At 38.1% G+C, this 949,551-nt stretch overlaps 33 protein-coding genes and 5 long non-coding RNA genes across 112 annotated transcripts in view; 21 read left to right on the forward strand and 17 right to left on the reverse strand.

The window, feature by feature from the left end:
- Nucleotides 1-22,750, reverse strand: part of cysu (peroxidase homolog) — a 52,131-nt gene extending 29,381 nt beyond the window's left edge. The window contains exon 1 of the mRNA XM_087350387.1: nucleotides 22,411-22,750. Coding sequence (XP_087206513.1) covers nucleotides 22,411-22,421 — 11 coding nt within the window. The 5' untranslated portion in view covers nucleotides 22,422-22,750. The remainder of the gene's footprint in view (nucleotides 1-22,410) is intronic.
- Nucleotides 1-102,403, forward strand: part of Mcm3 (minichromosome maintenance 3) — a 134,953-nt gene extending 32,550 nt beyond the window's left edge. For 2 of the 5 annotated variants that reach the window (XM_087350386.1, XM_087350384.1), the window contains exons 2-19: nucleotides 76,937-77,036; nucleotides 77,694-81,626; nucleotides 81,988-82,100; nucleotides 82,812-83,020; nucleotides 83,944-84,074; nucleotides 84,961-85,060; nucleotides 85,565-85,703; nucleotides 85,882-86,121; nucleotides 86,493-86,657; nucleotides 87,235-87,433; nucleotides 89,074-89,222; nucleotides 91,043-91,198; nucleotides 92,895-93,045; nucleotides 93,962-94,102; nucleotides 94,350-94,460; nucleotides 94,827-95,047; nucleotides 95,411-95,514; nucleotides 100,711-102,403. In XM_087350386.1, the coding sequence (XP_087206512.1) occupies nucleotides 81,555-81,626; nucleotides 81,988-82,100; nucleotides 82,812-83,020; nucleotides 83,944-84,074; nucleotides 84,961-85,060; nucleotides 85,565-85,703; nucleotides 85,882-86,121; nucleotides 86,493-86,657; nucleotides 87,235-87,433; nucleotides 89,074-89,222; nucleotides 91,043-91,198; nucleotides 92,895-93,045; nucleotides 93,962-94,102; nucleotides 94,350-94,460; nucleotides 94,827-95,047; nucleotides 95,411-95,514; nucleotides 100,711-100,895 (2,586 nt within the window). In that variant the 5' untranslated portion in view covers nucleotides 76,937-77,036; nucleotides 77,694-81,554 and the 3' untranslated portion in view covers nucleotides 100,896-102,403. Of the gene's footprint in view, nucleotides 1-76,936; nucleotides 81,627-81,987; nucleotides 82,101-82,811; nucleotides 83,021-83,943; nucleotides 84,075-84,960; nucleotides 85,061-85,564; nucleotides 85,704-85,881; nucleotides 86,122-86,492; nucleotides 86,658-87,234; nucleotides 87,434-89,073; nucleotides 89,223-91,042; nucleotides 91,199-92,894; nucleotides 93,046-93,961; nucleotides 94,103-94,349; nucleotides 94,461-94,826; nucleotides 95,048-95,410; nucleotides 96,580-100,710 lie in introns of those variants that run through there. The other 3 variants (XM_087350385.1, XM_022072634.2, XM_022072635.2) reach the window with 3 other exon arrangements.
- On the reverse strand, nucleotides 97,465-107,384 carry mats (MOB kinase activator-like 1). Of its 2 annotated transcripts, XM_022072636.2 has the most exons (6): nucleotides 107,173-107,384; nucleotides 106,180-106,346; nucleotides 104,728-104,955; nucleotides 104,295-104,458; nucleotides 102,900-102,967; nucleotides 97,465-102,400 (listed from the first exon to the last, which is right to left on the reverse strand). In XM_022072636.2, the coding sequence occupies exons 1-6, from the start codon at nucleotides 107,184-107,186 to the stop codon at nucleotides 102,370-102,372; spliced, it is 672 nt and encodes a 223-aa protein (XP_021928328.1). In that variant the 5' UTR covers nucleotides 107,187-107,384; the 3' UTR covers nucleotides 97,465-102,369. The 2 variants fall into 2 exon arrangements, with proteins under 2 accessions (XP_021928328.1, XP_021928329.1); XM_022072637.2 differs by lacking the exon at nucleotides 102,900-102,967 and having other exon boundaries at nucleotides 107,173-107,383.
- A 2,427-nt stretch (nucleotides 107,385-109,811) lies between these two features.
- On the forward strand, nucleotides 109,812-124,463 carry glo (heterogeneous nuclear ribonucleoprotein glorund). 2 transcript variants are annotated; one of them, XM_022072690.2, is made up of 11 exons: nucleotides 109,812-109,970; nucleotides 110,908-111,053; nucleotides 111,328-111,486; nucleotides 112,062-112,205; nucleotides 114,785-114,923; nucleotides 120,263-120,438; nucleotides 120,966-121,273; nucleotides 121,868-121,987; nucleotides 122,478-122,634; nucleotides 122,818-122,872; nucleotides 124,125-124,463. In XM_022072690.2, exons 2-11 carry the CDS (start codon nucleotides 110,957-110,959, stop codon nucleotides 124,129-124,131), a joined length of 1,362 nt encoding a protein of 453 aa, XP_021928382.1. In that variant the 5' UTR covers nucleotides 109,812-109,970; nucleotides 110,908-110,956; the 3' UTR covers nucleotides 124,132-124,463. The 2 variants fall into 2 exon arrangements, with proteins under 2 accessions (XP_021928382.1, XP_021928381.1); XM_022072689.2 differs by having other exon boundaries at nucleotides 122,818-124,463.
- Nucleotides 124,464-125,886: 1,423 nt separating this feature from the next.
- On the forward strand, nucleotides 125,887-156,448 carry na (sodium leak channel non-selective protein na). Of its 3 annotated transcripts, none has more exons than XM_087350375.1 (32): nucleotides 125,887-126,036; nucleotides 126,747-126,862; nucleotides 127,626-127,737; nucleotides 129,017-129,202; nucleotides 129,698-129,921; nucleotides 130,668-130,796; nucleotides 131,698-131,843; nucleotides 132,537-132,784; nucleotides 133,185-133,406; nucleotides 134,674-134,841; nucleotides 135,458-135,649; nucleotides 136,481-136,618; nucleotides 137,103-137,309; nucleotides 137,986-138,182; nucleotides 138,617-138,739; nucleotides 139,453-139,626; nucleotides 140,669-140,848; nucleotides 141,667-141,919; nucleotides 143,188-143,355; nucleotides 143,447-143,655; nucleotides 144,767-144,887; nucleotides 145,705-145,838; nucleotides 146,181-146,346; nucleotides 147,039-147,233; nucleotides 148,424-148,641; nucleotides 149,245-149,468; nucleotides 149,598-149,734; nucleotides 150,134-150,270; nucleotides 153,658-153,814; nucleotides 153,931-154,053; nucleotides 154,917-155,088; nucleotides 155,327-156,448. In XM_087350375.1, the coding sequence occupies exons 3-32, from the start codon at nucleotides 127,633-127,635 to the stop codon at nucleotides 155,506-155,508; spliced, it is 5,235 nt and encodes a 1,744-aa protein (XP_087206501.1). In that variant the 5' UTR covers nucleotides 125,887-126,036; nucleotides 126,747-126,862; nucleotides 127,626-127,632; the 3' UTR covers nucleotides 155,509-156,448. The 3 variants fall into 3 exon arrangements, with proteins under 3 accessions (XP_087206501.1, XP_087206500.1, XP_087206502.1); XM_087350374.1 differs by having other exon boundaries at nucleotides 125,977-126,150; XM_087350376.1 differs by lacking the exon at nucleotides 125,887-126,036 and adding an exon at nucleotides 126,320-126,537.
- A 938-nt stretch (nucleotides 156,449-157,386) lies between these two features.
- On the forward strand, nucleotides 157,387-170,003 carry Mtl (Rac family small GTPase Mtl). 2 transcript variants are annotated; one of them, XM_022072700.2, is made up of 6 exons: nucleotides 157,387-157,674; nucleotides 158,014-158,163; nucleotides 159,364-159,478; nucleotides 160,739-160,856; nucleotides 161,297-161,457; nucleotides 162,681-170,003. In XM_022072700.2, the coding sequence occupies exons 2-6, from the start codon at nucleotides 158,048-158,050 to the stop codon at nucleotides 162,756-162,758; spliced, it is 588 nt and encodes a 195-aa protein (XP_021928392.1). In that variant the 5' UTR covers nucleotides 157,387-157,674; nucleotides 158,014-158,047; the 3' UTR covers nucleotides 162,759-170,003. The 2 variants fall into 2 exon arrangements, with proteins under 2 accessions (XP_021928392.1, XP_021928391.1); XM_022072699.2 differs by having other exon boundaries at nucleotides 157,399-157,600.
- A 387-nt stretch (nucleotides 170,004-170,390) lies between these two features.
- Nucleotides 170,391-198,435, forward strand: AP-1sigma (AP-1 complex subunit sigma-2). Of its 4 annotated transcripts, none has more exons than XM_022072702.2 (5): nucleotides 170,392-170,568; nucleotides 171,844-172,022; nucleotides 172,821-172,929; nucleotides 173,704-173,841; nucleotides 195,483-198,435. In XM_022072702.2, the coding sequence occupies exons 2-5, from the start codon at nucleotides 171,844-171,846 to the stop codon at nucleotides 195,525-195,527; spliced, it is 471 nt and encodes a 156-aa protein (XP_021928394.1). In that variant the 5' UTR covers nucleotides 170,392-170,568; the 3' UTR covers nucleotides 195,528-198,435. The 4 variants fall into 4 exon arrangements, with proteins under 4 accessions (XP_087206522.1, XP_021928394.1, XP_021928393.1 ...); XM_022072701.2 differs by lacking the exon at nucleotides 195,483-198,435 and adding an exon at nucleotides 188,117-191,446; XM_022072703.2 differs by lacking the exons at nucleotides 170,392-170,568; nucleotides 195,483-198,435 and adding exons at nucleotides 170,823-170,962; nucleotides 188,117-191,446.
- Nucleotides 196,461-199,600, reverse strand: LOC147873659 (uncharacterized). The gene is made up of 2 exons (XR_015535493.1): nucleotides 199,447-199,600; nucleotides 196,461-196,946 (listed from the first exon to the last, which is right to left on the reverse strand). It is a non-coding gene; the product is annotated as an uncharacterized LOC147873659 (long non-coding RNA).
- LOC110834000 (uncharacterized) lies at nucleotides 197,736-212,255 on the forward strand. 2 transcript variants are annotated; one of them, XM_087350388.1, is made up of 10 exons: nucleotides 197,736-197,810; nucleotides 199,840-200,000; nucleotides 200,912-201,046; nucleotides 201,712-201,787; nucleotides 208,304-208,456; nucleotides 208,614-208,720; nucleotides 209,008-209,174; nucleotides 209,886-210,044; nucleotides 210,126-210,269; nucleotides 210,638-212,255. In XM_087350388.1, exons 2-10 carry the CDS (start codon nucleotides 199,850-199,852, stop codon nucleotides 211,466-211,468), a joined length of 1,923 nt encoding a protein of 640 aa, XP_087206514.1. In that variant the 5' UTR covers nucleotides 197,736-197,810; nucleotides 199,840-199,849; the 3' UTR covers nucleotides 211,469-212,255. The 2 variants fall into 2 exon arrangements, with proteins under 2 accessions (XP_087206514.1, XP_021928378.1); XM_022072686.2 differs by lacking the exon at nucleotides 197,736-197,810 and adding an exon at nucleotides 199,595-199,734.
- Nucleotides 212,256-215,310: 3,055 nt separating this feature from the next.
- On the forward strand, nucleotides 215,311-218,327 carry IntS11 (integrator complex subunit 11). Of its 2 annotated transcripts, none has more exons than XM_022072687.2 (2): nucleotides 215,311-215,441; nucleotides 216,190-218,327. In XM_022072687.2, the coding sequence occupies exon 2, from the start codon at nucleotides 216,406-216,408 to the stop codon at nucleotides 218,191-218,193; it is 1,788 nt and encodes a 595-aa protein (XP_021928379.1). In that variant the 5' UTR covers nucleotides 215,311-215,441; nucleotides 216,190-216,405; the 3' UTR covers nucleotides 218,194-218,327. The 2 variants fall into 2 exon arrangements, with proteins under 2 accessions (XP_021928379.1, XP_021928380.1); XM_022072688.1 differs by lacking the exon at nucleotides 215,311-215,441 and adding an exon at nucleotides 215,907-215,924.
- Nucleotides 218,328-219,224: 897 nt separating this feature from the next.
- LOC110833999 (ATP-binding cassette sub-family C member 5) lies at nucleotides 219,225-258,447 on the forward strand. 12 transcript variants are annotated; one of them, XM_087350377.1, is made up of 31 exons: nucleotides 219,236-219,720; nucleotides 220,925-221,071; nucleotides 221,576-221,734; nucleotides 222,350-222,497; nucleotides 223,262-223,404; nucleotides 224,557-224,647; nucleotides 225,447-225,620; nucleotides 226,153-226,300; nucleotides 227,128-227,276; nucleotides 233,533-233,640; nucleotides 235,117-235,227; nucleotides 238,032-238,142; nucleotides 239,308-239,453; nucleotides 239,912-240,038; nucleotides 240,980-241,176; nucleotides 242,102-242,251; nucleotides 243,083-243,209; nucleotides 243,745-243,887; nucleotides 244,188-244,327; nucleotides 245,390-245,580; nucleotides 246,505-246,651; nucleotides 247,147-247,276; nucleotides 247,362-247,515; nucleotides 248,229-248,357; nucleotides 249,843-249,934; nucleotides 250,920-251,104; nucleotides 253,463-253,625; nucleotides 254,418-254,601; nucleotides 255,297-255,489; nucleotides 255,950-256,114; nucleotides 256,487-258,447. In XM_087350377.1, exons 1-31 carry the CDS (start codon nucleotides 219,614-219,616, stop codon nucleotides 256,592-256,594), a joined length of 4,467 nt encoding a protein of 1,488 aa, XP_087206503.1. In that variant the 5' UTR covers nucleotides 219,236-219,613; the 3' UTR covers nucleotides 256,595-258,447. The 12 variants fall into 12 exon arrangements, 11 of the variants coding, with proteins under 11 accessions (XP_087206509.1, XP_087206508.1, XP_087206503.1 ...); XM_022072679.2 differs by lacking the exon at nucleotides 238,032-238,142 and having other exon boundaries at nucleotides 219,237-219,720; XM_087350379.1 differs by lacking the exon at nucleotides 235,117-235,227 and having other exon boundaries at nucleotides 219,237-219,720.
- On the reverse strand, nucleotides 257,601-263,505 carry Mpi (mannose phosphate isomerase). 4 transcript variants are annotated; one of them, XM_022072691.2, is made up of 8 exons: nucleotides 262,910-262,995; nucleotides 262,729-262,782; nucleotides 262,176-262,502; nucleotides 261,183-261,324; nucleotides 260,932-261,105; nucleotides 259,689-259,853; nucleotides 258,927-259,129; nucleotides 257,601-257,943 (listed from the first exon to the last, which is right to left on the reverse strand). In XM_022072691.2, the coding sequence occupies exons 3-8, from the start codon at nucleotides 262,491-262,493 to the stop codon at nucleotides 257,740-257,742; spliced, it is 1,206 nt and encodes a 401-aa protein (XP_021928383.1). In that variant the 5' UTR covers nucleotides 262,494-262,502; nucleotides 262,729-262,782; nucleotides 262,910-262,995; the 3' UTR covers nucleotides 257,601-257,739. The 4 variants fall into 4 exon arrangements, with proteins under 4 accessions (XP_021928383.1, XP_021928387.1, XP_021928386.1 ...); XM_022072695.2 differs by lacking the exons at nucleotides 262,729-262,782; nucleotides 262,910-262,995 and adding an exon at nucleotides 263,363-263,505; XM_022072694.2 differs by lacking the exons at nucleotides 262,729-262,782; nucleotides 262,910-262,995 and adding an exon at nucleotides 263,347-263,505.
- Nucleotides 263,012-271,442, forward strand: LOC110834007 (uncharacterized). 6 transcript variants are annotated; one of them, XM_087350394.1, is made up of 7 exons: nucleotides 263,012-263,290; nucleotides 265,433-265,578; nucleotides 266,786-266,929; nucleotides 267,686-267,866; nucleotides 268,210-268,346; nucleotides 269,501-269,656; nucleotides 270,165-271,442. In XM_087350394.1, exons 2-7 carry the CDS (start codon nucleotides 265,480-265,482, stop codon nucleotides 270,345-270,347), a joined length of 900 nt encoding a protein of 299 aa, XP_087206520.1. In that variant the 5' UTR covers nucleotides 263,012-263,290; nucleotides 265,433-265,479; the 3' UTR covers nucleotides 270,348-271,442. The 6 variants fall into 6 exon arrangements, with proteins under 6 accessions (XP_087206520.1, XP_087206518.1, XP_087206521.1 ...); XM_087350392.1 differs by lacking the exon at nucleotides 263,012-263,290 and adding an exon at nucleotides 263,574-263,730; XM_087350391.1 differs by lacking the exon at nucleotides 263,012-263,290 and adding an exon at nucleotides 263,781-263,971 and having other exon boundaries at nucleotides 269,504-269,656.
- Nucleotides 269,681-277,911, reverse strand: LOC110834004 (uncharacterized). 2 transcript variants are annotated; one of them, XR_015535492.1, is made up of 3 exons: nucleotides 277,766-277,911; nucleotides 276,345-276,906; nucleotides 269,681-273,690 (listed from the first exon to the last, which is right to left on the reverse strand). XR_015535492.1 is itself a non-coding variant. In XM_022072696.2 (3 exons), the coding sequence occupies exons 1-3, from the start codon at nucleotides 274,473-274,475 to the stop codon at nucleotides 272,769-272,771; spliced, it is 882 nt and encodes a 293-aa protein (XP_021928388.1). In that variant the 5' UTR covers nucleotides 274,476-276,333; the 3' UTR covers nucleotides 269,681-272,768. The 2 variants fall into 2 exon arrangements, 1 of the variants encoding a protein (XP_021928388.1); XM_022072696.2 differs by lacking the exons at nucleotides 276,345-276,906; nucleotides 277,766-277,911 and adding an exon at nucleotides 274,412-276,333 and having other exon boundaries at nucleotides 269,681-273,450; nucleotides 273,555-273,690.
- LOC147873660 (uncharacterized) lies at nucleotides 275,164-279,121 on the forward strand. The gene is made up of 3 exons (XR_015535494.1): nucleotides 275,164-275,205; nucleotides 276,618-276,815; nucleotides 278,516-279,121. It is a non-coding gene; the product is annotated as an uncharacterized LOC147873660 (long non-coding RNA).
- A 394-nt stretch (nucleotides 279,122-279,515) lies between these two features.
- LOC110833994 (Y+L amino acid transporter 2) lies at nucleotides 279,516-310,235 on the forward strand. Of its 3 annotated transcripts, none has more exons than XM_022072673.2 (12): nucleotides 279,516-280,024; nucleotides 280,975-281,221; nucleotides 294,074-294,199; nucleotides 296,565-296,658; nucleotides 297,519-297,687; nucleotides 297,834-297,937; nucleotides 298,602-298,698; nucleotides 299,075-299,149; nucleotides 299,839-299,998; nucleotides 300,972-301,064; nucleotides 302,203-302,258; nucleotides 304,413-310,235. In XM_022072673.2, the coding sequence occupies exons 1-12, from the start codon at nucleotides 279,770-279,772 to the stop codon at nucleotides 304,416-304,418; spliced, it is 1,482 nt and encodes a 493-aa protein (XP_021928365.1). In that variant the 5' UTR covers nucleotides 279,516-279,769; the 3' UTR covers nucleotides 304,419-310,235. The 3 variants fall into 3 exon arrangements, with proteins under 3 accessions (XP_021928365.1, XP_087206525.1, XP_021928366.1); XM_022072674.2 differs by having other exon boundaries at nucleotides 279,517-280,024; nucleotides 304,410-310,235; XM_087350399.1 differs by lacking the exon at nucleotides 302,203-302,258 and having other exon boundaries at nucleotides 304,410-310,235.
- A 1,432-nt stretch (nucleotides 310,236-311,667) lies between these two features.
- Nucleotides 311,668-681,745, forward strand: LOC110834027 (cysteine-rich motor neuron 1 protein). Of its 7 annotated transcripts, XR_002544451.2 has the most exons (14): nucleotides 311,668-312,634; nucleotides 412,102-412,296; nucleotides 666,026-666,265; nucleotides 666,931-667,167; nucleotides 668,177-668,371; nucleotides 669,231-669,443; nucleotides 670,613-670,729; nucleotides 671,567-671,815; nucleotides 672,690-672,761; nucleotides 672,849-673,007; nucleotides 673,535-673,954; nucleotides 674,392-674,577; nucleotides 675,286-675,868; nucleotides 675,964-681,745. XR_002544451.2 is itself a non-coding variant. In XM_022072762.2 (13 exons), exons 1-13 carry the CDS (start codon nucleotides 312,334-312,336, stop codon nucleotides 675,612-675,614), a joined length of 2,913 nt encoding a protein of 970 aa, XP_021928454.1. In that variant the 5' UTR covers nucleotides 311,668-312,333; the 3' UTR covers nucleotides 675,615-681,745. The 7 variants fall into 7 exon arrangements, 6 of the variants coding, with proteins under 6 accessions (XP_021928454.1, XP_021928455.1, XP_021928459.1 ...); XM_022072762.2 differs by having other exon boundaries at nucleotides 675,286-681,745; XM_022072763.2 differs by lacking the exon at nucleotides 311,668-312,634 and adding an exon at nucleotides 386,712-386,918 and having other exon boundaries at nucleotides 675,286-681,745.
- LOC110834031 (uncharacterized) lies at nucleotides 489,825-506,185 on the reverse strand. Its single transcript, XM_087350701.1, has 6 exons — nucleotides 506,099-506,185; nucleotides 504,504-505,448; nucleotides 495,696-495,797; nucleotides 493,928-494,185; nucleotides 491,571-491,840; nucleotides 489,825-490,010 (listed from the first exon to the last, which is right to left on the reverse strand). The coding sequence occupies exons 1-5, from the start codon at nucleotides 506,108-506,110 to the stop codon at nucleotides 491,619-491,621; spliced, it is 1,539 nt and encodes a 512-aa protein (XP_087206827.1). The 5' UTR covers nucleotides 506,111-506,185; the 3' UTR covers nucleotides 489,825-490,010; nucleotides 491,571-491,618.
- On the reverse strand, nucleotides 510,544-513,502 carry LOC110834032 (uncharacterized). Its single transcript, XM_022072779.2, has 2 exons — nucleotides 513,389-513,502; nucleotides 510,544-512,633 (listed from the first exon to the last, which is right to left on the reverse strand). Exons 1-2 carry the CDS (start codon nucleotides 513,398-513,400, stop codon nucleotides 512,139-512,141), a joined length of 507 nt encoding a protein of 168 aa, XP_021928471.1. The 5' UTR covers nucleotides 513,401-513,502; the 3' UTR covers nucleotides 510,544-512,138.
- Nucleotides 532,326-544,791, reverse strand: LOC110834030 (uncharacterized). Its single transcript, XM_022072776.2, has 8 exons — nucleotides 544,450-544,791; nucleotides 543,765-543,879; nucleotides 542,598-542,767; nucleotides 541,000-541,190; nucleotides 539,835-540,081; nucleotides 539,033-539,305; nucleotides 537,112-537,334; nucleotides 532,326-534,753 (listed from the first exon to the last, which is right to left on the reverse strand). The coding sequence occupies exons 2-8, from the start codon at nucleotides 543,871-543,873 to the stop codon at nucleotides 534,473-534,475; spliced, it is 1,494 nt and encodes a 497-aa protein (XP_021928468.1). The 5' UTR covers nucleotides 543,874-543,879; nucleotides 544,450-544,791; the 3' UTR covers nucleotides 532,326-534,472.
- LOC147873661 (uncharacterized) lies at nucleotides 678,783-682,383 on the reverse strand. The gene is made up of 2 exons (XR_015535503.1): nucleotides 682,102-682,383; nucleotides 678,783-679,715 (listed from the first exon to the last, which is right to left on the reverse strand). It is a non-coding gene; the product is annotated as an uncharacterized LOC147873661 (long non-coding RNA).
- A 546-nt stretch (nucleotides 682,384-682,929) lies between these two features.
- On the forward strand, nucleotides 682,930-703,939 carry Atg9 (autophagy-related protein 9). Of its 2 annotated transcripts, XM_022072774.2 has the most exons (15): nucleotides 682,930-683,073; nucleotides 684,173-684,358; nucleotides 686,037-686,214; nucleotides 686,997-687,213; nucleotides 688,406-688,530; nucleotides 689,195-689,322; nucleotides 690,476-690,660; nucleotides 690,896-691,074; nucleotides 693,172-693,303; nucleotides 694,991-695,144; nucleotides 695,452-695,715; nucleotides 696,761-696,967; nucleotides 697,816-698,066; nucleotides 699,335-699,482; nucleotides 700,283-703,939. In XM_022072774.2, exons 2-15 carry the CDS (start codon nucleotides 684,235-684,237, stop codon nucleotides 700,451-700,453), a joined length of 2,463 nt encoding a protein of 820 aa, XP_021928466.1. In that variant the 5' UTR covers nucleotides 682,930-683,073; nucleotides 684,173-684,234; the 3' UTR covers nucleotides 700,454-703,939. The 2 variants fall into 2 exon arrangements, with proteins under 2 accessions (XP_021928466.1, XP_021928467.1); XM_022072775.2 differs by lacking the exon at nucleotides 682,930-683,073 and having other exon boundaries at nucleotides 686,997-687,204.
- A 143-nt stretch (nucleotides 703,940-704,082) lies between these two features.
- On the forward strand, nucleotides 704,083-735,449 carry LOC110834028 (uncharacterized). 5 transcript variants are annotated; one of them, XR_015535497.1, is made up of 22 exons: nucleotides 704,083-707,739; nucleotides 708,031-708,112; nucleotides 709,187-709,372; nucleotides 711,782-711,881; nucleotides 711,984-712,166; nucleotides 713,052-713,246; nucleotides 714,647-714,735; nucleotides 715,601-715,786; nucleotides 716,764-716,973; nucleotides 717,865-718,030; nucleotides 718,832-718,953; nucleotides 719,067-719,168; nucleotides 719,929-720,125; nucleotides 720,871-721,045; nucleotides 721,282-721,447; nucleotides 721,870-721,910; nucleotides 722,346-722,468; nucleotides 723,660-723,803; nucleotides 724,238-724,487; nucleotides 725,113-725,468; nucleotides 729,760-729,976; nucleotides 735,313-735,449. XR_015535497.1 is itself a non-coding variant. In XM_022072770.2 (19 exons), exons 2-19 carry the CDS (start codon nucleotides 709,271-709,273, stop codon nucleotides 725,433-725,435), a joined length of 2,874 nt encoding a protein of 957 aa, XP_021928462.1. In that variant the 5' UTR covers nucleotides 704,083-707,739; nucleotides 709,187-709,270; the 3' UTR covers nucleotides 725,436-725,602. The 5 variants fall into 5 exon arrangements, 1 of the variants encoding a protein (XP_021928462.1); XR_015535496.1 differs by lacking the exon at nucleotides 708,031-708,112; XR_015535499.1 differs by lacking the exon at nucleotides 708,031-708,112 and having other exon boundaries at nucleotides 722,349-722,468.
- Nucleotides 731,155-737,905, reverse strand: LOC110834035 (ionotropic receptor 75a). Its single transcript, XM_022072788.2, has 9 exons — nucleotides 737,778-737,905; nucleotides 737,310-737,618; nucleotides 736,683-736,798; nucleotides 735,641-735,811; nucleotides 735,323-735,531; nucleotides 734,881-735,089; nucleotides 734,469-734,731; nucleotides 733,473-733,664; nucleotides 731,155-733,080 (listed from the first exon to the last, which is right to left on the reverse strand). Exons 1-9 carry the CDS (start codon nucleotides 737,811-737,813, stop codon nucleotides 732,915-732,917), a joined length of 1,671 nt encoding a protein of 556 aa, XP_021928480.1. The 5' UTR covers nucleotides 737,814-737,905; the 3' UTR covers nucleotides 731,155-732,914.
- Nucleotides 737,906-738,895: 990 nt separating this feature from the next.
- LOC110833983 (ionotropic receptor 75a) lies at nucleotides 738,896-746,857 on the reverse strand. The gene is made up of 10 exons (XM_087350408.1): nucleotides 746,715-746,857; nucleotides 745,875-746,041; nucleotides 745,432-745,734; nucleotides 745,002-745,117; nucleotides 743,819-743,986; nucleotides 742,933-743,135; nucleotides 742,461-742,669; nucleotides 741,583-741,860; nucleotides 741,228-741,414; nucleotides 738,896-740,200 (listed from the first exon to the last, which is right to left on the reverse strand). The coding sequence occupies exons 1-10, from the start codon at nucleotides 746,800-746,802 to the stop codon at nucleotides 740,168-740,170; spliced, it is 1,752 nt and encodes a 583-aa protein (XP_087206534.1). The 5' UTR covers nucleotides 746,803-746,857; the 3' UTR covers nucleotides 738,896-740,167.
- A 5,770-nt stretch (nucleotides 746,858-752,627) lies between these two features.
- LOC110834036 (sodium-coupled monocarboxylate transporter 1) lies at nucleotides 752,628-772,628 on the forward strand. Of its 6 annotated transcripts, none has more exons than XM_087350405.1 (16): nucleotides 752,628-752,763; nucleotides 755,182-755,411; nucleotides 755,978-756,137; nucleotides 756,727-756,792; nucleotides 757,479-757,530; nucleotides 757,611-757,678; nucleotides 757,883-758,037; nucleotides 759,471-759,611; nucleotides 760,400-760,540; nucleotides 761,216-761,324; nucleotides 762,039-762,148; nucleotides 763,400-763,583; nucleotides 763,667-763,753; nucleotides 764,802-764,986; nucleotides 766,251-766,467; nucleotides 772,494-772,628. In XM_087350405.1, exons 2-16 carry the CDS (start codon nucleotides 755,200-755,202, stop codon nucleotides 772,500-772,502), a joined length of 1,896 nt encoding a protein of 631 aa, XP_087206531.1. In that variant the 5' UTR covers nucleotides 752,628-752,763; nucleotides 755,182-755,199; the 3' UTR covers nucleotides 772,503-772,628. The 6 variants fall into 6 exon arrangements, with proteins under 6 accessions (XP_087206531.1, XP_087206530.1, XP_087206529.1 ...); XM_087350404.1 differs by lacking the exon at nucleotides 752,628-752,763 and adding an exon at nucleotides 753,219-753,532; XM_087350403.1 differs by lacking the exon at nucleotides 752,628-752,763 and adding an exon at nucleotides 753,696-753,814.
- LOC147873662 (uncharacterized) lies at nucleotides 768,259-771,909 on the reverse strand. The gene is made up of 2 exons (XR_015535505.1): nucleotides 769,530-771,909; nucleotides 768,259-768,937 (listed from the first exon to the last, which is right to left on the reverse strand). It is a non-coding gene; the product is annotated as an uncharacterized LOC147873662 (long non-coding RNA).
- LOC110834034 (sodium/hydrogen exchanger 3) lies at nucleotides 772,600-854,824 on the forward strand. Of its 4 annotated transcripts, none has more exons than XM_022072781.2 (17): nucleotides 772,600-773,179; nucleotides 827,589-827,852; nucleotides 829,483-829,679; nucleotides 831,381-831,637; nucleotides 834,480-834,697; nucleotides 836,467-836,669; nucleotides 837,408-837,497; nucleotides 837,600-837,670; nucleotides 839,973-840,209; nucleotides 840,744-840,891; nucleotides 841,451-841,594; nucleotides 843,146-843,215; nucleotides 843,660-843,767; nucleotides 845,961-846,128; nucleotides 849,032-849,094; nucleotides 849,534-849,722; nucleotides 850,169-854,824. In XM_022072781.2, exons 1-17 carry the CDS (start codon nucleotides 772,600-772,602, stop codon nucleotides 850,657-850,659), a joined length of 3,498 nt encoding a protein of 1,165 aa, XP_021928473.1. In that variant the 3' UTR covers nucleotides 850,660-854,824. The 4 variants fall into 4 exon arrangements, with proteins under 4 accessions (XP_021928473.1, XP_021928474.1, XP_021928476.1 ...); XM_022072782.2 differs by having other exon boundaries at nucleotides 840,744-840,882; XM_022072785.2 differs by lacking the exon at nucleotides 772,600-773,179 and adding an exon at nucleotides 806,264-806,310.
- LOC147873663 (uncharacterized) lies at nucleotides 850,007-851,992 on the reverse strand. The gene is made up of 2 exons (XR_015535504.1): nucleotides 851,880-851,992; nucleotides 850,007-850,621 (listed from the first exon to the last, which is right to left on the reverse strand). It is a non-coding gene; the product is annotated as an uncharacterized LOC147873663 (long non-coding RNA).
- Nucleotides 854,825-858,536: 3,712 nt separating the features above from the next.
- LOC110833982 (uncharacterized) lies at nucleotides 858,537-873,164 on the forward strand. Its single transcript, XM_087350401.1, has 11 exons — nucleotides 858,537-858,684; nucleotides 858,859-859,036; nucleotides 860,166-860,311; nucleotides 862,148-862,336; nucleotides 863,847-864,026; nucleotides 864,795-865,075; nucleotides 866,993-867,136; nucleotides 867,301-867,552; nucleotides 868,815-868,923; nucleotides 869,512-869,860; nucleotides 870,753-873,164. The coding sequence occupies exons 2-11, from the start codon at nucleotides 858,865-858,867 to the stop codon at nucleotides 871,085-871,087; spliced, it is 2,157 nt and encodes a 718-aa protein (XP_087206527.1). The 5' UTR covers nucleotides 858,537-858,684; nucleotides 858,859-858,864; the 3' UTR covers nucleotides 871,088-873,164.
- Nucleotides 873,165-873,768: 604 nt separating this feature from the next.
- On the reverse strand, nucleotides 873,769-879,582 carry LOC110834024 (galactoside 2-alpha-L-fucosyltransferase SEC1). Of its 4 annotated transcripts, XM_087350413.1 has the most exons (3): nucleotides 879,303-879,582; nucleotides 876,252-876,308; nucleotides 873,769-874,977 (listed from the first exon to the last, which is right to left on the reverse strand). In XM_087350413.1, exon 3 carries the CDS (start codon nucleotides 874,863-874,865, stop codon nucleotides 873,888-873,890), a length of 978 nt encoding a protein of 325 aa, XP_087206539.1. In that variant the 5' UTR covers nucleotides 874,866-874,977; nucleotides 876,252-876,308; nucleotides 879,303-879,582; the 3' UTR covers nucleotides 873,769-873,887. The 4 variants fall into 4 exon arrangements, with proteins under 4 accessions (XP_087206539.1, XP_021928444.2, XP_087206537.1 ...); XM_022072752.2 differs by lacking the exon at nucleotides 876,252-876,308; XM_087350411.1 differs by lacking the exon at nucleotides 876,252-876,308 and having other exon boundaries at nucleotides 879,213-879,582.
- Nucleotides 875,459-889,661, forward strand: BHD (folliculin). 8 transcript variants are annotated; one of them, XM_022072746.2, is made up of 11 exons: nucleotides 875,459-875,810; nucleotides 879,629-879,696; nucleotides 880,644-880,848; nucleotides 881,753-881,896; nucleotides 882,579-882,800; nucleotides 883,851-883,993; nucleotides 884,323-884,435; nucleotides 884,820-885,064; nucleotides 886,647-886,869; nucleotides 888,054-888,156; nucleotides 889,340-889,661. In XM_022072746.2, exons 3-11 carry the CDS (start codon nucleotides 880,663-880,665, stop codon nucleotides 889,473-889,475), a joined length of 1,515 nt encoding a protein of 504 aa, XP_021928438.2. In that variant the 5' UTR covers nucleotides 875,459-875,810; nucleotides 879,629-879,696; nucleotides 880,644-880,662; the 3' UTR covers nucleotides 889,476-889,661. The 8 variants fall into 8 exon arrangements, with proteins under 8 accessions (XP_021928438.2, XP_021928439.2, XP_021928437.2 ...); XM_022072743.2 differs by having other exon boundaries at nucleotides 875,461-875,810; nucleotides 879,629-879,716; XM_022072744.2 differs by having other exon boundaries at nucleotides 875,461-875,760; nucleotides 879,629-879,716.
- Nucleotides 889,662-890,531: 870 nt separating this feature from the next.
- RpL18 (ribosomal protein L18) lies at nucleotides 890,532-892,206 on the reverse strand. The gene is made up of 5 exons (XM_022072755.2): nucleotides 892,050-892,206; nucleotides 891,844-891,930; nucleotides 891,413-891,619; nucleotides 890,940-891,063; nucleotides 890,532-890,755 (listed from the first exon to the last, which is right to left on the reverse strand). The coding sequence occupies exons 1-5, from the start codon at nucleotides 892,050-892,052 to the stop codon at nucleotides 890,610-890,612; spliced, it is 567 nt and encodes a 188-aa protein (XP_021928447.1). The 5' UTR covers nucleotides 892,053-892,206; the 3' UTR covers nucleotides 890,532-890,609.
- A 228-nt stretch (nucleotides 892,207-892,434) lies between these two features.
- LOC110833981 (sphingosine kinase 1) lies at nucleotides 892,435-917,057 on the forward strand. The gene is made up of 8 exons (XM_087350402.1): nucleotides 892,435-893,069; nucleotides 905,044-905,395; nucleotides 907,027-907,126; nucleotides 909,278-909,398; nucleotides 910,355-910,572; nucleotides 911,482-911,806; nucleotides 912,322-912,461; nucleotides 912,725-917,057. The coding sequence occupies exons 1-8, from the start codon at nucleotides 892,547-892,549 to the stop codon at nucleotides 912,908-912,910; spliced, it is 1,965 nt and encodes a 654-aa protein (XP_087206528.1). The 5' UTR covers nucleotides 892,435-892,546; the 3' UTR covers nucleotides 912,911-917,057.
- A 1,811-nt stretch (nucleotides 917,058-918,868) lies between these two features.
- LOC110834023 (ankyrin repeat domain-containing protein 54) lies at nucleotides 918,869-922,787 on the reverse strand. Its single transcript, XM_022072751.2, has 6 exons — nucleotides 922,461-922,787; nucleotides 922,262-922,382; nucleotides 922,084-922,173; nucleotides 921,210-921,360; nucleotides 920,145-920,260; nucleotides 918,869-919,982 (listed from the first exon to the last, which is right to left on the reverse strand). The coding sequence occupies exons 1-6, from the start codon at nucleotides 922,707-922,709 to the stop codon at nucleotides 919,654-919,656; spliced, it is 1,056 nt and encodes a 351-aa protein (XP_021928443.1). The 5' UTR covers nucleotides 922,710-922,787; the 3' UTR covers nucleotides 918,869-919,653.
- Nucleotides 922,788-922,800: 13 nt separating this feature from the next.
- Dpm3 (Dolichyl-phosphate mannosyltransferase subunit 3) lies at nucleotides 922,801-928,847 on the forward strand. Of its 5 annotated transcripts, none has more exons than XM_022072759.2 (4): nucleotides 922,801-922,888; nucleotides 923,936-924,127; nucleotides 925,801-925,878; nucleotides 927,198-928,847. In XM_022072759.2, exons 2-4 carry the CDS (start codon nucleotides 923,978-923,980, stop codon nucleotides 927,258-927,260), a joined length of 291 nt encoding a protein of 96 aa, XP_021928451.1. In that variant the 5' UTR covers nucleotides 922,801-922,888; nucleotides 923,936-923,977; the 3' UTR covers nucleotides 927,261-928,847. The 5 variants fall into 5 exon arrangements, with proteins under 5 accessions (XP_021928451.1, XP_021928448.1, XP_021928449.1 ...); XM_022072756.2 differs by lacking the exon at nucleotides 922,801-922,888 and adding an exon at nucleotides 922,895-923,069; XM_022072757.2 differs by lacking the exon at nucleotides 922,801-922,888 and adding an exon at nucleotides 922,895-923,034.
- A 182-nt stretch (nucleotides 928,848-929,029) lies between these two features.
- Nucleotides 929,030-945,060, forward strand: LOC110834015 (A-kinase anchor protein 7). Of its 6 annotated transcripts, none has more exons than XM_087350410.1 (9): nucleotides 929,030-930,494; nucleotides 931,360-931,544; nucleotides 931,951-932,079; nucleotides 932,737-932,873; nucleotides 934,099-934,198; nucleotides 935,098-935,265; nucleotides 935,534-935,681; nucleotides 935,887-936,187; nucleotides 939,740-945,060. In XM_087350410.1, the coding sequence occupies exons 2-8, from the start codon at nucleotides 931,524-931,526 to the stop codon at nucleotides 936,177-936,179; spliced, it is 996 nt and encodes a 331-aa protein (XP_087206536.1). In that variant the 5' UTR covers nucleotides 929,030-930,494; nucleotides 931,360-931,523; the 3' UTR covers nucleotides 936,180-936,187; nucleotides 939,740-945,060. The 6 variants fall into 6 exon arrangements, with proteins under 6 accessions (XP_087206536.1, XP_087206535.1, XP_021928416.1 ...); XM_087350409.1 differs by lacking the exon at nucleotides 939,740-945,060 and adding an exon at nucleotides 937,929-938,083; XM_022072724.2 differs by lacking the exon at nucleotides 939,740-945,060 and having other exon boundaries at nucleotides 935,887-936,402.
- Nucleotides 933,832-941,816, reverse strand: LOC110833979 (transient receptor potential cation channel protein painless). The gene has a single exon (XM_087350400.1). It carries the CDS (start codon nucleotides 941,814-941,816, stop codon nucleotides 939,018-939,020), a length of 2,799 nt encoding a protein of 932 aa, XP_087206526.1. The 3' UTR covers nucleotides 933,832-939,017.
- Nucleotides 945,061-949,551: the final 4,491 nt, after the last annotated feature.

Below are 949,551 nucleotides of genomic sequence, written 5' to 3' on the forward strand. Positions count from 1 at the left end.
TCAAGAAGGGTGGGGATACAACCAAGGACGCCCACAAACTGGAACATTGAGACATGGTGGTTCTCTGTGTTCTTGAGCCGTGGATTATTTGGATTGTGTACGAGCAGCGGCCGAAGTTACTTCAGTCCTAAACATGGAGTCATCATGTTCCTCCGAAATGTTCGCTCGCGTCCAGTGAAAAAGCTACCAGGTTCAACAATGTAGAATGTTTCTGCCTTCATATCGTGATGATCTCAGATCCTGAACTTTAACCCTGAGGGTGGAGGAAATATGTTCCTAATACGTAAAACAATTTTTTCGGCCTCGTCCGTCGTCTGAATTATAAAACGATAAAATGACAACGTTTCGAAAGCAGCATTTTGTTTCCGTTTTCAGGTTAACTGTGGGGGGTTGGGTGGAAGAGACCTCGTCTTAGGCTAGCTCAACCGGGCACCCAATAGATGACTTTTCTTTGTGTCCTCTTCCCCTTTTCTTATCTGATGACTGCGTCAACACAGTTTAGCTTAATAATACCTATGGTCCACTCGTAGTCATTAGGGTAGGCCAAGTCTTTGTCAGCACGTTTTTGTAGAAATCTGACCCCATTAGTTACCACCACTTGCGTCTTGTAATTAATCTGCAATGTCCTTGAGTAACTCTCTAGACAAGCCAACTGACCGACTGACCAGAGAGCGAAGAGTGCGACTCAGTAACTAACTAGCAGCTGCTTGTTCTTCAGCAATACTGCAGCATGCTTTGATTCATTATTGATTCTGGAATGTTTTTTAAGTAGCTCGGAGGGGAGAGATGAGAATTCAGACGTTTTAGTCGAAAATTGCACTGAAAGACAACTCTGAAGACCTAGGAGTAGGTGGGAGAATTATAATAAAATAATCTTAAGAAAGTATGGACTGTATTCAACTTGCTGAGTTTTAGGTACAGTGACGGAATATTATGGAACTTCTGATTCCATAAAAGGCATTTTTCAAGGAGGAATCTACTCCATGCAAGTAATTAGTGTCAGAATGTACAAATTTGGCAATACTCCTTGAACAGGGTTTGGCCCATCGCAGGGCCTGTACCTGTACGGGACAGCACAGTACAGAAAAGAATCTTGAGCACACACCCATGCCTTGTATGTCAGCTTCTGTATTTGTGACGGTCAACGGAGCTCGGAGATACCTTGCGATAAGAACCACACCGTGAAGGCGTATGGGCGACATGGAGGCGTACTAGACCTCGCCACTAATGATCCATTTATCTTAGGACAAGGAGTCACGTAACCGATGGCGAGGAGAATCTGTGTCCCTACCGGGCATCGTAACCTCGTAAAGTAGTTAAAATTGATTGGGCTATTCCAGTTCATAATTTAGTAGCTAAATAATCAAGTACCGAGAATTGAGGTTGTTGGTTGTTGATTTTCTGTTGCTGATTAACTGATTACCTAACGTATGTAAAATAGAAGTTCTCGGCTTACGTCCCGTCGATGTGTCTTGTGGCCCGTGCAAGCTCATGACACTAGCAAAAAATCAGACCTCAACACTAATAGATTGCTGAAGAGAAATCCATGCCAATTGCCTCAGTAATAACCGATTTTATAAGAAAGGAGCAATACATGAACCTGTTCGCGGTAGTGGGCCTGATTTTGTAGCATTTTTGACAAAACTGGCGTTATGACCTCGCTGCCTGCGAGTCGATAAGAAGAGGTTTGCATCCACATGAAAAGCAAGGGATTACATTTGACGGTTTCATACCTAAATTAAATCTACCCGTTAAATGTATTTTAGTTTAAATTGTCCTATGCTAAAATTAATACGAAGTTGTTTAGTGATTATGGGTGTGAAGCAAACGGATGTACAAACCCGTGGAAATTTTCTGTCTCTTGCCCGTCACGCTTCAATTCCGCGAGCAACGTGTTTCAATGCCGGTTTAACCGTAGGTGCATTGACGGAAAGACGTCGATTGTTTGTCGTACGTTTGACCTTGTTCGTATAGTATGAGTTCCGGTTGTTGAACTTCCCTGGACGTGGTCCAGCGGAACCTGTAGTATCGCGCATGCGTATCATTGATCGCTCGTTGTTCGTTGGTCTTACGTACGTAGTTCGAGTCAGTAGGCACAAACAGCAAGATATGCTGGTTACGAGCATGGTCGAAAGACTATGGTTACGAGATAAGTCGTTTTTGTGTTGTCGTAATTTAAGGAAGGGGCCTAAATTGACGTGAAAAAGAAGTAGGATAAATATTTAAATGAGATGTTAACAAGTGAACAATGTAGCAGGTTGCATAACGAGGAATTGTTCGGATAGTGAAATTTATGTCACGATGGCCAGAATATGCAAATGTTTGTTAGGTTTCCTCGAAAACAAGCCACTTAGAAGACCAGAGAGAGGACATGGGTTGTGGAGATGTGGAGGTGGTTGGTATTTGCCCAGGATGGTGTCCATTGGCGCGGGCTTTTATATTAGCGATGTTGCACCTTTGGGTGTTGTTACCAGTGCGGTATATCGTTATGATCTGATTGCTTGTATGTGTTTTTGTTTATTTAATGGTGATGTATCAACTGGAGATGTTTAGCGTCAAATGAGGAAAGAAGAAGAATATTGTCTTATATTTTAGTTTGCAGTAGCCTGGTTCATATTCGACCAGAATGAGAGACTGGTTACCGTTAAACATATGGATATATGCTGCTCTGTGATCGTGACGCGTTTGCATATCTTGGGCACAAGTGGAGTGAACTCGTGCGCATGTCTGATGTAACTTTTCGCTTTTGTTTTCATTTTACAAAGTGTACTGTAATTTGTAGTTTGTAATTTTAAATTGTTTTCAGGTCGCCGCTTTGAGGGTTGTGGTGTTGCATTTCTGATTAATAGCTGTGATGGCGATGGCTTAGTTAAAGAATATTATCATTCGTTGTTCTCCCGTTTCCTCTGCATCGCTCAGTCTCTCAGGGCGAATTCCAGGACACTGTTTTCAAACATGCAACGACCACCACCTTCGAAATAATTTTCTATTCATGATTCTTGACTACCCGTCTCACTCCACGTTATAGACTACTTGTATAAACTTCAGTTGATACAGCGTCGTGATCGCAAAGTTACAAAACCCTTTCTTGACGCGTTTTGTCAGAAAGTAGATTAAACTGAATCCAGAAAAAAAGAAAAAAATTATATTGAGTGCTGGAAGTGTCCACCGCGTTCAGTGATGCATGCATTCACTTTCTTCCTCTAGTTTGATGCAACCCGGTGAAGAGTCCCTGTGTGACAGAAACGGTTCGCCAGACGAGAAAATGTCCATTTGTTTGGCACAAAAGTATTGGGAAATATGTCATTGTACTTATTCTGGCAAATTAACTAAGAACGACATGCCAGGTAGCTTTGGACAATGAACACTTATTACGCCTATGAAAAAGACACCCTTGCACTTCGACTGTTGAAAGACGACTGACGGAATGGCGCAATCCGGTTATAACATGACGTGATCTGCATGGGCTTAGTCACAGCGATTTTGTGTGTTTATTATATCCAATCTAACTGATTTTTCGACAGTCCTGTATTTTGATGTCGAATCTCCCAGATATCTGAACCTGAACTTGTTAGGAATATTAATAAGATACATTTCAAACTAAAAGAGTGACTGGTACGAGCAACCTGGACTACTATTATGGTCTTCTAGCTATTATGCAGTGTAGTATACTATTTTGGTTGTATACCAAAGTTTCGAACGAGCATATTACCTTCATCTTTAGGTCTTACATACTAAATGACTGTCTCAAAGAAGTTGGATGTATAATGACTAAGGGGCTCTTAATGTTACTTATACGATATTTTTATTGGAAAGTGATAACGTGGCCAGACTCAATATCTGGCCACGTGCCGAATGTTTGTTGCGACCTGTTACCTTTGTTCAGTGGTTATTAAACAACAATGTTAGGTCTAAGCGTCCGCGCGGTGTTCATGAATGACGCTGCACAAATGATGATTTTGTTCTAGCCTACTTTTCAACCGGCAGGCTTCCTTGACCGAGTTTCGAGTCTCGCCGTGTTAATGGTTATTTTAATGCATACCGCGTATTAAAGAGAACGTTTGCTTAGATGCATCGTCACATGCAGCTGAATTATATAGAAACGCCGCTCACTGTCTAATCAAGATGTTATGATATAAACTCATTACTGGTGTTTACTTTAAATGCTGTGACCTGCGCAGAGAACAAGACAAATGACGTGTTGTGTAGCAGCAAGGTGCTGACATACAACAAAGACATAATACAATTTATTTCTTTATATGCAACAAGCTTATATATCGCATTGTAGTTATAGGTAAACCGCCAGTTACTTTGGGCATGACGTTCGGAATTCGCCTACACAGCTGCAATGTGTGAGACAGGGCATTTTCAGTTTCTGCGCACTCAAGGTCAAGTTTTCTTACGGGGATTCAATTCTGTTAAACGGCACTGTGGGAGTCGTAAGAAATTAGAGAATGTGTAGGTTATGTGTTGTTGAAGATTTGGTGCCCAGGCTCGGGTAATAGGTCTGAACCTGTCGAATAAAAGAAAAATGCTCTGTGGCGTACGCTTAAAACCCAGACGCGCTGATTCAACTTAAAATATTATCCAGCCTCAAATTAAATTGCAGTCATGAATGGTACATTTGTCAGGGATTTATGTCACGCGGTCGAAATTTATTTTAAGCTACTGTCTTGGTATTGTTCTGGATAGACAGGGGAATGGAACAGAATTGCGCAGTTCTGAGGATAGAAGGAGGTGGTTCGGATTTTATGATTTTAACCGTGTACAAGTGTAGAGTGTAAGCGCTGCAATAACCTGCTCTTTGAAAATTACACTGCCTGAACCATCCCATGTAACAAGTGCTCTTTAGTTCGGAATGTGATTGCCTTGCCGCCGGGAATGTTCCGAGTAGCTTTTTGAGAGTCGAGTATTTGTGCTGCTTGCAGCCACTTTGCGTTAACACTTTCATGAGGACAGGCTGGATGAACGCAGATTGCAGGCGCTTGAAACAAGCTTCTGGAGAGAATGTCTTGAGAGTGGAAGTAAAAGGAAGATGGAGAAAACTGCTCCTCACAATTTACGCTTCGTACGACGTAATACTCCATCAAATTCTGACGCTCTGTGTAACACTTCGGAACATGATGGTTATACGGTGGGGATTTTTAGTCCCTCGCCCTACTGGCAAGTTGGAAGACTACCCTTCATGAGCTATCTACGTCTGCGTATTCAATGTATAGCGCAGTTACCCTTAATATCTGCAGGCCTTCTCCATCAATAAGCTGAGGACACGCCGTGCCGTGGTGACAGTGGACTCAAATATTATTAGGGTGAGCAAATCATGAGGAATGAGACCGGTTAGACACGTAACACGTATGGGGAGATAAAACAGGTGTACAGTATTTTAATCGGGAAACCTGAAATGAAGAGACAATACGGAGATTTAGGGTTAGATGGTAGGATGTTAATAGAATTGATCTTGAAGAAATTGTATCTCATGTGCAGGCTGGATTCACCTTGTCCGATGGACCGTGTGAATTGCGGTAATAAACTATCGGGCTCCAAAGAGACTGCGAATTTCTTGACCAGCTGAGAAACTGCCTTCTCAAGTATAACTGTGCTCCGTGAATATAACCATTACATGCAAAAATTAGAAGTCATGCTTAAAACAAAATCGAGTGAGATTTTAGGGTTCTGACGGCTGCGAATATTTAATATGGCTGTCTTCTGGGTTGTTGAGCTGAATAGTCTAAGTTTACCGACGTTTCAGAGATGTTTACTTCATCATCAAGACAATGAGTCTTGATGACGAAGGGAGCAAACACCTCTGAAACGTCGGTAATCACCAGGGTACACGGCGCAACAACACGAAAGATGTCCGTCAACGTAACATTAGTCCAAAGCCTGTTGCTTCGCCTACTGAGCCGTTTCGGAGATGTAGGCTTATTGAGAAATATGCAAACAAATATTTCCGTGATCTGCATGTCATGCGGTAGCGAACGTCACTGGTTTTCACTTTCCAACACGCACCGTCGCTAAGTGATCTTCATTGTCGTCATCAGTTGACCCGTTACCCGCGCGTCTCTGTCGCTTCCTGTACAGATCAGGAAAGAAAAGTAACCGGGTTACAAATTGCGCATCCTTAAGTTGTACCGTTACGAAATAAGAACATAACTCTCAACAACTTTGCAAATTACAGGTAATTGTGTGTGCTATGTCCTTTGACGTAGCAACTCTCAATTTCACCCACACACTTGTGCTTTGTATTCGGGACGCCCAGGTTTAAATCTCGTCCCAGAGACCGGTTATTCTAACCTAGTTTTTTCGCGCCTTTCCTCAGTACCTCCAGGCAAATACCGGGATAGTAAATTTCATTAGGCCACGTTCTTTCCAATTCATTTTTTCTATCGTCCTTTCATTTGACGTTATATGGTCTGAGCTATAGAAACGTCGTTAAATAAACAAAACATATGAAAATAAGTGTATAATGTATTCCATTCGGTTTTGAAAATACGCAGCGATTGTTTGTATAAAATTAACTGTCTGATATATGTAACGGAGGTGAATTGTTTTTCCTGCGAGGTGGAAACCGACGTTTCAGATATTACGCTTGTTTAGATTAGCTTCGCAGTATCAGGATAGTTTAGGACAACGTATCTTACAAATAGTATGCATCCCCTTTCCCTGTAGTAGTGTGTGTTAATACGTTCTGATTTCAGGTTTTATTTCTGACTCACAGAAGTATACTATATTTCAGGTTTTATTTCTGACTCACAGAAGTGTACTATATTTTCATACAAATTTCCATACAGTTTCGTAAAATTGTAGTCTTATCTTTAGATTAGCCGATATTAGAACGATAATTAAAGTTTTGTTCTTAAAGATCAATTTTCTGAAAGTGCTCGGTATAAATTTGTTGTTCGCTGAGGGCATTGCTCATCCCAAGTTACTGACACACGATCTCGCGCCCGTAAAGAACGCCTCCCAGTGTTCTCAAGTCATTGTTTCGCAAACTTTCACTCTCGTCACGATGGAACGGTTACTGCTAGCTACCTGCATTAACTTTCCAACTCTTGCATAAAATGCAGCGAAGACAGGATTCGGCCAGCGGTGACACCGACTGCAGCAGGATAGCAAAAACAAGAGTCGAGATGTGTTTTCCAAATCCAGACACACGTATTATAACTAACTCGCAGAACACTTCTTGAGAAGCTTATGACCGCTCAAGCTGGTCCAGAAATTCCCTGCCTTTTGTGGAAGCCCAAGGTTCATAAACTTGTTAACGAAAGCTTTCCGCTGGAACGTATCCAAAACCAGACGAAACCAGTTTAAACAATTCTGCACTTTGTTTTTTTTAAAGATTAATTTTATAATTATCCTCCTACTACCTATTCATACGTCTCCCAAATGACCTCTTACTTTCAGATGTTCCAACTAACGTAATGTAGGCCTAAGCATTTTTTATATTTGCCATGTGTGCTACAAGTCCCATCTATTTTATCTTCCATAATTCTAATAGTCTTTACTCAAAGTTGTGTTCAGTTAGTGGATGTCTTATTAACACGACTACTGAAAGGCAGGAGAGGAGAAACCGTTTGTAGCCAAAGGCAAGCAAATAGTTTGAGGTGGACCATTATCACCTGTGCTATTGCAAAACATTTATGTAGGACAAGTTTCTGCTGTAACAGGTGCCGACCCGTATGTTACCGGATGTTGTGTCAATTGGCGGACCACAGGCTGCATCTGGTTCAGTATGACCTTTGGCTCAAAACCTGCATGAATTAGTGGATACTAAATTCAGCTAAACAATGTTACTGATTCCAATGGGTATGCAATTATAATGCGTTATTGCTGCAAGTGACATATGTAGATGTTTTGGGAAAAACATATCTCCTTTAAGGATGCCTTCTCGACACGAAAGTGTTAGTTTAATTTTCACTTTGTTATTGTTTTCTGTACCTTATATCTATTTTACCTTGTTGTACTGACTCCGTAGCTGTTGAGTCACCACATTAAAATAAAGAATTTAATTAAATTATAAGCCTGTATATATCAGTATTTATCATGTAATGACGCTTACATATTAATTAAATAACTCCATAGAGTAGAGTTCTTAAGTAGCTGATATTCGCTAATTTGGTCAAAACGTTCATGACCCTTTATGGAACCCGAAGATCTATTAATGTATTCATAACAGCCCACCATTGGACTCTATCTTGAGCCAGGTAAATCCACTCCGTATCCTCACACCTCATTTTGTAAATATTTAGTACGCTATAATACAGCAAGTAATCTTTCCTTCAAGTGTTCTACTGAATTGTTCGCGTACTTACTATCTACTTAAAAAATGCTACGTTTTCTGCCTATCTCATGTCATAATATCATTAATTCATTTGATTTCTTTATACAGAAGTCTGTCCGTCTAACACCGGGTTTTTGCGGAGCATGGCTCTAATGTAATTGTGTCTAATGGCGTAATTACTTTGTTACACAGGCTTTATTCTTGTTCTCTTCCCTTCACTATTCTCACTTATAACCCCCCCCCCCCCGATTTGATGACCTTTATAATAACGTAACGAAGTTCCTAATTTGTACGATTTGAGCTTTTCACAACAGTGAGTATGAAGATTACTGTCTTCTGGGTTGTTGCGCTGTGTAGTCTGGTCGATGCTAACCAACGTTTCGGAGGTCATACGTCCTTCGTCATCAGGGCGATTCTTAGTATGAAGATTTCTGTCTTCTGGGTTGTTGCGCTGTGTAGTCTGGTCGATGTTTACCAACGTTTCAGAGGTCATACTGCCTCCGTCATCAGGGCGATTCATCGACCATACTACACAGCGCAACAAACCAGAGGACAGAAATCTTCACGTTCCTAATTATTCGTGTGTTTTTTTCTTTCACCTATTATTTCCTCTTTTGTTGGTCAGCACCTCGCCCTCAAACACCTTCAATCTGTGTTCTTCCTGGTGTGAGACATCTCTGTTCAGCAAGCTGTAGAAAGGCTACATGTATTTAGAATCAGAATTTACGACACCACCACCATTAACTCCTCCTACTTCTACTACCACCGCAGCCATTGCCATTTGCTGCACTTCAGTTCGTGGCACAGTACGAGAAATGCATCGTTTCGAAAACTCGAAGTCTAACGTTATGGTGGCCTCTCATGTGCATATATACGTTTCTTTCATTCTGGTTTGTTACAAATTTAAAATAAAGCAGTTGCCTACATTCCACAACATTCCTGTTCGGAGTTTCCTTCATTCCACGTCTGAGGCAAGCATTAGCTTATCTTTACTGTGTTCGTTACATCGAAATGATAAAGACTGGCCTGTTATTAAATGGGCCTACGATTTGTAAGTGGTCGTCATGAGTTTTTGAGATTCCTGGAAGTACGGTTCATAAAAGTAAATTGCTTGCTAAACAGGCTTTTTTTTTCCTCGTGCCCCAGCATGAATCAGCCTGATCTGATTCGCCAGGGTGTGTCCCGCACTGTGTTGCAAGTGCAAGTCACTGCCAAGTCATGTTGATTCTAGTAACTATGGAATTAGCAACACTGCTGTAGCATATTGTATGATATTTGAGGTCCTCATGGCGGTAAAGATGTTGATGTTGGTCTTCTGAGCTGCAACGCCTTGTGGACTTGGAGGTACATACCAGCGTTTCGAGACAGTATGTTCCTCCATTACATTGGTGTCTATCTAAAAGTCCACAAGGCATTACAGTCCATAAGGTCAACATCAACAGTACTGCAGTAGCTGTGTTAGTTGATACATAACATTTTAACAGTACGAATATCTATAAATGAAGGTTTCTTAAAGTTAATCTGTTGTAAACAGACGCATAGATACATGCTACTTGAATGATAACTAGGTCGATTAACTTAAGTGTATTTATTTCACATGCTCTGCATATTTTGCACTTTTCAGGCTATCCTCAGGTGTTCGTTTAAAAATCTGCACAAAACAGAAGTGCAACCGAACGTCTAGCGGCTAGCATTGCTACTTTGTGTTTGGGAGGTCGCGTGTTCAACCTCGGCCCGGAAACCGGCTATCCTGACTGAGGTTCTTCATGATTTTCCTCAGTTCCTCCAAACAAGTGCCGCGACAGTAAATTAAATTAGGCCACGACCGCTTCCTTTCACATTCTTTCTAATTTATTATTCACTATCATCTTCTCATTCGGCGTTGTATAGTCAGATGCTGAAACAGCATTGTTAAAGAAGCTATGACTAAATAAATCAAATTTAATGCTAATTGAAATGCAATTTATGAGTTCTTTGCATTTTTGAATGTGGTTATAGCAATATTTCTGATATGTTGTACAACCGCCTTCTTTGCCTAGTTAAAAATGAAAATAGAAATCAGATAATGCTGTAAGTTTTATGCACGAATTTATTTAATTTATTGTAGTGACTCAAATATTGAAATAACTAGCCGTGTGTGACTGACGTACTTGTTATTTAAATTAGACACACAGCCTTTTAAGATAAACGATACTTGCATACAGCGTAGGCCTGCCGAAGAAGGATATTGTTTCCTTCAAACTGGCTGGTACGATTGAGTAAAAACGTCGGATGCATACGAATTGTGTAATGGAGGTCCTCTTACTCTCTTTTTCGGTACTAGACAAAGTTCAGCTTTACACTATAGCAAGATTTAAAACTTTATATCATATGGGCAGTTTGGTTGTATTCCACCACCTATTTTTGTGTTCAGTAACTCTTCATTTCGTACAAAGTGGATTTGTGTGTTTCTGTTCTCACAGAAAACAGAAATCGCTTTTCTACACTTTAACCGATTAATCTTCTAAACGGAGATGTGGTAGCGTGCGTGTACTGGAAGGTAGGAACGGAGTTGTAAAAAATTATTCAGATGAGTTTTCGGTTTTAAATTATTAACTCGCGTGCCCATTAGACTTGCGTAAAACATGCAGTTAAGAAAGCGCCGTTAAGTAGGTCAATTTATGTACATGTACCGGTCATAAAAGCAGCAATTAATGGCCCTCCAAAATTGGTTCCTGTATTTCTGCTCTGGTCAGTAGAGTGCAGAACTCGTTTCAGGAATTTAAATTTTCCTTCGCCAGAAACGTATTTTGTTCTTCACGGTTGGTTGTCTCGCTTGTAGAAACTCCTGTTTCTTAATGCCGGTAGAGCCTTCTATGTAAAGCTCTTGAGGTTAGTTCAGCGGTCATCATACAGTTTTACAGAAGGAGGCATGCTAGATGTAATAGCACTCAGCATAGACTCAGTCCCATTTGCTGTAAGATCAACATTATAGCATCATTCCGTTCAGTTCGTGGTTTTGGAAATAGTTTCTTCCGTTTGGCTTTTCCGACAAAAATATCGTACGGTTATCTTATTTCTCCCATTTTTGTAATGTTCTTCTAACATCGCTATCCTTAGCTCAGATTAATGGGCTTATATAGCGTCGAGTTAGAAAGGGTGTAGAAAGAAGCGGTCTTGGTCCAATTTAAGGTAATGTCCCTCCATTTGTTTAGAGGGATTGGGGAAAACCACAGTTGTTAGGCAGGATAGTCAGTTTCTGCGCCGAGATCTGAACCTGGCGCCTCCCGAATACGAAACTGGAATGTTCACTGCCATGCCGGGACTCTCCGTTCTTACTCGCGTTCCGTGTCCTTCTGCCCTTGAGTTAGTAACCCTAATTATTTTAGGTTAGGGGCTCTAATTATGAAACTCGCCATGCGATGTTCTTCATTCCTTTGTTTTATATCCCTGTCGGACATTATACACGAGCCGGTCATCAGAATGTCTTAAGTCTGAAACCACATGCATTGTAGTGTTGACATCGCTGTCACAAAACATGTCCACGAAAAAAAGTAATTTTAAGTTGACTGCGACTTCTACACGCTCGTTTTTACTCAGTGCGATTATTCATAACTGCGACAGAGAGAAGACATTCCCTTTGGTTCCACACTTAACAGGGCAGCCTGTAGTTTCATCTGTGTACTATAGTCTAGATAAAATCTACGTAATTAAAATTAATTTAATCGCTACATGATTAACGTATGATTGTTGGGCTGTGTAGTCTGGTCGATGTTTACCAACGTTTCAGAGGTCATACTGCCTCCGTCATCAGGGCAATTCAGCAGACAGAAATCTTCTTACATGATTAAGGTTTGCGTTTGCTTTGAAGGCATGAGATGTTTCAGTTTCTAATGCAAGTTACACTGGACACATATTTGTTCTATTGTTTTTAGGTTAATTGTGAAACGTCTGTTGTAAGTAGTTAAGACATTTTCAAAACGGAGAATAACGATGTGTCGTGGAGGAGACTCGGAGTCCGGATTTTTCGGAATACTTTTCAAAACTGTAATAGCAATGTGGGGTCCGCAGTGGCCGCGCGGTCTGAGGTGTGGGTCTTGTGTCGCTTGGTCACTGGGACCGTGGGTTCGAATCCCACTCAAGCCATGGATGTCTGTCCGTGTTTTTTCTGTGTACAGGTAGAGGCCTTGCGATGGGCCGATCCCTCGTCCAAGGAGTCCTACCGAATGTTTATAGATCAAGCCAACGAAAAGTTGGGACCCGCAGTGTTCAGGCACTTGAAGAACGGGTCGTTCCCAGTATCCAGTAATAGCCATGTGTGGCTAATCTGTAAATTGAACATCTGGTCGAAGTTTTATGCTGCTGCTTTGTAAGAAAGGTTAATATTCCATTTGTAGGTCAAAGTATGCTTATTAAATGAGTAGACTACTCTCAACTTCTAAAACAGTTTCCTGTTCATTGACTTTCGCGGAAATGGTTAGCAATAATTGGCAGGAAATTATATGCAAAGTAAGTCTTGACTTGTTCATCGATTATTTGTTTCGTTTAAAGTACTTATGTTCTGGATTTATCATAATATCTGTTCACACAGCACAATGCAAATTTTTCCGTACACATGTGAGAACAATTTTCTTGGAATATTTTGAGGAAAGGGAGAGTTGAGTTGTGGAAAATCCATGAGACGGATAATTCCAACAGAATCGCAATGTTATGTTGTAGGAAAATATGATGTTGAGAGAAAGTGGACGCGATCGTTAGGTCATGGCTGCGTAATATTGCCTGTACTGTAGAGTCCGGATTATCTGACCTAAACGGCACCTAAGGAGGGTCGGATAATTGAAAATGTAGGATAATGTGAAAGACTAATGATAAAGACCAGGGTAAATATCAACTCGCTTTACGATATAATTAAATTGCGAAGAAAATAAAACACGCAAAAGGAACTGAGTACATGAAGTATAGGTGCGCGGTGGTGGAATGTGATTCATTCCGGTAAATACTGAGTTACTGTTGATAAAATGGAGCGTTCCGACATGGCACGTCGGATAAAACGGAATGTCAGATAAACGAAGGTCAGATAATTGAAGCTGTGCTGTAATAGTGATTTTTCTTTATCAGGATAAGCGGTTCATTCGTAATAGATGGCGAAGAGTTGCAGATGAGCTTGGAACCGTCAGAATGTTTTTGAAAGGCTTCGCATGTAAGCAGTGGGAACATTTCTTACCTAAGGACCAGTTTTAAAGACTGAAAATCACAACCGGTCGTATAACCAAATAATAAAATGTAATGTACATTTCTCGAAGGTATCACCACCTTGTCGAAGGCAATCTGCCGGGTGAGGAGGCTTGCGTGCTCAAATGACCCTTAGGGCTATGCCGGCCTGAGCTTCGGCTCATGGTAGGGTCACCCAAGCCGGACAGGTCTAAGGAGATGCGCTAGACTAAGAGTGATACCCTGGTCCTCCAGGTTGGGGGTTGGGTGTAGGGCTAACAACCTTTCACCTTTAAAAAAAAATATGTGTTACGAAAAAATCAACCAAGCCTCGGATCAGGACGGACTCTTTGGCACGACCACGGCAATTGAAAAAGGACATGAGATTTGGTACCTGGAACATTAGGAGCCTCTATAGGGCTGGGGCACTGAAATCAGTGTGTAGGGAATTAGGGAATTATAAGTTAGACTTAGTGGCAGTGCAGGAAGTGCGATGGGAGGGGGAGGGCACGATCCCAGTGGACAATTTTACATTTTTCTATGGAAAGGGGAATGACAATCATCAGCTAGGGACGGGTTTTTTTGTTCATAGCAGAATTAGGGCAGCAGTTAAGAGAGTAGAATTTGTTAGTGACAGGTTGTCTTACGTAATTTTGGAAGGACGTTGGTGCGACATCATTGTCCTTAATGTTCATGCCCCAACTGAAGACAAAAGCGATGATATCAAGGATAGCTTTTATGAAGAATTGGAATCAGTATTTGATACATTTGGCAAGTATCACATGAAAATTCTGCTAGGAGATTTCAATGCAAAAATTGGGAGGGAGGATGTCTTCAAACCCACAATAGGCAGCGAGAGTCTCCATGCACTTAGTAATGATAATGGCGTCAGAGCAGTGACCTTCGCTACGTCAAAAGATTTAATTGTAAAAAGTACAAAATTTCCACACCGTGATGTTCATAAATACACTTGGACTTCCCCAGATGGCAGAACACACAATCAAATAGATCATGTTTTAGTAGATAAGAGAAGGCAGACAAATGTAATTGATGTGAGATCATTCAGAGGAGCAGATTGCGACACTGATCATTATCTGGTGGTAGCAAAAGTGAGGGAGCGGCTTTCAGTAAGTAGACGAACTAAACAAAATTTTGACACAGAAAGATTTGATTTGAAAAAATTAAGTGAGGGAGAGGCAAAGGAACAATATCAAGTTGAAATTTCGAATAGGTTTCAAATTTTAGAGACAAATGAGGATAATGAAAGTGTGGACATCAACAGGGAGTGGGAAAATGTCAGAAACTGCATCAAAATTTCAGCAAAAGAGAAACTAGGATACTACAGGAGAAAGCAAAATAAACCGTGGTTTGATGAAGAATGTTCAAAATTAATAGATCGAAGGAAGCAAACAAAATTTCAATGGTTGCAGAACCCAAACAAAACAAATGCGGATAATCTATGTAACGTGAGACGTGAGGCTAGTAGAACCTTTAGGACTAAGAAAAGGGAATACCTGAAGGGCAAAATTGCTGAACTTGAGACAAATAATAAGGAAAAAAACATCAGAGACCTGTACAGAGGCATTAATAACTTTAAGAAAGGATATCAACCCCAGACTAATTTGGTAAAGGATGATAGTGGCAATTTGCTTGCAGATCCAATAAAAATTGTGAATAGGTGGAAAAATTTCTTTAGCGAGCTCTTAAATGTTCATAATACTGGTGATATTAGACAGATTAAAATGCATACAGCTGAACTGTTGGTGCCAGAACCTAGCTTAGATGAAGTGGAACTAGCCATTGGGAAGTTGAAAAGTTATAAATCTCCAGGAATTGATCAGATTCCGGCCGAATTAATTAAAGCAGGTGGCAAAGGGTTGCATATGAGGATCCATAAGCTTATTCAGTTAATTTGGGATAAGGAAGAGATGCCACATCAATGGAAGGAATCCATAATTATTCCTATTTATAAGAAGGGGGACAAGACTGAGTGTGGTAATTACCGAGGAATATCGCTGCTATCAACCTCATACAAAATTCTATCCAACATTCTTTTGGCAAGATTAACCCCATATGCGAATGAAACTATTGGGGATCATCAGTGTGGGTTCAGACGAAACAGATCAACGATTGATCAGATCTTTTGCATTCGTCAGATACTAGAGAAAAAATGGGAGTTCGGTGGGACTGTACATCAGTTATTTATAGATTTCAAAAAAGCCTATGACTCTGTGAAGAGAGAAGTGCTATATAATATTCTTATTGAATTTGGTATACCAAAGAAGCTAGTGGGTCTAATAAAAATGTGCTTAAATGAAACCTGCAGCAAAATTCGAGTAGGTAAATATGTATCTGAGACATTCCTCATCAAGAACGGTCTAAAACAAGGAGATGCTTTGTCTCCCTTGCTCTTTAACTTTGCGCTAGAATACGCCATCAGGAAGGTCCAAGGTAGGCAGGAGGGTTTGCAATTGAACGGGACACATCAGCTATTGGCATATGCTGATGATGTTAATTTATTGGGGGACGATATAAATACAATAAAGAGGAACGCAGAAGTTTTACTAGAGGCTGGTAGACAAGTGGGGCTGGAAGTAAATTCAGAAAAAACTAAGTACATGTTAGTATCTCGTCATCAGAAGACAGGCGGGCAAAATTATCTTAGGGTAGCTAATAAATCCTTTGAAAGGGTTACAAAGTTCAAATATTTGGGAACAACAATAACAAATCAAAATGATACTTGTGAGGAAGTTAGGAGGAGACTAAATTCCGGAAATGCTTGCTACTTCTCAGTCCAAAATATTTTGTCTTCCCGTCTGATTTCTAAGAACCTGAAAATTAAAGTATACAAAACAATAATCTTGCCTGTTGTTTTGTATGGGTGCGAAACATGGTCTCTCACTCAGAGGGAGGAACACAGATTGCAGGTGTTTGAGAATCGGGTGTTGAGGAGGATATTTGGGCCTAAGAGGGAAGACGATGGGGCGTGGAGAAAACTGCACAATGACGAGCTTAAAAATCTGTACTGCTCCCCCAGTATTGTGAGGGTGATTAAGTCGAGAAGAGTGAGATGGGCGGGACATGTAGCGCGCATGGATGGGACAAGAGGTGTGCACCGGGTACTGGTTGGGAAACCTGAAGGGAAGAGACCGCTGGGGAGACCTAGACGTAGATGGGAGGATAATCTCAGGCGGGATCTATGGGAGATAGGAGTTGAAGGAAACTGGATTTTGTTGGCCCAGGACAGGGTCCGGTGGAGGGCTTTGGTTAATTCGGTGATGAACCTTCGGGTTCGGTAAGCCATCTAGTTAGTTAGTTAATGTACATTTTAATTAACAAGTTTTTGTGTTTTCTTATAAAAAAAATGTCTAACATTAATCTAAACGAAAAATGTATATTTTTCCAGCTAACATACTTGACGTTTAAGAATGGATGAATCTCGGTGAGAAATTCTGCATTAATTATTATGTCTTACAATATTATTACTTATTTATACTCGGCTCAGTTCAGAATACTTCATATTTAATTTTACCTGTGTTTTGTACGGGCATTAATCTTGGTCTCTCTCACTCAGGGAGTTACATTGATTGCGAGTGATACAGAATGTAAGAAACACAAAATTTTGGTCTGAACTCTGAAAGTAAGATTCAAATTTGGAGACGCAAAATATATGAGAGTGTATTAATTCAGACATGTCTTAAGGAAAGGATGTGTAGTCTAAATCCAGCTGTCTCAGGATAGATTATCACGTCATGAAAACTCCTATTTCACAGGAGAAAGGAAGGTCTATGCTGAGTAGTACCTAGCTGTTCGAGGAACTCTTGTAGTCTAAAACTGAGTTAGAGCGTTAGTTTCCTTCACGAAATGAACCCTGCGAGCAGCTAATTGCATCACGTTGGTGTGTATAGATCGTAAAAATTTATTTTGAACAAAACAAACTGTTTTTTCATGACATATTTGAAGAAGATTCGTCAACTGCTTACGTTATCTATTGCCAAATTATAAATTATAGCATTTTATAACATCTAAGGGGAAGATAATTACATTTAATTTATTTTCTATTATTTAAATAAATTATGAAAGGAGAAACTGTTTTTCTTGACATGTATGTAAAACTTAATCAAAATTCTACCAGTTTAAAAATATTTATATCCTTATATGTAGTAACTGATATAATTACTAAAGTCATCAGCCGAGCCATGGAAATCGTGTCAGATGTCATTAATCTAAAATATTGCCATCTAACCACGTTCTGCCGAGATGCAATGTTACAGCAGGAATTAACAAGTTCTTGTCAAGCAATAACGGTTATGTAATGAATATCACACAACTGTAATACTGAATATTAATATTGCACGGGATTGGGGGGGAGGGTGAGTGCAGTGAAGGATATAAGAAATTTGTATAAATTAGATTTAGTTTACTGACCGGCCTTGATACGTGCAGTACTGGCTCATTCCGCAGTGCAATATTCAGGTGTTAGAACAAGAGCTAGTTTATACGCATTCTACTTATATATGCATACATGTAGGGTGTTCAAAATCAAACGACGAAATACAGGATATAATTCGGTTTTCCTCACATTGCTGTTTAATTTACGACGTACCGAAGTGGTCTGAGTCCCCATCTGATGTGTCCCATCGCATTAGACAGACAGACAAACTTGGAAGGGGCTTATAAGGTGGTGTTTTCTCTCTCTCATCTCTCTTTAAAGCTTGAAGAACAGCTAAAAAGAGCCACAGGAAATCTGAATTAACAGACGAGACTTATGTTCAGTCCGGAATGCAGCGCTAAGGAAGTAAATTACTTTAGTATGTGTTTTATATACAGATAGAATAATCTGAACATAAGTAAATGGGCTGAGTAGATTTCATAGAACAGCCACATTAAACTTGACCTTTCTTACGCGTGCTGTAACTGCGTTATAACTACAGTGAAGGGAATATCAGACGAAAACCCTTCTTTATTTTAACAGGAATTGGGGCGATTTCTCCGAGGCGATGATGATATTAAAGTGCTTTAGAGTGAAAGGTTCCAGTGGGGCAGTGGTGGGGTTAAGCGAGCTGAACTAATGGCGTAATTGAAGCAAGTTTCATACAAAGCGCAGTACGACTGCAGCAAGAGGAAGGTGTACTCCAGGGCAGTTTCGCAAACTTTTTTCACCCGCGGCAGATCCTGATTTGTCAGAAACACATGATGACACACTACAAAATTTCGCCTCACGAAAAGGGGTGGGGTGGGGAGTACGAAACTATACATGGCCATAAATATGTAACAACATATGCAGCCTTGCCCCATAAGAATGCAGGAATTTGAAAACAGAACATTGCACATGTTGGTTAAAAGTATCGATAATAAAGTACTATATGTGTATATTACAAAATTCTAATTATGAGAAAGGTATTACCTTTTTCGAACTATAATGTGCAAATATATAATTTCAAGAACTTTTGCAAATTAATCTTGTTCATTGATGGCTGAAATTAATCTCATAAGTTACATATCCCTTACAATTCCTATTAAAACTTTTGTTTGTCTCTGCTAAACAAACACACCAAACCATAACCAAAGAAAAAAACACTCCAATATCTATAATGCTAGCTCAAATTTTGAACGAAAATATGTAAGCAATTTTAGGTTCTGCTGGCTTGTGATGGAAATACGCAAAAGAAAGTAGGCGTCGCATGTTCTTCCGAGAACTGGTCTGGATGAGTGAAACTTGTTGGGATACAGGTCTGCCACGAGTCACTGGAACTTCGATACCAACTGTATGTAGGTCGTCGATGGCAAATTGTTTCATCACTGAACCGCTTAGTGGCGGACCACAGTGCATGGGACGTTATTATTAAGAAATCAGATAATTGTTCCATTAATTGACTAAGTAACCAGCGAGTAATTGTCAAGTTACCTACTTAACAAACTATGGAAATATATAATTGTTTCGTTAGTTATCTAAGTAACTAGCCAATCACTGTCGAGGTACCTACCTAACAAACTCTGTAACTAGGCGATTGACAATAATCTGAGTAACCAAATAGCGGATTGATTTTTTTCTGGGGTCTTCCCCTTTTGCAGGTCGGTGCAGAGATATATGTAAATTGAGTTATAACAAGATCCCTCACAATCTCTTGGCGATTAAAATTGAATTAATGCGTTAAACTTAACATTTTAAAGAAATGCTTATTTAACACTGATGGTCCTTTAACGAACTGCATTGATCGTGGTCGTTCTTGAAAAGTTAATAGTCGCTCAAATAGTCACGAAATTTTATGGTAGCAAAAGGTGTATTGCAATGTTTTCAGGAGCCTGCAGTTAGACTTTGACCGAGACTAAAATTTCGCATAAATTTCTCATCACTCCGATGCGTACTACGTGCCCTGCGTATTTCATTTTAATATTTAATGAAGAGGTTTATTTTGTAGTTTATATGTTCATATAACTTCCTCTCTTTAATGTCCAAATATTTGTCTTTATCATGCTCCCAAATACCCTCATTATATGTTCATCGCTTGCTTAGAGAAATTGGCTCAGAGAATTACTTTTGGTATATATCGTGTAACACTTCAAGATATTTTTTTTCCTTATGTTAGACGGGATTTTACTTCAGTTGAATATATCTTGTAAACACGAGGGAATACATTACCCACTTAGCGTTGTGACATAAATCCACGCAAATTTCCTTCTTCAGAATGAAATGCAAGCAAACCTTGCCAAGAATATCGGTGACTTTCTCGAGACGTTTCGTTCGTGTTTGTCTCTTGAGCAAGTCAACGATTTAAAATTACTTCAGATGTCGATTAATGACCGACATATTACGTTTGAATATTGTGGTAAGAAATCCTGGGAATATCTAACCGTTCGTCATGATCTGCATTCATATTGCATAATACGGACACGCGCGACAATCCAATCCAGTCCTGCCCTCCCCACACCCCGCAGTCTGAGCGTGCATCTAAACATGTCACAATAGGATCGAAGTCGAAACTACTCGTGGCTGTTCTCCAGCAAACACTTTCTTAACACATTAAAGAGGAGTGGCAGTTATGTGTACCACCTGCTTTTACGTTACAACGATTAACGTTAACTGACTGATCTTTCTAACGGAGATGCGCTGTGTTTCCGGGTGATAGTAACAGTTAAATGATTAATTAATTGATCTTCTCGCTGTAAAGGGATAAACAGTTTTTATTACGTTAAACGTACTTTAGCATCTACGCCCTAATTATTAGGTTTGTACCCACAGCTGAAATTCGAACGACTGACGTGTTAGTATGGTTAATGACAGTGGATTTTGATGTCCGAAAATGTTACTAATTAAATTGGCGTGATGTTCATAACAAGTTTTACGAATAATTATTACTAAATATTCCTCTAATTGGGACAACGTATGCTCGTGTCCGAACCAGGGGACACATACACACACACCGTTTGCTGATTGGATTTCTCATTTAATTTAGCACCTTCCGTGATTTATTTTTTTATTTACTTCTGTTACTGTTACATGCCTACCAGCCTAAGTGCTTGTGAGTGTACAGACCGACAGAACAGTGTTGTTGCAAATGCCTGTTTTGTACAAGTAGCGATCTTGCACTATCTTGAATCCAGAGCGTGGTGATTCTGTTCAATCCCTTCAGCAAATGTGAGCCTTACGAAATATTGTCAGAGTGCAGGTTGTGTTAAATTGCGGAGTGATGTGTGCCTGCCGTACGAGAAAGGTTAGCATCACAGTTGCTCTGTGATTTATTGCATCACATCCATATTTATGTTTTCTGCAAGCAAATCCGATGTTTTTGTTAGTAGCTTTTAGGACGGAAAGACTCTGTTTCTGTTAACGCAATTATTTCTGTTAACCTACTACACCTAGTAATTTGTAAACGTCTGCTGAAGTTAATTTATTTTACTTCAGATGAACTTCGTATCGTAAACGGAGTTTGTGACATCTCGAAAAATGAGCATCGTGCTAACAATATGCACGTAACACAAAATATTAACTAAATTTTTGTGTGCCAGTCATTTGAGGGACCTTTGACCCTTGGTCTAAATACTGCCCAGAGCGGAGAACAATAAAATTGGACATTCAAAGTCCTATGCACCGCATACAAACAGACGTCCTTGGATTGAAGCGCTTGTGAGTCGAGTTTATACCTCGCAGAAGAGTAGTGTCCCCTTTGCTAGGCCTTCCGGTGTTTCTCCAGTTGCTGGCTGATGAGAATATTTATTGCGCTGCCTATCGGGATCTTTCAGACATCTGTGTAAGATTTATTTCCATCCCGAGAAATACGCATGTAACAGCTTTTTAGCTGTTAATTAGATGGTTTCTGTAAGAAGGGGTCGGGGAATAGAAATGTATGCCCGTTTGGCCAGACATTTCGCCTTCTCGTCTGGTTTAAAAGTAGGTTTAAATATTATTAAACATTTAATTTTGAAATGGTTATGTCAAAACATGAGGTAGGCTTACAAACACACTTGCACTGCGAAAAATTTTGTCATGACCCTTGCCGAGGTAGGGCACAAAGGGTGAGTACACTTAAAAGGTCCAAAATTTACGTATCACGAGTCAGTCAAGTTCATCTTCTTACAAACTCCTTTTTAATCCACGTTTTGTACAGCTCGTATAGCGTCGTTTACATTAGATCACCTAAATTGTCCTTTGCTTTTGAGCATATTGACAGAACCTTTTATGTAGTCCTTAAAATCGCTTCAAGAGTATTAGATAAAATGTGTGCTTTATGAAATACCTCTTTATGAAATATTCAGTGTTTTGCTGTTATTCTTACTGCCTTAATGTTAGTGTTTGCCTGTCATAGGCTCTTTGCTGTTGGCAAACACTCTAATAATGGAATTGAATTGAATTGAATTAAGTCTATGTGTTGTTTCTATCAAACCTCTGCCTCGATGACTGTGCATTACGGACGAAATTCTAAATGATTTATTCGTACCTTGGTAGCATCGCAAAGCTGGTGAACAGTAATCTCCAAACTAGGTACAGATTTATTCTTCAGTAAATAATCCAAAATGTTTATCACTGTTCCACACGCTAAATCTCGGGATAACTTAGTCACTGTCACACAATGTAGCGGTACCACAGAAGGAAATCCAGGGCAGTAGGCGAACACCTTTTCAAGGTAGCTGGAGCGCACCACACTACAGTACTGCAGTACACTGGCTATGTATTACTGTTACTTCTGCTCATAACATTCAAGAGTGGTGAAGAGGATGTGGGAGGGAGAGACACCAAGAGAAATCTTGGTGGGGATTTCTTGCGTCGCCGTCGACGACACGGCGTCCACCACTACTGGCCGGTTAGCAACAGCTTTCATTTCTCAATTCCATGTAACCTGAATTTCCAAACAAGTTCCTGCCTCGGGCTAACCCAGAACGGAACTCACGTGCTTCAGCAACACGTCATTCATCGGCCTAATATTACATGTGTGTGATTGGTAACCCTTGTCATGTGCTTCCTAGGAAGTTTTGAAGAAACGGAATGCAGAAAGACAGGTCTTCAGTGTCCTTGAGCAAGTGGATGGCAACAAATTTTATAGCAAAAGGTGATAACTCCCCTTCTTGAAGGCCGTGCTTTTTCAAGAATGGCAGAAGAACTTTAGAAACCTTTATTCTGATCTATTGGGGCCTAGATTTTCGACGTATTCTTTATCGTTCTGTAGACCAACTGGAGAGGTTTTGCGATGACTGATTCTCCATCGAAGGAATATTACCGTTTGTCTTAGTAAGGATTTAGAAGACCACTACGACAGAGGATACCAAGTCCTAATGAATCTGTAGCACGATGGACAAAAGTAATTAACTAATGAAGACTTTGGAGAGGCTTTGCAATGGTTTGGTTTTCTGTTCGAGGAATATTACCTCATGTCTTGGTAAGGATTTAGAAAACTTGTACAGTACAAGAAAGAAAGATTTGGATAACGCTGTAGTACCCTTAGCTACAACCATAATGGCTTATAAAGCAGGGAGGATGGCGTATTGTGTAAGTTTTAACGATTGGTCAGTTTGTCGAATTGTTTATGCGTGTGGAGTCGATTCGGCCGGATATTTATAAGACTATCAACACGTCGGTAAGATGGATGAAGAAATTGCGTTTGCTTAATGTAAAAGGTAGTCTCAAGTATTCAGACGTGTAATTACAGACGTTTCGGAGACAATCTTTGCCTCCATCATAAGGGATACTTGTGTAGTATCCTTCCATACGTTCGTGGCAGACTATAAAACAACATGGCGACAGTGTGAATGTTTTAATTTAGCTTTTAACTTGACGCCATTAATTGACGAATCATTTGAATGTGACAGTTTACATAAAGATATGTTATAAAAACATGCATACACATGACTATGAAGTATTGTTTATGCGTTAACAGTTACAAACGTGGCGATGATGCGAACCTTTAAAATTAGGATCTTATGCTGCCAACTTATTACGTAGTTCATCCAAAGAAAGTAATGATAACGATAATATTCTGTAACGTTTTTATTGCGAGTAGTAAAGAAAGAACTGACTGGTGTTGGATTCGATCATATGGCCAACTTCTTACAAAATTAGCAAACTAATTTCTAAGCTAAATTGCATTTCGTGATTAGGTTATAAACTTACGTTACGTAAATATAGCATTAAAAACGCAAGGTTTGTACGACTGGAAGTGTGTACGATGAGAATGGGAATTTTATGTTAAACATTTAGTTTCTTTAGAATGTAACAGTCGCTCACCTGGTAAAGGAATTTACCACTGTTCATGGAACACGAAGTTAGTTACCGTGTTAACATAATCCTGCCACTGGCACCTACTCTGAACTATTTGAACCCAGCGTTACTTGAAAACACATTGAAGTGTTTATTTATTGAGATTTTTTACCCATTATGTTTTGAGTCGCCGGGTCATCATCAAGGGTATACAAATATTACTACAAAGTGTACCGCTGCTTAAGGAATTTAATAATATTCTTATGGTAAAGATGCTTAAAACATAAACTTGAAGGCAAACATGAACAATAACAAGTAATTATCTAATCATTGCAATTAAAATGTTGGCAATTAAAAGTTCTACGTTTAAATATATTAATTTGTTACTATGCGTGCTTCATGTCCTGCCAATCACATGCCCCATGATTTGGCAAAGCAAATAATTTGGTGATGACAGATTTTGAAATTGCTTTTGTAATTTTGGCCACATGTGGGAAATAGTCTTTTCAAAGTTGGTATATCCTATATCTTTTCTCTATCTGTTATTTGTATGCATTATTGACACCGTACATTTTCTCGTGAAGTAGGTTGCATAAGCGTCAAGTGTCCAACGTGTGAATATGTGGTCTGCATACAAGCAACATCTATCACCTGCAGGGTCTCTTCTGTTAGTACATCTTTCACATTGCTCATTGCTTTCAGACTTTGATATCTGTATAAATGGCAACGTAGCTAAGGAAAAGCGTATGAAAATTATTTTGGGTCTTAGCAAGTAAGTAGTTTTATTTACAAAGCCGAAATGGACTGTCCATAATTTTATTTCATTGACAGCAAAAATTACAATGGCTGTATTGAAGTAAGTCCCTGCTTTAGAGTCCTTCTTGAATAATTGATAATCGCGTAGATAATTAAGAAATTCCTCGCCTTTTATAAAATCCAAAAGATTAAATTCCGTTTTCACAGTGTACTGCCACCGATCTTTATTCTGAGCTAAATGAATCTAGTCCAGGCTTCCCACAATATTTCCTAAGGGCTCTTTTAATATTATCCTTCTGTCTACATTTAAGCTTACTCAGCGCTGTGAGCTTGGTTGATAGCAGCGTTCGCTTAATCTGTTGTATTCTTTGACCCGGATGATGGACAGAAAAACAGGCCGCAATGCAGCACACCTGTCTCGCACGCGCGCGTCCACACGCGCCCGTCTTAGCCAGTCAGCATGATTACTGTCGCCCATCGCCTAGTCTGCCACTGTCTGTGGCTGTAATTGGAATGGCAAACGGAATTGCAGTGCGCCGAAGGGAGTAGTTTCTAAATAAGCTCTTCACTGCATGGGTAGAAATGGTTCCTTCCTCCGTTTTTAAAAATATTCATCATTTGTAAATAAGCTTAAATTAAGAGCTCTGTTTGTTATTTACAGTAGTGTATTTTATCAAGTTCTTTTTTTTTTAATATCATCGATTATGTTAGTTTTGCATGTCATGTAAATTTGGTGTTATGATTGAATATGATTTCTCTGGATGACCTTTAATTAATATGAATCCCGCAGATGCTGACTGATACACAAATATTTTACTGACACTATACCACATGTTTTGGTTATTCAGTTACCGTGGGCTCAGCGGTCTTCGAGGTTCTTGTTCGTAATTAATATCGTATATAAAGAACAACAAAATTTGTTAAAATGGTGTCCTGTCCTCTTTCAACCCCATCCATGTCTTATGTCTACTAGATTGAGTGTCGTAGACTAAAGTAGCGGACGGGATTCGATTCCCAGTAGAGGCAGGGATTCTCTTCTTCGTCATAATTGTGTCCATACTATAGTCGGCGCAGTAGTTTTTGGCCGGTGGAGAAGCTGACGGACGGGCCTAGTCTGTGTACCTGACGTGGCACAGTCAGCGTATTTCTTTTGTTTGGGCGTTCAGTCCGTTAAGCTCCTCCGTGCAGTCAGCATTATACCATCGCACAAGTGACTCGCTCCTAGCCTTCCCCTTGAAAATTCCACCCGCCAAAAACTACTGCGCCGACTACACCTCTAAAGCCAACCTAGCCTCCTATCTAGTGTTTGTCAGGGACTCTTTCCCGGGGGTAAAGGCGACCATAGCACGAATCTAATCATTTATCTGCAGAGGTATGTGTTATACGCGGATGACTTCTCCTTACATGCTGTGACTTTTAATTGTGCGAATTCGTGTCAGGAGGTGAATGCAGTTTATCGGAACAGGCTAATTCAGAGACGACAGTGTTGTGTTTTATGCACTTCAGATTGAACGTTATGTTCGCACGTAGTAATTAATTTCAAATTGAGTACTAGGAGAAGGGAATTTCTACGATCCCCGGGCTCTGTGTGAACTTCAAAGGTTTTCATCTAAAAAGCTGGCGCTTTTCAGAAGTAGAGAGAGTGTGAAGTAAGGAAGATAATCCGCGTCGTCCAGAAACGAGAAGAAAGCAATGCTAGGGTACAGCCGTGAAGGGCACACGTTAACTGGGGCATCTTTTCTTTCTTTTCAAGTATTCGAGAAAGAACATTATTAGACCGTGTTTGTCTCTGCAAACAAACCCATCTGATTTATTCACAGAATGATCCTAACTTTACAAACTAGTAACTGTTGCAGAATAGTTTTTGGCTAATAGTAATAATAGAAACTTTTACTGCGAATATTTGCAAGGAAAAAAAAAATTGAATTGTACTGATTGAGATTAGCTCATTCTAATGGGCCCCAGAGGGTAGGCGCCCCCTTCACTACACCTGTGGCGTTTGTTTCTATATTATCATTTTTGAAACAAACAACTTTGGTTCTTGGTCGTGCTTAGTATCCGAGCTACAGGAAACGCCCTCAGCGGAAATTGAGCTCAGGAAGTCCCCCCCCCCTCCTCCCCAGAGTTTTTACCCTCTTATGATCTCCTTCTGGTCTCAAGAAATAAACATTCCACATTTGGTTTAAATCGGTATATCCTTTCTCTAGTTATAAGCGAATAAACACACAAACCCACAATTTCAACTTTGTATGCGAAATTGTTTATGCGAGCTTCGGCTTTCAAGGATTAGATTGGTATTGGCGGGGTAAAGTGTGAGGATGTGAAGTGGACTTACACAGCTGTTTGAACACGACTGTGAATTCTTCGGCTTCACGAGAGAAAAATGAATTCTTTAAGATTAGTTACTTGGTTCCGTAAGTATCAGTTGCTGGAGGAAGGCTCTCTGCCATGGAGTTATAGCATTTCTTCGTTACTCTTTCCAAATACTGGATCTCATCATGCATGCACCTTCTAGACAGACGGCTTTGTTCCTCATACCTTTCCAATTACCTTGAAGTAAACGCACTCTCTTGATGGCAGCATGTGGAAGAAATGCCGATGTTGTGTCTCCTATATATAGGGCTTACCTTCCCTAGAGCAACTAAGCTGCTATTAATCTTTCTTTAAAAAGTTTGATTTAGCCTTGAAGACACTTCTTCCACTCAGTACTCTGTTGGTCAATCTCTCTGAGGTTATCAGAACAGTAGCTGGGTCTGTACGTGAATATCCAGACACTTCACAGCGAGAACTGGTTGAGAGAATTTGCCTTCGGAGCGAAAGTGACATAAGTGCCAGATCATTGAGCAGTAATTTTGATATTATTATTAGTGTCCCATGTTAACGCCTTTCCCCCTGTGAGATGTAAAACTATTTACAAGAGACGGGAAGAAGTATATTAGATAAAGGAAAGAGAATTCAAGACCTGTAGTTTTAAATGTGGCTCGAGGGAAATTGAACTGTATGACCATATGAGCAGCGGCGAAGACCCTAACTCATTAGCTACGTTTCGTGCGTACGTACGTACGCACTTACATATGTACATACTTTTTTTACAATATCTCTTAAGTTTGCGTACGCCACAAATTTCGTTTCCTGCTCTGGTAGTATCAGATGGTACAGACGTTCTTGAGAAGGTTTTAATTGTTCAGCTGATAAAAAATTCTTAACCCTTCTTTAAAACTTGGATGTTCGCTGATGAGTTTACGGGACCCAATTATTGGACCCTATCCTAAGCCAGTAAAAACCAGTCCGCATCCTCGCCATATTAATTTAAGATTCATCGTAATATTACTCATCTATTAAGCCTTGGCCTCTAGTGTTAACATTTCTTTTCAGCTTTTTCGGTTGAAGTTCTGTATATTGTTTTATAGATATAAATATTTTCTGAATTTTTATTCATTTATGTTCTAAAACAGGGGAATGTTTTGTCTAAGTTTCTTAACAGAACGTTGCTGTAGATTGCGTCATTAGAAAGGTACAAGAAAACTATGAAGAACTGAAAATTATGACTGGGATACATCAGCTTCTGGTCCATCCCAGTGATGTTTGTTTATTGAATGAGAACATAAATATCATAACGAGAAACAAAGAAGCTGTTAGATAGTGGTAAGGAAATTACATTAGAAGTAACGCAGAGAAAACTAAGTAGGTCATATGCTCACGTCTCGTAATACATTGCAATACAAAACCATCACATAAAGGTAGCTAATCAATTCTAAGAAAATATGACATTTCATACATCTGGTAACGTGGGTAAAAATTAAAATTGCGTTAACGAAGATATTAAGAACAGATTGTTTGGAGAATGCTTGCTGCCATATAGTTCAGAGCCTTTTTCTAGAAGCGTGAATGCTAAAATATAAAAATTGTAATTTTAATCGTTCTTTTGTGTGAGCGTGAAACGTGGCCTGTTACATATCACAGGTATGGCTGTAAAAATTCAGTATCGCTATACGTTTCGTCGTTTTATGCGCCCATTTGAAGGCGTCCAAGTCTTGTTATCGTTACGTCTTAATTGGAACGTTCTGTATTTGTTACTGATATTTCAACTTGTAAGATTTGAGGTTTTCACAGCGGTGAGTATGAAGATTTCTGTCTTCTGGGTTGTTGCGCTGTGTAGTCTGGTAGTTGTTTACCAAAGTTTCTGAGGTCATACTGCCTCCGTCATCAGCGCAGCAACCCAGAAGACAGAAATCTTCATATTTCAACTTGTTCTCATTATTGTTCTTCAGCTTTTATTTATTACGCTTCGGATTAATTTTGAAACTTTAACTTCTTAGACATCTGGATGTGATATAGGTCCTTCTGAAGGATTTTTAATTACGCAACGCAAAGAAACGCGGATGTGCGTCCATCCCCGAAGTAGGGTTGAAAGCCGCGACATCGTACGTGCCATAGACCGCGCAGACATTGCGACCGGCCGTTAGTTAGTTAGACAAACGTGTTTGACATACTTTAACGCAATGATAAATTGGCCGATTTTAAGAAGTTTTATTTGAGACTATAGGAACTTCCTTATAATTTACTGTTGTAAATATAGACACTTCTTGAATTGTGGATAAGGAGATTGAACAGCACTTTTACTTTGAAGAGGAAAATATTTACATTCATCTGTGACGATAAAAGAGAAAGTTTCGACCTTGTGTACCCGAGTACTATTGTGGAAACACTCAATTAACCTAAATGGAAGCAGCCAACCGGGATCGAGTCCAAGCGCAGCATGCCAAAAAAATAAAATTTTAATACAGACAGTGACTATGTAGGGACTTCGGTAAGCTCAGTGCATGGGTTGAGGATTCGTATCCTGGTTGGGGAATTAATCTCTGTCCATGTTTTCGTGTGTTGTCTTGTAGATAGACGGTCTCATCCTTCGTTCCGCTAATTCTTCCCCTTGTTAGGAAACTGCAATAGGAGAGATCAGTGCCCGAATCGGGCTGTACCACTGAGAAGAAACTGTCGCCCTAGTGGTAGGTACAAACCGTGCATTTCTGCAGTTACTACTGTTGCTACCTTCTCAAATCGTTTTCAACTCCCTGGAAGAGGGGCCTCCATTTAATGCAGGGTAGCACAATAGAGAATTATCGAACACACGCCCAAGTCTCGATTGAGAATCGACTGCACGATATCGTTTTACCGGCAAAGACCCACCCACACGTTACACCCCGCGGTCACTGTAATCAGTTCATGTATAATGTTGTTTTATATGAGTGTTAAACTTTATCTCGAGTATTAATTGAAGAAAGCAGATTCACGATGCTTGGGAATAGGATTGCAATGAGAATGTATTTGGATGTCAATACAACGCAACCTAATCTAAAGTAACTTATGTCGGTCAAACATAAACGAATACAAAATAACCTACCCGCACTGGATCAAACTCACCGCCGCTTAAGGACTTTCACATAACCTTCCAGGACGTCTCCAGCACTTCTCCAGGATTTCTTCAGCACTTCTCCATTACAAACTAAATTCCTCATATCCCATCCAGGACTTCTCCGACACTACTCTAGGACTTATCAAGAAAATCTCCCGGACTTTTCCAGGAATTCTCCAGCACTTCTCCAGGACATCCCCACGATCACCCAATGAACACGCTAAAATTCTCCAGGACAATCTAACCATCGCAAAACAAGACAACATTATCTAGCTTAACCTAAAGATCCTAACCTTACCTTTTCTAACCTAACCCAAAAAGCAACCTATTCCATTGTAACTAATCCAAATCAAACTTAAACGAATCCAAAATAACCGACCAGCAAAGGATCAAACCTACCACCGCTTAAGGGCTTCCACATAACCTTCCAGCACTTCTCCATGACCGAAGAACTTCCGCATAATCTCTCCAGGACTTCTCCCGCACTACTCTAGGACTTATCCAGGATTTCTCCAGTACTTCTCCATGACATCCCCACGACCACCCGATGAATACGCTAGTAATTGTCCAGGACACAACCTAACCCATCGCAAAACGTTCTGCTTCGCACTCCTCGCCCGTGGAATTACTATCAGTTCAGCCGATTAGTGAATAATGACAACGTAAGGGGCAATATTAAAATAATGATATAGAGGAGGTAAAGTGCTACAAATTTTATAAACACAAAAATTATTTTTTGAAAAATGATAGTGGGTATTGCAGCTCTGAAGCTCTGGTTGTAAGTTGAAGAAGAGTGCTTTCAGCTCTCCTTTTTTTTTCTTTTCTTTCTTTCTTTCTTTCTTTCTTTCTTTCTTTTTGGGATTGGTGCAGTGAAGTGATAGGGGTGTCCGCATTGCTGCAGGTGATGAATTGGATATTAATCCTGACTCTGAGATGGGTGGCAATGGGTGCAAGGAACATAATACCACCGTTTTTGAGTTGAATGAAATTAAGGAGGTGACCTGGTTTAATGTCTGACCTGGATAGAGCATCGCATGACCAGTTCAATGCTCAAGTTGTGGTGATACTGGTGGTGACTGGTGTAAGTCCAGTGGAACTTCTTTTGGCAAGAACTATATTAGAAAGTGGTGCTGGAAGAGGCTGATCACTTCATCTCACATTAGAATGAGGGATTTCCCATGCAAGACCACCAGTTTATTTGCCAATCATTTAAAGAAATTTTGTTTTTATCTCGTAGTTCAGATTCGTATTTGAGATAGCTAGGGCTTGAATGTCGGGTCAGTGACTGTTTTCCTTGGTTTCTCCGAGCAATATCTGTAGCATTTTTTACAATGCGTCACGACGGATTCCTTCCCATGTCCCTTCCTATCAAGCGTAGTGAATGGCAGTATTAGTTCTCTTCCCGGTTTCTAGCAGGGGGCAGGGTCGCTTGCTTCGTATCAGCTCTGGAGCCACCAAACTTCTTTTTTCCAGTGGCCACCGGAAGATTTTTTCTGCGCTAGATCGAGAGATGACGTCTATAATGCGTGAAGATTTAAATTCACGTTGTTATCGACAGAGGTAGACGAGTATATTTGTTCTTACATTTACCACTTTTGTTCTTTGATCCTAAAATTTAGACTGCACTGACTGTAGTATACTATGTAAGTACGTATGTGGCGAATTGGTAAGTTTACCTGCATGAATACCACAGTCGCGTGTAATTCAACATTGTTTCAAGGATTGCTACTAATTCGTCTTTCCTGTTCCTTTCTAAATGTATTGCTATGATAATCGACCTTGTTATGAGGAATGATTTCCGGAGATGAAGGCCCACCGCACCCTCTCAGTTCAGTGGGCGTCCTTTGCCAGTCACTCAGCCACTGCAGTCATCGCCGGCCACTGAAGGGCATAAGGGAGCATTGTTGCGTCTTTTTTGTCATTCACGAAAGACATAATCAGATAGGTGTTATATTAATAAGTGATTCCGTGAGAGGGAAAGAGGTGGGTAATTTTGCCATTAGAGCTGACGTGTCTGATTGGGAGTTAATATTTCGCAAGACTTGTTCAAGCCCACCGTCCGGTTTTAATTTTTTAATTTATAAAAGGGGATCTTTGATTTGTGTAGGTTGTCTGTACAAACCTCCATTACTGGAACAGGTTCCTCTACAGGATTGACAGGTTTGATTCTGACATGAGTAGGAATTGACATTCTCACGGCGGCTACTGTGAAGATGGCTGTCTTCTGGATTGTAGCTACAACCCAGAAGATACCCATCATTTTCTGAGTAGTTTGCGAACTCTTTAGCCAGATATATTGAAGGGCTTTTTTCGAGGTCCACCAATGGTGAGCCAGAAGTTAAAAAAATTTGACCATTTCAAAAATGTGTAAACAAAGACCCTGGAGGGAGGGTTGAATAATTTGTGTTACATTGAAACTGTTCTGGCATTGGCCGTAGTGAGCTCATACAAGTTGACATTTAACAGTTCCATTCCTTCCTTGCAAGACAAACTCAGCATCTCCATTACTAAAGAGAAAATTTTGCTCTTTGTTGAGAACAAAACAGAACACATAAATACACTGTGGGAGAAATAAGAAGGCACATACAAGGCTCCTGAAAATTCATATCATATTAACAAAAAAACATGTTTTAAATAATGTAGAAAAGTCTGGTGTGTAGAGAACTTGTCATCCCACAACATAACACGTCACAATGAATAAAGCAGTTGTCGATCACACCTCACAAGTTGGCGCTACTGCCACGTTTGAGTTATTGAAGACAAGGAATTAAAGTACCAAGGTGGGTAAGTCTCAGGTGGCATGAGAAGTTTCATAAGAATTGTCAGTTAATATCTGCAGTGTTGACGTTTGTAAATTATTGAGAGGGCCGACAGACGTGCAGACAGACACATCGCTCGTTAGGTGCAGAGAAATTGACAATTTAACCACAGGAGGTGGGCTTGAAGCGCACACTGGATACGTTAGAGGCTCTGAAGTAGCCGTTTATATTTTTTACATTGTCTAAACCTGGACCACACCTTCTACTAATGAGATATGCAAATCGAACCTCAGTAGCAAATTCTTATTATCATGTGCATTGGTCTACATCGCCAGTAGCTTCCATACGAATTTGAATGTGCAATTCGTGAATCTTCATGACTACAGTAGTGACAGGTGCCGTTAATCAGAGAGCATATGTGATGCAAATAAAATACAGTTTTATACACAGCATATAACCCACTGATTTGCCGTAGCTAATAAAAATGCAGGTTGTTAATTGTTCCCTCAGACCATGAAATATGAACTGGTCCCCATGGTTGGTTCTTGGGCACTGGTTGTGCACGACTGTAAACGAATAAAACCTTCACACGATACGGAACATTTACAACACCATGTCTCGGTCCTCGAATCCTCGTTAATGGTAACGGGATGGACTACGTGAGATGAGGTTAACATTAAACTAGCAGAGACATTGCATATTCGTTTGGTGTTGTATGAAAAGACGTCATAAACATATCCCCCCACATATTTGAATGAAACATTTGTTTTTGTAAAAAATTACAAACACGGCGATGGGACGAATTTTGGAGACTACGTTGACGGCTTCCACGTAAAGAGAATTTTCTCATGAACAAATAAGTGTATATAAATTAATCATATTTTAATGGTAGTAACGTATATTAATAGCGGCCAAGGTTGTAATTTGGTCTTGTTCAATTAAGATAGGTCTGTGTTAATGTTAGTTTTTTGTGTATTAATGTCGTAGGTAGATAACACGTTTCGACAGGGCCAGCGCAAGGGTATTTAGCGCCCTAGGCGGACCTTCAGCCTTGCCCCCCCCCCCCCCACCTTCAGTAGTCACATTGTAGTTTTCATTGCACACACATTATCCAGTAGAATATCAATTATTGTTGGCGGCGTATTACAAAGCCGTGAACACACACGAATTCTTGATCTTTTTTTTATTTTAGACGCTTATTATATTCTATTACATTACTAACTTTTATGCATTTAGTTTTTGTCCTTCCCCCCCCCCCCCCCCATTTTGCCGCTGTGGATGACTGCGTAGTTTGCTTAGTGGTTAAACCGACAGTGTGTCCTGCACAAACAATTGCATACTAATGGGACCAGATTTCTTGCGAGTTCCTTGCATTGCGCGCGCATAACCGCAAATCTTCTGTTCCTTTCAAAACCATAGCCTGAAGTAAGTTTATCGACGTTTCAGAGGTGTTTGCTGTATCCATTATCAGGGCACTCGCCTGACTGGCGGCATCAGTTTTTATAATATCTGGACGTTCTGTGCACTGATTAGACCGTGTCGAGTGCGCTTAGGGAAATCAGCTACCAAATACGTTCTCTAAAAATGTCTTCTACAAGTCCACGTAGCGTTACTTCCCACAAGACCAACATCGACATCTTTAATGCCGTGAGAACCTCAGATCTCACATCTATGTTTGCTTATAAAGTGGAAATGGTTTGTGGTGTGGTGTCGTTACATTCTGGTTCTGTTCTGAATTCTGATGCCGAGACATGTTCATATGCTTTGTATTTTCTGTATTTGTTTCTATACCATCATCCCTCCTTGCCCTAAAGAGTATTTCAGTGTTAGATTTTATAGTATTTATATTATCGCCCAAGAGATTAATGTCATCATCATAGATCAAAAGGTGATGTGTCCCATTCAATTCCAAACTGCCCTGATTTTCCTGATGGCATATTCCAAGGCAAAATTGAAAAGCAGCGGCGATAGAGCATAGAATGTTGATGAACAGGAATGTGTACGTAAGATCGTAGTGATAAATAAGTTAATTTGTTCAGCAGAATTTATTATAAGAATGAACCAAATGGAGGTAGGGGCACTTTCGCTTTCAATCGACTAAAACTAAGGACAGTGACGTAATAATGCAAAAACGTGCTACTTGGGCATTTTACGAAGCTTGGTCAGCTTCTTTTAATGCAAATCGGATAGGTATATGATGAATGCTATTTGTTAGGTAGAAACTGTTATAATTAACGCAGATTCGATATAAATTGAAATTCACTGTAAAGAAAGTTGCGGAAAGAATACCGAGTTGTGTTTAGAACAAAATGCGATCAAGGGCTCTCACATTCTGTATGTGTGGAACGTGTTTTGTTGGCGTCATGACGTCCTTGTCGATGTCATCACACCTTGTGGAAGTCCTCAGGTAACTGACTTTGCATCACGACTTCGTTGTAGTGCTTTGTTATTTATCTATACGGAAATCAAGTAGCTTCTTCCATGTTTGCTTATGATATATTATTCAACGAGCCAGAAATCATGATTTCTGTGGATCCTTGTTGGTTGATGGTCACTAGAGCACTGAGACGTGGCAGAATATGAATATTAATGTTATCCAGGTTTGCATAAAAACGAAAAAGATCATCTACTCGGGCGATCAACCATGTAAAAATGGAGTTAATATCCAACGTTTCGGCGACTCACTGTTTATATAGGCTGTACAGTCCGTGCCATTCAAAATATAAGCCCCGATGCCAAAAGCAGAGAATTCTCCGAACACTGTATATTAAGTTAATTCTTTACTGTAATGCTAATAATTAAGATAAAGGCCAGGAGGTTTTATGATTATCTGGTGTTCTTCACGCTGTACCGTCAGCGCAGAACACGTTAAGGGCCCGTCCATGTATGTCTAGAGCGTTTTTTGCAACGATAGAACGGGGGCGGGGGGGGGGGGGTACTCTTTTGGAACATTATTGCGCATCAGTGGGATACAAGAGTTCCCATTGTTGCAACAAATTGACTCCGGATCGCAGTAGCGCAAGAACGACCTAAGGCCATTTTGGTTATCATTGTTATTCAACAATGACCTCGGATCACAGTGTGAAAATTGTCGAAAACGCAAGTATGACCTCTGATCACTATACTGTGACAACGAACGACGTGATATGATATAGGGAACACCATTGGAATGTCAGTGTACACAATTCCAATCTCTTTCAATTAACGTAACCTAACCCTACGCTTGCCATCGTGATTGGTATGAATGCTGTGTATTTTTAATTTTTAAATTTTTCGAAATTTTTTAATTTTATGAGATTTTTAGCCAATTGTGGAAATTTTAGTAATTTTAAAAATGTTCATTTTTTTCAATTTTCGGAAATTTTTAAAATTTGTGATTCTTAAAGATAGTTTGCCAATTGTAACAATTTTTATAACGTTTCTAAAGTTTGAACAATTTTGAAATTTTTTCCGAAAAATTTTAGTTTAACGAAATTTTTAGCTAGTTTTTGAAATTTGTGTGATTTTTCAAAATTTTGAAAATTGTTAATCCAACCCAACGTAACCTCACACAACCCAAGATGGCTGAATCCTTCAAGCAAAAGGAGTCGCGTGGTGTCAGAGATATATTTAGCTGACTGTCGCAAGGTGTCGTGCGTTGTAATAGCAGTCATTGTCCTTGTTGGACTCACGACAGTGTGTTTGTTCGCGTACTCCATATCTTGCCTCCATCTGTGAAACAAGGTTACTAAAATGTTGCATGCATTTCAGCATCACCATCAAAAATATCATTGGCTTTGTGAACAAGAAAACTGGCCTCAACTTCTTCCTTGAAAAGTTTAAATAAATTGCATTCCATAGACTTTGTATTAGTTTCCGTAAAATAGAGCTATGTTTATTAAAGCAAAATTTATACATCTTATTCTAACAATATTTTTTATATATCGTGTGTCAAAATGTAGTTTCTTTAATATTCTACTGCTGATCCAGATATATAATTGACTGGTACCAACTAACTCAGTGGAGCAGTGTCCTTTTTGATAAGTTAATTGTGTCTCAGCTTGTCAATAAATTTCCCGCCTTTCATGCAATCTGAAGGTTCATTATCATGTCCAATAAGAGCCTTCGATAGAATACTGTATTGAACCAAGAGAATTTAATCCACAGTCTCCAGAATTTTCAATTAAAAATTTGTAAGCATTTTTCGACTCTCCTTGATTAACCTCCCATTTAATGGTTGATAAAGTGTGGGGAATAATTAGGTTTATCGTGTTGTAAATATCTCCATCGCCCTTTCCTTCATAAATCTGTGTGTCGACCATTTTTCGGGTACAGCAGTAAACAGTTGAATCTCTGCCATGCGTATGTGTGGCTTCGTGAGGAGAATGCAAGAAACCTGTGTGACGTCACCGTCAGTAACTTAACCCCCACCTCCAAGACAGCGTTTCGTCTTTTATTCTTTCATGCGAGTCAGACATTATAAAAAAATGGAGAGCTCCATTTCGTTTATCTTCGTCCTTTCTCTCTCTTTCTCATCCTTTCTTTCTCTCTCATTCCCTTTTGTTTTTCTCTCCGATTTTGAAACTGTACATCGAATATGAGAATGGTTGCATTTGGCCGAAACATGTAGTTCCACACAAAGAACGAACTTGTAATTGGTGGACATCTACAAAACAACGCTGGGATGCTGCACTAAAGAATTTCCTTTCTCTTTGTTTCCTTTCATTCTTCCTTTCTTTCTGTGTTTATTTTTTATTCCTTTCGTAAATTACTTGTGGAACAACAGCTCAAACTATATTTCACCAGCTTTCACCTCTTGCAATAAATATTCAGTCCACATGCGTTTCGTCCAAATTTGATAATATTTCCTGTTGCACCATCGCGTCCATTAGAAATCAGGGCTGAGATCAGTTCAGTTGCCGAATGATGGTTAAATGACAATGCGTTTTATTCACAATTTGAACGCATAATGGGTCTATCATAATTTTTTATCTTCTGAACGTCTTAACGGATTCTTACGAAATTTGGTTCGATGAATCTGTTCTTGAATTTGTCAGGTCAATTTTATTAATGCTGTTCTTTCCAATTCATACTTAAAATGTAGGTCAGATATAACTGAGTATGTAATATGTATAATAAATGCTTGTAACTTTATTCAGTATGTTATGTATGAGGAAATAAAAGGGAAAACTAATGCTTCGTATGGGTTGTAGAGCAGGGATTCTCAACCTTTTGAACATCTGAGACCATGTTCATCTTTTCTTGTTGACCAAGGCTCAACTGATTTTAAATTACGACAGCTGATTGAAACTTAATTCAAAATTGTTAAAATTTCTGCTAACTTGGCTATTACAAACAGGTTTCTAATAATACTCGACCGCTTTCTTTAAGACATCTTTTGATTTCTTAAAATTATCGACTTAAGTATTTAATTTAGGCGGGTAAACATTTTTATTAATTTTACAGAGTGATACAGTGTTAACTCATCTGTGATCAGATCGCACAAAACGCATCTTCGGGCTAAAGATTGAAAACCCTTGCTTAGAGTCAAAGGATCTGCACATATAATAAATGAACTACAAAATCAGAAAGGGGCGCTATTGTAAGCCCCAAATTGATGTGATCAACGCCAGTTTAGTCCTTCGAACTAGCTGAAAATAATTTGCTGTATTCGGGACAATGGAAGCGTTCAGAAGACTTGTGACCGAAGAATAGTTGCAAGTACTTTCGCTATATCACTTGCATTTCTGTTCGGGAGAAGAAAGTGGCTCCGACTACGAATTGTGTACTGCGTCCACGTATCCTGACTGCATAATTGAATTCGTGATGAACAAGCTGCATACTTACAGGCGAAAGCATGAAACGCGCAGTGCACAAGGCATGTCTAGGCGCACACAGCGCGCTAAATCATTATTATTATCATGTGAAATATTTGGAGAGAAGCGAGCTTTAGTCACAGAACTGAAATTCCGTTGGTTGGTTCTTCTTATTTCTGGGGGACGACGGACATTTATGAAAACAAATTGGTCATCTGTTTAAAATTGAATACAAATGCTCGGTATTGCGTAAGTTAGTCACTTACCATGTACATGGTGGTAAAACAATGAAGGGATTTCGTCACTGAACAGCAGATTGAACTTACTGCAATTATTCCAAAGCCACCTGAGATTGCAACTGAATTTGAATTGACAACGCTTCTTCATGCAAGACAGCTAATCTGTTCACAATAATTGTCAATATCATGGAAGTTTTGTTGAACATTGTCGGTATCACACACTGATAAGTTAGACGCAAGTGATTACGGTGACTTAATTTAACCTATTATACGTTATCGATCAGAAATCATGATCCATTTTCAATGGAAACTTGATGTTCTTAGGTGTACAGACAGTATAATGTTTGGGCACCTTTTCTTTTATACTGATTTCATTTAAATTAAATACAGTCAGCAGGTAAAAGAATTATCGAAGTAGTTACGCATATTTGGTTACTCAGTTATCAGTGACTTACTCCGGCAGTCAATCGGTTGGTTTGTTGATTAGTTTGTTAGCCAGTCAGTCTGTTACTTAGGTTTAGTTTGTTAGACGGTGAGTTATTTAGTTGGTCTGTCGGTAATTAGTAAGCGTATAGGTTTATTATCAGGTAGTGAGTAAATTATTTTAATGACGTAAGTAATTGGTTAAGGAGTCAGCAAATGAGTTTGTATCCACTCAGTGAATGAATGAATGAGCAAATTTTGTTAGTTTCTCTTTAACATCCCTAATTATTTACAATGTGTCCTACATGGACATTCAGTAAATCTTCTGATATTGTCTAATGACGTGCGGAATACATGTCCAGTGAAAATCTTCCTTAAAAATTAACATAACAGTACGTTACTTATGGCTTGAGTGGAATTCGAACCCACCACGGTCAAATTTCGTTAGTTAGTTACTTTTTGGTTGTTTAGTTTATGAACCAGCAATTTGTGTACATTTGTTTTAGTTAGGCAGAAAGTTTTTTTCTCTCTCTGAGCTGGTTATTTATTCGGTTTGTCATTTAATCATTCAGTGAGGGGGAGTATAGCTTCGTGCGCTCTTGGCATCAGTTGATTTAATTTAATTAAAGAGCGCAATGGGTTCTGTTTCGTTCCCGAGCCGATCACCGTGGCTTCTGGTTACACATTCACATCCAACGGATACGAAAAGCTTTCTTTCACTTTGTAATTTTCTCACCAGACCTTTCCATCACGCCATAGAAAGCTGCCGTTTTTCTTATTTCGAACCCTAAGTCCCACTCGCCTGATTTCTGCAACGAAATCTCATAAAAATTGAGCTTTTCCTTTAACATGGCATGACGAAGTGTTTAAAAACGCATTGGGCTTGCAGTTGGTGCTACGGTTTAGGTCAGTGCTGCTTGGTGATGTGACTAGGTAAGACTATTTTGAAGGTCGGTTATTTTGCTTTCTGTTTTCACAGTAATCAGGTATTGTTTTTCTAAACATTTACAGACTGGGCTCTGTGATGGAGATGGGTTGGAGCCTAACTTAAATATCCTACGATTTAGTTGTGTTTCGCTACAATCAGTACTTTTCAAACCGTGGTACGCACTCACTTACTGAACTAACGCACATGCCCAGTACAAGACGTGGGTGCGTTGAATTTATCATCGAATAGGACCTATTTTTCCTTATTTCTCATGGTAAAAGTAAGGTTAAAGGTAATTATCTGACATACAATTTGAGGTCCTTACCGATGTGTGTCTGAATCTCGGCAACGCTGCAGATAGCACTGTAATAATAAAGTAAGGCAAACTTCTGAACTGATGGTGAAGACCTTGAAATGGTATGGTCTCCCGTCCAAGGAATCCTACGGCTTGTTTTCCTGGTGTTTTAGAAAAAATCTGTGGTAGAGAAGACCAAGGTTAGAAACGGGCAGTAGCGTGGCGAATAACAATGGACGGATATATTCGGGTAAGGCACAAGGTTGGGCAGTTCCGAAATAACAATCCAATAGATCAGGTTTATACTGCGTATCTAGTTGCAGCTACTGGGTCATTGCAAATACCTCTTTTTCGCTACTGAACCGCTTGTACTGGTAAGGTGAAACTGGGATAGAGCCTACACACAGAAACCAGTTCTAGTCTTACAGTGAATCTCATGCAATGCACTAGATTCCTTTTTTATTTTTGTGATGGGGTGAGAATGTGTCTGTGTGGAACTAGGCCACTGCTGGTCCTATGTCTGTTCCCCAGATGACACATGGAGAAAATATGGAGTGTCGATGGAATGATACTTACAGAGGAGAAACGACGTTTTCGCCACAAGTCCCACATTGACTGTCCTTGGCGCGAACCCTGGTGCCTGCAATGAGAACAGGCGACTGACGGGCGGCTATACTTTGCAAATGGGAGCCGCTGGCAGTTTAACGGAGACTGAATGTAACTACTACTAGATATGATGCAGCATCCAATGAAATGTGGTAGGTTAGTAATTAATGTTGAATTAGGGAGATTTGTGAATATCGTGTAACCTATATTTTACATTACTAATCCCAGCCTTTACGTGGTTGACCTGAGGAAAACCACGTTAACCCTTAGCCTATTCGTATCAGGCCAATGAGTTGTTATTGTTGAGGTTGTGGTGGGCGGGAGAAATAGCTGGCATGGGGAGGTGACAAATGCATACAGAATTTTAGTCGGAGGCCCTCATGGAAAAATATCTCCTGTGTTTCCTAAGTGAAGATTTGAGGGCGGCAATAATAACCTGGATGCCAATGAAGTAGAATGTGAAGGTTTCTACTGATGCTTCTGTTTCAGGGTAGAATACATGGCTGGCCCCTGTGAACGTAGTAGTTAACTTTCGGTCTCCATAAAAGGCGGGGAATTTTTCGATTAGTTGAGCGACTACTAGCTTCCTAAGAAGGCATATGCTGCGTTGAGTGAGAGTATATTATTATTACTATATTGGATTTGTCCCTGTGACGGTGTCGAAGTAAAGAGAGAGAATTTCGTGTGCTTGTAACCTAGTCAGTGAATGAAGTTGAATGGTCAGCTTCATGCTCCGTCTGCTTCAAACACCGACAGAATAGTACCTGGTGCTCTTTATATGGGAAAATTGACTTCAGAGCTATTCTGGACACGCCGGTGGCCAAAACAGTTACCAGCGCAGGGAATCAGACACTTTCGTCCACTTCGAAGTCTGTTAGTTTTTTGATTAATTACGAGGCATACTTTCAGTACCGAGTGGTCATGGCGGTTCCATCGCCGTCACAGCTCAATGACGTGATTTGTTACGGGCAGGTTCGATTCCTTGAAGGGCCGTTAAAATGTTCTCTTTGCCACCTCGGTCCGGTTCTTTATTTTATTTTTTTCCGTCCTCCTTCGTATTCTTTACCGGGGAGCTTTATCCGGTGGTAAGAGCAGCCGGAACATATAACTGGCTAACGTTCTATGCAATTCCAGCCACATACAGCCATCCATATAGGCCTCTATACTTTTTAAATAGTGTGTCGTGTGTAAGAGACACGTATTGCGTAGAGAAATTAAATTAAGTTAATTTCAGTTTATTTGAGTTGTGTTTGTTTACAAGTATAAATTATTTTGAGACAAAATGCCGTTTAACTCCTGTTTATTTTTTACCGTGTTCTGTCTCTTCCATAAACTCACGATTTTTTCATATATATTTAGTAAGAGCTGAATATTATCTATTGAAATTTTCTCGCCCTACTTCCGCATTTATATTTAACTTAATCTAAATATATTTCTAAATTGATTACGTATATGCGCTTTATTTGTGTAACTTATTATTTTCTTGTGGACTGTTCTTCGTTTACTCATAAACATTTCTTACTCATAAATTACATTCTCTATTTAAATTTAATTGTTTCTTTGCATTTCATTAAACAGAGAAATTAAAGAATTAATATGGCTGTCTTTTGAGATGCTGCTGTGTATGTTCTGGTAGATATTTACCGACGTTTCAGAGGTACTTATTGCAGGTGCAATCAGATCGATGAGTCGCCTTGAGAACTTGGAATCTATAGTTAAAAAACTTTTTAGATAGAAATTGTAGTGGACAATGAACAAGTGATGAACCACGTTACTCGCCATTGTCATCGTCTGTTGGCTGAACGAACAGGATACGATTCCCAATAGGGGGCAGAGGTTTCTCTCTAACGAGGGAGTTCTTAACCACTTGGCTGCGACATCGTGCCAGAGCATGAAGCTGGCGAATTATTTTTATCTAGCGAAGTGATTAAAATGCATGAAGGTTTATCTCCTCTCCATATGCTGTAATGGCTTCGAGTTCAAACGTAAGGGAAAGCTTAGCTTATGTACTAAATTAAATTTTCGTCACAGATTCATTATATACATCCGTTACGAAACGTGATACTGACAGGCTTATACGTGCATTATGCGGTAACTTTTTTATTGATTGTAAAGATTTGAATTCGCGTTTATGGCCCTTGATATTCAAGTAATTACACACACTGTTATATCCCGGATGCCGCGGCCAAACTACGGTAATTGCTAGTGGTAGCTGCAGACTGAATGCTCACTTGCCTTGATGTCTTATCCTAATGAGAAGAAATGTCGATCTAATTTGTAATCATTTTTAACTGGCTGTCCTGGCCACGCCGGTGTTAATGAAATGCTCATGGCTTCATCATCATCATCATCATCATCACGGGTTCTACAGCCTATTACAGGCCTTGACCGCCCCATTTTTGGGGGGATTCTCAACAGGATTACTCCTTTCCAGGGTGTAGTTGTCACCCCCACGTCCAACCCCCTACATGGAGTGCCAGGTCCCCGAATTTATATCCCCCGGAAACAGGGTGGCCCAACTATACCCCCAGGCATTGGGTAGCTCAGGTACCTCGTGAGCGCCGCTTCACGTACCCATAGCTTAGTGAAATAAAAACAGCTTGTATTCATGTTTATAAGACTTCAATAGTAATTAATTTTCCTTGACATTAGGTAAAATTTAGTCGTTCCATTTGGAGCTTCCAAATTTTTTCGATACATTCCTTACGATTTTCATGCTTCATTGAACGTGTTCATTTGTTGCATACATTGTTGACATAATGACACTAGGAAGATGGCTATCTTGTTGGATGTAGCACCTTGTAGTCTAGTAAAATCTTACTAACGTTTCAGGGGTCCTTGCTGCTTCGCCCTGATAATGGAAGCAGGAAAATCCTCTGAAACGTTTGTAAACTTGTTCCAGACGACACGGTGCGACAATCCAGAAGTTAGCCATCTTCGGACTCACCGAAATGAGAACCTCAAATCCTACATAATCATATTCCTTTTTTTTTTTTTTTGGGGGGGGGGGGGGTACTTAAATACCACGTCGTGATGATGGAGGAAAAAACAAATCTGAGACGTAGTTCATTTTCTACGAGGCTGCATGGCTCAACATTCCAGAAGATAGTAATTTTCAACTGTTCGAGTAATTTCATGTGTATCTATCGCGATGAACCAGATATACCTGTGCGAACTTGTGTGTTGTTTAGTTGGTAATAGTTTTTCGCTGTAAGAAAAATTGGAGGAACTTTTTATTCTAATTCGAGGGATAAGTAAGGCATGAATATCCAATACACTATAATGAAAACTTCTAGACCAATATATCACAAGAGGTTGCATCTGAAAGCGCCATATTTTATTGATCCATGTCATGTTGAATCCTTTTATAGTAAACGTCCCTCATGTTTCTTCCTTTCGATAACACGTGAAAGGCAAACGGCTGACGTGTAGAACGTTTTGATGCATGAATTCCTTTTTCCTTGAGCTAATAATGAAATCATGATTTCATCGTCTTCATGTATTTGAGAATGGAAATACCGAACGTCACGGTTCAGTGTTGTTACTCCTGCTTCGTCTTCTGGAGGTCCCCGGGTTCAAATTTTGGCCCGGATACCGACTATTCTGACCGAGGTGCCTAGTGGTTTCCTCCCCCCAGGCATATGTCATTATAGTACTTCAGATTAGGCCGCGTCCTTTCTAGTCCACTGTTCACTTTATCATCGTCAATCTATTCTGTTTGCCTATAATCTGAATAAATGAACCCGTCTTTAATATGCTAAGAATAAATGCTTTTGTTTGGGATTGTGGTGCCATGATTCGTCAGTAGATGGCAGAGCAGGGCTGTAATACTGGACGCCGTGGTATAGTGACCAAATGCTTTTGTTTCGAGAGGTAGGAAGTTTTGAATCTCGGCCAGGACAATGTCCTAACTACTGCTCTTGTGTTTTGTCCCTTCAGGCATGGTTTTAGCCATCCTACCGTCTGCCCGTTTGACATAGGAAATAGTAAATAATCCACATTTCAGATGGAAGCACTCATTGGGTGTGATTTATGTTTTGTTCGCAGTGTTAGGATCGTAGTTAAAATTATATGGCCGGTACACAGGGTATTTTGTTTAATGTGGGATCCGAACCACGTTATTTCCATTGTAGGATGTGAGGAAAGAGGAGGTTGTGTTGTCCTATCCTTCGTAGTGTTCTTGTTTGTCCTCCTCCTTCGTAGTCATGCCCTTTTATCCGTCTTGTCATTCTCATCGTCACCCCCAACCGATTAAAGCATTTGTCTCCTCCAGCCCCTCTCAAATATCAAAAGTTAAACCTTTGTGGAATTTTAACAATAAAAATTATAGCATACATTACCCTGGAAATGACCGTCTTCTTACCAACAAGTCCTCGCGACGTTTTCGAAAAACCTAGCCTCAACAAGATTTCTTTACTGAAATCCGTCCTTGAACAATGTTTTGGAAAATGACCGCACGACCGCGCAATGGCGGAAACTGATTACGCATTTTAGCGGTAATTTGAATTTTGCGGCGGTTTGAACACGCTTCTTGACTGGACAAGATACATTCTAGATCACAACAATATGAGGAAACAGTGAGCTGGAAGCTCCGGCATATTTACTCTGCGGAAAGTGTTGTTACCCTTTGGTTGGGAGGTTTATGTTAGATCTGGTGTAAGTAAATAGAAAACGTTCTCTCTGAAATTAACCGACACTGTAGCAATACATGCAGACTATGTAAGTGAAAACAAATCTTTCTGTGTAGGCGTTTTTCGGGTGGGCACGCCCCGTTGGTTACCTTCACCTTCAACCTCTGTCGACACGCACGAACCGATCTAAATCCCTACGCCATGATTTGTGAAAGCCGCGAAGCTGCGGTTCAGAAATTACACAAAGCAGAGACGTCGCTGTTATGTAACTGGTGCTGTTATGACAGAAGGAAACTATGTGTGATAAAATACTCCTGGCCTGTCAGCGACGTCAGTTCGAAGCAAGAGTCCAAAAAGTCTGAGAGACTTTTTCTCTCTTCAACATCACGCACCTGCCTAATCATTTCCTGATTAGGCAGGTGCAGAGAAGGTCTCTGAAACGCTGTTTCTGAGCTCCTAATTGACCCGATAGGATTTTATCACTTTAAGTCGCCGTTAAAGTTTTAATAATAATCATAATAATACGTGGTGTAACAGCCCTCTGAGAGCCAAAGCCGACTAGCTTGACTGCTGGCCTCACGTTCACATGCCTAAGCAGAGGTGAACGATCATCCAACCAGATATAGAACTAAATTTATATGCATGCGTTTGGTGGATAACCCTCTAAGAATGTGTAATGGTTTTTATTAAAACAACTTGAGGGGTTGTGAGGATGGGAGTTGGATAGAACTGGCTTAGGATCCATATACGAGAGCTTTGGTGTTGGTGTTAGAGTTCTGCTGTCAGACAGCTGGTTAGTTATTTCTTTCCAGTTGTTTATTTAGTTCGTTAGTTAGACAGTTGGTAAGCCACGTGATTAATTAGTCGCTTAGTTGCTTAGTTCGTCGGTCACTCAGTCTGTCATTCAGCTGTTTATTGGTCAGTCAGGTAGCCACTTACAGCTTTCCATGCCTCACAGCAACGTAACTTTTCTCCGCCGCGTATCTGTGCTGGGCCGATGGCTTGTTTGATGGATAGACTTGTGCAACTGAGAACACACCGCATTTCATCATTCAACTGTTCGACCTGCCATCGCAGTTTTCTATTGTGCTAATGAATGAACTGTTCAGTGTCGTGGCGTGACGCTATTACGTTATAGTAGTGGAAGTGGGTTGGGGCTGTATTCAATGAATTAGTATGTTATGCGTGTAGAATACATACGTGGCAGGTCTAGGTTCGAATATCATTGATGTTTTCATATTTGGGTTTGAAAGACCTAGGCGTAGATGAAACATAATATGACAATGTAACTTAAAAGTTAAGTATGTAGGTGTGAACATGATTTACTTGGCTATGATAGGTTCCAATGAGCGACTCTTGTGAACACGAAGATGACAGTCCATTGCGCATTGTTGTCTTGTAGTGGTTGACCGACGTTTTAGTCGTGCGTACTGCGTCCTTCATCAGGGAGACCAGTATTTATCCCTCTGATGATGGAGGCAGTACGGACCTCTGAAAAGTTGGCCATCTACTACGAGACTATACGTCACAGTATCCTAGAAGGCCGCCATATTCATACTCTTCGCCGTGAGAACCTAGAATCTCACTCCTGTGAAGACATTACTGAAGCTTCGTGTCCCATTAAAGGGCGAGGTGTTTCTTTACCAACTGAGAAGGATACTGTTGTCTTAGAGTTGGTATGGTTTAGGAAACCACGGCTAACATTTTAGTGTAACAGTGATGTGAAGTCATTCAACATACAGGATCCGCGAACATAATACTGACAATAATTTGTGCCTGTTGTTATTAAGACTTCCATCTTCCTTCGACAAGCAACCAGCCCAATGATGCAGTGTCTTCGTTGAGAATTTTGTTTTTTTTGTTCAAAAGGCTCGTTATTTTACAAAAAATAGGAGATAAGTTACCTTGTTCACAAAAGCCCATGCTTTGACCTACCCAGAGACAGTTCTGTCCTGATCACATCTTCACACTCTTGTTTTTCTAAGATCCATTTTAATATTATTGTTCTCAAATCCTTTCTTGCAACCGCAATGTTGTGTCTGTTATTACCCCATGCTTACTACATGTCGTATGTCGTTTATCCTTCTCATGTTGCCATTGATTTCGTGTCAGCTTCAGATACTGATCACTTTCTCGGGTAGCAATGTAGCAATGCTATCTCACAGATCAATTATTGCTCTGACTTTGTATAGTAGCTACCCGTGCATACTTATTACACCTGGTCCAAATTACGTGAAGCTGGAATCGAGGTCAAAGTTATGTCATTATTGTGCGTGGAACACGATGTAGGCAAGACGGGCTTCATTTAAATTAAGGGCTTGCATTCAGTCCATTGTTATAAATCTAATTTCCACCGATTGCATTCTTAAATTACTGGTTTTAAATTACTATATTTATCAATTAACAAATCGCCATATAAAGCTGGAAATTTTGTTTTGTAGGTCACAATGAAAGGTATATTACAGCGTATTTCAGTATCTGTTCAGATTATTTTTTGAACTCTATAATTTGTACTGTTTGCAAAATATTATTGTAACAAAGACTGAGATATATCACTTCTTGAGAGACAAAAAAAGCGAACATTTTGTTCTGTAAACCTGAGATTTGAGGGAGGGGCATGTAGCAGTTGTTAGTGAGGTAATAAATACATACAAAGTTTTGGTCGGGAAACCTGATGGGAAGAGACCGCTTGAAGACGTAGTCGAAACAGGCTCTGTGTCCTGTTCGGATTCAGAATTAATCTTTAAATTATGAAACGTCAGACATTTGGCATGACTCGTTGTACGCGGGGTGAACCCCTCGCAAGGCATCAGTGCAGTACCGCGAACACACATTCACCACGAGCGGAATTCGAACTTACGTTTCTGAGCATTTACTTCCAGATTAATCTCCGTACCAGCGTCTATTATTCTGTGTGATTCTTTGTGGTGGGCTCTGGAAACAGCGGTGTACTCTTTCGATTGCAAGTGATCGATCCAGTTGCAGTTCTTTGATCCGAGAGGAAGCAATTCTTTTGTAGGTGTTACCACCCACTCGACACGCCCCAGATTATTTAACCTGGATTCCTTTTCTGAGGCATCGAAGCTAAACCGACTGCATTCAGCTCGTATAGAAAACAAAAAAGCAGCTTGTCAAAGCTGTTCTCTACCCTAGTGTTCAGCATGCGTATAGGAGATCGGAAACGTATTCTATACAAATGATGACAAAATAACTTGAAGGACTAAGATGATAACGGAGACCTAAAGCGTGATGGGACGTGAAGATAAAATTTCCTTTTTGTTTCTTATTCAGTTGCTTGCCTTCTATTTATTCACTTTAATTTATTCATTTTGTGTGTAAATATTTGTATATTTTGTTGTTTAAGCTGCTTATTTCTATGTGTATTTATTCTGTTTGTTTATTTTTATGTCTTTGCGTAGTTGTTAGTATTCTTTGAATTCTCCTTTGTTTTTGTGTTTTTGGTCTGTTTATTTAGATATTACTTGTGCATTTCATTTATGTCTATTAACTTCTCTCTGTGTCGAATAAAAATATAAGGATGAAGGAAGGAATTAAGGATAACGATAACTAAGGGAGAGTGAGATTACAAGAAAATAATAGGGTAGCGTGTTTTGTGCCCCAAAGAATCGCAAGTGAACGTCTATCCGCGAAGCTGACAAGTGTGACTGATGAATACTCAAACCCGCATTTGAAACCACGAAAGCGAAAGTGACACAAGAATATAAGTAGGCTACTCGAGGATATAAACTGTTCGTAAAAGTGAACACGTTGTGTGCGTTCTGTGGCTCAGTCACCGCCAGATGGAGAGGTGTTTGCCTTGCCTCAGCCTCAAAACTGATTAAATGATCGGCCCGACCACCCGACTGATTAATTGACCCGACTACGTAAGTAGTTAAGTAACTGACTACCTAAGTGACTGATCTACTACGTAAATAACTAAACAGCAAGTGACTAAGTAGTCAGCCTGTCTGTATAAGTAACTGTTTCATCTGAGTGACTAAGTAATTCACTAATCGACTCCGCGAGACGACACTCTTGAGCAGTTGTATGAAACTTGAAGGTACGTCACCGTGCTCATAAAAACCTGTTTGTCCTGTCGTACAGAGTCGGTCCGACCCGGAAATATCCGGTTGTTGCTGGTGTGTGTTTAGAAGTCCAGAATACTAGGCTTCAATAGAAGATAGCTGTCTTCTGGGTTATTGCGCCGTGTTGGACCTGCTGCGGTACCTCCGAAACGTCGGTAAACTTCTGCCAGACTGCACGGCGCAACGACCCAAATGGCAGCCATCTTCATACTCCTCGTCGTTTGAACATGAAATCTCACTTTCCTCGGTAGTCAGGCTCATCTCCTTACAAACAAGATTGCTTACGAGTATGTCCGTAATCGTTCTCTGTCAGGGCTCACAAGGATAAAATTGTGTCCTTACTCCCCACGTATCTTCACGCTCACGCTGGTATGTTGTGGACGTACCAGAACTTAGATTACTTACTTTTTCCATTGCCCTATTCACAACGAAGACTGTGTATTAAATTAATAGCAGAGCCGGGCCCAGAAGTCTTTGCGCGGTGAACCATCTTCTCATACTGATTGATAACTGTGTGTTGTCTTCACTGAACTGTCGGGGTTGTGATACGGTAGATTCCATTCTGTGTCATGTGAAGTCGTCTCTGACCGTCAGGTCAGTGGATTCCGGGGTGTTTCGAGATGTAGTAAGTTGATAAGGGAATCATCTGAATGGTACGTGTTGATGGATTACCAGACCAGTTCAGATGTTCATTCAGGGCTGAGTGGCGGCAGAGTGCAAGTAAACTTGCTGCTGTTTTCCGAAAAGTTGGTAGCCGTACGTCTGTTTTGACGAGTATTCATGGAACGTCTTTTGCTTTAGAAACTCCATTTGAATTGGAACTGCGTTTCTGAGGGAACAGACTGACATAACACAGCTCAGTAACAGGCTTCCGAAGAAAAAATTGACGCGGGATGCACCAGTATTTTACGAGATAGGCCTATAGTTCAGAAATTACTATAGGCCTGCACACGTAATTGTTTGATGTAGGCGATAAGAATAGAACGAATATTTCTTCTCTTTGTATTGCAACAAAAGACAGGCAGAGCACCAGACAATACAGTTTGTATACACTAATAAAAGCTCTTTCAAGAAACTGAGGATATAATATTGTTGTTTACTGTTCTTAAAATTAGATTGGTCCGTACAGCTTGTCTGTCCTTAGTGGTTGCTCATTTTTCTGAATCATGAAATGGAGAACTGGACTTCTCAACAAGCTGTCACAAAAGACCATTTATCTCTTTATTTGGGAGACATGCGACACGACTCTGGTGCAATACCAAATACAAAAGACTTCCGCTGAAGGGAAAAATTTATTTTTACTTCAGGTTTAGGTTTTCACGGCAGCGGCGATGATGATATGGGTTTTGGTGCCCTGTGGACTAGTCAGTAGATCCCAACGTTTCGGACAGACATACTGTTTACAGCTTCAGGGCTCAAGTGATGATGTTTTGGGAATCGGAGGGTTTATATAGTGACAGGAATGGGCCATTCAGGACGGAATGAGACAGATTGAGCCGGGGTTGTGAGTTCTATCGACCCGTCCTCACGGCACCAAACCCAAAAGATCATCAATATGTTTACTCGTCATCATTGTCAAAGTTATTTAGCCAGGCTGTTGGTTGTGTACGTATCAATTATATGTATTAATATATTACATAATTGATAGGTTGGTGAGGTTTTGATTGAGTACTGAACTGGTTATTTAATTTTGGTTGGTTACTTATTAGTTTTGTGCGCTGTTTCGTGTCTTGTTTAGTTTGTTCGTTACTTGATCGGTTAGCAAGTTAATTAGTCGGTTGTATAGTTACTTAACACTTCAAATCCAGTAGTAACTATATATGTACCACCTGCTTTTAATAGTTACTAACTGTACATTTTATATGTATGGGTTACGTATGACTCTCAGAATTAGCAGCGTTAACTAATTTATTTTTTTAAATTGTCGCGTTTTCTGTTTGTGGTAGGAACTGGACTTTTAAATATTATTTATACTGCTCCATAGGTCTAATTCGATAGTTTAGTTGACTGGATACTTACTTGGTTATTTGATTGTGTAATGTGTTTATTAGCTAGTTAATTATTTATTTCAGGATGCTAGGGAGAATATTTATTTGTAAGAGGGAAAGAGTACAGGTGGATGGAGAAAATTGCGTAGTTTTATAATGTGCTCTGTTAAGTGAATACTTGTAAGATGATCATGTCAAAGGATGAGACAAAATTTTAGGCGATCAGTATGAAATTAACTTCAGAGATCTAGGCGTTAGTGAGAGGGAATGTACGCATGGAACCTTGCCCGGAATTTGAACTGTGATGTTTGAGAATATTTTCAGTGGTGTCAGATTTATGTGAGTTCACATAGGGTTTCATTCTAACGAAAACAAAATTAGTAATGTGGCGACAAATTCTTAGAAAACTTCCAAGTATAATATTTCATAAAAACAAGTTAATCGGTTCTCCATTTACATGTATACGTATGGAATTTGTCTGGAGGGACTGGCTAAAACACGAATTGGGTATAACGGATTTCCGGGCCGAGATTTGAACCCGGGGCGTCCCGAATACGAAGCAGGAGTGCTAACATCTACGCCTCGACGTTCGTATGCCATGTGGAAAAAGGGTATTTAGAATTATGAATGCATTAAGAGTCAGCATGACATAACGCGCAAGTGGAAAGTAATATGTCCTTGACCAGCCATGTCTACTAGAACACGCCGTAACTTGTATTTCTTACAAATAATTTACTCACTCCATGCTACAGTGTCTTACTTTAGCAATTGGCAGCTATTCGACCGCTTGTATGAGAACTAAATACTTATTATCCTGTTCACGCAAGTCTACTCATTAGTGGATTCTTTCGTGAGCCAGTTAAATCCGTTCTACACCGTCACGCCTTATTTGTGTAAGATCCATCTCTAATATTGTACTCTTCACCTCTCTTTATGACTCCCAAATGATCTCTTCCACAGTTATCCGACGAAAAGTCTGTATACATTTCCTATGTTCCAATTTGTATTAGCTACACATGCTTCCCATTTCACTGTTTTATTTAATATATTTAATTATTTTTTTGTTTTTGAGAAGGGTACAGATTACATCGTTCTTCATTATGTAACTTTCTCCAGTCTGTTACTCTTTCATAGGTACAAGTAGGTCTGATCTCAGTACCTTGGTCTCGAACTTCTGAATCTGCTCTCTTTCTTCAGGGAGAAAGATCAGGTTCACACTCATAAAGCATTTAAAATTATATTTTTGTACAGACTTATCTGTCTTTAGGCTTTTAGAAGGTAGGAAGAAATCCATACGTAGTGTTAATCGGAATACGTGAAAGGAAGAGACCTTTTGGAAGACATAAGCGTAGGTGGAAAGGTAATTTAAAATTAATTTGAAAATAAACAAGGTGTAAGTGTCTGAACAGGATTATTAATTTGGTTCAGGGTAGGGTCCATGTGTTAGATGTTGTGGGGACAGCAATAAACCTTCGAGGAATTTTTTGGCTGTCTGAGCGATTGATCACTTCTCAAGAATGATGATGGATGTCGAAGACCACATGTCTTCTGGGTTGTAACGCTTTGTAGCTAGCCTTGTGATTGTTATTGTTTCGGAGGAATGCCTTCACCTTCTGGGTAGAAGGATACTAGGCAAAGATATCCCAGAAGATCGCAGTCTGCTTCTCCACCGCTGCAAGAACCTCAGATCTCATGGAGTTAGCTGATTAGTAAGTTAGGAGGAGCGGCGGATCCTGCGTGCTGAACGTGTTAAGAATCAGAATTGGCTGCGGCCCAAGATGTTAACAGCGCCAAGATGCTCACATGGCTTTCCATTTGTGATGAACCAACAGCAGGCTTGCCAGCTGCATAAATGTGTCAGTCGGCTAGTTATTTAGTTGCTTTATTAATCAGCAAATCGTTTTGTTATTTAATAGTCAGACATTTGGTTTATTAGTTGACTTGTGTAAATTATTTTATAAATTCTTCACGGATATTCTTATTTTAGTTAACCAGTCATTAATTTATGTGTCATTTCTTCATACACTGAGACAGTGAAATTAAAAGGAAAGCTGGCCAAGTTCTCAAGCTAAACAATATGAAGGCTTGTGGGGGACATCGAATATTTTGGACCTCTACACTGAATGGCGATACGTGGCCAGCTTCAGGCTCCGACCACTGTATCTTTGGGAAGGAAGCCCCCGGTTTCCGTATTATATCAGACAGGGTGGCCGTAGAGCCAGTCTGGATTAACTCGTCAGTGGTATATGGTTGTCCGTAACGTCCTGGACTCTGGGTGTGTTACCATGGCAACCCGTTTGCTTTGATTACAAAATTTTGGTGTCTCATTCTTCATTATCTTGGCATACTTTCTCTTCAGACTGAAGACAGGGTAGCACAGCGGTTAGTGACCCTATGTTCACGCCCTCTACCGTTCCTGTATTTTATATTGCGTTCACTTCGAAAAATAACAAACGAGATTGAAATGAGTGAATGACGGTGTGCCTTGAAGCCACTAGCAGATCTGTGGAGGGGGATCAGAAAACAGAAACTAGATTTGTTTTATTATATAAATTCAAAAATGGCCGACGGTCTATAGGGTTTTAATTGCCTCCATTATCTGGCTTAATAATGGAGCTAGTAAGCATCTCTGAAACATCGATAAACTTCTACCAGACTACACGACGCAACATGGCAGAAAACAGCCATATTTGTACTCACTGTCTTGGTAACCTAAAATCTCTCCAGTTTACAGATTGACTGATAACTAACATTTTCTTTGATCCACTTTATCGGTACGCGAATGCATTATGTTAAGTGGCTCTCAGTTTGTGGGCATACTGCAGGATTGGAGGTAAACATCCAGGCATTCTAAATATCAGCACAGTGTTGAGGTTGCACGATATATTAAGACCGACCTGTCCATTAACTCCCCTGCTTCGCATTCGGAAGATCTCGTGCTCGAATCTCGGCAGGTATACCGGCTAACGTGATAGGGTTTTCATGGATTTCCGATGTCCGTTCAGGTAAAATGGAAATGCTTTACGCATTCGCCGATATGTAGCATAATGATTTATGGCAGAGGACTTACTTTTATGTAAGGAGGAGAATGTTAGAGCAGGGGGAAATGTAAGAACACGCCACAGAAAGCATTAGCACTAATTGCTTATTCATTTAAATAAAGCGATAACAAGTGAAAGCATTTTGTGAGCTGAAACACTGACGGCGTCATTACCATAAACTGCGCACAGAATTTTGATGGGGAAACCTGTTGGAAGGTGTCCACTTTAAATAACAGTAAATACTTCGGAGGATAATATTAAAATAAGTATTGGAGAAACGGTTTGTGAGCTGAGTTGCGAACAGGAATTCTGTGTTAATAGTGTCGAAGGCTCAAATTCTGTTAACTACGGTTAATTTGCAAGTGTGTCTCATTGTTTTCTCGACGATTTCTCGTACCTGCTTGCCTCGTATATTTCCTGTTAGTCTGGTTAATTTGTCTACCAGATTGCAGGCTCGTTATTAACCTGTTCAGTTAACTAATTATAAGGAAAGTTCAGAAAATTCCATAAGCCTGTCACTTTCCTACTCCCCCACTCTGATTGCAGATAACATCTTAAAACCTAGCGAGCTGCTGAAGCCAATAAACTCGGTGTGAGAGCAATAAAGGCTATTGAAAGTTGCCCAGTTTGCAGTGTGAAATTAACATAAATTTCCTGTTGCACCTTACGAAAAACGAGCAAACAGTCGCCTTCTTCTAGATGATTCTCATTGCATAATATTGGAGCAAAACTGCTCAAACTTTTTGGGCTTGACCCTTTTTAAAAGTACGTTATATAACTTCCCAAGTTTGATCTGAAGCTGTGCCTCGAGAAGAAATTGCTTGTCTTTCTGTCCGCCATTAATGAATCAGTTTTGTAACGAACATCATGTCATTGGAGACCTATTAATTTTTGTGCTGTTAACGTCATCAGCAAGACTTACTCGCGAACTCGGGTGACTTGTTAACAAGTTGGTTCTTATGGTGTGTGATGTTGCTATTTTAAACACAGAGCTGAATGAAATGGAAGGTGATGCATAAATAATGATTCAGAAGGTATATTTGGACGTAATATCCCCAAATTCCAAAATTAATAACTTAAATAATTATAACTGATAACCCCAGTCGAGATTCGAAGTGGGTACCTCCAAAATACAAATTTGTATCATGGCTCGATTAGGAAAGCTGTTCGGAAGCTACCATTTGGGATGTCGAGAACGATATATGTTTGGATAGTATTAAAATTAATCTTAAATAAATTTCGAGGTTGGGAGGTAAACGAAGGTGACTCAGGATCGTGTATAATGGCGAGATTTTGTAGCTATTAGCAGTTCTGAAAACGTGGTTAACTAGTTAATGGTATGCTAAATGTAAACTTGGAGAAACTTTAAACAAAGAATTCAGCACTGAGTAAAACAGTTTCAAGATAGAACAAAAATATGAAGGCACTATGTTTCTCTCAAATATTGTATCTGTGTACAAGTCCGTAGGGTATTAAACCCAGAAAACCAACATCGACTTCACTGCAATGAGAACGTCGTATTTCATAAAAGTGTACGTCATAGTGACCGTTGACTTATGTGAATGGCGCCATTGACAAAGTTTAGTAATACTCACCAGTACAAAATCTCATCAAAATCAATTCAATAGTTCTCGAGTTGTTAAATGGGGAAAGAAGATATGGCAAAACTAATAGGCTCATTTTTGCAACTATTACTTGCGAACGAACCAAAATGTGAGTTCTCATACTACGAACCCAGTGTGTCAGGAAAACCCTTAAATAATACAACTTGTCAGTTTTAAAGAAAGTTTGTTTACAATACGAAACTACATCAAGAACTTTCTTCTGCTTATTCCAGAACGGTTCGCACGTAAATCGAATCCATAAACATCTCTAGGTAAGGCCGATGGAATGCGTACTTGGCTGGCAGAGCTGCAATGTGCTAGTAAATGCTTGTTCAACCGGTCAAGAATTTCACTGACTATGGAATTTATAGTGCAGTGTCTTCCTCGATCAGTTGAAGGAAAATTCCTAGCTTTTAAGGAACCCATACTCTTACCAACTCAAACACAAAAACCAGGCACTTCGGTCCAGTTACCATCTTAGCAATGAATTTCCAAGAGCCATTTTATCCTGCGTCTGTGTCCCAATCGGTCTCTTCCCTTAAGATTTTAATTCCAAAATGAAGACTGCTTATCTGATATTTTACTCGTCCGTGCTGCTAGTACCGTTCAGCCTTCTTGATGAGATCGTCCTGAGAGAGTGTCTAATTTACGACCCGGTGTGACTGACTGACGGTTTTTCACTCTCCCTCTGTTACTTGTTGCTTCATCCCATACAAACGCTCTTAAGTATTGCAACGGTATGCAAATTTGATGCACCGTAGTCCGTGAATATCTTACTTACGAATCTCGTAATGTGTTCATACTGATTTTCTTTTTATCTTCACTAACAAAATAATTTCATGAAACAGATTCCTTAGACTCTTGTAGTCGCTCATTTGGTTAAAGATTCCTTACATTTTATGGAATCCCAAGGTCCCTACTCGGAGACACTTTAGTTCATCACACACCCTCATGCCCCAATTTTGTAAGATCAGATGGACGTCTTCTGGGTTGTAGGGCCTTGTAGTCTGATAGAAATTTACAAGCGTTTTTTAAAGGTGCTTCTTGCATCCATCATTAGGGCATCCATCATTAGGGCATCAATCAGTTATGAAACAATGGTAAACGTCTGCCAAATTGCATTGCGCTACAACCCAGAAGACGTCCATCTTCTTACTCACAGCCGTCAGAATCTCACGTCCTACTCTCTAAGATTCACTTTAGCAAGCTGTTACCCTTCCATCTAATCTTAGATTTCCAAAGTATTCTCTTCCTTTCAAGTACTTTGACAGAAATTTCATATACAATTCTCATTTCCCCGTTTACGCTGCATGTCCTGCCCATAAGCAAACTCTTCGCTGTACAATTTTTGCATCATCTTATTTCTTTCTTCATACTGTCAAGGCCGCCATGCTGTGAATTTGGACTGACTCCATATCTCCGTTGACATCTGAGATACCAGGTTCTCAGTGGTGAAGATGTCGATATGGTCTTATGGGTTTTAACGTCGTGCAATCTTATAGGTGGTTACCGACTTTTCGGAAGAACGTATCTCTTCCATCTTCAGGGTGAAGATGGAAGCGACGCGGAAAACTATTTATAGTAGTTTATAAATGTATAGGAAAGAATCACTGTTTATTCTTTGTGTGAAATGCTGAATTATTGAATGTAGTTGTTCTGTATTTTGGCGAAGTATATACTCGTATGTAGTATCTCCATCTTCAGGGCTGATGGCTCCAAAACCTACAGCACCACAATCATCATCCTCGTGAAAACCTAGAATCTCACATTATGAATCCAGAACTTATGGCGCACATACTATTGCGCTGTAGAGTTAAGCTTGTGTTTTTCCCTTCTTTTTGTCTCATAAAAATAAATTAGCACTAAAGAGTGTTAGTACGTGCCACGGGTACTAGATTGCTGTTGTGGTTGATTGTTGAACGCTAAAGTCTCCATCTAAAATGTGGATCACGCCTTTGGTTGCCAGTTGAGAACGAACAGTGCCCAGGAGCAATGACTGGCCGACTGGGATGAACGAGTGAAGAAACTTTTATGTAACCAAAACAATAACTAGTGGGCAGGAATGGAAATTGCATAACGGAACGATAGAAAACTGTATCAAGTCATGCCGCATGCGTCAGGAATGCTGTCGGACGAAATTGTGAAAGATTAATACTGCCTCTGATCCACAGAAAAAGCAAGAGTAGAAAGGTACATATTTTCTGACAGGTTCTTCGCTGTTTCGTATAGGCTTAATTTGTTGGTCTTGATGTTCATTAACTACAGATTTCGGTCCAATGTGGTCATCATCATGTTCAACTCCCTGCTTTTATGTCATTGGACATTTATATATCAAGGTTAAGTACATTTTTAGGGAGAGACGATTATTAATTTGTAATTTTTTTTCTTATTTTTTTTCTTCACTCTTTGGTACAGTGATGTGGCGGAAGCAAGCTCTGTTAGTCTCCTTGAGTGGTTAATTTTTCTCTTATAGTTCTTCAAATTTTTACGATATCAAAAACTGTTTCGACGAAATTTGTCGACCGTAGTGAGATTTGTCATTATTTAATATACTAATATGTTGTACAATAGACGGTCTTTTAGGAAACTGAAAAAAAAATAAAATTGGGCGTAATATAGGATAGGGATTATATTGTACCGTTACAGACCAGAATTAAATTAATTCCACAACTTACAGCATGAACGCCAAGACAAAACCCGCGGAAATCCATTCAACAGTATTGGTTCTGAACTTTCTCACTGGCAGACAAGTCCTCATACGAACGTTCAACGTGCAGAGTAGTACATCTTACCTCCACGTACAGTGAAATCTGTTTCCAAGGCAACTGGACCACAACTTTCCACGTGCCCTTAGTGACCTGGTGCTAAGGAATGTTGTTGGGACATCGGACAGCTGGTTCATAACATCATCATGGCCGCTCACTCACTAAACCAACTCAATTGAGCAGGGCTTTTTTCCTCGCAAACTTGGTGGTTACACCGCTGGGGTTGTTGTTCACCTAATATTTCTTAACTATAGGATTTGAGACTTTCGCGGCTAGTACAATCAATAAAATCTTCTCGGGCAATCAGCCGCGTTAACTGGTTACCGTAGTAAACCGACGTTTCGGGAACAAACTCTGTCCCCATCTTCAGAGTTCTGATGTGACTTGATCCTCGAGTTTGTTCCCGAAACGTCGGTTTACTACGGTAACCAGTTAACGCAGTTGATTGCCCGAGAAGATTTTATTCATTTCTGAACTAATTTAATGCCCATAGTGCTGTCGAGCTTCATGTGAAGATAAAATCGAAAGGAATTAATTTTTTCAGAAACGTCTCATCATAACACATTTTGTGTATAATAATGATGTTTCTTTAGTTCTGATTTTGTCACCGTGTAGACTCGTACTTAGATGACAACATTTCGGAAAATATACTGTCTCCAGAAGATGGACATCTACCTACAAGTCTGCATGGCGCCAGAACCCAGAACATCATCATCGTGAAAACCTCAGATTTCGCATTTTGTGTATTACGCAATATATTTATCTCATTTAGGTGTTGGCATATATAACTCTTATTTGACACTTCTTTCGACATGCAAAATGCGTGACGAGAACAATGTATGTGTCTCTGCAGTTCAATATATGTAGGTTACAGTTGATTATCTCTGTCAAAATGGATGTTGGACGTCGGAATCGATACAATATGCAGAACCAGTAAGAAGCCTGTTACAGAATCGATTACAGGTGTTAGTTGTGGGCTCGTTATAAGACGATTTTACCGACGTTGAGAGTTGCAGCCCTGATTTGTAGCCCATACCACTGCTTTCGTGAAGCCATACGTCTTTCCAGTTTGCGTGAAGTGACGTCATTTGCATATTTATTCAGATCGTATGACTGGAAGCGGAAGGTGAAGCTTTTGTTGCCGTGGGCCTGTGTCCTCTGAATACGAGCCTGCACGCACTTTACGTGTTGATATCTGATACCCATTAGGCTTCTTTGACACTCTGTATGCTTTAGTGAGTTTTGACTATCACTTCCTGTCTTTAGCCCTTCTGTTTCTCATTCATTGTATATTTTCCGCTCATTCTTTCGTTCTTTACTTTTTTCGTCTTTATCCTTAGTTTTCTTTACATCTGTCTTTTTATTCCTGTCTTCGCTTTGTGTAACATTTATAGGCTGCTGAACGATCTGTTGGAGGTGAAAGCCCATTCCATTCTTATTACTTAAGTGACACATGATAATAAATCCAGTACCAACTTAATGGCTTGCAACATCGGCGATAATTTCATAAATACGTAACTTCTTGTACGTCACGCGCTTCGGCCGGTTTCTGGGAACATTTTATCACGTAAGTCAAATTGAGACGTGATTAATGGGAGCATGGTTACGCGTTGTCTGTGAATTTCACTTTGTCACGTATCTTATGATCCTTGAGACTCAGTGGACTCCATTTGTTGTGGAACTTACTGACGTATTGACTGACTGAATTGTTGATTGATTGATTGATTGATTGACTGATTCTCAAGTGTGTTAACTTTCATTATTATTTACACCAAACTAAATAATGTTAGAGGTAGGTCACTTACAGACATGTTTGCAGAAATTAAGTACGACTTTTTTTGCATCAAATGCCGAGAAAGGCGTCGGCACAACGAATTAGTATCATGGTCGTGGTTACAGTGTGTAAATGAGGTTTTTCCTAAAGCACAGGAGACATTTTGCGCGTTAATAAGAGATTGTTTGTGATTGTCATGTTGTTGTTTTACATTACATAAAGAGTTGCTTGAGCATATTGCCCATAATTTGAGTGCCTTCACACTGAATCCACGTTCTTCAGCTGCTACTACCTCAAATGTTCACACAGATGCCATGTTATTGTTGTGAATTATACCTTATGGAACTGCAATGTATGGTTTTGGGTCGGCAATGCCAGGAGGGTGGTATGAAAGGGACAAGGGGGAGAAAGTCTCCTTTTACACTATCGCTTCCCGTACGACGGCTGGCCGGCCGCCAACCTGGTCAACGAAGCTCCGAGATGTGACAAGTACACAACAGTTCTTCGTGGTCTGACTGCGAACAATGAACACATCGCTCCCAATCTCGAAGACAGGTGAAGGTGGGTGGACCACTTGCTGCGCGGATCGGGTTACAAGTGAAAGTGCTTGGTGTGGGTGGGGCCTTACTGAGGGCCCCCCACCTCCAACACCCGAGTATCACTGATTAATCGTCCCTACATCTGGTTCAGTGTGGAGCACTTTGCCCCACATTCGAAAGCAGGACTGTGGTATCAAGCCTGTCATCTACGAGTATGTAAACAATGTTAGCTTCTGGATAGCGCACCCCGTTCTGGTTCTACACTGTCAAAGCCCGTCCATTCGTAACATTTACCGAAGGCTCATTTCGACGCGGCTGTGTACCCACAAGACTGTGCAGTAAATAGGACCGCGACGAAAACCTAAATATATGAGCCACCTATTAAATCTATTTGAACAACCGGATAATTTGCACTCCTAATTCTTATTCGGGAGATACAGAGTTTCAGCCTCCAGTTTCGTGGTTTTCCTTAGTCTGCTCAGAGCCTTAAAATAGGCTCCGTCCACTGTTTCGATATTCCATCCCCGACAAAGGCAAAGGAATTTTTTTAACATGTGCGTGGGTCCTACACAGCCTCCTGTCCAATGGGTACCGGGGTGCTTTCCTTCCGGGTAAACGGGTCAAAGCACCGAGCGGAGCCTGACGTTGTCCACTCACTCCCATCTAATCCAGAGGTCAAGAATGAGTACTAATTGTACCCTCCTCCCCAAAATCAGCTGGAGGGTGAATCGTACCATTCGTGAGTGGAGCTTTACTTTCGGAAGTCATAGTATCTCGCATGTTAAAATTAAAATGACTGGCTAATGGGTTCGATGACACAACTCCGATTCCCCGTAGGGACTGGTATTTATTTCTTCACATCACTGTGTCCAAACCGGCTCTAGGGTCCACCCAGTCTTCTACCGAATGAGTTCCGGGAACTCATTTCTCTGAGGTAAAACGACTTGATCATGAAGTTGACCACTTACCTGTATATTTCTAGTACTCAAGAATGCAAGGAGCTTTGTCTTCACTTCTCCTCACTTCACGATGTGGTGTTTGGACTAGCGATGCTTTACTTTTACCGATCAGTGCTAAAGTTTGTGTGAAAGGAATTAATAACCAATTGGACCGTAAAGTTTAGCGGCCCAGTCGATAATGGACACCATGACTGCCTAATACCATGAAAGGAAAGAGGTTAATAGAAACTCCTGAGACTCAGTAAACTGTGTTGTAATGGTGACAGTGATTATGTTGTCTGACTGATGGCCAAGCGGAACAGCCAACACAAAGTGGCTGCGATGCCCACAGTCTTTTTCACTTCAATACGAAGTTCCATATGAAAAAATACTGCTGTTTTATAGGCATTTAAGCTGCTTCTATTAGGATTTACGTACGTTTTTATTGTACAGTCCTGGCTTCTGTAGCTGTTGAGTTAACATGTTGAAAAAAGAATTGAATTCAGTTGGAAGATGGCTGCCTTATGGGTTGGGTAGTCTGGTAAAAGTTTGTCAAAGTTTCAGATCCTTGCTGCCTTCATGGATGCCGATTTTATTGGTCTATCAGTACTACGTGACCTGCACAAACGTTTCCCATCTCGATCTCCGTTCTTCTTAGGTCCTCTGAACTGTTTCTAGACACGTTCATGTGCGTATTCTTTCCTCAGAAGGCAGACAGGCCGACGATGTAAGTTGGCGCGGTGTTTGTTTCTCATTCGTGAAATTAGTCCTCGTGGCAGTTTTGGAAATACAACGGACCTCGGGTTGCACACCACTGATTTATCACAAGTAAAGTAAGAATGAGAAGAATGCGTGGACTGGAGGCCAATGTAGTTTTACGGGATGAAAGAGCCAACGATTGCTATCAGTTTATGTAATTATGTGTATCGTACAGTCCGGTCTGTAGGCCTGTAACATAGATTGAACAAGATATTAATTAGAGTTGGATACCATTATTACGTATTCAGAATTGTGAAACAAACGGCAGCCGTAAGTCACATCAAGCAACTTCAGTGCAATGGAGAAATAGTTTACGTCATACGTTGCGGGGGAAAGGAACATCAGTAGATAATTTGCAAAGACCAGTTTAAAATCTGCATTGACCGATGGGCTTGTTACAATTACGGAAGCAGGACGGATACAAAAGCTTTCTTTCTGTCGTCCTTCCTTTGTCCGTGTTTGTATTTCTCTTTCTTTCTTTATTTCTTTCCAACTTCTTTCTATTTATGATTTGAGGTTTTCACAGCGGTGAGTATGAAGATTTCTGTCTTCTTGGCTGTTGCGCTGTGTAGTCTGGTCGATGTTTATCAACGTTTCAGAGGTAATACTGCCTCCGTCATCAGGGCGATTCTTAGTATGAAGATTTCTGTCTTCTGGGTTGTTGCGCTGTGTAGTCTGGTCAATTCGTCGCCCTGCTGACGGAGGCAGTATGACCTCTGAAACGTTGGTAAACATCGACCAGACTACACAGCGCAACAAACCAGAAGACAGAAATCTTCATACTCATCGCCCTGATGACGGAGGCAGTACGACCTCTGAAACGTTGGTAAACATCGACCAGACTACACAGCGCAACAACCCAGAAGACAGAAATCTTCATACTCATCGCCCTGATGACGGAGGCAGTACGACCTCTGAAACGTTGGTAAACATCGACCAGACTACACAGCTCAACAACCCAGAAGACAGAAATCTCCTTCTTTCCTATTTTTTCTCTAATTTTGTTTTTCTTTGTACCTTTCTTTTTAGCTTTGTCGTTGTTTTTATATATATTTCCTTACATATTCATTCTCCTTTTCTCTCTTTACTTTCCTATAAGTTTTAAGCTATCTTATGACGCTGGGTTCCTGCCTGATTAGGGCAGCAAATGGGCTTGTGTCGGCTGCCAGTCGTTGGGTGTGAGTGAATTGTGTGAAGGTCATTAACAGAGCCATGGACACTGAGAGAACCTCGACTGGCGATTCATGTGTCACCTCGAGGGTTTGTTCAACACGCCCCGGTCCGGCATGTTATAGACAATCAGTGTCACTGTTATTACGCACGTGTTTCCCTCAAAATGAACACTTTTGTCCTTCGGTCCCTCAAATGGACTTGAACCAAAGCTGAAATTACAGAGACCCAGATATTGATGTGGCAGCCTGTCTATTTATTGTTAGTGGCTCAGGCTGCATAAAGTCGAATATGATGGTTAATGTAAACTGTGAAAGATATGGAAGGGAAGTAGCGATCATACCTTATTTTGAAGAACTGTTTCGTATTTTCACATTAAGTGCCGAAGCGCTGTCACTTTTTGCATACTTGTGAAATGTGTATTTTCAATGTTAGACTGCATGTTTCGATCAATAAGTAAGCACCATATCTGTCTTATCCCAAATTTACTATATGTTTCGAAGAAATATAAATGTTTTTCTCATTAAAATAATTTTTTGTATGTGAATATAATTTTATTTTTGGATGATATGTAATTCCATGCCAATGGGTTATTCATTGTTTCAATGTTTTTTTCTGCAGTCCTTAGATGTGTCTTTAATTTGTTTTTATTTTGTGTGATATAATAGTATTGGTTATGTTTTGTTCCAACTTAATGTGTATAGTGTATCTTACCTGTGATAACCACTCGGCCACGGCGTTTGGTGAAGTGGCTTAGTGATTCTTAAATTGCTAACTAACTTTCGTGTTAATGAAACGTTGAATGGGAGGGGTCGGTGAATACGGTTTGTAGACAGAGGCCGTGCCTTATTTCAATAATCTAAGCACTCATCTGGACGACCTGAGAAAAGTCACGCAGAGTCTGTTCCACCTCGCAGTCTAACCCAAGATCTCGCGATAACGAAGAATGAGTGCAAAATAATAAACCAATCCCGAGCGGAATTCGACGGGGTTTGAACTGATAGAACCACCTCGTCGCATGGTCTTGTGGCGCTGCTGTATGGTTTATTACACGGCGCAGTGCGCGCGTTAATGCAGTGAGTCATAGTTTGAACTCTGTAATTGCGCTACCGTAAGCTTATTGCCTGAATGCATAAGAATTACTCAACTCACCACAACTAGGGCGATCGAAAGACCCCCAATGAAACACTCCTTTCAGATCACTGCTGCGCTGCTCTGCAATAAATACCACAAGTAAAGGAAGTGACTGTGGATTTCTTTATAACAGTTAAAATTGTGAAGCACTTTTAAAACCTTCATCACTTTTTCGTCTGTTGAAGGCGTTGTTGGGATGCATTTACTCTTTCTTGTCGACTGGCGGGCCACTTTGTTATAAACTGTGCCACTTCATGGCAATTATTTAAGTTACATTAACTTGCTCAGTTATTTTAATAAAAGCAGGAATTTGTGAGGTATTTAACATTGATTTTTCTTGAGTTGTCTTTCAGTTTTTTTTAACGATTTGCATGCATTCATTTGTAAGACGAGGCCTAGTTACTGATCTAGGTTCTTCGTTAACCCGAACAGTTGCCCGCAGCGATATGTAAGTCCGCCGCCTCATACGTTATTAACAAAGTCTTTTTATGATATCAATTAACTATTTTTCATCACAAAGGTAACATGGCATATTATAAAAATGTATGCAGCCGATATGAATTGGTCTGCACGCTCTCATGAGATAAATTTAAATTGGCTATTATCCCCATCTACATATAGGTCTTGCAAGTGATCTTTCCCATTCAGGTTTTCCGACCAAAATTGTGTGTGCGCTCGCGTATTTATGTGTGCATACACACACACACATACATCATATTGTGCCCCGTCCATCTCATCATTCTTAATTTCATCAGTCGTACACAGTTTCCACCAGATAGGTCTATAGACTTTCGTCATCTGAAAGTTGTCGGACACAAGGTCCGAGTTTCGTGCGATAGCCATTCCTATAAACTGATGCCGCAACTAGGAGACACCACGTATCAGCAGTGCTTAGGCATTCTCTGGCGACTTGTTTAATGGTGTTGCTCAGAAGCCAGAATAATGTTTGGATATGATTGTGTTGAGTGTTCGTTTTATATCAGACATGATGGAAAGGATACATCACGGTAATATGTAACATACCAGGTGCATTCGTTTAGTGATCGGTAGGAGGCGAAGTGAAAATGAGCAGTTTCGGAACACTTCTTTGAAATTCTATGGGCTACCATTACAGAGACCTCGCTGTGTGTTTATAAACGGTGACAAATAGCACAGATATTACATTGCATAGACGCTTATTTCTTTTTATTATTGTATTTTTATTCGTATCGAAAATTATCCACGTTGTGCCATTTCTTTAACGCTGAGCTGCTTGTTCAGAAGTTTCACGAAACTTCCCTGTTCTGCCACCTGTCGTGAAAATGAATTTTTTTTTACCGATTCCTTTTTGCGGGAAAACTGTTAATAATGAAGAGAAAGAATGTAGACGAAAACAGTCGTGATCTGTCTAGCCGCCATTTAACTGGAGAGACTGAGGAAAACCACGTCCCAATGTCTGTTTCGAGGTTGTACTGCAAAGAATGCAGAACATTGCCCTGAACAGCAACGAGCAAGCTATTAGCAGACGCGGTTGGGCAACGCGCTGCTAGATTGAAATTCACGCTGGGTGGCGGTGGCTGCTGTGACCACAAGGAAACGTGATTAGGGGTCAGCTTAAAGCCGGACCTGCTGTCTTGAATGTGTTTCGCTGTGAGCAAACGACTTCGCGCGTGAGCGACTGTGACGGGCGGCTCGTAATGCTTGCGGTAGAAGTCCTGGCCACGCCTTGCTGAAACATTTATGTCGGGTTTCAGTTCTGAACAGCGGTTCAAGTCATGCAGTTGAGTCCACAGTCAAATGCGTTTTCAGTTTAGTAGAATCGCTGTAAATTTTATAGGATTATTGCCGATTGCAATAATTATATGAATAGAGGGAAAGAATAATTAGTACAAAGAAGGAAGGGGGGAAACAAAGATGAAATAAACAGCGGAATGGAGAGGGTAAGAAATTAATAAAAAAGGAAGGATTGAAACAAACTAAGTAGGGTGCAGGTAAACAACGAAACAAGAATGTGCGAAACAAGATTTGAGAATGAATGAAACGGATACAGGAGAGACGATACAAAAGGGCAGGATATATGCAATAAAGGCAAGAAGAATGAAGGAAGAGAAGATGAAAGTAAGAAACACGGAGAAAGAAATAAAATAGATAGGTTTTTGGTAGCAGCAGCAGCAGTGGTGGTGGTGGTGGTAGTGGTAGTAATAGTAGTAGTAGTTAATAGAAATAGCAGTGGCAGAAGTGCCCTTGAACATTTCCGTGTCGACTTTAAGATAGATCGATATGTCCAAGGAGCATACTATCCTGTATGCAGTATATTCCTCCGAAACGCATCTACCAACAATTCCACGCTGCTCATGATGTACTCTTTTCTGCTTTGCAGTAATATTGTGGTCATCCTTTTAAAGCGAGTCCTGACTTCGTGTGCTTCTTCGGTCTCCTTTGCTTATGTCACAGACTGTACATTTTCAAAGCAAACAAACGTATCCAGGAGATATCGCTGCAATTCGAATGGAAAACATAGCGCGGTGTTGCTGCATATGTATGTCTTCCAATTCTGTGCCGAAATAGCTTTTGCATTGAATGCAAGTACAGAATGGTCCAAAGTGTATGTAAAAACTTTGACACCTGACTTTACCTGGAGCACTCTCCTGACCTTGTGACCTTTTCTGGGCTTTCAGATGGTAGAACGAGCCCTTAGATGATCAATATCCGTTGCTTGGTACTGTGCAAAATCGAACGAAGATACATGATAAAAATGGCTTGAGTGCTACAGTGTGTCAGCAAAGTTTGTTTAAATTGTATTTGCTTGTTGCGGAGTAAATTGAGTTTGAATCTGGTAGGTACATTTCCGACCACTTAAATGTGTTCATGGCTTGGTGTCTGGAAGACACAGCGCTCGGAGAAATGTCGGCAACTCTCTATGCACTGTGGCTACAGACGTCAGTGAATCTGTCCGTGTGTTTCATTTCTAAAGGAACGAATATTGGGAAACAAAAATAATCTGTTATTTACCAGGTGAGTTTGTCGGCCTGTACCAGTCCACTATAGTTCCCACTTTGATTTTAGATCGAACGTTCTCAAAAACAGCTCGTCGTGAAATAAATTTGTTTCTGACAAATTGAGTTTTGGTAAATATCCAGATTCGACACCAAAAAGTAGGTGCATAAGATGTGGTTCGTTGTGATGGTCTGACGGTTGGTTAATGAGAATGAAGAAAGCTTCCTTTAATCTACGGACCTCAGCATTGGGCGTGGCCCTGATACTAGGCCAGTAACATAATCTATTTCAGATGCCAATAAACGGAAACTTCCGTGATATAATGAAGTCCATGTGGTGTGTGTTAAAATCCTGAACATGACCTTCGCGCACTGATCGAAATACCAGACATCCTTGTTACCACGCGTGTCTCAAGGTTGTTATTTCCCAGCCATTGTGTGTAAAGTGGAAAATTCATGTATCTGTGTAATATTTCAGAACGCTCCAGTTCTGGTTGTGTTATGATTCACGTCGACTATTAAATTGTTCAGCGATAGTGATTAGACTGCAAACTTTAGCGTCGAATGATGTTGAAAGATGGCTGTTAATTGTGTGTTAAAAGGTAAGGATTCCGAAGGAATCGGTCACGGCCTGTTTAAAGAATAGCCTGTCAGATACGTTACCAGCAGCTCACTAAAGTTCTCAGGCATACTTAACGGAGTGAAGCGAATGACACAGAACCAGGCATGTTTGTTCATCCGTACTTGTTTGATACGTCCTCTCTTTGAATAGAATTTTGTGGAAATTATTTGTAAAATAAGTAATTCCAGTTGCAGAATTTAAAAGTTGACCAATAATACAAAAACTCATCACCGGACAAGGTCCTCAGCCAATTCCATCCGTCTATCATTCTTACAGTCTCCTTTATTTAAAAAAAACCATTATCCTCTGTCTTCTTGGTCTTCCACGTTTTCCGAGAGGGTTCCTTGCCATAAAACATAAATGCGTGTCTTTGTCCCATGCTTTGTAAAACAGATTGTGTGGTCGTATTCATTCTCTGATATCTTCAGCATTCTTAAACTAGCTTATGGCTTGAGCAGTTGTTAGTTATTCAGCTCGTTAAGGAAGTTCCTAATTTCGTGGCATTCATCAAGCTGGAGTACACCTTCCTACTCTCATTGACAGTGATTGATTACCAAATTATATTGATCTTGTTAGGCCTTGGGGAAACTGAGATACGGATTTTGAAGTCCAAGGAAACCAACTTTTTGTGTTGTTGATTTGCATTATGAATTTAATATCGGAATCACGAATTTGTTGCATGTCAAACCAGAAATTCGCGTGCTTTCCCAGAAAGTGGGCGCTGAAGAGCTAAAATCACCAATCTGGGAAACAGGTTCGGTGCATTACAGAAACACGTTCTAGCGACTGTGAGCGTCTTGTAAATTGCTGATCTGGACTGGATCGTGACGTCATCTCAGTTCATTTTTCCAGTTTGTTAGGTATAGTGTCTGCGGAGGAACGTGTAAACTTCAGAAAACCAATCGATTTATGTCTGTCTGTCTAAAGTAATGCACCATATATATATATATATATATATATATATATATATATATACCCTTTTATTCTAACGTGGAAACATGCGCGATTTGCCCCGCAGCGGCAGGCCACAGTCAGCGCGGATGGACGCCAATGTTGAGAGGGTGAACAACATGATCATGACGGACAGACGCATAACTGTGAAACAATTGTAACTCCGACTGGACATTGCAGAAGCCAGTGTGTGCAGGATATTGGAACAGTTGGGATTTTCGAAGGTCTGTGCGAGGTGGGTCGTGCGGCAACTGACAGACGCACACAAAGACATTCAGAAAACTGAGGTGGGTAGTGTTGCCACACCCACCATACAGTTCTGATCTGGCACCGTCATATTATCACCTGTTCGGCAATCTGAAAGACAGCATTCGTGGGACAAAGTCTGAGGACGATGACTCCCTTGCGGCATCTGTGAAAAAGTGGCTCAAAAGCTCTGATCCTGGGTTTTACCTTGCAGGCATACATGCCCTTGTTCCGAGGTGGCGTAAGGCAGTTGAAAGAGAAGGAGACTACGTTGAAAAGTAGCATTTTGTTCCTAAAGGCTGTACCTATCCACCGTGTGAATGGCAAAGTTGTAAAATAAGAATTGAATTTAAAATATGATGCATTACTTTTGGAGTGACCCTCGTATAATAATATTGTTCACAGTTTCAGGTTCTCGCGGCAGTAAGTATGAAAATGGCTGTCTTATGGGTTGATGTTGCAGTTGATTCTGTTCTTTTATTCTACACGAGGCCCAAAGCGAACACTGATAATTTTATGGAATATCTTACGCCAGTTTATACAGCTGACTACGGGAAGTGTTGTCTTTATAAAATTAAATGGAACGCCAGTCTCCAGTCTTGTAATGGTGTCGGTTAGCCTTGATGAAGTGTTAAGTTTGGTGTTGGTTTCATTTCTAGGGACGAACGTTCACGAAGTAACCAAAAAACAAAATTATTGAACACAATAATAAATTTATCTGAACTTGATATACGTGAAAACAGCGAATAAATGTTTCGTCTTTAAATAGTTAAGAAATTGGAGAAAAATATTCCAGATACCACCTAGGCCAAGATTAGACATTTATGGCAGTCACGTTACCACTCATCGCGTAAGTAAATACACTTCTACTTTGGATATCATTATGAACGAGAACGGTTTGTGCCCGTTGGCTTACGAGCGTGATATAATTTTTAACCCCGAAAACTGGAATATTTGAACTGTATATTTCAACATGCTTAATTTATTCTAGAGGGGGTGAATTGGAATGTAACGTTACTAGTTGCAGGTGTTGTAATACCGAAGTAAATTAGCAATCTCGGTCTCTGGATCACACAATATGGTAGGCTTCCGGCATTTTGTAACCGTTCACAAAATGAAGGATGGTATTATGGCAGGGACCATACTTTCTAAATGGCATTTCTTATATAAGATTACTGTAGTGCTAAAATTAAGATTCCATCGAACAAAGTGCATATTATATTTACAAATAAAAGTAAATAGAAACAAAGACAGTTTCATAAGATACTGTGCGTTTTAATTGGCGTACTGTATAAAGAAATCTGTATTTCTTTGTTTCTATTTGCAAAAGTAATATCCATGTGGTAACACTTCGCAAGAACGTAATGAGACAAGCAGTCTATGGAACTACAATTTTAGGCCATACTAATTTGTACGTCGTCCAGGTGCATGGATCTTAAAACAAACATGTGTTCGTGAAAGGTACCCTAATAAGCTCCCGATTGTACACAAAAAAAACCTGGTGAAACATCGAAATGAAATACTTTAAGGTGGCTGGTAAGTTATTAACCCATTTGCTAGTCTTTGGAGATTGTCTTATGACTCAGTATGAGACTCATTGGACTTGTATTGTTCCGTATTTGTACTTCAGCTCATTGTTATAGGGGTCTACTTGCTGTTGTTCGTACGTGGCGTTCATGTTTAATTGTGTGGTCATTTGATTTAAAAATGCTCGTTCCATTTCTTCTATTGATGTTGTGAAATTTTTGCCAGCAACGTCAAATAGAAGTTTTACAAAATTTTAAGAACAAATATTGTCTTAATAGAAGTTCTGTTAATGGATTGGACTACCCTTATATGTTCATTTGTGTATGTACAGAATGACCCAAAATGTACTACCAAGCTTATTGTTTTATTTCGCCTGAACGATGAGGTATAAAAATCTCATTCAAATCGTCATCTCAAGCCATTTATATTACGATGTGTTCAATTTAAATATTGTGTGCAATCGTCCAAAACTGATCCGGTCTTGAAATTGTGTGACTGTCCCATCCAACTTCGACGCCGGACGTTACTTGGGACGCCCTTCTGACCTTTTCTGGGATTTTAGATGACAGAACGTACCCTTCGATGATAAATATCCGCTGCTCGGTACTGTACAAAATCAAACAGAAGCAAGTGGTTCGAGTACTGCAATGTATCAACAGAGTGTCTTCAAATTATAATCACTCGTTGCGGAGAAAATTAAATTTAAACTTGGTTGATACATTTTGAGCCAGCCTGTACGTTAGTGCTTAGTCAAGCATCAATGTCTTTGACTGTTTCTTTGTGGCTGTCAGTAGCTTCATAAATGTTTCTGGAATATTCTTGGTAACAGGAATTGTGTTACAGGAAGTTCTAAAGTCACTCTTAGTTGTGTCTGCATGAACAAAGAGAAACCTTCCGATGAAAGGGTTCCGGAGTGTTAGAACATAAGTATTACTTCGTTAAGCCGTAGGGAGAGATTCTGGTTTGGTTAGGTTCGGTATAAGTAACATAATATTTCAGTCGACTAAATTAGGAATCTTTACGTGGAAAATTATTTAATTTTAAGGACACAATATCCATCTTCGGACTCACCACCTGAAAACTTCAGATCAAATATCCATTCTTCGAGCTGGACTTTAAGCGGCTTCAGGGATTGCCGAAATCATAACTAAAACCGCGGTTCTGTCTCACGTTTTTTTTTAATCTTTAGTTGTGTGTTTAGCCGTGTCTTTTATGTAATCCTTTGTATTTCGTTACAAAACAAAATAAAACAGTCAGTGGCAGTAGGTGTTGGTTTTACGGGTTGCACTCTGCTAACGGGTTCAGCTGTTATGTAAGACGAGCAGTTCAAAATGCAGGCTTGGCCTTTTTTCGTAGAGACCGGTTCTTGGATTTATATTCGTTTGCTTTATTTACAAGCAGGACGTATGAAGGAGTGATTGTAGGCTGCCCGCATTCTTCCGTATTCGAAAAAAATTGGCCGGGTTTTGATGTCGGCCTAATTTGACATGGGGGGAGGGGGAATTGGGAAATTTTGAAGATTGTTGTCTTCTGGGTTGTTGTGCTTGTAGTTTGGTAGATGTTTACCTGCGCTTTTAGAGGGGCTTGCTGCCCGGGTGAGATGCAGTAAGCACTTCTGACAAAAACAACCCAGAAGACAAGTGCCATTGGAGGCTGTAGATAACCGGTGTAGCTGACAAATCCGTAACATAAACATGAATAATTACTTCTAGTTGACGCAGTGCTTTATATCTGTTAGGTTTTGCTGCTTTGTCAACAATATAATTCATACGTATGTAGTGTAGACCTGGTATCTGCGGTGTTGAATAGCTCCTGTGAACAGTTTGTATCACGGACACAGTTAAGGGGAGGAGGTGCTTGTCCCAGGCATCTCTCCCCCTGGGCTGGATTTTAAATAAGTTGAAAGAAAATATTCCAAATATGTTTTCTATAAAACGTACGTAGGTATTTATTGACTGGTTTTAGTCGACTCCAGAACCTTCTAGGTCAGGTCGTATACGAATGGAATATCTATAATAGATCTTCTGACGCCATTTTTTTGCCAATATAAAGACTCGCGACTCTAAGACGGTATCTTCGGAATAAGCAGTTTTAACGTGTAAGCAATTGTTTTGGTTTCCCGCAATCTTGAAAAAAAAGTCCAGGCTGCACTCATGTTTTCTGCAAATATATAAACAACAAGGCCGATGAAGGCTGCAGAATCTCAAAGAATGCCTTGGGAAAATTTGCAGGCCTTCTATAGGTTGAACCATTGGGTCATCTCGGACTAAAGATTAAGAACATGTATTATAGACTATGTACAGTGCATGTAAAGTAAAAGATACGTTGCAATTTGTGTGTGGCATTGCGTCTTAAACCAGAAGATCGAAGGCGAACTGGTGATTGAATCATGCAACAGATAGTGACGTGTTTGCTTTTTGTTCTCGGCTTCCTGTTGTTGACATTCGCTGTCTGAAGTCCCACGTGTGTTGTGTACACCAAGTACCGCAATAGTGTATGCTCTTACCTTTTCTGGCCCTCGTCCAAATTACAGCTCCCATTAACCTAATAGATTCCCGTTAGAATTAGTCGTGGTTATTTTTCTCTCTAAATCCTAATCAGTTGTCTATACCACAGACGGCCTTGGTCCATATTTCCTCTGCTGTTCGTAAAAAAAGAGGAAAGTGAAATCTAGACATAACATTTGGCACACGAACTGCAGTGAGACGTAGCTGTCAGATTTATTAGGTTGTTGGCTGAAAATACGGGGTTTGGTCCTTCATTGTAATCAAGAGCTCTTTGTAATTTAAAGCTGTGTTTGGAATTAACAAAATCAAGAAAGTTCATATGACGAAACTTAGTAAGAAAACAAATGAAGCATAACATTCCTTTCTGCTCTTGCCCAATCCACTGAACCGGATTTCACGAAAAACATTCATAGCCTTCGTTGGAAGATTCTAAGTTGATCTTGACATAAATTTCAGCTCTGAGATTAGTCCGAAAGATCGTGTTCATACTGAATGAAGTATGTGAGGTTGCATTCCTTCATGCGTAAGTACTGTGAAAAGCTTCCAGTGAACGCATTAACGTAGAAATAAACGTACGCCATATAGAACAAAAGAATTCTTTACGTTTCGTGCTTCGTCGGTTTTGATGTTTGCTACTTGCAGGTACAGTTGTATACGGTAAATTTCGTATGACAATTTCTGTTGGCGAAGTTAGTCTCTGGAGGAAAAAGCTGAGAAGATTCAAGACTGTTGTATAAAAAATGTTCTTTCTTTATTTTTGGTGCATTCGCAGTGAAATATTACAAAAACACGGCGATAAGTTTCGCCATGCTTGCCTTTCCGACCATCTTTCCACCACGGAACAACTCGAGAAAGGCAGAGTGGATTTTCATGACATTTTGTATTGGGAAACTTTAATGAAATTCTGTGTCGTATTCAAATTTTGGTTAAAATATTACGGCAATACCGGACACAGCGCATGAGTGTCTGTGCCCCTAGCGAACGTAAATCTAAGTATTTATCGGAGCGAGCGAGTAAAAGTCATAGAGAAAATTGTCCTTAGATGCTTTTCCGCAAGTCTTGCACTTCTCGAGATGTTTAAACATTTTTTTGCCATGTTATCTCCACTCGAGAACGCTTGGATCGATTATGATACTTTTTTTATTGTAGGTCATTGTTCTTCCTCCCGCCTGTTTCTCGACGTTTTTCTGGTATGGTGCATTTTTTCCAGCAGGCCTATACAGAAAACAAGCGATGTGGGACTGTATTTTAACGTACCTTGTCAACAATATAAAGATGTTTCAACAATTTCTTGCACATTTGAATAGAGAATATTCATGTTTTCATGATGGAACTTAATGTAATTCGCCTCTATCGTGTGGCGTGCATTTAACATATGGTTTTAGTCGCGGTTATGAACTGTAATACTTTACCTTGTCCATGATTCAGAGCGTAATACTAAATGACGGAGGTTCGCACGACTTTCGAACAACGCAAATTAATTTCGAAATAGCAATGGAAATGCAAGAATATGTGTAAAATACAAAGACGGTGGAGACATTGATTTGCAACTGAGCACCCTCACATTACCATGATGATGTCACGGTCTGTCCCCATAATAATTGATCATAACAGTGGATTGGATAGCCCTAGTTTGAAGGGTCAAGGCCTTCTGCCACGACATATTTCTATTAGCGTTAAGCCATACCTGTTATAGTTTTAAGACACTGTTTAACATTTACTTGCGTTTCAGAGGTCCTTGCTACCTCCATTATTATGGCGATGATGGAGGCAGCAAGGACCACTGAAATATTGGTACACTTCTATTAAAAGGTTACGTGGGGCCACAACCCATAAGACAGCCATCTTTAATTTAGAGACATTCTGTATTTGCAGCTGTATTAAATGAACACTGAAACGTAGGAGCAACGTAGGACTGCGAAGAATGCGTTTCGGAAATTTTTGCTCTCTTGTTAATATTACACTGAGTTTGTTTAGTCAAAAGCGTCCATTTTGTGCAATAAATCCGTTGCTTTCCAACTACTACCTCAGCGTCGTACAAAAAACTCCAGCTGCGTGGTTTGATAACTGAAATCTGTAAGTTCAGGGTTTTGCGCTGGGTGTGGCAGATGCAGTAGTGTGACGTAATTGAGATGGCACTCCGATACAGGTTTTGCATGTGGATGAGTGTCAGTCGCTACCTAATCAGCATTTTATCCGGGTGAAGGAGTTGGATGAATAAATGAGAGGAATAGGGCCTACCTTTTGTTTTCATTTCTCCTTTTAATGTTGTATTTATTGCTTCTTTTGTTTCTTCCTACAGTTTTCTACTTACAATGAGGTCAGCGTAGCCGTATCGCAGCTTACTATTTCGGAAGAACGATGTTCGAGTCCCGGTCGAAGAAGCAGCAATTCTAATACAGGTTTTTTGCAGTTTTTCTCACTTCCTACAGTAGAATGTAGGGAAATATCATTCAAATACCGTACGACCACATTTTATTGAAAATTCGTGGTAAGTTTCCTGTCTCATTCGACCTTTGCATTTGGTGAATTAGCGTTTTTGTGTGACAGTTTTCAAACAATTTTGATTTCATGACCATTGTTAATTTTATGAAACTTTAGTTACAAATAACAGTAATTTTCATATTGTTTTGTTAAATTTTACATGATTTGAGCAACGTTACAACGTAGGCTTACTGTTCAATAACGCTATTTTAATGTTATATAGGCCTACACCTACAAAAAAAAATTGTAATTGTTTTCCCTTACGCTGAGATAATCCAAACTCATATAACAGTCATAAAAAGGGGTTGCGAGTGCCTTATCCTGTCATTGGAGTACACGCTCGTAGTTGAGTAGCCTTTCTGTATCTTGTTATTTATACTGTGATTAGTGCCATTCCACAAACTGAGTGTTAGATCTTCCAGATCGAATTATTGTGATTATTTGGCTCGCCAGCGTCGAACTGGGCACGAGCTCAGTGCAACGCCGGTAAATTATGACTCTTAGAGCCAATTACCGTCCGCCACACCGAAACAGCTTTCATGATTGCGTGAATGTACTGCACTGATTTCTCGCAGCTGCTTCATTCCTGTCCGGCGTTCCGGCTGATTTACCGTTTCTTCTGCAGCACAAATCAGTGCCTTCTCAAGAAAGAAGGAACTTAAGCCTCTAAGTGCAAAATGGAGAGATTTCAGGTTCTCACGGCAGGAAGTACGAAGATGACAGTCGTCTGGGTTATAGTGCCGTGCACCCTGGTTGAAGTTTACCGACGTTTCAGAGGTGCCTGTTGCCTTCATCTTCACAGCTGTTTGTCGATGTTGTTCGAACTTTTTTTAACCATTGTTATACAGCACAGTGCAGCTTCCGTAACATTGGTGTTTGTGTGCACGAAATAAATAAAATTATTCAAACTAACTCTCTCATAGCAGAACCCGCATATTCAACACTGACAACACGAAAGTCCGCCACCGGACACGATCCTGCGCCAACTCCACCCATTTTCCATCCACACAGCCCACCTCCCTAAGATCCGTCGTGATATTATCCTCCCATCGCCTTTCTGGTCTGCCCACTGGTTATTTTTCAGAAGGATTTCAGTCCAAAATTCTGCATGCACCTTCCCCCTCCCATGTACCTCATGTCCAGACCATCGGAGCAGCCAAAATTTCACTATCCTCATTATGCTAGGTGACCCGTACAATTCACGCTGCTTCTCATTATGAAATATTCTAAATTCCCCACTTATTTCAGTCTGCCTGCTTGCTTTATCCCAAATACTATTGGACTTACTCTGATTAAATTTGTTGCTGGATATCGGTTGAGCGAGAGTTTCATTTTACATCTCATATTGTCGAATTTATTAGAAGACGATTGTCGTACGAAAATGGATGTAAAATACTTTTTCGTCGTATTAAGACTTACGAAATTAATTTTAAAAAGTTACAGTATAGTGATTTCATCATGACCATTATCTAGCAGTGAAGGATTCGTTCTGGTCTTAGTAGTTTATGCGGTTTGTACTTCTGTAACAATTTGGGAAGTCTCTCTCATTGTATTTGGTCAAGGTGTTGAATCCAATTGCTTTTATATTTAAAATTTCTGACTAATATAGTTTCTTTATTTGGTCCTTTTAGTGTGGTTTCGTTTCTTTTATAGCCCATCCAAATTTGTTCCCCCTTTCATAAATTTAGTTTTGTCTGCTGTAATTCCGGTTGTTTTCTTATTATCGTGATTTATTACTGTACCTACACTACACATTAGTATTTTAATAGTCGATTCTCTTTCTGGTTTTCTGTAAGAATTTCACGATCCTATCGGACAATTAGGGATGCCAAGTAACAATTGTATAAAATTGTGTGCTGTCAGAAGAATAATCTCGGATGGGACCTAATGTATGAAATATGAAATAAAATGTGATGACATGAAGTTGGAAGAGGTTTTTAGCCCAAAGTTTGGTGGATGGAGGGATTGGTTAATTAATTAGTGGTTGGATTGATGGAAGGATTGGTGATACGATTGATGGGAAGGTGGATGCATAAAAAGATGAGCAGCTGGATAGCAGATTGGTGAAAGTATGAACGGATGGTGATTGTGAGACTTGCTTCGTATTAATTTTAAATTTATTTCATATGATGAGGAAATTTACAGCTCTAGCTTAGCGAAGAAACCAATTGCTTTGAAATATGCATGATATCAACCAATTTGCATTGTGCTCTGTCGTTGAAAAAGTAAGGACAGATATGCGTTTGGAGCTTCAAGGCCCTAGGTCTGGTGGTAGTCGAAGATATTACGCCTCTTTGTTAAGAACCTTTCAGGATTGAAAAGAAAGGTTAGACAGTTGTTGACATTCTGTTAAAATTCTGAAGTTCATTGCCAACTGGATTTAGAACTTCCTTTTCCCAGAATAATGACACAGAAGGCCGCATTCCTAAGCGTTCAAAGATGTGACAACATGATCACACGTTCAAACCTTGGAGACGAATTAGAAGGAAGTGAAAGGAACGTGTCATGTTAGCATCAGTGCTATTTAAAATAAAATACTCATGTGACGAAACGTTTTTATAACATGCCGCCTATTATTAAATGTTTACATAATTTCCATGCAAGGTCTAAGAACTCCATCTCTTGATTGCATAAAATTTATATAAAATATGAGGATGTATATTTGAATGATTATTTTTTTATGGGAGTGTGTCTTACATGTCTTCTCGCTTTAGTTTCGCCATTAAATTTGGAAAAGAAGCAAGCTAATTGCAGCCCTTTTTGTGAAACTGCGAAACAATTGTATATACTCTTAAACATGATTAAAATCTAAACGCGAACGAACTATGGCACGGGGTTTTCCTCTGGTAGCTGATAGCCATTCACTTGAAGTACAGGCTGTCCCATAAGTCCAGCATCATAGGAAAAATACTTTAAAAATGCAAAATAAAAGCTTTTATTCGCAGAACTTGCTCAATATGTCCACCTTTGTTCTCAGTAAACAAATTTAGACGTGATAACCAGTCAGCAAACACATGGTAATTGAGTTACATCCCTCAATAATGTGCTGCCGCCAATGTTCAACACTCCTAATTTTCATCAGTGGATCTCCTTGAAGGTCCACTGCGTGGTTTATCTTCTATGGATCCGGTTTCCTTAAACTTTGCAACAGGTCTGCTAACACGACTCTGTGTTATTGACTCGCAGTCTGGATGCAGTCTGTTATATTCATCAGATTTCCTTGCTCAGAGACATTATGGCCTGCAGAAATAGAAAAATATGAATTTTCCTGTGATGCTGGACCCAGTATAATTCTCTGGTGTTATATAGCCAGAAGTTTCGTCACCGTGTTCACAAATTCCTTTCGTCTGCTCAACCATGTCAGCTCACAACACATTTTTCTAAAATCAGAATTTGCATTATGCTCACATCTACGCTTAATAGACCCACAGGTTCTTGAACGTTTACGAGGGAAAATGTGAAATATATCAAAAAGTTGTGCGCTTTAATATAATTAGATGTATTGCATTCATGCTTCTTTTCATTTATATTTTTCAGTTACAGGCTCTTGTTTGAAGCCTAAATTAACTTTTTTTTGCCTTCCTAAATGTTCACCGCAATGGAAACAATTTGGACAAGTTTAAGAGTCACGAGGTCTTGTATACTGCATTTCAGCATAAGATTAACTTCTTTTACAAATACAAAGGAAATTGTTGAACCCGAAGGTTCATCACCGAATTAACCAAAGCCCTCCACTGGACCCTGTCCTGGGCCAACAAAATCCAGTCTCCTTCATCTCCTATCTCCCATAGATCCCGCCTGACATTATCCTCCCATCTACGTCTAGGTCTCCCCAGCGGTCTCTTCCCCTCAGGCTTCCCAACCAATACCCGGTGCACACCTCTTGTCCCATCCATGCGCGCTACATGCCCCGCCCATCTCATTCTTCTCGACTTAATCACCCTGACAATATTGGGAGAGGAGTATAAATTTTTAAGTTCGTCATTATGTTATGTCAACAGGTTAATTGAACAATGATGATGGCGCCTGTAGTAAGAATTGATACCATACACACATTACGCGGTGCTACTACAAAACTTTCTTTGCAACTGAACCGCGCTCCACACGACGAGAGTTACGTCCTGGGAGAAGAACGGAGGGTTTAGCATAATTCCAACGCCTCTACCGGAAGTTGAAAGCATCCTGACATAATTTAATGAACACGTGTCTAGATGGCAGCACCAGTAACATGTTATTCTGACATCCAATGAGACAACTTTGAACTATTGGAATATATTTGTAGTTGGTTATCCTGTATGTGACGTTGTCACACTTGCATTAGTTTCGCGCCATTTATGTATTGTGCCAATGTTCTATAGAAACGAACATATATTTTTTGCAGTTATCGCAATAATTTAGCGTATTATTGTATATTTATACTACACTGTGTTGTAAGAATGGGTGAAGTGGAAATTGATCAGCGTTTAAGGGATTTACAGCGCGAATATTTGGATTTCTTAGATGATGAGGTACCGAGAAGTTTGTCTAATGGAATTTTTGTCATGAAACTACGGTTTGAGTGAATTTTGAGATTATAGTGATAAGTAACTGATATTTCGCAGTGCTTGGCAAGTCCTTGCATTTTAAAGCAGCTTAGTGGCCAGAACAAATTTCTGGCCCACCATTTTTAATAGTATTTTCCCGAAACGAATAACAAAGGTTCTTTATAAGTAAGTAGTAATAAGTATTGTACTTTGCTTGGTCCCCGTAATTTGCTAAGGAGTTCACATTTTATTTGACATTTTAGGAATAGTTTGAGAATGACTGGTTTGGAGGTAGGGAGGAGTAGGCTCCTATGTCAGAGGAAATGTACTGTTTTCTGTATTACAGGAAAATGAAGGTACTTACTCTCAACTTGTGAAGGACTTGGTGGCAGATAAAAGCAAGAGACTGCTGGTCAACATAAATGATTTACGTCGCAAGAATCTTGTGAGAGCCACAAGGTTTGGTTGTTGTTTTAAATAGTGTTTTGTGATAAGTGAGTCTTCTGTCTTTATTGCAAAATTTTAAAAGTACATATTTTCTCTCTGTATAAAATTTGTGTCATTGTTCCACTGGAATCTGATACTTATCATAGCGAAATGAGGATTTAGTACCTCTGGTTGAGGTACTTATGCTTGATTTTAACATTATGTGTGAAACTTTGATAGACCTGATGAGCATTGCGTTAAATTTACAGATTCCATTGTTCTAAAATAATGGCAGTCATTAACATTCACTGGTAGTGTGAATGTGGAACAGTGGATGTGTCCCTCATTCACAACATTTCTGACTCTTTTAAGCCAGGCATTGGGTTATTGAATAGAATATGGTGCTATAACCACAAAGTTCAGTATCACAAATACAAAATATCATCATTGAATTTCATTATAAAGCAACCGAATCCATTGAATGGTCATTAGTAGGCACATAATTTTATAAAGGCTCAACACTGACATGACTGACTTGCATGTATGAGGTGAAGTCATGTTTCTTCTCAGTCCCTCCAGGTAAATTCTAGAATAATGCCTTCAATCAGACCATGTTTCCCTCCTTTAAAATTCTTCTCTACTCTTCATTCATGATCATCTTTTTGTCACATTTGATGCACATTATGTAGATGAAACAGAGTTATTGAATAACCTAAGAATCGGCATGTTTTATTTATGCTTCAGCTTGCTGAACAATGCTTTTGAAGAACAACTGGCGTTCCAGCGAGCACTGAAAGAGTATGTAGGTAGTTTGGATCCTACGTATGCTAAAGACACTGAGGAGCTGTTTGTAGCTTTTGAAGGGAGTTTTGGCAACAAACATGTAACACCCCGTACTCTGATGTCCAAGTTTCTTGGAAATCTTGTTTGTGTTGAAGGAATCGTAACCAAATGTAAGTGGCTTGTATTACATGGTAGTTAAGCCTGTTGGATGTATCTGCAGTTTGTTACTACACATTTTTAATGCATGTAGCAACATGAAAAATTTGATAAATCATGTTACTTTAAATGGCTATGTGCCCAGCTCTTGAACAAGACATTCCTGCACTATGGTACGTAAGTCTTGTGCAAGTGTGAATGTACCATTCAGTGAAAGATGTCAAGACATGCTCATTGTATGAGAATTGAGGATGCAATAGAGTACAGATCCATGAAAACCTAGTAAATCAGAAACATTGAAAATATCCAATTTTATAGTAATTAATTTTAAAAATACTGAACATCTATTGTGAATCAACTGTTAAATTAAGTTGACTTTGCATGGGATTCTGGGAACTAAAATTAAATTCTGCATTGGTGTGGAATTGGAAACAGAAAATACTGCCATCATATATTAACAGACTGCTTAAGGTGCTAGTAGCTGGATAAAGACTGTGAAGTCACAAAGGATGGCTTAAATTTGAATACTAGAACCTGCCTAAGTGAGGATTGAAAATTAAAATGTTACAGGACCCAAATATGGTCAGGCAAATCAACCGATGTAAGTCATTTATGTTGCCTAAGCCATGTGTTGGAGCATGAACATTTGGAGGCAATAACTTTTCTATTTGTCTTTATGGTATGGTGCTTGATCATATGAAATTTCATTAGCATGGTCGTGTAATTTAGATAGATGCATAGTATATGAGGAATTTTGATCACTGTGACCAGAGAGTTTTCCTTCTTTGATATTTTTCATATGATACTGAACATCTGTTTAAGATGCTGTTTGGTTTTTGGTAATTTCATGAACTCCACTCTATCAAGATTTTTTTGTATTACTGTGTGGAACAACCCATTGTGGCTAATTACATTGTAATTAACATTTAACTTACAGGTTCCCTTGTTCGCCCTAAAGTAGTACGCAGTGTCCACTATTGTCCTGCAACAAAGAAGGTGCTAGAGCGTCGGTACACTGACTTGACATCGTTCAGTGCATTTCCTTCCAGTTCTGTCTATCCAACAAAGGTATGTTTATAAAGTCCTCATCTGTTCTTGTTCCATGTAGTAAAAAATGAATAAATTGAGAAATCTTTGAGAATCAATGCTCAGCAGGTTGGTTTAGCAGTAATTAAGATGTGCAGTACTGCAGTACCATTTCAAATCTCAATTTTGCTAATGGCTGTACTGAACTTTATCTGTGGCGCAGTGGTTAGCATTCGTGCTTCATATTCAGGGGGTCCCAGGTTTGAATCTTTACACTCAAAGAAGTGTTGTTGAACATACCAGAATCAACTGGCTGTTTTGTTTGAAAGTATACTGAGCAAACTAGAATCAACTAGCTATCTTGACTGAGGTTACACTTAGTCTACGAATGCCTGAGCATTTCTTGAAATTGGCCACAAACACCACTTTCCAAATCTTTCCCATTTTATTTGATGTTGTATAATGTGTAGTTGAAACAGCATTAAGTAGCTTAAAAGTCAATCCATTATGAAATTTAGATTTATTCTCTCTTTCACACTTCTTAATTCTGTTCTGTACCAAAATAGTGGACATGAAATCTTTTGAGGTGGGAGCAACATGATTGCCATTTAGCCTTTGTCATTTAGAAATTGGGATTTAAACCCCTGTATTACCCAGCTGTTGGCCTGACTGCGACTTTGGAGTCAACACTTTGGCACTATACTGTGCAGTACATGGCTGGGGAAGGTTAATGTAAGATTCTGAGGTATTATGTTCAAAAGTTTGATGTAGTCAGTCATGCAGCTGCTTCCAAAGTAACATTATTTACAGCGCTAGAAAAAGTCTAAGAAAGCAGCACATAAAAATTAAACTCATTAGTACTACAAAATGATAACCAAATATTAAATTAGTTAGGTAGTATATAATTAAGAGTGAGTATTAATTTCAGGATGAAGATGGCAATAACCTTGAGACTGAATACGGGTTGTCAGTGTACAAAGATCATCAGACAATTTCTATACAAGAAATGCCTGAAAAGGCACCTGCAGGTAATTAAGTTAGATATTTGCTTGATTGAAAATGTTATAGTCAGTTCTTGCGTTACTTTTCTGGAAATCACTTTATTTAGCAAAACAGCTTTTGTTTCAGAAAACAAGGTCAGAGAACTTGGAAAAGTTTTAACCTATGTATTTTAGCAATAAACAAATGCCAATTCCACCCAGCCGCCTGTGCGATGGGAACTGGGAATTCTTTCCATAGGGTAAAGCAGAGCACAGAACATTACTTTCATGCCCTTTTAAATGCCTCCATATCATAATGCTTAGGCACAACTTTCATGTTTGATAAAGCATATTGTCACCTCTTCATGAAAATAGCCTGTTACTTTATTATGCTTTTTGCACAAAGTGCGTAGCAAGAATCCATTGTGGGTTGGTCATATCTGTTTGTCCATCTGTCTGTTGAACCGATTCAACTTGGTCAGGATTTTGTGTGTATTCTGGTACAAGCTTGTTATTTCTTGTTATTAACAGATATTCTGTTTGTGACTATAGGTCAGTTGCCGCGCTCAGTCGATGTGATATGTGATAATGATTTGGTGGACAAGTGTAAACCAGGGGACCGAGTGCAGATTGTGGGTAACTACAGGTGTTTACCAGGCAAACAGGGTAGCTTTACTTCAGGAACATTCAGGTATACTGGCAGTTTTGGTTAGATCGAGTGATTTGTGTTGCAAGGTCTTAATTTAGTGGCTGATGGTGGTTCAGCTTGTCAAGAAACTTCCTATTTTTTTTTTGGAATCTACAATAGTTTGTTGGTTTGTATGCAATTCTACACTGAAGTTCTTGGTGCATTTCGTTTGTTTCTGCAGAACAATTTTAATTGCCAACAACATATCGCAACTCAGCAAGGAGTCAACACTGCTGATCACTCGAGAGGACATCCAGAAGTGCAAAAAATTAGCCCGTAACAAGAACGTCGACATCTTTGAGTTGCTTAGTAAATCTCTGGCTCCTTCGATTCACGGACATGATTACATAAAGAAGGCCATCCTATGCATGTTGCTGGGTGGAGTGGAGAAAGTGCTACCTAACGGAACAAGGCTTCGAGGGTAAGTGGGAGTTCTACTTCCAAGCCTTATGCTATAGAGTATATATCAGTTACAAAACTGTTGATTACTGTCTTCTGAGATATGTGCTGTGTAGTCTGGTAGAAGTGTACCGATGTTTTAGAGGTGCTTGCTGCCTCCATCATCAGTTGATCATAGCCCTAGTGGTGATGGGAAATTATCACTGTTAATTCTGAGAATCAAATAAAACCCATAAATAATCCTTGTTGGCTAAGTGCAGAGTTACTGATTGGTAAAGCACTTACTACTGTTTTGAAAAGGGTTAAATTTTGTGGTCTAATTGTATCAGAATTCAATGGATTTAAATGGTACATCACCATGTATAGTTCATATTTACTTTACTTCACTTCCAGGGATATCAATGTTCTTCTGATAGGGGACCCAAGTGTTGCAAAGTCACAATTGCTACGGTATGTGCTATGCACTGCTCCACGAGCCATTCCCACTACTGGTCGTGGGTCCTCAGGTGTTGGTCTTACAGCTGCAGTGACCACTGATCAAGAAACTGGTGAGAGGAGGTATGTTCTACATTTCAGAAGAAATGCCAGTATAACTACAGGTGCATTATTGCAAAAGTTCAATCACAAATAGGGTTCTAGACTTATAACTTAAATCTACCTGCCAATACTCTCATAGAGTGCTTCAGGCAGTAATTTTTATACTCACCACTTTTCTTTGTAGTTTGTGTTTCTGGAGCCCTGATCACAACTTCACTCCTTGCCTTTTGTTCCACAGATTTTGCAGGCTGGCATAGCCAGCAGCATTTCATTTCTCACTAAATCTGACAGGGTAGATTGAAAATTACATGTATTTGGAAACAAGATGTTCAAGAAAATATTTGTATCTAAGTAAATGGGAAACTTGCATTAATAAGGAATTTTGTGACTTGTGCAAGTCATATTAGATTAATCTTAGGACTGTATAAAAGTGAAATCTTTTTCTTCTTCTTCTTGTAGCGTTATAACCCTATGTGGGTCTTAGCTTGTTCGACGAGTTTTCTCCATTCTGTCCTATCATTCACAATTCTTCTCACTCCCATCATCCTCACATCCTCCTCCACGTCATATAAAAGTGAAATACCTTGTTTATTTTCAGGCTTGAAGCTGGTGCCATGGTTCTGGCTGACAGAGGTGTCGTTTGCATTGATGAATTTGACAAAATGTCGGACATGGACAGAACTGCTATTCATGAAGTGATGGAACAAGGAAGAGTTACAATAGCTAAGGCTGGCATCCACGCTCATTTGAATGCCAGATGCTCTGTGCTAGCTGCTGCGAACCCGGTGTATGGTAGAGTAAGTTGCCCCATTACTGCTATCACATGAGATATGGTACAGTAAATGACATTCAGGCTTGGAACCAGGTTTCTTGACTAATATTTTTTGTGTTATTCCTCAGTCACTCTGATAGTACCTTAAATTAGGCCATGACCATATCTTTCCACATTCTTTCCAATTCAGTATTCACTAATCCTATGATTCAACATCCATTGAAGTACAAATAAAATAGCATGAAATATAAAGTATATATGAACAACTAATAAAATATTTTAGTTAAAAAGAAATGAAGTCAGAGATTTGTATATCAGATTACACGAAGTTCCACAACAGTGGACACAATAATTCATTTCTTCTTCTTTTCTCCTTTCCGTATTCGGTCCATGGCCTCCTCAATTCTCCTCTTCCATTCGGTCCTCTGTTAGGTCCGTCTGTCCGAGGCTTTGATTGAGGTTTTGAAACATCTTCCTTTTTATGGTGCAAGGTTGTTAGCCTTGCGACCAACCTCCAACCTGGAGGACCAGGGTACTTGTCTTAGTCTGACCTCTCCCCCTCGACCAATCTGGCTAGGGAGGCCCTACCAGTAGCTATGAGGTCACTGAGGTACTCAAGCCCCACCACCACGACAAGGTGCAGGTACCATTAAGTGGGGCAATAATTAATTTGCTGTGGGAGAATTTTCATTGTGCATTACCCGTTGTTTGGTTCAAGAAGACTACCATTTTTGAGGCTGATGTTCTCTACTTGAGGGAATGCTAGTTGTTGTCACTAGACTACATTCAGCTTTACCTGACAAGTCCACAGAGTGAGTACCTTTCCTTACCTGAACACAAAATCAGTCTATAAAATTTCATACTTCCTTCTTTATCTAAAGAATATACTTTTGTGACAGTACTGAACAAACTATTGCTATACATTTAGAACCACAACTATTTATATTTATGTCTTCTAATTTCCATATTGATTCCCATCTTATTATTTTAATTATAAGACTAATGAGAATCTTTGATAGTCTGTTGAAATTTATTTGCTGTGTCTTATATTTAAGTTGTGTGGTCTGAATTTATATTTTATTGATTGTCCATAAATGTGTAGCAAAGAACTCTGCATTTCTTAACTGAAATATTCATAAAACATATTTTTGTAGCACTGAAACTAGTTTCCATGGCTTTAAACATGGAGTTAAGTTTAGAATGAATTTTCATTTATAAAACTGAATGTTTATTATTTTTTATTCTTATTTTGTCATTCACTTTACTTCTTCTGAGGAAAGCTAAGGTGATTTGGTTTGAGACCTTAGAAATTGAACTCTAAATAGGGATAAGGTCTTTAAATTTCAAAACAGTATATGGAAATTCTGCTTACAGGCAGCTCAATCCTTAAGTGACTGCCTATAGGATTCAGTTCCTAGCAAGGGCAGGGATTTAAGTCCTCAGATCACTGTCTAGAACCTACCCAGACTCTTATCCAGTAGGTACTGGGTTAAAGTGGCTGGAGCATGTGGCTGATTATTTACCTCTGTTATATTGAATGCATCAAGAAACCTTCATAGCATAATGCTTAGGTATAGGGACAACTTTATTTGTGTGTAGATTAGTATGACATTTTTAGTTCATTTCATATGGTCACATGTTCATCAGTTTTGTGGTGTCTTTCAGTATGATCAGTACAAAACTCCAATGGAGAATATTGGTCTGCAAGATTCCTTGCTATCCCGTTTTGACTTGCTGTTTGTGATGTTGGATTTGGTTGATGGGGAATATGATCGCATGATTTCGGACCATGTTGTACGGATGCATAGATACAGGTGAGACTAAAACCAGTGTTCCGAATAAAAAACTTGCCATTTATTACAATACTTTTATTTTCCGTCGTTTCACAAGCTTATTGTTAAAATTACATAAAATTTCACATAAAATTGTTACATTTTTAAAATTGACGACATGTTTCGATATACAATTCTATCATCGTCAGGTCTATCAAAATTAAAATTAAAATCTGGTGTATCTGTTGCTCTGCTTATATTGATTTTGTTTTTACCCGTTTTTGATTTTATTACATCTCCAGGCTTCTTCCATTTAATTTTGGAGACTGCGCCTGGGTGCCTATATCGGGTTGTGTGTGATGTGCGTGTCCGTTGTTATTGAATGGCAGACAGCAACTCAATAACAACGGACACGCACATCACACACAACCCGATATAGGCACCCAGGCGCAGTCTCCAAAATTAAATGGAAGAAGCCTGGAGATGTAATAAAATCAAAAACGGGTAAAAACAAAATCAATATAAGCAGAGCAACAGATACACCAGATTTTAATTTTAATTTTGATAGACCTGACGATGATAGAATTGTATATCGAAACATGTCGTCAATTTTAAAAATGTAACAATTTTATGTGAAATTTTATGTAATTTTAACAATAAGCTTGTGAAACGACGGAAAATAAAAGTATTGTATTGAGGAACACAAGCAGGATGCAATTAAGATATAAGTTGCCATTTATTATTCCATATTTTATATTAAATTTGAGAAGTGCATACTATTACTCACGCCTACATTCCCAACCAGTATGAGAAACTGAAGGTTATAATTTTACCAGATGTTCATTCAGGTGCAAAAAATTGGTCATTCTCTTTGATGGAAGAACATAAATTGAGGGTGGCTGAGAACAAAATACTATGGAGACTAGTTTGACTTTGAGGGAGGACATGCCAGGAGGATGCAAAAAATTAATAATGGGGATGTTAATAATATTCTTCTAGTTACAAAAAAATTGTTAGAATGTTTAATTCAAGATTTGTAAAATGGGACAAGTAGTATACTTGGAAAAGATGAGAGAAATATATACAAAATTTGTCAGGCAACCTGAAGGAAAGGGAAAGCTTGGAATACCTGAGCGTAAAAGACAAAGTAATGTTGAAAAGGTCTTAAAGAAAGAATGTGTGAAGATGTGGACTAGATTCAGTTGGCTTTGGATGAGGTCTAGTGGAAGATTTTTATGAATATAGTGATGAACCTTTCAGTTCCATAAAAGTAGTCATTATCAATTTCAAGGCAAACCTTTCACCATGGAATTAGTAGTCTATATATTTGTAATAACTGTATCTGCTTATTGTCAAAGCATGCTTTTGTTGTTATTTTACATAATAAATGTGGAATTGGTAATATTGACTAACAGCGGACATTTTTATTTCCATTGTTAGTTTCACATCTTTCCCATAAGCCTGGGGATACATTGCAGATAACCATTGTAAAACACTGTCCATTAGTATTTCAGAACTTTAAGCTAAATCTGAATGTTTTTGACAGAAGTGCATTGCAATAAACATTACTTATTATGGACATTATCCATCATCTTGGTTCTTCTCAAACTGTGATTCAGAAACTGGGCTTATTTCAAAGTAAAAGGGGAGGAAAGATTCCTGTGTGGTTGTGCCCCCTAGAACAAGGTAAGGGGCAGTGGACTGGCTCATTCTAAGTAGGAGTCTTCCCCTCACATTTCACCTTGTTACAGAAACATCCCGTTTCTGAAGCATTGTGTTTGAGAAGAACTAAGGTGATGGATAATGTCCATAGTCATGTTTATTTCAAAACTTTGTTAAGTCATTGTATATTTATTTTTCAGAAATCCCAGAGAACAAGATGGTGAAACCCTTCCCATGGGCTCATCTGTAGAAATGTTGAGCACTCAGAATCCAGATTTGGCTGAGGGAGACAATCTGAATACGCCTGTTTATGAAAAATATGATGCTCTTCTTCATGGCGGCACACGAACTCGCAAGTAAAAACAGTAAAATTGTGTTGTTATGGGAATTCACAATATTGGGAGGGGGGAGTTAATTGAATACTTATTTTAGGCACTTAAACATTTGGAAAGATAAAATTGCCCCCAGAAAAAGGCAGAAAATAATTAATTCATTTCATAATATTTATATTGAAATTTTTATTAAGATTGTGTGTTCTGTAGTATTAAAATGGCATATTTATCTCACTAACACAGACTGGGAATTTGTGCTTCATATGTGTTAGGGTGAACCAGATAACAAACATCTGATATACATAGTGTGTAATTAGATCACATGGTAATGTGGCTTGTCTAGTTGAGGTTGTGACAACTTGCATATCAGGATATTTTTATTGATTACACTGGCCGTTACATTGCTGGATGGTAGCCATAACATGCACTGCATTGTTTATTGATGGTATTTTGCAGTTTTCTCTATGAATATAATAATATTGAAACATTTTACATCAAACCTAGAAGGTTATATTAATTACCAAATTGCAACCTGTCTTGGTGGTTTATACTACAGTGAAACCTCTATCCATCGTTCCCCAAACTATCGTTTTCCCGGATGCATCGTCCGTTTTGTTCGGTCCCGGATACATACCATATAAAATAATGTTACATTTTCCCGCTTCTATCGTCCCTCGAACTATCGTTTTATCGCATCGATCGTTCAAAAATCTTAGTCCCGGCCCACAATTTTCCCGCAATGATCGTTTCTGAGAAATTAAAATGCTGGGTTTTGAGATAAATTAATACCGAAAGACGCACAATGTTTTTGGAATATGCAGTAGTGGTAACCTGTTATGTCGCCCAACCAGCACAGATTCTTTTGGAATGAGGGGTCAGCGGTGCAGGGGTGATAGTTGGAGTGAATGGCGGTGCTCATTGTCAGAAATTTTACGAGTTTAATTAGGGTGCACTCATATTTCGTTCCAGCGATGCCAGATGGCATGTGCAGTGTGAATTTCTTCACAAATGCTTTTTTTATAAGTACAAAGGAAAGGCGGGCGACACTTTTCATTCTTCTGGTTCATCTCGTTTCCAGTGGTTCAGTGTCTTCTACAGCTATGTTTTGTTGAGATCGGCAGTAATAGTATTTCCATTCTTCCTGTTATTGCGAGCCCGAAGCTGTGCCGAGTTTTGCCAAAGCGCATTGGCAAAAGTGAAGTCGTTCTTTTATGCACATACGTGACCAGGAAAACATTTTGAACGTGGAAAGGGCTCTGTTTGGCCAAAAACGTAAGTTTCGACAAACCAGTTGTCCATTAAAGGCTTTTTTGGTAAAAAGAAGTAACTTTGAAAGAGAAACATTCAGTTTTTTTTAAAAAATTAATGCTTTCCCGCAACTATCGTTTTCCCGTATTCATCGTTTTTATTTCCCACCCCCGCCAAAAACGATGCATCGAGGTTTCACTGTATATAAAGAAAAATTGCTAGGTGTTCTATCCTGTCCAAACTGTTTAATGATTTGTGACTCATTACTATTAATATATCCTTGTATATAGGTGTGTCTTTATCTGCTACTTGGTTAACTGTGAATAATTGATATTTTCAGACTTAATCCCAGACTTCAAGACCTTCTTCTGATTCTGATGATACATTCTCTTCATCCAGTCAAATACCACGTTGAAAAGTATTTCTTATAAACAGATCTGTGGTGTATATGTTTGTTTTTGTTTTTTAACAGGGACAAGATTGTCAGTGTAATGTTCATGAAGAAGTATATCCACATTGCAAAGTGTATGAAACCAACTTTAACTGAAGAAGCATCTGAAGCCATTGCTGAAGAATATTCACGACTTCGTTCACAAGACACGATGGACACTGACATAGCCAGGGTATGCATAAATTTGCTGGATGAGATTCATGCAAATTGCAGTGCAAGGGTGTGATCTTAATGGATAAAAGAATCTAAATGTAGTTAGCTCTAGGAACAATAACCCATTTGTTTTCAGAAGAAGCTGGTGGTGCAACTCTTGATTTTCAATCAGTTGGTATTTTGAGTTGTGTTTTCTGAGGTCATGGTCATAACACACATCTCTGTTTCTGTGGTTGAAGCATCTTTCCGTGTTACAGCGTAGCTGGTTGTTGGGATTAAAAAATTTCAATTGCCTCCTGTTGCACATATCAGAGATATACTTACAGCAGTAAATGTCAGCATCTTTTTGGAAACATTTTAAAACACCAATACGAATCTTTTCTCAGCTGAAAACATTTATATTCTCAAAGAAAACATCACATTGTCCAGATGGGTTTGTGTTTTTGCTGTTCTGTGTTTTTAAGAATGTCACAATCTGCTGTTTTTATATGAACCTGTAATAATTTTGTAGTTAGCACATGCAGACATGTAGAAGTATTGTTAAGTTTCTATCAACTCTTGATGTTGAATTTTTTAATACAATGCAAACATTAGCTATGAAGGAAACTTTGCTGTGAATTGGTCATTGTGACTTGTGGACCTTTCCATTTGTTTTCCTCAGTAAGAAAGGCACTGCTGTGGAGATGGACATGTATAGCCTATGAATGGGTTTGCTAGCCTGAATTTTACCAGTCCAGTATAGTATACTACATAAATGTTCCCCATTGATTATAGCAAATAATGTTCATCATGTGTTGTGTTGTACCAAATGTACATGGGTCTCATTTCATTGCATCTTTTTTATATAGTGCTGTGAAACTGAGCTTACAAAGAGAAATTATTAAACAAAGTATCAACTAGTGTATATGTATATAAAAACTGATTGCCAATTACAGACGCAACCTGTGACAGCTCGAACCTTGGAGACACTTATTCGGCTGGCAACAGCACATGCAAAAGCCAGATTGTCCCGCACTGTTGATATTGAAGATGCCCAAACTGCTATTGAACTAGTGCAGTATGCTATTTTCAAAAGGGTAATTCTCATTTAATATAAAATTGTTTTTGACATTGTGATCAGACAGCTAGTCTCTGGAATGGAGTGTCCATAGAAAATACTCTCTTAATAGATGACAGGGTGCATGCATGTCTTATTATTTTTTTGTGCCAAGTGTATTAATGTAACAGAACTGCTTCTTTGTGGCAAAGTGAATAATGACAAGACTCATAAGCATTTTGTAATATATTTCAAGATAAAATATAGTATTTCTGTAATTTGTTCAGGTGTTAGAAAAAGAGAGAAAGCGGCGTCGTGGTGATGGAGAAACAAATGAAATGTCAGAAGATGAGAGTGAAACTGAAGGACACCAGAGAAAGAAATCTAGAAGAGATAAGGTACTTTAAAATTTTATTTGGTTAACAGGAAGCTAGTTTTCAGGCTATGCATGAAAGTCAAGATTAATTTTGCAATTGTAGAGCCTTGACATCCATAAAAAACACTTTTTATCACATGCAAGCTAGTTTAAGCAGTTGGAAGAAATGAAAGATCGTGCAGAATTCTTATCATAGCCCATTTCTTGTATGAGACTATAATTATTCTCATATTTAGATAAATATGGTAATAAGCAGTTTAAAATGAGAAATTGTTAAGTACAGTGTACTGTGCCATTGTGAAGTCCACCAAAGAGAAATGAGGAAAAGGATAATAATCATTTGAAGAGGCAAGTAAAATCGGAATGAGGTTTCATTATTGTTCTACAGTCAAAAAGGACACCAGGTGATGATAGTTACGATCCTTATGACTGGGATTCTGAAGAGGAAGCAGAAGAGGGGACTGAGAGGCGCAAGACACGAAGTTCTACAAAGTCTGTATCAAAACCCACATCTGCCACTGAAATGGAGACTGACAGATCTGGTCATGATGACGCAGTTGCAGGGCCATCTGCAGAACCAGCGACACCAGCTGTCATCGCTGATGACAGGTAAATCACATTTTTTAAATTGGCAGGGAAGTCGACTTGTGTGTATGAATTGTACTTCATGTGCCATAGTATTATGTGTAGAATATATAAAAATGAATTTTAAATGAGTTCTTGTGGCCTGTTTATAAAAACAAGCTGAAGTCCATGCATTTTTCCACTAGTCTTGTCACTGACCTCAGACATAGGTACAGCTATGTAAATATGAGGAGTGTCTATATAATAAAATCTGCACCACAGGAAAGCAAGTAAAACTAGAAAAACTTTTGTTAAGAGGATTAATAAAATGTTTATAACTTGAACAAGTACACTGTAATTGCCCAAGACAGTTTTCTGAAGTGCACTGACATTATGACTGTCCCACAGGTTCAAATCCTTCAAGGCCAGCTTAGTGAAGGTTTTTCGTGAAGAGCGGGCACAGTCTCTCACGCTGGAACGAGTCGTGGAATTTGCAAATTCAGAACAGAGTGGTGAGTCATTCAGCCAGATTGAAGTGTCAGCAGCAGTAATGCAGATGACAGATGCAAACCAAATTATGGTTGCTGATGGCATGGTCTTCCTTATATAAATTATACAGCACAAGCCACCAGATGAGGTCAGATATGTGGATTCATTTGTTTTCAATATATTTATTTTTTGCATATTCTAATATAGAAATATAAGAACCCCTTCCCCCATATTTGATTAAAAATTACAGAAAATATTCTGTATCTTATTAGGTATTGCTAACCACAGGAAAAATTGTGTATCAAAGGCTAAAAGCCCCCAGAACATTTCAGAATAATTCAGACATTAATAGGCTTTTAAAATAAACACATTAAAAAGTAGGAAAGTCAAGAGGTCCCACAGGAAATCAAGAATTAGAAGGTAAGTGGGAAAGGCCCACTGGGATGATTGCAATTTTAATAGGTGGGTGAATTGAGGAACATTGGGTCTTTTTATTTGGAAATGTGTCAGGACAGGTCAGAAATTTATACACCAGTCAGCCCATGTAATATGGATGGAATTTCATTCTCTCCATGTCACTTATCTGTCTGTGGTGTGCCATATCAATATGGAGATTGCCAGAGCCAAAGAACTCAGTGGGATCTATAGTATTTTGGTTTTGGCCCATAGATGTCAGGGAGTGTCAGATAATGGATGGTGACAGTCTGCATTTGATTGGTAGGCATCATTCTGTTATGTTAGTAGAGGAAAGAAGAATAATGTTCACAAATGTCACCGCCTGTTAATAGTTGTAAACATAGCATGTTGCACAAGATGTCTTTATCAAAAACAATAATGCTATGTATTTTTTGTACCTTTTAAATGACTGATATTTGGTGAAAATTAAAAGAGTTCAGTAATATAAAATAATAAAAAAATATAATGAATGTTAGACACAAGGGCTTGATAAATACATTATTGTTTTATATCATCAATTTTACATTAAAGGAAAGCTATTTTACAGTAACCTTGGATGACCACAAAAGGTTAATGTGTTTGAAAAATAAATGTTACCAGTGTTGGAACTGCAGAAACCAACTTCTTGGCAATGTGGCTATCTTTCACTTACATATAATGGATCCTGTTTGATTGTTAATCATGAAAAATCCACACCTGCCCCTTATCATCCTTCCCTCCTATTTGCTGCAGTGTCTGCCTGAAGGAGTTCATAATCACTAAAGCTAGTTATAGAACCAAAATGTTAATCTCTGCATCGACATAACCCCACCAGTGAACTCTGTCAGTGCCAACACAATCCAGTTCATCATCACTACTTCTGTGGAATTAATTTTAATATTAACATAGCAAGTAGTCTAATGTAGCTGCAACATTTTTGACTTCTCTTTGGGATGTCTGAATTTTTGTTTATCCCTCCTTGAAGTTTTCTTCACAACTTTCTGCACATTCCAGACAAATGCCAGTATAATAATCTCAACTACACCATGACTGCCTCCTCCCAGCTCCTCACACACTCCCTGTTTGTGATATCAATCTCATAACCTACACAGGTGAAACTGCTGTTAAATAGTGTTAGAATTGGTTGCCTAGTTTATTTTATTCTCACTACACCCAAGGTGACTGTTTCACTTGAGGGTTTCCAATAAAGATATATATTAAATTATACTTCCAGTCAGGACATATGTTGTATTTCTTGTTTTCTTCATGCATGCTTTGGGTTCTACCCATTCTCAGTCTTCTTTATTTTATTTTGTTAAGAATGTTGATAAGTACAAATTATGATACTGTTTATTTTGTAATTTTCTCCATTCCCAATACATAATTTCCTAAGCTCAAAAATTATCCTCACCATTAATATAAAAAAAACTAATCTCACAGCTATGTTCCTGGTAAATAGATGTACTAGTCAACTGTTCCTAAATGCTCGCCTTATTGCTAATTGAGTTGGATCAGGATGGAAAGTCAAAATGTAATACTGAAAGTCACAGTGTTTATACCACTAAAATATTTATACAGGTTTTTAAGTTTACATTACTAGCATACATAAATAATTATGATAAAAAAAGTTGTGCTTGTGTTGATAAATTACATACACCTTTTTTCACATAAACATGCATTTTAAAATACTTCAGTACATTGTAATTATTATTATTATTATTGTTACTGTTATTACTGTGTAATTCACAATATACTTTGGCAAATCTTTCTGTTAGAAAACAGGTATTAAATTCCTACACAACCGCTGTGTACTGGAACAATTTCAGGAAATATCACATTAGTTTTAAGGCCGTAGAAGTATGTTAAATGCTCGTGCTCCGCTAACAATAATTTTATTTAAATTCCATCTGGATTAAAAATATCAAAGAAACTAAAACTATTAAAGATTTTGTACAAGTACTTCACCTTACACAAAAGAAATGTCATTAAATAAATAAGCTCTCGATTTCCAAGATAGTACAGTTGACCCTTGCTGAACACGGGTTATATTCCTGGTATGCACTGCATTCAAAAAATTTAAGGGTCTACAAGAAAGTAATGTTTTGGAATTTAAAAGAAGTTATAAACAGAAGTAGCTTGCTTTATATAAGTAACATACAAATTGGTTACAAGCAACAATATATCTGGGAAAGGCAACTGACCACAACAGACGTGAAAAATGGTTGGAGTTGCTAGAGAACTTTAAGGAGTAGAAGTGGGCTTCAAAGAAGATATCGTGTGTTGGTCACTTTGAGGCTACTCAGTCTGATGTTAACATGAAGTGCATACAAGGGAATTTCTTCAATGCATTCAGGAAACACAGATCATGAAGAGTGATAAAATATACATGGAAACTGTCAAACACATTCAGCAAGGACTCACTGTATTGGCTAATGTAGGCACCACAGTTTAAGATAACCTGTTAACTATATCTGAAGCAAAATAACTGCACAGTATTGGGACTTCACACTCCAATATACACTTGAATCTAATGAGATTAAGAAATTTGATGCCTCAACATTCAGTTCATATCACACAATGCACATCACTTTTTCTTCAGTTTGTGTAAGTAATACAAAAAATCACATGACTGCAGATTTTGTTATGAATACAAATCTAAAAAGTAACGGTCAAGTCATTTACAATTTGACTAATCCTTTCAAGCCACAACTTTTCAAGAGTGTATAAAGCATAGATTTGTACTGCCTGATCAGTGTTCTATCTTAAGACATTTCTTTGGTGATAAATATTTTCAGTTTCAGGAAAGCAAAATGACAGACGTACAAGTTTTACTAAGCCTTATTAGCTCAACACACTGACTGTTACTCAGAAAATGCCAGGATGTTCAAATTTTGGTTGATCCAATGGTTGTCATAAGGCATTTTATCATAGTTCTTCTCACCCTTTCCTGATATGCTGGTATTATAATAAATAATTACTGCATGACTATGTCTTCCAAAAACCCTATTTACTCTCTCTACTTCATTCTGTGCTATATAACCACTGTTGTTTAAACAGTATGTGAACTTTCCTTGTTTCATTTCTAGTTGTCTGATTTGCAAATACACAGAATCAAAAAATGCAGAGCACATTGTTCTGTTTCTGTCATGTTCCATGCATTTTTTATTCTTGTGGCTTGTAATTTTGTTGTGGAGTTCCACAATAATTTTCGTGCCAAAAGACAAAGTGTGGGAGACACTGCAATGTAATAGCTGCTGCCTTATGTGGTGTACCCTTCTATTATTTACATTAACTAAAAGAGCGCAAGCATGATTCATTACAACCTGTGCAAAGCCAATATATCAAAATAAAATTCTACTCTAATTACACTTGTCCCATTCATCATGTAACATCTGATGGTACTTCCAGTTTTATTCTTTTACACTGTAATCCACATGTTGACTATCCTGACCTATGCTGAATTCTTTTAAGAAAAACTATACCTCTTCTATTTGGGTTTTCATGGTAATGTAAAGCCTCTATTGCTGAACAGTAACAACCAGTTATTTTGTGTGGTAATTTCAAATTACAGTACAGGTTTCTTTTCATGGGTATTTAATAATAAATACATTTAGAACAAGCATGAATAATTTCTCTAAATGAGATATCTTGTTTTAGCATTGAAAGAGGACTAATACCTTATTTAAGAGTTAGTGATATGCTAAAACTGTGATACACCAAACACTGAATGTTATCGCTACATCAATTTCCTTCAACTACAAAGAAAATGTTGCGTCAGTTTTTACTATTGTAGGTGAAAGATGAAATATAGACATTTTTTGATGCAGCTGTGAAATTTGTCTCGTTGTAATGTTGACATTGTTTCATTAGATAACAAAGATAGAGCCTGAAAAATTCATTTCACTGTAAAGATATACTTCCGTCCTTAAGATAGTAACTAATTCAATATACTATAAACTAGTATATAATTTTGTCAAATTCCATGTGCATTATCATTTCAAAATTTCTGTAAAGACCTTGGAACTACATAAAAATAATATTTAAAGCACAAAATCTATACAATATTAATATTTAAGTGAGATCCAACATATTTAACAAAACATGGGAGTATCCCTCCCCTCCTATTCCTTGAAGTTTTTTGTACATGGCTGTACAAACTATGAGATCTTTTGTTAATTTTCCCTGTGCACAAAATGAGTTTATTCATTTGATCAATTGAAGTTTAAGTGCTGTTCCTAGATAATGAAAGCCAGTAATTACTCTTCGTTCTACATTTTTTCATCCATTTTAGTAAGTGGTGAATTTTCTCACATGAAAGTGACTTGAAAAATATGTGCAGAAATTACATGACTATCTGTACCTCTTTATACTGTGGTTTCCAGACTGCAATTTAAGAATTCTATGAGGGTAGGTAGAATATTTCAGAGTGTAAAAATATGTAATGGTGAACTTAATGTGAAAGAGAAATATTTGAAATTCATATTTAATTCAGGACAGACCAATTAAGAAACTTACACACAGATGACAGGATGTTACTAAAGGCATAAATGGCATGATATTAAAATAATAATGACTGATTATGTGGATTTAACTGGCTTAAAATAAATCCTAATGGGCTTATGTGAATATGGTAATGGGTGATCAAGTTCCATAAGAGCATGTGATTTCCTGGTCAGTTAAATAATGTCTTTCAAGAAAAACCATGCACCAATGAGATAATTTCTTACAGTTGTACCATATACATAGTTGACATGTTTAATTATGTTGCTGCCTTTTCTTTTCAGATGGGCAATGGTTTTCAAAACACTATATAAGCTGCATGGGGATAGTCTGGAGTAAATGGATGAGAAGTGGAAGGAGTGAAGTAGACATAAGAGAGAAATTACCAGTACACACTTTTCCTTTCGCATGTTCTGATTCTTCAAGGAGTATGCAGATGTCTGGGAACCACTGCACATTTGGTGCCTAAATTTGTATTAGTGATATATTTTAATTGGCGGTTCAGATAAAGTAGATTACCTGGTGCAATACAAGATTTGAACACCTTACTTTCTGATGAAATAATTTAACCACAAAGAGAAGCAGAGAGCAGAATTAAACAGACTGTGATATCATTACTACCCATTTGACTCTAAATTTAAAACTTAAGTCCACTGTTGTAAAAAACTGCTTAATTCATCAATCACTATTCACCTATGAATTCAAATTTAGATACACTTGAACCTTGAATTCAGATATAAATGTAGGTATCTGTTCTTTATTCAGTCCATTCCCTATTAAAATATAAATACATTTACTCTGAACATGAAACATTTTCATATTTTCCATACTCTGCTCAACTGTGAATATAACTCTAGTAGCTGAACCTGACTTAATTTAGATTTACATTTGTTGATTTTGAAGATGGTCAGTAAAACTATACACACAACTTCACAGGTTATTTAGAACTAAATTATTACATATGACAAAAATGATGGGAAGGAAGTGGTTCTTTTTACTTTTGTATGAACTGTTTAGTTCATAGGTGTTTTGGTGAATTATTAGAAAACCAAATTCTGGTCCTCTTGATGCAATGCCACTGTTTACAGCAGTTTGGTCTCTGGCTGCTTACGCTTACACTATTAAGGATGACAAACATGTTCTTGGTCATACCCCCTTTCATAATGATGAAATTTGGGATGTATCACCCTGACTTAATCACTACAATCATCATATCCTCCTCAAGAATATACCATTCCAATTGCAGTTACAGGAATGACCAAACATCACATTACAGAAGTGTGAAGTGTGAAGTGTGAACTGAGAATCTTGTTAATTTTATTTTCCATTTACATGGATAAGGTTGATACTAATGATGGCAGAGATGTGGAAGTGGACATGACCAATTTCAAGATAAGATCCTGGTATTCACCTGGAGAGTCTGAGGAAAATGCTAAAACATCAAAATAACATCCTTTTCTTCTCTATGAACCTGGTATCTTGTGAATATGCATGTGGTGTTTTCATTGTTCTAACTAGTTTGGTGCATCAGAACTTTATTCCTCATCAAATTATATATTTTGGAGTGCTTTTGGTACTCACTTTGCTTCCAGTCTTTGATAGTGGTACATTGTACAGACTGCTACAAGGTTAAGCACAGGAGAATACAATGATCTTCGCTACTACTGTAACTCTGAAGAATGTGCTTTTATCTCACAGGGGTCCAGAGGCCTGATTTGAAAACATTTTATACCAGGTAAGTATACCACTATTCAAGGCATTCATAGGAAAGCTCTCTTGTTCATTTGTTTAGATAACTAACAGAAACATTGTGCAACAAAGCTACAGTAGTTTGCACCAAAATCTGTTAAATAATGCAAGATGTTCTTTGGGTACAAAATAAATGGAAGGTTTTCATCGGCACTCCTTAGCAGTCAGTTTTTCAATCAGTTCTTGAAGAGGAGCTAATTCCCTTCGGTCAATAAGATTGAATTCCTGTAACAACAAAAAATTCTTTCACAGTAAGTTAAGCTTGAAATATTCTCCTTGTGTACCACTAAATCTGTGGGAGTTAAAAAAGTGATTTATATAAAGTATGCTTCTGTGTGTCAGCACCTCCCATGAAGGCTTCTAGGGAATGTGCACATAAAAAATTACACATTTGGAAAGACGCTGGGTGAGCACAGGACTTTAAAATAGAAAAATCCCTACTCAGAAATCAAATCACACATCATCCAGCCCATTAACTGAGCTATTCTAGCTAATTTAATTTCCTACATATTATTAACCACCATCTTCATCCATTAGATGCAGATGGCCATGCATGTCACTAGTATACTACTATACAATTAACCCTGGAACTTAAGTCCAGCTGGCAGGCCTATAACATGGAGATTTAAAGCCCCCGAACAACTGTACCAGCATGAATTCTGGTCATGGTCAAAGCCAAAGGACTATACCAAAGTTGTACTCTGTCCATTTTCAGATAACTTACTCATTTGGCTGTGTAAATGTAATTCCAATGCCATGTGGTGGGCCTTTCAAAGTATACTGTGGGTTAAGCTAAAATAAGAAATGGAAATGGATTTCAGTAACTCTCACATTTCCTCTTGACTTAATTTTTAACAATTAAAGCTGCATGTCAGCTATCTCCACATTATCCATTTTTTCAGCATCCCATTCTCAGTGGAATAACTTTGCATTACAGTGACTACGTACTGAAGCCTCTTCACCATACACAGAAGGTGAACTGCCAAACTTCTAAAAGACTTCACATTTCATTTATAAGGAACTGTCACCTTGAATCCTCACTTGCAGTGGATCTACATCCAGAAGCCTTTCCAGAAAGGAAGGATCTACCGGTAGCTATGCTACTATTGGCAGCTTGCAGTTTCACAATAAAAAGATTCCAGAACCAAAACAAATTTATAGCGCCAATTTTAATCTTGAGTCTTGTCTTTGTGTTGCCAGTTGAGTCTTTTGGTCAGCCACTTGCCTATTTCTAAAATGCCCTGAATTAATTCTCTATAGCTTTAGATTCCAAATGTATCCTTTCAATAAAAAAATACAATCTTTTTCAATAAGACCTTTTTCTAAGCAAGTTGTTAACCATTTATTAATTATACGATCACAGTGCTGGTTTCATGTATATACAATGAAATCCCAGTTATCTTAAGACAGTGTTTCTGAGACTTTGTCTATAGCCTTAAAAAATACTGATACATCCCCAACTACAGATAAAAAGGCAAAGAGAAGGACAAGTGGGAATTTCTGTAGTGTACTTCTGATAAAAATTTTCTGAATACTGAGAGTAACACTTAGAAGGCTGGATTTTCATGATACATGAACTCATATTCCTTCTATTTTTTGGGATGTGTATTACAAAAATCTAACTTCATACATACATGTATGATGCAGTATGCACACATTTTAACCAAGTAATTCTTGAAGAAACTTGCACTAGAAATTAATTAAGGAAGTTCAACAAATAATTGGTTCAATGTAGAGTCAAAAGTGATGCCTGTAAAAATTCACTACAACCTTGGAAATAATACACTACTCATGTCAGTGAGTACCAACATAATTAAAAAACAAAACACCAGTCACTTAGTTGTTAGATATAAGAAAGTCTTCTCATTCTCCAACATCATATATGTTATAAATGTATCAAAATGAATTCTAAATTCCTGCTCTTTATGCTTGTGTATCATAACTTCTAAATTAAGCAACCTGTGTACATGAAGATGTGTAATTATAGCAGAGAATTACATTTGATATTATCATTCATAATGAAATCAACCGTTAAATGTACCCATGGAAGTCCACTGTTTTCTTCAGCATATTTTGTGAATCACTGTCTTGGTGAATTAGTCTAGCTCTCATTTCATACCTGAACAAAGAAGATGAAATGTTTAAAGGAAGTGTTGAGATGTGCCTCTTCACCTAACTGTACCACCTCGGAGAAATGTTGGTGGTAGATGTGAGCGTAAACTCGAAATAGTCGCTTGAGGATAGTTTTTGCTATTGACAGGAAATTTTTGGGGAAAGGAACACCTGGAACAAAATACAAAAGACAGTTTACATATATACTACAAGTTGAAGATTTCTGTATTCTGGGTTGTTGCGCTGTGTAGTCTGGTCGATGTCCAACATTTCAGAGGTCACACTGCCTCTGAAACATTGGTAAACATCGACCAGACTACATGGTGCAACAACCCAGAAGACAAAAATCTTCATACTCACCGCTGTGAAAACCTCAGATCTTGCATACTACAAGTTGCTTTGCCTCCAACTGAACATCACACTACATGATTTTTTGTTACCTATTTTGGAAGGGAAGAGTGTCTCATCATCAAGTTGATCTTGCACCCAAGTCATGAGGTAGTCAATGTACTTAGGCGCAGAACATTTAATGGGCTTCTTGACTGTGAGGCCATCGGCCCAGTGGTATTCATATTTTGGCCCTGCAGACATGATTGGACAGCTTTCTTCTGTGCAGAATTCAGTGATGGTGCCATACAGCATGTTTATTTGGTTAAAAAAATCCACAGCTGGAACAAAGCAATATTCCAACTGAGAACAAGAATTTTAAAAAGTTGAAGTTTGTCACAGATGTGACTTTGAACCAAATGTTTCATTTTGCGCGTTAAATCCGAGAATTATTCTTGCTACATTACAAATCAAGTTAGCCTCAAGTCATGTCAAGAAATAACAAACAAAAATAAATTTTCATGAATTTAAAGGCAATAATTCGAGTTATGGTGATGAGACAAAACACTCAAACAGTGGATCAAGTCAAAATAGAGGGCAGATAGTTTATGATTAAAAATAGGAAATGTCAAGAATACAGTACAGAACAAGCAACAAGGTACAAAGATGGTGATTGGCTGTGCAAGGAATAGTGAGTAGGGAAGACATATCTACAGCTTGGTGTACCACAACTTTAAAAAGAAAAGAAATTGTTAAAAACATTAAATCATAATGTTCATAAGATATTTAGCCAATACTGATATATTTTCTGTCAGTAACATTGAGACTTCCTGTACCCTAAGTTTTGTTCTATCTATTCCAAATGGCCAGCAGTTGGAGGCTTAGAATATACTGCATGCTGCTACTACTATTACTATTTCAATTAATTAGAGCTTGTGGGTTACTCTTATTTATACATCTCTCTTAACTTGGTCTATCATGTGCATGGTCTGCCCCTGAATCTTCTTCCAAATATACATTATATATTGTAATATCACATTTTCTTTCTATATATTTATTCCATAATAAACTATTAACTAAATGATAAAATTCTGAAGTCTTTTGAGTTTACTTAGTTATACTACTGACAGACTACTCATTTAAAATTATATGTAAATGGGAGAACAAAGTCAAGAATTTATAGTTGGAATTAGAGAGGAGGGAACAGAATGATACTTATAAGAAAGTGTGTGTGTATATATTTATGTATACATATATTAAGAGAATGGGATCATTAGTTACTATTATTTACAGCTGTGGACTGCAAAAAAGTCAGTTTTAAGTGGGTACAGAGATTTCAAATAAATAGAATATTATTCATTTATATGTAGTCATAAATTATAGTACACAGGAAGCATGACTTTACCCAGGTTGGCCATCACTGCCCTAAACTTGATAATCAGTTTTTTCAGTACTTTCCTTAAATGGACCCCAGACAATTAGGAAAGAAGCAATATGTCTAACGACAGGATGCAAAGGGAACAGAAGGCCAGGTTCAGTGCAATCCAATGAACTGCCATATTTACTGTTCACAGCAACCCATTCATTTAAGTCTTCTCCTTCAGGTAACATAACAGCAAGTCTGAGGTTTCCAGAACCCAGTGTAGCTGCCGCATGTTTCATTAAGTCATACTGATGTGTTCCTTCAGGAATGTTCTTTTTTGGTTTGAATGTTTTTGAAGAGCGGCTTCCACTATAAAAAAGCCAATGTTACAACAAATTTAAAACACAAGCGAAAAATCTGATTGGAACTAAAAGCAAATGCTTTTAACATAGTCAATCTTATCACAGCAAACATGATTTTATGAAGAAATTAGATGATTTTTTTAAGTCTGTCATGAGCTGCACAATTACTTGGGGTAATGGAATGACTGGCTTTCAGTGTGACAGAGAAATACTGCAAAAAGAAAAGTTGAAACCACCCATAACTGAGTTATGGCAAGCATTAAACACAGATCCTCAAGTAACAGCTACTCCATGGTTTAAACAATGGAACTGACAACTGTCAGTACACCTTCACATCTATAACAGACTATGTAGTAATGACATTAACACATGTAACTTCACACTTCAAATATTACTGTTCTAGTAAACAACCACTCTTATTTACATCTGGCATTCTAAAAATAATTTTAAAAAACTTTCAAAACAATGTATTTTTACTATAGGGTTTACTGAAGTTCAATATACATTATAGTAATGACAGCAAATGCATTAAGGTGCCAAATAAACGACACTTTGAAAATATAATCTACTCTCTGGGAGCTCCAGAAATGATGTTGGCTGTCATTATTTACGACCTGTAAAAATCGATCGCATTGCGAGTTAATGACTGAAAGATTTAACATTTCATCGCTACCGTTCATTAAATATGAATCCGTCATGAATTTACATATTTCTTTGCAGATGACAGTCGGTCTTAGCGGAAGGCATTACTTCCTGCACTCGCGTTCCTTTATATTTTGGATACATTTTCCCATCAAAACGTACAAACACACCAAGTGAAATTGAAAACTTACAATAGGAAGCTCATTATGCGATTCCAAATCCTTGCCTTGTCTAAAATTCAAGGCAATTAGTTACACAATATTACACTCTACTGCTTAATATTTTTGCTTGCTCTAATGTCAATCCTTTTAAATTATATGGTATATATTTATTATGTCCATTTGTCACTCAGCAAGAAAAACCACAGCTGAATTCCCAGCAAATATGGCCGACAACACGTAATTTCCGTCTCTGTACAGCAGTTACTTGGGTGTGTGTGTGTGTGTGTGTGTTTTTGCGGGTTATTTAATTGATGAACAATTCTAATTATGAAACTACGCGATTTATTCCAGGGATTTGTTATTGGGAAAGGCTTTGCAACTATATTGTAATTGCATTTACATTTTCTGTATGTAATGTTCTCTGTCTGTCCTGCACTCTGCTTCTTAGGTTCTATGGTGCGATTCTATACCTATTCATCTCGTCAATGTTCTATCTGTCCATCTATCTATCTAAATGTCTCTTCGTCTGAATTTATCCATCCACCACCCGACGAATAAATTACTATCACCTCCTTTACTAGCAGGGATTACTTAACATATCGTATTTATAACTTAACCAGATGTCAAAGACGTTAAATTTTTATTGAAGTTCCACTGAAATTTCATCAAGTCCAAGTATGGATAAGATCGCCCATCCAGTGAGCGCTATATAGAATAGAATATAATTTATTTATACTCCATAGATTCTTCGTAGACATAAGCCAAGGATGTAGAACATATCAGCAAAAATACAATTCTTTTTTCTAATAAAAATATAAATTGCATAGTTATGATAGTAATTTACATTCAACTACAGTATTGCCGCAAAAATAATTACACACGAAAGCATAACCACCCTTGCTTACTTGTATTTATAATAGCTGAGAATTTCTGGTTCACATAAATTTCTCTATGGTGTAGGAGTGAGATAGGAGCTACTGTTTTAGCCCTGGCTTAAATTTCTTTATATCGTGATTCAGACTTTTATAATGCGAAGAATAATATTGAATAGCTTAATTTTAGTATAGTAAACTATTTTTTGAATGTTTGGCACATGAAGGTTATAGGTCTTCTACTTATGTTGTAGGTATTTGAGTTTGAAATGTTTCTATGTTGTAACTACAAATGATGATAATGAGAGCAAGAATTCACTGGCTAGTGGAAGAATATTAAATTTCTTAAATAATTCGCTACATGAGGCTTTCCTTTTAGTGCCTGCCATTATTCTAATGATTTTCTTTTTAATGTAAAATTCTTTTTTGTTGTCTGTTGAGTTTCCCCAGAAAACAATCCCAGATGACATGGTTGACTGGAAGCAAGCAAAGCAGACTAATTTCAAAGTTTATTTTTCATGAGTTTTTATGAGTGATGTGACAGTCCTCATAGCAAAGCATGCTGGGCTTAGTTTAGGATAAGGTGTTGAACATATGTTTTCCAATTTAAGTTGTTTCTACTTCTTCAACTTTTTATCCACATACCCTGCACCTACTTACCGAACGTCATGATCGAGTGGTTAAATCTCCTGCTTCGTAATCGAAAGGTCCCGGGGTAAAATCTCGGCCTGGAGAACGGGTATCATGACTGGATTTTTTTATTCACTCCAGGCAAATTCCGGGATAGTGCCTTAAATTAAGTCATGACCGCTTCCTTCCACATCCTTTCCAATTCATAATCACCCTCTCATTCGACGCGATATAGTCTGAGCTACCGAAAAAGCGTCGTTAAATAAATATATCTAGTTTAACACAATTTTTGTTGATAGTACAAAATTTCGTTAAATTTGTTTTGTCAAAATGTAATGTGAGTTTATTGACTTCAATCCATTTGTTCAAGGTAGCAAATTTGAAAATAGCCAGATTCTATATGTGAAATAATAATATGAGTATCATCCGCAAAAATAAGGGTTTAGACTGAGAATTTATGGTTAGGGATAAATCAATGATATGTATGAAGATAAGCAGAGGACTAAGTATTGAACCTTGACTTTTTATTGACAAAACGATCAAGAGAACTTTGTAGCGTATTAACTACAAAAACATGTTTCTGAGACCCATTTTTAAAGGTATAGGAAGGACATAATTACCAGCATTTAATATGCCATGTGCTGGCTTCAAGCTGTAAGGATTTGTTGTCAGGTAATGTAAGATGATAAGATTTGCACAGAGTAAAAACAAATAACCCATCAAGAGTCAACCAATGATATCATTTCATTGCAATGTGTCTAGAATGCTGAAGATTTTTTGGTTAGATTTCACATCATAGATAACCTGCATATAATTTCTGCTTGCCAATGCACCCCATAAGTACTAGAGCGTTTTCCCTGCTCTCACACATATTTTAATAACATGCCAATATACTTCCAGTTCTTCCTTTGTGCTAAATACTTTGCAATATTCATATTAGGAAAGCCTAAACCAAAGATATCATGGCGGCGATTACACAACGCAACAACCCGGAAGACAGGACCACAAGGCTTGTCTATTATAATTTTGTAAATGTTTTAAAGAAATCAGGGATATTGTACTTGCCAAATTTACTCGAATAAAATCAATTACGTATTTTTTTTAAATGGTCCACGATAACTTATTAACAATGTAGCAATGCGTACGAGTACATTGATTTTCATGAATGTTGTGAAAGCGGCCAAAGTCTGGTTCTTTGTGGTTGTATTCTTTGGTGACTGAAGTTCGTCATGACGCTGTTCAAAACTGGTATTCACTAACGACGCCATTTTGGGCTGGTAAAGGAAGGGAGATATTCCTTGTTACATTAGATTAATTTAGATAGTGGTAAGTAATTAAAATTAAAAGTGCATGCGATCATTACTGTGTCGTCATTGTGTCTGTAGTTAACGTGTATGTTGCGGGATATGATTAAGTTGAATCATTCGGTTTATGTTGCATGGTAGTAGTTCCGTTCGTGGTAATAGATATCACAGCCCAGAATTGGGCATTTGAAAGTTTTATATTCATATTGTCATGTAATAGGCCTAATGTACAAGTGTTGGGATATACATGTTCCCGATTTTCAAGTCTGTAACTTTGGTTAAAAGTGGCTGACTTCATTCGGCGCTAATGGTTTATAGGTTTTTGTTCATGTTGATTGTTCATTCATTTTTGGTTATTAGTAATGTCTTCAAACATGTAACTAGTTTAGGTTTGCCTTTTGTGAAATTTTGTTATGGTGCCGTATTGTAAACATTTGACATACCTTTGTAATATGATGATCCGGGTTGCTTAGTCAGTAGACAACTATGGGCCGGTAGACGGATTTAATTCTCGGAAGGTGCAAACTTTTCTCTTTGCTGTTGCGTCCATACCATATGTGGGGTACACATAGCCTTTATCCCATGGGTACCAGGAGCCCTTTTCCCAAAGATAAAGCAACCAGGATGTGAAGCCAACTACTAACTTATGGTTCCAAGGTTAAGAAATAATGGAGCTATACCTCCATTGCTCCATACATATTCATGGCGTTGTGCTTGATAAGTACCTGAGACAACTTAATTTTGCCCTACAGTGCAATGACTTGTTATATTATTTTGTGTTACTGTGAGTAACCTTGTGGGTAAAAATGGATGTCTGATTTCATCTACACAAAGAGCACAAAATTAATTGTTTTCTTTTACACCATGTATTTTTATTTCATATTTATGGCTAGTGTCATTTGGATTTGAGCCAGAAGTTTTCTTTGTTCTATTGTGTTTGTGATTATGACTGGTTTCAGAAACGCTGTGTTCATTTGCTGCATTTGTATAGCACATTGTAAGGAGACAATGTCTGGATCTGGTGATCATGATGATGAGAGCTATGTTGTGAAGCTTCGAGGTTTGCCATGGTCAACCACAGTAGATGAGATTCTTAAGTTTTTCAGTGAGTATGAGAATCTTTTCTTGTGACTGGTGAAGGTTTTGGTGGGTGAATGTTTTGCTGCATGCCGGAAAACAATTTTTTCGTTCTTCTAAATCAATTTACTTTCAATGAAACAAATTATTTAGGAACTGCCAGTGAATAAAAATAAGAGCTGGGCAAGGTGTTTGTATAATGACTTTAACAATTCTTCTAGGGATTGTTGTCTTTTCAGAACTTTGTGTTTTTCAGCATGTTCTTTAGAAAATTTAGTAGTAAACGTGTATTATACACACAGGTGACTGCAGTATAAAAGATGGGAAGCTTGGTATTCATATGACCATGTCCAGAGAAGGACGACCAAGTGGTGAGGCATATGTGGAAATGGAAACAGATGAAGATATTGAAAAAGCTTGCAAGAAAGACAGGGATCACATGGGACATAGGTATATCGAAGGTGCGTGACTTTGTAGTTATATCTTGTAATTTTAGTTATATTGTCATTTTTCTTGATCTCTTACATTCTTGTTGATATTGCCTTTGTGTTCTTTTTGGAGAGAGAGGTAGGTGTAAAATGTATGTTCTTGGGTAAAGTACATATTTTGTGTTTAGTGGATATGTATAAACAGAATTTTTAACTTGTAAATTATTATAAGTGTAGAGTTTGAGTTATGTTGAAGTTCACTCTTCAAAGTATCCAAATACTAAGGGGAAGTGTGGTGACCATGTTGACCATTGAGAGCTTAAACTTTGCTTGAAGGCAAGAATTAACTTTTGGAGTAGACCATGTTCTGTGCTTAGAAGGCATCCAGTTGTGGCTGTTGTGAACATGTAATGAACCTTCAGGATCCAGAAACGTTAGGGAATTTCTCTCGCTGGACAGAAGCTGGCCTTTGTTGGATGTGGTGAAGTCGAGTGAATGTGTTGGATTTAATCGTGTGAGAGAAGAAAGTTTCTTTGACTCACATGCACACTTGGTTGGGGAATCATAGTGTAACCATGACCCATATGTAATGGGTTCCCTTGTTTCAGTGTTCAAGGCCAAACGATCTGAAATGGAATGGGTTGTGAAACGTAGTGGCTTGAACTTGGAAAATGCAATGGATGATGGTTGTGTGAGACTCCGAGGACTACCATTTGGTTGCTCGAAAGAAGAGATAGCACAGTTCTTTTCAGGTATGTTAGCTTCATACTTTTTTTTTCTCTAATGACAAAATATCACTTTTTAATTGTCACTAATAAGTAGATGAACGCCTTTGTACAGAATATTCTAGATAAATTTACAAAAAAATTCTCAAAAGTCTGTTACTGATGGTAATACAATAAGGGATGAGTCATGGTTAAATTGGTAGAGCATTGTTGACTTATTCTGGATAGTATACAGATTTTCATTTTAAAATGCAGATATCAAATCAATTGTGAATGTACCTTTTTTATAGTGTTAGGATGGAAGTTATGTCTAATGATTATGATTGAGAAATAGTGTGATGGTGATAATTGTCTTAGGAAAATTTACAGTCTTAGTCACTTGAAAGTAAGTATACAGACAGTCCTCAACTTACACAAGGGTTGTCTGTAGACCCTTTTAAGTGGAAGTTTATTTATATTGATAATTATGTTCAATATGTAAACTTGTCATATATTTCAGTGGTACTCTGCAGGGATCAAAAGTACCTAACATGCGTTAATTTGTAGTAGTACTATGTTTAAAGAAATTGATGCATTTTGTGATTAATTTTACTTACAAGATCATGGCATAAATAGTTCAGAATAACTTATTTTTACATAAACTTGATATTTGTTTAACATGGGGAGGGTCTGTATAAGACATTCATGCATTATTTTTTTACACTTTGTGCATTATTTAGATCATTTGTGAGCAGTTTAAATTCTGCACATGCTTCTTGGGCTAATTTCACTGGAAAACTAAAAAGCAATTTTTGAATAGGTGTTATTCCATCTGTAAAATTAAAAATGTTAGTTGCGACACTTCATTATAATATTTTTTCTTTTTCTAAGAATTTTTTTTATTGCAGACACTTTAGTTCAGTCAAATATAATTTTGTTGCCTTGTGCAGCAAAGATTGCTCACTGTTGCTTTTGTTGGTTTGTAATTTTTATTTTATCAAAAATAACTTATTCCTTTATTATTTCTTAATATGGAATTTGATGGCATCAGTTTTTTTAATATTTATTTGTTGCATTAAATTCAGTTAGAGTCCACCTTACGTTTTTCTGTTGCTTCCGTGGGTGGACATAATTCATAATGTGAAATAAGTGAAACATAAGACATTCAGTTTTTCGTGGATCTTGGTTGTCTATGAATTATCACCATCAACCTATTTTTTTTATACATCCTTAGTCTTCATGAATATGACAGTTTTAATTTTGGTAATGCTGAGGGTGTATTGCAAAGGCTTCGCTGTTGACTAGCAGTACAAGCAAGGAAGTTGCAGTGATCGGCAGTTATTTCACTTTTAGAATAGCAGTTCCAGTAATATTGAAATTTTCCTAATAGTATTTTCTGAAGTGAAGTTGAAAATCAGTGACATTTAACGTGATAAAACTTAAGGTACAGGACTGATAATGTATGTTTTATGAAGATCTGTAATTTTGTATTTGGTGTGATTAAAACAGAATGTTAGAAAATGCTTGTGTCCTGTACTAAAAGTATACTTTTTTTACTAGTCTGAACAAAACAAAGGATGACTAATGGCTTGTTGCAGACTTTGTTAGTTTGTTTTGGGGTCATTCTGGAAGACCCGGATCTCATAACCAGTTAGCCCCCCCCCCACCCAAAAAAGTGGGCTGCTTCCAGCAGTATTTCTGAAAGGTTTGGTGAAGTTTCATTTTCCATTTTTGTATGTGTCTGAGTATTTCACTACCATTTTGGCATACTTTTCATGTTCAGATCTTTGGTCTTAATTAGTCTGCTTTTCTTGTTCAGTGCTTGTCATCTTCCAGTCATTTATTTATAATTTCTTCCCTGTTCACGTTTTCAACATTTGGATCAATTTGTTTAAGCTGGCCGAATCTTTACATTTTCTGTAATATCTTCCCTTCCATCTGGAAATTGCTTGACCCACACAGAAGCACGTTCTACTCATTGATCAGTATTTATAAATGCCACTGGTATTTTGTCCCATGGTCGCAAAAAATGTATTGTTTTTATTCTAATAGTTGTCACCCAAGAGACACTTCAGTTATAAAACTGACTGAATAATTATTTGACATAACGTTGCTGAATCATGTGCTTACGTGATTAACAAGAAGGAACTTGACCAGTGTTGCCAGTTATTACATAAAAATCAGTGTAGTTATTTTGTTTCAGACCTTGTAAATGTTTTGTTACTTGTGACCACAAGAAGCCCTTCAGTGGTTGCGTACATAAAGTATCTCATTTCTACAAATCTTGTTTTTGTTTTTAATCTAAGGTTCTACAAAATGAGAGAGTGTGTTGGTGTGGTACTGATTTTGTATTATAGGAGTTTCTTGAATTGGATCTTGAAGGACTTAAACATAGGCTTTGCTATGAGTGTGCTACTCTTTTTGTTTAAAATGAACACATTTTTCCTTTTTCAAATTAGACAGTGAACCTATTGTGTTGTACAAGTATAAAGTATAAACAGTAGCAAAACTTTGCAATACACTCTGAGCACTTCATCTGCTCATTGGAACTGAAATACTTATTGAAGTTTGTATCAATCTGATTTTGTTGTGTGTTGATTGTGGGCATATGTTTATTGGTTGGGTAGGGTTGGAGATAGTACCCAACGGGATTTCCCTACCGACTGACTACACGGGAAGGAGTACGGGGGAGGCTTACGTTCAGTTTGTAAACAAAGAAGTGGCAGAGAAAGCTCTGCAGAAACACAAGGATAAAATAGGACACAGGTGGGGAAGGCTGATATGGAAGGGAGGGACCGGGTGGGCTGAAAACCCAAACCTCCTATTCTACTACGGTATACCTCACTCTGTCTGTCTCATAACACATCAGCCCAAGTTGTGGCTGGGTGTACATTGTAGAGTAAATTCATATTCTGCCAAGGGCATGGGGTACTGACAAGGTAGGTGGTTGCTCTTCATAATATGTATTAATTTTTATGCTGTCAACATCAGGTAAGATGGGATTTTTAATAAAAATAATATGTATTTAGTCAACTACTTCATTTTGCTATTTTCACATGTAATTGTTGGTTTTGAAGACTTGGAATTTGTTCTACTATTTTCCTTGTTTTTACATTAAACACAGGTAATGTTGATTGCAGTTGTATATGAAAACATGAATTAAATATGGCCATCTTGATGTTTTTACATAGCAGACTCTTTCTGATATGTAGTGGTCAAGTAGCAAACTATGTATAAAAGCCAGATATTCTACTTTCCTGTCAAACCTCAGTGGTGCTTCCCTGCCTTCAAATTGGAGATGCACTTGTGATTAAATTGCAGCATAGCTTGTGGTTACAACTGAATGTACCCTTTATCTTTCATAAGTAATGATAAAGTTTGTTTACTGTAATGCTGAAATGACTTTCTAAGGATGTAGCAAAGGCATTGAAAAGACGTTTTGTATTTGTAACTTTGAATAATATATTATTGTTATTAAAATGGAGTCTAGTTTACTTGTAAGGATAACACTGTAAGAGGCAGGTCACTGAACTGATGCAGTTCATACATTGTGAATGATTGCAAGTACTGTGTGATGAAATGCATGTAAGGCTCTGGTTTAATGCAGAGTTTCAGACTGACTTCTTAAAAAACGTCTTTACAATAATAAACTCATTATATTGACATTTAATAAGATAAGTATAAAATGTTATTGTCGAACTTGACATGTTTTTGGACTCCAGGTATGAAGAAATTAATGATCCCTGTTTTAGAGCAAGGAAAATTTGGGACACTATTTTAAACACCAACAGACTTATGTGTTTGGCTTATATGGAGTTTAATAATACTGTATCAAATGTAGAGGTTATGGAGCATTACATTAGATGTGATGATGATTGAAAATAGGGAGCTTTTGACATGCACGTGAACTGTTATGGCATTAATTTGGAGGTACTGAGAAAATCTGAAAGCTTCTGAGATTACAGTCCTGTGTTTGAGATTTAATCAAGGGCATTTTGCAGATTATTATTATTACACATTCTCTACATGTATATTAGGAAGTGATGTCATGTTTGAAGAAGGAATGTTAATGTCATCTGTAGTTAACTCTTGTTTATAAAAGTATTTGTTTTGATCCTCCTAAATAATTGATCATATTACTGTTATCTCCATATTGTGGTGCTTCTTTGTAGTAAGAGGAAGTATGTTATCCTAAATGTACTTAACCTGCAAATAAAAATAAACCGAGCTATAAATAAGGCACTCTTAAAATATAGTTTTAATATTCAAAGAGCTGTGTTCATTGTTGAATAAGGATACAAATTTAAATTTGAAAATTTTTAATTTAAATTGCAATTTAAAAAATGAAATATTGAAAGAGGAAAATATATAACCTGCTGCAGGACAAGTTCACCATTCTGTCATTGTGTTCTGTTAATAAGTATTTGTAGATACATCTGAGTTCTTGAAACCTCTAGATTGGACTCCTTATTGTTGTGGTAGGTGACAAGTGGAACTAAAAGCAAATTATTAGAAGGAATTTATTATTAAAGTGAGGAAAATAGAATAGAAGTGATTGCTGTTGATGAAGTACAAGAACAGATAACTTTCACCCTGTTATACTGACCTTAGATATTTAATTCTGTGTATGTAAACTGGGAACCATTTTAATTAATTTAAACTACCTTTCTTCCACTTCATCTCGCAGGTGACGGTAATGATAGAACTATAACAAGTCTGGCTTAATTCACCATCCCTCTTGGCATGTCAGCCATAACATTCATTCTCTCATTAACAGAACTTCAGCAGTTGATACAGTGTCATTCTGTATATTTTGGTGGGAAAGGGAAATTATGGGAAAGCAATTTCATCATGCCATCTAGAATAGTCTTCCTTTGCTTCAAGAATGAAATTTGAGCAGGGACAGTTTAAAAGTTGAGTGTGTTAAAGACCACTCTGTACTATACAACTCTGGTTCTTTTGCTTGATGGGCGCCAATGGATCAGAATCTACCGCAAATTAAAAATATGCCTGTATGTAACTGTTGATAGCTCTACAGTGTAAATATCTTTGACACTTAGTTTTAGTGTTTAAGGCATTTGCAATCGAGTTTGATTGAAGCTTCTTTTATGATCTATTCACAGGACAAATGTTGTTTTGAAAGATTGATATTTGTGATTGAACTTTGATAACAGTCACCAGGGCTTGAGAAATGTTATGTTGGTAGTTGAAGTCTCATTAACCTTCTAAACATGGGAAGTAGAATAAAATGTTAATATGCCAACTTTTTGTCCAGATGTAAATGATTCAGTGTTCTGTTTCCACATGATTTTATCTTGAGAAGCTGTGAACCAAAAGACTGTTGAGTGCTCGCTCTCTCTCTCTCTCTCTCTCTCTGAATTATTGTTCTCACCAAGTTCTTTGGTACCATCCATTGCATGCACTAAGTTTATTGATTACATGTGTAGATGGAATGGTTTAGCAGTTAATAATTGAGCTCCTTAAGTCTATAACTTCTGTTTCTTAATTTTCATAAAATAACATAGTAAAAGTACCTAGGACACTTTTTATAAAAGAATTATATTTAACTCTAAAAGTACATTGGTCAGAATATCAAACACTGCACACTGGTGGGTAATGATTTAATTCTAAGCATGTGGCAGTCCTTTCAACTTGTCAGCATGAAGTACCATATAGTGCAAGTTACACTGTCACCATCCACAGCTGTGGAGTAAGTTTCATTGTCCGCAGAGAACCCCTGTTTTGTGTTTCTATCTTGCAAATAGTATTTGAACTACATGAATTAATGTGTGTGTAGCCTTCAGGACAAAAGTCCAGGCTCTAATTTGGCAAGTGTATTGACAGGATCTATAATTTTGTTGTTGAACAAATGGCAGGCATAGATATTTGTCAGTTTTGAATGGTGTGCACTACCAATGAAAATTCCTCTTGCACCAGGTTAGGGCCTGGGTTTTAAATTCCCCCACATAGAAGGATAAACAGCCACTTACTGTCTTGTTTGAAACCTAAAATAGTTGCCTTGAGAGTTTAGTAATCCTGTGTTTAAAAGGTTAATGAATGGTCCATTGGTTTTGATATGATGTCTGAGAATGGATATATTTATCAGTTTCATTGAATCATTGGCTTTGAAATGCTTCCAGCCTAGATTCAAATTAAGGTGTGGTATTATACTAAGACTTCAAAACGTTTTTACACTAGCAGCAGGTGTTCAATAACTAATAACAATTATGCTTAGTGAATGCTGTATTCTTTTGATACAAAAGTGTCTGCACTACTGATGCCATTTCAGCACATTAATGCAAAACATGAATTGGAGGTATTTGTAGACAGTTGGATAAGGAGATAAGACTGGGTTTCTGTGTTTTAGTCACATGAATTGCTCAAGACATTACACAGTAGATATTTTCTGGTAGTTTGTAATAGAAACAATAGGCTTGAAATTTATTACTAGTTCCTTGAATTGCTGAAGGTGTTTTAGGCTTTGAAATATCAATAAATTTAAAGTGTTTGTCTCTTATTCTATTACATAGTAACTAAGGATAATTTTCAATATTTTAATTATATTGGTAATTGAGACCAGTGTTGTCCAACTTGGAACTTACATACAAGAATGTTACATTATGTGAGTCATTGCATTCTATTTGCAATGGTTTTAGCTGAAGAATGAAAAATTGTGGCTCAATATTTGCAGTTGTATATAGAGTCAGGATAGTTCAGTCATTGACTAGCTATGAACTAGGTGGTGGCTTCATTTCCTGGCAGGGACAGGTATTTTCCTTTTGCACCGCTGTGTCCAGAGTGGCTCTGGGACCTACCCTGCCTCCTCTTCACTAGGTTCTGGTCATGTGAATAAGAATAAATGATGAGTCTGCAATAGGCATAGTGTATGAAGGTATATCATAATAATAAAGCCTGAAGATACTGCATGCATGTAAGAAGGCAGTGTCAGGTTTAAAATCACCATGTCAGAAATGGTGTAGTGACATAACTAGTTGCAGTATGTTCTTAATGTAATGAAATGTAGAAGACCTGGACAAACACCTTTAAAGGGGAGAAAAGAAAATTACATAATTTTGATGGGGTGTTAGTGGTGAATGCTGTGTTCTGGCTAGTAATGTGCAGCTAGACCACTAAAATTGGAGGAATATTAAAGAAATGTTTATTATTGTTGTTAAATGCCTTAGCATTGGGGTATGATTGCTGCTGGGGATTTAATAATAACACATTTCTGCACAGCCTGGCTTCTAAACCAGGATTCATCACTGTGGTCGAGAAACTCTCATAATGCAAAGATGGTTGTCTTCTGGATGATAATGGAGGCAGCAAGGAACTGTGAAACATTGGTAAACTCCTACCAGACTACATGATGCCACAACCCTGAAGACAGCCATCTTCTTACTCAAGCGCTTGAAAACCTCAAATTCTGCTCTCATGATGCAGTTTCTTTTAAGACTGAAAATGGTATATCACCATATTAAAAGCTTTTGTTTACCTTTGTGAATTTCTTAAAATTCAGGTGATTGTCTTATTTGTTCTTGTGATCTGATTTGAAGGATTGGTTTTTTAATGTCTCAGATTTGTAATTCTCACTGTTTAAAGGTCTTGATTTGCTGGTTAGTGATGCTGTGTGGTATTGTATGTGGTTACATATGTCCTCTGTTTTGAGGTTTGATGAAGATAGAACGTTACCCAAAATTTGACATCCATCTGTTAACTACATTGTTACAACCCAGAAGTCTACAATTGACTTTGAAAATGATTTATGCACACACATTATTGTGAATATTTTAACCAGGCAGCTGTGTACATACATTTTATATTTTAAACTGCATAATCTCTAACTCTGATATTTTATAGATTCACATAAATGTGATTATTTGGATGGATATGATGCAGCACTTTTTGGAAACCATGTTGTTATTTATATTGCTGCTGTTTTCTTGATGGCTGGGCTATATTATTAAAGAGAACTGAGTTGGACAGCACTGAGAATTAGATGTTTTTTGTTTAAATTAGCTTAAATCTAATTTTGCAGAGGATTTAGATCATTTTGATATTTCATGATTTTATAATGTCATAATTACATTACTCTTTGCCTGATTCAGGTACATCGAAATATTCCGTAGCAGTTTATCAGAAGTTCGAGCTGCTATTGGACCAAAGATGCGTCCTATGGGTCCAGGAGGCTTCAATCAAAGACCTGCCCCATATGACAGAGGTGATAGATTTGGTGGAATGAATCGTTACAACAATATAGGCAGAGGATCTCGGAGCTTTAAGGGTGAGTTTGTATGTGTGAAGGATAGTTTGTGGTTGGATTGGCCATATTGGTATAGTTGAAGGTGAGTGACCCTAACACTTTTGTAGGTCTGTGCCCAATGTCATTGTCATTGAAGGCAGGTTCATGCTGTACCTAACTTATAGTAGTGCTGATATCAAATTACTAGTATAGTATAACGTGAATGTTGTGAATTTGTTGCTACCAGAGATACAGCCATCAGAATTTCAAATGTTTCCATGTTGCATGAATGGCAAACTCATACAGTTACACATAATGGACATTGGCTACATGCCATATGTTAAAATTTGTGTCTCTGGATTCTCTGTAATTTCCTTTTGAGTTTTTCCATTAGATAAAATTTTACTATTAGAATAAGAAAAGGTCCCAGCCTTTTTATTGTTACATGAAGGTAGTTGTTCTGTTACAGTAGTCAGTATCAGCTGTGCAATATTTCTATTATCATTTATGTGATCCAGGTTATCTCTGCACGTAATTGCAAAGCACAGTATTGTTTTGTGACTTTTCAGGTTTTGGAGATTTTGATGATGGACCAAGTCCTTGGGGATTCAACTCATCTTGGGGCAGTGGCGGTGGTGGTCCTGGTCTACGTGGCAACCTAGGTGGCCGTGGAGGTGGTCTAAATATGAACATGAATATGAACTCTGGTGGATTTGGTGGACTAGGAATGGGTCGTGGCGGTCGTGCTGGTGGAGGTGCAGGTGGAGGAAACTGGAGCAGCAATGGAACTGGGCTGGGGGGAGGTGGCGGAGGTGGTGGGCATTGCATCCACATGAGAGGACTGCCATTCAGAGCAACACAGGCAGATATTGCTGATGTAAGGCCAGATCATCTTTGTAACAAACACACACATTATGATTTCTTCTTGGGCTACTAGCCATGTCAAGTGGTTGAATGGTAAAATGTGAAAAGACATGGCTTGTAGCCCAAGAAGAATTAATTATTCTTGGTTGTCATGAAAGTTTCAGATCCTACTTGGATTGTCTGTGAGATTTCTGCCATGTTACAGTATCTTGTGTGTGTTTTTTCTTTCTTCTTCCTCTTCCCCCTTCCCCTCACCAGTAGCTTTTGAATCACGTGATGAATATTCTTGAAGCATTTTTTGAAAATTATGCTACTATGGGCTCCTCCCACCTTTGTAGTTTTTATACTTGAAAACATGGTGGCCATACAGATGTGTAAGGAGGGAGCTACATGTTGACTGCTGTAATGTAGGGTCTTGAGATTTTGTGTGGTAATGGATTTTAAAAATATGAATGCCTTGACTACTTCAATAATGATGATTTTATGCTTAAAATTTTACTTAGAGCTAAAGATGAGTGCATATGTAGTTGGTCCTCTAAGTTTAAATTTTCTTAAAATGTGGTTATAAAATAATTTTGTATTGTGTAATAACTTTTGTAATTTTCAGTTCTTTAGGCCAGCTGTGCCAATAAACATTCGTCTCCTGTATGATAACAGTGGTCGTGCATCTGGAGAAGCAGATGTAGAGTTTGCAACTCATGAAGAGGCAGTGAAAGGCATGTCCAAAGTAAGTAAATTGCTATTAAAAGAGTACAAGGTGTTAGAAACCTGTGTAGAATCAGGCTCCTTATCTGAGCATGTTGTATTCTTGTGTGGTTTGAGGTTCTCATGGCTTTGAAAATGTCACTGTCAATGTCATGTGGACTTGTTTGTTGATTCCAGTGTTTCAAAATGTCGGTAACTACCTAGTGAGAGTTTACATGAATTTAGAAATGACAATGGAGTGAGATTGGTGAACTTCGCCACATCCAAAAATCTGATTGTTGAAAGCACAACATTCCCACATCTTGATATCCATGATCACACTTGGACTTCCCCTAATGGGATGACCCATAATCAAATTGATCATGTTCTAGTCGATCAGAGGAGACAATCAAACATCGTCTCCCAACTTACAAGTACTGGGGACTCTTTCCGTAGGGTAAATAACTGCTTTGGCTGTGTCTAGTGATTTAGCAATTTTTAACTGAGAATTAAAGTACTTGCTTTCATTTTAGGATAAAGGACATATGCAACATCGTTACATAGAGCTGTTCTTGAATTCCACGCCCGGTAACTCTGGAGGAGGTGGTGGTGGTTTGGGAAGTGGCAACTTCGGAAGTATGGGTGGTGGTGGATTTGGGGGTGGTACTGGAGGTGGAGGCTTTGGAGGCGGTAAGTAAATAATCTGATGATTTATTTTGTTTGTGCTGCCAGGTAGATGAGTATGCTGTGGCCACACACTAGGTCATAGAGTGAATACGCAGTTTGGTAGACATACTTCTGGTATGTTAATATTAAACAGCCTGTATGTGTTCTGAGGCTTCATGGTGTCTTCTGTTTCTGTCTTGCTTTCAGGTTTGGGGAGCAGTTTCCAGCGAGGATATTCAGGCAGCTTGGGGAGTGGAATGGGGTACAGTAGCCAGATGGGCGGTAGTAATTACAGTTCATTTTAAAATTACAAATGCACTTCTTGCATGTAATATTGCAGAGTTATGTGAGAGGGAATCATGTGAATAGACTCTGACTTTGATGAACATTTTACTGGGCTCTTCTTTCTCATACTCCCGGTGGGTTTGTCTCTTCATAGAATGTACAGAGGTGATACATCATTCACACCACCATATGCTGAGATTGCAGTGAGAGATTTCTTGTCCTCTAATTGTGATGTGAAATAACAAGAAGTGGCAGTGTCATGTTCATTGTGTGTACATTACACACTTACAAGGTCTTTGAGAAAATTAACCTGCCACTTAATGTTACATTGACAGTTCTTTAAATTCACAGATATTCAACAGAGCCCCTCACTTGCCATTATGTTCATATCATTGGCCTTTTAATCTGTTTGTTTGATTAAAGTAATGGCCTATGTATATGTGTTTTGTCATTTATATTTTGCTCTCAGACTAAAATTTTAGGTTTTTTTCTTTGGCTTGAGTTGTCTTGAAGTTATCCTTAATGTAATTTAGACAAGCAGAACACTGAAGAATGTATTAAAAAGTCATAACTCTATAGATGTTTATATTTGTTATTGCCATTAATACAAAAGGTACAAACATTTACTGCTAAGACATTTTCTTTGTTGATTGTTCAATTGATTTAAAGACAACTGTCAGTGGTGGTTGTTCCAAGCAAATAGGCTTGTGAAGAAGTACTTTGCTTGCATTCAGAATTTTTGTTGTAATCCACATGTGTGAATGAAATCCATGTAGTTTTCATATATTAAAAACATCTTACATCTTTGGTAATTTATAGAAATTATTTTTAATAATGGAGAGTGTAGATTCATGTACTGAATTCTGTCCAGCGTATGCCATATAAACATTTATTTTGTGAAGTTGAAAGTTTGTTCATTCAGAACTTCTTAGTATGTGGTTAGTCTTTTGGAATTTTTGTAACATAAATCTAGGTTCGGAAGGACATACTTATTTCACGTTTAAAGTGTGACGGAGATGTATGTAATTGCACAGAATGTCATTGCACTGTGTCTGAAAAGGAAGTAATTTTAAGTGCAGTTTAGGTATATAACATGTTGGGGATAATGAACTGTGTGTTATGCACAGTAAACAGCCGTATAAAATAAATCTTGTGAGAAAACGACAAATTCCACATAATGTCATGTTATAATATTATACAAGTATATGAATCTTATGTATTTGTTTCAGCATCTAAATGGTGATCTGCATTTGCTTAAGGATGACTTCTGTCGGAATTATAGCACGTTCACAGTTCAGAGATTTATTTGGAAGGACAAAGTTGTGCGCTCTTAAGTGCCCAGGACAATCACAAAGTATTTTCTTCCATAGCTGTGTTTTAGTATGTAACACTCAGGTGTAGTATTTTCTGTTAATTGTATGGAAAAAAATGTAATGGCATGAAAAATCCATGATGTTCAAAGGCATACTTGTTTTTATTTAATTTGTCCTTACAGAAACATGTTGTGAATGTGACTGTGTAATTCTGCAGTATGACTTTAATCTAAATTAAATGTTATGTAATTTTTATATATTGGTATTTTCATTTCATGAGGTATGAGGTAATGCAGGAGTTACAGATACTGGACTGTTGAGAGTGTGCAAATAAGTGTGTTATACTTTCTAATTCAATTTGCATTTTTTATCAGTAGATGCATAAGGTGCCTGCTATAAATTATAAGCTCTTCCTAGCTGCCCATCACATAAAGAACATTCCTACCAATTTCATTAATGACTTTCTGGGCACTTCTTATCACTGCTCATTAAAGTTTCTGAAGCTGTACAGTTTCACTTAAAGGATGAAAGGTTATCTGTAAAATCTTTGTTTAACCTTCCTCCCCACCTGGTGAATATCACTTCTCATATACTTACAATCTTCAAAACCTGCCTTCCCAGACCCTCCACACTGTATAGGATATTCAAAGAAACCACTGAAGTTACCTAAATAATTTCAAGTAAACAAGCCGCAGAGATGACATACATGGTTTGTTCAATTCCTTTCAACATTGGGAATTAACAGTGATTGAGCAAACTGCCAACATGACTGAGCCAAAGACTGCAGATTCAGCTGATACCAAAGAAAAGTTTTTGCAACCATGGCAGGTTTGCCCATCACTTCAAATGGGACTGATTAATTGATATCTTGTTTAAAGTGCACATGTATATGCCACTAATGATTGCAAATGGTGATACAAAAATGCTATAGTGCTCTACCATTATTTGTCTAGCAGGACTGAGGAAAATGATATATGTCAATCTGAACAGCCAGTCTGAGTTGAAATTCAAACCTTACAATCCCTCAAATATGATGCACAAGTGCTTAGCTGTACACTACTACGTTCTGTTAGAAATGTCAAGTTAAAATTTTTGAATGGCATAAAATCCTGGATGTAGCATTTTGCTGGGCTTATAATGTGCAAGGCTGGTTCTATTCTGGAAGTTTCTGCTTAACAGGTTCAGTGTGATTGAAACCATTTGGACTGTGGAGTTTAGATGGTATTAAATTTTGGGAGTTTTATAGAGCTAGAGCAGCCAAAACAATTTGAACTGAAGTTAGTTGCAGACATTCAACATAAGCCACAATGACAACTTAGGTGTTTTAAATGGCTCATTCCACCAGTACATTTTGCAGCATTGACTTTGCAAACCTTATGTTTATGCGTCTTCCCTTGTGGGCATGATGATGGAAACATTAAAGACCTCTTAATAGTCGATAAACTACCAGATTACAAGGCACAACCTAACAAAACATTACACCAATATTAGATTTTATAACACTTCCTCCTCCCACAAAAAAACCCTGAAAAGATCGTGTACACTGAATGATTTCAGGCAGGATACCAAACATGATTTTAAGATACTACCAAACGAAAGAGATGTTTGGGCCGACTCCTCTAAAAGATGGAAGGATTCTGTTATGTAATGTCTATAACGGGTCATTGGGCTTATACGGGAAAAGAAAAAGAAAATCAGTGATCCTTGCTGCCTCCACGGCGCTACAACCCAGAATACAGACATCTAAGGAATATTTTACTCCGTGTGGTTATTGCAGTGCTCATCACACTTTGAACAACATGGCGGAAATGTGTTTCGATTTTGACAGGTATATGGTCCCTTAAACATTACTTCATAATCATGTTCGAATTTATTTCGATTTAAGAACTTTTGCAGTATCTGAATTTTAATCCCAGCAAAAGCTAAACCATATCATGTGAAGGTAAGTTGGACCGAAACCCAAAGTCACTGAGTGACAGGTTAGTGAATTGGCTTTCATAGTTCGGGATTGTTAGAAGAGTATTGGTAAGGTTAGTAATTATTGTAAATAAAGATTGAATACAGAAAAAATTATGTTCAGTTTGTTTCAAATACGTTCTGTGCAATACTGAATTGTGACAAGTTACGTGATTGTTGGCGTAGCTCCGTCAGTATAGTGACTGGCTAGGGACTGGACGAACGGGGTTCGATCCCCGACGGGGGCAAAGGATATTTCCTCTAGCCTCTGCGTCCAGACCGGTTCTGGGGCCCACCCAGCCTCCTATCTAATTGGTAAAGGGGGTAAAGCGCGGTCGGGCTGTGATGCTGACTGCTCACCTCCCATCTAATGGTAAGGTCACTAGTATTTTTCAGACACAGTATTTCGTCTATTAATCTATTCATTGGGTTTTTTTGAATTTATGTGTAGTAGGTTAGCAACAATGAATGTATTTCAGCAGTGAGTGATTATAAGAAAATGATGTGTAAAAATTGCAAAGAACACATTTTTAAATTATGTACTTCTCACTGAACATTTTTGTTCTCACCTATGCGTTACAGGGCGGAGAAATAAAATTAGATATGAAGGATACCCTGACATTTTCTTGTGATTTTGGAGACTGCAACATACAATCCTGAAGTAATTGTCCTCTGTGCTGCAGCTTTATTGTGTTCAGGTTTGTGAATAAGATTGGTGTTTTAATCAAGTGGGTAAACAGTCATTTTAAATTATGTATTCAGTTTTTAACACATTTTTTGTTACTATGGTTTTAAATGGTTTGTCATCTCTGACACATTAAATAATTGGTGAATGACATTTTGCAAAGGGCCTGTATAGAAAATCATAAACATTTCCTGGGCCACATGCCAAATTCTGTTAATAAAATCCATTAACAGATTTCTATGTTATGTTAAATTAAAATTAACTACAAAATGTTTAGCATTATTACAAGATAGAATATGTTGAGGGCAACATGCCAGAAGGGCCTATCAAAAAATTGGTTGATTCACATAAAAAAAATCTTACATTTATTTGGTTTGACAGGCATGCATTATTTTCATTCATACACCCAAATGAAACTATATTTCTGTATAGAGCAACATCAGCATTATACCCTTCTGCCATGACATACATCATAATATGATATGTTGTCAGATAGATATCTCTGACTATGTTTTATATCCTCTTCTGGCATGATTCTTTTGGTGATATGACATATTCTTATTGATTATGTTTTTAAATTTGTGGATGTAAAAATGTCATTTATTTTGCCTGTAATATACCAATATATGTATTAATATGTTTTTAGTTTTTTGCAGGCCAGATTGGTCATTCAGCAGGTTATGTTCAGCTTGGTGGTTGTTCGTCACTATGTTATTTGTTAATGATAAACTTAGAATTGTAGTGGCCAAGGAGCTGATCTGTTCTTTCTGTATTAGGAGCACCATGATGCTTGGAAGGAAGCAGAGTCTAAAGGGTGAACCTGTGCTTGCAGACTATGGACCAGAAGAAGCTTTGAATGAGAGTGCAGATATTGAATGGGTGAACATGGTAATTCTGCTTTTGTGTTTTAACAAGTGCCTTAGTTGATCTGTCATGCTTACGCTACTTTACTTTGATCTCAGCCAAGTGCTGAGTGAACTGAGGACAGAGGTTGAAGTAACATGTTGTTTGATTGGGCATATTGCACAGTCTGAACTGTTGACAGCACTGTTAAATAAAACAAACATCTGGCAGTGGTAGATGAGTGTGGAGCTTTGGTGGAATGATGATTGATGCAGAATGAACTGAAGTACTCTGAGAAAAACCTGCTGTATTACCATTTTTTCTGCCATAAATCTTATGTTCACTGCCCTTAGATTGATCTCAGGTCTCTGTGGTGAGAGTGTATAGTGTCCAGCCACCTGAAGCATGGCATGGTACTAGTCGAATAAAATATACAAGCTTGGTGGTTTATGATGAGTGCCACAATTCCTAAGTACATTAAACAAGTGGTTCTTAGTTAAAGTCCTGTTAACATGAGTCCCATTTGGAAGTGTTATGGAGTCATCATAGTTTGAAAATAAGATAAAGACATACCAGAAGTAAGAAACTGTAATGTCAAATTTTACAGTAACTTAGTAGGATCCTGATGATGGAGGCAGCAAGGACCTCTGAAATGTTGTTAACTTCTACCATACTACATCTGAAGATAGTTGTCTATAGTAACTTTATTGTTAAACGAAAATAAGTTTTGGTTTTAACATAATGTCTGTTTGATATTGTAAAAATTTTTAACCTAAATAACATCATTAATAGGCCTGTATACATTATTTATGTATCATAATTAGTCTTTCCTCCATAGTTTGACTGGTTTCAAGCCATGTAGATTATGATGTAATTTTCTGACACTCTTGAGAGGTGTAATTTGAATTGTATACCAGAATAATAAATGTTATTCAGGTATAATTTTTTTAATAAGAAGTTGCATTTGTTAAAAATTAAATATACGTATGTCATTTATCATTTTTGTCATGTAAATCATCATATACTTATATTGCAAAACAAAAACAAATATCACGTTTTCACTGTGAAAAGGGTCTTCCTTTATTACTGTTTTTTAAAGGTATGTTTAAGCATTAGACTGTAACTCTTTGTGCATTTATATTCTAAATATGACCATAGTTTACATTTGATTCTTTTTATTATGAATTTGTATTTTAATATTAAGTTCCTGGTGTTATCTATTGTACTATTAATCTAATGGAGTTCTTTATTGACAATTTTATTATTTTCTATATATAGTCTATTTTATTTGTCATTACAAATGGGATCTGTTATGATATTACAGCTTTGGGTGCGCCGCCTCATGAGATTCTGTGCATTGGTAAGCCTGCTATCAGTCAGTTTGAACACACCAAAGACTTTTGAGAAGCACCCACCTCTGCAGTATGTGACATTCTGTTGTGATCTTATTGTTACATTTCTTTTCACTGCTGAAATGATAGCAAAGATGCACATTCGAGGGATACTGAAGGTAAATAACAAGAATACTTTTTTTATATAATATATTCTTTGGACTAAGGGAATAAAATGCATTATTGGGGGGTTGAGTCTGTCTGTCCTCCCTTATTTGATCAGTGAAACCACTTGCAAACCTCAATGACATTTTATGTTAGGGGTTTGTACTAATAGTTATCATGTGGATTTTATTTTTTTATAATATAAACTCTGTTTTAAAGCTGAAATTTAACTTCATCAATTTTCTTAACAAAGCTGCTCATTGTACAACTATGGACAAACTACTTGGTGTGTGAATGACCATTATGAGTGACTTTTAATATTCATGGTGGAAGTCTTTGCCATGCCATGCTGAAAATATTTCTTCCAGGTTTCAGTTCTGGACTGCAATTAAAATTATGCAGTTGAGTCCATAGGTGAATAACTTCTGGATTGTCTGACATCAAATATCAGTATAGCTGAATTTGATTAAGTGAATACCAGGAGCAGCAGAACTTTGCTTTGTTTGTAGGGAGAAGTACCATATCTGAAGGACCACTGGTGCCAGTTTGATGCCAGCATGGTATTCTTCTTGTGGGTGTCTGTGATTCTTCAAATGTTTGAAATGTTGGGCGTTGTACCGAGGTTCAGTTATCTCTCCATCTTGAGAGCTCCTAGGCCACTTATCATGATCAGGTTCATTAGGGTCTTCCTTAAATTCTCAATGCCAAAATCAAGAATTAATCAAATATTCAAGTAAGTAAATTCCTTATTTACAAGTGTAATGTATTATTGTTGACATTCATTGCAATTTTATGTGCTTTTGAGCCAGTCACTTTTATAAATTTGTGTGTTTAAAAAATGTATTCTGAAACAATTTAAAGACATGTAGTCATTATTTTGAAGGCAGGAGTCAGCTGATAAAATATAACAAGTTTCAGTCTTACTGTTCTTTGTTATGTAAAAGTTTGGTGTTTGGACAAAACTTTATTTTCATGCAAGAAGTAAGTGACTGAAAAAGGACAAACTTGTGCTGATTGAGGGTTAATATTGTCATTGTCCCCTTGACAGTTATAGTGGAGCTTCCTGGTATGTTTCTGATGTTACAGTGAATTTTAATAAACCTCCTATGACTATCATAAAGTACATATCTGAATTAATGCCATGTATTTTACATCTTATGACCACTTAACAAATTACACTGATATATTCCCCCCACCAGAACATCTTGATTTGCTGTTGGAATTATATTAATCTGATTAAATTGTGAGATTTTTGTGCTGCAATGAGTCAGAAATGCCATACTAAGATGTAAATAATTGCATCATGAATGCTATTTAAGTTATACTGATTGTTTGATATGCTGTAGTACACATTCTTTAGACTGGGCTGTTGAGGGAAAAACCTGATTGTCATTTGGTTAAATTGAGCATGAGAAGTGTATTTATTAGTAATTAAAATATACAGAGTGCTTGTTTTAATAATGTATTTCTGTTTGTTAGGCGTTCAAGTCAACAGATATACAATGTCACATTATTTTTCTTATTCTTTATGTCCTTATATGGACTGTTGGGAGTGCAATTTTTTGGTGAACTGAAGAACCATTGTGTTTTGAACAATACAGATCCCAAGTAAGTGCACCATATGTGTATTTTTTATCATCATAGTCCACAAGAATTAATTGCTGTTCACAAGAAGTGGCTTCTATCATTGTATATTATGTCCTTTGGTTAGTGAACAGGAACTGAAAATTTTTCTGCAATTGTGCTTCATGTTGTTTAAGTTTAGAACTGTTTAACTCTGTATATCTCAATGATAAAGAAGTGTTTAGACTTGAATATGAAGCTTGAAGTAATATGTCTCTCTGAGGTCAGTGGTTTGTAACAGTTAAAATGGAACATAGTATGAATATATTTTAGCATTGTTCACCATTTTGAAGAAAAGAGACAAAATATAGTCTGCTGTTCTATGTGTTGGAATAAGCTGTCATTTACAAGCACTGGAGAGAAAATGTTTAGCTTCTTGGTTCAGATAATGCTAAATGTATCAATAATGTTGAATTGTTGCAGTTATTTTCATATCTCCATGATATTCACTTGAAAAAAGAATAAATACTACCCTTTCTTAATTAGAATTTAGGAGAATGACTTGAAGATATGTATTTAGATCAATTTTGGATAATTTGGGTACCCACTGGAAAGATCATTTTTCCTCATTTGTTTTAAAACATTTGTGTTATAATAAGGTTGTGGTGTACATAACTATTACCCTGTGGTTAACATTCATTAATTTAAAGTTTTCCTTTGTATTATGTTGAACTTTTGTGGTTTGAGCTCCATTGTCTGAATTTTAAATTATCTGTGTTATGATATTTTAGTTTTAAATATCTGGTGCCCCTTTACACACATCAAATGGTGATTTCACTGTACTTTTCTGTTGAAGTAGATTACCTCATTTGGTTTAATTTTTCAGTTGTTCAGTTTTACATTATTTTTTGGCATAACTGTGACTTTGTTTCTTGTTATGTTCCAGCTACATAACTATAAACAGCCTAGCTATCCCAGATACATTCTGCTCTGTTGATCCAGATTCTGGTTATCAATGTCCTGAAGGAATGAAGTGTTTGAAATTGGAGCTGTCTCGGTATATTATGGGATTCAATGGATTTGATGAATTTGGTAGCTATCAAATCTAAAATGAAGAATTAGCATATAATGTGTAACTTGGTTTATAATTGAAGAACACATAGTTTTGGTTTGAACTTAGGCTGACTGTGGGCTGTTATATTGGCATTGTTCTGAGAAGCTTCTGCTGTAGGAAACTGTAGTCATATGCTGTTATGTAAACAGAAGGTAGCCTTTGGTACTAGACTGGAATTTCTTTGGTTTTTGGTCGAATGACTTTTGTTTCAGAGGCTGAACTGCATCATAATATCTTCATGAGTCATATGAAAAGGAATTTAATGCCAGTGATCAATATTGCGAACATCATCTGTTAAGATAATGAATAAATATGGCCACTGATCAAAATAAAAATAAATGTAGTATATTCATGTACTCTTCAAGCAAGTAATGAAGGAATATGTATCACTAACCAGCTTGATAAATGAATGAACAGTTTTAATGCAAAACTGTAATGCAGTTTTAAATTATAAAGAAAGCAAATGCAAAGTTTTAATTTTATGCTTGCATAATAAAGGATTCTGTTCTTTTTGTTTGTTGGTCTTGTAAACAGAATTTTATGTACAGTTTTTAGAAGAATCACTTGTTTGTATTTGTCTTATCTTCTTATAGTCATATATACAAACTTAATTCGGGAAATGCAGAAACTCATATTGCCTCTCTTTTGGTGCACTTTGTTTTACATTACAGCAACCAGCATTTTTACAGTGTATCAGGCAGCCTCACAGGAAGGTTGGGTGTTTATCATGTATCGTGCCATTGACAGCCTTCCCGGCTGGAGAGCAGCATTTTACTTCAGCACCATGATATTCTTCCTTGCATGGCTTGTTAAGAATGTCTTCATTGCTGTCATCACTGAGACTTTCAATGAAATCCGTGTTCAGTTCCAGCAGATGTGGGGTGTGAGAGGGCACATCACAAATAGTTCAGCATCACAGGTATCAGTGAAATTGTGTAACTAAAGCTGAAATAAGGCATAGCAAAGCAGGGTACTTATCAGCTGAAAGGTCAAAGTCACACAAAGACTAAGTAGTAGTAGTAGTATTTTTTTCTCAAAGTGCTAATATGAATGTATAACGAGGTAGTTGTACCTGTCCATCTGAGTGTGAGTTTATCTGTGAAACTATTTGCCAACAGAATCTAGAAATTAATAAATGTAGAAATTGGTGTTTTATTTATGTGCCCGAAAGTCCAGTAGTACTTTTACTTTCTGATAGTTGTCAGACAACTTCACAGTGTCACATGATCACTGTGTTTGGAATTTGTAGCATATAAAATAAGATTCTGATGTTTATGTGACAGAAGAGTTCATGTGTCTCTTTGGAATCTACTTTTAAGGTACTAACAGGAAATGACATGGGCTGGAAATTAGTAACATTGGATGAAAACAAACATGGAAGAAATGCTCCAAAATTCTGTCATGTGATATTACGCTCAGCTTCCTTTCGCCTCCTTGTAATGGGAGTTATTCTGGCCAATGGGGTTGTTACTGCGACTATGAATTTCAAACATGATGGAAGACCAAGAAATGTTTTTTATGAAAAGTATTATTATATTGAGGTAAGTAGAATATTTACTTCTCTGGTTTTTGTGCCTCTTTATTGTCATATCTTATTGTTGTTCTGATCAATGTGATCCAGGCTGGAGATCGAAAGGTTAAAATCTATTATGTTTTACAAGGAGTTCTGGAAGTAACATAACACATATAGATGCTAACAAGAGTTATGGATTAATAATTATACAGTTCACTGATGTATTTACATGCAAATTTTCCACTGCTGTAGGGAAGGTTGTCAGAATTTTGCATCATGATCATCTTTATAGTTTTAAGAAACAAAAAATGCATGATGCAAAATTAATTATATATCAAATTTCACTTCACTATTTGTGAATTGTTGATAATTTAATACCAGACTGAAAGGTAATTATAGACTTTACTTGGCAGCCATGTTACATTCTGCAAGAAAATTATGTTTGGTGGGATTCATACCAAAGCTTCAAGCGGCAAGTGATTGGTGATACATGATAACATTTACACTGCTAGTTTGTGAAGTTACTGGTGAATGAAGTGATCATTGTGTATTGCATATTCTATAATTTGCATGAAAGTATTTTGTTATTCTTCAGTAGTCTTATTATTGTATACTATGATGCACTGTGTATAAGAAGCAATATGTGATATGCTTCACTCTGCAATATAGCAGAAAGAAATTGTATAAATTGTGTCCCTTCCGTGTGATAATGGTTTACTAAATCATGTTACTATTAAAAAATAAAGTTATTTCCCATCAACTTTATGGATCATACTGTGCTGGTTTTATGATATTTGTCTTCTTTTAAATGAATGACTGTCATTGACTTTTCTATTGTTTTTATTTGTGGTTCATTTGAAGATGCTGTCAATAGCTCAGACAATATAGTGTCAAAATATAGTGTTTAATGAATAAAAATTGGAAAGGGTTCAAAACAAAGTGTTTATAGCCTAATTTAATAAATAATCTCATTTACCTGGAGGGACTAAGGAAAGCCGCTCGTCTTTGGGTTGTGATTTGAACCTGAGCCCCCCTCCTGAATATGAAGTAGAAGTAGACCACTCAGCCACAGTATTTAGTGATTTCCTGTTGTTGAATACTTAAATTTGTTGTTATTATTATATCATCACAATCACCACCACCACCATGTGTATTGGTGTTATTGTTATTAATATTATTTGTAAGTTGTAATCTTTCAGCACCCAGAAGTGTGTGTTGTATGTGTGTGTGAGTAACATTCATTAGGAATAATTGTTCCTTTAATAAAAGCAGTTGGGTCATTTTTTCCATTTCAGGTAGCATTTACAGTGTTCTTGGACTTGGAAACTTTGTTTAAGATATGGTGTTTGGGTTTTCGTGGCTACTACAAACATTCTATACATAAATTTGAATTGCTGTTGGCCATTGGGACAACACTTCACATAATTCCAACCCTATACTTATCAGGACTCACCTATTTCCAGGTATTAATGTTTCCATGTAACTCATGGTATGTACCAAACCAATGTCCTTTCATATTTACAGTTTTATCAAATACATTGTTATCATTTCAGCATTTATTTTGTAAAGAGCTCCCATACTATGTTATATTGATCCCAATCCAGAATTTATGATCATCTAGAAGTTTAGATGCCACTATAGGAAATGGGCCACTTTGTAAATCCATGGAGAAAGACTTATGTCACAGTTTTGTTCACTGTATGTAGTATGTAGTTTGACTTGTAACCAACATTGCTGAATATTATGTACTGTAAGACTGTATATGTTTCATGTATAAAATTCAGTGTGAGCACAGTTAATTTCTACATAGAAGTAATGTTTCTTATTTTCTGTAAACTTTCGTGTAATTAATTTTAGTCATGAGTATCCTCCACTGATATTTTTATTGTGGTAGATTATCCTCTGACAAAGCTTTCTTAATGTTTCTTTACATATATACATACATATATGTTTAGTCTTTCACTGTCCTCTTTTGTATATGTTCTCTCACTTATTCCACTTGTTGGCAATTTATTTGCTTGCCTTGGCTTGTTTCTGATGTGTTGGATTTTTTCATAAATATCTGTGTTACAATTTCAGGTTTTACGAGTAGTGCGACTCATCAAAGCTTCACCAATGCTGGAAGATTTTGTGTACAAGATTTTTGGTCCAGGAAAGAAGCTTGGCAGTTTGATTATATTCACCATGTGCCTGCTTATCATCTCATCCAGTATCTCAATGCAGTTGTTCTGTTTTCTTTGTGATTTCACGAAGTTTGAGAGCTTCCCAGAGGTGAATATAAATTTCTTAATGTTTAGGTGTTGTCAGTCTGTGCTAGTGAAAATGAGAGACCTGTTTAAGCTTTATATTGCAGATATTTACTTTTGTGACAGTTGTAAAGTTTATTTATTTATATACCCAGTAAGGTAAGTAATGTAAATATATAAATTTTATACTTTTCAACTACATCTGTGTTAGTGAAACCCAAAGGTTCAACACTGTTAGTACCATAGTGTCATTTCACATGACCTGAATCAGTTCCATCCATTTCCCATTCTCAAAACCAATTTCTTAAGCTTGCATTTCAGTATTTTCACTCATTCTCCCCCTTAGTGTTTCATGTGACTATATTCCATCAGAATTCTGTATGGATGTCTTTTTTCCTTATCCTAGCTATGTGCTCAGCCAATTGTAAATTTCTTAATTTTGCTGTCCAGTCAGTAATAGCTGACTTATTAAATCATGAAGTTCTCCATTAAGACCTATCCTGATTCCCCATTTTCTTCATCCTTCTTAGATCCATATTTTCCTGGGAGCCTAAACATTCTGTAACTTATTGTTTCCTCAAGGTTAGTCATATTTCAAAAATATATAAATCAGTGGTTGGATGTTTTATGTGTTTCTTAATTGATATTGTTTAAAACTAATAACACAGTAACAGTTTTTTGATTGAATAAGTAGTTGCAGAATATTTCTTTTTCTTAATTCTAGAATGAACCATATTTTTGGTTGCAGATACTTTTTGAATTTGCATCATTGATGGTATTCCCATGATTTCTTCTACTGTAAGTATGACATAATGAAATAAAGGACTGATGTTTCCTTTGATTTTTTATCTTGTAGGCATTTATGTCTATGTTCCAAATCCTGACACAGGAGGCCTGGGTGGAAGTAATGGATGAGACCATGCTGCGGACACGAGAGACGTTAGCACCTCTTGTGGCAGTTTACTTTATTCTGTATCATCTGTTTGTTACATTGGTGAGAATTATGAAAATGTTAATGATTGAAGAAAATTTGTTAATAGCATTATTAAAACTTTATTAAATTCATTCATATCCAGGACAGGTTGGCATATGCCTGCACCAGCCAGCTACTTTGCAGTACTACACATGGGAATGTGCATTTTTCAAACTAATATAGCATACAGACTATCTTGCAGATTTTATTCATATTTCAGTGTTCGTGTTGTGACCTGTCTAGTAGTGTCTGAGAGAGTTGTATCTTGTGAAACACTCTCCATTGTTTTTGTCCAACTTATTGAAGTAGTTTTTTATTTGTCAAGAAACCTACTGGTAACATGAAAGTTTTAATAGAGTAATGAACTACATGATTTGAAATCTGGCATGTTGTTTAAAACAGTTCCCACACTTCCACTTGGTGTTGTGAGAGATGCAGTAGCAGGAAGCCATATTCTTACCTTCATTATGTTAAGCCATTGAAATTCACTCAAATGTGTTTGCAGATTGTGTTAAGCTTGTTTGTGGCTGTCATTCTTGACAACTTGGAGCTGGATGAGGATATCAAGAAATTGAAGCAACTCAAGTTCCGTGAACAGAGTGCAGAAATAAAAGAAACATTACCTTTTCGATTGCGCATCTTTGAGAAATTTCCTGATAGTCCTCAGATGACATGCCTGCATAAAGTACCATCTGATTTTAACTTGCCAAAGGTAATATGTTCACAGCACAGGGACTTAATTGTTTCTTGTAATTAAACTTTTACTTTGTATAATCCACCTTGTAAGAATTTTATACATTAACTTGTTTAATGATTCTTTCTCAAGTATATAAGTTACATAGTATTGAAAGTGTGATTGTGAATGATGAATTTGGAAGGAAGTAGTTATGGTTATAGAAGCTGTTGCTAGTAGATAGTTCAGACCTTGCAGAGAAAACTAAATATATGTTAATGTCTTGTAACCAGATTGCAGGACATAATTGTAATATTCACTTGGCTAATAAATTCTTTGAAAATGTGGCAGAGTTAAAATTCTTGGGACCGACAGCGACAAATCAGATTACTTTGACTGTGAAGTTAAGGGGAGATTAAATTTGCTTGCTGCAATTCAGGTAAGAATTTTTTATCGTGGGTATCTGACAATAGGATGTGTAGGATAATATATGAGATCTGCTGTTAACTTCTTTGTGTATGTATTTTGTAGTAACTTTCAGCAACTAAATGCCAGTTGAAAGCAGACTGTTAAGTCCTGTAATGAATTTAGACTGATCCATTATTACATTTCTTGAAAATCAGTATCATTTTGTAAATCTTGGGACAGTAGACACTTGTTTCAATTTCACTCAGTTTTATATTTTACTGTCAGAAATACATTGTAATTTTTATAGGTTCGAGAAAGCTTTATGCGTCAGTTTGTTTATGAAGTGGAAGATGATGAAACTGAAGGTGTGAAGAAAGTGAATGAAGTGTTTGATTCCAAGATTGTATATCGCAAGCAGAAACCAGTAAAAATATTGACTAATCCACCAAAAGTACGAAATATCAGCACAAATCTGAGAAAAGCTGCTATTCAGTACATAATCAAGTAAGGAGCAGGCATAGAATTTGTGAATTGTGTTGGGATCAATGTTTGTAGATGTAAGTGCACATGTAACAGGAATATGGATAAAGGAGCTTGAGTTTATGATACTTGTGTGCCATATGTACTTTAGTTAAGTTGTTTGTTTTGTTAGGAAGGTAGTTGGCTAGCTGTCAGTGACAAAGTGACCAAGTGGGTTATTCCATCATCCAGTTATTTAGTTGACCAGTAATTTTTTTTGATGTTGAAATAACCTTTTTCAACATTTTATTTTGGTATGTTTGGATTGGAAAGAGTATTCATCAGTGTGAATAGTCATGAAAATTTAAAGAATTTGTCTGTACTCATTCTTTCCATCATAAATTATAAATTAAGACTGGTTTAATATTTCCCTATACTATTTACATACAGTTCTGTCAATTGATATTTATATTTGATAGTGATTCTAATAATCAGCGCCTGATGCTGGGAGATTCTGCAATGATACCAGTACCAGGGAAGGGTCCACTGAAGCCCCAGGGAACCATCAGTAGTGCAAAACAACTGCGAATTGATCAGAAGAAGTAAGTTTTTGTAATTGAAATATCAAGATATTACCATATGTTGGTGCTGCAAAACTAGTATGCTGTCAGAAGGTATGCTATGAATTTTTATAAGAAAATATATTTATCCATTGTAGGTAGATAAAGGTGATAACTTGTCTCTCATAATTAGAATTTGTAAAAGCACACACAATTTCATTATCATTGGTTTTATATAATGTGTTATGTTTTGTTTTTATATGCCTGTATTCTTAAAGGGCAAGGATTTGTATGTAGATATGTATTTATGGCCATGTATAGTTTCATAACCCCTTTTTGTGAGGCAAAATTATGGTGTGCTGTCATGTGTCTTTGACAAATTAAAATGCGCCATAGGTGAACAAATGTTGCGAGACACTGCCGTATGTATTGTGTATGTTTTACTCTGATGCAGGAAAAATATTGGCACAGAGAAAGAAGAAATTGTTCCCATTTATTTAAATACAGATTTAATAATTTAAACACTTTGATAATGTAGAATATTTAATATGAACTTTATTGTGCACACAGGATAAGTAAGGATAGTAAGAGGAAGAACAAGGAGACCCTGTGAAGAGAATGTTGAGGATAGTACAGATATTATTGTGTAATCAGTGAGTTTACGGGAGTAATTCTTCCACATCAAGAAAAGAACACTTCCGCAAGGATAAATAATACTGTTTTAGGTATACAAACCATGCAGCTTGTTATTACAGGTCTATTCGACGTAGTGTGCGGAGCGGTTCAATCAAGTTAAAACAGACATATGAGCATTTGATGGAAAATGGAGACATTGGTGCAATGAACAGAGTGAGTTCATCCCGAAGTAGGCCCCAGGATCTTGATATCAAACTACTGCAAGCTAAGAGACAACAAGCGGAAATGCGAAGGTAGTATTAAATGTAGATAAGGTTTTCATGAATTTGAGTAACTGACTCCATGGAGAAAAGTCTTGGGGAGTTGATGGTGTGCTCAGCTAGTCACAAATGTATGTTTTACTGAATAATTATGTTTTTGCTACATTCTGCCAGTTATTGTAAGCTTTTATTTTGTATTTCAGTCATTGCTGTTTCATTATCTCTACAAGAAGTCTGTAGAATTAAATTCTTTAGGAAATATGAGGAATAACTTGTACTGTCAATCATATATAAAAGTGACTGAAACTCTTAATACCCAGAGTTTGTAAGGTTGTTTCTTCACTATATAACTTTTACATTTTGATGCTAGAAAGTGAGGTTTTATGCAGAATGTATACAGATGATGAAAATGGAGACAAACAAATTGTGTTTTATAGTGACTTGTGTTTGGTAGGTTTAAATGTAATTTCAGTTTTAATCCTTTGCCATTTTGTTTAAAGCACTTGTGCATGGGTGCTTTTATCCCAGGTTTTCTTCCAGGTTTTAAAATTGTAAATGTGATTTTACCACATTTTAGTATGTTAGAAGAAAAGTTGTCTGTGGTACAGAAAGCTTGGTCAAAGGGTAGTTTCTTATTTAAGCTTTATCTTATGGATATTTAAATTCCCTATACATCACAGATGAAGTGGCCTTTAAATGCTTGAAAGTTCAGAGAATTATAAAATAAAATAGTATTTACCAATTTTCTTAAGCTATGAAGAATATAAACTAATAGTTTCCTAAGTATAAATCCATTTGACTAATTATGTAAATGACTGCATTGAAAAAGGGACAGTGGCCTAACCTGTATAGATCCATACATGGGTTTGTGCGATTCTGGTTCTGAAAGCCTTATTTCAAGCCACAAAAATGCGAGACCACATGATACTATTTTTAATTTTAGAATGCATTACACAGGTGCCAGGTTTGGTGGATAAAAGTAAGTGAAGTTTTTAACATATGAGATAAAGTTTCAGATCTACCATAGTCCTATTCAGATCTGCCTGTAGTGAAAAAGTTAATTTACTGTCTTTAGGAATCAGAGAGAAGAAGATCTGAGAGAGAATCACCCCTTCTTTGATACTCCTCTATTTGCTGTACCACGCGAAAGCAAGTTTCGTAAAGTCTGTCAGCTGATTGTGTATGCTCGCTATGATGCCAGACTTAAGGACCCTCTGACAGGCAAAGAAAGAAAAGTGCAATACAAAAGAATGCAGTAAGTAGTTAAGTAGAACAAAGTTTTCTTTGAGGACTAGCCACTTTTAAGAAAGAAAGCTTTTCATAAGAAAATAGCTCCTAAACTAATCCTAATACCTGTATAATTTATAGCCTGGATTCTAGAGACATGTCCAGGAAAAATTTAATACCATTTACATCAATATTATTACCAATTTTTCTCATCATTGCTGAAGTATAGTCTCATTTTCTTTTAATCAGACAGTTATTTTTGTGAAGACTGGAATCACTGTCTACATGCACTTTTTCATTTTCTGTGAAATAAAATATCAGTCATTCCACATTTCAGTGTCTTAGTATATTTACACTTCAGTTTTTATATTTATGCTCTTACAAACCATCTAGGAGAATACTAGTATTGCTGAAATACTTGAAATATCTGTGATATCTCATTGATAAAACAAGGCTTATTCATTAATGGTAGAAACATGATGCACATTATGATGCATTTTTACTTCAAAGTTCTGTAAACAGAGTCTGTGTTTACTGTTATGCACTTCTACTATTATTTGGTTGGTTTTAGGATATGTGTCAAATGTTGGTATTTGTTGTTCTTTGGAGAAATTTTAGATGCTATAGTGTCTGCATTTTTCTAATTATGAAGTGAAAGAGCCAGCACAAAGGCAATGTAGAAATTTAATAACAGAAAAGTTACAAGAAATGTTTATGAATTTGAAGTCTTGTGTTGAAGAAATTTATTATATTTAATGTTTATGTTTATTGAAAATATAACAGTATATTGAATCTTCATTCTTTAGGGTTCAGAGCCTTACAAATGAAAGGTTTAATTTCTTCCAGCAACTTCCTTGGTCTTGTGACATATTTGGACTGGGTCATGATCTGTGTGACCACACTGTCTTGCATCTCTATGATGTTTGAGACGCCAAGCTATCGAGTGATGGAGACTCCAGCCCTGCAAATAGCCGAGTATGGTTTTGTTATCTTCATGAGTCTTGAACTGGCATTGAAGATTCTTGCAGATGGCCTGTTCTTCACTCCTAAAGCCTACATTAAAGATGTAGCATCAGTTTTGGATGTATTTATTTATGTGGTAAATTTATTTATAAGTAACTGGATGAAACTGATAAAATGAAACCTACATAGACTTTCACTCTAAACCAAGTACCTTAGAATGGATATTTTGGGGAGAGAGATGGTATAGCCCAAACTCATTCTTAACCTTTGCATTAGGTAGGTGTGAGTGGAAAGTGTCATGCCCTGGCCATGCTTTACCTCAGGGAAAGGACCCTGGTACCCATTGGACAGGAGGCTGGGTGAAGTTTGGCTACCAGAGTAATTCTTAATTCTCAGCCATGTTCTTTCAGAAGTGATTTTATTTGTTGTTGTCCTGGCTAGGTTACAGTATAAATAATTATTCTTCGGTGAAATTATGTCAAGTAGATAGAGGTTCTTTCTCAGGATGATAATATGGGTATGTTATTAAAATGAACTTGCAAGAGGAGATGTGAAATAGTTTGAGCAGCTGTATGAAGTTATATGCCAGTTTCTACATTCTTTATGTGTTGATGTTGATTTATTGAAAAGTGGGAATATCATGAACATGAGAAGCCACCATTACATTTCTAAACAGCCAGAAGTTCTTCACCCAACAGTCATGTATCATATACCCATACCTTGACTTACAAATATAATTTATTTGATGAAAACTGTTCACAAGATGTAAATTTATAAATCAAAAATTAAATTACCTTTAATTATAATGTAAAGAATTGTGACTGTAAGAAAAGTAGCCCAATATTTTCCCTGCACATTAGAATACTATATAGTTATAAACATAAGAACAATATTACTTGTTTGTGATAGTTATTATCTGTTTAATCCTGTAGATTACTACTGAAGTGTTAGATGAAATATTTACATTGTACAGATTTTACTGTGTTTGCAATATAAACATCAGAACTTACATAAACAAAGAATAACCAGTTGTTTATATTAAAACCTTTATTGATGCATATATAATAATCATAAAAAACCATTTATAAGAAATTAATTTAATCTTTGTTGTTGTGAAAATAATGCTTTTAAATTGAAAAATAGGTATGAATTTACGTGTTTTGTTGCAGCAAAAATTTTTAAATCAGAACTTCAAAGATTGAGGAATAGGTGTACTTTCATATATTGCCTAATGTTCTGGTTCTTATTTGTTTGTTAATACTCTTTAGTGAATTAATTTATGTATATTGTAATCTGCTCACACCTTTTTTAGTCTGTGCTCACGTCCCTGCTTCGAAAATTGGCAAGTAATGTGTTTTATTACACAACTTTAAATCAGACATGATGCTGAGATTGTACTTACAGGTCAGCCTTGTATTTCTTTGCTGGATGCCAAGAAATGTACCTCCAAACTCTGGAGCTCAGCTACTGATGATTCTGCGCTGTGTGAGACCTCTAAGGATCTTCACATTAGTGCCTCATATGAGGAAAGTGGTTTATGAGCTGTGCCGAGGATTTAAAGAGATTCTGTTGGTCAGTTTAATATAATTTTAAGGTAATGTGATCAGTTACTTTAATTTTCAAGATTATTTGAAATTTATAAATAATTATTTTTCTTTTATAGGTGTCTATACTCTTGATAGTTCTGATGTTTGTATTTGCAAGTTATGGTGTTCAGTTGTTTGGTGGTCGGTTAGCGAGGTGTAATGATCCTACAATCTTGAGGCGTGAGGACTGTGTAGGTGTCTTCATGAGACGAGTATTTGTGACTAAAATGAAGCTTCAGCCTGGGACCAATGAATCTTATCCTTCCATGTTGGTGCCTCGTGTCTGGTAAGTAATGTTGCAGTTGGAAACATGTTTGCCTCAGTTTGCCATATATGTCTGTCTGTCTGTCTCTCTCTCCTTCCCCCCCCCCCCCCCCCCCCCACGCCATCCTTCTCTGTTATGCATGCTTGCTCACACAAACACATGACCACATGAGTTCAGATGGCATTGATGATGAAATCAGTGGAGAACAGTGTATAAGTGTATTTTTATTTTCATCTCACGTCTTTATGCTTGATATTGGAATATAGCATCTGAATGGTGAGACATTAATATGATAACAAATAAGCAAAGAACATCACTCATGGTAGTGCAATGGGTTGTGAAACCATGTTTACTTATAGGTGGGTACCATTGTTTTGGAGGAACACACTGCTTCCACTTGCAAGTCAGCATGGCATCATAACTCAGAAGGCCGCCATGGACATCTTCACTGCTGTGAGAACTTAAAATCTCAGAAGATTTCATGACACTATGTATCATGTACACTTTATACTTGACATGAATGTTGTACTACTACAGTGAATTCACATAAACTTCCTGTGTGATTTATTCAGGGGCATGGAGTGGTCTAGAAATATGGTAATACTGGGCAAGCTATATAAATCGTGAAGTTTCTCACTGTCTAAACATCTTCCATTCCCCAATTTCATCATCCACCATAGGTCCTAATGTTTGTTTTTAAACACTTGTATTATTGCATTATAGATATTATTCTCCCTTCATGTATCTTTATTCCTCCTTTTTTATGTGTGTACATTTTTTAACTCACCATTTTCACTTCCTCATCTCAATTTCATCCTCTTTTTCCAATTTTCATTCTTAAGGCTTCTAGCCTCATTGCGTTTCCTATACCAGTGGCCTATTTTGTCAAGATGTTACCTATCTGTAGGAGTCCATTTTTACATTTTATTCAGCCATAATATTTTGGGCAGTTTTCAGAGAAGTATCCATACCACATTAACCTTTCTGTTTCAGTTACATTGATTATATCTGTGTTTATTGTCATCTGTAATTTGTATTTGTTCTTACATATATTTTACTCATATAGAAGCAACAGTTTTTGATTTTCAGATACATATAGAAAAATCCTTAATAATGATTTATTCTCTGTTAGGGCAAACCCTCGTCGATTCAACTATGATAACATAGGTGATGCAATGTTGGCATTATTTGAGGTGCTGTCTTTTAAGGGATGGCTAGATGTTCGAGATGTTCTCATAAAAGTTTTAGGACCAGTAAGTTAAAATCAGTTGAAAATGCTTTTACATGTTTGTCCTGGCTTTTTGAATAATCTTGAATGTATATGAGATCCTGCATGTAATGATCAGTTTGAGTTTTAACCTAGTTAATGTGCAGATAACATAACCTTAATAAGGACCATAAATGTTCAAATACTGGCTGTTGTTACTGTTTACAATTTTGATGCAGTGTCATATTACTGATTGAGCCTAAGCATTATTTACAATTTCTGGTCTAATACCTGTCTGCTATTTGAGACCTGGCCAGTACTTAGAGGTACCTGACCACTGTCTGAGACTGGGCTAGCAAGTCTGTAAACCAGCATGATGTTTAGTGAGTAGTGTCAATCCCAGTGTATGTGCATTTTAAGGACGTATTTGGTCATAAACCACCAATCCATTGGGATTGCAGATCCAAATCCTGCTTGGAGCATGGATGTTTGCTCATATTTTTCTCTGTTGCTCTGTGTTGTAGTAGTAGATTCCTTGCTGTGGGCTGATCCCCCATCCAAGGAGTGTAACAAGAGATGCATTGCCTCAGAATTACTTTTGAGGGTCAATGATGATTAAACAAGAACAGATTTTAGGTTTATAACTCTTGTAGAATATTAGTTGTAGACTGGTGATAACACTGAAGTCTGTGGAACTCGTGGGATCTCCTGACAGAACACTGACATCCTGTGGTACACAGGTTGGAAATTACAGCACCAGGACATTTCTGTGAACTTTGTCTGTTGTTATTTGTGCTGTTGAAATTGAGAATGAAATTGCTCTAAAGGCTTATACAATAATAATCTATGCATTACTGTTCCAGGTCCATGCCATTTACATTCATATTTACATATTTCTGGGCTGTATGATTGGTCTTACACTCTTTGTTGGAGTTGTGATTGCCAATTACTCAGAAAACAAAGGAACTGCACTTCTCACTGTGGACCAGAGAAGATGGTAAAATATATAAATACTTATTTAAAATAACTTCCTATAAAGAGAAAGTCATGAATATAACAGTTGCTTTGCATTTAAGTGGTCATTGTTGTTTAGTGCTTCCTCTTTGTGAAATAATTTTTTGTAACTTATTGTCATGATTAAAATGGATAATGCATGTAAATCATGATAGTATTTGATCTGTTCAAAAATCAGGTCTCATACCACTACTTTCGTATGATTGTTTAATGATTTGAGTATTTAATCTGTTTGAAATTCGGGTTCTGCACCACTGATTCTTTTTTCCTGTTAAATAATATATACTGTATTATAATATCACAATCCCTCATGTTTTGTTTTAAGGTGTGATTTGAAGAAACGTCTAAAAATTGCCCAACCTTTGCACTTACCACCAAGACCAGATGGAAAAAAGTTTCGTGCCTTTATATATGATATTACACAGAACATTTACTTCAAGCGATTTATTGCTGGTATGGTTCTAATCAACAGCAGCCTACTGTGTGTGTCTGTGAGTTGAACTTTGTTTCTAATAGATTGCTTCATTAAATTTTCTCATTAAATCACTTTGTTAAAATTCCTAATAAAATGACTCTATTGAAGTTTATATTTAAATTTAAATTACTCACTTAAAATATAAAATGGATGTTGTTCTCTGTAAAAATTAATAATTATACCTCAGTCAGTATAGTGACTGGCTACGGACTGGGCGACCAGGGTTTGATCCCTGACGGAGGCAGAGGATTTTTCCTCTAGCCTCTGCATCCAGACCGGCTCTGGGGCCCACCCAGCCTCTTATCCAATGGGTACCGGGGTCCTTTCCCAGGGGTAAAGCACGGCTGGGGCGTGATGCTGACCACTCACCCCAATCTAGTGCCGAGGTCAAGAATGAGTAGGAGCTATACCTTCTCTCCCCCCAAGCGCCTTCATGGCGTATAGTGGAACAGCTTTACTTTACTTCCTTGTATTTAATTTTTAATGTTTAGTTCCAAATATTTTTCTGAGAACTTTCAAGCACTTGAATTATCTGCATTGACTTTACTCTGCTCTACTGAACACAACTAATAGTTGACTGTGTATTGCAAGGTGACACAAACAAATGCAATCACAGCATGAGAGATGTCCTGTCATGTTTAATTTTTTCACTGAATATTATTTGGCCCTCGCAATTTAAATGATGATGTTATTACTTTGTTTTCTTAGTGGCGTGAAGAGGAATCACACACGGATCCGCTGGCAACTTTCAGTACCATTTTGACACTAGTGTTTGTGGTTGAAGTTGTTATGAAAAACATTGCTTTCACTCCACGGGGTTATTGGCAGTCAAGACGAAATCGTTACGATCTCTTGGTCACTGTTCTGGGTGTGATATGGATTTTCATCAATGCTTCTCTCAGAGTAAGTGAAGTAAAGTTATGCACAATCACAGACTTGATCAAACTGGAAAAAGTAGTGTTAGGGGAATATGGAATAGATGTGTGACTGGTTTTTGCAATCAGTTGTGGCATGTATTAACATGTTCACTGCCTAAATCAAGATAAATTGATTTTTGGAGAATCTTTAGTACTGCCAGTATTGATATTTGATGTAATGTGACCTGTCCTTATAACTTAAAACAGAACACAAAAGATTGCATCACCAATGAATACATATTTCTTGAAGGGTTATTTAGATAACTAGGTATTACCATTTTTTTATATTACTTGAATTTTTCTTCTCTTTCCTCTTAAAATATTTGTGAAACTTTCCTTCAGTCTACATGATAACTGGCAGCCAACATCTGAGATTTGGTAGTTATATGCTGCCTTTGTATGACTTCAGAGCTGATCTCACCTTCATTATTGCCTTTGTGAGTGTTTTTTGTGTCCACCAAAATACAGTGTTGGAGGTGAAAAAATTAGGAACACCAATAGAAGAAGAAATTGTAGGAGTTTCAATGACAGTAATTCTACTATTTATTTTGTACCTGAGTGAAGTCCATCAGATTCATCATTAGAAACCAATGAAGAAAATATTTCAGAATCATAAGACTGCTCAGGTCAGCCAGGATTGCAAAATATCAGTACCGCATGAAACCAGCTTGAGTGCTAGTAGGTACTGAGAGATCTTTCTGTACTAAAATGGCCAGAGCATGAAGTTGCTCACCTTCAGCTACTGTCTGTTAATCAGGAGAAGAACTGTGGTTTGTCTAATTGCATTCCTAATAGTTAGTGGCTGAAGGGGAAATTTAAAGACCTAGTCATAAACATAGGACATTGGACTTGCCTCAAAATGGTGCTTTACCTAACAGAATGATTTAGCAGAATGTCCTTTGAACTGGAGTAAATCAGACTATTTCTAATTACTTTATCAGTAAGGAGTTATTTTCTGGCTCACCCACGGACAGTGATCAAGGATAGAACTCCTCTATTCAGTAACATTCAGTGCAGTAGTGCTGAGGCTTAGAATATATGAACTTCTACCTCCAGGCCCATATATACCTTTAGCTTAGGCATAGAAGAATCTTTACCTTCTAATTCTAAATGTAAGTTGTGTTGCTTTCTCATCCCATTCACTTGCATTGTAATAAAGCTATTCATTTGTTTCAGAATGATCTGTCTTACTCAGTTGGTTTCATGGTGGTGATTTTGCGCTTCTTCACCATCACTGGGAAGCATGCCACACTGAAAATGCTGATGCTGACAGTTGGTGTTTCAGTTTGCAAGAGTTTCTTCATTATCTTTGGCATGTTTCTACTGGTGTTCTTTTATGCACTTGCTGGAACAATCCTTTTTGGTACTGTCAAATATGGGGAGGGAATAGGAAGGTAAGTTTTATTTGAATTCGTTGTTTTGTTTGTGGAACCCTTTAAGTTTCAAAAACTACTGAGGGAATCCCATATAAAAGCTGTTTATGATGAAAATAAAGCTTTCAAATACTGACAAGTTAATTTTAACTTGCATGTGTGAAAGCTACTGGAAGGACCACATACATCTTGATACTAGAGTCTTTTGATATGAAGTCCTTTTCAGTGTTTGGGAAAGTTATTTTATGGAAAAAATATTTCATACCAGTGTGAAACATGGTCTGTTACTTTGAAGAAGGAGCATAAATTATGGGTGTTAAAAACTGAGGTTAAAATAGGACAATGACAGATATTATGATGGGTTTGCTATACAGCTAGAATGTTGCTGAGGAGAAACACGCACATAATAATGAATCGTCTTGGAAAACAGTAACTTTGAAGACCTGGAAATAGGTGGAAGGATACCATTAACGTTTAGCATACTTGCAGAAACGAATTCCTGGTGATAATAATTACCATCAGATGGGACCAATAATTGCTTAAGTACATATATTTATCTGAATTTGTTGCAAATACATTTTCATATTACACCACAGTTGTGAGATCTGAGATAATGTATTTCAGGCGAGCAAACTTTGAGTCCCCTGTAACTGGGGTTGCCATGCTGTTCCGAATTGTAACGGGAGAAGACTGGAACAAGATCATGCATGACTGCATGGTCCAGCCCCCATACTGCACACCAGCAAATAACTATTGGGAAACAGACTGTGGCAACTTCACAGCTTCTCTTATATACTTCTGCTCCTTTTATGTCATCATTACATATATTGTCCTGAATCTCTTAGTTGGTGAGTTTCTTTAAATCTGTTAAATATAGTTGCTTTTCCTGGTAAACATCTGCGTTATGGTCTTATAAATCTTCATGGCTCTGCAATATATCTTGTGATTACATTAATATTGTTTCATCTGTTTGTTAGCCATCATTATGGAAAACTTTTCGTTGTTTTACTCCAATGAAGAAGATGCTTTGCTTTCATATGCTGACATTCGAAATTTCCAAAACACATGGAATGTTGTGGATATCCATCAGCGTGGTGTCATTCCTGTTCGAAGGGTAAGTACTGAGCAGATTACTTCCAGTCAAAGAGAATGATATTTGTCATATTTACAAGTATGTTAGACAAACATATATTTAATAAGCTACTATATTTCAATTCTGGTTGGAGTGAAAGATTTTTGTCACACTGGGGGCTGTATCCACTAGCCCTGCAGAAAAACAATGTTGAATGATCATTTGAAAATCAAGAAGTCCAGTTCAATATATAGCAGCTGGTTGCCACAGCAGTAATATACCACATTCTCGAGGTATCCACTTTGATTCCTAATTAGGAACTTGTCCTAAGTTGTCATGGTTTTCCTGAAACTATAAATTGATTGTTATGATCCTTTATTAATGTAAGATTTTATTTGGAATAAGTACAGGCTCAGGAACACTGAAATGTGTTTCTTCCAGGTTAAATTTATCCTTCGTCTCCTGAAGGGAAGACTTGAAGTTGATCCTCAGAAGGACAGACTTCTTTTCAAGCACATGTGTTATGAACTAGATCGTTTGCACAATGGAGAAGATGTTACATTTCATGATGTCCTCAAGTGAGTATAATGTATTGTCATATTTTAACAGAGTAGCTATTATAAAGTGCCCATCAAGATTCAGTATTTTGATAATCTATTCAGCATTGCACTTTGGCGAGTTAAAAATAAATCTGTTGGGTTTATTTTATTATTTATAGCAGTTGATTTGCTTTGTTAATTTGAATAATTTAACATTAGGAGCCTCTATAGGGCTGGGGCACTGAAATCAGTGTGTAGGGAATTAGGGAATTATAAGTTAGACTTAGTGGCAGTGCAGGAAGTGCGATGGGAGGGGGAGGGCACGATCCCAGTGGACAATTTTACATTTTTCTATGGAAAGGGGAATGACAATCATCAGCTAGGGACGGGTTTTTTTGTTCATAGCAGAATTAGGGCAGCAGTTAAGAGAGTAGAATTTGTTAGTGACAGGTTGTCTTACGTAATTTTGGAAGGACGTTGGTGCGACATCATTGTCCTTAATGTTCATGCCCCAACTGAAGACAAAAGCGATGATATCAAGGATAGCTTTTATGAAGAATTGGAATCAGTATTTGATACATTTGGCAAGTATCACATGAAAATTCTGCTAGGAGATTTCAATGCAAAAATTGGGAGGGAGGATGTCTTCAAACCCACAATAGGCAGCGAGAGTCTCCATGCACTTAGTAATGATAATGGCGTCAGAGCAGTGACCTTCGCTACGTCAAAAGATTTAATTGTAAAAAGTACAAAATTTCCACACCGTGATGTTCATAAATACACTTGGACTTCCCCAGATGGCAGAACACACAATCAAATAGATCATGTTTTAGTAGATAAGAGAAGGCAGACAAATGTAATTGATGTGAGATCATTCAGAGGAGCAGATTGCGACACTGATCATTATCTGGTGGTAGCAAAAGTGAGGGAGCGGCTTTCAGTAAGTAGACGAACTAAACAAAATTTTGACACAGAAAGATTTGATTTGAAAAAATTAAGTGAGGGAGAGGCAAAGGAACAATATCAAGTTGAAATTTCGAATAGGTTTCAAATTTTAGAGACAAATGAGGATAATGAAAGTGTGGACATCAACAGGGAGTGGGAAAATGTCAGAAACTGCATCAAAATTTCAGCAAAAGAGAAACTAGGATACTACAGGAGAAAGCAAAATAAACCGTGGTTTGATGAAGAATGTTCAAAATTAATAGATCGAAGGAAGCAAACAAAATTTCAATGGTTGCAGAACCCAAACAAAACAAATGCGGATAATCTATGTAACGTGAGACGTGAGGCTAGTAGAACCTTTAGGACTAAGAAAAGGGAATACCTGAAGGGCAAAATTGCTGAACTTGAGACAAATAATAAGGAAAAAAACATCAGAGACCTGTACAGAGGCATTAATAACTTTAAGAAAGGATATCAACCCCAGACTAATTTGGTAAAGGATGATAGTGGCAATTTGCTTGCAGATCCAATAAAAATTGTGAATAGGTGGAAAAATTTCTTTAGCGAGCTCTTAAATGTTCATAATACTGGTGATATTAGACAGATTAAAATGCATACAGCTGAACTGTTGGTGCCAGAACCTAGCTTAGATGAAGTGGAACTAGCCATTGGGAAGTTGAAAAGTTATAAATCTCCAGGAATTGATCAGATTCCGGCCGAATTAATTAAAGCAGGTGGCAAAGGGTTGCATATGAGGATCCATAAGCTTATTCAGTTAATTTGGGATAAGGAAGAGATGCCACATCAATGGAAGGAATCCATAATTATTCCTATTTATAAGAAGGGGGACAAGACTGAGTGTGGTAATTACCGAGGAATATCGCTGCTATCAACCTCATACAAAATTCTATCCAACATTCTTTTGGCAAGATTAACCCCATATGCGAATGAAACTATTGGGGATCATCAGTGTGGGTTCAGACGAAACAGATCAACGATTGATCAGATCTTTTGCATTCGTCAGATACTAGAGAAAAAATGGGAGTTCGGTGGGACTGTACATCAGTTATTTATAGATTTCAAAAAAGCCTATGACTCTGTGAAGAGAGAAGTGCTATATAATATTCTTATTGAATTTGGTATACCAAAGAAGCTAGTGGGTCTAATAAAAATGTGCTTAAATGAAACCTGCAGCAAAATTCGAGTAGGTAAATATGTATCTGAGACATTCCTCATCAAGAACGGTCTAAAACAAGGAGATGCTTTGTCTCCCTTGCTCTTTAACTTTGCGCTAGAATACGCCATCAGGAAGGTCCAAGGTAGGCAGGAGGGTTTGCAATTGAACGGGACACATCAGCTATTGGCATATGCTGATGATGTTAATTTATTGGGGGACGATATAAATACAATAAAGAGGAACGCAGAAGTTTTACTAGAGGCTGGTAGACAAGTGGGGCTGGAAGTAAATTCAGAAAAAACTAAGTACATGTTAGTATCTCGTCATCAGAAGACAGGCGGGCAAAATTATCTTAGGGTAGCTAATAAATCCTTTGAAAGGGTTACAAAGTTCAAATATTTGGGAACAACAATAACAAATCAAAATGATACTTGTGAGGAAGTTAGGAGGAGACTAAATTCCGGAAATGCTTGCTACTTCTCAGTCCAAAATATTTTGTCTTCCCGTCTGATTTCTAAGAACCTGAAAATTAAAGTATACAAAACAATAATCTTGCCTGTTGTTTTGTATGGGTGCGAAACATGGTCTCTCACTCAGAGGGAGGAACACAGATTGCAGGTGTTTGAGAATCGGGTGTTGAGGAGGATATTTGGGCCTAAGAGGGAAGACGATGGGGCGTGGAGAAAACTGCACAATGACGAGCTTAAAAATCTGTACTGCTCCCCCAGTATTGTGAGGGTGATTAAGTCGAGAAGAGTGAGATGGGCGGGACATGTAGCGCGCATGGATGGGACAAGAGGTGTGCACCGGGTACTGGTTGGGAAACCTGAAGGGAAGAGACCGCTGGGGAGACCTAGACGTAGATGGGAGGATAATCTCAGGCGGGATCTATGGGAGATAGGAGTTGAAGGAAACTGGATTTTGTTGGCCCAGGACAGGGTCCGGTGGAGGGCTTTGGTTAATTCGGTGATGAACCTTCGGGTTCGGTAAGCCATCTAGTTAGTTAGTTAGTTAATTCCATATTTAAATATCTTTGATTTATTTTTTATTTAGTAGTGGGGGCAGTTCTGTTCATCTGGTTTTTACAACTCTCTCTGCTATACTTCTGCACTGTGCCATGATGGCAGGAACATAATCATGTACATAATGGCCTGAGTACATGCCTGGCTATCACAATGCAGACAGTGCAGGCAACCAAATACATATTTGGTTGTCTTTGAAATGGTTAAAATAATTGTTTATTATGTATAAATATTTTTACTGGGGATCATCAGATCTTTAAATTTCATCTTGTGTGATTCTAGCATGTTGTCATATCGATCAGTAGACATACGTAAAGCTCTTCAGCTGGAAGAATTATTAGCTCGAGAAGAATTTGAATATATCATTGAGGAGGAGGTAGCAAAGCAAACAATCAGGACTTGGCTGGAAGGCTGTTTGAAAAAGATACGGGCAACTAGTGTAAGTATAACTGTAGGCTGGTTTAAGCTAAACTAAGTACATTCAAACTACAGCTACAATAAAATATTTGGATGTCAAATTATATGTATATGAGGCCTGTTTCATGTGCATTTCAGAAGCAGCAGAACAGTCTTATTGCAGGACTGAGGGCGACCAATGAATTGCTGACTATACAGGATCATCCTGAAGATAAACTCAAAGACAACAGCATTGACAGGGAGAGTGAGGGAGAACCTAAGGTAAGTTATTAGTAGTAACTCATATTACAATGAAATTCTACTGAAAACATGTTCACATCTGGGCAGCTTGGTGCCTACTGTAACACAGCACTTTATTTTACTTAAATTAACATGCAATCCATGTGGCAGATGATTGTAATTTTACTTCTCACTTTTCTGCATGTCTTGTAATGTTTGAGAATCTGAAATTTGCTGCCTTAATAAAGCAGTCCTTTGTCAACCATGGTGTTTGGGTTTGTGTTTCTGCATTTCTTGATTATGAATTCGTCCAAGAGATCCACATTTATTGGGAGCAACGTGCTAATGATATCTGGAACCAGCTTTATAGCTTCATGATCACCATTGTAGTGTGTCTTTTTGTGACACTTTTTTAATATTATTTTTAAACATGTTAGGTATTGATGAGTGTTAATGGTGACCAGATATCCCCAGCACCCAATTTCCCATAAGGCCTTGGTTTCACCAATCTCGTTGCTTTTCTGGAATGTAACCTTTGCAGCTGGGGGGAAATTGCTGTACTCAGAAAGGCGAAGCAGTGTTTATCTCCTCTGAATTTCCTTTTAACATTTGTTTCTGTTTAATATGTTGTGGTAGTTTTGTTTGTTATGATGCCTAACATTGTTGTATCTAACAATAAGCTACTGATATTTATGAACATAAAAATGAACTACAAGCTTATATGCCACAAAAATAATTTTCTTGTGCTGCTGCTGGCTATTATGATACGCAAACAAGCAGACCACTGTCTTCCCACTATCAATGTTAAAAGAAAAGGTCTTACTGTGTGTGTCATCCACTGTGTTCTCTTACCACAAGGAAGATTGCTGTATATTATCAATAAAGTCAATTGTTTATGTTCTTAGGATGCTGAAGGTGTGCGAATGCGTTCAAATATTAAAGGTGTAGTGATTCCTCGTTCTGACAGTGTGGGTAGTGGGTCTGGAAGGAAGTATCTAGCCCCTACACTGTCTGATCCAGCAGTTCGAACAGACAAGGAGCGAGCTGGTGTCAAAAAGAGGAACAACAGACCACAAAGTCAGTATACATACACATTTCACTTGTAGTGAATACTTTGGCATACAAGTTTCAAAATTCAGCTAATTGATGTGTAAATTCTTCTAGGACCTTGTTGTTTAAGATTAATAACTCTTCACATCTGCAGAATTTTCTGATAATGTTTTCTTGAACCTGTTCCTCCTATTGAGTGCTTGAATGTTTGTTAGGAAATATGTATGATTATGATTTATAATAACTTCACTGGTTTTTATTGCAGCTGGTAGCAAGAATAACTTGCCCCACTTGACAGAAGGACCTGAAAGTAGTCGTCTGATGCGAGACATTTCTGCTAACAAGACAGCAATGCCTAAAGTTTCAAATGTTTTGCTGGAGGTCAGAGAGTGGTGGCATGAGCAGCTTGGGTACAATACACAGTCAAGTGATGAAGACAACTTCTGATGAGACAGTTTTATGCATTTTTCCTGATTTTCAGATAGTCATTCTTGCTCTTGTTTTAACCCTCAAAGTAACAGGTAAATCTGTGAAGTTGCAGATGAAAGAAATTTGTCTTTTTCAGGAAATAAAATTCAAATTTCTGTACACACTATGCATTTAAGAGAAGAGCAATAAAGATGAAGTTTCTGTGGTGTTTGAAAAATGAACATCTGAATGTAGACACACCACAAGAAAAGTTAGTAAAATTTCAGATAGAGTTGAATGGACATGTTATATATGATTGCCAGCAGTGTTCCTGTAGCAACATCAAAATTTTAGGATACAGAATAAACAATCAACAGGGAAACTGAGGACAAGATGGACAGACCAACTGATGGAAAATATATAAATGAAAGTAGGAAAAGCTTGGACATACAAAAGAGTGCTTATGGGATGGCAGAGAAACATGGAGAAGGCTTTGTCATAGTACAAACCGACCCTTACGGAAATGTCACTGGAGAAGGATGATGATGCCATGAACTGGTCAGGTCTTAAGTTCTGACTTTGCTGAAGTTGACCTGACAAAGGAACCATCATTGTTGTTTTGTTGTAACATCATCTGATGTTTTGATGTAAATATGTCTTTACGGAAGGGTCATTCGGCAAAAAAGTAAAAGTAAAATGTGTAAGATCCATATCAAAAATGTGTAAATATGGACCGACAACAATGGTCAGCTTGCGTGCATTGTTATGTTACCTAAGAAACGTCATCTGTTTACTCAGCATTGTTGTGTTACATTACTGCCGTCAACAGTCCGCTTTCGTTATTGCGGAAAGAGCTGTGAATCGGTTGTAGAAGAAGTGTGTCGTAGACTAGATAATTTTGTGCTGTTAAAAACGTTTTAGAATATCACAAGTACTTATATTATATAAGAATTATTACATTACATTTCATTACATTACAGAGACGTATTTACATCAGATTCCCGGAACCGTGGTCCCACTGTCAACTTTTTTGCTCATTTATAGATAGTTCCATGCAGCATTTTACCTGTCAATTACAGGTATCATAAAAGAATACCCATGTTTGAATCTCTGTAAGTGGTGTACTGTGAAACTATAATCATTGTGGCTAATGTGGAGAGAGTCGAGGATTAGAGGAGGACTCGTGTGTGCAGGTCAAATGGAGCTGCACAGGAAGGTTGCTGTTCAGTTGTTCAATGAGGCTGCCCTATCAACTAATGGGGCAAATTAATATCGTGCAGGACTCTTGATATCTGCTGACATAGAATAAGAACCTATGATCATACCTCTTCTTCTATGGCTCTCCAGTCCATATTCGGTCCATGGCCTCCGCAATTCTTTTCTACCATTCGGTCCAATTGTTAGGTCCATCCTGTCTAAGGCCTTGATTGAGGTTTCAAAACATCTTTCTTTTTACGGTGCAAGGTTGTTAGCCTTGCGAACAACCCCCAAACTGGAGGACCAGGGTACCTGTCTTAGTCTGACCTCTCCCTCTCAACCTATCTGGCTAGGGAGGCCCTACCATTAGCTATGCTACTGCCCACATAGCTCTTGGGGTCACTGAGGTACTCGAGCCCCACCACCACGACAAGGTGCAGGTACCATTAAGTGGGGATGACCATACTTGGTAACTCGTAAAAACATAATTATGCATTAAGAATTATTCTCATCTGCCATGTAAGTTACCAACACGCCAAAGACAGATAAAAGCACCTTAACTACAAATATAAAATCATAGCTGCCAATATGCTGAGCGAGTTTGCATTTTATGAAGAAACTTACGAATCTAAAAATTAGTTTTAAGGTGTAAATGTTTAAAGTGGGTTGATGATAAAACTATAAATAATAATAATACTCTTTCTAAAAGCATTCTACACATTATTATTACAACTGGATGATTAAGCTGAATACTCTGTGCATTATTATGTCGTTCAACCCAGAGCACATTGTGTTCAAAGACAATACCGATCGTTCGTAATCTCTGACCAAGTGATTCCGTCTCGATGTTGGTATTAATCTATGTACAGTCTTCTCTACAAAAGCAGTCATATTGAAGATGGTGGTGTGAGGCGAGGTGAAAGGAGAAATTGATGTAGGTTGTGTACGATTCACAATTAAAATTACTCATTCAGGAATTTTTAACTTATAGGTGTATAACAGTTTAGTGTAAGTAAAGTTAATGTGTGTAAAAAACAGGTACATATGATTATTTGCCTCAGATTACTTTCATAGCGTCTTGCGTTTTATGTCGGTGTTTTTAAAAATATTTATTTAAACGGATATGCTAACACTTCCGTGAAATTTGTCGAAGTTAATAATTCAGACAGAAAACATGTGTAAAAAGGAAAATTTGTGAGGGAACAGCTGACGTATCTTGGGAAGCTTGATTCCTATTCTTGTGACATTCTTAACTTGCCGCCAACATGTTTTCCATATCCCGATTACGAGAAAGAGGTACGAAATTTGTAGTCTACTTCTATAAGACGAAGTTTTTTTCTATTCTAGGTTTCTTCTTGGCATTTGCACCATTGATTACAGCATGTCATCAGGTCGACCTATAAAGTGTGTTGTTGTTGGAGATGGAACAGTAGGAAAGACTTGTATGCTGATCTCATATACAACAGACAGTTTTCCAGGAGAGTATGTCCCTACTGTGTAAGTATGATTTTGACGTCATTATGTGACTGAACGAAACTACATTTACTCTGGGACCAGCTGAGAGCCAAGCTGAAGCTCATAACTTTGGACTGCACCCATGTCTCTGTGCCCCCTCCCCCCCCCCAAAAAAAAAAAAAAATAATCAAGAACCATATTATATTCCAGTGTATAAAATTCTTTGGTTAATTGTTTAAGATTTTTTAAAACTTGTTATACTTATCATTGACAAATTTAAGGATTAGTCTTAGTAGACTATTTCAGCTCTAAGATTCAACTCAGAATTTGTCCTTGCATTATTTTTATGCTTTACTTCTTTGTCTTTTACCTCTAGGTATATACTTGTGAACTCTTTTAGCGAATCTTCTCTCATCCATTCTTTCCAAGTGATAGTTTGAATTCCTTTGGTATTCAGCTATTTAATCTAGGAGGTTAAATATGTTCATGCTTTGTTTCTGACATGGTCTGTTCGCCAGTAACTAGCAGCAAACCTTAGGAGGCTTGTTTTAACTGTTTCAGTTAAATTTGGTTTTTGTTTAGCACTTTGATCTATGTAACTATGTTCTTCCTTTGCCACCTAAGATTCTTATTTTTTTTTTGGTTGTGCCATATGTATATTGAAAATGACTTATTAAAGCCGTTGAAGATGTTTTTATATTCCCAAGTGTTTAAATGTACTTGTTTGATTGGTTTGTTAACAGTCTTGTCTGTTACTGGTGACTTGGTTACCTTGGAATACCAGAATCATTGTCTTTGTAGTTGTGATTTTCATATTATATTCTCCCATGATCTTGACCCATCATTTCTCATAGTATTTTAATACACTGTATTTAGCTTGTTACATTCTTGTCATGACACAGCTTAAAACTAATGTTGGAACATTGGATATGTTTACAAATGTATGATTATTAGTCCTCGTTAATAAATCACTTAATTATGGTCTTTCCTAGGAAACCTATTTGTTATGAGTTTAGAAGTTGAAACATTTTTTGCTTCAACTATAAGTGATTTACAAGTGGCCTATTTGAATATATGTTGTCTTTTGAACCATCTCATAAGCTGGTGGTGTACCACCTATCCAACTGTTATATTAAAAAGTTTATGTATGTGTGCACCTTGATATAGGCAGAGACTGACTATTGAAACTACAGTCTGATTCAGTATACTATTTTCATTACTGAATTATTCTAATGATTTCAGATTTGATAACTATTCAGCTCCTATGGTCGTGGATGGTATTCCGGTAAGTCTCGGCCTTTGGGATACAGCAGGACAGGAAGACTATGACAGATTGCGTCCTCTTTCTTATCCTCAGGTAACCTGTATTCTTAAATTTTGCATACTGGGCAATATATTGTTATATACAATCATACATACATACAAAACTGTTTACACTTTGAAAATATACTTAGTGCCAGTATTGTTCAAGAAACATCATAGTAGGAAAGTAAAAAAATTAAAGGAATAGTCTTTTATTGATATAATTGAGAACCTTACAGAACAGAAAGAAAAATACTTTTTTCAGACTTTCGTAGTACAACTACAGTCATTTGTCAGTAAATGTAATGACATGAAAACAATATGCAGGTAAAGAACACATACATGCTTGTCACCATATTGTTAAGATGTTATTTAAGTATCATCCGTTGACAATTCTGCCAAGGTAGGTTGGCCAATGACAAAGCCTTACAAGGTTATTTCTGTCGTTCCATAAGCACTGCTGCATGTGTCTCCTCTTTTCTCTTACGACAGAGCATTCTCCATTTTTCTGGCCTCCCACATGCCCTCTTGTTCTATACCTGCCTGTTCTTTGTCTGCTTTGCTTTATTTTGTAAATCTTTCACTTGGCCTCCAGTCCCTTCAATTGGTTTTTATTGTCCTCATTTTCTGTGCCTCCAGAGGAAGTATATTGTCCTAGAATAAAATGTGTCATACCAAATTATGAATTATGGTAACATTAGAATATATATATATATATAAGTTCAGTTTGTTGGTTCCTTAGTTTTCATTGCTTGCAGAACCAGTGGTCAGTCCACACAATATTGAATGGGTTGGAGTAATAATAACAGTTCCTACTTGTTTTTGGGTGGTACTTAGTTTGAATCTTGGCTATCGTACAACTATCTTGAGATTTTTAATGATTTCTATCATTTCCTTCAGTTGATTTAGGCTAGTATCTTGAAATTGGTGATGTTCATTTCCTTCCAAACTCTTACCTTATTTATTTTATTTATGTGGGGATAGGAGATTTAAATCTACATAGAGTGTGTTCACTGATGAAGTTGAATGCAGCTGTCACTTCCTATCTTCTGGTTGGAATTCCATGACTCATTGCCAAGCTGCTGAAAGGTTTTGCAGTGAGTCAAGTATTGCTCTATAAAAATAATAAAATGAATTTAGCTTTGTTATTGTAGTTCCTGCTTGGAGTCGAGAATTGAACAGAATGAGTTCCTCTCTCTCTTTAAACATTTTTCTGGTATAACAAGAATTTAATATCAGTTTTGTAATGTGAGATTGTAACAAGTTTGTGCACAAAGGTTCACAGTCTCTTATATGCAGTGTGTAACATTTCCAGACGGACGTGTTTTTGATCTGCTTCAGTGTGACTAGTCCATCATCTTTTGAAAATGTTACATCGAAATGGTATCCTGAAATCAAACACCATTGCCCAGATGCCCCCATGATATTAGTAGGTAAGGAAACAGTTGTCCCTCATCCTCCATATTTCTTGTTGCTTTAGTAAATTGCAAAGAAACCATAGGAATAAAACTGGTCTAAACTTATGTGCAGAAACATGTGATGTTACTTATGTTGATATAGTTTCTGATTTAATCAGTTCTGTTTCTAATAACCCAAATGTAACCTGTGTGTGAATGACTTTCTTTTACTGTCATCATTTAACAATTCTTTGTTATTAACACCACAATCGAAGCAGTAATGTAAGGTCCTGAAGTGGTAAATAACAGAAAGATTTTGGAAAATATGACTCTAAGTAACTGATGAAAAATCAGAAAATGCCCTTTTGGAACAGTCTGCAGTAGAACAATTATCAGTTGTTGCTTCTGAGGTTAAAATTGATGTTTAAATAAAATTTTGTTTATTACTAATGGTGCATTATTTTGTTTAATTGCAGGAACGAAGATAGATCTGCGTGATGACCGAGAGACGTTGACAACTCTTGCTGAGCAAGGCCTCTCGCCAATAAAACGGGAACAGGGTCAGAAGTTAGCAAACAAAGTAAGAGCAGTAAAGTACATGGAGTGTTCTGCCCTCACACAAAGAGGACTGAAGCAGGTAAGGTCATGCAGTGGTGACACATGACTTCCATTTATAAGGTTCCCAGTTTGAACCTCGCTCTGGAAATGGATATCCCGAGATTTTTATGCGTTTTTCACTCACTCAAGGTGAATGTTGGGATATTAATTGAGAACAGACCAAGTCTTTTTCCAGCCATATCTTGAGTCACCATTCACAGTCATTACATAAAATTGCCAATTTATAAATTATAGAACCAGATTAATGGTTAGCACTCTTACTGTGTATTCAAAATGTACCAGTCAGATCTTGCCCCAGAGACTGTCTGTTTGATTGCAATTTTTCTTTGTTTTCCTCAGTTTCTCCAGTCACCCCATTTGCTTAACACATCAGTTATGAGCAATACACTGGCATCTGTAAAGGAATAAATGAACTAAGATGTTTAAACCTTGCACAATATGAATTTATATTTGTTGTCTTAGGTTCATCACCAGAGCTGCCATATTTTATTAATTTTCTGTAGTAAAATGTTGCAACTGTACAAAATTTGAAATGTGTATATGAAATTGTAAACAGGCTTAATTTTTTTACAATGTATTGTTACTCATTACTGATGTTAATACGTGTTTCTTTAATATGTATTTTAGTAGCAATATATCTGACCTGATCCTTAGATGTTGTATTAAATTGTACAAGAGTAAAAGATTGGAAATACTAAATAGTGTATCATTTGCTGTGAAGAATTATAAAACCTGGCTCATAGAATATGTAGCATTTTTGTCCAGTATACTATTACAGGCTGCACACTTGTGATGTATTAATTGAGATGAAGGTTGTCAGTTTATGGAAAAGTACAATGTCTTGTTTAGTTTAATTTGTTATCTAACATATATTTTATTGTGATGTTTCGTGAAATTGTTTGTTGTCAGTTCTAGCATATCACAGCATGTTGTGCTGATATCTTTCCTTTTCACATCATAGTTATAATTTAATGAAAATATTTGGGTTTTTTTTTTTTAGCATTTTCTCTGATCTGCAGTGTGGTTGGTTCATCAACAAATAAAATACAATTTCTTGTATATCTGTTTGAGCAAAGACTGCAGGCACCAGACATATAATTCTTAAAATATGACATGCACACTGATTTTCAAAACACATTTTTCTTAAAAATATGCACATGACATTCAGGTAATTATGGGATTTGCTAGCTCCATTTTTGCAACTTGCCCTCTTAAAACCAAAATCTTTCTTTTGTTTGGCAGGTATTTGATGAAGCTGTGCGTGCAGTTTTACGGCCTGAGCCCCAAAAGAGACGCCAGAGGAAGTGTTCCATGCTTTAGAATACTCAAGTTCCATACTTTGGACACAGGAAGAAAGAACAACAGTCTGAGGTTCAGCTGGGCCTTCCTTAAGTATCTTGTATTGCTAACCATTTATAAGACATTTCATTGTGGAATGCTAATGATCTACCAGCAGTGGTAGATGTTATTTCTTGGTGTATGCTACCTTTATCAGGGACAGAAGCCAGGCATAGGTCATAGTTTTAACAGGTTCTGTTTTTCTGTGCCATATGTATTTCACATTACAGTGAATCCTACTAGAAATCTGTCAACTTGTAAGGAATCATCCCTTAGTTACCAGATGACATTATTCTTCCTGATTGAAGGAACTGATTCCTTCTTCCTTGCTCTCTTTGTTGTTAGAACCTAATTCGGGTATTTTTCTACATAATTAAAGCAGTCCATCATTAACCTTATTCAATATGTTGGCTCCTTTGACAGACAGCAGAAGTGGCTAACTTTTGGTGAAAGTGAAAGGAACATCCTCTGTAGTTTTAGTAGGAAGATTTGTGTACGTCAGTTTTGCATATTGAAATGTAGAAAACACTGTCAGCTTGTCAGAATACAGTATAACATAGACGTTTTTCAAAGTAAGTACCTATACCTACAGGTTGGCCAGCTTACAAAGGATTAATAATGAAAAACACTTTCTTGATGGCTGACTAAAGAAGTGCCCAACTTTGGCAATTGATAGACTTTCAGGAGTGGCCAGTTTCATTGTCTTTTGCATTGAACGTGTTTGAGAATGTTGGAAGGTTTAAATATTGATTTACTTTACAGATAGACGTTTTGTCTGTTGTTACAAGTTTTAAGCCCAGCTTTATAAAACTGTGAATGAAAAGTGAAAGCTTTGTAGTAACTGGCTTCTGCTTGTAAATGTGTCATGTATAATTTATCACCGTAATTATTATGTGCAAACAGTTGTTGGAACAATAACAGAACTTTTGTGGAAAGCTGTGAGATACAGGTTATAATTGTGCTTAAATTTTTTTATAATATTTGTTTTTAAAAGTTCTAATGTGTTTATTTTATATTTGCAGTGTCTAGATAGGATGTTTGTAATTTTTGTCTTTATCGCAACATTAAAAACAGTTCTAAAAACTACCTAGCCTTGTTTTAAAGGGGTACAAGGAACTGTTTCCCAAAGTATAAAGCATTTGGACCATGAAGCTGGCCACTTGTGTGTGCATATTTATTGTGTTGTTAGCTATACCTTAATCGCTAAAATGTGTAATGCATTTGTTTTGTGTAAAACATTAGATACCAACTCAGAAATATAAGTGGTCAAGGTTTTCTAACTTGGTCCTATAGTCATTCTATCCAGATAAAGTTGGTACTGTTGAAGCAGTTGCTTTTTTTTCTCTCTCTCTCTCTCTCATTAGCCCAATGTTATAGAATGAAACATCACCTCATGAGGGACACATTTCACATTGCACTGCTCTGAATGAACTGACTTCTATTAATTCTGTCATTTTAAGTCTGTGGAAAATGTATTTGATTTATGTACAAATTGAACCACATGGTGTATCATGTTCTATGTGGGAATGATTGCTATTGGTTAGAACATCACCATTTTGCTATTTCAAACAACAATTTGATTGTAGAACCCAGATGTTCTACTCTGCTTGTATCAAGGGCTGCCTTTCGGCTTGATCAGCAGCAAATTCCATCCATCTCATGTCCTCACAACCTCTCTCCTTAAGATTTGCCTTTTAGGTCTTCCAAGTGACCACGTTCATCTGCAGTTGTCAGAACTCATTGTTTAAGATGAAAAAGAAAGACTTGACTGGAAAAGTTGTTTTAAAAACTTTTTCTGTGGCTTTTTCTTAAAAATGACTGAATGGTGGAACTGCAGTCTTTCAGATATTGTCCATTTCTGTTAATCAAGTGATTAGTATAGTATGTGACAGTTCAACTCTTTAATATGCTCATTTGAATAATATTTAAAATTTCAGTTCCTCTCCTTGGAAAGCAGGAATAAGAGTTACAAAAACAGTTGGTTAATGTTTAGAGAAAAAAATGGAATACATAAATTCACTGCCTGGTCATAATGTCAAAGCAGGTTGATTATTAACCATTCTGGTTAAATGTATATAATGTAAATTACTTTAAATTCATGATAAAAGTATAAAAAAAGTTTTCAAGCAGTAGATGTCCTGTGATATTCATGCCTCTTCAAAAAACAGATGAAATTCTGTACTTAACTCACTATAAAGGAAAGTGGTTGGTGTGTTGCAATTGCTAAGTCCCATAGAGAAAGTAGAAATGCCTGCAGTGTTGAATTCAAATACCATATTTAAATATTTGACAAAATTCATCATAAGAATTTATTTGAATATGTAATGCTGTTATTGCAGTAAATCTTGCATTGCAGAAGATTGATTTTTGAATGCATAATTAGGCAGTGAATTTGGTATATGTATGAGAACATTTTCTCTGTAGTGGAAGTTCTTATTCACTGTCACTACATATTTGGTTACCATATAAACCAGAATGTCTATTTTATTTTGTGTCTCATAAACCAAGTGAAAACAAAGACAAAACGTGGTGTCAAATAGTTTTGAGCATGCTTATTACACTTGGTTTCATAAGAAATACCTCTGTGGAAGTTACAGCGTCATAGCATATTTTGTCCTTTAGTCATCATTTATTTATATTTAAAGTAAGAATTTGCTACTACAGTAAGGAGAATGATGGAATTGCACTTGGTGCAGAATACTTATTTAAATGTTTGTAAATTCATATCCAGTGATGTGTGTAAATTGATCAGTAAATTCTGTGGTACTATTATTCTGCAGGAGAATTTCATGCCAGCAAATACACATTACTGATTTTTTTATGTAAGTAATTGAGTGGTGCAATATGCTGTTATGAATTGATTAACAGTTTATTATTGCCAATAGATTTGGCAACTGATCATGACAATGCAATTTTGCAAGACAGAAGTGGGCTCACTTTTTAATAGCTTCAATTATATACTGATGTGATGTTTTATACTTATTTATATATGTAAAATAATTTTATGGGTGTGCATGTGCTTCTAAAATATTTAAGAAATTGTAAAGACTGTGTAGTTTCCTGATGGTGTACAATGTCAGCCAGTATGTCCTGAGCATTTGCAGATTTTAAGATGCTTTCAAGTGGTGGTGGTGGTATTATACCACAGTTGAATTTGTGAGGCTATTCTGTCTTTTAACATAAAGAACACCTGTGCAGACACTATACATGTGGTTGTTTAACTTGATATGTGGACAGTGACTGTGGAGGGAGGAGGGGAAGAAATAATTCCTGGTACGTGCAGAAAGTAGAATAATGTTCTAAAAACAGATAATTAACAATGTTCAGAGTGGTGTGTTTTTAATTTCTTAGGTTTATGTTGTTTCAAACACTCAAATAGAAACAAATCATTTGACTTATAAACTTTTGAATTTAATCTCGTAAATGTCATCATATAACATGAAGATTTTGAGTTAGACTATCCAGGTATTAAGTGTATGAATTTTAGTTTGAGGGAGAAGACAAAACTGTTGGATGACAGATATTTGGAGCTGTAACTCATTGACTTATGCTCTCATGGAGATATGCCAAAAGGCATGTAATTAATCAGAATGCATATCAGTCTAAATTAAATTTGGACTTTTGAAATGCAGATACTCAGATTTGTGGATCTGATTGTGGGCCATTAATTTGAATAATCTTAATCCAAATATATTTTTTTCATAGTATTCTGTTTAAAATGAGGTATGATATTTATGGCCTATCAAAGTACACCAGTAGGAAATAACATATGGATACATGTATTTTTATTTTCTGTAGATGTAATTGTAGTGGTTATCTGATGACTCACAAAACATGATATTCTCTTAATGATATGCTTTTAGTGTTTTTGTTTTCCAATTTTGTATGATAGCTGGAACTAGAAATTAGTTTATATATTCATAGAACGTTAATGTTGTGTTATTGTAATGTGAGTGTATTTTAATATGCATATTTACAATTAACATACACACAAAGTAAGAATTCTATCACATTTCAAAATATCTTAACTGGCACAGCTAGTGTACTTCTTCTTTGTTTCTGTACATTGTATGCTCTCATTTTTTGATGTGTACCATATTCCTGTTTTACATTCACTTAGCAACATCAAGCTGTTACTTACCATTATAATATTTGTTGACAGTGCATCATTATATGAGTTTCTTTGAAAAAGTAATTTTGATGCTCTGTTGTGTAATGTTGCTAGTTGACATGTTGCTGATAAAAATTAGTGAATCTGCATACAGGCCTGGAGCACTCTCTTATGTACAGCTTGATTCTGCCACATAATAATATGGTCTTTTTTGAGTTCATGGTGTCTTTAAAGTTTACAATCTAAATTGTCTCAACCATGTGTATTTGTGGCTTCTAATTTATGCTGTTCACAGTTTCTGTTACATTTAATTTAATAAATCTTGGTTCATGCACTATACAGATGTGAAATTGGGCATAATCTCATGATGTAAAAGATGCCTCTTGTATTTTGTAGTACAGTAAAATTATTGTCTAAAATATTTCAGAGCTAATTTTGTATTGCAATATTCTGATAGCAGGAGTGATGTGTCATGGAAGTTTAGGAATTTGTTTTCAATTTATAAAGTTCTATTTGTACCATAAAAGGTATGAATGCTATAGTCTTTATCAGATGATTGAGTAAAGGAATGAATCACGTCTAAATATTTTAAAGAAATATAACTTAAAATGAAATGCACACTTTGAGAACCAAATGGATACTCATCTTTAGTATATTTTGGGTTACGTGTTGACACATTTTTCTTTTAAATTAATTTTTTTATGATTGTAAGAGCTGGAATAGCCTAATCAGTAGACATGCTACATATAGGTTAAATTTTGTTTTCTAGTTGTGGCAGTACATTTCTTTTCACCACCATGTCTGAGACAAATTTGGGGCTCAGCCAACTTTCTACCTAGTGGGTAGCTGTTTCTCTTTGCCGACTAATGTGGCCAGAGCATGAAAGCAAACTGTCTGGCGTCATTGTCAAGAAAGTCTGATGCTTTAATTTTATGCCATGTATACTCATTTCTTGTATTTGGTTAGGTTGGTCTGTACACAGGTGCTTTTTTTTCTACCATCTCCCTCATCTGTTAGGAAATGCAGCCAGAGAGGGCTGCATGGACCTTCCCTCACTCATAACCATATGTTTCTTTGCTATAGTGATAATCATCACTGACTGACTTGTGTAATTGGAGAAACAACATTGTGCTGTAAAAAAATAATTCTGGATTACTTATACTTTCTCTCCTATCCAGTAGCCTGGATAATGGATAATTTTGTGTTTTTATCAGCAAAAAACACAAAATGGGGGAAATACATGGCAACATATGTCTGCAATATGATTTACAGGGACATGTAATATGCCCAGTTGTCTTATTTTAGTGGGTAGTAATGTAGAAGCTAACGTTTTCTTTTCCTTTATTTTGTCAGTGACAATATTGTGCTTCACCAGACTAACATGTTCTTCTATTGATGTAAGATTTGGGGTTTTCATGGCAATGTGAATGTCGATGATCTTGTTGTGGGTTGTTGTGCCATGTAGTGTTTTGGCTGTATGCCAGTATTTCTTTCAGTAAGATTGACAAAATCAAACCTTCAGAAAGACATATTTAAAAGTTTTTGAATTGGTTAATTTTATTATCTCATGATGGGAAAATGCATTGAATTTTTGTTTATTGGAACCATATTTATTCAAATACAGTCTTAATCATTATCTTCCCTTTTCAGACCCAAATACTCAGTTATGTAGGTCAGGACAATTTTTTTGTATCTGTTTATGTGTGTGTGTGCCGTATTGTGGTGCATCTGGCTAGCTGTCAGAATTAGGGCATTTTTATGCCTCCCATATAGCAGATATGAAAGAAATAACTGTTTTGGCTACATTTGAAAACTACTGTTTAAAAATCAATAGGTGCTACCAATTGTTTTCTGTAGAAAAATTGTGTGATGTGCAGCAGGAGTTGTCTTTTATAATTATGAAAAATTATGATTTGTAGTGTCATAATGTGAGGACCACCTTACCAAGACACTGTTTGCAAGAGTGTAAGACATACTGTTATGAAAAAACCTGACATGGGAGAACAAGGTGAAAGTCATGGCATGTGTCTGTTTTCTTGAGATCATAAAGAATTTGCTTGCTACATAGTGTTTATGGTCTGAATATATTTTGAGAAAATATGGACATTAAAAATTACCATGTATAGGTTTGTAATTGTCATAAATGAATGCATACAAATTTTCTATTGTTTCACCATCACCGACTGCAAACTGTTTTTGAGTGGATTATTACACTGGACACTGACATACAGGCTGCAGGTAATAATGATACACATAATGGTTGACATTGTCTAGTCCAGAGACCGAGTATTGTCTTGTGGCTACTAGTGGCAATTAAAGTTTTGAATCTCAAGAATATTGCATGTTTGTAGGCTTGACAGATGTTAAGACTGATGATTCTTTAAGGATAAATCAGTGGTGTGTGTGTGTGTGTGTGTGTGTGTGTGTGTGTGTGCATGCATGTTCAAGGCACAATTTTATTACTTTCGGAGCTATGCAACCAAAGTTTAATCATTATGACTGACCTGTAGTAATTTTGTTTAATTCTAGTCATAATATTTCATTTTATTTTAGGATGGCTGCAAGAGTCAGATCTGTATGAAAGTTGTTTTTTGTTTTCTATGTGGTTGCATTTTCATGCCAGACTGGGGTCAACTCAGACAAATTTTGTACATAATTTGCTAAATTTATGAAAGTACAGTCATGCCATATAATGAATTTAAGAGGATGAACTTGCTGATTTTGTAACTTAGTTAAATAGAACTGATACTTTCGGCTTGCTTTTCCTACAGTCCATATTTTCAGTATGATGGTCTGAAATGGCCTCATTTAACAGGCCATTTTGTTATTGACAATATAATTGGTATGGTTTGATTTATTATCATTACATTGTATTGTATAAATAAAATAATTTGCAAGGAACATTTATGTATCCCTAAGGTGATGCATTCTCCGTTTTGATGTTTGTCCTGTTAAAGTTACAATGGTGATAATTTGCAGGACACACCCAGCATCACTTTGTAATGAAATGCAAAATGTATTAAATTTGAGAGTTCTGCAGTATGACCTAGAATATTGTTTTTTATAAATTCAGTGTCTGTATGGAAATGTATGTGAATAACTTAGCATGAAACTTAGTTTTTTTTATTGTATTTTCTCTCTGTTGACTACCCTGTCATTTAACAGTACATAGGGCACAGCAACCCACCTCTTGGTCATTTCATAACTACATGGGACTAAGGGTCCCAGCCATTGGTCACATCTAAAGAGTCATTGTAGTGTCTATGCTGTCATACTAATTAGCCCAAAGACAAATATTCTAATTTCTGATGTTCTAACATGTACTCCAGGTGCAACATTTTAGAGTTCAAGTTAGTATGGCTCAATTAAATTTTTCCTAAGTTTTGATGATTACACGCACAATGTGGAATATCATCTTAGGAATTAATTAGTTGTAAAAAGTAGTTTTTATGAGGTATCTGTGAATAAGGCTTTCAATAGATAATAATCTGTGGAATGGAAAGTTATTCTGTGGAGCCTCTGGAACTTGGCTCTTGTAAGTGGCTTTGTGACGATGTTGGATGTCGTGATCGGTTTTGTAGCTAGGTTGAGGGTGGTGAATATATGAAGTTAACAGCATATTAGTGCCAGTGGAAGGATTCTGTTGACTTTAAGATTGAGATTTTATTCCAGGAGGTGAAGGTAAGATCCTGAACAATTAAACGTTTTCTTTTGTGATGAATTGGATATTGTGGCGTTTCTCAACGTCGCGGTGTAGTGGTTTCTAAGCTTGAAGATGAGCCTTTTCGATGTTTTTGTGGGTTTCCTCAGTCCGCCCAGCAAAGTGCACGAATAATACTATGAAGTTGAAAGATGGCTGTCTTCTGGGTTTTTGTTCCGTGTGGTCTGGTAGAAATTTACCGACGTTTCAGAGGTTCTTGCTGCCTCCATCGTCAGGCCCAGGAGCAACAACCCAGAAGACAGCCATCTTCAAACTGACCGCCGTGAAAACCTCAAATCCTACTTACCATGAAGTTAGTCGCCACCATCTGATTCCACACTCTTGGAGTTGACAAGGTGTCATTAAATAAACCAGGTGAGATGAAGCTGTGTTGTAAAAACAGTATGATGTTTGCTTCGTACCGTCATTAAGGTATAAATAGTAAACAAACCACAGTACTTACTATTGTTTTAAATTTAGAGCAACAAATTTGGATGTTGGAGAACACGTTACTTTAACAGTACATTTCTCTTATTCCATTTTTAATGTCATTCTTGTTGCTTTTTAATCTTTGTCTTTAACATTATGAGAAGAAATCATTTATGGTGTTTGAGAATGAGGTGCTTGTGGCGAGTAGAACATTTGATCCAAGAGGGAGGTATTAACAGGAGGCTGTAGAAAATTACATAATGAGGAGCATTATAATTTGCTCTACTAAATATTAAAGTGATTATAAGTAATGTAGGGTGAAGTGGGCAGGTCATATGGGAGAGCCAACATTGTGACCTTGCATTTCTGTCTCTAAATTCAGTTTATACAATATTCGGATCAGTTTATTCTCCGCACAACTTTCCAGTATGGTGGTAATTGATCATGTTCTTAAGTCTGTTTAGCACTTACCCATTTGTCACCTACTGCCAAACTTGTCACAGAATTTTTTTTTATTATTTATGCTTACTAGTGAAGGAATTTAAATTTAATGTACCTGACTTGCCACTGAATTTATTATTATTTATTTATTTATTTACTGCAATTGGGTTTGCACCCGGTGGCAGATTTACTGCAGAAGTACAAAAATATGGGTATTCAAATATCCTATATTTGTTGTAAGTTCTGTAGTGCATTTAATAGAGTCTATCTGTTGGTCTGACTGAGAGACTGTCTGTCAGTTAGTCATTTTGCAAACAAAATAGGCATAAGAGATTGGTTCCTCTCAGTTCATCTTATTTCTGAAGGACTTCATACTTGCTTTTCAGATGCAGTTTATGTTGCTGTTTAGCCGACAAGGCAAGTTACGTCTTCAGAAGTGGTATGTGGCCCATCCAGACAAGCTTAAGAAGAAAATCACAAGAGAGTTAATTACCACAATTTTGGCAAGGAAACCAAAAATGAGCAGTTTCCTTGAATGGAAAGATCTGAAAGTGGTTTATAAAAGGTACATATATTTTCATAAATCTAGAATTTCTTGGATTATTTATTTGTACTTTATCATTGCACAGAAATGTTATATCCTCTTATTGAAGTCCAATCCTTAACTGAGATGGTGTGGGTCAGGAATTTTCCATGATTAAGTCTCAGCTGTTCCACTTATTAAGATATATATATATTCCTTGTACAGTTAACATTTCGCATATCCAGTGCTTTCTACTTTGCCATATTATAACATTCTACAGGTAAAGTGTGGTATGTTCCATTAATATGTCATCTGGCATAGTCATGGAGCATAAATCTGACCACTTACCTCTGTACATTGCATAGGTTAAGAATTCTTGGAGCTGTACCTCCACTTCTCCATATATCTTCCTCTATGCTTATTAGGTTGACAGTCCTTCTACACAAAAAGTTTTGTGATTAATCTCAGTGCTTATTGTTCCTTGAACCTCATTTTGAAATGTCTGCCTGTGTGCCCTATATAATGTTTTTGACAGTCCTTACATGTTAGCCAGTAAAATCCACTTTTGTTATATTTGTCTGTTTTAAGTGTCTATATATACTATTAGACATTCTGAAACTTATATTGATTGCTGTATTTTTGAAGAGGTTTATAATGTTTTTGGTCTGCTGTCTCTAAATTTAGTCCACTTTTTAGATATTATGTATGGTGGAGGGTGATCCATTATTGTGAAGAACAGGATGCATTCCTTAAAACTTCCTATGTGCAGCTTAGGCATAGGAACAAACTTCTTTTATTTAAGTGTGTCTCCCATTAATATCATGTTTTCTTGTTTTCCAGATATGCTAGTCTCTATTTCTGTTGTGCTATTGAACAAAAGGATAATGAACTGTTGACCCTTGAAATTATTCATCGTTATGTTGAGCTTCTAGACAAATACTTTGGTAGTGTAAGTATCATTAAATCTGCATTGGAAAGTATGTTTACAAAAGTGAGTGCAAGATAAGAAATAAGTATTTCTTACTCAACATCTATATAAATATTATTCCTACATTCCATTGTTTCACTAGTCTTTAATTTTGTAGGATAAGCAGTTATTGTTACTTTCCATGGTTTCATTCTCCTGTGACCCCATAGGATTAAGTTATTGTAAACAATGTTGAATGACACAGTCAAGTAAAGCATATAAGTTGACTGATTACTGTTCACCAGTTTCTTTTTTTGATTTCTCATTAATGCTTTTAGTATGGGTCTTAGGCTTAAACAGTATCTAAGGCTCCAGAAATATGAATTTGTTACTATTCCTTTAGATTTTTTGCAATAATTTTGAGTTTTTATGTACTCTCCAAAATTGACTTTATTCCTTCCTGTTGTTTTATAGTGTAAATATAATTTTTATATGTAAATTGTAACTATATAAACATTTTTGAAAATATGTTTTTTTTGTAAGTTTATGTTCTTCCCTGTGCCTGGAAACTTTGTAATTTTGGACTCTCTTGGATTTGGATCTCTCTACATTGGCTACAAATATAAAAGTCCATATGGATGTACTTGTAAAAGAGAAGTGACTGTTGTAGGCCCTGTTTCCCAAGATGCTTAGCTTTTAAATCAAGTGTCATGAAATGTCTGTATTTTGAGGTGTTAGACATAAATAAAGATAAGATATGTAACTACCCAAGCCAAATAGCAGTTTGAATGATATTTTTTCATGATCTTCCTCTAGGTTTGTGAGTTGGATATAATCTTCAACTTTGAGAAAGCATACTTTATCCTGGATGAACTGTTACTTGGTGGAGAGATCCAGGAAACCAGCAAAAAGAACGTCTTGAAGGCAATTGCTGCCCAGGATTTGTTACAAGAGGTTAGTTACGGTGATACTAGCATTGAACTGTAGAATATTTGAGACTTGTGATTTGAATTTTAGGTGCTATTGTTGTTACTGTAGGTTGTGGTTGGGTTGGGAAGGTGGTGAAGACTGTAACATATTTATATGATTTTATGACTAGAAGTACAACGAAATGTGAAACTAATAATATAGTGTAAGTTTTGTGTGGATATTCAACTTTGTGCCTATTTAAAACACTTTTAGCAGTTCCTTTACATCAGCAAATGATGATTTTTCTCAGTACCATCTTCATTGATAAAGATTTAACTTCTTAGTTATGAACATATTTTGCAGCTATAACAGTTGATTGCAAAAAGACTGAAGAGATGCTCATATTATTGGCAATGCAAGCTAGCATCCTAGTGCTTGTACAGCGCTTTTTCAGAAAGACAATAGACGATAATCTTTTGTTAAAAAAGATGAATGACCTTAAAGGATAATGCCACTCAAGATTTAGGTATCATTTATTGAATCCCACATAAAATGTCTTTGTCCAAGTTTGTTAAAATATATGTTTCATTAAAAAATGATACAATTTATTTCAGATTGTATTGCCATAACAGAATTTGACAAAGGTCTTTAGCATTTACTCTGTCGCGTATTGTGAAATTTGCTAGGAACATAATATAATTTATATATGCCAGTCAATTTTGACTTATTGCCATTTTTGGTTGTGAAAATAATGCTTAGTCTGCACATTATTACATTAAGCACAGCAGGAGATATTTTATTTAAATTTTATTATATTCTTAAGTGAAGAACCGGACATGTTGTCCAGTGACAGCTGCACTGTAGCAGTGATTGTCATGTGAGAGTTAAACCAATTAGTAGCAGTCAGGTATGCTTCCTCTTGCAAATACAGTAATTTGAGGTATGTGTTGTTGGACTTAGGACAGTGAAGTATATTATTCGTAAGTAGAAACTGGATTGGAATAAATGCATGATAATAAAAATTAGGTAATGGTAATAAATATGTTTATTGATAGTTGAATACTATCATTTGCACGATATTCCTAGCATTACAGTGCATGAGGAACTGGAATGAACACAGTTTTAGAGTGTTACAGTGTTGTAGCTCTGTCTGTCTTTCTGCACAACTTCCAACTTTTGGGATAGGAAGGAGTTTAGGAAAGTCATTGATCATGGAGTGAGTGTAATTTGAATGCATGTGCATGATTTTAAGCAGCAGAAGTAATATAAATGTGCAATATAAACAAGGGGTTCTGGGCAGAACTCAGTAAACCTACTTTCCTACTGCTCATCTTTATAGTCATACAAATTGTTGATGTGTTTAGATATTTCAAGTTTGTTATCTAACAGTACCATGTAATTTTTAGCTTATGAGTTAAAATGCTGGACTTGTGCGCACATCGTCATATAGGCAAATCCTACTTGGGTCCCATTCATCATTCGTTGCAATCATAAAGAAGTATTTTATATCTGGTAATAACTTCTTACTGAAATACAGATTCGATTTACATTAAATTATTTCGGAATATCCTCTAAACTTTTCCACCTTATTTATATTGGTAATAATGGACTTATATAGCTTATGCTTAATTTGTGGGCATGTTTGTGATCTTCTTTATACCAGATCTTACATTTATAGATTTGATAAAATAAAAACTGCAGTTTTTTTAAGCTCTGTTGCCATACGTCATTCAGTATCTTGCATTAAGTGGTTCTTGTGTTGCTCTCACCTCACAGATTTGTTGATTTTACTGGTTGTAGGAAATTAAGAATTGGGACATAAATCTTTATTTCCTTTTGAATGGAAAGTAGACTAACAACTTAGGTGTTGTTCATTAATTTACATATCGTGAACACAGCAATAGGTCTAGAGAAATTAGAGGTACCACTATGTCCCAAGTTCTGAAGATATTATGGTACATAATTTATCATAATTCATGTGTACAGCTGTACTTGTTTTAATCGTTTAGCCCATGATTCTCAACTTCGTCATAATCTAAATAAAATCCTGCGTAGGATTATAAAGAATTGTCAGAGGAGTTTATAGTTCTCAGGTTACAGATGGAGGAAATGGTCTCCAGTCTTGGAGGCTAGCTGCAAATGTAGTTAATAGGTATTTGCAGACAATAAACAAGGGGTAGTCCTCTAGTTTTGTGTTTGGGTATTGGTCTTGTAACACCTCAGCATAAAAGAAAGTTAAGCTTGGAACACATTCTTAGCACATTCTAGGCAATGGAGAACAGCCCTGCGATCTCTTTTATCTTATTTATGTCTATGTCTTGTCACTAGAATGCAGGACAGAATCATAATACGAAGGTACTATGGCAAAATTAAAATATTTGGAAATTACATTAAAAAATCAAATTACAAATAGAAGAATTTAAGGGTATATTAAATTCAGGGATTGTCTGCTGCAAACAAGTTAAGTTCTTTAATCTACCTGTCTCCTGTCTGAAAGCTTAAAGATTAAAATAGAAAACCTATTATTTAATAATAAAATACAATATAAATATAATAAAAATATTAATAAAAGACTTGATCATTCAGTTAGTCGTACTGGACCCCTCTTCTTTCTTTGAAGGAGTGGAATCCATATTATACATTTCTCTCAGACCCTGTCCTTGGAACTAGAATTTGTTGGGGCACTATTTGACCCTTACAGTAAAATCCCCTCACTTATATGACTTTTGGTGAGGTTAAGTGTAAGAAACTAAGCATAAAGGATATCAGTCCCCAGTAGATATCAGAAGTTTATAGTCCTCAGCAAAACAAATTTGGAAAATGCACAGGTATGTTTATACTTCACTCAGCACTGCGACACTGAACATACTGGTATGTTCATACTTGTCAGTATTTTACATATACAGGTAGCCCTCGATTTACGCCCGGGATGCGTTCTTGGACGAACCGGGTTAAACGAAATCGGCGTAAATTGAAACTCTTTTTATAATGTAAATCAATGGGAAGTCAATGACATGCATTCCCAGCACCCAAACATTGACGAGTAATATAATGGCATTACATTTAAAGCTCTGAAAAATGTAAATAAAATAAAGGGAATTTAAAAAACATATTTTATACACTTACAATCGGCAATTCGTTGGTCCCCGTGATTGACTGCGATTCTTTCATGTGATTGAAGTGTACAGTCATCTCTGCTGTTATGCGATAGTTGCATTCATGTAAGACGCCGACCTATAGAAAATTGCTTAGTAAAAATAACCCCGGGATCTCCGCAGAGATTAAATTAGTCCTTTGAAAGTTTAAAGCGCCAGGAATGAAATTGCATAAGAGAAAACTCGCATATGCAAACGTTTGCATTTCACAAACAGATTTTACCAATTCATCGATCTCATTGGAGCAAATTCGCGTTAATGAAACATACATAATTGCAGAGATGACTTTATTTATAATTTTTATTCAAAATCAGCGATGTAAGAATTACTTTTTATTATAAGAATCAGTACGAGATACATTATAAAATGTTATAAATAATAGTAAAATAAATTTTTACACTTTTTGACTTGGTGGTTTCAAAATCGGCGTTATTCTGAATCGGCACAAATCGAGGGTTACCGTACATGCATAAGGATAATAGTGTAAGTTTGAGAATTAGTGTTTTTAAATGTTCTGAAGTAAATTATATTTGAGGGTATCACAGTGGCGTAGTTGTTCTTCTGGATAGTAACACTGTTTGGACATTCAGGTAGATAGATACCTATATTTTGGAGGAACAGCTGTGAATAGGGGCATAATGTTTCTCTGAAACATTGGTATGTACCTACAAGTCTACATGGTGTTACTACCCAGAACACTGACATCAACAAACTCATTTTTGTGCATGAAGATACTAATAGATAGTAAAGCACATTATCATTTGCACATTTACGGTGTATTTGTATATTTGGCATGCTGTCTTGAGCATTACTCTTTTCTGTCAGTTAAATGAGTAAAAGTAGGCAGGGAATGGTAGATCTTGAACTTATTTGTAGTTAATGATTGACATTGTGTTACTTTCACATTTGGAAGTTAAGTAGTACATTATTGTGTGGTGTATATGAACATTTATAATTATTTTGAGTAGGATATTGATTGAAATGTATGATAATGCTTTCTACTTGGAATGAATTAGGTACATTTGTATGTCTTTTGAATTAAATGCAGTTTCTTGTTATTGCACTGCATAAAGAGAAGTGAAATTTTTATCTTGAGAAATTAATCAGTGTTGATAACATATTAAATGTGAACATTGAAGGAATTCTAATACAGTGAAACCTCGATGCATCGTTTTCGGCGGGGGTGGGAAATAAAAACGATGAATGCGGGAAAGCATTAAAAATTTAAAAAAAACAATGTTTCTCTTTCAAAGTTACTTCTTTTTACCAAAAAAGTCTTTAATGGACAACTGATTTGTTGAAACTTTACGTTTTAGACCAAACAGAGCACTTTCCACGTTCAAAATGTTTTCCTCGTCACGTTCACTAATATTAAGCGCATAAAAGAACGACTTCACTTTCGCCAATGCAGCGTGTGCTTCGGCAAAACTCGGCAAAGCTTCGGGCTCGCATTCGTCGTCTTCCTCTTCCTCACCGCTCCAATCCCCTTTGCGGACAATAACAGGAAGAATGGAAATACTATTACTGCCGAACTCAACGAAACGTAGCTGTAGAAGACCCTGAACCGCTGGAAACAAGATGAACCAGAAGAATGAAAAGTGCCGCCAGCCTTTCCTTTGTACTTGTAATAAAAGCATTTGTGAAGAAATTCACACTGCACATGCCATCTGGCATCGCTGGAACGAAATATGAGTGCACCCTAATTAAAATCGTAAAATTTCTGACAATGCGCGCCGCCATTCTCTCCAACTATCACCCCTGCACCGCTGACCCTCATTCCAAAAGAATGTGCTGGTTGGGCGACATAACAGGTTACCGCTACTGTGTATTCCAAAAACATTATGCGTCTTTCGGTATTAATTTATCTCTAAACCCAGCATTTTAAATTCTCAGAAACGATCATTGCGGGAAAATTGTGGGCCGGGACTAAGATTTTTGAACGATCGATGCGATAAAACGATAGTTCGAGGAACGATAGAAGCGGGAAAATGTAACATTATTTTATATGGGATGTATTCGGGACCGAACAAAACGGACGATGCATCCGGGAAAACGATAGTTCCGGGAACAATGGATAGAGGTTTCACTGTATGAACAATTTGCATGATCCTGTAGAGTAAATTATTGTTTGCAAATGTCTTCCACACCTGATGACCTTATTTCTTTGCAAGCTTTGTTTTATAACAGGACAATAACAACATTTGAATTTCCATTTGATGTTTTTATATGGAAACCAGATGGTAAACATTGTTGTAAATAATTAGAATATACTGAAAAGAAGCTTGAAAAGGAATTGAAATTTCTCAGGTGAAAGCTGAGAGACTATGAAATTTTTATTTTGATATTCGTGCTGGGTTGATTTACATGAGGTTCTGTTCTGTTGATTAAGAGTGTTATGAAAATTTGTTGGTACTTATCCGTTTACCAGTACTCTTTGTCTTAGCATAATAGTTTTATCTCTGCTTGATATTGCAAATGAGTTTACCTTATATAACAGTTATGACAGTAATACTTGAAATTAAGTAATGTAATGTTTCAAAGTAAGGTTATAACCCTCTTGGATGATTTATCATATTTCTGGAAATGAGAGTGAGAAATGATTTTCTTTATATAAATTATGTAAACATATATATCCTCCAAAGTTGTATGTCATATGAGACTAGAAATGGCAGTTGGCTGGTGATTTGGCCGGCATACTGGAGAAAGTGCTGAAGTGTTAAAGATTACAGAAACCAATGTATTCATCTACTATGCAGAATTATTTTAATTACATTACATTATTTTGGTGGTGAATCTCTGAGATGACAATATTTAGTCAGTAAATTACAACATTCTGCGTGTGTTAAGTCTGGTACATTTAACTTTGAACAAGAAAAGAAAATGTGATGATTCAGGATGTGCACATAACATGGATTACATTTTATTTTAATATTTTTTGTAGCATGTGAATTGGATATATAGTCACTATTCTCATACCCAAAAAAGATTGATCTGGAGTAATGTCCTTGTCTCTTTAATGTTTACAACAAAAATACTTGCATTATAGTACAGTGTTCCTTATAGTGTGTATGGTTTGCTGTTTATCAGTCTGGATTAAAATATTTCCTACATATTTTTTATAGAAAAGTAAAAGAGAGTGGTGGACTCAAACATCTTTTGTCTAGACTTTATAAACTAATTGGTTTAAAGTCTTACTATGCAGATAGTATTTATCTTTGTTGCATTTATCAGTTAATCTGAATTTATTAACTGAATCATTGTAGGTCTGAAGCAGTATTGAGATCATTTTCTCTTACAGTGGTAGCACAAATATTTGCATCATAATACATTGCTTCTCATGGCTATGTTTCAAGTATTTGTCACTTATTCGAAAGATAAATACAACAATAGATTTTGGCATCTTATGGCTCCTTTTTAAACTGCTAGTATGGATTTGTGTGGACTTAAATAAGGACCAGCAGAACATAAAAATTTATTCTGTTACTGGTCAACGTGTTGAACACTTGCTGAGTTGCCACTGACAACAAATAAAATATGTGTGAACTGGTGTGTAGGGCATTGAAAGCAAAGTGTGTGAAGTGTTGTTTTTTAAACAAACTTTATCTACTGTCTTTCTTTCTGTTTCTTGGTCTTTGGCCATCTTTATAATGGTAACTGTCCTAATAACCGTGCAGAAACTTTAACAAACTCTTGGCCCATTTCAGCACGATACTATTGAGCATGTAACATACATGTTCATATCATAGATCTGTTTTCCATACGTCCGAGTTCAGTTTTTCAGAAGGTAGATCTGATGGGTATTTCATGGTCTTATTTACTTTCTGTGCAGAGGTGGAACTTGGAAATAAATCCTCCACCTTCTGTTTTGTGTATTTTTGTTTTAGATTAAAGTTTGTGAATTTCTGGAATAGATTAGTGAGTGTGTTTAGTGCCAAACTGTGGGGCTGGATGTCTGACATTGATTCCCAGCAAGGGCAGGAATTTCTTTCCATGTCACTAATGTGTCCAGACAGCCCATCCAACCTCCTATCCATTGGGTGTCAATGGCAAAGCATAAGCATAAAGCTGACCATTCACTTCCACCTCTTCTTCTTCCTTAAGACATTTCCACACGTGTGGATTGACTTTTCCTCAGTCTTTGTCTGCTCATTCTTGCATCACATCTACTGTTCTCCAATCTTATCTTCTTCTCTCAGCATATCTCTTAACTTGGTCTGTACCAGGGACACATTGATATTAACTTTGTTAGCTGTGGTAGCCCGGCTGTCACAGTTAACATGAATGCTCTGCCCCTGGTCTACCCATTCTGTGTATGCTCTGCCATTCATTTTCATTAACAACAATTGTTTTTGGTATTCTATGCTTGTCTGTTCTTTTATCATGTCCAAGCCATCTCATTCTACTGCTCTGAATTTGGTTTTATATTTACTCTGTCTTGAGCTTTCCTCTGGTGTGTGTTTCTAGTTCTCTCTCCTAATGTTTCTTGCCATTTCCCTCACAAATTCACTTCCATTTAGTGCCAAGATTAAGAATGTATGGAGCAACACTGTCAGAAGTGTTATTTTCACTTACAATATCAAAAATAGCTGAAATATGCTATGCCCACTTTTCTGACATAACATTCACAGTTATTCCAACTCTGTATTACCTACATAGTATAGAAAAAAATTTAAATAAACTAAACACCAACTCATATCATATTTAGAGCCAGTCCTTTATTCAAGTTATGTCAACATGGCCCATGTCTTTTATGCTACTGGATTTATTGTGTTCACATTTCCCATGTTTAAATTTAAGTAAATGTTAAAAATAACAGAGCCCATTAATAGTAGAGCCTAATAAAGTATTGGGTTATTTTTTTTTAAACTGAATAGGGTATGCTCATTCAAAATTTTGTTGAACGATGTTGATTTGGTTTAGTTTACTTTAAAGGTATAAAATATTCTTTTGGTTCCTTTGACATATTTAACGAAATTTTAAATATAGCACTTACATGATAATTGTGATGTATAACTTCATTTGCTTTAATTCATTTTAAGAGTATTTTTCTTAAGGACCTAAATAATCTTACATGCATTTCTTTTGATCCCTTTAGTTTATGAAACTCAAGATACAACACTTTTATGGTATCTGTATTACTGTGTGTTAGTTTAATTCACTTTAATACCTGAGACAGTAAACATATCTTGGATGTAAATGAAACATAATCCTGTTAAACACCCGCCACCGCCGCCGCAGGTTTACTCAGAATGCACAAGTACATCTCTTCTTGAACTTGGCATCAAACTGCACTGACAATTTAAAGGCAGTGTTTAGTTTTTTGAAATCCTGTAAAGTTTTTCTAATTAGTACAACAAAATTTCTGTTACCAAAAGTGAAGTGCTAATTATCAGCATACTTTTAATTTGTTTTAGATGTACCAGATTTTAATATAACACAGTGTCAATAAACTAACAATTAACCTATGTTTGACATCAGAGGTTTTGTGTTTAAAGAAAGAACATTAGTGTTATTACATGTTATGTGTTGTAAATCTGTCAGTGAAGGGAGAATATGAAATGTAATTATATTATTTTCTTTTGTAAGGAATGCAGATCCACCACTGCAGACCCTCTTTGAATTGTTATAATTACTAACGAAACAAAAACTACAATTGGCCTAACCTACTGTGTCAATTCTTTCATACTATTGAAATTGAGCGGAGACAACCACTGTTCTTGGCTGTTCTCTGACTTCAGGCAGCTTGCATGTAAGGTGTTGTGTATGATGTGTCTCTCCTTTATCTCTTTGTAATGTATTAACATGTGTTTACAGTAGTATGGATAGTATTTATTTGTCATAATTCAGAAATTTGTAATTGTGTTGATACAGTGGAAAATAAAAAAGCGTAAAAGAAATAATATATAATAATTTAGAAATGAAAGACAGAAAAATGTTGAAGAGAGTGGTGAATACAAAAGTTGTTTTTATGGTTTAGCATGACATGAAAGTGTTTGTTGGTGGTTTCGAAATAATTGGAAAACCTAGCAACCATAGTGGGGCTGTCACTTCGGGTTAAATGTAAACATGAACAGAGCAGGACACGACAGAATAAGAGGTAGCACGTAGGTAACACTTCTGATTCAAATCTCAGCTGGGACACTTACTGTACTGAGAATTTTCATGGTTTCTGTCAGTCTGTCCAGGTGAATGGAGGGATAATACCTGAAATAGACCATGGTGATCCCTCCCTAGTCCTTTCAGGTTCACTGAGCATGATCGTCCTCTTATATTATTTGGTGTTAAATAGCTTTTGCTGTTGATCCCATCTTTTGGTGACCTGTATTTCACCGTAGACTGAATGATTTGCTCTGTCTTGTGCATGCATTATTAGCAAAATATTGCAGAAACATGTGGAAGTTTTTCCCAACTGAAAAGCTGTAAATATATTTCAGGATATGTAAGTGTTGAATGCCTTTCATCTGCTTTCAGAATTATTCTTTTTAATTTAACGTGACTGCTTAACATGGCTTCTCAACATTTATCACTTTTTTGGTACTTTAAACAGCTGTGCTTGCAATTTGAAATGTTTTTTACTGGTAAGAAATTTGTTCTTTATTTATTCTTTTATTTGCCTTTTACATTTAAAATTTTGGTTTGAAATAAATTAAATTTTCTTAACATCAGTAATGAGAACTGTGGCATGTCTTACTGATATACTTCTGGGAATGGCTTTCTTTATCTGTTGCAGTAAATAATCTTGTTTAATTGTGGTAGGACTTCTTCACTGGAAATTATATGACTGTCTAGTTCAGTCTGTAGTCTGTCACACTAAGATCATTGGTTGTAATGTTAGGCCAATACATGATCTGTTTCAATGTTTAATATCTGCCATTTGTACATAGCTCTGCATGATCTGTCAGACTGATTCACTAAGTGTGTGGTTCACTAACATTTGCAAACATGTAATTATTAAAAACAGATTAGAAACTAACACAGGTTTGAATGTAACAGTAATGTTTGGTGCTACAGTGATGTCACTTCTACTGTTCCCACAACTTGAAAACGAAATTGTACACTTCCAGCATTATTTATTCACATAAAACAAAAATTCATAGAACATAAACTATAATTGATGAGAGGTAGTTTCATAGATGAATTACATTGTTTTGTTGGACATTTGATATGTGTAATATTTTGGGAGTTGGATCTACTCCTGTCTTGTGGTAATTTATTTTATTTTAACCGGTTGCTGAGTCAGGTTAACATTTTTTTAATGTTGAGTCCTTTATTTTATATACATAACTTGCAAATGCCAGTCTGCCAAACTGTCAAGGTATGCACTGTAACTGACTATTACATTCTGATTGCTAGTGCTCCTACTTATTCATGACATCTCAAGTTCAAATCTCTGCACAAAGTTTAATGATAAGATATTGCAAAACTAATGTTACTGTGGTGGTATTGGGGGAGGGTGTTTTTCCCCCTCCTATCAGGCAAATGTTGAGGCAGTAACTTATATTAAGCCATGACTGCTATCTCTGCATCCTTTCCAATTTATTATTTATTGATTATACTGTCATTTAACACTATTATTTAGCTGGCATTAAATAAACTGAGAATAAATACAATAAAATATTCTCGGGCAATTAGCCGTGTCAGTTAGTTACGTGAAAAGACTCTTTGTGTAACCAGTTCAATCACCACGAATGCTTCACATCATGTATAAGAATAAATAAATACATACATGCTATATCTTCTGTTCATTTTACTGCCAGGTTGGGCAGGCTTTCTTATAAGAACAAAGATGTCTGTGCTCTAGATATGGATTAGAGAGTGTTTTAAACTAGTTTTGCCATATCCTAACATGTATGAATTGCAGGCAATAAAATAATTAGCCTCTGTGCATTAACCACATCAGATCATGGTAGGTGTAGAAAAACCTGAATTTGTAACTCCATTGGTTTGTTGGTTTGGTAAGAGTCGACAGGGTGAATTACATATTCTGAATAAAGAAAAGTGTTTTTGATCCATGTGTTTCAGAACTGAACACACAGCCATGACCATATTTTGTTAACATGGATTGGTTAATGGAAATAAAATTTATGGAATTATTGGAAGTTCGTACTGTATTTATACATTGTTTGTACAAGTGCATGATATTAATGCATAATGAGAAAGTCCTGTCTGTATGCATTGTTTTTTCTTCAGAACTGTTGAACGTACTGTGATGAACTTCATTAGTCTCTACTAGAAATTAGCTGAATGTAATTGTTCTTTTATGTGAAACTTGAGTCACACTTTATTAATTTTTTTAAAAATTACTCATTGCTCGAAAATTGGTACATGACAGAAGATCTTATTAATATCCACAACTTCAATCTGAAACTTTTTAATGTGAATATTTAATGAAGTGCATAGACATATTTTGTCTATGCAGTGTGCAGCTTATATGAATTACACAATAAGTATGAAAAAAGTAGATTTATTGCTCACAAGATCCCTCCACCGGACCCTGTCCTGAGCTAGTGGAATCCAGTCCACACCCTCATGCCTTATTACTGTAATATCTGTAATAGTATATTTTTCATGTGTTTTAGATCTCTAAAGTGGTCTCTTCCATATAAATTTTCCAATCAAAATTTTAATCATTGCATTTTCCACCCGTCTCATCACCCTTGATTTTAGATACCTTTGCTTAGTCATACCAAAGAAAATAAAAGTTTGGGATCCTGAGTGACATTTTTTAACATGCTACTTAGTGTGGTGAGATGTAGTTGGGTCCAACTTGTACATGTGCTGGACGACCATGACTTTCTAACTTTCTGCACGTACTCTTCAACATATTTACGGCTACCATCCATATTTGGAGACCGTCTCCTCCATCTGCAACCTGAGGATGTGCCATGCTATGATGACAGGGCACAAAGCTATATTGTAGGACAAATGCAGTAGTTTTATGCAGAATTTAGTGAAACAGCTGATGGGTTACTTAAAAAAAATACAAGTGTTTAGGAATGAAAGTGGTTGTTTTAATATGTGTTATGTGCTCTCAGATGAAGGAACTGTCACAAATAGGGAGGAGTGTACATGAATACTTATTGCTCAGCTACATTGGATTTTCATTTGATTACCATCATAAAAGCATTGTCAGTTGCAATATTGAGATCAAGATGATGGGTGAGTAGTATCATCACAGAATTGACACATTGTTTTATTAATATTTGACTCGGGGAAACAATGGCATCACATGAACATCCACATAAGTGGCTCTTTTATTTTGAGACCAAAGTATTCTGTTAGCACTAATGGGTGAGATGAGAAAAGCATACAAAATTATTTTAGTAGAAAACTTGAAGAGAAGAAGATACCACTTGTCACCAAGGCATTGATGGAAGAATAATGTAAAAACAGATTTTAATTTTTGTCATATGGGCACAGGGGACTTGAATTCCAATATTATTGGGCTTTAACCAGATTTTGAATCCAGGGTTCATGGCTTGGAGGTATACTGCTGCTAAGCACAGCCAATTGGACCACTCAAGTTGTGGCTAATAGATCTTTTAGAAATTGGATGTGGTTTGGATTCATTTAGCTCATAGCAGAGCTCAGTGGCAAGCTGTTCTGAATATGATAATGAACTTTTGGGTTTAATTACAATGGAATATTATGACAGTTGAGTGACTGTTTAACTTTTCAAAATGAACTGCTCCATGGATTTAGTAATAAGGAGTGTTTTATGGTGTTTTTTCAGTCACTCCTTGCATATTTATTGTAAGGATACTTTTAATCTCTTTAGATATATTCTTTAGTTGCACATATCCAGTCTGAGAGTTTTTCTGAAAAAGACTTGCTCATGTTGTAAACGGGTGAGTCTAACAGACAAAAATGGTAACCAAATGTGGTTCTGTCATATGCATGTTACCTAAAAGTGTTTTTGGAAAAAAAATACACAAATTTTGTAAGTATGTCATGGCATATGTCCCTCCTGAACCATTTTCACTTCTCTTATTTTAAGCTGCATTACCTAAACAGTTAATGCAGTAAGATGGCAGTCTTCTGGAATGTAACACTGTGTAATCTGGTAGAAGTTTACCATTGTTTCAGAGGTCCTTGTTGCCTCCATCAGGGCAATGAATGCCAAGATGATGGAGGTTACGAGGACCTCAAAATGGTGCACTTCAATCAGACTACACAGCTCTACAGCCCAGAAGACAGCCATCTTTGTACTCATCGCCATGAGAACCTTAAATTTGACTTACAGAATTATATATCAAGTTTCTGGTTTCCCTATTTTGGAGTGGTGGATACTAAATATGAATTGATAATTATTTCCTATATATACAAGCATTATTTTCATTTACTTTTAATTTTTTAAATGTTATATACTGTAGTGTAGTAACATTAATCACAGGGCTCAGAGTGAGTTTTTTCTTGTAATCAAGTTGCTATTACTTTGTGTGTGCTTAGCTTGTTGATGGGTACCAGTGGTAGTGTCAGAAATTTGTGCAGTTGAGCTTTGATAAATATAGAGGTTAAATTTCTCTGTTTCAAAACCATGTTCAGGATTCTTAGGAACTTGTGGGGAAAATATTTTTCAGGGAACTGTATCTTTTCATACCAAAAGCAGTTTAATTCATGTAATTAATGTATAATTCAAGAAAGTATTATACATGGAAAAATTCTGTTACAATAAGAGGTTCTGGCTTTTGGAGAAGTGGGAATGGGGTTAATGAAAGATGAAGATGGATGTCTTCTGGGTTACTGCACCGTGCAGTCTGATAGAAGTTTACCGACGTTTCAGAGGCCCTTGCTGCCTCCATCATCAGGGCGGTAAACTTCTACCACACTACATGGCACAGCAACCCAGAAGACATCCATCTTCAGACTGACCGATGTGAACACCTCAGATCCTACTTAGTGAAAGATGGTTGCACTATTGGTTTGAGTGAATTGGACCAGATTGTGTGGCACTAGCAGAAACAATATTTGTAAGAGAAGTAGTGCAACATACAGTTAAAACTGTGTTTTTTAAATATACTTGCAGAATGATCTACTATATTTCATAAGATCATAACTTTTCAGGTGTTAATTCATATATCGCATGGTTTTGAATTACTTTAAGTCCTGCAATAGATTTTGGTCAGTAGAGTCTTGCAACAGTTGATTTTCTTTCCCCTGTGAAGGATGAAGCAGTGGAAGGGGCTCTGAGGGAGATAGGGCTTCTGTAGTTCCAACTCAACTCAAGATTGTTCAAAACTTCAAGCAACTGGCCAACAAACATCTTGTGAAGTCTTCTTTAACTCATCATGACATCAGAACACTGCAAAAAATTGAAATTTCTACCAGTTCTGTTTTGATTTGTTCATTGTCCTTCAGTCTTCTGCTTTTCGTCTCTTTGTTTGGCTCTCATAAATTGAATAACCATGAAGTTAGCTTTATTTCTAAACATTTTAGTGCACATATTTTTAAAGAGAATTTTTTTAAACTGATGTACAGCATTTAAGGAGACTGACAACATGAACTTGGCCTGCAGGTCAGTGAAAGCTAATTTATCTACCTATGCTTTTGAAATGGAAGAGTTTTGAAATCTGCAGCAATAGAATTCATAATATGAAACTTTTCTAACAAAAATAACGTGTCCATATCTTTTAAATTAGCAATAATAATAATAATAAAGAATTAAGGAAAGTAATAAATTTAATGCCAGCCCATTATTAAATTTAAGGCAGTTTAAAGGAATTGGGGAAATTGTTGTTGTTTTTGGTTTTGTAACTGGACAGCAGTGGAAGTATTTGTGTATTAGAACAAGAGAGCATTGGATGTTACATGATGCAACCATAATTACATAAATTAATTTCATTTATTAGTAATGTATATCATTTGTACTTTTATTTCTTACCAGCACAGTTTAGCACTAGAGTCTTTATCATATGGTGTTCTTGCCTTATTTCTGCTGTGTATTTCCTCATTACAGAGGAGCAGAACAGCATATATATCATCACAATATTAAAATAAATCACTGGTCATACCATCAAGGAACTTAACACATTCCATTGCACCAGTTTTATTGTAGTAAGAATCAGGTAACCATTTTGATTTTGTGCCACCCCGCTTAAAAACAAGAATAGATGATGGCATACTCCAGTTTGGAGTGCACATATTTTCCAAATGCTTTCTTTGTTATTTATGCATACTTCATTATCCTTAATGTTTATTTACTGCATATAAAAGTATGTTGCATATAGATGCACTTTATTTTTTTCTTGAATTTTGTTTAATTTGTACCACATCAAAAGGGATTTTGAGTATGAGTTCTGGATCATAACAAAATCTGTATAGTATGCTGGTAGAATTTTATATCTGATTGCTTATTTTTGAGAAAAATAGTGAAGTTTAATTTCAGCTTCATGTTAGACTGATACAGACCAATTTATATTTAGCTAATAGCTTTTAGTTTAGACTTCCAATACCAAATTTAATCTATGTTAGTCATGTAGTTTCAGAGATGAAGTACATGGATGGGCAGGCACTGCCTCCCCATTATGCATTCATTTTTTGCAGTTCTTTCAAAGACTGCATAATTATTTAAAATTATCTTGTCTGTGAAATAACAATGATCCAATGCCTGTTACAGTCTCCACTGCTGGACAGTTAGATGACCTGTATTCAAGTCCTGTTAGCTATAAATTTTATAAAGTAGTGTATTTATTCATTTTGGTCTTAGTGTTGTAGGAAACTGTTCAGTGTATTTTGTGGACTACTTTTTACTGCAAAAGGGGTATTTTATTCTTAGACATTTACTGTGACTTTAATGACTGCCTGCTCTCTTCATTCCTTAAGTAATTTGTGTAACTCATAACTTTGTTTCTTTTTCAACAAATTCAAAGGATGCTGTTTCTTTTTATAGTAAAAATTGTTTATTAACCATATATGTAACACAAGAATTTCTCTGAATATAAAATATTTAAAGGATATGTAATAAACTTACATTGTGAACAAAAGAGTAAGCTAGGACCATGGGAATCTGTTGCTATTTTGCTGTTATTCACATGAAGTTTAAAGTAAGTAATGGAAGAAAGAACACACTCTAGTTAAGTTTTCAGGCAGGTCAATGTTTGAAAATTAATGTATGTTAAATACTTATTTTACTATGTTATCTTATTTCTAATATAATACAGTCACAGTTACAGCCCTATGAAAAATTTTCTGTCTTATATTACTTTGTGAAATTGTTTTTAAACTTTGTATTTTGAAGATTCTATGCACATGGTCAGTAATTGCTGTTCACATAAACACTGACATCTGCACAACTCCATATTTTATTGAGATTTACTGCTGTTATGGAGCTAACCCTTCAACTTTTGTAACCCCTTGATTACATAAAACCAAAAATCCTTTAGAACTTCTCTGTGTCAAAAAGCACAATGGATTTATTCCACATGAGGCCCATAAAGTTTCCTATTTAAATGTTTATAATAACTCTTGTCCCTCTAGCATCGTCGCAAAGCATGATATTTTTGCTGAAAGCTTGTCAGCAGACATTAATTTAAAAATTGAACAAATGTCTTGATCATATCTGATAGGTCTACTGTTCATATGATAGTTTATTTAAATTATTGTCTATTAAGTTATAATAACTTAAATTTTAATTTTCTAAACCATTTTGTTAAAGAAATGTAAACCTTGTTACATTGGATTAAATGAGACAGGAAAGTAAACCTAACATCACGAGAACCTCACAGAATTGTTGGATATCTCTTACTTGTACAGTCACAGATTGTTTAAAAAAATTAGGTTGTAAACAGATTGTCTATATTTCTGGTTCATGTGGATCCAACCCTGGCAGCTTCCTCACCTCATGTAACTGTACAAGTCATTGAGGATGTATTGATTTTGCACATATGAGAACAGGACTTTCTTGTATCTTCTTGTTTTCAGAATCAGTGACGAATAATGTCTTGTCTTATTCATGGTCAGGAAGGTTTAATGTCAGAGTGCTTTTGTCCCTTTTTTGTTTGAGGCTTCACCTAAATAAGGTCAGACAAAGACTGTTTTGACTTTTCAAATTTTGCATTTGTACCCTACTATGACAGCTTGTAGATAGTTATTGTAATTTAACAGAATTGATAGAAGATTGTGACATTTGTTTTCAGTTAAAGTTGATAGCAGCCTATATTTTTTTCTTCGTTAAAGTATACAGTGCCAAACTGCTCTCTACTAGCACACAAGGAAATGTAGACCTTTGTTAGATTTCAGCTTTCCACAGTAATAAAAGCATTTTCTTGTAAAGTTTTTGTGCAATACTTTTTAAAAATTTAAGCATAAAATATGTGAAAATGTTTCTACACATTGTTTTTCAGTTATATCAAACATAGGAAGTGTAATGTAAAATAAATTAATTTTTCCAGAAATCTGCTTATAAATGTGATGTTTATGTGTGTGTTTCAATTTAAAATATTCATATTGCTGGTAAAATGTTGATGTTGATTTAATAAAGCCCATTTTCTTGTTGACTTTTGGGTGATCATTCACTCTCATTGCAGAATTCTTCCTTGTGCCCATAATTTCCTAATAGACTATAGTCTAGGAAAGGGGATGAGAGAGGGAATTACAGGATAAAATGTTTTGTTGAACTAGGATTTGTTTCATAAGAGTGTAGATGTAATACATCATCATTCTCATTGCACTGAAATTGTGCTGGACATTGTGTGTTGTCTACAGTATATAGAGAAATTTGCCTAATGAGGAGCTTCATAATTTGTGCTCCTCAGCAAATGCCATGGTAATGAAATCAAGATCATGAAGGATGAGCTTTGTGGGGCATGGGAAAAATTAGAAGTGTGTTTATTATTTTAGTTGGAAAACGTGGAAAGAAGAGACCATTTGTGAAATATAAATGTAGAGAGGATAATATTAAGTGGATTGTAAAGAAATATATTGTGGATTTAACTGTCTTGGGATAGGGTACAGTGGTGGGTTATGAATACAGTGTTAAATTTTCAGGCTTCATAAAAGGGTGGAGATTTCTTGGCCAACTGAGTGACCATCAATTTTCCAATAAAGACTGCTCCATGGAAATAAATTATTATTTTCATGAAATGTGGATGCATAAGACATAGTGATATGCACATGTTTAGTGGCACCAAAATTCTTGTCAGTGCATGAGTGTAATAATATGAACAGTAAAATTATTAGCATGTACTGGTAATGCTTTGTAACTATTGCTGTAGTTTTGAAGGAAGATAGTAGCAGTGCCTTTAAGGCATATGGAGGCTTATTTAATTTGCATGGATAGGTGGATATAGAAAGTATTTATAAAATGGACCTTTACTAAATATTCAATAAAGCATATGAAATGGACTTTTATTAAATGTAATGATACATGTCTGTTGTGGATTGTGTTCTGGATTATGAAGCCTTATAGACTTGTACGTGGTTACTAATGTTTGATGGGAACACAATGCTTCAATCTTTGGGGTATAAAGTTGAAGGTGATATGTTCCTCCAAAACCACTTATAAGGCTACACAGTATTGTAAGCCATATAACCACAGACCACATGTTTATCACTCTGAAAACCTCAAATTTTATATGCATTGCTCTTGAATATATTCATAAATTGCTTTATATCCTTTCATACCATGTAGTTTAACATGGGAACTAATTCAGTACACCATCATACTTATTGCATATTTGTTGCCAAAATAGGCGGTGAGATGTGTTTTGGTGAAATAGTCCTCATATGTTCTTTGTATCATCATGCATTCTACCAGTCACTTGTGCATTGATTTCAGTTGGTTGCCCATTTAAAAAAAATATGAAGTACCCTGCATACAACGTTTTTGCCTATATCCCTTATTTTATAGTAATAAGTGAAGATGTAAACAAGTTAGTTTTAAAATACAAATTAATATTTGTTAGATATTGTCTATTGTGACTCCTGGAGCCTGTATATGTGAATCACATGGTGTAGTGTTTAAAGTTTCTTTACATTTAAACAGTTTTCAGGTGACATAAGTAAGTTGTGTTTATTAGTAAAGAGTAATGACAAGAAATTTTGTGACAAGTTCCAAATCTTGTGTTGTTTATATAATATAATACTTTGTAAACAGTTATGGTTTATAGTTATTTAGGATGGTTACACTTGTTCCTGTCTAAATATAGCATTGTGTTTGTACCTGTAGCATTATTCAATTAGATTTTTCATGTCTAACTGATACTACCGTATAGATTTAAGACAGTTCAGTTACTGGTGTACCAATTTTTTCCTCACTTCTCCTGTGTGAATCAGTTGAATACATTACATTTATTGTATACTTCATTCTACTATTTGGTATGTAAGTGTTCAGTGTGGTGGATTAGTATAGTTTTGTTGGTTGCTGTTGCTTGTGGTGGTTGTGTCATGTACATCTGAATGAGCTGGATTTCTTTTGAACTTGTAGTCCTTTACATTCCAGTTTTAACATCTTAATATTCCTGATCAATTTAATATATACCAAGCATGTGGAAAGAAAATATTTGGTAAACATAAGTATTTGTTTGCTCACTTTCACAGTGAAATAGAATTTCTGACAGTACCTTGTTTCCTTCAATGAATTTTTCAGTAAATACACCATTCCCAGGAAAGACCTGTCTGCCCTGTAGAGAGTCAAAGAAATGTGGAACCTCTGCTAGTTTTTACTTTTCATTCATAATGTAAAAATAGAGATTTGGATGGAAATTGCGTGAAATCTGGGATCCTAGTACATGCACTGTATTTATTATTTTTGTTTACTATACTTCCTGGGTATAGAAAGCTTGAGTGGAGTCCACTGTAAATTTGGTTCACTGCATGTTTTAATGCCTTGAGAACATTTAGGATTGCATCCATGTTGCTTGTTATTAATGCTAATCTTAGGTTGTGTTTAATCAGCACAAGTAACTAATACAAAATATTTCTCATGTGGCTTGTCTGACAGTCAGTATTAAAAGGCTCCATCTAACTAACTCCATAAAGCACAGTAATGTTTGAGAAGGTAATAGTACACTCGACTAGTCAGGAAGTCCCTGTATTTTATGAAACCTGATGGTTCATTACCACAGGAATGTTACATACAAGTTATTTTACTTATTTTAATCTTTAGTGTTTTGGGCATAAACTGGGTCACACAGTGCTTCTGAAAAATTTAGTTTGAAAGGGAAGATTTGGTGGTCAAGGAAATACCTCTATCACAATTAACTTGTAGGTCTGTAATTGTAATTGTTTTATTCAAAATATAAAACAAAATGAAATCCTAGATATGGTATTGCTACATAATTTCAGTATTTTAAGTGAATAAGAACTAGAATGCCCTTAATTTATTCTTCATATTTCATAATGGACGTCATCTTTATCATCATTCGCAGTTATTTAAATTTAAAAAAAAAAAAATTGAACTATTTTTTACTAATGGATATGCTATGATTTTGTCTGAAATTATGTTTACTCATTTGCATTTGCACCTATTTGCTAACTAAATTTTTAACTACTTGCAAAAGTAATGTGTGAAAAAATTTAATATTATAACCATTTTATGGCCAGCCGTACTGACTGTTGAGAAATTTTGCTGTTATCAACTACATACAAAATTTTGTTTAACATTTTTCTGTCAAGGTTAACTCCATATGCAGACAAAATTATTGGGTATCATCATTGTGAATTTCAGCATACTTATCTACTGATCAACTGTTCTGCATTTCTCAGATATTGGAGAAGAATGGTAGATTAGTACATCATATTTCAAGAAAGCCTGTGGATGTGGAAGTGAAACACAAAATTGTTAAAATGGATCTTATAGAAATAGGGCATTAAGGTGTGGACAAGGTTCAACTGGCTAAGGTGTAAGGGTACAGTGGCAGCCTCTTGTGAGCATGGCAATCAATCTTTGGGTTCTGTAGGAAGCAGGACATTTCTTGGCTAGCTGAGCAAGTACCAGATTCTCAAGGACTCTTCTCCATGGAGTTAGAAATATTATTCATTTGTTAGACTGATGTGTAAGAATTAGTGAATGTACTGTTAAATGTCAAGGTATTTCACATCACACTTGAATTAATTTATACACACACACAGGATTACTTACAGTATAATATTCAAAACACCTAATAAACAAACATATCATTAAGTCCTGTGATTCAAATAATATTGTCCTATATTATAAATTTTCTAGTGGAGATTACTAACATTTAATTAATTCTTCTTGGTTTACCAGCCGTGTCAGGTGGTTTAATGGAGAAAACACCAGCATTTCAAGAATCATCTTTGTCCTCAAGGTGCTGAAGTACTGAACTTCATTACCCTGAGGATGAGTAAGAATTTTAGTACCCTGAGGACGAGGATGAAGATGGTTCTTGAAACGTTGGTGTTTTCTCCATTAAACCACCCAACACGGCTGGTAGCCAGAGAAGGATTCATTATACTTAGTCAGTGTGAAAGCTTCAGATCATACAAAAATATAAATTAAAAGTATAATTAAATTGAGCTATTTTTATGTGTTAGGATTATGAGTCTATAAGAGTCTTCTCTTCATTATAGGAAGAAACACCTCAAGGGTTTTTTGAAGACCATGGGCTTGGTTAAACCTGATGGTGTGCAAACAGAATCCAGCTTTCTTCATCTGCTTCATGACAAAGGGCTTTGAATGAATATTCTGTGATGTACTCTGTAAGACAGCTCTTTGTATTTCTTTTAGAATTGTCTGTTTTGTTTTCAGCTTTCATTTGGGTGGGTGTGAACCTTATTGTAAACTCAGGTTTTCTGTACTTAACATAGAAGAAATACTGTCATGGAAACATTTAAATATATTTTCCATTTAGGAGACTGCTTTTAAACTCTTCATTCCTGGAAAGTATTAAAAGGAATAATTGTTATTAGAAATGCCATTTCTTTTACATATATTTAAAGTTTCAAATATTCCAAAATTAATAATCCACATTTTCTATACAATTAATGTGTGAAGATGGCTGTCTTCTGGGTTGTTGCACCATGTAGTATGGTAGATGTCCACCAACGTTTCAGAGGTCATACTGCCTCCGTCATCAGGGCGATGAATGAGCCATTAGAGCGGAAAGCACTGTAAACCTAGCACTTTCCGCTCGATCGGCTCATTCATTGCCCTGATGACAGAGGCAGTATGACCTCTGAAACGTTGGTGGACATCTACCATACTACATGGTGCAACAACATAGAAGACAGCAATCTTCATACTCACTGCTGTGAAAACCTCAAATCCTACAATTAATGTGTTTGAAGAGGCGTATCTGGGTTATGTAAATATACAATGACAGTTATGTATAGAGAAGTTTCTCTTTGTTGTTTATTGTTATACAGTAACTTAAGTAAACCTCACTAAAAAAGTTTACTCAGAATTCAAAAAGTATATATGTTTGGGATTTGGAAAGAATAAACAAGATGGAATTTTGGAGGGGTGGACACCTTGGTTATTGGAGTTTCCACTCTTGTGAACATGTTTCAAATATAGTGTAGAAACATTTCAGTATTTTATAAAATACGAAAATATGTTGCAGGAAAAGGCATTCCTCAATTTGTGCATTAATGAGCCTTAGGTTTGATATTAAAGAATCTTTCTTGTTATTGTTAAGTTTTATAGTGACAGTTTTTGTACATTGAAAAATAGGAAAGTTAATTTTGTCAACAAAGGTTAACAGCAACTTTTGATAATTTCTAAGGTATGATATTAATACATGTACAAGTAATACATCTTTATGAAATGTAGTTATCCACTTTGTGTTTTGACATGACTGTCATCGTCAAGCGAAGCCTTTATTTATCCAATCCAACATTGTCATCCATAATATGTAATCTTCTGTCTTTATCACAAAGTTGCTTGGCTTGTAACATTGTAAATCTGTATTGTTACGATGTCTGTGTCAATGTATGGACGTCCACTATAGTGGTCCACTCTTAAACTGATCTTCTTTTATGACAATGGGAGGCTTGTTTATAGAGCTGCTCTGCTTAACAATAAAGTCATCATGCCTGCAAATAAGAGATGTTAATGAGGAGACTATATTTATTGACAAAACTTTTGGATTGGATAAGTAAATCTTTTACTACAAGATGAGACTTTATGAAATGTGCAGTAAACAGTTGCATTCATTAAGTTAGTTATTGGACTGTATATGAATAGTGTTACTTTCTATAAAAATATTTTCTGATTCATGTTATAAATGGGGTGTGAACAGTTTTCACCAACTTTGTCAGCACCAGAACATTTTTCCATATGCCTTTTTCTTTCTTACAGTATTGTAATGTAAAAGTAAATATGAAGACTGATGACAAGATTAAGTAATATTTTTGCTTTGCAACCCTGAAAATAACATGGGAATTGTTAATTTTATTCTCTCTCTTCTTGACCCTTCTTTCACCTTACAGACATGTTGATACAATTATAAGTCTCTCCATAAACATTATTTTAATATATTTCAGCAACAGTAATGTGTTTATTTTGTATCTGCTGTAATGAATCTTGCTTTGATTTGAGTGGCTTCACATTTTTGACACTTACCATGATACCTAATACTCTAACTTCCTAATGGATTAAGTGTATTTCTTTAATGAACATTTGAAGATAAATTAACACTTTTGACGTAAATACATCTATATGGAAGGGTCAGTGTCATTCCGCAAAAAAGTGTAACGAAAAAGTGTAAGAAAAAAGTGTAAGATGGTTACCTAGGAAATATCAACAATTTGTAAATATGGACTGACAACAATGTTCAGCTTGCATGCATTGTTATGTTACCTAGGAAATGTCATCTGTTTACTCGGCATTGTTGTGTAAAAGATTACAATTCCCGTTAGTTGAAGCTGGTGCTCTAACGGTTCATAAGTCGCAGGATGGTACGTTTCAACAAATTGTATTCAACTACAACAAGAGTCTAGATCATCAGTTGGTGTACGTTGCCCTGTCTCGCGTAACATCGTTGGACGGTTTGTACATCACAAGCAGAAACAACGACTTCGTGTTTTATCATGCCAAGGGTACAAACAACCCAAAGGTAGAGGACTTGCGCACTGAGTTCAGGCAGTGAGAGCATTCATAAGGACTGCTGGTATTCGTGATCTAAAAATGACTACTCTAAACATACAGAGTTTAAAAACTCATGTGCAAGACATAGCAAAACTCCTTACTGTATAGACGTATTTACGTCAAATTCTCCGGAACCATGGTTCCACTGTAACTTTTTATTTGTCAGAGTATATTATCAGCTGTCTGAAATCTTTAATATTCATAACATGGGTTGTGAGTGTGTATATATAATGACATTTGTATGGGCATGTACTCGGTACTGCTGTAGCTTAGTATGTTTTGTTAAAGTATGAATATATGATGCCCTCAGTTCATTTCTGGAGGTGGCACATGGTTCTGTGACAAGTAATAAAGGAATGAAACTTGGGATAGACCATCAAATAACATCACACATTGTACAAATTTTGTGTATAATTAAAGTAACTGAGTAACTCACTCATTCACTCTATGGTGCAGGATATTCTTTGAAAAGTCACTTGTATACTTGGCTTGTCAAAGAATAGCCCACTATCTGTATGGAACCTGAAGATTCATCACCGTGTTCATAAAAGCCCACCACCAGACTCTGTTCTCAGCTGCATCTAGTTCGCTCCATCAATTCTTAAAAGTAACTGAGTAAGTGAAATTAAATTACAACAGAATGGTCTATGCAGTTTTCTGAACTGGACACAGTTTCATATTGTATGTATTTTGTCTTGCAGAATGATTTTGAAATGATCCCTTCTAAAGTAATTTTACTCCAGTGTAACAGATAATACTGTGAAACATTAAGAAGTCACAATTACGATTCTGTTTTCAGAATCAACAAATTGTGTTTGAGAAAATTCTATGGCTCTCTCCGCCATATTTGAATAAATTTTAAAAATTTGCAAAATTCAAGTTTTAGAAGATATGCATTTCTGTTGTATGACTGCTTAGATAGATTGAGAGTTAAGTGATGTTTTAGCCTGTGTCATGAGGCTGCGATGTGCAAATTACAAAGGTGAGGTAAACATTTACAGATAAGGTAAAATTGTCCCTAGTATGTATTAAGTACCACACCAAAATAACATGGGTGTATGGCAGTGTAGCTCCACTTTTTCTGAAGCTCAGCATAAAATGGAGGTGAGTTCTTATAACCTACCACTAAATTCATGAACTTATCACTGTGTGCTATCAGAGAAACCAAGCAGTGAAGCAGGAAACTAGTTTTGCCCATTGTTTTTGTGTGGGTGTAAAATTTATTCTCACTCTAAAGAGAGATGATTGTGAGGGGAATCAGTGTTGAGAAGAATGTTGCCAGAAAACCAGATGGGAAAAGATCTGGTTCAATAGAAGGACTATTTAAGAAAATATTAACAACTTTAGAAGCTGAAGACTTCACTTTGTGGAATTAGATGACACTTTATGCTATCCATGTATGGAAGTTTAAATAAAACACGTGCTACGCCTCATATTTAAACTTACACCCATCCTCATGAATCGTACAGATTCATGAATCATCGACATATTCGGTTTATATAGTTGGTATTAACTTCAGTAGTCTGTTCCACAGCATGCCGACACGGGCACAGACGCAGATTATTCCCAGCATTGCCATAGTTTACCCTGCTTTGCTATAGTCACGGAGTACGTGGTACCCGATATATCTATATACCATGGACGTGATCACAGATTGTATTGACATCTGCCGCGAAGCCGTGTAAAGTTTGTGGGAAGGTCGCCATTTTATGTGCTTTGAGAGAAGAAAGTGAGGTAAAATTGTTTGTATATATTACTTTAAATGCATTATTATATATTTGACCATATTTCATTTCAAACGTTGTTTAAAATTTTGTCCCATATCTATATTTTTTACAGCTTATCAAATATGAGTTCTAATGGATCTAACGATGCACAAGTAGCAAGAATAGATTCGTTGTTTGGATCGCAAGGAAACACGAGAAATTTTACTTCATTGCTGAATCCTAGCTACTTGCAGGCGTCCAATGGTAAAGAATCACATAAGAGGGAGACCGATGGTAAGTGTTTCTATATGGTTATTAAGCGGCGTGATGAAGTTTTGTTGAGGGGTTCAATTAGTATAGAAATTCAGTTTGTGGCCAGAAATCGTAGTTTAATGTTGAATATTTGGTCCAAAGTATTTTTTTTAAAAAAAGGTATTATTGGTTGTGCTTTACGTCCTGTTTGCGAAGTTAGGATATATAGGGAGAATATTTGCTGTGCTAGGGCACACTGCAATACTTAACACATTTTCAGCTGTCTTCCCAAAGCAGTAAGCAGCTGTGATTGTGAGAGTGCAGAAACATCGTCCAGTGAAGTTTTTTTTACCTACATTGGTTTTAGGATTTATCTTACTGCTATTTTACATTCATCTGTCATTGGCCTAATTGTATAAGAGACATAAGGTTGATCAGGTGATTCTGAAAATGTTCCCCATTAGCTGACATGCATTTCCCACTCTTAAACAGAATCTGAGTCACACATTGTAGTTGTTTTCTGGATGTATAGAACACTACAAAGGGATCAGTTTCCCAGAGTTGCCCTTCCTTCTGCGGATTGATTCAGTAGACTTTGGTTTTTAAATATTCTCACTGACTGAAGATATAAGTTACTGAAATTGAAGATGCCAGTTACAGAAATTTAACGTAGCTATTGAATCATGGTTTCATTGAGTGATTTTGTGATGCCATACTTAATGTTAATTTTGTATTGTTTTGTGCAAAGTATTTAAGAGACTTATCAGTTGAATGTTCGAGTTGAGTTCAATGTGGTTGTGATTGCTGGATAGTGAAATTGTGAAAAACTTTTGGCTATATTTTATTGATCAATAAACTCCCCCACAATTTTTTTTTACTCTTTTCCCATCCCTGGTGTTTTCCTAATCACCAACTGTTTCTCATGAAATTCCATCATTCCAACATAATTTCAGCTGAAAGGGAGGAGAGAAAGGCCAAGAGAAGAAGATCACGATGGGGTGGTGATGAAAAAGAAAAAACATTTATTCCTGGTATGCCCACTGTCTTGCCAACTAACCTGAGTAAAGAACAAGAAGAAGCATACTTAGGTAAGGCTGATATATTTATTTATTTTTGTTAGTAATTTATTGTACACTTGTTTTCACGTTGGAGCAGGCTGTTGTGTATTTCATGTTCATATGTATGGCATAATCCAGAGTATACAGTCTTTCTTTCAGTGATTCATGTCTAGTTTTGTTCAAGTTCAGTTAATATTTTTTTTAGAAACATTGAAGTAATTATGTATTTTGAAGTGTATAACTGTATTAATGTTGCCAGAATATTATAGGTTGGAGTGTGTGGTGTAGTCACTAAGATAGGTTTTTTATTGCCATTTCAGCGTATGCATGTGACAGTATTTATATCTTCGATTATTGTAATTTTATGTGTGTTTTGTTAATTATGTTTTGCTGCCAGGACTGGCCAATAATCTGTTGCTGTTTTGAAATTATTGTGATATGAGACCTTGAAGTCTTGCCTGAATTTGACCACTCCTGGCTTTATTTTCTGTTTTAAGATATATTAATATATTCATGGAGATTTCAGGATTTTGTGACAATGATGAAGTTGTTTTGTTTGCTTCTGAAGGTCTGTTATGTTTCCTGTGTAAAGTGAGCTTATGTACATCATTTTTATAACAAAACGCATCTCGTGTTTCCATGATTGGTATCTAATTGTTGGGCTTTGTGCCCCTTTCTAACCCATTATATTTCAGTTCAGCTGCAGATAGAAGAGATCAGCAGAAAGCTGCGCACTGGTGAATTAGGGATTCCACTTAATCCAGAAGAAAGGTGTGCTTCAATGCCAAACAAAACCAATAACCACTTGTGTTCAGCTTAGCAACATCCATCCAGCCCCTCCTTCACAAGGATTGGGTCTTCACTTCATGGTTACATTCTCTCATGGGCTTTGTATTGGTTTGGAAAGTTTACTAAATCATTTCTTTTAGTAAGAGATGAATTCCAGGTTGGGTGACTTCAGGTTGAAACAGCTGATTAATATTTTTATTTCATGGCATTAAAAATGTAATCAGATCCTTTGACACCTGAAGTTTTATGTGGTTTGAATTGCAGGACAATTATAATGCAACAAACATAGAACATTTTACATCATTTTCTGAAAGCATTTTGATGGTGATGAATGTAATCATTCACTTGTGACTTTCCATGTGTAGTTTGATTCATATATGGTAAACCCTTGATTTAACAACCTAATAGGAAGGAAGGGTTGTCCATTGATACCAATTGTCTGTTAAATTGCAGTTTTTACAATGTCAGTAATGTATCCTTTGACTGTAATTTTTATTAGGAACACCATTAAACAGATTAGTAATATGAACTGGGCATTTAAAATGTCATGGGGTTTATTAAAAAATTACAGTGTAAAGAGGATTATTTGCAAAAAATCCAGTAGTCATTGGCAGACATTTTCGGATTTAATGAACATTTCGTTTAAACCAGAAAATGTCCACTAATTCCTTGTGTAATAAAAGGCAGGACCAGATGGTATCTATTATTCTGAAAGCCATTAAATCTGTTAAATAGAGGGTTTACTGTCTTACCGTATGATCTTGGATGCAAGAACTCGCTTGTGTCAGGCATTGAGCATGGGGCTCTATTAGCATTCTCTGCTTATATAAATTGTTTGCACCTGTTTCTTTTTCTGCGTAATTTTTTGTTTTTTAATGCACTGCTTTTTCCTTCCTTTAAAATTGTGTTTGATATAATGGGATGGATCTGTGTGATGGCCAAATAAAGATGCGTTTTATTCACGTTTTCTTAACGTGTTGGTTGGGTGCTTTCTACATATATATCTAAGAAAGTGATGTGGCAATAATAATTGCATTTGGAAACTTCTATCTGTAATATGCCTGTGATCTCATTTTTCGTAATAGTTTGTAAATTAATCAAATCCCTTGGATAATGCTTCCATATCTTTGTTGTGATAATACAGTGTCCATATTCCTTACAAAACTTTGTGTGGTGGCTTTGAACTTTAAAATTTATAATTTTTCATGACTACTTCTTTGGTTTACTGCAAATATGAATGTTTTCATCATTGACTATGGCAGTTCTATTTTGGTTTTTGCAAAGTCAGTGTAAAATGTCTTGTCTTGTTTTTTTTTTGTTTTTTTTTTTACCAAATATTTCATCTGTTGGGGCTGGCACTGATGCAGTTAATAATAGGTGCTTTAAAAAATGCATGCCACAATTGCATCTGATATACTTTGTCACCCCCCCAAAATTTGTTGTGGTTATGGAAATATCTAAGAAGTTGGTGTTTCATACACTGTCGTCTTTATTTCAGTCCAGATAAAAACGTTTTTGTTTAAGTGACCTCTACTTTTCTGTGAAATTCTAAGTGTATGTTTTTTGTGTTTGCATATCTTGGTAGATTTTACAGTTTTATAAAGTACTGCCTGTTTTGTTTGGGTCTGAAATAGTTTTTGATAGGAAGAAATTTTTCCCAAGTCCTGCAGTTCAGACTACTTACGAAATATAAACAATTTGAACATAAAACACAGTTTCATTATCACGTGTATTTCTTATTCTTCAGTTCCTGAAAATCTTAAATATTGAACTCTTTGTTAGAAGCTTCCAATATGTCATCTTTATGTATTACATCAGTTGTCATAAAAATATTACCATTTTATCACCTGGAGCATCATCACCATGTACATGAAATATTAAAGCATTCAAAGTTAATTTTAATTTGGTGTGGGACAATTCTCTTACAGCTTTCAAAACTAATATTATTAAAAAAACTTATGTTCCAGGTATATAACAAACTTTTATTCTTAAACATTTTTATTCCTTTAGCAGATATTACTATTATGAATGGTCATCTAAATTGTTTTAATTAAATCTTCTTCCCTTTACACTAAAATACAGGACTTTAGTATGGGCACCAGAAACTTCATCAGCATAATTAATTTGTAACAGCTGCAGGTTTTGCAGTGCTAACATTTAGTCTGCTTTCAAAATGCATGCTGTTTACACATGCAGAACCAGTGTAGGATGTAAGTCGTGATTATGATTCATTAGATGCTTTCTGAAATAATTCTTTGTTTGATGTCTATCATGGCATTGTAGTTCTTTTTTGTGTGTAAGTTGGCATTTTGAGTTTAAAGGAACTTGGAATCAAATCTCAAATCTTATGCAGTGTAATTGAAAAAAATGCATTGTGAGGTATCATGGTTGATTAAGATGAAATATCAGACATGACACAACTCTGGAAAAAACGTGTTTGGGCACTTAAAAAAAGGGCCTTTAGAAACATGCTGGATTATTTCTGCAACAGGAGGTTGTAGAGTATTTCTGTCTGTCATTACTTAATTCTGGTAAGTGTAGTAGCCTTTCCCAGAACTTGATATTGACTAACTTTGCCAAATCTTTTATCCTCTCAGTAAAGTACCTTTATTAAACATGTTTACTTTATATTATCAGAATTGTTGTTTTTTAATGCCACAGATACCTTTTGTATTTTCTTAACACTGTGTGTCATGTTTCTAATGTTTATGCTAAGTATTGTGGTCTTCTGATGCCATGTAGTCTTTCAAGTGGTTACAATTGTTGCAGAGATACATATATTGCCCCCATTTTCAGGGGGGAGAAGTTGGTTGTAGTACCTCCCTCTAAAACTTTGATATGTGCCTACAAACTACAAGGCATCACTCCCCATAACACCATACAGGCAACTCTCGGTTTACAAACATTCGCTATAACGAATGTCACAATTCATTCAGAAATGTTTAAAGTTGCCAATAGATAGAGTTCCTTATAAAATGAAATGCCAAACGTATAGTAAAGATTTAAATAAATAAAATTTTAAAAAGTGTATTTATTACAATAATTATCAGAAAATTATTGTATGATAATTATACTGAAATGTTCTTGGTTAATAAACCTAATATAGCCAGTAAAAAAAACATGCCACGCCACGTGGAATGTTTTCTCGCATAATGCACACATACATCATAACAAAACGTATTGTATAGACCATTCGATGTTTAGTACATGGTTTAAATGCTTTAAAATGACTGCTGATGTGTACGATACGTATTGTAGAAGCTCAGGAATGCAAGATACACACGAACAAAAACGTATAACGAACGTCTTGGAACGGAACTCGTTCGTAAACCGAGAATTGCCCGTATTACACATTTTTACTGCTGTGCAAAACTAAAATGTTTTATTGCTTGTAGTTCTCATGCCAGTTTCCTATAAATGTAGAAATTTACACTTTCCTCATTTCATACAATAGACATTTATAATGAGACTTCACAGCATTTTATATAACAGACATTCATGCAGTTAAACATCTGGATAATAGGTAAAAATTGCCCCCAGACAGCAAATAATTAAGTTTGTTTTATGTTACTGTCTATACTGCAGGAATTTTAATTAAATGTATTCAGTAATACTGAAGCAGCATATTTATCTTACAATTTACACTGTATTATAAAAAATACATTTATTTTAGTTTCAAAACTGCAGGAATTGAACATGGCATCTACATAGTGTGTGTGGCTTTTTGGAGCAACACAGTGACTGTGTAGTGTGGCAATAATTTAATATTTGTAATTCAGGTCATGACAACATATTTAGGTTTATTAATTGCAGTTATAGGTGATGGCTTGGTTATGTCTTTGGATTGCATAGTTGTGACGTGTTGTTTATCTAGAATTTTGCTTTTTTTCATGGGTGTAAGGTCTTTAAAACTTCTTATTAAACCAAAGAGGTATTTTATATTAACTGCCAAATCATAACTTGTTACACAATGTACAATGCCTGTCTTGACAGCACATGCCACATGAAAAGAAGAATGCCAGGTATCTCCAATTCTCATTTTCCCACAGGTGACCATTTAGTAAAGGAATGGAAATTGAAGTCTTTGTCAAATATCACTTTGTTGTGTAGAATGGCAATCATTAATTTGATAAAACTAACAGATTTAAAAGCTGAAAATGAAAATAATTTATTGAGAATGATTGGTCAAAGATGAGATCAAGGAATTAAAAAAAATATTTTAGATTAACTTCAGTTGTCAATAATCCATGTTGCAATTCACGCCAAACAACTTTATTGGTAGACAGATTTCTGTGTTACTCTTTCACTTCTGCATGTCCGGTCACTGCAGAAGTGTGTGACATTTTAGTTCTGTGTAGACACATTTATCCCTATCACTCCCACATGGCAGGTTGCTAATGGAAATGTGTGAACACTTCATTTCACTTTCCTTCATTTTGCTCAGTCACATCAGAAACTGCATGGAATATAAATACTCTTAGACGATCAAATGAAACAGTAGTTGGCAGCTGTTGAATAATTGGATACTTTACATTTGATAGTGGTCAACAGTGGTAATACTGTGTTGCCAGTGGGGTGAAGCTGACTCAAAAGTAGCAGTTTGTAAAAATAATTAACGACTAGCCACATTGTCGAACATATATTGATAGGCCTGTGGAGAGTGATCAGAAGTGCTTATTATATTGAAAATAACAAAGAGCGCCTATTGTTACAAACCTAAATATTCCTTGTTTTAACAACATTACATTGACAGTGCCTAAGAAATGTGTTTATAAAGGTGCGCTTCTCTTTCTAGGCTGTACTTGTACTGCACTTCTGGTCTCCCCTTTACGGAAGAGGTGTAGGATTGTTGCATGTTTTTGGTGGTATTACATGCTGAGATTTTTTTATGCAGCTTTAGTTTCATTGTGTTGCCCAGTGACATTCATCTGTTTGTTTTGTTCATTGAAGTCTGTAGACATTCGTAATCAGTGTGGCATCAGTTTTGGTTAAAAACCAACTTATTTTGACAGTTACCATCACCAAACACTTCAAATTATTTGTAGGTTCTGTTGATGTTTTCCTTATTTCATACACTGCATTTTCATTGCTTCCATTTGAATTTTTGCCTTGTAATGTTTTATATGATGATTACTATTGTTACCCAAAATCTTACATGTAAGGATTGAGTCTTACTGCAGTTTCATAAGTAACATTGGCATTTAGTTGCTGGGAGTTTTATACTGTACGTTTTAAATAATCATTCTTTATTCTAGAACTACAGCTGATACTACATGAGTTCGAGTATATTATATTTTTCTTTTACAGTACTTTAAAATAAATCAGTAAGTGTATTAGAAAACTGCATTGCCTTTTTTGGCAGGCATTTTATTGTACCTATGGATGTGTTACTTATGAAATTAACTAGATTAGACAATGAGTTAAGAAGAGTGAAAGGTATTTTATATAAACATTTCTTTCCATACCTGTAATCATGTCTGTTCAGTATTAGTAACAGCATTAAGAACATAATGGGATGCTGGATGTGTAAACTTTGACAAATTCACAATATAAAACAGTTTTGTTCTTCCACATACTAGAAGTTTATATAAATGTTTAAACAGTTTTAATAAGATTAAAAGAGTTACTCCAGTTCAGAATATCCACAATTTTGAAGTTCATTCTGTGCACTTTTGCAGTCGTCACTGGCGTTTATTTCAGATACGGATCTGTTGTTGATAGAGCCATGATTTCTTCATGAACACTTTGTTTCATATATTTCATTATTTTGCATAATTGCACAAGACACTGATTTGCAGTTTCAACCTTACAGCCCTTTCATTTTTAAATGTTGTGCTATGTAAATGGCATGATACAGTGTATGGAACATAATGTCTCGTTTTATGACAAATTGTTCTGGATTGCTTCACTATTTTCAACAAAATTTGGGGCTTAAAATAATCACCTGCTTTCCTGAAGCAAATCACTTTTGTGAGCTGGTGAGGAGAAATTCAGACTTCTCGTTTTCATAAACATATTTGTTTCAGTTTTTTTTATCGATGTTAGTATGTTGGCAGTAATATTCAACCATTCTCTTAATGTCATCTGTAGTGTGTTGCTGTATAAAGGAAAGTAAGGGTCTTACATTGTTTGTTTAGAGATAAATGAGCAGATTCCAGTACTTTTAAAAGAAGTTGCTGGATTTATAATGCTGTATTTATATTGATTGTTTTCATATGGAGAGAACTTCTCAGATGTCCCAACAAAAATATATAAGAACATGTGAATTTCTTTCATTGTTGAGACAGTAAAGAGTTAATAATGTTGCCATTTTGTTTTTCAAAGGCTTTGGGTCTGGAATGAGATTTTAGTTTGGCAAGTAGGGCTTTGCATAATTTTTCAAGGAGCTATAATTGCGTCTACAATTTTATTTCTGCATAACACAAACTGAAGCATTTATAATTAGAACAACATTCTTACATGTTGTGTCTTCTAATTAAATGATGGCATGTATCTCAGGTCTCCATCTCCAGAGCCAATCTACAGCAGTGATGGGAAGCGTTTGAACACCCGTGAGTATCGTACTCGGAAACGTCTCGAGGAGGAACGTCATCATCTTATCCAGCAGATGCTTAGTCTGAACCCAGACTTCAAGCCTCCTGCAGACTACAAGTATGTTTGTTTATATCACTACAGCCGGCTAACCATGTACAGGTATGCCTGAACAGACGTGCCTCTCAGGTATACCTGTACGTGTGTAGCTGGCTTTATATAGGCTTGAGGTTTTCATTTTGCTTCACAGAATTTACTAACATTTGATTGTTTGCAGGCCACCCATCATTCGAGTCAGTGATAAAGTAATGATTCCTCAGGATGACCATCCCGATATCAATTTTGTTGGTTTGTTGATTGGACCTCGTGGAAATACACTAAAATGTAAGTTTCCTTCATTATCATGCATTACAGAAATGTGATGGTAGAGATGTCTTTTGTCCTATCAGTGTTAATTAACACAACTGTGTGTCCACCAGCATTAACGCAATAAGTGCAGTAGTTCATCTTATAACATAGAAATCTTCTAAACCCACTTCTCTAATTTGGAATGTAGGGGTATTTCATGTATGTTGTCACACAACATGTAGTAACACAAGACTTTTAGTAATGGTTAAATTGTTGCAGTAGGTCTTTTTAGACAGTTTGCATTGTTGACATGTTGATTTCAGCAATGGAGAGAGATACTGGAGCTAAAATAATTATTCGTGGGAAAGGATCAGTGAAGGAGGGGAAAGTTGGACGCAAGGATGGTCAACCACTTCCTGGAGAAGATGAGCCTTTACATGCATATGTGACTGCCAATAATCCTGAAGCTGTCAAGAAAGCAGTTGATAGAGTAAGAAATGAAAATTCTGTATTGTGTATTATGCACCCTTTGTGCAAAATGGATGAAATAAATGCTTGGGTGTATATGTCCATATATTTCACCTTCTGAATGTTATATTGTGATGACATTTGGTATAAGGGGGCTGTCGGTACCAAACGGTTAGCTTCTTCTTGGACAAGCTTATTTTACATTGAACTTGATTTTCTTAGAAATAGCTTGATTCATGAAAGATTCATGATATAAACTATGAGTTACACAAGATTACAGCTTCAAACATTTATTTCCGATAACTGCTGATATTTTCGAAACAGGCATGTGAAATTTGGTGTAAAGGTACATCATAAACACGTGCATAAATTCTTTGATATGTTTGAAGATGGCAGTCTTCTGGGTTGTAGGGCTGTGTAGTCTGGTAGAACTACATCCCAGAAGATGGACATCTTTATACTCTGCTGTGAGAACCTGAAATCCTGCTTTGATATGGTGTTTGCATGTTAACAATTACAAATATTGTGACAGTGTGAAACCTTTAGGTTTTATTTCACAAATTTATTATAATTGAATTGTCTCGTAGTCAGAATTATAGAATTATACACAGAATTATGATGTAGTATGATCTTTAATTTATAAGTTTTGTTTGTCTTGTAAAAGGGATTGAAAATTTTGAAGAAAGGTGGGCATCCCAGATCACTTTGTTTAAAACAAGTTATGTTCTTTCAGATCAAAGAGATTATTCGCCAAGGCGTTGAGGTTCCTGAAGGCCAGAATGATTTACGTCGGATGCAACTAAGGGAATTAGCACTATTGAATGGAACTTTGAGAGAAAATGAAGGACCTCGGTGTTCAAATTGTGGAGCGTCTGACCATAAATCCTGGATGGTATGCTATTACACGTGTTTACTTCTGTACTTACAAGGTAATGTATTGTTTGATCTTAATAAAACCATTTGACTGTTTCAGTGCCCTGACAAGCCAAATGTGACAAACAACATTGTATGTTCAAGCTGTGGGGGAGCTGGGCATATTGCCAGGGATTGTCGACAGAAAAGACCAGGTGCAGGGGGGCCTAATGCTGCTGGTGACAAGAACAAAATTGATGAAGAGGTATTATGAATTAATTGGTGTTTTAGTGTTGGTCCTGCTAATACCGTGCAACCTCAGTTTAATGAGAATTTATCAAATTCAAACAATTTCGTTCTAATAGTTACTTATAATGTCCAAAAACAGTTGAAATTCATAATATTTTCACTCCACAGTTTCTTTGCATACAACAAAGATGTTACTTTCAATAGCAGTACTGAGCAGGCCTTGTCAACTAACGTCATCTTCCTTCCATTGACAATGTAAATAACATACTATCGAGGTCTGAGTTCAGTAACATTATGTAAAATCATTAGATAAAACAGATTTCATTGTCCTTGTATTTGCCATTGGTCAGATTTTAATTTGGCATTATCTGTTTGTTTTTCTAGTACCTGTCTCTTATGGCAGAACTGGGTGAGGGTCCTCCTCCCAACAGAGACAATGATCGTGATTCTGGGCAGAACAGGTTTGGACGTCGCTCAGGTTCAAGTGGAAACATGGGCTTGTTTGATCGTCAGATGGCTCCACGTGCCATCATGGCTCCTCCACCAAGACTCGAGCATAACATGATGCCTACCCCACCACAGTTGATCCCAAATACTTTGCCACCTCCTCCATGGAGTCCTGTGATGCCTCCAGCAAACAAACCTCCAGGATCAGACATGATTCCAAACATGAATCATCCCCCTCCACCTTCAGCTCCTTCATTAGCTATGCCCCCACCATGGCAGACACCAAGTATTCCTCCTCCTAATTTGCTACAAGCACCACCTCCACCACCACCAACCAGCCAGCCACCACCTGTGACAACTTCACAAGCAGCAATCCCACCACTGTTGCCATGGCTGCAGACGCAGACCCAACCACCGCCACCTGGATCACAACCAACTCCCCAGCAACCACAGCAGCCGCAACCAGCACAGCAGCAACAGCAGGGGCAGCAGCAAACCCCACATGCAACTCTTCCACCCCCGGGTCTGCCACCATGGCAGCAGCCTCCACCCCCCTTATCAGCCACGGCACCAGGCCCAGTACCACCACCCAATAGGGCCCCTCCACCCAATATGTTCCCTTGGCATCAGAACTTCATAGGAGTGCCTCCTCCACAGCCAGTCCAGCCTCCACCACCCCCTGGGCACAATGGACAGGGTGTTGATATCAATGCGTTGGCAGGGTTGCCAAGTCTACTTGCAGCTCCACCCCCACCCCCACCCAGTTAATCCCTGACATATTGTAACTTTTCATTTTTATGATTCACAAATATTGTCTGTGTAGATAGTTTAAATCGTGTGGTTATAAATTTTAGGACATAAATAAATTCTGGTCCCATTGCAGCCATTTTCAGTCAGGTATTCTTGTATTGAATTGTCATGCAGTAAGTAGATAAATATAGTGTAATTTGCAGTTAACAGATACTGCATTGATCTTATGAACTGTATTCTCAGAATCATATAAAAATTAAGTTAATTTTCTAGGGTTCAGGTGTGGGGATTCTTTTATAGATATATAAATGTGCTGTAGTAACACGGTTTTGGGTTTGAAATTTCTGTAAAGGAATTCTTGATGGTGTGTTTCATGATCTTATCTGCAGTAGTTCATGTAAGAATAGAATGAGCATAGATGTTGCTGTATTTGCACACTATTGTCCCTCTTAGATAATGGTTACACCCCAATTTTATGGCACAGTAGTACCATTGTGTAGAGTATGCCATTTGGATTGATGCAGAATGGACGGAGCTGTTTGTGACGAGACATGGCATATGTATGCAGTAGTTCATATAACCAATGAATGGAAGCTTCCACTGTTTGTCATGTTCAGAAGTGTTAAAGAACGAGAAAATCTTACATAATTTTGGTGACAAAACCCATTGGAGAGCAGGTATTTGGAATATGAAGGAAATGAAAAGTAATATATTTATCCAAAAAAACATTCCTGCCCCCAATATATGTGCAAAATTTTTAAGCAAGTAAACTTATATTATCTGAATTAAACATGCTAAATCTGAACATTATAATGTTTTTTTTTCAAAACCCACCCTAGAAGTCTACCCAAGTATGTGAATGATGTTGCCAGTTCTACTGCAGCATCTCGTATATTCACACGGTACATTTTGCTGCCCAAATCAAAGGCTTAAATATGCTGCACATCCAGTTTTCTGATGCAGAAGTGTTTGAAAGAAAATGTGGGTAGTGTTTGGTTAAGTATGGTATTACAAAGAATCTGTGGAGTTGGGCTCTGAGGATGAGGTGTGGATAGAGCTGGTTCTAGATTATGCCTACCTTTGGTATTAGCCGTGTTGAACCTTCAGGTTCTACTACCAGAGTTGTAGGAGTTTAGTTATATCAGTAGTTAACTTTATCATTTATGCTAATTAAATCTAAACTGCTTGGGCTATAATAGACTAGTCAGCAGCAAAACTAACTGGATGTTGTAAATTCAGTTTCTGGTAGGAACAGTGTTTTTCTTTGCCACTTGGTCCCAGATGGTTATTGCCCCCCACCACCACCATCATCATCATGGGTACTGTGTAAAGATGAAGCATGAAACTGCTCACTTACCTTCATCTGTTGTTTAGGCCATGCTTTGAGTTTTACCTGAACATACTTTATGTCTTCATGATATGGTGCTTAAGCACAGGGGAAGCTGGTTGTAAAGTATAGAGCAGCAGTTTTTGTTCTGTCCTACCATGCTGCTTCTGCAAATGTTTGTCAGTAAGTGCATATGTAAATTATTGAACTGGTTCCACACTGCTGTTGTGTAATATATTTTCAAAATTATGTTAAAAATTTATTTAACAGGATGCAAATTGCTATAATTGTTTTCACATTGCCTGGGTGTCATGAACAATAGATATCAAAGTTAGTTTAATGTATGCTGAAAATAAATACATATTTAGATTCTTATAAACTGTCCTCTGTTATCAGTAAAGATTAGTTGTTTTTTGGTAGCATCTGTTAGAGAATTGGAAGTACAGTATGTCCCAAACAGAAGTATATACTTAATACTGAATATTAACCTTGAGTGAAGGTGTGTGTTGCAGTGACTAGCTATGATGCCACAAATCATTGGCAGTAAATGTGTTTGATTAAACTTTAAGGAATAAAGAAGGATAATATTAAAATGGATGTTCAGGGTGTGAAGGTTTGGATTGGAATTAAATTGTATAAGATAGGATCCAGTTGTGGTCTTATTATAACACTGACGAGGTCAGTAAAAGCAGGTAATTTCTAGACTATCAGTCTTCCAATAGAGACTCTTGTATTGAATGTACAATTTGTTCAATACCACTGTCAGCAGCGCAGATACAGTGTTGAATGGTAGGGTGATAACCTTTATTGTCCATGCATCTGAATCATCAGTGTCATGATATTAGACCTACAGGCAGGCTGAGGTTGTAACCACTGATCTGTTGCTGGCTTTGTCCCCAGGGTGGATGGGGGTGTCTAATCAAAGAGACAACCTTGGTACATATTACTTTAATTCCATTACATATAGCTTTAACTGGAATTATGCAGTGCACACGTGTTTGACCAACCTATCTCACCCATTGCAAAATGTAGGCCTACTGTAAATGCCCATCTAGCATGTACAGTGCTAAAATTAAAACCAAGAAAACCTCTCCCCTGATGGTGCCAGTTATACCACCCCAAACTTAATTTTGCTAGTTGCACATTGTACGTGAGCCGTACACTGGGGTGAGTTATCATATCCACTTAGCCTGGCTACCTGTAGAAAGGAAATTTACATGGGGTCTGAAAATACATCACAAGTTCTAAGCTACCATGCATACCACTAAGCAAGGAATCCTGGATTTGAAGTTGGGCCTGCAGCTCCATAGTATGGAAATTTTAATCTCATATTCCCCTGCAACAATGTTAATGAACACTGAATTGAAAAAAATATGGAAGGAAGCAGTTCTGCCCTAGTTTAAAGTACTTGTGAACAGGAGTGGTGCCAGCTGCTCTCGGCATTTGGCCCACGTATCATGCCATGCTGCCTTTTCAGGGACATGATGGGATCTACAATGATGCACCATAGCACATACAACTTGGAGAAGATGCACTAGGACTCATCAGGCTGGCTAAAAACATTTTTGATAATCTTTTTTTCCATTTTGACTTTTAACTGTATTAAATAAATTAAAATAGTTAAATATTGTTATGTCTGGACATCTGGAAGGAAAAGCATAGTGCAATGATACAGAAGCAGGAAATTGGAACTGATGAAAGCTATGTTGGTCTGAAACATGTTGAAGTCGTCATCAGTCTGGCTTTTAATGTTGAAGTAAATGGACTGAAAAGTGGCATACAGGAAAATCCAAGATCAGTATAACACTGGGATGCTACACTGCAGACTAGTGCTCATTTCCTTAGCCAAAAGGTTCTAATATTAAGGAGGCGAAGACTAACCCTTGCCCTTCCCTCGTAGTTAACAATTTCTGCACAGTCCAGGGGTCATGATGTAAATGCAACAATATAATTTGTTGGTAGAGCTGTCAAAATGGTTTTTGCACATTTGTTTGCATGCATAGTGATATCTTACTGCATCCCCAGAACCTCTACCAGACTTTGATTACAGAGGTTCAATGTCAACATGTGATTAAGGATAAATAAGAACAAGGGATACTTATGAAAGTGACCATGTGGGCTACTCTTTGAATGTACTAACACAATACTTTAAAGTAACTACAGAAAAATCATGAATGAAGATTACTCTCCTGGAAGCTGTGCCATGTAGATCAGTAGAAGTTTACTGTTTTTTCAGAAGTTCTTACTGTCTCCATCATTAGGGTGATGGTTAAGCCATGCACCAAGCAAGGAATAAGCTTATGGAGCTGATTACAAATATGAGAACCAGTTGTTCAGACCAGTAGGAATGTGATGAGGACAAAGACAGCAAAGGTTCAAACTGGTGAAGCAAGTAAGGTAGAGATAACCATGGCAGTAGACTGGGGAATACAATATGAAAGGATACAAAAGAGAAAAATTAAGGAAATGCAGTGGAGGGACTAAATAAAACTATATAGTAATTTGTAGTGCCACGTAGTAGCAGTAGAGTAGTCTGTGGCAATGCAGAGGATTGTGTGTACGAATAACTCAGCAGGGATGGACCCGTGTTTTGTTAAAGAAAATAGTGTAGCCATTCGTACCCAGCCCACGCCTAGCAGACTTCTTGCGGAGCGGGTACAGTAGGTATGGAATTTATTCAGTAGCATTAGTAGTTGATACCATATTTCTGAGTAGGGAAATTTCTTCTCCTTCACTGCATTTCACATATCAATAATCATGGGATGAGGATTTAATTGTTTCTGGTGTAATCCATTTTCAACGATCCTTGTGCTATTTATGTTCTGTGATGTACTGTGGTCGTAAAAATTAAACTGATGTGACATTGGGTAACTCTACACTCCATGTGTAGAGGCGGGGAATAATTATTCCATATGAGTGACACTGTAGAGTGTATAAGTAACGAAATTGAAAATAATAGTAACAGATAAATTGTCTGAAATACCTCATTCGTAACATCTATAATTCCTAATCGCCCTTCAATCGCGTTCGTTTTATATGAATATGAAACACTTTGTTTACAATCATGCATACAAACAAAACTGTTTACACTGAAAAACACTTAGTGTCAAACGGGTTTCGACCTTTGGCACAGTGTTTTTCCAAAGTGTAAACAGTTTTATTTATATGCATGATTTTATATATTTCACATGAATATTCAACACTGCACGGCTTTAAGACTATGTTTACAAATTATGATATATTTTTCTATGCAATACATGCCATTTTATTGTTTTTTATGTAAACTATAAATAACTGACTCTAGACGCTTTGAAGTCGTCTGAAGAAATAACGCACAATCGATCCGTTGTAGTTGGTAACTGTGTTAAGTCGGGAATCGTTTACAAATGTCTGATTTCAGTTTGGTTCGCAGGTCGTGTTTGTTACGAAGGGAGCATGGGTTGATATGACACGAGCAAGAGTAATAAGATATTTTCACACACATCTCATCTCAGCACATTATAGAAAAAGAAAGTGACTTTTAAGCGACAGACGTACTGAGCATGAAGATAATCTCATGTGAATCATAGGAACAGTGTGATTACCTATTTCTACATAAAGAACGCTGGCCTTAAATTACCAACTTAATATGCCAGAAATAAAGATTACACCATTGGGTGCTGGACAGGATGTTGGAAGGAGTTGCATTTTATTGTCAATGGGTGGTAAGAATATAATGCTTGACTGTGGCATGCATATGGGATTTAATGATGAGCGGAGGTTTCCAGACTTCACTTACATAGCTCCAGATGGACCTTTGACAAGTTACATTGACTGTGTAATAATTTCTCATTTTCATTTGGATCACTGTGGTGCTTTGCCGTATTTCACTGAAATGGTTGGTTATACAGGTCCAATCTACATGACACATCCAACAAAAGCCATTGCTCCTATTCTCTTGGAAGATATGCGTAAAGTAGCTGTTGAGCGAAAAGGGGAGAGTAATTTCTTCACATCGCAGAACATTAAGGACTGCATGAAGAAAGTAGTGGCTGTAACTTTACATCAATCAGTAATGGTGGATGGGCATTTGGAGATAAAGGCTTATTATGCAGGCCATGTGTTAGGAGCTGCTATGTTTTGGATACGTGTTGGTTCTCAGTCAGTTGTATACACAGGGGACTACAACATGACACCAGATCGCCATCTTGGAGCTGCTTGGATTGACAAGTGCCGCCCAGACCTCCTTATAAGTGAATCTACATATGCAACCACAATCAGAGATTCCAAACGTTGTAGAGAACGTGATTTCCTGAAGAAAATACATGAATGTGTGGATCGTGGTGGCAAAGTTTTGATTCCTGTGTTTGCCCTTGGAAGAGCACAAGAATTGTGCATCCTACTTGAAACATATTGGGAGCGAATGAACCTGAAAGTACCTGTTTATTTTGCTGTTGGTCTTACTGAAAAAGCGAATAACTATTACAAAATGTTTATTACATGGACAAATCAGAAAATACGTAAAACATTTGTCCAGAGAAATATGTTTGATTTCAAGCATATTAAACCATTTGACAAAGCCTACATTGATAACCCAGGGGCTATGGTTGTATTTGCCACACCAGGCATGCTTCATGCTGGCTTGTCACTACAGATTTTCAAGAAGTGGGCACCCAATGAAAACAACATGGTGATAATGCCTGGTTTCTGTGTTGTTGGTACTGTTGGCCACAAAGTCCTTAATGGTGCAAAAAAAATAGAATTTGAAAATAGACAAACAGTAGAAGTGAAGATGTCAGTACAGTACATGTCATTTTCAGCACATGCTGATGCCAAAGGAATCATGCAGCTGATTCAGTATTGTCAGCCCAAGAATGTTATGCTTGTTCATGGAGAAGCTGCAAAGATGGAGTTTCTGAAAGAGAAGATCAAGAAAGAGTTTGATTTAGAATGTTATATGCCAGCCAATGGTGAAACATGTGTTGTGAGCACATCTATGACAATCCCACTGGACGTTTCACTGAAACTTCTGAAGACTGAAGCCCAGAAACATAATTCACTACCTCCTGATCCCAAGCGACCACGTGTGATGCATGGTGTATTAGTTATGAAAGATAGTTCAATGTGTTTAATGGATGTTGATGATGCTTGCAAAGAAGCTGGAATCAACAGGCATCTTGTTAGGTTTACGTCAACATTAAGAATGGAAGACCCTGGACCAGCAAGTAAAACTGCTGAGAAGTTACTGCATCTTATTAAGACCAGACTTAAAGATTGGCATGTTCAACTTACAGAAGGATCAATTTCAGTGGAATCTGTATTAGTGAAAGTTGAAGGCAGTGAGGAGGAACAGAAGAATGTGTATGTGTCTTGGGACAATCAAGATGAAGAACTTGGTAGTTATATACTGGGTCTACTGAAAACTATGGGACATTAAAATTTTATTAGAATGTGTTTATGATTATTGAGTTTGTAATTCCTTCCATCAATAATAATAGTGAATTGGGTAATTCATCTATGCTGGATATTTCCCCCCAAAATAAAATAAAGATATCTTGTGCCAGTTTCCTACATGGTCTGTTTATCAATTTTTCATGAGTCCAGATCTTATATGGTGGTATAACAGCCAGCCTACATAGTAGAGCAAGACAAGCCGCTTGTTTGCTGCCCCCTTTTCTTGTATAGTATGATCTCCCTTAGTTCAAAGTAGTCTTTGAGTGTTGACCTTCTTCTTCTGTGTAGGTCTTGCATCTTGAAAGAATGTTTCTAGACACACAACAGAGTTTTCTCTTGGAATAATGGAAATTTATTGCTAAATATTTTCTTTCAGTTTATGTATTGGATGAGTATTATTTACACATACTTTACCTTTTAGTGTGTTCAATTCTTAGAAATCACAAGAATTTAGATTGTGTGAGTAGTTGGTCCATTTATTCATGAAATTTCAGGTAATGCATTTGTAAAATTATTACCTATGTGGGCTGTAGCATCCTGTATGGAATGCCTGCATATTTTGTTATATTCAATCAGTTGATCATAGAAGGGTGTCAAAATTAAAACTAATCTTTAATAAAATTTAGAATTTATTATTTCCTAAAAATAATTTGCCATTCTTCGATCACTAATTATACACCACACTCTTGACATTCACTTTGTGTACACTTCATGAACAGCTTTTATGGACCAGTATCTACTGTTTTGACTGTTTACATACCTGCTAAATGTAAACCACACTTAATGAGAATAAAATATGTTCTGGGTCAAGAAGACCATTAAATAAAATTCCTGAAACCACCTAATGTTTATGCTTATTGGTATTTCATTTATAAAGTAACTTGACACAATGAGAAGCTTACTCTTACTAATGGATACAAGTCAAACATGAGACTGGATTGTGCCAGTTAACATGCGCCTTAGACATAGTAAAGGTTTCAACGTGCCCATTGGTATATCAGCAGTCTTTGTTTAATTAGAAGAGGGACAAAGGAATTGTTAACGTTGGCCATAACGATAACCCTCATAGGCGTTCTTCATACATTAATTCAAAGATGGCAGAACAATGTTGTTTTGCCAACCACTATCATTGAATTGCGGATTTTGTAAAATTGGCCAAAATCTACGTACTGTTTTAATATAGTCAGGCAGACGTGCTATTTCACAAGTCCTTGTTTCAGTGTCTCCACAAGTTATCTATGTACACACAGATTAGAGATGACGTACAATATGTGTGATATCTATGAATTCGGGCGTGGTCGGTGTCTATTCACTTTGCAGTGTAATGTTTCATGTAATTGAGTGCTTAAGACTGCTTAAACCACTTGTATTTTTTTTAGTTAACTACGTTAGAAATATTTATTATGAATAACGGGGACAACTCGAAGGGAAGCAAGTCCCAAGAAGGTAGTGATGTTAAGGCATACCCTCTTTCAGAGGATGAACACATTCGAGAGACTCCGGGACCCAGGTATGGAAATACTGTGTCGTTTACAAAAATGATAAGGCCAGTTATTTTTCTGATATAAAATAAAAGGTGACTGTGAAAGGTAAAGAGGTTAAAGTTCAAAATACATTAGACCCAACAATGCAATGTTTCAGGACAGTTTCTCTTATCCTGTGTTTGGTTTTATTAATGGAACAAACGTTATTTACCTTAGGGCAACTCATATGTTGTACACATATACCATTTCTGACTTCTGAGTCAGTGTTTTATTTCAGAAACTTATGAGGAAGTGCAAGGGGCTTATCGGAATTGGCTGCAACTACCTTAGAACACATTTATAATATGAACACATGTATATCTATCACTGAGTTTTATTTGAAGGTGCTAGAAATATCACCTAATTCTAACTTGTCACTGCATTATGGAGATACAGCCCCAGCCTCTAGAAGTTCTGCTCATAAAGACACTTATGTGAAAAGTTTTGTATAAGGAAGAAAGAACTAGAACAAAGCCTAATCTTTTGTTGTTCCTAGTTTGTTTGTAATCAGAAGAAAGAAATAGCATGTTTGGAGAATATGCGGGAGGTCCGTTTTGAAGCAGAAAATATATGTATTGCATGGAATTTCAGAAGGTTGTTATCCTATCTTCAAATTACATATGCACTGTGGAATGAACTTCCAGGTCTTGGTCTTTGGCTGATTTTAGACTTGGTATATTATATGTAATTGTTTCATAGATTTTATGCATTTATAAGACTACCAGGTGCTTTGTTATATTCATCAGTTTTATAAGTTAGTCTCCTAAATTATGACATCTGAAAGGTATCACAGTGTCATGTTAGATGTTTATGGAAGTACTTTATTCTCAGTTTGATTTTTTTTTCCATGGGTTGCCAGTCTCTCTGATAAGACAACAGAATGGTTCTGAATATGGGAGAGAAGAGAGATTACATACCCAAATACTTCTCAGTGATCCACATAGGCGCAAATTTAATTATAACAACCTGCCATTATAAGTGGAGATCAACATGTTTTGAACAGTTCTTCTGGAATAGTGATAAGAAACATTTTGCAGATTGATGGATACTTATGCAAACCCATGGTTCTGTGAAACTGTGGTTGAAAAATACTGCTATTATGGTCTTTCTGTGGAATTTTTAAGTTTATCTTGAAAATTCTGTTTTTATATATGTTTTGATTGTATGACAATGAACCTTGCTTTACTGCAGTTACAGCATTCCAACTGCAGAAGGCAGTATTAGACATGGTCCATATCGAGCATATGTTCGTACGTCTCCACAGTATATTCCTGGTCATGGTGTCAGAAAGTACAAGACTGCACTTAAGAACCTGATTCCTGTTCGCAAGAAAGCCAAGTTTGTATAATTATGTAATTTTAATGAGCTACTTTTGTATCGTTCTTTTAGAGAAGGGATTCTCAAATCATTTTGTACATGAAACCTTTCAGCCTTAGAAAATTACTAGCAGAAACCAAACACATCATAAATCATAATGAAGTTTATACAAAATCACATTTGCATTATTATTGTTTCTCAACTCAGTTTAATAGACTATATTTTTATACACACAAGAATTTTAGTATATGGCTGAAGTGAGCAGTTGTCTTTAATTTTGCCAGAAAGGTTGCATTTAAATGTTTACTATTCAAAAGAGTGCATAAACTTTATTTTGTTCTTTCATTAGAGTTTTTACAAGGGCTTTTGATAGCTATTGTAAAATTAAATTAATTGGCTAAGAAATCATACTGGTGAAGGTAAGTATGTTTCTATTGTTCCACTTCCTTGCTGAATTGAATCTGCTTCAGTAGCATTCTGCAAGTGTGGAAATTGTAATGGTCTGTATGTGTACTTCTATTACAGGCAAAGGGATGTGATATCTGTTGACAGTGCTGGGTTAATTTCTTTCATCTCATTTTCATGGATGTCTCAATACATGTATAAAGCCTCCAAGAAGGGTCTCACTGCAGAGGATATTCCTGAAGGTTCACCTTTAGATTCTTGTGATCTTAATGGTCAAAGGTATATGAAAGTTTCACATATTTGTGAATGTATTAATAATTATTTATTTATGCTGTAAATAATTAATTGTTGAATCTTAAGCTACTGTCTCCATGGTAGCCAGTAAAGGCTGCTTATATTGTTCAATATAGTGGATGTCAACATCCGAAATTCATCTTACTCTAGCTTACCATGGTAACCAGTAGAGGCTGCAGATATTATACAAAAGTGGCAGAAGTTTGTCTCTAAATTGGAACTTGTGTGTTGCAGTGGCGATCAGTTACATGCTATTAAAAAGTTGTGGAATTGAATCTTACAGGATTTAAATTAGAGATGTGTTTCATATCGAGTTTGATTATGAAAGCCCGAATTTTCCAATTTGTAACATCACTAAAAATTTAAAGCCAGAAGCTTGACTATTTTGCTATGAATGTTGTATTCTCTGATCAGCTTGTTTTTTCGTGGTTGTTCTAACAAATTCTTTTCCAAAAGAGTCGACCCATTATTTTACTCCATATTGTATGAAAATTTGTTAGCTGCAAAATTAATATACAGTCTAGTACCAGTTGTTGCTTCTGTTAATAATTTGTGCATTGGAATGCTCCAAAACTGAATAACGCTTTTGTTTTGATGTAGGCTCGAACTGCTATGGCAAGAGGAAGTAAGTTGCAAAGGACCAAGGAGAGCTTCATTTGGCTCCGTGGTGTGGAGATTCATGAGAACTCGCATCATCATGTCCAGCTTTGTGTTCTCATGTAGTGTTGCCATGGGGTTTATTAGTCCAGTATGTGGACTGAACATTTTATATGCCAATCACTAATTTAAAAAGTTATTGATTTATGCTGCTATATGTGAGGGAGTTCATTATAAACCTGCTGGACAGAGAGAATGAGAGAGGTCTGTGTATTCCAGTCACTCAGTGCTGAGTCAACAAGTGCAGGATGCCTTTCTAATAGGTAGTTTATTGGTGAAACCAGCCAATCACACACAACCAGCTAGGCTGGAATTATCATCTATTAAGTGCCTTCTTCATAGGTCAAAAGATGTGAAAGTTCCACAAGTCGGGGAAATTATAAATTGTGATCCAGTACCTAGCTTCCTGGATTGCAGATGTTCCCACTTCATGCTGGATTTCTTTAGCTCTGGTTTATAGATGTGAATTCAGGTTTTGGTACTAGCCAACCATTGGCAGGGTTTCTATTGAAATTGTTGATATCTGGTAATTGTCCTGTGACCGGTTTCTATTTACCTCCCTAATACATAAGAAATGTTATACTGAAAATTGATACAGTTTTGCATGCACTGAGTTAGTTAAATATTTCATCCCTGAATAATACAATTTTTTTTGTCTTTATTATTGTTAATGCCATTATCATTCCCCATTCTTAGTTTGACAGTGGTAATTACAACTGGCAGGCTCAGGTGAAGCTAGTTGTAAAAAATATTGTAGTTATAGACTGTTAAGGAATCTATGGACTGTTGCAGTTGCATGTATTGTGACTGGCTCATCATTATCCTAATAACATTAAATTATGTTTTGGTCTGTAGACAGTCTTTATGCGGAAGCTTTTACAGTACGCAGAGGATGAGAATGGAGATATGATGGAGGGTGTGACTTGGGCAGTGTGTCTCACACTTTCTGAATTTCTGCGAACCATCTTCTTTTCTTGGAGTTGGGCACTTAACTACAGGTAACAGGATGTATGAGAATGGATTTATTCAACTCTAGAAAGAAATGGATATTCCCTGAAATGGCAAAGATCAGAAACAAACAGTACATTACAATATTGCATTCTTCTGTTGACAAATCATGTGCAGGGTGGATTCTGACATTCTAGCATTTGTAAAAACATTTACTGTCAAAAGTTGATTTTGCTCAGTTTACAAGTCAGAACTAATTCTTTGGCAATTGAGTATGAAGGTCAGGTGAAATTGCTGCATTTTTCAGACTGCCTTTTTCATTGAAAAAGGAATTGCATTGCTCCTGAATCCAACCTTCTTCCCCAACTCAGATTTCTCTGACTTCTGGTTGTTCACAAATATTAACTTAAGGGGTTTAGTATCAATAAGTGAAGAACTTTGGTGCAGCCAGTAATGTACTATTGGAGAAATATATATTTACAGACTTGGACATATTTTTGGCAGGTATGTACAGAGAGAGAGAGACAATTGAAAAATGTTTTCAGTAATACATTTTTAACATTTAAGTGATGGTTCTGGAATTTACGTCCTGTAGTTTGCACTCTGTTAACAGCATTGAGAACAAAATTTTGATAAGATTTGAAGTTGTCACAGTAGTGAAAATGTGGATTGATATAGTTTGAGTTATGATGCCATGTATTCTTGTTTGTCAGTACCAAATTTCTGTAAAATGTTAGTAACAACCTACTAGATTTCCTTGAAACACTGGTAACCACCCACAAAACTACATGATGTTGACAGTCAGAAGACCGCAGTCCACACAGTACAGTACAACACAACCCATCTATAATGTGGTTCGCTATACCGTGGTTCCGGATATAACGCGGGTTTACCCCTGTCCCCCGCGACCCACGTTACATCGGGGTTGTACTGTATTCTGATACTCTTCAAGTGGCTGGGAATTCTGATTATTAGACATGAAGGAAGCTGACATTTTAAAATGGGAAATCAATGCAGAATTTTGTAATTTATTGTATAACTTACTTGTTACAAGTACAGTTTAGTGGTTGTCATGGTTCAGAATTTGGCTTACAGTATTTTAATTTTTATTATCATGTTGATGGTGGTAGAGTACGTTTGTCTTTGTACCTATGTTTGCCACAGCATTAGTGGTGGTAATTAGTGTTCTTTTGGATATGTAGGACTGCGATAAGATTGCGCTCAGCTTGCCTTGCCATATTGTACAGGAAGGTGATTCGCCTTAATAGCCTTGGTGGAAAGTCTGTCGGAGAAGTAAGTATACTAATTATTTATATAATTAATCCTTTTGAAGTAGAACCTAAAGGTTCAGAATCACTGATAATGAAACCTTATCATCATCATCATCATCATCATAGTTATCCTGAGGCATTTCTGTCCACTTTCAGTGTTTCTGCTACCTGTTTCCTTTATGACCAACTTAATGTTATCCTCCAGTCACCTCTTGTCTTTCTTAGAGAATTCCCCACTGAAATTGTTTTCTTTCCCTGTCAGAACTATGTGTCCAGCCCGTCATACCCTAATTCCATTTTCTGACAATAGTAGGCGATATGTGTAAATCACAGAGTTCCTTATTATGTAATATCGTACATTTCAGGATTATTACCCAGTTCACAAGAACCTACCAGTAGACCCTATCCTAAGCCAGATGAATTCAGTCCATACCCTCAAACCCTATTTCTTTAAGATCAGTTTTAATGGTTTTCTCTCGCTATTATCCTAAAATCCATTGACTCTTACTTCAAACGAGACAAACAAAATACCACTGAGTAAGTAATATTCTCTGTCCTATTTCTTGTCACTTAAATAATATTCTCAGCAGCTATTTGTTCTACCGCTTCTGAAGAATTGGAAATGTAGGAAAACTAGCTGTGGATATATATCGTATAGCAGTTCTTTCAACATTGTTGTAGACCCCCCCCCCCCCCCCCTTTTGTGTTCCCAGTTCATTATGCTGAACAGCTTTTCATGTGCACAATTTTGGCAATCCTGATAATTTCCTTTATTTAAGTCTCTCTCTGCTAATTTTATTAATTTTTATATTCTGTTTCAGTTGATTAATTTGTTTTCAAATGATGGACAGCGTATCTTTGATATGGTTCTTTTTGGACCAATGATCATTGGAGGCCCTATTGTTACTGTCTGTGGAATGCTCTATATACTTTGGCTACTTGGGCCATGGGCCCTTCTTGGAATGGCAACTTTTCTTCTATTTTATCCAACTCAAGTAAGAACAAATTTAAATATATGCTTGGTTTGACCCTTTCACTGCTAGCAGTCTGTGTGTTAGAATTTGGAGATTGATGTGCTGTTTCATCCTTAAATACACACGCACACCTGTAAATTTATACCTTCAAATGTCAATTTGTATCTAAGACAAATGTAAGATTTGAGGTTTTCACAGCGGTGAGTATGAAGATTTCTATCTTCTGGGTTGTTGCGCTGTGTAGACTGGTTGATGTTAACATCGACCAGTCTACACAGCGCAACAACCCAGAAGACAGAAATCTTTAAGACAAAAATGTTTTACATTTATGTTTTATGAGATGTTGATATTGTCGTGCTCTGTAATGAGTGGAGCCATTCTATTTGAGATGTTTAGATTGGTTAACTCTAGCATTCAAATACTGGTAAGGTTCAACTCATATTTTCTGCACTGTCTGTCGTTGCCTTTGTACAAGTATTAACTGTATAGCTTATATAATATTTGTAGTGGGAAACCCAAAATGTCGGTTGTTTAAATTTTGTCTTGTTTGCAGTATGGTATATCACGAATGATGGGTTACTTGAGGAGCAAAACAGTGATTGTGTCTGACCAGCGAGTGCGACTGATGACCGAGATTCTCAGTTACATTCGATTTATTAAAATCTATGCATGGGAAAAATGCTTCATCAGAGACTTATTAAGTAAGTCTTTAACCTTTACTATTTTCTCAGCTCAGACTTGTCTTTGAATTGCACAAAGAGGGATAGCTTTATGGAACATTACATGCTTCCTGTTTCTGCTTTGTATCATTGCATTTGGATTTTTTCTGTATTTGTTTCTTCTGTGTTTGTGAATGCCAGTAGACGTGTAACGTCATTGAAAGGCATTTTAAGCCCCAACTGTTATTTTACCTTTATGATTCCAACATGGTGACCATGCAGATGTTTGAGCCAGGAACAGTGGTGTTGTTATTTAGTCTTACAACTTGTAATACCATATTTATGCAAATATAAGCTGCGCTTGTTTTTCCTAAGTTGGCTTATGATTGGAATATTTTTTAATGGCAAGATTGTTGGTCTATATTATGGTTGATAAGGAAGTATTGTATTATGGGTTTTGACATGGAGAAACAATGCAGATATTTCAGTCATAGTAACTGTATAAACAGTTCTTTCACAAACAGATGGATGAATGAAACTCACTCAAAAACAGAGCTGAATCTCATGACTTGCATTGCAGCTTATGGTCATATTGGGACTTGCACTGGGAATAGAAGAAAATAGAGGTAGTGTTTTATACTCTTGTGAACTTGTGGCAAGAAAACTTTTGTAACAGTGAATGGGATGTTCTATAGGAGCATCTCATTTGGTCTTGTTAAGATTATTGTTTATATTTGTTTGCTAAAAATGTGATGCTGAATGCATAATAAATAGAGAGTAATGCTATTAATGTCGTGTTGTTGAAGGAATATAACACAAGAAAATGTTTGTTTATATTAATATTAAATTTTATTTGCCGTCTCAATCAGGAATTAGGAGCAAGGAATGTAATTTCCTGCAGAAGACAGCATATTGCCACAGTTTAAGTATTTCTATGGCACCGACTGTTCCAGTTATCTCGGCTATTATCACGTTTTTGGCTCACATTAGCGCTGGCAACAACCTTACAGCGGCTCAGGTATTGCACATTACTTACATAAATTGTTATCTTATTATTTATGCTGTGTATTAGTATGTAATATGTCAGTTTGTCATTTTTATTGCTATATACATGGTGATAAAAAAGTTACACAACCCATTCCTGGCACATATTCTGTCAAAAAATAATTTACATTAGTGTTAGAAAAAAAAATAGTTATGTGTTGGAAATGTTTGCTATGTTGAGCAGTGCAAGCATTTACATTTTCCTCGTGTTTGATACAACCTGGTAAAGAGTTTTTGCAGTGACCAAAATGGTTTACCAAACGAGATATTATCAGTTTGTTTGGCACAGAAGAATTGGGAAGTAAATCCCTGAAATTATTCTGGCAAGTTAAGTAAGAAGAGGTGTCAGTAGTATTTGACAACAAGCATACATTACAATGTGAAAAAGACACATTTGCACTTCAACTGTTGAAAGGCACCTCATGGACTGGCATATATTAGCGACGTGACCTTCATGGGCTCTTGTATAGTTACAGCAGTATTGTGTGCTTTTAGTAATCCAATCAAATTGTATTGAATTGAAACCATCAATAAATAATTTTAATGTGGGTTGCGTGACTTTTCAGTCACTCTGTACAAGAAAATATGAGTTGGTTATGTGAAGAAGAGTTTATAGTCTGTACTGTCTATAGTGTTGGGCAGTGTGATACTATGGGCACTTCAACAGAATATTGCAATATATTGTACGGCAGTGGTTTCAAACTTTATTAGTCATGTTAAAAACTCTGGAGTGCCTTTTAAAATTGTTTTATCTGTCCATCCTTATGTCGGTTACCATGTAATAATTCAAGAATGGCTGCTTGGATATTTTTAATAAAAGTTTATGTTGGAAGTTCTACATAAAATTGTTGAGCCATCAGACAATTTATCAACCGCTTTGCATAATATAATTTTTTGATCCCCCCCCCATTAAGAGCATTGACCAATTGATTTTTTGTAATATTGATGACTTGTGTTTTATTTGAGGTAGGAACTGATTCTTCTGGTTTTCAAGTTAGCATTCACATACTAAGGCATAGTAAATATGCAAGAGTTGTTATACTATGTGTACATTTCCAAACTTATTTCTTTTCTTACCCATTGATTTTATGGTAAAAGCTGATCAAGACTGCTAGGAATTGGTTCTGAGTGTTTTTTATTTTCAATGTTTACTGAGTCATAGAATTCTGGCTCTATACATAAATACTGTGAAAGCTTACAGGAACTCTAATCGCCAGTGAGGACAAGCTCTGACAATACTACTGTTTGTAAACTGTGGTCCAGTGGTCTGATTTTGAATTTATTTGGAATAATTAATATCAACTGGAATCACAGTGACACTTAGTCTTTTCCCATTTCTTTATTTGTCAAATAAAATGCAGACTTTATGTAGTCATCATTCAATTTCCTGTTTGTCACACGTCTTTGTTTACATTTTACTGCTGTTGTTACAAACGAAGATGTTGCACTGTGTTCTCTGTTTATAACTTTTTTCACTGGTATCGTCATGCTTATCATGAGTATAGTTTTATCATGTTTCCTTTTCTCATCTGTAATAACATATTGATCCATTATTTATCCCTTTGTAAAACTGTAAAATGAAATGCTGGTAGGGATCCATTGGTTATACACTGAGTACTCTTAAAATGGGTTAATGGGCAAATATTGTGGTAATAGAGATATTTTATGTGTGTGTGTTTCCGTGATATTGCGTAATGACACTTTTAGTTTACCAAATTCTTATTTACTCTGTATTTAGTGGTTTTCAGATAAGGAGAGTCTGTTATTAAACATGTATTTAGTATTTAATTATATGTACTATGGTATTTCAAATTTGATCTAGAATTTCTATCATATCATGCCACTATGTTGTTTTACCTGTTTTATATTAGTCAGTTTTATCCAGGTGCTCTGTTTCTACATGTATGTATTTGTCATACCTGTACAAGGCAAAAAATTTTAGGGTGGGTCCACAGTCGACGAGTCATTGAGAAAATTCCATTCTAATTTGAACTGTGCATATAAGTTACGACATGAATTGTGCACAGAAAATATATGCTGTTGTCCTCCCTGGTGTCTTGGGCTGCATTTGGGAATCATTTCTGTACCGTAATATCCCTGCTTAACTCATTCATATTGCAGATGGACACTGTTCTTGTAACATATTTTGTTGTTAAATAAGATTTCATTTCAGTTTTACACTTAAGTTTTTTTGTTAAAACCCCTTATTTCTAGTATGTATTTATCTTTCTTTTGAACTATCATGATTCTTTAAAATTTCAAAATTGGACCCATGTTAATGTGACTTTTTTTACTCAGTCACTTGATTAATGTATGGCCAGGGTTGCTCAGTCAGTATAAGTGTCTGACTACAGAATGGACAGTTGGGGTTTAATCCTTGGCTTGGGCAAAGGATTATTATTTTTTAGCGTCAGCATCCAGACCAGTTCTGGGGCCCACCCATCCTATCCAGTATGTACCGGGAAGTAAAGTGAGGTTGGGGCATGACGCTGAGCACTTTCCCCATCTAATATCGGGGTCAAGAATGAGTAGGAGCTATGTCTCCTCTCCCTCCAAGCATCTGCATTGTGTATGGTGGGACAGCGTTACTTTCTTGATTAATATACCTGTTATGTTTGGCAGATAAATTATTGATTCATTATCAAGTTTAGCTCCAGTGTAGTGTAGTGTAGTGTAGCACTTCTAAATACAAAATAAATTTTCTTTATAACTTATGTTACTAAATTATTGGTTTACAGTTAAATTATTATTATTATCACTAATTGAGTTATCAGATGAAAGATTTACAACTTAATTATGTTTTCAAAATTACCTTTGTTTCCTGGAATACATGCCGCTAGGCATTGCTTTACAACATTTTCATGCATTTGTTATTGTAGCAGCAGTTTCATTTATGCGCTGTAATAACTGTTGCCTTGTTTCCAGCTTCCCAGTACATGGTACACCTCAGACATCTTACAACTCCATCAAACAAAGTTCAACAGAGTCAAGTCTGTTGGTCCATTTCTTCCTGTCCACGTTCCTTGATAATTTTCATAAATATACATGGATCTTTTTACAAGTAATTGCAATTACAATACATGTAACAATGAAAATTGAACAGAAGCTTTAGAACAATTGTTAAGCTAACAAAAGAATAATGTATTTAATGAATAGTTATGCAGTCCTGTAAGTCAGGGTTCAGTTATTGCTACACTCTTCCACTCTGTCTGCACCATAGCTGTTTGGAGTCTACTTACTTCCTGTCATTAGATTGAAAGTTGATGCAGTCAAGTAGTGATTTGCTACACAAGTGACATCTGTGCACTGTGATTTACTTCTTTTGAAATCCATCAGTATGTTTCTCTTCCTTTCAGAGCTTATTTGGATATGGAATTGTGCATCATCATGCTTTTAAAATATTATATTCCTAACAGATACTTGATATTTACCTGCATTGAATAAAAATGTTGAGGTGAGCTGTTATTTGACTCCTATAACATATTCTGCATGTTTTTCATCATCACAATTTTAGTTTGTTTGTCTTTGGTTCTGTAGTCATAAGATAGAACTGACTGAGCATATTCTTGCATGGATTATGCATGATTACTCTAGATCAAGCCTGTAAATCTCACATGTGCATCCATAAAAATGTTGTAATTGATCTTTTGACCTAGGTTGCCTTGTTAGAGAAAGGAAATATGGATTTGATACAATGACTTGCTAAGTATTGTTTTACATATCATTTGATATATGTTTATGTTGTAATTCTTTTATGTAGAGGTTGTTACTTTTCTTTCATATTTAGTATGTTCATTGCATTGAAATTGTTTATCCAAAGATTATAAAAAAAATTCTCTAAATTTTATGCAGGTTTTTTACATTTTGATTTTCCCAAAGTGATATATTTTCCTACATAAATAATGGCCAGACAGGCCTGCTGTAAACCAAGCATGTTTCTAACTACTGTATGTTTTCATTTATTTTTAAAATACTCAAGCTCCGAATGAATTTTGTTGCTGTTTTTGTGAATGATTTAATATTTCATGTTTTTGTTAATCCCTTCTCTTGCTAATTTAGTAGAACAGAGTAAAATCAGACTTGCTCTGCTGTGCTTAATATTCTGAAACATAGTGTGTAAATAACATTTAGATTAAGTGGTTTGATAGTGTAAGGTAGTGGTAGTCAGTCAATGTATTGACACAGAAATAATTATTTTTGGGTGTGTTAATGAGGGTTGAGAGGTCATTTTGGCAAACAAGAAAAATAATCATGTTGGAGTGAGCCTGACTGCCATATAATGCTTCCCAGCATTGGGCTGCCATAACACTGTAGTAGTAATCGGAGAATATTTTTGTTAGTACAAAGGGCTTAAAAAGTATGTAACTGACAAACAGTTTGGTAAGGATGGGAGAGAATGGATGCTGAACAAAGATGTGTGCGACCAGACATAATTTTTTTTGTAAGAACATCGGCTGTTAATCCCTAAGTGAGATTTGAGCTTTATATTGCAGTGAAGATTGTTATCTTCTGGATTATGATATTGTGTGGTCTTGTAGGTGTTTCAGACATTTGGCAGAACCATCACTTCCATTTTCAGGATAGAAATTAATATTCCTGATCACCTACAAGGCTATACAGCATCATGACCTAGAAGATGACAACCCAGTCCTTAAGCGGTTGTTCCATTTGTTTAGCAGCAAGCATGTCTTAGAATATAATACTTATGCATAACAAGTATTGTAGAGAAACTGAATAAGCATGTTTGAATGATTTTAAACAAATGTGTGTTTTTGTGTCATGTTTTAGTAATTAACAGTTTGTTATGTTGTATTAAGCTTTGTGTCTTGTTTTGTTAAGTAACATTTCGTGTTTTAATTGCAGATGAACATAAGGACCAGATGCATGCTAGCTTACAATATTTAACTCTTATTTTGCAACATTTTTCAACCATTACATTTTTATAATAGTGTTTTAGGTGTTACATGAGAACATTTAGTGGGAGCAAGCGGCCCACCTTTTCAGCTCATATTGTTTAAAATTTCTGCAATAAACTGAAATATTTACAAAGCATATAGTATGAATAGATTCAGAATTTGTATTAAAAACAGAGTTGAATGGACAAAAATTGATATGTACTAGATGAATTCCAAAACTGAGTTACACATGCTTCTCAAATTTTGTGTTTCTGTGATTTCTCCCTCTAACATAATGGTTGAAGTGCTCCATCACCAACTTTAACCCATCTGACTTACGCCTCTTTTCTGTACATAAATGATTTGAGTTCAAAGAATTGATTATCAATCAGTGATGAACTGCATTGTGGACAGCAATATACTAAGCACTAAAGAAGAGGTATTAAAGTGTTCCTTTAGTTCAAAGATACATATATAGAGAGGGAGGAAAAGACTGTTGAAAACTGAACATGATTTGCTTATGCTGTGTTCACTATTGCAGTGTTGCAGCAAGTCAGAACTTACTTTTGGAATGTGCCTTGTATTTTGGGTTGGCATGTCATGTGCCATTTCTAGGCAGTGGGTATGTTTAGAGTTGGATTTAAAGGTTTAGTGAACAAGTAAAATTTTTCTAAAATGTTGTTTTTGTTAAACTTTATTGGAGTGTTTGTACAGTTTTTAGATATAATGGAAAAGATAAGTCATTTCTAGATATTTGTATGCAGTTCTGTAGATGTATATTCTGCTGATGGCATGTTTGTGACGCCTCATTGCATGTAAAAGAACAGATGCACAAGACGGCTGATCTGAAAATTATTTTGTTTTATGTGAATTCGGTATTAAACAAGGTTCAATAATATTTAACTTAGGAATTCTATATTGGTAACCTTCTAGGATGTGTAATTTATCATTCTCAAGTTTCTGCAGTAAAAATTTAAAAAAAAAGTACGGTAGAAAGGTAATTCTTGGACTAATGTAATATTATGGCCCAGAAGTAAACACAATGGGTTCATAAAGATGTTGGTAACTTACTCAGAAGGTTGTGTATATCTATGACTAGACTTTATAGAAATTTGAATGCCTGTTAATTTGTTACACACAAACTGCCTGATTGAGATAACTTTTTTTACACATTTTAATAATTTTTTTATAGTGTGTTGAATATCTCAGCCATCAGATGTTTATAAAATGCAGTGTGATGTTCAACAGCAATTTGTGAAGTTAGTTAAGAATTTTAATAATGGTTTCTGTTTATTGTGAGATTTCAGAGTAGGTAACTGAAATTCCTTTTTTCAGGCATTCTCGTTGATTTGTCTGATGCAACAAATGCAGATGCTTCTCAGTCACAGCAGTGAATTCAGCTCAAAGATTTATACAGGCTGTAAAGCAGTGCTTAGCTTACAGGTTTTTTAAAATTATTCCATTTGCATGTGCATTTGTTTTGTTAATATTCTCATGGGAAATAGCATATTTGGTCTTCTTCTTAGTTTCTTTCATTATTTGTGGTTTAGAATTTCTTCACCATCTGTAGCATTATTCAGCATGAGCAATGTTTTTAATGCACGCAATACATTTTCACTTTGTCTTCTTGTACGTGTGCATGTGCTGCTACAGGAGTATAGCCTGTATGCATTGTATTTTTTATTATCTTTATGATAGTCTTGGTTTTTGTGTATTTCATAATATTATACACATTACTCTTGATTATCGATACTGTTGGAGGGAAGAGAGAGCATGGATTATAAAAGAAGAAGTCCATAAATGTATTTGAATTTTAAAAGAGCTGTATAACACTTGCTGTGTGTATGAGTAAGGCTGTCCCATGATTTTGTAGACAATAATTGACTTTTTTCTGTGAAACCTGTCCTTGTATCTGTCATTAACAATACTAACATAAAGATAGCTGTCTTCTGGGTCGCTGCGCCATGTAGTCTGGTGGAAGTTTACCACTGTTTCAGAGGTACTTGCTGCCTCTGTCATCAGGACAAGAATAATTTATTTTTTGGCCTTGTAATCCTGGGATCTCGGGTTCGATTCCCGGCGGTGCCCGAATTTATAACTTGTGTTGGGCAAGGCTGTGGTCTAGGCAACACGGAGTTTTCCTCCGGGGGCTTCCCCGGTTTCTCCGTGGCGTCCCAACAATTACTCCATTCACACACAGAAGAAGACAATGGCAAACCACTTCTGGATCATCTGCCAAGAATGTATATGAACAGGTCCCAGTCCGAGAAAAGGATAGAAGGATCCTGTTCATATGGACCTGTCGTCAGACTGAACACTTTTTTTTTAAAAAAAAAAAGTGATGACAGTAACCTTCATTTTCTGTCACCTGAAAACCAAGGTAGAGTCATCTGAAATTACATGAATATTGTACATGCCTTCAATAATGGGAAATGACTGAACATTATAGTTCAGTTGTTAGCACTCCTAGATTGTATTTGGAAGATCTAAGTTTTTATTATTTGCCCAGAATCCAAGTTCCAGTATCAAAATGCTGGGATAGTACCTAAAAACAGGCAATGACTCTTTCTTTTCAGACCGCAATCAATCATTCATGTCAGCCTACCATTTGACTCTGTATAGCATGTAGTTGAAAAAATGTTTTTAAGTAAACTGAATTAACGGTGTCAAACCTTGAGGGAATCAGGATATGAGAGTGTTAAGTCCTGAAATGTAATGTCTCGATCACTTTTATTTGGCACCGTTTATGTGTTGAATGATTAGTTTAAGTGTAATAATGTTGGTATATCATGCTGTTCCTGCAAGTCCAAAGTTGAAGCAAGATGACTTTATTTTGTTCTTTTTGAGTCTTTCTTGCAGTGTAGTTACTTGCTATTGTATTACTTTAGAACATAGAGCTTTCATGGTTTTGTTTTACAGGCATTTTCCTTGGTACCCTTTCTTAGCAATCAAATGAAAGATGCATTGAGCAGAATACGGCAGAGTACCAGATCAGTATGTGATGCCCTAGTATCACTTTCAAGAATTAAGGTGCTTTCTGTTTAGTCTTTCTTATAAATTTCAATTTTATTCTTTGCACACTCATAAAGCAAAGTAGATGATACTGAAGTAACTAATGCTGTGACCCAGTAATGCGCTTTTCTATATGTGGTGACATTCTTGTGGATTTGCTTGTCGTATTGGTGTTTTCGTATATAATTCTGATTATAACTGTTGGGAAAAGCTAAACTTTAGTAAAAAATCAAATAATAGTGTCATTTTATACATGGTGGGTTGCCATGAACTACTGTAAGTAGTTTATTTTACATTTCAGTGTTTGGATTCAAGTATTATACCCTTATTGTTATTTGTTAGCATGTTTCACTTGCAGCATGTGGTTATTGAGGACTTATGCTAAGTTCAGAAACTGTGAAGATTATTGGCATGTGTCTGTATACTTACATAAATTTGAGTAACAGTTGGTATTGCATAATTTCATATCATTTGAACTTCTTACAGTGACGAGTATGAAGATAGCTGTCTTCTGGGTTGTAACACCATGTGATCTGGTAGAAGTTATGAGTGTTTCAGAGGTACTTGCTGCATCCATTATTACCCTGATGATGGAGAAAGCACGTGCCTCTGGAAAGCTTGTAAACTAATATCAGACTACATGTGCTACAACCCTAAAGATAGTCATCTGCATGATTTTGGCTGATTTGAAGTGTAAGTTATTGTAATGGTAGTCTTTAACATTAACATATTAATCCTGTGAGAGGCAGCTAATGTCTTTGGACATATGAGAGAAGCTAATAATCACTCGGCTAGTCAGAAAATTTTCTGCATTTCATGGAACCCGAAGGTTCATTACCATGTTTAGAAGTTCATGCTTGTGGATCAAATCTTGAGCCAGAATGGCAAACAGTTTTTAATTTTAATCTTCATTTATGTCATTTACATTTATGTATTTCTGTGTTCATATTTTGACATTTTACAGTATTATAATATTAGCAACTTGGGTGATATCACAGGCTGTAACAAATATTTGTTACATGTAGGAAACAAAATGTATTAATAGCATCAAAATAGGCTATAAGTAGTTCTCTCTGATGATGAGCAGTATTGTCCAAAATATGTCATAAGAAAATACTGACATGAAATAAATAACAGAAAAGTTGTTTAACTGTTGTGTGTAGACTGAGAATAGTATAGAAGTTTAATTGAGTCAGAAGAATATAGTCTGCACTCTTTTACCCTATTTACTGTAGATACATTTTAATAATACCTTCCTGCCCACATGTGGGCATTCAATTTATGATACATAAACGGTTTCCTAAATTGGTTTTTTTCTGTCATTTCAAATTTTTTATTTTTTCCGTATGTTCTGTTGTTCAGGAGAATATATGAATTGAAGGAGGAAGTAAGATGTTTCAGTAAATGATACGATGAAGTTCTTGATACTTCACATTGCATTGTAAAGGGTATTGATTAACTGAAATGTGTTGTGATGCGCAGTGCATGGACAAAATGAAATATAAATAAGTTTAATTGGAAAGAGACCAGTATGTAAGTAGGACAGCACAATTTACATGGATTTTAAGAAAGGTGTGAACTAGATTAATTTTGGCTTTGGCATTGTCCGTTGGCAGATAGAATAATCACAAATTTTTTTGAATAGTTGAGTGATTATTGACTGTTGAGTAAGGACCTATATGGTGCAATCATTGTGGGTAAGTCTGAAACTACATAAATTTTTCTGGAACATTAACATGTGATTGTGTAGTGGTTACTTCTTGTTTCATAGTTGGAGATTCTGCTTTTGAATTTCAGCCTAACCACTGACTATTCTGATATTATCTTTCAGGATTTTCTTTAGTTCCTATGAATATGTGCTGGGATAGTTTCTTAAAATAAGCCACAACCACTTCCTTCTGTACAAATGCATTCATAGTGTACTGTGAAATGAAGAAATTTAATATATTTTGATTATTAATATACTTTATTAGCTGTTATAAACAATTTTGTTTAAAATTATATTCTTTTTGTTTTGAAATTTTTGTGTGAGAGAAATTAAATCATATTGGTTAGCAATATTTTTATAGAGGAGTATTATTAGCTTCTTAAGAGGCCTGTTCTTTTATTATTATTTGTGTATTTATGGTTTATTTAATTATGCTGTCAGTATGTCAGGTTGTATGGTGTCAAATGGGATGATTAATGAATGATGAATTAGAAAGATGTGGAAGGAAGCAGTTGCCGCCTCATTTAAGGCTCTATCCTTATATTTTTGTAGTGTGACTAGGGATAGCCACAAATACTTTGTCAGGATGTATGATTTCCAGGCCACTATTTAAATCTGTAATCTCCCAAGTACTTATCCAGGGTATTCATGAAGTTATCCCCTCTGGTAATCTTTATGTAACAGAGTATATGATGTTAGTGTGTGTGTCCATATGTCAGTATGTCAGTGTATTGCATGAAATGTTGCTCTGTTGTGTATATGTGTCGATATAGCTGCTTCAGTAATGTGACAGTACAGGATGGATGATCATGCTCTGATTCATCACATGTTTATAGATTTATCTCATCGCCACATCCAAATTTACCCAGAGGATGCTGGAAGCTTCTCCCCCATAGATAATACAATTCACCAAGAAGCTGATCACTCACCTCCATTCAGTGCTGTGGTCTAGAATATGTGCGTCTTTACTTCCGTGTTTCTACATGCCTTCATATGTGGAACTTTGGCACAGATACAACTTTGCATATAATACCGTGTGTTTGTATAAATCACCTTAGTTTTAATTTTATTATAAATATTTTTGGTATCATTTTACTCATGAAAACTATTTCAGGCATTCCCCATGGTATCTCTTCTCAACACTCAGATACGGAACTCTTTCAACATTTTGCAAATTGGAGTACAAAATATATATGAAGGAATTGTGTCATTCAGCAGGATAAAGGTAGCTTAAAACAGTAATTGTAAGTTGTGTGATAAAAAATATACTCCTCAAAAATATTGTTTTATTGCTTAAAAGTGCAACTTGATTTTTATTTAAAAACTGTTTGTTACAGATTGTTGGTCTGTGAACTGTTCCGTGTGTTTTTAGTGATTCGTACAAAGTTACTACATTAAGTTGTGAAAATCTAATTAATTTTGCTGTTTTATAAGGTTGGGAAATGGATGCTTTTTCATTTCCATTATGGTGAAATTTGACTAGAATCAGTTCTCTTTAGCTGGTGGTACACAGTGGTATGTTATATTGCATCTTTATTCATAGAACAAAAATTAAAAAAATTGCTAACATATTATTATATGCATTTATCTGTATCTGTTGTTTTGTCTAAGACCCAGGTGGCCTGGGTTTGAGTTCAGTAAATTTGCCTCTGTTACTACCACCTCTTTCAGAGTGTTAGGTATGCCAGAGTGAGTGCGACATATCTAGAATACCTAGGGTTAAAGTTCAGGCTTGTGAAGTGTCTACATGAGAATTGAGATGTCATAGAAGACCTGCCTCCACATAGTGCTGATATCCAGGGCATACATCTTTGCATCCATGCCCCAGCACTCTTTGAGGGAGTGGTGCTTTGTGCTTACTCAAATCTCTGTCATTCTGTGATTTTCAGAATCAGTTATTTTATTTTATTTATGTGTTATATAAGAGGGTTACTGGCATTACATAGCATTGTATACCACCAGAAAAAGAGCTGTAATCTTTTCAATTGTTGAACTTGGTATGGTCTGTTTTCGTTGCTTGGAAATAACACTTCTGGTGTTGGGTATGAGTGCTTTATATTTTGCTTAGGGCAGCTTCCATAATATTTATTGCAATCTTTGCTTTTGGGGTGCTGTCATTTAAATTGTCTTTCTAGAGTTGTGCTTTGAAATTTAATTATACAACTTAAGTTTTATTAACACTTTTTATTTTGTTATTTATATGATTTTATATTCAGAATTTATATTAATAACTTGATTGTCTGAAAATAAAATTAATTGAATTTATATAACAATTAATACAAGTAATTATTTGTTGACATAGACTTGAATATCAAGTTGACAGTAGGCTGAAAGTAATTATATCATTTGTGTGAGATACAGTCAAGTAATGTAACTTCTGTTATTGGTAGAGCATCTTACTGCTGGAAGACATTAGTCCGTATATCACGCGTCCTATCGACAAAACTCAGGCCGTTTGTATTAGCAGGGGCACATTATCATGGGACTCTGTCACCCTCCACAAGTCCAGTACTGATGCAGAAAAGAACAATTTAAGGTATGTTTTTACACTCACTATATATAAAAATAAATATTCATGTAAGTTTTGTTCTTATTCTATTTCATTTCTAAACTGTGATTGCCCTATACAGAAACTTCACTGTATAAAAGCCAAAACAAAAACCATCAAGCTACCAGCTATTTTGCTTTATATTTTCTGTGTATCCAGGTAAATAAATACTGCCAAAGCCCCATCTGCCTACTTCCATATCTTTGCATACCCACTGTTCACAATTTACCATCTAATTAAACACTAAGAGTCACATTTAACTTCTGAATTCATCTGTGAACCTCTTAACTAGTCATACTGTTCTTGTTCCATACACCATTTTTGAAATGTAAGCCACTGGGCTTAAGATGTGGAAGACTAGTGATGATCATTCAGAAATATGAAGTTTGTGAAGTAATATATTCCCTTGGGATAGTAATTTATTTATTTATTTTTTCTGCATGCAGTCCACTTGGTGTCTTACAAAAGCAGAACCATGCAACAGATCAGGAGAAGGAGAAACTAAATCCGTGTGAAAACACGGAGTGTCCCAATGTGAACGCCTTGCGTGACATAAATTTTCAGGTTGCTAAGGTAAGTCTTATGACATGGGAACCTTTGTTTTCATTTTGTATTTAAAATCCTAATGTGTTTTATTCTTATTATTTACAACTTTTGTTAAGGTGGCTGGTGACTTTGTATATGTGCTTTTGCATGTCCACAGTTTTGTTTCAGTGTTACGAGGAGCATCGATATCTGTCTCCAAATTTGAAAGCCTATTACCTATGTTGAACCTTCTCCAGGGTTTTTCAGGGTTTGTGATGCAGATTATAAATTTAGCATCAGTGTATTCTGGTGCCAGTTAATATCAAAATGGTAGTTCATATACATTTACTGTTTTATCTATTTTTGTTATATGTATCAATTTACAGGGGTGTAACCCATTGTAGAATGAGTCACCTTTTTGGTGGCAGTAACTAAGGAGTTAGGAATATTAATTTTTATGTTTTGACAGGTAATAAGTGTACCTACAAATTTTGTGTGACGCTTTCTTTGTATATTAAAAATTACATACGTCAGAATGAAACAAAGTTTTTATATTATATCTAGCAACAGTGACATAAAGAGAATTTGCATTAGTGAAAACAGATCACTGTATTATATAATTAGTTATTTATTTGTGCTAATATCTGTGTAGATGGAATTGTTTAAAGGAATGTAGGCTTCGTAATTTGTTTTCAAGCCCATACCTGCTTATTCATTTGTTAGCCTTTGTTGATTGTATTAACACTGATATATATTGTTTAGAAACAATGGTCTTCTGGCCTGAATTTGTTGTATGTAAAGGCAAAAGCCATCTGCAAATGTTAAAGTTATCTATGGGTTTTGATCAGTAGAAAATAATTGTTATGGTAGAAATGTAGTAACAGAAGACAATCAAAATAGAAATTTGTGTCAATTGTGTTTGTTTCAGTTATTTCAACCAGACTGTTGTTAACATCACAGTTATATGTAATTATTTATACATTTTGTAGGGCCACCTGATCGGTGTCTGTGGTCATGTTGGATCTGGCAAGACAGCATTGCTTCTAGCTGCCTTGGGGCAACTGCGGCTTGTGTCAGGTCAAGTTACGAGAGATGGCTCTTGTGCATACGTCAGTCAGGAGCCGTGGATACTTAATGCAACTTTGAGGGATAACATTCTTTTTGGGGAAAATTTTGACTCAAAGAGGTGAAGTGTAGTAGCTGTGGGTTGTGAGTAGTCTTAGCAGTCCTGTTCATATTATTTTGTTTCGCTTACCAAGTTTTAACAATTGGTGGATGGATCAGTGAATGGATGATTGGTGGAAAATTGATTAAATGGGTGGAATGATTGGATGAATAGTTGAGATGAGATATGATTTATTCAGGACATACCATTTAAAATGCAACCCAACAACAACTACAACAACAATGTTCTACAGTACAAAAATTAAATCAGAAGCAGGTCCACTCACATGTAATATACTCTTCCAACCTCCCCCATAACAATTGAGCCAAGGTCTCGGGATAATAGGTTTCTGCTTGTTCCAGTTACGAAAAAGCTACTGGTATGTTTACAAGCAAAATGTGTATTGATTGTTGAACAATGCTTTGCATTAAAATCATTTGCTGCTGTTCATGAAGCATTTAGTATTGTGTATCCTGATAAGGATGTACCACTAAGACAGCATTATGATTGGTAACATTTTGGGATTCAGGAAGTGTTTGTCAAAGGAAATGTCTGTCATATGCTGTTCTGTTAGTGACTCCTAAGAAATGAAAACAAAGAAATTCATTGAACTAGTTATTTTGATGTTACCAAAGCTTACAAATACTGTTGTAATTAGGGTTGTGTTTTACATGGAACACTCTGTATTTAACAAAGAAAGTTTTTCCAAATGCTCTGCAATATCTGTACTTTAGATATGATTCTGAAGTAAATGAACATCCAATACATTAAGGAGGTACAGCAGAAACCTGCTTGGTAGCACTTGCTGGAGGTCTGTATGATGACATTACATAAGGTTACTAAAAATATTGAAACATACTTTTCATTAAGTCATCAATTACTAGGTATCTGTATTCTCCGCACACAGAGCCTGATGGTCTTCATTGTCCATTGGTTTTTGTTTCAGGTACTATGAAGCTATATACAGCTGTTCACTGACTCAGGACATAAACATGCTGCCTGGTGGTGACCAAACAGAGATAGGTGAAAGAGGGATAAACTTGTCAGGGGGTCAGAAACAACGTCTGGCACTGGCAAGAGCTCTGTATGCGAACAGGTCAGTGGGTATTTGTATTCTCAGAATGTTTGTTTTCCCATAATTTATATTATCTTTTTTCACTCGCATTAACATTTCTACTGTTTCAATGGTTTCTGTTCCAGCAGTATAGTGAAGTTTGACTTGAATTTCTCAGGTTTTGTACCAGTTCATGGGATTTGTCAACTTTTCTTTCCCGCAGTTGGTTACTCTGATAAGTTTGTCACCATGTTGCAAGCAAAATTTTAGCTTCCAATTTGTGATTGCTTTCATGTTAACTGCTATTTAAAAATTTGTTAGGTAATTTTGCTGATCTCTGGGAATTATGTTTTGTGAAAATGTTCATATGTTGCTTAGTAATTTACTTATATTTTTTACTGAGCATTTTAATAGTTACTGCGAAGGTAAATACTGAGTTTATGATTTTTGCATTTCCTGCAATTTACACAATTTTTCATCATTCACACTATTCCTATACCGGACAGGATCAAATAACTGAACAGGGATAAACAGAAATATTGACATAATCCCCTTTCACCCATACTTCACAATCTGACATTGTAGGATTAATCACACTAATCATATAATCAATCCTATCAACCTTATCTCTAAAAGAACCAAGAAATGTAAATACTGGGATCCACTGTATTTTGTTTTATGATACTTCATATAGTCAGCTGTTTTCTCTTCTTTCATAATAAAAAGGCTATAAATAATAGAAATAGTTTAGAGATTTTGGAACATTTGAGAAGACTGGACAGTGGGAGACAAAATTGTATCCTGTAGCATATGAAAAAGATATGACTGCTCCTTGCATGTTCTTATAAAATGTTGCTTTCTGTTTATTTACAGGGACATCTATTTGCTTGATGATCCACTCAGTGCTGTTGATGCTTATGTTGGTACTCACATTTTCAACACATGCATCCTTCACGCTCTGAAACACAAGACTGTTATACTTGTTACCCATCAGGAACAGGTACAATATTCCATGTAAAACATTTTGGCTCTCATGCATTTTGTATGCCAGTTTTCAGGAAGAATTAAGTTTCCTCCCATTCTTTGTGATATATTTTTCCTGTCTTCTCTTTGAACATTAGTTATTGTTTAAGTATATGAAAACCCCTTTTTCCTCACTAATAAAAAAGAATTTTAATATAATTTTAAAGGTACTGGTACAGTGGCTGGGAGCAAACAAGTGTGTTTTACATATGTCACTATCTTGCAGGTAGGAGGAAAACACACACATGTACTATGTAAACTAAAAACATTACTGAAGTAGAGACTAAGATGGCAAGCTATATGTTATTGCCACTAGAAAATAATGTACTGTGAAATAGGCTGTGACCTCTTCCTTCCCATCAGTTTTGTTCATAGCATTTTTAAGTGATGAAGGTTAAATTATGTATAAAACAGCCAAGCAATTTGCAACAAGCCTTACTGTGCATGAGGACCCATGTGGATTTTGATATATTGGAAACAGAATTACATGCAATTTTTATTTTGTTTTGCAGTATCTGAACCAGTGCAACATGGTGTACATGATGAAAGATGGCTGTATTTTTGCTCATGGAACACATGATGAGCTGATGGCTAAGGAACAGGATTATGCTATGTTGGTTAAGACCCACTATTCCAAAAGAGGGGAACAGGAACAGTGAGTCATTTTCCTATTACTGGCCAAATAAGTCTGTCATCTGAGTATATTATATAATGTGTTTTGTGGGTTGGACTCTCAACCTAGTATTGTTGAGGTTACCAAACAAGAAGGTTTGATGAATTAGAGTTAAAAGGATACACAAATTAAATCTTGCAAAGAAATGTCACCATGAACAGGTCACTTTGAAAACCAGAAAATAGTATTGAAATGGCATTCTGTCATCATATTACCCAGTGCATGTCAAAATTTCTGTCTTGAAAGTATTTGACTCCAGTTCGTTGCATATTTTTATAACAGATGTGTGATTGGAGAAGAAAGTCCAGTTTGTGCTGCTGAGGTTTTGAACTCAGACTATTTGGCACCAAACTCTCAGAACAGACCTGTAAGTTCCAGTTCTCAAGTTAGTGTTGAAGATACTGAGAAATTGGATTCCAAAGGTAAGTATTGTATTCTTTGTTATTACAGTGAAACCTCTATCCATCGTTCCCCGAACTATCGTTTTCCTGGATGCATCGTCCGTTTTGTTCGGTCCCGGATACATCCCATATAAAATAATGTTACATTTTCCCGTTTCTATCGTTCCTCGAACTATCGTTTTATCGCATCGATCGTTCAAAAATCTTAGTCCTGGCCCACAATTTTCCCGCAATGATCGTTTCTGAGAAATTATAACAAAATTTACGCGATGTTTTTAGAATTTAAAATCCTGGGTTTTGAGATAAATTAATACCGAAAGACGCACAATGTTTTTGGAATACACAGTAGCGGTAACCTGTTATGTCGCCCAACCAGTACATTCTTTTGGAATGAGGGGTCAGCCGTGCAGGGGTGATAGTTGGAGTGAATGGCGGTGCGCATTGTCAGAAATTTTATGAGTTTAATTAGGGTGCACTCATATTTCGTTCCAGCGATGCCAGATGGCATGTGCAGTGTGAATTTCTTCACAAATGCTTTTACGTATTATAAGTACAAAGAAAAGGCGGGCGACACTTTTCATTCTTCTGGTTCATCTCGTTTCCAGTGGTTCAGTGTCTTCTACAGCAACGTTTCGTTGAGTTCGGCAGTAATAGTATTTACATCCATCCTGTTATTGTTTGCGAAGGGGGTGGGAGTGGTGAGGAAGAGGAAGACGACGAATGTGAGCCCAAAGCTGTGCCAAGTTTTGCCGAAGCACATGCTGCATTGGCAAAAGTGAAGTCGTTTTTTTATGCGCATAATATTAGTGAACGTGACAAGGAAAACATTTTGAACGTGGAAAGGGCTCTGTTTGGCCTAAAACGTAAAGTTTCGACAAACCAGTTGAACTTTGAAAGAGAAACATTTAGTTTTTTTAAAATTTTTAATGCTTTCCCGCAACTATCGTTTTCCCGTATTCATCGTTTTTATTTCCCACCCCCGCCAAAAACGATGCATCGAGGTTTCACTGTATACCCTTGTTCAGGTAGTGAAGTTAAAATTTCAGTTATAAAGAGCACAAAGTTTCTTTTTTCTTTTTCCAGAAGGTGAACAGCTAACAACACCTGAGTTTGTCCAGAAGGGGAACATTCGATTCCACACATACCAGAACTACATCTCTGCTGCAGGTGGATACTTCATTATACTGCTCATGTGCCTCAGTTGTCTGCTGAATGTTGGTAGTACTGCATTCAGTTCATGGTGGCTTGCCTTGTGGATCAAAGCAGGTGGAGGTGTAAGTGACATGTAACACTTGTGTATTTATTATTGTAATGATTCCTTGATGTGAAAAGTATTCTAATTGTTAGTAATTTAATGTCATCAACACTTATTTCTTGATTGTATAAAATGCATTTTGAACACTATCTTGACATTGTCAGGTAGAATATTTGATATCTCCTGTTGATGGGGGGCAGAGAAGGTATGTGAAACATTGGATTTCTGTTCTGAATTGATGTCTGATTGTTCAAAATGGTTTTATAAACTAGTTACCATAAAGATTTGAATTGTATTTTCTCGCCCTTCATAAACATGTACAACTATTTTATAATAGTCTGCAGTGGACATAACACAATTAAAGCAGACAATAATAAATATTCCAGTGGAAGATAACACAAAAGCATTTAAATGTACTGCTAACGATTGAAGAGCACGTATGAGAGCATTAAGTAACCACATACGTTTCGCTTTTGACCAGTGGCTGATGTCTCCTTCATTTTCTCTTCTGTCTGGATTATACTGAAGCCTCTTCTGACTTCAGCCACTTTTAAATTTTTTTCTGTGCCTGTATGTCATTTTGTTTTGGAAACTTGTTGTTAACTTTTCTGTTAAACTGTGTTAATAATTTTTCTTTATATTCTCCCCTTATATATATTGAATGAATCTTTAATTCTTGCCATGTCTCTTGAGTTAAGTTTTGTCTAATGTAGTACATTCTATGACACTTATTAAAATTTAATATATACTGTTTTAATTTTACAAACTGTCCATCCCCAAAATTTTACTTCCTTATAAATATATGTAGGATCATCCATTACTTTCATAAAAAACTTTTGTGGGTATAATACAGAATTGATGATGTAACACTGTATTATGTATGATCTGAAGCTATCTTTGAACTCTGTATTATAATGCATAGAATTTTTCTTCCACATTGCAGAATGCCACAGTATTTGTTAACAACCAAACTGAGCCTAGTCATAACATCAGTGACAACCCAGACTTCCCTATGTACCAGATGGTTTATGCTGTCATGATTGCTGTCATCCTAGGAACAAGCTTACTGAGAGGGTTGGCATTTACAAAGGTACAGAGAAATATTAATATAACTTTATTACCCACATCAGAGTAACATTGAAGCCCTGTTCATCATGGGCTCAGAGAACATAACCTAAAGTTATTCTGAGCTGCTTGTTACTTCATTTGGAGAGAGTAAAAAAAGGAATTTCATGTAGGATTTGAGGTTTTCACAGCATTGAGTATGAAGATGGCTGTCTTCTGGGTTGTAGTGCCATGTAGTTTGGTAGAAGTTTACCATCATTTCAGAAGTCCTTGCTTCCTCTCATTAGGGGCGTGATGATGGAGACTGGTAAACTTCTGCCAGACTACATGGCACTACAATCCAGAAGACAGCCATCTAGGAGCTTCATGATTTATGTAGGTCACATATAGTATTGCTAGGTTATTGAAATCAACACCTTTAACTCGGTTAGATCGCTATCAAGTTTCACTGAGATTGTGTACTACATACACCTTGATGATGTGGTGAACTCTCATTTTGTTTAAATTTGTTTTCTTGTAGGTAACACTTAGAGCATCCAGTTATCTTCATAATCAGTTATTTATGAAACTAATGCATAGTCCATTGCACTTCTTTGAAACTACACCTGCAGGAAGAATACAGAATCTCTTTTCTCGAGATATGGATGAAGGTAATAAGTTCTTGTGCATTTAATTTTTGTGTTTGAGTGCAATATTTTTACCATAAGCACTCAAGATATGTTTTATTCTTTACAGTCGACGTCCGGTTACCCACCACTATCGAGTCTTTTTTACAAAACGTGTGGATTGTTCTGTTTGCCATTCTTTTTGTTTGCTTGGTATTTCCTTGGTTCATCATCCCATTAGTTATTCTTGCAGTCATCTATTATTTCATCAGTAAGATATTTAGGTAAGCACTAACTGTAGTATTCTTTACACTGAACCTTTTTGTGTAGACAAGATGTTGCTGAAATTTTTTTAAAAAGGAGACATTTTCTGTGAGCTTGCTGCTATTAAGTTAAGAATATTTTATCTTTCTCGTTCATATGTAAAAGCTTTAAAGATTAAATATGTGGTGTACTAAGCTACAATGTTACCTATTGCATTGGTGAAACAAGGTCTGTCATTCTTAGAGAAGAGTGCAAATTGAGGCTGTTTTGGAACAGGTGCTAAAGGAAATATTTGGAATTAACATATAGGAAGGGGAGGACAGAGACAATGTATGATGTGCTCTACAGTTGATCTCATTTCTAGGGGATTAAGTGAAGGAGAATGTAATGAGTAAACATAAAGCACGCATGGGAATGATGAGAAATTTATAGCGTATATTGGTATGAAATGCTGAAGGACACAAATCATTTGGAAAGCGAAGAATAGATTGGGGACTAATATTAAAATGTATCCTACATTTGGTATGAGGATATGGATTGGAATCAGATGACTTGGAATGGGATCCAGTGTTAGACTCTTGTGAGCATAATTCATTATGTTTCATGAAAGACGGAGAATTTCTTGACCATGACTATCAGCCTCTCATAAGGGACTGTATTTCATGGTGTTAATAATGAGCTGATAATACACAACTCTATAGTGTTCTCTCTGAATGATATTTTGTTTTTCTAGAGTGGCAATTCGTGACTTGAAACGATTGGAGAATGTGTCTCGATCGCCTATCTTTAGCTGGGTTGGGACGACGGTTCAAGGACTAAGTACAGTTCATGCTTTTGGAAAAGAAAGTGATTTCTTAATGAGGTAAGGAAGATGAGAAATTGTTTGCCTGAAAGAAGACTACGAGTAGTGAGAAGTACTTCGGAAGCTACCTTCTGTTTGTACACACAGGCTAAAAAATAAGCATAAATAATTGTACAAATTAGTGATCTACAGTGAAACCTCTATCCATCGTTCCCGGAACTATCGTTTTCCCGGATGCATCGTCCGTTTTGTTCGGTCCCGAATACATCCCATATAAAATAATGTTACATTTTCCCGCTTCTATCGTTCCTCGAACTATCGTTTTATCGCATCGATCGTTCAAAAATCTTAGTCCCGGCCCACAATTTTCCCGCAATGATCGTTTCTGAGAATTCAAAATGCTGGGTTTAGAGATAAATTAATACCGAAAGACGCATAATGTTTTTGGAATACACAGTAGCGGTAACCTGTTATGTCGCCCAACCAGCACATTCTTTTGGAATGAGGGTCAGCGGTGCAGGGGTGATAGTTGGAGTGAATGGCGGTGCTCATTGTCAGAAATTTTACGATTTTAATTAGGGTGCACTCATATTTCGTTCCAGCGATGCCAGATGGCATGTGCAGTGTGAATTTCTTCACAAATGCTTTTATTACAAGTACAAAGGAAAGGCTGGCGGCACTTTTCATTCTTCTGGTTTATCTCGTTTCCAGCGGTTCAGGGTCTTCTACAGTTACGTTTCGTTGAGTTCGGCAGTAATAGTATTTCCATTCTTCCTGTTATTGTCCGCAAAGGGGGTTGGAGCGGTGAGGAAGAGGAAGACGACGAATGCGAGCCCGAAGCTTTGCCGAGTTTTGCCGAAGCACACGCTGCATTGGCGAAAGTGAAGTCGTTCTTTTATGCGCTTAATATTAGTGAACGTGACGAAGAAAACATTTTGAACGTGGAAAGTGCTCTGTTTGGTCTAAAACGTAAAGTTTCAACAAACCAGTTGTCCATTAAAGACTTTTTTGGTAAAAAGAAGTAACTTTGAAAGAGAAACATTGTTTTTTTTTTAAATTTTTAATGCTTTCCCGCATCTATCGTTTTCCCGCATTCATCGTTTTTATTTCCCACCCCCGCCAAAAACGATGCATCGAGGTTTCACTGTATTTATGTACATAAATATCACTAGTATGATTATGTCATAGTTATCAGATAAAACTTCATAATTTGGTATGATAGTTTTAATTTTAACACATAAAACTTTTTTATACAAAATTTGTAGGTTCATTTATGATTACTTGCTTACAGAATTTTCTTGCCAAACGTAAATGGCAGCACTGCCTTTCTGCCAAATATGGTGTGCAGTTTTAGGTAGAGATGTGTGTCACCTTATAAAGACAGGTTTCAGAGGTTGTTTACTGTTCTTTTGAATTGTGATGAGAAAGGTTTAAGGACAAGTTGATAAGGCAGAGGCATGCTATTGGGCTGTGTATTTTAATTTTGTTGATTGTTAGAAAGACAGAGAATTCATGGGTCTTAGTTTGTGTGTTTTGTATGTGCAGGTTTACAAAGATGTTTGATGAAAACACAACATGTTTGTACTTGTGTAGCATAGCTATGCGATGGCTGGCTGTAAGAATTGACACTTTAGCAGGTAATGTCACAGAAATATGTTTACTTTCCAGCGTGTAAAGTAAAGAGATCAGTCCTTACAGTGTCACTGTCAGATCTGTGCTGTGTGTCTTGCACACCTGCGTGTAGCAGGACTGAAAGCAAAGACATGTATTTTGTTCAGTCAGCTAATTTAAGGTGTCTAAAAGAATAAAGTGTATTTTTTAATATTTTCATCAGTCTTGTTTGCTTTATAAATACTAACAGTTTATTATTTAACAGTAGAAAAATATTTAATTTTCGCTTAATGACCACATAAAATTGCTTCAGAGTTGGAACTACATACACATACTTATCAATGAAACAGTTAATCTTTCTGCAAACATACCAGCACCAGAAGGCTTTAGCAGATGGCTGACAGTAACTGAAAACAAAAGTGATGTAAATGTGGTTGCTTATAATACCACAACACTGTCAAAAGCATGGGATATTTTATTTGCTTTAAACATATGCATTTGCTGATGTTGACTGAAATTTTACATAACTGCAGCAAGGTTTCATCAGTGATGCTTACTCCAACAGCTGTGAATTCTTTCATTCTTCAACCACATGTGGATTATTTCTGAAGACATCATCCTTCATGTATCCCCATAAGAAATAATTAAAAGGATTCAAATCTGGGGAGTATGGTAGTCAAAACCATCTAATTTAAATCATTCAGGACATCAATTAGAGATGACCATATATGGAATTTTTGGTACATGGTCATGCACCATCTTGTTGAAAAACTATTTCTTTTAATTTAACTCCCATCCTTCAAAGATTTGGAACAAAATGGTCTTGACGGTGCTGCTTACAGAAGTTTCTGCTAGTGGGTATCACTGACCAATAATAAACTTATATATGTATTAAACTCCCAGCTGTTACATTTTCTGTGACACCATATGGGCAGTTAATACTAATTACATCTTTTATGAACCTGTATATTTTTTAAAATTAAGAAATGTGCAATTGGTATATGTTCTCAGTAACTACAATATGCATCACAGCCTTCCTGACTATTTTTCTTCATGGGCAGGTGCCCCCAGCTCTTGCGGGGCTGGCCTTGTCATATGCGGCTCACATCAGTGGTGTCTTTCAGTATACACTAAGGCTTGTGTCCGAGATAGAAATCCGTTTCATTTCTGTGGAGAGAATCTCTTTATACATCAAAGTGAGTATTACTAATATGTCTGCTGCAATAATAACACTTTTAGGTTTCCAAAAGTGCAACATTTATTCTTTAAAACCCTATTTTTGGACTGTGTGTCTTTCCATCTGTCCCCTTATTCAACTACAGACATTAGTATTTAGACACTAATTAAATTATTAATATATTTATTTTGTAGAGTCTATACACAAACGTTTGAAGTTTATTGGTGTTGTAAAAATTATATAATATTAAAACATTTTGTTGTGTAAAATATTATATTAGCGCTCTTAATCGTAAATACGATTTTACATTATATTTTTAGCGCTTTTTATTAAAACGACATGTTTCGACGGGTAATACCGTCGTCTTCAGGTTTTTATCAATTTAAAATATTTTAAACACTATTAGATATTTAATGCAATATATTATAATGATCCGTAGTTTCGTTTGTAGCTTTCCATTTTCATGGTAAGTTGCTTATTGTAGTCAGACGTTATATTTATCAAGAGGTGTTGTGTAGAGTAACGTGTGCCTGACGGCTGGTGAAGAGAATAAGCAACTTACCATGAAAATGGAAAGCTACAAACGAAACTACGGATCATTATAATATATTGCATTAAATATCTAATAGTTTTTAAAATATTTTAAATTGATAAAAACCTGAAGACGACGGTATTACCCGTCGAAACATGTCGTTTTAATAAAAAGCGCTAAAAATATAATGTAAAATCGTATTTACGATTAAGAGCGCTAATATAATATTTTACACAACAAAATGTTTTAATATTATATAATTTTTACAACACCAATAAACTTCAAACGTTTGTGTATAGACTGTACAAAATAAATATATTTAACCAAACACAAACATGACGCATATAAGATACAAATTAAATTATTAATGTTTTTCAAACTTTATACAAACTTCATGCCATTAGAGTCTTTCCTATCTTGATACTTTAGCATCAGTATCAACATGGGGACTGTGTGAACTTTTGTGTGAGAATAGCATATCGTTAAGTGTAGGGTATTTAAATTTTATATGGTGATAAATCAGTGAAAAATAAGCAGCTTTCATTATGGCAATGATGGTCGTCTGGGTAGTACTGCAATATGGATGTGGTGGTAAATACGACTGAAAAATATACTGCCTCAGTCTTCAGGGCTGAAAAGGAAGCATCTTGCTCCTCTGAAATGTTGGTATGTACATTACAGATCACTGTCATTACTACCTAGAAGACCAAAATTGACATCGTTACTGCCATGAGAACCCCATAGTTCACTATGGCAGTGTTTTAGTAAGATTGAAAATACCAACATTGTCATTGTAACTTGACTTGAGAAATTTGTGTAGTGACATCATACAAGCATAGTCATGTTAAAACGTACAATATATAATATTTGGCAATCAAACTGCATCATTCCAACAGCAAGAGTGTCTAATACTTGTTTTTAGATGTGTTCACAAATAAAAGTTGCCATGTCTGTGTGTCCATCCATCTGTTGAATGTAACAGGATTGTAAATTCATACTCTTTGGGATACACTCATATTCCTAAGGTGTTCTTCATTGTTGCACTGTTGTGGTATGATGGCATTGTTGAATTTTAGGCCATTCTTGTACCAATGTGATCCAAGGTCCTAGTGTTGTGCACGAATGGAAACACTTGAATCACATTGCTACAAAAAAGCAGAACATAGTGAGACATAGACAGATGAATCTAATGTTCAGACAAGATTTTTATGAAATTTAGTGCTGGGGAGAAAATTTGTTTATGATTATGGTTAAAATAAGATTATGGTAACAGGCACTTACATGAAGACCTACATATTTCACATGGAGGTAGTCTTTCAGAATTCCCAGCCAAATGCCTGACTCTTGCAACCACATTGGGAATCTTCTTGTGTTTCATCATCCAGCCAAATGGGCACCAGACACTTTGCGCACACAATGTCTATTGTTCACACACAACTTATGACATGCAGTAACATAGTGAATGCACATGAATTGTTATGCTGTATGTACATATCTTAATTTATTTGAGTGTAACATACTTCTTTATATCCTCAAAGTGTCATTATGTTTCTTGGGAATCGGTAGGTTTTAATTTTCTGTAGACACTGGCTTTCGCTAACCATAAAATGAAAAAGGTAAACTAGGCTCTGTGCATAAGTTATATGTATTTTAACCGTGGCACCTTTGTCAAATGCAGGTTAACCTTTATTTTACAGGAATAGGAGGTTTAATTCCTTGAGCCAGCCAGATATTAGCTCTGGGGTTAATGGTTGGATCATGCATAAGCTGTGTTGCACAGGTAATTAAGGTTAAGTCATGGACAAGATGAGGGATTACTGTAATTTAATATCTACTTGTTTGTAGAGCCTGGAATGTGAGGGGAAGCAAGGCATTACATTGAAACCACCATCAGACTGGCCAAGCAAAGGCAACATAAAGTTTCAGAATGTCACTCTTCAGTACAGGAAAGGACTCCCAGATGCGTTGAATAATGTATCATTCAGTGTACAGTCTGGAGAGACACTAGGTATAACAACTGTTTATCACATGTTAGTCATATTTACAGATTTTAGAGTGAGGTTTAAAGGTATATAATATAGAATATTGATAGTTTCATTATGGGTTATTTATGAAGTGCATTATGTGGAAGTTGTGTCTGTCTGCATGTTTACTCTCCAAAACTATTGATACGATTTTGATAAATTTTATATTGGGGATGTACACACTGTCAGGTGAACTAGGTTTTGGTTTCTGTCTTATATAAAGCTCATGCAATCTTTGAGTAACATATAATATACATTTGGTCAGGATCTATAGCTTTTTAATTTTTTTTTAATGTTATGTTTAAGCAGCTTTGCAACACTGTTTGTATATGCAGTGTTCTGGAATTAATTGTTGATGGTCATCTGTTTTTCTTTCCATTGTTGGAGTAAATGCATAGTGACATATTCATATAGACTTGATAATGATATTGGGTTGAACGGAATAATTTAACTGAGTTTTTTCATGAAGGTGAATGTGACATTCATTTAAGATTTAAATGAATGGTGTTGGTATATAACAACCATGTGGCAAATAAAGAAGTTCATTAAAGTAAAAACATTCAACCTCTTTCATAGGGACACCTTATATAAGATTCAAATTACTCATTTGATGCTGTGCAGAAGAAATGAGATTTTCATCAACAATAAATAAACATCAAGACCAGTGAGTTACATAAAAAATGCATTTGTAATACATTTACTCTAGATTAGAGTATAGCATTCCTCTCTTTTTTCATAGACACTGCATACTAGTTTATATTTTGGATTTCTTGCAGGGATAGTGGGACGAACTGGATCTGGTAAGAGCTCACTCATTGCAGCACTTCTTCGCTTAGTGGAGGTGTCTTCAGGTAAAATCAAGATAGATGGCTTGGACATAGCAGATATAAACTTGGAACAACTCCGTACCCAGCTGTCTGTTATACCTCAAGATCCTGTGCTGTTTGATAGCACAATCAGGTTAGTACATTATCTCAAATGTGATAACTGACTCTCAGATCCAAAAGTTCAGTATCAGAACTGTCATAACCTGCCATTAGTTTCAGGCCAGTTCCTTCCAGCATATTTTTGTAAGGGATAAATGTAAAGTTGTGAGCATTTTTAAACTCAGCAGCACATGGAGAAGTGCTGATGTAGACACTGTAATGATGAAGAGATATGTCCCTGTCCCTCTCAAGAATCAAACCTCAGATATCCAGCTCATAGCAAGTCTCATCAATGACTGAGCTAACCTGGATCTTAAGATCTGGCTTCAGTTACTTATTGGTCTTCCAGGGTGACCTTACGGTCTAACCTTATGGTCTAGAGATGAGGCTTTGGTTTTGACTGATATTCTGTGTGCAGTTTTCTGCATGCTGTAACTTCTGACAAAGGTAAAATGTGAATGGAAATTATGAGGTCCTCATCATAGTTTAGAGCTTACGTTATGCAGTAGGTTACCTCTGCCAGCCATCATACTAACTAAAATCTGACATCAGAAATAGGCTTTTTCATGCTAGCTGAGGCAGGCAGACACAATGAAATGTAGATGGTAACTGGAGGCACTGACTATAAGTCAAGATGCAGGGGCCTTATGTTATGTCAATATCTTACGCACTTGTGTGGAAAGGTGACTATTGCTACAGAAATGAAAATATTCATACATGTTATTCTAGGTTCAACTTGGATCCATTTGAATCCTGTACAGATGATGTCATATGGGAAGTTCTAGAAAAGACCAAGCTACGTGACAGAATATCAAACATTGGTGGACAGCTCCAGGCTTGTGTTGGACAGGGCAGAGAAAGCTTGTCTGTCGGAGAGCGTCAACTCCTGTGTCTGGCAAGAGCATTGCTTAGGAACGCTAAGGTGAGATACTAATGTCACTGTCATTGTCGAATTCCACGGAGCAGAGTTAGCTTATGTTATGAAGATGTATAGGTGGAGTGTATTCTTAACATGGGGATTAACCCGGAGGTATGGAGGTAAGTGGTCAGCGTCATACTCTGGTCACTTTCCTCTTGGGGAAAAAGTTCCCAGAATTCATAGGATAGAATGAATAGGAAGCAGGGTGAGCCCAAGAGCTGGTCTGTATATGGTAATTGTGATGGTGCCACTGCCAGTAATTTAATTTCAGGTCAATTCTCTACCTAGTTACTTAATGACAGAGGTATCTAAGCCCATAACCCCAAAATTTTGAAATTGGATTGTAGAAAAAAGAATGCTGCTCTACCACACTGTGAACTGTTTTACAGTTTGCGGAGTTGCATCCTTGTTTCTTTTCTTTTTCAGTAAACATATTGGCCCTTCATTTTTTCATTTCTCACAGATTCTTGTTCTGGATGAAGCAACAGCATCAATTGATCCTGAGACTGAAGCAGCTGTTCAGAGTACAGTCCAGAATGAATTCAAGCATTGCACAGTTCTGACAATTGCACACAGACTTTCGACTGTTACCAGCTGTGACAAAATACTAGTCATGGATAAGGGTCAGGTATGATTTTGTTCATACTTCTTAACCATTATACAGCAAGGGTTCAAGATGCATGCTTAGTTTACCAGTAAATCACTATATTTTTTCAAAGATAATTTAAACAATTTTCAAATCATATTTATAGCTATGTTTACAGTGCAGAATTCTATACAGGTGAAGCTATGCTAGGAGACGGTGTAAAAGCCCATAAACTGTGTTTAATCCTTCAGCCAAGTCTTGTTGGTTGTTTGCAGTGGTTCTTACTGTATGTCACAATTAAGTGGTTGGTAATGCTTAATATTTGAGGTCCTGTGATAAATTCTGAAGCCCAAAGACTGGCTTTTCTGGAATTTTTGTTGTTCTCCTCATTATCTCTAGTTCTTCTTGTTTCAGGTGTTTGAATTTGGCACTCCTGCCAACCTCATGTCTAATCCAAATTCAAAATTCTCTAAGATGTTATCAGTAGCTGATGCTGTGACTGAAGGACAGAGCTATACATGAGAACATGACTCAACAGATGGATGCTTTTTAAGTTATCTTACTATATTATTGGACTTAATCCATGTTTTTATTTTAGTATTGCATGGTCATTGCTCTTCTGTAATGACCAGGGCACTACTGGATGAAAAATTATGGTTAAGAATTGGATTTTGATTGTAAGCATAAAATATCTAGGCTTAATAAGGATTCTTTCTTGTGCTCCACAGTTTCTGCCCACATTTCTACCCTCACCACACACATTGTTATATGAGATAATTTTGCTTCTTAAAATCGCTCCTTCTTTTAGCCATTGGCCTTCACTGGATGTCTTGTGGTATGTTTTCCAATCACATCTGCTGGAACCTTTGCAGAAGCACATGTTCAGTCCCTCCACATCATTTTCATTACAAATTGTTGCATCTTTTTATGACATCAATTACTGGGTGACATTGACAGCAATTTGAGACACTGAGCCATGTGTATAACTAACTAACTAGATGGCTTACCGAACCCGAAGGTTCATCACCGAATTAACCAAAGCCGTCCACCAGACCCTGTCCTGGGCCAACAAAATCCAGTCTCCTTCAACTCCTATCTCCCATAGATCCTGCCTGACATTATCCTCCTATCTACATCTAGGTCTCCCCAGCGGTCTCTTCCCCTCAGCCTTCCCAACCAATACCCGGTGCACACCTCTTGTCTTATCCATGCGCGCTACATGAGCCATGTCTATACATAACATTATCTAATTTCTATCTGTGGCATGAATAATTTTAACCTCAGAGTTAATTTGATTTTTTCATCTCTGTGGCTGCATTTTTATAAAATTTAACATGTTGGTAAATCCTAAAGTCAAGTTATAGGTAAAACCATAAAATATGTATTTTGAATATGTTAACCTTAAATAGTGTTTGTGTGGCATATCTGTCAGAAAAGACTTTGTGCCCCGAAACCTTATTTTACAGCAGACACATGGGAATTAGGCAAGAATATGTAGTTTCATGCTCAGTATAACAGAACAGATAAATACATCAGTAGAACCCACTTTTTTATTATATTCAGCATGCTTACATTGTTTTTCAAAATGCATTTTCAATGCAAAGTGAGAGATATGAAAATATAGAAATAAAATAGCATTTTGTTTATATAATCATGCACCTGTCATACTATACATTACACATTGCTTGGAACATAAGTAATGCTTCTGCTCTGTCACCACATTGTATATCAAGCACTTGGTTTGATGGAAGGAAAATGACGGTCCCACGTTCTAACACAATGTCACCAGCAGTTGCTTGTCCACTGATCACAATGAGAATAGAAGCACTGTCCCGTGGAATGAGGGCATATTCTGTAATGCCAGAAGGTACCTGAAACATGAGAACACTGCAGCATTTTCTGTGTGAAGTCATTCAGGGTTTCTAATTAACTAAAGCTGTTTCCAGTACCCCAAATATTTTTTCCAGAAGCACATGAACAAAACATGTAATAGTCTATCTGTCCATCTATCCTCATGCAGTGTCTACATATTATTGGTAAAATGTTATATCAGAGACCTATACTAAATTTGTTGAGTGAATATCATTTTCATCCATATTATTCCAGTCTTTTACAAAATTAGGTATGAACATCATGCTACTGGAGTCTGTCCCACCCTAGTACATTTAGTCCCCACCAACAATAATACCAATATGGTGGTTGTATGGACTTACCAGGTTGGAGCAGCAAAACATGCACTTAATATAAGGCCTTGAAATTTTGTGTGCTATAAGATATTGCTAAATAGTTAACTTTTGTGGTATGTAATACAGTGCAGTACTAACCTGAAATCTGTATTTGACTTATGTTAAGAATTATAAATATGGTGATGATGAGGTTAAATCTTAAACATTTTCAAAGGTAGTCAAAATATATATATATATATGCAGTAGATTCCGGTTAATTGGGGCAGCCACTTATTTGGGACAGTCTTAAAGAACAAACCTTTTTAACTCTTTACGTGGTACTTCACATAATTGGGGCAGCCACTTACTTGGGTCAAAGTGTTCTAGTACTGATGTGTCCCAATTAACCAGAATCCACTGTATTTGGAAATATTTCTTCATTATTACATGCACAGCCCTCTAAATTATATAGAAAATCCTACATTATGCACTTTATGAAATTTCATGGCAGAGGGTATGAAGATGGCTGTCTTCTGGGTTGTGCTATGTTGATGACATGCTGATGATGGAGGCAGCAAACATCTCTGAAACATCTGTAACCTTTTACTAGACTACATAATGCATCATCCCAGGAGACAGCCATCTTCATCACACACTTTGCAGCAATAATGGACATGCTACATGCTCACATTAATTTTAGCCACAGAAAAGTCTGGAACTGGTGGGCAAAATCTCAGTGTGTACATGTCTTCTTGGATGCCTTGGAAACGTTTTTCATTTGAAGGCTCACAACTGTATGTGAGCATAATGCACAGTGTGTCCACATCTTTATATTTTGGCGTGAGGCCTGCACGAACAACATTGTCGGAGCACGCCATGCACTCTATACAGTCTGTAAGTACACACAAGAATGGTTATGTGATGTTTGGTAAGTAATGGATACGAAGATGTAACACCACTAATACTAAAGGCCCATCACTGAACATGGTCATAAGTCAGTTCCATTTACCTCCCATCCTCATAACCTGTTCCTGTAAGAACTAATTCTTTAATAGCAGCCTGCAGCCTGAAAGCTCATAATTGCTAATGCTAAAGCCTGCCGTTGGACATAATCCTCATCTAATTCCATCCACCACCTATCTCCAAGTCTTCCAAGGTGTTTCAGAAGGACATTCCTGTAAGCACATCCTGCCCCTCATCTGAACTATGAATATGGTTCAAGGTTGACATGTACTTTCTTTTACAAAATATGGCTGCACCAGAATGATGAAATACCCTTCGTGGCAGATGGTGGCAACACTGCTGTCATTCACACACATACACACAGCCATGCCCTTTCAGTCTGTGTACTTCCTGAATGCATGAGGTTATATTAATTGCAAAACCACCCTCTTTCACATCAAAAATGCATGAAAATAAAATATAATAATCATATTCCATATTTGAATTACCTCCATACAAATACGCATGTGGCTCATTAGGGCCAAGGTACAAAGCTTCACCAGGTTGCAGAGTAAGAAGATTCAGGAAGTAAACACTGAAACAACCAACATCTCCTGGGTAAGTCTGATGCAGCTTCAGGAGTGTAGCATCGTGGTCAGCCAGAGAACTCTCATCTGAACAATAAATATAGACAGACAATATTGATGCAGGAATGGTAGTTTATACATGCTATTGGATCAGAATGTGTGTACAGTTACTCTCTGAGAAGAACACAGACTGAGAGCATATTTGAGGTTCACATGGTAGTGAAAATATGGAATGTGGTCTTCTTGGTTCTGGTTTTGTATAGTTTTGCAGACAGTTACCAGTGCTAAAATCTTTGAAGTTGAAGACTTCTACTCTGGTAACCACAATACTGCATGTGTTGCAACCCAGAAGACTCATAGTCCATAAGTTGAGAGTACCTGAGAACACGTGCCGAGGATTAATATTTGTATGTAAGAGAGATTATGAAACTGAAGGATGGTTAAAAATATTTAATGAGGAACATAATAGTTTTTACATGTCACCAAACATTGTTAGGATAATGAGTTCAAGAAAGATGAGTTTGGTGGAACATGAACACAAACAGGAAATGAGAAGTCTAGAGCATCTTTTATATGGCAGCTAGTCTTGTCTCTTTGTAAGAGCAAAGTTTAATCCAGTAATTTCATCTGACCATGAACAAAAATATTCATGAACAAAAATATTCATGAACAATAATTTATAGTTTATGCCTTAAAGGATCTATCTCTTTTTGGTCCAAATGATCAGCACTGTACATTTTTAAGGCATCCAGTTCCTGATTAATAAAAATTTAGAAATTACATAAAAATATTAAATGCATTGTTTGGTTCCTTATCCACCTTGTGGTATATTCATGTGACATAATTGAAAACTAAAAATTGCTAATGTAAATAGAAACTTGTATGTTGCATACAGTACAGAATTTTGATGCTTGTGTTACACTGTGACCAGAAATAATTAATTACAAGAACACTGCTGGATACTGCCCATTGTCTGAAGCATATTTGATGTACATGAAGATTTAGAAGTTGGCTTTATTCCCATCTTAAGGTGATAATATCCAACATAGTATTCATATAATGAATCAACAATTGTCACACTTCTTTGGAGAATCATCAGAAATGAATATCCACACATGAGGGTAAAAGAGAATAAAATGTGAAAAATATCTTAATTTTCCCATACCTAGGGATGCCAGTCTTCTCAATAGTATTTGTAGCTGGGTCTTTATTGTTTCTCTGGGGCATGTCATCAGGGAGTGAAAGCAGTTCTTTAGGGCATGATGTATTCCAGCTTCATCACTCGTAAGCAGCTTACTAACCACTTCCTGTCCAACAGCTGTTCTCAGTTCTGGCACCACTACAACAGCAAACACCTTTTCATATGTGTCTTATGAAGCATTGATCATTAGAATGTCATCTGACAAACTGCATTACCTTTTAAAAACTTCTTTATTTCTTCAGTAGGTCTGAAGCCACACAAAGCTTCAAAAGGAGTAAGTGCAATGGCAAGTTCTGGCTTGTGGTTTGGATCCTTGTAAATATCTGGATGCTCACAATGAAGTTTCTCAGCAAGTATCTGATAACAAATTTTTATGATTTTGTGATGGCATGAAAATACAGTATCAGTATTCTTGTCAGATTTGGGAATAACTTTGAATTTCTGCAGTGAATAGCATGTGAACTAAGGTATGGAGGGCAGCTTCACTATCTGCTTAGTTTTGAAAAGAATGTATACATTGAGTGAATGGATGAAAGGCCCAAGACCTGTAAACAGTTTATACAACCTATAAGCACAACTGTTATTTTCATATTCAGAAGGTCCTAGGTGCAAATCTCAGCTCAGAAACTAGCGATCTTGACTGAGGTTTCTCATGGTTTTCTTAGTTGCTCCATGCAACTGTCAGGATAGAACCTTAAAATAGTCCATGACCACTTCCTTCCATGTCCTTTCTATTTATTCATTAACTTTTATCATACAGGAATAGAGGATTTAAATCCCCATACTGTGGGGCCACCAGAGAAACTTCAAATCTGGGGTTAATGGTTTAGCAGTATCCTAGGACGATACACTGTCAGAAATATGATGCATAGTTCTTTACAGTTAAGCATTCCCATGATATATGTCATCCACCTGTTTTTAAAGAAAATAACTTTGCTTTGAGGGATCCAATATCAAGAACTCTGCAGAGAGCAGTGGGTAAACCCAGCATCACAGAAGAGTTGCTAAAATGTCACCAAAGTCAAATATGTATAGTGAGGCAGTTGAAGTGGGAACAAGGTATGTGCTGATTTCAGAAAAAAGGATACGAAATTTGAATTAATTTCCATTATTCACCTCATTAGAGGCATAAATGCTGTGCATGAGAGGTTTTATGTAATTTTCACTATTAGCACAAAGTGTTTCTGCTAGCTGGTGTGATGAAATACCTTGTCTGGGTGAGCCTGAATTGATAATGCTTGACTGATGGACAGTACTTTGAACAGAAATGGAAGCTGCGCTCCAAATTTCTTTGTGACTTTGGCTCCAAGACTTTCAGGATGGGCTTTTATCCAGTCATCAAGTTTCTGGCTGGAATTTTTCAAAATTGAGGGTCCATTTGGATGAGTTCCCATCCACAGTTCTGCATATGGCATGGCATCATCAATCATGAAGTCTGGATCTCCACCACAGTTCAGCAGAGCCACTTCACTATTCCGCCCACGTTTTCCCCATGCATATTTCTGTATGGCGCATCTGAGCTCCATGACAGCAATCTGCATATGTAATAAACAACTTTGTGAAGACTATTTTCAAAAACAAAGTTTTGGACATTTCAGCTCTCACCATGGCTGCAAAAGAGTACACTTATTTCCAAACGTTTTTTGCAGTTCTATATATCTCATCAGTTTCAATAACATAGTTATTGTATTGCATACATAAATTTAATGCTCAAAGATAATCATTACAACACATAGTATATATTCATATATTTTTCCTTACATGTAAATAAATATACACTACAGTAAAGGGCACTTCTAGTAAAAGTTGTAAGACCTGCAATTTACAAAACCAAATTTTATACACACAGAATTATTATTGCTCATTTATGCTATATAATGCGCAATATGAACAGGTTCAACTAAATTAACTGGAAAAAGTCTGCATTAGCTTTGCTAACAACCTGCAGTTAATTGAATATACTACAGCAACTCGTGGTATTCCTTCTATGTTGGTATCAGAGATAGAACCAACAGTTGGTATTTGCTGAGAATGTTTTATCTTCACAGGTTATACCTTTGATAATCGGTACGAAGGACGTAAGTCATATGCAGTTTTTATTAACGTAAACCGGTCTTACTGATCACCAGAAAAACGCGATGAACGAATTATTATACGGCTAGGCTGTGGATTACAAAACAGTGACAAATTTGGGCGTATACGTTCCATAGACGGTTGTGTATATAAACATGAACAATCTAATTCATGCGGCAAGTCTAGCAAAGAATTTAAAAAATATGTGTAAATAACGTTTTTTTTACAAAGTTGAGTTAATGACGGTGAGGTAAGTTATGTAATAACACTCAAAACAATTGGAATAAGCATTTGTTCTTTGATTACCTCTCCCTTCTCTTACATTTTGGTTCTGCCATTAATTTACGCCGCCTACAATGCGGTGTGCACATAACGTGTTAACAGTTTACTCCTTGCTGTGCTATAGATACTTCATAGGCCGCAGCCAGGATGCAGAAAAATTCCATAGCACATATATAGTACTGGTTTATAATACATATATAAATTACAGAGTTAAGACACTAATTTACGGTAACCTAGAGTATTACTACAAAAATTACACAAGAATATGTTATTATTTGTGTCTTCTTCCACCATCATACTAAATAATAAGATTGTCAGAATCATGACCATGGCGTGGCTGGGTTCTGCGAAGTAATAATAAGCAACAATGTATACCGGAAACATAATTAGCAATGTTTTCATGCAGAGGTAAATAAGAATATTACTGAACTGGGTTGCTTCGAAAAACAATTGCTGCCGACATACATGTTCAATTGTTTACGTCAGGGGAGGGAGTTTGTGATGTAACAATAAGCTACATCATATCAAGAATCTCACTGTTATAAAATCGTATGTTGCTGGGAAACAGTTGGTAAACAGTGTGTGAACAGAATTTTATGAGGAATGGCGTTTTCGAAGTCCAGGGTTTCTAGGTTTCAGCCAGATACTAGTAAGTAATTAATCCATTTATTATATTGCTAAATGTTTTAATTTCGCGAAGATGGCAGAAGAAACTTGAAATTTCACGTAACCCAATTCATATACAGAACACTCTAACACAGACAGCTTCAGAAAACGAAATACAACTGCAGTATTTTTTGTATTTATTTTGTTTCATGATGTCATATTCTGAAGCACCAAATATCAAGAAGTCGTGTTCTTTGTGTGGATGTGAAACGTGTTATAATACTATGACGGAGTAACATTTATTACAGTTTTTCAACAGAAATTGTATAAAATATTTAAAATTAAACCGAATGACGCTAATTAGATATAATGTGGAAGAGGATATCAAGTATTTTTAGGACAGTGAAATACAGACGGCTGAACTTGTAGCTAAGATTGGGGAAACAAGGGATGCATACAGAATTTTGGTATGAATGCATCTTGAAAAGCAGATATATGGAAGACCAAAAAGGATAAGTGAGAATAGCAGTAAGATGGATCTCAAGTGAGCTGGTTTATGAGGATTGGAGATTGATGCAGCTGGCTCGGGATTGTGTTGAATGGCAGACTTTGGTATTAGCAGTGTTTGAACCTTAGGGGTGTGCTCCCTGTTTATCTGCATGTTTTGTTGCCTAATCTAAGTATGTAATCAAATTTTAGAAATACATATAGCATGAATATAAATTGTACATCCTTTATTATTATATCGTGACTGGTTCTGTGACATGCCAGTTATGTATAAGAGTGATAAACTCTGTGCACAGTGATGGGTATGTGGAAGCAGCATACATTATTTTCTCACTTCCATGTATATCAATATAACATTGACTAGTTAAATAGTACAATATAAAATGGTAACATATTTGGGCATCTGCATGCCATTAGACCATTGGCTATGTATGTACATACATGTGAAATCTGCTTCATGTATCACCTCAAGGAATTAAGTAAAAGAAAATTTTACTCGTCACATGGTAGGAAAATTGATTGGTGAATTAGAAAGAAGATATGAGGAATGCATGCACATTCTGTTTTATATCCCTTTTAAGAGATTGCTTCCTGCTTTTTGTTTCCCACTAATTAATATTGTGATAGCATTGGACGTGATTGTGTGTCAGTTTATCCATCTCCCATTCTCGCAATCTGTGTCCCAAAAAGCAAATATCACTACCGGAATTTGATATGCTGTTGTGCACCCATGCCAGCTACATGGTGGGACTATTGTAGGGCCTATGATTCTTTTGCCATGAAATCTGTGACACCAGTAGTTGGCCACATATTAATCACAAAGTTCGTTGTGTAATAACCAAAGTCACTTGCTTATTTCATGCTTCTTAGGTTCAGATATTTTGAGACACGTATGATTTGTTTTCCTCCTCAGAGAGATGATTTTTTTGTAGCCATACAAAGACTGTATTGCTCTTTTTTAAACACATCTGTAATGCATTCTGTGGTTCTTCTTTAGGCTGTGCTCCTCCTCCAACGAGGTATGCACCAAAGAGTAACATTAAAATGAAAGGAAATACCTTATTTAACAAGCAGAAGCAGGTAACCACCCAGATTGGTTCAGGTCCATGCCCCAGCCAAAAGGAAGTTAGAAGAATGTCCAAGGTAACTATTCTTGTGTAAACAACTACAAAGACCAAGATCCTTCCTTAAAAGAAGGTAGGCACTCAGCTGATAAAGAGCCATAAAGTTCATTACTGTGTTCACAAGAGCACGCAACTTGACCTTATTCATAGAGAGATAAATCCAGTTTACTTTGTCTGAACCCATTTGAATCTTACCCGCCCATCTATGCCTGTCTCTCCCAAGTGGTCACATCCCCCCAAGTTTTCCCCATGCACACTCTACATGCATGCTGCCATCTTACCTCCCTTGATTCAGTCACATTTTCTGAATCCACTTGTGAGTGTTCTGCTTTCTTCACACATTGTGCACAAGATGGGAATGTACATGGCTATTCTGTCTGTCTGTCTGTCTACTTGCATATTTTACCAAAGAACTGCTGGAGATGTTTTTATGGTGTTTGGAGTAGAAGTTATGCCATTGTAGAATACATCCTTTTCAGGCTACTGCAGTTGATAATAACATTACACATTTGTGGGATGGGAGTAACATTAAAAACAAACACTAATAAAAAATGTAATTTGGTAATGATCAAATGTTCTGGAGTGAATTTATTGAAGTGTATCAAAACTTGGGTGAACACTATGTAAAATGCTGCCTTGTCCATGGTACAATAACTGTTGAAATCATGGGGCTTATTATACTCTATATATTTTGATAAAATTTATGTGACTCTTTTTCGCTGTCCAGTAACCAGCGTTTCTTCTGAACTATTCTTCTTTCTTTTTTCCTTTATTTCTTTCTTCTTCTTCCGCATACTACATTACTACAACACCTGCATTGTTTCAGACTTGGGTTGTGGGGCCTTGTACTCTTGTAGGTGGTTACCATCATTTCAGAGAAATGTATCTCCACCATTTTCTGGGCACAGGCGTAAAGATTGAGGTGGTAATTTTTCTCTGAAATGATGGTAACTAACTGCAAGTCTGTGAAAATAATTTATCAGTTTGACAAGCCTGGATTAAACCATGGTGATTTGAGAAATCACACTGATAAGGGTAGTGAATGATGCTTTCCCAAGAGGTAATGGGGACAGAATGTGAAGTCGACCAATCGTCTCTGCCCACTGCTAGTGTGAAGAATGCTTGGAGCTTTAGCTTTGTTCTTATATAGGTCTTCATGGCTTGCTTAATTACAGGGACTTTGGTAACTGGGTTCTTCTATATCCTGTACATTTTATTTCTTTCAGTTAAACAGTATGCCTAGCCTGAAATCAGGTAGAGGTAACAGTGAAATGCAGAGAGAAGTGAAATTAGGTGGTACCACATCTTTTAAGCATGAGCCACCAAGAAGCAGCAAGCCTGTAATGAACAAGGAATTGCCCAAAGAACAGGTGAGAATTTCCATGTCAGTGCCAACTTTCCATGTTATGTGCAATGCATAAAATTATAGAACTGTGAATAATCATAGTGTGCATACTTACTACATGTTTCATATTGAAATTATTTTGATTAAATTTCGTATTTGAGGTGAATGCACTAAAGGTGTTAGGCAAATTTCTTTATCTGTCTATGTCACATTAACCTTAAATCAAAATTTATCTGTTTCCCACATATTAGCTCATGAGCCGGGATAGCTCAGTCAGTATAGTGGCTAGCTACGGGCTGGACGGCCGGGGTTCGATCCCCGACGGGGTCAGAGGATTTTTCCTCTAGCCTCTGCGTCCAGACCGGCTCTGGGGCCCACCTAGCCTCCTCTACAATGGGTACAGGGGTCCCTTTCCCGGGGGTAAAGCCAACCGGGGCGTGATGCCGACCACTCACCCCCATCTAGTGCCGAGGTCAAGAAAGAGAGGAGCTATACCTCCACTCACTCCAAGCGCCTATATGGCACAAACTTTTACATATTAGCTCACCATACACAAAAGTGGTGCGTGAAATGTAATACGCATATATCACTGTAATTAAAATCTGCGTCGTTTATTTCAAACACTTTTTAATGTGACTATATAAGAAAACAAAAACAAGGAAGAACTATTTGTGTATGTAGTAATGTGCAATAAATGTACAATACAACCCCTGGGGGTACATAAACTTGCAAAGAATGTAAACTGTGCTAAAGTGAAGGACCATGCATGTTTTTACCTCAGGGAAGTGTCGTGGAACAGCAGTCGAGCATCGGTAATCAGTGTGACCAAGCATTGAACTCAAGCGGTGAAGATGTGGACTCAGTGAAGGGGAGTGATGTAATTGATTTAAGGAGAATAAATGGTCCCATAAGTACCAAAGGAGCAGTTGAAACAAAACCAGATGCCAGTGACACATTTACAGGTAAGCTGAAGTATTCATGAAATTACAAAACCATATGCAGTGTGTTACTGACTTAAAAGGAGAGAATCGCTGTATCTTCAACACCAGTAGGCTTCCTAGCATACGCAATGTTGAATGCAAATGTGTGTCGATAATGAAGGTAACCAGAGAAATTGGTTTGAACACATTGTGAGTTATGTGACTTCAATTAATTCCACAACATTTACATTTATGTCAGTGTCATGTTCCTTTGTAATTAAAACGTTTCCTTACTGAACAACTGCTCTTCTGTGTTATACCTTCTGCACCATCTGATCACAAATTTGTCCGTCCCTGAACTTATTCTATCCGTGTTTATCTGCAGAATCAAAACACAATGGGCAAGAAGCTGAGCTCAGGACCGAACTGCCGGCTTCTCAGGCACAGCTAGGATCGGCTGAGCACCGCATGAAGGAGGCGCAGAACAAAGTTAAATCCCTGGAGAAAGACATCAGAGCAGGTGTAAGTAATAAGTGCAATTTCAAGGATTTGTGTAATTTTATGTCTTGAGTAGAATTCCCTGTAATTGCAACGCTTGTCACTTAAATGTAAGAGTTAAAACAAATGTGAATTTGTTGTCTCGGTGGCTAAGCACCAAACCATGAAGACAGATAAATTTCTACATATTCTTAGTTATTACTGGTTCATTCCACACCGTTGAAAGGTTAAGTAACCATTTATAGTCTTGGTTCCTTTGAATCATATTTTTTTCTTTGATTTAGCTTCAAAACACTTTTTCTTCACTGCTTTCTGTATCGATCAGAGGTACTCTTATCTGCTTTCCCATATGTTTCCCCACCATTACCGAGTATGAATTTTATAGTCTTCTACCATAAGTACAGTGCCCTCTAACCACCTTAATTTGAGTACTGTAAACCTAGGGGGGGACATATATAATATAAACCACATGAAGTTGTTTATCGTGTTATATATTGTTCCCTACTTACTTTATCCCTCATCGCTCCAAGTATTTTACTGGATACCTTCCCATCACTTGTAATATGTCTTCTTTCAAAATAATAGGCCGCATCTTACAGTCACACAGAACAGCAGGCAAAATTACCAGTAGGCCTGTACATTGCACGTATCTGTTTGCTTAAAGCAGTGGTCCCCAATGCGGTGCCCGTGGTTGCCATGGCGCCTGCCAAGGCTTTTTTTGGGTGCCCGCGTTGTTACGGAAAAAGTTATAATGAATAATGAAGGCCGTGAACATTATAAAATCAAAGCACAGATCTTGACTTACTCATGCCCATCTTGACGATTGTTTGCGAGCAGCAACATCATCCTACACTCCCAAATTTGAAAAACTGGCCGATGAAATGCAGTGCCAAACATCACACTAACTTCCCACTTGAGTAATAATAATTGTACTTATGAAACTATGTATTTTTGATTGCGTGGTTTCTTGTATCATTAAACGTCATGTTGTTTTGTGTATTATTTGGTGTCCATATCTTATTTGTCCAGAGAAAAGAAAATTTGGCTTTGTTAATTGGTTGGTGCCCGCCACGATCTCATAAGCTCTCAAATGTGCCCGTAGGCACAAAAAGGTTGGGGACCACTGGCTTAAAGGTTTGGCAACACTGCCAAAAGAATTTGTCTCATTTTTTGTGTAGCAGGATGAGATGCTCATCATCCAGGCATCAATAACAGACGCCCGTAATAAAAATGAACAGCTGCGAGAGCTGTTAATCCAGCAACAGTTGGTGATTGAACAGACAGATAGTGTGATATGTCAGGAATGCAAGCTTTTGAAAGGACAGGCAAAGCAGGTATTGAAGCAAAATGACATGACATTATGTATTAGGAAGTATATTTATATATATGGACTATTAACAAATTCTTAAAAGTTTAATGATGCTGTTTAGTATGAAAATTATGTTAAATGATGTGTTAAGAAGATCATGAATGGTGGGTAGTTAAACATTTGATAGAAGGTGTCGGAGCTTATTTCAAGGTCTAAGCTGGCATTTGTCTGGAAAGACAAAATAAAACCACAAAAATGTCAATCAGGACTTTTAAATTTAGTTTTTAAGCTTTGGTTTATTCTGTTAAATGCACTGACAGTACTGATTAATCACAGCAGTTTAGTCAGTCTCGTAAACTTTATGCAACGTCTTTTAAATCTACTGTAGCGTGGCATTATGGGATTGGTTAATTGAAACACTATCAATATATGAAGTTTTAGTACATTCAGCGAAGCAGGTAACATTTAATGCATTAAGTGGTGCAAAATGCAAAATATACAGATCATTTATATAAATGCTTTTCAATTTCAAGGTGAACAAGGAGATTTCAGCACAAGCAGATGAAGTGAAAAAATTGTTCTTGAACATAGATAAAAAAACTACTGAATTGGCCCAGATAAAAAAAAGATTGCAAGAACTGCAAGAGGATAAAAATATATTCGAAGCACAACACGCACTTAACAAAGACTTGGAGCGTGCCCTTCAGGAGAGATAAGATTATCAGTCCATCAAACCAACACATAAATGAAAACGTGGATTTATCAGTTGTGAAATTCTGTGAAATTGGATGGTGCTACTGAAAAACTTTCCTTCTTCTGTCTAAAAGTGTATTTAGTTATAAAAAATTCAATTTTTATTACTATCTTCAGGGATATTTATTTATATTTGTCTGAGGCTTCAAAATGCTTGCTGCCTCCATCGTCAGAGCAGTGGGCCATCCAGACCAATTGGGGAACAGGATGAAATTGTAGAATACAAAACTGTTCCTTGCTCCTTGACCTGGTTTCAATGAATTTGCAGGGCATGCTGTTGTTGGAAAAGACCCACAGACTCGCTGTTGTGAATGAACAGCAGGCTGCTGATGCAGTTGAATGTGGTGCTGACAGAGGGAAGGAAAATGATGGAGACGGGTTTCTCTAGTGGATTGAGAACCTGTTGAATCTGATGCTGGCTGCAGCCATTCTGTCTGAAAGTGGCCCCAAGAAACTCCACATCGTCATGTAGGGGTTCCCACAAGATCACAAATTCTACTGTAAACCGCCACAGAGTAATCCCTATCTCAGTTCCAACTCCCACTATCTTTCCAAAAAATAGATTGTACTTTCCACATTGGTGCACATTGTGACCGGGATAACCTGCATGAGGAGCCGTACATTCTCAGGGCCACTTTCAGGCAGATTGGTTACGGTGACTAGTTGATCTGATGGGCTCTCGGCCAGTCGGAGAGGGTTGGCATAGCCCCAGCTCTGGAGAAACCTGTTTCTGTTGCCTTCCTTCCCTTTATCAGCATGACCTTCAGCCAAATCAGCAGGCTTCTGTCCAGGCATATCAAGTCTTGGTCCTTCCCCAAGGAAGATTCCCATTTCCTTTATCCTTTGAAGGACAACTTAGGATTCATCCTCTGTCATATTCAATCTCACTGCAGTAACAACCTGAAATATCACAAATGTTCACTTTAAATTACATTTTATGAATCTCGGTAAGCATCAGTGTAGTAAAGATAACATTAATATCAGTTCCAAGTGTAAAATAAATTGTCCAAATTTAATTGTTTCAACATGGTGATTAAACTGTGGGTTCTTGGTAATGACATCTGATTTATTGTATTCACTGTTAGAAATAATTATTTCTTAGATTAATGTTCTGTTGGATTACAAAGCACATTCCTTATTATAGGCGCTGGGAGTTCACACCAGGTGCAACTGCTCTGTTGTTGCGACTCCGCTGTCTTTGTCCCAGTTGGTAATTGTCCACTACACTGGCATCATAGAGAACGGCTCACTTTCACATGACTCAATCTAAGCGGACAGTGACATCAGTCACTCGACTGGAACAGAATTGTCCTAAATTCCACTTGTCCCTTTGTATATTTATAGAGTGAAATATCTCCCAAATTCTGGATCCTTCTGATCTCACAGAATAACACCAAGGCAAGCTGAGAAGCTTTCAGAAAATGTTGTAAGAAGGGTTTATGTGCGTGTGCACATGTCTGACATCACTTGAACCAGGCTAGGTGCCATGATTCATGTCACATTGTGCTTGGTAGGAGTGGTCCCATGGCTGTAGTTGCAAGTGCTTCTGTCAGTATCACGCATTTTAAGGGTTAGCTGTACACAGGTTTTGGAATGTAAGAAATGTGTTCACGGCATTCAAATAGGTACTTTTATTCTATTGGCTGTTGCGAACAGAATAATGAACCTTCGGGTGATATAAATGGAAGGCAGTTTCTGGATCAGCTGAGGGACTTTCAACTTTGCTACTATTATATGGAGTTGGAGGTTAGCGGTGTTAAAATGTTTGTTTGGCTTCTTGCAATTTCATTAGTCCCAGTTAAGAATAAAATTTCTTCAAGTAAATTGCTCAGACTTTATAGGTATGTGTGTGTACATTCACACACATGCACATATGTATATAGCGTGAGTTAGAGTTGCACACGTCCAAATATTCTGATATGACAAGCATGAAGTTTATTCTTCTTCAATGCTCAATTTTGAGTGAGAAATTGTTTCTTATTTGTATGATGAGGTTTTCACAGCAGTGAGTATGAAGATCATTCATCGCCCTGATGACGGAGGCAGAATGACCTCTGAAACGTTCGTAAACATCTACCAGACTACACAGTGCAACAACCCGGAAAACAGAAATCTTCTGTTTCTTATTTATTTATTTTATGAAAAAGGCTGTTGATGCACTGAGTACAAAGACATTTCTGTTTATCTGCAGAGGTGTATAGAACCAGAAGCTTCAGTGCCATTAATGTTGAAACATTGTACAATTCCTTCTGACCTCCATCCTCAAATTGTTTTCCAAAGATCCATCATAATGTTATCCTCCAGTTTGTTTATTTTTCTTGAAACACATCCCGAAGCAGGAATAAAGGTGACGAGATTGTGAGTCACAAATTTTGTCTATATTTTTAAATTAATTCATATTTGTCCGTATCAATCCAGTCCCAAAACTTCTTCTCTATGAATTTCCTTATACAAAGAGCCATCTGGTTCCTGTTAACGAGTTCTGTCACTCGCTCACTCCATTTCCAGACATTGTAGACGACGTACAGTAGTCTTCCAAGTCGAGGTGCTAAATCCACTACGGCTGTAAGACATTCACGAACAACTTGATACATAATTCCGTCTAGCAACTCTTCGTTCTTTCCAGTTGGGTATTCATCATATTTTTTAAAATTATTCACATCGCTGTCTGCTGCAGATTCATTGGTTATTTTTGAAATTTTAATTAGCTGGTTTTTCATTTGTGAACTGTCATACGACTTGTTAGCGAGATGACTGCCGTTATTGGCTGGTGCTCTGATTCGTTGATGACCCTGCTGCTGGAACAAGTTGTGTATCTGGACATTGAAGTGTCTCGTTACACATGTAATCAGCTGTATCTCAGGCTTATATTTGTAATATATAGATAGTATTCTTTTAACTATATGCTTTATTGGTTTGATAAATGTTACGCCATTAAAGGAACGTCTCTTCCTGATCTTGTGAAGTGTTTCTTGGTATGTTATGTCGGACAGTTCGTCAAGAAGTGATGTAGGTTGATGTGAAGCATATTTTTTTACCAGAGTGTAATTTGAATTGCTTGACCACCTGCAAATCACAAAATTATATGATGTCACATTTTATATGGAGTATATTTTATATTGAGATTTACGTTTTGATAACTTTAGCTGATTTAGGTCTGTGTTACTTGCATTTTATAATTGGTGGGTGCAACTGTTCCATTACTTCTTGAAGTTTGCTTCAAGGTATAAAATTTAGTTGTGAACGCGTATGGTTTCGTAAGAAACATTAAACTGAATGCAACTGTTAGTAGTTCCAGTTTGTTTCCTGAAACAGAAAGTAGCAAAATTGTAATGTTTATATTTTAACGTTTGCCGCTGTTATGTGTAACATTTTGTATGAATGTATTTAAATTAAAGAAATCTTGAGCACAAAAACAGAATGTGACCCACCGAAAGTTTTGTACTTGTTGAACCACTATTAATGATGAACTTAGCCACTCTCTGTCATATTAGAAATGTTTAATTCAGAATTAATCTCCATATAAATAGTGAAAGATTTTACAGTATAAAAGAGTAGATAATAATTTTATTTTACTACCCTCATGTTTTCAAAATTATGATCTCAACAAAATTAGTAAAATAAATTTAGAAAATGCTTGCTAGTATTCATTTCAAAAAATTACTGTCTGCGTGCTGAACATTATGGTGCAGACTGTACACTGAAGGATAAATATTTTATTTATGGAATTTGGAAAATGTTTTGGGTATATTGTTACGTAGGATTTGAGAAATAACGTAAGAGGACAATTTGTTGTTTGTACTTCTTTCTCATGTGCGACTTTTCAAAGAATTTCCTGCACCAGAATGTGAGTGAGTTAGTGTTCATAGGATAGTTACTAGTCAAATTTCTTTATGTTTACGGAACATGAGACTCCATGTTTGCAGGAATCGGCCATATACTGTTATAACAATTATTTATTACCGTGTGTTTTCTTAAGTTAAAACAAAAGCGAAGATTACGAAATCCGAAGCAGTGTGCAACTCACCCATTCGAATCGCTATCTGGCTTACTGTTTCTCTGTAAACTGTCCATTGCTTGCTGTAACACATTGTGGAAGTACTCTTCCGTTCCCGTTAAAAGTCTTTGCCCGTAGCTATGTACTAGAAATAGCACCACAGTGAAGGACTTGAGGGGCTGCCATGGAAATGAACGTAGTGCTTCGTTTTCGAGGGGCCCCGGGTTCAATTCTAGGCCCTAAGGTCGGCTATTCTGATAGTGGTTCGATTGAGTCCTTCCCAGCAAATCCTTGATAGTATCCTGTATTTGTCAGGCCTACACGTTGTCGCCATTATGTTATTTTTAACTTTCCTAAAGACTGCATTGTGTAAGCTGTGTCAAAACTGCCATAAACATTATATAGGACAAACGGGCAGAAATTTCAAAATTGGGTTCAAGGAACATATCAGTGATATTCAAACTAATAAACCTAACACAGGATTTTTCTAAAATATTAATAAAAAGTATGGACCCTCATATGGCACCTTAGAAGATACAATGTAAATGATCGAAGAAGCAAAAAAGGATAGTTACATCAGCGTACTAGAAAAATTCCACATATACAGTAACGTTAAAAAGCGTTCATTTAAACGAAACATATCCAGAGAGCAACAACTCCATTTTTTAATTCCTGATAAACGTAAACAGTACCTAAACAATGTTCTCTCCACCCCTCCCTCCGCCATCCGCCCCTATGCGCCCACGAACATCAACCAACCCCTTCAGTTTAACTACAGCTTTCCACCGGTAAGTACGTCTACATAGTCCGCTCCACCAGAATAGGTAAGCTGCTTAAGACGCAGTCAATTACGTGGTGAAGTCAACAACAGAAAATATATGTATAAATTAGCAACCATGTCTACTAGTTTCTAACACTTATAGAGAACCACCTGAAGATGACCAATTAAGAACGAAAATTCAGACTAATAAAAAAATGTTGTGTAGACGGTCTGTCAACGTAACGAAGTGTAGTTGGAGTAAGAGTATATAAATATAAGTGTATTTCATATAACAGCTACCGAGATGGCATTCACGTTTATGTTTGCCACGAATGTTCACGTTGTACAACATATTAAAATATTACTATGGAACACAAATTTTTGGGCATATACTATCATTTCACTTTAGGAAATCCACTGTTTACTTTCATTATTAATTTGCCAAGTTAATGTTTACGTCTTTCACGAACGTTCTGAGCTCTCCTGCAGAAACTAAACGTAGGCATGAGTCCTTGCCGGCCTTCTTGACTTCTCTAACCTCAAAACTTCACAACGATAGGGGATACTGTGATTTAAACATCCCTTTATAAATTTAAGAAGAAAAGTTATCTCCACCCTCAGGGGCGGAGCGTTTGTTAACCCTGTTAGCTTCATTAGCCCGGCTAACATTTTGAAGAAAAAAACATTCTACCTTAGTTTCGTGGTTCAGAGGGTACTCAGTACACTGAAACAGCAGAACCGATCAGATAAAACGTATAGTTAGCCAGTTCCAATCAGCCAGGCGCTGTTAGCGTTGTTACGCTCGCCGCGAGCGTAAGCCACACCTAGATGGCGGAGACATGCCAGCAAGACAGACAGAAATTACGCAGAATTGCCCATGTTTCTTTGTCCTACATCTTATTTCCACATCGTCATACACATCAAGGGTAGGAAATTAACATCGCAAATATAATAACTATGTGCAAGAATGACAGCAATTACTTTAGAAGAGGTTTACAAGAGTAGCTAGTTGAGTTTGGCATGTAGACTTCTGAGGTCGCTGGAATAATGAAACACCCCCTTAACTTGAAACATGGATGATACAGACAGGTTGGCTTTCTCTCTTTTTTCCTTCAAGTATTCTAGTCAACTTCCTTCCCCCATTGAACGCCTATTGAACATCACCTTTGCAGGCGGATAAAACTTGTGCAAATTTGGTCTCACCATTTGGCTTTCACTCCTTTCATCTCACTTCTCTTTAGACCACATTTCTCTTTCGTTTCTTCCTTTATCCTACCGTCTCAGTTTGTCACGTGGTCGCTCACCATTGGACAGCAGCCCCGCTCTGTTAGCACATACCAGAACCAGTAGATCTGTAAATTAGTACAAAAATACATCCTAGCATGCCATGCCTCTAATTCGTTTCGCAATACGATCAATAACGTATTCAAACGAACTTCATTTTGAGTTGTTGACTTCATACATTTGCATCCCCAGATAAGAAATGTGGAAGAACCAAGACTCCAGTCCAGCGGCCACTGATTACGTCACCACTACGCCATCGGTCACGGTCCACCAAGATGTCGCATCCTTCGGAACCCTTCACCCAGAACAAAAAAAAGGCAGAACACGTGACATTGTTCAAAGGTTCTGGTGTCATTGCCGGACTGGGTTCGATGCTGGTCAGAGAAATAGGTATGTGTCTGTTCGCGGTCAGCACTGTATCCACGCGTTCTGAAGCTTGTTAAACTTCTGTCATCGGGTGGAAAATATCAGCTTGATCCATCTGAAAAATCCAGGAATTGACATTAGCTTTTCCAATGGACAATTGATTAGGTTGAAACGGAAGCAGGACCAACTTCCGAAAAGTTATATATTTAAAAAAATAGACGAGGAAAAAAATCGAAGAATATGCATTAATTTAATGACACAACTTTGTTAAAAATCTTCATAATATTTATATTTTTTTGTTATGTAAGTTAGCGTTTTTATATATTTATGGATAATTCATTTAACGACGCTTTCAATAATTCATATTGAATGATAATGTTAGTGAGGAATCGGTTTGCCTTCTATAAAAAGGTTACCAGATTTGAAACGGTCGGAGCGTCAAGGTGACTACTAAGCTTACTCAGTCTTGTGTCTACGTCATAAGTTTTCTCCGAAGAAGCAGATCTGGTCTGAAGAGTTGCACCCCGAAGTGAATGGACCAGTCGCGTAATCAATATCAAAGCCAACCAATCCCACGCGCGTCAGTTCCATATTTTAAATTTGCTTCTTTTGACATCATACTGAGTCTAGCAAGTCACTTTGTGGTGGAATGTGCAGTACAAAGAAATATTATTCCAAATTATTGTCAGAGTCTCCTTCACATGGCACACAAACAGAAACTGGCAACAAGTGATGTCGGTAAAACCCACAACAACTTGGGAGAACTATGTACCAGTCGGTCTCTTAGAGCAGAATTCAAATAATCAAGTTCGCCATCGAACACGGAGCCGAGGTAGTGCCATCCAACTTCTGCCCTCACAACCTCTTTCCTGAAACGTGTCCCAATTTAATCATCCACAATATTTGTTTCAGTTTTTACACATTTTCCAGCCGATTCCTCACCAAAATTCCACATGAATGCCTTATTTTCCTACCTGCCTACACACCGCCTTCATAACCCCAAATCTTAGATGTACGTATTTTAAGTCTTCCGTGCTGTAGATACATTTAACAAAAGACAAGCGAGCGCGCGAAGACATGCTGTGACTGGACTGACCACGCATCTGTCTGTCCCCATCCTCCAGAGGCAGAACTGGCCTGTGACCAGTGACGCGTCTAATGACAGTACAGTCTTGTGTATATCATACTCACGATTTATTTAACGACGCTTTCAAGATTATATAGCGTCGAATACTGGGCGATTAGTTGATAATAAATTGGATGGGATATAAAAGAAGCGGTTTCGGCCTAATTTAAGGTACCGCGCCTGCTGTTATTAACGGAAACTATAGAAAACGATATATTAGCTCTAGAATACGAACCAAGAATGCTTACCACTCTACTACCATGTTTGGTTCCAAACTATCATATGGACCAAATTCTTGAAAACCGTTCTGCATTTATCGGCATTGTGCTTGGGACAAGAACCCAGGGACTGGTGGAAGGCTTTGGTTAATTCGGTGATGAACCTTCGGGTACCCTAAGCCATCTAGTTAGATGCTCGTTATGGCACTACGCAGTACCACCTGTGAAATGTTCTGGGGTCCATCAAATAACTGGTTAAGCTGTAGAACATGAACCATTTGTCGCGCACCATCTGTTGAGTAAATAAGGAACTTACTGCAGGAGATGGCTGTCTGGGTTGTTACGCCTTGTGCTGGTAAAAGTTTTACCATACGTTTCAGAGCGATGACCTGATGATGGAGGCAGCAAGGACCTCTGAAACGTCGGTAAACTTCTTCCAGACTACACAGCCGTGAAAACCTCAAATCCTACAAACTTACTGCAGCACGTGAGGACAGTGAATGTTACATAAGCGGGGGACAATTAACGTGAGTTTGATTATATGACAGAAAATTATTGTGGTCAGTGATATTCAAGCCGATTGATAAGGAAAAATTCACCCGTATCAGCTGATGTCAAGTGGTGGGTATTTGAAACTTCACCCAAGGACAAACGGAAGCGAAACCCTTGTATGAAACAGAATGCTGTGCATTTATCACCCGTCTCCTTATCGTAAGAATGCAGACCTATTTCTTTTAGACGTGACCAGTGTCAACTACGAAGATAAATTATAATGTGTCAACGAAGCCTATAATAAAATCCGTGGCAGATTTTAAATATTCGGCAACGACAAAAAAAAAATAAAAAAGCATCCACTAACAAATTAAGACCAGATTAAATTTCCCAGCTTCTCAAAAAAGACTCGAGATGTCTGGCCGGTGGCAACTGATGGAGCTGTGTTTGGGGGTAGAAAATAAGGGCTGTCTCCTACGGCGTGGAGCTGAAGAGGCGCCAAACCTGTTTCGGTATTTCGGGAAACATTATTAACACGTTTTTTTTAACTAATCTAAACAAAATGTGACCGAGCGACAGACCCTGTGTGTTTTTTGTGTGTTTCATTTTATGGTCTTTGTTGCATACAATATCTTAACAACCATGTATAAAGCACGAAGCTTTCGTCTCTTCGGCAATGCACATTAAGTTGTGAGATCACAGTGTTTAAATTATACAAACTCATTCTTTATTGTTGTTTTGCAACAAATAGCGATTTGTTTGTTTCATGTCATAACTGCAACTGCAGTAATGTATTTCTTTTCGTGCGAGGGCCAAGGTATAATAGGTGTGGATGTAGATGAATGTGCGCACTGGCATCTCCTGGAGATAGACCGAACTAATCCATTGAACGCGCGGAAACGCAAGGGGTGATGGAGTTGTATGGCCGGTATCATCAGGGGGAGGATTTTGTGTTCGTGCAGTTTCTTTCCAACGTTCTTCCAGTGCAGTCAGGATTGTGGTCGTGTGGTTTGGCGTTTAGTTTGTGGAGTGACGCGTTTCGTATCGACCACAAAGAGTTGTTTTTGTGTGCGTGTGAAACATCGGATAATGGACCATTTTTCTAGCTGAATCGAATTGTTTTGAAACACTTCGCCTGCAAGATGCCTTCCTCTGAACGTGACAGACAGAAATATTCGGAGGTACCTGAGAAAGATGGGGCTGGACAGAACGTCGTTAAATCTGGCGACGATGAGATCTGCCTTAAGGCGAAGATGAGTCTTTTGAACGGTATCACCGTGATTGTTGGCAGTATTATTGGGTCAGGAATATTCGTGTCGCCAACCGGTGTTCTGCTGAATACGGGCTCCGTGAATCTGTCCCTCATCGTCTGGGTCGTCTCGGGCGTGTTTTCCATGGTAAAGCAAATAACCATCCACACTTTTTTTTTTACAGTTTTTCCTAAATTAAATTATAACCTTAAATTCGTGGAACATTCTCATACGATATTTCATTACCGTTGCTTTAAATCATGATCTGTATCACCACTTTACACGTAGAATATATTAGACTATTTATTATTATAAGTTTCATGACTTTAAAAACTACATTGTTTAATGTCTGTCCTGTTTATTTTAAACCCCCCACTTTCTTTAATGTTTTAATATTATTACTAATATTTGACTGTATAAGCATTTTATTGATTTGTACTTCTGACACCATTACTTTATGAACTGCAAATAATTGACTATTCCATGGTGCAAGGACTTCGTTCAACAGCTGATGGTTGTTCAGTCGGTGAAGACATTTCTTGCATTGATGTAGTCTAATCGGAAGTTTCATTACCGCCACTGTATCGTATCCTGAGCCAGCTGAATCCAGATCACATCATGTTTATTTAAGATCCATTTTAATGTTATCCACCCTTCTACGTCTAGGATTCTGAAGTAATTTATTTCAGATTTTTCAACGAAAATTTTGTTTATGTTTCTCACTTCTCATTTTCCTTGATTTTAGTACGAATTTGAAGTTACGTCCTCTCTCTTTGGTTCAAGTATTGTACTTCGCCTTTTTCCTTTCTTTCACAGAGACTAGATTTGGGTTTGCAAATGGCTCAAGACACTAGTGACGATAAAGCATTTGTTTATTCACGTTTTTTTTTGCAAATTATCAAATTTATCTGATTCGTCATGATAATTTGGCTTTTGAGGTCCTGTCACCTGGAGTCAGAAGACGACGGGGTTGGATAAAGGATTCTAGAGTCAGGATGTAATTAAAGACCATTACCGACACATTAACTAATTGACTGACACCGCCCTTCCTGAGAGCCCTGAAGCCCCATTTTATTAAGCCTGGTTCACTGCCGCAGGTGGGCGCTTATTGCTATGCTGAGTTGGGCTGCATGATCTCCAAGAGCGGCGCTGACTACGCCTACATCATGGAGACGTTCGGCCCGTTCATGGCGTTCATTCGGCTGTGGATCGAATGCATGATCGTTCGACCGTGCTCGCAGGCCATTGTGGCCCTCACTTTCAGTGTGTACGTTCTTAAGCCGTTCTTCCCCGAATGTCAGCCTCCGGAGGAGCCAGTTCGCCTTCTAGCAGTCTGCTGCATCAGTGAGTACGGGCCGCTGTTTGTAAATCATTATTCTGAATATTTAATCACGCGTGTTTGCAGTCCATCGGGAATTCCGTTTCTTTGTTAAACACGCTTCTAGGACGAAACTTTCGCAATTACATTCCCTTTTTTGCCCCACTGAAAGGCAAAATATTTCTGTTTCGCCAGAATCACGTCATGCGAAATGTGTTTCTTGGAACAGTGTTCATTCCATATTCCTTGTGTTTCAGGGGCACAGAGCAACATGATAGTCCTTGAGACTTGCATTCAAAATATAAACGCGTTTTTAAAATTTTTAATCCTTTGAAGGCCTTTCACGTTTTGCCAAGTAAAACTATTTATTTGGCATCTTCGAATGTATTAAGTTTGCATCTGGTGGTAAACAATATTAATTTTAATGCATAGAACCATCGTTGTCTACAAAGCTGGCATTTTTACAGTTAAAACAATGCAAAGAGGCACGCATTCATTTTCGTTCTACCTTGCTGAGTAATGGTTGAAGTACGTTTTTTGTCAGTGAGATTTATATTTTGTGGCACATGCCAATTTATTTTTACAGCGAACAGTTATTAAGAAGACCGCTAAGTTATGTTTTATCTTGCTGTGAAATGGAAGGTAATTTGAACTGAAACTAACGACTTTCAACTGCTAGAGAACAGGACTTTGTGCTTTGTAAGTTTATGGTGTACAGAAAGAAAGAAGGTGCCATGATGTTCTGTTTTACCCGTACTTTGAGCTGATAATGGGAAACGTTACACTTTGTTTTCATAGCAAGAACACAGCGTATCAAACTGCTTTTATGGGTGTTGTTCATTGCTTCGGTAAATGTAGTTCCAATTAGAAAGGAAGAATAAAACTACCTCAAAATTGTTTGATCTTGACTGGGAGGTTGGACGCAGGGCGTTACCTCCGTGCATTCTGTCAGGATTCTCGCCTTTGAGGTAACGTTTAACTCGTCATTTAATCGAGAACTTTATTCTCGAAATTGTAGTGACCGACTAGCTTGCTAGTTGGATGACAGAGCTAAAGTTCTCTGTAAGGGAAGGCATTTTATTTGCCTCTACGCCACCAATACGTCCAGAAGCATCTTGTTGATACCAGGGGAATGTGGCCTGGTTTTGGAACTGATCACTCAAGTCAATTTAGTGCCTAGTTTATGCCTGGAGCTGTACGTCTGCACTTAGAGGTGATGAGTTCGTTAAATATTGTTAGTTATTTAGTTCCGATATTTTTCTTCCTGGTTAACCTAACGACATTTTAACAGCTAACTACACAGTCTATGGGAATGAAGTGGCATATCTGTGTGAGTGATCAGCTGGTGGAGCGACCAGAGTGACGTTAAGATTTTAGGAAATGACCGAATCTCAGATAATGCTGTTGTATTCGTTGCGAGCAAAATAATCCCGATGATAAAGTCACAATATTTGTCGTAATAGAGGTCATCACAGAAAACGAATAACAGTAAATAATATGAGACGCCTCCTGCGTCACCGATGACGCGACTTGGGTCCTGCAAGAGGGGACATTCTGCCGTATTTGGTGAGATAGGGCACACTGATTCTCTTTGCTGCCTTTCTGCCCTGACCAGTCATGTTAAATCATGTATCCTGTTCCTCTGCGCTTAATGGTGTAGTGGTTGGCTTTTGTATTTTGTAACCGAGAGGTTTCCTCTTCGAATCTGGACGCAGTAGAGTCAATATAGGCATTTAAGATTGCTGTCTTCTGGGTTGTTACGCCGTGTAGTATGGTAGATGTCCACCAACGTTTCAGAGGTCATATCAGGGCGATGACATCGCCCTGATGACGGAGGCAGTATGACCTCTGAAACGTTGATGGACATCTACCATACTACACGACGTAACAACCCAGAAGACAGAAATCTTCATATTCATCGCTGTGAAAACCTGAAATTCTACAATATAGGCATTCATTACCAAAAATCTAATCCCTTAGGGCAAATAACGAAGTTGTACCTTGGAATAGGCCACCACCACTTCCTCTGACATACCTCAGCTTTCCAATTTGTAATAGATAAAACATACTCCTCGTCCGAGACAGTCACGGATCAGCGGGCTAGAGAAAGTGCCGACTGCAGAAACAGTATTTTTAAATAAAAAAACGCAGCCATTTCCTGCAATGTAACGGGTTTCTGTTTTGAACGCGTTTCAAGCTCCTTGATTTCATTATTACTTCAGTATGTCATGATGATTTTGTGCCAGCTACTTTTCAGTTCATCCGACATATTTAACTACTGTATCTGTCCTTTGGTCTCTGCTGGTACTGTGAGGAAATCCCCAGTGTCGGCTGATCGAGGAAGTGGTGTTTGAGAAATAAGTTCTGGGAATGTTGATCCCACATCTGTATAAACAGGCTGACGTAAATTATAAATGAAAAATTATACAAATGGGTTAAGGGTCTCGCTGATAATTGTCAGATATGACTTCGAAGATTCGCACTGTCGCAATGTTTGTAATTTTTTAAAATTTAAGAAAACTTAACTCAAGTATTGATGACATAGAATTAAGAATTTTAAAGGCAGGCTAGACTCAGTGTGGCTTAACGTTTTTACTAAGTTCGTATAAAATTTGGTGAAAATCCGTCAGTGGATCATCGGGTATTAGCGACACGCACACTTTTCCTTAGAGAAGTGCCAACAGTTTGAGCCAGATGTGTGTCTGTGTAATTTACTCTGGCTCCAAAACACATTTGTCATATGTAAGCAGCTGTGGTGTGCAATTAGGCTAGACAAACAGACAATACCGGAGTGACGTCACGATTTGTGTGGAATTTTACCGCATTTGGCGGAACTAATTGCAATGCTGTTTCAACTACTCAGATTTTATTTCTTTATTAGGTTATTATTGTTAGTATTATTCCCGTCCCTTATGCGAAAGCCCAAAGATTATGATATAGAAATACGTAATTTTATCTATTGTTTTGTATGGCCATGAAACTTGGTCTCGCTCCCAAAGAGAAGAGCATAGATTGACGGTGTTTGAAAGCAAAGTGCTGAGGTGAATGCAACAGTAGGTCGGAGAAAATCACGCATCGAGGAGCTCTTAATCAACTATTATGAGGGTGATTAAATCAGGAAGGTTGGGATGAGCAGTCCATGTAGCACGCATGGAAGCGACGAGAAATGCGTATAAACGTTTAACTATAATATCTTAATACCAACGACCATTTAGGAATTCTGACTATACGTGGGAGGATAATATTAAAACGGAGCTTAGTGACGGGCTTGTGTGAACACAGTAACGAATCATCGGTTCCGTAAAAAGACGGGAAAGTCTTGTCTGTGTGGCAGTCATTTTCTGCAGGACTCTGCGGTTTAGTGTTTTTATAATTTGTTGAGTCAATATAATTCTTTATAGTTTTTACATAGAACTATTTTGCATGCGTTGTAATTCTGAGGTGATCGTAAATATGTTTATTGTCATTATTAAAACAGAAGGATAAAGACATCCGTGAGTAGTCGCACGGAAAATGGTAGGAGGCGGGAATACGTGCAATGAAAGTAAATTAAATAATTGCACGTCTCATTCTTGCTTGTTACTGGATCGATGTTGCAGCTCTCTGCACTTGCTGTCTACGGATACGGGAGAAATTCCCTGTTTTTACTGAATCCAAAGTTTCTTTGCTGTCATAGCAGAGATATGCCATTTAACCCCTTTTAAGTTTAAATCCAGTCCACACTTTGACAGTCTACTGCCTTAATATATATATTTTAATATCCTCCTATATGTATCTGTCTTCCAAGTAATATATTTTTACTGAACTGTGTCTCGTTCATTTCTTTACTACACTATTGTTAGGCAAAGAGTACAGTTTGGACACTCCTGAGCCACTTTAATATTATCCTCTCATCTGATGGTATTTGTCACATTCTAATTATCTGGACGCAGCACTGTGTGACCTCAGTGTTATCTTTGTGCAAAGGATCAATGGTTTTGTCGCGACAGTCCGAAACACGTGTTCCATCCGCGACTTCTTCTGCACAAAGTTTGTGAAATGAACTCACATTGGTGACGTGGTATCTGTATAAGCCCACACTTATTAGACCCAATGTATTTGGGGGTCTGCAATAAATTATCGACCTAATTTTATTTCAGTTTGCGTCCCTCAAGTCGAACTGATATTGGTTTTATCAGAAAACGTATCCAGGCAATACGTAAACTTTAGTTACTGGCTGTTGTTGGGCACTGAAACCAATTTGCTCTCTGACAGGCGATGTTCTTGCTAACGAAGGTTTATGGAAGTTGTGTAATTTAACCTCCAGCTTTTCTATCTCGATGCAGTTTAAGTAGCCGTAACCAAGTTTTAAACTCAAATCAACGTGTTGCAGTAGAGAATGTTAGAAATATGTTGTCCAATGGTGGGTTTTGGTCTTAGATATGTTGAAGCTTCGAGTTCTGAAACTCATGTGTCAGCTACGAACTAATGTCATGTTGGTTGCAGCTATTGCAGGTAGCTGTATCAGTTACAAGCGTCGTGGTACAAACTAGTCGTGTATGGACCGCAGTCTTAATACGTCATTAATTGTTTCATTATTACTATTTTCCTCACCTAGTTCTATTGATTAATCAAATCGAGAGGAAGAAGATGGGTGGGCCATGAAGAATGCACGGGAGAGACGAGAAATGCTTGAAAAAATTTTGGTCGGAGAAAATGGAAGGACCTAATCGCGAGACGGATACTATTAAAATTAAACTTTTTAAAATTAAGCGTGGAATGGATTTATTTTGCTCAGGACAGGGTTCGTTGGTGTGGTCTTGTGAACATGGCAGTGAAATTCTCAGTTTCATAAAATACGAATCTTTTTTTTTGCCAGATGAGGGACTAACAGCTTCTCTAGAAGGACTGTGTGCTACATGGAGTTTGTATTGTCATTGTCATCATAATCCTCTATTGTCACTACCACCAACACGCGTAGGGCTGTCTGTGTGTTCTTGGTGTAAATGTTGAAAAGATATTCACTAAATTGAAGGATCAAGGTTCTGGTGTGTAGGTAGGAACGAAAGTCTTTTACACGACCGGACTCTTGCGTCACTTGTCTGCCCACTGACATTTCCACTCGCTTACCAGGGGCAATGCCTTTGGCAGGTCGTGCAGACCAATGCCACCCGCACGTCGCGACGATTAATCGCGTTTTGCAGTGGCGCCAAATATTTTGTGCGTACCCATATTCTTATTCTTCGCTTTTGAAAATTTCATATTTTGCGAAACACTATCGCCAAATGAATTGTGTAACATGGTGAATAATGTTTACACCTCACAAAGCCAGTATTTTGGTGTTGCTGATTAACACCAGGTCTTCAGTGGCACGATGTTCATACAGAATCTTTAAAACCTGCCATCATATTCACGTGTGTGGACGGAAATACAGACAGACAAGTTTTACTTAGCGTCGAGGTACGCGTAGGTCCTCAACCCGAGTGTATCGATCCCACGTGTGACGTCACGGGAATGAGTTCCCAGCCTCCAGGAACTCAAATCATGCCCTGCCAAGTACATATTGATTTCTGCATCACGCAGTGTTTCTAGGCGACGCAAGCAAATACGTCAAAGCCGCCAGTTGGCGTCAAGAGACAGGAGATATCTTCTGTTGTTCTGTTCGGTCCATTGAATGTGTACACAGAAGATGTCTTTGCTCTTCACACATCAAACTGCAAGAGCAGTGGACGGGAACCTCTATTACGTACGCTCTTCACCAGATATTAACACAAATCGCGAGTCTCCTCGTTATGTAATATGAATGTCGAAAGGTTCAAATATCTTTGTAGGCACGCTCTTCTGTGTCGACAAGGACCGGGCCTGTGAGACCCATTCCGAGACTTAAAGATGATCTGACTATCTCTGTTCTGATCTTTCGACACCTCTTCTCCCTTTAGGCCTATAATGATACGCTCTCTTTATGCTCGTATTATCCATTCTCAGCTGATGGTCTCTCTCTCTATTAAATTTTATCTCTTCAGTGTCTTCCACGATGCCAATTTCCGAGAGTTGAGTTCTTATAGGTCTATTACTAATATTCTAATGTGATTTTTTCTTGAAAATCCCACCAGATGTCTAATAAATTAAATGTTCTCTGCATCCAATGTCCTCAGTATTGTGAATTTTGCTGTAATTGTATGAAGTATAAGGTTGCTTTTGGACACATTCTTTCGAAAATGTCTTCACCTGATTCCATTTATTTTATAAAAATTACCAATTTTATTATACCTTTTACCATCATAGTCTGACTATGCTGAACACTGGCCCTCACCCACCCAGGAGTAAGTGAAGCGCAATACAGATGCTAGGCATCCAAGAGCCTCTCCTTGCTCAAGACCGTCTGTGCGTGGTGAAGAGCCACATCCGACTAGAGGTGACCCTGTTATATAACAGAACACGGCGGATCTAGAGGAGTAAATCTCGATAAATAATCCCTTAGTTCAAAGTGTGGACAACCGTGCAGCTACTACCGAAGAATGGAAAGACAAAGATCTGAAGTACAGGTCGCCTAGGTACTCCAAGGGCTGAGGTTGGTTACGGCAACGAGGCAACTCAACGCAGGCCAACCATGGACACGCACAGCCAACAAGCCCAAGACTCACAAGAAAATCACTCAAGAAAAACAAGAGTGGCTTGGACAAGAGAAGAAATGAAGGAAGTAGTGTGGTGTCACATGTATTGTAAAATATTTTATAATACATGTGGCACTTGCTAAAAACAATATGGATCCCGGAAATAGCTCCTGCCCTATGTACCTTAGGGACAAGGTCTGTCTCAGGGTACATGGAAGTACATACCCCATAAAGTGGTGAATAGATGGGATATAATAATTATTATTATTTAACATCTAGTGGGTATCGGGGTGTGATGCTAACCACTCACCCCCATCTAGTGCCAAGACCAAGAATGTGAAGGAGCTATATCTCCACTCCCCCCAAACGACCAACACGGTTATTTAATAACTCCTTCCCTAACATTGGCATAGGTTTCCTGTCGGAAGTCGAGATCGTCACACCATAAATTCACCCGATTTTAAAAGGACTGTTTCCTGTGTGCTGTAGATCGTTATGTATCATTTAAGAACACTTGATCTTCAGCATACGACAGAGTCGAAACATCTATAATTCTTCCCTCAGACTAAGAGACGTGTTACTAGTAAAATTGTTAGTTAATCGAGATACAAACCATGAGACCTAACGGGTAATGGAAGTAAAGCTTCATGTATTTTTTTATCTCGCCACTATATGGTGGTGAATGGTCGGCTGCTCGTTCCGGCCGCTGTACCTCGTAGAAAAGAGGATGGGAATCTAGGTGGGTCCCAGATCTGGATTTTATTCAGTGGTGCAGTAACAGGCCCTGTCCCTGAAGCCCGTCATTGCCACCCAGAAGCGTTGCGCTGTTGCATTCTAACTGACCGTAATGTTTGATAAGCGTTGTGTGCCCGTCTGACCTACTTGCGGTATCAAACGACCTTGAATGTGATCTGCCCATTATTCTGTGGCTACTCTGATTTTGAAATATTCGAGTAATTTCGACAGTAAAATGGAACCTCCCGGTTTCATAAACGGCGAGAATTTACTGACTAGCTGAAGGACAAGGACTTTGCTCTTCGGAGGTTGATTGCCATTCGTTTCTAACGTCGGATATGGATCAAAGTGGTCATGGCTGACTTTAAAGCACTGCTCTGTAATATGTTTATTTCTGAAGAAAGGTCACACCAGTCTTGATAGTGTTGAGTGCAGAATCACTGGAATGCGAAGCGGGAATTCTAATCACTACACCGGAATTTTCTATAAACTTTATACTTTCTATGAAAGAGTTTGAAATAACGTGATATTCATGTGATCTCTTGCTCTGTGACTAATGCAGAGTTGGATGTCCCAGTAACATCACTCTTTCTTTATCGCTCCTTTATTGTTCATTTGTACGTTTAATCTCTGAAAGTATTGGATGATTTCAATGAAATTTGAAACTAGGTTTTGGTCAAACGTTATACGAATTTATAGTCCCCAGCGTTACAAATGTTATTATAAATTACTCCTTATGTGACGTATTTAAGTACACACGTCATTACGATCGACGTGATGTAGCTTTAACGAAATATGTGGATAATAGTCCGACTTTGCAAATTATAAGCACCAACGGATTCAATAAATGTCAATATCATTTGAAAATAACATAAGTATGTAACAAGTGTAATGCATGTGCAGTCTACTTGCATTGTTAACAGAATTCACGAGGGAAGGGGATATTTGAAGCTCCATAAAATAATCCAAGAATCAGTCATTAGACTATAATTTTTCCATCTGAAGTTATCCGCCTCCCAGTGTCTGCAAACTGTCTACTGCAAAGGGACCCAGAGTTGTATCAGTTCGTGCAGAGAATGTCTGAGCCGACTACGTAAGCCTACGTAGACTTAGCCCGGTGGTTACTATATGTACCATCTGATAACTTTTCTCTCGACTCACAGAGTACTGATATGTACTGTGTAAGCCGTTACACGATCACCAGCAACGCTGCTCGGTATCACAACTCAGAATACCACTAATGACATCTGATCGCCGTCGAAACCTGTCCTTTGCGCGCCACTCATAAAGTGGTACATGCTCTTTCTTCATGTGCTCTTCAGATAAGACTGGGTGCTGGCGAATCAACTTGATCTGACCTTTTCCGATTCGTAACTAAATTGTAATATTATGAACATTTGGTAAGAATCCGCTAATGGAGAATCATATCAAGACAAGAGTTCAGGACAACACAACACAGCGCCTGGGGTTTCCCGTTCGTCGGGCCCCTGCGACCAGCTGGCTTTAATAACACACGACAAGGACGAGGTTGACGTGGAGGAACGCCGACAGTTCTACCGAACGTTACCATCGGTTGTCCGACTGTCAGTCCACTCTGGACGGCGATGAAGAAAACTGTTTCTTTGCCTTGACATAATCCTGTTTCGCCGTTTCAGTTTTTGATCGGATGCAGACCAGACTTTACGCTGCATTGGTCTGTGTCCGCTTAACTGCAGAGATGTCGGAGCCAGAAGGTTATCGCAGCGCGTGGCTCGGTCGTCAAACCATTTCTTACTAATTGATACACCAGTAGTGCAAGTCACTTGTCATGCCAGAGAAATAAATTACTCTCGAGTCATTATGACCACAGAGGTTAGCCGAAAAAAAAATAACGAAAAACGAAGTCTTCTGTCTTATTTCTGTGGTCCAGTGGTACTGCATGCACTGGAATAGAACTGAACCGAAAAGATAAAATGAAAAATAAACAAACTTTAGCAATCCTGGCGAGCGTAAGCCTCAAATCGCTGGCTAACAGCATCTACCAGGCTGCGGCTGGCTAACGATGCGTGTTATCTGATCGGTTCTGCTGTGCTCCAGTGTATGGAGTACCACGGAGCCACAGAAATAAGACAGAAGACTTTGTTTTTCGTTTTTAAAGGCGTTATTCGGAATAACACGATTAACATGAACGTTCCACCTCTCAAAGTAGAGGAGTGGGAATTACGTATTTCTCGGAAAAGTGAACACTCGTTCGAATTCCGTTTCTTTTTCTCGTCTTGTGATGCTACAGTTGTGGGCTGATCCCCCACGCAAGGGTTTGGAAAATAAAGAGTTGGAGGAGTCAAGATGGATGTAGAAACATGATAACGCCAGGAAGAAGAAAATGACGAATGGGTACTACATGGAAAAGAGGAAAGAACAGGACACAAAAAAGAGTAAGACGATTCGTGGTTCTCTCTTATCAGGACCTGCCTTGTAAGCATATATTTTGTTTTAACATCTCTTGACTTTGCTTTGCTTCCCGCGACCTTCACGTAGTAAAGTGACGTCATCACCTAAAGCTCTCTCGCGCGCGCGCGCGCACACACACTTTCCCACCTCTCTCTCTCTCTCTCTCTCTCTCTCTCTCTCTCTCTCTCTCTTCCGCCACTTTATGTAAGTAAGCTCAAGAGGTCACGCGTTTGTTACTTTTTGTGTGTTACTTGCACGAAATGTTCAAGTGAACCAGCAATTGAGAGAGAGAGGTTCTGTCTGTTTCCTCACTCACCCAAGTGTTTTATCTCAGAAATGACTCTACTGATTTCGATGAAATTTAGTCATAGGGCAAAGCTATGCTAGGGGTTATCCGTCGAATCCCATTTCTGTTCATATCTGTTCACACTCTGCATGAAACTCAGTTCTCTCTTCACGCCACCAGGCAAACCTGGAGCCACTGACTACTGACCTCCGTTTTGAATGGATGGATCTATACCTTTTCGCCCTCTACACTTGTGGTGTTAGGTTCTCGTAAAATACCTCAAAATCGAATTATGACAGTTTTCACGAATACAGAATTTTGGTCTGTCAGCCCAATGGAAAATGACTACTTGGAAGTTAGCGAAAGAAGTGGAAGATGGTTCACGTAGAAATAGATTTTGAAGATGAAACGTGGCCCAGGATCGTGTCCAGTGGCGAATTTTGATGTTAGCAGTGTTGAACCTTCGTGTTCTGAAAAGTCCAGTAACTTCGTGGCCAGCTGAGTGACTGTCAGCATCTGAAGAAGACTGCACCACGAATCCTGTGTTTTTTGTTGGTTCGTGCGTCCTTCGCTGTAAGTCTCGCTTCTGGTGTTATTTGCTTCTCTGATGTTCGTGATGATAATTGACTAACATAGAATGAATGTATAAATGAATTGATGAATGGTAGTGGAATCGGCCGCTTGTGCCGAAGTCTGTTAGATTTGACGCAGAGAATTACAAGAGTCAATAAAGAAACGGATTAGAATCCCTCTTGGATTGCGGTTTTCCACCAGTAGATCCTTGTAAATAACCCAACTCCACAGAACACGTTTATTGATAATCTAATTAGCACTCAACTCGACAAGATATTTACGGCCTTTTATAACCCGGACGTTCATTACTGTGTTCACAAGACCCCGTCATTTGACTGCCCCAGGTTAATCCAGCCCATATGGCGACATCGTCCTTGATTTGAACACACTAATATTTTTTTATGAAAAGTACAAACTGTGAACTCTGATAAAATAAATGCTAATAAACGATTTAGAGAGAAATAGGTCTGCTATGAGCAGAATTATTTATTACATTCTGCATTGCTCTATGGAATTACCGAATGCGTTGAAACGTGGAGTGAGAAGGTCAGCAAGTTTTTTTTAACAATTCCGATATTCATTCGCGGAAAAATGTTATCAAGATTCAAGGTCATGTGAACAAGGAAATTACGCGGGCTACCGGGAGTTTTGTAGTATTCTGAAGACGTATTTATTTATGTTGAATATTATATCGTCTGTTCCTTTGTTTAGGAAATAAATGAAAATGTAGAGAAAAATAGGAAGAAAGACAAAAAGGGAGAGACAAGCAAAGAAAGAAAAATAACGAGAGAGAAAATACACAAAAATGAAGATATAAGTCGAAATAAATAAAACAGAAAGTAAGAGGAAAATATCAGTTGCATTTAATTTCAATGCGTGCAGAAGAGGTAATACAATAATGCAAATATCACTAGATGTCGGTAACTTACGCACTAAAGTAATCCCAGTTTCGCATTAAGGAGGCCTACGATTCACCTGACCACAACGTTTCGTGGTTTACCCTGTCTATCTGTAGTCAAAATAGTTAGTTAGGCTGCTTCTTTCTAAGCCCTCAGCTGTAACTGTTGTAGTCTAGGTGCGCGTACGGCCTGGGATCGAACACAGCCCCTGCAGTACTCTGCTGCAAGTTTAAGTAATGAGGTGACGTCATTCAATATATTCGATTAAAAAGTAGGAAAGCACGAAAGTTCTGCAGACAGACTGTTGGCCTTCAGGCTCAACGTTCGAAACTCGATATAATTAACTGCAACTTTTAATGTTGAATCTGTTACGTTGTTAACCGTAGCATTAACACGTGTCGGAGTAACATAAGCAGTTGGACAGTTTCCTTTAATCGTTCAGGTACGCTCATAAAGGTTTTGTGTTGATTTCACTTGAAAGTGACAATTTCAAGAAACAAACTCTGTAATAAGCACCACATTCCATTAAATTCAGTATCTGGGCGGGTGGAAGCGTCTGCAGAGGACGATATGGCCCTCTTTCATGTCCACAATGGTCCTATTACAGCCTTCATTATGTGGAACTCTATTATCCATTTCCGGCTATGGACATCTTTAGGGGTTTCAATTAGTTTCTTCGCCATCTAAAAGAGACAGACCCGACTTCTTTGACCGGTTGGCTTTCTAACGAACGGGTACAGGCAGTAAAAATGGCCTAAGCATGAATTCAGGATGTTTTAAATTAACCGTTTCAGACCGAAGCTCTCTTAATAGGTTAATATTTAAAATTCAGTCCGTACCTTAAAGAAAACGCACTGTAACGCTTATGAAAATGAAATGGTTGATGCAGTTTAAAGAAATAATAGCTGTTTACTCTGAGAATCATATCAAACCGATTAATACAGAATTGTTGGCTGTTAAAGCATGTGGTATATATATATATATATATATAGTTAACACTGGGTTGTAAAGTGTTAAACCGACAGTGATGATGTCAACATTTCGATGACTGCTGCTGGGGACGAAGCCAGTCTCATCTCACTGAGGCAAAGTTCTAGCATCTCTAGAAATGTGATTTGTAGTTATCACAGCGGTGAAGATGTTATTGTTGGTTTTCTGGTACCAGCGTTTCAGAGGATCATGCTGTCTCCCATCTTCAGGACTGAAGGTAGAGGCAGTATGTCCCAAAATTCTGGTATCTGCCTAGAAGCCCACGTGGTGTTATTACCCAGAAGACCAACATAGACATTTTCGGAAGCGGAGCGTGAGGACGGAGAGGCATTTTGAATTCTCTCAATGCAGAAGAAATTGTGTGTGTTACAGTGGTCCTGACGTTTGTCAACTGTTGGGACGTCAAATGGGCTACTAGAGTACAGGACGTATTCACGTACGCCAAACTGCTTGCGCTGTTCATCATTATCATCACCGGCTTGGTGCAGCTCTTCAATGGTGAGTTTGGTGATTCTATAAATTGAAGTCTTGTTATTTACATCACACCCATGCGTCTATCTACCCAGACGTTAATTTTATAGACTAATTGACCTAATTTAGTAAAAATCTATAAGATTATCATGTAGTCTTAATAATTTTCATCTCACAATTAAGAAATACTAACATGGCTTTCCATGGGAACTTCTGAGGTGTAAACAATACTGTAGCTATTGCATGCATAGCCTTGGAATTGTGTATTGGAACACAGAAACAGTTCTTTATGTCATTTTCCGGTGTCCCTTCAAAGTTTTTATGCAGATATATTTGTCTTGATCGAGCTAAATTCTTCCCCATATGTGACTTAAACGTTCCTTTTAGGATTAATTGAAGGGACTGCAGTGCCAAACGACGAAAATTAAGTTATCGTTTATTTATTTTCACTTCTTCGTTAAAAGATTTCGTTTAACAGATGCCATATTTAATTGTTTTTTGCGCTTTAGTCTCGGGAACAGACGTTTCTGACAAACCCCAGCTCTGTTTTTGAACATGAGTGTGAGGTTTGCTTGTGGCTTCCTGCGTAAATTTGCGTGTCACTTTTTCATAGTTTGTGTTTCCGGATATCCAGCGGTTGGAACCTCCGGCTGCAACACGAGTAATCTCATTGCGTAGTAAGTAACCTTTGCGGTCGGGAAGTACCCAGTGCAGTGGCTAACTGTCTCCTGGAGAGTCGCGCGTCTCGAATAGCCACAATTACCTGATCCATTTCCATAACGTTATACCCGCATCTTTTCTTCGTTCCTTCAAGTGATCGCTTTCCAGGAAGTTTCCTCGCCAACATTCTGTTTCAGTATTTGGTGTCTGCTGTTCTCATTGGCGTTGTTCAGCTGCATATGTAAACGTCTGTACTTTGTACGTGATTTGTTCTTTTTGCCAAACATTACAATGTAGAAATTAAGGAAGACGAAATAGGCAGGACACGCATTGGCTATTACTATTACATTTCTTTTTTAACTTTAGTGTATAATTTCAGCGCCGTTATATGTCTTGTGCCATCACGCGATATCCTATTATAAGATCAGCTCTCATTTCATTGCCGATAGAACATAATGGGCTTACAAGCCGTTGGGATGAAGATCCGATTTCTGTCGTTTCTCAGAACTGCGATAATAAACTGAAACAGAGAGCTAGAAAGGAAATAGGTGGTAACTTATTAACTAACAGAGTAGTCATATCAAGGAGACGCAAAGAGTCAGAAATGATTTTTTCTTGTATTTGTTAAATATACATAACAAGCAAATTGTTTCAAATAAAATATGCTAATCGTAATGAAATCTATATTTTGTCACGTGTCAGCTTTTGTTCGAGCAGCAATTTTAGAAAAAAATGTTAGAGCTGTGTTTTAAAAATTAGGTTATAGTGGACAAGTAAAGACTGATTTTTATTCATCATCTATTCGTGACCTACGGTTCATTACAAATCGAGCCGAAATGAACTATGGCAATGAAACTGCAGGAGATTGATGGACGGAAGTGGTCGTGGCCTGTTTTAAGGTAGTGTTCTAATATTTTTCTGCAAGGGACTCACCAGAAACTCCTAAGAATTTACGTTATTCGGCATCAGAGCAGAAATCCGAACACGCTGTCCGCTAACCACCTGACAGACATGTTACTGCTTTGCTAATCCGTTAGGTGAAGAAAGAATATTGCAGGCAATATATTATAGTGAAACGCCTACGTGCCTGGCAACCCACCTTACAGATGCGTTGGAAGGGCTGCCGCATCACTAGGATTCACGCGCAAGTCAGATTCCAAGTTTTTTGAATAACAACGCGTTAAGTGTCGGTATGAAAATTTAGTTACTACAGCTCAAAGGAGTGGAAGGGTCAGGAAAGGAGGCGGAAGAATAATGAGAAAGTAGAGTTGTCTGTTGCTTTAATTAATTCCATGGAGCAGAGTCTTACATTATTGAGAATCTGATAGTACTTTAGCTGGTCAAAAAATTGGTGTCTTCCTTTGATATATTCTGATAACAATTTTGCATGGTTTGAACATGTTGCAGTTATTACCTAAAATTGTTTCGCACCATTGCTATGTTATAATTTCAGATTTAATCAGCGCACTATATGATTCCAAAGGAAACGTTCGTTCTCCAGATTGAAGCCCTAATTCTGCCCTATTTATCGACGCTTCATCAAGTATAAAATTATATAGTTTCAAATATCAGGATGATTGTTGTCTGCTGATATTAAAAATATAACTGTTGTTTATAACATTTACGTAGCAGACAAAATGCATCTTCGTAATGCCACTGTAAGAGTGTTTTAACATTCTTCCAGACACTCCACACTATGTTGATAGGTGACTTCCATGTCTTTGTGTTTTAGGACACACGGAATATTTCACGTTCGAAAATACAAATGCGGATGTGACGAAGATCGCCCTGTCTTTCTACTCTGGTTTGTTTGCATACAATGGCTGGTAAGAAACTTATTTAATTTTAAACTAGCAGTCAGGGTTGAAAGTATCGCAGGCATTTTTGAAAGGTTTTCTGGCATCCTAACTTTCTACATTATACTTTTTTTAGGTTTGTTCACGATATCATGAATTTGTCAGTTTGTTATTAATTTTTGTTTCATACAGGTGATTTCCGATTGTGGTAACTTGTGTTACTTAATTTAATTTGAGATAAATTTAGGTAACTTAAAATAAACCATTTATTCCTCATTATTTTTCATTTGTGTGCATTTCTTACATGAAGTATGTAACATGAATATGGGGAACTCATGTCTGTCAGTAAATTATATTTGTAAAAAACATGTAATATATTCATGTACTTACATCATCACTTATGCTATAAGTTACTGTTATTGAAGAGGCTGAATATAAAAATATTGGACATTTTTTGCCTCTTTATAAAAAGTTGCATAACTGTATTGGAAGAGACAGCGTTATTAGCACAAGTTAATGTAAAGTTCTGAACTTCGATAGTTTTATTGTTGTTACATGCTGGTGGAGTACATGGTAAAGCTGTTAGGCACATTTTATAATCATTTAGTTGTGAGTGTACCTGAAAATTTTCTTTCTGTACAAAATATTGATATGTAATGTAAAAAATATCTCTCATTAATAATTAATTTTTTTTCTGATTCTTAATGTATTTTATGGGTAGCAAAATAAAAGGAAAATTGTTGTCTAATTTCTGTGTGATATCTGTGCCATCTGTTTAACAGCAGTAGATTTATTTATATAGAATGAGTTAACATCAAAGCCAGTCGTGCATTTTGACAATGTGCACCTTGCACCTTTCCACTCTTGTTTCATTATGTCACACGTTGCAGGAACTACCTCAATTTCATCATTGAAGAGCTGAAAGACCCAATCAGGAATCTGCCCCGTGCTATTGCCATCTCTTGCACTCTGGTAACTGTTGTGTATGTCATGACGAATGTGGCATTCTACACGACACTGTCCGTCAACGAGGTCTTGGGTTCAGAGGCGGTTGCTGTGGTAAGGAATGATGAGTACTTTATTCCTACAAGTGACTTTGGTGTTGAGAATGATCTTGTACCATTTTATACATGATAACACTAACCGGAGCTGCATCTTCGCTGTCACTGTCAAGAGTAAAATAAGCTGTCTTTGTTATTTCACAGACGTTTGCTAACCGTTTGTATGGCTACATGGCTTGGATCATACCTGTGTTTGTGGCACTGTCAACATTTGGAGCTGTCAATGGAATACTTCTAACCTCATCAAGGTAAGCACCAAAATGAAGTGAGCTGTATGCCAATACAAAAAATGGAGTCACTGATGAACTAGAAAGAAGAGGAAACCAATAGTTACAATAAAAACATTGTCAAAATAACTTTACTGAAGCCAAAATTTGGGTAAAAATGAACGTAGATTTGTTTTGTGAATGTCCTGATCTGGTTGGTTTATGCAGAACATTTGAAGTAAAATGATACATCTATGTAAATCTAACAATTTTATATTATGTATTCTGCTTACATAAATAATTTAAAACCTTGGTTTAGAACTAACAACAGGAACAGTAGTAACAAATTTTATAATGCTCGTGCATGCATGTCTGGGTATGGTGTGTGTCACTGCTGAGACACGATCAGGAGACTCCTTGCTTCTTTTACTGAAATGAAGATAAGGGGAGAATACATTTTAATAGAAAAAGATGTTGGGTCTATTTGCAGGAATAACGAACAGAATCTGTTAAATAGTCAGAGTTCCTGTGCAGCAAATCCAATGCTGTTACTGCAATGTTTATTCAGAAAATGGTTTTCAAGAGACATATATTCCAGGTTGCATATTTTGAGAAATATGACATTTGGTACATATAAGAGCTGCATATCATCTTTGACCTGACCTGACCTGTTATGCACTACACGTGGGTATGTCTTTGTTTTCAGACTATTCTATGCTGGGGCATGTGAAGGGCAGATGCCAGAGATTCTAACAATGATCCAGATTAAGAAACTTACTCCAACTCCAGCTGTTCTCTGTATGGTGTGTGTTGTTTCTCTCAAATATAATACTGTTAAACTGTTACAACTTTGCTTTAGAATTAGAAAATATGGAATGAAGAAGTGAAATTTCATGTTATCATAAGAATAGAAATGCAACCATTTTAGTGTAATTCAATATATATTTTCTTTTAGATGAGTATGGTGACAGGTATCATTGTTAGAAATGGTTATAATTTTCAAAATATAAAAGAACTATGAATAACTATGCAGTTTCTGTCTAGGGCTGTAGGTAATGATATTGTGACACTCATTTTCATGGTCCATATTCTAAAGGAGATGTAATGTAATGACTGTCAGTATGGCAAGAACATATATATATATATATATATATATATTGGTGGTTGTTCATTTTACAGGCTCTACTGTCTCTGTTGTATCTCTCCGTTTCCGACATTTTTGCCCTCATTAACTACGTGGGATTTGCCACATGGGTAAGATATTTGTTGTAGAGTTTATGTATGTATTTATAGTCATTAAAAGGTTGCATGTTTTCAGAATAAACAATAACAAGGGAAGTTCTAGGCAAACATGATCAGGCCAACTGCAGTACTAGCATTCTCATAAGAGTATCAATACAAACACCTTGGTAAAGCCACAGTATCACATATAATACCCATTTTAAAACTTAATCACAATCAAGGGTAGGTTGCATATTGAAGTATTGAAGTGTGCCTGCAACACAGGTTACATGCCCATCCCATCATACTAATACAAAATGAATGGCAAAACTATTTTTTATGTTCTGAACTCTAGTGTTTTGAAAGTTTATAGAATGGTAACAGGTTTTGAACTGAACAATAAGAAGCATCCAGAATTTAGGAATATCTGAAATTGAATAACTTTTATGTCATATAAATGATCATCTGTAGGAATGGAAAATATAAATGTGAATATAAGAATATATTTGTTACACAAAGCAGTCTTTTTTATTTTCTGACTTTACTTTCATCAAGGCGTTTCTGAAGAGAAATACCTTAATATCCCACAACCTATTGGAGTTACATATGTTTCTTCCTAAAGATGACGGTAATGACAGCACAGAAATTCTGGAGCTTCAAGAGCCTAACAGATTTTTTTTCTTGCTAGGATGTGGTTACTGCCAACATGCTTTATATTTCAGCTGAGCATCGGAGTGGCTGTACTTTGTCTTCCTTGGCTGCGGTGGGCACAACCCAATCTGCCCAGACCAATTAAAGTGAATCTTGTCTTCCCCATTGTCTACATCATTGCCAGTCTGTTTGTGACGATTGTGCCCATGATAGCAAGCCCTAAAGAGACAGGTAAATTATTCACAGTTTGCTGATACAATGATTTATGTCTTGTATAGGTTATGTAATAGATGATGTGATGATTTTTAGGAATGGATGTAGAAGAAAGCAGTTGAATCTATTTTAATGCATTATCATGAGTTTGATAGAAACAACAGAAAGCCTCAGTCAGGATTGCCAGCTTCTGGGCCAAGATTTCAACCCAAGACCTCCGATATATAAAACAGGAGAGCTAATGAACTATAATGTTTACTAAATGACCATTAAAGTGATAGGAAGTTCCACACTTCGTATGTTCACAAGAATTTAAAGTTATTAGCAACTTTATTGCTTGATGTTCTTACAGCATACACATTTTGCATTTTGAGTTTACTTAAAAATAAACTCACAAATTAATTATTCTATAAAGATAATTATTACATCATATCTTGTCACATTGTGAGTCAGCACATGCTCAGGAAATTCTGTGGGGCAGTTTCAGCACAAGTCTAATTACAAACATGACTCACAGGATGCACATCATTAGTAAAAAATCGAGTATTTGCCTTTTACTACAGATGCCCAGGTCAGTGTAAATATGCTCTATTTATTACATTTGTATTAAAAGATCATATGTTTTCCTGTACTTTGGAGATCTAGGTATAGATGGATGGGCATTGTAAAAGAGATAGTGTTTAAATGTGTGAACTGGATTCAACTGATGCCTGAGGCATGCTTTTGTAAATGCAGTAATGAACCTTCAGGTTCCATAAAAATGGAAAATACCTTAACTATCTGAGCTTCTTGTTCAGCTTCTCATGAAGGGCTGCTGCATGGAGTGAGTTAGTTAATGTCATCCTTATACTTACCTTGATGGATGATAGGCAAGTCTTGAATTGCAACAACAAATGTATCGTGTGAGGGGTAAATACATTGCACATTACCAAACCTTGGATCGTGCATGTATGCATCAAGTGTGCAACTGCTGTAATTACTTTTATTCCAGGATATGGCTGCCTCATGATCTTCTCCAGTGTTCCAGTGTACCTGATTTTCATCTCTTGGAGGAAGAAACCCAAACCCATTCAACGTGCACTTGGTAAAAACTCACATACTATTTAGTGCAAGAGAGAGGACATTTGTCACTCTTAGATCTGTGTGTAGTGTTTTACAGTCTGTTTTTAATACAAGGCTGATTCAGAGAGTATCCACAATATTGGAATGTTTTCATTTTATAGTTGTTAACGCTGCTGAGGCCTGGTCATGCTGTAGTTTAATGTCATATGGTGGTGTGCTATAGTGCTTTTATTGTGGTTTGAAGGATTGGAAGAGGCAAAACTCTAATAACAATTGACTGCCCAGTATGGACAATTGTTTGCCATAACAAAGCATATGGATGTCCTGACCTATCTGCATCAACAAATGAAATGCACAAAACACATTGCTCATCCTTGGTACAAACCTGTAGTGTAGTTGCCATTTTTACACTATGCTCACTCAGCAAAAGTGTACAACTGAAGCACACTTGCAGCATGTCAGTATCTGACCTTGAACTACAGTTATGGTGAGGTCTCAATATTGTTTCCAATCATATAAAAAATATTCCATTATTGCACATACAATTTGAATCTCCCTGGTATAAACGTAGAAATAAAATGTTACTGTTAAGCTTGTAATTTACATTTTTCAGTAATTAAACCCCTTTCTTTCTGCTGCCAGTGTCACATCCACTAAAGGGCCACTTGGTTGAAATCACCCAAATTCCTCTTTGTCTCAATTTTTTCTCTACTTTCTTAGTTCATACTTACCTCTATCACTCAGTTGGGTAACATAACTCAATCTGGGTCATTTTTGATCTTAAATTTTATATATGTAATTCCAAAGTCCCTCTAAGTATGCTGTTATATCCTTTCTATAAGTGTTTTCTTACCTATATAACCTTTTCAAACTTAATTTAGTTATGAATTTATTTACTCCACTTTAATTCATGATTAAATTATTCATAATTGTGTCACATTTATATTTTTTAATGACTTTCTGGTTTCAGTTTTATGTCTTGTACTGTCAATAACAATTATTTTGCATGATGAAAATGTACAGTTCAGTTTGTATATTAACTTTTATTACTGTGTTTCTTATTTATTATAAGTATTGAATCAATTTAATAAGATTTATTTAAATTAATTTCAATTATATTATGATTTTCTATGGATATTGTGATCTTGTTCTCATTACAGGTGTGGCCACGCACAGCCTGCAAAAGTTAATGATGGTTGTACGACCCCAAACAAAGGTTTTGTTTATTTTTTTAAGCCTGTTTTACTTCTTTATTACTAGAATGTTGTAAATCTTAAGGCAGTGGTGGCTTCTTTCTGATGTTAATATTATCTGAATCTTTGTGGCAATTTTATATACTGAAAAACACCTTAGATATGTTGTTATGAAAGAACTACTTGTTCAAAATTCTGTTAGGGAGCTTTTCGTGCCCATAATTTCTCTGTTCAGTGTCGTATGTAAGACTGTAGATACTGACTGATCAATTGTGAATATAATTGTCAGTGTAATTTCATTGGAAAATTCCACAATTTGCTAGTTTATAAATTTCTGTCATGAACAGTAATAACATTATAATGATGTAAACATGTGTGATAGGAGTGAAACTATTGGCAGTTGAGTAGGCTGTTATGCAATGACAAGTTTTTAATAATTAGTTTTTAAGTAGCCATCTTCAGAAAATGTAAATTAATATGGTAACCACGTAAATTATCGTGGTGTGATAACCAATGATTCACTGCAACTTGACCTGTGAAATTTATTTGTTGACATGTACAAACGCATCTGTTAATAGTCTTAAACTTGTAAGATTTGAGGTTTTCACAGCAGTGAATATGAAGATTTCTGTCTTCTGGGTTGTTGCGCTATGTAGTCTGGTCGATGTTAACATCGACCAGACTACACAGCGCAACAACCCAGAAGACAGAAATCTTCAGTCGTAAACTTCATTGCCCTAAAATGTATCATATTAGTGAAGAATCTGACAGATTAAGCTGAATAGGTTTGATACACAGGTATATGTGAGCAGCCACCACTGTCTGATTTCCACTGCTTCTCTCAGATTAGACAAGAAGAATTAAAATCAAATGAAGGAAAGTGCATTAATCAGATGGCCAGTCGGAAGTTACGGAAACTGTGATTGCCTTAGCAAGCACCTTTCTCCTCTGCCTGTACTTGACTATCGCTTGGTTAATGAATTACCTCAAAGTAGTTGTTTTCTATAAATTCATTTTCAGTAATTAATTTTAGAAGTATGACTCAGACTTAAAATTATTGAGTTTGTACACGCATGATTAATTCTCATGCCACAAGTCGTAATAGATGTTTATCGTATTTCATTCAAATTAATCATAGCTTGACATTGCAAATTAATTTAGAAGTATATGTGCTTGTATGTCATGCAGCAATATAACAAATGGACAGGCATAGTTTTTCATAAGACGAGAGAGTTGAAATTCATTGCAATATGTGCTGCAAGAATTTGGTGTCACAGTTTCCCACTTGACTTGCTTTGTTATTCTAGTTAAGTATTTTGCACTTGTACTGTGTTTGCACACCTTGCTTTCACAGTGCTTTAAAACTGCTTAAGCTTTTGTCTTTGCTCTTTTTATCTCATTCTCTCAGCTTGAAGTCAGTCACACTTGTTTGTCAATGATACTGAACTTGACTTTAACTTACTGGTATCTAATTGTTTTATGTTGTCTATTATCAATATATGTATAGTCATTGCTTTAGAGGCACAACAAACTGTCTGAATATCTGTGTTGAATCAGTAGAGTAATTTTTAACATTTTCAAACTTAAAGGCAAATTCTTTGCTTCTGCTGAAATGTGACTAATATATTATAATGTTACATATAACGTTTTGCAACCTGAAAAGAAATCATTCAAGATAATTTTGGTCACCAGTTTACCGATTGATATTCAAATACCCATAAAAATTCATCCACAATTGTCTGTGGGCTACAAGGACATTAATCCAGCCCCGGATAAGTCTTGAAGTTCAAGAATAAATAAATGATCCAGAGAGTTAATGTTGTGTACAAAAGTGGCATAAAATGCAGGGTTGAATGGAACAACTGTATGTGCTGGGTACAAACAATTCTAAAATAAATTTGAATATGGATTTTCTGAAATTGTTACTTAAATATATAAAAATAAAGTAAAATGGTGTTATACGAGAATATGGAATATAATTTAGCAACATACAGTAAATCGTTAAGCTATTTTATGAACTTAATACAGTATTATTTAAAGGCAAGGACAAAATAAACAATACTGAATATTTTATAGACTAAAAACTTATAAATGTGACAAATCTTATCTCCCAGAACATTATTTTGATACATGATGAGCCATTCACAGCTGACAATATGTTTCTGTTCTTGCAGTAGCAGTAACCCGCTGTCTGCAGAAGATCATGATGGTGGTTGGTAAGGAGAAACCTGCCCAGGTGTAAGGAACTTACTCGAAGAGACATCACACACAGTTATTAATTTATTGGAATCAGCGTAATATGTTGCAAACTGTTAAATTGTTTGCTGTATAAGGGACCTGGTTATTTTGGCTTCTTTTATTTACATCTGGCCAATGATTTAATTATCTGTTTAGGATACCAACAGTCATTACATCATGGACACACCACTGACTTTGAGAACAGTACCATGTAAAGTGGTATATATTATATTTTTTATAAAAGTGCCAAGAAACGTGCACTACCATTAAAATTATCTCTATGTTTCATCACAAAGACTCTCACTTATAAAACACTATGTAATTGTTTTATTTTGTTTTATTTTATTTCTACCAATTTATTGCATTGAATTAGTACTGATTTAGCCTGGACATATGACTTATGTCAGACCAATGATATTATTAATATATCATACAACATACATTTCTTCAGATGTGAAGTTCCATGTAACCTAATAATATACTCTCATTAATAAGTAAGAAATGTGATAAAGTAGAAACAAACTATGTTGATGTTTCAGTAGGATACACATGTATAGCTGTATGAGCAAAGAAAATAATAATGTCTGTATCATGGCTGTTCACTTGTTCTAAGGAACAGTAATTTTGACCCAAAACATTCCCTGTTTTGGAGTATGTCTTCGTGCTGAAGAATTCTTCCAAGAAATATGAGAATTATTAGAATTGTTACCCACATTTTGTACATATAATATCATTTGATTGTAAACTGCCAATTTATTTTTATAAGTTGAAATGTATGGGGCTGTTTAGTTGAGTTGGTCTTTTAGTTGGGATTGCTGTGTTAACGTAGTTATGAGCATGATTGAAGTAATTTAAGGAAACCTAGAATTAAATATTTTATAAAATTACTGTAAGTGATTATGTAGTACGTTATGAATTGACTATTCTATCATTAGTAGCAAGGAGTTATCTTATAATTGAAGCACTTTTATTTATCTCCCAATATTAAATTATATTATTTGTAAGAAACTGGTAAAATTTTAATTTACGCTTGCTTCATTTTATTCTATAAAATAAACATTTTGTTTCTATGCTTGCATTCACTAAATGGGTGAATGTAGCATTATGCTTCCTGCAGACATGATGATGCTTCGACTGCATACAGTTATAGAACATCATATGATAAGGTTTATTTAATTTTATTAAGTAGATTTAGAAATATTTATAATTTAGTATTATAATTTAATCTTCATGCTAGTTATAATTATAATAAAGCTCAATGACTTTCTGGTTGTGTAGAAAGACTTGTATTTTTATATTTCTCAGTTTAAAAATCTACAACATGCCAAATAGTCCTTAAAATCCATTTAATATTAATATCCTTACAAGAGACACCTTGAACTCTGATTCAGAAGTCAAAAGAGTATACTTTGTGCATTATGTTACTCTCTTGCAACTATTCTGCTTACAATCCATGGTTGCAGATGATAAGAAACATATTCAATCTAGTTGAAAAGTCATCTCTGTAAGCCTGTAAACAAAACAAGGCATCATACACATGTTGATGACCATGCTACAAGCTGGACATCCACCCGTTTCTGTCTGTAGAACCAAACGTTTCCATTACTTTTACTCTTTCTGTCTCTTGATAAATCACTGCCTTTCTGTCACAGAACCATTTTGCCAGTCTGCCAGAATCCATTGCAAGAATTATCATATGTGATGTTTGTTAATGTCCATATATTCTTACCCTGGGTGCTGGATGAATTTGCTCTAATAAAAAATGTGGTGGTTGTGGTGGTCATGGTGATGATGATAACCATGAGATTTACATTACTGAATTCAGGATGAAGTATTACAAACAAGGAATTTATTAGAATCCCAAATGGAAAAGAGAAATCATTTTCACATCAAAGTTTCAGTCTCATATCTAAATTATATACCATGGCTGATAATCAGATATAACCTACTTCATTTAGACAATATATAATGTACTTATGACTTACACCATGGGCTGCAAGAGAATAAGATCTGCAAATTCAAGGAAATGAACTTGATGGAACCCACTCTAACACACTTTACTGGAATCATCCACAGATAAAACTGTATCTAACTAAGGTTGGAAGGAAGGGACTTTGTTTGGTGAAATTGATTTGTATTAACTATACTGTACAAGCGTACTTACATTAAGCAACATAATGCACATACCTCCATTATACACGAGCGCCCTGTATAGAAATATCATATAAGATAATTTTAATAAGGACAGGAGCATTAGAACGCCAGAAAGAGGAATTTCAGATATTTTAGTAATACCATATCATGAAAATAATTTGTTTCATGTCTATTAAATTAAGTATTCCTTGTTGCAAGAACTGGTTACCTGATGTAAAGATTTGAAAATGTTTGATTTAAATTATGCTACACTACTGAGAGTCTTAAACAGTATTGCCTGAAACCACGATGACCAGATTATGAATGTCTCATCAGTTTGAATGTGTTTTATTTTGTAACACTGTCAATAACTCATACTGTATATTGTCAAATGAGAGGATGATTAATTAATGATAAACTGGTAAGAATGTAGAAGGAAGCAAGTTATGGCCTAATTTGAGGTATTACCTCATTATTTATCTGGAGGGATTGAGTAAAACCATGAAAAATCAGGTAGGATAGCCATTGTCTGGGCCAAGATATGAACCTAGAAACTCCCAAATGTGAAGCAGGAATGCTAACCACTCAGCTGTGATGTTCAGTATCAGTGTGAATGGAATGTGAAGATGTTTATACTAGTTCATATAGTCTAGTGAATTCAACAGCAACTGTAAACAGTGGCTGGGAAATATGCAGCTATTATGCATTATAATTTCTTTGGTTGTGCTTGCTAAGATAATGAAGTTAGTTATAAAGTGTCAGAAAAAAGGAAATTGTGCTTATGTGCAAGTATAAAAATTCAAGATGTTATTTTAGTTACAACCTTGCTGTTTCTGTCAGCATACTTATTAAAGTTTCCTGAATATACTATAAAACAATGTGCAATCATGTAGTAGGGTTATGTAAACAACTGTATTAGATGTTCAAAAACCTGTGTGTAATATTACTTTATTCAGTGGGAGACTGCGACAAACAAAGGGGCCACTAGTATGATTAACTAGAGACAGTTCATTTAATGTTTGGATACTTTTACAAAGTACACATTTATATAAAGAGAATTCATATGATTATAAACATATACTTCATTGAATAGATTTTTTGGAATTCATAGTTGAGATTTCATGTTTAAAGTTTTATTGTCACTGACATTTGTCATTCTTACAATTCTACATAACTGTCTCAGGAACTAATGTGTACTTTATGGAATGTTTCCAAATTCTTTACAAATTGGTCTTAACATAAATTTACCGCAGTTACAAATCTGTTGTTGCAAAGATAACTGACTATATGGAAACCACATTGTATAGAACTTTGAATTCTTTTGGTGAGAAAATTGCACAACATTAAGATAAATCTTAAAGATATAGGTTATGAATATGTGAACTGGATGGAATTAGCTTAGGATCGTGTCCAATGGTAGGCTTTTTTATTAGCAGTGTTAAATCTATTGCTAGAGATTTAGTTAATTAGTACATAGCAAAGATGGGACACTTAACAGAAGTAAGTTGTTTTTCACTCTATTTCTTTAATGAATACACATTACACTATAAAGCGGTTCACATTAAAAGTGGTATAGTTCATTGAGATCAATATTTTATACAGTGTACCAGTTGTTGATACTGTGAACTATTTTTAAGAAAACTGGCAAACACCATTTGGGTTTTATGTAATGTTTGTATTGGACCAATGTGGGCCAAAATTAAATTCATTCAAGAGCTTTTAATGTAGATCCCCAATATCAAATTTAATCAATATCTGTTAAGTTCTTTTTAAAATGAAACATGTGAATGCCTGGAAGAATGTGTGTTCATTTTTATACGTTACGAAAGAATTCAGGAAAGAAAATCATCTGTAATGCATATCATGACAGAGTAATTATTTCATTTGCTGGAATGAAGTGAAAATATATCAATTTATTCTTTTTAAATATGAAGTTAATTAAATGTACATTTAGCTTCACAATTATGATTTGTTCTGCAGAATTAACCTTTGACTTTTGCTACTGACCATGGAATTCTCCAAGTGGGTATTTCCAATTCAGTACTTCTATGTGCAAAAAAGCATGCAAGATATCCATGTAAAGTGCCTGTTATTGTCCAATTTTAACCAAATTTGCAATGCACTAGCAACAAATTTTAGGAAAGCTTCCATTCATTTGTTCTCATGGTGTTACATTCAGAGAGATGGACAGATAGATATCGTAGAGCTGATAGGCAAATTTATGCAAAATATTCTTATGAATGTGTCTAAAAAGGAGATATGTACTCAGCTTTACATATTTTCAGGTATTGTTCAGTATCAAGGTGACTGTTATAAGTTTTGCCAATTTTATCAGCTGTTTAGAAATGAAATTTTTCAGAAAGTTAGTAATGTGTGTATTTATAGTTTAGATGCGTCATGTTTGTGTTCAAAATTCAAATATGTATTTATTATTCAAGTCTATACACAAACTTTTAAATTGTTGATGTTAAAATTTAAAATTCACCATTAATATTCTGCGCCATTCATCGTTATCTCGATGTTACAATATTGCGCTATATATTACTACATGTTTCAATGTCATAGCATCATCTTCAGGTTTTTATCTTTAAAACTATTCTATATTTATTAATGCACGCTTTTCATTGATTGTAGATTGTAGATTACTGTTGTGGGTGTTCCTTTGATCTTCTTATTATTTTGCATATTATGTTGCATATATATGACATTCACCTGATCAGACGGGGACACACTGCACATCAAACTCTTGAATAATGAACAAATAACATAATACGCAACATAATATGCAAAATAATAAGAAGATCAAAGGAACACCCACAACAGTAATCTACAATCTACAATCAATGAAAAGCGTGCATTAATAAATATAGAATAGTTTTAAAGATAAAAACCTGAAGATGATGCTATGACATTGAAACATGTAGTAATATATAGCGCAATATTGTAACATCGAGATAACGATGAATGGCGCAGAATATTAATGGTGAATTTTAAATTTTAACATCAACAATTTAAAAGTTTGTGTATAGACTTGAATAATAAATATATATTTGAATGTGTGTATTGTAAAAATCAAAAAGATGTGTTGTGTTACGTACTGGCACATTATTCCATGATCATTTCGTACAATTGACAGTTTTCATACAGGCCAGGAACTGAATCCATAATCTTCTACTTAAGATAGCATATCATTACAAGTTATGTAAGAGAAAGGCAGAAGCTTGTACATAAATTGCTCACATAATAATGAGATATTTCTTTACTTCATTGAATGATACTGAATATATTTAACTACACATTATGCCATTACTGAATGAAGACAATAACCTTTGGCTTATGAATATGACACTGTTGTATGTTTGAGACTTCACTGTTGAATAATGTGTGCACTGAGTTGATATTCTGTGTACATAACCTATAAAATTGCAAGTTAATGCATTTTAAATAAATATGTACTGTTAAAAGGCTGGGAAATATACCATGTTATAATCATGAGAAAGGAGAATTATGATAACAAATTGCAGATGTTTACTCAACTTATGATATCACCCTGTCTGTATGTGCTTATATATATTTGTTCTTCCTAATCATTTAAAATGAACTAATACATTTACTGTTCTTGAAACTAATATGACTGTCATGCCAGTGGAGTCCATTCTACCTCCCTACTTCTTAATTCCCAAACATAAGTATTAGCAACATTTCAAAGGTATGAGCTTCTCATTTCAAAGTGATGTTAGTGCCGTTTCATGTCAGAGTTTCAATAAATACAGTGCTGATAAGCTAGTTTATTCACAGAATGTTCTGCAACAGCATGGCAGGAATGCAAAGCTATCTGATAGCAGTAACTAATCAAATCTTCCTGCTAGAAACATAACATGAAATTTGGTACAGATGCAGATTGTACATGTATATACATTTCATGCATAAAACTCTTTTTATAACGTTACAACTTGCAAACATAGCAGGGATGCAGAATTTTCCTGCAACTTTTGGATAATTGACCATTTCATCTTTCCAAATAATAGTTGGTGAAAAGTACAAATCATGAAGCTCCTCATGCAGTTTCTTTCCAGTCTTTTGTTCCTTCCTGTCCTTTAGGTTAAAATATTCTCCGAAGTTTTCCCCTTATGGTGAAAGTCTAAGTTTCACATCCATACAAAACAACAGGTAAAAATGTTTTTTGTATATTTTAATATTTATGTATTTTGTGAGAGACTAGAAGACTGAACTGAAAAGAAGCAACCATTCTCTAAATATGGTTTTAACCTCTTGTCAACTATGGGGAATAGTAGGTATCACAATGGTTTTGATCTCATATGAAATTATCTAATTTTGAGACCAGCCAGGTTAAGTATGTATTTTTCTGTATCTTCTTATTGATTTAACGCCAGCAAAGTTTTAACTTTGATTTGTGAGCAATAGCAGATATTACATATTAAAGGTTTGGACACCATGCTAAACTGTACGTCCTCTTTTCCAGCCATCATCACCTTCAATTTTATCGTATTGGGGACAAAATTGAAATTCCCTTCACTCAATGTCCCATCAAAATATGGAATCCTACATTTACCCCTCAACATGTAGGCACAGACCATACATCAGCCACAACAACAATCCAGATTATGGAACTACTAAAAGTGGACAAATTGCATGAATTTGTAACAGATGACCGTCGTCATTATCAACATTACATGCGTACATTTACATTAAAGTCCCAATTCAACCAGCTTCTGGAGAGAAAATTATCACTGTCAGTCAGGCACTTTTATTTGTGTCTTGAAAGCATCCAATCGTTTGTATACCAGACTTCTGGCTTTGCTGTCTTAATCAGTATTTCTTTGCAAAAGAAGACTATTAAAAGCAGTGGTTGTGACGTAAAATTTTGTCAGTTATTCGGAGTAATGAAGCGCATTTCCGCGCTACTTCCTTCATAAATGTTAATTCAGTGAAAATTTTTGTTCCCAAGTAGCATGGTTACTAGGTAATTTATCGAGAACCTATTGGCAGCGCTGCAGTGTTTGGCCATGTGACGGGAAGACGCTGGGTTGCATTGGCAGTCGGCGCGGTGCCAGCGACGCTGTGGTTGTGTAGGTGGCGCTTTGTTAAACTGGTGGCTATGCATGCTACGTGGTGAGACTGAGAAGAATGACATTAGATGTCACTATGCTAGATTACGAAGTCAGTATTTTTGCTGCAGTATCAGTGTGCTTTATTCTTTAATTACGCCGTTTTGTGTTACAGAAAGTATGGTTATTTGAACCTGTGTTTTGTGAATTGTCACCATAAAGCCATAGAACATTTCTCATAAAGAAATTACAAGGAAGATTTTTATCGTAACTTTCATATATGTATTGTTTTATTCTACCAAGCCAGTGTACTATTTAACTGACGGCTTGAGTTTCGGTGGCCTTTGAGTCACTACAAAATAAGATAGCAGACAACTGCAGCAGAAACAGAACAACTTCCTTGGCTTTTCGGGTGAAGATTCATTCTGCTTCAGAGAACACGTGTTTCAGTATGGAGCATCATGACCTAAAGCGTGATCGTGTGTTTTTGTGCGTGTATTTTTAGATTATTTATCTGTATTGTTACAGTCATGTGAAAATCAGATTAATATGCAATAAAAGGCCGAGGACCCTGGACTGAAACTCATACATAAAACTACTTTGTGGGGAGAGAGCGTGTGGTCAAATATGGACGAGCTGTATTAGATATTCTGCAGCAATGCGTGGGGCTGAAGTGTTGGTTACTGCCCTCTTGTTTTTTTCTGTGCGTTTCGTGTTGGGATTTAGTTGCGTCTGCAGTCCTTTGGAGTGCGAGGAATTGAGTGACAGCGATTGCCCCGGTGGGGGTACCGTCTGGGACCCATGCGGATGCTGCCGGGTTTGTGCCCGGGTGGAGAATGAACCGTGTGGCGGACCTTATGGTTTCTACGGCTCCTGTGCTGAGGGGTTGGAGTGCGTCGTGGGTGCTCATGCTACAGGCAAAGCGGTACTGGCTGCCAACTCCGAAGGCATCTGCACACGTGAGTATGACAATATTACCAGTAACTCATCATGATGTATTTGCTTGTGTTTCATTAACTTTAATTTGTTTTATAGCCTGCTTCCAATACATAATATTTTGGGACGTATCTCGGTACATATGTAATTAGCCCATATTTTTTACGTAATACATAATACAATATTTTAATAAATCCAATTTAGTTCGCAAAAATAACCTTTGTAATAACAGTGTCGGTTAAGCATGCACCATCAAAAGCGTTGCCGGATCTGAAGATAAGGTCATGTCCACTGTGCCGACTGTATGCACCTAAACAGAAAAAAACACTCTAAGGACTCATTCGCTCGTTGTTTTTTTTAGTGTAGACTCGACATACACTTTGCGCTAGAATAGGAAAGTCCAAGACAGGCAGGAGGGTTTTCAATTGAATGGGACACATCAGCTATTGGCATATGCTGATGATGTTAATTTATTGGGTGACGATATAAATACAATAAAGAGGAACACAGAAGTTTTGCCAGAGGCTAGTCCCTCTTTATTGTCAGGGTGATTAAGTTGAGAAGAATGAGATGGGCTGGGCATGTAGCGCGCATGAATGGGACAAGAGGTGTGCACCGGGTATTGGTTGGGAAGCCTGAGGGGAAGAGACCGCTGGGGAGACCTAGACATAGATGGGAGGATAATGTCAGGCGGGATCTATGGGAGATAGGAGTTGAAGGAAACTGGATTTTGTTGGCCCAGGACAGGGTCCGGTGGAGGGCTTTGGTTAATTTGGTGATGAACCTTCTGGTTCCGTAAGCCATCTAGTCAGTTAGTTAGACTCATCATACCAACTGTAATCGGAATCCGTCGAATAATTTCGAACATACAGAGACGAACGACGTGGGGTTTCATTTGACTTGTCTCTCGTAGACCTATTTTAGAAGAAAGCGGGTTTGTGCGTGTGAGGGAATGAGGGCGTAGCCGGTTAGGGGGCCTGTGAACTGCAGACTGCTGTAGTAGGGGTGAATCAGTACGCTCGAGATCCGTTAGAAGTAGTGGGGTGGAGGGTAGCAAATAAGGAGAATTATTTCCCATTGACATTAGATTGTAGATCGCTGCTCCATTTCCTTAGTCGGTAATGTCTTTGGTTAACATAGTATATGATTTTATTTTCCTAGCGACGAAGGCAAATATTCGCCCTGACCATAATAGAAGAATTTAAATTTGGTATACAAATTCCCTTTTTCATGAGACAGACTTGTGTTTTCATTCCTGGAATGTCTTGGAATCGTTACACTACAACGAAATTATGCATGATTAGTCGGCTGTTTAATGACGCAGTATCAGCTACCGATTTTGTGCAATGTAGAATTAGAAATGGTGATATGACGTATCGAGAACGGCGCGGACAGAAGTGGTCGTGGTCTATTTTAAGGCACTGGTCAGCAGTCCGTGTGAGAGAAGATATACAAGTCAGTCAGGATAGCCGAAGTCTGAAGGAAGGTTAGAAAGACTTCAGTGTCCATGATACTCCCTAGATTAGATGATGCAAAAGATGAAAATGATGGACGATGAATCCGAACCCCTTTGCGGTCGTAGTCGTTTGGCAGGTGTTGACAGAAGGACGGGATTCTGTCGGCCTTGAACTGGAGACCGGTGCTACTTCCCAGCATCTGGACTGTGTACATTTACACCCATTTGGTGCAATTTTCCCAGAGCTGAGTTTCATGTACATGACCAGAGTAATCTAATCACGAAGTTAGTCGTGAAGTCGTAGAACATGAACATCGAGAGTACCACTAGTTTTGATCCACGTGTTGTCACTACACTAGACGTGGTAACCGGCAAACATTTGGTAGCCCAAGATCTGTGCTGTGCCACGTTTTATGTATAAACTGCATTTACCGTACAAGTGAATTCTGTAATTTTATCTTAAAACAGAGGAGGAGCTAATACGAAGATGGGGAAAATCTAATGGCGAGGAACGTCTTAATATGCGCTCTTCACAAAACTTCGTGTATCAGATAAACAGCAAATAAAGATGGGTGGGACACGTGGTACTTTTGGGTGATGTGAGAAATGCATATGTAATTTTAGTCAGAAACTCTCCACTTACATATGTGAAATCTGAGGGGCTTAAATTGTAGCCGTGCGTACAGATTTTATTCGAAAGTTATTTTGCATAAACTGTTAAAGTCAAGTTCTACTAACCCGCCGACTTTGAGCCATGACAAAGGACACGTGTAAATATTTTATTAAACATATAACTGGTACGATGGTTTCGGGCTATAAAGAAGAGAAAGGTGGAAGTGTGTAAGCAATAAATGAATATAACTTGTGGGTGGAAAATCCCAGGGAAAGAATCTCTTGGGAAACATGGGTGTAGACAGGGTAATGAGTTAATATAAAATCATGTCTTGGAGAAATAGGTTGTGAAGTTGTAAACTGGATTAAGCTGGCTTAGAATGGTATCCAATGGCGGGCTGTCCTTAACTGCTGGGTTCTATAAACGCGGGGAATTTCTTGGCTGATTGAATTTGTACGGGGAAAATGGGTTCGTTACAAAGGCAAGGTGTACTTTGTGTGTTTACAGGCTTCGCCTTAATGAGTCTTAGTAAAGATCCTGTCTTATTAATTACCAGCCAGAATGGTTGATTGTTCCTTAGCGAGGCTTGCCTCTTGAAGGTAAATGAATGGCGTAAACTTCTCTTAACAGAAGTAATTGGAGCAAGGGCTGAGTGGTCGGAGTTCGGTGACGGGATTTTTTCTTCATTATCACTGGGACCCATCCAGCCACCTATCCTTGTGTATCAAGAGCAAAGCGGTTGAAGCTATTCACTCACGTTTACTAGAGCAGAGGAAAAAAAATCCATGGAGCTTTATATCCTCGACCTCTACGCCACATGATGGCGGGGTGGTTGGTCACGTTTGGTATCGTCCTGATAATAATATCGAAAGCGTAGTGGTTGTTTGCTTTTAATTAACTTGAAATCGTACTGCGCATGAGCAATGTGTCTGATTAGTTGTTGCATGAGGTCTCTCCAATTTCTTCTTGTACTCTCCAGGATAGTAATTACGTAATGAGGATCTTCATTGCGTGTAATGCACATATGATACTGTGAAGTTGATTAGATAAAGAAGCGTAAGGTGGGCGGGACATGTAACATGCATGGGAAATATGAGAAATGCATGGTCTTGCTTCAAATATGTAGCTCATAAGCAAGCCTATAGAGAAAATTAACATTGAAGATTTCTGTCTTCTGGGTTCTTGTGCAGTGTAGTCTGGTCGATGTTTACCAACGTTTCGGAGGTCATACTGCCTCCGTCATCAGGACGATGAATTCATCAACAACCCAGAAGACAGCAATCTTCAGTCTCACCGCTGTGAAAACTTTAAATCCAACAAAATGAACGTTTTGCCACTAACAACTAAAAGTAATTTCGAAATTTTGATTTTTAAGGAGTTCTTTACAGAGAGTTCATGGGATTTTAAAGACCTACAGTCGAATACTTCGGAATCCAAAATCTACTAACAAAATTTTAGTAGCGAAACTTGTTGGGAAACGGCCAATTGAATTAGCGAAAGGGAGATGAGATGACAGTATTAAGACTGGTTTTCGGAAAGTGAAACTAGCTTCAAATTAGCGGTGTCGAACCTTCGTATCTCTTGTGATTGTATTGGTTATTTTTAAAATCAGAAAGTTACGTGCCTGGGGTAATCATTGATGGGCTGCAGAAGTTATCTGCCTGATGCGTTTCCAATGCAGAACTACTTAAAACAAGGGAATGCTTTTATCTCCAGGGCTGTGATACGCGATCAGGAGAAAGGACATTTAACTTCTGGCACGTTTTCTCGTTGTTAATTTAAGAGGGCAAACAGAAAGTCCTGAAGTTTTGTCATATTTGCCTTATCCAACTGGAAAAACTTTTGAAGAGAGCCGAAACTCGACATGACCACACGTCTCACTTTCTACGACGCCGTGATGTTAGGCAACTACTCTTGCCCTTGTGTGTGGACACAAACACGAACAAGTGTTCGCAGGCGTTACGTGCAGCACTGGCGAGTTCTGGAAACCATTCATCATCCGTCTTTATCGTATTTCTATCTTTCTGTAGTGTAAACTAGCGTAGCAATACCAGCTGTATGAAGATAACTTGAATGTTGCTTTTCACATTCAGTAGTCTCGTTGTTTGCTTTCATTAATTTTCAATTTTATTTATTTATTTTTGTTTAATAACGCTGTCAGTAGCTCACACTATGTAGCGTCGAATAATGGGATGATTAATTAATTTGAAATTATGTGGAAGGAAGTGGTTGTAGCCCAGTTGAAGATACTATCCCATTATTTGCCTGGAGTACTGAGAAAAACCTGTCGTGGTAGCCGTTTCCGAGCTTATTAACTTTTCAACTATTTACATGTTTGAGAGATCTGTGGTCAGGAGATCGTAACCAGGCATAGTGTGCAAAGTGAGACATTTGGTCCAATTTTCATCACCACTTTTGAGAATAGTTTCACCATCCAATTTCGATTTCAGTTCGTGTACTTGGTTATTACACCGAGAGGTCTGGTCGTGAGGGACAAAGAACTCACGTAACCCAGATATAATTTTCCTTTACTGTTCATAGCAGAAACCAATCGGATCTTTCTTTCAGCGGCTTCATTACTGGGGTATGCTTAGTGATTTGGCGGACTGTTAAAATTCATAGCTTTAGAAAATTTCATGCAGATTTTAAAGCAACTATGAAGATGGTTGTCTTCTGGGTTGTTGTGCCGTGTATGTAGTCTGGTAGAAGATTACCAGTGTCTCAAAGGTCCTTGCTGCCTTCATTATCAGGGTGATGAGTATATTACTCATCGCTTGTAAACGATGGTTAACTTATAACAGTCTGCATGCCGCTACAACCCAGAAGACAGCCGTCTCCCGTCGTGGAATATTTGGAGGTGGCCTGATATCCCAGCATTTGCACAGATAGTTCGTCGTTTAAGACGGAATAGAAGGCAAACTGACACAGATTTTAAATTTAGAAGTCTGCGCTAGAGTCCTTGGTGTGCCCAGGGTTGATCTGCTGTGAATATCAAGTCCAGTGATTGATGCAGGATCTCTCACATTAATATCCCCTGGGACTGTGTTTCGGGTCGGCTCATATAGGTCGATATGCTTTCTCTCTCAGGTAGCTAGATATCTGCCGTTTAGACGGATCTTTTGAAGCTGCACACGTCGCTATCAGTCGTACTTTCAATCTAGAAGACGACTGGTTTTTCACCCGTTATATTGCTTCTGTTGCTCAAACGTAAAGCTTCTGTTCTGGGAAGAGGAGTATATGTGATGGGCCACTGTATGGTAATAAGCCGGCTCAAATCATCAGCCTATGAAAGAACGCCATCGGCAACCTTCGATCTCTGGCCTCATTTTGTTTAGAGATGGTATTATATACAGTGCAAGTCCAGTCACCGATAACTCTCAATAATAAAGAAGTCTGCATTGCTTATCAGTCTATTGAATATGCTGAGTGTTATACTAGTATTTGTTGCCTAGCAACCGAGTGAAGACTTTATAATATTCAACTAGTTTTTTGGTTGTGGAGCAAACGAATGTAGACTTCAAAATATCACATTAGTTTTGGTTATCCAGCAACGTAGCGAAGGTTTCAAAATATTTAACTAGTTTCTCTTGCATGGAATTATTTAAGAAATTTAATTTTCTATGGGTAGACAGTGAATTATTATTTTCATTATCGTAATTTGTAGTGGACAACATGGAAAAGTTCAAAATAAATTCAAATGTACACAATATAAATACAAGATGCAAACATAACCTTCATGTGCCAAAAGCCAACCTCAGAAAAAATGAAAAATAATTTTACTACACTGGAATTAAATTATTTAGTAATCTTCCTCCTACCAAAAAAGTTTAAATCATGACATAAAAGTATTTAAGTCAGCACTAAAAGAGTATTTATCTCACTCCTGCAGAGTATAAGAATTGACTGAAAACAATAATTCTCAGTTATTCTAAATACATACAATAATGATGATGATTCCTGGATGTAATTACTTTGTTGTAATACTGTATTATGTCAAATATCTCTGTAAATAGCTGTTAAAAACTTAGTATTTAGTAACATTTTAATTCAATTCAATTCAATTCTTAATGATGATGTAATTAACAAAGTTACTAAATGGACTAGGCAATCTACCTTCGAGAAGCAGGTTGCCATCTTCGTGACCATGACAGAGTTCTACATATAAGTATATCACGTGTCGAATAAAGCTATAGACTGTGAACCTGTGTGTGTATGTATTAATAGAGATAATTTCTTTTTCTAAATTTGACGTAGGAACATAAATTTTTTTTGTAAGGATTTGCGGCACGCCTGGAACCTTTGGCGGCACACCGGTTGCTGAACACTAAATTTGACAGAAATAATTTGGTTTTTATATGATGGAGTCACCACCGAGGTTTAAACCCGGACAGTCACTGCTCCCAGTTCATCGAAATGAAGTTTAATTTATCGTGGACAAGGGGTCAGTATCTGCGAGAGAGACTCTTTTAGTTTTACGAATGCATGTCACATATTTCACGATTTGGTTCCGTTGTATATCTTTCCTTGCTTTCTTGTATCATGCTTATATGTATTTTGCATTGTATTCACGTATTAGACTTGTCGCTTGTTTTACCGGCCTCGAAAGTCTGTTGATATTTTTCTTCGTAATTCCGTTCCGGCGCGTTGTGGCAGAAAATAAGATTGCGAAGGTCACAAATAACTAGAATCTTTGCACTTCAACATCTTACTCAGTTACATTTTCTTTGCTGTATCCTGTCGCTATGTGAATGAAGCGTACATAAATATATATTTTTTCCCAAAATACTTTTTTGTTCTTTTCAATAAAAGTTAAGTTACCAAAATTACTTACTATGAGTATTTAAATATGTAACGACACCTCAAAATAAGTTTTGCGAACGTATTCATATTTCTCGAAGCCACAAATCAGTTTTTATTGCATTTCGTTATATATTCACCACATTAAACAATGTTGAAAACAATAATAGTAGACCTCAGTCGTATATATTATATTTTATGCAAAATTTGCAATTACTTTTGGAGATGAAATATGAGAACAGACATCACCTTCTTCCCCATTATGCCTTTTGTTTTATGAACTTCGTGTAAATACACGTCATGTGTCTTTGGATTATTGAAGTTATTTGCGTTGATTGTAGACTGTTACGCATTATTAAAATATCCGAAAGGATGGTTGTCTCATGACAATCTGCTTGTTGTGCAGTAAACGTCTGACATCATCTAAGACACGCTTCCTATTAATCAAGTGGACTTTGTGTGAGTGACTGCCTCAGGTTCATGGGTGCAAGATGTTCCAGCAGTGTCATGCATTAACAACATAGTGAGAATTGCAATTAGCGGCGTGGGTTGTTGTGTGGGGGTCCGTCCAAAGCGGGGACTACACTAAACAATTCACATTTTTACGCTAGAGTGAATTCTGGTGCCTTCGTCAAAATTTTACCTGCGCACAGTTTTTAGGAGTCTGTGATCTTTGCGTTGGGCGGGGTATCTGGCGCTGATCTGCGTGGGTCATGACGTCACGACGAACGATCCATCGGTGTCACCAAGGCGGTTTCGTGACCGGCTGGGGATTCCCCACCCGAGGGTTCCTAACCCAGTAATATCAGCACTCCAGAGACACATGTACGTCTTCATGTGAAGACTCAGTTATTTTTGCTCATATTTAAGGTAGTGCAGTGTGTCAATAGATGTGAGTAAAACATCCTTATTAAATACAATAAAAATCCGTTCGTCTGCTGTCGAGTTACAGAAGGACGCGACGAAGCAGTTTTTAGTTGTGAACGCGCCACGCCACCAACTTAACAGTTTGCACATTTTTCTCTCTTTCCAGGCGAGTGCTGAGGCGATACCTTATAATAACATGCCATGACAATTACCTTCAAATCCTTGCCGTTCATAAACGGCATGCTCTGAAATCATTGGACGCGGCCAGTCTGCTGCCTTCACTACATTCCTTGTAAAGCCTCAACGAAGTGCGCATTAACTCATTGCTTTGTTTTGTTCAGTCACTTATTCTTACCTCTATTGGTTTCAAAAGGGAATTACTAGAACTGCTGGCCAGGGTTGCTTTGCGGATAATTGGATCCTGTTATATGATGCGGGTGCGTCTCTTCAGGTCTGGAGAGTAAATTGAAATTTGTAATCCGAAGCGTTGTCAGCCTCGGGGCTTAGCGAGGCTTATAACAGCTGCTGTATACAAATTTCAAAGAGCCATTGTCTGAAAGCAGGGTGCGGGCTAGCTACCGCGTTCTTTGTATAAAGTGTACAAAATGAACTCATGGTCTTGTCTGTCCGTATGTTCGAAATGATTAAACGGGTTTATATTTGGGCCTGTTATGAAATTATTAGGCGACGTTAATTATAATCCATGTTTAAAACATGATGTTATTCATTGTTAAAATAATTGATTTGTGATGTACTATATTTAGCTACTTCATTATTTAATTAATCTATTTGTTACGGTGATACAGTATACCATAATCCTTTTGCAGACTTTAGCGACGAAAGGTCTTTAATATTTAGTGTATGGGGTGGTAGAAGTGGGTTGAGGGTGGTGGTTGGAAACTGTGGGGCGGAGTAAGGATTTGAGTAAGCGGTGGACGACCTCTGTGTAGACGGGAAGAGGCTTTTTTACGTATTGTATGAAAACGAGGAAGGAGAGAGAATATTTTTTGCAGGAGTATTGAGTAAGAATTGGTATGTTATAAACGACGAAGTAATTTGTGAGAGAATGCTGAACTGTACTAATTAGGATTTGACGTTCTGTCGGTGGTGAGTGAGAAGATATCTGTCTAATGGGTTGTAGTACCACGTAGTCTGCTAGACGCTAATCGATGTTTCAGAGGTTCTTGCTACCTCCATCAATCGCCCTGATGATGGAGGCAGCACGCATGTATCCGGACAGGGTGTAGCGAGCAGCAGCCTCCGAAGCGGGGCAGGGCGGAGTGTGGCATTGCAATCTTGCACTTTATATTTTTAAAATGCGTTTTACGCAGTTTTGTGTACTGCATTGTACTTGTTCATTTATTGCAGACACAAATCTATTACTGCGAAGCTGATCATCTGTAAATATCACGCTGCAGCGTTATAAGTTGTATTTCGCTGTGTATAGGTAGGCACACACCATATCGAGAAGTGTTTAAAATTGGCGTATTTGTTATAAATATTAATTACATGTAATTTTGTGTTCTGGGACATTTTCTTGCACGCTGAACCAATTTTCGAGACAACATCAAGTTCATTTTGCGTTTCATACAACGTAGGTAATATTGGCTGCCCAAGACCACTTGTAACCAGGTCCGCGAAATTATTTATTAATTTAACACTAGTTACTACAAGCTCATTAATTTTGTCAACGGGTGTGTTCAGGGTCTGATAACTTCTCAGCTTCTTCTCGATATCGACATGATGACGGAAAGGAGATCAATTCTGGGTTGTTACAATTTATAGGTTGGTAGCCATGAGAGACTATCGACCATTCCCTTCAAACACACCAGAAGTAAGCAGCTTTTAAAATACATATCAAGTTTTTGACCAGCTCATCTGGCTTTATTTACGAGATATGCGTACACAATTTTAGTCGGAAAACCAGAGGGAAAGAAACTTCATAAAGAAAGCCTAGGTGTTGATGGGAAAATAATATTAAAATGGATTTATCGGCGCAGGGTGTGAGTGTTGAATTTATCTGGCCCAGTATACGGTCCAGTTCGATAGAAGGCCGGAGATTTCTGTACTAGTTAAGTTGCTATCAGGTTCCCGAGAAGGAGCTCCAAAGTTCTAGTCCATCGGTTTCTCTGCTTTATAGGTAATTTGCAGTCCACGATGTATTGAGATGACCAGCTTTACACTCTCATCACGTCCAGCATGTCTGCGACTTTGATTTCATATCTTTACTGCAGTGGACCTGTATAGAGTTCATGCACTGGGGCGCAGATGCTACGAGCGGGTTTGGTGCATATCGCACTTCTATTATATTCTCTAGGCTCGGTTTATTGTTCAACATGACATTTATGTTTTACCACCATATTAAATAAGCCCACCAGTTTAGACGCCTGTTTCTCGTTCTGGTTGTCTTAAAATAGCCTACACTGAAGTACGTACTGTAAATTGCTCACTTATCGTGACAATATTAATGTAACGTTCCGGTAAACAAGATATTTAATTACTACACTTACCGTGGTGGAAGAAGATGTCATGACATGGAGAATGGATTCAACTGAGTATGACGTAATCTTTGGTCATAGCAATAAAATCTAATTAATTATTAATATAGTGAATTTTTATGGACGTAAACCGAGTTCCATTTACGTAACTTATTTTTCGTATTTATCCAACTAAGGTAACAAACATCAGTTATACATTTTTTTTGGTAGTGTCTGAGACGAGATTTATGCTTGTATGTAAAATGTTTTTTCATATTTTGGATCTACATTAAAATGTTTCTAATATTTCCTAAAATTATCCAATGTTAAACGTAGTTAGAATCGGGTTCATCGTTGCGTACGGTGCAAGATGATTAAGATGATCACGTTTGCGTCACGTCAGGTGCTCGTGAACTCACCACGACTATATACTGTGACAGTTTCATGCATTAAACGGTTGTCAAGCAGCGAAACAGCATTCGATATTGATAGGTTTTTGCCCTGCTCTGTGTTGGAACCACGTGTAGGGCTACATAGTTCATGTGTCACCGATCACCAGGATTTGTGCACTGTGCTCATCTTATCTGTGTTCGAGAATGCTAATGGCAGACCGATAGTGATGGTCCATTTGTTGTGGTGCTCAGCCATCTGATGGAATATGGGACAGAAGATCAGTTTACTTGGTTCAAGGAACTTATGTAAATTTCAGTTCCAGGGGACGAGCGACTATTGGAGAACCGTGAGGAACACGCGCGATTTTGGGGTCATGTAGACTCATCGGTAGTTGCCAACGTTTCATAGAAGCATGCTGTGTCCATCTTCAGGGCTGAAGTTTCTTTCACGAGTATCGCATGCACAGATTGCATTGTTTTGCATGAAAGTGGTTGTGGACGATGAAATTGGAATTGGTCGTGGTTTGTCGTAAGGAACTCAGGTTAAGAGACGAGAGACCTAAACTGACGTTCTCTTAGCCTATATTCGAGCCGAGGATAATATGAATACGTGTTGGGGTTTGTACTCGGCCATCCTGCCTTGGGATTTCAGGTTCTCGCGGCGGTGAGAATGAAGATGGCTGTCTTCTGAGTAGAAGTTTACCGTCGTTTCAGTTTCTAATCGTTTGATGATAAAGACAGCAAGCATCTCGACCAGACTGCACTGCGCAACGTCCCAGAAATTCGTCTACATTGTCTTGCTACGTTTCCAAAAGTTCAGACACTTGCAGAACGGTCCCATGCCACGAAATGTGTCAGTAATTAGTCTAGCTGGCTGACTGACTCACTGAGTGATTGCGTCACGAACTCACCAACTGTCCGTATAACTAAGACCCCAGGCCGTGATCTCCGAAAGCGGTTCCATTGCATTGCCGGGGTTGGCGACCAGATGAATCCATGTGGGATTTGTGGTAGACAAATTGAACTGGGGCAGATTTTTCTCCGAGTCACTCAGTTTTCCCCTGTCATTTCCACCGTTGCTCTGTATTTACTCATCATCTGGGGGATGGACAAAGGGGACACTAAGGTCTCAGTCCCACAGGGGCATAGTTTGACTTTATCGAAACAGTAACCGGTTCCAAATTTGCCCGGGCAACATTCATGAACTGATACGATCTTTAAATGAGTAAGTTTTTGCAGCCCTGTAAGTTATGCAGACCAAACTACGGACGGGTATCGATTTTCACTGTATTATTGTGTGCGGTCGCTTCCTGCATATTGCATACCCATTGCGGTTTCTTTACTCCAATATTATACCCATGAAATATGTTTTCTATTTTTATCTTTACTCCCGTATTGGTTATTCGGCCGTTTCACAACGCCGTCTCAGCTGCTAAGGTTATGCATAGCAGGTCGTTGAGGGAATGAGTAAAACTATGAACATGTTAGGAAATGAAGACAGAAATCTTCACACTCACCGCTGTGAAAACCTCAAATCATACAAGATAGGAAATGTGGACATACCTTTAGCAGTTCTGGATTTGTAATATATATACAGACGGACGGACGGACGGAATGAGAAACTATGTTGGCAGCCGCTCCTCAGGGATGCGAACGTATCTAAAAGATAACAATAACCGGGCTTCTTCCGAGATTCGAACCGGAAGTTCTGGATACGAGTGAGTCGCCTTGCTTTGTAAAATTTCTTTCAGGCGTTTTATTGTCCAATCATCCGACACAGGAATTACCGTATACAGGCTTTTATATGCTGTGGAGGTTCATGTAAAAAAATGTAAAAGAAATCTGTGACGTCGAACAGAGCTCCTGCTGTTTACACCTGTTACAAAAATTAAATAAATTAAAACATGTATTGGAGCGTGAACAGTTTTAGGCAGCAGAATCAAGACAAATTCTCTGACTGCCCTATTATAAATAATGCGGAAAATTTTTAGTCACTCTGTGGACAGTGTTAAATGTTCATGTGTTTTTGAACATTCTGATAAATTGTAAACGTGTTTATTCTCGTGAGATTTGAGGTTCTTGAGACGGTGAAGGTGTCAATGTTGTAGGTTGTGATGCCATTTCAACTCGTAGGTAGATAGCAACGTTTTGGATAAACACAATCTCTCCTCTCAATATTTTCTAGATCTGTTAGACTCGATGTTCAGATAATGATTAACTCTGCCAGATATTCTGCAACATATATTGGAAAATGTTATAAATTAACTATTTTTACGTGTTTCCTTCGTATAGAATACTTTTCTCTTTCATTTTCAATTCAATTTACTATTTACAAGACCCGATATGTGGAACTAGACGTAGATGGGAGGATAATCTCAGGCGGGATCTATGGGAGATAGGAGTTGAAGGAAACTGGATTTTGTTGGCCCAGGACAGGGTCCGGTGGAGGGCTTTGGTTAATTCGGTGATGAACCTTCGGGTTCGGTAAGCCATCTAGTTAGTTAGTTAGTTAGATATGTGGAACACTAACAAAGAAATTGCTACGGCTTTGGAATCCATGCCCTTATTCCGTTCTGTGCATCTTGTGCCCTGTTACATGTAGGATACTTAATTTTGGGCCTCATTCTCGTCTGCAAGTTCCTTAAAACGGCGTCACGGAAGGACTGTTTTATAAAAGCAGAATAATAGTGCTCCCAGGGGGCTGTGACCCCCAAGTACCTGACGATCTTCACTCTGTAATTAGCTTTCAGCTTACTCAGCGCTCAACTTTGTAATTAAGTTACGCCCCGCCGATAATGAGAGAGTCCCTAGGGCCACAGGACCTTGTGTCGATTGCTCCAGAATATAATTGTAAAGTGATTACGCGTACTGAAAACTGACATAGTGAGTACACTTTGTAATTTTAAGAACTGTGCGTAGAAAGTTTTAGTTGGAAAATTTAAAGAGAAACAATCGTGTGAAGATGTGTTGATAATATTAAAACTGAATTTACAAAACTAGTCTTGTTCTAGTGGAATTCAGCCAACTGAATCAGAATACCGGAAAGGAATTCCTCGAACAACCGAATTAGTTGCCGTGTACCACGTGACTTGGATTTGGTCGCAGAGCGAAAGAATTCGGTAAATGTTAAAATAATTTACAAAGAGTGCAAGAAATTCGTGTTTCTTATAACTGTTTTTACGATTGATTGTATTAGAGAATTTGCGTAGAAACGTTTTGTAAAGGTTTCAGTCACAACACACGTTCGAGGATCGAAGTCAATGCTTCGTGCTCTGAAGCCGGAGTTGTACATTATTGTAAGGGGACTGAATGCTGTAATGCTGTAATGCTGTAATGCTGTTTGCTGAGGTTTCCAACTTGACCGTCACTAAACTGTGATAAAACCTTGCGTAGAAAACAGGTTAGCTGTGATGCCGAAGTTCGAAACAATGGCTGAAGCACTTTCACCCTGCTTAACGTAGGCTATACTTAGCACAAACAGCAGTTTTCTGCGTGAATCCTCTTTGTACTAGATCGCATGTATTCTGAAGTACAGTCATATGCAATAGTTTGTTCATTGCCCCTCTCATGTATTGAGTAAAAATTCGTGGGAGGCTGGTAGAAACTGTTGTGGCATATTTTAAGATGTTGGCTGACGAAACTATATGATAATCAGTATCCGGGCCCAGATTTTAACCCAGAACCTTGAGCACGAAGCAGGGTGTAGTCAAAGTAAATTTCAACATGAGGACCTCACGACAACGTTAAGCTTCGACAGAAGATGGCTGTCTTCTGAATTGTAGCGCTGTGTGGGCTGGTTGAAGTTTAGCGACATTTCAGAGGTCATTGCTGCCTCATTGCCCTGATAATAAGGCAGCAAGGACCTCTGAAACGTCAGCAAACTTCTACCAGACTACACGGCGCAACAACCCAGAAGACAGCCATCTTTGGACTCACCGCCATGAAAACCTCAAATCCTACTTAAGCTCCGACAGATTTATCTCCCGGTGCTGACTGGGTATAAGGCTTGGTCTCCGCAGCAGCAGAAGACAGAAAGCTTGCTCTTGCCTGGAATCGAAGTCACAACCAGCTCGTCGCCAGTCTCTGAAAACTGCTGCTGAAATTAGTTTTAAATGTGAACCAGTGCTTGTAACGAAACAGAAGCTGTAGTGAAACTTGTATGTTTCATTGCCTGTCAACGTTAAAAGGTCTTATGCAGGCAGTGCCTTAATCATAGTACACAAATAATTTAAATTAACAAGCGAGACCGTGTGTTAAAAGACAGGTACACGACGTTTTGATAATTATTTTTTCTCGTTTAGTTGTCCCCACAGATAGGCGTCTAGACGTAATTTTTCTTAAACATTAGGCTTTCAGTTTCGCTTTGTCACTTAAAGATCTACGACTAACAAGACAACGCCGAGAAACTAAGAGTTAACATTTAGTGTTTCAAATGTAGCGAGTTCGTCTTCAGAACAGTGTTAGAGATATATGTCTTTGTATGTCCGTCTGTTTCGTGAACCAAGAACGAATGTGGATAACATAGAATCTATCTATGACAAAATTGAATAAACATCGAGGATGGTTGTTTTATGGGGCTATAGCGCTGTTTAGTCTGTTAGAAGTTTACCAACGTTTCAGAGGTTCCTGCTGCCTCCTTGCCCTATCGATGAGGCAGAAAAGACTTCTGAAATGCTGGTGAACTTCTACCTGACTACACCTTGCTACAACCCAGAAAATAACCATTATCGTATTCACTGCTGTGATAACCTCCAATCCTCTTGAATAAGCCTCGGTGGACATGTGAAAAGCATGTTTGACCTTGCTACTATTTAACTACTTGTCTAAAAAAATCAGTATGGCGGCCGTCTGAAAATAGTGGCTCCATTAATTATTCAAATTTTTTATCTTGGTCAATGTTTGAAAAACGTGCAACGTTTTTGGTAAACGTAACATTAACAGGTCTGTCCCGCGAAAACTTTCTGCGTGGTCACATGTTATCTTCGGTATTATTAATATTAAAATTCACACGGTATGATTCTTGGAGGTAGTAAAGTGTAGGCGAACAGTTCTTATGGGTACAGCATTTTGGACCAGTCTGCACGAAAAGTCAGTTAAGCTGGATTATATTTATGACCATAAAGTGGATTAGAAACATGGACCACGGATCGATTTCATAATTAGCATTTGTTTAATAACGTGGTATACAAATACAAACGTTTCCGACGAGTATACGTAGCCGAGCAGGTAAACTCAGCGGTAACAGGGAGATACCAGTTCGTACCTCATTGGGATCAGACTTACACCTTCTGTGATCTTTCTTATTACCTCAATGCAAATGCACGTAACAGAATTACCGTGTAGGCTATGTTATATTGGATGTATCTTATTAAAATAACCAACTATGTATGTAACACAGGAAAGTCGATTTCACTACACTACTCCATTAGAAAATTAACACTGCAGAGAGTATTAGATTGAAGATTTCTGTCTTCTGGGTTATTGCGCTGTGTAGTCTGGTCGATGTTAACCAACGTTTCAGAGGTCATACTGCCTCCGTCATCAGGGCGATGAAGTCTTACACAGTATTAGATTGTTTCATCTTCTTCACAACTCTTCGGTCCTATTCCAATACTTCGACTCCTCACAGACTATCGCTTTCTGACGTCACTCGATTCATCACTCTGCTGATGTCCACACCATTATTTTCAATTATATGTATTTACCTCCAAGAGAGGTAAAAACGCAGACCATGCAAATGAGGGACAAATGCGAATGAAAAAATATATATATTAATGACAAAGCGTACATAGGCGTGAACTCCTTTGAAAGCGTGACGAGAGGACACCTTAAGTGTTAAAACATCACCAAGATTTTAAAAGCGTGAGTGCGCGTGACGTACTGTAACAGCGTGACAGTGTGACCAGGCGTGATCTGCATTGACGTCGTGACAAGGGATCACCATATGTGTCGATACGTATTGAAGATATACAAAGCGTTACCAAGCGTGACGAAGCGTGATGAGGCGTGACCTGCTATAAAGGCATTACGAGAGGTCACGACAAGTGTTAAAATACGACGAGGATTCGGAAAGGGTGTCTAAGCGTGACCAAGCGTGACAAAGCGTGACGGCGTGACGAGATGTGCCCATAAGTGTCAAAACGTAAAAAAAAAATTCAAAACGGTACCTAACATAGCAATATCCACTATACAAACTTAACCTAATCGAACCTAACCTAACCTAATCTATCCTAACATAACCCAACCCAACCCAACCTAACTTAACGTAACCTAACCTAACCTAACCTAACCCAACCCATCCTAACCTAACCTAAGCGAACATTTCCAACTTAACCCTGCATGCCGAAACTTAATCTAACGTATTGCAAAGTAGCCAAAATTAACCAAGCCTTACGTATCATAACTCAAGCGTGCCGAAGCGTGACTTAGTGATCACGCGTGCCCAAGCGTGACAAAGCGTGATCTGTTTTGACGTCGTGACAAGGGATCACCATATGTTTCGAAACGTGGTGAAGATTTACAAAGATTGACCAAGCGTGACAAAGCGTGACTAGGCGTTACCAGGCGTGACCTGCTATAAAGGCATTACGTGAGGTCACCATAAGTGTTAAAATACGACGAAGATTCGAAAAGTGTGTCTGAGCGTGACCAAGCGTGCTCTAGCGTGACCAAGCGTGACTAGTCGTCAAGTATTGTAACTGCGTGACGAGATGTTTCCTTAAGTGTCTAAACGTGACTAATATTTACTAAGCGTGACCCTTCATTGAGTGGTCCGCATACTGGGCACTCCCTATAACGTCATCGGCCATAATCGGTGGATCCAGTTCTACTACTCTGTGCGACAATTACACTGCCGGGTTTTTCTTAAGATAAGATGACCTGAAATAGTGAAACTGCTTATCTATTTTAAAAATCTTATGGACATTTCCGCAACTAAGTAGTAGTGGACAGATCTGACACGGCAGCGAGTGTGAAGTTTTTACCATGTAGTCTTGAAGAAATATGTAGTAGACTACACAGTGCAACATTCGAGAAGGCTGCCATCTTTATGTCTCTACCACGAAGAATTATCTGCTGACAAAGTCAGTGGTTTTGTTTCCTGACTGCGACACTTCAGCAACTGAACATTCCAGTCAGGTATTGAACTGAAGTTGCTTTTGGATCACCTAGTTTTCCAATACACAAAGTTCAAACACACGAAATGCTGCAGTGGCAGTGGTGTTCAGTTGAAATTTTTATGATTAGAAATGTACGACCTAAACCATGATGAGACATTAAATATGCAAGAATTTTCGAGAGGGAAGCAGTCCCCGATACCATTTGATAGGATGCTGATTGGACACCATCGAGGACAAAGGTACTTTCTATAGTCGGGGATTCGAAATCTGTCCGTCCATTCAAATTGCCGACCACTTAAAAATTTGAGCAGCGGATAAAATTACGGTAAAATAACTGCTCTCAACTTTATGTTGGTTAAACGATATACGAATTTTGAGGAAAGGCATTCTTTATTATTTCCCATGACTTACAAGTGTGGATATTTATTTATTGCATCTTTGAAACCTCTGTGCACAATCGGGTACCATTTTCTTTATACTTCTTTAATAAACACTGTATTAAAAAATAATTCACATTAAAGTTGTAGATTGTGTTTTATATTAGCCTGCGTCACATTTTTTGTATAATGAGTCATTTTTGAGAAAAACACATACAGTTCAATTACGGCGGACGAAATTGGCTCAGAGCCTGTAATGCATATACCACACCTGTTTCACAATACCAAGGTTCGTATAAATTTGTTGAGTTTGATATTCTTACTGATTAATTGGTGATATTTCAGGTTTCACGGCAGCGAGTATGAAGATGGCCGTCTTCCGGGAAGTTGCGCCGTGTAGCTTGGTAGAAGTTTACCGACATTTCAAAGTCAGTAAACACCTCTGAAACGTAGGTAAAATTCTACCGAGCTACACTACGCAACGTCCCAGAAGACAGTCGTCTTTGGATTGTTACTACTTTCCTTTCATGCGTTCGTATTTTTGCAGTTTGTGCAAAATACGTATAATATTAAATGCTATTTTAGTCATGTCAAGGCAGCATAAAACATTTCTATTCTTAAGAGACAAGCCTAGACTAGTGAAACTGACAACTCTTGGTGGGATTACCTGTAGTAGCGCTATCTGGCGGAAGGATTTCAAAGACGTGGCTTGTACGACAACGACGAGACTGAACATGCAGTACTTACGGCTGAGCAAGAAATAATTGTTCTTCACCTCCACTCCGACTTTATTGAGCTCGAAATTTTATTACTGTGTTCACAAGAGCCAGTTCCCCTGTTTCTTTAAGATCCATTTTAATATTATCGTCCCATCTAGGCGTAGGTCTTCCGAATAGTCTCTACACTTCAGGATTTAAAACCAAAATTCTGTACGTATTTCTTCATGCGTGCTACATTAAAGTCTTTCTTAACCAAGGCACTAAATGGGGCGCATGGTTAGTGTCGCGCTCCATCTACTTTACCTCCGGGAAAGAAATTCCTCTGCTCTTTGGTTAGAAGTTTGGCTGCGTCCCAGCGCTGATCTGCGTACAGTAGCGTAAAATAAAAATTTTTCTCCCGCCTGAAATTGCTGGTCGTTTAATCTGTACCCAGGTACTTTAATAACTGAGCTGTTCCAATTCATGCTAGAACAGTACACGATGGAACAATGTTAATTGCGCGTGATTGGTTGAGTTGAGATCTGTCACAGAATTTACATTTGTCCTGTCTGTCCCATAGAAGCGACGCGTTTTACACAGTGAAAATAAGTTAACCTGACTGTTTCGTTTCGTACATTCAACGTAGACTACAACTTCATAACCTTCGTGAAGCGGATGTAACCGCTATCAAGTTCGGGCCATGTTTATAGATGCAGCAGTCTGGTGGTGGACACTTGACGTTAAAATGGGCTCCTCACTAGGTAGTATGGGTTCGGTTCCAGCACAGTCCATGTGTGCGTTTTTTTTCTGGGACTTGTCCTGCCAGAAGTTAGGTTTGTCACCTACCAATCATTATTCTTATTTAACTCTATACTCACTTGCCCGCACGTTTTCACAAGGTCTGTCTTCAGTTGGGCTACACCTTAGGCTCTAAACTTCTCTGGGCTCAGAGTAGAGAAGCTGAGTAACTCCTCTGTTCAGACTTGATCAATTTCAAGAACATGAAAATATATTTGTCGCATTTGATAGTCCATGCTCCTCTAACGCATCAAAATAAGGAGGAAACTTTCGGAACACCAATATAGTTTTTGATAGAAAAACTGTATGGGAACAGATTTGTGATACTTAAGTTGAAGGGTGATATTTAAAGGATTTTAGAGAAATGTATTGTTAAGATATGTAGATATACTGGATTAAACTGACTTGGAATAGGCGTATGGCCCATGTAATACTTTAGTGACGAGATGATGAACTTTGTTTATTTTCAAACAGAGAATTGCCAGTATAGGTGGGTCGTTAGGCATTCTTCAACTGTCCCGAGATTGATTCGCGGTCGATAAAACCCCGTGGAGAATGGCGTGCAGTGATTGCACAAAACGGTATTTCGTCATTAATCAGGGACGGACCTTTGAATTAAACACAGGGTTGTCACCACGTTGACAGGGACAGACTGAGCAAGGTGGCACTCCTGACTTGTGTTCTAGACGTACTCGGCTCAAATCTCTGTACTGAGTTTTATAAAGCATATAAATGGGTCCTTGATATATGTTAAAATAAGCCATTTCATTGCCTTGTATTGTTTGAGTGTAAGTAATGTCAAATTGCAGGTGAACGAGCTGTAACAAGTACATAGAAATGACAAAAAGAGCTTACATAGTCAGAGATTTTCTTGAGAGTAACAGAAAATAATCTTCACGGCTGTGGCAGTCCCAAGCAGAACATAGTATTCTAGTGGCCAGTAGTTTCCATTTTTCTTCAGAACCTGCGTGCGTAGAGGGTCAGGATCCAAGCGACAGCTCCACATCAGAGTGGTAATATCATTACAATTTCTGATGGCACAGTGGCCCAAGCAAAGTAATTGCATTAGTGTTAATGTGACGAATCTGTTAGTTGTCAACCAGCCAAGAGTTTTAACCTCCAAATCCTTTAAGCTGTTTGGACATGATTAAATTCCCCCTGGCCACGGCTTACCAACTGCAGTAGTCTGCAGGTTGAGTTAGCTGATTTTACTTAAACGTAAAGCAAGTTGTAGTTTGAAGTTTTGAAGTTTGTATACCGACACTGTATCAGATGCATTGGTTTTGAAGATTTCTGTGAACTGTTGTTGATTTTTCAAGGTACTATCCGAACATTCTGAAATGAGTGAAATAAATCCAGTCAGGATAATCGATCGGAATTCGAACCAGGTACCTTCTGGTTGAACTGGGACATCCTGGAGTATCCTGTAATGTGGATGTGTCTGATCTCTCAGAAGAGACGGTGTCGTTCAGATAGGTTGTGTGACCTCTTCTCCAGACACAATTGTCATACCAGCAAATGGGTCGTTGGTAGCCTATGTCTTCTGAGTTTACCAAGTTTGAATAAGTAATAAAAAAGAATAGGGTCCAGTGCGGAGGTTCTGTGTTCAACTTTTATATTCGAAACAGACGATTACGCCTGTCAGTGAAAGTTGAAAGGATAAAGGTCGGCGATTAAATGGCGTGAATCGTATAAACTTAACGCTTCGTAGGGTAGTTACAGAAGCCTCTGACAAAACGTAACACTGCTTGGGTTTGTGGTGAATAACGTATTTCGGTTTATTTCGTGGTAATGACGACTCTGTATCGACTAAAAGTCGTAAGACTTGATGGATTGACCGTGACCTGTAAGGACTAAGACGATTAACGATAACATGGTATGTACTGGATTCGAACCCGGCAACTCCCTCAGTGCTACCCATTACGCATTGACAACTTGCTATAGCCGATCTGAGTTTGTTTGTTTATTTGTGCGATATCCGTCTCTCCAGCTTCATGTTTTATGACGAAGTATTTAATTGATTGTGATTTGGTATCGGTGGTCTACAGTAAATATATTGGGTCGGATTTAATTTGGGGCCGTATCGGTACAGAAAACGACTCAGTGCTCTTCATTACGCTGGAATAAGACCGACCCACGCTACAAAACGAAACGTCATACTACGTTTTAATTTATAACGTATTTCATTGTGATGTAATTTATCGTTTATAAAGAAATATAAATGACAGTAATTTACATATGTAAGAAGTGTAATATCTGTGGTTTTTATTATTTTTGTCATCAATGTAATTTAAAATTACATGAGATTTGTAGGCCTGATAATACTTTTGATTTGTTCTACCAGTAGATTTAAATCTGCTTCAAGACGAATGAAGTAAGCAAACATTTAAATAATGCTTTTAAAAATATTCGTTGCTCCCAACTTACCACGAATAGTCTATATATTTCTATTGTTGTTCCACTACATTAGGCAAATTATAACAAGGAGCAAATTGATGAGATTTCAGGTTCTCACGACTATGAATATGAAGATGTCTATCATGTGGGATGTTGCGAAGTGTAGTCTGGTAGAAATTGACGACGTTTAAGAGGGCTTACTGTCCCTGTTATCGGTTTCATCTTAAAGGGGCCATATTATTTATCGTTGTGATCCAGTCAAGAAGTTGGGCCCAGCTTCTCATTCACTTGGTCCACTCATCATCCAAGAGGGAGTTCGTCTGGTCTCGATTGTCTTTCTGTTGGGTGGTATTTTAAATTTGTTTTGGATGTTGATGGTCTGCTGATCTTCGACGTGTTTGAGTGCTGCTTCTGTTTCCTAACCTTGTTCTATATCCGGTGTCATTACATATTACAGTTCTTGTTTTTTTTTTAAGAAGGACGTATTCTGTGCAGCGATAACGATTTGGAGATTAATATTTAATATTATTTATCACATAAATAGCGTCATATGTTACTGATATTGATGCTGCTTGAGTTCTGTACAAACGATTTGGTTTGTACGCGTATTTATTGTAACAGGGCTTTAGCAACTTCGCGGACTACCCATGAGGAAAACATTTTTTGTTGTGACTTGTGGCAGTAACTTTTGTCAGGAAGTCACAGTCATCAAGTATGTTTATTTGTGAGTGTTGGCAAGAATTGTCGGTATGTCTATAGAATATAGTAGGTAGACAGCATTCCAGTAACAGAGAAAGTATTAGCGATAACAGTACATGTTTTCAGGACTGACAGTAACATTTCTAACATGTGTTTCAAAAGGAGAGGATTTGTTTTGACCGCTTATCATCAGCTGGGATAAGAGACTTTACCATTCATTCACACGTTTCAGTTGTATGTAGCCTATAGTCTGTTCGTGGTGTCAGTCGTGAGGTCCAGAGTTCCAGCTGAACAGATCTTATTGATATCAGCACCACTGCTGCAGAAATGGGTTTAAATCTTGTTGGGCTGACGAGACAAACCTTTGAGAGGAAGTTAAAACAGTACTCAAGGAAATTAGAAAATCGAGAGAGAGACATGGAGGAGAATGAAATGGATTTTAACTATGGAAAGAGTTCAGTTATTTCCGGGAAATGTCAGCTTACACGTTTCGCTCTAGACTGTCATGTCTTGCTGAAATATGAAACGGGTTGCAGCAGTAAACTTTGAGATGTCCTGGTGGAGGCCTGAGACGTGCACCTCGTTTGTTCTTGTCTCGTCCTCCGAATCTGCAGTCTAATGACAGGTTCCATGGAGTAGAATCGTTCTTGAGAACTTGACAGTCTCTCAGTTGATATAGAAATTCCCTGCCTTTTATGGAATCTTAACGGTTAAATACCGAGTTTACAAAATTCCACTTACGAAACTGGCTCGAAACAGCCTCATTTTGGCACTGAATTTTTTAAAAGATCCAATTAGTGGATTTTCTTCAGGTTTTCCGCCCCAAATTTTATGTGTTTGCCTTGTAAATGTCGCGCGTGTTTTCGTCATTATTCATTAGATCATCCTAATAATGCCAGGTAAATATATAAAATTATTAAACTCATAATTTTGTAATGTTCTCCATTCTTTCTGTAAAATGTGACGTGTGTATTGACTTAAGTAATATTGAGTTGGCGATCTTCAGGGTTGTTGTGCCATGTAGTCTGGAAGAAGTTTACCGACGTTTCAGAGGTCCTTGCTGCCTCATTTTTTTTTAGCACTTCAGGTTCCTAGCCTGTGTCGGCATAAGTAAAACCGATACTGAGTGGGTAGAACATACATTTTTATTGGACGAGACTTGAACCTGTAACCCTAGCATTTCCCCTCGTGTGTGGAGTGTGTGCTGGGGCCATCCATAGATGTGTTTATCGCTGAGTTAACATCATGCATTGTCACGGAATGTCCAACAGGCAGAGAGCAAAATTTGGGCGTTCACCGGTCAATACGTGACGCCAAAGCCAAGTATCTTGCACGCAACCCGACACACAAACACTTGTTTGTTCAACATGTTACATGTAATATGAGCGGGTTGCATAACACTAGTTTGCAGATACACAGATTAAATTTGCGTTGTACAGGAACGGACTCAGCACGTTTCACCAAGCACCGAATGGTGTTTTTTTTTCACGAGGCAGAGCTCATGGAACTGAAATACCACGATTCGAATGTCGACTTTGGGCCCACCTATTCTGAGTGAGGTTTTTATCTCGGTTCGTCGAAGCAAATGCTGTGGTAGTAATTTTGAAATAGACATCGGCCGCTTTGATCAAAATTCTTCACGAGTCAGCAGTTTTTAAGCTGCGGCAGTGTTTATCGCCTGGGGTCCTCAAGTTGTGTCTTAGTGGTCCGCGAGTTGAGTAGATTTTAGGCTTTTATTTTTTTATGCGGTAGTGCTCCAAGTTTTAAGCTCTTTTCATCACATTTTTTACTTTCGCTTTGGAGTAAAAACATGACGAAAAATTATACTTTCTATTTATATTTTAGTTAGTATAAATTATATTAATCAAAATGTATGAGATAACTTTGGGAAGGGGGATCGCGGTGCGGGTAAAGTTGAACTCTGAGCTTTGATACCTGAATTACTGTACTTGAAAAAAGTTGATTCAAATTTCAAATCTCAGTGTTAGCTATAACAACATTTGCTTTGTTGGTCTTATCCCTCGGGTGAAAAAAAATTAGAATAAGTTTTGCTGCGTTATCCATGTTACAAGTTCCAACGAATGAAAAAAATACAGGCAGTGTTAATTTGCGTGCGTTGTCGATTGTACGTCACTGCGTGTTTTCATGCTTAATGTCAAACAGATGATCTATATAATGCCTAAACGTAGCTAAAGCGTGGAGAAAGTTGTTTATTTTGTTTCATGTTTCAAAGTGAATGACAGTGCTTAGAGTAGGACGTTATTTTCACGTGTTTTATTAAATATATTCCTACAATTTATCGGTAAATACTTCAAAGTTAGACGTCTTCATGTGATACAGAGAAGTGTCATTCCTCCATCCGTGGCCCTTACTATGGGCCTCTTTATAGCGCAAGACGCCGGCCGTCGGGGCAGACAGCTGACTAGTCACCATTCCAACTTATATTTATTTCCGAAGAAAGATTTCCCGACATGCATTGGATAGGGGGCTGAGTAGACCCGAAAGCCGATCTGGACACAATTGATATATTGAGAAAAATCCACACACAAGTACTAAATTACGCTGAAATATGGAACTGAAGGTTTGTCTATTCTGATTTGTAATGTTCCCAACAAAGCAGTGTGGAAATGTGGCTTTTCAGTTCAGTGGTTAATGTGTGATTTGCATACAAAAAGGGGAGGAGGTTTGGATTGCCCGAAGGAACAAATCATACTCATAAACATGAAAGTAGAATTGAATCGTGTGTATGTTCACAGTATAGTTATGAAACAAGTTGTACACAAGTCTTTGGACGAAGGTTCCCAACAAACACCATTGTTAGGATTACATATTGACTTCATGTTTGTATGCTGTAGGTATTTGTAAAGGAAACAATGGAAATTACGTATTAACTTTCATTTGTATGCTTATGATTTCAACTGTGTAAATTGTTAAACTGATTACTCATTAGCAAGCAAATAATAGATGGAAGTAAATATTCTGTGGTGGAATTTAAAACAAGTGGATAAAAGACAGCCATGTGTTCCGCCAGTTGCTGAGGCTAAAATCAAAGAATATTGGAACTGTGGAACTAAGATGTTGCTTGTAAATAAACTATATGTAGTAGAGGTGTCAGTTCTAAGCATTCCTTACCACGTCACTAGCTTCGAGCTCCAGTCGCCTCGCCGCAGTACCCATGGAGCTGGAGGATGGATGTACTTTGTATCCATGCTTGGAATTGTCATAGGTACACCAATAAGGTAACTTTATATCGGCACAAAAAATATATAAATACTAATTTTGCACAAACGTTTGAAAATGATTTTTATACGAAAGGCTTCTGAATGTAGGACACAATCATGATATGAACATATATTATAACATATTTAGAAACGACATTGATCTATCAACTTTGCTTTCACGTAAAAATGAACAGAACTACATTCGGGAATGCCTGATGTGTGATTCATAGTCTTTCACATTTCCATCTGCTATGTAAAAGCGTGAAGGGTAACATAAGAACATGTAATTTTACTTGTTTTTTATGCCTGTGAAACGTGTATAGGAACGGGGTACTGTGGACAATGTTAGGAACTAAGGACGAGGAAGTGACAAGAGACTGGAGAAAATTTTATATTGAGGCTGTTCGTAATTGGTATGTTCACAAAATTTTATTACAATGACAGTCAAGGAGGATGAGACACGCGGAACATGTGTTACGAATGGGAGAGATGAGAAATGTATACAAAATTTTGGTCGGAATATGTGAAAGGAAGACACCGCTTGGACGACTAGGTGTAGTCTGGAGGATAAGGTGAGATTGTGTGGTCTGGATTCATCTAGCTAAGGGCAAGGACCAGTGTCGGGCTCCTGTGAAGAGGGTTTCATTAAGGACAGAAATTTCTTATCTTGCTGAGCGACTGTTCGCTTCTGAGGAAGGACTTTGCTCTATACTCAGACTTTAGAATTATGATGTTGTAAAATCACGCAACAAGCTGAAGAGATGCACATAAAAATTAGATTTATGATGTAATCATATCTTATCTATTGAGCCAATTTTCGATCAATGTTATAGTCCATAAAATTTAGGATGGGTCTCGTATAAAGTGGTTATGTCATACCTACAGTTTTACTGCGCACCTCCAAATTCGGATTTAGTACACAAGTGCTTATACTCTCGAATATGAAGCTAGCAGAGGGACACGACGGCTTCTGCCATTATGAGTTCATTTGCATCTTCAACTGGTGGTGGCAAACGAAGATAAATGGTCGTTGAAGGGGCGAAGATGAGACAACGAATTTAAATGCTGTAAACGTTGAACACTTGCACAATGTGTTGTTATGTTCGTCAGTGAATGCGGACATTTGTTAGTTTATTTTGACAGAATTGTAGTGACAGAGGTCTGTTCTGACCTCTCCAGTCCTGGGATGCTGTCAATAGCTTAGAATATATTACAATGAATAATCGGATGATTAATGAATATTGTTGGAAAAGAAATGGAAGGAAGCGGTTGTGGCCTAATTTAAGGTTTTCCTGCAAGTGCTGAGGAAGAACACGAAATATGTGTATTAGGATAGCATGTCTTCGGGCCTAGATTTGAACCCGGGTCTTCGGAATGCATGGGTGCTGACCACTGAGACGTAACGTTCTTTTCGTAGCAATCGAAGTTTGTGTAAAAATGTGTGTTGGTATTCCAGTGGTATATAGTAATGCTCAGAGTAAGCTGCCGGGGGTTGAGTCGATATTGGATGAAAGAAAATGGCCACAGAGGGCTATGCTCTTTGTTTCTGTTTAAGCTAGACTGTAATAGTCTCCCAGGGACTCTTGCAGCCCTCAGGTACCACTGTTTACTGCCCATTGCGACATCCCGATAACTGGTCACGTTCTAAATGGATAACATTAAGATGGATCTTAAAGTAAATGGGTTTTGAGGATTGAAAATGGAGGAACTGGATTAGGATAGAGTTCAATGACGAGCTTTCGTTTCACAGGCGTTGAAAATTCGAATTAATCTACCAGAGTTTGTTATTTAAATTTTTTGCCAAATTATAATTCCAGTGTATAAAATATTTATTCGAGTAATATATTAGACAAGCATTCTTATACAGACATGCCAATAACCCTCAGAGTCTTAGCGAGAACTATATACACCACCTGCTTTAATAATCTGTTTTCTTTGCTTTTCGTGTTTTGGGAATTGTGTGATTATTTCCCTAAACAGCATTAACCAATTTATCTATTTAATGATAAAGTGTTGTGTTTTCTTTCCGATACAGACTGAATTCTTGTTATTTAGACGAGCTTTGGCTTCAAAGGGTTTCAGTAAGAGGTAATGTTCTGTGAATAAAGATCTGAAACTGTCAACGGCTCTGAGGAAGGAGTTGAACTTCAGTCCTCTAGAGTGTTTCTCGTTGCCTAGCGACGGAACGTATCGTGTTGATTTATGAATCCATTATGAAAAGCCTTTTTTTCGGGTTCCGAAAGAATGTGTTTTTGCTTCAGAACCAGACGAATCGGCCCGTCCATCTGCTCGCTAGCCCAACCACAGGCATGAATTGAAACATGGCGTGAATGACCAAGCCCTGTCATTGTCATGGCTGAGGTTTAACTGGCCCCAGTGATTGATGCCAGCAACTTTGATAAGGCAATGTTTAGGGAAATTACACTTTGGCTGCCTAACGATTTAATGCCGTGTGATAGCTAACGAAATATTTGTCATAGTATTAAACACACTTTCTAGTAGCGGGAAATGTCAGATCATCCGGAACTTTAAAGTGCACCGCGCGGAATGGAAAGTTTTAAAACTTAAATACAGCAGTACAAGCAGACGGACATACTTCACCAATAATTTTCTTCTAGACTAGTTCGATTTAAGTCGGAAAAATATTACCTTATTATCATCGCTGGTGTAACCCATAAAATGTCAACAGTAACTAAAAATGACGCATTTTGGACGAAAAAGCTTTCAGTTGTATTTATGTGCCTATGGATAGAGATCGTTAAAGTTCTGCGTTAAATACGATAATGAACCTTCGTGTTTCGTAAAAGATGGATAATTTATTGACAAGCTGAGTGACTATAAGATTCTCAAGGACTCTGCTCCGTGGAGTTGGGTGTAGATGGTGCAGATAAGAGGATAGAATGAAAATTGATCTCAGAAGAAGTTGCAAGTTGTCTGAGGGTGTGGAATGGATAGAGTCTGATGTTAGACGCCGTAAGAACGACTAAGCTAATTTGTTGCACTTCGCTGTGATTGAAAGCTCGATCCGTCGCGTGGCGCCACAGACATTAGCGGTCGCTGCGATATCGCAGGGAACCTGAAAACGCTTCGTTTTTCGAAAGCGTGGCGTTGTTTTACTCTAGTGCAATAGCTGCCATTTGTAATCCTATCGGCCGTAAATGTGTGCGTAAGGCCGGCAGACGGAGACTATCCTCACGGACAAAGCTGAAAAAAAAACACGACGTGCTTAACCAGCTGTTATCTGTAACTTCATGAAAGTGACAGCTGTACATGTGATAGAAAATTACCTGCCTTTTGTGATTCGTTTCAGTGTTTACAAGAGCTCGCCACTGGACTTACCTTGCGCCAGTTCAGTTCCAATTTATATTTTTATAACATTTATTTTTGATGTGATAAATTTTAATATCACTGTATCATCTACGCTTTATGTTTCAGATAAAATTTTGTATATATTTCTTATTTTTCCGTGTGTGCTACATATCAGCCCAAAAAATAACCCTTATCTGAAAAATTCAAAGTCGCAGGTAGCTTACATACAATGTTAAGTTTGTGAATGCGGTTATGGGGGAGCAGTTGCCTCAGGAAAGCCACGAGAAACCTCATATAGTCTAATTATCTGTCTAGCGGATTGGCGACTTGCTATGTACGCGCATGCAGTGCATATGTATGTTCCACTAATGGCATTCTGAACTTTTCCGTTCTGAAATTTGTGACCTTGCAAGTCAGTCTGTAAGTCCCCTGATCGGATTTGACCTCTTGGCATCAATGTGATTTATATTTGTTCGGTCACGGTAAGAGGCATCTGACCTTCTTACGTGGTGCACATAAACTCGTTTCCCTTTAAAATGAACCTCCGTGTCGTACTTGGATGTCAACTAGAAGGTGAAGTACTTATACCATGCATTCCCTTTCTGAGTCGGGCCTCATAAAAGTTCGAAGAGGGCAGCGACTTTTACATGGCATGTGTAGAGTGCAGAACGTACTGTTTTTTTACGTTGGTTTAACGCTGCTGGCTGGACACCCGGGGTTTGTATTCTAGGCAGAAGCAGCCAGCTTGTTGTGACGTGGATACCGAACGTAAACCATATCACTTACCTTTATCTAGTGCAAGTGAATAGAATTTCTGCAACCTTCCTTCCATGCTTGCAGATGGGTGTCCTCTGGGTTATTGAGCAGTGTAGACTGGTAGAAGTTTACCGATGATTGCCGCCCAAACGATGGAGGCAGCAAGCACTTCTGAAACGTCGGTTATCTTCTACCAGCATACAAGGCGCAATAATGCAGAATACAGTCGTCTTCAAACATTTTTGCTAGTTTTAAATTTAAAACACGGGACAGGACTGGTATGACCAATGTCCTTAGCAAATTGTTCTGTTACCTGGCGCACAGCTAAATGTAAAACTGTCCTATTGTTCCTTTACTAAACGGAACACCGGTTGTCTCTTCATTAAACCGCGGTCGTAAATTTGAAACCTTTTTAACCATTCTGTATAACGTAACAGGGCTTCACTTTTTCGCTTCTTTCAAATTCACAGCTTGAACGGGAATCGCTTTGGAAATAGAAATTGTTGGCATAACAAATGGACGGCGGAGCAATTTATCTTAATGGGCCTAGCGTTGGAGAATGGATCTCTCCTCTGTACAGCAGAGCCAAACTCTTTTGATGGCGTGAAAGGAATAAAATAGTTTACATGCTGACTTAATATGTCAGTGTCCTAATGAATAGATTAATAGTCTGTTCCACGGTTTTTGTATTCAGTATTCTAAGGATCGCTAAGCTTTTCTGGGTGACGGGCAACTGGTACAAGCTTATAATAATTTATGGCGTGCACCGTGTGAATCTACCTATAAAAGAGATGGCGAATTGTATTAAGCGCATTGTGAGTAAATTTAAATAAAAAGTATACCTGAAGACGGAGATAGAATCCAATTTCCGAAACGTCGTTCTTTTATTATTTTATTAGACGATGGATAACATCCAAGAAACTTTTTATTTAAATTTGCTCACCATCGTCACAAAAGTTTAGATTTGAGGCATTGTGAGTAGCTTTGCGTTTTGTGTTCTCTCATGAAGACATTTTCCATAACATTATTTTAGCATGTTCTGTCCAACAGTAATATTTAATGACAAGGAGAAAGAATTATTGGAATTTGTTACTTAAGAATATTTTAAAATTCTTGCCTGTGGACATGTAGTTTGCGATCCCTGTACTGTTCGCACTGGCAGAAAGTAAGAAACGGGTCTCGGTAGCAGATTTAAGTGTAGCTCACGTTTGGATTCCGTAAAAAGAGCAACTTATTTTATTTCACATCTCAGACTTAATTAGCTTGTCACGTACTGAAATACAGAGTGTAACAGAATAAGGTATACAACTTTGTCCCAACTCTGTAGCGTAACATGCAATTGCGTTGTTCTTATTCTGAAACAGAGTGACTTTGTCTTGCTAGACGTGGCTACAGCAAATGATGAACTAACATATCAATACGAGCTTTGTATAACTACTCGTACATATCTGTCCAAAAAGAAAGCAGGCTTTATGAATTTTATGTACGATTTGAGGTTCTCAAGGCGACTAGTTTGAAGTTGGCTGTCTTCTGGGATGGTCGACTGTGTAATCTGATAGATATTGACCGACATTTTAGAGGATCTTGCTGCCTCCATTATCAGTGTGATTAATGTTAATCACCCTGATGATAGAGGCAGCAAATTTATCTGAAGTTTTCTAAGTATTGACCAGTCTACACGGTGCACCATCCCAGATGACAACCATCTTTATATTTGTTTGGAATTCCTTGTTCTCTGAGAAGGAATCACAAATCAAGCATCCACAGACATCTGGTCATGTGGTATATAACGACACTGTATCAGACCAGGAGGAAATGCATGTTATTTTAGAACTTGAGCACAGAGACCAGCAGCAGTAGCCAGCAATCCCGAGCAGGTCGTGTACAGGAGGAACCCGATTCGAATCTGAGTATGCAAAGTGGAAGACCTCACTCGGTCTTTCCATGTGAATCAAACATAACGGGTCACCACATTCTCGTTCATGGCCTGCATTGATACGTCGTCGTCAGACAACCCAGCGACTGTCCATCCTTGAGAATGCGGTTATGAGGCTGGACAGAAACGTAATTTTAATGTGATTGGGATTCAAACCTAGGACTACTAGCCTGATAGCAAGACGGAGTGTTGCTGGAAATTGAATAAAGAGAGTGTTGAGTGCAGTACGGTGTTGCCACGTCTCGACCAATTATCAGCGTCACAGTAATGGCATACCTTTTGTTCTAAATGCCTCCCTGCTGTTAACTTCAAAACGTTTCCACAAATTCTGCTGTGCAGAGACTTCCTCCAGCATTTGGTACTTGTTCACCTGGTCAGTTATTCCATGCTTTTCGTAAAACCCAAAAACGCTGTCTCGCGGGTTGCTGCACCGTATAGTATGATAGACGTTTACCGACGTTGTAGAGGTGCTTTCTGCCTCCATAATCAGTGTGATGAGTAAGCCGCGATCGGCTCACTCATCGTAGGTCTAAAATTTCTCTCAGCTCCATAGAGCAAAATCCCTGGGAAACTAGTAATCGCGGAGCTGGTCAAGTAATCTCCTCCCTTTATGGAGCCCGAAGGTTTTCACAAGATCCCGCCACCAGACTGTGTCCTGACCGTAGAAAATCTATTCCCATTTTCACACCCTCTTTTGAAAGAAATATTTTGTGTGCTTTCACACCCATTGCCTGTCAGGCAACATGTTCAAATTATTGTTCCTAATATATTATAATGTTTAAGTTTTGAAACGTGTTATTTTACGGTAATTATTACGACGTTAGCCTTGATAGCTCGGTGAGTAAGGTGACTGGGAAGGCCCCCGGTGGTAAGGATTATTTTCCTCATTACCTGATCCAGACCGGCTCTGTGTTCTGCCCAGTCTCCTTTTCTTCAGCATCGGAGATTTTCCTCGGGTGAAGCGGTCGGAGCTTGAAAGTAGCCACTCACCTCTCTTTGGTGTCCAGCCTGATAATACATGACTTTTCCATCACTGAACCCACGCAAATTCCTGTCATGGTTGCTTGAAGCAGAGGAATAACTTTGCTCCACTTTAGCTGTCCACTGATCCCATGTGTTGTTTTGTATCAGAATATCTGAAATCCGGTGCAGGAGTTATCACAGAGACTGGTTTTACGGTAAACTTCCTTGCACTATGCCTGTTTCGGTATAACAAGCCTGGTCCTATGTCATGTGGGTGTTTCGAGCGGTGTCAATGGACCTGTCGTCAGACAGAACACTGAATAATAATGTGTACCATGGAAAAATAACAGTAATAATAGTAATAGTAAAATAACATAAGACCAGAAGACCGATAAATACATTCCATTAAATTACTAGACCGTACAAAATGTTAGCAGTATTTCTCCATAGCAGATATAATAATTACACCACCATGACTCGGTTTACAGACCCTCGTTTGTGATAACGTGTTGAGCCACGTGAAGGTGAGGTTGACGTTAATGTGGGAAATGCTCCCTGTTGCTCGTCTGACTTAGTATTCTCCAAATCACATGTTTGTATTTGGAGTAGGCCTGCCTTTCTGATTATACGCCAGAAGAAGAAGAAGAAGAAGAGCTGTTTGAAACCTGTCACTGTAAGGGCATGTTCGAGGTTTAGACCACGCTTGATGCCACCCGGGTTGCATAACTCAGCACTAGCGCGATCAAACTGAGGGAGTCAGACCTTCACATTGACAGGGTCAAGTACATGGGATATCAGGAGATAAATCTGACTCAAAGGCGCAAGTTTTATATGAATATAAACATAAAGCTCAGAAAGAGTTCTCTTTCACGAAATCCAAGCTTTCAACACAAAGCCTTCCATTACACTCTCCTTAGCCAGTTGAATCCAGTTAGCATTGGTATTCATTTTAATATATCCACCCATCTACATGTAGGTCTAGGGCTTTCAAAAGATCTCTTTAGACAAGGATTTTTTTATAGAAATGTTGACTTGTTTTCTGTTCTGCCCATTTGTGCTACTTACACAGCCGAAATTAACATAATTCGTCTCTGAAACTACTTACTGAATCTAGTTCTTTCCGTGTCAGTGTAGATCTGACCTAGATATGGCTTAAGTTGAACCTCTGTTAATAGCCGTGGATACGTGATGCCAGTTATAAATCCGGATCTAGAAATTTTATTTGAAACGTTTTTCGATATGTTATGTATTAAAATGAAATAAAATAATAGTAATTGAAATGTCTGTAGTGTTTGTCACTCCCGAAGAAATTAAGAGGAGGTTAAATTCTTGCTACCACGCCCTTCCGGAAGTCCGTGTCTTCTCTTCTGTTGTGTAAATAGGAAAAAATTGAAATTAAAATTACGATATTACCTGTAGTTTTGTATAGGTGTGTAACTTGATCTTACACAGTAAGGAAAGGTTTTAGATTGAGGATATTTGAAACCTCATAAGCTAGACAAGCAATTCATGATGAAAGTAGTTTATGTACATTTTTTTGAAGTTTTAAGATCTGTAAGAAGAACACATTGCTCTTTCTTGAAGTATCGTTATGGGATTTTTAATCATCACGTAAAGGTACAAAATAAAGCAAAGGCTGTTGAGGGAACATGATCTGTAGGCATCGTTGCGGTGACAAAAGGATGGTGGGCAAAGCAGAGGGAAGGAAAAGAATGAGGAGAGGAGGGTAAGAATAATTTAGGTAAGGAGGAGGAGAATAGGGCAAGTGTAGGAATGAAAGTGAAGTGATGACAATCCCTATCTGAACAAAGCTTCATTTTGCCCTCGTGAAATTTTTAGGAGGATGCTTTCAGAATGTTCTGAAATCAACAAACCGAACGAAGCTTCCGCCGTGTTGTAGAAATCGCGGAGCTGATGCCTCATTTTCTGCAATGCGAGCAGAGAGAGACTGAGGAACTGGAACACAAAGCGCTTGCTTCCTGCTGCCAGGAACAGCCAGCCGCAGCTTGAAGATGTCCAGGACAGTCGGTCGGTTGGGTCGCTGCGCTGGTGTCACAGAGCGTGCACTCTGCAGCAGTTGTTGCAGACGCAAAAGACCTACACAGAAGACCATCAGTGCCTTATTGTAACTGGACGTATGGGGGTCACGTGTAAACAACCGTTTCAAAGAAAGTACTGTACGGAGAGCCAACAACGACGTGTTAGAAATTCCTTGTTCTAAATGCCAATGTTGTTCACTCAGCAGGAATAGGCAGAAGGGGTTACGCATGATCACAACGTCACTTTTCTGCCAACGCCCTTACTTCACAAGTACCTATTTAACTCTCGTGCCTAGTGAATTGGCTACATTTCGAACTTCTCCATGGTATCAGATTACATACGAAATTTTTGATATTGCCCTTGAAGTTAACATTAGCTGTTTGGCAATTTACTGATCGGTAATCTGGCTCTCTGCATTATCTGCAGTCACCTTTCCTGCTATATTAGCATTAAAGATTGCATATTCCAGCAGAATCCGATCGATCCACGCTTATCGCTTTACGCTTATTCTGCAAGTTGTCATGGATGCTTAATTCAGATCGTTCATCTCAAACTGGAGCTGGACCCCATATGAGAGTTGTCTCCAGGCTGTTGATTAGTGCATTGTTACGGGCTAGTGCGATGCTGTCGCTCCATTACGTGGACACTTGTTTATTGGTCTTCATGATAATTTATTGGGTATACAAGTATGTTGTTCAAAGGTAATTACAACACACCCAAGTCTACTGTACACATTCTACAGGGACAACGTGTATTTTCCGCCCTGTTGAGGAAGATGTTCGCAGTACCACATTGAAACATGAATCACGTCAGAGAAGTAAATCTTAAAGAGACCCGTATTTCGTGTTACGTACCATACGTAGAAAAATTAAGTTCGATTTGAGCTCGTTGTGATGCAGTGACTGGTTTTAAAGTTCCCAAACAACTTGCTATTTTTCCAGCCCTTCCCACCAGAACGAAATATTGTAAAAATTTGTTGAGTTTCTTCCTAGATGATACTCCGGACAGATGTATATATTTAGATACATCCTCCCGATTACGTCTTAATTTGCTAATGCTTTCAAATAGTTCAGTTTGCGATATTCAACGTCTATCGCGTCACTGTGTTACCCTGACAACCTTAGAAACATCTGTAGCAGGAACAATTTAGGGTCTCCTACTGGCAGCTCTTCAAATTTAATGAAAGTTGAATTTTTTGACACGATGAGCGAGTGTCAGCGTCTCAAGATGAACTGTGATTATTTTTCCTTTATTCTCTAACTGCGACTTATCCCGACAGTCAATAATTGGGTTTGCGTGCACTAAATGCACTGGATATTAGCATCAGGCCAGATCGTAACTTGGAAACTGAACTTGGTATAGCCTACTATTTAATGTTTCGTGCGTCTACACTATAGTATGAATGTAAGGCTTAATAGTTATATAGACTTGACTCAGCCACAAGAGATTTGTTCGTGAGAATAAGTTGTAGACCCTGAATATTCAATATGGGGATTAGTATTAACCCTTTTTGTGTTAATCGCGAGAAATATCGTTTAAAAACAATGCTTTTTCGATCTACATGTGTTTGATGTCTCAGATAAGGGAAATAAACGTTAATCACTACACAACTAAGGCTTAGTGTTTGTGGTTATACTGCAATAGAAATTATACATTACCTTGGAAATAAAAACAAGAAAATTTGAGTCTTACGGCAGTGAAAATGACTATGTTGTTGGTCTAGATTATATCGCCATGTAGATTTATATGCAGATACCAACATTTTGGAGAAATTTACTCTCCCTGACAGAGTAAATTTCTCCAATTTCTACATTTTCATCCGGGAAGTTGGTATCTGCCGACGAGTTTACACGGCGTCATAATCCAGGATGTTGTCATAAACAGAAAAAAGGTTTTCAATATTTAAAGGCAGCACCGAAAAGGTTAAAGAAAAAGATACCTAGGCGCGTCGTACCTCTACCACACAACATTTCCTCCGTAGGATCTAACCCCTTCCCTTTTATTTAGGATGTGTCCCATGAATTACACGCATTTAGCTTACATCCCTCTCATGACGCTCTTTTTGAGCAATATCAACACTAAGTAAAAAATAAAGTCTTTGCTAATTCCAGTTTCCTACCTTCAAACATCAAAGAACTTGTGTTCCATAAACGAATTTCTTTTGAACGAAGCAGCTCATCAAGTCCTGCCATTTTTATAATATTCATTGCTTTGTAAACCCTTAATTAGGTAAATGCCCGGTACAGAATGTTTCTCAGCTGCTTTGATGTAGATATACAACCCGACGCCCCATAACCTTGTACACAGCCGAACCTCACGTCTTCCGGTCCAATCCTGATCATTTAATTTATCCAAAACCTTGAAATTTACCATCTACCTCTCATTTTCGTAAGCCTCTTTTGAGAAATATTTGGTATTTTTACTTATTTATTCAACATATACTCATAGTAACATATTCCATTGATTTTCCGCATCAAAACCAAGCAATTATTAAAAGTGACTGTTTTCTGAGATGTTACACCGTTTAGGCAGGTAGAATTTTACTGACGTTTCAGAGGTGCTTGGAGTCTCCATTATCAGTTTGATCGCTCTGAAGCAACCCCCTGTGAAACGTCGGTAAACTTCTGCGACCCAGCAGACCGTCATCTTCATATTCGCCGTCGTGAGAACCTGAAATATCCTTATGAGAGGCTTGTTGCCATGCGCTTTGCCGAGGTCACCGATGTGTTTGTCGTCATTTGATCTACACCAAATTTTGTCGTGCAAATTTAATTACTGTGGTATCCGGCCCACTATATTTTTTATTATATGTAAGTTTAGTGTCTATTTTAAGTTTCTTTAAGCACTTGTTGGATTGTAATGAATTCTGTTCCGACCAGTATGTACGGTGTGTAGTCTTTGGGACTGACAGGTCGTCTTTAAATGAACGAAATATAAAACCTTGCAGATAGTTAACAAAAGCTCTTTTGTTGGTTCCGTTGATTGTTTATTAATATTTAAAGAATTCTGTGTACTATTTTAATGCCGCGGCTCTTAACGGAAACCTCATACGGATTTCTCAGCGAATCCTTTAATGAGCTTATTATTATTTACAGTAATGCGTGTCAGTTTTTGGTTTGAGCGCCTTTGTGTACAGATCCGCTATGGGTACCATCCTATTCGGATGCTTAAGGCTTTTTCCGAGGCGATAGATTTTTCACGTTCTTAGTTGTGAGAATAACACTATTCTGTCTCCGGAAGCTTATAGGCGGTGTAAAACACGCTGTCTTTTTATGGAACTCGAAGGTTCATTTGTGTGTTTACAAGTGTCCCACTGGATCATCAGCTGTATTTGGTATTGTTACTTATAGTTTTTTTTTAAGAATTTCCATATGATTTGTTTAATAAGGCTGAAGGATGTGTCAGTTAAGTCCAGTCGACAAAGTAACACTCTATTTCTTGAGTATCCACCTTAATATCATCCGTATATGTCTGGCAAGAGGTCTCTCTTCCGTTTAGGTTTTCTGCTAACATTTTGTATGCATTTGTCGTCTATCTATATGTGATAAATTCTGTCTCATCCTTGTTTTTGCCTTTAAAAATATTACATTCTGACTGAAGCCTCGCTTTATGAAGGCTGGTGTTCAGGAATAGTATGAACGAATGAAGCCGTTCCTCCAGGCACACGATGTAAAAGCAACATAAAACTGGTTGCTGTTGCATGGCGACACTAGAGCAACCCGTTGTCCATGAAGTCTCTGTGTCGCAAGGCTGAGCTGAATTCAGAAGCGACACGTCGCAAACCAGAAACTCAATTTCCTTTTTTACCTCACACACACAGAATACGTTCCGAACTGTCAAGACAGTCTCAAAATAATTATGTTCGTCTTAATCTCATTCCCAAAGTAAGGCCGTGTGAACGAAGTTCATTTGAGTCATGTTAAAAATTTGGTTTATACCTTCCAGACAAAATTATAAATATCAGTCATTTAATGTTTATTGAAACACTCGCTGTTTATTGTAAGTACTGAACGAAACATGCAAATGCTTTCGTGGGAGACACGAGTTCTGTGTGAGATTTCAGGTTCTCACGGCGGTGAGTATGAAGATGACTGGCTTCATGAAGAGTTCCGGATGACAACGCAGGTGATAGGGCCTAGATAGGCCTGTGTAATTACTAAAGACAATTTGACTATGATGGTGATCAATCGACGTATTAAAACTGCAATAAATTTTAGAAAATTTAATACATTTCGAAATTATTTTCAGTATTTTGAATATTGGGAATCTTGCGGACACACGCGATGTCATTCTCGGCAATACTGAAACTTATACGCAGAATTAACGTTTACGTAGTAAAATGCATTTAAGCAGTGACAAGGTACAAAGCATATTTACAGTTTTAGCTTATTCTGTCAGATAATTAGACCTCGTTGAGGTTTATGTTAATTTATTGCATATACAAATCTATTGTAGCAAACCCAATCACACTACATGTTTCCCAGCAGGAATTAACCCGTTGAATTCGACTAATGAACAGCTCTGTTAGGAATTTCCAATCCTAGTTTGGAATATTGTTATCACACGGATTAGATCGTCCGACTTGCGTTGGGAAGACCCCGGTGTCCAATTCTGGTCTGGCAAACGGCCCCTGTTCAATGATTAATATATGCTTCGTCCCTTAATGGGTTTTGTGGTATAGTGGTTAATGGTATTCTGGAGACCCTAATTTAGTATCTGGAGCCGGTTATGGAAACTGACATTTAATAGTTTTCCTCAGTCCCTACAGGTTATTGCTGGATTCATATCTTGAAGTAGGTCATGTTCTTTCGAATTCAGCCTTTGCAACAAACCTGCATTTCTGCGTTGTGCAGTTGATAAGGTGTCGTTAAGTAAGCAAGAATCGATCAGTCATAATGATGTTGAACACGCTTTGAAGTTGATACCGCATAATTAAATAACGAAATATAATACACCGATTACCTAAGAGCTATTTTATGGTTATTTTGTATGGCTTTGAAACGCGGTCTCTTGGTCTGACTAACGACCGTAAATTAAAAGTATCTGAAAACTAAGTGGTTGGTTAAGTACAGGGTGAACAAAAAAGAGCTTTACATTTTCAAAATGATAACAAAACAAAGGCAGTGTACTTATAACTTCACACGCGTACCAGTCGATAATAAACTCTCAAAGATTTGTTTCAAGTGACCTGGGTGATTGTTGTTGCGCATCTCCGCTAGATGCATCTAGTTTTTAAAATGGCACCCCCTCAGCAGGGGAGTTGGTGTGTTCTGAAACTAGCGCAGAAAAAGTCTCTAACAGCAATGCAACGTGCATTTCGCACACAGTTTTACATGGAACCACCCAGCCGAGCATCCAAGTAATTCGAATCACAACTGTAATAGCTTCTACCACAAGTAACACTGTGTTCAAAGTTTGAGACGAGTTAGTGTCGTCTCGACATCCGTCATGTGGTTCACTAAGCTCATATCGCGTCTCTGTGAGGTGTTTACAACATTTTGAGAGTTTTTCTGTCGACTTTAGTAGGTGGGAAGTATTTGAGGTTTTCACAGCGGTGAGTATGAAGATTTCTGTCTTCTGGGTTGTTACGCTGTGTAGTCTGGTCGATGTTAACCAACGTTTCAGAAGTCATACTGCCTCCGTCATCAGGACGATTCTTAGTATGAAGATTTCTGTCTTCTGGGTTGTTGCGCTGTGTAGTCTGGTCGATGTTAACCAACGTTTCAGAGGTCATACTGCCTCCGTCATCAGGGCGATGAAAATTTCTGTCTTCTGGGTTGTTGCGCTGTGTAGTCTGGTCGATGTTAACCAACGTTTCAGAAGTCATACTGCCTCCGTCATCAGGACGATTCTTAGTATGAAGATTTCTGTCTTCTGGGTTGTTGCGCTGTGTAGTCTGGTCGATGTTAACCAACGTTTCAGAGGTCATACTGCCTCCGTCATCAGGGCGATTCTTAGTATGAAGATTTCCGTCTTCTGGGTTGTTGCGCTGTGTAGTCTGGTTGACGTTTACCAACGTTTCAGAGGACCCAGAACACATAAATCTTCTTGTGTATTCATTCTGTATTTGTATGTAAGAAGGAAGAAGTGAGTGAACAGTTTAGCATAGTAAAAAATGAGGAAATCAGTGATTTACACAGGTCATCGACACTGAAATTACGAATGTGCGACAGGCTTGACGTGGAGATTGGAATGAATGTGACATGAAAATCACGGAGAATGTTAGTAAGGAAATTTGTTTGATAGCGACCACTTGAAATGACAAGGAGACTGCAGTGTAACATCAAAACGGATATTATATTTTATTTTATTTTATTTGAATTCCATCCTTTATTGGGATTGTTTTGTCTTCCATAAAACGTTGTGTGTAAGACGGTTTTCATACGATAAACGACTATGACGAATGCAAGTTGTGACGCTTTGAGAAAGATGGAGCTGGCTCAGGGTCGTCTCCAGTAACAGGCTTTGGTTTTAGCGGCGTTGAGCCTTTAGATTTTGGCACCGGCGAGTTAGTATATCACAGACCATTTCCAGCAAGTACCTTCGTTTGAATTTATTCATGTTGCATAGTGGCCGGGGGCAATGTGAACGGCTCCAGCCAGCGCTTGTAGAAACAGACGCACGAATTACAGAAGGCAACTGTCCCAATGCACCTGCTGCTTGATTTGCATCTCATGCTCCCTGTAATCGCATCGCGTCCAGTCCATGCGTAATCTATTATGTAAAGTATCATGTTATTGTGCAGTGGTTTAATCGGACCACTGTGACATTTCTCCTGTGCATTTGTTTTCTGAGTAATTGTATGCTATCTGAAAAATGGGAATTAACTCAAAGCGGATATCCTGGCCCTAATGAGAATTACAAATTTAAGTATTAAATTACTTTGGGGAAATGCTTACTGCTGCCGTGTTCAGATAGTTTTGTCTTCCCGTGCCGAAGATTAAAGAATTTCGTACTTTTTATGTTATTTCATCTACATGGTCTCGGGTCTGACGGAAGAACGTGGATTTTAGATGTTCGTTAACAGGGTACTGGGGAGAATATTTGGGTCTAAGATGGGATATAATGGGAGATGCAGAATGTTACGTGATGAGAAACTTCTTAATTTGTACTCCGGACCGAATATTATTAGGGAAATTAATTTAATTAAAATTAATCAAATGAAATGAAATTAAGTTATGGATGTGGACGTGTAGCAGCTAGGTACAATGTTGGTTAGAAGGTCTCAGGAGAGAAATAATGCCAAAGGCATAGGCGTATATGGAAGAATGGTGATAAAACGTGTCTCAGAATAATGTGATGTGAAAGTGTGAACTGGCTGAGGGTAAGATGTAACGGCTGGATTTTGTGGGCACGGCGATGAACTCTAGGGTACCGTAATATCAGAAAATCTTGCATCCAGCTAGGTAACTGAAGTGTCGTCTCAGCGTAGTGTACTATGAAGTTTCTCGGTAAGATTTGATCTTCTGTGTTGTAGCGCCGTGCAGTCTGGTAGACGTTTACCAACGCGATGATTTATTGCCCTGATGATGGAGGCAGTAACGACTTCTGAAACGTCGGCAAACTTCTACCAGACTGCACGGCGCTACAACCCAGATAACCCAGAAGACAGCCATCTTTATGGGGTTTGTCGACACAGACATTTAAATGTTTTAAAAATGAAGGCCGGATTTGGTGCATGGTATATGGACATATCATTCCGATATAATAGAAATTTTGGTTTCCTGTAGTTCTTGCCGGAATGAAGACAAGTCTTTCTGTATCGGAACTGCGTGATTGTACATAGGAGCTGTGTTGTTCGGAGCAAGGTGGGGTGGGTGCCCAACACGGAATACCAAGCAGTCCTGGGAGTCAAATTGAAATAAAAGACGGCTGTGGTGGTGTCGGTAGTGGAGGAGCAGATGAAAATGTAAAAAGGTCTTTTAGAGAAGCACAGAAAGAAAAATAAAACATGAAAGAAGATGAAGCAAGTTGCAGAGAATAACCTTCTTTTCAGAGAGTGAATGCAAAGCGGATATGTAGCAATACATTATGCTCGCTGGTTTGAAAGAGCGGATTATAAGAGATGGAACTTGCTAAGTAGATTTCTAGGAAATACTTTGCAGTGCTTAATAATTTTCTTTAGGAAATGCCTTTTCCTTTTGCTTCCATATAAACAATGGAAATAGCAGACCTTTCTATAAATAAAATTGTCTGTAGCATTGAAAGCTTGACAGGTGCTTTTGATTTTCTGTCGTCGCAGCTGAATAATATCCCAGTATTATGAAAACAGGAGTCTTTGGTTTCTGAAAGCTATCCCTGACAGGCTGTGTATTCAGGCTGAAACCTTTCTATGAAGATAGATTCAGATGACGTTACACGCTTGAGTATGGTCCCTGCCCGTCCATTCATAATTATCATTCTAAAGTCTCTTTCGGTGCGACATAATGCCACCAGTTGAAACACCGTCACAAATTAAACGGAAAACTGCCAACTAGTCTGAGCGCATCTTTGTTACTATGGCGACAGCGGATTTAGATATCGTTTATTTTAAAATGGCTGTCTTCTGGATTATTGCGCTATGTAGTATGCAACACCGAATAATGTAAAAGACTACATTACTATATATATATATATATATATATATTTGCTCATGTTTTTCACCAAGTTATAACTTGAACACTTGGGTATTAAACTCTGGCATTTTTCAAGTGAAGTGACGAAGCGGTCACCCCAGACACAAAGACTTCATACCTCGGCAGTATGACCGAAAAATACCTGAGGACAAGAGAAAATGTCATATATACGCGGTCACAATTCAAAGATAAAATCTCCAAAAAAATGTTAACCTGTCAAACTTTTCGGTGAGATTGAGAATGTGAGCGACCAGACTTTTTGGACATCCCGGTAAAGCAGAGATAGAGGGCGTAAGGACAAAATGTTGCACTTCACGGGACATATGCCCGGGGCTAAGCCTTCCGCATGAAAGGTTCTGAAAAAAACCTCGTTCCGCTCTACTGGTTTTGTAAGGATGAAATAAACGCGGAGAAACAGAAAAGTACACGTTCATTGTGAACACTTAAATCTTACACTCAGCTTTTTGCAAGAAGTAATGTTACGAGATTTTGGTTAACTTGACTTAAAGGAAGACTCAGTATCGCAGTCCTGTTACTCGCCTGGAGAAACTGAAGAAAATCATATATGATCTGGAGCTTTCACGGTGACTAAGTATAATATATTCCATGTCAGGTGGTTGAAGGAAAAAAACTACTACCAACTCCTTCACTTCAGTACGCTGAGGACGAGGACGAAGATGGTTATCGAAACGTCTGATTTTTGCTTTTCAACCATCTGACACTGCTGGTAGCACGAGAAGAATTTATTGTGAAGAAAACCAGTCAAGATACCCGGCAACACACTTGATTCGAACTGTGTACCTCCAGAATAGGGATTTCGAGGAACTGTGGAGACAAAACAGGGATCTTACAGCTTCGTGTAGCCAGCCCGACGTCAGCAGGCGTCGGACACTCGTATTTTGTTTCTTACCCATTAAAAGGTAAATCTCATATAAATAATATCTTAGGATTTAATTCATACGCCCACGTCCAAGAAAACGCATCACATCAATTTAATGCCTTTTTCTTCAAGGTTGTATTTTTTAATGTTTTATGACCTAATTCTGTATTCTTTCCTCTCCCGCGTTTGCTGCATTCCTACCCATTTAGTTTGACTGATAAGTTGAACGCAACTGTCACTTTCCGGCTCCAGGCTGGAATTGCATGACTCCCCGTCAAGCGTTACAAAATTTTCCGGATACAAGTCAAATATCAGCCCGTAAAAGCCATTAAATTAACACACCTTTCTTATAGCAGTTCCTGCTAGGAGCCGGGAAGTGATAGTTGCGTTCAACTTTATCAGTGAACGCACTGTACATTCAGCGCGTCGAGTGGTTTCAAAGTGAAGCTACCTATTGTCTGAACGGCCTGGCAGAACCCAAATATTGTGTGCCGTGGACACTTCGAGACGATGTATTCTTCTCCTTTCTTTCCTACGACTGGTATTGTATTTTTTGTTACGTCTTTGAGAATATTCCGCAGGTGGGAAATTTTTTGGGGTGATGAAGACATTTATTAAAAATGGAACAGGGGAGAGGCAGAAGTAATGTGATTGTAGACCATTTTTCTTACTTAACACCGTTCTTCACTTTATGAATTTTAAAGTAGTTATATATTTTTTGCCCTCAGGAAGAGAGAAGTAGGATTTAATAACACCATTTAGTGTTACAGCGTTTTCTATTCAGGCAAAAGATGTGAGGACAACCTACCAGCTGCAGGTAGAGATACACTTTTTAAAAATAACTGATAGCCGCTCAACTCAACAGTAAATTGCCTCGGCCTTTAATAGAACAAGTAAGTTTTTTGCTGTGTTCATAAAAATCTGTATCATGAGCTGCTTGAATCCATTCTGCACTATCATACCTTCGTTCTCCAAGATTATTTTAATATTGGGCCAAATTTTCAATCTACATTCGGGTCTCTGACATGTTCTATTATTCAAGTCAGGTTCTTCAGATTATAATTTTGCATGATTTTATCATTTCTCCCATGCGTGCTACAGGTCACGTACGTCGCATCGTTATTTAAGAATTCGTTACAGAAACTTGCCGGGTGCCGTTGCAACAGAAATCGTCCTGAAAACCGTCTCCGTTTCTTTAAGTTTATTTCCAATTTATTTAATTTAGTAGACGTCTTTGATATGAAAGGGATGTATATGAGCAGACTACTCATCCCGCGAATCCATTCGTTTCAGCCGAAAGACAGTATGGAATAGACAGGGTTTAAAATGCGCACTCTGTCCATTTACATAGGATGTCTCGTCCTCAGGAACTTCTTTTTTTCAGATATCGGTTATTGACCAAACTATCGACCATTCAGATATTAAACTGTATACAAATGTAAATTATATTGCTAACAGAGCTGTTTATTACAGTATTCAGTCTTAGTTTCATTCAGTTTCCTCTCGGTACATACAGGCTGTACACTATATCGATAAATTCATGTAACTGAAATCAAATTACGTAACTTTTGCTCTGAACCCTAAGTTTTAAGCCCATTCGCCTTGACAAGATTTTGACCGACGTTTTAATTAAAATAAGCGACCAGTTCGTATCCTGATATGTACATTGTGTTTTAATTGTATTCTTTGTTGTGCTTTCCTGTTACAACGTGGCATTAATTTCCCGTTGTCTGACGAGTACAGTGCAGTTATCAGGTGGAGTCCATTACCACAATATCTGTCTGCATTAAAATTGCCCAGGGGTAGTGAAGTCTGATCTGGTACCCGAAGCTTCATTTTGGACATAGCCACAATTCTGACTGCTAGTCGTCGGGTTTTAACGTCATAGGTCCGGGTTCGTACCCAGGACGGTCCATGTGGGATTGTGGTAGATAAAGTGGCATTAGGGCAGGTTTTCCTCCGATTCGGCCCATTTACTTGGGGCATGGACAAAGGGTCCGTTAGAGGACCATTTCCACAGAGGCATGGCCTCACCCCAATGACAACTTAAGGCACACAGTCTGGTTTTGATTTGTACAGGTTTGAAGCGCGAAGATCATAAATAATATTCAACAGTCCGGTTTGTACCTCCTTGAAAACAGCTGTTGTGTATTTATTGTGAGAAGTGAACTGAAGACGTAAATGTAGTGTGTGGGCGAAATGAAGCATCGGAGAACGTTGAAACAACTGATATACGGTATGTAGAGTAGGAATAGGCACACGCGTGCCGGTTAAGGGGTTGAAACTTCTTTGTAAGCAGCGTCATCAACAGTTTGCCGTTGGCCCTTGATGTCGTTTAGTATATGCAAAAAATATATTAGATATTTGGGAGAAGATACAGAAACAGTAAAATCTAAAATTATATTCAACATATCAGGTATTAAAAGGAGTAGAGACTGTTTGACTCATATTTCGTTATATAAATATCCTGACGTATGAATCTAATACGTTTCGTTTCTTTGGCCACAAACCGTATATTCTACTCTCTGATCAGAATTAAAGCGGTCGAAGTTTTGGTTTGCTGAATGAATTCATTTTTAGAGACAGTTAATCAAATCCGAAATTTGTAGTTCCTCACTCTTATACATATCAAAGTTGGAAATATGATCTGAACGTTCAGTATGAGAATTTCTCTTGGTTTTAATTAGTCTCTGTAGGAAAATTATGGTGCACGGTGAAGATGTCATCTGAGATCTTCCGCCGTAGTGTCGTAGAAATTAACCCATTATCAGATCTAAAAGTTCGTGACGATGGTGAGTTATTTAAATATTATTTAAACCCATTATCAGGGTGATCACCATGTTAACCTGAAATCTTGCTTAGGTGGTACACAGAGCCACTTATAATTAGTCATCTCATAACTCTTCCGTTAAAACAGTGACGTTAAACAACCTGATATTTCACCTGGTTGTTGAGCTGTTGACAGTAGGTCGCAGGTTTTGTCCGATACCCCCAGGAGGGGACGAATATTTGGTAATCGATACAAACCCACAAAGGTCGGAAACCTATTTATTTTGCATCACGATTTTCTGTATAAATCGTGTAATTAATTTACGGCCCAGAGGACGGCTGTTCCTATTTTCAACACATAATTATTTTCCGACTGTAGTTTTCTAATGGAGTGTAAATAACATGAAATTCTGCTCCTGGGAGAAAAATAGTTTACAGCGTGTTAACACTCATGTTTAAAAAAGGTTCGCCGAAACGAGGAGTTTATTTGTTTTATTAAGATTCGTAGAACAATGACGTAAGCGGTCAATTGCTACAGGCCTGTTACGTCATTAGGAACTTAATTTTGTTAAGGCAGAGAATATAGGAGGCTGTGGTAGGCTGGGAATTTCGCTCGCTCGCGATGTCAATATAATAAAATGAAGCAGGATTATGTCAGAACATAAAATGCTCTGTTCTTTGGTGTCCTTTTACAGCCAATGTCTAGAAAACGGATTTTCTTCAGTAAGACAGCAAACTGAAGTTACTGAAGAAGAAGAAGAAGAAGGAGAGAAGACGCTGCAGACACCACGCAGCCCGAATCTGGTCTGTTTGTGCTATTCACGAACATATTCACGTTTATCAGGAAAGAGACACTAAACCCGTGAAGATGGCTGTCTTCTGGGTTGTTGCGCGTTGTAGTTTGGCAGAGGTTTGCCGACTTTTCGAGGTATTTTCTGCCTCCATCATCAGGGCGATGAGTCGTCGCAAGTACCCCTGAAACGTCTGTAGACTTCTACCATACTATACGGCGCATGAACCCAGGAAACTGTCATCTTCATATTTGCCGCCGTGAGAACTTAAAATCTGATATGAGATGTTAATTTAAGTGGCATTATCTCCACATCAATTTTGTTGTTGATACTAGGGCATTTGAGTTTATTACGCGATATTTTAAGTCTTGCATATGAAGAAAATAATCTCGTGCCAATAATTTCGTAAATATCCGAGGAATTCTGGAGGTTGTATTGACAGTTTTTGAAGCCTCAAACTCATTCAGAGGGAGGGTTAGCATTGGTGTGGGGTAAAAAAAAGTGGCTTTAAAGGAGTAGCACGTTCTGCCTTGTAACCTCTGTTCCCGTGCACGCACTAACCTGATTCATGGGGCCAACACGAATGGAATAAGAATAACGCAACAGTTGCACTTTACTCAGCTTCATATTTCGAAAAGTCAGCAGCGAGACTTGTTCATCCCTTTTGGATTTACAACAACAAAACGTATGAAAACTACTCGCTAGCCACTGGGAAATTTTATGACGTATCAGCTAGGGTTTATATAAAAACCGACTTTTGAAAAAATCGGTTTCGAATTCCAGTATTTCCAAAAAACCGGTTAAACCGGTTTTCGAATTTTTACAAAAAACAAAACAAAGTATAGTTAACACACTAAAGAAATATTTATACTTATTTTAAATTTTTTCAGTTTATTTAATATTTATGGAATAACAAAAATATAACAAAATAAAATATACTCTATACAAAACCAAATAAAAAACTAAAATAACTAAAATCCGTACAAAATATGAATTATAAACTATGTCGGTTGCTAGATCCAAGTTAAAAATTTGTACCCTCTCAGAAACTCATTCTAATGTTTTCTTAGCATCGCAGGAACTAGCTATTGGAACTAAGCCCAAATTAAAATCTTCCGCAAAATGGTGTACGTTGATATTCAAATATCTGAGATTTCTTTTGCTAGTCCACTCATCTAAAGTTATAGAAATTTTTTTCCCATTCTTCTTAATACAATCCAATTCATTTATAATTTCACGTTTGGCATTGTCATAAAACGTATGAGTGGGATCCATTATTCGAGAGTTGTTGCAAAGACTCTCGTATGAACGAGCTTGTAATGCTATTAATGGACAATCCATCCATTGCAGCAAGTTTTGCTATAATTTCTTCTAAACTGCTCTTTTTCACGAAATTAAAAGTAGAATGCGTTTGTGGATTTGCATGTCAAACATTCGCCTGACTCATGAAGATTAGTTTTATAACAATATGCTTGTGCCCGAGGCGATTTCAAGTCAAAATATTAACGTTTTTAATTAATTAATTTTTCCATATTAATTATAGTATCTGAAACAGGTTTTTTAAATTTTCAAAACCGGTTTTAGAATTTTACAAATTTATTCAAAAAACCGGTTTTTAAAAACCGACAAACCCTAGTATCAGCTGTCGAGGTGCGGAGAAACGGTTGTGGCCTGTCACTAAAGGTGCCTGGAAGGACTGAGGAAATTTACGATGTCACTTAGCAAAGCTGATACGAGGACTTCCCTATTGTGTGATTCTGCTTCTGTATAGAAACACATTTTTTGACATAGTACAGTGGACAAAGGTTGAAGGTTCGATACCAAACGTTGTCAATAATAACGCAAAAAAGTGTCATTATAATGACAACCGGTCACCTGAAGACGAGAGTAGCCAACTTCCGAAAGGGCGTGAGTATCAGATGTACTTCATACAATGTCCAACACAGTGTTATTACAATGAATCAACATTATCAACAACATTTAGAAAATAATTACACTTTATAATCAAAATGTAAATCTCACATTTAATGACTATAGAAAGCATGGTCCCGCGCTGTGTCATTGTCGTTATATATTTGAATATTTGGAACTCTGCATTCTCTTGTGATGAAATTACTGCAGTAGGCACTTACCTGTCATGTTCTAAAGTTGTGACTTCTGGATTAATTTGTGTTCTTGCCTTTTCATAATGTGCATTCTGCACTTTATATTATCAAAGTGACCAGTTCAAGGAGGGTGAGATGGGTTGAACAAGTAACACGCATTTGTGAGACGACAATTATGTAGGCGCTACACAATTACAGAGAACGAAAAAGAATAGGGAAACTTGTAAGACCTGGACATAGATGGAAGGTTAAATATTAAAAGTGTTTTAAATAAGTAGGATTTGAGAGTGTAGACTGGATTCATAAAACGCTTAAACATTTATCCATCAACCGAAGAATTGCAGTGCTCAGTGGAGACTCTGTACCGTGGATTTAATCATTTGGAATGGTTCTAGCCCATCTACTGAGTTTATGTGATATCAGACTTAGCGGTATACACTAAAGTGTTTGTCACAGCAGTCCGTAGCAATTTCGCGTGAAATATAATTTATATCCTGTGTGTTTTATACTTCTAAAGCAGCGCCTTTTTCCGCTTGCTACCACATTTTACCCTGCCTCTCATGAGACCGCGGTGATGCAAAATGAATTTATACCTGTTGAACAAAAACATCTGTGTTAGTAACACTGGACCACTGTCACTTGTTCTTCTGTCGAGCTGTGGCCAGTCCGGGATTTTTCTATACATTAGCGCCTTTCCTACCTTCGCCTTTTGTTCAGGACGCATACAAGAGTATCTGCTCTTTTGTTTAACAACAAAGTGTTTTTGTTTCACTTTTATTCATGGTAATGTAGTACAGCAAACAAATCTCTTGTTGGAGAGATCTGTCTTCTGGGATGTTGCACTATGTTGTCAGGTAGATATTGGCCGACGTTTCAGAGGAACTTACTGCTTCCATCATCAGGGCCCCCTCAACGATCTTTCGTTAAAATTCTTTTGTTACTAGGTTTAAGAGGAGGGCGGCGCTCAGAGAACGATGTGATTCAAGTCATTACTGTTTTAGTTACAATTAAAGCAAAAGGCCACTGTCGTTAATAGATCACAAAGTGACAGTTCCATTGTATTACTAGGCTTATGAAGGGACTTGTCGACTGTCCCGTAATAGAAAACAGTCTTGTACAGACGGCCAGGTTTTAAAGAAAAATATTTTTGAGTTTATGTTGAGATTTGTGATAATCGTGCCATGACAAATTTAACTTTAGTGAATTGTAAGTGGGTTTCAGAATAAGATATTTAACCAAGTACCAGGAGGCCAAACTACCATGATATTATATATTTCAAGGCTTTTGCCTGTTTCACGGTCTGTGACAGCTGTAAGTGACATTGTTAGTTCGTGGATGTAATTGAGTGTAAGCGTCTAGAACTGTGTTGTAACTGTGCTAGGAACGGACATATTCCTGCTGTCAGCCAAACATAACAATAATATTTATGTTCTGTTGAATAAACTCATAGGCCTATGACCTGCTTTAAATTGACGCGAGGTCAACTCTTTGCGCATTTTCAGTGGGCACCAACGAAACTCTTCGTGTTGGGGATGTCCCAGGTTTGAATCTCGCCCCGAACACAGAATATGCTGCCTGGCACTTGTTGTTCTTTCCAAGCAGATGGTGGGATAGATGAGAGGAATCTTACTTTAAATTTAATAATTTAATTTTAATATGTAATGAACTGTGAATTTTCATGTTGATTGTAATTTTAACGTATGGAAATTGCACCACATAACATTGGTCTCTTTGGAAAAAGGTGTTTTTTTTAAAATTCAATTCAACAATAAAACACTTTGTTCAGTATAATAGTTTAGGCTACGTAATTTTAGTAACCCCTACATTGTAGGATGTGAGGTCGAGTCTTCTTGGTTGTAGCACTGTGCAGTCTGTTAGAAGTCTACCGACGTTTCAGTGCTACTTGCATCCATCACCCTGATGATGGAGGCAGTCCGGTTCAGACCTGCTGTTGTTGCTTCACCAGCTTCTTGGCGCGAGGTTTACTCATCGTCCTAATAATGGGAACAGTAAGCACCTCTGAAACGTCGGTTAGTTTTTAAGGGACCACACTGCGCATCACACCAGAAGACATTCATTTTCACATTACCCGTCGTGAGAACCTGAAATCCCGCATTATTTTAAGGACATCGGTGTTTTTAAATAGACCCACGGCTGTCCGATACAGTATCTGCGTCCAGCGCAGTCGATTTATCCTGTAAACTACAAAATCACGCACATAATTAACAATACTTTTTGTACCAATTTTAGAAGAAACATTTAGAACAATATTGTAAACGCTCGTATGTGTTACTACATCGAACTGCAGTGCGAAGTGGAGACGAGCTTCCGTTGGATGTGATTGATGACGTCATAACAGGCGCGGACTGGGTGTTAGGTAAGCCGTGTGAAAGCAAATTTATTAGCGACATACGTTTACGTGTCACGGTGTTGTAGTTAGTTGACGCGTGATACTGGACGGGGTTGCACTACCACGGAGGGTCAGTTGGCAGGTGGTTTAAAGTTGGGTGCCTTGTGCGTCGCATTAAGAAACAACCGATCAACACTATCGAATTTGGCTCACCAAGTACCACCTTCCAAATGCGCCCAATATCAGCACCCGTTAGCGCAAGGACATCCCCCGTTTGAGTCTTAAAGGCGCTGTTTAACATTTTTAGCAACGCGTTTCGTACGCAGAAATCGTGTAACCTAGCAAGGGCGATGTCTTGGGTTTGCTCAAAACTCTGCCCTTAGCTTTATGGTTTGTTGGTTGATTGGCCAACATCTACACAGTCACCAACTGCAGTGCTTGCAGAAACATTGGAAAACTCTTAACATTCGACGCGGCCCATACCCGAAAGCCGAAGTTCTGACATTGTCAGAAGCGAGGAAACGGGAAGATATGAGAAAAAATTATAATCGAGTCTGAGAATTTTTACGGATGGTTCTAGACGAGCTGTAGCCTGTCGTCTGACGGGCTTTATATGGGTCTGGGGCGTATGACCATGGTAGTTCTACCTCCACATGCTTCTTCCTTTATTTTGTATACATTTATTTATAATTATTTCTAGTCTTTCCTTCGTATGCGTTGAAATATTTGGCGGAAAGCTGGCGTCATGACTTATGGATAGGAATCGTGTTGACGCGCGCGACACCTTGAATGGCCATAATGAAACTGTATAAGCGGAAAGTGTCCATCTGGATGAATGAATAATGTTATATAAATGGGCACTGAAATCAATACAATGTCAACAAATTCGTGTGTTTCAATCCGTCGCCTTCTGTATTTGCCTCGTTGAGTTAATAATGCCGGTACTTAATACTGCAGGATTCTCGATGGATTTTTGTCAAATGATCAGCATGGGCAAAAGATTCCAGCCTCCGAATCTAGGTTTTGCATCACCTTAAATCTTAAAGATAACATTAAGGAAGGTGAGATGGGTGGGGTATGTAGCGTGAATGGGGAGATAAAATACATTTCACATTAACATTTATTTAAAGTGTGTGGAGAAAAGTTATGTATAATAACTTGGTGGTAAAATATGGTGATGAAGTAACCGAGTGAAGAATTTAGTATAAGAGGATTAGAATATATTTAGCATGATGCAGAGGAGAACAGTGGATGTAGGATTTGTAAATTTAAGAAAAGATTCAGCTTTATAGAATGTCGTCATCATTTTGCAGATGTTATGGATGAGAGGGCATTGCGATATGAAATTTGTGTGTATTAGGGAAGCAAGTATGTGTTGCTGTATTACAAATAGGGGAAAACCGGTAAGCATGGTTTAGGGTTTGTATTTGAATTTTATAGGATGAAACCGTGGTTTGAGAATGGAGGGGCCTCTATGTAGAGGGAAATAGGAGTTTTTATAGATTGTATTAAAATGTTTCGTTACTAGGAAGTGGAGGAAGCGTTTTCTGAGTATAAAATTACTTATTATTAACAATGAAGTAGTATTTGAAGTTCTCACGGCAGTGAGTACGAAGATGGCTGTCTTCTGGGTTGTAGTGACGTGTTGTCTGATAGAAGTTTACCAACGCTTTAGAAGCGGTTTCCGCCTTTATCATCAGGGCACGATGAGTCTTAAATCCCTGATGACGAAGGCAGCAATGGTCTCTGAAACGCTGGTAAACTTCTACCAGACTGCACGGCGCTACAACCCAGAAGACAGCCACCAACGATGTAGTAACTAATAAGGAAATGATAAATTGTACTGGTGTATAATTATGGAATATAGGAGAATATTTGTATATACTAGATATAATATAGAAACAAAAGAAAAATGTAAGTGGGAGTACGTATGGGGAGGGACATGTTCCTAGTAAAATAATAAAGTCTGTGTAGCAAGACAATGGCTTCTCGGAGGTGGTTATATCTGAGCTGTGGACCTCAAAAATCCAGTGCTCTACGGGCATTGGCTTCTGTATAGAAAATGCAACTCATGCAATGAATGCGTGAATGAACGAAACATAAGACACGGATGATACTAGTGATGATGATGTGTGTTCCATGTTCATCTGTCATCGACGTTGAAATGTGTGACAAACCCAACCAGCCAGCACGATTTTAAAACTATTTCCTTATTAGCTATGCTTTCATTTTGGTACTCGGAATAAATTCAGAATTATTCATGAAGATTTAAACGCGTTCATAAAACGTTAAGTTACGTAATTACAGTACTGAAAGGTTGATTCTGCATGACATGCCACTAGAGTTAATTTCCTCCGGTCAGTGTGAAAACATATTTATGACGTTTTATGATGACAGGAAGGGGAGCAATGCTGTTTCTTTGTGGGAGCCCTTCATTTCCATCTGTCTGGTTATGAATGCCTGTCCCTTAGTGCATGTCTGCAGTAACGTAGGCCACACAGTAAAAGCCACTAATGAAATACAAACCACTATTTGCTGTTCTTTCCGACTTTACAGAGATTACTTTCTCGTCTCCCCACACGTGATATTTGTACGTGTAACAGGTGTTTGGGCAGGTATTGCAGAAAAATCTTTATTTACACTAATATTCATGTAAGACAACACAAGGGGCACAATTCCTGATTATTAAAGCACGTGGTGCGTACAGTTCTCATTGAGTTTTAAAGGATTGAAGAAGTTAGCTGTTCAATGTCACAGGAAATTAGGATAGATGTGGATGAAATAGGGATTTGTAAGGATAATTTCTGTCTTCTGGGTTGTTGCGCCGTGTAGTATGGTCGATGTTTACCAACGTTTCAGAGGTCATACTGCCTCCGTCATCAGGGCGATGACCAGACTTCATAGCGCAACAACCCAGAAGACAGAAATCTTCATACTCACAGCTGTGAAAACCTCAAATCTTACAATGATGATAATGGATTATAAGGGAGATTGTTTTGTCATGTAGGCTCCTGTGTTTTACTGAAACAGAAGTCTGATAAGGGCATCCACTGTTCGCCATGGGTAGGGCTTCTTTTGTAGAATATTATCTCAGTATTAGAATGTATTTTAGGTTATGTATGCATCATTTACTAATTAAATACTAGGCACAGTCTGTAGAAAAGCAACATCGTCATGAAATATAGAGTCGCTTAGTTGAGACTTTGACTTAAAGTTAAGCCTAACTACAACTAAACTCATTTACACCCCAGCAGAAATAGCTTCAGAATGTCGTATCATGATGTCAGAATTTCCCAGTGTTGGAGTCATTCTGTTTTCCTATGGACCCGTGCCTCGTCCACTTTGCTCACCTTCATATTCTCCCCACAGGGACTAAGCAGGGATTTGTTCTCCAGGGCTTCACAACTCAGCTAGCCACCTGCTACTGTGAACTCAGATAATTTCGGCTTATGTTGTCCTTTCTAGAGTAACATGTAATTGCTCTCTGCACTGCCTTCTATTGAAGTGACAATGGAAATCATAACACTGAAACTGAAGTAGTTATGTTGGACATTTACCATTTCTGAGGCATATTTTAGGCCAAATCTTCTTCAGCCGATCGGTTGTTGTAGCCTTCAGAGGGATATTTTAATTTTTGGTGTTAGCTACATCAGTCTAGATCGATTGAACGTTGATTGCTAACCACTCGACCACGGATTTACGTCCAGCTTGATAATAATAACTGTCCATTAAAGGCGATTTGGTTCACAATGTTTTATTTCCTTACCATAATGTTGAAGAACATGAGATGATGAGGACCGTCATAAATGTTAAGGGGCTTGTTACAATTTTGCAGATTAATCCATTCCTTAATAATGCGGAACATAAATGTTCATTACCGTCATTACAACACCTCCACGTAGGTGTCTGTTTTTGGACAACTGATTATCATCATCATCTGAGTCTCTAAAACACAGTGGGGTCTTGGCCGCCTCTTTTGGAGGCTGCTTAATCTATTTAGAGATTTGGTAGGGCTCCTCGGACGAGTTATCAGCCCATCGTAAGGCTTTGGAAAACTCGTACCTTAACAAAACATGTTTTGAAGCCTTTTATAAACTACACTTATATTCTTTATTTGCCCAAGCTTTTGCATTCTTTCCTTGTTGTGGTTGTCCGAGCTACAAGTACGGCCCATCGCAACCTCCTATATTTTATTGTCATAAAAACTATTCGACTTCGCTTTGTAGTACTATTTCCCTTACTAGTATCTGTTAATTTTACTGGGCAGTTTGTTTCGATTCTGTGGTAGAAGTGAGGGCTTCGTATAATGGGGAGATGTTCGAGCTACTGGCGTACGTACACAAAGTGCCTTAGGGCTTTGTCCCTTTGTAGCCACGATTAAAAAAGTTTGAAATGAACTGTGTTTAAAACGACCGCCTGACATGAACAGTGAATGGACTCTGACTTAATCAAGGGTCTTGTAATTAATTTTGAATCACTCTGAGAGTCAGAATGTCATAGTGCTCAGTCGCTACATCCAGACGGGTTACATATACAGTTATCGATTTGTATTTTTTTCCATTTTTGACTACATCGGGTAGAAGCTTTATTCAGCTGCTAATAGTGATATACCTGGTTAGGAAAGTTCCTGCCTTTTATGGAACCAGAAGTTTTATTGCCTTATTGAAAAGTTTCCGCCACTAGCTTTTATCCTAAGCTAGTTAAATCCAATCAATATTCCATTAAGATTCATCTTAATATTATCCTCCCGTCTGCACCTAAATCTACCAAATTGTCTCTTCCCTGCAGAGTTTCTGGTCAGACGTTTCAGTTTTCCCACACCGGTAAGCAATTGATTTTAGGCGTGTTCGCAATTAAGTAAAAATGCGTCTATACGCTTCGCCAAATTCCGGATTATACAGTTTTTAACACGCTTTATTTGTACCTCGACATTCAGAATGCTCCTAGTTGCTCCAGTGGCTTGATACACACATTATCGTCTTATTAAACAAAGCTAAGTCTGACTGCTCGATGTTACAGGCGCGGTGTCAGTCTCACTGAACGAGAATCGTTACATAATTAATACGCTTGTCAGTAATCAGTAGTGTGACAGGGCCGGCGCATGCGCAAATGTAACATCACCCAAAATAAGAGCACGTGGATTGATTGCTATGCTTTTTATTATTCTTGTTCAATTTAACGGTCTAGTAACTGTATGTACTAACGCCTGCTTTAACAGTCGGTTACTCTGCCTTTTTCCCGCAGAGTGTATTTATGAGCATGGTAATGATTTTAAAAGTAAACATAGATTATTTCTCCAAAAACAATTTACCAACTACTGATCTTTGTAATGGAGTTATTTTGGTTTTGGTTTTTAATTTGTTTTCGTAGAAATTGAAGTTTTAAATATTATTTAGATTAGCTTTGATACTGGGAACGACCCGTTCTTCAAGTGCCTGAGCACTGCGGGTCCCAACTTCTCGTTGGCTTGATCTATAGACATTCGGTAGGACTCCTTGGACGAGGGATCGGCCCGTCGCAAGGCCTCTACCTGTACACAGGACAGCACAACACAGAAAAACGCGGACAGACATCCATGGCTTGAGTGGGATTCGAACCCACGGTCCCAGTGATCAAGCGGCACAAGGCCCGCGCCTCAGAACGCGCGGCCACAGTGACCCCCCTTTACATTTATAATATTATATAATATAATTCTTAAGTAAAAAATCTGTTTTACTTGGAAACAGCTATCATTGAACGTCTTAAATATCTAGCAGAATTCTTACCAGATAAATTTGTAAGAATAAATGTCTTCCATATATTTTCGTATTTGGAAGCCTCTGTATTCAAACTCTGGTCACTTGGATTGACGAGAGGACTATCAAATATGCATCTTAAAGCTATGTACACGAAGGTATGAAGATTGTTACTTTGTATATAAATCTGTCGATTTGTGTAAATGGTTTGTATTAATTCTTTTACGCTGGTAACTTCTTTCCCACGGGATATTTGGTATTACTCTTGAATTATTATTTGTCAAGAAGTTAAATTTAGTATGAAGAAGCTTCAAACGTACTATTTGCCTTTCCGCTGCTTGAAAGTTTGGCCGTTACTCTGTGAGGATAGAACGTAAATTAATAGCAGATTCAAAATTACATTAGGTTTTGAATAAATTGCCACTTAATTTGTAAATCGACCTTCTAAGCTAATTAGATTAAGATATCTTCCGAGATGTATAACGAAATCCGACGGTTATAGAGACCGGACGGACACACAGTATAGTCATAATAGCACAGCACTAAACTGGGATTGCTTGCGGCTAGGTTATAGCTATTCAGAAGTTCATCTTTACATTCTCCCCCCCCCCCCCGGCACTCATCCCCTCATCATGAGTATCAGAAACATGGGGAACCTTCTTTGTTGACGTTTGCTTATGCACACTGCTAGTTGCGGTCAGTCGCGTACTACTGGCCAGCAACTTGTAATTACTCTCCAACAGATTTCAATGTAATCTGCACAAGTCGGTAAATGTTTGCTTCAATTCGTGTTTGAGCAGCTGATAGGTCTATACAGGATTATTAATAACGCTGCAGTCTAAGCCTCTGTAAGGAACAAGTGTTTCAGATTGCATCTGCACGGATTTCAGGAGAAGAACACTCTTAAGTTACGTTATTTAATATGATCTCCTGTATTAATAGTTCATTCTTTAACCCTTTAAAGTATATTGATAACAGTGTGTACTAATTTACAGTCATTAACTATGTATGTCACACATGGTACTTACTGTAAACAGGAATTATTTACTTAAATAACATTAACCGGATCATATTTGTTATGGAGAAGTGTTGTTTTCTTTGCGGTTCCGGCAGAATTATTAAATATTATTTAATGGCCTCGGAGGATTAATGAACTGTCAGATATTATTCGTCACTGTTAACTGCAAAAGGCAGAAGCAGGAAGAATGTCCTAATGGAGGAAGTTACTGCGTTAGCAGGGACAATCCGGGGATTGATGACCCGGATACAACTCACGCCAAGGGCTCCAGGGTCAGGGTCAGAAGCTCTTTCTTCGGGGTTAAATCGGTTGGTGTGTCAAGCTCACAACTCGACTTCCATCAACAGTCGAGGTTTGAAATGAGCGAAAGTTCATTTTCATGCCCCCAACACGTCTTGATTTTGTGCTGATTACAAACACGTACTTACGTTCATGTATTTACCATACAAACCACAAAATAAAATAATTGTATTGATTAAAATGACGATTAAATAGTCTGATTGTACGCTGTTTCAATAAAATGTCTTTTTATCAACATTCTTCGCCGTGAGGTATTTGCAGATGGAGAAACAAAATTTCATATTGTGGAGATTATAATTTAACAAAACACACACAACATATTTGTCGACTGATTAGGACTCTTATTTTTTTATTTGAGAGGTCTTGTGTTCGAATCTTATCACGAAGATTTTCGTGGGTTACTTATCTCTGCAAGGGAATGCCAATTGGGACACTAAGTATGCGACTTTCTTTTACAACTTCCACAATTCATAACTCACCGGTAAACTGTGGCGTTTCATTTTGTTACCAGATGAACAGAGATAGGTACAACCGCGTTTTCTGACAGTAATTACTGCATGCCACTGGGTCAGGGAACCGTAAAGTAATTTATTTACGACTGGAATCTGGCAGTAATGACCGCATTTAACAAGCGCAACAAAACTAGTGATCTGATGAAAAGGAACCGTTTCCCCTGACTGGTCGTTCACGCTGATCTGTCGTATATCTCAAGATAAAGTACGTGACGTTAATAGAACGAAGTTTAACTGAGAAAACCGAACTATAAAACTGTCGCAGACATAATGTAGACTGCTCTGGGGTTGAATTCGGCCGTCTACGGTGAGAAGCAATGCTACACGGTCTATAAACTTAAAGGATAAGGCTTTAGGAACTTGAAATCTGCGCAGCCTAAATGGAGAAACCCTTTTGTGTATAGTGATGCAAGTTCATTTCCAGCTGCGAAATCTAGTGACAGAATCTTAAATTACAGCACAGTGCTTATTGTTGTTTGCCGACGGACATGCTACATTTCCCGTGAGGTAAACTCTCCTGCCGTGTGTGTTTGAATTGAAACGAATTTCGGTAAAAACGCTTTTCTCTTTTACATGACTCATTGGCTCTTAAAACCTTGCATACCGTGTAGTGTATTGATATATAAAATTATGCATACGAACGAAAATGATCATAACAATATGCATAAGAAGTTAAAATACGACATGTAAATGGAAAATATTAACAAAATTAACTTTATATACCTCACCATCCATAGACACGCAAAAGAATTCCAATTGGGCATCTATAGGAAACCCACATTCTCAGACATAGTAACACGTAAAACATCAAACTATCCTAATTCTCATAAACAAGCAGCATTCAAATTCCTTCTAAACAGTTTGCATAAAATACCAATTGCCAAAGAAGAGTTTGATAGAGAGACTAAGCTTATCCAAAAAAATAGCATACGATAATACAATAATGGTTATAATTCCAGAGAGATAAAAAATCCTATAACCTAATTAAAACACCTAAACTCCCTATCAATGTACCCCAACTGACAACAAGTAATAAAATATGGTCCAGATTAACATTCTTTGGCACTAGTATTAGAATACTTATCAAAATATTAAAAAACACGAATGTCAAAGTAGCCTACATGGTCAACAATACCATAAATTACCCATGTAATTTAAAAATACAATATAATAAATACAGTAAAAGTGGTGTATATCAGTTAAAATGCCGTAGCTGCGAGCAGGTCTATGCTGGCCAAACCGATAGGGAATTTAAAACCACATTTAAAGATCATGTCTACGACATAAGATTCAACTTAACAAAATCAAAATACGCTCAACACATCCTCGGCCACGAACACGAATACGGCCCCATAGAAAATATCATGGACGTATTAAAAAATAGCCTCAAAAGGCAAAATGCTTGACATTTTTAGAAAACATTCCATATTTATAAAATTAGCAAAATGCAAAATATCATAAATGAGCAGAACACCCACGACTCCCATGTGTTATTTAACCTGGCAATAAACAAAAACAAAGTATAATTTCGAATGCAATAGATGGCCACACTGGTTGGTCAGAATGATTATAAACCCTGCACATTTTCTAAAACTGACAATAATACCCACGTAGCGTTGAAGTTCAGTCACAGAAAACGCAACCACGATTCATCGTAGACCAACAACGGAAACGTTAACTTAGGCCAGTGGATATAAAGCTAAGCAACTCAATTTAAATAATACACCAACTCTTGTGCGATTAACGTCCAGTGTGATATTACATAAGTGTAACCTTTTATGCTTTATAACAAACCACCGTCTTATGAATTGTATGATTTAATATGAATTAATCCGTTTGCCACTGATGATGACCTCATGAGGTCGAAACGCATTTGACACTAAGTGTCTTTTCAAAGTGTAAAAAGTTTTTGTTTGTTTGCATGATTTTATATATCATTGGCTCTGTTGTCAGTTACGGTAAAAAGTTCAAGTTATAAAGTTCCTCATCGTGTAATTCTCTCCATCCACCTTTCTTTTTGTTTGTTTCTTTGCTTCGATTTTCTTCGAGTGAGACGCGTTGCAGATGACCACCTCGTACGTATTTCACCCTGGCTCTCGGGACGAGCTCTGACAGCTCTCCTTCATATTTACACAGACAACAGTGATCGGATATTACATGTTTACAGGATTCAGCGAGGCAACACTAGCACATGGACGATGTCTATTGTGACTTATTTCGTCGTGGTTTTTCTGCCATCGCACTATGACTTCGCTAGCTCACAACCGCTTCTTCTAGCGTCCCTTGGTCTTCGTCATTCACAATCTCCTGAGTGATCAGCTACTGTAGCGGCAAAGGTCTGCGCTTTTTTTTTCTCGAAATCACGCAGCCGACATTTCGTCTGTCCCTATAGACAAGTGCCTGGATAACTTTAAAGTAGGCCGCGATTCTATCTGTCCAAGTGGACTTGCTCTCGAAACAAAACCCATAGTCCAAACAGCGACATTAAAAGAGGAGATGCGCAGAATAAGAATTTACGAAATTGTTATGGTGATTTTTGAGATACCCACTGTAGCGATTGTGAAGATGTTTTCTGCCATGTTGTGACGTGCAGTCTGGTAAAAACTGAACGACGTTTCAGAGATGCTTACTTCCTCCATCAGGGCGATAATGGTGGTATTTAAAACGACTGCCCGGCATGAACACTGAACAGACTCTTACCTAATTAAGGGTCTTGTAATTGATTTTGAATCGCTCTGAGGATCAGAATAATATTGCACTCAGTACATTCACTCGGATTGCAGAGAGCGTACACTAATAGATTTGTATTGCTCCCGTAGCTAACTCCATCGAGCAGATGGCTTAGTGAGAAGCTGGTAGTTACTCACGCGGCCACTTCATCGCCCTGGTGATGGAGGCAGTAAGGACCTCTGAAACGTTGATAAACTTCTACCAGACTACGCGGCGCCACAATCCAAAATACAATCAACTTCTGGGATTTACATCTTTGCGTTGACGATGGAATGAAGAGTCCTAACCACAGTGATGCGTGGTGGGAAGGGATTCGGAGTCCTGTCTCGGTCCCTTTAAATGCTAAATACAACCTTAATCCTCTAAAGAACAAATCCCATCAACAAACAGTTTATAGTTCGGTTCATACCTCCAAGAAAACACCTCTTCACCGTTCCATAAGAATGTTTAGGGAAGATTTTGCTGTTTGTTATGAGAACCGAATAAAAACTATAAAAGTTGTTGACAAATAAATGTAAATCCACAGTGAGCCTTGTGGGCGATATTCCGAGTTACTGAAAGTTAAAGGAAGTGGTACACAGAGTTACCACTACCATATAATGAGTTAAATAATACTTCACATGAATGTCGATGGGATATAAGAACCATGAAATAAATACATGTTACTGAAGTAAAGAGTTTCAGCCTATTCCCGAGAGATATGCCCTCTAGGGCTACAGTGTCTATTAGTGAAATTAAACATGTAATAATGGGAACAAAGAGTGCATTGAGTTTTTCCGCTACAAGAATCTTCTGACTGTGGACTTTAGTTATTTTCCTCTAGCTCCAAGCAATATCTGGGATGCGAGAGACCGCTTTATTCACTTTCTGTACCTTCTAATTCACCCTTATCATTTGACCCTATAGCCTATACTAATCTGAGCTGCTGATAGCGTGGTTAACTTAAGCTGTAAATAAATAAAATGCTTGGCGTCGTTAGTACTGCTGAGCACAGCAAAGACTGGGACCAGTTCCTCATACCAGCGAGTGTCCGTATTAGCACCAGGTCATTGGTTGGCAGTAATGCTGTTTTCTTCGGCATTTTAATAGCACACATTACATAACAATGAAAGTTCAAATTGCGTTTAGTCATGAACTGTTTTAACGAAAGTTGCCTCTTATGTAAAGTTTGAATTTACGAAGTTTGTAAGTACATCCAGATTCTAAGTACCACGCCATGAAAAAGGGCATTCTTAGCTTCTGAACTAGATGGAGTTGAAGGTTTAGCATCACGTTTTATCCCACTTTGCACCTGGCCACAACAGTAATTTTAAAATTACTACATCCTTCCCTTAATCAAATTACAGTCGTATGTTTAAAAGAATTTCTGTTTATAGGGTTGCGTTGTGATGAGTATTTATTATTTTATTATTTATTTAGTGTTCTGTCAGACGACAGGTCCATATGAACAGGATCCTTCCATCCTTTTCTCGGACTGGGACCTGTTCATATACGTTCTTGGCAGGTGATACAGAAGTGGTTTGCCATTGCCTTCTTCTGTGTGTGAATGGAGTAATTGTTGGGATGCCACGGAGAAACCGGGGAAGCCCCCGGAGGAAAACTCCGTGTTGCCTAGACCACGGCCTTGCCCAACACAAGTTATAAATTCGGGCACCGCCGGGAATCGAACCCGAGACCCCAGGATTTCAAGGCCAGCGTTCTAACCGCTAGACCGATGTAAATGTGTGCCTGATTTCTATTTTAATGGCTCACATATTGAAGTTTCGCAACATCGTTACACATGTTGAGATAAAATCAACAAGAATGCCACGTTTAAAATCTATTTAAGTTGGCGAATTAATTAGAAAAAGTACATTGCACAGCAAGAATCTATTTTCTTCCAGTCTGCTTACAAACCCCCACCGCTTATCTGTGTAAACCCTATATTAAGATGCATTAAGAAGTTAGGTGTTAAGGATCGGAGGTGGATAAAACTGGCTCAGGGTCGTGTCCATTCGTAGCCTCTAGTCTTCGGGTTGTACCTACAGGTAAATTACTGAAGGTATGGCCATGGCATTGAGCTTCGCAGGCACAACTGCAGCGTTTGAGTAACCATTTTCAATTTCTGAGCGCTAATGGTCATGAATTTTGAAACGCGTTTACACCCGTGATAGTTACCATCAACGTTCAATTCGTATTGACTCATTCTCTGCGAAGCCATCAAAGTACCTCAGGAGAGCGTCTTAAACAGTTTGGATACCACTGGGAGCGACTTTAAGAAATCGACGCTCGGCGTCGCGACGCCAACAATCGCGACGGCTTCAAAAGACGCCAAATTTACATCTGATAAGTCTCTAGATTAAAGTGATATTGAACTAAAAAACTGACGCCGAGCGTCGCGACGCTATCGGCCGCAACACCATCACAGTATCACACGTGTGAGTCTCAAACAATTGGGATAACATTAAGAGGGAATTTCAGAAATCGACGCCCGGCGTCGCGACGCCACCCATTGCGACGACTTCAAATAACGCCAAATTCACATCAGATGTCTCCAGATAACAGCGAACATTCAATTAGAAAACCGACGTCGAGTGTCGTGACGAATGGCGTCAAACCCGTTCTATTAGGGTGGGCACGATGCTAGATAGTCGACGCCGATCAGAGAGACGAAACACGTCGAGGTGCCGTGGGCGAGAAGTGGATACCGATCAGTATACACGGTCTAACCTAACTTAACCTAAACTAACATAACCTAGCCTAAGCTAAGCTAACTTAATCTAACCTAACTTAACCTAAACTAACCTAACCAAACCTAACCTAACGTAACCTAACGTAACCCAACCTAAGCTAACATAACCTAACACAACCTAATCTAAACCAACTTAACATAACCTAACTAAACCTAATCCAAACTAACCTAACCTTGGCGCATCTCCGCAGTGCTTGGCTTACATCCAATAAGACTAGGAACAATGATAGTGAAAAAGTGATAGTGGAACCACGGTTCCGGAGAATTAGACGTAAATACGTCTATACGGAAAGGAAGTTTATATATTGGCTTTATTCTAAATATTTCCTTTATACTCGCTTTTCAATTGAGTAAAGTTTGATTAAGACTTTGCTTATTTAACTTGAATTAGTTACGCTTAAGATGGGTCTGTGGTAGCTGAATGTAAAGTAATGTAATGTAATGTAATGTAAGGTAATGTAATGTAAGGTAAGGTAATGTAATGAAATGTTTTAAAGGTAACAACAATGCTAAGTAAACAGATGACGTTTCCTTGGTAACAATAATGCCGAGTAAACAATTGACGTTTGCTAGGTAACAATAATGCCGAGTAAACAATTGACGTTTCCAAGGTAACAACAATGCAGTTACACTTTTTCGTTTCACTTTTTCGTTACGCTAGGCGTTACGACGCTGATCATGGCGACGCCTTCGAAATACGCCAAACTTACCGGAGATAAATAAACAGAAGACACAATAAGAAAGTGAAAAACCGACGCCGAGCGTCGCGACGTCATTCTCACCGACGCCATCACAGTACCTCAAGAGGGCACATTAAACAGCCTTGGTAACTTCGGGAGCGACTTTAAGAAACCGACGCTCGGCGTCGCGACGCCAACCATCGCAACGGCTTCAAAAGACGCCACATTTACATATGAGAAGTCTCTAGATTAAAGGATGTTGAACTAGAAAACCGACGTAGAGCATCGCGACGCTATTAGCCGCGACGCCGTCACAGTAACACACGTGTGCGTCTGAAACAGTTGGGATAATATTGAGAGCGAATTTAAGAAATCGACGCCACCCATCGCGACGACTTCAAATAACGTCAAATTCACAACAGATGTCTCCAGATAACAGCGAGTACTCAATTAGAAAACCGACGCCGAGCGTCATGACGCCATCACATGACGCCAAAAATGGTGTCAAACCCGTTGTATTACGATGGGCACGATGCTAGATAGTCGACGCCGATAAGAGGGACGAAACACGTCGTGGCGCCGTGGGTGAGAAGTGGATATCGTTCAATATACACGGTCTAACGTAACGTAACGTAACCTTACCTAACCTAACCTATCCTAACGTAACATAACCTAACCTAAGCTAAGCTAACCTAACGTAATCTATCCTAACCTAAGGTAACCTAACCTAAGCTAACCTAACCTAATATAACTTAACCCAACCTAACCAAACCTATTTCAACCTAACCTAACCTTGGCGCATCCTAAAGCCTCCGCGATGCTTGGCTTGCATGCATCCAATAAGACTGGGATCAATGATAGTGAATAAACGCTAAGTGATGCGACGCTGATCATTGCGACGCCTTCGAAATACGCCAAACTTACCGGAGATAAGTCCACAGAATACACCATAAGAAAGTGGAAAACCGACGCCGAGCGTCGCGACGTCATTCTCCCAGATGCCTTCACAGTACCTCAAGAGGGCGTCTTAAACAGTCTGGGTACCATCGGGAGCTACTTTAAGAAATCGACGCACGGCGTCGCGACGCCAACCATCGCGACGGCTTCAAAAGACGCCGAATTAACATCTGAGGAGTTTCTAATTGAAGTGATATTGAACAAGAAAACCGACGCCGAGCGTCGCGATGCTATCAGCCGCGACGCCATCACAGTATCACATGTGCGCCTCTCAAACAGTTGGGATAACATTGAGAGCGAATTTGAAAAATCGACGCTCTGCGTCGCGACGCCACCCATCGCAACGCCTTCAAATAACGCGAAATTCACATCAGATGTCTCCAGATAACAGCGAGCACTCATACAGAAAATCGACGTCGAGCGTCGTGACGTCATCACATGAGGTCAAAAATGGCGTCAAACCCGTTGTATTACGGTGGTCACGATGCTAGTTAGTCGACGCCGATCAGAGGGACGAAACACGTTGTGGCGCCGTGGGCGAGAAGTGGATTCCGTTTAATATATACAGTCTCACCTAACCTAACCAAACCTAACCTAACCTAACCTAAGCTTACCTAACCTAACCTAACCTAACCCAGCCTAACCTAAACCAACCTAACATAACCTGTCTCTCAATCTCCTTGTAGCAGTTATCTGTTTGCATAAACAGTAACTCGCTGGCCAGCTGCATGTATTATTCACTCTTATCACTGCTCACCAGTGCATTTTGTTTCCTGTCGTAAAACCACTGTTGCACTATCCATCCATGTTTCAACACTTTCATACTCCCCTTCCAGTATAATTGTGGAAGCCATTTCACATGTATTACTTGTCCGAACGTTTCCAGCTATGAGTTCTGGGCACTCAATACACAGACCGGTCTGACGTACACAGCCACAGTGCTGGAGGTCCATAAGGGCATTCTACCGGATACGTCAATGCGCCCTTATACGTATGACACCTCTTACTTTCTTTTATGTTTGAAATAAAATCGATTTGACACATTTTTATAGTGCCCGTGGCTGTGACGTATGCACATCTTCGATATCTAAATTTGATACTGCAGAACTATAAAGATACATGTATTGTTTTTGATTTTGAAGGCCCCCAATTTCGCATAGAGGCCACGTATAACTAAACTTTTCAGAATACGTCTTAGGATTTGTAATTAGTCTGTTTCGGACGCACGAAAACATTTCAACACAACGTTCCTGGGAATTTTTTTGTTTAGTTTTTGTTTTGTAAGTTCCTACAGACAGGCACTCGAAATAAGCGACATCTCTTCCTTCCAATTTATAATTCAACGCCGTACGTGCACAAAATGTTGGAACGGTGATGTTGGATTTAATCCGTCATTTCTCAGAGGCCCATTATACCTCACTCCACTGTTTGATCGGGTAATCCCCTGAAGTGGATCTGTCCCCTACACACTCAGTCCAGCTGAAACTGATAGCGAGACGATATTAATAATAATGTTGCTTTGTCCATAGGTCATGTAACAACGCCGTATCAAATTGATATATTTTACTGTCAAATGGTACTGATGAATACTTATGTAGCTTGGTTGTTTATTATTTAACAACACTGTATCAGGTTTATACTGCTTACTGTTGAATTATATACTTGAGGATAATATTTTAATATTTTCCGTCAAATCACAATTTTAATAAGATAATAAAATATAAAATATTTAAAATTGGAACGTTCCAATTTGTAAATCGATCATTCGATGCGGAACGTGAAATGATATTTTAAATATTTTATATTTTATTATCTTATTAAAATTGTGATTTGACGGAAAATATTAAAATATTAACCTAATTCACAATATGACGCAAATATACTACCTTGAGGATAATTATGTAGCTTGGTTATTTATTATTTAATGACACTGTACTGGGTTCAGATGCTTGTAATGTCGAATGATGGGAGGATTAATATGCACCTTGGCTTATAGTTATTTAACTACACGATCTTGTGTGAAGATCATTTCTATAAACATTTTAAAGTAAAGTAGGAGTTTAATGTGACTAGTACGAAATCAGTGTAGAATATCATACCGAATTTCTTGAATTTGCGTTCCGTAATTTTCTAATATAAAAATTGTTGGACGATGGATGGACGGACAGACACAGCATCCCCAGTTTGCTTTAATTTTTTGCACTTTGTGTAACGAATGCATTAAGTGACCTATTGCACTTAGAAATATCTCTGTGTATGTCACGATCAATACTGTCTTAATGGAACGCACTTCCTGCGTTTTGGACTCGCATTCATGTGCATTATGCTATTTCTATCAGACCTTGTGGAGCAGTTAAAAGAGGTGGAGTTTAGATGACACTGTATCTGCTACAGGCATTATTTAGCGCAGAATGATATTACGTTAAAGTTTAAGTTGTTTCTTCCAGCGAGGACGGACTGCGTTTTGAACGCGTAATGTTACAAATGCGAGCGACAAAACGCATGAGATGGAAGTTCATAGTTACATTTCGTTTGTTGTGAAGAGGAAAGGAATTAAACGTGGCCGATTTTAACCCTTGATCATAAAAGATATTACATAAGCAAAAATGTTTGTTGCCAACTGTTGTCATGAATATAAACAATGAAGCTTTCTCATGTGTAATTTATTTTGTTTCTCCCTTGGTCCAAATATTCTCTTCAGCACCCCCTTCCCCTTAATCTGTGTTATTCTCTTAATGTGGGAAGCTAAATTTTTGTTTCTAGACAGGAGACTGCGACAGTTAGAATATAAAATGCATTGTAGCAAGTGTAACCTGGACTTGCAAGATTTGAGATTTTATAATCTTCCATGCTGTGTGTATACTTGCAAGAAATCTTGCAAACCATCTTTTTTCTACACTGTTTACTTTTTCTACTGGGACGTTCCTCTGTGTTAGCTTATATACATGCTTTAGACTGTTCCACTGTTTAAAACCACACAACGTTATAGTTTCGATAAGTGCCTTATTAAATACCACGTTATAAAACCAAATTACAAATAATTTAAAACATACAGATCCTTTAAATGTAGAACTGTTAAAACTGCGTTCTTCGGGATTCTCACGGAAGTGAAGATGTCCATTATGTTCCTCTGGGGTGTCACGCCGTAACTGACGATGGAGGCAGAATGACCCTTTGAATCGTTGGTTACCACCCGCAAGTCAACACGGATTCACAACCCAAAAGATGACCATGGGAATTCCGAGAATTTAGTCCGCTCATAATTTCTTCAACGTAATATTGATATGTTATCGTTTTCCCGAAATTAGCGAATAGATTTTATATATCGTCATACAGTGAATCACTGTTTTTCCGTGTGGACTCCAGGTTCAGCAGAATATCTGCAACGTTAAGCTTTGTTCGGAAACTCTATACAGCACAACTTGGCTACTTCCCCAGGGCTTCGTCTTCGTCTATGCAAATATCGGGGCAACGGATAAGGAAGCCTCCATTTACGCCGGTAGGGCGGAGGATGTGTACGAATGTATGTACTCTTCAAATTTAATTCGTTGCCGTAAACAGCCAAGTTGCGGTACGGTGCATTGTAAGCTTGATCGGAGGGGACCCCCCCCCCCCCCCCCGGTTTTCTATAAGCCTTATTCTTATCAACCGCCATGTTTTCAGGAAAGAAATTTCAGCACTGGCTATGCTGTTCTTGAGTGTCTTGTAATTTACTGATTAGTTACGATTTATATGACATGTTCACGTGCGTGTTTGATACGGTGTATTTATTTTTGATAACATCACCAACATGGCGAACGAGCGAACTTTGAAATATTTGTTGTCAAAACGAAGCGATCCCTGCACTACTTCGGTTCTGTTATTTTGCTGAATCTGCTTCCCGGTGAAACTAAGCCACGAGAGGGCATTGTTGACGTGACTGTACAAAGCATTTTACTATAATGCTATAGACTTAAGCCTATACGTATTTTAAACTTTGATTTTTATTTAAATCATTTTAGGTTTTATCCAATTAATTCCGAAGTTAAGGGACTGTTTAGTTTCTCTTAAAAAGTTTGCCTAGTGGAATAGTATTTGCGTAATTTTCAGTGGAGTATTAAATGCCGCCTTACGAGGTAGTGATTGTCCGGGCAGTGGTAACATTTACAAACCGGGAGCTGAACCCACACTCCTTTACTAGATTTCAGATTTCATTTCTACGAACTTTGCGCTCTCTGACGGCAACAATATGTCGCGCACCAAGAATAATAAGGGAATACGTACAACAGATGGGAACATGTTTTATGGCACTATTTGTAAGCCGAAGGCGCTTTTAACTCAGGGTAATAAGGTAATATGTACTTTTTGTTCGCTCTATATCCCAGAACTCCGTAACTTGTATACAGTAAAGAATTTGAAACTGCTTCCTTGTAAAATATTAGTGTTATGAGTTTTGGCCATATTATTCTAACAATGAGTTCCTGCAATAAGTCAGGGCATGTACGCATACCGTAACTATTCTGGCTCGTTTACTAGAAGTTGATCTGTAACTGTAACTATAATAACAGTGGTAACCAAGGTAGAATATTTTTAATCCAGCTATTGCGGAGGCCAGAAACGTTTTTTAGTCTTTACATATAGTCCCCTTTGTTGTTACTCATTTTATATAAAACTAGAAGAAATGCCGTGAATTCAGGACGAAGATCGAAGGTTTTATTTAGACATGCACTAAACTGTTGTGTTTGGCGGTTCTATTATATATAAACTGCTCTGAACACGCGCTTTTAATACAGAAACTAGGAAACCGAATGTTAGTATATTGTGCAACCAGTAGGCTAACATGAAGTCGGAAAAAGCTTATAATTATTTCTCTGAATGTAATTTATTAGACGTAGTTTCAACATTATGATAATTTTAATGAAATGTATAACGAAGTAATCATCGAATCGATGTTTAATCCCAGCATTAAAATTTTACAAGTCGACATAAACTAAGTGGGACGACCTTATTGTGACATTCTACGTATTTTTGTGTAAAAGGCAGAGAAAACTCCAGAATAAAACCGTTTAGATTTGAAATGTATAAAACCATATTTAAAGAACTTAATACTTGTATTTGATAATTATAAAAGTTTAGTTTGAAAACCAACAGATTAAAACACGAAACTCCTACCGAAGATCAGACACCTTAATTATACACTTTCTTCCCCTAATGAGTTGGATAATTTTCTTGGTTCTATTTTCTATTCATTTCTCGTCTGTGCTCCTCCATGGATGATCGCTACTACAGTAATGAAGGGTGTGTAGGCACACCTATTTAAATAAAGTTCTTTGTACGTAAAATCGGCTTCTAAAGAACTGAGTGTATTTTGGGTAAATTGTGCATCGAGAGCGAACGCTAGAATTGTCGCTCGAATTTAACATGCTGCTGATACGGAACATAATTTTCTTAAAATAACAGCTCATAGCACGAATCAACATTTTGTGATGTTATTTGAAGTAATTGCAGACCCAGTCACATTGCTTTGTTAGCTCGGTGGGTTGTTGCTAACACCTCACAAAACAACTGGAGGTGATGATATTATTTACTTCAGAACATTTGCTTGTCGATTGCAGTTCGGTGCGTATAATTACCATAACAAAATCGCTAACAAAGGGGCGTGACAGAAGCTTTTATTTATATATTTTTCATATAATTTATGTAATTATGACGCAATGGCTTGTGAAACATGATCAATATAATTTGATTAAGGGATATATTTGACAGCTGAAGGGTAAGGGGCGCAAAATAATAGAACGTAGTGCATGTATTAGCAGGGAATTAAGGCCTATAGATAGTGCCAACGCAGGCGCGTTCTGAGTTTAATATTAATACAAATACTATGGAGGGAAATTTAATTGGTGACACTGAATTTGTAATGAGGTTTGAGGAACCTAATCACCATACCCATTGGACTGGGAGTAGTCGGATGATTGAAGCATGTGGAATGTCCAATATGATGCCTTTCCTACTTGAAAGTCGTCCTCACTTTGATGTGGTATGACCTGTTATTAGAAACGAGGCTCTGGATACCGAGTCATGGTGCTGTCTTACACCTAGAATGGTGAAAATTCAAAGTAATGGTTTGATTTGTTTCATGTTTATAACCAATGTAGTGGAGTCCAAATCAAACCTTATAGCTGACTGCGTGTCATAGGTTATTCCTTTACTTCTTGATACCCACCTGAACCAGAATATTTGTTCATAACCGTCATCACAAAATTTTCCGATAACATTATGCGAAGTAGTTTATACATTCAGGACATAATTCTCCAAAATTGGTTTTTAATGTAAAATTCGTCCGTTTCTTACGTGATCTCTTACTACGCAGTTAAAAATACAAATATTGTGACCCTTAAATGGGTTAAGACGGTGAAGCTGTCGATGTTGAAGATGGGTGTCGTCTGAGCTGTTGCGTCTTATAGTCTAACAAATTGCTACAAGATTGCACGGCGCTGCATTCTATAAGACATCCATATTCATACTCATCGTGGTTAGAATCTCAAATGTCACGTCGATGTTCTTCATCCCTGAAGATGGAGGCGGAATATTCCGTCGAAACGCTACATCTACCTACAAGTCAAACGGCGTTACTACCCAGAAGATAGACATCGTACCGCGTTCTTACCTTTTTCCATGCACAGTTATTGCTAAATTCAAGATCAGAGCTTTTGTTTTCATTTATTTGTGTTGAAACCAGGATCTATAACGGTGGTTTATATATCCGTCTATCATTGTCGGCACGGCAAGTTGCGGTGGAATATGAGTATAGTACTTCAGTTCCTCGGTTGGGTACAGGCGGTATTTGAGGCTAACTAGTCTGTTTCTAATGTAGTTAGCTTTTTGTACCTTGGTTCTTCGTTTGTTAAATCTTGTTAAATCCTTTGCATAATGCGCGGTAAACCTGCTCTGTGACCACTGCGCAGCACTCAGCAAGAAAGTGGATTCCAGTTCCCACTAGTTTAAGCAGATAACTCCATTCTGTGTTTACATCCTGAAGACAAGTGTTGGTCTGATGCATCGGGTACGTTACTTATTACTTCACGAATAAACTTCGGTGTCTAGTGACAGTTTATTTTGATTATTAAGTTCAATTTTACCGACAAAGTTAATTCAGCATCTGGCATGTATTCTGGAGGTATACGGTTCGAGACATGGTCGGGGCACCAATTACTATTGAGATACTCATGATTTATGTCCAGGTATTTCTGTTCTTATCGATATTGTACTTTAAACTAGTACACTACTGGCTCCATTTTATTTTCACCTGTCCATAATAATTCTCATTGACTTGATAGTAAATAGTGTCTGTAACTGATACTTTGTTATTAAACAACCTCTGAATCAGTAAACCCGTATACCTATCTTCCCGTCTATTGTAGTAAATTGTGATTTGAAGACTCTTGTTGATTTTCGTTTTAACATCGTGCCAATCGGTCGTCCTACTGTTGACATTTCCAATTTCCTACACCAGTAACACCAAGATGGCGGCCTTGCTAAAATTTAGCTTTTGCTGTGGTGAATCATCAGAGTTAGACGATAGATCAGAAATATATAAATAAACTCTGTATGAAACTTTTCTTAACGCTACAGATACAAATATGGTGACGAGGCGGGAGTTTTATAAACTGGGTAAATTTCACATGATCGAAATCTGCACAAGTTGAAATTATTGACAGAAAGGTAATATTATTATATAATTATTGTTCTTGCTATTCTCACGACATGGATTGAGCATTTACAAGAAATTATGTGTCATAAGATTAGTGTCTTCTGAGACGTTATCTCCCGTATTGTCTTAGAAACTGATCTAACCGTGCTACTATCGTAGCCGCCCTGATGATGGAGGCAGTAACCATCCCTGAAACATCGGTCAGTTTATGAGAGACTACACGGTGTAACAACCCAGAAGACAGTCATCTTCAAATTTGTCGCCGTAAGAACCTGAAATCTCACTGATGTGTCGTGAGTTCTTAGAAGGACTTTCTGATTTTGTGAAGAAATAAGAATGAAATTCATACGAACGTTTGTAGTGCCTAACTCTTTAAATTCATTGATCTGTGTAGCGTTCTTAACTTAATCTGCGTCAAGCAGTTTTCTTTGGTGATCGTTATTTCTCGTGACTCCCTCAGAGACGCGAAATTCCTGTTTCTGATACCCTCGCTTTTGTTTACAACACGCAGTTCAGATGAAACCGTAAATCTGTTACAGGATCAAAGCTACGAAGTTTCACATCGTATGACAAAATGTTCCTTGAAAATATTAAACTTCTGAAAACTTTATAATGATGATTTCTGCGAAACGAGGAATTGGGGATAGAAAAAACAAACAAACAAATAAATTGTTCGGAAACTTTTCCTTCCTGTGGATGATCGATTACATGTTGAAAGAAGGAGCCACAGCATTCAACAGGATATCCATTTAGCTGATAAACTTTCTTTTGAAAATGTGTTGCTGATTGAATTTGGATCTGAAGAACAAGATACTTGAAAAAAATTTTAATATTTGTTTTGTATGGGTGGGAAATAAGGTATTTTGCTTTGAAAGAAGAACATAGAAGGTGGTTGTCTTCTGGGTTGTTGCGCCTTGTAGTCTGGTAGAAGTTTACCGATGTTTCAGAGGTCCTTGCTGCTTCCATCGTCACCAAATAACTACACGGCGTAACAGCCCAGAAGACTGCCAACTTCAGATTCAACGCAGCGAAAACCTCAAATCCTACTAAGCCATAAACTGCAATTGTTTGAAAGCAGAGTTCAAAAGAAATTAAAGAAAGGCGAAGTTAGTGACCAAATTAGGATATTACATAACAACGAACTTCGTGATGTGTAAAAGTCACATTGTTTTTATACTGAATTGTATAAGGTAACAGAATCTGTGTATGAACGGGGAAGCTTCCGCGGTTGTACGACTTCTTCGGAAAATAACCTTGCAGATACTGTCATCGTTTGGCGGTGAATCGTTCATTTCCTATCGGGACCGGGGAAATAACTGCGTTCAATTTCATCAGTGGATATATCGCCGATGATAGCAAGGTTGTATGTGTATGTGTATGTTTATGTATATATATGTTTGTGTGTGTGTGCAGCGGATTCCGGTTAATTGGGACACATCGGGTCTAGAACACTTTGGCCCTATTAAGTGGCTGCCCCCAATTATTCGAAGTTCCACGTAAAAAGTTAAAAAGGTTTGTTCTTTAAGATTTTTCCCAAATAAAAGGCTGCCCCGATTAACCGATGGCCCAATTAACCGGAATCTATTGTGTATATATATATATATATATATATATATATATATATATATATATATGACCAACATTTGTTCGTGTGTGCCTTCTGTTCATTACAAATGTGTCCAGCAGCAGAATAAAACGACCCATTCTGGTGTGTGTAGAGCTGTGTAATGGCTTTAATAACCTCTGTTGTATTAGGAATTAACTATAAATATATTAAACATGACTTATACTGCACTGGGAAGTGTCTTCCTTAATCTTCGTATTCTGTAGAACGTCTTTACTGATGTGATGGGCGTTTTGTTTATTTACATAAAATGTTTTTTTATAAATTTATTGTGTAGAATAATGTGCAAAGAACTTTTCTTTAAATTCCTTTAATTAGCGAGGCATCGCGTATATTCTGACATAGGAACGGTTTTTAATGCCTAAATATGCATGAGGAAAATTGCCATTTATTATAGCAACCTTCTAAACTTTATGCTTTCGACTATATCAGGGGCCCTCAACCTTTCAAGGTACAGCGTCACACTCATCGTTCCTTATATTAATAGCTTTGGGCAACTTTGTGAAACCTTATGGAAGTTTATTAAAATGCTAATGCAAACAGGTTCATATATTAATCAGTTATTTTCCGTACCAAAATTTATTTGTCGTTCTTATTAACTGTCCACTTAAAATAAAGTAAACATTGCTTTGTAACTGTTTTGAAACACGTAAGGTAAAGCGATATTACAAATGCATATTGTGTCTCAGAGCACACATCAGTGGACCGCAGACTGTCAGTTTCTGTACTATTATGATCTCATTTTGAGTTTCATTCATCGTATGTAGATGAGGAGGTGACTTCCTTGAAAGAGAGGCGAATCTTATAGTTTTTGTGCCTCGTTGTTTGTAAAGGGCCTCTTCCCTAGTAAGCTGCTGTTAGGATAGTGAAATCTAGGAGACTGGGTATTCGGCAAGAAATGCATATGCGACCTATTGGGGAATCCTTTTTGGAAACGACCACTTGAAGGACCGCTAAGGGCATAGGAGTATAATATTAAAATTGATCTTAAGCAGCCAGGTTCTGAGGCTGGAGGGTGGATGGAACAAGTTCAGGACATTGTCTAGTGACAGGCCTTGGTATTAGCAGAATTTAACTTTGAGAATCTACTACAGTAGACTCCCGATTATCCGAGAGCAGATTAATCGGGGTCTATCTGGTTTAAACGAAAATTAGAACTTAATTTAGGAAATCCGTTGTAAAAGAACGCTTAAAAAGAAAGGAGTAAATATAACAATGACATTACTTAATGTATTAACATAAAGCAGTTGTTTCTAAAATCTGTAGTTTACGACAATAGAATGTTATTACTCTATGTTGGATTTTTTAATTGTTGGTATGTGCCGCGTTAAATTTTATATAACATCATTTCTGTTATTAGTAAATCTTTAAAAATATAATTATTGTATGTCTGTTGGTAAACTCACGGTTTTGCTATATTTGCGTGTTTTTCTTTTATTTTTGCTGATTAACCGACGTTTCGTTAATGCGGGAAAAATATATGTACCAACCAACCCGAATAATCGACATTTTATACTGTACTTGACGATTGGATATATTAAGTTCAGTATTTTAATATTTTTGTATTGTTGTAAGGGTGTTAGATGTTTTATTCTTTTTATTTTCTGTTGTTATTTATAACGTAAAATTAATCCACATTCTGATGTAGAATATTCACTTTTATTAATTTCACCATTTTTTTCCCTTTAAAAGAGTTTTATTAGATGCATTTGGCGAGAGTTAAAGTTTTGCTTTTATTAGGGCAGTCCATAGCGGAAAGCTGCATTGTTTTTGAGACCTGTCATTTGGTGTAATCTATTAGATTAGTTTCTCGCGTGATCCGTTGAGGTAGAGAGGTAAAGCTGTTTGAAAATTGCAACAGCCCACACGATGCTGTTCGGTGTCTGTGTTAACTCGACCTGACGACTGGAAGTTTTAGCCGCAAATACGGCATGATTTTACGAAATTGGGCAAGGACGTCACACCATTGAATCCAATCTCAGTTTCCTATCGCAATATACGAGAAGAAAATTACAAATTAAAATCATTCATTGTATACAGTTAGAAAATGCAGCTCGGTCACTGATACTGAACCATGTTTACTTATATGAAAGAATAAGATGAAAACGTTCTGGGATATTGTCCCGTGTTGTCTTGTACTATTTCACAAACTTTTCAGATATGCTTGCTGCCTCCATCGTCAAGGCAATGAGTATCTCTGAAACGTCGGTCAATTTCTACGAGACTACACGGCGCAATATCCGAAAAGGCTATCATTTTTATACTCGCCGCCTTGAAAACCTGATATGTCATTATGAGAAAGAAGTTTGGTTTCAGCCTTTTGTAAGGAATTATAATGTTGCGAAGGTTTCTAGGCACATTGCACTAAGTGCCTTGTAATGGTGCATAGCCGCTTCCTTACATTTCATTTTCAGTTCGCAATCGGCAGTCTTCCTACCACTGGACGTTATGCAGCTAATACACTGGAAATAGCCGAGGAGAACGATGACCATGTCACATCGCTCTTAGGGGTCCAGCAGGCATTATGCTTGTCTTCAGCTGTCCTTCCTTATTGTCACGTCCGCGCTGGTCTGTCGGACTTCGGTTGAATCAAAACCAATTTGTCGCTACCAATCGAATTACAGAACAGAGTCATTCAGCGGTTCCAAAAGAGAAAAAGAACTTGAACAAAACCGACATTCAGTGACGTAGGACGAAGATATTTTTTATCTTACTTATCGTTTAAACCTGATCCAGTTTCTTATGTAATACACTATGTCTGTCGTCTGTAATTGCATTTTTCTGGCATATAAGATGCTTCTCTTCAACAAATATTTCAAATCCAGGATAACATGGGCGAAACATGCAACAAAAATGACATATCAGAAATGTACACAAACATTTAGTTTATATTCCTGAAGAGAAGCGGCCACTTGGAAGGCCTAGGTTTACACAGGAGGATAATATTAAAATTGATCTTAAAGGAATAGGATGAGAAGGGTGTGAACTGGATTCGACTTGATTCCCGTACACCACAATGACTAGTCAAACATAAGTAGTGCGAGTTGCATTGCTACTCTGTTTTTCACCGAGAGGTGTTTTTGGTATCATATTCCAATTGGTTTGATGTCGAGTCAGTACACTTGTAAAGAATGTTAAGGTTCTATATTCAAGTAGTGCAGTAATTTTATTTTAGACTTGCCATTAATTTTTATTTCTCAAACGCATCGTGGAGCTTTCAACGGATTAAACGTTACAGTTATCTAAAGTTGTTTTATACCAAATCTCACTTCTTTGCAATTAGCAGATTCTCTCTCCCGTGAGAGAAGATTTACTGGCCTAAGTGAATTAACACGAGCTCTTTATACACATCGACATTTTTCAAGTGAAGGCAGTAGACTTTATACGGGAATATCTCTTTAGTTTAGGTACGTAATTACATCGTGTTTTATTTTGTATGTAAATACACTCATGTAACTGTTATATTTGTCTAGTTTATTTCATTTTTTGTGTATCATACGGGGTTTCAGTTATCCGGAAAAAATATATATCTTGAACAACACGGATAATCGGGAGTTTTCTGTACTTTTAATATTGAGTGCTTTTCTGTGGATTTACATTAGTACCTTTCTGTGTGGCATTTAAGGTTCTCAGAGCGGTGTATATGTCGATGTTGGTCTTCTGGCTTGTCATGTAGATCTGAAACTAACCGACGTTTCGGAGGAGTTTACTCCGTATGTCTTACTCTTAAAAGATTTCTGACTATGCAGCGTTGCATTTAATTTTGCTGTTTATCTGGACTTGATCTATCGTTCTTTTTTCAAAAACCGAAGCCACTATGTTTCGGGAGTTTATTCTGCTCCCATCTTCAGGTGAAAATGCCTATTGTGTAGATCCCAATAGAAGGCGCTAAACGCAATCCCTATTGAATATTGAACAATGGACGAATTCCAGAGAAACAGCAATACTGAATGATACCCCCATCTTCATGATTTCAGTACCAAAAATGAAGGCAGTATGCTCCTATAAAATGTTAGTATCTACCACAATATAGAAGACCAACATAGTTTGTTGCGTTGACTGTTGATTTATCCAGCCAGTTCTAATTAACGAAAATCGTTGCGAACAAGACGAGTGTCAATTGCTCGAAGGGTCGGTCTGAAAAATCTAATCCCGTTGATGAAATTTGCATTGTGTAAAAATTAATTTACGCTCCAGCCCACTGTAATTGTCTGCGTGTGGTGCGTGTGTCCGTCGTGTAACAAAGGCTCTGCTTCATATTCCGACTTGTTGGACGCGAATTTTAAATGAACTCTTCGTTAACTGATGAACACGTAATGAGAAAAGCTTCTTTGTATTCTGCGCTGCCATTTGTGGGTGACACAGTAAGAATTTTAACACTGTGTGGCCAGTGAATTGGTTGCATTCTGGGGCGAAGGAAATTGTATATACGCTTTGTTTATCATGACACGTTTGTCCTAAAAATGTACTTTTTTGAATTTCAAATGAGGAGTGTTTTTCAGAAACAAATGGTAAGACATGCATATAGTAGGGAGATGCACAGAATTTAGCACAAAGTTGAATTGGCCGCATGTTGAACGAAAATATTCTCTGGCACAAGACAGTGCTTTTAAAATAATAATAGGCCTGTTGCTTATGATAACACGTGTTCTATCCTAATTTATATACCTCACTGGCCTTTTTTGTAATGATCAATCTTATAACATCCGAACTGAGTTTTAATTTGACCAATACGACCCTGTGTCTTGTATTGTGTTGACTGCTAATATGAAATTTCGTCGAAATCATTTGAGTTATTTTGTAGATTAGACACGCGAATGAATAATTATGCCAGCTGCTTTACGGCGTTCTGGAAGGTGGTTTAGTCTCATTTATAGGTGCCTCCAGTGTGGGGCCCGTTATACAAAGCGCCATTCATGACAGGATCCTGAACATGTCAAAATAACTTACTGGACACGGTCTTAGAAATGTGGAAGCAGGCGGTATTAGCTGGTTCAAAGAAGAATATAAAGCGATTGAAGGAAGGGGTTTGGTGTGATGAACAGTTACATGGTTTTAGAATAGAGAAGTAGGAGGAGTGTTGTGATATCAGACGTGGGTACAAAAGAATTGTTTTATGTGTGTGTGTGGCGTTCAATTCCGCAGTGTTTAGATTTTTCGATTCCACCTGCCATATACAATAACAAGAGGCAAACGTCATGCCGTGAAATTACGTATGTATCGTCCTCCGCATTCATTACCTCTGCATCAGCTGGAGGTGAATTGTTAGCTTCACGCTCCAGCCACAGTGCTTGTGATCTCAAAGGCAGTCTGAACATGGCAGTGAAGAGAGAACTCGCGGGTTCTTCCGGGAATCGGAACGTTGATTGTTCAACCCGTAGGCAGTCGTTTCAATCAATGCGTTACCGATCCTGACCGTATAAGTTATATTTGCAAAATTAAATTAAAATTACTGGAAGTACGAAGTGTTTTAAAGAGATTACAGCACGTCGAGAAAGCTTGCGGATGAATCTGCGATATTTTGTGTGGGAACTGTGAAACTTTTCCGTGTAAATGAATTACTGAAAATGCAAGTGGCTTATGTCTAGGATGGGGCAAAAATAAGTTTAGCTGCCATTTGTGTTTGTGTGTCACCAGCTGCTGCTGCTGGCACGGAGAGCCATACGAATCCAGCCGAGGTTTTGCCACCATAGTTTCGTCTACATACCACTTCACTGATAAATCATTCTTATTGTTCGTCCTATTTATACGCACGTCATGTGAAATGTGTATGCGATGCATTTTTTAGCTTACTAAAAAAATAGGCGAGTAATAAAGCATATAGACAATAAAAGTCTATAAATTTTATTGGAAACATTTTTTGATGTTGTTAGAATTCTACTCTTTTTGAGTTTCGTTAACAGAATTTAAGGTTCTTCGGAGCACAATATGTATCATTGATGAAAATCGTGCCCAACAGATTTTTGTATGCATTAAGTAAACATTATGGCCAGTGAGAGATATAAATTGTGAAGAAGGCCTTTAGGAAATATTTGTTCTCCGAGTGCAGTAACTCTTACCCTTCTTGGTTAATACTACTGTGTTTGCGAACCAAACAACACTCGTGTTGTCTGTCAGCGTTTGTCCTCTTGGTCATTTACTGTCATTTACCTCGGAAGCTTCAAGGATAGGTCTTCCAAGCACAAGTTCTGCTTAGCTTGTGTGCTTCCGAATTAATATTGTTTAATTGCACTGATTCGAGTTTTCTTGTAGAAATAATGCTCTTTGAATCCCTTGAAGGTACTTGGACACAGCACAGACCAGGAAATGGCGAAAGATGACTGTCTTCTGGGTTGTTGCTTCGAGTAATCTGATAAAAAATTATCGACGTTTCAGAAGTGAGATCACTCTGATGATAGAGGCAGCAAGGGCCTCTGAAACGTCGGAAAACTTCTACCAGAATATACAGCGCAATAAATCAGAAGATAATTATCTTTATGTTCGCTGCCGCTGTGAGAACGTGAAATATCATTCAGGAAATGGCAGATTTTTATCGTTGGTAATCGATTCCAGGAAATCTTATATTGAGGGAGGCAGATGAGGAAAATAATAAGATTATATTGGTGAAACAAATTAGCTTGCACAAGGAGAGAGTGCAAGACAACGGGCTTTTATGGATCGGAATCTCACCTTGTTGCACAAAAATTCCATTCAACATACAGAAACAAAAACAAGGAATAAATTTTCATTATACTGTAACCGGAGGTAATTGGGCAATTAATCTTTGTGGGTGGGAACAAGAGAGTCTCCGGGAAGACTTAACTAAGCCGAGTCCATGTTACTTTGTTCTGCTGTCGGAGTGAAAGCTTTGACGTGTTTCGTGCAAAACTTGAAATTAATTTATGCAAATTTCAGTAGACAATTTAAATAGGTAACCGCCCAAGAAACTTTCCCTCATCTTGGCTATGCCCATACCCTCCAATTCTGACGTCTAGGTCATGGGTTCAAATCCCTGTTGTACACATTATTTCTTTCTTTTTAACGATATTTTCTCGTAAATGCTGGATTAGTACTCCGAAGCAGTTCAGCGTTGCATTATTTTAAATCCAACACAAATATGCATGGTATAGCGAATTTAAATGTTCACGTGTTTATGTTTGACCTATACATTCTGGTAAATGCTTAGGAACAAGTGAAAAACTGTTATGATGATAATTACAATAAAATTACATAAGTATAATTTGTTAAATTAGAACGCACAACACATTAATTTCGAGATTGAAAAAATTTAATGTCTCATTCAAGGCAAAGTGTCGTGGGGACTTTGTAATCGCTGGGGTCGCATTCGAATGAATTTCTCCGAGAGAAGGAAAGCGAAAAGCCATTTGACCGCTAAATTTATTTATCACACTCTTGTTTGTAAGACTTGTGGAACAAGTTTCAGATATCGTGTACCCCTTAAAGCTACTTCACAATGAGCACTATCGGACACATCTCGGAGATGCTCCCAAAAGTACATCCTATTTTCATATGAGTAACGCGGTTTAATATAACACGGCTTTTTCTTATATGTTTTGCTTTGAGAGGCGGACACGAAATTTTGGAGAGTAAAATGTTTGTATTCCTGTCGAAATAGAAAAGCTGTAACAGAAGAATTATTAGATGTTCATGATGATAGCCTTTTCGGATGTTGTTACGTTTAAACTGAACAACATCGTACAAGTTGACCGATTTTTCAAAGGCGCGTACTGCACCCATCATCACCTCAGAAACGTCGGTAAACTTCTACGAGACTACAAGGCACATTATCTTATAAGGCTGCCATAATCATTCTAGCCGCTGTGGGAATCTGAAATCTCACGCAGTTCATAATGGGTTTCGCAATGTATGTTGTTAACATTTCCAGTTAATCAACCGATCAATCACTCAACAATCAGTAGATCGTTTATTAAGTTATCTTTACAGAGACACTGTGACTACGTAACGCCTTGTTTCTGCGGTCCACAGCTCTTAACAAGAATTATCTTTAGTGGCGTTATTTTCATACTATACAATGTTTATTCTTAAAACTGTGATTCCACGTTTCTTATTTTCTCACATAGATAATTTTGTCTCCCGCGTGAAGACGTAGGTGGGATGTGGATGTATAGCTTCATTTATTCCTCACCTCGGCACTAGTTGTTGGAGACAGACTCACGTCCCAGCTTCTCAACCCTGTGAATAATTCCCTCGGTACCCATTGGACAGGGGGCTGGATGCGGTAGCCAATAGAAAAATCTCTTTGCCGCTGCCGGAAATCGAACCATCGCCGTGTAAACCTAAGATCTTACTCTAAACACATTGTATGATGCTTGATATTTTCAGGTGTGTCAAGGGTCTGTCTGCTTTATTTTTACCGTGCTCTCGTCTGTAAGGATTTCAACCCGCGTGTTCGTAAGATTCATTATCTTAAGTAACTTTGTACAGGAGCAGACAGAGGCAGAGAAGTATCAGTGGCGTGCATCATGTGAAAATAATTGGGTTTTCAAGTATCGTGTCAGTCACGCATGGTATGGACATCACTAGTTACTGTTTAAGTAGTCAAATTAAATAGGAAAAAAGGGAGCGTTGCTGGAACAAACAGTTCGTGACGTTTTGATAAGCCTGGTGGCAACACACAGAGTTCGATTACAGATTTCAATTAATTTTGCTGTTATAGGCGCTTTTATTACATCACTGCGATGCCTTGCCATATGAACACTGTTCAGAGCGGTCGGCCGAAACGAATTAGATTCTGGCAGCTTGCATCACGGAAGCAAACATTTTATTTCTTTAAAGTGCTGAACGGAATATTTGAAACTATAAGAGAGGAAATAGCAGGGGCGGGGGTGGAGGAGCTTCGCATTTTGTACTCTTCAGAAAATATTGTTAGAGTGATCATGTAATGAAGGGTAAGTTGGGCGAGGCATGTAGCATGCATGGGTGAGCGATATGACAGATCGATCTGTGTGAAAGATCAAGCTTGGTAAACCTGTGTGACAGATGGAAATTCTCAAGGCGGTGAGGATGTCGATGTTACTTCAGCCCTGAAGATGGAGGCAGTATGTTCCTTCGAAACGTTGATGTCTTCGTGCAGGTTCACACGGTGTTACTATCAACAATGACATCTCAATGAAATTGATTCTGATTGCATGTTCGATTTTAAGTGAAAAGAATATTCGATGTTGGCAAATGAAATAAATATGTGACTCGATTTTGGTGGAGAAACAAGAAATACACTCTAGAGCGGTGGCTTGGAACATAACATAATATTAAAAAAGGATACAGGGAGGATATAGATGGTGTAGATGAGACCTGGTTTGGTACTGGCTCCGGATTCTGTCCGGTGGCAGGCTCAGATGCGCTGCGTCTGTAGGTTGGTTACATAGGGAATTTCTTTACCGACGCTTTCGTGGGCTGAGTGCGAGTATGCGGGTAGGCTATGTTGAAGGGGGCTGTATCGGGTGTTGAATGTTTTACGGAAAAGAAACAACCTATTGTGTTTTTTATTTTGTGCATTGATTGAAGCTAGTTCTGTAAGTGATCCAGATGAGACAGAGTACAATATGGAACGGAAATTATGACAGTTTTCATTAGCCCCGCTGCCAAGTCTCAGCTAGAGCGAACGCTGAGATGGGCGTGGCTGGGTTATATATGACCGATCATCGTCTTGCAAATTACAGAAATTCGTCTGTTAGCCGTCAGAATGAGGAGGCTAGGGCTCGATTTTGGGCTGTTACGCCATAGTAGTAGTAGTAGCCGTCAGAATCAATACAATTTCGAAATCTCAGAAATGAGCTTTTGGGCGAATTCCTTGCTTTAAATACTGCGCGGAGCCTTCGCATTTTCTGTTTTGTCATGTTGCGTTCCAGTCGTAGCTTTGCAGGTGACAGACACCAAGTGGCCAGATGATGTGACAGATACTAGAATTCTGGGAAGTGTCAGTGCACTGTTTAATTTCCAGTGGCTGCGTCGTAACTTTAATTAGTTGCGACACCCCCTCGTGTAGCTTGACCTCATTTCTTTTTTTTACCGTGAATATATGAGACGCAATTTATCAGGTTCATAGTTTTTAAACTACTGGGACACTACGTACAACACTGTACTTATTACAACTTCATAGTCTGTTTCACTGAACAGTGGTAACTATATGTACCAAATTTTTTAACATTCAGTAACTCGCCATTTCGCTCACACAGTGTGTTTGTGTGTTCCGTTCGGTTCTCACCATAAACATATATTGATTCGCTTAACATTAATAGACTGATGTTATTTATTTTCGGGGAGGTGGGAACAGAATTGTTAAGTGTTATTGAAACGAGATTTGTGTACCGAATGGTTAGACTGGCACAGATAATTTTATGAATGTAAGCGACTGATGTTTGACATAAATCGCTCCGAAAAATTAATGTTTATTTTATTTTAAAATCCCTAGCGCTTACAATTTCTGATACATAGGAAACATTAGTTATACCGAACTGAATCGAGATGCAAGCCCAAAACTTTATTGTTTCAGATACAACATTTAAGTTTGCATTGTTTGCCGTCATGGTTGCCAAGATTCTTGGTTGTGTCACGTAACGCGATTACTTGTCCAGCCGGTTGGAATTTTTCTCAGAAGTAACACGTGTCTTAGCCCTTCCACGTTGAGTGATTCAGCAGGGAGGTGTTATTTTTATATTTTTATATGACGCACAAATCCACATAAGTAATGCTATATAAGATTAGCTTCAGTGTCGAGAGATGGTACGATGTTTCATTCCTGGGAGAATGATTAGTTTTAGAACTACATATCTCGTTTGTAGCGTGGGAGGTGTAAATGAAAGTACGCCGCATTGTATTTGCATATGGCAACACGTTAAATCCTCACTGAAAAATAAATAAATATTTGCAGCCAAGAAGGGTCTGATCATGGGAATAAAACGACAGGTCATTTGACCATCTGGTAGAATGCTGTGTTGTCTTCAGCAAGCTGTGTAGTCGAGATCCTCCGCAAATCTCCTTTTGTATGTGTATATACACACAAACACGTATATGGTGGCACAAAAAACGGACATGTGTTTGCCAAAGCATTTCTGTGCATCGTGGGCCTGAGATCCTGTTTTGCGCAAAAACGCATAGAGTCAACACACAATGGTGATGTCATTACGATCTGTTTGACTTTGTTTTGCACATCTTCAATTACGCTAACTTTTGTTTCCGCGAAGTGAATTTTCTCATGCTCCTTACTCTCGAATGTTTTATTTCCACATTACACGAGGCATAGAAAAAAGAATTACCGCATTTCTGAAAACCAGATTACTTCTATTTTTTTATTATCATTTTTGGTATATAGAATGTATAACGAAATACAAAAGAAAAACTTGATGTATTATAATCTCTCTCCTATTGGCAATTTATGACAGCAGCGTAGTATGAGTATTGTCGGTTAGTGTTTTATATTCTTTTGAGTCAAATACTCGTAATTCGCAGTCACGCGAGTTTGCTATAGAGACACAGATTTGGTATTCTGTATCTTAGCTTTATTCCAGATAAGTCCTGGGAATGACATTTTGCATAATGGATCTTTGAAGATTACTTGAAATTCCAAAGGATGTGACAGCAAGCGTATTTTCTATTATTTATCGCCGAGGCGTTGCATCTTGATCACTTTATGCATTAAAGAGTTGGTACTCAGCTTAACAGCGCTAGACGCTGATCACTTTATGAGCCATGAAATACCTGTTGAACCAAACGAGATAAGAGATGTGAAACTAGTGAGATAAAAAGATGTTATATTGGCCTGTTACAAAGATACTAGCAAATACTGGAGTGATAGCTGTTTACCTTTGAGATACGTGTTTATGTAAAGACTGTCACACACCTTACATCTTGGTTCTCCACAGACAACCGAGCTCCAGTTTTGGTGTTAATTTAATATTCCGGTAGCTAGACGTGTTCTGTAATTCCAAGCGAGACATTCCACTTGAGCGGTTGCATTAGATTTTATAACGTCTCGCTTCCACTCGCATTGGTATTGTTACTTTAATTTGTCACACCATCCAGCTTCCATCTGCTTTAGTCTCGCCCCAGGGAGCTACACGTGATTACGTAAGTGCGCAGTGAAAGGAACTCGGCAGGGAGCAAAATATGACACAATTCCTTATAAAATTTATTTCCCTTACGATTTTGTAATTTAATCGTGATTACTGTCAAATTCTGAATGATTAAATACTTTTAGAAATTATTGTAGGATTTGAGGTTTTCACGGCGATGAGTCTGAAGATGGCTGTTCTGGTTTCTTGCGCCGTGTAGTCTAGTAGAAGTTGAAGATGAGACTTATCGCCCTGATGATGGAGGCAGAAATTACCTCTGAAACGTCGGTAAACTTCTACCAGACTACATGGCGCAACAACCGAGAAGACGGCTAACCTTAGAAATTGTTGTAAGACGACAGAGTGTAATTTTAATGAAGTGGAAAAATTGTATTTGAAATTTAAACTGAACATAATTCACGATGTTGAGGAAAGTACTGTCTTTCCATACGTGATACACTGAGACGTGAACGAATATTTATTTACAATTTATGTAATGAAGCGGTTTCAGTAGCTCAGACTATGTGGCGCGGAAACTAGAAAGAAGAAACAATGTGGTGTATGTGTATGTATATAACATATACATTGTATATATAGTAGGTTCCGTGATGCGTGTGTCGAACTTTAGAATGTTATTGTATGAGTTATTTTGAGTAAGAAATTCTGTCATCATATGTCCAATTATTACCTGTTGATTTCACAAAATTCGCTCTCAATGTTATCCCATCTGTTTGAGATGCACACGTGTGATACAATGATGGCGTCGCGACGCTCTTCGTCAGTTTTCTAGTTCAATATCTGCGGTAAGTTTGGCGTATTTCGAAGGCAACGCCATGATTAGCGTCGCAACGTTAAGTTAGGTTCGGTTAGGTTAGGTTAGGTTAGACCGTGTATATTGAACGGTATCCACTTTCCACCCAAGGCGCCACTACGTGTTTAGTCCCTCTGATCGGCGCCGACTATCTAGTATCGTGCCCACCGTAATACAACTGGTTTGACGCCATTTTTGGCGTCACGACACTCGGCGTCGGTTTTCTAATTGAGTGCTCGCTGTCATCTGGAAACATCTGACGAAATTTTGGCGTTGTTTGAAGGCGTCGCGTTGGTTGGCGTCGCGACGCCGGGCGTCGATTTCACAAATTCGCTCTCAATGTTATCATAACTGTTTGAGACGTTCGGTTAGGTTAGGTTAGGTTGAGTTAGGTTAGGTTAGGTGAGGTTAGGTCAGGTGAGGATAGGTTGGGTTAGGTTAGGTTAGGTTAGACCGTGTATATTGAACGGTATCCACTTTCCGCTAAAGACGCCACTACGTGTATACTCCCTCTGATCGGCGCCAACTATCTAGTATCGTGCCCACCGTAATACAACGGGTTTGACGCCATTTTTGACGTCATGTGATAGCGTCATGACGCTCGGCGTCAGTTTTCTAATTGAGTGCTCGCTGTCATCTGGACACATCCGATGAAAATTTGGCGTTATTTGAAGGCGACGCGATGGTTAGCGTCGCGACGCCGGGCGTCGATTTCACAAACTCGCTCTCAATGTTATCCCAACTGGTTGAGACGCACTCGTGAGATACAATGATGGCGTCGCTGATAATAGCGTCGCGACGCATGGCGTCGGTTTTCTAGTTCAATATCTGCGGTACGTTTGGGGTATTTCGAAGGCAACGCCATGATCAGCGTCGCAACGTTAAGTTAGTTTCGGTTATTTTCGGTTAGGTTAAGTTAGATTGTGTTAGGTTGGGTTAGGTTAGGTGAGGTGAGGTTAGGTTAGGTTAGGTTAGGTTAGGTTAGACCGTGTATATTGAACGGCTTCCACTATCCGCCCAAGGCGACACGACATGTTTAGTCCCTCTGATCGGCGCCGACTATCTATATAGTGCCCACCGTAATTAACGGGATTGACACCATTTTTGATGTCATGTGATGGCGTTACGACGCCCGGCGTCGGTTGTCTAATTGAGTCCTCGCTGCCATCTGGACACATCTGACGAAATTTTGGCGTTGATTGAAGGCGTCGCAATGTTTGGTGTCGCGACGCCGGGCGTCGATTTCACAAATTCGCTCTCAATGTTATCATAACTGTTTGAGACGTTCTGTTAGGTTAGGTTGAGTTAGGTTAGGTTAGGTAAGGTTACGTTAGGTGAGGATAGGTTAGGTTAGATTGTGTTAGGTTCGGTGAGAATAGGTTAGGTTAGGTTAGGTTAGGTTGTGTTAGGTTAGGTTAGGTTAGGTTAGACCGTGTATATTGAACGGTAACCACTTTCCGCCCAAGGCGCCACTGCGTGTATACTGTCTCTGATCGGCGCCAACTATCTAGTATCGTGTCCACCGTAATACAACGGGTTTGACGTCATGTGATGGCGTCACGACGCTCGGCGTCGGTTTTCTAATTGAGTGCTCGCTGTCATCTGGACACATCTGACTAAATTTTGGCGTTGATTGAAGGCGTCGCGACTGTTGGCGTCGCGACGCCGGGCGTCGATTTCACAAATTCGCTCTCAATGTTATCATAACTGTTTGAGACGTTCGGCTAGGTTACGTTAGGTTGAGTTAGGTTAGGTTAGGTTAGGTGAGGTTAGGTTAGGTGAGGATAGGTTAGGTTAGGTTGGGTTAGGTTAGGTTAGGTTAAATTCGATTAGGTTAGGTTAGGTTAGACCGTGTATATTGAACGGTATCCACTTTCTGCTAAAGACGCCACTACGTGTATACTCCCTCTGATCGGCGCCAACTATCTAGTATCGTGCAAACCTTAATACAACGGGTTTGACGCCATTTTTTACGTCATGTGATGGCGTCACGACGCTTGGCGTCGGTTTTCTAATTGAGTGCTCGCTGTCATCTGGACACATCTGATGAAAATTTGGCGTTATTTGAATGCGTCGCGATGGATAGCGTTGCGACGCCGGGCGTCGATTTCACAAACTCCCTCTTAATGTTATCCCAACTGGTTGAGACGCACTCGTGTGATACAATCATGGCGTCACTGCTAATAGCGTCGCGACGCATGGCGTCGGTTTTCTAGTTCAATATCTGCGGTACGTTTGGCGTATTTCGAAGGCAACGCCATGATCAGCGTCGCAACGCTAAGTTAGTTTCGGTTATTTTCGGTTAGGTTAAGTTAGGTTGTGTTAGGTTGGGTTAGGTTAGGTGAGGTTAGTTTAGGTTAGGTGAGGTTAGGTTAGGTTAGGTTAGGTTAGGTTGGGTTAGGTTAGGTTAGGTTAGGTTAGACCGTGTATATTGAATGGTATCCACTTTCAGCCCAAGGCGCCACTACGTGTTTAGTCCCTCTGATCGGCGCCGACTATCTAGTTTCGTGCCCACCGTAATACAACTGATTTGACGCCATTTTGGCGTCATGTGATGGCGTCACGACGCTCGGCGTCGGTTTTCTAATTGATGCTCGCTGCCATCTGGACACATCTGACGAATTTTTGGCGTTGATTGAAGGCGTCGCGACGCCCGGCGTCGATTTCACAAATTCGCTCTCAATGTTATCATAACTGTTTGAGACGTTCGGTCAGGTTAGTTTAGGTTGAGTTAGGTTAGGTTAGGTAAGGTTAGGTAAGGTTAGGTAAGGTTACGTTAGGTGAGAATTGGTTAGGTTAGGTTAGGTTAGGTTGTGTTAGGTTAGGTTAGGTTAGGTGAGAATAAGTTAGGTTAGGTTAGTTTAGGTTAGGTTTGACCGTGTATATTGAACGGTAACCACTTTCCGCCCAAGGCGCCACTGCGTGTATACTCTCTCTGATCGGCGCCAACTATCTAGTATCGTGCCCACCGTAATACAACGGGTTTGACGCCATTTTGGCGTCATGTGATGGCGTCACGACGCTCGGCGTCGGTTTTCTAATTGAGTGCTCGCTGTCATCTGGACACATCTGATGAAAATGTGGCGTTATTTGAAGGCGTCGCGATGGCTAGCGTCGCGACGCCGGGCGTCGATTTCACAAACTCGCTTTCAATGTTATCCCAACTGGTTGAGACGCACTCGTGAGATACAATGATGGCGTCACGGGTAATTGCGTCGCGAAGCTCGGCGTCGGTTTTCTACTTCAAGATCTGCTGTAAGTTTGGCGTATTTCGAAGGCACCGCCATGATCAGCATCGCAACGTTAAGTTAGGTTTTATTACGTTCGGTTTGGTTCGGTTAGATTAAGTTAGGTTGAGTTAGGTTAGGTTAGGTTAGGTTAGGTTGGGTTAGGTTAGGTTAGGTTAGGTGAGGTTAGGTTAGGTTAGGTTAGGTTGGGTTAGGTTAGGTTAGGTTGGACCGTGTATATTGAACGGTATCCACTTTCCGCCCAAGGCGCCACTACGTGTTTAGTCCCTCTGATCGGCGTCGACTATCTAGTATCGTGCCCACTGTAATACAACTGGTTTGACGCTATTTTTGGCGTCATGTGATGGCATCACGACGCTTGGCGTCGGTTTTCTAATTGAGTGCTCGCTGTCATCTGGATACATCTGACGAAATTTTGGCGTTGTTTGAAGGCGTCGCGATGGTTGGCGCCGCGAGGCTAGGTGTCGATTTCACAAATTCGCTCTCAATGTTATCATAACTGTTTGAGACGTTCGGTTAGGTTAGGTTAAGTTGAGTTAGGTTAGGTTAGGTGGGGTAGGTTAGGTTAGGTTTGGTTGTATTAGGTTAGGTTAGGTTAGGTTGGGTTAGTTTAGGTTAGGTTAGGTTAGACCGTGTAATTGAACGATATCCACTTTCCGCCCAAGGCGCCACTACGTGTTTAGTCTCTGTGATCGGCGCCGATTATCTAGTATCGTGCCCACCGTAATACAACGGGTTTGACGCCATTTTTTACGTCATGTGAAGGCGTCACGACGCTCGGCGTCGGTTTTCTAATTGAGTGCTCGCTGTGATCTGGACACATATGAAAATTTGACATTATTTGAAGGCGTCGCGATAGTTGGCGTCGCGACGCCGGGCGTCGATTTCACAAATTCGCTCTCAATGTTATCCCAACTGTTTGAGACGCACACATGTGATACAATCATGGCGTCGCGGCTAATAGCGTCGCGACGCACGGCGTCGGGTTTCTAGTTCAATATCACTTTAAATTAGAGACTTCTCAGATTTAAATTTGGCGTCTTTATGAAGCCGTCACGATGTTTGGCGTCGCGACGCCGAGCGTCGATTTCGTAAAGCCGCTCCCAATGTTATCCAAACTGTTTAAGTCGCTCTCCTGAGGTACTTAATGGCGTAGCGGGGAATGGTGTCGCGACGCTCCTCGTCGGTTTTTCACTTTCGTAAGGTGTTTTCTGTGGACTTTTCTGCGGTAAGTTTAGCGTATTTCGAAGGCAACGCCATGATCAGCGTCGCAACGTTAAGTTAGGTTCGGTTAGGTTGGGTTAGTTTAGGTTATGTTACGTTGGGTTAGGTTAGGTTGGTTGGGTTAAGTTATTATTCTAAGCAGACACGCAAATGGAGTACGGAACAAGGGAATGTTGGGGTTAGACAAAAGGAAAAACGGAAATTATGGAAGGCTATAAGGAATAAAGATGCTAAAGAAATCCTCTCGGTTTGAATTTTAATGGGGATTTTCCACTAGTAATAAATAACACGAGCAAATTGTGAAACTCGTGTGCTGTGATATTGATTACTTTATTATTCCTCTCTTTGGCTCAGTTCTTTTCTAATCTTCTTGGGGCCCTCTCATCTTAGGAGACCAAAATTTCACACCAATGTGAATCAAACTCTTCCTCGCTTCAGGACTTCACTCGTGTAGATTTGTTGAGTGACGTAGTGCTACACAGTTTGGGCAGGCCATATGGCCGCGTACTGACCTGTCCAGCTAGTCCGTCATTAATCACCGTTTGCTGGCCGTCCCCGAGGGTGGAGCTCAAGGACAATTGTGCGAGTCTTCCGCGCACATGTGTGAAATGCATTGTTTGTGATTTTGCATACCTCGTCGATTTATGTGTTAATTTACTGCTCGTATAAAATTAATGTCTTGGTACAGTGATTAAAGACACTTTTTTCCTTTTATTTTGTTAAAAATTTTAAAAGTATTTCTGCGGCTTATGAAGATGAAAATTTTATGTCTGTCCTGTTTTCTTGTGTTTTATTTCTGAGAATAACAGTATAGATCGAAACCCTGAAAGGAAGAGACCGTTTGAGAAACATAGACGTAGATGGAGGATGATATTAAAATCAGAAATAGCGTGCGAGGATTTGAACTGCATTCATCCAGTTGTCCTTCAACGTGAAACAAATTAATTGTGATGGAAAGAAGCTCAAATGTTACAGCAGTACAGCATAAAGAATAAAATACTATAATCCACTCAACTGGCGGAACTCTTAGGCACAAATTAACGGACCCCCAGTTGGGGAGTAGTGGAAAACGAAAGAGTTACATTGCAGTGGCGTGAACCGAAACTACATTAGACCTACAGCTTTCATTGTAGATTTCCATATTTAATTGTAACCTAACTGGTAGTTTTTTGTACATGAAACTGACAGTAATGACCTCCGTGCACATGCTACAATGAACAGACCCAAGAGCTAAAAATTTCGTATTTCTGCATTGGATGGGGTAACGTATAAGTACATTACAATTTTCAAAGATTATTCCTACCCTACACAGAACAGGACAGACCGACGTCTTCTTGTAAGCATCGTGCATCGTATGTCGGACGGGTTACGGTGTTCCCGTATATGGAAATCAATGGTGGTTGGTCCGACTGCAAGGAGTTATTACAAAAACGTGGTTAGGTTTGTAATGGGGACCTGATGGAAAGGCGTAAAAGAAATCGGAAAACGATATTTGCTAAGCCCATCAAAACGTTGAGTGTTTTAAAGTATGCATAGCGTCACAGGGTGACTGTAAAGGAACTGTACAGGTGAACGACGTTGTACCTGTCTGTTTGTATGTCTTGTAAGTTGGTTAAATTGTACAGGCAATCTTAATGTGGAATATTGTGACTGGATAGTGTATTACAAGGTGCTACCTTAAAATTTGCTTGAAAGGCTAAGAAAATTCACGAATATGTGATTCCTGGTCGGGTATAGAACCATGTACTTCATAAATACGCAGCAGGACTGCCAACAATTCAACCGCGACTTTCGTTCGCTTTAACAATTTTATGATTTCGTCGTCTGTGTCCAGGTTAAATGTAAACATCAATATTACAGATGGTAATTTACCGATTTTTTTTACAGTTGATAGACAGGCTTATGTAATAAGATGTGGCGTCTCCCATCTGGTTCTGATGAGCTGGGAGTAACGCTAGTGAAATTCATTGTTGGGTGGATTTTCATACTCAAATTTTAAAGGTATATTTTGTGTAGGAAATTTTTTAAAAATGTATGGCGAAGGTAAATGTGGTAGTGTGGGCAACTTAAATACTGGGTTCATGGGCTAGAACACTTCCGAGTAGCTAGACGCTTTGCCTGGAGTTATCATCCATCCGATGACGAACACTGTTCAAGTCAGTTACCCGTTATCTTAATTAAGATATTTCGTAGTTTTACCCAGTCTCCCCAAGCTGTGTGCCCCGTCTGCTTCCTTTAAATAAGTAATACTTACCAAGAATTCATGTTTATTCTCCTGTCTCTTTTAACGCTGTATGAACTGAAATGTTCAAACACCGTTATCACACAGCAATAATGATTAACCATATGAAACCAAAGCTCATTTGCATGATATTTAATAATTCAGTTACTACCACAAAGATACACAACTCTGCACTGTTAGAAGTATCAATTGATTAAAGCTTTTAAAGAAAATAGCCCCTGTTTCTTCCGAGAATGAAACGTAACCATAAATACACTCTTTGGGCAAAATGTTAAAAGCATATGGTGTATATAGTTACCATCAGACTCTAAGGGCGGCCGCACACCAACTGCGTCAAGACAAGCATCAAGACATGAGACAAAAGACGCAGTCTTGCTTCATTCGTGATTCAGACTCGAGTCCGCACACCGAAGTAGCACGTGTCTGCGTCTTATCACATCTTCTCTAGTTGATGACATGACGTCGTCCAGTTTTATGTGTGAGTGAGAGCAAACTTGTACGAAATGAGCTTATGATCAATGTGTATAATAGTTTATTCAGTAATTAGCTCATTAAAATAAAATTAATCAGTGCACTTACCAACTATGTTTACTTCTTTTGAAACTGCATGCCCAGCTTTATCAACCTTCTCCTTGTTTGAGTGGCCCGGGGACGAATAATCGTATATTACCGGGAATTTCTCAACCGTCTGCACTATCTTAATATTTGTTTACTCTTCACTCAAGTCGATAATGTACACTGGTGCTGTTACTTGAGTACTGATGGCTCAGTCCTGACGCACAGAAAAGGAACATGCCGAGTCTTGCTGCACGTGTCTGCAGCATGAAGCTGACGTCAGCATCATGACTCAGACCGGTGTGCGGCGGTTTTCATACTCTCATTCGTTTCAACTGTGCTCCTTTCTTTGCGTCATGTCGCAGACATCGTGTCTTGACTGTTACATGTCTTGACGCATGCCGGTGTGCGGTCTACCTAACGGACTAACGTTACACATAGCAGATTAAGCGTAGAACAAGTTACACCTGGAACGAATATTGAACTAGGACAGCGTCTATGTAAGATGACACGGATCCTTATATACTAGCTTAATTAGACGCGTCAGTTCGGATAATTTAATTACTGTGTGTGAATTTTGTGCCCGCCATCACAGTCGGCTCGGTGAAGTCTACATAATTCTACACACGTAGCAGGTTTTGATCCCGGTCAATGTTTTTCTGCCGATATCTGCGTTAATAAAAGTAGTTAACCCGTTTGAAGCGTGAAACTCATCTAAATATCTTGTGTTAATTCTGTTCGTATCTCGCTGAAAACATGTAATCTATTTGAACTTTGAAGGTTCTGGCAATGATGTATTATAATGTGTAAATTGTTCTTTTGAACTTTGTCATTCGACTAAATTATAAAATTTCAACTCTGGACAAGCTGGACACTGCTTTTATCATCAGATAAAAATGGAAGAGGATAGAAAACGTATCTGTTGGTCCCTCTAATTGAGCTAGCCTCACGTGTGATAGGTTTTACCTGACGAAAGTAGAGTCCAACTTTCAAAACTTTGTAATTTTATAATTTATACCATTGTCAGAGTCCAAAAGAACAGTTTCATATATAACATCTCATTTACTTTACAAAGAGAAGTTAGTTAACGTTTCAGAAAACAATCACTCTTTATTGTGGGAACATATAAATACGCTCTGTGGTTGAAATGGAAAGTAACTGAACGTTAAGGCAGGTGACAGGCAACATGTAGTTTACCTCTGTGCTGTAAAGATCTAACAGAGCCTTTCAACAGATCTTTGTTTGTTTCTCCCCTTTGAGATGAATCTTCTGATCGAATTCATGGCAACCCCTCGTCCACTTGTTCTGAAATGTAATCACTTTTACAATATTGAATTCTACGGGCTGGACAAGCCAAGCCGCTCTAGTTACACGCGTTTGGCACTTGCCCATAGGGTCTGTTTCTGTCACATTACCATTTAAAGTGACATCTCGCGGTAAAGAAGAAGAGGTAAATCAGATTTGAGCTAGCCCTAAGCTGGAAGAAAATCACGGCTCCATTATTTCCAGCTAGAGGGCATTGTCTGCGTTATCTCAGAGAGAAGAGGCAGCGAGTTGGGAGAATCTAATTTCTGAAAAAGTGTGATTGCGGGAAAAGTGGCGAATCACCGAAAGAAAAATAAACGTGTTTCTTCATTCTTTTGTGTTTTTTATCTTAGTTTGTTTTTTCATCTAATTCACATCTGGCTCATCGGTAGGAAAGCGGAGTTTGGTATTATTTCCAGTGTATAAAAGACAAGACAGAACGGTAATTGAGAAAGCAGTTTGGGTTGAGAGGGTCGCACTGGGTAGCACGCACGGATATACCCTGAGTTCGAATCTCGGCTTACAGACCTGTTATCATGACTGACGTTTCTCATTTTCGCTTGTCCCTTCAGGGAGTTAAACAGATTGAGGACAATATGTTAAAAAACGTCACGGTCATAACCTTTTTTGTTTTTAATTTATCATTCATAATCATTCCGCTATTTAATCTGGCGCTGGTGTGATTTGTAAAGTTTATAAAGCATTATTTAAGAAAATATATGCTTTGGCTTTTCGATCGTGGTCACTGGTTTTCACGTGGTGGTGTCGAGAATTGTGAGTGTGTTTTATGTCTGAAGAAAATCATGGTAAGGAGAAGGATGGCGCACTGTGTCTGCTTTAAAACGCAGTTCCGTCTTACTTATCTATATTTTTTCTGTTGTCTCAACCAAATTTCCCAGCGGGCACGTAAAAGTAGTAGCTCTTTAATTTTTGTTTGTATTCTGTGGTATCTTCTGGGATTCACAATAACAAAATGTGTGTATTTGTATTCGCGTGCGTGTTTGTGTGAAGGGACATAGTTGTTTAAGCCTGCTGTTAAAAATTCTGGGCTCGTTTCAAATTTACGGGAGTCTGTTCCTGTATAATTGAGCCCAGAACTTATCAGCCTATTGATTTGTGTCCCTGGTCACTGTGGCATAAACTGAACTTGACTAGTTTTGGAGGTTGTCTATTGAGCACTTTTATTACATTATAATAATTTCCAGGTTTGTATCCTCTTGTGTAATAAATTCACAATTGTACATAATGTTGCAGTCTACAAAATCTTTTATTTTATTATATGTTTCTACATGTTTCTACCTTGCAAGGTAGTTGTCTGGGTCATTTCTTAAACATCAAAAGGCATAGTACAATAGTTAGAATATCATGTTGACAGTTGCTAACCTACACGTGGATCCATACTTATATGTACATTTGTATGAACATATAAAATACAGTGTCCCAAAAAAGATGTGTACACAATGCTAACGTATATAATGGTTGTGTGTATACATGTTTTTTGGGCAGTTGATAGGTTGTGGAGACGATAACATGATATACAACTTTGTCATTACATTATGTAGAATGTTTTATCAAATGGTGAGATTATGTTGCTGGTTAGATGTACTGAGCAAAGTATGAAATCTGTTTACAGGAATTCCAGGCAGCGAGGTTCTGTGCCCGGACCCGGTCTGGATGCTGGGTTGCAATATGGTGGGGCATCACTGCAAATGTTCCGAAGCTCCGGTATGTCCCGGGGAGTCACCGTTCAGCTTCGCGAGTCGCGAGGAATGCGAGATGAATCTCGCCGTCATGTTGGCACACGAGCAGTCAGATGTACCTGCACAAGGTAGGAGTAAAACCACGGGAATCACAGGGCAGGCGAGAATCGAACTCATGATTTTCGAAATCGAAACACTGCATACTATCTACTACACTGAGACGTTCAATGTTTTCTTACAATTTCATGCTCATAAGGTTTATTTCAACTCCCCATACTTCAGCATTGCTTCCTGCGTCAAAATATTTCCTTCAAGCGTTTGTATTTCCAGGTCTTCGGCCACTTTCAGGTTTTACCTAGTTAGATCTTACCTCCTTCGGACACGAGATATTCAGTACTGGTGACTGTCGTTATACGCGCTTTTGCTATTCGCGTTTTGTTTCAGTGTCATGGCTCTCGCTATTCAGGCCTGTTCAGTTTTGCTTGCATTTTTTGCTGATTTGCCCACTGTTTTGATTCCGGGGACTACAGATAAAGGCGTCTTATGTTGTATTACTAACAAAATACACGGCCATGTTGTGCGTCCCCCGTTTTACGCTTTTTCGACATACGCGGCGTTAAGCATTAGCTCAAAATCCGAATGTGAGTGACGTATATTACGTTTTAAGTAAAATATGGTGCTTCTGTCAAATATAATCAGTCGTTTCTCTTCTTTTCTAAGCTTCATATTTGTACTCTTCAACAAATAAGCTATTCTTAGGGCTATTAAACGGAATATGGGATGGGCGGAACATGTAGCATACACGGGGACATGTGAAATCCGAAAAGAATTTGTCAGAAAATCTGAAAACAAGACACCACTTATTGGAACTAGGTGAATGTGGAGGATAATATTAAAATAGATTTGTAATAATGGGGTATGGATTCCATTAAAGCTGGCGAGGATACAATACACTGGTGAGGTCTTGTGACCTGAATAGTTTCTATGAATGGTTTGAAACGTTTGTGTAAGTAAGCGAATATTAACTTCTGAACAAACACTCTGCTCCATACAGCTAGTCCGGCAGTAAGCCCACATAATCCCTAAGATCAGTAAAGTTTCTGGATATTTCCGTTCCTGTGCAGTCGGCCGTCACATAATAGACCACTACTATTTGTTTTACGTATCTGAAGGCGAGCTAAAATCGGTTCCTTCGGCACCTTATCCGAGGTTTATGCGATACTACAATAGTTTCTGGGTCCGCCTATGTTTTGTCTTCCATTTAGAACATATTGGGACATTGCTTTTGCCATTTGTATAGGGCGTAGGAGTCCTGTGTTGGGATTGTTGCACCATTACACAGCTTCTAGTAGCACGAATCGGGACTGTAACATCCTCTTGCAGACTGTGGGCTGAGTCTGACGTACTACGAACGAGAATCGAAGTCATTACCGACTGGGTGCCAGGCACTCTTAGGCGAACACTGCTGCTACTGTGGCGCCAGCACGTCACAATTTATCCAGCGGTGGTTCTGAACAGCGACTTGCGTAAGAACTGCAGAGCAGGGCCGCACCGAACCCGAGAACAAGAAGTAAATCAGATATGTGCAAAGAAACGTCTCTTTTCGTTTCTTTCAACTTATCGCACAGCGGAAAGTTCGAAGCAAGGAAAATCATTATTCGATTTGCATTTCCTCTTCTTCAGCGCCGTTCGTGCGAGGAGATGTAACAGCACTACTGATATTTCATAAAAATTGATGGCATGTAGCAGTGATGAAACAGCCGATGATGATAATTAGGCCCTGTTCTATAGTTTTTAAGGAAACAGCCGCTCTTTCGCTTCACCAGTCGGTATTTTCAAACTCCACTCGCCACCGACTGCCTGTCCTGTATAAGGCTTCAAAAATGCCCAGCCATTACATTATACCCTGAAGATTACTACTGTAGTGTTTGTCGAAACGTTGAATAATTATATGCATGCAAGCCGAAGTTTTACATTGAATTCCTGAAGCGGAAACCTGAGGACGAGATTATAGGTCGACGTCAGCAGAGCCAGGGCTGGGCTGTTATTTTCGTCACCAATGCCCTTTTTGTATTTCTGTATGCTAAATTTATTTTGATATTGTTTTATTGAGGATTAAAACGTATTGTGAATCGGCAGTCGCATTATAGGTACCGTACTGAGCAATCAGTAAGAATCGTCTTAGTACTTCGTTAAATGTATGTCACATCGTAAATTTTTTTTTTTATAAAGTGGGATTTGAGGTTCTCTCGGCGGTGAGTCCGAAAATGGCTGTCTTCTGGGTTGAAACGCCATGTAGTCGATAGAAATATACCAACGTTTCAGAGGTCTTTTATGCCTCATCGCCCTGATGATGGAGGCAGCAAAGACCTCTGAAATGTAGATAAAGTTCTATCAGACTACATAGCACAACAACCCAGAAGACAGCTCTCTTCATTCCATATAAAAGTTTTAAACTCTGTTAGGCCTCATTTCATTTTATGTAACCTACAGGATTATGGGAAAAAACTGAATTTTTATTTGAGATCCATGTAGGGTTATATTTGAGCGAAACGGACCGAAGTGGTGCTATGTGTGTACAGCTACGAATCGGGGTGAAGCTACTGTTCTCAGACAGCTTGGTGCTACTGTAGCAGCGGTATGAGGCTAATTTCCTGTTCGTAAGAAGCAAATGGAGGCACATAAATTATTTCATCTCGCTCAGAATTAATTGTCTTACTTTGGGCACTGAAGAAACGGAGTGTGAGTCTACAAGCAATTAACTGCAAGAACAACTTAAGCATTTCTTTTTCGAATTATAAATTACATCGGGAGCAACGCCCATCATAAGAAATTAGCATGTTACCTATTGTTGCTAATGAGGTCTTCGGGTCGTGTAGCGTTTACAGGGACACAAGATTTAGCCTATAAACCTAAAGGAATATCTGGGGCCAGATTATTAATATGGATCTTTTTTAATATGGTGCGAGGGTGTAAACTGGATTAATGTGGCTCAGGATAGAATTTCGGGTTATAAGAACGTGGATAATTTCTTGGCCGTCTAGTTACGATAATAATTTTAAGTGTTGCTATACAAGTACATGTTGTTTAATATATCTGTGCATATTATAGGTGGATGTTGGATGGTTTTTTGACGATCATATTCTAAAATTACTGCTTTCACTTATATCCTTTGTCTAAGATAATTTTTGAGATAGTACTGCTTGGATAATACTTAATTTAAACTTTAAAGCCCAGTGGTACATATTTGACCCACCTGCTTCAAGATCTGTAAGTCTGCATTCTTTTATGTTTCTTTCATTTCTCAGTAGGCACAGATAAAGACTACGAAAATAGGCTTATACTTCGGGATAGCCGGGCTCGAACAGGATCCTTGCCAAATATAAGTTAATATATTGCCGCTGAAGGTACAGCGAGTTCCTTGCTCACATTCCGCCCTGCCAGGCAGTGACTTTCGTAACCCTTTCTGCTACTGTAATTTTGAGTCTGAATATGAACCCTACCGCATGTAAAATCAGGCGAATGGCAGAGGTGGATGGGGCACTCTTTACGTATTTCAGTTGCATGAGTTTCTTAAGAATGTTGCATGTATGTTTTTAATATCCTCGGAAGAATTCAGTTCCGTTCCATACTTCTCGTTCTATGTAAATATACAACATATTAAAAAGCCACGTCTAAAGGAACGGGGTTACAAAATCTTTCAGAATATTTCATATAATGTGGTATAAAACATCAGTGTGAAGACAACAATCTTCAGATTCACCGTCGTGGAAACATCAAATCCTACAAAAATCAGTGTGTAGGTTTTATAGACTCTGTCACACTTTCATCATAAACTTTTAGCTTACATAATAGACGAACTATGGAATAAATTAGAATTGAAAGAGGTTACCATTTGTCGGTGTTTGTCAACCGGTAGGGAATTTTGAGGATTGCCGACAAGTCTAAAGATCTGATTGCGACCAACTTAATTAATTTTCGAGTATCGGCTTCAAACTTACAGATTGCGCTCTATGATATTTTGGATGCTAGCGTTGTTTTCTCAGGTGCTTCGAAGATTTAAGTTGCTAGGTAACGAGACAGCCGAAGTTGGACTGTTATATGCAGAGGGACCGGAAAATGTCAGCTTCTATTTGTGGGTGTTTGTGGGTATAGAGGCGCGTTAACGTTTAGACCTCTCTTATAGATCGCATGACATCTTTTGTAGTGTAAACTGCCGGGCACAGACTGTACCAGTAGTTTTATTACAGAGAGCGAAGAAATGGGTTGCACGGCTGTGAACATGATAAATTAAGCTCTGAGAGTGTCTTCCCTAATCTTAAGTCACAGAGCAAGACCTGATAGACCAGCCATTAAGGTGACGAACAAGTTTGACTCGCCATGGGTGTTAGCATTTTTTGTTCTCATTGCTGTGTGCAGATGGTGCCACATGATGACCGTTTATTTTCATGGTTGTAGAATGCTTGAAGCTTCGATTCTTTTCATGGGGGAGGTGCTTAGACGCAAGGACGTGTTTTGCTTTTAATTCCAAACGCAAACACCCTGGAAATAAGAAATGACCATAAACTTTTGGTTGGGAATCCGAACATGGATGATTCGATTGCCGCTCTCTGTCTGCTCAGAAAGCGAGGACTAACGGGTGGAGCGCTCCTGAGACCGCAGTCTGCTGACCAGACCAAAAGCGAGTGGAATGTATGACCTGCGGTAGGCCAACAGTTATTCCTCGTGCCATTTGTATAGTCTCACCCAGCCTCAGTCTCCCTCTGACCGCTCTAAATCAGTTTGTTAAATGACACAGAAGAGAGTGTATTTACCCACATACAAACGTATTCAAGCCAAATTAAAGCTCACCGACTGAAAGGAGTACCTAATTAAAAATCCACCATCATCTAGATTTATTTTTCCACTCCCTCGGATAATTACAAATGGATGCCTAATAAAGCGAATGACAGATTAATTCATGAGTAATAATAACGAATCCATGACAGGAGGCCTTCCTGAGAAGCTGCTTGTCGGTCAGATGACCAAGATATTCACCACCTATTATGGAACTCTGAGATTTATTACCGGTTTGAAAGAAGCCCGCCAGTGGAATCTGTACTCAGCTAGTTGAATCAAGTTTACAGCCTGCTTTTTAAGATTCATTTTAATAATATTCTTTCAACTGTGCCTGGATCTCTTCTGGTTTTTAGACAAGTATTGTCATCTCCTCTGTGCATATTAAATACTGTCCTCCTTCATTTGTTCATCCTAATAATATTTTATGGAGGGTACAAATTATGTAAGCCTATTATATAATAGGCGTATTCCTCATCCTCCTGTTAAGCATGCTTTGTTGGATCTAGGATGTGTTTATATTTAAGAAGTTGTAGGTACACTTTTAAAGTAACGGTATAAGAATATTAATTCAGCTATATTTGTGTCTGTTAATTGTGTTGTATGGAAGTGAAATCAGAATTATTTCTCAGGGTTCCGAGGAATACAGAAATAAGTAGATAGAATAAAAACTACCACTTTGACTCTTTAAATACTAGTGGTCAACATTGCGATTCTTGGTAAACCGTTACAGAAGTTCGGGTTTTGTAAAGCGCAGCTCAGACACATGCGACTTGTGTCAGTGTTGCACAGAATAACGTCATCATGATGATGGACTACGCGAGAGTGGATTTAATTGCCTGTTCCTAAACGCCGTAGTGCATTTGGCCTCTGCAGCTTTTCATCCGGTTTAAATTATTTCTTCGGCCCAGCGGTTTGTGTTCAAGTTCCTTTCGTTGGTATTCTGCCGAATTTGAGTTTATTCGATATCAACGTTATAGCAATTTATTTTGCTTTATATGTTTGGAGCACAGCGCTATTCGGAAGCGAAACACGGTCAGTGGGAAAGCCAGAAAGAAGGATAGAAGCTTTTGAAATGTTGAAAATTAAGTGGACTGATAAAGTACGAAATGAACTGGTCTTAGACAGGATAGGCGAAGGAAAAATCTTACGAGAATAAGAGATAGGACGGTGGGACACATTCTGAGGCACCCAGGATTGGTTAATTTGGTAATGGAAGGAACAGTTGAAGGGAAGAATTGTAGGGGGAGACAAAGATTGGATTATGTGACGCAGATTTCTGAGGATGTGGGCTGCAAAAAATATGTAGAAATGAAGAGACTGGCGCAAGATAGGCAAAAATGGAGGACCGCATCAAACCAGTCGAAAGACTGATGACAAACAAACAAAGTATCAGTTTAACTCATAATAAATATTTTAAATGTATTCGTATCTTATTTTTGTATTTGTCAGCGCTGTTTGTTGTCATATTTTCAAGTTCCTTTTGTTGCTATATTTTGTGTTCATAATGTCGTTCTTATTACGTTTGTTTTCTGAAAGTTCTGTTAATAACGCCATGTGTTTTGTTGAAGATTGCAATCCCTTGTCTGATATATTGTTTCGGTAACGAAGTCTTGATTTAGTAGCGGTTTCCATCAGACTGCGTTCTAAGAAAGGAAACAAGTGAATGTTATTAAGCTGGCATACTGAGAATGAATGTCAAGATTCAGTCGCCTTTTCTCTTTTAAAATGCTTACATATAAACTCACTTACCGCGAAATCCTCGGAAATAATAAGACACAAAGTAACAAAGATAGGACTCGGTCTTCAGGAGAGATATTGAATTTGTTTCGTGACTGTAATACCGACAGACCTGCCTAAACCAGCATATTGTTACAACTAGTAACGCAGACCTTTATAGCACAGATAATAAACACATTCCATGCTACGAGACCGTGCAAATGGATTAATAACAATTAGTTCTTGCGATGAAATTGAAATCGCGGTTACACTTACAGCTAGGATATTAAATTTACTAGCAAGAGCTGAATTCGCAACGCTGCGTTTGTACTGCTACATTTTGAATTTTACTTCGGTTTTTGGAACTGACAAATCGTACCTTAAGTTGCTATTTCGACCACTTACTTGTTACTGAAATGCAGTGATTTGAGCTGTTTGACTGTCCCTCTGATGCCAGCCTGTTCTAGACTACCATTGAACTAAGATTTTTGAGGGAAAGAACTTCAACCCTGAATCAGGCAACTTGGCATCGAAAACAATGTTTTCATTATATTTAACACTGTGGTAACCATGTATACCATTATCTCTCCATTTTGCCTACAGCGTGTGATAAACCTCTCCGTTAGGTGCTCACAATGAACAGCTATCTTTTCCTGAATGTTAACAGACTGATCTTTGCAACGGAGTTATGATATGTTTTCTGGGCACTGCGAATATACTTCTTAAATTTAATTTTGCTGAGTGTCTGTATGATGAATATGCTGTCCTGCCTAAAAAATGTGATATAAAGTTTTGAAACATAAGGTAGAATAAAAATCAAAGTTGTGTTTCCCCCTGTGTTTCAAGACCCTCGTTTACGGACCCCTTAACTCCATGGGACAGACTCTTTGACAAGCCGATGTTGTCTTTGTTGGTATTTACTCGCGTTTTATGGAGAATGATCATTACCATATTTACAGAAGTCCTCCTCTGCATCTAACCCAAAACCACATAAAACCACTCTGCACCTTTAAACATATTTATTGAAGATCCGTTTTAATATTATCCTCCAGTACGTCCCCAGGTCCCGCTCGCCTCACCCTCCTTCATTCGACGACTCTAATAATGTTTGAATTACCTTTGTTTCCTTACATACTCCTGTTTGTTTGTTGGTGAGAGACGAAACGTGGGCTCCTTGAACAAAATGCTCTTCTAGGTCCTCGTGGATCTCACTTCAGGAGGATAATGAACGACCCCTGGCATCTGAAACAGATCACTTGATCGCCCTTTAAATAGCGCGTGTCAGCGAAGCTTCTCGTTAATATTATCATAGCTCGCGGTGTTCTCCCTGTGTGTTCTAAGAGCTTGCAGAGTTATTAATTTCCTGGCTACCCGGAGCTTGTAATTGGGTTAGTTGTACCGTGAACCAGGATAATCCTTAGATGTTGATCGTGAATCCGACAGCTTAGCAAGACACGTCATCCGAACGGAATACCATGTCTCGCCCCACCATGAGTTTTAGTACAATCTTAAACCGTTGCACTGTTCTTAGATACAATTAATATTGTTGAGATTTCAGGTTCTCACGGCGGTGAGTATGGAGGTGGCTGTCTTCTGGGATTTTGCGCCGAGTAGGGCCATGTCCCTGATAATGGATGCAGTCATCATCTCTAAAACGTCGAGACTACACAGCTTAAAATCCCAGAAGACGGTCTCCATACTCGCTACTGTGAGAGTCGCTCAAATCGCTCTGATGATGAAGGGAGTAAGCACTTCTTAAACGTCGGTATATATCTACGAGACTACATTGTGTTAAATCCCACAAAACAGTCTTTATAATCATCGCCGTGAAGATCTAAAATCATCCTGAAGATGGAGGCAGGAAGTACCACTGAAACATCGATAAATTTCTGCCACTACACGGAAAGACATCGCATTAAGACAGGAATCTTTATTTCATCCAGTTGTTAGAATTTCTTTCTAGTGTGGATATTTTGATTTCAATTCTTGGCCCAGAGACCGGATATTCTGGGATTTTTATCTCACCACAAGTCTTTCAGTGCACACGGAGGGGTAATATCTTTAAAAAAAAACATCGACCACTTTCAGCTACCTCAGTCCGATTTCACTGTTCTTCATCCGGCTATATGAAGTAACTAATTTTCTGTTGAAGCAGTGCAGTTGGCCGTAAACTGTAATTACCCGTGTCAACTTATGAACACATTGTTCTGTAAATTAGCTCCTGTGAAGTCGGAAATTTGCCGTTATTATTATCACGCTATAGTAGTACTGAATTAATGATCCAGAATATGTTATTTTGAGGAGTAGCCTGATATTGCTGGCTAATCAGAGGAGAGAGACGAAGCGAAAAATAACCCGAACTGCGATTTCCTGTGTTAGGATCGGTTGGACCTGATAGTGGGTAGAAAGTGCGAATTGGTGAGGTTCAGAAGCCAAGAAAAGAAACCTGTCTTGGGTGTTGCAGTCGTAAATAAAATCCTCAGCATGGCTGAATGCAGGGAGATGGAAACCCCACTGTTGGCAAGTACAGGAATATATAGGCCAAAATATTTTTTTCAGGTAACACAGATTGGGTCCTATTATCTGTGCCAGGGACATATAAATACATAGGAAACGCATTCAGGTTAGACCTTGCTCCGTCCGGAATTCGATCTTGGTGTTCCTCCATTATAGTCAGATGCGTTTTTGGTTGTGAAAACGCATTGGTAATATCTTGATTTAATTTGTTGACTATAATTGATAACTGAGGCGAAAATGTTTTATGACGTCTGGACGCGACTTGTTTTGTTTGTTGTCTCCGAATAGAAATATGTCGTTGACTTGACGACAGTTCCGCTTGTCGTTTGTGTTGACCGAGAAAACTGTGGAAAAGAGAATTCGATTTCACGATCACAAGATTCTGCGAGCTGATATAATAAAGCAAGAGAAAGTAAACTTCTTTTATCGAATGGTCGCATACTTTTCAGCATTTCTTACGGACAGAAATGTGGTTAAGTTTGCCCTATAGATAAAATAAAAAGTTTCTCATTTCTGGTGTACATGCGTGGGTTCTTTGTGACAGAGGAAGGAATAACGTCGAAGCGTTCTGTATAGGTTATATTCCGGTACATATAGTTTTAAAATGATGTGTTGTTTGCTCTGGATGTTCATATGTCTGTTTTGAAGCTAACCACAGTATGTTTAGGTCTACAGCTACACAAATCAACGAGCGAGTTGTTCTGTGCTGTGTTGTTGTGAAATGGGTCGTTCCCCCGTACAGGGTTCACTACAATATGATATTTGATTATTTAAGAAATGATATTGAATCGAATCAGGGCAGAAGACCTAATGTTTGACAGCTCAAGAAGATGTAAATATTATTTCTGCTTTTATTTAAATATGTCTTACATTGCATCAAGTGTTGTTTGAAAATGAAATTTAAGTCGCAACTAAATTTATATGTTTTGTTGTATGGTATTTTGTGAGAGAAGCCATTTTTTTTAAAAAAATAGAGAGTGTTAGTTATCAGACATTTTATATTATATTAGACCGATACTTAGCAAAATACGATTCTCCCGACAGTTTTCAGCAAGATCGTTATACCAGATTTCATCTAAATCCGTTAAATAGTTTCAGAGACGAAACGTGTCGCAGTTTTATCACGCAAAGACAGTCTGAAACTAATGCATGTTGTCGGTCTTATTTGCTTCCAAGTTTGTTTTACATTATTATTTTCGCTGGCGTTTTGAGGTTGCCGATTAACAGAAACATTGTCACCGTCTCCCAGTCGATCCTCTGCTAAGTCCCGATGTTATATGACATGAAATAGGATTGCGTACGCAGAATCAGAAAAATCACACGAAATTTCGAAACTTTTTATAAAACAAGTTTATCTTAGTTAAAGTAAGGTCAGATGCTTGGAAATTGCGACAGATCAAAATTACATGAACGAAGATGGCTGTCTTCTGGTGGTCATCGTCTTGGTGATAGAAGCAGCAAGGACCTCTGAAAGGTCGGCAGACTTCTACCAGACTACACGGTGCTACAACCCAGAAGACAGCGATCTTCGTATTCACCGCCATGATAACCTCAAATCCTACATTCATATAGTTAAGAGAATGTGTAGTTAGGGGAAAACCTTTCTAAAAACCTAAAGATTAAAGATGTTCACAAGACTTGAAGCTTTCACAGCGACTGAACTCGATAGCATTTTCTCTGGCAAAAAGCCGTGTCGGTTGTGCACAAAACCTTTTGTCCACAACGAGATTAAAATATTGATTATACAATTAACCTATACCTGTACACCTGTTGTCTTTTTTGGTTGACTGTCCGTGGTTCGCTGGTGACTGTTGGTGTTGATGGTTTTAGCTATTAATTTGTCGGGCGCCTTGCTAATGATCTCAGCCTGATGGGCAGTGAGGGGTGATTAAGTGTGGGGAAGTGGAGTGAGAGTCCGTATTACGTGGTTAGACAAAGAGGACTCTGAGTGTTTCTGATGGCTGGCGACGATGGCGGAATAGTGAGAAAAGTGGCGACAGCTTTCTCATCTTCACGACGTACATAGGCGTTGAGTCAAAGACAGTGGTAAACTGGTGCCGTGGTACGCCGCGGTGAAGCACCAGTGGTAAATTACACCGACGGTGAAAGATACGAATATTTACAAAAAACGGATTTTTATGCAGTGGTGATGGTTATAATTCTCTTTGGATGTTTGTTTGCCACTTATCCGATTGTCCCTGGGTCGTTGCTGGAGTTGTGGTTTATCACGTGGGTTGATTAGAGACACTAGTCTTCGGATTTCGCGTGCGCTGGTGACGTTGATTTAGACTCTGGTTAGATTGAGATATGGCTAGTACTGTAAGGTGCAGAAATGAGGGATTTGAGATTGAAATGGTGTACAGGAAGTCAATATGTCTTATCATGCAGCAGATGGCGGAGCGCGAGATTATGAACGAATGAACTCAAACAAAGACGGGGAACGATTTATCATGGGATCCTTTGTTTATACAATGGTTGTCAGAAAGTCTTCATGAATGAAAATGGATTGAGCTGGACAACCGAAGCGCACAGCGCAGTCACGGGCAAATTAATTAGGGAAACATTGTCAGAATATAAACTATATTAAATGACTTCTTGTATTGATCGTAGGCTACTTGGCCTTTACAGAGATGTGGGTCTTCGATAGTGAAGATGTTCACTGCAGTGGAGTACAATTTTTTTCGAAAACGTGTGTACATATGCGTGCTTTATTAACATTGATGTTTATTTATTACTAATACGAATTTTACTAGACTAATTTGTGGTGCCATGTTAGCACTCTTCTGAATATATTAAGATTACGAAATCGTCAGTATCGAATACGAGATTTCCTGAAAAATGGGCTAGTCACTGTGAAGAAAATCTTTAGAGCAACATTTATTTTGGTGTCTGCTGTAGTCTGTGGAATTTAAAGGCAACAGATTTGGACCTATCTTGCTTTCCAATTAACAAGCGTCATTTATGATCCTGTATCAAGTGCTGAAGCTATGTAGCAGGCAGCGGTAAGGCACAGACTAAACTGCAGCACGTGGTCTGTGCTGTTTTTATTTTCACGTGGATATGCAGTGTGTGTCTTTTTTTTTCTGAATGATTTAATTTCATGACTAGAGTGGGGACAGATCGTATTGCTCTACTGTGAAAAAATAAATAGGAAAAACACGCGTTACACTTCCAAACCACTGCTTAAAACGGATGGCTAACGGAAAAGTAAATTGTAATAACATCGTACAAAAAGTTTGATTGTATTTAAGCGTTACATTCAGCTTGCTTCAGCAACCCCGGTCCAAATGACGTTTCTGTACGTGTTCTTCTCTGCTTATTACGTGGGAGGGTAACAACTTTTGTTATTTAAAATTTTGTGATTCTACCTTAATGTAAACTTAATCTTTGTCTGCAGTGCAATGAAACTGACGAATAATTAGGAACTCGTCCTAATACGATTTGACGTACGTTGATAATATTTGCTATTAGGTGCCTTCAGGCTAATTTAATTTTGGTTTCTGTCGGTCCACAGTAACTCGAATTCTTTACATTTCAAATTCGATTTTCTTTATAACTATTCGGGTTCCATAAAACCAGGGAATTTTTCTGTCGTGATTTTTGGAGTGGCAAAAGGTATTTGCTGGTGACCGTCTACTTTATTCGACTTAAAACCCCGCTGTCCGTGCGTTTACTGTGGTATGAATTTGGATTATGGTATCGATTTTAGTATCGCATGTTACAGCATGTAATGCCATTTGTATTTGCGGCCAGATTACGGAAGGAACCGAGAGGTCAGTTTAATCTTAATCAATGTGTTTAACAAGCCATGGGGAACTATCCTTATTTATTCTCTTGAAGACTGTAAATGCACAAGTTTGGAAAACCACATCATTCTTTAGGATTTAACTTCTCTCGGAACACTTTTCACAGAGAATTTATTGATCAGTTTATCAACCATGTGGTTCTTACGACGTGTTTTCTTCGATTGAGGTAGTTAGTGTCACAAACCTCTGGTTATCACGAAATTTGAAGAAGATATTACATTTTCGGTTATATTGGTTTTAATAAATGAGCTCAAGAGATGAATAGAAGCAACAGTGAGGAGTTTGAAACCGGTTAGCATGTCAATGCCCTTCGTCTCTGAAGGCAAGATGATGATGATTTGGTGTTAGGTAATTAACAAAATATGTAACTCAGAAATAGCTCACGGATGTGGAGTTGTTGCGTCCATTTCCAGTACACTGTCAATATGACGTCATTCTGGTGGCGCTCGTATCGACCAGACGTCCAGAGCGGAACGTAGGCGGACGTCGTGACTACGTTCGCTTTCTGTGACGGCTACGGTTATCGGAGAGTTGCTGGCGTTACAAATGACTACGAAACAGTTACTTTCACACTTGCTTTGAGTTGGCCGAAACCTTAGGAAAAATACAAATTGCAAGTGTACCAAAACATGGCGAATAGCAAAATATTTGGGCTTAAGAAGAATAAAATGAGGGAGCAGATCACGATGTGACGAAGAACATGGTCTATATAGACCGCCTAGTATCGTTAGAGCAGTGAAATCTATGACGATGCTATGGACTCACCATGTAATTAGAATCGTGGGAAAGCTGTAGGTCTACGTACACAATTTTCAAGGGGAAATTTCTTGAAAAAAGGCCACACGGAACACGGAGTAATAGATGAGAAGATAATATTCAAATCGATCTTAAGAAAAATAGTTTGTAGATTGTAAAGATGGGAGGCGGTAGGAACTGCCATAGGATCGTATACAACAGCGGATTCCGCCAGCATAAGTTTTGTAGACATTAGCTACAACACCCGGATTGCTTCATATCTGTGGAACAGGTATGCCTGTAAACAGGATTAAATTGGCTCAGGTTACGTTCGAGTGGTTAATCTTTTAACGCGGTAGCGAGTCTTTGGGTTTTGTATAGTGCGGGCAATTTCTTGGTCAGCTGAATGACAGCTTCTCCTAAAACACTTTGCTCTCTGGAATTTAGTTACTTATTTCTTCTCTTGTTGGTACTGAGGCTGTGAGTCTGTTCTGCATGTTTGGGGAGGAAACGAAGAATGGGACATGTTTAGAGAACCACAGTGAAGGAGGAAATTTGAAAAAAAAAGTACTTCGCTTCTCTTATGTAGGCAATTTTCCGAAATAGAAGCTTGTTTCCAAAGTCGTTGTTTCCCGGGAACTGTGGAAACCGCGTGACGCATTTGTGCGAAGTTACCGCTCGACAGAAACTTCATATCAACTTGCTTCCTTCCGTAACTATTAGTGAATATGCAGAAAGGAATTTTACGGAAGCTGCAACAGCTTGAGTCTGTCTGTGCAAGGTGACATCTGTCCGGTCCCTTAGTTTCCGATGCCCGTCTCCCAAGCGACGTGCAATGGCTGTCGTCCGAACATAATTAAACTTGTACCAGTGTTGATTCGACATATATGTCCCTGTCAGGGCTTCTATTAGCGGCATATGGGACACGTTGATAAACTTCGCCCTAGGGTCCGGGTCATGTAGTTGGAAATCCCTTGTGATTTAGTGGAGCAGAGGGCGTTACAAGTGGCACTCTCACCTTCAGTAAATACTTGGGAATTAATTGCCTGAAAAGTTAACTCTGTTCCTTTCTTTCTTACCGCACGTCATTATTTCTTCTTTATTTATATCTTCATTTGTTTCTCTCTCTTTTATTTGTCTCTATTCTCTTTTATTTATTTCCTTTCTCTTGCCTTACTCTCCTAGCTTCTTTCTTTTCCATGTCTGTCTTTCTGTCACGATTTTCCCGTGAAGCAGTCAACTTGCGTGACCTGTGCCATTGTTACTTAATAATAGAAACTTAATTTTATTGTTGATCGTATTGTTATTATTCTTTGTCCTTGCTTTCTCCAGCGTGGGCACTCCACCTGTTGATGATGCCCTGGTACAGAAAATATAATCGAGGCCTGAGAAAGACTGGGACTGTCACCGATGCATTACGCCATCCTACGGGGCTAGGCCACGTCCAGGGATTGTAACCCGTGGACGCAACTCCTGGTAAAACCCCTTCGCCTAGTCCCACAATTTTTTCTGTTAGATCACCCACGTGGTAGGCCCTTCACATGATGTGGCTTGGCCTCCAAGGGTTTTTCCCATTTTCCCACGGCCACCTTTCTTTTGTCTTGGTCACCAGGCCTGGACATCCCTGTGCTTCCACCGTCCTGTTGCTACATTAATGCAAGAATGACTTAAATTGGTGATTGCTGCATAGCAATGACTTTAAATTACGTGCATCAATGACAACATTCAGTCTTCGTGAAATATAACCAAAACTGGAACAATCTAGGCATAGTACCTTAAATTAGGCCACGACCGATTCATCCCACGTTCTTTCCAATTCTTTATTCGCTATCATCCAGTCATTCGAAACATAAGCGGCCTGTTATCAGCATATCGTCATACCATGTTCTTCCATTTTGTATATTTTAATCTTTATGTAAGTGTATAGATTTTGACAAAGTCACGTTTCACTCTGAATTAAATTAAGCAAAAATTAAACGAATGGAATCCCATATTCTGTTTGCAAATTACACAAATCTTCCGTGTTAGGTCATGACTAAGCCATTTCTTTCTCTCAGATGATGAATATGCGGGCTGCATAATGCTAGGAGTTCGTTAATTACCCACGGGGTGTTAGTTCAGTTCTTTGTGAAGAAGCAGAACAGGTGCATGACAGCTGAATTCAGGCATATATAATAGAGTTTCCTCTTTAATTAAAGCCTTCAGTAATGAGACCTCACAGTCTGACACTACCAGATCATTTAGTAACCTGTTCTGTTCTATAATTACACCGAATTTAACAAACGCCCTGAAATCACAACCTTCACCTCGACGTTTACAAACTAATAAATGCACAAAATGTATTGTCACAATGCTCTTTATTACAAAAACAAAAACCTGTCTGCATTTTACATCTCGGTTGTTCTTCGTGTCATCACAAAGTACGCAGTTCAATGCCTTGCTCTACAGATACATCGGACATTGCCAATTTTCTGAGATACCTGTCGTTTAAATACACAGTATTCAGAGAGATGGTTCTGATATCGTATTCTGGCGATTAATAAGTATTATACTGATATACTTTCTGTGTTTAAGAACGTTCGGAAAGCACCAGAAAGCCTGTTGAAATTTGTTTGCCTGTCCGTTTGTATATACGCTTGAAACAGCTCAAAATAGAATTCGATAGTTTTATATATGAACAAATTTAACCACGAAGTGTGAACCATTTAAATTTAAATTTAAATCTTACAGTTATAATGACCACCATACGTAAGAATTTAATAAATTTTATGGACAGTATGCTCGTCGGTACATAGCATGCAATTTTATCATCGGTTTTTCTAGCTATAAATGTTTAGCATAAAGAATTAGAATTTCCTAAGACAACTCTATCGATTTTGATACAAGAAACAAATATAATTAAATTTGTTATACCTTATAGGCGATTATTTAGATGACATTGGCGTGTAACTTTTGTATGCTATTAAATCTGTAAATAATTTTATTTCTAGAAACCCTCTAATTTAATCTGAAGGAAAAATCACTTTTATAGCTGCTGGTCGGGACGTAAGTAGATACTATGGCTAAGGGTCTAAGGGCATTCGCCCCAGACAAGGATGTACATTATTATTAAGTTGGGGTAGATTAGGTTAGGTTAGCGTCGCGCATGCGCAGACTACTATCCGCAGTGATCAGATTTTGAGGGGTTATATTAACATTGATTTGGATTAAATTACATTAAATTAGGTCAGTGATGCGCAATTGTCAAATGCTAAGCGGGTATGCTTTCATTAAGTTAGTTTATGTTAGGTTACGTAAGAGTCGGGCAGACGAAATTCGCATTGGTAAGATGCTACGGGGTTTATTATCATTAAAGATGGCAGACCTTTGTGGCCTGTATGTTCCGTATAATGATGCTCTTGCGTGAGGTTGTTCTTCGCCGTAACTCTGTCGCCATTAGCGGCTGATTGCTACAGCATTTGTAGGGGAACGAGCAGAAACTGTTGCGAGTATCTTCACAGACGTTTAAAGTCCCGTATCTCGCATTTAATTCTGTCTAAAATGTGCTGAAGCGATGCGTAGTCTAAACATACTTACATAATCACGCTCAGTCTCAACAAAATATATGTTTCTGTTTTAAGCGTAATTAAATATTCGTTAGTATAATTTCTTCGTTTTCCGAAATTATGTGGATCTTGAATCAGCCACACATATAACTATGCCCGGTATTTTTCATAAAATAAAATGTACTATCTTGTTTCATTACCTTATTTTCTTTAACAATTTTATTCCGGTGTTATTTCCCTTTAGTGATGTTATACTATTTTTACATATACCCCATGCGTGTGTCCCACCCATATTATTTTTCCTAATGTAACTATCTTAATAGTATAAGATAAACACAGTTGTATATCTCTTTATTATTTATTTCTTTACGTGCCTTTATTATGTACAAATATTCTCCTTAACAGTTGAATCTCAGACGCATCGGCGGATGAGACGGTGTACAAAATTTCTGATAGACCAAATTAAGACGCACACAGTTCCTAGAACTACAGCTTACTGTGGTGATGCTTAATTGAAATTTAAGCTCTGCCCCAAGGGTTAGCACGAAGTGTTGGTATTGTACAGCGCCCTGCTTTATGCGGAGTGCTGACTGATGGTCGCTTTGTATTCCGATAACGTCTTCATTTCGCCTTTGAAAACCAAAATGTCAACATTTACAATATTGTAATTTTTCTTCTCGCTTTTTATCGGTGAGATAACCCGCTCTCTCGCTGTAAGAGAAAAACAGAATAAAAGTCTCAGGGGAATATTTATACCTAAAATAGTTTCGGGAGAAAATTAAATAATGAACTTTATAATTTGTCATCTTAATTAGTATTATAAGAGTTATGAAATCAAAGACGGGCAAATTGTTGGGCATACACTGATGCAATGATGAATATCAGAGTCCTAAAAAAGAAAATAACTTTTTTGAAAAATTTATTGGTTCTCGTAATGTTTAACGACACGTTATAAAGTTCAGAAACTTTGACACTAAAAATATCTTAGATTTGGTTCTTTTTATCATAAATTTAACATTTAATGATATATGAAGAAGAAGAGGATTTATAAGGAGACGGTTGTGGCCTGTTGTAAGGAAGTACGTTCTCATTTCCTAATACAGAGTGAGGAGTACGACGAGGGCGAAGGTGAGTTACGAACTGGGAATCTCGGACTTAACGGATGCTCCCTGAAAATTGTTAGTGCAGTGCGAATCGGCACTGATAGAAGTTGGTTCATGATGGATGCATATAGAAGGCGTGGTGGTAAGTTCGCATCTTTCAAGTGTTCCGGTCTTCTGGTCTGTTCCGCCTTAGCATTCTCAGATAAATCTTCTGTGCACAAGGCTGGGCCCCTCCCTCCTTCACTGTGACGAGCAACTGCAAGGCGTAAGGAAAGAGAAACAAGCACAAGGAGGAGAGGAGGAACAAAACAAAAGAAGTGAGTTGTATGGGGAAAACAGGGGGAAGATTAGAAGAAGAAAAGGTGCAGGGAGTGAGATGCGAACCCGTGATCACAGCGTATAAACCAAGCTTGACAGTGGATGAATGAAGCCATAGCGCTGCTCGTTTCTGGAAATCCTGATATTTGGAGTTTCTCCAGAGACCAGACTAGCTGTGTTGCCTCCATGTAGTCTGGCAGTAACTTTTGAAATAATGAAGTGAGCTAGATGAAAGTCAGAAGGCATTGTGACGACGTTGCCAGTTTACGAATGAATCACGACCTACTGTTCAGGCCAACACGATGCTCAAGGATCAGTAAATTATTACAATTATTCTTCAGCCAAATCGAAAATGTTTCTTGTGTCATCATGTTGTTCCATTTTCATAATTCCTGAAGAGTAAAACAAATAAATATTTTATTAAAGGTACATAAACTTTGCATTTCAATAATAAGTTTACGTGAAGGTACCTGTGGTTGTAATTTTGCACACACGTTTCATGCAAAATGACATTTAAATTAAGCAAATGCTGGAAGAATTTTTATGTGACGGAGGCTAAAACAATTAACGAAACTTTAAAAGGTATTTTTAATGACCGTGGAATCGGTGAAGACGCCTAATAACACGACCGAAGGAGGGGTTCATAGTTGGAAGAGACAGACGAATGGGCGGATGGTGCATCTATTGTTCACCAGTCGCTCTCGAGATTTGAAATCCGACGAAAAATCGATTTCATTACTGAGGTCTCTTTGGTTGTACTAAGCCGCAAATAAACTGTTACAACCAAGTTGCGTAAAATGCATAATTCCAGGTTCTCATGACGGCGAGTATGAAAATGTTTATCTTCCGGGTTCTTTCGCCACCCTGGTGATGGAGGCAGAAATTACCTATGTAAGTCTGCGAAGTTCTACCATACTACTCGGCGCTGAAACCATCTTCATGTTACATTGCTTTATTTTTCTTTGGATTGAAAGAAATCTCGTGCCTTTTGTAGAAAGAACCATGTAAACAATAAACAGATCTTGTGCAAATATGAGTTCCCATGCAGAACTATATTGATCTGATGGCAAATATAAAGATATTCGTAAAGAAGAACACACATTGACTGATCAGATAGCACCAGTCATGGGAGGAAAACCATATCGAAGCTTCCGGTCCACAGCCCATTTATCGTCTCGTAAAGCGCGATTCACACTCGGAGTCAGTAAAATTTAAAATTTTTGTTCTTACCTTGCAGAAAATATGAAACTTCTCCGTCTTAAAGATTAGGCTTTTAATGCGAAGGGAAACAGTTTTCGTTCGTTGTGAGAATGAATCACAGATGGAAACACTTGATTAAACGAAGAGTAGCTGAATGTCAAAGCAATTGGTATACATACTCTAATGAGCTAAAAATAATCTTGAAACTTTTGGGCATGTATTTTCGTACAGAAAATCATGGCCGTTATATTCCGTCGCGAAGTGAACAACTTAACAATTTCATTTACATTTATTTCATATTTTATTTTTATACGTTTTAACTGCAACAGAGCCAGTTCCTACTGTAAGGCTACAAAAGTGTCTTCTCTTCACATCCACAATCACACATCGGACGTATTTCTATTGGCATACAAAGAATGAATAGTTTAAAAGAGATATCTCTTTTGTAGCACGGGCAAGGGATAAGGGAGGCCTGCTTCGACATCAGCGTTCACGGGTCATATAAAAATGATAGTTTACTAACATTCAGTGACAGATCTGTGCTGTTGCTGCGAGGTGCTGGCAGAAGGGGTCTGAGGAATGGACCCTGGTACCAGTCGGTACATGGACACGGAAACTCAATTAGTACACATTCAGCCCTCGTCATTTAGTCGGGCGGCATGGTTATGTTAAATATAGCTGCTTCAGAGTTCCAAATTTGATTCCTCCGCTGCATAGAATAGCAGTGACTCCACTAAGCACGTCAATTTCGACACAGTACTTACGTCATCGCCGGATTATCAAGAATTTGAGTAGTTTGTTCCGGTCACAGTTGTCTTAATAGTGTCCCAACGGTCGTTCTTGGTGTCTTGTGCTCGTCCGATTCGTTATTAACTTAGGGAGTCCATCTCTCTGCGTTGTCAACGTAAACAATACATTTTTTTCTATAATTCAGGTTTCTAATCGTCTTGATTTCACTCAGGACGTCTCATTTTTGTGTACCCCATTATTCACTGTCTCTCTAACCAGTTCTGTTCCTGAATTTGTCTTTATTAAGCAGGTTTCAGTACCTCGAAGGACAGATTGGAGAGCTGGAGTATTATTTTAAGTAATTTGTGTATTGGGACTGTAAATTTTGGAATCTGTATTTTTCTGCCCTTCATAAAAAATTAAATCCGTGGCGTAACAGCTCCAGAGAGCCAAAGCCGACTAACTTGACTGCTGGCCTCACGTTCACATGCCTAAGCAGAAGTGAATGATCATCCAACCAGATGCAGGGTGACGTGTGGTCAGCCATTGCTACTTGTAGTTTTCATGACCGGATTACGCTACTCATTGTAGCTCCCCAATTTCCTCACGATGCTGGGTTGGCACCGGTGCCATACACTGGTCGACAGCTCATGAAAAATTTCTTCTCCCCCGAGACTCGAACCAGCGCGCATTCCGTATCGCCGGTCCGAAGCGTGACGCCTCAGACCGCGCGGCTACGGCGCGGGACTTCTGCCCTTCATATATAATATAAATTTCTTGTCCCCTCTATTCTACTCTGTCCTATCTGGTGGATGCTAGGATACCATATAAGAAATAATATTTAAACCTGTCTTTGTGTTAGATGGATGTCTTCTGAGCTTAGCGTCCAACATCACCCTGACGATGGAGGCAGCGCTATAACCCACAAGACAACCATTCGTACTCACCGAGTTAGAAACCTCAGATCTTTTTCTTGGTCTTTCGTCGTTAGTAAATAATTGTTTTTGCATCTGCTATTTTTCTCCTTCATACATTAATACAAGTTACATGTAATTCGGAATTCCTGCTCATTCTGATCGGGCCTTAGAAACTGTCATTCCGTATTTCATATCAGCGTATTTAGTTTTGAAGTCAGTCCATGTAGGTTATGGTCTGTTTCTGCTGTCATTATATGAGGAGAATATTTAAGTATTTGGAATGGTACGAATTTCAGGTGGCAAAGCTTGAATACCAAATTTAATAGCGATCCTTCCTTTGGTTCAGACATTATTTAGGCTAACAGATTCACCTTCATACGGATGGACAGATACACACGAACATGAAATAATACTTTAATCGTTGCTTACAAAATAAATACACTACAGAGGAATAAATTGTGGTTTATTATTCCCGCCTTAAGGCGCCCAGTATGCAACCCACTTTGCTGTTTAACAATCTGGTGTTTTATGGCTTCGGCAGGTAAGCAGTGGGAATGGAAATACTACCGAGTGTAAACCATTAATCCAAAGTGAACAGCAGCGTTTTGTTCTAGTTTTATATCCGAAGTTGCGTATTTACCTCGCCTTGGAATAATTCTTCTGGTCACAGACACACACGACGTTTCGTCAGGTTCATTGGTCACGTAGCGTCGAATGTTAGGATGATTGTGGTGATGGATTGGGAAGGATAAGGAACGATCTAATCTGCCTGCGCCGATGTTACGAAACTGACCTTTCCGAATTTCAGGGCTGAAGATTTCGCCGTCAGCTTTCCATACGTTCAAATCGACTTTCATACGGCATAATAAGATAGTGTATCCGTGAAAGCGTAGAATGTTGGGACACAGTAACGACTGGGACTGCCTTCATGAACACAAGGCTCATTCCACCAGAGTGGGTTACGTGCTTTGTTCACACTGACGCGTGTCGTGTTGTGAACTTGTACCTTAAAATAGGTCGCGACGGCTTATTTATATACCCTTTCTAGTCAAATATTCATAAACACGCTTTCGTGTGAATGCGCGTTTGTTACAGTATTGTAAAATTAATCAAGATACAAAATGTATGAAGCAGGTTTGAAACATTGTAGTTGCTAAAGCAGTGAACCACCCGTTGAAGTAAACGAGAATGTAATGGTCCTGTACTACTTACTTAGCTACTTACTCCATGGCGCCGAGTCCTTTGTGAGAAGCCAGCAGTCGCTCAGATACTCAAAAAGTTTTCAACATTTTATGGAACCTGAAGGTTCATTACCACGTTCACAAAAACCCGCCACTGACCTCTTTCCCGAGCCAGATGAATCCAGTTCATACCACTCCATCCTATTCTTGTAAAGTCTATTTTAATACTATCCTCCCATTTGCGTCTAGGTCTTCCTAGTGGCTCTTTTCTTTTGGTTTGTCCACCAAAGCACTGTATGCATTCATGTTTGACATTTAGCAATAATTTATTATTTTTGGGTTGTCTGTTCGTGGCCGCTTATTCAATACATTCACAGCTACCGTCAATATCTGGAGGCCATATCCTCCATCCGCAACCTGAGGACGTACCTTGACGTGGTTACAAAGGACCTGCAGTACAGGGAGCGCTGTACCACGCAGTTTGAATTAATAGTTAAAATGTAACGATTAGCATTGGCTTCGTACATTATAATGTCTCGAAAACTTGGCTCTAGAAAGGGTTTATATTGCCAAACGGCCTATCAGTAAAAGTGTTTACAACATATTAACCGTACTCATGAATTGTTATGATAACAAAATAGGTTATATACCAATGATCTCCACGGCAGTGTTTTGTATTTTCGCCAAAAGGTATCCCACTGAAGGTTTTTTTTTTTTTTGTCGAAATACAATTCAATGTGATTTGTTTGTCGTTAGTGTTGCTAACACTTCAGAAATTGAGGCCACAGCCAAGATCGCGTGGTTGCAAGTGACATGTAGTTCGTCCTGAAATTAGTGTATGTAATGTACAGTCATTTCTTATTTATGTGTTTTCTGTTTAAAGCGGTTAAGAAATTGCTTAGTTTTAGTCTTGACGCAGTTATCCTGTTAGTAACAGACAAAAAATATATCCGTCGACAACGTAATGATGGAGACTGATGCATCTTAAAGTTTTGACGTAACATTTGATACATATATATAAACATATTACATTACGAAATGCATTGAATTACTTATCATCTGGAAGTTCAGCCGTGTTATAGAAAATTGGCTCTTCAATTACGTAGCGCTTTTGAGTAACTTATATATCTCGTAAATGGACAAATATCTGTACGCAGTATTTGTGGATGTTGACAGCGTGAACCAGGCTTTCATCTTATCCGTGAAACTAAACGTATAACCCTTCATCATCTCCGCTTTACTGCATCGTTCTGCAGCGTCACGACGCGCCGAGATACGGCGCTCCACAATAGCAACGGCAGACAGTGAAAGTTCTTACGAAGCCGTAGATACCGCTCTGGTCTAAAGCGTTATGCGATTAGTATCTTTATGTTTGCCCTAAAGACAGCGAGGAAACTCACTTGTTGGGCACGCAATACATTGCGCTTGGTACCATTTTCGTTTTACATTCGGCAAGTCCAAGGTCTGAACCTCGACCGAAGTCCTGTTATCCTTAATTAAGTTTTATGATTATTTCTTACGTCTGTCCGGAAAAGTACCTTGAACCAAGCCATGACATCCTCTTACATCGTTAGATGTTTATCGTTTATAATTGTATCTGATACAACGCTTTTTAACTTATATGCCTACTGTTGAAAGAGGAATTATGCAATAATTAATAGCCTCTTTGGTGTACAATTCTTGTTGAGCAGATTTTAAATTTGTACGCAATTAAATGTGATGGACATGGATTATAATTTTGCTACCGGAAGTAACTATTTTCAGTTTCTACCTATAGAATAGAATAGAATAGAAAGAATATGTTAATATTTCTGATCTGTTTCCTTCAGAATTAAAAGGACAAGTTTAAACGTCAGAAATGATTAATTGTTTGAGGCAACTGAATCATTCATAACTTATCTGACGCGACGTCACTACAGTGAGTGACGTTTGTATATCCATGTCATCTGCCCTGGAATTGATCAGTACGATCCAACACCACTCACAGATCGACTGAACCACTCATCCGAAATATTGTGGAAGACAGAATTATGGCGGTATAAAATATTTTGACTGGTGTGGAGGAAATACCAGTTTCACAGTTCAGTCTGCTATTTTTTCTTATTCAAATCCGTCATTAGGCTTAACCATACATGAGGAATCTCTTCAATGCAGTAGCCTGTTAACACGTGGGCTCAATTTGTGTTGTAAAGTGAAGATATTAATCTCTTTAAACAAATTGGTCTTGTGGGTTGTAACGCCGTGTGAACTTGTAGACAGATACCAACGTTTCGGAGAAACATACCGTCTAAAATTTCAGGGCTAGTGTCTACCCACAAGTACACACAGCGTTTCTGTCCAGAAGACCAATATTACACTTTAACCGCCGCGAGAACCTCAATATCTTAACTTGTGGGACTTTTTCAGTGCAACTACAAGTCTGTTGACCGTAAAATACTTTATAGCTTGGCTAAACCTCTGTTGTAGCTCAATATTATTGTTATTCACGCTGATTCCGGTAACCGAGCACTAGTATGGAGTTCGAATCCAACTCGAGATAAAGATGTCAGACCGAAATTTTCTATGCGATTATGTGATCCCTCATGCAGTGTTTTACCGCTTATATTAATAAAGATTTAGAGAAAGTCTACTGTTGAGAAGTCCAAGGTTCGAATCAGGTGACAGCACCAAGTCGAAACAGTTAAATTGATGATAGAGGGCTTGCGATTGTCCGATCCCCCATCCAAGGAGTCCTAACGCTTGTCTTAATAAGGATTTACAAAATGAAGATTACTGTTTTACTGATTTTGTTCCCTGTAATCTGATAGATGTTTAACGACGTTTCAGAGCAGTAATCACCTCTAAAATGTCGTCAAACTTCTACCACACTACACGGTGCAACATCTCAGAAGAAAGTAATCTTCATATTCATAGCCGTGAAAACCTGAAATCTCACCGAATTAGAAGTTTTCTACGGCAGAGGAGGCAAGCATCTTTCGAGTCGGGGTGTAACACCTAAGCGCATTGAGTAGTTCTGTAACTCGCTGTTTGTAACTGAAGCTGAATGCAGTAACCTGTGTGCTACATTGACGTGATGAATGGGATGACCCAAGAGGTGTCAGTTCACACACACCGATCGCGTGGTAACTCCGTGTTCCCGCCGTGTGAAGCCCATCACCTCCCAGCACTGCTGGAGTCGCCTTCACGTAGCAACTGAGATGCTTTAGGATTACGTAAACGGTTGACGGATCTGGGTTATTTAATGATGTTATATAAATTCAACTGTTATTAATATCGATCTGAAATAATGAGTCTAAGTTAGAGGGACATGGCTGACGTTAGGAAGGTTTATGCTGTTATGTGACTGTGTTAAAGGCGAAAGAGACTTACAATTCTATTTTAAACTTGGTTTGTCGGTTTGAGGAAAGATCGTGCGTTGGTGTTCGATTACAGATTGCTGAAGGCCCTGCTACAAATGCTACAATTGTGTAAAGTTAAATGTGTTGGGACGTAGTTGAAAGTTTGCAAGGAGATTGTCGTAGGCTATTTAAAATCATTCTCTGTACAGACTGAAGAACAAGATATATCTCAGCGATGACAGTTAGTAATCTCATCCAGATCTGAACAGGATATATAACTCTTGTGTGTTATTGCTGTCTCGGCGCGTTAAATGAATGCTTGGGTTATGTTAATGTCTTAATACGATCATCAGATACAACAGTTAGCTGTTCTCCCCAAAACTCATGTCTGTAAATATTAATATATTGTTACTAATTATTTTTATAAGTTTTGCATTAATGAAATATCTGTGGAATTGGAAGTATAAGTATATCACTAACTGTTACGGATTAGGCATTGTGGCCTATTCAGTTCAGAATTACTTCAGAAATTATGACTCAGTTTATACATTTGTCAGGACTCCTTGGACGGGAGATCAGGTGTTCCGAGGCCTGTGTCTACACGAGACAGCACAAGTCACAAAAGAATAGGACACACAATGTTCACGCGAGTGATTCAACTTACCAAGATCAACTCGCCACGGAGCTCGACTGTGAGAACTTATGCATGGGAAGTATTCAGGTGCAGAACGGTCATATATATACGACGTCATCTAACCAAATATGGAAGCTAGCAGGGAGGATTCGAGTCACTCGCAAGCCAGGCAGACACACAGCCAAATCAGTCGGTCGAAAGCAACCCTCAGCATCGTATAGTGTGGTTGTAAGGCTTGAATATTGTTACTCGAAAGGTGAACTAATATGGTTGATCGTCCAACTCTCCGCAAAAGACTTACAAACATGCTAAATTTACAGATATGTAGTTCATAATCTTCATACAGCGTAGACAGTTACAGAAGAAGCAACAGTTATAGCTGTTATATTCAACAAATAGTAAGTAGCAGGAATCTTAATTATCTGAAGCATATATTATGACACAGGAACTTGGAAGAAAATAAATTACAGTAGCAGTACCAACTTGGATGTTAGAAAATTTGTTTATAACAAACACTTTTTTATGTGTTAAAATTATTATAGACACTGAAACACATTAGGTTATGATGAAGTAGCAAGTAAAATTATCAAAGTTAGTTCAAGTTTAGTTACCAATCAGCCCACATTTGTAATCACTCACCATACATAGGCATTTTCTTGGACCGTCTTAAAATGTCAGTAGAAAACAATTGTTCAAAAAAGATGACAAAATTAGTATAACAATAGACCAGTTTCACTATTAATTACTTTCTTTACAGTACTTGAGGAGGTTATGTACAATAGGTAAAACCGTCACGCATACCAACTACATATTTGTCTCAGAACAATTTTGTTTGAGGAAAGGTGTATCCACTAAAGATGTAGCTTTCAAACTGACAATGTGTTAAATTCCATTAACCAAAAAATGCGTGTTGGAGGAATATTCTGTATTTAGCAAAACCATCTGACTGGGTAAAAGAAAACTAAGTTACATTATTGTGGCATTCAAGCAACAGCCTCAAAGTGGTTTAGGCTTTATTTAACAGAGAGAAAACGAAAGATTCAAATAAAATATCCTAATGATACTCAGATTTTTTTTCTCAAACTGGGGAACAATAAAATAAGGAGTTCCCCAAGGGTTAATTCTGGAGCCTTTGCTTTTCGTAATATATTTAAATGACCTTCCACCAACTATATATAACTACAAGCCTGTAATATTCACTGATAACACAAGTGTCATGATTGCCAGTAAAAATTTTGATTATTTTTATACCATGTCAAACATAGATAGATATGATATAGTACTACAATAAAGTAATTACATTAAAGAATCATCATCATTATTGTATGTATTTAGAATAACTATGAATTATTGTTTTAAGTCAATTCTTACACTATGCAGGAGTGGGATAAATACTCTTTTAGTGCTGGCTTAAATACTTTTGTGTCATGATTTAGACTTCTATGGTAGAGGAAGATTATTAAATAATTTAATTCCAGTGTAGTAAACTCTTTTCTATATTTGCTGAGGTTGGCATTTGGCACGTGAAGGTTATGTTTGCATCTTGTATTTATATTGTGTACATTTGAATTTCTTTAAAACTTTTCCTTGTTGTCCATTACAAATGACGATAATGAAAATAAGAATTCACTAGTTAGCTGTAGAATATTTAATGTCTTAAATAATTCCCTATAGGAGACTCTCCCTTTAAAGCCAGCCATTATTCTGATGTTTTTTCTTTCAGACATAGAATATTTTTCTGTCTGTTGAATTTCCCAGAATATTATTCCATATGTCATAAATGGAAGTATAATGTAAAGTAAAGTAAAGTAAAGTAAAGCTGTCCCACTATACGCCATGTAAGCACTTGGGGGGAGAGATGGTATAGCTCCTACTCTTTCTTGACCTCAGCACTAGATGGGGGTGAGTGGTCAGCATCACGTCCCGGCCGGCTTTACCCCCGTGAAAGGATCCCGGTACCTATTGGATAGGAGGCTGGGTGTGCCCCAGAACCAGTCCGGACGCAGAGGCTAGACGAAAAATCCTCTGCCTCAGTCGGATATCGAACCCAGGTCGTCCAGTCCGCAGCCAGTCACTGACTGAGCTTCTGTATAATGTTAAACTGTATATTAGGAAACTATAACGTAAATTGGTTTAAGTTGTCTCAGGATAAGATCAGACAGCGTACGTGAATGATGACGGAGATAACAGTCTGGTTGCTTAAGAACAGGGCTCTTTTACCATTTGGTGTTCTTTGCCCTAAGATTTATACTATAAAATAGCTTTCTTTGTTTTATGATTACACGTCATCTCTTTTGACACTGATTCCTGTAAGTTGTCTACGAGATTTTTCTGACAGTTCCAAAAGTTTCTGTTGTTAAGGGAACTCATTTCTGAGTTTAATATTAGTGTCTCTTTCATTCATCGAGTTTCTAATTACACTTCATTACTGTATAATACGCAAAGCTGCCTCTGACTTGAAATATTTCAGTTTTTTTCATCTCCTTCCCTTCTGCAAGTTGATTTTAATACACCCCCAATCAAGAGGAACGTTGTCCCGGTGGAGTCTTGCGAGAAATGTGGATAGTTCTGTCAGAGGTCGAGTTATTTTCCGGTGGCCCGCAAGACAGTTATATTATGCGATATGACGTCTGGATGTATATTAGGTTACCAGTACTAACTAACAAACAAATTAAACGTATAGATGCAAGCAGAAGTCTTTGGACATGATGTTGAGGCCGTTAAACCCACGTCCTGTCCTCAGAGCCTTTCTTCGTAAGATCCATTTTAATGTTACGTCGCATTCCTCGGTTTTGGCAGACTTTATATTACTTCTCTCCCAACTTTAGATTTGTGGCCAAACCAATTCACACGTTATTTACTCTTTAAATTCCATTGGGACGTGTGTTCGAGTTTAAATAAATTTATCCCTGGCTGCAATATGCCTGTCTCTGTAATTCAGCGCATATCAAAAATGTCTACTCTTTTTCGGGTTGGGAGGTAACTTGACCGAATAAAACGTTCGCCGCTGCATCGAAGCATCTTGTGTATTCTGTCAGTGTTTGGAGAATAAAGGTGTTTGCTTGCAAACGGGTGTCTGATTCGTGTCCTGGGTGGACCATCTTCTCTCGCTCCAGGAGTGCCTTAACAATAGGCCACGTCAGGTTCATTCAATCTTTTAAAATTTGTTCTTCCTTCTTTTTTCTTTATGTCTTAATTTACTTCAGTGTTTGATACAGTGTTGTGAAAGACCCACTACCCTGTTGAACAAGCTATTCCAAACTTCAAACTGCACCAGCAGATGGTCTTCGGGGGTTTCAATTTGTGTAATGTGCCTATAAGCCCGGAAGACTGATCCGTAGTCGTCTCTTGTAATCTAAATGCTGATATGACGGCATTCAGCCGTGTTACCCCTTTGTGCTTTAGGATTACGGCCCGTAATAATTACTTCGTGACGTCACGAAGCTCATTCCAGAAATATGAGTTTCGTTGCCAGAGAGACACAGGTAACAATTAACTGCACAATTCGTGAAATGTAAGCGAAGTAAGTCCGAATTAAATCCTGCGAGCAGTCTGACGATCTCTGCGTGTATTGTTGGTTTATTCGACACGCTAAACAAAGGACGAAATTAAACGTTTCTAAGAAATAATGCTGCTATATTGTGAAGTGTTTTGCGTTTTTAAAACCTTCCTGAAATTCTGCTAAGACATAATTGTATAAACATTCTGGAATGAAACGGATGTTTCAGAGTTGATAGTCTTCAAGGCATCATCGTGTCAGTGATTTTTCTGTCCTCTCCTAATAGAGTTTGAACCGATCCAGTGATTTCCATCAAACTTCGTATGGACGTAATGCAATATGAGGTTATCCCACTTCCGTTATCTGTAATTCCCTACCATCTGTAATATGAACACGATGACTGCGCGAAATTCTTAGAAGGAAACGGCACCCGTGACAGTTAATGCAGTGTTTTAAAATTTAGCGTCTTAAAAATACGTAATTTAAGCTCAGGACATAGCTTTGAGTTTATAAACTTATATTTAATCCTTTGGAAATTTGTTTTAGCTTTTCGTGTAATGATGATAACGTGTCAGCTGGTTAAATAGAACTACTACCGCGCTTGTTTGTAGACCATCATTATCAGTTCAGATTTCAGGTTGTTACAGAACACTAGCCTTGTAATCCTGGGGTCCCGGGTTCAATTCCCGGTGGTGCTCAGATTTATAACTTGTGTTGGGCAAGGCCGTGGTCTAGGCAACACGGAGTTTTCCTCCGGGGGCTTCCCCGGTTTCTCCGTGGCATCCCAACAATTACTCCACTCACACACACAGAAGAAGGCAATGGCAAACCACTTCTGATCATCTCTGCCAAGAACGTATATATGTATGAGCAGGGCCCTGACAACCTGAAGAGGGTGGGAGGATCCTGTTCATAATATATGGACCTGTCGTCAGACAGAACACTAAAAATAATATAAAAAAGTGGAGAATATGAAGATGGCTGCCGTCTGAGATTTTGTGCCGTGTAATTTTCTGACATTTTAGAGGTTCATGCTTTATTAGGGCGATTCGCCCTTATGGTGGAGGCAGTGAGCACGTCAGAAACGTCGGTAATACAGTTCATGTACTTTCTTCGAAATTTTTATTTTTCCAAATAAATTACCATCATCAGCATAGAATCTGAGGGTTTCCATTCGTTTGAAATATCTTCCGACTTTATTGGATATTCGAAACTGAATCTGAGAAATAATGGAATCAAAACATCTCATTTTGTCAGAACGTTCTGAATTGGGAATTGAGAGAAAAAAACTTCTATAAAAGCCAAGAAGGGTTACAGTTTTCGCAGTCAAAGGTGAATGACCCCTTGTTTAACTTCTGAAATTGAAGTGTACATAGAAAGTAGAGTAATGATTGTTATAGTTGGTCATCGTACAACCATTGAATACAACTCATTCAATGATATATTTGCGGTGTAAAATGATTAAATGAAGTGTGTAGATACTGAAAATATGAATCAAATAGAAGTTTGATCGGTAAACGTCGAGATAAATGAAACATTGGGAGACCCAGAAGTAGTTGGGAATATACTATTAAACTGTATTAAAGGAATACGGTGTTATTAAGAAAAAATATTTATGTAGATGAGAGTAGTGTCCGATGTAGGGCTATTGTAAGCACGGTTAGCAGTCTTTGGGTTCCATAAAACACAGGTATTTTATGACCAGGTGATTGATTGGCGATGTCAGAAGGACGTATTAACTGTACGAATCCGAGACCCCAAATTCCTTGTAGTGCTGATGAAATCCACTGTGTACGAAGAGAAATGGTTCGGGTTAGAGCGATATCTTTTCTGCTATTCTTATTAATATCTCCCCCTCTCTGTGTGATTGCACCAGCTGTGGATTATGTCAGCAACTGTGGTAAATTGAAGCAGACGTGGCTGGCGGCAGCCGGCCATGTTCTTATGCGTCCAGAGAATGGCTGAACATTGTTATGAATGGCATTTCCAGAGCACGACTTCTGGATTTCAGTGTTTTTAAAGTTTTAACTGGAGGGTATGAAGATAAACTTATTGTAGTATAAGTTTGTCTCTTAGTTTAACAGCACTTTATCAACTGGATAACATATAAAATTGCAAGTGGAAGGTCTGTTATACACCGTAAATCGAGAACTCTTAAACAGAACGGGCGTGACCTCTCTTAAGTTATTTTTCTGTTGTGTTGCGTCAAGGTATAAAAAAAACTCACTGAACTTCCCAATCGAGTGATTAGGTCTCCTGTTTTGTAGGTCTGTTATCGAGGCCGTGTGATTAGAGTTCATATTTTTTGTAGGTCTATTTTGGAGATACAGAGTTCAGTTTTTCAATTTTACCATGAGGCCGGCCATCCTAGCTACTGCTTTTGGTGGCTTTCCTCAGCAGTACAGTACCTGACAAAATTAAGCTGTGACCACTTCCTTTCGCATTATTTTCAAATCGTTATTTACTAACCATTCTGTAATTCGACACTATGCTCTAATCTGAATAAATGGAAGTTTCGTTAAATGTAAGCCAAGAATAAGACGAACGTTGTCTGTGGTTATATATTCTGAGGTTAAAATCAGGAAGATGTGAATACGATAAGGTCATTTAACTAACGCTCTCCATTCTCTATTCTGAGTTTTGTGGGATTTTAGGTTTTCACCGCTGCTAGTATGAAAATAATTGTCCACTGGGATGTAGCGCCTGTAGTTTGGTAGAAATTGGTCACCTTTTTACCTGCGAAACGTCGGTAAATTTCTACCAGACTACACAGCGCACCTTGCCAGGAAACAGCCATCTTCACGCTGAGTTTAATCTTAATACATCTGGTGTCTGTTATTTTATTTCCCTGGTAATGCACAATGTTCATTGCTGCTTTACTAATTTTACTATAAAGACTGTCATGATAAATTTAATCGAGATATATCGTGCGTAGGACGAGACGCGTTAAGGAAAATGGAGTGAATTCGAAGTAATAAAGATCCTCATTACTGCAGAAAGATGAAAGGCGGTATTTCGTCTGACTTGTGTGTCCGCTGCTCTAAGACGCGCTCTAGACGACCATAGCCAATAACGAGGGTCTAAACTTGAAATGGGCGTCTTAAGTTCCACAAGAACCATTCTCTTCCTCTCGACCAGTTGCACAGTTATCGTTACTGGAGCCATAAACAGAAGGCATTCTACTCTGAGCAGTAAGAAAACAAATTAAACTGTCCAGGGTTCGTTTCTCGGAGGAACGTTGTCCTAAGTGTGAAGCTCATTTTGTACCTTGGCGAGGTTAAGAATATGAAGCTTTATTACATAGACCCCTAACATCTTAATTGCAGAGTGTTTTATCACAGACATAACTTTGCTGTTACCTCACTGATCCTGAACTCATCTCAGAGTATTTTTATACTTTTGTTCGCTTTGTATGTTGTATTGTATTGAGCAATATGCAAACTTAATGTAATCCTTAGCCTACTGCAGAGTTTCAGATAGGCTGTTATAATCGCATGTCAATTTGTGTACATTTTACATTTACCTTCTTAGAATAGAGTTTTTACGTAGGAATAATGTTTGCTGTTGGTAACGGAAAAACGGTCTATTTTTAGTTGATACGATCGATTGTTTAAATATTTCTGAGGGTGAACTGATACCAAAACAACAGTAAAATGCTGGATTTGAGTTTTTCTTGGTTGTGAGACTGAAGACAGACATCTTCTAGGTTGTAGCGCCGTGTAGTCTGTTATAAGTTTACCAGCGTTCAGAGGTCCTTGCTTCCTCCTTCATCAGGGCGATTAGAGATTTTTCTGTCAGCATATTTCTTACGTGAAATTACTCAGCTGGTTCATAAAATGTTGTCATAACTAACTAGATGGCTTATCAGATCCATCAGACCCTGTCCTGGGCCAACAAAATCCAGTCTCCTTCAACTCCTATCTTTCATCACCCATAGATCCCGCCTGACATTATCCTCCCATCTACGTCTAGGTCTATTCAGCGGTCTCTTCCCCTCAGGCTTCCCAACCAATACCCGGTGCACACCTCTTGTCTCATCCATGCGCGCTACATGTCCCGCCAATCTCATTCTTCTTGACTTAATCAAATGTTATCATGGTCCACATTAATATTTGTAAGACGAGATAAGCCTACTTTCTGTCTCTATCGGTCGATAAAGTTTAGATTGTTTTTATCTATTTATCGAAACAGCGTATCGTATTAAACTGGGTACATAGCATATGGACTAGATCCATACATTTTATTTGTAATATTTTACAATATGTCGAGTATTTATGTAAACACAAGGACAAATATTTTCTGATCCTACGAATTACGGTTTCAGTAACTTTGTAACAACACATTTTGCTAGACTAAATGAACATTATGGACGGCGAGATATTGAGAATCTCTTAGAACGCATAAATACTTAAGATTATAGTACTGTCTTCCATCCCTGTCGACTTTATGAGAAATATTGAAATATAATGTGAAATGCCACTTACAGTATAATTACTGTAACTAGAATCTCCTACAGTGTATATATCGATTTCTCGACAAACAAATGAGGTTGAGTTGTCGCAGTATCGCACGGGGAACTAATAAAGACGAAACCTTACTGCTTTGTGTTACAAACAGATCACTGTCGCTTTGCGACGTTAACCTGAACAATCCGATTCATAGCCGAGCCATTGTACTTAAAGTGTAATCTTGAGAAGGATTCGATGCCGAGGTAAGCCGACGCGTCTCCCTGGCGACGCGCTCTGCCACTTTGTTTTGGTGGTAGTAGTAACAACGGACTATCATCCAACGTACCGTCTCAGCAAATGAGATCAACGCCAGTTTCTTGTCTATTTGATCAGTGTTACTTTGTGCAAAGCGGAGTTTGTGTATGAATTGTATGTAGTATGTACTAACGTAATTTCAAACATTTGTAGTTGACTAAAAAATATCCTTTTAATAATGACAAGGGAATGTAAAGTAGGGATTCAAAATATTTCTTATTGGAAAGTGTAACAAAGCGAAATGTTCAAATTGTTAACACACAAACATGTTTTGCTGCGTGAAGGATACGTAACAGACCATGACGAGTAAACAGTCTTATTTCAGTTTGTTGCCACAAAGGAGCATATAAATATTAAAATTAAGTAATGTTGCATAACAGAAAGTTAAAATCATTACTCATCTTTACGTAATTAAATAACGTAATACGATCTAACGAACCACAATCTCAAATATAATGTGTTGAGGTTGTAATAAATGTTGCCTTATACTACATAGAAGGCCTCCCTTAACTGTTTGCCACAGCAACGGTTATAATAATATTATATAAAGCCCAAAATCCCTTAACAACAAACGATTACCATACTGTGGCAACGGTTATAACAACACACACATCATGCATATTATCCCATAAGGTTCAAAATCCCTTCATAGCAAATTATCACCAACCCACCAAATAATATTTCTGATTATATAGATAGATTAGCGAAATAGCCCTTTCTTCGCTTAGGTTTGTCTTGAAGTAAACCATAATAAATAATTGAATTGCTTAATTAGTATTACAGTCACATGAATATTGGCTGCATTTATATTTACTTCCGTGATACTGTAGAGTGATCGCTCTATGAATTAAGCTATTGTCAAGCGACGATAATTTTATCTCTCATTTCTGTCCGAAGAGTGTTGCATAAGTCTAATAGTGCTTAAGTAAGTAACGTATTCATTTAAGTTTGAATTATTAAACAGAATACAAGGCAAAGTAATGTATTCATTTATTTATTTAGAAGTAGCTTTGTCAACACTGTTCATGTCCCCATCCCTTACGAATAATTGATTCTTGTCTATGCCACAAGAGTTGGGGTAGAATGAATGTGGTAATTTATTTGTATCTGCAATAAACCAAAATCATGATCGTTCAATGTAAATTCGCAAAGGAATGCCTTTGGAAAACACATGTAATTTCTCCGTTCTAATGCACCATCCAATCCTGGTTATGCTCTAGTATAGAGATGAGAAGAACTTTGATCTCTTTACAGATTAGAGGCACAGTAAACCTGTGAAGCACTATAAGGAAGAAGCACGTCTTGGAGTATTGAAATTACACCCTCCTGAATGAATATTCCGCAGAGAACTGCCAGAGGGCTTTGTTTGCTCTGAGAACAATTTCTGAAATAGGGGATGCAGAGGATAGCTCTTTAAGAGGCTGAGACCCACGAAGTGAGCTGGGAGGAGGGGCAAGAAGAACGGATAATGGCAGAACAAGGAACAAGGGAGGAATAGATGCACTGCAGTGCGAAAATATGCGTAATCTTTCTTAAGTTTTTGCTTGTCCTTTGTTTCTTTTCCCCTCCTTCTCTCCCTTTTATTGCTAATCAGAATACTTTCCTTGACAGTGTCGCTATTAGGCTGAGCACATAACAAGCAACTGGATACTCTGCTCTTGTAATTTGTCCTGGTCCTGGAGGGTAACGTAAGGCATGGACATAATTAGAATCTACAAGTTTCATGATGCTGTTTCCGATATGGCGTATTTTTAAAGAATATTAATAGAATAATAAATACTTTATGACTGCGATTAAAACATCTCAATTATGTAAAGTCTAAGGAAACATGTAGTTTTTACATAATATAATTTAGGGGAATGATTTGGGCAGGGCACTGTGAAAACAATAAATGCGTAGAATGTAGAATCATGGAAAACTAGTGGATAAAATCTCGTAAGAAAGATAATATTAAAATAGTACATAAAATAAATGCGGACGGACGCTATGAACAGTTATTCTCGGTGTAGGAGCCAATAACGAGCTTTCCTAGGCAATATATGCGAATAACTTCTCAATGAAGAGTCTGTAGACTGTCTGTCTTCCAGGGAAATAGATGGATCGTTTCGCTCAAAAGTATTAAAATTACTTCCTGGCTGATATACCTCTTGCTTTCTTGCTTGAACGAAATATCGTAGTGATAGACTTATGACCTATGTTAGGTTGCTTGATTCCTTACGATGCTAGTCTCAAATACCGTACGTCTGAGATAAATAGCTTCATTGCTTATACAGTTGTGTGCTGTGCATCGCGAGTCCATTAGGTATGTGTTCTAATATTGGCCTTTGATTCCATTTTCTTGTCTTTTGTCGTTTCCGACTGCTGGACGCATAGAAACCATATTCTTTTTCCATAACATTTAAAAAACGTTTCTTTTATGTTTTCCGAATATCGAGGCTTAATTAAAATGTCTCTTTGTTTTCTCTGAAGTGTGTTTGGTTTTCCTCGACTCCCTTGTGTGTTTCATTAACGTCAGCTTTCTCTTCACATATCTGTCCGCATGCTTTTTCCTTCGAGTCCCATATTTTTCTCTTTTACTTTTTCATCTCGCCCTAGGTACGTTTTCTTTTGTATATTTTCATTTTTGCAGCGCGTCGTACTGTGTTTCCATGTAAACGTATGGGTTCAGCTGTATCCGTATCTCTCCCTCTTCCTACGGCTCACCAAATTTAAAGCGTATTTTGTGTGAGCATAATTTCTTGTCTCCGCATCAGTCATCTTCCTCTGCTCTTCGTTATGTTCGATATAAAATTCCTTTAGCTAAAATTTCTTGGTGTTAAAAAGTGTCTCAATTTTGTGACCTAATCCAATTTAGCGTTTTCAGTGCCACCAGTTCTCTGCTACATCTAGGAAATTTAGGTATTTTTTTTTTGTCAGCTTTGATAGTTTCTGTGTTATGTTTCGATGTATAAAATTTTTCTGGAATTTGTACATTACATAAATTATAAAATTATAAAACTACAGCGTTTTTGAAGCTGTTTCTGCTCCAGTAAAATAAAAATTGGAGAAGCCAGAAAGCCTGTTGACTTCTCTTCTCTGTCTTTACTTATTTATGCCTCTTGGAGAATTATACTTTTCCATAAAATGTTTCGTAATGTCTGCAGCAATGGGCACTATTTTAGTAATTTCGGGTGGACAACAGATGGGCTCTCTGCCCTCTTCCCTCGTTTTAGTCTGGAAATGGAAGCAAAATCCAGCTTTCGAAACGATGTAGTTTCATAGTTTTATAATTTAGACAAGGATGAAGTCCAAAAGAAACACGTTACATATTACATCTTTCTTAGTAGTTTTACGTGTTTCTTACGTATGAAGTTTTATTGTGTATATTTGTACTGTACATTGATATATCGCATAAGATTTTCACATTTTGCTTCTGCGTAAAGATATTGCAAATAATAACTAATGCGTGGTCAGTGGACTTCGAAGTATTCAGTAATCTTCGCATTTGGGGTGTAAAATAACGAAATAATGCTACCAACACAGTAAGCAATATTGATATTTAGGCGTTCCTACAACGTTAAACTGCCAGACATTGATTGTTTTGATAAGCGTTCTCGGTCCGAATCTTGACCGAAACTTTCTGGTAGCTCATTACCAATTCTGGAACATTCTTTAAAGTATACCTCGACCGATTCATATTCGTATTGTTTATTGTAACCAGTGCAGTTGATACGGTGTCGCTTAAGCACGCAAGTACGTTCCAGTTGTTTGTCTCTGCATGTTAACGTTGAATCCGTCACTGGAACACGTGTTCGTATTACGACTTATTCTTATTCTTATTCTTCTCCTTCCCAGTGGAGACGGCCTGGGAGGAGGATGGGAAGACCCCACTTTAGATTATATGAAAAAATACCGGCGAAGAAGAATGAAAAATAAGGGTGTAAGAGGAGAGAACACAGTTTATATTATGTCATATCGCATATCTGGAAAATGGTGTCGCTGTCTTGACTTATGTTGTTCAAAGCAGCGCTGGAAACTATGCGACTGACAGACATACAGCTGCTCAGATACTCGAGGAATTGCATTTGCTTGTAGAATCGGAAGGTTCATCTCCTTGTTCACGAAAGCCAATTGACATATCCTAACCTAGTACACACGTTTACGCCTATCTTTCTGAAATATTTGATATTATCATCTCATCTACACGACAGCCACTCAAATATTATCTTCATGTTGAATTTGTCATCAACCATGCTACATACTCTGTCCATCTTACCCTTCTCGATTTGATCACACTAACAATAAATATCATGTGATGAGATTAAATTGTGAAGATTCTCGTATTTTTCTTTATACTTCTGTGTTATTAAATTCCAATTTTTTACCTCAATTTATGACGGAGATATTTGTGAGGTGGTGAATTATAAATCTTTTTCAGAATTTGTTTATAATTTTGATTAATACCGCATAACTTTGAGCCCTGATCTTCCTTTCTTACTGGCATATTATAACAAGGACCAACAGTGAGATTTCAGGTACTCACGGCGACGAGTATGAAGATGGCTGTCTTCTGAAACATTAGGACTTGTAGCCTTGTAGATAATTAACTGAAGTTTCAGAGGTGCTTACTGTCTCCAGCCTCAGGGCGATTGATGGCTAAGTCAGGCAGTAAACACCTTTTAGACGTCGACCAGTTTCTACCAGGCTACACGAGCGAGTATTCAAGAAGACAGCCATACTCAAAGATCAGCAGTGATTGGTGCTATCGTCTGCTTCTTTCGTAATCTTTACCGTCTTCATTCTGATATAAAAGCAGTGATATAGCTGTAACATTAAAAACAGGTTAACCAAGCTGTCTGCACAACTCGGGCTTTCAAGGATCAGCCGTATCTGATGTTTAAATTTATCAAACGCTTCGGCAAACGCTGTTGGTGAACATATTCAACATTCCACGCGGTTCGTCCCCTAATGCCGAAGTTATGCATTGAACTCAGTCACGAAATTCTAAGGGACGAGAAATCTGTTTCTAAGGCTTGGTGATTCTGTCTGGGAAGTTATTTTCTTTATTTGCAAACCCAAGTGAATGAATTACTTTGCGCAAGGAGACAAGAAATTGGATTATGCTCAGAACGTTTGATTAACCCGTTGACATGTTACAAATTCGACAGAACAGCAAAGACCAACTTGTTTTAACTCTGTGGTTCCATATGGCTGTCCCCTGTAACTTGTGGTTCAAACTTCAGCTGTGCTGTGAGTTGGACAGGTGGAAAGCTGGGCAGTTGCCACTGAGGACTTTGGTGTGTGTTGAAGAACACAAGACCAAATAAGCAACGGAAGATGAGAAGATGGGGAGAAAAATGAAAAGAAATACACACACAGATCAATAAAAAATGAAACAAAGAGGTAAATAGAGAATTGTAACTAAACTAGAAAAGAACGTCAGAAATAAAAACACAATGAGAAAAGACGAAAGTAAATATAGGAAAAGAAGTATATAGAAAGAAGCAAGGAAATGGAAACTCGTGATATTCAGATTAAGATCAGGTTTTAGGTTGTGTGATATTCGTGCTTGCAGATTACGTGACTTCTAGTAATTTTCTTTCTTATTCGCTGTGCATAATCTTCAAATAAGTTGGCCTTGTTACCCGTCTGCAGAGGAAAAGCGGATTTGAAAATGTGGGCGACGTGCTACCGTCCCGAGAGGGAGAGACGTACGACGTGCTGTCGACGTGGGTCGCTGCAGACGTGCATGTTCCATAACGGGTCTATTCGGGCCGAAAAATTAACACAGCTCTCCAGGCAATGAGGCCACTTCATTATTCGCGATCACTTGATACATCGTTGTTAAACGAACGAACAAACATTCAGTTTATAGTTGCAGTATGAGTGCAGTGTATGTGTATAAAACCACTTGAACCACAGGTCTTTCTTTACCTTTGCTTAGTCTGCGAGAAATGAAAACTCAAAAGTGTAATAAAATCTTAATTGTAACGTATGCAACACCGCAAAATTGAGCATACAGGTGCCTATTTTATGCGTCACTTACGAACATCGTAGCTGCGTAAAAATTGTTTGTGTAGATAACAAAACATATTAAGTGTTTAGACAGTTTGTAATAACACGCATCGAGCCACTTTGTATATGTCAGCGTTCTTCAAAGAAGACAAATTTGTAATCGTACTTCAGACAGTCGTGTTTTAATCAAGATATCAATAAGGTTTAAATTAACGTGAAATCCAGCATATAACTTTTTTCTGTACACTATATTAGTAGTAATGCTTATAAAATATTTAAGAAGAAAGCTGGAAAAAATAGAGTGAAAAGACGGGCTGTTTGAAGCGAGAGCATTGGAAAAGAAATAATGAAAATAAATAGGTAAAGAATAAAGTGGAGTACAATGTCAAACAGTAGAATAGAACGGAAGAGAATATGACGATATAGAATTCCCCATGAAGTGAATTCGAATTTTCTATTCTGTCAAACTTTTTTGTAATGCTGGGAAAAAGTTAAGTTTCTTAGGTGATGATATAAAACTCTACGCTTTTATAACACCAATTGTGAACTTGGTACTTAGGTCACGTTGCTCTAACGTTTTGTGTTATAGACGAGACATTTCCCTTAGTTGGAAGGAATTACGAGTCGCAAGGCCTTCTGGTAGCTGGAGTCGTTACAGTGACGTGTTTGAGAAATAATACGGTGCAGTTTCGAATAACATTAGGGATTAATCAGACAGAAACACAGATGCCACACATAAACCTATTGGGCCGTTTTACTTTTGTAAACGAAGTTCGAGAAAGTGACGGCATCATAAAATAGTTCTGCTCGAATTCACTTGAATCTGAACAATTCAACTGCTTTTAATTCTGTCAGAGACAAGAAGTTTCATGCGTATCTCTTTCTGGGTGCTTTGAGCGATTATTTGCTCATTTTCTGCCCTATTAAGTATGTGGAAAGTGAATTAAAGCATCTCTTTCGTTTTATGCACGCAACACCCGTTCTCGTTCTAGCTGTTGTGAACGCACTCGTAACAAACCAACCGCCATTGTGCTTCATTTGTTACTCAGTGATGGCTATTTCAGCGACACGAGAAGTAGGCTTTGTGTAACACATTTGGCTAGAATTTCGGATTCCTCGTGCAGTATAAAGTAATTTATTACTCCATTGTCAGATTTAAAGTGAAACATTGACAATATTGAAACCTGGTGAGTGCAGCCTATAGTAAATCTTCTTATTAATGTTTTGACGGCGTAGCTTGAACACTAAACATGACAGGCTGTGTTGTTTGTACTGATAAACCGTCAACAAGAGATATACATAATAAATTATTCTCGGGCTACCAGCCGTGTAAGATGGCTTAATGAAGGAAAGACCAACGTTTCAAGAACCATCTTCGTCCTCGTCCTCCGGGTACTGTAGTTGTGGGATACCTCGTCTGTACTCGGTGTCTACCTGACCCAGTTTCGTGCTACTGGCTAACGTGCAACAAATAACACGAAACTGGGTCAGGTAGACACTGAGTACAGACGAGGTATCCCACAACTACAGTACCCGGAGGACGAGGACGAAGGTGGTTTTCGAAAAGTTGGTGTTTTCTTCATTAAGCTACCTTACACGGCTGGTTGCCCTAGAAGAATTCATTATACTTAGTCTCCGTGAAAGCTTCAGATCATACATTAATATGCATGTAACTTAATCGTAGACTGTGAGTGATGTACAATATAGAGAATGTTTCTACAGACACCGAAATGAGTACTTGATGAGTAGCTTACATAAATATTACTACCTTATGTATTCAGTATTGTAACTTTTCCACACACACAGAAAGTATCTTTAATACTAACTTCTGAGGAATTCAGAAGAATATTAATTGATAATTTAAAAGTACGATATATTATACATGAAAACGTACTTTCAGATCATCTCCTGTCTTAATAGTAGTGAAGTACAAAGGGAATCTCTTCCAAGTCGAGCGTTTGTTCTCTACAAAGCAATGAAACGAAACGATGTGACTAATCAAATTAATTCGGAAAATTTACTACTGCAACTTAAATCCTAGGGAAATTTAATTTCTCCTTCACTTTACTTGATCCACTTTCATTGGTAATGCAGTTTCGATACTATGTTTCAACATTCAGTGATTGTAATATGTTTCGCTAGTAAATTGCTATCAAGAGTAATGGGAAATATATAATAGTGAACACACAGTCGTAAATTGCTTATTACGACATAAGTCCATAAATCCCTTAACAGCAAATTATCACCAACCATCCTCTCTACGGACTAGCACTCGATTATTTTATACATAAATGCCTATAATTCTAAACATATCACTGATTGCACTGTCATTATGTCATCAGATAGATTTTCATGTCATTTGAGGACGCCATTTCAATTACAGAGGTTTTTGTGTTAAAGTGTATCAGAAACGGTAATGAATTGTTAACACATAAGGATTTGGAAGAATATGATCATAAAGGCCAAGGAAAACGGTCAGAAACTAATGCGAGAATAACTGGTAACCCTACCATTGACTTCTAAAAACTTATCTTTAGGATATGATATGGCTGCTATCACCAAACAGAACAAAACCCTGTGATAACAGAATCCGAAAGCTCAAAGTCGGACGATATAAGATCCTAAACCAGTTCAGAAACCCACTGTCGTCACCATGTCCGTCCTAATAGTAGGCATATTAACCCATTCCTTAGATTACTAACAAACTCTAGTGAGATCATTGTAGGGTCTTTTGGGCTTCTTCTGTTAAAAATGTGTTGCCTTGCGTCAGTTTCGGGTTTTCACAGCGGTGAGCCCAAAAATGGCTGTTTTGTGGGTTGTAGCACCATGTACTCTGGTAGAAGTTTACCGACACTTCAGAGGTCTTTGCTGCCTCCATTATCAGGGCGGTGATGACGGAGGCAGCAAAAACTCAGAGGGCGGCCGTCTACCTTATTTGCTTAATTGGTATGCGTTTGAAAGTGGAATATATTTGGGTTAGATGTTGGGTGTGGTGCACGTTCTATGTCAACAATTTGTGTATTTTGGTTTGCTAATCTGTGCTGTCAATGTAACCTGTAATTTGTCCTTACATGCAATGTTCCCAGAATGGCTTATTAGAATTTTATTTACGGAATAAATTATTGGCAGACCCGGTACTTGACATTTTTAAACATTTAATGTTTCGTTTGGCGATAGTCTCGTTTATTATGTCGGATGTAGGACATGACGAACGCTTGGCTACCAACTTAATTAAGAATTTAGTTATTCGAATCAGCGTGTATTTTTGGTTGCGGACCACAAGCTATCAACCGCCTTTTGCTAGTTGCACGTTAATATTTTCGGTTTATTCGGTTTTGCTTTCATTCGCTTGGTTTATATGTTTCGGGAAGCTTCAATCCCTTTAATCTAATGCGATTGTTAATTATGGTTTGTTACATAGAACTTTGTGCAACTGATTTCATTGCAGTTGGTTAATGTGGTTTGATTGATTGTGGTTTATTTATGTCAACTTGCGCTTCGATGTTTCTCGTAATACAGATTTATTTTACTGTACGCGACTGTAATCTTGAGACTTGCAAGGAATGCAGGAAGTCCGAAGCGTTAAAGGCAGACGCTATCTCTCCTCCTTCACCCCACTTCCTCACCCCGCAAGTCTAAAGATTACAGTCGCGAACTATAAGTGCAGACAGTATTGCGTATTGCCTATTGGGCTCCTGTACCTTCTTCCCGCTATGTTAAGTAAATGAATGCATCATCGCGGCCGAGGAATGTGTTTATGTACCTCGTCTTGTCTCACTTCAAAACTACTGAATTTATATTAAATGTGGTGTTTATGTTGGGGGTTTCACTTTATAATCGTGAGGTTGATTTCAGTTGGGCACAATATTTTTATTTGTTGTTTTCCATAGGCCTGTATGTAAAACCTGATCTTTCACTTCACAGATAATAAGAGATTGAGGGTAGGTCTGGTCTGTAAAGTGCAAAGGAGAATTTTGGACCTGAAAAAGGCAGTAACTAGAAGATGGATTAAAGTCATATTTTGATGCTTGTCTTTAGGTTTTCACTGCTGAAGTTTTGTGTATAACTTTGGCTTTCGGTTATAAGTCTCGTCGAATGTTTTCCGATGTTTCGGCAAACATTGCAGTAACCTGCGATGGGGTAAGACGCCCTTCTACAGAAACTGTCAGTGGGCGGTGAGTGGGGGTGAAGGACGTAACTGGACGAACAGAGGAGCTGGGCTTTTGGACCTTGTGCATCGACTCATGTTATAAAATACACAACGTTTCGACTCCTAGTCCAGTGATTGGGATTAGCTCATTCAAACTGACCCTTCTAACAGATCCAGTCGTAGAAACGATGTGCTTTTATAACATTAAGGGGGATTCACACGGAGTCGTGGACCGGGCGAGAACACGACCAAGAGGACCGGAGGTCGTGCTCACTACCGAGTGGGAACTAGTGGTCGTTGCACAGTTGGTAGTATACGACCTTGAAGACAGCGGTCGTAACCACTCCGGCATGTTGGAGTGATGACGACCAAGTCAGTCGTGTGCCATTTTCGAACACAGTGACTCTGAAGGCGAGAAGAAGCATTTGCGAAGTCAAGTGGGAACTGGAGACGGGCGTTATTAAGCAGGTCGATTACGCAGGTCGTGTGACTACTCAAATAGAGTAGTGTTCTCGCCTGGTCCACGACTCCCGTGTGAACCCCCCCTTAAGACGATGGACAAAGTCCAGAAACCCAATAAACCAGATTGTATTTCACCATCGTTGGAACCTTTCAGGGTTGAAAAGAGCGTGGTGCTTCCCAATACAATATTTTAACCTTTAGAATAAAATATATAGTATCTTAAGTACGGAAAAGGTGCGAAATTTGTACAAAATTTTGCATATTCTGTTGAGGTAACCACTCAGGAGACCTAGAAGTAGATACTAGGATAGTGGTACTCAAATGGATCTTGGGAAAATAAGATTTAAAGTCGTGAACTGAATTCAAATTCACGGTTTTTGTGAGAAATATCTTCCCAAACCGAATAACCATTGAATACCAAGTAGTTAAATAAAACATTTGCCTTGCTTTTCATTAAATCATAACTAAGTTCATCTGAATAATATTTAAGAATTTAGTCTGTACCGCAAAGAAAACGCCATCGTTACGAAGATTAACCGGTGTATGCCGTTAGTCGCTGTATTCAGTGAGAATCGTACAAGGCCCATAAATTCAAAATGCACATTACTAATTGTTTATGGAAGTGGTACATATAGTTCCCATTGGGCTTCATAGGGTTACTCTCAAGTATACGTTTACGAAATTCTATAGAGAATGTACGTATATAAATTATATATCCACTCAAGCTGTGGAAGCATATCCCGAGCTATTTAAAACCACGTTTTAGGACTACGTTGATGTGGCTGTTGGTGGCTCTCCAACCCATCCGCTGGTCAGGCACTCCACCATATACTGCGCTAGGGGCATGTCTGATTAAACTCTGACCTCAGTCAGTCTGCTGGAACTGTCCTTATACGGTATTCAGATTTATATTGCTCCAGCTACTTCATATCTTTCTGTGTAACTTGGCTAGATCTGCGATATTAAACTGCAGACTGGTTGCAGTGTGGCATTGCACAGAATCCGTCACGAGATATTTACTTTTCTGAATATTATTACTTTACCCAAGTCGTTCTTAGCAATCCTAATATTTCCTTATTCGAAAACTTATTGCTGCCCTTCTTGTTGGCTTCTATTTGAAGAAACATTTTTAAGTTAGTTATATCACAAATCATTTCTGTTGTTTACATTCCACGAATAGTTTGTTAGCTTTTATTGTTTGAAAATGACAAGACATGTTCGTTTTATTACTGGTATTGTAAGTATTGAATAAATACGTACAATGATATAACTCGTTGGTAGCATGGCACATGAACAGATGCCTTGTCGCCTCTGTCCTGATTTATTTAAGGCTCATTTATTCCTGAAGTAAATTATAAACATATCTGGTTTAGTAAATAGGCATATTTTTATTAAAGACAATAATTGAAATGTTAAGAATGATAATGCATAAGAACTGGTGTTTTAAATTCAAAGTTTGTTATTGAGAATGATTTGTAGGTACTGGTACTGGTTTCAGCGAGTTTGTTCCTCAACGTCTGATGACTCTGAAAATGTATGTGAGTGAATTTATCTTCTTAGTTGTACCTGCATGTTTTTGCAACAGAATATACAGGATTGTAAATTTGTATTAATAGCCACATGTTTAAAAGTATATTATCAATTCTTTTAAAGAGCAGCTTTTAAAAAATGCAATTAAACTAGAACGTTTGCATAGAAATAAGAAACCTGGTGAGCATCTGATATTAGCCACTTGGTGCTTAACACATATTCACAATGGAGGTTATCATTTAAACCGTAGAAGATAGAAAATATCTAGAAAAACTTAGTTGTAGTGACACTGCGTTCTACATTGTTTATTGTTTAAAGTATATTTGATATTCACGACGTTTCGGGTGTTCGATCTTTTCCAGACATTAGGCGATTGGTTTTTGTCTTACTGACCCCCTCCCGCGACCCCACTGACCCCCCGTATTTCTAGTGATAACTGTCGGGATCGGACCCGGGACCTTTCGAATATTATGCTAGTATGCTAACCACTAGAACACTGGGGCAGCCTTTCCTGTTCCATAGTAGGGAGCTTACATCTAGGCGTGGTTGACTGATGGCCGATAATGCCTCCTCTTCCAGTTTTCTGATGATTCTATTTAATTCTTTGTGTGCGATTTCTTATTCCATTGTATTCTGTGGTCCTCGTACCACAAGTGTTCTGCTGTTTGGGACTTAGATATTTCTCCCATCTCTGGGTTGCTTTTGTGTATGTGATTATTGTGTTAAGTGGTCTCCCCGTCTCTTTGTTTCCTGAATTTCATTTTTGGATTTAGTGAGTATGCTCAATAGCGTAGTTCGTGATCTGAATGTTGTACGTATTTCGAATTTTGTTCCCGTTTCTGTGATTTGTATTCCGGTTTTGTCGGATGCACTGTGCTTTTCGTGTGGGCTGTATTGATAGCTTAATCTGAAGGCTTTGGGTGTTCATTTCCTGAAAATATTTCTCTTAAAGCTGTTTCTTCCTGAAGACGGCCATCTTCAGACTCACCGCCGCGAAAATATCAAATACTACTCCTTTCTTATAATCTCTTCATTCTTCCATCCCATTTTCATCTCTTATCTTCTCTTTTGTATTGTTCTCACTTAACCTCTCTTCACTTCTTTTCTCTCATTTCTTATCACCTCTTCTCTTATCCTCTTAATATAATTTTCGTCTAAATTTAGCGCATGTAATCAATTTTATAATTGATACGCTTTGGAAAAACATGCCATCATCTGTGTTTATTCACGTCGAAAGGTTTTTTTTTCTGGACGAGGCTTGTTATTGGCCAGTGATGAGAAATTGAAAAATCGGACAGTAATGCGAGTCAGCAGATTGTGTAAGCACCATGAGCACAATTTATAATCAGGCTGTAATGATACACTGTAATATTAAAATCTGAGTAAACTTAAATCATTGAATACGATATAATCTGGTATATGCATTGTATTAATGTCATGTAATAATGATGCTCGTTGGTGATAAACCGTCAAAATTGAACTTATAATGTACATAATTTTGCTTAATTGGTGTCATGCACTTTCTGCGATAATAACTTGGCACTGTGTGTATGTGTGTGTAATTGTACTTGCGAGCATAAAACATCGTTGCTTCATAAAAAGAAATATTGTAAATTGAATGGATAGTAATTTTTAATATTTTCGTCTGTCATATCGAGATGCACCATAATTATGATTAACATAATTTGAACATGGCTGTAAATGATCTAGCAACGAGAATTTTTTTCCTATAAAGGCGCCCTTATGACGAAATGTCATCTGTTATAAAAAATAATTTGCTGTTCCGGATGTGGAAATTTAAAATACATTTAAAGAAACTATGCCCATGAGAGTCCAGTGTGGCAGTTCAGACGCTGTAAGTTTTGGTTATCCACAGGCGGAATGCTGTCAGATAAACTCATGTCTCTAGATGTTAAGCCGTCTAGAGTGAAGACTTTGCTCTAGGGCGGGATCAAATATTGACTGAAGCGTCTAAGTGCTTCTTACTCCTTATGCATATCAGGCATACTACGGTATAAGGTGATCATAAAGAATGTTGCAGCATTAGTTTAAACAGCTGTTGTCACGTAGGATTTTGAGGTTTTCACAGCGGTGAGTATGGAAATTGCTGTCTTCTGGGTTGTTACGCTGTGTAGTATGGCAACAACCCAGAAGACAGCTATCTTCAACTGTTGTCATGTGATGGTCTGATCACCCATCAAAGGAGTCCCGTCGCTCTTCTTGAGTTTGAGGAAAACGTTTAGAATAGACTTTGGACACTCTTTACTATATGAATATGCACTTTTTGTGTGCTGCTGTAGAGATACGCGCCAGGGCGAGTGAACTGACCTGCATCACGATGGCTATGGAGGTTTGACTTTATATTGATCATGTAATGGCGGCTCAGTGAAGTGTGCATCATAATTATGCAGATTAGGGGATATTTAAATTTATTGTTCCGGATAAAGCTACTCGTGATGAAGGCTATTCAATAAACTACACAGTCGTTTTGTAATTTACAAGTTCATTTACAATAACGAGTCAACACTAATTAGAGAAACCTTTTTGTTGGATTTGTTGTATGTTTTTTGGTACCGGCAGCCCTATGTCAAGAAACGGAAGTTATTTTGATCTTTAGTGGTATTTGCGTTTAAGAAACAAGTTTGTAGTGTATACAGCATTTCCTCTGTATCACGGTATTTGGATTTGCGCATCCGCGTTTTCCGAAAACACAGAGAAGGAATCGTTTACAATCACTGTCATCATCAACATCAACGCTGTGATCATTATGAACTTAATCTGTAGCAGTTTAATGGTTTCGCGGTAAAGTAATTCTTTAAGGGCCAGTGGCAACTACATGCCCTACTTGCTTAGACAGTCGATTACTCTTTGTATTCTATTTACGTTATTTTCACTCTAAACAACTATTATTTCCTTGAACGATATCAACTAGTCAGTCCATGAATTGTGGTGGTGTTTTCTTTGCAGAGCGGATTAAACTCTTCAATTTATTTAGACAAACTTCGGCTTCAGAGCGTCAGTGGCTTAGGCGCTACCGTAGACTCGTTTAAAGTTTTTCTTTCCAGAGTCGCCAGCGTAATAACTTAATTTCAATTCATTTCGCATAGCAAGAACGTCGTACTTGTCGAGCGAAGCGTGACGGATATTGGTTATTATATTAGTTGAATATGAGTCTCAGAGGTATAAGGTGTAAGATTATAGATTAGATTTATATTATAGTCAAGTTATGGATTATTGGTGGCGCTTATGAACACTGTGAATTTATAAGACGGAGAAAGTCTTGAGAAGTGGGTATCAAGTTCTCAAATAAAACCCTGCACCATACTGAATGTGTACATATTTTGCTCTAATTTTTAGATTTTTTATTCCATTAGATGTTCATGGAGAATGGCTTAGGAAAGGCATATTGGGGGTGTGGGGTCCAACGCTTTGTTGAAAAGATCGAGAAAAACCATTGATAGCCTGTGTTTCGGATGAAATTCATGTCCGGGACCACCCGAATACAACTTTACCGACAGACATGCATGACGGAACATTAGAAATTAAATCAGGATTTGCAGTGCCTTGAAGTAATTCGGTGTGGGAAACATGCTGACCCCGCGGTGGTCCATTCATATGGAAGTCAATGCCCTTAACCTGTGCATTAGTTTCGATAATTAATCATCAATACGTCGTGGTTGTCAGTAACATTGCTGCCTGCCAGCTCTGACAATGAACTGTAGGGGCCAATGGAACTTGGGAATGTTATTATCGGTGGTGATTTGAAGGAACTTTTCAGCAAATTCTGTTTGTCCGTAATTAGTTCATATCCGTGTTTGTTCTGTGAGAGTCCTTCAACAGGTTTTTAATGTACCTGACTAACGTCTGGCACTTTTTTGCCTAAGACAGAGAAGGTAGCAGGAATTATTATTTAATAATTATTAAATAACAAGTCCTGAGACGTCTAATTATAATTAGACCTCTCAGTTATGTGGGATTTAAAGTTCTCACGGCGGTGAATACGAAGTCGGCCGTGTTCTGGGTTATAGTGCCATGAGTTGCACTGAAGATGGAGGCTGCAAGCACCTATGAAACATCGGTAAACGTTTACCAGACACCCATCTCCATCTTAGTGAGCCATCTTTGTCTTGGTGGTGTATTGTAGTCTATATTAGAATTGTCAGACAAAATTTCACTTCATCGCCATTTCTGTAAACTTTCGCACACGGAACAGAATTTTTAGGTATGTATATGATGTTACTCCATTAAATTATACGTTTGTAGCTGTATTAGGTTGTTTCTTGTTGTCATAATACAAAACGCTAAATGTATTTTTATGTATTTTAATAGATGTCCCTGCGGTATTCAGTATGGTATCAGTACTTTTTGCAGACATACACACAAATCTTTATTATTTCGGTCACCAGTAGCATGTTCTGTAAGTCTACATCCAATTTGTAGGCAGTGCAGCAAAATTTAAGTTATATAGAGTGTGGTCGAGAGATGACATACTAGCTTTTGCAGAATAAGAGGATACAGACATGTACTGCTAGAGCTTTATTACGGAGAGTGATGTTAACAAGATCAAGTGCCTTCTTGGATTTTTGTCAGTTATTGCTGTGATGGATGAGAACACGAGAAGGGGTTTCAATTTGTCAACTTCAAATTCAGTCAGTCTGAGGACACTATTTTATTGGGAATCCCTTCTGTTGAAGAGAAGACGCTATTTATTTGACGATGCATCTAGGAACAAGAGACAAGGTTTTTTCTATAAACTTTTTTTTTCAGTAACCGTAGTTTTGACTTTTAAATCGATCTTCTTCAATTTATAAAAAGTGTGTGAAGCAGGAGACTGGACAGACTGAGTGTCGTTTCAGTTAGAACGTGGAACGGTTCGTCTGCCTGACACTGGACGTCGAACTTTGCAGTTCACTATATATTTTACTAGTCGGTTTATCTCGTATATAAAATTTCGTTCGATATTCTGCAAGTTTCTATTTATCTGCTGTTTGTTTGTTCGGCGACGATAACAGGCTCTTATATTATGCAGAATGAGGTATATTCACCGCTGTTCTCTTGTTTGGAAAGATAATGTATAAAGCGATCGTTATGCCACAGCAGTAATATGACACTGATAAACAGGAACATACCCCATGTTCACAACATTAACAATTCACTTAAGAAATAGCTGGGCTAAGAATGGGAACTTCTAATAATTTATAGTTTGTCTATTGAACATTATATTGGCTTACATTCCCTACACGTGTAATCTGTATTTACTTCTGTAGTCAGAGAGACTGGAATCAGATTAGTTGTGTAGTTACTGGCGTGGCGAAACAAGGATTTGAATGGCATTTAATTTCTTCCTTTGAATGTTATCTTATACATGTATAACTGCGGATAGGAACGTCTATAATACACTGAATTTAAGGTAAAGGTAAATGTTATTAATGTAAGTAATTAATGTTTTCACATATATTTGGACTTGAGATGTAAGAGCCAGATGTGAAGGTTACAAGCAACAGAAAAAGCGTAAGTAAATAGTTTCATCATCAGAAACTCGTTAATTTATCGGCCAGCCTGCAGAAACTCCTCACATAGCGGTTTCCAGTCCCCTGGAAACCTCCCGCCCACCAATGTTAATTTAAATATTCTTTGATTTACGTCACTTGCTATCGAACTGCGGTTCGCAAACCCTTTCCGTTTACGAAAACTTTGAATGAGTTTTCGGGAGGTACTGTGTAACGACGTACTTCCCGCTTGCCGATATTGTTTTACTTTAGATTTACAAAATTATGGCAAACTCCACAGATGTTCTTCTGGTTTGTTTGTCTTACGAAGTATTCCAATTTGATAGAGATTCGTAGTAACACTATCTTTTTTCCTTCGTCTTCAACGGAACTGATTTGTCTAGCGCGGTGCAAAGTTTCAGAAACGTGGTAACGTTGGTGTCTAGAAGGAGAGAAAGTCGTGATTTTTTATTCTTCTTCTTCTTCACGGTCTGGCGTGAGCGAAGAACACATTACGGGCCAGTTCATGTCGTTCTGTCGCGTTTTTCATACGGGTAAGATATCTGCATGGCCGTGGTTATTTCCCAATAATGGGACGACTCCATTGTTGGAACACACTGTTAAAAAATAACCTCGGATCACATTATTACAAGGAACACCTGAGGCGTAACAATGGTCTCGGATCACTTTAGCGCAACAACGACCTAAGCGACGTGGCTTGAAGAGAACAATTGGAATGTCGATGTATATGAAAGAGTTTGTTTGGGTTCTCAAGGCGATGAAGATGTCAGTGTTGGTCTTGTAGACAGTAACTTTGGAGATAGTATTTTTCTTCTCCCAAAACGTTGTTGTCAACCTACAACTTTACGAGCCGGTAGACCAACATCGACAAAGTCTTGCGGGTTCGTGGTCGTCGATGCGCTGCGCCCAGAGCTCAGTTTCTGTTTATTTCCGTTTCTCAGACTACATAATCGCATTACAGGATGATTAATGTAGGAATGGACATGAAATGAAACTGTCGTGGTTTAATTTAAGGAATTTGCCTTGAAGAGAAACCTCAGTCGGGATGGCCTGTCTCCGGGACGAGATTTGAATTAGGAACTGTTGAGATAACTAAGTGTACAATCTGTGTAGGGTCAGATTTTATTTAGTTCTGAAAAAAAAATTGTTTTCCTAAAGAACTTGCGCATGTGTGCCTGTGATTGGCGCTCTCTTGGTAGTTAGAATCGCATTTTTAAGCTCTTTGTCTTTTAAAGCTGTAAAACTGCAGATGGTAAGATTATGTTTGTAGGTGAATCGGATAAAATGATTGATACTTTGTCCTGTGTGTGACCTGCAGTATATTTTTTCTACAGGGTGTTTGAGATCATTGAAGGACAGTGTATTGCCTATCGGTCTAGGACAAGAATTTGGGGCATTGCACTTTTAGTGCTGTTCTGGGTTACAGGGATTTGACCTGTGTTGTAGGACCCACAGCAGGGTACAGTCGGCTGCAGCATGAAGCTCAACACTTGTTATATCTTATTCTGAGGTTAGGAATGCCTGTATGGCAACTTCGTAGGATGATATTGTCCGATAATCTTAAAATAAACTCCATTTGAGTTTTCTCCTCCATCTGTTTTTCAGTCCACGCTTTTACGTAGTAATGAAAGAGAAACATTTCTATCAGTAGAGGATTAGTTGCATTCTTTTCTTCTGCTACAGAGTCGGAGTGAAAAGACGAAGTAGGAAACGAAAGATAAATATTGGAAAAATATGAAGACAAAAAAGAACCGAGAAGGATGAATACTCGTGGCTGGGTATTGAAATTTTCTGAGCCACGATAGGGCTTGTTAGAATCGATATTTCTCGTTAGGGACTGTGATTTAGAACACCGCGTTGTGTATGACTTCTGTCCATTGTGTCGGGGAGTTCAACCGAACTTCAAGCCTGTCTTTACAACCGAGTACTTACGAAAATATCTGTACCACGACATATATTACATTAACAGAAACTGTTAAAGTAGAGGCACGTAGAAAGATAGTTGTGCTAAATATGTAGATCGGATGGGAGAACCGAGAAATTTGTATGCAGAAATTTGGTAAGAAAGTCTGTTTTAAAACAGCTGGTTGGAAGACCAAGAGGAGAGAGGAAGCCTTTGTTGTAGGATTTGGGGTTTCCACGGCTGAGTCCGAAGACGGCTATCTTCTGGGTTGTTGTGCCGTGTAGTCTGGTAGACGTTTACCGACGTTTCAGAGGTCCTTGCTCTCTCCCCCCCCCCCCCAATCATCAGGGCGATGAGTCATCTTCGAAGCCCTTGTTATTACAGGCGTTGAAACTTCCTAAAGATTGTAAGAGAGTTCGTTTTGTCGAGATAGATCGGGTATGTTACTACTGGTGACGAACGTAAAGATTTTGTTTCCAGAGAATTAGTTAAGTAGGTATAACGGGAAATACTTTACCGTCTGTGGCGGGAAGATAACGATTCTGTATTTATCGCTTTCTTATTGGCAACGTTAAGAAAGATACACGCAGTGTCAAATGACAGGATGATTATAAGTAGTGAATCTGAAAAGACATGGAATAGTTCATGACATGTTTGAAGATTCGTCTGCATGAACTACCGAAAACCACGAGAAACCTCGAAAAAGACTGGAAACCCCCGGGATGATATTTGAAACTGGTACCTCGCTAACTGAAAGCACTCTTATCGTCCTCAACTACAGTACCAAACGTTATAACTACTACTGGGGTCCACCCTTTGTCGGCATTCCCCGACTGCTTAGTTAACATAATTGTAGCCGTCTTCCGTGCTGTGGTGGTAATGATCATAAATATTTTGATCGAAGCACCTCGAACCCCGTCGTTCGATTACACTCTTCAACCGATGAAGTTGTTTGGCGTCGAATGGGTGTAATATTTTAAATAATGGATACTAATTAGATTCCGTATTCAGCACTTTGAAAGTCAGAGGTAGTCTAATTTTTTTTATTTTTATTGTTTATATAGTTCCATTGGGGTTCGCAGTGGCCGAGCGGTCTGAGGTGTGGGCCTTGTGCCGCTGGGACCGTGGGTTCGAATCCCACTCAAGCCATAGATGTTGTCCTGTGTACAGGTAGAGGCCTTGCGACGGGCCGATCCCTCGTCCAAGGAGTCCTACCGAATGTCTATAGACCGAGCCAATGAAAAGTTGGGACCCGCAGTGCTCAGGCACTTGAAGATCGGGTCGTTCCCAGTATCCAGAATATAGTTCCATTATAAGGATCATTTTGTTAACGTTGTTTAATAAAATCGACATTAACTCTAAGAACCACACGAAATACATAAATACACTCTGTGGGCAAGGAGCAGAGTTAATGATTGCTAAAGCATGTGGTACACACGCAGGTACCAGTCGGCGTTAAAGGGTTACAGGCGTAATTCAGTGAAAGATGGGAAGGAATGGAGTAAGAAACAGAAGGAACGGGAGACAGATGGTCGAGAATAAAGAGGGTAAAAGGAGGGAGGAAAGAAATAAGGAACAGAGAAATGGTGGGTTCAGATTTAGTGCCATTTATTTAAGAGGAAAAACAAATTAATTAAGTCGGAAAGCAACATAAGAAAGATACTTAACGTGCGTGAGTTGTGCGTGTATCATAGGTTTTCGGACACTCGTGCATATTATAGGAACGTGTTGTGGTGCCCTGCAAAGTGTGGTTATTTAAGCTGTACAGTACAGAGCCCATTGTAACTGGTGGAGTGGTTAATCGCCACACTAAAGTTATGGCTCGTTTTCTGGGTATGCCCGATTCTAATATGGACCAAGGGACACTATCTTTACTTAAGATTTCTTCAGTTCTTCCAAGTGAACAGGCAGTAATACAGAATAATACGGAGTAGTTGTGTAACCAATATTTATCTGTTGAAATTCCGGGTGTAGAAGTGACTTCAAGCCAGTATTGGGATCCGATTCAAATGTTGGAGAATTTCGCCTCACAGATTGAACTTTGAGAAACTTGTACGGCATCCTAGTCGCTTCAGTGAATTTCCGTTGTACACCAGATACAAGGCAGCGTCGTTTCGTTATGAATCTTTGCGGCATTTCGTAACAAGAAGTTTTGCGAACAACTTATAAGTCTGAGGTTGTTGTTCTGGAGTTTGGGGCTGTATATACTCGTCGGTACATGTAAGCGTTTCGGTGAAACATACTGTCTTCATCTTCAGGGCTAAATTCAGTCGAGAATATCATAATCATCATCAAAGCTGTGAGAAGCTTATATCTTACATCTTATAAGTGTGTTTTTTTAATTCGTTTACTTCAGACTATTAGAAATTACAGATTAATAATTAATTTATGTATGTACTTGTCTTTTTCCTAATGGTTGTGATGCGTGATCCACAATTATCGCTTATGTCACTTTTTAATGCACAAAATTTCTTGCCACTATATTTGTACTAAATTATTAAACGGCTCATTAGTTGCCACTGCCAAAAGGAATGTTCGATGTAAATTCGCGACACAACACATCTCCGTTACAAAGAACAGTTTATTGCTGTTTAGAGAAATGCTGTATATGCACCCTGGAAATCACGGGAATCACATAAATACACTCTGAGCATAAACTGCGTATTTAGTTAATGCTATAATAGATGGTGCTTATGGTTACCAGTGGAGTTAATCGCAGTGGTGATTATATACACCTACCATCTGCTTTAACGTGCCATAATTCTACAATTTTCCCACATAATTTATTTGTGTTCCGTTTGGTTATAACAATAAATAGCTATTGTTTCTCCAAACTGACTGATGTCAATAAGTGAGGTGCGGTATAATCACTCGCAGGCACGAATTTTACTGTGAAGTGATTTTTAAAAAGTTAAATGCCCAAAGACGAAATTAACAGCACCATAAATAGTCACTAAGATTCATTCAACTCAGATTAAGAAAGATTTGAGGTTCTCGCGTTCGTGAGTCCGGAGATGGCTGTCTTCAGGGTTGTGGCGTTCATCATCAGGACGAACTCGGACGAACAAATTAAATGGGAGCTGTATATAGCTTACGGGGAGAAATCGATTAGTCCAAGAAAATTGGTTTCATAGAGAATAACATTAAAATGGATTTTAGGTGCAGATTTTGAAGTGGCTCAAGTAATGATTATTTTGTGATAATACATGATTTCGGTAAAACAAGATAATTTCTTTACCAGCTGTGTCATTATCAGCTGTTGAATGTTGGATCTTCATTAAGTCGGCTATTGAGTTACGTTACGATTAACAGTGTGTCTATTTATTTTGAATTCAGTGGTCACACAACATAACGAGTTTAAAAAATTAAGCAAAGCCCACATTCAATATGCCATCAGACGTCACTAGTCCAGACATTAAAATTTATTTGGATTTTGTCCAAGTTCACAGCAGCTGAATCAGTAACAGCACACGCGTCGTGTGAATTTAACTAACAGCTTCATTAACGAAAAATGACGTCAGTCTACGGTTTCTGAATGGCCGGCGTCATAAAAATGGAATGGAAAGAAGAATAAAGAATGATTTGGCCATTACCCACAGAAAGCCATTCTGAAAGAAGACACTCTTCATTATGTTGCCAGTATTACGTGATGCTTCGGCGTGAAGAAAATTCATCTTAATCACAAGCATTGGCTGCAAGTGTATTGGGTGAAATGGACAGTAAGTGTTGATGTCCCAGAGCAGAAAGATAAGTGGTCTGATATATGGGTTGATGGTTCACATTTACCAACACTCGGTTCACTGCCTATCAAACTAACTTTGCGTGTCCCTTTCACGGTGTGCTAAGTGTATGAAGTGAAGTAATACGAAGGTCGTCTCTCTCATTTAATAACTCTCATATCCAAAATTAATCAGTGGATTTCTAAGAAATATGACACCCCTTAGAAATATGTCTACACGCACATGGATGTACTGTATGATCTCTTTATAAATCGACTTTTGTAATTTAAAAAGTCGCCAAAGTTTCAAGTAAACGATACATATAATTTATATTTTATACCATGACCCGAATATCTTTACGAAAAGCCGTTCTCTCTGAAAATGATACAATTATTTAGACCCAAATGTTCCAAAATTAAATTCTCACATAAACTTTTAGGCGCTAGTCAACCCCTGCATTTTATGCAGCGTACGAACCGAATAAAGTCATTGGGTATTTTTTTCTTGGAATACAACGTGGATTTTTAATGTTATTCCATTTGTTCTTTTCTAACTGTGATGTATTAAAAATGTGGCATAGTTCAGTGAACTGACATCTGGAAACCTATACATAACTGGAACATGAATAGTTACCTGTGAAATGCCGTTCAGAAGGCACCCGGCTGCCATTTTACCTTGAACTTCAACCGCTGCTGCCACCTGCACAGTCACACCATCATCGCCATCGACAGCTGCTGATGGATGGAGCGTCATTTCCGCTGTGGGAAGTTTACTAGAGAACGGTATTTTACGAAGTCAGAAAAGAATAATAATACACGTGCTTTGCTATCATCCAGTTGACCTATAACACCAGGACGGATTTTCGTGGTTGGCTGACTTGCAAGGAATGGAAATATGTCAGTTGAGTTTAAAATATCCGATACACATTCTGTAGCAGCAAGGGCGGTCGGCTTGTTGTTGGTTCTGCTATTACTTGTACGAAACTCAAGGAATTTTATTTTCTTAATATTAATAAGAACGATGTTAATATATACTAAAAGCTCTTCGCTTTTCTTTTGGAAATGTACGCGTGAAATAACAAGAAATGGATTTCTGTCTTCTGGGTTGTTGCGCTGTATAGTCTGGTCGATGTTTACCAAAGTTTCGGAGGTCATACTGCCTCCGTCATCAGGGCGGGTATGAAGATTTCTGTCTTCTGGGTTGTTGCGCCGTGTAGTCTGGTCGATGTTTACCAACGTTTCAGAGGCCATACTGCCTCCGTCATCAGGGCGATAAATCTCCGCCGTGAAAACCTCAAATCATATACCAAGAAATAGATCAGAGGATAACGCTAAGAGAGATCTTTTTGTCAGGGAAATTAATTCTGTGGACGGGGGTGGTTGAAACTGGCCCAGGATTGTGTAGCATGACTGGCATTGTATCAGCGTTGTTAAACCTACGTGTTCTGCTGTCAAATTTGTAGTAAGATAGAGATACCAAACAACTAACAGCTATAGAACTGTGCGTTCGCTGATAAAGTTGAACGCAATTGTCATTTCCTGGATCCCGGCTGGAGCTACATGACTTGCCGCCGAAGAGCGCTATTAGGTTTTCCTGATACGAGTGAATTATCACTCCATAAAAATATTTAAATCAACAAAGTTATTTTAGCAGTTCCTGCCAGGAACAGTAAAGTAAACCTAAATGAATTCGATTGTGGTTTTACTGGGCTGTCTGTCTGTCCATCCTAACTTTCTTATAAAGGAAGAGTGGGTGACCCCCGTTTATCCTGCGAAATCTTCCTTCCCCTTTCTTAATATTAACGTCCGTAGAAGTTGGTTATTTCTAATTACGTTCGGTGAGATGTTCTGCAGAATCTCTGGCCGTACTTATTAAAAGGAAAGTAGTCCATTCAAGCTTACATCAGTGCAGTAGAGCGGTTGAAAGCCGATAAGCATCTGTTGCTTCAGAAGTTTGCAGAATGTAAGAGAAAATGCTCCAGAGCATGAAAACCGCTGCCCGGTGGGGTTTCTCCGAATTGAGAGATTGCATGGACCCGGTGAATAAGCTTTTCACGAGAACATGTAGGCGTGGATGTCAGGCTGTACGCATTCCATACTTCGGCAGTAGATCGAGCTGACTGGTCAAATCTGACTTTCTTGCCCGTGGAGGTGATTCCCAGTACATAGTAAATGGGTTGGATGGGCCACAGATTTGATCTGACCAGATGATATTTAAAAAAGAAGCCGAATGTATATAGGGTTAACTTCCTGATGTCCGTCCTCCATACTAAACGATGTATGCCGGCTAATAACATTTGTGTGGACTGTTGACTGTAGCGTCAGATTTTTCTGACGCTGTCTTGGGATTGACTACGAAATTTACCAGTCGACGCTATGGGCTAAAACCTGAACAGTTGAAATGGCATCGTCAGATAAACTCAGACACTGAGGGTTATTGATTATTGTTTATTAATGCGAGTATTTCTTGTTTTGATGGAACCTAAATCTAGAATGTGCCACCAAAATTTACATTTCACGTAGAAAGTTTACCGGATCAGAGACGAGTGGTTAACAGTCCTGCTTCTTATACGAGAAGTCCCAGCTTCCTACGTCTGACTGTCTTGACAAGGTTTTTCAGTTTTCTTCATCATCTCTAAAATGCCAAAATATTTTTAAATAAGCCACAACTGATTGTTTTCACATCCTTTTCAGTTCATAATCATCCTAGCGTTGGATGCTGTATAGTCTGAGTTGAGAGCGTCGTTAAATTGAATGAACCACGTAACACAGACGCGCAAGTCTGCCAAGTGTTTTTTTTCCTGACGCTTTTTTATAACTCGTTTGTGTATTCATTTATTATTTCCAGCCCATATTATTTTTGTAGACTGGCATTTCCCGGTACTACACGAAAGCAGCCTTTTGCATAAAGAAACACGACTTAAATAAACATTATCATCATCATCATTATCATTATTATCTGAGTGGCATTCCTCGTTAAGTAGCTGAAATTCAGTTACTATTATTCTATAGTAACTAGAGCTCTATAAATTGCTAAACCCATTGGCTGATCTCACATGGACCGTACGTTAACGATCAATTTACGAGATGCAGTAAACTAAATCACTCTACTATGAAATGCAGACCATTGGTATGACATTGTTACTTCGCTAAGTGGGATTCCCAAATTTCCGTTTTGTATTCAGAACAAAACATAACATTAAGGTTTGTTGAGGGGACTTACACTTTTAATGCCACTCAGGACCATTTTGTTGTTTATCCAGGCTTTACTACATTTCGAGAAATATCGTTTCATGGAGTCCTAAGATTCGTTACCGTGTTCACATCAGCCCACTACTGGACTCGAGTGGGCTGAACACATTTCACATCCCCACGTCGTATTTTTAAAGATTCGTTTTATTATTACCCTCTCGTGTACGTCTAGACCTCGTAAGAAACTCCTTCATGTTTTAGAATTATGAAATGCTTGTATTCATTTCTCGTCTGTCTAGTACGTGCTGCATAGCCCTCCCATCCTATCCTCCTGATATCCCATGTACTGAAGAACTGTGAATAATCTCATTATTATTCTTTACTCCATCAGGGCTACTTAATCTGGCTTAAATTAAAATATTCTCCTGAGCACTTCCTTCCGAATCGTTCTCAGTCCACTCCTGTACACTCTCAAAAAGGGACCATATTTCATGCGCACATAAAACAACAAACAAACAAACAAACAAACAGTAGAATTCTCCAAAGTACGTGTAAATAGTTCGTGTCTGAATGCGAACATTTGACTGTTATTTTCCGCTCTGTCTCGCCGAAAGGCGGCAATGTTTGTTCACGGCCAGCTTATGTACACAGGACAGGCTAAATATGTCAGTGCGTGTTTACTAATTACTGCCTCAGTCGTGTTTAATTTCGCGATTTAACGCCACTTCTTGTGCGCGGTACCCAAATTGGTGTAATGGAAATCTTAGCGATAAAGCGAACTAAGTCTTAAATAAAACTGTGGGGATGTTCGTCCTTCCAAATAAAGGTAGTTCTTAGTTCATAGGTCGTACTTGAAGAACCCAAATATTCGATGTTGTCTGAAGATGATTAACATTCATTTTAATAGGCCTACTGTATTAATCATCTAGCGTATGTTGGTAACGGTCTATTCGTTCATATACTTAATCTCTTTTTTATTTTAAAAAAACTTTCGTCCATCTGCTTTCGGCTCTGTACTATTAATACAGGTAAGATGAACTCCTGTTTTTAGAAAATCGGGACTTGTTAACTACCATAGACTGTAGCTGTGTAGTTTTCCTACAGAGGCGCTGGAATTAGCGCCCACAAATTGCTACTTTCGAAGCTTTATTAAATTACTGTCTAAGAGCAAGCAGACGCCCCAAGGGACTCTTTATAGGTAAAACAAACAGACGTGGACGTGTATTAAAAGCCAAACGCTGAACCGTTAACAGCGGACTAGGCCTCTTACTGCAGACCAACCTCTTCAGAAGTCTACATAAGAATTATTCAGTTTATTTGCCTTTTCGAGGAAAATGTAGAACGGGTAAGTCAAATGCAGTTTTATGCACTGTTAAAATAACTTAAAAATGTACTCCTAGTTTAATAGAAAATGCCCGTGACTCTTGAGTGTACGAGGGCTTTATTCGTGCGACGCGAAAAACGTTGAAATTATATTTCGACGTTTGTTGGTGTCTACGATGGGATCTGGCGAAGTCTACGTCTGACGTTGTCTTGAGTCAGGCAGTTCACAGGTTACAGGTTAGCTCAAAATCGTGAGGTGGAGAATTGGTGACGCGGTGGCCATTCTTATAGTAAGCCTTCACAAACCATGTGAACAAGCTTTAATCTGTATTGAACAGTAGTAACGTGTCGAAACATGTCAAAACATATCTAGAACTCTGCACTCCCCGAATGTGTCAATGCTGATTTACATGATCACATTTCAAACTTGTAGAAACTTGTCGAATTCTATCGAATCTTTTCCAAACATATGCGCTCAAATTCTAATCTTTTTAGAGCTGTCGAAACTTGTGGAAACCTGTCGAATACTGATATATGTCTGAACCTCTCCGAATGTGACCGAACCGTATTAAACCTTTCTGGAATATTTGATAACAAACTGGCTGTAACCTGTTTAAACCCATCGAAACTGTCGAAACTAATTCAGACATGTCTGGATCTTGCTGAATGTGTCCGAACCGTTGCAAACTTGCCAAGACTATTTTGTACGAACAAACTACCTCTAGAAACTTATAGAGATCTGTATAAACCTGTCGAAACGTATAGAAATTTGTCAAAATCTATCTCATCTTGTCCAGACTTGTCTGAATCTCTATTCAGACCATACTAAACCTGTCAAGACTAATTTATAAGAAAAATCTCTCTTAGCACATTTAAAATCTGGAAGCAACTGGAGAAGGGATCACCCGGTTTTCGAAACCCTTCTTTGACGTTTCGTGTAACTACATTTGTCAGCTGCTGTAAAGTTTGTTTGATGTAGAAAAGAAATGACGAGATGATTATGATTGTTTATCTGCATAGAATGTGGAATGACGTTGTCGTGGCCTGTTCAAGGAATTATTCCAGCATTTCCAGCATCTAAATAAAACCACAAATCAGACCGGGAACCTATGCAATTCGCAACGTGTGAAGCATTTGTTTTGCAGCTGCTTGACGCTGGTCTGTATCAAGGCCGACGGTGAAGCTTCGTGGATCTTGTTGCAGCTGGCCGTGGTTCTCCCTATGTTTTTGTTACCACTGATCACTCGCCTAGTGTCTGACCCTTCAAACTGCCACTTTAGGAGTGATTGATCCTTTTTCTTATTTGAAACGTATTTTTTCCTCTTTTATTTCTTTAGCCAAACGGAAGAGAAATAATCGTCTTAGGTAGAACGAGAACAGACTCTGACGTCGTAGTTGTGGTATGGTTGCATTAGTTGTCTGCAATAAAGTTTATTGCAAGATTGGAATCTAGTGTATGAGTCCACAAAATTTATAGTTTATGGTTTGACGTATATGACGTGGCATAACGTCCCAGTTGAGTGACTAACTGCTCTACTTCGTATTTGACAAGGTATCTGATTAATGTCCCCCGTGTCTGTGTTCTTCGAGTCCTTACAGCTCGGCTCGGCCCAGGTCCAAGACAGTTCAGCTCTCGGTCCGCCCTGCCAAGTTGGTAGGCTTGCTGGGGAGACATTCCCACGGGTCGAAACTGCTGATGTGTAAAGCCGACCACTTTATACCTACTTGTGCTCATACACGATTAGTTTATTATAAAATAGACCACGACCTCTTCTTACATGATTTCTAATTCATAATTGTCTCAGCATCCGAGCTTCTCAGGGTGTGTTCAATGCCTTCAATTGGTTGTTATGCAAAACCGCACAACACATAAACGTCTCTTGTGCCCTTCTTTCTTTTAGCGCTTGTTGGGGTAATACAGGGCTACCGCAAAGTACGTTGTGCATTAACCAACTAAGAGCCATTTGCTGATGTGATTGTATGCAGCCTTGGTAAAGACATTGTAATGGAGTGAGGTTATTTTCAGAAATGAAAGCATTGAATAAGATACATGATGTAGGAGATAATGAACGGTGCATTGCTACATATCATCAAAATTCGGACCGGCCGCTGTCAAAAAGATACGACGCGGTGGTGCGTTGCGCGCGCTGTAAAAGAAGACACCGGTTGCATTTTGTTGCAAACGGTACAAGTAGAATCACCGAGAAAGAGAAACTGAACGGAACCCACGCAGAAACTCTGTTGTGAAGCCTCTAATTTGTTACGTACCGAGTGAGACAGACCGGGCGAGCTTTGTGACGGACTGAGGGACGCGTCCCTCAGAGTCTGAACTTGTCTCACGTTAGTGTATTTCGACACTATCCTCGCTGCCTTCGTGTCTGTGGAGTGAAAATGTGGGGGAAAACTGGGTAAAGTGGTAGACTCTGTCAGATGAACTGACGTTATTTTAAATGTTGATAACGAGAGATACCAGTTGAAAATGATTATTCGCAAGATGAAATGTTGAAGGCACTTCTCGCCTGATTTATTGTATCCAGAGGCTAAAATCAAATCATGTAGGCCTAATTATCTGTCGATGTAATTTGTTATCGTTGTTACTTGAAGAGGTAGAACATTTTTATAAATTTACTGAATTTTACACCGTCCGAAAAATATTTTTTTTATTATTTTGATCCAATAATTAAGTTGCACAGTACGAGTATAAAAACGTGTCTGACTTCTCCCATTGGTTTAGGTGAAACATGGTGGGTTTAAAATAGGAAATCGGTGTCTTCAAGATGTAAAATTTATCAAGCCCCGTAGTAAAGCACGTATTTGAAAGGGAGAAAAATGAAGGAAAGAAAGAGAAGACGAAAGTACGAAACGAAACAGGAAGAGATGTAATTGAAGATGAAAGGAGAGAAGTAGGTTGCAGTACAGGACAGTAGGTGATGGGTCCTCTTTACAGCGATATGTGCTGTAAAGACTGGATTTAGCACCCCGTTTGCAGATGGTTATGGCAGGAAGCTTGCTGTAGCTATGAAGACAGGGTAGGGTCGCCTAGAATGCGTGGTACATGGACGAAACTGCAATGTTAAATTACCAGCTTTTTCTAAGAGGCCCTGCACATACGTACTACGTGGTTCAATAATTGAACTTCATAAAATCGAAAGCTGTGTTTAATAGATTCAACGTGTATAACTACATTTTTGAAAATTTCCTTGGCACCAAAAGTTTCCTTCTCCCACATTTACAAGTCTTTGGGTGTCACAAATGAAAAACCACAGTTCACAATGAGCCAAGGATAGGAACAACATTAATTGTGAAATTATCATCGCCACTTACCGCAATTAACCACCATCTTCTGTCCTGATAACATTTGAACTCGTAAAATGTTGACCTGTCCGTGTAATAATTCCTTATATGCTGTTACGTAGTTCGGAAGAGATATCACGTGATCAGCTTTTACGTGAACTTGTTACTGGCATGGGTTGATGTTCGCTGCAGCACCACTACAAACTAAGCACGGAATTGAGCACTTCGATGCGAAGCGTTTGTATGGAGCACGACATCACATCTAATCTCCATGACTTTCCGAAACTTTTACTGAAATATTTCTGCTCCGAGATTTATTACACAGTATTTACAGTGGGGTGGTTGATCACGCCGTCGAAACCAGATTGTGTTTAATTGTACTTCATGAGCTAAGTACGCTCACTAGCCTTGGTTAGAAAATTAATTTAATTTGAAGCGGTTGAAAGTGCAGCGAAACTCTGAAGTTTATTCGAATGGCAGGCAGTAGGATTTTTTTTAATGAAGGTAATATTACAGTTTAATTTGCGTCTGTGCGCCGTAGCCTTGGCAGCTGGACGGATTCTTATCCACAGAGTTCTACTGAATGTGTGAGTAAATAAATTAAATATAATCCACTAATCCAGTGGAAGAATCGATCGACACTGCACCAGTCACATGTTTGATCAATACGTGAGGTTAAATGATTAACGAAATTAACCTTTTAAGGACAAATACGCCCTTCTGTAGGCGGATAGTTTGATTCCTGTAATACCTGCGCGCCATATGTGGGTCAATCCAGGTTCGTCCCTTTATATTCATTGTTATCATGAATGTTAGGAACCCTGGTGATATAGGTAGCAAGAAACGTCGATAAATATCAGACTTTTCGACGCTACAATCCATAAGACACCCATCTTCAACAGGCATATCGACAATCAGTCTTTAGAGAAAGAAGTTTTCTTCTTCAAAGCACAAGTGTTTGTCACCCCTTTACAGCAACTATAGAATTCCACTCAGCGATCAGTTACATCAGTTACTTCAAGAAGGATCATTAGACTTAATTCGCTATGTATTGGTACCGGTCTAAAATCTCGTCCTGCATAACTGTTATCGTGGTTATGTAAGTCGATGTTCGTCTACTGGCTCCCCCCCAAAACCTTTGTATGTACCTAGAAATTCAAAAATGTTACAATGCTGAAGACCACCATCGACCTATTCACCTTCGCCAGAACCTCATATCTCGTAGATATAAAGAGTCATAGTATCCCTCTGTTTCATCCAGGAAAATATCAGAATTGTCTGAAATGGCGGCTTTAGCACAAGCTTTCCAGCGGTTACGTAATGATCTACTAACACCAGCCGTCAGTATTTTTGAGAACAGTTTGGAAACGTTATGCGGTAATTGAACCGCTGGATGCAACAAAGCTCTCAACAAACGCAGCAATTACAGGTCAAAGGAGTTTAGTGCTAACTCGATTTAACGAAGTCAAAGCGAATATTGGATTTCCGACAGTAGGTCTACAATATTGCTTGATTTGTACTGCTACAATGTACAACACTGGAATAGTGTGGATGTTAAACTTGGTTTGTCATCGTAAGGAAAGAAGTTTAATGTGCTCTAGAATAGAGTGGTGCTGCTCAGAGAATATTTGGACCTGGGCGATGTATGATGATGTGTGTGGGTCATGTAGTTCGTGTGGGAGAGATGAGAAGTTCGTGCAGAATTTTAGTTGCAACAACCTGAAGCGGAAACACCACTTGAGAGACTTAGGCTTTGATGGAAGGATAATATTAAAGTAGATATAAATAAATAGGATGTGAGTGTGTAGACTGGATTCAGGTGGCAATGGATAACGTTTAGTGACCATCCTTTGAAAAGACATTAATGAATATGCTGATTTCATAAAAGCAGGTAATACCTTGATCAGAGAGAATCGACTATCAACTCCACAAGCAGAACTTTGGTCTGTGGATTTGGTGATTACGTCTCTTCTGACCGGTTTCATTTATGACAATACTTAGTACCCTCAAGCACATTTTAAAATAGACTTAGGGTATGAAGATTTCCGTCTTCTGGGTTGTTGCGCTGTGTAGTCTGGTCGATGTTAACCAACGTTTCAGAGGTCATACTGCCTCCGTCATCAGGGCGATCTTCATACTCACCGCTTTGAGAACCTCAAGTCTTACAGACTTAGGGTAGGCTACGGTCATTTTTATTATATTTTGCAGTCACTTATATCTCGTCCAGTGCTATATAACCTTAACAGTTGGTACAGAGTTGTGACAGTGTCAGCACAGCAGCGCTGCTAACTCGGCACTGCATCATGTAGCTTTCTGTAGATACGGGGGTTGCACGTCGATTGTCTGCGTCGTTCAGAAAGGGACTGATGCCTCAAGACTCAATTGAATTAGCGTTTCAGCAAGTGAAACGCGTATCGAATCACCTCAGACCTAAATAAATGACGCACGACTGAGTGCTTCTAGAGTTCGTTGTTTGCATATTAAACATCTCCGTTGTTTGACTTCTTACCACCATGTCACCAGTTGGTTTCTAGCCTTTTGCAGTGTAGTTCAGCTCGAGACAATACGCCAAAGATTTAATGACGTATGAGGAACGTCATGTTAACCGGTTTTAACACAGTTTTCTGCCACCTTCACACAAAACCAGTAACAGTACCTATCACCATAATCAGTAGCACCTTATTCATACTGCCAGTATCACCAGTTAATATAAGATTATTATTAATTACTAGACATTAATTTAATTCAATATGAATTTGTATCCAAAGTTTTTCTTTATCACATCCTGCTCACAACACTAGATCCTGTCATTAGAAACAATGTAATCACCTAAATTATATAAACTGCTCTGATTTGATAGTTTGTGTGCGTTTCTTCTCTTTTTAACTGAATTAATATTGCTGATCTATTCATATATTCGGCAAGCAATTAGTTTTTTTTCGATAGTTGCCTTTTATGTAACTTTCGTTATAATAATGCACTTTCTTGGTAATTTCAATGTTGCTATTTTTATTTATTATTATTTTTATTTTATTACGTCGTATCTGTAATTAGTTATTTGATTATTAATACACCACACCAATAAAATAATCGAATGTAATTTAATTACTATCACTACATTCCATAAATATATTACATAGGGACTATATTATTTGGGAAATTTACACAAAAGTTTAGTCGGGCTGTTTGACTAGAAGAAGTTATTTAGAGAGAAAGAGAGTCTTCGATGAAAAGATATTAAAAAGGATCTTGAATAGGGTGTGAGGATATGGACTGCCCATAGTGCAACATTAGCTTTATACTTGCAGTAAACCAGCTTATAAGCGAACGAGGTAATGCAAAATCAGTAAGAACGCATTTAAAAAATGTTTGTAACTACTTTAAATTAAAGTGTCTTCCATTCTCGTTCTATTCGGGATTATCTTAGTTATGAGTTTCAGAAGTTCTTTTCGTTTCTCCGGGAAAAACATATGAAGCTTTTACAAAGAATAGCTGTTTAATGTTTAGGGAAACAATAGCTGTTTACTGGGACAGCCGAAGGGGACACAGAAATACGCGAGACGGTGAAATGAAGAGATAGATGGTACGTGTAGGGATGACTATTCTACAAAAGATGGACTGAAGACGAAATCCGTATAAAGAATTGTAAAATCTACGGACAAGGCCATGACAGGAGGATGCAGAAATTGTAAAATGAGGAACTTCGTAACTTGTATTAATGCGGTTATCAAATGAACGAGGATGAGATGGACGAGGAATGTAGCACGCGTGGAGATGAGAAATGCACGCAGAAGTTTTTCGGAAACCCTGAATAGTCACTTGGACGGCCCAGGCGTAAATGGGAGGTTAAAATTAAAATGTATCTTAGAGATTTCCGATGCGCGGGAGTGGACTAGATGCAGTTGGCTTTGAATAGATACTAACGACATGTTTTTGTGAACACTGTAATGAATATTCGGTTCTTATTAGAGGCGGAAAATGTATTGACTAGTTGAGCTACTGTTAATTTCTTTTCAAGTATTCTGACCCGTGAACTTTATTTCTTACAAGAATAAAATCTGAGCAGAAGGTTTCTGACTTGGTACTTTATAATATCTAAAGATAGTTTTAGGGCGTTGTTAGATCTGGTCTGAAGCTAGCTCAACCAGGGGGCTCAAGAGATAGGCTTTATGCCCTCTTTCTCCCTTGTCTACCTGAATACAGAAGCAGAATCAGTTTACGAAACGTTGTAGTTTTATTATTTTACAATTTAGGCGACGAACAAAATCCGTAAGAATAATTTTACATATTAAAATTTGAGCTGGTCGTTCCAGTAAAAGCATGGCAATGAACGAAAGATCCTGCCTTCATTCTGGGTGAATCAGAAGATGGAATTAAAGTTATTGTTTGTGCAAGCGTTAGGGGAGAATGTGAGCCATTTGCAGATGAAACAGAGTATTTCGTCTCTCGAGATTCGCTGTGACTGTAATTTGTGTTGAAACTGTAACATGATGACTCTCGAAAGTTGAGTCGGAGGCTCTCTTGTCACTTGTAGCTCATTTGAATTACCTCTTGGTTTAGTTTCTATTAAACAATTACAAAGATAATTATTTATTCTTTGAAACTATGTGAGATGGATTAATCTAGCCTCCTTACCCGATGCTGTAAGGAAAGATAACACTGGCGAATGCTCCGGTCGGACTAGTAGTGCTCTAGCAGGTCACTAAAACCCAAGGTATATAAAAAACATGTTTAATATATAACACAGTAGCGATAGATCATCATCATCATCGTTTATTTTTCGTTTTTTATTCTGAGTTCTGGGAGAATTTAATGATATTCCATTTTCACACGATCTCTTAGAACAGGATTTGCCACTAAAATATAGGCTTATTGCTGCCATAATTTCCGTATATCCATCATTGTCCACTGTGATAGCTTTAGAAACAATGGAACAAATTTTATGAAACTTGGTATTATTATCATATAGCTGAAATCTACCCGTCTTCATATCTTCTTAATTTTCTGTCATTACTGATGCCAATATGGCTCCCTTTCGAATTTCGTGGTTAGAGGATAGTCGCCATGTAGTAGGCCTATAGATACTGAAATTCTGTATGGCAATATATCTTCGGAAAATTGCAAGTTTTATTAAGGGTATATTTTAGAATGTGAAAAAAGCAGCATGTTGGCCGTGGGAAGTCTGTATTTTTCCTGCTTTATGACGATTTAATGAACCATATTAGTTGAACATGTGGAATGTTCTTGAATCATAATTATATAAACAAATTCAGCATGGAACATGTTTTGTATGTTAACGATTATAAAGGTAGAAACAGTGCGATGCGTTGAGATTATATCTGACAAATTTAACATAATGGGGATCAGCAGGCATACCAGTTGAATATGCGCACGTAAATAGATAATTAATTTACAATTTCTTAAGTATTTCAAGGAGGGTAAGTCATAAGTTCTTCCCAAAACTTCTCAGAGGAATTGATCTGGTGTAGTCAGTCCGTAAAAGGAAGCCACTGGTATTGCTCTTATTAACTTTCTATTTATTACGTTCTCCCCCCCCCCCCCCTCAACCAACTGACTGACCAACAAACTAGAGTGAATGGTCTTTATTGAGCAGACGACAGTTAGTAATGAAAGTGGCCAAGAAAATTCCTGATATTAAGCTATGGAACCGAATTCACAAACTTCTACAAGTGGATCATGTCCTGTGTCATCACAGATAACTTCACACTAATCCAACTAATTTCTCTAAGATCCGCTTATCCGTTTATTCATTCTGTCATGCACTTACGTGTCCCATCCATTTTATATTTTACGATTTTCTGCTGTTTAGATCAGCGCGGTTCAACTGACAAAGCCATGGAGCACTTCCAGCCCAAGACCACCAGCGAAATTGTTCTTTTAATTTATTACTATTTCCTACAAGCTCATTTATTTTTTCTCCTAAGTATTAAAAAAGTGATTCTTGCCTCGTCTGCTGTTTCATTTGCAAGTGCTACATTGACTTAAAAACGCCGTCGTAAAATGTGGTTTCCAGGTGAATATAGTTCAAAGTACAAGCAGTTGCAGGAGCAAATTTAAAATATGTAACTCAAAATTAATTTGTACTAATTTAAATACAATTTATGTTAGGAGGTATATTATAGAAATTTGTCTTTGCTGAATAAGTGTTGTTAACTATAATAAAAATTGACTACTAGTTTTAAGAGGTAGCACCAGGAGGGGTTTATTGAGCCCTTGGGTCCAACGGGAAAACTTTTCTTGGCCCGAGGGAAGGAAGAAATTAAACTACCTTGGTTTAGGACTTGAGGAAAGTACCTGCCCAGAGCCGAGTAATTTTATTGTAACATTGGGCTGAAGTTAGCTCCAGACCTACCTCTCCTTGTCCGCTGCACGGCACAGGCTATTGGTAGCTCCGTATCCATCCTCAAAATGGCAAGGTGACATTGGTAGCGATAGCTGAGATTAACAATTTTTTCTGATTTCATGAACGGCGGGATTTTACTATTGTACCAAGAGATATGAGAACGTCGAATTACTTTTATTTTTCATATGTTAAGAATTAGAATTAAGACGACAGATCTAAATTTTGAGGTAATGTTTGACTACAGGAATAATTACTGATTGCTTGTGTGCAGAAATGGAAGCGCTTAAAATAAAATTGCGTCGTACGCTCGTATTTGGTTTTCATACAAGCGATGCACGATCAGAACGCAGGGTTTGAACAACCATTGTTTTCTCCCACACAGCAGACCACCGGAACACTGGTATGATGTAATGTGAATAACGAAATCCATACGCATCGAGTGCTTGTTTCCAGTTTCGTTTCCATACACATGAACTTTAATAATGGTAAAATGGACGCCAGCTAATTAGCACTCATTAAAACCATACATGTTGCATTTTTATAGTTCGGCTTATTTGTAATGAAACCCATTTTAATGGCAGTTTAATTGCAAGTTAATCAATCGCTGTGGAACTGGCTGGCAACTGGTTAACTCCAGATCACTGGTTTGACTCCCAGAGCCAGGTCTCTCAACTGCTTTTCCTATAGAATCTTCCTTTTATGGAATTTGAATTTTCTGGGTCGTTGTTTTATGTAGTCTGAAAGATATTTACCAACGTTTCTGAAACGATGATAAACTTCCCAACCCAGAAGTCAGCCATCTTCATACTCTCCACCGTGAGGACCTAAAATTTCACTTCTTTTATCGTGTTGACAGCCCCCCCCCCCCAATTTGAAACGTATCCTAAATCATTTGAATCCTGATCACATCTACACACCGTTCGCTTTAATATTATCCTTGGTTCCAAGAGCCCGTGTTATTTTCTTTCCTTAACGCTGCACTTGAACTAATTACAAAAGTAATAAACGCACTACATTGCGAGTATTTCGCTGTAATTTCGTAAATGTTCAGCGTAATTATTTATCTTAATCCACACATGATTTCCTTATGATGAGCCTTTTATGATTAAATCTGTCGTGTTCTATTTCATCTTCGTGTAAACCACGGATTGTGTTGGACAAGTACGAACCAAGATTAAATTGTCTCGACTACTTTTCTTCGGAGTCCTCTTAGAGATACGTAGATGCAGACAAACACGACACAGTTCCCATTATGCATTTATTTTATACGTAATAACTTAGTTGCAGTTACATATCTCAGCCAACAGCGTTATTTTACCGTTGCCAGGAAGGGGGTTCCTTAATGTTTTATACTAGCTGTTGCCATGGGAACGAGAAATGTAATCTGAAACAGTTTCGCAGGCACTCTGGTCCGTTATTACATATGACTAGAAAGAAAACTGACGTAGTTGCCTGTTAGTTCTGTTTCTTATTGCGCGCTATAGAATAGCTAGAGTAACTTTTTGTTTCCAGCTATAGCGCTATCTTCTTTGCTGTCTGTTTACTCCCAGTCTTTTGTATTCTTCGTGTTTCTCCACTACGATAGGAGGCTATTTCTGAGCTCTTGACTTTTCTCGTGCGCTAGAGATAGGCTATATCTGTTTGTTCTTTTGCCGCGTGTTTGAGACTTTCTTAAAAGTAGTGCCTAATCCACGAAAGGAGGGGTTTATCAGCTGCCATTTAAGCATATTCTTCTCCTCTTTATACTTGAAACAGCCCGGTTGCAGTTTTGGTCTCTTCTACTGTAGAGGGTTTCTAAATCCTTATTAAGACAAGCGTTAGGACTCCTTGGATAGGGGATCAGACTATCGCAAAGCCTCTACCATCAGTTCAGCAGTTTCTACTTGATGCTACAGTCTGGTTCGAGCCTTGGTCACTTATGCCGTAGATGGTGTCTTAAACATTTATTAATACAAGTGGTAGGATTCTTATGCTGAGGTATCAGATGGGTTCTGCCTTTATAAATTAATTACTGACTGCTTATCTTTTATGAAGATTAATAATTTTTGTATTCTTCACCATAAATGTACGATGTAGAGTCTTCGCGAAATGTGAAATTATTAGTGAAAGTCACTAATATTATGCGTATAGTGACGTGTATCCTCCCTTATCAGACTGAAATAGAACGAGGATAAATAAGCAGGACTCTAATGGTAATCGGGCCTTTGACGTCGTGTTAATACGATGAGTGGTGTCGGTTGCAGTTGCTATCCGAAGTGTTGTGAGCTGCATCCGCCTTTTCCGGGACTATAAATGGTTTCTGACTCGCTGTGCCAATCCCAAAACAGTGTAAATATTGTAGTTAATGACAGGCAGATGTTAAAACTCATTCCGAAATTCTGCTGGTCATAATGCATCTTCAGTTGAAACTTGTAACAGCTGTAAAATTTCAAAGACAATTCTCAACAGAAACAATGGTCCCTTGTAATTAAGCACAAGGCTATGAAGACGTATTGACGAATGGAGGCTTATCTCCACGCATTTGTAATGTTCACAGTGGACTGATCAATGTTTGTAAAACTTGGTATGCGTGCAAAACCAGGTTTTACACAAATTGGTCAGCCAGTGTGTCTAATATTGATGACTACATCATCCATCAACACAACTGTGGAACACTCGGCGAGCAAATGATAGTTCACAATGGTGACGCGTGTTTTCTTCGCGGTATGGTCCGAAGTGTAAAATACTATTCAGGCGAGAATCGGCTTCAAAGGATTAAAAGCGTTTTGCGAAGTGAAAGAAACGACCTCCATACTCCCGAAATGCACAGGGTGCCTGAATGTGGTGGCAAGAGTATTTCAGAATCAAACCCGGTCGTCCGGAAAGTACACATCGCGCTGCTAGACTTTTTAGGTGACAAGTGTAACAACATAACTTTGTCGGAATTGTATTTTAATACGTCATGAAACTTTCACCTAAAGTATATTAATTTAATTATAACACTTGTTGTTCCCCTACGCCTGCCTACCTTAATACAGAGCAGAAGGTACATCTGAGTGTTCCTTTGTGTGCACTTCATCGCAGATGTCACACACACACGTGCTTTATGGGGTTCATTTGCCGGAGGTTAAACTTGCCATTTATGGATACGGCAGTTAACATGCAAATGCGCTGCGCCACTCTGGCAAAACAGTATCATTTTAATCTGCTCTTGGCCCATGTTTGTTGTCTATTCACATTACAGACCTAATGCGTCCGAGGACATATATAATCATAGTTTCATCCCATTCAACGCTATCATAACCTCCGTACTTGATATAACGTGTTCAAATAACTTTACAGACTAGCCACCGTGGCATGATTTTATTATAGTCACATCTTTTACTTTGCTTCTTTTTGGTACGTGACGTGTTAGCCAACGAGTAATCTATCCTCTAAGAGAACTGTCCCTCCATTATTTTTCCTTATCCTCTCGCCGGCCGCCGATTTATAAATGACAATTTTTTTAAACTTCGTGGAGGTTTAAAGATGGTTGTCTCCTCGGTTGTAGCTCTGTAGTCTAGTAGAGGTTTACCGACGTTTCGGATATACTTGCTGCCTCCATAACAAGGGCGAAGAGTGATATCACACTGATGATTGAGGCAGCAAGTACCAGGCTATACAGTGCTGTAATCCAGAATGCAGCGATATTTACACTCGCCTCTGACAAAATTCAATTCTACTCAAAGGCAGTTTTTTAAAAGAGAAACTAACTTTTAATTCAGGGGTTAAACTGGTTGGATTATTACAGACTGTTAAAATATTACAGAACTGTGGATGAAATAAATCGACGGGCTAAGGACTGAGAAACTTTTGTTAAAATGCAGGTTTGATAAAGAAGTGCTTCTGTTTTGTGCACAAACGGAGTGTACGCAGCGTCTGTCGTGTTACTTAACACAGAAACATAGTTGGCGGTTTATTGTTTCTAGTATGATTAGTTGTAACATTGTCGCCATCTTCCCATTCGAAGTTATGCTTCCTAGTGGCACATAATTACCCGGTGGTGCAATGCCATATATTCCAGTAACATCTGATAATTACGGTATTCGAAGCTCCATTCCATCCTTGTAGAAGTGGGTATGTACACGTATGAAGTTGGCTATTTTAGATTTCTCCACTGCCATTGCGTTTATCTGATTGGAATGTAGGAAAAGCATTCATACTAATGAGGTTGCATATCCAGACTTGTATTAATCTATTTAATCGCTTTTGTGGGTATGTTGGCTTCACGGCTCTTCTGCTATGAGCGGTCACAACGATGGTTTCCCTGTTTTCTGGTTCTTGTGGCCCAGCCGTTAGATATCCTCACTGTATTTCTTGTTTAATTTAAAATCACAGCACCTTATTACGTTTTGGTAGGTCGTGTGTCGTATGTCCGCCATCATGCTTCATATCTAAATACACTCAACAGATTTCTATTAAATTTTGTAATCGGAAACCCATTCTGAAGTCTGTGAGGTGAATTTAATTTTGGTATATGCTGGTCACATATTAAAAAAAGTCAAAACAATATTAATAGATTTTATCACAAGTGTTATTAGTAACACAATTATAGGTCTTATAAAAGTTCAGAAACTTTCATAAAATCATTCTTCGCTACCATTTGTAAGTGAAAAAATTTTGCTCAAGAACAAGTTCGTATATGAAAGAAAAGAGACAATAAGAGAATAATCATGCAGCCAACATTTTTGCATTGTTAAAGTAGCAGCAGATTGTTTACAGAATTAAGAGGAATCCCTGAAAGATGGAGCCAAAGTCGGACATCCAGGAAGTAACAGACAGACTTTGAGAAATCACGCGGATTGCAGTTGTTTCAAATTTCTCGTGAAAATGATTAACTCAAATTAAATGGACATGTTAATTTATTGTAAGTGGAAGACAATTTGCAGTTTTGATTTACAATTTGTGCTGCCATAAATTAGATATCAAAAAATGTATGCGCACAGTGAATACTTCATTTGTGTACCGTTGTCCCTTACTTATCTGACGCCACCCCACGAGCTTGCGGTATCCGTGGCCAAGAAGCAGCGCTTTAGTCTAGAGCAGGGGTTATCAATCTTTTTAGCAGGCGTACCACTAATTCTAATTTTAACACATTAAATTTACCACTAACCAAATGCCTTTAGGGAAAACTGATATTTATGTTAATATTAACTTTTTATTTTCTTATTTAGTTCGCGTGCTACCAGTTGTACGCCTATCATAGGTTGAGAAACGCTGGTCTAGATTCTTGGTCTTCAGCCGGTACATGGCTGATCTAGGAGTACAAGGTAGAGGAATTTTTGTGACGTCACATCGTGCAATTCCAGTATCATTACCGGAACAATTGGCGAATGAAACAAGAAATATCGAAAAGTATTATGATTTGTAAAGGTTTTTATTACAAAAATGTATATAAACATTATATAACACTCAACAATATGACTTCAACAGTAACGCAGGACGGTGATAAAAATGAAACGAGATGATGACGTAGACGAGGTGATGGTAAATGGTGAAGCAGCGGTTCGTGACGTCACTGCTTATTCAGTCGGTATCTGAGGTCTGAAACATGGAACAGTGTGGAATAGCGTTGTACTGTGCTACGCTCTTGTGGAGAACTTCATAATATAGCAATAAGAAACTGTAAAAAAAGTTGTAAAGAGACTTTGTATTTCAATTGTTGTGTGCTTCACGCAGAGGCAGTAAACAATGAAGAGGATTTTCAGTTCGGTAAATGTTCACTCCATTTGCTGTTGCATACAGAACGATGGAGCTAATCTGTAACTATAGAGTGTCGTTCACAATGGCGGTCCATTGCGTGCTTACACAAAGGCAGATATATGAACCCGATTCTCTAATGACACACGTGTAACAGTTCGGCTGTTTGGCCACATAATGAACATTTTGAGAACACGACAAATTTCAGCTCAGGCTGCCGTATCGAACAGGAAAGTGTTTGCATTTAATTTAACGTCTGATATCCTGAAGCAGTGTTGAAGAAAAACATTTCAATAAGTACATTTGTACAAAACAGTGCAAAGTATGCTATTTGGTTTCGTGTGAAATAGATATGTGAGAAATTCACTAAATAACGGGGATGGGCGAGATAAGGCGTACTTAAATTGGTCACATTTGAGAGAAAGGAAGAATTTTCATCATATATTTAAATACAGACTTGACTTGAAGTGAGATTTAGAAAGAACTCTGATCAGTTGGGGCGGTGAACTATAAATTTAGGAATGAGAAGATTAAAGGATGTAGCTTCTCCACTGGATAGAAAGTCTTCTCTGAAAGGCACCTGATTTTCCGCGGGTACTCCCACCACCTAGAGCTTGAATGTACTTTCTCTGAAACAGGGCTAATTTACTGTGTGATATTTTAAATACGTTTTGTTATGGAAATTGTCTGTAAGTTACATGGGACTGTATTAACATGCATAAGGCTCTGTGGATACAGCCATGAGATAGACAAAGATTCTACTGGAGAAACAATACGCATTACGATACGATTCAGTGGTACAAAATTGCTGCGTTATTGAGTGTTCTTTTTATTGTTAATAATCTTTCTGTTTAAATTTCTTACTGATGAGATATTTTACTAGGGACTTTAAACACTCTGCTCACGTGTTAAAAGTATCGAAGTTCTTGCCCTGCAGTATCCAATTCAGTAACTTGCTTCTTTCATAAAAACACTGTCACATTTGTTTACATTTAAATTCTAAAAATTTGTAAGATAGAATGCCCAGTTATTACCTTACAAATTATTATAATATGCAGATATGTAGTGGTGCTAAATTGTAAGCCCATTTTGTCTTGAGGTTTTCCTACCGAGACTGTACGAATCTTTGTGTTCTGTACGCGTCATGGTACTTCATCTGCATTCCTAATCGCCTGTACGTTGGTGAATAAGTAGGAAATTTCCATGAGTTCTGATACTTAAGTCACTTCGTCATATAAGCCAGTAGCTTCTGTACACATCTTCATTTTGTAATCTGCTACTTAATGTTGAAGTGTCTGTAGTAAGATGGCATGTACAAGAAAAGCATTGTACTTACTAGAGAATATTGTGTCTGTAAATCAAGGAGAGTCTGTTTTTGCCAATAATTTTAAAACTATTTATTACCTCCTGGGTGGAGTCAGACTGGTTGTATCCACCGAGCGAGGTCAGGTTCTAATGGTGGTGGCCCTTGGACAGGTAGTGGTGCACGTATTTGATGACGGGCACTTTGACGGGGTAGGGCTTTGGTACAGGCACCGGGATGTGTTTCTCGATGTACACAGGCACTGGCTTCTCCACAGGGTAGGGCACAGCCTTTTCCACTTTGACAGGAACTGGTTTCTCCACTGGAACTTGCACAGTCTTGTACACGGGAACTTCCACTCGTTCAGCCACCTGTTCATGCAGAGCAGTACAGATAAAGTTTCCACTTGTCATAAGCACCCCGTGTTCTTTACCTGGGCACTAGGTGAAGCCGAGAGGTCATCTTCACTACCCGATTGTTTTATCCCCAGTGAAAGCAGTCCGATTCTAGTTGGGTTATACACAGGCGACTTCGGAGGTATCCAGTCACATCAGAACCCTGATGATGGGGACAGAGTTGGTTCCCGAAACGTCGGTTTACTACGGTAACCAGTTGACGCGGCTGATTGCCCGAGAATATTTTATTGATTGTACTCGCCGCGAAAGTCTCAAATCCTATATTGTTTAAAATGTTTTGTTAACGATACAAGTTTCGAAACGTCGGATGAATAGCGGTAGGGTGATCGTGATTGATGAAACTGAAGAAAGCGTTTGTTGCCTATTCTGAGGAAAACATCACTGATGATGGAGACAGTACGTTCCTCCAAAGTGCTGATGCATAGCCGAAATTATACGCTGAACAATAGCCCAGAATACAGCGATCTGTACTTTTATATCTGCGAAAACCTCAAATCCCACATTAACAGCTTAATGTTTTAAAACGAATGTGGAGTGCTTTTAAGAGGTAGGAATCGAATGTTTTAAAATATTATTCAGATCGACATCGCAATAGAAATTACGAGACTTATTTCCCATTAGACACCCAGGCAATTGAGCCCTCGATAATACTCATGCGAGAAACCGATCGGCCATGTACGTCTCCACTTAATCTCTTTCATTTTTTATCTCACTCTGCGAGTTTGGACCTGGTGTTCACATTTCCATGAAAATGAATGAATCTGTCAGGAAATAATTATGCTGCGTGTTGAGAATTCAATATTTCTGGAATTTTAATAATTCATGTCTCCCGCGCATGCCCACTACTTACATTCCGTTGCAGGGTAATCAATTGTCAGAACGGAAAAAATTAAATATTTCCTACAACGGGGAATTCAGATCGTTGTTTTTCTGCTTCTGAAAACATTTATTTCCTTCACCCTGAAGCAATACGTGTAAGCATTAGTGGTGATTAATGTCCTCTTAATGCTTCCTGAAAAACAGAAAAACAGATGAACGCTTTAAGTTGCCTTCTAATTACTACGCTTTATACTCTGTTACCGTTCCATTTCGTCTGTTCGTCGTTAAATACACAGTCTTTTATTCTGCTGTCAGGCATTTAAATTATGTAGTTTATCTCAGTATTCTACGTGGAGGCAATACTGCCGGAACGTGAAACTGGTAACTGAACTCCAAGGTTAAGAACAAAACAGTGAAAAACCTTAGACGCCGTAAAACTTCAGTTTATAATGAAGTTAAGTGTCTTCTGGTATGTTACGCCGTGCAGTCTGGTACAAATTAATCGACGTTTCAGAGGTTCATACTTTCTACATCTACCAAACTACACGGCGCAACAGCCAAGTTGATAGTCATCTTCATACTGTCCGACGTTAGAACCTGAAATCTTACCTGGACTTTGTGTTATTAATCCTTATTATGTGTTTGGTGTGATTCTCAGTGCAAATAGCTGACTTCCTTAAACAGCATTAATAAATTAAAGTGTTGTTTTCTTTGTCGTACGTATTGAATTTATTGTTTAGATAAGCTTCTGTCTTTCAAAAAATGTTGAGATGGTTCACAAGTTCAAGCTGCTATTGCATGCATCTCATGCTGTCCTCCCGATTTAAATTCGTCGAAATGTATCTCTTTAGTGTGGAGGCCATTCAATTACTTACATAAATTTTCAAATTATAGCTTCAGCATTCGCTGAAAAGCAAATCAAAGTTCAGCAGTCTCAGTTATCAAGCTGACATTAATCACCTGAATGTTCTCTCCTACTTTAATCCTTACTAACAAGACGAGCGGGCATTGCCTGGGAACCTTGTAATTATAAGGTGATGGCTGTCTTCAGAGGTCCTTGCTGCCGCCATCATCAGGGCAGTGAGACTCTCACCCCAATGATGGAGGCAGCTAGAACCTCTGAAACCTAGAAGACAGCCATCTTCGGATTTACCACCGTGAAAACCTCAAATCCTACTTGTACATGTGTCTCTCCCACCCTCCAGCTTCGGCTTAAAGCTTACCTTGATATGTATCGGGTAGGGTTGTGGCACTGGGATTGGAACGGGGTGCTGTACTGGAACGGGCACTGCTTTGGGCACCGGGATCTTGATCACCTTCACTTCCTGCTCCTCGTGACCCCCATAGCCACCATCGTCGCCACCCGCACTTGCCCACTCGCCACTTCCATAGCCGCTGATTCCGCGCTTCTGAATCAGGTGTTGATACTCGATTGGTTGAGCGAATGCAGACGCAGCCATGATGGCGAGGACAAGGAGTGCCTGTAATGTAGTTCAGAGTTGAGTTATTGCTTGTCCCAGTGGCCGTCAGTGCTTGGGTCAGGGGATAGAATCCTGCCCAGTGCATGAATATTTTATAGACGGTAGTTGTACGTCGTCATTGTATAGTAATAACTGCTTAGAGATGGCAGCACACGTTCCGCTCACTGACCTCAAATAGCAATTAATGCAGACCAGAATGACGAGCGTTTCTGGGCTAGATTTCTCGAGCGTGGCGTGGAAAAGGTTAAGAATCCTAAGGAATTATTCCAGGTATTGAGCGACTCCGAGAAACATTTGTAGAAATAAATTGTTTTCTAACGAGCCGGGAAAAATTGTGGATTATGCTTGCTGCACAATTTAAAGCTGACTTAAAGATGGCTAATTACCGTGATGGTGGAGGCAGTACGTAAATCTAAAACGTCAGAAAATGAGACTACACGGTGCTACAACGCACAAGACAGACATCTTCATAATCGCCGTCGAGAGAACCTGAAATCATATTGGACTTATAGTTGTCCGGGAAAAATACCTTATGAATTTTAGGAATTCTTTAACCAAAATTTACTACCGTCCTAATATTTTTGTTTGAAGTAGAATTTAATTTATTTGCGTTCTGCTTTTCACAGTAGCGCCACGAGTTATTTCGTAGGTCACATAACGCTTCATGTCCTATATCAGAGTAGGCACAGACCGTATTTGAAAAAAGGAAGAAACTTTGTCTTTAGAGTAAATCAGAGAGTGGCTCCGCACAGCAGAGTCCTCGTATTGAATCTGAAGGTGTATTAAAATGTTCACAAATCCCGCAGCTGGATTGTATTCAGAGCAATGTTAATCCAAATGACGTAGCCATATCCAATTTCTTTAAGATCAGCTTAATGTTGTCCTACCGTCTGCTATTAAGCCTCTCATGCGATATTTTTCCTTCGGGGTTTTTTATTAATATTTTATATGCATTTATTCTATCCCCGTGCGTGCTAACTGTTCCACCCCTTTCTTTCTCCGTCATTAGATAAACGTTGCGTTAATTGAATATTATCCAACATATTATTAAGCTTTATATCTTGCTGTTTTCAATATCTTACAATTTTTTTCTGTTTTGTACGGTTCAAATATTTCCCTCAACACTTTGTTCTGAACCACACTGTATATTCCTTCTTTGAGGGAGGGGTGTGTTGAAAGACCAAAACAATAGGTGATATTTTTTAAATTCTGAATTGAATGGTATTAAGCTTTCCTCGAATTTACCGTCCTTTTAATTTCTTCATGAATGCAAATTTGATGTAGTGCACAAGTACGTGGATTTTACAACGTGTTCGATTAATTTGTTAGCTATCTCCATTGTACGATAATGCCGTTCATTCTGTTAGCAAGGTCCGAACATTTTCTTAGTATTCTATGTATTTCTAGACAAACCTCCTTATTGCGTCTAACAGCTGTGTCTTTCTTTGCCAGTCATGTAAACGATTGTCTGTCAATCTCACTCAGTCTTACAGTGTATCTTGCTACTTACGGAGTACGTCATTGTGCTGATGTGCTGATGAGCTGGAGACGAGTGGATGCTGGCTGGAACACTTCGCTCTGTTTTATAGCCCGTCGTCATTATCGCCCGTTGCTACTTTCACCTCTCTCTGGATGCATTCGTTGTGTCCACGCCCTCTCACGGATATCCTTATGTCTTCGCAACAAAAAGAAGTGAACGGCGACACTGCAATTTGCCTTTCATATTAAAGAGTAGAATCTTATCTTCGAGAGTCATAAAGCTTCACGCTCTGAAAGGAGTTTCTATCGGGTCACAAAATGAGTCAATTAGCCAAAGTGGTCAAGGCTTAACAGAGCTCCGTTCTTTCTTAATGTGTTTACTCTTTTTCTATATTTTTGTCTCCGTGTGTTAAACCTGTTCTTTCTTTGTTTAATCATTATTTATATATTTCTGATTACACTTTTCCACTTACTGAGTTGAGTTACTGTATCAACTCCGTAGACCTACTAGATCTTGAAATAAGACGTGCTTCGAGGAAATTAGGCTGAATCAGCATCGTAACCTACCCACCATTGATGAGCTGCAACAAAGCTCTGAACCTGAAATAAAACTGGAGCTCGGCTTGTTAACAAGCGTCTCTGTTTTTATGTAATTAAAACTTTTTGAGTTTTCTGCATGTTGCTTGTTTCAAGGTATTTCAGAGTTTAAATTCAACTTTCTGACAAAAATTATGTCCGCTCTAATGATGCCCAATTTGCTACCTCGTGAACATCATTTCACTCCCAAGCACAATGAAGCAAGGAGTCGTGATGGAATTTGAAATGTTTTGTTTTTATTAACACAGTAAGTACAGGACATGATTTATTATTTATGACTTTATCACTTTGTTTTATCTGTCTTTCAATGAGTTTTGTTAAGGTTACGATGGATTATTCAGTGAGCTGCTTGTCTGTCTTCCGCCTACTAATTAACAAACTCACAGAGCAGAATTCGTCTCTAGAAGTTGATAACCACGTACCTGGTCGAGAAATAACTCCCTCTATTAAGCCAAACGTTTCATTACCGTGTTCATAAGGGCCCGGAATTGGTCCTTCCTATCCTAAATCGCATGAATTCAGGTCACCCTCTTACGTTGTTTCGTCAAGATTCATTTCAATATTGCACTTTTATCTAGGCTTTTGTTTTCCAAGATTATTCTGCATGTCGGATCTTACGGCCGAAACTGTGTGTGCATTTATCATCTCCCCAATGCAAGATAAATATGAATCTCATCTCATCCTCCTTGATTGATCGCCCTAAGACTTTAAATTACGAAGGTCCTCATGATGTAGTTCTCTCCATTCTCTTTCTCATTCTTCGATTCAAATATTTTCCTCAGGACACCGTGACACACTCAACTCTGTTCCTCCATCCTGGCAATAAACCAAGTTTCATACCCATGTAAAACAAGATGTAAAACCACAATACTTTTATTTTAATTTTCGCGAATTTGGAGACATAGGGGGAAGATAACAATTATTTTGAACTGATCCTTAGTTAACGTCTCCCAAATTTAATTTGGTGTTAATTTCTTCATGAATGTACGTCTAAATTTTGTTAGTCTTTTTCCATAAATCATTAGACACATAATTACCTGTTACTGACATGTGTTGTGACCGATTTTTATGAAACTTCGAACTTATGTTATGTTGCCGTCTTGGTATTTTCATCACCATGTCATACCAACATGTCAGATGTGGAAAGAATAATAGCGCTTTTTATGCTCTGCAAATTAATTGAAAGAGGCGGGTAAACGAACCAGTCGATCGAGCGGTTTCTTTTTGTGTTGGTTGTTACTGTACATGATCCTGAACACGGCGCGGGAAGTGCGATAACAAAGAGCCGGTTCTGCGCATAATATTTAACTGATGCGCTAATCCCAGTCGTGGAGGTGCATATGTTTCAGGGTTCATTGGCCCACTCTGTAGGCAAGTCGTTACGTTGCTAGCTGCTGGAAAAAATTCTTTAAAACAGACCACTACCGATGTGCAATTACATATCGTCGTTAAATAACCCAAGATTTAATCAGTCATTGTTATTTCAGAATATTATGCATCTTCGTGTACTTAATTGCTTCAATGCTTTCTACGCGTCCAATTTTTGTCTATATTTATCTGTCCTGTTTGGTTGATTACTTGGTAGTAATTTGGTGTTAAGGTAATTTGAACCTTGCGGGACAAAATTTATGTGAATATGTGTGTTTGCTACTTCAGAAGTTCCCGTCGATCTTGACGGGAATTTACTATTAACTGTGTATATTGTGAAAAACAGAAATGTGGAGATTTCATTGTGTTTCTCCTGTTATTTTCTCTAATTTCGTCCCGAATATCCTTCTTCGTCACTTTGTACTTCCTTGTAAATAACTGTACTTATGAAGCTTTCTGTCTTCTTGGTTGTTGCGCTGTGTAGTCTGGTCGATGTTTACCAACGTTTCAGAGGTCATACTGCCTCCGTCATCAGGGCGATTCTTAGTATGAAGCTTTCTGTCTTCTGGGTTGTTGCGCTGTGTAAGTCTGGTCGATGTTTACCAACGTTTCAGAGGTCATACTGCCTCCGTCATCAGGGCGATTCTTAGTATGAAGATTTCTGTCTTCTGGGTTGTTGCGCTTTGTAGTCTGGTAGATGTTTACCAACGTTTCAGAGGTCATACTGCCTCCGTCATCAGGGCGATTCTTAGTATGAAGCTTTCTGTCTTCTGGGTTGTTGCGCTGTGTAAGTCTGGTCGATGTTTACCAACGTTTCAGAGGTCATACTGCCTCCGTCATCAGGGCGATGAATCGCCCTGATGACAGCGCAAGAACCCAGAAGACAGAAAGCTTCATACTCACCGCTGTGAAAACCTCAAATCTTACACAACTGTACTTATCTCTTTTAAGAGGAGTGATGAGGGTTTTTGAAGGAATTATGTATAAAATTTGGTTCCCATTAACTATGGTGACGTTCTTTGCAGAGATACTGGGATGGGTGAACAACTGCAATATCAGTGTTCAGTCCCTACACGCCTCCAAGTTCCTGAGAAGGTTCATGTAAAGATGTAATTAAGTTTTGTGATGGTTAATACCGTATCTAATATTTTATGCTATAATCTGGAAGCCGTAGAGCAAAGAAACTGCAGTCCCTGGGACTTGGTTCCCAGAAGGGGTAGAAATGTCTCTCAATTGCTACGTCCAGTTCGGGCCTGGGGCCCAACCAGCCTTCTATCGAGTGCATACTGAGGGGTTGTTTCTTCGCGTGTAAGACCTCCCGGTGTGGGGATAAACAGTCTCTTAACCGAAATCAAGAACGTGTTGAGCTTTTCCAAAACTCCCCTGCACGTCTTCATGGTGTGGTGCTTAACAAAGCATTTTATTTATATTTAATACCTTAGGTGTTTTTTGGGCGTAATGTCGTGCCCGCTCTTAGTATTACTTCTGTGTTTGATTGAAGTACATACATGGAATTTAGTCGCGAATTTCTAGTATGTGAAAGGGGAAATACATGAAAGTTAATGGGCACGTAAAGCTTGTTTTGGGTCCCAGAATAAGGAGTGGAAGACATTTATTGTTGATTTGGGATTGGAGCCCTCGTCTTCCAAATTTAATTTTTTAAAAATATAGAATCTGTATGTGTAATTGGGTTTGAGCTACACATACTCCATCGTCCTTAGTAAAATGAAACGGTCCAAGATATACTTTCACTCCTTCCATCCGAATTGTGGAATAAACCACAGTCACGTATTTCTGTCCCTTTTCATTATTTGTTACCGTTTTAATCTCTTTGAACACTTTATAACCTGTGTAGTCTAACTGGAATAGTATCGTTAAATAATCTAACAATTAATTATAGAATAAAGCAAGGCAAATGGCTGAAAAGTGAACACAATTTTAATCGTAAAGGATGCTAAAGAGACTCGAGAAGTAGGATATTGAGGCCGGTTCAGACATTAAGTCGCATAGTACCTGAAGCCAAGAAACAAGTACATATCTGATATAGTCTTATATAAAAAAATGATTTGGCTCAGTGATCTTCATTCCGCCCTGGGTTCCTTTGTTTCGCCCCTTTGTGTCTTCTTGTTTCGTTATTTTACGCGCCTCGTATATCTAGACTTATAAAGATGACTCGAATATCATTGTATTTAAGAAGTGTGTAGAGACAGTAATAAATATATTATAAAATGTGTTTCACTTGCAGTTTCATTTTGAATCTGGACATTTGAAAGAAATGTCAGTTTTTGAAAAATTTATTTTAGGCTTTCTACATCCGAAGCCTGTTTAAGAGATCTAGTAGCTCAAAAGCAGTGCTGAATCTCCCACCAGATAAAAAATAAGCTTACCTGTCTACTTATCAAACATACATTGTAATTCGTTAGCAGTTGTTAACCAAACGCATCAAATTTCACACCACAGTGTAGATCTGTTTGTGAATAATTACGGTGTATTGGCCATCTAAATGTCAAGGGTTCGATTTCAGCTGATTTAGAAAGCGGTAAGGTTGGAATCACAGATCACGTTAGAACTGCCCCATACAACCGTCACTTTAAGACTTCTGTTTCAAGATACGTAGATGCAGTTTTACATTTTGAAAATGCTCTTCAGTCCTGAATTGCATTGAATTGAATCACTGTGTGGTTATACGACACGCGCAATAAATCACATTAAATAAGCAGTTTACTCTTTTAATACAATTTGATTTTGAGGGAAAAGAAGGTTATGAAACGGTCTTTTTTATTTAATATATGTTCATTTTGTGCGTGCTTGTAACGAGTTTTTCATGGTGTTCTGGCACTTCAGTTGTTCTGCTGGCATTTACCAACATTTTTTCTCGGATAAATTGCGTTTCAATGACAATGGAAGTTCTGTCCGACAGTAGTGAGTGGCCAACGAAAGACAGACTGTATTGTTTGTATAAACAAAAGAGAGTCTCATGGGTTCCGCGACCTGGCACAAGGCTGTGCTGCGGTCGTTCTGAGGCACAAGAAGTTCGTTGCACCTTTCTAAATTTGAGCAACTGTGGGTGAAAGTTATTGATGTGAATGCGTCTGACTGCTGTTGTTTAATTTCACAAGTATTAATCAGGAAGTGTTGGAATTAAACGGCCTAAATACTTATGAAAATTAGTTGAGGGAGAATATAAATGCCGTTAGCAATATTAAAGAAATTCTCCTACAGGCCAATAAATAAAAAGGTCTTTAGTAACTGTCTTTGAAACTAAATGTACTCGTATGGACGGGTGACCGTGGCGTAGCTCAGGTGGCTAGTCGTTAGCCGCTTCTGGCGGAGAACCAGGTCAAATGTGGCTCATTTCAAATTGGGTTTGTGATGGTCCAAGTGGCACTGGACCAGGTTTCTCTCAGAATTCTTCGGTTTTTCCATGCTAATCGTCATTCCGCCTTTATACGAAATGTCTGCGAGATTTAGGACATAATTAGAAGAAAAATAACCATCAGGTGTGTTGTTATTCAGTTCAGACGCTGTTAATGAACTGAAATAATTTGCTGTACAGGCCAAGGCGACCTTAGTTCCGTTAAGTTGTACGGGTATTTTTAATCTGTATTCACACATTTTGCTGGACTCCGTACATCAAATATGAGACAACCGCAAGGCCTTATTCTTAAACAGGACGACACATAGAGTGCAGTTAAGCATTCGTGCTTCATTCAGTATTCGAACCCGAGATCCTTGTCTGTTGTCGGGCTGGAAAACCTTAAACAGCTTCAGGGTAGGTGGGCAATGAGGACACACAATTACCCCAAGTGAAACAAAGCACTACTTTACGAACAATGGCCTTGCAGAGAGTCCTGCGCTGTGCATTTGTTCGGTAATGTTCATTTGTCGTCGCAGATGGCAGAACAACGAAGAATATTTCAGCTCTGTTCCGTAGAACCTGAGGGAGTTTGCTGTGTAAACATGTTCATGTATGTCTATTGGTACTTTGCTATTTTATTCAACAAATCCTTGTACTGCCATGTAATTCTGTTTCAGGGTCATGACTTCTGTGTTCATTTAACCTTTGTAATGTGTAATTACAATTACATGAACTCAACAGCATTAGCATAACATGACCTATGAAACGTAAACTAATAAATTCCGTTAATTATTTTGCATTTTTTCAGTTCTCCAGTTGATCCCTAATATTAAATTTGAAGTTTTCGCAACCATTAAAGTTAGATTGTTATTCTCGGTTATTTGCAGACAGTTTAATTAACATTCTAAGTAGCTCATTATACATCGTCGAATGGCAGAATTGTTGGTAAAGTGTGAATTGAAAACGATGTGTAAGGAAGTGGTCGTAGTCTACTTTAAGATACGGCCCCTAAATTTTCCTGTAGGAACTGAGTAAAACCACGAAAAACTCAGTCATGATAGCCGGTCACAGGGCCCAGATCTTCTGGGTTATGACTCAGCAGTGTTGTCGGTGGTTAACAACATTTCAGAGGAACCTATCGCTTCCATCTTCAGGCTAAAATTGTATCTCCATTCTGTCAAATCCCAGAAGACCATAATTTAAATTCTGGTATTAATCATATGAAATTGTTTTAAAGAATGCAGACGAAGGGAAGCTTCGAAATGTGTGTACGAAGTTACAGGACTTCTCGTCACGTCAGCTCAGACTATAGACCCGGAAATATCGTAATTAAGTTTATAAGCACGTTCAGAAAGGCACGGTGATAGCAACTGCAAGTCATTTCAGAACCGCGTGCTTGGGTGGTTTGTCCAATCCGGCCCCACCACCGTGCACTTGAACTACGTGTAGTGGTGAGAGGGATGGCTTCGCTGTCGTACAAGAAACGACAAAAAAGGGGGCATTCACTCGGGAAGAGAAACCGAATTGGCGAGAGTCAGGAAAGAATCTGACGACGCCATGTTCAGGCTGCCTTCTCTCAGTTCCTGATCTACATTTCACTCTCTGTTTTCTCAAGGCCACGTTTCGGTCACTTACTCCACATGAGTTGTCCTTCTTTTTCTAGATCTATCACTTTTCGTCTTTATAGAGGAAGCTGATAGTCTGCTATTGTAGCGCAATCACTTGGTACGCCGTGTTCAAGACAAACGTCAAGGCGCAGTGGTTCAACTGCTGCTTCGTGTCCTGGCTAGATATTATCAGACGTTTAAAGTTTTTCAAAATGACTATCTTCTAGAATGTTGCGCCGCGTAGTTTGGTAGAAATATACCTGACGTTTTAGAGGTTTCCACTGCCTCAGAGATTCATCCTGTTGATCGAGGCAGTAACCATTATCTCTTCATTTTGCACACATTTTATTTATTTGTTCCGTTCAGTCCTCACAATAAACAGCGATTGTGTCTTTTAGCATTTATTAATCAGTTAATCTCTCAAGGTGTGTGATGTGTTTTAGGGAGTTAGTTACCGTATTAATAAATTAAATTTAGATTAGGTTAATTTAATGCCGGAATACTTGCTAGAAGTCGGTAAGTATCGGGAAGGTCCAGCTTCCGATCAACTCGACCGCCGTTTTCGTGGTTTTCTTCATTCATGAGTAAATACTTTATTGGTAAAATAAATCCACTTCGCCTCTGCATGCTTCTCATATAGTGTTCCAAATACAAATATCATAGTTACATCCCGCTGCAGAGAATACTTTATTGGACCCAAAGCCGGAGCTTTCATGTTAACTATGTCAGTCATGATTGTCCGGCTAACACTTTGGGAAACGAAATTTATTGTCTTCTGTCTTCCTTTCGTGGTTCAGTGGTACTCCATACATTGGAACACAGGATAACCGATCAGATAAAATGCGATGTTAGCCATTTTCAACCAATCAGACGTTGTTAACTTTGTTACGCTCGCGGTGGGCGTAAGCCTCAACTTGTTGCCTAACAACGCCTGGCTGGATGGAGCTGGTTAACGACGTATTTTATCCGATCGGTTCTGCCGTGTTCCCAAAGTGCGACATAATACTTTATTTTTCTCGAAGTTTCTGCTTCGCTAAGACGGTTAGTATGACCACTCCGCCCCTGTAGGATCTAAATGTTCTCACGGTTAAAGCTCTGTGTACTCTGGTTCCATTTAATATTTGACGCACTGATCAGTAGACTCTGGGTCGCTGTTTTATTCTTATTTGTAGCAACGATGAGATTTCAGTCTGTCTCCTGATGTGAAATGAGTGTTTGTGAATACTTAAGCCGGAAAGTAAACTTAGGGATGACGGGTTAGGAATGTACGCTCATTTTGAAGCAAAGTTCTTTTTCATTTGAGCAAATGTGCAGGTTAAGGTAAAGTTGAAGCCAGTAAGCTTTCAAACAAAGGCTGCAAGGTGTCGAAGGTTTATACTTGCACCTTGTACGTTTTAAACTTAGTAAATATCACGTGTCTAATAATTCTTCATACGATGGCCTTGACGTTTTCTAAAGCAGTCATTGGATATCTTGTTATTAAGGTGAACGTAGTTTCATGCGTGAAATAGACCTACACGTCTCGTGATACTGCACGTATCCATCATAACAGATTTTTGTAAAAGAAGAAGAGTTTTCTCCAATGAAATTATTGAATATGTCGTCTCAAGATTTGTTGGATTATTGTTTATAATAGAATTGGCGTTATTATATACTCTTTCGTTCTCCACACATGTTTAATCTACCGTGCCAAATTTTTCTTACAGATTGAGGATGTGATTAAAGATGAGACTTTATATTGTTTGTGATTTTATATATATTTTCTTATAAAAGTATGGTAATAACATTATATACACAGCGCAAGTGGATTAACAGTGTGTGACAACATAGCAACAACAACAACAACAGAAATGTGAAGTGATAATGAGATGATAAGGAATATGAAATGTATAGTAAGCTAAAGTTAGTGCCAGGACTCGCCATGATGCTTCTTCGGAGCGTGGTAGATGTGTTTGTAGACTGGTACATGAACGGGATACGGTTTGGGCACAGGGACAGGCACGTGTTTCTCAATGGTCACGTGGTACGGCTTCTCGACCTCGTAGGGCACTGGCTTCTCCACAGTGACGGGATACGGTTTCTCCACCGGGACGTGGACCGTCTTCACGATGGGCACCTCCACTCTCTCGGGCACCCTGATGTGCACAGCGTAGGGCTGAGGGACATTGATAGGAATGGCTTGAGGGACAGCCACTGGAATAGGATGTGGAACAGACACGCTGACCACCTTGATTATCGGAGCAGGAGCTGGTTTGTTAATGTGGATATGCTTCGTGATGTGACCTCCACCGGCGCCGTCGTGGCCTTCAAACCCAGAACTACCAAAATCAGCACCTGCGGCAGCATGGCCGCCACCGTAACTGTCGCCGCCGTAGGATCCATGACCTCCTGAGCTAACATGGCTCCCTCCGCTGGCGAGAGCAGCGTGACCCCCTCCACCGTAGCCGTCGCCGCCGAAGGATCCATGACCTACTGAACTGGCAAGGGCAATATGGCCTCCTCCGCTACCGCCTCCATAGCCGTCGCCACCGAAAGATCCGTGACCTCCTGAGCTAACGAGAGCAGCGTGTCCCCCTCCACTAGCGAGGGAACCGTGGCCACCTCCACCATAGCTGTCGCCCCCAGCACCGTAGCTGTCACTGCCAGCAGCCACACCGTAATTGTCTCCTGACTGCACAGAGGCGTAGCTAGTAGCCACTCCGTGTCCACCGCTGTTGTCGCCGTATGTGGATCCTTCACCCGGGCTGTTTGCCCCGAAGCTGGCACCGGTCACCTCGCGTTTCTGAGAGCCTGCATGCTGTTCTTCGCATATAGCCAAGGAGACGAAGGCCAAGGCCAGGACTGCTAGAGACATCTGTGAGCAAATACATACTTGTTCATTCAGATGTGCTCATGAAGGTCGTTCCAGCTATGAGCTTAGAGTTTCTTTGCTTGTTGTTCCGTGAATTTAGAGACTGCGCGTTAGCCTGACACCCCCCCCCCCCCCGGCCCAACCTTGTAGCGTATTATTTATCTTGGATTAAAATACATTTAAGTGTCTATATTTTTAACAAATCTAAACTGGATGACCTATTTATAATTTCGAGTTCAGAACACACAACTGAAAAGATTGTGTTTTGGTGACTGGACTGCTTGGCTGCAATATTCTATAGAAAACCGTCAGAAGTTCTCTCCTTTAAAAGTGACTGCATAGATTAATCAATTACAGTCTAAGTTTAAGCGTATCATTGCTAGTATATCGATTACTGTAATTTTCAGGGCAGAATTCACTTTTGAGCTTTTGACATGTCAGAAAAGTATTTTTGGATCAGACTAAAAATTATTATTATTATTTTTATTTTAATTCTTGTTATCATGAACGTTGTAATGCATTTTACTTATTGTTAATTTCTTCGGCAAATTTGTAATTATAATGTTATTAAAGTTCACATCATTAAAATTATATGATGTGGTGGAGTTAAGTGGCGAACACTTGTACTGAAGAGCAACTTGATAGGTACTCACCACAGTGGTCATGGCTCGCTCTGTTGAGTCAACAGCTGTTGAAGGATGAGTGCCAGACCTTGGGCCATCGCGTCCTTATTATACCCTGATGCCTTTTACTTTCACTGGTGCATTTCACTTTCTGCCTTTGCTGTTACAATGCATGGGTGGGTCAGCGCGAACAAATGAAGGCGGCCAGTGGCATCGGAGGCCTGGTGGTCAGTGTCAGAACTTTTTATTTGTTAACGAATTAAAACAGTCGAACCTCGGCACTGAAATTTGGATCACGATAGTCTGATGCGATTGTATTCGAGAATGTTACTGAGCGTCGAAAGATTAGATCGATTAACCCAACGGATTAACCTTTAAAGTACCGGGATTTTAGATCTGACCCGATTTAAATCACACAGTTGCGTTACGCTGTGCATGTGTTTCGACAAAACAATATATCTTTATTTAAAACCCGCATACAACAATGAAATAAAATGCACATTGTTCAGAAAACATTTCTCTGTCACTTGAAACCGTTCCTCAATTGAATTGAAAATAAAATTATATGTATTTACGTTTTTGCTGTCATTAGATTCGTGTTTTGAAAAGAAATGTGTTTTTTTAATGTATTTTACTTAAAATGTGAACGCATCGTGTAAACGTTTCTTTCCCCCTTGACAAAAGATGTAGAATCTTTGTTCCTGCTATGCACGCACACATAGTTTCAATCAACTTCCCTCCCCCCCCGGCCTATAATATACGAGTCTACCATTTGAGGGTGAGTTTTGCTTGGTACAGTTTCCAACACGTAGAAATCCACAGTCCAATAACACGGACCTCACGTCAGTATACACTCATCCACTTTCCATTTACAGCAGTATTCGTCTGCAATTAAAGGGTCAAGAAGTTTCCTAAATTGCAAATGGGCCATTTCACTTCATAAAGCGTCTGTTTTATAAAATAATTTATGACAACAAAATAAAATTTATTTTGTTCACAAGAAGTTCTGAGACTTGTACCACACCTCTTTCCTATCCTGTCACTTATATCTACATACCTCATGTGTTTTTTTAGTTTACAATACTTAGACGTTCGCACCAAGAATTCCCCCCAGCTGCATCTGTACCAACATCTCCTGTCTTTCTAGCTATGCTGCTGTTATGTTGCTATGATCTTAGCTTGCAATATTCCATTTCTCTCTTTTCAGGGCCCTAGGACCAAATTAACAGTGCCACAACAAGCAATTTCTCTGTTGTAGGGGTTTTTGACGGTAGTACACCTCGACGAATCAAGAACTTAGGTACATAAACTTCCCACCTTAAACAGATCCCAATTCTGTTTTTCTTTCCCTGAAGGTGTTTTGGGGGAGCAGGGGGACGGTACTATCATCATCATCATAATACGAAAATATGACAATATACTGGTAACGCTCCACTAATTCTGCGCCTTAATAGTAAGCATTGGCGTAGAATTATTTTATTTCCGGAGGTTCGTTTATCAGTCCTGATGAAGTGTAAAAATGAGCCCGAAGCACTCGAGACTGAACATAGGGTAAAAGAGGAAAAACTGGCACTAATTTAAATTAACGCAGCTCATTCGGAATATGAGTCTTTTTTTGTATGAAACGCGTAGCTTAAGCAAATGACATGATTTCGTATGTGTTTTCGTTTTATTTTGGATAAGATCACCGCCGAATTGAATACAGGGTAACCTGAACTAATCTAAACCAAAATCAAATTAATGTTCATAGCAGCATTTCGGGTCTAAATGCAGAAAAGCCCTTCTAAATAGAACTCATGAAATACTTTCCTATTTCACAGATTTTGAGTCCCATAAATATTGTATTGCTAATGTTATATTTAGGTCATTCAAATTTATAACTCACAATTGAATGCAAATTTATATAGCCTGCAAAATTTCATATTACGATGGTCCATTGGTTATCGTTTCGTAATGAAAGATAAACTTCGCACGACCGCCATGTTTTTCATTTACGTTCTCTAAAAGTATGTGTTACCAAAATACTTTTCAGGGTCCTGTATGAAGTTACCCTAGTGACACGAAGACCTCTCAGATTCTTGCCATCATTTACGTTATTACCAAGCGTAGTAAATAAGGATGTAAGAGGTTGGCCTCGAATGGCATAACGTTTGTACCAACTTTCGTGGAAATCGGTCAGCTGGTTTGAAATTTAAAAGGGGAGAGACACAGGTTTAATGGTGGTCTAATAAGCCTGTTCTTTTCCATAAGAAAGGAAAGTAGACTAATAAACGGTGATATGACTTCGTTTGACTGAAGGTGTGTTCGATTAAACGAAAGTCACAACAATGCGTGGTTTCTGCAGTTTATTGAACTCCCTGTCCCTCAGTCTGTGTAATGGACATGTCTTTCTTTGTTTCTTTCTTTCTTTCTTTCTTTCTTTCTTTCTTTCTTTATTTCTTTCTTTCTTTCTTTCTCCATTGTCGCTTGTGGATGTGTGAAAGCAGACTGGCTGTGCAATCTCTTTCTTGTGATGTAAGAAAAGAAATAAATTGAAGAACATATTTGTGCGGAACCTAACCGTGAAACTCATCACAGGATGTTTTGCATTTCTCTTCAGAGCATGTTAGTTCGCTTGTCCCAATGTAATATGGGCTACTTCAGCTGGCTGCACGATCTAATTCAGTATTGCAGATAGCTCTTGATGCTGGTATGAACATCATGCCGTTGGTTGTTATCAGGAGTATGCAAATAAGAGTCAGAGTGATCTAGAATTGTTAGAATGTTGAAATGAAGGGGGGGGGGGGTGTACTAGATTTATCTGGCTCGGGATAGCGTCCATGTGAAATCGGTTGCGAGCTTTGCGTTTCCATCTGAGCAGCCATCAGCTTTCATGGAGGACCCTGTTCCATGGGGTTGAAGTGATGAATAATCAGCTTGAATACCGGGGTGGGTAAAGCCATCTGAAGAACGTGCCGCATGTCCAGTATTACCAGAGACCTTTCGAGAATTCTTTAAAAGTATCCATAGAATGGCCATCGTATGCAACATCGAAGGCAGAGTTAATGCTGCCTTTAAGGTGCCCCTTTATGGATGGATGTTTTATGTCTAGGACATGTAATTAAACACAGGATTTGTTCTACCTAACGTAGATATCCTCATAAATATCTGTCGTTGTCCGTGTAATGTTTTACGGATGATAAAAGCAGTAAAGGAGTGGCTGGTTCTTACTGGCCACAGCTGGTCTTACCATTAGGGATAAGAAGTTGGAGGTCGCAACTCGGAGATGTGTTTCTTCTAGGAGCACGAACATGCCGTTGTACTCAATGGACATGCTCGCTAAAACAAGCAGTACAGCGCTTCCTGAATTATAGGTGGAGACGTCAGTTGTTCATTATATTTTAACCTCTCTTCCGTTCTTTGTGTATTTCTTATTTATGCGTCTGACCTTTTCATTTGTTTTTTATATACCTTTTTGGTTCTATATTATTTGCATTTTTCCCCCAGTTTTGTTTGTGTCTTTCTTGTTTCTTCCACTTTACTTTTTTCTCGTTTTATTCATTATTTATTCTTTTCACTTCATAGGTAAAACTGACCGAGATTTATGAAAATCGGTAGTCATTAGGTGTGCCTTGCGGGAAATACACCAACAGAAGAACGCTTAATTTTAACGAAAGAAGTCTGTGCACAAGACACGTGTTATTGACACATGGTGAAGGGATTTATCGGTCGAATCACAGGAAAGTCGCACACTGATATCTTAAGTGGAAATGCGAGTCGTAAAATAGTCGACGAATTCACATGTCTCCTACCCACCGAACCGTGTTTGAGGCGAATTCTTCTTTCTCTCGGAAACAGTGTCATATTATGTTGTGTTGAGTTCTTGGTTTCTCTTCCAGTCGATTTTCACACAATGTTCGCTGTCTGGTGACACGAATAACATGTTTCGAAGCAATGTGGCTATCACCAGGTTCAGTTCTCTGCCTGATTATGGCCACATTGCTTCGAAACATATTTTTCAAATGAACAGACAGTGAACACGGCGATACAATTTACTTTATCAAAATCAATGAGTTTAATGAAACATAAGATGTGTATTACGTGCGTATCTATAATTTTCTTCAAGATATATTCTATCAGGCGAATTCTTGTCGAAAATACCGAAAATGCGTTTAGACACTTAAATGACGAGGTGTTTAAAATGAATTGAAGTTATTAATATTTAACACTGGCATCTTCAAATTTCATTTTGCTTTTATGTTAACATTGCCACATAAGAGCATCTGTGCAATTATCGTACTTTATATAAGATGTTAGGACCTCTACGTCCAACCCTGATTCGTCACCCCTCCATCCGCTCTCAGTTTATGGACCGATGGTCACAACAGTAGATTGCTTCATTCGTTTCTTGGTTTGTTTATTATTAAATTGTATGGCAATGCACTGGAACGAGGCAGAATACAAGAAGGGAACAATATGAAATAAATTGATATGAGTTGTTGTTTGATATTGCATTTTATTACAAAAAAAATCAGTTGGTATATATAAACATACAAACATAACAAAAGATTGGGTCTATCCGTACGTAACAAATTAGAAACACAAAGATAACACGAACAAAATGTATGAAGCATTAAATTAGCGCTTGCTGTATTGTCAGGAATGGGCGGATGTGATTGGTGATCGGTGATAGCTGTCATCAGCACGGAAAGAGTGTGGGAGGCCGCAGTAATTAAAATTCAAAAACCAATAAGTTGTTTTAACCAATACAACACACTCTATTGAAAACATAAAATGAAACTGCATCTTCCCCAAATTTGCCTCAAGAAGTACAGCCCAAGTCGATGTCGCGACAGCTTTCTTAAGCACTATCTTAAGTGATTTTGATGCATGGTGTCGATTAAGTGTACAACGTACGCCTAGGTCGAGAGAGTTAAGACGATACTATTACAATCGATATTAGATAAATTCTTTAATTATTGAAATTTGCTGGGAATGAATGCCGAGTGTTGTGGTTAAAATAAGGTTTTTTCCAATTTTGGACTAACTGTGACAGTTTTGAAGTTTACGCCTGGTGGGCGTCATTTGTCAATGTATGAAGACTTAAAAATGGTTTATTGGAAGTAATTTAGTACTTAGAGGTTTAAAGTGGATTATATCGACTGTGAATAACGAAGTCCGATCAAGTGTCGCTATCCCACGTCGTATTGGTACATGAAACTCCTCTCAGTTGCGGGAAATGTGAATGTTTCTGTATCGAAACATTAAAGTGTTGAGAGAATGAGGGGTGACGGGAAACTGTCGCCAGGGAGTTTGTTGCTTAATCAGTTATATTTTTTAAACTAGATTTGGCGGTTGGGTAGAGTGTCTGTGGGTGACCAATCAGTGCAAAGGAGCTCATTCTGAAAGAAATAACGGCAGATGAAATGTGTTTTTCGCAAGTTCACACCTGTTCCTAGCACAATGTTGTGACCTTGTTTTCTGATGGAGAAGAAAGGCGTGGATTTGTACAGCTTAGATCGTGAATTTATGTTCAATATTTACAAACAGCGTACTGTACACAAAAGTTAACACCTGTGATGTAGGCTGCCCGGTAGGCAGGTGATGTGCGCATGCATGCATAAACCCCCCTATTCCTGAGTGGAGAATATTGGTTATGAATTAATGTTTGTTGCTTTCAGGTGCTCCGCTGTTCGTAATATCGTTATTTATTTATTTATTTTTATTGTTTTATGATAATTCTAGTGTTATAAAGTATTGTCCATATTTATTAATGAGAACAAGCACGATGTTTTTAGTTCTGCTAGTAATGCAGCACGTGACTTCCTAGGCCGCATACATCACAGGTGTTTAACTGTCGCGGACGGTTGTCGGTTCATAATTGATTTTGTATCATAAATTTAACAAAAAATTCGCTATCACTGGAAACCAACGTTTCACAACGTCACATTTAGCACCACTGAATGTTCTGTGTTTCCTTTCGTCCCCCCACCGACCTTTTACTTTCTTCCAAGACATAGTTTCTGTGATTGGTGCACGACAAACCCGCCAATTCTGGTGAAGGACATCTTAATTACCATGGTAATAACGCTTAGTAGTGTTTTTTCGGGGCGTGGTAGATGTGCTTGTATACAGTGTAGTGCACTGGGAAGGGTTTGGGCACAGGGACAGGTACGTGTTTCTCAATGGTCACGTGGTACGGCTTCTCGACCGGATAGGGCACTGGCTTCTCCACAGTGACGGGATACGGTTTCTCCACTATCACGTGGACCGTCTTCACGATGGGCACCTCCACTCTTTCGGGCACCCTGACGTGCACGGCGTAAGGCTGAGGGACTGGTACAGGGACGGGTTGGGGAACAGCCACAGGGATGGGATGAGGTACGGAGACCTTGACGGCCTTAACTGACGGTATCGAGAAGTGGCTCACCACCTCGTGCTTCGTGATGGGCTCGAACTCATGACCGCCACTTGGTTCTTCATGCGTCTCATATCCGTGTATACCCCGTCTGTGCCGAAACAGAATGTGTTCATCCACGTCGGTCAGCACCAAGTTGATCAGCGTGGTCAGTGTGACGAAGCAGGCCTGTAAACAGGAAAATTAACTGAGCACACTTCCATCCTCACAGCATATTTCCTTGACAGCCGTCTTAGTCTTCATTCAGTTCAGTTCTCAGAATTTAGTCTGCTGTCAACTTATTCGACTTTGTCAGTTGGTATAACGTCGTTATTGGTATGCAGTCCAAAGAGATGTGTTCGTATTTGCGAATTTAAAATCAAGCGAATCAAGTGGTGCAATGACGTAATGAAACGCCTATCACAAGAAAGTTAAAATACGTGAGAATATAACACAGCGTGAACAAACAAGTAATTAAATTTGTGTTGTTTAATTGTTCCTTCCTCAGGAGAGTCTAGGACAATTATCTGCAGATCAGTGGATTAAGTGTTGTAAGGAAAATAATTCTGAAGTCTAAATATGCAGTGTAATAGTACGTATGGGGTTGGAAGAGTTTTTGAAGTCATTTTAGAATGGATTAAGAAGTTACCGGTATTCGGCTATCGTCATACTGTCTCTACTTTAATTTTAGACCTGAAGATGGAGATAGTACGTTTCTTCGAAGCGTCGATATCTTTGTGTAAGTCCCAGCGTTGTAACCTATGAGTTCAGTATCGACGGTGCAAGCAAAAGTTTTAATTTTCTGTGAAATTAATTATAAGTGAGTTAAATTGACCTTATTTGATGTTTCATATGAAAACGTTTTTCTTCCAATCTGTTGAACTTCGATTTTGAGCTTCTAATGGACAGATAAGGACCCACTACGTAGCTCTCATTGTACGTACCGTAAGCTTCATGTCTGTGGGATTCTGGGACTCGGTGTTGCTGCTTCTCGGAGGCTGAGTGCCATCATGCCACCAGGGAACGCGCTATTATACCGGCAGATCGACTTTCACTCTCAGAAGATACTGCCCGCCACACCCAGCCAGCCGACCGTGTTGCCTGCCTCCCTTTCGCCGTGCAGTAATGTCGTTTCCATGAAACTCGAGCCGTTATTACCCAGAATCCATCTTGACCGCAGTGTGCAACGGAAGTTGTCCCTGTCAGGAATCTCTCCCCAGTGCTACCATCTCTTGATGCAGTGTTTGTCAACCGTGGATCCGCGAGCTTAGTGGATTGTATTCGTTTATCTTTAATACTCTATTCCTGTAACATTCAAGCACGTTTCATCACATTTATTACTTCCACACTGAAGTAAAAACATTACGAACAAAACTATAGCTGTTGTCTGTATTGTAAGTTACCTGTATTCTGTTTAATTAACAACATTTTCGAGATGATTCTGGGAAGGAAGTTCACGGCAACAGAAAGATTGAGAAACAATACTTTAATGTGTTTCTTCACATTTATATCACTCTAATTCATCATTTTTCTGAACAGCTTATGAACTGTAATGTCTTTCTTTAAGGGTTTCGCATTTGATTCTCTTAACCTAAAGATCGTCTGTCCTGCTTGAGAAATTCCACGTTTTACTCCAGGCAAATTCTTGGGTTAAGACATTAAAATAGGCCACGCACGACTACTGCTGTGTACATTCTACTATTTTATACACAAAAATTTTCCCAGTCGACGCTGTAAAATGTAAACAGATTAGAGAACGTCGTTAAATAAAGGAAACAGTAACTCCGCGCTGTATTAGCGTATTTTGTTATTTAGTGTCTATACAAGAACTGTTTACCAAATTTAATTTTGTTTTCTATTCAAGGAACACGGTTTGCCTCTTTATATGAAGTTCTATAATAAAGCGCTTATGGTGTCTGTGGCCGTTACTGCGATGTTATTGAAGTTTCACGTTTGCTACCGCAGCTATTACCCTGTTCTGAGGCTTCATTTCGGCCCTAGATACTAATACGTATTTCATGCGGTGCTACACAACACCGACGTCGCTAACCAGGAATCTGGACTCAGATTTCCCTTTCCTGGTGTCAAGGGCTGCAAGAAGAATGAGATAGGCGGATGATGTAGTTCACATGCAGTAGATGATAAATACGTACACATTTTGGTTGGAAGCCTGAAGGAAGAGACCACTCGAAATATCAGAAAGTAGATAGGTTGATAATATTAAAACGTGCTTTGAGGAAATGTGGTTGAAGGGTATAGACTGGTTTTGTCTTACTCAGGTTAGGGACCGGTGGAGAGCTTTTTGCAAACACGGTGATGAACTTTCGGGTTTCATAAAATGCGGATAATTATGTGACAAACTGAACGCCTATCAGCTTTTCAAGCTCTCTGCTCAGTTAAGCGAATGTAGGTAATTGTTTGGTTTGTTTGTTGGTCGTTTCGGCAGATTTGTGAAGGCGTGATCTCCGGTGTGGTCGCCGAAATTCAGATTGGGCAAATCTGAATGACTCTGTGAGCGTTGTAAGTATTGTTCTCTTACCAGACTGCCTTCTCGTAGGCTGACCTGAGATGAAATAAGATGTTTAGCTGTGTTTTCCACGGCGTCAGCTGCTTCAGAGTTTAACTCCGGTTGCCACAGCTTAGAGTACAACCTTTGTTTACTGAACGACACGAATTCAGATTATAGCTTCTGTTACATTGACTAATAGCGACAACGACTGACAGACTTGAACTGTTAAGGAAGTGATTTCTAATTCAGCAGGTGGTAGGATAAGTCATTATGCTATACCGCCATCTATCAACAACTCTGATTCTGTTTTCATGCGATCTAAACCAGAAATAAGACTGCAAGTCCACACGACTTCGCAGCTCGGAAGACCACGTCTAACGCCATAACGCGAAATTAATACTAGTATCCTATCCTTAATCGGCTACAAGATTGTCTTAAGTATGAGTAATTATAATTTTATTATTTTACTGAAGATTCTTAATTTCCCGATTAATCCATTGACAAAAATTGGACAAGTAATTTCTTGGTTTATTGTGCGGTTATGACCAATTGCATTCAGTTCTAGTTAGCCTACGTTTCATCGGATGGAAGATTTGCATAAAATTGTATTGTGTTGACATATAATTGCAGAACAGCTTTATGACTGAAAATGAGGGGAAGGTGAAGTTCATAAGGTTATGAAGGTGGTCGGATTGCTTATCAAAGTCTTCCTAACATGATACAAGTCCAGGGTCTGTTACATTAATTGCAAGAGAAAGCCGATGGGTCGTGACACTTTCGCCGTATCCCGGCGCTTTCCGAAACTAACTCTGTGGTAATTGAAGCTGAAGCATCGACCTAACCCACCATTGGACATAATTCTGAGCTCCTGCCGTTCACAGAACAGATTACTTTTAGGCCCATCTCATTGTTATCCTTTCATTTTCTGTCTTCCATTTCGCCTTTTTAATAGCTTTCCAGACCTTAATTCTGTGTGGTCATCTTGTCTCTCCTCTTCTAGCTACATGGCCAGTCCATTACAACGTTCCAGATTTCACTGCCTTACAATTTTAGGTAGACTATGTAAATCACGAATCCCCTTTTTATGTAATAACCTAAATTGCTCTGTTTTATCTTCACCGCTACGGATAGTGGATTTTTTTTCACTGAAGGATAGTTTGATCATTAACTCTTGAACATTCAGAGCCATTAATTTTAGTCTCATGGTCTCGTCGTTTATGCCTTCGTGTCGTGGTGCTTAAACCTTTTGATCATCAAAGTTCAGACCACTTTGCTTAGTGTATTGTGCTAGTAAATTTGTGTTACATGTGAACTTGATACAATGTCGTTAATAACAAATCAGATTACTCCAGTTTTGCATATATCGTAAGGCAGTCATAATAGAAACTCTACAATGTTCGTTTTTCTCACACAAGGAAATTGCTGTGCTCAGCGAATTTCCTTATTTGATGATATTAGGACTTTCAAACTTAATGTTTTCATATCTGTGAAAAGACAGGACTGCGTTTGGGGTGTGAATATGTTGCGGGAGAATCCCAATCCTTTTCACCGAACGATAAGAACCATTTACAACAAGAATCAGTGTCTGCATCGTGCCTTCCAGGCCGCAACTAGTGGTCGAGGCAAAATCAAAAGCCTTTGGATAGTGTGTAACACAATAGCGAACTTTGGATACAGCACACTCAGAGGTTAAAGCATGTGCCCAGCAAGGAATGCAAAAGCGTTTCATGTTTTTGGGTGTCACGTATACTGAGTACAGAAAGGAAAGAGAAGCCATCTGGGCCGTGTATTGTTCCAGAAGTAAGAGGTGCCGTTCACCGTTGTGAGGCACACCGATGCATGACGTTGCGACGATGTCTAAAATGTTGATAACTTTGCATTCCATAACGCAAGACGACGTAGAACAGAACCTCTCCTCAGAAACTATTAGTTGCTCAGTTACTCAACAAACTTTTTACCTTTATGGAGTCTGATAGTACGTTACCATGTTTACTATACCCCCTCCAGTGCAACCTATCTTGGCCCAGATGAATCCACTTCACATTCTTCCACATTGCTTTTTTCAGATTTATTTAAATATATTCTTCCCATCTATGCTTAGGTCTTCCAAGTAATCCTTTCCCTTAAGGATGTATGTCAGAAACCTTGTGTGCATCTTTTAGCGCCACGTTTCGCTAGTTGATTTCGTAGTCCTAATGATGTTGGCTAAGAACAGCATACAAATCATGATACTCATCTAGATGTATTTATTTTTCTATTGCTTCTTCTCTGTTCGGCTCAAATGTTCTCCTCCTCATCCTGTTGTCAAACATCCCTGATTTGTGTTATTCCCTTAATGCGAAGGTCAAGTCTCACACGCATTCATTTTAACTTAAAAACAATAAAACTTTGAAATGTGACGGGAACTGTTGATATTCATTAGACGCATTCCTGTACACGTCATGAAGTCGAATGGGGAGTGGAGGTATAGCTACGCCCATTAGTAATCTCTCTGCTGCTTGGAGGTAAGGGGCCATCTTCACACACCCCCCCCCCCCCCCCCCCCCAATGAAGTAGCTCTCCGCACCCGTTTGTTAGAAAGCCGGGTGGGCCCCAGTGAGGTCAAGAAACAAAATCCCTTTCCTTACCGGGAATCGTGCCCCGTCCGCCCATCCCGTAGTCTGGTCACTGTAATCATTGAGATGTTCCGGTTGTTTCGAAAACGCTAATACAAGGAATATAAGAATAAGAACATAAAATATTACTGTTGTGTTGATAGGGGATTATATGAAAATCTGTCAACTGTTGTTACATATAATGGATGCCATATCCGACGGAACAGAAAGTGCCATCTGTTTGTACTTGTTTCTTAAATAATTGTTTTATAGCTCAAAGTACGGATCGCGTTGCTTGTGGACCATAGAAATAGCAACTTCACTTAGAAAGAAAATTCTTATTTTTTGCACTCAGCTTTCTCTGATCTGTTTATCTCGCAGACATTTCTTCTTTCTTCAGACACTTTTTTCTTGAATTTTGCAAAAATGGAATACTAAAGTAATGTTGGGATTACAGTACTCCAGAAGAACAAAGGAGTTCAGAAATAATTTTGTGGGGAGGGGGGGTTGATGTTATGTTTATTATATGAACATGCAAGTTACTACATTCTCCGTTTGTCCTTGATTATTAACTTATTTCTGTTAGTAATGTTAGCCGTCTTCCTTCTGATGCTCTGCTGTTTCCCGCCTGCACTGACCTCATTCTGCCATTTATTCCAGTCGTATTAACCAGCAGTCACAATTCTTCGAACGTGCAGCCCTGACACTAACACTATTTCCCACACATCTCCGGTAATTCGAATTGGGTATTTCCAGAATACAAATATTCTGCTATACAACTGCCACTGATCTGTTCCGTCGTCGTTGCTGTGGAGACTAGCAAGTGACCACCAGCATTACGGACTTTCCATTTACGTTTTACAGCTTCGACTGACATGTTATTAAATGTCTTCCGAACGTCACTGTGCAGTGGTTGGCACACATGATTCGTATTCGGTACGTGTCGGGTTTCTCGCCCAGATTTTCCATGATATTACTCACTCCTTCCAGGCTTGGATATTATCTTAAAATTAGACTTTTCCTTTGCGGGTCATCATTAAATATCACCCCCGACTTCAATGCAGATGTGGATGGTCGTAAAATAAACTAGAAACGTAATCTCATTGTTGTTCAGGCAAGCTGTGTGACCTTCACAGTTAATACATCTTCATTAAAGAGCTGCTCTGTTGGCAGTTTCAAGTTTGCTGATCTATAACCTTGACCACTGAGAGCATTATGACGATTCACCTTCTCCTTTATTCTGAATTTACTGTGTGGCAGTCACAAACTGCGCTCAAGATTGACAGATTCGTATTCCCTGGAGGACGAAGTGAGTGGTAGAAAGTGCAGTAGCAACAATGACTTCTACGTCACAGGGAAAGGGAGAGAGGGAATTTCACACAAATTGTCTGTGTCGGTCTGACCGTACGCTCACGTAGTATCTAGTGTGTTTATTTCGATTAAATTTAACATCGAGGTCCACGACTGTCGTTTTTGTACACAGCCACTGGTAGCGGTAACGCCTTCGTGAGGCACTCCCAATTCGGTACCTGATCCCCGGTCGTCCTCTGCCTCTGGACTTGCTTTCGGAATGTTATTGTAAAATAGGCCACGGCAGCATATTTTAAGAAGCTTTAAATTATCAGAGAATCAGCTATTAAAACTTAATGTGTTTATAGTGAATTAAAATAGTCTAAGATTAGTTCATCGTACTACGCTTCGGATTCGCTATTGTGTTATATTAGCAATAGTATATTTTATTATTCACATTCTTAGTGAGCGGTTAAGAGTCGTAGAATAACCTAACCACGAAGCACTGCCTAGGCTATGGTATACATTTGGAAGCCAAGAGATGTGTGGAACATATTCAGAATTTGTTTTACCCGAGGACTAATTGCAGAGTTAGTGAACGTCGAAGCAAGTGATGTCATAGTTAAAACTGCGCTTGGATCTTGTTTGCGCAGTTCATAATGCAATTTCAGTAAGTAGTTAAAATGTAATAGACCAGCGTTTCACAACGTTCCTCGTGTCACATACCACCTTCCTCCTCAATGTTTCTGGCACCGCCGTCCCCCTCCAAAATTATTGAATACATTCTGATTAAATATAATTCAGACTAAACAGAATATAGACAGAAGGTAGAGTTTTGTGTCATGTTTCATTCCAACGTTGAAGCAAATGAAAAAATGAATAAATAAAATAAAAGTGACGAAAAGAGGCTTAAAACTTACAGCAATGCAGCATAAAAAGTAAAGGATTAGAATCTACTCAACTCGTGAACCCCCTGGGCACAACTTGTAGATTCCAAGAACCAAAGCAAAGTACACTACTTTTATCTCACTTTATAGAGTGAAGTTGTTTATAATTTTATTCGTCAATCTTTCACTACTTCGAAAACTGTTTTGTATTAAAATTGCAGTTCTTAGTGGGATCTACAACTGTTCTGTATTTATTTTTACGATGAGCAGGTTTTCAGAAATTTTATAAAGTTCTATTTGAACTTCGTGTAAAGTAGTTGCGTTGAATCGTTAATATCCAAAATTAAATTTGAGGTTACAGTTTTCTTGTATATTGCGCCGTGTAGTCTCGTAGAATTGCCTACATCATCAGGGTTACTTAACGCCCTCATGATTAGGGAAAGTATACACCTCTGAAACGTCGGTCAACGTCTGCGATACTACAAGGCTCACTATCCCAGAAGGCTGTCATCTTTATACTCGCCGCCGTGAGAACCTGAAATCTCTCAAAATGAAATTCACCCTGCAACAGTTAACGTAGTAAGGTAGATGTTAGTAAATCTGTTTGGTAGTTTCGTTGATAAAACATGAGATCAGACACAGCTTTCACTTGATGCTCTTTGTGCAAAAACTAGAATCCTCCTTGCTTACTGGCGACGCAGCGTATCGGAAGTGAATGTTTCCACGTTAATTAACTCTGTAATTATATCTTTTATCTCTAGCAAGGGCCACTGCACTGCCCTCATTTCAATCACGCCCACAAAGTTACCGATGTGAGTTGCGCAAGCCAAAGGAACAAAATTCAAACTTCGGCAACGTATTTCTTTCGACCGCCCACACTACAACCACTCACTGATAAGTTTTAGTATGCACGCGTCATAGCATTGTAAGGGTGAGGTATGGATTGGATTAAAAAAGTCCGATTTTATGTGCGGGTTTTGGGATATTTTTCTTTCCCATTGTGGCTAGACCGTCTCCTTTAACGCAAAACAACCATTATCTTGTTTACCTGAAGGTCATTGCATCATGTTAGAATCTGGCCGAGATTGAAAGATATGGCTATTATTTGAGTGATTTGGCTGCATGTTTCACCCATCTACTTATCATTGTTTTAACACGCCTTAGTGGTCGTCACCAAATTGCATGATTCAAGGCCGCGGAAGGACTTTGATGTCAGTACATCGTTGCTAGCTTCGCTACGCTACAAGTCCTCTCTCGTCTCGGCCATGCTGTTCGTGTTGCATCGTTGATCTATTTTACTGTAACCTTGAAGCATGCGATTTCGTAACGGCTACTCTTGTAATATTTTATGAAGTGTGCAAATTATAAAGCTCCTTGCTGTGTAATTTTCATCATTCTCCAAGCCATGAATATTAATGTCCGTCCGAAAGTTCTGCGGGAATTGTGTAGCGGTGCAGACTTCAGCCATGCTTGTGTACATGTTGAGGACAGACAGATAGAAATGGCTAGAAGTCATTTGTTAGTTTCATCGTCGTCATTATACGGATTCTGCTCATGTTTAATATTGATTCCAGTTTCTGTCTGTCTAATTATTGCTACGGTATAGTATAATATATAGTGCATAATGCGATCTCTTTGGCATTATAAACCTTGACATCACGCGAAACCAGACCGTAGGTAATAAAAGAAATACTATTTCATTGGTTGCCTCTTGCAGTACACTAACATTCTTGTACAATTGGAGAATTTAAGGTGGATTAAATAGACGTGTGAGATAGTAAATAATATTTTTAATTATTTCTTTGCAGTTTGTTTCAAATTGAAAACCTTGGACAGAAAACGGGCGGATTGACTTTAAATAATTTTTTTTCGATGTGGTAACCTGTGTATTTGACGAAATTAAATTTAAAGTTATTTTGATACTGTTCGCGACTGTAATCTTTAGACTTGCGGGGTGAGGAAGTGTGCTGAAGGAGGAGAGATAGCGTCTGCCTTTAACGCTTCGGACTTCCTGCATTCCTTGCAAGTCTCAAGATTACAGTGGGGAATAGTACAATGCAATGTTGATCCCATGTGAAGGTGTTTATACTCTGAGCCATGGAAAAGGCAAGGTCTGCCTCAGTCACGGCGTAAATGCCGTTACTAGAGTCGATTTAAGAACTTTCTAAGAGTGAACTGGCGTTTCCTGTGAATTCAGTCCGATTACAATCACTGGGGCATAATACCGCTGTTAATAAAGAGAGGCAGAAAGAGCTACTTAGTCGTGAAAATCACTTCTGAGTTGAGTAATTTATTATTCACAAGCAAACCTGGTTCGGTCAGCGTTCGGGAGTTGCCCGGTTCGAATCCTGACTGTCGTAATTGATTTTCTCATTTTTTTAAAATTTGTGTGATTTCTTGTAATACTTCGCTGTACACTTCAAATTTTCCCAGCCGAATGTTTGGGTGGTCTCATGATATAGGTTGGTCTTAACTTATATTCCCCTCGTGCGTCACAGTAGAGGTCTGCAGTATGTGTCTGTGAAATATTATAATTTCATTTGTCCCGGCGCGAGGAGCATTTGACTCGAGCCCGAAGTTTATCCTCGAGTATGTTACTCGTACCTCTTCATTATCGAAGCCGCCGTTAAATGTACAAGAATAAATAAGTATGCGTAATTAAACTCAAAATATTGCTTTTATTTTACAAACTTTTGGTTATCTTAAGGTTAATGGTTAATTTGTTACAGAAACACTGTATTGGACATTGTCCATTAACAAGACGTTTCGGGACTTGGTTCTACTCTCGTCTCCAGGTTTTTGTTATACAGACACTTTAATTTCTTGTGTATTGTTGGTGACAACAGTCAGGATCGAACTCGGGACCTTTCGAAAACTGTACTATTCCTCTTTACTTTATGTAACGGTTTAGAGTTCTAATAAAGCATTTGACAGCATAAATTACTGTGAATTGTTTACAAGTCTCATGTTTATCAATCAACTGAATGTTGAGATTTTTAATTCTGAGTCACTGGTTTTCAATTTGAATTTATTTATTGCTTACGAAAGCTCGTAGAGATGACCGCACAACTTTCTCTGAGTGTAAAGCAACTGACACATCAAAAGAGAAAGTGACAGATCGGAGGCACACGGGAAGAAAGGCGAATTATGCAGAAATGTAGCAATAAGCCTATGTAATGATTTTATAACAAGAAATGACCTTACTTAAGGTAAATTCCAGAAGCAACTGTAACTTGCCAGGTAACTTATTCATTTATTACCTAGATAACTGACAGAGTTATTAAATAATTATGTGCCGGTAACTACTAAGTAACAAAATTGTGAACTTATAAACTGAGATACTGCCCTATTAATTTAGTTACTAAGTTTGTGTTGCAACCTCCTTTATGAGAAGTTCCTAACTATTCAGCCGATCGTTAATTTGTTTTGTGTTCAACCAAAATGTTTATCACAGTCATACAGTTGCCTTAACTGCATCGTTCCTAAGGTAATTTAACCAAGTTCACAACTTCACACTTTGCTTACCCGAGAAAAATCTTGACATTATAATATTGATGACATCTTTCTTTATCGTAATGCGTTTAGTTTTAAGCTGTGTAGGCTATCACATTAACTAAATGTGTGGATGAGAGTCATCAGAAGCTGATGGAACGCACATATTATCGCGTAACATTTTGTCTTTTGTACGGTGTCGAGCCGTTAGCTTCCTGCCCAACCCCCAAGTTGGAAGACCACCTCTTTTCGGCTATCCTCGACTTCTTATTCAAATATTTTTTCAGTTACACCTCCGTGTGTGCTACACGAATTTCCGGTCTCAAGTCTATTGATTTGCTTATTCTAATTAAATAGAAGTTACTAAGTTTCTCTTTTTTGGAAATCTTTTGTTGCTTCATCTGTGTTAAGTTTAAGCTTTCCCCTTATCACTTTGTTCCCAGACATAGTCAGTTTATGTGCCTAACGTGAGGTAAGAAACCAAATCTGGCACGTAGACACATCAACAGATAAAAGTTTGTATGTTTTGAGGTTTTCACAGCGGTGAGTATAAAGATTTCTGTCTCCGTCATCAGGGCGATTCATCGCCCTGATGATGGAGGCAGTATGACCTCTGAAACGTTGGTAAACTTCTACCTGACTACACGGCACAACAACCCAGAAGACGGAAATCTTCATACTAAGAATCGTCCTGATGACGGAGGCAGTATGACCTCTGAAACGTTGGTAAACATCGACCAGACTACACAACGCAACAACCCAGAAGACAGAAATCTTCAGATAAAATTTTCTCTCATGCCGAATTATGTATTCTTAGGTCATTTAGTGACTGTATCAGATGAGATTATTATTGTTGTTGTTGCGAGAATGTGGGGGGGGGGGGGAACTATGTCTCTACGGAACTGCGGTCTCTAACGGGCCCATTATATAACGGGGTTACAGTGATAAATGCGGAAAATAACGGGAAACAGGAAACACTGATTGGCAGTCAGAATCAAACTCGCTTCCGCTTGGCGAGACGCCGCAAGATCAGTTGACCTCATTCCGTCAATAAGCTGACATCCAAGTTCTCCAGCAAAAATTCTGGTTTTACTTGGAGACGCTTCTTTCAGTGGTTGCACAGTGAGAGGAAGGCGGGTCTGAACCAGAGTTTTTATTCCTAAATCCCACGTGAACGGGCAATGCATTGCAGTTCCTTTCTTACGTCCGCCTTCCTAACATTGTAATTTCGACCTTTCCCTTCTGTTAATATCGTGTTTTAATAAATGAAAGCTACACATATATACGTAGATGCACAGTGGCAATGTACCCCAGTTTCAGGGACAAGGGGTTTACAAATATTTAAGGCCAGATTCAGCGTCCCGATATGAATATAATGGTTCGGTCAGAAGACCTGAAAGGAAGAGAACACTTGAGACGCGTAGGTAAGGATAATATTAAAATAGATCACAAAGAAATATTTTTTGCAGAATAAAGTCCAGTGGCGGACTCTTCTGAACAGTTTAATAAAGTGAGATTTGAGGTTCACACAACTTTGAATTTGTTCTTCTGGGTTTCGACTCCATGCGGTTGATAGGAATGTACTAACATTTCTGAGATACGTACTACTTAATGTTCAGGGATGAAGTAAAAATTTACAAAACATTTCTACCTAAGAGTCCACACGGCGTCACAGCCCGGAATAACATCGTAAGGTTAATAAACCTTCATGGTCCATATAAAAAAGCGGATAATATGTTGACCAGCTAAGCGAGTATCACTTTTTGAAGAAAGTTTCTGCTGCATGTTTGTATGTGCTCGCTGATAACATCTGAACTAACTTATAAAGCTTGTATTAAACTACGCACGTTGGAGCCACTTCTCCTTTCAATTGATAGACCGATTCAATCCTTCGTCTCCTACGTTGTTATGCTGTAGAAGTATGATTCCTTGGATGAAGGTCGTCCGTCGTAAGGTCACTGCATAAGAGAGAACAAAAAAAAACACGACATATCTGTGCCCTGATCAGGATAGGATCTCGCGACGTCGGCCTGACGCTGTTGAATGAACGTGATGGCCAGAGGTGTAGGCGTACGTTTTAATGGTGCGTGTCGGCGGTGAACTGAGCCCTGATGCTGCAAGTGAAAGGTAACTGAGTGCCTTGTCTTGGGTTTGTGTTTTTATTTTTTTTACTCTTGTTCCCACGGTCCAGTGAGCAGTAGGTATGGCTGCATACTGCCTGGTGACCATGAAGTGCGCAGTGGCGGATCCATCACCTAGCTTTTTCGACAGGCTAAGAACTTGACACATTTAGCCGACTAACATTCTGATAGATAGCCCACAAATGTATTAACAGACAAAGTATTTGACAGACTAACTTCTCATGTGACCAACTAGGTAACTAGCAGATTCCATGTAAGAGTTTCTTCAATTTGTCTCGTAGTGAATGTACGTTAAACTGAATGTAAGACTAATTCACGAAATCAAATTCAACTAGAGTATGTTTTGACACAGACTAATTGTATTCGTTTAATGTTTTGGGAACAAAATCAGCAAACAGAAACGAGGTTCATGATGAAAGTACTAGAAGAATAAATTCTGGAACTACTTCTTACTGTTCAGTCCAAAATCCGTCTACAGTCCAATACACAACCAGGATATGAAAGTAGTAATAGTTTTTGTTGTTTTGTATGGATGTGACGTTTCAGAGGTTTCTGCTGCATCCATTATCAGGTTAGTGAAGACTTATCGCTTTGATGATGGAGGCAGTAACCACTTCTGAAACGTCTGAATACTTCTTCCAGACTGCACGGTGTAAGAAACCAGAACACTCATTATGTTCTAGGCCCACTTTAAGTACGATGGTAAGTGCTGTCAGCCTGATGACCTGATTTGGAAGATGGTGGGATTACTGTGTTATCTTAACTGCTGTATAAGTTACAAGATTACGTTTGCCGAGGTTTAGTTCACGTCGCATTTGGAAGGACCGGTAATCGAACTCCGGCCTGTAGTCCTACCTCGCCATATTACCCCTTTAAACCCGATTGATATCTATACGCACCACCTTTTTTAAGAATCAGTAATACTACATTTTGTTTAAAAAGGTTTCGTACGTTTCTCAGTCTAACAGGGGTCATTTCCTTAAACAGCATTAACTAAATGATTTTCGTAATAGTACAAGTGTGATGTTTTCTTTGCCGTACGGACTGAATTTTTAAAGTTGATTTGTAATACAGTAATGGTGTTCTGCATTTTGTCTCCATTCCATGAGATTCTCCTGAAAAGTTCAGTACGGAAGCGAATGAATTGTGATGTATGAGAAAGAGAAGAAACTGGGTAGGAGAAATGATGGCAGAAGAAATGAGGACGTGAATGCTTCGGGATGGAAAGAAAATTGTATTCAGCGTGCGAATTGTATTACTGTAGCAAGCCGCTACGGGATGAAGCCATGCATTCTAATGGAGAGAAGCAAAACATTGCTCTATACGTTTGTACGTCCTTCGATTTGATATCAGCTCATCGTTCTTTAACAAGGAACCAGAACGAACCCAGACCTGTGTTCGCAGTTATTTAGTTTTATTTAGTTGTGTGACCATTGCGGTCAGGTTAGTTTCCAAATAAATATAAAAGATCATTGCATATTTTGTTTTCAAGTGTGTTACGACCTTATGACTCTAAGTAAACCTGATTTCAGTACGGAAGAAACTAAAGACTGTTACGTAATTCATTCTCAGTCTTTGGTAAAATTCTAATACACATTCCTAAAGGAGATGTTTTAGTTTCAAATAGTGAAATAATGAAACAAAGACAGTTATTTCAAGAGAAAACTAAAACCCATGTGAAGTGAGTTTCTTTGTCGCTACGGTGTGGCGCTGTCATGGTGGAACAGAGCAACGGCCTTCACATATAAAGACTAATTGCGATTGTATTTAATAAACAGTCTGGGGCAGCCGACACGGTGTGGTTATCCATCCTGAGGATGGGCAGGATGCTGACAACCTCTCACTTTAGAAGTCTAGTGTGTTAAATAAATGTTCCATAAAGTCTGTGACTTGAACCGGGTCCTGGGATGAGATTCACCTAACTCAGGATACGATTTAGCTGCGTGTACTTGTACAGACGATAATTAATATCCCGGTTCCATAAGAATCGGGAAATTTTTTGGCCGGCTCAGCGACTTTCCGGATATCAGGAAAGATTTTGCATCATGTAGTAACGTAGATACGTATCTAAAAGTTTTATACTGTTTTAATCTGAGTCCAGGGCTAGAAATGAAGTCAGACTGAAGTGCGAGGATAAAATATCGTGATGGCTGTTTTAATCTAACGCCACGTCTCAGACGCGATGATAAATTGAAGTGAGAGGTAATGATAGAATAATGACCAGCAGAGGAGAGTCGAAATACAAGATTAAAATTTGTTCCTAATGCCACAAGTCACACCTAGAATTTAAATTTGGTCTCCACGTAGAGAAGTTGCCAATAAATAACACGAATCAAATTCGCGTATTCATCCTGAAGATGGAAGTTGTAATGATTGTCGAAAGTTCGATAATTTCCAGCATTCGATATGGCTCATCCCCGAAAGACAAAGTTGTACATGAAACAAATTATGTTTTGTCGAGGTAGATGTTTGTTTGTTGCAAAATATGATTCCGCTGATGAGAATAGGAAAGGTAAGTTTCCGCTTCGTTGTAAACGGATACCGTATGTATACTTACTTCGGTATGATAATTAGATTCCTCTGGCTGTTGTCAAGAGCTGTTAGAATAACCGTTAGTCACAACTCCGGAACGAAAGTGTCGCATCCTCCATGAATATGCATAAATTGAATACATTAAGTCGCTCTTATGGATATTTGAATTTCCACATGAGGTGTTGCTACATTTAACTGGCGCAGTTTTGCCACGTAAAAATAGATCATGGTTTGAATGTGGAAGTGGTTATTTTTGGTTCTCTGCGAATTCCGCCATCTGAATCAATCAGCGTGACAACAAAAAATAAGCTGCAAGAAACGGTCACTGACACAGGGGGATCTCTGCTCCGGGATTCGAGCTCGAATGTAAACTGGAGATGCTCCTCGTGAGATTAAGCCGATCCTCTCACGAAGTCATGAAGAATTCGTAGGTTTAACAAACAAACTGCGATGTCCAGAAATATATGTCTCGAAAGAATGGTTACGTTAACTTGAGGGCAAAGCCGTGTTCGGATATCGACATTTCGTTCCAAAAAAAACGAGAAAGTTACCAACGTCGAGTTTGAGTGTGAAGTGAAGATGGAAGCAGTAGGTTCATTCTAAACGTTTGTAACCACTTAAAGGTTACACTGCGTCATCACCCACTAGACAGAATTCGTTATTCAACTCCGGTAAATCCTTAAATTCAAACCTCACACGTACAGATTGTTTCTTTTTCTAGACACTGTTATGGTACAAAGCTTTAAATTATAATTGACAACTAAGTAATTTCAAATCCTCGTGTAAACCTCAAATCCTACATATTATAACTGACAGTTGTTCGTCAATTCGGTCTGTGCACAGAGACACGACCAATTCGTATTGTCATTAACAGAGATTCCCGCTACCAGGCGGTTTCACGCGGAGTGACTGGCTCACTTTCTTTCTGAGCTGTAGATCATGGCTTCAGTCCTCTCACCCCATGACAGCTCGTGCAGCTAATAGTATAATTGCAGGGGTTTATGCAAGCGAGTGTGCAGAGGCGGATTTAGCAGGGGGCTGAACGGACGAATGGAGTCCCATTCCCGGTTCGGACACGTCGACCGTGTGTGACCCACCAGTCTGCCTGTCTAGTCGATTTAGTGATGTCTTCCACTGCTGTATCCAACACCGAGAATTAAGCAACAGGAATGTACCAGTGTCTAGAATACTTTGACCACTACTTACATTTTACGTACACGCTGCCATAGAAATATGAGAGAAATTATCCGTTATAGTGTAGACATTTTACGTAAACCAAAAATAGCCACAGAAATTAAAAATAAATGTAAGTATTCATGTATAATTACTAGAATTCTGGGAAATTTACAGGCTTAATACACCTATAAAGATAGCTGATAAATACTAGAAAGTATGTCTACGTTGAAATATGATAAGATGTTAGACATATCAGATAAAAATCGCATTTAGGAATAAATTAAGCGCACGTTGAATTCTGGAAGTGCGTCTTGTCGTTCAGTTGTAAAGTCTTTGTATTTTCGTTTCCCATCTGAAGAAATAAAATTATAATTTTACCTTTCGTCTTATAAGTGTTGATGTAAACTTGATCTTTTGCCCTGAGGGAAGAACACAGATTGAAGGTGTTTGGAAATGAAGTGATGAGGTGAATATTTAGACCTGAGAGGGGTAAAGTAATAAAAGGATGAAGAAAATGACATAGGGTTGATTGGGAGTTTAATGATTTTATGCACTTCGCCAAATATGATTACGGCGAACGTATAACCCAAGGTGAGATGGGCTGGTTAGATAGTACAAATGGAGAAGACGACACACATGCAAAGTTCTAGTTCAATTTAGAGTTATGTTTAAATTAGAAGTTATATTTCAAGAGAATATGTAGGCAATAAAATCTTCTCGGGTAATCAGCCGCGTCAACTGGTTACCGTAGTAAACCGAGGTTTCGGGAATCAGTACACAGTCGACTTACGAAGTATCCAGTCACATCAGAACTCTGATGATGGGGACAGAGTTGGTTCCCGAAACGTCGGTTTACTACGGTAACCAGTTGACGCGGCTGAATTCCCGAGAAGATTTTATTGATTGTACTTGCCGCGAAAGTCCCAAGTATAGAATATATAGGCTTAAAAGTAAAAGGATCTGAGTGTTTGAACTGGATTCAACTGGCCCAAGTTAGGCCCAAATGGGTGACGATTGAAATAATGTCATGAACGTTTATCTGTTTAAGGTACTATATCAGTATTTGCATGAAGTGACTGAACATAACCTTTTGAGTATTTAGCGACGATAGCGTTCTTTGGACAGCGATTCCCAAGACGAAATCTCCCAAATACCCAGATGTGCTAATCTATTTGTTCCCCGTGATTTAACCCAGTCTGTCCATGCAGATACAGCGATTACTCATCCTTATTATTTCCTCGTTTATCATCATTTCATAATTTGATCAGCTGAGGTTCTGATCGCTTACCCCGCCTTCCCGCCAAGCTGTTTTTCCGTTCAGTCGAGTCTGTACACCTGCTGTGGTTGGTAGAGGTTGTAGCGCTGTGTATGTCTTGCAAATTGTTTCCGCTTCATTAGTCTCAGCTTACGCTAAGCTTTTCATCAGCTATCGAATCACTGGCTCTTCCTCCGGATGCGCTGCAAGTAGGCGGGAGGCTGTCTGCTTCATCGGATTCAGTTCACTGCCGTCCCTGTACGTATTGGTTTTACAGCCAATCGTTTCAACTTTGTGTTGCTGTTAATCTGGTCAGGATCGTTTCAGCTGGAAATTAATTTGTCCGGGACAGTGTGATGCATAGCTTAGGATAGCGCGGTCCAAATGGCTGCCCGCGGGCTTCGTCCGACCCGAGAACACTTGTAACCACGCCCACAAAATTATTTGTTGATTTGTTACTAATTACTAAAAGTTAATTTCTTTTAATTTCTCCGAAGCATTTGAAGTATTGTGATTCTTATCTCGTCCGGTGTTTTACGTGCAAGTGTCACACGTGCTATTGGCTTCAACATTATTATTATCTGTGGTTCAACAGTCCTTGTCGTTTCATGACCTCCTCCGGTATAGGAGGTTACTTTGTCAGTTTAGACATGTGGTAGGACACCTTGGACGAGTAAAATGTGAGTTTCACAGGCAGAACTTGTCAGATACAAGCTGTAACAAGAGCAAATTTAGGTAAAAGTTTCTCTATTGTTTTATAATGTGTTCGTGTTAGCAGATCAGCCATCTAGACGTAAAAATGTCTTGTTCTTTGGGTAGAATTAAAATAGTTTTTGGCTTTGGGACGGAGAATGCGTTGTTCATTTTTCGTTTGTTTAAGACTGGAGTATTTTTTATTTTGCTATTTTGCCGATGTGTACATGGGCCAGCCCCATTTTATTTTTTTTTCTAAGTGATCGTATCTTTTTTGTATTATCGATTATTTCTTTTGTATTATTTGTCAGGTTATGCAGGGAAACACTGAGAGTCCAACCACGAAACCAAAGAACCATCGAAATTTTAAAGTGGTAAAAGGAAACTTCCCTTGCCTGGTTTAATAAACCGCATAATATTTCCGAACTTGTGAAGTAAACTTCAGTCACGTGAAGTTTACAACTTCACTAACATTACGTGATCTACTTAAATGTATGATTATGTGTTTAAACTAGCTGATGAAGCTGCGTTAAAACGCATGAAATCTGCATATAGAGGAGTTTTATAGGCAGTACTGTGTACCAAACATTGTTACAATGATCAGATCAAGTAAGATGATATCAGCAGGGCATGTAGCACGAATGGGGAGATGAGAAATGCACACAAATGTTTGGTTGATAAGTCTAAAGAGACCGCTCGGAAGATCTAGGCAGAGATGCGAGAATACTATTAAAATAGATATTAGGGAAGTTGTGTGTTTCTAGACTGAATTTTTCTGACTTAGGATAGGGGCCTGTGGCGACGGGTTGCAAACATGGCTTATGAAACTGCAGGTTTCATAAATTACGGGGAATTTCTTGACCACAGGGAACATTGAAGATTCTATTCCATGGAATTAGTGTTTTTAGTTAATAATAAGTCCATATTGCAGTGTCGCTATCAGAATGTTCTACAGTCTCTCAGCTGGTCAAGAAATGTCCAGTCCTTTATATAAGTACGTGTGCTTCTGCCGGGAATCAAACCTTGGTCATTCAGACCACAGCCCAATAACTATATTCGCTGAATAATAATATTATTATTAATAATAATAATTAAAGCAATATATTAGAGTGCTTTTCAAAAGCTGTAGCATATAACAGGCAAACACTTGAACTACATACACAATTAAATTAGTGTAAATAATAATAATAATAATATTGGGCGAACACGAAATTAGTGAACTTCAGAAAACTGCTATTCTAGAAACATCATACATCATTCGAAAGACGATGATGTAAAATATATAGTATATATTGTCATGCCTCAAAATAAATATGTATGATACATGTAACACTATTAAAAACAAAATGTATTTCATAAATAGCTGCTACTATGTACCTCAGGGGAAAGGTTTGTCTAAGTTACATAGAAGTAAATACCCTGTAAAATGGTGAATATATATAATAATAATTATATAATATTTAATTAAAGAAAAAGTTATTCACTGTGGAGTTACAACAAAGAAGCATAGTGATACGGAATTATATTAGGCCTGCAATTTTATGCAGATTACTAGTACGTTTTAATGTAATAGAAGCAGAGATGATGGTTTATTTAGCTTTCCTTATCACTGTTCATGTATCGTATAAAATTAGATCTCCATTCTAATTATGAATGTAATACGGTGGAAGTGAAAGTCAGATGCACCTGGCGTAGTTACAGAAACCGCAGTGGGCTGACTGAATCAGCTGTACGCCTACATAATTTTCCGACTTCTTCATTTGAATTTATAATTGCTTTTTACACTGTTGTTTGTACAGCATTTTCGCGGAAATTCAATTGCAGCTTTGTCCTTAAAAGGGTCACTTTTGTACAAATAGGGCTCTTGCAGCTCTCACGCCATTTCGGCGCCTCTGAAAAAAAAATATCGCTGTGTTGATTATTTATGACGAAAAAACAGCCAGTTCCGCCGTGTGAATTTTTCACAAGTTTTAATCAATCCTTTTCGGTTTAGACGTATCTATTTTATTCAGTATATTGAGCATTCAGTTGGATTACTTGGTGGGGGGATCGGCTGGTCATATCGAAAAGGTTGTGTCGTGTTAATGCTAAAATTCCGGATACACCCACGTCGAATCTCGACTGAGACATCGGCTGTGTTGACAAAAGTTTTCCGGGACTTCGTAATAGTCTACGGCCACTTCCTTGCAGGCCATCATCTGTTCTTGATCATCCAGCACAACAGACGCTATATAATCAGTGCGGTTGAGGCAGTGTCGTTAAATCGTTAAATAAAATTTTAGGTTCTCAAGGCGGCGATTATGAAGATGGCTGTCTTGCGGGTTGTTGCGCCGTGTTGTCTGGTAGAAGTTTACCGACGTTGCAGAGAGCGATCGCCCTGGTGATGGAGGCAGTAAACACTTCTTCAGTGTCGTTGGAATCAATCATGTATGAAAAGGCATTGTCAAGTAACCGCCCTTCACGCGCGTCGTTTTCTTGGAAACCGCGATATTAGGTCAACGCTCCTGCACTTGAAAGTGAGAGTCGAGACACCAACACCCATGTCAAGAACTGCTGCTACGCTCCAGCGAACTAGACCTTGTACAACAGTCCGTAATGCTGCTTTATGGTACTGCAGGCAAGTTCCTTGCGTGACTCAGCAGTATCTGACATTGCACTAGAATATGTTTGGCGGTCGCCTTCTTGTCTTCACAGGTTGATAAAAAAGTACACTGCAAAAATATTCCATATTTTTTTAAGTCTGAAGGTTTTTAGTCTAATTGATGCCTATTATTTGGCATTTTTATTCGCCTGAAAGTTTAATAAACCCTCTACGTTTTGGTATGTACGGTTTAATATTATATTTTTCCAGTGGATTCACGGACTAGGTTATTTACATAGTTGAACGTAATGACGGAACCAGAATCAGTTTCAGAAACTTTGTTGGTTTTTAAATTTTTAGGCGAAGGAAACTTTCCATTACCCATTAATATGCGTCAGTTGAATATTTATGTTGTTTATGCAAGTCATTTTGATACGTAAGTTTCAATAAGCAATAAATAAATAAATAAATAATCCTGCCCTGTAGAAGCAGTGTCAACTATTGCTGACTGAAAGCTTGTGTGTCTTCACAGCGCCTTCCTCATAGAGAAGTCTCGTTGTGAGGGTTCTTGGTGTCCAGTGTCTGTTTTTCGGTGTAAGCTACTCAGGTTCTAGTCAATTTCATCCCCAAGCATAACTTGCTTTGTTGGTATTTAAGAGTTCAACTGAATTTAGAGGACTATCGCTCCATAAAGCGCCGATGTGAACTTCAGATTGAAACAAGCCATTTTTTTTTATAAAAAAGTCAACAAATATATGACGTACGCGTAATTTTAAATACAACATGGGTTTTTGTTCTTGTAAAATACGAACCATGGCCCGGAGGTGGTACAGTTGCGACAACTGTCTTGGTGCATGTACCTATTTCCTGGCCGTCGCTTAGTTAACGACGAGATGGACCCCGTTCAGCATCTCTCTCAGACGACGTTCCTCCCGTGGTCCGATTCTCTCGCACTCATTCAAACGTATGTATCGGGTAGAACGCGGTGAGGGTTTGTCCAGGCCACACGCGGTCGCCACGATATCCACCGTGACCTCAGGATAGCGACACAGACTCAGGACCTGCAGTTCCGGGAAACGCTTCGAGAAAACAGCATCCGCTGTGTTGGGAGTGATCCGTGGTGACTCTAAAAATATTCCTTCTAAGCGACTGCCGTGTTCTGAAACAAACCCAATGATGAAAGCGCATTTCATACAACTTCATAACTTATAATTCGGGAGAATGATAACAAGAAACGTTACGTTTTGTATATTATTAAGGGCTATCTAGAGAGAGCTCCATACATTCGTAACCTCAGCCATTGCTCAGTTTCACGCTGTGGGGAGAGTCCTCGTAGGCATTGCACAGGAGAGTTGATTGTGGAACATTGTTATTGATGAAAAACTTCCAAGGCCTAAACTCGTATTCCTGTTCAACAGCCCTGCGTTCCGTAACAGGTCAAAATTCTTTTGTTTTTGATACATTTAATAAGAAAATTACTGTTTTCTGGGTTGTAGCGCTGAGTAGTCTGGTGGACGTTTACCAACGCCAATGATGGAGGCAGCAAGGACCTCTAAAACGCTGGTAAATTTCTACCAGAATACTCGGCATTGCAACTCAGAAGACAGACATCTTCGTACTCACCGCCGTGAGAACCACAAATTTTAGTTAGTAAAAGTTTGACTTGTAATTTGAATGTAGGCAGATCATGACTCATGTTTGCAGCGAATAAAGTTTATCCCTGATTTCACAGATCCGCTTATTCCTGTGAATCTCTCTTCAGCTAACTATCGGCTAAACCCCAATTCTGGAGGAGGGGCCTGTGATGGAGTGTGGCTGATTGACACGTGTGTGCACACATCCATAGTCCGGTATTGATTCGAACCCACGGATCTTGGTCCGGTCCATTTATTATCTTAACCGAATGATATTCAATGAGGCAGTATGTTTTCAGATAAAAATTTGATATGTTTTTCCTTCCCCGTTACATAATTTACCCTAATTTATCCTAAAAGTACAGAATTATTATATATGCAATTGCACTTAGACGTGTAGAGCTGTAGAGTAGTTTTCGACTGCTCAGTCAGCCTGAAGACAGAACTATTTTGCTAATGAACAAGAGTTAACAAAACATTTGTTACGTGATTCCTTCTTGTGTGATTTTAATTAACAAAACTTTTCTGTTAGACCGACCCGCTACACACACACGTCAGAGAAGTTGCCGTCCTAACTCGGCGATGTAGCTGACTTGCCTCTATTTATTTGATAGGCGTATAGATAGAATTCAGGACTCTTTGAATTCGATACGGTCATGCGGCCGTCACTAGGGAGATGGGTCAGAGCAAGTCAGCCTGTGGAAGGCCCTTACATTTTATAGAACCCTTGACATTGTAGTCTTTTCCCTCTCTGTTCTTGTTTTATGTCTTTTCCCTTTCCCACTATCGAGCCTTCTGCCCTGTGGCATGCACACATGTATCGAAATATCAATCGTCCCCGAGTCTCAGAGTTTCATTTCCTCACATTGTCGCTGGAAACAGTGCTGTACTTTCCTATCACGGTGGAAAGCGGTGAACGTAGCTTTTCCAAGCTTAAAGTATTGAAGACCATTTCATAATTAACGACGACGGAATCGCAGATACTCGGACTAGTAGAAATTTCAGTTTAACAATTATTGACATAGGAATTTGAATTCAGAGAACCAATACTGGATTGTCCTCAAATCTTAGACGGTAAAAAAAGAATACGTCCTTATTTCGTAGTGACGCTGCGCGTACCCCTTACCTCCCCCTACATTCCCAAATACCGTGGCTCTTGACGATCGCAACATTTATCCTAACCTCTGCATGAATGTCTATTTTATTTATTTTATTACAAATGTCGGCATAGCGTTTTAAAAATTGTCACGACCGACTATTTTCGTTTCCGTAGGCTATCTTTAACAATTCGACGTTAATACTCATCCTATTCACTTCACATTAGCCGCCCGTTAAAGTTGTGTAATTGACGCGTGTGTACATAAGCTCCTTATTTTCTAGCCAGGGGCCGTCACGATTGACTACTGCGTCGTTTGTGCGATGCGGAAAAGTTGATATCAAGCCCTGAAGGTGGCAACTGTGGTGGCAAAAAATGCAGAAGTGTCGACAGTGCAGTCTGGAGCTCGCAAAACGAAAACACGGGTAAGAAAAATTATATAATAGCCAATATTCGTCACGGTTTTAACACGAGAACGTTTCATTCCCGTCAAATCTAACAAATAAAACGCTTTTGTTAACACGTACATGAAAGCAGACTCTTCAGTTTGCACTGATATTTTAAAGGTATTTTTTACGCAATATAATGATGACGTCAGCAGGGTAACAACGGTATCGTAGGAAACAATTGTATCAAAGATAATGTAGAAACACTGTGGACCAAGGCCATTGTTGTGGCTTTGTAATTCAAGGTCACTTGTAACAATATGACAGACAAACAGGCGTGGACCGGACCACTGATAAAAGTAAATTATAAAAGTGTGTGAACACGGCGGACGCATGTGTACCTGCCCTCAGCGTTGCTCGCCAGAAGCACTGTGGGACTGCATGGTCCCAGCTGAAGTCGTCTCCGTCCGCGAAGAACAACAGTCGAAGTCTCTTGAGCTTGAGGGCCTTGCAGTTGTAGTTGGGACACGTGGATGGCGTGACGTTGCCGCAGCCACTCAAAACGAGGCGTTCCAGTTTCGGGCACGTGGTTACGATCACGTGGACATCCAATTCTTCGATAACCTGAAGACACAAAAGCGCATTCATCTGTTGTGAAAATTGCCGAATGAATTGAATGTTCATCCAGTGTACCCGTCTCATTCGAAGCTCGGACCAAACTTAAAATGTTCGATAAAAATCACTTGTTATGCTACAGAATGTGCAAGTCGTATTTTAACCGTAGATGATAGAGGCAGCAAGGACGTCTGCAACGCTAGTGAACTTCTGCCCGACTACATGGCTCTACAACTCAGAAGACAGCTATCTCTATGCAGATGATTTCTTTCTGCTAGTGACGCGATGTAAAATTGCAGGTAGATACAAACGTTTCGAAAAGAAATTCTGTCTCCGTCTTCAGGACTGAAACATTTTGTCTGTACATGGTATATTATTTACGGTTGTCTTATGTTCAATGCAGTGTCATACTGATTTCATATTTCGACAATAAATTTGTAACTAATTCTGGTAGGAGAAACTGGACGGTAGTACAAAAGCCCTCCATCGGCCACAGTCATTTGCCATTTCTAACAGCAGCTATCCTTACAACTTATCTTCATGAAACAGACATTCTCGTTATCCTCCCATCTCTATTTTGCTTTTGCAACTGTACTTTCTCGTGAAATAGTACATTTATAACTTTAGCAAACTGATAATGACACCAACTAGAACGCAAGGAACACATTTGAAAATTTAAGTGAACTTTTTAAGTTCCAGTGCTTTGTTGTTTTTATAATAGGTTGTCACGCAATTAAGAAGTCAGACTGTGTAATTGGACAATTTCGAACCAAGAGCTCATGACACAACACCTGTCTGCAATTCGCCTCTAAAGCAAAATTCAGTAGATTTCTCTTCAATCAAGTATGTGTTGCGTCTGCAGGTTCCCACGCTAAACTGGTTGTGGTAGGTCATATACTGCGCCCTGGGGCTGGGATTTGATTTATATGTCATAACTGTGACAGAAGATGGGGCAAGTTGTAAAACACAGAACGGAACATGTCGAAGAAACGCCTAGAAAAGCACGTAATGGTGGTACAATGAACAAGAACCCAACAGCTGACTGGACGTAATGAAGTTCAAAGTTGTCATTAGTTTAACCTTTTACAGCACAACGACATATAAGATAACCTCCTGGTTAAGTAGATCTTCATTTCATCCTCAGTGTTTGTTGTATATTCCGTTCGGTTGTCACGATGAAGAACTATGTTTCCCTAAACATTACCCGACTGGTTCTTTTTAATAGAGACGCGATGTTCTTTTTTCTGGGGGGTACAAATCGAATTATGAAATAATATTGGGATAATCTGCAGTTAATCACAACCGAATTTATTCTCGTTAACAATCGATCTGCTGTTTTCTCGACAATCGATTGCTGTCATTTCGAAATCAAGTTTATCACAACCTACCAAGTTCCGACTTTTTCAGTTGTCTCCGCTCTATCCTTAGCAATAGGGCAAACATGCAGTGCATGGAAATCTTCAGATCAATAAGTTCAATGAGAAGTGTCTCTTACTACTCTGTCCACTGTTCTTTTCTCTGTCTTTTCGTATGAAAAGCCGTTATAAAATCGGTATTTAAAAAAGGGCTTCTGTAGCCTCGAACTCCAGAGTTCACGTCTTTTCCTTAGATCACGTTCTCTACCGCAGAAGATGCATGTCTAGAATAAATGATTGTGATGATGATGTTGATGATGTGGGCGATGTGTTCATACTCAAAAGAAGAGACCTTTAATTCGAGGGATCTCAGCGTTTCTGAGCCGTGTTTCTCCAGGATAGGAGTCAGGTCTCCAAAATCCAGGTGGCTCCGCTCGCCACTGGTGACGCATACAACGCTCAGTTCCCGCAATGAGCGAAGCATCGTGGCGAGTGGCGACAGCACGTCGTGTGGAGTGGAGCAGTCGTAGCGTACGCGAATAAGGCAGGCATCAGGACACAAGAGCACAGCTAGTTGCAAGACGTCTGGGGGCAGCACAGCTTCCGGCGACATTCGGCATCGCACCTGCCGGCAGAACCAAAGTAAGGACAGGTGATCGGCATAAGGATGCGGTGCTCCAGTGTCGTTTATTTCGGTATATCCAGAAAAAGAATTTCGGTTTTAAAAATATTGGCCCTATATACAGAAGAAAGAGTCATATATTGTGAGTTTGTCAGGATAGAACCGGAAGCGACAGGACTACATGAATGGTGACAAGGAACTTGCCTACTAAATGTTCTCATATTTGTTAATATTTTGTTTGTTTATTTAACGACACTAGTCTGGATTATATAGAGTCAGGGGTTCAGATGAATAATGAATTGGAAAATATATAGAAGCAAGAGATTGTGCCCTGATTCAAGGTCCTGTCTCGGAATTTGTCTGGAGCGACTGAAGTAAACTGCGAGAAACCTCAGGACTGGTACATCAAGAATACGAAACAGGATGAACCATTCGGCAAACAACAAATGAGACTACCAGAATTTCGTAGTTTAATATATTCATGTTTAACACCGCAAATATAGACTAAAGTGACTTCTATATATAGGCATACCACGTGCGAGAAGTCCATATCGAGGTTTCGAAGTCGATATTTGGGCAGATGCTCATTGCTTCGCCATTGCTCGCCATGCAGCAGGTTCAGCGCTGTGACGAGCTGGTAGTGACGTAGTAAACGCAGCGTCGGGATGCTCTGTAGGATCGTACATAGGTCTGCCGCATTGACCTGCACGGCCCCCAAATGCAGCTCTGAGAGACCGGCTGAAGACACGAACTGCTTCTGGCGCGCAATGTGGAGGTCGCTGCAGGGCAAGCCACTGACTCGTTAACTTATTGAATAACTGTCAGACTGATTGACTATGTAAACAAAGGGCCTGACTATTGAACTGATAAGTTGAGAGTTAAGAGACTGCTTACTAACCAAGCAACTTACTCATTAGCCATTTGAGTCTACTCAGCAAGTTTCCAAAGTCTCTAACAACCTGAGGATCGCTTGATGTGGTTAAGAGTTGGAGTTTCCTCCTTCCAACGTATTAAAATGAGTCATTGAAATTTTAAAATTTATTTGCAAACAAACCCACTTCATACCTGTAATGTACTTTTCTGTTAAATTGTTTTTGTAACTTAATGTGGTTTTTAATTAGCTATTAATGTGTTATTTGTGCATCAGCCAACTAAGGATTTCTTTACGTCTTCTTGAGGAACCCCGCGACTGTAATCAGTAAAATTTAACGATTTGAGGATAACATTAAAACGTTACTTATGGAGTTGTTTTGTAGACGGAAAGAAGACTGTGTCCAATGGCGGTTTTTTATGTTAGCGGTGTTGAAAATTTATGGTCTGCTATCATAAAGGTAAATATTCCGTACATATTCTGAGTTAATATGAATGCCTATTTTTTTATGAGGCCTGAAAGTTGTAATAAAATTCCATGACACGTTGCATGGGAATATTGCAGAAGAAACAAAGGCAGCTTTGGACAACAGATAAATATATTCGACTGGTTTTCAGATTCCGGAAATAGTTCTGCATAATGCTAAGAGAGACATGTCTTCTTCAATTTTTTGGAAATAGAAAAATGTTCAGTAGAAATCATTTGCGCCCTCTACTGATGTGACAGATTGTTGAGTTCGTACGCGGTGTTTCTGAATGAAACTGAGTGTCTCCACAGATCATAAGACAGCTTACGGTGCACCTGATTTGAAAAATTCCGGGCTCACTTTAAAATAGCTGCTGCTTCTGGTAGCCAACCCCTCAGCCCGATAGTGAACCGGAAGTTGAGGGCAGCGCCCAAAAGCCCTCTGTAGAAGAGTTCTCCGTCAAAATCGAGACAGGTGACTGTCGCAGGCAACCAGGAAAGAGACTGGGGTGCGAAGCTCTTGCATCTCGACACCAGCACCGTCTTTATGTTCTGGAACACAACCACCCTTATTATTCTTTTCTCAGTATTATAATTGTGAGTTTCGTTTTTTCAATAATTTTATAATTGTGGCAAGTTTATTTACAAATCTGCGGTCTGTTGTGTAGGTTTCTATTGTCACTAAAGCTATAGGCTGAAAGTGTAAGTTCTAGATATTTGATACTTCTATAGACAGTTCGGATTATTTCAGTGGAAGACAGAAGCATTGAAAACTACGAGTATTTATAGATCTGCTTGACTTTTGTGCTACATTTCCGGTGTTTTCTCTACTAATGGCGTATATTGCTGTTATTACTACTACTGCTGCACGTGCTACCGGTATTCAACAGAACACGAGCTACAACTCTAGCGTTCCTATCATATACTAAATTTCCTCCGTTCCTCCGGTTCTAGGTGGTACCAGCTGAGCGTATCTGTATACCTTTCCCCTAATTATGCTGCAAACACCATTTTAGTATGTCTATTCATTTTAAACCTTTCACTCTCTTTTCATCAGCGGCATCAACACAGGCCGCCATCCCCCCCTGGGAGTTCAGGCCTTCTAGTGCAAAACCCTGGTTTCGCTTCAGTGTTTGAATACCTTGTGGTTGCCTAGTTACTAGGCTGAAGAACACAACAGGTAGAGAGACATAGACGGGTGTATAATGTGTTCTTCTCTTAAACTACAGCGTGAACAACACCTAAAAACTGACGCATATCACACAATTTAACTAAAATTGCAACACTACGTGTTTCGGAAAATTCATTTCGCTGTCTTCAGGAGGTTTACTAAAGTTATTAAAAAATTATACGTTACATTAGTATGATACATTGTGATATACAGTGTTTACGTGATTTTGTAGATTTTTGTCATCTAATTTATTTTTAATTTCAATAAAATAATTTTTCTGTATAGAAAAATTAAAATAATTATAATTTTTAGTAATGCGTATATACGTTAGCGCGTGTTTACACACACATGAAGTGCAACTTAAAAGTCTGCGTAGAACTCAAATCTAAATCTGTACATACTTTGCAGGTACATTTAGTATATTGCGGTGTATCATATTAGTGTAAAGTATAAATTTTAATAGCTTAATGACTTAAGTGAAACCTGTGAAGATGGAAAATACGTATTACCCAAACATGAAAGTATTTTAAAATTGTAATCATAATTAATAAAATTTGGTGGAGCGCCTTGTCAGATGTTTTTCACTGACTTGATATATACGGATCGATGGAGCGGTAATTATGTCTAATATTAACTAATTTTAGGTAAATTGAATGTAACAACATGGCTGACGCGCGAAATATTTCGTCGCGATAATGATGACTTATGAATCACTGTAATGTGAGTTGTGAAATTTGTATGGTGAGATTCTGTTAGCGACACGAATGTTACACGTATACAAATTGCACCTGGCATCTGGACAAAACAAACTGCAACAACTTGTGATCCCAACTCAGAACTACGCTTTGTGACTTCGGAGTGAGAAGCAGCTTCCAGGCGTCTGTCCAGGCCACAACTGCCCCACCTCTGGAAGCTCTGTGGTATGCTTCCAGTAGCAGGTCGTCGGTTAGAACCCCCGCTGGAACACAAGGCAAACGAAGAACATTACATCTAAATAAAACAGTGCCACGGCTTATTTTGGTTTTGAAATTATTCTGACCGGATTATTGGCAAGATTATTTACACCCGACTTCTTGGTGTGTAACATTTTCAATGCCAAATTTTAAAGTGATAGTAAAATGCTTTTTTGTTTCTGTTTATCCATTGTAACGCAGCAGTCGCATTATTGGAAAGCCACAAACGGCTTATTTAATGTTGCCTAGAAATTATTTCTCTGATGCACTTAAATTTACTCAGAGTATATTTTTCTTTCTGAACGAATTACTTCATTTTTTTTTTGCTATTTTAAAATGTACAGCTGAAATATTTCAGTATATTTTGTGTGCTTTATTTCCTGTTGCTACTATTATTATCGTCTAAGTTTGTTTCGTTCTGCGCTATGATGTTCTATCCGTCCATCAAAAAAAAAACAGCTTCTCGAAAAGAAGTGATTGACACTTGAGCCGTGCCAGCGGGGTGGAGGGGGGAACTAGGGCAACCTCCCCCACCTCCAACTTTCCTACACACTGCTTGAATCATTGAAGGCTGAATCTATCTCGTCTTCGAAGTTTTCTCTGCAAACTTCAGTGATATGCTTGGAATAAGAATAAATCATTTATTCCAGTCCATGAAGTACCGGTGACTTTAATATGCATCATTCATGTGAAAATCGAATGGCTTCAATGAATTCTTGAATTTTACAAAAGAGAAACCGTTGCTGGAAATTTTAAAATGAGACTCCCTCTACCTAAACTAACAAGACGTTAAAAAAAAAATCAGCGTTCCTCTGTTTCTAAGGTGATTTCATACGGAAAAGGAACCGTGTTGAATAATGCGTGGTGTCTGCGTGTCCCTGTCTTATCCCGTCGCCAGACAGAATAATTATATAAAAACACACAAATCTTTCGAGGATGTTGGAAGTTAAAGCACGTGATTGAGTTTTAAGTTATTTAATGACACTTTTAAACTGTTCTTACCCAAGTTGTCGATCGGCCCTGTGCCTTGTTCCCAGTCGTAATTTTCCCCGATTTTTTCTATAAGTGGAATCAGCATCTCCAGACACATTGTGTACAGACGAGGTGGCATAGTTATCTGCAGGGACAAAAAATCCCGAGTACAGTAGTTTGTTTCGGTGAATAAGTATTAAAAATCATTTTTCATTGTCGTGGTGCTGATTGAAATGTAATATTTTATAATTTACTGCTTGTGTAGCACACTATAGTAGTTCGTTACTTAATGTCAGGAAATTAAAAGAATTTGTATCGTGAAATATGGCATAATGTGATAAATGCCAAGTTAAAAGCAATACTAATGTCAGTGTTGATTAGGCCTGCAGCCTGCTTCAACGTTCAGCAACTTTTCATTTTACCACAGCATTTGTATTTTCGCTAACATGAATGGTTTGATTTTTGTTGCCGCGATGTATGTTTCCTAGGACCTCTGAATTTACCTTTCATGCTCCTTGTTCACAGAGCGTAGAATGGGTAGTCTGTCCGTCGGCGTGTTTAATTTTCTAATCTACTGAACTGGTATCAATGAAATGTTTTGTACTTTTTGTGGTAGCAGAATAATTTATTTTAATGTAATCGCAAACATTTCGGGGGTGAGGGGGTTAAATCCTTACGATGTCCTCTGAATATTGGCACCGCTTGAGAGACTTACCTGTGTGTAATTGTTCGGCTCCAGCTGCTCCCGACAGCGCTCCAAAACAGACTGCGAGTTAAATGGAACACAACCACTGTACACACACTGCAGTACACTGCAGGCAAAGTAGGTACTTTCTGAATGGCTGACAGTCAGGGTTCAGTTCCAGTGCGTCAAGACCTACTCTGGTCTGAATCCAGGATTATATCGAAACGTATAGACACGTCTACACATGGCTCTCCCCCAGAAAAAGAAGTGGAAGAGTGATTATTTCCCATGATGCACTACTGCCGCAGTTAAAACAGCGCCGTTACATAACCTGAAAGTCAGTCGTCAGAAGTTAAGAAGGTCTAGATAATGTGCATGTGGAGTGAAGCTTCGAGCAATCGATAAGTTAGAGACGGGTCACGGAATGGTACGGCCTGGCGATTGCCGCATTCACGTCTCTGTGATGAATGAAAGTAGTGAAAAGAGGGTTACAAAGGGTTAGGCCTTGTAGGGTTTAGTGCCACCACTGGAAGTGCTTGTAGCGCTGCAGCATGCACATTTAACACTCTCGTATCATGTTATGGTTATTAAACCGTTATCGCATGACACCAATATGTGATATATATGGCTCACATTCACCGAATATGAGACTCCGTTGAAATTCTGTAGTTAGGTCAGTGATTTAAAATATTTTGAAGTGTTTCATAACAGCTGGTCCACGTCTCACTTATCGACTGCATGACTTTCTGCTGATTTTGGAATATACTGCTTAGAAATTATTACTGATTTATTGTGCTGGGACTTGGAAGTGACTAAGCTAATGAAGTGATTGCTCTTAACCCTTTCAACTTCAAATGGGGCTTGAAATAACTAATTCCATGGAGTAGGTCCCCTCTTGAGAAGTTAATTTGTCTTCAGCTGGTCAAGAAATTCTCCGCCTTTTGTAGAATCCAAAGGCTCATTGCAGTTCTCACAAGAGTCAGCCATTGGATCGCAACCTGAGCCAGTTGCATTCAGTACACATCTTGTTTCCTTGACATTGCTTATAAGATTCCCCTCTTCTGTTAGCTATTTATTATGAGGGTTTCCGAATGAAATTTTCTATGAATTTCTTATCTTTGGGTGTGGTTCATGTCTGGTACAACCGAAAACTGAGTAACATAATTACTTATGTTTGTATGTGACTTTTATTTTTGTAACTGGTGCATACGTAGGTCAGAATTACCATGTAGGGTATGTTCTAAAATTTACAATTTGTGATGCAGTATGGCATTTTGATCTCATTATGATAATTGAATTATCCAACCCTATGGAGCACTTATTAGAGAAATTCCCAAGTTGTCTATTTATTTATATACTTTTTTGAACTCGAACGTTTATTAGGCTTTCCAGGTACACAAGAAATCGCCACTAGTCTTCCGCGGCCCTGCTTAACATTTAATCTAGTCATTGTGTTTTACAATGAGGAATTGTTGCCCCCCCCCCCCCCCCAGGAAATCCCCCGACCTGGAGGACAACCCCTTGTCTTCTGTCCTCGACTGTTCAATATGTAGGCATATTTCTGAAGGCGCGATGCCCTGCTGGCAAGGGACCTACATAACATACTTGTGCTGATTGAAAGTTAATAACATTTCCAAATGATTCCATACAGCTACCTTCTGACTGAAAGGTGTAATTACCGTGATTTAGCAGAGCGCTACGACAGTCAGTCTTCGCTTCCGTCCATACATTTTATTTCCGAAACTGCACGTCAGTTGGTATTACGGGATCGAACGAATTGCGTTTCGGTCCATGTTGTCCTAACTTGCCATTGCATTCATATTAAACGGTTTATCGCGCAAAAAATGTTAGAGCGTCATCTCATTACATTTTTTCAACTTTTGCTTCAAACATTTCAAAATGTATCGAAATACAATGAACAAATATTCTCTCTCTGAAGTGTTATGTCCGTGTTGTCGATTAGCTTTGTATCTGCAATAAATGAACATCGCGTGGACGCAGAGACATATAGTAGCAAGCCATCGCATTTAGACACTACAGTATTTGTACTCCAAATTGGAGCGCATTTTTACACAACTTTAAACACGTCTGACACAACAATTATAATTCAACGGATCATGAGAAGGGGCTAGAGTCTACTCTAAAAGTTGTCGGCCAAGCCTCTGGTGTACCGTTTAAAATACCGGTGTGCTAACTGACAGCCGTCATTTAAATGTCTTTTGAGTGTTCAATATATAAAAAATACAGTTCAGTTATAATAAAATAAACGTTTCGCTATATTAGTCGCCTCTAGAAAGTTTTCAGACAGACATGGTGGACAGTTTGTTTTACGAATATAAGTTTTTTTGATAATATAATTACGTCATCGGAGAATATTGGTTCCCAGTACGTGACCTCCGTGTAGTTAGAAGGGATTCTGAAGGTTAGCACAGCGCTTGTATTACATGGCGCCGAGGTCTGAACAATCACACAGCTCCCTTCGTACATAAAACTTGAAATGACTATCTTCTGGAACGATACACCGTGTCGTCTCGCAGAACTTGTCCGATGTTCAGAGGTGCTTACTACCTCAGTCGCCCTGATGATGGAGGTAGCAAGCAAGCTCTATGAGACAACACGGCCCAAGATCCGAAAAGACAGTTATCTTCATACTCCGTCTTCAGAAAGTGAAATCATACAACATTTAATTACTTTTGTTTGAAATAATTGTTGATGTAGTAAATGTTTGATTAAACGGAGTCGTGTTAATTTGTTCTGTTGTTTGTTAATCATTGCAACAACAGATTTTTGTATGTTTAAGCGAGTACGGAAGAAAGAACACGTGGAATCCTGTAAATGGATACCTAATCTGTCTACCCCAAACAGTTCGTCAGTACCACCTGCAACTTGGTAATGCAATGCAAATTAATTGTTTAAACTGCATTAAATTACAATCCCTGGTCAGAACACGTCGAAGAACGCAGGTGTGGGGTTTGCCGAGCAATCAATTTACTTGGTACAGTTATAATTTTGAAACAGAACGTAATTCACCCGGCCTCAGTAGTTTATATGGGTCGCACCAGCCCTCACGTTGATTGCATTAGCTTGCTTTTGTTTAAATTTGCGGTAATTCACAGGAACACGATTCTGCATGTGACGTGTTACAGGTTTGAATACGCGTGTTCGGGGCGCAAAGAATTGCTTTGTCGGAGATGTCTCTCGTGTCAGGTCGGTGTATCATTTAATGTGGTCCAGATCACGAGCAATTTCAGTAGCCTGGGTATCAGTTTAGAGGACTTTTTTCTTAAAGTCTGCGGAGTTGTAAATTGTAACTTGTAACTTGTTTTCAATAGTCAAGTTGGAGATTCTTCAATCCGTAATGGAACGGAGGCCTTTCTGAATCCATAATTAATCGTACGTGGAAAAGCTCCTTTGTTACCTGTTTCTTTCAAACAGCGTTGTTTTATTTGTTGGTTTGTTGTTATTAATGAGCTTGAATAGCTCAGTCAGTATAAATTGATTTAATATGGGCTTGACAGTCAGGGTTCAGTTCCCGACAGAAAAATTGATTTTATCTTTTCATCATTGTGCCCAGTCCAGCTATGAAACCCATGTTTTTTCATGTAGCAGGTATCATGGTCTCATTCTCCGTGGATAAATCAGTCGGAGCGTGAAACTTCCCATTTACCTTCGTACGGTGCCAAAGTGGAAGACCATTATTACGTCATAATTTCGGAATGTAAAGGAGACATGAAGTGCTTTGTATTTTAAAGTTTCAATATCTCTCGTTGATCTAATATATTGAATGCTTTATAGTCTTAACCAAATGTTATTTGGATGACCAAACGCAGGAGGATGAGATTGTAAGAATTTGTGGTAATCGTGGGGAAGATGACATATGATTACAACGTTTTGGTTCGAAACTCTGAATGAAAGAAATTACTCAGAAAACATAAAAGTATATGGTATTATAATATTGAAATGAATATTACAGAAATAAGTTGTGAAGTGTCGACTGAATTCGTCTTGCTCAAGGTAGGGACCAGTGGTGGGCATTTGTGAATATGTTAATGGAACTTCTAGTTCTATTGGTAATATCTCGACTGTTTACTCAAAAGAGTTAGGCATAATTAGTTACTAGCATTATTTATTTTCAGCTAATTTGTCACACAGGTACAGGGGACATCCTCTCTTCTCTGGTTTCTCTTTGTATTATTATTTTTGTTTTACGGTCTGGCCTGGCCTGCCCTGTAGGTTTCTGTGAGATTGGCAGCGCTGGAGTAGTATCGAGTTTCAATAATTATCGCTAGCACTGTGCATTTATACTTGGGGTAGGGTTCTGGGGACCGGAAAACAAAACGTAGGTACAAGTTTTAAAACACGAGTTTAACATCCATATAGCATCCAAGCACAACACGCAAGTAAGTCTCTGCTTCAACACCATAATACGAATGAAATCCTGAGCCTAATAATCTATGCACCTCGTCCTCAAAGCGTGTTTCCCTAAGGTCTGTCTTAATATTATTCCTCCATCCCCTTTAAAAGGCTTGTTTTCCAACAGGTGTTACCCAGAAAAAAATAGGTAGATATTTATTTTTTCTGTAACATGCCCAACCCAATAGTTTTGTTGATTTTGTTAAAATCACCACTGCTCTTGTTATGAAATACCGTCTTCACTGCAACGTCCAGGCAAACAATTATAAAACATACTTTTCATAAATATGTTCAGAATGTGCATTAGTTCGTTGTTTTGCATGTAAACATTTTCCGAGTCTTGGAACAACTGAACGGCTGATTGCAGGGTAGATAAAGGTGAGAACGCACGTACTGCTTTCGATTGGATTGGCCCACAGATCTCGTAGGAACTCTTAATTACACAGTTCCTTCTTAGGAGAAATGTTTGAGTTTCTGATTCGCATGGGGAAGTGAAGTTCAGGAGGGACGATCTCTAGAAACTTTTCTTTGATACTACAGGTTCTTGAGAAAGAATCCTTCCTGAAATGTTCATCGATTTTACCGCCGTCAAAAAGAGACGGTTATCCGGCTCTATATGAAATGTTGTTTAAACGGAATACAATATGAAGGTCAACGAGACACGTGCCCAGAGAAAATAGTTCTTTTTCTCTCCCTTTCGTTCGACCTTTCCTTTAGGAAAAACGATATGCAATTCGACATGCTTTGTTTCACATTCTGTTTTTGTGTGATACTATTATAACACGTACCAACTGATCGGAGAATTTTCTCGACCTTGAAGCCATGACGTCACGCGGAATACTACCCTGGAAACATTTCCCCTCACTAAAAAAATGCCCAAGCTGTTTGAAGGTCGAGTCAGTTCTCCGCTCGGACAGTATTTGCTGTGTGCACAGTCGTGTGTGTGTGTTATTGTAGTGTCTCTTAATTGTGCTATTTTTCTGCCACACTTCCGATGAAGCTAAGAAGAAAGAAAGGATCAATGAATGTAAGTTCCAGCGGTTCTTTAAAATGCTTGCAACTTTTAGTACATCGCTGTCAAGTCCTTTGCTGAAAGTTTGTTGTGAGTTCGCAATGGGTTATTAACCGAGTCATAATGATAAAGATTAATGCTTTCAGGTTGACGAATATTAATTCTTCTATTTTTCTAGTAGCGTTGAATGAGATATGATAACATAATTGCGCATAATAATCAGGAAAAAACGATAAGACCTTGAAGGGACAAGAAATTAACGGAAATAATACAGGTAACCGTCACCCGACAGAGACGGGAACGAAGTGCCTCCTTAATATAAGTTGGTCGCGATCGTGGAGTTCGTGAGATTTGAGGTTTTCATGGCTGTGAGGGTGGATGGATGATAATCTGGGTTTTGGTATCACGCAGACTCGTCGGTAGATATCAACATCTTAGTCCTGGTAATGGAGACAGCATATTTCTACGAAATGTTGGTATCTGCCACAAAGTCTACAGGACGCCAACTTCCAGAAGAACATGTGGTTCGTTGTTTTACTAAGTTTCTCCAAGCATTTGCTAGGCTGCACCGTGATTACTTGTTCCACATTGTTTCCAATTCAAACGTGAAGGTGATAAAAACGTTAAATAACGCAAGAAAGAAATGTCGAGGACAGACACGGAACTGATCAGAATCCTAGCTGAGCTACTGAGGCTGTTCGAAGCAGATAATAGTTTGTGGAAAGCGATATGCAGATGGCATACCAACTCGTATGTTCTCGTGGGTTCAGTCGGTATACACTGAATGTGTCAACTACTTCCATAATATAGCGTCGATTAAACTCCGGCAGGATGATTAACTCCATGGAATAGAGTCATTTTTGAGAAACTGATTGTCGCTCAACACCTAAAATTCTTCGCCGAAATATTTATTACCATGTTTATAAAAGCCCGTCAATGGGCCCCATCTTGAACCAGATGAGTCTAGTCGCATCGTATTTATAAGACCCATCTTAATATTATACTTTCATCTACGCCTAGATTTCAGATGTGGTTTATTTTTTTTTCAGATGCACCGACCAAACTGTTATATGCACTCTTTCATCGCCCTTATGCTCCGTCAATTTTACCCTTCTTGAATTTCCAGTCTCCTGTTTCTTTCTTTCCCTTAGATCCAAATGTTCTTCTCAGAGCGTCCTTCTAAAAGACCCCCAGTATGCCCCTACGGTAGCAAATGTAACGAAAATAAATCGAGAGAACTTGTTATAGGCATGTTTAGCAGAAATATTATTGAAAGACAGAGGAACAAAATATAAACAGTATTTCCAACTGCCTGATTCATCCTGAAAGCCATAAAACTTCAATGCTAAATTTTCTCCTCGTTGAGATGAGCTTTGGATGGTATAACTCATTATTTCGACCGAGGTTTTAGTCTGGGCGAGATTCGAACAGCTGCCTCTTGGAAACAGTTTAATCTTTGGACCTCAGCGGATATATTGCTCGTTAGGCTACTTTTGCAGACAGTAAAGTGTAAATGTCTCAGACAAATAATGTGTATATCAGCATCGGTTTTACGCACTGAGTCCAAATTTCGTAGTATGTTGGTCAAAATTATATTGGCCGAACGAGTCGCTGTTCCAGAACACAAAACTGATTTCAGCCACAGAACGCGCGTTGCTGTGAATGTAACTCCCGCTGATTTCGCACTCTCTTGTAAGGCATATAGGTCTTCACTTGTTTTGTAACTGTATTTTTCGTTGAAGATGGCTGTCTTCTGGGATGTAGCGCCGTTTAGTCTGGAAGAATTTTACCGAAGTTTCAGAGGTCCTTGCTGCCTCCATTATTAGAGCTATGAGTAAGCCTACACGACTTAATTATTAAATAAGGCATTCTAGATATTGTTGACCAGCTCCGTGAAAATAGAATTTTAATATTCAGAACTGTACACAAGCAAACATGGAAGTATGCGAAACCACAAAGGCATTTAGAATTGTGTTTACAGCAAGATAGAGCACACTTTAGCGTATCGCTTGTGAACTTAAGCCCTCTCTGTATCCAATAAGTTTCAGTGTTTTTGTCAAAGAATTAGCGGACAGTGTTCTTCAGGCTTCATACTTACACTTCCGTTTGCCTCATTACTGTGACAATTCTTCCACGAAATATTTTATAGATTTGTATACGCGTAAAAGGTCTACTGACTTGCAATTGAAGCAGAAGACATAGAACAGCATCATTTCGCCTCAAAAGTGTGCACCTTCCTGAAGAGTTTCCGACTGCTTCAAACGGAGAGCAGGGCCATGTGATCAATTGAGATAGAGCGAGAAAATGTCCTCATTATTCGTCTTTCGCCCTGGCTGCATGCAAATAAGGATATCGACTGCAGGCCATGTATCGAACAGAGTCGGACTGTCGAGTTTCATCTGCTTGCATTTTAGCCAGATTTAAATGTGGCGTTCTGATGCGTAAACAATTCGAACTCCGTCACAGTAGCTGGCATTAAACTCACTTTCAGAGCTCATTGAAAAGATTTTCTGTACGAACAGTGGCTCTATTATGTATTCAGTACTTAGTTTTATATAAATTGTCTTTATTATCGTCAGCTTCTTCTTTATGTACTCGTTTTACTCTGACATTTCATTTAGGTCTACTTCTGAGATGCTTATTTGAAACTTTGTCAAGGACATAGTGAAACTTATTATATTTACAAGATAAAAGCAATTTTGTGATGTTGCATATATCCAGCAGAACAGATTTTATTTTCGTTGTTATTAAAATATATCGCGAACAGACAAAATGTGAACTGAATTCAGCTGTCTTAGGTTAGTGACCGTTAGTAACCAGTGGCGAGGTCTTTGAATTCGATAGCCCTTGGGGTTTCACAGATTTCTTGGCCAGCCTCAACTATCATTTTCTTAACAACGTCTGTCCAACAAAGTCATTATTATTATTTATTATTATTACTCAGACTGTTTTCACACGTGAGCCCGTGAGCCGGTATGCAGCTCATGCGGAGGCGATAAGCAATTCACGAGTTCGGCTTACATCACCCTCCGCTAGAGTTACCAACTTCACCCAGTCCCTCCAGCAACATATTTTCAGTGTATTAGCAGCGTTCATCAACTCATATTGGAACTTGGAGTAATAGTAATATTTTATAGCATAAATATTATAAATGATTAAAAAATAGTACCTATTACCAACAACTTACTGGAGTTTCCCCTCCCCCACAATGTGACTCTCCCGTATAAATGTGTTGGCTAGACTGGCTTGATCTACAGCTCACTGAGCCTCGTGTGAAAGGGTTCCATGCTAAACAGGCAAAACTCTCCACGCCAGTATCCGCTACTAGCGGGGAGAGCTGCATAGTGGCTCACGAGCCGAGCTCACAGGTTCACCGGCTCTCGTCTGAAAGGGTCCAATGCATTTTGCTGGGATTTCTATCCCCAGCAGTCGCTTCAGCTCACGTGAGCCACGTGTTAAAGGGCCCTTACGCTACCATATTTATGTTTTAAATCTGTTATAACAGAGCAACGAACGCTAGTTTGAAGTTTGTGTGTGGCTATGTTCACTTGCGCACACAGATCTGATATTAAACGGGTGCGGACCTCGACGAAAACTTCAAAGTCACGTGGTAAATAATTAATCTTCTGCAGCGGCATAACTTAGTCTTTAATCTGTAAGTTGTTTTAGATTTATATTGTTTGTGTTTGTGATGTACCTATAAATATTAAAAATTAAGTACGGAAGAAAAGATTGAAAAAGAAAGGGACAGAAAAAGAGGAAGAAGATTGACAATATGACGAACAAACTAACGGAAGTGGGTAAAGGAGAGAAGAAGATGAATGCATGAAGTAGATAAAGGAATGAGAAAAAATATAGGGATTGAGATGCAAAAGATATCCTGGCCTTTAACTCGTGCACTTGACCATAAGCGGAGGTACATTTTCTCGGAACATGAAAAAACATAACATTTCAGCGCCTTAGACTAAATAGCGACAGTAATTTGCTCGCTGCCGCCATGTTGGTAGATAACCATATCTCTTATTAGTGGGACGTCATGGCCTCACAGTGTTGCTGTGAACAGTCCGCCCGTGGCGCTGACTGCTATGTTCACGGCAATAAAACTGCCGACATGGCGGACTGCTGTTTTCACGAATCCGTTTGTCAACACAAGAAAGAAGTTTCTTCCGAGAATAAGGACGGAAACAAGACAAGAAAGGACAGATGTTTGATATAAAAAGAAGAGTGGCAATAAAGTAAGAGAGATGTAAGTAGGAGAAACAAGAAATAAGATATTTTCTTACAAACGCAAAAAGAAACAACTTGCGAAGAATGGTGGCGTTATGCTCAAGTTTATTCTTAAACCGCAGGAAGAAAAGAAATAAAAGTGTCGGAAGTTACAGAATATGTAAATCCTTGAAAAATGCTCAAAGTATACTCACAGCCTTTGTTTACTTATACTGAACATTATCTCGGTGAGTTTCTTTCAAGTGCAAGACTTTAATGTTTCCTCGTGAAGCTCATCAGTCACACACAGCTATCACTTATAAACCTCTGAAACGCGAAACGCATCTGAAAAACATTTAACAAATTCGGTTCGTGTCTCCAAGAATACACACCGCATCATCGCCCTAAAGATCAGTTCGGTTAATGTCAGAGAAACATTTGCAATTTTTTGTGAGAAAAAAGATATATTATATACATGAAGCTACTGAACGTTAAAACATGTGAATATGGTTACTGTTGTCATTTAACTAAATAAGGTACTAATGGTTAAAGCAACGCCGACCGTCGTAGTAAGGTAGTTAGGTTTATACGAGACTGTCACTTCCAAAGTCGACTCGCTGGCTGTTGTATTTAAGGATTTCCTTGGTTATACCCAGCTGTTGCAGAGAAACTGCTTGGATAGTATCTTAAAAGATGCAACTACCAATTTATTTCGTATGTCGCATTGGACCTCTCGTGAATGCCATACCTCTGAAAGCGTCTTTGAACAACACTCATTGCCCATGTCTTCTGTACACCTCAGACTTTGATGCCACTGTGGGATTTACTCTTTCCATTGTAGGTCGTCTACATAGGGTTAAATATTGAGAAATACTGTGACGTCTCTGAGAAATGTTCAAGGCATTCATTTTAGATCTTCCTGGAACCGTAGTTGCATTCAGGTACCTTATGAGGTTAAAGGCACTTGCCTTTGGCAATGCCGTAACACGTTTTAGGTTTCAGAACTGTTAGGCTTACATTTGAAAACTACGAAGACGATTACAAATATGTTGAGCAACCGATGGCATATAGACCGGTGGTTAGGAAGGTACCAAAACAAGTCTGCTATTATACGCCAAAAGGAAGAAGAGATATTGGCCGTCCAAGACATAGATGGGATCTGAAGCCGAAATACAAAGATCTTCTGAAGTGAAGATGACGTTTTAAACTGCCATGTTACGTGTCACCACGACATGGTGCTTCCTGTGGAGACTACCTTCAGGTACAACGGATAGCTCTGAATTTCATTAATAAGAAGTCGCTATCAACCGACGAGATGTGGGATTATAAAACAGAAACTAGCTTGGTGCAAATTGCACTACAGTGAATAGAAATTTATGTGCTTTTGTGAACACAGTTATGAACTTTGGGTACCACAACAGATGAGCTAATATCAGGTTCTTAATATGAAATGTGTTTCATGGAGCGACATCCATCACACCCACAAGTCTGTCACTCGACATAAAAACATCACAAATAACTTTACTTATGGATTCTTTGCCAAGTAATTTAATGGATGAAAGTGTGTGTTCCAGACTTTCTTTACGACGGATTCACATAAGAAATAATTTCCAGAAAAACCAGCGGACAAAATATATAAATTAATATTAGAACTTAAAGGTTAAACACTTCATTGTCGGACTATTAGCTTTTCAAGAAGGGTTCTGCTGTATTTAGTTCGGCTCATTACCGCTGATGCAGAAGTCGACGGCACGATCCTGAGTCTTTTCCATATATCTCCTTTTTTCACAGACTCCGAGATCTACTTTAATATTATCTGCATATCTTCCTGGACCATCAACTTACATGAACTCAGGTCGTGGTATTTATCGGTGGCATTTCTTAGTATTGCATTAATTTGTCACCTACGGATATTTGTTTAGTGGTGCACTGGTACCGCTGTCAGGGTTTGGTTCATCTCAGGCTATTTTCATTTTGACACCACCGATTGGGTTTAGTAGTATTCAATACAATAATTACTTTCATTAAGCATGGTTTTCTTGTACAACTCTGATCCTAGTAAAACACTCCTATCCCTCCATATGTCCATACGTTCATGTAAAGTCCAACTCCGAAAATCAAGGATCTAACCTTGCGATGCTGCTGGTCAACCAGCGGTTGTAACACTTTCTGACACTCGCTCAAAGTGTAGGAATTTTGGAGATTTATATCCACCACTTATGTAAATCGTAGTAGAGGCCTGCCATTAAAAAGCAAATTGTTAAATGATCTCTCTTTTGCGTCTGCGCTTTAAAGGCGTCAGATGTTAACCCCGTCTGTAGATGGACGTGAGTGGTCGGCTTCACGCCCCGGCCGCTTTATACAGCGAATCCTGGGCGGACTACAGAGAGAGTCTAGACACGGTGTGAAGAGAAAAGTCTGTGGTGCTGTTGGGAATCAAAGCCTGGTCTACGAGTCCGTAGCCAGAAAACTCTCGTGACGAAGAGAATGAGGGATGTCATATTGTATTTGCTATTATGCAGCTCGGAAGGAGCGTCTCTTAAGAGCTCTTTCCACTACAACAGTTGCCTCTTGGCTGTATGAAACGGAACTGCTACTTGTGCGCCCATATTTGTTCACTCAGAGCCACGATTCGTTTTATATCTCTCATGTACGATGCTGCGCTGTGTCACCACTTGAGGCGAGGTTGCGCGGTCTCTGGCAAATACGTGCATTTGCATAGGCTGCTCTTTTCAGTTTTATTCTCTCTTCTGATTTCTGAATGCGAAAGTACAAACTGATTCCACTTCAAAGCACACATTCCTCTGATTTATTAACTCTGATATGTTGCTCGGAACAAGACTTTTATAGTGATACTTAGTTGAAAAATTTATTTACATTAACAGATCCACTGAAGTGTAGAACTATTAATTTAGTGGCGGGAAAGGCTGTTGACACCTAACAGAAAATAATTTATTTCCCATCTTCATCTTCTTCTTCTCTTCATTTTCTTGCATGTGTTTTTCATCTCAATCTACTTCGAACGAGTATGGAATATTTCATTAGTTAGTTAGGCCCATATCAACGTTTCCCCTAACCAAATTTTAAACATTTTTAAAGATGCCTGATGGTAGCATCGCATGTAAAATGTTGCATTTTACATCTATCCCCATTACTGAGTACATTCAGGCCTGTCTGAGCGCAGCCAAACATGCATGCAGACATAAAATTGAGTTTTATTTTATAATTCAGATAATTCCTGTTAGCTTCACCATGTAGATGAAGTTATTTGAACAACAAATTTTATTATAAATTTTTAGAGAAAGCCGTAGGTATTCAGTGAAGTCCACTTTCGAGTAGGTTGGTGTAGTGCTAACAACAAATATTCTTTTTTTAAAGATGGCTATCTTCTGGGTTGTAGCGCCATGTTCTCTGGTAGACATTTACCAACGCTACAACCCAGAAGACAGCCATCTTCGGACTCTCCGCCGTGAAAACCTTAAATCCTACCTAAATTCTTTTCGAAGTTATCAAGACCGAAACTTGGCGAGGTTTATCGATTATGCAGAGTGATTAGTTGTCACAGTTTTTGGTCCGTCACCTCAGACAAATGTTCGGATAGTACCCTGGAATAGACCACGACTCCTTCCTTCAGACCCCTTCACTAAGCATTTCTAATCATCTGTCCATCCCATTTGGTAGTTTGGCTTCTGGTGTTGAAAATGTGTCGTTACATACCTACAGTTAATATTAGCTTGTGCTGTGCTATTCCTGGATCCCACATGCTGAGTTTACTTTGCTACTGAGAAGACCTATAATTTGACAACTCTCTCTGCCCCGATTCCGTCAAAGAACAAATATTTATCTTGCAACTTGTTGTTCTGGAAATGTTACGTCTCTCAGATGATCTTTCGACATCGGAGAGTCTCAAGCCCACTGGATTCACGTGGCTTCGAGTCTTCTGCATTTCAGAACGGAATTATCTTGTGAAAGAAAAGAGTTCTGTGAAGAAATTGTACAAAGGCTAGTAAGAATTTCAGAATTAGTAATGCAAGAGTTTTTTGAGAAGGCGATGGCTGCTTAGATGATTATTAAATTTTTCGCCTTTCGCGAAACCCGAAGGTATTTTACTGCGTTCACAAGAAACCTCCAATGGAACCTATTCTTATCCAGCTGAGTTCAATTCGCACTGTTTGGTTACTATCTGTTTTAATATTAACATTATATCCTATTTAAACATTTAGGTCTTTAAATTGTACTTTTATCCCCTTAGGTTTTTCGACTAAAATTTTGCGTAATTTTGCATGTACCTCCTGTTTATGCATTTTACATATCTCGCCTTTCTCTCTCTATTTGTAATTTGTTTGACCTAATAATATTTCGTGTGGAGTAAAAAATTTGAACCTCTTCTTTATGTAATTTTCTCCGTTCTCATGTTACTTCCGCTGCTTTGCTCTGGCGTTTGTTTTTCGTTCGATGAGAAAAAGAAAGCTCACAGCCACACAAAACCACGTTAAATTTCAGTTTTGTTTTTTGTATTTTATTTTGAACCGTATCTGTCCGCTATAAACCTTACTTTTCCAGAAAGTTTAAATCTGACTTTATCATGTTTCTATAAAACAGATTTCCACAGATAATTCTGTTGTAGAATTTCAAAATATTTATTTGAAACATTTTAAGAGGTCCTATGTATTTAATTCAAAACAGTGACGCATTACATGTAGCATCTTTGGCCTTGGAACAGCAGAGTCAAATTCTATCATTCGTCGTCCGTCGTGTTGTGTATGACAGAATTTAATCCTGAAATTTACGTAGAACCACAACAAGATGCAGTAAATGGTATAGCGACAAATGAAGTGCGCATCATTCATTGCTGCACCGAATAAACAATTTATATTGGCTCAGTCAATCTCAACATGCCCGATGTCAACCAAATTCATTTCACTAAGAAAGAAAGAGGTGCATGGGTTACTGAAGCTGAAATTGACAACAGATCGAGTTCCAAGTGCATCACTGTTCTCCTTGTTAGAGTTATGTTTATACAGACTTATTATTTCTCCCACTGCTACTGATATACTCCCATTAACGCGCAGCTTTGCGGCCACTAACGAAAAATCTTACTGTATTATATTACAGTTTTGCCGCATTGTGAACAAGGCTCTGCGTTAGTTTTATCTGTGGTTGTCCATCATGAAGTTTATACGTAGAGGATCTGGTAGTAGCTTATAGGGCGTTCACCCTGATGTCGGTGCACCTTGTGAAAGTTTACTCAACAGATCGTGATTGGTGTACTCCTGTTTGCGCTGTATGTTCATGTGTTCCAGATTCATTGTAGACCGATATAATGACGTGGAAGTACCGTTTCTATTTCTTTTATAACCTGAAATATATAACAAATTTTGAAGATCAGAGTCATCGATAAGCTTATAGTCGCTCAGGTAAAAACACCTAAACATTTTCCGTGGTCGCCATATTATTTTTAAGAAACCCACCTCGCCGTACCTTATATGTTTGTAACACGTCAGCGTATAAATTCTACCTACTGTCACAACATCAGAATATTTCTGTTTTACAAAACTCCGTATTTTCCACGCGTCTGACAACTTCTAATCTCATGGAAGCTTTAATGTTCTCCGTTCAAAAGCGATGCCATCGTGTTGAAATGACGGGTTATAAAGTATCGTGATGGCGTGTAGCTAATACCGAGCTGATGTCACGGAACGGACAGAAACGCGCAATAAACAAGATCGATGGATCAAAGTAAGATAAATCCTTATTATTGACAACTTATGCATCCACATTTCGACGCTTTCATCATTTAATTATATTGGACCTTCGTGTTGAAACTGGGACCAGTTGGATGTTGGACTTCCGCGAGAAAACCTCATGCTCAGAACCATGCCAGAATGACACCGAATTTCAAATCCCATGTTGAGGAGTTCCGAGTTAAGATCTAGATCCAGAATAGATCGTTCTGACTTATGTTTATTGAGGTTTTACTTAATTCCGGATTACTACTTAGGCTGCAGTTTTAAAATTTTATCAATCAGATATTCAGGTAGTTTATGATCTATGCAGCTGGCAAAATGTCATTGAATAAAGAAGGAAAACGAGAAACTAGGAACATGGCTGTCTTCTGGGTTGTAGCGTCGTGTAGTCTGGTAGAAGTTTACCGACGTTTCAGAGGTCTTTGCTGCCTCTATCATCAGAGAGATTTCAGGTTCTCACGGCGGCGATTATGAAGATAAAGTATTCTGGGGATTTACGCTGAGTAGTCTCGTATAAATTGGTCGATGTTTTGGATGCTGCGATAGTTTTCACCATTAAGGGAGACTAAGTATTTGTTACTGCATTGGAATAGCCGCTCTGTCCATTCATTGTGGAATTGTTTGCAAGCGTTGTTCTTTTTATAAGAAAATCCTCACTCAGGATAGCCAAGATTTCGAACTCAGAATGTCAGTGTTATGGAGCAGGAATGCTGTTTTGGGTCATATATATTCTACATTTCTAATCTGATACAGAAGTACAATTCCATTTCATATTTTTATTACCTCGGAATATCTGTTTTCTGCCTCTCATTTGTTATCCCTCTAGCGATTTACTCTTTTTATTTGTACACGGGCAGATATTTTATTGTGTTTCTGTGCTCATGTCGGTTCGTTTAATACATGCTTTCGTCATTCATTTCCCGAAGCGATTCTGCATAAAATGTAGTTTATTATATAATTGTTATTTAAGTTTGAAAGTTTAACTTTCTTTTAAACGTGTTTTTGAAGTGTTTTATTTAGAGAAATGTAATTTCTTCTTTGAATTCTGCTTTCTACTAAGAATTTTTTATGTGTATTAAAAAAATAACAAATCCAATATACTTGACAACTTAACGATATTAAAATCCCCATCTCTTATTATAAATCACATTATTTTGATTATCATTGCCTTTCAATAGTCTTATGCTCTTTAAACGAAATCCTACCGCTAAAGCAAAATGGCGTAAGATGCATATAGGCCTAGGTGAAAATATAGGAAGTATATATATTATACTGCTCTTCCATCTTTATCTAAATAAGGAGATACGTAAGTAAGAGTGAATGATTAAATCTTACATTGAAGAGATACACGTATGTTTTAAGTCGCCTACAACCTATCGTTAAGCCTATTTGACAGAGTTAAAAATGGGGAGTGTGTCCGTGATTTTGTATTTTTCATTTCAACCAGGAGCATTCAGAATTTAGAATTTGCAAATACAGTCTTGTTTGATGAGAAAACGATACATGTCGATGTGGAAATCATCAGAGTGGCTTACGACGTTAAAGAGTTGGATTCGATATCCCCATTGTGCGTTCATTATATATACCTCGTGCAGGTAACACACGAAAGCGTTGAACTCTAAATCAATAACGTGTCGCCGAAATGCTTACTGAACCGAAATGATTTTTAATTACAATATAAAATTAATATCAAATTTACTTTTATAATGAAATACGTCGTTCTGTGTGTTTAGATGCGGTTCCACTGTTCTGAATGAATTCTTGTCTTGAAGTTGTTGATAACACGCACACAGTTCAACTCGTGGTCTCCCTCTTGCTGTCATTTGTCAGAATTTTCACTTTTTTCATGTTCTCTGGTCAGTGTCTCCTCGTACATTCAGTACCAAATAATTCTCCTTTTGTGGAAGCTGCTCAATTCATTGAAAGAGGTATCTGGAACTCTCATTCTGGATATAAGCTTGAAACTGACAGCTTAATCAGAAGCTGGAATTGCCACGCTTTGTTATTGACACATAACCGAGACCTTGTTAAAGCCAGTGGACCAAGTCATTTGGTAGGCATTTGCTTCGCGGTAGTGATTTTTCCTTTTACTTACTTTAACAAGTCACAGGATGTTCAAAAATTATAAATCGCTAAATTTTAAACGCGATTAAAACCCTTTCAGATAACTTGAAGGGGGGTTCGCGGTGTTGGTCGATTTCTAAACTCGTAGGTTTCCTCTGCCATTTACTGATAAGAAAATGGAGGATTACAATGTGTAAGCAGAGTTTCCAGATTTGGCTTCTACTATTACTTTGCGCATAATTGTAATAGTGGTTGTATTATGTTTTAGCATTCAGTTCGACTGTTATAATATAATAATAATAATAATATATTTGGTTTAGAACTATATACAGAGATCTGTGGCCGCCTAACACCAGGTATTCACGGCCACAGTCCTTACATACGTAGCACTATTAGCACTACTGCTTACTACAACTATTCACTAATGCTACTCTACATGACTATTCCTTAATCCCTAATACTATTTACATAACTCATCCGTATTGTTCTCGTGCCTTCTACCCCAGTGGCAGTTCTAAATTCCTAATTTTGACCTGTCTTTTACATCTTACTTTGTACAGAAATTTCCCTACATCCCTGACCTCCGTGTCATTACTGTTATGTGGCAATTAAAAGTGACTCGCCCTGGGCAGTCCATGTGGGATTTATGGTACCATTTTGTTTTCCCTCGTCAGTGTCGTTCTAATATATGCACTCCTGCCATTGGTCAGTGGCTGAGGAAGCAGACGATGGGCTGTTCACCAAATATAAGAACCGAACGCAGGGAGTCGACCAGTTAGCATTCCTTCTTAGTCGGGAGGCCTCTGGTTCAAATTCTGTCCCGGGAATCGGCAGCCCTTAGTGGGGTATGACGTGGTTTTTGACGGTTTCTTCGTGAAAATGCCGTAAACCACATTAAAGTTGATCAACACCGCTTCCTTCCATATCTTTTACTGTAATCATTTGACGCTATGAAGTGTGGCGTTAAATAAACTAAAAATAGACGCACTAAATGTGGTGGTGGTTGTTAAGACGTGGATCTCGATATCCGTGCTACATGCTCACTCATCTTACTTGTCTGTTTTTATAATTACAAAAACAATATTAAGTCTGATTATCACCAACAGTGAGAGTCACTGGAAGGAGTACATTTTATAATGCAGAATATTTCAGAACATAACGAGGAACATCGCAATATGTCACCTAGCAAATGTTTAGTGTTAAAAATATTGGTTAACAATCACTTGGAAGACAAAAACGTATCTTAGAAAAATGTGTTTCGAAGTTGTGCCATGAATGGAACTGACTCACGATCATGTCCAATGGCAGAATTTTGTATTATGTGTAAAATGCTCGGTTTCTATTTCCACACAGTTGCTTTGGTAATGTTTAGTTAACTAGTTTGTTAAACGCGGCAACAACTTATGAGATCTGGGATTCTAGTGTTCTGGGTTGTGACGCCGTGTTGAGTTATAGGTAGATACCGATGTTTTGGAGGAACATACTGCCTTCATCTTCAGGGCTGACTTCATTCGTGCTCCTTCGAAACATCGGAATAGTATTTGCCTTCAAGTCCACGTGGCGTCACAACCCAGAAGACCGACCGACCTGTACATGACCACCAACTTGTCTGTAATTGTGCTGACAACATTACTTCTCGTCCCCAGCAATCCTCAGCGTTTTTCTCTTGCCGATAATTGTATGAGTCTGTGACTGTCTTCACGTGCGGTTTGACGTTTGTCCAGCGTCGCCCCGAGACACAGCACGTCTACTGCAGGTCTCATTTCCTGGCCGTCCCGACACCGTGCTCCATCGCCCGTTGATTGGTTCGCTCTTCCTTCTCCTTCTGACCCACTGAGAGTTGCAGATTGAATTAGCCGTGGCTGGGTGCGGGTTTAAACCTTTGTGTGTGCAAACTAGTAAATTAGCTTCACGACCGACGAATTTAAGGGAAGAGTTGGTAATAACGTTACGCACACCACTTCACTGGAGATTGTTGGGGTTTAAGGCTACGTGATGCTTACCGTCCCATTCACATCGAATAGATTTTACACATCTGCTTTCCTTCATTGGTTATTCTGTGCTTGTTGGAATTTGCCCCAAACTATTTATTCAGTACTATTGCAGCTATCCTTTATATGTGAAGGTCGTTTATTCTGAAGATGACTGTCTTCTGGGTAATTGCGCCGTGTTGTCTGGTAGAAGTTTACCGACGTTTCAGATGCCCTTGGTGCCTTCATCACCATCGCCCTGATGATGGAGACAATGATTTCTGAAACGTCTGTAAACTTCAACCGGACAACACGGCTCAACTATCCAGGAGACAGCTGTATTCAGGCTCACCGCCGTGAAAACCTCAAATCCTACTGAGATTCGTTGTGTTTTCTTAGAGGGAGGAACATTCTAAACCACAGAACCACTCAGTGATGGCAATGAGTTGGATGATTGTAGACCGGAGAAAACGCCCGCGCATTGCGTCACACTCGAACCTACGACCGAAAACTACGTATTTATCAAGGTCGGCTTCAGTTATATGGCTTCAAATTGCCGGATGGTAGTCAAATGGAAATACGAAATGACTCTCTTGTGATCTCATTTAAGGTGCACCATTACAAGAGTAACTGACACAAATAATGAAATCATTGTTAAGGTAATCCGAGTCGAGATTCCAACCCGGGACCTTCTAAATACGAAGCGGAAGCGTGAACTATGTCTCGAGGTCTAGACTTGTTTGGGATAGTCACATGCTTTGGATTGCTGACCAAATTTAATGCTATTTTCCGTGTCTTACAGCTACTGTGCCACTAAAATGTGGAATAAAATGGCCACTTCACAGAAAACAGTTCCTCACAATAGACATGTACACTTACCCAAACAATAGACTTACGTTTAGCTAACAGTCCGATTATTTAGTTGTGGCCGCTGGGTTGCTCCTGATATGTAGAATCACACCGTTATGCCTGCCTGAATAAAAGATCTGAAGGAGATTCATTACGCATTAAAGAACTTCATTTGTCGATCAATTCAATTCGGATCACTCACAGTCATTTGGACTCTCTTCTTTGATTACTGTCGACCACATCCACTGCGCATTTAACTTTGGCCACATCAAATAAACAGGACTGTACACTGAAATGACAAGTAGGAAACGAGAAAGTTAATGGTTTTGCCGTCTAAAACCTGACGCCCGTGTGGTAATGATGTTAAGAAACTGCGATATTCTTTATTACAAGACTCTTCATTCCTGTTTCTAATGCAACCACAACGCTCTTTAAAGAATCATAAGAGCTGCAGCTCTTCATTTCATTTACTTCAATATAAAACGCGTCTACGTTAAATTAAACGTCCTGGAAGCGGCGTTGAAGAATTCCATAATAATCTCCTGACACGGCACTGGGGAAGCGCAGAGTAACGAAATAAATTGAGAAGTTTTCCTTTTGTTTTTGTTTCAAAAGTTTAGCAAAGAATGTAATATATTGTGTTTAGGTAAACAGTTTTATCCTCGAAAAAGGGTACAAGCCATTCTTAATTAACGTGAGTTGTGGGCGATAGAACCGAGATATTCTCGCAACAGACGCCATCTCTCTCCAGAATGAAAGCATAACAAATGGCTTGCTCGTCTCAAGTACGCGATCTCATTAGGAAAGTCTCGTAACACGGTGTGTAGTCGTTTATGCTCGGAAACTATCGAGAAGACAGGAGAGACAAAGACTTACGGAAAGTACATCAGCAATTTCTCCGACTTATTGCAAGTAAACCCCATTATTTAAGCCATGGGTTTGCAGTCTCTTATTAATTGGAGGTTACATTTACCCCGTCGTGTCGTGACGTGTGCTGCCCCTTGTTATGAAATATAACGCTTTATTGAAATTCATGGCAGTTACTGTTGGAAACAGGCTCGGACATTACTCAGTAATTGTCTTTAACGAAATCAATCATTAGTAAGATATCTGATACTTCTGTACCGTTATTAATCTGTAAATATGATACATTTTCGATTGGCATGCATTCGTTCGAGTCTTCATCAGTAAGACGAGTTCTGTTTTATGTTAATTTGATGCTTTTTACTAAGTATAACAGTTGTTCAGAGTGACAAGTAGGATACTGTTAAATACTGTTGACTATAAAAAGCAGGTTGTATTGTTTTTCGATCCCTTTATTGCAAAAGAGGTACTCGCAACACAAAACATGTCAGAGGGTATCAGGTTGACAACCTCTGATCTGGTCGTGTTACCTGCCGTCCACTGCGCATGTCCGTGATGCTCGTGTAGTCAGGAATATGTTAGTTTTGAACGCCGCTTCTGTGTACCACTTCTGTCTGTGCTTTGCCTGTTATTAGTGTACTTCAGAATTCCGTAACCAGTTACAGGGATTTTGTTCGGAGTACGTTTCTACTGCATGAAGGTCGTTTATTTACGTAAAGTGCATGGTCCGTTGCTTTCGGACACATAAAACAGGAAAGGTCCAAATATAAATTTAAAAACACTTTAACCCACCCAACATACACATGCCTTCACGCTTCTCTAAATACAGACACGCATTTTACAGGGAGGTTCTAGCTAGCAAGTATGCTCCTAACCTGAAGTCGTAGGTTCGAGTCCTATACAAGATATTGACTGAACCGATTTAAGGAGGTTGAAGTATCTCTTGTAATTCCAATAATGATATTGACAAGGGCCTTTCGAAAATGTCGGCTTCTCGCGCCACATTTAAGTTGGGATTTGACCGTTACAACCATCTCCATGAATCACAATCTTTCCTTTGGATCTCCTAATCCCTCTGCTGCTTTGATATTATATTTCCTTTAGATCCTGATTGAAAATTTATGTGTATTTCTATATGCTCCGCTCCATTCATCTCATCCTCCTTAATTTGACAACCCCAATATTTTATGAAATGTGCACGTTATAAAGCTCCTGGTCACGTAATTCTCTCCAGTCACCTGTTATAACTTACCTTTTAGAAAGACGTAGCATTCATTTTGCTCTTCAATTGGGGTGTGAGACCATATTTCACATCCACATATAACAGGAGGAAAAACTATGGTTTTAGATGGTAGACAGATAAAACATTCCGAAGTGAATGGTAGTAACCATTCACCGAAAACATTCTTCATTCTCGTAATTGCATTCTGTGTAGCCAACTCGAGAGTTGACTGTGTTACATTGACATATATATTACATATTATTGACATCGGTCCCAGTCAAACACGGAACCATTTGAATATAAATTCTCCTTGCAAACCAATAGACAACTGGGATGGATTGGTTTCTAGTCTGACTGTTGTCACTTACAGGTCTATAGCAAATACGTTTGTCGAGTTTCAGACCGTGGCGCCTGGCGGACAATTTTGGGCTGGTATGTTCACTTTCATCTCTCAAATTTCCCTCCTCTTTGAACTGAATACCTTCTAAACCTTGCACAGTGAACGCACCCTTCGCGGCAGGTACTGTCACGTGACAAGCTTCTCGTTTGCTTGTGAGAGAATGGATCGTCGGAGGACAGGTGCATTTCAATGTTCCGGTGTAGTTGTTTTCTGTGACATAATGACTGACATTTTAATTCATACTTTGTGTTTATAAATGAATACATAACGGGACATCCAGTTTATGAATGGTCGGGCACACGCAGACATTTGTTAGGCTTTCTCCATACAGAAAACCTCGTCTCGTCCCATCTTGTAGGTGAGTACAAATACTGTTGTCACTTTCTCTCTGTGTCTGAGTGCGTCTTGCTTGAAGTGAGACATGGGCTTTGTGGAAATTTATTAATCATGGCCGTTGAGATTTGTGCATCATCGTATTTTAATTTACGTGCAATAATAGTTTGTAATAGATGTTTTGGTCTGTTAGCAAAACTGAACTGTACTATACTGTTGTTTTAATGGATGTGAAACTTTGTCTTCTGTGTTAATGAAAACACCTAGAGATTACAAGTAAAAAATTGTGTCACCATTGTGATTAAATCAAGGAGGATAAAGTGGGCAGGACATGTAGCACGCGTGAGGGGATGCCAGAAGCAAGCAGCAGTTTAGTGTCATGTGAGGATAATCTGAAATTTTATCTTACAAATTCAGTGCCTGGTTCGCGTCAACACATTTAATCTCCAAGCTTATAAAAGGTGGGGAGTTTACTGTCCAGTCCACGCAACAATTTTCGATACGGAAAATTCATGATTAAAATGCAAAGTATTTGCTCTGCGATGTTTCTAGTGTGATTAGCCTTGTTTACTTGCAAGAAATGAAAACTAAAGTCAATTTGTTGTCCAAAATAGGAAAGAATGTGTTTCGAATATGTGTATATTTGACTTCCGTCAACTGCACCCTATTACGTTACTCCTCTTGTCATCAGCGGAACCGAAGCCCTGCTTCGACGCTCGTCTTCCTGCTGGAATGCCCATTTGTCTGTTGAATTGTGTGTACTGAGGCGTTGTGGATTTGTGTGGTTTAGAGAAATGGCCGTAACATCTGCATGAGATAAGAATGGAGTCGGGGTTTGAAAATACAGGCGTTGTGCTTTTATATGACAACACTTTGCTTATATGACAGTAACCACAATTGCCCTGTATACTCAATGTTACTACCCACAGTCTTGTTACGGGAAGTAAGTTTGTATCATGTAAGCTAAATGTTGTGTCTAAATTGGCCCCAACATCCTTATTCTTCAAGAATTATGATAAAGTCTCTTATATTTCTTGAATGGCCGATACATTCATAAAATAAAATCTGTGTTACGATTGTGAAACTATCAGCATGCACCTTTGACCTCACATTTCCTATGTTCTGTTTAATTAATTATAATAAAGCAGTCCCGATACACGCCATATAGGCGCGTGGGGGAGAGTATGTATAACTCCTACTCATTCTTTAGCTCGGCACGAGATAATAACAAATGATAATTATCATTAAACGATGATTCGTCAGTTAATTCGTGTAGGCCAATGTCAAGTATGAACGTCGGCCCAGGTCCATTTCTTGATGTTCTGGCAACTGGATGAGCTATTACCGTTGCTGCAGATGGCGTAGCTGTGCCAGTTTAATGCGCAGTTTCGCCATATTGCGAACCTGGTGTCGAGGAAGTTTTTGGTCGAACGGAAAGGCTGCGCTGCTGTTCTGCAGGAAGTTGGGAAATGCTGCAGTTGTAACATTCGTCGTTCTGTATAAAATTACCTTTCCAGCTTTTGTTTCTGTGTCACACGTGTCATATTCAAAGTTAACTCCAAAACACATAAAGTTAAACCATCTGTGTTTCACATTATTTATTATATAAATTTAACCCTGCAGCCTCTTTTGGTTTGAAGTTCATAATGGGAGCTCGTCAACATCCACCGATATATTTTATCCCCAAAACAATCGATTATGATTAAATTTGTATTGTACATCAACACTAAAACGAAGTATATTAAATTCGTTGCAGTGTAACTTAAAATTTACTGGAATTTTAGACCTGATCGTCTTTCCTAAAAACTGCAAACAGTTCAAAAATTGGCATGTAATAATATAGGTTATATCTTTTTTTGAAATATACAACTGTTGCTTTAACAAGTTTTGTGTTTGTTGTGTAATTAACGAAGCACAAAAAGAGCGAGTTTCTACGCGTTGTGACGTCTGCGATAATGATTAGCTTCGCGACAATAGAACAACAAATGAGCTACAGGCCTAGTAGTATATATAAAGTGTGAGACATCTCAGAGGATACATGACATTAGTACATATGTACTCCATATTGTAGAGTACTGTTAAAATGGTATTGTCGTAACATCTTACAATGGGGAAAATAGAAGATAGAACTTCATATGAAACTTTTTAAACGTCAGTGATATAAGGAGATGGCTGTCTTCTGAGTTGTGCCGTATAGTCTGGTAGAAGTTTACCTACGGTTCAGAGGTCCTTGCTACCTCCATCATCAGGGCGATGAGTCATGAAACGTCGGTAAACTACCAGACTACACGGCACAACAACCTAGAAGACAGCCATCTTCAGACTCACCGCCGTGGGAACCTCAAATCTTACGTCAATGATATAGTCACAAAGAGGCAGCTTATCTCCTAACCTGAGCTTGGGTTAAGTCTATATATTAATAAATAAAGGTCGGAATGGGTAGAAAATGGGGAGAGCAGGATCTAAATGCAGTATTTTGGCTGGAAATACTTCCGTACAGGAGTAAACCTATGTGTAAATTGGAGGATAGTATTATTTATATATTGTAAATGTAACGATGCTGTTAATAGCTCAGAATCATATAATGGTTACAGAATATTGACTTGAAAAGCATATTAGGAAGCGGCCGTGGCCTAATTTAAGGTACTGTTCCCGAATTTCCCTGAAGGGTCTTAGGAAAATCACGAGAAACGTCAGTCTGGTTTGGACCTGATTTCAAGACATGCACTCTGCCCCCACTTCCGTGCCATTCCATAAGTCCGTGTTTTCCTTTGAGGGCGAAGCGACGCGGAGGACGACAGCAGGATCCTGTTTCAGCAAAGGGATTTCTTGCCCCCGACCGGGGTCGTGCGATAGCGAAGGCGGTTAGTCGCCCACTTCTCGTAGCGGAAGCCGATGTCCACTGCCCGCATAGCCTGAGTGGTGTTTGTGGTGGACAAGTTGTCACTGGAACAGGACTTTCTCCCACTCCTTCGGGTTTCTCCTGTCAGTATCATTCCACCGCCGCTCCAAAGTCACTCATGCATCATATGGAGGATGGACCCGTTCCCCGACACAGACCCACAGAGAAGTAGTCTCACCCCATCCAAACACTAACACTACTCCCGGCTATCGGTTTGTCTTATTGGTAGTGAGATTGAACGAACACGTAATAATGCACCTTAGAGCGTCTATGGTCCAGCTTCTTTAGGTGAGATTTCACGTTCTCATGGCGACAAGTATGAAGATGATTGTCTTTTGGGATGTAGCACCATATAGTCTGGTAGATGTAGACCGAAGTTTTAGGGTAGTTACTGCCTCCATTATCAGGGCGATGATGGAAACAGTAAGCACCTCTGAAACGTCAGTCAATTTCTACCGGACTACACGACGCAACATCCCAGAAGATGACCAACTTCAGATTCTTCAGGGTCCGTTGCAGCCATATAAAATGTGGGGTTACTCACTGTGGTACAGAATATATTTTATAGGTCATATAGATCCGTATTCATTAAATTCTTGCCATGAATTAGTGTTTGTATTGTTTCAGTACGTTTTATTTTAGGAAACTTTCTTAGAAGAATAGGCACTTTCCCTACTTTGAATTTATTATCTAGGCTCACAAGCTTGGTCTGTGTTCAGTTCAAGTAACTGTGTGTTTATTACTGTAACATTTACCTCTGGCCTCGAAGACTCGTGTTCCAGCGGGCTGGGTGATGCCCCCCACCCATTAGCCGTGCCTTATCGCCGCTGGGAGCTAAAAGTTATTCCACCACATTATGGAAACGAAGTTCCTCGATAGTTACAGAGCCGTGTCCATTTTTCATACAAGACCCACATAAATGCAAGGGAAACATCGAGTAAAAATGCAACACATGTTTGCTGTCCCTACTGTGCTCCAGGTATTAGACTGTCGCCTGTTCCGACCTCACATTTGTGTCCTCTAGATATGTATTTTATTTCATCCGCGTAATTTTGTGTCCTGTTTTCGTACCTTTTTAACTGTTCCATCTTGCATGTGAAGCAATTCTTTTATTTTATCGTGTTCATTGCACAAAGTACATAAAACTAACTCACAGTTGAGATGTCTTGCTTGTTCGTCAGGTCGTCCAAGTTTTTCATCTACAGAACGACTTGACTTAGTTGATTCAGATCTAGTATGGGGGTCCGAATTAAATGCTGTAGAGTGAATTTAATGGTGATGCGGGTGGAGTATAAGTATGCCAAACGTTGGCCCGCGTGCCACATACGGTCCACTTCGATGTTATATGAGTTTCACTTGACTCCTGACCTTGTGCGGAGTTATTGATGTGATGAGAATATTCCCTGTACTTTCCGGGATTCAAACCGCAGTCGTCGAGGCTCATAAATTAATGAGCCTGTATAAAAATGAAATGAATATCAAGATCAGCACCTGATGAAAAATTGAAATGAACTCGGTTGTAAAACTTGAAGCCTAAAAGACGTTTCGGGTATTGTGCACCTTCCGTACTGGACATCCCTGGTACAATGTGGCTGCAGCAAGACAAAGATAGTGAGTGGCACTTTCAGCAGACGTTTAATACTCGCAGTGTCGTCCATAAAAGACAACACTGCTCGATTTAAGTATTTCCATGTGCCGTAATCAAATGTGCGCTTGCCGATAGCCATTCAGCACACTCCGCCGGTGAAGCTACCGAATGCTTCAGCAAGCAATTTCCCGTAACATGTAAGACTTTTCAGGAATTGCAGACGGTTAAAGGAAGATTTGAACCTTAAGTAGGCCACAAGTGAATGGACGATTCAATAAAGTACTACTGCAGTCTGATTCAAGAGAGTTTTTCTAAATCCTTATTAAGGCACGTGGTAGAACGTCTTGGATGTGGGTAAGACCATTACCATTACAATCGATTTTACTGTAAAGAATTTGTAGGATTTGAGGTTGTCACGGCGGCGAATATGAAGATGTAAAAATGTAAATACATTGCTAGCTATCAAGCATTTTCTATTTAAAGTCATGCTAATTTTATAAACCATCACTTGTTAATATTATTGTAGTTATTTTTCGTGTGGTTTGAATAATGAAACAATATACCTTAGCGCAATAATGCAATTCTCACTTATTGTTCTACATCTAAAAAAAAATTTTGTTTCGGTAAAATATTTCTGTGCGGTTGTCATTAAGCGTGGATAATATATGTATATTAAAAATGTTCCTCAGTAGCAGAAAATGTTTGTTCTCCTCGCATTGTCTAATTCCCAAATCATGTGGCAGGTTGCTGACCTCTGGCAATAGCACACAAACGCTTAGTGTATCGCATATAATGGTAGCTTGTAGCGTTCGAGCACTGCAAAACAGTCACATCATCTGTGCCGGCTTGTAGCTGTGTCTCTGGCAATGCGTTATACAACATTGTGGCTGGTTGTAAACTAAGGATTACTGTCCACTTTTTTTGTGGAGTGTTTGTAGTGAGAGATGCCATATGTCAGTCTGTACAAGGAGATGGATGGCGCACTCCAAGTACTGAACACACCCTCTTAATTATTACGCCACGCTCTGTTAGCGAACTGTACCAAATCCATTACCCGTTCAGGTGCTGTCATATTTTTGGAAGGTCTGTTACCACACGGACATGCTAGAATTCCACACAGAGACGCCTCTTTGGCTCCCAACTCATAAGTTCGCAAGACAACCATAATGGTATTATTTATGGGCTGTTTATTCGCCGCTCTTTCGTTACTTGGCAAGCATAAATAATAATATAATAAATAATATATTGATCAGTAGGAATATAATGTGTTTGACATAATAAATGTTATTTAATTGTTTAATCTCATCTTATTTTAAGAAAAGTTTTTAAAAAGACCTATATATATATATATATTATCTTCGATGTTATATTTATTAATATTGTTGCTTTCTTTCGTGAAATTACGCCTTGGGCCGCTCTTCATAGATACAAGTTCTCTCCTTTGGTCTGTGAATTACAGCAAATGTTTTCAGGGCTGCGTTTTTCCGAGCTGAAGAATACTTGACGCTTAATTTCACACCTGCACTCGCTAATGGACGGAACGTTCATTAGCGTCACGTAAGATAGAAGGAAGGAAGTAAGTCAGATTTTAAAAGCCTCCGTTATACGTGAAGAAGCGCTCCCGAGATTTGATGGATGTGTTCACCATCTCGTCAGCTCGGTGCTGAAAATTAAGCATTAATATGGTTGTCAACTGTTAACGCACACTGTCAAAAATGGGGTTTACTGCGTCGTGCTATTACGGAATGAAGACAGGAGTGACGAACAGAAAATAAGAGCTAGTTCCGTGCGTCTTGTTCGCCTGCGTACATCGATAATGAATAGAGGTCTCTTTCTGGTAGAACTCGATGAGCATTATGCTTTGGAGGCGTCGGATATCCCTCTGTTTCAATTTACGGAATCCAGGCTTTAAGTCTCTACGAGACCACCCCGTGAGATAGTCTGTTATTATAATTATTCGCTGGCAGAGGTACAAAAGTATTAACAGGGCGGTGTTATTGGAATATAATCACTAAGAGACAGCATAATCCAAAACGCAAATGTAACTAAGAAGTAGTTAAATCGGTTGGACATAGAACAGTTAGATTTTCAGAATCTGTAATGCCTTTAAGTGAGGTATGAGAATTTAGTGATGGGGAGAGCCGACCTAAACAATTCCGACGCCACAGGATTCACTAGCGCCTAGGGTGTAAGGAAAGGGTAATCACACAACTATTGATTAATCGGAACATCGGACGTCCTGAACTATATCTGATAAAACATTCGAATTTGACATTATCTTTGGAACAGGCCCGAAAGCGGTGAATTTAAAATTATGCCTGCTTGTACATAAGGGATATCGCGGTGTATCGATGTTGTACATTGGCATTCAAGATGACGGCTGTAAGCTAATTGTGAGATCGGAATTGTATTAGCACTGTTTACTATTATGGTTTTTTAACACTTGATGAAAAATACCGTTGGTAGGCCTGTATTTAAACTTCATTAATATATTTCATCAGCTTCAGTCACCTCGAAAGCTTCACTTCATATATTTGTTGGTAGTACTGGCGGTATTGAAAACTACAGATCTAATCCTTAAGAAACTTAAAATGTAGGACTCGTGGCTGTGTAAATATCTGAATGCTAAGAACACCTACCAGTCAGCCAGCATGAAACAGACCAGGCGTTTCGATGCGTTCTGATCAAATGACTTAAATTTTCTTCTTTTTTGAACAGCTTGTGTTTACGGAAATATCGTCGGGAAAAGTTAGTGATGTTTAAACATACGAAAAATAAAGCCTCTTCAAGATATTTGAACCAATGTAACAGATGTATTGTTTTGATTCAACTAGTTAAATAATCTGATACGAGAATTTTCAATTCCTTGGCCCTGCAAAACAATTTAATGAGAGTAGTGCCTCACTAAGAACTGCCTGGGAGAGAGTCTTATGTAAATGATTCTGCACGTTTATCAGTAAAGAAATGTTATGGTATCGACCATAAGACTGAAGATGTTTTAACAGCACTCTTGAGGAACAGGTTAAAATATGCCAAGGCAAAATTCACACCGAAGCAACTAACAATAAACAGGCAACAAGCGATATGCAATACGTGATAGAAGTCGTTTGTTCGTTCACAGTACATTGCATGCTGTTTCTGTAAGCATCTGTCGCGTGTCGCCTGTTACTTCGGTGTAAATAATGCCGAAGTGCGCAGACTGCGAGGGCGAAGGACGTTTTATGGTGGAGTTTTATGGGACGTCGATTATATTCCTCTTTTTTCCCTAGCATTTCGTATGACTGATGACATTGCATATACACCAGAATTAATCATCGTATTGCTTTGTTTCTGAACACGCTTCAAATTAACATGAGACATATGTGGACAGAGTACTCAGTGTGGTGTGTGTGTGTGTGTTGCGTTCGTAATGTATAGGCCAACATATTAGTGTGTAGATTTCAGATTAGATATCCCGGTCACTATTTCGCTGAATTTGTGTATATGCACGTCATTTGAGTAGGCATACATACTTTGGTAAGAATAATTTTACATTCCTATGTAAGCTAATTTACATTCCGTGATAAATACTAACAAGAGTGACTGAGCTGTTCTGTTGTTGTATGTTAATAATAAAATTACTGTCATGCAACATTAATTGCTGAAGTTTGTCATTAATTCGTGAGTGTCCCGGCAAGATGTGAAGTGTTCAGCAGTGGAATAGCTTGACGTCGATTGTACAGTTCATTCATAGGGCCACAGTTAAGGAAGGCTTTGCTATTCCCGTCCCCGTTCTAAATGTGTCTCTCGCTGTATCCCACTTACACCGCGCACTGACGCCAATGTGCCAGTAACCTGAATCGGGCAAGCTTCTTCCCAAAGCTTCTGTTTTTCCGGATAGCAGGGCGACGTTGCGTTTCAGATGAGTAGCTCGTACACTTTCGTACACGTTCCCTTCCACTCATAATTTTAATTGTCTGTAAACGTGTACAGATTTCTATACACAGATGTTTTAATTAAGAGAAGATGGGAGAAACTCTCAACAGTTATGTGGATGATTGCATTGTATGTGTGTGATAGTCGCTTTATGCCTTTAAATAAAGTATTATCTACTTAATTTTATCATATTGATATTAGCATTGTCATGCTCGGTCAGGACCTGCATGAATTTTGTTGTAATTTACCTTACGAAATGGTTAAATAAGAGGCCTTGATTGCAATATGACGCGTTAAGTGTAAACGAGAATATGAGCTATAAAAGTATTTTGTTAGAAACGAGCGAGGCAAGTCAGTAGAAGTGAAATATCATTGTTTAATTTTAAGATGTGATACAGATAAATGTGGCCAGTGCTTTGTAACAGCTCATGCAGATGGACCGTGTTGGTTTACTAAAGCTAGGGAAATCTTTCTGTCTGTTTTTCTTTCTTTCTTTCTCTCTTTACTTTTACGCCCTTGCATTTATTCTCTCTTCTTTTGTTCCTCTGTCGGTGCTGTTTCCATGTTACACATGTTTGATGCTTTACTTGCTGCGTCGTAGCTGTTGATGTATTTCAATAAGAAACTTAAATTTGTATTCCCATGTAAACATAGCCATGCCTCCTCCTCAAGTGATTAATATGGCAGGTCAAAGTATTTGGCTGCTTCTCGTCGTCTATTTCTGTGTTACCGAGAACAGGCAACGGGTCTGTTCCGTCGGTCGTTCACCGCCTTCTTGTTATCTAGACCAGGTTCCCACTCGCATCATAATATAACCGCGTAGTTCCAGCATAGGATTTGTGCCCTTCATTTTCATACAAACATTACGACAAAGAGTTCCTGTCTTGGTGGCAAGATGTCTGAGTTATGGATGTTTTATTGACTTACTTGTTACCTGACCGGCTGATGTCTTGGTACCTAGCCGACTAACTGGTTACCTGACCGACTGACTGTCCCCTTGAGTTCTTTCTGTAACTTGTTAGTGATGTCGAGATTTTTATTAGTTGGGTCTTTCTGACGCCTTCGTCCGTCCGTCCGAAGTCAGAGTATCGCGGTCCATATCTCAGCGGGATTTAAATCTAATTCCTGAGCTGTCCAAGAGCCTGTTTTTTTTTTTTTTAAATTTCAGCCTAGAAGATCGAATAGTCTGTGTTTTTTTTTCAGGGAAAACCTAAGCCCTCTGATCAACGCTCACCTTCTACGAAGCTCCTCGATTTTAAACATTAAACGAAGATGTCGGTTATATACAGATTGACAAATAACAATTAATCCATTTCTACTTGTATCACTGACTTTCATAATTGCAACTTTTTAAGTATTAAATTCAATTCAATTCATTTAATTTATTTAAGTGTTTGCCAACAGCAAGAAGCCAATAACAGGTAAACACTGATGATGCATACAATAATAATAAAGTAAAAAGAAGAACATTACACAAACAGATTAACTAAACATATACGTACATGTACAATATTAAATATAACGGCCAAATACAGGCAAACACAAAAATAGAAACAATATTATACACAAATAAAAATGAATGAAGAAATATAAATAAAAACAAAATAATCCACCTAGGAAAACACTAACATAAATTTAAAACGCTAAAAGAATTATTATAACGTATTGAAAATTGTATGATGAATGGCAGATCCAGTTACTCGAAACGGGTAGGCAGTTCCATTATCAGCTTGGTTGGAATTTTATCTTGTCCGTTGTATTTCGCCTTTATATTTGCTGTTTAATTCTACTTTGTGATGTACAATACCTACAATTCAATGAGCAGGTTATGTTTACTAGCAGTAGTATTATGTAGTGTAATCCCAGTCTAAATGAATGTGTTATTAATACCACAAGTGCCAAAGACATATCCTGCTACTGAACATAGGTTCTATGTTATCTTCATTACCCTGTATAGGGAACAGAAACAAGAATTAATTTTCCTCAAGTGTCCGTTTCATTTTTTACTGACAGAAGTTTCTCTACCACCGTCTTAAAATGTCGGTACGAAACGCTGATCAGAGACTGAAATAGATCCATTTTATTCTCATCAGGTTTAGAGTTTACTTGCTTTATATATAATTATTTTTACCCACGTCCCATTATTAGTATAATACAGGGAGTCGATTTAGCTTGGCTCGTCTTTAATTGGGCCATGGAGATTCGTTAAGAAAATGAGGTTCTCTCTTATACCTTGAGGCAGCAAAGAAAATCTAATTAATGCTGACACACAAGACAGAACAGCAGTGTGAACTAAGGGCTTATCTTAACGACGCTGTATCAGTTGCTGAAGTTACATTAATTCGAATGAGATATAACAGGAAAAGTTTTAATAATGTTTCGGTAGGTAATGAGAAAACGAACAACGTAGTTCAGGATATATAGTCCTTCGTCCGATTTCGGAATGACGGAACATTTCCTGCTTAGCAAATGTAATGGTTCAACCTCCATAGCCCTTGACGATACCTATCAGAACTTTTGTAATAACAATTAGTGCGCTGAAGAGTCAACGAGTTGGAGTTCTAGCTTTCACGTAATTTGCGAGACTTAATATTTACACACACATCAGGCGACATGGAATGGTCGATGTTTACCAACGTTTCAGAGGTCATACTGCCTCTGTCATCAGGGCGATATCTTCATTATTTTTTATGTTATAATTAATCGGTAGCTATAATGTAACAATCTAGTTATCTGATAAATATTCATTCGCTGGAAATTGCTCCTGACTTCGTGTTTGGCTCAGAGGAAAGAATTTCTTCCAAACGGTTCGTTATTTATGCATTGAAGCTTATTTTAGACGTGCTCGGCAACTGCAGTTAGTGTAGAATTCCTCGGTCTGCTCCTGTCGACTTGTTTATTCCACTAAACTTTCCACACCTTGAAACAACATTTTACAATAATCGGTGACACCGCGGCCATTTTTGGAAGGACCAGAGAGTTCACGAACTGTGGTTCCCTGTACTGCAGAGTGCATTTTCGTACATAAGGCAAAGAAAAGTGCAGGAACCCCCAAAATTACGTATATACTGCATTAATGTCAAAGACCAATAGGGTGAAGCCAAGTCAGAGAAAAGTCGTGTTGTTCCTCAATTGGTATAAAGTGACGTTTTGAATTTATATGCATTTTAACACATTCAGCAACAGTTCATATCGGGATTGGCTGTAGCAGCGAAGTCTTGTTAAAATGTGCCCTACTACCTCGTTGTTTAGCTTACCTCACTGATCATTCGAGTTTATGAATATGTATATTTCTGCTTGTTTAAAATTATCATTTAATTGGTGAAATATAAATGTTTCTCCTCCTATCATTGAAGAAGAACGTGCAATAATAACGCTTGGAGAATCGTCAGAAGTTTCGGACAAAACAGAAAAATTACATTCGAAGGACTGGGAATTTCCTTTAATGGACCATAAAGAAAACTAAGACATAGTAAAGATCTAAAAACATCACGGGACAAATTTTTGAAATATGAAACTAAATGGATTCAACTTGTCGACAGGATGCAAAGAGTCTTATTTCTCAACGAAATAAGAATTAAGAAACTGAAGAATGAGAATGGAATAAGTTAGCAAGGAAACTGACTTCTTCACTGCTAGATTATGATTATGATGCAGGTAATCCGTGTTTGATGTGTTTTGTTAACTTTCTGCTATGAAATGCAGAGCTATTAGCTTTACAACCAAGCAGAAAACCTCAGGACAGTCAGTTTCAGTGGGAGTTATTGAAAAAAAGCTTATGCGATTTATAGATCTGACGTCAATTTGCTTTCTAGACCGCGATATTGTCCAATGGTCTGAACCTCTGCCAACCGTTCCCAGCATTTTTTTTTCTGTTTTATTGTACGTTTGATCCCACGCTGGAGTACTAGAGAAGACTTGTTAACTGACTTCGTATTCCGAGCAGGACGGAAACGTTCTTCAGCATCCGGAGACCGCATTAATAGCCATTCTGGTGACATTAATAAACGCCGTATCACTTTAACACAGGATGTGTGACATCAAATAAGCTAGGACAGTGATCGTGAATGATGAAAAAGAGACTGCTCTTTGTTTTAGGGTATTATGGTGACAAAATTAGGGAGAATGAGAGATGTTGGTTAGGCTATCTGCTACAAATGGGGCAGGTGGTATATTCGTTCAGATGTTTAGTCCGAATAGAAGACACTGCATGACAGATAAAGGTGTAGACGGGAGAATAATTCTAGATGGATTCTTAAAGTAATATTATGTGTGGGTGTGAAATGAAATTATCTGGATGAAAATAGGGTTCATTGGCAGGAGTTTTGAAAGTGACAATGGACCTTGGATTCCATGAAGAGCGCGTAATTTAATATGTTTTTGAATTTAAGAGTATTATATTGAGACAAGTTAATAAATGTAGCATTCCATTACAGTGTGCCTACCTACCAAATTTTTTTGTTTGATAGGCCGTGAGTAGTGTACTGTCGAAGTTACAATTTAAACTTATGTAATGTAAGGGTTTAGATCAATACAATAGAAAATGGGAGAGTCCCGATTATCGGACCTTAGGTTATCCGACATTCCGTTTTATCCAGCATACCGTGTCGGGAGGCTCTATTTTATCGACGGTCAACTCAGCACGTAGCGGAATGAATCTCACTCATCCACGACGCACCTTCTACATTTTATGTACCCATTTGTTTCATATGTGCTACTGTTTAGGCGCTGACGTGACCGTGCCACAAAGAAAAGGAAGGAGGCTTAGAAGCAAATGACCATTACTAATTTCTTAAAAAATTAAGTTCTTTACTAACAGATGTTGAATACTGTTTTTGTTTGTGATATTTTCTCATTTGATTCCGTATTTTAATTTTTTCCTTATTTAATAATATTTTAAATTTAGTTCATATTTCCCCTTGACTTTTTCATTAGTCTAATAAATTATCCGATGTTCGCGATTATTCGACCGTCCTTCGGTACCGTTTAGGTTCGATAATTGGAACTCTATTGTACACGTCCCGTAATAATAGAAAAGCCTTTCATCGTCTCGAGTATGAAACTCGCTGCTGGTCCGTCAGAGACGCGCCCTGCACGGACAGAAGCAAACTTCGAATTAAAGTTTGTGCGGCAATTCCCAGCACTCCCCGGCTCTACCCCATTGCAGCTACCGTCCCCCGAAGATAAATTAATTTAGGCTGGAGAACTGTAATCATTGTCAGGACGGTCAATTTTCTCAACTCGTATTACTCCTGGGTAATGCTTCTGAAGGCCAAAGTTCCCCAAAGTTCATGCACATGTGCAAGCGAGACATTTCACTGTGGAACAGACTTCTCTATGATGTGGCCTGTAACTCAGATCCCCTTGAAGCTGATTTCTGCGTGCTGAATCTACCTAGGAGAGAGGTATTAATAAGGAGATGGAGATAGTTCTTTACCAGACATAAGCAGCTTCAAGAAGTGATTTTATTAGCCCTTTCTTTTTCCATTGAAATTCCTTTTGATCTCTCCTCACCACTTCTAGGTCTTCCCACATCTCTTCTTCCTCTTGGGATGTTTATAGAAATCGTCTTTGGAATGCGATCTACTTCTGTTCTGTCCAAATTTTCTAATCAGTCTTCTCTTTTTCCTTTTTTATTAAATCCGCTCACCTTTAGTTCCTTCTTGATATCTATTTTCGTCTCGTAGTGTTACCCCTTCCACAGATTAATAAAAACGTATTTCAGCCCGTTCTACTATCCTTCGGTCATCTTTTTGTCGATGTTCAGGTTTATGAAGCTTCGTCAAATCTGGGACTGCAGGTGTAAAGTACAGTAATTATTACTTTTGTTATTATATACACAATAAAATCGGTAGATGATGAAATAAACAGAATGCCTAGCGGAGACCACTTGGCAGACATGGACGTAGATGGGATAACATTAAAACTGTCGGTTAATAAATATACGAGGGCGTGGAATGGATTAGCTGGTTCAGAATAGTATCCAGTGGCGAGATCTGAACATGGTAATAAACCTTCGTTCTCCATAGTAGGCGGAGAATTTCTTAGTCAGCTGAATGACATAGTTTTGTGTACTCGTATCTAAAGCTCAATGTTTTCAGAAAGGAGACGGGGAAACAAGATTCTGGTCTAAATTTAATCTGCTCTTAATTTCTTTGTGAATGTAATTTTCCTTTGTTATTGTCGTTCCCAAGAAATTGAACTTTGCCACATTTTAGAAGAATGTAGGTCTACCAACATTTTGTCGGTTTCTGTAAGACCACACGGCGGAAAATTCCAGAAGACAGCCTTCTACTTATTACGATCTTACCCTTCTTTCTGGTTATGAGATATGAAAATATATGCCTGCTTAGTTTTCTGTGTGTGTACTTCCATATCACTTTTATTAATATCGTGTAATAGAGTTCTTTTTTTTAGCACTTATGTTATCGCTTAATAAATTAGTATCTTTCCTTAACTACATTAGCATTAATGTAAACGAGGGGCCTGATGAGGTGTGTTGGACGCAGAGGAGACCAAGTGAACCAATCCGGCACAAGATTCCGTTCGAACTGCATAAATTGAGGAGTCGTTAAGGAAAGGGATGGTGTCCTTCTTCCCCTGTCATTAAGACTAATTACCCATCTCCCATTTCACGAAAATTTACAGCTCAAAAGACCAGATTCTCATTTAGCCGCTTCAGAGTACTAACTTCAAAACTCGGAGCTGTAAATGAGAGACAGAGTGGACCTAGAGAAGAAGCCTGGAAGCGGTTAGTGCATCTTCGTTCTCGTTTAGAAAATAACGACGTTGGGACTCGTATCTCCTGCATCTCAAGGAAAATATCGGACTAGTAAGAAGATTTCTGTCTTCTGGGTTGTTGCGCTGTGTAGCATGGTAGATGTTTATCAACGTCCCAGCGATGATCGCCCTGATGACCGCTGTGAAAACCTCAAATCATACATATATCGGACGAGTAACTTAAAACAGGCAACGACCGCTTCCTTCTTCACGTTTCGTTAGGCACTGTGGGCTGGAAAGGCATTTCTCAATTAATTTAATTAGTCTTAAGGTGAGTAGCTTCGTTCACAGAAGACAGTGCCACGTTGATATGATGGCTGTCTTCTGGGATGTTGCGCCGTGTTGACTGGTAGACGTTTCAGATGTGCTTGCTGCCTACATCATGGAGGTAATCGGGGCGAAGTTACGTATAGCCCGATGAGCAGGCATAAGAACTTCTAAAACGCTGGTCATTTTCTACCAGTCAACAAGGCGCAACATCCCAGCAGATATAATCTTCGGTTAGTCACTTGTTTATTTAGGTGGTTTGTGAAGTTACACAGTTTATTTTATTTGCTTATTTAGTTGGTTGCTGTGTACTTATTATTTCCTTTTTCATGACGTGGCTCCAACTGCCCGTCCCTTTCCACAATATAGTATAAATGAGCTCTAAAGGGCAGTAAATCAGATTTATGAATGATAATGTTTTTCTCAGACCTGTTGCTGCTATGCAGCCAACCATCTGTTGGCACAGAACCCCAGTGAATGCCCTCTCGAACAGGGCCGCTGAAGCGAGATTTTGAATCGATTCCACTTCGTGAATGTCTGCCAGCTAGTGGGATTGCCCCTGAAATAAACTGGCTTAATCACATGAGTGTAAGAAACTAAGTAGGCGGGATATGTAGCATGCATATAGGAAATAATTATACAAGACAATATTGTGCAGGAAAATTTTAAAATAACAGACAGTATGGGAGACTAGGCATATATAGGAGCATAATATTAAAATGGATCTTTGATTACAGGATAAAAACTGGATTGAGTTGAGTCTGAATCAGATAGAATTGGAAGATATTTTTGTCAGTGGGGCAATGAACATAATATTTTCGAAATTTGGATTTCATTGTCAGCTGAATCAGCTACTCAGTGATCACTCTGAATCTTCGGTTGTTTTTTCGTTAGTCAGTTGGTTAGCCTCCTGTAAAGCTTGCATGAATATTTTGTTCTGTATAATGTTGACGTTTTATACAGTTTGTATCTTTAGGCCATTTGTCAGGCTAATGATTGTTTAAATCAGTGTTAATATTCCTAACTACTCCGGACTGGTAAAATGCATAAATTCTCTACTGTACGCTGTTAATATGATGTAGGTATGGATTATATTAAATTCTTAAATAGGATATTTTTTATTCAGATCTTTCGTCATTCGTTTCATTTATCACTAAAACAGAACACAAATTCATGTTAAGAAATCATTTCTGTAGGCAGTTCCATAAATGTTTTACCAGTAATATGAGAGATTAGAATAAAGGTTGCAGAAATCGCAGATAATTAGTGAGATTTTGGTTGTTTCTTCTCTCTCATTCAGTAACTCTTCTGTCATTGCAGTCACATTGTTTCAACAGTTTTAATGGTAAAAGACATTTGGTAGTAGACATTTTGCTCTTATAAAAATTTGCCTCTGACTGGTGCCGGTCCGCGGACCTGCTGTTGAGAAATACTGGTAAATAATCGAACGCATGTTGCACTGGATCTCCCTCCCTGCTTCCTTTCTTTTCTCCTTATTTTATTCTGTTACCCTTCTTATCAAGTTTATTGACGTAGTGGTGACGCTGAATAACCGGTTCGAATCATAGCCCTCGGCGATAAACAGTCCTGAGTTCACATCCAGGCTGAAGAAACAAACACAGGTTAAGATTTGCACAGCTGCATGTAACGCTCTTCAGTTATGTTCGATAGTTACTCGATTAAGTTATCGATTGTCTCTGATCCTGTAATTTCTCGTACGAATGTCGGGGCTGTGTCTTTAAATATAATGAACACTTCTTCAGATACATTACAACTCACCATTTTTATTAAATAACTGCATTTGAAATAGTGTCGTTAAATAAATTACGATTTATGAGTCCGGTGTGCTCTTGGAGTTTGTAATTGTGAACAGACGTAAAAATGTTCATGGGAACTAAAGAAGGTTTAACACTGCCAGTACCAAAGCCCGTTACTTAAAATTATCCTTTGAGCCAGTTCAATCCTCTCGCTTCTAACAATCTTCTTCCTTGGTATCTAACTCTGCTTTTCACATGTTGGTGTTTGTCACACCGAAGTAATCATGCAAGCAACATCGACTACTTAGGTAGTTTAACAAAAAATATTTTCAAAGTTAGTTTTACTCACTTTGTGGTAGACTGCTATTCCTCTTTAAATTTCTGTAATATGTCTAAGGAGTTCTGAGAGTGTGAATTTGATTTGTCTTGCTCAAGAGAGTTGGGGCCGGTAATGAGGGAGAATTTCTTGACCGGCTGGACTGTTAGTATCTGAAGTCGGACACAGCTTCATTAAGTTAGTTATATGGCTACTAAAATATATATTATTTCTTTTTCTTGACATATTTGTAGGTGTACCGTCAGTAGACGGCAAACATTCCGAGTAGAAATACAGTTGACTTCATTTGTTGTCAGCTGTTATGTGGTGCAAGAAACAGAGCGGAATTCCAGCAAACCACGCAGTATCCATTGCTCGATATAAGTTTATTGAGGAATCTAAGTTTCCAGAAGAAATAACTCGGAACATGACAAATCAACGCAATAAAACTTTCTGTAATACAGTTTCTAACTTCGGAAAAAGAAAGGTTTAAATTGTATAGGTCCATCATTTTGTTTCTTTGCCCATTCTTCATGCTGTAGCGACTCCCTCGAGAGGACACAGACCACCAGATCTGCTTCATCATCCTCTGCTCCTTTGCTCTGAAAATTCCACGTCATTTCTCACTTCCCCAAATTCTCAGCTCTTTGCTGTAGCTTCTATTTCACTCCCATTCTTTTTGTGTATCTCTGGGGAAAGGTCTGTTATTTGTACCCACAGTCTGGCCAGCAATAGGCAATGTACCACAGACCACACATACAGCGTGTTTCCAAATTGTCTTTCTTCTTCGACAGCGTACGTTCGCAAACCCCCCCCCCCACAACCTTCGTGAGGCGGGCCTAGCCCTCTTTTAAACGAAGCCCACCAAACGATCACAATCTGAATATTATGCTCTTTATATTTTTCCAGGTACCTTTTTTCTTTTACATAACTCAGAGTTTTTTAATGTTAACTGCATATAACATTAAAAGTAGATTAAAAGTTACAAATTTAATGAAGAGGTTGAATAAAGACAAACCATGTTTTGTTCTATTTCCTTAAATAGGGTACACATTACGTCAAAAACACTTCACGTAACAGTTCCAAATTCCCCGTTCTTGCAGTATAATAATAATTATAAATGCGGTCCCCATATGGCATCGAAAAACACTTCATATTCATCGCCCTGATGACGGAGGCAGTATGATCTCTGAAACGTTGGTTGACATCGACCAGACTACACAGCGCAACAACCCAGAAGACAGAAATCTTCATACTAAGAATCGCCCTGATGGCGGAGGCAGTATGACCTCTGAAACGTTGGTAAACATCGACCAGACTACACAGCGCAACAACCCAGAAGACAGAAATCTTCATACTAAGAATCGCCCTGATGGCGGAGGCAGTATGACCTCTGAAACGTTGGTAAACATCGACCAGACTACACAGCGCAACAACCCAGAAGACAGAAATCTTCATACTAAGAATCGCCCTGATGGCGGAGGCAGTATGACCTCTGAAACGTTGGTAAACATCGACCAGACTACACAGCGCAAAAACCCAGAAGACAGAAATCTTCATACTCATCGCCCTGATGACGGAGGCAGTATGACCTCTGAAACGTTGGTTAATATCGACCAGACTACACAGCGCAACAACCCAGAAGACAGAAATCTTCATACTCATCGCCCTGATGACGGAGGCAGTATGACCTCTGAAACGTTGGTAAACATCGACCAGACTACACAGCGCAAAAACCCAGAAGACAGAAATCTTCATACTCATCGCCCTGATGACGGAGGCAGTATGACCTCTGAAACGTTGGTAAACATCGACCAGACTACACAGCGCAAAAACCCAGAAGACAGAAATCTTCATACTCATCGCCCTGATGACGGAGGCAGTATGACCTCTGAAACGTTGGTTAATATCGACCAGAGTACACAGCGCAACAAACCAGAAGACGGAAATCTTCACTTTATAGATAGTTTGTTGTATATATGAGCTTATTTGATACATATTTATGAAGCCTTATTTGACTTCACCCGAAGCAGGGTTTATATTGGACTAATATCAAAGCGCCCAACAGCTATTAGTGTAAGCTTGCAATCTGTGATACAACTTTATTAAAAATCTTTTTACCAACGTCGTAATTGAATGTGGACAGAAGGATGGTTAGACAATACACGTCATGCAAATAGCGAATATAAATCAAGACCTGTGTTATTGAGAAACTACTACTAATGAGTTTTAGGACGATGTAAATGTTAATTGTGATAAATTGGATTGACACGTTATAGCCTTGTTGGTTTTTAACGTTTCGGAGGAACTTACTGCCTTCATCTTGAATCTTGTTTCCTCAAAAATTATGATAACCAGTTAGAAGACTACATACATCACAATCTGCAAGTAATTAGAACAGCATTACGCAAGCGCGAAGCGTGTTTGAAGACATTTTCCTGGAGGATCACCGTTTTCTGCTGTGAATTTTTATAAAACAATTAAAAGCTCAGTACAGTTCAATTTGTATTTTACTTGTAGACAGTAATGCTGTTCGGCGTGTAGGTTCGCCCGGAATCCTATGGTCATTGAAATTAAAGTAGTCTAGACTTTATTTTCTTTTCTTTACAGTGGCTTAGGGAGTAGTAAAGTCGAAATACGTCTGACACTTTTTCAGCCAGTTAGGACATCGACAACCCTGACGGAGCACTATTTAGACGGGTAGTCACAGGTTTAACTTCTTCAGTCGAGATAAACTTATTTCCGAAATACTAGGTTTGAATTATCCCAAAAAACATGCTCCTTTTACCCAGGATTGTATGGTTTTACACAGTCCCTTCACGCGAATTCTGAGACAGCATCTAAAAATAAACCAATTTTTATCTTTCCCACATTATTTCTTGCGTTTAATACATTTAAAATACGTTTTCGAAAACAGTAAAAATGAGGATTTTCAGAACATAATTCTGTAATAAAATATTCAGACACAAAAGTAATTACGTGAGCATTTAAGGGTGTTTCATGACGAATAGAGCATGCCTTATTATAAAACTGGTCCTTTGGCAACTGAAACCATTAGAACCATGAACGGATTGTACTGGCTAATACCGGAAACAAACTAAAATATTATTTATTCCAACCCCAAATTAAACACCCCTGACGTATCTTTTCCACCCTCTGGACCACGCCCCAGGCGATGTGTAAATTTAAAATTCAAATGAGACATGCAGTGAACAGGCTGCTCTGTGCTTTGCGTCGAGACGTCTGCGTCGGACTCGCATTACGCCTCATTCTCTCTGTTAAGTTGTACCCGACGCTGCTAGCACAGGTTTTCATCTATTTCAGTGGAATTAGAGAAGAATGAATCTTCATTCCAGATCATTTTCCACCTGCATAATAGATATCATAGTTAGGAATATCGCTGCTATCAACCTCATACAAAATTCTATCCAACATTCTTTTGGCAAGATTAACCCCATATGCGAATGAAACTATTGGGGATCATCAGTGTGGGTTCAGACGAAACAGATCAACGATTGATCAGATCTTTTGCATTCGTCAGATACTAGAGAAAAAATGGGAGTTCGGTGGGACTGTACATCAGTTATTTATAGATTTCAAAAAAGCCTATGACTCTGTGAAGAGAGAAGTGCTATATAATATTCTTATTGAATTTGGTATACCAAAGAAGCTAGTGGGTCTAATAAAAATGTGCTTAAATGAAACCTGCAGCAAAATTCGAGTAGGTAAATATGTATCTGAGACATTCCTCATCAAGAACGGTCTAAAACAAGGAGATGCTTTGTCTCCCTTGCTCTTTAACTTTGCGCTAGAATACGCCATCAGGAAGGTCCAAGGTAGGCAGGAGGGTTTGCAATTGAACGGGACACATCAGCTATTGGCATATGCTGATGATGTTAATTTATTGGGGGACGATATAAATACAATAAAGAGGAACGCAGAAGTTTTACTAGAGGCTGGTAGACAAGTGGGGCTGGAAGTAAATTCAGAAAAAACTAAGTACATGTTAGTATCTCGTCATCAGAAGACAGGCGGGCAAAATTATCTTAGGGTAGCTAATAAATCCTTTGAAAGGGTTACAAAGTTCAAATATTTGGGAACAACAATAACAAATCAAAATGATACTTGTGAGGAAGTTAGGAGGAGACTAAATTCCGGAAATGCTTGCTACTTCTCAGTCCAAAATATTTTGTCTTCCCGTCTGATTTCTAAGAACCTGAAAATTAAAGTATACAAAACAATAATCTTGCCTGTTGTTTTGTATGGGTGCGAAACATGGTCTCTCACTCAGAGGGAGGAACACAGATTGCAGGTGTTTGAGAATCGGGTGTTGAGGAGGATATTTGGGCCTAAGAGGGAAGACGATGGGGCGTGGAGAAAACTGCACAATGACGAGCTTAAAAATCTGTACTGCTCCCCCAGTATTGTGAGGGTGATTAAGTCGAGAAGAGTGAGATGGGCGGGACATGTAGCGCGCATGGATGGGACAAGAGGTGTGCACCGGGTACTGGTTGGGAAACCTGAAGGGAAGAGACCGCTGGGGAGACCTAGACGTAGATGGGAGGATAATCTCAGGCGGGATCTATGGGAGATAGGAGTTGAAGGAAACTGGATTTTGTTGGCCCAGGACAGGGTCCGGTGGAGGGCTTTGGTTAATTCGGTGATGAACCTTCGGGTTCGGTAAGCCATCTAGTTAGTTAGTTAGTTAGTGTATGTACATCCCGATTATTTTGCTGTGGCCACTGTTGCTTTTGAAGGAATTAATATGTACGCCTACTGCGTTGCCTTACAAGCAGATGACGTACTGTGGCCACAGAATTTTAACTAGCTTGCAACCCCCCTCCTCGCTTGTTAACCCAACCCCGTCAGAGTCAACCAAAGCAACTGCGCATTCAGTTGATGAGAACAATATCTTAAAAAAATAGGACTTTGCGTATCCCACGTTCCGGCCTGTCATTTATAAGTTCTTCTACAGCGTGGATTTCCGAAGCATTAACACTTATTTAATATGATGTTTACTGGTTTACTATTGCGCTACTAGACTTTCGAGTTAGCGGTATCTTTTGTTCTCATGCTGTATTCTTTACTTGGCAAATCAAGGATAGTAGTTTCTGTGTTTGTCGGAAGCACACAGCAATGAAGCCCCACAAACTTTCGGAAGATTGACCCATATCGTCCTACCCTGGGGACGTAAGTTAGACCAACTTTCGTCCACAGCCCTCCGTAAAATATCTTGACTGTATCACTCACTTCTTATGTGCTTGCGTCTGACTTAGGTTCCTCTGCTAATTTCTCCCTTCGCTCGTACTTATTTAAAGAAAAATACTCGATCCATTTCTTTGGTTCGCAAAGATCTTCTCCTGTTTGTTCGCGTACAATGAAACGAGTCTTCAGAGTCGGGAACGAAATTTTATTTGCTTCTAAAGCCCATTCTTCATATTTAAATCCCTTAACTTTACCTCGTGTTCTTCATGAATATGCAGCGCTCTACCGCTCAGTTTACCTCCCGCCTTCAGCGCCAACTTATAACCCAACAAGCGTGTTGAAATCGCTGTATCTTACCGTGTCCATTCTTTCCTCTTCTGGTATCAGAAAAAGTCGGACACACGTTTTCCATTACTTTTAATTGGTAGCATGAAGGAGGCCGTGAAACATCAACGACAGAAAGGATTAAGATAAATTAAGAACCGTGTCCAGAAAGCCGTGACGAACTATTGTGTGACATCTGAATTATCTAGTGTTTACGTATTGTTGTTGTAACATCTGTGGGTTATAAAGGCCAGATCGCTCCTGTTATTTTGATCTTGCAGAGATGCATGAATGGGCACGGACTTTGGAGAAAAAGCTGAAATTACGTACGTATTTATTACATTCCGTGGATCCGTAAGATGACAGTATGACGTGAAATGAAGTCATGTGAATTAAATGAATACATGTTAATAAACTAAGCCATTACGTACGTCAGCATTGGCACTTGGTGAATTAGCGAATGTTATTGTATCATCATTGTAGCATCATCCACTCTTATTCACAAAGCACGGAGATCGGTAGCGATGTTAATATTTCGTATTATATAATGCGTATACATATTTTCGGTACATACTTTATATACGTACAATTGATACTATTCTAAGAATTTCACGTAACATAAGCAGAGGGTTTCCATAAAGTAATGTTATGTTACAAACAAATTATCCACGTAGTGCGTAGCTCAGGAGATCCTTTTCATTGAAAGGGTACGCTATGAGCGATATTTTTCAACATACAAACTGAGTTATATTACAGAGAACTGTATTAGATTTACGTGTGTTTTTGGTCATATCTTTAAATTAGAAGGTTTGTTGAAGTTTTTCATTGTTTTAAGGAATTCAAAGAGTGACATATGTGGTAATAAAAAAAGGATACAGTAGAAAGGAAGAATAAGAAAAGATGAGAAGTCAGATGTGCAAATAATGGGTAAGAAATGTGGGAGAAATGAGGGGGTGAGATAAATGCACGAATGAGATAAATAGGAGAAAAATATGGTTGAATTTAAACGGGCTTTATACACTAGTTATGCACAGAATGCACCTTAAAATTTTAATCTTTTGAATATCAGTCACCACACAGAATATGACGGTAGTAGTGGCATTGAACTGTCGCCATGTTCGTATTTTTGATGATTATGAATTAAAATGAAGTACAATGAGTTATTAATAAGTGGTATGATGTTGAATACTAAGTTTCATATGAATAAGGGCCACACGCAGACAGACATGATATGCTACCACAAGCTTCGCCTTTATTTGTTAAATAAGCGTGTTTAATAAGGGTGTTTGTAAATGCGTATCACAGTTCTTGTTACAATATCTATTTGAAAACACAAAACCTATACAAAGTAAAATTATGTTGCCTCCTACTTTTATATGTTCTCTACACGTCACCTTGTTTAGATGCATTGCATGTACGTTCTGCTCGCGTATTGGTGCTACAAGTTTCTCCTCCACAGACACTCTATTTTGTGTTGTTTCCAATGAACGTTAGTCACAGAGCCGAGGTCAAGTGAAGATGTTAAGATTGAATTATTAACTGTGAAAGCATCTGGTACACCCTTACCTACCTCACATAGCCCCGTTCACTTCTGACCTCTCCGAAACTTGAATGTTTGTGACAGTACTCCGTAGAAGATCGTTAGGAACTTTGGAATTTGTTGTTAGAGATGCATTTCGCAATGCAACGTATTAGATAGAGTGTGGATTTAACATCCCCGTACCAATGAGGCAGATTTTGGGAGACTTTTTACTAATCTGGCGGAATGTCGAAGGCTGCTTATGTAAAATCTATGTGTACGTTAAGAGATGCGTACACCTTTTGCTTATTACCTAGGACACACACGTCTCATTTATGATTTTGCGAAACAGTCTGTATTCCACAATGAGTGGTTGAAATTTCTGACAAATATTTATGAAACCAGCGACCGTGTCACCGACAGTTACAATATGGACGGCCACGTGATATATAAGAGAGAAGAATTAATGACTCTTAGAAGAGTGATTGCAGAAGAAAAAAATCTGTTGAAAAGCAACAAAGAAGCAGACACAGAAAGTGGGATAATAGAATTAAGAGCAGTGGAAGTATGCCATTTTCTCAACAAGTGGTACTTGATGTGTAACAAAGATAAATTAGTTGTAACCACAGATATAACGTAAACTGCGTTCACCACGAGTAAAAATGTCTTACAGGCCAGCAGTCTGACATTTCTTTATAGAAGCTGGAAAAAGCATTGTCATGCAGGGATGGTCGCGTATTCAGCTAAGATAGTTCTGGCTGTATGAACATTTCGTATGAAGAATTTGGCAAGCCACTTCCAGACAGGGTTGGCATCCCGGAGTACACAACGTGCAAATGCGTTCTTTTTGATGTTACAGTAATTATTTACCGCGATGTTCGTTGATTTCGTTGCTGTAAGGCCAGATCTAATCAGAAATTATTTTATCCTGAATTTGGTTAAATATTAACGACATCTAAAAGTATTTTGAAATAAGAGTAGTTGAGCTTAACGATGTGTTTGTGGTATGCGCAGAAGATATTAGCGTTCGATACAAGCTCCATCTGCTTTTCAGTCTCGTAACTGGTAAATTTCCGATATATTTCTCCTCAAAATTCTGAATGCATTTTTCTCTCTTCTATACTAGCTACACGCCCGGACCATTTGTCCCAAATTTCACAATTCTTACAACAGTAGGTGAACTGCGCAGATCTCATTTTCATAAGCATTCTGCTTTCACGCACTTGTAATGTTTTCTACAGGGAAGCCAACGTTTGCAACATGTCAGAGTTTGTTCCGATAAAAGGCGGTTGACATTTTTACAACACGCAAAAATCCCAGGCCATGATGGTTTTCTGTGACACGTAAATACTACGTTTAGCACGATTTATTTATTTGGAACATTCTTTTCCTTCGTCGTCGTCTTGATTGTGGTGATTTCTTTTGGCAAAAATTTGCACTAACAGTCCTTAACGCAGTCGGAGACCTGCACTGGATTAAAACTCTTTGCTGTTATGACGTTTTGAGAGGTAAAATGATGTCCTAGCCGATACAATTGTACATTCTCCATCTTTCCTTTCGTCCCCTGATTTGGTTATGCCCTCTTTCGTGAAACTCGTGTACGTCATTAGTTATTTAACGACGCTGTACCAGCTGAGGTTGTGCTGCGTCGAAATGTGTGAGGCTAGGAACATTCGATGAACTTGAAACGACTGAGTACGAAGTGGTAGTGTCCTGTTTCAGGGTACTATTGTGGGATTTTTCAGAAGAAACAGGATTTTGGAAATCTCCATAATAGGAGAAACCAAGTCGAAAAGAATAATTTAGTTCTGTTGTCGATATTTCGGTGGACGCTTTAAACACATTTTAGTTATTAAACATGGGAAAAACTGCACTTAAGACGTATACAGGAAATTATTAGTAACAAAATGATATTTCTGTTGACGTAGATTTTTAAGACATTTCATGCAGTGCTCTTGTTTAAATGGATACACGTCTGCACATGATGTGTCAAAATGGCTGTGTTCTGGATTGTAGCAACCTGCAGACAAGAAGATATTGAAATGTCGGTTAAGATTTGCCAGCGACATTTGCTAATACCAGAAGATAAACCACCCATAAGACAGCCACCATCTTCATTCTCATCACGAAAAACTAGAATCTCTCAATTCAATACTAGTCGACAGATGGCAGCATGTGCTACTGTGATTCGTTTTGCAGATTCTAGATGTCGCTCTTAACAGGTTCGTGGTAAAGGGAAGTAAGTTGTTTAAATGCTGAATTAATTAGAAGCTGCAGTAAGATTTATTTAAGGTGGAACTTGTTTTAGTGGATATCTGTGTTTATGGGGATATTTCTTGGCCCGAGGCAGAAAGAGAGCAGAATAATGGAAAACTTCCTCAAATAGGGCAGACGAGAAGAATAATTTAACGGAATCCATCTGGCTGAAATACTTCCTGCTAATGTCATTTTGTTCTATACTGTGCTTTCTAGAATTTATGTGATAAGGAACATTCCCGTCGCAAATGGAAAAGAATTAAACCGAACCGCAAAAAGAAGAAGACGAGAGTACATTAATGGATCTCCGGAGAAGGAAAAGAGATGATAAAGAAGATGGGAAGGAATAAAGTAAGGAATAAGTAATTTAAAGGCCGAAAACAATGTTCTGTGGGGTGTGTAGCGAGGTTCTTTGACGTAGTCGGATACCCCAATGCATTACTATATTCATATTGCCTGCGCGTTTTTATGCAGTAGATTCTTTCCTGTCTTCATCTGAGTTAAATCCCTGGGCATTGGTTGCATTAGTTTCGAGGTTAGAGAGTTTTCTCCGTTTCTTGTTGCCATTGTTTCGAATTCCAGGACAAAAATATCCATTTTTCGCTTCATTGAACATCGTCTTGTACTGGTTAGCATTCTTGCTTCGTGTTCGTCGGGTCTGAGGTTCAGTATTTAGCCCGTAGGTTGACTCCTGGGTCAGGGTATTCCGTGGTTCTCTACAGCTACTTAAAGTGTTTAATGGGACGTAGGTCTAAGTGTAAATCAGCTAATTCATAATTATCCTGTCAGTCACTGCTTAACTTGAGGAGCTAAGAAGTGGTAAACATGCTTTAGTGCCTAATCACCACAAAATGGAGGCTTGTAGTGGGAATAGAGGTACACCTCCACACGTCCTGAACTTCTTCATTGGATAGAGTTCAGTAGTCAGATACAAGCTCCGGCCGCTTTATTTTCCACCTTCTGGGGCTACAGTACCAGATACTCATTGTGTAGATGGCCCGCTGTGGTGGTGGCGGTACTGCCTGAAATCGAAGACAGTTCAAATCGTGTGTAATTGGGCAAGCAACATTAAATAAACTGAGAATTAATCAAGGAAGATCATTTGGTGTGGCACAAAGATGGTAGGACTGTATTTTACTTAAACCGTCAACACGCAGAAGAACCTCATGAGGACCAGAGCAAAGTGACAAATTTAACCCCTACAGACCAGTCGGCGTTTTCTTAACATCAATAAACCTAGGGCTAAATCGGATGGCTCGGTTCCATTCCCGGCACGGACACTAGATTTTTTCTAGTCAGTCACGTCCCACTTCGTTCCAAAGTTGCTTTTTTTTTTTGAGACTTACACGCACGGAAATTATGTTGTTATAAAAGAAGCAGGGTTGATAAAAATGCATGGAATATTTTGGTAAGAAAACCTTGAAGTTAGACAATTTGGGAGACATAAACGTAGATGGGATGATATTAAGATTTCTCGGCGAGCAAACCAGCTATCCGGACTGGGTGTTTTCGTGGTTTTCCTCAGTCCCTCCATGAAAATGCCGGGATAGTACCTTAAATTAGGTCACGACCGGGGCATAGGGATGTGTACTGCATTTATTTGGGTGAAGACTGGGACCAGTGGCGAGCTCTTGTGGATTTATAAGGGGTTGGAGGTTGGGGGAGATTTGTTGACCAGCAGAATGACTTCACTTCTTCAAGAACTGTTCTCCATGAAGTTAGTCAAACTTTGGGGGAAAACCACTTCGAATATTTAGGCATTGGAGGACAATATGAATCTGCGTATTTAAGAGAAACAGGGTTTGGAGATGTGAAATTGAGTGTCATTGCTTGATTGTGTGAACGTGGCGATGAAACTTAGTGACCAGTTTAACCACCATCAGTTTCTGAGGAGAAGATCTACGCCATGGGCGAAGACGTCGTATTCAAAAGCTAAGGAAGATGGCGCCGGTGTGTTGGCATCGCGGGCATGCCGAAGCAGCAAGGGGCTTCTAGTACTTCTATAAAACCGCCCAGTGTAGCGAAGGACAGTCAGTGAAGTGGTGCAGCGTGGTGAGGTGAATTCAGGACTGAGGCAGATTCACGCTCGGTTCGTGTGTTGTGTGCTTCGAGTTGCAGAGTGATCAGTGGTCAGGTAGAACCAGTCAGTGCATCGTGTAACAAAATGTTAATCAGCATGAAGACGTCGGGTGGAATTTGCGTCGCGGTGGCCATCCTACTGTTTGTCAACACGAGGTCGGCGTCTACTGCAGTGGGTGAGTTGATGCTACAGTGTCAGGCAGGGTGTCAGTAACGGAAGGAATGAAACACTGGTTAATAGGGTGAGATTGTGTGGGCATGTGGCATGCCTGAGGTTAGACGTGTGCCAAAATTTTGTCTGATGAACCAGAAGTGAGACTAGGAAGGAAACTGGAGGATAGGATTAATGTTACAGTTTATCTCAAAAATACATTGGAGGTTGGAACTGGATGCAAGTGGCTCAGGGTAGAATCTACTGGCGGCCTTATGTGAGCACGGTAATAGATCCTTAGATTCCATAAACGATGGATAACGTTGTTGTCAGTCTTCTGGTTTGTAGTGTTGTGTAGTCTGGTATAAGTTTACTAACGTTTCTGAGGTCTTTGCTGCCTCCTTCATCAGGGCGATGAGTCATCGCTCACCGCGCCGTGAGAACCTCAAATTCCACTTCGATGGATAACGTCTTGACCAAATGGAGATTACCAGATTCTGCAGCACCACATCAATTTTTGCTCGCTGTAATTCAGAGGCATGGAGCGGTCCGATGTTTAGATGGGGGATCGGCCTCCCCAGAGACGAAGTCTTGTCCATCCCATCTTCTCCGTGTCAGAATGACTCACTTGCTGTAGAAATAAGATATACTGAGCGCGGCCACACTTTTTACATCGGCAATAGAGCGAGGTGAATGGTTTCAGCTTCACCCTGCGGCCGCTTTGATACCAGTGCCGTTTGGATGGGAGGCTAAGTGAAGAGGCCCCAAAAATATCGAAAGTCGAAACATCAATTTATTATTCTGACTGAATGAAACATTAAAATATAATCATTACACTGATGTGAATGAAAGTCGTTCAGTTGGAACTATCGAGTTTCCCTGTATATCGATTGTTTTCGTTTCATTTCGATCAGCGAATTGCCATCAGTCAGTGTTATCAGACTTTGTACCGATTTATCAGGCGGTGAATGTAAAAGACAAAATTGAGAGATAAGGTTTGAATGTGTGACTCGTTGCAGCACTTGGCGATAGCAGAACGCGCATTTACGATTTACGTCGCTTTACCATTCTTAAAGAAGTAGGTTGTGAGGGTATGGGCCAAGATATCTGTTGTAAGAGTGGGGAATTTATTGACCATGTGTTTCTCACACCTTTCCCGGGTATAGGTCGGAGGATAAAGATCATCCGGTGTTGAAGTAACTCGGGCATACGCGCTAATTTAACTGTACCTACAGATGTTAGTAACTGGGACTACTTCTTTTGAAACTCAGATTAAGGTCTGTATTAATTGACATTGTAACGTGGGAAAGAAATGCGTTCTTACAGGGGTCTGTTTCCATGGATGTGTTAGTGAAGTGTACTTTACCTGAAGATTTTAAATTCAGTTCCTGTATCTTGCTTCGTTCTTTCCCTTTCTTTATTCTTCCCCCCCTTTCCCATTCCACCACCTTTATCTCGTACGTATTCACCAATCAATAGCGTGCCGATTCCAGTGTCCTACACGACTTACAGGTCTCTGACATATCGCTGGTTTGAATCTCATGGAGAATATGAAACTTTCTCAACGTTTTTCTGCGTTGCCCTGAGATAATATCGACCTTGTGATGGATTGGTCCTTCATCCAAGGATTCATTCTACTATCCTTAATAAGGGTTTGGAAAGCCTCTGCAGTAGAAGAGAACACGGTTTATGTTCCCAAAAAGAACCGGCCAAGGCCTTGGCGATAGTCTGATCCCCCATCCAAGGAGTCCTACCACTTCTGTTAGTAAGGATGTAGAAACCTCTGCAGTCCAGGAGACAAAGGCTGGAATTGAGTTTAACACCAAGGACAGAAATAAAACGAGTATTATAAATTACATATATAGATCGTCACTGAAGCATATGGCCACAACTACGCCGCTAAATAATGTTAAGTGGAGTCAGCCGAACAGATATCAGGGCGACGGACAGCTGGACACACTTCGTTTGACATCATTGGCCAGGATTTTGCCAGTGAGGAATACGGGAACAAACTAGCAGTCTCGGAGCCGGTGTGGAACGTAGAACAGATTCGTTATTAGATTGTCTTAAGCCTTCAAGCGAAACGAAGTTATGTTTTAGCAACACGTTATGGACTGAAGGGAAGAGAAGTGGGGTGAGGGACTGCGAGATGCCATTACAAGTACCGGAATGTGATCATTAGGAACAGACACGTAATGACGGACGGTTTCCCCTCCTGCGCAGTGTTTGTAATCATTAGAGCAGGTGAAAGGAATGTCAGTGTCAACCTGCGACTTGGACGACCCGAGTTCCGTTCCGGGATCACGTTCAGACCGACTCTAGGACTCATCTAGCCTCTTATCCAGTGATCCTCTTTCCTTGAGGTAAAACGGCCGAAGCGCGAGGCTAACCACTTGCCTAGTGAAGAATGCTTGCAGCTGTATATTTATGGCTTGACCTTCCTTCCACTTTGTGTTTGCTACGTAATACTGACCTGGTGCTCAACTCCTTTGGCTCCAGGTATTTGATTCATGTCTCACGTCATCATTGCTTCAGCTGACCACTAACCTCTTTTCGTAAATGTCGTGTTTATAAGTCGTATGTTGTTTGGGTGTTATCCAACTGCGTCCCAAGAACGTTTTTATAGATTTGGCGCTTACTCGCAGTTAGGGTCAGCGGATTTACATACTGTACTTCAAAGTGTGTAGATACAAACATGTAAATATATCTAGGTTGCTAATGATTATAATTAAATATTTATTTTAATTAAGAAATGGCAGTTTAGTAAGCATAGTATTAAACTTCGAGTTGATGTTTCTTAGAGTGACAAGTCCCAGGTGTCGTGGCAACAGCAAGCTTCTCACTGGTGTTTCTTCATCGATAAAATTAGCAAATACCAACAGTGGAAGTTTGTATGTAAAGTTGCGATTTTCCGTTCACTATTGTATTTTATGTGAATTTATCATAAATAGGAATGTGCTGTAGCAAAACTCTTTCTCTGACTTATCCATGATTTAGTAACCCTAAAAGTTTAAACTACGAAGGATCTTTCTAATTATGTAATATTCTCTGTCCTCGTAGTGTTTATATGAATCATTGCGGAGGACAGGGCGCAAAAGGAATGTAGTGCCACGTAGTAGTATGAATCATTAACACACAACATATATTGACTCATTTAGTATTGATTGCCGTTACACCATTTATAGTATGAAACTACCAGCCATTCTGCTGATAATGCAACGATGAATATTCTCAACCAATCATGACGACGTTGGAACCTTATATTTTGTCTTCGCTTTATTTTTCTCACTCTTGGGCGCAAATATTCTCCTCAGAACATTCTCTTCCTGTGAAAGACCTGGTTTCAGACCCATGTAAGGCAACAGACACAATGTTGCTTTGTATAGTTTAATAGAAATTGACCGATGTTTTTAAAGGTGTTTACTGCCTCTGTCGTCGGGGTGATGAAATGTCACTCAGTTTCTAGCAGACTACACGACGTAACATTCCATACGACAGATGACTTCATACTCGTCGCCCTGAGAATCAGAAATCTTAAACAGACGCCATGGTATTTTTTTAAATTTATCTAAATCACTCGCCTTCGGTCATAATGATTACATGCTACTGTTGTTAGCTCTAAAGCCGCAGACCCAATCCTTATCGGATATCCTTTTCCATGTCCTGCGTTTCTGGAAGCCGTCGAAAAATCATAGACAGCGAGTTGTCCTACTTTTGTAGGTGTGTTTTTCAGTGACGTCATGTCCAGAGGATAAACATACTGCTTCCTTCTGGGGAATCTTATATGCCCTTGTGCTCAAGAACCAGTACGTTTGGGGTAGTGGGGATATGGCGCCACGCTTACATAACCTCACAGTTAGGAGAGTGGTCATCTTTGCGCTGCAGCCGTTTTAACCCCGAGGAGAGACGTCGGTGTATGCTGAGTAGGAAGCTAGCAGGCCACACTGCCGTTTTGGACATACTGGTGGCGAAGAGACTCGAACCTGTGTCATTCAGCCCACAGTCATTCAGTTTAGTAACTGAGCCATCCCGAGGCAGAGAATGCAAGTGTTGATAGGCCAATATAATAAAGGAGGTTGTGAAGGGGTTGGGCATGTAGATCGAAATAATGATGTCGAGTAGCGTGATTTTGTATCGACGGTTTCGCGTTTTATTAGAGAGTTGGTAGGTCGATCGGTATTTGGGACTGTCTTTCCCGCACAATTTTATCATTAGCCAGTTGAATCCAGTTAGTATTCACGCACTCATTCTGTAATGTTAATTTTGATATTATCCTCCAGTGTTTCCCCTTATTTCCAGAGTGGCATGCTTTCTTTTGCGATGTTGTGGCAAAATTTTGTGCATTGTACGGTTCTCGTTTTCGGTTGGTACAGCATTGTTAAATAACCTACCCAAGTTTGTAGGAGGCTGTTTGTGGGTTGGGCGCAAAGTTTTTGTTTGACCGGTATCATATCAAGTCAGCATAAGCAGTTTTTTTTCCCCATGTGCACAGTAAATGTGCGTTGCAGTATTTATTTAATCCGTCAGGTGGTTCTGTGGTAAACATGCTGTGCTGATGCCATAAAGATTTGTATTCGTATGGTACATGTAATGGCTAAGTGAATCGTTGGCATTGCATAAGCACGTTCATTTTTTCTTCTTTTTCTCCTCGTGTTTATCATGTCGTCTTTTCCTTCTCGTTATCTCTTCTTTTATCTTTGGCCACCGCCTCAAAGAAATTGCTAATTTGTTTGTTACGTTTTAGAATGTGACATAACAACATTTCAGTCTATTTGCTTTTATGGCTGTAACTGACTGACGAACCCAAAGAAAAAGGCACGTGGGCCCTGGAAACACATTCGAATATTGCATGACGGACTTCTGTGTCTAAAGAATTACTACCTTAGAGGCGATGCGAAACTTAATCCGCACTTTGTCTGAATTTGTGGCATTGGGATCGTGTAGTCAGGAAATCAGTAAAATAACACCCCTCTTGTAAGATTTGAGGTTTTCACAGCCGTGAGTCTGAAGATTTCTGTCTTCTGGTTTGTTGCGCTGTGTAGTCTGGTAGATGTTTACCAACGTTTCGGAGGTCATACTGCTTCCGTCATCAGGGTGATTCTTAGTATGAAGATTTCTGCCTTCTGGGTTGTTGCGCTGTGTAGTCTGGTCGATGTTTACCAACGTTTCGGAGGTCATACTGCCTCCGTCATCAGGGTGATTCTTAGTATGAAGATTTCTGCCTTCTGGGTTGTTGCGCTGTGTAGTCTGGTAGATGTTTACCAACGTTTCGGAGGTCATACTGCTTCCGTCATCAGGGTGATTCTTAGTATGAAGATTTCTGTCTTCTGGTTTGTTGCGCTGTGTAGTCTGGTAGATGTTTACCAACGTTTCGGAGGTCATACTGCTTCCGTCATCAGGGTGATTCTTAGTATGAAGATTTCTGTCTTCTGGTTTGTTGCGCTGTGTAGTCTGGTCGATGTTTACCAACGTTTCGGAGGTCATACTGCCTCCGTCATCAGGGTGATTCTTAGTATGAAGATTTCTGCCTTCTGGGTTGTTGCGCTGTGTAGTCTGGTCGATGTTTACCAACGTTTCAGAGGTCATACTGCCTTCATCATCAGGGCGGTGAGTATGAAGATTTCTGTCTTCTGGGTTATTGCGCTGTGTAGTCTGGTAGATGTTTACCAACGTTTCGGAGGTCATACTGCCTCCGTCATCAGGGTGATTCTTAGTATGAAGATTTCTGCCTTCTGGGTTGTTGCGCTGTGTAGTCTGGTAGATGTTTACCAACGTTTCGGAGGTCATACTGCCTCCGTCATCAGGGTGATTCTTAGTATGAAGATTTCTGCCTTCTGGGTTGTTGCGCTGTGTAGTCTGGTCGATGTTTACCAACGTTTCGGAGGTCATACTGCCTTCATCATCAGGGCGGTGAGTATGAAGATTTCTGTCTTCTGGGTTGTTGCGCTGTGTAGTCTGGTAGATGTTTACCAACGTTTCGGAGGTCATACTGCCTTCATCATCAGGGCGGTGAGTATGAAGATTTCTGTCTTCTGGGTTGTTGCGCTGTGTAGTCTGGTAGATGTTTACCAACGTTTCGGAGGTCATACTGCCTCCGTCATCAGGGCGATTCCTCTGAAACGTTGGTTGACATCTACCAGACTACACAGCGCAACAACCCAGAAGGCAGAAATCTTCATACTAAGAATCACCCTGATGACGGAGGCAGTATGACCTCCGAAACGTTGGTAAACATCTACCAGACTACACAGCGCAATAACCCAGAAGACAGAAATCTTCATCACGCCTCTCGTTTAACCTAGGTGTTTTCGTGAGTTGTGGTTTCTTGTGATAAACGGAGTTAGGAATTTCGCAGCTCCAGTGTTGTAACTCTCGACTCATTGTGAACTGGGCTTTCCATATGTGGCATCCGATTTCTTGTCCGTGTTGTACAGTAGAATCTCGTCCGGAGAGGATAAAAGAAACCAATTATGGCTTAGCGAGCCTTCGGCCAGGCAGGGAATGAATCAAACGCGCTAGCACCTTGAGCTCTTGGCGCCAAGCGGCTGACCCTGTCTACCTGTTATCAGGCCAAATCATGTCACACCAGTACAGACTCTGTAAGATCGCTGCCTCTAATTCGTGTGAAGTGAAGTGGTCATACGGAGGTCTTGTATATCTTTGTTAGGAAACAACTCTGTGACATTGAGAGTCTGCATTTAACTTTTTTTAAAGTCCCCTTCTAACTAGGCCATATGCAGTGAATTGTCCACAGAGTGTGTTTGTGGTGTTCGTACGATTCTCAGGGCAAACAGCGGCTATGTCTTTAAATAGCATTAAGCCATTGATCTTGGTAATGGAGAAGTGTTATGTTTTCTATCAGGTATAATTCAGATATGCTTCTACTTCAAGGGGTTAAAGCAGAGGTTCCCAAACTTTTATACCTTGCGCTCCCCCTTAAAACATTTCATAAATTTCACGCCCCCCTTCCAGAACAAGTGCAAGCAAACAGATTTGACATAAAATTTAGATATTAGTATACAGCACTGTTATTATTATTTAGTGTTCTGTCTGACGACAGGTCCATATGAACAGGATCCTTCCATCCTTTTCTCGGACTGGGACCTGTTCATATACGTTCTTGGCAGATGATCCAGAAGTGGTTTGCCATTGCCTTCTTCTGTGTGTGAATGGAGTAATTGTTGGGATGCCACGGAGAAAGCGGGGAAGCCCCCGGAGGAAAACCCCGTGTTGCCTAGACCACGGCCTTGCCCAACACAAGTTATAAATTCGGGCACCGCCGGGAATCGAACCCGAGACCCCAGGATTACAATTTTTCATACAAACACCCCCCAGGGGGGATTGCCCCACACTTTGGGAACCTCTGGGTTAAATAAATACAAAGGTAGATTGTTCGATGTAACATCTATGTTATTTGTTTGTTTATTATAGTTTATCGTCATAGTCCTACTGCATCCGTACATGTATTTATAGTAATATGCCATTAAAGATTTTTCCATCGAGGTCTTCAGAGTTGTTCCTCCGTGTAGGCTATTGGTTGTATGCCATATGTTCTAAAGGACATACTGCCTTCATCTTCATGGTTGAATACTTACAGAATAAAAGCAGGGATCGTGTTGTGACTTATGTTTTTGCAGTTCCGCGCACATAACTTGCATCAAATGACCGTGACTAAAGAATTCTCAGTAGGCATTGTGTTCTGAAGTTGCTTCTTCCTTTAAAGTCCAGTGGTAACTGTACGTACCACTTTATTTAATAATCCGTTGCTCCTTATTTCATCATTGGAGTGTGATTATGGGTTTCGTGTGATTTTCAGAGCAAAGAGCGATTATTTCCTTCAGCAGCATTGACCGACTGGTCTTTGTTTTTGGTTACGGGCTGACTTTTAAATATTATTTAGATAATCGTCGACTGCACGATTATTGGTTTGGATAATAATACGTCGTGTATGCAACTCTCATCTCAGGCCCAAAAGCTGTTACTTTTGCTTTGACGTGGATTCTGCAGTGAGGTGGATCCTCACTTGCACTTTTTATTAAAGCTGTTTTGGGGTGGGGAGAGTCGAAAGAGTTCCCATGGGTATCTGCTGTTTCTTGGATTGTGATTTGGCTGTTATTTATGCTGTTTAGGTACAAAATATTTATATACGTTTTGAAATAAAGAAGGATGGGATAAGAACTTTTAATAACGAATGTCATTGTCAGTCTAAAGAGGACTGATGAAATATTTTTTTTATCATTTTACTGCAAAGTATGAAAAAACAAGACGTGTCCTCAGCTTTAGTTACACGGTGAAAGTTTATTCATTTTTTTGCTTTTCTGCAGTATGCAAATTTCTGACATCATTGCCGGTCTAACCTAAACGATGAACTTTAATATATTTACGGAATTATTGCGACAAAATAAATCAAGTTAAAGTGAAAAGATAAATACGTATCGATGGAAATTGTACATTTAATAATTATCAAACTAATTAACGACTCTAACGCCTTGTCAGTGCAGGATATGAAAAATAATACGTACATTCGCCAAATATTTACGGAGATGAAAAGTTTCCTTGCTACAAGAATACTCAAAGGAAGGTGAAGCCAAGGGCGACCTTGACTGTGATGGTAAGAACGTTTATACTTGGGATCAGATAATTATGAGCTTCAAGAACTTTGTACATCGCCTCTCGTCCATTGCTGTAAAGAAATGTGAGACAGAGCTGTCCATTGCTGTAAAGAAATGTGAGACAGAGCTGTCGATTTCTGTCATAAGCAAACGACTAGGTTCTTCTGCGATGACACTGTTGTGCTGTGAATGTTCGTCTTTTACGTGTTTTTGATTTTTTTTTGTACCTGGCCCTAATCAAACCTGTCTCGACACAGCCCAACCCATAAGTACGAACTGATGTATGTATCAGCGCATGCGCAGAGGGATTCGTTCAATTAGAACATTAGGCCAACGACGCCTTCGACGTAACAGCGTCTGAATTGTTTACATGCTTTGTCGATCGCGTTTCAAAATGGAATGGATAGCACTGTACAAAATTAAAGGACGTCGATGAGTAAGTACTGTCCACAGATCACGAGAAAAACCCTGCTGAGGGAAGTCGTTTCTGGTGCGGTGCGGGGGGAATGTTACTTATCAGCTGGACTAGAGGGCTGCTATTGGTGGGAAGTGTGATACGTCAGAGTTTCAATCTACTGCACACAGACTGAAAACATCAAGCAGTTAAGAGTAGCGTGTAGTGAGCGCACTTGTGATGTGTTCTGTGGGTGTTGCGATAATATTCTAGATTAAATCGCTGTGCCACTGCGAGGTAAACTTAAAGCTGTACCCATTTGAACACACAAAAGCCTGTTGTCTGTCGTTCGTTCAGTGGTTGTGGAACGAATGCTTTTAGGATTGGTCGTACTCACCGCGAAATCTTGCGCATGCGCGTATATCGAATTCCTAGCAGGAATTTTCTCCTGATCTGTGGACTGTACTTTGTATGCCACCGGGCGGTGGGGCTATGGTTAATCAGTACTGTATGCAACATGATTTCTTGTGTAAGCAAACGAGGCGTGGGTAGAGACAGAGTTGAAGGCAGTGAGATTGTGATGGGCCTGAGCTGCCTGCATTTTGGTTGGGCGACCGTACGAAGCAAGAGATTACAGCATGTTACGTATATGAAAGGAATCTGCATTAGGCAGGTTTCGGTTGCACGACACGTGGTAGAAATGGGCGAAGAAAAGTTGTACCTATAAGGTTCAAATATTAGCCGAAACAGTGGGTTATTTACTCTGGAGATGTAAACATCACTCCCAGGCAAAGTCTTCAAAATACGCCATCTATCTCCTCCCAAATCCTTCATCGTCTATAGTAATTTACCTGATTTGAAGATTGATTCAACACGGTTGAGTAGCCTGAAGCGAACGCGTGTCCTAATCTGTCCGATTGATTGTTTAGCTGACCTGTTGCAGTAAGTAGGGCGGAAGTTTTGGTCGGAACCTCTGACCCAGGCTTGTGATGTTTGTGTATCATTATAATATACCATAAACATCAAGTCGTAATTGATGATTAGTAACTGTGCAATGAAATGTTGATCCTAATTTTTAATTTCTAAATATTTTAGCATTTTTAATATTATGTACAGTGTCATCTGTAGGATTTGAGGTTTTTACGGGTGGAAGTTCGAATATGACTGTCTTCTGAGTTGGACATCTGATACGTTGGTAAACTTCTAACAGATTACACGGCGCAACGACCCAGAATACTTGGAGATTTGATTTCAGCTTATTCGTTTTGCTTCGAAGATACGACGTGTGATTAATTAATTTGTATAGGCTTCGACTTTTATAAAACCAAACTGTTCATTAAGCGAAGTACTATAGGAGTTCCTTTTTTGCACAAACAGTTTCTCATATTTTAAAAAATAAAAAATGACCTATAATGTGGTGCTTATGAATTGTTGTAGTTTATAAATTGTTAATAATTTTTCCGTAGGTTTATTTCTGGATGAGAGTTATGTAAATAAAAATGTAGTTTGCACTGAAGGAGACTATATTCGCTATTTATTGTTGTAAAGTTGAGAAATCATATACTGTTTCTTGCAGTGTGGTATCAGTAGTGATTTTCTACGTAACAGAAGTATGGAATGGCGAGGTTAAGAAAAAGTGTAGTTATCCCTGTACTCCCCAATACGTCTTCATGGCGTGGTGCTCAACAAGTCCATGGCCAACTTTACTTTACCTTTACATTTCGCCTTCGCTCCCTTGGAACGCAAATGTTCACTCTCATTAACGATGCCATTATGGCTGCTTCGCCTTGCAACTGCAGTTCAAGAAGAGCCATGCACTGAATCATGGTATTAAGTATGTGCCTTCAGGCCCCGGCCGTCTTTACTTACCTACAGAAGCATTTCTTGACCTAGTCAGATACCAAATCCTCAGCCTGAACGCAACTAATGACTCAGAGAAAGAAAAGGTTCATCGTAGTTGGTTTCATCGGGAAACGAGTGAACGGTGTTTCAGTTCGTTGGCTCCCCCACGTCATTACAGCCGCTCAGAGCTTCATCATTCAGACCTGAGCACTTACAGTAAAGCAGAACTCCAATTATACAGCATCTTGACAGCAATTAGAAACGTCCCTAACACATTTTTTTTAAACCTTGCCGGAGGTGACGCAACCATACGTCAGCTGATCCCGCACCTCCAGAGCATAGTTTATGTAACTCCGTCGAATAAATGTGTTGAACGCCTACTCCACTTAGGAATTACGCAGTTCTCAAATACGTTCGTTGTGACTTCCCAACCTACAATTTACTTGATGACGATTTTGATTTCATGAGTTCAGGCGCTGTTTGGACTCGTCGGTAGATGCCGCCGTGAAGGAGAAATATACTGCTTCCATCTTCAGGGCTGAAGTGGCGATTCTTGGAATTGAAGAGATTTATATGGGGTTGAGGAAGGTGACCAGATGGGAAGAAAGTTCCGGACCAATAGGACGTCCCCAGGCAGGCGTCAGAGGGCGAGGGTCTGGGTAAATAGAAACCTGTCCCCTGCCTGGAATCGACCCCGATCTCCCAGCCCGTAGCCTAGTTACAGCACCGACTGAGATGTCCCTGCTTTTAAGTTTCTTCAGTATAATATTAAAAACGACACATCCTTTACAGAAGTTGATTGTGAAGACGTGAACTGAATTCATTTCGAACTGGTTGGGTCATTGGAGGCATTTGTGAGAAGCAAACCCTGGACCATGGACTTGTTGAAGATTCGTTATGTCATAAATGTTTAAATTGCAAGTTACGTATTTAAATATGCAGGCAGGGTAGTTCAGTCATCATAGTGGGGCTGGGGCACGTGATCTTTCTTCCAGCCTGTGTCCAGACCAATTGTGGGGTCCACCCAGCTACCTGTCCGATGGGTACTCTGGGTTCGATCCCGGAGTTCAAGCGCGGCCGGGGCGTGATACTAACCACTCACCCCATCTATTGCCGAAGTCAAGAATGAGTCAGGGCTATTTTCTCCCTTCCCCCAAGCGCCTCTATGGCGTGTAGTGGGACAGTTTTTCTGCGTTTATGCGTTGTGATATCCTCCCTTCTGCGCCCAGACCTTTCATCCTCTCAGGTTTACCAGTTTAACGTGTGTATGGATTTTTTAATTCTCCGTTCTTGCTGCATGGCCCGCCCATACAATATTTTGATGCCTTAGCTAAGTTCGGCTAGCAGTAAACGCATTGAAGCTCCTCGTACAATTTTCTCTAGCCGCCTCGCCCCTCCCACCCTCTTCTCACTTTTGGGTTATGTGTTCTCATCCACCCTCAAATATGTTCCCCTCACAGAACGAGAAAGCCAGTTTCACACCCACTCGCAGATCGCAGACAAAAATAGACACATGAAATGTGATCGACTATTTATCTTCTAAATGTGCGTTTCGCTTGAGCCCTCTATTCGGGCTTTTTTTTTTGTTTCGCTCTGACGTCATCCATCTTGAAGTGCGAGTTACTTGTGTATATATCCCGATCCTTAAAATATTTGTTGACGTGACGTCATAATGGAATCTATCTTCTCAGCAGACCGGTTTTAATCCAGGGTTAGGCGCCCAAATTGTTTAAAAATGTCGTGAAATCAGGGAGAATGAGATGAACGAGCCAGACAGCAGGCATGGTAGAAATGAGAAATTCATACACAATTTTCGTCTGAAATTTTTAAGCTAACAGACCATTTGGGAGACCCAGTAATAGATGGAAGAATTATATTAAAAGATCTAGATACGAGGAAATAGCTCAGGATGGTGTCCGACAGCCGGCTTTTTTTTGTGTCTATTAAAGGCGGAAATGTGTCATCTCAAGAATAGCTCAGCTTTGCTCTGTTAGTATTTATTTCAACTCATCGGGCTGCGAACGGAGTCTGTAGCAACATGAATTCTATCTAACTCGTATGTTCACATCTAGCAGTTTAGTGCAGCGGTTACGTTCTAGACTTTCCCTCGTGAGATGCCTGGTTCGAAAATCTATCATTTGCTGGTTGTCTGTGAGGTTCAGCCCTTCGCGTCCGCCTCCTTCCACATCCTCGACCACAGTTGATGCCTGCAGCGATTCCGTCGTGCTAGTGTTCCGTCCTCCTTCAAACGAACTGTTTTAGGAATGGCATGTGGATCACTGCTGGATGCCTGTGCCTGTCTGTCTCGACCGTAATAATTTGATTGGCGTGTTGTTTTCACTAGTAAGACGAGGCCAGTAACACAGTTTCTTAAAATATAATAAAGCTTTGGTTGCAACGGACTACTCCAGGATTAACTATGGTCTATTGCTCAACATTTCTCTCATATATTCATGTTTTCGCTTCAAAACAGAATTATTTTAATTTACTTGGTATTGGGAGTGAGAGTGTACACATTCGTATCGAGCAAATTTAGTTTGGGTTAGTACTGTAAATAACTACTCGTCATGAAAGTTGGTACCGTATCCATGACTGTGATCTGTGCACCCAGCCTGCTATCCATTTTGTGCCGTTCACAGTGGACGAAGAAGGTGAAATGCGAAGTTGACCCTTTGAAATCGAATTTCGTATCAATAATTTTTAAAAATTTGGTCCGTACCGCAAGGAAAGCGCCACGTTTGCATGACAAAGATAAATTATTAATGACGTTTAAGGCAATGATCGCTGTTTATTCCGATAATTATACGAAATCCATAATTGAAAATGCAGAGTTATAGTTACCCAAAAGGCTTTAAAGGGAAGCCGATATCGCAGCCGAGATTTAAGTTGGGAACTCCCCGAATTCCCGAATGTGAAGCAAGCTTGCCAACCACCAAACTGTCAGTTTCGTTCAATAAATTTCCTTTTCAAGGAAAATATCAAGAACCCTTCATGACCCTTTATGGAAACTTCTGTTCGTATGTTCCTATGAATTTCTGTTGGAAAGCCAAGGGTTTTTTAGTTTTAACTTCCTGCTTGTGGTGGGAGACGTTTTTTTTTTCACTGATCGTACTGGGACCAAATTACTCAACCTTCTTGAAGGACGAATGTTTTAAGCGGAAAATATCGTGTGGTGCATGGGAAAGATTTAACTTCAGAAACTTCAGTGTAGGGCAGTACTGTCTGGTCTAGTAATGATCTCGAAAAGATGACGAGACATCAAGAAACATAATTATTATTAAATTACAGGCAGATCGGCTATTCCTTTGTTTGGACTACGTCAAGCCGATATTCGACATAGACACGGCCAATTCTCTCATTCACAGACACAGTTCCCATTTGTTTATTTCATTTTATAGGAACTGTCTGACTGAAGCCTTGTTGCCACCCAAAGCATTTAACCTGTTTTATGATCCCATTTATATGTCAATCATTACAGAATTCCAGAATTTTACATGCTCGTGCCTCAGCGCCGTTTTTACAGATGTAATGACCGAGCTTTCTAAATATGCCGGATGTGACCGTTACAGGAGTCACGTTTCTTTATGACCGTAATTAAAAACAAGGATCTGTATAAAACAGAAAGGAAATGCGTTTACGTGTATGTATTTAAAATATTTATATTTAGCAATCCATGTAGACAGATAAAATGTATACAATAAGTAAGGAAACTTAACCTTCAAATGCCTGAGTGTTGCTTCCTGATGATTGTCACACTTACTTAACCTCACACAGAGCAGGCCAGAGTGTGTTATTATTGCCCCACAATTCAAATGAAAGGCCTAATGAAAACAATTGAAGTCCGTTAAAAAACCGGTTCCTGCTATGCTGCTACCTTGAAATAGCTCCTCGCCAGGCAATGTCGTTTTACCAGGAAATCTTTGTACTATGGTTGATTAAACGTTCCAAGAAACTGGTAATGATGGTGGAGGGGCGGTGACATATTGGTCAACAGTGTATCATACGTTTGGTTCCTTGAAAACGTTGGGTGAATTTGCCGTTGAACACGGCATCCTTCGATATTGCACACTTTCTTTTTGTCAACGCAGCTAAGTCCGATCCTTCTTCTCCTGCAGTGTAGATGTTTTCTAAATCCGTATTAGAACAAGCGGTAGGACTCCTTGGGTGGGGGATCAGACTGTTGGAAGGCTTCGGCGGTTTCTTCTTGATGCTGTGTCCCGATTACAACCTTCATCTCACCATAACGTAGACCGCATTTTGAGCAAAGTCAAGTCAAAAGGGAAAGAATCTTCTGTTTTAACCTTAAAGAAACTTCGCAGTGATGTCAGTAGATATATGAGTAATGCTTACGCTGATGTGCGAACTGCTGAGTTAATAATAACGAAACATTTTGAGCGTCAGTGTCACGGACTCCAGTAACTCTAGAAGAGGATCGCCCTGATGATGGCGGTAGCAAGGACCTCTGAAACGTCTGTAAACTTCCACCAGACCACACGGCGCAACAATACGGAAGATAGCCGTCTTCATACTCACAGCCGTGGAAACCCCAAAGAGTGGTTCATTTTCGGTTGTGTGGAGGACACTTTTACTACTGGTACTAACGATTATGATAACTATTTTAATATTTAATTACAGCCGTTTCATTTGACAAGTAATGTCACGGAGTTTTTCAGCCGACCAAGTTTCCAAGTTTAAGAGTTTGTCCTCAGATCAGAATGGGTGGGGATGGGGGTTCCTGCCCGTGTGCCAAGTAAACATGAAAAGTAAATTTACATTTTACAGGTTTCATCTTAAAAAACATAGATGTACCTTCACTTCCAGCATACGTTCGTGTGGCGTTGTGCAGTGACATTTTTTAATTTTACGCTATGCTTTTTAATGTTATTTTTAGAACATTTTAGTAATGAGTATGGGAGGCAGTGACAGGTTCGGAATATTCTAATAGTGGTCCGTGTTGGAAACTGGCTGCTCTACAGTGAAGCACCTTTCCAAGGCGAAGTGACTCAGTGTGTTTCTGTCACATAACCACCATAAATAGACATATCGCTGGCTGCAGGGGAAACGCGCATGCGCAAGACAGTTGCTTTAGTGCAACAACGATGTACAAACCCAACTCAGTAATGCACTCTTAACGCAATTATGACTAGGAAAGCATTCTGTAGGTTCTGGAAACGAACTTTATTTGTACTTTACAAAAGCAGTAGTTGGACGTGACGCCTTAAAATACGAAAATATAAAAAAAAATATTGGAAGGTTAGATACTCAGTGCCACACCTTGAGGTCGTTTGGTGGAATGGAATAATAACCCTTGGCGGTATACGATGGTTAGTGGTCAGAGGGAAGATCCCAGTTGCGCAGTGCATAGGATTCTGGTTGGGACCCAGAGTCGATGTCGACGGTGTTGACCAAAGAAGCTGACGTAAACGTTAGGCAGGATTGACAGTTCTCATATCCCAATAATTTTTATTGAATATCAGCCTAAAGGCAGTTCAGATCTAGTATGGACATGGAAAGGCCAGTTTCAACACCGATGCCCCTATTTTGCGAAGTATTATAATGAGACAAGTCACGAGTTTTAACAAGTTTTGGTTTTACTTCACCGCGTCATAACCCAGAAGATCAGAATCGACGTATTCACTGTGGCGTGAACTTGTGACCGGTTTGTACGATCGCCATCTTGTGTTCACGAAGTTGGCAATTTATTGTCTGTTCCAATCTCAAAATTCTTTTCCCATCGTCTGATTGTTGCCTCCAACCAGGGGCAGTCTATTGTATTCGTCCGTTATATCAGATATGTGGCCTAATAATCTCTTCACCTGTGTTGCTGACCTTCCGTGCTGTCTTGATCTCTGTCGTCTGGCCAGTAGCTGCTTTATATAGGGCGATCTGCATTGCTTCGTGTGCGTGTATCTCAGCTGTCACTGCTTTTGTTCCTGTTCGTTACCTCACGATTTTGAAGTCACGATCCTGGCTTTATAATGGACTCCGAAACCCGAAAGCGTGGCCATTAAATTACAGCTGACACAATGCATGAGGTTAGAGGTCCCCGGATTAAATCTCGGACGGGCACCGGCAGTCCTGAGGCTTTATTTTGTCTACACTGTTATTTATTTAACGATACTCTATCATATGCAGATGTGTTGCATTTTATTAAATAATTATGGAAACGTGTTATTATGATCAGTGATTCTTGTGCTGGCGTATTTTAGCGAACGCGGATTATTTTTGAGCATTGTTCCAGGATTTTCCTCCTGTGGTAAACCGTGAAGAACGTTGGAAGTGGAGAATAAATTCTTCGCACTGCGTGACTGGAACCCGGACAAAGCAAAAATGATAATGTTTCAGAAGTTGCCTTGTTATGGCTGTTTGCATCGGCGGTAATTTTGATAGCCTGCAGCTACAAGTGTCGGTTTTGCAACAAGAGTTGCGTCCTTACGTATAAACCATGTAACTCGTTCGTGACAATGAAAATGTTTAAGTGTAACAGAGTCGTGTTTTATGAGTTGTCCTGTTTATCAGTTACGCTTTGGGTAGTGTTGTTATCAATCAGACAGTAGGCTTAAGTTTTTCATGAACTTTGTAAGAGCAGATGAGTGAAAGAGGTGTCTGTGTCGTTGATATACATGGCAGTTGACCTTAATTTTAAAAAAACTTAAGGAAACTTATAGAAACGTGGAGTTGTTATGTGCATGTCGAACCTACAGGCCTTGGTTCGCATTTGTTTAGTCCGCCGAAATTGGGCGTGTGTTACGTTTCGTGACCACCAGTGGGAGGAGGTGGGATTTCAAAACTGAGACAGAGGCGAACGGTTACAATGTTAATTAAAGAGTTGAGTTACGGACATTTGTGACCTCATTGAAGTCAATCAGTGGCCAGATATCGCATTGAAACTTTCCTGTGTAGTCTTACTAATCAGTTTAGTTACTTTTTATAATTAAGTAAAAACATTATAATTGTGTTTTGCACTGTTGTATACGGAAAATCCAGATTTGCTAGCAGTATGATGGGTATTTTCCAGTGTGATCCACGCTGTAAAAACATTGTACACCCCTGCTGTAAGGTGCCGTTACTGAAGGGCTGATCGGAATTATTTTTCTTGAATGTTGGTAATAATGACGTAAGCCTCCAGCTTCCGAATCGTTTTAAAATGTTGCTATTCTAGTTGTTCATCGACGTACCGGTTTAATAAGTTTATCCTCTTCCATCTTCGCTTTGTTCTTATTTTCCTCCCGAATCTTTACGTTCTTCTGCTTCGTCATGATCCTATTCTCATTCATTCTGTCATCTGCTCTATATTCTGCTTCTACGCATTCAAATTCTTCACATGTTCAGAGGGTAATGGAGAAGGTTTCAGGTCGCCTTAAACAGAGTCATCACTCAGAAAAGAAAAGGAACTTTCACTGTCAGCAAGCGAACAATCACGTCCCCACCGCTGACTGATAACGCTGCGCTGACAAAGGAATCTGAAGACGCTGTACCTGTTTTCATCCTACTCACTCGATCTCTCTGGCAAATGTTTTAGAGGAGGCAGAGGTACTTCTCCCCAAGGTCCCCTGGAATCATATTACTTACTTAACTCGGCAGTCGAAATAATAATCCAGCAAATGTAAATGTCTCCATTATTCCCACAGATTAAGTGAATTACTGAAGGCATGGGCTACGTCAATTGAAGGTGATGGTGTGTTTCTTGCCAAGGGAAGAAGAATGCAGTGTTGAAAATAGACCTAACAGAAAAGAAGTAACAGAGAGGTGGAGACATTTAGAATGAGGAGGTTCAGAATTTATATTCTTCAGTAATAGACGTATTAATAGAAAGGTTAGATTTCAAATAAAAAGTAGCAGCGATGTAAATGTCTGGTTGGAGAAAGTAATTAAAAGGAAAAGAGATATTTTGGAGACCTAGGCGTAGGTGGACATATAATATTTTAATGTAAATTAGGTCGAAGAGAAAATGAATATGTGAATTCTAGAGACAGAGTTGGGATATTGATTGAATTGGCTGATGTTGTGCCTAGTGATTGTGAACACAATGGTGAAACTCGGGGTTCAATAAAGCAGAGAATATCTGGAACGACTGAAAAATGGCATCGAAGAATGTGATTAATGTCGACTGATAAATACAGCCGGCTTACTAGTTACGCCACCAGCAGTCAATGAAAAAGCTTGTTGGTGCACTTCCTGTTCAGAACAAAAACGCCGAACGAATCGGTAATCAATTAGGACGGAACGTTTAGTATTACTTATCCGCCCATAAAAATCCATGTGTGTTTCCATGGAATACGCAACCATACAAATAATATTTCCGCGTTAACGTGTGAAATTAAACGGAATGTGCCTTTTTGAAGTTGTGATGCAAATCCGGCAGAACTGCCCACATGCACACATGGCTTATTACGTACTCGGTTCCATAAACCGACCGCATGTCCTATCCCGGTGCAGCCTCAGCTGAGAGACATGCTGTCATTGATCTCTTAAAATAGACCACGACCGTGACAGTGTTTCGGATAATTGTCCTCAAACGTGTCAGATGTCGCTCTTAATGTGTGAGGAGAACAGCTGGTAAGAGCCGAGCGCTAGCGATGGGTGGACCCATTCCTTCGGAGAATTCCACATCGTTTTAAAGGTCGGTCTGAACGAGATGGAATGTGTGAAGCAAGGTCAACAGACTGAATGATAATCAGGGTTCTGAAGGATTGTTGTTCTGGACCTGTCAGAAGACAATGAAGTGCTAACCACCGAAAACGAGATGCATTTGTTACGACTTGTTTTGATGATGCAATAGGAGGATGGGGTCATTTGGAATGTAACGGTCGGCGTGTAGCTCGAGCAGTCTCTGAATTTGTCACTTGTTCCATTTCATGGTATGAGAATTCTAAATCTGCTGTCAACAACGACTCAGGGACATGCAAGTTGCTCTGTTTCTGTCTTAGTTCAATTCAAAGTATCAGGGATAGTGTGGTGCATTTTAAGGTCCCGAAACTGTACACTTGTAGGTTGTAAGTCGTTCTGTGTCAAGAGCAAAATCTCTTGCTCAAAACGTTGTTTGTTTCTGTCTTGCAATATCATTTCCTTCCGTTTCTTAAGTTACTGCAAGCTAACAATGAGTGTATAAAAACGAGCATTAGTGACTGTGGTTCTGACTTTATACCGAAAACATAATTTCTCAACATTGATTCTCAATTTATTACCGTACTAAAATGTTTTCGCTGTCGACATATTATTACTATTTGTACGTAATGATTTGAAAATCATCATATGGCACTACTGTTTTCCCCTTCTCATCATTTCTTGTGCCGAAATTCTAGTATTGTTAGTGAGATTAAGTTATATTCATTTATTTGTGGTGACGTTGCTTGTATATCAGACAAAAAGTGTCCAGTTACAAGATTTTTTATGAGTGTTAATGCATTGTAAAAGTTACGGAAGAAAACGGTCGTGGCCTAATTTAAGGTTCTATCCTGGCATTTGGGGAACTCGAGGAAAACCACGTCAAACCCCAGCTTAACTAGTCCGATTTTACCTTCAACCAAAACGAATATTGACATTTAGAGCAAACTCGGGTAAGACGTAAAATAAATGTAATTAATTTGGACCAATATAAAAAAGCTCCTTTTAAGTTTTGGAATCTCGACTCTTTGGAATATAAATCGATACCCCTGCCGGCATTCGAAACGTTTTTATTTTACAGGTCAGTTTTGGTTCCTTTAAATCTGATGGCGTCCTTCGTCAGATGTCATCGCTGTTCATTTCAATAAATGCGTCATTTCAAATGAAAGTAAATTCTTTCCAGTAATATAATTTAACAACCAGTATTGGTTCTAGTTGTTTACCTCTAAGAAGTAACAAACATTTCCTGCCGATAAGTAAGAAACGGCGGGCAATAACAAGTCCAGATGGATGCTTGTTATCTGCCAGCAGATTCAACTACAAATACAGTACTACGCTCGAACAGTTCAATATGTCCAAGTATTGGGCAGTCTGGTTTATAATTCCCTGTATCAAACATTTTCAACATGGCAGCTGTACGGTGGAATTCGTGCAAGTGCTAAGTAGGATTTGAGGTTCTCTCAGTGGTGAGTCTGTAGATGGCTTTTTTTTCCTGCTTTGTAGCGCCTTGTAGTCTGATGGTAGTTTACCGGCGTTACAAAAGGTACTTGCCGTCTACATCATCGCTCTGAAACGTCGGTAAACGTCTAACAGACAGCCTTCATCAGTGTCTGCTGTTTAGATGGCTTTTTTTCCTGCTTTGTAGCGCCTTGTAGTCTGATGGTAGTTTACCGGCGTTTCAAAAGGTACTTGCCGTCTACATCATCGCTCTGAAACGTCGGTAAACGTCTAACAGACAGCCTTCATCAGTGTCTGCTGTCCAGAGGCAAAGAAAATTGTGCCTAAACACTGCACCATGAAACTGTGGAGGAAAGTGAGATTAAGTTGCATGCATTCCTAGCCTTGGACTGAATTTAAGAGAGTGGGTATCTTCACGTTCCGACCGCTTTAACACTGGAGAATTAAGTTTTTATACCGATTAGGTTTAATGCTGCGTCTACAATTTTAGGGCACAAAAGATTAGTGTCGTTATACCTTACGTGTTATGTACATGTAAAGTGACATGACGTAACTTCTAGTAGTGTGGATGGCGTTAAAGCCTGCAAAGTGTAATCCTTCGGCCACTGCTCTTATTGCTTGTTTAATGTTTCTCTTGGTGCTGTGAACAAGTCGGATGCGGACAGTGAACCCTCGTGCTAGCAACAGGTTTGTCTAGAAATAAGTGAAAATAAAATGACATGCTGTGTTCGTATGAGTCCGGCTCCATCCTTCTTTTAACTTACGGACCGTATCCTCGCGCTGGCCGTATGAGAATTTGTTTGCTACAAGTCCACTATGAAGAGTTGTCCCTATTTTTAATCTCCGGATCAGTTTAAATGAATTGATACAGTTTAGTATGTTGGTTAATTAGGTGTAGATAATGCCTTCACGTTACGTAAAGACCAACATAAACTCTTCTATCATTTACAGCTCATCGTAGAAAATAAAATAGCTTCTTTTCTTTGAAGCATTTTTCTGTGTTCAGTTGCTGACGAAACACAAAGTAATATATTTTATGTCAATGATATCTTCTTTATTTATTAAATATGTCATCATTAGGGTATTGTTATTATTATTCCATCTATTCACCATTTTACAGGGTATTTTCTTCTATGTACCTGAGACAAACCTTGCCCCTGAAGTACATAGTGCAGCAGATATTTCTGAAATACATTTTGTTTTTTTAATGCCTGTTACATGCATGAAATATATTTCGCATGAGGCATATATTTGATATCAGCGTCATTCGAATGATGTATGAAGATCCTAAAATGGCGGTCTTCTGCAATTCCCTGATGTCGTGTTCGCCCGGGATGTTGGCCAAGTGTTTTCTAAGTGAGTTGGAGACAGTTCCAGTTGCTCCGATAATTATTGGAATTTTTGCGTTTACTTATTATTAGTATGCAGTTTTGGGTCTGTTGTGTGATTAGCTTTGCAAGAGTAGAATTGTAGCCGCAACAATATTTGCATGACATTCTTGGCATTCATAACAATGAAGGTCATAAATTGTTTGATTCACTGGACCAGATTGTGTGACTAACCTTGTAAATCACCGCCGTGTACTGTTCAGGTCCAGGGTGAGTGGAGCTTTGCCTCTACGCCTTTCATGGTGTGTGCGTACACACTCCGGATTATAATGCTTTTGCGCTGTCACGAATATTTTTTTATGCGTGTATGTCGCTTGAAATCGTTCCAAATGCCGAGAATAATCATGTGAGGTGCAAGTGGAACCTACTAATGTCTATAATTAGCTGAGGGACCTTGGCGTTGCAGTTATCAGCTGTGGCGCTGGAATGCAGCGTGGGTTAGCTTAGTGGTAATGCGGTCGGGGCTACAACGGTCTTTAGCGCTCCAGGCAACGAATTGAACAGGGAACAAAGCACAGGTTTATGCTGATGATGTTAACGCATTGGGTGAAAACAGGAATATTGCACCATAATGAACAGAAAATCTGTTGGGCGATGGTAAAGAATGTCTTGAAATAAACGCAGAGGATACTAACAATATGGTCGTGTCTCGCAAACCAGAATGCAAAACAATTATAATTTAAATGTAACAAATAAATACTTCCTGGATGGTATAAAGTTGGGGGGGATAACGGCAATAAGGCAGAATTACATCCACGAATAAATTAATAAGAGCAGATTAAATCTTGGGAATGCTTCCAGGTATTCAATTCAGAATCTGGCCTCCCGTCGGCTCTTGGAAGACCTAATGCTCAAAATGTATACTTTTCTGTTTTTGTGTGGGTGTGAAATTCTCTCATTCTAAAGGAAGAAAATAAATTAAAGAAGGGAAGAATAAATTAAGGGTGTGTTGAGGAGAATGTTGGACCCGAGAAAGTGGAAGTCGAAAGAATGGCGAATATTACACAATGAGGAGCTTGAAGATTTCTGTCTTCTGGGTTGTTGCGCTGTGTAGTATAGTCGATGTTTACCAACGTTTCAGAGGTCATACTGAATCCGTCATCAGGGCGATTCATCGACCATACTACATAGCGCAACAACCCAGAAGACAGAAATCTTCGTACTCATCGCCCTGATGACGGAGGCAGTATGACCTCTGAAACGTTGGTAAACATCGACCAGACTACACAGCGCAACAACCCAGAAGACAGAAATCTTCATACTCTGATGACGGAGGCAGTATGACCTCTGAAACGTTGGTTAACATCGACCAGACTACACAGCGCAACAACCCAGAAGACAGAAATCTTCATACTCATCGCCCTGATGACGGAGGCAGTATGACCTCTGAAACGTTGGTTAACATCGACCAGACTACACAGCGCAACAACCCAGAAGACAGAAATCTTCATACTCATCGCCCTGATGATGGAGGCAGTATGACCTCCGAAACGTTGGTTACCATCGACCAGACTACAGCGCAACAACCCAGAAGACAGAAATCTTCATACTCACCGCCCTGATAATGGAGGCAGTATGACCTCTGAAACGTTGGTAAACTTCTACAAGACTACAAGGCGCAACAACCCAGAAGACAGAAATCTTCATCGCCCTGATGACGGAGGTAGTATGACCTCTGAAACGTTGGTTAACATCGACCAGACTACACAGCGCAACAACCCAGAAGACAGAAAACGTCATACTCATCGCTGTGAAAACCTCGTATCATATAATGAGCTTCTTAATTCTTACTCGTCACCCAATAATATTAACGTGATTTAGTCAAGGATGATGAAATGTGCTGGGCATGTAGCACAAATGAGGAAGTCGATTACGTGCACAGAATTTTAGTTGCAAATTCGAAAGGAAGGCACTACATGCAAGCTTTTCAAGAAGGACTGAGCTCCATGGAGTTACTTCTGCAATGACGTGACTTCACTTTTGGTTAGCTTCGCAGCAGGAGATATGCATGTGTGTGTGAAGTAAGTGAACGTCAAGTTTATTGAAGACAAAAAAGAATTGCAAAATACGTGCACTTAATTGGACATGTCTTTCGCATTACGCGGCTCACATGCTATCCGAGATCCACACAGTGCAAATCATTCTTCTGGGCTATATACACGGACAAAGTGGGATGTATGAAACAATTTTAAAACAATTTCCAGGCCTTCAAGGCTGGTGAATATCATCTGCGACAAATTCGTTCCCATTCCTTTGATGTCTCTTTCAGGTCGATAATATAGCAGCGTGAAATATAAAACGAGGTACAGACAGTAATGCGTGCTTGATGAAGTCATACGTGGAACCGCGGATTTGAAGTCCGATGTTTGTACTGCTAATTGTCTGTAGTTCTTTGTTGAATCCCGAAGTAGTCGAAGGTAGGGGCCGGTCCTTCACAGGTGCTTAGAACAGCTGGACCCACGCAAACTTTTATCCCAGTACATTCAGCAGGGAGCAGTGTATGTCACCCAGTGCTTGTGCCAAGCGTGGGCGATCAGAAGTGGTGATGATGATCAGGGTACGGCAGTCTTCCACAATCGCTGTATCGCTACAAGGTTGCAGGTGTGCCGCGAATTTTTATAAGAAATCGTGTGTTCGCACGTTAAAGTTACAAAAAGGCAGTATTTTTCGTAATTATAATTCGTAATACACACACACAGGTTCATCATCGATAGTTTTATTCAACACGTTACGTTTGTTAATTAATTAATCTAGACAGGATGTGAATTGTGAAACATTCTCTTTCACTGTGTTCTTTTATGTTTCAAGTACTTATCGGGAAACCTTATTTGTCTCACAAGTTATTTTGTCGAGAAAATGGGTGATTAAGAACAAAGCTTGCCAGTTTGAAAGCATGTTTAAATCGAATATGTAATTATATAACATCGCTGAAGACAATACAGTCATCTTCATACGCGCCGCCATGACAACTTGAAATCTCGTTAAGTGTAGTTGTGTAATGAAAAAGGAAACTTTTTAAAAGACGAAATACATAGAATATGGCGATGAACAGCATAAGATAGAGAAGGAAGGAACAATTTTAAAGAACAGGGTAAAAATAGAGGAGGCGGAGGATGAACGGAAGACGATGACAGTGACGCAAACCTCCTGCTTCGTAATCTCGTGGTCAGCTGGAATAACAATCAACTTCTCGAGGAAGACTGTACTTCGGAGTTGCTCGGTCCACTTTGCGTCTCCTGCGACGTTTGTACTGCGGCAATTCTCGAACAGAGGACGTTGTGTTGTCTGCCAGAAGAACAAGAGAGCAGCGCTTAGCGTATGACTCGAGGCCACAAACGTGACTGGACCGCACGAGATGAAAAGATGTTTGGTGCATTATCCAAAGTACCTTGCTCTTGTTTCAGACAGAAGTCTGATAAACCGTAAATGTTTCTCGCCAGTAACAGGCAAACAAATAAGCAAATTAATAAGCGAATAATCAAACTATTGCCCAAATAAACAAGCGAAGTTAACCAGCCATAGATTGGATACTTTATAGGCTACTGTTTCGACAGTTTAGACCCCTCGTGGTTGTTTGTAGCTTGTGTCTGAAAAACGTACCGCCTCAAGTTAATTTGATTCGCCCTGTCGTCGTCATAAAACCGAAATAATTCACGTGGACGCCACATTTCTGGCTTCAATTTTCTTAAAGAAAACTCAACTCCTGATAAAGGTGTATTTAGTTGAAAGCGAAGCCGTACATCCAGTCGCATTATCGTCGTTTCCACGTTCTGAGTTCCCACGGCTGCCATAGTAGTAATGTTGAGGCAAGGAAGACGGCAGGTCCCCGGTGGCATGATGTTCATGCCCACTCGGTATCTGTAATAGTGACGCCTGATTGAATAGGATGAAGGCAGGGAGGGAGGAAGGAAGGAAGGACATGCATATTTATGACGAAAAATACCCCTAAAGGTCAGGAAACACTAGCCATAGCCTTTAGTCCCCCCAAAATGTGGGCCCTGTCTTCCGTTTCATGGTTCTTGATAACGTGTTTACACTCTGTCTGTTGTTTTGACAGCACATTGAGAGTTCGAATCCTTTCCAGAGAAGGAAGTTGTCAGGAAGAGATGCAGGCATAAGGACATTACGATATTCCCATCTTCCCTTTGAAAATAAGGAAAGTGGGCTGAATTTTATATAAAGTTTTTGACTGTAGAGTGCAGTATTTTGTGGTCTCCTATGGCCTGACCTGATAATTGCTTGTTGGGATTATGAATGCTTGATAATCGTAATTTGTTAGCACGGCCGTATATATAACACTTGCATGAGCAGAAATGCTTTAAATGCAAATCATTAGGGAGTGAAAGAACTTTAGAGTGCTGTGTTTCTCTTCGTATGGAACGATCAGTGATATAATTTCCACGGTTTCTAGATACTACGTGCTGCTAGCTCATGGTGTAAAAATAATTGTAGCATAGGGTCTGTCCGAAATAAAAAATCCTGTTCACTTGGCTGACTCAAGACTGAACCATGACCGCGTTGTTCTGTAATGTGATTTTTCTAAAGCGGAATTTCATACAGTGGCCCACGGAACATGTGGGATTATAAAAACATAATGAAATAAAATTGTGAAACATACATAAACAAATAGTACGGATGTACCAAGATACGTGTGGACTATTAAGTATTGTAGTAGCTCTTTGACTCCAACTTTAGAGCATCTGAAGCAAGCGCATTGAACAGTTGGTAGCAGGTCAACATATGAAGAACCCAGTGTTTCGTGTAGTGTCCAATTTACATCTCTGCACTCCAGTTTCTGTCACATGCGACGGATTTGTTGGCCTGCACAAAATAATTTTTCGCGTCGGAAAATGAGTCGCTCTGAACGTTTTATGTGGCTTGCGAATGAAATGAATGGGGAATTGTGTATTTCTACACAAAACTGATGTAGTTTGGCATTGCTAAAGCCTTGCTCATGTAATGGACCACCGTGTTGCACCGTAACCAGCATTCCTCACTGTTTGCATGTGTTGTCTAACCTACATAATTACGACCTTCGCTGTGCGTTTTGTGTTTACACTTTGCATCTTGTTGGATAAGGTCCAGGTTAGAGCTTCCGAGTGGAATTGTACCGTTTCACACGATATTTCTTTTTAGTGGGAAAGTGAATCCAGTTTGTCTCAGCTGTTAGCGTTTTTCTTATCAAGGAGCGAAATGTCCTGCCTACTTTAATAAACTGGCCGCAACATGACTGCGAGATGATTCTGCTTTACAGTAAGAGGGGACCAAGATGGCGAATTGTCCGAACATGCACAATGTACACGAAAACATATTTTCACCTTTAATTTCGACACACACGGAGGCATTTTGATACAGACTTTTATACTTGGCTGTATTTTGTGAATAAAAAGGAAGTGTAAAACACTAGCAATGCAGGCACCCACCTTAACCTGGACGCGCTACTTATACACCCTAAACGTAATAATTTCACGTACGATAGTATATAAATAGTGGGTTACCTCGTTATGTGCTTTCCCTTCCCCCAAGTGTGTATTTATAACGGCCATCCAGGCTCTGAGTTGTGTTTCATACCATGTGGCCTTGAATTTTATTGTTCAGTCCATCTCGTCCAAAGACCAGTGGGTATTAATACCGGGAACTGCCCTGTGGTATCTAAAGTGGATGGAGCGTGTAAGACAGGCCATTCGATCACGATTTAAACTCTCGGATGCCCTTTAGTTCATGTATGACTTTTGGCGGACAAAATGACGCTGGTGTCGATTTTAACCCTTCCAGTAATAATTCCGCAAATTTCCCGTGTCGATCCTCAGGAAGGCCTGACACAGTGCTACCATTCTTACGAAGTAACGAGTGGCGTGTGCTGACGTGTCTTAAGTGCCCTGAATGCATGTTTCTTGAGATGTTGTGTGTTTGAATCGTTCAATTTCACAAGACCAATATCGACAGTATATAGACCGCCCGCTACACTCCGTCTCTGATGTGTTTTTTTTTTTTTTGGGGGGGGGGGGGTCCTCTGCAACTGCTTGTGCGTTTTACTATTTTACGTTGTGTTATTCGGAATAGCACTACATGTCACGGACTGCTTGTGTTTGTAATTGAATGGCTTAAGTAAATGGCACAGGACGTTCGTGAAGCAGAAATAATCGGACGGTCTTCAGAGTCGTCACAAAATGTCGGTTACCAAATTAAAATATCACACGTGTGTATTTTTCTGTCCAACTTTGCATTCACTCAGGATTCTAAATTCTGCTACTTGAATTATTATGTTTTTTTCCCTTAGTGATGTCAATCGATATGAAATTACATAGATGGTCATAGATATTGAATATTTTGCCGGCTTAGAAAAATGTTAATTGCTTCTCTACGTAATTGACTTAATGTCTTAAAGTTCCACTATCAACGAAACGTTCTGTTAGATGTCAGTGATATGATCAGGTGATGTTTCATGGTCGCCTGCCAGTGTTTTCCTTCTTCATCGCTAATATTATAATAATTTAACAAGTGCATTTAATTGAATTTAGTACTAGGAGCGGTGGTAGTAACGACATTCATTCCTTATCTGACACAAGATTTCTCATTAACTCCATATTTGTTAATAAACAATTAAAGTACAAAGCGATACATCGATACGCGAAATTTATATCGATATTAATACTTTTGGAGCTTGTCATATCCTATCGATTTTTCAGTATCGGATGACATCGCCAACTTCTTATTGTCACGCACATACCCATGTCTCACCGGTATTTTTTAATTCTGGTCTTGTTCTTTTCGGAATTCTCAGATGGCGCCACGCTTGCTTCTTGGGCGGCCCGTTTGCTCCCTCTTTGCACTGCTGGTGAGCAGGTTCGTCGTTAATTAATGACACCTCGCGGCAGCTGATGTCACCGCCGCTTTGGAAGAGAGTCAACTGTTATCTTTTGTCTGTTTACCCTTTTCCTCGGCCCCCCCATTGAGTGGAGTAGACCTTTCTTTTTTATTATCTTAAGGAACGTTTAAAAAAGTAGATGTTGAAGAATTTCATTATGCAAGCTGCTACAGAATGATGCCTTTTACATGTTGCAATATTGAATTGGATATTGCAAAAGTGGGGTGTTCTGTTATTGTTTCTTATTTATTTATTTTCTTAACTTGGCAACTATGTAGCTACAACATGCTACTAGCACCCGTACCTCAACTCGTCTTTTTCCTACAGAGCCAGTTTAAACGTTTGAATGTCACGTGTCAGTACGAACAGGCTTTATCTTCATGCGTTTTAATAGCCGACTGATGCTTGTGACGACATTGCTGGGTTTTTTTTCTCAGTGAAGGAATAGAACTTTAACGCGTATTCGGAAACTCTTAATACATTATTAGATAAAATGACAAATGAATGTTTATCATCGTGTAAGACGTAATTTACTCAAGTACTCTGTAAATAAACGCATGCATGTTAGAGAAACTCTCGCGGACTTCTTTGCTATTTTGTTTATCTGGATGCTGGCTGGTAATCGGTTTATATTCAGAAGATCCTACGACAGACCCCACGTCGATAGGAAAAAACTGGCTTTCCCTTCTACTTTTAAGTAAATGCTAAAATGGTTCCAGTGTTTCAAGTTACTGCTGAATGATATTCGTGCAAACCTCCCTCAAATTTACTCCCATCCGTTTGCAATGGAGGCCACCAAATTAATCGTAACTTTATCCATGTTATCGTAAATTAAGTAGAAAATAAACATTCAACTTCGCTTCCCTGTCTCAGGCTTCTGCTTGCTACCTCAACGTCTTACCTTTGGAGCATATGGGGTCGCCGATTGAGAGAGATTTTGCGGTGTGCTGTTCAACGCTGCCAACGCGTGGTGTCGAAGGGCTTCCGCGTGCCCTAAGGACTGCATCACCACTTTTCATCCTTGTATACGTGGCAGCAGATAACGCTGCGGAGACCACGTGTTTAACGTGATAATAAATGTGAACTTCTAAAAATTCTGGACACAGAGTTGAGCCCCCCCCCCGGTTGATCGAAACTTTGGCGGGAATTGAGGAGTGTTAATTATTTTACTCAGAGTATGCATAATCTCCTTGCAGCTTCTCTGTTCTTTCAGATTGTAAACATGATAAAAAAGAAAGAACAGAGAAATGATGGAAAGAAAGACGCAAAGAGAACCAAACGAGGGAACGAGTGACGAAGACGTGTTGGTGTGTAACTTTCTGATGTTTGCTGAAAGTCGTAAATCGACTCCTGCTTTTGAACAGACGCATGTAATGAGTGAAAGTGCAAAGCGGTGCGATTATTCGTTCATTTTCCTTTCCGACAGCGAAGTAGGAGGAGGTCCACCGCTCCAATTTTCGACTGAGTACCTAAGAGTCCGGAAGTCCCATAACTGTCTTCACGGCATTAGCCGTTAGCTTGGTGCATCTTTGAATGAACTCGACGACACTGTCTGGGACCGAGCTGTATATCCCTGGAAGGAATGCGGAAACTGATGTGGGTGACATTTTTTCTGCTATTCAGAATGAAAATATTGACCCAGTCCGCCTTTGCTCCACTTACAAAGTCTACGTGCCGATATATTTTAGTATCTGTCAGTATTACCATATAGGAATTTTATTCACTGAGGGCAGATTCTGTCAACGTCACAAGCACAGGCCGCGGAGGTAATTTCCAGGGTGGATGTTTGTTGTTCACGCCAGATCAGCAATGGCCTTCTGATTGGTTCTGTGTATGTTCCTTGTTCCACTTCCTCTCTGCCAGCACCTCTTCCTGCAGGGTGGCAGAGCCCATCTGTACTGAAGTTGACAGTCGCTTAGCTGTTCAAGAAGTTTTGTGCCATTGAGGAAGGTGGATTGTCATCATCGGCACGCGAGAATTCCTTACTGAGGGAGTTCGCGTTTTCACAGCACGTCTTAACATCAACGCAGGGAACGTGAACTGCGTACTTCAAGGGTCGTAGGGCTGCGTGCTTGCAAACTGTACGCTTATTATCTATATTTCCGAAAATAATAGCAATGTAATGGGCGAGAGGGCTGTTTGTGCGATGCAGGTGAAGTTCAAGTTTCGACGGACCCGACTCTTATAACAGGAAATACAAAGAAGGCCGATGGCGGGGCACAGTTTGGAGGCGAATGAGATTGGCTATAACTACGGAAGACAGACACTCGACAGATTTTTTTACTCTGCGTCTTTTTGAATTAGTTCAGGGAATTTGAATATGGTTGAATCAGGCGGTCCGTTTTTGTTGGTGCGTTTTCAGGTATTTGGCTTCCGTTGCCTTGAGGGATATTTCACATTTTATTCACTTCATAAAAGTGTTTATACATTTTGTATTTTGTTGCAATTTTCAAAGAGCAAGGATCTTTCCTGTTTCCTGTGATGTGGCATGCGCTATGTTGTTATCAGTGATATTCCTCAATTTAATCGGACAACAAACGACTACAGTGAAAATGTTTGTTCCTTCTGCGTACTTCATGGCCTGCTTATTCATAATCTAGAAACCTAATTTTCTACGTAACACAAAGTAATTAAATTCACTATCTGAGGAACCAGATACAATCGAAAACGATAACATTTCACTACAAAAAATAAAGAATGTTCGATGGTATCTTTAAGTAGAATAAAACCTAATCAATGATACGGACATTCATATGTGTTTTACTTGCAAATGCTGTAGCACACCGTTCCAGTACTTCATGAGAAGGTTGTCATGTATTTGCACTTTCTATTTTGTTTCAGGTAAGTGCTGTGGCAATTACGAGTCAGCTGTCACCGAAACCGAAACGGCGTATCGCTTATAAAACTGTATGTTGTGCAATGAGGGACGCTAGCTGCAAAAATTGCTTAGAAAAAGGTTGAAGGTAAATGTATGAATTTTAATTAACCTATAAATAGTTTGTGTCACTGTTGATACCAACCACTACTTTGTTCGGGCGGCGGTTTTCAGATACAAATACGGCCTTTTATATATTTATTTTCTTACACATGCTGTAAGCGAAAGAGTATCGTACTCAGAAAGAGAGGGGTTGTAACGAATTGCAATATTTGGGGTACCCGACACCCGTATTCAGCATGGGGGGAAGGTTGAGTGTGACCGACTGCATATTCGATTCAGTGCAGGGGTTGAACTCTTTTAAGAACAAGAGCTAAATTTGCTCATTATCAACTCTCGGGCTGTCGTGTAATAAATGAGGACAATTTATTCAATTTCACGGTGATTTATTGAAGGCGCTAGTAATTTATCGTCGTAATACAGGCAGATTCCCACAGGCCTAGTTCTCCATAATTTTCTGTACCAGGTTTGTTGATCTGTTATTTATATTAACTATTCGCTTAAAATTAAAGTTCCTTTGTGTAGGCAGCACGTCTTTCGGTGTAATGAATTATAGTGTGGTACAAAAATCCACGCTGGCCACTTAAATCACGGTAGCGTTCCGTGTAATGGGAACCCTTGATTTAGTGCTTGCATCAAAACATTGATGACACCAGCGTTTGTGATATCGTGTACGAGTTATTAGGTGATGTTATTTTTATTTGTCTTTATAAAGCGGGTTCTTTGGCATTCAAGAATTTTTGAATTAGGTCTAGAATATTCCTCGGGATTCGTTCAGCCCGCGATCAGTTGGAAAGAACACAGTTCGGATAGGCCGAGCACCTGTTACATGCCTTTTCGGTACGCTTATGAATTATGGCTACTATTTAATTACAGAAATGCCTGCAGGATTTACAAGGTCAGCTTTTTATTCTGTTACAGATCATTGCTTGTTTTGGGATTCTGCGAAACATTTTCCAAATAGTTTCGGTTTTGAGGTTCATATGTACAAATGCGTGGCTAGTTTTCAGCGCAGATATAATACTGCATGGGACACGAATCAGTTTTCCCTTCTTCTAGTTAAACATATTAATCGAAAAATATTTTGATCTGCAGTCACAGAACGTAATTTCACTTATCTATACCAATTTTTATTCGATAAGTCTTTTGTTGTGCCTTTATCCGTCGATGTTTTTAATCTCCCGGCGTTCGTAAATAGTTTGACGCACAGAGGATATAGTCCCTGCGAACGCTTACATCTTCCGGCAGCGAACACTTGTTTCACAATTCTTCAGTACTCTGACGAATCTTTGCCTTGTTTATTTTACGATAAAATCATTGTCCGCACCTTCATAGTCTGTTAAGAAAGCGAATAGGCCAACAGTAATCACTACGTTGGAAATGAAATTAAAATTTATAGGATTTGAGACTTTCGCGGCGAGTACAATCAATAAAATCATCTCGGGCAATCAGCCACGTCGCACAGGCGACTTCGGAAGTATCCAGTCACATCAGAACCCTGATAATGGGGACAGGGTTCCCGAAACGTCGGTTTACTACGGTAACCATTTGACGCGACTGATTTCCCGAGAAGATTTTATTGAAATTAAAATTATTTATGATTTTGAAGCTTATCTTCGCTGCTACATGTTAAGTGCGCACTGAAATAAAGGACCGGCTCCAAGTTATTTTATCAAGGAAGCGGATGTTTGCATTTTAAGTTTCTTTAACAGAATTATTAAAATATTAAATGCTTTCTTAGAATTTAATTAAAAAACATCCGAGTGTATGAAATATGTGTTTAATAAATTGTTATCAAACGGTTTAATTTCTTGTGCATATTTACCCAAAAGACGAGTTTAACCACGGATGTTCAGGGCGTGCTGTACGTGGGAAAGGTATCCGGTAGAAGAATAGTTGCGAAGATAAGATCGTGGGAAAAAATGAGAGACGCTTTATTTCTGGAGTACAAAGAGTATATCGTTCCCAGAGTTTGCCAGCACGCCTTTTTAATTCGGTTAATACCAAAGTGAACACTTTCTCCTTGTCGCTCTTGTAAGAATTTAAAGGTACAATTTGGCTGCACGCGACAGAGACAAGCTACCGAGGCAGGCGACAGAGTTACGAGACCGAGACTGGTCGCTTCCTGACTGCTCTCTGTACAATCGTATGAAGTACAATTACGAGCGCGAGACAAAGACAGGCGACAGAGATAAAGCACAGGAGACCGCTCTCGGACCAGTAGTGTCTCGCGACGGGCTCAGGCAGCACGTGTGTTGTTGAGTAAAATAATGGCAGAAATTAAATTTACTGGTGACCAAGATGAGCAATTGGTAGAATTAGTAGCAGTAAACCGACCACTGACCACCGACAGAAAGATCCTTCTTCACGTCTGGTTTTGAATCTTGAACTCATAGGTTTTCTTTGTTTCTTTCGCAACAAATAACACAGCAACACATCATCTTCTTCTTCTTCTTCGAGTAACCTTTTTAGAAGCATTTTTGTACTCATTTTTTACAGAATATGTGCACGTATGTCTCAACAAAACAAAGAAAACAAACACTTTGCCGCATGTCTCGGTCGTCACCTCAAAAGTGTGTGGCGACAAGCTGCGTAGTGTCCGTCTCCCGTCTCTGTCGCGTGCAGCCAAATTGTACCTTAACAGGAAACATAAATACACTCTTCGTCGGGAAGGGGGATGACGAATGGAGAACATTAAAAACGCCGTAAATATAATTATCTTTGTGTTGTGAAGAGCTAAAGAGGTGACTCCAGTGGAGACTTCAGGCATTTTAGTGTCCTGTTTGGCTGTAACTGATAAAACATTACACCACAGCTCTGACTGGCCTGATACCGCCATTTTGTATCGTGGGAACAGTAACAGATTAGGTTCTACAGTCCCGTTCAACCGTGAAACTAACAAGATCTTTACTATAATGTTTACTTTAATGTTTCCTTCTGAATACCCAGTCTGCCAGAAGTTTTGATACCACAACTACCGGATTTGGACATACGCAAAGAATGTTTGTTACATGAAAAGTGTATTTTTAATCTGTGAGTGGGTGTTGTATGGTCTCCATGCTGGTGTTATCACAAGTCGACATTTAACATTTACAAAACGCGGAGCGGTCAGCATTGCCAATATATTTGGCAGATTTAATTAAAATCCTTCCACTTGTCCAAAAGTCGCTTGGTGAGGGGTAGGACACACGGATATGAAATCTTATATTTTTCTCCTTTTGTGAGAGAAACTGCCCGTTGGGACTGTCCTTGCAGGTGGGACTTGATCGTTACGTGTTATGGTATGCCGGACAACACTGTAATTGCATACTGCGGCTGCCTTACCAGTTGGCTTGTCAGCTTTTTTCGCTGTAATGGCGTCACCATGTCTTGGTGTTGGTTATCACGGAGCCAGGTGTTGATAATTCTCATTTGCTGCGTAATTTCAGTTGCGTGCACCAGAGGGAGTGAATTCGAAACGCGGACTCTGACGACGGAATGAACTACATCAAGCACACCGAAATGTAAGCGGCTGAACTCTTGCTTCAGCCTCGATTCCTTGTTAAGTTGCCATTGAGACAGCAAACAAATTCTACAGAGTCGATTCAGGCGAGAGGTGAAATATATCCTGAGGTTCACAGACGCCTACGTTTTCAGATACACAAATGCAATCCTGTTCCGTTTATTTAGGATAAAGATTTTCAACAGCGATGGCGGAATCTATTATTGCAGCCTACGTGTTTATAAACTTGGCTATAAACTGACTGCATTAGTTATCGAAGAATATCGCTTGTGTTATGTTTAATTTCAACTACATGAAGAACTCAGTGGAGTTGAGTCTTCATGAAAATTTAATAGTCTTTCAGCAAGTCAAGAAATTTTTCATATTTTATGGAACCCCAAGGTTCGTTACCGTGTTCACAAGAACACGTCATCGGTCCTTGCCCTGAGCGAGATGAATCTAGTACACATCACCTAATTCCTTCAGCTATATGCAAACCTTTCAACATTCCTCTCTCAAGGTCAACTTCATACGTAGACGAAATTTCTGCTGATCATTGGCATGGAATTCAACGTACCCCAGTATGGGATATTATATACTGATAAGATATTCTGCAGTTGTCAGGCAATTGGGGAGGGGGGGGTGAAAGTTGGCCTGCATTGTGAGCGTACGTAAGCCCCCTTCCCTCATTCTTAGACTTCATTTAGGAAATGGTAATGTAATGGTATTCTAGTTCGGTTTGGTCTAAGCCAGCCCACGAAAACATTGGGCTAATTACAGTGCTTTCAAACGACACGCAGAGCATAGCCGGGATAGGTAAGCATGTCTTAGGCGTTTTCTGTTCGGAATTCCGTGAAACATTTTTGCCACTGTTGTAGAACAAGACAGTCAGGAGGTGCTGGAATTTAATGTCAGACGTAACTTATGATAAATGCTGATGTTCACTTATCGGACGAAAACAAATTATTGACGGTCGTGGGCATGGAGGAAAAGTTTTTATTTCTTTCCCTGCGTGCTCTGCTTTGTCGTTTTCATGTTGTTTGAGATTTGACAGCTTTATTCGGATATTTTCATTTCTCGATATCAGTAGCTCTCGCCGAAATCGAAGTAGATACAGTAAAATATCGATTTTGTATGTGGATTAAAATCTGAACTTGTCAGTCTGAAGGAATTTGAACAACACTGCATTTAGGGATGGATAATTTTCTGATTTGGAAATTACGTAGGTTTTTAGGTGTAGGTAAATTGAATTTTCCTTCATTTCGCCTTCTTCACCTTGTGTCGCACTCTGGTTGCAGAAAGAAGCTCAAAACTCACCAATGCAGAATCATATATGCTCACTTTATTTTAATGTGATCAGTTCAATATTCACCACACAGAAGAATAATTCTCATATTTTATGGGAACCGAATTCTGAGGTAGACTGTTGCTGCTAGTTGTAAACTTCCCGGCATCCAGATTGGTCTATGGAATGCGTCTGGCAGCAGAATCAGACACCGCGGCTTGCGAAGATAAGTAGAGGTACTTCCGGAGTCCACCGGCCTCTTGGTGGGAACTTCAAAGCAGAAAGCAGCTTTTTACCTCAGTGGCGGTTCCCACATGAAACTTTGTATCTGGCGGTTCGTAGCTATCCTGACTAATGATTTTTACAGTTTGTCCTCAGACTGTCTGGGCAGATATATCTGGAAACAGCCACCGACACCGAACTCTCTCACTTTTGTACGACAACCTTATAAACGCTGGTGCATAATTAATTACTTGTAGGAAGGTGTAGTGTTGGCGCTTTACGTGATCTGTTGGCTGCAATGCGTTCAAGAATCTGCGTCTTGTACGGAAAGAGATGTTTAACCCTGCGTCAAGATTCCCTGAAGCCGTTCGGGTGTTAAAATTTCTGCTAAATTCTCTCTGCGTCAATGAAATTGAGCAATTGTATGTAAAATAACAGTCCAACAATTTCTACACGCTGCTCAGCTGCGTAGAGGTTTCGTATTTTTCTAAGTCTGTGCATTATTTTTGAAAAATAAAAAGTAATTTAAAAATCCAGTTATTGAATATGGAATAATTAATTATTGGTCACTGTATGTACACGATGTTATATACAGGTTTGTACAAGAATTTTGTCTTCAAAATCTTCAGGCGGGAAGAAAATGCAGTACGATTAAAATATCGGTGTGGGTCATCAAGATTGTAATGCTCTGTGGACATTTGAATTTATGCCTCTCGGATTTCTTTCAGCGATTATTTTTTGTTTATAAATTAATGGCTGGCGTTTCATAATGTGGTATTCTGGGATGTGAGAGTGTGTAGTCGTTGATATGAACCAAAAGATTACATGTGTTACAACTTAGAAGGCCACAAGTTTCGTTGCAGGCAGGTGACACCGACGACTTGCTGCTGAGTTTCTGCTCAAAATTTCTCTTTCATTTTCCTCCTTGCGCAGGTCAAGGCAGGAATACTCGTACTGCGTTATAAGCAAAATATTAATGGACTATCACTGTCGGGTTTCATATTTGTTTCTAGCAATTCGCGTCTGTAGGCAATATTACACCTTTCGAAACATGTTACAGTAGCTTCACGCCACTGTACACGGAACATTTCTGGTAAACAGAGCAGTCAGCATGTCTGTTCTGGTATTCGTGGAATGCACCGTTCAAACATTCCACCTCCAAACTGGCATGGAAAATAAAGTTAAAACACACAAGTCTCTGCTAGCAGAACCCGTAGGTTTGGCTCCGATAACACCAAAGCTTGTCATTGTACAACTCGCGAGTGTCTCAACCAGTTCCCTCCAAGATTCATATTCTCTCTCGTTTTATCATGTGGGCACTTTACACCCCAACGAATAGTGTACTGCATCCGAGCTACATGTCTAGCCGGCCGTAGCAATAGGCTAGCAGGCGACCTGCGTAAATATAATTATATCTCTTTATGTAACAGGCCCTTTCCAAATTGTATAATATTTCCGTCCTATTTAAGAACAAATCTTATCTTGGAATTGCAGCCGAGAATCTTCCATCACTGAAGGATGTCACTGTTCATACCCATACAAAATACCTGGTAGAATTATTGTTCTTTTTGTGTTTTCGCAAGTGGACGGGATGATTTCAATTTCTGAACTTGGCAATTGTAGGATTTTTAATTTTAGCATACGTAATCAGCCCTGATATTTATTTATTTAACTTACAGATTTATTATTGCATAGTCAATTACGCGGGTTGTGCCGGAAGCAACATGCGGTAAGTTTATAGACAGACAGTATGTTTTTAATGGCGGATGCTTCAAGTAGTTTCATGACAAACGTCTCCTTCTTGCATAATATATAGCGCGAACCGTACCACTTTTAGGAGATGGATGTCTTGTGGGATTTTGCCCCATGTAGTGTGGTAGGTATTGAACGACGTTTTAGAGGTGTTTAACTGCTAAGTAATTCACACCATGACGGACGATGGCAAGGCTGTAGTTATGATTCATGTATCGACAGTTTTCGGCAGTGTGAAACTCGACACAGCATAATTCTACTGGCGACATCTCCGTCACTGTAAGCGAAGTTGGGTGGAGGTGTGTTGGAGTGAAATGTTGATTCGAGGTTAGTGGCAGACGCGATGGGCAGTGCCCAGAATTGGAACAAGACCCTGTTCTCTGTTTTGCCATGTCAGTACAGTATGCTTACGGGTGCAGAATATGCGCTGAACAAACATGTTCTTGGGTTGTTGGTTCATATGCTGATCGTAAGTCCACGTCTTTCGCCGTAACGACACACACTTTGTAACTACCAAACTCTTCTGTCTTCGTCCTGCGTAGATATTGGACCAGGAGACAACATTTTTAATCTTTTGCATTTTGTTTTGTTTGCAGACGAATTGAATAACACTTTCTAACCTTAATATGAAATACCCTAAGTTTCGCCTTGTGAATGTCGCTAGGACTGCGGGACATTGTTTTACTACTCTATTACATTCGACGTTATAACATAACAGCAGATAATAAGGCACCTGAAAGTGTTTTTTGTATAGCACATACTTAGGACGAACAAAAACACGTAGAAACGGGATTTGCGATAAAAGAAGTTAACGAAATGCGTGCTATCATTTCTTGTATTGGCAGAACAACTAAAAGCAAGGCCTGCAGGTGATAGTTTAAAGTTTGGAACAGATAATATTAATTCCATAACGTGTAAATTCGATATGGGCTTACACATAGTAATCGCAGGTTGTGATGGACAGGATGTGAGGTCCGAATGGATACAAGTGTGTTCAGGGGATGGCGGCTATCGGGGAAGGTGGTGGAAAGACAGGCCTGCCATTAACACTAATCTTAGATCCGTAGGTCGAGTTATGAAGGAATGTTTGTTGTAATTTTTATTGTAAACATTTACGTGATGTATTTAGGTTCTACATTTTTAGAGACGCGATGTTAAGGAGATTGGATAGAGTAATGGTGCAATAAAAGCTGTTTATTGCTTTTTATATAATTCCTGCTGGTGTCTATGTATTAGGGAAGAGTATTAAGTTTCTCCAAGAACTTGTTCCTGTTGCGAGAAGGGGCCGGCAATAGTGTACACTCTGTTCGAATGTCCCTTGTTCCGACTGGCGGTTTTCTTGGACCACCTCAGTCTCTCAAGCAGACGTGTTGGAAGTGCCCTTAAAAAAAGTCACTACCATCTTTGAGATTATTTCTTACTCGTTTGTCATCGCATTCCAGGCTCACTTCATCACTTTTAACCCTTTCAGTTAAAACGTCTTGAGTCATTCTCTACCCGTAAACCAGGCAACACATCTACCGGCCACCAGATGGTCTCTTTCCCGTGGTTTTCCTCAGCCACTGAACTTGAGTTCAAGTATCAGTCTGTTCTCTAATACGTTCCACTTAAACGTCCGTAGCAAAGTGAGATTTCAAGGTCAGGAGGCGATGAGTATGAAGATGACTCTCTGCTGGGATGTTGCTCCGTGTTGTCTCACAAAAATTGACCGACGTTTCAGAGATACTTATTGCATGTTGGTGGCGCAGCATCCCAGAAGGTAGTAATATATAGCCTGCCATAACCTTGCAGTTGATAAAGCGTCTTTATATGTTCCGAAGGGGTCTGTTAATTTGAAGGACTTCGATCAGGCGCAACTTTGTGCATCGATGTCAACCGTAGAGTCATTTACAGATCTTCCTTACACGTTGGTGCAGCGGTGTGTTTGCATGGCGACCGATTCTTTCCTTAGGCATTTCTTTAAACCTAACTCTGATTCAAGAACGTGGGTAAAGTCCATAGAGTAGAGTCCTCCTTGAGAAGGTGATAATAATTCAGCTGATAAAGAAACCCGAAGGTTTCATTACCGCGTTCACAAGGACACCTATTCCATCTTTTAAAAAAATCCTCCTATCTGCTCGTAGGTCTGAGCAATGCTTCTTCCTCCGCAAGAATGTTTATAAAGTTTCATTTTATTTTGGATTTGAGTTGGGATTCAGTCAATTTATTTTAGGTCGGAAGTGTTCTTCTTGTTTCTTGACATGGTGAGGAACTGTTAACTACTTCTGGACTGTGCCTTGTGGTGTTCAAGGCGTTCCTCCTGGAGTAGCATGCAGGAGTGTCTCTTGAAGGATTCTGTTACTTGATTGGACATTTAACACGGCTGTAACAAGGCAGTATTGGCATTAGTGTGGATGCATCGGAGAATCTGAGTCACTACAGACTGTGGCCACTGGGGTTGGGACTCTGGTGGGGATCCTGAATTGTGAAAATGCATAGTTAATTGTGGTTATAGTAGGAAACACTGCATGATGAATGAATTCTTGAAACAAAAGAGCGTTATTCTAAATGGTGCAGATAGCAGGAACAGCTGCACTGGGTAAGCAATTTCAGATTCATGAGATTGCCGCGTACAATCTTACGAAAGGAAACTCGCAAACATATTTCCTATGTTTCTGTCATAACTGTTGATTATTTGCTTGCAACGAAAACAGACTGAAATAAACACTTCAACTTAAATGTACTTGTAACTTCCTTGCTCTGCAGACTGTCCTGAAAGCTTTCGTTGCGTGTTCATCCTGACACTTGCTTTGGCAACAAAAACTACGTGAGTTGTTTCAGAGTTTAGCCGGTGCTCAGCAGCGAACAATTTGCGTCTTTAACACCGCTCTTTCAGTTGCATTTGTTTGTCAACTGGTTAATTGGGAATACTGTCACAGGATTTGAAAATGTGGTATTAGAACTGACGGGTCAGTTAATTGTAGCTGCATTCCATTTATTTTTATTTTGCAGCGTTTATACAGGAACAAGGCTTTCTGTAGTTTCCTTTAAAAGTCTTAAACGTTACTTTTGAACATGTAACAGGCTAAATACTCGTAATTTAATATGCAATGATGATCATCTCATTTCGACTTACGCTCTGTAACCTCCGAAGTTGAAACATGGTCGTTACATAACCCCCTAAGATATTCACAACCGTGATAATATAAAAGGCCGTAAATGGCTCTAAACCGATCGAGTCGAATTCGTTTCTTGCTTTTTTTTTTTCAGTTTTCATCCGACTGATCGTGGATTTTGCCGACAAGGATTCCCTAACAAATGGACACTTTGTGGGGACAGACCACAGTGTCGTCCGCTCCGAGAACCGTGAATGATTTATGACAATCGGGAGCTAAAAGTTCGATTAGCCGGCCAGATGGTGTGGTTTAGGGAGTCTGAAGTATCGTAGGTTATTTGGTTGTTCTCGTCACGAAAGTCTAGCAGATGAAGGATTAGCTTTGTAGGTTATAACCTGTGCTTCGAGGAACTGCAGACATATTTGTACCTTTAATAATACCTATAATTGCAACATGTAATAACGACCGCCCTCTTTGCGTACGTATTTTCTAAATTATTTCCATTTTTAATTTTACCGGGAATCGTAAATGTGTTTTTATTAAGTATAGAATGTGTCTACGTTTTGGAACTCGGAACTTTTTTTAATATATCCTCATTTATTATATACAGATGTTGACTTCGTAGAATGTTTTCGTGTAAAACGTATCAGATATGAATTAATTTCGACCTTGAAGAGGACGACAGTAGGTTTCTCCGAAACTGGCAACTACGAACAAGACATCACGACGTCATAACCTAGAAGAGAAAAATCCAAATTATCATCGCTGTGAAAGCTACAGGTATCTTTACCTCTTAGTCCTTCAGTGTGCAATGTTGCGAATCTGCAGTGTGCCAAATATTCCTTGCAAGCAACGCGCGACGAAGCTGAAATGCAATATTGCTATTTGCTGGAGATTCATTGTATTGATCGTCACTCACGGAAGACAGAAACTATGGTATTCATATTCAGAGCTTAACATACGTAAGTGAGATTTTCGTGTAAGCTTAATATGATTCATATGTAAGTGAATTACTTGGTTCGGAACGCTGACTCGTGGCACTGAAGGCAGGAAGAATGACTTTTCAATGCTGTATACTGCTTTTAGGCGGAGGTGACTCATGAACGTTGTAGTTGGCCCAACATGACCTATGACCTGCACCTTGCTCGGAACAAATGTACATAATGACAATTAAGTCTGACCATCCGTGTTCGGTTGTCGACATCTCTCACGTCATTATAACGACTTCTTTTGTGAGGTTTTCAGACATAATAGATGTCTCCTCCGAGTGTCAGCGGTTCAAGCAGAATAAAAATAAAATATTACCTAAGGAAACGTCTATTTGTTTAAATCTTGTAAGTCAAATCACAATAAAATTCCTATTAAATATTAAAATATTACTAAAATTAACATTTAAATATTTAAAATGATGTTCTCTATCGAAATGTTCGATTTACATTAGATCATCACTTCTTACACAACATGTTCCAGTTCTAAAAGAACCATCTTCAGGTGTATAAAATTATATAAACTTAAATATAATTTCTTAAATGCAACTTTTAGTCAGATGTTTATCAGATTTAAAATGATGTTTTCTTCCAGATTTTATTGTATTTTTTTTAATATCGTATTCGAAGTTGTTCTGTATGTACGTCGTGCTTAACATGATTTTGTGTGGGTGAATGTTTTGTTGTTGTTTTTGTATCATCCTGTAAAGTAAATAATATAAAGACTAAATGAATATTAATAAATTAGAAATAGAAAATAAAATAATATATTTGATAAATTTAATTTTGAAACGTACCAGAAATGAAGTTGTGGAGGAGTTACGTGATTTGACTGACAAGATTTAAACAAATATATATTTATCACAATATGACGCAACTTTATCATCTAAGGAAACGTCGTCAATATACAGATATATTCATCACGACAACTGAAAATTAGGCCGAAGCCACTTTACAATGGTGTAGATCTATATAATGCATTCGACTGACGGCGAATGTGAAGGGAGATTACCGGACAACAATGGGGAACGCTGTTGCATTTGGCGAAAAGGGGTCTGATGATCTATAAAGGGATATATCGTGAAGACAGTTTTAAAAATTTAGGCCGAACAAGTAGATTTTAATTACTTATTGGAACATAAAAACAACAGTACACAGTGTGAAGAACAGAAACTTAAAATGTTTTCATTTTGGTGCTGCCCAAAGTAGCGTCCGATAAGATAATACGTCCACAGTGTTCGTTTAATGACACACGAAAGCATTGTGGCCATTCGCTGAGCTACTCGCTTTCAGCGATTTGAACAAGAAGGTAGGTAAATGGCGGCCTGTCGCTTGGTCGATGTTGCCTGATCTTCAGATTTAAATACGCCTGTGATACGAGACACCACATTGTCGCAACTGACACTCTGTGCGCAGGTCCTCATTTTCCGCCTTTGTGAAAACATGGCTTGTGGGTCCTTGGTCTTTAATTTCTAAAAGTTCTTAAACACGTTGTTTCTGTCATGCCGTTGTTAAGTTACGGAGGCAGCAATGAATAATTGGACCCGATGGACATAGCCAATTCTCACTACATTACGTGATACGCCTTACCACTATACAACTAACAGACACCCGGTTTAGACTTTACTCTTCTGTGCTTTTTTTCCGTCTAGTGTTGTATCTGCATGCTAACGTTTTGGAGGAACATGCTGCCTCCGTCTTCGGGGTTAATGAGTGGGGTTTTGAATAGGTAAAGGATCGGGTTAAAGGTCATAGGAAATTGGGAAGTCCATTACACGCATGACCGTTTGTGATCTGGCCCTGTGGACCGTAAAAAATTATCTTCATGCACCATCTAAGTGACACGGCAGTGTCGAATTCTCTAGGAAACACCGAATCACGCAGTTCCTCTTGTTTGTGTGTTCTTCGTGGTGGCACTGAGAAGGGATGTCCCTTGTTCTGACCCGGTCTCGTCCTAAGGCTCTGAAGGGGACCATATTCCTGTTTGCCCAGGCTGGGCTGATTTTCCCCTCTCACTCCATGATTCTTATTGGTCATTGTTCGTGTCCTGGGCCCAAAATTTCGCGTTAGCCTAAGCACACCCATTTCCAGCAATGCGTTTCGTACTCAGGAATGTTGTAACGATTTCTTGCTCTGGATCAGAAATCGCCCTTAGCTTCTTTGGTTTGTTGGGTGGCCTTCCGTGCCGGTACCAGTAGCTACTGGTCCTCGTGTAACACTGCTTGTTTCAACACTGGAGATTGAGAAGGCACGTTCCTCCGAACCTTTGATTTTAAAAAATGCAAGGCTGCACGGAACACCACAATCGAAACCACACCGCCCTGAAAATCTTAAATCCTCTAATCCGAGTAGAAGTGTTTTATGGTGCTGAAAGAAACTTCTAGTGTCACAGCGTACATATGACGAGGAATGGAAACGAATGCTGCAGTATACAAGGTTACCAAATTTGCTGCTTGTTTATTGACGTATTTTACGACGCCATGTCTGCTGCATACGTCATATAGCGTCATAAAAGTAAACGGAGTAGTGAGTTCCAGGAATGTGAGAGGGGGCGGTCACAGCCTGTTTCAGAGCAGTGTCCAAATGTTATCCTTTCGCATTCCAGGAAGTATTCTGGGTTACACAGGCTCATGCATTTTGTGACGGAGTGAAAGTTTATAGGTTGGAAATATTCAATTTGTCCTCGGGGCGCACACCCTAATCCATTCTATTTATGACGCCACTTCGTAACTTCTTTCCTTTGAAATTCTCGTAGCTCAACCGATTTACATGGAAATTGTGGAAGCCATGTTTTTGGAACCGTGGTTCAAAACGAGAGACTGCTGAATAATGACGACAGAGGGCTGCAGCGGTTTAGGGGCACTTTTCATTTTAGCCCTCCTTGAACTGAACACAGCGCTTTTGTAAGTGGATAATTTAAATACGAAAGCAAGGAAGAACGGGTGTAGGATCGAAAGAAGAAATTCCCCTTTTGTCTGTTACAAGGTCTGATACTGGTTCACCCACAGATATAACCCGGTGGTCCAATCCAGGTGTCCCAGAGCTACTGTTAACGATTGTGGCCACAGAATCGAACTTTAAACTTCTATATGATATATATGCATATATATATATATATATATACACACACACACACACACACACACACACACACAGAGTGAATGTCCATAAATCAGCGGACGATTTGAGAAACTTAAAAAAGTATGTATTAATTTTCGTGACCGCATATGAAGAACTCATATGTGATTGTTTTTCGATACGTTTTTATTTGTTATAAATAAATAATTACACGCCCTTCAATTTATGAACTCTTTGTATTATCACTGTTAATACACAAAGGAAATAGTGGTACAAGTAGCTTTTCTCTTCGGTAAAACTGTAAATCATGCCGGAATGCGCACTTATTTGTGTGCCCATTGCATGTGCCGTGTCAGCAAAATACCTACGGACCCAACACGTTGTTAATGACTGCGTCATCCCATTCTTATGTAACATCGCAACACACTGCAGAAAACATGTACGAGAATACAAATTAGCCTGAGAAATTGAAATCTACGCCAATATACGAAACAGTCTTTTAAATCACACTTACGTAATCAATCAGAATATTTTATACCATTTTTGACCGAACAATGTAATTACATACGTGAATCATTCTTATTTCGTCGAAAGAATTTAATTGCTATCGCATTTAGAACTGAAACATATTGCGTGTGTTGGCTGACGTTTAGACATGTTTTAGTGCGCAGACCTCAAGAGGAACAATTAACTCGTTGGCTGAGTTAAGGATTGATAGATATTAGAGAAACGTGTTGTATGTATGTCGGATTGAACTGCCTCATGTGGGGTGTGTCCAGTTCGTCGCCTCGCTGTACAAATTTGGTACGATATGAGTTGACGATGGAAATTGTGTAGACCAGACTTTGCCAAAGTGTGGTCCGTGAAATTTATTCAGGTGATCAGTGTAACTATTTTTATTACAAAAAAGATTCTGTGAAGAAAAAACTAATAATGATATATAAAGTAATAATACAGATGTGCCAAGATACGTTACTCGTTAAATAAATTAACAGTTTGAAGCCAAGCTCGTTTAATACTTAAACATTCGGTTTGTACCTGAAAGACAACTACGCTTTTCAGTGCAAAGATTAATTGGTTAATGCTGTTTAGTGAAATAATAGGTGTTTATTATGAGAATCGTTTGAAATTACGAAATACACTGTGGACAAAACGCAAGTACCGTAGCGATTATTAAAGCAGGCGGTAAGTATAGTCACCACTAGGCTTTAAATTATTAAGTAACCTACCAATTTATTTATTGTTGTAAGATTTGAAGTTTTCACAGCGGTGAGTATGAAGATTTCTGTCTTCTGGGTTGTTGCGCTATGTAGTCTGGTCAATGTTTACCAACGTTTCAGAGGTCATACTGTCTCCGTCATCAGGACGATTCTTAGTATGAAGATTTCTGTCTTCTGGGTTGTTGCGCTGTGTAGTCTGGTCGATGTTTACCAACGTTTCAGAGGTCATACTGCCTCCGTCATCAGGGCGATTCTTAGTATGAAGATTTCTGTCTTCTGGGTTGTTGCGCTGTGTAGTATGGTAGATGTTTACCAACGTTTCAGAGGTCATACTGCCTCCGTCATCAGGGCGATGATCTTCTTTATTGTTATCTTTGGCTTATTGTAGTACAGCATATTGAAATTATTAAACAACAGGAAGGAATATCATTCATTGGTCCGCGAAGAGCCTAAATTTTTTTTTAAGTTATCTGAAAAAAAAATTCTGATGCACTGGTGTGGGCTGTAGCTCACATGAGTTCCGTTTTTATGGCTCTTTGAAACTAGTCCCAGCCAAACGTCGTTACCGTGTGTGTGGCAACGTAAGTTATTTCAGTGACAGCCAGCTAATGGCAAGTTCATTACGGACAGTATGTTTACGAAGTCTCCAAAGCACAAATGAGGAGGCGAAAAATGTTCAGAGAGGAGAAAATACCACTTGGAAGACCAAGACACAGATGAAAGGGAAAAGTTAAAATGTTTAGACAGCTTTCGTCTGCATGTTACGGCATGTAGTCTTATAGTTGTGCACAGTTTCAGAGGAACTTGTTGCCTCCATTTTCAGGTTTGAAGCGAGCAGGGTAAGAAGATTATGGGTTATATAGGATCATATCTGGTGTGATTCTCCACTTAAACTTACATGACTCATTAACTTCATAATCCTCCTCAATTCAACCTCGAAGATGACGGCAGTATGCTTCGAATTGTTTATATACAACCAGATGGTTTCACTACTCAGGAAGAACAGTATCGAAGCTCATGTCGGTATGAAAGCCACAAATTCACAAATTCTAATAGATCATAGGGAAATTGTTTAACGATTGTTTGCCCGTAATTCATCTGGTTCATGATAATGTCCGTTGGCGCATTCTTGTGAACGTTGTAATGAATCTTGAGTTCTATAAAAAGGCGGGGGATTTGTTGACTAGCTCGGCGACTGGCAGCTTCTCAAGAAGAACTGCTGCATGTAGTTAGACACGAAGCCTACCATGAATTACTCAGCTAGTAAAGAAAGTCTCAGCTTTTTATGGAATTCGAAGGTTCACAAGACCTCACTCGCCACCGGTCGATGTTCTAACCAACTAAATCCAGTCCAAATCCTCCCATCTGACTTATCTACGATCTTTTTTTCCATTATCCTGTATATGCCTAGGCACTCCAAATTGACTCTTCCCTTCAGGTTTGCCGACCAAAATTTTTTGTACTAATTTATCGTCTCTCTATACGCCTAAACGTGATTTAATGGCCTTAATGTCATTTGCTTAATATTACAAATTATTAAGCTCCTTATTATTTAATTTGCTCTGCTCACCTTCAGACCTCGTGGACCTAAGATATTCTCCTCGTCACGCTGTCGTCAGCATCCTCACTGTACTCTGTTCGTGTATTCTTTTGAAAATCAAATTCTTTTTCGAGTACTGTCCTGTGCCCTGCGGACAAGAAATGCATGCTGTCACGTTAGATCGTTGGTTTTTGATCTAAATTTACTTTCTGCACAGATCTAACAGAATAAAGCTTACAGTGTCGGTGGTATTACAGCAAGCCCAGTAACCCGCAAGCCTAATCCGACTAGCTCGATCGTGCGCTGTGAAGCAGTTCCAGAGAATCGCATTTCAAATGGCATTAGCGTTTTAAAGCCGGTTAAAAATGACCAGGCTTTGGTACAGACTGTACCAAAAGTGATTACGGGATGTTTTCTGGCAACAGTGAATAGAATCGCTTCAAGTGAAGGCAGAATTTGAGTGTCGTGTCGGCCAGCTTGTTTGATCACCAAAAACTACATACTTGATGGATTTTGAGTAGGTTACGTATCATTGGTTGACACTAAAAAATATCGAGCGAATTTAATTTTGGTCAAGTTTAACCCCAAATTTTTGTTCTCATTAAGCTCAAGTATGAGTGATTGGACTCGCAAACACATCCTTGTATACTTGGCCGTCTCTAGAGGGGTGCAGGGCCCTCCTTAAGATACGCACAATAAAAATCAAAGTACGTAACCTTTAAATTTAATATTTCTGACACCAAGTTGTAAATTTATTAAAGAGTGTATTTTTGACTCAATTCTGGGATTACAATGAAATTAACCTCAGAGTGAGGGTGTTTGGGAACAGGGTGGTGATGAGGAGGAAGACATTTGGACCGAAAGAGGATGTTGGGCGATTATTTCAAAACGAGCACCTCCATAATTTGTGCCCTTCACAGAATTTTGTTGGAGAAGTCAAATCAGTGAGAATTAGATGAGAACATGTAGCAGGAATGGGAGACGTAAGAAGTGAAAACAGAGAGGCTGCAGATGGAAGAGTGTGGTCTAATATAGTATAATATTAAAATGGATTCACAGAAATAAGGTTTTGATGAGTGGGTGCGATCTGGGTTGTATTTGGATCAGGATAGGGTCAGTTTGCGGGTTCTTGTGAACTGGTAATAAATCTTAGGTTCAATTAGGAAATCTGAACGATCGTTAGCTTCTCAAAAAGGACCATGTAGCTTGAAAACATAGGAGAACGGCCGTGAGTCTCGAAACTTGGCACTTTTTATCCTAATTGTATTTGTTGCGAATTGTCAGTGTTTTGTGTTCTGTTTGCACACCGTTTTTACTAAATCTTGCTTTGTGCAAGAGTGCTTCGTGGTGTGTTTCAGTGGCTATGTAGAATTTATTAATTTGCAAACATTCGCTGTTTAAAGCTGGCGATTCACTTCGTTTATGTACGTTTTTTCCAGACAAGTACGTAAGAGATGGATCAGGATGGCACTGTCTGCCGGTGTGTTATTAAGTGGCCTTGTTAGCACAGTGATGCTGGATGGTTTGAACTTCGACTCCGACCTCTTGGAGCGAAGTCCGCCCAGGCACCACTATTGGTTGTCTCAGCACTGTCATTCGAACAACGCGCGGTGTAGAACAAACTGCCCCCCCCCCTTCCTTGTCCTCTGTTATTTTACTTTGTTTCTTTTTACCTACTTTCGTATTCATTTTCTGTGTTTCTCTCTTTCTTGTTTACTTTCTTCTGTTGTTTCTTCGCGTTTTTGTTAGTTTGTTTTCTTCATTACTTCCGTCTGTTCCTTATTTCTCATTTATTTTCTCACGTACTTTCGTCCTTTTGTTCTTATTCTTTTCCTTTCTTTCTGAATCCCTTTTCTTTCTTTGTTTTATTTCCTGATTTCTTAATTTCTTCATCTTCTATCGACTATTTATTGTTTGCCTTTTCTTTCCATTCTTCCTGCCTGAATTTTTCTCCCTTTTTTGTTTACTGTTCTTTCTCTCTATCTTCACTGCAGTATGCGCTCACACATTTCCGGCATCGCTTCCATGTACAAAACAAAATGAAGTGGGGTACAAACCACGACAAATTGACTCCTTCGCAGTAACAAAGACTCCATTAGTGAATGAGAAGGAGCTGTTTGTGGCATCCATCCGTCGTGGAGACACTTCGCGAGGGCACCTTGTGGTTTCAATGCGCATGCTCAAAGTTCATTTTCATGAAATGGACGCGTAAAGGTAAGGTAATTTCCGTTTGTTCACCAACGTCCTTCTCTCCATTTTGTCATTTAAAGTAGGAATGGGATATGTCCATCCGCGAGCCTTCGAGAAAGTTTCTGTTCTTACTTTTGCCAGGAATCAGTCGGACTCCCGTTTGTGTTCCGACGGCTGATGGCTGACAGTCCAGGTGTCCCGGGTTCCAAGGTATCCTGAGGTCAGAGGAGCACTTTGAAAACAAGTACCTCGCTTCCGAGAACTGGATAAATTCACTAATTACCTGTGAGAGCCAAGCATGTCTCTCTCCTTGAATAAATGCGTAGTTCTTTCTGAATCACGCCGTTAAGTTTCATTGCCAAACGCCTGAGCCAAGCTGCACGTTGCCAGTTTACGAAAATGTAAACTTACTGTGAAAAAATGTTCCTGTTTTTATGCATCAATCCATGAAAAACCCAGTCCGAAGGATTCGATGTTATTTTATTCATGCAGTTAAATAACCGAAGAATAATTAATTTCATATCACCTTTCATGAAAATCTTCACCTAATTCGAAACTCGTTAAGCAACAAGCCTGCCATTTTTTGATTCAGTTGTAGGTGGGAAGATAAAATAAAAAATTAATATCAACATGGGTTTTACGAAAATTATCTTTAAAGTCTGTACTGGATTTATCTGGATTAGGACAGGGACCAGTGGTTTCGAAAAGACGGAAAATTCATTTACTAGTTGAATAACTATCAGATTCTGAAGCCGAATTAACGTAACCTAACGTAAACTGTGTGATCGCGAGACCCAATTTAAACGGAGCAGCCGATGTGGTCGGCGAAGGCGATTAATAACGCGATCCCATAAGACAGTTGCAAGCCGGTATGTTCGCTGTGGTCTAACGTGATGGTCGCAGGTTCACGCAGTCGGCGCAGGCCGTCGTAATCAACTCCGGCTTACGTGATCAACGTTTGGCTCATCTGCTCTTGACATGGCCAATCATCGCGACTTTAACAAAACACATTACAGCTCACGCTTACCTAACCCAACCCAAGCAAACCTAGCTTAACCCAACCTTCCCTATCGAAACCTAACTTAACCTAACCTAACATAACCTTTCGTCTGCCTTTTGTCAAGGTTTACTGGTATAACACATCCACCTGGACCCACAAATCCTTTCTGAATTTTTAGCCATTATCATGTAGCCATCTCATTGTATGCTCTGTAAAGGCTGCAGTGAAACACTAAATGTTGAATCGTAGTCGTACTGAATTGTCCTCGACGTCATATGCCATATTTTTGCAGCATAATACTCTACTTTAAACTTCATGCGGTTTGTTTTGGGTCGCTTTGCGCGGTTTTTATTACACGATGAGGGTTGTGTGCCGAAGCCTGTGGACAGGCTAAGGGGAAAATAGTAGCTGTGCTGGTGACATTTGTGCAAAAAAACAGAACGTTGACTGCTTGTATATGCCGGGTCGCTGACAGTGATTTAGTCAATATTTGTCAAGTTTTGTTTGCAGGATTGTTTAAATTCACCTTTTCGTACTGCCGACAAGTCAGTAAGCCAGTTGGATTTGAAGCGAAGGCCTCATGTGTGAATTGTGTTGCATGTGTCTACCAGGCGTACGTCGATTTATCATCGACAGTTGCACACTGAAACGAATTCGGGAAAGGGATTTTGTTTTAACAAGTTTTACGAGAAAATAACAATGTCATCGGTTATCTAAGAGGAAATTGCTGATGGCTCGCTCGCTCGAGCCTTGATTTTCGTCTATTAAGAATGTTGTTAAATCGGGGGAGGAGAATTTGATTTCGGAACAGTGTGTGGCTGCTGGAAACAGGTTTTGTGTGGGAGTGCCTTCTTATGTTAGGTCACGGTGAACCTTTGAATTTCAGGATAGAATTACAGACTGCTGTCACTCAACAGGCAAGTAAAAGTGTTCTGCAAAAGTCTGGGTCTCGCACGTACAGATCTATTCAGCAGTACAGATACATACAGCCATAACTATGTCTCTTTGCATTTCGTTGCAATTATATTTACTTGGGGTTTGTACAAACGGGAATGCAACCTATTTACCAGGTGATTACCAGACGAGGAAGATCCTACCTACACCGTGGATTTGAGGTTTCGACGGCGGTGGAGATGGGCTATGACGCCACACAGACTTGTAGGCAGATACCATCGTTTCGGAGGAACGTACTGCCTCAAGCTTCATGGCTGAAGTGACGGTGTTAGGAAGTCGATGCCCAGTTTTCTTTTCCCCCCCCTCAGAATTTGCTTGCATTGAATTTGATCTTTATTTTATGTAGGAGTTTGTGTGGGATCGATGTTTCGAATGTAAATGAACCTTTTATCTTTTAGTGTCGGCATAGATAATCCGTTTGGTAGGTTTGTGAAATGTAATTAAGTAGACAGACGGACATGATTCCTCCATTATGCGCTTCAGGCACTAGCCTTTCTTGGACACGTGTGTGATTGTATTTCGAGACACATAAGCTGAGCTCGTCGTGGTTTTGCAGACAGCCCGCAACACGACCGGCAAAAAGCGAGTGTCCCATACAGTATTTCTGTTTTGATCGGAGTTGGAGATTTGTTTACACAAACGTTAATTTAATGTCATCACCAGATCTAACAAGCGAACACAGTAACCGCCCGATGTAAGGGCTTTGGTCTTAAACCAGTTGAACACTGGGATCGTGGGTTTGAATCAGCCTGCAGGCATTGATATTTTTTGTCTTATAGGAGAAAAACTTGAAAGGATAAGCAGTGTCATATATTAATTCTGAATTGGAGCGCGTAATCGTTTCACTGAAAAAACACCACCAATAAAAACATCAGAGCCATGTTGTTATCATTTAAATAATCTTTAGTGCAGAGGAGTAATGTTTCAAAAGGGGGGAGTAGCAAGAAGCTGCATTATATGGCTGAGGGAGAAATGCATACAGAAATTTAGTTTGTAAACTTAGTGGTTCGCTTTGGAAACCTGGTGGTAAATGAGACGATATGTTAAAATGTATCTCAAAAAAATATGCTGTTCGTGTTTGTGTTCAGTTGGATGAAAGTAGGGTCCATTGGAGGGGTTTTGCGAACTCCGTAATAAACCTTAGGATTCTGTAAGTGGCAGTTACTTTATTAACTAGCTGAGTGACTATTAGCTGTGCTCAGTTAAGTTCGCTCGTTGGACAAGGCACATTATTCCGTCAATAAGACTCTGGGATTGGTGCAGCGTAGTCGTTGGACTAGTTTTATAATATGACACTTTGTGACATAGACGAACTTAATCGTGGTGGAAGGAAACGACATCGCATAACTTTGATTTGTTAATTGATTCCGCCTGGAGTTAAATGATTCCCATCGACCTGACAGTAAGAAGGGGGGGGGGTGTAGGATATCCAAGGTACGCAATTAATGTTTAGGCTATGTAGGATTTGAGGTTTTCACGGCGGTGAGTATGAAGATTTCTGTCTTCTGGGTTGTTGCGCCGTGTAGTATGGTAGATCGCCCTGATGACGGAGGCAGTATGACCTCTGAAACGTAGGTAAACATCGACCATACTACACAGCGCAACAAACCAGAAGACAGAAATCTTCAGTGTTAAGGCTGTCATATAGTTGGACTTTTGTGAACCAGCAGACGTCCGTCCTTCTGTTGCGTACGAATATTGTTTTTCGGAATCAGGGACTTCATTATTGTGTTTACAAGAGCTCAGTCGTGATGCTGATAAATCCAGGAGACATCTTCACACTGCATTTAAGTTTCATTTTACTGTACGTCATCCGTGTGACGGACACGTCTGAGTTTTCTCTCAGTCAGGGTTTCCGACTAAAATGTATATACGGGTTTCAACTCATGCCTTCTATATGCCCCGCCCATGTTTAATGTTATCGGCTTAATTTTGTCTGATGTGCACATCGCTTGTGGTCGAACACAACGCTCACTTCACACGAAACGCAAACTAAACGTTATTACATTTCTCAAGAGCGCCTTTTCGTCTACACATTTGAGATGGCATGAAATATCGATCTCGTTTTTTCAGAAACATTTTTGGAAAACTGTAGAAAGGTGAGGTGAAGTTTCCTTCTACAGAGGACCTGGAGGGTTAAGGTTCCATTACGAATTATGGACCGCTGGAAGTTGGGTTGCCCTGGAGCGTTGTTCCAGTGTGCGTGATGAACACACCTCGCGTGACGTGCCGAGGTCACAGACTACCGCTCCCACAGAAAAAACCGTGTCTCCGTGTTTTTTTTCTATTATCTGTCTTCTGGGGTCAAACAAACGAGATTGGAATGATCTGGCAAGGAAGACGGATTTGTTTGCGCTCATAAACGAGAGTATAACATTAAAATGATTGAGAAAGTGAACTGTATTGGCTGTCTTGTGAAGTTCATTGAACATTATAAGTACGAGAAATTTAGGAAGATAATGAACCCTCATTAAATGCAGAGGAGTTGATCTGTCAGTTCGTGCGTTGATTGGGTTCATTTGTTTTGTTTTTTTGTCCGTTGCGGGTGTTTGATGCTCCGGCAGTGTGGCCTGTCGTTGCAGGTACGGGCATTGAACTCTGTTCTGCTGGTCAGACTGCTCCCTCTCTTCTTCCTGTCTTATGGCATATTTCAGATTTCTTGGGCATTGAGTCCTGACACCTTTTGTGAGGGATCAGGCGATCGACATGCGTAGGTTCAGGGCAGGCCTCTCGCGGGATTGGGACTTGGACTGTTGAGGTTGGCTTGCACCGTGTTTTATCACTGAGAGACGTTGCGTAATTTTTATGTTCGCAAGATAACTGGTTCATATCTCCGCCGGAACACCGAAATTGTACTTTAAAAAAGTCCACGACGATCGTATCTGCTGATGATTTTAGATCTCGGTGTAGCAAATGACAGTGACGTAACAATGTTTTGAATCTGCGCGTGACGTTTCGGCTATTGGCCTAACTGCTACTGCGCGGATCTCATCCGCATGACATTTCGCGCCACAGTTTGAATTTTCGGCCACATACACGTGTTTCTTCCAGCGCTCGACACAAACAGCTTCCGCCATAAAAAAACATTTGCTTCGCCGGACAGTGCTGACGCTTCGGAAGGCCCGTATCTCCGATCTCCTGGGTGTTCTTTTTGCCTTGGAAAGCGGCCACTTTGAAGAGCAACGTTAGAAGGAAATGTGTTGTGAGGATGGGAGACAGATGGCGTTGACTCTTCGTCGTGTTCAGAGGCCGGGTTCTTCTTCCAGACTCTAGGCCATTTGAGGCATGTTCGGCTGTATTCGACAGTCATTTAATCAGTTACTCAGTTATTCAATTAAAGTAGTCCGTTAATCGGCAAGTTTGCTCGGTAATTGGAGACTGAGGATTTTTCCTCTAGTCTCTGCGTCCAGACCGGTTCTACCTATCCAATAGGTACCGGGATCCTTTCTTGGGGGTAAAACGCGGCCGGGGCGTGATACTGACCACTCACCCCCATCTAGTGCCGAGGTCAATAATGAGTAGGAGCTATACATCTCCCCCCAAGCGCCTACATATCGTTTTGTGGGACAGATTTACTTTCTCATACTTATGATCTTGTGGGTATTATGTTCGCCAAAACAAATTGAAACGAATACTGCAGAATATGGCGTTTCTGTATCATATTTGTATGTAGCTGTTAAATATTTCGTAAGAAAACTATTTTTTTACACTGTGTCCAAGAAACTTTGTTATTGTTTTGTCGTCATCTTCTTTGTAGTTTCATACAGTCAGGTCCAGTCTTGTCTTGTTCCTAAGGTGCGTAATAAAGTAGCTTCTGAAAAATACATTTCCAACAATAATTATATGTGTATTCATATTTTTAAAAAGTACATCGCCGCACACAATTTCATTGACCCTCGGGGCCGTATCAAGTCTGACCTGCCCTTATAAGAACGGCAAAGATAAAGAAGCTACAGCTATCCTTCAGTATTGTGAAGGCTTATGGGTGTAATAGAAGAAAAGTTTGAATCATTCTTGAACTCGACCCTAGGTGGAAGCGAACGTTGAAATGGACCCTCCAGCCGTTTTACCCCACAACAAAAGAGCCCGCAGTAGCACGTGATGGGAGAGTGGGTTAGACTTTGAGCCAGTTTGGACCAAGTCTTGGCAAAGAAAAGAACGCTGTCCCCTTTAGGACTCATTCCCCGATAGCAAGTTGATGGGAGGCTTGGGTGTTTACCCATTTCTTATCTAATATTTGCGATGCTTCGGCAGTGCGATGGTGGAGGGGTGGCGGGTAAACGACTCGCAACACACAATAACCCGTTGAACCTCCCCCCCCATCAGTGCCTCAAAGGAGACTTTACCTAAGGAAAAGCAAAACAGAAGGAATTAAATTACGTTCAATTTCAGGTTTAATAATGGGTTTCCTTTGTTGTAACGGAGGCTGAGTGAAACTGTATATTTTTATTTTTGTTGAACCCTTTGCCCTTAGTATTCTTCAATCTCTCTTCCTATTAAGCATCCCCCCCACTCCCCTCTTATTCCGCTGTACAAAACAAAAATAATGATTCAGGTCTTCTGCGGTGTAACACTGATGGATTTCTTTTGTATTGTGGTATTTTACAATATTGTCTGAGTCTTCTCTTGCTGTGGCATATCTGAGCTTTAATGTTACCCTAAGGCCCGTTACATAGTCGAGCCGACGCTCCGTCCGTCCTCCGCTCTCCGCATGCGGATAGTCAAGTTTACACAGTGCCGCGGAGGTTCATCAATTTGTCGTAGAAAATGGATGGATACAGACTGAAAGTAATAGCTGTGTACCACATATATAAAATGAGAAAACAACGGAAAAATATAAGATATTATGTACATCCTATAGTTGCTCAAAGAAGTTTGAAAGGTGCTTTCACGACATTAAACATGGATTTGCGTGAAGATAGTGATAAGTTATTTAAGTATTTTCGCATGTCAATTAAATCCTTTGATGAACTCATAGGAAAGCTGGAATCCAAATTCGACCTCCATAATTAACAATTCACATTCATGTTGACTGAACAGTGCACTCTTCACAAATGAAATGATCCGTCGCACGTTGTCCTCTTGACTGTGCAAGTTACAAGTTGTTCAATGGAATTAACTGACGCGGAGACGGAAGGGCCACGCGGACGGCTCCTCCGCGCGCGGGCCACTCCGTCGAATCGTGTAAAGTCACATAAAGAACAAGGTAACTTATCCGCATGCGGAGAGCGGAGGACGGAGCGTCCGCTTGACTATGTAACGGGCCTAAGCGAAGTGGGGCGGAACGAAGACCCTTGCGCCAGGAATATAGGATCCTGTGAGCTCTCTGGTTGAAGAAGGCAGATATTGAAAGTTTCCTGCCGAGTTATATCGGTAGAACAACGGGTGCATTGAGCTTCGCTGCGAACACAGTGGGCGTTGTTAAGTAGCAGAAATACTTGTTTATTCTTCAACTTACGTTACGGACAACTTTGGCAGCTGGGCTTTTACGTGTACAAATGGGCGATTGTATTCGTTCACGAAGGTGTTCTACTAGAGGTCACGGTTTCTGCCCCGGCAGATACACTGACGTCATGTTGTTTCCTATTGAAGTGTCTTACTGATAGCTTTCGAAATAGTTGACGGACTTCCACGAAACTTGGTACGAACGCTATGCCCTTATACTTCTTACCACCCAGTGTCCAGCCGTTGTTCATGTTCAGGGTCAAATCGCAAATTTCTGTGAACACGGTTACATAGAAGCGTGACATTTTTTGACTAGCCGAGTGACTCTCACTTTATCAGGTAGGGCATTGTTTCGTAAGAAAGTTCACTGGAACTTCTAGTTTACAATGTTGTGCGTCCACTGATGATGTTGGGAAGTTGGTGAATCAGTAAAGTATGGAAGAGATGGGCATGCCATGGAGCATGCGTGGAGGAAACAGGAAATGCATAGATTTTTATTGGAAAACCTGAAGAACACGTCACTTGCGGGGCATAGATGGGTGAACAGCGTAATATCTAAGATAATTAGTTTGTGATGTTGTGAACTAAATTCTAGTGGTGTGATTTTGTAAGCATGTTGGTGCACTTTGTGATTCTGTAAAAGGCTGGATATTTCTTGTTTTGCCGAATACAATCTTCTAATAAGCTTTATCAGGAACGTACTGAGCTCTCAAATCGGCCCTGAAGGATCTCTTCCTAATCTGTAGTCCGTCACCCGAAATAATGTTATTATCAGATTTGTTACATAACTGAGTATTGCAAGTTTCGACCGGTGTCAGTAATAAGAATTTTGCTTTCATGATATTTTCTTCATCGCTTTCACTTCGCAGTTTCTCCAGCTACTTCGGGCCCTTCTAGGTTTTGTCAGATTGCCCCATAGGTCGCACTGCCCCTGCCTACCCGTTACCATGGAGTTAGTAGTTATTTAAGTTGGCAGTGTGTTGAGAGTCATTTGACTGCTAATGGAGCCAGAGAATCAGATGGCCCTCGCATCGATTTGAACTTGCATTACGAATTATCACGTGTATGCGTCTTTGTGTGTATGCGTGTGCACACTGTCGCTTTATTAACAGAGAATTGCTTCGCTTGGTTATAAAACCTAAAGCGGAGAGGTAACAGATGGAGACTCGGACGTAAATGGGATTATTCCATCGCGTGTCTTACCGATTCATGTGAAAGTATGGACCAGTTTATTTGGCTCATTATAGCGTCCAATGATGGGGTTTCTGTGAACATGACGAATCTTTGGGTTCCATAAGAACAAGGAGTTTATTTACCAGCTGATCGGCTGCCAGTTACTGAAGTAAGACTCATCCTTCATATAGGGAGTTCCAGCCGAAGTCATATATGCACTGCTTGTGAACATGCCATACTTATTACTGTGAAAAGAACCCCAGTAATGCGCGTGGTTTAGTAAATGTTCTTTCCGTCCTAATATATTTGTCTGTGGGTCGACAATAGTGCTGTCTCACCCTGTTCATTGTAACATCGTTATTATCCAATTTGAAGTAAGGACATCGGGGCCAACCACTTGGCTGGCCCAATTATCTCTGCTGTGTGCATCGACAGCACTCAGCCCAATACGGGACTATCTAGTCCAGTATAAGACCCCCCAGTCCACTTTTGGACTTCCCGGTTTGTTACAGGGTTCACTCATTTCAGTACAGGACGTACTATTTTATTACAGAGCGGCAAGGCCCAACAGTGGGCTTTCCGATCCAATACAGGGCTACCCAGCCCATTACAGAACTTTCGAATTTGTTATGTACGGTTCCCCAGCCGAGTACAAGACTTCCCACGAATTCGTCCAGAATGTTAGCTTTTAGGTTCTCACGGCAGTGAGTATGAAGAATTCTGCGAGACTACACGGCGCAGTGTCCCAGAAGGCTGTCGTCCTTGTCCAGAATGTTGGTGCAGAAATTTCTTCGACAAGTGACAGGGAGGACAAAGAAAATGCCTTCAATTCGGTTATCAGGCAACCATCGTCTTGTGATGACGAGAGGTGGGTGGAACTGTCTCGGCGTCGTAAGCTGCTGAGTCATTAAGTGTGTGACTCAGTGAGTGATTTGCCCACATCGTGTGCCTGGGGAAAGTTCACGGCACAGGAAAGCGAAGAGAGGCGAAGAAGTGTTAACGAGCATCCGTCTGGTACACGCCCGATCGAGTGTACATAGTTCCGTTGCAACGTCCGCGGAGTTGGCTGGCTTTCTTCATGTGTGATGCTGATTAGGAATTGACAAGTGTTGAGACTACTTGTGTGGCGCTTTCGGATATAGTGGCCTCTCAGTTGTCTGGCTCTAATTTTCCGTCCATAAACAATACGACGTTTACTTTCGCCCTGTTGTGCTTGAATTCACTTTGTCAAGTACCAATTTGTTGCCGACAGTTCAGTTGTGCCACACCAGTATGAAAGCTGTGTTGTATATTTACATTTTTTTTTGTATCGACGTCTTCCGTGATTTATTACCGTGCTCCACCCCGACAGCCCCATTTCATTAGTCTCCTTGGTATAGTCGCTTTGTTTCTGCTTTCACTTCAAGCACAGTTTACGTATTTTTTAATATAGGAATGGCTTATGATGGCACTCCTGCCTTCGCTTTCGAGAGATTCCGGGGTTCGAATCTCGGTCAAGAGACTGCGCTGACTGAGGCAGATATTGGGTAGTAGCCATCTTGAATCTCTGCAGTTCAACTTTTGTGATTGATTGTTATCCAACAGTATGTAATGTAGGCAATTGGTAGCTGGTTGTTATGTCCACACGTGTTGGAGCAACGCGTTTCTAGCTGTTTCTGAACGCGTGTGGTTTGCATTTCAAACAGTAATCTGTTTGTTTGATGTGTCGGCTGAACTGCAGTATTTTGGGACTTCCCCTCCTCCCTGTCATGCGGCTATCTATCAAAACTGCCCCCCAGCGAGGCGTCGGGATAATAGCCCTTGGGGCTGTAACGCGACAATAACGACGTTACAGTTAAAAAGAACCGGTATAGTCAGCCCCAGAACAGACTGAAACGCGTATCACGTATCGAACGATGTTACATTCCAGAAGAACATCCATGTTTTAAGAAAATTTTACTTGACAGTAGGCAACAAGAACTTTGGGTAATCCAAGAGGTTCATTCGCATGCGAACACCCCGCGGGTTGTCCGTGGACTTGGCCAGCACACACATACGAACATTATGAATCCAACCGGATCGGAGTCCCGTATAATTAATTATATATTTTTCGTATCTCCACATATTTTTTGCAATGACAACATTAATTAAAACAATCTACTCCTAAAAAATAGGCAACGATTGTCATGCTTGAGTGTGCGATAATGACACAGTAAATTGTAAGAATGTCCAACACTAAAAGATTAATTCCCGTCAATTTTGACGGGGTATTCTATGCTAGTTACATTATTATGAGCCCACGAGTTGCAACGTTATTTGATCATGGGCAAGGCATCTTTGTGCCGGCCGCAGTGGCCACGCGGTCTGAGGCCCGGCCTCTGCGACCGTGGGTTCGAGTCCCACTCAAGGCATGGATGTTTGTCCGTCCTCCTCTTCCAGTCTTGTGGCGAAACCTCCGAGGTACTTCAGCAAGAAAACCCCGAAAAGGGGTCACGATGGTCAAGCTGACCATAGACGATGAAAGAAAAAAGGCATCCTTAACATCCGTTTTATCGTTATTCCAAGTTTGGTACTCTTCAGTAGATTCTCTGCATAAGTTTTGATTGCTATCAAATAACATTTTTGATGTTTTTAGTGATTTACCACGAAAAAAGTAAACTTTTCAAAAGAAAGGCCCGTCGAACATGTTCGGGCCTACCTTGGGATATTCTGGGTCATTGTCGTGGCTCGCTGAACGTGTCTGACAGACCACAAGCGGACCAACCATGAAACTTCCCCACATATGGACAGCTCGTCGTTTCTCCGCGGCTGCAGATCTGTGAGTGGGCTGGGTCGCTTTTCTTGCAATCCCTAAGTTCAGCGTCGATAACACCGAAGTTGATCATTGTACACGATTCTCAGCCACTTCCACACGTCTCCGATCCATCTAATGTATCCTCCCATCTGTTGCTCGGTCTTCCAAGTGGCTGCTTTCCCAGAGGTTTTATCAGCAAAATTCTGCATGCCGGTATGCCCTTTGCATCTGCCATCGCCAGTGCCAGGGTTTCAATTAAGTCTGATGTGAAACAATCGGTCCAGGTTCTTCCTTCTGGTTTGCTACTGTCTGCGTATAATTCCTACCAGCTGGCATGGTCACAAAGAGTCTCTCGCCGAGATTTAATGACCAAGTGACCGCTGGGTTAATGTACGTTTAGTTACACAGTCACCGAAACTTCCTCTCTTAATAAAGTGGTCATCACGTGTGGAATTGTTAGTTACTGTTCGTATTAATATTAACGAGTTGTGACAGCGTTGCCATGTTGCTGTTAACAACATGCTTCCGTCTCTTTTGTTTTCATTTCTCTCATTTTGTTTCTCGTTTTCTCATGTTATTTCCGTTTTCTTTTTTGCTTATGTCTGTCTTTCTTGTTTTTTGTATCTTCTTTCTCTTTAATTGTTTCTCGTCTCTGTTTTTCATTATCGCATTCGTTTCTTTGTTTCATTCCTTTCCCTCTCTCCATCTTTCTTTTATGTTTGTCTTTCTCTAATTTGTCCTCCCTTTATTTCTCCTTTTTCTTACGTTTTGGTTCCTTATTTTTCTGTCCCTCATCCTCCCCAAAATGTGTCTGTCTCCCCCCGTATAGTCAGTAATGGCTTGCCTTGCAATACCCACCGGGAACAGTGCTGTGTCATTCTGTTTTTAGTAATGCCAAGCAGTCGCTATTCCGAACACTTGAACTGTCTTAACAATTTCCGTTCCAAGCCTGTAAATACAATTTGAACTCACACGTTTAAGACAAAGTATCATTACTGTATCTTGTTTCCATAACAAGTCTTGAAAAGTATGTTAAACCTTCTATAAACATACCGTTTGAGGCTGTCTGTACTTTATAATTTGCAATTCCCTGTCGTCACAGATCCCAGCCTAGCGGGCGTGTGAACATTTTGAAAATCAAAACGTTATCTGCAACGCTTTATATACGTTATCAAATTGCAAGGGATTAAAATTTGTATTTTTTATCTAAGTAATTATTTTAATTTAATATAACATGACGGCGACACGAAGACTTGGTGGTAGATCTGATGAAACACAGCAGGAATATGAAATGTTACATGAGGATGGGACATAAACATACGTAGAAACTTTATACGAAGCATTTTTCTGCATTAGTAATTTCAAATATGGCGACTGCGAAAACATTCATGTGCCCGCATTTAACCAGAGCAGTGATCGCGCAATGCTTGCTACAGGTGGAGACATGAAGTGTTCACACCGTCCGGGGATGGTGTCATTGGGGTATTCAGAGCTGGAAAGATAATTACGGCATTCGATGCTGTTCTGAAGAACGTTTTATCTTGTTCGTCGACACCTGAAAGAAATACTTTACCGAGACGCATATAGTTCCTGTTTAGAGTAAAACCTGGCAATGAAAGGGTTAAAGGAACGTGGGCTCCTAAGTTGTATTTTGCTTTAACAGCTCTCAGTACGCAAACGAACTGTGTAGACTACCCCACTGTAGAACTTTCTGAATGGTTTATTTTACTAACCACTTAACGGATTTTTTTATTAGAAATTATGTCATCGTTGAGAGGAGTCAAGTGCCCAGTATAGATGTTTTTGTATCGTCAGAATATACGACTCCACGAAACACGTACTTCTTTGGAATTCTCAACCATTTGTAGAACCCAAAGGTTTATTTCCACATTAACGAGAGCCTATCACTTGTCTGTCACTGGTCTGAGCCAGTTGAAGACAATCCACTCTCTCCCACTGTATTTCTTCGAGGTCCGTATTAATTATATGTTCCCATTTATGTCTAAGTCCTGCAGGTTTTCTTTTTCTTGTAGATTTTCCGACCGTGGAATGTCTGATTTAAATATTACGTCGTCTGTTTACTTTGATGCCCCGCACTAATAAAATGAAACAAAGGCCCTTCTTGTCTCGCGGAACAAGCGAAATTGACCTGCTCGGTACTGCGGCGAATACCACAGTTGGCAGATTTCCGTTCCGTGGAATACACCTTTCGACGTTTTATCTGTCATATGATAGCCGTGCCGGGAATGGCTTCTCAAGAGCCCGGTACCTACAGCGTATAAATGCAAAATGAGGACGACGAATGAGGTACAAGGACTTCCGTGCAACAAAGGTGGCAGCATTGGTCCCGCACATGTGGTAGCAACCATTATTGTGTGCCCGTACATTTTTAATATCAAGAAGTTTGCTCTCGTAACATTACAGCTATTTCCATGCACAAGGCGCATTCTTTATTTAAGGTTACTTGTTGAAGCCAGAAAGCTACGTTCTTTCATTCTTTATTGTTTGCCATCACAGAATCATCGCCTATGCCCCTTTGTGGTGCGGGGCTACGAGCAGATTCGAGACGGCCATTGTGTGATGGCGCACGGAAGCTTCACTTCAAAATGGACACCCGTTCCACTCATTTTGTATTGGGTTCCGTTTTACGACGCTGTAACAGCTGCTGAAATTTTGTTGCATAGCCCATAAGATTATTGTTGTAGCGTTGCTTTGTTGAAGAAAACTTTAGTCTGGCCAGAAGGGTGAGCTTATTGCTTCAAATGAGATAATTTTTCTCCCCTACAATAACAATATATATTTTGTCTTAATTACGTATGTATTATAATCACTCATTCGTTTGTCAGTTTATAAGATCACTTTTAAATTGTATGGCAGTTTCTTGACTCTTAATATTATAACTGAAGTAAGAATTGGATGCATCTGTAATGCCAATGTCAGAACCTTTAGTACATTCCTATTAAATCACGTATTATCACTGATCAGTGTTCTCCTGACATAACCCTGAGTGTCAGTGTCTCACATTCGTCATTTTGACACTGATTAAGAATTAAGATAACTGCAGGAGAAAGGAAAATATACAATTATAGTAATCGTTCAAATTTATACAAAACAAATACATGATAAAGCTGAGAAAAATGTAAGGAGAAAGTGATAGTATTATACCACACTTTTGATAAATTCGTTAGACTTGCTAACTCTTCGAAAGATTAAAAATAAAAGTTTTACTCTCTTAGTTAAGTTGTACGCCATTCACTGGAACACAGAAGAATCGATCTGATAAAATACATCTTTAATCAGCTTAATCCAGCCCATCACAGGCATTATTAGTTTCCTTGTTCCGGCTTACGTTCGCCGTCTGATTACGTAGGTGCATTTACAAGAGAGACAAAATAGCTAAGGTGTTAGCCAAACCTCGAGTGCTTACACGCTAGTTCCTTGCGTTCTGACGTTTGACGTAACGCGTTGCATCACGTTTCTCGCTATTTTAATTGCGTGACCTTTTAGAAACGCGTGACGTGTTCTAAATTGCGATTATGCATCATGGAAGATAATACGATGCATATACTCAGTTTAAATAAAATGTTTACGACCCCACCACCTGCTTTAGGATTTGCCTAATACTTTGGGGAAAGAGCTATAGTTATTTATTTACTTGTGAAGCCCGTAAACCAAGAAGGCCTACGCAGACAATAGTGGTGATCCCTCTGGAAGCACCCGTTACGTTTACTGCAGATCATAGGCGCAACTGGTACACTCTGTGTAACAAAAATCGGGCGTCTGGAATTTTTCAAGTCCCAACTTGGAAGTGAGTATTGTCTGAGTGTGGTTTTTCTGTACCTTCCGTTAACTACAGTGATTTTTGCCCGATGTCTTTAAGCATTATATAATGTCTAATTCGAAGAAAAAACGTGAATTGCTGCAGAACAGTAGTCATATTCGTGGCGGTGAGCTGAACGTTGCAAGGTGGAGATAGTTCGAGCCGTGTTATTGTTGGTGCCCAGTTCTGTACGTGATTCTTGTACATTTTGATTTATTTAACGACGCTGTCAACTGTCGTGGCATAATTTAATGGATTATCTCCGCATTTATCAGAAGGAAATGAGATTAATCACGAAGTACTTCAGTTCGGTTAATCTTCGTGTCGGAAGTTGCAAATTGCGAGGCAGGAGATTTGTTCATTGGCATGAATTGTAAAAAGTGAACGCATAATTCTGGCTTCAAGACTGTCTTCATGAACCACATAAATTATTTAATGAATGTCGTGTAAGTTTTGTGTTTTTGTTAAAAGCATAAGCCGTTAAGTGAATTCGGTTTTGGGCCCGGTCAGTTTGATGTAATTCCTCTTTAAGTCTGGAAATGAACTTTTTTTTTTTAACATTTTCGAAATATGCTCGTTGTACATACAAATATGCAGTTGAAAAACAGGTCTCGTTAATTAAGGTATTTCAACGCTTATTTTAAACATTTTACGATAGCCTGCTTTGACCATTAAAAACGTTTTTATGGAACAGACCCCTCCGTGAGAAGCTGATAGCAGCTCACATAATCGAGATATTCTCCGCATACTGAACAGATTTCTAAGAATAAATCTCTGTATATCAGTTCTATTACTTGAAAAATTTGGTTATCAGTCAAAGGTTCGCTACCTTTTGCTATTCAAGGACCAATGGAACAGCAATGGGCTTTTGCAGGAACTGCCCTCCGCCTGCCTCACAGTGTACAATTAAAATAAAAGTTTACATATTATTACTATCACGTCTAAACGTATGGACTTATATCATAGAAATCAAAGCGTTTGCTTGGTATTAAAATCGAAGATTAATCGTAAGACTACAAAAATACGTGACCGTGTTTACGATGCAAATTTATTAGTGAAAATGTTTCAAATTTCGCGAATGCAAAATTTGTTTTTCCAGTAATAAAAATATAGATTAAATACTGTATTATGATGCAAACAAACATGAGAGTCCGTGGCGATTCGCGAACCACCCGTTAGGAACGCCATCTGTTGACTAGCGCTGTTAGCAGTAAGTATTTTCAGCAAATGAAGATGGTGCCCTTGTGGTTTAGACTCCCTGTTGACATAGACAATGCATGTCCTCATTCCTCGCCTTCATTGACTCATTACCCCTCGCCTACGCTCTCCACTTCCCAGTACCGCCACTTATGACCTGAAGATGGATGCAGTATGTTTATCCGAAAAGTTGATATCTGCTTACTTATCTTCGACGAACAAACTCACAGTTCGCCTGCTGTGTAAAAGTAAAGTTTGTCCCACTATACGCCATGTAGGCGTTTGGGGTGAGAGGAGATATAGCGCCTCTCTTCCTTGACCTCGGCACTAGATGGGGGTGAGTGGTCAGCATCACGCCCCGGCCGGCTTTACCCCCGGGAAAGGACCCCGGTACCCATTGTAGAGGAGGCTGGGTGGGCCCCAGAGCCGGTCTGGACGCAGAGGCTAGAGGAAAAATCCTGCCCCCATCGGGGATCGAACCCCGGTCGTCCAGCCCGTAGCTAGTCACTATACTGACTGAGCTATCCCGGCTCTTTCGCCTGCTGTGTATTTTTATATATAAGTAATCCGTCAATACGTGAAGTAACCTTCATTTATCACACACTTTCCCCATTTCCTAGTTAACATTTGCTCTCACTGTAACGTATTACATTATCTCATTTCTCCTTGACAGAGTTTGTTCTCTGCTCACAGTGAAGATAATATATTTAGAATTAAATTGTAAACGATATTCTTCTAGAGACCTTTCCACTTCATGTGGGTCGTCTGACAAACAAACCTTTCCCATGTATATAATAATGTTTTCAATGTAGCGCCCTTCTTAAATTGTACACATCAAATTATATTGAAGGTATTTTGTTTCTTTTTATACGGAGCAAAAGTCATGACACATCGCAAAAATACGATTGTTGCGATCCGTGTAAGTGACTGTGAAATTTGTGTTACCCTAAGAGTATCATAAAGATAATGGACGTAAATGCTTTTTTCGTTAGGGTAATATTTATAAATTGTTATTACAACTTGTCTTGGCTAAGGTGGTAACAGTGTTGTCAGCTTTCATGATCTGTTGCTTTGGGCTTCTGAGTTCCATTTTGTTAAAAGATGTGCACCTGCCGGCTGTGTTTTGATCGGTACCACCAAAGATGTATTCTTTCTGCGTCGATGTTTCTTTGTTCGAAGCTGGCGTAATGAGAAATAGTGGGGAGGGAGAAGTGAGAGGGACAAATCCCTCTCTCTTTCAAGTGCAGTTTTTGTAGAAATCTCATGGGAAATCATGAAGCTTATGGGTCATTCTTTGCTTGTGAGTTTCAGTCGTGGATAGGCGCCATTCTTCGCAATGTAATACCGTCTTAGGGACAGTGTTTGAACTATATCCTCGGGAAGATGATTATCTTGAACCGACAATATGAATTGCCTGTTGTTGTTTTTGTTTTTGTAGCGGTGCAGTTTGAAAGTTTGTAGGTGTTTTCTCCATTTGTCACGCGATTTTGATTAATGCAGTAAACCTCTTCACATGGTGATCGAACTGCAAATTTATAATAGAGAGTGAAGATTTGCAAGTTTATATAAAATCGAAATATTATGGTTTTTCTCAAAAGGCGTTTGTGTTTAATTAAGATGTAAAACTTCTGTTTTAATTTAATTGAAGATGAATGTATGAATTCGTTCAGTGGGCGTGGCTTTACAAAAAGTTCTCATCACCGTTACAACCTGGAAGTAAAGTGTTTCATTACAGTTTCGTCCATAGTCTATCCAGGTTTTACGCGCATTGGCCGTTGACTGAATTTACTTCCGGTTTAAGAATGCCGAGGAAAGATTTTGCGTCTGAGTTTGAGAATATGTTTGCATCAGCGATAATAGGAAAATGTAAGCAGTAACGAATGAACACCATCGCTAAATGAGGCATGCAGAATTTGAAAGATAAAATTTTGTGTTTTCTACTTGTAGCACACCTTTCCGGTCTCGTGTAGCATGAAAAGGGTAAATTATACGTCAGAAAGCCTCAGAGGGAAATAACCTTGGGAAACGAAGCGTTGGTGGGAGGGTTCTGAAATGGACCTTCGAGAAGGAAGGTGTGCACATGCGTGGACAGGATTCAGTTCGTTTGGTGTCGGGCTCATGTGAACATGGCTAATGCTGTTCTGTTTTCCAGATTATGGGGCAAAGTGCAACAGCACGGCCGACTGTGCCGAACTGCTGATGGATGACGAGGCGCTGTGCCCCCCGGATTCGGCCCCAAGCGACCCGAGTGTGCCCGGGAACCGTTGCCAGTGTGCGCCTGCGCGCTGCGTTCAACCCCTCTGTCGCTTCGGCGCTACCCGAGTACTACTGCGGACGGGGACGACCACACCGGGAGACTGCTGTGACGTATATGAATGTGTGCAGCCAAAAGGTAACACTGACAAGGGACTGGGGGCTGTTCTTTTGGCAATATGAGAAATCACCAGGACAAAATACAATTTGTTTCACTCGGAGGAAGTCCACGTGTGTACGTAATTTTCCATTGACAGATCCAATTATTAGTCCTTGATGTTGGCATTTATGCTTTGAAAGAAAAATATTTTAATGACACGATAGTCATTGTTGAATTTAAATAGACCGGGCTTTATTCGGGCTGCAATAATTGGAAGTATGGGTTAGGTTGGGTACAGTTAACATATCTGAGGATAAACTTCAAATGCTACTCTGGCCTGGATGGATGAAATTCTAAAATTTCGGCTCGTGCATACCTCTGTCGCCTTCTACTCGTAGTCCGATATCAAATATTTTGATATTTTTGTGCGAGTCGCTGCGCTGGCCAGAGGCGCATACACAAGAAGGCTCTGACCGTACAGTACAGGGAAGGCGCATGCGCAGGAAGGCCGTGTGCTTGCTTCTATTGTGGTCTCTCACGAAGGACACAAGCGATTCCCCACTTCATATGACACCCCATGCTGCTTATGGAGCTCGGGTAGCTCGCTTGTTATCATTTACGTAGGACATTGCCTTAATGATAAATAAATAATGTCATTAAATAACGTAAAGACCAGCCGGCTTGAAGATTTTATTTTATTTCAGATAAAAATTGCAGTGAAGTCATATGTCCAGATGAAGGTGTGGACTGTCCAACTGATAGCTATCGTCTGCCAAACCTTCGTGCTCCAGGGGACTGTTGCTCTCACCCACAGGGTTGTGAATGTCTTCCAGGGCCATGCCCAGAGCCAGATTGCAGTGACGGTGAACATGCTAGAGTAGTGCGTCAAGGCAACCAAAAACCTGGCACTTGCTGTCCACTTTACAAGTGTGTAGAGCACGGTAAGTAATTGTTGAGAATATTGGAGTTTCAGCACTGCCTGTGAACTGAGTGCGAGCATAACATGTATCTGCACAATGCTGAATGAAACCGGTGGTCTGTTTGTTGCAATTTGTACAAATTACGTATGTTAAACGGTCGATTTTAAATGCATTCTGCTTTTTAGTTTTAGCACAAAGATTATCTTTCTTGTGTTATTCTCTTTGTATGAAACAGCCTGACGATTTTGGTGCGGCTTTTAACACTATACAGACTGCATGTCAGAGATTCAGGACTGAAGTTCCGAAGGTTAAGGAGTTAATAGATAGGGAGACGATTGGTCCAGAGAGCACAGGAGGATTGCCTATGGGAGGGGAGGGTACGATTGAGCCAAATCCAGGCCAACAGGGACAAGGATGAGAAAAGCTGTCTTATTAGGGCCACCATAGCGGAAGGCTGGTTCAAGTGTGTGACTTGTTTTCTTGGAGAACCTTCTTGAGTTCTTTCAGGGTGTCTGATTGACTGGTCTTCCTCTATTTGCTGCTGGCTCAGTCCTACCCCGATTTTACCCATCAACTTCTTGACTTTTTTACACTTCAGCCTTGAAAATGAAGGCAGGATGTTCCTACAAATGTTGTACAAAAATGATGCCACAACTTCTTCCTACCATGTTCTTCACAATTCGTTATTTATGAGGCTAAAAAAAGAAATGTTTAGAAATTAATTGATTTGTTGGATTTGAAGATTTATTACAATAATTAAAACAGTCTATCACTGGAATCTGTGATTTTTAGAAGACTGAAGTGACTCAGGACGATGTCAATTGCTGTATTTTTGTGTTGGAAACTTCAGTTCTGTGAGTATTATGTAAGAATACTCGTTTCCACCCACAAAAGGGGCATATCTCACGTTCTGAAACCAAACCTCTGGGAATCCTAAATTGGTAAGGCAGTTGTTTCGAACTGTTAAAAACAGCGATTCTGTAGTTCACTTTTTATATCTCGCAGTACAGATGGAATGTGATGCTTCCAGAACTGAATGACACTTGTGTGTTCGATGGAGATGTGTGGAAGAATGGTTCGACTTGGTGGAAGAATGAATGCACCCAGTGCAGTTGCAACAACGGGCTCAGCTTCTGTGCCGAAAGGACTTCCCAATGTCCCGAACTGCCGTCATCTTGCCGGGTGACTCAGGTTCCACAGGGAAAGTGCTGTCCGGTGTGTGTTGGTGAGTTCAATGCTTCAAATGAAAGTCTTTGTTAAGCAGCTGTTTTTTATATTCTATTTCCTGCAACATATTATAATCTTTAATTTATTTGAGTTTATTGACAGTTTACAATGTTTTTTAGTTTTTCATTTCTTGATTTGTTGAATTACGGATAGAAAAATTTGCTTTTTGTATGTCTCAAGGCTCTTCAGATTAAAGAAGGTTTGTGTTTAAAGTACAGACATTTTAATTATTTCAATTAGTAATATGCATTTTACCATAAAAATTTAGATTTTTTGTGATAATTGAATTTGGAACCGTAAAATAATATCGTGTTTGTTCTTATGGGACTGTAAACATTGTTGCACTAAGAAATATGGAAGGAAATGTAATTGAAGTAGGTATATACTTTTCTTTGACTTTGATCGAACATTCAGCTGAATATACGGAGTAGATGTTTAGGGAGCGAGACACCCATAACATGTGATTAGAGTAATACAAAATGTGTATAACACAAAGAAAATCTTGAATACTAAATCAAGGAACAGGACATGTAACTAACAGAGGACTTAGGGGTCTCTATCAAATGACCAGAGTGGTTGATAACTGCAAAAATATTTATTTCACTAAAATCAAATATGTAAATTCTACAATTTTAGAATGTAAATTAAAAACCACTAAAATGCCTTTCTTCACAGCAAAAATTCAGTACAATCAGAATTAGTTATTGATAATCATATTAGCAATGGCTAGTTTCGCACAGTTTCGATCAGCATTTGAATGTGATAAATTATAACCGTTTTATTTAGAATCCCAATGTTCAAATGATTTGGCACTGGGTTATATATAAATATTCTCCATGCTTTCTGACAATCTTCAGAAGCTGATCCGGTAGCTGAGAACTCGCTCATACTGTCTGGTGGCTGTGTTTCATCAACTGGAGAGCTTCATCAGAATGGTGAGGACTGGCAAGAGGACCCCTGTACTACCTGCACGTGTGTCGCTGGTGCCAAGAAATGCCAGGCACACATGTGTGTCCTAAGATGTGATCATCCACGTTATGTTCCTGACGAATGCTGTCCTCTCTGTGATGGTAAGACTGAGCTCTCCACTGTCAATCCAGGCACTGTTATCTTACGGTACGGAATAAATGCCTGTTGGTTAAGTTAAAATGTTCAGCGTATTGCTTCTTCGCTATGTATTGCGAATAATTACAGCAGGAGAATCTGACATCTTTTGGCCATATTTGAAGTTACTACTTCAAAGCCTTCATCAATTTCCCCCAAAAGCATTGTGATCAGTGGCTAGATTTATTTTTTTCAGTTTAAAAAATGTATCATGCAACATACAGCAGAGGGGCAGGAAATTATTGTTTACCCTTTGTTTTTCTACCATAGTCTAAGAAAAACAATATACCAAGATACAAATTGTTGCAGTGTGAAACATTCATTCGAATATGCTGTCAAAATGTGACAAAAGTTAAGAGAGAGATACCGTGTCCATCTTCAACCGTGATGGAGGAGACATAGTTTCTCTGAAACATTGGCATCTACTGATCAGTCCACAAAGTGCAAAAAGCCATAAGATCATCATTAACTGTTTGGTAGTTTGTCTTTACAGTTAGAAATTGTTATTGCAGTTCAGAATTAAGTATATTTGTTTCTATAACATATTTACGGGCAGTACGTGTGTGTAGGAATATAAGTGTGTTGGTAGAAAACAGTTTAGGAAACATGTAAAAAAAATTCTAAGTGAAATTTTCCCCTTTTTACCATATAATTGCTGTACTTCAGAAGTAGTTTGTATTTCCATCAACTTCTGATTACACTGATGGATGTGTTGGTTGTGAATTCTGCAAATTCCTGGCGAACTTTGAACTTGGTACTAAGAAGATTTCCATAGCAAATGGAGTCAGGTGAAACCTACAAACCATGGCAATTGTGATTTTTCAGTGATTTCCTATTAACGTCATGTCTGAACCTAGTGTGAGAACTATCCAGTCCCTTACCAGAGGTACCGAGCGCTGTTTCTCTGTGGGTAAAGTGGCTAGAGTTTTGCTTTATGCCTTCATGTCCTTGTGCTTATGGGGGTCAGTGCCAAGACATGACCATTTATTGACCTTTTATGCAGCTCGGTACATCCCATGAAATGCAGTGTCCTACATCTCGTAGTTGTCTTCTTAGCTTCGAGACTGTCGGTTCAGCGAAGTGCATGCAGGAACTGTTGGCTTCCAGGGGTTAAGCATGTTCGTCTCTCTTACAGCAACATCGGTGGTCACAATTCCTCCACACTGCCCAGCTCTCAACAACTGTTCCCTGCGCTGCTTGCATGGCTTTGTGAGGGACAATAATGGTTGCTACAGCTGTCGGTGTCAAGCAGGTAAACATAAGCTATAAGCTACCAATATCCTTCATACCTCCGTAACTGTATAATTATTCTTGCTATCCACATCATATAAATTGAAATGTTTGAAGGGAGACACGTATCTTAAGTTCTCAGAACTACATATTATTAAAGGAATCACCATTCTTCTTCTTCTTCTTCTTCTTCTTCTATGGCTCTCCGGTCCGTATTCGGTCCATGGCCTCCTCAATTCTCCTCTTCCATTCGGTCCTCTGTTAGGTCTGTCTGTCCGAGGCTTTGATCAAGGTTTGGAAACATCTTCCTTTTTTGGTGCAAGGTTGTTAGCCTTGCGATCAACCCCCAACCTGGAGGACCAAGGTACCTGTCTTAGTCTGACCTCTCCCCCTCGACCAATCTGGCTAGGGAAGCCCTACCAGTAGCTATGCTACCGCCAGCATAGCTCTTGGAGTCACTGAGGTACTCAAGCCCCCACCACCACGACAAGGTGCAGGTACCATTAAGTGAGGATCACCATTGAGGAGCTTGGAATTTCTTCCTTGCTATTAGGTTTTCAATGTATGTGTCTGAGGAATAGAAATTAGAGGCAATAAAATGATATTTCTGATTTTCTTGACAAACCGTTGCGGATCGGACGCATGTTAATTTGAACTTTTCTACTCAAGTTAAGCTAAGGACATCCTATTGCGGGACACCTTGTATATATTAATGTCTCCAATTTTTTATTCATGAAATTAGCCTGTAGGCCACACTTGGATGTGCAAGTTACTTAACGGTGGTATAAAAGATAATATTGATAACTTGCAGTTGCATTTGCCTTTCCGAAGAAACAATTGTTCTCTTGATCGGTTTCAGATGAGTGTGTGCTGGAGTGTCCAAATGGCTACTTGCAAGACAGTCATGGAAACAAGCTGTGTGAATGTTCAGCCGAGTGTCCTGCACTCTCAGATTGTCATAAGAATTGCTCGCACGGCTTCCGACTCAACAAAGCGGGCTGCGAAGTTTGCAAATGCAAGGAGTGTCGCCCGTTGATGGACTGCAACAAGAATTGTGTGCATGGGCTGCGTACTAATGATCGTGGCTGCCCAATTTGCAAATGTAAAGGTTGGTATAACTTGTTTTAAGTAATTCTTTTTTTTTAAAGGAAAAGATGGGCTTTTGTTGACATCATGCCTGCATTTGTATCTGTCTCTCTAATTAATGAATGGGCATGGAACATGGTGTGAACATCGAGCCACTTGAAGTTATTCAACCTTCATACTTCCATCAGTAATGTCAGCATGACTGATGCACATACTTCTTTGGTAAAAGGGGTGATAGGGCCACGAAGCATTTTTTGGTAAATGATCTTCAAATAGTATGCAACTTTTTTCATGTCATATTCTTGCATAATACAAAGCAAGAACAAGATGGCCGTACGAAATGTAATATACTTAGCTTGCAGTCTGATGATTAGTTTCGTTTGGAAATAGACCATAAACATACCATTAAATTTTACATAAAACATTGTTTTGAATGTTAAATATCTCAAACAAGCAGCTGACATGAAACTGATAACTTTGAGGTAGCAGAAATCTCTGCTAATGTATGTTACGTATTTCACCGAGTTTATGCTTCATTGCCATACTTTGGGACAAGAAAATTATTTACATTACACATCAAAATCTCTATTCAAAATTCAGTAAGCCTTGAGTTCCAAGACGTTTTGTATCTTAATAAACTTCTGCTCAGGTAATTGTTCTATGATTACTTAGGTGTTTACTTCGTCTGGACAGTGGTGGGTAATTATTGCTGCCTGCAGGCTATGGAAAGGATCTGAAATGCTCTTTGGAACTCGAGCAATACAAATATAAATCTGTTTAGTCAGTGAGACTGAGCAGCTGAGTTTATAGCCCCGATGCTTTAAGAAGTATAATTTTTTATGCTCTGTTCTATCTACTGTTATTCAGCGGTTTCGTGTCATTGTTGTGTGTTACAGCATCATCAGAACATATCCCCGAAGTTACGACATCTAACCATATCATTACAGAAACGTCGTGCATATCAGCAGGTATGTGTCTGTTACTTTAATCTTATTGCATTTGGTAATATTGACCAGTTGTTTTTGGCAGCGGAACTTCAGGTATGACTTTTTCAGGTGAACTGCATCATGATGATGGAGAAGTATGGTTTGATGGATGCCGACAGTGTTACTGTCATGGTGGAGTGGAGATGTGTAACCTCATTACATGCCCAGTGCCAGCCTGCAAGCAACCAGTGTTGAATGTATCACGTGATTGTTGTCCACGCTGCCCAGGTGATGCTCAGATTTTTTAAAGTTAAAATCGGTTTACAGACTGGCAAACAGAAATATTGCTTCTTCTAATGGAGATAACTTCCACCCCTGATTTTGGGAACAGGCATGTGAATGTGAGGCCAGCAGTCAAGCTAGTCGACTTTGGCTCTCTGGAGCTGTTACGCCACGGATTTAACCAGTAAACCCCAGCAAACTTTCATACTGAGTACTACTATGCTCAGTAAAAATGTGACAAAATAATATGCATAGTGGTGCTATCTGTATATAAAAATTCATGAAATACAAAAGAAACCTAATCATCAGCCACATCTACTTAAGCAGAATGTGCCTCATTGGCTCACTTGTTTGGTGGAAGAGAGAGAATTGGATATTGTCTTCCAAGGCAACAAACATTCTTTCAGGCTTCAGAGATACTTTTGTTTCTTTCCACTTCTTGAACTTTAGACCCTCATTCTTTCTTATACCTACATGGAATTTTGGCTTTGATTTTCTTGGATCACTTTATTGTTACATTTTATCTTTCACAGACACAGGGTACAATGAACACAAACCTAAGAAACTTCAGCAAGCAATGGTGTGTCATTCAGTGGATGGTGTGTATCGAGTTGAAGGAGAAACATGGCCTCTAGATGCTTGCACACAGTGTCTTTGTCATTTGGGGCGAGTGTTGTGCAAGACACATCACTGCCCACCTGCACCCTGTCTGAAACCTGTTTATCAGGCTGGACAGTGCTGCCCCATGTGTGCTGATTTTGCTCCTGTCTCAAGTCCTGGACATGCCAAGTCATGCAATGCACATCACCTACATGGAACAGCATGGATGGAAGACAGCTGTCGTAGTTGTGCGTGCGTGAATGGTCATGTTAGCTGCTTTACACAGCAATGCACTAACATAACCTGCAGCCGGCCAGTCCTTGCCAAAAATCAGTGCTGTCCCATATGTCTAGGTAAGCACTTTTTTTGGTTTCTTTGAATCAATTTCTAATAGTTTTATACATCTTATTGTTCTTGATATTTATTTATTGACCATACGAATATTGTTGTTGGAGATAATAAAAAGTAGAGAGATTACAATGCAAAGAGATATAAATCCTGTTGCTGATGGCCCATTACGGTGTTCAAAAGATCCTGCCACTAGACCCTGTCTTGAGCCAATTGAATGTAGTCTGCACTCTCATATCCCATTTTGTAAGATCCTCAATTTCACATACATTGGTCATTTTTGAAGTCATGCCAAATAATTAGAGGCCATATGTATTATTTTGCAACATGATACTTTTTTTTATAGAATGGGTTTTTTGGCCTGTCCTAACCTCAAACACACTTACACCTTCTAGTGTTGTGAGACATTTTTGGTAATTATGGGGCTTTACTTGTGTTGTAGATCGGTCTTCACCAAAAACCTGCTCTGTGGGCAATGTCACATACCATGAGGGTGAAAACTGGCATGAAGATGCATGCACTCGCTGTCAGTGCAGCAGTGGCCAGAAAATGTGTACACAGAAAGTATGTTCTGTTTCCTGCATAAATCCGGTCAAGAAACCAGGAAAGTGCTGCCCAGTTTGTACAGGTAGGAATACTGTTGTTGTAACAAATTATAATGTCTTTATGTTTTGTTCTTAAATGACAATCACAAGTGTTTGTAATTTTATTTAACAGACTTTTATCCTGAGATTAAGAAGCTATTTAAGTTAAATTATGTTTCATTAAAGTCAATAAATGAAGCTGAATACTCCTTGTTGTATGAGCTGGGATAGCTCAGTCAGTATAGTGACTAGCTACGGGCTGGATGACCGGGGTTCGATCCCTAACTGGGGCAGAGGATTTTTCCTCTAGCCTCTGCATCCAGACCAGCTCTGGGGCCCACCCAGCCTCCTCTACAATGGGTACTGGGGTCCTTTCCCAGGATAAAGCCGGCCGGGGCTTGATGCTGACCACTTACCCCCATCTAGTGCCGAAGTCAAGAAAGAGAGGAGCTATACCTCCACTCACTCCAAGCGCCTGTATGGCACGTAGTGGGACAAACTTTACTTTACTTTACTTTACTCCTTGTAGCTGTAACTGATACTGAGTTGAAGGTGCACATGCGCAGATGGCCGTGCACAGAATGTTTTATTCTTAGTACCTAGTAACCCTTATATAGAAACAAAGATCTTTTTTTTGTGTTGTCCAGTTTTTAGGAAGTAGCCCGTAATGCTAATCTTGGCATTAAGAGATTTAGGAAAGTATATTGTCCAAAGTTAATTTCATTAGTGTGCTTATTTTTAATTATGTGCAGAAGCTGACAGCACTAGGAATCATGGCGATTCAGTTCCTTCATCTGAGGTTGCGCCGCTGGGGTTCTTCACAGAGTCGGTGTATATCACCATCATATTGGTGCTTGTGTGCGTCATCATCTGCTTTGCATTCTACTTTGGATACCAATATTGTTGCCACAGGCAACAACTCAAGCTAGATAGCACTCCAAAGTCATGTCCAAATCCTGCATATCATGGTTACGTGCACAGGGACTCTTGCGCTCCTCCACAGTACACAAGTGGTGACTGCCATAGATCAAATGTAGACCCTTATCAGTATGAGTATGTTCCTGCATATGACTGTCAATGAAATGTTTGTCACTTCAGTCGGGGATGTAGAAAAATCCACTTCTGCCCCTGTGTAGAAATGGATGAACTTCATAAAAAATAGTGTGATAAGACTGCATATTCAGTTACTTAATGTTTGAGTTGGACCTACAAGTAATTTGGTCGCAACTCGTGAGAAATTTGTTGCGCTGACAGGTTGAATATACTGTGAAAGTTGCAGAGTCTGTAAGTTCTTGGATTCTGACTGACCTACCTTTACCTTGTGAAGATGGTTTTGTAAGTAACATAATAGTACCTTATTTGTGTTACTGTGGTATGCACATTTATGTTTATCAGTTTGTGACTAACACTTCATTTGGTTATGCCCGTAGTCACATCTGGATTCGTGGATAAACCTGATATCTAGTTCCTGTAATATAAATGGCTGTTTGGAAGAGGGAAGGTACAATTAGCAGCTGTATGAACAATTTGACATGCAACAGATCCCTCAGTGATGTCAGTAATGTTGTGTGTGTTACATCAATATTTGTTTCTTCTGTCCAACAAACCGTGAGCCTCAATGTTCACCTCTAGCCTTTTTTTAACTAACTGATCAGTTGTTGGACATTACATTTGAGATCAGCGTCTTGGAGTCGCAGAGGACTTCATACATATTCAGGGAGGTGGGGCAAGGCTCCAGTAACAAGAGGGGTGCAAGTTCCTCTTTTCCTGTTTGATAAGCAGATTCATCTGGAATTGGTTCCTTAGTTGATCTGGTAGTCACACAAAAGATAATGTACTTGATGATCTCCAATTATGTTTGTGTGTAATAATAATATTAATTATAAGAAAGGTGCATAATGGTACAATAATATGAATGTCGTGTAATAATTTGAAGAAAGGAATGGATAATGTTAATATGATCCATATGAATAAAACTTAAATGAACTGGATTCTAAATTGACTTTACACATTTACTATAAGAAATAGGTTTTTAAATATGTATAGGACTTCCCAAATATCAGTATCTGATAAAAAAAAGTTATGTACCTTTTTATATTGAAGTGTAATTAAATTCATTTATCGAGAGAAAAGTTACAAAGTATCTTATAAATTGTGAAGAGACTGCAAGTAAGATTAATCTGTAGTAATGTGTGTTCAAACATCGGTAGAAAAGTAAATATGTTTTTACGTGTCGAATGCAGTTAGCAGCATTCTGATTTTTACATAATTGAATTTTTATCTTGCATAGATGTGCTGGTAGTTACTGTTCTTATATACAAGGTCTGTGATCATATAACCAATACAATGGTAGGGATTGTGTTGCAACACTGAAGTGCATTCCAAGTAGTCGCATGATATGTTACTGCAGATAAATTATGTACATAGTTACTACATTTTTAACACAACCGTACAAAGTTGTTTTATTCATCAATTGATACTGTCATAAGCAGAGAAATCTGTTGTGGCTTATGTTGTTATGGAACAGCATTATACCAGATTGAAAACTGGCAGATATTCACTAACATTTCAAATAACTGCTGTACTCTAAACACTGATAAGGTAGTGAACATCAATGCTGATTCTGCTTGGAATGTACCATTGTTGTGCTGTATTTACTCAGTAGAATAAAATTTTGCAGTGACACAAAGTTGCAGAATGTTACAGTGTTTGAACAACACAAGAAGGTTACAGATGTGAATTAAGAATGTAACAATGAACTTTCCATGTCACTATTATATAGTGGTGAAAGCGAAGTGCTGCCTTGAATCAATACAAAATGTTGGGAGTATCTGAATATAAGGTGCTGTAAAGCTTTATTCCAAATTTAGGACTTGATCTAAAAATACTGTTTACCTAAATATTTTATGCATGCAGTGGTTGAAGTTCCTTTTATATTTTGAGGAACCTATTTCACAATGTTAATTAAAATTTACTGCAGCTACAGCAAATTTTAGCGTGAGAACTGCTGCCAGTTTTTAAGTTGTTGATGTTCTGACTGTGACTTATCTTGATAAATGCTAAAGTGAAAGATGGGTGTTACAAAATTAGAAAATTCATCAGATGGAATGGTAATGCAACATGGGGTTTTCTCAGAAGTAGACAAATTTGTATAAGACTTTCAGAAAGAACAAAGTAATTAGTGATTCTCATACACCAACACCTTTTATGAATAATACAAAAAAGATCTTAATTAACCATTTTTAAGATGTTACAGGAGTCAATTCCAATAATTGGAATTTCTTTCTTCTGTGTACCATGAAGAAACTTAATATCTACACATTTTACATGACCACTTATTAAGGATGCGAATATATTCTGAAAAATCCACATCAAAGTATTATTTAATACATAACGTATCAGATTGTTTGTTAATGCATGCGGACACTGCAAATTTCTGCTTCTGAACTATAGTAAGAATAGTGGGTAAGCAAATTTCTTTTTTCATGTTCAGTGTATAAAAAGTAAGTAGGTGTTGCCAGATCTTCAACTGCGTTAAAAAACTGTCTTTGAATTGTAACACAGTCACATGGCATGTTCTGTATTAATGAGTTGTCTTCTTCCATGTTCTCTGAATTGTGTCATCTTAGAACTAATGTATTTCTTCCTGAGAGATTCATTTTTCTGTCACATCCTGTGTATATGTTACAAATTCAAAGATGTCTGTTTTGTGTTTGTGTTGAGAAGCAAAATCTTTTAAGCACAAAACATGTTTGGGCAACTTTTTTTGAGCGCATGTCAAAAGACATTTTTATTACATATTCTTAAGATACTTATGAATTGACCATCATGTGTCTGTCCTGAACCTTCTTGTGACAGTTGACAAACACCACAGTTACTGGAGCATTTTGTATTGCTTTCAGAGTTTTTGTTGGTGTTTACACACAGAGATCTAAAACATGACATATTAGTGTTCTGTCTTCCACGTTCCTGGTATTGAAAGAATTGCCTCTGATAAAGTCATAACTCAGACAAAGAAGACATTTAGGAAAGCACAAGAGAGGATGGAAAGATTCTGTTTTTGTAATACCTGTAGCAGGCAGTCTATAAAAACGTGGTGTCTTTGTGTGTGCTGGTGTTAGATGCTCTCAAAGTTTTTGAATCTTGCACTTGGAAACAATTGTTATATATCAGACAATCGTGTTTGCAAAATATTGCTCTTTACAAGCTGTGCTCTAAGTTTTATTAATAATAATTATTTATAAAATAATTATGAATGTATGAAACGAGGGTTTTATATTTTGCAGTACAGAATGATACAGTAAATCAGCTCTTTTTCAAAATACAGAGGGACATAGAAATTAAATAGGCTTTTTTTTAAATGAACATGTAAGAGTTAAAATGTTTCCAAAGAAATTGAAATTGTATCCTACATCTGATTTCAGACATCTTGTTTTAAAGGGGAAGAACTGCGCAAAATTAAATAAAGATTTTAGTGCTTTGCAAACATTTTATGGTTTTCAGTGTGGGGGTGATAGAAAGTCATGTTCTTGGCTGCATTGACAGGAGCATTGTTGTAGTGTGGTAAGGGCAGCTCTTAAGTCTTGTAACAGGCTGGGTAACCACTTGAGGCCGGCTTCTGTTGCTGTCCTTGTAACTAGTTTCAGTATGCAGTTCCCATACAATACATACATCACCCAAGTCTTGCTTGCATTTCATCAAATTCAGCCATTAATAACAAAGCTGCTTCTTCTATGGCTCTCCGGTCCATATTTGGTCCATGGCCTCTTCAATTCTCCTCTTCCATTCAGTCCTCTGTTAGGTCCGTCTGTCCGAGGCTAGTTGATTTTAATCATCAGTGGGCTTGCTCTTGCATTAAAATAATTTTTCAGCTTTTATGCATTAAAAATATGTTATTAATTAAAGTACTTTCCATTTTTTATTTTCTTTATGTACTAATAACTCCTGTATCTTATCCAAAAATAAACTTCTGTCATACACATGTGCCAGCAGTGGTTTGTGTATGCACAGTCTAGTCCAAATAAAAGTGTTTTAAAGAGTACAAGCACACTGGAAAGTAAGTAGCATCTAGTACCGTACTTACTGTGCCCATTGAATTTGTTTAAAATATACCAGGACAACTCTGACTTGTTTCATTGAGCAATGGCTGGTCACTGAGATGTTTGTTCTCTGCCTTGTGTTACTGCAATTCCCAAATGAAAACTAATTAATTGTTTTAGTGCTATATAGAATTCTGAAACTGTATTTTATTTTTTGAAGCAGTGTAAAATAATAATATGTGTATATAACTATATCATACCAAGTAAACATATGTCTGTATTTGTGTAACACTCATGGCTAGAGGAAGCAGTATTGTTTCCTTAAAATACTGTATAATGCCATAAGCATTATGAGGGAATGCCAGTGTTTGAAACTGCTTTTCTGTTAAAGATATAAATATCATTGGCTTAGAGGTATGGTGACATTTTGTGCTAAAACATGTTTCATACTTCAGTGATTCAAGTGGAAACTTGTAGATGAATTTACATTTTCATTCTTTGTTGCTTATCTTGTGCTGATCAGTAAAGTTTGTTTCAAATTGAGTGATCATTTAAAGAAATCAAACCTTCTCTGTCAGTTTCTGTGCTAATTGAATGTATTCATGAAAATTTCCAAAGACTAAAATGATTCTGAATGTTTTGGTTAACCAATATACATTACTGTACATTATACTTTGTCATACTTTAAGATGTCTTTCACAATGTACTGTTTTGGAAAAGGAGGTGAATGATGTTCTCATACCTCTGAAACCAAGTTCCTTACAATAATTCACTAACCTTTTGGAGAATACAGTTGAAATATGTGAACAGTAGTTTTATTAATGATAATTTGCACATGTTACATGAAATGTACCTGTTCCATTAACAAGCTTATTCCACTCTTAAAAAACACTGGTTATGGCAGGATTCTTTAGTTAAAGTGAGGTAATTACATCTGTAAGAGTGTAATTTTAATTTAATACCTGCTGGTATTTGTCACATTATTTCATTAAACTGTTATGTAAGAATTCTATAAAAACAGCGGTATATGTTATGAGAATTATTTGTCTACAAATTTTCAAGAAACATATCAGTAACAAAAAATATTATATGCCACTTGAGTGAGACATGGAATGCCAAATTGTCAAGTATTGTCTTCATAAATTATTTTTTCTCTACACTTTCTGTTGATTAATTTAGGAAATTAATGTATTTATTTTTATGTGTAACTATATATCTTTAACTTACAGTAATTTATATACTCTCCTGTTGTCAGTTGATACACAAACAAAAGCTGAAATTTTGCAATGCATACTGGAAAATTTATAGATGGTATTACACCGGTAATGAATCATAGTATACTCTGTTCGTTTAGTAAAAAGTAATACACAACTTTGAATTAATGGGTTTCATAATTCACATTCCAAAATAGAGTGTACCTGTATTTTGACAGTGAAATAGATTGAGGGAGAGAGTGATACAGGCTTTGAAATTTCTTTCTGTTTTACTTGTCTTCCCTTTGTATTAAGAATTGGCTAATTCTTTTGACTTGCACAGTGCCCAAGGCATTAGAAAGGATGGCTCAGAAAGATGAGCATGCAGCAAGAGGCATGGCAGTTCGAGTATCAACTATTTTTTGCTAATTACACTGTTAACCTTTGTTTGGCCATGCATCATGTCTTGTCCGTGGTCTAGCTGACTGTGCTCTTTTTAAATCCCCAATTCATGTAGAATAAAGGTTAAGATACAGCTTGTAGGTTAACCAAGGAAATGATATGCCATCTGAATTGTGAAACATCACATGTTTAATGTCTTTTGGTGTTGTGGTGTTCTTTCTTTCTCACTAGGTCTTGCTAAGAAGTTTCTGTATAATTTGTCCAATAATATCAAGTTGAAAGGTGTTCTAATGGTTTTGAAAAGTGTGATTGTTTCAGATGATGGTGATGACCAGTTGAAAATTATCATAGAAACATAGCAGTGTCAAACTTCATAAGGCATCTTTTAAGTTGATCTCGGCCATTGCCCCTTGCTTCAGAATGAATATAAGAAGTATTACATTTGAATGTTTGCAGAATTTAAATTAAAATGTGATACTTGCTGAACATGTGTAATGTGTTAAATTGTATATAGAGTATGTATTGTATGTTTGTATGTATGTAATTAATTAATAAGTAAAATTCCTCTAATTTATCAATCCTGTTCCTATAAAGAAATGTTTTTCCCCTTTTTATGCAAAAGGAAAAAGGCAGGTATTTATTTTTTTATTTGTCATCTTAATTATTATTGTTGCTACAAAGTTACATCATGCTGTCCAATGTAGTTTTAACCTGCCTGTGACTGCAGTGATGCTATTCTTCTATCATTTCATTTACATTGGTTCGAGTTGTGCCAGATATATCACCTGGTTCATTTGCCAGACCTAACTGCCTGCCTTTTTTCCCTTGTCTCTTAGTCCTGTGTCTGCTTGTTTGTCCCTTCACCAGCCTTCTGATACCTTCCTCCTCCCTGTTACAAAAAGTGCCTCTCATTTTCCCTCTGCTGCCTACTTACATGATTTGATTTTTCTTCTACCTCTTACTATCTCCATTACCTGTCTTGCTTTCTCTTTATTAGGATAAATGGTCAGGCAGTTCAGCAAGTAGAGATGTGTAGTGAACCAGGGAAATAAATGGACAGTGAATTCCGAGATTGGCTAAAACAGCAGGCTGACATGAAAGCTGGAGGAAAGACAGGAATTGAGAAAATAGGATGTTAACCTTTTGAAGCTGAACCAGATCTAAATATAAAAGAATTAGGTCTTTATCACACAGCACAACTCTCCACCACTACAAAGATCACCTGGTTGCGCTGTTTAAGGAAGTACTCCTCGTTTACACTGAGAATCAGGTGAAACTCATCATTGCCTCTAAATGGTTAATGGTACCTAGACCCGGAGGAAACATAAGAGCTGGGTATATGTAGAGTAAAAATTGAGCAGCTGTTTAAGCATGAACAGAAATTTCCCTATACAGATATTTTACATAAGTTTTATATAATCTCTTGTAAATTAAGTTCTGTATGTCAGACTCGTGGGAAAATAGAACTTATTTACATCCCATAGATGCTCCATAGGCCTAACTGAGCAAGTGTCCATGCATGAAGTGAGACTGATTCCAGGTCAAATTCCGTATTAACATAGGAAGCATTATCCATGGGGTTGGTTATTAAATATAACTGGGAAGTTTTAGGTTTATTACAATAAAACATGGTAAGCACGTCGTCATGTGCATGTAAAAAATACTCTAAACCTTTTACCTGTATGTACAAAGAAGCTCTATGGAATCTAATGGCGCAGTGATAGGTTTAGTAAGGTGATCAATGTTCAGATGGCTCTAAAATCGCATAAACAACGAGAAATATCAGTCATTGGCGAAGGAACGAATTGAAAAGTAATCTGTTGTAGAACTGCAATTTGTTTTAAGAAATTTCATAGTGACTTATTAAAGCATTACGTGAAATAATGACGTAGAAACACTTAATTAGGTATGTTGTTATTGTGGTCCTTGTTGTATGTATTGGAATTTAGCCTAAAATTTAAGCATAACCTTTTCTTTGTTTACTATAATCTGCTGTAAATTTTATTCAGTTTGTAGTCGTATAAAGGCTAATTAGGGACAACATATAATGGAATATAAATGAATTTCCATTATTGTAAAATCCTATGGCATGTACTATTCTGTGTCATTATTTTTTAACGTATTTAATTTGGTATGATTTTGATCATTTTTTTTAAGTTGTTGTTGAAAGGTCTGTGGCATCTTCTACGTCTTTAACTTGGGCCTATGAATGATGTATGGAATGTAAATAAGTTCTATTATACTACTGGAGATTTTAACCAGTCCTCCGAAATTAGTGGTTGGAGCTTTAGAAGTGATATCTCCTATATACTGACTTTAAAATTACTCCTTAATTCAGATGCATGTACTTGGTATCAAAAAGAAAACACCAGTACGTCAGCATTCAGTTTTATTGTCACTATTAGTCACATTTATTATTTGATGTTTACATCGGTTTTTATATTACATGAACTTGTAATGTTCATTTAGCTCTTACTCCACTGTTTGGCTCTGGGGCCCACCCAGCTTCTTGTCCAATGGGTACAAAGGGTCCTTTCCTCAGATACAGATCAGCTAGGGTGTGATGCTGACCACTCACCTATGTCTAGTGCTGATGTTGAGAATGAGTAGGAGCTATACCGCCTTTCTCTTCCCATGAGTGTCTGCATGGCACATGGCAGGATAGATTTTTAGGAGATTTTTGTAAAGTCGTCTATTAAACAACATACTTTTGTATTCAGGGTAACAACCCATGACTTCTGAAGAATTGCGGAAAATAAGTGTTATGTGTACCTTTATGTCATAAAGATTTAAATTTCTGATGAAAGGATAGAATTTGATTTTACTGCTTCACCATATCCCACTACATATATCTGTAAATATCATTTGTTGATTAAATGAAGCCCATGAACTAAACCAACTGAACATCTAACCTCTAATTCTTTCAATTGTTGACATATATAAAAAAACCTCTAGGTTGTGTCACATGTAATGTTTATGTTGTTTTCAAACTGTTGTGTTCTCAGAGAGAAATGTGCGTATACAGCACAGATTTGAAGAGTAATATATATCTACCTTAAGTAGCAAGATGGCTGCCACTCTGGAAGCAAGTTATCAGCCACTCCAGCCATATGGGCCAGAGTTAGGAGAACCAGAAGAAACACCACAGGACAGTGGTGTGATGATCCATGTTGTTCCTGAGAATAGTAGAGGTAAGAATTCTCTTGCATTTTATACAAATATTTTAGGGGGTTCACTGGAAACACACTAAATGACAAGTTCTTTATAAGAGATGTTTCTAAATAAGAGTTGTGTGTTAATTGTCGTTCCTCTTGTTCATTCTTCTGTTTATATAGTTTCACTAGCTTTCTATTCTTTGTAAAGGAAAATAATTTGTAAAACACAGCCCAGCTTTAACAGGGGATTTGGAAGGTGGATATAGGAGATAACTGAAATTAATGAAGATCATTAACTTTTATTGTTTGTGTATCACTGCTTACATTTGATTCAGATGATTGTGTTGCATTAGCATACCAGTAAACTGTCAAACCCAGAGTTAAAGTCCAGTCAGCAGCATCATTTGTATGGGTATCTAAATCCCCTATTACAGTAAAATAAAACAGGACACCTTCATTACAAATTTCCTAAACTGAGAAGTTGAAAACTGTACATATTACTATTGTTTTGTATGTTTGGAAAATTTGCCTCTTACTGTGGTGGAGAAACTCGAATTCACAGAGTGTTCTGGAATGAGGAGTTAAAAGAGGAATGAGATGATTTATGAAATTACATGCCATCCATTTATGCATGTTGCTTTGTATTGTTGGCATAGTAAAATTAAGTAGATTATAATGGTCTGCATATGGAGTTGAAATGGGAAAAGAAGAAGTGCTTGTGGAGATTTGGTGGGAAAGCTGGTGAAGGAGTGGGAGCACAGTTATTCCCATATGTACAAAGTCTGTATTCATGGTCAAGTTTCCAAGAATAAATTAAGATTTTTCTTTGAGAAGTTTTCTTTAGTGTATCTTTCCAAGCTTTGTACTGTTTCTCTATATTTAACCCAAATGCCTTATGTCATGGCAAGCCTCAGTCCATGCCTTGCTGTTGTTCTGGTAACATCTTATAAAATTAGCATCTTTTATCTTTCTGTTGTCATGCACCTGTATCTCCCATAAGAAAAATAAGTGATATTACCAATTTGTAGGTGTAAAAGTTGTGAAGAGAGATAATACTGGTAATATCCATGCTTTATTAAAAGGGTGCATGCATGTTTACAGTCATCTTGGAAATGTATCCCAAGCAAACACAGATATGTTGTATAACATTAGATATATTGGAGGAACAGCTTTTAAGGAATGTGAATGAGTATGAGGAACTTATTAGTCACTTACTAGGTTGTGTAATGACATTGCTTAAACTACATATGTTATGTACTACTGACTGAGGTAGGTAGATACTGATTTTTAAAGAGGTAATCATTAACTGTTTGGAAGTAGTATCATGACATTTACCTGAAGAAATAGGAACATACAGATATATCAGGATGTCACATAGCCAGTCTGTCATATACCATTCCACATTATCATAAGACCAACCTGTTCTGTCGTGGGACATATGATTATGTCCAAAGGTGGGTATATTTAACTTTCAGGTTCTAATTCCTGAGAGCTGAAGTGGACAATTAATTACTTTGTCAATGACTGAATGTTTTGTGTGTGCTATCACCATTACATTAACATGATGTAATGGTTAGCACTTCAAGTCTAGGGTTAAAATTTCGGCCCTAAGACCAATTATGCTTTGTAAGCTGTGCAGTTGAAAAAAAAGTGTATATAAGGGAACAAGCATGAAATTACATCGATTAGCCTTAAAGTAAACTGTATCTTGCAGCTCGTTGGAACCACATAGAAGACTTGGACTCATTCTTTGCCAGAATGTACCATTATCATCAGAAACACGGGTTTACCTGCATGATGCTGCAAGAGATATTGGAGTTACTGCAGTTCATCTTTGTAGTTGTGTTCTCCACATTTCTGTTCAACTGTGTGGACTATTCTATACTTTTTAGGTACAGTAAAATATTGTTATAATAATTTTGAAGCATCCAGATGGGCTGATACTTTAACTTATGGGTGGTTCATATTTCACTGCAGTTTTTGTTTCTTGTAAACATCAGTGTGGATGCATGCCATTTTTGCACAGTCATTTCAAGGGATGGAGCAGGTGTGTTCATATAGGGAGAGAGTAATTTAAGAAGACTGCCTGATATGAAACAGGTATGGTAATTTATTGATATGCTACTTTCAAAATTCTTCGTCAAATGTGAGCCTCCTATGACATATACTTGAAAGTTATTATATTTTATTTCAATAAATAACAAATTATTATATTTTATTTGGATATGCATGAGATGTTAATTGTTGTTACAACCTGTCTCCGGAGGCCAAAATTCGCTTATAGATTTTAGAATCATTTTAAAAATATCTCCGTTATCATTTGTACACCGCCACAATTTGTTCCATTACAGTATACTGATACGCATGCGCAGTTTTCCGTCCAGTCCAAGTCCATATATTCGACTCTCCCGTTTTGTGTCCCAATAACCAATAAGTACCAAATTTAATGTTGGTAGGTCTCTAAAACATGTAATTTGTTAATCAGCATACTCATCATCTTAGTATATTATGTAAGTTTCAAAGATAAAAAATTACCATGTTCAGGTGTTTGAAGAGAGATACTTTTTTAGAGTTAAATATGTGTATGTGTGTGTGTGTTGCATGTGTAGGCAACATTTCCAGGATTACTATCTTAGTATAAATACATTTTTATATTTTACATCTTTCTTTCTAGGGATAATTTTAATAATTCAACTACTCACCAAAAGATCTCTCTAAGTGATGCTGTGTTACCAATGAATGAATGTATAGCAAATTTAGGTGCATTAACATGGGTCTGCATTTTGGTAGCTGTGATATTTTGGATCCTTCGTGCAATCAAGGTTATGTACCATCTGTTCCATTTTTGGGATATTAAGCAGTTTTTTAACACAGCGCTTAAGGTAAATGATGTAAGTACAGAAATTTTATTTATTTAAACTGCATAATGTGATTTAATACATGTCGCATGTCAAATGGAATTGAAACTGTTTCAGAAGTCAGAGCTGTACACAGTACGGTCCAAAAGTTTCCGGGCTAAGGCAATAAGAACTAAAAAAAGAAGGCGGATATTTTTTTTCAGTTTATTTACTCAAAATAGGATCCATTTGATGCAATGCACTGGTTAGCACGTGTTTTCAACTTCTTCATGGCATTGGAGAAGTCTTCTGCGGGAATCACTTGTAGCTTGTCGGTCACTGCTTTCTGAATCACCTTAATTGTGTCAAATCTTGCACCCTTTAGCTGAAACTTCACCTTCGGGAACAGGAAATAGTCCGCTGGAGCCAAATCTGGTGAGTGGGGGGGGGGGGTTTGTTGTAACGTCACGACTTGTTTTTGCGCTAGAAACTGTTGAATCATTGCTGCCGAATGAGCCAGGGCGTTGTCGTGCAGGAGAAAAAAATCACGAGTGCGGTAAAGGGCGCGGCGAATTCGTCGAATGCGCAAAATTAGGCGGTTTAACACACCTTTATAATACTCTGCATTCACAGTGCAACCTTCTTCCACGAAATCTTTGGTAGAAAAGCAGTAAAAAATTCAGTCCGGGAACTTTTGAACTGCACTGTGTATATTTGGTACTTAGCTTTTTGTAGATATCTGCCAGCCCTCACCAATAAGGAACAGAAAGCAGATTACACGGTTACCAGACTGAACTCACATTATTACTTTGCACTTTGATAGGATTGTATTTTGCTTATATTTGCAAATTAGGTGTGTGCTGTCATCATGCTATGGAATTTCACAGTTTTAGTGTACAGTAGTATCTTGTGTGGCAGGTGTCGTCCCATCTTACTGTATTTTGAGTTAAACTGTTCTGGCAATTAATACGGTTTATTTCAGGTTCTAATTGATAGTCCAAAAAATCGTCACAGACATTTGCAACCCTGTCTCTTGGTTCAAGAGCAATGTTACAGTAAAATGATATGCATATCATGTGTACATCCTGTACAGTATGTGTATGAAATGATTTTTAATTGATTTTGAAAACACTCCTCCACCCTGATATCTTCCACAATGAAATACTAAATAATGCTATTAAAGTAATGTACTATATTCAGAAATATTTTGCTTTTAGATACCTTGTATATATGCTCTTCTTTTCAGAGTGATTTAGATAATTTGACGTGGCATGAAATCCAGCGCAAAGTGCGAGAAGTGCAGCTAGAACAGCAGATGTGTATTCATAAACGTGATCTCACCGAGCTGGACATCTATCATAGGATTCTCAGGTACCATATTTATGTAACTTCATGGGTACCACTTTTTCCTCAATTCAGGTTGGTCAGTCCTTGCCCTGATGGAGGGATTCCAAAGAGTCCTTTGAACTTTCATTTCTTTCATCTTGGCTTCTGCCATTTTCCTGTGTCACCAATTTGTTTTATTTTATGTAAAGTGTTGACATTTGGGAATGGCCACTGCTGTTGTGTTCTTTAAGTCTATAATCAGCCATTTGATTGTGCCAGTGTCAGTTACATTAAGGTACAGTTTATTTTGGTTTTTCTCTCAAATAAATGTGTAAATAAAGTCCATGTGTTTGTTATTGTCACAAGGAATGGTTTAGAACCATAGGTTGTTCTGGGGTACGCGAAATTTAAAAAAAAATTATGATAAACACTGAATAATCAGTAATGTAATTTATTTAATTTATGTTTGATGTAGATTATATACTATGTATAACTTGAATTATACACCAACAACTTTGGGGGTACAAAGTTGAAGAGAAATTATATCTGGGGGTACGTGAACAAAAAATATTGAATACCACTGGTTTATATCATATGTTAAAAATGAAGCTAGTGCTCAAGAAACTTAATGCAGATAGAAATGTTAAATTAGTGAAGAAAAGTATTTTAAACATATCAGTTCACTACTTTGCCATTATTTGGTTGCCAGGTTTAAGAACTACATGGTAGCCATGGTTAACAAGTCCTTGCTTCCTGTTAGACTGCATCTACCTTTTCTTGGAGAAGTTGTATTCCTCACTAGAGGCCTGAAATACAACATCGAGTTGCTGCTTTTCTGTAAGAAACTACTACACTTACAAAAATTAGTTATTGCATGTTGAAGTCTTTGTATTTTTACTGTTTAATTACATGTGTAAAATTGCATATTTAATCACTGAACATTATGAAATATTTGCTGTTTACTCTGATAATAATACAGAATCTATAAATACCCTCTGTGGACAAAATACAGAGTTATTTGTTGTTAAACCATGTGATACATATTTTACCATTGGACTTTAAAGGGTCAGGTTCACAGAATGCTTCTCTGGTAAAAGTGGTATAGTAATTGGTGTGTTTCCTCTGTCACAAAACATTGGCCAAGAAATGTTCTATTTTGTGGATGCCACACAATTATTAGTCTCTTAATACACTAAATAACTAATAATTTAAAACTTACTTTACATGCAGTTTGTGAGAACTATTATACATGTTCAAAAGAACAGAATTTTTACAAGTGATTACTGTCAGAAACATATACAAATGTTTAGTAATTGCACGTATACCACGTACATCTTACATGAATTCTGTAACTTATCTTGAAACTCATATTTTCTGTTGATAAGTTATAAGGACAACTTTGGACTTCAGGATTCTGTGTGGTGGATGGTGCATCTCCACAAAATAAATGCATCTCGGATGGAGAGCATGTTGCTTTAATAATGTAGAACTGTGTAATAGGGTGAGATTATGATAGTAAAGGTGAATAAAACTAAATGATTTCTGCTTTTGAAATATTTTAATGTTGAATCCATACTCTCTGTACATTCAAGTTCTCATATACACCGTGGTTGCCAGATACACATTTTTCCAGAAGTTGTTAAATTGTTAATTTTTCTTGATTCATGATCTCCTGTTTGTATATGAATGCTAAGTAAAAATAAACTTGCAGTTGGACAGATGCAGTAAATCACTATCATGATTCAAGTGTGTTTAAACTAATTTCTATATATGGCGTGTTAAGATTACTTACAGTGATTTAGTCTTACTGTGATAGTGTTTTCCATACAGATTTTGTGTCTGAATGAAAAAATATGCAGCATCTCACAGGGTGCTGGTGTCTGCTTATTCTGAGACATTTTGGGTCATAGATTTTTTTTATTATGAGTAGTGAAAACATTATCTTTCAGTATGTGGTGTATTGCAATGTAATGTCACTTGTTTCCTGCAGGGGGACCATGGGCGCCATTTGAAAATAACTGGCATCTGAAAGAAGACTATAAAAAAGGCGGCAGACGAAAAGATTTAGCCCAACATTTATCAAAGCATATATTGTGGGTTGGAATTGCAAATTTTTTATTGTGTCCACTCATTTTGCTGTGGCAAATCCTGTATTCTTTCTTCAGTTATGCAGAGGTTGGTACACTGATTTTGGTACTATGCTGAAAGTGAAATTGAGATCAAGTTCATAGAAGGCATTTGTTTTTAGCACACATTTTTTGCTGCATCAGGAAAAGTGGAGTTATAATTTGTTCCATTGTCATTTGGCTGTAGAAATGAAATATAGGAATGATGTAGCCATTGATATTTTTCATTATACTATTTTAGGTATAAATATCAGGTTTTAAAACTTGCATATAAATATTTGCAGGTTATAAAAAGGGAACCAGGTAGCTTGGGTTCACGCTGCTGGTCCCTTTATGGCAGACTGTATCTTCGTCATTTCAACGAATTGGATCATGAACTGAATGCACGTCTGAATCGTGCGTATAGGCCAGCATCCAAGTATATGAATATTTTCACATCTCCTCTTATGACCATTATAGCACAGTAAGTAGACTGAAGTACCCATATAGAACTGAAATTTTGCACAAGAGTGCTTAAATTACCTGCATAGTTTTGTCGTGGTCAAACGTACTGAACCATTTATGCAGTATTACTTGCACTGAACAAGCAAGCTACTTTGATATCTGAATTATTATTTTTTCTACGTTAGTAGCTTGCATCGTGAATTATTAATGACAGTTTAAGTTTTGAGGAAGTTTTTATACTAGAGTTATTTGCCTTTTAACACCTGTGCTCAGTACTTTTGTATGGACAAACAGACAAACTAATGGATACAGAGAAGATATTGGTATATCAGTGGTTTAGTACCAGGTTTGGATTGCAGAATAGAAAGGTTTGGAGCTACTGACATCAAATAATTAGTCCAGTTAAAAATGCGAGTAAATATTGTAACATAAACACTTATAATTTCCCAGCATCTAACCATACATATGCTGTAGTGTACCATTTCACTTCTGTGAAATTTGAATTCTATCACTTATGCTGTTTGTTGGGACACAGATGCTAAATGCTAGAACTTTATACAGTGAAACCTCGATGCATCGTTTTTGGCGAGGGTGGGAAATAAAAACGATAGTTGCGGGAAAGCATTAAAATTTTTAAAAAAACTGAATGTCTCTCTTTCAAAGTTACTTCTTTTTACCAAAAAAGTCTTTAATAGACAACTGGTTTGTCGAAACTTTACGTTTTAGGCCAAACAGAGCCTTTTCCACATTCAAAATGTTTTCCTCGTCACGTTTACTAATATTATGCGCATAAAAGAATGACTTCACTTTTGCCAATGCAGCATGTGCTTCGGCAAAACTCGGCATAGCGTCAGGCTCGCATTCTTCGTCTTCCTCTTCGTCACCACTCCCACCCCCTTCGCGAACAATAACAGGAAGAATGGAAATACTATTACTGCCGAACTCAACGTAACATAGCTGTAGAAGACACTGAACCACTGGAAACGAGATGAACCAGAAGAATGAAAAGTGTCGCCCGCCTTTCCTTTGTACTTATAATAAAAGCATTTGTGAAGAAATTCACATTGCACATGCCATCTGGCATCGCTGGAACGAAATATGAGTGCACCCTAATTAAACTCATAAAATTTCTGACAATGAGCACCGCCATTCACTCCAACTATCACCCCTGCACCACTGACCCCTCATTCCAAAAGAATCTGTGCTGGTTGGGCGACATAACAAGTTACCGCTACTGCGTATTCCAAAAACATTGTGCGTCTTTCGGTATTAGTTTATCTCAAAACCCAGCATTTTAAATTCTAAAAACATCGCGTAAATTTTGTTATAATTTCTTAGAAACGATCAATTGTGGGCCAGGACTAAGATTTTTGAACGATTGATGCGATAAAACGATAGTTTGAGGAACGATAGAAGCGGGAAAATGTAACATTATTTTATATGGGATGTATCCGGGACCGAACAAAATGGACGATGCATCCAGGAAAACGATAGTTCGGGGAACGATGGATAGAGGTTTCACTGTAGTACAGTGGTCTTTCTTCAACTGATCAAGAAATTCTCTCTTGTTAAACTGCCATAAGAGGTATGCCAGTGGGATTACAGAAGCCCACCTTAGGGCCATATCCTACCTAGTTTAGTCAGATTACACCTGAAACTGTTTCCTCAAGATAAATTTTAATATTATCTTTTCGTTTGTTTCTGTGTCTTCCAAGTTGTGTGTTCTCTTGAGATTTACCTGTCACAATTCCCCATGCATGCTACATATCCTGCTGATCCTTCTTGATTTAATATGAGGATTGCAAATTATGAAGATCCTCATTGTGTACCCTTCTCCATTCCTTCATTACTTTATTCCCTGAGGTTCGTATACCCTCTTCAGCACTGCTTCCAATCTGTTTTTTTCCCTTTGGGTGACAGATCATGTTTCCTACCTGTAAAGCAATGGAAGCAATTGTGCTTTTATATATAGGACAGTTTTTGGAGAGGTGAGGGGAAGATTAGGAAATCTGTATTGTATGATAGCAAGCATTCTGTGAAGTTCAGTTTGTTGTTGTGATATGTACTTGGATCAAAAAGTTGAGCTGAGACTGAGAGTGTGTTCCTTATGTTACAGAAATGTGGCATTTGTGGCTGGTGCATGTCTTGCTGTATTACTGATCCTGTCTGTATATGATGAAGATGTTATAACAGTTGAACATGTATTGACAGCCATTACAGTACTGGGAGCAATTGTGGCTGGAAGCAGGTGATGTGACTCAACAGAAGAAAGTGGATGATATTTCTTAAGTACAACTGAGTCCCAATTATCCAACCTAAATAGGATCGAAGGATGGTCAGATAATGAAAAGTGTTGGATAATATTGAAGATTAATGAGAAAGACAATTTATTTTATAACTTTATTTATGACATTACTAAATTATGAAGAAAATACAGTGTAGCATCAGATTAAAAAATCTGACAGACAGAAATTGTATATAACATAATGTAAATTGTAAATGAAAGAGTTTATTTTTTTAAGAAATTAGTAATAGGTATTTGCTTTTGAGCCTCCTTCCTTTTCTTTGTGGTAAGGTCACACCAGCACCTGAAGAGTGGTATGTCTGTAGCTACCGAGTACATAAAACGTAGCAGGTACATGGCGGGGGAGTGTAATTGATTCTGCTACATGGTGAATTGACTGTTGATAAAATGGAGCTTTACAATATGGCACATCTGATAAACCAGAATGTCAGATAACCTAAGGTTGGATGATTGGGACTGTGTAACTTTAGCAATGCAGACTCAGTTCTTACAGGAGTGTTTTTCCACACAAGTGAAATGGTTTGGAATAGCTCAGTCACTTTTGTAACTGTCTACAGCAGTGGTCCCCAACGCGGTGCCCGTGGGCACCATGGCGCCTGCCAAGGCTTTCTTTGGGTGCCCACATTGCTACAGAAAGAGGTTATACTGAATAATGAAGGCCGTGAACATTATAAAATCAAAGCACAGATCTCGACTTACTGATGCCCATCTTGACGATTGTTTGCGAGCAGCAACATCATCCTACACTCCCAAATTTGAAAAACTGGCCGATGAAATGCAGCGCCAAACATCATACTAACTTCCCACTTGAGTAATAATAATTGTACTTATAAAACTATGTATTTTTGATTGAATGGTTTCTTGTATCATTAAACATCATGTTGTTTTGTGTATTATTTGGTGTCCATATCTTATTTGTCCAGAGAAAAGAAAATTTGGCTTTGTTAATTGGTTGGTGCCCGCCATGATCTCATAAACTCTCAAATGTGCCCGTAGGCACAAAAAGGTTGGGGACCACTGGTCTACAGGTTGTATGGCTGAGGTTTGATATTGACAAGGCAGAGAATTTTATCCTTGCTGTCATATCTGGCAGTAGGTTACATAGCAAAAAACTATGTATAGTGTGTCTCTGAGAACAAAATAAAAAAAAGACATGATATGGAGATGGTACTTAAGAAAATGTAAACCTATCATTGTATTTGCTGTGGAGGTGCTTGGGAAAGTGGAGCTGTAGATCGTACTTGTTTTTGAACTCAGCACTAAGTAGGGGTGAGTGATCAGTGTCACACTTTGGTTGTGCTTTACTCCCAGGGAAAGAACTCCGGATACCCATTGGATAGGAGACTGGGCTATCCTCAGGGCTTGTCTGTATGCAGAGGCCAGGAAAAAAATCCTCCTGCCAGGGATCAAACTCTGTTTGTCCGATCCATAGTTGGACACTATACAAACTGAGCTACCCCACCCAGCTCACTTTAGAAAACAAGTTACATTATTTTTTGTGGCATATGCCAAGTTCAATTAAAGAGCAACTATTCGTAGGCATTTTGTAATATTCCTGGAGAAATGTAAAGACTATAACTATGTGAATGGGATAAGAATGTATTTTTTTCATGTTTGTGCTTTGAAATAGGGTGTTTATACCAGACGAGAATTTGGTGTGGTGTCCAGAGAAGCTTCTGACTGCTGTGTTGGCACATGTCCACTATCTGCCTGACAGCTGGAGAGGACAGGCCCATACAAACAGAGTGCGTGAAGAGTTCTCTCAGCTGTTCCACTACAAAGCAGTAAGTCCTCTCAGTAGTACTAAACAATGCAGAAGAATCTTATTACAGTAAACCCTTGATTTAATGGATTTCAGTACAAGTTCCACAGTAGAGTTTGATTTGCAACTGCCACTGCCAGCTGTGCAAGGGGTTACTGATGTTTTTGTTCCATGGCTGGAGTACCAAGTTGAGCACTCTCCCTCATCTTGTGCCAGGTTTTAGAATGCATGGGGCCTACCTCCATGCCTCCTATTCACCTTCAAGGGCAGCTTTATCATTCCTGTGTTGCATTTTCATATACTGAGAGCAATTTCCTGTATATGTGTAGGTTTATCTGCTGGAAGAACTGTTGTCCCCAGTTATTACTCCATTCATCCTCTGTTTCCACTTACGCTCAAAATCTCTGGACATCGTTGATTTCTACCGCAACTTCACAGTAGAAGTGGTGGGAGTGGGGGATGTCTGCTCATTTGCGCAGATGGATGTCCGCCGCCATGGCAACCCGGCATGGCAGACTAATTTAGCGTCTCCTCCTGGTCCAGCTGAACTGATGCAACATGGGATGCACACAGTTGTTGACCAAGATGCGCAGGTAAAAATATATTTCCCCAGTCTGCAGAAAGGAATGTATGGAAGACTTTAATTTCAGATCAGCATTTGACTTATAATCTTCCAACCTTTGCATTATTGCTGTTAACACTAATGATCTGTATGAAGTTGTGGTTGCATTGTCTGTGCCTGTGAACTTCAACGTTGTGTGGGTATTACAACCATGGCTCACTGTAGACTAACAACAGAAATCAGGCCAGTGGACATAAAGCTAAGTACTTAATTTAGATAATACACCAACTCTTGTGCAATTGTGGTATTACATAAAGTATGGTTTTGTAAAGTGCAACCTTTTATGTTTTATAACAAACCATTGTCTTATGAATTGTATGATTTAATATGAATTAATTTGTTTGCCATTGATGATCACCTCTTGAGGTCGAAACGCATTTGTCACTAAGTGTCTTTTCAAGTGTAAACAGTTTTATTTGACTGCATGATTTTTGTACATCAATACACTGCATCGTATGCAAGGCTTCAAGATGTACATATAGTATGAACCCAAATCTTGTTGTAGGAAATTTGATGTTTATGGTATTCCATAAAGTCTATCACAGATTGATGAGCTTTGTGACTTTTAGAGTTTTTGATGTGGACAGATAACTCAAATAACTACGTGATGGAAGTTGTAAAATATGTGCAGAAATGTAAAATTCATGTTCTTTAATATTTACATATTTTTTAAATCTAATTTATGGAGTTCCTAATGCCCCCAACTTTGCTTAAGTTGTAGAATTTATCATTTGAACTAATTGGACATCTATTTATAAACAAGTGCACAAAGATAGACCTTGTGCCAGAGATATAGACAAGTTGCACTCCTTGGAATACAGCTGTATGGATTTACTATAACAGGCAATCGATTTCACTGTATCAGAATTGTCATAAACTTCTAGAATCTAAATTTCATACAGAAAATTATAGTTTACTTTTATGGTCAGTTTTCTCTGCAACATTTATTGTATGGATATACATCAGAAATGGATTGCAGTTGAAACCAATGCACTGTATAAAATGTATGTTTTCAGGCAGAGGATGGAAAAACAGAACTCTCATTGGTCCATTTTACATTGACCAATCCTGAGTGGCAGCCACCTGCAGATGCAGAAAATTTTGTTGCAGCCCTTCGATCACAAGCAAGAAGAGATGCAAATCAGCTGTTAGGCACTACAGGTGTTGGTGCTGTTAATCCACTTTACTCATCACTGCATTCAGTGTCATCCCTTGGGGCAGGGGTATGTATTTGGAGCCAGCTTTTATTATTTTAGAAGAAACAATGGGCTTTTGGTATTTTGTATGTGTCCATCCATTCCTCTTTTTTCCTTACTTTCATGAAATGGGTATGAATGTCATATCATTGATGGATATTTCACATGCATACTTCTCTTACTCTGTAATTGTTGTATGAATTTGTCTGTTGTGTGAATGCCTGAAGTAGAAGTAATGAGTTATTTCGTGCAGGTTTGCAAGCATGTGTTACTGCTAATATGTAAAATAATTCTTTTGGACTTCGTCTGTCATCTAAATTATATCATAAAATTATCTTCTTCTTTTTCTGGTTTAACAATGTTTGTACATTTTCTGGTACCGTTTATGGGTCCCCAACTTTTTAGTTGGCTTGATCTATGGACATTCGGTAGGACTCCTTGGACGAGGGATCAGCCCGTCGCAAGGCCTCTACCTATTTACAGGACAGCACAACACAGAAAAACATCCATGTCTTGAGTGGGATTTGAACCTACGGTCCCCGCGACCAAGCGGCACAAGACCCACGCCTCAGACCGCACGGCCACTGCGGACTATCATAAAATTATAAAAATGTTAAAACTACAACATTTCAGAAGTTGGATTCTGCTTCTGAAGACAGGTTAGCTGAACCATGGAGCCTAACATGTAGGCTTTCTGTCCTCTTCCCTCTCTTGTTCCTGGAGAAGAGGCAAAATCCAGTTTCTGAAATGTTACAGTTTTATAATTTTATAATTTGTATAGTGAATGAAATCCAAAAGAACAATTTTGCATATAATGCACCATCATCGGAAACCTTCAGACTTCATTAATGTGTTACTTCTGTTATTGATTACAGTTCAGCAGTCTTGTGGCAAGTGTATTCCGAGGTAACACAGCTGCTTTGGCAGCTGGAGGACTGATGGATTCATCCGTGGGAATGATGCCTCTGTTTTCTACTGGTACTGTACTGAGCAACATGGGTTCTGGGGCAGCAGGAGATAGACTTCATGGTCTTGCTGAACCCATGGTATTTTCCCCTACTGTACGTGGTGGATTGAGTCGTGCTGAAGGACCAATTCACTCTTCAGACCGGGGATTGTTGTACAGGTACATAATCTTTCTTGTGACTTTGTTCAACACCGAGCATAAACATTTCAACCCAACAAAGCTATTGTAAAACAATGAATTATGTATAATTTTGGTGATGAAACCTTGGAAGTGGTCTCTTGAAACAGTACAACTAGTGATTCATGAACTACTGCTGTTTCGTGATGTAATTTATATCAGTCTGTAAATTGCAGATAGTGTTAAACTGTACATTTTTCCACAGCTGAAAAAATTATAATTTGGCAAGTGAGTAGTTTTATTATCTTTTGATTCTTTTTACTCACTAAGTAGTTTGTATTGAAACTGCATTTTTGTGCAAATTCACACTGGGTGAGCTAATTATGACTAATTTTCTTTTTGGTACATATTGTCAGAAAATTTTCAAGAACTTTAATTCTTTCATCAGTATAAACTGCCATCCATAATTTTAAATTGTTATGATCAGTATGGCTTGACCATCATATAAAGGCATTAATTATAAAACTGGAAGAAAGCATATTTAAATGTAGACTTTCTTATTAGCATCAATGATCATTGGAGTTTTACTGCCACTGTGGTAGTTCATTCTGAGATTTGGGCATAATGTATTAAATATGGCAAAATATTTTTATTAAATATTGTATGTGCATATGCACACTGTTTGAAATTTTGTCTGGCAGATTTATTCAAGACTTCAGAATTGTTATGATGACTAAACTTTTTGTTTATGCTAAGTTATGTCAAATATTTTCAAGGGATAAAAGATTTATTTAAAAAAAACACTTTTATTGAAAGCTTACTTTTAAAAACAAGCAATGTACTGTGATGAATGAGAATTTAAATATATTTAAAGTTTGAAAATACTGTTGTAAGTAACAGTTTGTTTCCAGTTAATCAGTTCTTTGTCTCTTAGGAACATTATAAAGTGAATACCTACTAATTGATTTGAAGTTCAGCTTAAAAACATGTGATTCAGATTCCATTCTGGTTAGCTGTCTTGAATATCTCTTGCCATTGCATGTGCCAGCACTGAATTAATCCTTAACTGAGGTAAACACGTGCACATGTGTGTGTACGTGTGTATAGTGTGTAATGTATTTAACTGTCTGTGCATACAAGATGTAAGTGATGCTAGTGGAAGAAAGACTTTTTTTAGAATAATTTGTTTTTTCCAGATATAAAATATTTATAGCATAAAGTTATATCTAAAGGAGATAATTGAAAATTATGGAATTAATAGAATGCTGTAGTTACTTGGAACCATTTTTAAATCTGGATATTCTTTTCAGTTTGCAGCAAGGATTGCCCACAAACTCTGTAGGAAATTCTATGTTTGGGACGGGGCCAGACATGGTTCCAGAGACAGATCCTCTGGAGTTCACTGCTGCAGATATGAGCCTCAGCACTTTATATCTGCATGAACTGCACCACCGTCAGGTACTGGAGATACAAATGCCTCCTGTTCTCACTGGCTTCTACCCACCTGAGCAGAGTGTGCCTATGGAACCTACAGCTTAATTCATGCACTCATCCACTGTGAGGCCTGCTGTTTTCCACTTTACAAAATTTTGATTTTATCTGATGTAAGAGATGGATATGTTATGTAGAAAAGCACGCTCGATCTTCCTGGTATCAGACTTGAAATCTTTGTCTGTGGGGTCCAGTGCCTTAGCCTATATCAGCATGGTCCAGCTGGCAGTCCATGGTCCACATCTGGCCCAAGACAACTTCAAACCAGACCTGTGAATTATTTGTTAGCTTGCTACTAGTTACTAGAAGGCTTTTCTCTACTCCAAAGGATTTAAGAAAAAATGTGACTCTTATCTCATCTGCTGCTTAACATACACATGCCACATTTGCTAGTTGACTTTAAAACCATACTCTGAAGTGTAAGTTTTATAGGCAAAAATTGTGTCAGCAGGAGAAATTTGAAATATGTAATTCTGTAGTAATTTGTTCTCATTTCAATTATATTTATATTTGAGAATCTAGGCTTTTATGTTAATTTGTTATTTATCATTAATTAATATTAAAGGTAATGAAAATTGGGTATTGGTCTTCAGAAATAGTGCCAGGAGGGGTTTTTGGCCATTGGGCACAAGGGAAGAAAGAAGTTAGATCATCCTGGCCTGTATGATTACAAGAGAAGTAATTTTAAGCTTTTTTTTATTGATACAAATTTATGTGTTCACTGTTGGTTACAAACAGAGCCTCAGATTGTCTATATTATTTGTCAGGTACACCGCAGAGGCTACCAGGACCCTGGTTTGAGCCGGTCTGTGTGGCAGAGGCCTCACCAAGATATGCCTGGTATCAGGGAACTTGGTGATGAATCAGGGGATATGACTCGACATGCAGAGAGAACTCCTTTATTAGATGCAGCCACTAAATCTGCAAGGACTTCATAGCAGGTTGTGAGATAGTTTCAAATCAAAATGTTAGTTTAATGACAGTGTTTTAAACATGACAAAGGAAAGTGCCAGACAGTTAATCATAAAGAACAAGATATTATGTGAAGTCAGGTAGAATCCCAATGAAGCACTTGGTGATAATGGGACATAATGATCAGCATTGCTTCAAGGGGATCCCATGTCAGCACACTTGAAGATTCAAAGCTGCAACAACGAGATTGCCAATTAAGAAAGATGTCTTTATAGGAATTACCATATTTTCATGCAAAATTTTTATATTTTCAATATTTATTTTACTATCAAAAAGTTAGAGAAAGTCCCTGTGTTTTGTTAAGCACCATACCATAATTTTAAGTAGCACAGTTTGAAACTATTTTACATTTGTCCCATATAATATAAGAAATGCAAATCATCATACTATTTGCAATTGTTAATATATAAAAATTTTAATGAAATTTTATGTGTGTTTATTATTTGTCTTCATTCAAAATTTTATATAATTGGCTCCAGTGGTTCATTCATTATAACCATCACATCAAAAGCTAGATATAGGTTTTGCATGGTTGCCAGGTTTTGGAACAAATGTTGCATACTTCTCAGAGATCTTTAACTAACTAACGAACTTTGTAATGTGTAACTTTGGCTTTTGCATGTGAGCCATATCTGATGTTGAGTATTAACCAAAATTTTGGAAAACATTACATTTTCCGTCTTCATGATGAATATATGTTGGGATGAGTTTTGAAAGCCTTGATGTAGGGTAGGCCATAAGTAGCAAGTGAGATTTTATGGTGATGATTGGTGGAGTGGAGGAGTGGGCCATTGCCTATTGCCTAATGGGAGAGTAGCATATGGGAAAATGTTTTATGGATACATGGTGAGAAAAGGAGGTGATGGAAGAGGTTCTGTGACTGTGTTAGGTGGGAACTGATTTCCAGTGATTATGTAGAAAGGACTGGAGGTGAATCTTAGAACATGACGTTTGGAGGAATGTCCTTATCTGTTATAGAAGTCAGAATTGTATTACTGCACCCACAAGAGCCAGCCATAGTACCCTACTCTGAGCCAGGTGAATCCGGGTCACATTCAGAAACCCTTCTTCATTAGAATACTTTTTTAATGTCCTCCCAACAACGCCCAGTTCATCCAAGTCATCTCATTCTTTCAGGTATTCATATTGCAATTTTGTATGAGTTTCTTATCTGTCTCGTACATGCTATATGCCCTGCTCATCTCTACTGCCTTTTTTTCAGCCTAAAATATTTTGTGAAGAGTACATATGACGAAGTTCTCATTAAACAACTTTTTCCAGCCCACTGTCATTGTTTTGGGTTCACATATTGTCCTTGGCAGCATGTTGTTGGGCATTCTCTGTTTGTTTTACTCTGGTAGAAGCAAAGACTTGATTCCCCATAAAGAGTAGATAATCTAAATATTAAATTTATAAAAAGCCTTTTTGTTGGGTGTTGGCTATGGTGTTAAAATATAGTTCCTGTGAAATAGTCTGTACTGCTTTACTGTTATATTTTTTCTTAAGTACAGTCAAGTTCCTAAATGGAATTCTCTTGATTTTAGTAGATGAAGGTCTTTTAAACTAATACTGCTTCATGTTGGTGCTATAACTCAGATGTTCTTGAAGTATATTGTATAATAATGTTGTTAAGTTGTGTAAAACAGAATAGAAATATATTTTGGGTTAGTGCTTCCTAGCCTGAATGTACATGCTGGTTCTAACAGCAGTGTGTTATGGGAAATAATTTTTTTCTTTTAATTTTCGGTGTGAAATTAATTTAAAAAATCCTTTCAGAATTATGATATACTGGTGCCTTGCATGTAACTTAAAAGACTTTTACATTACTACCATTTAGGAACTATGGAAGTTATTAGCCAGGATTTCTAAGTCTCTAAAGTGACTAGTTTCTTACTGATTTGTAGAAAGGAAGAAACTTTTCAACTTATTGATGTTGTCACACCCCTAACAGTTGAGGGAGGTACATATTTAAGAGCAGTGCAGTAACAGGATTGTCTTACCAACCTTATGCCAGGAAATGTGGTAATTCCAAACTTTGTACACATACATGGTGGAAATTTTTCTATTAATATTACAACTTGTTTGATTTGTAAGCCTTCAGACAATTTATGCCACTCTTTATGGCCACAGTAACACTTGTTTATGAATTGACTTTCTCGTTCCAGTAATGCTGTTAATTTGACAAAGAATAGGAATCTCCACATGCTGATTTTGTCATTACAAACTGACTGTGAATCTTATGTATACATTTGTATACTTTGTTACTGTCACTGAGATACTTGGTATCTGTAAGATTTCTTTCATGTGGACAACACTTCTTATAAATGCTAAATCTATTTATCACAGAGTGTATCACAACCTTATGAAGAGTTGGTGTGAGTTAAATTTTTAATAAAGGGAAAGGACAGAAATTATAAGAAAATGCTGTCTTTCACATTTTACAATAGTAGAAAATATCAAATGCATCATATCAAATGTGTGTTCTCATTTCCTATACAAGAGAACAACTTTTTTATATTCTTTGTGATACTTATAATATAAATTATAAGAAGACAAGGATTGTAAGAATTCACACTAAAGGGATCTTGTATTTAATTACATTATTCTAATTTGTGTTATATCACACTTAACACAATTTTGTTATTTTTCACCTATTTGTTGACATCAATTAGAAATATTAAGTAGAAACAGGTTGCCGGGGTACAGACTGTCCTTGTGATACCTTCAGTTTGATGGTAGTTTAAAAAATTTCAAACCTTATACATCTTACCTTTAAACAGCATGATTATTCTATTTTAATTTAAATTTAAGATATAATTATAATAATATAATGCAGTACTGGGTTTTTGTATCAGTATATTAGCAGTGCTTGAAAAGATGCAGATGCATAGAAATTGATTTAGTCCTAATGTTAAATTACTAATCTTTTTGTATGATCTGGTTTGTTTTACTTTTCCACTTCACACCTTGACTACACAAATGAGGTTGTGATAAACGTGTGGCCTTTGCATAAATTGGCAGTTTCTAACGACTTACTAGTATATGTCATTAATAATATTTTAAATAGTCATCACTTTGCAAATTTTCCCTTTGTTTTACAAATTGTAAAGCTGCTTTGTGGTCATTCTATATGAAGAACACTTATGTAATGAAGACAGAAAATTTGGTCCCCTGAATTTTTCTGTGTGGAGGTTTCGCTGTGTGTTGGTATGACTTTGTTTGAAGGAGTTCCGTTTGGATGCCATATGTGTAAGTGGTCATTGGTTTGATATGCTGTGTAGTTCTAGTCATTCATATTAAACTAACCTCAGAGTTTGTGGATTGAAATGCCTAATGGCATTTAGTGATGTTAGAACTGACATTTGTGTACAATACATTTTTTAAGTTAACTGAATTCTTATGCTTGGAATTTTCTAGCAGAGCAAACATTAAACTGAAAGAAAATACATTAAGCAACATTGTTTATGCATATAAATTTGTCGCTTGATGGGATTTGGGTTTGTCATGGCGATGAGTACAACAATGTCTGTCTTCTGGGTTGTAGCATCATGTAGTTACCAACATTTCAGAGGTCATTTCTGACTCCATTATCAGGGTACCTGGAGGCAGCAAGGACTTCTGAAATGTTGGTAAACTACCAGACTACATGACACTACAACCCAGCAGACAACCATCTGTGTTACTTGATGTTTGTGTGACTTCAGAATGCTATATTTCTGTCATTATGTCAAGGAATTTACATACATCTACCTGACTACAAGATTACTCTCCTTTACACGGAAGATTTTTAATTAAACATAGTTTTATTACTTGTCCAGTTACAATTCATATGCACAATTGTGTGGCACCAACATAACTGTTTTCCCATGTCTACAAATAGTTTTATGTTAGGTCTAACAGAATGCTTTTCTGGTAAAACTTGCAGTTGTTATTAGCCTCTTCAGCACACCTGATGACCATTAATTTAAAACTAACATCACATACATGATTTCTGAAACTTAAACTTTATATATTGTAAACCCTTTAATCCTTTGAAGCACAAATCTCTTACATATCATTTTTAAAAATTCATTTTTATCCTCATGGAAGACATAAAGCTTCTCTGTTACAAACATCAATTGGTTAATATTCTTTAAGGAAATAATCACTGTTTATTCTGAGAAATTATAAATACACCCTGTAGCCAAAATGGGAAGTTTTAATGTTAAAGCATTTTGTACTTGTAGTTACCATTGTGCTTTGAAGGGTTAAAAATGTAACTTGAAATTAATATCCTCAGTTATTTATAAATGTTCAGTAGTAGTACATGCTTCATATATATATGTTGTACCTGAAACCAGTTCTTAGCAATCACCAAAAGGTGCACTGGACATCCTGAGAATACACCTTCTGGCAACTGTGACATACCTAGAAACTCTGATGTTCATAGAATATTAATACAAGAATATTTTTGAATAATACCTGTGCTTCCAACATAATTTTCTTTTGTTGAGTAGTATCAGACATTGAATACAGGGATTCAAATTGGATGTCATGTCATTCCAGAATGTTTTCTGAGGTCAGGGCTGTAGCGACAAAAATATAGAATGAGATAAATTTCCAATAAGTATGGCAGTAATAGTAATAAAAGCCTAATAGTTACAGCTTTTAATCACATTAGTGCAACTTTTGAGATACACCACAGTTTCCAGAGGCCTGTCTCTCTTCCCACAATATTGAATCATGTTGTGGTTTTTTACACATTTATTCATATACAAGTATTATTGCCTATTTAAAATTAAAATGGAAGTAAAAAAATATTGTCTAAAAGTTGATTAAATACAGTATGTATGTTATATAGTGCTGATGTGGGCTAGGGATGGGATTTCATTTAGCTTTTTCACTTTGTACAATTGCAAGAGTACAAACTATTTTTGTGAAGATATGTTTAGTTAATTTAATTGTTTCATATGTTTTTCATAAGGACAGAATCAAAATGAAATCAACACTACAAGTCCATTCAAAAAATGTACATAAACACAAGACAAAATGTGCCACAAATCAAAAAGCACAATACATTTTCAACAAGCCTCTATTTACATCCATTATGTTGTTATTAAACATGGAACCTAATACTATAGGTATAACTTCTAATTACACAGTTTGTGTATAACTGAATTAAGAAGGTTATCATTTACATTAAAGATTCTCTTTTTTTAACAGATTTTTTTGTAATTCAGGAAATGTGAGGAATTCTGTTTTGACTGCAAGTAAAAGCTGGTGTTCCTTTTCTTTGCTTTCCATAGTTGTGTACCTGTTTTTACCTGAGATGCAATATAGTTTGTTCTAAGTCACATGTTATACAGTCATGTAAGATGGTATGACAGCTTACACATCAGATCCACAGTCAGAAACTCACAACAGAGATTTTCTTCTGCTACATGTTTGTGATTGGAAATTTTAGACAAGGTGCAAGTTTCAGCATATGTTCCTGTAGTTTTATATCACACGCAATGGCTGAGTCACAATGTGGAATTTGTAGAGAACAGGTATGTTGGAAAATATGATAGCAAAGACTTCCATTTTAGGAAAAATGAATGAGGTGCCTAAGTAGTTCATTTTATTTTATGGTGGGGTCTAAATTTTGTAAGGTGCATTTGTATGAACAGAATTATAATGATTAATTTGGATTGTAGTTGTAAGGAAACAACTTCCACAGCACTGAATTACATTTGTTTGGTTTTCAGTTTTGCATAATTAGCTGAGATTTATTATGGTTGTAGCATATCTCATAAAATGATATTTTGTTTCATTAGCTTTTTACAGAAACATCATGGGATTTTCTGATTATGAGCCTCATAAAACAAAGTTTGCCATTAATATCAGCATACTATCTGGTACTGATATGTAATTTTTACCAATATGCTTAGTGAAAATTTCACCAGTATGTTTCTTTGGGTCCAGCATGATACCTTGTAAGTCATGTATCTTATGATGTTGAGATCCTTTTTGTGCTGATCAGAATAGTTTTGAGTTTTGACTTACTAGGAAGTCACAGTAGAGGAGCTTATTTGCAACACTAAACAGTACACTCTGCATTATTGATCCTTATTTGCTCTTATGGGCAGCTGGACTGTGATAATACCCTTACTACACAGTCAGTATGGTAAGCATTTTATTTATAGTTGAATTATGGCACTGAATATGGAATTTCCTATTGTGGAGCTCTGTTTATAAAAGCAGCCATTGAACCTTAACCTGATCCAATTCAACTCATCTTCACTACCACTGTAATGTTCTCTGACCATTGCTTATATCTCCTTTATGGCTCATCACCTGAGGCTTTCAAACTAATTTTGACTGCATTTATTCTTTTTTGAGTGCATAATGCAGATAATTTCTTCCTCACCTTAATAATATTACAAAAGGTTTGTATTGTAGGTTTCTAATTTGACACTATGCAAATTTCAGGGTGCTGCTGTAAAAATATGCCCTCTGTTTCTTCTGTTTCTGTTGAGATATAAAATGAGTTATAGTCATTTTCGTTTTGGAAGTTAATTTGACTCCTGCACATGTGTCAAGGATTCACTGTTTGAAGAGAGCTAGTCAGTCTTGTACTTTCCACAAAATCAATTCCTTGAGCAAATTTTACGTTCACTGAGTATGAAATGAAAGTGATACCACAGCTGACTTCTGAATTACTATGATGTCTGCTGCATTAACATTGCACAGTGAAACCCAACTTATCCAGAACTAGTGATTTTATAGTGTGAACACCACACTTATCAAGAATGAAAAAGTTTACATGAAGTGGAAAATATGTTTACCTAATGTGTTTTCTGTGATTTTGCTTCTGTTGGACATAAATGCATTTCTTGTTGACAAGTTGGTCCAAGGTAAGCCAATTTTTTAGCATTACTGTTAGTTTACCTTCATAACCAAGAGGATTGATTTTTGCGTGTGTCTGTACATGCATCTAGGGTTTTTAATTTTAAAACTCGCCCTGAAGTCGAATGGATCTGCAGTTGGTAGCAGTTTCATCACGTGCATGTTTTCAGCACCAGGGGGAACATCGGTAGTTACTATTTGGCGGTATTTGCGCTGGTGGTCGTTCGAAAGTGGAGAATTTTGTGTTGAGATGTGAGATTTGGAGTTGGTTAAAATTCGTTGTGTATCTAAATGGTGAATTATCTGATCTACATAAACGTCTGTGTACGTGTATTTGGACTTGCAGTTTATTGGTATAGCGTTACATGTGGGAATTAGAATAAGGGTAAGAAGTTGTGTCGTAGATAAAAGTGTGACATGTTAGAACGTTGCTTGAAATAACACATTAGATTTGATGTGTCCATATCGGTGAAATTTTAAATTGTTCTGGATTATGACACATGTGAACTTGTAGATGATTCCTATCGGCTGAAGCGACAGTTCTTGCAAAACGTATGTTGCTAATCAAAGCTCAAAGACCATGACTGAAATAACCGAACTCCGAAAAATCAAGTCATTAAATAACATTTTAGTTGTATAATCACCAGTAGAACTTGTTTTCAATTTTATGTTTCAGTTACGTAGAAATTGTGTTTACACTGCTCTGTATTTCACTTGGTATGACGGGCACAATTGAATGTAGAAAATGCGATGACCAGGTACTTTTGTCAGAATTTATATTATTTTTATGCTTATTAGACACAAAAAGCCAAACAAAAAAATGGAATGACCTACCCTTACTTGGAGGTGAAATAGCTTAGTCAGTATTGTGAATAGACTTGGCTAGATGACCAGAGTTTATTTCTTGGTTTGCGCCTTCGTACATTTTCATGGTATGGAACTTAATTAGGCACAGGGACAACTTTATTTTTTACCTAACCTTATTATGGATTTCTTGGAGAAATATAAAAATATGCCTGAATATTAGAAAAAGGATTTGTTTTGGCTAATACAACTACTGACAACTGTTGGTACATAACAGGGCTGTGTCAAGACATGTGAGACAAAGAGATGTGTTAATTTTTCGCTGTGTGTTAGACTGATTAAGAAGCTGTTGCAGCAGATAGTTGCTTTTGCATTTAGCATGTAGGGCAGTGATCATCTAAAAAAGAATGTCATATTGAAGCAGAATATAACTTTGGTCTGAGTTAGTAAACGGTTGTTTTGTCTGCAGTCTTAAAGAAGAAATGTAACTACATGTAAACAGGAAATTTGACTTTGTGTGAGTGGTTCTGTTAGAAGTAAAACACCTTACAATGTTGAGATGGACAGTTCAACTTTTAATTGTTGTCTTGTTGTAATAGTTAATGTAATGCCTATACTGGCACTACAAATCCTGAAACTGATTGAATTTGTGACTTATTAAACATTTTCAGTGTGCATAGTATACTGTATATTTAATTAAATTGAAGAAATAATAATTTCTGACTTTGAATTGTCTGTAGAGTCACCTGGTTATATTGTCTTTGTTTAGGTATGGTTTAATTTATTGTATTTCATGTGTTTTTCAATCATTGTGATAGGGATAGATTTTGTAGATTGAACTTTTATATTTAGGAAGAGACTCAGTGACAATGAGTACAGTTTTGCTGACATACCTGAAAATGGTAGATTCACTCTCATTTGTGTAATGAGATGTGAGTTTTATTACATGTAGAAAGGCACACAATCTGATCAAGTCCAATGATTTGTCATAAGAACATTTAAAATGACATACTCTCTCTGTATTTCAGAGAACACAGAAGACAAAGTCTCCTTATGTACTCTAGAAATTTTGATTAACAAGCCTGTCTGGTTTTGTTGTGGAGCATCCTGGGATGAGTATTTTTCAGGGTTCTGAGGATTTGCAGCTGGATGAAAGTTTTCAGAATCTGGAGGAAGATGAAGCCGAAGAAGACCAAAAACGCAGGAATAAGGAAGTAAGGATTTAACTAAATATCATGGTTAAATGAAGATTTTAGGTTCTCATCGTGGCAAGTATGAAAATTACTGTCGTCTGGAATGTTGCACTATGTAATCTGGAAGAAGCTTACCAACATTTCAAAGGTCTTGCTGCCCCCTTCATGATAAAGATCAACATCCCAGTCCATAGTCAAATGCTTTGCCCTCTTAATTTGTATCTGAGAGATCATGGATTAGATTCTTGGTCTGGTGACTGGCTATTCCAATGTTTTTTCATAATTTCTTTTAGTACCCCTCTGAGAAATTATAGGATAGTTTCTTAAAGCAGTTCATAGTAATTTTTTTCCACACTATAATCTGTAAAACTGGAAAATTCGATTAATAAACTATGGAACAAAGATACATGAGTTTATTTTGTAAATGTTTTCTTTCATAGTCAGTGCTTGGCTTTTTGGTAGGTAAGTAGTTTGAATATTTTGTCATCTCAATGTGTGGTGTGATGTATGTGTGCTACATAGATACATTTTGAATGTATAGTCCTTTTGAGTTCTTACACATGTTACAGGATTATAAGGTTTATTGGGACGTTTAAGCTAGGTTTCAAAAATGACAGCAGGTGAATGACAGTTTGTCATGCCAAGAGAGACAGAACTCTAAGGTTTTGAGGTCTTTAAGGTATCAGGCTGTAGCTTTTCTGCAAAAAATCTGACACATTATAATCTTCTGTTTTTGAAAATGGTTGTACAAAATGATCGACTGAAACACTTTTTTGCCGCAGAAAATTGTATTAAGTCATTAAAGCCACAAGAGAAGTGAATAACATGAGTATTGAAGACTGACTGGTTTAATCCTTTAAAGCCCAGTGGTAACTATATGTACCACATACTTTTATAACATTTAGTAACTCTGCATTTTGCCTACAGAGTATATTTATGGGTTTCATAAGATTCTCAAATTAAACAGCAGCCAACTGATCTTTATAATGGAGACATGTTATGTTTTCTTTGAGGTAAGAAGTGAATTTTTAAATATTTGGTTGAGTTTCAGCTTCAAAGAGTTGATAGTCTTCAGAGCCACATAACTATAAGTCACAGGTCATCTTTTTTAAACCATAAAACAGTCATCAATATTAAGTGAAACTTATTTTATTGACTATGTCAGTATAATTAGGAGGTTCCACATTTGAAACTAAGCCAACATACTTTCTGTTCTTATTGCACCTTTAGTGGTTTTCATCAGTAACTTGAGGAAATTACTTTGGAGTAGTCACATTCTGTTCCTGCCACACCTTACATGTTGGTAATTCACTGCTATTTCCTATTGCATGCATTTGATGAAAGTAGAAAGGTGAAGTTCTGCGTAAGTATAGCATTGTGTAGGCAAAGTTCCACACATTCTTAGCCTTGACACTAGACGGAATCGAATGACCAGTTTGATGTTGCGATTGCTGTATCTCTGGGGAAATAATCTCTGGTACAAATTGGATAGAAGGGTGGCGGTCCTGAAGTCGGCCTGCACATGGTGGAAACAAATTTCTTCTGCCATGAATCAGGTCTGCTTGTACAGTCCATATCCAATGACATTATCTTGTTTAATATGCAGATGCAAAGCATCATTAACCCTTTTTCTTCTGAAAGTTATAGTGTACATACATTTTGTGTTTTCATTGTTAACTTATGAATTTAGTTGTTCAGAATCTGAAAATGGTTAGCTTTAATTGCTGATAGAAGGCAGAGAAAAAGGACTGTTTCCCATCAGTTTAATTTTTAGAATCAAAACCAAGAAAATTTACATTCTAAGCGTTTGCTGTTTGAAATGTAAAAAATTGACAGTGGAACAACAGTTCCGGAGAATCTGACGTAAATACGTCTCTGTATTTAAATTATATTTAAGCAATAAATACAATGAAAGGAAGTTATATATTAGCTTTATTCTAATTATTTCCTTTATACATGCTTTACAATTGAGTAAATAGTTTGATTAAGACATTGCTTATTTAACTTGAATTAGTTACGCTTAACATGTGTCTGTGGTAGCTGAATGTAATGTATTGCAATGTAATTTAGTGTAATGAAATGTGATGTAATAATTCTTATATAAGATAAGTACTTGTGATATTCTAAAACGTTTTTACCAGCACAAAATTATCTAGTCTACGACGCACTTCTTCTACAAGCGATTCACAGCTCAGCTCTTTCTGCAATAATGAAAGCGGATTGTTGACGGCAGTAATGTAACACAACAATGCCGAGTAAACAGGTGACGTTTCTTAGGTAGCATAACAATGCACACAAGCTGACCATTGTTGTCGGTCCATATTTACACATCTTTGTTATGCTTCTTACCGAATGACCCTTCCGTATAGATGTATTTACGTCAAAAATACTAAAATGTAGTATGTTGTCATAAGTGAATTACTGTTTCAGCTGCATGACCTCCTTACAAATGCATTTGATGATCTGATGGATGATGATGATGATATAAGTACCCTAAATAGCACTTGTCGTTCACCTGCTATGATTGAAGGTTAGTGCAATTAAGAAGTGTGCAGCTAATTTGATTGGTTTTAGTTTTAGGGTTTCTTGTCTCATGCATCGGCATTGCACTTATATATTAGTTTTGTTTAAGGAGATACAGGCAGACCTGCCAACATGCAGCACCAGCCTTTACCAAATGATTTAAAGAAAGATATAGGTGGAGAGAGTTCAGACTTTAGGGTTGCCATAGTCAGTCCTCAGGTATCAGATCACTACCAGTATTGCTTCAGAAACAGCCCTTATGAAGACAGCAATCAACAGTACCGGAAAGCAGGTAATAGAGTTTTATTTATTTTTTAATTTTTTATTATTTATTTATTTACTCCCTCATGAAAGGGGAAAAAATGTTCTGGCTAATACCAATGTTTATAGTCTTTACAGTCTTCCTGTTCTTTGCCCACGTTGGCATTGTTAAAGGATTGCATTTCTGAAGCAGGGACATCCATTGTTTAACATTTACACATATTCATATTTACAATGTAATGTTTTTAGTTACAGTGTAAAATCATTTTTTTCTTTCCAGAAATTCCTTGGCAGAAAAATGATGCCAAAAATTAAAAATGATGAGATCAGATTTTCTGAATTTTGTAAGAAAAATATGTGTATGTGTAGTTAGCAGTGTAGATTTGTATTTAGGTGTTACCAGCCTTCAAATCCTTGCATGGTATCCTCACGTAGATTTTTTTTTTTGTAGTTTTCTGTAGTCCGCCCAGACAAGTACCAGGATCATTCCTTGAAGTATGCCATGTCTGCTTCCTTCCACATCCTTACCAACTCGCTATTTATGGTTGTCTTCCTGTCTCATTCATTTCTGTGCAAACATTTAGAGAGTAATTAAATAACTTTAGATTAATTTATTTGGTCTTTTCTTTATAACCCCAGTAAGTCTGCTTTGTTTGTGTATTATGTTTCCTTTGAGCAAATTTTACAGTGTGAACATATGATGGAGAGCTTGTGTGCTTACACCACTGGTTTTATGGGAAAATTTATTTTTGTTTGTATCAGTCCAGTTTTACTTTGCTTGAAGCTCAGATCTCATTTTTATGAAGAACTGCACATTATACAAAAATAATTTGGTCAGTGACAGATGTAAAACAGCAAGTAGTGCATTTGTAAAATTTGTTTACTGCGTTGGAGTAAAGTTTTCCTGTTGCTGCAGAGTATGGCAGTATGGAGCAGCTAGAGGTACTGTATGAGGTGCGTGTGAGGGAGGTGCAGCGACTCTCTCAGCAGTTGGAAGAGTTGAAAGAACAAGCAGCTCACGAAAAGGACCAGCTGTATCGACGATTTGCTCTTGCCCAGGCTGAGAAGGAGCATGTTACACAGCAGCATTCACAGTCTGCCAAAAATCTCGGCAAGTAACGTTTTGTGTAATCGATTATGTACATGAATGTTGAGAATCTTGCCTGTAAGATATATTTAGTTTAGTTTGATGTCTTTAGTTTATGAGGAGGAACATTGCGAGAGTGAGGAATACCAGACCCCTATTGTACTTTAGAGCCCACCTTAAGCAGTTGTATACCAACTACTACAAATATGTCATTTTAACAATGTTCAGTATTTGACTATTTGCTGCACCTCAGAAACTGATTACACCATAGCTGTCCAAAAATTATGGTGTTGTAGTTAACATTTATGCTTCATATTCAGGAGATCCTAGTAAAGTAAAGCTGTCCCACTATATGCCATGTAGGTGCTTGTGGGGAGAGGCTGTATAGCTCCTACTCATTCTTGACCTCGGCACTAGAAGGGGGTGAGCAGTCAGAATCGTGCCCCATCTGTGCTTTACCCCTGGGAAAAGACCCTGGTACCCATTGGATAGGAGGCTGGATGGGTCCCAGAACTCTTCTGGAAAAATCCTCTGCCCCTGTCGGTGATCGAACCCAGATTGTCCAGTCTGTAGCCAGTCACTATACTCACTGAGCTATGCTGGCTCATATTCAGGAGATCCTGGGTTCAAATATAGGCCCTGAGATTTCTTTTTGTCAATTTCCTCAGTCCTGCTGATACACTTCCTTCAATGCCCTTTTCAGGTTGTTACTCTCTTCCTACCATTTAGCACTGTACAGCATGCACTGTATGTTACTGAAAAAGCATAATTAAGCAATTCAAGAATCATCTGCCTTTACTGAGGTTGGAAGAGGCCAGAAACATCAGGTATTTTGTAATTAGTCACTATGTTTTAGCAGTGTTGTATCTGTGATAATTGTAGTTTTTATCTTAGGGTTCATCTGAAATCTTGTTTTGCAAAAGAGTTCCATTGTAATAACAAAAGAAAGGATAGAAAGGGCAGTTCATTTTACAGACCTATAAATTGCATCAAGGCACAATTTATAACCTTTTCAGTGCTTCTTTATTGAGTTCTGGTGCTGAATTATTTTCATTGATTGTTTTATGTTTGCTGTTTAAGGAATTACTTTTATGTTTAGAGTTACCACCATTGTTGCTAAATCCTAGACCTCACATGCAAGGAATCAGGTAATTAAAATGAATCATGGACACACATTATTCTTTTCTATATACATACTGTTGCCAAATGGGAACTAACAATTCAAGCTATACCTAAAAGACGGCAGAAGCTTATGGCTAAGTATAGAGTAAATGGTACCTACACTATAAGATTTTTACCTACTCATCCCCTGAAAGGGATAACTGCATGCGTAATAAAGGCAACTACAGCGAAGGGATTAAACACCTTGGTTTTATTCTAAGAACATTTTCTGTATGTGTTGAGACAGTTCTATTTTATTGCAGTATTGAGTAAAGAAAAAGTCTTGGAGCTGGAAAAGGAGGTGGACACCCTCAGACTGAACTTGGCTAATGTCCAGCAGTCCAATTTGAAGGTAAATAATGAAGGTGGCAGTGTTACAAGTGGCACATTGTATTTTCTGAGATGTTATTGAAAAACAAAATTCTGTATTGATATCCTTATGGCATGGTAACACCTTTCATGATTGTCATAATTGGTTGGTCATATTTATTTCATTAAACTAATATCACAGAAGAAATTAAATAATATAATGGACAAATGTATCATTTATATGTTTTAAAAGAGCCTATAGTTTAGCAAGGAGTAATGTAATATATACAAGATTTATTGAATTTGGAATACACAGGAAACTGTTTACATTAGTTAGAATGTGTACGTGTAGGCAAATATCTTCCTTTTTAGTATATGTGAAGTACAACTTTAAATAGATGATGAAGTTTGAAGATAAAACATTCAGGAAAAGTTTAGATCCAGTGGAGATTGAATAAGTGTGCAATTTGGGATGTGGCAATGTGAGGAACTTTATGATTTATTATTAGGGTAGTGGAGGTTATGGGCTCGGATTGTAGCTGTGGTAGCGAAGACAAGAAATGCATACAGAATTTTGTAAAACCTCTTAGAAAGTGCCTTTCTCAAAGACCAAGAAGGGTATGAGAGCACAACATTAGGATGAATTTTAGGGAAATGAGTTTGGAAGGTGAGAGGTGTTTAGAACTGAAATGGAGTCGTGTGTGGTGGGATTTTGGTATTAAAAGTGTTCATCAGATTAAATAATTAGGTAAAATACCTGTATTTTTCAAGTTCAAGACACACTTCAGTTTGCTTATCTTATAGGAATTCATGTTGTTGCTTGAGAGAAAAGATAAACTCATATGTGCACCATGCTCCATCATTAATTTCTGTGTTATATGCCGTGTCTCGTGTGTGGCATGTTACAGCTTACAGGAGAACTGGATGCAGGACGAATGTCAGTGAAGGATTTAGAACAAAAAGTGTCTTTGCTGGAGCGTAGCAGTGTAGCTAGCAAGGATACATTACTCCGCGGAATGCAGGAACGATATGAGAAGGAAATTCTTACCTTAAGAAACCAAATAGAATCTATTACAGCAAAGCTTAGTGCTAAGGTATGTGCCAAAGCAACTTACATTGCCTGCTTCCCTACAAATGTTGAAGTCTTTGTAGAGACACAAGCAGGAATTATATAACTTAGTGTTCTGCCACATTTGGGGAGTGTTTGCTGCCATTCGGTTCAGAATCGTATGCCTTCCTGGTGAGATTTCAAGTTCTTATGAAAGTGGCTGTCTTCTAGGTTGTTGCATTGTTAACACCAGTAGAAGGTTACATAAACTTCGGAGGTGCTTGCTGTCCTCATCGTCAGGGCAGTGAGTAAGCATCATGCAAGGAATTGGTTTGACATATGGAAACTTGTTGGAGAAGGTAGAACCTTGCGTCTCCTCTCAAATGTTGGTAAACATCTACCAGACTGCATGATGCATCAGCCCAGAAGACAGTTGCCTTCATTTTTTCTTTGTGTCTTCAATCTAAAAATTCCAAATTTAAAATATACAAAACTGTAACTTTTACTGTTTGTTTTGTATGAGTGTGAAACTTGGTCTTTCATCGCAAGGAAACAACATATAGACTGAGGGTGTGTCAGAACAGGATGCTGAGGTCAATATTTGGACCTAAGACAGAGTGTAGCAGGAGAATAGAAACAATTTCATAAGGAAGAGCTTCATAATTTGTACTCATCAGATATTATTGTGATAAAGTCTAGGAGAATTACATGGACAGTCCATGCATGGAAGAAGTGTATACAAAAATTTTGTGTTGGTGGTGTAAATGTTTTTGGAGTATTTGTACTAGATATTGAGCACAAATTATTGGCTTGTAGTTAATGTTATAAGTACTTGGGGCAATGTTTGTGATCTGTAATTACCAGGAAACTGAAATGGAGAAGTGTTGAAGTACTATAGAATTTTGTTATAAGCTGATTTTGCTTTATCAGTGTTTCAGAAAGAAGTAGAATGCATGGTGATTTAGAAATGTTTTGCAGATGTTTAATGAATTACTTCCCCCCCCCCCCCCCCCCCCTCCCCAGGACATTGAATGTGAAGGATTACAGCAACGCCTGACTGACTTAAGTCGAACCCATGAAGCTCTCCTAGTAGAGAAGACAGACACCATTAACCAGTTGATGGCAAACTTAGAAGAGAGCCAACGGCAATGTCAGAAATTGATCGCGAACATCGATAATGGAAAAACTGCTGCAGAGAAAGAGCAGCTAGAGAAAGATGTACAGAAACTTCAGGTGACGTGTAATTATGTTATCAAGAGAATGAATGTATGATTTTTATGCAGTGCGATACAAAAGTAAGTTTTCTTTTAAAAAAAATTGTTACTGAAACCGTGGTTAATCAGTCCTGTGCAGTTTTCAACATAACCATTGCCTTCCTGTTCATATTTGTCATCTGAGTACCAAACTTTGAAAACATTTTAGGAACTATTTTATCGTCTAAGTTTTGTCCTGAGTGCAGTTCTTAATATGTTGATATTATGTCCCTTAAAGTGAATCTTTCATGCTTATGAACAGCTGTAAGTCCAGAGAGTAGACCAGGTGTGAGAGTAGTTTACCTCTTCTTCACTGAAATTGTTTGTTAGTAAAATACATATGAAAATGTCTCTCTCAAAAACAGTGCTGCTTCACGTGAACTTGACAATGCAACTGATTGTTATGATGAGTTGAGACTTGCACTTGTGACAGTAATAACAAGGAGCTAAAATGTTACATATCAAATCTAAAAGTTCTTGATGATGGTGATGAGTAATTAGAATAAGAATTGTCTTGGATATTATCCATCATCTAGTAAATAAAATATAGAACGTAAAAAACGACATTTCGGAGATGGGGCTCTATCTCCGTCTTCAGGTTCCTACTCAGTTGGGCCCACTAGATAGAGCTGGTCCGGAGATAGGGATTAGCTCTATCTAGTGGGCCCAACTGAGTAGGAACCTGAAGACGGAGATAGAGCCCCATCTCCGAAACTTAGTTTTTTACGTTCTGTATTTTATTTACTAGATGATGGATAATATCCAAGACAATTCTTATTCTAATAAAATGTTACAGAATTTCCACAACATTATTTTTCATAACTCAATGGTAGTAGCATATTTTGGCTTCATATCTGACTGTTTGTTACAGACAGAGTTGAATACTGTGCGTTCAGATCTACAACACTATGAAGTATTGGCACAGTCTGGACTGCTGGGGGCAGAAGATTCTGACTCATTCAGAATGGACTCTAAGCCACAACCTTCCAATGATGAGAATATCAGATTGCGGGATCAACTGCAGCGCTGCCTAGCTGGTGAGAAATGGAACTTTAGTGCCTAGCATTAAGAACAAACTTTTTCTCTTATGGCAATCTTCTTCTTCTATGGCTCTCCGGTCCGTGTTCGGTCCATGGCCTCCTCAATTCTCCTCTTCCATTCGATCCTCTGTTAGGTCCTTCTGTCTGAGGCTTTGATCAAGGTTTCAAAACATCTTCCTTTATGTTGCAAGATAGTGCAGAGTGCACATGTACAGTGCAGACCATAGGTTACACACATGTCCAATACAAAACCACAGTTTTTTCTATGTCTCATTTATCCTACCTTTAACATCAGGTGATAGATTGCTCATACATGAAGAAATTTAAATAAGTAATTTGTTCATACAGTTTATTGCAAATGCATTCATGTTATACAGAACTGGATTAAGGGCAGAGAAAATGGTGTAGTTATTTCAAGGTCCCAAATGCCAGTACCAAATTAACATTAGTGGCATCACACACTTTATACTGCTTAATAGTAGAAGAAGACTGGAAAGGTGTACTCTTTGCAGTACACTGGCATTCAAAAGGTGTTCTTCATGTCACATCACATAGGTCTTTGTAACATTAATGTGATCAGAGGCCACTGTTAGGCAATAATGTGTTGAAACAGTGACATTAGACCATTTTTATACTAATGATGTAACCGGGATGGTGGAAGCACAGGTGTCGAGACCCAGTGTTCAAGGCGGAGTAGAGGAGTGATAATCTGACAAAGACATTAAATTATGAGACTTTACTGCTCTTTAGGTATGATATTTTGTGAGGTTTGTTAAGACCACATTCTATGCATTTTAGGTTTGTGCATGAAACGTGAGCAAATCATGAAACTGAAGGCCCAGCTTCTGGATCGAGATAAGGTGATTAAAAAAATGAGAGAACAAGAGGCAGCTTACCTTGTGCAGACAGACAATTTCAAGGTTAGTTGTTTTGGGGGGAAACTGTCAAAATAAATTATTTGCTTCACAGTATTATTAGATTCTGGCAATGAAAATATTGTTCTGAAAATAAGAACGTGTGTTGTGTTCTTCAGAAAGATGCAGAAGGCCTGCTGGAGCAGTTGCATAAATATCGAACTGCAGAGGGCAGCTCCAAGGACATGTTAAAGCTTCAGTCTCAAGTTGCTGAGTTACAGGTCTGTATCTAGCACTGCAGGATTTGAGGCTTTCATAGTGATGTGAGTTCAGATAGTGGTGTTCTGAGTTGTGTTGTGTAGTCTTCTGGTTTTACACGATTTTGGAGGAACATGCTGCATCCATGTTTGGTTTACAAGTGAGGAAGGTTAGGAACTTCATGGATTACATAGGATTAGGTTTGGGATTAGCCCAGAGCAGGTCATGGAAGCCTTTTATTCACACCCTGAAAGAACAGAAGATGGTTCTATCTATATTTTCTCTTTATCTGATGTTCATTTCTGAGGATCCTGAAAATGGCTGACTTTTCTGTTTCTCTTGACCCAACTGTCCACTGTTTTAGCCTTGAAAAGGGCACTTCCCGATTCCTTGCTTGTATTAGACCTGGCCCGTCCACTTCCCACGGCTCTGACTGGCTGATCTTCAATGTCCGAGTCTTGTCTTTTACCTACAATAGAATGGTTATGAATTGTTGTTGTTACCTATCAACTTTCCTTACTCTTCTCACATTAACCCAAAAGAAGGAAACAGGATGTTCCCCCAAAATGATATGTAACTAGAAGACAACACAAAGCAGCAACCTAAGGCCAGTATCTAAAGTTAACACTTGCTACTTTCCATATATCTTTCTCTTAAAATTGTTTATTTATTTATGTCAAATGTGAGGTACACAGAATTTCAACTTTGACCCATAACACATCTTGCTTCCCAGTAGCAATCTTAAAATTATTACCAATGAGATTTCACTTTGTGTTTTTGCAGTCTGAACTCACTGTTGTAAAGGCAGATAGATATCGTTTGGAAGGGGAGCTGGTAATTTTGCGACAAGCGAGCATGGGAGAGAAATTGAGAGCCATTGATCAGCACAGTAAGGAGTACATAGAGTGGCATGACAAAGCCATTGCAAGAGTCAGGCAAGAGGGAAATGAGCAGATAGAAATGCTAAACGCAGACTTCAGGTAACTAAGCATTTTCACATTTGTAATAGAGTACGTGCCCAAATTTAATGGCTTGCTGATTGTAATGTACAACCAAGTTTTGAAGGGTTGCATTTTAATGTAACACATGAACTATACAAAATTTGTTTGCGTGTTCCTGAATACAGTAAGGAAGTATTTACCTGGTATAAAACATTTTTTAAATATTAATGGATTTTCAGGTTGTTCATTTGAAAGTGCATGACTGTAATATGTAATCAAATTTTTGGAATGTGTTTGTGTTTACTTCCTTATTCCACGAAACACATGGGAATTTTTGAAACTGATACCCTAGTGGTCTTAGAATTTTTTTTTCAAATTCTATATGACTTGAAGTTTTCATTGAGACTGAACTTGATGAAAACATCTTGGGCAACACGCCATGCCAGTTCTAGACAGAGACCCATTATTTTGGAGGCCTTCTCTGCCTCCATCATCAGGGGAATGATACGGAAGATAAGATAATATTAAATTGAGTGTTAGGGAAATAAGTTATAAGGGAAGGCAGTAGTTTGTATTGTCAAGTAGTAGGCTTTGGTTACAGCAGTATTTAAGTTCAGGTTCTACTATCAGAGAGTAAGTAGAATTGGAAAGAATGCAAGATTGGGAAGTGGTTGGAATCTGTTTTATGGTAGTCACAAGCCATGAGAGACCTCTGGACAGCCATTGGTTTACCTTGGTTTTGAACCAGGCACAGTGGGTTTTTCCTTATTGTCTTATGTTCCAGTATTCAACTGAGGGAGGCTCAGAAGGAATGTGACGAAGTGAAGCAACTTTATATTGAAATGTGTAATACAAAGGAGTGTGAGCAGAAGGCAAAGAAAGAGCTTGCCAACCTTCTGGACCTACAAACTGAACAGTTAAAGAAGACACAGGTTGAACTAGAGACTGAGCGAAAAAAGGTATTTGTTCTAATGGAAATGTTGAACATTCTAGATCTTTACCTTACCCCATGGTACAGGATTTGCCTTGAGATGTTGATACTTGGCTGATCAAGAAATTTCCTGCATTTATAAATCCACAAAACTCAAGTTTAATCCGGTCATTACTTTCACACCCTGTTTCTCTAAGATCCATCTTAATGTTGTCTTCCCAGCTGTGCATAGAACAGAAATATCAAATGTTGTGCTTTGTACAGCTAGCAGAGCTGTCAGCAGTCCAAGAATCTGTAGCTGAGGTGGAGAATTTAAAGCAGGCTTTGAATACTGAAAAGGAAAAGGTGCGATCTCTAGAGGTGGATTTGGAAGCAGCCCGGGAACGGGACCATCGTTACACAGCAACTGTTACAGAGGAAATTGAAAGGGGTGAGTATGATTGCAAAATAGTAATTTGTAAATGAACCGTAAACACTTTGTTGAGTTTCTATATCCATTTACTTTTAGAGTAAAATCTCACTTATCTCTTGGTTTTCTAGGTTTTATTTAGTGGAAACTGAAAATTATTAAAAAAATGTATCTAGAAGAATCTTTTACTTTAAACAAGTTAAGAAATACATACATACTGTAACAATTCTGGCATGCTGGGTCTGTTATTGCTTGGTTGGTCTCTGAAACTGATGTAAATATTGTATACTTAATAAAAATAAAACAAAGCCAAACATCTATATTATTCTGCTTGCTGTAACCATGGTGGGGAAAACATGGAAATTTTAGTACTGAAAACACAGTCACAAGACTTGGTTATTTCTCAAAAAATTTGAAACTGGCATTTGTGTTTCATTTTACAGCAAAGATGGAGGCTTTGCAGGAGCTGCAGCTTAGCTCTAAGGTGAGTATGTGGGAGAACTTGTGACCCGTAATGACAGCTTGCTTTGCATTTGAAAATCTTGCAAATAAATACTATCAGTAACATAAGAATTTTGGACTGTATGTCTGTCATTCATAATTGCATAAGAAATTAACTTAATATAATTGTTTCTGAAAACTGTGTATTCATATTTACTTTCTTAGCTTGCCTTATTTTATAGGAAAATACAGTTTTGTGTCATGTCCATATCTGTCACTCCAGTAACGTTTGAACTGACAGATTTTCATGAAACATGGTAACATCATAACACTAGAGGCCACTAATATGCAGACATGATTCTGTTTCTGTGGAAAAGTACTGCTAGGATACTATACAGTGTACAAGAAACAGTTGATATATCTGTGATCTGATACAAGTTATTTGTATTTAATATACAAATAATTTGTCTTTTGTCAGCAGACACACCCAGCTATAGTAGATAGAGCATGCTCTCCAGTGAGGGAGTTCAAGGCGGAAGGAGAGGAGCTATCAAGAGCTGTGGCAACACTGGAAGCCCAGCATCACAGACAATTAGAACAGGTATGAAAAAATTGTAGTAAAGGATATGCTACGGCTAATGCCTCCAGTTATGGTATTTCTGACGTTCCTGACTTCTGCCCATCTTGGCAGTGTTGAAGGAGTCTGTTTCTGAGGCACATAATTATGCATCCTGTGATGACAGGTAGACAGGTGGATCAGTGGATGATGATAGCTTTCATAGCGAACATTGGGGTTCTGGTATACCTCATATTCACAATTTAATCTGTCAGAGGTAAGTGAAGGGAAAAATTCACACTGATGCTAGGTGGTCTCAAACCCAAAGGCAAACATCTTAGCCTTAGGTCAACAATAAATTACAGAAAGGAATGAGCAAATAAAAAAATTCACTAAAATCTTATTTAGCTGTTTGAAGCCAAGAGAAAACCAAAGTTCATTCGTACTGTGATTGGTGTGAAGTAGGTATATATGTATGAGAGAGAAACTGTTAGCAGCGTAACTTTCTTGTGTGAAGGGCAGTCAGAAATTATTCTGTATAGTTTCTGTGGATACAGACACCATACTGTGAGATGTTTTTTCTGCTTTTTTGCCCATAGATATTTGTGCTGTTCCTTCAGCCATAAATTAACTTCTGTTCCTATATTTGTAATTTGTTTTGTTATACAGTGATATTTTGTCATCTGTTTCTAGCACTGAATATACGTTTGAAAAGTTAGACATTTAAAACTGTAATTGGGGGGGGGGGCACCACCACAATGGTTTTAAGAACAGAACAGACTTAATGTGGAAAGGAAATAGAAAAAAATCCCATAGTATGGTAAGTGTCTTAATCATTGTAGTGACCATGCAGAAATATAATTTACAATTATAAATCATATGGAGCTGTATTTTATTCATCAAATTAGTATGTGTGTGCTTATTCTAAACTTTTTTTATTGCCTTTTATATGTGGGTATAAAACTTAGTCTTTTAGGTTGAGGGAAGACTACAGATGAAAGGTTTATGAAAACAGTTTTCAGGGAAATATTTGTGACTAAGTGTAATGAAATAACAATGTCCTAATCCAATACAGGATTAAAATTACTGACATTCAAATTTGATGTGGAAACTACTGTAATGTATAACTGGTAACTTAATATCTCCCATTCAAAGTAAGTGAAATTGAAATTATGTTTACCATTTTTATTTTTGCGAAGTTTGGAATCTTCAAAATTATGTATACCCTGCTGGTAGGTTAAGCAAGAGAGCGTACGGTGCCTGGCCAATGAACTCGCTACATGCGAGGCAAGGCATCAACAGCAGCTGGAACAAGCTGAAGAGCAATATTCACACAACCTGGCAACGTTTCGGGGCCTCATCGATAACAAGACCCAGGAGGTGAGTGTTGAGACAGTACAGTCTTATTTCTGTCACTAATACCCTGCTTGTAGAGGAAATATCTATTTAAAATTTATCTGTATTTCTCCAATTGAAACTTATGCACCTTCCAAATACAGTTTTGTAACATTACCATTTAATCAGCTTATTGGCTTTTAAACTTGGCTGAAGCTTCTCTTCCCCCTCCCCTTTTTTTTTATTTATTTATTTTTTCTTCTGCTTCTTGGAAGAAGAATGTAAATCATTTTGATAAATTTTCAAAATCATTTTGTCATTCTGTGGCAGTAGTACAAAAACAAAGGTTATGGGTCAAGAGATTAATAACTGACACACCTTATGGCATAAATCACATTCTTGACATGAATAGCCATTAGCATTGAAAGGCTGTTGAACAAATTTCTACCATCTTTGTTAGCCATTGCACCTTGTTTCAGGTGGAGGTGTTAAAGCAAGCCATGCTTGCGGAGCGAGACAAGCTGAGAGCTAAACATGAGAGTGGCCATGTGATGGAAGAACTGACAGCTCGCACAAAGGAAGTTGAGCAACTTAAGGACCAACTGGATTCATATGATAAAGAATGGCAGGCAAGACTGAGTGCTGAGACTAGCAAGTGGCAGGCCAGGCTTGCAGAACACCAGCAAGATGTGGAGAGTGAACGAGACAGAATGGCAGAAGCAATTGCCGGTATGTTATTGGGAATGAGAGGTCAGACAGGTTTCATTTTATGGGCTGGTATAATCAGATACCATTGCAGCAAATTCCAGTATGTAGTGCGAAATTGTTGCTTATAATGGATTGGTATTAAAATGTCTTGTCCTGTTCTTGTGAAATAACATTTAAAATAACAGTTGTTTTTGAAAACATCATTGTTGGCTTATAGCAATGACGTCAGATCACATCTCAACGGTGACCTTAGATACCATTGATGCCTTCGTTATTCCTTTTGAGTAAGAGTGAACTAGGTGCACAGTGTATTTGAACTGTGATTATCAACAAATAAACTTGTTGCTAATGTTACTACATATCGTGTGGGATGAAGAAGCCCCTGTAGAATTTGTATGTACTCCAAAGAGTACATCTTTCCACTCAAATACCAATTATTATTGAAATTCATTTGGTAGATTAGAAAATGGAACATTTGAAAAGACAGACATAACCTTCCCTGCATAAATTCACTCCACACATTTTGTGATATAATGGGGAAAATTCATTCAAATTTTTAAAGTTACTTCTGTTTCAAGCTGATACTATAGTAATTTATTGCCTAGTGTATTAGTGTTGAAAACATGCAACAGAAATGGTCTTGCAGGTTGGGCAGAGGAGTTGCAGACAGTACGAAAACAACATCAAGAGTTGGAGATAAAATCACTAGAACTGCAGAATAAGTACCAAGCAGCGAAGAAGACTGCTCGTCGTTACAAGTTATGGGCAGATGGGAAAGAACGGCACATACAACAAGAATGGCAACGTATCACAGTTGGTTTTCAGAATGCTTTTGAGGTACTGCATGCTAAAGCCGAGGCAGCACTTACGTCTACAGAGAGTGATAATTGTGATGTTAAACGGCTGGAAAAGCAAATACAAGAATTGCAAGATAAACTGGTCATTGCACACCCAACTGAAAGTTCATGACCCCCAGTGAGATCACAAAGGATGTTACGCAGAGTGAGACTAATGTTTTTATTAAATAAAAATATATGCCAGTTGACTGAAATCTGTTGTAAAAAAAGTATGCTTGTTATGATTTAAAATGTTTTTGTCAAAAAACAATTCACAATAGAATGTATAAGTAAAAATTATTTTTATAGTTTTTAGTGTAAAACCTGTCCTTGTTTTGCCTCTACTAATATATTAACCTATGGTTATATAGTGGAAAAACAAAAGCAACTCATTCTTCAATAATGGACAGTGTTTGTTTTTCACAACCCTTGAAGAGAATTCTAACTTTATGAAGGTACAAAGTACCAGGAGGCACTGAAGCTGCTTTTGAAATTTCTGAAACACGTTCTGGATACTGATTCTTCAGACCTGCCAAAACTTATTCATGTCTTCTTGTGATAATTGTAAATGTATTATTTTATCTGAGAAGCTCTCAACTGATTGGTTTGTATAAGGCTAGGAGGAGGATCTGGCCAGGGCAATTGACCGAGTAGAGCCATGGGGAGTGGAACCATGTCTTGGGCAGTGGGAAATTGCTGTTTAACATGGCACTATAGAAGAATACTACTATGAGAAAGAGAAATAGAACCCCTGGTAGAGGAACAAAAATAATGGTAGGCATGAGAGGATGTTTTGTTCTTGGAGTGAATTTTCTTTTGTTCTTTCAAAATGTGAATAAGAGGCTTCCATGACTTGCTCAGAGAGAATCTGTTCTTTCTGTTGATGTTAGGACGGATTTCAATCTTCACTTCCCAGGTGATCCTGCCTGAGCATCTGGATTTCATGTCCAGGATACAGGTGTGATTTAGCAAGATAAGATAGCCAATATTGGTCCTGCATTCTGCTGTGGCTGACTTATGTGTAGTAAAGTCAGATGTGATTGCACTTCTTGACTGTGGTTAGAACAGAGCGGCCTGTTTTTTCCAATGTAAATTTCCCGTACTCGGGGAATATTCTTCTTCTTTGGCTCTCTGGTCCGTATTCGGTCCATGGCCTCCTCAATTCTCCTCTTCCATTCGGTCCTCTGTTAGGTCCGTCTATCCGAGGCTTTGGTTGAGGTTTCGAAACATCTTCCTTTTTACGGTACAAGGTTGTTAGCCTTGCGACCAACCCCCAACCTGGAGGACCAGTGTACCTGCCTTAGTCTGACCTCTCCCCCTCGACCAGTCTGGCTAGGGAGGCCCTACCAGTAGCTATGCTACTGCCAGCATAGCTCTTGGGGTCACTGAGGTACTTAAGCCCCACCACCACGACAAGGTGCAGGTACCATTAAGTGGGGACTCTGGGAATATACCCCTCTGAAATGTTAGTATGCTGCCAGAAGACTACCATCTATATTTCTCAAATAGGAAAACTGTATGGATGGTGCATTTAACCATCACATAGGGAAAAGATCAGTCTACCTATTTATTTAACTCTGGTACTAGAACCCAAAAATTTGGTGCAGCTAAAATCAAAGGCTGCTGCCAATTGATATAATCCTGAGCCATTTCCATTCACTTCCCAGCCTTACATTCTATTTACCTAAGATGTATCTTAATGATATCTCATCTCCTCTTCTGTCTTGCAAATGTTAATTTTTAAAGAGGTTTTCCCACCATAATTTTGTCTGCTTTGTCTTTGCTACTTCTTCATGTGCTCCTAAATAACTCGCATCATCCCTCTCAGGTCCAGGTATTTTCCTGAGCACTTTGTTCCCTGTCACTTGTAATTTGTGTTCTCTCAGAATAAGAGACTGTTTCACACCTGTTTGGGATGAATATCTTTATCTTATTTCTTATAATCTTAATAAAATATTTCTTCAGAGTCATCACAAGTAATAACTGTACCTAGATGGCTTGTGCAGTTTTTGTTAAAATCAAACAAAAATAATAGATATTTTAGATGAAGACCTTCATGCATTTGTGTGCATGAAAGTGACTGCATGGAGAATCGTCAGGCTGCCTTGGTATCGTTGTTACCTTGGAAATGCTTAGCCACTCGGACAATTCTGATGTCACTCGCTTCTTACACAAAAGTAAAATTCTGACAAACATACCAGACTTGTTATGGTACATGTATATTTCCTGATTTGTTTTATTATATGTGACCTATTATGTACAGTCTTAAAATTTTGTATGGTGATGAAGCTTTCAAAGTGTGTGACTTAAATGTTTTTTAATAACGTGGAGATTGTGTGCGATATTTACAGTGTAATAAAAATTATTAATTTTAATTTGTGAAATTTGTATATATGCATGTTATAAATGTAAATAAATACTCAATGTTCTTAGTATTAAAATTTACTGTACCAAATTTTTCAGAATTACAGAATTCAAGAAGTCATGCTTTTAATATTTCTGTATGTAAGAACTCTAAATTTATATTCCCAATTACAATTTTAATAACAATTCTGATGGCTCTGTATGAGAAATTGGCCTTCAAAATGGGTGAACATACTGCATTGAGTCTGTAGCTAATTATATGACTGGTTTATCTTTATGTGGGTCAGTTTATGTATATTCAGACTGACCATGAGAACCTATTTATAACAGATTTCACAAATGCATGATTTTTCTTCTGTGTGAGTGTGAATGTTGTGGTTTTTCTTGAGGTGACTAGTTTGTGAGAATACTTTCCCACATGTCACATGCCTGTGGCTTTTCCCCTGTATGGATGAAGTATTAAATGTCTTCATGTTATTGGCTATTGTAATGCCCCAAACATTTCCATTTCAATGAACTGTTCTGTTTTCTTCTTTCAGGCGTTTTTCTACAACTGTATGAGGTAGTGGTTTCTGTTGTTAATTAGTGAGATTTGCTTACATTTGATTAATTTTGTCTTGTGGTGGGTTCATATGTCCATCTGAAAGTTGCTTCACAGTTTTATTTTCGTTTGTAAACTACTCCAATTTTGACTGTTAACCACTCCCTGTGGTAATGTGTCTGAAGTCCCATCTCTTTAGAACAAAATGGAATATATTTATTATTGCAACTTTAAAAAATCAGCTGATTGGTTCAACATTGTTGCACATTAATTTATTTATGATGGGAACAGTTTGCTGTACCTGATCAAACAATTGCTTTACTTCTAGGCACCACGTTTAAGTGCCATTAGAATGCTCTGGCATTGGCCACTTCACATGGCTGATATTGATTGTATTTTATGTTGAAGAGGTTTGATTGATTGATGGATTACTGTCTTGTTTTAAGGGAATTATGTAGGTGAAGTGCAGGTAGTGTTACTAAAATACATCATAATGAATGGATTCAGGTAATTTTATAAATTGGATGCCAGCACTATAACCTCAAATAGTTAATTCTGTAACTCGGCTGGTATGATGTCTCTCTTCTCTGGTTTGTGGTAATAGTCTGATTGATGCTGCAGGATGTAATTGTTTGAAAGACAAGGTTGAAGATATTGCTAGATTATTTTATTCACTTGCAAAGGAAATTTTAACAGTACAACACTAATGTGTTATTCAGTTATTAGAAGAATTTTAAAAAGTAACTGATGAAATTATCAGGCTAATAAACCAGACCAAAGTAATTAGGCAAGTGATATATGCTCACAACTTCCGGGTGAGTGAATTTGTCGGCGATGAATGTCAAGAATCGCCTAATGTAATTGAGGCTTTAATATTTTAGTGCAGCATGGTTTTACCTGTTCACATTATATCATTTTCCTTATAGGCTTTTTGTTTGCAGTTAAAATTATTTCGATTCGTTGCTAGGGAACGCTTGGTGTCCCAGTTTCAAGTATAGATCGTAGTAGTCTTATGGTGCATAAAGCTTATTTTACGTCATTAGCCACAATGTTTGCAATACTTTAAAACAGGCCACTACCATTTCATACCATTTACTTCCTAACTCTCCCAATTTTTAGTGATGCTGTATCATCTGGTTTCCTTGGTTTAAGTTCGGCACTTCTCGCTCCTTGAAAAGTTACAAACGAGTTTGAAATAATTGACCAATAGGCTTCTAAATAAAATTCTAACAAACTTAAGGTCGGGGAGTTCGTGTTAGCCCGGCTGACACTGAAAAAGTAACGACTCCAGCCAGCGAGCCCCATGTTCGCCACTTAGTCCTGGCTTAACGAGGTTCTGGTTTCTGCGCACGCGCATTTACACTACAATTACGGGCTGGTACCTTCCAAGTATGAAAAATTCTTAACAGTTTGTTTAATTTCGAACAAAATGCTTAACCCCGCTTAAATGACATCTGGCACGCATTAAATTTCAGAATTTCCGTTTTGCCCGTCCTCAACCTGAGTTATTGGCTCCCTGATTTATTTGTTTGTTTGTTTATGTTCCTACTAGATGGCTGGATCTCCGAACCTAATCGGAATGAGAATCTCGATTATCCGAAGAGCTGACTGGCGTTTCGCAGCTGTTGATTTGTAGTCTTGTGTTTTGTGCTTGTGACGCCGTTCCAGCGAAGGAATGTTTCGAATAAGTTGACATTTTTAGAGAGAGTGGAAGTGTTATATTTATTTAATTGGAAGACATTTTGCCGAATCCAGCATGTGAAGAACAGGTAAGTTACAACTAATTCGGTGGGACATGAGCTGTGATTTTGTGTTGTGCAGTTTCAGCTTGTCTTTAGTTTTATACTAAGTGCTTTATGCGTAGCCATTAGACTTTTTGTCCTCTGTGAAATGGAAGAAGAGACTCTGACAAGAAATGACTGAAAAACTACCTGAAATGTGGATTATATTTAGATTAAAGCAGACTACAGTTTCGAATGTGTACTACGTGTGTGTTAGCCAAAGTTTGTCAACACACCGAAATTTTGTGGCCGCTTTCGAAAGTATGGAATTTCCTAATTTATACCCTTCACAAAATGTTATTAGGGTGATAAAATCGAGAACACCGGGATGAGCAGGGAATGTATCATATACGGAAAACGATCTGATATGCACAACAGTTTAATCGGAAAACGTAGATGGGTTAGAGCAGAGGTTCCCAAAGTGTGGGGCTCGGCGTGTTGTTTGTATGAAAAACTTTTTAACGAAATATGGAGAAACATTTTTAACATCCTTCGCTTGGTTGAGGCAGTTTAGCAGTGGCAGCCATCAAAACAAAGTATCGTTCTACGATGAACCTGGAAAACGACCTTGGAGTGGCCATTTCAAAACTCCACCCTCTGTATGATAAGTTATGTTCACAGAAGTAACCACGTCCATCCCACTAATCCAGGTATGAAGCGTATATTTTATTACAGTTTTTTAAATTAAATGCATTGAATAATATATACTAAATTATAAAAAATGTACACTCATAGCTAAATTTTATGTCAAATCTGTTTGCTTGCACTTGTTCTGGAAGGGGGACGTGGAACTTATGAATTGTTTTAAGGAGGGCGCAAGGTATAAAACTTTGGGAACCCCTGGATTAGAGGCAATTTGGGAGACCTAGTCGTAGATGGCAGGATAATGTTAGGATGGTTTAAAAGATATAGAGCGTGGACCGGATTTAACCGTCTGAGGATAGTGTTAAGTGATAGGGCTCTTGTGAACACTAATGAACTTACAGGTACCATAAAGGTATGACATTTCCTGACCACATGAGCGAAAGTTAGCTTTTCCGCTCCAATAAATTGTATCATTTCTGAAACATTTTATCTGGACATAAAACATAAGAGTGTTGATGGCTTTGATGTATTGTGAACGTTAGGAATCTGATTTGTCTCTCAGGTAATTAAGACACAAACGGTACTGGTGTATGCCTCTTGGTGGTATGGGACTGAATGGTTTAATAGGGCACTTGCAGCATTTATTTTGTTTTGTCTTTGGAATAAATACATAACCTCTTTAGAACAGAATGAGTGCACTCTTCTAATAGAGTACTTGTCGTTTCATATAGAGCAAAAACAGCTTGTAATGTAATCCTCGTACTTAAATATAAATATAAAGATACATTTAGTTCTATTATAATCATGTTTCTTAAATTCTGTGAGACTCTCTGCAACAATATGTTTAAAAAAAACACTGGCATTAGTGATAATGATAGATATTTCATTGTGAGCATCACATTCATATAAATTGTAAGCACTTTACTCACTACCAGCTTTGCCTTTGTATGAAATATGAAAATTCTTTGTAATGTTTGTCTCGTCATTGTACAATAGAAACATACTCTTATTAAGCAGTATTTTAACTTCTTGTGCTGTTTTCTGATAACCCATAATATGATACGAACTCTTTCGTACCATGCACAGATGCGACTAAACACAAGTGCAATCCATACATACAGTACAATTATAACTGCTATTATGAGTTTTATCATTGAATACAACACATTGAAACACTTTGAAATTAGTCTGGTGCACTCGTAGAATGCGAAAACGCGTTTTACAAAAATGTACATAATCTCAGTGTAGAATGTGTTAACCCACTCCAAAAAGAGACAAATTCTGAGATAAAACGCTGACACTCTCTGGAACATTAGTCTCGTCCTGTTATAAAAGGTATACGTGTTTGTTAACGTCGTCCGTATTCTCACAGCAAATTTACGAAGTCTCATTATCCTAGTGTTGTGAATTCAGTCCATAAATATACTTGACACGAAATACAATACGATGTCATCCGTGCGTGGAGTCTGTACGGACTCTTGATGAAGGAACTTCTTGGTACATGAATGAAACTTTATCGCGTTACTATTGCTCTGTGTCCTATAACTGTGGATCTTAATTCTGTTTTAAAAATAAGCCCCAAGGAAACATTACGTACGTTAGTAGTATTTGCTGGCTGTAGTTGGCATAACCCAGCTTTTTATATGGGTTGCGCTACCAGACGGAATGAAGTCACATATCTTGTCGGTTAAGCAGATTTAAATCTTGAGGCAGATGTCAGTAATTCATGAAGCGTTGAGACACAAGCTAGAAGTTCTCGAGGAAATAAGTTGCGAAATATTTATAATAATACGACGGAAGCATTTTACACTCGTATTAACTTAAATGTGGCTGTTCGTTTAATTCCTTGCAGATCCCTTAACTCTAAATAAGAACTTAATTGAAAACAGGTCTGTATCACAACATTTAATGCTCTTCCACTAGAATATCCAGTCACTGTCCGCTTTCAAAATGCTCCTGACTATAATGATCAGCTGGTTGCTTAACAGAATCGATTGTTTCAGTTGAGTTAATTATGAACCATTGAATTCAATGACATGTATTCATTATTTCAGCTAATACGAATTGTAAATTGTATTCCTGACAATACAGCGAGTCTTGGGCCACGTTTACAGACCTGCTTCTCATTACCATATGTTGAAGCTCTTTGTTTGTTAAGGGGTGTGTACAATTAACTTTTGCTGGAGAATAAAGTACCTCTGGGGCCGTATAGCATGGACTTCTGAAGTTAAGTATTTTTATTGGACTCAAAGAGATATACTTGCTTCTATTTCTGAGAGCCCCTATCATAAAGGCATATAGGGTGCATGGCGGTAAGCTGCACGCATTTTAAACTTCGACACTAGATAGGAGTGATCAGTTTCACGCTTCGGTCGCTTGACCCATGGTACCTATTGGGCGGGGCGGGACCCAGCTGGTCTGGGCGAAGAGAAACATCAGTGTCCCTGACCAGGTGTTCTTCCCTGTCATCGAAGGTCACGACAGAGTTCTTGTAGCTGTGGAGAGTCCTGCAAAACATGCTGAAAATCAGTTTTAAAACAGGCATCGGACCGTTCATATGTATAAATACACATACAAAGACGTTCCCCGCGTATAAAATTTCTGCATTGCTGGAAACTCTGGCTTGAACCTTTACTGTGTTACGCGCATGAGATGACGCGCTTGAAAATGCCAGCCTCGTTTGCTAAGAATGCCTTTGATACTTGAGACGTTCAGTGAAAAGAAGGATCTCCAACTGTGTCTTGCTGTCCAACATGTTTGTGAATTACTAAAATATGCAAACAAAAGAACTCAGCTGGATTATCCCACTTGGAAAGGAATTATATTTCTTTGGCTATTTTACGAAGACTGGCTGAAAGAATTAAAAAGAAAATTGTAAAATGGTTCTGGCGATATTTACATTGTCAGGAACTCCATCAGCAGCACAGCTCCGGAAAACAGCAAGCCACATGCTAGCATTAGCAGCGCGGCGTAGCAGTCGACCAGGCCCACACTCACAAACATGGAGCCTCGAGTCACGCACTTCGGCTTCGTCTGGTAAAAGCGCGAATTTTCCCGGTGCTGCAGCCCGAACTCTTTCACCTTCCGGTATCTGTAAGGAACTCATATTATCTGTACACCCAGAAGAATGGAAGACATTTTGATTCGGTTTGAATCTCCTTAACAGCATATACCTGAAGACGGAAATGTCTGATTTGACTCCACTCTTCCCGAAGGGTTAGAAAATTGTTGCGTATCAAATAGGCGCAAAGAACGCGAGATAATTTTATCTCGATCAAAGTCAAAGCCAGTGGCGTTGGAGTTATCCTTGTAGATGAGGAGGTAAATATGGAGGATTTCCTGCTTGGTGTGCGACTGGGGATTTCTCGTCGTCATGTTTGTACCTAGTAATGCATTTAGGTGGAAACGTAGTTTACGTTATTGTTGTTCGATTTTAATTAAAATTATAAAGTTTTGAGAGATTTTTAGTAAACCTACCCAGCATGAAATTTAATGAAAATTCGTTTAGTAATTGTCGAGTAATTACAGATTGGAGGAGGCAAACCTTATAAACACATTTGATATATTTTAATTGCGAAAATGCCAAAAAGAATTGAATGTAATAAATGTGTCATTTTACCTGATTGCAAAAAGAAGAGAAGGAAAGAAAAAATAAATGAAATTACTTCATTAATTGTGTAACAGTTCGTTGCAGAGCGCTTCGAGAATATCGTGATTTTGAGGTTGAATTAGTGGAGAGAAAGGATGCGTGTATTTACCGTCTGAGAGAGGAATTGAGTTTTTTAAATTTTAACACAAAAATTACACATGAATGAACCAGGTTCAGATTTTATGTTGATTGCTCTTTGTACCACTAAACCGGAAATCTTTCTTTATTTATGAAGATGTAACTCACGCCACTGAGAGAATTTCCGTCAAGGGCGTTGTTTTGCTGACGCCGACCCATGGCTCCACAATCTCAATGAGAAAGTTGATTGTCTGCAGACCGCACTTCTCTTCGTCTAGGAATGTGTCGGAGATCAACTCGTACCCAGGGCCCAACTCCATGTGGAAGGCAAACAGTCCCTTCCGCAGTTTCTCCACGCCTTCTTCCAGACTCATGAAGCGGTCAGCGCCCACTTTATTGTAAATCGCACGACGAATGGGGTCTGAGGCAGCCTGAAGTTAAAGTGTCGCGAGCCCATGCATAAGCTAGATGGTTCAACAGGATGGAATCCAATGGCGGATTCTTGTAGATATGATAATGAATGAACCTTTATGTTTCACTATTGCGAGTAATTAATTGATCAGTAGCTCAGGTAACGTACTGGAAAGTAGTGTCTGTTGTAGACCACGTCTTCCACCCCGAGGGTGAGGCCACTATTGAGCAGGTCCTTCAGAGTTCGGATGGCGTCCGTGGACGATTGAAGGAGGGCCACAATGCAGGCAGAGTAGGCCGTGTACAGGAAGATGACAGTTGTGAAAAGAACGAACAGAACTATCCTGCCGGGCATGCTCTCAGCCTCCACCGTTGTGCCTGCGAGGATAAGATAAAGACGGGTCTTCAAGAAATTGTTGGTTAACAGACCTTGGAACAGCTGAGCGAGTATCGTCTTGCGCCACTGATTTATATTCGGACGAGCAGTCGGACGCTGTACCAAGGTTTTATGATAAAAGTCTAATAGGCCACGAGGGTCTATTCGAAACTTATTTTAATTGGCATAGTCACGGCTCATAAAAGTAATTTTATGTTGTTTCAGGGACCTGTACCTTGTTGACAGACGGCGCCCAGGGACAGGAGTGTAATATCGCTCCCAGTCACTTCGTCTCTTCGCTTCTCGCACTTTAACGCGAAGTATAGGCTTGCACCTGCGACAGCGATGAGGGCAGCGCTGGCCAACCAGACGGAACGACTGAACGGGAGAGTGAAGATGTTCGTCACGAAGGAGAGCGGTGGTTGGCGGAAGATGAAGGCGTTCCTGAAATGTCACATGGTAAGATCTGTGAAGCTTTTGATTATATTGAAACCTCTGTCATAGTATTCGGTTTATTCAGGAGAATTATACCATTAGATACCAATCAGCTCACCTCGTAACTGAAGTCGAAGCAATGTATCGCACGAAGGGAATCCGCTCTTTCGTGACGAACATGCCTGTAGCCCCGATGTCGGCCTCCGACCTCTGAAGGTAACCGGTCAGACCGCTCCAGTTCCCGGCGCTGTCCGGGTAGCCCCAGGTGTCAACTACGGTCGTCTCCACACTGCAAAGTGAATGGAATAGATTGTGATGACGGAGACTGAGTGACATTCGGGTCTAAACACTTGCTGCTTCCGTGGTTTTATATGTCCTACTGCGACGCCGAATTGGTCGCAAACAAGAGTTTCCTACCCTCAGTCACAAAGTCGCGGTTAAATATTACAAAGTCTTCTGATGACCCTTCGCCACAACTCTAGTTCTTCACTTCTGATGGAAGTTTATTAATATTGAAAAGAGGTTGCATTTATCCCACCATCGCATGCAACACCAGCGTTTTTTATTCTACTCGTAACAAGCAGAACCATAAATATAGAAACGATACATTTTCTTCTTTCCTAAAAACCATTCTGAATCTGTATTTTAAGCTTCAGATTGCTTGAAGTGTCATGACATTTCCCCATGTTTAATATCTTTTATCAGTTCTTGTGATCCATATGCAAATATACCTGTCTCTTCTCAAGGATTGTTCTCGCAAAAATTTAGATGTAATGTGATTTGCGATTGTGCGTCCATCATTTGTCTTCATGTTCGGTTAAGCAAATTACAGACTTGTTGATAGTACAGCTACACGATGTGTGAGCATGCAATTTCGAAAAAAATATTTCAAATTAGTTTAATGTGTAATAGTGTTAATTACATTGTATAACACGTACCAATTTTTTTTCTTGTGCCATGAACAGTTTTGATAAAATTAGCTCAAAGTTAAAATCTGCAGAGAACCCAGTAATACCACGTGTCGATGTTTTTTTTTTAATTTTGACGCTGCGTGATCTTCTAGGTGGTTACCAACGTTTCAGAAGTTAGTTTTGCCTCCCTCTTCATGATCGATATCGCAACGTAGCCACTGTGAGAACCTGAAATCTCAAACCCAGTACCTTGCATTAAGAACATCCACGATGTGATGGAACAGGACGTCGTTCACCTTTGTAATTGTGTCGATGTGTTTGTTTATGGTGTCGGACAGGTGGTTCAGGGTGTCGTTGTTGGTGACCTGCAAGCATTGACAAGTGTCTGCGGTCACTCGGTCGCGTCAGCAGAAACTCTCAAGTGATTTATTGTAACGGACTTCGTCTTAGATTACTCATTTTTTCATTTGCTTTTAACCCTGGAATTCATAGCGTGGTTAATATATATGTGTATATATATATATATATATATATATATATATATATATATATATATATACACACCTACAGGTTTACTTTTGATTTTGTTAGCCATGGAGTACTTCGGAATATGTTCACGCGGAACATATTGTCCGTGAATCGGAAGAAAAATGCAGAACTGTAAAATGTTTTCATTACCCGCCTTTTCCATTCGAAATTGGGGAATTTATTGATCTGTAACATTTGGCACAAGAATCGATCGGTCTGAGACAAAAAAGCTACAACGAGGTTTCGAGAAAGTAATCAGTATTTTCAAAATTTGATAGCTGACAATGAAAAACGGTCATAATCAGGGTTTCATATCCTTAACACTTCGTAACATCTAAATGACCATACCACCATGACGGCCTTGAGGACCGATTTGTGGATATTCGTCCTCCGAACTGACAGTATATGCGACGAGGTAGGCTCAACGCCCGCGGCATCGAGCTGCCAGGTACCCGTCTCGCCCCAGACCAAACCCTCGCGAGTTCCTCGTTTGTAGACTTCCATCAGCCTGAACCTGTTCTCAGAGACTCGGCGCCCGACCACGACATCACTGTCCAGCAGCAAATTCAGACCCAGCAACATATCTGTGTCTGAAAGCTTGGAGCCCTCTAGAAGCAGCCATCGGAACTGAGTACGAAACAGATCCAGTGAATTTGCCTGTGGAATACAAAATATATCACGCGGTGGTCAGATTGTTGTTGCACATTTTACCGAAAATATCTACCAGAAGTTGAATATTTTCAAAAAATTTTCGACATAGAAACTTGGATCTCTTTTTGTATGGTATTGTTTCCAAAATATTGTAAGGAACTCTACCTCTTTAAGTATAGCGCTCGTTCCCTGGCAGGCCATGTCCACAACGAATGTCACGTGTCTGTTCCTCGATGTTGCTCGGAGCTGAGTCACAGAATCTTGGACAGTCGTTTGAGTCGAGAGTAAAACGTTCTCCTCTGACAGATAGCGCACAAATCCATGGACATTTTCTGCAGTGGACACACCAAAACAACGTTCTGCAGATCTTTAAAATTGCCTACAACTAATACGTGATCTATCAGTGTCGTTCACAACTCTTTATTCTAATGCAGAATGATCCGAAATTAAGGTAACAGAACTGGAGGGAAATTAACTTTATTTGAGAGCATGGGACTCATAGTGGCTCGTCAAGGTCTGTATATCGTGCAGATTGCAGCCCAGAACTACGACTACTTTTTAACAACCCAGTAACGTTAACATTTACAAACGTAGATTAAGATCAAGTTCTGTTACTTCTTAATTTTGACCACTCTATATTATTAATGTCAGGTATCAGGCGTGACTATCACGAAAACAGATGAATTGGTTCATAAATCTAGCGGGGACCTATAAGCAGGCTGGCACGTAGGACTCCTTAAGGCAAAAGCATGTCTTTCCTCTTAAGATACAATATATTTTCACTTGCATAGGTGCATGTAGCCTAAATCATTTGCCAGACCTGATCGCCATAGTCGCCGGACTTCGCATCAAGTGACTTCTGAGTGTTTATGGTTCGTTTGTCTATCATCTGTTTTTTTTTTCCTTCCATTTGATAAATTTTGTGACTGGCGATTTTCTCTTTTGTTGATTATTGGTATCTTTCCTGTCCATACTTTGAACTCAAAGTGCAGAATTAACCCTTTTCTGTGTTCCTTATGCGAATGTATCTGCGGTTAATTGATACGTCTCTTGAACCATAACCAAGATCCATGTCTCATCACCGGAATGGAGGACAAACTCGCAATAAGTCGATCCACAAATATAACTAATAAATCGTTAACAAATGTAACAAAGTTCAGACGTTTGGCAACAGTAGTAACAAATCAGAATTGCGTTAACGAAGAAATTATGAGAAGATTAAATTCGGAGAATGCTCGCTACCAATGACTTTATGATATTCTGTTTCATGGACTCCTGTCTAAATGTAATTTTACCCGTTGTCTCATATGAGATATTTCGTCCTAAAGGAAAGAACGGATATTGAGGATATTTAAGAAAAAAGGTGTGAGGAAAATATTCGAGCCTCAGGGACAAGACGTAAGAGGAAAATGGAGAAAAATACGGAATGAGAAACTTCATAATTTGTACTCTTTCCCAAATATTTTTAGGGTGATCAGATAAAGAAGGGTAACATTTCTGGTATATGTAGCACTCATAGGCGAGATGGCAAATGCAAATTTTCAGAAACATTTTACTTAGAAAACTTCATATGCGAGACTATGGGGAGATCTAAGTGTAGAGGGGGGATTACTTTCAAATGGATAATAAAGTCATAGGGTGTGAGGATGTGAACTGGATTAAACCAACTCAGGATAGGGTCCAATGGTGGACTGCTGATATCAACGATAAGGGGCGGTGAATTCCTTGATCAGACTCTGTACGGTCTCTTCTCTGAAGCGCCTTGGCGCCGACGAGTTACCTGTCTCCCAACATATGAACGCGCTGACGGGGGCCGCAGGAGTCCGGAAGCGCAAGGCCGCGCCGATGAAAGCCATCGTTAAGAAGTCTCTGGCTTGACTGCCGGTTGCGAAGCAAAGCATGATCACAGTGAGGCGAGACATGTTGGCCACGACACTGCAGTGAAGAGTAGTCGAATCTAGTCGCAGTGCGGCTTTCCTGCCTCAGAGGGCTTGAAAAGTGTCTAAAATAGGCTACGACCACTTTCTCGCCTGTCCCAGCCGTGTTTTTTCTCAACCACACTAGCCGATTGTTCTCTCAGGTCTCATTTAATTGTACGTGACTCCAGTTTTTGGTACGCTAGACAGACTGAATTGTACCACAGAAATTCCGTGTTATCTGGGAGGTTCGACTAGTTATACGCTGTCGTATCACGGAAATCGAAACCGAAGTTGATTCACATCAATTTTGAGGAGGGGTCACTAGTTCAGTACACACCATTATGCCTTTGTAAATAACGAAGCTGCATTGTGAGTATGTGGCGACACGAGATGACGTGGAGAGTTTGTTTGTCGGTTTTATTTACTTTAGTGTCGTCTACAATCATTGTAATTAGATTCTAAACATGCGAAAGCATCATAATGCTTGCATTTTTGCTGACTATCGACCTCCATTTGTATTATTTATCTCCACAAACGCATAGCTCATCTCGTAGATGTGCGCTACTGTGTTTTGGTTTACGAACATACAGGAAATATAGAACCTCATGTTAGTTGCTGTAAAAGTTACGTTGTGCTCTACTGAGCGAGTTTCCTGCATCTCTTGTTTGCCTGAAATTATAACCATAACAAATTATTTAGTTTTCTTCTGACATAAGAGAGAGAAGCGTTATAATTTTTATTTTTGAAATGTTGTTTGAGTGATGAGCGGGATAGTATAGCATGAATGGAAGAAAGGATAAACGTATACAAAATTTTATTAGGATAACCTTGAAATCAGAGACCAGTTGAGAGAATTCTTACGAGTTGTTACACAATGTGGTCTTGTAGGTAGGTAACTAGAGTTTTGAAGGAACATACTGCCTCTATCTTTAACCCTGAAGATGAAGACTAAGAGTAAACGAAAAATAATATGACAATGCACATTAAACAAATAGGATTTGGATTGGATTCATCTGACACAGTACAGGATCTGGTCTACTGGCGGGTTATTGTGAGCGCGGTAATTGAACTGCTGGTTTAACTATTTGCACGACTATCAGTCTATGGCAGAGGTTCCCAAACTTTTACATCTTGCGCCCTCCTTAAAACATATCATAAATTTCACGCCCCCTTCCAGAACAAGTGCAAGCAAACAGATTTTTCATAAAATTTAGCTATGAGTATACATTTTTTTTTTATAATTTAGTATATATTATTCAATGCATTTATTTAAAAAGCTGTAATAAAATATACGCTTCATACCTGGGTTAGTGGGATGCGTCTATAACTGTACGTAGATTTATATCGCCGTTTACTTCCTAAAACCGCGGATGGTCTACGATTCTGAATTCTACAGCACTGTAAGACAACTAAACCAAGCAAAGGATGTTAAAAATGTTTCTCCATATTTCGTTAAAAAAAGTTTTTCATACAAACAACACGCCCCCCAAGAAAACCACTCCCCCCCACACTTTGGGAACCTCCGATCTATGGAGATAAAACCAGACTCTGCTGGTATTTCATCCGAATAGAACCAGATAATTATGGCGGTCTGAGATACATCGGTGTCGTAATTTGCAGGCAGCGCAGTGAAATTTATGACATCACGATGGGTTGTTTGTTACCAGAGAGTCGATTAGTAGGCTGCTGACCTTACCACTATCTCTGCCAGAAGGAGCACTAGTGACAGAAGCATCCCGTACACCAGCACCAGCAGCGCAGAGTAGCAGTCCACGATGCCCACACTCACAAAATTACTTCCGCGACTTGCACACTCAGGTTTTGCGTGGTAGAACCGCAGGTTTTCGCGTTGTTGCAGCCCCCGTTCGTGCACCTTTCGGTAGCTGAATGAGGGGTAATACATTAGACTTGTTATTACCAATACCCGATAAATTAAATCGTGAAAACTAAAATTAAACCTAAACTAAAAGATGATAGTGGCGTTTCTTTACACCAGATGTAATAATGACACTGCCATGACTCGAGAATGGGCTGTATCATATGGGACATACCCGATTGTGAGTATTTCCTTGAAGGGCGTCTTCTTGCTCACTGCCACGAATGGTTTGGGAATCTCCGTAAGAAATGTGATTCTCTGCAGGTTGCATTTGTCCTCCTCGAGAAAAGTGTCCCAGATATATTTGTAGCCCGGTCCCAGCTCCATGTGGAAGGCAAACCGACTTGTCCTTATCCTCTTGATGCCATCTTCAAGGGGCAGGAAATTCTCTGGTCCCGCTGGGGGGTTTACCTTCCGGGTATAAATGGCATGCCGTATCGGATCGCTTACTGCCTGGAACAAGAGTTACTTGACATGAACAATCACGCAAAGCTTGTAGATCTCGTTGAGGGTTTGTGCCGTTTTTAAGAATTTTGATGAAAGTAGATTTTGTGTTCTTGTAAGCAGGAGTTAATGCCAACCATTTGTCAGCTGTCCGCGACAGTTTATAGAAAATAATCAGTCCCCGATGTATCCGGCCGGAATGCGGGTTAGCTAGAGTTGTTATGAAAGAGGCTGAGATTGGGCTAGAAATCCACTCGTTGAAATAACAAGGAGTTGCGAGGATGATATTAAAAAGGAACGTAGGGACATAGGTCGGTAGAATGGGCGATGCTTAGTGGCAGGCTGTGGTAGTGACCCTTCAGGTCAATCGCAGCCGTGTCACAGCCAGGTCCTGGATAAATCCCAGGACGTTCCGTGCCAAGTGTCATTAGGGTATGTTTTTTCGAGTACTTCTGTTTCCCCTCTGTCGGTCTTCACCAGGGGTCGCATTGCCTAATGTTATTGGACATCGGTTGGCTTCACTAGTCTATACAGTAAACAAATTGAAACCAAAACGTTCCCTGAATTAACAACATTTCCTCCAAGCTAGGCAATTGAAGTGTTCTGTACCTTGAAATAATATCTGTTGTAGACTATGTCGTGGGCACCCAGGCTGAGGTCGCTGTCGAGCAAGTCATGCAAGGTTCGTATGGAGGTCGTGGAGGACTGGAGTAGAACTACGATACTGGCAGAGTATGAAGTGTACAGAAAAATCACCGCCACGAAGAGGAATATGGTGATGATGCGGCCGGAAAGTCCTTTTGCTTCCATCGTCGAGCCTAAAGGTAGGAAGTTTTTTCAAATTATTGCCCGTTTGTAGCTTAGTAACTGTCATAGTTACTTGTAAGTTCAAATATTTCCTTCACAAGTAAATGCCAAAGCGTTAAACATATGGAGATAAGGCTACGTATGTCTCACTGCTTCACCACGACAGTAAAAAAGACGATATAAAATGTGGACGTAGGGCTGCTGGTTAAATTGACTTTTTTATTGAAGTTGGCCCATTGTTTTCCAAATGTGAGCTTACACAGGACCCGCTTACCCTGTTGGCACACAGCGCCCACTGCAAACAGTACCATGTCGCTCCAGGTGACTTGTCTGTTCTCCCAGTTGATCGTTCCATGCAGCAGAAAGCCCGCGACGGTGATAAAGCCAACACTGGTCAGCCACACATTACGACTGAACGGCAAAGTGAAGATGTTGGCCACGAAGGATAACGGTGGCTGTCGGAACAGGAACCCGGATCTGCAAGTTTAAAACTCTTTTCGATTAATACATAGCTGGACCGACGGAGATGCGGGGATATCCTCTATTTGCGTCTGCGCTGTATTATTATGCTATGTTTGTACTTCTGCCTGTGTTTGGTTGAGATCGTTTTATAATGGGGTGCTAAGAACATTTTAACTAAGCGAGAGGAGGGTTAGGGGCTGTGGATTAGATTTTCTGGTCCAGGATATGGACCGGTGGTGGGTTTTTCTGAATATCGCCATGAATCGTTTGTTCACAGGAAAGGCGGGAGTTTATTGGCTATTAACTTCTCAAGAAGTAAGTAACAATAGGATGAAGAAAATTGCATAATGAGGAACGTTATAATGTTCTATAGGACTACAATAAATCTTGTTTGGGTAATTAGGATCAAGAGGATGAGATGGTGAGAAATGCATACTGAATTATAGTCTGTAAATTTGAAGGGAAGATACAATTTGGAAGACGTAGTCTTAAGCGAGAAGATAATATTAAAATGGATCTTAAAAGTGTTTGAGAATGTTAACTGGATTGATCTGTCTTAGGATAGGATCCAGTGATAGGATGTTACGAATACAGTAATGAATTTTCGGGTTTCATAAACGCATGGAATTTCTTGAATAGCTGAGTGACTGTACCTTTGTAAAAAAACGGTATCTGCTCCAAGGAATTAGTCAACTCACTCACTATCTGTGGTTCCCGCGATATAGGTCATGAACGGAAGTCGATTTTTGGTGACGAACAACGCAGTGGCCCCGATATCGGCGTCCCCTCGCTGCAAATATCCTGAAAGTCCAGTCCACGAGCCGTTCACGTCATAGCCCCACGTGCCGACGACCGTCATTTCAACTCTGTCACAAGGAAACCGTTTGGCTTGATCCTTAATATTCTAATGGTACTTAAAATTACTAATTATAAATTTCTTTTGCAATGCAAATACCCTGATGGTGCAAGTGCCCAGTTATAATAATATAGAGTTTTGCCACTAGATGGCAGGAGCTGCTGTTCCGTCGCCATGATCTTCAATCCTCATAAAAGGGTAATTAAAATAATCGTTTGGTACACAAAGGTTCATATCACTGCAGCCATGATGCCAACGAAGCCCTGCGTTACCGAGTAATGGGGATGCAGCCATTAGGCCTACATTGAGATGTCGAAGGACTGTGGCGTGACATCCGTGTTTGGAGCTGTAAAACACTTGGATTTTTTAGCGCTTAAAAGGAACGTGATTCGTCTCTTAAATTAATCGACGAATTTATGTTAAATATTGTTTTGAGGACCGGTAGCTAAAGTTGGAGGGCAAATGTAATTTTGGGTTAGAAGTAGACCTGCGTAGTTACGTATTTAAATAGTAATTGAATTTTATAATTTAACCATTAAAAGTCGAAGCTCGCCTGAGTATTTTATGATTCAGTCCGTACCGCTAAGAAAACACCGTACTTCACTATAACAGAGATTATTTTGTTAATGATGTCAAAGAAAATAATCCTTGTTTAAAGATGGCTGCCTTCTGGGTTGTTGCGCCGTGTAGTCTGGTAGAAGTTTAGCGACGTTTCAGAGGTCCTAGCTGCCTCCATCATCAGGGCGATCGCCATCTTCAGACTTACCGCCGTGAAAACCTCGAATTTTGCTGTTTTGTTTCCATAAATGCTACTTCAGAAGAGGCTGTGATTCCTCCGGGCCGTTGTGTCAAAGCAGAAGAACGGAATTTCGCAGCACTGGAATGAGGATGATATTTGGACCTGACATGGAATTTGAGAAAGTACGTGACGAGGAGTTTCATGCTTTTCATCTGTTGACTGTTGTTAGGATGATAAATACACGGGGTAGGTGAGAAATGCAGGCCGTTGAAGACATCAAGAGTACCTTGCATTGACGATGTCTGCTACGTGGCAGAATATCGCGTAGTTCAGTTTGCTGATTGTGTCAATGTGTCTGTCGGTGGTGTCCTTCAGGTGGAGTAAACTGTTGTTGTTCGTCACCTGCCAACAACATCGGTATCGTTTATTTAACTGTAACTATCGGACAAAAATGTGGCGGCCATGTTGGTGAAATTAGTAAAGACAAATTTCGGGTAGAGTAGTCTACATGTAGATTGAACCTCTGTTATGTGCACAGTTGGAGAAGAATTCATATTGAATTCTGTTCTCCATTTGGCAACGAAACTGCTAGTCTCAGCGTGATGATGTCCAAAACTTTGTCCGCGAAAATTTATAATTAGTTTGAAATTTACGAAAGACTATGGTCCTGTTACTTCGTTTATAGGTCTTAAGTAAGAATCATTTATGTGTCTTACCACCATGACAGCCTGTAAGACAGACTTTTGGAGATCTGCTCTTCTAGAAAACTTTACGGGTGAGGAGGTCAGCCGAACGCCACGCCCCTGGCTCCAGTCACCGATAACTGTCTTTATGAGTGTTTCGTAGGATCTCCGTTTGTACATCTCCACTAAGAGGACTGTTCCGTCAGACACGCGCTCTGCCACCACCACGTCGCTGTACAGCAAAATGTTGAGGTCCTCAAGCACGTCCTGGGTTCGTGTTTGGTTCCCTAGCAATATCCACCGCCTCCGTTCATCGAATAAATTCAGTACATGAGCCTGCAAACCACGAGAAATTAGTGAGTTCAAATCCCTCCTGTTTCTTTGTAATAAGCGTACTAGCGTGTGCTTACAATCGTTGGTTTCTGAACCGCCAGCCACTTCAAAGTAAACGATTAAAACATCGGCGTTAGTGTCACCTTATGGAGTATGGCGCGTGAGTCCTGGCAGGCCATGTCCACGATGAATGTCATTTGTCTGTCCCTCTCTGTTGTTTGGAGCAGAGTCTCGGCACCTTGGATCGTCGTTTGAGTTGTAAGTAACACGTGCTGATCCGACAGATGGCGCCAAAGTCTTAAAATATCGCCTGGAATAAATTGTAAAAATTATTGAGCATTTTTAACCATTTTAATCAGGTCAGTTGTTTGTAAGGAAATTTAGGTAAGGCAAAGATAACGCTTCTTTTGTGTCTAACATGATGAAAGTGTGGTCAGCATGAAGCTCCGGTCGTCTTTCCTTTTGCTGGTTGGTAGTAGTTATTATAGTGGACACACTGGTAAAGAAAGAGTTCAAATGCTTCTATCGAGTGTGAAACTCGAATTTTGTTCTTAAGAAATATAGCTGCCGACTTCATAGTTTTGTTGCCTTTTTGAAGTCCAAACAACAAATTTAAGGGGGGGAAACAAAGCTAATATTTGAACAGTGAATTTTCCCAAGTAGTACCTGATCGTGTTTCTGGTAAAAGTAGGTTGGAAACAATGTAAGGCGTCCCGAAATTGAGAAGGTAGAGCGACGAGACGCTCATCTAAATAACATTTAAAGATTCGGTTTCTACCTCAAAGAAAACGTAACAAAAGGCTTTTTTCGGTTCGGAGTTTGAACTCTGGTTTTTGAGTCTCTGAGGTGTAGTTTGTATTTGCATTCTAATTCCTTGTGCTTATAAAACATTACTCTTTTTCATTTTCTTAATATTTAAGTTGCAAACCGCTTGATGTCTCTTTCAACTTCGAAGAAGTCCATAATACAGTCTGCGAGTTTACCGGACTTGCAGCAGACAAAAGCGCCTACGACGGCCGGTGGAGACGCCTTCGAAATGTCGCCGATGAAAGTCATCGTTGCAGAATCCATTGGCTGGCTTACTGCTGATAGGCACAGTAGCCAATATATGGCATAGAAGAGCAGCACGTGCGTCCTGAAACGATAACTTGATAGTAGGTCAGCTTGTCAAGAACTTCCCTGTCTGTATTAACATCTTTTAGAATCGGAAAGTTTGTAACTGATTTTAATTTTGTCTAAGATCCGTATATCTCAGATTAGGTTTCAAAATTTATTAGATTATTGAACCAAAATGTATTTATTCTGTGCATGCTACTTGCTTCGTCCATCTCATGCCAGTAAGAGGAGAGTGAATTTGGAGGCGGCAGAAGGGTTGTGTAGTTGATACAGTGTAATTCCTGAAAGGACTAGAGTAAGGAATTGTATCGATATCCTCGAAATCGTGATAACGTGACTGATTGGTATTCTCCAAAACAAAATGGTGCAGTATGAAGTAGACTGTGTTTTATTCAAAGCGTGGGAACATTGCTCTGTTTCTAGAATCTATTAATGATACTCTTTGTGACATACCTTCATTTTTCTGGATAATTGTAGGCTATTAGTTGTAAGTGCATATTTTGAAGTAAAACAGGGGGTTTACTACAGTTGCTCTAATGTAAGCCTTCAGTGTTACATGTTTCATAATCTGCAGGAATTTCGTTGACTGAAAAGTTAGGTTTCTGCTGTTTAATATTTCAAGAATTTTAACGTAGAATGTTAACCATAACATTATTTTCTAAGGCAGTTGACCCCTTCTGATCATCTTATTCCCGTCTCGGTCAGTCAAGACATAATGTCTCTTATCTGTTGATAAGGATTCAGAAAAAACTGAGTACATGTTAGTATCTCGTCGTCAGCAGACAGGCGAGCAGAATTATCTTAGGGTGGCTAATAAATCCTTTGAAAGTGTTACAAAGTTCAAATACATGGGAACAACAATAACAAAGAAAAATGATGCTCATGAGGAAGTTAGGAGGATACGAAATTCCGGAAATGCTTGTTACTTCTCAGTTCAAAATATTTTGTCTTCCTGTCTGATTTCTAAGAACCTGAAAATTAAAGTATACAAAACAATAATTTTGCCTGTTGTTTTGTATGGGTGCGAAACATGGTTTCTCACTCAGAGGGAGGAACACAGATTGCAGGTGTTTGAGAACAGGGGGTTGAGGAGGATATTTGGGCCTAAGAGGGAAGACGATGGGACATGGAGAAAACTGTTATCAGGGTTATTAATTCAAGAAGAATGATATGGGTGGGGCATGTAGCGCGCATGGATGGGACAAGAGGTGTGCACCGGCTACTGGTTGGGAAACCTGAAGGGAAGAGACCGCTGGGGAGACCTAGACGTAGATGGCAGGATAATGTCAGGCGGGATCTATGGGAGATAGGAGTTGAAGGAAACTGGATTTTGTTGGCCCAGGACAGGGTCCGGTGGAGGGCTTTGGTTAATTCGGTGATGAACCTTCGGGTTCAGTAAGCCATCTAGTTAGTTAGTTATCTGTTGATAAGGACTACGCGCTGTTAAGACTGAAACAAAAAAACTGTACACATGTGTGTATTTAAAATGCATTTACGCCTGTCCTTTGGTTGTGAAGCGAGATTCAGGCCGGTGTCGTCGCTACTGTAGTGGGTTTAAATTGTTCATAGGACAAGCGGAAGCTTTGGTAGGATGGGGGATCAGAACATTGAAAGTCCTCTGCTGTCGAAGGACAACGCAAAAACACTGGCAACTGTACGGGATTCGATCCCTCGACTCCAGTGTTCGAAAGAAGACAGCAAGGCCACCAAGCTCAGATAAGAACATGGTAATCGGTGTAAAATGTTTCCGTCGTACGGTAGAGCAGTTACAAAAGAACATGCCTTGTCCTGTAATTCAGAGCAGATAGAACAGATTTCATTCCCATTGCTGGTTATAATTTTCAGCTTTTCTTTTATTTCTTGTCAGAGATGATGAAATAGGCTTTCCTGTAGAAGTTCCGGATCGTGATAACTGTGTGTGCCGCTTGTCAGAACTTTGCACTTTGCACTTATCAGCCTTTATTAACAGTTCATAGACCACAAAATTCGTATAAGAACAGCAAAATATTTCGCAAGACACTCACCAAAACTGGAAAGTTCATGCGATCTAAATTTCGTAATTCAATTCAATCCTTTATTATTTGTGTGCTGTATGAACAGCCTGAAGGCAAATTACAGATACAGCACAGAGATGAGCACACGAACACAATAAAAACATAAAAGGTAAAACAAGCAGAATATAAAATATATTAGTACGGAGTCCCTGCAGGCGACGTTAGCAGCTGATGCGCGTCTAGCAGGAGGACTGTTTTTGATCAAAGGGCTAAAACTGAACATAGAAAAATCTCTCAGATTCCGAGCAGGGATGCGGAGACCGACAGCTTCCAGAAGGGAAGGACAGCGTTTAATAGTGTCGGTACGTGTTATAGACGACTGAAAAAGTTTGTAATCAGAGATAAAAGTAGTGGTTTTCCTGGAGAAGGAAATTACTGTAGTTTTACTAACATTGAGTTTCATGAAGTTCGCAGTGCACCAACCTTGTACAGAGTCAATGTCAGTTTGAAGTTGATTGCAGTCGTTAGGAGATATAATGGCACGACAAATTTTGATATCATCAGCGAAAAGAAGGCATTTAGAATGATTAATTACTTGGCATATGTCGTCAATAAAGAAGTTGAAAAGTAGAGGACCCAAAACAGTTCCCTGTGGAACTCCAGAGAGGACTACAAAAGGAGACGAAAGAGTTCCAGAAACACGAATCTGGGATTGTCTGTTGGTTAAGTAACTACGAAACCAGTTTACATAACCATCAGAGAGTCCAAAAGCACTGAGCTTGTTGAGTAGAAAAGTATGAGGGACAAGATCAAATGCACTTCTAAGATCAAAATAAACAGCATCAGGTTTACCCTGGGAGCCAACTATTGGATTAATAAAATCAAGATAGGTTACGAGATTAGTAACTGTAGATTTAGATTTAGTGAAACCATGCTGACAAGTATTTAATTTGGACTTTACGTAATGTGAGACATGATCATAAATAACAAGTTCAAATAATTTTGAAAAAGTATGAGGTATAGAAATGGGTCGGTAGTTACTAACAGCGGCAGCGTTACCTGTTTTAAGAACAGGAACTACTGCTGCCTGTTTCCATAAAATAGGGAAATAATTTGGCGTTAGACTTAGATTGAAGATGTGCTCGTAGAGCTGATTTATAGGTTTGCTTTGGTTCTCATAATTATCCTAACGTCTTCAGACTGGTCGATGTTGGGGATACGGTGTGTTTTCTTTCAGGTACGACTCTTTCTACAAAGGAATATATATATAAAAAACATAGACGTACTTTTTTATCTATTTTTTAAGTACCCGTTCTCCGCCCAGGGTTTCTTAAACTGTACCGAAATTGCTTATTTACTGTGGCATGTAGCGCACATAGGAAACCAAAGGAGGCAGTATGAGAGCCCTGGACTGTTAGACGATGCGCTTCGTCAAATTATTAAAATGTGGGCGAGTCAGAAGCTTGCATGCTGGCTGTTGAATGCCTCACATGAGTCAGTGGTTGGTCTGTTGAAACAACTTTTAAGTTTTAAAGAATGGTATGGGAAGGCGGACCTTTTGTGTTAAACGACGCTGAATTATCTGGTCTAAGTTTCATAATGTACACTCTTAACCAACTATTATTAGAATTAACCAAGTATGATTCGTCAAATTTAACGGAAGTGTACCTTTTCTGTGTGTAGCAGTGATATTGTTTATTTCAGCATTATATTTGTAAATCTCACCGAAAACAAAATATTTATAACATTTATTTGTAAAGTAAATTTCATGTGAAAAAAATCTCCTCGGCGACTGAAACCAGATTTCTATCAAACGAACCAACACAAAACTGACCACCTGACTTCCGGCTTCAGAGTTCCGCCAAACGAAAGACAGGATTTTCGCAAATGAACGGTACATAGTACTCGTACTTCTCTGTATTTGACTCCCCACCTCAAAAAGTTTTTATCACGGAGTCATACAGCTTTAATATGTGGGCTATTAACAGAACTGCACACAACATATCGATACTTAGTTTCTGCCCATCACAACGTAACCCTACAAGAACAAACTCTACTGTTAACAAAACTTGAGTATATATTTAAATCAACATGCATCTAAAGCTGGTATTGCAGTAGTAACTTGATGGAAATTTCACGTGTAAACTCTGCAGTAGGAAAATTATTTATAAGACTATTCCGCGTGTTTATTCTCAGCTTTGACATTAGTAGAATTTATGGCTGTTTTTGTCTCTTTTAAATGAAGATAAAACAGCAAATACCTTATATGAAAAATACGTGTAGACCTTCTCGTCCCGCATTAGTTTCGTTACGCCACCAAGAGACTGGTTACGCAACTGCACACTGATTTGCACTGATACAGTGTGTGTCGTTACATGCGGGCGACGAGAATGAACAGACAGAGAATTAGGAATCAAACAAGTAATATCACCCTGATGATAGAGGCAGCAAGGACCTGTAAAACGCTGGGAAATTTCTACCAGACTACACTGCGCTACAACCCAGAAGACATCCATCCTAAGAATCAAACAATAACAGAAATTGACCGACGTTTCAGAGGTGCTTACTGCCAGAGTATGAAGCTTTGTACGTAGTACTTTAAAAGGTCGACCGATGTGACAACAGAATTCGACCGGAAAGGCGTAGATTTTGTCAGTATTCGTGTAACGGGCACGGTGTAAAGCAGATATTGAGGGCTTTGCTGTCACAATCTCATCTCCGTGCGATCTTGATATTTTTACTTAGCACTCTAAAGCAAAGTGGTAATTATGAGTACCACCTGATTTAACGTCCAGCAGCTCTTCATTTCGACCAAATTTTGTGTTTGTATTCCGTTCGGTTTTCACAATAATCAGGGATTGTTTCTTTAAACGTAACCCACTGATCTTTACAACTGAGATACAGTGACAGGAGCCTTTTTGTCTAAAAGAAAGGCGAATGTCCGCTCGACCGAGAAAGGAAATGGCTTGAAAAATAACGGTTGATTAATCTTTTTGCGTAAAATTTAGTCTGCAAGTCTAAGTTATTACGTGATATATTTTATTTTAATAGGCCTAAGATTTAAATTCGTGTTAAGTCGATGCTCAGTTCCCTGTCATTAACTAACTAAATGGCTGAATAATTAACGAACTATGTATTTCTGACAACAGCGCTGAAGGTTCGGCACCGCCAATGCCAAAGACCGTCTCTGGACACTATTCTTCGCTAGTTCCATTCGCCTCCCATCTTCACATCCTGTTTCCCAAGACGCTTACTAATGTTATCCTTTCCAACTTCTTTGCTGTCTTCCACTTGGACACTTTCGAGCATGTATCCACACATTTCTTGCCTCCGTCATCCGAGCTGCATTCCAAGCCCACCCAACGTTCCTTTCTTTCACTAGGTTATCTTCATAGATCAATAGATTCCCAGTTTTGCACTTTTCTTCGTATTGCAGCCGTTTTAGGACCAAATGCGTTCTGATAACTTTATTTTCGGAAGAGTCACAGTTATTGTTCAGCCCTCAAAGGAGTTAGAACATTATTAAGCGACTTTAGGAACGATCTATGTGACATCAAATAGAAAATCTTGTTCAAATGAATAATTACGCTGTCCAGCAGTTCTCAGTGTGCTAGCGAGGTCAACGCAATTGAGCTGACTCGAAAATTAAATTGACGGTCAGGATGCAAGAGTCAGTCTCCTCATGTGCAGGCTCTTGTAACCTTTAAGGTTCGAATTATTTTAAATCAGATAAATTAAACGAACTAATCATCTCATGGAGCTGATTCCACGTCTTTATGGAAGCCAGAGGTTCATCACCGTATCCGCAAGTGAATCCTATATTGAGCCAGACGAATCCAGTCCACATCGTCGCATCATATTTCTCTAAAATGCATTTTAATATTATCATCTGTCTGCGCCTATTATTTGTATAGTTACTGTGGTAAATCGCTGTTATGATTTATATATTATTTCTTCTTGTGTAAACATAGGATTCTTTAGTTCGACAGCTTGAATGTCCTCCATACGAAGACAGTTGGTAACGTCAGTCGCCAATAGTAAAAGAACACAAAAATTTAGCTGTTTTAGATAGTCATTTAGTAATAGCTAAATTAACTACACCCGCCATTTTGCACCTCACAACATGCTATTAATTTAACCTTATTTTGCTGACTGTAATTCATAACAGATGCCTAAATAATTCCGCATGTCGTCGTAGGGGTTTAGAGTTTCGACTTATCTCTCTGTGTAAGTAAGTGTGAACATTTTGCTTCAGATTTCCCGAGAAGGATGGCTCTTTCTGTAGGCTGCAGTGTTTCTAGGTTTGTCCCTCAGCGCGGTCGATGTTATCGTTTATAGCACGTATAAAACAGAATGTCCCAAAAAGATATTTTTATATTATAATACGGATTATTATCTTAAGGAACTTTATGTGTATAGATACTGTGTTATACGAATATTCTTGTCGAAAAATTCTTTCTGTTGAGCCTTCTTTCCTTCCATAAGGAAAACGAAGGATTGTGAGAACACGACGCTGTGTGTGTATGTGTTTGCGTGTGATTTTATGTTTGTTTGTCCAGCCCTATAGATTTTGAACCAGTGGACAGATTTTCACGAACATTTTATGATCGTTATTCAACTGAATGCATTTTATCTGATCGATTCTTCTGTGTTCCAGTGTACGGAATACCACTGAACCACGATACTAAGACGTAAGACTTTTTGGGTTTAGTTCTTGAAAGTGTTAGCCGGGCTAACACGTTTAACATGAAGTGAGCTATCGTCTTTGTTTCAATAATGTATCTGTGCATTCTCAAGTACCCTGTTTGCGTAGTGCCGAGTGACGCGGTACCCTTCGGAAAGCATGAACTCAAAATGTATCTGTCACACCAGTCCCTAACAGCAGCTCGGCGGGACGTGTCTTGGAGTGCGTGCGTGTGCATGTGTGTGTCGTGATGCAGTCAGAGGCATAACTCAACACTACTTCATGAAGAGTAGGAATTCACTAAATTTTGGAGTCTTGCCTTCCCGTTATGAGCTTATTATACTTTATAGAACACATAAAAGCAAATGTGATATTTACGAGTGAAGTTTTATAAACAATATTTTATAATATTAGTTTTTTTTGTAAAATTCTATGTGATATCGAAATGTCACATCTCCCAAGTCAACACAAAACAATTGTTTTGTTTTTTTCGAAATACCGTGTGGGTTGACAAGTAGAAGTTCAGGGTATACAGTGACTTTATATTTGCAGAATGTGATTATGATATCGAAATGTCAAACCCTGTAGTCATTGAAAAAAGTTTTGAAAATTGCAAATTTGTGTCAGGAAAATGCAGGAACTCTGAAACCGAGCACGCACAAAGTACTACACCATCAAGTTTTGAACACCTGCATCAGTACAGCGTCTTTAGCCCGCGTTCCTCGTCATAGTTTAGTAATGACTAATGTTGTTGAATGACATTTGATGAACTGGATGAAAAATATTGAAGGAAGCAGTTGTAGCCTAATTTGTAGTAATATTATAAAAGTTCCATGAATGTTCTTAGGAAAGTCACAGAAAGACATCGGTCATGATAGTCCATCTGCCACCACCGATTTTAACATGGAATCTCCTGAATAACTAACTAACTAACTAACTAGATGGCTTACCGAACCCGAAGGTTCATCACCGAATTAACCAAAGCCCTCCAACGGACCCTGTCCTGGGCCAACAAAATCCAGTTTCCTTCAACTCATACCTGAGATTATCCTCCCATCTACGTCTAGGTCTCCCAGAGGTCTCTTCCCTTCAGGTTTCCCAACCAATACCCGGTGCACACCTCTTGTCCCATCCATGCGCGCTACATGTCTCGCCCATCTTATTCTTTTCGAGAATCTCCTGAATACGAAGCATAAATGCTGTTCGCTACAGCCTAATAGCAATCCAATAAAACAGATATTGAAAGACTGTGAAACCATTTTATGTCATTTCAAAATTTGGAAAACTAGAGTCCCAAAATGTTTGCGGTTCCTTATGGCTTAGTACAGAAATATTTAACGAAATTTAAGGGAGAAGTGATATGTCTGTGTGTTCTTGATTACTTGTAACCATTTGTACTCCTTGTCACTTTCACTTAACGTGTTTTCTGTGGTTTTCAAACGTGCAGGATATTACTTTAAAATGCTTGCAGTTATCGTCTTGACCCAGGTTCACCGAGGCCTCTGTGACAGTATTTTCATAAAGAAGGGTACAAATACCGAGTCATGGCAGTATGGTCATTGTGTACGGCGCGGAGGGAATTTTAAAACCAAAATTCTTGTAACGTTATTTTAAATGACCAGTAAACATTAAAATTTTTGTTTTATGCGTTTGCAGATTGCAGTTCTGAGGATCATGGATGTAACAAACAGCTCGATGGAAGATGTTGGGATGGCCCTGCGGAGATTCGGACTGGCCGACTACTCTGTGTTTGTTTCAATGCTTCTGATTTGTGCCGTAATTGGAGTTTATTATGGGTTCTGTGCTGGAAAAGTGTCTGAAGCAGAATATCTGATGGGTGGACGTAATATGCAGACGTTTCCAGTGGCTCTTTCACTGATTGCTAGGTAGGTTACAGCTGGCTTCTGGACCCATTGTCTTTCAAATCTAAATTGTGAGTTTTTATCTTTCCTGTGAGCTGTACTTCAGTCAGTAGAATGTGTCAAACATTAACTCCTCTGTTTTGAAATTGTCTTTGTTTGGCAGACTCTTCTTTAACAAGGAATCGTACAGAATTATAAACAAATAGTTTGAATTAGAAGCATTTTATAACAAATATATGAGAAGGTTTTGGATAAAAGAATGGTCGGTAAGTAGGGAATGGAGATGATTACATAATGAGCAATATTTTTATTTGTAAGGGTCACTTGGCATCATTAGGGCAGTGAAATCAAGGATGCTACATTTGATTCTGTAGCACAGATGGAGGAGTGTAAAATGCATGAAGAACCTTATGATATGTGGCTATTTTAAAGACTGAAAATATGAAAATAAAGAGGATAACATTAAAATTCATTACCAGAATTAGTTTGTCAGTCATTCAGTCAGAGAGTCAGCTCATCAGTCAGTCATTTAGTTGCTTAGCATTAGATATAAGTATCCATGTATGTTAATTAGTTGACTTTCCTTGCAGTTTCATCTCTGGCATTACGCTACTGGGGACTCCCACAGAGATTTATGTCTACGGGATACAATATGTTTATATAGCAGGGGGCGTCATTGCGATGGGGGTGATAATGGGCTCTGCCTATCTTCCAGTGTTTCACAGTCTCCAGTTAATATCTACATATGAGGTAAACACAACATTGAAATATTTTGCAGACATCAAAATGACATCTGGCAGTAAACTCGGGTCAATAATGTTTCGTTATATGTAGCTTTGTAGTCCCTGCCCCTTTCCTCGTAAACAACAAAATAAAGTTGTAGTTTTGCATTAATGAACGGTAGTAAAATAATTCCTTTCAAATTACCTAGCGAGTTTGTACCAGGATGGCTCACCTTTCAAACTTCCTGTAAAGGTACGTGGTGGAAAGTAACTCACCTGTGGGTCACTGAATGTGCTATGTGTGGAATAAGGTGACTGATCGGTGATCTTTCTACATCTGTACATAGTTCAGAGTGACTAATCTGTGAGTAGCTGAGTGTACTGTCCATGCGTTATGGTGATTGACTATTTGGTATTTCCATGTATGTACATAGTACAGAGGGATTTGTGGTTTGCAAATTCTGCAGATTAATTAGTGGGTGACCACATACGTGGAGTCTGCCAAGTCAGAAACTGATTTCTCACACTCTTTTCTAAAGACATATATAGCTCTTCAGAGGAAAGTATTCGAGTAGTCAGAATCGAGTTTAATGTGCTCTGTCATTTGTGTGTTGCAGTACCTGGAGAGGAGGTTCAACAAACATGTTCGTCTCTTCGGTTCTTTCTTGTTCTCTCTTGGACTTGTAGGTATCATTGCTCATTCTAATTATAACACTATAATTAGTGACTGAGCATGCACCAATCACATGTACCGCATCTTTGAATGAAATAAAGAGTGGAAGCCAGGAAACACAAAACATGCAATGGTACCAGAACATTGGTTTTTAGTGAATTTAAATTTTTTGTTGAATCTATTTGCACACAAAGAATCAATTTTGAATCAACAGATCTACAACATATATGATAATTTGATACCCATTGTAGGAGGATTCAAAGGCTGCAGCTATGGATTGCAGGTCACATTATCAAAAACAAAGTTACTTGCAGTAATTTATTACTGATTCTGAGTGTAAATCTTGGACAAAGTTACTGTCTGGAATTTTGTCTTCATAAGCGATGTCTGAATTATCTGCTGTGAGCTACTGTCTTGTAGATTGACTATTACTAGGTTCATTATAATATCACTTAGCTGCTCACTCTTGAAATCTTCATCTTGAAGGCTTTCTTTGTGCCAATTTGGAAAGGGCAGAGGTTGTAAAGAGGAACATTTGTAACAGATTCTTTGTTGCCTTTTCAGTGCTGTCTTGGCAAGATGAGTGTTTATGGCTTCTTTTAGTTTCTAATTGCAGTAGTGAGTCATTTTGTTGGAGATATATAACTCTGATGTATGTTACAGTTTATTATCTAATGCTCTATTATACTCTTTCAGGTAACATGGCTACCAATTGTAATATATGTTCCTGCACTGGCATTTAATCAGGGTGAGTATAATAGTTGAATGAGTTTCATTAACACTCTCTGTGAAATGCAATCTCAGGAAGATGAATGGTTTCTTTTTCAGTTACTGGAATCAATGTGCATGTAATTACGCCTGCTGTCTGTATTGTCTGCATCTTCTATACATGTGTGGTAAGTGACACTGCCGCTCTTATTTGTCGAAGAAGACTTGAACACAAAACAAAGATTAATTTGAAAATGCTTGTATCTTGTAGCAATGGTTCCAAAACTATGATTTTAAGTTTATATAGGGATAGTGCTTATTCATGAGAGGTTGCTGGAATGGTAAAGTTTGTCAAATTCAGTGACAACAGTGTTTGATTCCTCTTCTAACAGGGTGGTCTCAAGGCTGTTGTTTGGACAGATGTAATTCAGACATTGATCATGTTTGGAGCAATGGTTTTGATCATTATTAAGGGGACCATTGATGTGGGTGGTTTCAGTGTTGTCTGGGAACGGAACTATGACAGCGGCCGCATTGAAGCTCCAATGTAAGTTTATCAACTGTAGAATATATTTGAAGGTAAAGTACTGTATATTTTGTTCATTGTCACAAAGTACTGCATTCACAATAATTGTATGAGTAGTCTTTAGGTGATATAGTAATAATTATCGGTTCCTGACAATTAAGGTGGTATTATCAGTAATCCAGGAAATAAAATATCACTGAAGAATATATCTCTGTATCATAATCAGATAAAATTATATACACAATTTATGCAGGATGGCACATAATTAATCACCTGTAGGAAAGCACGGGAGTATTCTAGGTAATTTTCATGAAAAAAAATTGTCTTATTAAGATTCACAAGAAAATGTTGCTGTTAACTTAAATTTTGATTGTCTGATTAGCACATATTTTCTCTTTTTATTAAATTTGATTAAACAAGAGTGGGGGGGGGGCAGTTGAAACCATTGTATGTCTTTCTGTGATTCATGCAAACCTCAAGGATTTTTCATATTTTTATAATTTTAATAAAAATAGCTAAATCTGACACACAGCATCACACAATGCCAAACTGGTGAGAATTTTATACAAATTTTCAGTAGTGATGCTTCATGTTACTGTGGCTACAGCATTTATTGACTGAACTTTTCCTTTTTAATTTTAAAAAAAGTTTGCAGTCTCACACTACTTTCACCAAATAATCAGAGAAGTCTGCACATGATGAATGTCCTAACATAGTGTTCATGCATTTTACTCAGAACTAACGTAGTTTTATTTGCACATAAATGTACTTATTTGTAAACAGTTTTGATGCTTAGCCATCTTCATACATAAGGATTTACAATTAAACATCTAAGAAATTAAATTAGTCTGTAGTTGTCACATTTTAATCGAGACCAAAGGTTTACAGTAGAGATATCCTATTCTGGCTAATACAGACCTAATACATCTTCAGTCACATACTGTCAGTGTTCGTTTATGTCCATCTGTGAACTGAACTGTACTATAGATGTCAATGAAATTCAGTTCAATCATCAAGGCACTGGGGATCCCATGATCCTGATGCTTCGCTGACAAGGCCACCAAGTGAAATTGTAGGAGCTTCATACTTCTAAAAATTATGCATGTATTATTTTATGTTATGGACATATGTAGTTCTAAGTAGGAGTTTAAGTTTTCATGACAGTGAGTATGAAGATGGCTGCATTCTGGGTTGTAGTGATGTGCAGTCTGGTAGAAGTTTACCAGTGTTTCAGAGGTCCATCATCAGGGCAAGGATGGAGGCAGCAAGCACCTCTGATGGGGAACTTCTGCCAGGCTATATGATGCTATAACACAGAAGACAGTTATCTTCATATGTACTTCTAGCTTGAGTACAGATCTTATTCTTCTGAATCCTCAAGAATGCCACACCAATGGCAAGCGTTCAATACTTGTTTCTTGCTGCAACGTTATTGTTGTGTGGTATGTTGTTAGCTGGGACCTGAACCCTGTAACTCGCCACACTGTATGGGTGTTGGTGATTGGAGGATTTGTACACTGGCTGCAGGGTAGTGCAATGAATCAGTATCAGTTACAGCGGTACCTGGCTCTACCAACACTTGAAAAGGCCAAGAAGTAAGTCATGAGTTCAGGAGACTGCATGACGTTACTGAAGCTACAGTGTTTCTGCGAGAGAAAGACATTACCCTTTCTGTGTTGATGAGCTGATTAACCTGGTGAAATGGTTTCAGCTAGGCTTGTTATGACTCAGTCAGGTTAATACTCAGAGGCTTGTTTTGAATTGCATGTAATTCATTTATTGTTAAGAGATGGCACAGTCATATAAGGTATTTTATTTACAACATTTTCTGATTTTATCCTTTGTTATTCAGTTCTTCTGAAACAGCCTGTAGCATTAGAATTTGCTGTGAAGGGGGTTCATATATTTACAATACTATGAACATTGACTGTTTTGGAGTTGGTGTGGTTTTCTCTGGTTTGTAGTAGGCGTTTTAAAAACACTGGGTAGAATATTCAGGGACGTTGCATCTTGTGATTTGCATCAAAATATATGAACATATATGAATAGGATTGATTTAATTAATTCAAATGTAATTTCAAAATGCTTTTGGCCTCAAAAAATACTGATAGAATATCATACAAAAACCAATAGCTACAGATATATATAAGGACTCAAAACATGGCAGGTTTGGGACAGTACCAGTAAATAGAAAGACGAGGATGAATTAAAAGAGAAATATTTTTCTTTATTACATTTTGGATTAAAAAGAGGATAATTTATGTTTCTCACATCACAAATTCTCTGAATATTTTGAATTATTGCCAGAGCTGCATTCTCATGCAAACGTTTTGCAGAACCCTTGTCTGGAATGGTTATTTGCATGATACTATGCTGCCAACAGCCTAAGCTTGGATCCAAACATTCGCCATTCCCTGTTCACTGTGATGTGTGGAGGTGGATTCTTCTGGCTGCAGTTAAGTGCTGTGAATCAGAATATGCTTCAGCGCTACCTCACCCTGCCCACATTGCATGCTGCCAGAATGTAAGTTGGTGAGCATGAACTGGCCAATGCTGAGTGATTTAATTTTAAACACATTTTACTTCTTTGCCTGCGTTGTTATTTAATTTTTTTGAAACACTCTTTAGAATATTCTTGACAGTAAGAGGGCTAATTACACTGTACCAACTGCACAGACTATTTTAGTTGGGAGAATGTTTGAATGTTCTAAACAGGACCTGTTCATGCTTTTGAGACACTGTATTCTTTGTTCTATAAATAAGATGCATTTTTGTTGTGAGGACCTAGACTAAATTTTGACAGTTAATGAGAAACTAAAAAGAATAATGTCTGGCATTACTGGGCCACAGTTTAATTTTCCTGTGTCAAAACTGGAAAAGTACTTTGTTCCAAAATGAAGTTTATTGGTGTAATTTGTAACTTTCTATGTTGAATTTTTGTGGTTGTCTGCATCTGATATGATGCTGTTGATATTTCAGTATCTATTCCTAAATATTGTTGCAGAAAGAAGTGAATAAATTTTCAACTGAGTTTAAATATATTACATATTGACTTTCATTTGAAGATGTATAGGTAAATTACTGTAAGTTTGGACATGGCCAACAGCTTTGCACACACAACTGCAGCATGTGACTTACGAGGACAGTCCTCAAATTTGTAAGTGATATGAATATTGAAGTTTGTTCCATTTGATTTCAGTGCTCTTTGTGTGTTCGTTGTGGGGGCATTAGGCCTTATTCTGTTATGCAGTTACAGTGGAATGCTGATATTTGCTACCTATTATAAGTGTGATCCTCTCACTACAAAGGTAGGCCTATGTCATTTGTGTTAAAATTCTGAGGTTAATGTGAATCTTACAGATAAAGAATCTTATTGACTCCATGAAACAGGGCCTTCTTTGGAGAGCTTATAGTTTAGAAATTCCCTCTTTTCAGAGAAGTAAGAGAATTTTCATAAAAATCACAAACTTCCAGCATCAAATCATGTCCTAAACTAGTTCAATCCAGTTTGGAAGTAATACACAATTACAGACAAATTTACATAAGTTTTATTCTTAGCCAAGAATGAAGGAGATAATACAATTTGTCAGTTTTACAGCTTCTGGTATAATCACACCTATAAAGTTACCAAAGCACAGACTAGAGAAATAAGAATGTGATTAGCTCCAATCTAAGTAAATCTGATAGTAGACTGAAGGTTCAACACTGCTGATGTTAAAACCCATCAATGGGTATGATTCTGAGCCACTTCCATCCGTTTCTTATATGCACAACCTAATTCCCTAAGATCCATCTTAATGTTATCCTCATCAAATGTTGTGGCTGAGTCTTTAGCTTTCTTCTTTGTATCTTGGAGGTCTCAAATGAGAAAATATGGCATCACTTGTGGCCAGTAAACAGATAAAGTTTTCAAATGATAATGTAGCCTTTATGTTTCAAATTGTCACTGACATGTGGCATGAGAATCTTATTCTGCAAACTCTGAAGATGTGATGTTACAAAGTTATGGTGCATGATTCCAGTTAGCAGCAGCAAAGGATCAGCTACTCCCATTGTTGGTGATGGATACTCTTAAGGACCTCCCGGGTCTTCCAGGACTGTTTGTGGCTGGTGTATTCAGTGCTGCTCTCAGGTGAATGTTTCTGAATATTTCATTTTTAAGTGTGTTTGCAACTGAAACTGCAAAAATGCACCCATTAGCTTTGCCCTGTCTGTTGGTCCATCCAGCTATCCATATGCAACAACTTGAGATTGGCTGAACAAATTTTCATGAAACTTGATATTGAGGAAGTTTATAAAAAATTCGTTGACACATTCCAATTTTGGTTAAAATCTAATAACAGTAATTTGCAGTCTCCATAAAGACTACATGTGTTTCTACACATTGAAGTTACTGGGTGAGGAATGTTTACAAAATTATGATTATCATGGTGATTATGTTTATTATTACTATTGTGAAAAAAAAGAAAATACTGAATAAAGTTTCAGTAATATATTTATTTATTTCCGTCAATACACAAACTTAGTTGTTAAAATTGGTGTTATTAAAGCTAAACTTTAAAATTTGGCGCTTATCATCGCTATTACGATGTTACAATTTTAGCGCTCATTATTTTATTTCACAACATGTTTCAATGCAACTGCATCATCTTCAGGCTATTTTCGTCTTTAAAACTAATGTATATTTAATAATGCAACTATCATTGATTTGTTTGTTTTGTAGTTTTCGTTTTTGTAGGTTGTTTCTTTTTGTTGTTCGTCTTGTTTTGTATTTTTTAGATCAGTCGTTCTGTAGTCTGTGAAACAATTAATTGACATTCGAATTATTAATTATTTATATGAGAAAGAGTTTGGAAAATAGAAAATATTTATAAAATATAGAAATATAAGATCCTTACCAGAGTTTACTGAATGCTTGCTCGGTTTTTTTAGTGAAACTATTAAAATACAGATATGTCAACTTAACTGGACTTGAGTATGTTCCTTCTGGCTGATGAAATACAGTCAGGTTTCGCATTGCATTTTAATACTTGATTCTGTTGTAGAACTTCCAAATGCTCATTCATTGTATTAGGTGTAATTGTAATTGTAATATGACATTATATTCTGTTCATCAAAGCTGTGTACTTGTTTTATCATACATACTGTAACATTGAAATTATATGTTGCCAGCCTCAGCATACGAATGCTTGAAAGTGGCTTGGGGACCTAAAAGTTTGGACAGGTTTGAATTGGAGTAGAAGACAAGAAACCTTTTCTGACCTGAGACTATGTCATTCATGGGCTAACCAAATCTGTCCTTTATTTTTTTTTTACAATTCTTGAAACTTTGTCCTTAATTATTTCTAAACATTCAGTGAACATTGCTGTCTTTTTATTGTAGCTCTATGTCAACTGGCCTCAATTCCATGGCAGCTGTTGTTCTGGAAGACTTTTATAAAGCCTGGTTTACCCATAGGCTATCTCCACGACAGACTGACATTCTGTTGAAGACTGTTGTTGTGGTGGTGGGGTCTGTGTGTGTTGCACTTGTTTTTGTTGTGGAGAGACTGGGAGGTGTTTTGCAGGTGAGGACATTTCACAGAAATACTGCAGGCTGTCCTGGAACCAGAGGCACTTTGTAATTGAAGCTTTGTCCCTTCATTTGCAGATGTCCATGAGTTTAAGTGGTATTACCCATGGTGCCTCTCTTGGAATTTTCAGCATGGGGCTTTTCTTACCATGGGTTAATTCTAAAGTAAGTTCTAAACTTCAGAGGATTTATTTATAGCTTTTGTATTTGATCTTAATCTTAAAATCTTAATAGACCCTCTTCTCTCTCTGGTCTCTCTTTCATAAATAAAGTAAATGTATAATGAAGAGGTTACATTTGTTATCCTCACATTTCAGCTTCCAAGCCACTTGAGAGATTTCATTTAAATTCTATATTACGGCTTTATTCTGAAAGTTGTTAACCAAATTTAGGTCTGCATTTGACTAACTTATAAATCTTGCTTTACTTGAAGCTGAAATTTAACTTACCAAATTCTTAGAAATACTTCTTTGTACACAAAACTTTGTTCAAGACGAAATATTGAACTCATTAAGAATTCTGATATTTATTTGAACTTTTGATGGTATGGCACACATTAAACAAAATATAAAGAAAGAATAATTTATGTTTACTGTTGATTATCTTCATACACAGTAAGTGAACAAAGTTAACTTAGGTTCTACAGTCATGAAAAATATTTTAATTTTTGATATTGTTTCAATTCATCTTTATTAATTTGATTTGATGCCCATTAGAAGAACTGAATGTCCTAGTGTGGTTAGATTTCAAATTAAAATGCAATGTGCACACTCAAAATTTGTTACTTTCTTAGTCTGTCTGACTCTATTTTTTATCTGAACATCACAATGAATGTTTTTCCATGTTAACTTTGTCAATTAATGTTTGAGGCCACAAGTAGTTTTCTTCAGATTACATCAGTCTCTTGGAATTTGGAACTGAAAATCAGAGAAAATTTGCGATACACTTCAGTCGATGAAAAAAATGAATGCGATTTCTTTGTGTGCAGTTCTTTCATTAGCACTTTTTCTCATATGTGTCTTTGACTGAAGTGTTCAAGGTTTGTTTAGTCTTTCCAGGGAAGCAATCACTATTTATTATTGTTACTGAATAGAACACACAAATATTCTCTATATGTGAAGAGGTACTGAACGCTAATGCAGATGGAATTTTTTGTTACTGCTTCTGATACACATCTCATTATTTGTATAGAGTCATCTGCATTGTGTTTCAGGGTGCAATGGTTGGTGGAGTGGCTTGTCTGGGTTTCATGTCCTGGGTATGCCTAGGAACTCAGGCGGCTATCGCCTCAGGTGACATCAGTTTTGAGACAAAACCTGTCTCAGTTGAAGGCTGCACCTATAGTTTTGTCACACCTCCAACTCCAGCAATTAACTCTACTGTGGAACAACACAAAGAGTGAGTTTAAGAATCTTGTTACCATTAGCATTTTCTTTGACTCTGTTTACTGCCATGCACCATGTTATTACCAGTAATCAGTCAAATTTCTATTCTGAAACCTTTGGATTACCAGTTTACCATTGGCTCGTTTTGCTTCAGGAATATTATGTTGAACTTCTAGATACATTCCCAACTAGAAGTTGTAAAAATGCATTTATTAGTTTTATCATGTCTGTCAATCTGTCAGTCTGACTGACTGGCTGACTGTCTGTCTACATGTAATGCTTGAGAGAGAACTACTGATTGGATTTTGATTAAAGTTGATATCAGGGAGTTGTATTATAATTTGCCAGTACATTCCAATTTTAGTTAAGATCGGACTATAATGATTGGCACCTAACACAAAGACCTACTGGTACATGTGTTTTTGCACATTTCCAGTTAGGAAATTCCCAGTATGTATATGATCAACGTTCCAACGTTCCTGAAATGTGAAATACTTGACTGAGGGAGAATGTACTTATTTCACATGTTACAACAAATGCATGAAATATCCTTCATCACATAAACACATGTGGTAGCATGACATTGGATCAAGAATTACATGCATTCAAACACTTTGGGTGTGGTATTTTTAGTTCTTCTTCTTCTATGGCTCTCCGGTCTGTATTCGGTCCATGGCCTCCTCAATTCTCCTCTTCCATTCGGTCCTCTGTTAGGTCCATCTGTCCGAGGCTTTGATCGAGGTTTCGAAACATCTTCCTTTTTACGGTGCAAGGTTGTTAGCCTTGCGACCAACCCCCTACCTGGAGGACCAGGGCACCTGTCTTAGTCTGACCTTTTCCCCTTGACAAATCTGGCTAGGGAGGCCCTACCAGTAGCTCTTGGGGTCACTGAGGTACTCAAGCTCCACCACCACGACAAGGTGCAGGTACCATTAAGTGGGGGATATTATTAGTACAAAGCTCAAATGTGTATGAGCCTTGTTCTGCATTGTGCTAACAAGTTTCACAGACAATGATCAATAGCATGGAGAGTGTTGGTGATTTATTAAGGATCAAAATGCATCTGTTGAGAATACAAATTAAGTATGGTTGACAAAGTATAATAAAAGCTACTTGGTTAAATTGTGATTGTCAATTTTAGCTACATGGTATGAGAATTGGTAGGATGACTGAAAATACTCTAACAATAATAATACACTTTTGTCATAAAATCTTATTATATTTGCTTGCATACAGTCTGCATTGGACATTACAAGACATGTTGTTTTATATTCCAGTGAAGTCTTTGTCCTGTATCGGATGTCCTACCTGTGGTACACATTACTGGGGGCTGTTGTGTCGATGGCCGTGGCACTTGTCACAAGTTTATTTACAAATCCAACTGACCCTGCTTCTCTGGATCCCATGCTTCTTAGTCCTGTAATTCGTCGATTCCTACCAAAAAAGGGCGTGAAGCAACAGGATGTTGACATGGCCCTTCTCAGTGGCTGTAAGGTAACTGAACACTATTTTGAATTTATTATGAAAGAAAAAAATCATGAAAGAAGTCTTTCTGTTGCATACAAGACAAATTTTGAACAAGTATTGTACAGATTTTTGACCCTGTTTGCCATTGGCTGTGTTGGAATTGCAGACTGTTTCTTCAAAATCATTGTTTGTTTGTGGCTAAAATATATAGCCAAAAAATGTTGAAAATCAAATGTTTTGCATAATAGTACACAAAACCAGTATGTCAAAGTATTAGCCAGATCATGGCAGGAGGAAAAGAACTTGTTCCATAGGCAGGGAAAAGTTAAAAAACTCTTGGTGAATAAGAATAATCTAATTTTGTTGATTCTGGTTTATCGATTACTATCACTGTGCTACATATAATCAACATCAGGAGTACAAACAGGTAAGTTTCATGACATTTTTTGTTTCTGTTATGGTAAAAGTTCAGATTGTGGTTTTCTAAGTTGACACCATGAAGTCTTGTAAGTGCTTCAAGACTTTCAGAGCAATGTTCTCCTTCCATACTCAGAGTAGAAGTGAATTGAGCTGGGATGTATTATAAGAAGAGTGGAAGTGAGCAAAAGAATTGACCAATCATAAGCCAGAGATGGTAAGAGGAGATTGAGTGTTGTCTGGACCAATGGGTACAGGGAAGTGCCCTAGAAAGAAGGCTCTGTTCAGTGCCAGTAGAGAGGAATTCCAAGTCAGGATGAAGTTTGTGCCCTGGCATTGCAGAGATCCTTCTTTCATTACTTTATTGTATGAATGAGAGGCTTCCATGACCAGCTGAGGGAGAAAGAACCAGAGCCAAGAAACATATAGGCACATCTGGTTCAACCATTTGGAAAAATCGGCCATTCCATAACATGATATGAAGTTGGATTATCATAGTCTTCTAGATAATACAATTTTCATGTCCAGAAATCCAGATGCATGTACTGGATTGTCAGGCAAGTAACGGAGACTGAGCTCCACCTTAACAACATGAGCAAGACAAATGGTTTCTTCATAATCAGGTCATGGTAACCTCTCATTAAGACCCTGAGGGACAAAAGAAGGTTGTCTGTTAGGACAGGCATAAACTTCATCTTGACTTTGTCTTCCTCTGCAGTGGCTCTAATAAGGGTCGCATTTCCTTCTACAGTGAAGATTGACACAGTATATTTCCCTAAAATATTGGTAACCACCTAGATTATATTGTGTCACAACCCAAAAATAAGTTTTAGGCTGTCTGGGTATTGATTCCATATCCTCATAACCTTTCTTCTCCAAGAGCCATCAGCTTCAAGATGTAGCAGGTGAAGACATTCCAAGAGTTTTCTCCGCCTGTTTTGATTTCACTGTCCTGACAATACAATGTGATCTATTTAAATCACGAATCTCATGGTTATACATCCACTGTTCTGATGATCCCTCCATTTTGTGAGTGTATAACAGTATCATAGCGAAGTCTCTAACTTTGAATTTCTTTTTTGCAATTTCAGCCTTGATCGCCATACAAAGTAACAAACAAGAATTCTCCTGATCATTTTTTACTTGCTTCAAAATATTGCTCTCCCTGTGTTGTTTCTTCACAAACTTGTAATTCCGAAAGATCTTTAGAATGATGAATGAACACTGTAAAGTCAAGACGACACAGGGATTACTGCATAATATCTACGAACTCTAGGGGTTTTAATGGGGGTGGGGGAGGGAGTTTAAACAAAACGTTTTAGATGATTTTCATATTTACCCTATACTGGACTTATAAATAAACCTTTATTACTCCTTATAGTTAGCAGTGAGATAGGCGAATTTGTTTGAAAGTTTATTAATATGACGTATATTTAATTGTATAAGGAGATAAAGCTACATTTTCTTCAACAGTAGACTATCATTTTTATGTCAGCAAGGTTTTAGTACACATTTATTTCACAGAAGTGCAGCACAAAATGAACATGTAAAAGTTAAGAATTTTAACATTCTTACTTCATCTCCATTGCTTGCTAGAAATTAACCTATTTCTGATAACTTGTGTCTGAAAGATGTGCTAACGTTCAAGGGAAAGAGTAATGTATTTGTCTGTTCCTAATAACCTGTATCATCAACAGATCTTTATTTGTAATAAATGTACATGAAGAGTTGATGTACAGAGATGCAACATTGTAAAGAATACATTTGAAACTCTAACTCCATGGTACAAGGAGTTATTGAGCAGGTGGTAGTTATTTATCTGATCAAGATATCCCCTCCTTTTATTGAAGTAGAAGGTGTGTACCCACAATTTATCCCTATCCAAAGTCAGGTGTTTGTATTTGTGTAGACGTAATATTCTTCTTTCAACGCCTTTTTCTTCTATGGCTCTCCGGTCCGTATTTGGTCCATGGCCTCCTCAATTCTCCTCTTCCATTCGGTACTCAAGCCCCACCACCACGACAAGGTGCAGGTACCATTAAGTGGGGTCATCAACACCTGTCTTCCAAGAATTCCCTTCCTGTGAAGTTTCGAACCAAACATTTTCAAGTGAAACTGCAATTTTGTCCTCATTCATGCAACACACATTGTCAGTTTCATTACTCTTAAAGTAAGTTCTTCATTGTGTAATTTTCTTTTTTCCCTCATTCCTTCTCAGTTCGGATATTCTCTTCATACTTTTTGTAGCACGCCCATGAATTCTCTTGGAGCAGGTTTTAATTAATTTATCACAATTATTGGGTACTTGTGGGTTATCGGGACACATCGCTTTACAAATAGGTTAGGTTATGTTAGGTTAATGTGTGGATAAATGACATATACTTGAAAGTTTTTATATTTTATTTCAATAAATGACAACTAACCTAACCTATTTGTAAAGCGATGTGTCCCGATAACCCACAAGTACCCAATAATTATACTAATGGTATGAGGTCAAGTGAAACACAGCATGCATTATTTTCTGCATTGTTTAACGTCTTAATTTAATAGTTAGTTTAATTTCTTAATGTATCTGGAAGTAAGCCCACATTTCATTATTAATAATTGCACCAAGAAAAATTTATTAAAAATCAGTTGTGTATTAATGGATTACTAAACACAACATTACTTACTGGACAACTGGGGAAACAGAATCAAACTATACTTCTGTTTTACTGGAGAGTAAAGGTAATAAAAACATAACAGAGTTTAACTTCAGTAACAAATCCTGTAAATCGTTGGTCATCTTTTGCCATATCCTTTTTAATCAGAACTAGTTTTGCACCATCCCAGATGTTTCGGTACAGCAAAACCAATAACCTAAGTGCGGTCTGATGCAGACAAGTGCCCAATGACCAACAGTGAAGGACGACATTAGAGTCATAGATGGTTTTTTTTTCTGGTGGTATGCAGTGATACCAGCACATTCTGAAAATATGTTGAAAATTAGAGGGGTCTGCAGTGGTCGCGCGGTCTGAGGCGTGGGCCATGTGCCGCTTGGTCGCTAGGACCGTGGGTTCGAATCCCACTCAAGCCATGGATGTCTGTCCGTGGTTTTCTGTGTACAGGTAGAGGCCTTGCGACGGGCCGATCCCTCGTCCAAGGAGTCCTACCGAATGTCTATAGATCGAGCCAACGAAAAGTTGGGACCCGCAGTGTTCAGGCACTTGAAGAACGGGTCGTTCCCAGTATGTTGAAAATTAAAAGTAAATTGTTTATTAGGTATAATTGTCACAAGATATTTCTGAGCTTTGTTGACTGTTACGAATGCTTATTGGTGGCCAGACAGCTGAAGTACAGAGTGGTAAGAAAAGTAATATCACATAAAGGATCTTTCTCCCCCTTGACCTTTCCATCTTCCCTTCTCCTCTTATGTAGCTCAAGCTCACATATATTTTGCATCCAGTATTCCTTCAAGTTACAGCACTGATGACTTTACCTCGTACAATTCAAGACTCCCTGCTTCAGTATATTTTTGAGGTTATAACAGGATTGAATTAGATGGGAATATATTCATGAGTAGTAAGAATTTCAAGGATTTGGAAGGAGGCAGTTATGACCTATTTAAAGATAAGACAGGAAATTTATAAGAAACATCAGAAAAGATTGGTGGCTGGTAAATGGGCTAAAGTCCAAACCTTGTAATACCTGAAATAAAACCTTCGTAGGTGACAGAAGAACCAATTTGGAAAAGGAGTCCGATGGAATAGGTGACTGCTTTATGTTAGTTATATACATAATGCCCCTTCCTGTATGGCCACTGACCAATGGGGAACAGTGGATGAACCCATCCTGAAACCATTCAATTTGATTCATTACATTTGGAACTTTGGGTTCAAATGACCCAGCCAGTGTTGTCTAAAAATAACCAATCATCTGTTATTTATTTGTAGTTTATTTATCGACGCTGTTTCAGTAGGTCCGACTATACAGCGTCGAATAAGAGGATATTAGACAATAATGAATTGGAAAGAAGCGGTCATGGCCACATTTTCAGGTACTATCCGGTCATTTTCCGAGGGACTGAGGAAAACCGCGAAAATCCCCAGTCAGGATAGCCGAGATTTGAACCCGGGACCTTCCGAATACAAAGAAGGAATGTTAACCACTCGTTCGGGACGTCAGGGCAGTCGTCTGTGGTCAGTTGAAAGTGTCGTCATCCGATAGTTCCTCCTGATTGCAACCAGCCTGTTCAGTGTACAGGTGTGCAATTGGCCTCTGATTTTAATGGTTTTAGTGTTGTTTGACTAAATATAGTATGAACACTTAAGTATAATGAACAACAAAAATCATGCAAGTTAGATATTTATTTCGTATATTGTAAGTATTAAAAATTTCCTTGGAAATTCTGATTGTAACAATGAATTTTAGCAAGGTCTGTCCTGACGCTCTAAGAAGAAATGGTATGTCAACCATAAGTATGTCCTCATCGCCTCATCACTGTAAGTGAGGAGAAAATGGATATCCTATGGACCTAAGCTCTAAGCCTATAGATCTGCTCGTCCTTTAATCTAATTGACTCTTCCAGGACAGACAGCAAACATGCAACATGACGTCATCATTGTGTATAATTTAAATAGTATTGTTTATTGTGAGGAATATCTTCTTACATTATTCCTTCTTCTTTTTTTGTGTGTGTTTTCCTTTTTTCTGCCAAAAATTCTTTGCTGTGTAGTAGCCTATGCGGAGATAAAAATATAAGTTTAGTGATGAGTTTGTTTTCGCCCTGATTGACTCATGACAGGATCAGGGCTGGAAATGGATGCAATGGTTAGACACCACCCACTTAATTTCAGAGAGCTTTTCTTTAAGGGAACATTTTACAGTGTCTTAATATTTCGTTGGTTTCGTTTCCAGCAACACATGTTGGAGTGAATCCAAGAACTTACATTGTAATAATGTTCTATTAAATTTACCGGCCATTACTCTGGACATTGTTACTGAACCAGAATGTCTGCCCAGTTCCGTAAAGCCATTTATACCCTTGGACAAGACTAGCCGGTGTCCCATCTGATATTGAAACCGGGTATCCTACCTCTCGAACGCGAGTTAGGTGTGTTAGAACTACACCTGTCTGTTACGTTCTGCATACGTTCAAACATTTTTTTCAAAGTGCAAAGTTTATTTCTGATTGGTTGTTTATACTTCAAAATGGCCCACACACGCATATCAATAACAGCAAAGAATGACAAGGGATTGTGGACGTCTTATCTGGAGTAGATGAACGCTGCTTGCTTCCCCTCAGTAGCGTCGTCTCGTCCGCCCCATTCCTCTTCAGGGCGCCTGCGTACACGCCGGTCCCCTCTCTCGCTAGTCATGGATCAGCTGATTCTGTATTGCCGATATCACCCCAACCGCGCCAGGAGTGAGAGCCGGGACATCGTTATGAACGATGAAGGCGGTTCCGAAAAAACTTGCAGGAGATCAGCAACCACTCCCACCATTATTTTCATTGGCCACTATTATCAAGTGTTATTACGACTACCTTAATGTGTGAGAAGAAATAAATATATACACAATCAGAAATCTCCTCTCACCGAGTGCTGCAGTTATTCGCGTCGAGTTGAGAGTTCAGTTCAGCATTTCTCTGTCTGCAGATGGGGTAGCAGCTGCATGTTATGTACTGAATGGATGGGCGACATCCACAGTCAGCGAGCTAGAAAGGAAATTAATATTCGCTGTTAATAGTGCATCTACTTCGAGATGACTTTAATAAAACACACTGCCAACGTATACAGCACATCTGCCCATCACGGTTGCCATCGTCACAGCTGTAATGAAGGCAGAAACGTCACATTCCTCTTCTTTATCATGGTGCTTCTGCTGCTGCTAGGACATTTGGGAGTTTGTTCCGGAAGACCAGACGCATTAGCATCCTCGTCGAGTTCAACGACGTCCTCACCTTCCGGTAATCATTATTACAGTGATAGTAACAGTAGACACATTTCTTGGTCAGTTAAAGGCATGGCTCCCGCTTTTGATGATAGTGGTGATGGTGGTGTTCAAGATGCATATTCTTCACCTTCTTCATCCATAGGGCGTTCACCGATCCGCCCCGATGATCAAGGCGGCTTCGAAGAAAGCAGACCCATTTCACCCGGGCCTGTCTTCCTGTACAATGCTGACGATGGAAAATCTGACGTGCAGTCTTCAAAATCTGACACGAAGCACAATGACAGTGGAGGCTCGAAGCGCTATGATGTCATGTCTGTTGACTTTGCTCGTGTGGAGACGCCGTTCATCATCGGCGTTTGGATATTCTGTGCCAGCCTCGCCAAGATCGGTGAGTAGTACAAAGTTTTTGTTACTGTTACCACTAGCGTTCTTGTGGTGTTTAATGTCATGTCTCTTTCGAGCATCTAAACCGGTAATCACATAAAACGTGTTTATTGGCTTTCATGAATCCATGTTTCGATATGACAGCAAGAGTGGAAAGTACTTAGATTATTATCTGAACGCGTTTTTTTTTGTTCCATTCATAATTTATTTGGTGTTTATTGTTGATGTAAATCTTGCAGTGAGATGTTTAAAATCTGTTTGCTCATCATATAATACAATGCTTACCGGTATTCATGCAGATTTAAATATCGTTTTGCCTATGATATCTCTCCGAAATATGTTGCAATCTTTTGTTTCTGTTTTATATGTTTATTTACTTACATTTCGGTTGCGATATCATATCGCTTTTCGAACGATATAGTTATTATTTAAACCTCAAAAGAAGTGGCAACTTGGAAGACCAAGGTGTAGATGGGAGTATAATATTACAATGAATATTAGGGTAGTAGGGTGAGAGGATATGACTCAGGACAGGGACCGGTGATGGGCTGTTGTGAATACGGTAATGAATATTCAGGTTCTATAAAGGTCTGGGAATTCCTGACTCACTATGGTATTAACTTTAAAGAAGGGATCTGTTTCATGGGGTTGTTAGTTGCTTGATTAAAAAGGAGGCCTGTCTTTTTAATAAACTATCGAAGACATTTGACATTCGTCATTTTGCGTGCTGCTATATAGGCTTTACTGGAATTTAAAGCAGATAAAAGAATTATGCAATAAAGACTTCCTTAAACATGTGTAGATTTCAAGTTTCGGCCAAATATTGTATTAGTGAGATTTCAGGTTCTCACGGCGGCGAGTATGAAGACAGATGTCTTCAAATGTTGTGTCAGTTTGTTTGTTACGAAGAGGATCCATATTTAGAAACATCTGGTTTCGAAGAGCGTCTAATAACTGAACAAAAGATATTTATTTGTGAAAAGAGGAATAGAATGTTGTTGTTGTTGTTGTTGTGGGTTTTGGTACCGTGTATCTACGAGTCTACACGGCGTTTAAAACACAGAAAAAAAAACACAATTCTCACCGCCGTGAAAACCTCAAGTCTGACAAATGAATAATAGTATTTCCGTATCTTCGTCTTTTTAGCTTACGTTATATAACGATTTCCGATAATTTTTTGTGGGCGCCAGTAAGATTCGTTAAACTTCCAAAGTTATACAATTTTAATTTATTGATTTCTCTTCTTGGAAATTCAGGTTAGGTTAGGAGAATGTCCGTTTATCCTAGTCTTCCATAAAAGTTATGGCCGTAGATTACCTACATAGTCAAATATTCTGATGGAATCACAAACTAAAGAATAAGACTATTAGGAGGAATATAGTAGAGCATTGGGTTCTCATGTTTTGCAGTAGTTACTTTACTATACAGTGTTTTACCATGTTATATAAATATACGCGGGTCGCACAAAAAACAGCCCTGATGACGGAGGCAGTATGACCTCAGAAACTTTGGTAAACATCTACCAGATTACACAGCGCAACAACCCAGAAGACAGAAATCTTCATACTCACTGCCCTGATGACGGAGGCAGTATGACCTCTGAAACGTTGGTTAACATCGACCAGACTACACAGCGCAACAACCCAGAAGACAGACATCTTCATACTAAGAATCGCCCTGATGACGGAGGCAGTATGACCTCTGAAACGTTGGTAAACATCGACCAGACTACACAGCGCAACAACCCAGAAGACAGAAATCTTCATACTAAGAATCGCCCTGATGACGGAGGCAGTATGACCTCCGAAACGTTGGTAAACATCGACCAGACTACACAGCGCAACAACCCAGAAGACAGAAATCTTCATACTCACTGCCCTGATGACGGAGGCAGTATGACCTCTGAAACGTTGGTGGACATTTACCATACTATACGGCGTAACAACCCAGAAGACAGAAATCTTCATACTCATCGCCCTGATGACGGAGGCAGTATGACCTCTGAAACGTTGGTATACATCGACCAGACTTACACAGCGCAACAACCCAGAAGACAGAAATCTTCATACTCATCGCTGTGAAAACCTCAAATCAAATGTTTAGTTGAATGAAATAATCTGCAAAACTGAGATTACAGGCTTTCACGGCGGCGAATATGAAGATGGCTGTCTACTGGGATGCTGCGTCGTGTAGTCCGACATTTTAGAGATGCTTGCTACTTCCCCCTGATCATGGCGGCAGTAAGCGCCTTTAAAAAATCTGTTACATTGCACGGCTCGACATCTCAGTAGACAGCCATTATCAGCTTTGCAGTCTGAGTTTTACGAGAACGAGTTACCTTTACTTGATAGAAGATAATTAGTATAACTACACCACGGAATGTTTATCCTGTGGTATTAAGATTTGGGAGAGGAAGTTTGGAAAGCATCAGTATTTGGACGGCGTCATTTTGTGAGGTTTTGTTTCTAAGGCACTGAAAACTGTTCTTGGTGTTAGACCGATCCATGTATGAGTCTAGATGGGCTGAAGCCGGGTCAACCAACTTTTCTGTTTAATTATTCTCGATTATTCTGAAATGAATTTATTTTCAACTGAAGCATAGAGCGCATGAGAACAAAACATACAAAATTTATTATATTTGCCCAGACATTAAAAGACGTCTAATAGATTGAAATACGTGAATAACATTTACGCGCGCATTAGCTTAAATCACAAAAACTTGAAAAAATTTGTGTGAAAGGAATTCACAAACAAGGTTTACAGCGCTTCGTAGATATATTATTACTTGTTTTTGTAATATAAATCTTGTGTTTTGACAAAAGTTATCTGTCGCTAAATGTAAAAGAGTTTACTAATTTAAAAACAGGTTAGGGGTCGCCACAGCAGCTTGTAACCAAGAATAAGAAGGAATTCGAGCGCTTATGTCCTTTCTAATCCCTACCATATAATAATTCACTCCAAGTCGCTTATTTTGAACTGGCTGAAGTGCAACAGTTAGAGCGTCTGAGAGCTTTTTAGATAACATGGATTGAGCTAGAATAGATCCTGTACCAGACACAACTTAAAACACAGACTGCATTGTACTGTACAGATTTCCTACTATAATTTTAAAGGAAATAAACATGAAAATTTTTTTCATTTAGATACTTGGAAATTTTTATAGTCGTGAATAACAGCGAAATAGTTCCAGGCTTTCTGTTTTATGCCTGAAAGAAACCAGAGTGGGACATTTAAGCTTGTTTTTTTAACATCGCTATATCGACAGCATTAGTTTTACTGGGTCCGATACGTGAAAGGTCGTGAGTCATGAATTGAGATGGTTGTGGAAGGAGTCGTGGCTTATTTTAGCATTCTAACGGAACACTTTCCAGTAGGTACTGATGACAGTAATTCCATGGCCGAGATCTGAACCCACTATCTTCTGATTGTTAATCCATTATGGAACGGTTTATTTATTCAGAAGTTGATGATTATTCAGTGATGAAGAAAATTCCCATTTCATGATTATTTTCATCAGCATATTCATGAGACCTCAACTGAATTCCGTTCGCTTATTTCCACCACATTTATGTAACGAAAGAAACATCCTTTTTGTAGAGTAGAAGAAGTTTTCTGTGTATTGTATTAAGTGTTTCGTGATAAAAAGAACGTTTTGGGTTGAAATTACTTGGTATAAGTGAAGAGGTAGCTTAGAAGAGAATGACAAATTGTAATAATATTGTTGATTTAAGGAATATAAGCGGATATTTGTATAAAGCTAGGTGTAAATAAGAGAATAAAATGAAAAAGATATAAGCAGAAAGAGAGAATGGAATTATAGGTTTCTAGGTATAAGAATAAAATCTGTGTAACTAAAGAACAGTGTCTCAGAAATACTTATATTAGACTGTGGTACGCAAAAACCCGGTGTTTGACGGACACAGTCAACTTTACTCTACTCATTAAATGAATGAATGAACGTGTTTATAATATCAGTTTTAATATTATTCTTTTGTGTTCCCCTAGATCTTCAAAACGTTTTCTTGCGTGAGGTTTCAAGAAGATTCTGCGTAAAATATAATCTGTGGGAAAAAATGTAGAATTATTAAATGCCAGAGTAGATGCTTAGTTACAACTGGGCTTTAAATAGTTATTCCAATGGTGCTCATATTCTTGGTAAAATCTGAAAAAAATATTAATACAAAACTCGTGGAAAATTTATGAAAATTGTCGATGTTTGTCAAACTAGAATATTCGACGCTGATACCTTGTCAGCTTGAAAGAAAGAAATTAATTTGTTATATATTGTGTGGTCGAACACATCTTGTGCTCAAAGGATTCTTTGGATGCTGTGGATTAGAGGTGTCGCTCGCAAGTTACCTTAAACCTTCTCATGTCCGTTGCGTGTACTATCGTATTTTCTTTATTTGATCCCAAGAGCAGATGTTTTATTGACTGTCGGAATCGGTGCTAATGAACATGAAGTTGTTTGTGGAAGCCAGCACACTGGAGGCCGAAAGATTTAACCGCGACTGAAATACAATTCACTGATGCGAACCTCGCGTGGTTCATGAATCACGGAATGTGATATTGGTTGCAGACTGACATGCAGTTAAACTGTTTAAGGTCGTTTCCATTTTAAAGCAAATCAAATGAGAGGCATCACATCGGCATAGAAAAATGTAATTGGCACGAATATGTGGCTGTTAATCGGTTTGAAGAGCTTGCTGTTTTGAATTCATAAACCAATCATTTTGATACAGTTTATTACTCGTAAACTGGATCTTAACTTTGAGTAAATGACTGCACGAGGTGGGGGTCCAATGGCGGGCTCTTGCGAACAACGAACCATCAGTTTCCATCAAAATTTATTGACTAACTGAGTGACTGTCAGCTTCTCAAGAGTAAGTCTTTTCCATGAACTTCGTTTGAACACAAATTGATTGAGCATCTGGGTACTACAGTTAGATTTTTTAGACGTGGCCGCTGAGTAGCGCATGAGGGGACGAGTGGTGGGAGTTGAAATTGTAGGTGCAACGGATTGGTTACGTAGTTAAGTTGTTGCTGAACTAACACACACGCCACTATAATTCCTTACCTCCGTCACTGAACACTTTCAGATCAACTGCGCATCGTATTTACAGCGGCCACGTCTCAGAAACTGAACTGTACTTGACATACACGGAGATCAGCGTATGATCGACTGACTTTCGATCTTTTGATTCCATAGATCATTGATAGTTTTGTCGTTAGTGAGATGTAAAGCATTTGGAAGCACACCGCTGTCGCAATTTGAAGACGGTATCTATGAGTTTGCCTGGAGTGACTGAAGACAACCGCTTCTTCAGGTTGGTCTGATTGCTTTGTGCTCCGCCATGTACTCTGCACTGCAGTGCGGCAGGTGGAGGCCTCTGTTACCCAACATGAGTTATTGATTTGCCCCACTTCCACGGCTGCCCCGCGCTACGACGGTACATTTACGAACACTCATTCATTTTAGTAAGCTTGCTTCGATGTCCTCAAGAGAATTCTTCTGCACTTCGTTGTTGCTACAGTTATAGTGAATTTACGCATGTTATTTCAGGAATTACCGTGCTACTTTCTTTGGCGGAACTAAATGCTACGCGATGAGAGGCAACTGCAATTCAGTTCCCAACAATAAAAGTCAATGAGTCGTTTTTACGCAACGTTGTTTTTGTTTCAAGGTAAAGTTTCTCGTAACACGACTTTGCCATCAATAATATTAACATGACGGTCATACAATTCAATCTTTTACGCCGAAAACGCAGTAACACTGTTATTGAAAGTAACTAAATAAAGTTAACTTTTGCTTTGTTTTGTTTTTAGTTTATTAATGTGTTTTACTTTGTTGTTAATAGGAAGCTGTTGCTGCTGTTATATTATATTGCAGTTTTCAGTTTAGTTCCTGTACCTGCTGTTAATCATGATAGAATTACACGTTTTATAATCTTTGTCAGTAATCTTAATCTTCATGAGAAGAATGTATTGACATTTAACCCAGGGCCTTGGACTGAATTGAAAACACTTAAACATTTTGATATTTTTTAACGTCCTTAGGAAGACTATTGCCATAGGCAACAAACCTTTCTTCATTCTGCAAACATTCCTGAAGGCATAGTCACACATTTAAAGGTCAATGCTGATGTATTAAATTTATTAATATTGATGATATTTCATTTTAGTCCAGTCTTCCTAATGTCTCCAAATTCTACAGTTCGACGCTATATATATATCTCTTATGCAGTGTAGAAAGCGTCGTCAAATTATGTAGACAATTAGAAAACTGATCAGTGTTTACGTGTAATGAAGTTAAGACTGTCGAGGAAGTGTTTGAGCGTTCTTTCCCATTCTTCTCCATGATCGTCGTGATCATGGGGGGCGTTAGACCTCTAAGTCGCCTCGGCCTGATATAGTTTTCTCATCACTGCCACGGGCCATTATAGTACATATCGACTAAGTTATTACCAGTGGTTAAAAAAAGTCTGACATCAAGGCCACTGCGTAATGAATAACTAAAAATATTGATCTGTCGGTGCTAAAAACACACACCTTGATATTTTACTCATAAAATAGATTGCAGTCGTGGATCAAATAATGTTAAAAATTTTAACATTTAACGCCGATCGGATAAAAAGCGACGACTGACCGGGGGTTGCTTATGGGAGCATTTACAAAATTAATATAAACAGAAAATGGCTTGTGCTAAATACAGAGTGGGTGGGAAGTAAGTAGGCATTGAGAAATGGTTATAACCTCTATATTTCCAATGCAAAGCGATTATATAATGCCTACTTACTTCCCACCCACCCTGTAGATGCCTACACAACCACGGGCGGAGCGTTGTGTTAACCGTGTTAGCCCGGCTAACACTTTGAACAACGAAAAGTAATTGGACTTCTGCCTTACTTTCGTTGTTTAGCATACGGCATAACAACCCAGAAGACAACCATCTACGTATATATGATTCATTTTTGGTTTTCATAATGGTATATTCTAAAACAAAATTTACAAAGAGTTGATGGTAAAGCATATTTTTTTGTTTATCCCATTATGAGCTCTAGAATCATAACATAAATTCTATCATCTGTTTATTTTCCAAAAACAAAAATAACGAAAATCATGATGTAGGTTTATTAAGCAATTATTTTTCATTTGGTTTGTGTTGATGTAAATCGTGGTCTCTTGTTTTCAGGAGAAAAGCTTAAAAGGGAAACAAAGTTCCCAAAACAATATGTGGACCTAACAAGGAAAATGTAGATATCTGTTAGGATATTTAATGACGACGAGGAACTTGGTGTAATAATAATAGTATTAATGGTATTAAATTTGATCCATTTTATGTTGTCATTGGAAATGTAAGTAACTCTTTGGCATAGACTATAATGCATTTATTCGCTGTAACAAAACATGAATTCAGAAGATTGGCGTCCATCGTCGTTTAAGACCTACGCGAGTAATTAAAAGTGGAATCAATGCGAGTGATTCACGGAAAGCCGTTTTTATGTAATACAGAAACTACTTGACTTCGTCAAGAACTGACGTCATCCTGCCAACATTTACGTTTCAAGTTCTGTCTTAGATCTGTTTAACGGTAAAAGATAAAGTATATGATGTGTAAACTAATACAAGCTGTTCTCCTTATGTTAGATTTGATGCTGTACGTGTTTTCTAGAAAACGCGGCCTTGATGCGAGCTTGTTTGTTACGAGTCCCATGTTCATAGCCTTCATTAGTAAGAACAAATTAATGAATGCCTATTCTATAATCTTCCAATCGACATTTCCACTAAAAGTCACATGCCGAGCCAATTGGGGACGCGTGTACTTTGCTGTCTTCCAGTAGCAGACGATCTGTTACCAAAAGTGATGAATTTATTCGTTACGTAATTGTACACTTAATATACAGGTTTGTGTTCATATACAAATTATTTATAGGGTTCTGAGTATTATGTAAATTGTTAATCCTGATTTGCCTATAGAATTCGTAGTTTGAAATGGCGAGTCTAGGAGGCGTTCCAAACATTAAAATATGACAGGCGTCTGGGCTGTTATAAAACTTTGCTGTTTGGATGCCGTATGCAGTTTTTCTCACACACGTACCCTTCACTGATTAAAATAAACAAATAAATGGGCCTAAACCCAAGGTTTGTCATATTTAAATTGCAGTATTGTAATTCCTGGAACCAATTTGAAAGGTTGCGTTTCTGTTCCACTTCGCTTGTGGTAAATTTTAAAATTGTTTTGCATGAAAAAGTTATTAACCAAAACAGTCCACTCAATTTCCTTCAAACAGGAAGTTACGAAAGAGTGAGCTGTATTAACGAGTCGCTATTTCGATTCTGTTATGTGTCGGTTTGTAGTTTAAGATGAAAGGCCTTGATAATGTCAGATGTTATTTTTTATTTCTCGAGTTTGGAAGCTCAAGATTCCGAAATTGCTGGACGGATGTGGATAAAATTTAGTATTTGAGGTCCTTACTAAGAATTATTGGTAATTTAGTTTTAATGTTTAATAGTTTGGTATAATATCTGCTTTACGTTAAACTGAATTCACGACTTGAGTCTGTCAAAAAAGGGCCCACTATTCTAAAAATCGGTACATAGATTGAAAGATACACAATATGAGATTCGATGTTCTCACGACGACGGGGATTATGGTGGTGTTGTGGGTTGTGACTCGTAGGTAGATACCAATGTTTCCGAGAAGCACGCGGTTTCCATTATCCTTTGACCCTACATAAATAAACTCTCAACTTCTGCCCTGAAAATGGAGATGGTATATTTCTCCGAAATGTTGGTATCCACCTATGAGTCTACACGGCGTCATTACCCTGGAATGCAACCTCGTCAATGTTGTTAATTTTTGATGTGAAACTTTTTAATAAGCAGAATATTTAAAACAATACAAAGAAAATATGGTATTATTGTAAAAGTTTCGGTGAATTTTAAAGCCTAAATTGATCTATTCTATTGTGGATCAATACAGAGGCAGTCTACAAAACAATAAAAGTAAATATGAACAACACGCTGTAACAACTCCACGTTTAATCTAGTAACTAAAGGTTCAGAAACCACGTAAGTTGGCGGGCCCAGTTACTTCAAAATTCGTCATATGATAAGGCCATCTTGTTTAGTCTCCGTTTGACCATACTGCTTTATACATCGCACTAATGCCGCGTAATTAACATGGCCATACTATAGTATAAATAATGTTGTTAACCTGCAAGCTACATTTGATATATTATTCTGTGAAGAAACTATCTTGCCTTTATTGCTACATATAGAAATTAAGAGGAAATTTTATAAAATATATATCAATTAAATGAATTCTGTGATAGGTCTGTCTGATGACACATTACAATTATAATTTAGCGTGTTTATGTGTGTGTGTGTGCAAACTTATTTTAACGCCTTTAATGCAATATCGTATCATGTATGACTTCATATCATTCTGTACGTATTTCCTATCTGAATTTATTTATAATAACGTGGCCCGTAGTATAATATTTTTAATAATTTAACAATTTAATAAATAACAGTACATTAATATTGTCGTAAATAATGAGAATACGGACAAGAATTTTAAACAAAATAACTATTTTTAATGTTCTGCGTATAAATGAAAGAAAAATCTGATGATGGATTCATGTAAGTCGTAACATGTAATTTTGCTTTTGAGCTTGCACCTGTTATATAGCATTTATGTTGTGTTTCTGCCTCTGTCGTTAGCTTATGATCAAAATTGACTTGCATTGCTAATTTATTTCATAGCTTTACAGATATTCAAATGCATTAGTCGCAATCTAATTCGCTTAACTTGCAGTTCAGGAGCGCGCTGCGGGGAAGAGTTCTCGTCTCGGTGGGAGAATCGATTTGAATATGAAACAATAGATAGTGACGCAATCCAGCGGGCATGTGTAATCGCGGAAAATTGGTTCTGGCCTAGCAACATGACTAGCTCTTATAGTCACCATTGCCAAAGTCTGAACCCATTTCCGTTACGAATTTCTTATTTTAAAAACATAATTTATTATATTGATGTCGGTCTTGTGGTATTGCAACCCAGAAGACCAACATCGACACCTTTACACCGAGAGAACCTCAGATCTAGTAATTTCTTTGGCGTTAATTTTGACGATTTCGGAAGAATTGCCATCTGGCGGAATATTTTATTTTTACCAGCATAAGTGAACTTGGGAACGAATGGGGTACTATGTAAAATTTTACGGAACGTCGAGTTGTAAATCTTACGACTTTTTGCAACAAAGTCTTCTCGGGCTATCATCTGTCCGAGAATGGAATTAATATCCAACTTTTCGCAGTGTGTCTCCATTATCAGGGTTGATGCGATAAGTGACGCTACTGCCTGCTCCATGGGTAATAACAGCTTTCGGATCTCAATGATTAATATAAACAGCGAATTCTAATGAGAGAAACTATCAGGGATTTCTCTAGTTCGCTATCACTAAACATAATACGAGCCGAAGAGTTAAGATTTGAACGTTTCATGGCGACTGAACACAATGAAGTCTTCTCAGAATATCATCCGCGTGAGAACGGAATTAAAATCCAACGTTTCGGAGACTGTATCTGCCTCCACTATCAGGTGACGTTTATAACTGGCAGTCCGAAGTTCCTGTCACCTGTAATACCGTAACCACACTAGACACGCTTCTAAATATTTCCCTTCTATTATCGTCTCGTTCTTGATTTACCAAGTAGGATCTGAGATTTTCACGGTGGTGAGTCTGAAGAAGCCTGTCTTCTGGGTTGTTGAGCCGTGTAGTCTGGTAGAAGTTTACCGACGTTTCAGAGGTCCTTGCTGTCTCCATCAGGGCGATTATCATTATTACATACAAAATAGGGGCTGATATGTCAGCCCTTAAAGGGCTGTTTTCAAAACTTGGAATCTTTAAATATTATATCCAGAATCTTGGGTGATTCATCGTTGCTTTGAAATATTTGTATAATTGCTCTGTTTTGCAACACTGGGACCGGAGTTCATCGTTATTTTTAATTTTGTTATTGTAAATCCTATTGGACGCCACGGTGGTCTAGCGGTTAGAACACTGGCCTTGTAATCCTGGGGTCTCGGGTTCGATTCCCGGCGGTGCCCGAATTTATAACTTGTGTTGGGCAAGGCCGTGGTCTAGGCAACACGGAGTTTTCCTCCGTGGCATCCCAACAATTACTCCATTCACACACAGAAGAAGGCAATGGCAAACCACTTCTGGATCATCTGCCAAGAACGTATATGAACAGGTCCCAGTCCGAGAAAAGGATTGAAGGATCCTATTCAAATGGACCTGTCGTCAGACAGAACACTAAATAATATATAAAATCCTATTGCTCTTCTTTCTTCTTATTCTTATTCCTATTAATGCCTTTCTTCTTATTTTACTATTATTCGTATTGTTATTCCGATATTTATTCTCATAATATTTTTTCTTATTATTGTAACAATAAGAATAACAAAAAGAATTTGAATATCAGTAGAAATAATAAAAACGTAAGAATAACAATGTCGGCTGAGTCAACGTAAAGCGCCAGATCGCGTCAATAAATACGTAAAGCGCACGCCCCTACTTGAGATCCAATCAAGTCTTTAACTTTACTGATTAAGTCACGTAGGGATGCCAAGTGGTATTTTTGTCGATACGAGGAGCGAGGAGGTCTGAGCTAGTTAGAACCGGACATACTCTTCCTTTCCATGTGATGGAAATAACCAGAATTATGAAATTCAAATAAAATTGCGACCGAGTTTCTCTGTGTGGTTTTCTATTGTAGACATGTATCGGAAATGTGTTTACATTTCGCGTAGCGTGTACTCGCGGCTTAACGTTCTTCGCTGTGTGTGACGTCACACGAAGTGCGATGGGTAGATTTGCCGTACGTAATTGAAAATCGAACATACTAATGTCATGAATTTTAAATATCTGGTAGTTGGAGTAACGAGTAATGGAGGGCTGCAGACAGAAATCAAGCAACCAGGATATCCGAAAGTTTAACCCCATTTTACTGTCTTCAGACCAAAATATATCAGCATAAAGCGTCGATATTTCTTTGCTTTTACGAACGAAAGTAACTTGATGATGTGTAAGATGATTCGTTTGTGTACATTTGCAAGATGATACGGGAAAAAACATAACACGTTGAGATTTGAGGTTTTCACAGAGGTGACTATGAAGATTTCTGTCTTCTGGGTTGTTGCGCTGTGTAAACATCGACCATACTACACAGCGCAACAACCCAGAAGACAGAAATCTTCATAACACGTTGACTTCATAGAAATTCCACGTAGGGCTTGTATCTTTTTCCCGTCTTTACAAAGTGCTGTCTGTCAATAATGCGAGGTCTTCATTGAGCAACTCATATTCAAGCAATATACCAATTCCCCTTTTTATCACAGAATCCAACGCCTCATTATCTTGTTCACAAAAGCGTGTCATTTGACTGTCCTGACAGTTCAATTCAGTTCATATTTTCGTAACCTCAATATGGCTGTCTTCTGTGTTGTTTCGCCGTGTAGTCTATTAAGAAGTGCTTGTTGCCTCCACCAAACTACACGGCGCAACAACACAGAAGACAGCCATGTTCATACTCGCCGCCACGAGAATCTGACATCTCACATTTCATAACCTGTTTATATAAGTTTAATTATAGTATCATCTTTCTTTTGTACGTAGATCTCCTATGAGGTATATTATCTTGGTGTTATCCTGTTATTTTGGAGGACGATTTGATCGGCATTGCATTCCTGAACGTTTGAAGATAATATGATTCTAACACATTGACTCCAAGCGGTTCCGTTTTGAGTTCAGATTCTTGCAAAACATTTTCATGTACTGAATTTATTTAAGAAATGGGCCTAATAAATTTTCAATCGCTTTTGAATTTCGGTTCTGTAAACACAATTGAAAATCCAAAGCCAGTGAAGTTCAGTAGTAACAGGTCTGAAGGCTGTTATTACTAAATTACACTTTTGGATTATCAGTAGATTAGGGGGAATTTAGAATCTCTCGTGAGAGAAAAGTTACCGGTAGCTTCGTAAAATAAATTACAACATTCACATCATTTGCCATTGTATTCGCGAGAAAAGTGAAAGCTGAATATTGACCTATGATTTTAGCCGCTACTAAGTTGTTGTTTCACACTTTACAAACAAAACGTGACAAGAATTGTTTTTTTTTCTTTCAAACATTAGCATGAAATATTTTTACTACATTAGTAGTGGAGCTAGTGTTGTTGACACGTAAAATGTTTGCATGACCGACGTGTTGACATTATATATGCATATACACGGTGCATAAACAAGTGCGTCGGTTTTCGTCCGCCAGGATTCAAACCTGATACTTTCAGAATAAAAACTATGTGTGTTGCTGTTTATTTTCCAATATTGTGATCAGATTTGTCAGGCGTTGCCCTGTGTCTAGACTGACGAGTGTTTGGTTTCGATTAAACAGTCATATAGCTCGAGAACTGTGGCGCTTACTTGCATCTCTACAGAACTTCGTGATTTGTTACTGTTGAACCAGAAGTCGTCTGACGTACCATACCGCAGCTATATTAAGAAATGTTAACATTTGGAACTTAATGTCTGACATCTGTAGATGTAGTTTGACGTTATGTGAGTAATTTGTCGTTGCCAGAGGAAAGGAGTTTACTTACTTGAAACAGGCTGTTAGGAAATTAGAAGGAAACGCTAAGTTGTTGGTTTAAAATGCAGAGTGTCCACATGAAATCTCCGCCATTAACAAACCAATCGAAGCGAAACCTACGGCAGATAGAAACGCACGGTTTGTGGCTGTCTGTATAACAAAATAAAAAGTTTATTTCCCTTTTTTCCCCAGAGGTCTTGTAGGTAATCAGTGGCGGTGCTGCAGTCGACAATACCCAAAATGGTGTCTCCACAACAGTCAGCTCAATGTATAATGTAACGTGCCAGTATGATTTCAATTTAGACATTACCTTACAGCCGAACTGCTAATGTTTATTAAATTACAGGTAATGTGAAATATAAAGTAGCAAACATATTCCAGTTGCAGGTTCTGAATTTTCACCTTTATGTTTTCGTTCACGTTTTTTTCATTGGTTATGCATTTGACGATAATATTTTTATCTTTACTTATCTTCTGTAAGTCATTATGTATCCTGATATGACGTCATTTCAAAGCGTCCCTTCCTACGCTGTGTAGGCTGACATTTTATTTCCTTTTTAATTGATTTTATTATTAATACAATTGTATCCATCGTACGATATCTCTGTACGGTCATATTCTCAGTTGGTCGCTATCCTCCTCTAGGGTATTTGGGGTAAGCAAAATCAAATAAGTAGTTTTCTGCTTTTGGAAGTTTATTTCAGCATTGCGTTAGAGGATACGAGTTTCGGAGCTATGCCCATTTTGCTGCCGGCATTATAGTTTCTCGACGTTTGACATCCTTGTGATATGTCCGTTGACAATTTCATGATGCGTCACATGTTGGCAGCACGTCCCTTGACAGTTTCCCGACAATTCTTATCCTTGTGACACGTCCCTTGACAGTTTCATGATGCTTCGAATGTTGATGGTACATTCCTTGGTAGTTTATATACCATGCCCAATAATACGGGAAGCAGGAAGTTTGTGGAACGTTCTGAACCAGAAGTCGAGGAACTTTTTTACACCTTCCCTTTCATTTCTTATTTTCAACCATTTCATATATTTCGAACACTTGAGCATCCTGTGTCACACACTACGCCAAAGAAAAATTGCTGCCTTGTCTTAGTTAAGTTCGATACATTTATAGGCTGTGAGAGAAATAAATATAGCCTCTCCCGTATCGCTCATGTGAATATGGCATCTAGTTGTTTATTCCTTTCATCTCGTCTATATCTTTATAGTAATTAAGTTTATAACACAACGCGTCGCCATTACAAAGATAACCTGGTTAACGCTGTTTACAGTGAGAATCATACGAAAACCAAAAATGCAAAATGTAAAGCTTTTAATTTATTGAAGCAGCTTGCACATAAATTTACCATTTGGCTTTAAAGGGCTAATATGTTCGTCAAACAAACTTTATTGATTTTTTTATTTGTTAGCAGTGTCGGAATTTATTCTTGACTGATGATTGGATATTTCTACAGGCTTTCCATTCACTGCCCAAATACCAGCCACTCATTCCAGTTTGTCCTTTGTACATCTTGCAGATGTCTAGTCGTCATTACTGTTTATATTTCGTTATGTTAACTTCTTATTGGTCTTATTTTCTTTTGTTTCCCATTTATTATTATTTTTGTAGTCTCTCATACATCATTCTTTTAGGCGTTACAGTTTGGCCCGACATCAAAAAGGAGTAAGAAAACATACTTAGAACATACATTGTTCAGCTGAATTATTTATGATTTTGTATCTCTTATTGTTAGTTATCAATTAATGCAGATAAGAATATACTGTTGCTAAGATATCAGCTGCACAGAACCATATGTGATACTGTTCACGAAACTAGCACAGGACGCAAATGTTACACATTTCTTTGTGTTCAGTTAGTAACACTTAAGTCTGGAGTAAATATAACATTGAATCGTGCTTCAAGTAAACCTTGTACATTTGAGTGAGGTGTGTATTTTCTTTAATCCATAATTTTTGTTTTGAACGACGAAATGTTTTTTGAGGGACTAATGAATTTGGTTTGGTATTGGAATAAAATAGGGATTACGAGGTGCGATCGGAAAGTTTCCAGACTGCGCCTATTTTAAAAAAAAAAAAAAACCCGTACACTTATCTCAGGTATTAAATTCATCCATCACCCTCGAAGTAGTTCCCCTGGGAGTGAACACAACGATCCCAGCGCCGCTGCCAAGCCTGGAAGCATCCCTGGAAATCTTTCTTTGTCAGCCTGTCAAGCACCATCTGCGATTCTGCCTGAATCTCTTCTATCGTCTCAAATCTCCTTCCCTTTAGCTGAATTTTCATCTTTGGGAAGAGGAAGAGGACACATGGAGCTAAATCCGGCGAATAAGGAGGGTGCGGGATGACGGCCATGGTGTTTGAGGCCAAAAACTGCCGAACTTTGAGGGCGGTGTGTGCTGGCGCGTTGTCATGATGCAGCAGCCAGTTGTGGTTGCGCCACTTTGACGGCCGCTTCCGTCCTTTAGAATCAGCTGACAGGTCCCATAGCCTATCCTAACAATGTCGCACAAGTCGTTGATGGTACGACGTCGATCTTCGTGAATGGCCTGCCGAATCTTCGTAACATTTTCGGGCGTTGTGCTCGAAGATGGTCGTCCAGAACGCTCGTCATCATCGACAGAGGTTCGGCCATTTTTAAAACGTGAATGCCACACAAAAGTTTGTGCACGACCCATTGCGGACTCCCCAAATGCTTGCTTTAGCATTTCATAGGTTTTCGTAGCCGTTTTAGCGAGTCTTTGGCAAAATTTGATGCACATGCCATTCCGAAATCGCAGGAGGGTCGGTGTAATGCACTACCAAAACGCCCGTAACTAAGAAACAAACGCTAATTCGATGATGCCGGCTGGCACACTGATTCACTATGAATGTAGGCCGCACCCCCTAGCGGCAGAAGCTCGTACTACATCCGGTTCGCCCTCTATTGACACAGTCTTGAAACTTTCCGATCGCACCTCGTATATTGGACGTACACGAACGAAATTTAGATTCTTCCAGAAAACACAAAGAAAGATATAAAAAATTACATCGGTTATAATACAGGTGCCCCCAAAAATGTATACACACATTCAATGAATGAAATAAATATATTTTAATGTACTAAACCATTACATACGTCAGCATTGGCCCTTGGTGAATTACGGAATCTAGTGTGTGAGTTCAAAATGACCGCTGTTATCCGTAAACACAGCACACGGTGGTCGATAATAAAGTTAATATTCTGTATATACATTTTTATGGTACATTCTGTATGTTGAATAGATTTTTAGATCAAATAAGAGGATGGACAGACTGGCAGAACTACCTCCTCATTATATTCGTCATGCAAATACTACATGAGATGGCGTACACAAAGAAGAAAAAACTTGTTTTGACTGGGAGGAAAGTCTTTTGAGCAGTTTTCGTTTGAGATTACATTCGAAAAGTGCCCGTACGTGAGTCATTATTCCACTAATGAAAGGAAACCTTAGACAACACTGTTACCCCAGAAACACGCTATTTGACTCTATGAGGGGCCTGTTCAATCCCGTCCACTAACTGAACCCAGTTACAAGTTGATAGTCTCTAGGTTTGTCAAGTAAAAGTACAGATACTGTCAGTTCTTTGTGTGACAAAGAGCCCTCAGCAGTAGTTCGCAAAAAATAAATGATTTTGTCGTTCGGAAGTATCAGAACACGTTCGGGGTGCGCGTTAAATAAGTTTATTATAAACACACTCGACATTTCCATAGCAAATTAATTGCTGGACTGTACCTATTTTCGATCGAGGTTGTACGAAGCGAAGTTTATTTATTGTCTGCGTCGTCGTTTTTAAACTAACGATATGAATGAAACAGGAAATAGATTGCCTAAGCCTGCACAATTTTTGCTCCAGTTTCAAATCTAAGAGTTTTTCAAAGGCACGTCCTTTTTAGTATGAGGTGTGTCTTCTATAACAGAAGGTCTTTAATGTGGGGTACCGCGAGCATTTTGTGACGATCAGCATTGAACGGTTTAATGAAGATGTGAAACATTGCCATATAACGCAGTACCTAGAACCAGACATTACGTTTCACCTATGTTACTGGCTTGCGGCTAGAAGGGGATCAAACGCATATTTTATGTAATCCAAAGACATTTCCAATAAATGAACTAAGACAACGTGCTTGAAAGTACTGCCGGTGGGAAATAATTAATAATGTTTGCAGTATAGAATATATTTTCTTTCTTATGTTGCCTCTCCCACCCATCTGAACCCCTTTTACTTCTAACGGATGTGGAACGCACAGATTTCTCCCCACTACTGTGCTACTATTGTTATTTCTGTAACCTTCAGACAGGTGTTTAGTAGAAGATTTCTGTCTTCTGGGTTGTTGCCATACTACACGGCGCAACATCCCAGAAGCCATACTCACCGCTGTGAAAACCTCAAATCTTACAGGTGTTTACATTAAGATTATTCGTTTTACTGCTTCATTGTTCAGATGTCTCCGAATTTCAGATGGAAAAGCTGATAGCGAAACATTTCTTCATTCGTTGTACACAGTCATATGGCAATCCCCAGATTTATGTACAATCGTGATCTTGAAGGTTATCTCATTACGTAAGTTTGAAACATTTTATTCAGTCTTCTCATTTTGTCAGTCTAGTTCATGCTAAGCGCCTGTTCCCACTTCAGCCCACTGTTTTATAGGACGACCAAATGATTCTTCCGTTCTTGTGGATTATAATTAAAAAACATTTTTATAATATTTTCTTCTGGTATGGCTCTCAGAGGGCTGTTACGCCACGGATTATTTATTCTTCCTACTGCTTCTTCAGCGACGTTTTGCCATCTGACACGGCTGGTAGCCCGAGAGGATTGTATTAATTCGATTCTAATAGTATTCCTATATGTTGTAGCTAACTTTATCTTTATGATTCAGTTTTGTCTTTAATTCCTTATATTTCACATCCTCTCTAATTTTATCGTTTTGTATCCTGTCGGAATGAGTACAACCTTTGGCACATCTTTGTGGTCTCTCAAGTTTCATTATGGCTAAAACCTTATAAAATCTTAATTGTGTATATTCTGTGTATTCCTTGCAGAGTTCATGCGTGCTACAAGTCCCATACGTCTTTCTTCTGGCAGGACCTAAGATACATAAAACTGATACCTTAACACCTTAACACCTTAACGATGCCATTACATGGCCTCATTTTTACAATTCGTGAAAGAAATCTAATAATCCCTGTACTGTATGTATGCGTGTCTGTTTTGAAAAACGTCAGAGTTTTTGTAAATATTTATTTTAATGTCAAAATAAGTTACATAATCGTGGAATGTGAAATGACAGGCCGATTATAAACGGCGAGTTGGTTTTGATGCTAGCAGTAGTATGAGCAAAGTCTCACTCGTGATGCCATATCTTTAAGATGATATTCGATCCGAGATCTTCGGGTTTAGAAACAGTATACCGGAATGTGGTATCTGAGGTTCTCACAGCTGTGAATATGAATGCGACTGTCGTCAAGGGTTGTAGCTCCGTGTAGACTGGTTACCATCGCTCTGACGATGGAGGTAGCAGGGATCTCTGAAACGTTTGTAAATTTCTACCGGACCACACGGGACCATAACACAAAAGACAGATATCAATGTACCGGTAGCTAAACAAAGCTGCATGTTTTCTGTCGTGCAAAATACTTCGATAGCCACTTCTAACTGCCGATTTGGCTGCACGCTGGCTTCGTGGCAGGAGACCGACCTAAGAAGTCTTTCGGCTGCCCCACGCCCCAGCAGAAGTAACTTATGATTGATCTTTAACGTGCTGTACCTATGTCCTTTAATGTAAAAGAGGAAAAATTATTTGGCTTTTACAGCTGCATTTAAGCACTCCTGCTGCTACGCTGGGGCAACATTTATTTAGTGACAATTATAGTCTCTTTTTAGGGATTAATTTGGGTTTGTAATGTAACAGTGACGCCCCAGCCCTGATATAGTGCTTAGTATCAACTTCGTACACGTTACTACTGGTTGACATTTCCCCAACATGACCGTCGCCATGTTTTTATTTGTTGACAGCACAAGTTTTATACAGAAATCTTCGGTACCTTTATGGTCTGTCTCCGTATACAACTTTCCATGGATTCTTCTAATTTTTCATTTTTTATTACCGTCAAATATAAAAATATATACAAATTTTGCTTGACTGCCATGTTGTTTTATCATATTCGAAAAAAAGCTCAACACAGGTTGAATATTTTCCAGTATCTGTAAGTAATGTGTAATATTTCAGGATTCATACATTTTATGATGAGCTCGTAACTTTGCACTGTCCCTGGGTTGTAATTCTTGGACTCGCTTCTTGTGCACAGGCAGACAAACTATGGCCCGCCGATCGCATGTGGCCTGTGAAAAAATTCAGTCCCGCCCGCAACGTCGTTCGAATGTTATGAATACGGGCTCCTTTCATATTACACTTTTTCATGCATAGTAATTATAATCGTAATAGTTCTAGATTTTTACAGAAATGCGTGTTTTGTGGTCCTCCAAATTACTGTACCTTTAACTAAATGCAATAAAGTATAACTTAGCCGATTACTTATAAGGTTTAATTAATGACACATCCGAATTCAGCGTATTATATTCTAATAAAATGTTATATTTTTTCTTTTAATATATCTTTGATTATTTTCACTGAGCACTTAGCTGTAACAGTTTCTGAAACAGTGAGTATTTCTTGCCAGGGTCTCTACTCCGCGGTCATTCCTGAACAGTCCACCCCTACTCTTTTGTCTTGAACTTCTTACAGGGTTTGTTATAACCCGTGTATTAGTCATGGTTTAAAAGTTACTGTGTATGAGAGAACATATTTCCGGACAGCTCACTGGCTTACGATTCTCTGCAAGAGAAGGATAGTAGGCTCAGAACCAATAAATGAGCATTTTATGAAATTGATCCCCATCTTCATCTTAAAAGGAGGTTAATAATGTACTTCGTAAAGGAACAAGATAGTTCATTTTGTTCAGGCTTGTTATGTTTCTCAATGTCAAGTCTGTACTTAATGGTTATACAACTGCAAGGATTGGCGTACTTCTCTTAAACTGATTATTTGGAACTAAGACACTTTCACAGGCCAGACTATTAAATTAATCGACACACTGGGATAGTGTAACAGGCGAGCTACTTTGATTCATAAAAATCCCTTGAGGTTCCATGAATTTTGTTTAGAGGTTCGCATTCGGCCCACTTTACCCATTCCTGTTTTATTGTCGTATGCTCTGTGTTTGCATTTCGTATGCCTGACTCGTATGATAGTACTTCTTAGAGTACAAATAGTAAGATTTATTAATGAAATGTGACTTTGATTGTCGGTTGGTAGAACTTAAGAGCTTATAAATACCCAGATGTTAGTTCTGGAATAGAGGTCGCTTAAATTATGTTCTTCAGCTCTGAAAATCTGTCGTGACTGTTCTATTTTCGCGAGTTTGGGTTTCGACTGCACAGAGAGCCAGTTACTTTCACCAGAGATGAAAAGTAAATATCCTGAACCACTGCAGTGAATTTCTATAGTAGTTTTGTCTTCCATGAATTTGCAGTACGCGTCATTCGAACACCTATTATTGTTTGGTTGATTGAGGTTAATTGGAAACCCAGAGCAGCTGCTGCAGGGAGTGGGTGAAGGAGAGAGTTATCAGCTGATATGAGGTAGACAGAATGAAAACAGACATTGCTTCGCCGACTTATTCAACCTGTAGCTACAGAAAATTGCTGCTGCAGGATGATACGTATGTCTGCAGTAAAAGCATTTGGCCTGATCCTATAAGTCAAATGTCAGGAAGTCACTCTTTGTGGTTCCCGCTTATTCGATTGTTGTTCCAAAACTGACATTGGAATGCACTGCCCTTTTCTGTTTTACGTGACCTTTGTGAAATGAATCAAGCAACAGTGCCTTCAAATAGCGTGTCAGAAACATCACAGCCCCCACTCACTCTCCCTGTGGTATCCAGCTACAGGAATTGTAACAAGTTAGGAAATTATACGTATGAAGACAACTATCTTCAAACTCACTGCCGTGAAAACATCAAATCCTACAAATTATACGTAGCTTTACAGTTATTTCGTTTTCGCTCTGTTATTGCGTCTAGATTTTCAATTCCTTAATGTCTTTTGATGCTGTCTTGTAAAACAGGCGAAGCAGACGAGCAATGAACTCCAGTATAAAATTAGTGGGACTTTTGGTTACTATACTATACAGCGCTAAAACCCAGAAGACAGCCATATTTCAGTTTAAAATATCATAATTATTATAGCGTTGAATTACGAGATGGCACATCATAAAAATCCCTTTTTTTAAGCTGTTGATATATGCAAGACTTGTTGAAAATATATGTTGGACATTAAATATTTGTTTAGTTTTTATATAAGATTTATGTTTTAAACATTTTGAGCTATGATAAATATGTAGCGAATTAGGCCTGAAATGCGCCCAGAAACGGGTATTATTCGTGTAATATGTCTGTTAACATTGTCTGATTTTAATCGAAATTTTAGCAAAACTCCACAGCATCAAATTTTATGAAAATTTGTTTAGCTTTCATGGAGTTACTTCATAAGGACAGACTCATGTTGAAGCTAATAGGCGTATTTTTTTGCAGCTTCGTGTTGAATGCACTAATAATTCGGATAATACATCAGTTAGTATGGTAAGTTCACAACATTCAATCTTTCCTGACAGCCTGTTCCACTGAGTTCTGTTTCATTTGCTCTGAAATTGTGATAGGTACTTGTGACGCAGAGATTTCAGTTCGTGAATTTCACCGAAAGGTAAATAGGCGACATGAGAAGACCATTTCTGTGTCTGTCTATCTGTCCTTTGCAGAGATTTCGCCGTGGGCATAAATTGACATCCCTCTCTCCGATTGCATAAAGGACATCAAAGGAAAGAATGGCTTGCTGTGTCTGTCCGTCCCTCCGAAACAACCGATCGGCCATTAATCACATCGCTTTGAGCATCTCACTGAAGTTCTTGATGGAATTTAATTTTGGGCTCGTATCAATAAAACTTTATTTTCAATCCATATAGAGTTTCTTTTATTTTTAGTTACCTTGAACATTTCTCTACTTACAAACATTGATCAAGACATACAGTTCTGTTTTAAGTAATATCAGCAGCTTTTATTTGAAAGATTTTGATGTTATGCATGCTTAGTAAAATAGAAGTAAAATTACTTTTTCGTCGTACTGTGGAACGGAGTCACTCACTGTTAAAACACCAAGCGAGTTATGCCAATAATTTCGTCCACAGTGTCTTCCAGGTTACAGTTTTATATTCTATAATTTATTCAGCGAACTGGGAGCAAAAACAGAATTGCATATTGTGAGATTTGAGGTTCTCACGGCGACGAGTGTGAAGATGGCTGTCTTCTGGGTTGTTGCGCCATGTAATCTGTTAGAAGTTTACCGACGTTTCATAGGTCCTTGGTGCCTCCATCATCAGGCCCTAATAATGGAGGCAGCAAGGATCTCTGAAGCGTCTGTAAACTTCTTCCAGACTACGCGGCGCAACAACCCAGAATTACATATTATTGTCAGAAAACATTAACTTTACGACCAGGATGGCAAATATATGAAAACCAATCTGGAGCACACTTCCCCGCTCTTTCATTCCTTCACTAATTTCCCACAAAAAAATGTCGGGGGCTCTAGAGGTAGCGATACAGTCCAATTGTGCCTATACGGTATAAAGGGGGTGGCAGGATAAAGGGGCATAAAAGTTTTCAGGATAATTTGCGGGTAGTTTCACAAAATAGGCTTTATGATTTAAAGCAAATTATTAATTATTATTATTATTATATAATCCAAAGACTTTTCCAATAAAGGAACTAAGACAACGTGCTAGAAAGTACTGCCGGTGGGAAATAATTAATAATGTTTGCAGTATAGAATATATTTTCTTTCTCATGTTGCCTCTCCCATCCATCTGAACCCCTTTTACTTCTAACGGATGTGGAACGCACAGATTTCTCCCTACTACTGTGCTACTATTGTTATTTCTGTAACCTTCAGACAGGTGTTTAGAAGAAGATTTCTGTCTTCTGGGTTGTTGCCATACTACACGGCGCAACAACCCAGAAGACATACTCACCGCTGTGAAAACCTCAAATCTTACAAATTATTAAAATTTTATTTTATAATTTATACAATAACTTAAGACTGGATAGTTAACTTTTAATAAATTATAGGTAGTATGAAACATTAAACGTAAAGTTATATTTCAGTTGTAGTTTTTAATTTCACTTATACTACCTAGCACTGGCATCGTAAATATATTATATTTAGGAATGATTTCGAAATAAGAACGGGCTGGGACTGTTCCCATGATGATAACGGGCAGTCTCCGTAACATATAGGCCTGTTATTTGGCACTCTGCCTTAAGTTACACGTACGTTGTGTGTAAATGTTTTCTGGCAGTGCTTCAGAGATTTTTTAGTTATTAGCCGAGTGAGTTGGCACAGCGGTAATGCGTCTCTCTGGGGTTTTGGCGGTAATGGGTGCCTTTCGATTGTTGTGTGTTTTCCAATCCCTTAAGGCAAAATACGTCATGGTGCCATAAAATATACCACGGCCGCATTTTATAGACTAATCAGTCAAAATCATCCTACAATTCGACGTTACATGTCAAAAATTGACAAAGCGCCATGAAAGAAACAAGCAATCGTGAGCTTTTAGGTTCTCACGGAGGTGAAGTTGTCGATGTTGGTATTTTCTGGTGTAACGCGTTTTTTGATTTGTTGGTAGATAATCTTTCGCAGAAATTTCTCCATCTTCAGTGTGTGTGTGTGTGTGTCATCTATTTTTCTGAAACGATGCTGTATACCTACAAAACTACTGTGTACAACCCAGAAGACCTCTGCCAAGTCCCGCTTTGTGATTGGCTATCCCAGCGAGGCCCAAGCTTCATAAGGAAAGAAATGTGTTATAAACCACCTAATCGTTTTATGACTTCTTAGATTACAGAAATTATGTAGTATCCCTACTGATATCGCAACTGTTGTCTCCATATGGAAGCACAATTATCATTGTATCTACCGGTGTTGTATTGACCTAAGTTGTTCAGAATGAAGACTTTAATTCCTGCTCTCTCTGTTTTATAATTGCCTACGCAAACAAGCCGCTGGTAATTAAATACGCTGCCGTGGGCTGTGAAATGTGTGGCATTGTCAACAGCATGGCTGGCGGAATGCAGGGGTGTACAACTTTTATGGTGACGCACAGGAACAGAGGATAGATATGCAAATGGTGTCTTCTTTACGTTTGAAGTAGATTAATACGTTATACACCAGTTGTATGAAGCTCATTGGTTCACGAGATCACGTGACAGTAGATGCACAGAAGCGTCAAAAACTCAGCCGCCATCCTTCGTGTCGGGAAGCTTGGAAGTCCGTACAGATTCTAACGTTTCTTACGCTTAACACGGAGGACGCCTTATAGGGACCCTTTGTCTGTGTGACTCGTGTTTCTTTACTTCTATCCTGTCGCTCCTCTGCAATTTGTTAGTTTATCCGGATGCTTTACAAACTCCATTCAAAATGCTGTATACAGTGGACGCAAAATAACTCCGAGCTTGGTTGACCGTTACAAATACACACGAGAGAGGGGAATACATACGGACAGACAAACCGATCGTTCCTTATTTCCTATCGGATTTGAAATTATTATGTTTGGGCTGTAGACGCAGCGTGCAGGTTAGACGTGTCTGCATTCCTAGTGTTTTACAATTATTTTGGTTCGGAAAATACAGTGTAGTGTGGAAGTCAGTGTATGAATATGCCAGCGATTGTGTCGACTTTAAAAGTGGTAAAATGTTTTCAGTCTTTGCCGTTTTCCGTCCCCTCGTAGTGTAACGTAATCGAAGCTCGCATTTGTTTTGCGTCGGTTGTACCCTAGATCAGACTGTGCGCTTTACCTACGTCACTAGCTTGTGGGCACAACAAAAAGAATTCTGTAAACAAAAAGAGACATTACCTATACAGGAACTGGTGCGGCGAGCTTCAAAGCACTGCCCCTGAAAAGTAATGTTTTTTATTTGGACATGCTTTCTTATACGCTACCCCTCCGGCCACTTTGACTCCCTTGGTCTTTTGTATAGAACGGAAGCTTTCAGACAGTAGTGATTTTACAAATTTGAACGTCTTTCAAATGCCCACATGCTCTTGCAAGATGGATTTTCCAAGAATATAAAAATATGTCACAGGTCTGTTTCAATGGTTCATTCCTATACTATCCCCAGCACACTGTGGTTAACCATTTAATTCCCAGTGGTAACTATGTGTACCAGCTGGTTTAACAGTAGCCCAGCGTTTTGTATTTATGAGTTTCATATGGATCTCAGAATTAAAAAGTGATGATTTCCTTCAACAGCATTAACCATTCGATCTTCCTAATGCAGAAATGGTTTGTGTGAGCACGGACTGAATTCTTAAATGGTATTTAGGAGAGCCTTGGTTTGAAGGGTTACATATATCATTCGTTATATTTTAATGTTGGTATTATTATGTGATTTAAATTATTAATATAACCGGCGTCCGAAATTTGTGAAGCCCTTGCAACATCATCACATGACGTTTGCATTTCTGCATATTCTCCATATTAAATTTCAAGCTGCGTTGTATCGTCGCCAATTTCCAATCGAGCAGCAGCGAATAAGCCTATAATAACGTTCCGTTTTGAATTTGCTGTTGACTTTTTGGTGGTAAGCACCGACCTTTTTCCATTTGTCGTGGGTGATGTGACATTATCTGCCCTTCTCTTAAGCACGTCACAGAGGCAATTTCCCTGAGTTATGAGAAGAAGGATTGCACGACGTCTCGAGCTTGTGGGCAGAAATCGGCTGTCATTTGTCTGATATCCAAATACAGCACTGTCGGTCACCTTACTCAGTTTGTAGTGCTTTGAAAAAAGCGTTTCACTTTAATGAGCACCTGACAGCGGCCTTTCTTCGTTCATAGAAGGCGTAAGACTACGTAGCAATGTGGTACAGTAGAGTTCCATTTTATCGACGGTCAACTCTGCACGTAGCGGAATGAATCTCACTCATCCACGACGCACCTTCTACATTTTATGTACCCATTTGCTTCATAAGTGCTACTGTTTAGGCGCTGGCGTGACCGTGCCACAAAGAAATGTTAAAAAGTCTTTCATTTACATATTTACATTCTGTTAAATACTACTTTTGTTTGTGAGATTATTTTTACATTTGATACCGTATTGTATTTTCTTCGCAATTTAATAATATCGTAAATTGAGTTGATATTTACCCTCGTCTTTATCATTAGTCTTTCGTATTATCCGACATTTTCGATTATCCGACCGTCCCTCGGTCCAGTTTACGTCGGATAATCGAGACTGCTGTACCCTTTAAGCTAATATTTAAGAGAACGGGGTTCCGCAGAACTCTGTTTTAAGTTTTCTTATTTTCCGTGTTAACTGCCGCACGATATATCCAAGCTTCGTTGACCGTTATTGTAGTCAGGGCGAATCTGCGCGTTTTGCCTACGTTCGTGGGCAACCAGATGAGGACCGGGGACGATTGGCGCACAAGGTGTCTTGATTCGGCTTTGCCCTTTCCATCCTCCTCCCTTGCGGTGACGTACCTCAGGCTCGAATATATGTTGCGTCCTGTATAATAACGTTGCTCATGGTACTCTTACATGTTATAATAGGGGTAAATAGCGGTTTCAGATGTTCACCACTAACGACGGAATGTGTACATTTCTGCACCCTTGACCTTATCGATTCCTTGGCCCCATTTACTACAGCCATCTGGCACGCAAACGCAATTAAGGAAACCTATCCTTTATATTACTCACTTGTCGGCTCCGTCTTAGAGTACCAATGTTTTTCTATTGGAATCAAAATCAATACACCCGGTATTCTGTACCCTGCATCACGAGGGGTGAAGGTTTACCATTAGGACCTTTAGAACAACGCACCCCGTTGACAGTCTGTCAGCGGCACGCGCTGATAAATATTGGGTTTTCGCAGAAAGAGAGTAGTTTCTTGTCGATCAGGAAAACCGTCGTCTGCTTAGAAACGATCCTGCAATCAGATCCGGCGAAAGGACATTTATTATTTCTTCTGTTTCCTCTTTCTGTTATTAAACACTTACTATATCCTGTTTCACGCCAGTTCTCCTTCTTTTCTATCACGTTATTTTCTGCCTCCCTAGACGACCGCTTAGTTTACCTGGTGGGTAAACCAGCTCTGTCTGCAACTTGCAGTTTCTGTTTTTATGTTTCATCAACCGGATATGAGAGTTTCTAATTTCATCAACCGGATATGAGAGTTTATAGCTGAAGAAAGCTAAGTTTTCTAAAAAATATGTGCCCTCACTGTTTTCGTAGCATTGAGGTGAATGTGATTCAATAACATGTTTAAAATTTTCTTTCAGTTATTGGTTGTTTTCATACGAGCTACCTCTCTTGTGCCATGTATTTGAAGAACTGACATGAAAAAAGCTTCTTAAGATCAATTCGGTAAACTGGAATTTTCTTGGTGTTGTATGGTGGAAATGTGTGACAGGCGATGCAGCGTTTCATGTTTCTCAGTGCATATATATTGGCAAAGGAATTCTTTTTAAGCACGTTGCTTCTCACAACACACGAGTATCTTCATCTTTAAGGAGAAGAAGCCCATGTAGAATGATTCCCGGGCAATCGGCAAGTCCGAACGCTGGTAGGGGAGAATGTCACTCGTGGTCGTAAGATGAATCGTGGTGGGAATAAGTAAGATGAGTCCATGCGCTGCTGCTGACGTAATGCGTGATCGTCTTCCACCACGCGCATGAATCAAGTCGAGAACGGATCAACTGATATTGATTAAATGTAATATTGCAGAGTTTTGAGAAAAGCTGCACAACCATTTGTTCTGAAAAGATAAGAGTTTTAAACGTCCATTTCACATAAAACTTAATATAATTTATAATCTATCATATTTACGTGCCAGAAAGATCCATAAGTTGATCTTTAGCTTACATGGATGAACAAAAAAAGAAATAATGTGCTTAAGTGGATTTTAACTTACTTCGATAAACATTCACTACAGTATTAGTTAATTAAAATTTGTCATTATGATAAAATATGACGTGATGGGCGGCTAAATTTTCGTCCGCCATTGGGCGACACATGATTCTTCTCGCCACGAGAAGAAAGAGATGGTCCATTAGTGTACGTTCTCCACTGTTATTTCATAGCAGCAGGTGTTCCCTACACGGGAAACCGAGTTGATTAACTTGGGTCACTTACACCATTATATTTTAGAATACGGATTAAACTATGAATCAATCGCCATGTCTTACGTTGTCATTGCCTGTCTCCTTCCTCTTATTTTTATCAGTGTGGAGTGTACTTTCTGCTAGACTCGGTAATAGTCGTGTTTCGAGTTCCAAGAAAAATATTTGCGTTTTATAGAGAGGAAGTAGTGGTGAATGGGATGAAGTAACGACTAACTTAACTTCGTGGTTCGTACTTGCCTGCTACTAGTTTAAAGGTTTTGGCTGAAGTGTGTCATTGAAGTGATGCATATTTTTGGACGTTTTCCTTCTTCAAAGTTTAAAAATCACGCAACGTTTCGGAAGCTAATCTCAATCCGGGGATCGTGATTATCTCTTTCCAATGGCACGAACTGGTTACGTTGCTTGCTTGCTAACGGATGCATAACCAGCTATGGAAACTTCGTGTAGTTTTTGAACATAGACGAAGGAGTTTTCAGTAATATACATCAGTATATCAGCTGTAGTTAAACTAAGGATTGTAGTGGGATTGCCATTCTCTAGACACGGGTGAGATTTCTGCTGGCGAAACGAATTTTAATACAAACACAGACACAGACGAGTGTTGGAATTTGAGGTAACAGACTAGAGTGATAAGGACGGATTCCTGTGGCTGATGTGAGCTTTGGCAGTGTTAGCGAGACTTACTTCTAATACCAGAGTGATAAGTAGGATATTATAGTTGTAAATCTCCATGTCACAGAAATAAATTTGTTTTGATCGTCAGGCAGATAGTTATGAATGACTTATTATATAAACCTGTGCTTCTGAATCAGTGGAATTTTATCATTTATAAGTTGGGGGGGCTTAATTTTTCCTCGAAGCCACTGAAAATAACTTGTTGGTGTTAGTTACAATTTAAGGCCGAAATTATATTAATTTACTTATTTACATGAATCGGTGTTTTCTTCTGGACTACGCATTTAGTACGAAACAGTTATTTTGCAGGAGAATATAAATTTATATGGGTTTCGTTGTATTTTGAACGAGATTTGTGGCCATTGTCAATATTGTCCGCTCTTAGCTCAAAATTTTCCATGATAATTTCACTTTGCATTTAGTAATCAGTAGCCCAATACTTAAATTGTATTTGTTATTATTACTTTTGCATTATTGAAGCTTTGTTTCACGGCGTCAGTGATTTTTGTCCTTTTCAGATAAGCTTAATAGGTTTTACGTACTTCTTCGCTCTCTCACTCTGTCTTTTGGCTCAGTCCCGCGCAATGTTTAACAGTTCTTGCATTGTGCTACCTGATGTAATCAAGTTAAGTTTAAGCAGCGCCATCAGTGACAGTCTGTTTGTTGAAACAGCTGTCTTCGTTGACGATTTACGATTTGTTAATTTCGTAATGCAGTTTGATATATCTCCGTCTATTCTGGCCTTTTTATGCCAAATTGTTCAGACCTTGTACACACTATCCTACTTTTTAAGGAGATAATTTTGGAAATTACTGTTCTCTCATGGTTTACATTTCGAAATATTTTCTTTACTGTTTACTTCTTCGTCATCTCCGGTGGATGGAGGTTGAAGTACTGGGCAAGGATTAGTTTGGATTTTTGTCAGTGACATTTCTTTTCTCTCTTTGGGGGCACGAATGAACTGAACTGAGGATTTTAATCTGCTAAGACTTCGTCGTCACTGTCGCCACTGCAAGCTGTCAAGACCCTGGGAGTAACTGTAATGAACGAAACCGAGGTCCAATTGTGGGTGAAAGAGGGTGGATGTCTTCTGGGGCGTTGCACCGTATAATCTGGTAGATGCTAACCCATTATGTAGGAGACCACACAGCTCAATATCTCAGAGGAGAGCCATATTCTGGCTCATCTGTTTGATCACACATTCCAGGTATAATTGAATGTGTGTGTTCATCTTATTGCAATGCCTTTAACGACGTTTCGTGTCATGTGTGAACATATATTCTGTACTTGGTCCATATCAGCATACAGGTATTATAGCAAAGCAATATTTAATAATTTAGCAGTTCAGTAAATAACAACGTAATGTGCCAATACCGCCTAAAAGTTGTAAAAATCCTTCGTACTTTATATGTTCAGTGTAAAAAAATAAAAAAAATTTGATGGTGGTTTCATGTAAACCGAAACATGTAATTTTTCTTTTAAGCGTTGCACCTATTAATTGGTACGTAAATGTATTTGGGAAGAAATCAGTACTTATTTCATTGTTGAGTGTAGATTGTCTTTGTGTTGAAAATAAGCAAACCTGCTTTTGACAGGAGTACTGAGGCATCTGTCCTTTCGCTATGTCCTGTCTTGTGCAAACACAGAACTCAAATGAAACTTACTGAAACGGCAATACAAAAAGAGAGAGGTACTTTTATTTTTTTAAAAAAAAAACGCCCAAGTAATAACAGGCCTGTCTGTTTATGAAGGACATACATGATTTGTTATAATAGTTTCACTGACAGACAGGAGGAAATATACGTTTGTTTCTTTTAGTTTTTCAAGACGCCAAGAGAAATAATAAGGAAAGTAGAAAACTTTTTGTTTGCTTAAAATGTAAATAGTAATAGACAGGAATTAACTATAGCCACAGTTAAGTTTCTTTATGTGATCGATTGTCTTGTGACAACCTGAATGGAGAAGTTATTTCTGAAAATAATATATAAAAAATGTACACCCTTAACTGGAACACGTAAGTAGTCAAGTGAAGTAGGCCAAGGAGACTCAAGCGGGCGTGTTGCAAGCCAAGTGTGGGCAGTGTTTGGCGTCAGTTGTCTCATGCGACGTATAACAGAGTCAAGGAAATGTGGTTTCTGGGATTTGCACCGCGTAGTCCGGTAGATAATGACTTATCGACCTGAATGTGGAGAATGTAAGTTCCTGTGAAACGGCGGTCAGTACTACCAGATTATACGGTGCAGTATCCCGTAAGATAACCAGCTTCAGTCTTGCCGTGAGAAACTGAAATCTTACAATGAAGGAAGTTTGTGGCAAGCGAATCCTATCTTATTGGACTTCCTTGTGACTGTACTTTTGTCAAGGTGACGCAATCCATGAAGTGTGAGCATCTATGAGGCGGATTTTACTATTCTGGGTAACTGGATGTTAACAAGCGTTGGTCGAAGAGGGCATTTAATACGATATTCAATAATTATTCTATCAATCAATGTTAAATATGTCAGGAATTGAAAGAAACCAAGACTAACACACTTTATCGTGGGCTCTGAACAACTATGGCTGTGAGTAAGAAATGTTTCTCCAACTGCGCTTTGGAATGAAGCCTGCTGTGTGTGCCAGAGCCAGTCTCCCGTCGTTTGTGTTATGCTCCTGTCAATTCTGAATAGTTCCACAAGCTTCCTGTTTTATCCTAACTTAGAAAACATTGCGAAACCACGGCAGTCACTTGTTTCTGCATCCGTTAGTAAACAGCGTTGACCTTACGTTTGTAGTTCAACTCCACCCTGGAAATAGTATTGATCCTACCTCAAACACAAAATGAAGATGGCTGGTGGGCTTGCGTTCTGATATTCAACGACGCTCTGTTAACTTTGCTTGTTGTAAGCACATTTTTGTTGACGGAAGTCGACAAGAAGATAGGAAGAAGAAATTTGTAGTGAGAAACCCGAGTGTCCGCCTCCTTGGTATTCAGGAAGATGGCTTTTTCTAGGACGTTGCGCCGTGTATTCTGGTAGAAAATACTGACGTCTCAGAGGTGTGTTCTGCCTCCATCAACAGGGCGATTAGTAAGTCGTGCGCGGAAAAAGTTGATTAAAAGAAAAGGAGTTAGCAAAGCCTTGTCCGACCGTCTCCTATTAGCTATCCTCCACTTTAGCTCAAGCACCTGTCAAACTTTGGTCAGTTTTTACCAGACTGCACAGCGCAACGTCCCAGAATATAGTCATCTTCGTTCTCGCCACGATTAGAACCTGAAATCTTACCAAATATTCAAGAGGTTCCAACTTCGAATCTTCCGGGGAAACCGTCTGTTCAGATGTTTTCTCAAGTCATGTACTTCAAAAAGGCCAACGCCGCTTCTTCCCGAAATAATAATTATTAGTTGATTTTAATACAGACTTTGAGACTGCATTCTATCCATCCCCTTCTGACAGAATGTTATTATCTCGTGTGTGCATTACCTGTACCTAAGTGTTCTGTCTTTTTTCACAGGTAAGTGCCGATTTCAGAAGTTATCCGTCTCCTGGGTTTGCGTTTCGGTGAGTCTGCGAGTTTTACGTTTCTACTTGCATGCCTCAACAATTTTTAATAGTTAATATTTTTTATCATCAATTCGGGCTTAAACCTATCGCGGTTACTGGTACACTTTTGTCCACTTTAATCTCTTTCATACCGGAAGAACTTAAGGGTTTCAGTCCCAGAAACAAACAAACAAAAAGTTGCATACAGAGTTCATAAGCCTGCTTGTCTATTGCAAATTTTAACGTTATAATTATTTAAATTATATTGGAATATAGTCAAAAAATAAATTTACGGCAATGGGTTACCTTGCTGGGACCGTGCGTACGTGGTAAAAGATTTGACTGCTACCCGTATAAGAATTTGTTTATTAATTGCACTTGTAAACATATGTTACATAATGTTGTTATTATTACTACTGTTCTGGGAGGGTAATGAAGTGCATATTTTGTTTAATTTAATGTTGCAAGATGTAACTTTAAACTGTCGCCATGTATGTAATCGTTGACCTGTAAACAGTATTATACACATGATTTGTGTAAATGACTGTATGCTAAAACGAATTAAGAAAACAACAGTTTTGTCTTTATCGTATTTACAAGAATCGAAACCTTCTCTTGCCTCTATAAAATTTGAGGTTATAAATAATTCGCATCCTGCACTTACACCAAGTTCATTGCATACAATTTTCACTCCTGTAATTTATGTTTCACGTTAGTAGACCTATTTCGCTGTAAAATAATGAATATTTGCTGCGAAGAGAACCGTGTAACGTGACAACATTTAACGATGTATGAGATCGTGTGCATGTTCGTTCTCATGACTATGTAATGACTAACAAATTATCAAATATACGCGTAGCATGATGTTTATGACGTGTTCGCCATGATTTAATGACTGTTGTGGGATGGAACGCGGTAAGAATACTGTTCCTGGCCGGCAACAAACAGCTGAGCCCACGTCGACATCAGGAGCGAATGTTTCAGCTCGTAGGCTTTAACGATTGCATTGATGATATATTTAATGTCTCGTACGAAAGTTTTGTACGATGAACTGTTTTATGGAAAGTGGACAAGTATGATTTCAGCTATTTTCTGAGCAGGAATTACAAACTACACCGATATGAACAACAATTAAAATTTCCCGAGAACTTGCGCTGTAGAAATCCAATACCAAACTGTATCTAGATTAAACACGTGGACGGACACGACTGTCCTATATATATTCACTTCGTACACAGAACGCATAAAAAAACCAACAGAGATCTTTAAGCTCTTGAATGACAAACCAAATTTATGGATGTTGTTGATGTAACGTCCAACTACTTCACCAGAGTCAAATGGTGTTTTCAGACCGGCATCAAACGGTATCTCGAACATTCTGGTTATACGAAGTAGAATAGGGGAGAAGCAGCTATATACGTCATATCTCAGGATCCGAGACAGTAATTCATTGACCTTATTAAGTCGGAAGTAAAGGTTACGCATTGTTCTGAAAGCAGTAAATAAAGCTTAATTAAGGTTTGTGACAGTGGTTCGATCTCAGCTAACGCCAAAAATATTTACCATCTCCAACCTAAAGAACTAGCCTATTAGATTGTTCCGGATGGAAGGTACAACCCAGACTAGGTCTTCGATCGCTTGTATGATCTACTTCTTTCTCTGCTTTTCTTTATTTATGTTGTTAAATATGTTCAATTCTTATCTGACTGCCCCCCCCCCCCCGAGTTTTGGCGCCCGAGGCAACAGCTTAGTTTGCCCAGGGGTTAAATCGCCTGTGCACCTGGCAACAGGAACGTTGGCTAATGTATCAGCTACTGAGGTTATCGATTATCGAAAGTTGGGAAGGGACGTTAGATGAAGCATTCGTGGCCTATTTCAAAGTCATATCCCAGGATTCGTTTGGAAACAGAATGAGAGACGAAAGCCATTGAAAACTTCAGCAAATATAACCAGACTCGAACCGGGTCCGTCGCGTCTGCAGCTCTTCTGGCGTGCCGGGTATTGATAATTTAGTCTTAGAGAAAACGTACTACGAAATGTAAAACATTACAACTGATTCCTTAGGACGCCAATGGATATCGTAACGGATTTACTGTTAGCACTAGATTTGGCTTCTCAGTTTCTTTGCACGGAAGAGAAGTGACACGTTAGCAGGAAGGCGGGAAGTAGCTTCGTCTTGGCAAACAGCCTTCGGTTGATTGTTCCATCACTGCTTGTTGGTAGGATGCCTACCAACTTTAATTAAAGAATGACTGCGCCCTAGTAGAACAACAGGATACCGTCACATTTCTTACGATAACACATCGCCTCCGGGTGTGTCGGGAGACGGGAACCATCAACAGGATTAGAACATCAAGTTAGAGTTCAATGTCATTCAACAGCTTCTGCTTATTGACATAATTAGATGTGATTACCAACACCAAGAAAGGAAGTAGTGTTTGCGGGAACATTTAATGAAGGAATTATTTGGTGGAGGGCGTAAGAACCTGTCTTTGGGGCTAGAGATGTGTCGTTCGTGAACGAACGAGTCCAAAAGTTTGGGTGTATGTTGTTTCTTAAAAAAAATTCTTCGTTTTCAACCCGATTCTGTTCGGTCCGATCCATGAACCCCCCCCTCCCCCCACAATTGTCTTGAATCGTCTCTGATTCAAAGAGACAAACCGGATCGTTCACTCGCTTTTGCTTTAAACCCGATCATGGTGGCATACGAAAATCTTTGCCATTGTGTGGTTTCAGTTCACGTGATCTTCTTGGATATGGACACTGCTGCTCACTTTCGGGAACTTTTTGCTTTGAATAGGATCATTATCACAACTGTGCCTAAAAAACCTGTAAGCCCCCCCCCCCCCCCCCCCCGGACTATTTTCCATGTGAAAACCATACACAGTTTTGTATATGGGTTAGTTAGATTTTTTCGTAAACAATTTGTTTGTGAAATTATTTTGTAACATTTTTATCATGTTTGGGAAAACATCTTTCAACTTTCGTTATGATAGTAAGCAGTATTTACAGTTCTATTTTGAAAGACGCATTTGCTTTACCTGGCCCAAAAAGAACGGGTCATTAAGACACGGTCAAAACGGTGATCCGGTACAGATCGTTAAAGTGATCTGTAGTGCCTACATCTGCTAAGATAAAGTAGATGCAGACAATATGTAGATATTCACTAGTGATTTAGCCTTGGAGATAGGGCGGCATGGTTCTCCGAAACGTTGGTGTGCACCTGCAAGTTCGTACGGCATTAAAGCCCAGAAGACCAACATCGACACTTTCAATTACATGAGAACCTCATATCTCATAATTCTGAGGGTTGTTCAGAAGGAGGTCTGCGTCAGAGAGATTCTGTATAAAAAAAATCCTTTCACTTTTTAATGGCAATCTGTCTGTCCATACAGGCGTTAAATTGGATTATTTCAAGTACATGAACTTCGTTAATGTCGTCTACACGACTGTGGTGTTTTCCTATAGAAAATAAAACGTTGCCGCATGGTTGGAAAAAAAAGATCATGTCGCTTTAGCACGAACTGCAGTGTCGGAAATGCATCGTTTTCTTTGTGAAAGTCTAATGGGCTCTGTAACATAATTAACTGTTGTCGTTATCCATTGGTCACTAAATAACGCCTTAGGAGTAACCTCAAATCCTACTTACTTCTCAAGTTAAATTCGATGGGCGGGAGGGCAGACCAATCTATTCGTAAGTGTATGGAATGCGTTTTCATATTTATCGTCTCATAAGTAGGCTAGGTTCACTTTTGTAATAAAATCCGTCATCCACCTCTGAGGTTTCTGCGGAATGTTACATTGTCTTTGCTGACATCTGTCTATGATACCAGAAAAATGAACAGGAAAACGCATCTACGAAACACATTACAGCGAGTTCTACTCATTGCACGCCACGTACTATAGGGATTGGGAAATGCCCAGAGAAATGTCATCTGGTCAGTTCCTGGCGAAAATGAGTTTTCATTCGATTACGAGAATAAAGGGAATATGAGGAGTAACTTGAAGATTTGAGCTTTTTTGAATTTGGATCCGTGTACTCTCGTAGAGGCTGACCGACGTTCCATACTTGCGGCCGTGAGAACCTCATTTCGGACACATCCTGCATACAAAGCAAGTGACAGTTCCTGTCATACAATTTCAGGTCGCAGGATTCCAGTTCAGTTATCTGTTATTTGAAGATGTATTATATATTATGTTGTTCTGAGTAGTGAAGCATTTCGGTCTTGTATGCGCTTACCAGCACTTCGGAGGCAGGTGGAGAAGACACGTTTCGATACAGTTGGTTTAATGAAATGGTTCTGCATAAGCAATAAGTCAGCCATTCCCAAGGAATTTATGGAGAATATTATAAGCATCTCTCAGAACATCACAGAACTCGTGTTCTGTATTTGGAGTGTCCCATGTCGGAGACAGCCCATTGTTATTGAGGCTTTCCGCGGTGTTTCTCAGCCCCTCCAGACAAATTCAGGCAAGAACCCGCAGCTGCTTTCCACATATTATACTTCGACTCCGTTCAACCTGTGCATTTAAGAAAGCGTCTTTAAATAAAGAAGCTATGCTTTCATCTACGCCGTAGAGTACAGAAAAAGACGCTGCACAAACGTAAAAAGAACTGGAGCTTCTCCCCACTTCCTGATTCTGTATATGACATGAGTTTGCAGAATGTATTTTTAATTCTCTTGAAGTCTGGCACCGCGACCCAATTTCGTAGTACATCACGGCAGTTGAGAGTGTTCCAACGAAGTCTGTTCCCTCCTTGGAACGCTACTGGCGAACGCCGTGAGTCAACCCGCGCATGAGTGACCCATGATTCATATACATCTGCCTTGGAACGGGAATTTTGGGCATTCTTGAGTGTCAAGCTTTGCTGTGATTGGGTTAAATTAGTAATGCGTCAAATGTGAGAGTCTTATTACTACTGTCTACTGGAATAATGCAGTTTATTAGGATATAATTGTGGAATTAACCCGAGTTATACATGCAATCAGTGTAAAACAAGTTCGGAAAGTGTGTTCTCTACCGAAATATACATAAAATCCTCACGCGTTCTTTGCAGCTTGTATTTAGAGATATAAAATCCGCCTTATTCGAGAGTTCCCAATTTGGACACCAGATCGCAGCACCTCGATGTCTTTCTTCATCCGTCATTTTATCAAACCTCGTAGGATATTCAGTAGCACGATTCTGAGGTCGCGCAGAACAGCACAGTCTCCATATTGAATCTCATCCACATCCATCTAGCGATTCTCAATTTGAATAGACTGGACAGACAGACAGACATGATTAGTTCATAATGAGTTCTCGTTATTCACTTCGTGCAAAGAACGCATAGTAACTGCTTTGTAGAATAAGCAATCTATGGTCGCGGATTGTTACAAAATGTCGGAAAGTAGTTTTAGTTAAACTTAGATCTTAGACAGAAAACTTGGTTCTAAGGAAATGTCTAAGCACGGAATTGTTTATAGAGAAGGTGGTAATATGAAATCCAAAGTACCCTCTTCCCTGATTGACCCATCCCTTCAGTCTTCCCTTCCCCTTAACCCTATATAAATCCACTTCCCATTATTGTAACTTCAGCCCTTAAGATGGAGACATGTTTCTCCGAAACCTTGGAATCTATCGACGATTCTACATAGCCTCAAAACCCAGAAGATCTTCACCTCCGTAAAAACCTCATATTTCACATACGCCAGCAAATTATTGTTAGTCATGTCATCTCGCGGAAATTAACTGAATGTATTAAATTTCTTCCCACGCCACGAATAAAAAAATCACCAATAAAAAATTACGGTGATTGAAGTGGCACTGAAGATGGAAGACTAAACTGAAATGCGTCTGCAACCGAAATAACATAAAAGTGATGTCTTAAGTATAGATGGACATTTACAGGAAGGAGACTCTAATACACGCCACGGAAATATATTCGATTATCATTTATTGAACGATATAAATTTCACATTTATTCGATTTTTAAAAACATCGATTTCAGCAGCACTCATGATTGTCCGTGTTCCGTACAGGCCTGTAAATTATTTTATAAAGTTAGAGACGAATTTTTTAAGATGTAAAAAATAAGTATTTATAGCGCGTTGCAAATATAATACTGAAAAGATAGACTTTTCTTTATTTGTTAATGCAACACTGACGAATTTCTGTGTTGCAAATAGATTTTTAAAAAGCGGGGGAAAATTGTTTGGATATGTTCAGAACAGATTTCTTCGCTCTAGTTACATCGAAAAATGCGGGATTTACTTTACCGTTATGTCACTTGCTCCGTCATTGTGTCATTTCGTGCATCGATCAGTGGGTTGGAAGCTCGTCGTCATCATGACGTTAAACTAGGAGCAGACGTGTGAGCTTTATTACAAAAACAAATCGCATATTCTTTTGTGATGTTTATGTATCGAAGCTCTGAGAGTTGCCTGTATTGAAAAATAAAGTGTACAGTTTTCCAAAAGTTTTAAACAGGAAATCATCTCCGTTGGTTTTGTAAATAATTTATGCAAAATACATCGTTTTAGAATAAACAGCTTGCATAGTACCAGAATAAATGATGCTAAAATAAATTGTATATATAGGTATAGTCACCACTGAAATACGTATGAGACTTTCAGTTCATTTATTTACTCGCAGTTTCTTTGTAATGCTTCTGGGTATATAAAGGGAGCCTATAAATTATAATTTTGTAATTGTCTAACTTGGTAATGCTGCGTATATCTGTATGTAAATTTCTACTACCGCGTAAGAAACGTGCCCTGTATAACCTCACAGTTTTGAACAGACACCACTTTTCTAGTGATTTATAGTGATACATAAATAAATTATTTCATACAAAATTTCGCACCTGCCTATAAAGCTTCGCATGTTACTAATATTAAACGGAAGAGTAAATATAAATTTCGTCAGGCCGCTGTGTTGTTATTTTACATTCTTAGAAAAGAACTTGAGATAAAATTTGTATTTTTCGAAGATCTGTCACCGAACAGATCTGTAGGGTCTCGGTCATACTTCCCTCATGCCTTATGATTTCGAACGGCAGGGAACTGGGAGACGGATTTGAGGTTTTTACGGCGGTGAATAAGAAGATTTCTGTCTTCTGGGTTGTTGCGCTGTGTAGTCTGATCGATGTTTATCAACGTTTCAGAGGTCATACTGCCTCCGTTATCAGGGCGATGGAAGATTTCTGTCTTCTGGGTTGTTGCGCTGTGTAATCTGGTCGATGTTTACCAACGTTTCAGAGGTCATACTGTCTCCGTCATCAGGGCGATTCTTAGTATGAAGATTTCCGTCTTCTGGGTTGTTGCGCTGTGTAATCTGGTCGATGTTTACCAACGTTTCAGAGGTCATACTGCCTCCGTCATCAGGGCGATGAGTATGAAGATTTCCGTCTTCTGGGTTGTTGCGCTGTGTAGTCTGGTCGATGTTTACCAAAGTTTCTGAGGTCATACTGCCTCCATCATCAGCGCAGCAACCCAGAAGACAGAAATCTTCATACTCATCGCCCTGATGACGGAGTCAGTATGACCTCTGAAGCGTTGGTAAACATCTACCAGACTACACGGCGCAACAACCCAGAAGACAGAAATCTTCATACTCATCGCCCTGATGATGGAGGCAGTATGACCTCTGAAACGTTGGTAAACATCGACCAGACTACACAGCGCAACAACGCAGAAGACAGAAATCTTCGACCTTAAATAACATTGCAGTTCCGTCTGCAGTCTCACATAATGATACCATAACCCCGCCTCTCCTTTCAGGATAATAAGAACAGGTTTAAATGCATGTAACGAAGTTTTTGCTGGGACTGTCATTATTGTTCATGTGGTAGATGTGACGACACCAGTCCGATTCACTGACTCGTTTCTTTAACAAAATGTGGCTAATGACAAACCCGGAAGTGGATGATTCTGTCTTCATTAACGTCGTTTGAAGAAGTTTACGTTTGCCTAATGGTTCGTTTAAATTACACCTTTTATTCGACTTGTTTATTTAATGTCTATTAAATGCACCAAGAAACATCCTCTTTGATCTCCCTGCATGAAAAAAAATATCATTGCTTGGCCTCCATTAGTTCTGCAACATATAATACATTTGGTTGCCTGTTAATTTAAGTTCCCGCATTATGTTGGTATGCGTGAATTCACTACGAAACTGATTTACAGTGAATATTGCAGCTACTATTAATATATTTCTTGTAAGAGTTAAGTTTAAAAATAATCCATACAGATATCATTTTAAGTGAAACCCATTCAGTAAACGGTTATAACTTTGGATAATTTGCGGGTAAAGTAAGGTAAAGTTTGTGCCACTATACGCCATGTAGGCGTTTGGGGTGAGTGAGGTATAGCTCCTCTCTTCCTTGACCTCGGCACTAGATGGGGGTGAGTGGTCAGCATCACGCCCCGGCCGGCTTTACCCCCGGGAAAGGACCCCGGTACCCATTGTAGAGGAGGCTGGGTGGGCCCCAGAGCAGATGCTAGAGGAAAAATCCTCTGCCCCCGTCGGGGATCGAACCCCGGTCGTCCAGCCACTATACTGACTGAGCTATCCCGGCTCATGGGTAGGAAGGGGGTGATGAATCAAAATTGGTACAGCTTGTCTCATAAGGAATGGATGTGGTTGCTGGACCAACCAATGATTTGTTCGATTTCAGGTTATCACGGCGGTGAATATGAAGATGGCTGTTCTCTGGGTTGTAGCACCGTGTAGTCTGGTCGACGTTTACCACTACACGGCGCTGCACTCCAGAAGAAATCCATCTTCAATGACTCGTTGCCAGGCGACTAAAGCCGTACATACAGTTACCCTAGCTCACGCACAAAAATACAGTCAGTACAATATAAACGTGCCATATTTTGAAGATGACAGCCTTCTGGGATATTACTCCGTGTAGTCTCATGTAAGTCGTCTGGCCGACGTTTTAGAGGTGCTAACTGCCTCCATCATTAGGGCTATCGCCCTGAGCGTCTGTAAACTTGAACGAGATTACACGGCGCGATATCGCAGAGGCTCGTACCTCATACTCGCCAAAGTGAGAACCTGAAATCTTACTTAGTACCATATTTAATGTCAATAGTTTCAGGCTAACATTTCTTGGTTAATCCTAAATAGTAGACCCCAATAGTCAGTCGACTAACCAATAAATTATTTTATGGACCCGTGTTCGCAAGAGCCCACCACTGGTTTAAGAACAATGAATGTTCAGAAGATGGCTGTCTTTTGGGTTGTTGCGCCGTGTATCCTGGTAGAAATTTACCGAAGTTTCAGAGGTCCTTGCTGCCTCCATCATCACGGCGATAAGTAAGCCGAGCGACTGAAACGTCGGTAAACTTCTACCAGACTACAAGGCGCAATAACACAGAAGACAGCCATCTTCAGACTCACCACCGTCAAAACCTCAAATCCTACAATGAACGATCAAGCAGGCTACTTTACGTTAAATTCTAATCTTTCCTTTGGGTTTACGCGTTACTATATTTATATTTATAATTGGTGTCATTTTTAATTTCGTTATGTGTGTTTACCATCGTTCTTTTACGAGAAACAAAATTTCATGTTAGATATGAACCATCGTAATATTTTTTAAACTTTACGTCGGTATATTCTCTCAGTTTCAGAGGTAAAAATAAACGACATATAACACTTCCACGTTTCACGTAGGAATTAAGTGTAACTGTTGTCCGGTCACCATAGTCGTGCCTTTCTATAGCCGTTTGCTTGTGTTTTACTGTTACATCTCTGTTTTATGGGTTTGTTGATGGATCGATGTGACGGTAACACCTCATCTGAACCAACTTCCGAACACTATTACGTCTCTACAAAATCAAGCAAATCGGAATGTATTTCAGGGGAGATAAATTAATTTGCAGTACGCACACATTTTTCTGTTGGTGAGCTGTTCACTTATTTTTTGTTTTTATTCAGTGACTACATACATACATACATATTTTATTACATTACATGGATCCATAAGATAGTCAAATGACAATAGGTTGTGAAAAAAGTCATAATAATAATTTAGTACATATTATAAAGTACAATTTATACTATTATATAAATTTCACATAATACAAACAAAGGGTTTACCTAAAGTAATCATAAGTTACAAATAGATCTACCCATTACACACAGAAGATAATACCTGTCTTACGCGATGTTGGCGTCGTGTAGTCTGGTAGAGGTTTGCCGAGGTCTTTGAGGTGCTTGCTGCCTCCATCATCAGGGGGGATTCTCAAATGTCGGTAAACCTCTACCAGACTGCACGACGCAACATCCCATAAGACACTCATCTTCATACTCACCGCCGTGAGAACCTGAAATCTTACCTTTTATCAACTGGAATGATGCTCTGTTAAATAATTATTTTGATATGATAGCAATTGTGTTATTGTCTTATGAAACGTCCTAGCTGCGTAAAAGTCTGTTGTGTATCTCGCAGTGTTTGGAACCTTCTGTTCTTTCCTGGTGGAAGATCAACATATAAGCCGTTGGACTGTGGTAATCAATTGAATGGTGGTTACACATCCTAATGCACATTCTGCCTGTGCACTCAGCGGCCGCACCAACACGCTGCAGGTCACTGCTTGTAGACACAGGCTTAAAATAGAATGTTGAATGTAGGATGGTCGTCTCGTTTCAGCTCTTCCCCTTTTGTTTCATTTTAGCTTTTCAGTCAATGAGAATACCCTACCTGTTGTACCGTTTCCAAGTTCTAAGCCTGAGGATTGTGTGTGAGTGTGGGCGAAGGATCGGATATAACTTCCTCACGGTGTGTTCAGTTAAAAATAATGTAAATCCTTGTTTACACCATCGAAGGTCATCGCTAGAGGACAACACAGGAAAGGCGAACTGATGTCCGTGCTCTTAGCAGGATTCGATCCTTTGATCCCCAGTGTTCTTTGGGCCTTTAATCCCATATCTATCGGAACATGTAATCTTTATACCAGAAAAAGGTTAAAATCCGTCAGTCCAGTGATCCGTCTAACACGGACAACAGCTTATGGATCAAACCACTAATCGATTAATCTATTATGTGAAGTCAGATGTTTGAACAGCGGTGAACATTTTGATGTTGGTAACGCTGTGGTGATTCATAGGTAGATACCAACATTTCGGAGGAATATACTACTTCCATCTTCCGAGCTGAAGATGGGGCACCGTGTTTCTCAAACTGTGGTATCTACCTAGAAGCCCACACGGCGTTACATCGCAATAGACCAGCATCAACAACGAATTTATTAGCCTTTTGGTTGTCTCATAGTGATTTTGGGCAATAATAGAATACCTTTTGTTCCAGTTCGTCATCGCTTAACACTCAGGAAAGTAAACAGCAAATTTGAATTAGACCCTTTCCTTTACTCTCAGTCCCTGTAGGCAGAAATGATTTCAGAACTTTAAGTATGCCACGACCACTTCCTTTTTTACTATGCATGAGTTTCATACCTGCTATTCAAACACCGCCATTAATAGCCAGCACTAAACAAGTGTTTTTCTGCAACAGAAACTCAGAGCCCATCAGGTCGGGCTCTATCCGGACACATGGTACTGAGTGGAAAGGTGTGCTGTCACATCATTTGTGGCTCTGTACTTTAGTAATCAATAAAATGTCAAGAGAGTCGGAGATACGTGGTATAACTTTATTTGTTATTAAAATTGTTTGAAAATGAGGCCAAATAACATTTGATTAATTGGGGGAAGGAAGGAGACTTTAAACTAACATCGCTCACGCCTAAAAAGGTATAATTTTGCAGCAAATCATAATTACGTCGCTGTGATACAATTTCAGAAGAGCAACACGCCTATTAGCAAATACGTATGAGCAGGGCATAGCCTTACAAAATACGAGAGAAATTTTAAAGAAATAGTCGCAGTGACGATCGTGCGCCCTAGTCCCAGGGATAAAGAAGTCGATCAAGTAAGGGCCATAGTTCAGTATTGACTCATACATTATCATAAATTAACACAATAAACATAGGATTAAAACTGAGGCCGAATTACAAGGGAATTCCAATACAATTTAGCAAGGCAGCGATCCCAACCCAATCCATCCCAACGTAACTTAACCTAACCTAACCTAACTTAACCTAACAACCTAATCTAACCTAACCTAACTCAACCTAAACTAACTGAACCTTAGCTTCTCAAGTAGCCCCATTTTTGGAATGTAATTGCCTTGAAATATGAATTAAGTCGATCTATAAGCGGCTATAAACTAACATGATTATGGTCACTCACATTAATAAAGTTAGGTAGATATAAGCCTGAGAAAAATTGTTCTTGAATTGAGCTTCGAAAATTTAGAGGCCTATATTCCCCTAATCTTTGGACTTATCATCTTATAATCTCGAAGTAACGTTGACCTATCCATGATCTCAAACGGACAAGATTATAGTCCTTTAGGTTCCTATAGATCGGCAGTATTATGCGTTTGAATAAACGACTTTCGAAATACCTTGAATAATTTAAAGTCCTCTCCTCAGTAAGCACCTGGACTTATATTGTCGTAAGTATGGCATGACGATGAACTCTCCGTGACCTCAAACTGACATGAGTATTGTCGGTCACATCCCTACAGATCGGCAGAAATATGCGTTTGAAAAGATGACTTTCGAAATAACTTGAATAATTTAAAGGCCTGTCCTCGGAAAACCACTGGACTAATATTGTCGTTGTATGGCATGACGATGAACTCTCCGTGACCTCAAACTGACATGAGTATTGTCGGTCACATCCCTACAGATCGGCAGAAATATGCGTTTGAAAAGATGACTTTCGAAATAACTTGAATAATTTAAAGGCCTGTCCTCGGAAAACCACTGGACTTATATTGTCGTTGTATGGCATGACGATGAACTCTCCGTGACCTCAAACTGACATGAGTATTGTCGGTCACATCCCTACAGATCGGCAGAAATATGCGTTTGAAAAGATGACTTTCGAAATAACTTGAATAATTTAAAGGCCTGTCTTCGGAAAACCACTTGACTTATATTGTCGTGACTAAGACATGGCGATGTCCTGTTCATGGCCTCAAACTGACATGAGTATTGTCACTCAGATTCCTACCGATCGGAAGAAATGTGCGTTTGAAAAAATGACTTCTGAAATACCTTGAATATTTTAAAGGCATGTCTTCGGAAAACCACTTGACTTATATTGTCGTGACTAAGACATGGCGATGTCCTGTTCGTGGCCTCAAACTTACATAAGTATTGCCACTCAGATTCCTACCGATCGGCAGAAATATGCGTTTGAAAAAATGACTTCCGAAATACCTTGAATATTTTGAAGGCCTGTCCTCGGAAAACCACTTGACTTATATTGTCGTGACTACGATATGGCGATGTCCTGTTCGTGGCCTCAAACTTACATAAGTATTGCTACTCAGATTCATACAGATCGGCAGAAATACGCGTTTGAAAATATGACTTCCGAAATAACTTGAATATTTAACATGCCTCTCTTCGGAAGACCTCTATCCTGATATTATCGTAACTATGACATGGTGATGATCTGTCCGTGGCCTCAAAGTGACATGAGTATTGCCACTCAGATTCCTACCGATCGGCAGAAATGTTCTTTTGAAAAAATGACTTCCGAAATAACTTTTCCGTGTCATTGTTGTGATATCATATGAAGGAAGAGGCATTGAAGATTTCCGTCTTCTGGGTTGTTACGCTGTGTAGTCTGGTCGATGTATACCAACGTTTCAGAGGTCATACTGCCTCCATTATCAGGGCGGTGAGTATGAAGATTTCTGTCTTCTGGGTTGTTGCGCTGTGTAGTCTGGTCGATGTATACCAACGTTTCAGAGGTCATACTGCCTCCGTCATCAGGGCGATGAATATGAAGATTTCAGTCTTCTGGGTTCTTGCGCTGTGTAGTCTGGTCGATGTATACCAACGTTTCAGAGGTCATACTGCCTCCATCATCAGGGCGGTGAGTATGAAGATTTCTGTCTTCTGGGTTGTTGCGCTGTGTAGTCTGGTCGATGTTAACCAACGTTTCAGAGGTCATACTGCCTCCGTCATCAGGGCGCCCTGATGACGGAGGCAGAATTAATTCTGATCTGTAACAGGCCACACAGAATAATGTTTGCTCTAATGAACTTGGTGATGTTATGTAACGATTTGGTGGTCTCTTATGGCTCATTTTTACTGTTTCCTTTACATGTATTTTTGTTATGATGGCAGTGACCTTCCGAGCGATAGAGCGGTAATAAATTTCCAGTCAGTATTGAAGATGTTGTGGTAGTGGCCTTATTTCCACTTTCATCTGGGATAAAACACGGATTGCCTCGTCTTTGAGCCTAGCCAATGTTATTAATAAGATCACACGACCACAGAATGTTTTAGCGGCAGTTCTACTGATAAATTATATAATGACACTGTATCAACGACCGGCGGTTTATGTTATTCGGCATTTCGTCCTGCCTTCGAAAAATTGTGTAGGAAGTGAGAGTTTATTTTGACAGAATTATGTATGCGACAAAGATGGCCGAAGATAAAATTAAAATTTAATTAAATTTGTGATCCTTTGGGACCTAAACGTTCTGCGGGGTTAACTGTGCTAGCACAACATTTTCACTAATTTAATAATTTATTTTAGCACTGCTGCTGAATAGGTCACTGTCATCGGAAAAATAGATGCAAACGAAGCAATGAAAATGAATTGCAATGGATCGCAGACTAGTTCCGTTAAGAGCATCAACGTCTCACAGAGACGAATCAGGGGAAATCAGTCATTGTTCATTTTATAGAACATCACACGTGCGCGAATATTTGAGAAATAGGACATGAAAATGAATTTTCATTGGAAATACGTGTGGTCCCATATTAGAAAGATATCAAAGACCCATTTGCTAGCGTGGATGCCTACACATTTGATGTTCACGCCTGTGGGTCCTCTGAAGGAAGTACTCGTCCGATACCAGAAGTTTCACTTGGTCAGGGACTCGGTATGCAGAAATGTATCTAAGAAAAGGCTTGTGGTTTGGGTAATTGAGTTTGGTATTTGCTTTCTCGTGGGTTTCTGTTGAACTATACTCTACGGATTCAAACACATTGACGGCTGACGTGTAATGCCGAAAGCACTGACGATGTCAGAGATTGAACCTCTGTACTGAGACATTTGGTGGGAAGAAGATGATCTCAGTAGAATGCTGAAACTGTTCCCAGACGGAAGACGAAAATTGAGGGGAAAAAACAAGGAAAAAGATGCTTCGACCTATCAACGTTGAAGAGGAGTCTAGAAAGATCAATGATCGAACGGCTTAACAGACAGCAGCTGGTAAATGTCTGTTGTTGTCTCGCAGAAGCAAGGAAGCGAGGAATCGAACGATGGTCGTAGATACATGTATACAGAAGTAGTTAGCTGTACATCCGGAAGTTAGCAGCAAATATAATAATGAGTTGTCGTCGCAGATACTTATATTTTTATTTACCTTGACGTGGATGTTACATCCCAAACCAAGGCGAGTGGTCGTACGGCGAGAAACTGAACTATGGACTCCATAATTCTATTTATTAGCCAGATATTGCTATTAGCGCTCTCGTGTAGATAATCACTGGCCTTTGTTAAAATGTAGTTGGCAGACTGCGGACAAAAATTGGTGCACCAGTTGAGGAATTGGGTATGAATAGTTAAATTTCTGAGACGTGGCCGCTGTGAACACGATGCGCGTAGATCTGTTCGAGTCTAGTGACAGAGGTAAAACAAAGAGGCGTGTATGTTAGTTCAGCTGTAACTTAATTACGTAATTACATCAATACTATTCCCCTCATGCGCTGTTTAGCGGCCAAGTCTAAGAAATTTAACTCTAGCTAAAAGTTTCCCACTATATAAGAGTCATATTGTTACAAAACCCTCACATTATCCTCGTAATGTGACTGATTCTTCTACGTGACTTAGCTCAGGGTAGGGTCCAGATGTCCGCGTGGAGCAATATCCCGACGTGGTCTACCAGGAGCTGGCTTTATGACTCCTCCCATGAAAGGGTTGTATTTGTCAGTGAAACGAGATGAGACGTGTGCAGGGGAGAGTAATGACATTCAGCGAACTGCTTGTTAATATGGCTGCTTCATAATAGTGCTGATCGATTTTTCGGGAGATTGTTCTAACTGACAGAAGCTGAGTAGCCCGGATTGAACGCTGACCCACTTTCAGGAGGTTTTTGGGTTTGGGCCATCTCTTCACCGACACAATGTGAATGCGTATTGATCCGATCCCAGGTTACGTCCCTCAGAAGCGATGGTCTACCGCTGCTAGGAAAATGACAACTTCCTCAATGACGGTCCACACAATCGGTTTGCCTCTGACATCTATTGCTGAATTGGTCACTTCATGGCTTTTCGTAGTATAGTAGTTTGTATTTCGGGTCTTTCCGCTAATAGCCCGAGGCTTCTCAGAAATATAACCCAAATCTAGTACTATATTTTGGAAGCATCCCCTATATTTTAGTGCGATGTAATGCTGTTTGCGACTTCACGCCGTTTCAAAATGGACGTGCTTACCATTACTCACTGCGTACCATAACCTCTCTTACCCCTTACTTTTTTAAAAAAAATTCTGGAGCTTATACTTTTTTCAGCGCAGATCCCGTACAAGCCACACTATGAAATTCACATGAAGGCGTCGCGCGTTCTTGAAAGCTCCCTTTTGCTTTGAACTTTTGAAATCTACTTCCTTGAAGAATATCTTTCACTCAACGTAAAATGTCGTAAATGTTAAGCGAATTTCTGAGCTCCTTGCTTGACTAGATCGATCTTTTCTTTGTTCTGACTTTAGCAGTAAACAAACACGTGATGCACGTCTTTGTGGTCTGTGTCAGGCTTCGGGCAACTCCAGTTTACTGTAGGGTCGTTAGGAGGGTTGATTACACTCTATGATACTCACTGATGTTCGCGAAAGAGGAGATAAAGTAAGAAAGGAGAAGAAGGAGAAAGGCAGAAGTCATAAACCAACGATGAATCATACAAGGGAAAGGAAAAAATTACATTACGTGAAGCTTCTTGGTTTTACTGCCCACATAATAACGTATTTATTATTTGTCCATCTGTCAAGTTGGTTAAATTCGAGAATCGCTGGACCGGTTTGGATGAAATTTGATGTGAAGTTCGTGACAGTCTGCAAGACCTCAAAATAGTACTTTTTGATATCCTCCTAGTGGTGATAACAAAAGGTAAACACTGGGGCGTTGTGATGTAATGGTCAAAGTGATAACTATCGAACAAGGCGGATTTAATATTTCTAAATACATGTTACAAAGAACACATGAGGATATTATGTGTATTTCGGTACGGAAAATACCTTCCGAGCTTTTTGGCCTACGACAGTTCAACCACTGCCACGTCTGGACAGAGGGACGGGCTGTTGGGGTTTGATTTCAGGCAGTGACAGTACCTAGCACGTCGATATTGTATTATGTGCGAGCATAATATGTGCGTATATGCTAATCGTAACGTAACATCGTCACAGAATTCAACAGCGGGATGTAATGGCGGACTGTCAACGGAAATGGCGAATTCCGCGTCTGAATATAACAAAACTTGTCCAAATGCCTGGCTGTGGTTTCTACACTAATAAGGGTACCATTTCCAAGGACGTTGAACGCTACATTTAATTCATTTCTGGGCCTATCTTCACAGCGTTGTGACTTTTATATATATATATTGGACACGGAAATGAGGGAACTATGGATCGGTGACTACGTATCACCAAACTCCTGTGGCCTTTATATTCTTTCAATATTGAATAAGGAAAACAAAGAAAAATTTACTCACTTTTTCTTGGAAATGTTTAGATAGAAATGTCCTTTGTTCTTTGTTTATCTAACTGCGTTGTATCTACTGAACAGAATATGTAGCATGAAATTATATATAATTATTATTTGCGATAAACTGGAAAGGATGTGTAAGGAGATGATCTGTTTCGAGGCATTATTCTGGTGTTCTGAACCGAGTACCTCCAGTTGGCGCTAGAGTTCAACCAATGCATAATAAAGGTTTTTTAAAACGTAATATATAAACTGTACCGACACCGAGTGTCGTAATCCCTAATGGTGGCTTCAGTCTGTGTGTTTAATGTCGTCTCCTTTGAATGAATCGACCGATTTTAACAAATACCATTATAGTCGCCCAATGCCATAGCCTGTTTTATATCTTTCCTCTGAACATTTCTATCTTGACGGCTGTGCGAAGTATCGTGGTGGGAGCTGCAGTGAAGTTATTCACTGAAAATTGCTTTCAGTTTTATTGTTGATAAATTTAAGAAATATATTATTAAACACAGATTTTACAGCAATTGAAAATCATTGTTACTTTTGTCCGCACTGTTGCGTGTTTTTGTTTTATTTTAATTTTAGTGTTTTTATAAGGGAATGTAGGTTTATGAGTCGTGATGCCCGTGTGTCTGTCTCACCGTCGACACTCCTGAATCAGTGAATGGATTTACACAAAACTTAATACTGTAGGCTACATTTCCTTTGTACTTCTTAAGTCCCTGCGAACAGCAGGCATAATATTAATGTAGATGTGTGTACTTGTAAAACACTGTCACAACTTGGTTTGTATTCGTAAAATATCGTTAAATATAATATAACATAACGAAATGAGTGAAGCGTGAAATTTTTACGTAATTTAAGTAGGATTTGAGGTTTTCACAGCGGTGAGTTTGAAGATTTCTGTCTTCTGGGTTGTTGTGTCGTGTAGTCTGGTAGATGTCCACCACCGTTTCAGAGGTCCATGCTGCCTCCATCATCAGGGCTATGCTGTCTTCTTGTATGTAGCTTCCCTTTCATACTATATTAAGTAACTCTGGTACCCAAGAATTTGAAAAGTATTCACCAATGTATGGAACTAAATTATATCAATATATCTGTTAAATCCCATTGGCTTGCAATCTCCATACAGAAGACGAAAATAACCTTTATTATTCGACCGAACGTCACGACCAAGTGGTTAGCTCTTCTTCGTATTTGGGATATCCTGGCCTGAGACCGACTATTTTTACTCACGTTTCTTCCTGTTATCTTCAATCTCTCAAGGAAAATTAGTGGCTAGTGCCTTAAATTAAGCCATGACGGTTCCTTCTAATTCATTACTTAATAATCATATAATTTTACCATGTTTGACGTGAGTTGCAGGCAGCTTCGTTAACCAAGCTTAAAATAAACACAAATAAGTAGGATTTGTGGTTTCAAGGCGGCGAGTATGAAGATGGCTGCCTTCTGAGTTGAGACGTCATGTAGTCTATTAAAATTTACCGACGTTTCAGAGGTCTTTGCTGCCTCCATCATCAGTACGATAAGCCAGCAAGGACCTCTGAAATATTGGTAAAATTTACCAGACTACACGACGTTACAGCTCAAAAGACAGCCATTTTGGAATATAAATATTTGTCAGAACAAGATTTGCAAATAACAATTACACTTCTTGCTTCCGCTTTATGCGGTGTAAAAGATTTGACATTCGGGTATTTTGCATAACGCATTTTCCGAGCTTGTAGTTCACATCACTTGACCTCGATACTGGAGCAGAGATACAGACCCGCTACACTCAGCGGTTCAATAAGTTGCGGCTACTGCAGGCGTAAAGCAGCGTACAAAACAAATCCCTGATCTATTATGTAATTTCTGCTGTGACTTGTAATAATTGGGACATTATAGACCACAATTAACTTATTCTCTTCGACCACTATAGAGACCAGAAATAGAATGGATCAAATCCAGGAATTGAGATTTAGGATACTTTAGTTTTCTTGTTCTATTTCAGTGTTCGAATACCTGAAACTGATAGATGGCTCTCCTTTGTGAAACAAGGAAAATAGCGAATGTATGTGGCAGGACGAATGTCTTGGTGTCTGTTACCTTTACTCCACCCAGGATTTACCGTCTCCAAAAATGAGGCACTGGTGACCGAGTATGAAAAATGTTCATTATACAGTGAAGATAATGAAATAACAACATTGAGGTTATGGCAGTTTTATTTGTTTTAAAATTTTACTTTAGTCTGATATTTTGATATGTGACAGTCAGACCACTGCAGTTTATTAATTTTAAACCAAACAACCAATTACATTTTGGGCACGATGACAAGAATAACAGAAACATAAATAAAAAGTGAAAACTTAAATACCTGCTGAAACTAGTTTGCATATACGTTGGGGGTTGGTTAATTTCCACGCCGAAAATTTCAGTTTTTATTTTAGAACCATTGTTTTATCATATTTAGTTAATTTGTCTTTTAACACTGATTTACACACAAGAACTCAAACCCAAGATACGTTTTTCAGGGCTGGGGTTCCTGTAATTTCCTTTCCGAAATAAATAAAGCCGGTCTCATATATGTCATTATTTCCCCAGGCACAGAAAGCGCCTTAATCAGATTTTCAAGTTAAGACAGTCTTTCGGACTTGTACCGTTGTTTATGCAATCTCCTCCCCACAACAAACAGTGTTGGTTTTATTTATGTTTTTCTGCTGTCATTATTTTCCGAGGTTTAGAAAATATCTTTACCGGGACTCGAATAAAGGCCAGCTTTCGGAGTTGTGGTCCTTGTTACTGTAATATCCTAGCCGAAACAAACAACTTTTATCTTGGCCTCCTTATTCCATCGTACTCATTTTCCCAGCTACAGAAACCATTCTCACCGAGACTCAAATCCAGGACAAGTTTGAGGAGTCACATCCTTCCTGAAACCTCCTCCTGGTTTCAGTACATAAGCATGCCAAGTATGGGGCGAATTGGTTTATCCTTTTTCCTGCTAAAAGGGAATCCACAATTTAAATTGTATTACAGAGATCAGTTGGTTAATGCTGTTTATGGAAATAGAAGCTGTTCACACTGAGAATCGTATGACACCCATAAATACACTCTTGGGCAAAATTCAAAGTTACAGATTGTCAAAGCAGGTGGTGCTAGTGAGCTTTAAACAGTTAATATTAGCACTTAAGCGTCATGTTAAGATCCAACTGTGTAGATATAAAGATATGTTTAGTCTGCTTGACGACGCTTCCGAATAAAGCATGTGCAGAGCGAATCACACTGACCTTTCTTCCCCTATCTTTAAGACTCCAGATAAATTCCGTGGACAGTAACAATCTACAACACTACACGGCGTCATAACCCAGAAGATCATTATTCAATTTGTTTCCGCCTCGACCTCTCAAAGCGCGTACATTTTTTTAAGTAACGTTATAATAACGGATTAAGTTTGCTTCTCGCCACCTGTCCGCACTCGAAGTCTCCTCGAGTTCCAGTGATTTATTTTCTTTTGTTTTTGTTGTTGTTCCAGGTTTCCACATGACGCCAACACTGTCGAAAATCTTCCCAGAGTCGTGCCTGCTGGTTGTTGTGGGGCTGATAATTGGCGCCCTGCTCATTGTAACGGGCAGCATGCACGTCTCGCCCCTGACACCCGACACGTTTTTCCTGTACATGCTCCCTCCAATTATATTGGATGCCGGATACTTCATGCCGAATCGACTGTTCTTCGACCACCTGGGCACCATACTTCTCTTCGCTGTCGTTGGAACTATCTTCAACACTCTCACCATCGGTGAGTAGTTACCTCGATTTTAATGGTTTTCAACCGTGATACTGACTCTCCTCTCCGACGTTTACGACATTTGCCTCATCCGCTGCTGGTATGGTCTTGGAATAGGTCACGTTTTCCAGTTACTTAGCAGTTCAATCTCTCACTTGCCTCCAAGAGTGGTTTGCTGTTGGTAGGTGGTCGTTCAATTACCTAAGAATGGAACAAATTACAGGGAAGGCACATGGTTTACGGGATGAACCGCATTCATCATGATGCCTTATTCCCTAAGGATTTATTTGGAATTTGATTTACGTGTTGTTTTGGGCCAACCGGAAACATTACGCAGTCCTCATATTATCGCTTTTGTGTAGCTTCATTTCATGAAGCTGTTTGCCATTCAGTCTGCCTTTAAATGTGTAAATGTCTCACTAAATAAGATTGACAACACTAAGCGCAGCATCCGAGTGATTACACCAGTGTTTCCTATCTGGGAGATTCCGGGTTCAAATCTTGGCCCAAAAACGGTCAATCCTGGCTGATATTTTTCTTGGTTTTCCTCAGTCACTACTTTTAAATTTTCGGGGTAACACCTTACATTAGGCCACGACCAGTTCCTTCAATGTACTTTCCAATTCATGATTTATTAATCATCCGACACTATAGTCTGTAGTCTTTTTTACTGACAGCGTCGTTAAATAAGCCACAAATGAACAACTGAATTTGTCTCATATCTTGATGAAATTATTTCAGCCTGAAACTGGTTGCCAGACCGGCTCAGAAATTGTTTATTGTAAGACTGAAGCCCTGGTTTCAGTGGTACACTCTACAGTACCCTTAGCTCCGGCAGATTTTGTCGATACGGAGTCACTAAAAACTCTCTTCTTCAAGAGACCGCAAGATATATCTCAGGTGGTGTGGGCATCTGTCTGTCAGGGTATTTTCCGCCTGGTCATACCTGCACACTGAAACGCATTTAGAAGTTTATGTGAAGTGCCCGTTATTTTTGTCAGATTTTAACCAAGTTTTAGTGAAACTTTCAATATCTAAGTTCATGAAAATCTGTTTTGCGGTTCTCCATTGTTACACCCGGGCAGCCAAGAAATGGCGAAAGAAATAGTCGCATTTTTGCAACATTTAGTTTCGAACTTGCCTAAAATATTGTAACGTAATCAGTGTTTACAAAATGGGTTCTCAATACGATGAGTTTATTTCACACCGTACGTAGTTTATTATTTTCTTAATCATTGCCTGACGCTCCACAGATCACTGTTTTGATTATCTGGGTATAAATGCTTTCTTCCACGTCGTAATGTCGGCAGACAGAGCACTTTGCAATCCACGAACGTGGGTTCCGCTGATAGTCTACTATCATAGACTGACTCTACACTACACTTTTATACACGCTAGAGATGGTAATCTGGACTTTTCAACAATTCCTAGAATAATCTACGCTATTCGCGATGTTTCTCAATGTTTATAGTTAAACTGAGGAGCTGGCCGGGCACGCGATCTCAGTTCGTAAATCCGCGGAAATACGAACAGGTCTCTGTGGTACGTAGCAGCAGCTGTAACCGGTGTATGAGATCAATGTTTTGGGCAAGAGTGTTTCTTTACTGCAGGTTGAGGTACTAACATCACGTGCCTGTTCCAGGTGTGTCTCTGTGGGCTGTGGGGCAGAGCGGCCTGTTTTCGTGCGACACCCCGCTGCTGGACATGCTTCTTTTCTCATCCCTTATCTCTGCAGTGGATCCAGTTGCAGTACTCGCTGTATTTGAAGAGATACATGTTAACGAAATTCTGTACATCGTCGTTTTCGGCGAGAGTCTGCTCAACGACGCAGTCACAGTGGTGAGTGTCACAACACCAAGTTTTCGGAAGGCTCAGGCCCCCAGCGCTCGATTCTACCGAAGCTAAAGCAGCGTTTTCCAAAGGCTGGAACAACTTAACTGTGCCGTGCGATTTACTTTTATGTATTTTATTTTACCTTTTACAAATATTCGTTATTTTTTCTCGATAAATGTGATAAATATTTATCCACCTATCAGAAAGGTGGGTTGTTGCACCGTGATGTCTGGTAGAAATTTAACGCCGGTTTAGAGATGCCTTTATTATCAGGGCGATGGTGGAGGCAATAAGCCCCTTTGAAACGTCGGTAAACTTCTATCAGACAACACGGCGCAACAACCCAGAAGATAGTCATCACCATTTTCTCTGTTTGGACTTTGTCCATCGACTGTTAAATTGTTTTAAATCTTTTGAAACGTAGTGCGTTTTAAAACTTGTAAACTGTACGCGATTGACCTATTCGCTTGCAGCCTGAGAGATAATGAAAATTATTCTTGCGGGAGTTGTAATTTGCATTTACTGATGGGGGAATAATTATGTCCTCATCTAACCTAATATCTGTTGTCCTTGACGTACACAATACACCAATTTGCACTCGAACAGCACGTGGCTTGCAGTAAATGCCGTTCGACACTTTTTTTCAGAATCTGTGTAAAAATCAGTGTCTTGCTGTAAACACGGCAGTGAGTATGGGTCTCTTTTTACTATTTAGATATATTTTGACCATCACGTGAATCGACGAAAAATGCCAGTTAGGTCTTCGACCATTACTGGCTCCATCTTCTTCGCGGGAAATTGTATAAATGTGATGCTTTTTTTAACATTCAGTTTGAATACTGAGTGGAGGCGTATTTGTGATAACCCGCTTCAATTTGCAGTGTTATGAAGTCGTCCTATATCACATATTGTCCGATTTATAGGCCTATGTGTGCTACATCCGGCTGTGGGTCTACGCTCTGTCATGTTAAGTAGTACGTATATTTGTTTGTAACCGATCCGGAAATTCGCCTAAAAGAACTGAGGAAAACTATTAAATTCTTATTCAGGAAACCATTGTTTCAACTGAGATTCAAACCGGGCATCTCCGAAAACGAAAAACACGAAACAAACAAGCTTTGTTGTTTGAGTCAGCTTCTTCACCGATCGTTTATATTTCGATGGCCTTGTGGACAGACAGGCTCTGCTCACACAGCTGTGTCCGACGACGTATCAAAAAATCCATTAAGTACAGTTAAGTCTTCGCTGGTAATCAGACTTGTGAGAATGCAGCTAATATCCAGTGTTTCAGAGATTCTGCCTTCTTTATCGGCAGTTGGTAAATTAATAAAAATATGTAGGATTTGAGGTTTTCACGGCGGTGAGTTTTAAGATGGCTGTCTTCTGGGTTGTTGCGCCATGTAATATGGTAGAAGTTTACCGACGTTTCAGAGGCCCAGATGGTAGAGGCAGCAAGGACTTCTGAAACGTTGGTAAACTTCCACTAGATTACATGGCGCAACGACCCAGAAGACAGCCATCTTAATAGAAATAGTAAGTAAATAAATAAAGGGATGAATATAAAATAAGTTAGTGAATAAATACACGACGAAAGAAATAATGAACCATACGTAAAGTGTGTTGACCCAACATATGAGAGATAGTTGACAGGATCCTACTGCCTCGTCTGTCTTAAGCGATGTGATGGAATCGTACTTTTCTCTGCAGGTGCTGTATCACTTGTTCGAGTCCTACACAGAGATGGGACCCAGCAACATTCTGTATATAGACCTCGTGATGGGATTTACTTCGTTCTTTGTGGTGGCGCTTGGTGGCACCATCATTGGCGTCTTGTGGGGATTCCTCACAGGCCTGGTCACCCGATACACAAACCAGGTCCGAGTCATAGAGCCCATCTTCATCTTCGTCATGGCGTACTTGGCCTACCTCAACGCTGAGCTCTTTCATATGTCTGGAATTCTAGCGTGAGTAGTTTGATCAAGGGAGTCGTTGTGTGCAGACCCGGTCGATATATTAACCACTCAGCAGACTTTCCGTGTACCAGACGTTTACGACCCAGTATACGTAACAGATTGGAAGTGTACAGACCATTTTATGGCATGAAATTGTAGAATCAGCGTCGTATTTAGAAGGGGTGGGTGGGTTATTGATTAAACATCGCCTTCCTGAGGTGTATAGACAAAACACGAACAGCTTTCTGCAAGATTCAATTTAATAATGAAGGTTTAGTTACGCTGTTACAAAATGTGTTAGTAGCTTATTATCAATGTCTTCATAACATTGTTAATTTATTTGTGATTTATTAAATATAAAAACAAGAAATCAAACATATTAATATGTCATTTCTAAAATGCGAGTAGGATTCCTATCCAACTAAAGATACATAGACTCAATAGGGTGATTAATGAATTGGAAAGGCTATGGAAGGAAACGGCCTCGGATTATTTTCAGGTACTATTCCGGAATTTGTCTGAAGGGACTACGAAAAACGTCATTAGTCGGTCTTCGAGCCGAGATTTAAACCTGGGACCTCCCGAATACGAAGCAGGAGTAACATGTTGCTTTTACTTAAGGATATATGTTTTTTGATGAAGATCTTCTTGTCATACTTCGACCTATGACATTTAGAGACAGAGATATTCAGATTTTCAACCCCCTCGTTAGGTTGTAGCACTGTTAAATGTGAGGGTTTTATTATGGATGAATTAATTCACATTGACGGACGTCACCAGACCTCCACAGAGACTCCCTTAACCTGTCCTAAAATGAGTAAAAGCAGAAAGTTTGCGTTTCCTTGAATCAGACAAAGCTACGTTGCATTTGCGGTAGGTCGGAAGCTTCTGTCCCTTTTAACTGGTGCATTGCATATGGAGTCGTAGTTAGAAACTGTTTTACTGATTATACTCCCCATTATATATTGAAAATAGCATGAAAGAAAATTATTTTATACAAAATCTGGTTTGAAAAGAGAAGTTTGGTAGAGTAGGGACCGATATTATGTGAATAGCATTACCTAAGTTCGTTTATTAAAACACCCTCCAAGATTAATTCGTAGATGCGCTTCTAGGAAGAAACGAACAGGGTGGTTGCACTCACAGGCCAGCAGAGCTTCTCACTGTCTGCACGAAAGCTTCAACGTACACTCCCCGTTTTGTTGCTAGGCAACTATATGAGGTATCTGCATTCCATCTATCGGCTAGGATAGGGGTCGCCAAACTTTTCTGTGTGGCGGCCAACTAGAAACTTATAATTTATACACGGCGTCGCAATGAATCCACCAAAAAAGGGACGGGAATTGAAATAATCACATTGCTACTGTGTCAACGCATTTTGTATACCAGCTGGCTCAAGAGCAAATATAGGGAGAGTATGGCAAATTCGGACAGCCAACAAGGTTAACATTTAAAACTCCTTATGAAATGTGAATATTCTAAAATTCCTGCTGGCGCCCCAAAAACCCTTGAGGGCTCCATGGTGACCGCGCGCATGCGCTTGGTGATTTTTAGGCTAGGACGTCCGATCATTCATCTTTGCCATCGCACATACCGACAGTAAACTTACCTTGTAAATATTAAGTTTGTAAATTTGTAATAGGACATGAAGAACTTCAAAATACAGAATGTCCCAAAAAGATTAAATAAAGACATTTTAATGAACAAAACCATTAAATACATCAGCAGCATTGACACTTAGCGAATTAGCTGTCTAGTGTAGGTGTTCAAAACGACCACCGTTTGTTTCGTGGCACAGCTGACAGCTGTGAGTAACTAACTGACTTTGTGTTGTACACATCGTCTTTCAAGTAACCCCTACACGAAACAGTCAAGTGGGGTTAAATCTGCCGATCGTGGGGGTCCTTAATCGACCCTCCGCCATTTTTTGGATCTGAATTATGGAATAAGATACTGTGGTGCCATCTGTTGAATGTAGACCACACTAGGTTCCCCTCATAAAAACAACACACAGAGAATTATGATAAGGTTAACTAACTAACTAACTAACTAACTAGATGGCTTACCGAACCCGAAGGTTCATCACCGAATTAACCAAAGCCCTCCACCGGACCCTGTCCTGATAAGGTTAATATTCCGAATTATAATGTGTAAATTTTTTTGGGTGTTCTCACTGCGTTGTGAAAACAGTCTCCTGGGTTGTTACGCCTGGTAAGTTTCTGGCTATATGCCAACGCTTTGGAGGAATATTCTGCCACAGTTGTTACGATTGAAGTGAGTGATTTAGGTAGATGTTATATAGGATTGAGAGGGAAAGTCCGCCTGTTTCAGCGCTGAAGATGGTGACAGTAGGTTCCTCCAAAGAGCTGGCATGTAGTCAAGAGACTACACTGTGCAACCATTCCAGAATAACTCAAACCGTATTGTGTTCCGAATGTTTATGCCAAAGTGAAATGTGAAAGAGAACAAGTATTTTAACCTTTACTTTTGAAGCACTTCAACAAAAACGAAACAAGCTCAGTAAAGAAATGGTAAATTAATAACTTTTTTGCATAGTACCGGTACTTATTTTCCAGTTCTTTGTTCCTGGCTTGCCAACCACCACGATTTCGAATTCATTATTCATATTGAGATTTTAATTTTACATAGTTTCGAAAAAGTAAGTTATGAAACATATGCCAGGGTCTGCTGATAAAACAGTCAATGAGCTGGAAAATGATAGAATGGACTAAGGAAATAAAATAAATTGAGTGCAGATTATGAAACTAAGAACTTATTGTAATTTTACAATTAAATGAAATGTTCACTCATTACTGTGGCAGTACTGATAAGAGGATGGGACATTTCATTGCAGCATTACATTTTGTGGCATCACAATGAAGAATTACGTGGAAGCTAACATCTCTCACAAATCTCATACGACTGTCAAGTACGCGATGAAGATGTTGAGCAGTTCCTCGGAGACCATCATCTTCATGTTCCTGGGTGTGGCCACTATCAACAACACCCATGAATGGAACCTCTGGTTCATTGTACTCACCATCACCTTCTGTTCTGTATACCGCACCATAGGTGAGCCCTTTTCTTTTTCATCAGGTGAAGACCTAATACAAGTTATATATTTCTTTGTGACAGAAAATTTCATGGTCACACCACGCTGTATCAGATAATGACAGTTTAATTTTATTTTATTAAACATCAGCATCATACAAGTTGTAGATCTAAATTTTATTTTATACTGGGATACTTGGAACGACCCATTCTTCAAGTGCCTGAGCACTGCGGGTCCCAACCTTTTGTTGACTTGATCTATAGACATTCGGTAGAACTCCTTGGACGAGGGATCGGCCCGTCGCAATTCCTCTACCTGTACACAGGACAGCACAACACAGAAAAACGCAGACAAACATCAATGGCTTGAGTGGGATTCAAACCCACGGTCCCAGCGACCAAGCGGCACAAGGCCCACGCCTCAGGCCACGCGGCCACTGCAGACCCCTTATTTTATGCTAGAGGAAAATATCCTTTGAAATTCAACTGGAATTACTCTTTTGCAGAACATCATCTCTTATCCCTTTTCTTCCTTTTGTATCTGTATCACCTTTCCTACTTTTTCATGTATTCTGTTCCTATTCCTTTCAGCTTGAACAACAATGAGAATCCATGTGTTATTTTAATGTTTTTGTCATTTATATTAGAAGTACTTCTAAAAGTTGTTTAATGATAATAGCACTTTGAAATAGAACATTTTCCCATCTGGTATCTTTTATGAGAACTTTAGGCCTCTGTGAATCAACCAAACATACATGAAACAAGTAAAAGCGTAGGGAGTGGTAGCAGATAAGGAAGCATATACTGTCTGTACTACAAACATTATTTCCCAGTGGCAGTAGCTCACTGTCTCAGTTCCTATTTGGCAATGAATATGGTTTACATAGTACATTTGTTTGTTTTTCTTCTACTCGCAAGATAGTGATATAGGTGAAATTGACAGTCTGGTTCTGGCTACTGTAAAATGACCTATCTAACACAAATCATCATTTAACTTTACTCCAGTTGATTTTAATGACATAACCTAAAAACCAGTAGTTGAGGCATTGTTAAGGAAACGTGTATATTTTTAATACTTTTTAAAACTTACTTTTTCTGAAAAGTTTCTGAAACCTTACTAAATTGTTGTTTTGACCCAACATCTGGATGAATTGGCCCCTGTAAGTTTTGTTTAACAATCTGAACATTGATAAAGGAGGGTGATGAAGCAGTTTAATCACTTGTGTTTTAGGTTACTGTCTGCTGTCTATTCAGTCACTGTTACACATATCATATTTCTTACATTCAAAATTAAATTCTTCAAGTATTGTTACATACATTACATGGACATCAACAAAATGTAGCGTGATAGACATCCACTCTTTGTGTGAGAATTTGGTGCACTAATGTGAATGTATTGGATGTCTAAGCCCACTCAACAGCAACCCAATAAGAGAATAATAGAAAATGTCCATTATATCTGGACAGGTTGCTTTGTGTGGATCTCCGCTGTATTGTAGATCTTCTAAACACATGTCTTGTGGTAAAGTTTGTTACAACAGAAGAGCAGCTATGTCAGTTATATCTCATTTCATTTTTATTTATGATAATCTGTTGTCTGGTTCTGTGGAAGATAATAATCATGTCTGTAAATTTTGTATAAACCTGTTTTTGGTACTTAAATGCAATAACATGGTGAGAGCATGATTCCCAGTAGTGACATATGCCACTTCTATGGCAATTTCAAAATAAATCTATCAGTTCATAAGAATTCAAGTTCTGAATTTGTGCCTTCTTTGTATTTCCTGCAGGAGTTATTCTGCTAACAGCTATTGCAAATCGTTTCCGATTGCATAAGCTGAACAAAGTTGAGAAATTTGTTATGTCGTATGGTGGTCTGCGAGGAGCAGTTGCCTTTGCTCTTGTACTGCTGATAGACAAGAACAATGTAAAGCTTCAACCGATGTTCGTCAGTACAACGATATCTGTTATCTACTTCACTGTCTTCTTCCAGGTAAGCTAATGAAAGTATAGCACACTTGTAGCAAAACTTTGAAATACACAGAACTCTATGTAAAGAGGCTGAATCATAGAATAGTAGCTGTTTTGGGTTTAGAGGCCCTTCAGTAGTTGTGCTTATTTGCTCCTGAGATCTAGATGGCAACATCGTATAGGAATAATTTATGATGATGTGAAATGCACTACCACCATTTAATTACAGTCATTAAATTATGTGTAGTTGAGGCAGTGTAGTTTTTAAAATGTAAAACAATAACATGGTGGTAATAAAAAATGTTAATTTAGCTGTCAGTTTGACAGTGATAACCAAGAGAAGAGACGAAATGCATTTCAAAATACTCATTTACCATGCCAGAAATAAGCAAAAGAATACTTTGCACCTTATAAATATATGGCCTCACAGTTTAGGTCATACTGCCCCCGTCATAATCGTAATGATGACGGAGGCAGTATGACCTCTGAAACGTTGATAAACATCTACCATACTACACGGTGCAACAACCCAGGAGACAGAAATCCTCATAGTCACCGCTGTGAAAACCTCAAATCCCTTATATTATGAGGTTTGCGATCCATATTTCTAAAATGAATTAATCATGTAGCGAAAGAACAGTCTGATTAAAACTAGTTTGATAAAATTTTATTTATTTTTTACTTGTATTTGAGTCACTATACATAGCCTGTAAGCCAAGTGCTTTGGAGCAGCACCAAATGTGGTTGTACTTATTTTCAGGGAATAACCATCAAGCCTCTAGTCAAAGTCCTGAATGTAAAGAGAGCTGAAAAAAGAAAACCAACAATGAATGAAAGAATTCATGAAAGGGTGAGTGTTTAAGTGTTGAATTTCTCGATATTCACCAGTTTCCATCATACTTATGTAGTGAAGTACATTGTAAAGTGTCTTTTTTATCATTTTTCCCTCTAGTTCATGGACCACTTAATGGCAGGAATTGAGGACATCTTAGGTCGCCATGGCAATTATCATGTGCGAGACAAGTAAGTTACAATTTAGTTTCTGCTCCTGAAACTACAGTAAGCACCACTGATAGCCAAGAGCTGTTGAAATAATTATGTGAATCAGGTTTTCTGAAATTTGAATCATTGAAAGCAATTTTGGAATTGTACGGTTTTCTGTATTCTGCAGAAATTAATGTGCAGTAAAGAAATATACAGGAACTTTGTTTAACAGTGGAATAAGAGATACAGAATTGCAACTATAGACCCTATATGAGCCTGTCAATCTGGTTCGTCTCATTTCACTAAAATACGTGATTCTTTTGTTTTCAATGAAGTCTCCAAAATGGCTACTTTCTAAGAAGATTTTCCTAGTTTTGTAATGAGAAATGCATGCAATAAATTAAATACATATTCTAGAATGATGTTAAGTATATTTACTTTATTTTATTAATTTTTATGTTCTTTGTGCTGTATGCATAAAATTAACACATTTAGGTCTGACAATGTCTGTCTGTCAGCATGATTCAACTCATGAACCACTGGATGGATTTGGAGGAAATTTGGTGTGGACATAATGCCATTGAAGGCTATCTTGAACTAGTACTTTTTAATTTCCTACAATTAATGCTACCAGTAAGGTAGATGAATGAATTTGCGAGATGGTACATGGTTATAGATCATAAAACGTGCATATGTTTTATGTAGTAATTCTCTGTATAATGTAAGGCAACAACAAGGTGGCTGCATAAAGCAATAGAAAATGTTGATGGCTGTTTTCTGTGTAGTATGGTAGACGTTTACTAGTGTTCCATCATCCTGATACGTCTACCAGACTACATGGTGCTACAACCCAGAAAACAGCCATCTTTATACTGATTGCCATGAGAACCTCAAATCCTATTTAATGAAACTTGTTGGTCTTGATCATCATTCGATCCTGTAACCACCTACGTACATTTGAGTCCACTGTGCTATCACATAACTAACTTGATTGTGTTATGCTCTTATTGATTTAGATTACCTAAAGTTGACAATAAGTACACATGATCTCTAAAGTTAGAAATTTAAATTGTTTAAGTAAGGAAACTCACATTATTTTATTAATAACTGTTGTTTAAAATTAACAGATTAAGAGACATTTCAATACATCATATAATATACATTACATTATTTATCAGATTGTAATACAAGATCAAGATTCTTTGATTCTATGCTGTTGTTACAAAAGTCTGTTTTTGATAAACATGTGAATTAGTAGAGAAGAAAGAACACCATTTGAAACATCTATCCACTTAGTTATAGTAGTACGAAGTATGTGCATTAGATTGCAATTTGCTTGTTTCTTTTGTGAATAAGAAAATGAGTAGATATGAGTAAATTAATACATTTTATGTTGAAGAAATATGCTAATATTTTTACATTATCTGCTGTGCTTATGCAGATGATACAGTAAAGCAGTGTATATATGATATAATATTTTTTTTACATCAACAAAGAGCATTTGGAATTTAAAAGTTGCAAAGAATGCATGTGGAAATTCTGTGTATTCTGATATGAATTACATCTTTCGAGTCTTATTAATGTTTTCTCTGAGGAATGTTGCTTCAGTGTGGGGTTTTTCCTCTTTTAAAATGTTTAAAATTATCCTGTGCAGTTTATCATGAGATACAGAAGTTTAGCTAGTTGATGGCCAGAAGTATAAGCTTCATTTCCAATTCTTAGTGAATTTAAATATAGAATAATGATAGAATATCTTAGTGTGTTCAGCCGTTGCTAAAGAGCAGTGTAGTCTGACATATAAAGCAATCTTTCATCACAATTTATGTTTTTGTATACATTCTTCTTATTAATATTCATAACCTAGTGACATCATTACACTCATAACAAATTAATACATCTGTACATCAGAATAAATATCAAACAGTTGAAACAGATTGTTACCAGTATTTTCTATAGAAGTGGTTAAAGCTTGTAACCACAATTCAAGAGCGAGCACTGACAGCATTTAGTTTATATGCTCGTGTTGTGATTATTATTTAGTTGAATACTATCTTAAAATTTATTGTAAATATTTCTATTGCTGATTCTGTTAATTTTGCCTGTATTAATTTTAGCATTCATTAATACATGTGTCTGTGTCTGTCTATTTCGCACTGTTACAAGTACATCTGTCCATCTTGTTATTTTTCTTGCCTCATCCACAGAAGTTTAATCAGAGAATGTATATGTAGCTTGTACATATGTGGTGAAGTTCAGTGCAGTACTGGAATAAGTGCATATACTTCTGGGTCAGTCACTACAGTTCTGATGGGTTAATCAAAATTTGTATTACATATTTCAGGTTCAAGAGGTTTGACAACAGGTTCATCCGTCCATTGCTGCTGCGTGATCACCAGGGAGCAGAGCCTAAAATTCTGGAGACTTACTCAAAACTAGCAATGAAAGATGCAATGGAATATATGCGAAGGAATGCATCTACTATTGGAAACATATCTGGCACCGAGTCCATGTCAGCTATCTTCCGCAATTACACAGCAGGCAATATCAATGGGAACTTGAGTGGTACCCTTAATGGGAGGTTAGTACAGCTTTGTATTTTGTTCTTCTAAAATTAAATGTGACTTTAAGTCACTGGCAGGCCTGTTCTTAGGATGACATTCCAACTTTTATTTTGACTGGTGTGCTATTGGTAAGATGTATGAAGTCTGATGGATGAAACTTGGAAATTGTATACTTATATATATTTCTTACTGTTTAAATTAAAATTATGTCCAGTATAGAATGTGATGAAAATATCAAAGCGTCATTTCAGTATGTATGTTAAATAGATGAAGACGGTGATCTTCTGGGTCGTAGCACCATGCAGTCTGGTAGAAATTTATTAACGTTTTAGAGGTGCTTCTGAAATGTTACTAAACTTATACCATAGTACAGAGTGCTACAACCCAGACCTTCACACTTGCTGCTGTGAGAACTTAAAAATCATAATTAATTAACAGATGTGTACTAAAGCCAGTCAGCTGATGAGTCTTATAAAGGTTTGCTGTTTACTTCTTTGTGATGTTTGCTGGTTTATCATTGTAACTTAAAAATGTGTACTGTATACTTGCAGCACTAGTTTCAGCCAATTGGACTCAAGCACATGGAACATAGACATGCAGGAGTTGGAGTACAACCCGTCCAAGAAAGATTTGACAGATGCTAAGATTCATCATCTACTTGCAGAAGAGCTGTGTAAACCCTATCGCAGGGTAAGAGAAGTATGTTTGTGCAAAGCACTCTTTCACTAACTTACCTTTATCATAATAGTGAAACTTTGGTTTGGGATTTAGCTTTGGTGTTAATGGTTTAGCTGGTTGCTGTTGTGACACATTGCCAGCTGGGCTTTACATTAGTCATGACAGATGGCCAATAAAAATTAATCTCTTCCAGAGTCTGCACTGCAGCAACTATCAGACCCATATTGTGCTTTCCTTGAAGCAATGTAACACATTACCCATGTCCTTGACTAATTTGAATCACTGGACATTGTTTTCTTTACCAGTTTTAACTTATTTTTTCCATTCTTCATTATTGCTTGTCACATACTTTTGGCCAGCATTTGGCTACGTTTGTATTCCATGTCTTACCATCCTACTTTATTTATGATTTTGATTGTAGAGCAAATCTTATGTCATAGCTTTTAAAATTCAGAAGACTAATATATGTAGTGCTATGAATGGGTATTAGCACCTTGTGTGACCAGTTACTCTCATAACTATGCATATTAAAATATAATTGATTTATTAATGAATTGTTGATGTTTTTATAATTCTAAAGCACCGGAGGTTGAGCTACAGTCGGCATGCAGTCAACGACCGGGATCTTTCTACTCAGCCTGTCAATTATCGCATGCATATGAATATACGGCGAATGGTTGGTGAAAGGAAGCACCACCATAAACGAAGCAAAAGATTGGGCAAGGTAAAAATAGTAGTACATCTGCACTTATAAGCATGTTACAAATAAATTGAGTTTAAAATATTCAGAAAATATGGCACATATTTCTAGCTTAATATTTTTAGTGAAAGAGTTAATACTGTACCATTATTCAACTATATGAATGCATGATAAATAAATTTATGAGATTTTGTAAAAGAAACATTTTCTTTAAATTTTAGGAAGTGTTGTCACCTTCAAAACAAATTATTTTCTAAGTTTATTCATGCACTCCAGCTCTGTACTATGCCTGGAAAAACTGTCAAACACAATTTTAAAAAGTACTTACAGTACTCAGTTCTCTAAAAATCTTCAAATGTTTCAAAGTGGTTCCTGTTGTACGATAGTTTTCCCTTTTTTAACATGACGTAGTCATATGGCCCAGGCAGGTGAGTATAGTGATTGTTCTAACATTAGTATTTGTCTCTTGGCCAAAAATTGGATTTCCAGAATGCTATGTGGAAAGGGACATTGTCACAATACAAAATCCATTTGACCAGCCAAAATATTAGTCTTTATTGACAAATATGCTACTGTAAATTTTCCAAACATTATAATTAAAATGAGATCCCCCACCCTTTTTTATTTTTAGGAGCAAATTTATAACAGATGATTGTTCCAATGTGAGGAAAGCATAACAGTGTGATGTAAACCTTGAATTTTTAAATTTTAGCTTTTTTCAGCTTGAGACTCTTGGATTTTTCTGTTGGAGACTTCAGAGTTTTGTTTTTGGGTCTCATTGAAAGATTGCAGTCTTGTCACCAGTCATTTTTTGTTTTGATGATGGGTTTTGTCTCTTGTTAAAAGGCCTAAGCAAATATGTCCTTCCCCCAAATATTTTAATATGATTTTGGCACAGACTTACAGATTTTTTCTTATTCAGATCTTCAGTTATAATCAGTTTTAGTATTCCTGCAATTTTTTTCTTCAGAAGTGTCAAGCAACATTTATTCCTCATAATTCCAGTCACTTTTCCCACATTTGGATCAATTATTGAAGTTATCAAGTATCCTCATCTTTTATCGTCTCTATTCCAAGTTTTCCTATTTGCTTAACCTATAAGAAAATCTGTGTTCTGGCTTTTGTTAGTCCTTCTCCTTAAAATAACCGTAATAGCTTGAAAATGTCAGCTGTTAATGTTCTGCCAGGGTTTGGACTGAACTATTGGATCAAGTTAACTCATGAATTTATCAAAAATAAACAAATGTCTTTTCAGTTACTGTTACAGTATTTTAGGACATCTTGCTGGGAGGAGGAGGATTTATAATACAGAAATGTTGAGCACAGTGGATGTGAGATAGAAGCAGTTGCACAGTATTAGTCAGTGTTAAGTACACTGTTGGTATTCATGTTGTTGCTTTAAGTTTCAGTATTGTTTCTTTCATTATGTCCCCCTTCCCAGTTTTATTGCACCTCAGAATTACTGATACCTGAAAAGGTTAGCATTTATAGCAGTTAATTGATTAAATAAAAACTGGAGACAAAAATTAAGGCTTTTCTGACACATATAATTTTCTTTGTCATTTCTTTTTACAGGATGGGAAACAAAATCATGTTAGTTTCCCTGGAATCACACAGAATGGTTCAGCAAAACAATTTTCTCATGGTGAGTTATCAAGTATTGTTTTTGATTGAGAATAATTAGAAAATTTATGATCCATATTCCTTGTTCAACATTTACCATAGTCCCTACTTTCCTTCCACTGCTTGTAACCTTCTACATAAATACCTTATTGCACATAAATGCAATAAATTTTGTATGCATTGTTTATCTATGTCTTTGTATTAATGTCTGTGAGACCTCTGTTTGGTAAGTTATCATTTGTTTCACGTAAAACTGTCTGATCAGAATCCATTTTAATTTTCTGATATTTCATGCATATTGTTTTATTTGTTACATAATCCTAAGATTGTAAATATATATCCTGTAATCTTAATATAAGCAATATGATATTAGGTGAATCATATTGTATTAAATTCATGTAAACAAGAACTAACTAGTGCAATGTATTGCATGCTCTTTAAAGTGTGATGTGTTTAACCTCTTCAGATTATATCAATGAAGTCCTCCAGGAGTCAGAAAATGATGGTGATGGCACCAAGTCCACTAGCAGGGAGGACTGGGACAGTGCCATTACCTTTACAGCCAAAACTTCACGTAAGTGGTATTGCATCATTGCTATCATGTGTCTTGGTAGTTTTCTTTTCTTGCAGACACAGTTATATGCTTTTAAGTTTCTTGTCTCCTAGTATATGCTTGGGAACTTAATTTTCTAATCTCTCTCACTCTTCTAGTAGCATCAGGCTTTGAGTAATATTCCTGTGTAAATATATCAAAGATTGCTTGTGAATTTGGGTGTTTTAATTCTATTTATTGTTGACTGAATACATTGTACTGTTATTTATATGATATTGGTATACTTTTATGTATAATATGCAGATTTTTGTGTTTCTAATATGTTACATTGTCTTTAAATCTATAAATAAGCTTTCTATATAACATATTATGTTTGTTGCATATGTTTCTGGAAATACCCTAATTCTGTCTAAATTAGTTTGTCCCAGGCAGAACTAGTACACATAATGTAGCCTAACCTAACTATATTCCTAACAGCAACAGAATTTTCTAGTTGTACCTAGGACAAACTAGTTTAGATGGATTTTGGGTATTTCCAGTAACACATATACTGAATAATATCAACTTATTCTAGTTTGTGTTATGTTTTTATCACAGTAGAAATAACTTATACATTAAATGGATTGTGGTTGTTTCGTTGTTATGCTGCTTTCGCTATTATTGAAACAAGTAAAATAGTTGTAAAAGGAGTTACCTAATGCATTTTTTATGAATAACATGAAGTCCAGTTCAGTCAGGTTATGATAATTATTAAGTTACTTCTTTTGTGATACTTCGTTGGCTCACTTCATTTTGTTTAATCATCTAATCAGCTGAAAATTATGCTCTTATGGGGTGTAGAAGTTGTCAAAGCCCCTGGTTTGTGCATATGTGCATTTTCACGTTGCAGGCATGGTTCATATCCCATATGGTACTTGTGTGGAATCCAGCTGCAAGTTTTGGCTGCAGAATGTAGAATTTAATAGTACTTATGATGGAAATCACTTGATAAACCCTACCACAGCGATGTTTTGAAGGTTCCCTTTGGGACATTTTGCGTAATGTTAGATTAAAACTTGATACTGAAGTAATCAAAGTACAAAGGTTTGCAATCAGCCCACTGCTTTCTTTGTGCACTCAACTTCAGAATAAAGGAGTTTGGTGTTTATACTTGTAGTTGTATACTGAACTGGGTGTGGAGCAATCCCAGGAAAGTGCTTTTGTTATTTGTGTGTCTAACTTCCATACATTTGGTTCAGTTTATTGCATTAATACAGTGTGCAGTGGTATGATAAGTTAAGGATTATGTATGCAGATATTTATTTTTAATTGCCTATGTTATTAATATTCTTCTGTATTATATTTGATATGGCATGTTCTGTGCAGGAAGTTTCAGTCATGTTTGGGTTGTTTTTCAATGTGTGTGAGTCACTGGAATCTTAATGCTAGATGGAGCACTTGTATGGAAATTATATACTTGCAACTGTTGTCCAACAGTTGTCCATACAATTTTGTGTTTTTAACCAAGAAAACAATTAATTTAGCATGAAACATAAACAAGTCTGTTACCAGTCAAATTAATTGGAAGGGATAGAAATTCAGAGGACTCCTCTGGCAGTAATGTGCATGTGTGTTAATTCATTGTTCATGGATTACATTTAGAATCTGAACACGATCAACTACAGATCATAAGAGATGACATTAAGTCTCATTACATAGCAAGATACTTATATCTGTAGTTTTTAAACTCCTTCATTACACTGCAAATGTAATTGTCAAGTTACAGTTTTCAGTGCAGATTTTATCTTCTTGATTATATCAGTGTAATGAACTGAGCAAATGAAATGGAAAATCCAGTATTCTAAATGCCGATTTAGCAGTAGTTCCCAATTTCTAAACATGGGCCTTATTTTTAAATATTAGCAATAATTTGGTATTTTGACATCATTGGTGTCATCAGAATGTTATTTATGAAGCATTTATCAGGAGGCTTCAAAAGAGTAAATAATTTATCAATGGCACAAATTTTAACCTTCTTAAGAGTGCAGTGAAGTATTAGTGTGGTACAGAACCTTGTTGTACAGCTTTCTTGATAACATTTAAACTATAACAAACAGATGTGTGTTTGTCATTCCCAATGTACTAACTCCTCTGCTTGCTAGTAAGAAACAAACTGGAATCCTGAGTTTTGGTTTTTTGCTTGTTTTTCTTTTGTGTGTCACTCTCTGGGATTAGCTGGCGGGAGACCAGAGGCAAGTGTGTTGACCCAAATAACCAGCCTCCCGGGTTCCAAACCCCGGAAAGCCCGTCTGATCAAGCAGTATTCAAAACCCACCGTTGATTACGATGATGCGCCCACAGTAGCTGAAGTTTCCTTACCTTGGAGACGAGGTGTAAATGGGGGTACGTTGAACTCTCCGTTCCATTCACATAAAGTAGTACATTCACTTTGTTTTTACATTTGTTATTAGGTAAAACTTCCCAGTTTTATTTTTTATCAATGGAAAAATGCAATATAAGAAGTTAGCAGTTTTGTAAAGGGCATGTGGTAGCATAGAAAAAATCTACCATAAGCACTGCGAAAGACTATACTGTGATCTGAATGTATTGTTTAATTACCAATGACAGTTTGGAACAAAACTTTCTGAAATATACTTTTATGCACTGTAAATGAAATAAGGAGCATGACTGGACAAACCATTTTATAACAACATTCAGCTAGAACTTTGATTATCTTCAATCTGTTTATTGAAATTCAAATAAATGGTAGAATTTACTGTTCCAAAATAAGTGACAATGAGATTCCCATACTTCTGATTCAGGCTGTAAGTATAACCAATTATTGCTTTAACAGTACAGTTTCATGATGCCCTTTACTTTTTCTTTTGGGTATAAAAGTGCAGTTTCTCCATTCATTCTGTTTGTCTACATGAATTTTCTGAGATTTTATTATCTAATAATTTCTGAAAATTGGAAGCTAGATGCCTTGTAGTTTTCTACAGATTCCTTTTTTAAAGTTGCCTTTGCCTATTCCATATCTGTTTCTAAATTTAAATCTAGATTCTAATTTTTATAGTTTGTCCAGTCAGGTTTTACCCCTTTTACCTAAAAAAGACATTTCAAGTCTGGTAGGCATTTCTGCATGGACAGCATTCCTTACAAAGCACTTGTGGGTTATTTACAAGAAGCATGCAGAGTTTTATTTCCTAGCATGTATGCTGTGATAATGTTTTGTGGAAGTAAGGTTGCTTGCTACATGATATTCTTCTTAAAAGTATAAAAGTATGTTAACAGCATGGAGTATTAATATGATAATAGTTAGTGCTGGAAGATATATGCCATAGACCAAGGCCTAATTTAATATAGTGATTACTCTTATAGTAATGGAATTGTGTTTTCGTGAGTACTTTGAAATAGTCTATAATTTAAAGAAGAAATCTTTAATGTGATTCTTGTATCAAAAGTCTAACAGTTAAGTTAATTACCACGAGAACCTGAAACATCATCTGAAAATAACAAAAATATTTGCTTATAATCCAGTTTTATAAAGAAAAATGGATGCCGGGAAATTACTTCCAGGAATAATGCTGTTGTAATACATGTTAAAAGGCCTTAGTATGAACTAACGTTTCTACAGAATTAATCTCAACATACTATTTTAAAACTTAACTGTGCTATAAGTTAGTGCTGGATTTTTAGATAGTATTAGACTGCCAGTCCTTGTCACAGGTTGTTAGAACTTGCATTAAATGTGGAGATGTTTGGTGTCATGGTTACTTATGAACTTCCTACTTGTTGCTTTAACATGTGTTCCTTCTAGTTAACTCTCTTAGGTTTTCATTTGAATGTAAATATTTTTGTACATATTTACCTTTTTATAGTATCATATTTGTGTAATGATCTTTATTTAGTTGTTTTATTAATTACTTTCTTCTAATTTATTATAGCACCAGAATATGCGCTGTATGTAATTATGCTACCAATTGAACTGCAGTGGTTCTTCAGTATATTACAAAGATTATACATGCAAGCTATAATATTTCTTTAACTATAAATATGGTTATAATTGGACGTGTTTGAATTTTGACAAAGCTGCCATGAGTTAACAACATCAAATCTGAAATTCAGGGTAATACTGATTAAGACATATTCCAGAAATTTTTTTAACTGTGAATTTTGATGATTTTTCATAAGTGATCAGATGCATGATGATGATAAAACAATTTAAAGAGTGCAAATATAAGAGTCTTTATTCTTTGTGACAATTAAATTTAAAGAAGTTAGGATAGGCTTACACATAATGTAACAGTTCTGATGTACTCCTGTATTATTGCTGCTGGATTTTCAGTTTGTAAGTGCTCGCTTATAAGTGGCATAATTAGTTGTAACGGGCTCTTTGCTCTATGAAACCATGACCTTATGGGCTCAGTGTTCTTTGCATGGGCAGGGCATCTGGCACCTGCCTGGCTGAGTGATGATGTCATTATTTCATGAAGTTAGCTGCTATCCTGTGACTTCAATTATCAGGAATTATTTTCTGGAAGAAGTTCTTTGGAAAATGTCAACTGATAAATGTTTCTGGTGTACCACAATACTGGGGATTGCAAGGTGTATAAGTATTTATTTGGTATGAACATCTGTGGCAATCTTATCAAAAGAAGTCTACATGAACCATGTATCAAAGCACATGGGAACTGTCTTATGTCAGCTTGTTGAGAATAGGTCCAAGAAGAGAAAACGTTTAGGTAGTAGAGGGGCTGGTTTTCTGATGGAAAATGCCATAAATATTTCTGTCTGTGGCTTTTTTCTATAATAAACTCTTAACAGAATTATAAAATTTTTAGCCTTTCCATTTCTTTCATTTATCTTATTTTGGATCTTGAATTTCTCTCTACTGTGCTTCCCAATTACACAAATTTATCTACTTCTTTCATCTACATTCCTTTATTTTTTACTTTGGTTTTTCTCATTTTCTTCTGGCTTCTGTGAATTTATTTCCAGTCCACATTTCTTGTTCTTTATTTCCCAGTGGCTTAAACTTGTTTCAAGTTCTTTCACATCTTCTCTTCATATTATGAAGCTGAGATTAGCTTCTTACGATGGACCAAACTGATCAGGTTATATAGTTTCACGTGATGATGGAGGTAGAGTCACTTCCAAAATGTGGGTTTTTGAACTTATAGATTAAAAGGTCCATTAATATACATCAGTATAATGAAATGCCTTTGTTAAAAACCTTCAGACTAGAGTTAAATAGGTTGCAATGATAATACCACAGCATGTATATGTTAATTATGTCTTGACAGATGAAACACAAGCCTCTGGTAGTAGTGAAGCAACCAAGAAATCCTCTCGGGAATTGGATGGCTGTGAGTACCATTCACATGTTAATTTTTAATCATAACATTACTGAATCGAGCTTCATAATCATTGTAGATCTATAATTTTATAATACCTGGCCTGAGGTGTGCTCAATCAGGGACCCAACAGGTAAGTTTCTATCTTCTTCTTTTTACCTGAAGGTAGAAGCAGAATTCAGCTTCTGAGATGTTGTAGTTTATGATTTTTTAATTTAGACAATGAACAAAATCTAAAAGAACAGTTTTGAATGTTATGCATGTACATCTCATGTAATGATTTTATGATGAACCAAGATTTGTGTGTTGCAGGTTTATGAATTACTGGAAGCTAAGTAACAAATGATTGGTTTGCATTTGTCATTGTGTAATTTTATATATGCAAGAGCATTGTGAATATGTTTGAGCAATTAGTGTGCAAGTCAGTATTGAAATAATATGCTTTCTGCAGCAACAGGAAAAAATACAGGAACAGCAGAGTGTGCACGAGTGACTACTCCAACTGCAACTGAAACAATGTTACCGTGGAAAAGGGATGATGAGGGGGAAAGCACATGCCCGCTGAAACAGAGTGAATTTCCTGCTTGGTGTTCTAATAAGGAGTATCTTGCCTATAGCTCACCCTCAGCAACTTTCTTAGGTAACTGAAGTAACATGTCTTCATTCTTCCATTTTATAAGAGGAGAGAAGTAAAAAACAAGTAGAGTAGGATTTGAGGTTTTCATGGCGGTGAGTCTGAAGATTGCTGTCTTCAGGGTTGTTGCACTGTGTAGTTTGGTAGATGTCCACCAACGTTTCAGAGGTCATGCTGCCTCCATCATCAGGGCGATCATAGCCCTGATCATGGAGGCAGAAGACAGCAATCTTCAAGAAAAACTAGAGTAAGGATATGAAAAGCAATTTCTCATCTACTACAGAAAAGAGTATTGGAAAATGGCTTTCTTTATTGTTTTTGAGTAATCATAATATATTTTACAGCAGTAAAGGATTAACCCATTAGAGGGCCTGTAAGCTTAATTGGAACGATACTTCATAATTACATGTTTTCTTCTGAATTTAGTTCATGAATTTGTTTTGTTTTGCTAGGTGGCATTGAACAACCAAAAATTGCTTCTGTGATTGGATTGTTCCGTCGTGAGAGTTCAGGCTCAGCACAAGACTCACGTGCCAGTTCAGATTCTTCATTGCATCATGTTGGTGGTCCTGAGTCTCCTCCAGCTCCAGGAGCAATTTTGCTCATTGAAGAAGGAGGTCCATCAGAGCCATTAGCAGGTATGTTGGGCGTACCTAGACGTCCACCAGTCGGCCGCCGTGGCTCCATGTTAGAGCTAGGATCCACAACTGTTAACTCCATTCCTGAGGAGGAATCTACAACACCCTTCACTTCACCTCAGAATTCCCCCATGTCAGCCCAGCAATGGATACCACTTGGAAAGGGCTCAGGATCACTCAACCACTTTGCTGATCGCCTCTCAGCTCTAGTATCCTCATCTTCCTCGTCTTCTTCATCTGATGATTCGTCTAATGACGATGATGAAGCTGATGAGAAATGTGCTATCAATAGAACACAGAATTAATTTCTGTAATAAAATAAATACAAGCACAAAGTCTTGAAGGAAAAGTGTGATTCAGGGACTGATGCTCTACAGTGGGTTAAAAATTGACAGAGGTGTGTAGATTGACTTGGAAATTGTAATGGTTAACTATTAATTTTATAGTAGTAGCTGACTGTAATTTCATTAATTGTAATACCAGTGAAGCCTAACAATGTCTAACAGCTTGAATTGATTAGGAGATTCTGGATTGTCTTGTGTTATATCAGAGAAACCAGAGATGAGAATTTTCTGGCTAGACTTGTAAATGTGTTACTGGCAAGCTGCACAACAAAACAAACATTTGTAAATAGGTGAGTAGACTAGTTGTCCTTCATAAGATATTGAACATTTCTAGAGAGTTTAGATGAAACTTTGGCAGACAATAGAAACTTAATTTTCTTTTTGTTTATGTACAGAATTTATTTCCCATTATAACACTTGGCTGGAAACTGTTTATTGCCATGGCAATAAGAATAACCACAAAAAGAAACGTGCATAATGAAGAGCTTCATAAATAGATTACTATTTTGTGGATCAGTGTCTTCTATAATGGTTTTCTTCACACTCACCACCAAATGAAACCTGAAATCTCATTTATCATTTACGTCATCTATAAAAATATAGTAATGCCTAATAGTAAGTTTCAAACACTTTATGAATGTTCTAGTTGCTCTGATAAAACAACATTCTTATTGCTTTGGCTAGTTAAAATATGGTTAAACCTATACTAAAATCTATGTAGTTATACATCTAAAGGTGCATATTTGAATGATAAGAAGCCAGGAGATGCTGTATTGCCTTGCTTTCCAGCTTTGCTTTAGAATATACCTTTATGAATATCCAAGCAAACCATAAAGAACTGGAAGTGAAAGAACAGATCTCCTCATAGACAGGATGATAATATTTGTAGAGAAGTTGAAAGTGAGGAAGTGGACTGGATTTACCTGACTCAGGGAAGTGGTCAATGGTGGGCTCTTACATACATAAGTTCAATAAATACAGGAAATTTTACTATCTGATCTACATTTAGCTTCTCAGCAACTCTGCTCTAGGATTTTCTTATGAGGAGCCAACATTTGGCAACATCTTCCCCTGTATTCTCCCTGTTCTACTTATTACTTCTAAGAACAATTTAGATATTTTGATAAAACATGCAGATTGTGATAATTGTTTTATGTTTCAGAGCTGTGAATGAAAATTACCTTTGCTTTTATGTATTGGAAAAGCATCGCATGTGAAACATTAGCTTCGTCCTCCTTTGTCATACTGAAAATTAAGATTATGAACCATTACAGTTTCTTAGTTCCAGTGACAGTTGATACAGTTTTAAGAAAGATGTTAATAATGGTCAATAAGTATTTGGTGCACAAAGCACAAACTGTTCATTAAATGCTGAAAATGGAGTTCAGGGCTGGCAGTTTTATTGTAATAATTTTAAAAGCAGTATTTTATGAGTCTAATAGTATATTATTTTATTTAACATTTATTGAACTTCTAATTGCATTTTGGTGAAAGATACATATGGGGGGGCACAGTTAATATTAAAGTATATTTTTGTTATTATTATTATTATTATTAGTAGTAGTAGTAGTAGTAGGAAATCTGAAGGCACATTTTACACTAGTTGTAGTTTAAGATGGTAAGTAGGCCTTCAGATTAGTGTAGGTTGTGAGAGTTCAGATTAAACAACAGAGTAATGTACTTCCATTTCTGGTTTAATGATATATTGTAGATTAATTGACACTATTGTAAGTGATCATCATTGTGATATAGGTAGGATATATAATGGAGCAATTAGAGTTCTGGTCTTTTATCAACAATCTGTAACATATTGGTGCCTAGTAACGTACGCAGTCTTTGATCTTTGTCGTTACAATACACTCTTCATAAGAAGAGAAAGAAAGTATTTGCAAGAATTTTATTAATCAGTTGTTTTTATTATAAACTGTATCAACTGACAAAATTAGCCATACTACATAATACAGCACAGGTTGATGAATGTGAAGACTTTGTACAGCAAACTGTTGGTGGTAGATGAGTTCCTAGGGTGTGTAATCTTAGTGTGAGGTTTTGTTTATTCCAGAAGGAATGAAATATAATATCATCACTTCTGAATGAGTCGCATTATTCTAAAAGAAAACAAAAAATTTTCTTCAATAAAATATTTTTTGTATAACAGACCATAGAACAGTGATCTCCTGGTCATAATAACAGTATTTCTGGCTTATTGGTTTGTCAGCATGCACTAGCCAAATACCCAATATTATCAGTATACCATATGCAGGCCTACCATCTATTAGATGGCAGCATAAATTATGATAAGAGATAAGTTCATGTATGATGGTATGAGTGACTGGCAGATTCTTTGCAGGTGACATAATGATTGTTGAAAACAGGCAGATGGGAGCAGAATCTTTCTACAAACCAAGTCACAGCTGGTTTATAGGTGCCCTTCATATGGACCCATCGACAGTGACAGGTCTTACACAATCTTGCTTTACTGTATTCTTCTCTGTCTCCCATGTCAAAAACATATTTTTATATTTTTAATAAATAATCTATTTAATTACTCCCATATATTTTTCATACATCAGAAAAATTACATTTACTCTTAAAATATTTCAAACATATAACTCATTATATTGTCATTTTATTTTTTCTTTACATTCCTTCAGAAAATTGTAGGTATCCTGTGAACAATGTTTTTATTATTTGTGATTACAGTCCACAATTCTTTTAAAATTCTAATCGTTTAAGGAAAGCTGAAAGGAAAGTCAAACCATTCCAACAGTGGGTTCCAACAGTGGAGTTGACTCGTGTGGACAGACAGACATGACCAGCCCATAAGATGTTTCTTACTTATGCTAGGGTGTGAGGAACACATAAGACATTTAAATTTCTTGAACAAATATAAAGATATTCAAGTTGTAATATTATATGCCTGTTACTGTAGAAAAGGACATGTTTTATAAACCATCACAAGGAAGGAACTATAAGGATGTGGTTTCCCATATTTTGGCTTGTATTTGATGAAATATGCTTGTCAGGAAATAGTAGATGAGAATATCACCTTCTGTAATTTATGTACAACTGACTGTGGAAATTTTTCTTTCTTTCTTTGTTGTGTCTCGATTGTTCCATGAATGTGTAAGAATACATTGGACACACCTAGGACTCTGTTGCTTTATAATCTGCCCCAAACAGTTTGGCTTTTATTGAATGTGCCTATACATTTAAAAAAATAGGTATCTGACTTTGTACTTAATTAGCATTGCCAACATGTGTATATTTTGTGATGAGAGACAATATTATTATAATATACTGTACTTTAAACAGACAGTTTCTGTGATGAAAAGGGGTAAGTTTTCAAAACAGTGGGGAAGTATAATGTTCATAAAACATAATAGTGTGCATTGTGTGGAAGTGTGAGTAATTGCTGTTCTGTTGGAAGAAAGTGTTGTGTAGTACTTAAGAAGGAAACAGTCCTCTAACATAAACAGGGTGAAAATCCCACTGAACTGGCAGGGGAAGGCAGGATCAGGTATATATACAGTGGCTTGTTACACTGAACTTGTTTCTTATACTGGCAGATTTATAATGAGGGGGATGTGACAGCAGAAACTGCAGTATTTCCAGAGCACTTGCCATTAGGTTGTGTCTGTTGCACAGAAACCTGAAGCTATTATAGAATTTAAGCTCTGCATTGGCAGCTTCAGACATGCTATTCCACATCTTAGTACTTATATTGTTTTGGTACTGTTGTTTGAAGCTTATAGTATGTCATCACAAGACAATATTAGTGTTATGTCAAGGTCATTTAGTATTTTCCAAGGTATTATAATGTTGCAGGTTTGCTTGCTTCACAATTTATAGAGAAAATATGCAGGCTAGGGTGACCATTATATTAGAAAGATTCTGATGTCAATGCAAGTTTAAAGTAACTGTTAAAATTTTGCCATAATGAAAGCAACAATTCTTTTCAATTTTCCCACTCTACAAGCTTATTTATGAATATTTCAGATTATGTTTTTGGAGAGGAAAGATGTTTTATACTTACTATTTTGTGCAATTTCATCAAGATTCTGTACATACAGACCTAAATTCATGCAAATAATGTGTACATTAAATCTTTCATTTGAAAACTTTATTTAGAAAAAAGAATTATTGAAAGGCTTCTCATTTTCCTGTTACATGAGGCAGAAAGCACTATGACTTTATGCTTCTTGGTAATGGCATGTGTACGTGTAAATCATTTATATGATAAGCCCCAACAAGTTAAAGCTGGCAGACATGGCAGCTGCTAGAACTTCTTTGGCCCTTTTTTTATTTTTCTGCCTTGATTTCATAACAGTATCATAAGGACCTGCAGTTTTAAAAGCTAGCATATAACAGGCCATCTGTTATCTAATTATAAATATTAATATATAAACAACAAAATTGTACCTGTTGTTTTGTGTGGGTGTGATACCTGGTCTCTTGTGTTAAGGGAAAAACACATATAGAGGATGTTTTTGAACAGGAAACTAAGGAGAATATTTATACCTCTGAGTATAACTGTTCCATTTAATTAGTTAGCATGTGACAAGTCATATTAATCGGGGACATTTCATGCTTGTTATTGCTTCATATTAAGGGGGATAAAATTATTTTAGGAGTTTAAATATTTCCCATTTAATGCTCATTTGGGTGATTTTAGCACAGACTGGATTGCACTCATTATGACTGGCAATTGTTACAGTGAATTAGATAGGACTTGACAGTAATTTGTGGCTGTCTACAAAGGAGGTAATGTAGCCCAAAAACTATTAAAAAAACGTAATAATATAAATTAGCATTTGCACAGATTTGTCCCTACTAGTTGCTAAAAATGAAATTGCCACAGACAAGACTAAAATGTTTTAGTTTCTGATAAAAACTGATTTTCTATGGAAGATCTTTATGGGCAAGAGATATTTTCTAAGTAGTTGCCCAGTCATATAGTATCCTTGCATACTATTGCATTCTGTGTGGCAAGATTTCATAATAATCTCCATTTTCAATTGAAACTTGCCAAAATATAGTGTATTTGCAATTAATGTTGTCTATTATGAACTTAGCTCTGAAAGAATCTGAAATTAGAATGGTGAACAGTTGTCCAAAGTATCATAAAATAATCAGTTATTCAAGTTAGAGATTCCATATCTTCAGAAGATATATAGAATATTTCATTAAGTTGTAAGATTTCTGGTTCTTACAGCAGCAAATATCTGTGTAGTCTCTCAGCAATAAATCAACTTTTCAGAGGTACTTACTGTCTCCACAGTCAGAGCAGTTTAATGCCCTAATGATACAGGCAGTAAACAACTCTGAAATGTCAGTCAATTTCTGAATCTCCCTGATGATGGAGGCAGTAATCACACCTGAAACCTTGGTAAATTTTTGTGAGGTTATAAGGCACAGCATCCCAGAAGACAGTCATCTTCATTTCATTTACTTATTAGGAAATGCAAGGTTATGGTGCTGTCTACCTCACATTCCCAAAATGTGCTTTCAGAAATCAGTATGATGCAAATGAATGTTTTCCTATGCTATTCAATCCAGCAAGGCTAAATATATAAAAGAATCTTAACTATATATAAATTAAATTTGGAAAGGTTATGTTCAGACAACATTCAGGTAAGAAAATGTTCATACAGTACTTCATGCATCAATATCTTCAGTTTCAGATAAGCCTGAACATTAATTTGCAGTTGAATCAGCTGTATATTTAATTTTCACATTCAACAGTATGTATGGTGTCACCAACTTGGCATCAAGACACCAGAGATTTCAGTTTGCCTGAGAAACTGAGTATTGAGAGATGTGTGAGTTTGTCATTTTGAGTCAAACCAAGTAATAAGACAATCTTGTTCAACACACTGAGATTTCCTAACTGTACCATAATTTTCCATTACAAAAATTTGTTTGTGTGCCTTATGCAGTGCATTAGTTGTCAGTGTTAATGTTTTGCACTTCCACTCCCACCTATTAGTCAGTAATTAAAAAGTAAGTGCATAAGATTATAGAGTACATATTTCAGATCAGAATTAATATTAGACATACTGTAATTTTAAAAATATTACAGCATAAATATTTTTTTTATTTATTGGGTGAAAAACAAATATAAAGAAAAAAGGAGCTTTATTAGATGTTGGTAAAGTACTTGATCTAGAAGTAAACAGAAAAAATGAAGTACGTGCTCATGTCTTGAGACTAGACTATAGGACAGGATAAAAGTAGCCAATAAATCCTTGAAAATGAGGCACATAATTGGAAACAATATAAACAAATCAGAAATGCATTCACAATGAAATTAAGCACAGACTGGATTCAGCTGCCATGTAGTTCAAAATCTTTTGTCTTCCCACCTGCTATATAAAAATGTAAGAATAAAAATCTATAACTTTACCCGTTGTTTTGAATGGAAGGGAAACCTGATATGTCATATTAATGGAAGAACACTGTTTGAGAACAGGGTGCTAAGAGAATATTTTGACCTAAGAGGGATTAAGTAGTGGGAGGCTGGAGAAAATTGCAAACTGAAGTCAATAGATTTTCTCTTTACCAAATATTAGTAGGGTGGACAAATTAAGGATGAAGAGATGAGTGAGGCATATATACCACATGGGGGTGATGATAAATTCATACAAAATTTTAGTAGGAAAGGCTGGAAGACCTAGGCATAGGCAGGAGGATATATTAAAATGGATCTTAGGAAAATCATAATTGGTAGTGTGGATGGCAGGCTCTTGTGTGCATCATAATGAATCTTCAGGTTTCATAAAATATGTATAATTTCTTGATTAGATGAGTTTACTATTAGCTTCTCAAGAACTCTGCACCTTAGGAGTCAGTTACATTGTGTCTTCCTGTTAATTACAGACCTGCATAGGTTTCAATATATGCACAGTCTCAAGCTTTTATCCATAGCTGTAAAATGTTCCCTCAGCAGAACATTACACACACTGTTGTGCTTATACTGCAAATTTTCATATCATGTTCTACACTTGTCATGCTCTTAACTAGGGGCCAGTGACAGCTTATCTTTGTCTTGAGTGGGACTAGTTCAACATTATATGTGCCTAAGTGACTCATTTATAGTGCTGTCAGTAAATGCTGCTCAAATTAATCATGTATAATAGAGTATGTGTTCAGATACAAGTTCATCTCCTAATGAATAATGCCAAATATGTCAAGTACTAGCAATCATTGCAAGTAGTAGGCACATGTTAAACAGAAAACATAATAGTGAGTGGAAGAGGCAACAATATTATCCAACAGCATGTTAAACAGAAACAACCAAAGTATGTGGATAAGGCTTCAGTAGTAATCATAAATGTGAATAATATCTGAAAACTTCAGTATAATGCTTGTTACTAATCATTTATAATAAACTAAAGTTGTGGTTGAATACAAATAGGCCCATCTTGTGTTATATATTATCCCATACAATTACCCAGTGCATTTCAGTAAGGGAATTGTGGATTTAAATTAAATGTTTATACTTTCTCCATTTCACACATTCGTATTTAAAGGTTGAATAAGTTCCTCTGCAATAGCAAGATCATTAAATTAATAATGAATACCGCCAGATAGTTTGTAGTAATTTCAAATCGCAACACACTGTGTAACGTCATATACCGACTACGTTGCAAACTTAGAAAATAGATTTGGATGTTCGTATTCTTTTTACGGCACGGCCATTAGTTTGTTGACAAGAATAAGCATGCGCATGAATTCGATTCCGTTTACTACCACTGAAGTGATGATAATGGATACGTTTGCTGCTTTGACCAAGGTAATCTATGCTTCGGACGTAGTCGTGAAAGAACCATGGAACTGTTGTATTGACAGTATGTGTGTAATCCTTGGTGTGTGAGAACTGTGGTTGATCATGGCGGAAACAAAATGGAGATGTGAGAATCTAATCTGCTTTTTCAAGATGCATTATGATGAATTATATTATTAGCCACTCAGTTATGTATCCTGGTAAGTTATGAAACCGAAATCATATATATGGAAATTGTTTCTTGCAAAACTTCTAATTAATTTATTTTTATATTCGGTACAAATTTAATGTGAAGAATCTCAAATTTATTATTGATAGAAACATAGCATGTTATTAACAAGTAATTTAATTTCTACGTTTTAATTAATTGGCAGAATTTGATGAATGAGGTGGAGGTACCAGAGGGTTCGGTGTTTACATACCGACTCTCCAATGGAACTCATGTTTTGATTCACCAATCGTCCATCGAGCAAAGCAAAGGAACAGAAGAAGTGGATTGTGATGAAGAAGTGCCACTGTTGTTTTTGGAGGATGGACAGATCACCTGTAATGGTATTGAAGTAACTGTACCATTAATATGTGATATATATTATCATGTATTTTCTTTGCTGCTGTTTGAAAGCATAAATGAATGCAAACCTATTTACGTTTTGTATGATTTTGGTCGCTTGTAGATAACAATTTTAACCTGCATTCATTTTATTCAAAAGACCTTGATATTTGATAAATAGGGTATGCGTAGCATTATGTATGACACACTTAAATATGAAAAAGAAAATTATATTAGCATGTTAGAAAATATCAAGGTATTTATAATGTAGCCCAACACATCATTTACATGCACATAAATATTACTGAGTTATCTAAAAACATTTAAGCTGGTCTAAGCTAATTTAGCTATACTGATACATCTTAATGTATGAAAACTGCTTAAACCAAAGTTGTTTTCAGTAAATGGTGAACATTTTTTCTTGTGTTGACATTGGTGAATAAAACCATGTGAGATGTGATGAGACATGAGTGGAATGAAAGCCTCATGTCAAAAGTATATGATATCACAGGAGTTAGTGCATACATCAGTACTCACATCTGTCTGTTTATTGAATTTTTGGGAGGAAATATTTTATTATATAATTGGTACAAGATGAGTTAATGAAGTACTAATTCACACTCTGTTTAACAACTCTGGTTCATCCACCAAGGTTATTGATGTTATGTGGCATCTTATATTATTTGTGAGGAAGTGGATACCTGGATGTAGGATAAAATGACCAAAGCAAGGGCCTTGTCAGTCATTCAGTTCATGATGTGGTTTTTGTATTCAGGGGCAATGTTATCAGTCCCAGTATGTAACATTAAAGTAGAGATAAATATGGTGAATTAATTTGAAACGGCTGTAACAGACGATTGTGTGAAGTGGTCTATCTCCTAAGGTGTTGTGATGTGTGGTCTGGTAGAAGTATACCAACATTTTTGAGGTTCTTGCTGCCTTCATAATGAGGGCAGTGATTACTCTGGTGATGGAGGCAACAAGCACCCCTTGAAATAGAGGTAAATCTGTGCCAGGCCACATGGCACAACGTAACAGAAGACAGTCATCTTATACAGACTGTTATAAGTTGGAATGGTAGTTTGGTCTTCACAGATATCATTTCATTTATACTAACTGTTGTGGTAATAGGTACTGAGATCCTGCAGACACAATTCTTGGATCAGACATCAGAGACCAGCAGTTTTCTTCTGCCTGACACATCCCTTGAGGCTACAGTTGTCAAGACTGAACAACCTAAAGGAAAGAGAAAGGAGACAGTGGCAAGTGGTCCACAGGTGAGGCAAATGCTTTGAGGTATAGGTGTCCAGTTCATCTATAGGCTTGTTAATATGCAGACAGCAGACAACTTCTTACCTTGCTACAAATTTATTCATGTAACTGAAATTATTCTGTTTTACAAAAGAGCCTTGAAATGCTTTTGTGCAGACCTTGCATGTTGTCTTGACTTCATGAGTTATAGGCATCAGGGCAATGAATAATCACCTTGATGGTGGAGGCAGTAGGCACCTCTGAAATCTTGGTGAACTTCTACCAGACTACAAAGTGCAGCAACCTAAAAGACAGCCATCTTCCTGTATTTGCTTTCACCACTGCACTGAAAATTATCTTGAAGAGAACTAGATAATTCTTCCATAATTCTTCCATACATCTTTATAAACTTTGTGATAAATTTAGTGATAATATTACTTAGAATGGAAGGTACAAGTATGTAACAGAATGTAAACTGCTGGCTATTTTTAGTTGAGGAGCTTAGTTACCTCAGTCAGCATTGACTGACTACGAACTGGATGAGCAGGGTTTGATCCCCGACAGGTAGAGCATTTTTCCTCTAGGCTCTGCATCCAGACTGGCTTAGGGGCTTACCAATCCTCCTGTCCAATGGATACCAGGCCCTTTTCCTGGTGGTAACGGGTGGCCGGGGTGTGACGATGACCACTCACTGCCGATGTTAAGAATGAGTAGGAGCTGTACCTTCACCCAAGCGCCTACATGGCATGTAGCAGGACAGCTTTACTTCTCTTATCTACAAAAGTTTTGAAACTATGCTATAAATATAGCCTTACAGTGTAAGAGGCACATGTTTCTTTGTGTGCAGGGTGCCATAGCAACACATATTCAAATGTTTGCAGAAACACTGTATGCCACTGTCTACTATCCTATATATATATAGTAGAAGTTTTTTATTTTCATGTATTAATTATTTCTGTACTTTGATAACTGATACTTGTATTTGGGTATGTGAAGTCTAGCTGGTATTGATTGTCAGTCTTCTTCAAAACAAGAACAAAGATGATGTCTTAATTTTAAGCATTTTTAATAACAGCATAACACTTACTTAAAATTCTGCTGGAAGGTTTCAAACTCACGCTTCATTTTTGTTAATTTCTGTTAACTGTACACTGAGATAAGTTTTAACTTATCATTGAAGACTGTTAAAAATTTCTTTTTTATGATCAGCATCTCCATTTCTTTTGCATGTAGTTCCTTTATTAATGTACTGTGTACAATAAATTTCAGGTTCTCTTCAGAAATTTTCGTAATTAGTAGCACGAGTTATTCTGCTACAGAAGCAATGGTTACAGCCAACATTTTCTTGAATGAAATTAGCATTTATTATAACAGACTTCTAAACTTTACTCTTTTGAGTATGTCAAGGGTTATCAGTATTTTAAGGCCTGGGGCCACTTTTTCACTTTATCAGCTCATGGGCTGCTGGGTTATAAATGAGGGTAACGTATTGAAATTTCATGAGATTATTATTGAATTGCTAGGAAATCAGGTTCACATCATATATTTATTTAACATATATGTTTATTTGTTATTTTTATAAACTCCGCATCAAATTAAAAATTTAAATTTGGAACTTTTTCCATTGTACATAATTGTACTGTATAACAAAATTTTTTGTGGACCACACAAAATGTATCAGCATAATTTTTAGAGGTTGGATATAACTGGTGTGAGATATGTGTTGATATTGTACTCTGGTGATTTCAGTGGACCCTTTATGTAGTTCACACAATCTTTGAATATTGTGTGTAGACAAAACCTTATTCTAATATGGTTTGACATAATTTACTGATATATGTTGATCTTACCATGTAATTCAGTTTGTAGGTGAGTCAAACAACCAGCCGAAAAGTGTCGAAGATGAGAAAGTTTTGCGACAGGAGAGTGTGACGTTGGATAAATTGGAAGATTTTGTAGAGCTAGTGACATCATATAAATGTCGCATTTGTCCTTTTACAACACCTGACCAGCAGGAACTACTGCAGCACTTCAGGTTTCAACACATGCAGGTTAGGATTACTGGAAAACTACACATAGCTGCAGTTCAAATGTAATTTAACAAAGTTTTGTGAAGTTAGTGTTTTAGATCTGACACTGTAAGTACGCTAGCAGTTAGTACATGAAGTATATGAAACAATACTGTGAGAATGTTGTTACACATAGCATCTCCACATATTTTACAAAAAATATTGTACTTTTCTCCCACTGATGTCACATGGGACCACATTTTTCTTGAACATGGTTATCTGTGAAGAGGTAAAGATTTTCCACATTGATATAGTCGGTGAAACTGTAGAATTTGCCACTTGCCCTTATAACCCTTGTAGGTACTATAATCCTGGCCTTTCTCTTATTGACATTTTTTTCTGTTTCAAAGACCCGTTTGAAAAAATTACAAATGACTGTCCTGTTCTTTTCCTCCTTTTTACCTTAAGGTAAAAGCAGAATGCAGTTTTCAAAACACTCATTATATGTCTTAGATGATATGGACAAAGTCCAAAAGAAGATTTGTATACATGGTTATTGATATTCAGGATCCATAAAAGTTTATTTCTTGACCAGTTTAGTTACTGTTAATGTCTCAAGAAGGACTGTGCTCCATGTAGTTAGTTCTAGTGTGAATGCACAGCCTTCAATAGGAATACATATATCAGCAAAAGAAAATAATTTATTCTACAACTATGATTTCTTAGTTGTTTGGATTCACATCCTTTAGGAATTTCTGCACCATCTGAGGGTTTTTTTCAGTAGTTTGCATTTTCTTTCATGTTGATTTCCAGTATTACTTATAGTTTTTATTACTTATGTGCTTCTGTTATACAGTGAAACCACTTAAGGTTAACAGCTTCTCATCTTAAACATTAAAATAATTGGTTGCATTTTTCTCCCATGTGATATTTGTATATTTTGCCCTTCCAATACATTTTTTATTTAAAAGGATTCTCCACTTTAATGTGCATAATGAACTCCATGGAACTAGTATTGGGGGGGGGGGGGGGGGGGACTGTAGAACTGGAATATACAATATTTTACTAGTTATGAAAGATATGTTTTACTAATGTGGGCATTAATGAAATTCCATTTCCTCCCCCATTCATTTCATACTCATCAAATGTGATCACACCCTCTTTCCTTTTGTTGGTAAATATCTTCTGCTGTTGGTACTGCTTATTTAAAAACTCATTATTCTCCTCCCCACACTCCTTATCTGACACGCTGTATATGTATTGCCTGCATCATTTTACGTGGCATCTGCACTCCATGGTAGTGATTCTGGCTCTGCTCATTACATCTTGGTTTATGCAACAGGATGGCAAAGTAGATATTTACCAGTCAAAAAACATATTCTGTGTGATGGAGTTCACTGTATTGTTTCTTGCTGCATGTACTGTATGTAAACCAAATAAATGTTATTTTGGTTGGTAATACTAAACATAGTGTGTCATACTAATTTCCCTCTCTCCTGGCCATCCTTCTATAAGATACCAAGATAAATGACACATACAGTGTGTGTTGTAGATGAAGCTAGACACCAACCCACAAAACAGCAAACTTTCAACAGAAAATGGGGAAAATTCAACTGATCCTGCTGTCATCAGCAGTAACCCACAACCTGTGTGTGAGAAACTCATCTTCTTGTGTGGCCAGTGTAATGATGGTTTTGGAAGCTTGGAGGCATGCAAACAACACATGATGCAGGTAATAAATTCTGATGTGGAGTATGCTCTACAGAAGTATCATTTTTTTCTCTTACATTTCATTCTTGCAGTATGTATGTCCATGAAAAAAACAAGTTCTTTTCTTTTATCATTTAAAGATATTTGCTGTCTTACATTTTCACACCAAAGATCACCTGGAAATGTTTGAAGTAAGACACGAGAGTTATTCAGAGAGTCTAATACACTGTCAGAACTGGGCCAATGTTCTGCCAACTTTTTTTCACTAGTGGCACATCATGATTTATGAAAGACATGATAGCAAATCACAAAGTTTCACCTCATGGAAATTATGCATGGCTACATATAAATACTTGCCCTGTAAGGCTGGGGCCACACGACTGTACAAAGCACGTTCATTGTAACGCACATCGTGACGTCCATCATAGAATTATGATTTGTAAGTTCAGACAATAATGTTATTTTTTTTCTAAATCCTTTCAAGCTTCCACGGTAAGTGGCGCTTGTGTGGTGTTCTCACCTACATCCATACAAAAGTACGTCCGTTGCAACGGACGTACTTCGTGCGGTCGTGTGGCCCCAGCGTAAGAGTGCATGCATCCATATGAAAAAAGAACATAACACATGTTGAACAGAACTATAGATGAACCAGTGGTGTGTGTGAAAAGTAAAGCTGTCCCGCTATAGGCCATGTAGGCGCTTGAAGGGAGAGGAGATACGGCTCCTACTTGTGCCTAACCTCGGCTGTAGATAAGGGTATTTTAAACTTACTTTTATTACATTCTCACAGGATCATGACTTGATTGTTTATGATGGAGCTGCAAATTCAAAAACAAATGGCTTTGGGATGAAGACTGAGGCTGGTGATATTGAAGGTCTTTTACCACATCAACCACATAAGCTAACTAGTCACACAGTTAAACAAGAAACAAGTTCTGAACCAAGTGAAGACAAGCAACCAACAGCTGCAACAGGCAAGCGGAAAGTACAGATGCCCAGGACTTTGGAGCGAGAATATTGGTTAACTAAGAGAACAAATAACAGCACAGTTCCAAATGACAACAAACTGAAGTGAGTTATGGAGAGATAACCCAAAAATCTGAAGGCTGCCCATGAATTTCCTAAGGTGTTGGATGTTCATTTTTGTGAACTGGTGGTGGGGTAATTGCATTGTGAAATGTAATTGCAGTAGAACAAGTATGACCTATAACAAGAACTTCAGTATAGTGAGCGAACCAAGTGGCACCATCAGTTTCTTAACAAGACCTTTTTCTGGTGCCTTTGTATTATCAAGCAATTCCTAGCTATTAACTACTATTTTCTGTAATGTTTTACATTCACTGTATTTGCAGTTTTGCTTCCAAAGTTGTTTATAACTGGCAGTTCATAATCATTGTGTTAATCTACTCTCTCTGCCTCTCCATTCTACAAGAAGGAAGTCTGCATTCCAGAATATTATATTGTTTCCATAATTTGTTTAGTCATCTTAAGGAGTTTGGGACATGTTGTGCTCAGCATCACTGCCCAAAATAATAATTATCCATTGTACGCACAGTATGAGTAGTGTGTACATGTAACAGTGGAGCACAACATTTTTTGATCTGTGAATAACTGCATTGCCTTCCCATTCCATAAACCAAACTGTAAGTAGCCAAATCAAAATCACTGCTACGGAGTGAAGTCACTACTTCATGACACAGCTGATGTCACAGCTTCTCTTGCACTGTATCTAACTTTTCATGTGCCTGTGTGACATTGCACTTCAGAATTAATAACTTGAAGGTTTTATGTATTACGAGTGATACATTCTGTGAAGATATGAGCTGCGTAGCTCAGTCAGCATAGTGACTGACTATGGGCTGGATGAATGGGATTTGATTCCCGACAGGGGCAGAGGATTTTTTTCTAGCCTTTGCATCCAGACCAGCTCTGGGGCCCACCCAGCCTTCTGTCCAGTGGGTACCTGGGGCTTTCCCTGGGGGTAAAGCATGGTAGGAGTATGATGCTGACCACTCACCCCCATTTAGTGCAGAGGTTGAGAATGAGTAGGAGCTATACCTCCTCTCCCCTGTGCACGTACATGGCATGTAACGGAACGGCTTTACCCTTTTTATGTTCTGCGAAGATACTTGATGCTTATAGTGGATAATTTTCATTTCTTGCTTCTTAGCCTGGACATCTTTATGTAATTAAAATATGATGATGCATCTCATTAATTAAAATATTGTTTTTGGTGTCTGTTGTCAGAAAACCATTATAATTTTTTCCAAGGTTGTATACCTCTCATAAGTAAATTACAGCAAGTTATGAGCTGTGACGGCTAAGATAGGACAGATGGAAATTTTATTTTCTCATATTTGTTGTTTACTATTCCATTGAAAATGATCCAGGATTACTGAGCATAGTGACTAAGCTACAGACTGGGTGGTAGGGTTTGATTCGCAGCAGGGGTGGGTTTTTTTTCTCTTTGTTACCATATCCAGCCCAGCTCTTTGAGTTCCACCCATCCATTGGGCACCAGGAGCTACTTTCCCAGGAATAAATATAGCAGGCCTTTCCTCCATATGTCTTCATGATGTGGTGATTGTTTAAGCACAAGAACAACTTGACCTTTATTGTGTAGTAAAGTAGTAATTAATTAGAGTCTGTACTTGAGCTTTTATTTGGTGTATGAATAATTACCATTAAGAGAGCTGTATCTCATAAACTTTCAATCTGAATATTATACAGAATGTGTTTACCAATACAATCTTAGGGAATAATTTTCTCATAAATTTGAGTCGCCATTTTGCTGAACTCAAATGAAATTCATCTGCTGCAAAGTAGTGAACTACTGCAGATAGGCAGACACCAAGCTGCTCAAAAATAAGATATTCAGTGGGAGGATGTTTATGAAACAAGATTAAAAATCTTTACGGATGATTAAGTTACTGCAGTATTCAGATTTGATTCCTTCTTTATGATGGGCATTGTTATGTTTGTCTCCAGATGTGGGGAACGGGCATGTCAGTACAAATTCAACACTGAGGATGCTCTTAATGCTCATATGTCATGTCATGCAGCAAGAGGCACTGAGAAAGATGGTGATGTTGCAGCACGTCGAGATTTTGGATGTTACGTCTGTGGCGAGAGGTACGTAATTTATCAGTTGTGCAAACGAAGAAGAATGTAACAGTTGCTTTTAAGATTCTTTGTACACTGGTTGGGACAGCAGAATATGTCCCCTAAATGTGAGATCATTAAATCAGGACAGGCGCTTCAGGGCAGATTTCTACAAAAATTTATGAATTGTGCAGGTTTGAGAGGTGGCGTGGCTGTGCACTGCACCTATGGAAAGTTCATGCAGTGGATGCAGGCCTGTTGAGTTGTCCTGTGTGCCAAACCTATAAAACTGTGACAGCAGTGAAATTGGAGAATCACATCAAAATACACGGTGAAGTAAGGGCATATACATGCCCAGATTGTGGCAAAGGCTTCAAACAGGCCTCACAGTTACGCAATCATCGTGTCATGCACCTGGATCGTAGAGCTGGTCCTGTACCCAGATGGTAAATATGACACTTACCTTACTAAGTTAGAGACAAGGTGATATGTTTATGCACTGATACAATGACAGGAGGAGCAAATGATGGCTGCTTAACCAGCAGAAATATGACCGAGTGACCGACTGGTATTTCATATGTTGTTTTCTCAAATTTAAAATTATATCTTGTTTTGTTCAATGCTGTTGGTTTTCTCTTAGTTTTACTTATAACAAAAAACAATTGATTCATACCACATTCAATTATTTGATCACACGTTTACTGGGAACAGTTACTCAAACTTAAGAGTTGCTTCTTATGCAAAGCAATTGCTTGAAAAGTTACATTCTGCCACAGACTATGGGGATGGGTATTGTCATGGTAAAGAGTCGTTGGCAGCCATTGCTGCAAGCAGTTTGTGACTCTTGGCTTGACTTTATGTAAAATACATTCTGCTGTACTTAAGTTGCAGACAGTAATAACTCAGTGACTCACGAGACTAAGCACAGGCGCTTGTTTGTGTATGCAATAGAAAGCAACTTCACAGCAACAGACTCATGTCATCACAAAGTCTGTATCATGCTTAAGAAAGGAACATTGCTGCTTTGCCAGTTTCATACATGAAAGCATGAGACAGGTTTCTTCTTGGTACACTTTGTAATTTTACAGCTTAAAATTTCCTCAAATTTTAAAACTGTAGAACATGCATCATAGCAATAATTAATTTATACAAATGTGACTGTGTTCATAAATGTTGAGAATTCTGTTTGTTACAATCTAAGTCTTAAAATGTGTAATTTTAAGAAACAGATACAAAAACAAAGTACCAGAAAATTTAAGTCTAACTTGATTTATGCTTCACATTTAAATTCTTCATATCACTGCAAATATTGTATCTGTAGCACCTCTAATATCTTCAATACAGGAACCTTATTTTGGGATTTAAAATAAAATTAATTAGGTACATGTTTTATGTTTATATTTTTAGTTTGACCCAATGTGTCATTTGTTAGAAATTTCTGAGGCTGTTTGCATCTAGAGATTTTATAAAATGTGCCTTTGTATCAGTTTACTCAGTAAATCCAGTTACCACTGTAGGACAATAACACTTGAGAATAAAATAAGTACATTATATTTAAACATACACATACTTTTTATAAATGACAACACTCTTAATATTTAATGTGTACATATTCCTATATGTGAATTCATGTAATGATGAGAAAGTATTGCAAGATTACTTTTGTACTGTATCTCAGTAGTCAAAATCAGTTTTGATTTGTGTGTAGGTATGCATCAAAGCGCTGTGATATATGTTTCAAGAGCTATGCAGATTCTAAATGTCTGAAGAAGCACATACAAGCTGTTCACAGCAAGCTTCGGCCATATGTCTGTCAGGTAAATAAGTTTCTGGAAAAGGAAAAGGCTGTTGTTCTTATTATTAAGTAGATGTTGTTTCATGGTTTCATAATAGGATTTTCTGAGTGTTACAACATGAGAAGCCTTAAATGTAGGCCCCAGAGTCAAAATGGTGGGAGAGTCAGTGAAACTGCATGCAATTCATTGGGTCTACGCAGCAGCTTCTACCATGATATGATTCTGAAATAAGACTGCGGATATGCAGAAACACAGGTAGGTGAAGTGTATAACAAGAGTCACTTGTATATCTGTCAGTAGACGGTAATTGTCTTCCAGTCATAATGACACAGATTTTGAGAAATAAAATAATATTGAACAGGAGCCAGTTGTTGGGATTGATTCTGACAAAACAATCTCATCTTCAGTGAAAGTGAAAGTGATTAAGACCCTGTAGGAGTAGGTGATGACAGTGATGTGAATAAAAGCTGAGATAAAATTTGGCCCTGCTACACGGAGTGAGTAAGTTGACAGCTGATATAGTTAAGCCAACGTCACCTACCCAGCTACTTTTCATGTTGTTGGCATAAAAAGAAAAAAATATATATATGTATGTATACTGTCTGACAGGTGTGTGGGCATGCATCAGCTCGTAAAGCCATGCTGCAGATGCATCTTCGCCAGCATACAGGTGAGAAGCCTTATGGTTGTACCCTGTGTGAATACCGAACTGGTGACCACAATTCACTGCGACGGCACACCATGCGGCACACTGGACAGCGACCATACCGCTGTCCTCACTGTGATTACTCAGCAATCCAAAGTAACTCTTACAAGAATCACTTGCGTAGCAAGCACCCAGGCATGCAAGGACTGTTTAGCTGCACACAGTGTTCATTCCGAACAGTCAGCCAGGAAGGTTTCCTGCAGCATGTGTCTGACCATAAGAATGGCCTCATTTCTTCAACACCATCAGAAGGTAGTTACAATTTTTGTGATAATTAAGAAAAGGGCGGTAACATTTTTACTTTTGAGGCCATCAAAGATACTTTAAAACTTGAAAGTGAAACTTTGCTGAACAGTAAATTTTCATTATATCCTGATTTATGAACTTTAATTTAGTGCACATCACACATACTCTTTCCATAATAACCATTTCTAAGTTCTTTTTATACCAAATTCGGTATGTGGTTATCTCTTCCTTTTACAACCTATTTATCTGTGCCTTTAATATTAACTTTTTAAATTTTAGGGTTTTTTAACATGGTTCATAAATTTAATGAAATTAATATTTACATTTTCTCAGTTGGGAAAGCAGTTTTAATGCCTAATAAAAGAACACCTTAAATGTGGAGATATAAAATTGTGGAACCTCAATTTTGGTCTTAAGCATTTCAAATAGCATATGAAACATGTGCATCACACATAATCTTTTGACTGCAGCATAGCTTAATACTGAGTTTAAAAGAAGCATTTGTGATGTTTTAATGTTTCTGCCTCTATCGTCACTGGCATTGAAATATGAGAATCAAGAAAACCATCGTTGCATGTACCTATATCCAAGAAGAAGTTCTTTTCCTCTTTTCTGTCTATAAAACCAAGTTTTACCATAATTTAATATACTAAAAATATCCCTTTAGTGTTAATGAGTTTGTTTATCAGCAGTTAAGTGTAGTTGGTGTGTTTAGACTGGACAGTAGGTTACTTATTGTTGGTGAAAATATGTTTAGGTCTTCATGGGAGGTCATTGTGTAATCTGGACCAAAATAAAATGTAACAGTTGATTTGGTACAAACTTTTTCTGTTTCTTGAAATTTGCATCTGCCTTGTGATTTTTGTTTGAATTGACTCATTATTTCTGTTTTTTGCAGGTGAAATAGAGGTCTTCCCTGGCAATGTGGCAGCTGCACATCTCATCTACCGTTGCCTCAATGCACTTTCAACAGATGGCAGTTCACTCCAGGCTAATGTGACAGGTAGTGCTACTTCTGAGGATGGAACAACACAGACTATAACCATTCAGATTCCAACTCAACAACAGGAAGGTGGTACAGAGGCAGAAGTTGAAGATGAAGAGGCCACACATTGTTTCCTAGAAATTCATGAGGAAGAAGAGGAGGGTGTGGACACAGGAGGGATTACGATCCCTGCTGAACCTGACCTTGATCCAAACCCTTCTCCTGGTGTAGTGCCTGGTCGATCCTAGCATTTCTTACCACAGTGAACTGAATTACATTGAAGATGGCTGTCTTCTGGATTGTTGCGCCATGTAGTCTGGTAGAAGTTTACCAACATTTCAGAGGTCCTTGCTGCCACCATTATCATTCTGATAATGAAGGCAGCAAGGACCTCTGGAATGTCAGTAAACTTCTACTAGACTACATGGCGCAACATCCCAGAAGATAGCCATCTTCAGATTCACCGCTGTGAAAACCTTAAATCCTACATGAATTACACTGACTAAATAATGTCACATCAGTGCAGACATCGTCGATGTGTATGTTATTTTGAGTACCTCTTTAAAACAGTATTCATTATTGTATGTGTTTAAGCAGGATCAAATCTGCAATCCCTCTTTCAAAAATGGGATAAAGGACAAGAGTGAAGTATAACAAACTATATATATATATATAGTGGCACGGTCTTGAGTAGACGAAGATGTCAGTTCCATATTGACCATGCAGCCATAACTAGACTCACTGTGATGTTCTTGTGTACTGTTACCATACTTCTTTGTTCTTGCTTGAAACAGTCTGTCTGTTTCACCGTCCATGTATATTTAAAGATCATGTGTTAACCCTTTAAATCCCAATGGTAAGTATATGTACCATCTACTTTAAGAATCAGAAATGCTCCAGTTTGTATTTATGGATTTTGTGTGGTTCTTAGTATAAATGGATTATTTCCTTAAACAGCATTAACTAGTTGATCTTTGTAATCCAGAAGTGTTACATTTTGTTTTAAGTAACTCACTGAATTTTTGTACTGTTTAGATGAGCTGTGGCTTCAAAGGGTTAATTATTCATTGAACTTGTGAAGTAAGCACCTGTTTTGCCTGTTTGGCATCAATTTAGTGTTATATGTTACAGAAAAGTATGCTTGAAGATAGTTGGCTCATGTGACTAGCACCATAGTTTCATTCATATACTCCTGATGGAGTTTGGTTGCAGGCTGAGGTGTTCAGTGCTTTTGGAGCTTATACTTTATCCTCCGTAGATCTCTGGTAGCCATAACTCACTTTCATTCAGTTACTGAAAATAGCAGAATCTTCTGTATATATGAATGAGGCACTAATATGAAATAGACATTCTGAAGGAAAATTTTGAATCTTATGCAATAAAACTGGTTCAGGTTAATATAAAATATATTACTGGTAAAGCGGTAGAATCCCATTTCTTTGATATCCAATGCCAGTGTGTGCTTGAAGAAACTGTATTCTTTAATACATTTTGACTCTTCATGTTTTATTCAATTTACAAATGTTATGTTTGGAGTTCAAAGAAAACCTTTGTGGGTAATGACCAAATGAAGATATGCTCTATATTTTTTTCAGGAATTTAGAATATTCATTATCATCCTGCATAACTGAATAACATCTTAAAAATGAACCATTTCCCTTTCTAACATAGTAAATCAAGTTTTGTCAATGGGAGATGGTAAGAACATTTACAGTCATTTTGGAAATAACCATAGAGACCTAAAAGTACCTCCCATTAATAAAATTTGGTTATAATGGCTTATTTCCTCTAGCCTCTGCGTCCAGGCCAGCTTTGAGGCCACCTCAGCCTCCATACAAAGGGTACCAGGGTCTTTTCCTGGAGGTAAAAGGTGGCTAGGGTGTGACACTGACCACTCATCTGCACCTAGTGCCAAGGTGGAGAATGGGTAGGAGCTGTACCTCCCCTCCCCTCCAACTGCCTACATGGTGTATATTGGGACAACTTTACTTTTTTATTTATAATGGCTTATACAGCTCTAGTTGGTCAGCTGTATTCATCCAGTGATTCAGATTAGCAATTTTTAATGCAGGTACTCCACACATTTTTATCTGAGGATAACACTTCCAGTTCCCAAAATGTATTCAGTTTGGAATACTGACAGTGGATAAGTTCAGAAACCCATAATACTTATTGTAATATAGCATTGTTAGAACGCTTTAGAATTCAGTGTATTTATTATTAAGAAATGTGTGAAATGATAAATTGAAAAACTTTCTTTTAAAATGTGTTTTTCAGAATGACTTTATTTATATTTATATTTGTAATTAAATACCATTTTCATAACTTGAGTTTCATTTAATTCAGTGTAAATTTGTGATCAAAGATGGAAATAAGGTACTATCATAATTTATCATAGGTTGTCCATAATTTTCAAAACAGCATGTAATGTCAAGAATGCCCAGTCATTGTCACCATTGTCCAATTTCGTGGTCAGTGGTTTAAGGATTGCCTAAATGTATCATTGGCTGGGCATTCTCACAAATAACAGTGAATACTTGACCAATTTTAAATACATTAGCTGAATCTTTAAATTGCAACTTTTTAAAATATCTTATTGATCTGAATGGCAGTGCATATATTTTAACTGAGAGCAAAAAGCTTTATTTTTAATATGTCAAAAATACTTACAAAGCAGATGGTCCAGTTGGTTATCTTCCATAGGTAATGGCACATGTTTCTTGCAACATATAGAATTGACTATATCTAATAACAGAATGGTGTAATGGTTGTAGTTTACAGTATCATGTGAGTTACTGCCATAGTAGTTAATATGGCTCATGGTTTGTTTATCTGTACATCTGTAGGTTGAATGATGTGAAGTTAATTATCTTAATTTCCAGGAACTTAAACATCTGATATATATCTGACAAAGCAAACACTCAGTCACTTCCTTTTCTATATCACAATACATTTATTTGATATATGTCATGTAACTAATTACAGAGGTGGCAAAAGTTTTACTTTTGGTTTTCCAACTGTTCTTATTTTAAATCCAGGAAGTATTAATTATGTTACAACATGCCAGTTTGGCAATAATGATGCCATTTTAACTGCCCCACTCAAAGTTAGGTTATACACAAATGTATCCCCACCCGCTAGTATGGCTCCCCACACTCCATATGTGCCATAATCAATAATAGAATGGTTACATGCTGCCATGATGGCAAGGTCCTGTTCTGGAGAGTTGGCCCTGCTCACTACCACATTGTCACCAACCAGTTCACGTTCACACCATCTGGGTTCATCACTCACTACCACAAATACTACTGCTTTATAGTTATTGCGAAAGTAGTTCATTTGCCTGGGGAAAAAATCAGGCTCCACCAAAGAAGCATTATATTTCCTCTTCAAATATGCCTTGTAATCTGTTCTTCTGACATGAACACCCACATATGTAACATTTTTCTCTCCTTTTGAAGCTTTATACAAGAATCTCTGACTTTCTTCTTCAATATGTTTCTTGAACTGAAATATCTGCCGAACTTCACTCAGTAAAGGCACAATATATTCAGGCAGTTGAACATAATTTTGTAACAAGATGTTCCCATTGAAAAGCTTCAAATTGTCCCCCTTCACTTCTACCAGATGTTTCTCAACAGGACAGTTGACAATGCATGACAGAGCAGGGACTGTAAGGTTCTGGAATACCTTCTCCAATTTCTGTTTGAGACAGCTTGGAACATATGGTGCATGCCCTGTCTTCTTGGCCACAGCCCAAACAGAAATGTACTCCCACATCTGATTACCAAGACGCCCTAACTGTTTGACTGTCACAATAGGTTTCTGTGGACATTGGACATTGCAGTGGGATGTACCTTCTATTGGTTTCTTTTTTGAGGAACACAGAGAATACTCGTAGTGTAGTGTATATTTTGATTTGTGAATAATTGTTTCTGGTTTCCCAGAGACTTCTATCCATATTTTTACCATGAGCAAAGTCACAGTTAATAATGTTAAAAGTATGCACCTATTATGCATGCTCATATATTACTCAGCTGAATCTCATAAATCCAGTATTTGGTTATGGAGATTCGTCATATGACAGGAGCTTGTGGACTCAGTAGTGACAATGAGATGTCTGCTCACAGAATCAGTGCTGTGAACGAAAAGTTTGAGTTATTGTCAGATCCTGGTGTACATTGATGGCAGTTTTCTGGGTTGTAGTGCCATATAGTTTACTAGACGTTTATCAACGTTTTAGAGGCCCTTGCTGTCCCCTTCATTGTTGGTAAACTTCTAACAGACTACATGACGCTGCAATCCAGAAGATAGCCATCTTAATCTTTCTTGTAATATTGCATTTAAAAATATCTACCAGTCCTGTCTTGAGCAATAGAAACATTGGTTTGAAATTATTTGTGAGGTAACTAATGAAAACTTGTTTTCATAGGAATCAATAATGAGATATTACAAAAATCATAACAAGTGAAACAGAAGGCTTATAACTTCAAGTCTAATTGCTGTGAATAAACCTGTGTTGTCTGCTTTCTTTTGATTAGTTTCAAGTTAAAATTTGTTTACTTTATTTTTAACCATTGTTAAAGACATTTGAGCAGATATGTCCCTGACTGGTGTGTGACCGAGAGAAAAGCAGTTTGCGTGGGGCTTCTCCTTAAGATTTGTACGTGTGCAAGAAATACATAAAAAAAAAGGAAGATAGTAACATGTGAGTTTGAAATGACGGCAAATATTGGGTCTATGGTGACGTCATGCGTACCAAGGACTGAAATTAAGAAAAATACGAAAAGTTAAAGCTGTAGTCTTTATGGGTTTACTATTATATCACAGGTTTCCTACTGCAATTTGAAGCCATAGCTTATCTGTGAAAAGTGTTATAACAGAACTTGCTAATTTTATCTTTGCTGTCCATTGATAGAAGGTAAATAGTGTGAGTTGAGATTTGTGGTTTTTTGGGAAGTGTTGATAAAGGTATGATTTTAATTATCTTCTTTGTATTCATGGGCTTGGTTTTACTGATATGTATGAAAGTCAGCACAACAAAGTTCATTGTTATTGTCTGTTTGTATTTTACGAATGTATGCATAAGTGAAGAGAGAAAGGACGGTTTCAATTCTAACCCATCAGCCCTGTAAGGAATGTAATGCTCATTTTATGATAGGAATGTGAACGAACGGTTGATTTTTCTGTTTGCATAGGTTATCATGCTTCTTATCGAGTGCAACTTGTTTCAAAATGTTATCTGTCATTTTCGCCGCAACGTTACTGTGACGAAATTATAGGGGAGCGTCTTTAGCGACACCATTTTTAGTTCAGATTATTTGTGTCGAATGATTAAAAGTAATATATTGAGATGGATATTGGAAGGAAGTGGTCATGGCGTTATTTAAGATGTACTGTCGTGTTATTTACCTGGACGGACTGAGAAATATCATGAAAAGCCTCGGTCATGTTAGCTGAAGCTTCGACCTGGAACATCCAGAATACGAAGCAAGAGTGCTAATTACTTGATTAACAATAGGTCACTTACTGATCAGGTATTCTGAATTTATCAGATACCAAAGAACGAAATGGAAATACAGTCGCATCCTGTTGCAGCACTTTACTTTATCCACGACCAATATTCGCATTAAAATGGGAATTGAATTTATTTTAACTTCAGTGCAGCACCAACTGATGAGTTTACCCCATAAAAACGAGAAATAATTGACAATATTTTCCTGGCTTGCATGGCTTTTCCCACATCCAGCCCTCAGTGATCAGGTTGTCATTGGTCCCCTTGGATAACACATTTATTGTAAAACAAGGGATTGAAGGTGGTGATGCCAGCATACCTCTCTTCAGGCTGGCATTTACTTATTTCCCAAGTCCTGGTTAACCTCTTCATCAGTTCATCAGTCTTTGCTGAGGTGATTGGCTAATTGACACTGCCAGCATATCAGTTGCCATTCCTGTGGTACTTGGCTGGTGATTGATGCATTCCCATGGGGGCTTTTGTCACTTCTTGCAGCCTTACTACTGGTTTTGTTGCCACTTTTATTACCTCTAGCCACAGGGCCTAGTTGAGAAACCTTAAGTGACCTTTCGAACCTCTCAGCCTCTTACTCCATCAATGAAAACATAGGTTGCTCCAACTGGATAAGTTGTCTCTTCATTTTGCTTGTAGGTCATTAAACATGGCAAAGGTTCTGGTCCTGCTGCTTAACAATTAGTGTAATGCCATTTACCTGTTTGTTTGGCTTATCCGGCATCCTTTATTGATATTTGGTCTGGCTGGCACATATTTTGTCTTGAATGGCACTTATCTGGTCATGGATGTTCATCATTTCTCCTTAGCAGGCGAATATGTCATACTGTTCTCAGTTTTGTCTTGGCTGGTATTTATTATTCTTCTGTGTTTCTAGTTAACTATTTCCTGGAGCTCAGCTTATTTAACTGGTCCATAATCTTTTGTGCTGGATCTGTTTTTGCTGCCTCTGACAGCAGTTGTAATTGTTGATTATAGAGCGGGTTCTTTGTTTAAAAATGCGAGATGGGTTTATTTCACACTATTACATTTGATTATTTTGTGGATTGATGACTGTCACTTCACAAATCACAGTTCTGATTTTCTGGATGTAGGGACCACTGGCAGAAATTACTGGAGCACTGTGAGATGTGGACATTAAGTGTGCACACTTTGCTGACTGGCTACTTTGTGCTGGAAACAACACTGTGTGTGTGTGTGGGGTGGGGGTGGGGGGGTTAAAGTACTATGGTGACAGAAAGTTGTGACTATCAAAAACACACAGGCTCTTATTAGATGCCAGTAAAGAAGCCAGTCTAGAAATATGCAGAGAATCAAAGTATATGTCCATTTCTCATTACCAGACTGCATGACAAAACCGTGAAATTATATGCAAATAACAAATAATTCCTTAAAATGTGGTAGAGTTTAAATATTTTGGAATGACTGTAACAAACGAAAGCAACATTCACAAACAAAGTAAGAGCAGATTAGAATTCAGGGGATGTGTGCCGCTATTTATTTCCAAATGTTTTATCTTGCATGTTTAAAAATGCAAATATTAAAATATAAGTATAGTTTAACCTGTTATTTTTATGTGTGTGAAACTTGGTCTTGTACCTTAATGGAAGAACATAACTTGAGAACATTTGGCCCTAAGTAAGAAGCAGCATGAGGCTGGAGGAAGTGCTATAATGTGGATCTTCATATCTACCCTTCACCAAATCTTATAAGGGTGATAATGTTGAGAAGTATGAGGTGCGTAGAGAATACTTTGAAAGGGATGAGACATAGAATTTCAGTTGGAAAATATGAATCAGTTGGGAGGTATAGGTGTAGATGGGAGGATAGTATTAAAATAGATCTTAAAGAATTAGGGTGTGATGATTTTGACTTCGTTAATCAGGCTCAGTGTAGAAGGCAGTGGTTGGTTCTTGTGAACATGTTAATAGATACTATAAAGGGCTTGGAATTTATTGTCTAGGTGAGTGACAACTAGTTTCTCAAAAAGGACTCTGCTGTACGAAGCACCTATTTCTTTTATTTTTCATTGATTTCTTGTTCATTTGCATTCTTATTTAAAGGCTCTGTGTTCAAATCTGACTGTATACAAACATTTTTGTTTGCAAAAAGAAAATATTGTAGAAGCATTCTTGTTGAAGCACTGCTATTGTAGTTACACAAAATATGATTTAGTATATTAGCCCATGAAAGGGCTGTTTCCAGTGACCTGGCATCTTCAATAAGTTTTCCAGAATCCCAGAGTCCATGTTGAGCTAAATGAGATGGTTGAAACTCGGGGATCTTGAACATCTTATTAAAGATGCCAGGTCTTGAAAACAGCCCATTCAGTAGCTAATGTATTAATTCATATTGTGTATAAGTAACAAGAAAATTCAAGAAGCAGACGCTTCTGGAGTGTGGGTATCCAACCAAGGTATAGTCTTTACCTCCCATATCTCAGAAATGTCATTAACATTATTTTTCTTTTTTTCAAATGAGGCACATGTGTTGGTATCTTTACATGGTACATGTCTCATACACATAATTGTAAATAATGGAAGGTAGAGAAAAGTCATACATGGACAAATACAAGAAGACTATGAATGATTTTAATTATGAAGCCAGCTGTACACTTACATCACTTCTGGTTTTCGTTTTGAAAATTGTAAGTTCTTCATTTTTGTTTTGCAGAATGTCCATCAGTCAGTCACATGGGTCTTTAAGTATGTGTGTAAAGTTATTCCTACCAGGCAGGAAGTACGTATATTTCATTGGTCAACAAAGACAATATTTACAATTTTTTGGATAATATTTTTGTAGAAAATAAAACAACAACATGGTGGCAGTGCAAAATTTATATTTACCATCCAATTTAAAAGTTATAACTAGTTGAGTTGAAAATATTAAATTTTGTATTATAATCATTCTCCAATGCATCTCCACACAATACTCACTTGCACCATCTGAATCTAGTAACCTTTAGAGTCTTGAGACTTGTGATAAAATGTTCTTTCTTGGAATTAATGTCAGGCCAAGCTTATGTTGATGTACGTTGTCCAGCACTTACAAATCCTTCTTGATAAATGGCAAGTATGGGTGTTTTGAAGGGTCATAAATTTAGATTAGATAAGGAAGTTACAATGTTTGTGCTGTGTGGTGTTATCTCAGTTCAGATATTACTGTTTGCTAGTTCATATATCCTAGTTGTATGAAATGTACAAATGTGTTCACAGTTGACCCCCTTGCACTTCTCATCCTTTAACACCCTGTTTCCTTTCAGGGACACTCACCAGTCCAACACAGTACTAGCCTACTGAGTACAAGGGATGTGCAGGCCTGACATGTCAAGTACATATGATGATATTGAGGTGGAAACTTATTTTATTACAAGATGTATTGTAAACAATATTGCTTTGGTACTACAGATTGTTTAATTAATGTGAAGTGTTTTCCCATATGTGATTAGCCTTCAAAACAGGAGCCTGGAGAAATTTTCAAATGAGCTGAACTTCATAATTTGTACTCTTTACCAAAAATTGTGGTCTTTAGATCAAGGAGGTTGAGATAGGTGGTGCATGTCCTGAGCATGAAAGAAATGAGGAAGTCTTACAAAGTTTAAGTTGGCAAAGCTGAGGGGAAGTATCTGTTTGGGAGACCTAGGCATAGGTGGGAGGATATTAAAAAATTGGATCATAATGAAATACGGTATTTCAGTGTGACTAGATTCAGCTCAGAATGGGAATTTTTAAACCAGGTGAGCAAGTATTAGTTTCTCAGGGAGCCTTTTTCATGGAGTTAGGACATCTGTGAACTGTTCAATACTAGTGCCTCCAATGAGTTTGTTGTTGATTGTGTACAGAAGAAGTGAATGTGATTTATTTTGGAAGAAATGTGGAGGTCAAGAAATTTGTCGTGAGATATCATAGTACTTGGGAAATTTTAGTAAAGTGCAAAAGCAATAAACAAGATTCTTCTATTGAGGTTATGTCAGGTAACATTGCTGAAGGATAGAGGTCTTACAACAATATGAAAGATTTTTGGGTAATTTTTTATGGCTCTTAATCCTAATTTTTGTCATATTTTCATCAGATATACTGTACTGTTACTGATCAAAGCAGGTTTACTGTAGGATTTGTCAAGTATGTACATATAGAAATTTCCTGTTGTTATAGAGGCTGCTCTTTACTTGGTAGTGCAGAATGTATAGTCAAATTTATATGATTAAACAACTAGGAGGAGTAATTACAATGTAATTGCATGTGTAGTTAATTTGGTTTTGTTTAAATATGTTAAAGGTGTGTGAACACCAATGTGATGAATGCCGTGATTTCACTCTGCCACTTCTGTGAGCTTCATGGACCTAGTGTCCTTTTTGTGACTCAAGCATTTCATGAGCCATATGATCCATCAACAGAACCAGGTATTCAGCAGCCCAAGACGTGTTATGGCAATGCAACAGGAAGGCGAACAACTTCAAGCAACACGACAATCTCTTGTGAGGTTAGGTTAAGCTTATATCTTCCAGCTCTACTTTTATCCAAATATATATGCAAGTAATGAAAAACTATTTGATTTTTTGTACTCATATAAAGATGGATTATAACCTTGATAGTTGTCAGTGAAGTTAGCACTACAGCTGTATGGCCAAGGGGTGGAGTGTTGAAATTTTTCTGTTCACTGCTACATTTATAATTATCTCTTATCAAGTGCCAACACTAGAATGTGAAGCTGAATCTCACCTTTTCATAGTGATAAGAGTAATGCACATACCTTGTGAGTTGCTATCAAAAAACAAGAATCAAAACTATCCTTTTGTACCTATGGTTCTTATAGAATTAATTGTGTAGCCTGTTCGTGTTACTTTCTTGATGTAAAAATAAGTAATTTCAGGTGAAAAATTATATTGAGGTCTTAGAGGTGATAGCTTCCTCCAAAACACTTGTAAGTGCATACAAGATTACACAGTGTCATAATCAGAAATACCACAGACAAACAAACAAAATATATTTCAGCAGCATTAGATTTATATTGAAATGCTAGTTTTCAATGTTCCATGATATATTTGATATTCTAAGATGCTGTCTTCAAGTGTTAACCCTTTCATTTGGTTTTCACTTTTAATTGCTGGTCATGGTGTTACATATGTGAGTGAAATTCAGGATACTGTAATTGGTCCATAGTTGGTTAAAATTTCCACCAGTAAACTGCCATTTATTGAATTAATAGATATAGAAGTTGTGTGTTACCGGTTTAAAGAAATATGCTTCTGGTTAGGACATCAGAAACTCCAAATTGCATCTCAGTGCTTAAACATACCCTTAAGAAAACTTAAAACATGCTTTTCAGAATCTTTGCTACTGTGTTGTTTTTTTGGTGGGATACGTGTAATAAATGTGTATTTCAGGCCTGCCAATCATTGGACCCTAAACAAAGATTCTTGTGCAATGATCATGAAGGACGAATCAGTTACTTGAGCACACAGCAGGCTACTCAGCATGATGTGGCAGCACTTGTTCGCCAGGCTTGCATCCGCAGCCTGAGTTGTGAGGTTAGAATTAAGCAGTGTCATTGTTTTCATTGTGTGATGGTGAAAGGAGTTGAATGTGACTTCTGGTTCTGATTTGTGTTGATATTAATGTCTGAGGCAGAATCAAAAATCCCATGGATCTCTATTAGATGCTAGTAAGTAGACTGGTCTAGAAGTTAAGAAAAAAGTATGTGATTGTATCTTGGCACTATGCTGAATGGTAGCTAATGGATCCTTTGATAATGTGACAGAATTAAATTATTTGGAGACTGATGTAATAAATAAAAATTGCATTTACAAATTAATTAATAGTAGATTACATTCAGGAAATGCTTCTTGCAGTGGAATTCAGGGCACATAGCATGTGTAAGGTTGATGAGAAATGTGCACAAACCTTTTGTTGGGAAATCCGAAGGGAGCAGAATACTGAGACAACATAGGTATAAATTGGAAAATAATATTAAAATTGATTTTAAGAAAGTAGATTGAATGGTGTGGACTGGATTCATGTGGTTCATTATAAGTGGTGGGTTCTTGTGAGCACCGTAACAAACCTTAGGAGTTCCATAAAAGACAAGAAAATTTGATGAGTAGCTGGGCTGCTATTAGTATCTTAAGAATTCTGTTCCATAGAGCTAATTCATATGTAGAATTGTTGTGGTAAGAAAATATCACTGATCACTTTTTTTATTTTAAAATACAGGTTAGTCCTGGGAAGGAGGGTCCTGTATTCTTTGGTGATGAAGTACGAGGCCATGTTCTGAGTTACACGTTCTTTCTGAAAGATGCACAAGCTCGGGGATTTCATCGCTGGTTCAGCGTCATTATTCTTATGAGAGACAAATTCTTTCTCCTCAACTCATGGCCATTCCTTGAAGAGAATATCCAGACCCTTGTCTCTGCTCTTCAGGCAAAAGCTACTGAAGTAAGAACTGTTTGCTTGTTTAGTTCAATGATCTGTGTTTGCTGGTGAATTAACTCTAATGCTTGACAAAGTTTTCCCATCCATCCTGACATAATTCTTTGTTTATAAATTTTTGATAATTAATTCAGTAAAGTGATTTTGCTATGGGCCTTATGGCATGACATGCAATGGAAGTTTTGCCAGATCAAATCCCTTTAGTTACAAAGTCTGATATATACAGCTTTTCTGGTACCACTTTGCAGACAGATTTCCACATAAGCAGGTACTAAATGTTAGTGTAGTAGTTGGTACTTCATCATATTCAGGAGGTCCCTGGTTAAAATCTTGGCATGAAGATTAGTTGTACTGCCTGAGGAGGGTTTTTTCCCTAAATTTCTCCAGGAAGATTTGGAGATAATAACAAAATAGACATTGAATGCCTCCTACCATTTTCTCACTGACAGTGTTAGTAATTATTCATGCTACACAATTTTTGCAGTTGGTAATAAATCAGTAAACAAATATTGCATATTAAAACCAGAGAATTACTACATGTTCAAGTTCAAGGGGCTGCTAAGTGCCCATATTATGTATTTGTCACACTGTACAACTGTTTAATGTCATAAGAAACATCAGCAGAAGAGCTCACATTTGTATGGGATTTGAAGTGTTCATGCCAGTGAAAATGTGAATTATGTCTTCTGTAGGTGGTTGCCAACATTTCAGAGGAATGTAAGATTTGAGGTTTTCCCAGCGGTGAGTATGACCTCTGAAACGTTGGTTAATATCGACCAGACTACACAGCGCAACAACCCAGAAGACAGAAATCTTCATTTCAGAGGAACATGTTGCCCACATCTTCAAAACATTGGCAACTGTCTACAAGATGTATGGTATCATAACCCAAAAGTCACAATCTTCATCATACTTACGTTTTATTTTCTTGGACTAGGCTGTCCCAACCATATTTATTTTGCCCTTAGCCTACCAACATCTCTCAGTGTTCATATGTTTAGTCCCTTGCCATGTAAAGTCAGTTATTTTATTTAAACTGTTATTTATGCTCTAAAGGTATACGAACGTGAGCAAACAGAATGCCCACAGCGTGCATTGAGACTTACAGCAGCACACAGCAGTTCTGATGGTAAGCATCAGCAGCAGTATACATCACGATCTCTAGCCGAATTGACAGCTGATAAAGAAGTGTTTCCTTGGTGAGTATGCAGGATAATTCACATGTCATACTTGATTTCTTATGTTTTATTCATACTCTTACCCATATCTAAGACATGATCACATTATTACTGTTACTGCTACTACTACTGTTGCTGTTATTGTTATCATTATATTTTCACTCATAAAGTCTGATAACAGTGGTAAAAGTCTGTCAATAACAGTCCTCAATTTAAACCTAAGAAATGTTGGATAAATGTTTCTAATTTTAAAGGGAAGAATAACACTGTTTTTCAGATTGAAGTGGATTACCAGTATGTCACAGTTCCCGTTGCATAAACTAACTGTATTGTTGGACTTGGTATTGCAGGCTTCATCTTAAGTTTACATGGTTGTTGAAAGCTGGAGCTGATCGCCTTGTGGAGAAAATAGTAGAAGGTTTACCAATGCCAGACCTGGCTTTGGATTTGTATAGTCACCAAGGTACAGCATTTATCACATGAAACATTGTTGAAATTCATTATATATTTTTTCCCTTTGATGGTCATTTTTATCATCCTCCTTTTGCATGGAACTTTGACTTAACACATCATTGAAAATTTTGAATGTAACTTTTTCTCCGCTAAATGTCTGTCTGCAGTTATTTATTAGTCAGTAGATGGCCATTACAGTACAGTATTTATAGAAATCAGTTCAGGCTATTTGTAAATAAATGGTGTGTGTTTAAAAGTATGGGTGCAAAAACTTTAATTTAGGACAAGAATTACCAGGTAGCCAGTTAATCATTATATGAATTCAGTATCCTTTAATGAAAATAAGGAATTCATAAGTGCTGTTGATTAGGAAACCAATTTTTTATGTTTTCAGAGACAGAGGAGGGCTTCACTCTTGTAACAGCAAAGCAGGTTCATTTTCCAGTGGTAGAGCTTGAAGCCAGTGGATCACATGATGCAAATATGGTTGCTCCACTGATTCGTAATGTACGCCACCTTCATCAGATTTTGGGTCCAGTGCCATTCCTTTCACTGGCATACTGTCTTATGGTGGGGAGACAGTTAATACTACGTGGGCAACCATCTGGGCTTATAGCCAGTATAGCTAATAGTCTTAATGTGAGTATTTGTGCGGCTTCATGTACTTTTATTTGTTCATTAATTCGTAAAACCAAAATTCACAATGAAATAACAGGAACTTATAAATTACTAAAAAAATGTGTTAAGTACCTGGGAACAACAGTAACAAATATAATGGTATTTGCATCGAAATTAGAGAATACTAAAATCAGGAAATGTTATTCAGCTTACTGACTCTTCACATACAAATGTGTACTTTACAGTAAGTTCCCAGTTATCCAGGCTAGTAAAGGGGATAAGACATGCAAATAATAATAAAAAACACAGATAATTCAAAATATTTTGTTTGGTGCAACATTGAGAGAACTTCACATATTACTTTACTTTTTCTTCTTCTTTTCCTTCTCTTTTTTTTTCTCCCTCTACCCACAAGTCATGTTATTTAAAAGGTAGTTTGTAATGACTGTGCTTTTGTGAACTGTTTCAACTGTCCTCACAATGGTATGAATTTTACTCTGACCCTCCCCACCTTCTTCTGCCTTTTGTTTCATGGCTGCATTGACAATGTCTGCCATGTGCTGGAAGTGTAACCGTTCGTCCAGCTGCTTATGGTGGGATTTATAGTTGGGTGAAAGATTTGGATTTTCACTGATCACATTTGCATGTTCTCATTTCTCAGGGACATGTAATGGCCGAATTGGCTGTGGTGGTGGTGGAGGTAGAATATTCATTAACAACAGATTAATTGCAAGTTCACAAATTTGATTAATTTATACACAGTTACCAGAATTGTTGATGCTTACAAATTTGCAGGATAAATTTGGTGCTTGAAATTTCCAACAATTTTCCAAAACTACAATTATCCCAGATTTGTGTTCACTTTACTGATGTCAAAAACAGAGAATTGTTAAGTGACTGCGTGAGGTGTACTCACGTACCCTCCAAGAATCAAGATTGGAGAGCTTAACAACACTGTCTTAATCCTGATTGGTCAAGGCATCTAAAATTCAGCCCAAAGAAATGTTCCAGGTTTTATGATTGGGTAAAGTCTGGAGTAGAGATTTCAACAAGTCTCTCCCAGGACCTTCTTCTGCAGCAAATGCTACTGAGTGTGTTTTAAATTACCTTGGTAGCATCTCTGCTGTTTGTCCAGTGTGTGACTGAAAATACTGAAACTGGGTCACCATAAATGGTTTAAGTGCACTTAAGGTTTTAGCTAGAATTTGCAATAAAATGACCCTTTTAGTTCTACATCACAGTGAGTGCGATAATGCACCAGTTCCTAGTTCACTCATGTCTGTGTTTATTTAAAAGCTGTGCTTGGATAATCTGCAAACCAGATAATTGGGAGCTTACTGTAATATACATGTTAAAGAGGCTTGCAAATGTGTGTGAAGTTTCAGTACATAATTTAACACATTGGTAACCAATGAAAGGAAGTTTTTTAGTTAGGTCAGTGTCTCACTTTGTAACTTGCTAATCTGTACAGAAACTGCTGAAATCAGTAACTTTGGAAGTCCTGAACAAATGACATGAACAAAAATTTCATAATGTTAAGGATTCCCACAGTGGTAGTGGATAAGGGTTGAGAGACTTCTTGAAACTAATTTAAAATGTTCAGGTACTGGTTCCTCGACCATGTTACCGAGCAGCGCTGAATTCAGATCAGTATCTGGATGTGAGTCAGTGTAACATACTGGGTGTTGAGCCACAAATTGCTGTTCCTCAGCCCAGTCTAGATATTCTACGCCTTGACATACTGCAACCGGATGATCATGCTGACCACAGTGATGTAAACAAGTACATCTATAAAATTACATGGGGTGACAAGCTTCCCAGCAAATGTATGTGTATAAACATTTCTTTGCAGTTTTGAATATTTTTATGTAAGAGTATGTCCTGTGTATGTCCCATTGTCCAGTATGCATGTAATTCCATGTGTTGACAAAAGTGTAAAGTTGTAGGTCTGTGTGGTATGGTGTGTGTACTTCCAAAATCCATAGCCTTGCTGCTCAAGTTCAAAGTAGTGACTAATCTTGTTAGCCTGATATTGAGTGGGAGGTATGTAACTGAATATTGAGCAGTAAAAGTGCCCCTCTCCCCAAAACCTCATGCTTTTCCTACAACCAGGGTCCTGGGTTCAAATCTTGGCACATAGAACACTATATTGACAAGTTTCTTCTGGTTTTTCATAGTCCCTCCAGGCACATTTTGGAATAAACCCTTAAATTGGGCCATTACTTGCTTCCACATTGTTTATAATTCATTATTCCCTATCCTCTTCTCATGTGATGTACAATCTTAGAGGTTGAAAGCATTGTTTCATAAACTAAGAATGAAGAATACTAAGAGCACAGACCTTCTTGAGAGGCTTAGTCACTTAGGAAGTAAAGATATTCTCCACTTTTATGGAACCCAAAAATTCAATGCTGTATGCACACAGGCCTGCCACTGATCCATATCTTGAGCCACACTAATTCAGTCCAAACCATTGCATCCATGCATAGGCCTTTCAAGTGCTCTCTTCCCTTTAAATTTTTAAATTAAATTTCTGTGTGCATTTTTTGCTTTTCTGATGCATTGCTCTTAGAATGATGTTAATATAATATCTCAACACCATGTATTCATGAGCATAACTAATTTGCTTCTGGTAATTAAGTACTTAACAATGTGTATTGTGACAAGAAGGTGCCACTGACTGGTAATGAAATTTCAGAACACAAGAAGTGTTTCCAGTAAGTGCTCATCGAACTAAAGAAAACAGCAAATATTATGGCAATACTGATTCCAAGCAGTGCATTAGCTGCACCAACAGGATACATTTGCCAGACTTCAATATTATTGATTTGTGTGTGTGTGTGCACATGAGTGCGTGCATGCACGAAAGGGTTCGTGTGTAAAAGTTAAGGTTGTGTTTTAATGTAATGCACCAATGAAGACTATCTGATATTGTTTGATAGTATATGAAGGTTTTTGATATGAACCAGAATCTAAATTTAATTAATTGTGCTTTAATTTTTCTGTTTAGGTCCAACTATACTACTAACAATGCAGAAGGCCATTGAGAATACAAAACTGAATGACAGTGCCATGCATTATCACTTCATAGCTTTGAAGGAAGAATGGCTCGGGTATGTTTGTAGTGTATATGTAGTCTGTTCCTTAATTTTTACATAAATTATCATTCATGGACATTTCCACTCTCTTCTGTCCTTCATGACCATTCTACAACCCGTTTGGTTTTCAAAACATAGGGTATAAGTTCAGACAACAATGGAAGGTGTGCTCTGACATTACGAGTACATATGACATTTTTTTAAGGTATGGATGGGAGGTCTGGTGGCAAAGGAGTTGACATTTAAAAGGTATAGCAGATTTGTGAAACTGTTACAAAATTCCATAAAATTAAATGTAGGTATGTTCTTTCTCCAGGCTGTTCCGTTCACCTGGTCACTCCACTCCATTTTTTGTCTATTATTATATATTTCCATGCCTGAAGCTACCCTTAACTTATTGCTCATTATAATATCCCAAGCACTGTACATCTTGCCAAACTCTTCCTTCTTGATTTAATCACCATCAAAATACAGGCCCAGTTAGTGGCTCCCGGATTTTACAAGGCTACATTCTATTAACTAACGGAGATATTGAACAATATTAAACATTGAAATTAAGCTTATGTCAGTGTTTTTGTTAATACATTTCCATATTGGCTCCCTAGTGACATGGCAATGTCCAGCTAATATTTGATGGATTTCATCTCCCCAGACTGTAGCAACAGCTGCATGATCTTGTGTTTGAGTTCCATCCTATCTTACTGCCTTGTAGACCTAAATACTACTCTCCACATAATGCCAAGGGAAGAAATCAAGAGGCATCCTATCAGATGCCCTCAGAGGGCAAGGGACTGCGTCTCTTGTCTAGTCCAACAACCAACAAACCTCACTCTAAGTACACTGTGAACAGTGTTATTGTAAAGAGGCAGAGCACTATCATGTTGTAAAACTGGAACTCCCTCCTCAACTGTAGGACAATGTATTTTTAAAGTATAATCAAGGTACGTGGTATCATTAACGCTGGCTTCAGTGAAAGAGTATATGTGACAGGAGAACTGCACAATAAAGGAAGATGTACAAGAACATGGTGCCAACATTCTGAAATAAACTCCTTGAGTTATGCATAATTTCTGTGTTTAATGTTGTTTACTATCTTTATTGGTAATGAAATGTAGCGTTGTAAGATTCCTTAGTCTTCGTTTTCACACCATGTAGAATGAAAGCATACTGATATGAATATATTTTGGTTTTCACAAAGCATAGCAAAGATGGTATGGCGAGTGCAGCAATGGAATGCAGGACAACTACAGGATTTGACTGCTTTGTTGCAAGCCATGGGAGCTCAAGAACATGATAAAAGTTTGCTGGAATTCTGGGGAACTAGTGCTATATAAAGCATTTCATATAGTAACACTAAAAATGTGCGTGTGTGGCAGGTAACTAGTCAGTGACAGGATGTGGCATTTTGGTACTGTATAGTCTGGTATGAATAATTGAAACAAGGCCAAAGTGGAATGAGCATGTATAAACCTGTATAGTTCTGTGATAAAGTGGATTGACAATAAAATACAGAAAAAGTGGCAATGTCATATGATTTTTTTGTACAAAGTACCAGTAATTTTTATTGCTACGTTCCAAGAGTTGTAGTAACTGTTGGGATTGGTAGTATGGGGACTAGCATATGTACCCAGGTTGTTGGACTTTAACAGGACAGCTCAGCTCCCACTACACATGCTGATGACAGTGTATGCCATCATAGCACCAGTGGCTTTGCTTGAATGAACTGGTTGGCACAGTAATTTAGTTTTTTTCTTAGTGGCACTGAGATTAAGGTTCTCTTAGTTAATCCTTCAATGATACCTAATGTGTATGGTATGTCTGGTGCAGCTGTATGCTCAAGCTCATATTTTGTATTATTTTTGGAATTGTGGGTTTTCATTTTGTATGTGTTGTTACACTTTCATTTTCTTAAAGTATTATCACTTTGTTGTCTGCTTCATCAGTTGGTGTTACAATACAGTTGTGTCTCAGCCATGGGGAATTCTTGTGAACTAAATATATATTTAAATCAAAACTATATTGACTGTTTTTTCCCCCTGAAAACTAACTTTTTTGAGGATTTGCAAGCATTGTTTTATGGTCCAGGCCTAACTGGCCTTACTTCATTAAACCACAAGAAAAGGCTTAAACCTGATTGTGACTTCCAAGGAGTATGATGACTTTCAGCCAATTATCATTCTCCTTGCAGTGGCAGATAATGGACTACTGGAGCTAGTAGAATCAACAATTACAAGCAATAAAAAAACCTACTGTTAGGGCACTCAATCCACAGTCTGGCATTCTACCCTTTGGGCTAATTGCTTTATAATGCTGAGCTGTATTCTTAGCACTTAAACATATAATATTAACGTATGACTGGAAGTGTCTACATTACAAAAGCACACTTTGAGTTAACTATAACTCCTTTATTGTTTCATACTGATACAAATATCAAGAGAAATTCAGGTTTAATTTTGAAAAGAGTTACATTACTTCTTATAACCACAACTGCGCCTACGTCCTCGAGCTCGCTCAAACTTACGGCCCTTGGATCGAACATAAGGTTTTGTGTGGCTATGTGGCACACCAGGAGCAAGTCCAAAGTGTTTTACGGCTTCTCGAGCATTACGACGACCTGTAAACAAAAGAAAATGCATGGTATTCTTTGTATATGAAGTGAATATTCTCGTATGGCCTTCCTAACCCATAATCAACTTTTTAAAATTAATTACTCCAGTTACAAATTTCTATTTTGTTTTGGTGGGGGCAGGGTATGTTCAAACACCAAACTACGTTTATTCTGTAATTATTTTTCATACCTTGAATGAGTACAGTCTTTTTTCCTGTTGGTGCCCTGAGTGCAAGCTGATCAAAGGTGATGATCTCACCACCTGCCTTCAGGATGCGTGCTCGAGCCCTTTCAGTAACACGGAGAGCACACACCTATGGAAAAAAATAAAAAGTTTGACACTTGATAAAACAAGCAATATACTCTGAAAGCTATGAATGTCTTTTTAATTTAATGGTACACATTTTGTGCTTTGAAACATAAAACTAATGACTGCTATAAAATTAATTGTATACTGATTAGGAAACAATCACAACTTGTAAGTTAATCTCTTATAATTTTCTGAAATGCACAACATGAAAGAGCATTGTAAACACAAACACTGAATAAAAATCACATACTCAGATATCTCTCACCAGACTTCAACCATTCTCTACACAAAACATCCACTTTACAAAAAAAAAATTGAGGATAACTAGCATGTAGCAAGGTGTGATTACTCACAGTTAACTTTGGGACTTCAAAGATTCTCTGATCATCAGTGATGGTGCCAACAATAACTGCTATAAGATTAGCACGCTCGGGATCTTTCATTAGGTGTACAACTCTGGCAAGTGATATTGGAGGCCTGTTGATCTTGGACATAAACAGTCTCTTCAATATTATCTTGTTGAACTTGGATTTAGTCCTTCTGGTCAAGAAGCGATATAGCTGGAAGCATAAATCAAAACTATATTTATGAATATTTTTGTTATTTCTATTTTTTAATCAAATTCCACTCATTCATTAGAGTAACACAATGAAATCCATTAACATACATGAGCCCTATAATAGATACGTACTTACAGATACTCAGCAAAATACACAAAAAAACTGGCAGTTAAGAGTTAGAGGTACAATATTTTACTTCATTCATTTGAGCAATTTTTCTTTACCTTCACAAGTAATCTCAGGTACACATCCTGTGACTTTGGTTCGGTACGCCTGACCTTACGGTCCCACTTATGGTTGATATCAATACCCTAAAAGAAAAATCATAACACTTTCTTCATGACAGCTTTATAAACAGTAACCCTTTAAAGATTGTGAAATTGATCGAAACAGATACATTTATAAAACACAAATATCCACATTGACATACCATTATCTAATCCCGGAAGAGGTCTTACTCGAATTGCACCTCGGGAGGAAGCACTGTTCTCAGTAGATCACCTACCAACTGTGACCAACCCCAGCTACTTCTATTAGATATGATCCCCAGAATGTCCTACGCGATGTTAAGTGAATAACACGTGTGAATTATCATTGTACATGGAGTGATATTGCTAATTTATATATTTATTAATGTCAACGTTACAGACTCTTTGCTAATGATAAACACTTTCATGCTAGAATTGAATTGCTCTGAATTCTGCTAGGTTACCTCACTGTAATAGTTTTTTGCTTTCCCAATAGATGGTTGTATAAACGGAGTACTGTGGACACAGCGAAATCTATAGCAGAATTTATGAACACACACACACACAGTTAAAGACCTATTCACAGTACGAAACCAATTAAAGTACGATAGTTTCTGCCACCAAGTTCTACTACGCTGTGGTTTTTGCTCTTGCTGTAGTTTGCTTTGATGTCACGAAGATGGATGGTGGTGGTGTGCATGGTACTCCAGTACTAGAAGAAACATTTTACATTCTGTCGAAGAAAAACACTGTATATCGAGTGAAATTAACAGAGAAAGGGCTCAGTTTACAAAAGGAAAGCAATGGTAATACAAAAATAGAAGTTATTAGAATTGATGACATTGTTGGTTGTAGGTGCATGAGAAGCAAACGGAGGTCAGGTGGATCGTGTGCATGCCATCCGAATGCTATTAGACGAAATAATGTAAGAGTTGTGGAAGAAAATTCAAGCGAACAAGATGAGAAGGACGTTAGTGCTTATCTGTATATATATGCGTATGTTCTTAAAAAGTATAGAGTCAAATCGGGCCAGAAACGAGAGCGGATGACAATCACATTGAGGTTCCGTTCCTTTGACAAATATGAAGACAATATGAGGGAAGCTCAGAAGTGGAGGTTGGCTGTCAAGTGTCTTGTCAAGAATAAGTCGATTCCACGAGGTATACTGGCCAGCGAAGACTCGCAAGTCACGGCTCAGTCATGTAAGTATATGAGGTCATTTAATATTTAACGGTTAACTCATTTAAGATGCTATTCCTCCATTGTACAACACTATAGAAGTCGGGACAGACACACCTATTTTGTTATTTTATTGTGCACATATAGCTCATTATTGTTATCCATTTCCTGAAAACGGATATCCTGGTCTGGGCATGACTCCTTTTGTGTCATATCGTACTATTATTACACTGAAATTTAACTAATTGTTTTGGGTATGTTGTAATGTTGATAGTATTTGTATATCATACAAATGTTTCACAACTTTCTTGTATTCCAAAATTTAAGAAACTACTCAGTTCATACAGGCTGTGGAGTTCAGTTATAATAGAGTTTGGGTGAACATCAGTTTCCTTTTCCTGCATTCGCTTTGTGCCAGTGAATTTTCATGGTACAGTACTTTTATTATTTGTATTAAAATGAGACACCTCACATGATATGATCTCTCTCCCAGCTATATGTTTTGCCAGGAGGCATGAGTTAGTGTGAGGGCTATTCTAATGTGCAGTGAAGGATTACATAATTATTCTTCCAATCTTAGGATGGAGACGTAAATATGTGGGTCCAAATTATGAACAACATGTACATCATAAAGATTTATCAGTGTCTTTTTGCAGTCAGAACATTTTTGTTTTGAAGCTGTGTTGTTTGTAAGTGACATAAATATTAAATTACCCTTGTACTTAATATTCAGAGAAGTTGATCAAGAGGCATTACAGTTTTTTCAGGTATTATTCTGTATATTTAGAGTTAATGCTTGCTAAGTTGAAGGTAGTCCACATATGTATTTAAATAATTACAATATCACATTTGACAAATTGCAAGATATTGGGTTATGTATAGGCTGTAACACCACTTTGTGTTTTAGTCTACATCAGTTTTGATGTAACTCACTGTTTATGCCATAGGACTTGGTATAGGTATAACAAATGTAGTGAGAGTTTACAGTGTTGAGAGCAGGTTAGGTTAGGTTTATTGGTAGGTTTGTGAATTGTTATTTGTAATAGCATGGATTTTGAAGTTAATGTATAAAATAAGGAGAGGAAGACAAGGTTACTGAGGTGCTGAACTTTGAATTAATATAAAGTGTAAACATGGCCAGCAGGAGCAGTAAAAATTATATCAGTATTCTGTGTTTGTCAGTGTTGCTTTTACATTAAAGAGACATGCATATTTGGCCACCGAATTTTTACAACGGGTGACTTGTTATTTTTCATGTTATTTAACATGTTAACATAATATCATCAGCCTTTTTCCAGTTATCATTGTATAGTGGTTGGCACTCTTACTTTGTGTTTATCCTGCATAATTTTTGCAGGGTACATTACAAAAGTATATCTTAAATATTTTAAACAACACAATTCAAAAGAGTGGAATACTATCACAAGAGTATGATCTGCACTGTAGGGAAAGATAAATCATAAAACAATTTACTCTCATGTAATATGCAAAACTATATATTATTATAAATTATTATTTAATACAAATTACACCTAAAATCAATTTTCTAGCAGGTCATTAAAAGGAATGACAAGAAGAATACATAATGTATGAATACTTTTTTACTTACTATACATGCTTGTGGTAACCTAAGCTATTTCTTGTATCTTAAGTACTCATTTGCTATACATTCCATTTTCTACATATGCAGTCGTTTTTGTGTCTAGGGTTACTTTATTTAAGCCCATTAACCTCTATTGACAAGAGTCACTTTGTTCTTTAAGCTCACATGTCATCTAACTGAAACTCTTTTTACATCACTAATCTATTTTCTTATATAAGTCTTTAAATTAGTGTCATGCCCATTTTATTTGTTTAGTTAGGAATATTAGTTTATTGAATTTTATCATGAATTGTTTGATCCAGTTAGTGTGTTATTTTTGTCTTGTGTTGATATAACGGTTTATAGCTTCTCATTGATGATTATGTTTAGAATTGAATTATGTGCATATAGGGCATAATTGTCTTATCCCATCATAATTTTGAAGAATCATGCACACGTATGAGGTGAAAAGTGGAGGGCTGAGTACTTATCCTTGGATTACTTAATTTTTTAATTAATTTTTGCCTGCTATCTGTTTAACATCCATTCTGAAATTGTCTACCACATAGGAATGCCAGGATCTCCCAAGTGGTAACTGTTTTTCGGGTTTTCCGATTAAATGTTTGTTTCTTATATACTTTGCTTGCTATGTGGCGCACCCACATTGATCTCCTTGGCCCCAATATCATTTGACAAAGAGTAAGGATACTAATTAAATCCGCGTTTTTTGTGGGCATGGCTGTTATGGCATCCGACTCCAGTTTTCTAGCTGTCAGATTACCGTTGCTGCCCGTATTTTTGTGATTATTTTCCTATTTTATGTTATTAGGCCACATAACATTGCGTGTAACAAGGAAACTTAATGCCTTGATGAGTGTTAACAGTTGTCGTGGTTTTTATTACCACAGTTTTGCAAAAGGCCTCTGTCTGGCCAAATTCAGTGTCGGTAATGAACTTGCTTAACGTTCAGGATTGGCGAGAGATTTCTGTGCTTATGTTTTCAGTGCAATACAGGACGGCGAAATATTCTGATCTGCATAGTGGTTTGTTTCACAGAATTTTATCTGCTTTTGACAGTTCCTGACATTTCCAAATATTTTATCTTTCAGAATTTTCGATTTATTAGCCAACTTTATATAACATGGTTTTGCCCCGAGTGACGATTCATGAACAATGCTCAGTTTTCTTCTTAATGTATACGTACGTGGTCGAGTGTGTTGTGAAGTCGACAGACAGTGTAACTATTATAGTAGACCCTTTTCCTCGTGAATGGGCTCCATTAATTTTTTGTTGTCAGCTGCTGGACAGGTATTGTGCTGATCTTGTTTGTTTGGCTGCTGTTTAGTAATTTGTTTGTGCTTGTTTTCTTTGGCGAAGGGGGGGGGGGGTTATAAATTTTAATGTGTGTTTCTTTTAGTACTTATTTTGTGTAAAGTGCAAAACAGTGACAGTGTATATTCAGTAACGGTATCGTGTTATTATCCTTTATATAATGTAAACTAAATATCAAGTTATGCATAGTTATTATTCGTACTGACGCACAATATTCATTTTCGAAAGTTAATTTGGGTGGGGTGGGGTTGCTGAAATTCGCCTTTGTCATATTCTTTTGCTCCGGCAACTACGCTGACGATTGTGATTGATGTTCTGGAAGGAATGTGATAGCAGTTGTGGTCTTCTATTTTATTAGGATAATGGTGCAACTCCAGTATTTGATATTAGGACTGAGAGAGAATCTCAACAAACATCAACCAGTAGGCGGACGTGACCTCTCCAATACGACCGCTCTAAGGGCGACATTTGGTCAGTAACAGACAGACTCCTTTGCCAGGACAGTTGTCCTCCTAGCAGTGAGTGCGATATTACAAAACCATTTATCTTAAATGATGTAATTGATTAATTTGCATCTGTTAAAGCAAGGAAATGCTAATGGGTTGTGTTTTATGTTATGCCTCGATATTGTAAATAAACCCAAGTTTGGGGTGGGATGTAAACACGTTGTTTCACTAGGAGATTAGTATGTATACTTCGCCTATAGCACACAAATGACTAGTAATGGCCTCTGTTCCGAACAGTCCCGGATCGTTGTTTTAGTTGGTGTAAAAATAATTGAATAAAGGAATTGTATTACATAACATTAATAAACGAAACCTTTCTCTTCTGAATTGGCAAGAAACACACTTTCATTCATTCATTTTAGGTATGAGGGGGGATATGAACCTCTAATGTTCCTAAATACAGATCTGGAATCGTCTATTACCACAGCCGGAATTATGTATTTTTATTTAAAATTGTAGTTATGGTATGTATATATTCTTTATCGTTGATTCACCTGTATGAATAAATTATTGCCTCTGTTTATCGATTTCTCGTTCGTCTGTACGGAAAATAACTGTGTCCAACACAAGTACATTGGTTACCCAGCTCTTTCAGTTAATCTTCGACTTTGTAATTTACAGAATCGTGCCTCAGTTATGGAACCTGTTCATGGCCAGCCCGTATAAAAAACGGCCTTGCCAAACATTTGATCTTTCGATAAGCCCTCTCTCTGCCTAGTATGATTGCTCAGAACGGAATATTTTATCTTTCAACGTTTCCCCCCCTTTAGCAGTGGGATAGAAGGCTTGGTGGGCCCCACAGCCGGACACGATGGTAAAGAGAAATAAAAACACGTGCTGGGATTCGAACTCCGGTAGTCTAGCCTTTAGCCCACTTGCATCCCCCCCTTTTTTCCGGTATTTATGTTTCACTGGATATAATTTCCACCAGCTTATGAACTGTTGATAAACATTTGAGTACAACGTGCTTGATTTAATTCATCAATGGTTCTTGCTGAAAATGTGTTTCAAGGCCTTGGTATTAAAGCGAGCATTGAAAGTTGCTGTGCAAATGAAGCTTTTTGGTTAAATTAAGCGTCGAAGAAAATGTTGGTAAGTTACATAATAGAGACCAGCGTGATGAAACTGGCGGTCCGCGGGCCACATTTAGCCCGAGACACTTGTAACTAAGCCGCAAAATAGTTGTTTTGTTGGTAGTTACTACGAGCTGTTTGAAAAAGATAGCGAATATCGTCTGCTGATTTACTTACAATGCCATTGACATGAAAACCTTGTCGTAAAATGTAAGTTTTGTAGGCAGGAATTGTCAAAGTTGTCGCAAGAGTGAATTTAAAATAATGTGTAACTCTATGGTAATTCGTGCACATTTCAATACTATACCATGGCGATTTTTAATTTCCGAATAAGTATTGTTAAATGCAAAGAAAATTAGCTATTAGTTTTTAAAAACGGTGCCAGAGGGTGTTTCTTACCCCATTGGCCTAACTGCAAAACTTTTCTTTGCCCGAGGATGATAGAAAGTTGGGCCATCCTGATATAGACAGTATATGCCTGATTACGATGTCAAACTTTTCTGAGTTTGTGACATGGCGTGTGTTTAACGAATGCAAATGGATACACAGCCATAATTTTTGCAATGGCTGTTTTTTTCTGCAAGAAGTAAACGCCAAGGCCATGCGGCATACCATTTATCGAAGAACCTGTTTGACACTTGATGGTAATTGTTATTTCGTAATTTATGACGCGTGTTAAAGGAAACAGTGCTATAGCATGCCATTTAATAGGAAGTCTTTAGGTTTACCTTGAAAGCGCAGCTGTGTAGACTGTTCAATTTTATCCATAATTTATTTTACATTATTTATAAGTGATGAAATGTTTGAAATCTGACAAAATATTATTTGCTGGCATTCCTCAGGGGTACCTAGCAACAGAGCATTGTTACGAACCCCGCAAGAGACGGAGCCATAGTACATCTTAACACGTCATAGGCCTATGAGTTTATATTTCGACGTCACAACCTGCAGATATTGGATTTATATGGGCGATACAGTTGAAATTCAAGCCAGTGTTTTAGCTGAAAAGCTTGAAGTGACCAAATTGCTCGGGGGATCTAGAGATGGATCTTTAAGAAATTTTGTGTGCGTCAACAGTTTCGTAGGGAGTAGGTACACTCCTTTCATAAATAGTTGACTGTATAAGGAAGTATGAAGTCAGGAGAACTGGGAGGTCTGTTGAAATGAGACGCTGCAGAAAGTGCTCATTTAACAGCTGTATCGTTTGTCGGTCACAATGCAGTGTTGTGCAGTCTTGTTGAAACTCGCGAAATTTCTGCAGCAACGTGAAGAAATAATTTCCTTTTGGTACAATAGTCGGAACGAATCTGCTTTAGATGTAATTAGAGGTGACCTATTGGAAAAATAAACTAACCACGCGAAAACTATTTCCCAACAGCGATACTTGTAGCACGCTGCCATGTCTATAATGCACTTGGATTACGTAGTATGTGCGTTTGTTTTCCTTCCATCCAAATGCAAGGCGAAACGTACAGTTTAGTCCCGGGTACTGTATCTAGTTTTGGTGAATGCCACAATATGCACTGTGTTTGGTTTATAAAACAAAAGACTTTCGTCATCGCGTGACATGGCGCACAATGGTAACTGTAATTCTGGATCTCCGTTCATTCGTCCGGTCTTTCAAAACTCATGGACCATATTGTACGCTTTCTACGTATCCATACAGTTTTCACTGCAGTAATCAAGATACCAGATGGATCCGCTGAGCAGAAAGTTTTCGTTTTTCTAGATGTTTGCAAAAATTCAGCCACAAATACAAATCGCTGTTCCTGGCTGAAGTATATAGAAACAGTCCCTTTGGCTCACACCCAACCCGTGTTTTCTTATGACCAACGTTGAAGCTGATTCCGGCTCCACAAGAAAATCGCTGGACGTGAGCTTTTCTTTGTCAGCTATGCCCTGAAAGAACGGGTTTTGGCGTCGTTTAAGTGTTTGCCTCGCAGGTTTTATCCACGAAAAAGGAGTAGGCATATTAAATAAAATCGCCCATTAATGACAGCTTTCACAATTGCCCTCAAACTGAAATGATCACAAACGAACCAAGAAACACCTAGAAAGCCTATAAATTTAACAGGAGTCGTTTGGTTTTGGTTCAGAAGTGCGATACTCTTTTATTAAACTCAGGTGTTTTTTTTTTTCAAATACGTTTGAACTAAGACAATCCACGTTATATGAGGCCGTCGTCTTTACTTAGTGATGGCATTATACAGGCCGTTCAAAAGTCCCTATTATTCAAAACTTCTGTGTGTACACGCGGTGACGCACGTGACTTATATAGCACATGACTGTATGTCCTTCGCCACTACTTTGCTTGAACCAGTTGTTCAGTGTTGCAACAGCATAGTTAACACGAGAAATACGTTTTCCCCCACAGATGCTCAGTGACGTTTGAGATGTACATTTGAATCAAACGATAAACAGCTCACAAAGTGAAAATTCTTTAAGAGGCTGGCGCTTGTGACAAAGAAGTAAATAGAACTTGGATTCTGTATGACTGTACCCTGGCAGTTGATTGTGTTATTAAAATCAAGTCTCACGGCACACTTACATCAACAGACGGCTGGTCAGTGGGTTCGGGTAATTCCCACCTCTTAAATCGTCGTCAGCCACCGGCTGTGCTTCCTGGTTGCCGGTGAGCACTTCGTAAAATCCCAGGCAAACGCAGTCAATAATAACAGCACTTCCTCTTTTCACACGATTGAAGTATTGGCTCGACGTAACAAAAACATCGGCGACAGAGACGATGTCTTAAAGGAATATGCTTGACGTGTGAAAATCCTATAATTTTCTGGAAGTTTATAATGCAGTCCTATATTGCTATGGCAGTAATTGTAGGCTTTGATGCTAATCTTCGTCAGACTTACTTAGAATCTGCTTCTGCTAAAGTGGTATTTCAGAGAAATAAGGTATTACTACTGCTGCTACGTTCCATACCAAGAAATTGAGAGAAGACCAAGTAGACTTTATGTTGCGCGCGACTGCAAAACAATAAAATCGATGTCGTTGAAAATCCACTCTTTGTGACTGTGTATTTGGTAGCAAATATATAACTACGTAATAAGATATTTTAGTTGATCTGCTTAATTCACGAAGTAATTCTAAGTGTACGACGAAAAATAAATGATTGTTTTTTTTGCATGACATCTACAAGTGTTAAACGTTTGAAAGAATTTTTGTTGTCTTATTTTAACGGCTAGCCAATTTTTCACTCCGGGCCATGTTTATAAATACGTTTTCTTTATTTGACTCCAAAAAACAAAAATAATAGTTGAGGTGTGATTGAAATATGAACTATTGCCGTATTGTTTTGACACCTCGCTGGAAATTCCGTCCAGCTAGCCGATCGATGGACTGGCCTTGTTAGAAAGGTCAGTTCTGAAAGAAATTTTGTGAGTATCTTAATGCAGCTTAGTGGACGTGCACATGGATTTTATTAGTCAGTACGAATTCTTATGTAGATTCCCTTTTTGGCGTGAGTTTGAATGCTTGCCTTTGAAGCATTGTCTTGGCTCAGTTAGTCAAGGCATTGCCCTGCATCCAGTACACGTATCGATAACACTTGAGTTGACATGTTATGTAGGCATTTCTGTAATTGTACGAACTTTGTCTTTTCCAGCAAAAGTGGCTGATAAAACTAAGCGGCATTTATGTCGATTGTTCCGTCCGAGTAGGAATTTTCATTTTCGCTTTTTTTTCTCTCCAGTGAATTGCTTGTTCTGCTCATTGAGTAATTTCGGTGCAGATTATTATTGCCGCCAAAAAGAGTTACCAAATGTCAGAAAGGATTCCGAAGGGTCTAATTTGAAACAATTAATTTCAGTATAAATTGGTAACGAAGAATTTTACAAGTGTGTTTCAAAACATTATCCACTACATCGGAAGTCGTTCTTAACAACATAAAATGGTAGAATAATTATCTTACTGATAGATGTGTTGTTATGAAAGTTTCCGCCATGAAAGATAACATTATGCTCCAGAATTATCTTACTACTTCGGGACTTCGTCAGGAGGTTGTACAACTTACTTCGGAGATGCGTCTAAAACTTCGGAAGTCCCACGTCATTTTCTTACGTCGACAGCAGTCATTTATCTCATAATGCATTAGCCTGTAGATATGTGACGTACTTCTGTGTCGTATGTGTTGTTGTAGGGGACCAAAGATTGCTGTCTTATAGGGTGTTGCGCCGTGTAGTCAGGTTGACGTTTACCAACGTTTTAGAGGACTTACTGCCTCCATCATCAGGGCGATGTGTGACCCTTCGCCCTGATCACCAAGAGTAAGCATGCTACGCGTCGCCCGATGCTCTAGAAAGGACCACGTTGGCTGGGGTCTTTCCTTGTCCATGTGGGCGTTGTGTGCTTGTCATGTGAATTCTGAAACAGCCCAGTATTGGCGTTAGGTATGTTTACGAAGATAAAATTAGTGAAGACATACAGTTTTAGTCTTTAATGAATATTATAATGCCTTGAAAGATGTGGCTCAAAATGGAATTCCCACAAGGACAAGAAATGATTGCCCTTCGGCGATGAGTGTCATGTTTAAAGGAGTACAAGCGTGCTTCATGTAGAAACAAGGAGTTGCAGTTTACGTCAACTGCCTTGCCCATTGATGAATATAGCAAACAGCGAGGCTTGTTCACTTGCTTCCATCAGAAATTACGGGTGGATGTTCAATTCCTCCGGATTTTTATGTTATGCAGTCTCACACAACAACCGTTTTCATTCTTAAATAAAAATATCCATCTTTATTTCGTGCTGCAGTTGGTGCTCTTTCTTGATTCTTTCCTTTGTTCCCCTCTCCCCTCCCCTTGTCCTCTGCTTTATTTCGTATCATTTCTGAACGTAACTGCACTACATCACAATATTTGTACATAGGTTGTTTTCGATCAAACCTGCAACTGCCTCTTAGTCGGTTAATGAACTACATATATTGCGGTAACACTGTTTTTTCATAACAAGAACTTGAAAGAAGACCAACTCTATAGACTGTAATAGTTTGTGCGGGACTGCGTAACGAAACATTCGAAGGCATTGAACATTCACCCAGCATTTCAGGTTATGAAGCAGGAATAAATGAACCATCTTTAAAGCGAAGAAATGATTTTGAACGGAGTAATAAGTTATTTGTGTAGGTTGAATTAATCTTCTGTTACACAGTGTTTGTTGCGCTGGAGGTTTGAACGGGCCGAAATATTATAATTTTAACCGGCCATCCTGAATGTCCATGTTATGAATTCGTTTCTTTTAATGCATAAATGCATGTAATCCTTGGAAGAATTATGTAACGGCGCACCAAGAACATCTCGGGTTGTTTTGGCGTTTGGACAATAGAAATATATCCGAAACCAAGTTTGTAAAGTGCTAACTGGAACTATTTCTGGGAGGGGGCAGCTACGGAAATTCCAGAAAAGAACAAGTCGGTGGGATTTGTTTCTGGAGCCCGAATGTGTCACGAGGATGTGAGCGCAATTACGAATAACTTTTTTTTCTTTGCGAAAGAAGAAAGGCCCGAGAAAGCCCTAAATGTTCTGTACAACGTTTGATTGATATTTGAACCATTCCCAGGCCCGTGCAGACCTCGAAATGAAATATACCGGATGTAGATTACAGTAGAAATCATGAATCGCCTCTGTTCTGAGCTATTTGGCTTCGGGAATTCCTTCACAAGTTGAACTTCTGTCAGCTTCTCAAGATGAATTCTTTTACATAGAGTTACTTTCCTTTGGTGCCGTCTGAAGGTAAAGAGCCTTGCTAGGTTCTCGTATCATCTAATCAATCCTAATTAACACTGAATAGAATTGACATTAGTCTAATCAGTCGAGTAAAGTGCTGATAAAACCTTTTAAATACGAAGGTTCTGTTTATGTAAGATTTGAGGTTTTCACAGCGATGAGTATGAAGATTTCTGTCTTCTGTGTTGTTCCGCCGTGTAGTCTGGTAGATGTTTACCAACATTTCAGAGGTCATACTTCCTCCGTCATTTGGGCGATGATTCATCGCAACAACCCAGAAGACAGATATCTTCAAGGTTCTGTTTATTCACTGCTGATTGTTTGGACAGTGCGCCGTTGAATCTCTGGAAATAAGCTGTGCTAAAATCACGTGTTTACAGTTCCGCATGAGTCCAGGGAGACTACAAAGGCAGCGTCACAAGATAATTGTTTGATAACTTAGTACTCAATACAAAGCCTTGGTACAAGGTTCAAAATGTTTTTAAAACTGTGGGCAAAGGTGAACACCTGCAGGCTAAAATTACCTTCGTCGTAACGAGAAGATTTACTTGTTTTTTTTGCAAGGTATCGAAACTGCTGCGTAACATAGTATGAGAATCAATATTAAGATGGCCGGTTCGGGGGCCCTTGCTGCCTCCATCATCAGAGCGATCTGTTCAGCCAGGGTCGGCAGGGGTGTACAATAGTCTGAGAGACTTTTACAATCGTAGACAGTACTTTCACCTTTTAATGTAGTCTTCGATTGTGTAGAATAGTGTTCCTCGGCCTTTTTTCACACGGTCTATGGAGGTAAATCGACCAGATCGTGAAGGTGACAACACAATACCACCCGGTCGAGCTACCGAGGACAAGGATGCGTGGAGATTTACCTCCATTCCCCCACACGTGTTCATGGTTTGGTGCTTGTGGTGCACACCCTAATTTATCAAAGGTACATGGCAGCACACCGCGAAACTGTTATATTTACAAACATAATGATGGTGATTTTATGAGAAACGTCATATGAAGAAAATCTGTACTAGCAGAAGTGATTTGCGTAGGGAATGGATTAGTACCTTTCAGTGATGTCTGTTCAAAAATGAAAATACTAGCGTATATATCATGAGTTACTGTTGGCCACCATATCCTTCCATAACAGAAATAAAACTATTTATTATATTTAACCCATTTTTAAATTCTACAATTAAATGTTAAGACGTTCTGTATACAAATGTTCATAGCAGGGAAAGGTGTAATAGGAATGCAGTAGTTCCTTTGATTGTGAAGTGTTTATTTTGGTGTGTTGGCAGTTTTTCAAGTAGTTACAATAATAATGAAAACTTGATAATTTGTTTGTTTAGCGGGTGTTAGAGCTGCAAAGTCATTCAGATAAGGCAGATAAGTAAACATTACAATAAACATGTTTTGAATTATTGAGAAACAAAAATCGTGAAAATAATAATGCACCAAAATTTGTTAATTTTTTGGTAAGAATTCTAAACTCGATATCCCACATAACTGACTTAATTGTTCCATATGCTTTAGGTAGAGTGAAGGAATTTGAAAGTAAAATCCTTAATATTGTAATAAAAAGAATTATCCAATATATTTTCTTATTATGAACTGGTATAATAAACGTTTGCCTGCATATTATGATAATCAGAGGAATAATGAAAATGTCTAATTGTCTATAAATTACAATACACTTAACTTATCCTTAAGTGCTGCACATCCAAATTAATAGATTGGTTGACATTTTGAAATGTTGTCTAATGGCTTTTGTTATGATATAGTTTTCCACCTGGAGGAGAGGAAACTGTTGGTGTTGCTGAATCCGAAGAGTGGCCCAGGGAAAGCACGAGAACTCTTCCAGCAGAGGGTTGTTCCAGTATTTGCCGAAGCAGAAATTGGTTTTGATCTGTATGTGACAAAACATGCAAACTATGCCCGGGACTTCGTACGCACAAAAGATATTTATCAGTGGCGTGGTGTGGTTGTGGTAGGAGGAGATGGAATTGTCTTTGAGGTGATCAATGGACTGTTTGAACGTGAAGACTGGCAAACAGCTGTAAAGGAACTGCCTGTTGGAGTCATTCCTTGTGGATCTGGAAATGGGTTGGCCAAAACTATCAGCTATGCTGTTGAGTAAGTCAAGAGTATGAAAGCAGTAATTGGTTTGTGTTCTACTTAACTTAGTTTCACATTTAATAATATGCTAGTTTTATTTATTAAACTAGTCCAGGAATATTCTGTTTTCGTTTATTTAACACCCCAGACTTTAATGTCCGTGAATATTGGTGTTGATGTAAGTAAGTAAAACTTTGTGATGCTGTTTGTTGTTATAATCCTGGTCACACATTGTAAATTAACTCAGAAACTGGGACTTGTATTATAATATGAGAACTGAGTAATTAATTGCAGCAGTCTTTATGTTGGAGTAACTGTTGGGTTGTGAAATATATGATAAGGAAATGCATATAATTATTGTAATATAAAATTATCCATATTTTCCCCCATCCAACATACACTTAAACATAGATTATCCACTGGGATACTGGGAACGACCCGTTCTTCAAGTGCCTGAGCACTGCGGGTCCCAACTTTTCGTTGGCTTGGTCTATAGACATTTTGTAGGACTCCTTGGATGAGGGATCGGCCCGTCGCAAGGCCTCTACCTGTACACAGGACAGCACAACACAGAAAAACATTTATGGCTTGAGTGGGATTCGAACCCACAGTCCCAGCAGCACAAGGTCCATGCCTCAGACCGCGCAGCCACTGTGGACTGCAGATTATCCACATAAATTGGAAAGTCTGTGTCACTATTGGTTATTGTTAGTTGCAACACCATGTGGACTGTAGGTCCAATATTTCGGAGGAACAACCTACCTACATTGTCAGTTCTGAACAGAGCCGATACAAACACCGACATCTTTACAGCTATGAGAACCTCAAATCTCATATGGAAAGCCTGTAGTTTCACAATTTGCATATGAAGTGGCAATTGAAGTAGTTGGTGCTGTAACTATAACTAACATTCCAACTGTTATTTTCCATTCTTCACTGTGGACTGTTTAAATTGGAGTATCAGACTTGAAGATAATCTTAAGTGCACTTTGCTGTTATGAGTAGTATTGATTAAATCAGCAGCTCTGTCATGTATATTAGAGATGTTATATGATATTAGGTTACTCTTTTGAAATAGCAACAGCGTGGAAAACCGCATTTATTAACAGACGTACCTCTTTCTAATGTTAAACAAAATGTGAGGGGTAAAACTGCCCCTTCCATTAATTTACTAAACGTTATCAGCTCTTAATTATTAACAAAAGTGATCAAAAAATCTTGCATGGAGAACTTTGAAACTAGTAACTTGGTTTCTAATAGGAAAGCTCTGAACATACACAGCATGAATCAAGTAGCTTCATACTTAAAACACAATTGCTCAAATAAAATCTTGTTTTAAAGAGTGAATTCTGACATTTTTGTTTCACTTAAGTTCCTTGTTCATAGCTGCAACTGGGTGCTACTACATTTTAAGTAGGATATACATTCAGTGCCACAACATATTTTCAAAATCTCATTATGGATAAAATTTGCAATCATTATGTTATGAACAAGTATATAGTTTTCTGGAACAGTACTTAAGGAGATTGTACATTTTGTGTATTGTCCAGGCATGATGGAATAGGTTGATAGGAGTATTTGTATGATCTTATTTTGGATATTGTCATCATGGACAAGAATGATAAATTCTACATACCCTTGTGTTTCAGAGAACCATATGACCAGAATCCAGTTCTTATCTCCACACTGTCTGTGATCAAATGCAGGTGTGCACCTATGGATTTGGTTCGAGTAGAGACAAAGTCTCAGGTTTGTATATTCTTAAGCACACTTTAGGTGCAGCTAGGAATTTTGTCTGTTCAGGATCAAATGAACTTGTGTCTGTCTTCATTAGTTAATGTATAATTCCACAAGTAGGGATTTTCATTGTAATTCTGTTTCTCTCGCAATGTTATTTTGATATGTATTAACTGTGTTCTGGACAAAGCTAAAGTGAAAATTCTTCTTTTGTAATTATCTAGTTTTCTGCCTCTTTCCTTGAGTATGGTCTGAATGCATAAGGGGAGGAGATGTATGACTTACAAAGGAGTTGCAGTTATTCACTAACAAAATAACTAGATAGCTATTTGAAGGCATTATTTTAAATCCATGACATGTTTTAATTTCATGTCATTGATATTTTCATCATGAAAATTTAATAGACTTCTGATCATCATTGAAAGAACCACACAAGATGCTTAAGTGAAGCACACAATATATGCAATGTTGTTTGTAATGAATATTGTCTTAGATGTCATTCAACTCTGTTATGTTCGTGGGTGCAGGAAGCTTAATGTCAGTATTGTCCTTTTTGTTATTCTGTCACTTTATGTAGCATGAAAATTATCTTCAGCATGTATGTTAGTAGGCACAACTTACATCTACTGTTTGGTGAAAGCATTGACCAAGTTCTCCTTTGCACTTTTTTGGGAAGTATGCATGCAGATTTCCTTTAGTATTTGTCAGTATTATTAAATTTGACTATAATTCACTAAGGGTAGGCCCTGTCCATATCACAGAGCACAGGGTGTCAGTTTCCAACTTCTCACCATGGAGGTGGGTAGTGTCAAATATTTTTAGGACAGATAATAGTTGCATACTGTGTACACCAGATAGGCAGTGGTCTCCTCATTAGCCATCACTTTTACATATTCCTCCCCATACCTTGTCCCGCAGGGCTAAAGAGCTTGCGCCCCTGAATTTGAGTTCAAAAAGGAGCAGTATGTGATTCATGATTTGGGATGGCGGTGGCTGTAGGTTATTTTGCCTGGAAGGACTATGTAAGACTTATTCAGGACAGCTACAAACAGAAATTAAATCTGAGCACACCATGGAATTTAGTTAGCCATCTTTACCCTTCATTATTATTTCCTTTGTTAATGTACAAGGAATTCTGGACAGCTTCAATATCCAGACAGGTTACCGATATATGAATGATTAGGTTTGTGATAAGCCTCCAGACAGGCTTTCCAAACTCTTCTTTTATAGTAAAACTTGGTAAGTGGTTAGTACTCTGCTTTGTATTTGAAAGGTCCCAGGTAGAAATGTCAGCACAGAGATGGGCTATCTTGACTGAGCATTTTGTGGTGTTCCACGTGGTTTCAAATTTATCATTTTCTAATAATGTTATATGATCTGATCTATTGACAGTGTTGTTGAGTAACCCATTAGTAAGATTGTAACAGATAATTTCACAGTTGCAGGCCATGTTTGAGAATGATAAATAATTGCTTTATGAAATAGTAAAAATTCTTATTAGGAACTATCAACTTTATTTACTTTACAGTCAGTAATGTTCTTATAAGAAGGAGGAGATAATATTGATACATGATAATAATTTAGCATTGCATGCTTTCTGTTTAAAGATGTATTCACATTCAGTTTAATATGATACCATATAGATATTCAGATTGTTTAAACTAACTTACTCTTAGGGAGAGATTTTCCCTTAGAAGTTACAATATTCAGCTATTAAATAATTCCCATTTATTGAATTTTAGCTTTGATTATAATTAACATAACACTATTCTGATTCAGTTCATTCCATTTCACACCAACAATCTGTTCCCCTAATGTGTTGTCATTTGTGCTTTGGTCTTATGACTAAATTAAATCACCATATGCTTATTTTAATCATACGTCATCTTTGCCATCAGTCCCAGAGGTGATGAATGTCACAGTTTTAAAAAAGTGTGTTGTCCATGTGTTGTTATAGTTGACCCTAGAAGTGGCATTACAAATTCCTGAAATAAGGGGTACTTATATCACAGAAAATGTAATTGAAAATACTCAACTGAAGAAATATCAAACACTTACACTTTTGAAATCATGTTAACTGTTTAAAAATCATTAATTGCTGCTTCTTGGGTTGAGAGTAGATTTTAAGAAAGCAGTAATTAACCTGAAGGTTTCTGTTTTCAGTTCTTGTTTTCCTTCTTGTCCGTGGGCTGGGGTCTCCTGTCAGATATTGATATTGAATCTGAGAGGTTAAGGGCCATTGGTGGGCAGCGGTTCACAGTATGGAGTGTAGCTAGGCTCATAGGTCAGTAAATGTGATCACATTCTAAAGCTTATACTTGATTATTGTAACCCTTGAACAATTTATTGGGTGGTATATTTGTAAATTCTGCATATACATATATATGTATACACACACATGCATGCACACATACATAATAAGGCATAAAAGGAACTGGAGGAGATTGCAGAACCTGCAGGAAATTTAATTTATTTAAATATGCATTGACTTGCTTCATAAATATGTGTAAGCACTAGCATTGTCCTACTTAACATCTTTCCTTGAAAATAATATTCAGAATCAAATACAGTCCATAAAATTTAGAGTTCATTTACACAAATTGTGATCCAGGATAGAAATTTGTTTTCACGGATATTTTGCAAAACTTTGTTATTAGGGAGTGTATATGGATGAAATATTATTTTTGTGAAAATTAATATTTATGTATGCAAGACAGTCCTATTAAAATGTTAAATACATAAAAATTAACCACTACCATTATTCAGATTAAACAAATAGGGTATGATGTGGTATGGATACATGTGGCTCAGGATAGTGCCCAGTGGTGAGCTGTTGTGAATATGATAATGAACTTTCATACTGTCTAAAAGGCAGGGAATTTCTTGACCAGCTGAATGACTATCAGCTTCTCAAAAAGACTGCTCCATGAAGTTAGTTCAGTAAGTTGTTAAAAATATATTCCTTCTTAATCTAGCTGACTAATGTTTTCTACATTACCATTTACTAACAACTTACCAGCTTGTTAAAATTTCTCTGCTAATTTCCATCATCTACCTAGTATCTACAAAGCCACAGTATGTAAATAGCCTTGCCATTGATGATTATAAAATGTACAAACTGAACCTCCATTTCCATCCTTGCTTGATTTTATGTAATTTCATAATGACTGGTTTCTTCAGGAAAGTTTGACTTAACTTGGACACTAGTAGCATAATAAAATATTATGGGAATTGTTGCAGGATTGAGGACATACCGTGGAAAGTTGTGGTACCTACCAGTTGCAGGTTGCAGGGTGCAGTCTGCACAAACTTACATGAGTGGACTAACGCGCAGTGTAAGCCACTGTGCTGAAACGGGTAGCAAACCTCGGGACATCTTCCCAGCTACTTCATACACACCTGTCCATCCTAGCCACAGCTGCCACGACAGCATTAATTCACGGTACCGTCCATTGCAGGTAATATTCTTAAATACAAAGAAGTGACAGTTTTTGCTTGGACACTGACCTGCTAAGTATGTGGGTAACCACAAACTGCATCTCTATATCTGGTGGTAAGGGAATAAACACTAATACCATTCATAACTAATACTTTGAGACTTGAATGTTAATTAATTTTAAAGTGGAGGGGTTACTAGCCACTGTGGAAGAAGCTGAAACATGTAATTTGTTGGCTTAACTTCATGCCCAGAAGCAGAATATCAACTTTCTAGGCCTATGGACTAGTAGAGTTTTGTAAAACATGAAACATTTATCAATACATCTTTGTGATGTTACATAGCAACGAGGCATCAGTTTGCAATTAATGTTTGGTCAGGAATAATAGGTTATTGCCTCACAGGACCCTACAAGCTACTGTCCTGACTGTCAAGGGCCTCCTATTAACATTTGGTAATGGAAGAATTACCTGAACTACTGGAGTATGTGCCATTGGCCGTATGACAGACTGTGGTTTATGCATGATGTAGCGCCTGCTTGTTTCATCTGTAACAAAGCCGTGTTTGGGCTCTTACTACCCAAGTCAGTGGATACAATGAAAGACTAGATTTGTGGCCTCTTCTATCACCTGATCTGCTAACTTCTACCTTTGGGGCCATCTGAAGGGAACAGTTAAAATGCATAATTGAAAGCCACAAGTAGAAGATGGCAAGTGGTGGTGGTGGCGGTGACAGTGGCAGCAGTAGTAATACAATGGCTTTTTTAGGCTCTGTAGCTTTGAAGAAAGCTCATGCATAATGGGTTGACCCAAGTTCATGGGAGGATGACTCTTTTGCCAAGTACACATTTACAATAAAACTCACTGTAGTAATAGTATTACCAAGATGATCTGAAAGTTATTAAGTTTACTATTTTCCTGATTCTTTGTAGGAAGTAGGTTGTGATGACCCAGTTACAGATTCATTAAGCTTAGAAACTTCACTGGGGCCAGCACTGGAAGATTTGAGAGATGGAGATGAATTTGGTCGCCCAAGGCTTGATTCTTATTATTCTGCTGCCTCCCGTCGTTCCACGTATTTCTCCACCGCAGGCTCTGACTATCGATCTGTGGCAGATAATTGTTCATATATGGGTGTCCATGGAGGTGGAGATATACAACCTCGCAGGCCAAACAGCAATGTTCGTATGTATGGACCTCCATCACAGTTGCCTGCTTTAACACAACCCGTCCCAGATCACTGGAGCAGCATTGAAGGTAATAAAAATCATAAGAAGTTTGAAAGTTGTTATGAAGTCTTTAGTTGAGTTCTGTGAGGAAGGTACTCATGTTTTTAATCACGTGAAGTGAAGAATAGTACTGTATTGTTTATAAATAAGTGTATGTAACTGAAGAATACATGGCTGTACCAACCATCTAGCAAGATCTTTCTTTTTCTTATCTTACTGCTTACATATTTTATTTTAAAGAATGTATAGGCATGTTTTTTTAGTAAATTAAACAGCTAAGTATCTGGTAGTTGAACACTGAGGTTCAGTACCCTAATACCAACACAAAATTCTGAGCCAGTTATGTGCACCTCCTAACTATTTGTTTGGTAAATACTGATAGTAAAAGTGTTTACTGAATGTCTAGTTTATTTATGATTTTGATATTATTGGCATCATATAATAGAGAATTTTGTATCTTTTTCTTCCCTGAAACAAACTGACATTAAACTAAACTGAAGGAAAGTTCAAGTCATTATTACATGTATTTTCTGTGCCCTGTAGGTGATTTTATATTGGTTCATGCATCTTACCAGTCACATCTTGGATCTGACTGCTTATTTGCACCAAATTCCAAGTTGGCAGATGGAATCATTTGGTTGCTGGTGATTCGTGCTGGTATTAGTCGTGGACAGCTGCTTCAGGTCAGATATATGACGTCGTTCACACAAAAGTGATGTTGTATTTTGATTTTACATTTTATGCACTCTTAGCTTTAAAAAAAAGCTTATATGATCAGGATGGTAAAATATGCCAGTGGTTTCCAGATTTATAATTTTGTGCCACATTTAGAATCAAAAGGAATGTACATAACTCAATTTTTTTGGAGGGTGGGGGCATAATACTTGTATTTTCCAAATTAGTCTATGCTTGCAAATTGAAAAATAAGTTTCTTGTGATGTTACAGTTCCTCTTGGGTCTTTCATCAGGATCACACTTGTTGATTCCTCAAGCAGAAATGATTCCTGTTACTGCCTTCAGACTGGAACCTGAAACATCAGGTGGACATATGACTGTGGATGGAGAAGTTGTCGATTATGGACCAATCCAAGCAGAACTCATGCCCAGCCTTGCAAACATCATGTCGATGTAAACCATAATTGTTGGATACAGGAGTGTGCTGTTCTCAAAGAATGTGAGTGTGAACTGAGTTGAAGGCTGTTCTCATGCCATTATCCTCTGATGTCATGGCATAGAACATTAATTACCATTATGATGTCAATTCATTAATCTGACATTTGTATATAGTTGTAGTGAAGGTAGTCCTGAAGGATACCAGTTCCAGTTTCTCTGTGATGTCAGTAATGAGGGTACATTCCAAGGACTGATTAAATATTGAGCCTAATTATTCTTTGCGCAGACCAGTTAAAATGTATAATTTATTATAGGAATTTTTGTCAATTCTATAATCTTTATAGATAACTTAAGTGAGGAATGTTGTGACATGAAAGTATAGGCATCAGAATTGTCTATTTAAATACTGGTATTGTTATGAGAGTCTGTAGGTTCGTTCATAGATATTTGAGTAAGAATGGCAGATATTATCTTCTGATGCATTTATTTTTGGTACCTACCTTATAGTCAGTAACAAGGATATTGTGCGTGTTATTATTATTAGGATTTTGTGGTTTTCCTTTATTTCTTAATATCTCACCTTTACTGACGCATCATTCATTACTATCCAGTCATCTAGAAGTCCCCATCTTGTGAAAGGTAGAACTACCTGTTTGCACATGAGACTTATATGCACAGTTTTCACTGAATGTTTTACTCATAGTTGCATGGTTAGCGTGTGTTTCATGGGTTCAGAACTCAGAATTTATATTCTAAGGTTTTTTCTGGTTTTCCATAGTCACTCCTGGCAAATGCTGAGACAGTGCTTTAAAATAGTTCATGACTTTCATTTCACCTTTTTTGCAGTTTGTGATCTCGGTTAAGCCATCTTCTGGATTCTCTTTGTCATGCTTTCAATAATTGGTGGTTACTATTTCTGTGTCTGTGATTATCTGATTTTAATATTTTTATTATTTATTTAAAATGCTTCACTGCAGCCAGTGAACCTGCAAGACATTTTACAGGCCAGTGTAAGTATATAATCCTTTCAGAAACCAGGGAGGTGAATGGGACCATGACGAGACATTTTAACAGAAAAGAAAGACTGCTCTGCTATAATTTATATTATATAAACTTGGCTTATTGGAACTAGGAATAAGGAGCAGAAATGATTGACAACAAAACAACTTTATTCCGTAACCCTTCTATCTTGAATTTGTTGACAGACTGACTTCGTGGCCAGGTTTTTCTGTTCTGTTCAAACACTTTAAAATAGGCCGCATTTCTTTTATATGTCATAAATCACCATACTGTCTGATGCTACATAATCTAAGGACTTTAAAAAGTGCTGTCAAATGCACAAGAGTACCTTAAAATGGGAAAAAGTTGTTTTTCCAGCATGAAGTACAGTAAAAGTGCAGGACATAAAACCAAAGCAATAAAATAGTTATGTTACAATGGTAAAAATAGTCGGTGCTGGAAATAGTGAAGTACCTTGTTATTGGCTGTGTTATTGCTATGTAGTGATGTTACCATAACTATCAGAGTATCTTTGAATGTCACCTTTTCAGTATGGAAAAGATGTTGAAGATAACATTCATGAAAGAGGACTTTGATTCAAAGATATTTGTTCATATTACTGTGAAATAAACTCAGGTGTGGCCATGGGTAGGAAAATGACATTCCATGCTGAACTGTACCTGGCAAAGAACATTTTTAGCATAAAGATTTCCAGAGGAAACCAGTGGGAGAGGCTGTGATCTTGATCTTGTTCAGTAAGATTTTAGTGGTAACAAGTAACACCTGCAGCAATTGAAAAGCAATACTTATGGTATAATGTATTTAAATATGTGGTATAATTTTAACAGTGCCACTTTTTCATTTCAAGAATTAAGGCCCATATATTTCTCTCCTTTGTTCTAAAACAACTCTCATTGCACAGGCATTTCCAGTATAATGCAGTTTAATTTGCTGGAACAGCTTGAATTCTGATTACACAGTACTTTTCCTTCGGTTTTTGCGGCTGGAGTTCAGCGTATAACTTTAGCTTTCGGGGTTGAGCTATGTAGGCAGTGATTAGGACATGCTGATGCTGACTGATGGAGAGGAAGAGCCTGCTCTTGTATTGCCTGCCCTGCATAAGGCTTCTAAGCATGCCCCAGTCACCACACATTCACTCTGAAGATGGCAACTACATTGTTAACTGAAACATTGGATAACTCTCAACATTCAACATGCCTTAACCCTGAAAGCTGAAATTACAGTTTGCATGTTAATTTGTGACTATTTCCACATTTCTTAACCTTTGCTGTCTGAAAAGTCTAGAATATCAAACTGTAGATTTACATGTGCGTTTGACTTTGTAATTTCCATAGTCCAAGTTTGAATGATAACTTTTGTGTCAGACTTTAGTATAATACATAGCAGCTTTTAATGTGATTTCTCTTCTAGGATGCTTTGGATTCTAATTGCATGATGCCATTTAACTTTGTTGCATTCCATAAAAATAGTACAAATATGTGTTTGTAATGATATTTCTAACACTTTATGAGAATTGTCATATTGCTATTTCTCTCACCTAAATTCCCTGAAATGCTAAGAGTAGCTGGAATTGATACTGCCAAGCATCTTTTAGCAAAGGTATCTTATATTTTTCCTGTGAACAGTAGTATGACATAATTAATGCACTTATTTTGTTAAATAGAGATAAGCAGCAGCATAATGGTTTGCCTTCTTTTTTTAATGAAGTTCCTAGGTAAATAGACTTTGTGTAGATTCATACATTTAAAGAATAGTGAGAATAATTTTGACATTAATTGTTATACTGTATTTAAAGTATTGGATTTTAAAATGGTGAAGGAATAGAGGAAATTATAGTACTTCTAGATGCATGAAGATGTTTAATCTATAATTACATTTTCAGCAATTATTGTAGGCAGAAGGTTTTATTGTAGAGTGGAGGTAATATATACTTTTAGGAATTAACATAAATCACAAAAATACAAAGAATCCATAATGATGAATGATTTGTTTCAAAGTTGCATCAGGTATCATTCATAATGTACAATGTCTGAGGAAACCATTTTTCTTTTAATCACTGTATAGAAATATTTTATACCTTTATGATGTAGATTAACTAGTGTTGTATAGCATTTGTACTGAATTCTACCTGAAGTAACTTTGTGAAATTATTTTGAATGACAATTGTATGCAGTGTCCAGTTTTGGAAAGGTCATACAACAAAGTTTCATAATTTTCACCATGTTCTTGAGTAAGGTATTCAAAGACTGAAATGTTACTGCGTACAGTATTTACCAAACTGAATACAGTTAACCATCAGTTATTCAGTAATTCTGGAAGTATCATTTGGTAATTGGTACAAATTATATTCTTAAATTTGTATTCATATGTACAGTAGAGTCCAAATTATCTGCTGTGCCATGTCAGAACACTCCATTTTATCAACAGTCAGCTGTGCATGTAGTGAAATGAATCGTACAGCCCCACCATGCACCTTCTGCACTTTATGTACAGTCATTACAGATGTACTACTGTTCAGGTACTGGCACGACCTTGCCACAAAGAAAATGAATGAGGCTCAGAAGCAAATATCCATTACTAATTTACTTAAAAAAATGACTTCCATTAGAATATGGTAAATATTTATATTTGTGATATTTTTTAATTTGATACCTTATTGTATTTTCTTCATAATTGAATAATATTGTAAATTGAGTAACAAAGTGAATTAATATTTACCCTCATCTTTTGCATTAGTCTTTCATACCATCTGACCATCCTTTGGTCCCATTTAGGTTGGATAATCTGGACTCTACTGTATGTACTTGCAGGATGCCTTAAGGGTTCTCTTTTGTTTCATATTGTTCCTTAAATTCCTGTTTACATTGCTACTATCTTGGGAGAATTCGCTGAATTGTCAATAAAAACTACATACAGTTGTGGTTACAGATTCCTGTGCTAAAGAAGAAATTCTGGAAATAACTTAAGGTGCCTACTTTACTTCAAATACATCATTTTGTTTGGTGAGGCTGACTAATTATATGAATGTTGTTATTTATATGCATTTTCCATTTATGCAAATACTATGATAAATATGCCTCGTATAAACTTAGACACATCATTGCTGTGTTGTAATTATTAATGCATTTAATAGAAATTCATGGGTATGTCTATGATTTATCTTTGCACAAAATTTCACATACCTTGCTCCAATGATCCATCACTATATGCCATCAAATTAAGATGTGATACTGATTATTTGTGGCTGTCATTTTGTTGCTTTTTTAACATCTTACTACAAAATTACATTAACAAAAGATTACACTTATTGAAGATCTGTTACACCAGTTCAGAACCCTACATTAAGTGAGATTTAATATCACCCCCACTTTCAAAGTCACATGATTCCCATGTTAATAACAGGAAATCTAAAATAGAGGTGTTACGGCCTCTACTAGCATGATGTCCATACCAAGATTCTTGAAAGTCTGTCATATGGTTCAAGGACATAACAAGAAAAAACAAAAAAATGGCTAAAAAGTGCTTTTTCAGTGGCTAAAAGTACACACTTTGAAATCAACTAGCACAAAATCTCATATTTTGCCTAGAAAACTGATTTAACTTTTATATTATGGGTACTACATGACTTCTTAAGCACATTCACAACCAAAAGTTTCCAAAATGTGTCTGTTCATCTGTCTGCATGTAACAACCCAAGAATGGCTGAATGAACATTTTTAATGAAAACATGTTTAAAGGCATCTAAATATTGATGGCACCTACATTTTATGAACTTATGATATCCTTTACATAATATAACACTTGTATGTACACCAGTAGATTATATTTTGTTAATAGTATCTTTTGTATAACACTTAACCCATTACTTGCCAAAATTTTATTTGCACCTAATTTTTGAATAACTTAAATATAATTATGCAGGTTATAAGGACATAATAGCATTTACACATTTTTAAACTGTAGATTTAGAATAAAGAGCATGCCATTTTTGGGACATTTGCAGATTGTGAAAGTGAGAATTAAACATGGTGCTTGCTATCTATTACTACTAACAATAAATTTCAAGCAGGGCTGTCGTTGAGGCAGAACAGTCCAGGGCAGTGCTCCAGCACTCAAAAAGCACTGGGTAACTCTTGGTAAAGATAATGATGGCATAGCATAAGAGGAAGGATTCTTCCAAAAACAGATGATGGGTTAAGTTATCAATGAAAAATAATGTCCGTATTCTAGTTGATCAGTGTTGTATAGCATAAAAAATTCAAGTAGAATCTACTCATTCCCCCCCCCCCGGCACAACCTGGGGATCTCTGGATGAATAGACTGTAATAACAGAAACATGAGATGAGACGAGCAATTTTCAGATTCAAACACTGAATATAGCCCCGTTTTCCTTACATTTAAACTAGCAGTCAGATAATGTTAGACATATAGTTAGTGGTACAAGTTCCTTTACTACTGCGTCTCCATCCTTTGTAAAGATATTACACTGCATAATTTTAAGGGTAGTTGTACTTACTTGGACTGTAGTCAAACATGCTATATTCATATGTACATACTTGTGACCATTTATTGAAAAGTAATGTCACAATTTAAACTATCTAATAAACAGGAAGGAAGAATTGTCTGAATGCAGTGCTTGGCCAGATGTTATTAATTTAAAGTTATGTCCAGCTTGATTGGTGGAGTATTATACAATTCAGTTGTATTACCTATTGTTCAAAGAACATTATTGTGACTGGCTGGACTGTTTTGTAAATGTAAGTTGAAATTGTGGTGTAGTACCATTTTGCAGATAGTAGTAATTGTGAAAGAACAGAAATCTTTATTAGTGGTTGTGATTGTCTCAAACACACTTAGAGCAATAGTGAACAAACTTTTTTCCTTGAAGGCTAATTTAGAAAGCTTACTCAAAGATAAAAAGAACTGGCACTTCTGGGATGAAATTAAAAATCTTACATTTATGCATGGCATACATTTATTGTCTACATATTGAAAATTAAATTCGCACATAACAATACTCTTAAAACAAAAAGTTCCATATATAGATCAGAATCTGTATTAAGGCTCTATAGATGTATAACTTCATTCAGATCCTTAAACTGAATTAAAGTAACTCACATTTTACATCATAATTCTCACATAACAGAAGTGCCAAATTTCAATTTCCAAAATACTTATCAAAAGACTCGAGAAAAGTGTAAAAAATCATTTAGGAGCCTAAGTAAAGAAAAGAAAAGAATTAAAAGTAAACCACCTTGATACATAGTAATACTTATGTAATGGAATAGAAATGACGAACACATGAGTTTTGTGAATAAGTGCCAGAGAACACACAAAAGATTCAAAATGTTCTATTAGGCCTTTGAAATTAAACTTTTTAACGATGATACTTAATGGCAGAAGTGCCATTACTTTCAAGTATTCTTGAAATTATTTCTCAATAACATTATGCTACATTACCTGATTTAATACTCTAAGCATAATCACTGTATTATTTTCCTGCCCTATTAAGTAAACTATGAACATACACTGATCCTTTATGTTGATCTCATGGGGAGGATTTTAAAATGATTAGCAACTCTCAGCACTGAAACACAAGACTGCTAGAAGATGCAAATGTAATTCCAGTAATGTACCAAACCAAATGAACTTGACTGCACTGTTAGACTGAAGAGCACACAGTACCTTCAGATCTGTATACTAACTGTCCTTTTTAGCTGATATGAAGAGTTAAAAAACACTTCAATTGTCAGTACACTTTTTATGGTCACTAGTGGTCTTATCAAGACTGAGGCTTGCCAGGCTGGCCAATAAATCACGCATACCAGTTTGTACTTCCTCTCGGGTATGACTCAATGTAAGCCGTGATGAGAATGCATCCAAAAGTTCAGCTTCAGTTTCTTGACCACGTTTGTATAAATAAGTGTACATCATTTCTATAACTTGTTGAACCTCCTCCTTCAAGTTGGAATTCTCTGTGCTTGGAAAATTCATCTGAAGTAATCTGAGCTTTGACTTGGCCAACTGTAAAGGGCTCCGGCCAAACCTGTCAATGCTGCTGACATCGGTGCCTAGAAAATTTTAAATTTGACAAACATCATTTCAAAGATAATTAAAATAAAAATTTTATGTTGAAATATCTGAGAATTTTTTTTACTACATCTGTTGTTTTGACAAGTTTAGTGAATACAATGTAAGTCCCTCTGAAACTATGTATGTTGGTAAAGCCTTACCTGCTTTAAGCAATAATGTGACAACAGCAACATTGCTGGTACAGGCAGCAAGGTGAAGTGGTGTATTCCCCAGATAATCTTTGATGTTAGGATTAGCTCCTCTATCCAACAGTAGTCTGCAAAATCATAAGTTACCCCTTGTACCACAAAACAAATTATGACAAGCTTGCTCTGCTCTGAGTCTTGCATATGATATCCAGTCCCAACCAGTGTTGACTTTTCTTAATGTTAATTAGCCTTATTGCTTCCTCTAACAACATCAAAACCCGTGAATGTGAAGAATACCTGACCCACATTAGGATCTGATGAGATAAAGTTGTAATAACAAAAATGAGTGACTAGTAATTGCTTTTGGCAGTGAAAAACTAATTTCACTAAGGGTCAGATGAAATCAATGAGATACAACAAAAATGCATTTGGATTCCATTACCAAGCTGAACCACAACTGTTCTATTAACTGTGGCAGTGACATAATAAATTGATGTTACATTTTGATGGCAGGATTATTTTATCTTAATGTAGCTGTATGGTGAAAATGTCTGGGATTAAGGACTTAAACTGCTATAACTTTATAATGTCAACCAAATTTTAATCAACTTTTGTAGGCAAGTCCTGCAGCATGAAATTAAAATACAATGGATTCTGGTTAATTGGGACACATCAGGACTAGAACACTTTGTCCCAATTATGCAAAGTTCCACGTAAAGAGTTAAAAAGGTTTGTTCTTCAAGATTTGTCCCAAATAAATGGGTGCCCCAATTAACCGGAATCTACTGTATAATTCAGTAATCACAAAAATACAACGGTGTAGTCCTCAAAGCACTGAAAACAAAGACCAAAATAATCATTAGCATAAATACCACAAGCAAGACATAAATATCATCCAATATCACTGGTTACTGAGCCAACAATGAAGAAAGCCTCTCCTGCCCCCCCATTATGTACAATCACAGAACGATGTTAAAAATACTGACATTTTATGAAAATCACATCATTAAAATTAATTCAGTCAACAACACGTAACAGTAATACAGACTGCTTAAAGGAAAGAAGAAACTGACTGACCTCACAACATCACAATAGCCTCTGCATGCAGCCAAATGAAGAGGTGATCTATGTTGATGATCTACACTGTTGGGATTAACTCCAGAACTTAATAAGGCTGCCACCCGGTCCACATTATTAGTTGAGACTGCTTGGTGTAAGATGTGCTTATCTGGTATCAAACATGAAACAGGTAAATACCCCTATCCCTCGATTTACAAACTTCCAATTTGCTTTGCTACAATGAACTCTGTGAATTTATATCAATTTTTCATTATATGGAAGTTTATGCTCTACAGTGAAGAACCAAACTTCACCCAAGGGCAGAGTTTCCTCTTTGTAAGTAACACACATGAAGGAATGTGTATGTTCTGATGTTTAAATTGTAACTGCTGCACAGTGTAAGCATTGATTTAATACTTCAGTAGTGCTTTCCAGGTTTAATAAGTAATAACCATCATAAAAAGCAAAAGTGTTATTTTTATGACTACAATATTCTAGTGTGGGGAAAGTTTTTTGGGAGGTGGGTCACTAGTCAATTTTTTTTACAATGAAATTGATGGGAATTTAGTTTTCAATTCATTAAGTTTTTATTGAATGATGTTCATAAATTGAGGGATAGGTGTAAAATGAATAAAAATCCTGAAACATCTCTGTTCACTATTCCACAGCTGTGTTCCAAACAGTGTTAACTCAATCACTTTTTTGAAATGTGAAAAGGATTAAACAAATTGGAAGACATTACTTTTGCAGCAATTGCCACATTCTGGGCAACTTAAAAAATGTAATAAAATAGTAAATTGTGTATATTACTCATGCAGTATTACATAAAGACCCAAAATACATGTTTAAACTTCATATGCCAATTTCTAGTTTGTAAAATAGACAGTTTTACCTATAGATTTCTTCAATTCTGACCATCGATTATGCCTCAGCATACGACGAAGGCGAATCTTTCGCTGTACTTCATCATGAATCACACAATCTGTGGAACAAGGCAAAATGAGTGCTAATCACACAACCATTGCATATGGCTTTCATCATTAAGATACTTCATACCATATATTTACTACCTTTATCTCCATAGCCATTTCCAATACCAAGGCTTGAAGGTTGTACGTTACAAAAGGCCAATCCCGCTGGAAGATCTACTTTCAAAGATGCCTTATGCACTGGTTGGTGAAACTGTAAACTCTAACATAATAAATTACTAAAAAATGTGTAATGTTTATAACCAAGTACCGATAATATATCACCTTCACAGATGATTACCTCAATTTTACCATGTTCTCCAACTTCCACAGAGCCATTGGCTTCTTCTCTAGTTGTATTCGTGTTTGGATTCTTGACCGATGAATTTGGAATAGGAATCTCAAATGTTCGGAAGTATTCCCCTGGAATATATCTTCCGGATTGCGAATCGAAAGTGGTATGACTGTCGTTACTATCATTTCCTGTGTCTACTCCAGAATCTACAGAAGTCTTCGAAGGAACAAGATCGAAAAACAACTCTCTTTCCATTTTACACAACGTCACTTGTTTATAAACAACTGCAGGTCTTCACTCCTCCTGCGCGTCCCGTAACTATGTGTTCAGATCACAGATAATCCGAGTTACAATGTTGGGTACAAAGAGTACAGAACATCAACAGCACAAATCACGCTTTACATATGCACAGATGACCAGTGGTACAGGATTAGGTGGGTGTTGTATAGAGTTTGCCATGAGTACATGGCAAATGAAGAACACATAGGATTGATAGAATGTATATTAATGTGTGTGAGAGAATTTTGTTTGGAGAAATTGATGCATCTTCGTTTCACTCGTGGCACATTGGCGTTTACAGGTAGTCGGTGGCAGTAAGGTTTTGCATGTGTGAGGGTTAGTTTGGAATATTATATATTTCTGTAACTGATGGTTATTTCCACTTCTGTTTTACGTGTTTTGACAGCGTAATAACTATTTACATAGGACGACATAACCTGTATTTGAAAGTTTCATGTCATATTAAAAACACTATGAAACGTAGCAGTTGCGTGATGTTTTGCATCATGAACGTGAGCTTTAGGTCTGATTTTGGAGTGATATATTCAGAAAAATCACGTACTTAAAATCATTGTCTGTTGCGGTCCTTCAGTCTTTTCTGGTTGCTGGATAATTGTGTTAAATTTGGAATAAAAGCTTAGAAAGAAGTGTTTTTTATTGGATCCTTCTGGGTCAGTCAGATCGCAAAAAATCTTCAAATAAATGTATGCATAATAACAACCAACATTTAGAAGGCGCAGGCACTAGGCAACCACCCATTGTAATAACTTTTTTCTGTAAAATTGTGGCATTTATCTCTCTCTTGGAAGAAAAATGCAAGTTATCATTTATCTAAAGAATGCCCTTGGAGGCTGCTGGCAGTATTTTAATTTTGTAGACGCCGTAAGCACCCCTCTAGGAGTGAGTGGACATGATGGTGAAGTTTAAATGACCTAAGAAATTCAAACTAAGTGCCTGAAGGAAAGATTGCCTTGAATATTTTCATCTGTGGCTGTGTATGTCATCAGAGAGTGGTTTAGTACTGCAAATCTTTATAACAGGTAGAGTCTGGCTGCCTCAAACATTCAGACATGCATCTATCATTTGCAAGGTTTGTGGAAGAAAATGTTTGTAGCCAAAGAGGGCATAAGAAATTCAGTAGATAGGCTAATAACATTTTGTTTATATATAGCTTTCTTAATATGTTCATCATATTCTTGCAGTGAAGGACAATCATTTCTACCAGCAGATCAGGTTTCAGCAAGATGACTAAGTTAATAGAATGGCTTTTTGGTATGGGCATTTTCCTTGGTATATGGGGTGCCCTGATATCAAGGCAGATAAAAGTGCACCTGCTTGAAGAGTGGATGTCTGTCATCGTCCCTCTACCTTTAATTCTTGTAACATTGTTTGGGGTGAGTACTATGCCATGAAGTTCAGGATAGAACTGAATGTGTCTGAAGTACTTAATTAACATCATAGTTAGATTCTCATAAAAGTCAGTAAAGACATTTGTATGAAAATTAGCATAATAATAAAACTAGGTATATCTTAAATGTTTTCTAAAGACTGGTATCTTTTTTGTGCAAGTTTCTTTAAGTGCACCTGTGTTTTGTATCATATGCCTCTTTCCACTAGAATAACTGAGCCAGTTTTTTATTTTCATGAAAATCAGTTTGAGCATAAGATCTCATATAAACTACTCCATCACAGATTTAGGAACTTCTCTGATGAGGTTAGCAGTAGTATTATTCATTGTCTTCACATTTGAAGATATGGGAATATGTAATTTGTTAAAATAATTTTTAAGTAGAACAATAACAACTCAGCAACTGCACAAAATGTTTCTTTTTGCCTGTTGGTAATAATTATGAAGTTTGGTATGATGACAGGTTATGAACCTATCTACAAATTGAGCATGGAAGTTTTTAATATAGATATTAGAAATTTTGAGTATCTGGGAACAATAATAATATGATTTAAATAAATTCTTAATTTTTATTCTTATTATTCATTTAAGAAACTGTTATTATTATGTTTGCCTTGCAGACACTAAAGCTCAGGATGTATAAAACAGTAGTTCTGCTATTGGTATTTGTATGTGTGTGAAACATTGCCTGTTATTTTGAGGAAAGAATATAATTGTTTGTTCTAGTATTAGTGGGATGAATTATAGTAATTTAATTTCTAGTCTTATTCGTGCACCAAATCATGAATTGGTGAGACCCAAGAGTTTGTTATGGTGAACATTTGGATTGCCATCTGGCTTGTGATGTTTTGTAGTCCTGTGAAATGTGCTAAGTGAATGATGGCAGCTGTTGAATGATTAATGATGCCCTCATAAGCCAGTCAGTGTCATTTACTTGCTGTATGCGTGCTCATGTACTACTGTTAAGATGACTGTCATCTGAGTTTTAGCATCATGTAGTCTGGTAGAAGTTTACCAACATTTCAGATGTACTCGCTGCCTTCATTGTCCTGATGATGGAGGCAGCAAGTACTTCTGAAACAATGGTAATCTTCTACCAGTACTACAACCCAGAAGACAGTCATCTTCATGTTACATGTGAATATTGTGTGTGGTATACTTTGTGGATATTGTATTTATGTGAAGAAAATTGTTGGTATTCAGCATTAGATATGCAATTAGTGTATTAAAATATGGAAGGTGAATGCCACAGGAACCAGGTTCTATACAGGCAGGTTAGAGAGTTCATGTATAATATGTTCTATTACTTCATTTGTTCCTATAAAATTTGGTTACCATGTGTCATTTCCATCTTCAGGATCTCCGAACTACTTAAAATTAAAATAACATCATTTCTTCCCAGAACGTTTTGTTTAAAGTAATTCTTTGAAATGTGTGCAGTATCTACTATAGACTTATTAAGTGGTGTTAATTCTAGAAAGAAATCCCCAAAAAAATGACTTTAAAACTGAAGCCAACAAGTAATATATGTGTGAGAAGACAGCAATCTTCAGACTCATCACCGTGAAAACCTCAAATCCTACAATATATGTGTGACACTATCACCACTTAATTGGCATTTATCTTATAGTGACACACTTGTATTTATCCTTGTTACAGGTTTATTCAGTCATAGTGGTGCTGTGGAGGGTATATACTTTTAATAATTGTGATGAAGCTGCCAAAGAGCTACAGAAGGTAAGATAATAGTAAACTGTAAGTAAGTAGTTTCACACAATAAAACATGTGTTGCAAAACTGTTTAAATTGTTTGAGGAATTCAGCATTTATTATGCTTCCACAATTTTAAATTTGAGTCCCTTCAATTATAACATGTAACTTTATCTTCACAGTTGTATCCAAGAAGACTTTTTTAAACTAATTAATTGAACATTTATGTTTATCTGTTCTTGTGCATTATCTCCCTGTTACTGAAAATAAATTAATTACAAGATTTCGGTCATACCAGATATTTGTGGTGGAAAAGGTATTTTTTTCGCGAAGGTACTGTGAAGACTGTCATCTGAATATCACTGAAAAGTTTATCCTTCACTCAGTGTGTGCATGATATAAAAGAGTTTGTCATAGCATAATTGCACATCAGTATATTCTACTTCAGGTTGGACTAGCTTCTGTTATACTAATTATAGATAATATGTATTTAACTAGCATAACGAAAAGCTTTGTAAGGTAGAATGTTCTTACTGGTGCACACCACTACTGTGACAATCCTTCATTGTCTAACAAAGATAATAGGCTGGCTCTTCTGCATTATTGTATTTGCATATTTCTTTTTAGTGGTGAGGAGATAATGCACAATGACCCTTTTCTCTTTCAGTGATTTGTCACTCTTTGTCTAATTGTTGGTTACATGTATTTTGTATGCCTTCCTCTGTATCATTCCAATTCTCTTAAGTGAGTTACCACTGGTTATCTGGATATTAAAATTCTTTATCATGCAGGGTGATTGATATAGGTTTGCTATTTTTTATATAAAATGGGTTAAAATTGTTTTAATGTTCCCATTAGTGCTCCTTTCCTTGTGATTCTTGCGACAGTAGGTTCCCTAAAATATTGGAAATATAGAAGAACTATGTCTCAGTATAAACCAAATCAAACAGAATAAATTTGACCAGCTATATAAAGTTTCATTCAGAGCCTGCAGAAGCATGACATGTAGCCAGCATCATGAAAATTTGAATGTAGTTCCCCATTTCATTTCCAGAGATATTGTGAGGAATATAAATTGGATGAAAATAAATGTATTTAGCATTAGAATAAATGTAGTGTGATTGTTTAATAATTGCCAGTCATTGTTTATGTTAACATAATTGTAAGTCATGTTGAATATTTACGATTTAATACAGAATTTTGTATGTATTTATTGGTTATGTTGTTATTAACAGATCTTGTATAGATAAATTACACTAATTTGCAATTCTTTTGTTGATGCAGTTGACATATTTCTTTGAAGATTTTGTGACTTGAAAAATTCTGTATCTTATTTTCTGTTTTCAGGAAATTCAACAGGCAAAAGCTGATTTGAGGCAGAAAGGTATCTCATTCATTGATGACAAGTAAATATATGGAGCATAGCACAGCAACTCAATTCACCCTGTGACCCTCTCACCACTCTGAAAAAAAATCTGAACCCTTTCTGTATGGACCATGTGACACCCTGGTCGCTCTCACAAATGTCATGAATCTTTCCTGTCCCAGCTGTGTTGTTGGAAATATATTATTTCACTCTGTGAAGACTGAGCCTCCATATAAACGATATAGTACTCCGACCAACTGGTGCCTCTTTTGGTACTGAAATCCATTTCCAGGGGACCTACTGGTAACCATCATGGAAGTCAGTATGTTAAAGAAACACATGAGCTAGTCACATACCTAGATACATTTTTATTTTTAAAGGCATAATTGTGAAAGTAATTTAATCATTCACAAGAGCTCAAAAGTTTAACTGTGAAACAAAAATGAATGAGGTGAGCCATTTAATGTATAATATGAAGGAGCATCTTCTTTTTTGTAGGTCAAATGCAAAAATACATTCCCTAGTGTGTTCTTTTGAAGTTTAATGGCATTATATTTGTTTCTCTTCTATGGACTCAGTCCTGATCTTGCTGCCACTGAGAAATGGCTTAATAGTGTCATTGCATTGCACCACCAGAGCAAAATTTCACATTGCCAATGTTTATGTTATAGGTACCTTGTTGATAAGTAGTTCTTAATGTTTATCCATTATTGGCCTTTGTGTCTTATGCTTAGCCCAGCTGTATGTGCATTGCACTAGCATACTGGCAAACTATTAACAATAGCTCCATAGTGTCAGACTTTATATCATCTTTTCCCATAAAGTAAAAGATTATTCTTTGCATTCATAAAGCACTGAAATGTCCTTTAAGAATATTGTCTTTTAAAATAAATGAAACATCATCAAAGTGGAGCTACCATTACTGCACAGTCATATAAGTGAAAAATGTGCCATTAACTAAAGGGAAAGGTTACTGGACATCATATATTCAGGAGTAATGAACAAAAATAAAAGTGTTGTTGTTTAATTGTGACATTATATTCAGATATAGGTAAGTTATTGATTTCACAGTGATTTCAAGAAATGGTTCAGACAAGGATCAAGAATGTACATAGAAATAGGAGAACCAACTCAAACCGTACAACAACTAAAATGTCTAGATTTCCTTCTGTTGAGTGTGCATGCCTGACTTTGGATATTCTTCAGTGAAGACACTGTGGATTGAAGTACAAGTTTTTTACTCATGCATTCCATTGTTACTTAAAAATATTTCATTCCTCTAGTTTCTAGTCTATACTCTAAATAGCATTATAAAATGTTCTGTACTTTATTTTCTAATTTCTTAAGTTTTCTTGGCCACTGTTGGTTTCCATATTTTTAATTAATAATTTGGCTTTTTTTATTACATTACCCCATTTATGCCCATAACCTTCTTTGGAATACAACAAGCTTTTCTATGACAAGAGAACATTGTGATTGAAATATTTGTAGAAGTGCTTTTCAGTTTCTACTTTTTGGATCATTTTTGAGGTGGGGTCATCAGTGACAAAGTTGGCAAATGAAACTGGATTTAAGAAAACTTATTTTGTATTACAAGAGCATAAAATATATAATATACTTGGAAAAAGGTATCTTACTGTACATATACAATAAACTCCCAATTATCCACATGCAGATTATGATTATCTTGTGTTTGGATTATCCATCCACATTTATTTCTTTTAACATAAATGCAGACGTATGAAATAGTCTTTCGACATACTTCCACTCCTAGTTCAGAGGGTGGGGGGTCAGTATGGTCAAACAGTACCTTTCTGTCTCCCTGCTTTATGTTCAGTATCGATAGTGTGAGGAGGTTAGTTCCAAAAGGCATGTTCGTGCATCAGATTAGAATGGTAGTTAACACTTGTGGAACCTAAGTAAAATGGCTCAAAAACATGACATACTGATAATAAAACAAAAGTTTTCACTACTTATTTGAGAACAGATGGTGACAAAATTAGCTGAAGATTATGGGGTAGGGATTCAGTGATTTTGTCCAGGAAATGACTACTGGGCTGGTGTTTACAGGATTCTTGCAGGTTTGATGAAAAATGTTCAAAATTACTGTGATAAAGGAAGTAGGTTATGCTGCAGTGGTTGCAGAATGCAAACCAAATGAATAGCGATAACAAGAATAAAGTAAACAAACTGAACACTCGGAAACAAATACATTAAAAACAAAATTGAAATACTAAATTAGTGAGCTTGAAACAAACAACAAAACTGAGGAGAAGTACAGAATAATAGATGAGTATACGAATTACCAACCTAGAACTTGGTGAAATGTATCGCTTGGTATAGCACTGAGCGGTGTCGCTATCGTTCCTTTGTGAACGCTGTACATTGTAATGCGTGGGATTTCTAAGCTTGTTAAACACAACACCAAAATTGCAGGGAAAGGAATATATTGTAAGAAGTTAATACGCAAATGAGTTCAAATTATGTTCAAGACGAGAGTAATTGTATTACAGTTAAAGTGAACATTTTTTTATAAAATTTGAGACAACATCTATGCTACAATCTAATTGGAACGAGATTTTAGTATTTTATTTAATAATTACGGGTTTTCGATTTAATATTTTAATTTCTGTTCATGAAATGTAACTCTTTTAAAGTGTCACGTACATGGTCATACGGAACGTTACTGTGAATGAGAAATTATAAGAAATTAATTGATAATGAGATTTATTAGTGCTTAATAAATATATATATTAGTTTATATATGTATTAGAATGATCTGTGGAATGTAAATAAATTGTATCTTATTTATAATATAACCACTGACCAAATATCATGTTGCTTCAAACGCTTTTATTAAAACTTTTTTTTTGCATATCAGAACAGTAAACAGTAATTCCTGCTGTAGATTGACAGGTTTTAAAACTTTATTTAACACATGTATAATTATGTAAGCAGTTTCAGGTGTATAATGAGTGTGATGAAGGATGTATTGAATGTGACTTTTTTATTTATTTATTTTAAAATTGTGTTATGAAGCCATAACAGGATTGTAAACTGAAACCAACAGGTTTAATGAATGATAGTGTTAGTATTGCAGTTAGCAAGTTTCATTTCATGTAAAAGTTTGCCATAACTCTTCTTGAGGATAGCATAGATGAAGAACATGCCGAATATTTTAGTCAGAAGATACTTGGTTAGAATCCTCCAGAGGAGGTTCACATAAATGAATAGTGGCAGATTCTCTGGATGAAGATCAAACAAGGCAGAGGAGAAGTGTAAGTATTTATATTTTATGTGTTCTATATTATTAGATATTATAGCTGTGTAAGGAATAAGATGAAGATTAACGTATGCGGAGATTGTGCTGTGTGTTTATCTGCATATTCAGCTCTCAAAGCATTTGATGGATGTGGATGAAATTTGGTATGGGATATCTGTTAGAAATGTGCATGTAGATTGTAGTTCTATTGACAATAGAGAATTAGAAGTCTAAATGAGGGTACTTTATTTTTAGGATAATATAAGTTATTTTAAAGAAGTAGGGTTTACTGGATTCATATAAAGCTTGGAGAGTGAAAGAGGTGTGTTTAACTTTTGTATTCTAAAATGAACACTCGTCTCATATTAATACAAAATAGAAAGAACTGTTTGAACATAAGCTGCGTTCTTTAAAAACAAAAACTTCACCATTTCATTATAACAGAAGCATCCTTTTCACATCTGTGGCACTGAAAATTCAGATTTGTGTATTCTCATCAAAAGGGGAATGTTGCCATATGTCTCAGATTCAGTAACATTTTACTCAAACCAAGCATGAAATAGCATTTTTTCATAGTATGCTTATGTCTTATTTTTATTGAAGGAGATTACCTCAGAAATATTTAGTGTTTGTTTCTGGAGACTGTATGCTGTGTTTACTTTGTCATATGCCATTTTTAATATAATGATTTTTTTTTATTTTACAAAATTCAATGTCAGCATAGAGATAGTGTCTTTATGTGTCATAGTGGCTGCAAGGCTGCAAAGCTGCAAAGTAGAAGCTTTCGATTGTAGATCTAGAGATGAGATCTACTGTTAAGGGTGTCTACAGGGGCAAATGTTGCTTCTGATGCACATCATATCAAAATCTTTCTTCCCCAGGAAGTCTGGAAGTTTGCCTGGAATCCTGATAAGTGTGTGGATTTGTGTGGAATTATAAGTGATTCGGTTGCCATCCAGCAGTTACAGTTTCATAAATGATTATAATCACATCAAGGATTTATCTATATTTTTATGAGTAAATCTTTTAATGTGTGTTACTAACAATGAGATGGCATCACACTTGTGTAAGTGTTCTCAGGTGAAAAGGTTGGGATTTTCTATAATTATGAGTAATTTCATACATACCATTTGACACAGTGAAATATTTACTTGATGTACTATTGTTCAATAACATGAAGCCGTCGTCCATTATTTTTTAATTATATGCATTTATTCTATATTGTTTTGTTCTAAAACAAAGTTGTCTGTAGGCTGATGTAAGGAGGTCAGCAACATAGTCTCCTAACCTAAAGGAAGGACATAGATTGAGGTCTGAGAAGAGGGTGATTTTTGGAGGTAGTTTCCTGTGTTAATATGTTTACTGGATTGTTCTTTCAGCTCTCAAATTTCTCAGATTTAAAAAAATTGTTCATTTCTCCAAGAGTATTATGCATCCAGTGTCATTAAGCCCAAATGTTGATCTGCTTCTAGGGTTCATTGTCAACAAGCAAACCTAAAAGAAGGAGAATGAGCAAGAAAGACCCTGTATGTGATTTGGAAGGAAAGGATATGAATCTCAGATCAAACTATTTTGTGGGAATTCAGGTGTCAAATCCTGAGGTACATTATCAGTATTATTGCTTCAGTCAAATGTTGCTCATATAGGATGTAGCTATAGTGAAATCCCGATCTAAAATTTTTAAGGGGGCATTGCATTTTAAAATTTAATTAAAGAAATGGAAGAAATTAACACCATGTAACCGAACTACATCTGAAATATTAAATGAAGAAAATATTAAACTGACAAATAAATTACTGGTAACATGTTAAATGCATGTTGTGAAATGTGTATATGAGTAACAAACTTACATATTTCGTGAAAGACCTAGAATTCCACAAAGTTTAAGGGACATGAACATTTATTAAGCTGGCTTGTAGGAAGAAAAATAGTTTAATAGGATAGTGCCAGTTGTCTCTGTTTTTCTTTCTTCATATTTTTCTCAGTAAATGCTTGGATAATATATTTAGATATTCCATTCCAAATTCTTTCATTTTTTATTGTTTTCCTCTTTCACTCCATGTTATGTATCTTCAGCAGTTGAAACACAGTTGTTAAATAACTGAAGGCTAATCAAAGAATAATACTGATGATATTCTGAGTTATGTCATATAGTATTTTGGCTGCAAAGGAATATACTGCCTCCATTATTAGGGCTGAAGTGAAGTATATGTTGGGAATTACATTAAAACACAGTGTTGTTCTTTTATGCTATCTAGATCCACCGTATGGTGAAAATAGTTCAAGAGGCAATACTTAGCAAACAGCCAGCTCTGCGTACTGCAGTGGTGCCAATACCTACACTTCACATAACATTAGCTGTGGCACACTTACCAGATATGGAGCATATTAGCAGGTTAGCTCTTCAGCAAAATTATTATGTTTGAAGAATAATTATGTGTTTTTGTATGATTTTCAGCAAAAAGTTTTATTGGTTGTATGTCAATGCTTTACAAACAGTCCACATAACTGTGCATTAGCATACTGCTAAACCCTGGCTGGCAGTCCCTTAGTTTGGGGATTTAAATCCCTTATATCCAGGTGATAAGGATTAACTTAACAAGAACAATAGTTTATTTTCTTGAATACAAGAATGAGGCTTGATGTATGTCATTTCTTTCAACAAATGTGTTTGAAGATGCAGAATTCATGCCTGCATATTAATACTTTTTTTTGTCAATGGAATAAAATAAAGTTATGTTGTTTTATTGACATAGGTTTGAAGTGGTTATGATAAAAAATTGCCAGAAATTGACCCCATTTGCTCACAGCCAGTTTATGTAACTTTCTAGAGTCATACCTTCAGCCACAGTATTTTCAGATTTATCGTAAATATATGAATGCTATTAGAAAATAATCCTAGGAATCCTTCAGGTCTGAAATATTCCTGTTTGCTATTATTAATCAAGTTTCAGACTAAACATTGGATACAACACCCTCTTTGACTTGGTCCTTCAATACCTAATCCGTGTTTCATTGTTGCACATCAGTGAGATCCAGGGGTTCTCACTGTTGCATTACAATGACCTGGGATCACATTAGTGTAAGAATGGCCTAAGGTGCAAGAATGGCCTAAGGTGCAAGAATGGCCTACATGATATGGAATGTCATTCTATTCCTTTCCAGTCATATTAAGGTAATGTCACAGCATTTGTCTGGATTTACTAAGGGAAACCATGGAGAACCTCACAGAAGTTGGTTTTTGAGTTGAGAATTGAACCTAAGTCCTTCCAAAATAGGAGTTCTAACCACTCAGCTTTAATGTTTGGTCCTGGGTATGGCAACCAACAGTCTTTCACTAAAATGACACAGAATTTCAGAAGAAAGTCAACTTTAATGTGTTACAGAGTTTCATACATAATTTTACATAACTGTGTCTTGCTGCAAAATAAAGCAAATGATTAACATGCACATTTAGTGAATTTTTTTTGTAGTTTTGTAGCCGTGGTTTTTAGGAATGTTAAACATAGGTTGCAAGGAGCTGTCAGTTTTATTAAAATCATATGTAAGTACAGAACTTAAAACATCATTGTCTGTAGAATATAACATATGTAAATAAATATCTGTATGTAATTTTTCAGAGCAGCTGAGGTGGTAGAAAATTGTGGCTCCATTCACAGAGGATTCTTCAGTAAGCCTGCTTCTTTGCATTTCAGTGGTCTTAAGACATTTGGAAATAAAGTAAGAAACTGATTTTCTGTATAACCTGAAAATGTAAGTTTAGGAGTATGCCATTCAGCATTTGTCGTTATTAAAACAGGCATCACGGTTTGAAAATTACAGTAGCTTGACTGCCAGTGGTGGTCATAAAATTTCATCTGGCCACTTGTTTCCCACTCGGTGTCCAGGAGTTGGCATATTATTATGAACCACCAAAATTTTTCAAAATGTTACTTTCTGTTTAATAACAGGTTTCTGGAACTCTTGTCTTCCAAACAGATTAATCAGATATATTGATGGATATTGTGTGAAAGGGGTGTTTTCAAAACAGTACCATCTGCTCAAATCATCTAAATTTGTGATGCTGTCACTGGTACTTCTGTTCCTCCTGTAATATATGATGTATGCTCATAAAATACACTTGTTTGAAGATATTTAAAAGTTTATTTTAACATTAACTTTCAAAACTTGTGGAGTAAGATTCTGAATTTGATTATAATGTAATGCGAAAAAACTTAATATGTACTTATGGTGGTTTGTGTTAGCTCCTGAGTTTGTTTGGTTTAAAATACAGGTAAACCTCGATTTATGCCAGGGATGCGTTCCTGGATGAACCGGTGTAAATGGAATCGGCATAAATTGAGACTCTTTTTATAATGTCAATGGGAAGTCAATGACATGATGACATGCGTTCGAGGTTTACCTGTATATGTGCCCTTTGTTCCTAGTAAAAATTAATTTAAATGCCCTTCAGCACTGAGGGGTTAAACAAGTCAATAATTTTCTTCATTTAAACATGTTATTTGAACTCCATGACTGTCGCAGTTGCTATTACGTAGCATTACTGAGAACATTCAGTTTCTGTAATTTGTGTTTCATATCATTGTGGTAAGTTCCCCATCCTTTTACTGCTGTACCAGGTTCTGTTTGCTAGTATTCAGCAAGGTGAGGCATTAGAAGAGGTGCAGATGATGGCCAGTGATTTAGAGACTTCATTTCAAGAACTGACAGGGTCACCCACAAAGAAAGGTTTTAAACCTCATCTGACAATTCTAAAATTGTCCAAGGATTTTAAACTTAGAAGGAAGGTACAGTATGCAGTCATTAACTTTCTATTGATGTGTTGGGATGAGTGTTGTAAAAGTATAATTTTATAGATGATTATTCTGAAGTATTAAGAGGATCTTTAGTTGATATCAGTTTCATTCCTTGTAGTTTACAGTGAAGGAAATCATAAATCCAATGAATACCCAAAAATTAGGTTCAGAAAGTTTTGAACTTAGTTTTCCAAGAAGGAAGTAAACTTTTCCAGAATTTAAAGAAAGCAACTTTGAATATTAAATTACATGATTACAGGGTATCCCAAAAATCTCCAGCAGTTTGTACTTGGACATGACCGACACAGTATTTGGGAGTCAGGTTGTTCAAGGCATTCAGCTCCTTTCCATGAACAAACCTAAGGATGGCAATGGTTATTATTACTGCAGTCATCAGGTTGCATTTGGTCAGTGGTTTCAAGTTGTTGTAGACTGTATAACATAATTATTGATACAGATGCGTCATTCACTAACATAATGAATAGTTCAGATTTACGTAGCATAGTCGTTTATTATTGTTTTAAATATGCATCATATCAGAAATTGTTTCCACCACCTTGAGAACCTCAAATCCTACAAAAAACACATTTTCTGAATTTAATCTTTTTCCAGATGTGTCATGCCTTGAGTCAGGTGATCATTCAGAATGCTGCAAGAAACCTTTGTCAGTGAAACCAAACCTGGACAATGTATCACAGTTGCAGTGCACTGTAAAACATGAGAAAGGTGTGATTAAACGAAGGTTCCACTCCTTGAGTCTGGCAAGGCTTTCATCTGTGTTTGGCAGGACAAGTGAATCCTCAGACAATGCAGATGACAAGGACGTGTTAATGACTCTGTGGATTGTCAGTGCTGCATCTGCTGCCATCATAGCTGCTGTGCGGAGGATATTGGCCAGCAAATGAACTGAATGGTACGTTTCATATTGAGTAAGATAATAAGAAATAAGGCAGAGCTTGCAAGTTGTAGGTGAAAGGCACCATATGTGGTCTCCTTTTGTTAAAATAGTTATTTTTGTGTAATAAAAGTATCGGTTTGTTAAAATAGAGGAATTTACAGTAGGCACTGTATTTATGTGTGTAAAACTTTATAATTAATTATGGGAAATAAGAAGTCATTCAATCCAGAGTGGTATAAAATGTCTGTAAGGCCGTTAGTAGCTCCTGTTATAAAGCCCTGATTCTTACTTTTAACGGCTGCGACATATGTGACTACTCTCTTTGTTTTGGATTTTATCCATTGTCTGTCTTTTAAGGGCCTCAGAACCTTTCAGGGGTTGGATATTCCTTTATCGTTACATAGAAAGGTGGGGGTGTTGGTGATCACCTCTTCTATGGAAGAGATCAAGAATAGCTTGGTCTACTGAATCCAACAGACTAGGTATCTCCCCCAACCCTTCATCTGTTTCCTAAGAAAAATCCATCCTCCGAAATGTAACGAGTTTTAAGTTTTAAGTCTTCTAAAAGTACAGGTGATGGGTAAGTCCAAAACAAAGAAAGTAGTAATATAAGAGCAATTTCAAGGACATTCAGAGAAGAATTGGAATCACTAGATGAAACATGCCTGTGTCATTTCTTGATTTCTTCTTGCCTGTTATTCACCATAAGTGTTCGACAGATTTCTTTGTAGCATCCTCTGATTCCATCACTTTCATTGCAACAGGATTAAATTTGCTATTGTTTAAATGACTTCTGTAAGGAGACAATGCTGGACTGACACCTGAGAGGATAAACACAGACTGCAGGGGTGACTGTGTTGTTTGTCATAGTCTTGGGTGCCTGAGGAATATTGTGTGTCAGGTTACCGTTGGAAGTAGATACATTTTATGGTTTGGAAGTTTGATTCTCATGAACAGAAAACTCACAATCTTGGATGAAGGTTTTGTGGAAATGGAAAATACCAGTCTTTTTACATATATTTATTTGCTGTTTATAAGAAGCAGCCATGAAATAATCCTTGTCTAACCCTGTATTTAAAATATTCACTAAATATGTGGGCTTAAATATGGAGAACTATAAATAGCATGGAAAACTTTAGAAACCCATGCAATGTTTTGAAGTTAGAAATTTAAGAATATCAATATAACAGGTGTGTGAATTATGCAAAGGATCATCATTAGTTTCTAGTACTTAGTATGTAAAAACATATGTCCATACAGTTCAGATACTCATTTAGAATTCTGAAACACAACACAAAATGTTTTAAGAATTAACAAGTCTCATGCTGAAGCTTGGCACCGATATGCATCTCAGCACATAAAACATTCTGCCTCAAAGTATTGTCTTGCCATTCAAAATCTGTTTACAGTGGACAATCAGAGGTGAATGCTTTGGTGTATCTTGTAATGTGCTACCATACCACTATAACTAGAATAACTCCTTGAGAACCTGATTATTACATAGGTAGTCAAGGAAATTCCCACCTTTTATTGAACTAAAAGTTCATTATTGTGTTTGCAACAGCCTGTCACTGGACCCTATCCTGAGCTAAATATATCCATCGTACATCGTCACATTCTATTTATTTAAGGTTCATTTTAATATTATGCTTCTGTCTTTACCTAGGTTTTTCAAGTGGTATATTTATTTCTAGTTTTCTGGTTACATTCTGTGTATATATTTTTTATCTCTTTCTCATTTTTGTTGCATGTTTAGTCATCTGCGATTTCATCAACTGTATAATATTTGGTCAGGGGTAAAAACTGTGACGCTCGTTCTCCTCTCTACCTGTCCTCAAACACCATCACTCTACTGGGTGAGAGACACGTGTCAGTTTCATACAGAAGAAAATATAAAAATTATAGTTTTTATATTTTGTAATTATTATTCTGACATTCCATCACTTATTACGCATTACTACCAAGGTCTGCTGTTTTGTTGCACCGTCATATTACTGCAGAATTTCACTGGTCATTTTAGAACATGTCTGAAGATTTCTGTCTTCTGGGTTGTTACGCTGTGTAGTCTGGTAGATGTTTACCAACGTTTCAGAGGTCGTACTGCCTCCGTCATCAGAAATGATGGTAAACATCTACCAGACTACACAGCGCAACAACCCAGAAGACAGAAATCTTCAGACTCACCTCTGTGAAAACCTCAAATCTTTCATTTCTGAATTGTCACTCAGTCATCACTTTAGCCCTGGCAGCTAAAGCCGCTTGTTCTTCTGAAACATTGGTACCTACCTACCATTAATTATGCATGACATTGCTACCCACGAGACAATCTTCAACATATTCAAGGCGGTGAGAACCTCATTTGTCTTCAGGTTTGTTTCAACAAACACTGCTCATGCAAATCTGTGTACTTTCACAGTGCAAGCGTTGTGATATGTTGATTTTGCTTATGGTTTTTTGCCTTTAAAATTTTTCATATCTTTATATAGTCACATCATGGAAATTTGACTTGTGTAAGCAAAGTAGCATTGAAATTAACCTGATGACAACTGCATGACAATAGAAAGATGTTTTGAAGTGACACCAATAAAATACTGCAGTAAAGCAATAAGTGTTGATGTGCGATGAACACTAGTAGTGTTGTGTAATAAGTGACAGTATCGGAATAGTGATTATATTATTAAATATCACAATATAAGATTATGTTATTGAGAAGCATTTTGTATAATCTGCAACCTACTAGCAACAGTAAGACATACCATCACATTAAAAAGTGAGGGTACATTTCCAGTTTATATTTTTTAGCTTACTGATTTGTGTTAAGGTGAGTAAGTTTGTACAGTAATCGTCACTCATCGTTCCCCTGGTTGAACCATTCGTTCAAATGTTCCTCAAGAGTCTGCACCTTTTGCTCTATACTGTCCAGCCTATCGGTCAAGTGTCGCTCTGATTCTTCTGACTTCTTGTCTATAATGTCCATGGCAGATTTCAGAACACTGCGATCCATCATACAGCAACCACCAGGAAGTCCACAGCAATCCAGCTCTGTGGCCACTTCATTGTCAGGTTTTTTCTTCAGATAAACTGCGCTAGAAAAGGCGATAATTCTGTGGCCAAGATTAGGGAGTACCTTTAATTCATTGTTGGGTAATGAATTTGGAAAAAGAAATACATTCTTGAATAAGTTTCGTACACATCTGAGTTTTGGGTTAATATATTTCGGCCAGCAACAACACTGATATTTTTTTTCCATTGGGCAGGGGCATGACAGGGGGTCTCCAAGCAGCATGGTCTCAAAGTAAAAGATTGTTTCAATCATGGATTCAATGCTGACTAGTTCTGCGTCATTTTTAATGGCCTGTGTGTCACTCACTGCGAGGCCATTGAGCAGGTTAACCATTACTAGAGGTACTAAAAACACAAATAAAATAAATATTACATAACTGAGACCAGGCACAAGATAAAATGGTACACTGGAGATGTCGAATTCACCCATTAACATTATAAGTGTTTTGAACAAGGACATGAATGGTTGCTGAAAGAAGTTATCTTCACTGTCATTCTCTCTAGGTGTTATGCTGTCATGAAAGAGTGTGTAAAACCCAAGAGCAAATGCAATAATGAGGAGCACATCCCATACCAGGAATTTTAAGTAGTTACACAGAACCCTGCGCATCATCTCATTGTATGTTGATAATACGTGGATGTGACCGATCTGGAGGAACATTTCAGTCCAGGCGAGAAGTATGGCAATGGCATTAATAGGTCGAGTACATTGCTCAACCCAGTTCTTGGACAGAATAATGATTGTGAATACAATCAAGAGAATTTCAATGCAGTTCTCAAAGCCAGAGAAGTACCTCTTGGGTGACATGACCATTTGAAACAGTTCTCGTAACACGAGTCCTGCCAGGAGAATGCTGAGCAGCAGCCAGTCAATGCCTATGTGCTTTGTTGTTGTTTGTATAATGCTTTGTGAGATTGAATTGTTTGCATTTTGTGCTGAGCAGTCCCTCAGAATGTGAAACGTTAGCAGGCTCACAAACATTGCATAAAATAAAAGGTTGGTGTAGAAAAAGACTCGAATATGGTTCCACTTGAGATGCAAAAAACTGAGCAGCACGGGATGCGTGAGGAGTGGCCTGAGATCTTGAGACTTGCTGATGTAGTGGAGTGGGTACATTTCAGGAACAGGTTTCTGTGAACCTATGCTTGATTTTTCCTGTTGTCCTCTTTCTTGAGACTGGAAATATTGTACATCACAGTCAGTTGTAGGTGGTTCAAGGAACCCGTATTTAAATGTTAGTTCATATTTGTCATCTCTTCTGAACTTCCCATTGCTTTCCAAACAGTCATCTAGGAATCTCCTTAAGGTCAGCGGATCTATGTCGTTCAGAGGCGAATAACCAAAGTGGTTTTCTAGGCCTACATATGCCCCATTCTGTAGTAGAGCTCTAGCGTACTGCTGGTCTTCTTCCTTGACTGCATAATGCAAGGCAGTGTTTCCATTGATGTCTGTAGCATTTATTTCAAGTTTTAAACTTTCCTTTCTTTCTAAAAGCAATTCAAAACATTTACGGTGGTTACTGCCGTCAGCTGGTTTCAACTTTTTACCTTTCACTACAGCATGGAGTGGTGTTTTCCCATTAACTACTTCAACCTTTGCCTTGTATTCTAATAATAAGAGCAGGATGTCGTAATAACCACCTGAACATGCATGGAATATTGGAGGCTTCCTATTGGTTGGTATTGTAGCATTAGGATTAGATCCATTGGACAAGAGGTACTTGGTAACGTCGTGCACACCATGGTGACAGGCGTATTGGAGGTATGTATATTTGCCGTCATCAGCATCTATTAGCAATTTTTTGTCAGCTTTTTCAAATTTTGATTTGAATGTGTGGTATTGTTTGAAGTATAGATGTTCAAACAAGGCAGCAACCTCTATATCTTCATCTTCCGAAAGCGTTTGTGATTTTGGAGGTGGTAGATCTAAATCAGGGAACTTCTCTTGAATCAGTTCTCGTACCGTCTTACCACTCTGTGTGTCTTTGTTTTCAATAGTAACATTGCATTTACCATACCTCAGGATGGCTTCAATTGCTAGTTTACAATTCCCTAGCACCGCGTCATGTATTGCAGTGCGCCCTTTCCTGTTTTGCTTGTTGACCTTTATGTTAGATTGGGTCATGAGCACAGCAATACATCTCTCCATGTCGCCGGCATTCTTCATGAAGTTCTTTGCTGCTAAGTGCAAAGCCGTGCATCCAAAGTTATCCTGGATATTTACATCAGTTCTGCTGTCTTGCATCAATGCAGCTATTGCCTTGTAGTTACCGTGTTCAGTTGCGACATGTAGCGGTGCTCTGTTGCGGATGGGATTCACATGATTAGGATCCGCACCTGCTGCCAGCAAGGATACTATGAAGTCCTCACAGTCATGCTCTTTACAAGACAGGTCCAGACAAGTGGCATAATGAGGATCACCATATTGATGTTCAGGGTTCACAACCTTCTTGCCATCCGCATCGTACTCTTGTAGAAGACTGCTGAAGAGTTTGATGTCCTTATCATTGAGTGCTCTGAGTAACTGTGCTTGAAAGTCTGGTGGACCACAAACACTGCATGCATCCCTACTCTTGGACATGGTTTCTGAAATGGGGAAAAATCTTTTATAGTAAATAAGCATTGTATATAATGAACAGTGTTAATATGTAAGTTATACAGGAGGAAACCTGCTTTAGATGTGACCAGGTGACAGGCTATTTGGACTGATATCCGTTATAGTTCTCCTGTCTTTAAATTAAATTATGGAATTGCGTGTCCTTATCCTTCTCATTATCTAAATGTGTTAAATCACTCTGCTCTGTTTGAAATGGGTTTTTGCATTTTGTGGTCATTACAATAATTAGAATAGAGTAGAAAAGAATGAAATAGGATTTATTTTACATTTAATAGATCATTCATAATATTCATATTCATCAATTTAGCCTACGAAATTGAGCACAAGGAACTTTATTGAGTCCGCCCGGCAAGACATACGAAGTGCCGAAACGTGTGACAGACATACATGTCTTTGATAAGTGCGTCTTTGACGCACAATAAATTTCTGGTTCAAGGAAAAACGTCAACTATTTCTAATAGACTTCCGAAATGAGTGACGATTCATTTGAAAGGCAGTAACACCTTCGTAAACATTGTGAAGGAGCTTGGATTTCATTGGAAAAGATGATAAAAGGGTGTAAGATGCAGAAGGCCGCCGTAGTTTCATTCCCAACGCATTAGTTAACCTTCATTTATGATTATTGAAATAAAACACTAATTTTACTTTTTTAAGATTGCTTGAAAATACGCTATCTACCATAGAAGTATACACCAGGTCCCTTTTTTGTATAGACTGTACTTCCTGGTGGCGGACGAAACATTATTGTACAATCGTTCAAGTGACTCGCTCCTAGCCTTCCACTTGAAAATTTCTCCGGATAGTTTTGCCATCACTGTAGTTCAATGTAGTAATCTGTCTTAATAAGAAAGCGGAAAAAGTAACCTACACATATTTCTCAAATCTTTCCTATACAATTTATTTAAAATACAAATGTATTGGAAACCTAATAAAACAACTAGAATATAGTGTAATAAGGAGACAATTTACGTTTTACTTCATTGCATACACAAAAACTTCCAAATAAATATTTTAAAACTTACTGACATCAATATTTTATGTCACGCATGGAATGACATGGACCAGCTTCTAGTATAGACCTAAGATAAACATTTTATTGGAATTTTTATATTAGTTTTGAAGCTAAAGCATGCAGTCAAACAAATAGACGTTACTTTCTCACAATGTGTTCGTGTAATGGAGCGAAAGGTTCGCTGGGCGATGTAATAAACATGCAGAGACAAAAGAACGCAGGAAAATGAACTGAAAATATTCAGCAAGTGATCAGTAAGAGTGACGAGAGAACAGAATTATGCCTTTAAAATGTTCTTTTACCTTCTTTGTAAAGTTATTTTACTTCTCTGTGTGAACATACATCAAAGTACGACTCGTGAATCATAGGATTTTCTCTCTGTAAATAGTTTACTGCAGTGTTATAGAAGAGATGAAACACTGCAATAATATTCAAATATGTAATTTTGCGATATTTCAAGTCCTATAGTTGGTGACAATGCTTTGTGCTACAGCTACCCAACGTTATTTGAAAACCAGCTTTGGTGGTAACAGGTGTGTAGGTTACGTATGGTAATAGACTAGTAGAAAGTCAAAGTGTGTGACAAGTAGAGAAATGTTTATTATGGAGTTTCAAGATTTCATTAGGTAAGTATTTAAATAATTGTTAATTTATTATTTACTTTGGTTTCTACAAACAGTGTCTTAAGGTAGTGTTTTATTCGCTAATTGCTTTTCTGCCGTCTGCATTCGTCATCCGAGTATACAAGTATTTGGTTAAAATATTTTAGATGTTGGACATGTACAGTAATGGAATATATACACAAGAATATAGTAGGCTTGTATCTTATTTCAGACGGAATTAAATATTGCATAGAACTATTTAATATGCGAAAAACTGTCACAGTAGTGGAATGAAATAATTATACTTTACCAACATAACCACAAATTGCAACTATCACTCTTACTGGCATTATACAATATTTTATCAGACATTCTTCTGGCAAAATTAATTCCGTGTTGGACAAAAGTAACCATGAGTATTCTGAAGTAGTAAATCTGTTACTGATTTCCAGTTGGTTTCGACGAATTTCCTTTTAGTTTAAAGGATTCTTCATTTAATCACAAAATGCACTCCGGCTTATACTTTAAAAATACATTTCAATAGTGGTAATTCCTAACGTATATGTAGAAGCATATAAAGTACACACTTCATAAGGATGAGTTACTATTATAACATGTCCATCTTTGTGGTAGTGTGAAAACTTTGTGCTTGTATTCGTGTTCTTCGTAAAATTGTTTTATATGAAGAAATTATTGAAACACATTATCATGTTTGAACTTGAAATTCTGAAATGGAATATGTTAAAGAAACTAAAATCGTATTGAAGAAAACAAATATGGCGGATGTTGACTAGACGCCTAGCTCATTAATTCCTGAATTATTTTTATATAGTAAATGAAATATTTCTTCTAATTTTAATACATGCTGTTTGTGTAATGCGTACCACACACATAGAAATACTGTGTTTTAAAAAGAATATATTATGTTGTATATGGAACAGGCGTACTTTTTGCCCTATTATGCCAACTGAAATTAGAAGAATGCGGAAATTAATTGCTTAATGTCAAATTACGGGTAAATAAAGACACTTGTGTGTTACGCTGTGAAACATTTTTCTGTATTCAGAACTTCATTTTATTTTGGTTGCAGAAGCTATTTAATAGTGGACTATTAATCAATCAATTCGTTGCAGGCAAGTTAACTGAGTGTCAGTAAAATCACATTAGAAACCTAGGTTTTGAGCTACATTTGCTCAGGAAATTACTTATTTAGAAACTATTATTATCGTCAAATTTAGCTTTGTACCTCCATTCAGCATCGACAGAACATTACTACACTTAAATTGTCTGAAGTCACACATACAAAATGGTGTTTAGGAAAAATTAGTGCTATATATTTTAAATATTTGAGAGTAGTTCTCCGTAGTATTTCGTGCAACTACTCAAAATTATCGCCAATATAAATCGCAGTGCTTTATTTTTCTTACAAATATGTCATTGTTATAGCAAATTGCTTTCTGAAATGTATTTCTGAATGGTGGTAGAATGTGTAACACAGTAAGTGGATTAAATTTATAGATGCATGCTACAGTTAATTAACATTATGGTTATTTATTTACTGCTTGTTGAATATTAAAATTTGCCACGTTTGTTATTTGCTTAATTTTGTCTGTATTTTATCTTTTGTCTTTTTGCATCTCTTACTTCGCGTGTATGTTAGAAGCAGTGGTACATCCCGTTCACCTAGTTATTTGCCCATATTACGATAGTATCAAAGTGATTTCAGCGACTCACCCCTATGTTGCGTGCAGTCACGATAATTGCTTCGTGTGGAGTGATACGATGTCTGAGGTGTCCGACAATATTTACTTTGTGATGGTAACTGTCTCCATAACAACGAATCGATACGCTTCAATGTTTTCTATTGTGCGTGACAAACGTTTTGACATCCAGATTGATTATTTTCCCTGTGGGATTGTTTGTGTGGTTTTTGATTCTCTTTCATAATAATAGGGGCCGTTTATTTGTATTGTACATGAAGGAAAAGCAGGTAACCATGAAAGTTAATTATTACATTACAATCTGTCACTAAAGGGGCTCTGATTTTTGTTCTTGACACGCCTTATTCAAACAGAACTGTCACGCACAAAGGCAGAAAATGTACTAATTCATTGTTTTGGTGTGAGTTCTTACACATTTCAGAGTTTGGATGGTGTTTTTGGTGACGGTTTATCTCAGCCAAATCCAAGTCATCAAGAAGTCCGTTTTGTGTTATGTTTTCTTAACAGTAGTCATGAAAACTACATAAAAGCCATAATTTTTCTTCTTATTCTTCTAGATCTTCTTTGTATTCTGCCTCGAACTCATTCTCTGTATTCATTTTCCCTCAATTCTTAATTCTCATTCTCTTGTTATTTGTTGTTTCCTCGTGCCGGATTTTTCTTGTTTATCGTGTTTTTTTAATAAGTTTAGGCCGCCGGAGTAATATAATCGAATTATATATTGTGACAGTCGGACCACATGACCGTTCACTAATATCGGATTATATATCGTCGTGATTTCGCGTAATCATCGGTTGAAGTATTAAGCGGTTAACAAAAAGTAATCACTCTTATCTTTTTCACTTTACAGTAATAAAATATGGTCGCACGGGAATAGGGAAGTAAACCACTTAATTAAAGCATGTTTTGATTGATAGTGTGGGCTATAAAAGTATAAAGTGCAAATTTGTAACGAATTCTTCTCGGAGTCCTGAACTTCAGTACCTTGAGGACGAGGACGAAGATGGTTCTCGAAACGCTGGTGTTTTTTCGATTCAACCACCTGACACGGCTGATAGTCCGAGAAGAATTCGTTATATTTAGTCTCCGCGAAGGCTTCAGATCGTACATCATTTAGTACATACCGTTTTCATCTACCAAATGAATTTATATTGAAGAACGGACAGTGTAACCCTCCGTTACTCCTCCTACTGCTGCTAATAATAATCGCAAATCAAGAAGAATTTGGAAATTGATGTATTTCTCCCAACACAGAAAACTGTTAAAATTGGCACATGTTAAATATTATTTGAAGTTCTCACGGTGGCTTTCTTCTGGTTTGTAGACTGGTAGAAGTTTTACCAGACTGTACGATACAACAGTCAAGAAGACACCCATCTTCATAGTCGCCGCCGTGAGAACCTCAAATCTCAGTCAGATATTTAACTTAGTCGTAAACTGTAAATTGTTATGCAAACAACGAACATACAGAAGTGTAGAATTTAAGACTGGGCATGCGTAGTAAAGGTGTAAAGTGTAAAACTGAATCATGCGTAAAATGAAGTTGTAAGTGGAGACGATGTAAAAGGAACGGCTTTATTGCAAAGTTTTCGTAAGGAATTGTTAGCGTACAGAAAATATCTCACACAGTCTGATGTTGTCTAGCATGAAAGAGAGTATTGATTATGGGTTATTATTGCTAACAATAACCAAGAGTTAATATTTTGTCAACAGATATTGCATTAAAACCCGCATTTTCTCGAACTGCATATTTAGGGAGAAGATTTGTCAGAGCGGTGACGAGATCAACTCTAATCGATACACGGGAGGGTGTGGCGTTGTTACGAGTTATTTTAAAGTCACTCTTCTCGGATGTCTTCCGTCGCTGTATCAGCTTAGGGGGGTCCGCGGGACGGGAAAGATTGGTGTGGCTGATTCCACCCCTCATACCCCCTGGTATTGCGGGTAGCGTTTAATTTCGTTAGGGAGAGCGCAACTATAAAAATTCAACATTTTGTTACAAGGATTCACGATCCGACTAGCGTTTGTTTTACGGACAAGTGTTAATCCCTAACACTTCAAAGTAGTACGCAAAGAATTTGAATGGTGGACCTCGACACTAGACAGCAGTGAATGACGAACTTATTCCTACAGAAAGAAAATGCTGTACGAGATAATTTCTGACTAGATTTTGTCAGTTTAAACTTTTTTTTTAATATTGTATTAGTTGTTTCGGGAGGGGAATTAGACCGGTTTCCTTCATATTTACAGCACAAAGTTTTAGTCCTCGAAACTTGGGTGCATTGGACTGCAACAATTACGTTAGTGTAAGTTGCATACGTTTGTTTGTCTCTCTAAAATGTACGCATTTCTCGTCTCATTGAATTCTTGTTTACGTGATAACTGTCATAACATTACAAAGCAGTGTTTCTTTAAAGAATGAAAAAATATGTAAGACTTGTGCGCTGTTGAGTTAGTACATACTTCTTAATAAACTGAAAATAAGATTTCATTAACTAGAATCGCTTATAAAATATTTTTATGTCCAGAACGGCGTTTTACTTTGGATCAAATCTGTCTTCACTGACTTTGTCTATACCCATATATGTAAATATATATTATTAATTATTCATCCAATTGCCAATTTCTAACACTTTTTGTGGTTGTGAATGTAGCAGCTTTTTCTTTAGATAGAAACAGTCTCATTTCTCACTTCGCTATAACCTAACTGAGGTTCTGCATATTGAGTTAATTGTTTACGGCAATTATCTTTTGTCTGCTGACAATTCAGTTTTACTCCCAGTCTCCAAAACCTGCGTTATCTTCTAATTGCGTAATACGTCTTCGTTATTGAGATTCTTCTTATAGTTACATATAAATATTTAATCTATAAGATTGGCTTTTTATAAGCCGGTAATATTTTTTGCTTTGTTCTATATTCGACTTCTTATATATTAAATGTTCTGTTTTAGAAAACCAATTATTCTCTTTACTTAGCAGCCTTCGATGCTATTTAATATAAGCAAGTGCAAGCGTAGTTAAAGATATCACGAATAAATACAAAATTAAAATCATTTACTTGTCTACTATTAGAGTTAGGTAAGAATGCCTTCATCAGGACTGAATTCAAAACAAAACTACAACATGCACACTAAAGTAAGAATTATTTGTCTTCTCTACCACAATCCAGGAAAGGATTTGCAGTTCTTTCTTATCCAAGAGAGTCTTTTAAGTTGTGACGCCTCGTGGATTTGTAAGACTTTAAGGCTAAAAACGGAATCTTAACCATATCTTCCAAACCCTGCTTCACTAACATACATTTTAATGTTATTGCCCAATCTATGCTTAGGTCTCCCTAGTGGTTTCTTTCCTCTCAGGCTTTCCAACCAAACTTTTGTACGCGTTTCTTGTATGCCCCATGTGCGCTACCTGCCCCCGCCATTATTAACCCTTCTTGATTCGATCATTCTAATAATATTTGGCCAAAAATACAAATGATTATAACTTATAATTTAAATATTAATTCGGAATGGAATATTTGAATTCCGAAAAGCACGTATTTTGACTCAGTGTGCTGCTGTCGTGTGTTCGGACCAATTCTGTATTTTACAAAGATAATCAACTATGTTTACCGTAAAATTTATAAATAAAATAAGTACTAAGAGTGACCTATCTTACATTATATAGTACCAGATTGTTCGATCGATTATTGCGCCATTTCCTTTCTTTTCAACATGGCGACTTTTATACTGATATAGACGCCATACTTTATGTCTGAATAAAGTAGTATTGCAATTTAAAGATTCCACTTTTCGAAACCGAAAAATGTCGAGCTTCGACAAAAACCATTATTGTCGTGGGTACATTGAAACTGTTTATGAACTTATTTTATACACTTGCAAAATTAAATTAAAATATTATTTTGCCTCACTATGAGATGACGAATGTTATTTATAATTATGTTACCGTATAATTATAGAGTATATCAAGAACATGTATTTTAATTCAATATGGAATCAGTTGTGTGGGATTTGGGGATTAGTTTAATACTAGCAGTTTGCGAATAAAACATTATTTAAAATGCTCTTTCAACTTGATAAAGTCGTCGTATATATCAAGGTGTGCATAAAGAAATTTGTCTGTATCCATATTATACATAACATTTAGAATTTCACGAAGTGTAAAACAGGAATCCCAAGAGTAATGCACGCTGACTATTTCGTACTTTCAGATGGGTATCGTGATTAAAGAATTGTAAACTTTTGCTGGATTGTGCTTGCGAAAACGAATTTACTCTGCCTGCTCGTATTCTTATTACTTCTATATACACCATGCCGATATTTAAAAATTATAAATATTAGTAGTCATTTCTAATTCATTAAAAA

This window comes from Zootermopsis nevadensis, unplaced genomic scaffold (assembly GCF_977971745.1).
Source record: "Zootermopsis nevadensis isolate Lab colony 2312 unplaced genomic scaffold, Znev_1.0 Znev_ptg000017l, whole genome shotgun sequence".
Taxonomy (NCBI): Eukaryota; Metazoa; Arthropoda; class Insecta; order Blattodea; family Termopsidae; genus Zootermopsis; species Zootermopsis nevadensis.

What these genes read in the sequence shown, in the direction of transcription:
- mats (XM_022072636.2), bottom strand. An exon ending in TGAATGGGTTGCTGTGAACA is followed by an intron (nt 104,956 to 106,179) that starts GTAAATATGGCA and finishes GCTTTGTTCCAG; the next exon opens with CTGTGGATTTTTTTAACCAA. An exon ending in ATTTCATCTTCTTTGTTCAG is followed by an intron (nt 102,968 to 104,294) that starts GTATGAAATGAG and finishes TTCTTATTTTAG; the next exon opens with CTTAACCCACAGTATACTTT.
- glo (XM_022072689.2), top strand. Translation starts at nt 110,957, where the DNA reads ATGTCTGGATCTGGTGATCATGATGATGAGAGCTATGTTGTGAAGCTT. An exon ending in GGGACATAGGTATATCGAAG is followed by an intron (nt 111,487 to 112,061) that starts GTGCGTGACTTT and finishes CCCTTGTTTCAG; the next exon opens with TGTTCAAGGCCAAACGATCT. An exon ending in CACAGGCAGATATTGCTGAT is followed by an intron (nt 121,274 to 121,867) that starts GTAAGGCCAGAT and finishes TGTAATTTTCAG; the next exon opens with TTCTTTAGGCCAGCTGTGCC.
- na (XM_087350375.1), top strand. Translation starts at nt 127,633, where the DNA reads ATGATGCTTGGAAGGAAGCAGAGTCTAAAGGGTGAACCTGTGCTTGCA. An exon ending in TTGAACAATACAGATCCCAA is followed by an intron (nt 130,797 to 131,697) that starts GTAAGTGCACCA and finishes GTTATGTTCCAG; the next exon opens with CTACATAACTATAAACAGCC. An exon ending in TGGATGTATTTATTTATGTG is followed by an intron (nt 141,920 to 143,187) that starts GTAAATTTATTT and finishes TTGTACTTACAG; the next exon opens with GTCAGCCTTGTATTTCTTTG.
- Mtl (XM_022072699.2), top strand. An exon ending in GGAGAGTATGTCCCTACTGT is followed by an intron (nt 158,164 to 159,363) that starts GTAAGTATGATT and finishes TAATGATTTCAG; the next exon opens with ATTTGATAACTATTCAGCTC. An exon ending in GTCCTCTTTCTTATCCTCAG is followed by an intron (nt 159,479 to 160,738) that starts GTAACCTGTATT and finishes TAACATTTCCAG; the next exon opens with ACGGACGTGTTTTTGATCTG.
- AP-1sigma (XM_022072702.2), top strand. Translation starts at nt 171,844, where the DNA reads ATGCAGTTTATGTTGCTGTTTAGCCGACAAGGCAAGTTACGTCTTCAG. An exon ending in TAGACAAATACTTTGGTAGT is followed by an intron (nt 172,930 to 173,703) that starts GTAAGTATCATT and finishes ATCTTCCTCTAG; the next exon opens with GTTTGTGAGTTGGATATAAT. An exon ending in CCCAGGATTTGTTACAAGAG is followed by an intron (nt 173,842 to 195,482) that starts GTTAGTTACGGT and finishes TCTTCATTATAG; the next exon opens with GAAGAAACACCTCAAGGGTT.
- LOC110834000 (XM_087350388.1), top strand. Translation starts at nt 199,850, where the DNA reads ATGAGTTCTAATGGATCTAACGATGCACAAGTAGCAAGAATAGATTCG. An exon ending in CCACTTAATCCAGAAGAAAG is followed by an intron (nt 201,788 to 208,303) that starts GTGTGCTTCAAT and finishes CATGTATCTCAG; the next exon opens with GTCTCCATCTCCAGAGCCAA. An exon ending in TCAAGAAAGCAGTTGATAGA is followed by an intron (nt 209,175 to 209,885) that starts GTAAGAAATGAA and finishes ATGTTCTTTCAG; the next exon opens with ATCAAAGAGATTATTCGCCA.
- IntS11 (XM_022072687.2), top strand. Translation starts at nt 216,406, where the DNA reads ATGCCAGAAATAAAGATTACACCATTGGGTGCTGGACAGGATGTTGGA.
- LOC110833999 (XM_087350377.1), top strand. Translation starts at nt 219,614, where the DNA reads ATGAATAACGGGGACAACTCGAAGGGAAGCAAGTCCCAAGAAGGTAGT. An exon ending in CGAGAGACTCCGGGACCCAG is followed by an intron (nt 219,721 to 220,924) that starts GTATGGAAATAC and finishes GCTTTACTGCAG; the next exon opens with TTACAGCATTCCAACTGCAG. An exon ending in AGTTGGGCACTTAACTACAG is followed by an intron (nt 223,405 to 224,556) that starts GTAACAGGATGT and finishes TTGGATATGTAG; the next exon opens with GACTGCGATAAGATTGCGCT.
- Mpi (XM_022072695.2), bottom strand. Translation starts at nt 262,493, where the DNA reads ATGGAGCTCAGATGCGCCATACAGAAATATGCATGGGGAAAACGTGGG. An exon ending in TTCAGGCTCACCCAGACAAG is followed by an intron (nt 261,325 to 262,175) that starts GTATTTCATCAC and finishes ATTTGTTATCAG; the next exon opens with ATACTTGCTGAGAAACTTCA. An exon ending in GAGAAGACTGGCATCCCTAG is followed by an intron (nt 259,854 to 260,931) that starts GTATGGGAAAAT and finishes TTTATTGTTCAG; the next exon opens with ATGAGAGTTCTCTGGCTGAC.
- LOC110834007 (XM_087350390.1), top strand. Translation starts at nt 263,926, where the DNA reads ATGGCGTTTTCGAAGTCCAGGGTTTCTAGGTTTCAGCCAGATACTA. An exon ending in TAGGTTTCAGCCAGATACTA is followed by an intron (nt 263,972 to 265,432) that starts GTAAGTAATTAA and finishes GTTCTTCTTTAG; the next exon opens with GCTGTGCTCCTCCTCCAACG. An exon ending in AAGTTAGAAGAATGTCCAAG is followed by an intron (nt 265,579 to 266,785) that starts GTAACTATTCTT and finishes TATTTCTTTCAG; the next exon opens with TTAAACAGTATGCCTAGCCT.
- LOC110834004 (XM_022072696.2), bottom strand. Translation starts at nt 274,475, where the DNA reads ATGTGTTACAGCAAGCAATGGACAGTTTACAGAGAAACAGTAAGCCAG. An exon ending in CCAGATAGCGATTCGAATGG is followed by an intron (nt 273,691 to 274,411) that starts GTGAGTTGCACA and finishes TTTCTGTTTCAG; the next exon opens with GAAACAAACTGGAACTACTA. An exon ending in GCACCCACCAATTATAAAAT is followed by an intron (nt 273,451 to 273,554) that starts GCAAGTAACACA and finishes TGTGATTTGCAG; the next exon opens with GTGGTCAAGCAATTCAAATT.
- LOC110833994 (XM_087350399.1), top strand. Translation starts at nt 279,770, where the DNA reads ATGCCTTCCTCTGAACGTGACAGACAGAAATATTCGGAGGTACCTGAG. An exon ending in TCTCGGGCGTGTTTTCCATG is followed by an intron (nt 280,025 to 280,974) that starts GTAAAGCAAATA and finishes TCACTGCCGCAG; the next exon opens with GTGGGCGCTTATTGCTATGC. An exon ending in GTTCAGAGGCGGTTGCTGTG is followed by an intron (nt 297,688 to 297,833) that starts GTAAGGAATGAT and finishes GTTATTTCACAG; the next exon opens with ACGTTTGCTAACCGTTTGTA.
- LOC110834027 (XM_022072762.2), top strand. Translation starts at nt 312,334, where the DNA reads ATGCGTGGGGCTGAAGTGTTGGTTACTGCCCTCTTGTTTTTTTCTGTG. An exon ending in CTCCGAAGGCATCTGCACAC is followed by an intron (nt 312,635 to 412,101) that starts GTGAGTATGACA and finishes ATCTGTTTACAG; the next exon opens with GAATTCCAGGCAGCGAGGTT. An exon ending in TTGTTGTCCACGCTGCCCAG is followed by an intron (nt 673,008 to 673,534) that starts GTGATGCTCAGA and finishes TATCTTTCACAG; the next exon opens with ACACAGGGTACAATGAACAC.
- LOC110834031 (XM_087350701.1), bottom strand. An exon ending in TCAGCACAATGACGTACTCC is followed by an intron (nt 494,186 to 495,695) that starts GTAAGTAGCAAG and finishes ACTACATTACAG; the next exon opens with GCACTCCTTGTCCTCGCCAT. An exon ending in CCTACCCGATACATATCAAG is followed by an intron (nt 491,841 to 493,927) that starts GTAAGCTTTAAG and finishes CTGCATGAACAG; the next exon opens with GTGGCTGAACGAGTGGAAGT.
- LOC110834030 (XM_022072776.2), bottom strand. Translation starts at nt 543,873, where the DNA reads ATGCCACCTCGTCTGTACACAATGTGTCTGGAGATGCTGATTCCACTT. An exon ending in AGGGCCGATCGACAACTTGG is followed by an intron (nt 542,768 to 543,764) that starts GTAAGAACAGTT and finishes CTTGTGTTCCAG; the next exon opens with CGGGGGTTCTAACCGACGAC. An exon ending in ATATGGACTTCTCGCACGTG is followed by an intron (nt 539,306 to 539,834) that starts GTATGCCTATAT and finishes TTCTGCCGGCAG; the next exon opens with GTGCGATGCCGAATGTCGCC.
- Atg9 (XM_022072774.2), top strand. Translation starts at nt 684,235, where the DNA reads ATGGCTGCCACTCTGGAAGCAAGTTATCAGCCACTCCAGCCATATGGG. An exon ending in AGCTGTTCCACTACAAAGCA is followed by an intron (nt 695,145 to 695,451) that starts GTAAGTCCTCTC and finishes GTATATGTGTAG; the next exon opens with GTTTATCTGCTGGAAGAACT. An exon ending in GACCGGGGATTGTTGTACAG is followed by an intron (nt 698,067 to 699,334) that starts GTACATAATCTT and finishes TATTCTTTTCAG; the next exon opens with TTTGCAGCAAGGATTGCCCA.
- LOC110834028 (XM_022072770.2), top strand. Translation starts at nt 709,271, where the DNA reads ATGAGTATTTTTCAGGGTTCTGAGGATTTGCAGCTGGATGAAAGTTTT. An exon ending in TCAACAGTACCGGAAAGCAG is followed by an intron (nt 712,167 to 713,051) that starts GTAATAGAGTTT and finishes CTGTTGCTGCAG; the next exon opens with AGTATGGCAGTATGGAGCAG. An exon ending in CAGCAAAGCTTAGTGCTAAG is followed by an intron (nt 715,787 to 716,763) that starts GTATGTGCCAAA and finishes CCCCCTCCCCAG; the next exon opens with GACATTGAATGTGAAGGATT.
- LOC110834035 (XM_022072788.2), bottom strand. Translation starts at nt 737,813, where the DNA reads ATGGCCTGCCAGGGAACGAGCGCTATACTTAAAGAG. An exon ending in CGAGCGCTATACTTAAAGAG is followed by an intron (nt 737,619 to 737,777) that starts GTAGAGTTCCTT and finishes TGTATTCCACAG; the next exon opens with GCAAATTCACTGGATCTGTT. An exon ending in TCCTCAAGGCCGTCATGGTG is followed by an intron (nt 736,799 to 737,309) that starts GTATGGTCATTT and finishes CAATGCTTGCAG; the next exon opens with GTCACCAACAACGACACCCT.
- LOC110833983 (XM_087350408.1), bottom strand. Translation starts at nt 746,802, where the DNA reads ATGGATTCTGCAACGATGACTTTCATCGGCGACATTTCGAAGGCGTCT. An exon ending in CACGCGCCATACTCCATAAG is followed by an intron (nt 745,735 to 745,874) that starts GTGACACTAACG and finishes CGTGGTTTGCAG; the next exon opens with GCTCATGTACTGAATTTATT. An exon ending in TCTTACAGGCTGTCATGGTG is followed by an intron (nt 745,118 to 745,431) that starts GTAAGACACATA and finishes TGTTGTTGGCAG; the next exon opens with GTGACGAACAACAACAGTTT.
- LOC110834036 (XM_087350405.1), top strand. Translation starts at nt 755,200, where the DNA reads ATGGATGTAACAAACAGCTCGATGGAAGATGTTGGGATGGCCCTGCGG. An exon ending in TGCACTGGCATTTAATCAGG is followed by an intron (nt 757,531 to 757,610) that starts GTGAGTATAATA and finishes TTTCTTTTTCAG; the next exon opens with TTACTGGAATCAATGTGCAT. An exon ending in GCATCTTCTATACATGTGTG is followed by an intron (nt 757,679 to 757,882) that starts GTAAGTGACACT and finishes CTCTTCTAACAG; the next exon opens with GGTGGTCTCAAGGCTGTTGT.
- LOC110834034 (XM_022072781.2), top strand. Translation starts at nt 772,600, where the DNA reads ATGACTTTAATAAAACACACTGCCAACGTATACAGCACATCTGCCCAT. An exon ending in TGCCAGCCTCGCCAAGATCG is followed by an intron (nt 773,180 to 827,588) that starts GTGAGTAGTACA and finishes TTGTTGTTCCAG; the next exon opens with GTTTCCACATGACGCCAACA. An exon ending in AATTATCATGTGCGAGACAA is followed by an intron (nt 837,671 to 839,972) that starts GTAAGTTACAAT and finishes TACATATTTCAG; the next exon opens with GTTCAAGAGGTTTGACAACA.
- LOC110833982 (XM_087350401.1), top strand. Translation starts at nt 858,865, where the DNA reads ATGAATGAGGTGGAGGTACCAGAGGGTTCGGTGTTTACATACCGACTC. An exon ending in CCAAATGACAACAAACTGAA is followed by an intron (nt 865,076 to 866,992) that starts GTGAGTTATGGA and finishes GTTTGTCTCCAG; the next exon opens with ATGTGGGGAACGGGCATGTC. An exon ending in TTCGGCCATATGTCTGTCAG is followed by an intron (nt 868,924 to 869,511) that starts GTAAATAAGTTT and finishes ACTGTCTGACAG; the next exon opens with GTGTGTGGGCATGCATCAGC.
- LOC110834024 (XM_022072752.2), bottom strand. Translation starts at nt 874,865, where the DNA reads ATGAGCATGCATAATAGGTGCATACTTTTAACATTATTAACTGTGACT.
- BHD (XM_022072743.2), top strand. An exon ending in GGATTTGTATAGTCACCAAG is followed by an intron (nt 884,436 to 884,819) that starts GTACAGCATTTA and finishes TTATGTTTTCAG; the next exon opens with AGACAGAGGAGGGCTTCACT. An exon ending in TGACAAGCTTCCCAGCAAAT is followed by an intron (nt 886,870 to 888,053) that starts GTATGTGTATAA and finishes TTTTCTGTTTAG; the next exon opens with GTCCAACTATACTACTAACA.
- RpL18 (XM_022072755.2), bottom strand. An exon ending in ACCTGAGATTACTTGTGAAG is followed by an intron (nt 891,620 to 891,843) that starts GTAAAGAAAAAT and finishes TTATGCTTCCAG; the next exon opens with CTATATCGCTTCTTGACCAG. An exon ending in AAAGACTGTACTCATTCAAG is followed by an intron (nt 890,756 to 890,939) that starts GTATGAAAAATA and finishes TTTTGTTTACAG; the next exon opens with GTCGTCGTAATGCTCGAGAA.
- LOC110833981 (XM_087350402.1), top strand. Translation starts at nt 892,547, where the DNA reads ATGGATGGTGGTGGTGTGCATGGTACTCCAGTACTAGAAGAAACATTT. An exon ending in CACGGTACCGTCCATTGCAG is followed by an intron (nt 910,573 to 911,481) that starts GTAATATTCTTA and finishes GATTCTTTGTAG; the next exon opens with GAAGTAGGTTGTGATGACCC. An exon ending in TCACTGGAGCAGCATTGAAG is followed by an intron (nt 911,807 to 912,321) that starts GTAATAAAAATC and finishes TGTGCCCTGTAG; the next exon opens with GTGATTTTATATTGGTTCAT.
- LOC110834023 (XM_022072751.2), bottom strand. Translation starts at nt 922,709, where the DNA reads ATGGAAAGAGAGTTGTTTTTCGATCTTGTTCCTTCGAAGACTTCTGTA. An exon ending in GGCTATTGTGATGTTGTGAG is followed by an intron (nt 920,261 to 921,209) that starts GTCAGTCAGTTT and finishes ATGATTTTGCAG; the next exon opens with ACTACTGTTGGATAGAGGAG. An exon ending in CACATTATTGCTTAAAGCAG is followed by an intron (nt 919,983 to 920,144) that starts GTAAGGCTTTAC and finishes AAAATTTTCTAG; the next exon opens with GCACCGATGTCAGCAGCATT.
- Dpm3 (XM_022072759.2), top strand. Translation starts at nt 923,978, where the DNA reads ATGACTAAGTTAATAGAATGGCTTTTTGGTATGGGCATTTTCCTTGGT. An exon ending in TTCTTGTAACATTGTTTGGG is followed by an intron (nt 924,128 to 925,800) that starts GTGAGTACTATG and finishes TCCTTGTTACAG; the next exon opens with GTTTATTCAGTCATAGTGGT. An exon ending in CTGCCAAAGAGCTACAGAAG is followed by an intron (nt 925,879 to 927,197) that starts GTAAGATAATAG and finishes TTCTGTTTTCAG; the next exon opens with GAAATTCAACAGGCAAAAGC.
- LOC110834015 (XM_087350410.1), top strand. Translation starts at nt 931,524, where the DNA reads ATGAGATGGCATCACACTTGT. An exon ending in TTAAGACATTTGGAAATAAA is followed by an intron (nt 934,199 to 935,097) that starts GTAAGAAACTGA and finishes CTGCTGTACCAG; the next exon opens with GTTCTGTTTGCTAGTATTCA. An exon ending in ATTTTAAACTTAGAAGGAAG is followed by an intron (nt 935,266 to 935,533) that starts GTACAGTATGCA and finishes ACATGATTACAG; the next exon opens with GGTATCCCAAAAATCTCCAG.
- LOC110833979 (XM_087350400.1), bottom strand. Translation starts at nt 941,816, where the DNA reads ATGTCCAAGAGTAGGGATGCATGCAGTGTTTGTGGTCCACCAGACTTT.